The sequence below is a fragment of the Penicillium pulvis genome (assembly GCF_028828015.1).
Source record: "Penicillium pulvis strain IBT 33274 chromosome Unknown scaffold_8_segment0_segment0, whole genome shotgun sequence".
Classification (NCBI taxonomy): domain Eukaryota; kingdom Fungi; phylum Ascomycota; class Eurotiomycetes; order Eurotiales; family Aspergillaceae; genus Penicillium; species Penicillium pulvis.
The window spans coordinates 3,402,475-4,386,361 of NW_026643080.1; the positions used below are offsets into that span (position 1 = coordinate 3,402,475).

The window sequence follows — 983,887 nt, forward strand, 5'->3', positions numbered from 1 at the left end:
ACCACAACTATATACTGGGGTACAGCGGGCTATATAACATTGGTGAGGGAGCGTTTCTGCTTACAGTGGTAAGTAATGGATGAAGACTGGAGTGACCTCTTATCTGCAATGCTGGGGGGCTGACGGGCATGGGTTCTTGATCAGAAGTTGATCAATCCATGATTGGCTATAATGGAATTTGAGCTCAAAACGCATGCTATAAGATGCAGCAAGGCTCCAAGGCTGTTCGGAAGAAAGGATGCACGCGATGAAAGAACGGAGCCATAGAGGAAGACAATAATAATGAAACCAGTGAAGTAAGCATCTCACTCTACAGCCCTCAAATCCAGCAAATCAAATAGATTTCCCTACTGCTGTCCATACATCTAGCCCATCCGCCTCATCATCTAACATCCCAAACCAGGCTCTTCGAGTTGGCACTGGTAGTTTCCCCCTGCCTTTCCTCGCTTTCCAATCATCCCTTGCCAGAAGTAGCATGTGCCAGAGGAACAAGCTCTTCCACCTCCAGCGCCAGCAGACTAACAAACCCCCAATGCTGAAATCTATTTTCACACACGTCACAAGTATACAATCAGGATATCTTATGTGGTGGATATTCGACTTCACTCCAGAAAATGATATTTAAGCTTAAAACGCCTGAAAGGAGACCTGATACCCCTTTGCTTAGCGCTCTGGTCTTTCTGTCTACTAAAATTCATATCTTGCATCTTCGGCGGCTTCTCAAATGCATAAACACACATATTGGGCATGTCCCAATACACGCGAATGTAGCTACTGCCCCTACGATTGGATCCTCACGGCGTCCCAGGACCTTATAGCATAAGTACCAGACCAGATTTGAAGGAGATATTGACATTTCATATCCATCCAGCATAAAGGGCATAAGAATAGCTTTTTTAACTATAAATCAGTCTTGTGGATCAGCCTCGTAAAACAGAGTTAAAAAGCTCTGCGGCCCACGGAACGAAAGATCATTCACGTTTGGACCGAATGTGTATCATCATCATAAAAGTAGACAGTTAATGGCTACATAACCTTCCAAGATTCCGACAGGTGGATAGACAATGCATTGTCAGGTCAACGATACTATTGCGGATCGGAAGAACGAGGTCTATCAACATATGGAGAAACGCGGTGGGGTAGGTGGGGTATACAATATGAGCCAATTAAAGGTCCAGTATAATAATGCCTTGTTAATAAGGCATTCACATGTAAAACAAAAAAGTTACCTCATTGACTCGACTTCTACCCCAATCAAGACTATACATTTGCGTAGGTGGTGAATTCCAATGAAAATAAATGCATTGCTCCATATTCACTTTCTTGCATCCATGTATGAATCAGGAAGTCCCAGAATGTGTATAGGTGCATGAGGCACTTTAAAATATATTTCTTGACCCATTGGCTTACAATCACAATCAGCCTCGACCTCAACCAACAAAAAAACCCAACCTTAGAACCTTGGAAAGATTAAGCCTCTGAGAGTATATTTTATACAGCGAAAGAAGTACTAAGAGGCTTTCCCCTTCGATGATCTCGCACCAGAATAACAATTGATCGCAAACCATTGTCACTGGCCTAGATCCACACTTACATAACCCACACGTGACACAATATTTTCCAGCGCTGGGGACGAAGTCGATCTTGTTGCCGAATAGCACAGGAATGCTTGTACCTTTGTCCAGTCCGTTCGCAACATGAGCGGGGACAATCGTCCAAATGACAGCTTTGCGTCTGACCCCCTGCTGGCGGCAGTCAAAGTGGGCGCCTTGAGCGGTTAGTCTTGACCTTGTGCTGGGTCCGTCGGGATCCAGTAACACCCGGTATCCCATTGTACTTGTGCTTATCTGTTTCTCTGGGTAGGCACTGCCGGTTTGATCTATGGAGGGGCAGCAGGAGTCATTAAATCTCCCAACCCAGTGATCCATTCACTTTCCTGCGGTATCCACTGGTTTGCTTGTGGTTCAACCTTTTGGTGTATGTCCATGCTCCGTCCACTGTTTGGCCAACCATTAATCTTTTATGTTCAGGGTTGCGAAGCAATATCATCAAGCTTCACTTCCAAGACCAAGCATCCCCAAAAGAACGCGCATATGTGAGCGCCCTATCTGGAGGAATATCTGGCGGACTTGTTACTAGGCTCATGGGTAGTTCTGCTCCCTCCAGTTCAGTCGCATAATGCGATCGCTAACTTGAGTCTTTTCATTTTCCAGGCGGCCGGCTAATCCCTGGCCTTGTTGTGTTCTCATTGCTTGGCTTCGGTGGTCAAACCGCCTTCAATAGAGTTGATGCATGGCAAGTGGAAAGGGCACAGAACCCTTCCAATGCTAAACCATTTGTTCAGCGTATGGCTGATAGCAAATGGATCCCTCTCCGGAACTTGTCCGATGATGAATACCGTGGTATTCTTAGCGAGAAACTACTGGGTATCGAGGCTGAGATTGCGCTCCTCGACGAAAAGATTGAGGATCTTGAAAAGACTCGACCGGCTAGCTCTGCCGCTGAAAAATAGCCCCTCCATCCTGCACACTGCGGCTCCTAGTCTGCCTGTCGACGATTTAGGTAATGTTGGGGGTTCGACGTCAGCAGTGCACAGACGTTTTGCACTATCTTGACATTTTGGGGCACATGCGCAGTTTGCAAGGTGTCGTGTGTCTGTGATTTTACGGGCCAGGTTGTAAGGAGAGCTGGCCTAATGGGTAGATAATTGTATGTATAATTGTATTATAGTTTGTTCCAAGGATGCAGCCATTGTATTTTTCCTTCTATTTTTCTTCTATTGAATCCACTTTCAACCCGTCAAAAGGGGGATCGAATCAGGGAACGCCGATCGCAAGTCATCAAGGAAAGCCCCACGGCTGCGAAGTGAAATCATGGTACAGGACCACGCGCCAAGTTGAGTTTCTTTTACGCAAAGACAAGTAATATTTGAGTAAAGAGCTGTGGAGGAAATCGGAATATATAGGAGGGGGGCCTAGACGGAGTTAAACGTAGAAGGTCCAGAACGAATGCCGAGAAAGCCGGTTTGGGCAAATTGGCAGATTACCGCTCCGCTTAATGGTTCTGGCTTTCTCCGGCGCGTCCGAACCATACTTGTCATTCTACAGCTCCATTATGATCCACGGGGCGTGGTGTTCGTGTTACTGAAACACTTTGGAGCTTTCTCCCCGACTTTTTGGTCTCGGCGCGAAGTTGAACACGCTACACATTTACTTCAATCTCACCCCTCAACCAAAAAAAAACCACGACACCTTTCCCAAGTGGAGGATCTCGGCAGCTATCCAGCATTAATCGACGCAATTGAAAAACAACCACCATCAATTCACTCAATGTTCTTTGTGCTGCGCTGTGTCTCTGTTCGACGGATCAGCCCCTGCTGATCGCGATTCGCGATGACCCTCTTCAACCCGACCTCGATCCTCGTGGGCTTCCTGCTGCTCTACCTCTCGTCCTTCTTCGTCTTCGCGATCGTCCGCATTGCCACCGGAATATCTATCCAACGGATCGGTTACTTTTCGCTCCGCCGCATCGCATATGCCCCGAGAGAAGGCCTGCAAATCGAAATACGTGGACTCGGGTTCTCCTTACACCCCCCGTCGTTCGCGCAGCCAACATGGATCAGCATCCGGTTGACGGATTTGAAGGTGACTTTGGATACGGCGACTCTGGCGAAAGGAAAACCCGATGCCCCTCGAGATTTTCTAGGTTCCCCGATTCCTGGGAGCCCCGTCCCCGAGAGTCCAACCCCCGACTCGACCACCCCGCGGAGTAAAACATGGAGGACATTGGGTCGGCTGAAGGAGCGCCTGAAGCGGCTGCACCGGCAAATCAACTGGCTGGCCCTCGTTGATATTCAAGCCGTGAATACGGCCATTCATTTCGTCGGTGCTGGTCATGTTCAGGTGGGGTCGTTGTCGCTAGCGGTGGACACCCGGAGTAAGATGGTAGAACGGGGCAAGCTCTTTCGGCGCAAGAAGGACATGTCCAAGGAACAGCGCCCAGCGGAGTGGATTATGAATGTTCAAAATGTTCTCCTCGCCGTCGAAGGTCGGGAGCCAACGGAGGTCTTGGACAATGTTGGTGTGAATCTCCATGGACTACTTTATAAGGATCTTGAGGGGTTGCGCGATGCATCGATCGCGCTTAAGATTGGTCGACTGCATATCCCTTATGACGACCTCACCCTGCTTCTCCAACGCATCAAATCCGCCCAGAAGTCTTCAGTCAAGGGACCGATGCGCAGTGATACGGATGACGAGATCTCCTTTGCCGACTTCGTGGAGGAGCTTGATAAGCCCGGCAGTCGAAATGACTCAATTGTGCAGACCGTGGCCGATTCGAAGGAGTTTGCTAGTTCTCTTCTGCGTGGGATCCAGGAGATCCAGGTCGCTTTGAGTTTCTTCCGCCTCTCCCGCAGCCTTGGATCTCTTTCTGCAGGCCAGAGCCCCGTGTTCCTGAATGTGGTCTCCCACGAGCTGGGAATCGATCTCCACCGAATGGATCAAAGTAGCCCGGAGCATCGCATGTATTTCCAGCCACCCGACGTCGCCCACCAAGCTTTACTTGCTGCCATTTCCCTTTCCGTCAGCTTAGATGACAACTCGGGCGAAACAGATAATGTTCTCTATGTTCCCATGGCTACGACGACCATTAAAACTACACTGCCATCGAAGACAGTGAACGCTATGGATGATGAGAACCCGGAGGAGCGGAACTCCAATATTCTCTTCGCTAACCTGGTCATCACATCACCATCACTTGATATGCAGCCTCAACACGTGTCTCGACTCTTGAAACTAGCACAAGCGCGAGCCTCTACTCCTCGAGTTAAGAAGCGAAGCAACCACCAATTAATTACCCGCCTACTTCCCAAAGCGACCATCAAGTTGTCTGTGCATGAACCCGTTGTTCGATTCGTCCTCCCTATCGAAAAAGAGTCAGGCACTCCGGACGACTATAATCTCCTCATATCATCCATCTCGTCAATATCTCTAGACATTGACTCATCTCACTCCTCCGAGGGTGGCGCCCATTATGCCCTTTCGGCCATTTACCGCGTTGCTTCGCACAAATTTTACTACCAGACCCCTGCTGGCAACAAGCATAATTTGCTTACGACAGAGGGCTTGGAGTTCAAAGCTCACCTCAATGCAAGCCCTGAGGTAAAAGTCATTGCTTCGGGAGGCCTGAATGAGTGCTCCATCCACATGATCAATGGGGAAGTTAATCGTGGGATTCGCGAAGTTCTTGAACAATTCCGGATGCATTTGCAACCACAGAAGAAGGTTTTAATGCCACCGAACGAGCGCAAGACGACCCCATTGAGAAAGATTCCGCCATGGCTTCTTCAATTTACTTTCGAGTCTACTGGTCTCAGCTTGGAAGTCGCTGGGGTGGACAAACCTGTGTCTGGTATCTCCCGCGGAGTCTCTTTGCAGCTACAGTCATGGACAGCAGAATACAAAGTACAGGAAACCGAGCATAATGTTGGCAGCATTGCTAGGCGGCGTACCTCCAGTCAATCAATTGGCGATGAATCACCATTCAGATTTACGCCAACATCACCCCCGAAGATTGTGAAGCGTGGTCTCTCTGAGCGTAGTGCTACAGATGGCAGACGGCTTGCACTTCATGTGAGAGGCTTTGACGGATTCGTGATCGAATCAGATGATTATCTCGAACCAGAGCCTTTCTTCTCTCTTCCTCGATTCGAGATTGCCTTGAGCACACACAGCGATCGACTGGGACCTGTCCTGCACATCAACTCGGTGTTCAAAGGGATATACCTCCAATATTCTCTATATCGGTTTTATTGCGTAGGTGTTGCGATTTCTGTGATCCAAGACGTTCTTACACCTCTACCACGAGACTCCGACTCCACTCAGAAGAAACAGAGAGGAGCCCCAAGCATATCAATGCCACCGCCTCCGTCGTCTCCCTCATCACCAGCATCATCAAAGAATGAGCTAATTACCTTGGACGTAAAAGCGACTGTGATTCAACTCAAAACTAATTTGCCAGCTGATCCTCCAATGATGCTTCAGATCTATGGCCTGTCGGGTGGTTCACAGCGACTTTCCACTCCTCACGTCAAGGCTAATCTTGTTCGTCTCCACGCAGAGGCCCCCAAGCTCAAGGGTGTTTGGGCGAGAATCGGCAGCATGAATAATGTCAGACTTGACTTCCGCAAGATGAAATACAAACAGGGTACAAGTTTGGTAGAAGAGAGGTCAATTGATTTGTGGGCCGATTTCATTCGAATTGGCGTCCCGCACCACATGGTGATGCATCGCATCTTCGATAACCTCATCAACACCTCAAAGGCCTTCAAGCAATTACATCATCGCTTTAAGGCCCGCTGTAAGGAGTTTTTCTCTGTTCGAGAGCCCGAGGGACCAAAGAAAGTCCCGAGAATATCCCTTCGCAGCAAAGCTCTTCTCTTTGAGCTTGAAGATGACGCCTTTGAGTGGAAGTTGGGTTGCATTTACCGAACTGGTTTGATTGAGCAAATACAGCGATGTGCACGAGAAGAAGCGTTTCAGTTGAAAGCGCAGAAAGTTAGAGAATCTGACCAACGGCGGGCTTCATCAAGGCTACGGACCAGATCCAGCCATCGGACCCTACGCAGCGAACGAACCAGCCAAGACACCCGCAGAAGCAAGAGTGCCGATACAAGAACCAAGCAAGACGAGCCACCTCGTGGCCGAGCCCGGAAATATCGCTATGATACAGAGGGTGAAACCTGCCTGACGGCGGAACAGAAAATATCTGCAGATGCTGCTTGGAACCGTCTTCAGCAACATAATGCTCAGGTTTGGAAAGAGAAGATTGATGCTGCTATGAAGTTCCAAGGTACCTCTATCAAGGAAGTCCGAAACTTGTTCTCTGGTGCAGACGAACCACCTGACGACGCCAAGGAGACCGAGACTATTCTTGCAATTCCCAACAGACCAGGCTTGCTCTCTGCTCTGATCAGTGATGTGAATCTTGTGATTGACAAACCGTCCTTCCCGATTGAGGACTATCCTAAATTCCTCAATCGTATCGGCAAGGGCATGCCCATGTCCATGAAGTATGGCTTGCTTGTTCCCATGAGCTTCAATCTGGAGATGGGTGAAGCACGCGTCAACTTGCGTGACTATCCTCTAGACCTGCTACATATCCCAGCCCTGCGCCCTGGACAGTCTCCAAGGCTTCCTAGCTGGTCATTGCGAACCAATTTTGTCATCGCTGAAGAGTATCGTGATCACGACTCTGCCAGACAGGTTGAGGTGGAGCTCGTTCCCTCTGCTTTAGAGGCGGATGGCCCTCCCACTGATCCGTTCCATATCAAGGTCTGGCGATCAGTGACTCCGGTCAAGACATATTCCGACCCAGTCATTGAGATCAACACTAGCTTACCTACCAGCATTTCCTGGGGAGTCTCCTACCAGCCTGTGATCCAAGATATGATGAAGATCATCGAGGGTTTCACCAAACCTGAGATTGATCCTTCTGACCGTGTTGGCTTCTGGGATAAGATCCGACTTAGCTTTCACTCTCGGATCAAGGTGCTTTGGAAGGAAGATGGCGATGTTCATTTGCGCCTTAAGGGCTCTCGAGATCCTTACGTCGTGACAGGATTTGGAAGTGGCTTTGTCATGTGCTGGCGAAGAGATGTCAAGTGGGAGCTTCATTCTAACGATGACCCCATGGAGTTCATGAGCGTGACAAGTGGTGAATATGTGTTGGCAATCCCAGATTACAGCGCAGAAGCTCGATGGGCAAACGAAATGACTACGGAAGACGCGGACAACACCTCTCAATCAAGTGAGCAGAAGAATGCCGCCTACTTTAAGAAGGTCGTCATGAAGCTATCTGGTGATGTGAAATGGTCTGCTGGCTTGGTGTTTGAGCGTGATCTTGATGAGGATTCGCGATCTTTCGCATTCAAGCCGCATTATGAGGTCATCCTCAAAAACCCTAAATTCATCACAGCAGAGCAGCGCGTCAACTACGATGCCTATCGTGGCTTCCGGAGTGACCATATTCACCTGTCTGTATCGATCATTGCGCCACAAGGCAGAAATTGGTCTGTTGATGGCATTCAGCCATCTTCAAGTTACAACACCACACACCTGTCTCCCCGTTTCTTCACCCACTTTTTCAGCTGGTGGTCGCTTTTCTCTGGTGTCATGTCTCTTCCCGTTCGCCAGGGTCCGCTCTTCCCGGGTATCACCAAAACAAGCAAGAAGTTCAACCGTCACTTGTCGACTGTCAAATACAAGATTCTGCTTGCCCCGTTGTTTTTAGCCCATATCTATAAGCACAAGGACCGTGAAGATTATGGCGAAGATGCGGTGACTGCCACTGGTCTCAAGGTCCGCCTCGACAGCTTGAAGCTTGATATTCATCAGCGTCGCGAACAGATCAAGACCCAGGCCCGCGGCCGCTCCAAGCAGACCCAGACAAGTGCAATGCGCATCAACCAGGCTCTTATTGATTTACAATCCGCCGACTTCCGTGCTGTTTCTGCTAGCATTGAGGGCACATCACCAGAGGACATTGACAAGAACAGAGATGACATTATATCATCTTTCCAGCAACCTGTGGCCTCAGTCGATCTATCCCGGTTTACCATCCCTGATCACAACCTGGACTGGATCGATATGGACGATTTTGTCGAGCCAGATTGGATTCTACCACAGGAGTCCAACCCGAAAACACATATTCTCCCGCTTGCATTTACCCCACGCTTCACCTACTTCCGTCAAACAGACCATGGTGATGTTGGGCCAGAAGAGACCGGTTACAGTACATTTGGACACGAGCCCACTCATGAATGTGTGATGTCTGAGACCAACGATCCTCGCCGTGTTCAGATCGAGTTGATCAAGGATCGTCTTGCGACTGTTGAAGCTCAGATCCGTAACTACGATCGCACCATTGGGGAACAAGAGCTCAAGTTGATGAAGGACGTTGACCATGATCCCGACTTGAAGGCTCAGCATGAGACTTTTGTTCGCCAAGCTGAATCCCTTTCAAGGCGCCGCAAGTTCTTGACATCAACTCTGAATCGACTTGAGAAACTCCTAGCACGCGATGAACGGACACCTCATCGAAGCAACCTGGGAGTTAACGCTGCGCCCAGCGAAGCTTCCTTCCGCACAGGACAAGATGCTGACTCGACTGCTGATGGTCGCGCCTCTGGTATCGATGGAATCTACTCGTCTGCTTCTGATGAGTTCTCCAGTGACTTCAATAATCGCTTCATGATTCACAACGTGCAATTGAAATGGAACAACTCGCTTCGCAATATCATTCTCCGATACAGTCACCAAGTGAGCCAGCGTCGAGGATTCGTCTACTACATGTCTAGACGAGCTGTCAAGTTTATCCTCGATATTGTGGACGAGCAAAATAAGAACAAGAAGAAGAGCCACAAAATGTCCAAAGAGCAGACTCGCAGTGATAACGAGGATGAAAATGTGGAGGATCGGATCGAGCAGCTTCTGAACGATGCCAAGCGCTACGTCAATGCGGAAGAAAGTGAGCCGCAGTCAAATACCGAATCACCACAGGATTCAGATGATTCTAGCGAGAACATTGCGCCCGAGTTCACTCCGCAAAACAGTTACTACCTGCGACTCATTGCTCCCCAGATCCAGCTTCTGAGTGAGAAGAATCAAAAGTCGGTACTGCTGGTGGCTGCCAAAGGAATGGAACTTAAGGTCGTATCGATCATGGACAAGGAGCGTGTTTCAGATGATGTGAGCGGTTTGGTTCAACGCCGTTTCTCACTTGAGATGGACGGTGCTCAATTCTTCGTTGCGACTCAGAAGAACCTGATGGCGAACCTGCAATTGTATGCGGGTAACAAGTATGGCAATGCGCCGGGATCAGCTTGGCCACCTTGGTTGACCCTTGAGGCGATGTTCGATTTCGAACTCAACCCCTTCGGATTCTCTCGTATCGTGCAAAAGACATCGGCCAGTCTGCGCTATGACAAGTACAACAACCTTCGGCTGAAGTACAACGAGGAAGTGGCTAAGGGTCACCATGGATCTCGCCCTAGTGAAGAGGCCCGCATGGACCAAATCAGTGTCGATTTCCCTCATTTCCGCGCCATTTGCGACTCTGCTGAATATTACTCTATGTACATTATCGTTTTGGATCTCATGCTCTACAGCGAACCGCTCGAGAAGGTCCGGAACGAGCGCCTAGAAAGGATCATGCTTACATCCGACTTCAGTGACCTCCGCGGTGCTCCAGAGATGGTCTTCAAGTTGCAGTCGCGTATCCGCCAGTTGGAAGAGATCAAAGATTACTTTCAGATTAATGCCAAGTACCTGGACAAACAAGGCTGGGAAGACCGGCTGGCGTTGGAACGCGATCTATCTCAATGTGAGGATGAGTTGTTCTTCATGATGAAGGCTATAACCACCTCTCAAAGACGCGCCGATCCCAGTTCAACATCCACGAACGGCGTGCTGCGTTGGAGCATTTCTGCGAGTGAGGTTGTCTGGCATTTGATGAATGAGGAGTCTGCACCATTGGTGGAATTCCAACTCCAGAACGCTGTATATGAACGCACAGACAATACTGATGGCTCCAATCACAATCTCGTGGCCATTGAAAAGCTAAGTGGTTTGAACCTGTTGCCGGATGCGATCTATCCCCAGATTATTGCACCTTACTTAGACCAGCCACGGCCATTGGATGATTACATGCTTCGAGTCAAGTGGCACATGTTGGAAGCTGTTGCCGGAATCCCTGTGGTCGATAACTTTGAAGTTTCTCTATTCCCGCTCAAAATTCAGTTGGAGCGTGAACTTGGTCAAAAGCTTTTCGATTACATCTTCCCTAACGTGGGCTCTGGTGAGAATGGTGGTTTCTCGCCTTTCATGATCAAAAATATGAAAACGCTAGATGGATCAGACGATGAGAATGATGACGGTTCCAACCCATCTCTGGCTCATTCGATCAGCGCCGATGAGGACAGTGTATCAACAATGGACGATATGTCTGCCTCCAAGGGCCCTGGATCTATCGAGCTACGCCTTCAGCCGACTCTTTCGCTTTCCGAGGAGGGCAAATCCAGTCGTCGCCCGAGCCATGTCAAGGGTCTTGCTATGACTCCTATCCACAGGAGTAACACTCGGTTAAGCGTACCCGACTCCTCCCGGCAGACAGGTCGCCCTGCGACCAGCGGCGGCTTGTCGAAGAAGAAGTCCGCTGAAAGCATCCGCATGCTGGTCAAGTCTTCCACTGATAGATCTCTGTCCAGCCAAAGTGCCGGTGAGGAAAAGAAGAAATTTGTCCTGAGTAAGCCGAAGGGCAGCAAGTCCAAGGAACCCACTGATGACTTGTCCCAAATGATTTCTCGAGCCTCGAGCTACATGACTCTTGCACGTGTTAAGGTACATGACGTGGTTCTCAACATGAGTTATAAGGGCAAGGGCGAGCACAACATTGAAGATCTCCACGATTTCGTGTTCCGCCTCCCGGTTCTGGAGTACGGAAACAAGACATGGTCGAATCTAGACCTTGCCCTGCGTCTCAAGAAGGATGTCATCAAGGCCCTCATCTCGCACGCCCCCGCTATTCTTGGAAACAAGTTCTCCCATCACCGACCTTCCAAGCAACAACAGAAGAAGTTCCGCGAGCTTGCATCCTCTTCTCAGCTACTTCCCAACTCGGGTAACCTGATAAACAACCCCGCTCGAAGCAACCCGGCTAGCCTGAACAGCTTTGATTCTAATAGCGAGTACTCTGAGTCGCCGTCGCGCAAGTCCATGCAGTCAAATGCTTCGCCGTTGGCGAGATCCGTGTCTCTGAGCTCTGAGATCCACGATAATCATGATCCTCCGATCTGCGACTCACGGTCTGCTAGTGGAGTGGATGTGGATTCTCGTTGGGAGGTTTGTACTATCCCACGCTCGACTTCGTTAGCTTCGTATACTAACTCGTGCCTTAGGAATCACGCCGCTTTGTCAATGCACCTGGCAGACCTAGGACTGCCGGTCACACAGTGACTACCGTCGAAGCCTCCCGCTCTGAGCACGATGACAGGTAAGAAAGAGCCCAACATCCATTCCCCATCGCATGGGACAAATAACTCATTCTGTTTACGCAGCCACAAAAACAACACAATCCGCAATCTCAGTCGAAAATTCACGTTCCGGAAGGGATAATCTCTCAACTCTCACTTCCACCCATCCCATCCCCATTTACCTCATCCAATCCTCTAAAACTCGACTCCCCATTCTAATCCAATCCCTGTGGCTTTCAACCTCCAGCCACTTACCTACCCATCCCAATACAAGGCCCCTCACCCTGACCCCCCCTTGTTTCCTATTCCCGTGTCTCCCCTTAGATACCCTCTGTCTGCACTGGGGCCGTATATAGGCGTTCAAGTTGTGTTTATGATTGTTTGTATTTGCCTATACGGGTATCATTTGGATCTGGAGGTAGGAGAAGGGATCATTTCGTGTTGCGGTTTTTTCTTTTCTTTTCCCACTGTATTTTGGTTCGTCATATTTGGCCCTTTTTAGCATGCATTGAGGGAGTGGAGGCTTTCTTGTTCTCATAATTCATATACCTTGTGTTTGCTGCTGCGCAATGACCTTGAAGGCGTCTGGCAAGCGTGATTGAGATTTATTCCCAATTGATGTGATTCTTACCTAATAGTATTGTGTAGACAGAAGCTAATATGGCATTCCCAAGTTGTGTACGAAGCATTTGAGTATGCGTAGGTTTTCAATTTTTGGTGTGAATAACACCACAATGTAAGACAAGGATCAAGGGTATCTATATACAACAGACTGAAACTGCTAAGACGAAAAACAAACATGAAAAATCATAGCACCAATGCCAATGTCGCCTGCGTCCAAAGTCTATGAGGAATTGCTGGACTAACGTGCATCATATACAAATCAGCATGGGGAACCAAGATATCAAGAATATCCAAATATGGCACTTGATAGGCCAAAAAGCACGAGTAAAGACCAAAATAAGAGCATATCATCAAGTCATGCATTGGTACAGATTAGCTTTTTCAATGACTGGTTGGCTGATCACCAGTGGCAGCAGCAGTATTTGAAAGAGTTGTCTCGCGAGTCGTATCTGTATCGGGCAGCTCGGGCTTTTCGTCATGAGTAGTGCCGTTGGTTGTACTCGCGGTAGATTGATCGCCAAGAAGGATATGCTCAGGTCTATGACCATTTGCAGGGACCTCAGGAGCACCATCGACGATGTGTCCAGTATCCTTGGCACCATCCTCCGCACCATCAACGGAAGGCGTCGACGGCGCACTCTGTTTCTCTCGGGTCCAAGGCAAAAAGTTCGGCAGACGTTCCTGGACAGAAGCAAAACGCGTCCGAGTCGGCGCATCAATATCGTCCACCCAAGGAATTCCACCTTGACCTCTGTTCTCAGCCCAGGCCTTCTTCTCGCGGCGCAGATCACTCTTCACCCAAGGAATGGTAATGGCGGTCCATACCAAAGCCCAGGCGAACGGAAGGGACCAGCCGAGCTATGTGTGACGTCAGTATGATGCATCAGGGGAAGGGTATTAAGTTTCGGACTGATTAATTGACGTACAGTGAATGCCACGGGTTCAGAGACCGTGAATATTACAGCGGTGATGGCGGCCGCGCAGATTATTGAGCCACCGCTCCAGAAACAGTTCATTTCGAAGAGCATCCGTCGGAAATATGGGCTGGACAGGTATCGGGTTCGGAGGGCGTAGCGGTAGATTTGCCCGCCTCCGCCGTCGACGGCGACAACATCTTCGATGAGGGCGTATAAGGCTGTTGGCATGGGGGAGCCTTTAGGTGTAGAGGAAATGCGGAAGGGGGCTTTGTGGCCGGCCATGCGAAGGACGTCGAGGGCAAGGTGGACGAACCCGAAGTAGAACATGACACTTGGGAGGACCATGGCGACGAGGCGCACTGTTTGAATGTTAGGGGACGGACTTTCACATTGTTGGTTGTCAATTGGTCTTACCATATGGTTCTGCAGGTACGGTTCCACTGATGTTTGGTTAGCATTGTTCGAACTGGAGTAATGGTGTTGTTGACGTACACAATCAACTCGACGGCCAAGATGAGCCAGACAATAGTGAAATTGATATGGAAAAAGTCCAGCTAACAGTGGTCATTAGCATGCGCCCCATATTTCTTTCATGAGAATCAATCATACCCGTGATTTCTGAGAGTTTAACGGCCGGGCGCGTGAATTTTTGCGGAAGAGGTTATATAGACGATAGAAGTATTCAAAAACCGAGATACCTCCCAAACAAGCCGTGACAATGGAAAACACTGTAAAGCATCAGCGATTGCGCCCTCGGAGATCTTCTCCGCAATTCATCCAATGATAAACATACCCAAGTTATGCGACAGGTTGGTGCCGTACCATAGTCCCCAATACAGGCCGACCGGCTGGCCTAGCGTATCGAGCACGAATATAATCCAGAAGAAAGCGATTGACTTCTTCCGAGTGTGTAGTGAGTATGGGAGTGGTGGGGGTTCATTATGTACAGGAACAGTGTTCCTCTCAGGGTCATCCATCAGCGTGGCAATGGTGGCGGACCGCGCGACTCGGGGGACTCGGGTTTGAATTCCAGGGGGTGTGTTGTGTTTCTTATCGGTATAGATTGTGGTGGACTTAGGACATGGTGAGTTCGATTGAAAGGAATTCCGAGTTGGAACCTGATTCAGGGGATAAGAGAAGAATAAAGAAAAAGGTAGGATGATCAAGTTAAAACGAGATTTTTAGTTTGAAGGCGCAGTGCCGGAAACGACGGAGTTATACGGGTACATCCGTCCACATACAAATTGACGTGTAGACGGAGGTACCTGACGTAAGTTGTGCTCGTGATGTCATGTATTGAAGGGGATATTTTGACGCTGACTTGCATGATTTCTATTATTGTTCTTTCTTTGCTCTTTTCAATTCCGGTAAACAGTATATCCATATGACTTTTAATTAATATTTGGCCTATCCAGTGTTTCCAGTGGTGCGTGGTCTTGTAGACCTTTGTGCTAGCTTGTATTTGGTCCTATCATAACCGGTCGATTTGACCTCGGAGGATGAAAACAGGCCACTCGTGTATAACTATGTAATAGTGCGCACCCTGAAAGAAGTGGGGGGTGCGTTATCCCTTGGCAAGGCGCATGAGAAAACAGGAAATCCGGATGCTTGGGACTTTGCGTCCGAGTTAGCTCGGGTGCCGATCCCAGCCAAACAATCCGGTCGATCTTCCGGTCCAGCCCAAGTTTGTTTACTCTAGACAAATGCTCAGCAATGCACTAATTCCTACAGTATAACATATCTTACAGTAGCATCCGAAGCATTGGAACAAACGAAGATGCACTGCAATAAGGTGTTTTTAGTCGCCGCCCAATCTTATACCCAAGTATATCTGACTCAGCGGGTCAGACACCTCAAAAGCTCCAACTCTATACTGCAGGATCTTCCAGTCTAAATTTTAAGGTAGAATATGCCGTACACCCGAGTATTTCAAGGGTCTCTAAGGTTTCTGTGCTATCTGACGACCGAGATGCCAACGTGAAACAGATAATGGCAAGGCTTATCCACAACCGAGATATTTGCACACATGGAAAATACAGGAGAAATTAAACGATACCAATCCCTTAAAATATATTAAGGAAAGGAAAGCATATCTAGGCGAAAGCAGCAACACATGATGCGAGCCCAAATCTCGTCATTGGTAGTGGAGTAAACGGTTTTCCTGCCTGAATAACAGGGTGTCAAACGGCTGGTCACATGGAGATAGGAAAGTTTTTTTTTTTTTTTCTGATAAGAGCAAATTCCCAAGTGGCGCACGTTCGATTCGCAGTCTCTGCTTCGAATTCCATCCCTCTTTTCCCCTCGACTGCACAACTGTATCCCATACAGACTCACTCTCTTCTATTCATGATCCGAACTAATATGGACTGATCATGGCACCCAGCTTACAGGAGCTGATTGCTTTCTTGCTGAACGAGGTCGCGCTATGCGGTAACCAAGGTGCGTATAGCTCTGCCTCTCAGACCCACTTTACTCAGCATGGCTCTATCCTTTATCCGGACTGGCATCGGTCTATAGAACCCCCACAGTCTTTGTAGGGCCTCAGTGATACTTGCGATGATCTTTTACATTATACACTTGCCATTGTTCTCTCTTGATAGATATGGGCAATTCAATTGCAACTATGACATGCAACTAACTCATCTGCAGGCGCGACCTTGCTGGATGTCTTAAACTACATTGATATCTTCTATCGCAATTCACCGCAGAATGAATCTGGGCGCCGCCAGCTCGTGGACCGTCGTTTTCAAAACAAGGTCTGGTCATGGCTGACACGCAATCCCGAGGTATCCGTGGGTTTAGGCAACAAGTGGAATCATCTCAGCTTGGACGAAATTGAAAAGCTTGATCTACCTGCTCGCAACTCCCAAAACGAAGTCGAAGGGGAAACTGAAAATGGCAGAGAAAATTCTGCATCATCTGCTGCCTCAAAAGTCCGTGTCTTCGTTTCTAAAGAGAGGACCTGGTATGCAGTTGCCGGTCACGAACCTGATGACAACAAGCTTCCCGCATCAGAGTTTTTGTTATTATCCATCATAGCTACTCGCAAATCAGAGGGCATTCCGCAGACGGAATTGGTCAAAATCAGTGGCCAAGACAAACGATCGGTGCCGAAAAGAACAGACGCATTGGCCGCCAAAGGATACATCGAGAAGCGTGCTGTTCATGTCAAAGCGGCACGCACAAGTCTGCTGACTCTTCGTCGATTTATAAATGTGCCAACTGCTCAGCCCAGTAGTGAAAACACAACCGAGGCAAAGCCGATGATAGATTTCGATGATTTTACGAAACAACTGTTCGATGCTCTCAGAGAGAATGATAACACCATCACTCGGAATGATCTGAAGAAAGTGTTAGGATTTGAGGACCTCTGGAGATCGAGAATTCTCTCCCGTACCGTTCGCAAGTATGAAAAAATCGGAGTCTTGAAGCGAGTGAGGGTGAAGTCGCAGTACAATCTGATGCACCCTTGCATAATGCTGATGCGAGAACCCACACCGAAGGACTTCGAAAAGTTCTTTGAGTTCAGCAGACATGGGTTTAAAAGAAACGAAGACAATCCAGCAGATTTGGATGAAGACGTGGACTTGGAGGCTGATGCTTCAGAGCAGAACATGGCCGACTCTGGAGAAGGCGACTCTCAAGTCAAGAATGAGCGTGTCGTTGCGTCTGGACGTATTGTACCCATCTGGACACCTGATCGCGTTTTGAGCAACCAGCTATTTGACATCATTGACAAAGCGGGCACGTCTGGAATAACCAATGATCTTATCAATCGGACTTGCTTTGGAATCTTTTACAAGCGACCATCTGAAAACATGGTCCATCGTCTGACCGACTGCTGGCAAATTTCCCAGCCTCCTCACCTTCGGCACCTTGCACTTGTCCGTGATTCCGATGTGCACAAAACCATTATTCACTACGTTCATTATTCGGCGAGAAATTTCGCGACGAAGGTCATCGAGGGTACCGCATTTTGGGAGGCTGTCCAATTCCCAGTCAAGAATCACAAGTCCTTGAAGACCGCGCTCCCCCGAGTTGATGCACCCGCTGAACTTGACCAATATGGACTTCCTCACAACAACATACCCGTGGGCATGATGAAAAATGGGAACGTCAGCTTATTTGAGGGTCTTGCAAGCTGCAAGCCGGCGGACTACAGCCTTACGCGCAAGGACCCTATGAGTGTCCTCCAGGCGGATGGTTCATACCGTAAGTATTCATATTCCTTTTTTCTTCAGTTCTTTTGAGCTCACTAACAGCAAATCCATGCAGGGGTTCAACCCGGCCACTCAGTCCCTCTAGAGGGCCTGCAACGATCAGGAGTAAAGCTGAACAACGGAAAGGGCCGCCCTAGGGGCCGCCCGAGCAAGGCTACATCGAAAAGGATAAAGAGGGAGTCTTCGGTCGTCTCAGTTCCTGATGATAGCGACATAGTTATGGAGGACAACCCCCCAGTGCCTCTACATTGGGACAAATCCCAAAGCCAAAAGAAACGGGAAAAATACCAAGGCATGTCCAAGAAAGAGCGATTCGAAGCAATGGGCTGGGATGAGACATGGACCGAATACAACGCTCTTGTCATGGAAAAACCCACGCCTGGAATCTATGTTACGCCTCATGGAAAGCGCAGACCTGCGGGGAAGAAGCAGGGTCGTCCGAAAACGAGCCGAATTGCAATCTTCAAATCTCCAAGGCTTTCCACTTTGCCCTGGTTCTGCAAAGACGATAATGATTCAGACTATGGGGAAACGGGCGCGGGAGTAGCGATGACTCCGACAGCCGCTGCCACCCCTAGAATGATGACCGAGGAACCTGCATCACGTCAACCAAGCGAGACAATGGAGTCTACACCAAGTCGGCCGAGAAAGGGCAAGCGAGCCCATCCGATTGCGGACCCCTCTGACTCGTTAGCCCCATCAGAAAGTGCTACTACAGCCAAAGGCACCAGAGGAAGACCCAGAAAGCAGGCTCGCATTCGTGGGCCCCGAGACGATAGCCAGGCTGATCAGGTTGCCTCTAAGTCTCCGGGGCCTAGCAATGGACAGACTACCATTGACTTGACCCCGGAAGATGCCAACGTGACGAAACCATTGAATGGTGTGGCCGCCGCAAGCCGAAGCCAGAGCGCTACTCGACCTGCAGAAAGTACAAATACTTTGGAAACCACCATGGGCCCACCTCCTGCCCGATTGGTCACACCAAAGCCACAAACCTCCACAGTGCACCTCATCCCCATGCACGGCACGCCCGTAAGCGGGAAGAGTGAGAATCCAAAGGTACACGGTTCAGCTAATCGAGGTGGATCTATACCATTCTTGCGCAGAAGAATTGTTATGGACATCGTCGAAAAGGCCGGTGGGGCATACCCTGGTGGTGGTGAGCTCTGGTACCCATTCACGACTGCATGGATGAAAATGAACCACAAGGAGAAACCGGATATGCGAACCGTGAAGACAACGATCAAATATTTGGTCGATGCCGGCCAACTTCAGCAATTGACATTCAGTGGCAGAGATGGCAGAGGCACGATGGTAACAAAAACCATTTTGAGGAAGCCAGAAATGTCACCAGATGATCCTTTGATTAAGGACTTACAAGTCCAGCTACTGGCTCGTGACCGCAATCCTAAGAATTCCTTCTCACCTCACATTGAAACGAGCCAAACAATCTCGCGAAACGGCGGTAGTTTTGGTCCGAATGGCGTGGGTGGCCAAAAGTTCCGCAGGTTCTCATTGCCTACTGTATCTGATGCTACCGTTCATCTCCATTCAAAGCCTGCTTCCGTTCTCATACAAGAGAAGAAACGACGCGTAGCGGTACATAAGAAGTTGATGAGAAGGATGCTCAACGAGGGAGAGTCTGATACTGATTCAGAAGATGACTTGGAGCTGTATGAGGACAATTTTGACCCGAGATTCCAAGTTCACCGACTCATGAGGTTCCCGCCTCAATTGGATCAAGGTTCTGAAAATAATGGAACATACATCTACCGCCCCATGACAGGTGGTGACATGGTGCCGACTATGTCCATGTTTAGAATCAGAAATCACCCATTCGGCAAGACGAGACGGCTTCCGAGAATCATTTCCAGCATGGAAGCGATGAAGATGTTGATGAACCCAGGTCAAATTCTCCATGGTTCTACACATACATTTGCTACGGGATCTATCAAACGTAGCTGGGGAGGAGGAAAACACGCTACGTTTGCAGATACCCGTGTTAGCAGGAACTTCAATTTCGCCGATGCTATCCAGGAACTGACCAGCCTGGCACACCAATCCGATGACTGGATAGGGCCGATGGGGCCCAGCACAACAGACGCCCGAAGATTCGCGTTCAGAATGGACAAGATCTTGGAATGGGAGCTCGAAAACGATGGGCTGGCTGATTCGAAACTCGACGATCATCTTTTTATTACGCACACTGTCGACAAAGGTTTTATCGAAAGCCCAATCAACGGCCCAATTTGCTTTGAGATGGACCAGCCTGTACGATCTGCCAAATCTCGCAAATTGCGCATGCTGACCCGAGGGTTTTATGCCCGTCGTCAACGTCGCCGCAAGCTCGAGCTCGGCCAGGCAAATGGGCCCAGCTTGGATCGGAATCGCAAAACTGGACAAGGAAACTTTCCTCCACGGCGCCGGACTTTCAAACCACTTCCTGAAGGGGTGATTCGGAGATACATGGTCGCCATTACCGCTGTTCGAACACTGGCTGGTGGACTCGAGGGAAAGATTGTCGATTGGGACCTTGTCCCTCTTGCCTTCCCCAACAGCGATCCGGAGTTCGTGCTGCACCATGGTAAATCGATTCTCGGCCGGAACCGGACAGAAATCCATAAGATGCAACGCGATTTCCAGGAGCGATATCTCCAGGCTTATGAGAAGAAACAGGTGCCTCCAATTGACTATAACAATCTAGCAGGGTACAATTGGCCGGCCGTGGTCGAGTGGGCGAGCATTGAGCTCGACTTTTCTACATCTGAAAAAGCTCCCACTCTCCCTGCAACTCGCGAGCAATTTGACAGCATGTTCGAGCTGCGCGAAGAACCCGTCACCACTGCCGAGGAAGCGCATGTCACGACAGGATCTCTCACGGTCGCCAACAAAAAGCGTCTCTTAAGTCGCATACCATTTGTCGTCGAACAACCTCGCATCGCCACTCCAATAACCCCCAGACCAGACGCCCAGAAGCTTGAAATCGCGAAGACATGGGTTCGTGCCAATATCATGACACCGACAGATCGATACAATGCTGCTGCGGCCACCGAAACCCTAGCTCCATTTGGGGAATCCCTTCTCGCCTCTGCGACGCAATCCCTGATGACTGACCGCATCATTTGCAACGCAAACCGCGGCCGTGTCACCCCAGGCCGCAACTACATGCCACACGACGTCTTCCTCCAAACCATGGAACGTCGTCGTGCCATCGACAGCGACCAGCTCGCACGTGCAGCCGAATTCAAAATGAAAGTGCTCGACCCAGCTCTCAAGACCGAAGGGACCTTCAAAATCAACTACCACGCTGGCGACGGTGACGCCCTAGCCGTAGACGAACTCTTCGCACACGGTCAAGTCGAACTGATCCCACTCAACCTGATCCGCGACAAGTACGGTCTCATAGATGGTACATATCTCACCCGACAAATGGATAAAAGCCGCCTGCGCTTCGAAATGGAGGTGCGTCCGCTCCCGAAGTACGTGTACGGGAACCCCATTCACGATATCGTGCATGATACGCCGCCTCCACTCCCACCTGCGTCGCGCCATATGCCGCTCTGGTTCGACATCCATGGCTGTTTGATGCAAGATTGGTGGTACAGATCTATTGCAGCGGTCATGGGTTGTCTCGTTATTCGACCTGGTGTGTCGATTGAGAGTATTACTTTTATGATCAAGCCTGGTTTGATGAAATGGGAGATTGAGCTCCTACTGGAAGATTGGTTGCTTAAGGTGGGTCTCGTGGAGAAGTCAGGGACTCCGGATCGACCTTGCTGGAGTGTGAAGGAGTGGTGGTGGATGGCTCTGGGAGTGGAGACGGTCAGCCCCGGCCCAGTTCTGTAAGAGAAAAAAAAAAAAAAAAAAAAAAAGAAGAAAAGGGCTTTCTTCATATGTATCATCATCTGCAATTCACACTGAATAGTTCTGACATGTACATCAATTCCAATAAAAATCATATCCATTCAATTTACTCATTTTAGTAGGCATTTACAGTAAGACGAGAAGGTGTTGACATAACCAAATGAGATAAATCATAACTTGCTCCATGCATAACCGATCTATGAAAACAGAAACAGAAAAAAAGAACAGCTAGCACCAATTCCACATTCCGAAGCCCGCTCCGAAGCTCTTGTTTGTGTATACAAGCCCCTTAGTTGGGGATGCAAACACCGTCGTTCCACTCAGTGGCACCAACGCATTGCCATCCGTCGCAGCAAGCAACACCGCCGGTCTGGCAAGCGACCTTGTAGTCTGCAAAAGAGAAGTCAGCTATCTAAACCTCGTCACATAGATACTTGATATACTAACTGCCAACACAGGTGCGCTTCTCAAAGGCATCGGGGTAGGGGGAGGCGGCGGCAACGGCGGCCAGGGTAGCAATGATGATGGTGGTGAACTGCATTTTGATTGAAGTTGGTTGATCGGGAGATCGGTTGATTGATTGTAGATTGTAGATTGGAGTGGATTGGATTGAATTGGATTGGATTGAGTTGATGAATGGTTTTAAATTTTCGAGGAAAACAACAGCTATTTATGCTTCAAGTGAGCCATCAAGAAGTTTCCTATTCAGTCTATCTGGCTATGAAATTGCCTCCTTGTCTATACATTTCCCAGATAGCTCTGTGATGTTTCAAGATCCATCAACGCCACCATATCTTGGCGTTGTTAGACCGAAATACGAGGATCCACTTAACCACCTTCAGTAGGCGGTGGGAGATCTGACATCTACGCTTTTACCAAAATAGGATGCAAGTGTACATCATCATTCCCTAAGTTGGGTGCTTTTTAACATAAGCATGCCGATCTTCATATCAAATGAATTTGTTTGTCTAACCATCTGCATACTGGATAGAGTAATTGCGACTATAACAATCCGAAAAATAGGTAAAAATAAACTATGTACAGTCCAAACACCGTTTGCTATCCCGATTCCGTGAACGCCGAGCTGTATGTATGAATGTAGTAAAGAAAGAAGCCCAGTCCTGCCACTAGAGATCCTCTACGTCCAATGTCTGACGTAAGATCAAGATGATCAAGGCGAAAACAACGACCACAATTGCTCTGTCTAGCCACGGGCTGTTCGCCGGCTCCGAGGCCTGTGTGATTGTTGCAGTTGCGGGTACAGGTCGAGGTTGAAGAGCTGTAGATGACTGAGCTGGCACTGCCGACGAAGAAGAAGCAGCAGGCGTGGATTGTGTAGCTTCGACCGGCGCAGCTACCTGTGGCTGTATTTGTGATTCCGATTGCAACGGCGCAGAAGTTGTTGCTGTCGTCGAAGCGACAGGCTCAGCCTGCCTCTCCACATCCGCAGTTGCATCAGCAGGTCCAGCCTGCTGTTCCCCATTTCCAAATGAACCATTACCGTCAAACCCTTCAACATCAACCTCAACCCCCTTCTCTACACAAATTCCCCACCAATCCTTCATAGCATCCCCATTACTAACCCCACACTCCCGACAAGCCCACTGCGGACTAACCCTCGCATATTCGCGCCTTAACTCTGCACTTCCCTCAACACCACCCACCTGCCCTTTACTTTCGCTGCTGAAGATCTCCGACCGGATCGCTAGTAATGCTGTCCTCACGCCCCAGGCTGGTTGCCACGTTTCCTCATGGTGGCCGGAGATACTGAGACAGATCTCGCGATTGACCTCGAAACGGCCGGATGGGGTTAAGAAGCGGAATGAGGGTGGTCGGAGTGGATATGTTGGTGGGAAGGTTATGCGGCCATGGTAGAGGCCACCTGCGTAGGGGGTTGGTGTGGGGGGACCGGCGAGGGTGAAGTGCCAATCGTGGAGGTTGGTGTCGCTGATTGGAGCGGCTGTGAAGTAAGGGCTTGGGTTCTTGTAAAGGTCTGTTGATTCTTTGAGGAGGCGTTTTGTAGAGGGGCTAGTCATTGTCTTTTCTTTGTCTTTGTCTCTGTAGATTGCGATGTTGCGGAGATGTTGGGTATGATAAGATGATAGTGCTAGTTGATTAGATTGAGTTGGCGATCCTTTATAGACCACGTGACTACAGGCCAGACATTGAACTTGAGTAAACACCGACATTATATGAGCCTCTTGTAGGTACATGGAGTTTTTGCTTTGCCCAAACAATTGGAATGACTGAGATGACCATCCTTTCCCCGTAAAAGCTGAATTTCCAGTCTTAGATAAACATCAAGTCATGGACATTAAATTTGATTCCAACCATATACAAAAAGCTTGAAATATATCGCAGGTACTGCACATGTGCTAGTAATACACGAGAAACCCATGAAAATGCCACTGGCCTCCGGTTCGCTTTGTCGCTGAAACGCCAAAATAATGCTATCAACCGTAAAGCATGGGATATAGATTCCTACCAAGTCAAGAATGAGTCGAAAATCATTCCCAATCACGCCACTCATCCGTATCCCGCGCACGCGCAGGACGAGCTGCAGCCTCCGGATCTAAAAGTCCATTGCTTTCAACATCGGGCTCATCTTCGAAGTCGCTATCGCCTGGCCGAGGGCGGGGTGATGCGGGCGCGAGCGTCTGCATCGAAACGCTAGTTGGTGGACGTTCGTGTGCCTCTTGGCGATTGCGGTTAGCGATCCAGCTGGGCTGGGCTGGGGACACGCTGGTACCTGTACCGGCGTTCATGTTGTCGGTGCCAGCGCCAGCGCCAGCTCCGCCAATCCAGGCGTGGCTATTATTCATGTTTCGTTGGTATAGATCGCGGAGATATTGCTGTTCATCACGCGCCTCCTGTGCACGGCGGAGACGGAGGCGTTCGCGGGCTTCGAGGAAACGGGGACTAGGTTCCCAGCGCCAGCCGTCGCCAGTGGTTGTGCAGACGGGAATAGCCCAGAGGAGGGGACGGTCGCCAAAGAGGTGTAGAAGATTTCGGCGCCAGCCGTGGTCGAATGCGCTAGGTGTTTTCTCGCTGTCCTCCTCGTTGAGATACTGCTGGTACCGGTCGTGTTCGCGCTGACGCTCCATGTCCGCGTATGAGCGGGAGAGAGCCTGCTGGGCTGGGGAGAGGTTGTTAGGGTTGTTTTGCAGGTCTGCATGGTGGACGTTCGGTCCTTGGCCTGGACCATAGGGCGCGGGTGAGAGGCGCTCTTCGCCTTCTTCCGCACGGGTCACACCCGGAATGGCATTGGCGTGCGCATCAATGATCTGGTTCCCGTATCCCTGGAGCCGGTGGGCGAAAGTTTCCTCTGACGCGTCGCCATTGAAGCCGTTGGGTCCAGACTCATTGTCGAATCGCTGTCGTTCAAGTGCTTTGCGTAGCGGTGAAACATACCGCGTCTTCTCCAGACACTCGATGGTGGTAGTTCCGCGCACTGCGAGACTAATATGCCAGGCGGTAAATCCAGTCAAAACTAGGCCGATGATTCCACCAAGAATGGCTAGTAGGACTACGTTGACTGGCAGGAAGTTGTCCATGTACACCGTATCGTCGAGGACTTCCTGCCAGGTCCACGTGCCCGCCACACCGAAGCATACCCAACAGAACAGCGAGGTGTAGATCAGAAAAAGGAGAAAAGCTTTGTAATTATGTAGCCCGACGCAAGTTGCTAGCCAGGGACAGTGGTGGTCCATCTTGAGCACACACCGCTTGCACGTTGAGCAGTGATGCGCGCGGTCAGGTTTTGGACACTGACATTTCTTACAGTATCGCGACCCTCCCGTAGAGCTGACAGTGTACGACGTGAATTCCGGATATACGGACTCGGTGACAGGGAGCGCACTGTAATTGTGTCGGTCATTCCCTCGGCGCGTTGACAACGGGGACCCAGGATCGGTGAAGACGGCAATCGAATATGAAGCATTAAGAGCGACGTATAAAAGAAGTCCGAGGAAACTACTGGGTAAACCTGCACAACGCGAGAAAACTGTCAGCTACATTCAACCGAACACTCTGCCCAAAACCTCGGGATATCCGAGCTGACTCTCAAGGGTCATTTGTCAAAGCATACCGATCCATTTACTCTTCGATCCTTTGAACCCAAGACTGGCCTCCACGTAAACTGCCCATGTCGTAATTCCATATACAAATGCAAGCGGGAAACAGCTGGCGGCTGCACAGCAGTATCGCTCACAGCGGAGCATCCAAGCCCGTGAGCTCCGTTTTGGCCATGAAGGCGAGGTCGGAGGGGACGAGGCTAGGGTGGCCATGACTAATGCTGGATGGCGCGGACGCTAAGAGGAGAGGGAGGGCATTTGTGTTGATAGAGCTTCGAATTTGCTGTCAAAAAACAGACCTGCATAGTCGAGTGAACGACTGGTAGGTTGGGTGTTTGAAGTTCCGGCCTTGTCGGATGGCTACTTAGTGACGACTGCGTAAGCGGCCCTGACTCAGCCACGTTGCACTCAGCCACTTGTATTTTTAGGTTATGCGGAGTCCCGTGAGGCGGAAGTGGATATTGGTTCCTGGAGACCTATGCCTGTAGAACTCGAATTTGGAACTCAAGGTTTTGGTTGTATGTTATTTGTGGGTTGCACATTTGGTGACTGGTGGCGCGATGCTATGTGTGCGATAACTATAGACTTCTCGAAGCAACCTGCGCAAGTACTATCGTCACGAATCTATAATTTTCAAGTTCTTTATTTACAGTTCTCAGATTTGACGGAATACATAAATAGACGCCTTATGCAATAGACAAAAAAATATAGGCGTCTACGAGCTACCGGACGTGCTTGTAAGCTGTAGGGTGCCCTCCTTGCACCAACCATGAACGGGCTGTAGAAACAAAATTAGCAAATATTCATACCAATGATAGATGGAATCACATACCAGACAGCTCAAACGGTAGCACCAAGAGCAGTTCGAAGAGGGGTATTTGTAGAAATCAATAATAAGCAGAATAAATCCAACCAGCACAGCAACAAGAGCGCCAGCGCGGACTAGCCACCATGCCCACCAGAGAGGCTTCCGGCCTTTGAAGAACGCCAACGGACCCTTGGGTTCACCGGCGTTATCACTGTTTGATGCGACCTTCTTGCCCTTGTTCTTGAAGAAGTCTGCAAGCGAGGTGGTCTTCCTGCCCTCAACGGCCTCAGGGCCAGCACCGCCAGACATGGCAACATAAGGCTGGCGCGCTAGGCCAATGCGTTCCCGAAGGGCATTGGGAGATCGCAGGATAGTCAAGCCCAGGGCGAGACCCATGATGAAACCACCAATGTGGGAGAAGTTGTCGAGACCGGGGAGAAGACCAAGCACAAATGAAATGGCTACACCCAGAATCATGATGAGGAGCTCCACCCAGGGAGACGGGCGATTGGGCCAGTCGTAAAGCAAGTCGAGTAGCTGGAGAGCAAGAATGCCGAACAGGGCACCTGAGCAACCGTCACTAGCCTCCAACTGGGCGGCGTAATTTCCACCCAGTACGAATCCGAAAATACCACTGGCAAAGTAGATCAGGGTGTATCTCCACATTCCAATCATACGCTCCATTTCCGCACCCATGGTCATCTGGACTATCAAATTGCATCCAATGTGAAGGAATCCGGCGTGGATGAACATGGGGACGATGAAGCGCCACCACTGGTTCGGAGCGGGCGTATCGTCAAGAGAGCCATAGGCATGGTTATTAGGGACTCCATTAAAGCCGCAGGCCTCGGAGAGAGTGCACTCAGATGAACTTGTCGTGGCGTTCGGACACGGGAAATAAATTGTTTCATTGGCGTTTTGAATTCCGGGAATATTCTTCATGCAGGGGTCGTAACGGGCGCCCATCCAGATCTGAACATAAGATGAGGGACCAATCATCGGATTAAACGAAGGTTTCGTTTCGATAGGTGATCCAGTGAATTGGGCTAGAGACAAATTAGCTATTTAACGTAGTTTCAGACAAGCCGCGGTCACTCACCAGCCTTAACTAGTTCCACAATGAACACAATGACTTGAACCAGTGTTAGAGTCCAGGTCACATATGCAGGTTTCTTCTGAAAGAAACCCTTCTTCTTCCGCTTGTTCTGTCCCCGTCGAGAGTCCTCCAGGGCCCCTGGTGATGCGGGCGGGTATTGAGTTTGTTGATGCATCCACTCCGGATTATTCCCGAACTGTGTTTGAGCTTTCAATGGGATGTTCTCTGCGTAGTGATCGCCTTCTCCGACTCGTCCGGCTGTGTGGTAAGCACCATTGTCTGATGCAAAAGATTGTTGACTCTCGCGATTGTGATAGGGGGCGGAAGGGTCGTCACGGTTAGAGAGGTTGGGGGCGTAGCCATATCCGGGGGCGGAAGAAGTGGCATGGTCTAGTTTTCCAGGATTGGCCTGCTCGTAGCTAGGTGGACTGGGGATATTGGAGTGATAGTATTCGTTGGCGGCCATGGTGGGCTAAATGCCGAAGTTTGGCGGGTTGCAGCGATCGGGGACCCTAGTCGTAGATATCGTGACAGCGCTTACAGAAGAAGTCGAAGGGAGTGATCGAGAGCCCTAGAAGTGAAAGGGCAATTAAAAGAGAGTTGTGGAAGATTGACTTCCAAAGGTAGAGATTTGAGTATGTTGAAAGAGAGAAGGCAGTCACATTAATCAGGTCAAAAAGTTATTTTTGGGCGATCAACACAGCCGCGCGTATCGTCATCTCCGTATCGCGGTCTATGCCCTTGGCACTTAAGACAAGATCTCATTTGCTACGGAGACCCATCAATGTATTATTTCCCTTGGCAACGGGATTGAGGTCTGTTTTGGCTCCAGACCGTGTCTTCTCTACTGTTTTGCAAATATGCTGTCCCGTTACGCACGCAATCTGAGCCGCAGTGCCAAGCGCGCGCTATGTAAGCCTTGCGCCACAGACTAGAATGAAGATTACGTACTAGAAAAAGATAGGTTTGAACATTTGACATTATGTATTTAGGACGAGTAGTAATAATAATCTGTGGGCCGCTTTAAAGTAGCCCCCTTGCCCGTGCGCATGCCCGGGGAAGAAAAGGAAAGGATTGAGCGTGGATTTATATGTAGTGCTCGGGTATTGTCGATCGCCGCTAAAAATAAGGGTGCATACCGTGTCTATAGGGCGAAGGTCGTGTGACAAAGGATGTGGTATATGCCACGAATGCCAGAGGAAAAGGGCGAAGATGGTGTGCACAATGGATGCCCCTCTGAGAGGGCAATGGAAGAATCGAAACCGCCAAATCGGAAGAATAAAAAAGCAAGTTGAATCCACAACAGTCAGCCAGGTGTATACGGGTATATACAAGGAGGCGATGCCGCTTGGTGAGCAAAGGCCTGTCACAAGGCGACGGTTAGGCAACTGATGAAGGCGACATATACTTCCCGTGCTTGTCAATGATCACCGGTACCCTGACTCCTGCGTCGCTGTGGCCGGTAAGTAGCCACACCAGACGAGTGAGCTTGTGGTACAGTATTGACGGGAAGTAGAAAGCTAGTGCCCATAACAACAGCCCCAAGACAGTCAACACAATGATGTTGGTGACACACTTCTCAGCCCATGTCATCACGTAAAGACCAAAAGTCACCTCGTATCGGTAGTATCCAAGTCGGACGCAGTCGACCAAGCGCTGGAAGGGGTTACGCCGCCGTTTGTGTAAGACGTTTGGCTTGCCGGTGAACAGTTTTTGCATCGCCGAGGTATGGGGGATGTGTGTCGGTATCGACGTGGTATATACGGTTTGCGTCTCGGTCGCCATGACTGTTGGATTCTGATCTTCGCAGATCCCAGATATCGCGGGGAGTCTCCAAGCTGAAAGGATGTATATGGGGTTTCTTCTGATGCAGGTCTCTCCTTGGTATTTGATGTATTCCCTTTTCGGCTTGTCCTTTCAAGCAACACCTCAAAAGGTCAGGCAAAAGACGGTTTGGGTGTAAAGGTATAGGATATGAACTGGTCTATTTAAGCCACTGCTCAAGGGTGGATTCAGCTGCAGAATGATAAAGTTGCACAGATGAAACAGGCGAGTCTTATGGAGAGAAGAAAGGACGATTCCAACAGGATGTATAGAGAAGGATATAGAAGAAGTCCAGAGATGAGGAAAGTACTAGGTGCAAGTATGCATCGGAACAATCGGCATGTGTTTTACGTAACCCCCTCCCCAATTTCAGGTTTTGCAGCCCTATTAATGGGACTAGAGCTACAGCATCGCCGTGTTGAATTAAATATGACATTGGAATATCTATTGCTCAAAATTCATGACCTGATCCTCAAAGTTCGTGTAAAGTCCTGACGAAGTATATGATCAAAGCGGATCGCGCCTCCGGGGGGCACAACCATGGTCGGTGCGCAATGGACTAGTGTAATGTGGCAGTACAAGTATTTACTCAGGGACAATCACTGAGAGGGAATTCTTCATTACTTTTCGAAATCAGCTATATACCTTTTCATTCTTCCATCTTGAATCCCGAGCAAAGGACCGGTATGCGCTAGTCCTATGGAAACCTACTCCCAGTCCGCCTCCCAGACCGCTTGCTCAGCCAGTAAAAGGAATCTTACAATGTGATCCCGATCATTAGACCATGTAATTTATACTACTGCCCTACAAATTCGATCCCTTCCATTTTGCTTAACGACTACTCTTATCACTATCAAAATGTCTTCACTAAGAGTTTACGGAAGCCCAATATTACCGTCATGACTCCTAGGCTTCCTACTTCGAAGCTTGATTTCTTTCGTGACTCAATAGATACCTAGACTTTCACCACGTCTCAGGTGGCCGCCGAAGCCGAATGCAGCAAAGCCATGATCATCAATATTCGTAGAAACCCGAGTCAAATTCAATTGCAATAACTTCTAGAAGAATAGTTCAGTACTTAGCCTGATCCTGCTCATGCGCCATGGTCTTATCGTTGATTGGCGCGAACACCCAGGCATTTTCAATCTTACGGTTGACGTGCAGGATTTCCATGGGATTCATATTCCTCGTATTAACGCCGAAGTTAGCTGCACCACCGTCTGGCATCTTTTCTTCAAATGGCCACCAATAGCATCTACATTTAGGTGAAGGATATTAGCTTATCTATAGATTCCCATAGATAATGAGCCGATCGAGACTTACACGCATCCACAATTCTCACAGGAATTGAATGACTTCTCTCGATCTCCCCAAACGTACTGAGAGAGTTTGGCGCCTTCTTTTAGGTCAAATTTGATTTCATTCACTTTATAGTACGCCCAAGCGGCTGCGTAGCGCCGACAGATTGTACATTGACATTCGTTGATTTCCTCTGGTTGATAAGGCACGATCACGGTGATGGCGCCACAATGGCAGGTGGATTTGAGGGATTTGTCCGCCATCTTGATCGCAAGTATAGAATAAAGTAAAATGGAGTAGAAAGTTGTTTAAGTTAGGCATATGGACTAAGAACCTAGTGATTCTTCAATAAGTAGTACGCAAAGGCGAGAACTAGGCTATACATGGGAAGAATGAGGGGCAAGACACAAAACGTGGCTGACGTGAGAGGGAAGCTACTATCGTCCACCACTAAGCGGGCCACACGAGCGAGCGGGCTACCCTATAACAGTATAGTATATCTAATAAACCATAACTTGATATTTTGACAACGATCAGCCCAATCTATACCAAAGCCTTCTGACTGACTATCTAGGATAGAAATAGCCCGGTCTGCAAAATTACCTTGAAAAACCCTGCACAGGTGAAACATAGGCATTTCAAATTCAAATAGATCTTTCACTTAATCACCGATTAAATCCCAAAGATATACTACTGGTAGGCCTTAAAAAGACTAACCGCGTACAAGGAAGATTTTTGGGTTGTTGAGATATCAAGGTTGAATTATATCGCGTTTACTATATGGTACAGGGTGTCGCTCGTGTGGCCCACTCGGTGGTTAGCGGGCCAACATTTGGTAGATCTGGCAAGTTTTACAAAACAATTCTGGATGGATCCATATAGTATTACAGTGATATGTCAATGAATCGTATATGGCGATACAATCATGACAATGACAGTATTGCCGGAGATACGAGGCGGTAAAGGTGGTTAGCGTGTCCCGGAATCCTTTTCCGGTAGTCAAGCAGTAAGAGTATGGCGGTACAGCTGATTTCGAACACTACTGTATGATCATAAAGATTGACTTGTTGAAATAAATGATAGGTATGGTGTGAGATTTCAAGTGCACCTATAATCTAATAGAGTCTTGGAATTACCTCCACTTACTTTAATATAGTACTGTAGCGATAGCTAGTAAATTGGTTCCTGGTACCTGGTGCCTGGACAGGTACAATCTATGACGTAGTATAGCAAACGAGAAGATGTGACTGATAGAGGTAACTTTGGATTTTCCAGTCCAGTTTGACGCTCACCCCTTGCCTTTTATTGCGCTTAAATATGGGCGCAGATTCATTCTCTTGCGATCGTTGAAGAACTGCAGAATCTGACTCAGAACTCTGACCATACCTATGCCACGATTCCGGTTCGTTCCACCTCAAGATCTGACAGAGCCTGCTGTAGAGCAAGGCCTATCATTCTGTCTTTCCTCCTTTTTCTTTCTTTTTTTTTTAATTTTTTTTTTTTACTTCCGTTTTTTTATTTTCTTTCTGGCTCCTGAATCATTGACTTCCCAATGCTGCTTTGCCGGAGTTTAGGAGTTTCTATCCAAGGGTGCAAAAGTCAAACTTTTTTTGAAGCGCAATCCTACAGTCAAGACTTGCTTCTATTGTGTGTCGCTTTTCCGAGCTTATCTGGAGAGGTAGGGGGGATACAGTAGCAGAGAGGCGTCAAGGCAAGGAGATGACACGAGTAGCGGTGTGACATGTCAATCCCAGTAACAACATGAACAAGACATGTTCTACATTTAAGCATAGATACTTCACAATCTGTTTTGGAACCCCAATTTCTGAAGATGGTTGGTCTGAATAACCAGTGCCTGTTCCCGCAAAGATTTCCAAATGATCCTATCTTCACTCAGCTTCAGAAGCTTAGTCACACATTTTCTGGAGTGATAATTCATGACGACTATGGCATCGATACAGACTACAGAACTCTTGTTGCGGATGTAACATATCTGAGAGCGCTTTTGAGGGAGAAGGTTCCACGCGACTGGCTCGACAACAGAGGCTTCCTCAAGAGCAATGCGGGCTCCATAGGAATCATGACAGCCAGCTGTCACCATCTCGTAGTGGGCTTCCTTGCTACTGCTGCACTTGGGGGAAAGTTTGTACCACTACGTAGGTTTCAATTTGGTCCTAGGCATACATTTACACCCTATGCTGATTCATGATTTGTAGCAATTAATCCAAAGCAGGAGAATTTTGTCTATATGATTGACAAAGCCAATGTCAGAGTCATCTTAATCGACAGCAGTGTGCCGGAAGAGCCGTCGGACATTCAAGAACTGCTTGGTAATGGAAATGGGCCAGTTCAGATGCTCTCCATTGAGCGATCAAACCCAAACATGTATTCAGACATGGAGATAGACGAAGATACCACCATTGCTGCAAAAGAGACCGCCCTGATATTGTTTACCTCCGGCTCGACTGGACGCCCCAAAGCCGCCGCTATTCCGCGGTCACGGCTATATTTCAAAATCCGCATGGATCCCGACGAGCTCTATCTCATGTATCGACCACTGCACTGGGTAGGAACCGTGTTACCGCCCATAGGCCTTGTCTTGCAGGGAGGAAGAGCTCGATCCCTCAAATCAGGCGCTTATGCCGCGGAAATTTGGAAAGTTCTGAAAGAAGGAACTATAACAGGGATGTTTATCTCTCCTGTCTATGCAAAGACGCTGCAAGAGCACTATGAGGCCAATATTCGTCATTTGTCGGCTGAGGAACATGATCACTATGTTCACGGAGCTTCTAATTTGCGGAGGGTAATCACAAGTGGCTCTGTGATGGATCCCTCTGCAGTTGAATTTTGGAAAAGCCTCACCAATATGCCGCTTGTCGCACGATATGCTTCGACTGAGACTGGAGTCTCTGTTTTTGCTACCTCTCCAGGTGATCCATGGGTGGATGTACGTGTGTTCCTCTTATATAATGAGTAGGCTTTGCTGACGGTTTTCTTAGAGATGCCTCGGGGAGCTTGTAAACAAGGCTTCCATCAAACTGTCTGACGGGGATGAAGGTCATCTTTCTGTCAAGATGCCGGGAATGTTCACACAGTGAGAACCTTTTCATATATTTTTGCTATGATTTACCCTTTAACATGGCCCAGCTACGTCGGCGACGAAGAAGCAACAAAAGCTGCTTTTGATGAAGAAGGATTTTTCCGAACGGGGGATATAGTTCGTCGAGTAGGAAACAAATACTTCTTTCAGGGTCGAGCCTCATCCGACTGTGAGTATTACCACACAATGAGGTCTTCATATGAACAAGGCTCATGCTTGTCTAGGGATTCGATATTCGCTTTACAAAGTCACGGTATCAGAAGTCGAGAAAGAACTCAAAGCCCTGCCCTACATATCCGAGGCCTATGTACTTCCGATTATGGACTATGAGGTGAGAGAGTTAGTCGGGGCAATCGTTCGTCTTCGGGGTAGCAGCAACTACCCAGGACAGGAAAGTGGACATCGGAACCCCGACATCAACCTTTGCAAGATCCGTCAGGACCTTTCCTCCAAGTTGGAGATTTACAAGTTGCCCACAATTCTACGAATCCTACGGGAGGGTGAAGAGGTTCCACTCTCTGTTTCGTCGAAAGTTTTGAAACCTAAACTACGTGAGATGTACTTCAGGCTATCGGGTTACCGGCCTAAGAATTACTCGGAACCGGGTGTGGAGTTTTGGGAGAAAGGTGTCGATCTGAAATATATTCATAATGCGGGTGGCTTTGCGTCGTGTTGAGATGGTATGATAATTTTACTATCGGCGTTGTGATTTGAATGTCTCCAATGTCAGTAAGTCATAGATGCGCCAAAAATAATGCGCGGCTTGCAAGGGGTGAAGGAAAAAGAGGGGTGAGGGTCAATACTCGAAAATAACGTCTTCCTTGGTATATTCTATCGGAAGGTTGGCTGAGTGCAATTGAATTCCATGACCAGTCATACGCTATTATAGGACAAAACTGAGTACAGGTCTCCTACATTCCAGGATCTGCAACCCCAAAGCTGCACGATGAAGCGAAAGTAAACTGCAGCAGATCGCCATCTCCGTGAAAGTCAAAAGAATAAACAAATAGAGAACCAAAAATTGGACAAATTTACGAGCCAGGGGAGTTTAACAGGAGAACATAGAACCGTATTGTGCGACTATTGCTCAAATATTGTAGTCATTTTTTCGAAAGAGCAGCAAGCTTGAAATTGCCAGAGCTTTGTGTACTAATTCAAAGATCGTAACAATGTTGGAGGACAGAAGAGATTGGAAGAACCTTGGAACCCTTGCGGTATGGTATGTAGCCAAGAAATTGTATCTCCATCAAAATATGTATGGAGATATATATACCCACTGTACGTGGCACTTGATCGGCATCCTAATACGAGCCAGAACCTTAATATAGCATGAAAATACCCGAGGGATCTCCTTGCAGTTCTATTCACAGTTTGTGATTCCCGACCATAAAAAGCAATTGTGCTATGTTACTGCGCCTTACTTGATGCATATCAAATAGTCACCGCCACTCTCTTCAGGTGAAACAATGCGTGGATAGGTTGATAAGACTGTAAAATGTACCAAGAAGCGAGTCTGAGCATGAAAAAGGAAATGGAATGCTGTGGTAGTCATATGTGTCATGTGTTGCATAAAGCGATAAATTTGTCTCATCGATATTGAGTTTATATATGCCTCGAAGCCATTGGCAGAGACATCCATCACTTCGGTAGAATCTCAGTCTTTGCCTTGATTGTATTCTTCCTTGTCGCCAGGATGGAGATTTTTCTCGATGCCATTCGCCGAAACAGGAATTCGACCTATATTGACCGTCGATACAGTACTCGGGAGGTGCCCATGAAGGTCATCATGCTTGGATTCCCTCGTACAGGCACGGTTTGTAAGTGCTCACCACCAACATATTTAAGTCCTCGGTTGCGACTCAGCTGACCAATACTGCTTTCATAGCCTTGACGAGTGCACTCAAATTCCTCGGATTCCAGCACGCTTACCATGGCCGAGATGCTTTGACCATCAATCCTCGAGACTGCGAGCTATGGTGGGAAGCATTGCAGGCAAAATACGAAGGGAAAGGAAAAGAATTTGGTCGCAAGGAATTCGATCAGCTACTGGGTCATTGCCAGGTTGTCTCTGATGTTCCCGCAATTTGCTTTGCCGAAGAGCTTATCGCAGCATACCCGGATGCCAAAGTCATTCTGACCGTAAGAGACGTGAACGAATGGCAAGCGTAAGTAAAATTGAAGGAATGTTTGGACTATTAGAAGTAACGAGGCTTTTAGGTCGGTGAGAAAATCAATGTTGCGACAAGTCGACGACCCATTGGCGCTTCCGATGCTTCTCTTAGATCATATTCTCTTCATGCCATGGCGCTGGGTTCGGCCAGTATTCCTCAAGTCCCGACGAGTGCTGTGGGGTAATGATTTCGAGAAGAATGGGAAGAAAGCCTTTGAAGACCACTACAAGAAAATTCAAGCCATAGTGCCACCAGAGAAACTGCTCCTTTACCATGTCAAAGAAGGATGGGAACCTCTCTGCAAGTTTCTCGATGTCCCAATCCCTGAGAGGCCAATGATGAAAACAAATAACTTCAGAGTTTTCAACCAAGCATTTGTGGCAAAGAAGGTGTATCATTTTACACAGTACGCTTGGAGAATTATTGAAATTTCTGCATTTACGTCGCTATTCATAATCCTCTGGCTATTTTACCAAGGTGGACCAATGCCTTGGCATTGAATGGTCTTTAAGGGAAACAGCCATCGATATTACACATAGAGTGAAAATCATATTTCCTGTTGTCTTCTTAAAATTCTGGGTTTATAATACATAGCCAAAGCTTTCCCAAACCCGATTGAAGGTACAGTAGAAGCCACACGGGATCGATGCCTCACCTGACATAGAACATTCCACTATATGTCCCAACAATGGGCTTGTCTGAGTCCTTGGCAGATCCTCGTATTTGCTTCATACATATGATCTACCGTTTTACCTGGGAGACCTCTTCACCGCCGAGGACAAATAGCCCTGTCAATCCAACAGGGGGTGTTATTGGCCCATCATTCGGTAATTTTGTCCCAGAAAAGCCTTTTCAGCACATCTCACAAACTTAGAAGCCCAAATCTTAGATCACACTCAAATTGTCTCAGATAAGGCACGATCTGATCCTTCAACACACATGCCTCATTTGCCAATATTTAGATATGCACATCGCACTTATGTGCTGCGTTAGGGCCACAGGTGCATGTGTCTCCCTGCTTGGAACATGTATTATACTGTTTACCTGCTGTACTGTGCTATTAAATCAGTGCCCGGAAATCGTCATCCGACGATCGGCTGGATAAGCCAGAATATGTAACATGTAACATTCAATCTGAATTAATGAATCCATCATCACCTCATGTAAAATTAGTCCTGCAGGGTACCACATACTACGTTGTGTATCCAGACCAGCTTCATGACATTGTATCTTACAGTGCCTTTACATGACCAGGTGCCAGGGTCTCAGATATGAAGCAGCGGTGTGGTTATCATCGCAAACGCTCTCATCTCTCACTGTTGTTCAGTCGAGGTTTGTTGTATCAGACTGATGACCACTACTTTTGCTATTGCTTAGCGTTGTTTCAAGGTATCCGTAGTTATGTGAAATTGAATCAGAGATCTGGAATCTAGTACGCATTCAAGCTTCATACTTTCATAGTACTAGTATGATTGACATCACATAGATCATCGTTTTCCTATTTGATTATGCTGCAGAAAAGATGCGGTGTAGCGAAATGCCATATCTGCCGCGAATTGAACCTTGTTGAATATAGAAACTTTTATATGTAAAGCATGCCGTTGTTCTGAGGACCCCGGTCAAGATCCTTCAACGCAACACCATACTTTGCACTAAGAAGGCCAACATGACAGTTACGTTGCAGCCCCAACAACCAGATATCGACAATGAGCCGATCCGACAAAAATGGCTAGACCGCACAGCGCGTCGACTCAGAAATGAAAATCTGAGCAGAGAGCTACCTACAGGCTTTCCCAAAAGACTTTTTTCTGGTTTGGTATGGGATGGCCAATCGTTGCCAGCCATCTATGACTGGACATATCACCTGAGCTCTGAAGATCTGGAGGAGATCAAGCAGGCCGTGGCCTACTTTCGTGGTAGGGCTTTATCATCAAGCCAATAAGTTTCCGAGCACTTGCTAAGTACCATTCATAGGTCTTGATAAACCTCTGGGTCACATTGGCCCCGATACCTTCCCTCTACCAAACCTTCATGATAAGTTGCGGGATGTCTCAAATGAAGTCCACAATGGCCATGGATTCAAGATAGTTCGTGGTATCCCTGTTGATGAGTTCTCGCGCGAGGAAAATATTATCATTTATGCTGGCATTTCCTCTCATGTCGCATCTGAACGCGGCCGTCAAGTCGTCATCAGGCCGTCTCAAAAGGTACTCACTCACGTGAAAGATCTTGTCGGCCCATCGGAAACCAAGAAAGCCCGTATTGCAACATGGTCCTCCGATCGACTGAACTTCCATACTGACATTGGAGACATCATATCCCTGTTTTGTCTTGAAACAGCTGCTGAGGGAGGAAGCAGTCAATTGGCCAGTAGCTGGCAGATTTACAATGAGTTGGCAGTCACAAGGCCCGACTTGATCGAGACATTGGCGGGAGATTGGCCACATGACACGTGAGTATAGACACAGGGAGCCTTCTCATCAATTTCATCTATTAACATTCTAATAGACACGGTGCTAAGCCGGGGGGCTGTAAAATGTTCCCAGTCCTCCATTATCAACCTGCAACTGGCTCAGCTCCTGAAAGGGTCATCGTCCATGTTATACGCCGCGACTTTACTGGAACCCCTGACGCACCAAGATCAACAAATATTCCTCCAATTACTGAGGCTCAAGCAGAGGCTTTGGACGCCCTCCATTTCTTGGGCGAAAAGCATCAGGTCCGTCTTGACTTCAAAAAAGGCGACATTCAATACGTCAATAATTTTAGCATCATTCATTCTAGAGAGTCATTCAGAGATACACCAGGACAACAGTGAGTACAGAACCTATTATGATCCTACTCAATATGTACTGATGATACAAGGCGTCATCTCCTGAGGTTATGGCTACGTGACCCTGAGAATGCATGGGAGATACCGGGCCCTTTCAAAGAGCGACTTGGAATCGTTTACAACAACGTGGACAAAGATACGCAGGAGTTCCCATTGGAAGCCGAAGGCGATAACAAACTTCGTAGCTAGATGACCATCCAGGTCAATTGGACTATCCAGTTCGGACATGATGATCATAATATTGGGGTGCAAGTGAAAACGCAGAGTCAAAGATTCCGAGGATCATCGCGCTTTGGAATGCGTTGCCGAGGTCATGTGCTGTCTGGTCATCGGGATTGTGCCCTTATCTCTTTGGAGTTTGAATACTTCAAGGCTGTGATACCGGCATATGTACATACTAAAAGTGTCTACCGTGCATCTACCATAATAAAATTGGTACTCATTTATATACTTCCAGAGATGATCGGGGCTGTTGCTGGGTGCCATCGATGCCCGTAATTATACATAATCCACAGTAGGCTTGATGCCCCGAAATATACCAGGGCAATTATTGTCCCCATCCAGCCCGTTCCGACAGCCTTGATCAGTGGGGTGGCCGCAGCTGCTGTCCCAGCAGCACAGAGGAAACGAAATGAATTCATGGCAGCTAAGGCGCTGGCCGGCTGTTGCGGATTCAAATGGAACATCAGACCCGTCAGCAAGGAAGAGGCACCTGTCAGGCTATTTCCCAGCAAGAAGAGCATTATGATAGGGCCAGCGACATGCACCTTGGAATGCAGTATCCAACCGTAAGCCACAGCGCAGGCACACCCCAGGTAGACAATGGGGATTATTACTTGCAAGCGGGCTCGATCGGTCCTCATGTGAGCCGAACCAGTCTCTTCAGTCACTTCAGCCAGCCGCTTGTGCCTTTGGATGTTGGCATCCGACAGTGGGACAAAAATCCACCGCGACGTGAAGCCCCCTAAGGCGTAGGCTAGATGAGCAGCGCCAATCTCAAGAAGGTTGAAATGAAATTTTCTGGCGAATAGAACAGGGATTGTCACGATGAGTGCAATAGAGCCACCGAACAGCGTTGCTTGGAAGAGAATGAGCAAGAAACCAGGCATTCGAAATGCAAGCTTGATGGTTTGGAAAGGAGTCAACCTGCGCTTCAGTAGCACACGTGTTTCAAGATTTGGAGGGGCCGCGGGCTTTTGCCAGAAAATGTCTATTAGTGGGCGGTTCCATTGCTTCGGAGGTACGCTGCCGTTTCCAACTTGGGCACGACAGGTTTCGTGGTGGAAGGAGGCCACGAGAACCAAAAGAAAGCCAGCGAGGACGCCTTGAAAATAGAAGATACTTGGCCAACCAAATTTCTGGGCCAATAAGCCGCCTAATATAGGGCATGTCACAGGAGCAAGTGTGTAGGCCAGCGAGGTGAATATCCGGTAGTCCTTGCGTTCAACGGGGCGAATGATATCGTTGACGGTGGCTATGGCGGCAACGGATACCCCGCTGGCACTGCAGCCTTGAAAGCAGCGTAGGACCATAAAACCAGCAAAGCTGGTCTGCCGCGCTAAACTAACGTTTATAGCGATGCACATAGTCAGGCCCGCAAGCAGCACAGGACGGCGACCTCGCTCATCAGAAAATCCCGCAATCAGCAACGGAAATAAGGCCTGGCAAATCTACCGGTAAACATGAGTTTCACGACTTTCACAATCAGAGATCAGAAGATTGATATAAACGATACCATGAATGCTGTGACGGCCAAGCTGATTTTACTGTACGAAACTTGAAGATCTCTAGCAAGGAGCCCCAGTGAAGGGTAGTAGATTCCCGCAGAGGCAGGTCCGACGAAGGTAATCGCGCATACCAAAATGATTGTTGCAATTTTCTGGGGTCGCGGAAGTACTGAAGGCGCAAGAGGTTTCCTCTGTAAAGCTTTTGGTTCTACCTCAGCATTTCCAGGAGGCCTCACAGATACAGTCCGTTCCACCATTACTGAGAACCTTCATGGAAGATTTTTAGTAGGTCAACTCCACTTAAATTTGCACTCAAACGCCCACTTGATGTAATGCAGGGCACTGTAATAAGAAATATTGCCCTCTCGAGTGGAAGCCAGCACGGGCCACATTTGATGTAAACACAAGGGGCACTGGTTATTGCCCCTGCATATTTGCGTCAGCCAGTATGGTTCCTAGGCAGGGAGTGTCGGTACGGAGCAGTGTTGATCAATTGTTTGAAGATGATCACTTCACAAAGTAGAGAATCTGCACGCTTGTTCTCATTCAAGCGTGAATGCTTTCCCCCTTGTGACTAGACAGGAGTATGACCTCTGTACATGGGGCGAGTCTGGCTCCAATGCATGGTAATCTAACATTCTCACTATAATCAAGCATGGTCTAATGGCGGCATATTATGCTGCTGTATGAAGGTATGTTGATTGAAACCTTCTGATTCTACATGATCAATTTCACGGGATGAGTTTTGAATCAGCAGCCGGCCTTTTAGCGTGCAAGCCCAATGGAAACCTCACTGGAGAAAGGCTAGGAGGAATTCACAGTACGGACACGTCCCGTTGACCATTATTCACTAATCGCGGAAAAAGAGCAGAAATTGAAGAGGAATACAGCAGCTTGAAGGGGCTCAGAAAGCCGACGAAACCGAAGCAGTTCGGCAGAATGGACGATTATCTCGGCGGTAAGATCGTGTCTACACACAACATGAGCAGTATAAGCATTGTCTTTCGCGTATTGTTTGATACATGTCCTAGTGAATCTTCCAGGTTGACCAACTTCCCTTCATTCTGTCCACACTCTGTCCATTTCACTTATGTAATTTGAATCCGTCCCTGTCAAGCCACACGCCACTTGTGGCTAAGTAAGTGATGTCACTCTCCGTACCTTTCTTCCCCGCGCGGGACGTCTAAGCCCCAACAACTTCAACTGTGACATACAATCCCATCATGGACGCCGACGCAGAGAATCCGCTCGTTCAAGCCCTGCCTCCGGCTACCGACTACCTCACCTATCTGACACTCCTTGAATATCAACTTACCCCCGAACGCCTGCCACTGCTGCACCGGCTCCTTCAAGATGAAAAGCTTACTACCAACATCGGTTGGGATCTTGTTAAACTCCTCCTCCCAATGCTGCCAGCATCTACAGACTGTCTTCATGATGTTGCAAGACTCGGAAATCCCCGAGAGGTGATTTTGCGAGTATCCGAGGCCCTGATGCAGCTGCAGCCAGAAGACGAGGATGAGGAGGACCTCGCAGACGACAAATCCGACAAGCGCCTTCCAGCACACAGCCTCCAATTCAATTGTTTGTTGGCGATGTTGTCGGAACTTCATAACCGCATTAAGACCAAATCCCCGAGCCGTTTCGTTGCGACCTCGCTTCAAGCGGCCTTAGAAGCCTACACGTCCATGCCGAGTGACGAGACGACCTTGGCCTTCCTCGAGTTCTTGCGAGACATCTCCCCAAAAAAGCGACCAGCCCCACCCCCACGATCCGACAGTCAATCGGCCGTTCTGCGGGTGAATTCGATCTCGTCCGCTCCAGACCCAGAAGCAGAGGGGGCTCCGGCCGTAGCCAATGAGGCCATCCTGGTTGAAAAGTTCCTCCAGTTCGGTCTAATCGAAGTACTCAAAGTATATCTGCTGAGTCACTCAGGTCCAATGGACCCAGGGATGTCTTGGACGGTTCGGATGCAGGAGCACTTCCACCCAGCGTTGAAGTTGCCTGAACAGTCCCAGTCAGAGGCGTATACCGCCACCACGGAGTTGAAGGAACGTGATATGATCATGGGGAAGATAGTGGTATGTGGAATATTATGACTTGTCTCCGCAGTTGAATAATGGCGAAAGTATTAACTTCTGCCCTAGGCTCTATCGCGCGATTTTGGAATCGAATCTGCCGACCTCGTATCTATCATTTCCAGCTCTCCTGATAGCCAGCCTCAAATCCTCGACTTTGATGAGCCCACCACCTCCGCAAACGAGATCTCACTGGAGCGTCATGGCTCCTTGTTGCTTCTTGCAGCTCGCACTGCAGGTTCAACTTTATTCAGATCTGGTGAATCTGTACCGAGGATACCCATCTTCCCCGACCTAGCCTTGATTTACAAAAACTTCCTGGGAGATACCGAAAGCTTGGACGAAGTTGCTTATGGCCAGCCGCAAGCCCTTATCGATTCGCTCTTAGCCTTGACTGTCTTCGCCTTACAAGAACCAACTACCACACCATCCAGCCACGCCGAGTTCAAAAACTTTGTTATCACTTTGACAGGCTGTACTTCTAACAAGGAATATGGTATTGTGCGCCAAATTCCCGCGACCATTGTACACAGCTACCCATCTACAACTGCGCGTTTCAAACTCATACAGACAATTCTGGAAGATGATCGTCTCCAGTCCGCCCGAGATAGCGCTGTTTCATGGTTGAAAGATGAGATAATCGGTGCTACCTCGCCTGACACAATATTCCAAGACCCAGTCTACTTCTGGTCTCTTTTCCCACTCCTCTTTAAGACGGCCAGAGTTGCTGCGTCCACTAAGCTCATAGATGGCTGGATCAGCCTAACCCAGACCGAGGGTCCTGCTCTCCACTCCGCACTGAATCTCTACTTTTTACTCCTCTCTTCCCCTCTCCGGGATCAACTTCATTTAGAAAAGACAGTTCTTTTCTTCCGTAGCGAGGTACTTGCTCCTCTGCGGACCTTGTTCCGCACATTTGAGGCGGATTTTACTTCCAAGGGCGGCGATGGAATTGTGGAGGCGGCAGTTGGAGTAGAGATGTCTCAGGTTGGCCTTTCTCGGTCCCTAGGGTTGATTGGGCTCACGCTTGATCAAATTGAAGATGCGATTAGTGAGGCTTATGGAACAGATGATGCGGATTTGACAAGCTACTCTGAAGCGGAGGAGGCCAAGGCAGCAGAAATTCGGCAAGAAAGCGACTTTTGGAAATAGGAATAAGTACATAGATTTTCCTTTTAGGTCCATTGCGTTGTGAATACTACTTTGTTTTTTTTTAAGTGAGCTTCCATACTCATGCAGTCCGACGGAGTTACCTAATTGGGGTTAGCGCCATCTCCGACTTCTTGCCTTCGGCATCGTGAGATCCCGAGTTGCACCAGACATCAATTGAGCCGGCTCTATAAATAATGATACACAGACAGGGGCCAAGTCATTGAGAAAAATCATGTTCAAGTGTACAAAATGCGATAAATCATATCAGAGGAAGACACATCTGCACCGTCATGAGGCTACCCGTGAGTTACGGCTTATCCCTTACCATGAACGTTTCCCCAATTGACCGCTGCGTAGATATGCAGCAAGCTGCTTCAAGCTGTCCATTTTGCAATAAATCATTTTTAAAGCCGTATGTAAACTTTCAACTCCTCGGAATCTGTTGCTAACCTGCGCTTAGAGAGGTCACCAGGCGACATAGTAAGACGTGTGCAAAAAAGCATGATCTACCACTTCCTCCTGCGGCAAAACCAGGAAGAAAGAGACAATCATGCGACGAATGTTTCTTGGCAAAAGCAGCATGTGATAGAAAGTCGCCCTGCACTCGCTGCGATGCTATCGGTCGACAGTGTACCTTTGGAGCCCAATCTTCAGCACTCACCGTTGGCCCCTGCTTGCCAAAGCTGCCAGCTTCATTATCTATCGCGGCACCTCGTACAGTCTCAAACGGTAATAACCCATTCTTCTTCCTCCAACATTTTGCCAATCCTGCCGTTAAAAAGGACCGGCTTGCAATAGGAGAAACTGCGAAATTCTCTATTCGGAGGAATCTCGAGTCAATTTATTCTCATCTAGAAGATGCACTCGTACCATCTGACCCACTAGCGGCCTTTGCCGAGGATTTCAGGGGAGCCGAATTCCCATTCCTGCTTCCACCTGCTACAGAAGACTCTCTGCTTTATCAATACCCGCCTGACGCGCTTTTCCCTTCAAAGCTTTCCAATCAGCTGACGGAGTTGATGAATGAGCTAGTGGAGACCTCTAAATCTATGGCACCTGGTGGTGCTGAAGATAAACCGCTTGATATAATGCAACTGACCGCGTTATTCGGAGTATCCAATATTTCGGCCTTTATATCGGCCTTTTTTCAGTCACTCCACTGGCATTTACCTATTATCCATTTCTCAACCTTTGATCCCGGAAATGCGTCAAATCCGCTTCTGCTCGCGATATTCCTGTCGGGTGCAACATATACAACACCACTGGATGGTGCAGTTTTATCGCCTTCGATATTCGATGTGGCGGAGGAGTATATTTTCCGGAAGATCCTGAATCTAACGACCCAGTCATCAAAGGATCCGGAGCATATTCTACCTACGGTGCACTTGGTGCAAGCTGCTCTTATTATGGAAATGCTCCAGTTTGGTCGTGATGATATGCAGACGAGGCGTCGCATTCGTATAATGCGACATCCATGCTTGGTGTCCACTATCAGGTCATTAGGGATTTTTCAATTAAAGCGCCGCACAGCACCTAAAGCAAATGATGATCGGACGTGGAGGGGTCTGGTGGCCGAGGAAGTGTGTATTAGGTATGCGGATTCACAACATATTGTTTGCTGGATGTTTGCTCATGCTGGACAGAATCGCGTGCTGGGTTTTTCTAGCCGATGGATTCCTTACAGTCTGTTTCAAAAACCACCCGGCATTGTCCATTTTTGAAATGGATTGTCACTTGCCATGGTGTGCCGAGCTATGGGAAGCCGAAGATGCAGACTCTTTTGCTCGGATTGCAGCAAGGAAATCCACTGAGCATCCTATACCACCTCTGAAAGATGTGGTGACACAGCTGCTAGAAACCCCCGAATCAGGAGCCCCGATACCTTGGGGCCTCTCGCTATCTGCAGAGAATCTTTTGATTCTCATCTATGGTATGTTCCCTGACAACAATTTCAGAGCTTGACACTAACTTTAGCTTAACAGCTATGAGCTCCCTCGCCTTCCAAACTAGGACAGGGCTTCTGAAGTTCCTTCCACTCGACACAATAAGTCGTGGCGCTAAGAACTGGAAACGAATATGGGACTCGGTGATGGCTTCAATAGACCAAAAGCAGTTCCTCCATCTCGGTTATCCCAAACATGCCGAAGAGTTATGGTGGCTTCTAACGGCTACGTTGGATATTGCTAACCAACCAGGGGCAGGCCTTGCCTATCTTAACAACACGGCAACTGATGAATTGGGCAACCTCAATGATTTTATGCAGCATTTGAGTGAGGCCAACAGAGTACAACGAGAATGAAACCTTATTAAATATTAATGATACATATATACAATTCTAGACTTTCTCTTCCCTCAAATATTTTTCTTGGCACTCTCCAAAGCCTTTGCAGCCTTCTCCTCCTCATTCTGCTTGATTTTGAACGCATCTTCTTCGGGTGTGCGGTACGTTCCTCCAAGGCGATCCCACAGCGTAATATATTGCCCATAGTTATAATTGAAGTGCAAATGATGCATCGTATGGCACGCCGCACCATTGATAATCTTCGAAGTAGACAAATACTCGGCATCATCTGTAGCATTGAATTAGCTACAAGCCCAGCAAACAGAAGCAAAAAGAAGCGGGGCAAAGGGAACTCACGAATCAAAACAGTCCACAAAGTAACAAACATGAACAATCCCAGATAAGCACACTTCTGCAACGGGAAAAGAAGCGGGAAGACGTGATATGGCAAACTCTGTGCCCACCCATCCAACGGGTGAAACGCATAACTAGCATATGGCGTCGGCACCACCCATTTGTGATGCGGCTTATGGCACCAGCGATACACCCACGGGTGGTGCAAACCACGATGAATCCAGTAGATGCCGCTATCGGTGAACAGAATGAAGAGCGGATACTGCAGAAGCGTGTAACCCCAGAAGGGAGACTCACTGCTGAAATCGTATAGTTTCGAGAAACCTCTGATTTCGGCGACGAAGAAGGGGGCTGTGAGGAGGGATATCACTGGGATGGAGGAGAGGCCTTGGGCGATTTCCTGGGCGACTTGGTTTTTGAGGAAGCGAGGGTGCTGCATCATTCTCTTGTCGAAGATTGTGTGGTAGAGGACGAAGCTGCCGGTGAGGTATAATGCCCAGGCGAAGATTCTATAGTTTGTTAGGTTATAGTGTTCCAAAGTTGGTGGAAACACATACAATGCAATTAAGAAGAATGATACTCCTTGTCTGAGAATATCATCTCGCTTCCATAGACTTGCGTAGGCCAGGTCGGATGCTTGCAATGGATAATATACGCCAACATGTTGATTGACTGGTGGTTTGAAGTCCAAGGTGGAGTTTCCGAATGATGGATCCGGTAAGAGTGATGCATAGCATCGATCAAAGACATAAGTGTCAAGAATATCTAGAACGATATCCATCTTGTAGATATTCCAAGATTGTTTTGTTCGTGATATGCAGGAACAGAAATAAAGAATTGGGTTCTTATAAGTTCTGCACGGGGTATCCCTACTGGGGATTACCTACATGGGCCCACAACGGGGATTCCCTACCGATCAACCCACCACGGGAATAACCTACCCCGGCGAATACCTACGTACCGGATTTCCACTCCCACTTCTTGACTTTCCTTTTCCAAATTAGCGCTAGATTCTCGCCGCTTTTTGCTCACTGAGTAAACCTGAGCATGCCCCTGAGCGCACTGATCCGATCAGTGATCATTATATAAGCACAGTGATCTGCTCACTGATGTTGATCTGAGCGCCTTGATTTGCTCACTAACTCTGAGCTAAGCCTAGGTACCAGCTCAAAATCATAAAATTTATGCTTATATCAGCATACGAGCTCCTGGCCGCTATATCATGCCGTAGCCGCGTGCACGGACGGAAAGTGTGTAATTTGATGTACGAAGTGGCACGACATCGTGCACGTACTAGTCTCTATGTATTGTGATAAGATTGCTTGCATGACTGCCTACAGTAGTAGCCTATGAAGCCAAAAATATCATCCACTCAAACTATCAGCGATATAGCCTCAAGATAGCCAGACTCTTTATAAAGATTCCTGGGCAAATTGGAGCCATTCTTTGTCTTGCCCCAGGCGCTTAATAACATCCTGCTCCAGGGCTATCAGCATCTCTACACCCTCCCCCTTTTTTTGAGGTAACACAAGGACCCAGCCATCCTTGACTGGCGCGTACGCAATGCGTATAGCCTTCGCCTTCCCCAGCTGATGTCCCCAGTCAAGTTCGAGCATATCTCCAACCGCCGCGATGTTACTGACCTCTAGATCTGGGCCTTGAAAGTTGTCCATATCGGGCTCTATTTTGCTGACCATTTCACTAGATTCAATTGCTCCAATCAGCTCCCAAATACGCTCTGGCGTCCACCAGTCGATCGCATGGGTGATTTGTGTTGCCAGCTTGTATAGCGTTCCAGGCTCTGCCGACTCCACATCAGAGACTGCTGCAGAAGTTTTGGCGTGCACGAGTGCGTTGCCTACATATTCCAGCGGAAGCGGGGGGTCCATTCGCCTCCTAATATTAATGGGGTTAATGAAGGAGGTTGTCGTAATGCCCGAAGAGGATAACTGTCGCGCTCGGGAAATATGACGCCACAGCGCCGCGCATAATACTGCGTGGTCTGTCAAGACGGGCGAATCTTTAGTTTCATGTAGCGGCGATGCAACCTCTCTCATTGCGAGCAGCGACTTGTTCGAGACAACCCAATGCGAAAGTTGGAGTTTCTGCAACAGCTGGGGCTTCTCATCCCTAGCGACAAAAGCCTCAAGCAGCGCGCGTTCTCGAGCGAATCGGTAATTTTCGCTCCGTCGGTAATTCGGAATGTCGCAGTCCTGTTTGCCTCCGCTACCTCCAAAGAGGCTTGATCGGTCAAGTGCTTCCTCTGGAAATACATCCTTCGACGAAACAAACCGGCCTTCTGATAAGGCCGCAAGATGCTTTGCAAAGGTCTTAATCAAAGGTGTCATTCCAGTACCGTCACTCACAGAGTGGTGATTATTTAATGTCAGCAGTAGTCCGCCGGTGATGAATGTCGCGAGCACGGTGAGGACAGGACTTCGTTGCGAGCGGTGAAGCCGTGGCTCTGGTATCACCGATGATGTCCACGGGAATGCCGAACATGGAAATCTTCGTTGATCGAGCGTATGATAATCGATTTCTGGCATCTCCTGGGAGTGGAACCATACTCCAGCGTCTTCCGATATTTCTAGTTGGATTGATCCCTGTTCGTCATCTTCCGGCACAACGTCTGCCGCCAAAAAGGACAATTCTCCAATCGTGTTCGCCAGACTGGTTTTCAAGTCTCGCAATAGCGATTGCCGAAGAGCAGGCGAGGGCATTTGGAAAATCAGCACCACGGGAACTATGGCACGATTCTCGACTTGGTCTAGAGCAGGCAGCTTCATCCACTCGGGGGTCAAAGGGACGGTCGGTGTAACAAAAGCACTTTGGCAGTTCGTGGGCAAAGGAGTTGGTGAGAGCAATTCTGCGGGATAGGTACAGTCGTCCTTGTGGTCGTGAAGGGGCATGCCGGGCCCATTGGCAGCCGCAGGCTGAGGAGAAGGTTGGACAAGCACTATAGTCATTTTGGGCTTGTGCGTTTTGCGGGCATGAAAGAAGGGTAGAGGCGCCCTGTTATCTTTTTTTGCTAGACTTAGATCTTGGGAGGCCCGATGGAAGACGTGTTCAGGTTATCGGACGAGATTATCGCAGACGACTAATGGCCTATTCTAGCCAAATTCGGCCAATCCTTGAGGGAAGGCTTACATATAAGTGTGATCTATAGCCCCGCGCGACATGCGACTTCACTGCCAGCACGAGAGTCTAAGGCAAGGCCCTAGGCGATACACTAGGGAAGACACGTTGACCCATAGTGGTCAATAAGCAAGGGACGGAAATGATTTGCATTCTTAGCTCAGACAAGAATCTAACCCTTCGCCCGCCAACTGACACAAGCAGCGTGGATTTCTTAACACCCACAAAGGGAGGGATAGCAAGCTCGTATTCTTCTTGGTGAGACTGGCGGTAGGACCTGATGGAGGCATTGAACAGAGACACAAGGGAATGAAGTGCTGCTAAATACATGCATATGTTGGCAACAGTGCGTCAAGGGATAAATTCTGCGATCCACTAGCGTCAGTCTCTCGTCGTCATGGTCTACGAAAGTAATGCAAAACAGGATACGCGACTGTCTACGTCGCATAGCCAATTTCCGGTCTTCAGGGATGCCTATGTGATACAGCGAGTTTAGCTTTGTCCAATTTAGGTGAAGACATCCAAAAGATAAAAACTCAAGACGCCACAATTCGCCAACTGAACGCAGATAGGACTAGGCGTTTCGTCTTGTTCTTCTTTTTATACCGAGAGCCTCCGTCCGCTGCATAAGAGTTGCACCTCCGTCTGCCGACGCTTACAACCCCAAACTTGACGTGGCCGTCTATCTAAACGAGGTCTATAAACTAGCAAACCGATCGTCTTCGTCCGCCACTTTACTATTGGTTAGCATTATCGGAGTTCTTGCCCGCATCCCCGGGTAACGTTCGTTCACGAACGGCCTTGTCATCGGTCACTGACCCCATCAGACTCTGACAGCTGCTAGGCGTTCCTTATCCTGCTGCCCATTATGGCCGCCTGCCAGGGGAGCAGCGCAGACGAAAATGACCGAATGCCCATAGCTGTTGTGGGAATGTCTTGCCGTCTCTCAGGCATTGCCACCAGCCCGGAAGGCCTGTGGCAGATGCTATCAAGGGGGCTGACAGGCTGGTCACGCAATGGTGGCAGCCGCTTTGAGATGGACGCTTTCTGGCACCCGCGGGCTGAAGCTAATGGCTCGGTGAGCAATGAATCCCTTCGGTGACGGCTCAGCGTACCCTCAATGTATTGACAGGGGTAATCCTTAGTTCAATACTCGTGGGTTCCATCTGATCAAAGAAGATCCCGCATTATTCGACACTCTGTTCTTTGGTATCAGCAATGTGGAGGCAAAAGCGATCGATCCCCAGCAAAGAATGCTGCTTGAAGTTGCATACGAGGCGTTCGAGAACGCGGGTATAGCTCTGGAGAGGCTAGATGGCTCAGATACAGGTGTATATTGCGGAATCTCGAATCACGACTACGAGAAGATCTTGGGCAGGGATCCCGAGTTATCCCCAGGGTGAGATTCAGGTCGTGCGGAGGATTGCGTGAAAAAGCTAACAATGTGCAAGCTACCGGTTTACCGGCACCGGAAATGCACTCGTTTCTAATCGCATTTCGTATATTTTCAATTTACATGGGCCAAGCATCACTCTCGACACCGCATGCTCCAGTGGACTCGTCGGGATCAATGAAGCTTGCAAAGCCATTCAGGTTGGAGAGATAACGCAGGCATTAGTTGGTTGCACCAACTTGATTCTAGATCCAGACCAGGTCACAGTAATGTCTTCTATGCAGTAAATACTCTCGATCACATTGGAGAAACGCAGCTAAACATTTCATGTTGCCACAGATTTCTTTCGCCTCACGGTCGCTGCTATGCTTTCGACTCTCGTGCCAATGGTTTCGGAAGAGGTGAAGGCGTGGCTGCCGTTATGCTGAAGAGATTAGACGTAGCCCTGGCCGACGGCGATCCGATACGAGCCGTCATTCGTGGCAGCAACGTGTGCTCGGACGGTCGGACTCCTGGAGTGACGGCGCCATCTTGTGCTATTCAGGCGAGGATGATACAGAGGACTTACGAACTGGCAGGCATAAGCCCAAATGACACAATTTACGTAGAAGCGCATGGTAAGTTCCTGGTTACGGTGACACGATGCAGGGGTCGCTCACACTCTGGATAGGAACCGGAACCACGGTGGGAGACAAGGCCGAAGCCACCGCTTTACATCATTCCCTCTGCAAGGGAAGGCAGACGGGAAATAAGTTGTTCATTGGGAGCGTCAAAACAAACGTGGGCCATACCGAGAGCGTGGCCGGATTGGTCAGCCTGATAAAGGCCGTTTTGATGCTCGAAAAGAAGATGATACCTCCAAATGCCATGTTCGCAAAACCGAGCAGCAATATTCCGCTGGAAGACTGGGGCATGGAAGTGCGTTTTTCTAGATCCTTGTGGAAGATGGAACTGACGCGTCTTGTGTAGGTGCCCCGAAGGATGCTCAGGTGGCCGAAAGATGCCATTCGCCGCGCGTCGGTAAACAGCTTTGGATATGGAGGCACAAACGCTCACGTCATCCTAGAGGCGGCCGATGATTATCTCGACAATGTGAAACATACACGCTCACTGGATCTTCGAGCTAAAACGTGTGAACCCTTGACCTTGGGACCTTCATCAAGGGCGAACCTTGCGAAAACACGTCTTTTCCCGTTCTCGCACCATCACGATGTGGGGGTCGCGGCACAGGCAGCTAACATCAAACGCTTCATTCTGGACACCCTGGATGATACTAGCGAAGCTCTGGACAGTCTCGCCTACACACTTTCGGATAGACGATCTTCCCTCAAGGTCCGTTTTTGTGTCGCCGCTTCCACTCGTGACGAGCTTGTAGATGGGCTTGCGAATATAGCCACAGGCTCAGACCGGGCGACGAGACACGCTGAAGACCTGAAATTATGCTTTGTCTTCACAGGTATGCCAGCCACGAGGACAAGCAAGATGACGCGCATGACGGGCTAACCACAAATCAGGTCAGGGTGCTCAATGGGCAGGAATGGGTCTCGAGTTGCTGGTCACGTACCCCGTGTTTGCGGAGTCAATGAAGCGATCAGAGGATTACCTTGTCAGCCTTGGGACTGGCTGGTGTCTTGTTACCGAGCTGGAAAAGCCCAGCGAGACTTCTCGCATCCACGAAGCGAGCTTGTCTCAGCCTTGCTGCACAGCCATCCAGATTGCACTCATTGATCTGCTCAAGTCTTGGGGCATTCGGCCTGCCATAGTGTGCGGGCACTCGAGCGGGGAAATCGCCGCGGCATACGCAGCGGGTATCCTTTCAGCCAAACACTGTTTGAAGATTGCATATTTTCGCGGACACTCGATGAAGGTGTTGAAGGAGCAGAATCCAAACCTTTGCGGGGGTATGCTCGCCGTTGGACTCTCGGCACGCGAAGCCGAAGAATACATTGGTGAGGAAACCACTTCCGGCAAGGTCGTGATAGCATGCGTCAACAGTCCTTCAAGTGTCACTCTGTCGGGAGACGAGGCGGCGTTGAGCAAAGTTCAGGATAGACTTGCTCTAGGAGAAGTCTTTCACCGCAAACTGGTTGTAGACGTGGCTTATCACTCACACCATATGGAAATGATACTGGAGGAATACCTCCGCGCCATACAAGACATCAAGGCCTCTCCACGTGAGCAGCATATCCAAATGGTCTCCTCTGTCACAGGGGAGGCTGTTGAAGGCGAAGAGTTGAATGCGGCGTACTGGGGCGCAAATCTGACGTCTCCTGTCCTATTTAACGATGCCCTTGCACACGTCCTTCGCACAATGCGAACGGATCAAAAGCAAAGCAGTTCACTCGCAGTTGTCGAGATTGGCCCTCATTCTGCGCTTGCAGGTCCAATCAAGCAGATTATTAAAGCTTCGAAGCCCTCGGGATCAACCACTTGTCACTCGATGCTCTGTCGAAATCAAGATGCGAGTAGGACCGCGGTAGGTCTAGCTCGAGAACTTTTTGTCAAGGGAGCTTCCATCAATATCAGATCAGTAAACGATCCGCATGGCAATGCGAAAAAGGACGTCTTGACCAACCTCCCAACATACAATTGGCACCACAAAACAGCTCACTGGAGCGAGTCCCGCCGCAGTGACCAATATCGACATAGAAAATTCCCTAAGCATGATCTCTTTGGAGTACCCAGCATGGACAGCATACCGACTGAGCCCACCTGGCGTAATTATCTCCGTCTTGAAGAATTGCCTTGGCTCAGGGGTCACTGCATTGGAGGTCAAGTCGTGTTCCCAGGTGCTGGATTTGTTGCCATGGTCTTGGAAGCTTTGAAACAACATGTCCTTAGTGAAAATAATGCCTGGAAGAACATGCGCATCAAATTTCGGCAAGTCAATTTCGGTCGAGCCCTGCTGGTTCCCGATGATTCTGTCGGCGTGGAGACATTGGTCACTATACGACCTTACACGTATACAGCACGAGAATCATCGGCTTCGTGGAAAGAGTTCCGAGTTTTCTCGGTGTCTGCCACCGGAGAATCAACGGAGCATAGCCGGGGTCTGGTAACTGCTATCAAGCATTTGCCCAATGAACAGCAGCTGGGTATGACGGATCCTGAATGTCTGGAGTTCGTTGAGGAAGCTGTTAAGAACAGCCGCGTCGTGCTCAACACAAAACAGCTGTATAAAGAGCTTAGAGGCATCGGCATGGAGTACACCGGTCCGTTCGAAGGCCAAGAAGATATTCGAGCATCCGAGTCTTCATCGATTCGTCGAATCAAGATCCCGGACGTTCAGGCCATTATGCCTTCAAGTCACCATCAACCTCATTGTGTCCACCCAGCAACATTGGACCTCTGCTTCCAAGCTGTCTTCGCAGCCATGAAAGTAGGAGACAATCTTCGGGGAACCTTCGTCCTTAGTGGAATCGATAATCTTGAAATCTCGAGTGAGATTCCGTCCCAAGCCGGGAAGGGCATGTCAGTCGCGACATGTCTGAGGGATAATGGCATCTTCAAGTACGCAGCGGATCTGATCGTCTCAGCTTCTGAGAGCGCGACAGCGGAGGTCTTCATGAAGATGCAGGGGGTCAGCTTCGCCAGGACAAGTGGGCCGTCTCAGCAGAATGCCTTGCAGAATCCGGTTGCAGAATCACTGTTCCATCGATTGGAGTGGTCCCTTGATCTGACTTGCACCGAACCTCAGAAAATTATCAAGCGTTGCGTTCCGGACTCACCAAATGCGTTGAAAGCAGGAAGATTGGCCCTATACGACCAATTTGCCAGAGCTGTGATTGAACGGACACTGGAAGAGGTCTCTCCTGACGAAGCAAACATCACGGGCCCGCCTTCTCATCTGCTTGAATGGATGAAGTTGATGAGTGCTGCAAGCCACAAGCCACTTCAGATCGACGATGTGCTTAAAGACAAGGTCAAGTCTTCAGGAATCTATGGCGAGGTTTTGGTTGATATAGCCCCTCACCTGCCGGGTGTTCTTCGCGGAGAAGTTGATCCTCTGGCCCTTCTTCTTGAAAAAGACCGTCTGCACCGACTTTACAAATACGAAAACACCGACAGGTGTCACGAGCAGATGGCCAAATACGTTAAACTTCTGCAATTCAACAATCCGAATCTCCGGATCCTTGAGATTGGGGCTGGAACGGCAGCTACGTCGATAGCAATTTTGGAAACCCTTTACGGTGATAAGGCCGCTTTAGGAAAGGTCAGGTCGGAGTCTTACACCTTTACTGACATATCGACGGGGTTCTTCCAGAGCGCAGCAAAGAAACTGGAAAAGTTTCGAGAGTCTTTAGTGTTCAAGAAGCTTGACATCGAAGTATCACCCGAACAGCAGGGGTTCAAACCTGGTTCGTACGACTTGATCATTGCCTCGAATGTCTTACACGCGACTTCTAAGCTCGATAACACGCTGAAAAACGTGAAGAGCCTACTCAGGCCAAATGGTCAGCTTGCTCTTCTAGAGATTACCGCTCCCAAAGCCCACCTCGGAATCATATGGGGCATGCTCCCTGGATGGTGGTATGGAGTCAATGACGGTCGGGTAAACTCACCCCTTCTCGATCCATCTGGCTGGAGTGATAGGCTCAGCCGCTGTGGCTTCTCCGGAATCAACCTCGAGATGCCCGACTACGACTCTGCCGAGGATCACCATCTAAGTGTGATGATTTCTTCAGCAACCGGCCACGTGGAGCCGTTTTGTCTGGCTGCACAAACCATGACGAGAAGCACGTCGAGTACTTCGGAACTTTCTGCTTCAGAGTCCGGTTCTGCCGAACTCGGGTCAGCCTCAACAAGCCTGACGGACCTGGAAGGAGACCTTCCGCAGACCATATTGGTGATTAGTGGCAGCGATGCGCACAGCATTGAAGATCACGTAGTCGACCTAATGACCTCTGTCAAGTTTAGTGTCAACGTGAAGAGGGCCACGTTGGCTGACGCGGAAGTTTTTGATGGTCAGCTGGCCATAGTACTGCTAGAGGCCGTAAACCCATTCCTGGCGACATGCTCCGAGAGTGAGTGGGAAAAGGTTCGCCACATACTGTGCAACGCTGGCGGCGTCTTATGGGTTAGCTGTGGGGGTGCGGTTGAGGCCACAAATCCTCTGCACTCGCTCATCGTTGGCTTGACGCGCTGCTTACGATCGGAAAACCAGACCAGCAGCATCGTCACGCTGGATCTTGAGCCAAATCACGGATCAGGGATCGATCTTGCTGAGCAAGTTGTCCGAGTGTTTGACCATGCATTCGGTCTATATGCACCGCGAACCTCTGCCCTGCTGGAATTTGAATACGCAATCCGAAATGGCGAGATCCTGATTCCTCGCCTGATCGGCGACAATCAAATGGGTGAATACGTGATGGACAGCGTGTCGACCTACCACCCTCGGAACGAAAGGGCGATCAAACCAGGCCGTGCTCTAGGTCTCAAGATTTACCAACCTGGACTTCTCGACACATTCTACTGGGCCGACTCGCAGCGGCATTCGAAACAGGTTGGAGCAGAAGAGGTCCGGGTAGAGCTCCAATACGTCTCGCTCAACTTCAAGGACATCATGATAGCCATGGGCGAGCTCGAGGGTCACACGGCCTTGCTACTGGAAGGCAGCGGAAAGGTTGTCGAGGTTGGTGAGCAACTCCGCCATCAGTACGCTGTTGGCGATTCAGTCTATGTCTCTGATACAGACGGCCTCGCAACCACCAGTGTCATAGACAAGTGGAATATCCACCAATTACCCGAGAAGCTATCGATGGAAGTCGCCACAGCCGTTCCTATGGCGTACGCAACAGCTTTGTATTCGCTAAGGACTGCTGCAAATCTCCAAGAGGGCGAGTCCATCTTGATTCATTGCGGAGCAGGAGCGGTTGGTCAAGCTGCCATTTCCCTGGCGCAGTATCTTCAAGCTGGCGCAATATACGTCACAGTAGGCAGCGACGAGAAAAGAGCACTCGTGAGGGATAGTTTCCATATTCCAGATGAGAACATCTTCTCCAGCCGCAGCCTCGATTTCAGCCATCAAATTCTTCGCAAGACTAACGGACACGGTGTCGATGTTGTTCTTAACTCGCTGAGCGGTGAAGCTTTGCAAAAAAGTTGTTCTCTCCTTAGACCATTTGGACGGTTTGTTGAGATTGGTAAGAAGGATTTGATCTCCAATGCGAGACTCGAGATGGGCTATTTGGAGAAGAACATTACTTTCACCGCCGTTGACCTGGCGCTACTTGCCAAGGCAAAACCGGCCGTTCATCAAAAGCTCTTCCACACGGTATTCAACCTTATCAGCCAAGACAAGATCAAGGTTTTGAGTCCTATATCGGTCAATCCTGTCTCAGAGTTGGAGGGCTCTTTTAGGCTGATGCAGGCTGGAAAACACGTCGGGAAACTGCTGCTTCAGTTAGACCGTGAGATGACTATCCCTGTACGTGCCAGTCTTCTGACCAAGACGGCGAGAGTTTTGCTAATTTTGGCTTGTAGGTCCAACCCCAACAGCCACCAGCTCCTAAGTTGCGAGGAGACTGCTCCTATCTGATGGTGGGGGGAGCTGGCGGCTTAGGTAGGGCTGCTATCAAACATTTTGCGAGTCTCGGAGCAAAGCACATTATCGCCCTGTCTCGATCTGGCCCTGGTAGTCAGGCCATGAGAGAACTGGTGGAAGAGATGCGGATGGTCGGAGTGAGCGTTATCGTTTGGAAGGGCAGTGTTACGGACACTGCCACTATTCAGTCGATCAAAGACCATGCGAGGGAATTCCCCATCAGAGGTGTCGTCCAAGGAGCAATGGTACTCCAGGTAAGTCGTAATCGCGCTCGAGAACAGAAGGAGATTTTAATGGAAACAGGATTGTCGCGTGGACATTATGAGCCACGAGCAGTGGCGGGCAGCAATGGAGCCGAAGGTTATAGGAACAATGTGTTTGCATGAAGCATTCGGAGACACTCTAGACTTCTTCATCATCCTTTCGAGTGCTGCTGGAATTGCCGGCTCCTATGGTCAAGGCAACTACAGTGCCGGAAACACCTTCCAAGATTCTCTCGCTCGCCATCGAGCATCGCTTGGCTTGCCTGCGCGGTCCATCGATGTTGGCGCTGTGGAGGGAGAAGGTTACGCGGCAGAGAACCCAGCTGCCGCGGAATTTGCCGTTCGCCAAGGCGTGCGTAAGTACCATGTTAAGGAGTTTCTTGCCACCATTAATGAGGCGATACGGAATCCCTTTGCATTCGACCACTCGGCGGCGCAGCTGCTCTGCGGCATAACTAGAGTCGATCCAAGTTCCCAAGCTCAGGAAGCATCCCTACAGCGTCCAGACCTCAAATTCTCGCACCTATGGATGATGCCGAACCAAGAAGTAACTGCAAAGGTTGAATCGAAGCAGCTGGATATCCAGGCAATGCTAAGATCGGCAACGACTGCGGTTGATGTTGAGGAAGCAACGCAAATGGCGTTGCTAATGAAGCTCTCTTCGCTGCTTGCTTTGCCCGCCGACGAGATCAGCACAGATCGGTCGATGGCGAGCTACGGAATGGACTCCCTCGTCGCGGTGGAACTTCGCAACTGGATCTTGACACAACTAGAGTCGCACATCCAGATGTTTGAGTTGATGAGTTCGACAACGTTCGCCGACCTGTCGAACACAATTGCTAGAAGGTCTCGACTGGCGGCGACCGGTCTTTTTAGTAACGACAAATAGGTCATGATTAACTTAGGTTCGGAATCAATTGAACGGCCGTCTAATTGATCGACCTCTTAAAGTTAGGTAAAGATGTCAAATATACCTTACCGCCAAACTTTCTCTCATCACACAGGTTTTGTATGTAAACTTAGGGCACACCCGTGGACTGTCGCAACAGCCCTCCTTGTCATGCCGAGTAATACAAAATATATAACTGCTTTCTACTAATTAGTGATAGCGCTATTCTTTAGCGACTCTTATATAAAAAACAGGTTCTTACCTAAATCAGGTAAGATCCTAGAACAATCCTGACAAAACGTCAAATCGCTGAAAGGCAGATAATAGAGAAGGTTATCTTAAAATAATCAAGACTGACCAGTTGACTACATAAGCCTGAGTCCGTACTGAGATTTACCTAGTGAGCCCGACTCCGAGCACACAAAAGCGGCGGTAACTGATAGGAAAGCCCCACCCGGGGTATACCTACATGATAACCGCCCACTTTTATTTCACACGGTTATCCGGTTGCCGGAGTCAGCTAACCTGATCACCCCTTTTCTGGAAGACGAGTTATTGGAGATCAGCCCCGCTTTGATTTCTTTTTATGTTTATCCCCGAGACAAGGGGGTCGAGACGCATCCAGGATTGATGAATGACAACTGATTGTACGCTGAACTAGGCTACCATAATAAGAGGGGCTGCAATAAGGAGTATCGCTGTTGCCAGTTGCTGGCTTTGACTAATTCCCTTGTATTTAGTTTTATCGTGAATCCATGCCTGTCTGGATCGTCCATATGGCCACCGCCACTATATGGTGTTTCGAGATCTTTTTTCCCATATGGATTCTGAGCAAAGAAGACAAGATTGATAGGAGAAAGTCAAGTTACCAATGGCCCCCCTGCTACGAGTCTTCTATGCAACTTGGCAGTTACCAATTTCTGTGCAGGGAAAATAAGAATGGCAGTAATTCATTCGTCTAGAATTCAATTTCCCTGTATCTTAACGAATCCATGTAAATAATCAGGTAAATGGGGGGGGGGGGGGGTGGTGTCAGCAAGGTCCGTCTAAACTTAACCTTAGCGAATACCTCGCATCTGCGGGGCAATTTTAGTGTCGATTACCGGCTATTCTTATACTTTAGGGGACATTGGCTTTGATAACAAAACTCCCCGCAGACTTGAAAGCGTACCTTATCTCTACGAGAATTATAAATTCTGACTACTTTTCTTCACCTGATGAAGAACCTTCCAGTAATTAACCTATCAACATTGAGAAGATCGCGGAGATCCCTATATTCGTAATGCACAACTCGAAATCCCACCCATTCGATCCCTTGACCCCAGTGGAGATCACTCAGGTAGCACATCAACCAGGCGCTATTGAGAACATTGCTCACATATTAATTGCAGGCCGCAAAAATCGTGCAAGATGGATTGCCTGGAGAATTGCCCAACTTTCGCGTCATCACACTCCTGGAGCCACCGAAAAGTGAAATGCTTCAATTCCTAGAGCAGGAGCATGATGGCAAATCACACGTGTCACGACCTACCCGAAAGGCCCGGGTCCAGGTCATCATCCGGACCCAATCGGACTCAAACGAGATGGTCGAGTTGATTGTCAATCTTGATCAAGGTGTGGTCTGTAGAAAGGACCATCTACCAGGGAAGCACCCGTACATAGATTCTGCTTATATGCAGGCAGTTGAAAGTGCCTGCAGAGCTGATCCGAGAATCGAAGCTGAGATCCAGAAACTCAAGTTACCAGAAGGCAGCACTGTTGTTATTGAACCGTGGGCATATGCCACTGATGGAATGAGCGATATGACCGAGCGCACGTCGATGGTAAGGCCAATACTTGCAGAAGCAGTTCTACTGGCCAGCTGACGGATACCGTAGTGTTGGTTCTATATGCGTCTTTCCGACAATCCAGACGCCAACTACTACGCGTATCCTCTAGATCTATGTGCAGAGGTATCGGAGCAACTGCAAGTCACCAAGATCTACCACTTGCCCTCATCGGAAGATGACCGTGTTTCCGAAGACGCACGGCCTTATGACCACAATAAGGTCCATTCGGCCGATTTGAGCGAATACCACCCTAGTCTTCGACCGCCACCACGCACTTCTACGAAGCCGTATCACGTCGTTCAACCACAAGGGCCATCTTTCAAAACCGATGGCAATCTTGTGTCGTGGGAGAAGTGGACAATGCGCGTGGGGTTTAACTATCGCGAGGGACTTACTCTTCACGATATTCGTTACGACAATCGCAGTTTGTTTTACCGGATGTCGCTATCAGAGATGTTCGTGCCTTATGGCGATCCTCGGTCTCCATTTCCCCGCAAAGGAGCTTTCGATCTCGGGAACGACGGCGCCGGCATCAACGCAAATAATCTTCGTCTCGGCTGCGATTGTCTTGGTGTGATTAAGTACTTTGATGGTTGGCACAACACCATGACCGGCGAGCCAGTGAAGCTTCCCAATGTGGTTTGCTGCCATGAACAGGATGATGGTATTCTTTGGAAACACACCAACTTCCGGACTCAAAGTGCGGTCGTTACTCGCTCCCGGATTCTGGTCCTGCAGACTATAATTACCGTCAGCAACTATGAGTACATTTTTGCGTTCCACTTCGGTCAGGATGCATCTATCCACTATGAAGTGCGGGCTACGGGGATATTATCTACCTGCCCCATAAATATAGGCGATAGCGTCGGATATGGTACCGTCGTTGCCCCTGGTGTTCTAGCACCCTACCATCAACACCTCTTTTCTCTTAGAATTGATCCTTCCATCGATGGAATGCTAAACTCTCTACAAGTCGAAGAGTCACACGCACTACCCATCGATAACCCCACAATACACAATCCTTTCGGAGTTGGCTACACAACAAGTTCCGAAATTATCGCCGAAGAACGCGGACTAGATCTCGACTTCTCCAAGAATCGAACGTTCAAGATCATTAACGAAAATGCTGCTAACCCTATTACTGGTACGCCGGTAGGATTCAAGCTTCTTCCGTGTTACAGCCAGATGCTCCTCGCCCATCCACAATCCTACCATGCCAAACGGTCTGAGTTTGGCAGCCATGCAGTTTGGGTGACTCGATACAAGGATGATGAGCTTTTCCCTTCTGGGCGACACACTATGCAGTCACCTGGCGGAGAAGGAATTAGTTCAGTTATTCAGCAGCGGAAGGAAGACCCCGATTGTAAGACAAGTGTCCGAAATGAGGATATAGTCATCTGGCACACCTTTGGATCGACACATAATCCCCGCATTGAGGATTGGCCAGTTATGCCATCGGAGAAGATGGTTGTTGGGTTGAAGCCGGTAAATTTCTTTACGGGGAATCCGAGCTTGGATGTTGCTGTTTCTACTCAGGAGAGGAACAGAAGTGTTTTGGTTTGAAGTCTACGGATTGGAGGCATGGCGGAAGACCAATAGGTACTGCGACTATTTTCGAAAAAGGTGTCTCGATGTTCATGAATCTGAACTAGACCATATCTAGCAGATATTTCGCTTGTTTGTCTTGAAAATTCTGATTATCACAAACTCCTATCATCAAGAGGTCCAGCTCCATGGCCCGGTAAACACGATTGCGCAGAGTATCTCCCCGGTTTGCAACCCGATGATTCATAGTTAGGTGGACAGTAAAGCTGAGGGAATGAGACTACCTACTACATGGGGTCTCGGAGCATTCGAATGCCTAGGTGATTTTGAAATGGGCAACATGGATACTAGCACTTCCAAGGTTGATAAAACTTTCAACTTTCGAGGATGGGTTTCAAAAGAGTGACTGAGTTTAATTTGAAGCTAACTTTGAATATCAAAAAGACGACCGGTGAACGATGTTGAATCGTTGGACCAGTATTAGAAACCACAAACAAGAGCAATCACATCTGAACCGAGCCAAAAAATGGACCAGCGATTGATGATTTAAACATGAGAAACACGCAGCAATGTCTCGCACCCTGAAGGTATCCGTATAAAATTCCAGCTATACTAACTGGGATATGCCATCATAAAGAGGCTTTTTAGCCCCAGACGGGGGGACACATTGGTACCTTTGGTCCCCATCGTCAAGGTCTGAAAAGCCTCTTTATCAGGGCATATACCAGCAACTATCGTCGCAAAGATATATGGATAATCCTCGGGGATGATACCTAAGAACTCAAGTCAGAATCTGATATTGAAATCTGGTTGGCGTAGCAGGTCCTGTACTTACCCGAGGGTATTTACTAGAGCGTCCCTAAGACGCGCAGGCGAATGACCACAAGACGCGTGGTCATCGCATTCTTACCACTATCAAGATATACAGCACCCATGATGGCCTCCATGGTGGTGGCCATCAGCCGCTCGTTAACAACGCCCTGGGACGAAGGGTTTAGCTGTATGTAGGCATCTATGCCCAGCGAGAACCCAATTTGGGCCAGATTTTCATTTGTGGCCCGCGTGTTTTGGGCCTTGGTCATGATGTCTTTTCCTCTATCAGCAATGACACAGTGAAACAACACAATAAACGTGAGACTGACGGATGGATGCTTCATCTTCATAATGCAATTCATAAAGAACAAGCCTCAGGATAGCATCACCGATAAGGGCAAGCGGCTTATTGCCCTCTCTGGCCATTGTGGCTCCAGCAGCCTCGAGTGCCTTCCTCAGAAGAGCCTTATCGTTGAACTCGTATCCTAAAATGGCTTCCACGGCGCGAATACGCTCAGCCGTAGGCATTGTAGGCATGTTCTGGGTCCAGAGCTGGATCAATGACCAAGATGAAAGACAATGAACGGGAAACCAAGTTCAAAGACAGATGAAACAAGGAAGAACTACGAATGTTGACTGGAGAAGAGAAAGACGGGCATGATTTCCCTAATATTTATAATGCGCGCTTGTCGCCCCCGCTTTCCCAACTGAACCTCGTGTTGGGAAGTGAGCCTCGCTGTGATTGCGCGGCTGCATATTACGGCCACGTCGACATGCAGTGCCACGCATCATCAGATACTCACTGGTTGAGAGACCTCGAAAATCGCGCAATGTGTATCCATGCAGCTAGGCAAACGAAACTGATAAATGCAGGTTGCGCGAGCCAACAAGGCGAAGCACAGAGATGTGGCTGGAAATGGAGATTATGCTCTCACTTCCGTCCCTTCTCTTCTACGTAATCGATGAGTGTGAATTCTGATTTCCTGCTGACGGCATAAATCTGCTATTCAAAAAGCCAAAGGTGGCCAAAAATCATAATAATCTTTACCAGCAGTCTGTTCATTCGTCAGATTTGAGGGAAATGAGAGAGGCACCTGAAGGAAGTGCTAGGCATTTTGTGGAGAGGTGAGAAACATGATTTCCCTCTACAAAGAAGACTTATCAAGCTGAAGAATCCTTCTCTAGCATTCTACCCATGTATCATGGACCACTGGTCAAAATCAAAATCAAACCGGGCGGTCGCGAATATGCATGTTTTAAAAGCCTTCTTTGCGCGAAATCGCCTGTCTTCTCAGCAATGTTTGGGGGCCAATTCCTAGAGTCCAAGGAACTGACAGCGACCGTGGAGGAAATGGACGGTGTTGTCTCTGAGCGAAGTTTCGAGGCACTTTTTCAATGGTTATACCTTCACGTTGTGAAGTTCGGCATAGAGGATCCGACGGAGCATATTTCGGCTTCTATGGAGCTTGTGAGGCTAGCAGACAAGTACAGGATCGTTGAACTTGAAGATGAAATGGCGCAATATATCAAGGACATAATGATTATCACCCCCACTTGGGGTCGACACTTCGACACTAACACTCACTATTTGACCTCCGAGCATGTCATCTCAGCCGCAGTCTTACATCGAGAGCATCCGGTACGACGCCTCTTCGCTGCAGCTTCAGTTGAAGGTTATCTTCGAAGCGAATATCATAAGTTCGCCGATTTATATGAAGACTGTCCTTGCTTTGCCGCTGACCTTCTTCGAGAGGTAAGAATGGCATTGAATGGGGTCAAACCATCCAAGTACACGGAGTTCAAAGACCCTGTTAGCGGAACAATGATTGAGGTGAACCAAGACCATGACTAGTTCTTGATAAGTGGCAATGAAAAGCATACCCGAGAGATTTGTCTTTTTGACAACCATTGACTTTGAGGACCAAAGAAGTCAATTGTTGGATGACCTCTCGGTCATCTCATACATCAATGCTTATCTCAAAAGAAGGCCTTTTGGAATTTTATCTTCCAGTTTTGCTCAAATAATTTTTGGTGCGAGATAATGGGAGCAATTAGACAATCAGAAACCTTAGTAAGAATATTGTCCACTATTTTGAACCACTATTCACTTCCAAAGTTGAATTCTCTACCTGCTTCGTAAGATCTATTTTCTGTCCACCTTCTGCCTTTTCTGTTTGTCATCATAGGCGACATTTTTCCAAGGTTGTTAAACTACTTGATGCACAGCACACCCTACAATAAATAATAGAAAAAGGTTGGCAGAAAACGCTGTATTCCTATCAACAAGCACGACCAACAAGAAGAAGTATCAAGTAACCAGACAATCCAAAACCATCCAATCAAAGCAAGAAACCATCGAATCCACACAAGATCCACAAAGAGCACCATCAATCGAATGTTTTCGTAAGTACTTTTAGTGAGGCCCCCAAGAAGTCGACAGGAAAGCAATCAACATTGTCCACCACTTTCTATCATCCCCTGTTACCTAGACAGTCCACGAAAGTCGAGAAGATCGAGACCAAGCCATCTCTGCAATTTGCAAAGCGGAGAAGGCATGGTAGATTGAGCCGGAAAAGAATGAAATGGACAGATAACGTCATAGCAAATGGAGTTTGGTCATGTTGGGAGCATCGTTTTTGTGTCGATTGATAATGTTCTCATGAGTATGTTGTGTAGATCAGACAAAAAATGTGTTTGAGCGTTTCATTGCCAACCACGCTGGTGATCAACGGGAACAGATCTAGCAGTGGTATTTGGTTGGATGGCTGAGTGGGGGCGTTCATGTAGAAAATTTACATGATAACGCAGCCACCACCAGGGGAAGCTGTAGACGTATGGTAAGTATGATGTGCGGATGAATTATGTATGTAGGTAGTAGAGATGCCATACCCTTAACGATAGCAGAGTTGCGGATCTGAGTGGCAGCCATTGTAAAGATGGTTGAGTTGCTTGAAAAGCGAAAGGTTGTTTGAAGTTGAGTGGATTGGAAGGTGATTGAGTAGTGGATGAAGAAAAAGTTCTAGTTGGGGAAGATTCGTCGAGGTATATATATTCGATCTTGGGATAGGAGTAGGGTGTGAATTTCATGAAGCTGGTCGGATGATCTGGTACTGTGAAGCATTATTCCATTGAGAAGTGGAGAACAATACATTCGAGGGATTGATGTGGAGTATTTCTTAGGATTGTTCTTGTTGGCAGGTTGATTTTCTTAGTATTGTTCCATCCCGGTTGAGGGTGGCGTTCCAAAGTGGGATGTTCGATAACGACTAGCGAGTCAATTCGAGGACGCATTGTCTATGCTGGCGACTTCAGTGAAGTACGTTAATAATCGTTAATATTGTTCTCAGCAGAACAATATTAGTGCAAACGAAGAGGCGCGGGGCCATGAGGTCGTTCTCTTTCTCTCGAAACGCTGTGGCTACGGGCATGTCAAAGGGAAGACCCGATTAGCAAGATTAGTGGGAGGAACAATACTAAGAGAATGAAAGAAGCCTACGTTGGACAACCACGAATTGGGTTATCAGGGGAAATCATTAGAAAGAACAAAGAACGATGCACTGCGCTTAAAGCCAAGTATTGTTCTTCGAGAACAATACTAAGGATGGCTTGGCAGGCACGTGTGAATATGCTTAATTTTTGAGTTCGGTTGACATGTTTACGATTGCAAGGGACCGAAGATTGGCAAATCTCGCTATTTCAATTTAGATGGAAAGTACAGATCTCGAAAACGCATGTTCGTGAGTCGTGTCAACATGATAAATCCACCACCCATCTCAAGTGTAGATAGGCTCAGTCAGCTCGTTCAGAGTCAAACCAGTCTTCGCAATATCCTCCTCGCCGAGGAACATCAAAGGCATTTCCACCAGGGTACCTTTGACCTGGCTAAGCAGTTCTTTGACCTGCTTTGCGCCATCGGGACCAGGGGGGAAGTTGTCGCGAACGACGTGGCCCCACTGGTATCGTGCCGGTCGGCCGAATTCGCCCTTGCCTTCAGCCTCCCTATCAGCTCCGTGGAAGTAGTACTCGTAGAATTCTTTGTAGGTGGACCAGTTACGCACGTTGTCATCGGGGACAGCGTGGAAAACCTTACGGAAGACATCGGTGTTGGTGTGGGCACGTGAGTTCCAGAGACTTTGCAGAGGCTCAGAGAGAGGATCAGAGACGATCTTGCTTTCTGGGCAGTCAAAGTCAAACTGCTGGGGGACGCCAACGGGCTCGAAGTTAGCATCCGGTCGCTGGTAGTCTTGTGGGGGCACAAGTCCCAGGTGCTTTCGCATCAACTGGCGACGGAGAGACGAGGCGAAACGACTAGCAGTCCAGGGTCGGCCGTTCATAGTCGACTGGATTGGAGTAAAGTCTTCGATGACAAGTGCGATCTCCGAATCATGTTCTCCCAGCTGTGAACGATCGTTCAAGTTCGCCGATCCGCAGATGACCACGCGGTCGTCGGCAATCATAACCTGTTTTGATTAGACTGGTTGGCTGTAATCGTTCATGAATGTTACATACCTTGGAGTGCACATAGAGCTCCTCGCTCACAAATGCATCAATCTCTGCATCGGGGTGACCGTTCCACGGCACGTTACGAATATCCTCTCCACCCAGCATATAGCATGAGCTGACACTATCCCAACGTCCAGCACCAGGTGCCTTGTTACCAGGATCCTGCTGGGCAGCATGCTGGTATTTCTGGAACGGAGCAGTGGGATCGAAAACACTCCGAGGAGCAGAAACAGGAGCAGGAGCGCTCTGTTGGCCATAATTGACAGGAGAAGAAGCATTGTGCTGGCCGTAGTTGGCAGGGGCAGGAGCACTCTGCTGACCATAGTTGACAGGAGAAGGAGAATTCTGTTGACCATAATTGGTAGGCGCAGGAGAACTCTGTTGGCCATAGTTAGTAGGCGCAGGAGTACTCTGTTGGCCATAATTGGTAGACGCAGGGGACTGCTGGCCATAGTTAGTAGGCGCAGGAGTACTGTGTTGACCATAATCGGTAGACGCAGGGGACTGCTGGCCATAGTTGGTAGGCGCAGGAGTACTCTGTTGACCATAGTTGATAGGCGCGGAAGCATGTTGGTCGTATTGATGGCTGGCATCACCATAGTTCACACCACTCTGGTGTTCCGCAGCAGCCATAGCGTTTCCGTTGTTGATTCGGTCATAGTTGCGAAGGTTATAGAATCGAATGTATTCCATGGGGTTGTAGCCCTCCTTGGCAATCAGCTCCATGATACTGTTTCCTCCACGATTGATCGAATTGTACTGGAACTCCATGATGGCTCGCGTGCCAAGGGTTTCATCGTCGTGAAGATCTCCAGCGAAGCAGGGGATCGAAGGAATCACCACAATAATCTTGTACTTCTCACCGGCGCGAGCAGCACGCAGAATACGTTCCACGATAGCAGCACCAATCGTGTTCTTCACCGGATGCTGGTGGCCACCGGTAGCCGTAATGAAGAATTGGTTTTCGATGTAGACAAAGTGCAGACTGTTCTTGATGACAGCGGCGTAAGCGTTGGCAATGGAGTGCTCCAAGGGGCTACCATTGCTCCACTTGGTACAGCTTCGCACGACCTGGCATGACATATGGCCCTGGCTCTGCGATGCAGGACGCCCGTAACCGGTCAAGCGATCTTGGTACTGATGAATCTGGCCAGCCAGCTGACCACGAAGCGGGTTGACATATTTGTTAAACTTTTCCTCGTAGCGCTTCGGCACGAATCCACGCTCTCCGTCAGAGTGCTGCGAATTTGTGTACTGAGAATACTTATCCTGGTAGTGCTGCGGCACGAAGCCACGCTCGCTGTCATGGTGCTGTTCATCAAACCCACGAGTAGCAGAATGGGACTCTTGGCCCGAGTAGTAGGGTGCCTGAGCCTGCGTCTGACTCTGAGTTCCCGACGCCTGATTCTGAGGTGGGTAATAGGAAGGTTGACTCTGAGACTGGCCATGGGGCGCGTAGTTGTCAGCAGATTGGGCTGGTAGCTCTGAAACATTGGACGTTGCGGGTGGGTAGTAGGATGCCTGTCCCTGCTGCTGGGGGTGGTAGGGCGTGTTCGCAGGTGACTGGCTAGGAGCAGGACCCGGGGGCGGAGGCGGGAAAGAGTCTCCAGTGTAAGAGTACTGAGCGGACCCATGATCCTGGGGAGCATTGCTGGAGTATGCAGGAGGAGGGGGCTGGGTGTTGGAGGGAGTTTGGGATTGTCCTTGGGGAGGATAATCGGTCTTTCCGGACTGCCAGGATTGGGAATTTTGCTGTTGCTGACCCTGCCCGGGATTCTGGGGTGTTTGACTGGGATTGGGAGGGTAGGTAGCAGGCTGATACTGCTGATAAGATGGAGTTGTTGCCTGCTGCTGCTGCTGCGGCTGCTGTTGTTGTTGCGACAGCTGCTGGGGCTGTGGGCTGACAGAGGACTGAACTGCAGAAGGATGGGTACTTCCTGCTTGCCACGAGGGCTGGTTCTGCTGGCTCTGCTGGCCTTGGCTATTAGGGGGTGGAGGGAAAGTGGGCGCACCTCCCGTCTGAGCTGGGTACTGCTGCGACGGTTGCTGAACCTGTGGGCTCGCCTGTCCAGACGGATACAGATTGGACTGCTGTTGGCCGCCCTGGTGCTGACCAGAAGAAGAGGTAGGTCGACCATACAGAGCCAGTCTTGCGTACCGTGAGTCGTTTTTAGATTGGTACTTGGCATCATAGATAAAATTCCATCGCTCAACGAAGTGGCGGCGCAAATCCTCCACCGCGGCACCGTGCAGACTGATCGAGATATCAGACCATCCCATGCGAGAAGAAACCCGTCGGTCCAGCTGATTGCTCTCCCACTGAGCGACGTTGTGGAAATCCAGGACGCGAGAGTTGTTGTAATCCTGGCCTGGGAAGACCGTTTCGTTCAAATCCTCTGGGTGAACATCAGCGATTGCGTGCTGGTTCGTGTCCCAGCGACCAAAGCACAGGTCTAGTCCACCCATAAAAGCGATATGCCCATCGATCAAGCAGAGTTTCTCATGATGTGCCCAGTATAGGATCATCTCGTCAGTCGCACCATACACGCCCTTCAGGTTTTCCTTGTTCATTCGGGTCAGACTGGCAGAATCCAATGTCAGGTGCTGGAATGCATTTGCGATCTCAGATGCCACCTCGTGTCCGTCCGGCAAATGGTCGGGATGACGGAAGACCGCGATATTGGGGTGAAGGCTTTCCAGAGCCTTCTTGGTGTGCGAAGAAGAGAGCGTCAATGCTTGGGTCACCTCCTTGTAGACGATGATGTTCACACGCACACCGCGCTGGGCAGCTGCCTGCAGCATGCGATCCAGTCGGTAATTTTCATTCTTAGTCGGGGGTCGTCTGAGGTAAAGCTCGGGAGAGAGCCACCCTATTTACCTGTTAGATGCGGACCCACACCGGAAGATCTGGGGACTTACAATCCAAAATCCAAATGGACTCTCGCGCATTTTCGAGGGCGCGAGACACGGCCCAGAAATAGCTGGCGCCGTCCACATACCACTTCACATCGTTGTGCTCTCGGGGTGGTGCGAAGCTACCGAACCGATGCTCGGTGGTCGGGTTGGTGTGGCCGTACTGGGCATAGGCCTGGGGATCGATGGTGTTACCGATTTTGGAAGCCCATTCTGAGCCATACTCGGTTACAGTACCCTGGATCTTACCCAGGAAACCGGAAAGTTTATCCTGCTTCTGTGGCTGTCCCTGGTACTGATGTTGTTGGTGTTGTTGGTATGGAGGATTGGGCGTCTGACTGCTAGATCCATATTGCGGGGGCTGATTCTGATCCTGGTGCGTCTGCGGTGCGGATCACTATTAGCTATATGTTGAAAATGGAGGGTGAGGTTACCATACTCCTTGCGATCCCGACTGATTGTAAGTCTGGTTGTAGGGCTGAGCCGGTTGACCCGGCTGCGATGAGCTCTGGTGGCCCTTGTAGAACTTCTTAAAGGTGTCACTTAGACCCCTGGAGGTGTCGCTGAAGCCCCTCGAGGAGTCACTGTAATGACCATAGGCCAAATCATCATTCTGCTGCGACATAATTGTGTGAGAGGATAATGGGGGAAAAGAAATAAAGAACTGGGATGCCTGGGCGGGGATTGTTTTATGAAGCTCCCGATGCCCCGCTGCCCAGCCACGATGGAGTCGTGGCTGTGTCGTAACACGTATAGCGTGTGTGAGCCGACAAACACCAATAATAAATTCGGATGGCTGATTTAGGTAACAGATTCGGTTTAACGTGTCTGTAACACTTGATGATCTGTTCAGGTGCCGATGTCTCGCCACATGTACAGTACATGCACAGCGTGATGAGATCGGCAATTGCCCCGCGTCAGCTTAGATTATTTCCATGACCTGCAAACTGTTACACATTTATTTCAGCATTATCTTCATGAATTATCCAATTATTCTTCAAGCAATAGCAAATTTGTAGTTCAAGAATGCGTTCCTGGCATTCAAACAATCAGTCTCATTGGTTCGTAAAAACATTACATCATCGCCGATCGCGCCCATATCGCCCATATATTTCCGGACGATCAACAAAGAGTAGTGGCAATTTCAACAACAGTCACGCCTTTGCCCAGGGGGCTTTCTTACCAAACCAGGACGCACACAATTATCCAGAATAATCTTCGTCCATTTCAACCTGATATCGCGTATCCCGAGGTCCCTCAACTGCTCGGTGTGGTCATGGGTGTTGCTTGGTTCCACCAGAGGAACAGGGGTTCATTCTAAGGTTGAGGCGAGACCTAGCGAGAGCTCCAGAATCTGTGTGATAGTATGGCGCCAGAAAAGGGATCCATATATGCGGTTCCTGAAGAGCCGGCTTCATCGTCGCACCATTCCCAAATCAATTTGGGCGCGTGAGCAGCCGCAAGCCCGATTGGTCCGTTCGACCCATTCGAGTCGTCGTTCTCCAAAGTTATATTGAACATAGAAATCGGAGTACCCCGTTGACTTGACATGACTGAATTGATTTATCAAATTATAATCTTGCAGAAAAATCGACTGCCGTCATGGTACGAGAGCTAGGTCTGGATTCTAAATTCGTCTTGGGCCCCGGCTCCACTGATCGGCCTTCAACCCGTCAGCGATCATTCTCAGAAAAGCGATTGTCTTATCAGCGCTTAAGGCCATGCATGAGTCTTAAATGATACCTGCATCGAGATATGGGTGGGTGATTTCGTAAAGATGATGAAATGTTTGCAATATTGGGGACAGTAATACTAGCCAGAGGGTTTCTGACTGCGATTTACGCCTTGACGTGCAGTAGCTTGGAGTGTCATGTATTCACCTAGTGACCTGCTTGGTTTTGCGTATGAAAAAATACCTGATGAGAAAAAAGATACTATGAGCTCCAATCGCCATGACCTTGTAGCCGAACCAGACTATGCGTGAATCGACCGAAGATTTCGTGGTTGAAGACTGCTAATCATGACGTTACCCGCGTTATACTGGTAGAACATGCATTTCTTTGAAACAGAATCCCCGCACTTATATGATACCCCGCCTAGATAAGGACACATTAATATTTCCTGCTTTCCACATCATTTCTTTCCGATCCTAATTGCAAAATCAATCACAATGTCTCTCGCAACCTTGGATGTATGCATGAGCCTCGCCTGACTTGAATCCTACGCTAACTCCAACAGACGTCGCAACACCCTAATCTCCCCGCCTCGGCGGCCACCCTATTCTCCGCCAAGGCAGCAAAGAAGTTGAGCTTCGAGGAAATCGCGTCGCACATCGGTCGCAATGAAGTTGCCGCAGCCGCCATCTTCTATGGGCAGGCCAAAGCATCGGAAGAGGATATCCTGAAGCTGTCTGAGGTGCTCGACATTCCCCAAGCTCAGCTGGCGGAGCAGCTTGGTGGATTCCCGGACCGAGGCCGAACAGTGGAGATGCCACCGAGGGAGCCTCTTATCTATCGGCTGTACGAGATTGTGCAGAACTATGGATATGCTTATAAAGCGGTGCTGAATGAGAAGTTTGGAGACGGTATCATGAGTGCTATCTCGTTTTCGACGAAGGTGGAAAAAGAGACAGATGCTGATGGTAATAATTGGGCCGTGATTACTCTACGTGGAAAATGGTACGTTGGACATCTTTGCTGCTTGATTTCTTTGTCTAATAATTTCCAAGGTTGCCTTTCTCTCGATTTTGATATCGAAATGTTGAGCTCGGGTGGAGTAGTAGGGGAATTCGATTTATATAGTAGATGTACCTACAGACATAGCTCTGCTAGCCATTTAATAAGCTATTATCTCTACAGCATGGTGCCTGAAAAGTCCCTCTTGGGGGGGCTTTTCTTAACTTCCTATTGTGTATGGTGAAGAAGCAGAAATGATGTATATAAGCGCTTGCGCGCCTGGAGGGACAAGCACGTCAGACCACCTTCCCTTCTATAAGGCACCTTTAGATTTCCTTTCTTGTCTCCCACTACCTGTCTCCCACTACGTCCAGTGGCTGGAGTAGATCTCAAGAGTCGGCTAGTTCGCAATGGCTTGCTCGTTCACAGACAGTACCCCGCTCCACTAGGTAAGCAGATCTTTCACTGGTGCGGAGAAGGTTGGTCGTGGATGGTACGCATCCTGATTACCGATTCTGTTCTTCCATTTGATGTGAATGAGTAGTATGGTTGAATATGCAGTGAATCAGGTGTTTCCAATTCGGGTTGCTCACTTCTTTCTCGGGCGTTCTGCATTCTTCGTGCTGCATGATTCCTTCCTTGTTCTTGTCGGATCGTTTTCGAATATACGTAGCTAGGGCTATATAGCAAAAAGGACTCTTGATCATCTCCAGCCATTACTATTTACCTAGTGATTCTTAGGCTAGAACCACTCATCGTGAATAAGAAAAGAATCACATCAATACTATGATAATTGAGACAAAGATATAGCAAGTACTGTTTTTTTAGCTAAAAGGGTATCGATCTGACGGGCCCGACTCCAGTCGGACTCCAGTCGACGAAAGGCTGCAAGACGCCCGCAAAAAAGCAAAGATGGCACAATGGCACAGAAAAATAAAGATCCAACCAGATATCAAGAAAGAACCTGCCCCTCAAATGATTCCAATAGGCACCACCATTTTTATCAGCTAGGCGAGTAGTCTTGTCCGATCCAGTTTCCTAGATGGACTCCAAGCCCATTTGTGGTCTATCGCTATCGAAAATCCATTCAGAGGAAGCGTTCCCTTTGTCGCGGTCACTTTTACGCCGTCATTAGATCGTAAATCATATGGTTAATTCGATCGCGTCGATCGTTAGAGTGGATCGGGTGGACGCTTAGCAGCAGTCCTCGCAGCACTCGAAGCAGAGAAGACCAGCGCAACTACATTGAATCAGTATGAACGCCTTGTGTTGGGCAAAATGCGGGGGGGTTACTCACACGCCACAGCAGATATCACCGGCACCACCACCACGCAGCTTCATCATGTTCTCTTGGGAGTTCTAAAAACGATTAATTAAGGGAATAAAGATTGATAAGGCCAATGTGATCACATACAGGCTGCTCAGAGACAACGCACTCAGTGGAAGGAGCATCAGGGCTGGTAGGCTGCTGGTTCTGCACAGTAGCAGTAGTGGCGTCCCAGGTAGCGGGGGCAGACTCCTGCTTAGAGGAAGAGAACCAGTTGAAGAGACCGTTGCCGAACATTTTGAGATAGAAAGTTGAAGAAAGTCAAGAAAAGCTTATTTTCGCTTGAGTGATGTAAGTTGGAGATGTGAAAAAGAAAGAGGGAAAAGGCGGGAAGAAGGTTTCTTTATGTGAGGTCAAGCTCCAACTCCGAGACCCATGTACGTAGTGCAAGAATCGGTATACGACGGCGCTAACGGTACCGTCACGGCAAAGCCAAACCCACTCAATTACGCTGTCAACCCCACCGATACAATGTCCCTTGGGGAACCCTGATACGCGTCTCCACTCGGTTGGTTCGGAGGCCCTGGCGTCGTCATGATCATGCGTAATTTGCAATAAGGCATTTGAATGGCTGTTGGTTTGTCGATCTCAGCCACATCTTCTCTGTAAGTTTCTGTTACGAAGAACCTTGGATATCGATCCATCCAACATGTTAAATACTTATCCGTCTATATTCCATGGATGATAAGACACTATTGTTGGTGCCTGAGCCATCCATGGCTCAAATTCCACTTTCCGCCCGTTACGTGTTGATGAAAGGAAACTCCGGCCCCACTCAGCCCTGCGCTAAGCTTCGGGTAAGCTTTGTCATTCGTGCAAATCTTTCGTTTTATTTCTAGCAACTCCTCCGTGGCTCAGTCGCGGTGTATCCGACTTACCGATCGTGGCTCAGGGTTTGGTGGGGAGTTCTACGTCAACTTGAGGCTGTGGTGCTTGTACAGTGTTAGTGCTGGCTTTATACATGCATATCTTGTGCAGGTATGCTGTACTTTGTATCGGTCGGAACATGTGGCGTTGGTGGTTGCTTTCTCCGTACATTTCTCGTATTTGAATAGACAAGTCCCAACCATGCCAAAGGTCGCATTTTTGGGGCTTTTTGTGACATATAGCGAAAAGCATGCCCCTCAAACTTTTGGGAACACAGCGACGATGTGTAACGGCCGAAAGCTTATCAATTTACTCTCAACCTCGTAAACCGTGCGCTGTGCTGACATGACTATTTTGATCGACTGCAGGTGCTCACTGGTATACTCTATGAGTGTAATGTTGAATTGTATCCCTTGAACACCCCCGGTCTTCTGAATATACCTATAAGAAAAAATCTTGTATCTATCTGTCTAGATACTTGCAAAGATGCCTGAAAGCATGTTCAATTGAAGTCCACAATTGTTCTTAGCTAAGGAGTCCCTGCCATGATTTCAACAAGTCGTGCGCGCAGTCCACTGTTCTATGCTTGGCTTCAACTACGGTCTGAATCTGGAACTTGGATGATATTTCGATTCCCGTCTTCAACAAGCAAGCCGGGCTAGCTCAATCGGTAGAGCGTGAGACTCTTAATCTCAAGGTTGCGGGTTCGACCCCCGCGTTCGGTTTCTCTTCAGGATTAACCTAGCATTTCCTTTTTGCTTGGTTGTGATTTTTTTTTCTCATGTGAATTGTAGGTTATGAGTGGCTGAGAGCATATTCGCGGGTTCCACATGTGGCCAAGATGTGGGGCGTTGAGACCTCGGGACGCGAGAACTTCGGCAAGCGGTCGACAAGCCAGAAGCAGTTCCATGGTCATCATGCTGGTCAATGTAACCCCCGAAGGTATTGCTACTGGGACCATATTCAAAGGCAATATCAGCATGGGGCTGTCGTAAATTGTAGAGCTTCCCTTTTTGCATGATATGACAGCTGACATAGCCGGGTGAACACGTTTAGTAGGTATATGTATAAACATAGTATAACATCACCAGAAATTCAAGTCGCGCGTTATGGCTTTACTTCGGAGATCCATCCATTTGGACTAACCTAATGCGAAGATCGCGTGGGGCGCCGTCAAACTAGTCTTTAACATAGACTTTACCAGAGGAAATGATACATAGAGGCAAAGCCCGTCCCACAGCGATTATGTACCAGATAGCGAATACCTACTAGTGATCTCTAGGGATTAAACCCATCGCGAAACCGATCTCGTCAAAGTTCAGGGTCGTCATAATAGTGAAGGAAATTTTTTGGGGCACAATTCAGCCATCCAATAAATGGTCTTCGGATTCTCAAACCTCGAGCGCTTGTTAATGGAGCCTCGAGAAGCAACTTGGCGAAAAAGAGGCGATTTATTGATTTTCAATAGCTTCAATAGCTAGTGGTATCCCAGTTTCTTACTCAATTATTTTTAGAGGATTAGGTGCATTTAGGTGGTATTGTGGGTGGTTGAAGAAGTTCAGGCGTGACGCGGTCGCTTCTTGGGGTCCAGCTCGCTCATATGTCTGGCCTCCTTGTGAAGTAAGGGTAGTGGACTGACTTATCCCTTGGCACAAATCTCATGGATTCTCAAATACAAGTAGCTAATAAAGCTGGCGCTAAATCTCGCCGTATCAAATTACGAGCTTATTCATAAAATCGACGTCATCGGGGAACTACCCATGGCACAGGTGGTAGAGGTTATTGGTACAGAAAACGTACTTTGTGGAGGATCTCTTCATATACGGTTTCTTAGGGAGCATCAAAGTACTACTCAGGAATAGTTTCGTAGAATCACTCACGAACGCTTTAGTCATACTCATTGATATCGCTCTTGTTAGATTAAACACCACCGATTCTTTCCTAGAGATGTATCTCCCTTGTGTTACAGATTTATGGAGCCTCTGTAGCTAACTGTCTGGAGGACCACAGGTTACTATACAAGATAGAATCGCATGACCTGTCTATTGACTATGTCCAACCCGGGGAATTTTACATTCAGATACATGTATATGACAATATAACTGACCCAGGGGAATGAGATTAGGTCTATTCTATGATCGCCCAGGCTAGACTACAAAACCATGTTAGAGAACCTCGGACCTTCGTCATAATATGGTCATTTTCTGTTACAGCTAGGGCACTTGCAGGATGCGGGGAGACATAAGAGAATTCCAGGGTTACAAATGGTAATTAGTACTTCAAAATTTGACTATGAATATCGCGTAATTGACACATAATGCGGTGCTATCGCGATTCTCTCACTGAAAGATTAGGTGTTCATCTATATTGGCTAATGAATAGACTGGCTGGCTAATCACAGTCCAAAAAATCTGTAGTTTAGATCTTGTTGGAGCATTACACCAGTATAAGAACCTGTCCGTTTGATTAATCTTAGATATACTAGATGAATCCCATATTGACCAATTATACTCGACCAGGAAATTCAAATCCCTTGTAATACATCATGACTAGATCATCTATTCATCATTAGAACAGCACCAGTCATAGAAGTTATGGCGACCTTTGAAAAATTATAAAGTCCTGATAGCAAGTTAATTCCAATAAAAATTTAGTAACATTCATCCAAATATACTCCCACACGGCGAAGAAATGATCAAAATCATCATAATTGTGCTTGCGCTGGGTAAGACCATTATCGGAACATTTTGTCGTCTGAGATCTGACATATTATCAAGGTCTAGTCTCCCTTGTCCGGTCACAGAGTCCCGCGATCAAGCTTGCTGAGTGCGCTCTATGGTGCGAACGAGACTATCCAAATCCAGGCCTCACCTGTGTCCTTCCTGCTCTGCGTGAAGAGGGACCATGTTATGTTTGTGGTCCCTTTAAGACCTCTCAAGCCGAAATGCTATGTCGCGGAAAGTGCACTAATACAAATTCTGATGCTAAAAATTGTGGAGCGTGTGGAAAAGTAGTATGTGCCTTATGGTCGTCGCATGACTTGGTCAGATCTAACTCATACTGCCCTAAGTGCGGAGGGGTGGAAGTTTGTATATCTAGCGTGTGTCAAGAAGAGGTAAGTATTGACCATCTGAATTACCAAGCGCACTCATTGGACGTAAATGGAGGCTAACTTCTATGGAACAAACAGCCTGTGAGTATTGATATTCTCTAATGATGAGAGCCTTGACTACGTGGAGATAGAAGCTAATATTGATATGTGTGGAATGAATAGCCTGTGAGTGTTAATCTTGTCTGATGTATAGCTGACGATATAAGGATAGAAGCTGATATATGTGGAATACACAGGCTGTGAGTGTTAACCTTCTCTGATATTGGGATTTTTCACCATATAGAGTTCGGAGCTAATACAGGTAAAACAAATAGACTGTGAGTATTAACTATGTCTGGTAGTGAAATGGCTGACTGCATAGCGATAAAAACTGATATATGTGAGATACGTAGATTGTGAGTATTGGTCTTATCTAATATTGAGACTCCTAACTACGTGGAGATAGAAGCTGATATATATGAAATAAATAGCCTGTGAGTATTGACCTCATATAATAGTGAGAGTCCTGACTGTGTGAGGATCAAAATTGATAGAAGCTGATATTTGCGAAATAAATAGACTGTGAGTTTTAACCTTATTTGATAGTGAAATTCTTGACTGCGTGGAGATAGAAGCTGATATGTATGGAATCAATAGCCTGTGAGTATTGACCTTTTCTAGTAGTCAGAGTCCTGACTGTGTGAGAATGGAAACTGATATATGGCATGCAATAGTAAAAAGAGGACCCTTTATTCTTATTCAGATTCTCCAAAGCTATATTTGATGCATTGATACTAACTTAGGTCCCCAAATGCCTATCTACTTGATGAGAAATTGAATATCAAAATGGGCTTTTATGTGGAGTTCCAAGGATTTTGAAATGTTCTATCCCGCTGGAGGCTGGTGTATATTATTTTTTATTGTTGGTCACTTGGTAAGTTTCATTTATGCCTTGGTATGGGTTTTCCCCTATTATTGATAGGTTTTCCCTATACTCCTATGCAAATGCAAAGGCTGTCTGCTGAAATAATTGGACAATGATCACACTCCTGATCCCCTAGAGACATTTTGAGAGGTAGAAAAGAGCACTAGGCTCAAAGATTCAGTATACTAAGCCGCTAGCGAAGTACATATGCTGAAGTAGCCAGCTTTAAGCTAACATTTTCTGTCAAGAACTGTGCAAGGCCTTTATGGGCGACTTGTGGTTGAAGAGAAGCGGCTTTTACTTGAAGGGGTACCAGAGTCCTCAAACTATGGCTAGGCTACTATGTATAATTGTTACGCGACGCTAAATAGTCACAGTGAGTTTAGCTCGATCTGGGTGATACGTACTTGGATTAAATTTCCGCATAACCTCTTAACCCCAAACCTAATCTGGAACCAGTATTGGGTCGTGCGGACTTTCAACTTGGATCCCCGCCCAGGGCTTCTCTGTGTCTTGAGTAGGTAATATCTTAATGACTGGATATAATTGACGAATTTTCTATCTTTATCAAAATCATTTTATCTGTGACCAAGTAATAGTCCTTACGGCAGCTAATACCGCAGGTTTGATTAACATAACCAGTGAGTACGGTATTATAGTATCCCCGGTCCTCAAATGATATATCAAATAGCTATTGAAGCATTTAGCTCTAAATCCGTTTCCTTTCGTATACTTATTACAAATATGACCTCCGATAGGGCTCATTATAGGAGTCTGGTTGGATACATTTTCGATATCTCAATAATGTTATCTTTCTTCATGATAGACACTCAAACCAAGCTCAATCAATACCCCCCTCAATTCATTAGTCAATGCGCTGAGGACTTGGTTGTAGGGCCAGAAAAGTGTTGCTATGTGTATATTGGTCAAGCCGGTTTTGAGAAAGACCGTATTACGTTAAGCATGAGATGCAGCTTTGATGGGGAATGCCCAGTGCCATGCTGTAAGCCTAATGTAGGATAGACTCGTATACAGAGAAAAAAAGGCTATTGCTTAGTGCAGAGAGGAGGGGAAGTGTGGTATCGTATGCGTATTGGCAGCTTGGTCGCACCATAACGCTGAGTCCTATTGAACTAGCCAGAGCTTATAATGCACTACTCTTGCGGGGACACGAAGTATCAGCAAATGCCAATGTGGGTTTTCTACTGGAGAAAATCGGGTCAGATACGGTGACTCGTCGACGACATTGCGGAGCTCAGAAAGGTAGTCTCGGATTTGGGTTAATCGAGGACGTGCAGAGGCTGAAAAAGGGTGCCCAGGTGTGTTTATTTTGATTGATTTGATCCCGATATATGATTGTCACATAATGTCCACTCAAATCTACGTCTTTCGTTACCCAAGGCATATTTGCAAAATTGAGATAACCACTTTGAAGCATGAAATCGTAATAATGTTGGGTATCGATATTTGTACAAGAGCCCAAAGAATTCAATGTATGGACTTTCCAATCAGCGTGGCATCCATAATTCAATTTTTTACTGCCCAAAGATTAGCGTAGGGACACAAATCCCATCTACCGCAATCTTTTTATCTTCTTGGTTCTTCCTCCTTCAGTCGTGGAACCACTGGCCAATTCCACCAAACCCGTATCATCGCCTACTCTAATCCGCTTCTTTCGATGCCGTGATGGGCCGGGCGATGTACTTTCGTTCGAAATCATACTGTCCCGCTTCCGCTTCTCTGGCTGTGAGCTTTCCTTTTTCCGGCGCCGCTCTTCTTTGATGCGTAATCGTCGCTGGACCTCTTCGGATATGTCTTCTGTCTCGTTGGCGTCTGGAGTGTCGATTGGAAGTTGGTGGGAAGGTATATCGCGCTTGCGCTTGGAAGCACGGGACTCTTCGGTCGGGTTATTTGAGATTCTAGGCTCGATATCCTTGTCGGTGCGAGATCGCTTCCGACGCGCGGTATGTTCTGTGTCTGTGGATTGCGAGGTTGGGGACTCTGCGGCGCGTGTTTTGGATGAAGTGGAGGTGGATTGGAAGGGATTATCGGAGGTTTGTTCTGCAAAACTCCCGTTATTTTCATGCCATAATTTGACTGGATTTTGGGCTGTTTTTCCCGTGTGGGCGTGCGCATCGAGGGCTTTGAGGCAGGAATTTCGACAACGTACTGTTTAACTAAGGCAGACAGTGTTAGCCGTAAGTAAAATCGTTTTGATCGAATCTTCCCAAACATACTGTATGTTTTCGGACAACCTTGAGCTGATTCATCGCTTGAATCGTCTTATTGAGCATCGAGGACACGGTCCGAAGAGCCTCATCGTCTGAGACATGAGCCTTTACTTCATCGAGCATCTGGAGGTGGGATGAGAGGACTGTTTCATGCCGAGAGAATATCTGCACAGATAAAAGATCATTTGTCAGTAATGAGGCTTCTGGTCCGAAAGTGAGAGTCAAGCGACGGGAGCTTGCATTGTGGTCGCGTTTGACGTGGACGCGGAGAAGTCATGACGACATACCTCTGCCCAGGGAATCGGTGAGCCATTTGTCGCAGTACCATGCGGCATGGGATGTTGATTGCTCCCAATTTGATCTCCAGCAGGGTTCATGGTGGTATAGCCTGGGGGTATCATTATGGAAGGGACGATGTCAGAAATCTTGAAGGGATCGGCGGGGATGGAAGCTTCTCCGCGCCAAGAGGATCCACTTTGGACCTACAGATACAGACTCATACGCCGTAGGATGCGCGCCCTTTTGAAAAGTTACAGATCTTACAAGTCTTTGGTCTGAATGCAAGGTTTTGCTAACAATTAAAATTGCGATTGTTTTGATATCGATTATCATGCAGTATCATGTGTACATACCCCAACGCCATCCTAAAAGATACGCCCCTACCCATCGCAAAGAGAAATGCTGCAGTAAACGACTAAATACACATACAGTCATCACCATGATCCAGCATCAAAATCGAATCGAGACAGCTCTTTCTGCGAGTCTTCAACATCCTTCTTTGCCTTCATGCGCATGTAGAAAATGGGACAATCACGCGATGAACAGATAACCTCGCAGTGAAGACTGCCTTGGCATCGCTGGCACTGTGTCCACAAACGACCAAATCGCACCTCCAGATCCGAAACCTTGGTCAGAGTCTTGGTGTACAGCTCACCAAGACGAGGCCGGCAGTTTTCGCAAACGGCGCCGGCCATCTCCTCTTTACCAGACAGCGGCTTCTTGCAGCCCATGCAAGTTTGAGTTTTCTTAGCAAACTTCATGAGACCACCCAAGCTAGGCGCAGCAACAGAAATGGATCGAGTGTGTTCTCCATTCAGGAGTTGGTTGGCCTTCTTCTCACCCAGAATGGGCTCGAAAATACGACCAAGGGGGTTTGCAAGTTGGTTGTCGAGGTAATATTTCGTATCAATGGGAACATTGTTCTCCAAGACGTAGATAGGATCTTCGGCTCGCTCATAGTTTTTGGAGTTGGTGGCACCACGGATCATTACATAGGCCACACGGTCACCGAGGGCCGGGGCGGAACCAGCGTCACGCTTGGCCATGCGCTTGGCAAGTTCGACGTGTGCTTGCTTAGCGGTATACTCCTTTTGCGCATAGGCCTTCGTAATGACCAGCTTGGACATATCAACCTTGTTCTGCAGGAGATCAGAGATGGTCGATTTAACGTATCTATGGCATTGTTAGCATGCATATAACATGGAAGATATAACAATTTTCCTTACTCTTGGGCACCGTCGACATCCCGGTCAATAAGAATCTTGTTCAAAACAGTTTCGATGACATTTTGGACAAGAAGACAGTTGTCGCGTCGCACGGTCTCAATACCCTTGGTATCCATCTTGTCGTGCTTCTTGGTGTTGGTCCAGTACAAACCGGCATACCGCTTTTTGTTGATCAGAAGGTATGGGAAATACACCTTTTCGAACTCCAACTTGATGGGCTTGATGAATTTGGATGAGACAAAGTCTGCAGCCTCCTCACCGAGCTTCATCGCGTCAGCCAGTTCGGTGACACCGAACTTGACCATGACAGAATCAGTATCACCATAAATGACCTGGGCATCGTGTGAATACCCATTGGCAATGGTATATCGTTCCTCCACCTCTTGCTTGGTTTTCTCAATCATCTGACGACCGTAACTCGTTGTACTACTGGCAATGGGCAGGCAAGGAAGCTTGCCAACTGTGGCACCAGTGAGACCATACACACTGTTTGCGCTAATCTTCAAGGCAAGCTGTCGACCATTCAGCACAGCCTTCTTGAACGGGTCAGTCTCGGTGGCGAGTTCCTTCTTTGCACGTTTACGTGCACCTAACAGTTCCTCAAGAATTTGTGTCAGAAGACCCTTGCGAACCTTGGTCGTGCAGAACATATCTCCGTTCGGGGTGACAATGTAGTCTTCATCTTTTACAAGACCCATTTTCTCAATGGCGGTCTTATTGAGGAGGGTGGTGTAACAGAGGTTATGCGCTTGAATGATAGAAGGATATAGCGACGCAAAATCAAGGGTTGCAATAGGCACGCCGTAGTATCCACGCTTGGGTTCAATGACCGTGGCGCCTTCATAATCTTGTTCATCTTGGCTTTTCTGATTTGGAATAACGAGCTGTTGTTCAAGGGCCTTTCGGAACAGCTGACTGATGAATTTGACTTGCTGACCTCGAGAAAGGAGGAAGTTGAAAGGAACACCCGTGACTCTCGCCATTTCCGTATAGTTGACCAGACACATTAGTTTGTCCATCAGTCGTTGCGGTAAATAAGCATCTTTCAAGCAGTACACTGCCAACCGGCGCCGAGAATCAGGGGTTCCATTGAAAAGTTCCGTGATCATAGTGTGGTGAACATCTTCTTTCTGCTCCCCCAGAAATTCGTATGACACAGAGTTGAGGGTGTAGCTTCGCAAGTGATGATCACGTTGCACTAGCTGGAGCAAGTCCAGTTGAATCCGACCATTGGTGTTCGTTGCTTTTGTTTCTCGGTTGCCCATCTGCTTGCTAGAGAAGCTGGACTCTTTTGCCTCGGTTTTCATGGCCTTCAATCGAGTCCAGTAGGGGAATTGGTGGCACTTGAGATGTTTGGCGCGGTCAAGAAGATAGGGAAAATCAAAGTTTGCAATATTGTATCCAATGATCACATCAGGGTCGACCTTCTCCACAAAGTTTTGCCATGCCATCAGCATTGTCTCCTCTTTTGTGTACTCCAACACTTGGGTGTTGACGATGAGACTTGTCTCGTTAAGACAGAACACATTTCTGATGAACGGTTTTTCTTCTCCGTATCGCGTAACAACATTCGCGATCTGGATTACCGGATCCACGTTCGGTTCCGGGAAAATACCCTGTCGGCCAGCACACTCAATATCGAACGACAAAACACGGAGCGGTGCCATCTTTGCCCACTCGCCATTTGGTGGGTGAGCGATCATATCACGGTAGTCGACGACAGCTTCAATCTGGCAGTTCGACAGCTTGTCTTGCTCGGGCAAAAGCTTGTATTTGCCTGCCTTCGCCTCCACCCAGGCCATTCCGGCTAGCCCGGTATCGATCATGAATCGCAAAAGGTACTGAATGTTGTCGAAAGTGAGGACCCCCGAGTCCATATTGCTCCACAAGCCCTTGTAATTCATGCCAGATCCGCCGCCCTCCAGTATGGAGCGCACTTTAGCAATGAACTTGGGATCAGCAACTGTGATCTTGAGGTACCAGCTCTTCTTATTTCCCTGGAAACCATAGATATTCTCTCGCAATGTGACCTCCACTTTCTCGATGACCCTTGAAGGTTGCGCGATCTTAGTCTCCAAGAAAGCCCTGTATGGATCACAATCCGCTTCGGTGAAGCCGACAGGAGCGGCAATGTAGAGGTAGTGTTGGAAGCCGGTGACATGAAGCAAAACCGATTGACCAGCCTAGTCCTTTCATTAGATTCGATGCCCCGCGGCAGGAGATTTTGTATCGCGACAAACTTACCTCTGTGACACCAAAGAGCCGGACAGCCATGACATCTCCGCGAGGCAGTCTTCCTTCCTCAGCATCAATTTGTTGGAAGCAAACATTTTCCTTCGCTGGGTCCCATAGAGGCAGCGGCGGACGTTCCCACTGTTGGTCCTTTTCCGCGTTGTTCTCTTTCAAGTCTCCGATGTCCTGTGTAAATTTCTCCAGCACTTCCGACTCGAACTGACTCTTCTGTGGTTGACTTGATCCAAAGCCTTTCCTTTGAAATGACGCCATGGGCGGCTTCAGCTCTGATGAAGGTTGATTTTCCAGCTTTCGCTTTTTTAGCGCATTAGCAGATGCGACGCCGTTGCGGGCATTTTGGTTCGTATCGACCAACACCCGCTTGTGGGGCATCGTAGCTTCTGGCATTGTGATATTCGGTCAAAGAGACATGTAGAGGCACGAAAGCCGAGAGACCCAAGGTGTATGAAGAAGAAAATGGGTTGGGCGGGCAACTGCTCAAAGCGTGTCGTAGTCGCGTCGAAGCGTGACGCCCTTTACGCGGGTTCGGTCACATGCCGATAAGATAACTGATCGAGCTTTCACGTGACTGGTGTTCTGCATTTGACGACGAGCTGTAGCGCTGCCTACAAAGGAAGAAGAAAATTGAATTAATTAATTCTTCACGCTTTCATCTTATTTCCCCTTCAATATCTTCTTACTAGAGTGTAACTTCCTCGAAATTCGTGATATTTGAAGTATGTACGCTTTCCAAGTGTTAGAATACCATTACAAACCCCTAAAGCAGAAGTATGTGAACAGACCGAGCTCTTTACTTGGTCAAATTCAAATCTTTGACTGCTTCTTCTCAAGAGCCCTGCGCCGTGATTGCAAAGCCTTCGTCTCTTCCTGAAGCGCAAGTCCCTGCATAATCTCTTCACTGCCACCACCGACAACGTGCACCCGAGCATCACGGCTAATCTGTTCAACACGGGCACCCTTGCCGGCCTTGTTATACCCCGCACCCCCAAATATCTGCTGTGCTTCTCGTACACTCTTCTCTAGAGCCCTTGTCGACATCACTTTCAACAAGGCGGTCATGCCGCCGATCTTGACATCGTCCACAGGGCGACTTTTAGTGAGTTCCAGGATGTTAACAAGCTGCTCCATAAAGGCATAGGCGGGCTCAATCATTAAACCAAACTTGAAGATCTTAGATTGGATCGCCTGTCTCTGAATTAGAGGAGACCCGAATGTTTCGCGTTGGATTGCATAGTTGAATGCGTCCTCAGCGCAGACTCGGGCTAATCGAAGAGAGGCGCAGGCTAGTGCTAGGCGCTCTGGGTTGAAATCTTAATGAAGATTAGATAGTGAAAGCCATTGAAGGATGGATGCGACTCACTTGACATGATGAGTGGGAAGCCCTTGTTCTCTTCTCCGATGCGATTTTCCACGGGTACACGAACCTCGTCCAGTTCAATGAAGGTAGATCCTAGCGTAGGGGGTCAGTCGGATCTGAGAACTCAACATCGGTGTTTCAAGCATACCACTCGCGTTCACACCAGAGTTGAACATTCTCCTACAGGTTACCCCCTCGGTTGCGAGAGGAATGACCAGTAGACTAATACCCGACCGTCCAGGACCACCGGTCCGCACAGCAGCTGTGCAATAATCCGCCCAGATACCATTGGTGATCCACTTCTTAGCTCCGTTGACGATATAATGATCGCCGTCGCGTCTCGCCGTAGTGCGTATATTGGCTACATCAGAACCAGCTACAATACAGATAGGAAGATATTAGAATCGCCAGAGTACCACGGCCTTAGGAGGCACATGAACTCACCATCCGGCTCCGTAATGCCCAAACAGAATCGAATATCCCCCTTCGCAACACCAGGAAGCCACCGTCGTTGCTGCTCAGGCGTGCCGAATTTGGCGATGGGCGGACACCCAATCCCATTTCCCGCACCAAGACCCCAGACAACCCCAACGTACCCCACACGCGTCAACTCATCTGTCAAGATGAGCGAGCACCAGGTATCCCATTGATCACGCGGTACATTGCCCGGCAGCGATAGGCCAGCAGCATGTTCCTCAGTAGTCAGAGGATGTACAATGCCGAATCCCAATTCGCAATGGCGTCGCCGTACTTCCTCGGGGACTTGGCCTGCGGCTTCCCATTCCTGGGCATAGGGTGCGATAGATGTTTCAACGTAATCACGGATCCAGGCGCGAAGGTTATGGTGTAGATCGGTGTAATATGGGTTGCGGACGTCGAGTTGGGGGAGAAGGGGCTCACTGTATGGAGCCGTTGGAGCGCGGAGAGTGTGTGCCATGATTGTTATCTAGGTGTCATCCAGTATGGAAAATGGGTTTGGAGCTACATTTTGAGCTTCTGTGCTGAGTTGTTTGAAGCTTTGGTTGATGCGGGGGAACTTGTGATAGAGGGAGATCTGCACTCAACCGAGGCCCGAAAGTGGTGCGTTAATGGGTATATATTTGGAGGCTATCAATTGTACACCACGCAGTCTTATTTACACACCTCACTAAGCATATACATCCCAAGTCTCAAGTATTTACTGGGGTATGTACTTGATGATATTACTGTCGTGAATTTCGTATGTTGCCGCCTTGCCTCAAACCATTAACAATAGTCCCCGTACTTTCGTCTTCCAAGATCTCTCAACCCTTCAGCATGTCTCTATCAACGAAAATGGTCTGATCGAAGACACAAAGAAAGCCTACGCGTTTGAAACATTCATCCGAAACATTCACCCTCTTTCTGGTGTAAATCTTACAGCCGACAAGAAAACTGGGGATTCTGGCCCCAACTTCGCAGGACTGATGGCAGAGTGGAGAGATGCATTTAATACCATGCCGACAAACCACCAGATTGGGCATATTATGTTCGATATGATATGTGGACAGAATATTGTCATTAAGCACCTGATTGGGGTGCTCAGGAAGGAAAGAGTGTGTCTAAGGAGAAAGCTGGTGGCTTGCTGCTCTGTACTATTCAAGGAATATAATGACGCTGATATAATGTAGTTGTAGAATTACTAGATGCTTCATGTACTTGAAGTTTACAAGTATGTGGAATCGGAAGATTTTGTGTTTACTAAGGGAGGGTGTTAATTAAGTAGTAGAATAGAGTGAAGTGGATGCACCAGTATCAGCGTGCTTAAATCCATTTAGTGAAAACAAGACAAGGAACATGTGCGCTCATTATGCATTTCAAATCATGAAATTCCAATATGAACATCCGCAATGCATGAAAACAAGCTATCCGCTCCCCTGATCTAGTTTCTTGACGGATTTATATATCCGACGCAAATGCTCCTTCACATCCTGACAAGTCCACCGCAGCTGTGATTGTGTCGTCAACATTCCTTTGATGCAAGTGATCAGGGAATCAGCCACGAGCTCTCCGGTGCCCAGCTTCGTCTCACCATGATCAATCTTGCAAGAAAAGTCTTCGGGTAGAGCGACTGATCCGCGAGTCAGATCGTTCAAGACCATCTGCCGCTGCATTTTGGTGTTGAGCTGGTAGAGAAGCTCGAATAGAATGACTCCAAGTGCATACACATCAAGCTTTTCGTCAATCCTATATTCGTCCGAGTATCCAGCTTCCGAACTTGATGGACTGGTATTGGTAGGGGGTCTATAGAACTCAGTCCCAACAACACGCTGTATTTGGGGGCCTTCGCGGAAAGGAGTCACCACCCCATCTGCAGAGCCTTCATTCAGACGCGAAACATCCGCGACGAGGCCAAAATCACCAATTCGAGGACGGCAGTAGTGGGTCAGAGGCTCGCCACCAGAGCAACATTTTGAGCAGCTCTCTAGAGCATAACTCTCGGGGGCACAAAGGAAAATGTTGGCAGGTTTCAGATCGCGGTGTACGATCCCTTTTGAGTGGAGATATTCGACTCCGGAGACAATGTCTAGGATAAGTCGCAAAGATGGTACCAGATGGAAGCAATGCCGCCTGGACAGGGTTCCGGTCTTGCTGCTCCTTTCGGGCGATTGTGGATTGAGATAGGCGTTCAGAGAAATCGGGTGGAGCGACATCTGGATATGGAGAATGACAGCTGGCGGCTGGTGACCGGGTCCGTAGCGGCGTTGTACCATCTTCGAGTGATCTTGACTTAGGCCATCCGTGAAAATATCATCAGTCTCCCCGAACGAGGATGTCTGTCCATAGGAAGGGTTGTCGAAATTTCGAGGTACAGATTCGATTTCATCGTCATCCTCCAACTCAACATTTGAACCGTTTCTAGTGTGACGGGAGGACGATGTTGCATGGCTATTCAATCGTTCAATTCTGTCGTTGAAACCATGCTCATCGGGCACAGAGCTCATGTGTGACCCCATAGTGGAATTTTCAGAGTGTTCAAAGATGATGCCCATGCTTGGTTCATTGGTTCCACCAAAGCTGGGCTCATGAATGGCTGAGGGCTCGTATCTTGGCTGGGGCTTTGGTTGGAATGGCACATTGCTCGAGATATGTGCCTGTTCAACCCAAGCGCCATAGTATCGAACGATATTCGAATGCTCCAGGCGAGCAAGTGTTCGAATCTCCTTCATGATGCTCTCTAACTGGTTCTGACCTCCAAACTGTAACTGCTCAAGTCTTCGCTGACTGAGCGGTATTTTCTTCACGGCGTATTCCTGGCCATCGATGTGATTTTTGACCTGATAAACCTCGCCGAATGATCCCCGGCCCAGAATCTTGAGTTCACTGAATTCGACGGAATACCGCGACATGTGGTTATATGGTGGACCAGCAGGTCCGCTGAATAACGGGACGCTGACTGGAGAGCTTCCAAACAAGGGTATCGATGGGGTTGATAGATTTCTTGGAATGCTGGGAATCCCTCCAAGGCCATCAATACGATCGATGGGTGGAAGTTGCAAATTATCTCCTTCTGTTCGCCAAAATCGATTGGTATGTTCGCCTCCTTCCTGATGGTTGAGCGGCGGTCTTGAAACCAGCGCGAGCTCATCACGACCCTCAATGGGTGAGCGCATACTCGAATTCAAATCGATCTTCTCAAGGGCGGTAATACCTAGTAAGTCGAGATTGTCTCGGTATTGTTGTCTCGTGGGACCCAACTCTTCGTTTTCAATGCCTTCTGCCATGACACCATGCGATGACAAGAATTGCGATTTGAATTTGTATAACTGCTTTCCCAGGTATTGCACCTCAGGGCTGTGACGGGTGAAGTTTTGGCTGGAGCCATGCTGGGCATTGAGGATATCGATAGCTCGACTCTGACAGTAAAACTCAAGTAATGCAGCTGTCATGACATTTGCATGGTGATCTATATTGGTCTCCATAGCGCCCTGGGATAGCGCCGAGACATCCTCAAGTGAACTTGACGCGTCCCATCCTTCCGACTCTAGCTTCTTTCTCGATCGTTCACTTGATCTACTCATTTCATCTTGTCCTCCATTGCTGGGATTCGAGTCTGTTTCTGATTGAGAATCAGACTCCGATGAGGATATCTCTCCAGCTGGTCTGAACATGGACATTTTGGCGTTGGACCGGGACCTCGGGAGAGCCAAAGATGAGATAAACCCGGGTTCAAATTATACCTCCGCCATCAATACAAAAAATAAAAAACAAGAACGATAAAGTGAGCAAAGCCGTGGTTCAAATCGAAAAATTGCCAAGGCTTGAAGGGTTGTTGATATTGCCCCTATCAAGTTTGGAGACTGTACGGCTTTGGCGGGGTATAGTGTCTAGAGCCACTCTCAATTCAAAACGTCAGAATTGAACGAAAGGTTCTCTTCTTAGCTTTAAAAGAGCATCCCAGATTCTGTGCAAATTGAACACGTAAACAAGCTCTGAAACCCGACAGGGCGATGATTCACTCAAGCTTCCATCAGATTCTAATTGTCTCTGGAAGGGCGTGTCGTGCGGGTAATGCTGGTGTTGTGTTACCCACTTATACCAATAGACAATTAGCACCCAAGGCAGTGAGTAATAACAACGTTGCCTACAAGACAGGTATTGAATGGGGTTTGCACAAATCAAAATTTGAAGGTTGAGTTGCCTCTAAAGGCGTATTGCTCGTGAGGCTACGACGAACAAGATGAGTCATCTAAATTATGTTTCACCGCCTTCGTATCCGCCACCTGCACACTCTACGCTAGTCCCGATATGGAAGTCACATTGAAGACCAACATCCACACACGTGACACCTGTATAGAACTTACTTGTTGCCTTGAAGATATTTGACAAAGCAGGAGTTATGATGGGAGGGAAGAAGTTGCCGAGCGATCGAGCTATGCTCCATGAAAAGAGAGAGATATATCAACAGAAGGCACCTGACATGCCTTGGCCGCAAAAGTCATTTGACTTTGCAAGTAAATAGTATTCTGATCAAAATTTGCCAAGTTATGATAGTTTATTGGCAATCTTAGCAGCACTTGGGGAGGAAGGACTCTCTTGGCCACTTCCTTCACGGTTTCCAGGACTGTGGGCATCGATAATATGGCCACTCTCCAACGCTGTCGATTGTAGACTGAGATGGCTTCTTTCGCCCTCGAAGAATAGCGCGTATGCCTCTTCACCGTGAACTGCATCGTCACCAACTAGAAGCTCTTGTTCTTTCAGTCGTAATGGTACACGCAAGACAAACTTGATGAAAAGGCATATCAGGCTGGTCATAAACAAGTTCAGGCCAATGATGAACAATGCACCCACAATCTGCAGCCAAACTTGCCTGCCATTACCCTCGATCGCACCTCCAGGGTTCGTAAGGCCGAATGCAGCGCACCCATCTATTGTGGCAAATATACCAGTAAGAAAACCGCCCATGAATCCGGCAACCATATGTGTGTGGACCACGCCCACTGAGACATCTGTTAACCAAACGGAGGACGAGAGTAGGGGCGGATGTTATACTTACTAACGTCATCAACCTTCTTCATCCATTTCATTCTTCCAAGGACATTCATTGATATCCATGGGATAGAGCCTGAACAGGCTCCAATAATAATAGCGCCCCAGCCGGTGACGAACCCTGCAGCGGGAGTAATTGCAACAAGACCCGTAATTTCTCCCTGCACAGCACCAATCACGGACGGCTTCTTGAAGAACACAAAGTCGAGAGTAGTCCAAACTAACAGACTCATGGCAGTGCAGATGTTTGTATTCAATACAGCAACACCTGCATCGGGGCTTGCCGCATAAGGGTCACCACCATTGAAGCCATTCCAGCATACCCAAAGAATCCCCGCACCGACCAACATAAGCAGAATATTGTTTGGAAAAAAAGAATCGCGGTCACGTTGTAAGCGAGGACCTAGCCAGAACGCGGCGGTAAAGCCTAGGTCGAGTGTAAAGTTGGCATATATCACTTGATAATGACTGGGAATTCACTCCTTGTTTACTTACCCGCAGTACCTGAGCTGAGATGGATAACATATCCGCCCGAATAATCCAGAACACCCATATTATATAGGAAGCCTCCTCCCCAAAGACTATAGCGATTGTCAGTCTATCACACCAATTCAATTGCGAACGTATGAAGCCAACCTGAATGCCCCAACGGTGTAGCTGAATGTGATCCACAGTGGCACGAATATCATCCAAGCCAGAAGGTTGATCCGGCCCAGCAAGGACCCACCTAAAATAATAACAGTGATGGCGGCAAAAACGAACTGGAAATAAATCATCGTCGACAGATTAAAGTTGGTAGAGAGACCGGCCGCGGGCAAGGTGGCCTGGCCCAAATTTTGTTGCATTGTCAAAACCGGACCAGGTGTTCCAACCAAAGGGAACTTGCCCCATTGCTTGCCAAAAGCCATTTTGTAGGCCCAAATGACCCAGCATATAAGCGTGGCGGAGAATGCATAGAACACCTTTCTAATGTTAACTTGTCTCCATCAGATACCAACATTCAATCATTCCCGTATCATACCATAAATGCGGAGTTGATCGCCCATTTTCTGATCACTGTTAGCTTTGCGGAGAGAGCTTCAGATACCGAAGTTCCAAAACATACTTTTTTACAAACCCTGCATACAAAATCGCAAGACCCGGAATTGATTGGAGTGCCACCAGTGTACCCGCTGTAAGTTGCCATGCTTGATCGCCCTTATTAAGCCAACTATTCGATGCGCTGTCAGTATAACATCACATTCGTAAACGCCAGACCTGAGCAAGTTGACTTACTCTGGATCTGCATCGGTCAAAGTTGAGTTTGACATCTTTATCTTTTACTGGCAGTAGGCCCAAATTTATGCACTACCGGGATCGATCTCTTGGGGCCAGTGGGGATGTTCTCAAACAGAAATGGTTCTCAAAATGTGGAGGTAGAGGATATATATGCAGCTCGGACCCCTTTTGCAGCAAAGACTCAATCGTAAGATGGTTTCCCAAATCTTCAGTTAACTACGGGTCATATATCGTACCAGCCAAGCCCCATTGTAAGAGTCTGCTCATCATTTGTGGCTTCTTTCGTACCAAATAGCGAGTATTTTGATCAGAATTTAGCTAAATTCCAGATAAGCATTGATGCCTGGAAGGGCCGAGTGATAACGAGATGTTTATTCTTCTGAACCAATGAGAGCTCCTGTGTGCTACTAGTGCAGTTTCAAGTGTCAGGAAAAAGATAGATGACACATGGAAACAACGATAAGAGGAGTAACGACTTCCCTGTTCTTGCTATAGAAAGTTGTGGTGATCTGGTCATGCTATGTGACAGGAAGCTTATCGGCCCCACTAAATTTATCCCCCGCTTTCTGTCCAGAGAAGCTTGTTTGAAAGCTTAGACCTGCAGAATGTGGAGATAAGCCTACACTTTTCTTTCAATCATTGGGTTGTGGTGGCGACATCATCTACCGGCGGAGAGACGGTGACGTTCGCCATGGTAAGAGGCCCGTATTTACTGAGAGCTGATTTGCTGCATGTGCGCCATCCGAGCCCGCTCAACATTAGAGCAATCAAAATGCATTCGCTTATCTTCAGAATAAATCTACATCAAATTCCCTGTTCGCATGAGACTTGAATTACTTGGACAGGGGCATTGCGTGGAACTGCGTCAGGTGAACTCGCTCGGTATATGCAATTTCACTCCAACAAAGACACATCTGTCAAATCACAAGAAATGCCTCATAGTGTAGTCCCCAAATCCTAGTGTGGCAAGTAACAATGTGACTATGCGTCCTTGATGATAAACTTTGATCATATTTCATATGAAGTGCATGCCAAGGACTTCTTGGCTTGCTTGCTTCATTCATCCATTGATCGAGTCGACTTGGCTTCATTCTCCCAGGAAAGTTCCCTGGCCCACAAAGGTCAGTTGAGGCGAGACAAAAGATGACTAAAACAAACAGCCCGTCCAGACTGAGAAACAACAGGTTCTAAGCGAAGAAAACCCCCCCCTTGCTACAGCGAACATAATGCCAAGGATATTCAAAAGTTGGAAAGATTACCACTTTTTCAAAGTACGAGGTACAGATGCCGAAAGAGAAAAAGAGGGGGATGAAGGAAGCGATGTCCTGCTACCTGATAGCAGACAAGGAATAAATGAAAAGCCTCGGTCTTTGAGCTTGGCGACAGCAGATTCCAATCCGGAACAGCCATCGGTGAGATACGTGGGCTTTGGTATCGGCGGCGCGGGCAATATAAGGAGGTGGGTCCGTTCAGAGGCTTGGATTTCCCAGCCTTTCGTGTTGGCTTCTACCGATGTCGTCCATAAGCGGTTGCTCTGACTGACAACTTCCAGGGTTTCGATTCAAGACGGAAGATACGTTGAAGCCGAGCAGTCTCCACATAGCGGTATATAAATGGGATTGACTTTTGCCTGAAGAATGGTATGATTGATGAGTTAACGCTCACTTATGAAATATCTCGCGTTATTGCCTACCCAATGATCATTTATTCGTATCGCTATCACAACCACCAGCCTGATAAATGGAATAGTAGGGAAAGGACGGATGCAGGACTTGACGATGCCTCTCTCAGATATAGAAGATTGAGTGCCCTAAGCAGTAGACAGGCAGTATATAGGCTCTCCGCTTTCAAAGTTGCCTGCTGGTCACTGATCTAGATACCTGATTGCCCGGATATCCAAACGTGACGCACCGTACTTTCCCGCTATACTGGTTATGATAATCAAAGTCTTCGTCTTCTCCGTATAAGCGAATGACACCCAGCAAATGAGGCGATCTGTATGTTTTATATCAAACCCGGGGCTTATCCAATTATTTTGCAATATCGCTCACTGAATTGTTCGAGAAACTTACAAGTAGTCTTGCACAGTTTGCTTATAGGCATTGCCATGGGCTTGGGATTCGATTTAGATTTTAACATACTATGCGTCTTTTTTCTCGGTCTTTCTGTTGCTTCACTAATGGTATTTTGTCAGTTCATTGGTGGGTTGAAATCCAAGTCAACGTTGGGATTGCCGATTTTATCGACGATATTCTTTGCCAGCGTTCTGCTGATGTAATGAATGAAAGATACTGGACAAGCACACCATTAGTTCCGCTACAGTTGTTCAAGACAAGCGGAATTGGTTCCATTTATCTTAGTCGAACTCTTCTTTCCTTCAGCTATGGAGGTGTAGGTCAGCTTGAAATCGCTTCTAACATTCTTACTGATCGATCTTGCACAGATCTGCAATCATATCACAGAATTCTGGATCCGCAAAGAGAACTATGTCAACACTCTTGCGGCGACAACTACACTGCCAATTATATTTCAAAATATTGTTAGTGCAGTTGTCAGTGGCAGGATTGTTCATAGGTATGGATCCCTCCTGAGTGACATAAAAAAGGTGAACTGATTGAATGCTAGGACTGGGAGATACAAGAACTTGCTGGTAATCAGCTGCACAATTGTAATAGCCAGCAATCTAATGATAGCAGCAAGGTGGCCACGTCGACCCATGATGGGGAGATGATATGTTATCCTGGTCTCGGTATAGGCGTGGGTGGCACTCTCGTAAGTGCCTTCACAGCATTGTCAATATCAGTCCTAGACTAGATGACAGCTACTGCTATGACAAGTTATTATCTCTGCCAGCAGCTGGGGCTGGTACTAGGCGTTTCCGTGACATCTGCAGCGAGTCAGGCGCTCTTCAAAAAGTATCTGGGTCAGGAAGTTCCCCTTGGGAAAGATAAATCCCAGGTTAGTATGCACTGCTTGATTTCTTAATTTGAGCATATTTAACATGGCCACGACCCATAGCTTGTTGCAGAAATTTTGAATCATCTTCGATTTGCATTTACCTTGCCTGAGCCGGTCCAGTCAATTGTCAAGTCTTGTTACTTGCGGTCTTTCCAAATCATTCCAGGTAAAGACGAAATTTCCAAACCTGTCCAATTCTCAGCTGACTTGGGCAAAGCGGTATCCTCCATCAGCTCGGCTCCAGCTCTCTTCGTGTTTTTTAGGTTGCCTGAGAAGCCTCTGGACTAGTGAGTAGCAACACCGCCGATCTTTTATAGTGAGAACGCCCCGGCAGCTGAGGTAGCAGTCGAGGTATCCTTAGCGTAACAAGAAATCCAAGCCTTTGTATCAAACCTATGTATGGTATTCTAAAAAGTTCACCTGTGCTATGGAATTGATTAAGGATTATTTTCAAAGTCAAACTTGTAGTCAGCCTGTTGACTCGGCCGATATTTGCTATTCAATGGTATGAAAAGGACCAGCGTATTTCATATAGTTCGAAAATAGTACAACTTCGAGTTCAAAATTTTTCAAGCCCTGATTCAGCTGCCTCATACTACGAGCGTACATACGTGTGAGCGCGTTGGAAGAAATATGCTTAAAACTTTTGCCTATCGTACAGTGTTGAAGAATTTGATATTCATGTGGCGAATTGAACAATGCAAACCCGCAGTAAGGTCTGAGTAGCCTCTTAAACAGTTCCAGTGGCCAAAACATATCCACCATCAACGACAATAGTCTGTCCATTGAGGTATTGGTTGGCAACAGTAAAAAGCACGGCGCCTGCCATATCCTCATCCTTTCCAGGGCGTGAAGCAGGGACCTTAGACTCGTACTTCTCTTTGGGAATCGAGCTCTTCTGTTTGTCATCACTTTCCTTGGCCGTCATCTCCGATGGGAAGACACCTGGGGCGATATTGTTCACACGGATCTTGAGGTTGGAGGTCATGATCTCGTGTGCTAGCATTTTAGTCAAATGAATAGCAGCTGCTTTGCTAGCGTTGTAGGCGAAGTGATGTTGAGCTCCCTTGATGATACCCGAAATGGAGGTAATGTTAATCACAGTGCTGGACCAGCCATGTTGTGTCTCTGTGCTCTTGCTGAGTAAGGGTAGGAAGGCGGAGGTTGTGAAGAACAGCTGCGTGACATTGGTTCGCATCACGTCTTCCCATTCTTCGAGCGTGCTCTTGTTGTGGAAGAGTTCTTCTTGGAGTGCCTTCGGATCTTCGCGTTCCGTCTCATAAGTCGTGGAGCTAATGCCGGCATTGTTGATCAAAACATCCAGCTTAGACTCCTTCGAAGAAATCTCGTCAACAAGCTTCTTAATTGACTCCTTGGAGGTGATATCGGCCGTGATTGGGATAATTTGGCCAGGGATATTTTTTCCGTATAATTCTGCCACCCGCTCGAGTTTCTCACCCGTGCGACCGGTGATGTACACCTTGGCACCGTTGACTGCTAGTGACTGAGTGGCCATTAGACCAATCCCAGACCCACCGCCGGTGATAAGAGCCACTGGTCATAAATTAGCACCGCGCCAAAGAATGCATTTTGATATATAATCAAATTTTGTTTTACTTACCTCTATCCTTGACATTAAAGACATTTTCGAGCTTGAAGCTTTGGTTGGTATCTTGTGCAGACATTTTGAGAGATGTTGGAAAGTTTAATGGAGACTTTGATGGGAAGTTGGTGGAGAAAGTCCTGTGAGAACGTTTTAGAACAAATCGAAAAGCCATTGATGCTCTAGCGGGGGCAGTCAATTGTTAAATAATTCTTTGATACTCTACGTCAGTGATATGCTGCGACCGAAACAAGCGTTGGTCGGGAACGATGGTTGGGCGAATGTGAGGTTTCTCTAATTCAGTCATGAAGTCAATGGTAGGTAAGGATTTGGTCATAGCTAAAATGATTGGAGAGAATGATTGACTTTCAGATGCAAGTGCCTTGTTCTAAGTCGTGCCTTGTTCAAGTCTAAAAAGCAGACGCCGGTTCGGTTTGCCATCCACCAATCAGAACGCCCAAATCAGTATGATTAATACATGGTTAAATGACGTATGCCAAACCTGTCGGGGATAGTCTCATGACAAGGTCGATACAAATTTGTCATGCAGGTATTATGCCTTCTAAAGCATTCCAGGTGCTTGATCTGGTGGGGAAACCTCAGGTCCAATTCAAGAATACAGCAACCGTATGAGCACATAACGGCCCGTGCGCAGTTCTCCAATAACCAGAGACTTATCATCGCGTCAATTCGTCTGCCAATCTCTATCAAGCAGAATGAAGGAATTTATGAAGCAGTATCATCAAGCGCGGCTTGATGTATCCTTTGTGGGATCTCTGTCCTGCCAATGATTTGTGGCCAGCGGAAATGGAGAGAAGAACGAGAAATTCATAAAAGAATTAGTATCACTTTAGCAAAGGATATTGTGGTCATAATATATATCAATGACAACCTGACCCAATATCAAAAGGGGCTTCCTAGCCCCATTCTCTGATTGCCGATCAAAGTCGCTTACATGCCATTCTTTAAGCAATACTCCATCACCAATTAGAAGTGGTGATGAATAGAGTAGCGTGGGACGCGTTATAACGCGTGAACGGAATTCTCGCTGATGTCATCAGTGTAGGCGGTAGACGGTGATCTCATTTGGGTCCATGATAACCATCTGTTTGTTACCATCGCTTATACGAGAGCGCCTATAAGCCCAAGAAAAGCGCGGTCTCTTGAGTCTTCATACCGCTTTCTTATTCCGGAGAGGGTTTCCCGTCCAGAAAGACCCGCTTTACAGCATGCTTTGGAGTGATATACTTGGATTTTAAACATACGAATATATGATGATCTTCGCTAGTGCCTGCGAGATACCTCTATAGTTTCCACTTGTAACTTTTTAAAGTATAAATAAATATTATATTGAAATGGATAAAAACCATGATAATATAACAATAAAACCTTTAAATTTTAAAGTTTGAAGCGCATGTGGGTGCCTTACGGGTATGGCTGCGACATTCATTCGGTAACTATCAGGCAGGGACGAAGGGGGAGAGAGAGCATGAACCCATATGACATATCACTATAGAGTGGTTCGGAAGAGGTATAGAATGCTTTCCACAGAAAAGCGACGAGAAACATCCCAGGGAGCGTCTAGGAGTCTCACGTGACTATGGTAGTAGTCGACGAACTAGTTATTCGATTTGCTCTCCTTAAACACTAGACCTTCTAGCAATGGATAAGGAATTGAATTGTCTCGCGAGGTCTATGAGCCTCAGACCTAGAATTTCTCTCATGGTAAAGGCGTGTGTGAGAGTGCAGTTTGTTTCTGCGCTTCGGGGTCCATCCTACTTATGGATTAGCCTTCGATCCCGTACCTTTTCCAATAGACCCCGCTATCTCGCTTCGGTCCCTGCCAAGCCGAACTAAGCACTTAGGGCCCTGGGGGCCAAATTACCAGGACCCTTTTTTTTTCCTTACGGAGTGCAATTGGCCATCCTTTCGGGAGATCTCAAATTTCCGCTTGTTGATCACCTCACGTAGCGTTTCATTTTCGGGTAAAAGTAATTCGTACCGGTATGTACTCTGAGGCTCAAGTCAATAAACAAGAAATGGGTAAACGACCATGTTGGACCCGGCATGGGCGCCTCTTTAAGCGTAAGATAGTCTTTCTCGCCGCTGAAAACCCTTGCTGGACCCTTGTAGCATCTCCGTAGCCGGGCTGCCGGGGGTGGAGTCACCTCTCCCTAGTCACATTAGAACCTCCAGCCTTTGCCATGGTCAAAAAAGCTTTTTTCCCCTCCTTTCTTTTCTCCTCAACAACAAATTCGCGCTTCTCTCACTTAAATTCATTTATCATACATTTATCAACATGCGCAGCGGGTTGGCCTGCCTACTCGGCTTGGCTAGCGTGGCCTTGACTGATGCATTAAGTCTGGAGAAGAGAGACAACCCCGCGGTTCTCGCAATGCCAATGGTACGCGACACTTCACGTCAGTTTTCGAAGCGATCGAAGACTGTCGATGCCAATCTTGATAATGACCAAGAATACGTAAGTTTGGCGCTTAGGATTGAAACGGTTTACCGGCTGACCTCACTTCCTAGTACACTTCCTATGTCGCAAATTTTACTTTTGGCACCCCGCCGCAGCATTTCCTAGCTTACATTGAGACATGGGGTAATGGGTGCTGGCTTGCCGGGGTGACTGACTACTGGTGCGAGCTCTACACTAACCAGTCTTCTTGTGGTGGATATGGAGGCTACAACCTGACTGCCTCGACCACTGGCAAAGAGCTCGACGAAAGATTTTCATATAACGATGACGGTATCATGACAGGTGGGGACTTCGTGACCGATGTTCTGAATATCGGTAATGCCACAATAGGCGCCATGAAAATGGGAATCATCACGGGTGATGGTATCAACGACAGTAGGTCCCGACTATCTAAACATACTGGTATACCCACTAACGGGGACTCGTTCAGATACCTTGAGTCTTGGGTATGGAAATGCATCTTCCACCTCTCTGACCCAGGCATTAACCGACGCCGGTGCCATCAATTCTCCGGCTTTTAGTCTTTGGGGCCATACAGCTCTGTTTGGTGGTATCAACAAGGCAAGATACGACGGCTCTCTCTACACCTTTCCTATAGTCAACGGATCAGACCTGCCAAAGGCTCTCCGTATCAATATGACTGGCATCTCGATCAACGAAACATCCGCGGCCTCAAAGGAATTTCCGCTGGACGCTGTCTTCGACGTTGCGGCTGGAATGACCTATGTGCCTAACTCTGTTGCCCAAGCCCTGAATGCCCAGATCGGCACCACCTCTGTTCCGGATGAGCTGGGACAAGTCAACTTCTCTTGCAGTGCGGTGGGCGAGAACTCGACAATAGAGTTCAAATTCGGGGATCTGGAATTCCAATTCTACCTCAGCGATTTCATTTCCCACCAATCTCACGTTGCGGAGGATTATGGGTGGGCAGAAGGTGACAACACGTGCTATTTCACGATCTGTGAGAACACCGAGCTCCAGTTTGAGGGAAGCATCGTTTTGGGCTCCAACTTCATAAGCAAAATTTATGCAGTCTTTGATCTTGAGAATGAAGAGATATCTTTGGCCAATCTCAGCTGGGATGACTCTCCAGACGATATTGTCGAGATTACATCGGGCAAGAATGGTGTGCCGGGGGCAAAGAAGGAGTCAGCTGGTACGCGCCTTGACAAAGGCCTAGGGATGAGCAATCTGCTGGTAGGTGCTACTCTGCTGGTCCTAGCTTCTTAAATTCGGCCTTTTTACAAGCATTCAATGTCACTCTATTTCGCGATCAATACCTGACCCACGCTTCTAACTCCTCTCGTGCGATTTTTTCTTTCGGCGACTCAACAAAACCATAATATTCTACACGAATTTTTGTCCCAAAAGCATGACCAGCTTTACGTGAGTGATTCTCACCTATAAGGGAGCGCCGGGAGGCTCACCTAGAAGCTGAAACTACCACCGCCACAATTTAATATGTGAGCACGAAATTGTGATCAAATTTAACAGATACTCTTGACTGTTATTTGAACGCCACGCAGTATTCAAGATTCGCTGAGTAGGAATCTACTCACTCACACTAGACTTCCTCTGATTGCGGAAGTATCGAAGGAGTGATGCCCACTAAGCTGGCGTCTTTTCGCTTTTGTCCTGGCTCTAATTGAACTTTATATTGTAGATTCACCTAGATCAAATGAGGCCATATGTCTTTTGCTGACTGGTCGGCAAGGTACCGTAGCACCTTTCTTCCTACTTTTAAACTACAACATGATACCATATTTTGCTAGTGAGATGTCCAACCAACACTTTGAAGTGTTCAGTAACAGTCGCCAATGTGCATATGAGCCTACCTGATTTAGTATGATGATTTCCAAGAACATTAGGATTGTGTTATATTGAAATGAGAGCTCACTATCGAGCATATTCTGTCCATAGATGCCTAGAAGAGCCCACGCGTAAACGGACTTCGAAAATGTATGGCATAATTCACATTCATGGACTCACTCAAACAACATAGCCAGGTGCGCGAAGACACCGCCCTGACTCTATTGTGCTAGGCCAAGATCAGGCCAAGAATCAGATGACTAAGCATGCGAGCTTTTCGCCATTCTGGGGATGATATAGCAAGGTTCAAATTGGTATGAATCAACTAGAATCACTTTCATCCCTTCAACTTTGACCATTTCTCTTTATCAAAATGCCGCCCAAAGTCGAAATTGACGACCATAAAGACTTGATCACTGGACTTATACAACAGAAATGCAAACAAGAGGATATCCGATCTCTTCTACGTGATACGCACTCCATTAATATTGGGCGGACTGCCTTCCAATCACGTCTACGAGAGTGGGGGCTACAGAATAAGCTCGCTAAGGCTAACAAGGCTGCTGCCATACAGGCAAGAGTCCTTGAGCTACTTCCTGTCTGTAATCCAAAGGAGACCCTTGCCGTACTCGCAAAAGATGGATATCCGACGTCGAATAGAACATTGCAACGGATACGCAAGCGACTGGGCGTGAGGCTTCGGGTCAAGAAACTTCCGATAGAGCGGGCTGAACAGGCGCCGGACATAATCGACGAAGACCAGGCTTACCAGGCGCAGATTGATGCGCAGATCGACGCACAAATTGCTGCGGAAGCTGCCCAGCGTGATATTGAATCTTCTTCACCAAATGCAGCGAAAGGAGTAAGGATAGCGACGCACACAACGTCGCCAGTGGTTTCATCACCATCTCTACCGGTCACAACTACGTCGTCGATGATGGAGCCGACGATAAGGGCCCAAGGGGAGCGTGGAGCCAGGTCTAGAGTGTCGAAGCAAGCGCACATGCCTGTTTTAAGGCCAGCTCGCCGGACTCAGCGGAAACGGATCTTGTAATCACGAACAATTCCAACTGCCTAGTTCCACGGAGATATACGCTTTGTGGGGTTGCTTCAATTTGAGACGGACGTGAATTTCTACACATTATATGGGTCAATATTTTTGAATAACCATACAGCTCATGGAACACGTCGATTGAAGCTTTGTTTTTGCTATGGTAGTCACACTGGGAGCTCTTGATTCTATAAGCTTGGCTTGATTCTCAAGGCCAAAAGATTGCTGACTAAGCATGCGGGCTTCTGGCCTTTAGAAGGCCACCTTATTATAGCACCAAATCAGATGCTGTATCTAAATTTTATTCATATAAGTGCTTCACCGTGGCATCCATAACTTTCTTAGTATGATCCTGATATTGAACCACTAGTAAGCTTTAAGTAATCTTGCAATTATAGCTTCCGAGTTGATGTCATGATGAGCCCCTGACCTGGGTGAAGCAGAAGCTATCTGAGATCTCTACCGAATAGGCATTTTTCTCGCCAAGCATGCTTTTTCGTATATGCCCTGGTACAAGCGTCTGAATTTCAATATGGATGCTCAACCATTAAACAGCACTCAGCCACTGATGTCACACGAAATGGATGCGGATACTACTTTGGACCTACAGAGTCGATATTATACTTGTGTTTGCTGTGGAGTATTGATAACAACGCCGTTTGACTGCTGGTCAAAGTATCGAGGAAGTAAGCTTGGATGATTACTTTTATCGGTCTCTAGAAGTTGTGTCTAATCCTTCATGGTCCATCTAGCAGAAACGAGAGTCCAGCCATCAGATATCAATCGAAATGAGGGCAACTAGATTAGATTCGCGATTGAAACAGACAGTAAGAGCGCTAAGTATCTGGGCCTCTGCTAAACCTGATGATCATAAATATTGTTGCTCAATCTTACTTCAACATATTCCAAGTAAAGATATTGATCTTGAAAGGCTTTTTGTTGTCTCCCAAGATAGATGGGATTACAGGTTTGCACGTTGTGGTATAACTCTGAATACTTTCATCTGCTACCACATTCTTGTAACTAAAGGCTATCTATTTTGTATATGGCGGTCTCATAGATCGCTAAGAGGGAATTTTCTAAGATTGCGACCACTCTTTTGTCGACAGATACCTTTATTATACTTTATTAATCTGGAGTGCGTATGCTCTATGTTATGCTCTAAATCACTTAAGTTTAAAGTATCCGGGCTGTAGCTTTTGAAAGACCTGAGTCGGGTCGTATATTGCGCTGACAGCTTTCAATCTTGCCAGGTTCTTTTGTCCGTAACCGGAGAAGACATCCTGTCCAGCAGAGGCATAGTTCTGGTACACATACTTATTGAGCAGACCCGCAGCAGACGCAGCGGCTTGACAGCCATCGAGTATGTTTTGTGCGGCAGTCAGAATCCGATCGTCGTCAGCAATGTCAGACCAAGATATATCAATTTGCACCACTGTTGAGACGATCAGTACGACATATCAGAGGATATTGAGGGACACGTACGGTTGAGAGGGCCCTGATCATCCAGCCCAAGGGCATTACCGCCGTTCTTTGAGAAGTGCGAAATCATGTCGGTGGTGATAGGCTGGAAAACAAGCGACGGGACAATGCCAGCAACAGTCTTGAGCGGCTCGATCTCATCCATGTAGATGGCAACCATGTCCGCCATCAACGTAGCATTATTCCCAACCATCAGGGTCCGATAAGTTTGTCTACAATCCTGATTTAGTAAAGGCTTATCGTTGGTGTCCTGAGGATTAGAAACATACCGGAAGCCTCCCGGGTTGGTATTATTGAATTCAATGGTTAAATTGGCTTGATCGACGATGCGGAGAGTACTGGCGACGGCACCCTGGACAGCTGTGAAGTTTTGCAGAATAGGTGGGTTTGCAACTGGTTTTCCATATTGTAAATCTGAGGCTATGATATAAGTATCCACCGATTGTGCATACGCGTAGGCAGTGATGACCTGCGCGTAAGGATCGGATGGAGCATTAACACCAAGGTAATAAACTGCATCATTGATGGCTGCTGCCGTCTCGGGGGTATAGATGAAGGTTTCCGAACCAGCCCAGAGATCGCCCTGGGGGAAGGTCATGAGGTCGAAACGGGTAACTATTCCGAAGTTATTCCCTCCACCACGGAGCGCCCAGTATAAATCGGAATATGGCGAGGAGAAGCTCACTTCCCGAATGGAACCGTCCGCAAGCACGACCTCGTAATTGTTGACATTGTCGCAGGCCCATCCATAGCGACCGGAAAAGAATGATATGCCACCGCCTAGAGTCAGTCCTCCTACGCCGATGGCCGAGACTCGTCCGCCGATCACAGTGAGCCCCATGGGCTGAAGCGTGGTGTAGACGTCGTACCAGATATTGCCAGCACCAATGGCCGTCTGGGCCCGGTCAGACCGCACGGTAATTTCGTTCAGATTGGCCAAATCAATTGTCATCCCACCCTGGATGTTCGACGCTCCCTCGAAAGCAGCATGGCCACCACTCTTCACGGCAAATTCGCACTGGGCCACCTGGAGGGCTAGGACTGCAAAGGAAACATCTAGCGCGGACTTGGGGGAGAAGCGACAAGTCGGCTCCGTCAATGCTTGCTGCTGCGACCAGTATCCCGACTCCTCGAGGCTGTAGATGGTGCTGTTCGGATACGAGATCTGCGATGGCAGCGCAAAGTCTAGAAAGCCGCACTGGGGTGGGTCAGCAGATGCGAGCGGCACCGAGCGGAATAGGGCTTTCTAACCGCGAGCGTGCAGCCGAAGGGCAATTGGCCTCGAGTGTTCAGCCGGCCGTTCTCCGCGAGCTTAACGTACGAGGAGAACTGAGCCTCAACCTGATCTAAGGTATAGGCAGCGACCTCGACACTCGGTGCTGCTAGCAACAAGATGCTAAGACTGAGAAACCACATCCTGACGTACAGGTACAGAAAGCAGAGAGGGAATCGAGCAGGATGAAGAATACACAGTGCGCGTCCTTGTGTCCTTGTTTCCTGCCCGCGGAAGGGTAGTTATGACTATTAAATAATTCCCAATCTTACTTCGAGCGTCCTTCGTATTCCGGTACCTGCTATACGCTATTCGCTCGACGCTTGCTCCTGAGAGTCTCCGACCTGATGTTACAGTACGTTAGGCGATGGCGGGGCGGTTTTCCGGCCCCTGAATCTGCACTAGGTCCAGCTCCCAATAACGTATCGCCGTAGCCTAGCTAAGCGGCCCGAGCGGCCACTGCGCGATTCCGAAGGCTTCTCATCCACTTCTTTATCCTGTCAATTGCCCACCCTTCTCACCCCCGGTCGCGCGACGCTAAAGCAGCGCTAACCCAATTCTCGTCCGGGCGACATCCATGTAGACGCTCACACTCGGTACTCAATACATTCCGTACTGGCGTTGGGGAGAAGTGCTTCTTCCATATTGGTTTCGACTGCCATTGGGGGTGAGCTGATCATGCTATAATAGAATGGTGACTTACGTAGCTATAGCCCTGTAATTGTTGGCGTTGATGGATCGCCACTGCTTTAGGGATATACTCCTCTGTGATGAAGCGGTGGCATTCTTCCTCGTATCCGGGCTCCGATTGTGGGCGAGCGTCAGCTTCAGAAGGCGAGTTTCGGGGCCGTGTTGGATCAGACCAGGGTGTTCTGGGGGCTTCAAATATTTTTTTGGCTTTAAAATTATAGACTCCGGAGGCAATTCACTCATGTCTTCTTTATTTTATACCCCTCTAAGATTTACATCTTATCCAGTTGGTCATACCAGAGGGAAGGTCTCATAGGCAGAAAGACCCTACTGGTTCCTGTCGCATCCTTTGAGTTGTGCCCAGTGCTCGCTGTTCGTTCCCCGGTTCGGTGAAGTCGAAAATGATTGCAGATAGCGCCGAGAATAGTGCAAGAGCTCGCGGTCATTTATTTTGTCTAAGATGATTCATTTTTCATGATTAGAAAAGTGCCGAGCGCCCCTCCATTGCTCGCCTACAAATCGAAATGCGCAAATGGAACATGGTAGTATCAACCTCGTGACTGTCTTGGGGATAACATTGTCCTCTATATAGACACGGTCGATTTTATTCGCCATCACCAGCGTCATTCACGCGATTGTCAACCTTTATGGCAACAGCTTTGCAGTTGTGCTGCAGCCTGCATCAAGCGGCTTTCTTGTTCATGGACCGTCTTCATCACCATTTTGATTGCGTTATTTTCGCTGGATGGAATAGACGGTCGATTGATGTTGATTTCAGCGTTCTCGCAGATACAAAAGACGCTGTAAGTCTGTTCACCGAATCTCCCAGGCCATCTAGCAGTCGCAAGGCTGACTGGATCACCAACTTAATGTGACTCGCTGGATCATCCACGGAAAACGCCCCGATTTGTAGCGAGGGGAGTGGGATGGGCATGCCTTCAGCACCGAACTTTTCAGCGGTGTGCGAGAAGATATTATTCATTACCTTCTTTGAAAAGGAGATGAACCTAAGGACCGAGTCGGATACGGAGTATGAAATCAAGGATGCTAGAGGGAAGGAAAAGGAGACCGGCGCCGAGGTAAAATCAAAGGAGTTTGCAGGTTGAAGATGAAAGGTTGGATTATCTAGACAGATCAAATCAGTTCATCATAAGAGAAAATTGGAGCCTTGTATGTAATGAAGCTTTCGACCGCCATAATAGCGGCAATGAGAGTCATTCAAGTATGGATGCCGGGTCTCCGTCCGATACTTTCCCCGCACCGGCAGCCGGGAGATAAGCCCGTGTTCTCCTCACCCGGGCCCCCTCATCGGGTCAACCCATACGGAATCTCTCTCCCATCCCGGGAGAGTGCCCGAACTATACTGGTGCTTATATTAGCCATAGAGCAAGCATCATGAATCTGAATTAATTTCGAAAACAACGAAGATCATCCAAAAGTAAGGCAAAATCGAGGTTCAGTGTTTTGTGTTTTGGTATCATAAGCCGCACCGATTGCTAAAAAGGTCCGCTTCGTAGTGTCAGGAAACCTCGTCCCTCTTACTGTCATCAAAGGCGCCGGCCACGAATTCATTCCCCTCCCACAAGGCGAGAATGCAATTACGGCTGATTTTCACTCTATTCGCACCAAGACCGAGTCTCCTGCCCATTTGACCTCGGGATTTTACAAGATTGAGGCTGGACCTCAAAGACCCGCTCACTACACTTTTGAGGAGACTAAGTATGTTCTCAGTGGTCAGATTGACATTTTGGTATGTTACTCAGAATTTGTATTGCAATTGTGTGATGTTGTCAATATTCATTATTTGCATCGAATAGGACGAGGCTACTGGGATCACCCATCATCTAGTGCCAGGAGATTTCGCATTCTTCTATGTTGGATCTAAGGTTAAGGTATGTCATTAAAAAATCATCTATCCCAGCCCTCATATTCCGCATCCCGTCACTCCAAAATCTCACGGAGTCCTTTAGCTAACATATCTTTACCTTGGTTTAGTTCTCGACCAAGTCTGCTGGACTTGCCTTTTACGCTGTTACTCGTCCCGTTCGAGCTCCTCACCCCAACCTCGTTGACCGAGAAGAGGGCAAGGCCCGTCTATAGAGACTGACGAGGACCCCCCTTATCCATGTTCTATAAGGATTTCTAGATGATAGTAATCAATAGCCCTCGTTAAATCATTTGATTCTCGCTGATTGAATCTATCAACAATGTGGAATATTTTTGGATACGGCTGAGATTGCACCTCATCGATGACGTTTATCATACTACAGAACTCACCACTTATCACTGCTGTAACCATTGCCGCGTCATCTACCCTGACCTTCTTGTTGTGGATGACCATATCTTGAAGACCTGTTTCTAGTTTCTCTTCCAAAATCTATCGCTAGTAGGAGTGCAGGGCCAATGAAAGGTCTTCTTCTGTGTCTTTTACCTGGTCCCGTTATCGAGGCTAACAATTCAGACTCCGTCAATGTATTACGCATCCCCTGGCCTATTTATGGCCAGCTTCTGAGCCTTCAGCTCTGTCTATTTTTCTCTTCTTGATCTCCTTCTCCTTCTCTCTTGTTAAAGACTCGAATTCGTCTGTTCTAGATTGGGAATACACACAGGTTGCCGATTCGACTATCTCCAATTCCCTTGCTGAAGCTAGCCTACTATGAGTAGCTCGCTATTCTATATATTCAAAATTGTCCTCACAGGGAGGTGGCAGAGTATCTGATCAAATTAAAAGCACAGAGTTGAACTTGTATTGGAGCAAGATAATCGACCAGGAGGTACAGTATGTGGGGATTCGTTTGCAGCAGAACGGCTCCGAAGGACCTTGGGATTCTGGAGTCAATATCTAGACTCTAAAGTTGCGTAAAATTCCATGGAAATTGGCCAGAGACCCAATTCTCAGATTTCATCTGTTCAGACTTGGGTAGTCTACTCTCCACTTCGATGCTCAAGTCTCTAAAGGCAGAGAAAGGGTATCTGAATGATTTCGGAGTACCTATTGAGTTCTTGAAGTCTCAGCTTATACTGTAGTGGCATAATTAGATATGTCTTTGCTTCCAAGTTTTCTGATCCTTTCTTTTTTGGAAAGAGTTTCAACACTGGTTCTATATACGTATATGTACGGAGCATCCGGCGAACGACAGCACCCGTGGACTCAGGTGACCCCGGCGCAGAGTGTTAGATGTGGATCCATGGATTGTATTAAAATTGCTTCTCACCAGGTAGATATCTTGATTAGTCTGTATTCCGATGATCATCCATCCTGCCCTGAGCCACCATCATCCGCTTGAAAGGTCCATCTTATGACATCTTCAAGTGTTACGCATCTGACTTGCGTACTTAACTTCGCGCAGGGACCTAAAAATGACAAAGACTGGTCTCGATCGGGAAAATATTGAACAGTACCTGCCAAATCATGTGGTTGTGACTGGGTCAACTGGTTGAAGATAAATAAAAAAAATAAGTTGATTCCTCAGGCAGCCACTTTGGGCCGACGTCACCGGCTTGTGGGGAAAGCTTCAGCTCCTCATCTGTATCCACGCGCCCCGATGGAGAGCTTCGACGACGTGACCCTGATCGGCCCAGTATCAGACCCCGCGGTACACGATGAACATATTTCCTCAAACAACCATGAAACAAAGACAAGGAAACCCGGCGTGGAATCGGGTGGCACGGGCACCCCCACCTCCAGCCAGTCGGTGAATGCAGGCCGTGCCCAACTGGAAGGAGCTGGTTCTGAGATAGTGGAGGCACCAACAATTTCACCAGAGTTTCCTCCCGAAGAGGAAGATGAGGAGCCTCACGTTGCGACTTCCTTTGAGCGCGAGTCATCACCTACTTCTGCGCAAAAACACAGATTGGGATTGGAGGGTGAAGATGAGAGCATCAACCGCTTGCACAAGTTTACTCTTTACGAAACTGCGACGAGGTTTTACATGGTTGGCATCAATCTAGCCGAGACGCGTTTCCGAATCTTGAAAATAGATCGCACCACGGAGTCGGGCGAGTTGAGCATCATCGAGGATGATGTGATTTACACAAAGAGAGAAATGGTTCAGCTGCTTGATGCCATCGACGATGGCAACAAGAGTTCCGGTGGTCTGAATCAGAAATGCAGTGCCTGGGCGTTGCTCGGATTTATCCAATTCACGGGCGCGTATTACATGCTTCTTGTCACAAAGAGAAGCCAGGTAGCCATGCTAGGTGGTCATAATGTTTACCAAATCGATCAGACAGAACTCATCTCATTGACAACATCGGACACATCTCGCCTCAAACCAGAGAGCCAACCCGATGAGGAGAGGTATAAGGCCATTTTGAATAACCTTGACCTCACGCGATCATTTTATTTCAGCTACTCCTACGATATCACGCGATCATTGCAGCACAACTTCTGCCGAGAACGCAAAGCACATCAGGATGGACTACCTCGGTTTTTACCTCAGGATTACAATACCATGTTTGTGTGGAACAACCATCTCCTTACTCCAGCGATCGCAGCACTCAAGAACCCATTTCAATGGTGCCTTCCGATTATTCATGGATATGTGGATCAGAGTAAGATGAGTGTATTTGGAAGATTAGTGTACATTTCGATCATTGCTCGACGGTCTAGACTCTTTGCCGGTGCACGTTTCTTGAAGCGCGGTGCTAATGATCTGGGATATGTGGCCAATGATGTGGAAACTGAGCAAATTGTTTCTGAGCAAACAACAACATCTTTCCACTCCGCAGGGCCAACACTTCATGCGAACCCCAATTACACTTCTTATGTTCAGCATCGTGGGAGTATTCCGCTATATTGGACACAAGAGAGCACCGGTGTCTCACCAAAGCCTGACATCCATCTAAGTCTCATCGATCCATTCTACTCTGCAGCGGCATTGCATTTTGACAATTTATTCGAGAGATATGGAGCACCGATTTACATTCTAAACCTCGTCAAAGCTCGGGAACGGACACCAAGAGAGTCAAAGCTTCTTAAAGAGTTCACCAATGCTGTGGAGTATCTTAATCAGTTTCTGCCTTCGGATAAGAAGCTGATATACAAAGCGTGGGATATGAGCCGGGCGTCGAAAAGTCGAGATCAAGATGTTATAGAAACTTTGGAAGGGATTGCTGGAGATATCATCCCAAAGACAGGGTTCTTCAAAAATGGGGCCGATGTCGAATCAGGCTTACAGCTTCAAAATGGCGTGGCACGTACCAATTGCATCGACTGCCTAGATCGTACAAACGCAGCGCAGTTTGTAATTGGCAAAAGAGCCCTCGGATACCAACTTCATGCTCTTGGGGTCATCGATGGGACAACAGTCGAGTATGATACGGATGCTGTCAATTTGATTACGAACATGTGGCATGACCATGGCGATACCATTGCCATCCAATACGGAGGATCCCATTTGGTCAACACCATGGCCACATACCGCAAAATCAATCAGTGGAGTAGCCATTCGCGCGATATGGTGGAAAGCTTCAAGCGGTACTATAATAACTCTTTCCTCGATGCTCAACGTCAAGAGGCTTACAACCTTTTCTTGGGCAACTACATCTTCTCAGATGATGCCCCAATGCTTTGGGATCTTTCCACCGATTACTACCTTCATCATGAAAATCCCAGGTCCTATGTCAAGAAAAAGCGACCAAATTACATTTCCTGGTACACGCCCGAACATCTGAAAGAGCGAGAGATTCCTCCACCCCCAGCTTGTCCCAAAGAGCCACTTTCCCGCTTCGACGATTACTGGCTGGAATACTATCGCCCACTCGCACTTTCCACGCTCTCCAAAATCTACTCTTACAAGATGAACTCAACTCTCCGATACCTGCCACATATTCGTGGAGGCAATGTTCCCCCAAATCTCAGCCCATTTGTCCCACGCATTACCCCAGACCAAGTCCAGCGCGACCGTCCACAGCGAACAGTGAAGATCCAAGAACCAACAAACAGCCGCTCTACAACATCAACCCCAACAATCACGGGGTCTGGCCAGAGTTGGACACATCAACCACCTTCATCCTCCAAACAACCGCCTTCAGTTGGCATCATCAAAGAACCAACCTTTGAGTTGTACCAGGGAAACCGCATCCCACCCATAAATCCAAACACTTCCACAGTCACCCCGAGCAAAGCACAGATCGCTCAGTGGACACTCGGACAATTAGTCACCGACTCTTTGAACCCGTCTGTCACTGCAACAGAAGCCGAGGAATACGAACGATACATCAATCACCCCCTTAAAGTCCCACTGGTCGTGACGTCCGATAATGAGGTGACAGCTGCCTCGCTTCGGGAACATCAGCCAAATTTAGATCTTTTGGAATATGCGAACAAGTGCAATGTTGAGGATGCAGCTCTTGAAGCTAGTGCAGAGGGCAACTTGGCAGATTATGCGGAGTTTCTCAATGTTTCGGAGGAGGGACTTACCGTCGTCAGTGAAGACTATGAAAAGAAGAGGTACAAGAGGTACAAACAGTGGTTACGAGGAAAGAGTCTTTTCAAGCAACGTGTCGATACGTGATGACCTAGGCATGTTTTCATGTTTTATTTAGCGTGTATTCTGCTCAAGATTGATACCCCAATGTAGAATTGACAAGGCTTGACTTAGTAGATGAGTGCTAAGTTGTCGTTTCTTTTTTCCCGGTTTAAAATCTAGCTCTCATATATTCTTCTATTCCTTTTGGTGAGCGACTCTACTTCATGTCCTGTCCACTATAAATGTAAAACATCGCAAGGGCGCCTCTTTACTAGCCATGGTGTGGGCCGAGTGGAGAATGAAACTATGATAGTATCTACGGTTATTGAAAGAGGTAGAAATATCTCGAGGCTTTCGCGTATTGTTCGTCAGAGAACCTATGAATGTAGATATTTTGTTTGGTTCTCACTTTGTGACTTTGCATCGGTGAATAAAAGACCGGCTAATTCGGAATCGGCATCAACAAGCTTCTGGAGTTCTGCGCTCATCTCCTCTTTGGTACGAAGCTGGTCCGCAACTGGCGAAACAGGGTTTTGCAAAGCATGCTTCAGCACAACAATGGCGCTTCTTAGCTCTTTTGTCAACTTGGCAAGCTGCTTCACGAGAGCAGTGTCCCCCGCTTTTCCTTTGTTCTCTGCAGCAACATGCAGCCAGCACGCACATAGCCCGGCCAATATCTCACCACGCCATCTCCAAATACGAGGATGGGCGTTCAGTATTACCGATTTTGTTGTTGATATGGCGGCGGAGAGAAGTGGAGGGTACGCAGACCCGAATGGATTCGCGAGGGTCATGTTTAGTAGGGGGACGATGTCCTGGAGGTACTTGGTAGTTTCAATACCAAGATCATTGACAACAATAGTGATCTCGTCCATTAGGAAAGTTGATAGCTTTGGGTGCGGGAAGGAGGCCGAGGACTCATAGGTTGGGTTTGAGGAGCTAATGTGGTTGTAAGACGAGATCAGGTTTGACCGAAGGATCTTAGCGAGACTCGCATTGTAAGTCTCAGTCTTTTGTGCCTTTGAAGAATTCTTGCTGGATGCAGCTCTGAAGAGAGCAATCAGGACTGGGTAAGCGGCGCCCAGCATCTGGAGTGATTTTTCTTCCGGAGTGATTGTGGGGAGGGAAAGAAGGCTTGGTTTGATGGCCTCTTCGAAGACAGGAATAAGGTTTGTTCGAATGAGGATATCGGAGCCACTTTCTTGAATCGTGTTGAGTAGCTGATTGAGAAGCTGACAGCCCTTCACCTTGAAGGAAATCGAGCTATCGTCTATTAAAGCAAGGATAGTAGGGACCAGGGATGAGAAGTGCGCTTCCAGATGCTTCTTGTCGGCAGGCTAGAGGGGGAGTCAGTATAATAATACGTAAGACTGCAGGAAGACCACAGGCTAAAACACATACTTTGTACTGAGATACAATCCAGGACAGAACGGTGGTAGCATAGATGTCCGTATTCTTCCATGGCTTTGCCGAATCGTCGAGTGCACTTCCGTCAAAACGAGGCAAAGGCACAGGGTGGAAGTCCTTGCGGCCCTCGTTCGTGATATTAGGATTCCTCTGTTTCGTAAAAAGAGGTCGAATCTTTTCTTTGAGTATCATTTCAATGGTGTCCCACATATGAGTCCAGCCCCCGCAGAAGTACATGTCGGCTGTCATTCCAGTATCATCTGTGCACCATGGATATTGCCCGGACATGAAAGTAGCCATGGTAATTAGAGAATCCGGCAAAGTATCCGGCGCAGTTGAGGTTCGACGCTTTGGTAAAGTTGCATTTGTCTGTGCCTTGAAAAGACAAAGGAACTCCAAGGCAAGTGACCCTTTCAATATACTTTCATGCTGGGCCTTTTTGATCTCTGCAAATTTGCTTTAGCGGAAGCTTGACTCTTTGACCTCATGATTACGCACCTGCTGTCACCTCGACATTGTCGTCAAAACATGCTGCAAATTCCGATGACGGTAGAGCTGCTTCATTGGCCCATTTGAACAGGTTGGACGCCGCCGTGATTTCGTCACCTTCAAGCTGTCGGCAACCCGAATCATCGGGCAGCAGCTGGGGAGGAATCGCCTCAATGAAAGCAAGTGCGGCATACAAGCTTTCGCAGACCTAATTGTATTTCGTTAGTTTGATTCGTACGAAAAACTGGCCGTATCATTTACATTCATGCGGGTGCTGTGGTCGTAGGTTGAAATATTCTGCCATAACTCGGGCAGGCCACCCTTGACTCTCTTTCCCGACGATGGGAGTCGAGGAAGCGCTGACTGGCTCAGAGTCCAAGGATCTTGCTGTAAAACCACGCGGGCCTCTTTTCGAAATTGGTCCATGTTGCTTGAAGATGGGTATGATGAACTACGCTGTTTACTTGAGGAAGTGGGGAATTTGTAGTGGACGCGTTGGGTTTGCGCTCCCGCGTCACTGGATCAAATCTTATTGATGCAATTATCTATGTTTGACTGTTCACAACCCCAATTCTCCACGACGTCGCGAAATCTCTTCCAGAGTTGCGGCCTTGTCAGTGTCAGGATGCAAAAGTTGCCACTCTACTACCATTGTGGTCGCCTTGGTCATCCATGGTCCCTTTTTTCCTCCGAGGTGCTGTATGATTTCACCACCATTCACAACGGGGACGAGAGAGTTCACATGCTCCAGATCATTTTCTACGATGTATGCGATAAACTGATTGTACTCCGGGACCACTGGAAATAAATTAGCATTGAGCAAAAGAGGTGGTTGGAAGCAATCGTACCCTCGCTGAGGTCACGTCCCTGCATAACTTCTTGAAGTATGGCCAAGACCACGCACAGTTTCCAATCCTTGCCCCAGGACCGAATACGCAGTCCAACCTGCTGTCTAATTTCGGCTGGGGTACCACTGAGCGACTTTTCCCTCAGGGCAAATTTACAGGCAGTGATGTCTTTGTAATTTGAGGTTGCATCGCGGAGAATTTGGAGAGTTTTGTTATCGGTGCGGAGACTGTCCCTACCAACCTCGACAGCGCGAGTCGGTAGTGGTTTGTGTTTGGGACCGGATGAAGGGCGAGGCGGAATGGACGTCCATGGAGCAAAAGCAGCTATCATCCAGGTATAGTAGACGCTGGCCTTGTCGCGTACTAGGAGCTCCGCCGCATTATCGGGCCCTAGTTGCAGTAGTCTTGGTAGCGCATTGTAGGCAAGAGGCCAAGTCGATGTGTCAGTCGTTACTTCGTCCTGATGATTCGCGAAAATTGTTGGGTAAAGGTTGAGCCTGTCAATGAACTCCAAGGCACCGCGAGGGTCAGGTCCTGATATATCCATTAGAAACAGATCACTAAACACTTAGCTTCTGGGTTATGAACTCACCTTTCAACATCTTTTCCAGCTCTGTGGCAACACGCTCCTTGCTGATTTTCAGCTTCAGTGCAATTCTGATATCTTCATTCTGCATGGCATTCTCAGCTTCAGGGTCAATTGCGTAACCCAGTCTGCTGGCAAATCGAATCAAACGAAGTACGCGGAGCGGATCATCCTTGAATGTCTGGTATGGTTCTAGTGGAGTACGAATCAGGTGCTTTCCCATATCATCCAGCCCTTGTTCGGTAAGATCTTCTAGCTTCGATTCGTTCAGGTTGTAGAATATAGCATTGATGGTAGCGTCTCGTCGAAGGGCATCTTCCACTGCTGTGCCAAACTCCATCTGTGGATTTCGACTATCATCTGAGTATGTCTCTTTGCGCAGATTGACCAAATCGATATCCAGCCCAAAGATCTTAGTAGTGACCGTCTCCAAATGTTTCGACTTTTCGGGATTGGCTTCGATTTTGTGTAGGCTCACAATTGCATCATGCATTTCCCCATTCGGCAAGGTTTTCTTGTATTTCTCAAGATTTTGTGGATCGTCCAAATACTCCTTCAACTGCATACCGAATTGATATCCGGTCATATTGCTAATGCCCACATCAATATCGTGGCTCTCCACCCCGAGCAGCTTGTCTCTGACCCAGCCGCCCGTAAACCGTAGGACAGTTTCGGCACGATCGCCTCCATCGCTACTTCCGTCAATCAATCCCTTATCATGTATGTATTTGGCGACATCAAGGAGGAGGGTTTGCAAGGTACTTTCGATCGGAGTGAGTTGAAGTGTGGGGTGATCGCGAGCCATTTTTTCAGAAGAACCACCCCGCGCGGGGGAGGTTGAAATGCGTCGTCTTTTGCTTGCTGGCTCTGGAGAGTGCGAAGCAAGTTCGCGGGCGCGCATGGAAGGTCGCCAGGTGGTTGTGTAAGTACGATTTGTGAAGTTCAAAAAGTTCCGCGGAAGTGTCTGAAGGTATATTTGGGTCGCTAGAGGGCGGGCGAGTGGAGTGGGGGGTTTAAGTCGAAGAGCGTCAAACGATGACCCAAGGCAACGCAACCTGTACATCGAAAGCCATAAGTGAGTCAAATGAATTGAGTAGGGGAAAGCGCATAAGTGACTCAGTGCTAATCACCGATAAAGCTTCGCTCTCACGTGGTTGCATCATTACCCGCGATTGTCCCCTCGTAATGCGCCCGAAACCCGAACGATCTACATATTTCTGCGCCTAACCTGCATTGTTGACTGACCCAGCTCAGGTCATATCCTGGTTACTGTACACTCAATCTCGTGTGGTATTCTCATCTACCACTAGAGCCTTACCTGAACCTATCGGGCCCGAGGCGACTTGGCTTTCCCCATCAACAACAAACTTACCCGGACCGTTGACCCTGTCGCCGAACACTGTCGCCCGCACCCGCATTCCTTTTTCGCCTTGACATCCCAGTCCATGGGGTCTGTCCGTTCATTTTATTAAGTCTAGTTTCGCAGAAAAGCAGTTGGAGTCCATGACATCGCCCGGAGATGCTGCTCCGGTCAAACCACCGCCGTCCTTCTCCCCCGGCGTTGCGCGAGGCACCTCTAAATCAAGATACCCCGACGAGGCAGAGTCCACACATTCTATAGACGCCGAGCTGGCAGAGGCCCGCTCGGCGTCTTCTCCTACGCCTCCTCTGTCGGCCACCACTGCGGAGTTGCCCATCCGGTCTTCATCACCGCACGCCCGGTCCGTCAGGTCGTCCACCCCGCAATTAGCTCGCTCATCACTTGGATCGCCTTTTGATGGAAGATTCGATGGCTCGGAAGATATAAGGTCCTTAATAATCCGCGCCTTCTCGCCAACTGTCGCTATCTATGCCTCCGATGATACCGATGAATTGGTGAGGAATAAGGGGTTCAAAGGGGGATTCTGGGAATTGATTAGGCCCTTTGGCGACACTGTATCTGGAAAAGTCGTCATTCGGGACAGTGTTGGATCAAGTCGTGCCTGGGAGGATTACGGAGTGCGGTTCGTGGATTTGAATGGGTTTGGCCGGACCCCCGCAGGTCGAGAGTCCGGACAAGAGTCGTCTCTGACGCAGATGGAAGAAATCCTGGAGCAACAGCTGGAATCGGCAGAAGGGCCTTTTGGAGGATCAATACCCTCAAAGGATGCATTGGGAGTTCCAGTGGCAAGCCCACTATGGAAGTTGTTACTACGACAAATACTATCCGCTACCTCTGCGGCCCCCCACGAAACATTTGGCCACCCGGTTGCCAGTGTGATTGCTATTAGCTCCCGCAACATGGCCCCGCTCGAGACCCTCAGGCAATTGTACGGTGAAAGCAGTTCTGGTGACAAGCGGTTACCAGATTGGGTCAATTCGGAGTATCTTCGATACTATGTCTTGGTCCACGATGAAGAACGTGATGATATTACAGAGTCAACAAAACTATATGATCAGATGAAGCGGCATTTTGGTTTACACTGTCACTTGTTGCGGCTTCGCAGTAGTCAGTGTATCGTGACGGATGATGATAGTGTCCAAGTACCTTCGTGCGAATGGCTGTCCCCACAGGAACGCCTGTCAGGTGTCGGAGAAGCAGGCAAGTACTCTTTGTATTCACTCGACAACTAGAAACTAACAATATAGCAGAGACACTGGTGGACCTTGGTACAGATGGTACGCCGTACCTGTTTGACTCTGACGTTACTGCCATCCGGACGTTCATTCGGGAACTCATGGTGCAATCCGTGATACCTTTCATGGAAAACCGTGTTGCTGTCTGGAATGACCAGATCGCTTCTCGCAGACGTGGAATCAGCGGAAGGTTCATGTCGGTCGGTCGACGTTTTATGACTTTCGGTTCTGGCTCACGATCTGGCGCCACTGGTTCCTCGGGTGGAAGTGGCAACTATGATCCAACAAACAACTTTTATGGGCCTGATTCACCGGAAGCTATCTTACGGAAGATGGCTGATTTTGCTTTTATGCTTCGTGATTGGAAGTTGGCCGCCTCAACGTATGAAATGATCCAGTCGGACTTTAAAAACGACAAGGCGTGGAAGTACCATGCGGGAGCTCATGAAATGTGTGCAGTGAGCATGCTCCTCAATCCACTTGCTATGTCCGCCAAAATCAAGCTTGAGAGTGTCGATCAAATGTTTGAGAATGCTTGCTATTCTTATCTTACACGGTGTTCAGACGTACCACATGCACTGCGTGCCTTATCTCTCGGCGTCGAGCTTCTTAAGTCTCGAGGTGGATCTGCCACCGAGAGTGCAGCTAGATGGGCCATGCGGGTCATGGATTTCGGCTTGGTTGGCCCCATCGGCCAAATACTGTTCACAGAGAGGGTCTCAGCATGCTATGCATCGAAGATCTCTATGGGTGGAGCTAAATGGGGTGGGCGTCGTCGAAAAGCCGGCATGTGGAGCATTTTCGCTGCAAATCAATGGCTGAAAGCTGGCAATCCTACTTTGGCTGCGGCTTGTCTGGAAGAAGGAGAGCGTCTCTACGGCGATGTACTCGAGACAGATGGCGTCTTTCCGATCTCAGAGATGCAGACCTTTGTTGACAACCTGCGGCATTCCGTGAAAGTGGAATACCTCGGGGCAAGAGGATTTGACACACGGGATGAGCCGACTTCAGAGGACCCAGTCCTCACCGAGGAGACTAGTGAGAAGCTTGAGAAGATTGACAAGCGGAATCATCGTCGCTCCCTGATTGGGCTGCCTGGGCAGCTGGATGTGGGGAACTTCAACATGACTTCAGGGACTAGGGACCCTGAAAACTCACCAAATGATGACTTTGAACGAGCGTGAGGCATGATTTTAATATCTCATCATAGCATATAAGCATAGAATACATTTATGGGCATTGTCCAATTCATCTCGCTTCCAATTGTCTCCCATATGCCATCGAAATGCAGATAAAGTCACGTGTGTCTTATCGATAAAGCTGTGGAGCGCATGATGTTGACATCAATTGCAGACCGAAACCCACCTTTCAGTCCAAAGCAACCTCCTCTCTCCTCGCAACGCCCCTGTTTGGGCCTGCTAAACCTTCTGACGACTCGATCTAGAAATACAATACCTTCTCATATTGACCCAGAATGAGCGATCTCCTGAACTACATCCTCAAAAATGAGGATGCATTCCGAAGGTACAGATCCCGGGGGGCACCTGCGACCAGCCCGAATAGAAGTACAAACCAAACGGAGGTTCAAACATAGCTGACAATATATTTTTTTCGACCCCAGAAATCGCCTTCCATCTCTCTATTCCGACTTCACAACCCAAAAGAAGACAAATCCAGACGGCTACGCCGTGAACATCGCCGCATGGGAAGCAGCACTGAACCGTGCCGCGAAGCGCGGATATACCTCATCGCGCGGTGTGCGTGTACGCTCTGGATCAGTGACATCGGATAAGAATGTCTCAATGCAGCGGAAGAAGACGGATCACCTTCTTCTACGTACGGACGAGTCATTGGCGAGAGATCTGGAGCTTCCAGAGTGGGGGAGGCCTGTCGCACTTGGCGCTGTATTTGTATGTGGCGCATATCAATCTCAGTGTCCAGACCGATGTCAGAGGTCGATTTACTGTTACTGATAACGTTTCTCACAGGACGAAGCAATGCGCAAACGCACCATGATTCCCTTGTCGGTGTACAAAACTACTCCGGGTTGCTTGCGCAAGAACCAGTGGCGGTTAATAGATCCCGCAGCCTTGAGTCCGTGGAATGTTATGAGCTGGGGCGTTCGTCAGTTGAAGGGGTTTGTGATTGGAGAGGGAGAATCGGCGCCCAAGATACAGGTGCAAGAGTTGGTGTTGGTGGAGAACATGGAGGTAAGTGCTTATTCGCATGACTTGGATTGGGACGGGCTAAATTTATAACTCAACAGGAAGCGGGTGATTTGGTGATCAAGAAAGCCACTGGCGGCAGGCCGTCCAAATTAGATCTAATCTGGTCCAAAGAAAGCTTTATTGAAGAATACTCGACGATACTGCATGATGCTACAGAACTCTCGGACTCGGACTTTGATGTTCTTTTGCTCTATCTTTCCCGCGACTGCGGGGCCATTGCATATGATGGCAGGGTATGTGGGGTTATATACATTAGATGATCGTCTGCAGATACTGACTGAGATAACTAGACTATCAAGTTCAAGTCAACAGACGAACCAGCTGAGATCACACAGCAGGACACGACTATTGCCTCAATCAAGACGCTTATATCGACGATATCGAAGCAAGTTACCGATATGGAGTCGAAAATTGCGGAGCTAACCCAGTCTGCGAAGACGGCATTGACCAACAAGAATAGGATTTCTGCTCTTTCGGCAGTCCGGTCAAAGAAGCTAGTGGAGCATAATCTTTCTCAGCGGCTCGGTACCCTCGCACAATTGGAAGAGGTATATTTCAAGATCGAGGGCGCTGCGGGTCAGGTTGAGATTGTCCAGGTCATGGAGGCCAGCACTGGTGTTCTCCGTGGGCTAAACGCTCAAATTGGTGGTGCCGAACGGGTCGAGGATGTGGTTGAGTCACTGCGTGAGGAGATGGCCAAGGTGGATGAGGTTGGCAGTATTATTAATGAAGCCGGCCCGGTTATCGATGAAGGCGAGATCGACGATGAACTGGAAGCCATGGAGAAGAGCGACCAGGAGGCAAAGGAAGAACGAGAAGCAGAGGAAACTCGGCAAAGGCTCGCAGAGCTGGACAGCATCAAGCAAGCTTCGGACGAAGCAGCCCGCCGCGCACAAAAGACGAAAAATGTGGACTCTGAGCTGGCAGAGAGCATTGATAGGCTCTCTAACATGTCAGTTGAAGATTCCCCGTTGCCAGCTAAATAAAGGCAGCATCATGGAAACAAGCAACATTCTCTATGGGTTTCCTTCCTCACGTCACTTTTTAGTCTGCTTGTAACACCTCATCGATCACCCAGATCCTCAGCAACCTTGCCCGGCAATCCATTCGGAGATGTCGATGGTGGTTGGTCTGATCCCGAGGATCCAGGAATCGTGGATCTTACTTGGGCATCAGTCTTCTTTCGAGCGCTAGCAATAAGGCGCTTGAAGTCATCATTATGGTTTGCAGACCACCCGGCTGCATCAAATCCTTTGCTAGTCACGGTGTTTCTATCAGGAACCGTCATCACTGAGCCCCCGCCTTGTGTGTCTTCCCAAACTCTCAACTCGCGGAGAAGTTGCATTCTGGACTTGGGATTTTGGGAGTCACAGTTTGCGTTCCACAGGTTGACCCATTCTGTGTGCCGTCTTTTCATGAGATCCTTGGCCCCCTCTGTTGGAATTCCGAGTTCCTTGAACTTTTTTCGCAGCTGGCTCGGGTTCATGAGGTCGTAATTCAAGGTGGGTAGTCTATCTAATTGTTTCGAGGGTGAATTTTGTTGGCGTTGGAGAACTCTAGAATAGCATTGAATTAGACCCCTACCCTAGATTTTCTGGGTGGCACAACTTACCCAAATGCTGTGTGCTTCTGTCTCTCTGTGGCTTCTCTTGCTTCCTGTTCGGCAAGGCACTTGTCGATATGGTGGCTGACAGCTTCTATCTTCATAGTTCGGTCACAAACAGGGCAGACGGCCATGCCATCATCTGTAGCTAAATTAGATCCAATCAAGACCATGCGAAATGGCAGTATCACCGACCTGGTATATATTCTTCTTCGCCTTCACTGTCCTCAATGACTTCCGGTATAACCTCTGGCTCCTGGGGCACTGCTTTCACGCTTCTTGATCTCGTCCGTAGTCGCGGTGGACTAGCCTCCACCGATGAAATATCCTGCGACTGCTCTATTTGATTCGCCTTGCGCTTCTTAGGCTGTGGTTCTGGGACTTGGTTTTCTTCCTGCTCCTTAAGCGCCTTGAACTTCCTGGCAAGTTCCATCACAGCGGGTCGCGCTGTCTTGAATGTATCCAAAAGTTCCTGCACCGCCCAGTTGCGACGCAGCTTGAGTACTTGATCCCCTTCGCGGCAGATGGGACATTTGTTGTCGGCAGTGAGGCAACGACGAATGCATAGTGAGCAAAAGCTGTGAGAACACGAGGTGATCATCGGAGTATCAAAAAAGTCCTTGCAAACTTGACATCTGAGAGAGGACTCAAGCGGCGCAAGAAGCTGGAGAGGGGTGCCGAGCCAGTCGGTGGAGTCGGTGATTTCTAGAGAATTCTCCATCGAAGCGAACGGACAGCCCTGCAGCTGTATGCTAGTTCTTTCGGGTCCGGAGCAACCAAGAGTTGCTTAGTGTATGGAGGGCCGAGCAAGAGGAAGAGCCCGAAGCAGCAGAGTGGAGCAGTTTCACGCCAAGACCGCTGACTGATACGCGTAAAGTGGTTTCGCGTCTCAAACATCACCAAGCTGCTTGTCTGCAAGCTTCAATCACCATGGATCCCAAGATTTTCCTGGCAGAAAATGTACTCAATGAGCGACGCACAGTGAGTTTTGTTACGCGACGACTGTTTTTAGTCACCAGCTCATTCTTTTCAGGTGACGTATCGCTCCTTGAGCCGCGCTCTTAAAGTCCATGCCAACCGCGCCAAACAGTATGGCATTCTATCCCCGGGACTTCGAAGGAAGACCCAGAACTTATTATTTGATATAGAGTCCTATACGAATTCCATCGCAATGAAAACGCAAAGAAACCTCAAAGTATTCATGCGACCTACGTCATCTCTGGTGTCCAGAACCCAGAACCTACAACGACCAACGGCCATGCGAACGACGAAGATGAAGTTATGCAGAGCAGTCCCTACATGCCGAGCTCGATGCCGAATCAAGAAACGGTCTCCCACGCCTCACGCATCACATCCATCTTACTAGCCCGCGAGGAGGACCTGGATGGTAGGCCCAGTCGATTCATCACCCTGGCAATTACTAATTCTGGATTTGAACGCAGATGCGAAGGCTACTTTCCAATCGATATCTACAATGCACGTCTACAGTGTTCAATCGACAATCCTTCAGGATCTGAACGTTCTGACCGATGTCGCTCGGGAGGTTGCGACTGCGAGTGTACAAGACGACCCGCTTGAATGTGGAAAGCAATGGGGTATGATACAGAACCGTCATGTCAAGGTATGTTGCACTCTATCCCACTAGTCTGCGGCTTGTGGCTAACAGTCATTATAGCGAAGGACCGGGGCTCGTCCACCCCCCGCTGCACCAGCATCCAAGGCCAGTGCGCCGGCGCCGAAGGTCAAACTTGAATCAACCGTCCCTGCCAAGCGACCCCTACAAAGTGAAGCTTCCACCAAAGAAGAAGACAAGACTGAAGATTCCAAGCCTCAGCTTTCCTCTGCCAGCAATTCTCAATCATCTGCCAAGCCTACGGTTTTGGTACCTAAGCGTGAGAAGAGTAATCTCTTTAGCTCCTTTGCGAAGGCCAAGCCGAAGAAAGCCGCAGCACCCGTTGAGCCAGTATGTTTATCAATCTGTTTTTATTGTTGACAAGTACTAACTCGAATTCTTTTCAGATGGCTAGTGAGACACCAGATGGTGAGTCAACCGATTTCTTCCTGCGGCTTGGTCATAATAGCTCACAATGTACAGTTGTTCTTGACGATGCTTCGGAAGACGAGCAAGAAGAACTATTCCCCGATACTGGCGATAAAGCCGAAAAATCGGCTGCCGCAATCCGCGAGAGCAAAAAAGAGCGCGAGGAAAAGCTCAAACAGATGATGGAAACCGATGATGCCGACGGTTCGTTCACAACTCATGAAGGCACAGCCACCACGCGATCTACTAACACCTTCATAGATGAAGAAATGCCGGATGCTGATGATGAACCAGAACCGGAACGAGAGCAGACCCCTGTAGAGCAGCCGCCGCCGCCCAAGCCCACGCAGCTTAAAGAAGAGGTCACCGTGCAAGGGGGGCGCCGGCGAGGCAAGCGGCAAGTCATGAAGAAGCGCACGCTGAAAGATGAAGAAGGCTATCTAGGTAAGTTGTTTTTCTTGTGTGAGGTCTGATCTTGCTGGTCTAATTCAAAGACAGTGACTCGGGAAGAAGCGACATGGGAGTCATTCTCCGAAGACGAGCCGGCGCCGAAGAAGAAACCTGCGGTCAATGTGCCCAAAGCGAAGGGGGCTAAACCAGGACAAGGAAATATCATGTCATTCTTTGGAAAGAAGTGACAATCGATAAGTCCATAGTAGTAATATACATTTCATACAGCAAAAGTTTGTAAACTTGGAAGTAGTGGTAGTAGGACAAAGTAAACAAACGCCGATCACTGTACACTTTCTCCGCATTTATGGTGGAGACAGTGCAACCATGCCCTTGGCCGATGTCACCTCGCTCAGAATTTCCCCGCGACATTTAATCTCATTTGTGTTTTCAGGAGTCGATCTCATGCCATGCGGAGGAATGCAAGCATCCCGGTCTGGTTGGGATCGACATTAAGCCTACAAAAAGCCCATGAGCTCCCCTCATCATTAGCCGGTTCCCAGGCTCGGAGTGTTTGACAAGATAACATTGCCCATCATGCCTATCTCGACCTTTCTTACGGCCGGCCTTCTTGCCCTTAAGGTAAATGCATTGTCTGGACAGGATACCCCTTCGATACTGCGACGCGCGTGTCCCGACTACACTACCTACGCCTCAACACAGCAGTAAGTCACACATCCTGGCCCAAGCACTTGAACGGCACCGAACTGATATTGCCTAGTGGTCCTTACAGTGGTGGTCCCTTAAATCTTCCATACCAGCGTCCTGCGCAGGCATGTCGCACTTTCTCGTCCGACTCTGTTGAGCAGGTCATCGAGGATGTGACCTCGCGTCTAGTGGACAAGGACCTTGCGCAGCTCTTCCGCAATGCCTACCCCAACACGCTTGACACCACAATTCGGTGGCACGTAAATGGTAGCAGCTCAACTGCGACCCGTCGAAATCTTGACAAGCGCGATACCTCCGATTGGAGTGGCCTGCAGACATTCATTGTGACGGGTGACATCAACGCAGAGTGGCTCCGTGATTCTACAAATCAAGTCATGAACTATCAAAAGCTAGCGTCGCAGGATAAGGGTCTTCATGACCTAATACTTGGGGCAATCCGCACACAGGCTGAATTCGTCATCCGATCTCCTTTTTGCAACGCATACCAGGCACCATCTGTCAGCGGCATCCAGCCTGAGAACAATACCCAGGTCGACACCGTGCACCCTGCTTACGAAAAGTCTTTTGTATACGAGTGCAAGTATGAGCTTGATTCCTTGGCTCACTTCCTCAAAATGGGTAGAGAGTTCCATGAGAACACCGGCTCGACCGAGTTCCTGACGGATCGTTGGTTCAAGGCGCTGCAGACTGTCCTTAGTGTGATTGACGCAGAGTCAAAACCTACGTTCGACTCCAACAACCAATTTGTTCAGAATCAGTATACCTTCCAGCGATTGACTACTCTTGGAACGGAGACTTTGACGTTGTCGGGCGTCGGTAACCCGCTCAATAGTGGAACTGGTCTCATTCGCAGCGCCTTCCGGCCTAGCGATGACGCTACTATTCTTGGATACTTCATTCCCCCGAACGCCATGATGTCGGTCGAACTGCAGGGTATTGCCAAGGTTCTTCAGGCGGCAGGTGGTCATGACAGCCTAGCCTCAGAACTACAAGACCGTGGCGAGAAGCTCGCGGCGGCTGTTCGTGAGCACGGAATCGTCACCAATGGCAAATATGGTGAGGTATACGCCTTCGAGGTTGATGGCTACGGATCGCGGACTATCATGGATGATGCGAATGTCCCATCTCTTCTATCCTTGCCTTACCTAGGCTTCCTCAATCAGACCGATGAAGTCTACCAAAACACTCGCAAGATGATTACTGATAAACTCGGCAACCCGTACTACCTGGAGGGTCCTGCTTTCCACGGCATCGGCGGTCCCCATAGTAAGTTTCTTTCGCATGGATGCCATCCTCGTGTTGATACAAGAACTCACATTGCTCATAGTTGGTCTTACGAACGCCTGGCCCATGTCACTGCTCATACAGGCCCAGACCTCAGATAACGAGACTGAGATCATGGAGTGCATTAATCTCGTTCGAGATTCGAGCTTGCTTGGTCTCATTCACGAGTCTATAAACGTTACTAATATTAAGGACTATACTCGGCCATGGTTCTCATGGGCTAACTCTGTGTTTGGTCAGACCATTCTTAAGGTCGCTGCTGAGAGGCCTCATTTGATCTTCGGTGAGGGTGCCGAGCCTTATACCGTTGCTTAGGCTCGGAACTTGATGAGTCTTGTATATTGTGGTGCAAAGAAATAAGATTCGACTATTAGTTCAATCACCAGGTGTCATCATTGAGAGTGCTTGCAAAGCAAATTAAAATAAGAGGCATGCATTCTAAAAGTTCGCACAGTTTCAAGCGCGTAGAACAAGAGACGAGTAGCTAGATGCTGTAAAGTCACAATTCTGTGAGATGCGAAAAGGGGACTTTATACAGAACCCCGGAGTGTTCACCGCCCTGGCAAAACGGGAGAATTGGGGGAAACAGAAGCTCTGGGAAATTTTGGCGGTCGAAGATCAGCGAAACCCCTCCGACTTCCACGACCTCTCCTTTTCTCTTGCTTTTACATTCCCTTCGAGTTACGGTTTCGATCTATCTCGATTTTTCATCATGGCCTTTAACGGCCAAACACCCACCATTGTGGTGCTGAAAGAGGGTTCGTGATCATTTACCCCCCGTCGGAGGTCCCGTTGTAGTGGGATGCATCGATGCTAACCATTCGTCTCTTTTCAACAGGCACCGATGCTTCTCAGGGCAAGGGTCAGGTTATCTCCAACATCAACGCATGTGTTGCCGTGCAAGCGACTGTGAAGAGCACTCTGGGTCCCTACGGTGGTGACCTCCTGCTTGTGGACAGCAATGGCAAGCAGACTATTACAAATGACGGAGCTACCGTGATGAAGGTGCGGATTCGATCAGCTTGCATTCTTCATCCGATGTGTGGATCGCAAAGGAACCGCCCATGCTGATTTCGAATTTTGATATAGCTTCTTGATATTGTGCACCCCGCCGCCCGCATCCTCACGGACATTGCCCGATCCCAAGATGCCGAAGTCGGTGACGGAACTACCTCGGTCGTTGTCCTCGCTGGTGAGATTCTTAAGGAGGTGCGAGACCTCGTTGAGCAGGGTGTCAGCTCGCAGACTATCATTAAGGGTCTGCGGAGGGCTAGCGCTATGGCGGTCAACAAGGTTAAGGAGATTGCGGTGGAGATGATCAACTCTGCTGAGAACGAGGAGAAGAAGATTGAGACCCTCCGACGACTAGCCGGAACAGCCATGAACAGCAAGCTTATCAAGCGGAATCAGGAGTTCTTCACAAAGAGTAAGGCGTGATTCGGAAATGTTGATTTAGGGGGTGGAGATGGCTGACGAGATTCTTTACCTACAGTGGTTGTTGACGCGGTGCTTACCTTGGACCAGGACGACTTGAACGAGAAGTTGATCGGTATTAAGAAGATTACCGGTGGTGGTCTTCAGGAGTCCCTTTTCGTCGATGGTGTCGCTTTCAAGAAGACCTTCGCCTACGCCGGTTTCGAGCAGCAGCCCAAGTCCTTCAAGAACCCCAAGATCCTGTGCCTGAACGTTGAGCTGGAGTTGAAGAGTGAGAAGGATAACGCCGAGGTCCGTGTGGAGCAAGTCTCTGAGTACCAGGCCATCGTCGACGCCGAATGGCAGATCATTTACAACAAGCTTGAGGCCATCTACAACACCGGCGCCAAGGTTGTGCTCAGCAAGCTGCCTATTGGTGATCTTGCTACCCAGTACGTCTTTCGGTGTTCATGTTGGTTGGGTGTTTGGGGGACATATTTACTAACGGACTATGTAGGTACTTCGCCGACCGAGACATCTTCTGTGCCGGTCGTGTCGCATCCGACGATATGAACCGGGTGTGCCAGGCTACCGCTGCCGCCACCCAGTCCACCTGCACTGACATTCAAGAGCGTCACCTCGGTACCTGCGGTGCTTTCGAGGAGCGCCAGATTGGTGGAGAGCGCTTCAACCTTTTCTCGGAGTGCCCTGCAGCCAAGACCTGCACCTTGGTCCTCCGTGGTGGTGCTGAGCAGTTCATTGCAGAGGTCGAGCGCAGTCTGCACGATGCTATCATGATTGTCAAGCGCGCTTTGCGCAACACCACCATTGTTGCAGGTGGTGGTGCCACCGAGATGGAGCTGTCAGGTCATCTGCACGGCTTCGCGGATCGGAACGTCCCACACAAGCAGCAGGCGGTGGTCAAGGCGTTTGCCAAGGCCCTGGAGGTTATTCCCCGCCAGCTTTGCGATAACGCCGGCTTCGATGCCACTGACATTTTGAACCGTCTCCGTGTGGAGCACCGCAAGGGCAACACATGGGCTGGTGTGGACTTTGATAATGAGGGTGTCCGTGACAACATGCTTGCTTTCGTGTGGGAGCCAAGTCTGGTTAAGGTCAATGCCATTCAGGCCGCTGTGGAGGCCGCTTGCCTGATTTTGAGTGTAGACGAGACGATCAGTAAGTGACCTGTCATCCCCTCACCACAAGAGGGGTCATGTTGTACCTGACTAACGAAACTCTGCAGAGAACGAGGAGTCCGCCCAACCTGGAGCCCCGAGAGGTGGCCTTCCTCCTGGTGCCGCACAGCGCGCCCTCCGCGGTCGTGGCCGCGGAATGCCCCGTCGCGGATAAACGAGTTAATGCCACGAGATGATGGTTCATATCAACAAAAAATGATTGGAGAATTTGTATTTTCTAATGAATCAAGCTTAGCCCCGGCATCAAGGGACTTTGCTTTCCGTGACTTGAGGATGTATCACACAAGGAATAGAAGCGTTTGTAGACACTTTCTTCCTACAAAGTACATAAGGCACATAAGATATTCTCTCTACCTACATTTGCTTTGGTGTCATTAATTGCGTGTAGAACCCTGGAAACCATATGATGGATCCAATTGTTTCGGCAGTGACAATCAATCAGCGTGCTTGTTGCCCACGAACATACTGCATAGCGCACATTGATAAAGTTCCCGTCTCAATCTTCACTTATCCTGCTTTCCGTTTATTATCATTGGTGTTTCATTCGTTGCTAAGTCTTGTACCCGAACACAGATGGTTATTGATTTTTGCATCCACTAAGACGGAAGTGGAACCGATACATTTGTATTTCTTTTTAACTAGTTCGATCTGTGTAACGTAACCTTCACAATGAGGGTTCAACCATCGACGAATAAAGGATCAGAGCTGGCTCCAATAGCGGGGTCTCGCTCTAAGTTGCAGGGATAGTACGCGGTCTCGGGGCTGCCGAGCTGGGGCTGAATGTCAGATATACATAAGGTGGGACGGATCAGGTTTTGAAGTTGGATTCTCTTTTCTTTTCCCCCTTTGACAAATAATAGCCCTATTGGAGTAGAAGTTGTAAGTGGCAAGGTTTTGTCGATCGCAGTTCATATGCATCGGCGCCATCATTTTTCTTCGTCAATACACCATTTTTACTTTTACCCCTCCGGTTCCTGCATGATCCTTGACTTAAGAAATCACTGGAATATCTTCTCTTTTCCTTTCTCATCATATCTATGTGAACTAAACCCCGAGAATCGTGGTTTTGATCGAGGCTTGGCAACTCCCGTACTTCCGATCTGTTTTGCTGCGGATCGTGATCGTCCCCACCCAACCTCTCCTTCCGTCTTCTCTGACATCTCCGCGCATTTCCCGCATTTCCCCATCTTTCACAGTCGACCATGTCTTACTATCCGCCTTATGGCGGTGCCCCTGGATACCCTCCACCCCAGCAATATCCCCCGCAGCAAGGCTATCCGTATGCTTTGTCTCCTGTCTCGGTCACGCGTGTTGGGCGCTAAAGCTGATTTTACTATTACAGTCCGATGAATAACCAACACCACCACCAACAACAACAGTCTTACGGCGGATACCCTGGCCAGTCTTACCACCAACAGGCCCCACCATCTCAGAACCCATACGGATACAGTCACTCACCCCAGCCGCCTCAGCACCAGTACGGTTCGCCTGCCCCGCAAACTGGATACAATGTACGTCACCAACCAGGACAAACTCCGCTTGGAGCATGGATATTGATATATTTTGCATAACAGGGAGCTCCTGGATATCAACATCAACCGCAGGCCCCCACTGGTCAAGCTGTGTACCAGGGTCAGCCCCGCCCAGTCGGTTCGCATACCCCATTGCTCATTCTGCCGCATGCTAAACACACCTTTCTCCGAACAGTAGAGCTAACATGATCCTATAAATATATAGGAAACTCATACGGTCATTCCGGCGGAGCTCCTGCCGCTCCACCCACTGGCGCGGTCTCGTTCGGAAATGGCGCTCCACAAGGTTACAGCTTCCAGTACTCGCGCTGCACTGGTAAGAGGAAGGCATTACTGATCGGAATCAATTATTTCGGTCAAAAAGGTCAGTTGCGGGGATGTATCAACGATGTGAAGAACATGTCAGCCTACCTGAACCAGAACTTCGGATATGCCCGCGAAGACATGGTCATCTTGACCGATGACCAGCAGAACCCGATGAGCCAGCCTACAAAGGCTAACATTCTTCGTGCGATGCACTGGCTGGTGAAGGATGCGCAGCCGAACGATTCGCTCTTCTTCCATTACTCTGGTAAGTCCCGGCTCAAGTCCATGAAACGGGTAGATGGGGAGACTAATTCCTTCGATCTAGGCCACGGCGGTCAAACACCCGATCTTGATGGTGACGAGGAAGACGGGAATGATGAGGTGGTCTATCCTGTCGATTTCCGAGTTGCTGGACACATCGTCGATGATGAGATGCACCGGATCATGGTGCAGTCGCTGCAACCTGGTGTGCGTCTCACAGCTATCTTCGATTCCTGTCACTCCGGATCCGCGCTGGACCTCCCATACATCTACTCCACTTCCGGTATTCTCAAGGAGCCCAACCTGGCCAAGGAGGCTGGTCAGGGCTTGCTGGGTGTTGTGTCTGCATATGCACGTGGTGATATGGGCAGCATGATGTCCACAGCTATGGGCTTCATCAAGAAGGCCACTAAGGGTGACGAGGTGTATGAGCGCAATAAGCAAACCAAGACTAGCCCTGCGGATGTTATCATGTGGTCTGGCAGCAAGGATGACCAGACCAGTCAAGATGCTCAAATCGCCGGACAGGCTACCGGTGCCATGTCATGGGCTTTCATTGCTGCGCTCCGGAAGAATCCTCAGCAAAGCTATGTGCAGCTCCTAAACAGCATTCGTGATGAGTTGGCTGATAAGTATACCCAAAAGCCACAGTTGAGTTGCAGTCACCCCTTAGGTAAGGCTTACCCTGTCAACATTTTCGAACCAATATAAATTCTTTGGCTAATTATTTTGCAGACACGAATCTTCTCTATGTGATGTAGATCATCAAGCATAATCAAGTTGTGATGGCCCTGAATTCTGCACTTTTGCTTTCTAGTTTTTACGATTCGCCCTGTATCTAATTTCATCCCCTGGTGTCTGTTGATCACTTGCTATGGATAACCCGGTCTCCCCGAATTGTGATTTATCCTTCTGACCTGTTCTTATTTTCAAAATGGGATATGAAATTAAACGATGGAGTGACGAGTCCCTAACCTCACAGTAGTCTAACACCTCGGAAACCTTCCCCACCGATCACCAGTCCAGCTCAAATATGCCTTTTCCCACTAAAAACCCCCGATCCAAAATTTGAATGCAGTCTCTCCAGCTCGATTGTTCATGTCTACATCATACAGCCAATTCTGGGACAATGCCATCCGGTGATCACTGTGTCTTTGTCTCGAGTTAGGTACCAGTATGTTGCTGCTGCGTTCGAGAACCATCCTGCTAGTGCACTGGCGTCTTTGCAGATGTTCCGGCTTGTGACTGCGGGTGTAATGGCTATTCTGTCGGATATTATGTATTAGAATCTTGGGATTAATTGGACTATGCCGCTGCTTGGTGGTCTGGCTTTTGTTTTATGCCCACCTGGGCACACCGTACATTACGTATAAACATGGGCCGCGTAATTGGCGGTCGCGCCGATATACGTCCAGTACTGTCGTCAGGGGTGATTCCTGAGGTGCCAATCTGTGCTGAGATGATTTGTTATATATATATGGCAGACCTTGACACGTCCACAAAATATGCCCCCGGGCCCCGGGGACAAATGAACACTAACCTTCCAAATTATGCTTGGAATCTTCCTAGGTTCTTGAACTACTCATTTACTAACATTTGGTATTGTGCATTCATTTACTATAATGATGACCCCCTTCGCTGCTTGGTTAAATTACTGATATCTACTGAGAAGGTACCGAGCTCGCAACCCTCGTGCGCCACCACGCCTTCTTATTCTATATCAAGTTCATGTATACAACGTGACTCCACCTTTTTGGGCAGAGCTTACGTCTTTCACCCAAGTGAATATATATGAAAATAGTATTGTTCACCATCCCTACTTCAAGGGTATACGTTCACGTGACGACAGGCAATCTGTCTTGCGGCTTCCTGTTAGGCAAATCGTCTTTCGCGTCACATCGCGTCGATAAAAGGTTGGGTCTATCAGGTGATAGATCGGTTAATGAGACTTCTTTTTCCTCCCAAGAGACCTTTCCATATTTCTCATGCTTTTGAAATTTCCCACAGACTTCAGTAAGTCTTCCTCTTTCTCTCGCCTTCATTCCACGCACCAGTACTCTGTCCACGCACTATCACCAACTCTTATCTCACTCTACCTTCACAGTCCGTCACTGACTGAGCAAAACAGTGACACACGATAAATAATTATTATGCATTACGTGGCACAATATTTATTATATGCTCAGACCGACTTTTCGCGGGGTCCGCACTGGAATCATGAGTCCCCATTCTTACCAGTAGACTGGGAAACAACTCAGGAACGGGGTGCTCCGTCTCTAAAGCACGCAGCTATGAAGCGTGTGCTGCGCGATCAGTCCGCGCTGAAGGTAGAGATGTTCGAGCATGTTCCTTGGCTGATTGCGGCGTACCTGTGGGACTGTTTGGGGAAGTGGTACGTTGCGACTGGTTCATTTGATGCCTATTTTATCAGATTTAATTCTCAAAACTAATTCCATCATAGCATGAAACGTACTCTCCACATGTGGAAAGTCATGACAACTGTGTACCCGGAATTTAGAAAAGAATATCCTTGCTACCACATGGAGACTGTGACCTGCAAGCAGCCGCTGCGGAAAAACTATTTCGAAATAATGAACAGCGAGGATTGTGTCTGGCGTGGAGTCCTATCATTCCCCTCCAATCTTGCTGAAGTCGCCGATTTTGTCGCAATTGCCAACGTGAAGAACTTGGTTGCCCTCCAAATCAACTCGACATTCGATGTTGAGAACCCTGCCTGGACTGGTGACAGGGTAATGACCAACGCTGATGGAATCCAAGATGGAGTCATCCGGGGCTGGCTTGAGATGGCAGAAAGCCAGGGGTCATTTCGGCATTTGCGGTTTCTGAGAATGGAGGGACAGAACAAACTGACTCCTCATGTGTTGCCGTTGTTGAAAAAGCTTCCACAACTGCAACATATTGTTATAAGCAAGTGCGATATGTTTACGAAGAAGTTCAAGGTCATTCACAAAGTTAAGGGGCAGGATGTGATCGAAGTCGATGGATGGATTGTACGTCGCCAAGACTGGATCGTCCAAAAAGAAGGACTTGAGAAAGCAAAGCAGGCGGAGGCCATCCAAGAGATGTATGATGATGGTCGTTCTGTGGATTCTCAGCAATTCACGGGCATGGAACCGCTCACACCGTACTCATTAAGTCTGGACACCCCAGTAATGAAACTAGACATCTCGCGAAGGTATGGGTTGTCGTTTGTGGAAAACCCGACGCAGCTTTTTGTCCTCGTTAGGGCTACTTGTGAGCCACAAGCTGAGAAACGACGTCCCCCAGAGATGACAGAACGACCTGGATCAAAAAAGCGGGTTATGAAAGACCGAGGGCAGGACTTGGCGGGAATACTGGGTCAATTTATGTAGATGATTTAAAATCGTCAATAGCGGGTAATAGCATCAGCTTTTTGCCCACTGAGTGCCACGTAAAACTCAGGATCTGCGGCTTCCTGATGTCAAAGGAGCTGAACGGAGGGCATTGCACTGTTGCACGATTTTGCCCAGCCTGGAAAAGGCATTCCAAGGTAAATACAAACTATTTTTGGTCGAGCCGTGAGCGCCCTATCAATCCCTGCTCGTGCTAATTGGCTTTTTCTTTTCACGTTTCATTTTTGCCTTTCCCCAACAAGAACCTTTTCGATTATGCAAAACTTGCTTGGATACTTCCATTTACTCACTCCATAAGCTACCTCATTGGGAGGTGGGTCATCTCTTTCCCAATTATCTGTTCCTCCTGGCCTAACTGGGAAGTTACCCCGATGGCTCACCAAAGAAGATAATCTGATCATTGTGAAAGTACTATATGAGCAAGCTTCTAAAAGGCCATTTATAATTACAAGCCTTGATTCAAATAGAAAGGTGGTGGCAATTAGCTATCATAAATTCAATGGACACAAGATCAACAGGGAAGGAACTGCGGATTCTGTATTCGTAATTTCTCTACTTGTTGCCTGGAATGAAGCGAATACACATACCCAAAGTAAGTATATAGCTTTAATGCACATATCGGGTTAGTAGACAATGATACCGGTGACTTACTTCTGGCTATGATCAGAAAAGTGGTCTGACCGGGTATGAAGAATCCGTTTCATTGAAAGCTAGGCTCAATGTATGTATAGCAACGCAAACATTGACTTCCAGGGAACTGAACCTTATTTTATGTGGAATCTTGGCAAAATTAAACTCTTCACACTGTGTATTGGGAGAGAATGATACCCAATATATTAGTCGGGCCCAGAATGTGTATCCCTCTAACCGTGTGCGTTTCCAAGCTGGGAATAATGGCGAGCCTAGCAGTCTCTGCGTATATTGTAGATGCCCAGAAAACCGAACTATATACAGAGGCAGTGCATTTCTGAGATAATCTATGATATTACTTGATAGATTTTGATGGGGCATTAAGTATAAAATAAGACTTGTACGGGTCCGGGGCTAGAACTGTGATCCATGGAAACACAAGATATGAGGTATTTTTCTATGTGGCACAATTTGTGGCTCGGAATTGTCCACAGGGTATGTCCAACCTATTGGCTGTACTTATTTTGACGATCTTTGTGAGATAGAACCAGATGCCAGGATCGGTACCCTTGACAAGGTTCGAAGACCATGATCTGTTGCCCCTCAATGAACACTACTGTACCTGGCTGGGCAGCAGGGGCCCACAAATCCACGACCAAGTCAAAATAGATCCGCTATAACTATTTCTGGATCACATTCTTCGCGGCTGAATGTACTCCAGGGCTTCTATACGTACGTGGTCAATTGGTGGCTTATACAGGAGTCCAATTTTGATGTTGCCTAATTCCACAATGTCGTAGCCAAAAATATCCTGCTTTGAATATATAATGTCTATATACGAGGTTTTACTAATTATATCACAAACGCGAATTGATGGCAAAGTTGTAGTTGCCTAGGAGTGTGGCATAGGCTGGACGATCGACAGGGCCGCGTGTGCGCCAAAACCTAAACCAATGTAGAGATTGAATACATATGCCGGGAACCACTTTGTAAGAACCAAGTCCCGGATTAGCTTGTTGATCATTATGATTGCTTCATTAGAGATCCACTTTAACTACAGAGATTCGTAAGCCTGGACCGGCAGACATGGGCGATCCGCCTTCTCTACATCATCCGGGCTCCACTTAGGGCTTCAGGCGCCAAGCTATTTTCCACCCCGGCTTTGAGAAATGTCATCATCTGCATTGGTGACTCGGTACTGTTTACAGTACTGTACTCAAGTTTGGGTGATGTAGATCAGGACAGTTGAAACACTTCGTGGAGAACCTCCTGCAGCTCCATCACATTTCTAAGCCATTTTTGTCTCCATTGATGTGCCTCCTGGTTGCCCCAAGGGTTACTGGCTGACGACAACGGCGACGGCTGGACAAGTCAGCCCACTGTGCAAATGGAAATGAGGTGACGAGGACATCTACAAGAGGCGGTTGGAAAGGTATAAAGAGCGCGGTGAATCCCGCCTAATTGTTCGAATCATCAACACAGAAGCCTTCAAACAAAACAATCAGTCTTTCCACACAAGCTTTCTATAACAATCTCCATATCATCATGAGAATTTCCACTGTTATCGGTACGCTGATGGCCGCCGGCCTGGCTGCTGGTGCTCCTCCAGCTGAGCGTAAGTCAAGACTTCAATCCCTCCTTTTGAGCCAAAGCTAACAATGTGCTTTAGGTCCTACTGAGGTCTCTGAGCAGCTACCGCCGCCCACTGGAACTGGAGTTCCTCCTCCCCCCCTCCTCAGAAGCAGGAGAATGACAACAAAAAGCGTGAAGATGCCCCCCCTCCTCAGTCCAGCGACGTCCCGCCTCCTCCTCAGAGCACCGGTGTCCCTCCCCCACCGCAAAAGACAGATATGCCTCCCCCTAAGGATGGACAGAACGACAACAGCAAGCGAGGAGATGCTCCTCCTCTGAGCACCGACGTCCCTCCTCCTCCTCCACAGAGCACCGGTGTATCTCCTCCTCCGCAGAAGACAGACGTGCCTACCCCTAAGGATGGACAGAATGACAACAACAAGCGCGAAGATGCTCTTCCTGCTCAGTCCAGAGATGTGCCCCCTCCTCCTCAGAGCACTGACATCCCTCCCCCGCCCCAGAAGACCGATGTTCCTCCCCCTAAGGATGGCCAGAGCGACAATAGCAAGCGCGGAGATGCCCCTCCCCCTGCTCAATCCAGCGACGTCCCCCCTCCTCCCCAGAGCACCGAAATTCCCCCTCCTCCCCAGAACACCGAAGCCCCCAAGAAGGCGGCTCAATTTCAGGCCTAGATCTTTGGCCGATTTCTGGGACTGTCTAGAAGCTGAACTGTCACAATGAACTTGCGGGTCAAGGTGTCCTGAACCATCAGGGCCAGTATCATTAGAGACAGTGGACATATTCTGGTCTACAATATATGACTTTTCTTGTGCTCTAACTCCACCATTGATGGTAGAATCGAATTAGGAACTTAGATAAATACAAGCCATTCGTTAAATGGATTGTGAACAAGACTCTTATGCTCACAGTAGAAACAATCTTCGATTCAGCTGTAGGTATAGATGGACTTTCTTAGAATCGACCTCAATTGAGCCAGGAGCACATCGTTTGAATACTGCAAATGCTGTTTCCAGCATTAAAGAATATACGTATCCTTTAGCTTGACTGAAGTCAACCTGCAAGATAACGCTTGCTCCGGGCCAGAATATAGGTAAGAAAGGTTGCTGGCTCAGTGGGTAATTGTGCATCACTCCTTGATCACCTTCACATTCCAAGCTATCCAGAGGCACCTGAGTATATACTCCATAATATTACTACTTCTAATTTCGAGTTCTGCGCCTTGCTTGATACCGTTAATCTGGATATAATCAAAAATTCCCTTTTGCCCTACTTTCATAATTAGCGAGGTGAGCAGGCTTAGAAGACAAAAGCCACTTACTGCAGAATTAACATCGGCTGATATTAATAGACTAATGACATAATATTATTTCCTCTTTTTAGAATCCGATGATCTTCCTGTAAGCGCTGGTGGACATTGGTAGAGATTGCTGCGTAGGGCCAACGATCCTAGATCCACATTCACCCCATTCTGAATTATAACAATGGCTTTAAGCCTTGACCTTGAATGAGCATAATAAATTGGATAGAAAGGGAAATGGGTCAGGATGGACAATCTAAGTGCCATACAAACTCCAGCTATTCTAATGGCTAATACATAGTATATAAATAAACAACGCTGAACGATCTGACCATTCCATTCTCTCACGGTGCTATCACTTCTGACATTCTAAAGTATTTTAGAAATATCAGATCAATTGCATTTCCCTGTGCAGAAATTCAATACTCCAACTGAAGGAAAATGGAAGCATTCGTGTTGCGTGGATATACTCCCCACAATATTATGACATAATCATGTGATGTCAGAAAGTCGCGCCCCGTGATTGGCTTACGCACGTCGACCCCGCGCCATCACCGCTTCTTACCTCTCCAACTTCACCTACATTGTTTGGCCTTAAATTGTCATGGCTGACCAGCAGATTCACCGGGAAGGTTCTGATACCTCCCTCAATGCTTCATTCGATTCCAACAATGGCTCCAACATTGTTTCCCCTCGATCCAGCACCGACTCCCGCACCTCAAACCGCAATGCCCTCCGGGTGACGCACATGCCTCCTGCAAATCACCAACACCGGCAGAGCTTGAGTGAGACCCTGCGGGGTCCCCCAGGCTCTCCTCGTACTCGTCGCCAGCCCTCCTTAAACCAGTCTGCCCTTCAGAGCCTTATCGACAATCCCCCGCCACCAAGGAATGCCGACCCAGCCTTTGTTGATCGCGACTGGCGAGAGATCTCCATCGAGGAGCTTATCAGCCCAGGTGATCTGCGATTTGTTGAGATGGACACGGGAATTGAAGAGGCAACCAATGTGAGGGAGAAAAATGCCTGTCCTTACTATTAGAAAATTATTTGAGCTGACATCTCTTTTCCAGCTGTTGATTGACTCAGGCGCCGCGGTGTTATTGATTCGGGAAACTCCAGAGGACAAATCTGCCGTCTCCACTTTTGACTATTCGGACCTGAACACATACCTGCTCCTGGCTGCCGGATTGTCGTTCCCACCAGAGGAACACCGCGCATCGTATGATGAGATTGCCAAGAAAGCTCGAGAAGGCCAGAAGATCCCGATAAGGGACGTGAAGGGCCTAGGTGAGGAGAAAGAGCCACTAGTGACACTGCCAGCCTCAGCAAATGTGTTGGCAGCTGTCGAGACATTTGGAGGTGGTGTTCACCGCGTGGTAATTACTAAAGACTTCAACGACGACGAGGTGGTTGGCATTTTCAGCCAATTTAGACTCGTGAAATTCCTCTGGGAGAACGGACGCAGCTTCCCCGTAATTGAGCAGCTTTATCCCCAGGCTCTTCGTGAACTGCGACTTGGCTCGCAGAACGTGATTTCCATAAAGTACGTCTTTTGACCAACGAGTCACTATTCTGTACTAACGATTGATGTCATTAGTGGCGACAAGCCTCTCAGTGAAGCTCTTCAAGTTATGAATAATGAGGGTGTCACCTCGCTTGTCGTGGTAGATAATCATTACAATGTCATCGGCAATATCTCTACAACGGATGTTAAGGTACGCATCATCTGTGGTCTGGAATTGTATATCGCTAACGGGTCTAGCTCTTAACACGTTCTTCTTCGCTGCCACTCCTTCATAACACTTGCATTCATTTTATCTCCGTCATCCTGTCTACTCGTGGATTGATTGAAGGCAAAGACTCATTCCCTGTATTCCATGTGAACCCAAGTTCGACTCTCGCCCATACAGTTGCAAAGATTGTTGCGACTCGATCACATCGGTAAGATATTTGCGCCAGCCAGAAATAAATTGAACACAATCTAACTTGTGACAGGCTTTGGGTGACCGATCCAGCATCCCCATCGTCATCAGGGCCTCCCACACCTTCTCATTCCGCAGTTCATATGCCTCTTCCAACACCCCCATTGGGAGCTGGCCCAGCTGCTTTACCGGTCATATCCCCTCCAGCTTCACCCCTTCCTCAATCGGCAGTAGCCCCGCCACCTAATGCGCCTGCTCCCCACCTCCCAACATCACAGCCCCCATTTTCTCACTCCCCTACAGCCACTCCACCTCTGGCTCCTTCAATTCCAGCCTCTGCAATGCCAGGTGCGCGACTGTCTGGGCGATTGGTTGGTGTGGTGAGTCTCACTGATATCTTAAATCTACACGCTCGCGCCAGTGGCCTCAGCCCTGCCGACCCAGATGACTCCCGACGCCGACGACGGAGCAGCTCAACGTCAAGCATGAACGTTCGTCCGAGCTCCGAGATTGGCCGTGAGCTTTTCAGCCGCGGTGGACTCTAGCTACACCAGATGGCATGCACTGGGATTGTCATTTCCTTTGACAATTGAGCCATTGCAGCCCTTGCAATCCCGGTTTATTCCCGCACATTAGGACACCCTCTTTTCGCATCTTTTTACACAATCATCACCCGGATGTAAAGCCGCTCGAATTGCCGGTGCAAGTACCGTGCCTCTCTTGGTCTATATTTATCGGTGTTATCTGTGTGAATGGGTGGCAATCTGTATTGGGTGACTACTTTCACGGAGATCAGCCCTGAATCAGCACCTCCAATTTTATTCTTTCACATGCGTCTACTGTATGACATATGTCCTTGGATGCTACAATTATCTCATTATCACGAACCGAAAGCATAAACATAACAATGAAACACGATTTTTCCATGACCTGGATCTAAAAGTAAGCCGAGCCATCATTTCCCGCCCAATAAGGCGAATGGCCCTGGCCAGCCAACGGATTATGCGGGGCGCTTAGCGATTAGATTCCACGATACGCTCCAACGGCGACGATTACTTGTCGATCTGAATCGGCCGAGCATACTCTGCCGACATGACTGGTCGAGATACACAACTCCTGACTCGCGTCTGGGTTCGGATATTAATCCACGGGGCTAGATCCACAAACGAGATAACGTGCAAGTATCAAGCTGTGACGTTGGTGCGCGGAGACTATACCAAAACAAGAACGACCACCAAAAGATCGTGGGGCATGCAAATCATCAATCGCATTGCTAGGTGATAAGTCCGTGTCAGCAACGCCAAACCTAAACCTGTTTCACGCAATCTAGGCCCATTTGACACAGAACACAGAACTGGCTGGATATGCGATAGGCAAGGGTTCAATACCCCCTATCTCTACTATCCACTTCGACATAAATTACACACGAACCGTTTCCTAGGTAGTTATCATCCACAAGACTCTAAACTTGGGAAACTCAAACAAATCACATCACATCACAATATCCTTTGTTAGCCGATTGGCCTGGCGGCCGGCAACCAGTCCAATCACAACCAAGCGGCCAGTACCGACTATCGGTTCATGGTTTGCCTCGAGATCCTGACTCGCAGCTGTCGATCCCTCGCCCCTGCATATGTAGTCTCGGGGAAGTCGGTCACCTGCCACAAGGCCCGTATGAGGCTGGATAGACTTCTGCAGCGGGTCTCGGCTATGAATTGATTGAACGAGGTTGGTCTGAGCTTATTTCTCCTTCGCAAGTTCCCACTTTCCTGTTTGGCTGGAGCGTGTCACCGGATGCAATGCCGGGTTTGGAACTGGTTCTGCTGGGCTGACGGTGGCGGCGTGCCTGGTTGGACTTTGGTAGCTGAAGATACCAAAAGACACTGGAACATGTGCCGTATGTTGCCTTTCGGGGAGGTGAGGGGTATGATTTCAAATTCAAATTCACACTGAGTAGATTAGCCGATTCTATACGTGGTGAAACTTGGTACAATTCTATCAATCTCGTTTATTTCTTTGGATTTTTACCTTGAAGGTTATACGCCAAATTGAACAATAGTATTTGAGACCTAGATCTAGTAGACCGGGTACGTACCTACTGTAACTCTTCAGCCGGTGTATAAGAACAGAACCTGCCTGCCTACTTGGGCATGGGGATCGCAGCAATGGATACATGAACCACAAACCACAGTACGAAAGACAGATCAAACCTGGAGAATACCAACTCCCCGACACTCAAATGATTTTCAATCCTTGGCACCATCGTAGGTGGATTTCCAGTCCAGCCCGGTCCTTCCGGTAAGTTGCCACCGGGCAAAGTGGGTCGACCTAGCGAGTTCCAATGGCAGCGAGAATTAGTATGTAACTTTAAATCCCCTGTCCAGGCCTACGCTAATTGGATGATCGTCCTACTCCTTTCGAGGGAAATGAAATTGATATGCTGTGGGCTCTGATTATCCCGGCACGCTAGCCTAAGCCTTGTGCTTGTGCAACGGGTATGTCGGTATTTCGATATACTTTGGCGCTACTTAGTAGCGTGGTGTCTGTGCGATAGCAGTACGTAGGTGCCTCTTAGAGACTTTACTAGGGCGAAACTTATCCAAGAAGTAACTTGGAAGTAATCTGGACTCTGGACCTATCTATCGAAAACGAGGCGATAAGACCTCCTCACTGACCCCAGGAATGAATCCGACTACCTCGGGGATTTTTTTTCCGTATATAGACTTTGCCTACAATAACCTCCTACGCATAGGCCTTGTCCACGAGGCCTCAAGGACAAGCCGTTAACCAGTCCTAAAGAAACAAGCTCGCGGATACCTGCATTCAATCCGAATAACGGGTCTAGGCTTATCTTTAGCCACCACAAAAACATCTCATGAAATAGAATTTGGATTTGAAATAGAACAAAACTGAAACTCGCAGGAACACCGGACTTCCGACATTTCAAGATTTCTAATCTGCTCCGAAACTAACAAGGCAAGGACCTCGGAAAAGACCCCACTACGCACGACATTTCCAAATAAGTTAGCCCAATCGATCGACCGGATGCGTGCACGGGGGGATCCAATCATAAGTGCCTAGGTCGATCCAGGGATCCGGTTTACGGTGGGGAATAGAGGATATTCCCTACAGGTAAGGGCGAACCATGGAAGCGGTGGACGTTTCCGTGGCCGGATTTCGATGGGCGCTTGTCCTGATGCGGGATGTGGTCTGTGCGGGAGCTGCAACCTTAACCCCGCAATTTACTTTTATTCACAGATTCTTGCCATTATATCTATAGAAATCATTGGGAACAGTAGTTGAAGGAATAAGAAAAGAAAATGGCATGAGAATATACCTCTATATCAATTCCTAGTAAGTAATTAATACAAAAATAAGATTATGTATCTACATTGAAACCCCACCTGTAATGCAGATCCATACAATCAGTCCTGCCATACGCCCGGGATCACCACATCCATCCAGAAATCCGATTGGAAGCTCCAATAAACCCTGGCACCCATGAAAGCCCTGACCTCATTCTTACTGAAATCCCACAAAGAGCCCCATCCACCTCCAAACTAACCTATTGCAAGCTCGAAATGTATTTATAATAGTTTTAGCTCCAAACTCCCAGCTGATCGCTTCAGGACACCCGGCTCCATCCATAGTTATCCACCCAAGTCTAGCTACCTCAATCAAAATCTAGACCTAGATGATATATACACAGTTTAGATTGAAATTGCTTGGCCAGTAGATGGGAATACGAGAACCTCGCGCCAGCCGCCAAGCGCTTATATACCCCGAATAAGAAGGTGAGCGCGATTAACGGCGCACGGATTGAGGCGTTGAATTATGTGTAGCGAGGCCAGACAGGTCAATTGTGTAGAACAAGCTTTTGATTTCTGGAACCAATTCGTTTCGTTTCGTTTCATGGATTTGTGAATGGAAGGGTAGGCCCGAGTACGACCAAAAGTACGTACTTGTTCTGGATCGTATGCGTGATTTTTCAATCAAGTTAACGACCCTACGTAAATATAGAGTATATTTGAAGTTACACAGAAATGATCCACCGGATTCCCAAGGTTCAAATCATCTTACGTGAGAAATAATGCCAGTAGGACGATTTCCACTTTGTGCTTGTGCGACATGAATCGTGGGGTGGAGTATCTAGCTTCAAAGCTGTAGCTGGCACGGCCCGTGGACAGGAGAGAATTGGATCAGCGGATGAAGTGGAGAGATGAATAATTTTTGGTGTGATGTCGCCGGATTAGGAATGGGATCCGCTCGCAATACAACGCCAACTTAAGGTACACGGTGGAGAAGGGTGTTAATCTTGAATAATGAATTGGTTCGTCAATCTACCACGGATTTGTAGAGGCAAGGTTTCTTCAGTGGATTCAATTCGTTCGATACCATTTCTGCTTCTGATTCTGATTCTGAAATACCATTGTACTACCAAGCAAGTCGGAATCCAAATCATTCCCAACTGGAAAAAAAAAAACCTCCAGACTGATTTTGGGCTGAAATCAGATATTAAATGACGAAGATAGTAAATCAGATGGGTGAAGAAGTAAAGAAATAGAATAAGAATGGATAAGGTATTGTACAGAAGCAATGTACAAGCCAACGCGTCATGTACACAAGGGAATAAACATGGGAATCAGTAAGGATAAGAAAGGGTAAGAAGAAAAATAGGAATGGGATGATCAATCAACAGGAGACGGTAGCAAACTCATCCAGGGTGACGAAATCCTCGAACCCGAATGGCTCCCGATCCTGAAGAGACGAGTTCCCATCCAGACCCAACGCAAACTGACTGAATTCGTTGAAATCCGGATCCAACTCTTCATGAGAAACCATAACGCCCTCCTCGTTCTTCACCGGCTGAGCAGAAACAGCCGTAGGCGAAAGTGGGGTGTTAGGTGTTGGGCAGTAGTCAACCGTAGACTGCGTTTCCGCCGTCAGCGACTCGATCTTTGGCGAACTGTTGCTCGACACAGCCATAGGCGTCTGGGACAGGTGCGTTCCCTGCGTAAGGAGGTGCAGATTGTGGAAATGATTACTGGGCTGGGAATGGCCACGGGAGTGCCCACTGGGTCCGGAGATGGAAGCAGTAGGGTGGTGTGGGTGCGAAGCTGGTGGTTGGGGGATTGCGTGGGTAATCGGGAACTCAGGAGCAGAGGCTAGACGATCTCTGAATTGGCGCATATGCATAGTTGAGGCTGTGTCGGTGGGCATTTGTGCTTGCTGCATCATTTGCTGCTGCCACATATGCACGGAGTGGGAATCTGTGGGGGTGTGGTTTGGTGTGGGGACGTGCTGTTGCATTGCCCATGAGGGTGCCATTTGGGGTTGATTCCAGGCTGGCGTGGGTGTCTGGTTGACATAAGCGGGCACGGGACCGGATGAGGCGCTTGTTGTCATCATGTTGGGGTAAGGGCTGCTTTCTGAGCTTTCAAAGGGCATATAGGACTGGGCGCCTTCGAAGCTGGTGGTGGATGGGGACAGCACATATCCATCGGCTGTCATGGCTGGGCTGGTGAGGGAGCCCGAGTCCATGGCGTGGGGGAATGGTGAGCGGAGATTGGTGAGGTCCAGGCTCATCTTACGGGATGAGGATGCCCCATCGACGGATTGCCGGGGCGCAAGACTGGCTCGACGGCTTGCGATAGATGAGGCGGCTGAGCCGGAGCTGTTGGCACGGGCGGCGAAAGCTGCCAAGAGATGACGGTGGAATTGCTCTTCAATCTGCATGTTCTGGGCTTGCAGCATACGGATACGCTTTTCCTGGTAGCGCTCATCGACTTCTTCGTACATGGCTTCTTTCTCGACAATCTCCTTGGTGATATGGAACGCCTTGCCAGTACGTTTCCTGTGGAGCATGGAAGCGCGGTTGGCAGATTCCAAGCGAGCATCAAGACTGCGGTCCTTTCGCCTTGAAGCGGCAATAAATGCACTGCAGGGAATTAGTTTAAATTCCAAAGTATGGGGATATACAAACGTACCGCTCCTGGTTCTCCTCCCGCGAACGGGGGATAGGCGCGATATCCTGATCTAGATCTGACATCGTGTAAGCTGTGAATAATAGGAGGGGCTCGACCACTGGAGGAGCAATAAAGATATAAAACACTTAGAGGGAAGGAAGTAAGTTTAAGTAGTAAGGGAGGGGCAACCTGTCAGGCCCCGAGCGTAGCCTTCTTAGCTTGCAGGAAGTATCCATGGATCCAAGGCGATCGCAGTTTGGACGCCGAGAAAAGTCTCGTCTGGCATGAGCCATGGATCCGATTTCACGTCCAGTCTTACGGCCAGTCCGTTCGATAACGCCACACACGCCAATACGAGTTGGAGGGGACTTTTGGTCTATCGGATACCTTTTCCTATAATCCCCGTTGAGACTGCATTGTAATCTTTCCAGTTTATTTTACTATTATTTTACTGTTATTTTACTATTATTTTACATGGGTTTTCCTTGTAGCGATGGCCTAGAGCCTAGACCGGGTGGAGACTAGCGATTACTCCCCCGCGATGCGACTGTGCACTGCGCAGATCCGCTCCTAAACCGGATTCCCTTGGGTCCTTTCTTCATCAGATTTCTTTTTATCTATCTGATGGAACCTTTTGAAAGTTGAAAATTTTCACTTGGTAGCGTTCCTGCAGCAACCCTGGAGAAAGTTTCCGTTCTATTCTCATGTCTACTGTCGATCCCCGAATATCTCCAAACGGGCCCCAACCGGGATCGACCATTGGCACGATAGAGATCAAAAATGAGCTCACATCGAGATCCGATGAAGTTCCGCTCCGAGGAGGCGCCCCCGAGCCACACCGGTGGACGATAATTAAGGCACCGCCACTCGGGGAATCAGGAAGGAGAACCTTGCATCCCACTCGCAACCCCGTCGGTACCGAGTGTCATCCCATACCCCAAGACTGACCTTCTTCACTGGGAAGACCATGCGAGCCCTTCCCCTCAAAATACCCAAGCTTCATATGCTCGGCATGTGTCAAGTCCCTGGGACTAGACCCATCCCCTTGGTACGGAGCACTTTGTGCATGGTATCTTGAACAAGGACCAGCCTTATGATTGGATCTTGACCTACAGATCATGCCCAGACAGCTCAGCCCCGTAAGCCGCATCTCCTCAAAATCCCCCAAGCGCCCAATCTAGACTACTTAGCGGACTGTACACAAATCTATTCTCCTGCACGCCCTGGCATGGCTGGCAGCGTGTCCTGGGGTTCGCCACTTAAGTCCCCGTCCATGGTCTAGGCGTGCTGTTCCTCCCTTATCGTCCGGCCGAACCTTTTCCCCTTAGAGAGAGCTGGATTGGTGGGGGTTGGGGTTGGGGTTGTCCCGCCACTTGATTACTTAGCTTTTCTTGTCCTCTTCAGCTTCTGTGATTGGAGAGTGGTGCTTTTGGGTGATGGGATCTGTTCGTGGGAAGGTCCTAGCGATTTGGAGTCAATTGCATTGGCCTTGGAGAATGGGATTTTGGGGTAAACGGTTGGCAATAACGTCTTCCATTATGTCTGCTGTGGAAGAGACTTATGCCGTGAAGATCTTTTTCATGGATCAAGTAGAGCTTGCGAATAGTGGAGTTTTCGTAGATCAGCATGGTCGGAGTCCGATTTACCGAGGGCACGTTCGTGGAAACAGCCGACTGGAGGGCTGTTAGACTTACGTGGATCGTCGATAGGGTGATCGGAGATCATATTTTAAATCAAATCAGTTAGACACGAGCTAAGTTCACATTGACTAAATTATAGTACGCTTATACCAAGTGGAGAGATCGTAGATCACTTACGACGATCGATCTAAGCGGAGTACACAATTACACAAGTGCATTAATCCACCACCGTGAGCAAAAGACAGCGATCAAACCATACAACCTCGACTTCTAGAGATAATCAGTAACTCATCATCATACGATACCTGCCAAGAAATAGCATTGAAATTTCATCTTTCATGACGACGATAGCTAGAAATCGGAGAATCGTCGGTGCAAAACCAACTTCACGATACTCACGAACCACAGTCATGAAGAATGAGAGATGATGTCGCTCCTGACCAATCTCTGACAAAATCAATCCAGACCGAGCCCCCACGCCCAAAGTGGTAAACTGGTGCGATCTGCCATTTTAGCCCTGTCAGTTCCGCCATTATTCCGCGCCTAGTGACAACATCTGTCGTTCGGGCTCTCCGAGACCCATGAATCGGCCCGGAAGTTTTGCGTGCGATCGGCAGTACATCATACTTGAATCGGTAAGTCCCTGAACGTTTGTGGCTGTGGCATGAGGCAAACTTCTCCGCGGGAATAGGCTGGTTTGAAATGATCGTCATGAAATTGATTTGCAATTGTGAACTTAATGTACCTGCATGGGTGGGGGGGTTATTTGTGATGAGTTTGGGTTATTAGAAGCTTATCACGCACAGGCTACACATCTATTTGCATTGAAATATTATGAATTTCGTTGAGATAGTGCTTGATTGACTTTCACTGGACTTGTATCTGGAACGATGCACGCAATGGATTCGAAATCTTTATAAACAGCATAGAAGACGCGCTAAGTTTTCAATCGGAGAGAAACACTTCAAGGGATGAAGGCGGGGGGTCGATCCACTCATGCAGGGACTATGTCTTCCCGTCGGAAACCGATTTATGCAGAAATTGTGGTTCCGACTGCCCGAGCCCGGGAAGAACAGGAAGCCTCGCATCAGGCCACAGCCTTGGCATTAAACCGAAAAAAAGGGTTGGAGGTTTAGTAAATGCCCAGAGAGGGGACCATGCCTTGCTCCTCGCGAGCTTCGGCTCCGAGTCTGTAGGAAACCTTAAACCGAATTTTCACCGAGTTGCCTTTACCGGAGTCAACGCCATCCAGGAGCATGTCTTGTTGCACCCCATTCTGCTGCTGAGGCGCAATCTCTCGGCCAGACTGGGGGCGAAGCTGCAGTGTGTAGGACTAGGAAGGTGTTAGTGTTGGGAATATACCGAGGTATGACGGACTTTTGCTTACCTTCTCCACTGCAACCTGGAAGTGAAGCTCTCCAATGGGTTGGCTCGTGGTGTTGGAGAAATTAGCTCGGAGGTAGATCTGGCGCGGCGCATTTGGCACACGACGGGCGTGGAATTCGACCCGGAGCTGGTTGTTGAGAACCTGCACTTGATTTGTCGAGGGCAAGGTGGTACTCTGGGGAAGGGAGGATGCAAAGTTCCATTCGTCATCTTCTGGGGCAGCCTGTCCGGCGGACTGCGAGGGTGGGCTGGGGCCTCCCATCAGGTCAAGCAGAGACGAAGAGGCTGGAGCAGATTGTTTCTGAACATGGGACTGGAAAGCAGCGCTTGCAGGTCGAGGGCTGGCGGAAACCAACGATGCAAAGGGATCAGCCGCAGGCGGAGTCGCGGTCTGTCGAACCTGAGGTGATTGGGTGCGAGCTGGGGTCGAAGCCTGGGACGCAGGCCGAGATGTGTTCATTGATGAAAGAATATCATAATTTGCCTTGAAACCCGGTGCTTGTTGCGGTGCAGCTACAGGCGGAGATGGCCCAGAAGGCATCGAAGGAAAGCCCACTGGGTCAGGTTAGTGTTTTGAGTTTCGAATACAGCACGATAAACTTACTGCCTCCCAGTGAAATGCCACCACCTGGCTGGGGACTCTCATCACCAAGGGAGAGTCCAAGCAAGTCATTCTCCAAAGTATTGCCTTGGGCACTTTGCGAGGCTTGAGCGGCATTGCCATTGGAGCTAGGCTCTGGGTCAAAGTCAATCAATGAGAGCTCATTGTTCGCATTCTTAGACACTCCGGTGGTTGTGCCAAGGGTTCCCTTGGGGATTCTCGAGGCAGCATCTATATCACCCTGCTTAACCAGCTTATACCGCTCAATGGTGCGATGTATACTGTCGTTGATCTCCAACAGCTTGTGAACGGCCTCGGGGTCATCTGATTCCTCTTCACACATCTTCTGAATCTTGGGATGCGCACTTTGCAGCGCATTTGCAAGTTCCTGTATAATCAATCAGCAAACCGAACCGGGTGTATAGAGATTACCGATGACCTACCTCAAAAACATCACCCTCGGGGATTCCCTGTCCATTCTGTAGCATTTCCTCCAGGATTCTGGCCTTCTGTTGTACCTTCGATACCTCCTCTGCAGCCTTTGCCCGATAATCTGTCTTGTGTCGGTTGTCGTATCCTGCCATAACCTTCATCAACCGATTCGCTTCCTGCAGATCGGCAGGTGTGCCTCTCCGAATAAGCTCTTGAAGCTTGGCGGACTGAGCTTCCTTCTCTTCCTCCTCCATTTCTTCGGCCGACCGAAGATTCTAAACAGCGTCAATAGCTTTCCCATATGTTATGATCTCCGGGGTACCTACGTCACTCGGGTTCAACACAGCCGCATCCTCGCGACGAACCTCAGGGAATGCGTAACCTTTGTAGAGTAACAGCCGATGCATATCCCGGATGAAGCCCAAATCCTCCTTGTATCGTGATGTCTGACAGATCGTTTGGCGCCACTCCTCAATCGACTCCAGGATGCGTTGTTGGACCCTCGAGGGTCGCATGGCTGGTCGCTCCGGGAACCTTCGGACCAATTCATTGAGGAATTCTTTTGTGCTGATCTGAAGGTGAAATTTGTATCCGCAGTTCTTCACACACATATCGAGAAGCTAATGGGGTGTGGCGGAGCATCGTCAGTAACCCCGCGCCAGGTTGTCCTCTCCAGTTCTGAACATACCGCCAATGCCAGCAAGGCAACATTCTGGTTCCGAGAGTTGATAAGATGAACAATCTCGATGGCCGATTCGCGAGGACTAGGAAAGATATCAGTATGCGCGATGCATGGGGGCTGTGGTGTCCGACTCACGCATTGCCCTTCTTGGAGTTGACAAGATCGGCCACTTCAAGGTTCAGGGCCAGATTGGGCTCGTAGTTTTGTGGATCGCATGCATTGCCTATAAACCCCAACTCATTAGCAATTATATTCCCTTGTTGTTGCTAGTATCAGTGATGGGGTTCTCACGAATCGCCCGCTGTAGCGGTGTTTGCCCCGGCTCAGCATAGGCACCGAAGCGGTCCCTAGCCGCCATGCGTGCTGAGGCAGCCTCCAGGTTGGCGGTTTGGAGAGCGAAAAGAGGAAAAGGAAAAGGAGAAAGGAAAGGGGGTATAATCGACGAGCTAGGAGTTGGGGGTCGAAGCGGGAAGACGCCGCGATGGTTTGTTGTAGATTGGAGAGCGGACCAGGCGGGCGGAGAAGCACGTGTGGCGCTTATGCTTCCACTGGATTTTTTATTTCTTCCAACATCGCGCTGCACGCAATCGACGTAGAGTTTTGCTGCGCTTCGCTCTACATTCGAAGCTCTTACAGATTTCACCATGGTCCGTCATAAGAAAGACAATTTCTCTCGAGGAGGCAAGAAATCCTCTCACCCCCGCTCGCGACCGGTGCCCCGCGATGATGGAGATGAGGCTGGCGGCGCATCATCGCGCCCTGCGTTTAAGGCTGCTTGCTGGGACATGGGCCACTGCGACCCTAAACGGTGCTCTGGAAAGCGCCTGATGAAGCTGGGACTAATGCGAGAGCTCCATATTGGCCAGCGCTTCCCTGGTGTGATCGTCTCGTATGCAACATCCCACCTTGGCTCAAATTCCCTCACTGATCATTTCATTAGGCCTAATGCGAAGAAGGTTATCTCACCAGCGGACAAAGAGCTTATGGAACAACACGGTGCAGCGGTCGTGGAATGTTCCTGGGTACGAGTCAAGGAAGTGCCTTGGTCGCGGATCGGAGGAAAATGCGAACGACTTTGTATGTGCGCCGCACGGTGGGGAATACACATTTATTAACTTGGTTTTGCGTCTAGTGCCCTATCTCATCGCTGCTAATACAGTTAACTACGGCAAACCATGGCGGTTGAACTGTGTCGAAGCGCTCGCGGCCTGCTTCTGCATCTGCGGACACCAGGAATGGGCGGAACAGATCCTGAAGAATTTCAGATACGGAGAGGCCTTTTTGGAAATCAATTCCGAATTATTCAAGCTCTATGCTGCTTGCAGTACCGAAGAGGACATCAAGAGGACCGAAGAGGAGTGGTTGGCCAAGATTGAAAAAGAGTACGAGGATAGTCGGGTGGAGGGAGAGGATATCTGGACTGTCGGAAACACCAATCGCTTGCCGGCAAACGGAGGCTCGGATGATGATGAAGACGACGATGATGAGAGTGGAGAAGAGGGCAGTGATGCCGAGGAAGAAAGCGAGGAGGAGGAGGATAAGGATCCATTTGCCATCTCTGACGACTCCGAGGATGAAGAACAGATGGCGGAAATTCGGCGCAAGATCCTCGAGTCAAAATCTTTCAAAAATCCGTCAGTGTCGGACAAAGAACTTCCAGAGAAGATCGCGAAGCCCGAGCCTGCGTACGTCGACTCTGATGCCGAATCTGGCTCGGCAGGGAGCGAGGACGGGGACTTTGACAACATTATCAACGCCACTACCGTTACAGACCGTACTGGTATTCAAGAGATCCAGCGCCGCAGAGGACAGGAAACTGTTAGTGCTTCATTCTCTCGGGCTGAGATCTCTGCGCCGAAGCGATGGTGAAGCGAAAGGCGGCGATGAAATAAAATAAACGAGTCTCGGTTCATGACTTGATGAAAGGAAATACATGACATCTTCCCTTGCGGGCATCCCAAAACGAACTTTCAGATATCGGGCAGACATTCCTTATCATGCTCTTTCCCCCGGAGCCCAATATCCACAAGGCACTGTAACATGACCCCAAATTTCGTGATTTTCAACCGTATTAAATGGTGCCTTGATGAAGTCAATACCGTGATCAGCATGATCGGAAGGGGAATTCTCACCAAATATTGTGGCATATGATTCTGACCATCCTCGTCATAACAGGATAGAGATGGTGCAATAAAATATATCCGGGAGCTGAGATTGAAAGTAAACCTTTCATAGCAAAGGGTCTCATGATATTCCTCTGAAGATATTCATGTATCGAAACTCCTCCCGTCTCTATACCTCGATTTTACTGCATGTACTGTACTAGTTGATGGAGCCTCTGTACATGGGAACCTTCGACACCGTGGGCAATCCACAATCGTATGCCTGGGCAATGTATGTGTCAAAGAGTGTGCCGTTGTATCGTATATCAAAGGATTGGCTTCGTTATAGCATGGAAGCACGGGAGGTCCACAGGATGCTTGTCTTCTTCCTCTGCGGCTTCTCGATAAGCGCTGATATGACTGTTGTAGGGATGGAGAATACATGAGTGTATATTTGGCGAAAGATTCAAGATAAAATAAGGATGCGCAACACTTAGGCCCCGGGACGGTTTTGACGAAATGCCGGCATGAACCTTAAGTTTAACCCCACGCGCAGAGTTGAAGGCAAGTGGGACCTTCCATCAAGGTAGGAGAGCAGTATTTATACCAACTCAAAAATCGAAGAAGGGATGCTTTCCACCACTACCGTGCGTCATAACGGCAGGGTCTGTAAGGGTTGCAAGTCTAATATCTAGGTTCGGCTGAAACAACTGCAAGGAGAAACGAACCCCAGGTGGCAGTGTTTCAGGTTGAGGCTGGTATATGCTTGGAAATTGTTAAGCTCTTTCAATCTGACTCTATATTGATATATCTATGAAGAGAAACTGGTAAGGAACTATCTCTATAGTTGATTTGCCGGGCGACAGTAGTATACTCCCCCAAGAGCAGTCGTCGAACGGGCTACGAAATACTTACAATTTGTTGGCATGCTGTGGACATAATTCAGTGAGAATATAGTTTCCCTCCAACAGATCTCTCGAAAGACCTCCAAGTCATTCCCCCAGTTCCGGTCATCTACCATAACTTCTCTTACAAGCTCTCCCGCAGTTTCATTTTCCCAACCACTAAGTGCTACGAGTCAAATCAAAGGCTTCGGGAATTACTAAGTAATTGCAGTATTTTAATTCTTTTGCTAGGTCACACGGTTTGCCAAAATATCAAAACCAAACACTTGAGCCTTTAGCGGTAAAGGCCACACGTGGGGAGGTGGTTACATAAGTCTCTTCACGAACTGGTGGGAGGTTTCCGTTGTCGATCCTTATCGATAAGTGATGGAGCTTAGATAACTTTGATTTAGTTCACCGCTTGGTTCCTCGCTTCACGCCATATAACACGCTCAGGGGTAGTAACCACTTCGTTTGCATCCCGACGTCCATGCCTCACCCGCCTCTGCAACTCGTTAAAGCGGACGTTGAAGTCGACGTTAAAGCCGGTTACTCTCTCATAATCAATCATCACAATCCCACAATAAAAACCATGTAATAATCCACATATCGTGCAACGCTAAATTCTTGGTCCACAACAGTACATTTGGTCATTCATTTCGTAAATAATTGTCGCTCTTGCGAGCACTCCATGAGGTAATAGATGAAATTTGTCCAGCTCTAGTGTAAGCTATATTCACAGTAGCACCGCCCCATCAACAGAATCGCTGTCACTAATACAAAGCAGGCTGCAACAGCATATAGTACTCACCCAGCAAGCCAGCAGTAATGGCCACACCCACCGACCAAAATCCCTTGCTAAACCACCACCAACAACTCTGTGTGCTGCTCAGATCAACCATCAAGATGATCACGCAGAGAGACCCGATGCCGCCTCCGACCGCAACAACGTAGTATACAGCCCCGAACCCGCTAGTCTTTCCACACATAACCAGCACTCCCGCCATAGCGACGAGTAGCGGCCACAGCAGAGTCTTCGTCTGGCCCTGGAACAGCACCGCTAGACTCTTAATACCAACCTGCAGATCCGCCTTCAGATCCTGGTGCGCATACAGCGTGTCGTAGATGATAGTCCACAACACCGACGCCATAAACAGATACACTGTCGTCCATTCCACCTCCAGTTTATTATCATAGGTAAACAGACGCACGTCCATCGCTAGTTCACCCATCACAACACCCCAAGCCAAACACACGCCCAGCACCAGCTGCGGCATGTGCGTGTGTCGCTTCGCAAATGGATAGTACAGGGTGACCAGGATGTTAGGCAGGGCATACAGGTAGCCCGTGGTGAAGCCAGCAGGGATACCTGTCAGGAACCAGGCGGCCATGGCACCCTGCGTAAGAGCGAAAATGAAAGCAGCCCTTTTGGAGATAGCACCGCGCGGAATCGGGCGGCGACTGCTTCGCTCAACTTTGGCATCAAGATCGGCATCGATAAGATCATTCCATATGTGTCCGGCGTTGGAGAAGAAAAAGCTGCCGGCGAACATCAGAATGCTGGCATTCAGAACATCCAACGGGGCCGCTTGGGTACGGACTGCGGCGTGCAAAACGCCGAAAAGGTGGGGGAAATAGATGAGGAATAGGCCAGCTGGTGGGAAGAGGCGGGCTAGCTGGATGTAGGCGTGCCAGGAGTCTGGGATGATACTGAGAGAGGCAGGTTTGTCATTTCCTCCATATCCGTGATTCAGTGACTCGGAAGGAGTCTCGTTGACCGGAGCAACACCCATTGTATAGATTTGAATGACGACTTTTGTCGTAAACCCCGCGGGTAGTATTCGTTGTTCTGTGCGTGTGTCTTGTCCTGCTTGAATCAATTCATTAGCCAACTTCATAAAGAATGAATATTTCTGTAGGATCAGGGCCAGGGGGTTCAGCCTGATCAGGGGGAGGAGGTCTTCTCTCACTTTCACAAGATAGAACAATTTGAAGATAAATTCAGACTAAAAGTGATCAATTGATGACCTGATCCCTCCGCGGCAGGTTGAATCGAGCACTATGACACTGTTGAGACAGGACAAAGCAACTTCGCCAATGAATCGATGCTGCTGATATAAATCATAGAAGAAACCACAATCCGAAAAAGGGACATGATGCCGGATGCGCGGACTACACTAAGGTGGCATTGAGTGGCTTGAGAGAATTTCCGAATCTACACAATATTCGGAAATCTAATTACAATCGTATTAATCTCATACTTCGAACCAATCAAAGTTTTCCAAAGTTCCCGCTTGAGCGTTGTGCTAAGTATAGGACCAATCATAAGCTATGTGGGGGTTATCAGGTCCCGCTTTGTGATAAAACTTTGGCAAGTAAAGAACAACAATCAATCAAGTGTCTTACTATGTCGATCTGTTTGGAGTATATAGACCGATATAGCTATTCTCATCAACAATATTATGTCAACGTATCATATATCTCGAGCTTGTGGAGATAGAGAATCAGGGGTATGCTATACGGGATCTCTTACTATAGAATCCACAATGTGGAGTTCTGAAGGTTGACAAACACATTACTAGTCTGTAATTATCCAGAGTGGGAGATATACTTTTTCAGACAAATTACTCCGGAACTTTTTCCTCTCCTGGATTCTTAAGGCCGTGAAGTACGGCACAACGTGCATACATATGCATGAACTCAGGTGTGTGGCGTATTATGAAACTTGGCCTAGTCATGCACACCGCTGTAAATCGTCTACGGCTCCAATCAGCTAAGGCCGTCCCAGCCGCGGTGCATTAAAGCCGGCTGACTAGCAGGGAGTTTATTTTTTCGCAGCTTTCGCAGGATGTTTAGCTAGGATAACGGACGAAACATACTCTCCGTCTTTAGATTGATGGTTGCGTATACAGGCCATCTTGGTAGACAAGAGAATAATTTGTCCCAATCAACCTGACCGAGGCCGAGGCGACGTGGGAAATGCAAAAATGCTGTGGAGTCAAAATACGCCACATGAAAATATTCTCCATTTCGCGGACATAGCGGACGCGCGCTGAAAGATGGCTTTTTGACCGGCTTATGAGGATCGAGTAACTTTCAAAGGTTTCTTGGATACTCAGGTTGAGTTCCTTTTACTGGAAGAATAGATTCGATTGAATCAAAAGCTGTCTCTCACTTGCGGTTTAAAGGGGGTTGGTATTGCCCAACAGCTTGGTCCGTTTTGGGAGTGATTGTTAGATACGACAACAATGGTGACTAGTTTCATTAGCTCTAAAAAGTCAATACGGGAGGCCATACATTAAGGCACGTTCTTCGGTTTCTCTTGCGTGACCAACAGTGGGTACTCGGGATATGACTTTGCTATAACCTGATTATTCACTTCCACACGCCACTTTATGAGGAAGTGGACATAGGAGGCAGGTCTTCTTTATGTACACTTTCCTCTGACCACCAAACAATTGAAGTGTTTTAACAGCATCCGGTCATGACTAGTCTACCGTCCTGTAACCATTCTCACATCTAGGACGGATGGAACGGTAGGCGGGCCGTGTTGTACACGGACTGCGGAAGTATCCGGCGAAGTCCGTTCCCATGGTTCGAGCTTCTTGAGCCAAGAGACGGAGATAGAATACGGATTTCGAATTATTTCTAGATCTAGTCGTGGTCGTCTGTAGCGTTTAGTGGCAAAATAGCTTCGGTGGAGACCGGTAGTGGATCAATGCAATATATCACGTGGTCTGTGGAAACAGGAAAGTATTTTTGCCTACTGAGGTGGATTCTCTATAGCATGAGGGTAGTTTCCATGGTATGATTGTATTGTTCCGTGAGTGGGGATAAGTAACAGATTCAAGAATCCACAGACGAGTGGGTTTGAACTTCGGAAAAGAGGGGGTGCTTTATACTCGACAACTAACGCGTGTCCTCCTAAAACAATATGCATGGGTCGCACCTTCCACTTTACAGATTTTGTGTGAAGTGAACATCCAACACTCGCAAGACTAAGGTGAAGAAATGCACGCACGATCCATTTTGGAAGATTTCAAGTGATCCAACGGGTAATCACTATACTTTAGAATGACTTATCAGGGCTACCAGTTTTATGGACTCGTCAAATATGATTGGTTTAGCGGGTTGCAGATTACGGCGGACAGATTCATGAGCGCGTGGAGGTAGATCCGATGTCAGATACTGCTAAGAGGGAAATGCCTTTGCCTGAAGAAGCTCTTATCAGTCAGTATGGAGGAGCTCTGAAGTTGCTCGGCCGATCACGGCCGCGGCCGCAAACAAGCCAGATAGAAAAGAGAGCTGCCAGCAGAGATGCAAATGATTTGACTTTCCACCATTGTACAGGGTGAGATAGTTTTTGCCATCAAGACCAGGCTTCACACATGCGTTCTTCAATCTATCTCTTCACCTTGCTTGTCGGGCTTCTTCCCGCGGCACGGGCAGTCGTCCTTGCGGACCCGACTCTAATGATCAACGGAGTCACATTTCCGACGAGAGCACACTGGATGCGCCAAGCAAATGAGGCATTGAGCGAAATCAGCGGCTCCCCTTGTCCCTTTGCGGCTTTTGGGACAGTCATTGTCAATCATACTGCCTCTGACACAGGCGAAGTCATTTGCATGGGTGTCAATGAGAATTCAAAGACCGGGAACCCTTCTCTTCATGGTTAGTCAACTGTTCCGATTAGATATCATTGCTTTGGCTAACACCCGATCTATTGTTACAGGAGAAATGTCAGCTATCAAGAATTGTACGGCGATTTTGACCGATTCGCATGGCAAATATCGCATGACTGCTTCCGAGGCGGAGGATGCGTTCGCCGACCTAACACTATATACAAACGCTGAGAGCTGCCCGATGGTGTGTTATTCCCATTGTTGGATAGATTGTGATGATAAGCTGACGGACAAAAAGTGCGCTTCTGCAATCCGATGGGCAGGATTTCGGGAATACGTCTATGGGACTTCGATCGATACATTGATTCAGAAAGGTTGGGGTCAGATCCGTATGCCTTCGATACAAATCTTCGAAGCCTCCTTCGACCTTCCGACCCAATCACGGTTGATGGGTAATGTTCTCATTAACGAGACTGATCCTTATTTCCTGTGGCAGTACGACCCGACATACCCGTGTCCCCATGGTTGTTCGCGTACCAGTGATGGGACAAGTTGCGAGGCTTCCTCTTAGTAGATCCCTTGACATTTTCTTTGTTATCAATCATCTCGCACAGGCCGTCAATATAGAGAGAGTGAATTCAAACTACAAGATATGATAGTGAAAGATCAACAATGTAATCTTTGGTGAGCAGGTGTCAGTACAGTGTACAGAGATTGTTGCCTGTAGCGCAGTTCCATGGAAAGATTTCATGGAAAGATTCATATATGTGATATTATAAGCTGATATATTCAAATCTATGTTAAAATCATGCCCCTCCGTTCTGTACGAGCAGCAATATGTCCTCTAGTGAATCAGGTACGCCAAACCTAGAGTTTGGTAGGGGAATATTGCCATACAGCTCCTCCGTATGGGACTCCCGAGACAGAAACTCTGGCGGCTGCATAGTAGACATTGGTGAAAGTGGCCCGCTCACAGGAGGCTCATCAGCCGATTGCCATTCGTGCGCCCGACTTGCCAATGCCTCGTTCTCACAAATATACTTGACAAGGCCACGAATATCCAAGCCTGAGGATCTTTTACCTCGACCTTGTTCGAGATTAAGCAGCAAGCGCAATATTTTCACACCTCTCATGGCAATCATACTAGTCTCGCTCTGGGACAGAATTTCAATCATGTCCTGGGCTACCTCGCGATTCTCTCCCTGATCACAATCAGGAAGTGGCGGGAAGAACAGATCCAAGCAAAGTATTATCTGAGAGTGGGTAAGTATTGACCAATGGAACATTCCGAGATCATTGAGGACTTACACTTGCTGCGACGCTGAACGCATGATAGATCCATAGCACCGGCCCATCTTCCTTTACTAACTGCTTCTGCTCTCTAGTTATGGTTTTTGCTGCTGCAATGCAGGTTTTACGTGTAAATGTAAACGCCGGATTAGTAAAGCTAGACCAAAGAAATTTGCGGTGAATCATAATGATTTTGTGAGCGGAGCTAATAGTAAGGCAATGCCTTGCCCAAGGGACATAGCGCGGCCACGATGGCTCGAGAGCCGTATTTCGCAGGCAAGAAGGGACATGCTTGCTGGCCAGAGTACGCATTTTTGCATCATATCGAATGACGTGTTCATATTTGGCATACAGCGTATGTGATACGGAAATATCATCTTGAAGTTGTGGCATGAGTGCAGCGATATCGTATAGGAAGCGATGGTAGGTCACTGGAGTGGGCACATTGTCCGGGAGAGGGGTCATTTCGATATCATCCATGCAATTTCGAGGCTTTCCCGTATTAAAATCCCGCCGATGAATCAAATAGCTTTCCGAAAATGGAATCGAGAACCAGTCTTGGATGCATAGCTCTGTCCATAATCGTCGACCGATTTCCCTTCGTACTGGATTTGTTGTGGGACCATCGATTTCTTCGCCCAGTCTGTGCATACCCAAGCTCTGAGCAATACGGACAGCTGATGCAAGCTTGACGGAGTGGCTATTAGAATAGCCTAGCAAGTGAGCGCTAATTGTCATGGTCGCGATACACTCAATCCCGTACAGAGAATGACGGGCAGTAAAATCTGCCAGATTTAGGCACACCAAAGCAGCTTTGAAGAAATGATGGGCCAAATTTGTACGCTCGGGATCCTCGATGCCCCATGATGTAGATACTGGGCGCGGTGCACATGTCATTGTTCCTGCCAATACGGCAAATAAAAGAGCAACCCATTGAAGATCGATCTGCTGGTCGTCAATGCGACCATGATGTTGTTTGAGAAAGCGATCAACCTCTTCCAGGAATATGCGCCCGTGGAATGCGGAGTGATACCAAAGAAGACACTCGCAGTGGTAATTGACCATCCGGAGTAAAGTGGGCGGCTCAGGAAGCAACAATTGTAGAAGTGGGATTGAAGAGAGGTCGTCGGTAAAGCGCAACTGAGGCGGATCCGCAGGACTATTCAGTAGTGATACATCCCCAGGTGACTGAGCAGGAGCACAGTTTGGATTCCCAACTAAGCCATCGAAGTCAGGAACCTTCCGTCGACCCCAAGCTAGGAATTCCAATATTGTCGCGGCATCCTCCACCTCTTCGGTCTCGCGACTGGGGCTGATGTCCTCTTCTTCCGATGGCGCTCCAGTCGAGGTCCCTTCATGGACTGGAGACAGCGCCACTGTACTCTCGTTGAAATTGGCGCTCGTACTTTCGTGCGCTTTGACTGCCTGTAGCGTAGCTTGTAGCTCGCTTAGACAGGCAGCAAGGGTTCCAGTTAGTTCCGTTGGGCGATATCCATTTTGCTGGGGAGTGTGTGGGGAAGCTGCCGTTGCCCGTGAATATGCCGATACATTTGGTGAGCGATAGCAAGTGCTGCCTCTAGACTTCCAAACGCGTAAGTTGCCGAGAGCCGTAGCGGAGTATCACTGAAGGTATCTTACCTATTGCGACAATTCCGACACGGCAAAACCTTATCACACTTGATCTTCCGCCGCGTACACTCTGCGCACGCTAACCTCTTTCTTCTCGCTGACGGATTCATCATGCTGTTGATTGTCGATGAGATAATTTGAAGGGCTTGGCTCCAGTAACGGGTGACGGACGGGTTTTACTGGCGATGATCCGTGCCTATATAGTAATCTTGGTTTATCAACTCGGCCGACGCTAGGGTGAAGCTTAAGCCGTGTGGCTGGTCAGCGATAAGGATCATGACAGGGGTATACAGATAGAGAAAGTTATCGACAGTGACATGCCAAGCTTTTACCCCATCACACGCAAGACCGTGCAGCAAGAATTTGGGGAGACGCGAACCTCAAAAGATCGGTCCCACCCAAGATGTTGAGGCATTGTCAACAATGGCGATGCGTCTGATCCAACGCAAGTGCTGGGCCCTTCCCAAGCAAGATAGTAGCATCGCCCCACCACATGTGTGGAGTAATGCCGATCAAGATCCGGTCCCACCAGAAAAATGGACCTGGACTGGGTGGACCTTCACACAGTACTGGCTGTCGGACTTGGTCACTGTTTCAACCTGGTCCGCTGCCAGCTCGGCGTATGCATCTGGTCTTTCTGCAACGGACACAGTGTTGTTGACACTGGTTGCAGCACTGTGCAATGCTATACCAACAGTTCTTAATGGCGCTGTAGGGGCTGACCTTCACATCCCATTCCCTGTGGCAATTCGGGCTAGCTATGGCTCATACTTCGGGTACTTCTGTGTGGCCTCGCGTGCTGCGCTAGCACTGTTCTGGTTTGGTATCCAGAGCTCATATGGAGGACAGTGTGTGACACCGGTAAGTGCAGTGATGTCCTCGATTGTCCATATGTCGTGGCTAACAACTGTGACAGATGATCACCGCTATCTGGCCGAGCTACTCCAATCTGCCTAATCATTTGCCAGCATCGGCAGCCATCACGACACAGGGCATGGTGTCCTACGTTATCTACCATGTCATTCAAACCCCATTCCTCTTCATCCCAACCCATAAGCTACAATACATGTTTATCTTCAAGTCCACACTTGTGCCGCCCATGGCATTAGCTATGGTCATCTGGATATCGGTCAAGGCTGGAGGGGGAAGTGCAATATTCCATGAACCACCCACCGTTCATGGCGCCGAGCGAGTATGGCTGTGGCTTACAAATATGACTTCAATCACAGGTATATTTATACCAATTGCTACATTCCTAAATTCGGGTTCTAATAATATCCAGGTGGCTTTTCAACACTCGCGGTCAACATCTCTGACTTCTCGCGCTTTAGCAAGAGGCCTGGTAGCCCAGTCTGGCAACTGCCAATGATTCCCCTCTTCAAAGTCATCACTGGCCTTTTCGGTATCATTGCTGCGAGTGCATCTAAGCAGGTTTACGGTACCATTCTATGGAGCCCATTGCAGATTATCGATGAATGGCAGGGCTCCTCTGGGGGACGAGCCGCAGCCTTTTTCTGTGCATCGCTGTGGTTGTTGGCACAAATTTGCAATAACATCTCGGCCAATTCAATATCGTTCGCAAATGGTAGGTCCATTTCAATCTTTACACTTTAATCATTACTAATAATTTTCCAGATATGACAACCATGTGCCCAAAATGGTTCAACATTAAACGCGGAATGATCCTGTGCATGATTCTGGGCGGGTGGGCGCTCTGCCCCTGGATTATCATCGAGAGCGGGAAGACGTTCCTCAGCTTCATGGGGGCATACGCTATCTTCATGGCGCCTTTTGCAGGCATTCTTTGCTGCGATTACTGGATCGTCAAACGACGCAAGTACGATGTACCAGCCTTGTACGATCCGCGAGGAATATACTACTACAAGGTATGTGTTACGGACTGCCTTCTATGACTCAAACAATTACTTTCGCTAACTTCTACGGTCTAATTCCAGTTTGGCACGAATTGGCGTGCTTTGGTGTGTAATTTGCTAGTCATTGTTCCTCTTCTCCCCGGATTGGCACACTCGGTGACACCTGATAATGTTAGCATCGACACCGGGTTGCAGCATCTTTATGCTATCAACTACCTTCATGGGTTCTGTCTTTCCTTTTCACTCTACTATGCGTTGAATTATTTCTGGCCCGATCGAGCGACGCTGATTCCAGCTGTCGTTCCGGGGGTGGTTCGCCCTTTGAATGCCATTGACTCGGATTTGGAAGCAGAATTGAATATTCAAGACAAGGGAATGCAATCTGTTGAGAGATCGAGGGATTAGCGATACAAAGGCAAGATTTTTTTTGATTAATTAGTAATGGACATTATTTTATTGCACTTTCACGTGGGCACTGATGGAAACCTACACTTAGAATGTGCCCGGGGTATATTGGAGCCTTGAAAAGTAGCTACTGGAAAGCGGCACCTAAATGTGGGTACTGGGCGGGCTTTTTACTGTTCCACTAGTTTACCTACTACGATTCACGAGCAATAGGCAGTATTCTAACATGTAAGTGTGGTGGTGTGGACTGAGGTTAAGAGTCTTCTGGGCTAATGTGGGGTGCTTGGCTCGATATTACGCATTCTTGGACAGCCACTGTGGCATTTTAGGTGAACAACAAGATAATAAATTTGAGAAGTAATAAGTTTATCTGACTAGAGGAATGGTGGGCCATATGCCTAGACTGAAGGATGGTCTGATGCTGCGATATTGCACTGATGCATGATTCGCGGCCCGTACGACTCAGGGAACTCAGTCTGCGACAAGTTAGAATTTTCTTAGTATCGCAGATATGTAATTACTCACGATACTGTGCCACAATGCCCGGTTGTACCATAGAATGACATCTTGCTCTTGATGAGGATGCGCGTAAATGTTCTCTGGCGACAAGACTGGGCTCATGATCCTGTCGGCGACACTAGTCAGCTCACCATGAATCCGAAATCGTGGAAATAGGGAAACATACTTGTCCATAAAACTTCGGACCTCCTTCAGGTCAGTAACAACAGTCTCTTCCCCGTCTGGCTGATTCTTGAGATACAACTTGAAAGCTCCTTGGCCATGAACTTGAAGAGACTTCTCCCCAGTCACCGGATTAGTCCAGACCATGGGATAAACACAGATTCCGTCCTGTGTCCAGGGCGAAAGCTTATCGAGCGGCATCTCACGGCCCTCCGTTTCGATAAGATGACCGAGTTTGGTACTGCGGGCAGTTGACATCCACTGAAATGCGTGCGGCGCGTATTCAATACGACTGTGCAGGACAATTTCACGCAGCTCCGGGTCCAGAAGCTGCAGCGCTTGCGATCCAGCTACCATAGCAGTTGCACCGGGTGCAATATCCATCGTTCTTCCAGTGCCATCGCCCCAGTGGACGGTCACATCAGGGCCCTTCGGCGTTCGCACGGCCAGCAGACAACCTACGCGTGGTGGAGGGATCTTATACAAAGAGCCATCCCAGTGCCACTGGTAGAAGCGACTCGCGCCTGCATCTCTTTCCTCCTGGGGAATGTGTGGTGGCAAATGGAAGTCGACATGATTAATGCCTTTCACTTTGAATCCGGGCGGGAAATCGAAATGGTCTTCAGGAACTTCACCGCGACCCAAGATATGCACCTGTGGCTGGGCATTGATGGCTGGTCGATTTGGCAGGCCATATATGGTGACGCCATCCTCGGAGAGAAGTACAGGGTCGGCACCGTGGGCGAAGCCTCCAGTTTTCTCTTCGGGGTCGAAGCTTTATGACGTTAGAGGATCAGTAAAATGATAGATGGGCATGGGTGAGTTTATGGATGAGTTACCATGCAGTTAAGCGATATTGTTGTTGTGGCGTTAACATTTGTGGCTGCTCCTTGAAGACAAGCAGCTTGTGGTTATGCAGGGCATCAGAAATGAGGGCAAAGTCGGCCGAGGTGAAATTGTTCAGATCGATACCGTGAATTTCGGCTCCAAAATCCACATTGTTCTCGTGCTTGATCGGTACCACGCGTCCATTGCTAGTGGTCGCCGATGGAGGTTGATATGCTTCTCGAACTGTCAAAACCTTGGGGGCATCGACCTCAGTGGCAGTGGCAGAAACAGCGAACACCATGTTGAGGCGATTGATTTGAAGTGTATTACCTGATTCCCATTAATTTGTTTGGCCTTTATATCCAGGAATGGCTTTAAACCTATCATCTGACTTGATTGGGGTGACAAGGTGACGGCCGGATTGCTGTATATAGACGGGCAGTCTTCGGCCGTGGACGGATCCGCTGATCGGGTGGCCCAGAGTAGGTAAGAGCACTATTGCTTCTATGAAGCATTGCGCTCCTATACCTTTCGAACATCCTCAACGCAACTTACCACGACTACTTCCCTTCGAATTGCTACTGTCAGAATGAATACATCCTCTACATCGTTCTTTTACAAGACGCCAAACGGCACAAATTTGCATTTCACCCAAACAGGCAACTCTTCAGGTCCCCTCGTTGTTCTTCTTCACGGACTGGGTGGATCAACAAAAACATTCCAGCCAGTTCTCCAATCTCTTTCGCCACGGATCCATCGCTTGATCTGTGTTGATCTTGAAGGATTCGGTCAAACACCTCTGTCCTCGCCTAGCACTACCCTCTCTGTCCCTCGATATGTCGATGACCTGGAATATCTCGTGGCACATCTGCAAGGCTCTCTTGGGGCCTCATCTGGGAAGTTACTCTTCATCGGTCACAGCCTCGGGTCTATCATCTCAATGCACTACGCCTCAAAGCACCCAGATCAAATTCGGGGTCTTATCTTGCTCGGGCCAGGTCGCTCAATTGCCCACATTCCCGCCGCAAGAGAGCGAATGCTAGGTCTAGCGGCAAAGGCACGCACAGAAGGTATTCAAGCTGTAGCGGATATGGCAGCTATATCCAACTTTCCGTTAAAAGGCACGGTTCCGCCCGAAACCCGCCAGGTCGTCAGGGAAGCGGTAGCTAGCTGTGATGCAGAAGCGTACGCCAAGGCATGCGAAGCAATCGCGGGCATTGATCATCTAGATCCGGATTACAGCTCTATTTGTGCTCCGACTTTGCTTTTGGCAGGGAGCCACGATATCATCTCTAGCCCACAAATATCTTTTGGGCTACAAGAGTTGATCGGGGATAATGCACAGGTGAAGGTTCTTGGGGGCATTGGACATCAGATGATTCTCCAGGATTTTGAAGGCACCACTGATGCGATTAAAAGTCTTATTGAGAAATAAGATAATTGATTGCTGTATCCTTTACCATTATCAATGTTATTTCTTTCTGATCATACCGGAGGTTCCCTGCTGCTCATTACAGTTTAGTAACGAGACGACGTATTCACCGAACTTCTTAAAAGCAGATCAAATCAGATTTAGGGCATTTGCCTCTTTGGCCTAGACTACACATCTGCTGGCCTTGATCCTATACACTCCTAATGAAACTCGCCGATACTCTCGTTCGCTGTCGAGCTATCCTGAGGGTCTGTTGAGACCGTCTGAGTGAGCCAGAGACCCTCGATTTGCAGTGAATGTACCTCCGCAATCTGCACGGATAATGAAAGCCGGCCGTCAAGATCGGCCGTAAATGTCGGCCGGGGTAGCTTGGCCATGGCTTGCACCCCGCTCGGTGGTCCGTGCAGCGGTATGGGAATAGATCTGGGTTTATCTTTCTGTGCAACACACGAATGCTGATCCGAATCCTGTGAATGGATGAACCATCCATGGGTGCATGTGATGTGCGATGCACAGGGCTCGGGTGGACTCGGCCGCAGACATTTAGGCCAGGCCAATGAGAAATCATCGCAATTGATAAAATACCCCTCAATTGCTCTGGGCTTCTGGTGTATCATTTGACAGGTCGATAGAAGTATATCAATCAAAAGAGTCATATCATCTATCAACACCTTCCTTGCATTGTTACGATCCATCCGGTACAATGGACAACTGCACTTCTTTCACCGTGACACCACTGGAGCGGACACCCGAACAGAAGTTCAATGTGCGTATTGGTCCTGCATGATGAATTATATTTCCAACTCACAATTTGTAGTTTGGAGCTTGTGTAACTGGCGTGGACTTGAATAGCCTCTCCGGTGGGTCCTCGTCTTTCTCGATGCTGGAGGCCCGAGCTAACAGGCGCAAATAGATGAGGATGTCGATCGTCTCAAAGCTGCCATTTGGCGCCACAAGGTTGTCGTTGTAAAGGCTCAACACAATTTGGATCCAAAGAAGCAATGGGATCTGGTGACTCGACTCGATCCAAATGCTCGTGATGGCCACAGTCATGGAAATCTCACTACATTTCGTGCGAAGGGCGGACTCCTTGCAGTATGTTCCCCTACGTGATACAAACTCTTATCGGAAATGCATTCTGACAGCGGTGATCCAGCAAGGAAGGGAGGTTGTTGGAATTCCCGGCGCCGAAAACGTTCGCTTAATTGGCAAGGGCTTCCAAGGTGAGAACCACTTTGGGGTTGAAAATCACACCATCGAACGTGGACTCAGTAATGATTTCCATGCCGTGCCGCCCTCCATGGAGGAGTTTGAACAAGGCATCACTCGTTTTCAGCGTTGGCATATTGATGCGCCGCTATATGGGAAGGATCCTGCGTGGTTCACAACCCTGCGATGCATTACTCTTCCCAAAGGGCCTGATCTTACCGTCGAGTGGGCGGACGGCTCCGGTCAAAGTATGAAGACCTCGCCTGGAAAGACTGCCTACTTCAGCACATCGCAGCTCTATACGCTGCTCTCCCCGGAAGAGCAAGTGTTGGTTGATCATAGCTGGGTTGAATATGCGCCTTATCCGTACAAGTGGATTGAGAAGTGCAAGGGTAATGCCAATGGCCTGGGGCTAGCTGAAGGAGGCGAGCGCCTCACGGATGAAGAACTTGGCGAGTATGATCCGACTGCGGTCAAGAAGGTATGAGCTTTAGCTCGAAGACCCATTCGTGTTATCGTTGGCTAACTTGAGAAATAGTATCCAATGATTTGGGTGAACCCACTCACAGGCGAAAAGGCCTTCCAGGTCCATGGAATCTGTGCCAGAAAGCTTTATCTACGTAGCTCGAAGGAGGAAGAGCCTCGTGTTATAGATGATGTGGCCGAGATTCGCAAGTTCATTTTGGGTATCCAGAACAGGATCCTCAAGCCGGAGTACATCTTGTTGGCCCCTGTTGAGGAAGGAGATGTGGCTATTTGGGATAACTATGGACTCTTCCATTCGGCCATTGATTATCCTATTAGCATGGGTCCTAGGTCCATGCACCAGGCTAACATCAGTGGTAGTATCGGTCCGAGAGGGCTAGTACCGATTCCGTCGGTGGCATAGGGAGAATTTCTTATTCTGCAACATCGAAACCTTGCAACATTGAAGTAGCTAATAGTATGAATACTTGAGTGAGAACACGACAACAAATTATCCGTACATTGCTTGTACAAACTTTAAAATATATACACTAGAAGTTAAGAATACTAATTTACAACACCAGGTCTTCCATTCCCAACCCGTCTACAAAGCCATAAAGCTCAACGGGGTCCTCAAAAACCGTCCAAATCGAAGTCGGAATGTCCTTAAACGCCTCCTCAAACCTCTCATCCTTGTTCTTCACCTCCATATTCGCCACACCCGTAACCTTGCGGATAGCAATAGCATGAATCCAAGTAGGATACCTCCGGTACATCTCCGCATACGCCTCGGGATCACTCTGCGTTGAATCCCCAATACAAAGTACTCTCCGCGCTGGGAACCAGCGTCTAATCTTTTCCATCCGATCAACCTTGTACTCCTGCGTCCGCTCCGTGAGTGACTTGATCAAGCCACTGATGTCGAAGAAAGAGTACTCGCGCAGCACGAGCGTACCGGGAATGTAGTACTCATGTAGGAAGCTGTGCAGGAACGGATAGAGATTGTGAGGCGACGCAGAGAGATAAAACCAAGTCGGGTTTAGCTCCTCATGTACATGGTGGTAGAATTCCGGCATGCCGACAATCGGGACAGGTTCTTCGGTGAAAGTTGTCCGGAGGATACCTGTTGGATCGACGGTCATGGTCCGTTTGATGGTGTCATCAATATCGGAAACAACCAACCAACCTTCCGGTGCGGCGAAACGTGTTTCCATGGCTGCCATGCTATTTCCGAAGTTGCCCAAGCGAGGTCGTACCACCGTTCCATCTGAGATGTGTGGTACCCCGAGCTCGATGGTCTGGCTGATTATCCCGTTCCGGTCTGAAGGGCCCAGTTCATGCGTCTGTTCTTCGCCGGCTATGTCAAGCTGTAGCGTGACCGTTCGACCAGGTGAAACGGTGTCGAGGAACGGTTGGATGCGATCCACGATACGCTGATGCGTTGCTTCGTCGGCGATGCCTGTTTCACCATCTAGTCCGATGTTGTCGGCTATCGAGGCGACTAGCTTCCCTACATCCTTGCGACCCTCTGTCTCGAGGATACAAGCTACAAACTCGGCGTGCCATGATGCTGGTTGGTCGGGCTGCTCTGCTTCTCCTGGCTCGGGTACAAGCTGGTATGCTGTGTTATCGAGCAGCCAGACGGTGTTGGTGTGTGGGTCCGCCGGATGCGCGATCGGATTTTTGGAGCCTAGGATTGAAGCGACGAATTTCATAAAAGACGAGCTCCGCCGTTCGATGGGAGCTGGCCGTTTTTCAGATGGCCGAGCCGAGGCCGTTAGCTCTGGGGCCACAGATTCAATTTCCGGGTGCTTGACGTTGGGAATCGAAGAGTCGCGCGGATTAGCGTCAGCCATGATGTACCCCGGGCCGTTTATTTGTATTTATCCTCTTTCGGTGGAGTTGGTCGACTGAAATTTCAAATTCCAGTCGAAAAATAAACTCAGATCTTTTGGATATTAAGATCGACCGATGTAAATCACTTTTGGTCGTTGTGCTGTTCTCAGGAGAACGGAATGAATAGGGGCAAGCGCGGTGATCATATAACAAACGATCAACCCCTTTAGCGAGCTCGGTTGTTCCCTACCCTGTTTACTCCCACGCCGCCTGATCCCAACACCCTGTTTGAGGCTGTGAGCTTGGCGCTGAGTGCCTGTTCATTGAAGCACCTGGCCTCGTACCTGGGGCACCGGGGCACATCATTCGGCGATGTCATGTGGCGGAGCAGACTTATGCCCATCTTGTCTTTGACGTTGCTGTGGTGGGCAACTTCTTGAACCTGAAAAGTTAAGAGTATTGAGGAACCCTTTTTACTCTTGAACTGAAGTTTGATTTACAAATTTGTGTGAAGACTTGGTTGTTTTGTATCCTCTGCCGTAGGGCTGATGACTTGCATATGCGCCCAGGACGTGCAGGGTGGAGCACCTGACTTCTATACCGATCCTCTCAAGATTCAATTATTAATATACTTTTGAGTGTATCCACAGAGTGCTATCGTGCCCGTGGGTCAAACTGTTCGAGTAAGTTGACTACAGAAGCGCATACACTGCCAGGTGTATGTTTTTTCTCTTGGCGGTTGGTTTGAAATGATCTTGTAATGGAAGATTTCCAATGCTTTATCATTAGTAAAAATATAAGTATTAATGAATTGGTCTGAATGTGGTCGGATTTAGCATGAGCTGCGAAGATTATGAAAGAAAAATAGTAGGTCTGAAGTTTGGAATGTGATGTTGTCAAACTAATGAGAGGCGTGGAGATACAAGCGTGCTTATCACAGATCACATGACATTGGTACATCGCGTGGCAATAAAATAAATCCACAATACATACACGTGACCGGTCTGGGTAGTATATAGTTCAACCTTAAGATGAAGATATTCATCCATGATATTCTGTTGAATCGGTGGCGGACCTTGCTCCCTGAAATCCTAGCCAAATTTTATGGAGAAACAGTCGATCTGATTGTCTCCGACACTATCTTTCCGCTATTCCCATGACAAGACGAAGCAAGCCTCTTCATTGTACGGGGGCGCGGTTTGCCTCTTGATCTGATAAATGCACCATGGATGATTCTCAGGTCATGCTGACCTAAGGCAAATTATACGTCAATGTTAGGAAATCGCCAGAAGTAACACTCGGCTCATTTAAAACGATGGCAAAGTCGCAATTTCACTCACTAAGATGAAAAGCATACCATTCCCCAAGTAGATACACCATCAGCATATCCCCATTTTCCCATTGCATTACCACATTCAAACTTGCCAAAATGAGCGTCGAACCACCCATGGTGTCAAACAACATTTTAGCAGGTATAACGAACCCCTCGACAGCCTACGGACCAGGAATGAAAGCTGGAAGAAAGTTCTCTTCGGCAACAGACGAAAGCACCATCCCCGCCACAATGCGAGCCCTATACTACTCGCCCGCAGCAGCGCTAAACAACAACACGTATCCAACCACCGACTCCCCACGATTCAGAGAAGATAGCACAGCCATCAGCCCGCGAAGCCAATCCTTAGCCTTCAACCCCAGAGCTGAGTCGAACCCATTCGGGGACGAGAGGAGAAGCCCCAGCCCCGGAACGATTCCTGACACAAGAGCCACCTCCGTCGCGAATCCAAGGGCAAGTGGAAGTTCACTTCCGAGTACCAAGCCAGGCCCAGCGGGGTCTCTTATTCTGGACAACTCATTTCCAACTCCGCAGCCGGCAACGCACCAGTACCTGCTTAGAGTACAAACTGCAGCCTTCTGTCAAGATGAACTGCGTCTCGCGATGTCACTCAATCCTCCCAAGACAACGCCGCAGATTCCGTTGCATAGTATTTGTGGTAGGGTTGTCACGACTCCCCCACAGGACCCTGACCGGCCTCTTGGACCGAAGTACAGAATTGGTGATGTGGTCTGGGGTCTTCTGAGCTATGCGCGAGATGGCGGAGCAGCGGAGTATGTCGTCGCGAATGAAGAAGAATTGGCGCTGAAGCCGTCAAACAGCACATCCGCCCAAGCGGCTGCGCTGGCTTTGCCTGCCTTAACGGCCTGGCAGGCGCTTTTCAGGGTTGCGGGAATAGATCCTGATGCCCCTGTTGATGGGAATGGACATAATGGTACCGAGAGCGTGAATAGGAAGGGGAGTGGTGCTAGTAGCAGCAGAGGGAGTGTTCGGAACAATGTGAATGGAGGCAATGGTACCTCTGAGCAAAGGGACATGATACCAAGTCTCAGAAGCCCCAGAAGGGGTAGTGAGTCTTATGGACGCAAGTTCAGCCTTGCAAGCCTCACTGGCTCCGGCAGTGGTGAGGGCGGACGCAAACTCAGTCTTGCCAGCCTTACTGGTAGGGGCAGTGCTAGTAGCAGTGGCAGCGGCAATGGTGATGGAGGACGCAAATTCAGCTTTTCCAGTATCGGCAGCATGGCCGCGGCTGGCGGACGCAGATTAAGTATGATCAATCCTACTGGTGGTAGCAATGGAATTGGCGACGCGCTTAAAAAGAAGAAACCACTGCGGGTACTTGTGACCAACGCCCGAGACAACGAAGTCGGTCGTGTAGCAGTGCAACTGCTACGAGCCGACAAACTTTTCCCGCCGAAGGTTCGGCCCTGGATCTGCGTGACCTGTACAGTAGCGGAACAGGCCGTTGTCCGTGATGATCCGATGGTGGATGAGACGCTTGTGATCCCGCATCTTCCTACGAAAGAAGAATGTGATCTCGGGCTTATGTTCCGGTCTCGAAGATGGGGCCCTGTCGATATTGTACTGGATTGTACGGGTGGAGAGGTTTTTCGACAGGCTCATTCGAAGGATGTGGTGAGCGACGGTGGGGCTGTCTTGACTGTTGTGGATCCTGAGCCTACGAAGGATTCGGCTCATGAACAGGAGATGGCGAAACAGCAGAAACGGGGACTCAAAAGTCGGTTTGTTCCTGTGAATCCTGACGGTGCGGCGCTAAGGCGGATTACTGAGTTGGTGGAGGCCCGAGTGTTGAGAGGACGAGCGGAACTTCAGGTTGATCTGGGCAATGCAGCGCGGTTGCTTGAGGGCAAGGCTGCTGGTGCAGCAGGAAGTCGTCGCGGGGAAATGATAGTCGTTCTTGTTAATCCTATTTGTTAATTTAGAGGCCATTGTCACTTATTTGGGCATTGTATAATCAGGAATTGAAGTTTCTTTTTGGTATTGAAATCTGCGCTTGTTTCGCAAAGCCTTGAATCGCATTCAAATCAGCATGTCCCGTAGCTACCCATGGATGTCCATATATGAATATGAGCTTCATACCCGAGGGCATCAAGCGGCCCAGCCGGTCTGAACGTATCATGGTATGCCACGCGAAGCCATAAAGTGATGGTAGATCTGCTCACTGAAATTAGATAGTGAACAGGCAAGGAGAATCACAAACATCAGGGGTGGATCAATCAATAAGATAACCCTTACAAGAAATGAATTTTGAGTCGTATAAGATCACAGACGCTTTGCCAATTTCCAACCTGATGACAAACTACATGAGTGAAGAAGATAAGAAAGGAACCCAACCCACGAAGAAAAGAACCGGGTGAAAAGCGCGAAGAGACGAATAGAGAAGAAAAGGCGGAAGTTGAAGAAGAAAAAGACATTGTATTAGGATCAAGCACGGTACATCCGCTTAGAGTAAGGAATCAAGTCTGGTGAAAACGCTCAAGCAAGCGGCAACGATCTAGTCCATTGTTAATATTCGCACATGAATCAGAGTTAGGGAAACATACCTCCAATTGGAGTTCTCGGTCTGGAGACTTGTTGACTTCGTCATTGATTGCCTGTGCCAGGTTGGCACCAATCGCCTGCGAACCACCAGGCCGGCGAGCAAATGGATACTGCGAGTATTCGGCCAGCAGCTCATCCACCTGGGCAAACGCTCTTTCCCGAGCCTCATGGCTCATAGTGACCAGAGCATTCTCCAGCACGTTGGCCGCGTAAGCAGCACAGACCATTGTGACCGTGCGAAGGTAGCGATATTCAGAGTCCTCGGGTAGCCATTGGGAAGAAGGAATGATCACGGTGCGGTTGCTGCAGATGTTGCGAACCCGTCGGTGGAGGTCGTCTTTAGCGCCACCATCGGCGACGGGGTGCGTTGCCATGTCAAAAAGGAGGAAGTTTCGTTTCTCAGTTCGCAGGATACCCTTATCCACAAGGCCCTTGGCCAATCGCTCGCGCACTTGTTTCAATTGGTATCCGATCTTCATCAAATTCCAGGTTTCACCTGTAACGGAAGTAACCAAGTTAGCCAGCCTTGTCCTGTAACGACAACCCCTCCCATCAAACCACGTCAGGGACTCGAATCCATACCGCTCAGCAAATCAATCCAAGAGTTCACACTCATCTTCTCACTCGACTTCATCATCTTCAGCGTCTCGTCCAGCAAGACTTCGCCGGTCAGGGTGTCGTCGACGACCTCGATCACGCGGTCGGCCAGGGGAAAGCGTCGCCGGGAGGAATCCTTCTGCATGCTAATCCGGCCGCGGAGCGCGAGCTCGATAACGATACACCCTCGCAAGGCATAGGAAATGTTCTCGTTCCAGAAGGACAGGTAGCCCTATCAAGGCAGACACCAAGTCAGCATTTCGAGTCCGCCACCTTGGGGAAGTACGACGGGGAGAGTCGCTCCTCTTCATTCAGGGGTCCACTAACTTGCTTGTCCTTCAGACCTAACAATAGCACCTCCTCCATCAAAGTCAGCTTGGGCTGCTTGCTCCGCTCTTCGGTTTCGCTAAGGTCGCGGGGGTCGAATGCGATCTTGTGCCCATTCTCTCCGGCCGTGAACGAGGTCTCCGGGCCGCGGTTATCCATCGCAGAACCGTTCCTTGACACGGGCGACGACACACGGCTGTCATCTTGTTCCTCTGGGCCAGCAGCTCGACCGCCACCTCGTCGGCGAGTCAAGCCCCCGGCTGCGGACATGAGGATGGGATAAGGGTGGGCGGGTTTGGAGAGGGGTGGATAATGACCCTGGTGGGTAGGGCCGAACGGCGAGCTTTCGATTTTAAAGGCCGATCTGCGTGCCGGTCGCAGGGGGCATGAATTGACCGCGGTGTAGGGAGATGTTAGAGGTCGCGCGTGGTGTAGACCGAAAGTCTGCCGTTGCCGCTTCTAAGTGGGACCTCTGTCTCGGTGTCAGGGGAAACCAGGGACCGAGTGGATTGTCAAGCAATCGTGGCTCAAAAAGAATAAATAAACCAATGCTTTCTCTTCAATGTTATTGTCTAAGACAGATGAAGCAAAGCGGAAGAAGACAGATAAAAGGATGATTGGGTCGAAGTTAGTTTGGTCGGCAAAAGGTGACTTGTGGTGCGCCCGTTAGCGGGCAACATATATATCATCCTTCCATACTATCATACTACACCTGGGAATTTCTGAGAAGTACAACCTTGGAAACATACAGTACCAACCTTTATTTTGAATTTTCTTCTTATATTTGAATTTCCCGGTTACAACTACAGGTTTTCTCTGCTACACTCACATGTCACATGCATATATCTGTCTGGGTACGTTTGACAATTGGGGCTTGACGCTTGGGGCCGCTGATGAAACTTGGAAGATCAATCGAACACCAAGCCCAGGTGAAACCTAGATAGGTTTGCCACATGTGCAGCTGTGCAGCTATCTAATAGCTAAGTAGAATTCAAGCCGAGTCAGTCTAATACTTCTAAACAGGGCTAGATGTCTACCTATAGATACCCATGGGCTACTTAGATAGATCTGCAAGGTTTAAGAGTGGTGAAATGGAGCTTGCTCCAACTAAACACTGCGTTAAAAACTGCATTCAAGATGATATACACGATATAGAAGGACAAGGGCAAAAAATCCACTGGTATGGAATTCAGAATACAAAGCAGCGTCAGGATGTCATCGAGATATATTCCCGCACAACGCCCCAACGGACGCCAATATCCCTATCCTTTTCTATCCGACCTTCCAAACACACCGGTCCCAGAAATTTTCAATTAAAGTATTTAGTGGGCTGTGTAGAGATGGTCAGTATTAAGTGAGTGAAGGTGAAAAGTGGAAAGCGACATACCATCGGGCTGAGCCAGGATGTACTCAACAGCCTTCTCAACTATTCGCACAAACGCGTTAGTCTATCCTCTTGCGATCCTCAAGTGATCCAAACTTACCGCTGTGGATCTGATCGGCCTCCTTGTCGGGGATCTCAATGCTGAACTCCTGTTGTTGGGATAGTCAGAATCTTTGCTGCTTATCTTTCCCGAGGGAAACAAGTTCGGGCGCGTACCTCCTCAATGGCCATGACGACCTCGACGGTATCCAAGCTGTCCAGACCGAGGTCGTTGGAGAAGTGGGAAACACCGTTGATCTAAATATCGGAACGTGTTAATGGATGGATAATGCTGACTGGCTACCCGTAGCTCATATTCAAGCCGAAGAATGCCGAAAGGGAGCTCGCGTCAAACTGACCTTGTTGACGTCGGAAACCTATATTCAGAGGAAAGAGTTAGTAATGCTAAATACAAGGTGATGGTGGTCTCAATGATTTTCCAATGAGGATAAAAAAACAATCCCGACGCACCTTGTCGAAGTTCTTAAGCAGGTTGACTATCCGGCCCTCAACCTCGCTCTTGTTCAAACCGGCAGGGGCGGAGTAGCAGCGAACACCCTGGTTGACGAAGCAGGGAGTGAATTTGGAGGCGCGCACAGCAATGGGGGAGCTGCGGATCTGGAAGGGAGCCGGGGTCTTGACAGCGACACGGGGGGCGGAGGCCCGCAGGGAGCGAACAATGGCGGAGCGGAACATGGTGGAAAAGAGGTAGATCAAAAAGAGCGCAACGGCTTCAGATCTAGCAGATAAAAGAAGAAAGGAAGTGGGGGGAGGTTGGAGAAGAGGATGGGTAAGGTCGACGGGAGAGAGGAAGAAGATGGTCGGAAGTGCTGCACCGCTGCAAAATCCTGCCGCCAACCAATCAACGCCCGGCAGAAAGAAATGACCTAAGCCCAAACCTGCAAACACCACTCAACCTCATCCAGCGACCTTCTCCCCTACCTCGAAGACCTCTAATTCGACTTCCCCACCCTCCTCCTCTCTCCTTCATCATCCTCTCCGCTCATACCTCCTTCGCAATGGCCGCTACACGACAGGTCGCAAGGCTGGTCGCCGTCCGTCGCTCTCCCTTCACGCCCATCGGCTCGACGGCAAACTTCTCTTCCTCGGTGTCCCGCGCAGCAACTCCAGCGGGCCCCCCTCAGCCCGGTTTCCGCCTGCCCCCGCCTAAGCGCTGGGACCAGGGCTCCGAGTCCGCCATTGACAAGGCCACCAAGTACTTCCTCCTCGCCGAGATGGTCCGCGGCATGTACGTCGTGCTGGAGCAGTACTTCCGCCCTCCGTAAGTCTTTGACCTCACCGGCAACCCACGCTACCAACAACATCAATTGGTTCTGACCTCCACCCACAGCTACACTATCTTCTACCCTTTTGAGAAGGGTCCTATCTCTCCCCGTTTCCGTGGTGAGCACGCCCTGCGCCGCTATCCCACCGGTGAGGAGCGTTGTATCGCTTGCAAGCTCTGCGAGGCCATCTGCCCGGCGCAGGCTATCACCATTGAGGCTGAGGAGCGTGAGGACGGATCCCGCCGGACGACCCGTTACGATATCGACATGACCAAGTGTATCTACTGTGGTTACTGCCAGGAGAGCTGCCCCGTTGACGCCATTGTTGAGAGTGAGTCTTGACCTGGAGTTTCTTATAGCTCCTAATATGCCCATATTCGTGTGCCTAGCTAACCAAATCTCCTTCTCACAGCTTCCAATGCCGAGTACGCCACCGAGACCCGTGAGGAGCTCCTCTACAACAAGGAGAAGCTGCTCGCCAACGGTGACAAGTGGGAGCCCGAGATTGCGGCTGCTGCTCGCGCCGATGCTCCCTACCGATAATCGAATCATTGTCTTCGTTTCTGGTGATTTTCGCGACATGTATCATCTGAAATTGAGAACAGAAAAAGCTGGTCTAGTGAGGAGGATCATGCCTATAGTGCGCCAGCCTCAATTGGCGTGCATGAAAAACTAGAGCAGGGTTTATGACACCCTCCACTTCCCCCAATCACACACAACACAGAACCTTGTACATATTTACCCATCTTGTGTTTTCTCTGTACTAGTCGATTCCCAACCGAAGTTTTTTTTTTCGTTTCGAGTGGAACATGACTTCTTTGTCTCTTTTATCTTTCCTTTGTTTTTGGAATCTAGCAGGTCTCTTACTTCTTCACGGCTTCAATCAATAAAACAAATGATATCAAAACAATGTCTTTCGTCTATACTAGCTGTTTCTTTAGACTGTACAAATTTGGTGTTTAATGCCTACGGCATCAATCAGCCTAGCTAAGTGTCGGACGACAGAACAACCGCTTTGGAACAGAATGATATTTGTATTCACAAAACGAGACAAAATCGCTACCCATGCAGAGACGTATAGGACATAACGGAGGAAATCATGCCGCCGAAACAGCGCGAACACCGAACACCGCAAACCCCGGATGGATATTTCCCAGTTCGATGTTTAGAAAAACACTTTTCTTCTTTTTTTGGGGAGAACCCAGATCTTGTAACCATAGACAAGAAGGGAGGGGGAGAAACAGAAATGAAAAAGATCTAGACTAAGCCGTCAACAATGGGAAATGGCTCATTTCTTCTTGTTGCCGCCACCAGTCTTGGACTTGAAGCTGCCCTCAAATCCAGGTCTGGACTTCTTGGCACCGCCGCTGGACTTCTTCTTGCCCTTGCCCTTGGTGCCCTTCTCCTCTCTCCGCTTGCGAAGGTTCTCCTCACGCTTGGTTGCGCGCTGGTCCTTCATCTTGGCGACGGTCTCGATGCGGTCGTTCCACTCACGAGCGGACTTCTTCTTAGCAGTCTCCTTGCGCTTGAGAGCCTTCTTCAGGAGGGATGTGTCGTCGCGAACTCGTTCACCGTGGGCGCGCTTCTTGGCGTTGAGCCAGCGGTCCTTCTCTTCGACGTCGGCACGCTTCGTGGGGTCCATCTCAGCCATACGAGCCTTCTTCGCCTCGACAATTTGGAGCTGGGCGGCGGCGTCTCGGGGACCAGCAGCCTTGTGCGCATCGCGGATGTTTGTCAGAGAAGCGTCGCCATGCTGGCCGTCAGCGAAGACCACACGGCCGAAAGAGAAGTTGTTGCTGGCCGAGCCAACGGACTCAGCAGGGGAGCGAGGGGAGGCCAGGAGAGATCCAGAGCCGCCGGGGGAGAAGCGACGGGCCATAGCCTCGTCATCCTTGCGTTGTTCTTCCTCCTTTGCCTTGGCGCGGAGCTCCTTCTTGTGTGCTTTGCGTTGCTCGGCCTTTTGCCGCCGGGCCTCAATAAGTTCGTGACGGTTACGAGCTGGCTTGCCATTTAGGCCGTCGGCATGACGCTTAGCCCGGAGTTCATCCAGGCGCTTTTGTAGACGCTGCTTGAGGTCTTCTGGTGTGGCCTTGAGGGCCTTGGGCTCGGTGGATTTGGTATCATTAGAAGCGGGGGGAACAATAGAGGAAATAGATGAGCTACCCGACTGGGTGTTTGAGGCGTCGGGAGAGTTGCGAGTGGAGGAGGCTGAGGATGGTTCTTCGGGTCCGGCGTCAAACTCGATGGAAAATCCTTCCTCGGCGACACCATCTTCCAGGTCATCAGCTTCTTCGTTGTCTGATGCCTCGGGCTCTTCCTCGTCACCCTTAGACTTGGGAGTATCCTTCTTAGAAGTCTCAGTTGCAGTGCCGTTGGGCTTGTCGTCCTTTGACTTTTCTTTCCGGGCAGTGTCCTTGGCCTTCTTCTTCTCTTTTTGAGCAGCCTTCTTCTCGGCCTTCTTCTGTTCACGTTCCTTTTTGCGGGCCTCGGCTTCCTCAGACTTGGCGGATGGCTTCTCGACCTGCTTTTGCTTCTTGGCCTTCTCGCCGCGGTTCAGGCCCTCCCTGGGGATTTCGGAGCCCATTTCACCATCGGAAGAATCACTCTCAGCAGTACCATCCTCCTTGCGCTTGCGCTTACGGGCGTTCTCATCCATGATGTCCTTGGCGGTTTTGGCGGCTTCAGGATCCAGCTTTGCACGCTTTGCCTCACGAGCCTGCTCTTTGGTCTGTTTCTTGCGTTGCCACTGGTCCTACAGGCAGAAAAAAGATGTCAGAGAAAGGTTTGAGAAAGGCAGATACCAATTAGGACAGATAATGGCCAGCAGGGAAAAAATTGCGAAGTGAGGGAGCTGAGGGCGCACGTACACTAGTGTCTTCACCGTAGTAGTACTTGGCGGGGATCAAAGACAGCAAACCATCGAATGCCTGCGCATGGCTGCGCAACCGATCCTGGAGCAAGTTAATATTCTGGTCTGAGAGTCATTTTCAATCTCACATACCTCGATATCATCCATGCTGCCGGGTGGGATCCGTGCTGGTAGAGGGCGTGGGTCGTAGAAAAATTTGGGATGAGGAAATCTCCGCTCAGCTTCACCGCCCGCGCACAAAAAAATCACTGGAGACTTGGTCTGTGCGCAGTATACATCATATCGAATCTTCTGCCATCTGCCTTGTTTTTCAAGCACTTCATCGTTGAGAATAATACCTTCCTGAATAACAACTCGGATTTCCAGATTTAATTGGCGAAAATGCCTGTGGGAAATCATTCACGCGATTTGACTAAAGCTTGATCGTATTAGGTAATCCGATCGCAGAGGCTGCAAGTCTGGAGGACATAGGGACTATTTTGCGCAAAAGACAAGATGCAAGGTAAAGCTCAGAAGTGTGAAAGGGGAATTTTAACAGATCATAGAAAATCCAGAGGAAGTATACTAAATGATACTGTTACCTCACAGACCATGTCACAGACAACTGTAACCGTTTTGGTGGGATTTGAATAGAAGCGCAACTCTTGATGGTTTAAGGCACCAGAAAAGGGAAATGCAGCTAGAAAGAGGGCATTTGCTCATGTGAATAAAGGAAAATGAAACCCGAATAGTTCCTTGCAGCGGTAAACAAGCGTGGTGAGTGGCGGGATAAGGATAGAAGAAAGCAGGAGTGAGAGACGTCGAGATTGGTGCTGCGGATGCCGATACTGCAGGAAGCCATCGGAAATCACATCGCATTATGCACAGGGCAGTAGATCCAGTCAAAGTGTTGGTGGAAATAATGTCCGAAGTATTCTGTCTGTCTAAGTGGATGCCTACTCTGTACAGGTGGCCAGTGGATAAAAGATCCACAAAGGCACATGGCCCCCCCCCTCTCCCCTCTTGATAATTATGAAGAATTCATATCTGTGCACTAGAGTTGGGTATAACAAGCGAAGATCATCCAGGTGGATGCAAGACGCGTGTGTGAATGTTGCTAGCAGGCTGATTCATGGTAAGGCCGACATCCCCACACTGGGGTAATTCACGCGATGGTGGCTGGCTGACATGGAAACAACGCTGCCCTGAGGAATTGAATGTGGACCGACTCCATCAGGTGGCTTGAAAACTTGGCAATTGAGGGGTATCGACATGATAGCCGAGAAGCTGAAGACTCATTTTCTTTGCTATACACGCAGTGGGTGAAGCTCAAGGTCAGGAGGTCAATTGGTCCGCGCAAGCCGGATGCACGATAAATAATGGGCCTCAAATCCCGAGTATGCCTATAAGTAGACCGTATTTCCCAGATGATTTTCAATTATTCACTTGACAATCCGTTTCCTACAGACCCAAGGTCACAAAAGAGCCTATATTTTCCATTATTCATTCCCTTCGTGTAAAAATGCCCGGCCTACATACTCATGAGAAATACGTTTTTGGTAGAGATCCAAAGGAATCTGACCGGTAAGAGAAACAATCCAACTCAATGCAAGGTACTCGCGATCAACCAAGTACTAATTAGAAGGGAACAAACCATCTAGACTCAATGATCAGCACAGATTGCTCACAAAGGTGACTGAAAACACCTTGATCCACCCATCCATTCCAAAGGAAAACCTGCTTTCCGTTGCAGATATAGCCACCGGGACTGGGTGAGTATTTCAAAAGCTTCTCTTCTCACTGCCAATGACCAGGCTAATGGACTGCATTGTGCCTAGTATTTGGCTGAAAGATGTTTCGAAGGTCTTGGACCCTGAATCTCAGAGTCCAGTCTACTATCATGGATTCGATATCTCGTCCCAGCAGTTCCCCAAGGAAGAAGATAATATCCACTTCTCTGTTCACGACATAACGAAACCTTTTCCCGCGGAACATCTGGGCCGGTATGATCTTGTCCATGTGCGACTCCTGATTGCCGCAATCGACGAGTCTGATTATAAATTGGCAATTGCAAACATAGACGCCATCTTGAGTATGTCTCACCCAATCCAACCTGAAACCCTCTTAGTTCTTCTTTTCCTAATTCATCCAGAGCCCGGTGGCCATCTCCAGTGGGAGGAGATCGATGAAGAAACTTACATATCTGACAACAACCCTGTTATCCAAGAGATTCGGAGATGTTTCGACTCTTCGTTCACGGCCGAAGGGAAATGCTTTCAGGCTTCAGCAAAGGTTTTCCAGGAATGTATGGCAGCCGGATACATGGATGTCGTGCGGTTGGCATATACTTCGGACTGGGATAAATGTATCCGTCACGAGACGGATGAACGGCTAGTAGCAATTATCGAAACGCTGTATGCTGGTCTTCTGGTGCGATCTGGACAAGTGAAAGATGAAGAGGCGGCAATTATCAGAACTGCAGCCTTGGTTAAGCAGCATCGCGAAATCTGTGCGACTGGAAATTCTCCGCCGCTGAAGTTAATGCGAGTTATTGCCCAGAAGCCTACCTAGTCTAGATCTACAGTCTCTGACCACGGCATATTATCCGGTCGCGTATCGCTCGGCTGCTTTGCAAATTTGTTATATATGATATGATTTCAATGCTATATTTAGTGTCCTAGTCGTGACCCAGAATTTATGTCTATACCATCCCTTTTGGGAACGTGTGCCTTTCTCCGAAGAATCCCCACTCCTGCACGGACCCATCCCCCACCGAGGCACGAGACCCCTGTTCCATTCACGGGTTCGAAATGTGGGAGACTTTTTGCTTCTCAAATTGAATACATCTGAAGAAACTTTATTTATCTGTCCTACCCCAATTCACACAATGGCGGACCAAAATCTTGAAGACTGCCACGAAAAGAATGTAGATGTCTTGACAATCGATGCGAAAGCCTTACAGGCACTTCTGAGTGCGGGCGAGGTCACAAGTCTGGGTCTTGTCAGGCAATATGTAGCTCAGATTAAAAAACACGATGAAAAGCTTCATGCAATGATTCGAATCACTCCCAATGACCTGCTCGAGGAGGCTGCCAAATCACTGGATGAAGAACGGGCTGCCGGGAAGACTCGTGGGCCTTTGCATGGCATCCCGATCATTATTAAGGTTTGTTGGTCAGTGCGCGTTTGTTTAGATCTTGCTATGTTGACCGGGATATATAACTCAGGATAACATCGCTACCCATCCGAGCCTTGGTCTTCCCACCACCTGCGGAAGCCTTGCACTCTTGAGCTCGAAGCCCAAGAAAAATGCCGGAATCATCGACCAAGTTGGTTATGACAAAAAGATGTTCCAGAAATGATGAACTTGCTCACAAACTTTTAGCTCATTGATGCTGGCCTTATCATTCTTGGAAAGGCTAATCTTGCTGTAAGTACTTCCTCACAAGTTGGTGCGTCTTGACTTCGAACAGAATCATTTGATTAATGGAATATTTAGGAATTTGCCAATGCTAGGTATGAGCACCTGGGAAACCTACTTTCTTGATGACCTCAGTCAAACATGAGGCTGATAGAGAACAGGGGATCCGACATGCCTAATGGCTGGTCCGCAGTGGGTGGTCAGACACATTCAGCTTATATCTGTGATGGAATTGATCCAAACGATTCACCAGAAGGCCACTCGGTAATTATCTACCTCTATGCTTTCAGAGACCAAGGTCTGGGATTGTTGACCTTGTGTATTTCAGAACCCCTCAGGATCTTCTTCAGGTTCAGCCGTGAGTGTCTCAGCTGGCTACGCACCATTTGCCATTGGAACAGAGACAGATGGGTCGCTTGTTGCCCCATCTGGTCGGGCTGCGCTGTACACAATCAAACCATCGATTGGACTGGTTTCCCAAGATGGTATTATACCGGTTTCCAGCAATTTTGATGCAGCTGGACCCATGACAAAGTCATCGTATGATTTGGCTGCTCTCTTGGATATCCTTATTAAAAAACCTGCGTCAGTGTCTTTCACAAATCACTTGACCTGCTCATGGTCTGATATCTCTGTTGCGTTTCTCGACCCTGATGCATGGAAAGGTTCCGAGGACGACATTAAGCCCGTTGACGACGCGGAGGCTCAGATGGTAAGAGCTTTGCCAGAGACCTTCAAACTAATATCCGAACAAATTTTGACCCTCTTGACTACCACAGAAGCGCGAGATTCGCCAGGCGTATGAGGTCATCAAACCAAAGGTAAAGAAGTTCGTCGAGAATATCGATCTAGTCTCGCCTGAAACGTTCAGAATTGACAGAGAGGGAAGCGAATGGGCAATTATTCGTATGCACCTCTTGGCAGCCCAATACTATTCACACTAACGGCTCTTAGAGGCGGATATGAAGCCCCAACTCAATGCTTATTTTGAAGGCCTTGAAGAGAGCGAGGTCCGGTCCCTTGCAGAGGTGATTGCTTTCAACGAGAAACACGCCGATCTGGAGCTGCCCCCGCGTATGTACACTGCCCGCTTCTTCTTTGGAGCCTGCACCACTGACAGCCCCAAAGATCACCCTAGACAAGACAACTTCATCAATTCCGAAAACCAGCAACTCTCGACAGAAGAGTATGACCGACACCTCTCATACCTGAGGCACATGGGAAGAGAAAAAGGCGTGGACTTGGCACTGAATACTTATGGTGTCGATGTCATACTGGGTTCTATTGACAGCGGTCTCACGTCCTTGGCAACAGCTTCTGGTAAGAGGCCGATAGCAGAGGTCATCTGGAAATCGAAAAGGGGTTTACTAACTTATCTCTTCTTCCAGGCTACCCTCTCTGTGCAATGCCGTTGTCATACCTGGATTATAATGGCCGCCCATTTGGGGTTGCAGCCATTGCAGGAAAACACCAAGAGCATCTCTTGGTCAAGGTCATGAGTGCCTGGGAAGCTACTTTTCCTGCACGAAAGCCTCCTCCACAACTCGTGAAGCTACCTTGAATGTAATTGGAGATGAGATTGATATGGCATGTTCTGAGAAGGCCGAAGATATCTCAGGCGAAGACAGGTCTATAGATCCAAATTTCTAATTGTACAGTGAGCGTATTCCTTGTACTAATTCTTTCGTAGCGTAGATTGACCAATGCGAACCAAGTCATTATTTGACAAAGTCTCCTTGTCAAATCCATGTATAGCCTGGTTCAGCACCGCAGCTGCAAGCTCATCTCGGCTCACATTCGGCAGAGCCCTGGTGAATAAATTCACCACACTAAACGTGGAAGCTAGCAGAGACCTCAACCACGTTGTTGAGTTTGTCACCACACCTGGATGGGCAATGCAAACCTCAGTCCCGCCATACTGTGTCGGAAACTTTCGCACCATGTTTTCTGTCTCACACTGTAGAAATACCCCAGTATTAGCTTTGTAACAAACGTCCACGAGGAAGACAGAAACTCACACGCATGACTTGATAATCTCCCAAGATGAAAGGTCTCTGTGACGGATCTTGTGGGGTCCCCTCGGCACTAAAATAAAGGAACCGAAATGGTCGTGCAGGTCCAGCCTCATAAATTCCCTTGAATCCAGCCAACGTGCAGTCCTGGCATACCCGCTTGACTTCTGCGAAATCGAAGGCTGTACTGCGGAAAGGTGTGACTGCCACAGTCCTAGAGACTTGATAAGTATTTTTGGGGATTCTTTTTTCATGGACGCCATCATACCAAATACATGCGTCTGCTCCGGCCAGCTCGGCCTTGACTTCGTCTGGGTACTCAGCGTAGTCACGAATGACTACACTTTTCAATTTGGAGGCGCTGCTATTATCAAAGGCAACAGGCTTACGAGCCAGCGCAATTACCTCGGTCACATCGCTGTTCTGTAACGCTTGTCTAATAATTTCACTCCCTACCAAACCCGTGGCTCCAGCTACTATCAGCTTCATGATTGTATGCGTTATTGGCAATAGGAAATGGTTGCTGCGTATGAATTCTCGCCTAGTTGACCGATAAGTGACTCCTGAAATAAGAGTAAACTTGCACACAAAGGGTGTCAACTTTGAAATACCCCGGGGTTGTGCCTCATCGGTGTTCGGCCGGCCGAACCCCGATCGCTGTTCGGAATGCCGTTGCCCACTTCCACATGCCTATTTCCCTCCTCAACAACCCACTTAAGTGAAACATCTAGAATGCCAAAAACCCGGTCTTTCGAGCCCATTAAGCTGTATGGGAAGGTATGTACCTATGCCTCACTTAAGGTATCATCTCATAATGATTTACACCCACCCACAGGCCTGCTTGAATTGCTCCAAGTCGAAATGCAAGTGTGTTTCCCAGCCCGGGGGTCATGGCTGCGAGAGATGTCGTCGGCTTGAAAAGCATTGCACCCCTGGAAAAGCAGTGAGATCACGTAATGCTGAAAGTAACAATCCCATACGTCGCATCGCTCAGCTTGAGGACAAGATTGATAGCCTCGTTTCTCAGCTAGAGCGCAGTCGGGTGATAAAGTCTGTCGTGAATACACTATCGACACCTCAAACCTATACCAGCTCTCCCGTCTCATCCTATACAATCACTAAGATTCAGGCTTCGCCTGGCTCGACAGAGCCAACGGTCGACCCTTCTTCACCCGAGCAATGTCTGGCGGAATTTCGGGTGAAAATGCTCAAGTATTTCCCATTCATGCATCTTCCTTACAACGCAGAATGGATGTATACTCATCGACCCTTTCTATTCACTTGCATACAAGCAGCATCTTCTCGATCAACGAAGGTCAAACTCGAACTGGGAGAGAAAATCAAACAAACATTGATCCAGCGCGTCTATTTCGACAACAATGCGCACTCGGTTGACCTCGATCTACTTCTCGGACTCCTAACCTTTATTGCCTGGGGCCATGACAATCTCCTTAATGGAACATCTGCTAGAGTGTCCCGGTTTTCACATTTAGCCATGACATTGGTGTTTAGCCTCCGCCTTAACAAGCCGCCGCCACAGGAGTCAAATATGCTTCCGTTGGAAAAGACAAGCTCCAACACAGACAACCCTGCAAGGACCCTAGAAGAGAGACGGGCTGTTTTAGGATGCTTTGTTGTGAGCTCGGTCGTATCCTCATACTTCGCTCAAATCGACACGATGCAGTGGACGCCATACATGGATGAGTGTATCGAAGTTTTGAGTGAACAGAAAGAATCCATGTACGATGAGGCGTTCGTACAGCAGGTCAAACTCCAACGCCTCGCGGAAGATATTGAAGACATCAAAGGGAGGGACAAATTGCCACCGGCCTTTTTCTCAGCGGGTCTCCGATACAGATTGAATGATATCAAAATGCAGCTGTCACCACAACTACTTCAGGATGGTAAATTGAGCTTCCCAGTCTACCCCTGAACCTATGATCTCTGACACTTAGTAGAAATTATGCTTTCATCAATCTATTACACGGAGTTGAGCATATCCGGACTCATGCTCTGCAATAAAAACTTCACAGACTCCCAGGAACTCGAAAGCCTTTATCAATGTCTTAACACAATCAAATCAGCCCTAGAGAACTTTTTCAGATTACCCGCCTCCGAATATTTTGGAATACCTTTTCCATTCTTCACTCAACTTGCGAGAACTATCGTCATGTTAATCAAGCTCTCAACATCAACGGATGCATTTTGGGATTCGGCACTAGTGACTGGAGAAATCGACGTGCTACAAGTGCTGGATCGACTGTTGAACAATATGGACGAAGCCCAAACAGCGATGGGTGATCAGGCTAAAGATGGATATCTGGATAAAGCTTTCAAGGTATTTACATCGGTCAGATCGTGGTGTTCCTCAAGGCTTGACAGGAAGATTGGAGAAGTGATGTCAGATCCTCTTTGCGATGGAAACTTTGAGAGTAATATACAGTTAGAGGATTTCTTTTTGGATGATGCTTGGTTCAAAGATTATTTGATTTGATGAGCTCTGCAACTCATTCATATAACCACTTGTTTGTTTTCGAGCCAACTTCAAAGCATTTGATTCTCAGACGTCAGGTCTCACTGTACAGCTGAATAACCAGTAGGCCTATGCAACCGAGCTATGATACGTGTGGGTTAACCAATAGGCAAGAGAGAGCTAATAGTAAGCCAATCAGTGTTCCAATGAAGAGTAGTCCTGATCATTTTGGTTTCGAATATCAAGACCCACTGGTCAAAGGATTGCCCAGTGGGTCCCTGCAGCTGAGCCATGATGCACGCGAGATAACCAGTAATGAAGAGCGGGCTGAACAGTAAGCCAGTGAGCTTTTGAATAGAGGGTAGGCCTTGTCATTTTGATTTCAATTATCAAGACCCACTAGACAATTCGTTGACCAGTGGGTCGATGCAGCTGAGCCGTGATGCGCGCAGATTAATTATAGGCACTAGTGAGCTAGCAGTAAGCCAGTAGGCTTTCAAATAGACAATAAGCTCAGTACCTCCAAGAGCTTTATGTACTTATCCTTTATGTAGAGACTCCACCAGCTAGAAGCATTCCTATTGGTGCGGCTTTATCTCGGAATTGGTGATAGCTCCGCTCGGCTTTGTCGGAATAACTATCGGAGATCTCGATCTCCGAAGAAGCACTGGCATACTCGCAGACCTGTCCCCTCCACAAAGGCGCAGTTCAGACAAGTTCTACCTTATGACCGCTGGAACTTAAGGGTACTCGGAGCTCAGAATGCTATCGCCGAATGCACAGTCACATAACGCCGGTACATCTCCGGGTCCGAGCAATGGAGCCAAGAGAAAGCGGAAAGTGTACTCATGCTACGAATGTCGCCGACGAAAATTGCGCTGTGATCGGAACTACCCCACCTGTAGTCGATGTCAAAAAGCTGGTCAAGGTAGCTCTTGTTTCTATGATGGACCTCCGCCCTCCACATCTCTTGAGCCCCTTGCAGCTCCAGCCCCGGGGAAAGCTGCAGGACCCACACAGCTCAGGACGACCCCGGCGCCTGTGGCCAGGGCTAACTTTGACGATCATCGACAACCTGTATTAGTGGGGACATCCTTGTCGAGCCTGGAGGCAGATCGAAATACTGGGACCTGGCAGCTTCTTAGTGAAAGAGCGGCTTCGACGGCCGATTTTCAGCATCAACGGCCTGCTGTAAAGGCCGATAATGAGGAGCCGCCGTTTCCTGGTCGAACCCATGATGCTATTAGGAATGTCATCTTTCGTGGAGAGAATTTCAGGACTCAGTATTACGGTGGAAGTAATCCGGCCAGTTTGATCGGTCATGTAAGATGCCCAAAACCCATGGTATGCTAAGTGCACTCAATCTGATATGTTCTAGTTTCCTGAACTTCGGTCATTCATGAAAGAAGCTATCAAGCTTCAAAGATCACTTTATAAAGTGCAACATGATTTGAAGACTCGGCATAAGAAATGGAAAGCAGAGAAAGTAAATACACTATCAACGCCCCAACTCGATTTCACATACCTTCTTCCCGACCAAAGAACGATCGATGAACTTGTGCACCGCTACTTCGACACCTTTGAATCCGTCTACAAGATCATGCATGGCCCGAGCTTCTGGGAAGAATATGAAAAATTCTCTGCTGACCATCTATCGACATCATCTGCCTTTGTGGTCCTTGTCTTACTGATCATGGCCACCGCGAGCTGTATCTCGCGCAATGAACAAACCCGCTACATAGGAGATAGTTCCCTGGGCCGAGAGCGCGCAGTAATGTGGATCGAAGCCTCGGAATCCTGGCTTAGATCTCATAGCCAGAAGAATGTATACCTGGCCGTCTGGCAAATTCGCTGTCTCTTGGTCTTAGCGAAAATGGTGAATACAGTCAAGAAAAAGCGACACTGGACTGAGGCCGGAAACCTTGTGAGAGAAGCAATGGCAGCAGGAATGCACCGTGATCCGGGTCTTCTAGGAGAAAAGGTTTCAGCGTTCGACCGAGAGATGCGACGTCGATTGTGGGCTACAATAACCGAGTTAGAACTTCAGGCTTCAATTGATCGTGGAATGACCTCCACATCGGCAGGAGCATTTGCCGATACTCAGGGTGTTTTGAACCTCGAAGACAAAGACCTTACGGATGAGCCTGATGCACTAGATACACAACGACCTGTGACCGAATGCACCGAAAGTTCATTCCTCTATTTTTCGAATATCAGTTTCTCTCTACGCGTGTCTTTGAATTCTCTCGTGAATGATATGAGTTCTCCGTTACGATATGAAGAAGTCATGCACTATGAAGAACTTATCACAAAAGAACTCCAAAGGCTTCCGCCGTGGACCTCTGTACGGTCCCATCCGAATGAGCCTGGGCTATCCCTGGCGGCAAGAACACTTCTCGATGTCCAACTTCGACAATTTTTGATCATGCTACATGCACCCTTCGCTCGGCAAGCTGAAAGTACATCCCGACATTCATTCTCCAGAATGGTCTGCTTTGATGCCGCATCCAGCATCATTGATCAATATGCACGACTCAGCGAATCCAATAACCTCATGCTATTGCTTCTTCGACATGATTACTTCCGAGCTGCATTGGTTATCTGTCAGAATTCGTACATTTCTTTGACTCTTCAAAGTGAGTACGCCAGAGACCTGGCCTTGCCTCATTGACTTATAGCCATTACTAACATTATTCAGATGATCTCCTTCTAAGCTCCAACACCTCGGTCTTCATAGACTATATCGAAAAAGCACTATCAATGCTAGAAGACCGCATTGTCCAAATTGGCACAGGATACACTCATCATTGGTATATCTCAGCTGGACGTGCTCTGCTGCGATTGACCCTTTCTTTGGACCAGTCAACACAAGAAAGCGGCCAGGCTGTTGACCGGGTCGCAAGACAATATTACAGAGTGATGTCTTCGCAGGTCGAAATTGAGATTGCGAAAGAAAAAATCATCACACTTCCAGAGAATAGAGTAAGTGTACATATCAAAATTTTCGAAGATTTTGCTAACTCTTGCTAGATGAATGCTATTTATGAACATTCAAAACTCCCAAATGAGTTGCTGGATCCGTTGGGATCGCCTTTTCCTGATTCCAATGCACTAAATGTATGTGTTCACTTGTCATTTCTTTTTTTGCCTTGCGGGCCCCAGCTGATTATCAAAGGCTCTTTTTGAACAAACCGATATGAATGACTTTTTCGGTGACCCAGAGGTGTGGGTATTTGATAGTCTGTACCCGGTGGAGTCTTTGTAGGTTGAAGATTGATGCAAATGTATAGTACTATATTTTGATTGACATATTTATTGAATGGAACAGTTCTAGACCACCCACAACTAAACCTTCGTTTGGCATTCCATTTACTAAATATTTTGACACCACAATATAAAGACAGCTACACGTCTACAGAAGTGCGCTATTAAGCTTTATCTTTATGGAGATCACATATAGTATCACAGGATAATAAGTTCTTTCTGCGAATGAAGGAGTCCTGAATGAAGCGGTGCCTGCCAAATAAAGCTCGCGCAAATATTTTATAGACCTGACCGCGACGAATTACGGCCTTTACCGAGCTATGTGTCAAACAAAATTCACCGGCTCAAAAATCCCCCTATGGAGACATGTCAGATAACATACTAGGAGAATTATGTTACAGCGGTACCAGTGAATCCACAGCATTGGATCATATGGCTTTACATTCCTATGCCCGGGAAAATGTAGCGAGCTAATAGAAATGTGCGGGACTAAATTGCAGCATTCTTGGGCGCAACTCCTTGTGGCCTTATGTATGGACACATTTAGGAATCAGGTCGGTTAAATAGTATAAATTAAGTATGGGGAAGGCATCTTTTGCTCAGTTCTACGTTATTAATTTGTTTGAATCATTTGACTATCCTGCCTAATTGCCAACATGCGCTTCGTAGCTCTCGCTCTCTTTTTCGGTGCCGTTTTGGCTGATCAGTCTTCGGTTGTTATACTAAAGCATAGCGACGGCAATATCGTTAGTGTCCTGGCAATCCATTCTATGAAGGCCAGCCTATTTCTAGTCAACACAAAAATATGCTAACAAACCCATCTATATGTTTAGGAAGAGTCCGATTACCCGTCGAGATGCTACCCAGACCCCTGCAAAGGTATAACCTACCAAAACAAAACTGCCATCTGCGGTGACCCACGTTTGGGACCAACCGAGCTCCCGAAGTACTTTCCTCTCTCAACGGAAACCCAAACCTACTACCGTTTCGGCAACCTCTGCCCCTACGAGTTCCTCCAAAAGTATTCCGTGAACGTCTCGGACCCGAATGCCTACCTTATCTACCCCGGTGCTAACGGCTTCGCCAACACCACCGCCAACACACCCATCTCCGGTACGGCCAAACTGGTTGTCGGCCAGAAGGTGGATCGATTCGGAGATGAGAATGGAACTTATCTGGCTCCGCTTGGTGCGCCTTATATCGAGCGTGGTCTGCCGCCGAAGAATCTGTTTGCGCCGGTGAATAGCAGTTATCCGTATAACTACCATGTGTATCAGGTGATGAAGGAGATCACTGTTACTTTGGGCCCTGTTGCTGGTTGGTTTGAACAGCCAGGTCTTGGGACGCAGTTTGTTTTGACTGGGAAGGATACTGTTGCTAGTTTGGTTACGGATCAGAAGTTGAAGATCTTGCAGAAAATGGAGTATGATGAAGCGAAGGACTTTGCTGCTGATTATCTGCCTACTCCTCCGCAAAAGGCTTAGAATTAGGCTGGTCGTGGTGCCGAATGTGAAATTGATGGTTGTGTTTGATGGGAGTGTGTCTTTGTTAGATGAAATAATACTTTTATTAATGTAATGTCTAAAGGCATGAAACTTTCATTTGAGCCCATCTTTGGCTTTCCGAATTGCAATAGAAAGTCCTGACACTACGAGGCACATACGAGAAGTGGGGGTCTGCTTACGCTTTCTGTAGTTACAGTATTATTACGAATTTGATTAATATTTCAAGTGAAACACGAGGAAATGCGCCAAGTCACATGGGAATTGGAAGACTGTCATGGTTGACGTACGTTTTGACGAGTTTACAAGGGAGATTCAATGGTCATACACTATCCGAAAGAATCATCTGAGAAGTGAGAGGCGTATGCATTCGTCAATTGAAGCTATATAAAACTTTCATATATCATCTTGTGTAGGTATTAAACCGATTCTTCATGGACAGCCGCAGACTCTTCAGTCTTGACACCTCTGGCGATATCAGCTGGGTGACTTACTAAAGCATCCTCGCCGTCAAAGATAACGGCAATTTGCTCTAGAGAGTATCCTTTGGTTTCCGGGTAATAGAAGAAGGCCGTTGCGCCAAATACCAGCAAGACAGCCACGAACACAAAGTAGTATTTCCATGCGATGGCGTCCAGTGCGATGGGATTGACGAAGGTATTGAAGAACATGCCCACAATTGAGGCTAGCCATGTCACAGTCAGACCTCGGGATCTGAGACGGAAGGGCCAGATTTCGCAAGGGTATGAGGTGAGAAAAGGTGTTCTATTAAAAAACGAGAATCAGTACACAATGTCGAGGACAAATGTAAATGCATGGCAGTAACTCACAGCGCAATGCAGTATCCAGCGAAGAAAATAAACAGGAATGGGATGACTGCAGCTCCAGTTGCGGGGTTCCCGTGCACTTGGTATGCGCCCGACAGAGCTGTCACGAGCACATAACTCACGAACATGATGCAGGCCGATGCCATGAAAAGGGGTCGTCGTCCCAGTCGATCAATCAGGATTGCACCCAGACCCGCGAAGATCAGGTCCCACACCTGGAGACAAGCTGAGATGAGTGTCTGATCCTTGACCTCGGTGACGCCAACGGAGTTCAGAATTAAAGAGAGATAGTAGGAAATGACACCGTTTCCAACCCACTGAGCAAAGAGTCCAAGAGTGATGGAGATCATGAGACGGCGACGGTTGCCGGGTGTTTTGATCATCTCAAGATAACTGCCGTTGCTGTTGGCTGCTTGCTCTGCGTGAATGGTGGAGGTAATCTCCAGAAATTCGTAGTTGACCAACGGCGAGTTGGAATCACCATCGGCATGGTACTTGATGAGAATGGCGCGGGCCTCGCTCTCTCGTCCCACTGAGACGAGCCACCTAGGGCTTTCTGGTGCAAGGAGAAAGCCCGGCAGTCCGACCAGGGGGACCAAAGCTTGGAGAACGGAAGGCAGTCGCCAGGCCCAGGAGGAGCCGTATGTCCGAGAGGCGAATACCACGAAGGCGGCCACGGTTCCACCCACGTACCAACCTGACATGAACAGGGAGTTCAGGATGCCACGGTGGGTAGGGTAGGCGATCTCGTTGATGAGCAGAGGAACCGAGTTACCGAACAAAGCAGAAGCACCTCCCAAGAAGAATCTGGCCATCAAAAATGCCGCACTATTCGGGGCAGCGGTTTGTAGGGCAACCCCCAGGGCCAGTAGACCATAGCCCACATACACACCGGGCTTACGGCCGTACTTGTTGGCAATCCATGAAGCAGACGGGTAGCCAATACCGCAGCCCAGCCAGTAGATGGCATTGATCCAACCCAACCAGGCACCTGATGGGTTGTCCATGAATCCTTTCCATTGGTCAAGGGCCTCCAGACCATTCATCAAAGATCCATCGTATCCGTTGGCAGATGAATACATCACCAACGAGATTATGATGAAGTTGAGACGCAAGAGATGGCGCTGCTTATACCATGGTGCAGCGTCGACAGGGATAACAGCCATGAGAGGATCATCCTCTGGAACAGGCACAGTCACACTCGCAGTATCATGCTTGCTGAAACCCATAGCGGACAAAAAACAATGGAAGACAATAGCAATGAAAGGGAGGAATCGAGTCAATTACCCAGGGGCACTGCAAGGTTTTATGCGCCCGACAGATCTACACGCCATTACCCGGGGTTAAATTCTCGGCTTTGGTTTCTTTTGCCGGGTTATACTCGTGCATCAGTTGAGTCAAGAGAATTTTGGCAAAATGAGACAAATGTCTTCAATTGGGCCAATAAAGTCTCCAATTCTTCCGGAACTTCGTCACCTGGCCATCTTCAAACCTCAATTTCCCTGGTCCACCGGCCGGTCGGTAACTCGTGGGATGATTTTGTGGGGAGATATGGGGTCGGAATCGGCTTCTTTCGCTCTAGATTGCCGGGGAGCGGAGAAACGGAGAAAAGGAAAAACGGAGAAGTCCCAAGCCTCCTTGACTGTGGAGCCCAGCCCGGTCCACATATATGTTGTCATCACATTGGTTTTTGGAGACAAGGTACGCGAAATTTGGGGAGTCTGTTTCACGTGCGGGGAGTTGCGGCAATGTGTTTTGGAGGGGTACAAAGGATGTCTCCCACACAGGGAAATTTCCAATCTTCTCATTCTGCCCGACATTGTCATACACAGAAGCATAATGACTGTCAAGGACATTGTTAATAGCGCATTTGCGCAGATCGCAATTGCAGACATTGAAAAGATCATCAAAGAGCTTACTCAAGACGAGAAAGTGTCACTTCTGAGTGGTAAGCTCCAGAAATCGCGAGAATAAGAGATCCAATTAACAAAATCTGCAGGCGAGGACTTCTGGCACACAGTCCCAATTCCTCGACTGAATATCCCCTCAATACGACTCTCCGATGGACCCAACGGTGTACGCGGAACACACTTCTTCAGCAGTGTCCCGGCCGCTTGTCTCCCATGCGGAACCGCAATTGGAGCCACATTCGACCGCGACCTTGCACTTGAGATTGGTCATCTTCTCGCTGCCGAAGCGAAAGCAAAAGGCGCGCATGTGATCCTGGGACCAACAATCAACATCGCACGCGGTCCATTGGGCGGGCGAGGGTTTGAGTCTTACTCCGAAGACCCGTTCTTGTCAGGAATTCTTGCGGGCCATTATTGCAAGGGATTGAAGGAGAGGAACGTCAGTGCGACCCTCAAGCATTTCGTCTGCAATGACCAGGAGCACGAGCGGATGGCGGTCAATTCCATTGTGACCGATCGCGCGATCAGAGAGATCTATCTGCTGCCGTTCATGATTGCTATTGCGCTCGGCAAGCCCGATGCTGTCATGACTGCGTACAATAAAGTCAATGGCTTGCATGCATCTGAGAATCGAGAGCTTCTACAAGATATCCTACGCGAGGAATGGGGTTGGGACGGTTTGGTGATGAGTGATTGGTATGTTATCGGTCCTCAGAATTTACAGGCGGGAATTGGCAAGCTAACCTTGTTATTTGTCTTTCAGGTTCGGAACATACAGTACCTCCGAAGCTGTAAACGCAGGTCTCGACCTTGAAATGCCCGGCCCACCGAGATGGCGTGGCGGGGCCTTATCACACGCAATCACAGCCAACAAGATCCCGCTCGCTTCATTAAATGCGCGCGTTCGCGCAGTTCTGAAGCTGGTTCAAAAAGCAAGCAAGTCCGGCATTCCTGAAAAGGCCCCAGAGACACAATTGAACCGTGCAGAGGACAGAGCTCTGCTGCGCAAAATTGCCTCGGAAGCTATCGTCTTGTTGAAGAACGAGGAAAAGATCCTTCCATTGAACAAGGGCAAACGAATTGCCGTCATTGGGCCTAACGCGAAGATCACTGCTTACTGTGGTGGCGGTAGCGCAGCCTTGAACCCGTACTACACCGTGACACCCTTGGACGGAATTTCCAACTCCGCGAAAGCAGGTGTGGAATTCGCTCAAGGTGTCTATGCACACCAGATGCTACCGCTTCTGGGCAAGCAGCTCCGCCTTGAGGATGGCCAAACTGGCTTCAAACTCAGCATCTTCAATGACGCACCAGATGTAGCAACACGCAAACCACTTGAAGAGCGCCACGAGACTGATTCGATGATCATTTTCATGGATTACGATCACCCAGATCTGCAAACAATTTGGTATGCCGACGCCGAAGGCTATTTCGTCCCGGAAGAGTCCGGAATCTATGATTTTGGTCTCACGGTCAATGGAACCGCAAAGCTCTACGTGGATGGAGAGCTAGTCATCGACAACACTGTGAACCAGCGGCCAGGAACGAGCTTCTTTGGAAGTGGAACATTGGAGGAGATTTCTTCCCTAGAACTCGAGGCTGGCAAGAAATACAAGGTTCTGATTCAGTGGGCCTGTGGAAAGACCAGTACTTTCAAGGTCCCTGGTGTGGTTGATTTCGGTCATGGTGGCTTCCGCTTTGGAGCGTGCAAGCAGCTGTGTCCTCAGGCTGGTATCGAGCAAGCAGTTCAGGTCGCTGCAAGTGTTGATCAAGTTGTCCTGGTCGCGGGTTTGAATGGAGAGTGGGAGTCTGAGGGCGAAGATCGTGCCAACATGAGCCTGCCTCCGAACACAGATGAGCTCATTTCGAGGGTCTTGAAAGCGAATCCTAATACTGTTGTTGTGATCCAAAGTGGAACTCCGGTCGAGATGCCTTGGATCAATGAAGCAAAGGCTGTCTTGCATGCTTGGTACGGCGGAAATGAGACTGGTAATGGTCTCGCCGATGTGGTCTTCGGGGATGTGAACCCGGTAAGTGTGGTTTTTTTTTTTTAGATCAAGATTGGAAGAACAAAGATACTGACATTTTTTTCAGTCCGGCAAACTTCCCCTCACATTCCCCCGCCGACTGAAGGATAACCCCACATATTTCAACTTCCGTTCCGAGGGCGGCCGAGTCCTGTACGGAGAGGACGTGTACGTGGGATACCGATACTACGAGGGACTAGAACTCGAACCCCTATTCCCATTCGGACACGGTCTCTCCTACACGACCTTCCAGGTCTCAGATCTGAATGTCAATGACTCAGAAAATATTTTGAATGTCAGCTGCAAAGTGCAGAATACCGGCTCACGAAAGGGAGCAGAGGTCGTTCAGTTATACATTGCACCAGTCTCACCCCCGATCCGACGCCCGTTGAAAGAGCTCAAGGAATTCCGGAAGGTATTCCTCAACAGCGGCGCCGAGGAAACCGTCACTATCCCCCTTGACCTTGTCCGTGCGACTAGCTACTGGGATGAGAAGAGCAGCAGCTGGTGCAGCTATGAAGGAGCCTACAAAATCATGGTAGGAACTAGCAGTGGTGGGGAATTTTTGGAAAATGTCGTGAATGTGAGTGAGACGACATACTGGTCTGGTGGCTGGTAGAATCAGACATAGGCCATTGTTTTTCATGAAAGGCACATATGAAGTCGTAAAATTAGATTAGAATAGTATAGAAACGAGCCAAATGAACTGTAGAAGTCGGTTTGATACAAACAATCATTCTCGGATACGATCGGTGTCCACCCACGTCGGTAGATGCATGGTATTCATACTTTCACTCCTATCCAACCAGGTCAATACCTCAGAAGACTGTCGCACGTACTCTGCCACCCGTTTAGAGATAGGGTCATCAGGACCAAACGGGCTAGCAAGCAGACTAGCCGAGATATCGCGCACCTTATTCGCAAGATGTAGCCCGTTAGTCTCCAAGCTGAGTGGAGGGAAATGATAGATAATATAGAATAGTCGGCGGCAGATTTCCTCTCTTTCTCCCCAAAGTGCCCTCTGATCGAACATGTGCGAAGACAAGCCCCGCTCTTGTTGATGTGCATGTGTAGCTTCCAGCTGATCCATGGTAAGGCTCTGCAGCCATAGATGTGTAACGTGGATATTCACCCGCAAGGACGAAAACTGGGAGGCAACCATTGTGCGGAGATCTTCGTCTCGCTCTTCAAATTGCCAGGCCTGAAAATCGACTGGGCATTCGTCCAGTATGTGCTTGAGGGTTGCTAATCGGTCTTGGAAATATGTAATCTGAAGCTGGGGGTGGTGTGCTCGAATACACGGGCACGGTTCCTCAGCAGCTTTCTTCGGACATATAGCACGAATCGCGGCCCAGAATATTCGTGAGTGAAGCACGAAGCCGGTTTCGAGGCATGATGCTGGTTCGGCAGGCATTAATACCTCATTCTCAAGGATGGATTCATCTGGAACCTCTAAAGGCATCAGGTCTTCTGGATTGATGAATTGCAAGGTGTCGTTATCCAAGTAGGATAGACGTTCGCCCAAGACACTTTGTGATGTTCCGTGTCTGGTGTGGAATATATGTCAAATTTAAATGCTTCCATAATCAATAGCTACGAAGCCACTCACACATGAGAATAGAAAAGTAACCAAAATCCTTTCTTCCGAAGTTGCGTCTCAATGCAATTGAGGCCTCGATACTCGCCTATAGAGTGCAGGTTCAGTAGTCGAGCAAGCTGGAATGCTTCGGCACTCATCATCCGCCCCCAATTATGATCGCCGAGCTGCAAGAATGCAGCGAACAAAAGGTAGGAGATGGCAAACTTTTGAAAATTGAGTTGATCGTAGTAAGACGGTTTCCGTAGCGCCATAACCTTCTGGTAGCAAAAATGCACCATCTCTTTTCGAGATGAGAACCTCAGTGGTGGATTGCGGGCTTTGTAAGCCTGAAACCTAGCCGGCATGGTCGCCACGACCAGCGCGGCAATCATGACTGTTAGGGCGGAGAAGACCTCATCCTGCTGCTCTTCCTGAAGAGCTTTTTTGAAGGATGGGCGATGGACTATTGGGACCATCGGGTACAGGTATGTCAGATAATCCTGCATCATGGTCTCAAATAGATCTCGGCCGCAAATATCGTCCGTCCAATACTGGGTACAGTGCGTATGATGCTCTGTTTGCTCGGCGGAATTTGCCCTTTGGTCTATCAGAATCTGCCCATACTTAGAATATTCCGGGTCATTCTCCTACCGTTTCTTCGGTCCTCGGATCCTCGTTGGTGATAGAAAGGTGCACGCCAGGTTGAGCCTCTCGCATCGCCGACAGCGGGATAGAGCAGGGCCGGACTGCGGGCCTGAAAAGTGACATTTCACTTTGCGCTTTCGACATATATCACATGCCTGGCTTGAAAGCTCTGCGCGCAATAGCTGATGGGCAGCCTGTGCCATATTGTAGATGGGAAAGTATGAGGTTCGGCCGGTGCTGCGGAAGGAAGTCAATGCGCCAAGACACTAAACCAATCACAATAATGTATCCGAGGATAAAGTTCAGCCACGCTAATGGGAGTACCAGGCGTTCACGGCGAACATGATCGGCAAGTAGTATTAGACATATGTTTACATCTTCTTATCGCGCGTCGAAGGATAAGTAAGCAAGAATGACTCATTCAACTTGAACCCTTGACAAATTGCTTAATTAAAGCTTCGCCGTTTCCTTCCTCACATTCTCATCCTTGGAGAACCGATAGATAACATCTTCGAAAGACCCAGTGGGAAACACGTAAAACCACTTCAGCTCCTTTTCCCCGGTATTCACGATCCCATGCTCGGCATCGCCGGGAATGAACACTGTGCTCCCCTTGCTAACCGTGCTTTCCACCCCATTAATTGCGACCTTCCCCTGCCCCTCAATAACATAGTATATCTCGGCTTGTTTGTGTCTGTGGGGGCACAGGTGGCCTGATCGAGGCGGACAGGCGGCTATCCCGGCAGACATGTCTGAGGTGTTGGTGTTCGGAGCCGAGAACAGGGTATGCCATGTGACTATCCCATAGTCCGGGGATGCAAATGATTCCGAGGGTTTTATTGAGGTGTAGTTAGGAGGAAGGACGACCGGAGCAGGGTTTGATTTGGAATTCGCCATTTTGTTTCTGATTGAGGGAACAAAAATTGATGGTATAGTTCTAAAGGGATACCTAAGGGAGATTTAAGAATGATTCTCACTTCATGTGATATGGGCTTTATCGCTTTTGAAGTTTGTTGTCCGGTTATTGCTCACGACGTTCTACTTACCCCACGTAGACTCATCCTGGACGGGGTAGCCTTTCCTGATTCGGCATGTTGGTCCATGGTTTATATTTAGATGAATATACCCACTTTATGTGTGCCCGTTCTATGCCGAATTGGATTGGAGAGCAAGAGAAACCATTACTGGGAAGGTCGTTTAGGCTGCCTGGTCAACTCCAAACCTGCAATTCTACTATAGCAGTCAGAATGGAGTCGGAAAGGGGGTTCCTGGCTTATATAAGCGTTGAACTTGATTGAGTTTACTAGTGAATTTGACTGATTTTTCTCTCTGTACTGGTAATACTAGTATTTCAACCTTTCTGCCAATAACAGACTGAGCTTCAAGGTCCCCATTGTCCTTGATCTCAACCTTGAATCGCCACACACGCAGCCAAAATGTCCATTGCATCCCTTCCCGTGGAATTGACCTCAGAGATATGTAAACATCTAGATATCCAGCAATGGGCCGCTCTGAGGTTATCATGCCGCGCATTGTACGAACATTCACTTGAGAACTTCGCGGAAACCTATTACAAAAGCATCCGTTTCATTGTGACAAGCGAAAGTCTCCACGAATTGGAAAAACTATCCAAGTCAAATGGTCTCCGCGAGCACGTCCAAGAGCTTTGGATGATACCAACTGTGTTTAGTGGCACTGAAGAGCCCATTGGCATGGTATCTATATCATCAAAAAGCTGCCGTCAAGTGAAAGGTGACGAGCTGAATACCCGACATGCCGTTCACAAAGCGATGGTCGCGGATAATTCCAATCTGCTGGAATCAGAAACATTCAGTGTTCGACTTCGGGAATGCATAAATCGATTTAAAAACCTCCAAACAATAGGACTCGCACATTATAGCACGGAATTCTTACTTGATCCACGGCAGCAGACGGTTCGGTTCCTGGGAAGGCGACAAATGATAAGCCAGCTTGATTTTCGATTCGATGTTCACAGCCTGCAATCCTTGACCCAGACCAATACGAATTCTCAGATAAGGAACCTGAACTCCCTGGCATTATCGAAGCTTTTTCTTGCGTTATGTGGCTCAAACTGCAAACCCCGAAAGTTATATACCTGCGATTCTAATTTCTGTGGTGATATCGGCCCCAAAATTGCCCTCTCTGAAGAACAATTTGACTCTCTACTGTCTGCTTTAAAAAGCCTAGGAGATTTCCATTTATGTATTGATCTTAATAAAGCCGCCTGGCTGAAGCTTATCACGAGCCTTGCACCGCAGTTAGAAAGACTGACTTTGTCGCAAGATCATATGCCTGCCTATCCTGCAAAAAGCTACGTTGGAAATATGTTCCAGAAAACTAACTTCACTCGACTCCAAGAGCTTCATATTAATAAGTCAGATATCTATATTAACACTTTAGAATTACTATTGCTTAGTGTAAAGAAAAGTCTGGTCATTCTTACAATCAAGCGAGTGACATTACGCAGTGAGGAGTTGAGAGCTGCAGATGATTCCGCTCCGCAACACAAGGAATCTCCTAACCATCAAGAAGATCAAAGCTCTACCCCGTTAATGCCTACCTACACACCTGGTGACGTTGGATTTGTTCCCACTCCACTAGGACTTTATCCAACATCCCCATTATATTCACCAACGTCGCCATCTTTTCAACCAACATTGCCATCAATCCAACCAACACAGCCATCATTTCAACCAACACAGCCATCCTACACACCAGCTCTACCAGAAGCCGAACCAGAATTACTAGAAAGCGCTCCCCCATCTCCACAAGATTCCTCGATTTCCTCGACGTCTCAGCCAAAAACAAATGAACATCTAATAGCAAACTGGCCATCCATTTATGACCCATATCCTCCACCTGAGTTTGCCGATTCAGTCTGCCCAACCTTGGAAGCCCGAATGGCATGGAAACGCAATGAACAAAACCTGACTTGTGTGTCTAGTCTTTTGGACACTTTACAGAATGAGCTATCTTTAGAAGCACTGTCTCTGGAAGATATCATCTGTGACGGCAATTATTATTATTTTTTCCAAAGAGGCAACGATGGAATCGAAAAAAGTGGCCGAGTGGATTTTGACATTCACAGCGCTGGTATTCTGTTGAGGGAATGGATTTCCGATTTGAAGCCAGAGGCTCGCTGTCCGGGATATCGCATTATAGACCTAAAGGAAAGCAGAGGTTGGTAGTACTTCCTAATCAAGTCTCTGCAATTACTGATAGAAATCTAGGAATGGGGTAATGGTTCGACAAAATGATGGGAAATGACAGCGGGTCATCCAATAAGTTGGACTGTGACTGCAAAATAGAGGAGAAGCCGTTTTGGGGATGTCCATTTGGATGTTAGGAACATTCGAACAAGACATCCTATATGTAACACACCGACTGTACATTTTGATATACTTTCAGATTCCCAACTTCTTAAAAATTGAATCTTATACTAGTATTGAGAGCACGGAAAACAAAATATTCCTCATGCATATGAGGATATGTCTCCAATTCAAAGCAAGTAGATAATAGCCCTATACGTATTTAGTACGGAAGACCATTCCAAAATCTGTGATGGCCTAGAGGCCATCAGAAGAAGTGCCCTTCATCGCTACCTTTTCCATTTTGACATCACGGATGCTGGATATACAAAGCTCGCATCCATGGCAATGCAGCTCTGTTGGGCTACCGCATTCTATGTCTCCTGCAGCGGTTACAAGCTCTGATTCGACAATTCTTGCACATAAATATGTACTCGGGCAATTCGTGGTTGCAAAACTCGCACTGCAAGCTTCCTCGATCACGCCATGCCCATTGGGTGTTTCTGTGATGCTCACAACCAACCTCTTCATGATGTCGGAGACCCTCAACTATGCGATCAAATGCATTACGACGCTCTGCCACATTGGCATTCGGACGAAGGTCCTCGCCAATAGCTTGATTTGCCATATGGGTGAGCCTTTCCTCTTCCCAGAGGAAGCAATTGCATGTTTTCCACTCCAGCCCACAGATATAACAAAATTGTCGCCCACAACTGTCAATCATTAGTATTCGAATGAATGCAATTGAGCACCCGTGGGATCGGATGATTAATTTACTGACCGGCATTTGATATGGTTACAACCATGTTGAAGCTCCACCATAGTCCGACAGTGGAAGCATCGCTGCCAATTCTCTCCTTCGGCTATTTCCAATACACCATGAAGTGCCTCATCCATTGGGCAGTCAACGCCAGGATGCTCAAAAGAATGGCACGTCAAATGGGTCCTTTGGTCACAGTCTGGACAAGTGCCAATCTCGTCTTGAATCGCAGATGGAAGAATGAATTTCGAACACGTGGGGTTCGCGCAATATAATCGATCTTTGGCTGTCCATTCAATTGCTCTTTGACTGAAGTCCATCAGCTCCCCATAGCTCAGGACCGTTAGAGCAATTGCAGGAGGCAGAACCTCTCCACAGCAGCGGGGAGGGTACAGTTCTTCGTCTCTGATTGCTCCAAGGAACATTTGCGTCATACAATTACGGCAAAACTCATGACCGCAGGAGCTTTTGAACATTGGAGCATCAAATTTCTCAAGACAGGAGACACATTGTTTTGTCAGGTCCGATGTTTGACATGTGGGAACTGAACGCGATGAGCTTTCACCATTGTCGTCGGTTATTTTTATTCGGCTCATCAAATCGCTCATGGCAACAGAGACAGCGTCATCGTCTACCCATGCCAATGTAGATTCATGCGGCATTGGCGTATCGTGCACAGCCAATTCCCCATTGCTTAAAGCAAGAGCATATCGGCGATCTTGTTCCGCAATATTTTCCTCTTCTCTGATAGATGCGAGTATATTTTGATCTGTGGCAACCGCAGTGCTCGTGCTAAGAGCCAATATTCCGTCTTGAACGGAAATTTGCGCAGCCAAAATATCTTCCCTCAAGTGATTTATGGCAACTTCCTGATCAGTAAAATCTCCTGCCGCCTGCTTTCCCTTTTGCTGAGATTTGAGATCTTTCAAATCTTCAAGAAGAAGCTGCAGGGTAAGGGCGTCGCTATGCTCATGTATATCACGTAACATCTTAGCGTCTGGCTTCTGTGTGATAGATGTAAATGAAAGAGGAGCGACAGGGTAGGAGTGGCCGAATGTACCTGTAAAGCGAGCTTTAAGCTTTAGTGTGATCGTTGGAAAAGGGCCACTCATAGGGTAATATGATGATCAGAGTGATGTGGTTGGGTGGGGGTAAAATGAGTTATAGACCTTGTATCTCGATAACCACTTTGATGACCTGCACTCGTTCCTTAGTCGTCATGTCGCATCTGGGATCAAATCATTTTCCCTGGAATGATATCATTTTCCAGTGTTTATTTTACCCCGAGGTTCCAGTGGATTTGAAGCCGTTACGTAACTGGTTTAGGAAGAGACAAGGTATATGCCTACGCACACGCCCGGTGACTTGGACTTCTTAGGCGGTAGACTCTGTTGAGTGAGTACACTAAGCTCCCTCATGAAGCGGCGGTGTCCTGATTGAGTAAGTCGCGATCTCTATCTGCTAACTTAGTCGACAAGCACTAGCAGAGCCCCTAGATCTCGGAACTATATCACCTTTGGTCATAGACAAAAGGAAATGCGCGACTCAGCATAAGGAAACTACAGAAGAAGTCATAATGTTGGAAACACAATATCATTAAAAACTCCAACAATTAACAAAATTCCCACCATATGATAAATAATGTACCAAGAGAAGTGGAGCACCGTATGATCAGCCTCAACTAATCACCATCTGCGCGACATGCTGCCCTTGCCCTCCGTCTGAACACTGTGATCAAATTAACTGTCATGTATATGTATACCCACCCGCTAGTGTAGATGCTATAAAGAGATTTATCGAGGACATAAAGAAAAAGGTCCAAAGCAGAAAGAAAGGTTTGACTTGATGAGACTGAAGTAGAGAAAGATCGCTGGCAAGAAAACCCGAATACAATCCCAGATACAAAAGGAGGAAAGAATGCCTCAGAAAGAAAAATCAAACTCAGGTGGGAACACTATCCGTTTTCCTTCCCAAGGGGAAAGAGAAAATTGTTGGAAAAGTAGAACCCTAGCCAGTTCCATTGGAGATGCAGGTCTCCCTGGGGACGGATAATTCAATCCCCAGGGGAGACGGGGTATGTAGCTGATAGCAGCCAAAACAAATCATGACATGATAGATAGGACGAGAGAGCAAAAAACGTAGGTATCCCTCTCCAGCAAAGACTGGGATAGAAAGCACGCAACAAGATGAATACCTTCAAACAAAATGAACCATGAACAATGAACAATGAACCAGATCTGAGTAGACAAGGGGATGCACCTAAAGACATGTACAAAACAAGATCAAGACTCCATGATCATGCAATGTGGAATAAACTAAGGGAAAGCGTAGTCACATCAAAAGTTCTCATCAACGTTAAAAATGCCGGGGTCGGCGCCGTCAGATGTCTTGACACCGCCCATGCGTAGTTCCGACGAGTTGGTCGGTCTGTGGGATCGCCACGATCCGGCAAGGACGGTGTCTTCATCAACCATATCCTCTTCGTCCTCGTCCTCGGGACCGTCCTTCACGTGGTGATCGATTGAGCTTTCGTTCACAAATGTGAAGCCCTTGAAGTTAGCCTGCATGCCAGGAGAAAGCGGTGTACCAGCAGGCATCAGCCCGTTGGCGAGGGCTGCGGCGCGGTCATTCAAGGAGTTGTTGTTCTCAAGGGCATTGGTGAATTCGGGATCGAAGTTGGAGGTGTCGAGGTCGGACTTGAGCTTAGGCTTGAATGGCGGGATCACCTGCTTCTTGCCTAGTGCCTCCCAGTCAACGTCATGGAAGAATGGATGCGCCTTGAGCTCGGCCGCATCGCCATTGGCTCCCAGGCGGTGCTTGGGGTTTCGGTTCAGCAGACCCTTGACAAAGTTTCGACCCTCGGTGCTGAGAGCATCTCTGGGGAATCGCACTTTGCCGAAGGCAATGTTCTTGTACATCTGCTGGGTATCCTCGGCGTAAAACGGACTCCAGCCACAGCACATCTCAAACACCAAAACACCCAAGGACCAGAAATCGACCATCTTGGTGTATCCTTGCTCATCCAACAAAACCTCGGGGGCGAGATACTCGGTGGTGCCGCAGAAGGTGTTCGTGGTATCATTTTGTGTCAGATTGGCCTTGGACAAACCGAAATCACACAAAGCGATGTGGCCATTAGCGTCCAACAGAATGTTCTCCGGCTTCAGATCACGGTAAACAATGTCATAGTCGTGAAGGTGCTGCAAGGCCAGAATCAGTTCGGCAATGTAAAACTTGGCCCGAGCCTCCTGGAAGCGGCCTTCGCGCTGCAGATGCCAGAACAATTCACCACCGGACATGTAGTCCGTCACAAGGTAGAGGTCTGAAGGTGTCTGGAAAGAAAACTTGAGGCCCACGATAAAAGGAGACGAAGCCATCGCCGTGCGAACAAGGATGTTTCGCTCTCCCAAAGTGTGGACCACCTCTTTCTTCTGGATAATCACCTTCTTCGACAAAACCTTCATGGCATAAACGCGCTCGGTATCCTTCTTCTTGGCTTGGTACACCTGACCAAAGGTTCCCTTGCCGATGAGCTTCAGAATCTGGAAATCACTCGGGCCAACCTGTTTCCGCTCGGTCATTTCAAAAGTCATGGTAAGGTAGATTTCACCCGACACCAGGCTGTCTCCGGCACCACGAGCGACCAAGGGGAACCAGCCCTCCAGTCGGCTGTGATCCTCTTTCAGATTGATTCCAAGTCGCACGTGGCCGAGGAACGCTTCTTGGTTGTGACGATCGTACACGGTGACGTCGACTTCGGATTGATCACCGAGAACATCACTATTACAGGTCAGCATAATCTAATAATAAGAAGGGTGGTTAAAACATACAATACAGCCGCGTGATCCCAATGGGGATCTGTGACAGGCGACTTGCCCTTGTCAGCGCCCTCAAAAGCACTGTTGTTACTGCTTTGACGGCTTCGCATCGGAATGGCCATTGGCCGACCAGCCTCCGCGTCCGACTCGATCTGGCGCCGCTGCTTCTCGTCTTCCTCTTCTCCATCCTTGGTACCCTTGGAGATATATTCGTTCCATTCGAACACGCACACCACATACGGATCCACACTAGGACGCAGGCCTCGGCCTTCGGAGATTTTCACGGTAAGTTTGCCCTTCAGCGGGCTCACGGGGGGTCCATTCTGGGGGGAGGGTTGGCGGGGAAATGCCTCATCAAGCTTCATGGTGATTTCATCGGTGGAGGTGTCCGGGGTCGCGGCCTTGGTTTCCTCATTCTCGGGTTCGGTTTCGGAGTCAGATTTGCGGGGCGCCGAGGTCACTGGGGTCTTTTTCTCCTCTTCGTTGGACATGGTACGGGGGGTGAGCGGCGGGGTATTCTTTAGACGCACCGCATCGGGTGCGGTTCCAGTCAGCTTGGTAAGGTTCTCGGAAGATACTGAGACATGCGGTTTCCCGTGGTCGAGGAAGGATGTTTCGGTGAGGGAACAGGCGTCTTGTGCAGGGAGAGAAGGATTGGAGAAGTGTGTGGCAAGAACGGGATCGTCTGAAACGCTAGAAACTGGTAGGGAAGTTTGACGGCGGGAAGGAGATTCATGTTCATGGGGGATGAGGTATTTCTTGAGGGTATTAAAAATCGACCCCGCAGTCATGTCTGGACTCGAACTGAGATCCATCTCATCTGACTGTAATAGAGAATGGGGGGGTGTAGGCAAATTTGCCTCGATCTTATCAGACCCCTCCTCTCGATCCAAAACGACAAAGGACTCGGAAGAAGCGCCCGGGTCTGGTTGCTCCGACAAGGGTTTCGCCAGACAAGGCCATAGACGCGGTAGACTTAATCGATCACCGGAGAAGGAACCAACCTGGAAGTAGTTGTGCATGATGGAGGGCAGACGCTTGTCTGCGGGATCCGGCTGAGGGGTAGCGATTCCAGTGGGAGTGGACCCGTTTGAACCGATGTGATCTGGGGTTTCGTCTTCGGACACAGAGCTAAGGGATCAATCATGTCAGTCATTTCAACCCATCTGCGGAAGTTGGCGATATATGTGAAACGGAGTGGATGATGGGAGTTGCAGTGCGACCGGGTCATCATGCAAATAGCGGGAAAACCCCGGCAAGCCGGCGCACGGGATGGTTTCTAATCTCTCTTTTGTTCTTTGTACAGGTTCTTCGCCGCATGTTGTCTCACAAGACACGCCAGGGCCTCCAACACCGAGTACGGTGAGGGGCAAAAATCACATTTTTCGACCACGACTCGAAATCGATTTTTTTTTTTGAGGATGGCCAGGTAAAAGAATAGGGAAATGAGACGGTGACTCACTTGTTAGGCTTCATGTCTGCCTCTTCGTGCAACACGGTTCCGTTCTGCGCAGCGGCCATTGTGTTTCCATCCAGCACTGTTCGCCCTCCGCTAGTACGTAGAATTTCGGGACTGAAAAATCGAAGTGGGGTGTGGGGCGGGGGTTTTTGTGGCGGGTCGATTGTTGAAGGAGTCGAGAAAATAGAAAACGTGGAAAGGATGAACTAAGGTGAAAAAGAAAAAGAAACTTTGGTGACGCCGGATGATGAGCTAAGGGAGATTGCGGGATGGTGAACCCGGATCGGCTTCGGGTTTTCCACTTTCCATAACCAAGGGAAAGCAACTGGAAAATTAAAGGGGACCCAAGAGAACCAGACATTATATAGGGTGAGATCATAAGTCAAAAGACCCCCACTGAGATCATACCTATCGGGCATTCTTCATTGTACATTAGGGGCATGATTCCATCTCTAGACTTCGAATTTTGAGATCATTTAGATTGAAACTAGGGGGCGTTCTCTTTCTCTCTTTCTACGTTTGCTCACTTTTTGACTCCAGACTTGTATGATTCAAATATGATTATTTCTTGGTGATAAAATAGAGTAAGACCGACTAAAATCCCTCAGTTTATCGTTCAATAGGCAAACCGCCCGGTGGAGACCATTTGCCTTGATCCGTGAATGGCCGATGGTTTGGGTTTGGGATTATTGATTAGGGGATCTTATCCAATAGATCACTTCATTACCTTGATGGGATATCAATTCACTGTCATTGATTTTTGTTATGTATCGGAGAACGCGCCAAATGACACTAATTCTACAGGACATGTGGGTGTACTGAAGCATGCTCGATACCGGGAATTGTCGCCTTAATTTTTTTAGTCTATGCGCCTGATAGCGCCTTCGTTTGGGTTTCTTATCAGGGTCTGACGCACCATATGCACGAGAATCTCCGCCATCTCCGCTGTATAATAGGCGGGGTACATAGGATCGGAGTACATGCCTCCTATGCATGCAGAGAACTATACGTGGTCTCCTATATACTCAAGGCACTTCAATTCAGCGCCATCGCAGTCCTTTTCATTCTGTGTAACATAGATCGAGTTCGATCGGCAATTCCAACGCGATCGCGATCGTGCATCAGCCTCGAATAAGGCCCGACCCAAGTTTGCCGTACCCTTGCGTCCACATACCTTGGGAAGCTCGAGGCGTTGTGCCACTGCGCTCCCCCACCACCCAGCTCTAGCGGTATGCTACAGCTTCTCCACTATCTGCGTCATGGGGCGTCTACCAGCAGAGTCCCACGCTTCTACTCTTCTTGGTTTGATGGATGAGAACCCCGGAGGTATGAGCGGACGCAACATGCATATTGGCACAGGTGAAGATCACTAAAGTAACCCTGCTCAAGCTCTCCTCTTTGTACAACATTGCAATCCCCTTCTGCATCCCCCCCGAATCCCGATTCCCAGGGCGGGGAGGATCTGCATACACCCCTCACCCTGCTCTTCCAATTAATTAAGAATAGCGAATAGGCAAAGCACAGGAAAAGGGATCCTCTTAACCGTTCATAGAAGACCGGGGTCTCTACCCCTTCGAGCCTTGAACACCCAAGGATTGACACATGGATATCCGATCCCGAGCCTGGCAGCACACATGTACAACCACGCCCCATGCCTCCCCATTCCTTTTTCTTATCTCTCTTTTGTTGTTCATTATTTGCATAAAGCTCCCTAGGGCTGCATGATTTGGCAGGTAAAGTTCTCCATATAGCTAGGCTGATCACATTCGTCGGTCATCTGCAAGCTGTGGTGAAGCTGTGCCACGATCCGCAGCCATGCAGCCGACTCGCCGTCCCGAGGCCTTTGACATGATCAGCATGAAGAATGGAACACAGACTGTTCTGGAAAGATGGGCAAATTGCTGCATTATTACTGGTCGGATAGTAAATCAACCCAAATCGTCAAATCCAATTATTTATGTATGGCTGGCTGGTCATCCTGGTCAAAGCGGTGCTGAGTAGCTTCGCAGCTTACATCTATATAATCAAAAAGCAGGTTTCACGCCTAACTTCACGTTTTCAGAGCATGTGAAATCTGGCTGCAATTCGATACCGATTTAAACAAGCATCCTCTTCACCGGTGGAAAAAAGCGGTCGCACGGATATCAGCCACACCCCAAGGGCTCTATTTTGGGCACATATTGTAGGCCATCGGGAAAGAACGGTGAGCAACCCGATCCGGTGAGCATTTAGGGTGCATGAGCTCATGGGAACTCTTCCGCATTGCCTGAACGGCTTCTGTCACATCCGACATGCGTCGGGCCCCTGCAACAATGATATCAATGTGGTTGGTAATAGAAGGCGGTCAGAAGTCTAGAATGTATATGAATAAAAGGGTGTAAGGAATGCGATTATTGAGTGGTCAATAATTGCCATCTTTGACTAACATTGACCAACTGATGGCGAAAGATCGACTTATGACGTCAGATGCTTATGGGAGAGGGGAAGCATCAAAATGGGAAGATAGGGCATAGGGCTGTTATCAGCCTGAGGCTGAAAGCTCATTCCGATTGTCTCACGTGATCTGCATCACGTGCTAAAGGTTCGGCGAGATGGTTAATCCGGTATAGCAAAACAGCTTCAGGATGGCTTGCTCTTGGGGACATTGCACCGCGCCATTCCGATCACCCCTCATCTCGCTGCCATGCCTCGAAAGCTGAGGGCTGCTGCTCAAGCAGCAGCAAAATCAATGAGTGAGTTATTGATTATACCAGTCCCTATCATTCCCTCGTGATGATCCTCATCCATGAACGCGTTCGCGACTAACATGAACCCCCTCAGGAAATGCGCCCCAACATCCTGATGCCTCTGATGATGAGATGCTAGATGCGCCTCCATCAGAGCCATCATCTCCTGCCCCAGACTACAACGATTCCCCTGAGAACGATCCCGATGTACAAATTGATGCCGAAAGCGATGCAGAACCCGAGGCCGAACCCGAGGCTGGGTCCGCTGAGCCGGCTGAGGCTGAGCCTGAAGCTGAGCCCGAGTCCAAGGCCGAAACGCCTGCCGAATCCAAGGGCGATGAAGCAGTGAGTGTAGCGACACCTGCTGCGGAAGATACGACTCAGATTGCGGCCGCAGAGGATACCCCAACTTTTACTGGTGGCCGTCAATCTGCCATTCCCCGCAAGCGTCGCATTGGTCGCCCACCCAAGAACCGCCCTCCAGACTGGGATGCGCCAGACGGTGAAACCCCGCTCCGAGTCACCACTCCCGTCAAGCGTCGTAGAGGTCGCCCTGCTGCCAGCGGTGGACGATGGGCGCGAAACCGGGGCCCATCTCACCTGACCCAGGTCCCAGTCGACAAGGAGGGAAACATGATGGATGTGATCAATGATGAAGTGGCTGTTCCTCCTGATCCCAAGGGTGCTACCAAGGTCGATGAGAATGGACATTTGCAGGGTGGACGCGAGTACCGAGTCCGCACGTTCACGATTCTTAACCGTGATGACCGCCTGTACATGCTGTCGACCGAACCTGCACGATGCATTGGTTTCCGTGATTCGTACCTGTTCTTCCAAAAACACAAAATGCTCTACAAGATTATTATCGATGATGATGCCAAGCGCGACTTGATCGAACGCGATCTCATTCCACATTCTTACAAGGGTCGAGCCATTGGTGTGGTCACTGCGCGCTCAGTGTTCCGCGAATTTGGCTCCAAGATTGTCGTCGGCGGTAAGAAGGTTATTGATGATTACTACGAGGATGCTGCCCGTGAACGTGGCGATGTGGAGGGTGAGCTGGCTGTCCCGGACGACAAGCTGCCTGGCCCTGGAGAATCGTACAACCGCAACCAGTATGTCGCTTGGCATGGTGCCAGTAGTGTATACCATACCGGTGCGCCGTCCGTGCCAATGGCGGGAGGCAAACCCGTGGATTCCAAGAAGCGTCGGGTTCCTATTACGGATGACAATTGGATGCTCGAGCACGCCCGTGCAGCGAGGTACGTTTCCCCATGTCCTCCTGAATCTGTCGAACTTCTCTAACAACTTGTCTAGCACCTTCAACTCCAAGCTTGCCGAAATGCGCCGGGGCACCATGGGAGGCGTGTATGATGTTCACACAAACCACATACAGTATCCCCAGATCACGCAGCCCACCCATGTCCGATATGAACGCGTGCCCTCACCCGGGGTCCTCTCCGCAGGAGAACTGATGTCCGACCTGTCTTCGCTAAGTATCGGAGGCCAAAAGCAAATCAATGAGCGCCCACAATCCGCCACCGAGGAGCCATCCTCTACTTCCCCCAAACCCACTTCCATCTCCGGTGCCGAACAGGATGCCACCGAACAGCAACCCACAATCTTCCCCCGCGTCTGCAAATCCATCTCCGACCGCTACGTCATCCAGGACATCTCCTATGAAACCCCTCCCTACTCCAATATGGGTATTCCAGGCCCAGACGGAGACATGCGCACCCTCAACCCGAACGGTGTAACCAGTTTGGCTGGCCCACTGCACCCCGAGTTCATGAGTCCTGAGATCATCGCCATGCTCCCTGAGGAATGCAGAGAGGGGCTTTTGGACCATGCAGCTCGCGAGTTGGAGTGGAAGTCTAGATGGTCGACTGAAGCCGAGAATGGGGCGCGAGCCAAGCCAACTAAGAGTTATGCGTGGTATCCCTAAACCCCAGAGTCAGCTTGAATGTCAGCTAGCTAGCCTGCTTGTTTGCTAACGACGATGCGATGGTATTTCGGGTGGTTTTCAATTGTCAAGGAGTTTTTCATCCTGAATGGGCTTTTCTTTTCTTTTTTCGGCGAATGTGGTTTAGCATGGATATGGGCAACCGGTCATGGCGGGTCAAGCCATGGGAGTTATGTTTTCGTTAATTTCCCGATTTACCATGTGGTTCTGTTTTTAGCTCCATGATCTATGAATCGTGATAGTTCCAATTGATATGATAATCATTGTGATAAGATGCAGATGCAAATTGAGTAAGGTCCACTTCCATCCTAATTTACGGTGATTCTACTTGATATCCAAGTCAGATAAATCAAGCATGAATTTAAATTTTAGAATGGGTGACGGTCAAATAGTCTAGCAGAATTCATTGTCCATGGACAAAAAAGCAAAAAGAAAACTAAACCTAAGGAGCAAATAATAAGATATGAGTAACCATATTCATGGTGTATAGAAAAGAACTGGCGCCGGGCACATCAAAAGGCTTGCTTGCAAGTGAACAACAAAAACATCCAATGCATAAGTAGGTGGTGAAAATAAGAGGCCAGTGAAAATCAGGAATGCGAATAAAATGAAAGCTGTAGAGGCAGGAATCTACATAGCCATTTCCTCGCGCAACTTGGCCAATTCCGCCTCCTCGTCGTCTTGCTCGGCTGTCGCTTTGTTTTTGCTTACTGCGGTAGTTGTTAGCATCTGCAATCTATATCTGAATGTACCTGGCAAGGCAGATCGAGTATACGCAGTGGAGGTAAACTTACAATCTGAGGTTCCAGCAGCCGGTAAACGGTCCAGCTGTGAGTTGACCGGTACGGGACCAGTATTGAGCATACGCTCGTCCATAGCCTCCTGCTCCAGTCCCTCCAATTCGGCATCCAGCTCGTCCTCGTCGACCTGGTCTCCCAATGTGGTGGAAGTAATCGCCTGGTTGACCTCGTCGGCCAGTGCGTGTTGTTCCTGGAGTTTGGCCCTGCACGTACATAATTCGTCAGTCATGATGAACTGATAAAGAAAGAAAAAAGGAAAGCAGAAACATAGGAAGAATCCAGCCCACGTACATTGTATCATCAACCTGTTCAATGTTCATTCCACCATGGATCTGCTCCATCGCTGAACCAGCCTGCTTCATCGCCTGTAGAGTCTCGTAATTGATATTCGCTGCTTCGATCGAGTATACTTGTTGCTCGAGCTGCATGATCTGTGCTGATGTCTGCTCGAGTGTCTTCTCGTGGGCCTTTTTCCGTCGGAGAGCGGCTTTAGCGGCTGTACAAAGCGAAACAAGTTAGTTTACAACGTTGGTTTGTATGTTATTTCCTTATCGGTCCTTGTTTTGTGGGGATAAGGAAGGAAGAGAGGACTGTACCATTCTTATTGGTGTTGACATGCTTCCGTGCTGCGGCATCTTGCTCCGCGATCTGGTTCTCGAGATGCTTCTCCCGCTTCTGCAGCATATCCAGCTGTCCGCGCAACATCAGGATAGCGTTCTTGGGCGCCTCCTTGCGCTTCTGGGCGGATGCGCCGCCGAACCAGGACCACATATTGGTGAGATGGGGGTGGGTTTGGGGGGGGGAAGTTGTTCAGAAATTGATGGTTTGTTATTTGAAAAAGATCAGGCAGCACTGGTTGATCCCGTGGCGGTTTATGCAGGTGTGCCCGTGAGTCTAGAGCGGAATACCTAGTCAGATGGAGGCGGACGAGGCGATAGGCACCAGGCAAACAGAGTAAACGCCGGAGAAGACAAAGAGATAAGAAGGGTATTTGACAGCCCGCGGTGAATATCTGCGGTTTCGAAAATGCGGTAAGATTGAAGATCGGCGGATTCGGTGATCGTAGTCTTGTGATGAAGTCCGAGAAATGGAGGGGAGCGGACTTTCCCCTCGCTGCGCCTATGACATACAAGCAGTCACGTGGCCGTTTGCTCGGAAATCTACCAGTTGATCAAGCAACGCTTTCGCTTTGGATACCTTGTCTTCATCCCAGGGATGAACGGGCCGCGTCCCTCAACTCGCGCGTTCTTATGCGATCTGCCATGTCTTGCTGCGGATTCGAAGATCCGGTTTTTGGGCTGGTGCGTTTCTCCTCGCACGTCCCGTCAACGACGATATATATCTAGTTTACCCATTGACAAGGGTCTATGCTTACATTACCTGTATTTAGTGTCAAGCAATATAATGTCACAGTTGGCCATCTGATCCTAGAGCACAATTATCCTCGAAGCAAGTCCGAGCCCAGTGCAGTTTCCGTGGATATCAATGCTGTTCTGGAGAGTTTGAAGGCTGAGGATTTGCGTGTTGGCACTTGGTTGAATGTGCTGGGTTATGTGCGAGATGCTAATACCCCGGAATCTTCTATCTCGTCGAGTCAAGCGGACTCGCAACATTCGACCAGTCAATCTCGCACGAGTGCCATTCCTATCAAAGTTGCATCCCGTCCGGTCTTCATTGAGGCCGTTATGATTTTTCCCGCTGGAGCAATTGCATTGGGCGAATATGAGCGCATCCTTCGACATGTTAAAGATGTGGAAAGTCGGATTAATTTCTCGGATTGAATGCTGACGAACAAGCCAAAATGTACCTGTACGTCTGTTATGTGGGAATGTACTCAGTGAAACAAATAAAGATGAATTATTAAATTATTATTGCTCGTGAAGAGCTTTTGGGTCATTTCAAGCTTCGGATCGACGTTATAGCTATAAAACTTTTCACACCAATGCAACCTTTAATTGAAATGGGGTATCGATGCCAGGGAAAAACCAAACAAACCATAAAATCAGGACATCATTTCCATCCTAGACCTCCTCGGGCTTCTCCTCCTCAGCAACAGCAGCCAGCTGGGCCACTCTTCTCGCCCTCTTGCCTTCCAACTTCTTCTTCTCCTCTTGCATGCGCATAATCATAGTACTCTTCTGTCGAATCTTGTGGCCATACTTGTAGAACACAAATGGAATCGGGATGATAAGCACTTCCAGCAATCCGAGCAAAGTTCCCGCCCAATTCGGCCCAAGGCTGTTGTACATAGCCGTACCAGCAAGCGGCAGCACTCCACCAAGGATACTTCGGATAACCGAATTACCTGCCAGCGCGGACGCCGCGTACATGCCATAGCTACCAGTGAGATAGTTCGAAGCATAGATAAAGACACCGGTGTTACCTGCTCCGAAGGGGATGCCAGCGAGCAAAGGCACGACCCAGTGGATGGAGGCTGGGGCACAGGTCCAAGCGAACCAGAGCTCGCCGATAGGGATGAGAACAGAGCAGATGCAAATGAAAGAGACCATAGCCTCTGGATAAACCTTGCCAGTCTCCGGATCCTTTTCATGCTTGTTGATTAATCGGCGGACGAGAGGTTCTGAGCCGATGGTGAGTACAACTCCAATGCCGATACCGACGAAAGAAAGACCAGATAGACCGAGGGACCAGCCACGGATTTCCTGGAAAACGATAGGGTAGGCAACGAAGCAGAGGTAGAGGATACCATAAACGATAGCGACATAAATATCCCAGAAGATACAGATCGGCTCGGTAACAGCCATCACAAATGGACGACTGAGAGCCAGCTTCAGGATCTCGTATAGACTATCCTTTCGGTCATAGCGGGACCACCATCGAGAATCACCAGTTTCCTTGCGCAGTCGAGCGGCCTTTTTTTGTAGCAGAGTTGGGCCGTAGGGCTCCTTCAGGATTAGAGCGAAGCATAAGCCCACGCCCGAGAGGATCAGTACGATCCAGCACATCCATCGCCAGCCGAGGTATTGGGTTACGAAACCTCCAATCACGGGTCCCACGACTGGGCCGTTAAGAGGACCAATACTCCAGATTGAGATTGCCAGTGCGCGGTGCTCGTCGTCTACCATATCGGCTACCATACCCGGTGCTGTGGAGATCATGACACTGCCGAAGAGAGCACCGATGAATCGCACGACGATCAATGTGGTTATCGACTTGGCGAGGGCAGCGGGAATGATCATAGCGGTGAAAACAAGCATGCAAGTCACGCAAACAGGTTTGCGGCCGTAGACTTCGCTCAATGGAGCCATAAACATAGATCCAATGGCCAGGCCGATGAGATAAAATGTTAATCCCAGAGTAACGACAGTCTCAGACTGGGCAAACTCTTCCTCGATCTGCGCTGTGGCCGAGGTATAAGATGTTGAGTATAGCACGCTGTATACATCAGTAATAGGAACCAAAGGTGATTTTTGGGTTGATTTTCAACCTACACAACAAGAGTGTTCCATGACAAGAATATAATACCCATGGCCGTGTAGGCCATCGACCAATTCTTGGGGTTCGCGGGATCATCCTCTGAATCCCAATCCACTTCAAAGTTGGGATCAGAGGTAGCATTTGTCGGGATTGTAGTGACGCGCTCTGATAACGACATATGAGAGGTTCGTGAGGCATGCGCCGTCAACGCCCTGCCTAGTGCATCCTGATCAGCCTGAGTGTCCACCGAAGAGACCGTCTCAGCGATAGAGTCGGTATCATGATTATTGTTTCTCGGCCATTTTTCATTGGGATCCGCAGAAGAGTGTTGCGACGACATCTCTTGGAGATGTGCCGGTGATGTATGAATAGAGTTCGTAGTGCGATAAGGTTCTGAGATGGCTGGGTTGGGTCACGATGATAATGCGATACGTAGATGCAGACCTTCCGGCGTTGTGACAGATGTTTCTATTCCTTTACGGAAACTTCAGGGAATACTGATGTCCCAAGCTAAGGATATGGCGAGTCCAAATTTGAGAAGAAATGCCAGTTCCAAGGTTGGATATGGGGACTACCAGTTGCTATGTATCGCAAACTGGGGATTACTGAGTCAAAACTCAAATGAAGATAAAGAAGAGCGGGTAGGAACGGTTATTTCTATTTAATCTGAACTAGAAATTTTTGCAATGACTAGGTGGGGCCAGGGCCATTGATAAGCCTAATTTCTGTGACTAGAGCCCAAACAGATGCCAAACGTGATTAAAAGTACGGATCTCGGAAAGGGTGTTTGGGGGCAGAATCACATCATCCATGTATGTTGAAGTTCCGAGGGTGGTATGATATGAAGATAACCTTGTAGATTCCGTTCATAATTCCGAGTAACGGCTCTCCAGATCCACTCCAGAAAAACTTCCCCGTGGGTAAACACCTTCATGAAGTGGTAATGCCCCTATCTGCTCCGAACGGTGTGGACAAAATGTCGGGATTTACCTAGTGCCGGTTTGCCGAGATAGTACGCAATCCTATGCTGCACTCACGTCTAAATGGGTCAACAAAAGCGTGTCGTTTTAGTTGACAGGTCATATTAAGCATAGGTGGATCGGAATTTTTCTGCGAGCCTCCATTGATATATCATATACCCCCGGCCAACTCCATCAAGTATACCATGATATGTGTACTCCGTGACAGCTTAACTGCGATCGGGAATAAGAATCTCGGCTAAGTGAACATCCCGAACAATATCAAATAGGGCGGCAGATGCCGATGTCCAGGCCCGAGACGATCGATGCCGACAACAATTGCGCATCCTGATGTGAAAGTAAAAAACGTGCCTGATGGACGGAACTTGTTCCGCGAGAGACGGAATGTACGCTACTTCTGCAGGAGCGCAGCAGTCGTTTAAAGGTGGGCCTACCCGGAAGCGAGACAAGAAAAGGATTTCGAAACTTCGGGGAAATCGGGGAATTTTCTTGGATGCCTCAGAAACTAGGAACAAAACCTCGCCATGCCCTTCCTGATTCGATGCTGAGACACGACGCACGACCCAACCATGGCGCGTGCCCATGTGGTGGCTCTCGTTTAAATCTAACCGAGCCGTCCAAGCTCTAAGCGACCTGCCAGAAAAGACAGATTACAACGGTGCTTGTTCCTAATCTGGGTCTTATAGCTAAAAATTTGAATCAGAATTCCAATATATTCATATGTTGTCTCCCTAATGATGTTTTCTATCCTTTCACACACTCTGCTGTATGATTTCTCCAAACGCCGGCAACAAAGCCCCGGAGAATAGATAAAACAACTTTGAGTTCTAGACGGCCTAAGCTCCTAAGTCTCACGTTGTAATAGGGTCTTCCGCCAGAGGGGAATACTCTACCTGCATCCTTACTCCAACCTCCAGTTTCAGGATGACTTACATACTTGTGCCCGCCGCACTAGGCTTGGCAGGTCTATACTTGCGCCATGTCAACACCGCCATGAAGAGAACACCAGAGGAAGCTCTCCACCTTTCTCCTCATCGCTGGACTATCGAAGAAGTCAAGGCTGCCTATGAAAAGGCCAGCGAGTCTCCTGTCGATGTGACCAAAAGCCTCCCACCAAAACAGACCCGCCGTTATGTTGTCGTGGGTGGATCCGGTAAGCTCCTCCCAATGACGCAAGCCTGGAGATTCTCCTTTTCTCCATGAACACGGAGAAAAGCAAACAGAACCAAAGACCAAACCTTAATCCAAGACATTTAAACTAACATCCACTCAGGTCTTGTCGGAGGCTGGATCGTCCAACACTTACTATCCCGCGGCGAAGACCCATCCGCAATCCGCATTCTAGACCTCCACGCCCCAACAAAAGAGGTTCTAGATCTCGGGGTGACACATGTGAAAACAAACATCACCGACAAACTTAGCGTCGACACAGCTTTTGAGCAACCATGGCCCAATTCTGTCGCTGGCCTTCCTCTGACCGTCTTCCACACGGCAGCAATCATTCGTCCTCAAGACCGCCTGGAGGTTTTCCTGCCACTTTGCAGCAACGTCAACGTCGAAGGAACACGGAACGTGGTGAATGCCGCGAAAGAAAACGGCACTTCATGCTTTATCTCCACATCCTCCGGCTCAGTGGGTCTCCACCGACCAGACTTCTGGATCGCGCCTTGGGAAAAGCTCCCGAAGCGTGTGACACAGGTTTGGAACGATGATGCACCGTTGCCACAGCGGCATGATGAGTTTTTCGGAAATTATGCCGTTACCAAGGTCGAGGCTGAACGACTTGTGCGGTCAGAGGATAATTTGTCGTCTAACTTCCGGACTGGATGTATTCGGCCTGCGAATGGTATTTATGGTATTGGAAGTGATGTTGCGATGACCATTACCGGTGTTTACCTGCGTACTGGTGGAAGCCCGACGTGAGTACCAATTGATCTACTAATTCATTCGACTTTGATTGAAATACTGTGGATATGCATACTGACATACTCTTCAGCTGGTTACACCCCATCATCCAAAGCTTCGTCAACGCCGAAAACGTCTCAATTGCCCATCTTCTATACGAGCAACGTCTAGTCGAGCAAAGCAAGCCCGGATCTCAGCTACCCAATATTGGTGGCCAGGCTTTCATCGTTACGGATCCCAACCCGGCTATCTCGTTCAGCGATGTATACACGTTGTTGGTCACACTTGCTAAGACGCCAATCGCTTTCCCAATTGTTCAGCCTATCTACCTATTCCTTCTTGCGTACGTCATTGAGGCATACTCCTTTGTGCAATTCAAGTACTTGTCCTGGCTTTTGCCGAAGATTACGGGTGATTTGGCGCAGGTTCAGCCTTCGCTGTTTGCCATTTCGGATACTTGTGTTTTTGCCGATGATTCGCGGGCGAAGAAGTCGCCTGAGGAGGGTGGTTTGGGTTATAACCCGCCGCTGACTACGTTGGATGGCATGTGCAAGGAGGTTTTGCACTGGAACAAGAATGCTGTTGCTAATGGTGTTGTTGTTGAGGAGAAAATTGGACCGGTGCGGGTTACGGAGAATGGAGTTGATGTTAATCTTGTGGCGCCGGGAAAGATTTGATGGGCTTATGAGTATGCTTGGGGGTTCTTGTGTTGTCTTTAATACTAATCTAGCATAAGTTAGCGTAGGACATTGTATGCATTTGGTTGTTATTGATTCTTTTTTTCATGTTAATTATATCCAGCATGGGCTATGGATTCTGAAGAGAATGCAAGAGAGCTTGTATTTAATTAATAAAAGCTTTGTTGCTCAAGGCCCTGCAGGGCTTGATTTAAGATCTAGAATATAATGCATCCTAGATTTAATCTTGGTTTGGTTAAGAACATTATGTTGCGCCATTCCTTCCAAGTTTCTTTGGCCTTGTCAAGACTTCAGGACGCCGATTTATCTGTACCCGACGCAGGCCAACATGGTGTCTGAAAATTTGTGAGAACGTGTCGTACCTGCGACACTTGCAAAGCGAAAAATGGTTGGCAGCAGACCCGTGAAGTATTCCTTGCAGGAAGGGAAGGAGCAAGAAGACCAGCAGATCAGAGACTTTCACTGGCTGTAAAGCTTGCTTACCATCAAGTGGCCTGCCAACACTTCGAAAGAGAAATCCGCAATGTAATCGAGGAAGAAATCTCAAAGGGATCTTGCACGTGCAACCCCAAGAATGAAAGGACCTTTTGAAGTGTTTCAATCGCACAAGAAAGAGAAGATCGTAGACGATGATTTAGCGCGACTGCTGCTGCGCGGCCTGTCTCCGATGCTCCAAAATCTGCTGCCGAATGCCTTCAGACGCCAACTCCACATCGAGAATAGCTCCAACGCCCCGCTTCCAAGTCTCCTCCAGGCTTGACAGCTCTCCGTACCTAGCCTCTTGAGCAAGTTTCCGCTGCTTATTCACCTCCTCCGAGCTCTCCTTCGTCTCAGCAAGCTCCTTTTCAAGACCGCCAAGAATATATTCGAGCTGCGAGTTGCCGATCAACCACGCGTTCTTGCCATTCTCATCGAGCAAAGTCAAATTCTCGTGGCGCTTAGAAAGATGCGAACTTGATTTGTACGCGCTTTGCAGCGCTTGGCGCCATTCATCTAGCTTGGGGCTTTCACCGGCTGCGGCGCGAACTGGGGGCTCGGGTGCTTCGTAGCGGGTCAGGTCGATTCCACCTGTGAGAGGCGCGCCGGTCGCTTTGCGCTCAAGTTCTTGTTGAATGAGAGGGGAGAATTTCGATTCAGGAGCTGGTGGGATTGAGGGGTGGGTAGTTGAGGTGTGTTCTGAGGATACTTCGGCGTTGATGAGCTGCTGGGCTCTTTGATACGCGGCGGCCGATGGCTCAGCGTCGACGTCTGTAAGGCAATTAGTATCAGCACTGCAAAATTCTTTTGTGGGAGGAATGCGTACAAGGTAAAGAGTCGTGGGATTCATTAATGAGAGGCATGTTGAAATGTGTTGGCAGTGGAGACTTGGAGATTAATCTTCAAGATCTTTGATGGAGCAATTGCAGCGGAAAGCGGTGTGGATACCTAATCATGTGATCCTGGAGATATTGACGAATCAGCAACACGATCTCTTTTGATCTTTGTTATTGGCACCTCAGCTACAGCTAAATCCAATGTAGAGCTATGTACAGTCCAGGGCCCGAGCTGTCTATCGAATGATAGTTCTTATTTCAGGCGCATCATGATGTAACCCTGATGATGCTATTTTGGAACAGCTGCAAGACCCTGACGAGTTACCGCTGATCCAGGTCCCCGAAAACCTGACTCGGTTGAACCTTGATTAATTGATTTACTATTTAAACGACTTGGACATGTGAATATATTGTATTGAAATTCGGGCTCATATCCAACTCCGTGCGGGGAAGGAATGTCGTTTCCCGTTTAGGTTCGGAGAAGGTAGATGACGATCACAGTCCTGCAGCTGCAGGTTCCTTGTCTATCACACATCGCTTAAGTCGATACGACCCTCTTGAAATGCTTCCCCTGTCGAGCTGAAAGATCTTCACTGGCGTCCTTTCTAGTCATGGAAATATCGCCCACTCTGAACTGTACTTAAATATTCGCGTGATCCCTTGCTCGGGGCCCTGTCTTGTCCAGGGTGCGCCCCGGTATCCATCTTGCTCACCTCGTACGCAATATGATCAATCTCCGACTGAGCGCAGTTTTTGCTGCGATCACATTGATCCTTCTGGTCTTTCTACAACTGCTGGGAATGGTGCAACATACTGAGCAAATCCCCGAATCCAGCTTTACTCGAAACTTCAACAGATGGAAGAGCAGAACGAGTGCTGCGGCAGCAGCTGATAACCTGTTTCTGGTGGGTGCCGGAAAGGCCGATGTGACTGGGTATGGTCCCTTTATACCTCTTTAATGAGTCCAATTTTTGACAAGCAACCAGTCCAGTAGTCGAGGTTGATTTCAATGGCTATGCTAGCCTAGATCAACTGGGAACGGGTCTTCGTCAGCGGATATATTCACGTGCTTTTATATTTGCAGACCCAAAGACTCCCGAGGATACCTTCATCTATCTGGTTCTCGATACTCTTGCAGGTGACACTGCTGTACGAGATGGAGTCTTGCAGGGGCTTGCAGCGCTTGGGAGTGACTATGCACGATATGGCGCGCACAATCTAGCGCTGACGGGCACTCACTCCCATTCTGGACCTGGAGCATGGATGAACTACTTACTGCCTCAAATCCCGACCAAAGGATTCGATAAGCAGAGCTACCAGGCGATTGTCGACGGCACGGTCTTGTCCATTCAACGTGCGCATGCAAGCCTTACCACAGGGCGTCTATCCTTTGGGTCCATTGATCTTGAAGATGCCAATATCAACCGTAGTCCATACTCATATGATCAAAACCCCGATGAAGAAAAGGCTCGCTATTCGGCCAATGTGGACAAAACAATGACCCTGCTTCGCTTCGACCGGGACTCTGATAATAAGACCACTGCAATTTTGACATGGTTCCCCGTTCACGGAACATCCATGTATAACAATAACACCTTGGTCACCGGGGACAATAAAGGTGTGGCGGCCTATCTCTTCGAGCGCAGCATCGATGGAGACAATAGATTCGCAGATGATGTGGTCATTGGATTTTCCCAGTCCAACGTCGGAGATACCAGTCCCAACGTCTTGGGTGCCTGGTGCGAGGATGGCTCTGAGGAGATGTGCACATATGAAGACAGTACCTGCGGTGGCACAAATGAGGCCTGCCACGGCAGGGGCCCTTTCTTCCGAGTCAAGGATAACGGCGCCAAGAGTTGTTTCGAAATCGGCCGGCGCCAATACTCGGCGGCCAAATCACTCTACGAGCAGATGAGTTCCAACGCCACAATCATTACCGGTAGCTCGGGTGTCAGATCTTTCCATGTATTCAAGGATCTAAATGGTTACTCCTTCCCGTCTCCGTTTAATGGCAGCAATCTGACTACATGCCCCGCGGCGCTGGGGTATTCATTCGCTGCTGGAACCACAGATGGCCCGGGAGCATTTGATTTTACTCAAAATTCGAGTAGCCCAGCCACTGGAAACCCACTCTGGCTCGTTGCTCGGGCATTCATTCACCAGCCTAGTGCGGAACAGGTAAGATGTCAAGGAGCGAAAGACATTCTCCTAGATGTTGGAACCCTCACATTGCCGTACGCTTGGGCCCCAGACATTGTAGACATTCAGGTTCTCCGAGTGGGGCAGCTGTTTCTCATTATCTCGGCTAGTGAAGCTACGACTATGTCGGGCCGTCGCTGGAAGGAAGCTATTCACAAGGGTGCCCGAGACACGCTGGGTATCTCTGATCCTCAGGTCGTTCTAGGGGCACCGTCTAACAGCTATGCCCACTACGTTGCGACAGAAGAGGAATACCGCGTACAAAGATACGAAGGAGCATCAACCCTGTATGGTCCGAATGCGCTTGCAGCCTACATCAATCTCACTCTAACATACCTGCCGTACCTCGGCAGCGCCGACGATATTGCGAATCTCCCGGCCATCGGCGCAGGCCCTAGCCCACCTGTCAATACCAACAACTCCCTTAGCTTCATCACAGGTGTGGTTTATGACAATGCTCCTTTTGGAAAGTCCTTCGGGGATGTTATTACGAATCCCAGCAGCAGGACTTATGGACCTGGCGATGTCGTTAACACGACCTTTGTTGGCGCCAATCCTCGGAATGACCTTCACCAAGAATCAACATATGCAGCAGTTGAAATTTACAACTCGAGCTCTGGCGACTGGGAGGTGGTGCGAGACGACCGTGACTGGAACCTCCTCTTCTTGTGGGAGCGAACCAGTAGTGTTCTTGGATACAGCGATGTCACGATCCAGTGGACGATCGAGGACAGTTATTACAGTGTGGATAGCCCGAATGCTTTACAGGCTGGAACCTATCGTATGCACTATTACGGGGACTCAAAGGATGTCCTTGGGAATATTTCACCCTTTGAGGGCATTGGGGGATCCTTTACAGTGGCGTCTTCGTAAGAAGACTCGTCGGATTCTTCATAGGGTCAACCGAGTACCCTGTGGCGTACGTGAAACGAGGTCTATGGGGACTGATTAATATTTTAGCCTTATTCTTGATGACTTAGTAGTTAGTTTTGCATTTAATCTCCAGCATGACTTTATTTAGTTCTCGTCTACCAATGAAAATACCCGTCACGAGTTGCAGACGAAATGTGGATCCCACTAGCAGCCAACCACAGCACTCAAAGCTGCAGACAGGGCGGTTCCTGCAACAAAACCGCTTTGTCGCGCGCCTTGGGCTACTCCGTTCTTTCTGGTGAAACTGGACCCGTCTTATAATATACCCCCTGTTAGTGGTAACTTGAGATTAGATGTACTAGCTAGACCTGGTCTTTCAAACGATGGAGACTGCACCATGCCCCCGGCCAAAACGAATTATTATGCATACTAGCCCAACGCCTCGAATGAGTCTTCATTCTACTTTTCCCCTCCACACACTCTTTCCGTCTGACTTTGCTTCATTCTTTTGTTTTTCCTAGTGTTAAATTTCTTTCTATAAACGCAGGTATCACTTGTGCCAAGCCCCTCATTCATTGTGATAGTCTGACAGCCATGCGCCGCCATCATTGATCCTGGGAAGACCCTGGATCTGCCATGCCCTTCTTTGCCAGATACTTGAGCTTTTTGTCCACCCGAAAGAGTTTTTGTTGACTCGGATATCCATTTGGTGCCAGATTCTACTCTGTCGCGCTCCAAATTTGTCTTCTGGATTACTCCAGTCTCTCTCTGAGCTGAGCTTGCAGTTAATTTCAGTGCAGATCAACGGCAACATGCTGTTCATTCGCTTATTTTTCTTATTGCTTATGGCTTGGACTTGCTCGGCTGGTCCGATCACTCGTTCTGCCGTCCTTGATCACCATCTGTATAATGTATCTCCGGCTGAGGCGGCTTTGGCTGCGGGGATCAACAACTTGGGTGCCCGCGATGAGGAGGAGCTGACCATCAATCCTGTTACCCCTTCTTGGGCCCTTTCGGCGGAGAAGACCAAGTCATCTACTATCCCGACATCTATCTCTGTAACGCCCGCTGAGGAGCAGAATATCGAGCCTACGAGTGAGTCTGTGACGCCGTCTACTACGTCTATGCTCACGATTGAAGTTACAACCACCTCGGCACGTGAATCGAAAAGCTCATCGTCTACCTCCCCCTTGTTTTCGATTGAGGATACCGTGTCTACTGCTGTATCCTCAACGCCAATATCGGCCAATACCGATCAAGTGATGACCCCGGTTATGGTTTACGCATCCACGTCGGGAGATAGTACAGCTCCAGCTGAGACAATCAGCTCAGCTCAAAGCACAGCGAGTATCTTTTATTCATCGAACGTCAGTAAGAGTACCTCCAAAAGTGTTTCTCCGATACACAAAGAGGTTGTGCCGTCTACTTCATCCTTTGTTGCATCCCATGCTTCGACTTTCTCTCCGGAGGAAACATCCTCTCCAACTGCAGACAAGACGACTTTTTCAACTCCAATCTCGTCTTCCATGTTATATCATACTATGACCTTCTCTTCGGACAAGGCACATTCGAGTTCAGATATAGCATCTTCTCCACTTTCAGACAAGACGTCTTCAAGTGCAAGATCATCTCCAACTATGGGCATATCCACTGCAAATACAGAATCGGGAAAAGCAACAGACGTCTCGTCCGGAGAGTCTTCTTACAGTGTACTTAATCACAAAACTTCAGTCAGAGCCAAGGCGTCCACGAGAGCTACTGATGATTGTGATGGTTGCTGGACCACCACAACTACTATTTGGTGGAATGCTACTACTGCCACCACGACGCCGTCTGAAGTGACTGCAATATTGACACCATTTGAGTCGTCGAAGACCTCCAGAACAGTAACGGTCACTAAAATAATGACCTCTCCTTCTGGCACGTCAACCTCCTCTAAAGCATTGGTATCGTCCAAATCATCCACGCCGTTCAAGACAGCAACACTGTCCGAAATACCTACGCGCACTAGAACGCCGACCTCGTCCGAAACTCCAACATCGTACGAAAGTTCGACAGTGTCCAAAGCATCAATACTGCCCGAAACCACGTCCACCGAGACACCAACCTCATCGCAAACCGAAATATCGAAATCAACTGCCTCTGTGTACTACATAACAGACAGCATGATCGAATGGGTCTCTTACGGTCAAACGACACCGTACTCTACAGGCATAGCTACTGCCTCCTCCGCTGCACTCTTTAGCACGTCTTTAGATAGCTCATCGCTATCTATAACGCCAATAGAAGCTCAAGTATCTTCACCAACGTCGAAGGCCACATCTTCCATAACCGATGCATCAGGGGCAACCGAAGACTCAGAAACAACCATCGTGGTCCACGCAACCAGAACAGCAATGGTTACAATCACACAGCCCGGGCATACAGTTACTGAGACTGAAACCCCAGTCACAGTCACCGATACCGAGTCCGCGAGTACTGTCACCGCGTCCCCTATAACTGTGGTTATCATGGAAACAATACTGCCTTTGGAAACGTCGACAGTGGGGGAGAGTTCCACTTCTTCGACAGCTGTATCCGAGCAAACTGTAATTGAGACCCCGACAACAGTTATCATATCATCTGAGAAAAGTACGTTCACTCCTACAGATATCCCTACATCTACTTATTCATGAATTGCAGCTACCACGCCCGAAAACACCGAGTCTGTGCAAACTCCTGCGGCTATCCATACTTCCACACATGTAGTGACATCTACAGCTGTGCTTTCATCTACGGTGATGCATACCTCTACAGCCGTGGTGACATCCACGACCATGCATACAGCCACAGCCACAATCACGCACACATCTATGGCTACACATACTTCTACAGCGGTGTTGACGTCAACAACCATAGTTACAGCCACCGAAATCGAGACAAAAACCGAAATGAAGACAGAGACAGCCAGCTCAGGTAGCGGCTTAGCTGTTGTCCCCGTGACACCAGTGGTTGTCACCACAACGAAGACTGTGACTGTGACCGAGGCTACCGCTACGGTGACTACCACGGTGACGAAGGCGTAGCCACAACGAGCCAGAAGGTTACGCGAGATTACGTTGTTATGATTTCTGCCAGTATGTCATTGGATGAAGAAAGAGATCATGAAGACATTTCCTTCGCTTCAAAATGTAACTTTCGTTATGTATTGATTGTGCTTTTTTCGTCTCAATAGCAACCTGAATTGAAAACTCAATTGCCGACGTCACAAGCCTTTTAGATCGTTGCTATACCAGAGAAATGTTTTTCGAGACTGCAGTTGTTTTTAACTTTACGTATGTCCACATGAAAAGCGCTAAAAGGTTATGACTTCGGGCTCTTATGAATATGTAAATACAGCGAACATATCCATTAATAGACTTCGACTGGTCACAGTTCAAAGAAATGACTTCCAGCCTCAGCAAACTTTTGCTGATACTCCTTTAAACTAGCCCACTGGCTTAGTTCTTCTTGATCTCTTTCATAATCGCTCAGATAACTCATCGCACGGCCATTCGCTCGCGGACTGAGATCCTCAGCAGTACTACCGGGGTCCGTCGTAGCAGAGGAACGGCCTTCAAGCCGAATGAGGGTATCAATGAAAGCGTGGAGATAGGACTCTGCTTCTGCGGCTGTGAGGCCATGGAGACCTGATGGTGAGTCCACTGGTGACTGTGTAGATGGGTCTGCGGTTGGTACGGTGTGGTTGGATGAATTAGATGTTGGGTAGCGGGGTATATTGAGGAGGGTCGATGCCACTTGACGAATTTTGCTAGTCTGTTGGGCGTTAGTGTTGATCATAGTGGGATATAGGAAGAGCAGGAGGACATACGATACTGGCACCGTTTGGCTCCATGTTGATTTCATTGACCGTTCGCAAGAGAACGAATAGGTCTTTTATCACTAGCTTCCGCTCCTGGGCCATCATGCGACCAATATAGTCGGCCTGTGCATTTCCGACTGTGCGGGGCGTCGATTCCAAGGGTTCTCCAGTAGCTTCGGATTGTAAACCCACGGAGTTTTCGGCATTGGTTTGCGGTGGGTTGAAAATTAGGGACTTGGCTGGGTTTCCAAATTTGGTATACGTCTCGAATAGGTTCCAGTATTTCTCGACCAACCACGAGCGAGTTGACAGTTGACTGGCGTAAATGTTCGCTTTCTGGATTTCATACTGGATTGCCCGTCGTTCTTGGTTGATATGGTCATCAGGGTAATTAAACACTGAGCCATCTTGACCTATTCCAGCAAACATAGAAGCTTGTTTTGGGTGAAAAACCGAGAGCTCAACAGGAACATCTGAGAGCGCAGATTTAGCTTTTTGAAGACAATCCCAGAGACTTGAGCGCTGGTGCTCCCAATTAAAAATCTGTCCGCTACCAAAAGCAGTCTCCCAGGCCAGAAGGGCATTGTATGACCTGTATACCCGGACGTTTGCATTAAAGCCAGCTAAACGCGAAACCCGGCCTGTGGGTTGCGGATTGACATGGTCCGGGAAAATAAACTCATCATCGACTTCGAGTGGAAATGGAGGGTAGCGTTCCGTGGGAGTTTCCGGGGGTACATGCATCTTGATATCGGAGGAGCCAAGCTGAAGCAGAGATTGATAGCCAACTAAGGAGACATAGAAGAGACGACGACCAAGTTCTTGTGTGATCAGATCGACGGTTTTGTTGTTCGTTAAACTCGGCGAAGAATGATCGTGAGACAACCGTGGAGACAACCCCGACGTGGCTGATATCGGACTGGGTGCACTCATTGCCGATATGGTTGGGAGGTTGTTAGAGATAGGAGTGTGATTGGTAGGAGAGCGGCAGAGGTCATAAACCTGTAGCATACTGCGGCATTCAGCTAAGTAAATGCGGCACCGGCGCATGCTGTATACGTAACCAGCACAGACACCAAGGAAATAACTGATAGCAGCGTCGTAAACTGTTGCATTTCTATCGAGGTATCCAGTACCTCGAGCTTGGATGGCAACATCATGGCACCGTTTCACCAGAGCGATCGAGTTCGGGAACGCGAAGCGCTCGGCTTCAGTGTTGAGTCTCAATTTTGGTCGCCGGGGGAAGGAGGCGACAAGGAAACCAATCATGGAAGCGATAAGAGCCAAGAATGTTCCACTGGTAGTATCTTCTCGGCGCTCAAAAGCAGCTCGAAAAGTAGGTTCATGTGGGATTGGAACCAGAGGGTGAATGTATGTAAAGAAATCATCAAGGAGTAGCTGCACTGTATGCAAGGAACAGATAGCTTCCGCCGAGGTTGGAACAGATGACGGCGGTGTCTCCGGAGGGGGCCGGTATGTAGAAGCTTGCGGAGTAGTTACAAGCGGGATGTCACTCAGGCTAGCCGGTGAAGCATCAGGTGGGACCTCTAGCTTCTGCCTTTTTAAAGCCTCCGCATGCCGATTTGGAGGCCCACGGCGTCTACTTGGCCGCTCATATGTACATGGTATTTCCAAGCTAGCACAGCTCCGACAAGGAGGGCCGCTGGCATCACACTTATAAAATTAGTACACCGGCAGACAGATTCCCGGGGAGGAAAAGACAAACCTTCACCTTGCGGATGCTGCAGGCATCGCAGGCCTTGCGCAGCCTGGTTTTAGGGTCCATCCGTAAGAAACTGGCTTAGCCCACCATGCAGTGAGATTCAGGTCATGATCATATGTGAAGTTGCATAAGCTTTGTCGATACAAAAGGTTCGGTACATGCAGACCCTGCGGGGAACCCTTGAACGGCCCACTTCCTGGGGCAGGTCGCGTGGAGCAATTGTGCGAAGTCGTGCTGTGCCACTCCGTGAACTGGTTCGGGACTTTTGGTCGTACTACGAGTGACTAATGTAGCGCTTTTCTGGGCACTTCACTCCCAAGAGGAACTAATTGACTCGCACAATCCCAACTTTGCAGGTTTTCAGGGATGACCGCCCTAGGGGGGTAGATTTTCCTGCCGGTGGGGTGAAGTTAGGCAAGCGCCTTCTCTTTCGCATAAGTGTTAAGCGCATCGGCGCAAACCCGTTCGGAAGGGAATTGCGGTAGTGTTGACCGGGCCTCGGATGGGGATAGTCACGTGCAGGTAATCCGGGGAAAGCTTAACAAGGGTCCATGCGATTATTGGCACGGAGTACAGACATCCAAGGAAATATTTATCTATTAATGAGGTAGTTGGCATGAAATGATATATTATTTGGTCGTGAGGATGTCGGGGTGGGTCCACATTCAGTACGCGACAAGGAGTATGGGAAGCAACCCATTACTACGAGGCCGTAGGGCCCACTATTCATGCCACATTATTAAACCGTGAAATCATCTTGATAGGCATCACCCAGCCGTGTGGGCCGCTGGCTAGCAATTTGTCGTTTCTGCTCCAGCTCAGATGCCCACAGCGCAGCACCAGCCGCGGTAGTTATCAAAAAGAGCATGGAGAAGGGAGGGATGAGTTGCAGGATCAAAGCAACGGTTCCAAAGCTAAGACTTGTTAGTTTTGCGACGAGAATAAAGTCAGAACGGAAGTAACAAACATACGTAGTATACTGCAGTTGCCGCCGACTCACACTAGCTTTCCGCTCCTGTTTAGTGAAATCCAGGAGCTGGAAATACCGCCAATGGTGGAACGGTCCAGCGCGATATCCGGTGAGGATCAGGAACATGGGCGTTCCAGCAACCGGGATAAAATTGAGCGGCAACAAAACGATGAATTCGACGATCTGCCGCAAAGAGAAGGGCGCATAAACGGCGCTAGTCGTCGGTGTGCCGAGACGGCTGGTCGGATCACCGGCCTCGGGATAAATCACCCGCGAAGCGAGCACAAGCTGCTCCTGGCCTTCATTCACCAGGACGGAATCAAACACATCCACCAATGTTTCATCGACGAAGAACGCCTCGAACAATGCAGCCACAATCGCGGCCCCTTCGCCCAGCACCAGGAATGCACCGCTCACCCACGATCCAGCTCCTTGGAAGATAGCCAAGAAGGCCACTTGTGGGAGGTAGGTGAAGAAAAAGAGAAGGAAGTAGACAAAGCTCGAGAGGAGCACGATAGGCACAAGTCGTGCCTTGAATAAGGGCCAGAGGAAGCGGTGTGTCGCAAAGTAATGGATGCCCTAGTAAAGCAAGGTCAGTATCTAGGGAGACTATTGCAGCGAAATTTGGCTTTCATACCCGAAGTGGGTACAGCCACGCTGCCCGAGTTGGATCCCACGTTCGTGATGACATGGCCCAAGGTCGGTTGTGAAAATGATGCTGTCGCTTATGGAGACCGAAAGGCAACAGCTTCAGTTCTCCAATTTTCCTGTTATCGATAAGGGATCACGTGTTGGCTTAGTCATCGCCGACTATTTTAGGCAAGTTTTTTTTCTCTGGGCGCTTTTCCTTTTCTTCCTCACATAAAACTAAAATCCTCCCTATTCACTCTAGAATCCACCTTGCAATGGGTTCCTCGAGGGGAAATGGGAGGAAAGACTGACTCTGCTGGCTTACCCCGTATGCTTCTTTCTACGTGGAGCATCTGGAAATACTATTCAGCGGTACATCCCTTTTTTCCAAGTCCTCTTGGTGTTGTTATGAATATATGAATGAAAATGAAAAATTTTTTATGAACTTTGAACATGACCTTCCGTATGAAAATGTGATAAATATAGACCGAGCTTCACTGCCCATTATCGATTGTGCACTCGATGCCTGGCCTCGTGTGAACCGAAGACAGACCCTCTTATTCCTGTCGGCCTTTGATCTCCCTAATAATATGCTCCAGACTATGGACAATCGCAGTCGGCTTAACTCCCGGAAGAGCAGCATCCTGCCAGCCTTTGCCAGCTCGATCGATCCAAATCGCATTCAACCCAGCACTGCGCGCCCCGACAATATCCCACGCGTTGCAGCTGATCAACCATATTTCATTCATCTGAGAAGGCTGCTTGCCGACCATGCGAGCGCAATGCTGATAGCTGGCAGGTGCAGGCTTATACACCTTTGCATCGTCTACAGTGACCAGGTCTTGGAATTCACTGGCGTGCTGGGATAAGTCTGGGGAGTGCAGGACTGAGTTTGACATCATGTTTTTCGTGCCATTCGAGAATATTACTGCTTGAAGCGTCGGATCATTTGCGATTCGGTTTAGCGTCGGACCTACATCCGGGAATGTATATAGGCTGTCATATGCTTCCAACAAAGTGTCGAGGTCGGAGTCTGGTAGCTGTTGATCATGCTCAGCTAATGCTTGGCGCAGCGAGTTACGGGTAACCGTTGAGAAATCCTCGTATTTATCTGAATTGTTGTTAGCTGTGTCACTAGCAGATAGTTGCGAGCTGCTGCGACTTACGCATGCTATTCAATCTCCATGTATATTCAAGCTGATATCGGCGCCAAAGGGTGGAGATAGACGAGGCTTGAGCACCAACATGTGTATCCAGCTGTTTAACAATGGAGTCTGTAGACAACAATGTGCCATACATATCAAAAGCTATGATGATTTTGTCCGACATGGCGACTGTAGGGAGATGTTAATGACCAGAGGAGCGCTTGAGCGTAAATTATGGATATTCAGCAGATATATACTGGTGTGAAGTGGGGCGTGAGGGACCCGGATGATGTCAATCTTTCGCACGATTCCGCGGGGTTCAAACTTCTCCAACTCCCCGCCAATTCGGAGAACTCAAGAACATGAGCTCAATATACCAATGACATCGCATGAAAACTACAGAATCTTCCGAGAATGTCTCTCGAGTGCTATTGTCGCGCGCTCTGAGAAACCAACGTCTAAACGCAGGACGAAAGTCAAGCGCAATGGACGTAAAGAGGTGACCGTCACCAAGACCGAGGTCGTATCTTCTGAACGAGCAAATCCAGAGGAGTTGGCTGAGTTTATTGACGTATGAATCTGCACAAGAACTCGCAACATGGGGGTAACAAAGCATTGGAAACCTAATCGCTTGCATATTTAGTTCATCGCCTCCGAAACCTTCGACTCCTTCCCTGAAGATCTAAAGACACTTTCCTTCGCCGGAATCCAACATGATGCGGATCTGGCGAAGAAGTACATCCCCCTTGATAAAGATATACCTCTCGATCGCGCAGTCCTCGACTCGATATGCATAGTCACACCCGTCGATGTCACAGACTCATTATCCGTCTACGGACTCATACCCGACTCGGCCGATTTCCCCGACTTCATATCCCCGGTTCTGTCGGAATATATTAGCAGCGTGACGACTGGGCCGCCAGCGTGGTCATCGACCAAGACAGATGCATGTGAGATCTGCGAGCGGGACTGGATCCCGTTGTCGTATCACCATCTAATCCCGCGGGGTGTGCACGCTAAGGTTTTGAAGAAGGGGTGGCATGATGAATGGATGTTGAATAGCGTTGCTTGGCTTTGTAGGGCCTGTCATAGCTTTGTGCATCGGATGGCAGGGAACGAGGAGTTGGCGAGGGAGTGGTTCACTGTTGAGAGAATTATGGAGAGGGAAGATGTGAGGGATTGGGCGAATTGGGTCGGTAGGGTGAGGTGGAAAGCGACATAATAAGAATACTCAGATCTAGATCCTATCTTGTAGACAAGGTGCATCTATGATTGCCGGGCTGGTATATTGTATTTGGGATTGGAGTATGATACATGCATTGACAATATCTGCATTGCCGGGTTATATCCAATGGTAAAACGCCTGACCCAGATGCAAGCCATGTCGAAAAATGGAGATATTGTACATGACACGGGGGTAAAAGACCCCAGCTGTGACAAAATGAAATCTAGAAATACATTTGCGTACAGATCACAGGTGATCTTTAAAGGTAGCGCTTTTCGTGGATCTCCTCGTAACACTGGATGTGATCGCCAACGGCAAAATCAGACCAGCCTTCGAATCCGATACCACATTCGGTGTCTTTGCGCATCTCGGTAACGTCCTTCTTGACGTTCTTGAGCGAGGTCATCGTTCCTAAAGCAAGTTAGCAAAGTCGAGTTTTGGGGAAAGCGTATACAGGATGAGTATGCTCTTACCATCGTAAATAGTCTCATCACCGCGGAGAACTCTGACCTTGCGGGCTTTGTTGACGGTGCCGTTACGCACACGACAACCCGCAATAGACATCTTCTCACGTCCCTTGATGGTAATTTCGAAGATTTGGCCGATCTCAGCTTCGCCGGTCACACGTTGGGTAATGATGGGAGCCAGGTGTTGACTAAGGTCAGCCTTGACGTCGTCGATGAGTTTATAGATGATGTTGTGGTCCATAATCCGTACACCATCTTGCTCCGCCATGCGCATCATGTTGGGATCAATGGGCATGTTGAAAGAAATGACCCGTCCCTTAGCAGCGGCAGCGTGTTCGACGTCAAATTCTGTTACAGGACCAACTGCCGAGCGAAGAATATTGGCATAGACTTCGTTATTGCCAATGGCAGCCAGGGAGTTCATGACTGCCTCTGCAGAACCATCGACATCGGCTTTGATAATGAAATTAATCGCCTTCGGGCCAGTCGGTTCTGCAACAGCCTTGGTAACGTCATCCGACTCAGACTGCTCCTCAAGTCTGCGCTTTTCGGAGAGCTCTCGTCGTGCCTCGTTGATGGCAACCATATCCTGGCCAAGCTTCTCGGTGCCAACCTGTTCTAGGCGATACTCCACAACATCCTTGGCCTTCTGTTCGGTGGGTGTCTGCAGAATCTCAGAACCAGCAGCAGGCTGGTCCCTCCAGCCGTCAATCTCGACAGGCATTCCTGGCGTAGCTTCACTAACGGTCAAGCCAGCCTCGTTGCGCAAAGTGCGCACGCGAGCCCAGGTGTTGCCGGCAACGATGACATCGCCTGGCCGCAGCGTACCACGACGGATAAGAGCTGATGCAACTCGGCCGTAGCTCTTGGTCGAAGCCTCGAGAACCCATCCCTCGACGTTGCCGGTCTTTTCAGCCCGATGGTCAAGCATCTCCGAGAGCGCGCCAATTGCCTCCTCGAGCTCAAGCATACCCTCACCAGTCTTGCCACTGACCCCGATAGCTTGAACATCACCACCATAATCTTCCACGTGGACACCGTGGACTGACAAATCCTGCTTCACTCGATCAGGGTTGCGGCCCTCTTTGTCAATCTTGCTCATGGCAACAATGATGGGAACGTTGGCCTGTGTTGCGTGCTTGATGGCTTCAATGGTCTGCGGCTTCACACTATCATCAGCGGCCACCACCAGAACCACAATGTCAGTGACATCGGCACCACGACGACGCATCTCCAAGAATGCCGAATGTCCAGGAGTGTCCAAGAAAGTAATCAATTTTCCAGAAGGCATTGGCACAGAGAAGGCACCGATGTGCTGGGTGATACCACCGTGCTCGGTCGCAGCAACCGATGACTTGCGCAGCCAGTCCAAGATAGTAGTTTTTCCATGGTCGACGTGGCCCATGATAGTGACCACAGGCGGCCGAGATGGCCAGTGAGAAATATCTTCTGGCACCTCTGCAGCCTCAATATTATCGGCCCCAGTATCGAAGATAGCCTCGTAGTTGTACTCGGCAGCGACCAGTCCAGCAGTCTCAGCATCCAGCACATGGTTGTATTCGACATCCTCGAAGCCCATCTCCTCCATGCGGGCAATAAACTGACTAGGTCGGACGCCAATGACGTCGGCCAAGTTATTGACGCTAATGAATTCAGGGAGGTACAAAGGCTGAGGAGCGGCGCGCGCCTCTGCCTTCTTCGCTTCCTTTTGCTTCTTGCGTTTGCGTGCCTCGCGCCGCTGTTCACGTTCCTCAGCCTCAAATTCCGCGGACTCGGATCCTCGCTGCTTCCCTCCATCACGTCGCTTAGACTTTTTCGCGTCCTGCGGTACATCTTCCTCCACCTCACCCACTTCTAGCTTCTCCAGGGCAGACATATCCCAGGACCATTGGTCGACTTTCTTCTCGGCCTTGGCTGTAGGTTCCTTAGTCTTAGCTTCTGTAGCCTTCTTTTTCGGTGTGGCCTCTTCAGATTCCGCCAGGAACGAGCGGCCCAGGTTCCTGAACTTGGCAGACTCCGCATTGTCGCGCGATGGCCGTGCTTGCCCTGATGGCAATCCTGGCCGCGATGTCTGACAGAAAGGACAAATCGAGTATTTCTGGAAGACAAGGCGTTGACAACTTGGACAGTCCCAGTCAGTCGGACTCCGTGTCACCGTGCTCCCTTGCCGCGGTTTCCTCTCCCGGTCGTTTCGATGTCTTGGAGCTTCCTTATTCCAGTTGTTCCGTTGCCCCGAGGGTTCCTGGTTATCGTTACGCCGCTGTCGGTGCTGTAGACCGCGAGGATTCTCTTTGGCGGGCGAATCCGTGTTGGGGCGATTAGCCCATCTTTGATTCCGTAGAGGCTGGGATGAGCGCTCACGCTCCTGTGCGGGTGGCGCTGGAGGAGGTGGTGGCTTGCTTTTAGCGACCAGAGAGTCGCGCAATGCCTGCTCCGCGGCACTCAGGCCCGTCGCTTGCGATGTTCCAGGGCCCCATTTGCTTCCAAATTTTGGAGCGCCGAACTTTGTGGCACCAGGCTTGGGCGCGCCGAACTTAGGTGTAAAAGCTGCCGGCTTAGGAGGGGCTGGAGAACTTCCGTCGTTTGGTTTATCTCCGGATTCCGAGTTTCGATGGGATGCAGAGGAACGAAAGCTCCGCTGAGAGGAGAAGGTCGGGGTTGGGGCCGTTACGCTGGTCGAAGAAAGCTCGACGCGGCGTGAAAGCTAAATGCAATGTCAGTATTTGAGTAATTTTCTGTTATTTCCCAGATCAACTCACCCTTGTGACCGCTCGCCTATGCATTGCTGGTCTTGACTGCTCTACTGTTTAGCAATTGTCGAATGCAGAACTGACTGCGGTCGCTTATGTAAGTTCAAAAGTAAACCCACCCGATGTGATTGGCTGAATGGAACCACGACGACATACTTCAAGTTCACGCGCGGACTGATTTACATTATTGCAAGTGCTGCGTACTAAGCCACTTATTTTGCATAATGACACTTTGATTATGTAGGCTTACGTATCCAATTTACTCGGATGCGACAATATGGATGCAACTTATCGCTTATGGCAAACGGCATGACCTGACTACATTTATATATTGCCAAATCCTCATTGCACAAGCATGAAGCAAATTAGATTGTCGTGTACCTTGGAAGTCTCCTGGACTTAGGATAGGCCAGGCGAGCCCATGAGCCTCCAGTGTTGTCATGATTCTAAAGTTGCTGTTATAGAAGACAAGCTGACCAGGAGCGGGAAGAACGAAGTTATAGTATATGTTGAATTTACAATGCTTTAGTTGCTTCTATGAACAATGCAGGACTTAGAGCGTTGAGTCAGTTAAGAAGAACTTATAAATATTCAGATTACTTTTGTCACGGTTGATCAGGTAGCTCCAGAACAAAACAAACAATAAAGAAACAGATTAGAAGACAAGACAAGAGATTCTTTCCAGTGAAGACTTGGCCCGAAGGAATGGCTCTGTCATGATGCAAGTCTTGACTGAATTTGACCTGACAATCAGCTTGGGTTGTGTTTGTAGCTAAGTGATGCCCTTCAGCGAAGACCTGAACCAGGCAAAAATGAAGTTATGGAGGTTGGTTGGTTGGAGGAATGGATGGGCGTTGGTATTGGTTTGGTGTGTCATATCCAAGTCTTAGTTGGTTTTGGCCCCGACGCTTAGCTGGATTTGTTTGTGTTTTATGGTTCATAGCTGAGTGATGCCCTTCAAGGAAGACTTGGATCACGACGGGAACGTCGAATTTGTGCGAAGTTTGAATAGATGAATGTTGTTGCGTTGATGTATCATATCAAGTCTTCTTTAAATTTGACCTGACACTCAGCTTAGTGGTTTGTTTTCATGAATTGCAGTTGAGTGATGCCCTTCAAAGAAGACTTGGATCAAGATGGAAGGTCGGAGATGTGCGAAGTTTGGATGTATGTTGTATTGCTTGGTGAGTGTTGTCATTGGTTGGTATGCCATGACCAGTTCTTGATTGAATTTGCCCTGACACTCAGCTCATGGAGTTGTGGTGTGTAGCTGAGTGACGCCCTTCAAGGAAGACTTGAATCAAGACAGAAGGTCGAAGTTGTCAAGGTTGAAAGTTGAGAAGTTGTTGGGCTGACGTGCCATGGCCAAGTATTGACTGAATTTGTCCTGACATCCAGCTTAGTGGTTGTGGGTTTTAGCTGAGGCACACCACGCCTGTCCAGAGAATACTTGGACCAAGACAGCAGTATGAGACCGTAAAGGGTGGCTGGACCAGCATGTTGTATTGATGGATGAAGTTCAGAAAAAGGAATGATGAAATCCTCAAAATAAGATGGATCAGCATGTTGTCGAGTTGTATGGATGGATGGATGTCATGGTCATGATGAATGGAAGTCATCAAGCAAGGGTGAGAGAACACGTTGATGGAAGATGGAAGAACAATTGGAAACAAAGATGATGTTGTTGTGGTGATGATTAAACTCATGAAGAAATGATGAGGTAGCATGTTGATGAAATACGAGAGACACAACAAGATATTGGATGAGGCATGATCAACAAGGGGAAAAAAATGATCAAGGTCCAAAGCAATGTGGAGAAGAGGCAAGTGGAGAGTTGAGGAAGGAAGAAGAAACTTGATCTGGGGAGAAAATGGAGGTACTTGTACCCCAGAAAACTCGCTTGTTTCTCAGGTTGGGAAATCACAACCAATGAGAAAGCAGGAAAAGAGCCTGTACCTTGGATTCACTTGCTAACCCCCACATGAGATGTTTTGTTAGTGGCCCCTGGCATCAAGCTCCCGAATAAAATCACCCCCAGGCTCGATAATACATCTTGGCCCCACTCAAACTTTGGCTGCTGTGACTTCCTCTTTGGGCCCCTTGACTTAAATGTTCTTGATCAAATACTCTCAGACATGCTCTATTGTGTTGTTTGTCCTTGAACTCCATGTTTTGTGAATTGCATCCACCGTGCAACCGCCGGTCACCGTACCCACTATCAGGACCCCCAGGGTTTATTCTACAGCCTTTGTTCCCAAATTTTACGGAACACATTTATGTATACTCTTTCAATGTTGCCAAAAAATGATTGTATCTTCATATTGTACTTTCCTTCTCGATCTGATAAGAGCCCGACTGAATCATACAAGCCAACGTGTGGTACTGCATTGGGGTCACCATTATCAGTCCTGTTCAGAACAATAATATCCATGCTAACTGCGATGTTTACGCGAACCGTCAGTGTTCAATACTGTGGTAAGTTTGCTACGGCGAACAACACCCCCTTCCCCCCGGCGCAGACGTACGAGTGGAACACTGTGCATGGATCTAATGGTGTTGGGTGCAGTACACAATTTCAGGCCAAGTTGTACACTGAATAGGCGTGGATGGGAGGCTTCCGAATGCCTAACAATCCATTCTCTTTTAGGTATTTGGAAATCTTCTCTCTAGGAATCAAAATCAGCAAAAAGAGCCACATGATTTATTATACAGGTCTGAGGGCCGTTTTTATGCTACATAGACTGAGGAGTTAGGTAAGAACTACATAGCAAGCGAGAAATCCCCGAAGAAATCCTGCCACGCGGTAGGAAAATAGAACAGATTCAATCCGGGAAAGTCCCACTCCGAGACGAATTGCTCCGGTACAAACCATTGAAGATCCGCCTGTGCATCAAAAAGTTCCCAAAATGGTGACGTTGCTGCTGTACCACCAGTACTTGGCTGTTGTGATTCTCGTAAAGCACGACCATATTTCTCAATACTAACTTTGAGAATTTGGAGATAGATATTCCCGGCTCCAGATTGGTTAGTATTTGAGCCTGCTTTGCTCAGCTCATGAACGAGTCGGGTTCCGTGTTCTAAAAGCTCTTCATGCTCTTCGTCACGCTCGGGTAGGAGTCGAGAGAGTTTCAGGAGTAGGAGGAAAGCGAATGCACATTTTGCCCAGACGAAATCCATGGCGTATTTCAGTTTGGCGAGGTAGAAGTCAGGCTCAACTACCATTAGGCGGAGATGTCGTCGAGCGCTTGCTTTTGCTGTGAGGAGGATTTTGCGTTCGGTTGGCGACATAGTTCTTCATTGATAATCAGTTTGACTTTCATTGTAGGTAGGAAGGTCATCACATACGCCACGTTCTCGACGCCCATGGCCCGAAGGGCTTTGCAATTTAGCATCATCTCCGCCCAGCATTTCTGTACTCGAAGAGCTGCTAGAAGGTACGGCTTTTCTTCGTTTGCGGCAATTGAGTTCTCTGTCATGGCGTCAGAAAGATTATGGATAACTTTATTTACTTGAGGCTCACCAATAATCCTTATCCAATCGCTGGTAATAGTCAGCTTGGGTTCGCTCATAGTTTTAGCATGTAACATACTCAAACCATATGTCCAAATCCACTTTCATTTCGTGAACGAAATCGGCGATCCCAGGACCATCGAGCTTTGTTCCTGGACCCAGATTATCATTAATAGTGGCTGGGAAGCAATTAGTGGCCTTGTCCACAGCACGAGATCTTTTCGTACCTCTTAAAATATTTAGCTAGTGCAGAAACTGTTAGCAAATGCCAAGCACATCCGATTTTTGTTCCAACACACCTCAACTTGAGAAAACAATCTTAAATCCAGAACTGTAGTTGAAGGATGGCTAAGAAGAATTCGACTTCGCCTCGAATTCCCAAGCAACCTTATCCCAGGCGGCTTTCCTCCATCAACACGGAATCTACCCAGAGGAAATTTAGCACTGCCGTCAAGCTATTGTCAGGGCTTACTCACATATGCTCTAAAACCAAAAGCCCAAACCAAGTCCTCGACTTGCGCATCAAATCCCTTTCCCGATCAAAGTCATGATCCAAGATTCCTGCTGCGTCCTCGTCATTCTTATACGCCAGCCGCTCAGTCAGCTCCTCAAATGCGTCATGAAGCTCCAAGTCAAGTGCCATTCGAGTAGCAAAAGATAGAATGAGTAGTCGATCTGCGGAGTAGCACGCCACAATTAGCATTGCTTGGACTGACTCGAGGCAGTTCAGTCCTTTATTTTGGATGATCACATTGATCCATTTTTTGAGTTCCGCGTGAAGCATATCCGACGTTGGACCACCGGTTCCTACAAACAGGCATTAGTTGTCATGCATGTCAAAATTTCGGATTCTAGGGCTCTGTACTCGTTTCAACCATGCAGCCAATGGTGCAGATGGCATTCAATAGAATACTGCTTCGAGCTCGGACGGAATCGAAGGTATCGTAGTCTGGGTCGAAAATTGGGATATATCTGTCCTGTTCGAGTTCAAGAAATTACTTTCTATACTCTTTATACCGTTAAGCCTTCATGTTAGTACTTACACATCCTTGGAAGAACCTAAAGCGGTAACGTAAGTGAAACGTCAGGTGTGGAAGAAAGTGAGTGGATTAAACACACGTATTAAAGCATGATACTGCACAATCCGGTGTAATAAGGCCTTTATCAATGAAATCTGCAATTGACTCCTCTCGAATCTCAAAACAGGAGCGTTTTCGCTTCTTAGATTGAAAATTGTCTCCATTCGACGGCGTATACATTGGCGCTACCGCCGTGACTCTAATTGGAGAGACATCTGGAATAGATCTTTGGTAAGACTGTGAGCTATTCATATAGTCAGCTGAGCCTGGATGAACTGTTAGAGCTCCAGGGTCCTCTGGTTGGTGAGGGTGAGCGAATTGGGAACATGACGAAGTGCAGGCACTTCCACGGCGTGGTTGGTCTGCTTGGACATGTAGTTGTTGTGGTGAGTGAAAATCTTGTCCTTGAAATCTTGGGCTTGGATCTGCATGATTCTGGTTGATCAACGCTTGCATCTCATCAAGTTGCCTTCGCAAATATTGGACCTCAGACTCGACGCCCTCAAGCCGTCTGCAGATATGTCAGCCAATTTGTTTCGGGTAGGGATCATGATATCCGTCCACCATACTCCGAGACAGGGTCTTTGGGTATCTCAAAGAAGACGCATTGCTTATCTATCTTTTGACATCTGTAGGCATCATGCTTAGAGATTGTTTATGCACGGCCTGGCAGCGGTGTTGCATACCTCCCACACGGCCGATCTCCATCGCACCTAACCTAGAATAGAATTAGTGAGCTCCTCAGTCGCATTAGCTCCAATAGTGGACGAACCTTAGACTGTCGACAGGCACTACACGCTTTCTATGCAATGGGGCATGGAGCGTCAGAACTCTTCCGGGGGAACAAAGCCGAGGTCCGGTGGCACATACAGGGATACGCTTTTTGCCGATTGGCACGGGCAAAACATGCAAGGAATCGTCGTCCTGCATCGCCGGACAATATGGGCCCTTTCTGTGCCAGTCCCTAAGGAAAATTGGACACAAAATTCGAGATGAAAAACGCGGGGTTCGGGTATTCCTCCGTTGAACGGAGGAGACTCGTGGTTCCCCACTTTTCCCCGGAACCCCAGATCACACAACCGTTGATCACGGGATTTACGTTGTCAAACCCAATTCTCATTTTGTTGTCGGTTTTTCACCCGAACGCCGATAACTATCCCCAATCTAGTAATTACGTCTGCTCATCCTTTCAACACGCATCGCGGCTTGATCAAAAAGTCGGGGTCATTGGTCCACTTGACCCGGAACTTGTCCGTCATTTCAAGAAATCAAGCGATTTGTTCCGTATCGGATGACCTTGAGGAGGAAAGTGGCATCAGCGGCTGCATGAGAAGGTTGACAAGGATGTCCCGAAAAAATCATTGGCTTGGCCCTGTTCAGACTTGAGGTTGCACGGTGCTAGACCCGAGAGATCATAAACTTCGTTTCCCCACGGGGTTTGCATATACCCTATCTCCCCCGACTTTCTGGTCTTTGTCTACTTTGGCTCTTTGGCTATCTTACTGTTATCTTCACTTGCCCATTTACTATTATCTTTTCTTTCTGCCTTTCAGGGCTGTCACTTCTCATCTCTACTTCTATCCTTCAACTCTTGGTCTGCGATGTCCAAGGTAGGAGAATCTTCACAGCCCAAGAACCAGCAGGAGGAGTTTGTCGAGTCCATCGAACATGAGGAGCAAACTCCTCACACTGTTCAGGATGAGCCGCAGGTGAACAAAGCCCAGCAGGACAAGGCTCTGCAGTTGATCGAAGAAGTAGGATATTCGACCATCTTGACTCCTGAGAACAACAAACATGTCCTTCGGAAGATCGATCTTCGTCTCCTTCCTATTATGCTAGTCATCTACTTCCTACAACAGCTTGACAAGTCAACTCTCTCTTATGCATCGGTCTTTGGACTCCAGGAGAATGCTCATCTTCATGGACATCAGTACTCCTGGTTGGGTGCAGTTGTCTATGTGGCCCAGCTGGTCTTCCAGCCCCTGGTTTCTTATCTCCTGGTCAAGGTTCCGATGGGAAAGTTTCTGGCGGCCTCGACGCTTTGCTGGGGTATTGCATTGTCTTGCATGGCTGCTGCCAACACTTTCGCTACCTTGATGGTATGTCGGCTGTTCCTTGGTATCTTTGAGGCTGGACTCGGTAAGTCGTTTCATTTTGTCAGATCAACGGGGTTCCTGCTTCTAACATTCAACAGCCCCGGCCTTTATTGCAGTGACACAGATGTGGTATAGACGGCGCGAACAGCCTGTGAGATTGGGCTCGTGGTATGCGATGAATGGCGTGGTCAACATGGTAAGGTCTTCTGGATACTTGTATCGAGCCACAGCTAAAAGCTCACCGTTCAGGTTGGAAGTTTGATCACATATGGGCTGGGACACATCAATTCTTCAGTCTTTGCTCCTTACCAGGTGAGTCAATCACCTACTCTATTGTTCTACAAGCTCTAATTCTTGCAGGTCATTTTTCTCTTTTTTGGCTTGATCACTGTTGCATTTTCGTCCGTTGTGTTGTAAGTTGGCTTCCTCCTCGCCTCATCACCAAATAATAATATACTAATGCTTCCTTTCATAGCTTTTTTATGCCCGACTCGCCCCTTAAAGCTAAGTTCTTGTCCGAAGATGATAAATTAGTGGCTGTTGAAAGGTACCTGCTTCCGAGAACTTTCTGGGTCTTCTCCCAGCTAACACATATAGATTGCGAATGAACCAACAAGGTATTGAAAGCCACGAATGGAAATGGGAGCATGTCAAGGAGTCATGCCTGGACCTCAAGTCATGGTTTTGGTTTTCTCTGATGGTTTCTATCTCGTATGTAGAACCACCCCTGTCTTATTGCTGTCTTTTTCTAACTTGTGCAGAATCCCGAGTGGTGGAATCACCACATTCGGTCCTTTGATTATAGAATCCTTTGGTTTCAACAGTCTCAACACGATCCTTCTCAACGTTCCGTTCGGTGCAGTTCAGCTTATCGCTACAATGGGAGGTGCTTGGTTGGCTACAACATGGAGGAAAAAAGGTCCCGTCCTTGCACTATTGTGTCTTCCCCCAATTGCAGGCTGTATTATGCTGTTGAAGATCCCTCATGACGATGCTCACAAGGGCCCTCTTCTCGTGGGCTACTACATCATCTCTGTCTACCCAAGTATCACGCCGTTGATCTACTCTTGGTCGGCCGCCAACACTGCCGGAGAGACAAAGAAGAAGGTCACCACGGGTATTCTTCTCGTGGGACAGTGTGTTGGTAACATCATCGGACCCAACCTGTACACCACTGACGAGGCACCGCTGTACCACCGTGGACTGCTTTCTAACCTCTCACTTTTCTGTGTCTTGTGGCTCCTCATTATGCTGAACATGGCTTACCTGTCTTTTCTCAATAAGAAGCACGAGAAGAAGCGTGTTGCTCTTGGAAAAGATGCTAAGATTATTGATCACTCCATGTTCGCAGTTGGGGCTGTACCAACAGACAAAGATGGCATGCCGGTCCAACAGGTGGCTGATGATAATGCCTTCAAGGATCTGACGGACTTGCAGAACGAGGACTTCGTTTATGTCTATTAGACGCAGTTACTGGCACTAAGGTAGTGTTGCTGACGAATTGGGAATGATTATTTATTGTAGTATTTTGAATGCATTTCAGAGACTTCAGAGCTCTGTGTTTACACGTATAAGATGTCAACTTTGGTATTTCGATTCTTAAAAACTGCTAAGTGATAAATCTATATTGCTATTGAACACCTTGAAATAAAAATTGCCCGTTTTCACCTGTAGTTAGACCTAATGGGTTCCTAGGGAGTCTCCTGGATGCTTAATCGGGCCCTATGCATCTGCTGAATTCGGAGTAGCTATTGACCTTCTTTAAACCTAAAGAAAACAGTTTCTTACGGAACTACCGCTTCCCGTACACATACTACATACGTGTCAAGTCCATGGTGAGGTTCCCGGCTAGCAGCTTCGGCGTTTCGTAAAAAGAATTCTTAATACTTTTTCCTAGCTGCAGGCAAGTAGACCCACATAGTTACCATCAAATCGGCGTTTGCTCGCATCTCCGGCATCTCGACATCCGGGGTGGTGGGTCAATAGCCGATCTTGTCCAACAAGAGTCAATTCGGAGATGATCCCCGATCTCCGATGTATACTGCCCCACGCCATGCATGATGGTTTCATTGCAACGCGGGGCAAGCAATTCAAGCAGAATGCTACAAATACAGCTGTCTGCCAGGGTGCTCCGAGCTATCATCTGCGATTGAGTCCACATTTCAATCACAATGCCTCAGAAAGAAAGCTGCCCGCGTGGCTATTCACAAGTGCCCTCGAGCACCCAGCAAGACGCCTCGGTGCTTATCCGCAGTAGCTCCAAGAGCAAGAATGCTTTTGATTTCTCGTTCGAAGCTATCCGCAAGAACCTTTTCCGGGTTACCTTCACCTCGCCGGAGCATGTTGTTCCTCCCTATCCCAGCGTCATCAAGCCCGAGACCGATCTCAAGAACGTGAACGTTTCCGCCAAGTCCTCCGAAACCTCCAAGTCTATCGAAGTGGGTGGTGTCACAGCTACTGTTGAGTGGGAGTCGACTCCTGTTGTTTCATTGGGATGGACTGGGTCGGATAAGCTTCTTCACCGCGATCTCCCTTTGCGCTCATACGTCGCTGATGGAGAGGGTGTTGCGCACTACTCGGTCCATGACCGCGAGGCGCTGCATGTTGGTCTGGGAGAGAAGGCTGCGCCTATGGATCTTAGCGGCCGTAACTTCCAGCTCTCCGCCACCGACTGCTTCGGATACGACGCCTACAACTCCGATCCTCTATACAAGCACATTCCGCTGTTGATCAAGGCCACTCCGGAAGGCTGTGTTGCTCTCTTCTCGACAACCCATGGCCGTGGATCCTGGTCCGTTGGTGCCGAGATTGACGGTCTCTGGGGTCACTTCAAGATCTACCGCCAGGACTACGGTGGTTTGGAGCAGTACATGATTGTCGGAAAGAACCTTCAGGAGGTCGTCCGATCTTACGCCGAGCTCGTGGGAATGCCATTGCTCGTTCCCCGTTGGGCCTACGGATACGTCTCGGGTGGATACAAGTACACAATGCTGGATGAGCCTCGTGCCTCCGATGCGCTGATTGATTTCGCCGAGACTTTGGAGAAGCACGAAATTCCTTGCTCAGGTCACCAAATGAGCTCCGGATACTCCATCTCAGAGCACGAGCCTAAGGTCCGAACCGTCTTCACCTGGAACTACCACCGCTTCCCCGACCCAGAGGCTTGGATCAAGAAGATGCACGAGCACGGCATTCGTCTGATCAGCAACATCAAGCCCTTCCTGCTCGAGTCCCACCCCGATTTCAAGCACCTCATCGATTCCCGCGGTTTCTTCCAAGACGACGCTAAGGATCCTGGATACATGCAGCTGTGGAGTGCCGGAGGTGCCACCGGTGGAGAAGGCTGCCACATTGATTTCACATCCGAAGCCGCCTTCAAATGGTGGTTTGAAGGAGTCCAGAAGCTGAAGAAGGTCGGCATCGACGGCATGTGGAACGACAACAACGAATACACCCTTCCAACCGACGACTGGACTCTAGCCCTTGATGAGTCCATGGTCAACGGTGAAATAAAGAAGGCGGTCCCCAACAACGTCGGCCAGTGGGGTCGTGCCCTCCACACTGAATTGATGGGCAAATCCTCTCACGATGCCCTTCTCGACTTGGAACCAAAATACAGACCATTCGTCCTCACCCGCAGTGCCACTGCTGGAACAATGCGCTACTGCTCAAGTACCTGGTCTGGCGACAACGTCACAAGCTGGGAGAGTATGAAGGGATCAAACGCTCTCTCTCTGAACGCAGGCATGTCCTTGATGCAATACGAAGGCCACGATATCGGCGGTTTCGAAGGTCCCCAGCCCTCGCCCGAACTTCTTCTTCGCTGGATTCAGCTCGGATGTAACTCCATCCGCTTCACGATCAACTGCTTCAAGACGTCGCCTGATAACAACTCTGTTGGTGAGGTTATTGAGCCTTACATGTATCCTGAGATTACACCTTTGGTCCGTGATGCTATTAAGCGTCGCTATGAGATCTTGCCATACATTTACTCGCTCGGTCTGTCAAGTCATCAGACTGCTACACCACCCCAGCGCTGGGTCGGTTGGGGCTACGAGTCTGATCCCGAGGTCTGGACAAAGGCCCTCAAGGCCGGTGACACCCAATTCTGGTTTGGAGACTCCATGCTCGTTGGCGGTGTCTACGAGCCAGGCGTCAACGTCGCAAAGATGTATCTGCCTCGCAAATCCGGGCCGGAATTCGACTACGGCTATGTCAACATGAATGCGCCGTACACCTACTTCCCCTCCGGCCAGTGGGTTGAGATTCCTGCCGAGTGGCGCGAGAGTATCCCTCTCATCGCGAAGATCGGAGGTGCTATCCCTGTTGGCAAGAACGTGCACACCCGTGTTCCCGGCGATGATACCCCTGCTTCGATGGGTGTTAAGGTGTTGGATGATTACCGTGGTGTTGAGGTCTTCCCGCCTAAGGGCTCTTCACATGGAACTGTGTTTGAGAACACCTGGTTCGAGGATGATGGTATTGCGCAGGAGCCTAAGATCTCGAATTACACGCTCAGCTATAGCTCTACTGTTGAGAAGGTGCTTGTGCACTTCCAGCGTGATGAGAGTAGTGGGTTTGTGCCTGCTTGGAAGGAGGTTGATGTTGTCCTTCACTATGGAGATCAGCGTGCTGTTGTCTCTTCTTCTGGACAGGAGATCGTGGCTAAGGGTGCTGATTCCCGCGGTCGGTTGGTGTACACTATTAAGGCTTGAGGTGGGGATTTTATGAGAAATGATGTCTTGCATTGGGTAGATTGGACTACATATATTGGTCAACACGTGACGGTCCACGGGGTTACCTGACATGAACATAGATTTTCATATTTGAACATAGATGAATGGTTTTCTAATGGACATTCCAAAAATGGTTCTGAATTTTGACTTTCGATATTTCTGATATTTGTTAGATAGTTTCTGTGGACTATAAGCTAGATTAAGATATGAAGCCAGTATTACATACTCTGGTCCCTCGTGGATCTAGCATACCATTATGTTGGACCTCGGGAAGATATTAAGTAAAATCCAGATGCATTTATGAAAAAAGACTTGTTAATACACGAAGATGTTATAACACCAACAAACAAGGAATCATCTATACAGTACAAAGTCCGACGCTCGAATGCAATGCCAGACGAATATGAAACTAAAGCCTATCAAGTCATGCAAAGACAGCAAGAAAGACAAAGTTCCACCTTACTTCTGGTTCTCAGCACCCAGAAGCTCACCAGTGAAGGGATCCAACTTCAACTCCCTCGAAGTAATAGGCTTGTAAGTCAACTCTCCCTTCTCAGCCAACCCAAGCCTCCTCTTTTGACCAGCCTCACCCGCACGACCCAAAACACCTGCAATAAGCGAAACAGCCTGCAAGCTATCATCGTTCGCAGGGATAGGATATGTCAGACGAGTAGGATCAGCATCCGTATCCACAATGCCGATAGTAGGCACATTATTCAAACCACACTCGTGCAGCAGCACAACATTCTCCAGCGGGTTGAAGCAAACGACCAAATCGGGCTTCACGGAAGGTCTATCCGCAAGATCCACCTTGAACTCGGGGAGGGTCTCGTCCACCGCATTCACAACCTTTGTCTCGCAGTGGCCGAGAATCTGCTGTCCGTTTGTCAGGGAGCCGGGGATCCAGCGCTCGAAGATGTGGTATCCGCGCGCGAGATCGGCAGCGCGGACAACGGCCGGCTTCTGGCCCTTGCGGGTTCCGACGAAGAGGATGATGCCTCCGCGGGCGGCGACTTCTTCAACGACCTTGGCGGCACGGCGGAGGTACGCGGCTGTTGCGTCGAGGGAGATGATGTGGATGCCCTCACGGATACCGAAGATGTAACGACTGTTCTGGGGGTTCCAGCGGGAGGTGCTGTGGCCCATGTGTGTACCCGCCGCGAGGAGGAGCTCGAGGGTAACTTCTGATGGGGAGATGGGGTTCTGGAGGACGTCGGGTGTGTGTTCTTCCTTGACGGAGGATCCAAGGGAGTTGAATTTCGCTTCTGGAGAGGTGAAAGAGAAGGTTAGTTGGATGGAAACTTTTTTTAATGCAAGCATAATAGTTCATGTTTGGGTACTGTTAGGGGAATCGGAGTTGCTCACTTGACTTTAGTGACCCCTGCCATGCCTCGCGCTGGCTGGGTGGGCGTGTGGCCTTAACAGCTCTGGGAATAGGGGTTGAAGATGGGGTCTGAACTGCTGTGTCGACCGGTGCATCGGAGGAGAGTGAACGGCTGTAGACCGGAGCGCGGCGACTCAAAGCCAACAATTGGCGGCCTGGAGGAATAATCGTCAGTTGAGAAAATCTCAATGGGTTATTCGGAATGATTGGGAATCGCTTACTTTGCCGCACACCAAGTTGTCGTACAATCATGTTGGGTATAGACATCTGAATCGGAGCAAATGCGTGTTCAAGACTTGAGTTCTCCGCGCAACTTTTGTCGGACTTTCTGTGGCCTAAGGCAGAAACTTTAACTTAACACCTGAGGCACCAGTCTCGGCCAATCGAGGCATTAAGGCATTAAGGCTTCTTACGCTTATCCCGATTCAGACACGGGCTGGACTGATCTCTCGATCGGCGTTCCCCCGCGCAGTGGCAAAGTTCCCTACATTAACTTGATGTAATACGTCGATCATTTGTTCAGATCTGAAAAATGCTATTCTGATTCTCTTGGATTCTTGTATGGATGCGAAGATGGTACACGTAAAGGCTATGAATTAAGCCATAAGAAACATAAAATAAAAGCGATTTGGCAAAAGCACTCATGCCAGCCCGTTCTCGCCAAGGTAGCAGACAAAAGGAAATTCATGAGTGTTTAATGGTCATCACGATAGGCAAACTAATGGAAAAGATAAAAGCAAAAATGAAAAGGACCACGGTCGGCCAGGGGTATCAAGACGATAGAACATTCCCCGTTTAGCGCTTGAAGAAGCCACCGAGCTGGTCCATCATGCCGCTGTTGTTGTGGGAAGGAGGGCCGGGGGGACCACCGTAGGGGCCACCGGGACCCTGGGGGCTCTCATCGTGCTTGCGGTGCTTCTTGATAGCGTCCTCGGCAATGCTGCCCATGATGGCTCCACCGATCGTTCCGAGGAAGCCGTGGTTGGCCTTGTGGCCGGCGAAACCACCAGCGGCACCACCGGCAAGGGCACCAGCGAGACCACGCTCGCCATCCTGGGCCTGACCGGGAGCAGACTGCTGCTCATTGTAGTAACTGGAATCAAGTTAGTTTCATGTCGAAGTAATTTAAGGGAGGTGGGGGTGAAACATACCCCTGTCGGGAGGCGTCCTCGCCGTACTGGTGCTGCTGCTGCTCGCCACCGTAGTGCTGCTGGGACTGCTGGCCCTGCTGGCTGTAGTAGTCGTTGGAACCACCCTGCTGGGAGTAGCCCTGCTGGCCGTAACCCTGCTGCTCCTGGTGCCGGGGCTGCTGGTTGTAGTAATCGTTGGAGCCACCCTGCTGAGAGTAGCCCTGCTGACCGTAACCCTGCTGCTGAGGGTAACCACCCTGCTGCTGGCCGTAGCCCTGGTTGTACTGGTCGTTGTTGTAGTAACCGGACATGATGAAGATGTGATGTGAAGGTGTGGGGAAGTTGAGAGTTTGGAAGGATGGAAAGTGTGTGGATGATAAGTAGGGAATGAGGGGCAGAGGGTGGCCTTTTTATAACAAGTGACCACAGGGCTGACGGGGCCAAAAGGACCCCACATGGCCGCGCAAAATCACCCAACGCCGAGAAAGCACTCGGAGGCGCAGTGGTTTGTCACTTACACAGCCAGGCACCGCCACATGTCGCCATCTTCGCATGCATAATGCACCTCGTGGCTATGCAGCCCACAGGGCTGAGTTCCCTGAATACCGAAATACGCTGTACGTGGCCTTCCAAAAATAGAGGGAAATCAGTCCCTTCGGAAGCCCGGCTCAGATCTTCCAAAATGTTCCAAAGTTCGATCGTTACGAAGCGCCAAGACGATCGGGCTCGCGTCATTTTCCCTCACATCCGCGCAAATTCCGGCTGCCTAACGCGCTAAGCCACTACTCTGCTTGGCTGTGTTACGGAGTTCACGGTTAAACCTTTCTCCTTTCCATGACCGGATCTACCGATGACATGTTTGGTACGGGTATTGAGGCTTTGCGCATTTTCAAGGTGCCCACAATCTACGTAACCGTGTATCCCGAGCATAACTAAAATACCCCACATCAGACGGGACCATGCATAACTTAACTCTTTCCTTTTTTGAACTCCCGACTACAAAGATCATACACTTCGGTCTGATGACTGCAGAAGATGACCCAACTATTCCCGAGTCTGAAAACCTAAAGAATATAGTCGTGCTCGTTCGATTGGTCTGCGATTAAATGAGGGGTAACTATGATATTTGCTTTTTCCCTCCACTATCTGATACGAACTCCTGTAAATAAGCAAAAGGCTTATAACTTCATCCTTGTAAGCCTGAAGCCCTGGAGGCTGATTCAAGCATTTGGAACGCCTACCTCATATTGACTCATAAATTTACACATAACAACCATAGTTCAATCCCATAAAGCCATAATGATTCACGATGTAGGAATGAACCCCCTCGGCCATCATTTCCGGTTACGGACCTTTCTGATGCATCTTACTGCATGTTCCCTACTTCGCTGTCGATCTACGCCTTATCATCCCGGCTAGGCCGATCACTCAAAATCAAGGCTCAAGCAAGGGGAATCCTGGTTCGGTCGCGCGACCGACACTTTTATGTCTCTTCATATTAGCAGCCAAACATCCCATTGCGATATAATCGATTTTCTCATATTCAAGATGCTTTGGCGTTCAGCTCTTCAGTTATCCTCCTGCCTCTTATCTCTCACAGCAGGAGTAGCAGCTGTAGCAAGCGACACCCATCACCCGACAATATATCTCATCCGACACGGCGAAAAGTCCGGCGATCCGAACGATCATGAGCTCACCTTCGAGGGGGTCATGCGCGCCCAATGTTTACGTGATGTCTTTGGTGTCGACTCCAAATACAATATTTCATATATCATGGCGCCGGCTATGGAGGAGAGTGAGTAGAGCAGGACTGGTCCTGTCAAAAGTGGCGCTAATTGATTGTCCTTTCGGGTCAGATGGCGAGCATGGTCGCGCTTTGAAGGCTGCCCTGCCTCTTGCAAACGACCTCGGTCTAGAAGTGGATGTGCAGTGCGGCAAGCGCATGGGTGACCTCGAGCTGCAATGCGTTGCTGATGTGTCTCGGTCTTATGATGGGCCCGGTAACGTTCTTCTCGTTTGGCGACATAAGAGTATGTCGACAATTGCGGAGTTGCTGGGAGTAAAGGAGCATATTAAGTGTCCGAAAAACAGGTAAGTCGATTTTCTTGTGGTTTCAAGGTGCATGTACTGATGTTATTCGGTTAGCTATGACCTGATTTGGACAATTCCATATCCATATGACCGAGTCACTGAGCTGAAGAGCGAGAATTGTCCAGGGCTGGACGTGGATATAGAGGGGTTGATCGTTCAATATTGATAGACTGTCATCGTAGACAGGAAAGTAAAGCTGGACCTGGGTTCATCGCATCACACGAATCGCGAGTATGAATTTCGATTGAAGTGAGATTAAGGTTGAATAGAAAAGAAGGGCTGTGTAATTAGTTCAATAGCAAAATCTATTTCGGGTATACAGTACGGTCGCGGAAATATTCAGCTTAGTTCCGTTTCGTGTGGCTGTGCTATTCCACGACTTTCGGCCCCCGCGGGTCTAGGCAACATTGACAGGGTTGTGCGGGGTCGCAACACCTGCTGTTTCGGTTCACACGACGATCTCGTTAATCAACCGCAACTTGATTTCGGTTGCAGTGGCAAATTTCAGCCCTGTTCCCAGGGGCTAGACTTGGGACTTGAGGTCTTTGTTTTCATCCCTACAAGAACCGATCCTTGTCAGTTACGTCATTTTGTTTTCATTCGTTCGAAAAATGGGGACAAACAATCCACATGAAATATCCATTACCGAGGTAATCCGATGTGTGAAGATAGAAAGACAGTGTCAGCAATGGTGGGTGGTGGCACTGGGGAGATGTTACAAGCAGAAAGAGGGACATGGAACCGTTGCACTTTGCTGACGGGTAGTGAAGGACGTTGAATTACGTGAGCTCAACTTGAATGGACCATAGCTACGTCCATGCATTTTAGGCGACCAACGGTCTTTCTCAAAGGTTATCTTGATTCTCAGATATCATATACTGTAGACAATTCAATGCAGATCTATATACAATTAAATAAACAAAACCGTCAACACACTCCAATCAAAATCTCAGAATCAGACAGTAATCCGTCTCGCCTTCAAATACTCATAATCAGGCATCGACTTCCTCACATACTCCTCCACAAGGGCCCCGGTCTCCTCCCCAAACTCCTTCCTCCACTTAACTGCCTCAGCATCAATATCAATAACCTCCGGCGCCTTATCCTTAACAATACCCGAAGAATTCTCCAATGTAGCAAGCATAACACTAGCAGCACTCAAATTCTTCTGAACCTCCTCAGCACTAGCATTCGGATCACCATTATCCCACTTAGCCGACTTCTTAGCGTCATTCTTATCCTTCCACTCAAACTGCACAACACTCTTATCCAAGCCAGTCCGCTCACAGAACTTCAACACAACCTCAGGGTTATGAATCAGATCATGCGCATCGATAATAGGTGGCTGAACCGGTGCATCAGGCTGCTCCATACACCAATCATACAGAAGGCGCGTCCAACGCATATCCATATTCGTAAATGAAGCACCCTTCACCCCATCTTCGTCCAGCATGCCTATTTCGCCCACTTTGAGCATGGCTCTGTACATGGATGGCCAGGCTAGTGCGGGATGTCTGATGATGAAGGCCATCTGCCACGAACGCAGATACTCATCTGAAAGAATGGTCTCGTTGAACTGGGACGATGTCTGGGTGGGTCCGTACTTCTCCGGCATGTCTAAGCGGAAAGACTTGAAGAATTCTTCATCGTGGATGCCTGTGTAGGACTTCAGGAGTGCGGCGGGGCTGTAGAAAAAGTATGCGTGCTCCTTTGTGAACATCATTTGGTGATTGTTTTCGGCTTGTGTGGAGAATTCCTCCAATGTGTTAAAACACTCCTGGAAGGAGTGCTTTACGTGGGTTTTTTCATCGTCGGTCCAGTGATCAATGGATTTTTTTTTGTAATTCGAGGCGGCGGCTTCGATGTATGCTGGGAAAAAAAAGTAACCAGCTTTTTGGTTGGTGACGAGGTTGGGCTGGTTGGAGATATTGAGGATTTTCGCGAGGAGGTTTGAGGCTGTTCGGGGGATGCTGACGAGCAGGAGCCTGCGGGGCGTGGCGGCGGGAACGGTAGTGGTATGGGGTTCAGGACCGGCCATTTTAAATTGAAGTGCTTTTGATAGGTCTTGTAGTAAATAAGCTTAATTTTGCGAGCAATGAGAGTGTGCGGAGATGGCTACATTTTAGGGGCGGATGGCGTGATTATATGCTTACATTGGGGCTAAATGAAATCAACATCTGGGCTAAATTGACCTATTCTGCAACCCTCGGACAATCACTTCGAAGCATGGGCACACCCCTTTTCTTCCAATTCTTCGCTACGATTGGGTCTCTCGGACTTAAGACGGCCTTCAAACGCGAAGTAGCGGGGTAGAAATGCGTGTCATTCGGGATCTGGGCGGGTCCCATTGAGGATCTGCATCCAAAGCTTCTGTTCTAGGTAAATAGAGAAGAGAAAGTCGGCATATCGGTGCTTGGAGCGCCCGACGCCTATCGCTATTATTGATGAGGTGGGCTTGGCTTCAGCAGGCTCCACTGGAAAGGGGGCACAGCTTTGGCGTGGTGCATTCTCTTTCGGAGACAGAAACCTCCGTACATCCGGACCTTGATTTTTGACTGAATGCGTTGTTCATTATTTATGTCGATCACTCGCTTGACGGGCTTTGTTATCGTGGGTTGAAGTTACGAGACATGTTGAAATTAAAAGCGTTGGGATCCTGAGTCCTGCTAGGGTCGGATTGTGCCGTCGGGCATGAATTGTCTTCCAATACGGGAGAGGTCGTAAACTCGCTTGTGTTAACTACTCGATTGGCTGGTCGATGCACGCGTTCAAAATTTCGGAGCTAGCTTTGGCAGCTTGAGCGTTGCAACTCACTAAGGCATGTTGAAAGGTTTCAGGTGATGGTGGCCTTGGAGATAAACAATCAGGAGATCAAGTCGTCATATAAACATAATCGTCTACCTTTGTTACTATACATCACTGACTGTACAAAATAATTTAAAACAAGTCAATCAAGCCCCAGCTGAACTGTCCAGAGGACTCTTGCAGGTGAACGAGGTAGTCACCTCCGAGCTGTAAGCAGAGATCAAACCAGTGATAGCAGAGTAGGCACCAAGACCAGCAAGAGCTAATGCACCCATGAAGTAGAAAAGGTTGAAAGAACTAAAAATGATGCGCTTGGTACCCATGCTCTTGAACCCACGAGCAAAGCGCGTAAAGCCCCGGTCGTGGCGCACGGTCGCACCAGTGGAAGGATCGAATCCTTCACCGTCCGTCAAGGCATATTTCCGGATCCAGAAGAGGGTCGCCAGCATTGGGGGGAAGGTGTAGGTAAACTGCAGAATACAGAAAGCAGCGACGACGGAGGTCAACCCGGAGAAGCTGGGAATACCGGCAGCGAGGACGAAAGCGATGGCCCAGTAAATTGGGATCAAGGCGACCCACATGAACTTGCCAGCTCGGGCAGTCAAAGGCGGGCAGCGGAAGAATTCGACAAAAATGTTATTGTAGATGACCTTCACACCAATGTTTCCGTACAGACCGGCAGCGATGACACCCGACAGCATGGCGAACACGTTACCGGCGGTCTGGATGCTATACTTGCTGATGCCGAGGTAGGTGGGGTTGATGGAGTACTGACCCTGGTAGCCGTACATGAATAGGCCGTAGAGCATGTAGCAGAAGTAAATGAAAGCCTGGGCAGCCCACATGCCAGTCAAGAAATCTTTGGGGCGCTTCATCTCAGCCATGAACTCGGGGAACACCATGGCACCGCCATAGGCGAAGACGGCCTGCATGGCACCGGTGACCGAAGCAGCAAAGTCGGCAGGGTCGGGGAGTCCACCAGTGGTCTTCACGGGAGGGAAAACACCATGGACGGGTATGACGGACGAGCCATCGCCAACGGAGTAGCCCGCGGATTGAGTATAAGCGGTGTAGTTAGGAGGTGAGTGAGCAGCACCACCCATGGTGACAAACATGCAGAGCAGATTGAGCCACACAGCGACATTAGCCAGCCATCCGAATTTCTGCAGGGTGCGGATCTGGCCAAGGAAGAAACCGACCAGGGCCCAGATCAGACAACAGATGATATAGCATAGCTTGAACTTGGCTGCTTGGGAAAGGGCTTCTCCGTTGGAGATCACAATCAGACCGACGTTCAGCAGCAGCTGAATGCTCTGGAGAATGTTGAAGAGGTGTCGCATCCAAGGGCCATATAGTCGGAATCCCAGATCACCGAAACTCCGCAGAGGGAATTGGTATGAGTCAAGACCCATGAAAGTATCCCAAAGCAGAAATCCGGAGTATCCGGCCAGAGAGGCAAAAACAGTATATAAAGCGATACCGGGACTATCAAAGGTCAGTGATGGTTGTATCAACAAAAAGCTGAATTCGAAGCTTACCCCCATCCCATGGTCGCAAACGCGTACGGCAGACCAAATGGACCCAAAATATCAGTAGTGATTAGGTAGAAAATGGCACCACGGGTCGCAGTTCGAAGCGCGCGAGACGCATTAGTCCATTCCAGATCGGAGATGGTCATGCGAGTAGCCGGGTCGCTAATATTTAAGGCGCCGGCATCCTTCTGGTTACCGTCTGTGGATTGCTGGACTCCGCCGTCGCTCTTAGAGGGGAAAATAATCGACAGAACACCTGTCTCAGGTGTTGTCGATTCCTCTTCCTCAGCTCGAGTGAGCTGCGCATAATGGTAGTACTCCTCAAAGGTGACGCTAGTATCATGTAGCTTCCGATGCTGGGGGCGAATACCAGTACCGGGACTTTGGACAGCGAGGTTGTCAATAATTTCACGCTCTTTCTCGTGAAGGCGAGGATCACCCTCGACGGCGAGGTTTGCCAGTTGAGACATTGCCACCAATGCAGGGTATAGGTGGGAAAAGAGAGATGAGTCAAGAGCAAAAAATACCCAGTGGGGGAAAGAAGCATGCGACCGGGCCCTCCGTTATTTTATACGGATCGTGTGGACCCTCTCGCCCGAGGCATCGGAGAAGGCGATAGCATTTCGATTTCCTGAAAGGCCGAGTCGACACAAAGGGCGTGAAGGGGCTGCCGGTAGCCGGAAACGGCCCCAACTGGAACCAATCATGTTTGGTGATTTCATCTTTGTGAGGGTCATCCACTCATTGTGGTAAATGGCGCGGACGAGCCCGAACGAAAGAACCTTCCAAGGAAGCCAAGCGAGCTTAAGCATTCATGGCTGCCTCGGCAGCAGTCACAATCATTGGTTGTGTGTGGGTGGCGTGGAGAATGTGGACCCTCGTTACATCTGCCATATATTGGTCTTGACCAGTCAGAGTGCGCGGAAGACGCCGCGGACCCTACTGTAGATTCAGGGTCCGTTACGGGGCGCGCGAAATCAGCGTGGGATTAATTTTGCGCTTAGTCCAAAAGGGATGGCTATAGCTCCCGATTGGAGATTATATGCACAGTAAAGGGGGATGATCTTCAGTAAGACTGCCAAGCTAAGTATCACGCAAAACATGACCTGGATGACATGTAAAGTCGAACCAATGCAAAGTCATGCAGAGGCTCGCTCGCCACCTTCCTATTTTGGTCAATGTTTTCATGTCACTTTTTCGAAGGGACGCCTCAGATCCACCCTGACCATATTTTTTCGCTTCGCCATAGCCATATCGATGACCACAGAGCGCTAGGTTTGTAATTGACATTCCTAACGAAATGTTTATTTTTCTCCACGTGGCGAATTCTTGAAGCGCGCGTGTTCTCCAGGTTTGTCCCCCGCAAATGTCGATCTTGCACATATGTGTATGTCTGTGATGAATCATACATATAAGCACTTCATTTAATCTGATATCCGCGGCTAGAAACGGGTCGGCAGGCGACGGGTATATGACTATGTGACAAGGCTCCGGAATTGGCCCCCATGTAGCGTTCTACTCATTTATTCAGGGATTTCCAGTAATTCTAAGTGAGGCATTTCTTGTTGGGCCGGTCAGAGACTGTTATATTATCAGTGAGATAGCAAGGGTGCTATGTGCAGTGGCAGGCCCAGCAATGATTGTTCCCGGGGTCTGGATTCGTGACCGTTTTCTTCTCTTTTTGTTTCAATCTTTTTGAGCCTCCCACTAATCTTCTTTGGAAACTGCTTACTTTCTATGTGCTCATCTAATATACCATGCTCTCTTGAATTATTAAGGTCCCAAGAAGATGAAGGAGCGACTGTGGCTGATAATTAACATTGATGATCTAGCTGCTATCTAGCTGCTATGGCAAGAACAAAACAAAATACGGACATGATAATCGATCAGCAAGCATGATTCATCATTCTTCAATGTCCGCCATAACTAGCCTACGCAAAGAGTGCAAAACTCCCTTACTCTCAGCCTTGGTGCTCATAGCCAATCAGATGCTCGGTATTCCATGCTTACATACACAGATGAAATGTCAGCAACTCATCAGCAACTGTGGGTCCACTAAGCCATTTCCAGCCTACTCCCTTAGTGATGATCGATAATGCTTGGATAATCCCAGTCGACAATTTCTACTGCCATCTGGATACTTCAATCACAACCCTATATAAAGCCGATTTCTTCAGCATTGTCTTAAAAATTTCATTCAAAAATCACCAACCAATTTACCTGGTAGACAAAACCCAATATTCACACAATAATCATGTCAAACCCACTTGCCCACGCAAAGATCGCCCTCCGCCGCTCCAGCGAGCGTGGATACGCCGAGCACGGCGGCTGGCTCAAATCCTTCCACACATTCAGCTTCGCTGGATACATGGACCACCGCTTTATGAATTTCGGATCTCTCCGCGTCCTTAATGAAGATCGTGTCGCTGCCCGGAATGGTTTCCCTACGCACCCCCATCGCGATGCGGAGATCTTCAGCTATATCCTCAATGGCGAACTTACGCATCGCGATAGTATGATTAAGAAGGGTGCGGAGGGTGAGCAAGGAAAGTCATTTTACCGCATGCATCGTGGTGATGTTCAATTCACTACTGGTGGAACTGGTAAGCATCGATCCCGTTCCTTTTTGGAAAATGTACAAATGCTGACAATATCATAGGAATTGCACACTCGGAACAAAATGAGTCTAATAAGCCCGTCCACTTCCTGCAAATTTGGGCTCTGCCTTGGAAAAATGGCCTCAAGCCTCAATATCACACTATGAGCTTCAGCGAAGAGGCCAAGAAGAAGGGCTTTGTTCCTATCTTGTCACCGCTCGCTGCTGGCCCTGAGGCTACACCGGCACAGGAGGAGGCTGCTGTGCCTAAGATCCCTGACACTATTCCCATTCATGCGGATTTCGTCATGGGAGCTGGTATCATTGCTCCCTCTACAACCTTCAAGTGGAATATCGGTGCGGGTGAAGTTGTCCAGTCTAAGAAGAAGCGGAATGTTTATATCCATGTTCCCATGACCAAGCAGGGCAAGGCAAAGGTCAAGATTGATGGTCGTGAAGATGCTGTGTTGGAAGAGGGAGATGGTGCGTTTGTCTCCATGGTGAATGCTGGAGACTGGCTTCAGGTTGAAAGTATTGGAGAGGTTGAGGCGGAGGTTATTGTGCTTGACAGCGATTAGTGCATCTATTTATACAGTGAAGATTAACGGTAGCATTTGATATTAATGAATTGAGGATCAACTTTTTTTACTACACACCTTTTCTTGGGTAGTCGGATCTGGAGTCACGCTGGGAAAATACCATACAAGGCCGACTCTATGCTACATTGATTTTCGCCTATCACATAGATGGCACCACTCCAAAGGTGTTGGCCTATAGAGTATATCCAGATGGCACACGTGTCTCTTCTTGCCAGGTTCAATATTAATTTCAGTTTCCGAGAGGAGAGTGCCGTCAAGTCTATCTTCAATATTACACATATAACCCGATACCTACATATACCGATCCCAAATAAGTGCTGCACTAGCCGCTATAGCCATTGCGACTTCAAAGGCTGCAGTTTGAACCCAATGCGGGCCAGCTCGATACATCACAAATGCGGCCACAAGGCGGGAAGGCACGGAAGAAGCCATAATGAGAGTGTCACGCTGGTAGGTCGAAATCAGATAGTATGTCCCCAGAGCAAGAGAGGTCAAGCTGTGATTTTGATATCATTAGTCATCAACAAACAATCAGCATTGGCAATTCAATACTTACCCAATGCATTGGACTGCCCCTTCAGGTGTGCCGCTCAGCGATGAGCCTGGAAAGTTGGCTACAGAAGACGGAAACATGATGCTGTAGAAAGCATTCCCCAGGAGAAACACGCCCTGGGCGGCAAACACAGCGCTCGACGCGCCGCCCATGCGGAGACCGATGTTGTGTAGGACCATTGTTGATTATAAACGTAGAATGCCCAGAATTTATGGTGCTAAGGTTGAGAAAATTTGTTTTTCATCCGGCTTACTGTGGACTCGTGATGCTGTGTCATCTGTATTTTTCGAGGTACAATCCCGCGTAATTCACGGTATTTACCCAATAAGGTCCCACATACTACAATTCTTTAGAGATGACATCAATTAGTCGGATACGGACCGAGAGTCATCCTTGGAAAGTGTTAGAATCTTCAGGGCTGTTGGGTAACCGGGTTCGAGATCTACTGTACTTCAGCTCCAAAATACTTAGTATTTAGGGATTCGCTGCCGCAGGCGCTCATGTTGGCGCTGCCTTGAATGCATATATTCACAAGTTGACATTCGGTCAGATACTAGGCTTTATGAGTAAATGTAACATAGCCCGAGTTAATTAGAAATTTGGAAATAGATAAAGTAGCTGCCAAGCGCCGTACCCGACATGTAGGCCAGCTCTTTGGTGTGAACGAGCGCCCCGGCGCATTAGAGTGCTTCTCAAGCCGCATGCCTCAGCTCAACTCTCGTCCAATAAATGAGTCTTTTGGAGAAAGCAAGACCAAGGCCGACAAAAAAAAGAGAAATGACAAGAGTGGGATTTGAACCCACGCCCCGAAAACGAGATGCGGAAATCTGGATCAGGTGAACCTGAACCGCACGCCTTGGACCAACTCGGCCATCTTGCCTATTAATAAGCAATAGGGTCATTGTTCTTATCAAGTCCATCAGATTGAACCGAATCAAGTACCTGAGGCTTGTCCCACGTTCTGGGCTTTGCATTTAAAGTGTGATGGCTGGTGGGGTCGGCAATCGATTGTGGGGCTGACCGTTCGGCGCGAGACCGAATTTAGTATCAGAATTACAACGAACAGTCCGAATGTGAACAGAAAGCCTGGGATCCGATGATGATATTGGCAATTGTATAGAGAGACGAAGTTCACAGGGGAAGACTAGAGATCGTTTATTCAACATCCATAATACAAATACATGAAAGTAAACCTAGAAGAGCAACAGACTTCCTGCAGCTGGTAAAAACGGCATAGAGACCAACCACCAATCATGCTATCCTGCCTGCTGCCCATTCTGGTTTGCAGAGACCAAAGTCAATCCCCGCTTCAAGGAAGACTTCAGCGAGGGGTGCAAAGACCCGATGGATGGACTCAGGTAGTTCAAGCTTCCACCCGCCTTCTGATCTGGGAACCCTCTCCACATCGGACGACTGGATACGGACTTTCGTGAGGTTCGAGAACCTCTCTGCTCGTTGCGTGGCCACGCTTGTCAAGTTTGCCACCACAATATCAAAATCCTCCTCCCAATAGTGGGACAGGTAGAGACACTCGAGGCTCGATGGGAGAACGGTGGAGAGAGAGACTGTGGGCCGGTGACCGTGACCGAATTGAAGGAGTGTGCGCACTGAAATTCGGAGTTCGCGGAGGTGGTGGAACTCGAAAAGCGATCCAAACTGATTGAATTCTTCATTTTCAAACTCGTCATCGCATCCCCAGGCCAAGCTTTGTCCACTATCATTCAGTCGGAGCACGCGTAGGCTATTCTTCTTAGTAACGAGCGCGTTGTAGAACGCGCCGGAATGAAAACTAAGCGATACATAACGTGAAGGAGTGTCGGTGCAGTGCTGATATTCGAGGATCTCCAGGTTTGCACAGGCGGTAATATAGTCGGCCATTCCCTTAATGCCATTGGACCCTATACAGACGCGTCCCAGATTCATCTCCCGGATCCCCGATATACCGGGACTCGGCTTGGGATAGAGTGAATTGTCCTCATACTTCTCGTACAGCCCGTCGGCATTGAACACCCGCATGGCCGGCAAACTGAGCAACGGGAGGAAATCTGAAGCTAGCAAGTGTATTTTTTCTTCGTCTGTTGACACAGTCACTTTCTCGAGCCTCTGAAGGACCGGTTTCGTGTTGAACGGCGCGGCCCGAATGGCCACTCTCCTCAGCATTGGGATAAAATAATCCGATTTGTCTGAGTACGAAAGGCGAAGAACGGTGATACCTTCAAGATACTGTAACAGCACCGCAAGCCACGCATCTTTGTCCCCCATTCTCAGCCCACGGTTCCATTTTGTCTGTTCTGCACGTGATTCGCAAGCTCGCTCAACGGCGTCTCTCACCATTCTCACATCGTACTTTGGCTCTGGCCGCTGTTCCTCTGGTTCAAAATCCAATCGCACTTTCAGATTCTGAATTGCAGCCCCGATGTTGGAGTTTATCTGAATGCATCGAACGAGAGGGTAGATCATATATCCCCAAACCCACATGCGCTTCGCGAAGAGTCGAGGCAAAAGCAGTGCGTACCATTGGCGGCACACTCGCATCATGCTGAACTTATCTGGTTGGTAGCTGAGGTGATCTTCAATCAGAAGCACAACGTCATTATTGAGAATGGCCATGATGGATCTTAATCACGTTGCCTTAACACTTGGAGGCTGTGATGAAATTCAGTGATCATTCAGTAATAAGCGTGCACCCATGAATCAAGATTTACTTACCAATACTGCTTTGATCACTGGGATACTGAAACGAATCGAGTCAAGCTGCAGGAAGTGAAGAGCTGAGGTCACAAGAAGAGGGGACAAGGGTGGTGATGAGGAGAAGCGACGAAAACGTGGTGAAGATGCGGAAGAGTATAAGTAGCGAAGGGGTGGTGTCGAAGACAAGAGAAGAAAGAGTGGAGAAAGAGAGTAGAGCGGAAGTGGACAAGTAGAAACGGAAGCTAAGGGCGATCAAGAGAGCGTTCCTCCAGATCAATTCATGTGGAAAGACTTTCGAACAAGATGAATTGGTGGAACAAAGTGGCAGGTCACAAAAAAGAAGTTGAGGGGAGATTCAAGTCCTTTTCTTGAACAATCATTTGAAAAGTAACGGTCAGAGTCTTAGAGATAGAATGGCAGAGAATCTCTCAGTCTTGACTGCCATAGTGCAGAGAAAAACATTTCAACCTGCGACTTGCGCTCTTCTCATGTAAGTGAGAGAATATTGATAAATGATCAAGCTGAGCCTAGGCTACATAAGGAGGCCAAGTAACGGCGTATTGGACCGAGCCAAATGCCAAAGCTTATAAGAAACAGCAATTCACAGGTCCGCCGTTTACAAGCATCATGCTCGGCGTACATTTGAGTTTCTTGGACGGCATGACTCAAAGCATTCATCATGGATCACTTATTTAGGGAAAGATTATCTATGTACAGTCATAATCCGTTATGTTCATTTTCGACCTTTTATGGTTCGTTAGAGCGGTTTCCTGGCGATGCACGTCCAACAACACTCTCCAGTCTGTCGGAAGGCTCTTCGCGGTGGGGTGCTCTGACAAATGATCTTATGGACGTTGATTTTAGACTCCGTGGAAAATTCTAACAGAAACAATTCTTGCAAGGAAAGCCATTTGAGCTACGTAGAAAAAATTCGTACTAAGCTGAAGCATTTAAATAGAATAAGTCAAGGGAAATACATGCCATAAACGCTCTTTCCATGAGTTCTTTGCAAGAAAGTGATGGGACATACGGATAACTCTGTTGGAAGGCGGCTTTCGTAGGCTTCCCAGTTTTGGACTTGGAGAATCATTTGATAGTGAAGGATCTAGCTTGAAAAGTGCAAATGATGTGCATGAATCTCAGATGTGAGCAATGTGACTTTTCATGTTCGCTGTTTCTTCTTCTTCTTTATAGCTACTTTCTGTCTATTGACTTGAGCTCAATCCAACATCTACAATTTGGCTTTCAAGTTGCACACAGCAGTCAGGGATCCTTTTGGATAAGTCTTCCCCGTGATATTCATCAACATCTCCTCCTACGTGCCCCTCCTCCCTCCCTCTGCTTGCAGCGAGGCAACTATTTCCAATTACTGAAGGGAGACAATTTACCTGAACTTTCCGGTCTTTCAAGAAGAAAGTAAATGTTCGTCAGCATGCCTACAAGCACCAACCATAGCCCAGCAGACAACACCAGTCCTGCTTTGATCCTCTTTCTCATTCTGGGCTTTCTACTTTTTGGGCATGCAGTACGACCCGACAGGCGACAGCGGTATGGGGCTCTCAACTCTCTGCTCCAACTTATTCATCTTGCCAACCATTTGCTAATGAATTCTCTCGAGATTAGCTCTCGCGTCCGCACCGATGCCTTCCCCGGCTGGCCTCCGAACCTCCCGCCTAACCAATACGCTACGTTCCTTGCCACTTGGTGCGCACACCAGAGACTACTACATGAAAGCCAGCGAGAGCGGGATCGGTATGCAGAGCCTCGGAGACCATTGCATCTGTTGTGGGAATTTGTGATCTCCCTCTTGGAGTGGGCCGTGACAGGAACTTCATCCATACTGAAAATAATTCTGCCTGTGCTCCCATCAATTTCTTCATATATTATTTCGGTGGCAGCAATTACAATCTATGTGTTTGCTCTAGTGGCTTTTGCGTTGGTGGCCACGCTGGTTGTTGTGATTACTACAGGGGCGATGTTAGTGAAAGAGAGACAAATGGGGCAACGCAGTGAGAAACTTTCCATGGTTGATCAAGTCCCAGCCATTCAGCACATTACAGGGAAAGCGTCGTCAAAAAGCGTCTTTTGATGCCACACAAGGCGTTTTGAGTTTACATAGTCAATTGCTATTTCTATGAATCAATTGTTCAACGTACTTTCCCTCGGCGCCTCGCAATGATATTACATCCTTTACAGATATCATACGTAGGAAGCAGAGTTCTATTGATAAGGGTAGCTCCAACCCTCTGGAGGCTTTTGTTTTAATTTTCTCGAAATTTCTAATCCACACTTGTAGTGCTTATTGAAGAGGTGGACGCTCGTTGGCAGCACACTCGCTGATGTGTGGGTCGATCCAGCAACACAAAACAACAGCGCAAGCTACCGAGCACCAACTATCCAATCGCTCAGAATTGCACTAATACATGGGCTCAAAATACTACCTGTCAGATCCACACGGATTGAATTGCAGACACGTGATACTGTAGTACATGTGCATTACGAACTGCGCATCAGCCAATGTCTAGAGAGTTCATAATCTGTCCAGTATCACATGCATTTCGGTGTACCTCAAAGGCTCCAGGGCCTTCAAAGAAGATTTTAGGATATTGATCTACTCGCATAGCTAAATGAGTTATTGAAACCTGCTGGGCGCTATATTTGATCTCTACAAGTCACCTAAGTGATCGAACACGAGACAACATACTGTTCGTATTGCGCCCTCCTGGATTAACGAGCCTTGCGTACACTGATATCAAGGGTACAGCCAATTTCCCTGGTTTCTGAGCACTAAGTCGAATACACAATACCCAAATTTAGCTTAGTCTCAAAGAGCCACCCGACCGTAAGTGCTGTACACACAACAGACCTGCAACCTCTGGTCCTCCACCACCCGTGAACTCCTAGGAAATCAGCCATCCTTTCAGTGCCGCCCATCATTCGAAGAAATGGAAAAATACGAACGCGCCAAAAAACCGAGACTATTCCTCTCAGCATCATTCTTCATCCACTACATAGTACGATGATGGTCGTCAATTACAATTCAAAGGGTAGATATGGCTAAATTTAATGGAGCAAACAGTTGATTGAAAATATTCGTAGGATTTTAAAATTGTGTATGTAGAGACCACTGCTTTCATGTTACAGGCAGTTTAAAGGAGAAGTGCACATGACCAACACCCTTGTCGAAAGTAACTGACCCCCGGTCAAGACTAGGCAACACTCTTATCTCAATGGGGTCCCGTCTTAGCGAGAGGAGGCTTGTTTTTGAATATTTTGATATATCGATATCATCAATCTCACGCCTCTCTACCCCTCCCCAGACTCGTTGCCGGCATGGGATTTCAACTTCATTGTGCGGCGTTTTGATACAACGGCTCCCATTGAGATAGGCGCTGAGGTTGCTCAACCGACTTCAATAGTTCAAGGTCATCAAACAATACTATTGAACAAGCCCAGCTCCAGTACCGGGCAGCATACCGGTTGCTCAATCTGATATCTCCTTGGTTGGAGATTTGAGAGCTGCTAGATGACAGGGCGCATCCACTATCGGAAGGCGGCCCACTCTCCCCTCATCTCCCGCCAATCGTCGGCCCGCATCTTATATGACCCACCATCAACACCTCCGCGATACGCTTTGAGGGCAAGGCGAACTGAAATCTTACATATGTACGCCAATGAGCTTCCTTTCTGATTATGCGTGTTAATAATGCAGCTGCCAGCTCAACACCCTATTTCGGAGACCTGCAGGTGCCTCCCTCCAGCTCATAAGCCCCGGTTTCCCTCTCCTTGTGACCTAAGCATAGTTCTTCAATTGTCGGTTTTGATGTCGAGGGCAATCAAAGCACCTGCCACAACGTGTGCTGAGAACATAGCTCTCAGCTTTTTTTTTTATCAAGTCCCTGCTCCAGTCACGCGAAATGCAATTAATCCGTCGTCAACCGAGCAAGAACATTACGTCTTACCTTTTACTAAAGAGCGTGGGCTAACTGAAGTTCTTGCATTTCTGGCAAAAACTAAGGATGGATGGGATCATATACCTGCAGTTTGTATTAAACAGGACGCATCTGGGACAGCTTTAAATGTCGTCTTAGCCATCAACAAAAGCAACTGCGCTGACGGGGATGGCCTTCTACAAAAATTGAAAATAAGTTTCGAAAAAATATTCCGCATACTTCATGTCTCTCAATATGGTTGGTCTTTATTACTATGCATCGAATTATCAACCATAACAATTTATGCAGATAACTCAACGGTCCAAAAGGAGGTTTTTGCATCAATCATCTCAATGTGCTCATCACGAGTACTGTGCCGGCTGCGACTCGAGCGGAACTCGACAAGGAGGCCCATACACCATCTGCTAAAAGAGGCGATATTTAGTATTAGACAGATTCATCCACAAAAGCTTCAAGACAGGCAATTACACTCTGTGTCTTCATCATTCATTTCAGAGGCGAACAAAGTCATTCAACTGGTCGAAAGATGGTTGAAGCACCAAAAATTGGATGAGCTAGGTGTTATCGTCGAAGGAGTAAATCACTTGCAACAAACGGCGCCACACTTTGATCAGCTATTAGCTCTAATCTCAAATAACGACATGGATCCGACCTCGAGATCCAGCTTATCAAACATCATCAGAAAGGTCTCAAGATACTGGGATGCTGCCAGGCAACTCTATCGGACGGCAAAGAAATTTCCATTGGTTCGGAATATGAGAATACAGCTAGTGACCTTGCCCTTCAAAGCATTTGAAGGTCAAATAAACTCCAGCGATCTCTCTGATCTAGGTACATGTTTATCTAAGCTTGGGCTCGTCAAGGGACAACAAAACAGTCTGTCTCAATTATGCCGCAATCTGAAACTTGATCAAAACGCTGCTCAGACCAGGTATGAGTTAGCCAAGAGGTCTCTTACAGCACCCAAAATCCACGCTGAAATTCAAATTATCGCCTTTTGCGAAATGGAAGCCCGAGGGTTGTTTCCACGAGTGGTTAGTTCAAGCAAAGACGCATGTTTTCTCTGCAACACTTTCATTCAACTACACGGACGAATGCATACCCCGAAATCTCATGGTCGGCTTTATCCCGGCTGGAGATTGCCGTTTCTGCCAGAATTCAGAATTCTTCAGCAGGAGTTCAATGAAAGACTTTGTGAAGATCTTCATCGCAATGTCTCATCTGGCTTAGCACGGGGGAAGCTGCATGTTCATCCACTTCCCAATGAGAGCACCCTTCTTACCCTAACGGCTTCGGTAACAACGCAGAGTATGCCAGAACTCCCGTCAGAGACCTCGCATGGAAAGATTTTATCGATTGAGTCGTCTAGCATTGTATCGGACGATTCACAGGAACATGGCCCTTCGTCGGTAATTGGCCAATCTCACACAATGAAACCACTTCAGATAGTTCCATTGATACCGTTCACCTGCTCGAGGAGAAACCGGTGAAAGATTATTTGAAATACAGCAGACCTTTTCGTCTTTTTATTATAGATTCTCTTGAGGTACATCTTAGCCTCGATAACGAATCAACTTCCGCGACTACGAAAGAACCATTGGGGTATATTATCGAAAGGCTGAAAGCCGACAATATCGAATCCTTGAGTGAGAAATGCCCTGTTTTTGATGTGCGGCAGCTTGAGGGTGAAGTCCTATGCCCATTGTCTGAAGAAAGCTCAGTTTGCCTTGTCGCTGGGGATGTAGTATTGAAGATTACTACTCAGAAACCAATCAAGGATAGATAGAAAGCGACTTGTGAAACGCCACAAATACGCTATGATTTTCCAAACAGTGTTTTTAGTAGGCCAGCGTCCTATCTCTTTTATTGGTCATCCTCAATGTTTACAAAAATTGTGCTTGTTAAATAACCAGTATCAAAGACTGCGACATACAGGGCAAATTGATTATTCGTTCTCCATGATCCATATCAATCAACTATCTAGAAACGCTGACGACTGTGAACTGCAAAAGCATCAAGCACGCCAGCCTTGAAGACTGTGGGTACATCAGATACTTGCATGTCACATATTCATTCGAAGGTTTTTGAGCCTCTCTAACAAAATCTCAACTCATGACACCCTTGTGATGACAAAGTGCAAGCGGGTGAATTCTAGCTCTTCAGGCCATTCAAACTCGTCTTTATCAGGAATGTATGATTCAGTGACGTGGACGTCGAGCTGAAAGCCCATATCTTGTTGAACCACGCCCCAAAGCTTTTTCCAGGTTGTTGGGGTTTGGAAAAAAGCACTTCTGCCCTTCATATGAGGAAATATCACCTTCCTAGCTCTTTTGGTACCCACCTGTGTTCCCAAAATTACTGATCCAGGCTTGCTGCTCAGTAGACTGACGGCGTGTTTGGCGGCTTCAATTGTCTTTCCCCATTCCCACACATGGAAGAAATTGCTAGCGTGAATGACATCAAGTCCACCGTGGAACTCTGTTCTTAGGGCTGACTGATCATCGAAAATATCGCTTTGAACAAACCTAGCACCGAGCTTCTCTTTATCAAGGAAGAGATCATAGCCTAGGTCCATAAAGCCGCTGGACAAGTCTGCTCCAAAAACAGTCGCTGGGGGCGCTCCATCTAAAATCTGTAATTGTGTATAAGCGTTGGGTTCGTCATAGCATTTGGAGGAAACTTACCACCTGGCGCACCTCCTGCGCGAAGCAGCACCCTAAATCTAGAAAAAGAGCTCCTTTCTTGATTGACTCCAGATACCGGCACGACCCACGAAAAGCCAAACACCATACCTTAATAAGTAAAGGATTCAAGTGTTAATTTAAAAGGAAGAGTAAATGTGAAGAATGTTGATATACAAAGTCAATCTTGGGAAATCGCTTGAAAACACCATTTGTGAGCAGTCCATACATACAAGTGCCTTCGCATCTACCATATGCAAGTTCAAGGCTATGAAGAGAGAACTTATTTAGAATACGACTGCTAAATGCGTGAAAATTACGCCTCGCATTATCCAGTTGCAGGGGCGCTATGTCATTCTATACGCTCCGGTCTTTGCTTATTCTCGGTGAATGATTGTTATATGACTTATTAGATAGACTGTTTCCATTTACTTATCTGGCCTATTAGTTCGATAGCAGGCTATTTACATGAGGGGAAGGAGGTTTAGTTGAAGATTGGATAATTGAATAATGGCTGTTAATATTGAATTATCTACAGAGCTTGATTTAGTACAGTAATAACTGTGGGTTACACTCTGTTGTATGTTTCCATGGAATGAAATTCGAGTTCTCTCGATTGGACATTTCCGTTTAATCATCTGACGCTTCTACGGCCGTTATACGCTAGAACAACCTTGGAAGATGGTCTAAAAAATATACACCTGATATAGGAACCATTCTATGTATATACATGAAATATTCACGGCCCAAACTGTATTCATCACGTCTCTGGCTCCTCCAACCTAGTTGGATGCTGTCCAGATATCATTCGAAACATAAAGCGGCATAGTATCCTCCCATCGACTCTCAGTCAAAATCTCCACATTGGACCCATCAGCATCCATTTGCATAATGAAAGGGTAAGGCTGCTGGTTGTTGTCGTAAATCATAGCCTCATCCTGGAAACCATACATGCCAGTAGCCCATGTGATCTTTGCACCAGGAGTCCAAGTAGCATGTGCATCATTACACCCCAAGGTAGTCAATCTCTTCAGATTGCTGCCATCAACATCCATAGTCATAACATCGTAGTTATCATCAAGGGGACCGGCAATCGGCCAGCTAGTGCGGCGTGTGAAGACAAGACGGTTCGAACCATCAGGCGCGAACATGGGAGTGTTATCCCATGCCCAGGTTAACGCCTTCACCTCACCGGTCTTCAGGTCCATGCGTCGCAGACCCAGAGCCTCGACTTGCTCACTTTGGTAGCCGAATTCTCGCCAGACAACCCAGCGTCCGTCGGGTGAGATCGTGGGGAATCCAGCGTTTGTGCTGCCGTTGGTCAACTTGTGGGTCCAGGTTCCGTTCGCGGAGACGAGATACACCCAGCCTGGGCTGTAGTAGCGGTATTCGAACCAGTCACCGAGTCCGACAGCGAGGACTTCATCGTCTCCGCGCCATGAGGCTTGGAATGTGCCGTTGGTGTTCGTTGCGGTGGTAAGAGCTGGGAAGCGAGAGCCGTCGAAGATATCGGTCTTTCCGGTGCCGTCGGGGTTCATGAGAACGAGGGAAGAGTTCTCGGTTTGCTGCGATGTGTATGCGACTCGGCCGCCCTTGGACAGGGCGGGGAAGACATCGGTGAAGCGGTATTCCCAGTCCTCATTCCAGCTGTAGACTTTCTTGTCGATGGCGCGGACGGGGTCCCACTCGACGTGCTCATAGACCATCTTGGTGCCATCGGGAGACCAGGATGGAGAGCGGTAGCGGCCTACTAGCGGTGTATTGTATTTGGAGTTCACGGAGCCCTTCCCGCTCACAGTGGTGAAGTTGATGGAGCCGGGGTAAGTATCATTGGTGAGAATGCTCTTCACAAGATAGCCAATGGTGGAATTATCCACGTACTGGGGGAATATCTTGATACCCCCAGAGTCAGCCGAGGAGTGCACGATGCGATCTTTGCCTGTCGCAAAGTCAACTGAGACAATTGCAGTGTTGACATCGTAGAAATCGGGCTCAGATACACGCGCGTAGTAAGTGAGTTCAGTAGTGACCTCGTAGAACACCACACGGCTGCCATCAGGAGAGAACTTCGGAGATCCTAGACAGTAACCGGTCTTGTTCGCAACACGACGGAAGTCACTACCATCCGGCCGAATGGCATAGATGGACAGTTCCTGGGTGTGTTCCCAGCCGCTCACATTGTTGTGTCCACGCCACGGTGTGTTGCGATCCGATGAGAAGAGTAACCAATTGCCATCTGGTGACCAGGCCGGTCTGAAATGTCCATCTGGCAAGGTCCAGTTGCCTGCAACCTCAGTGGTGTTGGTCACATTCCACTGAGTACCTGTTTCCAGATTTTTGATCCAGATATTGCTCTTGTGGTTTTCCAGGGTGCCTGCAAAGGCGACAAGGCTGCCATTGGGGGAGATCACACCGGCGCCCTCAACATGGGGGGTAGTAGAGATGGGCTGCAAGTCGGTGCCATTGGGTCGAACGCGATATAGATCCGACTGTCCGTCACCGGCACGCTCACTGGTGAATGTAATCCACTCACCATCAGGCGACCACTGAGCATGGTAGTCGAATGTAGTCTCGTTGCCGAGAAGCAGGCGTGCATCTGAGCCATCTAGATTGGAGACGTAGAGCTTTGAGACAACCGGCGCAATGCGATTCATCAGCATCACACCCTTCTTCCCCTCGATAGGCATACCGCGGGGCACGAAGCTCGAGCTTGAGCCCGACGCATCGGAGCGTGCTTTCGAGGCATATGGACAGGCAGATCGAGCCTTTTCAGCCTTGTCGGCGTACGGGCATGTCCCGGCCAAAGCAAGGCCGCAGAACAGCGGAGCAATTAAGGAGGAAATCCGCATCTTGATGATGTGGAAAGCGTGCCAATTCTGTTAATCGAGGATCCGGGGGATTGGAGACATGATCGACCCCTTTTAAGACCTCCAAGCTTCTGAGATTTCGCTCAAATCTGTGGAGATTCTCTCATCCGGCCCCGGACACACAATTCATCAGTGGGCCATAATGTCCAATGAAAGTCCGTACATTCGCAATGCGTTGCCGTTTAGGGAAATGAACGTCGCTGACCGGCAGGATGTATGGTGCGGATACACATCTTTCAATCTCGCGCCCCTCCGTCCGCGTCTCCGAGATCATCTTGATCGACACGGGGCCTGCATTAATAGTGTGCGTACATGAAGTTTCAGGCTGCAAGGCACTAGCACTAGCCCCGTGGTTCGGCTTAGTGGTCCTTTTGCATCCTGGCTAGACCAACCGCGGGATCTGATGCACAGAGGCATATCAGATCTTAGAGGGCCCTTCTATGGCATAGACAAGAGATGTTGAGCCTCCTTGAATTTTTTATTTTTTTTTTCAATTCCTTTTTCCAACTTTCGCGGGGTACGATCGCCCACGGGAATGGGAGAGCACCGACATTATTTCCACCCCGGGCTTGGCTGCTGAGTTGGTAAGATGATCGTCCACGGTCAGCAAGTTGATCACCCATTTCTTGGGTAGATAAGTCCGGCCAAACCTTGATTTTCGTTGGTCCATCGATTTCATGGCGTCATGTGGGACTGGGGCGGAGCGTGGGGTGGATAAAGAAGAGTTGAAGGAGTCTTGGCGAGCCGCGACATCGAATAGATAGAAAGACAAATTGATTGACCAGCATAAGCATTCCTCGCTTATCGCGAGGCCGAAATGGAATCACCAATTGATTGATCAGCATAAGCATCGCTTACGTGCAGTTTTCTTGGCTCTGCAAGCCAAGCCGTGACGGCCCGAAGTCAGCGGATGCTTTGGCCCGTGTATCTACCCGGAGGCGCATCACCGTTACATTGTCGATCGGCTTTTCTGACACGAGTTGTTTTGTCATAATAGCCACCCAATTGGAGGAGGGTTCTACTGCAGTAGTGCTGCAAATATTCAGGAACAGGAATTATAACTCCTATCAAGATGTCAGCGCTAGCTCTAGCTGTCCGAGGCGCACCATTTCTCCGAACGCCATCGGGGGTTTTAGCCATTCGCGGGTCGGTTATCAGAATGATGGTCATCCTTTAGGTGTCAAATCCATTGATGATTCGTCGTTTCAATGCTGATTGCAATATACGAATTACTCGGTTCAAGTTACCCGATAGTATCTAGACAGCCACACCCCTAAGGTGGAATGCTGGTAGCTGTCATTATATGCCGCCTCCATATACTGACCCATTGGTGTGCGTAACAATTCTGCACCGGAGATGCTAGCCACTTCGAGATTATGCTGGAGTCTTCCAAGATACCGATTCCTTTTCTGGGTGCCAAGCCTCTATGTACGGATTGAAGAATCCAAAGTGCAAATGAAGCAGCCGCGACTTGCTTATCATGATCGTATAAATTATTAGTGCATGGCTGTAGACTTTGGAAGCTAAATATCAAGAAACTATGCTTTCTCAACTCTATTGGTGGATTATTGCCCGTTCTGAAGGCGCTGTTGCTTACATCTCTAGCATTTCCGTAATCTCGTCAAATCGTCCATCTTCTGTCCCTCTCGCCATATGAGCTATGTCTCTCATCAGCTTACCACCTGTCACTCATCCTCGTTTGAGATGTTCTCATTGTAAGGACAGCGGGTTACAATCTCAGTCCCTTGTGGGTCGCGAAAAGTACCTACCTGAGCTGAGAACGGAAGGCAAGTCACTCAAAAAATTCACTACTGTTGACAGTCAGCTTCAATCGCCTGCAATGGGCTTGCATCGCAATTGAGTTTTCCTCCCCCTCACCTCCTCCAGACCACGAGCAGCAGGTGCTTGCTTCCCAATGATTCAGCACATTGTGGTTCATTCCCACGTCCAGGAATTTTTTGAACACTTCTGTTTGCGTACAAGAGGGAAGTTCCCAAGATCATTGAATGCAGGAGCTTCGTTGATGTCGAATATGCTCCATCCACACATCGGATGAAGGTCTCGGCTTCTCTCGAAAGAATAGACTAGAGGTTTTGACTTGGCTGAAGCACATCTTGAAAAGTCTTTCTCATCTCACTCTATGACCCCTGTTCTCCTAGATTCTTATTCTCTGGGAAGAGCTGCGGTGCCAGTAACAAAGCGCTGCGATTCTCCAGCTTGCGGGGGGCGAAGTGGCATTCCCAGGCCAATCAAACTTCGGCATATACGCTTGGTATATCAGGCGATCTGGTTTAGATCTGATAAACGTTTCAGGAAATGACTTGCCTTTTTTCTTAGCAACCCCGGGGATCATATATTCAGGTCTTCTTTGAAATATCACAGCCATTGACACTGTGAGGCCAATGCGAACTATGTTAACCCGACCAACTGCCAACCAGTCACTGGAGATGTTGGAGCTGAATACGACCTTTCAAGACCAAAGTGAATACTTTCCTTTTCCGAGACTTGCTGGGTCCCAGGTGAAGGAGAATTTATCCCACAGGTTGGAGACCCGCCGCCCCTCCTCCAAACGTTGATCACACTTGTATCGCAATTCCTGTCTCATTCTACAATCCAAAAGTTTTTGTCGAGTCTACACCGTTATCAGCGACCCCACCTGAAGAGTGGTTCGTCAAGGATTCTCGAGAATTATTGCAGGAAGCAGCTAAAAGAGACAAGAATTTTCACTCTTGGAAGCAACACCTCCAACTTGTTGATGGGACCTATTCCGGCCCTGCTAGAGGGTCCCTACATTCGCAAATCACATCGCACGCCGACGAAGGGTAGATTCCAGGTGGCCTCTCCCAGGGACACTGATAATCATACCGGAAGTGGAAACGACTATAACTTCACGGTGAGCATCTCACCACGTGGGGGACTCGACTGGTATTCATGATGTGCTTGACCCTTTGGAAAGTAGTATTGGCTTAGATAGGAAAGCTCCGGCGGGAGAATCCACTATGCAGCCTCATAAGGGAACCATCCGAGCCCCTGTCTCGAAGCACAGAGCTTTTGAGATCTCAAGTGGGGATAGGGGTCCTTCAACCACAAAACCTAGCCAGGACTGAGAAGCTTATTAAAAATAAGATTTCCTATGCAAACTTCCTTTTGATCTGAATAATGTCTCGAGATCTTCTGCTTGGTATTGGCAGAAGAAATTGGTCGCGCAAATCGAAGCCAGATGCGAAACTTTCCGTTTCGGGCTCTCTATGAAGCTTGACCTGAAACAACCCCGGAACCCCCGGAACCACTTTTAATTTCATGCTAATAACGCTTGTTTAAAGTAAAACCCTTATTGTCTCTGTTGCCTACCTCGAGATTCAAAGTGATATAAAAGCCTACTCCGACATTCGGTCCTGCTATGAGGTTTTCTTCTGTATATTGTGTTGTACATACATTTCCTTCGCTACATTCTTTAATATCCCTACGAGGCTGGTTCTCGTTCATTGGAAATTGACAAAATGCGTCCTATTCATGCCTTCGTTCCTCTGATTGGCGCCATCGGTGCGGTCGCATCTCAGCCCACTGATTCATGGGTATTCGGCGACAGTCTCTTCTACCTTGGACCCCCGTCGGGAAATTCTCGGATCACCAAGGCTACCTACTCGATCATGCCTCCTGCTGTACCTTCTGGAGCTAAGGCCAGTACCAAAGACGAGGTTTGGGTCTCTGTCTGGGTTGGTGCATCGTCCACCGCTGGTAGCGATGACTATGATCTCTACCAACCGCTTTTCAATTGGTCTCTTGATCAAGAATCGCAGTGAGTATTGACTGGTACCTAATGGTATAACAATTCAGTTTTCTGATTCTTGTTGAAAATTATAGGGGATGTTCTGCTTCTGTTGAGGAGTGGTGTGTTGCCGCGAGTACTTATACTCCTGGTAAGTAAAATGCCTCTTCTACTGTACTTGCTGTCCTTAAGCTGATATTCCGTTCGCTTAGATGGCCAGATTGGTCAGGATTATGTTGCCGTTCCCCAAAACACTACGGTTGACTTTGAAAGTATGTGCCCACTTTGTACAACCCAACTTTATGTACGACCTGAAACTGACAATGACTCAAGTCGCCGTCGAGGGCAAGAAGGTTATCCAGACCGTTACTATTGACGGCGAGATTGTCTCCAAGCAGAGCGATAGTAAGGGCCCATTGAAAGAATATCGACATGAAAACCCCCGCTGACTGATTCTTAGCCCTCGATGCTGCCCTTCAATACCTCTACTCCAGCAACGAGTGCTACACCGGATCTGGAAGCTGCGGCACCCTCGCTGGTTACAGTATGTATTCTCATATTCGAAAAAACAATCTCAAGATATCACATATTGACTTCTTCAGGCATCACGAACCTGACCGTCACACTGAGCGAGGCTGACACCGGTTTCGCTGACGTCCTGTCCTTGGATAGCGTCACTGACAAGAACTTCAAGAGCACTGACGGAGGTATCACCTGGCACGCGGACTGGATTAAGGTTACCTCGATCGATTTTGACTCTTCAAATGACACCGAGGTAGACGCCTGATAACCTGATTTTGTTCCAAAGCCGTGGATCGGAATGCTGGGGATCATAACCTAAATGATGTTCGGCTCATTTGTATAGAAAATGTAGATTTTTGTTCACTTTCATGTACAATAAAGGTTTTTGAGTGACCCTGAAAAGTCACAAGCATGGTTAACCCCAGAACTGGTTGATGCAAGGGGGTAATAGCCCCACAATTCTAGGAACATGGCTTAAACCATGAGCCTATCGGCCAGAAGATTACCCGAATAATTGTGCTTTGCATTCTTCGGAACATTCCAGTCCTTGAACCCTTTCAAGATTGTCCTTGGCCGGCTACAAACGGTTTAAACAGGCTGATAGCCCTTCGTATGATTCTATGCCCCATGAAAAGCACGTCAAGTTTGGCCTTTCACATCTGTGCCCTGTATCCAAATCTAGTCCAGGGAGCAGATACATACTTCGGGTCAATGGTCTTATAGTATCATGAAGAGCCCGCATGGGTTTGTGAAATTAATCATCAAATTCCCGTTCCGATCGCACAATCTGAATGATTCAATGTGAATGGCTCTGATGATGAGTGGCTGAGGATGTATCTGCTATTAGCTACATCGTGTGCGTATGCACCCGTGGAATCGAACCAATGAATGTACAAGTACAACAGGGAAAGGAAATTCCTTCCGTCATTTGATAAACATTAGGCTTTTCACCCCTTCGTACCGTTATATCATTAAGGGGATAAGCCCAGGGGCATTACGCAATGTGACATTATGCACGTCGGAGCAATTTGTCAGTTATAAAGTAGGTATTCAACATTCACCACACGCTTTCAAGCTTTTATAAAATCTCCGTTCACATATCCACTTCAAATGGATACTGAACGATCCTCATCAACGAATTCAAACACCTCCCGCGACCAAGAATTGCTACCATGTAACTCCAAGCTCGACCCAGAAAAGGCTCCGCTCGAAGATGACTTGCCGCCTATTGATGGCGGTTTCCACGCGTGGATGTTCCTAGCGGCGTCCACCATGATTGAGGCGCTGGTGTGGGGATTCGCGTTCTCGTTTGGCGTTTTTGAGAGCTATTATCGGGATAGTGACTTACTGAAGGGTTCACATATGGTTGCCATTATTGGGACCTGTGCCACGGTGAGCTTCTTTCTTCTGGCCCCTCACCCTCTCTGCGAGACTAGGAAAGGAATGATTCTAACTTGCAACAGGGCGTCGCATATTTGAGCTGCCCTGTAGTAATCGTCATCATGATTCTTCTACCTCGATACGCTAGATGGTTCTCCACGGCGGGCTGTATATTAATGTGCTTATCACTAGCCATGGGCTCATTTTCCACAAACACCACACACCTCGTTCTCTCGCAAGGCGTCGGCTTCGGAATCGGTGGCTGTATAGCCTACAGCCCATCAATAATGTTCATGTCAGAATGGTTTGACAAGCGCAGAGGACTCGCCTTCGGAATGGTCTGGGCAGGATCAGGCGTGTCCGGCATATTATTCCCACTCGTGCTAGGAAAATTATTGGACAGGTTCGGATTCGCGACAACGTTGAGAATATGCTCGGTCTTGCTATTCGTGCTTGCCGCTCCGTTCTTATACTTCCACAGACCGCGACTTCCGATCTCGAAGAATATTGCTCATCACCGATTTAACGTCAGATTCTTGCGGAATCCTGTCTTTCTTATGTATCAGGCTTGTAATGCGCTTGAGGCTTTCGGATTTTTCTTACCGGCTATTTATCTACCGACTTTTGCGCGCTCGATTGGTGCTTCGGAGTTGCCTGCTTCTTTGACTGTGACGGCGTACAACCTGGCGTCAGTCTTCGGGAGTATATCTATGGGGCATCTGTCTGATCGTTGTCATGCTTTGAGGTGCATTACGATATCTACTATTGGGACTGTGATTTCGATTTTCTTGCTGTGGGGTTTTTCCACCAACATCGCAGTCCTGATGGTGTTCTCCGTTTCATATGGAATTTTCGCCGGGAGTTACTCAGCAACTTGGTCGGGGATGATACGGGAGATCCAAAAAGTGGATGCCAGGTCTGACGCAACTATCGTGTTCTCAGTCATTGCATTTGGACGGGGGATTGGGAATGTTGTCAGTGGGCCATTCAGCGAGTTTCTGCTCCGTGTTGATGACTGGCAGGGGCAAGCGGCTGGAGCATATGGTACTGGGTATGGGCTTCTCATTGTTTGTACAGGCCTTACTGCCTTGGCAAGTGGCATGTGTTTGTTTGCACGCTATTTCAAATGTATAAAGGCTGCTTAAATGTATCTGAACTTCACACAGGTCTTATGAGTGTAGAGATTTGATGATCAATCATTCCGTGGCCTGGTCCTGAGGCGGCTTGATGTCAGATAACGTTAAACCTGCTTTCTGTTTGAGCAAAGCATGGGCAGTCCTAACGAGCTTCTCCACTTCCTTCTTGAGAGGACATATCTCTCCAGTTGCACAGTCAGGTTGCAAATATGTCTGTAGCAGAGTAATGGACGAGGTGATTTCAGAAGCGGAGAGCCTCCCAAATGGCTTTGAAGATGGCCAGTTCAAAGTCTTCTGTAGAGTGAGAATGTATTGCGATACTCTGTAATCGCTGGTGCAAACTTTAGCTTGTAGGGAAGCAGTACGACAACGGTCGCAATATTGGGCCATAGCTGGATATGTTCGTCCGCACGACCTGCATTCCTTTGTTAGCATGCTGTGGCTTGCTTCATGGGCTCTTAAAGACTCTGTAACCGAAAAAACCTCTTGTTCTATTGAATCAAGTAGATTTTCAATGCCTTCGCTCAACTGCACTACTTTACGTCAGGTCGTTTATCATATTGCGGTCAGCCCTTTGGATGCTTACATGTAACAGTATCAGGCAAGCTGTTCAGAATTTCAGACTTCTCCCACTCGAGAGAAAATGCAACAGGTAGCTTCAGCTGGGCTTCTCTGCTGAGTGCAGTAAATTGCTTTGAGTCGCGGAATAGATATGCCGCAAGAAGCAAGTTGCCATGATTTTGCGGTGTCATAATCTCTTGCTTATGGTTTTGAAGCCAGATGTGGGCGCGAGGCCAAAGTGCCTTGGTGCAATTGTATTTGTCGCAGTGAATGGCGAAGGTGACAAGCCACTGAGTACTCATTTTGCTTATCACTTCGGGCTCCTGGTAGTGCAAAATTGTAAATATCACGCCCATGATAGCAGGACTATCCTGATAGAGGGCAATCTCAGGGCGGTAGGTTTTGGCGAGTTGTTGACCCTCCAGAAATCTTGGTCCGAGCAGTTTGAGGAAAACGGGCGAGGCTAGACCCAGCACCTTTGTGGAAACCAAGAAGCGCCTCGTTTTATCAGGCGAGCTACCCTGGACGACGATGATGACATCCCCTTGCATGTCGATGGCTTCAACACTCGAAACACACTGATCGGTTGGTTTGCTCATTGTGAGATAATCAGAAAGGCTCGTTGACAGTTAAGAAGATGGTCAAATTCCCGAACTTCATGTATTGCTGCGTATGGTAGCAGTGGGCAAGTCAGTATAATATGTACTTACTGAATGTAGTAAAGAGTTCTGAATTCTGAAAGAGTTGAACTTAATGGAGCGAGTTTAAGTGGTGAGAAGTAGAGTGAAGAGGAAGAAAGATGGAGGAAGGGGTTGAAGAAGAGAGTGAGAAGATGAAACAGATAAGGATGAGAGCTACTTGCTAGGAGAGAGTTGAACTTATTTATTTTCAACTTCTTCAGCATAATGCGAAGCGATAGATTACAGTGACAGTTCCAAGGTAACTTCTGGTCTCTAGTAGAGTAAGAAGAGATCAAGGACAAGAGGGAGTTGCCCAAGAGCAGCAGGAAGTCGATAACAGATCAATATATCGGATTCAGTGTTCGCTATTCACTGTTGTGAGATAATGAGTCTCAGTGGTATCAAAGCCTTACTATTAGGCAAAACTTGGTATCCAGTGGTGTATCAGCGGCTTTTGAATCCCTCATATCTTCTCCGTCTCAGCCTTCGTTGCCATTTAACTGAATCTAAGAAAGAATGCAAGGGAGACTTGATAGATCAATTTAGTCCACATATATTGACATGAATGAAGAAAAATGGGTGGGTTCTAGAAGAGAAATGCGTTATATATTCCTGACCGGGTCGGAGTAAGCTTGATCCTGCATGTTGATCGCTCTGTGTATAGTAATCGCGCCCCTCACAATCCCCACACAAACTATCTTTGCTCTTTGCATTTTCCTAAATTATGTACCTTCTTACCGACATTGCCATTCTCAGAGTAGATAGATAACGCCATCGCTATGCTTGATCTGGTAAACATACGGATGTTCCACTTCCCCACACCCCCGCTACCCCACTCTCGGCCTCGGAAAACGCATCCCCAATTCAGCATCAGATTCCACATCATGTTTCAAGCCTGATAATGCCGAACTCTGAAAATCGACGTACCTCAAAGGCATGTGATCCGTGCAAACGACGGAAGGTCAAGTGCAATGGTCAGGCTCGATGCCAGCAGTGCACGCACGCCGGTTTACCGTGTATATACGCGACCAACCTACCCGATCAGCGGCGGAGAGCTGTACGACGGGGTACGGTAATTGCCGAATGTCGTGCATTGGTGTCCAAGTCGAGCGATACAAGCTCGCTCCTATCTTCCCGGACCTGTTCCATTCAGATTCCCCAGTCAGTCTCATCGACCGAAAACCCATCATTCTTCCTGGAGCTCTTGAGCGATTACGAGCGTTATGTGTACCCGATGAGTCCAGTAGTGCCAGCAGGTATGGTAAGAGACATGATCACAAATATGGCCGACGGCGCCGATGCCGCATCATTCGTCTACATCTTCGCGGCGGTGACATTGAGCTTGGCAAGAAGCGAGCCCGTTCAGGATGCGCCCGCAACCCGCGACCAGATAGCAATGCTACTGACCCGCTCACTTGAGCTGCGTCGCCCATTTGGGCTCGAGTCCCTGACTACTGTTGTGCATGTCATGCGAGACGTTTTTACAGAGATGAGCTGCATGACGCTGCGCCGGCCTGAATTAGGCCACATGTATCTTCGCGAGGCGATCTCATTGCTGTACATGTTGAACGCACACTCCGAGGATGATATGGCCAGACTTGATATTGTACAACGTGCTCGCCTCCAACGGGCGTATTGGGAGTGTTTTATACATGAGAGGTTCACTGCGTTGACATACCACCGCCCACCATCTTTAGATCCCTTATCTGCGTTGCCAGATTATGATGCGTCACTTCCTGCGGATGTCGAGATTGGCTTTAACTATTGTATTAAAAATTTCCTTCTTATCGATAGGAAATTTCTTGATTTTTGGCTAGGCGATCGATCAGGAGTCACGGCTGGATGGGTCGAGGAGAAGCAGCATCAACTCGAGGATATTGATTGGCATTGTGAAGTCTCCCGATTGCCAAAAATGCAGCAAGCAGATCTCATTATTACGAGGCACTGGTTGCGCACACTGACATGGCAAATGGGTTTGTCTAATACGCTGCTCTCCTCGTCACCTGGTTCTTCGATCTTACTTTCGCTCTCTTTTCCGCTGCGCCTATCGAATCAGCTTCGCCAGTTCCTTGTTACCATCCCACGTGATCTTGTGGGGATCCATGGATCTGGGATTCTCAAGAAGCTTTTTGAGATTGCTAGCACGATAGCTGATGTTGTGCTTCATATGCCATACACACCTGGTGATGATACGGTGCAGCGCATTCATGATATTCTCTTTCTCAAGAAGTTTCTTTATTCTTTTGCTGGATTGCAGAGCTTGTGGCCGGAACTTTTGACACAGAAGTTTGAGATGATACGGGATAAGTATCCGGAGATCAAAGAGATGGAGCTTCTTGTATGATCATGAAGAGGATCGTATTTTAATTATTTTTTTCTATATAAGGCATTTCTATGCTTTCTGTACTTTGGTATAGAATTATGTCCTTTGGATTGAAGTTTATATTCAGTACGTGAAGTTGCTTGGTCATATCCCAGGTTCGTCCGCCCTGCATAAAAGCTTAAGTCCAAGAGGACCATGGCGCTGGACTCGATCACGTGTAGCCTCAACCCTAAAAGCATTAGTCTGAACTACAGACTTTGACTAGATCAGTATGCCCGTCTTGCAGGATGGAATGTTGGAAGTGGAGGGGGATGTTTAATGGTATCAATTTGGTTATCGGGTAGTAAAGACCCCATTTCTAAGTGGTAACATGTAACGCCTCTAGACTGACGCGTCTGAATTATGCCCGTTTAATAGTAGCTCACATCTAAGAGTCTCGAGGAAACCTTATTTTCCCACGAGGTAAATACGACCTTCATAAGGCTGTAATGAATCCAGCACATCCTCCTCATAGTTCTTAGCCAGAACCTTTCGATTCGCATTACCAAGTCGCCCAGCCAGATCAACCGACTGTTTCTCACTAGAGAAGTTCAAAGCCACCACCAGTTTCTCGCTATCTGAGTGCTTTTCAAAAACGAAAACAGCACCGTGAGATGGATCGGTATCCTCAAAGACCCCTTGCGCAAAAACTGTCGGATTGGCACGACGCACACGCAGCAGAGCCTTCCAGAATGAAAGCACAGAATTTGGATCCGAGCTCTGCCGCGCTACATTCAATTCTGGATAATTATCATGCACGCGCATCCAAGTCTTAGCTCCCTCGCTGGAGAATCCGGCATTGGGCGTGCCATCCCATTGCATGGGTAGTCGGGCATGGTCACGCGCGAGATGAGCGATAGCAACCTTCGTCGCTTCTAATGCAACGGGATCATTCCCAGATATCTTCTTCACATAATTGTAATAGTTAAGACTGTCCAGATCTTTGTATTCAGACATATCCCACTCTAGAGGTGCATTGACCATGCCGATTTCCTGGCCTTGGTAGATGTAAAGTGTTCCTGAGAGGCTAGCAGCGAGCATAGCGAGCATCTTTGCGCTAGTAGCCCATAACTCTGGGGTCTCTTCGCTACCCCATCGCGAAATTGAACGGGCTTGGTCGTGGTTCTCCAGGAATGTCGTGCTCCACCCGTCTGTCGTGCCATCCATGAGTGCCTGTGTACGCTTGACACTCGCGCGTAGCTCGGGAAGTGTCCAGTTTCGCGGTGTTGTCTGAAATGTAAAGTCTTTGCCCCTGCCCACATCGACAATATCAAATTGGAAGACCATACTCAGCTGCTGTTCTTTTTCTGAGACGTACGTTAGGACATCGGCGACTTCCGGGGTGGAAGGGAGTTCTCCGACTGTGACGGCGTTGTACTTGAGCAAGATGTCGCCCATCTCGCGCAGGAACTCGTGGATCCGGGGCCCATTGCAGAAAAGTGAGGCGTCCAGTTGATGCTCATGATTAGGATCGATAATAGGCGCATCGCGATAAGATTGATCCTTGCTGTACATGTTCACTGTGTCAACCCGGAACCCATCTATTCCCTTTCGCAACCAAAACTCCATCGCTGACTCAAAAACAGCTGCTCTCGTCTCGGCATTCTCCCAGTTAAGATCTGGCTGCTCGACAGCGAACAAATGCAAATAATACTCCTCGGATACCTCATCCCACTCCCACGCACTTCCACCGAATATGCTGCGCCAGTTATTAGGCGGTCGTCGCACACCATTAGCATCATATTTAGCAGGTCGCCAGATATACCAATCACGCTTAGCACTGGCCTTGTCAGATCTCGACTCCTTGAACCAAGCATGCTGGTCGGATGTATGATTAATCACGAGATCGAGTAAGATACGCAATCCCCGCTCGTGGCAGGCTGCAATAATCGCCTCCACGTCGGCGACTGTCCCATATGGGCCATGTACATCTTCGTAATCCGCCACGTCATACCCCATGTCGATTTGAGGGGACTTGTACATAGGGCATATCCAGATTGCATCGACACCCAATGACTGGATGTAGTCCAGCTGACCGAGAATCCCGGGCAAATCACCAATCCCATCGCCATTGGAATCCTTGTAACTGGCAGGGTATATTTGATAAATTGTGGCGTTTTTCCACCAGGGCGTTAGCGGGGACATTGCAAGGAAAGTTAAAGTATATTCAACTTTGTATCAAATAGCCGACGAATGACTGAGACTACCCTTGCGAATGGTAGAGTTTTAAGTTGTAGAGAAATTAAATGTCGGATCCTGGATGGGAATTATTCTGTTGCTTATTCCTCTTCTTTTATCTCGGCCCTCACCCCACAGCAATGCGTTAATTGGCCTTTCCTCGGTCCGATACGCTTACCCCTCCAGTCCCCGTGCGACTTCGAACATGCACAGTGACGGCTTCTGATTGGTCCATTGTCGGCCCGAGATATGTTTGATGCTAGTCCATTTGTTTACAGGATCGGTAAGCCACAGGAACTCCGCTTCTTTGTCTTTGACCTGCGATATTTTCCCATGTTTTCCCCATGGAGAATTATGTTTCCCCATGAGGATATCCCTGTCAGATAGTCTTCATCTTGCTCTTATTCTCGACAGCTGATTCGTTCAATCCCATTTCGACAGCATTAGCATTTACCCCGGAAATGCCCCAGATTGCTAAAATCGACCTAAGGAAAATCCGGGGTACTCGTTAGTACACTAGCATTATACGCAAGCAGTTAGTCCCACATGCCTCGGGAAACGGGGCAACAATGGCGTCGGGCGCCGACATAAAAGGCGTGCTGTCGCTCCTGCAGAACCGAATTGCTAGTGAGAGCAGCGGTCTCAACAATCCTCGTCAATCTATTTGCAACACCAACAATATGTCGACAGTTTCTCCAGAGCAAGATGCAGAGAAGATCCCTACGTCCACCCCGGTAGCCACCCTGGCTGCTGAGGCCAATCGGGCCACGAAGACAGAACACAAGATGGGTCTTTGGCAGGGTATTCGTACATACCCACACGCCGTGGGGTGGTCGATTCTGTTTTCATCAGCACTCATCATGGAGGGATACGACAATGCACTGATTGCGAGTCTATTTGCATACGGACCATTTCAGAAGACATTTGGTGACAAACTAGCTAATGGAACATACCAAATCACCGCTGCGTGGCAGTCGGGCCTCACCAATGGCGCCCTAGTTGGCGAGCTTATAGGCCTACTCATCAATGGTATAATTGCCGAGCGCTTCGGTTACAAGAAGAGTATTATTGGCTCTTTGATTGCCTGTGTGGCTTTTGTTTTTATCATCTTTTTTGCCAAGACATTGACAGTCTTGCTTATTGGCGAAATCCTTATTGGAATTCCTTGGGGTCTTTTCCAGACTATTACTACTACATATGCGTCCGAGGTGTGTCCCGTTGTGCTGCGGCCATACCTGACGACATATGTTAATCTTTGTTGGGTTATTGGTCAAATCATTGCCTCGGTAAGTCCACTACCACAACATTACTAGTCTCTCTCTCATTGATATAATTTTTGCTGATATGATCTACAGGGAGTACTCAAGGCAATGACCAGTCGCACCGATGACTTGGGCTACAAAATTCCATTTGCACTACAATGGATGTGGCCCGTCCCAATTATGATCGGTGTAGCATTTGCTCCCGAGTCGCCATGGTGGCTAGTCCGCAAGGGACGGATCAATGAAGCCCGGCACGCATTAGAACGGCTCACCGTACAGGGACAAGATCCGGACTTCAATGTTGACGAAACCATCGCCATGATACGAAGCACCAACGAGCTTGAAAAAGAGATCTCTGCGGGAACGTCTTATCTCGATTGTTTCACGGGCGTTGATCTTCGTCGCACGGAGACCGTTTGTCTGACTTGGATGGCACAGCAGGTATCCGGGTCTGCTTTTATGGGATACTCGACTTATTTCTATGAGCAGGCTGGTTTGGCTACCAGCAATGCGTTTACATTAAGCATGGTACAGTATATTATCGGTGCGATCGGTACGCTGCTATCCTGGGTGTTGATGGGCAAGTTTGGACGTCGGACACTGTACGCCTATGGTCTTGGTGCTCAGATGACTGTTTGTTTTATTATTGGTTGTCTGGGCATTATTCACAGAGGTAATGTGGCTGCTCAGTGGGCTATCGGCAGCCTCCTGCTCGTGTACACATTCTGTTATGATGCGAGCGTCGGACCCGTTTGCTACTCGCTTGTTTCGGAACTAAGCTCTACACGCCTGAGAGCAAAATCCATCGTCCTTGCGCGGATCTCCTACAATGTTAGCGGTGTCGTTGTGAACATTATTACCCCGCGCATGCTCAATCCTTCGGCTTGGGACTGGGGTGCTAAGTCTGGATTCTTTTGGGCGGGGACTTCTTTGCTTTGTCTTGTGTGGGTCTTTTTCCGTTTACCTGAGCCGAAGGGCCGAACATATGCCGAGTTGGATCTGCTGTTTGAACGTGGGGTTTCGGCACGCAAGTTTAGCTCGGCATTTGTGGATCCGTTTTCCGTGCACGAGAAAGATCATGGGGAGGAGGAAAAGGTTGTCCAGCCTTCAGTGGAAATTATGGAGCACATTTAGGACTTACTTTCTATTCCCTTCACATATTATGCTTTATTTCAATGCCTCGTCTCTAGGATTTTCCCCCTTAGACAGGCTGTCCCCTCACAGCAAGGCACTGCAAAACATGCACCCTGTATATTGATTTTGTGGGTAATAGCCGCTCGTCGTCTTGTATTGAACTGATGTATGGCATTCAGCGGTAGAGTGATCGCGTGTATTCGCACCAACGAGCTTTCAGAAGAGATCTCTGCAGGAACGTCTTATCTCGATTGTTTCAGGGGCGTTGAGAACACAACTTCCTCGTCGCCTGAAGGTAGGGGTCATGGCCACACTCCAGTCTGATCTTAGCCCTGTAAGTCAGCATCAACTCGGAGCAGAGATAGTAGGAGCTCGCTGCATTTCGCCCAATGTATGTTTTTTAGTCTCAGGGCCTGCCACCAGTCTTGACGTGCATCGAATCGAAACAATTCCAGGGCGTCTTATAGTAGTTATGATATTCGGTGCTAGAGCCCGTCGGAGGATCTAACCATCTTGCCCACGTCGCTCGACACGATGTTAATCTATGGCCGGAAGCTTGAACACCCCTTCGATTGTGGGTTCGATCCAAACTCCTGGCAGGCAGGGTTCCCTTTGTCTCACTCACTTGCTGATGTGTTTGCCTCAAAGTCACTCAGGCCGAGAGGAGAACAAACGCATTGTTTTATCTGCGAGGCGCTGGTCGAAGCTGCTAGTGCTAAAGCTACCAGGCATGGGAAGGCGCCGGTCGGGTGTGGTGGAAGGAGAGAAGGGGGGAAAGTAAAAAAAAGTGATACTCGCATGATATCAATGGTGCTGTTTGAATGGGTTGTACCATTATGGTTTTCCAATGTTGGCTTATTCGAAGCTCTGTTGATCAGAACATGATGCTTGTTCACGAACATTAGAGGAATGCAAAAGAGCAACCTCGGACCGTGAAAAAAGGGAAACTGACGGGCAGCAAAGGCAGCAAAGCTAAATGCGACAATCACACGTTCTTTCTTTCGAAACATCAGGACATCCGGTTGACTAACAGCATATGCAAGTCATTTGATCTTCGTCTCACCATTTACCGGGATGAACCGTGAAGAATGCATGGATGCTGCCACATGCCCAAGTTCGGGCCTAACCCCGGAGCAGTTGTCCCAATGAATGGAAGCAAAGAGCTTGAATAAAGTTCAAACTACATCTCGATGCAGCTTTATAGCGGATCTTATCTCGATTTAGGGCTGCCGGGAGCGAAAGTGGGACTCGGCCGAAGCATCGGCAAATACTCGGAGCCGTTGAGGTTCGGGGTTTCTAGCGTACCTTTAATGACTAAACGGCAATGGGGGTTCGCCCCTGCTTGCCCATGATTCGCTCAGTGTCTCTTCAATCTAACTAAGGATGGTCGTGAGGGTCTAAAAGTCACGCACAGGACCCAGCGAGAATCGGAGTTCTGTTGATCCACTCACAGGCATACGTAGTTATAAAAGGCGACTGCACCTGCCTTTCCGGTGACGACCGAGACTTTTCCTGCTTTGAACTCTACTGTCCTCAACTCCGGTATTCAATAACCTTATCTTCTTAAATATATTCCTTGTGACAATATACGGACGCTTCGAATCATATCCTTCATGACCTCTCCGCTCGCTCGGGCATCTCGATCGCTTCTTTCTTCTTTCCGCGCGAGACCGATTCCTGCCCGACTTATTCACGCTGCGCCTTGCTCGACGATCGCGATGGAAAATACTCGGTTTGGAAAGTTTGAGGCTGCGCCTTTGCAAGCGAACTTTATCCCTAGTTTGCAACAACCGACTCAACAAGTTCTCTGGATTGGATGCTCGGATAGCGGATTTCAAGAAACGACAATTCTCGATCTCCTTCCTGACGAAATGATGGTACACCGGAATATTGGCAACATGATTATTGAGGGCGATTTATCTTCTGAGACTGCTGTGAGATATGCTGTCTCTGTTCTTGGAGTGAGTAAATCACATTGATCGCATGATCCAGACCCACTACCCGAAAGATGCACTAACCGTTCTCAGGTGAAACATATAGTCGTCTGTGGACATTACGGATGTCAAATAGTGAAGGCTGCGTCAAGGAATGGATTGCAGGGACCATGGCTAAGGTGAGTTACATCGATATTTGTGGAGGCAATGAATGGAACTAACAGCCATACAGCAAGCTTGATTCTCTACACTCGTCCCACAAAGATACCATCGATCGACTCCCCGAAGCAGAATCCGATCGCGCGTTTGTCAAGTTAAATGTTCTGGATCAGTTGCGCTCTTTGCGTCAATTCCCCGAGGTTTACGATGCGGCGAAGTCGGGTAGCTTGCAATTACATGGAATTGTATACGATACGCATACTGGGGAGGCAACTCGGTTGCTTGAGGGCCCCGAGTGTCGGATTTGACGATCATGCATATATATGTATATATATATATGGCGATAGACGAAAATGTACATATTAATGATAGATCGGATGGCTCGGAACCTTTGAAATACCCTCCAGAAGTTAGTCATGTTGTTTGGCCTCGGAATCTGAAGCAAAGGTCAGTTTGAAAATAACATTGCTTTCAAAGCTCAAGTGGGGCACATTTGTGCCACTGAACCTGTCTGCATCTATATTACCCTGCATGATGTGGCTTGGTCTTATTCGCTGCAAGTTTATAGTATAAATAAAGTAGAGTTCATCACGGCTTGCTAGGCTTCACGGAGTCTCCAGTGGCCATCTTCAGGTTGATGAGGAGTCTGAGACTATATGAAATGGTGGAGTTTTCAGGTATAGTGATCTCTATGATTAGATTTCCACGTCTTATCCCAGTTTCATCGGACATCTTCGGGTCGGGATTAATTATCCTAGATAGGAACACTAAGTGCGCTCCGCAGTGGAATCATTGAAGAGCATAATTCCAAGCTAGTCCTCGTTTCAACGATAAGAGTAATGAAACACGTGTTTTCCGCCGATGTTGTCATGGGGACTGGATTAGATCTGGAAATTCAGATATAGCGTCAACACTTATTGGTCAGATGTTCTCCATGCGGATACACCATGCAAGTACAATTTGTACATTAGTATACAAAGGAAAGGAAATCTTGGAAGACTCAAAAATATGCACCTCCATGTCTTGCATTCGCCCCTCAAGCCCCTAAAGCCTCGAGATAAGACATTATAGTGGACCCCATCCCCAATTCTGGAGATAGGTACACCTCGTACCGAGTGCGAGACCCTCGAAGCAGGAGACTGAGCAAGCCCACGAATCATGAGTGGAACTCGTGGAAATTCCAAATCGTGTTCGTCTGATGGAGCTGCAACTCGATCTAAGGAGCCGCGAGAACTCGATCGCCTGGTGCGATTGGTTGGGCGGTCAGGTTCATACCCCACTAGATCGGGTTTCAGCTGGAGGCGTTTTGTCCCACATTTAATAGTTATCTTGATGACTGGCCACCATTCTATGCCGAGTAAATTAAGCCGAGCTATAATGCCGTTACTTCCGAGTTTTGGTTCCTTTGTGTTGTACAGTCGGTACAGGCCCATAGGATGATGCGGCCATTTGCTTGGCCGCTTGGACCTATACTGGGGTCGAACCAATCCCCGAGCGCTGATCCTCATTGATCGCTGGAAAGTATATTGCTCTTCTATTGCTTTTATTGTGGCCTCTACCGTGAAAATGTTTGACGCTAGTACAAGTTCATGTTTTTGAGTTGGTGGCAAATGGTGATCGGGGAGGAGCAAAAAACGTGGGATTTGTGTCGGTGGAGAAGTCTTTTTCTTTTTCTTTTTTTAACTTCTTCTCATGCTAGTTTCTGCGCCACCGATTGCCATTACTTGATCCCACAGGAGGCCTTTTGACGTTGCGCGCGCTTTGACGGTCGCATTGGGGGTGAAATGGTTTATCAGTAGGTGAGAGAGTCCTGCCTCATCTCTTGTCCTCTCTCTGAAACATACTAGTGCAGCTTGATATCATACAAATGAACCAACAGTGTCGGTCTGCCCTACGGAGTATCCGGTACTACAATCAGCATGGCGCATTAGTGCATTCAGAGTGAAGGGGCAAGAGCGAAAAAACCTAGTGAAAAGGGGCAATGACCCACTAAGCCCCCACTGGACTAGACTAGGTTTAGACTAGCGCTGTAGTTCACGAACCGTGTCCCCGAAGGATGTTTATTGAACCTTTTGTGCGCAAATAGCCCTATGCACGGGGGAACCTGACATGTCAACAGATGCAGGTACAGTAAATAGTTCCATACTGATACTTTACGAACGCGTGGCCGGGGTATTTGTTTCTAGGGGGAATCAAGAATATAGAATTGATGTTCAAGGACATACAAATCGCTTTAAAATCCCTCAGGTCTTTGTAAAGCGGATCTTTAACTGTTCGGGCTTAGAGAGTGGAATTGGTTAGTCCAACCCCTGAACCGGCCCCTGTCACTTCTCCGCTCAGCACGAGCAGAACATGCCTGATGTGGGGGTTGATCGACCAATGCCTTTACGGGACCCTAAAGTGACTTGACGTGATATCCTTTCTTACACTCTAGAGATACACTCTTCACACTTTGAACCTGCACTCGGACTTGAAGTCGAAGTTGAACGTGGACTCGAAATCGCTATTGAAATAGACGTGTTGTTTGTTTATGCGTCTGGCATTCGTCGATCTCTCGGAATTACGACACTCCCGTCCGTGGGTCGAGAAACCTCCCTACATTCCGGCGCTTCCCCCGCCTCCCGTTCTCCGAGCACCTTATTCTTTTTCGGTCTTTTTTCTCTGGCTTGGTTACCTTTGTCGGCTCTTCTTACGCGCTGTTGACGCCTCAGATGCCAGGCGAGTCAATACACAATGAGTGTCGTCGCCAGTAGACCGGATAGCCCTGCTGTGCCATACGCCATCCCGCAGGATTGTAAAGATTGGACGGTGACAGTTCAGCCGGTGTCATCTCGAACTTCCTCCATTTCCTCCTACAAGTCTAATTACACCACCTCGACCGCGCCAACCTCTAACCCGCCCACATCCCCAACTCCTTCCTCTCGCCAGAGTGATTCCATCGGATCAATCGCGAAGACCGTTGAGCCAGTTCAAAGACGACTACCTCATGAGGTATACGATGTTATCATTGATAGTCTCGAAACTTTACACAAAGCCCCTCACCAGACAGGCTGCACAACATGCTTTCAGCGTGACTTGCATGCCTTGTCCTTGACCTGCAGGTCATGGGAGAAGGCTGTCCGCGCACGACTGTGAGTGAGACTCGTTATGCTCGCAAGTCAAATGAAGATACTAATTTCATGCCATTTAGATACACACAAATACACATCGTTGGCAACGACTCTCCCGCCCAATTGAAGAAATATCGACTCAAAAGAGGCAGTCGCTTGAAGCTGTTAAGACGCACCCTGCGTGAACGGAAGTCGCTGGCAAATCAGGTCCACGAATTACGCGTTCCCCAGATGGATCTGCTCTTCACAACAACAAAGCAAAGCGCGCAATGGCAAGAGTATCGCGATCTAATCGCGTCTGTCGTCATGGTTTGTCCAAACCTCGAGCGATTACTCGGCTTGACGGTCCCTTATCACCATGAGTTTGACCGCTTGACACATGCCTTGTCGACTCGAAAGAAGTTGAAAGAGCATACCTGGGTCCTGGGTGAAGCGGCTGAGGTGACCGAAATGTCTCCACGCGGTGACTCCTGCCCGGACAGCCTGGGTCCATCCCAGATGTTCGAATTCTTAGATTACCATGTCCAATGGTCGAATTTGGAAACCTTGATGCTATACGGATTAAATGGGAATGGTGCCCTGGAGCCCAGTCTCTTTTTGCGCATGTTCGACCTTCTCCCTTCTTTGAAGAACCTTTGCATTTCTTCCTTCAACGAGGACGCTTTCGCTGATAGCACATTGTTGTGTTTGCCAGCGCTGGAATCTTTGCGATTGGAGAGCCTCCCTGGAGTCACTGAGGGCGGTCTGACCCAATACACATCTCGCCCAGAATCCCTTTCTCTCAAGTCATTTGTCTTGGTGGAGCAGAACATCGAGTCTCTGCTCGTCATCTCCAAGATTCTCTCCTCACTCCGACAACTCGAGCGCTTCAAGTTTGTGCAAACTGCTAAATGCCCCATTATGCCGAAAGAAGGCATGGTGTTCCAGCCCATCTTGGCTTCTTCGACCTTGAAATACCTACACTGGGATGTAGCTTGTCCAGACCCCGGCACAGCCCTCACCCAACTCGACTGCCTTCCCTTCCAGAGCCCTAAAAAGGAGTCCGACACCCCCAACTCTCATCTCGCTCAGAGCATTCTGTCCGCTGGCTTCCCAGAACTCGAAACCCTTCGTGCGCCGAACGATGTGGAGCCTCCCGGGGCTCTGCAAGCCGTTTGTCGACCCATTACTAAAGGCCAGGCCCTATTACGACCAGACCGATACAGTCTGCCTCGCAGCTCCCATGGTTCTGTCAACACTCGGCCTCTTGCTTTACCCGCAGGAAACAATTTGACAAACTCCCGGATTCGTGCACAGACTTTCATCGACATGGCTGTCAAGGACCCAGAAGCTGGTCTGCAGGTATTAATCCAAGATTTCTCTGACAACTTTGTACCGGACAATGCCCTAGCCGCACAATTCGAGGACGATCCGGAACCGGAAATGGATGACTACGGCATCTGGGCTGCTGCCGAGCGGTATAAAAACCGATCGACCAACCCCGAGGACGAGAACGAAGGGCCCAAGACGGTCTATGATTTCCGTATGCCAGCCTACATGGGCCGCATCGGCATGAAAGATCCGCTGACGGGTGCATCAATTCCCCACTTCTTACTACGCCCTGATATCCCTGGTCAGGAATCAGAAGGTGGTTTAATCGGATGGAAGCAGCTGCTTGCATCAAATCAATCATTATCATATGCTGCTGGAATGGGCGTCCATTGTTTCGACAGCCGCAGCACAGTCCCTTTGCCTTTGCCGGTAGAGGAATTGACATCCCCTTCCTCCACCACTACCTCGCGATTCGGATGGGGAAGCCTGAGTGGTCGATCTACGGGCACTCCTGCAACTCCCACCACTCCTACCACTACCATGAGCGGTTCATTTAACTCTGCCCTGCCTTGGGAAAAGGATTCCTGCACTGGATCCTGGAACCATAAAACTGGTAGGGAGTGGTGGTTCCATATGGAGCGCGATCGCCCAGGAAACTCTGAGCTCATCAATGCTCAACAACTCTTTTAAACATATCTCCATCCTCTCTTTGTCTTCTATCTCGATTCCCACGCCATATACCCCGCATCTGGTCGATTTCTTTGTCATGGTCTGATTTATTTCATTTTTCTATCTTCTTTTTATCGCACATACTACCGTCAGGTTAGCATTTGGCGTTCACGGTCTTAATGAGCATGACCGGTGGCTCGACTGTTCATGTACAATTATGTCGGCCTTTTCTTCTTTTGTCTGTGACCTACGCGTCGTTGTCTGTGGTCTGCTGTCGGTCTTTTCGATCGCATCTCAATTCGCCACATGATCAGGCGCTATGGTTCTGGTTGGCATTTTTTTTTATTCTTCTGTACTATTCTGTACCATCATTGTACCTACATTTTCTCTATATGTACATTATATACATTATCGGTAATATACGATACCTTCCACATGTCTCAAATCTGATCTATCGCTGTAAATTTATCCCTGCCACCTCCTTGAATCATACTGTATATTACATATCATATGATCTATCAATGGTGGTGATAACATTGGAATGTTTATCTTCGAAGTATATATATGACTCATCCGGGGTTTCATCGGCCCGATAAGCGAATGGGGACTGATAAGAGGCATCGCAGCCCCTCCATAAAAATTATCTTCCCCGCCATTGAGAACTCATTATTTCAAGAATGGATCCGGCAACGCCTGTTGACTTGCCAGAGCGGCCAAAGGTGGCCGTTCAGGAAGCTGCTCCTGCTGTTGACGCTGACCCCGCTGACCCCGCTGCCCCCGCCGGTCCCTCCAAGAAGCAGCTGAAGAAAGAACAGAGAGAGCGGGAGAAGAAGCTCAAGAAAGAGCAGGCCCAGCTGAACCCCAAGCCCGCCAAGGAGAAGCAGCCCAAGGCCCCGAAGCCGGCTAAAGAGGCCGCCGCTCCCCGCGACCCCGAAGCCCTGTTCAAGACTGGTTTCTTGTCCGACGTGTACCAGGAGAGACCTATTTCCGAGACCCATCCCAAGATCCGCACCCGTTTCCCGCCCGAGCCCAACGGTTTCCTTCACATCGGACACAGCAAGGCCATTGCTGTGAACTTTGGCTTCGCGCGCCACCACGGAGGCGAGTGTATCCTCCGTTTCGACGACACAAACCCCGCCGGTGAGGAGGAGCGATACTACAATGCTATTCGCGACATTGTGTCCTGGCTAGGCTTCAAGCCCGTGCGGGAGACTAATGCCAGTGACAACTTCCAGCGTCTTTACGAGCTCGCTGAGGAACTTATCAAGCGCGATGGCGCCTACGTCTGCCACTGCACTAAGGCTGAGGTCAAGGCTCAGCGTGGCGAGGGTGAGGATGGTCAGCGTGGTGGTCAGCGCTATGCTTGTAGCCACCGCACGCGCCCCATTGAGGAATCTCTGACTGAGTTCCGTGCTATGCGCGATGGCAAGTACAAGGCCGGAGAGGCTGCTCTGCGCATGAAGCAGGATCTCGAGGACCCCAACCCGCAGATGTGGGATTTGTTCGCATGGCGCATTCCGGAGAGCGACAAGGAGCACCACCACGCCAAGGGTCTCAAGTGTTTCCCAACCTACGATTTCGCCCACTGCTTGTGCGATAGTATTGAGGGTATCACTCACTCGCTCTGCACAACCGAGTTCGAGCTCTCCCGTGTTTCTTACGAATGGCTTAACGACAAGCTTGATGTCTACCGTCCCATGCAGCGCGAATATGGCCGTCTCAACATCACCGGAACCGTTCTCTCCAAGCGCAAGATTATCCAGCTGGTTAAGGAGGGCCATGTCCGTGACTGGGATGATCCTCGCCTGTACACCCTTATCGCTCTGCGTCGCCGTGGTGTTCCCCCCGGTGCCATCCTGAACTTCGTCAACGAAATCGGAGTCACCAAGGCCGTCACAAACGTGCAGATGCACCGATTCGACCAGAGTGTCCGCCAGTACCTCGAGACCACCGTCCCCCGTCTGATGGTCGTTCTCGAGCCCCTGAAGGTCGTCATCGACAACCTCCCCGAAGATCACCTTGAGCTGTGCGACGTGCCCTTCTCCAAGGACCCCGCTTTCGGCACCCACAACGTCCCCTTCACTAAGACAGTCTACATCGAACGCTCCGACTTCCGCGAAGTCGACTCCCCAGACTACTTCCGTCTCGCCCCCGGCAAGACAATCGGTCTCCTGAAGGTCCCCTTCCCCATCACAGCCACAACCTTCGAGAAAGACTCCAACGGCCTCGTCACAGTCGTGCACGCCAAGTACGAAAAGCCTGCCGAAGGCGAAACCGCCCCCCGCCCCAAGACATTCATCCACTGGGTCGCCGAGTCCCCTGCACACAACAGCCCCATCCGCGCTGAGGTCCGCGCCTTCAACCCGCTCTTCAAGTCTGAGGATCCCTCCGCACACCCAGATGGCTTCCTAGCCGATATCGACCCGGACTCTGAGCAGATCTACCAGGATGCCATGATTGAGACTGGATTCGAGGACATTAGCAAGTCTGCGCCTTGGCCTAAGGATGCTGCTGAGGATGATGTTGAGAATAATAAGCACTCTATCCGTTTCCAGGGTATTCGGTCGGCTTATTATGCTGTTGATCGGGAGTCCAGTGCTGATAAGTTTATTCTGAACCGCATTGTTACGCTTAAGGATGCTGGTAAAAACTAAGCTTTTAGATATACTCATGGGTTGTGGGGGTTGAGGTGGTGTTTTATATGGTTTTAGTCTTAGCCATTGCATTTTTTTGTTTCTGCTAGCCTTTAAAATGAAGACATGTGCATACATCAAGACTGGTACCTAATTTTCCTCTTGATCAAATTCTTATGGTGACTTTGGATTCAATACGTCGGATTGTCTTTGTGCGATGCCACTTTGAACGCCTCAGTATAGTTTAAAATATAGAAGACATTTCCAAGTTACATATATGTATATGCATGTAGCTCGTAAGTTTTTGTTTAGGCTGCAAACTGAGAGTCTACTCTTTGGTAATCATCATACGAAAGGCATCCAAGATTGATATCAGTCTAAAGTCATCATGATATTTAGTTTAGAGGCACCGCCCGCATGCATAGCGTATTACCGGCCTATTCATGCCTTGAACCATACATACATGACACGAGACGAGGAAAAGGAAAATTCATAAGAGACGAGAAACGAACGAACCATTCTTAAATCTAGACTTAGACATAGATACCCATGTTGGTATCCTTCTTCTTAGCCTGGACCTCAGCGATGGCGTCGACGTAGTTCTCGTGGCCAATCTTGCTCAATCCCTTGCGCAGCGCAATCATACCAGCCTCAACACAGACAGCCTTAAGCTGGGCACCACCGAACTCATCCGTCGACCGGGCCAATTCAGCCCAGTTGACACTGTCCTCGACGGACATCTTGCGAGAGTGGATCTGCAGGATGTTGGCACGGGCTTCCTCGTTAGGCAGAGGGAACTCGATCTTGCGGTCAAGACGACCGGAACGCAGCAGGGCCGGGTCGAGAACGTCGACACGGTTGGTCGCGGCCAGGACCTTGATACGGTCATCGGAGGCGAAACCGTCCAGCTGGTTCAGAAGCTCAAGCATGGTTCGCTGCACTTCACGGTCACCGGACTTCTCGGAGTCGAATCGCTTGGTACCAACGGCGTCCAGCTCGTCGATGAAAATGATTGAGGGGGCCTTCTCCTTGGCCAGGGCGAAGCAGTCGCGCACAAGCTTGGCGCCGTCTCCGATGAACATCTGCACGAGTTGGGGACCGGCGAGTTTGAGGAAGGTTGCGTTTGTCTCGGCGGCACAGGCTCGGGCCAGGAGTGTCTTACCGGTACCGGGGGGACCGTACATCAAAGCACCTGTAAATCAAGGGTTATGGTTAGCTTTGTCAAAAGCAAAAGGCAATTGAATGGAGATGGGGCGTACCCTTCGGGGCCTTGATGCCCAGCTTCTTGAACCGCTCAGCCTCCTTCATGGGCCAAACAATAGCCTCAACGATCTCCTCGATCTGCTTGTCCAGACCACCGATATCTGTGTACTTCTCCGTCGGCTTCTCGTCGACCTCCATCGCCTTCACGCGGTTGTCGTATTCAGCCGGTAAGGTGTCCAGGATGAGATATGAGTCCTTATTGACACCGATCAAGTCGGCGGGCTTCAGCTTCTCGTGGTCGACCAAACCAATAAGCGGGAGGAAGATAGTCTGGCGGGTGGAGGTCTTGATGACAGCGGATTTGCCCACACGGGTGGCATCCAGGTCGATGTTAGCTCCTTCCTCTGCTGCTTCGGCCTCCACATCGAGGTCCAATAACTCGACGACGTTTCCAACGAGGTATGGTAGTTGTCTAAAGTAGCGCGAAGGTCAGCATTGATGAAGCATTTGTCATCTCATCCAGATCCTCGTCCCGAGATGCCTGGAGGCCGTACCTGTTGTTCTCAATCTTTTCTTGATTATCCTTGACCTTCTCTCTCATTGTACTTTGCTCGTGTGTCAAACGCTGGAACTCGCTCTTCATAATCCGCATCTCGTTCTCCAGCATCCGCCGCCGCTTGACGATGTCTGCGGTGCTTGAGTGCAAAATCTCCTCATCTAGAAGCTCCTCTTCCTCATCCTTCTTGTCGGCATCGCCCATATCAGCATCCTCGTTGTCGTTAGGCTTCTTCTCGTCGCCATCTCCCTGGTCCTGCTTCTTGTCTCTGGTCTCGCGCTCGAGGTCGTCGAGGTCCTCAAGGGTCGACATGATGGGTGGTGGATTATCAAAGAATTAAAAACAATTGTATCGGAAGAAAAAGGCCCTATTGAAACGCAAGTGGCTTGGTTCGGAGAGGATAGATCGAAGGTGGAAATGGGGAGGTAGAAGGTTGACGAAGAGCTTAGGTGTGACCGAGCTCCAACAACGTCAGACGGTCACGTGAGGAATATCAACACCGAATGGATTCTACTTTGGTCTACGTCTCTTGTATATCCGATATTTATTTTAATCGTATTGGACATGGTATTTGAGTATTTTGATCTGTTAATCATATTTTCATTTTAGTAGATGGCAGAGATGTTAGAATTTGGGTGGCGTTTAGCCATCGTGGTTCCGAGATTGTTCAAAACCCTCTCTCGGCCATACTTCAGGAGTCGGAGTCGTGAGATAAAGTCGTCATTATTCACTGTTGAAACGATTAGCATTGAAGCCCCTTCTAACTGGTTATGAATAAGCTGTCGCCCTATCTGTTACATACCGTAGCCGCCGCACATTCTGCGCTTCCCAGTGAACTCAGAGCGACCATGCAACATTCTCCAATTGTCGAAAACTGGTGAAGATAGAAGTCAGCTGGTAAGTCTATGCTTCATAATTTGACAATGCTTACTCAAAGCTGTACCCGGCTCCAACTGAGTCCATATTTGTCTGCTTTCCTCATTGAGAATTTCGTTGAATCGTCTAGCCGCCTTATACCAGCGTGTCTGGTCCTTGATTTTCCAATCATTCTTTGGCGCGCGGTCGTAATTATTCCAACGGACTTGATAGACTCTTTCAAAGTCAGGGTGTATAGAGAGAACAGGGGCGCGGAAAGAAGGCTGGATGCAGACGTCTTCGTTGCCGCTCGCATGCCATGAATGTCTTTCTGTGGTCAAGCAGAGATAATCCTCAAAGCTTTCTTCTTCCAACTTGCGAGCAGCCGCAAGCGCATCTACCAGTAAGCTTTCTCCTCCGCTGCCATCTGTGTGAGACAACAAATGGAAGAGCTGGAGCCTTGCAGGGTCAGTGAAATAGGTGTTATCCGTGTGTCCGCCAAGGAACTCATTGGTATATGCTGTATCCTTGAAGGTTAGATCAGCGGTAAAGTCCCAAAAGCCACCTGGAGAAGTATTAGAATTAAATAAGCGTAAATCAAATGGTATATAATTACCATAATGGGTGTTTCTGATGAACGCAATCCGCTCAATCAATTCCTTCGTTGCCTCAGGATTCACTGGAACCCCCTTGATGAAGCAAAATCCGTTCGAGTACTATCAAGTTTAGGATTATTAGTATCACTAAATATGAAACGATCAAGTTCTCGGCAAACTTACAATTTTGCGAAGCCAACGTAATACACCTTTCTCTTCGGACATCACCTGTTCGTATGATACCTCTGGGTATTTGGTATCTCTGGCATCATGCATATCAACATGCCTAAAAACAGAATTAGAATAAAGCCATGACACAAAATGCAGTAACAGACCGTACTTGGTTCTTAGTTGAAGATGCTCTTTTCGTCTAGCATTCCACGGCTTGTCATTCCACGGCTTTGTATTCTGGTGTGCGACAAGCCAGGCCCACGAGTAGAGACTCTCATGGCCATCGGACCCTAAAAGTGTTTGTTAAACCTTGACCTTACCATGGACTTAACCTGGTTTTTAGGAACAACACTTACAACCAATTTTGACGTCCGTGGGACGCGATTCGATATTTGTCACGTCGATATCCTCGGGGATCTGGAGTTCCAATGAGTCTCTTTAGCATAATAATTGAGGGCATCTCGTATGTTTCACATACCGAGAAAGTGTCAACAATTCTCTGTCTCGTGTCCGGATGAACACATTTGGGACATTGGCAGTTTTCTCTGTTGAGTGACCGTCAATATGGGTTTCAAGAAACAACATTCTCGTAAAAGCTTACCTGAGAAGAAACTTTCCACTGTCTTAAAGTTAGATCAGATTCAATTGTTTCTGCACAAGTCCACGGACTCACAATACTAAGAAGGGTTTCTCATCCCAAGCACCTTCTCCTTTCAGCACAAGATACCCCTTGGAGTACATAGAAAAGGCTTTCTTGAGATCATGATTGGAGTCAAATTGTTTGAGTATGACCGAGTCTTTTGCAGCTTCTGGTATCAGAAACTCATTCTTTACCGGTGGGGTCTTGCTCTTAAGAGCCCCGCTTTTGGGAGCCTGTTCATTAGAGCTCCACCGCAAGGGAACATGTACAACCCCTCGAGGAATAGCAGTCTGTATTCAAGTACATCAGATATTGATTAGGCAATCAATTTGTGTGCATAGAAGTTGGTCTCGTAACATACCAAGCTACCCCTCTGTGGAGCTCGCAGGCGGGTGAGTGTCGTTCTGCTGATTGATTAGCCGAGGTGACTTGGTAGCTTGCAATGGGACCACACATACAGGTAATTCCTCCATGACATAGCTGGTCGGATAGCCATGACTCTGTGGAAGCTTATGCCGAGGACTGAGGTATAATTGAGTGTGTTGAGCTGAGCTAGTAGGTAGTGCCATCTGGGGAAATGTCCGAGCTCCGTAGTTTAAGCCTCGGGAATGGCCGACAGTCACGTGGGTGCCCTACTGAGGGGAATCGGGGGTTTTGCCGCAACTTCGAGTCATTGAATTGGTTCAAGCTGTAATATCGTGGGAAATGATTTTTTGAGGCTATTTTAGCGCTTTGAGAAAAGTATTCAGCCATGGTGGTTGGAACAATCGCGGAAATCAAGTGGCGCCTTATAGCAGACAGTGCCATGCTTAGGCCCCATCAACCGCGGTATTATTAAAGGGTGAAGGAAGAGCGGGAACAAAAATCATTAAAAGAAGTACTTTGGCTTACATAGTCTAAGCTTGTGGAGTATCTGAGAACAAATGCTGAGAGGTGTTGATTTATAAACATGAATGCATAAGTACAAGTACTATAAGAATCTAGCACTCCATAATTACAGCTTGCTCTTGGGGTTAGTGACCTTCAGCAAGCAGCGACCGTTGCTCAAAACAGCCTTGCCATTCTGATTCTTGGTAACAAATCGAATCTCCTCAAAGCCATCGGCCCCAGCATTACCCAGGCGCCAGATCTCAGTTGTCAGGGTATCGCCAGGACGAACCGGGGATGCAAAGCGAGCCTGGAACTCCTTCAAGTTCGCCGGATCACTACCACCAAGGAGGCGTAAAATACCGTGTGCAGAGGAGTTCCAGCTGAACAGGCCGTGGATAATGATGCCGCCGAAGCCCATCTTCTGGCCCGGCTCTGGGGTGGCGTGGAGAGGGTTGTAATCTCCATTCAGACTAGATAGGTGATCAGTACATCTTGCATGAAAAAGAAAGGCCTAATTATGTTAGAATGGGATCTATACCGGTATAGGTGCGCAGTCTCCATGCTACTCTGCACGACGTGCACAGCATCGGGGGTCTTGCCCTCGGGAGGGGGGAAGTTGACGGTAGCGGGACCTAGATCATTTTATAAGTACTTGCTTCAACGGCTGGACGTGTGGTTTTGAATCACCCTTGGGACCGCCCCAGTTACCCTGTCCAACCAAGAAGCCACTAGACAGGACCTTGGAGTAAACCTCGCCGGTCGCCTTATCCACAATAGACTGCTCTGTCTCAACAACAGTACCGGGCTTGCCTTTGTCATAGACACCAATGACCTTGTTGCGCAGCTCAAACTTCCGTCCAGCGCTAGTAGGAGGAAGAGGCTTCAAGACAGTGATCTTACGCTGGCCATCGACGCCGTGGCGGTGATCCAGCTTCGGGACACCGGGAATGTGAGTGGCCTTTTGGCGCGCATAGAAATCAGTCACCTCACCATCGGTGAGCTTGAAGGCTGCATAATTAGGTTTGAGTTAGTGTTGATCCTGGGTTCCATTCGATTCGCTACATACGGAGAATGAGCGGGTAAGTGGGGAAGACCGAGAAGTTAGGGTGCAGCTCCTGTTCGAACGATTAGAAAACTCGACAGGAAACTGTTGGTCAAGTGGACCTACGTAGAGAAACTGGAGCTCGTCGGCCTTGCAGCCAATGCTGTTAGCAAATAGGAGGACATCGCGCTTCTGCCAAGAGACTTCTTGGGCGGGAAATTCGTGGCCAGCTCCGGGGGCAGACATTCTGATCGATTTGAATACTAAAAAGGAGGTATGAAAGAGCAGGAGTTTGCCAAAGTCCACGGGAAAGAAGACGGGGCGAAGCTAAAGTAGGATTGAGCAATTGCGGGGCGACCCTGAGCCGAGGATCTGATAATGATTTGCTCCCGTAATTACCGACGACGCGCCATCCGCTTGGCACCATTTACCGCACTTTCTTTTCGGGACTTTAAGGTGGATTAAGGTGGAGTGTGGATAAAGAAATTTGAAAAAAACAAAGTTGATTCCTTAAGGACATGAAGAGAGCGTCGGAGTTGCTAGACTAAGCATCGACTCGGGGTATCTACTTGGAAATTCCAGATGTCGAGGAGCTTCATAATAATCTGTCCGTATCGCGCCATAAATGCCTTTTACCTGCCACCCAGATGAAAAAACGCCAGTGAAACAAACGAGGCCGGAGCCATGTTAAATAGCCCTGTGCAGATCCTTACCCATGCTATGCCGCATTGCATTGGCAACGGAACATTTTCCCGAAAACGTGCAACTGCGTCGAATGATCGTAGAAAAGAACGAGCAAAAATTAAATTCAGTAAAATTAGCACCTAAAAGAAGTCAGTATACACTAATACACATCAGAGAAAGATTGGTAGAACTCACATGCGGTAGGAGCAGCTGCCCTCAGCGAAGCGAGTAGGATCGTTAATCTCGAACTTGTAGGAGAGGTCAATATCCAGATCACGCTTGTTCTTGTCGTTGGGGCGGTTATCGATCCAGCCAGAGACTTGCTCGCCCTCCTCAATGGTGAGCACGTCCTTGAGGTAGAAGACGGTCTGCTTCCAGTGAGTGTACTTGGCGTGGGGGCCAGTAGAGAAGTAGATGGGCTTGTGGCAAGCGCTGAACTCAATGTCGAACCAAGAGATCATGGCGTGGATGAAGTCACTGCGCTTGGCAGTAAGGTTGTAGGGCACACGGAAGGCAAGGTCAGCGGCGGTGACAGTGTTCAGATCAAAGGTGATGATAGGGCAAGGGTCGGTGACAAGCGCCTTCATCTCGACGGTGTCGACGAGGGGCTCGGTGAGGGCGGTCTGCTTCATCGGGCTGTAATCGAAGCCGTAGACATTGTCCCAGACTGAAATCAAGTTAGGACCACAAAGGGTATATTTAGAAGAATTAGAGAATCCACTTACATCCGATCTTGTCATCCTTGTACTCGCCGTCCTCGATGGCAGCCACGTACATGGTAGCCTTGTCGGGGAAGATCTTGCCACCCTCAGCAAGGTAAGTGTCACGAGCGTAGAGGACAGTGTCCAGCATGGACTCGTAGAGGAGGAAGTAACCCATCCACTCGGAGATGATAATGTCCACCTTGGGGAAGGGGAGGTTGACCTCCTCCATCTTGCCCTGGAGAAGAGTGATCTTGTCGGACAAGCCGTTAACAGCAACAATCTCCTTGGCCTTCTCAATGATGGAGGACATGTCCACACCAATGACGTGCTTGGCACCAGCACGAGCAGCGAACCTGGACAATATGATCAGCATATCTGATCAAAGAATTTATATATGAGGCACATACATGCTCAGGATACCGGTACCACAGCCGACATCCAGGACAACTTTGTCCTTGAAGATGTGGCGGTTCTGGTAGATCGAGTCACGGTAAGAGCGAGTACGGACATCGTCTTTCTATTTAGGCCATTCTGCGGTCAGCAATTGATTCAGACTCATAGGACAATACGGAAAAAAAAAAAGAATTTACGTACCAGCATCTCCTCGTGAATACCTGCGCAAGAATAGAACGATCGTCAGTAAACCTCCACTAAACTCGCAGACTTGTATATATGTATTTACCGTGGTGATCGTAGCTGCGATGATATCAATTAGCCTCTATCCACTCTGCATCGTCAAGACAAGGTATCAACGACTACATACCTGGTGAAGTAGCGCACTTCAGCGTGCTCCATGCCAACCATGCGGTCAGCGCTGCTGGAGATAGCCGCATCGGCCTGGGGGGCTCCGGTTCCACTCATTATGACAATGAATTAAATAACAAGGGGTCCAAGGAAAATGAACCGAAAAATAAAGAAAAAGGAAGATGGTCCAAATGAAAGACCAGGCAAGTTGCGCCGCGACTTTTTTTTTCGGAAGTCCAAGCGCCAAGCTTTCCTCAAAAAATCTCCCCGCCTGCGACCACGCTAAGCCCTGTTGGGTAGATAAACATCACGTGTAGATTAGAGTCACATGTTTCTAGAAACCCTTTGATCACGTGTGATAGTTAGGGTTAAAAGGGTTGTATACATAACAAAGGATCCATGACAACCAAGGCGATATGTTTGGACAATTACTTTAACATCTTTGTATGAAATATGTTGTATATACTGGGCATTCACGCAATAATTAAGGCTACCTATGTCGAAATAGACAAAATTCTACTCCATGACCACTTGAGCAAAGAAGATAGATCTCAAGACTATTGGAGTTCAACCTTGGCATCAATAATTATCATACAATCTTTCGAACTATTCTTTTCTAAAATAGTGTTAAGCGAAAATTGGCTTGCTCTCCTGAAAGTATGAGTGCATTGACACTAGTATCAATATTCCCTCCATTTGGAAGTTAAATCTTGAGATCAAAGCTGTGCTGTCATTGCCAAGACTACCGCGCGAGTGCTGCCCAGGCCTCCGGGAGCTCCGCCTAACTGACCCTTCCTTCATGCTGACGCGTGTCACGCCATAAAAGCTACAGACCATCATGAATTTGGGTGCCTACAGAGGAACTCTTTCCGCCCTTCTTGCCATTATTCTTCTGGCCTGTCTGGTCGGTCAGTCCTCGGCGTCCTTAGGTGACCATCTCCCTGATTTTAGAGAATGTGTCAAGGTAAACTTTCCCCCCATGCACAAGATCCTTGTACACATCTAACTTCCTCTCCAGGTTTGTCAAACTGAGAACTGCAATTCTGGCAATTCGGTGTTACGTAAGGCCACCCTGCTCAAAGCTCCAGCTTTCATACTAATCGTCCGTAGCTCTGCACCACCGCCTGTTATTATGGACCTGCCCGGCTGAATGCGACTATACCTGTCAACATGTCATTACCGACCGTCGAGTCTCGCGTGACCCCCCAATGCTGAACCCGATCGTTCAATTCCACGGCAAATGGCCTTTCCGTCGTCTTCTGGGGATGCAGGAGCCCTTCTCTGTGCTTTTCTCCTTTTTCAACTTCGCTGCCCACTGGCATGGCATGACCCGGGTCCAGGAGAACATCCCTGCATGGCACTCACTCCGGCCATACTACATGGCTTTCGGATACTTTGGGCTCGCTAGTTGGACATTCAGCATGCTTTTCCACACCAGGGATTTCCCTATCACGGAAAAGCTAGACTACTGGGGTGCTGGTGCAAGTGTCTTATACGGTCTCTATCTGGCCGTGATCCGGATCCTGCGTCTAGACCTTGAACACCCGCAGCACCGCCCCACCCTGCGTCGGCTGTGGACAGTCATCTGTCTGCTGCTGTACACCATGCATGTCTGTTATCTCACCTTCTGGTCTTGGGATTACACGTACAACATGGCGGCCAACGTCGTGGTTGGTATCATTCAAAACCTGCTGTGGACCGGGTTCAGTATTTTCCGATACAAGAAGTATCTCAAGTCCTGGACTGCCTGGCCAGGTATGATTGTGGCGTGGATCATCCTGGCTATGAGCTTGGAGTTGCTCGACTTCCCCCCGTGGCATGGATTGATCGATGCGCATAGCCTTTGGCATCTGGGTACTGTGGTCCCCACAGCCTGGTGGTATTCGTAAGTCCCTCGCTTCATCCCTTTTTTGTGCATATTTTGGTTGTGCATTGACTAATGCATCGCTTCTGCCCGACAGTTTCCTTATCAAGGATACGCAGGATGACATTGCAGGCCACAGACTCAAGGCGTAAAATAGAGTGGGAATAGACTCTGTACCATCTATACCCCCCAAAATTCGGTGAGAGACCTAAGGGATTCTAATATATTTGGTGTATAACAGCCGAGCCCTGGAGGTTCCGGTAGATCTATCACAGTAATAATAAATCAACTGTACCTTTCTACCCCCACTTCCAAGATCATCTTGTATCTGAGCGCAAGTAATTTCCACATCCCAATAGGCGGGCGGGCTGTTATTACCACAGCCCGAGAACGTGGGATGCGTTCCCCTAATATAACGGTTCCCCGCCATTGGCTCACCGCTCAGGCCGTCGCATTAAGCCCGTGTCTCACCCCGAGCCCCTCGTTTCTTGTTTCTTTTTATTGGTTTCAAATAACTCCTTCTCTCCCTCTCTTCCTCATTCAAAACACCAAAATCGTCGCGCCTTTCTTCACAGGACTCTGACTGCTACTTTGTTCAGCTCCCAACTTGATCGCATCACATTCCCGCCACAATGGCCTCTCCGGCTGTCAAGAAAGCAATCTCCGAAGCTGCGCTGCAGTATACAAAGCCTGAGGGAAAGGTCTTTGAATATGGTACCGCAGGAGTAAGTCGCACTGCCACATGGATCCTGTCAGGAGCTTGAACTAACGGACTGATTCGCGACAGTTTCGCATGAAAGCGTGAGTCCCATCAACACTGATCAGCCCTGTCTCCACACCCCCCGCGATCGTCCATTTTTTTTTTTTGTTGACGTCGGTGGTTGCTGATTATCTTGGCCTTGAAGCGACCTCCTCAACACCGTTGTTTTTGCCGTAGGCCTGCTGGCTGGTCTGCGATCCAAGAAGCTTAGCGGTCAATGGATTGGTGTTATGGTGACCGCGAGTCACAACCCCGCGGAGGACAATGGAGTTAAGCTGGTTGACCCGATGGTAAGCAACCTGTGACTATGTGATAATATCTTCGACGATTTTTTTCTAACGCACTTGAAATCAATAGGGTGAGATGCTTGAAGTAAGATCGACGTACTCCTGCAATCAAATTGATTTTCCAAGCTCACCATCATTTAGGCCGAGTGGGAGACATACGCAACCCGTCTGGCCAATGCCCCGTTGGAATCTATCGCCGACGTCTACGATGAACTTGTGAAAGAGATCGATGTTAAGGTGACTAACCCGGCTCGCGTGGTGTTTGCTCGCGACACTCGCGCCTCTGGTTCTCGTCTCGTGGGTGTGCTCAGCGCCGCCATGACCGCAACCGAGGTCGAATTTATCGACTTCAAGTACATGACCACCCCTCAACTCCACTACGTTGTGCGTTGCAAGAACACCCTCGGAACACAATATTCCTACGGCGAGCCATCTGAGCAAGGCTACTACGACAAGCTTGCCCAGTCCTTCAAGAAGGTCATGCGGGGAGTTAAGGTCCAGGGTTCTTTGACCGTCGACTGCGCCAACGGTGTCGGTGGCCCTAAGCTGCGGGAGCTGATCAAGGTCCTGGACTCTGGGCTTGACATCAAAGTGATCAACGATGATGTGATCAACCCCGACAGCCTGAACTTCGATGTATGTTTTTTATCTGGACTATATGGGTGTCAGACCACTGACTGTTTCTAGTGCGGTGCCGACTATGTGAAGACAAAGCAGCGTGCTCCTCCTTCTTCCAAGGCTGCTCCCCTCGATCGTTGCGCCTCTCTGGACGGTGATGCTGATCGTCTGGTTTACTACTTCCTTGATGAGAGCAACGTCTTCCGTTTGCTCGATGGTGACCGTATTGCTACTCTTGCCGCTTCCTTCATTGGTGACCTTGCCCGCAACGCTGGTATTGCCTCCAAGTTGAAGATTGGTGTCGTTCAGACCGCATACGCCAACGGCGCATCCACTGACTACATTGAGAAGGTGCTGAAGCTTCCCATCATCTGCACCAACACCGGTGTCAAGCACCTTCACCACGCCGCGCTCCGCTTCGACGTCGGTGTCTACTTTGAGGCCAACGGCCACGGTACCGTTACTTTCTCCGAGAATGCGATGAAGGTCATCAACAACACTGAGCCGCAATCTCCCGCTCAGAAGAGCGCCTTGGAATCTCTCCAGGCTCTCACCGACCTGATCAATCAGGCCGTCGGTGACGCTCTGTCTGACATGCTACTTGTTGAGGCCATCCTCTCACACAAGGGCTGGAGCCCCAAGGAGTGGCTGGGCACCTACACTGACCTGCCCTCCCGTCTTGTCCGTGTCGAGGTCAATGACCGCTCGATCTTCAAGGCTTATGACGCTGAGCGCAAGCTTGAGTCCCCTGCCGGTCTTCAGACCAAGATTGAGTCTCTGCAGTCCCGATACAACAAGGGCCGCAGTTTCGCCCGTGCCAGTGGTACTGAAGATGCCGTCCGTGTCTACGCCGAGGCCGCTAGCCGATCTGAGGCTGATGACCTTGCTACTCGCGTCGCTAATGCCGTGCGCGAGGCCGGTTCTACCGATGGCCAACAGTAAACAAACCGAACGACCTAGACATGCGAACAATGTTCGCAACAAAAGATCACGACAGCGTTTTGCAACTGGGGTCTCCTGTAACAAAAAGGGAGCTACAGCCCCAGTAAAATACTCTCGATATCATTTGATGCAGTAATGAAACTCATACCTATGCTCATTGAGCATGACTCTTGAACTTGAATTTGAACTTGAATTATAGACCTGCATACGTAAATCGTAAGCTTTTTTATTCTTCGTGCTTTCATCTATAGGGGACATTGAATCATAGCAAGAAGGTGTCCGATTAGCAATCTAGGGCGTACACATTTAGCGATACATAGTAATCCCCGTGCTTTTTATCCACTAGGGATGTTAAATCATACAAGAAGCAAGTCATTGGGCCGATGGGCCAGCCATCAATCAAGCACGTCATTCCATCAACCGGAAATCTTTTTAACCTTCCTCCTTGTCCATCTCATCACGACCGCGTTTACCCTTTCCAAAGGTCTTCTTTCCGGCCTTGTTACCGTGCTTCTCATCGTAATCCTTCATCTGCGAGATGGCCTGTCTTTGGGCCTCGCTCACTCGGTCGGCAAGAACCATTACCTCGTCCTTCTCTGCATCGTACTCGGGAAGTGTCTTTCCAAGTGCAGCTTCGATACGTTGCTGTTCATTCATTAGCATTCCATCTTCCAGCAAGAATTCTCAATGGTATATAGACTTACCCAGATCTCGATGTCGTATTGGCTGACGAAGGAAATGGCGATACCACTCTTACCCGCACGGGCAGTTCTTCCTACGCGATGAATGTAGGTCTTTGAGTCTGTTGGCAGATCGTAGTTGAGAACGACATCCACGGAGGGAATATCGAGACCACGAGCGGCGACATCAGTGGCAACAAGAATATCACGAGCGCGGGAGCGGAATTTGCCGAGAGCACCCAGACGTGCGGATTGAGAGAGTTGTCCCTAGAAGAGCGTTAGTATCCGAGTTGATATGAGTGCTGTATTATTTCGGAGACATACATGGAGAGGGATCGCAGGGAATCCAAGCGCGCGCAACAGGTAAGCTAGTCTCTGGGTTTCGTGGACGGTTCGCATGAAAATGATGCAGCTCTGTCCAATGAATTCGTTCAAAAGGTAGATCAGGTGAACATCCTGCGAATGGTTAGTACATCAATTGATCGACGTAACCCAACAACGAAAAGGAACCATAACGAACCTTGTGCTTGTGAGGTCTCAAAAGGTAATATTGCTGCAGCGTAGAGACCGTCTGGTACTTGCTGGAAGAAACGGAAACACGCAGCGGGTTCGAGAGGGAGGCACGCTGGAGGGATTCAACCTTTGAGCTGAGAGTAGCTGAGAAAAGGAATGTACGGCGCTCGCGAGGGAGAACCTTCAGGATCTTATCCAAGATGGGACCAAAGTCCATGTCCAGAAGTCTGTCGGCTTCGTCCATGCAAAGGTACTTGAGGCTGCGTAGGGAGAATCCCTTTGTGTTCTCGAGGTGATCGAGGAGACGACCTGGGGTTGCGACGATAATGTGGGGCTTCTTTCCTAGCGCGATGCTTTGGGGAACCATGTCCATACCACCGACCAGAACTGCTGTGCGGACGCCGATTGTCGAGCCCTATCGAAAATTAGAACTAGGATCGACTGGGAAAAAGGAAGGGTCCTTACGAGATTCTCAAAGGCGAGCGAAATTTGATAGGCCAGCTCTCGAGTAGGGGGAGATAATCAGTCCATAGAATGGCTGGGGCTTGTCCATGAGTGCTTCATATTATTAGTTTATGCTTATCGAGTAAGGTCGGTAGTATGACATACTCTGAAGAATTGGGAGCGCGAAAGCTGCAGTCTTTCCGGAACCTGTTTCCGCAAGACCGATGATATCGCGGCCTTCCAAAGCAGCCGGGATCGACTCTGTTTGAATGGGTGTGGGTGCCTTGTATCCCATTTTTTCGCAAGCGGTACAGAGCTCTGCCATAATTCCGAGGTCCTTGAAGGATTTCTTCTGTTCAGTGGTCTCCGGGACATCGTCACCAGCCTCGGAGACTGCAGAGCCAGCATCGACTTCTTCAGCGGCAGGCGCCTCTTCGGCAACCTTGCGTTTCTTGATTGCAGGCATTTTGGCTGTGTTAAATGTTCCAGAAAAAAGTTGTATTGCGGTCGAGATCTCAAAATAATTTAATGTGGGTCCGCAACATCGTTCCTCCGCGCTCTCTTCTCCGCTGGGATTTTTTGGAGAAAAAAAAAATCGAAGACAAACCAGTGAGCTTGAGCTTCCCATACTCACACCTCTTTCGATCTTTTCTTTTAAGGCTTTGATACCATATAGCCCATCATGGCCAAAGCACGTGTTAAGAAGCGCACCCACCTCCGGCCGCAGAATGCCTCTTCGTCGTCAAACAAGGCCGGCGCCGCTTCAATGAACAAGACCCCCAAGTCTATGGTCATTCGAGTAGGCGGATCGCAGGTTGGTACCAGTGTCAGTCAATTGGTCAAGGATGTCCGACGGATGATGGAGCCCGATACAGCAGTGCGATTGAAGGTATGGTATATGGCAAATCTCCTTTATGCTTTTGTTGCTAATCTTATATACAGGAACGCAAATCCAACCGACTGCGCGATTACACCGTCATGGCCGGTCCCCTCGGTGTCACACATTTGATGCTCTTTTCCAAGTCCAGTACCGGTAACACCAACATGCGTCTTGCAGTGACACCTCGTGGCCCGACTATGCATTTCCAAGTTGAGAACTATTCGCTCTGCCGAGACGTGGAGCGGGCAATGAAGCGCCCTCAGAGTGGAGGCCAGGACCACAAGACACCACCTCTGCTGGTGATGAACAACTTCACCACTGCAGATGCGACCGAGGACTCCAAGGTGCCGAAGCGCCTCGAATCTCTCACCACCACAATTTTCCAATCTCTTTTCCCTCCTATCAACCCGCAAGCTACCCCCCTTCACTCCATCCGCCGTGTCATGTTGTTGAACCGTGAGCCCGAAGCTGAGAATGACGGCTCTTATGTCTTGAGTCTACGACACTACGCCATTGCTACGAAGAAGACCGGTGTGTCAAAACGTATTCGCCGATTGGACCCCAAGGAAATCCGAAACAGAGAAAAGAAGAAGGCCGCTGTTCCGAATCTTGGTAAATTAGAGGATGCTGCCGATTATCTACTCGATCCCTCTGCGGCGGGTTATACATCTGCTTCCGAGACTGAGCTGGACACCGACAACGAGGTTGAAGTCCTGGAGAGCACAACCCGCAGAGTTCTCAACAAGCGCGAGGCGCAACGCCAAAAGGCCGCGGAGAAGGGCGAGAAGAAGGCTGCTGCTGTGCCCGGCGTGGAGAAGCGGGCCGTAAAGCTGGTTGAATTGGGACCCCGTCTGAAGCTTCGATTGATGAAGGTCGAGGATGGTGTCTGTGATGGCAGAGTTATGTGGCACGACTATGTCACCAAGACTGACAAGGAGAAGAAAGCTCTGGAACAGAGCTGGGCCGTTCGTCGCAAGGAGAAGGAGGCTAGAAAGAAGCTGCAAAGAGATAATATTGAGAAGAAGAAGGCTGAGAAGGCCAAGGCCAGAGGTCGGGGCGAGAAGGTGGATGACGATGAGGAGGATGAGGAGATGATTGATGATGAGGACGATTGGCTCAGCGATGATTTCGGCGAAGAAGCCGATGAGGGCGATGATTCTGAGCCTGAGCCTGAAGCCGGGGCTGACTCTGATGAGATGGAGGAGTAAGAGCCTAGGTGTTGACTTACAAAATGATCCCAATCTATACCCACGAGCCTCATGGTGGTTTCCGGTGTACATGTACATGGAGTTTGCGAATCAATGGTTTTGAACGGAAAAAAAACATGCATAATGCTTTCTTGAATTTCAAATATATCCTCGTCACGGGCATAATATTGTTCTTATTTCTAGATTATTCTTTTATTTCTTAAGCTTTTCGTCGACAATGCGAGCCACCATCTTCTCGAGGATAGCGAAATCCCCTCCAGCAGTACCAGCAAAGTAACCCTGGACACTCTTCTCGACATATTTTCCCACAATATCAATCTCAACGTTGACCTCGTCGCCAGGCTTCTTAGCAGCAGTGACGACCTTCTCCTGCGTGTAGGCGATAAGCATAACCTCCCAGTAGCCTTCCTGACCATCGACAACTTTGGTAACAGTCAAACTGGCACCATCCAGAGTGACATATCCCTTTTCGACAACGTAGCGGAGGATATCCCTCTCCCGCGGCTGCAGGCGGAAAGTCAAAGCATTCCCATCCGGCGTGACAGAAAGAATCTTCGCAACGGTATCAACATGACCCTGCACGAAATGTCCACCCATCCGGGTATCCGCCGCGACAGCACGCTCAAGGTTAACGAATGACCCAGCCACCAAAGATCCAAGATTTGTGCGGCGTAGTGTCTCTGGCGCAACTCCAACCTTGAACCAGGTCTTGTCGAACTCGGTCACGGTGAGGCAGGTTCCTGGACAATTGATTTCGTCAGACACGATTTCAGGACTCAGAAAGGGTTTGAGATAAAGTTATGTACCATTGACGCTGATACTGTCACCCAAGTGGGCGTCTCCAAGGATTTCCTCGCAGTCGGAGATCGTCAGTGACGTTCCCCCGCCCCCGCTCGACGAGGTATCGAGGGGCTCCAGGGCCGTGACGGCTGTGGTTAAAACGAGTTTGTTAGCTTCTGTGATTTTCTCTATCTTGTCGGCTTCCCTAGAATGCGAAAACTCACTTCCAATTGTCTCAACGAGGCCGGTAAACATTTTGGTATGTGTTGGGGAAAAAGTTAGGTGGTCGGCGATCGACCTCGGCTTTGACTCCGCACCGAGCGGTGTCGGCGTTTCAACGGAGCTTCCTATGTACCGCTGTTAGCGCTTTAAACGTCCCCAGATTCCACGGCTGGAGTGGGTTGCTGTTATTTCTTTTTTCTTTTTATGTCAAGTGCTGCATACTTGCGTGGTTTCACTATGGCTGTCGCGCTTCGATTGAATGTTTTGGCTCGACGATCGGGACTAGCTTGGTCTAGCAATGCCTTGCGGCGCATGCCATCTAGCAGGGGCTATTCGACTCCAGCTTCGAGTGCAGATGGCTCACTGCCTTTGGCTGGTATTCGAGTGCTTGACATGACTCGTGTCTTAGCAGGAGTGAGTTGCTATTCTCTCTAGGGATTGGCTCTATTCTTGTAGTGTATGCTAACCTGGCTCTTTAATAGCCATACTGCACTCAGATTCTAGGCGATTTAGGGTATGTGGAAACATTGAGCGCTGATTGTGACATTGTTGATCTCTAAATTGTTTCATCTGATGTCTAACACTTGTCTCTATGGCAGAGCCGATGTCATTAAGGTTGAACACCCTGTGCGAGGTGACGACACTCGTGCCTGGGGCCCACCTTATGCGAAGTATGAGGATGAGTCTAGGGAAGGACCCGGAGAGAGTGCCTACTATCTTGCCGTAAGTATGCCCTGGAATGCTGCACGCAGGATTCATTAAGGATACTAATTGAATGACAGGTCAATCGCAACAAAAAGTCCCTTGGGTTATCCTTTCAACACAAGTCCGGAGTTGAAATTCTCCACAAACTCGCAAAGGAATGTGATGTTCTGGTGGAGAACTACCTCCCAGGCGGTCTTGCCAAATACGGCATGGACTACGAAACCCTTCACAAGATCAATCCCAAGTTGATCTACGCCAGTATCACGGGCTATGGTCAAACAGGACCTTACAGCAACCGTGCCGGGTATGATGTCATGGTGGAAGCCGAGATGGGACTGATGCATATCACTGGAGCTCGAGATGGTGCTCCAGTCAAAGTCGGCGTGGCAGTCACCGACCTGACGACCGGTTTGTACACCTCAAATGCCATCATGGCAGCCTTGCTTGCGCGAGTTCGCACAGGGAAAGGCCAGCACATTGATGCTTGTTTGAGTGATTGCCAGGTTGCCACTTTGTCGAACTTAGCTAGCTCTGCATTGATAAGTGGTCAGAAGGATTCGGGCCGCTGGGGTACAGCACACCGTAAGTCGACTGCTTATGGACCCAAACGCATTTCAATGAAGACTAATAAGCATCTAGCATCCATTGTACCATACCGGAGCTACAAAACCCTTGATGGAGACATTCTTTTCGGCGGTGGAAACGACAGATTATTCGGCGTGCTAAGCGATAGACTCGGATTCCCAGAGTGGAAGACCGATGCCCGCTTCGTGACGAACAGCGATCGTGTCAAGCACCGAGCGGATATTGATGGATTGATTGAGACTACAACACAACAGAAGACTACACAGGAATGGTTGGAGATCTTCGAGGGTAGTGGAATGCCTTATGCGGCTGTCAATGATATCCAGGGCACGCTGAACCACGAGCACGGTATGTCATCTGATCAAATATTTTCTTTGCGATCCATTTATCTAATTGTGATGATAGTTCTGGCACGAAATATGGTCACCGAGGTTGAACACCCAGCCTGTGGTCCTATCAAGCTGGTCAATACTCCCATCAAGTACTCTGAAGCGACCCCCGGAATACGTTCACCTCCCCCTACGCTTGGCCAACACACCGACGAAATTCTTGGCAGTGTCCTTGACTACGGTAAGGCGGATATTGCTCGATTGAAGGAGCAGGGTGTGGTGGCTTGAATATACTTGCGAAATGATATCTATATAACGTCATAGAGCTACACTTTTGTATATAGGCAGTCTAGAAGGCTCAGTAGCATGGGAATGACAACAATATGCGGATACTGGAAACGTATATGGATTCGAGACATCAAATTGGTGCTGATTGAGAAATAAACTCGTGGTTTATAATGCCTACATATTATGCATCTCGGTCAATGAGATTGAGCGCATTGCAGAAGAAGCTCGTTTTCTGGTCATGCCGATCGAAGACCCCGCAGTCATACAATCCAGACGGAGGCAGCTGGCTTGGGACCCATGATTCCTGGGGGGGTTTTTTCCCCTTCGTCTGTAACGTAATATACTTGTAATATGACAAAATAATTTATAATTTACTGCATCTCTTGCATTGGAGTTGTACATGTTTCTGGAAGTAGAAACAAGGACGTTGCATGATCATGCAGGAGTATAGATCCACAACAGTTGATTGGTGGACTCGCCAAGACGTCACGTGAGTCTATACAGATATTTGGGTCACAGACACTTCAACTTGAAACCAAAGAAGCGACCAGATATAGATGCTAGACTGGGGGCGTGCCCGCTCAAATGGGAAATAGTTAGGGCAAGCTATTCATTTGTCTGACTCACGGTAGGGAGGGGACGTGTTGTGTTGTTGTGGCCACACTCAGAAATATCCCTCCCCTCTCTTCTCTTCCTTCTCTTCTCTTCTATGTCCCGCCCCATTTCTTTTGTTTTACTCTACTTCGTACCAGCACGCCAGAACAATTTTTCCCCATTTCTTCTTCATCCGCCAACATGCCCGCAATCAAGCGGGAGATGAGCCACCAGGGTGTGACCAATGTTCCAGAGACCCGGACCAGCAGATCTGGCCGGGCTCTCAAAGCCCCCGCCATGTACGATCCAGCTACAGCTGCCTCGCGCAAAGGAAAACGTGCCACCAAGAAGGAGGCCAATATCACTTGTGTCAAGTGTCACCGGGGTAGCTCCCCCAGCAACAATATGATCGTATTTTGCGATGGTTGCAATGAGACCTGGCACCAAAAATGCCATGATCCAATAATTGACGATCATGTCGTGCAAGTTGCAGATGCCGAATGGCGCTGCCACAAGTGCAAGCCTGCACAGGAGCCGGTCACAGTTCCTCAAAAGGGAAATGCACCAGCTCCCCAGAAGGAAAAAGTGCCAGCTCTTCTAAAGGGAAAGGCATCTGCCCCCCAAAAGGAAAAGGCACCAGCTCCTCAGAAGAGAAAGGCATCAAACCTGCCAAAGGAAACGGCACCGGCTTCTCAGAAGCGCATGCGCAAGCCCTTCGCCCACCCACGACTTGGACGGGCTGGAGTCCCTCCACGATTTTGCAAGGGTGAGGAGTACTCCATCGACGCAAGACGTGCGTACTTATCTCAACTCTCCCATGCTGAGCTGGTTGAACTCGCTGTCAACGTGTCCGTTGAAAATTCGCATGTCGCAATGTTTCCCCGGGACATGGGTAACTACTTCGACGTCGATTACAAATTCCCTGCTCAACACCACCTCGCTACGTCTGCTGCGTCAAACAAAAGGCGCCTTGAAGATTTTGAAGAGCCTAAAGAGGCCCCGAATCCCGTAAAGAGGGCGAGAACCATGCCTCCCCCTGCCACCAAACCTGCTGTGAGGCCGAATACTCGCTCGCAGTCTACCACTGCTTTAGATGGACCTGCAGGCAAGACTGAACGCAACCACAAGAGGGTTCTCACCACAACCACTATTCCCAAGACCCTACAAGACCGCATTGACCAACGGCTCCGTGAAGATGAACTCCATCGGGAATGGAGCATGGCCCAGGAATCGGTATCTTTATCGACCACAAAGTCCACCAAATCAGAACTTTCGGAAGCGAGCCTTGCCGGAATCCAAGATCACCGGCAGTACCCAGCGGCCGGGAATGGCTTTTCTCTGCCATCGCAGCCTGAAGACCTCGATATTCTTCAGGAGGCTGAAGACTGCCCCACATTCAGTTATTCGTATGATGCGGCAAGAAAGAATATTGAATATATTCGAAAAATGCTGAGAAATACTGTCGATGATGAGCGTATCTTATGAAATATTCGCAAGCTACGTGTGGGTGTTATCCCACCAAGGTTATGAACTCGGAAGTCAAGCTGCAATCGTGTCAGATGTTGTCGTCCATGTCTTCGTCATGTCTTCGTCAAGAAAGTCAAGCTGCATCTGTGTGCTATCTCACCAAGGTCATCAACCCGAAAGTCCAGCCGCGTCTGTGTGATGTCGTCCGAGTCTAAGGTCCCGACAGTTAAGCTGCACCTGTGTGTTGTCCAAGCCTTTGTCAAGGGAGTTAAGGTGCATCTGTGTGCTGTCACCAAGTCTATCAACCCGAAAGATAAGCTGTGTCTTTTGTCTCCCTGTGTTATGCCAATGGCCCATCAATTGCGGCCTACGAAGTTATGTTTCAAGATTATGTTATATTAAACGTTTTTATGTTTGGAGTATATGATCGAAGGATGGATGGACGGAAAGAGGAGTTCAGTGTTTGGGATTCGGATTCAATTTGGCTTTGATTTTATTTTTATCTGTACACATATCTTTACAGTAGTATTCGAAATCAGTTCTACCTCTATTCTCTCTCCCTCTCTCTCTCTGAATCCCAGGGCTCCACTTCAAGCGTACTCGTCTGTATTAGGATACTATTCCGCCGGTCTTGGATTTGGTTGGTATCTTTGATGAGTCAGTATACATTACAGTGACGTATTTCACAAGAGTCGGTCGTCCCAGCATTTCAATAATGTCTTGCCGAAGGCATTGCCAAGAACGATAACATGTTTCTGATTTTCTGGGTAATCGCTCATCTTCACTCTCGCTCTCGCTCGCGCTTTCTGTTTCATTTTAGAAATGGCCCAATCCTTGGTTCGGTGGTAGGAACCGAACCATCGAGTCGGGAGAACCACGGGTGATAACATACCATCATTAAGCAAACCCTGATGGCGGGCGCTGAACTGAAAGCAACCAATACGATACAGCATTGATGGTCGATCCAAACTAGTTTAATAGTCAAAGGAGTTATTGTCCGAACCTTCCTGGGCCATGCTAGAACCAACGTAGGCCAAGAAGAAGCAATTGCTAACCGAACTACTAAGAATATCCTTAAACACGAACACGAACCGCAGATATCCGAGTGATGGGAAACCAAAGCGGAAGGCCAGTGCCACTTAAGTCTTGGCGAGTCTAAAACCAGGTTTGCCTCGAATTGGCACGGCAATGCCAAGATCCCCGCCAAACCACGCGCTCATAATCAGGCCGATCCGCTCGGAAAGGGCTTGGCAATTTAGCCTCTCAAATATCTGACACTCCAGGATATCGAAGTCATGTTCTCCCTGCGGTTGTGCTACCACGAGGATAGCCTGGTGCTTATGTAGCTAACAAGTACTTAAACAAACCCCTCACAATGAATCACCAGTTGACTTAATGTCTACCCTCAGCAACAAAGTAAATACAATTTTACTTTCAATTTTGCAAGATTGTAGCGCAAATTGCTTGAGCCATAGCCATTCGACGATGCTTTAGCTACATTTGAAAAGAAACCGATTTCAAAGGAGAGGACGAATAGTTAAAGAAACATCAGTCGTTCGAAAGCTTTCATACCCCGCGGGAACCGGGAATTTTTTGTGATATTTTCTAACTTTAATCGCAAATTCAAAGCCAAAATTGAGCATAGACAGTAGCTGATACATGTGTTCTTTTTGTGATTTCGCAAGCAATATCTCCTTAGCTTTTTCTCTCCATATAAAGTTAAAAGCCAACTAATGTGACTCATACAGGGCATGGGTTCGATGCACCAGCTAGAAAATAGATTGGTTTAGTCTCTTTGTGGCTGTAATAAGCAAGCCAGGAGGCGGTCCACTTACGGCACCTTCGAGGTTTATCTTCTTCTTTGACCCATCCCTTTGGGGCGCTATACCATACTCCAGAATCTGCATATCTATAGCTTTTGTTAGCAACTTAGTTGAGTTTCACATGTGGCACGAAAGACTCACTGGTATCTGCAGTAAGACGTAAAAGTGGCTCCCAGAAGAGACGTGCCATTAGAGGGGCTTGAATCGCAAGGATACTTGTAGTAAGGATAGGTTTGCTTGACCTCACAAACGTTCTTGTCGTCGTATCCGTGATAGTCGTAGCCGTCGTGGTTTCCGTAGCCTCCATGATTGCCTCTACCTCGCTCCTCAAGGGAACCGTCATGCGGTTCCGCAATCGGTGTTGCTATAGCTAAGTGGGTAACGAAGGGAAGAAGCACAAGTATATAAGATGACGACTTCATATTGGAGGAAGGAATTAAGCGTAGAGAAATAAAATAAAGATAATAAAAAGAGTTGAATATAAATGTTGCAAGATGACTAGGCCCGTTGTTTGGATTGCATGAAAGAACAGTAATAGCGTCTTGTTGTCTCTCTTAGGATGATTAGGATCAGATGGATCTACACTCACTTTATATAGGAACCAGTGGCAATCTTTGTGGAGTTGTAAATACCTCAGTGATCACAAGGTAGGTATTACTGAAGTATTAGCTACCCTAAGTTCAAAGAAATACGAGAGCATAGCCCCAACTGCTTCTTTCCGGCGAATAAAAGATCTAGACCGAATCAAGCTGTCATTTCCTAACGTTTTAAGGATCTCCTGCGCAAATTGTCGACACGCCAGGCCTAAGACATATACGTCAGTAATGCATGGAAAGATCACGACTAGTATCTGGAATCAGATCGCGTTTTGTACCACTCGTCATCAACAGCAAATCGGAGTCAGGTTTTGGCATCGATTAGTGGTTATAATATTAACATTTGATAGCGTATTGGCAGGTATAGTTCATGAAATCAGTAAAATCAGATCCTCACATTCTATTGGCTCGCATATTAAGATGATCGGGTGGAAAGCTAATATTCACTTTTGCCAAGTCTTCACGCCAAGTAAACATGAAGTCATAGCTACTTGAACAACGGTCTGTTCCCTGGGTCTGTTTCACTTCTATGTTTTACCATATCTTAATCTCTCCAGGTCACAAGCTTTGTAATGTTGGAAATTATTTGTACTATGGTCGGTTCCTTAATAGCTAGCATACGGATTAGTGTGTTGGGCTGCTGTAGACAGAAGCCTGGTATGAATACGAAGTACGGTATAGATACGACGTAGTAGGAGGATATTGCCAGACGGTCAACCCCCCTCTTTGCTCTGGTTAGGCTGTTTGCGTGAATAATTATACTGGATTTTACGGCTCGTGGCTGTGCTATCGATTACTAAAGGGCGGGCTTAAATTTGATTTTTGTCTTACGATTTGGGGCTTGAATTGATTCGAAAGAATTTGAAGATGATAAAACTACCGGAAATAAGAATTGTCAAGGGCTGAACGTATTTGCTAATCGAGTTGGCCAAGTAAGCCAGCCGGCCAACCCTAAATATATAGTGAATGCGATCAATTACAAAAATTTCTCTTAGATTCCCCTTATTAATGGGCAATCTCAATACCTAAGTATCATCAATAGGACATCTGCGGGATTTGATTAAGAGATTTCAAGTGATGGAGTCAAATGTACTAAACAAAATCAATACTAGCGAAATAACATCCCAAGACGGACTACCTATACGCTTGAAGTGGGGCCTTGGGTATAAAGAGAGAGAAAAGAGGTTAAATGATTTCGAATATTACTGTAATATCTTCGACTTTGTCGTCTATTCCATGTTTACTCTTCTACCTCTTCTTCTACTTCTACTTCTTTCTCACCATCGTTGCATTACCCAAAATTAGTTGGACACCCCCACTAACCGCGTTTAAAGTAACGCGGTAATTGTAATTCAGAGAGAACGCTAAATCAAGTATCTAAGAACATACGTATCACCTCGCTTGAGTCAAGTCAACATGCAAGACTACACTTCATTAGAGCCAGCATAAATGTGTATAATAATTACATCCTGAGTAAGACAAGGGCTGGTTCAGTTGGTATCGCTCCTTGATCACCTTCACATTCCATGTCAGTCTACCGAGTAGTGTGACCGAGTAGGTGCCTGCGTATGTACTCATAGTCATTCTGTCCTGAATCTCGAATAATGCGCCTTACTAATACCGTCAATGTGCTTTAAAACAAGCACTGCGTCGTTTCCAATTGTCAAGCTCCGTTATTAAGACGTGTGCCTTGGGCGCAAGAGTTGACACTTCAGTCTCTGACCATGGTGGATTCTCGCATGGCCCAATTGTCGTACAAGTTCAGACCAAACGGATCTTCATGTTATGCTCCAAGGTATTCCCTATTCCCGATTGGTTCATTGTATACTATAAATAACATTAAGTTGGGTAAAACGTGATATTCGTACATTTCTTGGCTAGACTCCCGTATCTTATCGGCCCCACAACCGCGCATCTCCTCGACATCTAACATCTTCAATGACACCGATCCCTCAGCGCCCACACTCTCCGACAATTATACTCTAACCGAAGAAAATAATGCTTCGAGTCTGAAATCCTCAGATTCTTATGACTGGGTAGCCGACCCGCCATTGCGACGAGCCCGCATCCTCAAAGCCGCATCGCATCCATCCACAACAACAAATCGCCAAAGCTTTACCAGAGCCGCAATTGCAACAACCAACTCAATCGGGAGTCCAGCTCAAAATGTCATCACCACCCATAATAACGACAAAGAGTGTCCTTCCTCCTCCGCCACCACCACAGCCTTGGATACACTACTTAACTCTAGACGCCCTCCTCAAAGTCCTCTACCGCACTCTTTTCAATCCTTTCCTCGCCTGGGTCCTTGTCCTCTGCCTCCGTGCGCAGGTCACCCCACCTACACACCCGGCTTGGATCATTAGCGTTGGCTATGCCGTTTTCCTGACCTTGCTCTTTGTCGCGAGCACGATTAACCACCGCATTGCGCATGGCCTTCCAAGGACGGTGGATCCCGAGCACGAGGTTGTGCTTGTTACAGGTGGGGCTAGTGGGCTGGGGCTTCTTATTGCGCAGCTTTATGCGATGAGGGGTGTTCGCGTCGCGGTTTTGGATATTAAGGAGGTCGGGGAGAAGGAAGCCGAGGAGATCTTTGGGGAGGACGTTGATGTTAGGTGCTATGCGGTTAATGTTGGAGAGAGGAAGGCTTTGGAGGATATTCGAGGGAAGATTTTGGAAGAGGTAAGTCTATATTTGACTTTTGGTTACGGTGGTAATTCAGGCCAAGGTCTTTGGTTGAAATATTTGCTTTTTTGAAACTAAAAAAAGAATTTTGCTAATGCATGCATGCTATGGTACAGCTTGGGACTCCGAGTATCATTATCAACTGCGCGGCGGCAAGGATCAATGGTCACTCGCTGCTGGATTTGTCTGCAGATGCTTTTGTAAAGACAGTGCAGACAAATCTTGTCGCGGCTTTCCACTTGTATCAGGTTTTTGTGCCCGGTATTATGAATGCAGAACACGGTGGCACACTGGTGACAGTTGGCTCGGTGCTGGGCCAGTTATCTCCGGCGGGGTTGTCGGACTACTCGGCCAGTAAGTCTGGACTTAGTGCGCTGCACCGAACAATGGAAGCGGAATTGCGTGGTCATGAGCAGGTCAAAACACTGTTGGTGGAGACAGGCCAGATGTCAACACCGTTGTTCAGCTGGGTCCGCACTCCGAGCCGCTTTTTTGCGCCGATTTTGGAGCCGGTGGAAGTGGCTCGGGAGATTGTGACTGCAGTCGATAGTGGTCACGGTGGTGTGCTCAGATTACCGGCGTTTGCAAAATTGGTCAATTGGTATGCCGTGTTGCCGGGTGCGGTGCAGGTCGTAGCACGATACCTGAGTGGCATTGACAAGGCGGTGTCTTCCGGCCTTCAAAGTCGTGACACGTCCAACAGTGGTGGACGAGTTCTCAGGAGCTCGAAGAAACGGACCGATTGACGAAAACATTGCCCATGTATATATACCCCGCATACCTGTGGATTCCCGTACATAACCCAATCCATGATACCGCTGGTCTGAGATATGGCCGAGACTGGTGCAGTCCCGCTTATTGCTCGCGGGTAAGAATCATCTTCTCACGCTCAGGCATTCTCGGCTTCAGATCCTTCTTACTGGTATGCTTGCGCACGTTCTCCTCACGCCTCTTAATGGCAGCCAGCTCCTCACGCTTGATCTCACCAGCCTTCTTAATAGGCTTGGGCACATGACGCTGGCGCTGGATGCGACGGATCTCGGGCATGTGCGAGTAGCGCTTGATGAGGGCTTTGTCATACTCAAGCTTGCTGCGTTGACGTGCACTCACGATTCCACTGCGATCAGATGCGTTGGCACGCCACAGCCGAACGTTTCCGTCGTCTGAACCGGACAGCACGTACTTGCTATCAGGAGTGAATGTGGCGGCGAATACACGTTGCATACGCTTCGTGTGGTAAATATCCTTGGATCTGCCGCTCTGCCTGGACCAAAGGCGAACAGTTCGGTCGTATGATGCAGTGACCAGATCCTCACCAGTGGGACTGAACTCGACATCCATAACAGCAGCCACATGGTCCTTCAGAACGTTCAGAGCCCGATCTGTTTTTCTCATATCGAAGATGTAAGCGTTGTGATCCTCATTGGCCACAGCGAAGTTGAAGGTCTCTTGGGGGTTGAATGTAATCTTATTAGAAGCCAGCTTGAGGACCAACTTGTGCACTGGCGACGAAGTTCGCAAATCGTATAGAACAACGGACCGATCGAGGGCAGTGGAACCCAAAACGGAGGTTTCAGACTGGTTAAATGCAACAGAGGTAATGGTATCAACGCTGGTCGGCCAGTGCAGAGTCTGCGAAGGAGAGGAAGATGGCCGCGAGAGATCGTAGATTGAAATGACAGACGAGGCGGCTGCAAATGCAGGCATCGAGCGGTGGTGTGAGATACTGGTAAAGGCACTCGTGCCCAGATAACTTGTCATGGGGGGAGCCTCGGAGGTCGTATTGTACGGGTCCCACAACTTGATGGTTTTGTCGCTGGCGCAAGACAAGAGCTTTCTTTCCGCAGGCAAGAATTCAAGTCCCTTCACCATACCTTCGTGCGCTTGCGTTTGGAAGATCTCCTCCCGGGTTGTGAGGTCCCACACCTTTACCACACCGTCACCACTGCCACTCGCAAAGCGCTCAAGCGAGAGAGGGTCCCTAGCCATAGAGTAGACACCATCGATATGTCCGTCACCCATTTGACCCAGGAAGGGCGCAGCGAACATGCGCTCCATCTTGATAGCATTCAGAGCCCGAGTGTATTCTCTGGCCCGCTCGAAAGGATGCTGGGCTGGATCCAGATTCCGTGATTGACGAACGGTAGCAGACCCGGGGGCCTGCTGCGACGCCACTGGGCGAGACAGTGCTTTGATTTTCTGCAGACTATTAGCATCTTTTCTAAATCAATAGAATAATTTAACAGGGAACTCACCATGGTGGACTGGCAAAACAGACGTACAGAAGAAAAGAGCAAAGCGGAATGAACTTTTTTTTTTCTGTTGACGGGATGATTTGCTAAGCGGGCGGTGAGACTGCAGCTGCCAGCTTCAAGCTCCCCGACTCACGCTCGACCTATCTATCAACCCTCCATCCTCTCCCACTTGCTGCGCCTTTTCATTGTCTGAAACCTCTTTTTACAGACCATATCTTACTTCTTGAACACTGAAATTTTCCACAATGGCCCCTCCCTCCCAGGTCTCGCCTCGCATACAGGAAGCCCGGGACCTGGCGAAGCAGGACCCCTCGAAAGCCGGCAGCAGTTATCAGAAGATCCTCTCCGAGGGCCCAGGGTCTACAGAGGCCTCATCGCGAGACTATGAGCATGCATTGATTGGGTTGGGAGAGTTGTACCGGGACGCCAAGAAGCCGCAGGACATCGCAGAGCTCATCAACACCAGCCGAGACACCTTTTCGTCATTTGCCAAAGCGAAGACCGCCAAGTTGGGTAAGCAGCAATCATCTGGCACTTAATGACTCATAACTGACGGCTTGTGTTAGTTCGTCAACTCCTCGATCTGATCAGCGAAATCCCCAACACCCTCGACCTCCAAACCACCGTAATCAAGTCATGCATAGAGTGGGCTATCACCGAGAGACGGTCGTTCCTCCGACAGAACCTCCAAGCACGATTGGTCGCCATTTATATGCAGAAGCAAGCGTACTATGATGGTCTTACTCTCATCAACTCGCTTCTCGGCGAACTGAAGCGTCTGGATGACAAACTCATGCTGGTGGAGGTGCAACTGCTTGAGTCTCGTGTGTACCATGCTCTGGGCAACCAGTCCAAGGCGCGCGCTGCGCTGACTGCGGCACGGACGTCGGCCGCGTCTGTTTACACTCCTCCCAATCTGCAGGCCGGGCTCGACATGCAAAGTGGTATGCTGCACGCTGAGGACAAGGACTTCAACACTGCATTCTCGTATTTCATTGAGGCACTAGAGGGATACAACTCGCTTGACTCGGGAGAGCTGGCCACCGCCGCCTTGCAGTACCTGCTGCTGTGCAAGATTATGTTGAACCTGGTGGATGATGTCACACAACTTTTGGGTTCCAAGCAAGCCCAAAAGTATGCCAGCCCACGTCTGGAGGCCATGAAAGCCGTGGCCCGGGCCCACTCCAACCGTTCTCTGGAAGAATATGAAAAGGCTCTTTCCGACTACCGTTACGAACTCGGCAGTGACACCTTCATCCGGAATCACCTTCGCCGTTTGTATGATGCCATGTTGGAACAGAACTTAATCAAGGTGATTGAGCCTTTCAGCCGAGTGGAGCTGGACCACATTGCCAAGATGGTTGGCCTTGACACCCAGCAAGTGGAGCGCAAGCTCTCACAGATGATCTTGGACAAGGTAATCATTGGTGTATTGGACCAAGGCTCCGGGTGTTTGATTGTGTTCGACGAGACCGAACGCGACCAGGCCTACGATTCTGCACTTAGCACCATTGAGAAGATGAGCAATGTGGTGGAGGGTCTGTACACTAACCAGGCGTCGCTTCTGGAGTAGAGGAATGGATTCATGGCAATACAATTATGTTGGTTTTAGGGAGATAATCTATGTGATGCATGAATGTCTGCAATATCTCAATATTTCTATGTGGTTTGATTAGTGGTTTTATTAGTATTCTCGTAGTATAATTCCAAGTAAAACTGGGTTCAAAGTTGTATTATGTAGTTTGGATGGTCGCGACATTCCGAATCGGGTAAAGCGTGACGGCAAAAGAATCGCGACTTCGCTCATCTTCATCCTCCACCCACTCCATCCCGACTGGAGCCCCTACTTTCCACCGGATCCGCAATGAACGCTCCAATGCAGCCCAATTTTGCCCGCGGCTTTCCCCCGACCGCCCAGCGGTCTCCAGCCACTCCCCGTCGCGTACCGGGACCAGGTTTGTCCCCTTTCCCTTTCTAAGCTCGCGCCCAATCTAACTCCACCAGGCCAAATGCCCGTCCAAATGCCTCAGCACGCCATTCCTGCACAATATATGCCCACCCAACGTGTCATGCAGGCAGCCCCAGAGCCTCCTCGTCGCGCTCAAAAACCTACCGACAAGAATATTCCCGATGGCGTTGAAGATGTGGTTATCGGCGGCGGTGTTGAGCAATACAAGAGCCTTCGCGATCTGGAGAAGCGACTCGATGCTTCCGTGGTGCGGAAAAGACTAGACATCCAAGACTCAATCAGCAAGACTGTGAAGAAATATCGGACCATGCGCATCTGGATCACCAACACTGTTGAAAATCAGCCGTGGCAGGGTGCCGGCAACAACCCAGGCTCCGGTCGGTATAAAGTGCGCATTGAAGGGCGACTGCTGGATGATCACAGCGGTTCTCCTGAGGAGGAGGAAGGCCAACGCGACGCAGCTGGAGATGATTCGATGGAGCAGGACAAGAGCGAGGATGATAAGAGCAAGGAATCCGACTCCAAGAAGCCGTCTCAGCGCTTTTCGCACTTCTTCAAGACCATCTCGGTCGATTTTGACAAGCCGGCTAATGCCATCCCGGATGAAGTCAAGCCGGTCAATTGGTCCAAACCACAGCTGCCTCCTAATGCGACATCAGCACCCCCAAATGCGGAGTTTGATAGCATCCAGTTCGCGCGGGCCTCTCAGGACAATTTGAACATTACCATTGGCTTGGTTCGGGACGAGACCCCTGAGCGATTCAAGCTGAGCAAGGAACTGGCCGAGGTACTTGATGTTGAGGAAGAGACTCGGAGCGGCATTGTGCTTGGAATCTGGGATTACATCCGTGCTATGGAGCTGCAAGAAGACGAGGAGAAGCGCACAGTGCGCTGTGACCACCGCCTTTATTCGGTATGCAATGTCTCTTATTTTGTTATGTCCAGATATACTAACTTTTCCCTCTAGATCTTCGGTCGTGAGCAGATGTTCTTCCCGCAGATTCCTGACAGCATCGCGCCCCACACCAGCCCTATTGACCCTATTAAACTTCCATACACCATCCGTGTTGATGAAGAGTTCCACAAAGACCCCACCCCAACCATCTATGATATCCAGGTCGCTGTTGAAGATCCTCTCCGCGCCAAGATGATGGCCCTCATCCAGAACCCGCAGTACACCTCTGGCATGCGCCAGATCGCCTCATTGGACGACCAGGTCGCCCTCATCATCCAAGCGCTCACGCACTCCCGTGCCCGTCACGCCTTCTTTACTGCTCTGAGCAAGGACCCAGTCACCTTCGTGAAGCGTTGGGTTAACTCCCAGCGCCGGGATCTCGAGAATATTATGGGTGATATCAACTCCGGCGGTGATGCCAGTGGACCTGAGTTCCGTCGGGGTGGTGCTAATAGTGTTTGGGATTCTGCTGTTGCCAATGAAGCCGTACGTTACATGCTGGCAAAGCCTGATGCTGCAGCTGCGCGGTAAGCGTGCTTTTGGTTTATGATGTTATTCAAGAGCCGCGGCTTTTACTGCTCTTTTTGGTTTCTTGTTGCGGGGCGCTTATGTGGTGTTTGGTTCGGTGTAGCTAGGACAGGCTAATTTCCCAAAACTTCAATGTTCAATATCATATATTTACTTCAATCATCTACACCTAGTATGGGACGTATTTCTCAAAACACCTCGTGATCTTAGCTTCGCAGTTCAAACAACCGAGGTATCTGGATGCCACTATACAGCACGGGGAACGTACAGGAGTCAAGGAGATCAAACAAAATGATTCAAAAAAAAGGGAAAGAAAGAGGAAACGATAAGAAACATCGATCTGGCCGAGAATCGAACGCGGGACCTGTTGATTGTCTCTATACTTGCAAGGACATTGTGAATAGTATCATCAACATCGGCCAGAAACTCGACTAAAACTTCTTTCCCTTATCACTCACCACATACTTAGAAATTGGCAGATGTGACTTCAATTTTGGGCTCAGCGGGTCAAGAACTAGCTGATTGGTTTTAAATTGTTGATTGGGGGACTTGGATGTAATACATAAGGGAAGGTTGCTAATCTACCATTTTTTTGACAACCCTCCCCCTTGTCTCGCCCTTCAATTATGTTTTCCCTTCAGTTACCATCAACAAACCACTTTGCTAGCCTAACATAATCATACCTCCATAGGTTATTGCTCCATACTACAGTAGAGTAGGCTTACACAATAGAAGATCCAGACTTAGCACAAGATAGTGTATCGGTACTCGAGGACATTCAATCGTTGGCCAGACGCTACGCACGAAACTTGAACACAATATGTAAGCCCTTATTATATCAAGAACACTTCAATGAAGCCACTTTGCAGGACACCCCCAGTGGGAAGCTATACACCGAACATGAAACAAATCAAAGACGCGCGCGAACTATGTAAAGGCGAAAATATAGAAACTGGGAAAGAAAAACACCAACAGACCTTCAAAATGCGCTTCGCTGATACCAATCAGCAGCCAAAAGCAGACATTCTCACAGAGAACAGTCCACCATGCAACCCCACCGTTCGTACCATCTTTCCAAGAGACATTAAACAGCAAAGATAGACCCTCTCACCCGTCTACTTTATGTCTCCACTATATCGGATAGGCATCCGCTATGACCCAGGCAGAGGGACCTTCGAAACAAGATCCACCCTCCGCCTTCTCAACTCCTCGTTCGTGCCAACATCAAAATCTCTGGAGGGATGCTCGCGCAAGGGGGAGCCCTCGGCCTCCATATTAGCGGCTGCCTCGAGGATAATGTCCTGAGCAGGGCCCTCCAACTTCGCGGACTCGCCCTTCTTCTCGCCGCGTGCGGGCTTCGTCCCCGAAGCTTCCGGTGTGCGGAATCGCTTGAGAACAGTCTCGACCATCTTGAAGAACCAGAAGTAATTCAAGAAGTTCAGGACCAGGTTTGACAAAACGTAAGTCAAAACCAGCCATGTCGGGACACCTGCAGCGGTGTACTCCTTGAACTGGGAGATCTCAGCATTGGCGCGAGCACAAGTCTCATCGATGCACATGCTGCTGCGGGTTAGCTGGAAGACGTTGGCGTTGATGTTGACGGGCTCTGTTAGCGGGCCGGACGAGGCATTCCAGGTCTGTTGGAGAGCGGTCCACATGTCACTGTAGACAACGACAGATTGCCAAGTTCCCCAAATAAGGCGGCAGGAGAAGAACACGGACAGCAGCGCCATGCCATTGTACCATTGAGCCTTGCTGCCGGTCATGTTGACTTTGTCAAGGAACCAGTGGATGTTGAGGAAGGGGGTCGAAAGCTCGTAAAGGATGAATGTCGAGGCATAGTAGTTAAGGAATGGTTTCTGTACAAAGCGATGTCGCAGTTAGAATTGGGGGCCGAATTCATTAGCAGGAGAGTATATCAACTTACGAATCCAAGACTGAATACCCAAAGAGCACTGATCGCGTGGAAGAGTGTTCCGATACCAAACATCTTCACATAGATCGTGCTGACAATCAGGTCGTAGATGAAGTATCCGACAGCCAGTGCCTGAATCAACCCGCAGGCACCCGTGTACCCGAAGACACGCTCCAGGGGAGACATGGAGTTACGCTCGTCATCAACGAACATAACCCACAGGGCGAGAGCGTTGATAACAATACTCTGCACAAGAGACACGACATGGATATCCCAATTCAACTTGGTGCGGGCAGACAACTTGCTGTAGGACTGCGGGAAGAGGATCGGCGATAGCACCGGCGAGACTACCGAGTGGATGAACTGGTAGAAAGCGAAGGCCAGAAAGACCTCATGAATGTGCTCGGTGAGTGTCGGACTATCTAGCAGTAACGCATAAGGCTTGGTGAACTCTCGCAGCCATGCTGGAGGGGGCCCGAGAGGGTCCAGCATAGTTGATGAGCCGGTAGCTTATCAACTGATGTGGGGAGCTTCACGATCCTCGAAGGAGGCTTGCTAGAATCGGGGAGGAGGATTCTATGAGAGGGAGACGATTTCTCAGAATTCTATCATGGGCTCACAAGGACAACGCTCCTTCTTTACAGTTGAGCGCCATGCATAGACGCATAGCAAAGAAAGGCGGACTGGGGTTCCAACCGTCGGAGCACGCGGCCTCGGCTCTGCCTCAGGCAGGATGACCTGTCACATGACCATCTGCCCCATCGGGCAGCTGACGATCTATAGCGGAATGACTAGGTCATGCATGTCTAGAACCTACAAGTCGGTTTTTACGATGGAAAATTGAATGTTACTTAGAGAACGGTATGGTTAGTCATGAAGAATGTTAAGAATGATCATTAATAGAAACATAGGGAATTCATACAGGCAATGATAACAGAATCAACACAAGTGGTATATGAAAGCACAAAGGAAAAATAAAGAAAAACCCAAATCCGAACTCCAAAGGGAATCAAAAAAAGAAAAACAACCCGAAAAAATACCAAACTGTCATATTGTTCATGAGACAGTCATTTCAGTTCCCAATCCGCTGTCAGGAGGAGCCTCCAGTAGCTTTAGGACTTCAGCCTCCATTGCTGAGGCAGTGTCAGAAAGGTTGTCGTCCACATCATCCTGGTGGTCCTCTGATTCTTCATCTTCTCTATCCGAATTAACATCCTCGTCATCGTCTTCACGGGCAGTCTGAGCATCATCCTCATCATCATCTGATGCTAGCTCAGATTCCTCGTGCTCCCCCGTCGCACTGCTCATGCCACTAGTGCGCCGATCTTCTGAGATGACACTATCAGTAACTCCAGTGACGACACTGTCGGTACAAGTCTCGGCGTAGCTGACTTTGCGATCAGTTCCTGCATAGCTTGATTGCCGGTTAGAACCCGCGTAGCTGGATTTGCGCTCCGTGCCGGCATCAGTCTCGGGCTCGCTTTCGGGTTCCTCTTCTTCCGGGAATGCCTCATTCTCTTTGTTTGCAGTAGGGCCGGCCCAAGAAGTCTTGCGAGCTGAGAAGTTGGATTTGACGGAGTGGCTGCGCTTCAAGCTAGTGATGCCGCCATTGGGTCCCGATTGACGACCAGCATCACGATTGCCTGTAACATGGCTCAAACTGAGAATTCGGCGCTCTTTCCCAATGTTGGGTTGAACTGTTGTTGGTCCAGGCTGGAGGCCGTTGAACGTACGGCGCTTGAGAGCCATGCCGACACCATTGCCGAGAAGGCTGCGTGCATCCTTTGGCTCTCGAGCAGTGCTTGTAGTGGTAATGCTAGCCATGCTAGGGCTACGGGCACCTGCGCGGGATGAACGCGTGCTTTGGTTGCGCTTGAGGTTCATGCTGTTAAGGCTGCCAGATCGACTCAAGAGAATGCTGCGGGCATGGTCGAGGACACCTTCCAAGATGCGTTTCTCTAGACCATCCGCACGCTCCTCCATTTGCTGCATCTCCTCATGACGAATCTCCAGAGCGGTCTCCAGGCCAGAAAGTTCCTTGCTCATCTTAGAGGTCTGCTTGGCAAGTTCGTCCTTCTCTGCCTTCAGAGTTTGGAACATCTTCAGTAGAGACTCCTTCTCCTCTTGCAAGCCGACAATGTCGGCCTCGACTTGCTCGCGCTGGGCTATCCTGCGTTCCAAGGCAATTGCAGCTTCCTCCGCTTCACGACGCTTGCGCTCGGTCTCCTCGGCAACGAGTGTGGACTGAACGGCGAACATCTCGTTCATCTTACGAGTATTCTCCATGATGTCCTTGTGCATCTCATCTAGCTTCATCATCTGGGTGACCGACTGTTCAGGGTCAACGGTATTGACTGGTCGGCTGAGCAGAGCATCAAGCTTCTCATGAATAGAGCCCGTACCATTGGTAGTATGATCAAGGATCTGGTTCAGCTTCTCATAGATATCACTGTTCGACGCAGCGCCATGCTCCAGAGCGCGGTCAAGCTTATCATGAAGTTGAGTACTCTTCGAGTGTTCCAGTAGCGTGTTCAAAACATCCTGTACGGGGCTGTTCTTGGCGTGCTCCAGAAGATCATTGAGCTTATTGTGAACAGGGTCATCTTCAATTTCCCGAGAGGATTCCGGAGATGGCAAGGCGGGCAACATGCTGGGAATGGCAGTCGGAAGAGACATAAGCTCTGACTTGACTTCCTCCGCCGACTTTTGCGAGTGGTCGAAGTGCTGGCTCACAACAGTCAGGATCTGCTGAACAGTCTCCAAGATCTGAGGATTGAACTCAAGCAGCTTGCTCTCCACGCGCTCGGTGGCCGCAACAACTCTCTCGTTCTCGCCTCGGGATTGCTCCTGATGCGATTTGGCCTCGTTGTGCATCTCTTCCATCCGGTTGTAGGATTCATCAACTTTCTCAGCAAGAGCCTTGGTCTCTTCAGTCGTGCGCTCACAGGCCTCAGTGACCGTGGTACCCATGGCACCAATGACAAGCCTAATGTCTTCGGCGAGAGATTTGGTGCTTGTCACCGCTTCAGCATGAGCCAGGTCTCGCTCCTCGGTCTCCGAGAACTTGGAATGCAACGAAGTATGCGCCTCTTCGTATTTGGCGATCACTTCCCCAATTTTCTCGTCGATTTTGGCTCCCAGCTCAACAATGACTGCAGCCCGAGTCTCGTCGTGCTTGACTAAAGCAGCAGCATCTCTCTCCTCTTTTTCTAGCCTGCCGGCGTCTTCCTCACCGCGGGCACGCTCGAATTCGCGATTGATGAGATCAGTGAGCTCCTTGACGTTTTCGACAGTGGTAAAGTTCTCGGCAGAGATAGCCAAGCCCTCGAGCAACTGCTTGAGCTCCATGAGGCCTTCGCTGCTGCCATCAAGCTTACTCTTAAGCTCGTCTCCAAGCTCACCAACGACAAATTTAGCTTCGTCAATTTTCTCGTCTATTTTGACGGCGAGGCCACCGTGCTCGGTTTTCCGGGCCTCAAAGCCTTGCGCGGTGAGGTCGTTGGCATTCTCCATCTTGTCACGGAAATCGGTAACAAGTGCCGAAAGCTCTTGAATCTCCTCCTTCGTGGGAAGTGTTTCCACATCAGGCAACTTGAGCTCGTCAATCTGAGATTTAACCTCAAAGATCATAGCCTCGACAGTTTGAAGATCAGACTTGAGAAGCTTGCCGTTGTCCTCCCCTTCATCCCCTTCTGTCTCCTCCTCTTCTTTCGCCTTGCCCTTCAACTCTTCAAGGGCAACCCAGACATCCTTGATCAGGCCTTCAAGAGTACCAATATCAGACTTTGTAGAGCCCTCAGCCTCCAGCCGAGTGGATAATTCAGCAATAGCATCCTTTGACTCTCGGATCATAGTCTCAAGAGTTCCAATATGCTCAGAGGTGGCAACTTCGTCGAGAGATGGGAACTGGATCTCCTCAATCTGAGCCTTGGTGCCCATGAGAAGACTTTCGATAGTGTCGGTATCCTCCTTCCGAGCACCCCCCTCAGGGATATCTCGGCTCGCACTCATCTCACCAACGGCGAGTTGCACTTCTTGGACAGCCATCAAAACCTCATCGAGATGACTGCGGCTCAGTGGAGGCTCGGCAGACTCGCTCGGCTTCATCTCCCCAATGGCGAGTTGCACTTCTTGGAGAGCCATCAAGACCTCATCAAGATGGCTACGATTCAGAGCAGGCTCTGCGGAAAGCTCCTCGGCAGGCTCCGCGGCGCGAGTAGTTTCAATGGATTCCATCTTGTCTGTAAGCTGGGTGATGAGAGTCTTCAAGCCTTCGATGTCGGTACCCAGGGCAGACGGCTCGTTGGCAAGCACAACCTCACCGCCACGCGTTGTCTCCATTTCATCGGTCGCACTCTCCTCCACCTTTTGGGACTGGCGGAGGGAGTCGATTTCCAGTCGCAGCTCCGCCATACCGTCCTTGATGGTGTCAAGGATCTCGGAGCTGTCGAAGTCGGCAGGCTTATCTAAAACCTTCTGCACATCATCGCGGATCAGGAGGATACCATCATTGAAGGCATCAAGCAGTTCACTGGTGGCAGACCCTGTGTTCTCGCCGCCATCCTTATGCTGCATGGTTTCTTCACGAAGGGCATCAAAATGCTCGCGAATAGCGGCGATGATATCCTCTTTCTCAGACGGAGCAGGCTCGGATGGAACCACACTCAGCGCTGTGGATTCACGCATTTTCTCGAACTCTTCCTTGATGGAGTTTAGAATCTGCTCATCAGCTGGCTTGGTGTTCTGCTGCATGGTTTCTTCACGGAGAGCGTCGAAATGCTCTCGGAGAGCAGCGATGATGTCCTCTTTCTCAGATTGAGGCTCCGAAGGAACAACACCCATTGCCGTGGACTCGCGCATTTTCTCGAATTCCTCTTTGATAGAGCTGAGGATCTGCTCATCAGCCGCCTTGGTGTTCTGCTGCATGTTGTCTTCGCGAAGGACTTCGAAGTGCTCTCGAATGGCGGCAATGATGTCTTCTTTCTCCGATGGAGGAGGCTCAGAACGAACAACACTCATCGCCGTGGACTCGCGCATCTTCTCAAATTCTTCCTTGATATAGTCGAGAATCTGCTCATCAGCCGCCTTAGACTTCTGCTGCTCACTGGCATCACGAATTGCGTCAAGGATCTCAAGCTTGTCACTGCCTCGATGGCTGTCTAGAAGGAGATTGCTCATTGAACCACGCAGGTGCTCAAACTCCTTCTCCATAGCATCGAGCAGTTCCGTGGTGTCGGGGGGTTGGCATTGGATACAGCGGTGTCGGTGATTGTTTTTTCCATATCAGCCTGCAGAAGACGGAATCCTTCCTTGACAATGTCGATAATTTCATCTTTGCCGGAAACCGCCTGGGTGGTGGCCACATAAGACTCAATCTCTTGTCGTACAACAGCAAGGCCATCCTTTACGGCGTCCAAGACTTGCTCAGTATCCTTGCCATTAGCAGCGGAATATTGTTTGAATTCCTCCTTCATGCCATCAACAACGTCTGAAAGTCTTTCCAGAACTTGGTCTCCGACGTTCATGTTGGCAGAATTTGTAGCTTCATGAAGGCCTGTTGTGATCGCTTCCATGAGGTCATCTTTATTCAGTTCAATCTCACGAGTCATGGTGTTGGCACTTTCAAAGCCATCAACGATGGCAGTGAAAACCTCCTCTCGGGTGATACCCGGCTGTTGGACCGCGGTGCTCAAAGCTGATTTCTGAGACTCATATGTCCTCTCGAGACCCTCGGAGATAGCCTCCAAAATCTCCTCACGGGAGATAGACGAAGATGGCTGGACATTGGTGCTGATTGCAGTCTCCTTGGCTTGGTTGGCAATCTCAATGCCATCCACGATGGCATCCATGATCTCTTCGCGGGAGATAGCAGGCTGGGGACTGGTGGTCAAGGCGGACTGCTGGGCATTGAAGGCATCATTGATGGCATTCACCACATCCTCCCGCGAAACGCGTGGTTCATCCAGTTCCTTGGCGGAGGTGAAGTGGGCCTCGAGACCGTCGGAGATCGCGCTCACAATGTCATCACGGCCGAGGCCAGAGTCGAAGGATTCCTTGCTTACCATACTCTGAGTAGTCATGGATCTAGTAACTGCATCTAGGATCTCATCACGAAGAGAGTTGAGGTGCTCAAACTGCTCTTCATGAACAGATCTTGGAGCACTAGACTCCGCAGTCTCGATAGACTTTTCGGCCATGGCATGCAAAATGTCATCTCGAATCGAATTTAAGTAGTGAATCTGCTCGTCATCGAGGGATCGGGTAGCAGGTTCGGGTCGTTCGGCGATTGCATGCAGCAACTCATCACGCATTGAGTTCAAGTAATGAATGTGCTCATCATCCAGAGATCTATTAGACTCTGATCGTTCAGAGATGGCGTGAAGAATCTCATCGCGAATCGAGGTCAAATGATGAAGGTGATCCTCATCCAGAGCCCTGTCATTGGGCCCTGGTCTTTCGGTGATTGCCTGCATCAACTCATCGCGCATGGAATTCAAGTACTCAATATGCTCGTCGTCCAGAGATCGAGTTGTGGATTCCGGTCGTTGAGCCATTGCTTGGAGAATCTCATCGCGGATAGAGCCCAGATGGTGGAGATGCTCCTCATCCAGACCTCGACTTGTAGAATCTGGCTTTTCAGCCACTGCATGGAGCAGCTCATCGCGAATGCTATGAAAGAAGTTCACATGTTCATCTTGCAGGCCCCGCGAATGAGGCTCAAGTCTCTGGGACACCGCCTGAAGGATCTCGTCTCGCATGGAATTAAGGTTGTTTGCATGAGTGTCTTGCAAGGCACGAGAGGTGTCTTCTGGCTTCTCAAGGCACTCCCGGATAGTCAGAATGATTTCATCTCGGGTGATAGCTGGCGGTTGTTCCATTGGTGGGGGAGTGAAATTCTGCATGCCGGTCTGGACAGCAGCTAAAACTTGGTCATAAGTGATGGCTTGGTCGTGCTGCGGCTGGTATGATTTGAGGCCTTCAGCCAAGCACTCCAAGATCTCATCTCGCTCCAGGCCAATGGTCTGCAACTCGATCTCAGGCTTGTATGTCTCCCAGGCATCGCGTACAGTGTCGAGGATGTCCTCTTTCTCCATTCGAGTGCCATCGGGCTCCTTTTGAGGCTGGGGAAGCTCCAGCTCATCCAGTGCCCTCTTCACGATTGAGTAAATTTCAGCACTGTTCATGGTTGACTGGAACTGCGCAAAAGCAGAGGCCTGGCTTCGACTTTCGTTCACGTTAGCAGCCAGCTGCTCCTGCAGATCACCGAGACATTCGCGGATGATTGTGGAAATCTGGTCTGCATTTGGAGCTTCAATTTGTGGCTGTTGGTATGCTCCCTCGGCAATGTTCGACTCAACTGCCTCCAGCTTGCGCGCAAGCTCACGACCCATACCAAGCACTTCGCCACGCAGTTCACGCACCAGGGCTTTCACGTTGTTTGTCATACCGCCTCCTTCGACGACACTGCTCTTGACAGTGCGTAAAATTGCCAAGACTTCATCGTTATTTGGTATGTTGCGCTGAAGTTTGTCGTCTTTGGGCACATCCAGAGCGCGCACGGTGGCTGTTTCATCAATTGATCCAAGCGAGGTAGATCGGAGACCTCCATTATTAGCATTGGTCGGCGGAGGAAGGTTCTCGGTAGTCATCGAACGGACAAGCGCTCTGCTTGACGGGTCTTCCTTGACAAGGTTGAGAATCTCTTCCAGCATGTTGGTGATCTTCTTATCGGCATCCTTGTCGGACGGGGTGGTTGCCGGTCGTGATTTGATTTCATCCACAAGTTCCAAAAGCTTTTCCTCACCTTCCTTTGTGGCCATCTCACGCAGAACTTTTTCGAGCAAAGCGATACTAGCGGATCCATCGGAGATTGGGGCAGGCGAGCCACATACGTCCCGATCAAAGGCGAAAGGATTAGGGCTGGGCATGCGGGGCACAGAGTAGCTTCTTCTGGAATTGGGAGAACTATCCGATTCAGTGGGGTTAGGGCCGCTTTCCGGCTTCAGGAATGCACTGAGATCCAACCTTGATAGATCACCATCGAAATACTTCGATGTGAGATTAGAAGACAAGTCCTTCAAACTCTTCCGAATATCTTCATCGCGAGCATTCGTCGCAGCCTTCAGGCTGACCAGATCGGTAGCGTTATCTTTGCTTCGGCGGCTTAAATTCGACATTTCTTTCTGCAAATTGCTGGCAATATCGGTGAGGCTGCAGATTTGCGACGCTAGTGTATCCATGGTGTGAGCGGGTTCTTCGAACCTCACTCCCGTAATCATTTTAGGAGGTTTTGAGGGAGATGGCGGGTCATTATCAGAGGGGAGTTGCATATTTTGCAAAGCAAGCATCGTGGCGGATGGGGGAGTACTTTCTCCAAGAATAGGTTTTGACAGGTAACGTCCTGACACGTAACTAGGGATTTCCCGCTCAGCAGGACGTGGTGGGGATCCAAAAACTTTGCTCGAATCCAGCGGCATGTTCGTGGGATCAATAATTGTAGCCCGAAGAGGCCGCTCGGGGGATCGATTCTCTAGATAGTTCAAGAAATCCGAACGAGCATCGCCCTTGGTGTCGCTGGGCTGTAAAGACTGCAAGCGCTTATGGTGGTGGCCCTTGACCAAGGACCGTTCTGGTGATCCAGTCTTATTGGGCATCGGGTTTGTTGTGTAAGAGCTAAGAGCGTTCTCACTCGGCTTGTCCGTGAACTTGGCTGCCACGGCCTGGATATTTGGCGAAACGCCGTGTCTAGTTGCAGGGCTCATGGACCGGGGGTTCAAGGGCAATGGAGGAGGTGCACGCTCTGGGTCGGAGCTGTCCCACCTGATGATCAAAGCTTTAGTAACTGGTTGACAGTTGAATTGAGATGAAACAACACTTACATAGGAACCAAGGACCGGCTGGAATCGCTGTGGGTCGGTCTGTGACGAACCAGTTCCCGATCATTGTTGGGAGTGTCCCGGTCTTGGGGCGGCATGATGGTATGTGTGTAGAGAGATATTCAAGATGTCTCAGAGGTAATGACAAGAATAAGGGTATTGGAATGTAGGATATTGCGTTGTAAAGTTCAAAACAAGGGTCGTCAATGCATATCAAAACCACAGATCGCTAGAAAACAAAGCAGTGGAAAAGGACGGTGTAACGAGCATCAAACTCCGGGAGATCAGCTTGATAAGAGGAAAGCCCAAAAGTGGAGGTGGATGACAGGAACTACTACGCGGCCTACACATCACACATCGGCGACCATAGCAACGGGCTAGTTACGTCGTCATGTAAACAAACGTCAGGGCGGTGAGGCCCAGCCAAGACAAACTACGATTGTAAGGCTAGAATCTTGGAATCTGGGTAAGATTAGGTAAGCGAGTTAGTCCGAACTCTGGACTAATGGGGAAATGCCCCTAATCTGGACTAGCCACTGTCAGTCGGTAAGTCAGCCAATCAGACCATCGCACACAAATCTCACTTGCCCTGAACCCTCTCTTACCCAAGCGAAAACTTGAACACTTCGATCTTAGACTGTTCCGTACTCCGACAACCAAACCCGCCAACCTTGCCGCTTACCGGGACTCCAGAATGAAGTGTGCGTATTCGATGCCTCTACGACCCCGTCCTTCGATTCCATGCTGACGAGAATCTCGCGATAGTCATGAAAGTGGGCCGTGTGGCCATTATCACCCGTGGCCGTTTCGCCGGTAAGAAGGTACGACAATCGACGCTCCCCCGGATACAAGAGAAAGAGGAGATGGAAAGAGAAAACAGCATTACCAAGAGGAGGATTCTATGTGTTTTGTGGCCGGCAAAAGAACGGGCGTTCGAGGAAAATCTGGAGAAATAGTTAAATGGGGAAAATGCTGTGCGACAGAATGAAGATAACTGACAGCGCAATTCGACAGGTCGTCATTGTCCAGCCTAGCGACACTGGCTCCAAGGCTCACCCCTTCCCCTTCGCCATCGTTGCCGGTATCGAGCGTTACCCCTCGAAGGTCACCAAGCGCATGGGCAAGAAGCTCGTCGACCGCCGCTCCAAGGTCAAGCCTTTCATCAAGGTCGTCAACTACAACCACTTGATGCCCACTCGTTACACTCTCGAGCTTGAGGGTCTTAAGGGTGTTGTCTCCTCCGAGACCTTCAAGGAGGTTTCCCAGCGCGAGGACGCCAAGAAGACCATCAAGAAGGCCCTTGAGGACCGCTACACCAGCGGCAAGAACCGCTGGTTCTTCACTCCTCTCCGTATGTTCCGCCAACGAATATCTCCATGACAATTTTCGCTAATTGAGGCTTTAGGTTTCTAAACGGTTTACCCCCGGCGTTTTTTTCGAGCGAGCACGGTTCTAGGTGAAGGCGGGGACGAAAAAACCATCGAGCACATTCAGTCCCTGCGATGGGATGGAAAGACATATACCAGAGCTGGAAACAGAAGAGGGAATGTATCGATGTCCAGTTAAAGGAGGTTACCATACAAGACCTGGTGCCTCTGAATGAAATGGAAAATATGAACAACTATTCTTTTCTTGTTTGAAATTTTCCGCTACTACTCCCATGGTCAACGTGTACGACACCTCGCGTCCAGTACCGTTCCGTTAAAGTTCCTATGCGACCACGATGTTACAAAACTTCTCCCAGTGTCACTTCTAGGCCTTTGCGCACTCCCGAGTTTTTACTTCGTACACGTCGGTGTCGGGGCCCATCCATGGGGCGCCTTGACTCTCTCTACGCTCAGTTCCCCGGGTCACATGTAGCTTCACGTGTAGCTTCACGTCACCTGGATTCCACGTTACCTGAAATAAGAGTAAATAAGAATGGTGGCTTTGAGTCCATGTGATCGAGTGTCAATCTTATCTCAACTACATCGATATGTTGACCTCATCGCATACAACTCATCAACGTCCCGACCCTCCACATCCCCCATTGCATGTGAAACGCCACATTAATCATGAAAATCATAAGCATCCGCGGCTCCCAACAAAACTCCCAGTTCAAATCGATTGAGACCATAAAATAATTGCAACATCCGCCACCGAAAACACTTCCCCGATCCAATCGGGTCGTCGGGCTCCCTGTCAACTATGATCTACCCCCTCAATATACAATTCAAGTAGGTGGTATCATATGCCTCTGACCGAAGGCAGAACTATTTAGATTACAAGCTGGCAATGTACTGACACTAACGATAACTGACGCAACTCGCCCCATCCTCAAAGCAGAAATGATAGTCTTGAACATGGGTTTGCATACACGAGCCGGGGTGACGGGGCAGGGACGGAGTACATAACTCGGGGAATACTGGTGGTTACGTACCAACCGGCGTACTTTTGTTCTCTCGGCTACAGGATTGACAAACATATGCTTGCTGCGGCCCCAGCCCGGGGTAAACGGTATTCCCCATCACTTCTCAGTCCGTGCCTATCACGTCCGCGACCGATCTACGCTGATCTACTCCGTGCATCTGTACAGCACATCGGACCTGGACCCCATGGTTGCCACTGAGATCGACAAATATACATCTCATTCTCTCATCAGTGTAGCTATAATGGCCACAAGAAAAAGGATTCACAGGAGAACAAGGGGGCCAAAGAGCAAGGATTTAATATGCGCTCTCAATTTCTCGACAGATCATATTATAATTTAGCACAAGCTTGCACCCGTTTCCGAGATTTTCCCAACGTGTCCGGGGTTGATGCTGACTGTAGTACCAGCGCATGCAAGTATATCCCAAGGTATTGTTAGGTACAATGCAATAGGTAGCGAGAAATTAATCACCAGCCAACCGCTTCAGACAAGGCCCGCGCGTAGAAACGAAAAGAAATCACCAAAAAGCAGCCCATGGTTTCATACTATCCACCCTCATAACCCGATCGCCGAGAACCGGGAAGTTTCCTGAACGAATCGCCCATCGACTCAGTAGCACGACGCCCGGGGCACATAGACCCGGGTAAGCGGCGATCGCGAACACGGCCAGAACCCCTTGTGTGCCATGAAGGACTACATACCTTGCTAGCCTAGCTTCGCACCCGGTCAATGCCAAACATCCTCCACAGGGCGTTGTGTTGTGGGATGGCTGAGCCGAGCAATGGCTGTTGTGCCTTCATGATTGCTCAATGGGGTACTTGAATTAGCGAGATGGAGGTGGGGTCGTTATAGTGCCATGCATAGCTAGGTTCGGGCGGCGGCGCTCAGGCCAGGATGGTGGATCCCAGATGCAGAGGCGAGGCTGGACTCGCGGGATATGAAGCAAGTCGACCCCGGCCTGCAGGTATCACGGCCTAGATTCATGGGGCGGTTAGTAGACACTAAAGTATGCAAGGACTGAATGGCTGATAAGGTGTGTGGTTTTGGCTCTGAATCTTGGAACACGAGAGGGGTGGGGGTTGGAAATGGGGGTTTCGTAAGCGGGGTGAATTGAAGTTTGTCATGTATTTCATATTTGATATCTTTAAGTGAAAACAAACCCCGAGCTGATTCGGATAAGGAAAATGAGCAATAAACCTGTATAAAGATGGATCGAAGCGGTAGGTGTAAAATGTAACTACAAGGTGGATCCGAATGCGTCGACGTTGGGACCCGCTATCACATGTGAAACCAGGCCTTATCAAGTCGCAATTGATGCGAATTGCACAAACTGCGCAATAATTCCAAGGTTATAATGCGTTCCATATGTCGGTAGATTCGATGATACGATTTCTTCCAAGGTTCCGGATCGAGATTACAAGTTGCGGTCGAAAGTCAAATCAGGATGGCGTCAGGGCCATCTGCATGGGCGTAATGAACACGAATATGAACTATGTCTAAGATAAAAAGAATTAAAACTATATATAAAACGGTAAAATAACCATGAAATTATTTCCAAAGCTAAAACAGCACAGATGGTGCGATTGCGCTCTGACCTCGAGAGGCCAATTGCATAAGTAGGTCGCAATCACATGTGAATCTGGGCTATATACAACCCACTTCTCTTTCCTGGATTTTTTTTATCATTTTCTTCTTTTCTCCTCTACTCTGTCCGCCCTATATCCCATCAAGTTCCATCTCTTCCCCTCAATCCTTTTCTTCTTCCATATGCCCCACGCCGACTCTGACACTATGGGTGAACCGATCGTCAACGGCGAGAAAGTCCATTCTCAGTTCATCAACGTACGTTGCACCACCCCAACAACCCACATGCCTATCTAACCTTATTATAGCACCTTACTTCCTACCCCGTTGTCTCAGACAGCATCTCCTTCTTCAAGGGCAACCCCTACGGTGCCAAGTCTCTTGAATTTGCCGACCAAGGCTACAACCGCTTTGCCAAACCCGTCCTACCCTACTTCGAGACACCTTACAGCTACATTGCCCCCTATGTCACTCGTGCCGACTCTCTGGGAGACCAGGGTCTGAGCCAGATCGATACCCGCTTCCCTATCTTCCGCGAAGAAACCCAGAAGATCCGTGGCAGTCTCTACAACAATGCTTCCTACCCAGTGCGCCTAGCAGGCGATGTCAAGGCCCATGTCTTTGACACCTATGGCTCGGAGTACAAGAAGGCAGGTGGCAGTGGTCTGGTGAACTCTGGAAAGGCAGCCTTTACCACCAGCTTGTTGCTGTCGCAGGAGTCGCTTGGCTGGGTCTATGGGCTGGTCCAGAAGACCAAGGAGGAGGTTAAGGAAGCTGTGAACGAGAAGACCAACCAGTGATCTAGATCTTTTGTTTATGGTTTTGTTGAATTCCCAGCGTTGTTTTATCAGTTATTGTTTAGAGAAAATAATACCTCCCGTCGCTATTGATTCTCGGTCTGCGTTTGAGATGTTGAGATACCAGTTATTATTATAGTTAGCAGAGAATCAAAATGCCATCAAGCCACACAATCATTTTCCCCCGAATTTTCCAAGTTCGAAAAATGCCCTGACCCAATTTTCATATGCTGCCCTTTTTTCATTGATGTGTTCTCGAATAAAGAAATCAAAGCCCGAATAAAAGAGAAAGATAAAGCTGTGCACAGACCAATCCCGATATGGTAAAATCAGCGCAACTCTTTGATCATCGCGTCGCGCGTCCATCAAAGAACGCCCACTCCGCTCCCCTCCACTCCACCTCAAATCCTTACATCCCTAGAATCTCCCGAGATATCCAACGCCGCTTCAGTACTCGCCTGCAAAAGCGACCAACAAATATCAACTATCATGCCTCCGGCACGCAAACGCAGAGCGGTACGTACCCGATACCCCACAGCAAACAGCAAACAAGTCCAACCAGATCTAATAAATATTACAGGCTGACCCCGAGGACTCTGACGCTTCTCAACCTCAACACGCCCGTCGTCGACAAAGAAGCAGATCTGCATCCGAAGACGAAGACATGTCCGATGCCAGCCACAACAGCGCACGCGCGCCGACCAGTCTTGACGCGCTGGTAAAGAAAATGGTGCGCTTTGCGCTGGCGAGCGAGTACGCGCGTATACCCATTCGGCGCGCGGATATCAGCGCCAAGGTACTCGGTGAGCAAGGGAAGGGTATGTTCAAGAAGGTTTTTGAACAGGCGCAGAGGCACTTGAGGGAGAAGTTTGGGATGGAGATGACTGAGTTACCGCCGAGGGACAATCAAACCACGCAACAGCGGAGAGGTGAGTTATTTCCTTCCATTTCTTACTTGGGCAGAGGAAGAGAGACTGGAGATACATCCTCATTCAATGATGAAGTATGAAACTAACAGAATCACCAGCCGCTCTAAGAACCGAAAAACCATCTACCTCCAACAAATCTTGGAACCTGTCTACCACCCTCCCACTCAAATACCGCAATTCATCTATCCTGGTCCCAACCAAAGCCCCCTCAATCAGCACAGAAAGTACATACACGGCGTTGTACACCTTCATCATTGCCGTGATCAAGTTGAATGGAAACAGGCTTCCCGAACAGAAACTCGAGCGATACCTTGCGCGCACGAACTTGGATCAGTACACACCCATTGACAAGACGGAGAGGCTACTACAAAGGCTTTGTAAAGAAGGATATATCGTTCGCAACCGGGAAGTGGAGGGAGGCGAAGAGACCATCGAGTACATAGTTGGACCAAGGGGAAAAGTCGAAGTTGGGTCCAGTGGTGTGGCCGGCTTAGTGAGGGAGGTCTATGGATATGGGCCTGAAGCGTCTGGTACAAATGGAAATACAAATGGAAATGGGAATGGGAGTGATGACGAGGGGCCTACACAGGCAGAGCGGGAGGTCAAGAGGGACTTTGAGGTGCGGTTGAGGCGGACACTTGAGATGCCCGCTCTTACGGAACAGGCTGAACAGACGGAGGAGCCGCCATCGAGGTCTCAGGCGAATGGACATCGAGAGGAAGAGGAGCAGGGCCCCAGGAGGACTTCGAGGAGAGCTGCTCCCGTTGAGGAAGAGTCTGAGGAGGAAGAGGAAGAAGAAGACGAGGAAAGTGATTAGACTTCCTTTTTGGTCGTTCTGCTTGGATATGCAGATTGCCTGCGTTGATAGATACCCAAAGAAGTATTGAAATTGTACATTGCACATGCAGTCCCGACATACACCCACGTCAATGTCTCCTATCCACGTGTCTACGTATACTGTGCCCTCGGCATGTTCAGCCACATACTAAGTACGTATTCCACCACCTGGGCAGATCGACCTTAAGGTATACATGTAGAGTGGGATGTCAAGAAAAAGAATGCACATGCATCGACGACGCAATGGGTACAGACACGTGCAAGTATATATACCAAAATTGACTCAATTTCCAAGGCATGCTGTTCAAATTATATTTGAACAAGTCAAACCCCATAAATCTTCGAGCAACCGCGCTTACCCCGGTAAATTCGTGTACCTACGGAGTATATATCCTGAAAATATATAGTACACACCACGCCCTGACAGAAACAAACATGAGCTCGATTTGATTTACGCTCAAAAATTCAAGGAGAGTAGTCCGAGAACCTTGGTAAGCCTCAGATTATGGACCAATTAAACTCCCTTCTCTTATCAGGCATTAAGTTTGGGTTTCCGCTTGGAAGGATCATGGATGGGGAGAAGACGTCAGACATTGAATTTAGATAAGGGAACCGAGGGATAAGCGCTTGTGTTATACCCGTTGCCAAAAATGCGTTTTTCTGAAACAGGAAGGTTGTATATGTAAGGGTCTGAATTTGGATTTGGATATTGATGTCTCGTACATATGAATTGGAGGTGAGCTTTGGTCCTTCTGGTCCTGTGAGGTGTCAACTGGTGGGGAGAGGGGAAATCGAGTTTGAAGAGGCCAAGGTGGACGTCCGCGGCAAGTCATCGAAGACTTGGGCAACGCACAATACAATTTTGCGCTCAACTTAGGCTTCATGTACAACTACTTTAGATCAAGACTACATTTACAAATACTTGGATGGAGGCACATTGGAAAGATATTGACATGAGTCACGAATCTGTAGGTAGTTATTTTTTTAAACTACTCAGCAAAGTCTAGCTCCACATAAAAGCATTTTGAAGAAAAAAAATCATCACGGCGTCTCTTTAGTCATCCGCAAATCACTTATTTCTTGCCAGCCTTGGTGGCGGCCTTGGTGACCTTACCGGCACCACCAGCGGACTTCTCGACGGACTTGATGACACCGACAGCAACGGTCTGACGCATGTCACGGACGGCGAAACGACCGAGGGGAGGGTACTCAGTGAAGGGCTCGACACACATGGGCTTGGAGGGAACCATCTTGACGATAGCGGCATCACCGGACTTGATGAACTTGGGAGAGTCCTCAACGGACTTACCGGTACGGCGATCGATCTTCTCGAGGAGCTCAGAGAACTTGCAAGCAATGTGAGCGGTGTGGCAATCCAGAACGGGTGCGTATCCAGCGCCGACCTGACCGGGGTGGTTCAGGACAATGACCTGGGCGTTGAAGGAAGCACAGCCCATGGGGGGGTCGTTCTTGGAGTCACCGGCAACGTTACCACGGCGAACCTCCTTGACGGAGACGTTCTTGACGTTGAAGCCGACGTTGTCACCGGGGACACCCTCCTTGAGCTGCTGGTGGTGCATCTCGACGGACTTGACCTCAGTGGTGACGTTGGCGGGAGCGAAGGTGACGATCATACCGGGGACGATCTTACCGGTCTCGACACGACCGACGGGAACCGTGCCAATACCGGAGATCTTGTAAACATCCTGGAGGGGCAGACGGAGGGGCTTGCCGACGGGACGCTGGGGGGGGCTCAATGGCGTCAATGGCCTCGAGCAGGGTCTTACCAGTGACCTTGCCGGACTTGCCCTCCTTCTCCCAACCCTTGTACCAGGGGCAGTTCTCGGAAACCTCAAGCATGTTGTCACCGTTGAAACCGGAGATGGGGACGAAGGGGACACCCTTGGGGTTGTATCCGACCTTCTTGATGAAGCCGGAGGTCTCCTTGACAATCTCGTTGTAACGGTCCTGGGACCACTTGCAGGTGTCCATCTTGTTGAGGGCAACAATGAGCTGGCGGACACCGAGGGTGAAAGCAAGCAGAGCGTGCTCACGGGTCTGGCCATCCTTGGAGATACCAGCCTCGAACTCACCGGTACCGGAGGCAATGATGAGAATGGCGCAATCAGCCTGGGAAGTACCAGTGATCATGTTCTTGATGAAATCACGGTGACCGGGGGCATCTGAGAGGGAATGTTAGTGACATGATTCAATCATAGAAAGAGTAGTAGTAGTAAAGCTTACCAATGACGGTGACCTCGAACTTCTGGGTCTGGAACTTCCAGAGAGCGATATCGATGGTGATACCACGCTCACGCTCAGCCTTGAGTTTGTCAAGAACCCAGGCATACTTGAAGGAACCCTTTCCGAGCTCAGCAGCCTCCTTCTCGAACTTCTCGATGGTACGCTGGTCAATACCACCACACTTGTAGATCAAGTGACCTATTATGAATCAGTATCATGTTCGAAAGGGGAAGGAGGGGTAGGAGGTGAAAGCTTACCGGTGGTGGTGGACTTGCCGGAATCGACGTGGCCGATAACGACAATGTTGATGTGGGAACGCTCTTCCTTACTGAGAGGGAGGTTAGTCTTGATCAATGGATGATTCGACGTGATGATGGATGGAAACATACCCCATGGTGACGGTTGAGGATAAAAACTTTTAAAAGGTTTTGAGATTGCACAGATTTTACGGCGTGCGTAAAGGTACTGTGAATATGTTAGAGGATGAAGGAGGAAAGAAGAGAAGAAGGTAGGGGAGGGCAAGTTATACGTACTGATGCGGACGAGGGGAAGAAAGAAAAATTTCAGTGGGAGGGGGAGGGGGAAATCCTTATATGGAGGGGCAAGCGAGAGAGGCGAGTCGTGGGCGGGTTCAAGCCCTTTCCAATCACGCGTTTCCATTGGCTGGACCATGGATCACCTACCCCACCATGGCGGGACCAACGCAGAATCTTCCTGGTGGGCTGTTTGAGTACTAGCTACTTGATTTTGCGCATATTACTGTATGACGCTTGAAGTACCTTATACTTAATCTACTCTCACTTTTTCGCCGTTTCCCTGGTTTCCTCTTCCAGAGGTATCCACTCTGTGTGAATTTTTCTCTCAATCGTGTCCTCCTTCCAGTCCACTCTTCTTAGACTGGGCCGACTGGGCAGCAACGCAGTCCGGTTGGGTAGGTTTGTATTGTTTTGACCTTTTGTTATGGTGGGCTTTTGCTAGCTTCCCCTAGAGCAGAAATTTCTGCTTCTGTGCTCTAATTGTAACATCCCACCTGCCCCTCAGCCGCGGGGCAGTCGCCGTCACCGCCAAAGCTTCAGGACCCACTATGATTCCGACAATGTTATGCATCGAAAGGTTTTGATTTTTTTTTTCGCCACACAGACATGGTTTCTATTATTCAGAGGCTGAAACAATCTTTTGTCACGCCGTCGGGGTCTATAATAGGTATAGCTAGTCACAACAATGACTCCCATCTAAGCTTTCCATACACCAGTAAACCAATATCAAAAAGTCAGACAGACTTTTTTCCTTTCCTTTCTGGTTAGTATGAAATCGGCGGGGACCCATGGGTTGGTTTCTATGTATAAACCCAATTTTTTTCTTTACCTTTTTTTTTTACCTTTCCTATCCGGGCCCAATAGTACTCTGTGCGTCTGACGTAGATCAAATTTTGGGTATCTATCTCGCTTTGTTGTGATCTAAACGCCAATCCCTCGTAGCCTCGTAAATGCGCCATTTTACATGCGAAACAAACCCCCAGCCTCTAGTAAATGAGAGAAACTGAAAATAAAATAAAAAAACAAAAACACTCAGTAATAGGCACTGATAAGCCCAGAAAAAGTGGAAACAAACTCCCGAGCTCTTCGGGCATTAGTTTTCTCTCCACTGGGTTGCACATTTCACACACTAGCCACAGCTGTCAGTTTCGTGCTTCGGCCCCATGCAAGGAGGGGAAAAGGTAAAAAAAAAAATAACTTACCCGCAAGAATGTAGTCATCGGCTCGTCTGCACTGCGAATCTGCAGCTGGTAAAAGTATGCTCGCTCACCATTGCACCCTTCCTTCGGGCATTGAGCTACAACCATGTTAGCTTATGATCCAGATCATCAAATCTGAATTACTCGATGAAACTCACTGGCCACACTGTCCGCATTCTTCCACTCATCCTTGCCACCAAGCGCCTCCTCAACCTCCTTCTGCTTCATGTCGGTGCGGTCATACCACTTCTTTTCTAGCGCCCACTCGTAGGGACAGGTTCGGCATTCGAAGCGGTTCACACCCATTGGATGTTGGTTGGTAGAGTCAGCGCGAGCGATTGTCAGCGCATTGCTGCAGTTGGGGCAGACTAAATAGGACAAAATAGTCAGTCACTGTCGTAGCTGTAGCTGTCGGGTGAAGCTTTTTTTTTTCCTCGCGCGGGGAAGAGGGCGACGGACAAACCAGAGGCATCTTGCCTGATCAAGTCTATTAGATATAGAGAATGGCTTGTAGATCGCACAGTTATCACGAATAAAATCGTTGACTAGATCCTTTGCGCTCGAGTCGCACCCATGAGTCGTCAAATCGTGAATCACCAGTGATTTGCGGGCAGATCTAGGCGCGCGGCTAAACTTGCGGCGGGGGTTCCGGTAAAACACGTGATCAGGCGTGGGATGTCCCTGGGGAAAGCAACGGTCTGAACAACAACAACGTCGCAAGCAGTTTCAAATCGCCTAATCTTTGCAAATCCATTACAGTCAGATCTCGGATTGTACATAATCCCTTCATACGGCCCCACCGGAAACACGTTACAGGTTCACCCACCCTGAATCCCGCCGCTGCGCCACTCTAGGCTCAAACATTTCAAACCAACTTCCGCGGTAACCGCATCCGCGCATCGAGAGTACTTGCTTCGTTTCTCAAATCACACGATTACATTGACAATTGATCACCATGGCCGATGATGAAGTGAGTAAACTGGATCGCTGGGTGTATCGCATGGCTCCCGCTGACCGCTATTTACTTTAGGGTGCTTCCCCCGCGAGCTGGTTGTCGAGGCTTGTCGCCGAGACCAGACAGACCTGATCGAGCAGATTCTCAACAGCATGAGTGAGAAGACAAATGAGGAGGTGGCAGAGTTCTTCAACAGCGTGACGGATGCCCTGGGAAACCACGCATTGCACATTTGCGCTTTATACGGGAGCTGTACGTCGATGATGATCTGCGTTGATCTCCTATATCCCTGAAAGTTAGCTAACAAGTTTATCCTTGCAGACGAAGTTATGGACGCCTTGTTCGACATTCAGTACTTCGAGTGCGACCCTCTGACCCGCATGGATAAGGACACACCGCTACACATTGCCGTACGCTACGCCAACGATAAGAACCCTGAATTAGGTGAGGAGATGATTAGTATGATGTGTGAGGCTGGTTGTGATCCCCGGGTGCGGAATAAGCATGGTCAAAAACCCGCGGATTTGGTCTTCAACAAGCCGGAGATCAAGCAGGTCTTGCAAAAGGCTGAGTATATCCTGGCGGAAGGCATCCAAGATGAGACCATGGGCTCTGATAATGATGTTGCTAGTGATAGCGACTAGATTGAGAACCTTCAGGTGTTTTAACTATGTGTCTTATCTGTTCCTGCTAGATTCCTGGTGGATTGGGAGAACTGTCTTTGAGCGAGAGCCTATTTCTACTGCATATGAACTTAGACTAGGCCATGTCCTTATATTGCGCATAACTACGAATATTACGAATAAATTATGTATTTGCATATTTGAAACCTCGGAATGCCCCGTCGGAGGATGAAATGGCTCCAGGGCTTGAGAGCCCCCATAGAGCATGGAGATCTGTAGATCCATGGATGTATATCTTATCAAACATATATCGAACGGGACCACCGTATCGTTCAATAGACAAGAATTAAATTTAGGACATCTTAACGTCGTAAATAACCTTGGAAGTTAGCCTATAAGCGAGATACATTTTGGCTTATTGAGAACCTTCTAAAATCTAGGACCCTCATCTATTCCCACCCTTCATCTAAACGTTGTCTAAACTCCGCAATCATCTCCGCCGTGATATTGCTTCCACCACAAACAACCACAACAACCCGACTATCCGAATTCAAATCAGGCATAACCTCCTTCAACCGTCCCGCAACAGCAACCTCCAAACTGATCCCACAAGCTAACTCAACCTGCAACCGCATCTCATCTGCCAACCGTAAAATACCCCTCGCAGCATCCGCATCCGATCCAACAAGACTACTAACCTGCACACCAGGCGGCGGATACTTAGCGTTAGCCAAAGTCTTCTTAGCCACACAAAGCGCACCAAGTGAAGTCGCAAGCGAGGTAATAGCATCCAACGAACTCAGCTGGCCCTTCTTCAAAGAATGCGCCAACGAATCAGCTCCCTTAGTCTCCACAGCCAAAACATGCACCTTCTTCACACCAGGAATATCAGTCCCACTCCCAAACTCATCCATATGCTTCTCAAGTCCCGCAACAACACCATTGAAAAGACCTCCACCACCAACACTGCACACGATCGCATCAGCCGGGAATGCACCCGCCACCTGACGCCCACCCTTTTCGCGGGCTGGTAATTGCGCCGCAATCTCATCAACCATACTTCCGGCACCCTCCCAGATATCGGGATGATCGAATGGAGGCACGTATACGTTTACCGCGTTCTCTTCAGGCGATGGTTGCTTTTCGATGAAGCTCTCCCGTAGGTATGTGTCTGCTTCGAACCAGCTTGCGCCGTGCTGGACCACGTCCGTTGCGCCTGCGGAGCGGAGCTTGTTGATCATCATTGGTTTTGTGCTGTGGGGGACGACGACTGTGCAGGCGCAGTTTAGGTCGCGGGCTGCGTGGACGGCTGCTAGACCGGCATTTCCGCCTGAGGAGCTGTAGAGGTGGACTGCTTTGTTTTTGTTGGCTGGATTTTTGATGGCCGAGAGGATTAGGTTGCCAACTCCGCTGTAATTTCGTTAGCATCTTGAGGCTGGAGTAGAAGAGACCGCTTGGGATGAAATGATTGGCGTACCGTGATTTGAAAGACCCGGATGGCTGCAGGAGCTCGAGTTTGAGGAAGATTTTACTGCGATCCTGTTAGTTGACGAATTGGTTCGTATTTGCCCTGCTGGTCTTGTCTTTGGGTAGGAATGAGGGTTTGACTTTGTAGGGAACCTACCATCCTGCGAGCTTGGATAGCGTTGCCGACTCAATGAGTGGTGTTTCGATCCATGGCTTTTTGATAATGGGGGTTGACTGATGCATTGCGACTGAATTGAAGGGGTAGTGCACTTGAGTACCGTGTCAAGTCTAGGGCGGGCAAATTCATCTTATACTGGCGAATTTCCCCCGCACGTATCTTATCGGCTGTGCGGGCAAAGCGCGCCCTGTGCCTGACATGTCATTTGCCACACAAGGAACATTGCAACGGTTGTGAGATGTACAGCATTTGGTCAAGTATGTAAAAGATCAGTTTCAAGGACCAGTCACCTAATATATAAGGTATGTGCCTGTTACTTTTTTAGGTACCTATCCTGGGGTACGACGCGCCTCAGCAATCTCGACGCGATATGCTTATCGTGCCGATAAGGGACAAACTCCAAGGACACATTGGAAGGCACTCTTTGGGATTTAGCAGGAAAATACCAGGACTTAGAAGAGTAAGTGTAGCGTTTTTGACTAAAAATGAGAGCTCAAGTAATATAAACTCATTGCCAAGCGTCTCCACGTAAACGCCCGACGGATTCCGCGCCTTTAATGCAGGTCGTCATGATGTGACGTCTTATTGGATCTCGGCAGGTGAAGATATGCGTGGTGTATCATTCGCGATAAGGTGACAGCATTCTGTCATACTCGCGAGTCGTGACACCTTCCGTTAGTTGCCGAGGACAGCTTGAAGATCGTGTGATAGTTGGTTTTATAAACGGTTCAAACCAATAAAGCCGTTTATCTTGTACAAACGTGCAAGATTGACCGATTGATTAATTGGCACCGTAGTGTATTGCGGGACTCGAGGGCTTGCGTCCCGAGCACGGGGACGCATACAGCGCTACACAGCTGACTAGCGAGTTCGTTTATGGTCCTAGCTACAGCCACTTTGATAAGATACCGCTCAAAGGATCTGGGTCAATGCCACATACCCTGAACAAACTCCTAGCGATCAGAGCCCTCAATCTTGGCTTCTAGCAGTCCTCAAGTGTGTCCTGCTTTGGATACGATATTCTAAATCTTCTGGGTTCTTCAAAATGTCCGAGTCCCCAGTGGCGTTTTGTTCCAACAGTGACAACACCTTTGTGGTCAGAGTAAACCCCAACTGCCGGGCGTTTGATTTCACGCTATTCTTCGAAGATGTCTTCTTTTCGGTTTTGCCTGCAAGCACTTTTCTCTTACTCGCTATACCCCACATACTCATCTGGCGCAAACAAACCATCAAACTTAGCTCACCTAAACTCGCCATTTATAAATTGGTAAGTGCATCCAATACCCAAAGGAAACCCGTCACTCGTCATTAATCATAAAACCAGATACTTCTCTCGCTGTTATTTGCTCTGAGTAGTGCTTTTCTGGCCTTCCGACTGCGTGATGAAGCTCTCTTCACAAATATCGCTTTGGCATCTTCCATTCTGGACACAGCGGCCAACGGCACTGCAATCGTGCTTTCCTTTCTTGCTGATCAGCGTGCGATCAACCCTTCCTATCTACTCAGCTTATATTTCTCATTAGGCAGTGTTCTGTCCATCCCCAGACTACGCTCATTGTGGCTTATTAACTCCGATCAGACCTGCCGGTCCATTTGGACGGCCATTTTCACATTGACGGTACTGGTTGCCCTCGCAGAGTCAGTAAACAAAGAGGCAATCTTGTTGCCGGATGTCAGAGACAAGGCTAGTAAAGAGGAGATCCACGGACTTTGGGGCCGGAGCTTCTTTACCTGGACAAATTCTGTTTTCAAAAACGGATACCGTGCCGCCTTGCAGGTGGATGACCTACCTGACGTGGATAACAGCTTGCAGGCATCGCTCGCTGGGGAAAAGATACATCGAGCATGGACCAAGGGTAGTCACGAGACAAAACGCTATCGTCTAATACGAGCAACGCTTCGAGCATATTTCTGGCCTTTTTTGTCTGCTATAATTCCTCGCCTGATCTTGATCGCTTTCAAATTCTGTCAGCCATTTTTGATCACAGCAGCTGTGAATTATGTTAGTAGGCCGAAGGCTTCCCCTGACTACTTTGGACAAGCACTCATCGGTGCCTTTGTCCTTGAGTACTTCAGCATGGCAGTTGTTACTTCCATATATTGGCGACAGGCCTTCCGCTTTGTGACAATGATAAGGGCAGGGCTGGTATCGATGATTCATAGGAGGCTAATGCAATCAAGAACGGTAGATGTCAAGGAATCAGAAGCTGTCACCCTCATGGAGGTTGATGTAGATAGGATCGTCAGGGTTCTGCGCAACTTGCATGAAATATGGGCTTGCTTGGTGGAGATCATTATCGCAATCTGGTTGCTTGAGCGGGAGATGGGGGCTGTCTGTGTGGTACCCGCATTGATATCCATTTGTATGGAGGCCTTCCCCACGATATGCTGAGAAATGGATACTAACCATCTTCAGTATCCGTTGCTGCCTCGCTTCCTGTGTCAAAAAGATTCAAAATTAGCCAGCAACTCTGGGTCCAACGAATTGGAGAGAGAGTGATTACGACTGCAGGTGTCTTGAGCAACATCAAAGCGGTGAAGATGTTGGGATTGAATAAAGCAGTTTATAGTCTTGTGACTGAATTGCGAGAGCTAGAGTTGCAAACCTCACAACACTTTCGGAAGCTATTAATTTGGACAATTGCTCTATGTAAGTTCATGTCCTACTGAGTTATTCACCCCCCGCAAAAAGACCCCTTACTCACTCCTCTAGCTAATGTACCATCTGACTTTGCACCATTTGCAACTTTCTTGGTATATGCAATTGTCTCGATTGTGAAAGGAAACGGGTACCTCCTATCTGCTCAAGCATTCACATCTCTCTCCTTGATCAGCTTATTGACCAGCCCATTGCTCACATTTATTCAAACAACTCCTGGCCTGTTTCAATCCGAGGCATGCTTCAACCGAATTGAGGAGTTTTATACTCAAATCTCCCCCGAAGATTTGGATACCATTAATGATAGGGAGCAGGACGATGAACTGATTATCTTGGACAACGCATCTTTTTCTTGGAATTCTGATTCACAGCCAGTCCTGCAAAATGTTGATCTCGTGATCGGAAGAAAGTCAATCACATTGGTCACAGGCCCTGTTGGGTCTGGCAAAACCGCTTTGCTAGAAAGCATTATGGGTGAAACAACTCTCCGAGAGGGTACATTGACTGTCAAGACATCACGTATCGCTTACTGCTCTCAAAACGCTTGGATTATCAACGATACCATCCGAAGTAACATCACTGGGCATGGTGAGATTGATGAAAAGTGGTACGACTTCGTCTTACAGGTCTGTTGTCTGAAGGGGGACCTCCAAAGAATCCCTCAAGGTGACATGTTCACCTGCGGCAGCGGTGGAGTGGCTCTGAGTGGAGGGCAAAAACAGCGTATTGTATGTTCACCTGTGCTCTCGTAATTATATGATCTAATTTACTGTCCTAGGCACTCGCTCGAGCGATCTATTCCAAAGCAGAAGCCATTGTTCTTGATGACATCTTTGCTGGACTTGATCCCAAAACCCTTAGTTCCATATCAACGCAGTTATTCAGCGATAATGGCTATTTCCGGGAAGCAGGCAAAACGGTCATCATAGTCACACAGAATCGTGAGTTTTTGGCTTCTTTCCGAAAGATGAGATCATAACGGTATTGAATTGTCATAGCTCGCTTAGTTCATTTTGCCGACAACACCATCAGTCTCAATAATGGCATACTCAGCAGTCAAATTAAGTCCAAGGGGGAAATTGAACTAGATAAGCCGGAATCACTAGGCGAGTGGGAGTTTGCAGAGGGGCCTTCGGAAGAGACTAGCCCTCTTGAGTCTACTGACAATACAGCAAACACGAAGTCCCGTGAGGACAAGAAAGATGACCAATCCAGACAGAAGGGCGGGTCGGGTGTCTATCGCTTTTACCTAAAAAGATCCGGAGTTGGGGTAGTAGTGTGTTTCATTGCAGCAATGAATCTCGAGGCGGCCTGTGGAAATGTGGCATGTAGGTTGAACGAAAATTTCCAATTAAATATGGATTGCTGACGTTTCGAAGCTGTTTGGATCCAACAATGGTCGAGCGCCAATGCAAAGGATCAGAAAGATCATGTTGGCATGTATCTTGGAGTGTATGCAGTTTTTTTGATTGCATCAACCTGTGGATTAATGGCAGGTTCTTGGTAAGGAACTCAACCGCTTCGGAGTATTCAAGTTGTTCTAAGGCTGATATCTGCAAGGCTATTGTTCATCACAATAATAAACCGCACGGCCATACGAATGCACTCAGATCTCTTGGGATCAGTTCTCGGGTGAGTTCTTCTTCTAGTAATGTGCTTGTGCCTTTTTCCACCGAATCCCGCTCACCAATTGGATGTGCAAAGGGCCCCCTTTCATTTTCTGCATAGTACCGATTTGGGATCGCTGGTCAACAGGTATGTACAGACCTTATAGAGAGTATATCTCTCTAATTGGGTTTAAACGGTTTCACAGTTGACGAGATGACAGATTTAGTGAAGATATGACCCTCATTGATATGAATCTTCCTGTTGACGCAATCAACGTAGCTGGAAGTAGGTTGCTAAGCCCCCATCCGCCTATCTCTTGAGAAAATAATAATTTGCTGATAAACTTGATGAAATATAGGTAGCGCAAGCTGTATTGCAAAGGTCATAATTGCTTGTGTCTTTGGCAAGTATCTCACTGCAGCAATGCCCGTTCTGGTCGCTGTTATATGCCTTGTTCAGAGCTATTACTTGCGTACATCACGACAAGTACGATTGCTAGATATTGAAGCAAAAGCACCACTTGTTTCTCACTTCTTGGAGACAATGCAAGGAATCACGACTCTGAAGGCACTCGGCTGGTCTTCACATTTCCAGAAAGCTTTCGAGAGTAGCTTTGTCGTTTCTCAAAAGCCATTTTACATGTTATACTGCATACAACAGTGGTTGACATTGGTCCTTGATTTGATCACTGGAACAATGGCCATTATTCTTATTGCAATCACTGCGTCATTACGAGATCACTTTTCTGGGGGCTCTGTCGGTGTTGCGCTCTATATGATCATGACCTTGAACCAGGCTTTGGCACAGCTCATCAATTATTGGATATCGCTGGAGACTTCCATCGGCGCAGTTTATCGTGTGAAAACATTCTTGCAAGACACTCCATCGGAATCTGATCATGCTTGCTCTACAGAGTCGTCGTTTTCGAAAGGCGCTATCGAAATTGCCAATCTAACTGTTTCGTATAAGTGAGTAAACCTGCTTCATAGGCTGATGTTTTGTGAATACCTAACAGACTTTAACAGTCCTTCTACCGCACCGGTTCTGAAAGGTCTTTCTCTAAACATCCTTCCGGGAGAGAAGGTCGCTATATGCGGGCAGTCCGGAAGTGGCAAAACCTCATTGGTACTTGCTCTTCTCCAGATGATGGAGGTTCAAGATGGATACATCAAAATTGACGAGACGAACTTGGCCGGCCTCAAACCTGATTCTCTTCGTGCATGTTTGAGTGTTGTCTCTCAGGATCAATTTCTTCTTCCTGGCACTGTCCGATTGAATATGGATCCGTATAAGCGAACCTCGGATGAAACGATTCAACAGGCTTTGAACCTTGTTGGGTTATGGAACAGGATAAGTTCTGGGGGAGGTTTGGAGATGAAACTCAAGAGCTCAGAATGGTCTGTTGGCGAGAAGCAGTTATTGGCTCTTGCTCGAGCTATGGTTATTCGATCCCCCGTCCTCATCTTGGATGAGGCTACAAGCAGGTGCGTCACACTCTTACTAAGAACGAATCCATGAGTTGACTGTGAAAATAGCGTCGATCTAGATACCGAGGCTCTCATGCAGAGGGTCATAGCGGATCATTTCAGCTCTCAAACTGTCGTTTCTGTCATCCATCGCTTTGGAAATATTCGACAGTTTGACCGGGTTATCTTGATCAAAGATGGCGTTATGGTTGAGAACGACTCCCCGGCGACGCTTCTCGGTGCGGAATCAGAACTTCGCAAACTTTATGACCTCACCCAACAGACTATATAAAGCGAGCAATATCTGTTTTATTTTGTTTGGTTGAAGTGTTCATTCTATTCTTTCAGATGCAGTCATACTTACCTAGAACCGTTAGAGTGATTTTGTACATTGAGTGGCCAAGGAGTGTCTGTGCATATGAGATGAATACAATGGCTAATCAGTACAGACATTTCGGTTTTTGACAGTAGTATATTCAACATGACGATCTAATAGTGGGATCATTAGTAAACCCAGTAGGAATGAATCAAAACATAGAATACAGATCACATTGGATATCATCTAGCTCGCAAAACAAAAAAATACAGAAATCCAAGTTCTCCAAAGATACAAAAGTGAAATGGCTATATATGCATCCCGCAGCCCAGCCCGGATCATCAACTCCTGATCGAAACCGACTTTTATTGTTTCATAAAGAAACGTAAACTTCACTTCTTCTCTATGACTTCTGAGCCTGCTTGGCCAGCAGGTTCAGGGCACTACCGGCAAGGATGAATCCAGACTGGTCCTTGCTGAGAGTGTGGTTGGTAGGGACAAGGAAGGTCTCGCCAGTCTTGCGCTTGGTGACGCGCAGCTGGATCTCACCCTGGCCACCGGCCTTGAGGGTGTCGTACAGGCCGACGGTGTCGACGGTGTCACAGGCATCAATGCGGTCGTAGTCCTCACGGTTAGCAAAGGTGAGAGGGACAACACCCTGCTTCTTCAGGTTGGTCTCGTGGATACGGGCAAAGCTCTTGGAGACAATGACACGGCCTCCGAGGAAACGGGGCTGCAGGGCAGCGTGCTCACGGGCAGAGCCCTCACCGTAGTTGTCCTCAGCAACGACAAGCCACTCCTTGCCCTGGTTCTTCCACTGCTCGGCGAGCTCGGGAATACCGGACTTGTTACCGTTCTCGTCGTAGGCGACGTTGGTCTCGCCAGTGGCGGCGTTGACGGCACCGATGAGAGTGTTGGCAGAAATGTTGGGCAAGTGACCCTTGTACTTGAGCCAGGGTCCAGCGGCCGAGATGGTATCAGTTGTGCACTGGCCCTTGACCTTGTACAGAACCTGCAGACCGGAAAGGTCACCCTCGGGGAAGGGAGCGAAAGGCTCCAGCAAGGCCAAACGGTCAGAGGTGGGCGAGACCGAGACCTCGACGCTGGCATCGGGGATGGCGGCAGTAGGCTGGAACTTGGGGTTACCAGCCTCGAAACCAGCGCTGGGCAGGTCAAAGCCCGAAGGGGCCTCGAACTTGAAGGCCTCGCCGCTTGGGGTGGTCAGGGAGTCGGTCATGGGGTTGAAGGTAGTGGTACCAGAGTAGGCGAGGGCAGTGACCAGCTCGGGGGAAGCCAAGAAGTTCATAGTACGACGGTTGCCATCGTTACGACCGGGGAAGTTACGGTTGTAAGAAGTGAAGATGGCGTTATCCTCGTTCTTGGGGGTCTCATCAGTACGGTTCCACTGACCAATGCAAGGACCACAGGCGTTAGCGAGAACAATGCCACCAGCCTCGGAGAAAGTGGACAAAGTCTGGTCACGCTCGAGGGTGGCACGAATCTGCTCACTACCGGGGGTGATGAAGAAGTCAGCCTTAGGCTTCAAGCCTGCGGCGGTGGCCTGCTTGACCAAGTGCTCAGCACGGGTCATATCCTCGTAGGAAGAGTTTGTGCAGCTACCGATAAGACCAGCACCGAAAGTCTCGGGCCAGCTCTTCTCGCGAACGGTGTCGGCAAACTTAGACAGAGGGACAGAAAGGTCGGGAGTGAATGGACCGTTGATGTGAGGCTCGAGCTCAGACAGGTTAATAGTGATCACCTGGTCGTACTCGGCCTCGGTATCAGCGCGCAGCAGGTTCTGAGGGCCAGAGGCAGCAATCTCAGCAGCAGCCTTGGCGACGTGACCACGGTGAGTGGCCTCGAGGTACGGCACCATGCTAGGCGAGAAGGGGAAGAGCGAAGTGGTAGCGCCAACCTCAGCACCCATGTTACAGCAGGTAGCCATACCAGTGCAACTCAGAGTCTCCACACCAGGTCCGTGGTACTCGACGATGAAGCCAGTACCACCACGCACAGTGAGCTTGCCAGCGAGGTGCATGATGATATCCTTAGGAGAGGCCCAGCCGCTCAGCTTGCCCTCAAGGCGCACACCGAGGATCTTAGGCGCCTTCAACTCCCAAGGGGCATCGACCAAGGCATCGACGGCATCCGCACCACCAACACCAATAGCAATGGCACCCAAACCACCTCCGTTGGGAGTGTGGCTGTCGGTACCAAGCATCATCAGACCGGGGGCAGCGTAATTCTCCAGCACGCTCTGGTGAATGATACCAGCACCAGGGGGCCAGAACTCAATACCGTAACGCTTGGCAGCACTCTCCAGGAAGTCGAACACCTCGCTGTTACCCTTGATCGAGGCGGGAAGATCAGTGTCGGCACCACGCTCACCAACAATCATGTGGTCGCAGTGAATACTGGCAGGAACAGCGGTTGAAGGCAGACCGCAGGACATGAACTGGAGCAGGGCCATCTGGGCGGAGGCATCCTGCATGGCCACACGATCGGGCTTCAACTTCAAGTTGGCATTGCCGCGAATGTCACGGCCATTGTTGGTACCGGAAAGCAACGATTCCTCGGGATTGGCCAAATGAGCGTACAGAATCTTCTCAGCAAGAGTCAAGGCACGATCGGAGCCGAGAACCTTGCGAACCTGCTCGAGGTTTCGGACAATCTTGGGGTAGGGCGGCATCCGGGAGGAGGAGGCTTCGGTGGCCAGGCCACGGGTAATTCGTTGTGGGGACAGGCGCGCGGCCAGCTGTTTGAGGTCAGTAAAGGTTCAATGCCTGCCATTCAGCCTTCTGGAGTCTCTAGAACTCACCCTGCGAGAGGCATTAGCCCGCTGCCAAACTAGCTGGCTCACCATCTTCAAATGTGGAGGTATGAGAACTGGGGATGAGTCAGGGTTGAGGTTTCAAGGGCTTTTTTTCGCCGTCGGAGTCTGAATTATTTGCCTTGGCCCTGATTGGCCGGATGTTGCGCCGATACCGGTTGTTTAAAAGAATTGTGGGGAAATCAGATTATACGATCTACAGATTACGTAGCGATCTTATGTTAATGGTCATTTGTATAAAAATGGAGAGTCCCGGTCTGGTAACAATCATGGCTAGGATGACACAATGGCATTATATTGTTACCTTACAAGCAACATAGAAGATGAAGTAATTTCGAGATAAATTGTTCCAAGATTCAATACTCAGATACCAGCCCTCCCTCCGTAAGTAGTACCAGTAGCAAAATCGATTTCAAGACTGCCACATATTAAACGCCTCGTGAATACAAGAAAGGAAAAGTCATTAGGTCAAGCCCAAAAAGTACAGTGGCAAAGCATCCGGGGCATTTCATAGATGGCCAATCCATCATACAGATGGGTAGGAACAACACATAATGGAAATGAAGAAATAAACAAGGCGGTCGAGGCAGTCATTAGGACTGGCTTTCATCATCTGCCACGGCGGCCCGCAGTTCCCAGACGAAATCATAGCATTCTGCGAGCAGGGCGTTCACACTTCCTTGGCCCTCAGGAATGTCGGGGCCAACATAGAACTTTCCATCAACGCGCATGTTGTCGATTGAATTGAGCTGCTTCAGTTAGACGACCATAATGAAAAATGCGTGCTGAGGGGACCGGTTTCATACCTTCATGCTGTATGGGTACAGCTCTCTCGAGTTTGACACGCCGCCAGACTCTTTGACCTCGATTAGACAGCGACGAAGGGTCTGCAGTTGGTTGTAGACCGGTAGCAAAGCCTCGGACACGGGCTCTGAAGAGATCAGAAGGGCGTAGATGTATGCATAGCTTCTTCGAATAAGGTACAGCAGGGTCTGTTTCTCAATTAGCATGGTGATTTTGCGATGAATACAACGCCATTACTTACCCTCTGCGCGTGGAGATCAGCAGGTTGCCCTTCAGCGTCAACAAAGTTGCCATTGACGCGGGCCTCATCAATTCGATCGAGTTTGCGCTGGTATCCGAAGAGGTCTGTCTCTCGAAGCGACCAGGCCTGCGTGACTGACAGTCGGTCTAGCTGGTTGCGAATTTCAAGCAGACGCTCATATTGGTCCTGGAAGCGCTCCAAGACTTTGCCTTGCCTGCATTGAAATTAGTCACGAAAAAAATTATTATCATGGGCAATGAACATACCGCTCAAGAACAATCTCCGTCCACCGCCAGCATCGCTCCATCAGTGATTTGACATCATCCTGGCCAGGAAGAATGTTACCCTCGGAATCCACAAAGTTCCCATCCTTCATCTGGCTCTCGATCTTTTTCAATTGATCTCGAAGGCCGTTTACTTCCGTAGCCGAGAACTATTTCCAGGAGAGTACTTTAGCGTAACTCAAACAAAGGAAAGGGATCTAATGCCTACCTTCGAGCGGGTGTTAACTGCAGACGTGGAGCGCAGGATGGAAACCAGGGTCTCGTGGGTCTGGGCCAAGGGTGGGGCCAAGGCCGCAAGTCCTTTCTGCAATCTGTCCAGGGAAATCTGGCATTGTTCTAATCGACTTTCAAGGAGGGTCAGAAGAGCTGGTGAGTATGTATTGCGGCCGCGCTCGAGAGTTTCCCGCATCGATTCGAGGGTCTTCGTGATTGAATTCAAATCTTTAGAGCTGTAAAACCCAGCTTCTTCAAGGTGGTCAAGCAGACGCTATAAGAGAAAAAGGTTAGAGGCGATTTCGAATACCAATGGGAGCTTAGTCTCAAAGAAATACCTGGATGGTAGTTGCTAGCGAGTACCTAGACAAAGAAATCAGTACTGATAAGGGAACCGCGGGGTAGTCGATAGTCTGCTTACACTGCCGGGGCCTCATTATTCTTGCCCACAGTTAAAAAGAGCAAGGAAATCAACTGGAAACAATCATCCAACACATAGTCCACTGTCAATCATTGGCGGTAAGTCACGCTGTACATGGGGAACGCACGGGCCTATCGGCCTATTCGTTACTCACATCGGTTATGGATCAAGCGGCGGTCTTGCTCTTTACGAGCTGCATTGAGCTTCTCCACTTCTCCAATAACCTCCTCGTATAGAGGAAGGACATCGCGAGACTTAATGTAGGACGACTTGTCTTGTTTGAGGAGCAGGAGAGAGTCGCGGGTCCGAAGCAGGCGTTCGAGGATGGGCTGCTCCCGCGGATCCAGCGGGACCGGGATGGCGGGGGAGTCCATTATCGAAAGGGTCGGGAATAGGTCAGGTAGGGACAAAATCAATACAGGATGAGAAGATGATGTAAAAGCAGATCTGAGATCTGGAACAATATCACACGTGAAATAGAATGATAATGCGTTCGTGGAAACCCCACAGTCTGTGATGTCAGTTCGGGACCGATTGATATGGTCTTGCGATACGCTGATTACTACGGGATTATGTCATCCGGGCCGGATTGGGAGTAGCGCAGACTGCCTCAAAGTCACGGGAAAGAGGGATGCACTAGTCCCGATTTAGCCAAGCCCTAAGCGAGGGCTTTTCCCACACACGCCAAGAAGCAGTTGCCATGTTCGGATAGGCTTTTGATACCCTTCACTCTTCTCTTCTCTTTCCATCACTAACTTCAACCCGGTCAACCCCAGTCGACAAAATGTCCACCTCCGAGCTCGCCTGCTCTTACGCCGCTTTGATCCTTGCCGATGATGGCATTGAGATCTCTGTACGTATTTCCTGAGATCGAGGAAGTTGAAGATGTGAAGTGGACAAGCCCCCGCCAGGAGTTCTTCTACGTGACTCTTGGATCGCATAGGGAGAGGCAAATGGCGGGCGCTGGATCTGCTGCGCTACAACATATATGAGACATCGGCTAATCTCAATATCGTTTCACAGGCCGACAAGATCCAGACTCTCCTGACTGCCGCCAAGATCCAGGAGGTTGAGCCCATCTGGGCCACCATCTTCGCCAAGGTAAATTTCTGAACCCGCCTATTCAACAATCAATCGCATTCTCCGCTTTGTCTACGAAAAATCGGGGGGAATTTGCCCATGCACAACGAATTCAAGATCACGGACTTACACGATTTTTCTTCTACCAGGCTCTTGAGGGCAAGGACATCAAGGACATGCTGACCAACGTTGGCTCCGCTGGCCCTGCTCCCGCTGCTGGTGCCGCCGCTGCCGGTGGTGCTGCTGCCCCCGCCGAGGCCGCCGCTGAGGAGAAGGTTGAGGGTAAGTTTTGGCTCAAGTGGTCTACACACTATGATGGTTTACTAACTCCCACACAGAGAAGGAGGAGTCCGATGACGACATGGGATTCGGACTTTTCGACTAAGCGGTTTAACCGTTCCGAAGTTGAAGTCGTTTCCTTTTTGCCGTTTACCTTACCTTTTATCCCGCTGCCGCCTTGCGGCTCCCTCGACGATTCTCTCTTGTACTCGATACTCCACGACCCCTGCTACGAAGACCTAAATCACGGGGAAGAAAAAAAAGAAAATAGCAAAATTCAAACGGACAAGGACATTCAATGGAGACTGGGTGCTCGGTCTACCTCCGCCTCGAGTGCCGGAGGTAGAATCGATCGGATGCCTTTGTGATTCCGAAACTTATGTTGCTTCCAAGTTATTAGGGGAATTCAAGAGACGTTTGGCACAACTTTTTTCTTATTTGATCATGGTTTATGCCCTGGCCTGGCAGGTAGATGTAGGTTGTGTTTCGATTGCCCCATAGATGAGTCTCGGCTTGTTTATGGTCTTTATGATATGCGCCACGACCTATGAAATGCTTCTTTTCAATTCTGGTCTGGGGTAATTCCGTAGTTGATCGATCACACTTGTAATCTGAGGACTGGTGTAGTATGACGTAGGAGCAAAATACGGGCCTATCAAATGGATATACTTTCAAAACATGAATGCGGCCTTGCGTGCTCGTGGAATAAAGTGTTATTATTGATTTGCTTTTGGCTTAACTACTCCGCAACAACCATGATAAAAAACGCCATGTTCGCTCCAAAACGTTTCCCGGCCAAACGCATGCAGACAGTCCGTCAAAATAAAAACCATCGGGTACAACGGTTGCATATGGATCAGCACGATATATGCGAGTACAAACACAGTTAAAGATCCAAAAGAGAGACAATCTCAAGACACTGCCAACAGGGGTTCCTGTGTAGCATAGATGCGGAATTGGCAAAAGATAACCACATCTTCGGCCATGGTTCCCAAAGAGCCAATCAACCAGGGCAGGTTGGTTATAACATATTCTCGTTCCATCGAGTGGGCCAGGATCTGCGTAATGTCAGTAATTGATTGGTTTTCCTATGCACAGCAATTCAAGTATCACATACCCCGGCGCCATAGGTCAGGTTACCCAGAAGAGAGAGGATGAAAAATAAGAGTGACAAGCCTATACCGCGATTTTAGTTCGTGTTCTGTACGAGACACAAAGATTGGATAGACACACCTTCACATGACTTGTCACTGTAGTTCTTGTAGATCTGAGGCAATCTCGCTCTATCGCAAAGTCAGCATCAATCTCAGTCCACCACCAGGCACAACACTTACCCCAGATAACAAACAGAACTAAAGTATCCCAGGATCTGCCCACCAAGGGCGATGTCCACCGCACTCGCATGCGCTTGCGGCGCTGGCGCTGGCGTCCACATTCCAGTCTGCCAAGCAATCGTCCAACCAGCCATGCCAATAACGAAAATGCCCAACACACTGATACAGTTCTTCAGCCAGGCCTTGCGTCCGTACTCACTCTCCTCCACGATCTTCGCCAACGGATCCTCAACCTGGCTATCCCGGCGCCCAGCACCCTGGTAGCCACGGCAAGAACCCGACGACCGCCGCCGCCCATGGGCACCCTCTAGTGAATCGCTGAACCGGCGACCAAGGAGCGGGGTCGTGGGATCAAACGTCTCGGTTGAGGAGCGCCGGCGCCGGTGCACGGACTCGAGGCGGGTGTTCCGTGCTTTATAGTATAGGCATTGTGAGATAAGAACACCGTCTGCGATGCAGAAGTATACGGCAATTGCAATAATGACGGGTACTAGGCCTGCTAGTAAACCGCCTATGAGGTTGGCGATATCACCGATGAACCAGACGAGAACGAAAAGGAAAGAAATTGCTTCCGCGTTACCGTTGCGGTAATTTTCGATTAGCTGGGGGACCTATTGAATGGAATTGTTAGATCCTTTTTGTTTTGTTCTTATTGTTTTTTGTTGCGCGCTTGCGCTGTCCACCCCCGTCTCGGTTGGATTATGGTGACGTACCAACAAGAAAACCCAACAAGTCATAGACACCGAGCCCAGAAGCCCGGACGCCGCCTCGGACGGCGTAAGGGGTATAGGGTCTAGCGTCATGTCGTTTAAAATATGCGCCAGATTCACAGATTTGTGCGGTCGCAAGTCCCGAGAATGCTTTCAAGGTTTTCGCGGGGGCCGTGAGAAAATTGCGGGTGCGGCTGGGCCGTGCTATGACACAATCGACCCTGGATCACTTCCGGGGCAGCTTTGAGACGGAGAATGTCAGCGCGCATGGGCTTGAGTAAGACTGAGGTGAAAGCTTGAAACTCTTTCAAATAGGAAGAGGGGAAAAAAAGTATAGCACTAGTCTGCTGAGTTTTTAAAATAGATAAGGATGAAAAAATTAGTACGCTGCACCTGTTGCATCGATAAGGTGAAACGTGCACTTGATCAGCCAATCAGCGATGCGGCTCTACTTGATTACCTGCATATGCAATGCAGATTCGGAGTGTAGACGCGATCTATAGATGATGAGATTGAATCTTAATATTTGCTACTGGCCAAGTCTTTTGACATGCTCGTAGTCATTTCTGTATGGAATGTTGGTTTCGACGCGCGACGTATGTACAGCGATTGCCCAATTGTATATATTCCCGCTGGCCATCATATGTATACTAAACTACATCTGCATCTGCATCTACACAGCCACAACGCGGTCACGCGTGAACTTTCTCAATAGGGAAACTTGATTAAAGGGATTTTCATGCAACCTTCCGAGGCTGGAAGTTTTTACATTTCATTCCAGAGCTGGCGTGACCCTTGGAAACTATAGAAATGGATCCTATCCGACGCCTTGGTCTCAATCCAAATCGCTAGGATTGGAGATCTCTTCCTGCATCATCTCAAGTTCATCCTCAAGCATGGTGACTGCAAAGTCTCCGATGATCTCCTGGACTGGGCCATGCAGCAACCGCTGTCGAGATGTCTCTGGTTGGATTTCCGAGAGAGCCTCCAAATAATCCGTCAGCGGAGCATAGTCTACAACGTCGCCCCAGTTGCCACGGTCCACACCGTGCTCAGTCAGGAACATTTGTAGGGATTCTAAACCATCCTGCAAGAGCCATTGCTCAAGGACTTGTCCATCCCCTTCCAATCCACGCGGGCGACCGCCTGCATTGTTACCAGCGCTATCTTCGGCGAGATCTTCATCCCCATCGGCACCCTCTTGAAGGCCCACCTGGTCTAGAAGATTGCGTAGCCACTGTGGCCGTCCGGCCTCGGGTATTCGCGAAATATAAGAGGGAGTAGGGTCGGACTGTTGGCGGTAGGCTTCTGATTCATACGGAGGTAAAGGATCCGAGGCAGAGAGTCGACCGGTCACGAAACGGTTAGGGAGATGAGTGGTGACGCTGGGCGTGTCCGACAAGATTACATGACGAGCAATGTCCAAGGTGATCTCAGGTGGCTCAATGGGCTCTGGTTCTCCAGACAGAGTATCGGCAACTTCCATAATCAGGGATACTGCTTCGGGAGTGTTCCAAAGGTCCTTAGAACGGACAATGTAAAGTTCTGTGAGAAGCTCATGGGATCCAGTGGGAGGCATCTTGCCCCAGATATGCTTGGGGATATGTTGGAGGTCCAATTCTTGAGCCAACCGATTAAAGATCCACGGGAAGCGAGACATGGCGCGGTGAAGCTGCTGGCGACATTCCTGAGGCTTTTTCAAACGAATATATGCCATCACTAAAGAGCACTGAATATTTGGGAGGTCAGCCCAATCGCGGCGGAAGCGAGTCTGAGTGCACAGCTCCACAAACTGTGCATACTCTCGACCGCGTAATGCGAGAGAATCGATCATCAACTTCATGCAGTAGGGGTCGGAATCATTCAAGCTGAGAAGTAGCTTGGCCCATTCGTAGGCTGTTCGCCATGTTCCCTTCATTCCTAGATTCGCAATATATCTCCATCCCACAAGCCATAACTCTCGGTTCTCCGCATGCAAAAAGTCAAGTCTGGCTTCACCATCCTTGAGTCTGCTGCCAAAGGATGAGTGGGCAGAGCGACCAATATTGAACAGTGCTCTTTCCAAAAGATCGGCTGACACAGCATGGTCGCTCTGGTGCTTAGCAATCTCAGAGACCTGGAGAAGAGTGGAGATGTGATAAGGATTGTATTGAAGATGGTGGATCAGTCTCTGAGGATCCATCGACTCAACACAGAGCTCGAATTGATGTTGCACGTCCGTGTATGCCGCGTTGTGTAAGATTTTGTAGAGTATGCCACCTGAAGGAAGCCTTTCCCCCATCTCCATGCCTAGTCCTCCGCTTGGAGCTCGAGGCCATTCGTCCTTTCCTTGCATGAGGACATTTCGTCGTAAGGTGACACCACCCAGGCTCTGACCTCTGCTGGCTGGACTGTATCGACCCGTCAAAGCGCGACCTAGATCGACATTTTCTTCCCGATTGCGATCTCGACGGCGGCCCGCTCCTGCATCCGAATCGAAGTTTTCCAACGCCACATTTCCAAACAGCCTGCGCATCTCATTTGTAGGGTTGAGGAACTTGGATTCGATCGACAGCAGCTCATCGGTGGTTTTTGGGAAGGTGGCATCTTGGCTCGAAGCAAGAACAGCTGAAGGATTAATCCCAGATGGCCCTCCTTTGACAGCTAAATCTTTCAAGGCCTGATCAATCTCATCTAGCTCAGATTCATCCTTGGCTTGCTCTTTGGTTGGCTCTGCGGCGGCCTTCTTGGCCTTCTTCTTCTTCTTTTTTTTGCTTGCACTCTTAGGTTTTGTTGGCTCGGGCTCGGGCTCTGGGGCTTGCACCGCAGATTCTTCCAATTCCTCCTCTGGCTCATCATCGTCGTCATCATCACCGGCATTTAGGAGATCGAACGCATTGAACTTGGGCTTCGTGGGGCGCGGGGTATCATCGTCGCTTGACTCATTATGCTGCTCGGTTTGCTGCAGCTCCTGCTCGCGCAGGAGCTTCCGAATTGCGCGAGAGGACATTTGGAAATAAGAAAACAAAAAAAAAAAGGCAAAATGCAACCAAAAATCGAAGTTTTGCGACAGAGAGACTAGAATTGCGATTAAAATCCGCGGGGAATGACGACACTTCTTCATTAGGCCTAGCGCGGTACCTGTTACACGTGACGCTCCTTATCATCTATCGCTCTCTTGTTGTCCTCCATACCATTCTAGAGTGTCATTTTGCCGGACCTCTTGCTAGATATTTTTCAAAAACCACAGTCCAGAATCGCTGCTGCCTCTACACATTCGTGAATATTGTCAGAATCAATGCGTCGGGCGACTGTGCACGCTTTCCGTACTGCTAGGCGCGCCCCAGTATGGAAAGTTGCCGGTAAACGGCCGAGTCCGCTCTCTTTCACCCACAACCAGGTACGAGGCCTACGGCCATACTCCGGCGGTCGACGTCCATCCTACATCCCAGCGGGTCTGCAATCCTCCATGCAACTCCGCAACTTTTCCCTCGCCGTGATTTCGGGCGTGGTCGCTTCCGGGGCGTGGTATGCGTATCAGGGTGACGGCGCTCAGTCATTAGCAACACAGGTTCGAGGATTCGCCTCCAGCGCGATCACATCTGCCCACGCCGAGGGCCCTTCAGACCCGGCACGCCGCGCTCTTTGGGTCAGCAACGACCAATTCTACACCGCGACGATCTCCGGAGACCAACCGCTTTCGAAAACGACCGACGATTCGGAACGGCGCATGTTGAACATGTTGACGCCAGAGCAAGCTACCGAGCAGCTGAGAAAGCACGAGGAATCTTATTTGGTCAATCGTGGCAAGGGAGTTGTTCGATACGATATTGTTCAGGTTCCCAGCAACTCGCCGATCGAGGACGACCATGCTGAACTGATTGTTGAAGTGCCGTCGACAGTGGCAGCTAGTAAGAACGGAGAATCCAGCAGTGACTGGTCTTTCTGGGCAGTATTTGACGGCCATTCGTGAGCGATACTTGATGTACAAAGATGGAAGACTCGCTAACAACGTGGTAGGGGCTGGACCACATCTGCCAAGCTCCGCAACGTACTCATCTCCTATGTTGCGCGGGAGCTTAATGCCACATACAAAGCTGCAGCCACTGACCCGTCCGTGTTGACACCCTCATCAGAGGCTATCGATGCTGCTATTAAACAGGGATTCGTTCGTCTTGACCATGATATTGTGAACGAGAGTGTCGATAAGGTCCTCAAGTCCAAGTCGAAGCGCATGGCCGCGGAGCTTCTTGCGCCCGCCCTCTCGGGATCCTGTGCCCTACTTAGCTTCTACGACTCCCAGTCCAATGACCTGAAGGTTGCAGTTGCAGGCGACTCCCGCGCCGTTCTTGGTCGTCGCGGCCCCAGCGGAAAATGGACTGCCACAGCGCTTTCCGAGGATCTGACTGGTGGCACCCCCTCTGAGATCAAGCGTCTGCAAGAAGAGCACCCTGGTGAGCCCTATGTGACTCGTAATGGCCGTATTCTGGGCCAATTGGAACCTAGCCGGGCCTTTGGTGATGCTGTCTACAAGTGGAGCAAAGAAATCCAAGACAAGATTAAGGGCCAGTTCTTTGGTCGCACTCCCTCCCCACTCCTCAAGACGCCCCCTTATGTCACTGCTGAGCCTGTCGTTACTACCACCAAGATTGATCCCTCCAAGGGTGACTTCGTTGTCATGGCCACTGATGGCCTGTGGGAGATGCTGAGCAACGAGGAAGTTGTTGGCTTGGTCGGTCAATGGATCGAGCAGCAGCAGTCTGGTGCTGGGTCCAGCAAGGCCTGGCTCCAGGGTTGGTTCTCTTTCGGCGGCCAGAAGCACCTACCTGTTGAGGCAGCTGGCGACGTGTCCACCGCAGGCCAGCGCCGCCCAATTCGCCAGCAGCAGTATGATATTTCTGGTGCTGAGGACCGATTTGTGGTTGAGGACAAGAACGCTGCCACCCATCTTGTGCGCAATGCCATGGGAGGCAAGGATAAGGACATGCTGTGCGCCTTGTTGACTCTTCCTAGCCCTTACTCTCGCCGATACCGGTATGTTACGTTCCTTGATGATGATTCTATGCGTGATCTAATACAAAGCTAATATTTATCTCAGTGACGATGTCACCGTTGAGGTCATCTTCTTCGGCCAGGGTCCCGATTCTCGTACCGTTGAACTCAACAAGGAAGCCAGTGCCGCAGAACAGACCCCTAAGGCTAAGCTTTAAGGTCTTTCTCACTTGGATTTTATTCCTCCTATACGATGCCTTACCTGCATGACTCTTTTTCATGCTGAAAAGATGGCAAAATATAGAAATGATCTATTTCAAGATTTCAAGCATCGTCTATCCTCCGCACTACTGGAGTTTTACAGGGAACACGGCTGGGGTGGATGTTTTCTCTTTAATTGTTTATTCCCGATATCCTCTGTACAGACACTTTTCTATCCTAGTTGAATGAAACAATTGAAATTGAGTGGTTTCCGTGACGATAGAACCCTGGAACGAGCAAAGCCCATGGTCCAATGCCGGTTCATTTTCAAATATTGGGAATATTCAATAGTATACATATAGGAATGATATAATACAAGAGATTGTACAAGCTCCTTTCTTCATTCAGTTGCTCACCAATGCCGCGCAAATGGAGATCTAAGACGATCTTTTTTGCCGAGGTGGCTTCAGAGAGTTGTGGCTTTGTCTTCTCCCCCAGCATGTCTCATAGATTTCTGTCTTCCCGTGCAAATCAAGGTGACGGGACAGTCGTCATGCACTGAGTGGTCCAAGACACGATGTATGAGTCATATCAGACAGATTTTTAGGCTCAGAAAGCCTTTTGTGATGTCAATCAATAGCCTTAACCGGAAGAATGGTAGCATATGACACCGAACATTCAAGATCTCCGCAATAGAAACGGCCATAGTCTCAACGAGTCTTCAGCTTCAATCTGAAAGGATCCCCAGCATTTTGGTACTTCAAGTGCTGAGCCTTGTAGGCCGGAATCGGCGGCCTTGAAAACATGTATTTTTCCAGTAACCAAGTTTGCAGAGTCGCAACATTGGTACTGGTAATCCAATAGATCATGAGTGCAGTAGGCATCTCATAAAACCATCCCGAGAATCCAACATTGACAGCAAGGACCTGAATAAACACTCGCAGACCCGAGAAAAAGATCGTTTGATACATCTGGAGCTTCGGCATCTCAGACATCTCCAGTCTAGAAGCGGATTTCCACCCCATATTCACATTCAGCAGAATGGATGCTGTTAGAAGAACAGGCAATGCTCCTGTCGGGTCACCGGCCAGCAGATCAGGGAACCAAAGTGCGCCTTCATTGGCAAGTGATGGTTCCACCGTTAAATGGAGGGACTGGACGGCTTCTCCTGCTGTGTCCTTGGCTGGTTCGATCAACGAGAGCAACCAGGGTACCAGGCCGTTTGTATTCCCACACATTCCACGGAGACTTTCCATAAGCGATATCCAGACGGGGACCTGGGCGAAGTTTACCAGTTTATACCAGGAATTTACTCCCCATCTTTCCCGCATATCTTCATTCTCCTTTCGCACTACCTTCATCCATTCACGTGGGCCCACATTACGGCGTTTCCTCATTTTCTCCAGCATCACTCTGGTGGAATGCATTAAGGGCGCTATATCTCTTTCGCGGCGTGCGTTGATCCGTGTAAAGAATTGTAGTGGTAATCCGATGGCGGTTCGGACAATAACCGCTGTAAGGGGAATGGAGACGACCCATGGAAGATATGTGACATTGTGTACACCATGGATCAGGCCAGCGGAGGCATCCAATGCGACATTGATGAGGTTGGGAGCTGGTTTGGTCGGGTGGAAGTATCGGATATGCGACGGAGTTACCGGCGACCAGGCATTTCGAGAAGCCCTCAAGGCCCGTGAAGAAGTGCGAAGAGAGTTCATGACCGACAAAAGGACCGAGATCCCAGACCACGGGATTTCAACTCGCAATTGTGCTTTGTAGTTGCAATGTTGGAGTTGAATCGGAGAAAGGAAAAACAGTCTCCACATCATGTGACGCGTATCGGCAAGTTACGCATTCTAGCAACACGTCAACTTCTTTGAGTTGATCTAAACCAGTTTGATCTTCCCATTCTACTACTTCCTAGTAGTATGCGCGGATCTTGATCATACTGCGACCATGGCCTTTTTGTCAACCGCCATCCTCGCCCTTGTGGTCCTCATTACCACCGCCTTCTTTCTTCCACGGCTAGCGGGGACGCTGCTTGGCCTAGTATTCCGCGGTGCGGGCTGGCTGATTCGCCGACGGACACGATCTCGTCGGGATTATGTGATCGCGCGGGCGCGATCTGATGAAGAAGAATGGCGGGCAGCACAACCTAAGGCTTCTACAAATTCTCTGGCTCGGAGTCAGGGTGAAGATGAGGATTGGGAGAAGGTTGATAGCTCCGGTGGGGCGAAGACTGCCACCAGCAGTGATAGCGGAGATGGTTCAAAGAACGAGGGAGCTAGCTCTGACGAATGGGCTGGCATCATTGGATTCTTCCACCCGTTTTGGTATGATATACACATCCTACTCGTGTAGACGTGGCCTTGTTTACTAATTGTTGGCTAATAGTAACGCCGGCGGAGGTGGAGAACGTGTACTTTGGGAAGCAGTTCGCGCAACACAGAAGCGCTGGCCGAAAGCTATTTGTGCTATCTACACTGGTGACCATGAAGCCACCAAGGCTAATATGCTGGAGCGGGTGGAGAATAGATTCAACATTCAGTTGCACGCCCCGACAGTCGTCCTGCTTTACTTGACGACCCGCAAATACGTGGTCAGCAGCTCATACCCGTATATGACCCTGCTAGGCCAATCCCTGGGATCGCTAGTGGTCGCATACGATGCTTTCACGCTTCTGGTCCCCGATGTCTTTATTGATACCATGGGATATGCTTTTACGTTGGCGCTGTGCAAGTGGCTCTTCCCTACAGTCCCCACTGGCGCATACGTCCACTACCCAACCATCTCAACCGACATGCTCGCCTCTCTTGACGACCAGACCGGCGTGCAGGGCATCAACTCCGGCGCCGGCAAGGGACTCAAGGGAACCGTCAAGCGCCGCTACTGGCAGCTCTTCGCTCAGCTTTACGGCTGGGTCGGCCGCCACGTGGACGTGGTCATGTGCAACTCATCCTGGACATCAGCACACATCCGTGCCCTTTGGGGCACCGGAAAGACAATCGAAAACACCGACAACGATGAAGGAACCCCCGCATCACCAGCAGTCGTGTTCCCACCGACAGCAGTAACAGAGCTCCAATCAACCATCACCGTCGATGCCGAGAGCGAAAGAACCCGCCAACCCGTTCTGCTCTACATCGCACAATTCCGACCAGAGAAGAACCACCCGCTCGTCCTGCGCTCATTTGCCCGCTTCCTTCAAGAACGCTCCCGAAACCCTGTTTTCGCTGACAACCCGCCCCCGCGACTCGTGTTGATCGGCTCAGTCCGCCAAAACAGCCCTGACGAAACACACATTTATAACCTGCGTCTACTGGCTCACGAGCTGAAGATCCGTGATCAAACAACCTTCCTCTGCGACGCTAGCTGGCCCGCAGTGCTTTCCCACCTCGGCACGTCTTCCGTCGGTGTGAACGCTATGTGGAATGAACATTTCGGTATCTGCGTCGTCGAGTACCAGGCCGCGGGTCTGATCTGTGTAACCCATGACTCGGGCGGGCCCCGGGAGGATATCGTGATTGATCTGGGTGACGGAGCGACAGGGTTCCGTGCCGAGACGGAAGAGCAGTTCGCTGCGGCGTTCGAAGCGGCGCTTGCACTCCCTGTAGAAGAGAAGATTGCGATGCGGCAGCGGGCAAGACGGTCTGCGTTAAGATTTACAGAGGAGGAGTTTGCTAAGAAGTGGTTGCGCCAAGTGCAGAAGTTGGTTCAGGCGTCCCGATAGATGTCTTGCATGTTCTGTCCTTGTGTTTTTTTTTTTTGCCATAGATCAATTCTTAATGTTCCTCGTTTGGTCATCATCTTTGTAAATATCTGTCTGATCTGATGCCTTTTGATTGCTTAATATACCCTTTCCCTACCTAGAGTAGGTATGAATTTGTTGTATGTTCCAGCGTAAGTCAAGTTGGTTTGACTGTAGAGAGCTTCTTGGCATTCTTCTTTCTTCTGTCTCTTCACATTAATACTTGTTAACACTTTATCATATTTTCATTCCTGGCTTACCGGATCCACGTCATCAATCTACTCTTTCCATATCAATTGATAGTCAATACTTTCTTTCTGAAAGTTGGCAAATCTCAGCAGTGGCCGGATCTAAAGAGCAGACGGCAGTCACAATACATAACATTCATAAGGACTATGATTCTGACCGAAAAGCCGGACGTGACGAATTCCGAGCCTAGCATCCTCGATAGCATACGTTTGGCCCAATCCATTGACAAGGAGGCATGAAACCTCAACGCGAGATGGGTAGGAGGACTCCGCGGAGACTTGGATTGCTTCGTGGGCGACATTCCGGGGAAATTCGCAATTACTACTTTTTGCGTCGTGTTTAAAAGTCACCATGTTAATATCAAGGAAAACAGGCTCATGATCAAGGGTATTAGATCTAGATCGCAGGATGTACACATCTAAATCGCCATTGGTTACAATTTAATCATATTGGTGTAGGTTAATGCTTCATTGAGGTATATCAAAAGACAGAATCGAAAGAGCCAGACGGCAGACGGGTATGATAAGGGGCAGAAGTCATCAAATGCATCAAAGAAAGCTTCGTGGAAGCAATAAGATGATAAGCTACAAAGTAGCTGAAAAAGTAAACGAATGGCCTAAACCAAGTAGAAGTGAAAAAAGCTAAAAAAGACAATCGCATGCGACAAATGTCGGTGTATCAGATAAAAGCCAAACCCCTCGTGTCCAGCCAAAGATGAAAAATAGAAAAAAACAAAATCCTGAAGTCTCCAAACCTATATCTCAACGCCAAACCTTCTCTATTCCACGCAAAAAGAGAGAATCATAAATAAAGGCACAAGTCAAAAGATGCAAGAATGCTCACGAGGGTGGTGCTTTTCTCATGAGTGGTGTGAAAGGTGAATAGAGGTTAAATTTCCCGCCATTATCCACTCCATTTTTGCTCCTGGTATCCAGGATCAACTCCGTACATGCCAGGTTGGTTATTGGCATAGCCACCGCTCATGCCAGATACGTTGCTGATGCCCGAGTCATCCTCATCGAAGCCAAACTCGCCTCCGGAACTGGCATCGTAGCTGCTATGGCCACCGATGTCACTGGGGTCATCACCCGCAGCAGGTATCTGATCCCACTGGAGAGTTTGGAGAGCTGGGTACTGAGCTAGCAATGCTGCTGGCAGGACGAAGTTACCTGACTGTCCATCCATTCCGGGAACACCTGGCATCACCAGCGGCTGCGGAACGGGCTGTAGATGACCAGATGGCTGCTGTTGTTGTTGCTGTTGCTGATGTTCCAAGAGGACTCTTTCACGCTCCAGGGATTCTTCATCAAGGAGTGGCTTGATACAAACTCGCCCAGCCTCGGATCGGAAATGACGTCCTAGAGCATCTGCACGCGCGAATCGGCGACCACAGCCCCAGTTACCGCCCCTTGAGAGGTCACCCCGACAAACAAACTTCTTTTCACCTGAGTGGAGTCCTTCGTGGCGTTTTCGATCATGTTGTCGAGCAAAAGCCTTGCCGCAGACGGTACAAACGAAAGGTCGCTCATCTGTGTGCGTTCGAAGATGGGAGCGCAGGTTATATGCACGGGTGAATCGCTTTGGACAGAGAGTGCATTGGAACGTAGCGGGATGCTTCTGAACGCGCTTAGAGTCTCCAGACACTGCACCCGGGCGTTGGGGGTCTGCCAGATCCAAAATATAATTGCGGCTTTCGATTGAGGAAGTTGAAAGGCGGCGATTCGATCGTGACGGAGATGCATCGCGCGAACCAGGATTGCTCCGTGAGTGAGGTGATAACGAACGTGGCGAGGTAGGCGCATGAGCTTCTAGACTGGTTGCTGAGGCAGCCGGAGATCTTGAACGAGAGGCAGGGTGCGCGTAAGGGTCGGATTTACTGCGCACTCGAGATCCTGGGGTGGATTTAGCAATCGAAAACTAACAATCAATGATATATGGAACTTACGCATTGCTGGAGGGCTCAAAGAGTCAAAGTCGGCAGCTGGCTTGGAGGGGCCAAAGCTTGAGTTTCGTGATGGGGGAGCGAATTCCACATTGATTGATGGTGGTGCCATCTGAGATGCTTGTCCAATATCAGAGCCGCCGTTCATGCCATTCATCATGTCATCTGAAGGCATGCCGTACGGTGCAGAAGGAAATTGATTATTGAGATTGGGGGACAGATACGGCACATGTGGAACCATTTCCACCCCCTGCTGCGGCATGAGCTGTGGTGAAATATACGGACTATGGAGTGGACTGATTCCCTGCTGTTGTTGCTGTTGCTCAGACAGTGTGAATTGCTCAATACCCAGCGCATTGTCATATAAAGCAGGGTCATTCTGCGGTACCAATGAGGGAGAAGCATTATTCTCAATGCCTTCATACTCATGTTGAGATAAATATGGAGAGTGATTGGCTGAGGACACTTCTGACACTTCGGATGGTGCTCGACGATGACCTTGGAAAGAGGTATGGTTCATAACCGACTGCCAGTCTTGATTGGACTGCGCGCTCAGGTAGGCGGCAGTGGCCGGATCTAACGAGGTATGTCGCGAATGCTGAGGGGTGTAAAAAGTACCTGGTGTAGATCCCGGAGGGGACATGGGACCGGGTGATGATTGCTGTTGATCTTGCGACGACGCGGAGGGATTTGAGATGGGGCTGACCAGATCGGCGGGATTGACTGCTTGATGAATCGATTGTGGCCGGTGGTTCATGTGGGGGTCCATTAACAGAGACGAGTCATACTCCGCAGAGCCGCTATTAGGACTGTGATTGTTGTAGGCGGCGAAGTCCATGTCGGAGGGGTTATTGAGAAGATTGTAGTTTCCATCTGGCGGGCGAAAGCCGGAAGTGTGATCCAGCTGATTGACCAGGCTTGCTTCGAAGGACTGCGAGCTGGGGATATTGCCAGTGTTGATGTTCGGAAGGAAGGGTTGATCGACAGGTGGAACAAGGCTCTGTGCTGGTGGAGGAGCAGAGAGATATGAAGGATAGCCGTACGCGTCGGTACCGGTCATGCCCGCATTATGATTCGGGTTCTGGAAAGCAGGGTTCGCGAATGTCATGGAGGGGTCGAGGCCAAGTCCTGTCGGATCGAGATAGTGCTGCGAGTGGGGTGATGGGCTCACACTACGATGTTTGGAGTCTCCAGGCGACGCGCCCGCGCCCTGGCTCTGGTCATGAGACTCCATACTGATCGAATAAATATGGTGCCCAACCTAGCGATTAGGCGCCGGATGGAGGCGTGGAAGCGATTCGCGGAGGGCAGGAAGCGCGAAGTCGGTGTGATCAAAGCGGGCGGCGGATAGGAAGCGCAGGGAGGAGCGGGGATGGTGAGGGCGGAACATTCGCAGAGAAGAACAACAACACGCGCACTGTCAGCAGCGAGAGCGCATCCTCAAGGGAAACGAGGTGATGAATTAAATGATGATTTCACGTGCAGAAGGCGGTCTGGGGTCTCAAGAAAGCGTATTTCCCTTCCAAGTTGGTGCCCTAAAGTGTGTTTGGCTTTGGCCCACTTCCCAGGAAACTGGGGAATCGTGTTTCACCGAAGAATTTCTTACAGAGGGTTTTGACGTGAGAACCTGGGATGGATCATCTATACCTCGCGGGAGATTCTTCCCCACCCTGATAACAGATACGGCAACTATTTTTAAATCGCGCCTCTAAAAGGCTTAACCACGCAAGATTGACCTTCTTAGGCATCCAAAACCCATGATTTGACCAGCAGATTCACGCTGGAGGGTGTTCTTCCGACAATTTGCAAGTGGAGATGTGGGCTACGGCTAATGCATACATGTCCTAGTTCTCTTTTGCACAGCCACGCAGCTGAAAGGTATCCATGGTTAGTGGTGATTGGACCAGATCTATCCCTAATCAGGCTTAGCCGCGGAGGGGTCAAGTTGGGGGAAAACACCCCAAGGCAGACTGACAGAAATCCGCCTTGCATGTTTCATGTTTGCCTGGTGCCAAAAATATCCATTGCCTAGATTCGGCATGTTTATCTTTATCTTTCCTCGTTGCCTAGCGATTCAGTCCCTTACGTGACGTTTTGTGGAATTAGAGTAGCTTCCCCTAGTCTCAACTAGGGGGGTTTCAGTTTCAACTTTGACAGTTGCTTATTCTTAAACTTGCGACAAAAGGACCATATCAAAATAGCCCATAAACTGGGAGCCATACTTAAAAGTCTAAGTTTAATATTAATTAGCTCAATTGGCTTGGCTAGCTTCGACTAGTAGTTTATTCGACATGTCTTTTTCAGAATTCACATTTTACGCACATCCGGCTATTAAACACCCTTCGGCCGGGAGATTCTCGGACTTTTGTAGTATGGTTCCAAGGTTCGACCAAAATTGATATTCATACTTGTGTAGTAAAAAAAAAATACTCATAATCAGTTGACCTAGTTATTCACATATGCGATGATGCGCTTGTTTTTCGAATACTGAGGGCAATCGTCATGACGATCCGGCGTTCGGTTCCACTATCCGCATTACGTAGTACATCATCATGGGCATGTATTGCCTCCCGGTGCGACCCCATCTCTTCTAGAAATTTAAATTCCAAGCCAATGAAAATAGCCAATGAAAATATGTATGTATTCACAAATCATTTAAAGAAACATCTTTACCCCTATGCATTCGGTAGCTACAAACAAGCTCGCTCCCATTCCGGCCCCGAGGACTCTGCCTCTTCTGCCTCCCTTTCAGCCTGTCTCTGCTCCTCTTGTTCAATTTCATCTTCAGCTTGAACTCGAGCAATGTCACTCTCCGGAAGGTTGGCAATGAGCTCCAACACATCAGCATGCCCATCGGCACTACAGGATTTCGCATAGAACAACAAAGCCTCGGCGTAACCCTCCGGGTTGCCAACCCTATAGCCCAACGCATCCTCCTTTATAACTTCGAGAACAGTCATATTGTCTGAGCCGCGAACGATTCCGTTCTCCACATCTCCACATATATGATAGCGTGCCCATATAGCGTCTCCGAACCTTTCCTCGCGTACCGCGTTGACGTATAGGCTAGCCCAAGGCTCGACTGCTTTATATCTTCTACACTTGTTGAGAACAGCTTGAATAGGGTAATCCAGGAATAACTGCTCTACTAGTCTGTTTTCTGAAAGATTCGTCATGGCTTTTATTGTGCGTTAGTCTGCAGTTCAAATAGAGTTAAAGTCAAATTGAAATCGTACCAAATTACCTTTGCCTTCTAGACGGAGAATGTATGGAATATGTGCATGGGATCGAAAGAAATCAAAGAAATCAAAAGTTTGAAATCAAAAGTTGAAATAGGGCGGGGCTTATCTGTCGTAACTGCCTAGCATGTTAGTCTGCCACATGTCTGGGAATTATGTACATTAGTACTCGTTTGCATTAACAGCTATTTTTTTTGCATACTTGATCAGGTGTCGAGTGATGGCCCCAAAGCCAGTAAAAATGTCTTGTTCTCTTCCACATCCCTCTCTGATAGCAATATAGTCAACTTGACGACATATTTGCTTTTGCTCCCTGCTCTGATGAACATGCTCCGTGGTATTGCGCGTCGACTCATTACAAGGCTGTCGCCAGTACCATAGTGTGCTGGAACCAATAGATCAAAGCCATGATCTGTCCTGGTCGTCATTCTTGAGTCCAATGCCAGGATTTTAGCTGGTGCAGAGAGAGTGTAAATTAGACACCTGAGATTGGGTGTCGGCACCCATACCTCGTTTATTTACGCCATTTAACTAAGGCAACAAATTACCTAATTCAGACATGGGAGAGGAAGAGAGGACGTGAACCATGACTCGTGATAGAAGAATAAGTGATTCGATGCTTGTACTCTATACATGGTGATACCTAGTTGTAGATTCTCCAGGTACTCTGCATCTCATGACCCATATTTACCCCACATTATCTCCGATGTTGCCTGATTTGTCGAAAAACAAGGTTTCCTCAAGTGATCTTCACTGTGCCTGCTTCACCACCTTGCTACCTCCTTTCAAGGTTGCATCGAACTCCATTTAACCGGCATTGAGCTAATGGTCGGATACTATTCTCCCGAGCTGCATATTCAAACTTGATTTCCTGGGGTTTTTTATCCGTGATGCTTGTTAAGTACCAACGGCCAGACGGGCTTGGATGTGACAAGAGTCATAGGCTGGAACATTTATTCACATTACATGGTACATCATGCCTGGTGTATTCTCTCGCTTGGTAGTTCCCACAGTTTTCTTGTGGGCGCTCAGTCTATCCTCCGTCCAAGCAGACCAGTCAACAACCATCACGACTGACCTTTACCCCGAGACCTGGAATGGCTGGGGCGTATCTCTGGCTTGGTGGGCTAAAATATTCGGGGACCGAAAGGACCTTGTAGATATTGTCTTCAGCTTGGATTCGACTTATTGGAGTCCTGGTAGCGAGACGCTGCCTGGTTTGGGATTGAATATCCTGCGATACAATGCTGGTGCGTGTTCATGGAATACCATTAACGGCACCGTGAGTATGGTCGCATCCGAAAATATCCCCGCCTCCAAGCAGATAGAAGGATATTGGTTGGATGGGCTGAGTACCAATCCTAGCTCCTCTAGCTGGAACTGGACCGTGGATGCAAACCAGCGCACTATGATGCTGAATGCCCAAGCGCGAGGTGCAGATACATTTGAGCTCTTCTCCAACTCGCCTATGTGGTGGCAACTGAGCAACCTCAATCCAAGTGGTGCTTCTGATGGTGGAAGCAACCTGCCTGCGTCCCAGTATCAGAATCATGCGATTTATCTTTCTACGATTGCCCAGTATGCCCAAGAGAACTGGGGACTTACCTTTACTTCGATCGAGGCATTTAATGAGCCATCTTCCAGCTGGTGGGTGTCCACCGGTACCCAAGAGGGATGTCATTTTGATGCCGCCTCCCAAGCATCCTTGATTCCCATCCTTTCGAAGGAAATGAAGGCCCGTGGGTTGGACAACACCATCATCGCTGCTTCCGATGAGAACACTTTCGAATTAGCCCTTGACGGCTGGGACACTATTACCAAAGCAACCGAAAAAGCATATGTTGGACGCGTCAACACACACGGTTACGAAGCTCTTAGCGGACCGCGCTCTGACCTCCGCGCTGCAGCTACCAGCGCTGGACAAGAACTCTGGGACAGCGAATACGGAGACAGCGACAGTACCGGCGCGACACTCGTTCAAGTAATCATGATGGATATAAAATTGCTGCAGCCCAATGCTTGGGTACACTGGCAGGCTATTGACTCCTCGGACTGGGGACTCATTAATGGCGACATCACATCTGATACACTTAGTGGTGCTACTACCAAGTACTATATGCTGGCGCAGTTCAGTCGGCATATTCGTTCTGGAATGCAGATTCTCAACAGTACTTCGAGCAATGTCATTCCAGCTATTAATGAGAGCAACGATACGCTTGTTATTGTTGCGGCGAACTGGGATGATGAACAGACTTTTACTTTTGATCTTTCGGCCTTTTCTCAAATTCCCGATGATGGTACGGCGGTTAGTAGCTGGCTGACCGATACTGCTGGGGATAATTTGTACGCCAGTAGCGACGGGGTGGTTATTGAGGATAAGAAGATCTCGGTATCGATTCCGAGTGATACTGTACAGACATTTGAGATTTATGGCGTGCAGATCTAGGAAGATAAAGCTATGAATGAGAGTCCATATGTTCAAGCTGGGGCTTCAATTCACAATCTAAGAGATTCATTGAACAAAATCCTGTGATCGTGTTCAACCTTAGTCTTCCTGCATCTAGTTGAATACGAACCAACCCTTTTTAGTTGACTTTATTCTCATAGTGCCAAACATGCGGTAAATTTGCAGATTTGTACATGAATAAGACTAACAGTTTCTCTTGGCGAATACCATTTCATTCGGTAATCGGCAGTGTAGACAGGTTTTAGGTCGAGGAATAGTAAAAAAGTAAACATTGAATGCATTTTCATAATCTGCCTGCACAAGCTCTCACTACCAAAAAGAGCTACCTAAAGCTCTCCCAATGTGGCAAAGCTAGCATAAGCCTCATCATTGGAAGTGCTAACCAACAAATTATCCGCACAACTACTACCCAAAGCGGCATTGCCCACCCAAGCAGGCTCCCAATAATAGATACCCAATCCACCGGTGACAGCCTCAACAACAGCCGCCAACTTCTCCAAGTACGTCTCCTGTCCAGCAACAGAGAACGGTATCGATGCCAAGTCACTTGGGAATGCATACGCAGGATCAGGGCACGAGACAGGCCAGTTGGTCTCGACAACCACGATATCCTTGCCGTATGCGGCGTACATATCCGTCATACTAGTCTTCAGCGACGCGAGAGTAGCCGATGAGCTGTAAAAGGGGTAGTAGGAGATACCCATGTAGTCGAAGTCGGAAGAGACGAGGTCAGTGGTGGAAGCGAGCACCTCGTTGTAGAAGTACTCCTGTTCGCTCCAGCTCCAGCCGTTGTCGAGGTGGATCATGATCTTGGGTGTTGTCTCTAGGTCTGAGTCCTTTACGCCCCAGGCGCCGGAGTGCAAGAGACTGGCGATGTTATCGTAGTTGGGTGTTTCGCCGAGTGGCCAGAGGAGGCCAGCTGTGATCTCGTTTCCGATTGAGACGATGTCGACTGTGAGGCCGTTTTCGTAGAAAGTGTTGCAGACTTCTTTGGTGTAGTTGTATAGTTGCCAAGTCAGGGTGTCGATGTCGGTTGTGGACCATCCAGTCGGGGTTGTCTTTGGTCATGTTAGGGATGTTCTTGCAGTAAGGTAGGTATCCTCATTTGAGACTTGCTCACCTGGTCACTTGGGTCCGCCCATGTATCACTCAGATGCAGGTCAAGGTAAGTTCCCATACCCTGGGCCTGCACTCTGGTTGCAAGCTCGATATTGTAATCGAGGTCATAACTGCCATCACTTGGGTTCACCCAAATACGTTGACGGACGGAATTAATTCCCAGATCCGACATGATCACTTCCAGCTTCTCTGTTGTCCCGGCTGAATTCTTGTATGAAATACCGGCTTCCTCTTCGATGAGCAGGGAGGAGATATCCGCTCCACGAAGGGACAGCTCCGCGAACACTGCAGGAACGAGGAGCTGGGAAGCAAGAAGAACCAATGAAAGCATGATGGGCGATTGCACTCAGCCTGTGAGCCTTCTCAGTGAATAGATAGTGAGATGCGATCGTGGGTTGAAAGAAAACCGTCCAACTCTGCGAGACATCCTCGCCTTTCTATACTTTCCATTTCAGCCGACGCGGAAAAATTCCCCCGATTATGCTTTAGACTATATCCCAGCTGTCATAGTCCCTGTCCGGAGAACATCCTGCTTGGGACTAGCACGTACGGTGAAACGCCCGTCTAATGGTGCGGCGGGTGGGGATTGGGACTTCAGGGATCGTTGTGAGAAGGGATCTAGGAGGTGGCTTGGCTTCCCTGTCTAATCTTTAATTTATATGACGCACGTGGCTCTTCTTTTCTTCTTGGAAATGCTAGCTCCGGTACGCAGTACATGTCACTTGTACCTGATTTCTTGCCGGAGGATTGATGTGCCATGCTTGTTTTCGCGTGGACGCCCTTGCCGATCCGGGTTCACAAGGTCCAACTTTGTTCCCCACTATGTCTTTCCGTGAATAATGGGCCATGAAATTCATTGGTGGAATTTGAGATACAGGCTTGAGCAGCTCTATAAGCGAGGTTGGGGACAGTACTTGATGGGGCCAACATGCAGAGGATTTATTGTCACCCCGCCGGGATAAACGAATGGAGCAAGGGAATCATACCCTAGCCGATAAGAGACAATGGTTTAGATGATTTAGTATTACAACAATATGGGGACCTGTGAAATCGACGAAAATGACAGCTTTCGACGCCTGAACGGCCGCCTTTCTACCCGTAACTTTTGGGAGCCGGCGCTTCACCGCCCCCAGCACCATCACTATTTTACACCCAGCGCCTTTAGTCATTCCCTTTTCCACTGGCGACTAAAACGACGCCGAAAATGGCTCCCCTCTTAGTCCTATCTAGAATCCCTCCCTCCTCGACCTACCTAGCCGGGCGCTTATAAAATGCTTCTTTTCCCCCCTCTCTTGCTGTCCTTATACTTCCCTACTTCTCTTATTATCTCCTATCCCCGACCCCTAAATCGACCTCGCGAACCTTATTGCTCATGTTTCTAGATTCTACTCCCAGTCATTCATCCTGGCTTTCCTAAATAGTAAGTCCACTCATTCAGTCAGCTTAGGGTAAGGAGCACCAATAATAGACCGATATTAACCTAGGCTTTGGTAATGGGGCCCCATTCCCTACCCTATAAAATCAATACCCCTAAACAGGGGCCTATAGGGCCCTAATAGAACTCCTATAGGACTTAAAGGGGTCTGATCGCGAATAGAGGTTCGCCAAGGCTTAGCCTACTACTGGTATAACGGGAAAGGGATTGGATCAAAGGAGGACCATGCTTATTCCCTCTGTGGTGAAAAGTCATCTTAGCCACGAGACGTGCCAGGAACATATACATAAAAAGCATCGGCTTACCGCAAAAGATATAGTGACCAAAAGGAGAAAACGGCGAGACCTGGATTCTTCGAAACCGCGTAGAAGGTCTCCCTAACACGTGGTCTGTCACTGAATTTTAGCGTTGATCTTGACGAACATGAGGCGTCTTACCTATCATATCTCTATCATACCTACCCTTGCTGCATATGCAGCACCCTAGTACCTGAAATGGGGGACTTTTGTACAACCAAGAAGGAAGCAAAATCTGATCAACGAACCTTGGAATCATTGACTGCCAACCGGGGGGCACCACAGTTTACCCCATTCAACCCCATTCAACCCCGGTCTGTCCTTCCGCTGACGCACTAAGATACTATTTGTAGGGTAATTGACGGACTAAATACTCCGTAGAGCTTGCTAAGGAACGTAGAGCAAAAAATGACCAAAGATCATCGATATATTGCTCGGCCGAATCACATGCTATGGATGTCCAGAGGTTCTATTTAGCTCCCACCGCCTCCCCGTCTTCACTACAGCTTCTGAGATGTGTCAATATCCTCCAATAAACATCCTCAGCAGCGTTCTTTCCGACAATAGGATCGAGATGACCATACCCCTCGGCGAGGAATCTGCGATAGTACCTCTCCCCAAACCGTCGGCGCAATAACTCATAATCCTTCAGTGTCGATTCGGGTTCGAAGACTTGATTTTCCGTTCCCGAAATGAAAAGGATCGGTAGCCCTTGTAGGCGCTGCAAGTTCTCATCGTTGAGAAGAGAATGAGATGCATTGTCGGTACACCCCCCTCGTGTTCCCATGCGGACTACTTGCTTCATGATCTTGGTGTGGGTCCCTTCGAAGAACTGATGGACATTGTCATGAATACCCACGTCAAGGTTCTCATGGTTCCATAACAGTCCAAAGGCAAAAGATGTTCGATGACACGCCGTGGATGTGCACCGATCTCGTTTATCTCCCACGGGATAGAAACGAAGTAGGGCATCAAGTAAACGTTGGAAGATGGCATCTCGGGCACTGCTGGAGATCGGAAAGAAACTGCCCGCGATGGTTTCGTATAGTTGTATTAGGAGAGTAGTCCGCCCTTTGACCGCGTTCCAGTATCCGAAGACCATATTGATGAAGACGGAGTTTGCAGTGACACCGAGAAGATCGCTGCTGGATATTGTCCCATCGAGAAGTCCCATGCCGAGGGCCACGGAGCCTTGACAGTGGGCTATCACATATGGCTTCAGAGTCTCCCGGCTTCGGATGAAATCGACCGCTGCGGCAACGTCAAGGCGACAGTCGAAAACGGTGGATCTTTGAGCCACGGAGGGATCAGCACTCCAACGAGGTGAAAGCGCGTAACACCGGTGTCCGTGTTCTGTGAGATAATCGATCAAGTTGCAACGCAAGAATGGCAAGGCGTAAAGATTGTGCATCGCCTTGCCGGTGATACCTGGAAGCAGCAGAATTGGTAGAGGCGTTGGCCTGTCTTCCGAAGTACCTTCCCCTTCCGAAGGAAGAGGATCATAAATCTCAAGTAGCACATGCACGTCATCTATGGTTTTGATCTTGCATGATCTTGAAGGTATCCTTTGTTTTGAACGAATGTTCTCTCTAGTCGACGGCCGAGGAAAGCGCACTGGAACGAAGGGACTGAAAAAGAAGAAGCTCACGTGCAGCACAAAAGAGAGTAGAAATTTTATCAAAGCCCAGAACAGACCGACTGTCAGAGGTTGGGTCGGCCAAAATGTTCGAATCTGCTTTTGGAAGTCCAGCAAAGAAATATGAAGGGCCCCTGACCCAAATCTTGCCCCATCGGGCCGAGTGATGCTGAAGTTGACTGTAGTTGTGGCTTCCCAAGTCTTTCTGACAGAGAATGCCATGTTTGAGTTGATAGCTTTGTGGCCTTCAAGATAATATTGCCTGCCTTCTACTGAGAGAAGCTGTAGTTGGTATGAGATGCTCGATGACTCGGCCTTTTCTTCTATCGACGTGAAGAATTTCACAGTCCCATCAACGATCTTTAGCGTGTATGCCGATAGTGCGCAGCATGACACTGTTCCAGTGCATGTCCCTTGATATCCTGACCCTAGAATCGTAATTTATAAGCGTGAGGTCACGATATGTTATCTTGCTTCTTACCTTTTTGAGGCTCGCAGAGGTCTACTGTGAGAAACATCCGCATGGCACAGGATGAGCCCTTACTGGCCTCATCGGAGCGCCCGGAACCTTCTTTTCTCGATTTTATGCGAAAGATCCCGTATAAACTCTCGGTAAACTGCCACCCTATAGGGTTCGATTTGATGTTCGTAGTTTCACTGTGATTCTGTGGATTCCTTGAGACTCTGGGTTTGCTATAGGTATTCAAAACACCGTTCTTGGTCTCAAGGTCAATTAAAAGCCCACGGTCCTGGGCAACAAGTTCGACAGAACGTTCTGAAAGAGCCGTTATTGTCGCGAGCGGGTTCACACCCAAGGCTGTTGGAATGATGGAGGCATCACAGCACACAAGTCCTTTGTATACTTCGCTACCTTTGCCAGTGAAGACCTCTCCAAGATGGTTAGTCACGCCTGCGTGTCCTTTCCCATCGCTGCTCATATTGGCTCCCCCAAGTGGATGAACAGTAACTTCTTCCTCGTGGCGGCCTTATCTGAGTTAGCTTGGACCCTCGACAGTATCGATAATTCTTACCGTAAAAGTATGAGAACCCCATGCTTGCTTGTGTAAAGCCGAATAAAGTATTCAACAACTTCTTGATCTTCTTGGAGTTCTCAGAGCGACCTTCCGAGGGAGCCTTCAACCGAAGCTGATCACTGTCTAGGGTCAAGGTCATCTCATTGCTGTCATGAGACATCACGAGATATGTTGAGGTCCGCTGCAATGCTCCACCACGTGCATATGGGCCAAATAATAAGGACTTCAAAGAGGCCAAGGTTCTTCTGCCACCCTCAAGAGGATTTGACACGTAGCACTTGACTTGGTCTCTGAGCGTCTGCAGGGTAAACATCATTTGGATCACTGGGATCATCGGCTCAGGGATGCAGCCATCCTGAATAATATATCCGGAAAGGGGACTATCTGCGGGGCCAACAAGGCGGTTGTCGATCACTCCAGTGATAGTTGGGCCTGGGGCCTTGATCGCGTGGGAAGATCTGCGGGCAATCGCGTTGACATCGGTTTTTCCATTGTATCCTAGACCGAGATCAGATGTGAGTAATGTGAAGTAGCCGGTGAGGCATACCGAATACCAACATATCACCATTACCGGAAATATTCCTTCCAACGAGCGGAGACATTTGCAGGCCGTACTTCTTTGACCTGAGCAGGATCTCAGTGGTACCCATAGTACCAGCCCCGAAGAAACAGAAATCTGTCTAATGATGAGATGTTAGTATGTCAAGTTTCTTTCAGTGGCCCGAAAAGAATTTGGTTGCATTGGTACCTACTGCCTTGACCCAGAAAAGCTGTTCCTTGAAATATTTTGAGAAAACAGATCTGCCACTCCCATGCCATGCAAAGTGGATGATGTACCCATTGCCATGGACGTCTTTCTCCACATACCTGACCTCACATCCGCAAAATATTTCGGCGCCCCAATTCCAGGCATCCGCAAGATATGTTGTCGCTACCGAATTCTTGGAGCCGTCGTTGAGGCCAGTAGACTCATGACCTGACCCCGTATTTGCGTACATTGGTACACCAACATTATTATGACCACTATGGAAGAATGTAGTGAGTGGTGCTCTGTAGAAGCTCTCCCCTGTCTCTAGTCGTCTGGAATCTTCTTGCAAATGCTCGAGTTTGCTCAAACTTGGATACTCTTCAGGATATGTGGAAGGCTGTAGCATCTCTTCAGCTCGCAAGTAGTCTGTCCCCATTAGTTGTAAGATTTCCAACATTTAGCGAAAAACAGGCGCCTCACAATCATCCAGCACTGACGGATCATTTCTGATCTCCGATGGCCACGGACTCATTCTTAATGTGTCTTCGTCTGCTTTCAGGAAGACACCCGCATTTATCAAAGAGCATCCTCCGAGCCCTTTGGTGCGTTTCAGAAAATGTTGCCATTTTGGTTGAGTCTTGACACGTACCTCGAGCGGTGAATGCGTGTTGCCCATTCCCTAGAAATAACTGAAAGAGTCGAGTGGGATTTCCGGGTGATACCCATTTTGACAAGAACGAGTTTTTTGAAGACTTTCCCGAGACATTGAAATCCATGAGACATTGAGGCAGGCTGTGCGCATATGAACCGGCTTGATTACATGTTAACATACACATATCAATGCAGCCCCATAATGGAACAATGGAACTTCCATACTCTCATAACGGCAAGAATTCAATAAATGAAACGCGAAGTGTACTTACATCTTCTTTCCCAGCCGAGCTCCAGCACGGCAACGCTCTTCCCTGCTCGAGCCATTCGGCTTGCTGCAACGGCCGCTCCATAACCGGATCCTATAACCACGACATCATACTCCGATCTCATCGATTCAAATGGGCGGCTCAATTTCGGATAGTCATCCGTTTTGTGACCATAATTTGACATGTTTGCTGTCTTCAGATGCCTTTTCTGAAAGAAGAAGTGAGGCACCAAGAGGATTGCCAGAAGCTCAACGATCTGTGAGCAATGAGCGGCGCCGGAGATGGACACAGCCAAAGAGATACCAGCCAGAGATATCTAAGACGGTCAAGATGGCAACAGACAGATACATGGATCATCTTCTCAACACTGGAAGCTTGTCACTTTGGACCTCGGCATCGGAGCTGCTACGTAGAAGGAATGGTTAGAGTCAGATACACTCCGGTAGGTTCTACTCGGATATTGTCGCAGGCTCGCCACGCACGGGCCGTCGCGCTATATTTGAACCTGCACGCTTTGGGCCCCCTTGCATTATAAGCTTTCATTCGCGAACCTTGAGATTTCTAGTTGAGGTAGACTGATGGGAAATGTATGATCTGATCGGTTTTTATTGATATCTAAACCACGAAATTGGAATACCCATAAGCCCTAATTCTTTTTTCCTCCGCCAGGATAGCTTCTGAAGGCTGTAGTGATAGGGAGCGAGTATTTCAGAATTCTTTCCTGCATGTCAGCCGGGGGTAGCGATCTGCAAAAAGACAAAGCCCCTCCTCGTATCTTGGTGTAGTCTACTGTCAAGCGGCAAGGCAAACCACAAAAACTGAAGACGTTCAGCCGTGCAGCCATATGAACCTTGTGCTGACAAGATCGACATCTCATGACAGCCTTCCATGCCATGAATGACCTGTCATGTTGCGAGTTTGGTGATTTGGCGCGAGATTAGTATCAATAGCGGATCGGATGAGAAGCCCAGGAGGGACATAAACCAGAAATTTTCAAATAAGAAACTGGAGAACACTTAATTCAGGCTATCGATCAGTCCTCTGTAATTTATATCCAATTATCAGTTCAACTGCCGACCGGTGGGAAAAAAGCCGAAACTGCGATGTTCTAGCTGAGTCTAGGTCAGCATAGCCAAGCCACCTTGGGCTAGTAAAAGCATCAAACCAGGCTAGTATATGCAGTAGATTGTCTGACAGTTCAGCTAGAACAAGCCAAATGAACGACTTAATGGGCGATTAGCCCATGGAGTTTGATCCGAGGCGGCATCGTGGGCCTACGATATGACAAGATTGTGCCTTCCTCCTGTTGGTGAGAGAATTGAGAGAGCGCAATGCCGTAAATGGAAAGATAAGAATCAACCAGTCGTAAATCAGATACAATCGAGTTCAATAACAACCGCAGAGGTCATCGGCTCTCAGACTCTCAAAAGACTAGATAAGTCGACAACGGGCCACCACTGATGCTTCCCATTGGTACCCATTCTGAACATGGGAACACCCATCCGAGCCCATTAGGCAGAAACCAGTCAAGATCAGGCAAAATCAGGCAAACGCGTGCCCATTGGGGGCCCATTGGCCCCCAATGGGCCTAGCATGTATTTTTTGGGTTGGGTTGGACCCTGGAATTTAGTTATGGGCCGGGCCCATGCCGAAGCCTAGACTAGACCTTAGTCCTATAGGCGGGACTAGAATTTCTCTAGTTCCTATTATAAAAGTGGAGTATACTCCTATAGGACTAATTATTAGCTAAATAGACCTTAGTATAAGTAGTATAACTTACATAGTATTTATTATTTTCTTTTTTAGTATTAAGCTAATAATAAAAGGATAGATTTAATACTTAAATTCTAATATATTTATCTCTAGTCCTACCTATTACATAGCCAGCATCACTATGGTGTGCATTTAAGGGTCACTGATTAGATACGACGAGATCTAAGAGACCGATGATGACGATAATAATGGTGTGCCATTGCATTTACTAATAAGCGGCCAAGGGTGGATCTACGATGCTAGGAGCTATATAATGTAACTTCTAGTCTAGTGAGTGGTGAAGAGTCAAGACCATATAGAGTCGAAGATAGTAATTAATATCGTTGAAATAGCAAACCATGTCCGCGAAGGGATTAATTCGCTTAACGGGACGGCTTCAAGGCTAAGTGTGATGTCGACGACTTCGAGGTCAGATTCATGAGTGCTTCTATAGATAATGGCCAGCTATATAGTAGACTATGGCCTAGACCACGGCGATGTTTCTGCTCCTGGGAGTGATTACATAGCGTGGTAGCCAACATTGGCCAGTACAACCTTAGCGTTGGATAGAGCGGCATTTTCTGGTGTGTAAAAGGTGTAGTGCATTGGCCTCAGAGCTAATACGAAAGGGTCAGTGGGGGCAGAAATGGAAAAGAGGGGACAACAATAAGTACAAGGTAGAGAGGATAGAGCGATAGAGGAAAGGAAAGAGGCCGAAAGGACAAGGCGAGCTTTTCATGCCGGAGCAATGAAAGACGGAGCTTACAGAACGAGGGATTAGGGCGCTAAACTAAAAGAGGCAAAACTAACCGCATGTAGTAATTCACAGGTCCGGGTATTACAAAGTATACTCGAAGTTTGATCCATTAATCATTTTCATCAATTGTCATTGCAACAGGCGTCCCCACACCTCTCAGCTTCATATATCATGCAGGCATCCTTAGCTGAAATCCAAGAGATCGCAGAACCCCACTTCACGTCAACATTACATACAAGTAGAGTGTTCAAAAAGACCCGAGCGCTTCCATACAAGAGCAAACTCGCGGAAGAAATAAAAAAAATAATGGAGTGACGCTGTGCCAAGTCGGGGTTGACTGGCACCATCCCAGACAGCCAGAAGCAAGAGACCTCGCATCATGACGGGTGGGTTATGCCACCGATGCGAAATGTATATATGTACAAGCCATGTAGAATGTATCTCAACAAGCTCTAGGATACCACATGGTCCAGAAGTGACTCGGAACAAAAGCAATGATGTACAACGACTTCGCCGGATAGAGGAAGTGTCGAAGCAGTGAAAAGGGGAGGGGATGAGTTTTGGGAGGTATGCCCAGGTATTAGGCGCTGGCTTTCTTGCCAGTGGGAATAGGGGCTTTGGTAGATGGCTTCTTCTTTCCAATCACAAGAATTTCTTCTTCTGACTCTTCGTCCTCGTCCTCATCGTCACAGTAGTATCTGGACTCGTCTTCCTCGGATGGGCGAGGGGAGGCTTGATGGGCTTTGATTGTCTCACCCGTCCGAAGGATAGAAGGCACCGTCGTTAAGTCATCCGAGTCTTTGTCTTTAGACTGGTAAAAGCTATCACCAGAAAGAGATGAAGCACCTGAGATGACAGACGGAATGCTAGGATGAGAAGCGCTCTGAGACATGCCGCTCGTGAAGTCATCGGCAGAGGAGGAAGAGATAGTAGCAGCAGAGGGGGTAGAAGTAGTCAGGCCATTGCGAGGAGGGTCGGCAGAAGGTTGGGGATCCAAAGGAGGTGCCAATAATGGCAAGTGGAGGGAGTCGGTTGAGACCATCGCGCTTTCAATGTGAGGAGCCAGTGCATTATCTGCACTGGGCTCGATGTCGCTTCTTCTGCGGCGCAAAAGGGCCTCCTTGGTGAGGTGGAATGATTCTGCAGATGAATTGCTCGTAAGCTGTTGAGAGCGGTTGCGCCGGTGTGCAGATGCCGTAGCCGGAACACGAGAAGGTGCAGGGCTTGCAGCATGCCATAAGCCTGTCGTTCGCAAATGACCAACTGCTGAAGCATTGCTCACGGCAAGGCTGGGTTCAGACCGACGGTCTCCATCCAAAGCAATTGCATCGCCAGACGGGGAAGTACGACGGCTTCGGCTACCATAAGAACCCCGGGAGCCGCGGCGGTGAGCACCACTGAAAAGACTTCCAAAGCTGGAGGTTCCCAAAGCTTCGATGATCGACGGAGTCCCAGTTCGCGGTCTGTTCGTCGGCGTAGCGTCGAAATTGGACTGCTTGACGGTCTTTGTAGAGTCTGCAGTAGACATCGAGGACTTGGCGCGCCGAGGAGGGCCGGGTCGGGATGTTACACTCGGGACGGCAGCAGTCTTTTGAATTTCGGGTATAACCGCATCATCGAAGTAATTGCCCCAGGATGATACTTCATCCACTGGGCTTGCTGTGACACTCTGAGCGAGTGGATGTTCTCCTGGGATGAACTTGGATCCCCGAATGTCCTCATCTCCTTTCAAACTTGATCGGCGACTACCAGACGGAGTTTTGCCGAATGTACTTATGGTCGAGACGGAAGACAACGTGTCCGAGGAATTATTTGTTCGCTTGCGACTCTCCTTATCCTTGGAAGACCGGCCGCCAAACCATTTTGCGACATTGGAGCGAACCCGCTGGATGAATGGCACCTTGCTGACAGCGCTGGTGACTTCTTCGTTGGAAACCTCGATCCTCTTGCCCTTGCTTTGATAGCCTGGGTCACTCTCCTCCACCCAAGCCCGTGGATTGGGAAGACCGTGTAGGGTCCACGGGTGGTGTTTGATCTCCTTCAAAGTAATGCGCTTGAAGGGGTCCTTGGTCAACAGGCGCCGCAGCAGGTCGTATAGCTCATCGTCAATCTCCTCGTAGACAAGTTCATCGCTATTGCGATATGATTCCTGAGCGACGTCCAATGATTCGTCCATAACAGGGACTAGACGTTTACGTGGAATGAAGACCTCCTTCTTCACGATGGTCTGGAACATGCTGTACTCGTCATCTGACACGAAAGGGAGACGTCCAAAGACCATGCCGTACAAAGTAACTCCCAGAGACCAGACATCGATGGCTCCTGTAATCTTGGGCACTGACCCAATGGTTTCCAGGAAGTCATCACCAGTGTAACACAATTCCGGGGCATAGAACGCAGGCGTACCGACGGTCTTGGATAGCTCACGGGCATCATCCAACTCTGTTGCATCAGTTTCGCCTTCGCCTAGTTGCTCCTCTTCCTCATCATGCAATGGCCGTCCCAGATAAGACACGCCGAAATCGGAGATCTTAACGCGATAGTTGCTGGTGACCAGGAGGTTGGCTGGCTTGATATCACGATGAATGATACCCTGAAAATGGAGGTATTCTAGTCCAAGGACGGAGTCTCGGAAGGCGTTTCGAGTCTCAGCAATGGTCAAGCAGGGGACATAAGACAGGTCATCCGCATCGGCAGACCACTCTGGCTCGGACGGAGCATAGCCGAAGCTGCTGGATGCTGTGCTGAATCGTCTTTCAAAGGGATAATCTGAGTAGGCACCGTACATAGTGCCCTCGACAGCAGCCAGGGTTGAATCTTGGCCAGACGATTGACTGGGGGATGAATCCGTGACTGCGACCGATCGGGTGGATGACCGCCTGATTGCTAGCCCTAGCCCATCATCATCTTCTTCATCCGAGGAGTCTGCACCATGCTCCAGACTCCAGGCGGGAATAGGCCCTTGTTGTGCATCTGCGGCCTGCGCTTCAACCCGTTCCCTGGCCCTTTGTCGTTGACGGCGTAGGTGTTGCGCCGTCCGAATGAATTGCTGACTCTCTTCTATGAATGCGGGGGGTATCAGGTATTCCAGCCATCTCACGCTCCAGACGTAGCTTGTCAACATGAACAATCTCTCGTAAGCCCTTTTTTCGCCAGACAATTTCTCCATTTTCAACGTATTCCAACACAATGTAGACTTTTTGCCGGTTGGGATCATCAATCACCTCGAGCAAACTGACAACATTGGGATGCCGAGCTTTCTTCAGGATCGCAACCTCTTTCTTCACCTTGTCTTCTGGATTGCCCAGCTTCCCGAGTCGACGTCGCTTGGAGTATCGTTGGACGATCTTGATGGCGACCTGTTGCTTGGTGGTGATATGGCGACCCAGCTTCACTTTGCCGTGTTCTCCCCGTCCCAGTTCCTCAAGGATCTCATACTGATTGATGACTTTATTCCCAGTCACCAGATCGCGATCCACTTCGGCGGTGTGAGTTTCCTTGGGCGGCTGCAGATGCGTGGGGTGAAGAAATGGGCTGCCAATCGCATTTCCGTCATCCGAACCCATAGACGGGGTGTGCCGATGACTCCTGATCGAGAAGAGACCGGGGCTCGACAGCGGGGTGTTCCCGGCCGTACGAGATACGCGGGGGAAGCGGGGAGTCGGCTCTGCCTGCGATGGGTAGGAACTGCGCGACCCGAGATGCGGCAGCTGGTAGGTCGGATGGATTTGGGACTGGAGGGAGGCATAGGACTGGTCGGGGTAAACGGGATATTCAGGAATGTGTTCGGAGTGTCGAGAGGTCCTGCGAGGGCTGCGTCCCACCCCACCTTGTTCCGACCGAACATCGACCACGATATCCTCATTTAGTGCCTGTAAAGAACTTGTTGACGAGCGGGTGGAGGGTGCTCGCCCAGATGCGTAGACGTGAGGGAAAGCTTGTCGGAGGGTTGCTTGTGCCTCGGATATTTCTGCGGCGGCGGATTTGGGAGCCTGCTTGGTGGTAGTTTGTGCAGCCTGTCGAGGCTCTGGCTTGTCGTTTAATAATGACAGGGCCTGCAATGTATCCTCAGACCGATGCGTTGGCTTGGGGTCCAAGCCATGGCCATTTCGAGTTGCCTGCTCCGGCTCCTCTAGACCAGGGACAGAGGACCCGCGTTCCGTCATTTTTATTATTCCGTTGCGTTTATATGTATGGGGAGCAGAGGAACGATTTAGGTGTGCGGGCAAACGGTACTAAGGTTCCCGTTGAGCATCCTTCTCAAAATGTGCCTTGAATGAAAACAAAAATTCTTCACAAGCTGGTGAGCTCGAATGGCACGCACGAAAGAAGCGGCATTACTCTGCAAATCAAGGCAGATTGGGGCGAGAAACCGTGTACCGGACAGCGGGCCGCCAAAGGGATCGTAGACCTGCTACTGCACGAGGGAATTCGGCCGATCCTACACGTGGAGGAAAGGGGAACTCAGGTATTGACCGGAAGGCAAATTAAGGAGCGCGATTCGAGGTATAAATAGGCGGTGTCGGAATCGATTTCGAAGGGCCACGCTTTCGAAGAGGGGGAGGAAATGCGAGAACCGAGGGAATAGCCGGCGAACAATTTCGAGAAGGAGTGTCCAAATGAACGGCAACACAGAAAGGAAGGATGTCAAAAGTCCTCGAAGAAAAGGCCAAAAAGGGGAGTTGAGGAGCTCGAAGGGAGAGAGGAAAGGGAGGTTGGGTTTGGGAGTGGGTAATAGGGCAGAGCGAAGATCGGATGCCAAGGGAAAGAGAGAATCAAATACCAATGACGATGCGCCCCACGAGAAAAAAAATAAAAAAAAAGTCGGCTTTACAAAAACAGAAGTAAAGTTTAGAGACAAGACTTCAAAAGTAAATTTACTCTGGGATTCCGATACAAAAAGGGACCTTAACACCAGAAACTGGGTGGTGGGGCTTGTCAGACTCACTAAGTTAGTACTAGTAGAGTCACTGCTTCGGCCGATTCTCCGGTGTGGCGATCTTGATACTATCTAATCTATCCTTGAGCAATTTGTGCATTACGTCGAGGACTCTACCTTGGCGCACTGCCACCTCCGGAGTCGAGGAACGCGAATCATGTCTGATTCCCCGTGATTAGTATGAAGATGCCATGGGTCTATTGCTCATGAATCTGGTTTATTCTGATTGTTCTCCATTCCTCGTATTCAGGTCCAACTGCTAGCTGGGACACGGATAAACCTGTGGCTGAAGTCTTCAGAGTACTGATACAGTCAATTGCCAAGTACCATGGGCGGTCACTTTTAGACTATTTTCCCATGGACTGACCTGAGTTTTTTTGTTATTTAATTACTCAGAATGGGCATTGGATGACCCTACCATCTTCCTGTTTCGTCTACCAGCAGCAAAAGTCTGACCCTTACCCCGTACTCGTCATCCTTGGTGAACGAGCCTGCCATCTTGACCGCCAATCGTAAACCTTCCCCGCAACTCACAGTTTGACTCGGTACCGTGCAAACTAGCTTCAACCCGAGCACCTGGGGTCAAGAACTCCGTCCCATCTGTTTGCTCGTCGGGTCCGTGGATAGTGGATACGCCTTCCAATGGATGGCAACTACCTTCTGATGGGCTGGAACACACGCCAACATTCCGACTGTGGCGAGCCAGGGGTTGTAAGAGCAGGGATGTGGCCTCGTATGCATATCTTTTGCGCACTAATTGCTAGTTCGTGGGGACGGGCCCCAGGATTTGCGGAGGGGGATACATACCCACTATAGGCTATAAAATAGTATATTTTAGTTTGTCAGATACTCATTAGCTGTCTTTGATATAGAAGACGTTCGGTTTATTATTGATTCCCCAAACACCCGCGAGGCGTCCTGCAAGTGCCTCTTTTCGAAGTCTCGACGCCCGAGCGTCAAAATGTCCGTGCGTGGTCGAAACCGGCGATTACGTCATACAAGGGTCTGGGCCCGCTAATTTACACTGTTAACCAGTTTGATGCACCTTTAGTCCATTACGACTTTTACTGAGCGCACTGATCATTCAGAGTGTCTCTCTGACTCTGTGGCGCGTCTTTGGGCTCTAATTTCTGGAAACTGAAATGTCCCCAAATTACTTGACGGGGCATTTGAGTGGATCCACGGAGAGAGAAGATAAAGGATACAAGTCCAACACATATTATGGCAGGAACTTACAGGTGGTCAGAGTTCAGAGCCCAATACTCGAAAACAGTGCCCGATACCGATGGCCTAAGGCCTGTCCTCCAAGGAGCACCGAGCATGGACTAAGGGCTAAAAGTTCCCGCTCCAGCACACGGAGAAATTATGAAAAAGGAAGCTGCTATTTTCACCAGACTTGCCCTCAACCCCTTGGCGTTTTGACTTGGCTCGCAGTCTAAACTTGGAATAGTTAGCTTCAATTTCCCCTAACCCCGCATTGGAACTTCGGGCGGTTTACCGACACCGGACGACCCCCAGAATCCAGATATGTTCATCAGGTGCTCCGTGCGAATGTGAATAACAAATCCTCCGGACTTTGCGTCTTAGGCCCCGGGATCATCGGACTTGAAAGAACGCTAAACTATGCAACTAACTAGAAGATAATCTAGTCCCGGTGCCTTCTAGTGTATGTGTGTACCTTACCTCCGAGCACAAGTAAAGTCGGAAATGAATCCCCGAAATCATGTATTTTCATTTTCATTCATCTTTCCATACCCATGCAACTTCCAAGCCTTCTGCATACAATACACTTCGCCATACTTTCTGCCTTCGTCTCCAGCGTCCTACTTCTGAGTCCTGTTCTCCAACGCCGCATGCGCAAATCATGCGCAAAGGCGACCCATGCACATGTGAAGTCGCCTGGTCTTCGCTGATCGACCACCGGGATCTGCATTTTCAATCTCGATCCTCGTTGGTCCATCCCTCTGTGTGACACAAGCGGCGCGCGCCCTCGTCTTAATCCAGTTGCGGCGTGTAATATCCCACCTCCTATAATACTCTGTGTTAACGTCCTTTGAGGCCGATTCCCAACCCGACAGGGTACACCGTGCCTGCGGCAGGGTATCACTGGTAGTTAGTAGTTAATCGAGAGGGGTAAGAGATACACTTGGTTTATGGCAGGATATAGATATCTGCACTTTGGTACTTAATTAAACCTGATCTATACGGGATGTAGATTTTGGCTTATGCGCCACGCACATGCTTTTTCATTTTGCATTCGGTGTGCATTCGAGTATTGGCTGCGCAGATGTTTAACACTCTGATATATAATATCCGGTACCTTCCTTACTTATATGCCTGGTCTTCTTGGTTTCGGGTTACACTAGAGAAAAACTCGGGATTTTTGACCTGGAGATCTGTAACAGTTTACGGATGTGGAATTCTCTGCATGGCCAAGTGATTATCAGGCCACTGTGTCCGGCTATTCATATCGGATTTCAAAGTCGTTGGGTTTATAGTGTGATTGTGGAGATAAACCGAGAAGACCTTGCCTGATGAGGATTGGATGCTCGAAAAACTGGCTCCTACTTAATGAAACATTTCACTTTGACTGTGAATTTGTTGTCACTGGTGGCAAATATGCAATGCTTTTTGGCGTTGAGGCTTAGGGTTTGTAATGCGCGTCGCTTGTAATAGCCGTATATCGTGTCCGGTGGCAACGTGATCGAGTATAACCAGGCGCTGATTGATATCGCTTTACTCAAACCTGCTACGTAAACAAAGTGCTGCGGTGTTTGTAATCTCAAACGCATCTTCCACTTCAATGAGCCATGTACAGATATGACAGGGATTTCCTGCGGATGTATTTCAGGCCACTAGCTGAAACCCGTGCGAACAGCCACATAGAACTTTGTTTTAATCAAATTATCCAGCCGTCTCACTAGACTCGAAGCCAGAATATTACTATACAAAAAGGGTCTATGGGTAGGGTTTAGACTCGAAACCATTGAGGCGAATACCGCTGGTTGGTGCATTGCGTCAATAAACTTCAAAGGTCCATGAGTCAAGCCAAGCAGTGGCAAGTGATACAATGAGGAAACGCCCAGTTTGCCGAGCTAGAGAACGGCCCGAGCGTCTGCAGCAAGTCAGTCCAAACCAACCTCGAGACCGTTTGGTATGGATGCGTCTAATCCTTGTTCTTCCCAATGGCAGGATGCAGCATTCGGCACGCCCTACGCAGACGCAGCGGGTGGCTGTGTGCGGACCCAATACTGAAGACGAGGTATAAGATTTCTTTTTCTCAGCTGCCGTAATAAAGTTTGCTGTGAACTCCTACCAGGAGGCTCTGATTAGTCTTTCTCGAGTCGGAAAAAGCAAAACGCTGTCAGTGCATGAACCTGCAAGGCCCCTGACAGGCCACTTTACGCACAGAGCCTTGTCAGCATAATTAATGGATTGCTGCTACCCGGTGCCAGCCGTCCCCCAGGATCAATGCGGCTAGTAGGCTTGCATTTGGTGATTTCCCATGCATGGCCGGCTAGATAACCCTTGCCTGTGATGGACAGGTACCCCGAAGATGCGACGTGCATAGCGCCAAAGTGTGTAATTTGCACTTTTCAAAATGATTGGTCCGGTCAAGACCAATTGATTGCTGGATATTTCCTCAAGTTCCCATTGGAAGTGACCCTGATCTTGCATCCCGAAATCGGCCTTGTGTCGTGTGCAGGGGGGGGGGTTTCTGGTGACTATTTCTCTCTTCGTTATTCAGGTGTGTTGGCTATGTGCTCTATACGGAATGTATGGTTATACGGGGATTCTCCCAGACAAATTCTCGCTGATGCGCCCTATGCAGCGCATTTTGATTCGCAAATTCTGGTTGAATTGGGGATCGCTCTGCTAAGCGTTGGTACAACTGGGATTCCTGATATCTGCGAACTGGCTACACAGATTCAGCATGAGCCTGGCTTGGGTTTGGGTGGCTTTTGCCCCTATAGCAGGGAATGTTCGAGGCTAGACCTTCCCGTGGCGGGGGTTGGCGTGCCAACCCACTACCCCCGAGGCCGTGATCCGTGGTTTGATGTCAGCCATGGGCCCACTAAGGGGCCACCTTGGTAGGGATCAATGACCTGAAGAGTTCCGAAAGGATTGAATGATGATGCTGTAGGCAACAACATAGGCGGGGACTTTGGAAGGCGAAGATGAAAACTTGGCAGTGTTGAGGGCGCGCGGCATGTTGTTGGGTAATCAATCCTTCCGCCTTTGGGGTCCAGTACGAGTCTGAAAATTCTAGAGTAACGTAAAGAAATAGGAAAGAAGAGTCTTTAGTGTCCATAGAGTGAATAGCATCATGTCGCATGCTTTCAGGTACTCTCGCGTCGAATTGTTGAGCTGTTGTGCAACACTAACCACTGTGCTCTCGAGATCGGGTTCTGATGACTCCACATTTCAGACTAAGAGAAGCTTTGATGAAAAGTCGATATCATAACGAATTTTCATGTCGTACGCAGCTTCTTCTGTTGGGATCTCTGCTCAAAATTTTAAGCGAAAAGTAGCCCTTGCTTGGGTAAAATACTAGTTGCGGCCTTGGAGGCCTAACACAATCACCAGTATCCATGGAGACGTTAGCCTGCTTCCAGTTTGTATAATCTCTAGCCAGAAAACAAGTATTCCTGCTACAGAACCCCCATTTTATATTAATTTTATATTAAAATACGACATCAACAAGCCATTGTGAGGGGCAAGATAAAAAAAATCCAAATCGGCACTTTAACACCCCGCTTGGCGGCATTGATGATGCTAGGCGCCTAGCAAAGAAGCAGGAAAGTATAGTGTTCTGCAGGGCATCTTATAGTCCGAAAGATCCACTGCATTAGTTTCTGTTGATCACATTCGCTGAGCACAGCATAGTGGCGGTGATGGAGCACAATCCACGCAATCGTGGTGGTCCCAAGCACCACAATCGGTCTCGTTGCCGGCGCAACCATGTTGATCTCACGCCGATCTAAGCTCTCGGCAATCTATTTGGTTTCCGCAATTCTTTGTTGCGGGCCTCTCGATTGTAAGGGAAAATATTAAAATGAAGCTACTGTTATTCTGATTGGTGTTTCATGTTTTCTACAGACTTTCTCGGCCCCGATCAGCCGTGTTTACTCGTAGCTAAATAGATTCGGCATTTCGATGCATCTAAACATCACGGGGCCACATTTACGTATTTTCTTCCGTTTGACCACGCTTTCTGACCGTTGAACTACTCAACTTTAGATCCGTGTCTCAGAATCTTGCGCTAGACATGTCTATCGCGTTGCAATAGACATCGCTCTTGCCCTGTCAACCGCGTGGCACCATGCTTAGCGATCCTGGAATGCATCCCTTCTCTTGATCCTTGTGTCTCAGATTGCAATCGCTGCACCATGAAACCCCGCCTCCGCTCAAGAATCCGTCGACTCGGCTTCGCATCGCTAACTCTACCTACTCTCGCCTCCTTCGCCGCTGCGATTCCATACACACCTTCCTCCATATTCATTGCTCCGCAATACAATGATTCGCTGGCGTACCTCCTCCAACCGAGCAGCTCGAGCGCAGGTCAGACGCAGTTTCTCTCTCTGAATATTTCGTCTAGTATCGACGGCAGCAACACGTCATTTACGCAGCTCCTTGAAAAGACTCCTTTTCAAAGCACCGACCAGACATCTACCTTCCTTCCGTTTATCGATGACCAAGGAGTGATCACCGTCTATACAGGGAATTGTCATAACTCATCCGATAAGCAAGAAGTATGGCAGTTTCAGTCCGATAAGAACAGCACCATCGGCAATGGAACATGGACTCAGATATCGGTTGAGTCTGGTGGGGAGAAGACAAAGCCAAGCTACCTGGCCGCAGGATTTACCTTTGCATCCTCCAACAACAGCAATACCTCCATGTACTCATTCGGTGGAATGTGTCCCTTCGCGAATAGCACGACTCAGACCTGGATATCTGATGCCGACTACTCACAGTCTATGGTCGCCTTGAACCCGAGTGCCGAGAGTACGACCTATGATGCGACAACTACTGGGAATCGAGCACCTCCGGTACCCGAGGCTGGAATGGCCATTGTATCGCTTCCAGCAACTTATTCGAGGACGGAGATACAGCAAGATTTCCTGTTGGTTGGTGGGCATACACGGCAAGCTTTTCTGAATATGTCCCAGCTAGCCATATTCTCTTTGCCGCAAGAGAGTTGGAGCTTTGTCACCGTCAACTCGCAAGAAAACCCAAGGACGGAGCTAGCTATTCGAGATGATGTTTTGGTGACGCCTCGATCGGGTCATGCTGCAGTTCTTTCGGAGGATGGTACGAAGGTCTTTATCATTGGAGGGTGGGTCGGTGATACTTCGACGCCAGCCGATCCCCAGATCGCGGTCTTGGAACTTGGTGAAAGCTATGGTGGCTCTGGAGACTGGACATGGACTGTACCATCATCGACAACCACTGAGGCTGGAATCACCGAGGGAACTGGAATCTACGGACACTCGGCTGCAATGCTCCCTGGAGGTGTGTTGATGATTGCTGGAGGATACACGATCCCCAAACAGTCCACAAAGCGGTCATCTACAGAACAAAACTCCAATGTGTATCTCTACAACTCGACATCTGGTGGCTGGGTCACCTCTTATACAAATCCTTCAGCTCAGACTTCCACATCCACGTCTTCATCGCACAAGCATGGCCTCTCATCAGGACAGAAGATTGGACTTGGAGTTGGGTTAGGCCTTGGAATCCCTCTTGCCATAGTACTCGCTATATGGGCATGGAGATTCTATCAAAAGCGCCGGGTACGAGACCACCGAGATTCGCAACTTCGCGAACTCGCCCTTGGAGCCGAGCGTGCTCATTTCTGGGGTCGGGGTGATCCACAACAAGCCAGCAGTATCCGCAGCTCTCAGATGAGTGAGAAGGCAGATCCATCTTCTATGTACCCCTGGTCTGGAAATCACAGTGCGACTTCGCGGCCTTCTTGGAATGATAATGATAACCAAAGCGAAAACTATGGACTGCTGATGGAGGTACCCAGCCCGGACAAAAACATTCGCCCGGATAGTCGTCCATTCATTAGTACAAAGGCTTACAGGATGTCTGGGTATTCGGACTGGCGTCGAAGCGAAGCTACGAGTGAAATTCACCCCATTGATGAACGTGAAGAGGACGAAGAGATCCTCCGAGAACGCCTCATGTCAACTATTCCCAAAGAGGAGCAAAGGCCTAAGATTCAAGACCCCGATGATCCGTTTTCAGATACACCTTTTTCCACGCCCCGAAGCACCATCTTCGGTGTCGGCCTGGGTCCATTCTATACTCGAAAAAGCGGTACAGATAGTGATGGTCGTGTTTCTCCAACGAAGAGTGATCGAACATCTACCAATCTCTCCGAGTCCTCCGCCTTCTCCTTCTCATCCGCTAAACAATCTGGTCATCTTTCGCAAGTGCGGGCCGTTTACGTCGATAGGCCCCTGAGCTGGGGTAGCAGTGGCGGTCAATCTGTCGACGGCATGGCAGCTATCTCAACACACAGCAGAGAGACAGCACACACTGATGTGGACGCCATGACCGCTCCATCGGAGAAATCATACTCAGCAGACTCCTACTCCACGGCGCGCACAACCATCGCAGAACGTCAAGCAGAAAACTCATTCCTCCTCGATGCAGATGTAATCGACACCTCACCTTCCAAACTCCCTTCCTCAAAACCCAGAACATCAGACTGGATGCTTCAGACTGTTCGCCGTGCTCTCACACTCACCCGACGCAGCCCAACTCAACTTGAATACGAATCCGAATCCGCTCCGCTAGCCTCGGGCATTGACCGTCGCAGTACCGTTATCGGACCAGGCTCATACCCATCGAATGGTAGTGCTACTACACCCCGGCGTGCTGTTTCTGCTTCGGCAGAACTCTTCCGACGCAAACAAGGCGCCAGAGACTGGAACGCTAAGAAGCGTATGTCGGACAACTATACGATGGCACGCTCCACGCGCGATGATCTCTTCATCGGTGCACCGGGTTACCTTGGTGATGATGATACCATGGACGAGGAGGAAGAGGAGGACTGGGACGTCGAAGGTGCAGCTGAAGGACGCAGTGTGCAGGTTACATATACCGTCCCTCGAGAAAGGCTTCGAGTTGTCAATGCCTCTGCCGCTGACAATATCTCTGAACGCAGTCTCAGTCGCACGCTTAGTGGTCGTCGTCATGTAAGCGGCTAAAAGGTTTGACCAATTTGGCTCTGATCTCGGTATTTTACTTCTTTTTTTCATGTACTTATGATGGGATTTCTTCTTTTCTGTGGGGAAAGATTGTACACAAGATGCGGCTTATGTTTCCATGATTATGCACGATCGCTATTTTAGGGCGTGGGTTTTTGATTTTGTTTTTCGTTCTTTCATTCGTTTGATATCCATGATTGATGTGATGCCCACTTGCAGTTCGGTTGATTTGGGCTTTGAGCGTGCGGGCTTGTGTGTGAAGATTGGCGCTTGGCAGATACTTTGCTACTTTACAAATGAATCCAGGTTTCAAATATTTAGGATAGTGTTCCAAGACCCTGCCTTGGAGGTACTGGTAAACTAGATAATGTTTAGGCTGTAGCATGTAGTGTCTGTACGTATTTATGGTAGATCTTGGGGTGTAGTTCAGTGATCATAGCTCATGCATCTCATTCAACTTCAACAATTTTGTATCTGACACTAGATAGCGAGGATATATAACAGGCTGAAAGAGGATGTCCATGCAAAGAATCCAAGATCAAGATAGAAACGAACTTAAAACAAATGATATCTATAGAAATTTTCATGGCCCCGTGATATTTTTTATCCTTATATCCAAATTACGCACCATTAGGGGCGGTAGCCGGCTTGTTGGGAATAGTAGAAGGCAGCGGCGGGAGCAAGTTCTTAGCGCTCTCACGGGCGTACTGAGCCATGAGGGCATCCATAATGACAAGGGAGGACATAGCCTCAACGATGGGGACAGCGCGGGGCACGACGCAAGGATCGTGACGACCCTTAGCCTCAAGGATACCCTCCTCGAAAGCGTAGGTAGCAGTGTTCTGAGCCTGGCCAATAGTGGCGGCGGGCTTGAAAGCGACGCGGAAGTAAATGTTGGCGCCGTTGGAGATACCGCCCTGGATACCACCGGAGTTGTTGGTCTTGGTGGTGAGACGCTGGGTGCCGTCCTCATTGGTGGTAACGACGAAGGGGTCGTTGTGAATGGAACCAGCAACCTCGCAGCCGCCAAAACCGGAGCCGATCTCGAAGCCCTTGGTGGCGGGGATGCTGAGCATGGCGTGCGCGAGCTTGGCCTCGAGCTTATCGAAACAGGGCTCGCCCAGGCCGACGGGTACGTTACGGATCACACATGTGACGGTTCCACCAATGCTGTCCTGGCTGTCGCGGAACTTCTCAATGACCTTGGTCATGCGTGCACCGGCCTCGGTCTGCGGGCAGCGGATCGGGGCGAACTTGTCCACGGTTTCGCGGTCAATGGTCTGCAGCAGCTTCAGGTATTCGGGGTCGGTAGAGGCGGTGGGGTGTTCGGCGGTAGGAGGGAAGAGGTGCTCGTTGCCCACGGAGGAGACGAAGGAGACGATCTCGACACCGTGCGACAGACGCAGGTACTTCTCGGCAATGGCACCGGCGGCGACACGACCTGGTGAAATGGTATTAGTTGGGCGTTCCAGTCTATCTATCTGTGTTCAGGATCGCTCACCAATGGTCTCACGGGCACTGCTGCGGCCACCACCACTGCTAGCCTTGACGCCGTATTTCTCGAGGTAGGTGAAGTCGGCATGGCTGGGGCGGGGGTACATGTCCATGGTGCTGCCACCGTAGTCCTTGGGCCGCTGATCCTCGTTGCGAACCACCATGCCAATTGGAGTACCCAGAGTGACTCCAAACTCGGTACCTGACTGAATCTCAACGCGGTCCTTCTCATCACGCGGGGTAGTCAAGGCGCTTTGTCCGGGACGGCGGCGGGTCATCTGGGGTTGAATGTCGCTCTCGGTGAGCTGCATGCCTGGAGGGCAGCCGTCGACGATGCAGCCGACGGAGCGGCAGTGCGACTCGCCATAGCTGAAAAATTGGGTGAGAAATGGCAGTTGTGGTTTTGGTATTGCCTCTCAACTTACGTAGTGACACGGAAATGTTCACCCCACGTCGACATGATGATCGATTTTAGTGCGCGGGAATTGGTCGGGAAATGAAGAGAATTGAAAATAAAATAGGACAATGAAGGTATCTCAAGTGACCAGTGGTTAAGAGCCCAACCAGAAGAAAAGAAAAGTAGTTATTGGAGAATGAAGAGTCATAGAAAACCAAAAAACCCGAAACACAAGAAATTCGACTCATCAGGCCTGCCTATCTGGGACTAGCGTACCCGACAATCGGCCAGAAAACGATGCGCGCATCGATAATCAATCAATCAAAACCGCCCTTACTCCCAAATGATTTGGGGATGCTTCTTGTCGACAAGGTGCAGTAGCACAAGGCAATGGGCCCGTCACAATTCGTCTTTTCCTGTTCATCGATTCGCCGAATTGGCCCGCCGCCCGGCTTCACGGCACCAGATCTACCAGTCATTATCGACCGACCCTTACGTCAATCTATCAATTGAGCATTTCCTGCTGGAAAATGCCCCGGCCGACTCGAGCATCCTCTTCCTCTATATCAACAAACCGTGTGTGGTAATTGGCCGCAACCAAAATCCATGGCTTGAAACCGGTCTCCACGCGTTGTATAATGACCGCCGAGCGAACACACCAGAAAATGACGATGCGGTATTTGTCCGAAGGCGATCTGGTGGTGGCGCGGTGTTTCATGACGAGGGGAACCTCAATTATAGCGTGATATCTCCTCGGACCTCTTTCACGCGCGATAAACATGCGGAGATGATGGTCCACGCGCTGCATCGCATTGGGGCTGTCAACACGAGTGTCAATGACCGACATGATATTGTCATCACGCCCCCAGAGGACCTGGCGCAGCGTGACAGCAATGAACCGCCATTCCGGAAGGTCTCCGGTTCTGCATTTAAGCTGACACGGCACCGGGCCCTTCACCACGGCACCTGTTTGCTGGATTCGCCGAACATCCATGATCTCGGCAAGTTTTTGCGGTCTCCGGCGCGGGGGTACATCAAAGCCAAGGGGGTGGATAGTGTTCGATCACCCGTGGGGAATGTCTCGAGTGTGCTGGCGGACTCGTTCTTCTCCATGCAAGCGGTGATGGATAATGTGGTGGAGGAATTCGCCGCGTTGTATAATGTCAATTCGGATGCTGTTCGTCGAGCACGCCGGGCCCATGCAACAGAGCCTGAAATCTTTGCTGGTGACAGCTGGGTTTCAGGAACGGTGGGAGATGTGCAAGGTGATCAGGAACCGGATATTGGTAAAGGCATTGCGGAGCTACGAGTGAGTGGTTTGACTTTTATGTGTATGTGGCTTCACTGACCTTGTACGATAGTCTCTGGAATGGAAATACACCCAAACTCCACAGTTCACCTTTTCGACATATCCCACTGAAGAGGATCCCCGTGAACGCCCACCATTGCCTTCCTCGCTGCCTCCTTCTGTAAGTTTGACTCAATCCTGATTGTAAGCAATTGCTAATTTTGTATCCAGACTCGTGCATTCCTCCGTCTCAAGTATGGAGCGATAATTGAAAGCAATATTTCCGTCGCTTCGGATGCATCTATAGCTTCTGATCAAGCTACTCGCGTGCATGAACTCCTGAACGGACAAAAGTTGCATGAAATGTCTGTCGAACGCTGGACAGATGTGTTACGGCAGGGTCTTGGCACCGATGGAGTGGATGATGCGCAAGAGCTGGCAAACTACTTTAGTGACTTGCTAGGTGGGCATTGATGCCGTATGAATGGCATCCTGTATAATATTAAAGCTGTTATGTATAAATACAGGTGATGTTCACCTTTTCTCTCCGACTTTGTTGTATCACATGGTAATATAGCTATTAGCGGCAGTCATTGAGCATAGCTGAACCATGATACATGCCATCGTAGTCCCTCGCACTATTCAAAATACTGTACCAAAATAGCATATCCTAGTTTATTACTCTTACTGCCAAGACAAATCGCAAGTAGCTTCCCCGCAACCCGAGTCAGCAAAGATCGACTCTTCCCCGGATAAAATGACTTTCTCTAGCATTTAACCAAAAGTGATGTAGCATCGAGCCCGTCCCCATAGGAATCAGCCTATGTTACCCTGAACCTAAAGACTCAACCCCCACGACCCCGCTCGTGGAGCTCGAGCTAGAACTTAGAGAGAAGAGCAAAGACATAATCAATGCCCAATGATGCTCAAATATCGTCGTCTAATACTTACCTCGGATTCGTGGAAGTTCTCTCCCGTCTTTCCTCGTCTTGTTTAGGTTCTTGTCTCGTGTCTGATAGGTGGGGATACAGGGCCAAGAAAGGGCTGGGCTTGGATGTTGGTGCATGGGACCCTGAGGTGAAGTACCGAGTTAATAGTAAGCACTGAGCACCGTGGCTATATAAAATGTAGCTCTGGATCCATGTCTAGTTTGTTTCGTTCTTGTTTCTGCCCGCCGAGTATATTGGACTCGAGGTGCTTGATTACTTCTACTCAAAATGTCGGCGTTATTGCAGAGGATTGTCCACAATGAGGCGATGAAAACGGATCCAAAGGAGATCTATGGGTGGAGGGTCTACTTGCTTGCCTGTTCGGTAAGTAGCCCATTCTTGCAGAGTCTCTATTCATACTGATAACTCTCAGGCGTGCTGTGGAGGAATGTTATTCGGTATGGACTCAGGAATCATTGGTGGTGTCCTAACCATGCCGCCCTTCAAACAGTGAGTGTTCTCAGCCATCTGATTGCCAAATAGGATGTTGATTGCTTCTGTGGCCCAGGACATATGGCCTGCAAGACCTTGATTCTGTAGCCCAGGCAAACTTAACCGCCAACATCGTCTCTACTCTCCAAGCAGGATGCTTCTTCGGAGCTCTCCTCGCCTCCCCCGCAGCAGAGAAATGGGGCAGAAGAGGCGCTTTGATAGGGTCTGCGTTGATTGGAATTATCGGTGTCATCATGCAGGCCTCCGCAAGTGGCCATTTAGAGGCCATGTACATTGGACGGTATGCCCCTACCCAAGCTCGGAATGATTTTTGAAGAACTCAAGCTAACATATATTTTGTCTGCAGTCTCATCACCGGTTTCGGAGTCGGCGGCGCCTCAATGATCAACCCTCTCTACGTCTCTGAAAACGCACCACGTGCAATCCGCGGAGGCCTGACGGGTCTATACCAGTTCTTTATCACTATGGGAATCATGCTGGCCTTCTGGATCAACTATGGCTCGCTGCTTCACCTGACTGGATCAACAATGTACCTCGTCCCTCTAGCAATGCAGGGTCTCCCAGCTGTGCTCTTATTCGTGGGTATGCTACTCTGCAACGAGTCTCCACGGTGGCTGGCAAAACAGGATCGATGGGAGGAAGCACGCGCGACCTTGAGTAAGGTTCGTGCGCTGCCGGCTGATCACCCATATCTGGAAGAGGAGTTCCAGGCTATTGCATTGCAGCTGGAGCAGGAACGTGCTCTGGTCGGTGGCTCTGGATTCTGGGACCTTATGAAGGAGATGTGGCTCATTCCCGGGAATCGGAAGCGGGCTATGATCTCGGTATTTTTGATGATTTGCCAGCAGATGACGGGGACAAACGCTATCAATTATTATAGTCCACAAATTTGTGAGTTTCCCAGGTGCTCCTTCAGTGTGAAGTCAAGCTGACAGATAGCAGTCGAAAATGTGAGCCTTCTTGGATTTGATTCTAACACGATCACGGTGTACATCTTTTTAGATTCGGGGATACTGACAGATTTGTTTACAGTTAGGAGTTACCGGTAATGCAACTAATCTCTTCGCAACGGGCATCTACGGCATCGTCAAGATGGTCAGCTGCGGCGTCTTCCTCATTTTCGTCGCTGACTCCCTCGGCCGCCGACGCTCTCTCCTCTGGACATCAATTGCGCAAGGGCTTGCCATGCTTTATATTGGGCTATACATCCGGATTGCTCCTCCTGTCGAAGGCGCCCCCGTTATTTCAGCGGGCTACGTTGCTCTGGTCTGTATCTTCCTTTTCGCAGCTTTCTTCCAGTTTGGCTGGGGACCCGTTTGCTGGATCTATGTCTCGGAGATTCCAACTGCACGGCTACGGTCTCTGAATGTTGCATTTGGAGCTGCGACTCAGTGGTTATTCAATTTCGTGGTCGCGAGGGCTGTTCCGAATATGCTGGCTACGGTTGGTGCTAATGGCTACGGGTGGGTTCCTTTCTTTTGATCAGTTGTATGATCATGGCGCTGACGATCGAAAATGCAGCACTTATATTATCTTTTCTTGCTTCTGTTTTTCTATGTTTGTCTTCGTGTGGTTCTTTATTCCAGAGACAAAAGGCGAGTCGGAACACTTGCACATTATTTTCTCGCACATCGATCTTGCTAACCCAATCTTTCCAGGCATGTCGCTTGAGAAGATGGACGATCTTTTCGGCGTTACCGAGCTGCTTCAGCAGAAAGAAGACCTGGAGCACAATTCGACTCCAGCTCAAGTGGACAAGGCTACAGAATCTCATGTTGAACGAGTGGTATGAGATATGGGGTTGTTGGAAGAACTCAACCCACGCATGGCCAATTGATGGGTGCTCTAGCATAAGTTAATCCCAAGATTGAATATCGTGGTCAATGGATATCTGCTTCCAGGGTATTTTTATTGCTGGTAATACGCATGTTAGCTGATGCATGACTCGGGGTCAAAGACCTACATTAATGAATACCCTATCATCAAGATAAATCCAATGCGGCTTTTAGCTTGAAGCAGAAAACATGTGGGTTCAGAAGAATGGAATTATCTAAGAGCGTCTGAAGCTTCCTGATTAGAGAACATGGAGTTTAGATACAGTTGAATCGATAATAAGATTGATCAATAATTCAAAGCGAGCGAGAGATCTATTAATAGGACACTTGGGGCGGAGGGTAGAGCCACGAATCAGGCGTGTCTTCAATCCCTTGCGAAAGCGGAAAAAGGATGAGAAGAGGAAAACTTGGATCACTGCTGAGATGCTAGATCGACAGACAACATTCAGTAAGCGCATGTGGGGGAAAAGGGCGTTAGTAAAAGAGTTAGAATGGGACTAGATGATAGCTTCGATGCGATTAGACATTTGGGTTTCTATTTGCTGATAAATCTTCTCCTGGTTAGGCTTAGCGTTGTGAATCATATCGCCTGCTACCAAATTGTCATTTTCTTTTTCTTCCTTCACCTCTACCAGATACACTGAGCTCTCCTTTCTCTACTTCACAGCAACAAAAGAAAAGAGAAAAGAAAAGGAAAAAGAGAGAAAAAAGAGAGAAAAAATAGAGAGAAAGACCCTAACACTTACAGACCTCAATCAATTTATGGCTCTGGCATTTCAGCGCAGTCATAAAGAGAAGGCTTTCAAAATACTCTCTAATGGCAACTCGTTCGGCCTCAATAGTCTGTCTATGCCCACTATATCTTGAAGTCCACTCTCAAACGGCGCGAACCAATCAGGTCTGGTTTTACCGACCAAACTGGTTGGTAACTATGAGCCTGATTGGATAGCATGGGAGAGGACGTGCACCAATCAGGCTCAACTTTACTATCCATCCGGATAGTCACATGGCTTTCATGTCCAAATCTGGCACCTACGATCGTAGGTGCCAGATTTGGACATGAAAGCTTTTTCTCCCAAGGTTTGGTCCCACTGGCAAGTTGCAGTCGAATACTCGAAAGCAAAAAACACAAGCTGTTTACCACTCCGTAGAGAAAAAAAGAGGCCCAGGTGGTTGAAGAGTCATAGACTACTCACTCCTTACTTCAAGATTCGTTTCTTCTCGTTCAAATATGTCTACCACCAGTCGCGACACCTGCGCTTTTGTTTTTTGAGCCCTCCTAGCCCCGCAAAATTAATCAGAAAGGTACAGACTGGTGAGCCCCTGGGCACCTTTGTGGATCCCAAAGGTGAATAAACTAAGATAAGCCCACTGGTATGTGATACAAGTTGAAAGAAGGATGAGATTGGAATCACGCGAGAAGTGAAAAGTAACCTGAACAGCAAAATCGGTGGGATTCGAAAGTGCAAGATGAATATAAGATCGTTGAAATCTATGCAACAGAGGGGGATGGTAGCAGGGGCAAGCATGGGCGGTTGGCCCAAAACCTCACGAGTCGCGGATACTTAGTCCTTGTGATGGATATTATGTCAAAGTAGACGCTACCACGGAACCCCTTCCTCCGTCATTGGTCGAATGTGGGCTCCTCACGGGTTGTGGTCTCGGATCGTTTCCCATTGCCGTGTTCTGATTGCAAGATCCGCGACTGGGCCCACCTAGAAAAGCGGGGAATATCAAGGCGTTGGCCACACCACGGTCTTGGTAATATGATAGGCCAGATCTATAAATCAGTTAACAATCTAAAGGTTAAACCCAATAAGCTGGTCTAGAGAGCACGACCTCACCATCTTGCGCCCAACTAGAGACTTACGTGTAGCCTGCAGGATGAACCGCCAGAAAGCAGCTTATGGCTTTTTTAGAAGCAATAATTATTTCATGTCTTGCAATGATTTGGTATATAAGCTATCCCACCGACGCCTATTGCCCATTGCCCATCAGTGCTATTACCTGTCACTTAGAAGGGTCTCTCTCGCCTCTTAAGATGCAGTCATTGCATCAGATTTGAGCCCATCTTAATGAAAAAGAAAAAAAAACTCTCCCTGCTACTTTTCTTTTGGTCACCGATCATGCCGTATGATCAATTTCGCGAATATACAGAGACCTCAAATGATCCTCCAACAATGCCTATAGCAACTCGACAAGAAAGAGAATTGTTGAACCTTGATGAAACCCTCCTACACGAGATCCCAATCGATGAATTCCTACGCGACCTCCCAACTGATGCAGCCGTGCACGATCTCTCACTCGATCTTGTCAATGCATCTACCAGTTTCCAGTCCCAGAAAGCTTATGGCAATTTGGGATACACTGGCACTCTTCCACTCAACACCATGAACTATATGACAAATCCACTCCCAGGGCAGATACCTGAATCCCGAGTGAACTACTTTCAGCCAACGTACCATGAACATAGCTTCACACCCATACCCTATGTTCATCCTACTGCTTTTGAAACCGGCTTCACCATCCAAGAACCAATGTTAGCGAGCATTCCACCCACAGCTTTTGGCCCCAGCTTCGTCACTGCAGAGCCAACTTTATGGAGCATCCACCCAACTGCTTTTGGTTCCAGCTTCACCACCCAAGAGCCAACTTTAGCGAGCATCCACCCCGCCCGATTTGAAGGCACGCCGCAATCTCATCGAAACAACACTCCAACTCAGGCTAATACTATCAGATGCGACTGGCAGGGTTGCACATACAAAGGCACCTTTGGTCGCAGGTATGACCTGAATCGCCATACAAAATCAATACACATTTCTCCAAGGGCATTCAAATGTCCAGAATGTGGGAGGGAGTTCAATCGGAAAGAAAACCTCCAAGGTCACTTGGAAAGTGTCCATATGTCATCTCGGCGACGCAGGTGATCTGCCACTTGCTGGGGTAGACTCGTCTTCTCTTGGCCTCACTCTTTGTTATTTGCCTGTGCTATAATCCCGCTATATATGGTGTCAATATGCCCACTACTCCCTACTTTGATGGATCACCCTTTGGTGAGATGTTCTCGTTGGTTTTGCTTTTCAATACATATGATCTGGAATGGATGAAAGACGGAAGAATCGAGCCAATTGGCACGGAGTAAGGCTGCATGGTGCTTAAGTAAGAACCCTCTGTGATTAGAATCTTATAGCGTGTCTGTTTATCCGGCATGGAAGGTTATAAACCCCGTCACTTTAGTCTTGAACGTACATGAAGTCGATATAATATGCCTCATCAATCCTGTTGAGTCTAAATGAAATACCGCCATTCCACACTACGAACTCCGTCCCTAAGCTGACTAGTATCAACCTCGTCCTCTCGTAATGTAACGCCCTGTTCCCGATCACGGCGGCGATTCTCAGATCGCATCCATACCCCAAATCCCGTCACAAATAAAATACATACAGCATTGCAGCAGCAAGTGGCTACTAGGGTTGGTATATATCTGAGCAAAATTAGCAACTGCTTAAATCTCTGGACTTTGTGAAACTTACTTGGGCGCATATTCAGTCCGAAATGTGGATGCACTCAGAACCCCCGCTATGTTGCCTAAACCAACGAAGAAACCTGTATTGGCTGCTCGAGAATTCTCGTTGACATTGTTGTTATTATGCCAAGCATGCACAAGGCACGATGGGATATAAGCGCCCGCAGCCATCATAAAGCAGGCAAAATAGGCTACTCCCTTATTGTTCAGAACGTCGATGGCAGACAAGATTACCATTCCGATTAGGGAAATGGTCAAGGAGAACACGATATGAAAGGTTCTTTCGCGAAAGTAATCAGATGATTTTGCAACACACAGTAACACCACTGCACCGACAAGGTTAGGTGCTACTGTCCACAGGTTGGTCTTGACAGTGGAGAAGCCCAGACGCTCAACGATCTGCGCCGGTTAGCTATGCTTTCGGAGATGATAACTGGGCCACCCACCAAAGGGAAAAAGTTCATTGCAGTCGCATAGGCAACAGGATAGGTAAACGTAATGACACACCACACGGGGAATTGCCAGTTACTCCACGTCTGACGACAGGCTTTCCAGCTGAAACTCGTAGAGACCTCCGAAGATGAATCACGAAGCATTCGAGCGGTGGCTGCTTTCCTCTCTCGGTCATCCAAGAACCAGGCTTTCTGGGGGGTATCCGGCAGCAGAAAGAAGCCCAGAATGCCAGCAATCAAGGTCATGCTGCCTTCGATTATAAACAACCACTGCCACCCCTTCACTGAGGAGTCGTTGATCTGAAATACTCCAAACGAGATGAGTCCACTGAAGGCAGAGGCTAACACAGCAAAGGATTGCATAATTGCCAGCCGGAATCCCATCTCTCCACGGGTATAAAATATGGTCATGTAGAATGTGGCGCCTGCGAAGAATCCGGCTTCAAAGACTCCGAGAATTATCCGAATCGAGAGAAGGGATCCAAAATCCTTGGCTGCGCATTGGCAGAGAGCCAGGATTCCCCAGACAATTGACACTATATGAAGTAATGTGGTTAGCATTTTTACTATGATTTGGTTGGGTGGACTGACTTGACGAGAGCATCATTCGGCCAGAATAGCGTTTGATCAGGAGATTCCATGGTAGATCAAATAAACCAAAGGGAATATAGAAAAGCAAAATGAGAAGTGAATAGTCATTTCCTTGAAAATGCAGATCCTCGTCGAGCCCGTCTGTTTTGGCATTTGCTAGATTGCTCTGAATTGGTCAGTATTTGAATCGACTAGGATTTTGAGTACTTACTCGATCCATGCAGTCAAAGAAATACATCTAAAGTCGTTAGCTGTTATAATTCGTAGAGCCATCCAGAATACCTCACCATGCAAAGCAGGGGCAACACCCAGAAATCGACTTTCTTACAATACCTCTTTTCCGCCTCTGTGTCAACATAAACCGCGCTCTCCCCCAGATCGACTTTGGTCTCGGATTCACCCATTTTCTCCGTTTTGACTTGGTCGGCCATGTTGATCCAAATTCATTATTTTGGTTTGAGGTCGCGCGAGCTGATGTTACATGCTTTATATGCCCCTTGCATACCTTACCAGCACCCTAGTCTGTTCACCTTGTACCTCTACATGTAGTACATCTGGAAGTATAAGGAGCTCAACATATGAGGCCCAGCAGCCAATCAACTGCTCTCAAGATAACAATGTTCTGGACAACTTTCCCGCTTCCCCGCAGATCATCTATCGTGCGGACTTGGTTATCCCCCATCTTTGACAGACCCCCACCTTGAGCTTTCTGGCCTCGAGTTTCACAAATTTGCGATTCAATGACAACAATTCGGCATTCTGTCCGATCTGAGAACTCCTATGAGGGGTCATCGAGATTGCTAGGGGACATATACAAACTGGAAATGTTCGACAAGTGAAGACCCGAATAATAAACAACACCACCGAATATTCCCAACATGTCGACTCCATCCGCTCCCCCAATTCTGGACTTCTCCCCAATTTACGGAGAAGATGGCGAAGCAAAGACCAGGCTGGTAGAAGAAGTTCGTAAGTGCTGTCACTACAATGGCTTCTTCCAGATTACCGGTCACCGCGTGCCATTGGAATTACAGCGACGCGTGATGAATTGTTCCAAGAGATTTTTCGATCTGCCTCTGGAAGAGAAGCTAAAGATCGATAAAAGTGAGCAATCTCATCTTCCCAATCTTGACCTAGCTAACATCGCAGACCTGAACTCTTTCAATCGCGGCTACGAACTCCTCCGATCGCAAATGCTGGAAGTAGGCACCGGCCCCGAACTAAAGGAAGGACTCTACATTGGCGAAGAAATTCCCGAAGACCACCCCTATTTCTTGCAGAAGAAATTAAACAGCGGTCCGAATCAGTGGCCCCAAGCCGTCCCAGACACCGAAGAGTTCCAGAAAACAACAATGGAATACTACCACGCGGTATTCGAATTGGCCAAGGACGTTCTTGCCGTCCTGGCATTGACTCTAGGTGTGGAGTCCAGCTATTTCGAGCCCCTTACCGCTGGAGCAGTCGCGACAATGCGATTCCTACACTATCCCGCACAGCCCAAAGACGAAGACGAGAAACTGAACCGCGGGATCGGAGCGCACACGGACTTTGGCTGCGTCACTTTACTGCTACAAGACGAGGTGGATGGTCTCCAGGTCTTGGACGCTCCAACGGGGGAATGGCTAGATGTAAGTCAACTAAATCCTGCCTATTTGGTGCATAATACTGACTGGATGAATCAGGTGAAACCCGTCCCCGGAGCCTATGTCGTGAACCTGGGAAACCTCTTCATGCGCATGGCCAATGATAAATACAAATCTAATACTCATCGGGTAATCAACAAGTCTGGCAAGGAGAGGTACTCGATTCCGTTCTTCTTCAGCGGAAACCCGGATTATCTGTGCGAGTGCTTGCCGAACTGTCGTGAGTCGGGCGAGGATGCGAAATACCCGGCTATTACTGTTCAGGACATGGTTACTGCATCATATAAGGAGAGCTACGGCCGGGCGGAGAAATATAAGAAAGAGATGGAAACGAAGAAGATGGATGAACTACCCGCTGTGGCTGCGGTTGGTGCGTAGATTCTTAGACTGTGAAGTCACTCTGTGTATCTATTTTCAAGTATCTACTATGCGCTGAATTTGTAATCAATTAGCACTTTTCATCTCTTTCTCTACCTCTAGCTCATATCTGACTCATGGGAAGTTTTTGCTAATCAGGGACCACCACCAATTCCAGCCCTTTACATTGACGCTGAATAGCCCCCGTCCCGGTCCAAGCTTGAGAATGCTTTACCCCTAGCTCTCCCAATGCCCCAAAAGTGGGGGGTCAGGCCATCATATCGCGATTTTCCCACCTTTGTTATCAATCTAAGAAGCTGTATTGCCTGTTTTCGATTGGTCGATACCAAATGTCAGCATAGCTCCCAGCCCTACCCGTAAGGGGGACTGAGTATATGAGTCGACGTATTCTAGGAGAGACCAGAAGTAGAGTCCTCCAGCGTCAGATTCACAATGGACGAAATACATTCTGAAAAGAAGAGCTCTCCAAGCCCCGAATACCAGGGCGATGAAGGAACCGGGAAGGTCATTGCCCTCGATGACCACGAAGTTGAGCAGTTCTATGGCTCTTCTACTACGCAGTCATACCGGCTCAAGTCGGAATTGGTAGGAAAATGCATGGAAGAGATTGGTATGGGAAAGTAGGCTTCCTTCCATAGCTCTACGTTCTTGGTAAATCAGTCTGACGATGTCAGGTTCCAATGGAAACTTTTTGTTGTCACCGGATTTGGCTGGATTGTGGACAATGTATGTGCTTTCACTCACGCTCTGTACATCAAATCAACTAAACAAGTTTCTCTATAGTTCGCATCACAAGGCATCGGCAGCGTGCAGCCTCCCATCGAGCAAGAATTCTCCGATATCACCAAAATCAGCTATAGCTCTGTTGCGTATTACGTCGGTCTTATTATTGGCGCCTCATTCTGGGGTCTCTCTAGCGACTTGATCGGTCGTAAGCCTGCATTCAACTGCACTCTCCTCATCGCAGGTATATTCCTCTGTGCGACGGCTGGAGCTACGAACTTCATCGCATTCAGTGCTTTCTGGGCTGTTATCGGTACTGCAGCTGGAGGAAATGTACCCGTTGATTCGATGATTTTCTTGGAGTTTGTCCCTGGAAGGTGAGATCCGCATATCCGTCTGCAATTCGCAGTGCTGACTGTTCATAGTCATCAATACCTCCTCACTGCCCTTTCTGCATGGTGGAATCTGGGTCAATTGATTGTCTCTCTACTTGCATGGGTGTTTTTGGCCAACTTCAGCTGTCCGACAGATGCCACTCCGGCAACTTGCTCTCGTAGCGAAAACATGGGATGGTATGTACAAAGGCTTCTTCCTTCACTTGACCTGTCTTTTAACTCTTGATCATAGGAGATACACGATGATTACGCTCGGAGCTCTTTCCCTTGCTTTCACCTTTATCCGCATGTTCCTCTTCAAGCTGCCCGAGACCCCAAGATTCCTACTATCTCAAGGCCGAGACCAGGATGCTGTCGACGCCGTGAACTACGTCGCAAAACAGAACGGCAAACCCGAGATACTGACCATAGGCATGCTTCGCGAGATCGATGCTCAACTAGGTCTAATAGTCAACGAAGAGGAAGCCCCCACAAAGCTTTCCGTCAAAGAAATCGTGTCAGAAAACATGGACGCATTCAAAGGCAAACACTATCGCGCTCTATTCGCAACACGGAAGCTCGCTCGGCAGACCATCATCATCTGGGCCGTGTGGCTAACAGTTGGTAAGTTATTATCTCTTCGTGAATGGATCTTGCGGGATAATAACATCTATTAGGCATTGCCTATCCACTTTACTTCAACTTCCTCCCGTCGTATCTAGCTACCAAGTTCACTTCAAGTTCCTCTCTTAACCTCACATACCGCAACTATTGCATCGAATCGGCCGTTGGAGTCGTCGGTCCCCTCTCTGCTGCCGTATCGGTGAATACACGCCTAGGTCGACGATGGATGATGGGTATATCGGCAGTAGTCACGGCCGTATTCCTATTTGCCTATGTGGGCGTCAGCAGTCCAACCTCCAGCTTGGCGTTCTCTTGTATCACCGGCCTTCTAGCCAATTTTGGTAAGTCCCGGAAAGAAGTTTTGTTTCGGTGGAAGCTAACAAGTATCGACAGAGTATGCGATCATGTACGCATTTACCCCCGAGTCATTCCCCGCTCCTCATCGTGGAACTGCAGTAGGCACTGCAGCTGCGTTGTTGAGGTTTGGAGGACTTGTGGCTAGTTTGATCTCGTCACAGACCGGGTTCACCAGTGCTCCTATCTATGCTAGTGCGGCACTGTGGGTGCTTGTTGGAGTTTACTGTATCGGTATACCGTATGAGACACATGGGCATGATGCCCTGTAGACTCGCTTCAGCCCTGGGGAGAGCATGTATTTGGCATATCACTGTTTCCGAATTTTGGGTGTACTGTTAGTAGACAATTTTGTTTCATTCAATTAGTCGCAGAAATATGGAAGTTGATGGAAGTTGATGGGTATTTCTACAATTATTGCACAAGTGTAGACTTCTCCACAATATATATCTGCTATCTCAACGTTGGAACTTGGAAAACTATCAAGATTGAAATATTGAAATATATACCCCTAGGTCAGTATTAACATTTGAACGTATGCATGGTTGACCAGCATTTCAACCATGGAGCATCTGATATCGGGGAAGCTTAAATGGAAAGCCCGTCGTTGATGTCAACCGTGCGTATGATTACCAAGAACGGACATCCGAACCACCTGGGCAAGCGCGATTCGCCATGCGACTAATATCAAACTGACCAGCCATTCAGTTGTCTTGATTGCCGAGCAGATCCCCTCAAACAGCGGGATATGCATGCGTGCTGCACCAACCCCCACCCTTGATGTAGCGACTCCCATAATGGGGGAGCTCGATAGCCGACACGCAACCCCTCATCCCCTCTTTATCTGAGATACCCCCGAATTCTATTTAAAATCAATTGCTCTTTCAATTACCTATCCAACCTTCCCTCTTATCTCCAATCCTAAACTACACGCAATCGCAGATTCAGAATAGTCAAAATGGGCAAAAAGCGCGTTTTAGTCGGATACGGCGTCGACATCGATGCAGTAGCCGGATGGCTAGGCTCGTACGGCGGCGAAGACAGCGTCAATGATATCAGTCGAGGTACGAAGCCATTTTTCAGCCAGTAACAAAGTCAAACTAACCCAACACAGGACTCTGGGCCGGACACATCGGTACAACCCGACTCCTGAAGCTCTTCAACAAATACAATATCAAAGCGACCTGGTTTATTCCGGGCCACTCACTGGAAACATTCCCAGAAGAATGCGCGCAGGTACGCGACCAAGGGCACGAGATCGGACTCCACGGGTATACGCACGAGAACCCAACCTGCATGACCGAAGAACAGCAACGCGATATTCTCGATAAGACCTACAAGCTACTGACGGATTTCTGCGGGAAGCCACCGCGCGGTATTGTCGCGCCGTGGTGGGAAGCCAGCTCGGAGATGGTGGATCAGCTACTGGCATATGGAATCGAGTATGATCACTCGATGTCGCATGAGGATTGCCAGATGTATTGGCTGCGCACGGGGGATACCTGGACAAAGATCGATTACAGTAAGAAGGCGGAGACGTGGATGAAGCCACTTGAGCGGGGCCAGACGACTGGACTGGTTGAAATACCCGGGAGTTGGTATATTGATGATCTGCCGCCGATGATGTTTATTAAGAACTCGGCGAACAGTCATGGATGGGTGAATCCGAGGGATGTGGAGGATATTTGGAAGGTAACTTGGCATCCCGGGGTATACTTGATTTGTCACGACATGGGTATGCTGACTTGGGTTTCTAGGACCATTTTGATTATTTCTACCGCGAGTACGATGAGTTCGTCTTCCCGATGACGATCCATCCGGATGTGTCTGGCCGACCGCATGTGTTACTCATGCACGAAAGGTAAGACGAACAGAAAGCTGGGGCTACATAGAACTGACGCGGTACAGGATTATTGAGTATATCAACAAGCACGAAGGAGTGGAATGGGTGACATTTGAGCAGATGTGTGATGAGTTTAAGAGCAAGAATCAACCACCCGAGGGTGCAGTGATGCCGGCGGCACCGGGGAGTATTCTCAAAGAATGAGGATATGTGTATGACACAAGTTCATATTGTGATCACAACTGAAGTGAATCAATGGCATGGTATTGTAGCATTGTAGCATTGTGTCTTGTAGACTCTCCACTAGATTGGGTTTGGCCTCCATTTCCTGTCTTCTGATTGGTTGCGGAAGCGATGCCTCGGAATTCCGTCGATCGACTTTTCACGGGAATGATCGAGACTACTGTACAGGCATCGAGACTAAGGATCTATCACCGATCATCATTTATTTCTGATTCCTGATTATAGTGCGTAGTAAGTTGAGGCAAAAATGACCTGTTCAATTTTTCTTTTATTTTTTTCACAATTTTTCTGCAACCGATAACGCTTCCCGACCGGAGTAAAACCGGATGGAATCCACGGCGCAATGTCCCTTGCCCCTTCGCCTCCCGTTGGACCCAACCAATGGATGCACCAGCTCTCCAATCAGCAAGCCACCACTTCTTCTCCCGAAGTTCCGGAAAAAAACCGTTGTTGGTTCTCCATGTGGATCTGACGTCGGCACCAGTGACCTTGAGATTATGTGCTACTAATATAGTACAAAGTCCGATCTAGAGCGGAGAGCCGTGCGACCTTCCGCTTGGTCCTCGGACTAAGGTTCTGATGGTCTGGTAACTCAATCCTCTGTGACACGTCTGCGCGGGAAGCTGCTTCCCAGAGCCGGTTGACGAACGTTCTAAAAAACAAGGGGGAACAACAATGGGTAAACAGGTCGACGAATCAGATTGTAGGCGAAAAAGTTGGAATGGATCGGTATGGCATCATAAGCAAATCAGGGAATCCACCGAGCCACTCCACCGGCCCTTTCAGAGGCGATCTAGACACTGCCGATCTCGCACATACGGAAACCTTGACTAACGCTCCGTCGAAACCCTAGAAACTTGATCGGAAAAAAATGGGGTAAAGGGTTCGGGGGCATTGAGTCACACAGATTACCAAGAAGCCCCCTAGAGGTAGAACATAAAAAAGAAATCGAATACCGTAGAAGCATTCCGGAAGAATTGCAGACGTACAATCCATGGTTCAGTTCGCCTGTCAACCCCCGGAACGTAGCGGAGTCTGGCAAAACTGAGAATTTTGCAGTGACGGAGTTTACTAAGAAAAGATTTCCATGGATATACTCCGTCTTAGCGTCGTTTCTTAACTCACTAATCCTCTACCTTTGTGCTCTCGCCCCCAAGCCCTTTTAATCTATTCCACACGGCCCTGCGAGAGAAATCTTCCAAAAATACCACAGTCACACCAGGATCTGGGGAGTTCCTTGTCAGGCGCATTATCACCCGCCCGTTTGCCGACATTCCTGCCCAGCCAACGCACTTGAAGACCTTCCGGTTCCCCCGAATTTGCCATCACACCGCTTGCTCTACCTTTATTACGCTGGGTTCCCTGATGCTACAATACATCGACTTATACTCCTCGCAACGCGCGCTTTCACAATGCGTAAACTGTCTCACCTCATCGACACGCGAGACTCGTTCGACGCGCTAGATTCCCGCCTCCCCTCCCCTCTGAGCGCCAATACTTCTGCCCCGGCCTCGCCGGCCCTGTCTCTGTTCTCTAGTCACCTTCGTGTTTCCAGTTCAGTGTCATCCTTGGTGCCTTCAGTAGGCAACTCCATGGATAGTCCCAGTCGCAATCCCCTCTCCGGGGTCAAAGAGGAGGATCTCGCTCGTGATTCATTGGAGGATCAATATTTTCGTACGTCCTTGGACTCGCGCACGCGACATGGAGATGCCCCCAGAACACTCTCCCGCTAACAGTTCATTAGAACATTTCGAATGTGGCACGTCCACCGAAGAGCCCGACTTTATCATGGATCCCACCGATGGTTACGACTTGAGTGATACGGGTATGGACTTTGCGCCCTCGCCGAAAAAGCGTCGATCCGATAGTCTCTCGATGAAGGGCGTCTCGCGCATCAGCTCCCACATCTCTACCATGTCAACAAGATGGAAGTCCAAGCGAGCCTCAGGCAGCCCCGAACGAGACTTCCCTGATGATCTGCGCTCGCGTGCCAACTCAGCGGCCTCCTCCGCCTTGGCGAGCCCAGCTTTGTGCCCGATCAACCGCATCGATTCGATTCCTCCGTCCCCAGCCCGGACCATCTTCGAAGAGCGCATGAGCGATTCCGGAGCCCGCCCCATCGACATCACTCGCGCGAATAGCATGGGCCAGGATGACAATGACAACCAAGCCACGACACCGCTCCTCCCCCCATTCATGGGCGAAGATCCCACCAGCGCAATCGCCTGCCGAGTCCAATCCCCACTCCAGTCACCCTCCATTGCCGATGTGAGCGTGAGTGACTCACCAAAGTACACAGTGTGCTCTGAGTCCCGGTTCGCAGGTATCCCCTCACCGCCACTATCATCAAGACCTTCCATCGCCTCAATGAGCCGTCCCCGAGCCAGTACCACCTCCCGGACCGTCTCCGGTGAAGCGGCCCCATTCATGCTCTCCGATCCCAACGACGAATGGGCCAACAAGCTAGGCCACGCCAACTTCACCATCCAGCCAGAGCCCTACGAACCCCCCACCTGCGATTTGCACAGCTTCCACCTGTTCCGCGCAGACTGGGATCTCGCTCGCTGCAACTTTGCCAAGCACCTCGTGCGCACAGGCGAACACTACGGCACAACCTCCAACATCTTCAAGCTCACAGGCGAGAAATGGGAGTTCCTCAACCGCCAATGGCGCCAGCAACACGATGGCCTGCTCAACCAGCTGGAATTGATCGACGGTGTCGCCCTCACTCTCACCCAATCAAATATCCACCAATGCGAGCAGGAAGTCCGGATCCCACGCCTCCACGATAACGACAAGTTCCCCGAAATGGGAGACGAGGATATCGTCGGTCCGATGACTGTTGCGCCCGCCGCTGAGATCAGTGGATTCTGTCGAACAAAGTCCTTGAAGAAGCGGAATTTCTTCAAGTTCTTCCAGGATCTTGTCTCGCGGCCTTAAGTGGCTCTCCATCTCTCGCCTTTCATATTTTTCTTATATTCTGCTTTCGAGCGAATCGCCTACGATAATGACCTATAGACTTACCAGCGCGGCGTTCAGAGTATTCATGCTTTCATGGATGGTCTGGACGATCATGTCCGCCCATCATGACATAATGTCTCTCATCCTATGTTTTTTTGGATCTTTTGGATTGATTTATGACTCACGACTCACGATTCGGAAAAAGCGACTACTGTCTCGCGCCGAATCATGCCTTTCCTTCGTCTTCTTTTTTGAGTCATGACTTCGTTCGTTGTTCATGTGGATCTTGTGGACCTGTACCTGGACACTTGTTTCCGACTCAGGGCAAAAGCCCGTCCATTCCTTGTTTTACGATATACCCAGCTACATTGCATTTTGTGTATCCCATAGATTAGACTCATTGCGAGACAAAAGCTAGCGTGACTTGTCTTTTTCAATCGTTTGTATATACCTATAGATTTCTTATCTCGTGGAGATGGAAAGCATCTTGTACACAATTCATCTTATCTTACATTCTACACTTGATCATATTATCTAGATACTCCAATGATTCCAGATGTTGGAATACTATACACCGTATAGACCCAGACCCCTAGGCGCCTGTGTACCAAGGCTGCACTAAACCCAATACTGACCCCAAATCTTACGCTCATCTTCAGTACCTTCAAACCGAAACTCCACGGTTATGATATCCTCAAATCCCTCATCAAGACGTGGCGCCTTAAACCGGCGCCCGAAATCTCCAAACGCAATGCCAGGAAGAGAAGTGCGCGCCTCGGGATTCTACCCAAAAGAGGTCAGTAAACAGAATAACCAAAACCAAGAACAGGCAAGCAATGCATATGGCAGAACAAACGAACCATTTCTTTGTTGCCAGCGCGGACGGCATTGTTGTGCCTGCATAGGTCAGGTGGAGAAAGAAGGTGCACACAACGAATCGGAACACCCAATTCTTTAGCTAGCGTTATCCACACGAGTCTTGTCTCCGGGTCTGCGTTGGTGTTGTCTGCGTTGGAGGAATATTAGTGGCGTTCGTGATAAGCTTGTTGGCTTGGCGGGTATGAGCAAGTTGGTGCCCAACGAACATGCCCCAAACGAACTCGGGTCCGCAAACAAGCTTAGGTCCAACAGAGCTTGAGTTGACACATGGGCCGAGGATGTATGACTCACCGACAGCGACGGATTTCTTTGCTTCAAGGTGTTCACGGGCTACTTTGACGCATTTCGGGCGCTAATGTGATGGTTTAGATGATTGGTTGCTGAAGCCCACCGATAGCTGAAGATTAGGTACTCACCGTCTTCAGGATATCTTGATTGACACGTTCGTAGCCCAATGGCTCTAGATTGTTCCGGAAATAGGTTGATTTTCCTGATGCTGGGCTGCCACAGAAAATTACCAGTTCGAGGGGGTGTTTGCGAGTGAAAGCGTTGGGAACTAGGTAGCAAGAGCTGTTAGCAGGCAATCAACAACCCATAGCTGCATTATCACATACGAGATTTGCTGTTCTCTGTCTTCGTGTATGCAGTGGGGTCGAAAATCGTAACAAGTTCCTCAGAGCATCCTCCGAAATAAACCTCTGGTGTCTTGAAAGGCAGACCAATATTTGCCGCGAAGCCGCTAGAGCAGAAGTCAGACTAATTTCGACACCAATGCTTAGTAGTATCTTACAGATCTGAAGAGGAGTGATCCTTTGGGCGTCCGGCGGCATCGCCCACGAAGAGCGAGTTCTTTTTATCAATACCCACCACGTCGAGGTCATAGTCGTCCACGAACTCATTCCACATACCGATTCGAGGCTTCCTATACTTGTCATCTTCGGTAGCAGCATAAACGCTGATGGGCAACTCCATCGTGGTCATGATAGCTGTGACTTTCTCTTTGAATATCGCCAGGCTCTTTGAATCGGCCTTTCCTGCTTTCATTTCCTTTTGGATGCTGATTTTTTTCTGGTTGGAGAAAATTACCAGTTGGTACCTAGACAACATTAGAATTGCTAGCCAAAATTCATGAGAAGTGTTTACCCTTTAGCGTGTAATTTCTGCAACGTAACGTGGACATTGCCCTCGAACCATTTCCAGTCGTCTGCTGATCTAGCAAACACATTTCCTGAACGTGTCTTGATCAAGGTTGAGTCCTGTCATTACCATCAGCAAAGCTCTTTCTGCCTTATATCCTTGCAAGCCACCCGGTACTCCAAGAGGGATTTGACTAACAAGATCAAATGCCGCGATCTTGCGGTCCTTCTCCGGCAGTGTGCTGGGGGTATTTTCGGGTGTATATTTGCCTACAACGAGGCTCGTTCCAATGACCCGCCATGTGATCGGTTTTGGCTTCTTTTGAGAGGCAGGGGTGAAAAAGGAAGCAGCGGATGCCTCTGTTGAAAATAGATGTATCAGTATCATACAAGCTTGTGGCTGATCCAGATGCGCTCACTGTTGATACTTGATCCAACTTTGCGGCGAAGTGGAGGCGGGGAGATGCTCCGAGTGGGGGAGGCGGTTCGCTTGACTCCCCCTTCGGCCATCTTGAGGGCTCTTGTGAGGGACGTGATGTAGGTGGCCCAGGTTCAGGGCGCGGAGGCTGATGTCGTTCGCAGCAGTGAGTTTCAGATGATGTCAGGAGCGGACGCGTAGTTGGACGCGAACTTTCACGAAGTCACATGCTCGATCACCCAGATTGGCAAAATTGATGACCCACCACTTTGATATGATTACGGACTGTACACTTCATGTAGATATCATTTGTAGGAGAATATTATTCATGCTTTGGCTTGAACTAATTTTATGCACAAACTCGATGTTCAATGAAATATGACCGAACTTGATTGGAGGCTGCCTCTCCGGGTATTTATGACAGCCGGACAAAAATGCAACATCTTATGGAATCCTTTACTTCGCCCTGGTATCCAGAGACAGACGATCCGCCTGCTCCAGCTTCACCGCAGATTTGAGCTGTTCTCGCAGCCCGAACAAATGCTGGGAAGCCGTCTTCATGGTCTCCTGGTTGCTACCATCCTGGACGATGATGGAAGCCTGCAGCACATAGCTTCCAGTCTTCTCGAGTGGTGCCATCTCCGTGAATGCCGGGAGCTGCTGTCGAGGCATCCAGGACTCATGCTCATGCTCTGCAACGGGGTAATGCAGCACCCGATGCAAGAAAATGGTGATATCATTGTGGATAAAGATATCTCCCTCCACCACATACTCAGTCACAAAGCTGGAAGACCCGATTAGCATCTGACAGTCATAAGATCCGCAATTATAAATTTTAAAGAGATCACACCACATACCTGTAGCCCCACGCTTTCATGGCGGGGACGATATCGCCCCGTGGCAGCGAGGCACTGGCCATGACACGGGCCGTGACAGCGGATCGGGTCCCTGCCTCGGGGATATCTCGAAACTCCAGTTTCCAGGGTTGTTGCTCATAATCATATGGCACATGGGACTCGGGCTTGGAGTCATCCATGCCAGCCATTTGAGTGTCCGAATCAGGGGCCGGGGCGGCCCCAAAAGCCGAGGCCGAGACGGGGCCGACAACTTGGGTGTAGAACATGCCACCATTGAGCATCTTATTGACGCGTTGCAGGTCTGCCGACTGCAGGTCTTGGCTGCCCCCAGTGCGAACCGTGGCTAGACCTGGTTTCCGATAGGCCTTGAAGATCAGCCGACGCTCGAGAGCGTGGCGAGGCTGCATAGCCGTCAACCCGGTAAGCTGCTGCAAAAGCTCATGATGCTGATGAACCGGGACCGAGGCGAATAGCAATAACTCATGCATTTTGTTGAAGATTGGTGGAACGGGCGAAGTCGGGATGTGGTTAGTCAGGGTCCAAGCTTCCAGTGGCGCGATCCGAGCTTATCAATTCAGATCACTAAAATTGTGCCAGCAATTGGTAATGAGATTCGCCTCGGCAGATAAAAAGCAATTTCGATTTTTCACTTCTACTCGGTGAACTTTTTAGATGATTCTTTGTCGAATAATCCAATGTATATATTCACAACCAGAGTTTTTGAGTTGAATAGAGACAAAAATCGAAGGAAAAAAAAAGGTATAGAATTGTAGAATGTCAACACCGTGTGGGGGGACCGGAGTGCAGAAGATCCAAACGTTCGCACAAGCCTTATGAGGAGTAAGAACGCGGTAGAACGTCTCACGGAGAAAGTCGAGAAAAATGATTGGATGCTTGGCTAGTCACCCATCCAGGCAGGTAGATCCTCAAAGTGCAGGGACGGGGAAACTTCACCGGCGAGTCGAATTAGGAAAGGGATCGGAGAAGAGTAAGCAGTTCAATGCAAAATGCCGTGCGGGGGAAATGGGAAACAATCATATGAGGAGTAAGAGCGGCGCCGTCTGCCAATAGTGTAGCCAATAGATCCGCTGAATTGCGTGACTTGACTTAAGAAACTTCCCTCTCAAACTCGGGTCCATATCGGCTCCGAGCGGCTCGACCAAATGCGGTAGTCAATGCTAAAGCACAGATTTCTTATCTTGCCTCTCTCTTCTCTCTTTACCCCTCTAACTTCCTCTCAATCCTTTTCTTCATATTCACCTTAATAAAAATCTTCACGAGATCCAACGGATCATACCGCATATAGAACTTCATACAAAATTCACCAGTCCGCTACTTCGCATCGGGTCGGTTCGGATACTACCGGACCCCATTGATTTCCTCGCACACTCTGTGAAATTGACCTTCCTTCACTACACACCACATACCACCGCCACCTCCAACTCCACCTCCACACCTCTATCAAAATGCGTGCCACCATCGCTCTCGGCAATGCTTTCCGCACCCCCTTGATCCGCTTCGTTGGCAAGCGTTCCGTCCCCTGTACGTGACACCCTTGAGCTTCTCCGAAGCTCTCCCCCCCGAAAGAGCTCGCTCCGAATTCGCGCTAACATCCCTCCAGCTGCCGTGGACCACACTCCTCGCGTTCACCCTGCCTCCCCCGAGGGTGCCCTGCCTGACTCCTTCGCTACCTACCGCGCAAAGGCCCAGCAGCACGGTCCTCTCGGTCGCGCTCAGTTCACCGGCGGCATTGGTGGCTCAGCCGGTGCCTCCCTCGGTCCCGTTCGTCCCGGTGCTGGCGAGTTCTTCGACCGCGCTGAGCTCCCCACTCGCTTCGGTCGTCTGCCTTGGAGCCAAGCCGAGATCGAGGCCATTGAGACCGGTGGCGCGAGCATGTACGCGTAAATAAGATCATTGTGATCTTATTTCTGCCGGCGGAGATCTTGTTTTGTTTACATATTATACCATGATGCGATGGGGTATGACTTTTCTGGAAGTTGTGCGGTGGATTTACTGATACCTGCTGGCGACTGGGTGTCACCACCGCGACTGTTGGGAAGTGAGTCGAGGACTTGAGTCTGCATTCAACCGCGGCAATTGTGCATGTGCACATCCGAGAATCATCCACTCCCATGGTCTATCCTGCAAGTTTAACTTTCCATAGTTAGTTGGACGTTACTTGCGACCTGCTTTTCTTTTCTTTTCCCCTACGGTTCTTGTTTTTCTGAACCTGGCGCTGGTGGTTTTGGGGTTCTTTTTTATCTTTGGGCAGCGCAACAAAGCTTCTCGTCTTGCCATTGAAAAGCAACGAGTATAGATGTTGGATTCTAGATTCATTGTGACATATTCAGCTCTGGGAGCATTTGATTTGGAGTACTCCTCCATATTCAATAAAATTACTATTTATCTCCATGCATAGATCTTCTCTTATATCGTATATTGCATTATTTTATAGGTCGGGGAACGCGTGTTTCCCCGCACGTGCCCCTTCGATTACTGATTCGTGGCTCTTCAACTTCCATTTACATTAAGCAACTACATTATGACGTCTCAGGCCAAGGACAGATTGACCTTTCATGAGACAGACGAGGCAGATACTCCTACTGCAACCTATGTCTTCTCCAAGCAAGATGTGCCAAAGGAATCTCGAGGGCGGGTGGATGTGATGGTAGGCCTCCTCATTTCCATTACCCTTGGCCCCGTTGATATCCGATTGGCTCAAGTGCGATCATTGACCATGCACAAGACGTGATCTTCATGTGAAGCATGGTAGCAGTCCTTTGGAATCCGGATGAGTCTCCGTGTGGCCACATGTCCTCAGTCCATGGCCTTGTCGGTTCTGTTCCGTGGACTATTGCACATTCATATACTCGCTAGTGGAATTATAGACTGATCATATCACAATAACCAGGACGCACCTTCGACTTCATCATGGTCCACCAAGCCCCTAGTAGCTACTCTGAGTGACATCTTCTTGCCGTCAGGATTTCCACAGAGTGTGAGCGATGACTATCTACCGTGAGTATCTGAAACCCCCATATTTGCTCGCTTTACTTGAAGATATCTTCAGAAATACTGATTTATAATCGGCAGATACCAAATATATGTGAGTGAACCGATTCAATGCAATAGAGTCCGGACAGTCCCACAGAGTTAAGACTGATACGATCTGCATTGCCAATAGGATTCCCTGCAAGCATTCTGCAGCTCTATCGCTGGCCTTCTCTCCTCGAGGGCAGTATTGCAAGGTCTGTCAAATACCCCGGTGTAGCAAAATAAAAAGTCATCTTAAACATCATACTGACTATCCCCAGGAGTCGGTGTGGGTAATGCTAGCGCGTCCCCAACATCTGCCCTTCTTCTACACATCCTGCAAGACTCGTCTGGCCGTGTTGCGACAATTCTGTTCGCGCACCGAGTCGGAACAGCCCTTGAACCAGAATGCAAGACATACCGGCTAGCAGCCGACGTGTTCAACGATATCGCCATGATCCTTGACTGTCTTTCGCCAATGGTCCCTGCCGGTGTCATGCGAGTAACTATCCTCAGTACAGCGGGAGTCTTACGAGCTCTGTGTGGAGTTGCAGGAGGAAGTTCGAAAGCGAGCCTAAGTGCTCACTTTTCCAAATGGGGGAATTTGGCAGAGCTCAATGCTGTGGGTGCATTGTCCGGGTACCAGTCATTGAGCAAAACTAATCTGTTACTATAGAAAGATTCCTCCCAGGAGACTGTGATATCCCTCCTAGGCATGCTTGTAAGAACCCATCTCATGCATACAGCTACTAAATACTAACGACCCTAGGTTGGCTCGGTCGTTGTATCACACATAACCGGCTTCAAGACTACCTGGGCCGCACTACTTATGCTCCTCGCAGCACACCTAAGCCTAAACTACGCAGCCGTGCGCTCAGTACAGATGACCAGTCTAAACAGACAACGAGCAAACATAGTCTTCTCAGCTTTACTTTCATCTGACCCAAACACACTCAACATCCAAGACAAACCTACCCAAAACAACTCCATCCCCGACATGAACCACCAAAATAATTGGACAATCCTCACCCCTGCCCAAGTATCCAAACAAGAACGCATCTTCCCTCGCGACGGCGTCCTGGAATGGGTAGAATCCCCGACCAAACCAAGTCAATACCTCGGCACCGCCGAAATAGGCATATCGCTGCCCAAATTCTTCTCCGCTTCAAGCAATTCGTTCCAGACATCAATCCCCATGACCACACTACACGATCTCTTCGCCGGAGAGCAGCATGTTCTCTTCCTTTTCCCACGTGGCGCGACTTGGCACGCTTCTATCCTTCTCAAGAAAGGGTGTTCCGTCCAATCACAGCTTAAAGCGTGGATGCATGCGCTTTTAGCTGCACGTGTTTTGTTCGACGCCGATACTACATCGGAGAGCGAGCAATTTGTTTACCAGGTTGTCGAGAGTACGCTATGGTTTTTGAATGGTGGCGAGAGGGCTGAGAGGTATTTGGCTGCATTGGCTAGGGAGGGGTGGGTACTTGATATTGGGGCTTTAGAGACACGGGGTGGACGACGGATTGCTTTGAGTGGATAGTGAGATGTAGGATGAATAGGGTTGCATTGTTACATAGTATTCCTTCCCTTTTTATGTGGTCCAGTTGTAGACGTACGGTTACATCTAAGCTAAGAATCAAACGATTCTTCGGTCTACTGTCATTTACAATATGCACAGAATTAGAGTTGAGAGGGGTATCAAGTCTATCAATTCAAAGAAATACCGCACCATCCTATCGTAGCAAGCTATCGACACAGATCCACCAGTGCCAGAAATGATTCAAACATTCAAAAAATAAAACGCCCTCGCTCATCCAGTCAGTCTATATGAATAGGAAATTTTTCCTGGGCCAACATGAACAAAGAACCAAAAAAAAGGGCATCGTATGCTCGCTGAACGGTTTGAACATAAGAAACCATCCGAACCAAAATGTAAATGAAAATAAAAACGCCGTGTTCGTATGCTTGATGCATCGTGATTCTCATACACCGCCAATGTAAACGCTAGCAAAACAAAATCGGAGCAAGTCGTATTGTGATATAATGTTCAGGTTTTGAGGTCATGCAAGGCGACCCCAGGTGTAGGGAGGTTGAGGGGTCGTGAGTTGAGAGTTGTGGGTAATTTTGAGACAAAGAGATGGAGAGGTATCGTCAGGTCAGGGTCGGGGTCGGTAAAGGACATATAGTAAACAGGTGAGGAAGGAGAGATGGCATCCTAGTCATCGAGACCGAGGATCTTGGGATCGCGAGAAGAAGCACTTCCGGTAGAGCGCTTCTTGAAGCCCAGCTTCATCCCCATCTTCTTCCACGGGTTCTCGGTACGCATCTTGGGGCTGTGCATGGGAAGATGAGGCTCACTAGCCGGTGGGGTGGTCGGCGGTGTCATAGGCTCCTCAGCAGTGGGACTTGACTGAGGGCTCGAATCATCGGTAAGAGCCATGCCGATGGAGTCACCACTTGTACTTAGGAGGGCACCCGAAGTCCGTTTCCCGATAGCGTGGACGGCTCCTAACGAGTGATTCCCACGGCTCAGCGAACCCGGTAAATCCCTGACAGATGACTGCGGCGAGATACGTTTTACCCTTGAGCGAACCTTTTTCATCGGGTGTTCGTCCAAACTGGTGCTCGACAAATTGATGGAATCGTCGGCGGCGAATGGAGGCTCGGAGGGATACACGGACGGGGAGGTCGTGTGACTGTTGAGAAAAGGCAGGAAAATTGACTCCTCCATCAACTCGTGGATGTTCTTCACGGCAAAGTCGAGGGTCTCGGGGACAGGCGGGAAGGGCGCGTTTCGGTGGTCGAGGAGGGTATCCCGGACTTCACTGGAAAGGTTGATTTCTCGTGGGGCACCCGGGTAGACATAGGCCACCAATAACCGCTGCCATAGCATCTGTAAGTGCTGTGCCTCGGGGGTATCTGTGGTGACGGCGACCTCCCCTAACCGATCGACCAGGGCGTGGTATGTTTCCCGATAGCGTTTGGCCTCGAGGGTGAATTCGAGGGTCTCGAGGCAATGGTTCTGGGATAGGTAGGCCATGAATGCGCTGAGAGTATATGGCGGGGGAGCGGTGTTGGCCAAGACATCGTCGAGGGTTGGTCGCATGGGACAAAAGGCTCCCGACGAAACGGCCAAACTAACCGGTCGGGAGCCGGACGAATCCATATCCTCGTCGGAATCACTGTCCGACGAGGTAGGTGATAATTCGGGAGTGGTGGACGGGGAGAAATTCCAGAAGAAGGCAGGCGCCAACGTCTTCTTCTTCAGCATTGCGGACAGCGTTTGGCGGGGTCCCTGAAACCGTCGTTTTCTCACCGGTCCTCCCCTATGTGATGGACGGGACTCCAGCTTGGGGACCGGAGAGAAGGTTATTGAGATATAGGAAGTAGTAGAAGCATGAGCGTGGGAAAGGTAGATCCGGGGGTTGGTGGACGGATGAGGCAAAATGAATTAAACGGGAAGGGAGAGAATGTATGGGCGAACAAGTTCTAGATAAGTTAGGGAAAGACCCCAAGTCTCCACCCGCACTTCCAGAATCATTCTGGGTCGATCATGACGAGACGTAATTTACAGTGGAGAATGTGTGGCAATCGGTAATACGGATACCCGTCACGCAAGGGATTGCCAATGCAGGGGGAGAAAAGAGCGCTTCCAGAACGTCATTTAGGTGCGTGTGCCTCTAATTGAACGCGTGGCGATTCACCTCGTGGGAAGTTTGGTACAGGTTTTTCTCATTGGGAGAAAGATTAGTCCTATCTCTACCCAGAGAATTCCCTGGCCTCCATTCTCCTATCATAGACCAGCACGGAAGCTAATCAGCCAATCTTTAGGCTCAATGGCCCCACGATGTCCAACGCAACGACGCTAAGCACGCCATTATCCGGTCTCGGAATGTCAATCGTCCAAGACCCACGGTTCAGTATAGACGGCGGCACCAATCATAATGAGGCCGGTGGATCGACCTGTTTTTTAGTGACACGCACATCCCCCTTGCGTTTCAAAAAATGATCTTTTTTGCACGTCATTTCCATTAGGAACAGAATGTCTTGTATTCCTTGCCCTGCCGATCTCCCTTGGAATGAGACTCTAAGCTTTTACATTTTTTACATTTTTTAGTGTGCACACCTATTGCCTATTCCTATGCCCATGTCAATTTAAATGGTGGCAAATGCTAGATCTCGCTAGTCTTAGTCTCACCTGGTAAATCTCTGTTAAGCCCCAATCTAAAGCGACCCGATCTTCTAGAATTCTAGAATCCCCGCCGAAGCATACCCACGATCGCCACACCCGGTCCCCCCGAGACAAATTTTCTTCTAAATGTGACATCTGATCCTGGTGCCTGAATCCTGCCTAGCGTTTGCGTGTTTTTTTTTTTTTTCTAGTGCAGGGATCGCTTCTATAATCGCCACTGTATGCATTTTTCTTGCCCTCATTTGTCCGCTTTGCATTGCCAAGCCAATACTACATATAACAGAGATTTCTTTTCCCCTATTTACCCCGATCCCGGTCAATGGGAGATCTTAGTTTCCCGTCGGGATACAATTTTCGGGGCTGATCTCCAAGGCCGAGAGAAACCGAGAGCCAAGACAATACGGGACCCATACAAATGGGGCTCAGGGACCTTGGTTCTGTCGATCCACCCTGACTCACTGATAAGCCGGCCGACAGCGGAGAGTTTGACGATTCTCGATACGGAATATGGTAGATATGGTAGACCTGATGATAAGGTTGAAGGCACTTGGTATTCAGATCCAGCTTTTGACGTTTGGGTTTGGTAGCGTGACATGCGACATGAACCTGTGTGCAGAAACTATGCCCGCCGTGCATTTTAGCTGCAGGGCATTCCCACCAATCCCACGCCGTCGATACGAGCCAATCCACATGTAGAAATCGAGAAGAACAACGGTCTCCCTTGCTTGAACCTCCATGTAGTACGGTATGGCACAGACCTGTACTGTACGAGAAGCTCGAGTTTCGGCGCCGGTAATCTCCCAATCTACCATCCCCTTTTCTAGGAACCAATCCAACCCCGTTCACCATGCACCTAAGCAGCCTCCCACCTTAGTTCGGAGTCCACCTACCATACACCATCTCTCATTTCCCCCTTCTCCAGATCCACAATTTCCCCGACTCTAAGACCTCGGTAATCAGCAAGGATTCCCCACATTGGCGCGCACGGGTTCACGACGCTTTTCCTTGCTGGTCAGTTGTGTGACCTGTACCGTCCTCTCATCCTTCTAGAATTGCGCCTTGTCGGCTGGAAGCGACCGGTTCCAAAGAAGGCGTATGGGGTACCTTAGTAGTCCACTACTGCAAAGCCACAGCGGGGGGCTCGTTAGGTCTCGTGTCCAGTCGTCTGCCCATGCGTGTACACAGACGCTGTAAGCGTGGAGGTTTAGTGTCAAGGGAAATTGATTGGACAATTGCACAGCATAATTGGCTCGCTCATTTTTCTTGCGAATCTGTCTGGTTACACATAATTCACTCGGTTCCATTATTGTTCAGTTTTCCTTGTCCGGAGAATAGTCCGCCCTCGAGTAAATCCCTCAACACAAATACATTGACTCCATAAGCACCATCACACAAGAATTGTACACATAACACAATGGAAATATGAACGTCATTCCCAACATATCAAGAACTACTGTAAATGACGTGCAGCGGTAATAATCTTTCCCGATCGATCAGATCGTAGACTGGGGCCGCAATATAGAATATAGGGAAAAGCAAAAACAAAAAACAAAAACAAGATAAAGAACCCAAATAACATTCTCATTTCCATTCCGATCATCTCCACTGAAAAGTTCCAGACTGCTTCCCTCCACACGCATCTTCTCCCGCGTCCAGTCGATCAACCGGAGCGCACGGCAGAAGCCGCGTGAGTGACCTCATGGCCCCACACAATCAGCCAAAATCTTGATTTTCACTGGGACTAAGGAAGGAAAAAAAATACTTCTATGGAGTATGAAGAAAATGATTAAGCCTAAATTGAAATCCATGGTTTCACAACGGGATCTTCGTCGTCTTTGATGTCGAGTCAATTCGTGTAGCGCCCTGCTGTACAGGATTCAAGCCGGCGTATGGATATGGTCAGGCGCTACGTGAAACAATCCTGAGCCACACGCACAGTACAGATCTAGAACAGAAAAACACCGTAGAACCACAAAAAAAAAAACAAGAACAAGAACATCTCGTGCCCTAATGCTAAACTATGTTTTGCGCGGCAGATCCACACTATTGCAACCTCAATCCAAATCATAACCAAGGTTAACCTCCACTCTAATAAACACTAGCCCTTTCGAACCAACTATATCTTGGAAGTTACAGTATCATTTAGCCAAAGTCACACAGTGGAGAACAGCCTTCCCTGTTCACAAATTGGACTATGATCTGCACTACAGCAGCACTAGAAACTCCGTGTCCACACCCAACCTGGACGTATTCTGATTTCAGACCCATTGCACGCTCATAGGTCCATGAACTCCACAAAGACTCCATTCCGGATTCCTTTTTGTTTCAACGGCGACTTGCAAATCCTTCCAAATCCCGTACCTACGCTAGTCTGTTTAGTTTATTAACGCCATCCTGATAGTCTTGGCTCCTTAAGTCGATTTAGCCGCTGGGCTGATATTTTTGTTTCACTTTGATGGTTTTGGCAGTCTCCACGATCTGCGATCTAGGCCTTATTTTCTTTACAGAGGCTGAAATTTGTGCCTGATGTGGAGTTTACGGTTTCAATGTTTTGGATATTTGGCAAGTGGATTTCATGTCGTCTATTGTTCTGTACAGGGATGATATGATGTAACTGTTGGCAGCCCAATGTTACTATGTTTACGTACTTTGATGAAAATATCTGCAGGTGCATAAGCTCTTATCGAAGATCGACCTGCCTGCAGGATTTTTGACTTAAGAGTTACTATTCCAAAAACGGAACGAGTTCCGTGCTTCTTTACCCAATGCCTTACTTTAACCCGAGCTACCGATATCGTAAGATATGACAGTAGGACTTGGGACTTTGACTGATTATTGAGGTAATGTACCTACTTGCTCGCCCAATGACTAGCATCGTACCCATCCATCAATGCGGTATAGTCACTTCCAGACGCAACCCAGCCCTTGATACCCCCCTCAAGAGCAAAGCTTGCTAGGTCTGTATCTTGTTGACTCTCAATGTAATCCGCAAACCACGCGGCCGCCCGAGTCCCGCGTCCTCCGCATGAGCCTAAAACAATATCGTAAGATAGGACCCATATGAGGCGCCACCCGCTTATACAAAGCAAAAGAAGCGAAAAGCGCTAAAAAGGAAGAAAGGCACTTACCACAGTACCAAATGACTTGTTTGACATTGCTACCCGAAAGAACGGAATACAGACTCGGTAGCGAAGGATATAGACTCTGGGCCGGTAGATTCAATGATCCACGGATGGTACCACCCTAACCCATAGTGTAGTTAGCTAACTGGCTAATTCCGTTTACTCCTGGCTTTGGGTTTGGATAAGGTTTGATTGGGCATGTATATTGGATTTTATACCTCAAAATCCGCGCGTCGCAAATCAACAAGCACAAAGTCCTTCCTACCCTCCTTCATCCATTTCAGCACCTCTGCCCGGGATATCACCGGTGCTGTGCATTTCGGGGCTGGATAGGCTGCATGCCATGGCTGAACCGGCGTTTCGGGCGCAGCACTATTGGATAAGCTAGCCATAGCTGTACTTAGACGGGAGTGAATTAGATTAAATGAACGGGATATAATGAAGACGAAGCATGAATCAGGTAGACATCCCAGGGGCGGAATCGAATCAAGCCATTTCTGCTCAAAGTGTGCATGTCGGATGATCTGATTGGTTCGAATGAAAAGGTCCAACCGTTGCCCGCGGGAAAACGGTCACATGGTGTAAAGCGGCATGACAGTGAGTGTCTGATTGGTTATAGCCGGCTCGGATTAACTTAGATGAGGTCTGTTTCCTCTGAACTGAAGTACTTAGAAATTGTGGTGCCATGGCTTTCTATTGCTGACTCGACAATACGGGTTTCACACGTCTCTGGCTCCAGTGCTGGTTCTAGATGTGGACGGGTATGATGCTCCTTTGGGAGGACGGCGTTAACTGAATCACTTATCTTTCTGCTACTTTTCTGGCCTGAGTTTCAGATAAGCAAGTCAGCCTTGAATCATCAGGGTCAAGCCATCATGCATTCCATTCTGCGGGGTATCCGATGAGGTTGATTCAGGCTGAATGGTCCATAACTGACTGCATCGTCATATGTATGATTTAATTGCTTTCCCCGATGATTAACTTCATAGCTCTAGCTTGCATCGTCCTTCCGCCCCCACTGCTGCCCAAGCACAGCATAGCTTCACATAGTAAAGCCAACAGCCCGAATTGAACTATACCTTTTTCAAGCTCCAAAGGAGTCCTCGGACTTTTCGTATATTCAATCAGCTTCCCCAGATAAGCCATTAGATCGACAGGTTGATACTCCAAGCTCGGTCCTCAATCGATCTACTGCACCTCACGAGGTCCGAGCAACATTCGACACGCTGTTATCAGCAACAAGTCAAGGATAATCCCACACCAAACACCACAACCCTGACACCTAACCTGCCACGCTCCAAAGATCATCACGCACGCACACACCCCCTCATCTCTGTCTTGTAAGTACCGAGCGAAACCTCAACACAGCCCGATCTCTGCAGAAACAAAGCCAAATCCGACTCCACAACACCAACACCAACACAACACAGGCCACACGACACACGACACACAGCCACGAAGATCCATCGGTCCATGCCCCTCCCAGCCCCAAAAAGCAAAGAAACTCAAAAAAGCAAAAAGCATGGTTGCCTGGGACTCACTAATCAAAACACAGCAACGTGCAGCGCCAAGAAAACACCACAACATTCCAGATGCGGGGGTAGGATGATCTGAGTGGTCGACTGGGAAAGTCAATCACAGCTGAAGCAAAATCACGACCGAGGCCCGACGAGAGGGATCATGACATCCAAGGTTCCAAACTTAGTACTGTACTTTTGGATGTAGCTGTGACTAAGGGATGGAGCCACAATTACTAGGTAGCCTAGCCTAGCTTAGTCCCCAGCACGTTGGTGTGTACCGCATCGGGAAGAGATGTCCATCGATCCCTGTTTCTCCCCGGGGAGGTTTATACATTATACGTCTTGCTGCGTGTGTTATTGGATGACCTTGTTTACTAGGGATTTCCATTCTTTCTTTACCGGGGGGTTCTCGTTTTGACTTTTTCAGTTAGTTGTACCAGATGTACAGTGTCGTATGTTGGATGCAGATCGCGTGGTCTCAGTCTTAGTCCCCTGTCTGCAGAATGTCATCTTTATTTTCTTCCAATGTGGCAAAGTATAACACTATAATAAAAGTATAACTTATAACTAATACTAAACAGACTAGATGTACATAAAGCTAAGCCGGGTGGCGCATCTATATGAGTACTATATTGTACTTTTCTCCAATGTGTTATGTGTCTGGGGTGCATAGTGATTGGATGGCTTCTACTTCTGCTCATTGGCGTGGCACTTGAATTGAGTTATGTTCTTTCAAGTTATTGTGATGGGATGTGATACTGTTCATCGGTCGCCACTCAGTTAAGCTATCGACGTCAAGGGCTGCTACCTGCCTAGCTAGTGCGGTAGTTGGGCTCGGGAAATGCCCGGTGCTGCTTTGGGAGGTTTAGTACGGAACGGCTTGGATGGTGTGATGCAAAGCCATGTTTTGGGCGTGTCTCGTGTGGCTGATATGAGATCATTGACATTTCGTAGACCACCAATGATTCTCCTGTACGGAGTACATTGTAGAAACATCGTTTCAAGTCACTTGAGTCGGGCGACGAAAGTTGACGTGAAGGATATGTCTGTTCAATGACAGGTCTAGAGTGCTCTATGATACTACTGGCAACTACTGGAATCTACGTTTCAGACCACTCGCAGATAAGCACGCAAATGTATTAGTCGCCTACTCCGAAAAAAGCAGGAATTATGTACGCCGCTCGGACGCGTTAAGCTCCAGGCCGAGGCATCAGAACCAGAAAGAAAACACAAAGAACAATGCTATCTTATGCCAAACACTACCAGAAAACAAAAACAGAAAAGACTCGCTTCTCAAACGGAGCAAGAGACAAAACAGACAATTATAGACACGAGCAGTAGATTCGACAAGGGCGAAACAATCAAAAGGCAATCCAACAAGAGGTAGGGGAATAGGACCGGGAGAATATATGCATGCGTCGTTCCGCCCGGTTCGGTAAGACGGGTTGACATCGCCATGCAGGTGCAGGACACAGCAAGCCCCGGGGTAAGGAGGAACGACAGGAGGTCATGAGGCGGTATGCCGAGAAAAAAGAATCCAAACGAAACAAGGACATGCAGGTGCTCATCCTACCCAGCGGTAGGATGAGATGGAACCAGACTGCTCCCGAGGGGTATGACGGAAACTCCGAAACTTGGTCGACGGTCTTCATTCGTCGTCCTTTGCACAGAGGGACCATTCATTACCTGGTTAGAATAAAGCAAGTCAAGCAGATCATGTCCCAAGCGGGGACAAGAATTGCCTTGCAAGATCCCCAGTCTAAAAAGCCCCCTGGAATAGCAGAATGCAGATGTGAAGAGCCAGTTGAATGTCGACCTCTGAATCCGCTCGTTGCCGAAATTTTTGGGATTAGACGGTTAACGCCAAATATAGTGATGGGGATGCAAAAATGGGCAACAAGAAAAATAATCTCTCAAAATTCGCCGTTCCCAGCCGTAGCACCGTGAAAAGAAAAAAGGGGATGAAGACGTAAGCATCAATGAGAGAAAAGTCGTTCTAGCCACATGCGAGTTGTAGGCTGAAGCGTCGAATGGGAAGAAAGAGTGTCAAAAGGGGGGTGGCCATGTATGGAACTGATCATCACCTGGACATAGCCGGGCGACGACGAGTTACCTAGTCAAGATGGCCGAAACAAAAGAAACCAGACAGACAGTCCCATGCCGACTTTGTTGTTATTCTTCGGCCGTATTCGAATATTGTGGGCAGAGCAGAGAAAGGTAGGCCGAGTCCAATCTAGGATGCCGCGGCGTCGCGTCATTTAATTCGAGTTCAACCTGGATCTCGAAATGAGCGAGCCGCAAACAACTAGAGGAAACCACAGCTAGATCACCTACCGCAGCAGAGAGCCTTCATGACTTTCTGGACGAAAGTGGGCTGCGCGTCACTGTTTCCTTGCACGCCGCCAGCCTGTTGGCTATTCAGTCCTTGGTTCCCGGGACTACCGTGGCGAGGCAGGTGAGCGTTGGAGTTCTGGAACTGCGCTGTGGTCGATGCTGCCGGGGTCCCGGTCTCAAAGCCCCCGCTCGCACGTTTCGGCGGCATGCCGCTGCCGCTTGGGCGGTCTCGGGGTGTCTTGCCGGGTCCCTTGGCTGGAGAAGGAGGAGGGGGCTGCGCTGCGTTTAAACGGTCGGCAGTCACTCCAGGCCTTTGTTGGCTGTGACGCATCTGACTCCCGTGGATATCGCGCCCCGTCGAGGTCTGGTACTGGTTTTGGAGATGAGCCTGTGACGAGTGCGACTTGTAGTCCCATCCGCGGCCATTGTTCAGCTTCATCCAGTCATACTCTCCATCTTCCACATCTCCGCCATTCTTGAGGGCCTGAGTCAAAATGTCACGAAGGTAGTCGTAATCGGGGGTGTCCTCGAATCCAAGGTTTCGAACGTAACTCAGGTACTTGTTGAATTCCTCGGGGTACCCATCACAGAGGTCCTTGATGGCAGTGGTCTGCTTCTTCTCACCGATTTTCTCATACTTTTGCTTGTTGGTAGCAGCCTTCAATCCCTGCCAGGGGAGACCTCCACGGAGGAAGTACATGAAGACATGTCCCAGAGCCTCCAAGTCATCACGTCGGGACTGCTCGCGACCGAGATGTGTGTTGATAGACATGTACCGGGCGGTACCGGACAATGACTTGCGCTCACGGTAGGGGATGTGCTGCTTGGTCTTGGGGTCACGGTATTGCTTGGCCATACCAAAATCAACGACGTGGATGACGTTGGCAGCCTTTGTACCAGGGCGTCCGATAAGGAAGTTGTCAGGCTTGATATCCCGGTAGATAAGATTCTTCTCGTGGATTGTTTGCACGCGGGAGAGCTGGACGCTGTTAGCTGCTATGTCTGTCGGGGGGACTGTTCATAAACGTACCATCTGCTTAGCAACCATGACAACGGTCTTGGTAGAGAATCTGCGGTTGCAGTGATCGAAGAGATCCTCCAGACTAGGACCGAGAAGATCGATCACAAGGATGTTGTGCAAGCCCTCCTGTCCGAAGTAATAGACATTAGGAATACCGGCTGCAGGAACGGTTAGTGAAATGGTGGAATAACATATCAATACTCGACACTTACGGCATCCAACCAAGATCTTGTAGGTCCGATACTCATCGCGGAGCTGAGGAGCATCGCTCTTGCGAGGTTCCTATTTTCGGTCAGTTCGGCTGTTTGTGTGGTGTTCACAGGAATGAGACGCACGAATTTGATAGCAACCTGCTGGTTGTTGAGGAGGTTGGTACCCTCGAAGATGACACCAAAAGATCCCTCTCCGATTTTCTTGCCGACGCGGTAGTGAACACCCACTACGTTTGATGAAGACGACGCCATAGATGCGAGTGCAAGGGTTGCGATCAGAAACTAGAACTTCCAATCACGGGGTGATCTTAGGGACGCAGACACGTGACGGGGCAGTGTCTTGAACGGCAGTCAGCACGAAGTTGAAGAGTAGGACCACAAAAGGCCACACATGCGATAGGGTTAGTAAACATACACTGCAAAAGATAACTGATCGTCAACCGATATTATTCCGGTCACTTCAATGGATGCACAGCTCCGACGATGTCACTGGTTCGCGCGGAATCGTTGAGCCGAGGGACGTTGTCCAAGCGTGACGAGACGAAGGAGTGGGTGGGAAGCTTTCCAATTGAGACAGGGATAGAATTGGGCGTGTCGGTACAGAAATTGGAGACTTGGTGGTTGGAGGATCGGACGGGGCAATGTCTGGGGGCGAATCCAGTCGGGGCCAAGCGCAGATGCGAACGGTGGCGAACACGAAAGGGACACAACGCTAAACGGAGCGAACCAAGAGGAAGTGAGCACCCACGGTACTCGACAACGAGTACGAGCCGCACTGGTTGGAAGAGCAGGGGAAGGGGAGGGTGTGGAAGGGGGTTGTGGATGAGGAAGAAGAGAAGAGAGGGAGAAGTTGGAAGAAAGGGAGCGGAGGGTATTGGGTTTGTATTTGGTACGAGGAGACACCCAAAGTTGCTGGTTGAAGCGCCCGAAGTTGTTGATCGCGGGTGGTAATTACCCGTAACACGGTAACAAACTTGGAGCGTTGGGGGAAAAAGACCGGAGTCTCCTCTTCTACACACTAAACTACTAGCGGTACGGACTTCTCTATCAGAGTAAGCTTTTTTTAGAGAACTACCCTCTCCGGTAAAGAGAAAGAGGAAAAAACGTATTCACTAAAATATGTGGAAGAATCATAATTCGATAAAAAAAAAAAAATTAGTTGCTTCACTTAGGGCTTCGTGAAACACCCAATGGAAAGACTAAGGTGCCTGGGTGTAGTGCTGGCGCTTCCCTGCGTCACAGAACCTGCAGGCACTAGGAAACCTGGGAAACCTGGGAAGAACTGACAAGATTTGAATAGTTATGTCGGGTGGTGACGGAAAGAGACTTAATTTAGAGATCGCTACTACATCATTGCCTGTGTGAGCCCCCGTTTTTTTAGCTTGGGATTTTTGTTTTTTTCCCCTGCTTTACCGCTCTCAGGGGAGGTTGTCTGGACTCGGTCTGGAATGCGCTTAATCAAGCGGTAAGATTGCGGTCTTGGCATCCGGAGCTTCATCGGTTTATAGTTAGAAGCTAGATGAACAGCACTGACAGTAATAGATTTCATCGGTGACCAATTCTTATTCAATACAGATGCTTTTTTGCCAAGCCAATATATGTAACATCTTGACCTGACAGCTGCAGAGGGTACAGATTCAGGTAGAGAGACTAACCCTACAGTTGCATTTGACACGTCTGCGACCCACTGGGGGTGATCGTTCGACGGGGCCCAAGATACGGTGTGAAAGCTAGTGGTTTCAACAGAACAAGCCGATCCAATTGCCGGACCCAACTGCCCTGGGACATCAAATAGAAGAACCGCGATATGTCCCCTTCAAGCACATGCTAACATCAGAGATGCTCAATGGGACACACTCGTCATCAGGAATGCATTAGGCTTCATTTCCAAGTTTTTGGTTAATGAGATCCTCATCTCCATCCCCATCTTGATCGGCGGCATCCTCCTCTTCTTCCGCGTCTTCCTCGTCCTCATCGTCGTCATCGCTATCATCTTCATCATCATCGCTGGAGCCACTTCCTTCACTGTCACCATCGGTCCCGGGGTCATAGTCTTCTTCATCCTCTTCCTCCTCATCTTCAAGCTCCCGTTGGGCTTTTTGAAGCTCGCTTTCCTCTTCTTCACCGCCGGCCTCGGCAGCTCCATCCTGGTTTTTGCCAGAGTTGACATTATACACTTTCGCGCGCCGGGCCTCAGCTAAACTTGCATCTTGTAGGCCATGTCGTTTAATGTAGGTATCGATCCCACTGAAGTCGGCCTGGTCTATCATCTGAAATTCGATTTCCATCTGGTCTTCTTCGGATCCGTTGCGTGGGCGGGCTAAAAAGTTAAGATTGAATGTTCGCTGAAGAACAGACGTATATGAAACGGATTCGATGGTGTCGAAGGAGAAGAACAAAAGGGGCTTCTTGAAAGCGAACAGAATCCCAGTAGACAGGAAGAAAAGGTACCCTGATGAGAAATAGGCATGTCAGTATCACTGTAGACCAAAAAGGAGTCTCAGCATTCCATGGGATATATACCTTCTTTGCTACCCCGGAAGGCTTTGACATGATAGGCCTTCTCGCCCTTGCGGTGGGCTTCAGGCATAGCGCTCACAAACTGTCTCTCATCGGGCCGCACGACATTCGTGTTTGGCATGGTATCATTCAGCAGCTTCCGGATCAGACCTTCCGCAGTTTCGCCCTCATTGTGACCAATCTGTTGCCCCAGTCCGGTGAACGCAGCCTTGGCTGGGCCATCGGCCACTGTGAAAACCATACAATCTGAGCCATTCACGCCCTCGGGTGGTGGTGTGATTCCATCGGCGTACTCGGGAATGATACAAAAGTTGAACTGTTTCTGGGTCTTCTCTGGCACGGGGAGGCACAAGGCATGACCTAAATTGCAAGCGAAACCACACATTAGTTTCTTGTCTCATTCAACAATAGAAGCTGAGAAAAGAAAAAAGAAAACTTGACGGATTTGAAAACTCACGGATTCGGTCCATGGAAACACCAAATTCAATCTCTTTTGTAGCCTGGTTTCTTGCACGAAGCCCGCCACTAGCGGTTATCTCGAGCATGAGCTTCTTGCGCTGAGGTATAGCGAACGACACATCCTGAACATAGAATTGAACTGGGGCATTGGGATCTTTCAAATCCGCAGATGATTGCACCGTCACTTGCGGCTGTCCATTCTCTATTTTGCGCTTTTTCGCGGCAGGACCGTTGCTGGGCGGCGGCACGAACGGGAGGGATGTGGTAGTGGCAGCCCTGGCCAGCAGGGAAGAGGTATATCGTGCGAGGTCCTTGAATAAGGGTTCGTGGTAAGGTGTAGAGCCTAAAAGATCGAAATCGATGACGGTCAGTGGGTGGGCGACAGGGTGATGGTCATCGCCATCGGGAGGGCGTAGATGCGCCGTTGGCTACGCACCGATCGCATCGTAGACTCGTTGCTTTAGAGAGGGTTCGGTCGCAAAAGCCTCCTCGATCTCGGCGATCGGAGCCCCGGCCGAATTGATTGCTGCGAACGCCATGTTTCTTTACAGCTGCCCGGAGGTGAAAGCTGTGTGAAAGGGAATGGCCGGGAGGAAGTTGGATCAAGAATGATTGCCCCAGGCGCGGAACTTTCGATCTCCCCTGTCGGAACCGCGGATCGTCATATGAAAACCCTACATCAGCACAGCCTTCTGATTGCAACTTTCGGCATGAACCAACATTTGCTAGAGTTTTTTGTGTAGACATTGTGTGGCAATTGGGTAAAAAGGTTGTGGATGAACTCAGAAAAATAGATGTAGGCGCAAATTTCCATGCTACTAGAATACATTGAGGTTTATACAAATCGCTATCTTGCAAATATAAGACAAATCCAGCTTTCGCTGCCGCGGTCACTGGTTCAAGCGGAAGCCTGAGAATTGGTGGACTTGCTGGACTTTGTCGCATTCATCCCCATGAAGCGGCTGATAAAGTCGTTGGTCTCCTTGTCCATGACCACATTGCCATTGGCATCCAGCTTTGCCAACTTGGATGCCATACTGGCATTGGCCGTCGCCAGCTTCTTCTCACCCTTGGGGGTCAATAATGACTGGCTCTTCAAGTATTCCTGTCGGTATTCCTCCATCACCTTCTCCTTCACATACTCGGGGTCGTGCCGTGTTCGGAATCTGGAGTATTTGTTGCGCAGTTCATCAATAACGCTGGACGGAAAAGGCGACTCGTCCATAGAAGGAACCCAAGACACGTCTGCCACTTCATTTCCTCTTGTGTCACACTCTGCGACCTCGGCATGGGGTGGCTCCTCAGCAGGCCACGGAATTTCAATGTCCAATCCAGCGATGTAGCGAGAAAAGCGAGGAAGCTTGCTGTCGTGGAATCGCTCCAGGTACGGAGGACCACCGTAAGCGTGCTGTACGATGTGATCTTTAGTTCCGTCTTCCATCTCGAGGGCAACGACATGTCGAATATCATTCATGGACACTGGCATGCCCTGGGCAACGGTGTCGGTGGAGATTCCCATGGAAAGTTTTGCAAATTCAGGGACGGTGACTTCGGCCTGAACAAGAACAATGAATTAGCGATACTTCGTGCCAATTGGCATATACAGCAGGTCTGGAACGCACCATGTTGACATCTTTGATGATGACAGTCTCACTCTCCACATTGATCTGAGTAATTTCATTGATCTTGCCCTTATCCCGACCCCTAATAACACAGACTCGGTCTCCTTCGGCGAACAGGATCTCTTTCCGGCGGAGGTGCTTGGGGATGGCCGGGGGGGTGCATCAAGGAGACGTCAACCGCACCGTACCTAGTCGCGTCGGGTCCGACATGTCGCATCGGAGCCAGAGATCCCTTCTCCCAGTCCTCCCAGCGGGCATCCCGCGACTCTTTCAGACCAGTGATCAGAGCTCTGTTGTAATCCTTCCGTTGCCGGAGGACCTGCTGGCGGTCCACAACTTTGACGGCTTGCTGGGCCCGGTAAACCTTCTTTTGCGCCTGCTTCCGGGCTGTTGCAGCCCTCTGGATAACCTTCTGCATTTTGAGGAGTGGGGGGTTCAGCAATGGCCGAACGTTGCTACTTGTCAATAATTAGCAATGCGCGGACGGAAAATTGCGGCCAAATTCACGACACGTGATACTTCACCAGTTGTATTAGGTAAGCGGTCTGCACCCCTCGCGTGAAAGTGCTCAATGAATAGCATACGTAGCTGTGAGTTTCTTTTGAATATATTATTGGTCTTTTATCGAGGTCGTCAATCCTCATCTCCGGCTCTTCTAATCCTTGATCTTGACAAAATTTGGAAGACGACATCGACATGCATGTGTATCTCCATATAGGCCGATAACAACTGAGGCCTTATTAAGGTAACAAACAATCCTGTAATCGTGCCCGATTTGGGATGCAGCCAATGGATTTTAGTTTCCATACTATGGCCTCAGAATACAAAATATCGGTCTTCAGAGTTGGCTATCGATATAGTATATGTATATAGACTGTACTGACTTTGGATGTGCAAGTCGACCTCGGGAAACATATAATCCATGACATCTGGAGGATCCGGTCATGATAGTAACTAATACGTACTAAGCAATAGACCAGGTAGCAGATGAGCTACCTATATATATAGCCGGCTGAAATTATATCCGCTGAAGCAATTAAGGATCACAACAATAAACCGTGGACTAGCCGTTACTGTGCATGTATAACTAAATACAATATACATAACCAAGCAGAGCACCTGGCAGTTCGTGGCCGAGACCCCGGGAACTGCCCAGGTGTACGTGCTTAGCTCGAAGTACAAGCGTATTTATAGGTATGGATTGATTTGAAAGATTTGCTCACAAGCAATTTTCGATTTCAAATTGAGCATCGAGGTATGGGCAGTTCCATAAGATGATCATATATGCAAGCCTCTTAATATACACATCTCATTGTACCAGGCGTCTCAGTACGGATGGTCCACTCACTTGGGCGCCACCAAGTCCCTTAGAATTTCAGTGGCGCGTCTATGTATAGTAAAATGTGAGTCTCCAGTGTATTCTTTTAAAACAGCATGGGGGATACGTCCAGCCATGTAGCGCCCCAATGTAACAGGAGTGTTATAGTCTTCCGTACCATACCACAAGCGGATATTCTTTAGGTGAATTTGGTCCAGCTCAAATCCCCAGTCCGACGTCAAGACTCGTCCTTCATCCACTGTAGCATCTACACCATGTCTAAAGCTTTCTTTGAGGGAAGCCTGCAGGAGATCCAAGCTTTCAGGTGTTTCACAGAAGTCTCGATCAGCAGGCTTCATGCGCTTCGTGGCACCAATCACCACCTCCCTCATCTTGACCGGATCCGAGCCCTTGACCATCTCACCAAATATGGTGTTCAGCATAATGCGAGCTAGCCAAGGCGCATACGCAAGGCAATTGAGTAAAAGTCGCAGGTCCAAAGTCGCACCCCCGGTGCCCAATTGCCAAGGACCCATGCCCGACACAACGCCCACCCCCAGCAGCTCCGAGTCTGGTAAACCATGAGCACAGGCAAGGGCATACGGCCCGCCTGCAGAAACCCCGAGAACATAGTATTGCGCCAGATCTAGGCGTTTTGCCAGCTCACGTGTATCAGAGGGCCAGTCCATAAGCTTACGATTCGGCTGTGGGGAGGAAAGGCCGAGTCCCGGGCGATCGATGCCGATGACCCGCACGTTCACTTCACGCGCGGCATGATGAAATGACGCAGACTCGAATCTCGACCCAGGAAGTCCATGGAAAGCGAAAAGTGGAGTGGCATTTTCACTGGTTGAGCCAAATTCTGCGAAGCCGAGTGTACGACCGTCGATGAGGGTAATCGATTGATGAAGCCGTGCCTGGAGCGATGGGTCCTGGAGCAGGGAGCCGCTAGCCATGCTTGTCGATCGGGCTCGGTGGCTTTTCGCTAGTGTCATGAAAGTGGGAATCCAGTAACTTTCGTGTAGGAAAAACCGGGGCAAGCTCGAATAATGACTGGCTTTCGATGTATCATTTGAAATTGTGTGGAGCGATAACGAGCTAAGAGTACGTGGAGCGCCAGAAACCACGCTAAATGATTTTGCTTCTAACCTGTACCTGTACTAGCCTTGTCTGAAGCCCCCGACTTCCCGTGAGAAAGCCAAAGGCACCAGTATTCGAGGATCTCAGCCGCTGTCCCGCTTACACTATTTTTAGTCCCGTCACAGTTTCTGATCCCGAAGGCTGCGCAAGAATGAATTTTTTTCTTCTTCCAGGACATGCCCCTTTCGTCTCCACTTTGAATAAGGTCAACCTTGAGGATGCACGTTGCAAAGTGGATTAGGTGCGGAAGCATGACGGAAGACAAATTTTGATTGGCTTGGTAGGGGCATCGTGGTTCAACGTGGATAATTTGAGCTGTGGCCCCTGGATCGTAATCATAGCGAAAAATTCCTTGGATAGCGTGATTCAGCCTTGGCTTTTCGTACTTCTTGGAGACGGAGCAGGACTGTGGTACACGTAGCGGAAGATGCAGAAGCGATCGTCACTGGAACGAGTCAAGCATTTCTGGATGGATCCCATATGACCTACAATGTTATACAGTTAACCGCGTTGAACTGTTTCAAGCTATGATCCGCTCTGCATGTCCACCCGGGCAGTATTAAGTTACAACGGTACATATACAACCTGAATACCATATATCTTTTAGAAGAGCTCAATTTAATTCAAACTATCGAACCTTGGAGTATATAGTAAAAATACTTTTCACGGAAAATGGCCGTCGGCGCTCTATCCCTCTCTGCTGCTATTCTTGGTTCAGGGAGAAAGTGCAACCATAATAGGATCTCAGTTCTGCAACGTCCACGGGTACCAAATAAGGCCATGATAGAGTTTAGCATCAACTCTGAAACTCACCCCCTTTCCTGGTGATATCACATACTCGTAGCAATACATACCTTTCTCTGCAGCCACGGTGGCTGTGCCCCCAGGATCAAAAGTGTGGATCTTTTTGTGACGCGGATACTGACTTTGCTCAGCCACACATACCTGCTAGGGCTGGCATGGTAATGGTATTACCGTCCCCTAATCAGAGAGAGGTCTGGCCACGGCAAGGCAACGGATAGGAGAACATGCGAACTGTAATAGGTTGAAAAGATCGTAGATCAGGTACAGGGTGTAGGTGATATATTTCACCTAGTCCTTCAAATGAAGAACCCAGGCTCCAAGGACCTTAAACATGATCAATAATGACTTGTGGATTTAGGGGGGAAGAAAAGCCCGGGTTATAGGAAAAAGGAGGAAGCCCATCAGTTCCCCGTCGACACAATACCTGAACGGGCGGTACCACAACAAATACAATACTCCGAGAATACGGCCACCGCCCGGGCAAGTCTGGCCTCTATCTTCCTCCACCTCCAAGTCATCAAATATTCTTCTCCTCCATCCCAAATCCTATTTCCTCCATCCCTGGTTCGTCTTCTTGCTGCGACGTGGGCTATTTTCTATTCAAATTAACCTCTTTCAACCGCAGTATTCCAGTTGTTGAGATTTCACAGTACGATCACCCTCCTTTTCCAGAGCCAACCCCCCCGGGACAACCTGAACTGGTCCCTTTCCCATCCCTCACCTCTGCCCCTTCTACCCCCTCTCCCCCACTCCCCGCGTGCTCCATCTTTTGAGTACACTTCACCGCAAGAATACCACTGTGTTGCATCACTTTTGATTGTGATCCGTGATCGCTGACTTTGTCTCCCTGAAGATGGCCGAGATCCGTCGCAAGCTCGTCATCGTAGGCGATGGTGCCTGCGGTAAGACCTGTCTTCTCATGTAAGTACTCTGACATCAGAGCTGATTTCCCCCGTACTACCACCCCTTGATATTGTGCCTGAAACTGATCATCTATCTCGCAGTGTCTTCTCGAAGGGCACCTTCCCTGAGGTGAGCTCCTATCTGACCCCGATCTTGATCACATGTCCTATCTTAGGATTACCGATATAGCCCCATTTACCTCCGCCGAACTATTTCTAATACATGTCTTTCATGATTGCAGGTCTACGTCCCCACCGTCTTTGAGAACTACGTCGCCGATGTTGAGGTTGATGGCAAGCACGTCGAGCTTGCTCTTTGGGATACTGCTGGCCAGGAAGATTACGATCGTCTCCGTCCTTTGTCATACCCCGACTCGCACGTCATTTTGATCTGTTTCGCCGTCGACTCGCCCGACTCGCTCGACAACGTCCAGGAGAAGGTGCGTACCTCGCCCGATAAGCCCCAACACTCTATAGTGGATTCTTATGGTCCACTGGAGCAAACTTGAGCCTATGCTGACATCGTTCGTAGTGGATTTCCGAGGTCCTCCACTTCTGCCAGGGTCTTCCCATTATCCTGGTTGGCTGTAAGAAGGATTTGCGTAACGACCCCAAGACCATTGAGGAGCTCAACAAGACCTCCCAGAGCCCCGTCAGTGAAAGCCAGGTAAGCTGATATTCCCATGCCGTCAAGGATCTTGGATGGCCCGCTGATTCATGTATACAGGGTGAGGAGGTCCGCAAGAAGATCGGTGCCTACAAGTACCTCGAGTGCTCTGCCCGTACAAGCGACGGTGTTAAGGAGGTCTTCGAGGCCGCCACTCGCGCAGCTCTGCTGAAGATCACCAAGGGTGGCCGCGGCGGCAAGACCAAGAGCAAGTGCTTGATCCTGTAAACTACACCCAGCCGTTGAGGTAATCCGCCCCGACCACACATCCGGGACTCGGGCAGGTTTGGTTCTCGAAAGGGGGGGGAGGTGCTTCTGGGCCTTGTTTCTTTTGCGAGATTCGTGGATAATATTGAGCCCGGATGCCTAAGTTGCGGGTGTCCTCTCTTCTTCCCCCCTGCAGTTGGTCGACCTTGTGTTTCTCCTTTTTTGCCTTTATTTTGCAGAATTTGTCTAGGGAGGCGTTGTCTTCATCATAACCCTGTGGGCTTTTCTCTTTTTTTCTCCCCCGTTTCTTCCCCATTCGACTCCGTGGATCACAATGACAAATTTGCCCGATTCGTGGGCAGTATAAAACATTAAGAAACCCCAAAAAAAACTGTGGGAGAAAGCCTTTGGACAGTAGCGCCGGTTGTGGATTTGGACATCGCCATGACGAGCCATGGCTCATGGTTCTCGCCCTGTGTGATGATAGATGATTCCCGTTTCTCCCTTCGGATATCTCCCCCCAGCGAAGAGCTTGACTCTTGTTTTTCTGTCTTATCTTACTATATTGATTTCTGCTAAAGCTAATGCATGGAACATCTGGTCTTGGACTTGTGCTCCAGTTTATCCTGTACCTTGGAACTAGTCTCTTGCGTAAGCCTGGTGAGGAATTCGCGATATATCGTAGTATAATACTTCCATTCGCATGGAAACAATGTCATTCGACGGGATACTACTGCATTGGTGCTTAATGTTCGAAGCAGGACAGGTACCTAAGTGAGCAAACACGGCATAACTCTCTAGGCCTTTTATATCCTTTGTTTAGAGTCAAAAATAAGTAGGATAGGCCCAGTAGATCGATACAGGAATGCAAAGAAAGAAAGATCACTTGTTAAATCGCAGTAGCCCCTCAACATATCTCCGAGCATCCAGTCCAAGCCCCTCCACTAGTTTCGAGGGAGTAGTAGTATCAGCACTACGAGAAGCCTTAGAAGACGATCCACCCAAGTCACGGAAGAAGCGTGCACCGCTACTCATTCGATCCTGGTTCGCAGGGGAGACATAGTCACTCGCCTTGCGGACAAGAAAAGCTTCTTGTGGTTCTGGAACACCGGGTGGCAAGGAGTGAACATCCTCGGTTTCCGCCTCAGCCATGGATGATAGGGCCACAGATGAAGATGCAGAGGAGAGAGCCTGTGGTGGTGATGGGCCCGTCGGTGGGATGCGGACCCAGAGAATCCACCAGCCACGGCTAGTCTTGCAGGTGCGCTCAAGTTCTTGCGGACGGGAACGGGTACCGATGTAAGTGGACAAGAGGCGGTGGTGAATGGCGAGACTCTCTAAACGGGACCACTTTGGTGCAGATGATAGTTGGATGGATGAGGGAGATGGCGTGCGAGGAGATTGTGGTATTCTGGGTGATTGGGAGGGTGTGCCTAGACTAGGGATGTTAGGGATGGAGGATCGGATTGTTAGATTGGACGGGTCGTAGACTAGATCGTGGACTGGTTGAGTTCGGGAGGAAAATCGGTTTTTAGGGTCGGCGGTGCCTTCAGATGTTGAAATGCGGGATGCAGCTGTTGCTGGGGAGGTGGAAGACAGTAGTGATTTCTGAAGGGGGCCTAGCTGGTGATGAATGCTGGTGTAGAGAGATGGAGATGAAAGAGGTGTTGTATTCGCATCGAAGAGGAAAGTGAACATGAATGGTTGGTGCTGGATTGGTGTTAGCTAATCGGATTTGATATCGGACAATGAGAACCCTTACTACATAGATCACGGCCTCAAGCTTTCGTGAATCACCGTCTCCACCCGATCCATCTCCCAAATGAAGATGAAGAGTTCGATGCACGATGCGAGTCTTGGATTTGTTCGCGTCTGACTCGAATACCGGACTGCCTTCTTCCAGGTCATCCAGTATGTCCAAATCGTCGCGAGGTCCCAAAACGAAACGACCAGCATCCTTATTAGGTTCCTGGTGTAGCCTACTTGGCCCGTTTGAGGGCGGAGTCTGAACAGGGTTGGTGGATGGCTGACTTCGTTCTATAATACCAGTTGATGGCTTGCCGACATCAGGAGCCGGGGAACCAGTAAGTGACGGAGTGGACATGCTAGAGAGACTCCAAGATGACCCATACCCCAGAGTCAGATATTTCATGACTGCTTCGGTCCCAAAGACTGACTTGTCGCTCTTTGGATCGCTTCCGGGTGGAGCAACCTCATCTCGCTCGGCCGTGTTCTCGCCCTGACCTTCTGGAATAGTTTGCGGTGTGGCCAAGACAAGCGGTCGAGGTATGCCGGGCGTATGAATTCGCTCTGGAGTTGACGGGGTTTTGCCATCTTGGCGACCAGCGGAGCTCCTTTCTCTATGTCTTCGGAGCTTTCGTCGGCGTAGGGAGACTGGGTCTCGCCCTATACCATACGTCGCATCGCCATATCGGTAAATCGACTCCATCCAGTGTGAAACATGAGCGACTGAGCGCCGCGATATGGTATCGACACCCGAAAAGATGACACCGTCAGCCGGTCGAGGATCGGTGTCCTGCCCTAGCCATTGCTTTTCCTCATTGAATTGAGACGGGGAATCTCCGGAATGGGCCGATGAGTCGCCGAATCTCGAGACTACCAGATCGATCAAGCCGTCTGTTCTCCCCACAAAGTCTTCAAGAACCTCTCTCTCTCCGCTGCCCCATTCTTCTTCTCCGACACCGATTCCCAACTCGCCGCCCGCAGCAAGTTTGATTCCATTATAGATATCAACGATTGGATTTCCGGTTAAGAGAAACTCCCAGTTCCATGCGAATTTCTCCCAGAACCGTTCAAGGAAGAGACAAAATGAGGATCGACCCGCACGCTCGTAAAGATCGCTCAGAGAAAAGTCATGGAGAAGAAGAAATATTGAGTGGGCGCGGCGCAGTTGTTGAATGTGGAGCCGCGGGTGTCCCATTTCCCTTGCCGAATAATGAAACTTTGTACTACTAGCTGTATCATTTGCGGAGGTTTGCGTTGGCTCAGCTGGTAACCGCGTCAGGTCGATAGACTAGCTTTGGTCTTAGTGAATGTTCGCGCTATCAGTGCTTCGGCCACACTTACAGCAACCACCCACCAGTCTTTCTCCAGCTCGAGGAGCACCACTCTTGTCTTTGCGGTCTCAACATAGTCCAATGTCTTGCCTGACGAAAAATCACTGTAGGATGGATATGAGCCCGTGTTCATCTGAGCGATTTGGGCAAGAAGTTCCCACCTAGCGAAGTTCACCATCCCCTGCGCCAAACCTATCTGGCGCAACCTCTCATTTTTGCCACCCTCGGGAGGCTTGCTACCCTCCTCTTCAGTAGGCGATCCCTCTGTCCGTTGTAGGTAGTCCGATCTCGAGGTGTAGAACACGATTTGGTCTTCGAGCGTCTCGTCGGTGGGTCCGAGGGTTGGGTTATAGATAGCGAGAAAGGAGAGTTGCGCGGGGATCACCGAGCCAGCTTCGCTTTCCGGCATGGCATCATTAGGATCTGTAATTAACACTTAGCGATTCCACGACAGTGAGAGAGTCGTTGGCGCAAGAACAGTGGGACCGATGATGTTGACATCACGTGGTGCTTATCGATAAGTCGCACGTCTCGGAGTTTCGGGCATGTTAAACTTCATGATCCCCAGATTTCAGATTCAAAGATGTGGATCGTGCGGGGGCCGAGTGTCTTTGCATCATGCAGAAATATCTATGCTTCTCGACGGCCTAGCTATCGGTTCTTTGCAACCCAGTCTTATGAGCCTCTCCGGATTCTCTTTTGCGGCTCTGACGAATTTAGTATTGCCTCCTTGAAAGCTCTCCATGTCTACCATTTGAAGAAACCTAGTCGAATTGCCTCAATCGATGTTGTTTGTCGACCAGGGAAACGGGTTGGCAGAGGCCGGAAGACGATTCGAGAAGGTTTGTTCAATATATAAGCTTAATTGAAGCTCCCGCGAGTTAACTATGAGCTTCCATCAGTTCCTCTCAAGGAGGTAGCATCGTCTCTTTCGCTGCCGATCCATGAAATCGATACTTTCACGGGATGGACGGTAGGCCTTTCTTTTTGCATTCAAGTTAGTAATTGTACTGACGTCGGTACTAGCCACCAGTCACGTCGAATGGTCCCGTCAACTTAATTATTGCCGTTTCCTTCGGACTGTTTGTGCCTCCACGTATTCTGAATGCTGCCAGCTATGGAGGCTTGAACGTGCATCCCTCGTTGCTTCCAGAGTATGTGTTTAATTGAACTGGTTCAAACGTTTTTGTAATCGAAAAGCTGACATGATCCTAGCTTCCGTGGCCCAGCGCCGTTGCACCATACTCTTTTGGCTGGTCGAACCACCACTGGTGTGACTTTGCAGACATTGCATCACAAGAGCTTTGATCATGGGACGATCCTTTCTCAAACCCCATCTCCTGGGTTTGAAATTCCTAGTCCCGAATCTTGCACTGTTCCTGAATTGGTGGATCTAGTTGCACCTAAGGGAGCTGAAATACTGGTAAATGGCATTGAAAACGGCCTGTTTGTGCCACCACTCAAGGATGCCGGATGGCGTGCCGCCGAAGGCACTGATGATCTGATCCATGCCGGTAAAATCAAGCCGGAGGACCGATACATCGACTGGCCGAACTGGTCACTGCTCGACATCAAGCGGCGCAACACAGTTCTTGAGTCTCTATGGAGCAATGCACTTGCTCCGGTCACTGCTGCAGATGGATCTACATCTTTCCAGTACAAGCGTGTCATCTTCACAGATATTGAAGAAGTGAAACCACCCAAAGGAAGCGATTGTTTCTCGGTTGTTCCAGGGCTACCATTTGCAAATACTGCCCATCCAGTTGGGCCAAAGAAGGGAAGAGAACTTTACGTCTTTACCAAGGATGGAAGGGTCCTGCGCATCAACAAGATGAAAGTGCAGGGAGAGGCAGATGCTGAGGGGCTTCGTGCTGCGATCAAGGCTCGCATGTTTGGTGATCAGTCTTTCCAGTCGGAAGGCATGGACTTTACTCCATTCCGTAATCCTCTTTCATAAGCAGCATGAAAATGTACAATACTGTATTTTATTTTATCTATCGACATAATACCCTCTATAACGGTCCCAATATCTCATGCAAGATAAGAACCTTCTCCATCATTTCCCGAGGCATATGTTTATCGGATCGCGAAACCGGAATCTGCAAGGTCAGTTATGTACTAAACTCCGAGTATCAGGGTTCATACCAATTTGGACTGCTGCTCCAGTCATGGATGAATTCTTTGCAATCGACAAGAACATATCCGCGGCATCCTCTACTTCGGGCTAGGAAAAGCAAAATCAGACACGAAATACTAACAAGTAATTGGACAACATACCAGCTTCTTCAGTGTCATTTTATCTGTCATAGCATCAATCTTCTCCTGACTAAACTGCTGACCCTGCGATATAGTCAGCTAATGGATTCGAATAACTTTGGATGTCAAGAGACAAACCCATTCGGTGAGCATGAGACCAGGGCACACGGCGTTGACACGAATCTTAGAGCCCTGGGACTGCGCAAGGCACTTCATAAGGTGAATCAAAGCCGCCTTTGTGACGGCATATGGCACGCTGCTGCCACTAGGAACAAGACCCTAGTAGAAATGTTAGTACAACCATGAGCACATCTTATTCTCCCTTTAACTTACCGCAGTCGAGGCAGTCATAATGAATGCTCCGCCCTCGGGGTTAGCATCCAAGGTCGATTTGGCAGCCTTGAACAGATAGAGGCCACTCTTGACATTGATGTTCCAGCACTGCTATGGTTAGCTTGAACTTTGGACATGAGAATGAGAGGATCTTATCACTTTATCCCAGTCATCATCATCCATAGCGTCCAGATCCGCGAAATTGGTCATCTTTGTCCATCCCTTGAAGAACCATCAGCAATTTCCAGTAACTCAAAGAAGATTCCCGGTGTGCTGCTTGACGTACCGCATTCGAAATCACAACATCCAGACCTCCCAGTTGTTCAATGGCCGTTTTAACCGTATTTGTAGCTTCGGACTGCTTTCCAGCGTCCTAAAAGTGGATCACAAAAACCATGTCAGTACAATCTGACACGACGACCAATCAAGGACAGGAATACCTACACCCTGGATCACGACCGTCTTCACGTTATATTTGCTTGCAATATCCGTTGCCACTTTCTCAGCGGTTTCCTTGCTCGACATGTAATTGATTGCGATATTGCTACCCTCGGCGGCAAATTTCGCGGCGACAATGGCACCTAGACCTCTTTTATTTGGCATTAGCTATATCTCTTAAAATTGAAGTAGTTCAACCCTTTGCTGCAGGGGGTTCATACCGGGATCCACCGATGACCAGGACGTTCCGACCCTGAAGGGAGTAAGGCATTGTGATTAAGTGGGATTGGTATTGATTCAAGCAAGACAAACTTGTTAGGATGATGGGAAGATGTAGCGAAATAATTCCTATTCCCCGCAATAGGGCGGTCCGATAGCGATGCGGGGCGGTGCCGGGTATGACGGGACTATTCCGATGCTCCTCCACTCCGGATGCTGTCTGATCTTGACGAGGTGGTTCTGGGTATTGGGCGGATAGAAAATCTTAGTGTACCTAGATTAGGGGGTTCGATTCTCATTTTATAACATTGTAAGGTTGTCTCTACTTTAGATAGCATTCGGCAAACTTGGAGACTCTATGTATACTTGGCCGGAAGCCTGTATATATATATATTCTTCAATGGTCAACAAATACTGCTCGGTACACAGTCACAAGTAAAGAGCTCCTAGGGGGCATAGAAAAGCTCTTTGCCTTTCATTGTCCATAAAGTCGGGCCGTCCGAAAGATGAGAGCGATAAAGAGATAACGGCTGCGGTAGCGGCGAGCGCTAGGAATCCCCACATCGGAATGTGGAGGGGACCGCAGTGCGTTGGCCTCGTTCGTCTTCTCTCTGGCCTGCCTTCATGCGCTTGTCTCTCCTCTTTACGGCGACATTTGTTCACCAGCTTGTGACACGAGCCTACTTGTGCCTCAACAACATGGGCCCGCCGAGCTGACTACTGAGTCGCCCGATCCCATAGGTCGACTGGATGGTGTTAGGGTAATCTAGCTTGACTAGTTGTCTCATCAATACATTTCAAATTTGGTTCTACTCAATATTCAGCAAGGACAGCCGTAGTGTGTGTAGAGGGCCAATAAGCCCGTGAATCGTTGAACCTGTAGGCTGCGACATAAACCACATACAACGGACCCTAGCATCTTAGCGGTGGTTGCCTTCCAGGATTCCCCTCTTCTCTTCCAGCTACGTAGACATACCTGAATATGGCTACCGGATATTGGGAAGTGATGAATTTGCGTGCTGTGATCACTATACTTGTGCCTTCATTGGTCCTCTGGTTAGGACATCGAACATACTCTCACTATTTCAACCATGCACCCTCCTCCTCTTCCGCTCCTCGAGGACAACTGGAGAAGCTGCAAGGAGAACAACTCAAGAAGCTGCAGGACGAACAACTCAAGGAGCTGCAGGCGGAGTTAGACAGTGAAAATATCACTCATCAAGATTATTTCGCGCATGACCACGAATACTGGCTATATTATCCGGCCAAAGCTGGGCTCATAGTCACAGGATGGCCGTCTCAAGGGGGAGTCTACAAACTAGACGTTTGTAGCCGCCTAGAACTCGAATTCTTGGAACTTGATTTATTCAACAACACCTTACGCCCATCCACATCAGATCCGGAGTGGCAGAACAAAGAGAACGCGCACTGTGATCGAAGTATGTCAATGATCAGGTATTCAGTGCAAAATGTACCTCTAACAGCCTCAACAGTGCATCGTCTCGGTCCTACCTGGTGGGAAAGCGAGATGGCTTATTTCTATAACCAGCTTGATAGACTTTCGGGATATGATGGGACCCAGGTAAAGCGTAATAACTACATCCGAATTGGTTGGCCGACTGGAGGCGGAGTGTGGGTTTGGCAACCAAAAGACGAAGCAGAAGCAAGTGAGAAAGGTGGCGCAAAGTTGCAAAATGCCAATACAATGGACGAGCGATGCGAGCTGATTGAGAGCCTGGGTGGCGTTTTCTATGCGGATCCCCAAAGTTGTCCCTATCTCGACCTTCCTTAATGCCGATATCCCCGTTGTTGTCGAATTGACTAGTTCCAAGATGGATGCGAGATTGTCAAAACTGAAATGAATAATTCGAATTAATAATTAATGAAGTAAAGCAAAGAGACAACCGAGCTGTGGTGATCGAGGAAGTGTAAGGAAACCACTCAAACTAAGGAAAGGGCGAATAGGTCTCGATTATAATGAATGTAATGCAAATGAGGCTATTCTCAATGCATCTCTCTTTGTACTCGGTGATCCAAGGCAAATTGATACGATCTATGATTGAATACAGACTTGAGAGAGATAATGCAATTATGGAAATATTAGAAGTTTGGAGTAGAATCTAACATTTTTTGGAAAAGATATTACACAAGACTCACAGCACGGCCCAGCCGACGTATGAGGTCTTCTTCATCCCCCACCAAGCCCGACGGCCCGCTAGACCAGGCCATTGAACAAGGAACTGGTCGGCAAGTGGAAGCAACAACACGCCCGAGGTGCTCAGGGTGGTGATCCGTGCCCATGATTCCACGAAAACTGTCCGAAGCCTGGAGATCGCTGGCTTGGAGCTCTTACCTGAGAGCACACGGGAGATGAAGATAAAGAAACGGAGTGTTTTGGCGGCAAGGACCATGCACACAGAGACCGCAGGACCATTGGTGATAATGATATCTGGACATGCCGAGGTGTATTTCCAGGGCAGTCTCCGTTGATTGGGGTATTTTCCGCATAGAACCAGGAGACAGGCCCAGAAGGACTGGATTGTAGTGAAGGGAGCTGTCCAGTATGATTGGTGTACTCTTCGCGCCCGTGGAATTGTGACAACATCAAAAGAGCCTGGATCGGTGAGGGTCTTGTTCTGTTCCAGCTGGCGCGCGACGTGTTTGGCCTCAAATTCTGTGGCTTTTTCAGCGCTGAAATTATCCCCCGAGCTCACGACATAGGTGCGATAGGTATAGACTGATAGGTCTAGGGCTTTTTCCAGCATGAAGAACATCTCGGTAGTATGGCCACCACTGCCAAGGACGATGAGCAGATGGACAGGCGTACCCCGACGACGGACCTTGGGAATTGCAGCATTTTGGGAAAAGGCGAGCGCAACAAGGATGATCTACCAGATTTATAAGTTAGTTCTGTTCAAATCTCATGATCGAAGCTGTCTGCAGACACTCACAATCCCTGCAAGGATCGCAATGGCTCCTGCGGGGAGGATAATCCTCAGTAGGAGCGGAAAAAAGGCCATGATGTCACTTTCTGCGGAGGGCGGAAAAAGAGGGTTCAGAGATTCCGCAGCTGATGACAATGTTTCATGATTGAATTAAAGCAACAACAAAGCAAAGAACATAGTTTGTAGGGAGGAATTTAGTAGCAATGTCTGAAGATCAATTTGGTCACTTTGGGTAAGACTGTCGCGTCGCCCACAACACGTGCCTCCCGTTGGTGTCCGCCTTCATTATTTTCCTTGTTTCCCCATCGCATTCACTCCCCATTGTCAACAATAACAACCACCACCACTTTCGTTATTGCTGCATATGGTACTATGCCACCACGACAATGTTTTCAAAGCGCTTGACCTGCTTTTACTGTGGGGCTCGTCCCGCCAAAGCCGTTCTTGACTCGAACAACAAGTTCCATTGCGACCATTGCGATGCCGACAACTTCCTTGACCAGGTGCGCGCCCCTTCAAGCCAGGCGATCTGGCAAACACTAACAAAGAATTTAGAATGGCGAAATCACCGATCCCCCTAACGAGATCACCAACACCCATGTCCAGGATGTCGGCGCATCGAACGAGCGCGTTGCGTCAATGGGCGTCCCCGAGTCCGATTTATTTTGCTCCCAATGTCTTCGCAACCAGCATTTGTTGACCAGCTCGCTTGCCGCCTATGTCCCAGAGGATGATGATCAAACCGATCCCCAATTTGATTCGACCTACCAAAGCTACCGCCAAGAACTCGAGACACTGTATCCTCAAGTCTGTGAAACCTGTGAGCCTCGCGTGAAGCAACGAATCCGAGAGGCCGGATATGAGGCGAAAGCAGATAACCTCCGACGTATGATGGATCAAACTCGTGCTTCCAAGGCCGTGCAGCGAGCCCGACAACACAGCTGGCAGAGCTTTGTTGTTTATCTTGGCGCCCTTGGATTCTGGATCAGCATTCTTGGTCAACTTGCTTGGGACACTATTGGTGTCTTGACTCTCTACCCCGTGCAGGGCGATGCTGATATGTCCATTGATACTCCCATGTCTTTGTTGTCCCATGCAAAGCAAATGATCGAGTTAAGAGGCATTCCCCATGATTGTTCTTTTGACTTGGCTCCTATGGCAGGCATAGCCCTTGTTGTGGGCTGTCTTTCGATTTGGTGGAACCCGAAGCTACGCATGAAGGTCTATGGAAGACCTGGCAGGTTCTCCGGCCTTGGAGAGTACTACCAGCTGCAGCTGTTCTCATTAGTACTGCGATGCGTGTTCTGGTCTCTGTTCAAAGACCCACCTGCAAGCGGAATTGACCCCAAGGGGTCTTTCGTCGGCCATGTTGTTATGGCCGGCATTACCATTTTAGTGAGTGCTCATAATTTTTTCTACTTTGACAATGCTAATCCAAGATAGTGTATCTTGGCTTCCCGTCATGTTGTGAAGTACAATCGTCGAACTCTGGTGGACTGGTCGGACCATTCCTGGGAAAAGGCACCAATGCGTAGCCCTGCTTCATCACCCCCTTCTGGGCGTCAATCATCGAATCCTGAATTAACACCAAGACCAAATAATGGTGTGACTCGTGAGCCTTTTCCGATTCACAGATTGGCTTCTCCCCAGTCTGCCGTGTCCAGGACCTCGGCCTTTCCAACTCCTCCTCCTGAATCTGATGATATGGATTGGACTCCTTCCCGCACATGTGAAATTCGGCCTACAGTCAGTGTTTACCAACGGGACAAACCATCGGTTTTTGAAGGCCCAAATCCATTTTATGGCAGCATTCCTGCCGTTTCAAGGCCTCCCGCATGGCAACTTCGCACACAACCTTCGATAAAGCCCGTCGAACAGGTCGTGGAGCGAAATCCATTCCATCGCAGCCCAACCAACTCGCCTACCTCATGGCAACACAAATCGGCCGGCCCCGGGCCGGTGTTCAAACCCCCAACATTCTTCCCAACTAGCGATCACAATTCTTTTACCGGCTTGGAGACTCTCTTCGATAGGACTTTCAGCATTGACCCCAATAATACGCCTCGACGAAATGGGGAACAACAGTCACGCCCTCGCACCTCCCGCACCTCCCGTCCCCCCCGCATTCAAGGCCGTGTTCTCTTCCCACTATTCAGATTCCTCCTCTTGCTATTCTCCATCGGCGCTTGGACCTTTTCCCAGAAACGTATGCTCCCCATACATGGGAACTACATTGAAACATTTGCCTTGGGTAGTGCAAGTCTCATAGCAGGGCTTGCCTTCCTCGAAGTTGTTAAGAAACCCATCCCCGAGTGGGGTGGTTTAGAACTGCTCGTCAACATCACCGAACTCATTGTGGCTGTCCACCTTGGGGCACATTTGCCAAAAAGGTTCAACGACCGAGAGTACTTTGATCGATATGGCAAACTACTTCTGATTTTCATGGCCGTGCAAGAGGTCATGGCATTGCTAGCAGTCTATCGCACTCCAGCAACTCCTGCGAAACCAACAGGAGATGCGCAAACGGGGCCTACTTCTCCGCTTGGATCACCACAGTACGGAAGACCTCAACTCGAGGCTACCGTCTACTCTCCAACCAGTTCTGCAACCACACTCTCCCCAACTTATAACTCCCTCAATTATGCCCCTTCTTCCTCATTTGGAGCTTCTACCGGGTCGTCGAACTTCCCGTCAGGACTTCCTTCTTCATCACTCTCGTCCCAGAGCCTCCATTCCCACCATCCACACCACCGCAACCCCCACAGCTTCACCATGCAATCTCTCAAGGAGAGCGAGCCTTCAGATTACGAGCAGGACTCGGACAGTGAAACAGTTGCCACCAATACGACAGGCTGGACGAATACTACTAACCGGAACATCCGGTTAGGGCAACGGCCTTCCACAGCCCAAAGCAATGACCCCTTTTTTTCTCCACGGCGAAATCAACTCACTCCTGGTCTCGGTGGCTTGAGCCTCGAAGACCGACCAAATTCTCGGCGAATGACTCGGAGCCAGACCCAGCAGGGTCTCAACGGACGGGGATTTTCTTCTCGTGCTACCCGATGGTAGTCTCTGCTACCACCATTTCTTTGTTTTGAGCGGTTCAACTGAGCGCACTTCTATCTTTTCATCTTATCTTTTTATCTTTCTCTAGTTTGTCTTTTTTATCTTGTCTTTTTTGCATTGCACATAGCGACAGCGATTCATTTCGGGTTTGGCGACCTGGATAGGCCCTTACCATTACCAGTGTTTGATGACATACAGAATGACTGATGAACATATGTGTCCATAGAGATGCAGTAGGTACAGCTACATTAGTACCTCAATGATCTTTACACCTTTGAATTAGTCTGATTTTTTTTTTCTAATCCCATGTGCAGCCTGAGCATGCAGTCTGCCGACAGTACTCGAGAGGCCTGCATTGCGCCTTAAAATTCATCGCGAGCGAGTCTTCGAATCCAAAAGTGCGGATTTAGTGTCACAATTTATCCTCTTTCACATTCCAAGGTAGCCCAGGGCGAGTAGGAATCTGAGATCGTAATCGATGATATACTATGAATTTCGAGGAGTGCAATAATTGAACACCATACTAACGGTGTTAGGTAAGGCTCAGTGCTCGGGTTTCACAATAGTTATATTATTGAGTTGTACATGCCCAAATGCCTACTTGCTCATATTACTCCGAAGACTGTCCTGAAATGCGAATGTGTGGAGGTGTTACTCACTGAGCCAGCGCCTTCTCTTGCCCATTTAAGAATTTTTAGTGTCTGTTTTGGCTCAAATGAAGCGTTATATCTATGTCCTTCAAACAATACGCAGAAAATGAGGTAGAGTACCGCTAGCATTTTGTCTGAATTACAAGTACTGCACTACATTTTAAATGCGGTTAGTGAGAGTGTTCAATTAGAGAGCTCAGAATTTCGAATCCTGCGCCTTGCCTAATGCCGTTAAAGTGGTGTTAAATTTAAAATACACATGCAGCACAGCCTAGCCAGATGGGCGCTTGCGCCTAGCTGGCAGGAAACGCTGAGCCCTTCGTATTCAAGCTGACGAAGGCCCCTCGCACCTCGTGCTGGCCATTTTACGCAATCCAACCGCCAATTTGCGACCAGTCTAGCTGGTATCCAAGCATGATGGCGCGCCGTCTCAACCGCGACGAATACACGGTCGGGTGGGTAAGCGCCTTGTCGGACGAGTTCACTGCAGCGCAGGAGATGCTCGACGAAGAACACCAAGACCTCCCTCCAGCTCCGGGTAGCAACGATTCAAATATATACACGCTCGGGTGCATAGAGGGTCATAATGTGGTCCTTGCATGTTTGCCCGCAGGCCAGACGGGTACAAATCCTGCTTTGGCAGTGGCTTTCCAGATGAAGACCACGTTCCCAGCCATTCGATTTGGGCTAATGGTGGGAATCGGAGGCGGCGTTCCTAGTAAGAATGCGGATATCCGACTCGGCGACATTGTTGTTAGCCAGCCGGTAAACGGTCATGGCGGGGTAGTACAGTATGACTTTGGAAAGTCAATGCCAAACGAGTTCAAGCGGACGGGATTCCTCAACGCCCCACCCGCAGTTCTTCTCGCCGCCGTTACAAAGCTTCGATCCAATCTAGACCGAGGGAGGAACAGTCTGTTACCGCACCTGTCGAAGCTTAGTAACCTCCCTAAGTTCAGCCACGATCAAGCAGGAAGCGATGTGCTTTTTGAAGCGCAGTACAACCATGTGGGAGAGGATAGCTGCGCATCATGTGTAAATGCGAAGAGGATACAGAGAAAGGAGCGGCCGAACAACTTACCTATCATTCACTACGGTACGATCGCATCAGGAAACCAGGTGATGAGGGACGGTGCAGAGCGGGACAAGATCAGCTCTAAATTTGAAGGAGTTCTCTGCTTTGAGATGGAGGCAGCTGGCCTAATGAATAACTTCCCATGCTTGGTGATCCGCGGAATCTGCGACTACGCCGATTCCCACAAAAACAAGACATGGCAGCCATACGCGGCGGGAACAGCAGCTGCATACGCAAAGGAGCTGCTAGGAGTGATACCGGCGGCGGATGTTGTGAAAACGAAAACTATTAATGAAGCGATACGAGGTTAGTGTAGTTACCACAGCTCGAGAATTCAGAAACAAGACTCACATGCCATAGAGCCGAAGCGTAGTTTCTACCTCCCTTTACTACAGAATCGCCAGTTTGTTGGTCGAAGTGTAGAGCTCGAGACGCTGAAACAAAAATTCCTTGTCAATGAAGACTGTCAGAAGGTGGCGCTCAGCGGCCTTGGTGGTATCGGCAAGACCCAAATCGCGTTACAATTCGCATACTATGTCAAGGAAAATTATCCAGAACTATCTATCTTTTGGGTACAGTCATTGAGTATGGAGACCTTCGAGCAGGGTTTTGTGGAGATAGCAAGAGCATTGGGAATACACCAGGAGCAACAGAACAAAGAAGACGTGAAGATCCTCGTACGACAACGGCTATGCGCAAAGAAAGCCGGAAAGTGGTTACTAATTATCGATAACGCCGATGACCTTGACTTACTTCGTGGGCGCCATCAAACAGACGGCCTGTTGGCCTTTTTACCAGAAAGTGAGGATGGCTTGACCATATTCACAACGCGACATGGAAGTGTAGCGCAACATCTAGCGGGCAGCGATGTGATTGAGATAGGACGGATGCCGGAAAAGGAGACGATCGACCTGTTGGAGAAGTCGTTGGTTCGACAGAGCCCCTCTTGCAGCCGCGAGACCATGACGAACTTTGTCAGAGAGCTGGAGTATCTCCCGCTGGCTATTACTCAGGCCGCAGCATATATCAACGTGAACAAAAGCTCCATCTTCGAGTATTCGTGGCTTTTTAAGAACACAGAGCATGATGCTATTGCAATAATGAGCACGAATTTTGGCGACAAAACACGATACCAGAACTTGACAAATGCAGTCGCTAAAACGTGGACGATAACGTTCAACAAGATCCTCGAACGCGATACGTTAGCGGCAGATCTCCTCGCATTTATATCTTGCATCGAATGTAGAACTATCCCATACTCCATTTTACCATTGGCGTATCCCGAGGCACGGTTGGCAGGGGCCATTGGCACACTCTGCTCCTACTCTTTTCTAGACAGAAGAGATAACGGCACTAAGCTCGATATGCATAGGCTAGTGCATTTGGCTACCAGGGTGTGGCTTCATCAGAGTGGTCGTGAAGCAGAAACGAAAATGGCGGCTTTGAAACACCTCTCCAGAGTCTTTCCATCCGACGACTACAAGAATCGTGAGATCTGGCGGGATTATCTGCCACATGTGGCACGCATAGAGAAGTTTGAGAACTGCCAACGCACAGAAGAGATGACCGAGCTCTGTCTGAAGGTAGGCAAATGCTTATACGTGGACGGGCGGATGAAGGAAGCCGTTCTTTGGCTACGAAGGTCTTGTAAGTGGAGGGATAAAAACCTTGTCCAAGATGACAGATATCGGTTATTATCTCAACACGAGCTCGCCCGAGCATATCACGCAGACGGCCAGGTTAAGAAGGCGATCAAACTACTAGAGCGTGTTATCGCGACACAAGTATTCGCAGAAGACCACCCCAATCGACTAGCGTCGCAGCACGAGCTTGCCCGAGCATATCGCACAGACGGTCAGGTTAAGGAGGCGGTCAAACTTCTAGAGCATGTCGTCGCAATACGCGTGGAAGTGCTTGTCACAGACCATCCTGATCGACTAGCATCGCAGCACCAGCTCGCCCGAGCATACCTAACGGACGGTCAGGTTAAGGAGGCGGTCAAACTACTAGAGTATGTCGTCGCGATACGTGCGGAAGTGCTCGCCGCAGACCACCCCGATCGACTAGCATCGCAGCACCAGCTCGCCCGAGCATATCTCGCGGACGGTCAGGTTAAGGAGGCGGTCAAACTGCTAGAGCTTGTCGTCGCAATACGTGCGGAAGTGCTCGCCGCAGACCACCCAGATCGACTAGCATCGCAGCACCAGCTCGCCCGAGCATATCTTACGGACGGTCAGGTCAAGGAGGCGGTCAAACTTCTAGAGTATGTCGTCGCGTTACGTGCGGAAGTGCTCGCCGCAGACCACCCCGAGCGACTAGCATCGCAGCACCAGCTCGCCCGAGCATATCTCGCGGACGGTCAGATTAAGGGGGCGGTCAAACTACTAGAGTATGTCGTCGCAATACGTGCGAAAGCGCTCGCTGCAGACCACCCCGATCGACTGGCATCGCAGCACCAGCTCGCCCGAGCATATCTTACGGACGGTCAGATTAAGGGGGCGGTCAAACTGCTAGAGCTTGTCGTCGCAATGCGCGCGAAAGTGCTTGCCGCAGACCACCCCGATCGACTGGCATCGCAGCACCAGCTCGCCCGAGCATATCACAAGGACGGTCAGGCCAAGAAAGCGGTCAAGATGCTAGAGCATGTCGTCGCGATACGCGCGGAAGTGCTTGCGACAGACCATCCTGATCGACTAGCGTCGGAGAAGGTACTTCGCTGGATTCTGCGAGGATCTGCCAAAGAGATCTGACATAGATTAGGCGCATGCAAAGCCGAGCGGTACTACTATAAAAAGAATCTTCGTGTTGGGGCTAAACGGCATGTTCAGTAAGGTGAAGTAATGCGGACATTCATGTTCCGTAGGGAATTTTGTGTCGCTCAGGGGTAGTAAACTGACCAGACACCTGGCAAAATACTGGCTTGGCAAAGATACACTGAATTGCCTGGAACCTTTGGAAGGCTTTAAGCTTCTATCTTAGGCTCATGTTTCTTCCATATCGCTATTATTCAAAGCCTGATATGATTTGGCAACTGATAATGTAGGCACAAAACTCGTGGTATAAGTATTACCCATTCTAAATTTAAACCTATTCTTGAACACCAATGATACTGGGTAAGGCGCAGTATTTGAGATTCGAAAAGGAAGAAATATTCATCTAGTGCATAGCCAAATACCTAAAGAATGAAATAGGCTAGCTACTCTAATATGATCAAGGAATGATTCTGAGTCGGCACCCTTTCTTAACTAAGATTGAATGCCAGCGTTTTATATCCCGGCTCGAATGAAGCGCTGTCTCTCATGTTGACTTGCACCAAGAGAAAACATATGCTTTAATTTCTGAGATGACATTTTGTCTACATAGAAGATTACCGCGCTGAGCCAAATGTGGTCAGGGTCGACTGACTTTTGCAGTGTAAATAATCACACACCTTCCTTAAAGTATCATGTGATTAGGGCTTGAAAGAGCAACAGTGCTTCCTGATAAGCAAGGCAATAATCGTACTGTATACATGCCGTGGCTACATTCTGGGGTACGTGGGAAGCATGATAAAAAGACTTGGTACTTTTTCACTTGATTAGATGAATCATCTTATTGGTCAATCGTCGTACGACAAGATAGCAAGTATACATCAAGCTACGCCAATCATTAGCTGCCCCCCGCATCCTTATCAGTCACCTCGGGCTTTACCCCGACGTTATTACCCCCACTCTAGAGCTGCAACAACTGAAACTCATCTTTGTCATGTATTCATTTTCAAAATGAAGACGCACGCTTGTCAATATCCAAGTTGCACCAAAAGCTTCACCCGCGCCGAACATCTGCGTCGACATGCGCTTAATCACGAGCAGCCGCGTCATGGATTCACCTGTGAGCGCTGTTCTGTGCACTTTCAGCGGCCAGATTTGCTAGGTAAGGAATTTCGGTTGATTCCCTGCTCAAAACACTACTAAAAGTTCAGAACGGCATATGGAACGGCATAATAAACGAGACACAGAGGCAGGTGGACCGGGACTCGGTGTATTGAAAACACGCAAACGAACCCGGAGAGCTGGTGATGGAACCATTGTTGTACGTCCGTCGCAGCGAGAAATAAGATCGGCCGTACGATCCTCGATCTCAACTGCCAGTTCCGATCGGGGTTGGACGGAGGGAGAAGAGGATTTCGCCAACCATGCACCTCTGTCACCCCCTGGCTCTGGGACGGACCTGACTACACTCTCCATTGACGAGCATGATCCATTTTTGGCTCCTATGATGCCTGGAGGCCCTTTTGAGCCATATGTTGAACCTGTTCCTGGACAATTTGACGCAGCGGATGGGTCATTCAATGCCGGCGATGGGATGGGTGATTTTTTTGGAATGGACACAGGTATGAGCTTCGATTCCTGAAGCGATGATGACAACTGATCTGTATAGCGACCGATTTCAATCTGCCATTTGCTGCAACTTGCAATTATAATTGGCTGTTCGATGTCGCCTCTCTCGATGACGCCTTCCACCATTTCGACTTTCCATTGGGATTCGACACAGGACCATTCGCAGAGAGTATGGAACAAGTCAACACGCATAATATGGACAAAAACGACGGTCCTTCCGCTTTGTTGGAGGTCGCCTCGATGATGGACAGGATTCAAACGCTACAGGAGACGCTGCCATCAGTCACACCAGATCTGGTGGAGATGGACTGGATGTCTGGATCATCTTATCTGGGTTCGAACCCGCCTCAAAACTTACCACGACTATCTGAAGATGCTAGAACGGGAATTTTGTCTATCGTAGCTCAAACGCACCCTATGGGGATTGATGGACAGCCGATGGCTCTGAATTCCCCATTACTCACGTTGACCGCGTTGCAGAAATACTGTGATCTATTCTTCACTCGCTTCAATGTTACATACCCACTGATTCATCAGCCAACCTTCAACCCAAGTACCGTTGATCCAATCCTGCTTGCGGCCATTTTGTTCATGGGGGCTACTTACGGCACACGCGAAGCACACCAACTGGCAGTGGGAGTTCATGACAACCTTCGAATCCAACTTCTGGGACATCCTGGCTTTTCGCCGCAGCCTGATCTTTGGGTTCTACAAGCCATGCTCCTGATTGACTGTTTTGGAAAGATGAGAGCGGGTCCAAAGCAGCGGGAGAATGCTCAACTCTTCCACTGTGTTCTCATAAAACTTATTCGTCGCAGTACTTGCTGCAGCATCCAGGACTCGCCTCTAGCTCAGTCGGATGATCTGGAGCATGCGTGGAGACAGAGCATGGATCTCGAACAGAGGAAGCGTCTGGCTATGCTTTGCTTTATGTGGGATACTCAGCACGCAGTCTTATTCTCGCAGTCTCTGTGTATGTCCGCCTTCGAGATTAGATCGTCCCTACCATGCAGTAGCGCCGCATGGGAAGCATCGTCCGCTCGGGAGTGGGTCAATCTGGCTGCTCGTGAGACAAATCGACCCTTCCTCACAGTCCTCAAGGGTTATATCACCCCAGGAGCATTGCCCCGTCCTCGTGATTTGAATGTGTTCGCGCGCTCTGTGATTCTGCACGGCTTGATGTCAGTATCGGCCGATCTGAAGCGCCGTGATCAGACTACACTCCGATCAGAGACCCCAGAAAAAGTCGGAGCATGGATCCCACGCATGAGCCGCTCATATGATCTTTGGAAGGTAGACTTTGACGCGGATTGTCTAGCCATGAAACTAGCCCAGACAGCCGACCAGCGCCGCTTTACCGGGCTGAAAGTGGCATCGCATGCTCTTTACCATGCAGCATGTCTTGCCTTGAATGTCGAGATTCTTGATTTGCAGGTCGTTGCTGGTGCAACCAATATCCTCGGACGGACTGTAACCCCAGCGGATCAGTCGCGATCTCAGCGAAATGTTCTTCGCTGGCTACATGAGGACTCGGGTGCATCTTGGGCTGCCGCGCGGCACTCGTCAACTCTACTCCAAGATGCTGTGCTTAGTCTCCATGACTGGGATCAAACGGACGCTTTTCATTTTCCTTGGTGCTTGTACCTGACTACACTGACTTGTTGGGTATTTCACCGGGGAATGGATCTTTCTTGCTCAGAATCCCGGATTACCACGGATCTGTCTTCATTGATTGTGATGATGACCAATTGTCCGAGTGAGACGGAGTTGGCTGCCTTATCAGGGAAGTATGATCCTAAGCCTTTGGCAGCAGCCATGGCACAACAGTTGGCAACTGTTCGGTGGGCTGTAGTACACGATGCAATGAAGGTTTTACTGAGCTTGTCTTAAAATTGAACTGTATTGCTTGTCTTGATGGTCTGGAATCTGTCTTGATAGTCTGGAAACTGAATTGTATACTTGTTTGTTCTTGCCTCAATCTATGTACTGTAGAAAGGGTAGTCGGTATATCCCTTCTCGGCAGGATCAGCCCCGTAGAAGGTTGTGCGATCATACTTGTTCAAAGGCAATCCCTCTTTCAACCGTTTGGGCAAATCGGGATTGGAGATAAAGTAGCGACCAAAGACAACTGCATCTGCACCATCATTGAGAATCTTTGGGCCCGAATTCTCTGTGTTGAAGTTTCCGGCCGCTAGGAATGCGACACTGCCCTTCTTGAGGACCGGTCGGAATACGTCCAAGGAAGGTTTCTCCTCACACAAAGAATCAATTTTGGCGCTCTCATCTAGAACTTCGTCGAATCTGGGCTCCACCATGTGTACGTAGGTTGGTTTCGATTCAGCGTGTAGGCTAGCGATCGTGGAGCACAAAGTGAACCAGTTCGTGTTGGGACTGGAATCACGGGTATCTTGAAAGTAGTTGTAAGGCGACAACCGGATTCCGACACGACCAGCACCAACGGCGGCGGTGACTTCTTTGATGGTTTCGATAATAAGGCGGGATCGCTTCTCAATAGAGCCTCCGTAGTCATCGGTGCGGTTGTTGACGTTGTCATGGAGGAATTGGTCTAGGAGATATCCATTCGCGGCTGCACCCCGTTAGTTTTCAGAAATGATTGAGTAGTCTTCGTTTTGATGCTTACCATGAATCTCAACGCCATCAAATCCTGCCTCCATCGCCCTCTTCGCGGCTGCACCGTGTTCTTTCACAATGTCCTGAATGTCCTCCGCCGTCATTGGCCGCGGAGGCGAGGCGGCATACGCGGTCCCATCCATTGCGTTGCCACTAATTGGAATATCGCTTGCACCGATAGGCTGCACCCCACCAAGAAAGGAGGGACAAGTGGCACGACCAACGTGCCACAGTTGGCAAAGAATCAAGCCACCTTTAGCATGTACGGCATCGGTGACTTTCTTCCAGCCGGCAATCTGAGAAGGTGTGAAAATACCAGCAACACCTGGATACCCCGCGGCCTAAATATTCATTGTTAACACATCTACTTTTGAAAAAGTAGTCGTATACTGACCAGGCGGCTAATTGGAGTTCCCTCTGTGATCATCAATCCACCTGCGGAAGCACGTTGGGAATAGTATTCGGCCATGAGATCATTTGGGACAAACACACCATCAGACTCCTTAGTACCTCGCATACGAGTACATGGGGCCTGAACAACACGGTGTTGGAGAGAAAACGCTCCCAATTGAAGGGGCTGGAAAAGAGGTCCGATAGTGTCAATTGATCCCATTTTGTGTGGTAGTAATGTAATTGAGGTTTGTATTCTTCTCTGATAGATGTTCTCAGTCCTATTAAATACTTGGAAGATTGGAGAAAGGGGTAAAGAGCTCCCATTGTTGACGATCTACGAAAGTGGGATAATAGTGGGATGTGGTGCATCGTTGTGAGGTTGAGCTGTAGCTCGACCCCCACCATTCACTATAGCGGATCCTAGTCCGTGGAGCCCCCCACTCTACTTGAGGCTTACTAACCTGGGGCTATGCCAGTTATGAAGAATCAAGCCCTCTTTAATGATCCCGTGCTTTTGGCATATCAAGTGGCGAGCTCTTGATGGTAGTTGTAATATAGACCTGATCGAGTTGAAATGGCCAATGTGCGTGATTGATACTCCAATTTTTGGAACAAGAACAAGGGTAATTTCAGTTGACTCATTTGTAGAATCCAGGTAAGGCTCGATTTCTATCTGCTACCTCAATTACAAAATAAATTCAAAGTACTGTTCTATCCATCTGCTTGCGTCATGTGCCTCCCACTGTTGCCATGTCCCAATGCTTCCGCAATATCCATCCGGACGTACTATCGCAATTCCAACTTGTTCGTTTGGAAGGTTTCCAAACCACTTTTCTGTAGCATTTGTATCAAGATATAATGTCCATCGACTATCCTGCAACAACTGCGGCAGATCTGCAATCTCAAAATCCTGCCTGGCAGACTGAGTCACCATCGCATAGGTAAAAACGTCAGACACGGCAGTGTATCTATGGGGCGAGAAGAATTCATCTGCTGGAACCAGCCCTCGGGGCTTCTTCGCATATGACTGCCGTTCTCCAGTGGATAGCTTCTCGCGCCCATTGAGTTCGGCCATGGCCTCACAAAGAGTGTTCAAGAAGTTCGACGATGATGGAACGTCCGGGACAAAAAGGTAGATGCGGAATTGACCCAAGAGGGGAATATCAAGTTGAATGTCCACTGGATTTGCATCGACGTATCTAGTCACCTTTGCTGGAAGTTGTAATTCACCTGGCTGAAGAGGTGTTGATAAACCGTTGCTGGCCCGATTCAACTTGCCAGCAGAGTACTCGGCTCCCACGCCAGAAATAAATCGAATATTCTCGTTAAAATTATTCGCCAGCGCCTCTTCACCTTGCTCAAATGCTTTGCAATGCTCCACGTCAAATTTTATTAGATCATTGGCAATCTTGCGTCGCTCTTCCTCATAAGTGAATAATAAAGATGGCTTGGCTAGCCCGCGAATCACGAAATTGAGTTTCCATGCAAGGTTTAAAGTATCGTGCATGCTTGTGTTGGCGCCTTGAGCTGCTAGAGCCGAGTGGCAGTGACCGGCCTGATTTTCAGATTAGAATGGTATAGCGAGGGTAGATTGGGTAGACCTACATCACCGGCGATGAAGATCCTGGCATCAGGATTCATGAAATGCTTCGCGACTCGTTGACCGACCACGTAATTTCCGAACCACTCCACTGTCTTCCATTCAAGCTTGAATGGATGCATTGCCTCCTTTGCGCGCTGCATGACATATTCAGTTGTTGCCTTCGCCCTGTCTACTCGTTCTCCTTCCGTCGCGCTTAGCTCGACATATAATCGTGTCATATTGCGTTCTCGTGGAATCCAGAGAATTGACCCAGCAACATGGGTGCGAACCGCTACCTTGCTCCACAGGTCAGGGAAATCGGTATCAATGACACCTATAAATGATTTAGTATGTTCGGACAAGTGGACGATCATCCAAACATACCGTCTAGAACACCCCATGACGCGTTGGTCATTTCACCCTCGAGCTCAGCATCAGGAATAAATGTTCGCACTTTTGACCTTGCGCCATCACATCCGATGAGATATTCAGCACGGATCGTTTTCATCGTATTTGTTGATAAATCTTCATAGAAAACCTCTAGCTGGCCTATACCAGTCATGGAACAAGATGAGAAGCGGGCATTTCGAGTTACAGATACACCTCGTGCTTCCATATCGTCGATCAGAATCTCTTCAATCATGCCCTGGTGAGCTAAGAGGATATAAGGGTCAGAAGCTCCCACAAGATGCTCGGGATAGTGGGTTTGGCGACCTGTTCGCCGGAGTGGCTCGTCTTCGGTGGATTGCTATAAATTGTCAGTGGCATTCAACCACTATTTGGGAAAGACTCACCCAGAATGAGATATCATATACCCGAGCTGCATTCTTCAGCAAGGGCTCTGCCAGTCGCATTTGCTTGAATGTTTCGATGGTCTTGGGCTGCATGCCATCTGCCTTGCCAGTGGAGGTTTTGTCAGGGCGATCGTCGAGAACAACGACATCAATGCCAAAGCGAGCAAGATTGCACCTTTGAAAAAGCATGTTAGCCACAGCTTGAAGCTGGATTGGGAGTGACCTACGCGAGCATCAGGCCAGACGGCCCTGCGCCGACAACAACAACTGTAGTCGCACCCACGGGCTCGCCAAAGCTGTATCCTTCATGATCTGCACCAGGGGCCATATTTTCTAACTTATCGGTATGCAATTGTTTGTGAATGGGGCTCCTCTCCATTTGTGCGATTAAACGCTTATGAGTTATAAATCAGCTTTGCAGATGCGGAGAAGTTACAACCCCCACTCTTGATATGTATCTGCTACCAGCGGGTCACTCCCCCATCCACAATAATATCCTGCCCCGTCATGTATGCGCTCGCGTCACTAGCCAGGAACACGCATGCCCCCATGATATCCTCCGGCTCGGCAATCCGTCCGTTCATCGCTTCCGATTTCCAGCCTTCGAGAAGATGGGGGAACTATCCGAATCAATCTAATTAGTAGTTATTCAAGCTTTAAAGATGGGGATTTGTCGTACAGAGGCGGTCATTTCAGTTCGTACATAGCCTGGAGAAATTGAATTTACACGAATGTTCTGCGTTGAATTAGTATCCGAGCTTTGAATTGGCAATGATTAAACTCACGTATTGTGCTAGCTCTTTTGCGATCGCTGGACACATAGATCGAACGGCACCCTTAGTCCCGCAGTATGCGCTGCACAACTGACTGCGCACCGCGATATGGCTCGCCATACTGGCTACCAGAACAATGCTGCCATGCTTAGTCCCATTCGCGATCATCTGCTTCGCTGCCAATTGAGCCGTAAAGTATAGTCCAAGTACGTTGATCGAGAGCAGGTCTTGGTGGTCTTTGTAGGTGAAATCTAGAAAGGGGAGATGGCGATTGATCCCTGCGCAGGGAACACAGATGTCAAGGGCGTTATCGAAGTCCTTTTGGAATTGCTTGAAGCCGGTTTGGAGAGATTCTTCGGAGGATACATCCACTCTTCTTGGATTAGCTATTGTGTAGAATAGTATAATGAGAGTCACTAACTTGTAATAAGCGGTCTTCACAGAGCAATCTTTTTCAATTGATGCGAATGCTTCATCCGGTGGTATAACGTCGAAGATTGCGATATTCGCGCCTGCTTCTGCCAGTCCACGCGCAAAAGCTAGACCGCATCCTCGGGCGCCTCCTGTCACTAGTGCGGTACGTCCTTGGAGAGAAAACTGAACAATTAGATGAGATATCAAGATGTAGCAAATGACATACCTTTGACATGATTGGAGTGTATGAATCTGAGGTGCAAAAAGGATAAGTGTTCTACAATTCCCTTTGACCCCTCACATATCTTATTTGTAGATATCGGATGTCGGCAGTAAGTACACCGACTAACCCCCATCTTTGCCAGGAGCTCTGCATCAAGCACTCCGATCTTAAATACCCCAATCATACATTCATGTTGTCAATATCGCAAGAAAGTCAACATCACAACCTACCTATACCATCACCATGGCACCTCGTATTCACATCAAACAACAACAAACTCGTTCCGAGTCCTGCCAGCTACATATCCTAGTGGTAGGTGCAGGTCTGGCAGGACTGGGGTCAGCCATTAGCTGCGCACTAGCTGGACACAGAGTCCACATCTTCGAAGCAACCCGTGAGATAAAAGAAGTCGGTGCCGGGATTCAAGTTCTGCCTAATAGTTCAAGGGTCCTTCAACATTGGGGTCTGGAGGAGGCGCTCACACCACATATGACATTTCCGCGCGTGTGCAACTTTATTGGATGGAAGGGAAATCCGATCTCGTCTTTGGATTTTCACGAATCTGAAAAGGGTTATCCGGGGACTTGGTACCGGGATTTTCATCGTGCGGATTTACAACGGTGTCTTGTCAATCGGGCGTTGGAGCTGGGCGTGCAGATCACGTGTAATGCGAGGATCACGAATGTTCGTGTGAGGGATGATGGGGCGGTTGCGACGGCTGTTGCTGCGGATGGAAGAGAGTGGGAAGGAGACTTGGTTCTTGGGGCTGATGGGGTTTTTGGGAAACTGACGGAGGAGCTGCTTGGGCGTGAAGATCCGCCGGTTAAGACGGGCGATCTCGCATATCGATTGCTTTTGTCTACAGAGGAGATGCGCAAGGATCCTGAATTGGCTCCTTTTGTGAACGACCCTCAGGTCAATTATTGGCTTGGCCCAGATGCTCATGCAGGTATGTTTCCCTGGCACTACTGTTCATTCTGATTCTAACGGTACAAAGTGAACTATGTGCTTCGTGGGGGAGATCTATTCAATATGGTTCTTCTCGTGCCCGATGATATACCTGAAGAGTCCCTTGCTACTACGATCGAAGGAAATGTGGAGGAGATGTGTTCACTATTCCAAGGCTGGGACCCAAGGTAGGTTCTGAATTGATGGTCATTTGCAGAATTTGGTATTGACTGTTACAGGATTCAAAAACTACTCAAGCTATGCGAGTCGGTACAAAAATGGCGCTTGTGTATCCGATTTGGAGACTTCAATTGGGCTCATCCATCCGGAGCATGGGTGATGCTGGGTGACGCAGTCCATGCAACCCTGCCATATCTAGCTTCAGGGTAAGTCTGCTCAGACAGTTTGCGAGGGCTTTCTGACAGTAACAGAGCCGGCATGGCCTTTGAAGATGGCGCTGTTCTCGGCGAATGTCTCTCCCGACTGCCAGACAATCCACTTATAAGCAAAACCTCGGCTGAGTTTCTGCATGCCAAGAGGCATGCTTTGGCAGTCTTCCAAGAATGTCGAAAGCAGCGAACAAAAATGGTGGTTGAGCGAGGCAACATCCAGCAGTATCTATACCACCTCCACGACGGACAGGAACAACAAGAAAGAGATTACAAGATGCAGATGACACCGACGCCAGAGGGAGAAGCTTTGGCTTGGAGAGACCCTGGTTTGGCACCAAAGCTTTTGGGTTACGATCATATTGCAGACGTACGTCTTCCGATCACCTTATTTTACTGAAGCTAACCATGGAATCCAGGTGGATCGTTGTTGGAAGTTTTTACAAGGTGATATGGTGGAGTCTCGACTTTAGATAAGATTTAGTCATTATCGATTAGAAATTATTGTCTTCGTGTGTCAATATTGCCTTAGGATGGCGATGAGCCCCCACTGCCCCCATTCTTGATAAACGTGTGAAATTAACCCGGAAAGGCCCCGGGAGCTTATCAGTCTATCCCTGCTCGACGTTATAGTAGATTGTTCATTAGCTTCCCCGCACCAAAGATTATCTATATATCTGGCCATTCGAGTTATGGAAGATGGGGGTTTGAGAAGCAATTGAGCTTATAGACCCGCGTTTCACTCCAAGATGTGGCAACTATTCAATTGGTCCTCAAATAACCCTGAGAAACAATCTTCAAGGGGACTTCCAGCATCATGGTATCGCTCCGAAGCGATGTACCAGCTGGAGAGGCGCGCCATTTTCTCCAAAAGATGGCTTCTTCTCACACATTCCAGTCGGTTCACCAAAACAGGCGACTTCCTCTCATTCACAGTCGCAAACCTATCATTCTTCCTGATTCAAGATCGCGATGGAAACATCAACGGATTTCATAACGTATGCCGGCATCGCGCATTCCCAGTCGTCCAAGCTCAATCTGGCACCACTTCAATTCTGAGCTGCAAATATCACGGATGGTCCTATGGCCTCAAAGGAAACCTCGCAAAAGCACCTCGCTTCGAGACGGTCCCCGAGTTCGACAAAAGTCAACAGGGTCTACTACCCATCCATGTCCATACCGACAAAGCTGGCTTTATTTGGGTGAATCTTCAAGCTGGTGATCCCGACGTAAAGTGGGAAGAAGAATACGAGCGCATTGACGAACAACCGAGAATGCAAGATTTCGATTTCGCTGGGGAATATACTTTCGACCATTACTGGGAGATGGATGTTGATGCTAATTGGAAGGGCTTGATTGAGAATTATAATGAGTGCTATCATTGTGCGACCTCTCATCCACTTATTAGTGGTGTGTCGGATTTACCTCGGTACCGCGTTGAGCCTAAGGCTGGTTATATGGAACACCATATCTTCAATAAGGAGAAAATCGATACGCAGTTTAAGAGGGCTATCACTTACTTCTTTCCTACAACGTCTATTACGGTCACGTAAGTGCAGTCCCTCCGATTGTGAACTCAGAGCTGACAAGAGGGAAAGCGATAAATTCTTCTATATTCAACGAATGGTTCCACTTACTGCCACCACGAGTAAAGTTGAAAACGAAGTGTATCGGCATCGAGACGCTACGGACGAGGAGTTTGAGAATATAAATGCTTTTTATAGGCAAGTGTTGGACGAGGATAAGGAGCTTTGTGTTGGGACACAGGAGAATTTGAATAGTGGGGTGTTCACCAATGGTGAGCTTCACCCAAGCAAGGAGAAGGTTTGTCGTTCCCTGCGAAGTTGTGTCTGGGTTCTCTAGCTGACGAGCATACTGCAGGGGCCAATCCACTTTCAAAACAGCGTACGGGAGATGCTCATGGAGCATCGAAAACAAGAAGAGAAACAAGGAGGCCAAGAGATATGGCCTGCTGTCCCTAAATTTATTGGCGGAATGACTGCGAAGCTGGCAGAGGAAGAGCGATTTTGCTCGAAACTGGAGGCAGCCAGCTGTGTGAGCAGATCTGAGCTTGCATGGTAGGCGAGATTGTACACTATCATTATCTTCTTGTTCTGTAGTTGCTATAATATTGCATGGTGAATACGAGATAGATTGATGTGATTTCCAGACGTTAAAAAAATACGTGATGGTCAAGTATCCCTAATTATTGTCCCTGACATGAATTATTTGTTGAAGAAACGCTTGAATATTCTATTTAATGCTCAACATCTTCCCAGTTTTGCCATCCTCTACCCTTCACCTGCGCAAGTTCCGCATCTGTGTACTTCTTGCCGGTAGTGAAATAACCAGCGTTAATCTTAGCATCGATCTCAACCCGAGAATCCGAGGGAATCATGTCTGTGATAAGGATCAGCAAAATGAGAAAGAACTTGACGGATTTTCATATTGACTTACGATCGGGAATAGGAATTCTCTCCAAGATGGGAATCCCTGACTCAACAATTGCATCGTGTTTCATATTGGACATAGAAAGCATGCGGTCGATCTTCTTGACGCCCAGCCAGTGTAGAATATCGGGCATCAGAGCTTGGAAACGCATCTTGAGGTCATTAGTCTTGGATCCATATTTTACCGAACAAGGAGGATTAGCTCACATCTCTTACACCCGCGATATTCTCGGTACGGGCAAAGTACTTATCGGCCGTATCACCGCCACGCTTGCGTGCATTGTAAACCAAATACTTGACGACTTCACCAAGAGCACGTCCTTCTTTCCGGAAGTAGATGGCAACGCCAGATCCACCATTCTGAGCTTCCTTGATGGCTTCTTCAATTCCAAAGGCGAGGTAGGGCCGACATGTGCAAATATCAGATTGGAAAACATCTGATCCGTTACACTCATCGTGAATGCGGAGGGCAAGTTTCACATTTGGGTCTGAGACCTTCTCAGGGGCACCAAAAATATAAACAGTAAGACCACCAATTGGAGGTAGGAACACTTTGATGTCTGGACGAGTGATTAATTCAGGGAAACTGCCTCCACACTGCTCAAAGAGTGTGCGACGGAGGGTGCCCTCGTCGATTCCGAATCGCTCAGCTACACCAGGTAGGTACCACACAGGCTCAACTGCTGCTTTTGTCACGCGAACATCGCCTTCCTTGCTGATAACGATGTCACCATCAACCTGCAACCGGCCTTCTCGGATAGAGTCGGTAATCTCGGCTAGGCGCATCGTGGCTCGCGTCACAGCGATAGTTGGGCGCACGTCTAAGCCATCATCGAGGTGCTTCTTGAAATGCTTCACAATGTCGTGGCCATAGGGATCCATGGCGACAATCTTCGTCTTATCTCCCCATGCAGCCTGCTGTGGGAAGTCAAAGATAGGCTCGGTGTTCTCGAAACTAGGCTTGAAATCTGGAGGAAGGTCGCCAGCGGCAATGGCCAATGCATTGTAGATTGAATAGCTTCCGCCATGCGCTCCGATGGCGTTTCGGTGGGTGATGGTCTTCTTATTCCGTGAAACTAGAACGGGCCCTCGCTCCTCGGGGTTCAATTTGCCCCATTCTAAAGGTATCGGGTTGACAACACTTTGACCGGGGTATGTTGTTAACTTTTTCTTCGGTCAGCATCATGATCTGGTTTTGTTCATTTTGTAGAGAAGCCAACTGACAATGATGCGCTCTCCAGAGTCTCTAGTCATCGTGACTGTGAAGACGATGTCTCAAATTATGGAAATAGCGAATAAAGAGATGACGGGATGAAACAAAAGTAGTTTGACATTCTATACAAATGCTTCCCGGAGCTCTTTATAAGCTGAATCACATGAGAACAACATCATTGCAGGTATCGGCCTAATCATCGTGAAATACCATTGAGCGATAACGCGATAAGTCGATAACAGTGTTACGATAAGATAAGAGGTCCTTATCCTAATCAAAGCCAATCTTATCGGCTTATCGAAGCTGTGGGGATCAGGTTTCGAGATTGGGCTATCGCTGTGAAAGGCAAGGAGTGGCAGGTTCCTTTGCTTGGCCTCGGAGAAGCAGCTGTTTGCTTGACCTCTGGTTCCCCGCTTCTCGGAAAGAACTTCCCTTTGAGATGGTCATCTGATCATTGTTTAACCACCACCCCGCCAGTCAGCATTGGAACTTGTTGAAACCACTACTCCATTAACAACAAGTCAAGAAAGCGACAGAGTGAAGAGATGACTCAAACTCCCGCAAAGGAAAGTGTGCTGGGCACATCTTCCGCCGTGTTTCCCAATTCTCACGAGAAAATCACCGACCCGAAAGACACGCCCTACTTCGTTGACAATGAGTTCCGATTCTCAGCCACGAAAGATTTCATTGATGTTCACGACCCCGCGACCAACAATTTGGTGTCAAGAGTCCCAAAGATGACCACAGCTGAGCTAGAAGATGCTGTGGCATCTGCGGAGAATGCCTTCCCAGTCTGGCAAAACATGTCTACAATTGCCAGACAGCAAATCATGTTCCGCTACGTTGCTCTCATTCGAGAACACTGGGATCGACTCGCAGCAGTCATTACGCTTGAGCAGGGTAAAACTGTTTCTGACGCGAAAGGTGACGTTTTGCGCGGTTTGCAGGTGGCGGAGGCCGCATGTGCAGGACCAGAATACATGAAGGGCGAGGTTCTCGAAGTCGCGAAAGATATGGAGACCAGGACATACCGAGAACCACTTGGCGTCGTCGCCGTGATTTGTCCATTCAGTGAGTCTGCAATCCCACTCTGCTTCTGAAATATTCTAATAGCTTGAAAGACTTCCCTGCTATGATCCCGCTATGGTGTATACCTATCGCCACAATCACCGGAAACACCGTCGTGTTGAAGCCATCCGAGCGGGCACCGGGCGCGGCGATGATTCTGATGGAATTGGCGGAAAAGGCAGGATTTCCCAAGGGCGTGATCAATGTCGTACACGGTGCACATGATACTGTGAACTTCCTACTTGATGCGCCTGCTGTCAAGGCGATCAGCTTTGTCGGAAGCAATAAGGCTGGAGAGTATATCTTTGCCAAGGGATCAGCCAATGGCAAGCGAGTACAGGCAAACCTTGGCGCGAAGAATCATGCCGTGGTACTACCTGATTCGGACAAAGACTCGACATTGGATGCAATTATTGCTGCGGCATTCGGCGCAGCTGGCCAGCGGTGTATGGCTCTATCTGCTGTGGCCTTTATCGGAGAGACACAAAACTGGCTACCCGAGCTCGTTGAGCGAGCTAAGGCTCTCTCCATGAATGGTGGCTTTGAATCCGAAGCAGACCTTGGTCCTGTCGTTACCCCGGAGAGTAAGACTAGGATCGAAGGCCTGGTTGCAAGTGCGGAGACTGAGGGTGCGAAAGTGCTCCTTGATGGTCGTGGAGTCAAGCCTTCGAAATACCCCAACGGCAACTGGGTCGCCCCAACCATTATCAGCGAGGTCACTCCATCCATGCAATGCTACACAGAAGAAATTTTCGGTCCTGTGTTGGTCTGTCTCCAAACGGAATCTCTTGATCAAGCTATTAAGCTGGTGAATGAGAACCCTTATGGCAATGGCACGGCTATCTTCACATCCTCGGGCATTTCAGCTGAACGATTCCGGAAAAATATTCAAGCTGGGCAGGTAGGTGTCAATGTACCTATTCCTGTGCCACTTCCCATGTTTTCTTTCACTGGGAACAAAAAGAGTGTTGCTGGAGGGGGAGCCAATACCTTCTATGGACGACCCGGTGTGAACTTCTATACACAGTTGAAGACTGTTACTTCGAAATGGGCTGGTCGTGATAGCCAGCCCGCCAAGACAACACTTTCTATGCCTACTCACAGCTAATAGCTAATGTGGCTAGAAGCCGTTAGACATGGCTGGGATTTGGGAGATGACGCTCAGAGTTAACTTATATATTGCAAAGTGAACTAAGAGCCGAACACTGTTGAACACCTCACTACCTAGCCCATGTCAAAACTAGCGCGGCAATTATAATTCAGACAAATTACCACTGCAAGCACTTCACATACCTGGTTTTCAGGTATCCAGGGGTAAATCATCTGTCAAAATCAAGCTGGCATGCAAGAATACTTCATCCAGGCTGCGGTATAGGTAAGAAAAGGTGCCGTCTCTGTACCCGCTTTATCACCTTCACGTTCCTTGGTACCCTAATGTGTTTAAGTAGGTATCTGAGTATGTACTCGATAGGGTTACTACTATATATTACATTTATCGCGCAATCCCAGATGTAGGCTAGTGAGGTGTCCTACCTAATTTTGTGGTGTTCAATTATTGATCTCCAATAAACCATCCTTATGCACACTTTCTACCAGTCGAAGTAAACGTACTTATGATTCGAGCTTAATATCAATGTGAAGCCAGATGTATGTAGCATATTAATATCGAGCCAACAGCCCTCAAATGAAGTCTCCACAGAAAGCTTTGCGTATTTCTCACCGATGCGGGTGAGCATGGACAGGTCACCCACGCGTCTCCACCTTTCATGATTTCGACTCCTCCACAATCTTATCGGGTATCTTATCGATTCTCTTATCGCATATCGGTATAGATTCAGCTCTATCATCTACTGATTAGATTTGCTGCAGGAAATTTTCTGACAGAGCCCCACATTTAGGAATACGCCTGAGAGTTGAGACTGAGGGGTGAGCTGGATCTTGAAAGATTTAGGTCGCGTGACGTTTTATAGGATCCTTGTTCTCTACTCCGTTTTACTCAGTTTGGCTCACAGCTGGTTTTTTCTGCCCCCTCATACTATTCAAAGCCCTACGTGAACACACATTGACCAAGAGTCATCATGAGCATCACTCATACCGAGAATATGTCGACGGCTGGTAGCCACAAGCCGGGGGCTCTTGATTCTCGAGTCTCTCTTCTGCCACAGGGCAATCACTTACTCAGCCTGATGACTATACTTCGAGAGTCAAACACAAATGTCGCAACTTTTGCGGAAGTGACCGAGAGGATTGGCGATCAACTTATCAGTGCTGGTACGTATTTTATATCGTGGTCAAAGTCGGAATGGACCTTTCACTAATGTTATGTCAACTAGCACTCGACCTACTTCCATCTAAAGCGACGACAGTTGTTAGCCCTACCGGAGCCGAATATCAAGGAATCCAAGAGACTGCCGAAGTCTGTGGTGTGAGCATTCTTCGCGCAGGTGCCAGCCTTGAAAACGCCTTGAGACGTGGATACACGTAAGTTTCTCGTGGCTTAGGTGAGATAGTGAGACTGATTCGGTTTCAGTGGCCCATTAAGTTTTGGAAAATTGTTAATTCAACGGGATGAGACAACGAGTCTTCCGACGCTTTATTACTCAAAGTTTCCCGCGGGATTCGCTTCTAAGAGTATGATACCCAGAGACAACGCACTTTGTCTCATGTAACGTTTACTAAGCTCTCATTAGCTGTCTTCATCCTTGAGCCGATGCTAGCCACCGGTGGCTCGGCTTGTGCAGCAATCGACGCGATCAAAGAAGCGGGTGTTGCTGAGGAAAATATTATTTTTGTTAACATTTTAGCGGCGCAACATGGAATCAGTGTATTATTTGACCGTTTCCCTTCTCTTCGATTGGTTACCGCTGCCATAGATGAAGAGCTCACGCCCTCAAAGTAAGTCAAAGAAAGATACCAAACTTCATGGATGACACATTGACTTGTACTAGTCATATTAGCCCGGGATTGGGAGATTTTGGAGATCGGTTTTACGGGACTCATTAAAGTCATTTTTACCTCATAACATTCTACTTCTGCTATTTTAAGCTTGGTCAATTCCTATCTTGCATCATTGTCTGGATGAGTATCTTATACTTAAATACCTACATATCAAATCCATCGTCTTTATTACGCCCGATTTTGCCATCGGAGTTACTGCGAATCATAATTCCTTCAAAAATTTCCTAGCATCTCAGTCGAGGTAAATAATAGGGCATTCCACTGAGCAGCTGTTTGTTTAGGCAGCAGTGGTACTATAAAATGCCCTTCCTCTCTCTTTCCTCTTTTCCTTCTCTTCCAACACCCATCAACCCACTTTGGGTAAGATGATTCGTAAGGGGCCTCTCGGGTAAGTCAAGCCAACTTATACTTAATCTGGGCCCTTTGGCTGACATCAGACGCAAGTAAACAATCCGAGCAACATGCCAGATCTGAATGCAAAAATGGACAGATCCTACACGACACCGTCACCTTGAAGACGGTAGCGAAGATGACCAATGCAGGAAAGAAGAAACATGTCTCCTCTCAAACCGCGACTGGGACTCAATGACAAGTCCGAGATGGGTTATAGAGGAAGGGATAGGCGATGCCCCAATGAATTCCATCCATGCTTGTTCTGAACTTGAAGCGAACTCTTATGGGCAAACGGAATTTTTGACACACGCATCGCTATAGGAAACACCGCGTTTTGTGTCCATGGACAGATCAGGTCTCCGTAAAAGTGGAATTACCACCGTTGGTCCCTGCGGGATATGCAATGCATGTGAGGGTCTTCATACCAGCTTTGATCAAAATTCCGTTTCGTGGCAGCCTTCATCGTGGCTTATCCGAGCTCCGTGAAGCCGGCGACGACGTCCTCAAGGTTCTCACCAAGCACTCACAGTTATGCTCTGTAATCCAGCCAACGATAAATGACATTTACTCAGGACAGCATCTCAGGAACGGCCGAGGAACAAATTCCTGACCACAATAATCCAGGAATGGGAGTGTTCGCAACATTCGAAATCTACGACGCACCTCAGCGATAATACACATCTCACTATTGCCAATTTTGTGGCTTTCGTAGCCGGGTGTCTCATTGTATCAGCGACTTCAGGCCGACAAGGAGACATCATTATTCACAGCTAGTTTGAAGTGCCTCAGAAATACAACAGGGCTAGGTGTCGAATCCAGATGTTAGGAGCCCGGCCCTGGAAGATTCGAAAGCGACTGAGGTCTTCTGGTTGTTGCACGTGCAGCCGTTGTACAAAAACAAGCGCAAGGATGCTCAAAAAGAAACCGCACAGTCTACGAAATCATGGCACATGATAGGGCATTCCAGCCAAATGTTTGTTTCGAAACCCCCCACAATCGCAATTGTAAGTCACCAGTTTGATTTTTTGTCATATCCTTCTAAGCTGAATCTCACACCATAGCCTGATACTCTCCCTCGAGACATTTCAGGGGTATAGGAGTACCTCGTAGCTGCCTAGAATAAAGTCCCATCTCCCTGGATTACAATGGGACTAGATTTAGTCGAAGGACGATACTTCGCTGCAAGTTCTCGACCTCCCTTCCAAGTCCCAGCCTCTAGCATTTGTGCCATATTCAACCGAACGCCTTGCTTGGCAAAACTATCTCGAATAGTCTCGTAGAGCTGATCAAGTAAAGCCACAGTCATAGCTCGCCACTCAACGATCACATCACTTGTAGCTTCGAAGCTTGGTGTCTGCTCCCGAGAGTTTGCTCGCCCTTGCTGTAAGACGGGCTCCTTCAATTCAAGAACCCCCATATCAACAAATAATCCGCCATTGCGGTACTCAGGAAGCCCTGTTCCCAGGCTGAGATTCTTCCACTCAAAATCTAGGACTCGAATAAAAGGTACTGACAGGGAATATGCAAGCCATTGTGTCAGCTTGTGGAAGGGCTGGATGTTTGCGGTTTTGCTTTCGCTTTTGCCTTGGTTCAATCTTGCTAGGACTTCCAGGGGCCAGGAGTCTCCAATGGGAACACCGTCCACCTGAGTTCGATTCTTGGGCCATGCTGGAAGAAGAGTTTTTTGAAGGACATTCCACAATGTCTCATATTCCAACTCATTCCCACTTTTCTGAGCCAGGATGTAGTCTGTATCTTCTTTAGCAATGTACGTGGTAGTACTAGAAAACAAGCTTAGCTTACCAACTAGGTTTCCAGGTCGACCAGCTTCACCCAAAAATCTCGGGTAGACTCAAGAATGACTTTCCAACACTATTCAAAAGACTGACACGAGATACATCTCCGATAATCTCGTTATCGGCTGTGATCTGGAAGTGTTTTCGGAACGTTTCGATGCTAAGCGCAGCAAGGCCCTGACCTTTTAAACGGACCAACGTCAGCTCTAGATTAGTAAAAGTTGACACTCCCATTACTGACCATCAACCAACTCGCTATCCCCTGCTGCTGACTTGCTTGTGAAAGAACCCGCCTTGAACATGTATAATGCAGCGACGGCAATTCCTTCACTCCGACCATAGGCATCACCGGTTCCAGGCTCGGTAAACTTCCAAAAATCACCGGCACCAGCATCTAATAGCACCGCGACAAAGAAGAGATCAATCAGTCGACGAGTGACCTCAATATTATCATATCCCTCCTCCTGCCAGGACTTGATGAGCTGATCCACTCGAGGAACACCTCCAATCTCGAAATGTTGCCACCGACCGTGGGGAGGAATTTGGTCAAATTTGTCGGGTCCAAAGTCTCGCTGGAGTGATTTCTGTTAGATAGCTGTTGCTTTATTAGGAGCTGGCGTTTCAGGACATACATTGATGATGCCAGTCACGTATTCCGCCACTTCGCCCATCTTATCCGGGTGATAGGAGAAATGTGTTAATTCATCGTTCTCGGCAGCTTTCAGGACCAGGTTCGCGCGCTCGCGCACAGCCTGCAGGCTCTTCAGGTACTCGATATCGGCCATTATGGCTCTTGCAGACAAGATTAGATAGAGAATGGAGGTTCAGTCGATCAGAGGTATCTCTCTCGTTGGCAACGATATGGTGTTGCCAGAAAATTGGAATTGGAATAAATAGGAATTTCACCGTCTGTTCATTTTCGCAACCGAGTTTGTGTTACGTACATGCAGGTCTGATCAGTCTTTTCCGGTACAACCTTGGACCTTGGACTTCAATCCCCGCATCCGATAAGCGGGAAACTAGGGAAGTGATAAGGAGTTCGATAAGAAACGGATAAGATAGAGTCCGATAAAGAGCTTATCATAATCTTATCGTATTTTGATAGCGATAATCAGTGATTGTGCCTGATCTACGGTGGATAGCTTCGAGATCTTAAATATAATAATAACACCTTGGAAGCTTTTATTCCTCATCTCTCCGTTCGACTCTCCCAGGACTCATATCTTCAGAATGGCGTCAAATATCACTCTCATCGAAAACGCAGAAGCGTCCAAAACCCTCTCCCAACTCCGCGATCAATCCATAAGCTCCGCAGCTGTCCGTCGGCTCGTGAGTGAATTAACAGCAAACTTGACAAAATCCGTCATCACACCCCCAACACCCGATGAGAGAATCGCCGTGATTGTTATCTTGCGTTCTGGTCTCGCCATGGCCGACTCCTTCTTGGCTGCCTTCCCCGAAGATGCGGACACCGTTACATACCATCTTGGTCTTTTCCGCGAGAAGGTGTCACTGCGTCCGATTGAATACTATAATAAGCTTCCAGCAAAGAGCCCAAAAATTAAGCGGGCTTACATCCTTGATCCCCTTGTTGCTACTGGTGGGACTGCGAAGGCTGCAATTGATATCTTGAAGTACGTAAAGAACACAATTGTTATCTAGATCATGCTAACTTTGTTCCAGGGACTGGGGTGTTGATCATATCACTCTATTTGCTTTACTTGGAAGCGAAATCGGTCTGCAGAAGGTTGCGAATGTATGGCCGGAATGTACGGATGTCTTTGTCGGTGCTATTGATAAAGAGCTTGATGATAAGGGATACGTCAAGCCCGGACTTGGAGATATTGGGGACCGTCTTTTTGGAACTAGTCTAGGCTAGATACAGTCACCAGAGAATAAATGACTAGACAGCTATACATTAGTCATATCATTCCGACTTGACTTCATACACGTATATACTTTACTCAACCGCAAACTTCCTCTCTGAAAACGCCTTGGGAATGTCGTCGCCCTCATTTTCATAGAATCTTCCCGAAGAAGTAGCGACGTCTGTAATCTCTTCGTCCTTGGTAATGGCAGAGTCGTAATAATCATCCTCAGGCGCCAGCTGTTCGCGTGCCAATCCCCTCTCTTTCACATCGCGCATGCTAGATGTTGGCCAGAATGTGCAAATCACGTAATAAGACACGAATGATGTTAAAAATGCGGTTAACCACGCAATATCCATGATATGTGCCGCTGAGCTGGAGACTTTGGCGCCCAGTTCACCACAGAATCCTGGGAAGGGAAGTGCAATGCCAATGAGATAGGCTATCACAGCTTGAATATTTACTCCACCGTGGTACCAGTAGTTTTTGTTCGCTTTTGTTGGGACAAATAGTGAAGCAATTGTGACATTGCCGCCCGTAAGGCAGAAATCTGCATATGTTAGTGAATCTCCTTCTAGACAAGGGCTTATTTGGAGTGTCTCACAATCGCAGACCATAATCGCAACAACGCTCGCCTATAGATAATTGTGAGTACTTGCATTGGGACACCTGTTGTTGAGCACGAACCATGAAAAGACCGTATCCACTAAGGAAGGTCTCAAACTTTGCTGCGGATGTCATAATCTTCCACGGGCAGGCTGCCCAAGCAAGGAACTGAACGATAAACTGGCCACGGCGGATGTTGAGGAAAGAGGGGAACAACATGGCTGAGTCGGCGCCGAAGGACATCATGTTTGCGGCGATGTTTGTTCCAAGGATCTGGACAAACCATGCAAAAGCACAGAGGAAAACTGCAAATCTGGTCTTTGAGGACCAGTACTCGTCCAATATCAGGCTCATCATGTCCCATTGATTCCTGTTTCAAATTAGTATCTATTTATACGAATCTGCAATGGAAGCTCATACCAAATATCAGTGCCGTACTTAGCATTGACGGCGCTGGTGGAAAGAATTCCCAGCGTAGCTGAGACTGTGACTGTTATTGGATTAACAATCTAAGAAATATCAGTAAGATTACTCTCAGCTTTCATTCAAGGCCGGGCTCACAAGCTGTGTCCAGATAGGCGCCCCGCGCGATCTCGCCCAGCGAGCATAATCCGGCTGGTTAGTGATCAAGGTTGCAGTGTTCCTGAGTATGGATCAGTATGAAAGCCCAAATAATGAGAGCAAATAGCAACGTACCCCAAGCCACTGTTGATTCCAGCCAGAATAAGCCAAGCAGTAGCACTGGACGATCGCGAAGAAGCGTTATACAAGCTTCCAATTTGGCCATTCGTATTCACCATAGCCCAAATGAACAAACCAAACATAGATGGTAATGAGACAATAGTCTTGAACCAGAAGAACTTCCGCAATTGATATGGTCGGAAATAGCAAAATGGAAGATGAACAAGCCAGCTGAGGAAAAATGCAAGCATAAGGGAAGTGGTGATTCCCGCACTGGCCGGAAGTCCATTGGGTATGTTGGTGAAGTTATGTCCGAAGATTGCTCGTAGCATATTGTGCATGTACTCGGCACCATAGTACACTGTGGAGTAATTAGTATCGTCATAGATCAAAATTAATTGCGTTTCAACTTACTTTGCACGGAATACCAGATTACGGCTAGGACTGCTCGCGCACCGACGAAGTAGTAACTTCCCCACATTCCGAAGACGCTGCGAGCGACACAAGGGAATCCAATGTGATACACGCTCGCTGAGCGGGAATTCAAGGCCATGGCGATCGAGGAAATCATTTGCGATACGAAAATTACGACGATGGATTGCCACCAATTAAGGCCGATGCCAATCATTGTCTTTCGTAAGTGTTAGATTATTTGTAGCTTCAGTGACGAGTGCAGTAGCTTACCGATCCCAGTGTCCAATTTGTGAAGGAAATCGACCAATAGAAGGTCACATAATTCCACCATCGCCAGGCTAGTCACCCTCGTTTAGCCTTATCACACATGAGGCGCAGGGGTTATGCTCACTTCTTTTTTCTGGTGGTGTAGGCAAGAGATCTGGGGAACGTTCAAGTCAGCCACAGGTGATCAAGGTCAGATTGACATTGTTTCTGGTTACCTTCATTGACCCACCGCGTATGTTCCATTGTCCCATCGACTTCCTTGAGTCTCAGGCTCTCCTGTGCCCATTTCAAATATCCCGACATCTTGACGTACGCGCGATGGCAAGGTACTCGAGATGCAAGAATTGAAGATCGGACAAGGACAGGAAATATTAAATGCCGACTGAACAGTTATCGCCACGAAAAGTGAGACCGCTTATCTCCGAATATTGGGCCATTTAGGTAGAACGGGGTAGCAGTGGCTGATAGCGTGAGTGGAGTTCAAGGAACTAAACAGAAATCCTTAGCCCCCATAGGTGATAAGGGCTGGGAGTGGTGGCAAGCTACAGGGGTTTATCCAATCATGATCTCGCATTTTTTGGGGAGAGTTTGACTTATGCGCAAAGCACACGACCCAAGTGCCCGGAAGAGGGGAATAATGGAACGATATTCGCGGCTCCCGTTCTTTCGCGTGTGACGCTATACTCGTTGAGTGCATCCCCGAGTTACTGGGGACTCCACTCATCGGCTTCCCATGCCAGATTGGCTCGTTTTGCCTCCACTTCGGTCCATCTCCACTCTACTTATCAGCAAGCTTTTATGGTTTAGAGTAGCCAGATCCTTCTTTTCTTGGGTTTGATTTTGGGTTTTTTTCTCTTCCGTGATGTTTATTTTAGTGCGTCGGGATGCTTCCGTAAGGCTCCGGTTGATTTACATGACTTTTTCTCATAGTAAAAATCATAAAATAAACCTTGATCACATTAAACTAAAGCCATGCCATGGTTAGCTCCCAAGTCCCCAAGTCCCCAAGTCTCAATTGAGTACACCGCTCATTTTGCGTTATTTTCGGCCGGAACACCATTCCTTCGCTGTATATCATTGATCCCACCGAGCCGAAACAGTTTTAGTGGAGGTAAAAAAGGGCCAATATGTTTTCCCTGGGCAGTGCCTGTCTGTTGTAGGGACTTGATTAGTCAAAGTGATCTACATTTAACGCTCGTGGGAGAATCTTTGTTTTCTACTTACCTCCCATAAATGAACCTTTGTTGCTGGTTCGCACGGCAGTACCGTAGGGTGCTGAATAATCAGTAAGGCATTGCAAAGAGGATGGATTTCACACATACCAATCAACGGAATGTTGATGCCAATCTGACCCACATTGACCTGGCGCTGAAATGTTTTCGCATGCTTTCCGCTCGTAGTGAAAATCGAGCAACCATTACCGTCTAGAATCATCAGTCCACCTCAGACTTTAACATAGTTACCCGATAGGATCTCACATTTATTTTGGTTGATAAGCTCAATCGCTTCATCCATTGTATCGGCTTGCATACATATGAGGACGGGACCAAATATCTCTGTCTGGTAGCATTCCATGTATGTTTCGACGCCAGATAGAATGGTGGGCCCAAGGAAATTCCCATTGGGATACATTGGGACGATCACATCTCGTCCATCGCACAGTAGAACCGCACCTTCTTCGGTGGAACGCTCGATGAGACCTGTGATTTTTGACTTCGCCTCTTTGTCAATTAAAGGTCCGATCTTGGTTCCCTCGTCACTGCCGTTTCCGACAGTCATCGACTTGGCAACTTCCACAAGTTTGGGTATCCATCGTGCGGTATTGCCAACAAATATCGCGACACTTAGTGACATACACCGTTGCCCCGCGGCCCCGAAGGCACTGCCCGCAATGGCAAAGAGAGTAGGCATCATTTCAGCATCTTCTAAAATGACGCCGTGGTTTTTGCCGCCACATTCTGCCTGCACTCGCTTTCCCGCTTTGCGTGCAAGGTCGTGAACTTGCTTCGCAGCTGACTCGGACCCCACAAAACTGATTGCTCTCACTAATGGTTGCAGAATGAGCATCTGTGACACCGAATGACCTCCGTGCACGAGGTTGAAAACACCAGGCGGAAACTCAGCCTTGAGAACGGCTTCGGCAAGGAGTGCTGGTACTGAAACAGCTCTTTCAGATGGCTTCAGAACAACAGTGTTTCCTGTAATGAGGGCATATGGGATAGACCATAGGGGGGTCATGAAAGGGAAGCTAAATGGCGTTATAGTTGTACAGACACCCTTGACAATGTCAGCTAATCTCTTTTCCCTGAAAGCGGTCTTTTTCTCACCTACCACTGGCTCATAGAATGTCTGGAGCATCGTAGGGTCGTTCCCGAGAAACATGCCCGCCATTTCAGGGCCAACAGAGCATGCAGCGTGGATACAATCCAGCCCTCGGTGGAATTCCGACTCTGCATCTTCTATTGTCTTGCCCACCTCACGGCACAAGCTCGTGACCTGGACTGGATTAATTCAAGTTACATTCAAAGAGCCTCTCTTGCCACACCAAACTTACAATAAGCGAAGACACATCCTTTAAAGTATCTATGAGCCGTAGTAAGTACTCCCGACGAGCCTGGAATCCTATACCCTCCCAATCCTCTTGGGCATCATTTGCAGCATTTACTGCATTTTGCACTTCTTGATGAGTGCAGCAAGGAACTCTGGATAGTAGAGCTTGGGTCGTCTTTGTAAAGGTTAGCTAGGAAAGCATGATACACATCGCCATCTCCTTTGTACTTTGTGATATCCTTACTGGATCCAGAATGCTAGTCCATTCCTTAGATCTGGACATAACCGGCTTGTTATTGATGAAGAGATGCGCCACGGCAGCGCGCGGCTGCGATGCAGTCGAACTTGGACTTTCGTCATAGGTCTGGCTGGAGACAAAATCCAGAAAGGCGTTGGAGCCTGCGCCTAGCTCGGCAAGCTCCGACAAGCTAGCCAATACCATCGATTGATCGTCCTGAGCGAATGTGGAGTCCCCCTTGAAATGAGTCAATTTGAGCCCCTGAGTGTGTTGACTCTTTTCAAAAGTCGCCTAGTCTTAAAGTATGGTTTGACATACCTCAACTAAATATGCGGGGAAATTGTCAAATGATGGGAGCATGGTGTCTTCATTAGCGATAACAGGGGTTCTTGAAGTTCGTGCGAACGGTGTGAAACGGGCCCCTCGTCGGGGTGCCACGGCTTTCGGCATGGCTGTGGTCCTTTTATTCGATTGGTTGATACATTCAGGGGAAAGGACGAAGATAAGCCTATCTTAGAGAATACTTGAAGGTTCATGTTCCGTGATTCGGGTCGACCCCTCACGAAACTGCGGGGAAGACGCTAATGCACGATCCGGTAGCTTGTATTGGCCACGTGATTTGTAGGCACCATCAAATCGCATCTTCATTTTGAATGTCGAGCTTGAAAAGTGAAGAATCCCCCAATTCACTGAGAACTGAAATCGTATTTAGTATCTCCCATCGACGAAGTACGTCACACTGTGTAATCGCAAATTACGGGCAAGGTGAAAGGGAAAAACCAGGAAGCGTAAGGAATAGTCTATTTTATCTTCTAACTTCTAATTTCTAATTTCTAATTTTCAACTTCCCAAGTAGCATATTATAGTATCCAGCCCCGTGCAAATAATGAAAAATAGCCATATTTCAGAAGTTCCACTGCTTCAGCCAATTTGACATCAATGATGCAGAGATAGGCTGAAGCGACTTCATCGTCTTGCTAGCTTCCTTCGTTTTCTGAACATCCAAAGCCACAGACATCGCGGCTTTAGTATCATCAACAAGGCCACGGTAGAAGCTGAGCAATTTGAGTGCAGGTTTCTCGGCCACCTCTGCAGTAGACGGATTCTGAATGCTTTCAAGTTCCGCTACCCAAGCGGCAAACTCGACCGGCTCGACGTTGTATTCTTGTTGTATGGTCGGAATGAGCGATTCCCATGAGGCCGTCTTGTAGTTTGTGAGATGGAAGACTGCGTGGGGGAGGTCGGACTGGTCTCCGTGACGTGTGTGAACAATGTCGGTCATTATTGAGGCGAGGGTGTCCTGAATTCGGTTAGCAACACCAAAAAGAATACAGGGTCAAGTAAAACTTACGACTGGGACCCAGTCCACCGGCATGGCTCCAAGGCGGCTAGGAATTTTGCCCAGTGCCTTTGACGTGGCGACGATTGTCGGGAGCCATTCGTGTGGGTTCCATTGTCCGCTCGCGGTTGTCGGTCCTGCAATTTGTCCAACGCGGTAGACTGTGGTGGGAACACGAGAACGACGAGAGGCTTCGAGGCAGATTCTCTCTGCAACATGTTTAGATTCACCGTATCCTTGTGGAAGAACGACGGAGCTGTTCTCCATGGGGATTTCTGGTACTAAAGGTCCCATCTCTGGTGTGAAGGAGCCCACTGTGCTGACAGAGGACACAAAGTGGATATGGGCGTTGTGCTTGCTCTTCAGACTGAAGTTAACGACGTTTCGAACTCCCCTAATGTGGGTCTCTTCGAATGACTCAACCGAGTGATTGAAGTCAACCTTCCAAGCGTTGTGAATGATGGTATCGACAGATTCGAGAAGCTCTTCATACTTGTCTTCACCCAGGCCGAAGTGAGCTTCTCCGAAGGATGTCGTCAAGAACTCGGTTTTGGAAGCCCAGTCATTGGCATCCACCAGAAGGCCCTTTTCTTCGAGGCCCCTTTTCTGCCTTTCTTCAGCGTCTGAGCGGTTCAGACAGTACACCTTGGAAATTGACGGATTCTCGAGCAGGATATGCAGTAGATATGTTCCGAGTGAGCCAGTAGATCCAGTCAGAATAACCGTTGATGGCGAAGCTGACTGCTTCGTGTTTTTGTGGCCACCTTCAGGCAGATCACTGGTGTACTTCTCCACCATCTTTTGAATCTTCTCATCACGAGGAACGGCTTCCTCGGACTTGCCCTCCACCATGTTGGAGATCACTCCCGCTAAAAGCTCCACAGTTGGGTTGGAGTAGATGGTTTGCGGGTTGATGGATCCTGGCTTCACCTTTTGCTGGAGATTCTGGATACCTCGCTGCAGCACCTTGGCCACCTGCATAGTCATCAGAGAGTCAAGTCCGAGGCTGTAGAGATCTTGGTTGATAGGGACCTCTGGTTTTTCCAAGACCTGTGAAATAATTTCACGGGTGTATTTCAGAAGGCCAGCCCTGTCCAAGCTCTCTGGAAGATGGTTATCAAGATCTTCCTCAAGGCCGGCTTGGTAGATTTCATTGATCTCCTTCTCGAAGTTTTGTAGAACAGATCGTCGCTTAACACTGCCTTTCGGTGTCCGTTCAAAGGTCTTTCCCCTGGGAGCAATTCCAATCCGGCTCTTCATCACTCGACCATGAGCAGCAATTGTTTGGTTTGCAGCTTGAACGGTAGGCCAGATCTCTTGGATGAAAGTCTTGATGTCCATCTCTGGGGTTCCAGTATATGGCTCTACCAGCAAGCCAGCCTGGAAACGGGATTGTCCAACAACAACAGCTTTGGCGACCAGATGGTGTCCCTCGATGATTGTCTCCATGGTTGTTGGGTTGAACTTTTCACCGTTGCTCAGAACGATGACATCGTCGATGCGGCCATTGAACTTCCAGAGATACGGCTTGGTGGGGTGCTGGTTGTACACGTCCTTGGTGCGATAAATGTCGAGGTCTGGGAAGGTGTGGAAGATGCCCTGTAAAGCCCGAGATTTGGGGTTACGCACAATGACCATTTCATAGAGCCCGTCACCCACACTTTGCATATCGATACCATAGCTGTCGTTCCATTCGAAATAGCTCCAATCTTCTCCGTCTTGGGGCACCATCGCTGCGATCCAGCCGATCTCGCTAGTTCCAATAACCGGGATCAACTGGGTGCATTGGCGTAGCCTGTCGCCAGTTTCTGGAGCGAGAGGGGCACCACCGAATCCAATGGACTTAAGTCGTTTGAAGCACTCCAGTGATTCTTCGGAGTGGCTCATATCCTCCAAAAGAGATGGCGGGAACAATCCAGTTGTAGGACGAGTCATTTGCATCATTTCGGTGAGATATTCCACTGATAAGGGCTTGTCGGGTCCGACCAAGGCAGGAACTTCATGCATAATTGAAAGGACAATGGCTAACAGTCCCATCAAGTGAAAAAATGGTGTTGTTGCCAAGGCAAGATCTTGTCGACCCAGGTTGATGTAAAGGTTTGGCTGACGACCTTCTGGCCAGGTCAAGCTATCCACGTTATCCAAGGCGCTCCAGAATCCGTTCGTAAGAGGCACCGGCTTTGGCATGCCTGGAAGATAGGATTGACCTATTAGTCTGGCGAACATCAAGAATATTAAATAGCACGATCAAGCTCACCAGTGGTTCCCGAACTGTGAATTATGCACATTGTTTCATCCTCAACTTCCTCATAGTTCTTCTCATAGCGGTAAGGGGTCAAGCCACTCTCGTCAGTTAGCATCAGTTTTACTGACGGGACTTGGAAGATCTCGAGATCAGGATAGAGTTCCTTCAACTCCAAGACCCGTGTGATTCTTTCCTCGGGAAAGAAGAACTTTGTGCATTTTAATTCCTTTAGCAAATGGATATGAGCTTCATCTGCGTTCCTTGTCGAGGGCAAAAAGGCCTAATGATCTTGTCAGCTTAAATGCAAAATCGAACTGTCTGTGGCGTGCATACCTGATGGCCAGTCTTCTGACAAGCGAGAACAAATACACAATACCGAACATCATTGCTTCCCATATACGCCAGCGTTTCTCGAGGGCCACCTGTACCAATTGTATTTTCAATCCATCGACAAAGGGTGTTCACAGCTTGGGACAATCCTTTCATCGTCAGGTTTTGGAAGCCATCGGAAAGCTCTGACCCCTTGGGGATGACGGCGAACAATCTTTCTGGATCAGCCTCGGCGGCGTGATCCACAATACTTGCCAACAGTCTCCGTCGCAGTGCCATGGTCGCAGTTCTATTCAATGAGATATTGGGTATTTGTTGAACAGGTGTCAAGACTGAGACTGAGAAGGAACTATCTGTGGCTCAAAGTTTGGTTCATCAGGGGCTTTGCTTTATACTTCACAGAAAGTATCATACGTGTGCCGATCCTCCGACTAGTACAAGGACCAGGATTTTGGAATGTTCTTCATGTGGGTAATTCGGTCTAAACATGGTCTGCAAGGTTCTAATGTTGGAAAGACTATCAAAAGGGCTCCACTTTCCACCCACCATCGGTGAACATTATTCCTATGCTTAATTTTGGTTTCATAAGTGTTCAATGCACCGTCCATAACTTCGGAACAGTACCCGATGTCGGCATTAAACCTGCATTATTAATGAGGCATATTGCCTAGTTTCACAGTAGTTTCACACGTCACTGATTCGTCAATAATTCAATTTTGGTTCCATGGATTTGATATGTTATATTTTTTGTAGACCGTCATTGGCTGCGAACGTTTGGAATTTGTCATAACCCAGAACTCCCGTTTAATCGTAAAATGATCTTTGTTACTGCTGCTTCTTGTTTTCCACGGTTGCTCCCGAGTATCTCGTCCCGTGTCCTTTCCCGCTTTGTGGCTTTCTGACCCCACTGGGCGTCCAAAGTCGATGGTTCGCTATTGTCTCCCCTTTCATAGTCATCATTTTGAAATAGTGGGAGCGCAGATCTTATCCAGATCAAGAAGTGAAGTCACTTTAGCGGGAATTCGGCATTCTGACCAAAGTTGCCGAAATCCGGATCACGCAGACAACGCACAGAGCTCAGGGTTGTATCAACAGAGTCACGGCATTTGGTTTCATAATGCTTCTATTGGCGCCACCTGTCATATCCTGTCGGCATAATGTTTCCTGATTCATACCGTTGACAAATTCCTCCAGATCTGCGCCTTTTCGGAACGATTGTCTCTGTATAATGGCTCTGGCAGTCGCTAGAGGGAAATGGATTATACATTCCTTATCTACATTATGCAACATGATACGAATAGAAACATTTATTGATTGACGCCATGTAGCGGATCGGCTCGCGTTGCTGATTACTACGGTGATTAGTCATGACGAGAACTGCTCGTACTTACTCCGCTTTAGCATCAACAACCAAGGGGATTTTCCATAGAGCCAACCTTCTGCTCACAAGACACAGATGCTAAAGCTTTAGAAGCACTCTTTCCTACTGAACCACATATTGTTTCCTACTTGGTACCCCAATGCAGCTCAGTTTGTATCTGGCGGCCGCCACGGCCGTCACCGTCGCCCAAGCTTCTCCGCACCCCCCACACTGGCAACAGCCGCTCCAGGAGACATCCCTCTCGCCCGCGCGGTCGGCCAGCCCTAATCACGAGCTATCAAACATTGAGGATGTTATCAGCAGCTCCCCTCTGCTCTCATTCCACCGGGAAATTATTGGAATTGAGTCCATCTCCGGGAACGAGCACGAGGTCGGCCTCTTCGTCGCCGAGTTCCTCGAGTCCAAGAACTTCACCGTCGTCAAGCAGGAAGTCGCCCCTGTGAAGCAAAAGCAGTCCAACGACCATAAAGCAGCCCCCAAACAACGCTATAATATCTATGCCTACCCGTCCTCTCTCGGCGAGCTGCCCTCCATCCTCCTCACCAGTCACATTGACACTGTCCCGCCATTCATCCCGTACTCCACCAGCGAACCTAAGTCGCAATATACTGCATTGGACTCCGAAGACATCCTTATCGCTGGCCGCGGTAGCGTCGACGCAAAGGCCAGCGTCGCCGCGCAGATCTTCGCTACCCTCGAAACCCTACATGAGAACCCTGACGCGAAACTCGGTCTCCTCTTCGTTGTCGGCGAGGAAATCGGCGGAGACGGTATGCAGACCTTCTCCAGCTCAGACTTGAACAAGAACAGCGCCTACCACACCGTCATCTTCGGTGAGCCTACCGAGCTCGCACTCGTCTCCGGCCACAAAGGCATGCTGGGCTTCGAGATCCTCGCTCACGGCAAGGCTGCCCACTCCGGATACCCCTGGCTAGGCCACAGCGCCGTCTCTGCTATCATCCCCGCGCTCGCAGTTGTCGACAACCTCGGCAATATCCCTGCTAGTGAGGGTGGGCTTCCATCATCCCCGAAGTACGGCCGCACTACGCTGAACATCGGTACCGTGAACGCGGGTGTGGCGACCAATGTTGTTCCGGCTAAGGCCCGAGCGGATGTTGCTGTGCGTCTTGCGGCTGGAACACCGGAGGAGGCGCGCGAGATCATTACTCGGGCCGTTGCGAATGCTACGCGGGATGTTGAGGCTGAGGTTGTTGTTGACTTCAGCCAGCACTCGGAATCTTACCCGCCTCAGGATATCGATACTGATGTTCCTGGCTTTAAGATTATCCCTGTTAACTATGGTACTGATCTGCCCAACTTGAAGGTTAAGGAGGGTGTGAAGCGGTACCTGTATGGACCGGGTAGCATTTTCGTTGCTCATGGCGATAATGAGGCTCTTACTGTGCGCGATATGCACGATGCGGTTAATGGATATAAGAAGCTTATTGATGCTGCCCTGGAGAGAGAGTAGAAGGCAAGCTCTCATCTAACAATAATTTAGGACTTTTCGGGGTATCTTAAGCTCGTATATAGACTAATGTCCTGCTTTATGCAGACTTAAATGTACCTACATGGAATATGAGAATAGCAATTTCGGTTTTTTTTCTCTCGCTGCGAGATTTCTGATTAAGATGAAGAAATGAGAGACCAATGTATTTGCTCTAGCAGTGACTTCCATCGGAAGACACACCAATAATAAACCTTGGAATCATAGGTATTCGGGAGGCGCTATAGGAACTTCCTCATACCTCGGAGGATGTCTTTCCAAGACTGCTGGTCCTATATCCCTGTCGTTGCATCCGCCAATAAACAATGGGAATGACGCGTTAAGAGCTACGCGTATAGGCTTGCGATCGACAAGAGTCATGGTACTCCGCTCAAACGTGTCCTCTCCCGTTAACAAGTCAAGCTTCAACCGATGCTCAACCGTCATCACCAGCTTTTCCTTCGTAGTGGACATGTAATATTCCAGAAGGTCCGGGGGTAGCGTCCTAGGATTCAAATGCCCTGGGTCAAAGTCATAGCAAGATAAGTCTGTCCTTTGTGCTGGGTTGGCATTTTCTGGAATCGTGAATCCGAATAGAACATCCACAGAGCCGCTGCGATACGCGTCGCACTGTTGTGTTCCAGGGGACTTCTCAATTATTTTCCAGTGGCTTTTCTGTCTTACATTGCAGATTTCGCGTATAAATACACGCTCAACTTCTTGGTTACTTTCGTCAGATTTGACAAGGAATCTCGTGACTTCTTCTACCCGGCACCGAATTCCTCTGACTGTGGGACATTTCAACTCCGATGCACGTTCTCCACGGGTCGTTGGATTTCGGAGCTTGATATTCATAGAGAAGGAGAGATCAGACTTCGTTCTCGAATGGAGGTGTTGCGAGAGACTGATCTCAGTGACCACCTTGGAATTTGGATAGGATCGTGCATATTCAATAGTTGGCTCATCTGAGATGCCTTGACGGTATAAGTGGATGGGCTGCCTCTTGCTTGTAATGGTATCATTCTCGGCCATCACGCATGCAGTGAGGTCGTAGGAAATCTCGCCGAGGTTTGTTGTCACAGACCCGGGTATATCGACTGAAATCGGGATTGTGAATGGGATTTGGATGTTTTGGCTTTCCGTGGACGAGCCATTAGTTTGGCTATATAGAATTGGCAGAATGTCTTCTGTAACCTCTTCTATTGTGGAACACGTTCTGTTCACCTCTGCGGGTTCTGTCTTTGTAAAGCGCCGGCGCATGTATTCCAATAGTCCTTGGCTCTGGCATGTGGTGGGTGGGTTCGGATTAGACGTGATGATACGAATGAGTTGCACTCTGAGTTGCGTGGGAGCAATGGCGTTAAATCCTTGAGGGGGTTGAAAGCAACAATTCCATTGATTGGTCGACAATAGCTGTCACCTTGGAAATTGAAGTATAGGTTATGTGATTTGGGAGACACAATATATAGTGAGGAGTCCATGGTTGTAGAAGAGATTTGTTATTTTGATAGAGACAGTCCATCTTACATTCGGAGACGAGGCCGCTTTATTCTAACAGTACGTAGCCGAGGGTAGCTCGACTGGCGCATTTGGCGAGAGTAAACTCGCTGCTTCATAATCACCAATGATGGCCTCGATGTACGCTAGCCCCAATATGGCAAGAAAAGTGCGGAATTAAAGTTTACTGTGGGGCTATGAGAAGCTTGCAATCAACCTTTGGGCCTTCACAGTTCTAGTTAATCAAAATCTCTTCTTACTATTCCTTGCAGTGAAAACGCAGTGGCAGTCATCGTGGCGATTGGGTCATGTGATTGCGAGAGTTCATCACGATCCTGAGAAAAGAAACACATCTCATCCTCCCATCATCTTATAACATCGTCGAACGTCATCGACCCCACTTTTGAACATACAACATTGTGGCGGCTCTTTCTTGACGCTGATTGATCACATTTCGACGTATATTTCCCGCATAGTCTTTTCACACGTCTGAGACCTCGATATCTTGGCAATAAGCCCTGCTTCTATTGATTTGATGGATACACACGCTACCAGTCTTTTGGGTAACCCAGATGTCCACAGATCTTCCTGGTAGCACAAGTGCAGAGAAAGGTACTTCCCTATATACCCATTCGCCATTGGCATGATCTAACCAAGCATAAGACTGCCCAAAGTGCAGGACAAGACGCATCAGTTGTGATCGGACCTTGCCAAAATGCAGAAAATGCATTGCCCGGGGCTTTGAATGTCCTGGCTATGGGTTCATTCTGAGATGGAACCAGGGTGTAGCCAGCAGGGGTAAATTAGCGGGTAACAAGTTGCCAGTACGAAGGTCAATCGTTAGCGGCACCGGCGGCACTGGCGGCATCGTCTCGCACTTAAAGCAGCCAAATGATCCACACCGAACCGTGAGGTTGGAGCAGAATCCCGCATCAATCCCTCGAGGACCAAGCTCTCAAATTGACCATATGACTTTGGAATTGATGAATCATTTTCATCGGAATATTACTGGGAAACTTGCTTGGGTTGATCTTCCAACTAATCCATGGAAACAAGTCATTATCCCTCTTGCCTGGGCATCAAAGACAGTCCTGCACGCTGTGTTGGCACTTTCATCCGAAGACATGGCTTCAAAATTCGAGCAAAGCCACCCTCGCTGTCATTATTTACAACGCGTTTCCTTGTATCTGCGAAATCAGGCTTTAGCTTCATTGGCGGAGCAGATTGGCCGTATGAGACAGGATCCTTCTTCGGGACTTGATCCAATCCAAACGCAATACGCTCTAGCGTCAACACTAATATTATATAATGTGGAACTGCTCGGAGCAGAGTCTCTTAAATGGAGAATGCATCTTCAGGCTGCAAGAGTGATCCTACAGTGGAAAGAACAAGCCTTTCCCCATCCTGTCCTCTCGGATGAGATTGATTCATTTCTTCTCTACGAGCAGTACTATGCGAGTGTCTTTGCTGGTCTTACAACTTTCGATACACCACCAGACTCGGAGAAGGTCATTCAATATGCGGATAGCACTGCCATCTTCAGCGATTTCGTGAACATCATCAACCGAGTCACTCGGACTGAGCGGCTGCAGTATGGACGCAAACATACACATGATCCAGCTTTGCTTGAAACCATGATTCAAGAGCTAAACGAAGCGAAGTATCGGATGGCCCAATTTGGACACATACTCCCCTTTCAGACTGAAAATGCACGCATAAGCTTCATGCATCTTGTCTGCATCTTTCATCATGCTAGTTTGATATACATCTACCATGTGTTGATGGATGACCCCTCAACCTCCAAACTGCAAGCCTTGAGAGACTCGATCCTGGATCATTCGTTATCTCTCCCTGATAAACGTGCTTTTGCTTGTGATTTGGTGTGGCCTCTGTTTATTGCAGGAACGGAATGCCGAGATTCACTAGAAAAACAGGAGATTGTGGCTCATGAGATTGAAGTCGTGATGGCAATTAGTGGTACTTTGGATCGACGTAAAGTGTTGTCGTTCTTACGGCAGTTCTGGTCATTGGGGCAAAATAGGAGTATTACTTGGATTCAACTTATGAGGGAGCAGGGTCCAGATTGTCAGATGTTGATCCTATGACGTATTATCATATATCAATACCTTTAATAAACCTAAAAGTTGCAAATAAGACATAGTAATGGTTCTCGTATCTCAAATTCTTTTATTCAATTACTGGGTCATTGTTACTACCTCATGATGACGAGTTCATCTCTAATTGTTTATCCAAATAGGAGCTGACTAACCTTGGTCTGAAAAGGGCACAGCAAATCACTCTTTGGATTCGCGCACTACCCCAAAGCCAAAGGAGGTTACTACCCCAGACTTCAAAGGAGCCTTGTACTTCCATTGGATGTCAGAGAGGCGGGATAATATGTGAAGATGCAGAAAAGCATGCTGCTTCTAGTAAGTTTCCAAATAAGCGCACGTCTTAGGTCAGAGAAATGGCTGCAAATATTTCTAGACGGTCATTATCGCCTGACTATTAAAGATTGGCTATGAGACGAGCAGAGAACAAGCTGCGAATTATGTCTTCTGATTATTCGTTGTTGGCTAAAGATACATCTCACCACACAATATATTTATTTTCATGCATCCCAAATTTTGTGAAGGAAATCATTATGATAAATAATTGTCACACGTCTTGACCACTAGGTGGTGTGCTGACCAAGCCTCCTGTCTTGGTTAGCCACACTAAATTGTCAACCCACACTAAATTGTTAATATTTACACTTTTTGAGACCTTCTAGCGTCACACCTTCTGTATCTACTATATAGAGTGGTTTTCTATTATCTCCTATAACCTATCCCTCGAGATCCTCGTTTTCTTTATTTTGGTCTAATCTTTGCGGAGTTGAGACCGAACCTTGTATAGCGGCCTGGAGCATACATATATGCTCTATTCTCTTCTCTTCTTTGTTACGCTTCTAAATTCGCTAATTAGTATCTAAAGGTGTTAAAGTAGTAAGACTTGATAGCTGTTTTTAAGTCCTTTTAGTCTGAATTAGACGTTGACGGGCTTAAATTAATAGCAATTTTGTTATGGCATATCTACAAGAAGGCCCGTAGAAGGGTCGAAGAATAGGCGTATAAGGACCTAAGAACACTTCTACGTGCTATAGTTCCGCTATATAACGGAACTGGCTAGAGAAAGGTTAACCTGGGATCTCGGGTAATCTGATTAGATAAGCCGCATATTAAAAGTAGAATTATGGAGAACACCCCTAGAGTTCTCTAGTGATTATATTATTATTAATATCAATCCCTGTAGTATACTTGTATGCTGCTTGTGTTATCACTCTTATCTAATTCAACCCCTAGATATTAGTCCTAATATTATAATCACTTCTTAACCTAGACTTGACTGGTAATATGAAGAACTCGTAAAGAACGAAATATTGTATAATACGCGAAACCGTGCAACGCGAAGCGAAGCACTAGATAACCCTATAGAAGAGTAATAAGAGGTAACTAGAGTAGGAGAATACCTCTATCTAGAAGCGTAGGAATCTATAACTAAGGATATAGTCCTAGTAGGAGAACCACCTAATATAGACCTTAGCCTAATATAGGTGAACCTTAAGGCCGCCTATACCTAAGTAGAACTAATAGAGGACGCCACTATAATAGAGTATAATAAATAAATAAATATATAAGAGGCTATAGAAAACTCTAAGGAGGTCATAGACTAGATCCTAAAGACCGCTATAGCGGCTAGGAAGCTAGAAGAGGTTAAGATCCTCCTATAGTACTAAAGATAGGTAGTAGAGGCATAAAGAGAGATTAATAACCTTAAAGTAGAGGCCGCGGAGTAAGAGAATATATATAATACCCATAAAAGAGGACGATCTCTAGTATAGTATCCTATAACTATACTAATTAGATTAAGAATATCTTCTCTAATAACTACTACTAATACCCTACTATAGTAAGAGTAGAAGTAGGACGATATACTAATACTAGATATAGAGGAGCTATAGAATAAGCTTAAGGCTATAGACCTAGAGAAAAAGGTACTAATACTACTAAAATATATTAAACCTTTTACTACTAATACTATAAAAGAATAGGCCCTATTTAAAAGTGGACTAGATATTTACTTTAAATAGCACTAAGGCTACTATAAGCTATAGTATAAAAAGGTACTCTAAGCCTCTACTCTCCTTAAAGATAAGCTAAGAGTATAATAGAGAAGATATATTAAAGAAGAGGAGAAGAAGGACCTAGAGCGAAGGTTTACCTAGTAAGAATTTAGTAACTAGTATTATAACCTTATTATAGACCTAGTAACTCGCTATACTAATATACTATAGTAGTAGTATAGTACTAGGTAGAGATATAACTAATTAGTTATAGATTTCTCTATATACCTAATAAATATCTATGCGTCGCTACTTATATAACTAGAAGAGTACTAGTATATATAGAAGCTAGTAAATATAGTAGTGCCTAAGCTATAGATAGAGCTTATAGATTACCTAGTCTAGGGAGATATATATAAAGCCATATTATAATACCTATAGTCCCTAGAATCCTATATACTAGCGAGAAAGGTAAGTATTAATAAAATAAGATATTATAGAGAACCTATCTAGAACCTATAGTTTAGGGGCGTAGAAAGAACCTATTAACCTAGGGGATAGCTAAGAGTAAGCTAATACTTAACCCTATACTCTCTAAGATAGGGAGAGAAACATAAGTATAATAGTAGCCTATTTATTAGATATACTAACTATAGTAAGCGGGGATACCTTATATTAGACTACTACTTTACTAGTAGTAAACTAGATATAACTAGTTAGATAGAGAAGTAATTAAAAAAATAATTCGCCTAGTATTCCTTACTATAGTAGCACTAGGTATTAACCTAAAGAATAAATAGATAATAGGTCTAGTACTAGTAGTAGAAGCTAAGATCTTTATCTTAAAGAAGAATAGTTAAATAGTATTTATATTAGTAGACTATAGAGTATAGAAAAGCTTCATAAGCTAGAAATAGATAAAAGAGAACCTATAAGATATACCCTCTAAACTAAGAATTATAGAAGCGATCAACAGGCACTAAATATAGTTATATAGGACCTATAGAATCACACTTAAACTTATAGATAGTAAGGGAATCAAGAAGAAATATATATAAATATTTAAAGTAGTTAATATATAAGGGTTTAACCTTATATTAGGGTATAATTAGTTATAGCTTATAAACCTAGAGATAGACTAAAGAATAGAAACTTAGAAGTTTAAAGAGAAGAAGAAGACTAACCCCTAGATAGAAGAACTATCTACTAAAGAAACTATAAGAGAGATCCTTAGAGGAATACCCTACTCTCTTATTTATCTATAAATTAGTGGAGAAAAGACTATTAGACTTAAAGTAATAAGCCTCATAGAAGAGAAGTAACTCCCTAGCGTATATATAGACTATATAGACGTCTTTAATAAAGAGAGAGTAGGTATCCTACTAGATTATATAGAATATAATTATACTATTAAACTATAGGCCAAAAAATAACCCCTATATAAGCTAATCTACTCTCTATTAAATAAAGAGTTAGAAGCACTATAAGAGTATATCAATAATAACCTTATAAAAGGGTAGATTTAACTATTAAAGAGCCTAGTAGGAGCTCCTATACTATTCGTCCTAAAGAAGGGAATAGATAAGCTATACTTATATATTAATTACTAAGGACTTAATAAGATTATAATTAAGAATAGATACCTACTCCCACTAATAGTGGAATCCTTAGATAGACTAGTAGGATTAAAGATATTTATATAGCTAGACCTCTAAGATATATATCACTATATATAGATAAGAAAAGGAGATAAGTAGAAGACCATATTTAGAATAAGATATAGATACTTTAAGTATAAGATAATACCCTTTAGATTAGTAAATATACCTACTATATTCTAAGTATATATTAACTAAGCTCTAAGTAATATACTTAATATCTATGTAGTAGTATACTTAGATAATATCTTAATCTTCTTAAGAATAGAAGTAGAATATATTAAATATATATAGAACGTCCTTAAAAGACTAAGAACCTATAAGCTATACACTAAGCGCTTAAAGTATATCTTCTATATAGACTAAGTAAGCTTCCTAGGATTTATTATATTAATAATAGGGATATCTATAGAGCTAGACTAAGTAGAGAGTATTATAGCCTAGCTAGACCTATAATATATCTTTAATATTTAGTAATTCTTAGGATTCGCTAACTTCTATTAAAGATTTATTAAGAACTACTTAAAGAAGGTAATACTACTAAACGCGCTAGTATATAGAGAAGGCGCGTATAAGAAAGGTAAGAATAAGAAGATACTAGGCTTTATATTTATAGAAGAAGCGAAGAAGGCTTTTAAAGACCTAAAATACTACTTTATAGAAGTACTATTACTAGTATATTTTAACGCGGACTTAAAAACCTATATAGAAATAGATACCTTAGGATATATAATTATAGGCGTACTATCCTAGCTATATAAAGATAGGTAATAGTACCTAATCGCATTCTTTTTAAGAAAGCTTATAGATATAGAGACACGCTATAAGATATATAATAGAGAACTACTTACTATAGTTAAAGCTTTTAAGATATAGAGATACTATCTAGAAGGGAATAAGCATGTCGTTAAAGTCCTAATAGACTATATAAACCTACGACCCTTTATAATAATAAAGGAGCTAAGTAGAAGATAAGTAAGATAGATAGAGAAACTCGCTATATATAACTTTATTATTAAATATAACCCTAGAACGAAGAACCTAGTAGATACCCCTAATTAAAGACCTAACTATAGATAAGATACGTAGGTAAGTATAGACTATATCTATAATAGTAAGCTATTATAAAGGCTATAGGAGAGTCTATAGACCCCTAGGAATAAGAATAGGAGTATAATAATAGCTACCTTATAAATAATAGTTATATAAGCTAAGCTAAAGATACTTAGGCCCTAAGCTAATTAATAAAAAGGCTTAGATAAGTACCCTAAAGCTAGTGGAATAGTTAGTCTAGAATAACTCTCTATCTAAGTAGAAGTAATAGTAGTGTCTATAGGAGAAGGTATACTTAATATAAACCTTAGGGTCTCTATAGTTAACTATATTAAAAATATATAAAGAATAGATATATAATACTTAAAAGTCCTCTAGAAGATAGAGTATATAAGGGGAATAGTAAGATATAAAGGTACGCTATAAAGTCGTATAAGTAATAGACTCCTTAGGTTTAATTAGAGGGTCTTTATCCCTTAAGATCCTATACTAATTATAGAAATTATAAGAATATACTATAATAACCCCTAATTAGGATATTATAGAGTAAGAAGAACTATAGTAGTAATAAAAGTAAAGTACTACTAGTATAGAATAACTAAGTAAGTTATAGAATATATATAAGAATATAATATATACTAGAAGAACGCTATATATAGATACCTATTATATAGTTCCCTTAAACCCTTACTAGTTCTATAAGGACCTATAGAATAGTAGAGCTATGATTTTATTATAGGACTACTACTAATAAAGTAGGATAGGAAAGTCTATAACGCTATACTAGTAGTAGTTAATCTATTTACTAAATTTTTAGTCTATATCCTATATAGAAAGGATATTAACGCTATAATACTAGTATAGATATTCTATAATAAACTTATACTATAGCTAGATATACTAAAGAACCTTATTAGTGATAGAGAAAATGTCTTTACTAGTAAATTCTGGTTAATATTCTACTACTATCTAGTAATAGAATATCGCCTATTAATAGTATACTACCTATAGATAGATAGATAGATAGAATAATAAAACTAGATAATTAAGTACTACTTAAGAAACTATATTAATTAGTACTAAGATAACTAAGCTAGATAGTTACTACTAGTATAATATATCTATAATAGAATAGAGTATAGTATACTTAGGATATCGCCTATAGAAGCGCTTATAAACTTTAAACTAGACCTATAAGGAATAGTAGAAGAATACCCTAGAGATAAATATAAGGATATAAGGTTATAGGTTAAAGAGATATAAGAAGTTAGAAAGACGCTTATATAACGCCTATAATAAGCGAAGGACGCTATAAAAAGAGGCTATAATAAGAAGTATAAGAACCTTAAGCTCTAAATAGGGGACTAGGTACTTATATAGGGAAAATACCTTAACTTAGGTAGACTATACCTAAAGCTTAACTACTACTATATAGGCCTATTCTAGATTAGGAAAAAGATTGGGAAATAGGCGTATAAGCTTATCTTAACGCCTATATTCTAGAAGATCTACCTAGTATAATATATATTAATACTAGAACTATATAAAGGCGAGCCTATAAGAGGCGAAGAAAGGCTAGACCTAGTTAAAGTTAATAGATAAGATAAATAGGAAATTGAGAAGATCCTAAGTAAGAAGAAGCTTAGAAGAGGCCTATAATACCTAGTCTAATAGAAGGGCTATAGAGATATAGAAAATATATAGGAACCTTATTCTAACGTTAAGAACACTACCGCACTAGATATCTTTAAGAAAGTATAAGAATTAAGATCTATAAAAAGAATAAAGAAGAATAGAATAACTATAGAAGTATAAAGAAAGATTAAGAATAAGAAGATAAGATAAATAGTCACTAACTTAGTGAAAAATTCACGAAAATTAGGACTATTTAAAGAAAATTTTCCTTCTTCTCTTCCTCTTTCCTTTATATCCCTCTAAGGGGCCTATCTAGAAAACCTTAGATAGGCGGTTAAAGAACTAACTAGGTAGGTAAACTAGTAAAGAAGTAGCTCCTAGAGAGAGTAAGAAAAGAGCTATAGGGTAAGCTAATATTACTAAGTAGAAAGAGCTCTAGAAAGGAGTTATAACTTATATATAATAAGCTAAGCGGGAAAAGTATCTAAGAAGAAGAAAAGGTACTAGTTAAGGAACTTAACTATAATACTAGGTAGCTAATAGCCCTATTATATACTAGAAAAGATAAAGAAGTAATAAGATAAGCTAGCCTACTAAGAAGTATCTAAGAAGAAGAAGTGCTATTTAAAGATAGAAGAACCCTAGACTTATAAACTAAGTTAATAACTAGATAACGCGCTATTAATATAGATATAACTCCCTAAGATAATATATAGAGATAAGAAGACTGTACTCTAGTACCTAGGAGAAGAGTATAAAGAAAGAACTTAAAAGTACTTAAAACTAGATTAGGGAACTATATAAGCTAGTAGTAGAACTATATAGGAATAGAAGTAGGAGGCTTAGGAAGAAGCCTTAGAGATACTCTAAGCTATAATATAAGTAGATATATAAGAGTAGCTACCCTTATAAAGTGAGGAGGTAAGCGAGCTAAAGTATAAAGGAAATATAGAGAATTAAGAAATACTTAAATACTATCCTTAAAGAACCCCTAGATAAGAGACTAAGTAGGCGAAAGTAAGTAGAGATATACTAAAAGTGGCTAACCTATCTTTAAGAAACCTATACTATAGTTATTATAGATAAGATCTTAATAGATAATAATAGTATAAGCCCCTTCTATAATATATATAGGAGAAAATAAGAGGATAAGTATAGGATAAGTAGGTAGAAGCGTTAACGCTACCCCTATAGCTCTATAATATCTACTATCTATGGCCCTTATAAGAGTAAGACTTAAATAAACTCTAGCCCTAGAGATAGAAATAATAGAAGTGAGTACTTAAGAATAGAGAGAAGCTAAAGGAGGAGGTAGAGATAGAATATATATAGGATAGATAGGCTCTAGACCTATAGCACTAGATAAGATAGCCTTAGGAAGACGCGCTTAAATACCTTTAAACATAGAGTAAAGAGCCTTATAATAAGCTTACTTAGTAGTAGTTCTAGAAGGAGCTAGAATAGTAGTATCTATATATAGATTAAGATAAGTATCTATCTATACCTAGTTAGTAAGGAGGCTATATAGAAGAGTAGAATAAGAGAATAATATACTTATAAGTAGACTTAATTTAGCCTAGTATAACGCGTATAGCGATTACTAGTAGCGTTAGGAATATAGTAGATTAAATAACTACTAATACTACTAAGATTATAAATATACTATATATACTAAGCGGTAGCTAGGTTAGTAGGATTAATATATATAGGAACGCTAAAAGTCGAAGCTATAAGATTAGCCATAGTAGAAGATAAGAGAATAAGAAAAGAAGAATAATTATATAAGCGAAGAATCTATATATTATACTATAGCGTGATTAAAGAATAATATATATTATATAAAATAATAATAAAGACTCGAACTAGATAAAGGAAATATCTATATATTAATATAATAAAGATAATTCGAACCTAATAGAACCTATATTAAATAGCCTAGAGAGTCCTAGCCTATAAAGGAAGGAGATAGTGTTATAGTATATCTATAAGAAGGCCCGTAGAAGGGTTGAAGAATAGGTATATAAGGACCTAAGAATACTTCTACGTGCTATAGTTCCGCTATATAATAGAACTAGCTAGAGAAAGGTTAACCTAGGATCTTAGGTAATCTAATTAGATAAGCTATATATTAAAAGTAGAATTATAGAGAATACCCCTAGAGTTCTCTAGTGATTATATTATTATTAATATCAATCCCTATAGTATACTTATATACTACTCGTGTTATTACTCTTATCTAATTTAACCCCTAGATATTAGTCCTAATAAATTTCCTCTCTAGCTCGTTAGTATATTCCGCGTTAATAAGCTAGCTAGTCTAGTAGTGCTTAAAGTCATATTTTAATTAATTAATCTCTTTAGTGTGATCTTTAATTTGGTCTAATAATTTTCTAATATATTTTTCGAGTTTATTTCCTATATAGTTAAGCTTTTTAACTATTTATAGTAGTATATTAATAGATAAAGACTATGGTTCTAGTATATAGCTAAATAACTTAAGAATTAGGTCGTTTTAATACCTTTTATCCCATTTTTTTTAGATTAGTCTAATAATTTTGTTAGGATTAAAGGGCTAAATTCCTATATCTTAAAACGCGCTTTAGATTATATATACATTTATTACTTATTCTTAGATTATAGTAATATCCTTAAGAAATTAACGCTTTATTAAATTAGGTTAGAACTATATATTTATAAGCGAATTTTCCTTCTAGAAATACTATTTTAGACTTAAAAATAGCTTTTGATCTAAAGGTTAAGTAAAATAGGATATATAGGGTCGAAAGCTAATTAGAATGATCTAATTTTTTTCGTAAAAATCGAGGAATTTAAAGGTTAGATAGGATCTATGCCTATTAAAGAAAAGCACGCGTTTTCTATCGATCCTAACGCGACTTTTCGTATTCTTATAGAATATATAAAGCTATTTAAGGGTAAGTAGATTAGACGACTAGCTATTTAGAGAAACTTAAATATTATAGCGCTAATTAAGCGCTAGGTTATTATAGAACTAATCCTCTATATATATAGAACCTTTAAAGATTAAATATAGGACTATAATCTAGCTATCTATAGTAATATACTTAACTAAGGTAATAATTTAATCTTAATCTTTCGCGCTAAGCTTCTCTAAGCTATATTAATAGTATATTATAACCTTTTAGGGTCGTTCTTAACCTAATTAGAACCCTATTTTATCGAAATTATAGATATTTTTTAGACTAATATCTTTAATCTAACCTCTTATGTGTTTAAACTAGGTTATTAAACGCGAGATATTCTCTAATTTGAGTCTCTTCTTATCTATAGGCTTCTGTTTGATCTAAAAGAACCCTTCTAGAAGACGTTGGACGAATCGACTAGACTATATCTTACTAATTAGAGGTTATTAAGAATATGCTAATATCGAATTTATATAACGCTTAATATCGTGGAGTATATAAGGTGCCTATAGATCGTTAAGCTATTTAATATATCGGATTAAAGTAGCTTCTTATACTATATTTAGCGCTCTTTAGTTCGATCTTTTAGATCTAGGTTTTCCGCGATCGTGGAACTGGCGGAGTAGCGTTCGATATAGAAGGTTGAACGACCGGGCTAAATCCGATATATTAGGTTTGGATTGGTCAGAAACGGTAGCTAGGGCACGCTGGTAGCGAATTTCGAGTTCGGAAGACATATTTAACGTATTCTGGTGGAAAGTTGGGATGGAAAGGGAAAAAAATGACAATTTAGTGTGGGTTGACAATTTAGTGTGGCTGACCAAGACGGGAGGCTTAGTCAGCACACCACCTAGTGGTCAAGACGTGTGACAATTACATTCAAAGTATTACATAAGGCATAGTGTTCGGATTTCAATGTACTGATATTGTCGAGAACATATCCAGGTACCTAATTGTTCAATGTAGCTAATGTAATATTGGAAAGGCAGTTCAGGAGTAAAGCCTAGAGCCAGGGCTTTTTCTTACCAAGGATGGAAATATTAGTACATGTTCCGGCTCGAGTGATGTCCACTGCTATCTTATGCAGCGATGCAGTTTTGGACTAAGGACCAAGGCAGTGCAGTCTAAAAAAGGTACAGTCAACATATCTAGCAAGGTCCAAAAAGCTTGTTAATTGTGACTAAGAATCTGACAAGATTGAGAACAGCAATAAAATGAAACGCCTTGGATGCTTCATGGTCAATGCTTCCGCTCCCACCCTGTTTTCAGCTCTCCGCTGGGCTTAAATCGCGGCAGTGGATGCGCTTCTGTGCTGAAGACATGCTCCTCAAGCGAGATAAAATCACGATCCGAAAATAAGAGGTAGAAGTATTTCAGGGTCTCGGACAGCCAGAAGCTCTCCATTCTGTCACGCTTCTCCGGGGGTATATTCTCGACGTTGCCCACAGAAGTGAAGCTCTTGATACGCTCATGAGGCGGATCACCTAACCCGGGGATTGTCGATCCCACAGTTTCAACTACCGCCGTATGGCGGACGAAAGCCTTGAACATTTCCCATCCCCATTCGCGATACATTACGTCGCCTGTGATACGATACATGTAAAAGAGGGACTCGACTGTTTCAGGGCGCTGGATGTTGTGGCGGTCCATAGGATGAATACCGATATCCCGTCTCCAGGGCTCCATGCCGTCTGCCTGTCGGGATAGTGGAAGGGAGATGCCTTGCAATTCGTAGGGTGCCGAGGCGGTGGATTTGGCAGGATCGGCATATTTGTCTGCCATCATGACTGGGATTTCATCCAGGAGAAAATGGGAAATCTCAGGGGCAAGGCCAGTAGCTGTGCTTGCGTATGTTGCCCAGCAGGTCTTCATGAGCTCTCGGGAGATTAGGATCTCTTCCTCACGCTGTTGAGTCCACTCAGGGGACTGTCTAGCCTTGGACAGAGGCTGGCCCCCAGTGGCACCCAGCGCAATTGTCCCTGGCATGAAACATACAAGGTGGTCCATCTTGGCGAGAAGGCCCTTGTCCAGGCCCCGGGGTCGTTCACCCAAGATCATCAGCCTGGCATTTCTAGAGAATGCAAGAAGGTGTTTGCGAATACCCTGTATTGCTTCATCCCACATTTCCTTGTAAATAGGCTCCTGCTCCGATGTTTGGAGATATTGCTTGATGAGGTATTCTGTCCGAAGTCGAATAAGCTTGGATCCACCCAGAAAGTCAGTGGGCATGAAGACAAACCGTAGTAGGAGTCACCTCGGCTTCCGAGGCGAACGTTCTTTGTGATGAATTCTCCAGAGTCTGGATGGATGTAGATAGGAACGAGACCATCTTCTGGGTGTTGTCCGTCCACAACCTCCATAACCTTCTCCACAACCCTCCAATACTCAGCTTCTCCGGTCAATTTCGCTAGGTATTTGAACTCGAGTTGTACAGTGGTTGCCTCGGCTATGGATGCGGCACCACTATCGGAGTGTGACCGTATGCCAGTAGACGTATTAAGATTGATGCTGGAAAATGGAATACCAGAATTTGATTCGAATGCTCCAAGCAACCGGTCCGCCAGGTCAGTGGCTTTTTCAATGTACAGGTCTTCCCCAGCAGCACCGACATCGTCTTCCGCAACCGGGGCAAGGTCAGGAAAGTGAGTAGACAAGTAGTGGGCAGACAGCAAGCCACCTAGCATGCGAATGGTTGTTTCAAATGTATTCACATCATGGTCCTGGTCATACCGCAACGAAGTGGAGATCCACTGACGGGCATGGCGAACCTGAGATGACAGGTTCATAATCATGAGGGTGTCCAATGAATCGACGATCATCCAACCCATCCCGCCGTCCACCATGTTCTTGTGGTTCTTAGAAGATGGGCTGTATTGATCGTAGCCTAGTTCGATTACTATTAGCCTTGTCACATGAAGTCTGCTCTCGTCAGGACTTCCTACCCCATGCCTCTCTTTCGTAAGCATCAAAACTAACGATGAAGGTGTCCCGAACTCTCTCGCGACGCGCATTCCAATCGACGGTTTCTGGTGCTTCATCTTCTAGAGTTTGCGCCCACTTCCAGAGCCGTGCCCCTCTTTCTGAAGAGCTCGCGCCCTTCAAAGATGGGAGAGAGGACTTGTTATACCAGAAAAAAAACAAAGTACATAAGGCTAACAGACTGCCAATGCGTTTCCATCGTCGCCGTGGAGCGGTACGCCTCGGCGTGAAGTAAGGCTTGTCTTTATACATCGGAAGGGTGCGTTCGTTTTCGAAAAAGCCGCCGACTTGATTTGAAGAGAAGCCGAGGCCAGCAAAGCCCTGAGAATTTTGCCGGTCGTGGGGGGAACGGGAATGTGAGGGGAGCGGTGCCTGGAAGGACATGGTGTCCGCAGTTTTATCGGTTACGCCACCTAGTACAGACGCATGGGAGCGAGGTTTGAAAGGGGCTGGTCGGCCCTTTTGGAAAACTTATTTCCTATCGCGAGACTTTCGGGTGATTGTGGTCGTAAGTGGTTCGTCACTAGTGCTGCTGTGCAGCTTTAATGCAGGTGTCAATTCTTGGTATGCGTAACCATAGCGCCGAGCTCGAGATAAAACCCTTGATCATAGAGGCCAGCATACCTTGAACGATGGGAGCACCAAAGAGTCTGAGTACAAGTCCCCTGTTGATCCCTGTATGTGAAGAATACAGCGATAGTTTCAGGGCGGGACCTCCTTCCGAATGCTTACGCGCTTGGCCAAATTACCGTATAAGGTATGGTGGCACGGACAAGCGAGTTGCGAAGTTGAAGACGAAAAGCAAGCTCAAGGTCCCCGCTCCGTTTAGATTTGTCACGGCAATGGCTTTGAGGATGAACTGCTGCAAGCGCCGGGGAAAGTGGAGACCGATGATCCCCCCATTGATTACATACGAACCATCAAGCATCATAGTGGCAACAACTTTACATATGCGAGCTCTAGCTTCCATGGCTCAAGGTCCACAGCTATGTTTATGGTAGCGCTGATTTACAGATCTGGATCTAAAGACTGTCAATAGTTCCTGGATGTATGGTCTTCCGTGAAGCAGATTTCTAATAGACATGGATCGCCTAGACGATCTGCTCAGAACTAGATACAATTACAGCTTCTGGTATTCCAACTTGCCCTCCAGCTTCTTCGCCTCGGCCACCTTTCGGACAGCCTTGTTGAAGTCATCCTGGTTGATGGCATCACGGTAATCCTTGATGGTGAACAGACCCCTAGGCGATGTTAGTTAGATTTAAACGAAATGGACCTTCGGAGATCACTTACGCCTCAGTGACCACATTACGTAGATCGGCACCGTTAAGACCGTCACTCATCTTGACAACGCTCTCGAAGTCAATATCTCCCTCCATTTGAACCGTGCTGGAGTGAATCTTCAAGATCTCAAGACGTCCAACCTCATTGGGAAGAGGAATTTCAATCTTGCGGTCCAAACGACCAGCACGGAGCAAGGCCGGGTCGAGGGTATCCGGTCGGTTGGTAGCCATGATGATCTTTGTCTTGCCCAAGTAGTCGAAACCATCTAGCTGATTCAACAATTCCATCAATGTTCGTTGAATCTCACGATCTGCTGATGTACCCTCCGAGAATCGTCGACCACCAATAGCGTCAATCTCGTCCATGAAGATGATACATGGCTCATGTTCCTTGGCATAACCGAACATCTCTCGGATCAGGCGAGCGGATTCACCGATATATTTATCAACAATGGCAGAGGAGACAACTGCGAAGGGAAAAAGGTCAGAAAGCATGGAATTGGGGCGGGGTGAAGGAAGAAGACGCACCTTTCAAGAAGTTGGTTTCGATGGAGCTAGCCACTGCTCGGGCAAGCAGTGTCTTACCAGTACCCGGAGGACCATAGAGCAAAACACCCTTGGGAGGCTTGATTCCCACGCGGAGGAAGAGCTCCGGGTTCTTCAATGGCAGTTCGATGACTTCCCGCAGCTCTCTGATTTGGTCATTAAGACCACCGATTCCGGCGAAGTTCACCTGACCAGGATCTTCCAAGGACATGTTGTAAACCATGGGGTCGACCTCGCGAGGTAGCATTCGCATGATAGTGAGTGTTGTCATATCCAGGGCCACACGGGTGCCCTGCTTCATCTTCGCCTTGTCGACCTTCGACCGACAGCCAACCACGTATCGCGGTCCCGATGACGCCTTGACGATGACTAAAACTGGTCAGATTCCTGGATTGCAAGTAGAATGTGGATAGATGGGCTTCTGGAGACGTACATCGCTCTTCATCCAACTGTTTCAACACCTCGCCGATGATCTGACCAACACTTTGTAGTGCCTTGATGTTCTCTTCAGAGATATCAAACTCCCGTTGGAGATCCTTGATTCCCATGCGCAGAGTCTTCAGTTTGGCCTCCCATTCTCGAAGCTCGAGCAAGCTCTTTTTATAGTCTTCGAGCGCCTGGTCCCGCTCAGGGTCGCCGGCGTCCATTGTGGCCGGTGGGTCGGGATTCACACGGGGGATGGGCGGTTAAAAATCAGAATGTCGGTGGACCGGTATTTGAGTGCAAGATGGAATCGAGATTCCAGCGATTTGATGATGGAAAAAAAGTAAATCAGTGAGTAACGAAACGGATGCAATCTGGGGGGAGCTTCAGCAGCATCTCATCACCGGGCGAGGGAGCTGCAACATGGTCACATGACAGCGCGTCTTGATCCACGTGATTTACATCATTGCTTGCCTTGCTTATATAATATGCTTCAAGTCCCCAGGCACCAAGGCACTAACAGTTCGTCAGGCAACAAGGCCACGAAGAGGAAAACTAGACACCTGAGGAAACAGGTATGTATGTTTCGTCATCAATTGAATCATCCAAAGCCGGACTTTCCTATTTCTGAATGCAACATGCAACACGCCTTTAACCAATGGATAGGCTTGCCCTGGTTGGAACGCCATAGAACAACGCTATGCAGAGTTTTTTTTTTCCTTCTTAAATCTTGTCTAGACATTTCCATTTATTACCCAGATAAAAATAGCCGTTGGGAGTTGTAATAGAGGGGCAGAGGAGTTAAATTTGAGGGTATACATTTGGGCCGGATGCCGTCATCTCATAGGAGCTTAGTCGAACCCGAGAGCTAACGATAACATCATAAAAGCAGAATCCCGAGGGACGGAAGATCTCGCAAGCTGGAGCACCCGCAGACGGTCGGGATCAGCCAGCAAGCGCTGGAGAAAGACGTGGAGCCCCACCGCCGCATTGGAAAGAATCGGAGGTCCAGCTTGACCTTTCCCGGGGATGAGGCTGGGCCAAAGGTATTTAAGATATCGGGTGTTTCCGTATTTTAGCAAGTTGATTTGATTTGGTTCTGTTTCTAGACCTGTTTACTTTCCCCAAGGTAAGTTGTGGTGCCATAAACATATACCCCGCCATCCCTCACTGCCCCTCACCCCCTTCTACTTTCTCCCCTACACACCGAGACACCAAACCAACCATAGCAAAAGGTAAAGCATCCAACCAGAACCTGGCTGGTGCCCATTACTGTGGCCAATCGCACTTTTGGTTGAGCTCAAGCAAATCAAACCCCTTCCCAATCCTCTCTCCGTGCCCGCCCTTTCTTTTTGGGTCATCGGTGAACTCCCACCCCCGCCGTTAGTCACACGCTGGCTCTGTCATAAACCCCCAATGTCCTTTTGATTTTCCTTCTCTTTTTGTAACCTAACTGATTTCCTTTTCCCCAAATCAGAATATCTTTCAAAATGCCTATTGCCAAGGTTCACGCCCGTTCCGTGTACGACTCTCGCGGTAACCCTACCGTTGAGGTCGACATTGTCACCGAGACCGGCCTTCACCGTGCCATTGTCCCCTCCGGTGCCTCCACTGGTATGTTCCTTGAACTCTTCAATGAAGAGTGCACCCATTGGCAGTATTGGAAAGTATACTGACAACAATATCATAGGCCAGCACGAAGCTGTTGAGCTCCGTGATGGTGACAAGACCAAGTGGGGTGGCAAGGGTATGTGACTATTTATTACATCTCCCACCTAAATTCAAGTCTGGCTAACCTGAACTCTTCATTAGGTGTCCTCAAGGCCGTGAAGAACGTCAACGAGGTCATTGGCCCCGCCCTCATCAAGGAGAACATTGACGTCAAGGACCAGGCCAAGGTCGATGAGTTCCTTAACAAGCTTGATGGTACCCCCAACAAGGCCACCCTTGGTGCCAACGCCATCCTCGGTGTCTCTCTGGCCGTTGCCAAGGCTGCTGCCGCTGAGAAGGGCGTGCCCCTTTACGTCCACGTCTCCGACCTTGCCGGAACCAAGAAGCCCTTCGTCCTCCCCGTCCCCTTCCAGAACGTCCTGAACGGTGGTTCCCACGCCGGTGGCCGTCTGGCCTTCCAGGAGTTCATGATCGTCCCTGAGTATGTGACCCCGTCAAAGATTTGAAGCTTGGTATGATCAAACGCTAACAAGCTGCACTTTAGCTCCGCTCCTAGCTTCACCGAGGCTCTCCGCCAGGGTGCTGAGGTCTACCAGAAGCTCAAGGCTCTTGCTAAGAAGAAGTACGGCCAGTCTGCTGGCAACGTTGGTGACGAGGGTGGTGTTGCTCCCGATATTCAGACCGCCGAGGAGGCTCTCGACCTGATCACCGAGGCTATCGAGCAGGCCGGCTACACCGGCAAGATGAACATTGCCATGGACGTTGCCTCCAGCGAGTTCTACAAGGTCGACGCCAAGAAGTACGACCTTGACTTCAAGAACCCCGACAGTGACCCCACCAAGTGGCTCACCTACGAGCAGCTGGCCGACCTTTACAAGTCCCTGGCTACCAAGTACCCCATTGTCAGCATTGAGGACCCCTTCGCTGAGGATGACTGGGAGGCCTGGAGCTACTTCTACAAGACCTCCGACTTCCAGATTGTCGGTGATGATCTGACTGTCACCAACCCCCAGCGCATCAAGAAGGCCATCGAGCTCAAGTCTTGCAACGCCCTCCTGCTCAAGGTCAACCAGATCGGTACCCTGACTGAGTCTATCCAGGCCGCCAAGGACTCCTACGCCGATGGCTGGGGTGTCATGGTCTCCCACCGCTCCGGTGAGACCGAGGATGTCACCATCGCCGACATTGCTGTCGGTCTCCGCGCCGGCCAGATCAAGACCGGTGCCCCTGCCCGTTCCGAGCGTCTCGCTAAGCTCAACCAGATCCTCCGTATTGAGGAGGAGCTTGGTGACAACGCCGTCTACGCTGGCAAGAACTTCCGCACTTCGGTCAACCTGTAAATGCAGCCATATTGTGACTGCAACTTAAGTGAGGGAAAAACGACTGGCGAAAAATTGTGATGGCCTAGTACCCCGTGGCGAAATGCCATCTGTTATGATTATGAATTTAATAAGATCTTCTGAATGAAAGATACATCCGAAGCCATTTTCCTTATGTAAAAAAAATTGAAGTCATATCCAGTCTCCAACGGAACATAGCAGAAACTACAAGTGATCACACCCGTCGGGCACCAAGGAACCCGGGGTCACGTGGACATCCCACCCTGCGATACCCTTGGAAGTTGTCCCACATAAAATTTGTTCCCCTCCACTCTTTGTTGATAGGTTTCGATCGCGGGCTCGTTCTCGTCCTTTATATTTCCCAGCGTCTTCACTGTGATCGCATTTCACTTTTGATAAAGCAATTTTATTTTATTTTCGCCAAAATGCCGCCTTCAAAGTGGGGTACGTTCTTATCCATTTGCGACTATCGAGATCACCCCTCAGTCATGCGGAGCATGAACAACTTGCTCTGAAACCCAACCTTTCCTGGACTGGCGCTAACCCCTTGTCTTTTCATCAGATGAGGAGGAGGAGGAGGAGACCTTTACGCCCCCCGTCGCTCCCCGTCGCAGATTCGACGACGAGGAAGAGGAAGATGTAAGACCTTGAATATTGTCCTGCCCATCCAACACACCAAATTACCATCTTCTCCAATTTTGAAATTTACTAACGGATTTTCTTGAATACTAGGTGCTCGACTCTTGGGACGCGGCCGAGGACTCCGAGGTAGAGCGCGAGAAGGCGAAGAAGGCCGAGGAAGCTGAAGCTGCTGCCAAGGCCAAGGCTCTCGCCAACAAGAAGACCAAGGCCCAGCGGGTGGAAGAGCACCGCGAGCAGCGGAAAAAGAACGCCGAGGATGACAGCGACTTTGAGGACGAGACCGAGGCCGAGAAGCGTGAGCGCCTGCGCCGCCAGGAGATCGACTCCGATCTTGCCCACGCAAGTGACCTGTTTGGAGAGGTCGACATGAAGCGTAACCGCGGTGCTCCCAAGGCTATCGTCATTAGCGATAACGTTGATCCCACCAAGTCCATCGACCTGTCCGCCATGCCCCTCTTCAAGCCTACCACCAAGGACCAGTTCACTCGCTTGTCCGATGCCCTCATTCCTCTGATCACACCGCACTCGAAGAAGCCCCAGTACGCTATCTGGGCACAGGACTTCACTCGCCGCCTGGTGAAGGAACTCCCCAGTTCGGATATTAAGAAAATTGCCAGCGCCTTGACCACTGCCAGCAATGAGAAGATGCGCGAGGAGCGTGCTTCGGACAAGGGTAACAAGAAGACCAAGGCTGCCAAGACCAAGGTCTCTCTTGTCGCCAACCGCGATAGCCAGGTTGACAGCAACACCTACGATGAAGATGGCCTCGGTGACGATGACTTCATGTAAAGAGACGACTTTATCATTTCCAATTTTCTTGATCCTTGGCGGCTGTCATCATATCCAGGAGTTGACTTGCCAAAATTACGCAACGAGGAACTTTCTGATGGATTAGGTATTCCCTGTCCATTGTCGGCCTTTATGTCCTTGCCCCCGCCCTTTTCCTTCAAATACCAGCACAATGTACATCCCCTACACCTTGGCTACGCAGCATGAACAACAATAGAACGAACTCATTTGGGTCCTGACCTGCAATTTTCAATCTTCCTATTCCCACTTATTTATGCCGTAGATACACTGTCTCTATCGGCTACCATTATATTTCCATTTGATGTTATGATATTACAGGATACGTGGGTTTCTAAAGTATTACCGAGTCCATCACAAGAAATTTCCTGGGTATATGCTGTACCCCACGGCCTTGCTTGTGTCTTAGGACTTAGGAGCTTTATAGACATACCCTGGAATTCCGTCTGCTGCTTTCAAGTTTTCCATTATTCCTAGCTAAAGACAAAAAGATCTCATGCTACTCTACAACTAGTCTCTGATCATGAAAGGTACAACGTCACATTTCAAGTACAGTCACCTGGAAACCAGATATCTGTCTAGGTACGCAAGTTATTGGTATTTCCATTCATCCAATTAGTCAAGAACAAGAATAAAAGAATCTTGAAACCCAGTTACCAACTTTTCATGAATCTGCAAAATAAGCAGAGAAAATGAGCTAGTGCACTGTAGAGAGGCTGGACCGTGTGCGGCTAGGCCCTGGCTGCCATGGGGGTAATTTGGTTTTAAGATCATCTCATCAGACAATATTCTCAGCTTTGTGGTTTTTGTGCTTTCAAGTCTGACCACCACCATGTCCCCAGTGACAGTCCAGACCTTTGACTCAGCAAAGTCAAACCGAACAGTCTACTACGTCCATCTCAACCAAGGCGCCCCACACACCCTAGTCTACTGCTATGGCGCGGGTGGGAGTTCTTTTCTAATGGGCCTATTCGAACCATTTTTAGAATCCCATCCAGACCTATCGCTCATCTGCATAGACCGATGGGTCCAAGGCAAAGATGCCGCCCGTACGAGTCTCGCAATCCTCACCGAGCTAAGCACCATCACCCTAGAACTTCTGGATACTCTTCACATCAATCAGTTCAGCATTGCGGCACACTCGGCGGGTGCTTATCAAATGTTTGATCTTGCTCGCTATGCCCCACAGAGAGTGGAGCATGTCTTTCCGATCTGTACCCATATCCCCGCTGCTTATACTGGCTCAAATATTATGGAGTCTATGTGTACGATGCCTGTCTTTATGTTCAAGGCTATCACGAAGCTAGACTCTGGATCTGCTCCTAAGTGGTTGGCGGATATGGTTACTGGCCTGATGACGAAGAATGCGGACGGTAATGGGAACGAGGGGATTTGGGTGATCTCCGGTGAAAGAAAGAAGTTGGTGCTTGAGCAAACGGATACCGGACGTGGACACATTCGGAATGAGAGAGTAGATCTTGATTATCGTCTGGGATATGAGCGTCTCGAGGGGGTTACTAGGGAAGTCTTGACGGGCTTGTACCGGGATTGTCCGATTGCTATGACGTGGTTTACGACGGATAATGATGTCTTTTTTGGACTGGAAAGTGCGCGGAGGATGTCGAAAGATATCAAGGTGAAGACTGAGATTGTAGATGTCCCTGGTGCAACGCATGCGGACGTGATGCTGCGGACACAAGTTTGGGACGCTATGCATCACAAGATCGTCCGCGAGACCGATATATAGACAAACCTGCGTTAATTGTCCAGGCTATTGTGTTCCTTTTATATCAAATCTTGTCATGCCCCAGAATTCAGGCATATATTTACGAATGCCACTAAGATAGAAGACAGATAGAAATTCAAAGAGGATGAATTGGAAAATAAACACATTGAATCGTGCTGGAGTGGGAATAGAGACAGTAAAAGAGAGAGAAATTCCACTCAGCCCCTTTTCTTCGCTCGCGTCAAACCGAATATCAACTCCGCCGGCCGACCCACACGGTCACGAACACGTGCAAGGGGGGTTAAGTGCCGGTCCCAACCCAGCCACGCTGCGGTGAAAACAAAAGCGACTTGCTAACCACGTTCCAGGAAGAAATGCGAACGCCTCCCTTGATAATATCGGCTTGTCGCAACCATTTACTCTTCAGTCTCGGTAGGCTTGGCCTCCTCGGCCTGCTCCTCAGCGGCAGGAGCCTCTTCAGGCTTGTCCTCGTCCTTGGGGGCCTCACTCTCAATGTTATCAGAAGAAGTCCAAAGGGTCAAGTTGTCGCGCAGGAGTTGCATGATCAGAGTGCTGTCGCGGTAGCTCTCCTCGGAGAGGGAGTCGAGCTCGGCAATAGCATCGTCGAAGGCCTGCTTGGCGAGGTGGCATGCACGGTCAGGGGAGTTAAGGATCTCGTAGTAGAATACGGAGAAGTTCAAGGCGAGACCAAGGCGGATGGGGTGAGTAGGAGTGAGGTCGGACTGGGCAACATCGGTCGCGTTCTGTGGGAAGCAGAGTCAATCGCTGAACGTCAAAAAGGAGATCATAATAACATACCTTGTAGGCCTCGTGGGCAGCGGTGGCAGCAACCTTGCGCTTCTCCCCGGAGGCGAACTCAGCGAGGTAGCGGTGGTAGTCACCCTTCCTATAATCGGAAATCAGTCATCCGCATCTCTCTCATGGCAAATTACGGATAATACGCACATCTTGTAGTAGAAGACTCTGGACTCGCCAGTCTCGGCCTTGGGGATCAGGGCCTCATCAAGGACATTGAGGACGTCTTCGCAGACCTTCTCCAACTCAAGCTCAATCTTGGCACGGTACTCATGGATGGTGTTAACGTGGTCATTGGAATCGGAACGCTTGGACTCCTCCTTCTGCTCGATGGAGGAAATAATGCGCCACGAGGCACGACGGGTGCCAACAACGTTCTTGTAGGCGACCGAGAGAAGGTTACGCTCATCGACAGTAAGCTCACCGCCGATCTAAGATTGGGTCAGTGTCTACCCCCAAATGCGACCTGGGGGGCTTGTCATACGTTGGCAACTTCCTGTAAGAGACGGTTAGCCTGGACCATAACAAAGATTAGAATAGACGCGACCAACCTTCATGTAGGTGACCATTTCTGAGTTTGATCAATATCTGTCAGCCCCAAGACTCATGGATTACCCGTGTCAATCTTACCATCGTAGCGCTCGGCCTGCTCGCAGAGCCGCGCGAGGAATGTCTTGCTGATGAGGGGGTGAGTATCACGTAGAGGGAAAAAGATATTTCGGGATTTGCTATGCTTACTTCTCACGCTGCATAATAAAACGCGTATTAGCCGATATGCCAGAAGATCAACAGTCACAGGAAAGTGGTCGTGCGTGGGATTGCGATGGCGGTGACGACTCATGGAGGGGTCAAGTTGTGGGGAGAGTGGACAGAATGGCAACATACCTCAGAACCCATGTTTAAATGTGGATAGAGTAGACTGGGGAATATTTGAGGAGCAAGGAAAAAAAAAAAACTGGAGAGGATGGAAGCGGAGATGCAGAAGGAGAAGGTGAGGAGGACCAAGTGGGGGTGGGAAGAGTGAGAGAGGGAGAGATGGGAGTTGGGGGAGAATCATAACAATACACCATTACACTGTATCGGGTACCTGGTCTCCCGCTGTGTGATCCTTATTACCGCCATGTACCCGGGTACTCTGGTTACTGCCCAGTATTTGCATTACTAAGTATACTGGCCTTGTCAATGGCTGGCGTTGGGTATTATCATGAAGATGTTTTTTTCCGAGATCTCATAATCTTGCTAGATCCACAATCTCTGTGATTAGTACCCTCAGCAATTACTTTAAAGTGTGCGTTGCACATCACCAAAGCCGCCGTATTGATGGTACCAAAGACTTACGTACTGTCACACGGATGATCAGTTGAAAGGGCTGTGGACCCTCTAGATTCTTCTAGCCATAGTGACTATTTGTCTCCTTTTTTTCTCGATTACTCCTTTATCTTAATTCGGGTCTAGGGGAAGCCTTCATGGTGATGAGGTGGAAGCTCTTGTGGGATGATCGGGGGTCTAGAGATGACGATGATGCAACGCATAGAATCTTCTAGCATTAAGAAACCAACTATGATGTAGTGTTTCTAAGGCGACATCCAGATCTGTCTGCTTGGAAGGTCCACATAATGTCACAGGCGGTTGTAGATGAATCTTTATCTATACGCTTTATTTACCCATCCAATTTGGGTTGTTTGAATGATTTTTTCTCTGGATCCCATTGGTTCTTCATGGTATAGTTGCTATCTAGGTGTCTAAAAACCACCGTACTGACTATGCCACATCTGTTGCCCAGCTGGGGCAACATCGGCGGAATACCTGGACTGGTTGATTCTTTTTGGGTCCATGGATCAAGAACTGTTTTGTGTATGGAAAAGCCGATCATAATTAGAGGTTTATACATGTGTCTATCGACTTCTGATCCCTCAGAAATGGGGCTGCTCTTTTCCTATCTTGGACCCTCGGCCCAAAATGGTAGGGCCAATGGCGAAGGAGTTCACTGTCTACCTAGACTACGCCGCCCCGAGTCCTCAATAATCAATGTCATATATGTTTACGCCTATCTTATCACACGGATCAACTCCTACTCATAGCATCTGTACGTCGCTGGGCTGTATGGACAGAATGATTGGGTCCAGTTCGTCGCGACAGTCATCTACCCCAGCGGCCCGGTAGCATATGAGAGTGGTCTCCAAGGTTCGGCCCATGATGCAAATGTGGATGAGCTAGATTCAGCCCTACAAGCAAGGGAACAAATCGTAAGCGTATACGAATTGCCACCTGACAGAAGATCTGCCCTTTGTAAGCTAATTATCTGAGAGACCCCTGCCAAATCACCGGTGCCATGACGCGTGTGGTGACCATGCCAATTGCGGATACATGATGGGCCAGAAGATGGGACGAGCGCCAGGATGGGAGCCAAGATGACTTGCGTAATATAACCCAAAGCACCAGTTAGAAATCATATCGACTGCCCAGTCTCCAGATGAATCCACTCAGTTCATAGGGCCAGGTCCACTGAATTTTGCAGGATTCAGTGTCGGGTTGGGTCAATCTCTTACTGAAAGGGAAGCAGGAACTCCACTAGTGAAGTCCGATAGGCGTGCCGCGTGAGAACGATGCAGCCTAGCAAATGCCCCATAATTCCATCGCAGCTCTCGGAAGACATACTGGAGATCCCCGATACCCCTTCAGGAAAGGTGAGAACTAATCAAGCCAGCACTTGGGAAGGGCTTGACCAGAATGATAAGAGTAAGATGCATTTGTATCAGACATGATGGTCTGGGCCGAATAATTAACCGCGATAGTGGAGAACAAAGGACTGTTGCGGAGTGTCAGGTTCAGCCCTGTTGCTGATTCAGCAGACCCCCGATTCGGAAATGGAATCAACTGGATGAGAACACGTTGTTGCTCCGCCGCCTCCACTTTTACGTCGCGCTTTTTGTGAGAACACGGAAATCCCCAGTACTTATTACTCGTTTCCCTGCATATCCTGAGCGTCTGCCAATTCTTCGACTTCGACTGGCCACCGCCTCGACATCCATGTATCGAGTTTAATCCTTTCTTTTTCTTTTTCCTATTTCTGTCATTCCCCAGACTCTCCGCATATCTGCCCCGGTGCTCTCTGGACCCCCATCTGTGATCCAGTACGAGTAGCTCGTAATGGAGAACGCTTTTCTAAATACCCCAGCAGAGGCGCTGGACCATTTCAATGTCTCGGAAAACGCAGGCCTGTCACAAGATGCCGTGCTGAAGTCTAGACAGCAGCATGGTCCTAATGGTCAGTGACTCACTATCTTGACGTTTCGTCGTGATAAACTAACAACCCTCTAGCCCTGGCCGAAGACCCTCCGACTCCTCTTTGGGAATTGATTCTGGAGCAATTCAAGGACCAACTGGTCCTTATTCTTCTTGGATCTGCTGCTGTTTCTTTTGTTTTGGCCCTGTTCGAAGAGAGCGACGACTGGACTGCCTTTGTCGACCCGGCTGTGGTGCGTACCTCTATCATTAACGGGCCCTTTCTTTGGAGAATGGTCCATTGATTGTTCACTTGCTAATTGGTTCTCCATCATAACAGATTCTTACTATTTTGATTCTCAATGCGGTGGTGGGTGTGACCCAGGAAAGCAGCGCTGAGAAGGCGATTGCGGCCCTCCAGGAATATTCGGCCAACGAGGCCAAGGTCGTGCGTGGTGGAAAATCTCAGCGTGTCAAGGCTGAGGATCTAGTCCCTGGTGATGTGATTCACATTGCCGTTGGTGACCGTGTCCCCGCCGACTGCCGTCTGCTCTCTATCCACAGCAACAGCTTCCGCGTTGACCAGGCTATCTTGACTGGCGAGAGTGAGAGTGTTGGCAAGGAGACCGGCGCTGTCAAGGACCGCCAGGCTGTCAAGCAGGAGCAGGTTAACATGCTTTTCTCGGGTACCACCGTGGTCAATGGCCACGCTACTGCCTTGGTTGTCTTGACTGGTGGATCTACTGCCATTGGTGACATTCACGATAGCATTACTTCTCAGATCTCGGAGCCAACCCCTCTGAAGCAGAAGCTGAATGACTTTGGTGACATGCTTGCGAAGGTGATTACCGTCATTTGTGTCCTGGTTTGGCTCATCAACATTGAACACTTCAACGACCCCTCTTTCGGTGGATCTTGGACCAAGGGTGCAATCTACTACCTTAAGATTGCAGTCTCTCTCGGTGTCGCCGCTATTCCTGAAGGTCTTGCTGTGGTCATCACCACTTGCTTGGCTCTTGGAACGCGCAAGATGGCCCAGAAGAACGCAGTTGTCCGGTCCCTGCCCTCGGTGGAAACTCTGGGTAGCTGCAGTGTGATTTGCTCTGACAAGACAGGAACCTTGACCACCAACCAGATGAGTGTTGAGAAGATCGTTTACCTGGCTAGCTCTGGCAACGGTGTCGAGGAAATTGACGTTGAGGGTACCACCTTTACCCCGGAGGGCAAGCTGTCCTGCAATGGTAAGGTGGTTGAAAATCTGGCTGTGACCTCGTCTACTATCCGCCAGCTTACCGAAGTTACCGCTCTTTGCAACGCCGCTACATTGTCCTATGATGCTAAAACTCGTGCCTTTTCAAACATTGGTGAACCAACGGAGGCAGCCCTCCGCGCCTTGACTGAGAAGATTGGTACCAGCGACGCCGCCGCGAACCAGAATCTTTTCCGCCTTCCAGCTTCTGAGAGACTGCATCTCGCAAGCTCGCACTACGAATCCCGTCTTCCGCTCCAGGCCACTTACGAGTTCTCCCGTGACCGTAAGAGTATGTCGGTTCTTGTTGGCCAGGGCAAGGAGCAGAAGCTTCTGGTCAAGGGTGCCCCCGAATCAATTCTGGAACGCTGCTCTCATGTCTTGCAAGGCTCCGAAGGATCCCAAGTCCCTCTTTCCAAGAAGCACGCTCAGCTGCTTTCTGAGCAGGTGGTCGAATACGGTAACAAGGGTCTCCGCGTCATGGCCATCGCGAGTGTGAGTGACGTGTCTGGCAACAAACTCCTGAAGAATGCAACCTCTACCGAGGACTACGCCAAGCTTGAGCAGAACATGACTCTCATTGGTCTTGTTGGCATGTTGGACCCCCCGCGCCCCGAGGTTGCAGCTTCGATCAAGAAGTGTAGGGATGCTGGTATTCGTGTCATTGTCATCACTGGTGATAGCCCCAACACCGCAGAGTCCATCTGTCGCCAAATTGGTATCTTCGGAGCCAACGAGGATCTCACTGGCAAGAGCTTCACCGGCCGCGAATTCGATAACCTCAGCGAGGGCGAGAAGATGAAGGCGGTTGAGACCGCGTCCCTGTTCTCCCGCACCGAGCCCACTCACAAGTCCAAGTTGGTTGATCTGCTTCAGTCCATGAACCATGTGGTTGCCATGACTGGTGACGGTGTCAACGATGCCCCCGCTCTCAAGAAGTCCGATATTGGTGTTGCCATGGGTACTGGTACTGATGTGGCCAAGCTTGCTGCCGACATGGTTCTCGCAGACGACAACTTTGCTACGATCACTGTCGCCGTTGAGGAAGGTCGATCCATCTACAGCAACACCCAGCAGTTCATCCGGTATCTCATCTCATCTAACATCGGTGAGGTCGTCTCTATTTTCCTTACCGCCGCTCTGGGTATGCCCGAGGCTCTGGTTCCTGTTCAACTTCTGTGGGTCAACCTTGTCACCGATGGTCTCCCTGCTACCGCTCTCTCCTTCAACCCCCCTGACCACGATGTCATGAAACGCCGTCCTCGTCGCCGTGATGAGCCCCTTGTTGGTGGCTGGCTCTTGTTTCGTTACATGGTTATTGGTACCTATGTTGGTGCCGCTACAGTGTTCGGTTATGTTTGGTGGTTCATGTACAACCCCGAGGGCCCTCAGATTAGCTACTTCCAGCTGGTAAGTCCTCTTGGTGATTAGTTTGGGCCTTGATCATGTACTAACGGATGTCTAGTCTCACTTCCACCGTTGCTCTTCTCAGTTCCCCGAAATTGGCTGCGAGATGTTCAGCAACGATATGGCCAAGTCCGCGTCGACCGTGTCTCTTTCCATTCTGGTGGTCATTGAGATGCTGAACGCGATGAACGCCCTGTCTTCTAGCGAGTCTCTCTTCACCTTCTTCCTGCACAACAACCCGATGCTGGTGTATGCCATCACCCTGTCGATGGCTCTTCACTTTGCTATCCTCTACATTCCCTTCCTCCAGAGCTTGTTCGCTATTATCCCTCTGAACTGGACTGAATGGCAGGCGGTTTTGGTGATCAGTGCTCCTGTTATGTAAGCTTGTCTCGTTGTTCTTATTTTGTTTTTCATATGCTAACCCGTTTCTAGCGTGATCGACGAGATCCTCAAGTTCGCAGAGCGCCGCCTTGACACTTCACATGTCACCGATGTCGCAGTTACCCAGAATGGTACTGCCGGCAAGCCCAAGCGCGCATAAGCAATAGAAAATGACGAGATGATCCGATATGGCATATAGAAGATGGAGGCTAGTTTTTGCTTTGAATAGAGAGACGGATGCGCTATGGAGCCTGAGAGGCAAGTTCCTGTCGCCTAGACCTCATATATCATGCCATTTATAGATGAAAGGCCCAATGAAATCGTTGATCGTAATTTTGCAATTACTTGCTCCACTTGTCTCGCGCATAGCCTAACCCCCCCCCCCCCCGTGTAATACGGTGTGTTCGACACGTCTCCCCCATGCTTAGTGCACACGGCTCGCAAAAGAGTTTGCCGGACCCTTGGCATAGAGTTACGACGCCTGACTGGTTAAGCATGCGGGATAGAGCACCATACAGGCAGAGATCGACACTGTACCCCAGATCAACGATGCGGAGTCTCCAAGTCCGCGGGGGTGACATTCTGGTGCGACCCTGTAATAATAGCGCCAACTAATCCGTGTTTCGAGGGTTGAAATACCTGCATTCTTCCTGTCCTTTTTCTTCTTTTCTAGGGGCCATTTTCTGCTTCGGAGGCTCTTTCCCCCCTACTCTTTGAAATCTATCTCCTATACCCCAATTTTATATAGACTCCGCCAAAATGGGGTTTAAGGAATTCATCAAGAAACGGTCTGGTCTGCGCGTCGATAACCGGCAAACTACTTCCGCCGCAACTTTGACTCTCCGCCAGAGTCTATGGCCTCTGAGTCTAGTTACTATTTTGTTCTTTCTTTGGGTATGTACGGGGTAGCTATCAGTCAGTTTTCACGGGGACCTTGAAGCTTAAGATACTAGGGCTTTGCATACGGACTCCTGGATACACTGAACAAACACTTCCAAAACACTCTGCATATCGACCGAGGTCGTTCGGCTGGGCTTCAAGCAGCTTATTTCGGGTAGGTTCTCCCAGGTTCGGTTCCATTGAAGCCAAGGTGTTCAATACACAAGAGAAACCAGTTCACTAATCTAGTCTAGCGCCTATCCACTCGCCTCTCTTGGTTACGCAAATTGGATTCTGCGTCACTTCGGCTATAAGACCGTGTTTATTTTTGGTTTGATACTTTATGGTATTGGAGCACTGTGTATGTGGCCTGCAGGTCTTCATCAATCATTTGGTGGATTCTGTGGTGCGACATTCGTGATTGGATCTGGGCTGGGGTCGCTCGAAACCGCTGCAAATCCATATCTAACTGGTAAGTACTCAATCCTCCTGCTTTATAGAGCTATGGAATGCCATTCTATCGTTCTTATCCGATATTTTGATGACTATCTATTCGTTGGCTAATTATTGGCTTCTTATAGTGTGCGGTCCACCTCGCTACTCCGAAATCCGTATCAATTTCGCGCAGGCTTTCAATGCAATTGGAACCGTTGTTGGTCCTGTACTGGGCTCTTATGCCTTTTTCACTGAGACGGTCGATGATGTTGCTGCCCTGCAGCGTGTGCAGTGGGTTTACCTCGCTATCGGTATCTTCGTCTTCTGCCTTGCGGCTGTGTTCTTCGTTTCCGATATCCCAGAGGTGACGGATGAGGATATGGCATTCCAGGTATCCACTACTCATGTTGATGAGCAGGATAAGCCCTTCTGGAAACAGTGGAAGTTGTTTCATGCGACGTTGGCGCAGTTTACTTATACTGGTGCTCAGGGTATGTTCTCTTGTCTTTTCGTGTTCCTTTGGACTATATCCCGGTTGCTCTAACGGCCCTCTCTAGTTGCTATCGCAGGCTACTTTATTAACTACGCTGTTGATACATGGCCTGGCACTGATAGTGCGAAGGGAGCCAAGCTACTTGCGGGTGCGCAGGGGGCTTTTGCTGTGGGCCGATTCCTGGGTTCGGGATTGATGAAGTATACCAAGGCTCGCTATATCTTCCTGGTCTATCTTTCTTGCTGTGTAGCTTTCCTTGCTGCGTCAGTGACGCAGAGAGACCAACGTGGTATTGGTATGTTTTTCGCTTTTGGCTGTACGGGTTGAGTGGTGAAACTGATCCTGGCTATTATTAGCTATGCTCTTTATGACACTCTTCTTCGAGTCCGTTTGCTTCCCTACTATCGTGGCTCTGGGAATCCGTGGCCTTGGGCGCCATTATAAACGTGGTTCCGGGTTCATTGTTGGTGGTGTCTGTGGTGGTGCTGTCGTTCCTCCCATCCTGGGACATGTTGCTGATATGCGCAACGACACTGGGTTCGCGATGATTGTTCCTACAATGGTATGCTATAAATGCCTTGGAAACTTGCTCTCTGGGGTTGTATTGCTAATCTGTGTAACGCAGTTCATGGTTGTCGCTTGGACCTATGCTGTTACTGTCAATTTTGCTCCTTCTTACCGGGATACAGTTGATAAGGTTGGAGAAAGCACAGTTGGACTTCAGGTCGAGAGTGGCAAGGATGAAGAAACAGCTGTCGGAAAGGAGGATCAGGAAGTGGACAAGACAGCTGCTTATTCTTGATGTGCAGTGTATCGGCTCTTGAGTAATATCTGTACCGGTTGAGATAAACGTACGTGCTGTGACAAGATGACATTAATGTGAGGGATCAATACAGAAATGAATATTATACGCTTTTGATTTTGTAATTTTGCGATGCTGGGACAAGATTCTGTCATTATGCAGGCGCCGGTGTCGTATTCGAACCAATAGTCTATGGAGAGATAATGAAGCGATGCGGACTGGAAACAAGATGAAAAGGTATCCGGGGATGGGGAGTCGGTGTAGGGTAAAGAAAATCATAGGAAATGTCGATAGAGAGCGGAACACTTCGTAAAGCAGAGTATCGGAGCAAGATGAAGGAGACTAGGAGAGGCACAAAAAAGAGAGAGAGAGAAAGCGGGCCCAAATCAAAGATTCAGCTATGGTGACCAATGGTAAGATGCCCCAAGCAGATAGCAATTAGGAAATGCAAGCAAAGTGAACACATGGTGTGTATGAAATGGCAAACATGAGGGGTATAAAAGGAATCACAAAACAGGTCTATTGTCTAACAGGGGATAAAGCAATGAGATCGTAGGGATGAACACGGAAGCACCGGTGTCCAGAAAATGAATGAAAACATTATTGGTGGGAAGCAACATGCGGAGAAGCCGCGTCGCCAGCGGCATCGGCATTCTTGATGATCGCAATATCATCTTGCTGTAGATCAGTGCTACCAGTCAACTCGGCAATTGCCGTGGCAGCTTCAGGTGGTGGTGAGCGCAATGAAGATGAGCGTGGAGGTCGGATCGGACTGGACTCCAATTCTGCAGCAGGTTCAAGAGCCGGCTTGCGGATTGATGCAGGAGATCCAGTCTCCTGGGCTACTTCAGCAGAATCTTTGATGGTTTCCGTCTCTGGGTCATCCTCGTCAACTACGTCAGCTGGCTCGCCAGTCTCCTCTTCGCCATCAAAGTGGTCAACTTCTTCAATATCCTCGTCGTCTTCCTCTTCTTCAATGATCTGGCTCTTGCGAGCAGCAGGCCGTCCACCGGCAACTATTGGCTCTATTGCGCCATCAGGCTGACCAGGGATCGGAGAGTGGACCATGCTACCAGGAGCCATCAGATTTGATGTATGAAGCATGGGACCCTTGAAAGCAGACCTCTTTCGCCGAGCAAACACCAGGCTTGACGAAGGAGAATAAAGTAAGGGTGCAGGCACCGCTTCATTGAAATTTGACGGTCCTGGAACTAGATGCTCGCCGAATTCCCTAGGCACACCGCTAGGGCCGCGAACATATCGAATATTGCTAGGGAAACGAGCTGATGCACCCGGTGTAGTAGGTAGGACTTTAAGGGAAGCGTGAGGTGACTTGGAAATTCGGGCTGTAGGTGTGGCAACCGTATCAATACTATTGGATGAGATTGACGAAGCCTTGGAATGGGCGCGGGTGTGGTGAATACTGCGAATAGAGGAGACGGACGAAGATGTTGACTTGCGACCCCGTAGTCCGGCTGATGACCGTCGATAGGATCCACGGGGAGTGATTGGTGATGGTGAAAGTGAGTTTCGATTACTCGAATGGCCAGTGTTCAACGCTCGTGGCTGACGAGGGTAGGAATGGCGATTTTGGCGGTAGGAAGCGCTGCTAGGGGCCAGGCTGCTGGCATTGGAGATTCGTTTGATCTGGGTAGGAGTGACAACTTCTTCAGCTGGCTCAACCGAAGCAGGTAAGGAAGTAGCCTTTTTGCCAGTATCTTGACTTTTCGCTGGGCTAAATTTGTCGGTAAACTTGCGCGAGCCAGCTGATTTGGCACTCGGCGACTTCGCCCGCTTGGCTGATTCCACGAACCAGTGCTTGAGCGAAGCTAGTTGGCTAATTATTGGATTGTGGCGTCGATTCGCGGAGGTTCGACGACGGAAGAGGCCATGATGCTGGGCAAGCTCCGGTTGTGAGGCACTGACATGCAGCATGCTCGGGCGGGATCGCCTCTTATCCTTCGGTGGTGGAACCGGCCGTTGTCGCGATGATGAGGCTGAATGTATAGAGTCCTTATCGAGAGGCGTAGGAGGAGCACTCTTCAGTTCAGGTGTCTGAACAGGTAGTGGCTCGGGCAGTGCAGGAAGTTCCGGCACTGCCAATTGAGATGGCAGGCTCCGCCTGTCGCGACGCCCCCGATCTGATAGCTGACTGCCTGCATTTCCCTGTCCTTCCTCATCTACCTCCACCAATGCCGATGAGAGCTTCTCAAACCGGCTACTAGCAGCGCTGAGACGACGAAGGTTCTTGACCTCTGCTTCTCGCTCCCGACGCTTGCGCTCTCGTTTTTGTTCTTTCCGCTGCTCCTTCTCGATCAGCAATGCCCACCACCCAGCTAGAGGATCGCATCGTTGTGCCAAGACATTCTCAATGATTTCGTCGATGTTGACTCCCGCACTTTTCATCCGTTGCAATGTCGTCTTCTCGAGCGGTGTCGTGAAAGGTGAAGGTCGCGGGATCTTAAGGATCGCGAGTTGCTCAGGAGCATGCTCTGCGAGGAAAGGATGGGCGAGAATTTCTTCGAGGCTTGGTCGAATCAATGGACGTTTCGACAAAAGAAGGTTGATGAGAGCCTTCGCATCTTCCGGGAACTTGGCATTGTAGATGGGTTCCTCCGATAGAATCCGGTTCTTGGTGACCTGATCATCGTCGTCGTCGTATGGCAGCTCGCCGGCAAGTAGGGCATATAGGATAATACCCAAGCTCCACACATCCACCTTCTCACCGGCGTATTTCTCTCCCTTCAACATTTCCGGGGCACTGTAGCATATTGTCCCGCAGAAAGTCTGCAAGTAACTCGATTTGCCCTCATATTCGCGTGTAAATCCGAAATCGCAGAGCTTGACGTTCTCTTGTTTGTCCAGGAGAATGTTCTCCAATTTCAGATCCCGATGCACGCAAGACTTGCTATGAACATAGGCCACTGCTCCCACCAACTGGGTGAATATCCGTTTTACTTTGTCGACCGGCAATGAACCGTGGCGCAGGAGGTAGTTGTAAAGTTCGTCACCTAGACGGTAGATATATGTGTCAGCCTATAATTCCGCGCTCAATACAAGACCGAATGAACTATACCCTGACAGTATTCCAGGACCAGCCACACCAGATTTTCAGTCACAACCACCTCGTAGAGACGCGCAATATGGGGATGAAGAAATTGACGATGGTGATGTATCTCGCGGGCCAAATTTGTGTCCTCCTTACGAGAAGACTTGAGAACCACCTGCCTTGCGCGTTAGCACCCAGGAATGCCTTGATTTCCTAGTCCACTTGTATCTCGTACCTTGGAGCCGTTGGTGAGCTTGTGCGACGCGAGGTAGACCTTTCCGAAAGAGCCCTTGCCAATCAACCTCCCTAAAGTGTAATTTCCCACGCTCCGAAGATCCTTGGACGAGAACTCTCTATACAGGCCGCGTATCAGTCATCAGGCATTGTCAATTCGATCGAGAGGGACACGAACTCGAGTAATTCATTGTAGGAGTTCGCAAGCTGCTATGATGCGCGACCAGAAGAAACGGCCTCGATGTTAGCCCACATGTTCCTGCGCGGCGGAGGCCCATGAAACCGCGGAAGTTGAGCCGTGGGATTGCATCCCGAAGATCGAACGTACCTTTTCCTTTTGCTTCTGGCTTTGAACCCCCGCTCTCGTCCTGGGCGGCATGTGTTATAATCGATCTCCGAGGTTGCCGTCGGCCGCGGAGATCTGTGTCGCGTATGGGTGTTAGGGGTGAAGTGAGTTGCGCAATGTTGCCATTCAAAAAGGCGGAACTGTAGTTTCGGCGGGGGAGAGACAGGTTGTAAGAGCCAAGGATAAGAGAGAGAAGTAAAAGTGCATACAAGGTTTCCGTCAAAACGGTCGGGGAAACGTGGTGTGGAGTATTCGGCTGTGGACTCGAACGCTCTAAATCACTTCATTCCATCATACCGCGGGATCTCAAGCCCCTGAACCGGGAAAAAAAAAGTGGAAATTGTTCCGTTTCATTCTCAATTGTATATTCTACTTCTCGGTTTAATGTACGGAGTGTGCAATTTAACTTTCCTAGTTTTTATTGTTATTGTGTTGGCCAACGTGGTTGATGCTGACTTGGTCTCCGGTGACGACACAATGTTTTTTTTTTCTTCTTTCCCCCTTGATCCCGTTCATTCCCTTGATGATATAAAAAGCCCAATACAGGTAGACTCTCAAATCTATATGCGAGGCGCTTATTGGCCCAAGTCATCATTGGGCCATGCAATTGCCCCCCTTTGGCGGATTTGATCATACGTTCGGGCCTATGACCGCCACGAAAGGGATTCAAGATGCTGCACGACTCGCTCCGTTGTGACCAGTGCAGGGTCGACACGCGCCAATCCCTCTTCACCCTGGAAAGCCAATGACACCATGCCAAAATAAGAGTGGAGGAGATCTGGGAGAGATTTGGTCAGCAATGGAAATTCGCCACTAAAGGTGTCATCAAGGCGTTCTCTGTCTTACCCGGGGGATCTCCAACCGATTTCCCAAATCCACCCACCAGGTGTTGGACCTTTTCAAGAAGATATCGCCGGTTACGCACGTCATCTATCACGGAGTATCGATCCAGCATCTATTATACGGTAAGAAAGAGGGGGAGGGTATTCACGCTGGTCTCAATGCGACACATACCATCAGGGTCGCACCGTTCCAAAACGAATAGCAGGTGTCGGCAAACTTGTTACACCGTCCATTGAATCCGGCGCATGGTATTGACTCGGTACTCAATGCAGTGAGACCGGGCAGTGCGATGATCTGTTCTTCCAGCGACCTTGTCACATCTTCGGTCGGCTGTGTATCTAGTACACTTGTCCCGGTTTCGTCATCCTCGTCATCTTCGTCATCCTCATCTTCTCCCTCGCCGAGTTCACCAGTCTGTCGTGAAGCCAGCCATGAAAGCAACATTTCAAACTTCTCCGAGCCCGGCGACAGCATGGGAACCGCTTGGGTGTCCGTGCCTGCCCGACGCAGAAAGTCTAGAGATCCAACTGCACAATATGTATGACCACCTGGGCGCCATCGTCAGAAAGATCAGGGAGAGGAAACAGACTGGGGATACCGACTGTGAGGTTCACGGAAAGGGGATTCGGCCATTCCGCCATCGTAAGCCTAGTTCAGGAAGCGCGAGTCAGTAGCCAGAGAATGACCTAGTCAGAAGAATAAAAATATCATGAATTGAGTTTACCTGACACGCTTGGATGAATGACATAAAGCCGGGCACATCGATATCATTTACGTCTTCAACGCCTTTGCTCATACTTCCCCGCAATATATACCGGATACCAGCCGCACACATACAGTACCGCAGGTCGCGATCACCCTCAATTCTTGCATCGGGCCCTAGTACCTCTCCAAAGCTTCCGTCGGCACGTTGTAGCCGAGGTAGCCACTGGAGGCATCCTCTTCGTTTGACCCGGGATAGATCGTCGCCCAGAATGAGCAGGTTCACAAGTGCAAAGAATGTGGCCGGTACATTGGCTGGATCCCACACTGCATTGTCCACTGTCCGTCTCTCTGCTCCGAAATCTGTGCCTGGAAACCCGCGAAAGCCACCAGAGGGGACCTGGCAGTGGTAGAGCCAGTTGATGTACGATTGTCTCTCCTCCGGCGTTGTTTTGGCCTGCAAAACATCCAAGACATCTAGTCCAGAGAGGCTAAAGTAGGCCAGAAGCATGCGATTTGAGTCATTCGAGGTATAGGCAGACGGCAGGAAGGTCTTCAGACAGCGCAGGTAATATTTCACGTGGCGTTCGGTGGTAAAGAGTGCCACCATCGTGGTGATAAGCACAAGCAACGACTATGAAGAAAGCTTTGGCGAACGTGGAATTTCCGTTAATTCGCTCTGTTTCACAAGATTAGTCCCATATGCACACTCTCCGAGGGTTGTTCTCGTGCAAGCACTGCAAGTTGTCTGTTGGTGGGGGGATTGAATGGCGAAGCTGGCTTCCCCCACATGTTACTCTTTTAGAATTCCAAACGGAGCAACTGGCTTCCCGCAGAAAGACCACTTTGTAACTTCTCCAACACCCCTAGGACCACCACCCGACCGTCAAAATGGTCTTGATTTCGTCGAAAACCCTCATCCAGGCACATGCCGTGCTTTTGGTTGTTATTGCTGGGTACCTCGTCAAAAGCCCAGAGGTGATCACCGATTCCAATATCGTGTTTATGATGGGAGAAACCTTGAAAGTCGTATGGAATCCTCGGCTCTGACATTCGATCGCTATGTAAGATCAATTGACTGATGAAACATTCAATTACAGGACTTTCCTCCGGCCACAAGTTCCTTAAACTCCCCTTTCGTGTTTTGTGCCATTTTCCTCTTCGTCGAAGCTCTGGTCGACATCTTCCTTCTGGCCAGTCTTCCCTTCCACGATGCATTGAATGAAGCCATGCCTTATATCCGACCTTTCCGCAATCCCAACCTCGCTTCCGAAGATCTCCGCGCTCTGGAGAAGCTGCCCCATTATATTGCCAAGTCCCTGACCGTGTACTGGAATGTCTGGATTAACGTGGCCATGGCTCGCGTTGCCGTCTATGCTAGCATTGCATTGTTTATCTATTCGAACAAGGGTTCATTCGTGGCATCTTCCTATACCGCTGCGTCAACCGCTGCCGGCCTTGATAGGTTGAAGAACCGTGCTGTGTTTACTTTTGGGTTTATGGAGATGATGGCGTGGTTTTGGGTGAGTTGAATCCCGCTGGAGCGATGTTCATATGCCTCTGCTGACATGGTGATACAGATCTTCGTCACTCTCCGCGAGGAGCGACAAGAGCGAATGACCAAGCTGCTAGAAGACGCCAAGGAAAGCTAGACATCCATAACCAGAAAGTGTATTATTAGAGTACCCATGCTCGATTCGATTCGATCCGGCCATAAAATATTTTCATTGGCACAAAACTTGGTCTAAAGAGATATAATCATAGACATATCGTGCTCGCCGATTCTTCTTAAATATGCTTTTCCTCGATCGCTGATCACTGGATTGCGCCGTGACGCCGATATCTGACAATGGTCACTGTCTAGATGAGGATGGCAAAGGCCGCAGCAGCTCCGGCGGCGGCCATGAAGGAAGCGTCCTTGTTATGTCCGAGCGCAGCACCACCGGTGGTGGCGGCTGCCGAAGCTGAAGACGCAGTAGCCGAGCCAGAGGTAGAAGTGCTTTCGGTGCCGGACTTGGTGGTAGACGAAGACTCCGTGGTGCTGGCTTCAGCGGTACCACTGACGGTGGTCTCGGAAGCACTTGCGGTTGTGGTGCTAGAGGCGGTAGTGGTAGAGGTTCTGTCCGAGGTAGTGGCCGAGGCACCTGAAGTAGAAGTGCTGGATGCGCCAGTTGTGCAGGCGACCGTGCTAGGCAGGTCCGTGACGCCGCCTGCTGAACAGATTGCCTTGGCTGCCTTTAGAGTGTCTATAAAAAGCGGGGGTGCCAGAGTTAGTATTTAAACCATACTTCGTGCGCCATTGGTATAGAAACGTACCCTCTTGCTCCGCGGTAGTACACTTGCCAACGATGCAGCAGGCGATGTCGCTTAGGAAACTCTTGTTGTTACAAATACAAGCGACATCGACGCCACAGCTAGCGGGGATAGCCTTGGTAGCACAGGTTTGCTGTTTCCAATTGTCAGCAAGAGTCATGTTTCTTGGTTCACCTGGACGTTGATGTTGAATGTGAGTAAATACCGCACAGGGAGGCAGAGAGCCCAGCTGGGCATTAGCCGCCGATGCAATGGCCAGAGCCAGAATAGTCTGAGTGAGCTTCATGATGTAGACTGAAGACTGGAACCGTTTCAGATGCACGGATTGGGAGAGGGGAAGGAAAGTTGCAGGAGGAAAGTGAGCTGGTTACTCCGTTTTAAAAGAAAGCCTCAAGCTCTTACAGATTGGAGCTGTCCAGGGGACCTACAGGAGCTTCATACGCGGTACGACAATGGAATATACCCTGGCTCTGCCCATGGCCAATGGCGCTAGCATAGTTCAAGCTCTTTTTACGGCTTTCGGGGACACCCAGCGCTTGCGGTATGTGTATTACCAGCTGAAGTGGGTGGGTGTAGTGTGCCGGTCCTGGTGGCATTAAACAACTACACTAGGGGCCAGAGGGCTTCCTTGAACTGGTGTTCATTGAGGCAGCATGTGAGTTGCTCATTCATTTCAGGATCTTTCACTGCATTCTCCATTATGATCCCTTCAACTAGGTGGGGCCGCAGCTTGTCCATCATGGTACTTACAATCCACCAAGGTCCCTACTTGGGGAGGTACTTCTCGAGAACAACTTCTCTTTCGACCAGAGAAACAACTTGTTTCTTGAATATCTTACAATATGACGGCAATTATGCTACCAGACGAGTTACTAGCTGGTATCTTAGACTGGGCAACGCTCAGTGATAGCACTGCCCAACTAAGACCCCGGAAACGGGACTATGGCACTATCCGGTCCTTGGCTCTGGTGAGCCATCGTTTTCACCGAGTTGTATCACCTTTTCTATATGAAGAGATCAGATTTATACACCCACATCTATGTGAGCGTTGTACTGTGCCACCGATGGAGAAAGTACGAAAGCTTCATCGGTTGCTTCTGCACAAGCCGTCTTTACGATCATTATGCCTTTCACTGTACATCGATATTGACGATGACTCTGTGGAAGTCAATGAAGAGGATTTTCAAGTTGTGAATGACTTGATATCATGGTTCACGAGACTTCGATCTCTGGTCCTTATGGGTGGCTTTTACTCCAAAGCTCCAGACGAGGTCCGAGAATACACATTATCTTTGATCCAAAGAACTCAAAATCTGGGGCAGCTTCGAAACTTGCAGATCGAAGGAGATATGTGGGATGAAACTGGAGGTATCTCTTTGGCAGAAACTGTGAAATGTATCAATTCCTCCTCCCTCGAGACATTAGAAGTCTCTGCGGCGGGACTTTCGGACACTTCTGCCCTCTCTGAGATGCTTCTTCCACATGTAAGCGCGGGAATATGTTTTTAAACTTGATGGAAGCTCACAATTTTTCAGAAATCTCGATCTGCATCATTCAAGTCCGTGAAGCTAAGGGGCTGCAAAGACTACCCCGAGGCCATAGCGGCACTCATTCATTGGCCTAAGGAGCTTGTTCACTTTACCATCAACACCTCAGGAAGCTTTGTCTCGGACATGAACCTTCATGATATTGGCATGTGTCTCTCCATTCACAAAGAGACGCTCAAAACCATTTACATTGACCTTTTGGGATTCCCCCACGGACTATCCTTTAATGCATCCAACTTCCCCTTGCTGGAAGTTCTTCGGCTGTCGCGGACCCAGATATGTGAGGACCCGTGGAACCGAAAATTTGAATGGGACCCAATTTATGCGGACCTGATACTCGGTCCAAGTCTGCATACGTTTGGACTAGTGTTCGGCGTCATGGGCCACAGTTTAATCAACAACTGGGGACACATGGAGGAAGAATGGATCCGACAGCTTGCAATAGCTGCATGGAAGCGCAAGGCACCATTGAAAACGATCGAGATCACTTTTTCTCCCGTCAGCCCATACCCTAATCTTAAACAAGGGACCTATTCAGACTGGGATTATGTGTACCCCTGGGACCGCATGGATAAACTTGGGGTCCAGATCCAGCGGTATGGACTGTCATTGGAATACACGGCTCCACCCTGGACAAAAGAAGAATGGCTGTCGGAGGTACGTACATGCAGCTGTCACCATAGTGTTATCGCCTTTGAAGGGGTTGAATAGAGGCCGGATCAGCATATGTACACGTCCCGCTAGCTGTATAGACACGACGTGATGGAACCCCAATACCAGAAACCACAAAAATGGTGTACATCCAGATCGAGTCTAGTGTAGAGACCTAATGTACGCTCAGGACCACTGAAACTCTCCGTTGTGGGTTCAGCCCTGGACCCTTCCCTTTTCCCTGTATCCGTAGCTCTGTTTGGAGATTCAGGGTAGGGTTCACATCCGTATTTGATTGAAACCCTCATGGATCATGTTTCATCGAGATGAAGAGGCGCAGGAAATGGAAAACGATTGTTCAAAGATCATCCAATGACCCATCTGGTGAGGGGAAACACAAAAACGCCAGACTTAAAGAAAAAGTAAAACAGCCATCATCACTAGCTGTGATGCCTCGGCCCCACCACCAATCATCGATCGTGTTACTTACCTTTGTCCAATGGATACTATGTAGAAATTACATTACAGCCTCGCAGATCTGTACGTGACACCAATCTCTCCCAATCACACCTGGACTCACGGGGATGCCGCGGGGGGCCAAAAGTTGAAACCGGCATTTCTGGCGGCTTCATTCCGTTGAGTCTTGGACTGGGACTTTCTAGGATCGGCCTGGGGATCGGACAACGATTATCTGGATTTTTTGCGCCCTGAGTTTGACCGAATCATCTATATTCTGCTTCTAATCGCGGGTTTGGCATGTCGATTGAAATCGAAAACTGTTTGGTCATTCTTGCTGGTACTGGACCTTTGTCGGTTGTGGTTGCCAGATGAGATTAGAAAGGCTTGAACTAGCTTAGCTCGACCCCTCTTGACTTGATTCTCTTTGAGTTCGGTTCACGTCATATTCGTTCCTGGCAATCACTGCAATCATGGGGCTCGGTGTGCTGGAGGATCGCAAGCTGGATCAGGTTCCAGGTGAGATCGACTTTCTACCATGATTGATTTCGCCCAACTGATGTCGTCGTAATAGGCACCTCCAATATCTATGGGGTGGACGAGATTCCAAGTGACCAGATCCCTGGCGCCACAAGTCTGAAATACGACCGGTCCACTGCAGAGCGGACCCTTCTTGTACCTCAGCCAAGCGATGACCCCAACGACCCATTGGTATGCTCATATACTTCCGTGAACAGAAGCTTGCAGTATTGAATTCCCGAATGCTAACGGTGTGTTATTTTTGTTTAGAACTGGCCACTATGGAGACGCGACCTCATCCTTGCCATCCTGTCCTTTGTCACAGTGTTATGTACGACCTTGAGCTCGATCATGGCCGCGAATACAGTGACAATTGCAGAATATGAAACAATTACGTTCGTCCAGGCCGCGCTTCTGACAGGTTACCATTTGTGTGGTGTGGGAGTAGCGGGAATTCTGATTGTTCCAACTGCGCGAGTCTGGGGCAAGCGCCATCTGTTCATCATTGGGCACGTCTTGATGATCGTCAGTTGCATTTGGGCTGGTGCGAGTGGACACAACCACAAAAGCCTTCTCTGGGCCCGAATCTTCCAAGGCGTGGCCTTAGCTCCATTTGAGGCGCTGGTAAATGCTTGTGTGGGTGATCTTTACTTTGTCCATGTGAGTGCAATATACAGCAAACAGATCTTCCGAGACTAACAAGTCACAAAGGAACGAGGAAAGCGAATGGCCGTATCCAATGTTGCTCTGTTTGGTGCTGCTTTCTTGACTCCTGTCTTCGTCGGCAAAATCACCAAGTCCATCGGTTGGCAATGGTCCTTTTACTTTGTTGCCATTTTTCTTGGTGCAGCATTACCTTTCATGATTCTATTTGTGCCCGAGACTGCGTTTCGACGGCCCGACTATCTGAACACCGACTTCAAACACAAGAGCAGCCAGGTGGAGTCCTTTGAGTCAAACTGGCCCCTCAGTGGTCCCTCCAATAAAGACGCTCAAGAGTTCATATCGGGAACTGCGGCAATTGGCACACGGACAGAGGTTTCCGCCACGGCGAAACCAGAGAAAAATTCAATTTGGGCATCGATGAGGCTTTTCAATGGACGAAAGACAGATGAAAGCTTTTTCAAGCTCCTCCTCCGCCCTTTTCCATTATTCTTCCACCCTGGAATCTTCTGGGTAAGTGTCCTCCTGTATCTCTGATATAGTATTAGTAAAGGTACTGACGACTCCGAAGGCTTGTTTGACTCAAGGTATCGTCATTGGTTGGGCCGTGTTCATCGGCGTGATTCTAGCAATCGTATTTCTGGGCCCACCACTATGGTTCGAAGAAGACAAAACAGGCTACTTATACACTGGTGCCTTCATCGGTGCTATCATAGGGCTCATTCTTGCTGGCCTGCTTACCGACTCCATGAATAAGGCGATGATCCGACTCAACCGAGGCAAATATGAGCCGGAATTCCGAATCCTTCTAGTGGTCTTCCAGCTAGTTTTCAGTGCCATGGGCCTGTATGGGTTTGGGTGGACAGCCTCCGATGTGGAAAAATACCACTGGCTCTTACCGGACGTGTTCTTCGCATTTCTGATCATTGGCATGGTTATGGGCGCAGTAGCCGCTTCACTTTACATCGTCGATGCACACAGTGAGTGGAAAAAAAGTCTTTCTCTAATTGATGAGCCTCGACTGATTATTATAGGGGAAATTGCCGTGGAAGCATTCACTTGCCTGCTGGTCTTCAAGAACATGTTCAGCTTTGTGCTAACCTTCTTTGCATATAACTGGTTTGCTCATGGGGGTGTCAAGCACACGATGATTATCATCGGCAGCATCCAAGTGGGCATTTGTCTGCTCAGTATTCCTATGTGTATGTTCACACTTCCGAGACTAATCGGCTATTTTGAACTTACATCCTTTGCAGATATGTTTGGCAAGCGGAACCGCTCATTCTTCGCCCGTCATGATATCCTCGAGATGCTGCATCTCTGGTAGGTTGATATCAGAGCCTCTGTGTTGAATTGGTGGTGCAATTGTCCCGAGAAATACTTGCAGATGGACATGGGTATCGACTATAGAGTAATAATGTAGTATCGTATGTACAAGATAATCAACTATCACTTTTCGGTGCGTTTCCTTTCCACGGGGTACTTTTGAAGACTTTCATACCACTGTATTGTGGACCCTATCATAAAAGCCCATGACCCCCAGAAGGTAGCAAGGGTGGCCTGGTACTCCACCTTTGACGAAGTGGTTCCTGGCCCTAGGGCACCACAAAGAGTAAAGCCAATCCCGCCAATGAAATTCCAGGCTCCGATATGCCAGCCCAGGACCTTGGGGGCGGGTTTATACCATTTCTGCTGGGTCTCAAGAGTAAACAGTAGGCCGCTCGCGATAAATCCAAGACCACCGACAATTTGCGGAACCCAGTAGATTCCATCGGTGAGACCCTGGCTCATGTGGTTGATAATGCCAGGCAGCCCAGTTAGTCCGGCAATCCAGAAAATGCTTGCCGCCAAAAATTGGATCACGGATGCCAGGAACCCCAATTCGTGGATGTAATGATCCCGAAGCTCTGACAGCGATGGAACCCAGCGGAACGATCTACCATCCGGTGACGACGTAGAATAACCCTCCACGGCATCATGAGAGAGGCGATGGGTTATTCTACCAGCCCCTACCAGATTCCGTTTGTTCGCATGATGATGTTGACAGTCCTCCGTGACTGGCTTCACCCTGACAGTCCGAACTGCATCGCCCTCGGCCTTTCTCATCTCCGTCTCGAGTGCCCATCCAAAACACCCTGTTTGATGCGCATTGACAGCTTCCAGAAGTAGCAGAACACTACCAACCTCGAAGATAGTAGCACCGATAAACCCGGTCACTCCACCACCCACGTATGACTCGCCAGAGAACTCGGTCTGCGGATCTACAAGCGGCTGCCAAACGAAAAAGGCATTGATGATCCAAACAGCAGAGCCAAGAGTAAATGTCATGGCAACGAGATACGAAACATCCCAGTAAGGCACACATGTAGCCATCCGTATAACCCCTTTCCTCGCCTCCCGAATCGTAGACGTAGGTTGCGGGGGCGCGTTTGCGGTATCTTGTCGCGCAGCCTCATAGTCCACTTGTAACACATGTCTTCCTTTGCGATTGTCGCGCGAACGCCAGAGGTGCTCCACAAATTCGGGTGTGGGTCTTGGAGTGGTGGGTTGGTCCGCTGAGGCATTCCCTGGCGCGGGTGCGTACCGCGCCCGCGTTGGGTTTAAGAACGGCATTGGGCCGGAAACATGGTTTCGGCGAAGTTCAAGGCTGGGATGGTCATGGAGAGGTTCCCGGCCTGGGTGGAAATGGGTATTTCGAGGCATTTTCGGTTGTGACACTGCTGGCAGTGTTGGCCAAGATGGTTGTTGGCCAAGCTTTGGGGTGTTCCACCTTTATCCGTCATGCACGGACTTTATTATGATTGTACAGTAAGCATAAAATCAACACTATGTTTATTTGCACAAAAAACAAAACAATGGTAAAAGCTAGTAAGTTCATCGTCATTCGTTTTCTCGGGAACTTTCCATCTGAGGTTCGCAAGTCACCCTATTTATTCCATCCGCTTTAGATCTGACAAAGCTCTACATAAATGATGAATACGTTGAACCTCAATCAGGGAAAAAACACACACGGTTTACAGCCCATTCAATAGATTGGTGATCTCGGAGAAGATCACTGTGGCTCATAATGAGACGTGAACCTTGCTGTAGAAGCAGCTGAGAAAGCGTTCAATGTTCCCTGGAACGTTTTCACTGCCATTCAGCGATCGGCATGGTTGAGAAAACTGGCATATTTGCTAGATGAGGATGACCAACTAATCAGAATTTTGACACTGGATCCTCTGGGTATCAGTAATCCAAATATAAGGGCTTCTACTGACTTGTTGCAGGCTTTGCGAGGCTCCACTGAGTCAAAGACGGTCCTCATTGAGTCATTTTTTCCTTCCACCGGAATATTCGTATACTGAATCTCGGAAGCAAGCAACTTTGACCTTGTCTCCTTGCTATTTTGATTGCTCACTCGGTTCATGGGTTAATGATTACCTGCCACTAATTATGAGAGTTTCGTAGAATGAAGATGAAGTCTGTGTATGGAGTATCTCTTATAGTTTCGAGTCCGCTACTCTATGTTTATATCCGCAGAAATGCACTCGAACATCATAAGTACAGGAATTTAATATCTTCGACCGAGGCTCAGTTGTGTTTCTGTAGGAATTGGACAACAGCTAATGCGATTCATTAGTAGTTTGACAGTACTGAGGTAAAAGATAGCAAACTTACCTTGCCTGAATTGCTCTGGTTTCTCCTGTACGATCCAATGTCCACAATCAATATTGACTGTCTCAAAGCGAGGGAATATAGTCGACATTAAGGGAAATGCAGTTTCGGGGATATAATGGCTCTGCAGACCTCGAAGAAATAGAACTGGCTTTGAGAATTTTCCAGTTCCTGTGGCATGAGGAAACTCCCCCAACGGGCCAAGTGCGTTCTTCAAGATATCCACGGAAAGTCTGAGCTTCAGATGAGATGCATTTTTCTCCTTGATGAAATTGCTCAAGAGCCATAATCTGACTGATGGAGACTGTATGCAAGATCAGCCTCTAGCTTTCTATTCGGGCAGGCCTGGAGTTCTTACCGTCACAGATTCTTGTAGAATTATGTCAGCTTCGCGGTGAGTCGTGACACGCATACTATGAATCTTCTCCATGGATTCAAGGTAAACTTTGAATTCTGGAGCAAGAGGAAGTTCAATGGGACCATTGTCGACGGCGACGACCTCAGATACAAGATTCGGTGAGCCCAAAGCAAGTGTCATCGCAGTTTTGGCGCCCCTTTAAGACTTTAGTACTCAGGGGTCAGGGTCCGATGTTCACTCTTACTCACATTGAGTGGCCAATCACAGCCGGACATTGTAGTTGATGCGTTTCAATGAAGGACTTGACATCCAAAGCCATCTCAGTATAGTTATGCTTAGGATGATGGCCAGAGTCCCCATGATTTCGTAGATCCTATCTCTGGTCAGTATTATATTCTAAGTGTGTGCATCGGATCTTGTCCAAGATCAATAATTACCAGGGTATAGACATCCCGCCTCAGGTCCTTAGCAAGTAGTCTTAGTGGGAACACGTGATTAGCATCGGGTCTGCATGATATAGATTCTTTACCTTACCTGCTCACATGTCTATTTTCTCGTTTCGAGCCAAGAAACCCGTGAAGAAAAAGAATAGGCGGTTTCTGGATCGGCTTTGGTGCGTGTTTACTCGATGCACTTAACAATTCGTATGCCAATGGCACTCTTGCAGCTGGCCCGGCTATAGAGATCGACATAATTCGACTTCCTGATATTCGGGTTGACGCGATATTCCCAGTGTCAACTTGCGGTGTGAGTCTAGGACATGATCATCTTTTAGGGGGTTAGTCGGCCAAAATTCGTGCACGGCTCCACTTCCGTCGGCAAAATATATCGATGCCGACGATTTACCTCACCAGCTGAGAGTCAGGGACAGTGCCATCCTTAGAATAATCTAGTAACATGCACATTTGATATATTCTGATCTTTTTATTAAGACCTAGTCCGCTTCCAAAGTTCATGTGTCCAATCTTCAACTCCAAGGTCATAGGCTAAGCGCATTTTGCAATTGCTCAGATTTACGAAACATCTAGGCAGAAAAATTGAAGATCGTAATCATTCAAGAGTGAAATGCGCCCTAATGAAGTGCCAAGACAGCAGCTCGACTGATTTATAAGGCTGTACTAAACTGGTGGAGTGGGGTGATCTGTAAATCCACCATGAGTTAAGTGGCTTGAAACGCCAAAAGATCTGAGCTTCACGTAGGCTGGAGCTGTGCTCTGGTGGAGATCAGGAAAATCCCTGATCGTCATCATTATTTGCATATGATCACATCGTGACTTCTCAGGTAACCGCTTATCTCCCTGCCCATCAAGGGGCAGATCGGAATCGATCGCATGAATCATGGAAAATACAAATGCAACAGGAGAAAAACCGACGGAAAAGAAAGTTCCAGGAGTAAAGAAGCAAGTGGGAAGCTGAAAGCGGAAAGCCGCCTTTCCCCACGTTGATCGTTGATTCATTGAGTTCGCTATGATGCAATCATCGATTTGCGACGTCACGGGGTCCAGGAAGCTTCCGGCTTTTCCACTAAATTTCTCTTTTCCCCCTCTAGATTCCTTTCAGATTCTGTGAAGCTCTATTCTCCATCGCACGTTTCCTCATGGCGACTGCGCAAATGACCGGTCCCAGGTCAGCTCGACTGGCTGATGATGGTGAGTGATCGTCACTAAACTCCACCGGTTCCGCTCTGGTCGCGACCGCTGACTATGTACCTGAAACAGCCGCTACTGCTGCACTTTATGCAGTGCAGCCGCGACGCAAGGCGTCCGTTCGCGAGAAGACTGCATCTGATATTAATAGTAAGCGATTCCCCTTCAACCAGGTGATATCATACACCGCGCTGACCCAGAATGCTTGTCGCAATAGATCAACAAGTAAAGGGCGCATCAAATCTGAGCGCCGCTTCGGCTGGAGCTGCGATTGCCCATGCAAATCGGAAACCGGTGGAAATATGGCGCCCGGGACGACTGACCGAGGCCGAGACGGCCGCCTATTGTGTGAGGGACTTTAAGGCCCCCGAGGTTCCCAAACCCAGCTCCCAATATAGCTCCGAGGGACTGGGCGCCGCCATTCTTGCCGTTCGAGAACAAAGGAGTTCAAATTTGTCGCCGACCCGAGAGACGCAGCAATATGAACACTCCCGCAGTAACCAGGACAAGGCACTCCGAGCCGCCACGGGTGCCTATGCAACAGGCCGGAAGCGTGCTGACTCGGCACCAAGTGAGCCAGTCGTTACCTCCGACTCTCCGTACGCCCTATCGGCCGCGGGGGCGTCGCATAGAAACAAAATAGAGGATGAAGAGCCCCTCGATCATTTGGATAGCGCGATGGAAGCGAGTCGAATCCGCCACCTTGCCAACGTCAACGCCAAACTGTATACCTCATCCCCTCCTATGCAAAGTGAGGTACAAGAGCGTAATCGGAAGAACTCCTTGCATGCTGCAGCTATCTCCATGGCTAAGGAGATGTATGACCCGAACAACCCCAAAGTTCCAGTTCGATCGAAGACCATCGGCGGAACTGAAGGATCCACGGCCCAACGCGCAATGACCCTCCAGGAAGCGGCACAGAAAAGGGCGGCAGAGAAACTTGCTCTCATGCACAATGAGCAGGCCGAGATGCAGAACTACTATGGTACTACTCCTCAGCCTACGCGATCTCGCCTGACCACTCGTCGGAAGAGAACTGCTAGCGATGCAGATTCAGTCCAAGTAGATGCCGAGCAGTCCAGGTATATTCGGAATCAAATGAGAAGCCTGCGGACCAAGGTGAATGACGTAGACGAAAAGAGAACCAGGGACCGGGCGTTGCTCATGGAAGCCGCACAACGCAACGTTGATGCGACTTTGATGAGCATGGAGATGAAAATGTATGCCGACAAAGGCCGGGCACCACCGTCTCTTCAGAAGGAATGGGATGAGGCCGCCCGCGAGCGTGTACGCCGGGAAGCTGAAGCAGCGGAAGCGAACACTGCTCGCGGAAACCGCGTCAATATCGGAACGCACCAATATATGGATATGGCTGATGTTGAAGCCGTTGCACGCTCCCGTCTGCAACCAACACTCGATGAGATTACCGACAATGCGGATCAAAAGAGGGCCGATGAGCTCGAGGCACGTCTTGATGCCGAGGAGCAAGAAAGGCACGCCGCAATAGAAAGGGAGCGTGAGGCTAGCATGACTAGAGTGGCAGACTCGCGTGACAAGGGTTAGTGTGGCGGATGCACTTTGATCTCAGGTTATGAGCTAACTTTCCGGCAATAGGGTCTACCAAGGAGAAGCGAAACAGCAAGTTAATGGGCTTCCTGTGGAGAATGCAGAGTAAGCGCGAAAAGCGTTCGTCGAAGGAGCCTGTGGCCCCGGAAACCATAGACCATGAAGAACCCAACGAAGAAGCAGTAGCCAAGGACGAAACACAAGAGGAGGCCACCGCGACGGCTGCTGGTATCGTACCAGGGGAAGAAGCCAAGGAAGAGCCCAAGGAAGAACCTGAGCAAGGAGCTATTCAGGAACCCAAGCAAGAGCCTGTGCAAGAGCCTGTGCAAGAGCCCTTGCACGAGCCCACGGAAGGATCCAAGCAAAATGCTGCCATGGTTCAAGCCCCCGAAGCGCCGGAAGCGCCTGAAGTAGCTGGCCCGGCAACTCTTGTCACTGCTGCCCCCATTGCAGCCCCAGTCTCTATCACCGAACCTGCCGAGTATGACGAACGTCCCACCATGATGAGTCGATCCCACACTACACCACGAGATGCCGCAGCGGTTGGCGCTGGCCCAGCACAGATGCATGACATTCGGCCGATCACGAGTCCGCGAGCAGATTCAAAGCTGAGGAACTGGTTCCGGGACCAATTGGTCCGCCGTTCAAGCGGGCCTGTGCATGTGTACCCCCACCAGCCTGGTCCAGATTTCAATAGCGAAAGTGAAGTTGGGTTCTCTGGAGGTGCTGCTCTGGCTGCGAAGCCTGAGTCTCGACCCGAGTCTAGAGGAGCGGCTCTAAGCTCTCATCCATTCACCGGAGATGACCTCGACCAGGGTGAGCCCGCTCGCAATGGTAGTGTCGACGTAGGCAAGACAAAGACATTCAGCGACAGCTCGGTTGGGAGTGCCGAGCCTGCGACCAACGGTCATGCGAAAAGTAAGCGGGAACGCTTCAAGAAGACCTTCTTGAAGAGTGTTTCGCGCACTGATGAATCCAAGACCAATGGCTCCGGCACGGTTCCTGACTCGAAGGTCCAGGGCACCGATGTTCGAGGCTTGAGAGACAGTGCTGTTGATCAGGGCCTTCCTGTTCCACCCGTTCTTGGAGAGACTGCCAGCGCCGGCCGGGAGTCTAGATTTTCTGAAGATCTGTCATGATATCAACGTTTGTCACTAATTATATTCTTGTGATTTATGCTTGGAGTTTTGCCGGTGCTTTGTGAATCTGGGTCTTATGTACGATGAGCTTATGGCGCCTCTGAAATCTCTGAATTATGACTGGTGGTGTTTTGTTTGTCGTTCTAGTGCTCGGTATATGATTATTGCACGATGCTTCTTTTGATTGAACGATCCAAATTGCCCCTGAGCTCTACTGGCATCCAGTGTTGTTCGATTTTGTATATTAATCTCGCTTATGCATGCTTTAATCATTATTCACAGTATGCCCCTCATTACACTCTATATACACCGCTGCCAGGGTCTATAATTAGCCGAAGTAACATCGGTTGAATAATATGTGCAGATGCTCCAAATCCCCGCAATTTCAGGAGAATTGCCCAAAGCGTCACGGTTGATGGCGAAAACATCCACCAATCCCAGGGTCCAAACTTACAACCGGGGTAATACTACCGCGATCGCCGAGGCATTGGGAATTATTTTATATTGTGGGGATTAATTCCAAAGCTGGAACCCATCGTGGGATCACATCCCAGGATTTTACGAATCATGCGTGCTCTCCAAGTTCTGTGGCTCTTTCTTTGGGCCATATCGAGTCAACTTGTTTATGCGACCAGTAATGGCAACACAACCGAGGTAACATGGGACGAATACAGTCTCTCTGTGAAGGGTGAGAGGGTGTTCATCTTCTCCGGCGAATTCCATTACATGCGGCTACCAGTGCCTGAGATGTGGCTGGACGTCTTTCAGAAGCTCAGAGCTAGCGGATTTAACGCGGTTTCTAGTGAGTGTATCAGCTTATGGGCTTCATTTTAGCCTTTGACTAATATTCGATGAGTTTACTTCTTCTGGAGCTACCATTCAGCTTCAGAGGGCACGTTTGACTTTGAATCGGGCGCTCATGATATCCAGCGAGTCTTCGACTACGCTAAGCAAGCCGGTTTATACATCATTACCCGTCCAGGACCCTATATCAACGGCGAAACTTCTGCTGGAGGATTCGCACTGTGGGCAGCTAACGGTCAAATGGGAAAGGAGCGGACAAGTGCCACTTCTTACTATGACTGCTGGTATCCATGGATTGAGAAGGTCGGCGCCATCATTGCAGATAATCAGATCACGAACGGTGGACCGGTGATTTTGAATCAGATTGAGAATGAGCTTCAGGAAACCACTCACTCGGCTACCAACACCCTCGTTCTATACATGGAGCAAATCGAGGCAGCCTTCAGCACCGCTGGCGTTGTTGTTCCCAGCACTTCCAATGAAAAGGGTATGCGTGATATGAGCTGGTCGACTGACTATGAAGATGTTGGCGGTGCCGTCGATGTGTACGGATTGGATTCGTACCCCGGTGGACTTTCTTGTACCAATCCAGACTCGGGATTTAATCTTGTGCGCACTTATTACCAGTGGTTCCAAAACTACTCATATACACAGCCCGAGTTCTTCCCCGAGTTTGAGGGTGGATGGTTTCAGCCCTGGGGCGGATACTTCTATGATCAATGTGCCGAGGAACAGTCTCCAGAATTTGTTGATGTCTACTACAAGAACAATATCGGTTCGAGAGTGACGCTGCAAAACTTATATATGGCCTTTGGTGGTACCAATTGGGGTCACAGTGCTGCGCCGGTTGTTTATACTTCTTACGATTATGCTGCACCCCTGCGAGAGACTCGTGAGCTTCGCGACAAGATCAAGCAGACCAAGCTATTGGGCCTGTTTACTCGTGTGTCATCTGGTCTGTTGAAGGCCGATATGGAAGGGAATGGCACTGGATATACGAGCGATGATACCATCTTCACTTGGGCCCTGCGCAACCCGGACACTCAAGCGGGGTTCTATGTCGTTGCACACGATACCAGTTCATCTCGAGATGTAACCACCTTCTCTTTGAACGTCAATACTTCAGCTGGTATGTTTCCCCGCTGAGACCCCCGATTAGGTTTCTAACTATACACAGGTGCCATCTCTATCCCAGATATTGTACTTGATGGTCGGCAAAGCAAAATCATTGTGACAGATTACGCTGTTGGTGACGCTTCAAGTTTGCTCTTCTCATCAGCGGAGATTCTCACCTACGCTACCTTGGACGAAGATGTGATTGTGTTCTATATGACCTCTGGGCAAAAGGGAATATTTGCCTTCGTGGATCCACCGGCACATCTGACGTTCAAAACCTACGGCACTACCAATGTGACTTCTGCGACAGTGGATAATCGAACAGAGTATACATATAATCAAGGAGATGGTTCAACAGTTCTTCAATTCTCAAATGGCGTTCTCGTCTATCTCCTAGAGACGGAAACAGCTTGGAATTTCTTTGCAGTTCCCACTACAAAAAACCCCAATGTCTCCCCGAGCGAGCATATCTTCGCCCTGGGCCCGTACCTGGTCCGTGAAGCAACAATTTCTGGGAAAATCGTCAGTCTGGTTGGCGATAACGCAAATACCACCTCTATCGAGTAAGTCTCCTTTTGCAGGTGTAAAACTTGTATACTAACATTGCCGCAGAGTGTATACTGGTGACTCAAAGGTCACTAAAATTGAATGGAATGGGAAGTTGATTACGACGAAGAAGACCGCCTATGGCAGTCTCATCGGCACTGCGCCTGGAGTGGGATCTGCCAAGATATCCCTGCCAGCCTTGAAATCTTGGAAATCGCAAGACACCCTTCCCGAGATACAGGCCGACTACGACGACTCGCGTTGGGTGATTTGCAATAAGACTACGACAGTCAATGCTGTAGTCCCACTCACGCTCCCGGTGCTATACTCCGGTGACTACGGCTATCACGCCGGAACAAAGATTTACCGGGGCAGATTCAATGGACTCAACGCCACAGGTGCTAGTGTGACCGTGCAAAACGGCGCCGGGTCTGGCTGGGCCGCTTGGATGAATGGAGCCTACGTGGGTGGGGCCCTAGGCGATCCAGATCTCGCTTCGACCACCGCGACCCTCACCTTCAACCAATCCCTCCTTCGCGAAACCGATAATGTCTTGACGGTTGTGATGGATTATACCGGCCACGACGAGGCAAGCGTATCCCCAGATGGACCTCAGAACCCCCGTGGTATCCTCGGAGCCACGCTTTCAGGCGCCAACTTCACCTCCTGGCGTATCCAAGGCAACGCCGGCGGTGAAGCCAATATTGATCCAGTTCGCGGCCCCATGAACGAAGGTGGGCTGCATGGAGAGCGCCTTGGCTGGCATCTCCCAGGTTACACACCGCCTAAATCTGCAGGTACAGCGAGCCCCCTGGATGGTGTCTCTGGTGCTCAGGGTCGCTGGTACACCACGACTTTTGATCTGGATCTGGATTCAGACTTGGATGTCCCGATTGGTCTGCAGCTTGGCGCGCCCGACAATACCACGGCCGTAGTTCAAATCTTCATGAACGGGTACCAGTTTGGTCATTATCTGCCTTACCTAGGTCCACAAACCTTGTTCCCATTTCCACCTGGTGTAATCAATAATCGGGGAGAAAATAGCTTGGCGATCAGTTTGTGGGCGTTAACGGAGGAGGGGGCCCAACTCAATCAGGTGGAGTTGAGCGCGTATGGCGCATACCGCACGGGATTCAACTTTAACCAGGATTGGTCGTATTTGCAGCCGCAGTGGAAGAATGATCGAAGCCAATATGCATAGGATGGGCTTGTAAATGAGAAGTAAACAAATGACGATCACACGAGCTTGAGTGGATCCCGGGGAAACAAGGAGCTCAGGCCAGAAACAGGGCGAGTGGGTTTCCTGCCCAACGTGACGTCCACCGCCATTTACAAACGCGTCTCCACTTCTTGTATCCGCGTCTTTCTTCATCTTCAATCATTTAACTTCTTTTCTTCGTAAATGATTCCGTATCCATGGCCCGCTCTTCTAGTATCGACTTAGACTCGCCAGATCGGCCGTTTGACAACATCATCAACTTCCGTGATGTTGGCCGGACCATCAACCAGTTCTGTGGTGCACAGTACGTGGCTTCTTGTATTTCGTTTTTGAACCCCTGAGATCTGGCCACTGACGTCGAAACCAGGATTTTGAAAGAGGGCGTACTCTTTCGCAGTGCCAGGGTAAAACTCCAATCCCCATGCTTGAAGAACAGGCGACTGTAAAGCCGCGGAACTATGGAAGCTGACTGGGATATTATAGCCAGATGATGCGTCAGAACGAGATACGCGCCGCATGGCAGAGGAGTTTCACATTGCTACCGTGATTGATTTACGATCAACGTAAGCAGGTTTTTTTTTTTCAAATACCGAACTAGTACACATGCTTACTAACGATACAGAACGGAGCATCAAATGGCAACTCGAAAACGTCGTGCAGAGAATGCGAATTCAGGAGAAAATGCCGAGATTGATTTTACTCGAACCCCAGTTCCAGTCAATGCAGATGAGCATTTACTGCAGATTCCAGAGTCGCAACGGTGCTTGATCAGTTTGACTGGCAAGGGACTTGAGCGTACATTATTATGGAAGCTAGACTGGATGAATTATATGTATGCTTTTGATTCCATCCCACGCTCTGTATGTACCCCAGGCTAATAAAAAAAACAGAAAAGTACTCACCATGGCAGCGGCGGGCTACCGCAATGATGCGGTCCGTGTGGTGGGAGAGCAAGTCATGCAACCACGAGGATTAACAGGACTCGCGCAAGACACGCTCGATGCCAGTAAAGCGGAGATACGATCAATCTTTGAACTTCTTGGTCAAGACCAGGCGTATCCGGTCCTGGTGCACTGCACACAGGGCAAGGATCGTACGGGTCTGATCATCTTAATGATGATGTTGTTGGCAGGCGAGACTGTGTCTCCTGCTGCGATTATTGATGACTATACGCGGTCTGAGCTGGAACTCGTGCCGGAATTTGAAGAGCGCATGCGTGAAATTCGTGCGCTGGGTCTTGGTGAGGAATATACTCGTTGTCCACCGGACTTTGTGGAGGCGACGACCGAGTATTTACAAAAATTTGGTGGCGTCCAGGGTTATTTGAATGGAATTGGGATTAATGCACAGATGCAAGAACACATACGACAGATGATACTCGTTTAATACGGGGCTTGACCTGGGAGATCATAGGCGTAATTTGCGGATATGGTCTTTCTTTTGTATTGATATGGAACTTTTATATTATGTAGATATGAATACGATAATGATGGACCGCTGATACTGATTGAATGCGCCTTTTATGTAGGCTGAAGCTCTGATTATAATATACATTTCATATATGGCAAAGCAGGTATTATGCATCTTAAGCAGGCGTATATGAGAGATAGAAACAAGTACTCGCGTAGACAGGTATCAAATCAGAAAATGATCAAAAAAGAAATCATGAAACGTGAGAAGATAAGGAATCATCCATTATGGTATAAATGTTAGACACGCTGGCCACGGTAGTAGTTGGCCGAGTCAGTGGTCAGAGGCTCTTCCAAAGAGGCTTGCGGCACATCATCATCAGTCTGAGACTGAGACATGGCAGACCGCTTCTCACCCTGAGGCAGGTGTCTCCGCGTGCGAACCGATGGCAATAGGTCAATCACGAAAGAAAGAACGTAGCCGGTGAAGACGAAGGCAATAACCCATTCAATGATGGCACCAGGGTTCTTCTTCGCAGGATCGTCACTCTCCATGCAAATACCAAATGCAATGGCAAGGGCAATCTCAATTATCACAAAGCTAAGCTTGATTGCAAAGCTGACCAAAAGAATGCGGTGCTGAGGCCGGTAGAAGAGTCCCATATGTAAATACTCGGCACAGATCAGGATTGCGCTGATTAGGTATCCCCCACTATATCCTGCGTTAGTCAAAGCCTCTTATCGTGGGGTATATCGACTTACATGAACATGACCAGGAACCCATCGTGCAAGTGCGGATACTCGGCCGTATCGAAAATAGACAACAGAATGAGACCAAGGGCGCCGGCGACGGAAAAGAAGATAGAGAGAATTGAGCAGATCTTGTCAAACCATCCCTTGTTTGGAACCAGTTGACCCGCGTGTCGCAGCCAACGCTCAGCTAATAAGGCCAGATCCAGAAAGACGACGGTAATCACACTACCAGTAATGAACAGAGGCTGTGCCCCATAGGCCCCCACATCAGAGATGTATCTATCGAGGTCATTAGTCTTGGTTATTGGAATCCATCGAGGGAAATGCATACGCAACAGTTTGGCCATCCGAGGAGCCATCGGCATTGAGCATACACGGGTAGATGGGTTCGCCATCTCTGACCCATGTCACGAGCATGGCAATTAACATGGCTGGAATGGGATATCTGATTAGATCTTGGACGCCACTGTAAAAATAGGCACCAGGCATCTACTTACCAACCCACATGCAGGCCGAGATGACCGGAAACACCCAGAACGAGAGAATCCACATCGTGGCGATTTGAGTGTTCTATCTCTTTCTAATACGAAGGAAAGATGGGGGGGGGGGGGAGGGTATGTTTTATTTTCAGTGCCGAGACGACGCGACAGCAGAATGCGGGCCTTTTACAGCGTGACGATTGTGAACTCAGATCTGTAATGGATTCGGGAGGTTAGCGGTGGCCTCATATATCCCCAAAGTCGAGTCGAATCGCTAGTCGCTGTTGGCGAGGTTGCGCAGAGATATCGTCAAACGTACTATGAACGTTATTCCTGATCAATAATACTGATACAAGGTGTCTCCAGTCTCTCGCATTCCAAATGATCGCCGAGCTTTTAAGATTTTCGGGAAAGGATTTGTGGCTGTGGCGCACGGATGTGGAATCCAGGAACGAGGAACGCGAGGAAGAACCTTGACCAGGAGGAGAGGAAGAAGAGTGGGAACGAGTGCCCTGGGAGGAGAGAATATGTTGGAGTGATTTCCGTCGTTCACAGCAAGGTGCGCGGACTTAAGGAATTAACTTGCATCGACGTCATCGTCTGCCAAGGCATCATTCACTACGTCTTTCACGGATCCACGAATCCGCACGTAATGGGCCCCACTCGGACAGGATGCAAAAAGCATGAGATCTACTAATACATTCAACGTAGGCATTATTCAATATTGAGGCTGTGCCATTCATGCCTGAAATTCCGTTGAACCTTGTCACGCGATCTACACTCAAGATGAAGAATATGAACAATATGGGATCTATTGATTCGGACCCGTTTTCGATCTACCAAACGCCGGTGATAATATAAGACCCCTAATGAATAAAAAAAAAACAAGAATGGAAAAGCGCTTCAAGAAGTTACCCGGTAAGGAGACACATTTTCCTCCACTTAACTGGTTCGACGACCTCCAGCAACAGGCCGCCTTTTAAAACCAGGCGGACGCTCCACCACTTTAACGATCTGGACATCTGAATCTTCATCACTCCCTGTCTCTTCTTCGCTGGATTCTTCCTCATCACTCTCCGGCGGAGGGGTATGTTGTGGCTGCGATGTACCTGACTGGCGCCCGTCGACTGATTGTCGGTGTTGGGCTTGAATCGGGGACATTCCCGCCGCATAGCTCATACGACTCTGAGGCCCCACGCGAAGGTCGGTAGGAAGCTGAGGTTGAAAGGGAGGCTGCTCCACCGCATACGGACTCATTTGCATAGGATTGTAATACGGTGGCGCCCAGTTAGGGTCGTCTGGCAAAGGTCGGGCGTACATGGCCGAGGGATGCATCGACTGAGGACGATTATTGGGAGGTACACGTTCGGTGAACGGAGAGTAGGGCGGTCGGAGCGGGGAGTTAGACTGCTGCGGGCGCAAGGATTGCATCGTCGGGGTGCGCGGACGATTAGTCGATGATGAACTTGTTGGTCGACCATGGGGGCCGGCATTTCGATTCCATCCCGCATCAGGCGCGAAGGGTGGATATGCCCCTGCTTGTTGGTCCGGGGGTACAGCGTGACCGTTTCGTCGGGACGATGGCCGTGAGTTGCTCACACTCCCTTGTCGACTGCGCGCCGTTCTAGTACCACTTGCGCCTGCGCTCGTGTTGTCTGTCTGTTGACGCTTGCGCTCCAATGCGGCCAGCTCCCGTTTCGAAAGCCGGACGTTTTTCTTGCCTAGCATTTGGGCACGGCGAATCCGCTCCAGCGCCGTGTCCACCAGTTGATCCTCCTTGTCTCGCATGGCCAGCTGAACTGCATAGGCCACTGTACTGTCCCCATGTTCATACAGATCATAGTCCCCTCCATCTAGCACCGATTCCGTCTCATCAGTCAGGTCCTCATACTCCAACCGCCTGCGCGTCACCCGGCCTCCATATTCCTGCTGCCACGGGTAGCGACCATTTCGCACCAGTTCCCGTCCAAACACATCGTCGTCCTCACTTATAATCTCCTTCACTCGGTTATCCTCATCCCACTGCGCTCGTCCCCCATTGTGTCTCCCCATTCGTGCCCCCGGTGGTCTTCCCCATCGGGGCATATCGTAAGGAGCTCGCGGCCGACCACCTAGACCGCCTCCTCGGAAAAAGCACTCTCGATCGGTTTATCTAAGAATGCAGCGTGACCAAAGACAGTCACACCAGTTGCGCCAATGAGCCATAGGACCGTGGTGAAGGGTGAGGCCCAGAGACCCAGGGGCACCGCCACACACAGAAGCGCGGTGTAGAGCTGGGAAGTGTTGAAGCGACGGAAGCCAAGATCCAGATCACGACCGCCGAGCTTGCCAATACCGTAGAGACTGCAGGTAACGAGGATGATGACGAACAGCAGTACGGGGTTGGTCAGCAAGCTGTAGATGCTGAGCATGACGAAGACGACGGCATAGTTGCTGGAGAAGTAGGAGAGATTGTAATTGACACGGCTCTGAATTTCCCCAAAGTTGGCCGGCTTAGAGATGCGCTTGACATCGAAGAATTCGGAGATGGGGCGCAAGTTCGCAAAGCGGGTGGTCAGGGACTGGCTGCGGATGTTGTTGAAACGGTCACCAAAGCGCGAAGTGATCGCCTCGATAGGAATTTGAATGGCCATTGTGTAGAGAGATTGACGCAAAATACGAGGAAAGAGGATAAAAGAGGGAGGAAAGTGGTCAAAGTGACAAGAGTGGAAAGTGGAAAGTGGAAAGTTGATGATTTTCCGAAGATGCCAAGTCGCGCGGAAGGGGTCAACACTAAGGCAGCAGTCACTTAATTTTCTGCCTTTTTTAGCCCCCTTTTGATTTGTCCGCTTTGGCTAAGAATAGTACATTTGGTAAGAAAGATGGGGATGGAGAAAGAGAAGAGAGAGAGAGAGAGAGAGAGAGAGAGAGAGAAAGATCAGTTTTCTTGATATTGGGCCTGGTTCTTGATCAAGCCTGTTTTCTGTTTATCACTGTTCGCGGACAAAACAGAATTCACCGGATTGGATCCATCATGACTTTATGCGTTTCGAGCCCATAGATCACTTTTCCTTTGGAGAGTGAAAAGGAAGAACAAGGACATCAGTCAGATCCAGGAAGAGGGGAATTATAAATAGACGAGTAGAACTTTCCCCTCACTTTGAGTCATTCGAAATCTCTCTCTCTCATATGCAGTCGATTGGGCCACGTCCGACTTACAGGAAATGCATATTTCCCCACCAACAATTGGAAAAAGAATTGGAAAAAATCATGGCATATGATAGATTGATTTTAAATGATGAACAATCCCAAATAAAGTAACCAAAAAAATTGTGATTCCCAGTCGAATTCAATACTCGAAAACCACAATATTGCATGTACTGGACTCCGTAGTGCCCTTGACACGAGCCACCTTTCCCTATTTCAGTGTTTTAGGGGCCACGCAGGGTTGACCGCTCCATCACCTCTCAACCATGAAGCCTGTCATTCTTTCCCTGTTTCTGGTCTTCGTGGGCCTGGTGGCTGCATTCACTAAGGAAGGTAAATTTACCATCCTGCGCTTTGTTCCCTCCAATCGAGTTCTAATCACCTGGAATTACTTTTTGAACAGACTATGAGATCTTCCGTCTTCGTGATGAAGTCGCCACGGCAGAAGGTGCCAACGTGACCTTCTACGGTATGTGATCACTATCCTTTCCTATGGGCCAATGCTGGCAGACCAAAAAGAATTCCTCTCATAATGATCTCTCGATTCAGACTTCCTCGGCATCCGTCCAAATGCCAACCACGAACAAATCACCAAGGCTCACCGCCAGAAATCACGTACTCTCCATCCTGACAAGGTCAAGCGCGCCTTTGTGGCCAACTATGCCACCGATAAGTCCAAGTCCAAGTCCTCCCAGCCAGGTGTTCATGTCAACTCCAGCCCCTCCAAACGCGAGATCGAAGCCGCTGTCAAGGACGCCAATGCCCGTTCTGCACGTTTGAACACCGTGGCCAATGTTCTACGTGGTCCTGGTCGTCAGCGCTATGATCACTTCCTGAAGAATGGCTTCCCCCTGTGGAGAGGTACCGGTTACTACTACACTCGCTTCCGTCCCGGTCTTGGTTCCGTGCTGGCTGGTCTCTTCCTGGTGTTTGGTGGCGCCGGCCACTATGGAGCCCTGATCCTGGCCTGGAAGCGGCAGCGGGAGTTTGTGGACCGGTATATTCGCCAGGCGCGTCGGGCCGCCTATGGAGATGAGATGGGTGTTCGGGGTATCCCTGGTATCGACTCGATCGATTCATCTGCCCCGGCTCCCTCTTCTGAGGGCGAGCCGACGGCCATGTCGGTGAACCGTCGCCAGAAGCGAATGATGGATAAGGAGAACCGCAAGGAGAAGAAGAGTGGTCGGGCACCGGCTCGTAGCTCGGGTACTTCCACCCCTACTGAGCAGACTGTGGTTTCGACTGGAGAGCGCAAGCGAGTTATGGCGGAGAATGGCAAAGTCTTGATTGTTGAGGCGACTGGAAATGTTTTCTTGGAAGAGGTCAATGACGAAGGTGAGCGTCAGGAATTCCTACTGGATATCGATGAGATCCAGAAGCCCTCCTTCCGAGACACTGTTGTCTGCAAGCTCCCTATTTGGTGCTTCCGTAAGACTGTTGGCCGAGTTCTGGGTTCTCCTGCTGAGGAGGATATCATTGAGGAAGCTGGGGACACTGAGGAGATTGAGGCCAGCGAGACCACTGCGACTGCGAATGGACGCTCGACCCGCCGACGTGGAAATAAGCGATCATAATTGAGATTCGATGCGAGCATTGTTACTCAGGGTATGAGGGTATGATTTGAAGCTCGGCTCATTATTTATTGGTGTCACAGCCGGCTACCCTCTGTTTGAAAAAAAGTTGAATAGATGAAGTGTGAATCAATAGAATCTACGCTACACCGACTTGCCGTAGGAATCACATTACTTGAATAGTAAGATCAAGGCCTGATCATGATCCCAGCAATCAGATCTCCACTGTTCGCCCTGTTTATGCAGGGCTGCCAGTCAGAGTCGACCACAGAGTCCCCCTAGTCCAATGTAGGGAAGTCCAACGGGGCCATTATCCACCGTTGGGTACCGATACTTCACCGACTCCAGCATTTAAATATTTAAAGGGAGAGCATGCTACTCCTAGACTTCTAGTCTTCTTTTCTCAATTTCTATTCTGAAGTCCTCAATTGTCTTTTCCACAGACCTCATTGCCTTACATAAACAAGAACAATACTGTTCGATGGAATTCCAGCGAGCCTCCCAAATACATACAGAATCATCACAAGGTCAAGTCACAGAGAAAAGGAAATCGAGGCGTACAAATGAAAACGAGATGGTAAAGGTATATCATCATAGTCGTTAGAGGGTTCAAATTTCGTCATGGGAGCACCCATGTCGCCTAGGCGAACATTTTGGCCAGGCTCACTAGCGATTTGACGTTGTCCGACAATCCGGTGCTCTCCATTCCCCCCATTCCACGGGCCCCGGAGGAGGATCCTCCAAGAGCCCCCATGACTCCATGTGGCAATCGGATGCCGATCATCGCTAACAACTTGGGCAAAACACCGCTCGTGAGGAGAGGGAGGACGACGAGCATGAGCACTTTCATAGGATGTTCGCGGGCGTAACGGTAGATATCACGGAACAGCTTCTTGATCGAGCGGATCATGCGCTGCACAAATCCCTCACGAGGCCGGGCCCGACGCGATGAGGACGAGAAGGTTGAAAAAACCGAGGGACTGGAGCGGCCTCCTCCTCCACCACGGCCTAGGCTGAAGATCGACGGCGCAGAGTGGCCCCTATGGTAGGTTGAGTAGCCTGATTTGCGAGACGGGGAGCCTGTGCGGGAGCGTGAGCTCGCACGAGAGCTCGTGTGTCGGCGTGTGAAGCCATTCGATGATACTGAGGTTTTGGACGAAGGTCCATCAAACCAACCCATTTTCTATGTGTTCGGGGATCTGTCCCTGATCTCTGGCTCGTGCGCAGCCGGGTAACACAGATGTCTCTTTATCGGACGGATTGTGGGGAAGTGTAAACAGATCGTTCACGATAGAATTCAACCTCAAGGATGAAAGCAATTAAGACTTTCTTTCGGTTCTTCTTGAAAATGCTTTTGCCTCTTGTGTGGCAACGAGAGTCAAAAAATGAGAGAGATGCAGCTCAGCCGCTAGGAGCTGCAGGAGGCGCAATCTGTGTGTCTCGACCCGAGACCGTTGCGTGTATCTACTCCACTCACGATCTGCTCTGCAGGTTGGAGAAGGGGAATGTCAATTCAATTGACCAAGCTAGAATGTACAAAATCCAGGGGAGCAAATAACAGTACACAAAAAGCAATGGTAAATCTTCCTGGGAGAAAACCAGGTGGCTGGGGGGAAGACACAGCGAATCAACTGTTTAGTCCATTTTAGTGTTCAGGGGCCTTGTATTAGACACCTGAGGTGTCATTCGTGTTGGTTTCACATGTTCATGCCTCAGGCCATGACTACGTCACAGGCGTTGCGCTCCATCTCAACATACACAGGTTCTTCTGCCATAATCTACTTTGATCATTTGTATCACGTACATCACCATGTCAAGTAGGTAACCTTTATTTTCGCTGGGATTGCAACCAAACTAATCCAAATTACCTGCGCTACAGAAAGCCCTGATTACTGTAAGACCATCTGCCCCTCACAACTGAATATGACTACTTACTCTCCATACAGACAAGATCCTTGGCGTCTCGCAAGATGCCACGCAGCAACAAATCCGTACTGCATATAAAAGGTTCATACAGATTTTAAACTGCAAAGTCGCATTCTCGTCATTCTCTCCAGTCCATGCTAACCAAGAAACAGAGAATCGCTGAAATGCCACCCTGATCGAGTCCCTGCGGATTCGCCTGAACGACCCGCTCGGACGCGTAAGTTCCAGGAGATCAACGATGCCTACTATACGCTGTCGGATCCGGGGCGGCGACGGGAATATGATGCTACCCGCGCATATGAGGCCGAGGACATCGACGAGGAAGTGCCCCAGGGCGGCGCCGGTGGATTCCCATGGTCTAGCTTTGGCTTTGGGAATCGCGAAGATCGTGAGGAGCGTGACTCTAATCAGTTTGGCTCAGTGTTTGAAGAGATGTTGCGCGAAGAGGGGCTTGCCGAAGACGGAGAGAATGGTCAAAGGTCGCGCCCTACCTCACGGTTTTGGGCCGTGGTTGGTGGTGTGAGTGGCGGTGCGCTCGGTTTCATCGTGGGCAATTTTGCTGGTGGCCTTGCTGGTGCTGTCGCAGGTAATCGTCTAGGCGCAGTCCGCGACGCCAAGGGCAAAAGTGTCTATGAGGTTTTCCTGGACCTTCCACAGCCAAACCGCACCCAACTCTTGAGTGAACTTGCTGCGAAGGTGTTCCAGTCCGCTATGGGACACTGAAGGGACCGATGGTGCTTGGGTATTTGTTTCGTTTCTGTATTCGAAATTTGGCGTTGTTATTCGTGGCCTCCCGTGAGAGGTTCATGGGAACTGGGTGGAAACTGGATGGAACCTTGAGATGCTCGGAAATGCGTTATGCGACTTGAATAATTTTAGCATCTAGTAGCTAGATGAAGTACATAGATATGTAAATCAAGATATAATCAAGGATATGATTTATTGATGTTGCAGTACAAGCCTCCATCCGCATAATCTCTTATCGAACATGCAGATCCCTTGCCAAGTCATAGTGACACAATATCGTTCCATAGATCCATAAAACACAGCGCTCAGTTAAACTCTACCACACTTTACCATCTTGACAGAGTGTTCATACTGAAATATTATTATGGTTCAAGTCTTTGGTCTGGACCGGCTTTGGACTAAATCGTCAATCCACACTCGTATTCACCGCTTGCGGTCAGGAACCCTCAACTCTACGTTTATCGCCACGGTTTTGCGCTTCCGAATGTCTGATTTCTATCTAATCGAATATCCGTCTTCATATTCTTTCACACATATTCTTTAACAAGCATGACTACCGCCGCCAGTGTTTTTCCACCATTGGAGGCCCGTCCGCTCAAGGACACCATTGTTTTGTTTGATGTTGACGAGACTCTCACCAAGGCCAGACGAGTACAGAAGAATCATTCTTGCCAGATTGAAATACATGCTAAAAGACCCTTTCTCCTAGACTGTCACTCCAGAGATGCTAGAGCTGCTCTCGCGCCTCCGTCACAAGTGTGCAATTGGTTACGTCCGTACTTTCTTCCTCCATATCTCACCTTCGCCTCCCTAATGTCGTGTAGGTGGGCGGTTCCAATTTCGTAAAGCAGCAGGAGCAGCTGGGTTCATCCAGCGTCGATGTTACTACTCTGTTTGATTTCTGCTTCCCCGAGAACGGTCTAGTTGCCTACCGCTTGGGCAAACCGCTTTCCAGCAACAGCTTTATCCAATGGCTTGGGGAGGAGAAATACCAGGAGCTGGCAGACTTCTGTCTGAGCTACATCTCTAAAGTGAAGCTGCCCAAGAAGCGTGGTACTTTTATTGAGTTCCGCAATGGCATGATCAATGTCAGCCCTATTGGACGTAACGCCAGTATCGAGGAACGAGACGAGTTCGAGGCGTGAGTTTATGCTTTCCTTTGAGCCCTATATTCCACTAGGGACTTATAAATAATCTGACTGACCAATTGTATTAGTTATGACAAGATTCACAACATTCGGAAGGATTTGGTGGAAGCCCTGAAGAAGCAGTTCCCGGACTATGGTCTCACGTAAGTCTTCAACACCTGAAAATGAATACCTACCGCGAGTACATTGCTGAGCTGACGAAACACAGCTTCTCCATCGGTGGTCAAATTTCTTTCGATGTCTTCCCTACTGGCTGGGATAAGACTTACTGCCTGCAGCATGTTGCAGCTGAGAAGGACATCACTGGCACCGAGTACAAGAATATTCACTTCTTCGGTGACAAGTGTTTTGTTGGAGGCAATGACTATGAGATTTACTCCGACTCCCGCACCATAGGTCACTCAGTCGAGGGCCCTGATGATACCATGAAGCAGCTACAGGAGATCTTTGATCTTTGAACCGAGCCGCTGGGAAAGAATTGATTGTTGCAATAGCGTATGCATGTGGAGTTGGACCTAGCTTTGAATCTCTAATATATCTTTTATCATATAATATCTAATTGAAAAAGAAAAACATGTATGTTTACAAATGGTTCGATCTACTTGGAGTTTCCCGAGAATATGCGGGGCCGGATTCGGGGAAGCCGTCGATCTTTCCGGAACCCTTTTTAGTCATTCCGTTCCAATCTCTTCCCTGCTTTCTACACTTTCTACACATTTTGCAAATCTGCGTTATGCCGGCTCAAAAACAGGTCGCAGAGGTGCCTAGGAGCATCCTGCCTCGTCTCTCATGGAACAGCTCATCGTCCCGACCGACCGTTTCCTATCACCACCCCGCGCTTGCGACCAGGCGCCAGCAACATCTTCAGGGCCGGAGCCCCCTTAACCAACAAACTCACTCCATAACCTCATTCCAGGCTTCAAGAGCCTATTCCACATCTATCCGAGACTCTCACTTTGCTTCTACCGTTATACGGCCATACTCCGCTCCAGTTGCGACACGCCCGCCACCCGAATCCCTCGGTAGCCCTGTTCGTCATAATGGAGTCTACGTCGCAGCTTTCAAGCCTGCCCAGCGTGCCTTCCATGCGACACCCATTCGCGCCCGGGATCATCATTTCGATACCTTGAAGTTTGTGAAGCGGCTGCAGGCCGAGGGGTTCAGCGAGGAGCAGGCCGTGGCCATGATGCGTGTATTGAACGATATCATCCAAGAGTCCATTCAAAATCTGACAAGGACTATGGTGCTTCGAGAAGGTTCGTGACTCTTAACTGTCTTCATGGCTCCCATGTTCTAATCCATAGCTTGATAGATTCGGAAAGATCGACCTACACTCAAAAGGTCGACTTCGCCAAACTGCGCTCTGAACTGGTGAACGCCGACTCAACGGAGGCCCAGCTTACTCGCTCATCTCACGAGAAAATCTCCGCCGATCTGGCCAAGCTGAATTCGCGCCTGCGGGATGAAATTGGTCGAACACAAGCCTCGGTCCGTCTAGACCTGAATCTCGAGAAGGGCCGGATTCGCGAAGAGGCGAACGGTCAGGAGATGCGGATCAAGGAGACCGAAACACGAATTGAGCAGGAAGTGGCGGGTCTAAGGGAACGAGTTGAGGCTGTCAAATTCTCCACTCTGCAGTGGCTTATGTATGATCCCCGCACTCCTCTATCTGCTCGTGGATTAATGCTGACTTCTACAGGGGTGTCTGCACTGGTACCGCTGCTCTGATTCTTGGTGCTTGGCGTCTATTTATGTAAAAATTTCTCGGTTTGAACATGCATGGCTACGGAGTGTTTCTTTCTGCTTGGCTTCATCTAAACGAGAACATGGGTCTCCGGCATCGGTCTTTTTTTTCTTTTTCTTTTGTCTTGTACAAATCTCTCTCTCCTCGTCAAGCTATTTCAAATCAAAGAATTGCTTGTTGGATCTGGACTGTACTATAGTCTCTCAATTCAATAACCAAAATCCAGAATACTAGCACATAACCTGGGCTTATAACTGTTCATGGAAAATAGGACCGTCTATTTCTGGCTATGAAATGCACGAAATTACGAGGTCGCTTTGCTGAGTTATATGACAGATTCGGAGTAACCGATTTTCCTGCTTTTGTCTTCATTATTCTTATTAAGTTTCAAAAATGGGGGATGAAACCGGGTAGATACCTGATCAACTTTGTCTGTTCATTTTCACAAAGCTACTAAAATTGGTATCTGTGGAATAATGCAATTGTGCGGAGACTAGGACTCATTGTCCGGTTACCCGGAAGTACTAGACAGCTTTTTCCATGTTATCTTCCTGATACCACCGGGGGTTCAATCATATTTATCTATCAGGCGAGCTTGAGTTGTCACAGCTTTGAACATGATTGGAGCTATGGTCTTGAATAGAGACAATGCCGAAACGGCTGTCCGGAGCTCCGATGGGCGCCCCTTATCTTCAGGGGTAAACGCGGCCTCTGCATGATCTACTAGTGTTGCATGTTGCAGAACACAACTTGTAGTCTCCACTAACCAGGAAACGGTGCCTTTTTCTCCTCATTGTAATAAATCGGGCTAGACTAGCGTGTCTGCCCCTCGTTGTCACCCTTCCCAAAGCCCGTTGACGGGACCTATTAATTATACGTGGCCTGCAGTATATCCTTATTTTTGTTCAATACCAAGCTTTTCGTTTTTTGAGAATAAAGCTCCGGTTGTCCTCTAAGCAGCCTATTAGATATTGGTGAAGCTCGAGAGTATACAAACATCGTCGGTGCACAAACAGCAACGGAAATTTCAAACACAAGAACAAAATAGCAAGCTATACTTGAAGCTTCCAATGACAATGTGGTCATTAATTTCATCATCGTTGCTTCTGTTGGGACATATCCCACGGGTGTCATCTTCTCCCAGCCGGGCTCGACTTGTGGAACGCTCTTCCCAAGACACTTCTAATGCCACAGGCTTCCAAGAGGTATTCCAAGTATATCAACCGGTGTCATTTACCTCTCATGGAGCCAGTGGCTGTGATACCGATGTGCTGTTGATGGACTATGAGTTTGCTGAAAGCTACGGCGTTCCATATGTCGGTAAGATTAACCTGACTTCTGTTATATCTCATAAATTGGCTCTAATCTTGGAGTTTTAGGAAGCTATACACCCCCAAGCTGCAAATTTGATACTGTCCGCATAAACATGACCGTCACTTCTCGTGGCACTCAATATGATCGCTTAGCTCTCATGTATCTGGGAGACGCAGAAGTATTCCGAACCTCAACCGCCGAACCCACTTCAACTGGAATTGTGTGGACCTACATTAAGGAAATGTCTCAGTACAATGCCTTGTGGCAAGAGCCTCAGAAACTGATCTTTGACCTGGGAAACATCATTACTGATGTTTATACTGGCCCATACAATGTGACTTTGACGGCGCATTTCTCGTACGAGAACAATGCTAGAACCGCCGATATCATTCTTCCACTCTCGACCAGGAAGTCGTCTTCCAATTCATCCAGCTCCTTCACAGTGCCAACGGACAATACGACCGTGTCTTACAAGATCCCAGCTGCGGCATCTCGGGCTGTTGTGTCAATCTCTGCATGCGGGCAGTCTGAGGAAGAATTCTGGTGGTCCAATGTCTTCACCGAGGATTCAGAGGATTTTGAAGATACCGCAGGAGAATTTTATGGATTCTCACCGTTCCGAGAGATTCAGCTCTACATTGACGGGATCCTTGCGGGGGTTGTTTGGCCTTTCCCCATCATTTTCACCGGAGGTGTAGCACCGGGATTCTGGCATCCTGTTGTTGGCATCGATGCTTTTGACCTTCGGCAACCAGAAATCGACATCTCGCCATTCTTACCTCTGGTACAAGATGGTCAAGAACATGCATTTGAGATCAGAGTCACCGGTCTCAATGTCTCCAGTGGGGGTGTTGCCACGCTTGCGAATACAGTGAACTCATACTGGGTGGTCACCGGCAACATTTTTCTCTATACCGATGATAAGAACACCTCAGCTCTTGCCACTGGAGATACCACCGCCCCTTACGTGGAATCACCTGAGCCCAAATTTACCATAACACGAAACCTTGTGGAAAATGAAAGCCTATCATACTCGGTGGTCGCAGAGAGGACATTCAAGTCCACGTCCTCTAAGTTTGCCTGGTCACAGACACTCTCTTATTACAATTATGGATACGTCAACCAAGCTGGCTTCGGTCAAGTCAACAGGCAGCTCACTTCAGGCAAGAACAATATCGCTAAACTCGGCGAAAACTCGAGCTCTAATGAGACCACCTTCAATTACCCTTTGCTGGTTAATGCAACCTATACTCTCACCGATACTTCAGAGACCATTGATTCCTGGATGAAGCGTGGCCTTGAGATCGAGTCTACTGGTGGGCCCGGTATATCTACATATACCATGGCTTCTGGGCCTTCGCGGCTTTATACAACTCAGTCTGGAAAAGCATACTACGGGGCATTTTCCGGAGAAAGCACAACCTCTACCGGCAGCACACTAGATGAGTACCAGAGCACGGCAAATGGAGTGGAATATTCAAGAACTGTTCGGGCAATTGGGGGCAATGTGGTTTATGACAGCCAGCCTAGCAGTGGGGAGAAGTCTTCATTTCAGTCCCATAATGCAGGACCACTGGGAAGAGGCAGCGTAAGGAGTATGCTAGGTAGAGGGCCGGGCAGCCTTGCGGCTTAGATCTATTGTGAGGCCTCATCATCTGTGACATCTTTTATTTCGGTCCTAAAGAATAAAGGGTTTCATACATCACGGACGATTCGCTCCCTGTTTTGTTCTTGCTGTTCTACAGTCGATCTTTGTATCTATAGAAGTGGGCCAATGACGCTGTCAAGTGGGGATTGTTTGTATTATCTCCACGTGATGGTATACGATAAGCTGATATGACGGTTCGCGGATCCAATGGCGCGCTTTTTCTCAGATCACTCTCTTGCGCAAACAGCAAACTTTGAGATCCAGGTGGGATGGTACGATGGTTGTGGCTTTAGAAGACGTTATCCTTCCTAGTATGATTGCTCAAGCACTAAAACTCCACAATAAAGTCGGTTCACTAACATGCCCTCGATCTAGATCCAGCCCCCCGGTCACTGCTCGCCGCTTTTGAGCAAACCGATATCCTTGATTATGAAGAGCACCCCGCTAAGCGTCGCAAGGTCTCCAAGTATACTGTAGCCAACTTGGCTCAGACACTGGGTCTTTCTTCAAATGGAACACCACTGGGATACATCCCACTGGCTCGGCTGGCTTTGCGCATGGTGAGTGTTCGAGTGACCACCGTGCCTGAACAAGTGGCTAACAGTTTGCCGCTTTTACTTCAGATCTTCACCGGTGACTCTCAATCGAACATTGATGACTTTCAAAGCTCAATAGATCCTTCTCGCCGACTTCCTGTTCTTCTTGGGGTCATACCCATTCATTCGATCGATGGCAATTCACTCTCGGCCACGGATCAAACCTCAGTCAACCATGCTTCCTACACACTCGAACTAAGGACGGTCGGCTCAGAAAAAATAGAGGGGGAAGGAATTATACAACACACTTTCGACGAATCAAGACTACGCAGCTTGTTCCAGCAGCTCAACCTTGCAAGTAGACTCTCTTCCGCGGACAGGTACTCCAATGGACCTCCAACCGCATGCTATCAAGCCACTCTATCTCGATCTGATAGAAATTTGTTTTGTTTAGAAGTAAACATACTTTGGAAAGATTCACTGGACATCCCGGATCTTATGCACCTTCGAGATCCAATTTTGCATGTCTTCGGGAAGTACGCTCTGCAGGAAGCTTTTGACCCTCCTGAGGGGGTCTCCACGAAACGTCTACTTCGTGAAAAGCTACTTGGCTCTTCTCAGACTTGGTCCCCTCGACGATTTTATGACAGTGTTCATGTTCCCCCACAGACTGAAAGAACATCAGCAGACATCAAATGTCCAGATCTAGTTTGTGAGCTATTTCCTTTTCAGAGGAGAGCCGTTCGATGGCTTCTACAGAGAGAAGGAATGGAGCTCCAGTCAGATGGAAGTCCTACTCCCATCAGTAAACCCTCCACGGGTGGCCTTCCAGCATCGTTTCAGCAGATGAAAGATGCGGATGGACGAATCTGCTTTTTTAGCCATCTTTTTATGATAATCACTACAGATCTCTCAGCATGGGGAGATGATGCAGCAGATAATATCAAAGGTGGAATCCTCGCAGAGGAGATGGGATTGGGCAAAACTGTCGAGATGATTGCGCTAGTTAGCTTAAATCGACGCCCCATTCAGCTGAAGCTGGATCCTGACGGATTGAGAGCATCAGGAGCGACATTGATCATCACTCCCCCCGCAATCCTCGAGCAATGGAAACAGGAGTTTCAGCAGCATGCTCCAGAGCTACGCGTGCATCACTACACAGGAATAAAGCGTGGCCAAGAAGGATCAGATGATCTGATCATCGAAGAACTTTCCGAGTTTGATGTTGTTCTGACCACGTATAACGTGATTTCTAGGGAGGTGCATTACACCAATACGGCCCCAAAGCGAAGCCTGCGCCACAAAAAGAGATTCGAAGCTCGTCAAACACCGTTGGTCCGAATCTCATGGTGGCGGGTTTGCCTTGATGAAGCCCAAATGATTGAGAGTGGAGTCAGTAATGCAGCCAAGGTGGCGCGCTTGATACCTAGAGTCAATGCTTGGGCTGTCACGGGCACACCTCTTCGGCGTAACATCGATGACCTGTTTGGTCTTCTGTTATTCCTTCGATATTACCCATTTTGCCATTCCAATCCATTGTGGACTCGGTTGTATTCCAAGTTTGGGTCAGTTTTAGTGCACATCATCCAGAAAATTGCCCTTCGGCACACCAAGGATTGTGTTCGGGATGAACTCCGCTTGCCACAACAGAAGAGAATCGTCATCACTACCCCATTCACAGCTATCGAAGAGCAACATTATGGTCAACTCTTTGAGGAAATGTGTGAACAATGCGGTCTCGACGCGACAGGTGCACCGCTCAGCAGTGACTGGAATCCCGAAGATCCCGGCATAATTGAACGAATGCGTTCTTGGCTAACACGACTCCGTCAGACTTGCCTTCATCCAGAAGTTAGTGGCAGCAATCGCAGGGCTTTGGGTGCCGGAAGTGGGCCATTGCGCACCGTTGATGAAGTTCTTGAGGTTATGATTGAAAATACCGACACATCAATCCGCGCCGAGGAGCGAGCTCTCCTCCTGTCGCAGCTCCGCCGGGGGCAATTTCTGGAGAACGCTAAGCGTCGAAAGGAGGCCCTATCTATCTGGCAGGCAGCTTTGGAGCATTCTACCAAACTGGTTGAAGAAGGCAGAGCACAACTAAGTTTGCAAAAAGAACTTCTCAAAGATGCTATAAAGGATGGCTCGAAAGATCCGTCAGAAGAGATAAGCGATGATGAAAATGAAGAAGCAGATAAAAACAGTCGCATTGGTCAATGTCGACTGAGGTTGCGCGCGGCTCTTGAGGTGCAACATATTGCCGTTTTCTTCACTGCAAATGCGTATTTCCAGATCAAAAGCGACACTAGTCTTACTCAGCCCGAGTCTGACGAGTTCAAGATGCTTGAGAAGAAAGAAGAGGAGGGCTATGAGGCGGCTAAGATCATCCGTAAAGAGATGTTGACCGACATCTCTCAGAAGGTTGAGCGATACATGAAGATGATCAAGGAGAAAACGCAGAAGAAGCAGTTTGTTCAAATTCCAAAGATGAAACCCCACCTGTACAACAGAGGGCTTGAATCTTATCGACTACTCAACAATTTTGAAGACTTGTGCACTTCTTTGAACAAGCATGCTGAGCAGTATATCGAATGGCGAGAGGTTATGATCAACCTTGTTTCACAGTCGCTCATTGACCAAGAAGAGGATGCCGAGCTTGAGGGCAACGAGTATGAGCGGTCGACCAAACATCAAGATGAGATGTACGTTTATATGGAAGCTCTGCGAACAGCCTACGCAGATCGCCATGATGCTCTCACTGGTCAGAAGAACATTCTCATCTCCCACGAGGTGAAGGCTGGCATCATCCAAGCACAAAAAGATGAAGGGCCCTCTCCGAAACTGTTTCTTTCCATCATGAATACTCGCAGTGAAATCATGCCCGACTCCCAGCTGGGATCGCTTCGTGGTATTATCAGCGAACTTCGTAGCCTGGTTACCTCGCTCGACTGGCAGGCGACTGGAGGAAGTTCGCGGGCTCGTGCTGAACTCGAGTTGGTTGTTGAAGTTTTGAAAAATGCCGGACAGATGATTGCCGAGCAACTCAAAGTGTCGGCTAGCTTAGAGAGGGAGGTTGAAATGTTTCGTGACACTATGAACAATAGGCTGGAATACTACCGACATTTGCAACAGATTTCGGATACGGTGGCACCTTATGACGAGGAAAATGCTGGGAAGCCTATGAACGAGGATCTTTTTGCTTCCAAGCTAAAGCAGGAAGAAAAGCTTGAAAGTAAAATTTCTTCTTTGAAGTCCAAGAGGCGATATCTCATCCACCTTCGGGATGAGTCTGGCTCAGAAGACTCTAGCAGGATTTGCATCATCTGCCAATCGAGCTTCGAAGTTGGTAAGTATTATCTCTTTTCAGATGATGGAAATTCTTCCATGTGTAGATGCTAACTTTCCTAGGTGTCTTAACCGTTTGTGGTCACAAATACTGCACAGACTGTTTGCGGCTTTGGTGGCGTCAACATCGAACCTGTCCTATGTGCAAAAGGCCGTTGAAATACAACGACTTTCATCAGATCACCTACAAGCCACAAGAGCTGGTTGCTCAAGAAGAAGAGTCAGCTATCAAATTCGATCATGAGCGGCATTCAAAGAATGCGATTTATAGTGATATCAGCTCTGGTCTTTTGAATGAGATCAAAAATATCGACCTGAATGGCTCTTTCGGCACCAAGATCGACACTCTTGCACGCCATATCATATGGCTACGAGAGTATGACCCTGGAGCCAAATCTATTATCTTTTCTCAGTACAAAAACTTTTTGGAAGTTTTACAAAGAGCTCTTCATCGCTTCAAGATCGTCAGCAGTAGCGTTGATTATCCTGGTGGTATCGAGAGTTTCAAGAAGGATCCAGCGGTATTTTTTTTCATTCTAGTATATGTGCCATTTGCCCTCAGTCATGCTGACGATTTCTCGCAGGTTGAATGCTTTTTATTGCATGGGAAGGCACAGTCATCAGGGTTGACCTTGATTAATGCTACCCATGTGTTTTTGTGTGAGCCGCTAATCAACACCGCGATTGAACTTCAGGCCATTGCTCGAGTACATCGAATCGGTCAGCATCGCCCCACTACCGTTTGGATGTATCTTGTTTCCGGTACGGTGGAAGAGTCCATATATGAGTTATCTGTTGCTCGTCGACTAGCCCATATCATCGAAAAGGAGAAACAAGAGAAGAATGCTCGCTCGACATTTCCTGAAGATTTTGATGAATCATTGATCAATGATCTGACCGAAACAGCTATTGACTCTGCTAATTCCATGGAAATACAAGATGCAGGTCTAACAAACTTGATGACAAGTGGTGCATCAGGTGGAGAACTGGTCAAAAAAGATGATCTGTGGCAGTGTCTTTTTGGAAATGCAGTATCGAAAGAGGATGATAATGATCGTTCAGCTGAGGCGGAGAGGGAAGTTAGCAGATTCTTGCGAGGCGAAGCTGCGTATCAAAGACGAGATGAGGCTCATCTATGATCCATTATCGCATGTAATTACAAATTCTCTTGAGCCAAACATGGGTTGTTATTTTCTCAGATCATGATGTACTGAGGATCGAAGAATGACTACTGGTAGTGTATGAGGTAGAATATTCAAGCGTGTAAATACGTATTGTGCCTAGCCACGATATTTAGTACATTATTCCCAGCCCGGTTGGGTCCTATTGACTCTCTATCTTTCGAACTCCAGCTCTGAATCGGCTGGGCAGATGGCAATAATACCATATGGACAGGATATGCACCTATAACATGACGTTTGTCTACTGTCGTGGCCAGAACTGAACCTGTACGTGTATGAACACGTCAACACCGCTGTCACCAATCCGACCCCTGCAAATTTGCTCCATAAGTCAAAAGCAATATACAAACATACGCTCTTTGTGCCAGTAAATAAGTACTTCTACCCCTCTTTTCCAAGGGATATGATAATGGCCCTTTTTCCTCTTCATGGGTAGTGTTTAATTATCTTCGGTCATATTTCCTCACAAAATCAACAGAATGGCACGCAAAAACTCCAAGAAGCCCAGAGTCGAACAGAAAAGCTGGTCTCTCTACCCTGATCTACACAAGGATGTTTGCGAGATCCTCTCGGAAGCGAATGTGCCCCAGCTCAAATTCTACCCAACTGACGACCCTGATGCCTGCGAAAGGAAATACAATACACATATCATGGGCCGGTTTGCATGTAAATCTGGCACCTGTCCTTCAAACGGCTGGTCGAGCAAAATGATAGCTATTACCATCCGACTGTACTCCGAGTCACGATACAACGCTAGGGTCTATCATCAGCGTTGCAAGCTCTGTGAGGCTCTCAGTCGCCCAAAGTTAGACGGCTCTTACGCGGACCGGGTTGCCTATCGAATCAAAGTTTGGAAAGGGATACAAGTGCCGGTGCCTTTTTATTTCAAGAAAAAGAGCAAGGGTCCACATAACAGTAGATTGTGTGAAGGTTGTAAAGACGGGCATTGCAGAGAACTTGGTGACTAGTTCATTTCTTTTAAACAAGCCTGTTTTTCTAGGTTTCTGTCTTTACCAATAAACATTTGAACACGGGGGCTCTTACAGCTTGCTAGGTAGAACTTGCCCGGTAGCACCTACTTTGACTCCTAAGAGTGTGTTATGTAGTAAAGGTAGATGAATGAGACTTTCTAATCTCCCTCTGCGAGACATATTGTAGGCTAATACAAAAATACAACAACTTTTATGTACATACCATATGTGATCTTACAGAGAAACCTCACTAAGACAACTGTACTTAGGTAGATGGCCTTGTTAAAGGGATTTCAGTCAAGAATCTTGATGTGGATATATATTTGAATTAGGAGGTGTGTTAGAGCTAATGTCGTACCTACAAAAGTGCAAATTGTGAGCATCGTATCTAGATAAACCAGTAAAAAATGACCCAAGGTCGGCTTTCTGAAAGGTGGACTTGTTTTTCTACCTTCAAAAAGATCTTTGACAGTATAAAAAAATAAACACTGAAGTGGTTCAGTCATGATGCCTGGAATATCGGGCCACCAATGGGCATTATTCATCACCCTGACTAATCGTCCTCCCCCACGCGTAACTATCCCAAGAGCCAAGTCAACTGACGTGCGTATGGTTGCCTGTGGAAAGTTCTGGAGCAGTATTAGTGGAATCGATCAGATCACTTGCCCAGAGTCAATGCCAACTTCTTTCATATCAAAACATTCATTTTCTCACCATGGCAGACTCTCAGAGCCCCGAGGCTCGCGAGTTGAGCCTGATAGGCAAAGTGGAATTTCGAATCGCCATGGCAGATACTGATGAGAAGCTTCAGTCGCTACTTCAAATCTACTTGCCGCCATTGCTGCTGAAGTTGTCGTCTGACAGCGTGGCGGTTCGCAACAAGGTGATTTCCGTCTGCCAGCATGTCAACACTCGGGTGAAAGCCCCCACTATTCAACTACCGGTCGCAGCACTGTTGAAACAGTTTAAAGAGCAAAAGTCTCAACTGGTCCGGCATTTTGACCTGATCTATGCGCAACAAGGAATCGACCGACTCGGTTCTGATGCTAGAGTCGACATCCTCCTGCCCCTGTTACAAGGGATTGCGGAGATCGGAACATCAGTTACCCAGGGCGCCATTGTGTTCAATCTCGTCCTACGCTTATTGCCTCTTTTAAAGTTACCATCAAAGGGATCCGATGAGGATCAAAAATTGAAACAGCGCCTGAGTCTCTCAGAGGAAGACTCCCAGTTCTTGTCATTCTGGCTGGGGAAGCTCCTTATTCTATCTCCCGCGGTCCCAGAGGCTCAGACATGCCCAGGATTGTCTCCAGAAGAGTATACCTTTCTGACAAAAGGTGCGGCTGCTGAAGAAACGTGGAATCCTGCTGCTCCTGGAGGTTTGAATTTGACCGAGACTAAAGTTGTCGCTCTTCGGTTCCTTGGAAGCGGAGCGTTTGATAACTCTCAACGATTTCTGCCTTCATTAATTGCTTCTGCGGACGCAAACTCCCGCCTTGCTGATCTGGGTGACGAGACCTTGAAGCGATTTGCCATCGATCTTGAAGACCCAACAATTGTTCAGCAATTGTATGACTTGTACTTTGGTGCACAGGGAGCACCACCTGCTCGCCCTCCACTCCAAGTGAAAGCTTTGGTTTTTCTAGGGAAGTCTATCAAGGCGACCGAGGATACACAACGAATTTACAAGCTCATCGAGGATGGACTTCTATCGGATGCCGCAAGGTCCGCTCAAGGACTTCAGGCGTCAAAATTAAGAACCCAGATCTTCACATTCACTACGTGGGTTGTTCGCATGGGTTCCTCAACGGATCTCAAACAAATTGCACCCAAAATAATCGCCGGTCTGAGGGATTTTATTCAATCACAGAATTGGCCAAGCCCAGGCGCCAGCGGACAGAAGCTACCTGCCACGGATTTGAGCCTTCGAGGCCTGGCCTACGAAAGCATTGGCATTCTGGTTCCCAAGGTTGACTTTCAGATTCAAAGCGAAGAGGCCGAGAATTTCGAGTTTGATCTCGTCCGTTGGCTCTTTACTTCGCTCAGTGCCGACGATTCGAGTCCACAAATATTCGTTAGCATCGATCAGGCGCTAGGGAGCATTCTGAATTCCTCCTTAAATAGCCATGATCAAGACTTTCAGAATCAACTGCGCCCGTTTTTGGTTCAGCAGATGAGCTTGCATCCAGGAGATGTTCACCCGGACACCGGTTTCACCGTTGTTCGAGGCGTGCAGTATGCCGCTGTACGGTTTGCGAATCGATTCCTGCCATTTAATGATGTGGTCGCTCGTTGGGTTGATCTTATGGCCATTGCTAGAGGTCCTGAAAGACAACAGGAGATCGTGGAGGAAGGCAAGAAAGGCCTTCACCCTTACTGGTTCCGCCTTCTCAATCCAACCAAGGATGAAAAATGGAGCGCCACTGCAGCTACACCAAAGCGAGATGAGTCTTGGTTCCAATTCCCAACTTTTGCTGAAGCTACTCGCTTCCTGCTCGGCTCAGAAGAGCAGCACGACACCTTGTTAGGCCAGGCTTTGTCTACGCCACAGCTGCTAACAGGGCCCTACAGGAATGCATTTGTACCTGCTATATCATTCCTGCGCAATGCCTTGCTCTGGGAAGCTTTCTCAGCCGCCGGCATTGCCACAACTGAGTTGGACGAAGACTGGGATTATAAACTTGAGGTGCAACTTTCAACCAGCGAAGAGGCGCGATCCGCTGTCCGAAAGTATATCCGTAACAGCGCGAAAGAAGCTGTCTTAATATTTTTGTGCGGCATGCTCGATGGGCTTGTTAGAGAAGATGTGACAGGTCTACGCCAATGCGGCGTCCACTTCGTGGAGATCTGCTCTTTGTCACCCAACGACGTTATTGCAAAGCTTGTTTCCCGGGTGAAGTCTTTGACTAAGCCCATCTTTAGCAATAACCAAGATGTACAAGGGTTGGCAGCTCGCTCGTTCGGTATTCTTGCATCTCATCCTTCCCTTGCTGATAATGAACTCCAAGGCTTTGTGGCACAATTAGCCAGTACGATCGAGTCGTGGAATACCGCTGTCGGTGAAGCTGCGCTTCGAGTCCGAGGAGCAGTCGTAGCATTGTCTTATCTTTTCAGTAGACTTGCTTATCGTGGTCTTCTCAACAGGATTCCCGAAACGCAGGTCAAACAATTTATCGACACGGTCTTAGACATTGTCGATGTCTCCCGTGACTCTCTTCTTCAGCGGACTGCAGAGAAGTCTCTTGGACAGCTCGGCTTGTCGGGCATCCTGACGCTGCAAACACTGCCTGAGGAAGGCTGGAAAAAAGTCCAGCAGAAGCTGTCGAAGGATGCCAAGTCGGAAAATGATACACCAATCAGCTCCTTGGGTCTCGTCACATTGACATTTGCTCGAACGCCCTCAGCTACCTCCCTTCTCAGTGATTATCTAGATTCGCTGTACAGTTTGCATGAAATAAAGAGCCCGGAGGTTCAGTTCACAGTGGGTGAGGCGCTAAGTAATGTTGCAATTGGGTGGGCTTCCCGGGCCCTGATTCAGGAGTTCGATGTGGATGCAGAATTCCCCCAGTCCGATGTACCGCGGACAGTGTTTGCCGACATCTGTGACAAAATAATCACCGACTGTGTGGCGCCTAAGCCATCTCTCCGGAAGGCGTCCGCCATCTGGCTCTTATCGCTCGTCAAAAACTGCGGGCACCTGTCAGAGATGCAGGAGCGCCTACGCAAGTGCCAAGCCACATTTACTAGTCTTCTTGGAAACCGAGACGAGGTTGTACAAGAGACTGGCGCACATGGCCTCAGTCTGGTCTACGAGATTGGTGACCAGGCTTTGAAAGATGATCTGGTTTGTGACCTGGTGGACTCATTTACTGCAACAGGCCCCAATCTTCGGGGTGGCAATGTTACAGCAGATACCCAGTTGTTTGAGCCCGGTGCTCTGCCAACGGGTGAAGGGTCATCTGTCAACACGTACAAAGACATTATGAATCTGGCCGCCGAGGCGGGCGATCCGACCCTTGTGTATCGATTCATGTCAATGGCTTCAAACAACGCCCTCTGGACAAACCGGGCAGCATTCGGTCGGTTCGGGATCAGCACCATCTTCTCCGACTCCAGTGTCAACGGCTACTTGGCGCAGAATCCCAAGATCTATCCCAAGCTTTTCCGATACCGCTTCGACCCCAATCCGAATGTACAGCGCTCTATGAACACCATCTGGCAAGCTCTCGTCAAGGACCCCACCGTTGTGATCGACTCACACTTTCAGCCGATTATGGAGGATCTCCTGAAAAGCATGCTGCAGGGGCGCGAGTGGCGTGTTCGACAAGCAAGTTGTGCCGCCGTGGCTGATCTCATCCAAGGCCGCCGCCCGGAAATATACGCTGAATATCTCGACGACATCTATAGCAAAGCGTTCAGGCTTCTAGATGATATCAAGGAGTCAGTACGAGTTGCTGCCCTAAAGCTCTGCCAGACCATCACCAACTCCGTGATCCGCACACTTGAGACAAGCGGCACGGAGAAGCGAGCGGGGGCACTACTCAACAGTGCCGTCCCCTTCCTCCTTAGTGACAAAGGCCTTGACTCGAGTGTGGAGGACGTGCGAGGATATGCGATCGGTGCTCTTGTTCAGATTATCAAGAAAAGCTCTGGCACGCATCTTCACCCATTCGTCCCTGGTATTCTTGAAAAATTCTTGAGCTCCCTCAGCTCTCTTGAGCCACAGGCCGTTAACTACGTTCATCTCAATGCGGATAAATATGGGCTTACGGGACAGGAAATTGACAAGATGCGGCTCTCGAGTATTCGGACATCGCCGATGATGGAAGTCATTGAACGGTACTTGATTGACCATTTAGATGAAACAAATTTGCAAGATTTGGCTCCTAAACTAGAAGAGGTTCTTCGCTCCGCCGTGGGTCTACCATCTAAAGTGGGCTGCAGCCGGGTTCTAGTCCTGCTGAGCATGAAGGCCCTCCTCTTCCGTCCCTACGCCGATCGATTCATTCAGGTGCTCTGCAAATACGTGGTGGATCGTAACGAGACCGTCAGTGCGTCATATTGCACCTCCCTCGGTTATCTAATGCGACTTGCGTCCGATGAGCGGGTCCTCAAAACCATTGACTACGCCAAGACTCTGTATTTAGAGGCAGAAGATGCCACCACACGGGCTGTGGCCGCCGAAATTCTGTATTCGTCGTCAAAACTCTCCAATGATCGTTTCATGGCGTTCGCTACGGCTGCACTCCCGTTTGTGTTTGTATGCAAACATGATGCGGACGAGCATGTGAAGGAGGAGTTTGAGAAGACGTGGCAAGACAATGTGGGTGGCTCTCGCGCAGTAGCTTTGTACCTCCGGGAGATCGTCAGCCTCGTATCCGACAACTTGGACTCGGCGCGGTGGGCCATCAAGCACACCGCAGCACGTGCCATGGCACAGGCAGTGCTTGCGCTAGAGGTGGAGATTGATCTCCCAACGGCACAATTGGTTTGGCCTGTACTAGAAAAGGCCTTGGCGGGGAAGACTTGGGAGGGGAAAGAAGTGGTTCTGACAGCACTGGTTAAATTTGCCCGTCAAGGAAAAGCGTTATGGACGGAGCGGCCGGACCAAGGCGAGCTGATGAAGGTGGGAACCCTTTTTTTTTTTTTTTTTTTTTTTTTTTTATTCTCCCCTATCTGCCTATCTATGGGGTTGTCAAAAAAAAAACGCAAAAAGGAAAAAAGGAAGCTAACGAAAGTTGGGGGAGTCAGACCATTGCCATCCGCGAAGCGAAGCGAGCCAACGCCGCGTATCGGCCGCACGGATTACGGGCCCTGGGTGAGATTGCCCAAGTCCGGGACATCGATTTTATGCCCCAGGCCCTTGAGATCGTTATCCCCGTAATTGAGGAATTCCAGGACGGGATGGATATAGATTCGGGGAATGGGCCAGACTCCAATGACACCCTTGCGGCGTGTGTGCAGTGCCTCCTGCAATGTCTGAACCCCGCTACGGCCGGTTCGGGCGAAGGTCAGTCGCCCTATGGGAACCCCCCTAGCGTCGGCCCAGCTAAGCCTAACCACAGTGCTGGGAGGATACGTACGACAGGTGATCGGTCCGCTGGACCAGGCCCTGACCCACGGGGGACGACAGGTCGTCAGCACGGTTTACCAGGAGCTCCAAGCGTTCTTTCTCCGAATGGATCGGTGGACGGCGCCCGGTGAACAGGTTCTGGCGGGGCCGATGAACGATCTGGCAACACTGCTCACGCAGGACCGGAACGCAGTTGAAGTGGTCCGCAAGGGCCGTGCAGAAGCCATTTTGGTGTACCTGAAACTGCGACCTGTAGTACGCGATGTGCCCGATTCCTTTTGTGACATGCTTCGGGTATGGAGGACCAGCGAACGATCGAATACGGTCCAACGCATCCTCGATGAGGCCCAGGCGCTGGTGTAGTTTCTGAATTACACATTTCTAGGGGCCATGGGAACTAAGGAACCACTAGCTTCGTTTACTAGGGATTTAGAGATGAGGTGATCAGTTAATCCCATGGGTTTGGGTAGATTCTTTTTTTATTTGATTCGATTTGGTTTAGTGTTAGTGTTTTCTTTTTTTTTTTTTTCTTTTTTTCCCCAACCGAAATAAAAAACCACGTGGTGGGTGGTGGATCGACCGTGGATCATACTATTTCCTGGGAATCTGGGAATTTCTTTGGTCATCTTTTGGACGTATCTTGGTTTGTCTCGTCATCCAAGACCCAAGGATTCGATCCAATGAACGAGAAAGTGGGGGACCGACGGATTCGATCTTTTGCTCCGATAGCATCGCGGGGCCCAGTCAAAAAACAGAAGGAGAGTGCGAATCATGTTTCTGCACCTCAGGAAGCTAGTCAGAACGCCACTCGCTTAACCTTCGGGCATGTCCGTGGCGAGATCAGGAAGCTTTAAACCTGCAGGAGATTACCGCTAGGCTGGATCAGGAACAAGGGAAAAAACCGAACGTTAGGAAAATCCCCCAAGGACCGCCGATCTTCTCTCAGGGACCACTTTTCTATATATATGTTCCCCAGTGTTTGTTCTTATCTGAGAAGATCTCTAGGACCGGTGCATCGGGACTGTTCAGAGTCACAAAGTGCTTGTTGAATGTGGTCTGGATTCTCGTTCTTCCCCGCAGCTGGATTTCGTATCGAATACCATATCGGATCGATTGATACCAATCCCATCGGATCTTGATTGGCGGGTCACCGTGTTGTATAGGTACATTCCTCCGTGAATACCATCCAATACCACAAATACCAAGGCAAAACGGGGATTTCCCTGGTTTCGAGTGACGGGTCTCCATTCAGCCTTGATCTAGACCCAGTGGACCCGCCTAGCCCCATCCATTTTCGACGGGTTTTCCTACTTTTCTTTGTTTTTTTCCTTGCCCTCTTTTTCTTTTAGCCTCATTTTCATGGTATTTGTTGTTTTTTTCCCCGCGATTATGTCCGGAGCTAAGGGCTTTTCTCTTCGGATCCGGTATTGTATCCTAATCTTCAGCCAGCCTTTAAAGATTTCAAATACTTACATGTACTTCAAATCCCGAGCACTAAACCACTAGCTTGGTTGTAAGAATAGCTGCCTTTTATATACTTTTATTTATTTTAATATTTCTTTTTTGCTTCCCACATGGTTGGCACCTGCATGCCATCTTGACTCTTTTGGGGCATTTGGATCTATTTTCTCATAACCCTTTTTTTCTCATTTTCCCACTTTGTTTCCCCCGGACGAACCGGATCGTGTTTCCCTGGACGCCTTCTGATCTGTTCTCCTCCATTCCCTTCTCAACCCATTCCCCCTTTCCTTTTCGGTACTTGCAGAGGAGATTCCACAGGTTCCCGCCACCCGTCAAGCCAGATAGGAACAGGGCTGCGCCATACTGATGCACCAACCCACCCGTTCCTCCCTCGTGATGTGAGAACCTACATAACCCTTCATCCCTCCCCCGGTTCTTTCCATTTTCCCATCTCATACCTCAACTTTTCTCCATCCTTTCTCTCGCACTCTCGCTCTCTCTATCTCTTCTCTGCTGTGCTGTAAAGCTTCTCAATTGATCAACCTTCCCCGCAATTGACGATCATCTCGATTCGCCCAACGTTTCACTCACTACTACCCGTACGTGTTACAATCCCGTCTGCTTGTACATTCGAACATTTGAATATGTAAACTAATTGGTTCATTAAATTAATTGAAACAGGGCACTCAGTCAGCCTTATGACGGTCACCAGCCTGGTGATGCAAAACCGTCGAGGCCATGCCTCCAGACCCCTACGACTCCCCATAATTGCTCCCAAGGAAGAGATCATTGGGAAACCGGAAAAGGGTTTGGTCGCCCCTCCGCGCATACGCTTGCCCCCGCGATCAAGAACTGGTTGTTGGTATGTGTCTACCCCGGCGCTTGGCAAAATTCCGGCGGCTAACCAATTTCTAGGACATGTCGGGTGAGTTAATTTTGGAATTCTTTCCCCCTCAAAATAAAGGATTCAAATTAATCGAAACAATTTGCCATTTTAACAGAGTCGGAAAGGTAAGGGCCTGGTCTCCAATTTCCCTGAAGAATTATGGCTAACATTCCTTGGCAGTCAAATGTGATGAAGGACATCCACAATGCAATGTAGGCATTCCTCGGCTCGATCTGCCACAAACATCTTCTAAACTCATGGTTCTCTCAGCAATGTACTCGACTCGGCCATATTTGTGACTACCGGCCTCGCCTCGCCTTTCGGGATGACACTCCCCGCATTATGGGCCGAATGGCCGATGTGAAGACCGAGGGGAACCATATCTGGGATCGTAAGCGTTCTGCAGCCTGACTCTGTAATCTCCACTAACGTGAAAGTTAGTCTCCTCACCAACCCCTAGCGAGGACAATCGATCGGATTACTTTTCCCCAAGGGATTCCCTCCCGCCCTTTGCTTTACTCACCTCGGATGAGGACCGGGAGAGAAAAGCCGAAGCTTCCAGCCCAGGCACGTACCATGTGGTCGTGATTCCAGATAGCTTCTCCACACTGCCGGAATATGCAGATGACCTGATGGAGAAGCCGGTAGTCATGAGCACTGAAATCAGTAGCTCCGTGGCGAGTAGCCCCATAGGACACATGTCGAGCACTACTCACGATCCCAACGTGGTCATTCTGAAAACATTCGAGGATGTGGCCCGGCGTTCTCCCTCGGCCGGTAGAACATCCAGGGTTTCACCGACCTCAGAGATCTCGGATCCTTTTTGTGCTCTCTCCTTATCTCCCATTATTGATTCGCTGCCTTCCCCGGTCATCCTGGAAGACGAGAAACTATCCTTCTTTGATGCATACCTCGACCAAGAAAGTCAGGATAACGCGCTCTTTTCTCATTTCCGTCATGTTGTCTGGAAGCAACTGTTCCCACATAACCGTGAACAGGATGACTCATTTGGGCTGGAGAGTAGTGGCATGACACTAAGTGTGGATTTTATTGAGCGCGAGGCTGCTCTCTTCCCTCCGGTCAGTCCGGTTTTCTATTACATCGACTATTTTACATACTGACTCATCATTTCCAGCTTTCCCATGCCATAATGGCTGTTTCAGCACTCAGTCTCTCGCACAGTGGCACTGGTCAGAGTGTCGACGCGCTACAGTACTACCAACAAGCCTTTCCTTCTCTCCAAACCAGCCTGCGCAACAGCGATGATCTCGTCTCTGATGGCCTGTTTTTGACTCACTTTCTACTCTTGATCTACGAGGTAAATGATCGTTCGATAACTATCTATTGCTCGATATTTATATATTGACCTTCTTTCGCACAGGTGTCCGCTGCTGAACCCCATGGCTCAAATCTCTGGTCTCACCACATCTCACGCTTACTTCACATTTCTTTCCTTCGTCGAAATCACTTTGGCCGCGAGCCTCACCCATTCATTATCTGGTGGATCTGCCACATCGACCTGTACGCTCTATTGAGTGGAGCAGGAGATGGAGAATTTGTGCGGGCCATCATTGATCACCAGATCCTTCCGGGATCCGAGTGTCTCCTCTACCCTTCCGTCGCAGAAGGCTTCAGTGTTATTTACCCCGAAGAGCATGACAGCTTGCCCGTCATGATGCGCCTCTATGCCGATACATTTAGACTGGCCACCCAGCTAGCTTTCCTCGGAGCACAGCTCCGCCGAGAGAAGCAAACCTTGCCCATCGCAGAATTCGACCAACGCACAAAGGAAGTGCGCGACTTGCGCCAAGCCTTTGGGCGCTTGTGGGAAGCTCCCGACGTTGCTTGGTACCACCAGCGTCAAGAAAGCCTTCCTCGGCGATCTCAGGAACTCCTCCAACAGTCGGCTACCCTCTTCCATGTCTGCCACTTATTCTCCTACAGTAGCATGTGGTCAGGTCAACGATTAGAGTCGGAGTTCAGCCCCGATGGAGAAATTGACCATCATGCCTCGGAGATCCTGCGAATTGCAGAACAGACGACAAATACTCGCCGTGCTGACCGGCACTTCCTTGTTTTCCCACTCTTCCTTGCTGGTGCCACTGCTTCTGCTAGTGGTCTCAAGATGATGGCCATGGAATTGATGACAAGTATGGAGGATGAGGAAGATGGCATGGGCCGCAATGCAGCCACGACCCGTGCTATCCTGCAGACTGTCTACGAGCGACAATTGGAGCGTCTGATGCGAGTTGGGCACACACTTGATGTGGACTGGGCAGATCTCATGGCTCAAGAAGGGCTGCAAATGGTCAATTTTGGGTTTTAGGGCTGGGGACTGGATGGGGTGATTGGGCTTTTCTTATTTTCATTTTTTATCTTTCCTTGGAACTGGCGCATATCTCGTGGGCATACCTGGTGGGCACTGTACTTGTTGATTCGTATCTTTTGCGCTGTATCTGTCTCTATGCATGATTGATGATCGATGTATGTTTATGTATCTAATGTCACTATACGTTTTGGTTTTTTTCCAATCTTGTTTCTGTTTCCATACTATTACTTGTATTACGAGGCCAATCATACGAAGTTCTGGCGCTGTGACTATCACATAGTTCTCGGCACTTGCATCGGCGTCTCGCCCAACTAGACGCCTGATACTCGGGGCTCTTGGGTGCTCTCTAAAATTGCCCATATCGGGTCGAGACCGAGACCGAGACCGATTACGGGCACATTCTGCGATTATTCATCATTGCTTATTCCCCAGCCAGCCACACCGGTTCATGCCCAACGCCACTAACTTGGAAAAGAACAGGGGAAAGAGCCAGTGGCAACGAACCTCTTCGCTAAGATGTGGCAGAGTCAATTTCAAAGGTACGAACTGGATGTAAGCCACGTGATCATGTGAATAATCAAGATAGATACGAACAAGACACCCAAACTAGGAAGATGCATATTCAAACACTACTTCTACCCGGTCGGATCTCCCCCTGGGACACATAATCCAATGCGCCAGAAATAGTCTCGATGTGCATAGAAGAGCTCCCAGAGACGATATCGAGCTGGTATAAGAGACCAGTCCCACCGAAGAGGGTAGAGTGGAGCTGTCGCAGCATGAGCGGCACAGTCCGCTGATCCAGTTCGATCTTCCTGTCCTCCTAGAAGAACTTGGTGTCCCGAGTCCGTACCTTGCTGTCCCTTACGTGAGGGACACGGATCCAAGCGGGTGCTAAAAACATCGAGAGGGATGTTCGCATCCTGATACATATCCAAAAGAAGGGCAGGGTTGTCTGAGCCAGCGATGCATCTGGGATCTTGATTCCCTTGGCATATTTGAAGATCTTCAATAGACGGTGGCAGATCCGGGTTTGAAATGAAGATTTCACCGGCGTGGGCAAAGTAGCCCCATTCTTGGAGCGGGAGGAGGGGGACGGGGTCATTAATGTGTGTCACTCGACGGAATGATCGGGTCACCCGGTCACTACTCGGAGTGTGATAATTTCCCATTTGGAACCGCTTGTCAAGGAACTCCACAAACTCTTGATTACCAACCATCGGCTCCCCGAATGTCGTAACAGATGGGTTCCAGCCCTTTATGTTCATCTCTAACCCTGCCAAAGCGGCCACAGCTCCTCCAAGGGAATGCCCGACTAGGGTTATCTCGTAATTTGGGTATTGCTCACGAGCAGCTATGAGTTGTGGTACCACTGTAGAGCGAGTGTTCAACCACGATGTCATGAATCCAGCATGTACAGTACAGTTCTCGCACTTCTGACCCTGAAGCGGGGTTCCGGATCCATCCTCGGGTTCGTCGTCCATGTCGCCACCTGTGTAAGGTACATAAGCCTGAGGGTATGCCGAGAGATCGATGATAGTGTTGGTGATTGAGTAGGTTCCCCGAAAGGCTAAGATTATACGCTCTGCCCCCGGGGTGTGGGAGACTGCCATGTACCCACATGAGTCGGATAAAAGAATGCCAGTGTTCCAAGTCTAAGGGGTGTGAGGATTTCTTTATCCTGAATACATATATTTACTTGGACCTAAGGGGACTCACAGTAAGTAGCTGTAGGCCTGGGAATTCAGCACAGTGGCTGAGGCACTGGAATGGCTCTTGGACGCCGGTGGTCCCCACACAGTATGCGATGTCTACTAGTCTAGACAGCTCCTCGAGGGAGCTGAATAACTCACTTGAGATCGGCTGTGATTCATTTTGTGGCGATGCAATACAAGCAGACACCCATAAGCAATGTATAAATGCAAGAACTGTATGCTTGAACATGTTGCTTCAGTTGAAGAACTCCGAGGTTGTGAACAAATCAAGGTTCAAGTTGGAGAATCCGGGGGAGCTGCATGATTAAGTAAGCGATCAACCCGAGGTACCTGATTACGCAACGATCAAGTACAGGTAACAGAGAGGCAGGGCAAAGCGCTAATTGAAAGAGAAATGTATGATATATATATGTAGGTACTTTGAACAGTGAGAAGTATGATTTCCTCTCTTCTTTTATTTCTGGATAGACAGGTTCATCTAGCTAATATGACATCTAGGTGGACCAGATCACGACGCGGCCATCAACTCCGCTCGCTATAGGTGCAGCGTTAGTGTGGGGACCTGACCAACAAGAATACGGGGAGGGGATTTCTTACTGCTGAAAGAGCGCACCTGTCCGCCGGCCTCATCGTAGGCACGAAGGGTGTTCACGGTGTTCTGGTGGGTCGATTTCAACTTGGTGTCCACCTGGGACTGGCCTTTGAGATCCATCTGGCGGAACATGTTCAGCGCAGACTCCTCACGAGGGCCCGCGCCAGCTCCAGTCGACTTTTCCAAGGAACCAGCAAGTTGCCATCCGTTCTCATCGCCTTGGAAGCGGAATGGCTCGCAATCCTTTATCGAAGCTGTTAGTGGCCAAACCATCCATGTACATATAAAATAACTTACGTGACCAGCGGCAAGAATTTCATTCTCACCATTCCAAATGAGGCTGTTCAGTGGCAAAAGGCGGGTAGAGATGTTCAGCATGGCCCGAGGTGGTTGCTCCGGTGCGCTGGGGTACACGATTGTGACACTGCTGTCATGTCCAGTGAACGCGAGAGCGTTTCCGCTCGGGGAAAAGGCGACGCCCTGGATCCAGCCAGCAGAGTCATTCAGGTATTCACCACAGATGGTGTTGAAGGGCAGGCGCTCACCCCAAGCGCTGGGCTCGGGGCGCTCATCGATACCCTTGATGAAGCTGGAGAAGACTCGAGCATGCGAGTCGGTGGAACCAGCAGCAAGCAAAACCGAGTTCGGGTGCCAGGCCAGGGTGGTAATGGTACTGCGAATGGGCTTTTTCAGGTGCTTCGAAATCCACCAGTCGTTCTCCTCCTCGAAGTAGCAAACAGCGATGACGCGGGCTCCGGAACCTACGGCGAATTTCTGCTCGGAGGGGGACCATCTGACAAACGTTGCAGCTCGGTTGATTCGAAGCAGGACCAAAGTAGGCTTCCAGCCAGAGGGGGTCTTCTCCCAGACGTAGGCATTGCGATCTAGAAAACGGGTCAGTTCAAAGTACAAGTGAATCCAATGAACAGAGGTCTATACATACCTTGGGAACAAGTCACAATACGACCACTGTTGGGAGCAATATCCACGCTGGTGACAGTCTTCTCATGGCCCTTCAGTTCATCGCTCAATTCGAACTTGTTGCCTGATGTCTGATACAGCTCCACATTGTTTTCACGGGCGACGGCAAGAGTTTGGCGGTCGGATGAGAAGGAGTGGTCTGCAATGGGAGCATGAAAAAGATGGTGAACCTGAGGGGATGCCATTATTGAGAAGTCACGACAGGAGGAGCTCTCTACCGTCGATAGGGCAGAAAAAGAATATAGAGCAGATGTGGAGGTAATCAACAGCTGGCGATGACGCCGCGCGCGGGGGTCCACGGAGGATTATGTCAGATGTCACATGACCGTGTTCGTTTTCTCGCAGTTTAGAGATCCACTCTTACGGGCACGTTATTCCTCCCATTGAGCTTCATTGTCCTTCAGGCGCAGTCCTCGCCTCTTTCCTTCCTTTCCCATGCCAATAGGACAATAGCTAGAACAAAAGAACAACCTCTACTCCTCCACACATCATGGCTTCGAAGTCGGTTCCTCGAGGTCTGGACGCTAAGGCAGTTGGACCTCCCAATCAAACGTGAGCTTACCCTTTGATCGCGATTGTGGCATCTGAAGCTAACTAGATCCGAAGACTCTACTGCACAAACTTACCAGACAAGCTCCGCAAATACGATTTGCGATTGTCACTCTACACTCTGTTCTCCACCTACGGTACCATCCTCGATGTCGTAGCCATGAAGACCAGCAAAATGCGTGGTCAGGCCCATATTGTGTTTAAGGATGTCCAAGCCAGCACGCAGGCGATGCGCGCTCTTCAGGGGTTCGAATTTTTTGGCAAGGAGATGGTGGGTTGCAAGTTCCATGATATCACGATACTTCTCCATGCTAATGGCGAATAGAAAATTGTTTATGGCAAGGGAACTTCGCACGTTATTGGCCGACTCCGTGGTACATACGTTGCGCCCGCCACAGGAGCCGGACCTAGCGGAGTTTCGACTGACCTTCAGAAATCCATCTTCAGTGGCCCACCGGGCGCAGTCCCTGCACGACCGACCGAAGTCAATGGAGAGTCGCACGGAACCAAGCGAGCTCGGGAGGAGGAAAGTGATGAAGAAGAAGCTCCAATGGAGGACGACAGTGATGTTCCCATGGAAGCCTCATCTGATGAAGAGGATTAAAGGGTGTTCAGGTGTTCCAGGGGAAAGAGCCCAACTGGGGCCGGTGGGGAAGCGAGCACAAACTCCCGTTTGAAGTGTTCTTTTTGTTTTTTTGCCCTATTACCTGTATTTCCTGAATCGAGCCTCAGGATAGTCCGGCACTATCAGAGGCAACCAGCTCGCGTGGGATGTGCAGGTTCACACAATGACCTACGAGACCGAGCCAGATGAGAAGATACGTCCCAGCAGTGGCGCTCTGAGCGTCTGTCACCTGCGCCATGGCGTCGGCTGTGTTGCATGGGTGAACAAAGAAGGCCGGAGCGCCCGAATCTGGATGATACTACGAAGACATGAGCTCCTGGTCGGTGTTCACAAGCAAGAGCACCCTTACACCAAAGCTGATCCCACCCATGATTCCCACACTCTTCAATTCCTTTTGGTATTGTTCCGGGACCACATACCGATAGACGGCCTCTAGCCCCACCGGGCCATTATAATGGTGCCACCGCAGTGCAAAATATAACACAGGGACCTGATATGTGGGGGACAACACAATATCATAATCTACCTGTAATTTTGGATTGAGTCCGGTACGAACCAGCGCCTCCTGTGTAGAACATTAGACCTGTAAACGTCGATCACTCCTTTATCAGGGAGGGGGGGAAAGCATTGCCGACCGGATCGTCCTCCTCTAACCGGATCATGTAAGCCTCATGTGGATCTACCTGGATGGGGTCGGTCTGGACATCCATGTATTTTGTTATGCGAAGACTAGAACTTGTCTAGAAACCATATAATACTCTACGTCAGATGTGGGATTCTATCATACTTCCAGAAAGGTCATTGGGAAAGTATTTGCCAATATGCACCAGGCAAGGAGAGGGGGAGGTAGAGCTCATACCTGTATGACAAGTCGAGTGAACCAACCAGCTTGGGCTGCAGTGCAGCGATCGGCCAGATCTCGACACGCGCTCTCGAACTCGGCCGGCAGTAGGAATGGAAAGGCGGACAGTGCCATCCTGAGAACCCCACTAACGTCCGGTTGCAGGTTTTGGGGGCGACTGTGGTGGGGGAAAAGAGGGGGAATTGTGGGTTGATTATATAGAATGCAGTAAAGGAGGGATTCCGTGGCTGAAGACGGGAGACAATGGAGTTGTATCAGGTTTTATGGGATGAAGGCGGGTAAGTCATTGGGTCTGATAAGGTCCGAGGTACGTGGCGGATCATAGTCCAGCACTAGCAAAGCCAAGTACCCAGGACTTGTGCCAGCACCCGCTTGCGGCTAAGGCCGAACCAATCATCTGACCGGAGCAAGCCAGGTCTACTATAGCTGTTCCGCTTGCAGTACTTTGGTCTTTCCTTGTTTCTTTTATGTTTTCGACTTGCTGCATTGCTTCTCCTTTTCTTTTACTTTCGCCCTAATCTTAAAGGCCCTTCGTCAATCTGGGCCCCATTCACCGAAGTCTACTCCGGAAGTAGCAATCAATCTCAGGGGGAAAAACGAAAAGACAAACCAAAAAAAAAAAAAACACAATAAGAACATAGGAAACACGAGCAAATACGAGAATTCCCAATCGCAACCTGGTCACGAAACAACTACAGAAGGGAAACAAGAAGATCCCTCTTGACGTAACCTGCCTTCTCTTTGTCCCTCCCGGGCCAACCGATCTGGGGCTCATCCAATCTGAAACATCATCCACTTCCCATCATTTCCGTGCGGAGGTCCTTCAGCCGCCAATCGTACGCTCAATTCCCAACCCAACGGGGCGTACGAGCTGGGGCTCGGATTGATTCCTAATCGTTGGCTTGACGTCACTCTGGTCCTTGCGATCTATAGGACCCTCACGCGTGGATCATCCCCCCGCTCTGATCAAGTCTGTATATTACCCCGGTCATCACCCCCATGTGGCGCTGGTCCCTGTAAAGCCCAAGTCCGGGGAGAGAAAAAGAACGCACCATTGAAGAACCATGGGCAATCTCCAATCCACCTCGACTAAGAACGACAACCGCCGTTCCAACCGCCTTTCCAAACCTTTGACCAGAAAGTTCACCTTCAGCTCCCCACATCTGTCCCGCTCGGAAGATGAACCTCCAGAGCTAGCTACCGGGTTAATTGGATGGCAGAACCCATGGGTGGGCTCAACCATCTCGGAGGTGAAGAACGTCCCCGATTCAGGAACGAGCGAGGTGACCACTCCGATCGAGCCAGTACCAGCTTCCTTAGAGCCAGGGACAACGAGAAGATCTGTCTCACCTCGTGGTACTCTGCCACCACGCTCCAGCTCTTTTTCAGCCGCCTCGGTGGGTAAAAGAGCCAGCCAACCCGTGATGTCGCCGACTTCCTCATTATCAATTGCGCCAGAGCAGCCAAGGAGGGCGAACTCGGTTCAAATCAGTCTCCAAAGACAGCGAAGTGTCGTCTATGATAATGCCATGGAAGATGCAGCGTCTTCTAACACCCATTTCTTAGTGGGCAATCAACGTTTCTCATTAACCCGTCGACGGTCTTTACTGACACGCCCTGGGGTGGCAACGCGACGGACCACGGGTGCAATTCGACGCATGCCATCACCAATTGGGGAACCAGAGATGGATGAATCAGAGTCTACTCTTGCAAACTGGCGTCTACCCCCGCGACAGAGACCCCCGCTTGCGTCTGCACCACCGGCCCGGCCCACAAGTCCGGCAGATGCTCGGTACACTCAACTTGGAGCGCTGAAGCTTGGCTCTCTGCGGGTAGTCAATGGTTCTGCATCCCCATGCCCGAGTGAACGTGTTCCACTTAACCGAGCTCCGGGGCTTGGCCTGGAGGCTATCCAGACGACGTGTCCAGCGACACTGGAGCCATGCTCAGTGTCCGACATGAAAAGGTCAGATGATGCTCCAGGGAGCCCATTTTCCTTCGAGAAATCTCCTATAATCGCGGTGCCTCCGCGGGGGAAGACCATGCTCAGAGAGCTGGAAGATGAGGGAATTGCCATGTGTGATGAGAGCCAGCTAGAGAAGGTCCCCACGGAAATTGGATTGGATCGAAGCACATCACGATCCCTCAACAAATCCGACAGTGGCTATAGTTCCGCCACTTCTCTTCGCTCGATTCAAGGAAGCCGAACGAGGACGTCTTTCGACTCTCAGACATCGGTGTCCTGCGCTACGGATGAGAAGATCCAGCTCCATCTCGGCCGGAAAGAAAGATCTCATGGAAATTACTCTCGGCCACGTCCTATGTCTAATCGCTGGTATGATAACAATGGCGTCAATGCGCAAGTGCGTCTTGCAACGAGAACACGCCGGTCTACGCTGTGCGCACCTCGATACACAGAATACCCCGCCCAGAAGGATCTCGCGATGGAGTCAAGCATTTCTCCATATCCATTTGTTTTCCTGGAAGAGCAGGCGGCTTCCAACAGAGGGTCTTTCTACGTGGATCGTTACTCCGTCACGGCACTTGAAGCTTCATGTAGCTCAAGCTCATCGGTCACGCTGGATACAACAAGCAGCTCTCAACAGTCGGTTAGCACAGAGATACAATCCCGGATATACCGATCTGCGTCCGAGCAGCGTCTCCGCGGAAACGGAAAGTACAACACAGGGGCCTCGCACTCCCGATCCCGAAGCCAACGAAGCGGTCGAGTGTGGTGCCAAAGACCTGGCATTGAGGTGCCGCCTCTGCCAACGATCTTGTCTCCAGATCATATTCTAGTTGGAGATGGAAATGACAGCGAATTCCCTCTCATTGAGTCCCGAGGCCGGCCCCGCAGCCGTAGCCATGACCACCGGCCTCGCAAGCTAACGAAAGCGCGTCCACGGCCTGATGTTCATATGACGACTTCTCCTTTTGCACTTGGCTAATACAGGAATGCCGGTATACTTTTCTTCCTCTTTCTCATCCTCTTCTTCTTGTTCTTCTTTTTTTTTTAATTCTTTTTTTGGAGGGCGGGTTTATCTTATTTGAAGGGTTCTATAAAAGTTGGTGTCAAGCGTTAGATTCGAATTCTTAAGGTGCTTTGGATGGAGTCTGCTGAATTGGAATGGATATACCCTCGTTTGATTTGCCATTCCAGGCTTGATATACGGGCGTTTTGAATTATTCTCATTGGGACATGTCAGTGTGGTTTAACGACGATCTTAATGTGAAAATCGAATTTTGCTTTTGATCCTGCACCGCATCTGCAGTTTAGAGTTGCCAGCTCGCAATCTCTTCACCGCGTGGCCCAGCCTCGAAGTAAGGGAGATACAGAGTACGGGACTTACACGCTGTTGATACATCACATTATGGGAATTGGGACGTATACGTAAGCTCCGGAAAGCTTCACGCTCAATCCAATATGATTCATGAACGATATCTTAGCGTAGTAGATAGCTAAATATACTCCCAAGCCTACCACAAGAGATTTTTAGGCCGATGTAGATCATCGCCAAGACTTAGCTACCCTTTACTCTAGAAAAAGACGCCCTTTCCGAGGTGCATTTACTCCGTACCTGTCGACGCCAAATTGAATATGCTGGGATCCACCCCATTGACCGCTTCAACGCCCTCGCTTCGGTCTAGGTGGCTTGCTTAAGGTTATATGAAGGATTTATTATTTGAAATTGTATCTTCAAATAGGTTTGCTCGACCGCCATAACTATAGCTTAGTTCTACAATTTTAATATCTTGAAACGAGGCGTGCTTTAGCGTACCTCAAAAGCTCCTTGAAGAAATCCGAGCACGAGCTTAGATGTACAAGGGCCAGAGGCTCAATTTGTGTAGGTAGGGATTTTTTTAATTTCTTTTCTTTTTTACTCAGCTCCCTACAGAGGACCCGGGCCAAAGCTCTAGGTGACCAGATTAAAGGGTGAATATCCAATCTATATGTCTTGAGAAGGCCACCTGAAGATCTATCTTAAGGCTCATCGGGACCGAATTGTACCACAGAACGGGTAATTTGCTTTGCAATTGTTCAAAATCCATGGAATTCTTCATGTAGGTAACTATCACCGGGAAAAACCACCCGAAACGATATTAGTTGGTTTGACGGCCATATCCCCTAATTCTCTCCGCGAATGCCCAGCTCTGTCCTTCGATTTGCTCATCCTCCTTGAGATCAATGCCCTCCTTGGTAATGACTGCTATCGAATATTTGTCGATACTGCGGGCATCACGGTAGAAGAGGACCTTCAAACAGTCCTTCAAGGCTGACACTGCCTCCTCCCGGGTGATTTCTTCAATGGGCATCTCTTCAGGGAACCGTCTTCGCAGGATGGGAACGGCAAGATGGGCACCGAACCCAGTGGCCAGGTGAGGAGCGGAGAAGGTTGTGCCCAGGAGATCCGCTGAACTGAGGAATGGCTTGCCATCTACGTCGAAGCCTGCAACAAGGACATGGTTCCACAATGGGTTGAACTCGGAGCGCCGCTTATAGAAGACCTTGGCGAGGTAAGTGTGCAGGTTCTTGGCATTGAGCATGTTGCCATGGGTTGAGTAGTTCTCTCGGATATCGATGGATTCGAGCAAACGATCAATGTATTGCATGTCGGACACATCTCCACCGAAGCCGACAACGGCGTTGTCGCCGAAGACTCGCAGACGTTTAACATCAGTGAAGCGTGCCAGGGATCCGTAAGAAGCTAAAATTTGATGAAACATGTCAGGAATTTGATCTCGCGATCTGAGCTGGGATGCTGGGGGTCGCGTACCTAGGTTGTCGGTGGCCAGAACGACACCACCGTTAAACTTCACACCAATGACGGACGTTCCCGTCACCGCCGGCGACGAGGTGTGTGTCTTAGGACCCGTGGTCTGAAGATATGTGGGATCGTAGGCGCCGTAAACATCGTTCCTGGGCTGTTACGTGCTGTTAGCGACGAAGTGGACGGGTTCATGGCTGGGAGTCCTTACTCGACCCCAAGTTCCCGGGAAGTGGTCCATTATCAATCAAGAAGGTCTGAGAAATATTTGGGAAAAGAAAAGATCCGAGTCCAAAGCAAATTTAAACACGAAGATGAAGAGGGTGCAGCGTAGGGATTGAACGATGACGATGCACGGAGCTTAGGCAGGCGAAGCTGACGGAGCTCTGGATGACTAAGCACTGGATTCGCAAAGTAACTATTACAGGGCCCAACTTCTAGTAGAGGACCCAGTATCTAATGGACTCCGAACCCCTTGGATGGTGTGTGGAACTGATAGTATGTTTTGAAATTGATTTTATAGAATATACCATATGCACCTCCTCAACTATTGCAGAGGCTCGCGATATCTGACCCAATCGAGTTCGTCGTATTCGCTTGCTGCCCGAGCCCCGAGGCACCTAAACCCATGTTCATGGGTCTTCTTATTGGCTAACCAAAGTAGTAGTATGCTCAGCCTCGCAAAAGCTTCGTATCCGCACAGCATTCCAGTCGATCAGGGGACATGGACATAAATATGATCCTATTGCCCAGTGCCAATCTTCGCCAAACTCCGTTCACGAACTGCACATACTGTATACCATGGCCTCAAATTTGATTAAGTCCGAGTCGATTCAATCTACCCATCCAGAACTAGACGAGCAGGATTCATCTCGTCTTTACATCATCTACCGTAAAAGGTGGAAACGGCACTATGAAGTCAAATCTGCAGCAGACCAACTTTTATACTTCGGGGAGGTATCCAATTTCAAGCACGCTAAGCCTGACCTCACCATACATCGAGGAACCAGCGCCGATGCACCTGTGGTGGCAGCGAGCAAACTCCTCAAGCTCTCCGGTGATTTCAAGCTGGGTTTAGGAGACCCCGACGATGTGAACAATGTCCAGTGGGAGGACATGACCAGGGAATCTTGGGTGCACCAAACGTATCGCTTTGAAGTGAACATGTCCAGTGAGTCTGGGGGCACCCACGGGCAACGGCGAGCCTTACTCTGGAAGCGAACACGGTCGGTAGGAGTCGATGGTTCAACACCATCGTGGAGTTCTCGGAATTTCAAGCTGGTTGATGAGATAAGCGGTGACCTGGTGGCGGTATTCACAAGCAAAAGGTCTATCGGCCAATGTGGAAGATTGCAGATCATGGAGGACCATGGGCAGTGGTTTGATACGTTGATCTTGCTCTCATATATGAGCCTGTATGAAAGATTTGAGCGCCATAACAGGCAAGCTGCTGCCGCAGCTGGAGGGTCATGAAAGGGTCATCCTCCTACACTATGTACAATAGCCATCTGTCTGTTCTTGTAATCTCATTTTTGAGATTCTGGCCTTCTCTTCAGATCCAAAATCCTACCAATAGCTTATCAAAGGTCCATTCTCGATGTTTCTGAGGCTTGAAACCCCGGCAAGCCCGGGCTGTAGGGAAACAATCCGACTGCATGGAGTGGTAGAGGGTACCAGTAGTCGTAGTCGCAAGACCCGGGCGTGTTTACTGAGCCTGCAGATTTATCGAAGACTCAAGCAGGTCCGAATTTTACGGAGGACATTGTTCTCGAAGCCAACATCGATCTGCTCGCTCACGGGTTGCCTTTTCTCTTGGTCTCCGCGCTGGGAGCGAATTGCTGTGTAGGAGAACTGGGGACAAATTCAATGGAAGATCTTTGTCCTGATGTTTTCTTATCGTCCATCTTTTGCCGTGCTTCCTGCTGGGCTCGGAGGAGCTCTTCCTTGAACGCCCAAGAGGGTAGGGTGTAAGTATTCCAGAGTTCCACTGGTAAGGACGTATTATACTGTGTTTGCTCATCAATCCCGGCATGTTCCATCATCTTGATCAATAAGCTCGGGTTTTTCAAAGACGATGAGCTTGCTAGCTTTGCATTGAAATGGACGCCCTGTTTTTTGAGGGAGAGGAAATGCTCGAACTTGGCATTTGCGGCAGGGTCGGGAGATCCTGGCGGGGATAGAGGGATGTCCAAGTTAGGGACTGGAGGGAGTGTTAAGTCCTGGATCAAAGCCCGTGATGCTGAAAAGGGAGAAGTGCTGCCGCCTGCTGAACGCTCGTCCGGGAATGAAGTTGTGTTCATAGATGCCGGGCCTAGCACAGGACCATTTGGAACTTTATTGTTGGTGCTTGGACCGATTTGACTTGGAGTATCCTCGATTGCATTCAGGTCTAGTTGAATTGGAGGCCCAAATTAGTTTCGAAATCAATAGCTTTTGAATTCCTACTGGAATCACCTTTGACCTGATTGGCTTGCGAACCGTCGAGAGCTTGTATCTTTTGCTATTCATAAGAACATTAGTTCAGCCGTTCGATGCAAGACAGTAGTATAGCCCTAACCTGATGTGCAGGAGTCTTGGCCTCAACTTCTTCCTCACTGCTGCTGTCATACGCAACGAGACCGAGCATGATATGGCCTATATCTTAAACTTCCCTGAAAGGGGTAGTTTGCTTATAATTGAGGTGGGTATGCAGAATCAGAAAGAACTGCTTGTAGAACGTCGCAATTCTCTCACGAAATTCTCTCAAGTGTATTCGCGTACTATTCAGAGTAAACCTTCCGAGGTTGACAAGTTGATGAGAGACCGCCTGGAGCTGGGTGTTACATAAGCGAAAGGCAGCTGCGGCATCGCGTCAGACATCTTAGAAGATTGACCAGCTTTCTCCTCTCCTCAAATCCAACTCTCAACTGATTATTGACTACTCTCGCCCTTTTTACTGCTTCCGAATCCTCTTTTGCAACAGATTCTTATTCCGAATACATCTTATTCTTCACAATGACGTCGCTTCTGGGTCACCCAGCTGGTGGTGAGGGTATCGGCTACTCCTTCTCCCAACCAACAGCTGCCCCTGTCAAGCAACATGGATTTTACCCGTAAGAGATCCATTGATCTTGACTGTCTATGAATATTTGAAGCTCATGATACTATTAGATACACCGATAACGGTGGTTCGACCCTGGGCATCACTGGATCTGACTTCGCGATCCTTGCTGGCGACACCCGCTCTACATCAGGCTACAACATCAACTCTCGGATGGTTCCCAAGGTTTTCAAGATCGGTGGTGATGATGAGACTGGCGAGGGAGCTCACATTGTCCTATCTGTGGTCGGTTTCGCTGCGGATGGTAATGCCCTAAAGGAACGACTGGACGCCGTGGTGAAGATGTACAAGTACCAGCATGGAAAGCCCATGTCTGTTTCCGCGTGCGCACAGCGGTTGTCGACAATCCTATACCAAAAGCGATTCTTCCCCTACTACGTAACCGCCATCTTGAGCGGTCTGGACGAGGAAGGCAAGGGCGCTCTGTACAGCTATGACCCCGTGGGCTCATACGAACGGGAGCAATGCCGGGCGGCCGGTGCAGCAGCAAGCTTGATCATGCCCTTCCTGGACAACCAGGTCAACTTCAAGAATCAATACATTCCTGGCAGCGGAGAAGGACACGCACTGGAGCAAAAGAAGGCTGAGCCTCTGCCCCAAGCGACGGTCGAGCAATTGGTGCGGGATGCATTTACAAGTGCGGTGGAGCGGCATATCGAGGTCGGTGATCACTTGCAAATGATGATCATCACCCGGGATGGAATCCAGGAAGTCTTCCATCCGTTGAAGAAGGATTAGAATTAAGTTTCCCTTTCTGTCTATGACACCTTTCTAACATGAGAATATGGACTCCTTTTTGAAATCCCTTTTTTGTTCATTTGTACTCAAGGTAACATAAACATAAGTAACTTTCCGTAAATGGAGCTCTTGAACATCGTCACTCGGATATAGTATCTTTTTAGAAAGCCCACACTTGAAATGCACCAAAACGCCCATACCATGCCAAGGAGAATTTGAAAGAGAGTATGAAATCAGAAACGCTCCTTCATGCGAGAAGCCACCGTTCGGAGGTTACCGTAAACCTTGCCCTATTTATGAGTTAGAAATTTGCTCCATCATGCCTCTGTATGTGATACAAACTCACCGGAGGGCTACCCAGGATCAGGCTAACAATGGCCTCTCGTGCAATGTGAATGTTCTTGAAACCACCAAGAATGTGGATTTTAGCATCAGCCAGCACAACTCGGGTCCGACTGGCGTTTTCAATGGCAAACTTGGTCTTTCCATCCTTGCCAGCAATTCGGCCAATGGCACGACCCAGATGCTCTCCATTCAGCGTCTTCACATCCTTGATCTCAAAGGTCTCGATATACAGATCATCCAGTCGTAGAAGAGCAATCGCATCGTCAATATCAAATCCGAGGGTGAACGCCTTGACGAAGTCTGCACCCTTCTGCAGCGCACCGACGTCGGTCGTGAACTTGGAGGTCCGCAACTCGACTGCGCGGCTTTTCACATTCATGCGCACCTGCAACTTCAAGTGCTCGACAATGGGAGGGCAGATTTTGGTCCAGTTCGCTTTGAGGGGTGTCATGCGGTGAGGTGGAACGGGAACCTTGCGAGTTTCGACCCGGTAGGCGGTGCTGGTTTCCTTTGCGGGAGTGAAGACGGGGCGGCCCTCTTCATCGATGCGCATTTCGTTGTCTTCGGGCGAATTTTCCACAGGCTTGGACACATCTAGGTCCGCCTGGGCATCAATTAGAACCTCGTCATCCTGGTCTTATCAATGGAGTTAGCGCATCTCAGAAGATCTCAAACTATGCTACCTAGGCAATAACCCACCAGGAAACTGAGCTACTGGAACTCCTGTAGGTTCCACCGGTTGAAGAATAGCAGTAGGGGCAGGCATTGTGTGTGAATAGTTGGTGTGTGTAAGACCAGAAAAAAATGATGAGAGTCTGTTATCGCAAAATTTATCGCCCCTCTACCAACAGAAGTTGTGGGCGGCCCGATTTTTCCCTGTGCAAACAGCACAAACAGCGGATGATTTCATCTTTCCCAGTTCCAGTTTCAACTCCAAGTTACGAAAGCTCTCTAGCTATCCTTTTCCTTACTTTCCCACAGCCCCTCGCAGGATGTGAAGATAGAGATGTCCGCCAACTTTGGACGTCGGCTTTACACCCAATTTCGGGAATCGGCCTATCCATTCCTAGGCCGCATACCAAATCGCATTTCCGCCGCCGACGCCTCTTCAAGGAAGCTTCTCGACTCGTTCGTGGCTGGTCCGCGGCGCTTGTCCACTCCAGTGAAATCAACCCAACTGACTAGAGGATTTGCTTCCGGTAGCTTTCTCGTTTTCGCCTCTCCCAGCTCCACTGCGGCAGAAACAAGTGCAGCGTGCATCATAACCTCTAAAACTATATCACCACATTATCTTTGGAAACGAGCTCTTCACACACCAAAAAATGGCCAACATAATGGAGGATCCTTCGACAATCATCAGGCCCCAAAGGCCGATGATCCTTCTCCAAGTATCCAAAACACCGCTAATCACACTCAAAATTCCTCTCCGAAGCTGCAAGCGCATGATCCGCATCCCGCACGTCCCTCTAATCGCCATTTAATGGATCGCCTACCACATATCCCACACTTACACCGACCAACAAAAGAAGAGCTTTTGGCGGCAGCAACTGGATTTTGGTCGCGTCTCAAAGTGCGATTTAAGTGGTTCTCGATACGAAGTGTACGGCCCTTCAACCTCGATGAAATAACAGCACTCTTCTCCTGGGTTCTCCTAGGTCATGTTGTATGGGTCGTAGTGGGAACAACCACATTCTTCTCCCTTCTGATCTTAGCCATAAATACCGTCTTCGCGCAAGGTATGTCGATAATCTTTATCACTGTTTGAAGGTTCAGGTGCTAACCAGATCTCAGAAACGTTGGCAGGATGGGTAGGCAATTACTTGACCAAGTCCTCTGGCGTCCAGGTGGTGTTTGAGTCTGCCATTGTGCCCAAGTGGAAAAATGGTGTAATTACTTTCAAGAACGTTTTTGTTTCGAGGCGGCCAGGCCAAGGTACAGGCCATGTCAGTAAAGGTTCTTCAAAGACCGCCGCCGCTGCCGCTGCCGCCGCCGCCCGAGGTGAAACCGGACTCGAGGATCCACTCGCGTTTGAAGAAGAAGACACCAATTACACACAGTTTGACGTATCCCTAGAAACCGTCAATGTGACGCTGTCATTTACCAAGTGGCTGAATGGAAAGGGTCCGCTGCGGGATGTTGAAGTCAAGGGAATCCGAGGTGTTATCGATCGCCGGCATGTTTTCTGGCCGGAAGATGATCTCGATCCCAAGTCCTACCGACATGAGCATCACCCAGGCGATTTCGAAATTGATTCGTTCAAGATGCACGATGTATTGGTGACTGTCTATCAACCCGACAACTTCCGACCATTTTCTATCAGTATCTTCTCTTGTGACCTTCCCCAGCTGCGGAAGCAGTGGTTATTCTATGACTTCTTGTCGGCGAATATGATGTCGGGTTCCTTTGATAATTCGCTATTCACTATTCACCCCCGTCAGACCAATGGCTTTACAGGAGGCCGATGGGATGAAGGTACAGAGGAAGATGGCAAATCCAGCCCTTGGAAAAAGCACAGCAGGATTCGTGTTGATGGACTCAATGTCGATCATCTGAATCGCGGCGTCCAAGGTCCATTCTCGTGGATCCATGAAGGCACCGTGGACATTGTGGCCGACATCATGTTCCCTGCTGAAAATGATGAGAGCATTGCGAAGGTGATGGCAGATTTCTATGATCGACTGGAGGCCACCGTCACCTCCAATCAGGATTCAGACTCCGTGCGTCAGCACGCGGATGTCGATCTCGATGACGTTTCCGATGCCGACAAGCGGTTCCTCATGATGGACCTACGAGTTCAGATGAACAACGTTCGTGCCGCTGTTCCAATATTCACCCGAGACCTCTCTTATATCAACAACGCCCTCATTCGCCCAATTGTCGCGTACATCAACTCAAAGCGTACCTTCATTCCCATCAATTGCCGTCTCGTCAAGCGTGCTGGTGATTTTGATGGCAGCTGGACCATCTTTGACAGTGGGCTAATGGACGATCTGTCCGCTGCTGTAAGTCTAATTTCCCTCGCCCTTATTTTTGTTATTTTTGTTATTTTTCCGGGGGCATTAAACTAACTTATCTCCTTCAGACCTACGATGCCTTTGCTCGGGACGTCGTGGATGACCAAGCCCGCAAACGGCGATTCAAGAAAGTTGGATTCTGGTCTCTCCAGCTGGCCGCACAAGCCATCTTCATGGGGATGGCGGGCAATATCGCATGATTTTATGTACATTTCAATGTCCACTCATTCTAGACCGGTATTATTTGGCGTTCTGGGGAGTCTTGATCTCTTTACCCCATGTATCATAGCCACTACGACAGGGTTGCATTATGTGGAGTCTGGGGTATTCCCACGGTTTTCGTTATTGCTATTGTGTTCCCTTCTCATACTTTGGTTATGGGGGTTTAACTTGACTAGTCCATTTGTCCTACCTGTATTATATTGGAAAATCTTCTATAGACTTGATCTAGTAGTGTCTTACTTCTTGTCCGTATTTGTAAGGATCCTAGGATGTATACCTTTGATGTCTAGAGTAGCATGAATGTTATGAGGCATACCCAAGCTTTACCTATAGATCTCTACTGGGCCAGCCACGATGGTATAGACCGTCGGATAACGCTTGGTTCGGAAACCTCCACGTTCATTGTCTCCACGGGGACAAAAAGTATATATCTCGTTTCTGTGCACAGTTGTTTCGAGATTTGAGATCGCCTACTAAGGGTATATACTTCTATGCTGTACACCCTGGTTCCCAATTCATTGTATTTCAAGCGAGATGAGCCCCAGTGAGTCACGGATCACCCTACGGTCCTGATGGGTTTCTAGCTGTCATCAGGGATCGTCGTGGGCTCCACCAAACATCACCAGCAATTGAGCCCTTCTCCCCCTTTTTCTCTAATTTCCGCATTTCTTCTCTCTCCCCACCTTCAAAATATTATTTTTATTTTATTTGATATCTTTGAACAGAAAGATCCAGATCCTAGTGATTCAGTCTTCTCATTATATTCTTGGTTTTGAAAGGGACCTTTCATCTAAGACATCTCTACTTCTTGAACCCCTTTCTCGCGCTTTTATTAAGCTTCCAAGCTTCCGGGGACCCGCCCTCTCCCACTCGGGTCTTTGCCCCCCAAACTCCCCAACCCCTCTGATGCTGATCCCTTTGCGAAACGATGTCCCAGTGGCGAGGCAGTGAGGACGACGCGCCAGGTTCTAAGAATCAATCTGCTCAATACCCGCCTCCTAACGGCCTTATTCCCCGGGACTACCTAGGCGCGCGATCTGAAGTGGCTTCGCGCCCAGGCGCTCCTGGCTCTCGGCATATTTCACCATCACCACTGCACACAACCTCTCTCCCGAACCCACGCCTGCAAGATTCTCCCTCACAGAGTCCGCTGTCGCCCCGGTCTAGCGCCAATACTTCGCCGTCCCAAACTCGGTCGCCTATATCCCGTATAGCCAATGCACCATTTCCAGCGCCTCCCTCGAATCCGGTTCATAATTTCTCCCCATCACCAGATATGATGGGCATGGAGTCGGGCAACATTTCAAGACCCAGTGAAGGCAGTATTTCCAAAGTGCCTGGTGCGGCCGAGCCTGATCGTTCCGCTTCCTCATCCGTGAGCTCTATACTGTCGGCACCCGGCGATCGTTCGACCCACCGCATCATGCCGCGCACGTCGTCCATTGATTCTGCGATCTCGTCCTTGTCCTCTGCTTCCCAAAAATCTACCTTTGATGCCAATGCATTAAGTCCAGCGGACATTAGCCATCTCATCAATGCAGCCGGTTCGGCGGAGGCTGTTATTGTACACCTCCTGCGAGAGAAACACCAAGCAGCCTCCCAGAACTCGCAACTTTGGAAACTAGTGGATAAACAAAGGACGCTCATATTAGGTCTTAATAAGGACCTTGAACGCGCCTTCAACGAGAAGGAAAAGTACAAGAAAAAACTGAAAGAGCTTCAAGACTACGCACCTCCACTGCCAACTGCGGATCCTGCAAATTCCCCGACTGGATTAGCTGGAGCGGCGCATCCTCAGCAAACCACACCTGGACTGATTGGCGAGCAACAGGCCGACAGGCAACAGGTCCCACAGCCGACCATTGTCCCCACCCAAGCCGCATCCCGAATGCCACTTGAAGGCACCGATCTGAGTCCCACTAGCAACTTGTCATCTCCGGTAGGAAGCGATGGACAGAAACTCCCACACCCGAGTCGCAAGCCTCCGCCGGCGCCTCTAGACCTACGACTGCCAAATGATAATATTCGCAAAGTGCACGGGGATCCAGATTCGGAATCCGATTACGGAGATTCCCAGGAGGAAAGATCAAGCTTAGATCGTGGAAGAAGAAAGACCCGAGAGGAAGATGATCGAGACCGGGAGACCACCATCAAGAAAGAAATAGATCCTCAGGGATCGATGAGTACGGTCAAATTCGGATCGTCTCATTCCTCCCGGGATACGGCCACGTCTGCTAGCCCAGCAACTATTCCCCGTGAGCGTGCCACGAGATCGCCACCAAATGTCGGGGCATCTGGCTCTGTCGGTTCCATGCTCAACTCTCGCGCAAATTCTTCCATTCCAAATGGACGCCCGAGCTTCCCTAACCCTAAGAGCCCCGGGTTACCATTAAGCCCGAGGCCAGAGGATCGACCTCTCGGTTCTCCTTTGCCCCGCATGCCTCGAGACATTAATTCCATGGCGAGCCAGTCCATGACTGCAGGCACGAACCTTCCTGGTTTGCCCCTGTCTCCCAGAGCTGCCAATTACCCAGCTCAATTTGCCCCAATCCCAACAATCGATTCTGCTGTGAAGATAGACAGCCCCAGATCCCCGCGATCTCTCAGATCCACTATCTACCAGGGATTGGTGTCGGATGAGTACCCTGGCTTATTGTTGCCACCAAACGCTCTCCCTGTGATTCAAGTTCAAGTATCTTCTTCCCGACTTCGACCCTCCAGGAATAGTTATATGGCCCCAAAGCCGCTGGAAGAGGAGCCCGTATTTACTCTGAGTGTGATATCTCGGGCTGAGATGTCGGAACTATGGCGAGTTGAAAAAGTCATTGCGTCTCTCCCTCAGCTAGATCACCAAATCCGCCAATTGGTCGCATTCTCAGGGAAATTACCAGACCGCAGCATTTTTAGTGGACACTCCCCTGCTAAAGTAGATGCCCGTCGGGCTGCGTTGAATGCATACTTTGATAGTCTGTTGGATACACCAATGGATGAAAAAGCGGCCTTGGTCATCTGTCATTTTCTCACAAACGATGCTATCGAGCCACGAGATGACGAGACCAGTCTACTTAAAGGAAATGGCTCGACGCAGCCTGATGTGCCTCGTGGGTCTGATGGAAGGCCTCGAAAAGAAGGCTACCTAACGAAACGAGGCAAGAACTTCGGCGGTTGGAAAGCGCGATACTTTGTCCTTCATGGACCTGAGTTGAAATACTTTGAGTCGCCTGGTGGTCCTCACATGGGTACCATCAAGCTTCACCATGCCCAGATTGGCAAGCAGTCACAGAATGCTAGCAGTCAGACTAATTCTCCCCCTGGGCCAGATGAGGATGCCGACAATCAGTATCGCCATGCTTTCCTTGTTTTGGAGCCCAAAAGGAAAGACTCCTCGGCCCTTGTCCGACATGTGCTGTGTGCTGAGAGTGACGACGAGCGTGATAGATGGGTCGAGGCTCTGATGGAGTACGTCGAGAGTCCTTCCTCAGACAATGATAGCCGTGGCAGTGCATCTACCAAGAGCCAGCAGCAAATTCAGACAAGACAACAGCAGCCTTCAGGCAATGGCAGTAAACCTAGGTCGTTACCCAACAGCGGTAGCAGAAAGCCAATTAGAAGCGTTGAAAGTCCTGACCAGGAAGCTGCGGCCTCAGTCCAGGGATTCAGCTTCGATGACACCATAGCGGCAGAGCCTCCGATCCTTGGTTCCTCTCTTGAACAGGCTCCTCGTTCGCCACGTATCCCGGCTGCGCTCTCAACGGATTTCCGAGACCTTAGCCAATCTCCCATCGAGCACTCCTTGCAATCACCCAAGACTATATCTGGGCCTACCAATGGAGCTGTGATCCAGGATGTTGGAGCCTGGGGCAACAAAACTACAATGTCCACCAAGGAAAAGAAACGCAGCATCTGGGGCTTCCGCACCCGGTCTTCCTTTGATCTGTCATCGCAGGCCCCAGCCGTCAATGAACCAGGCGCAGCAAGTAACAGCATCCAGGCAGAACGCAAAGACCCTGTCAGACCTGTATTCGGGATTCCTTTGGCAGAGGCAGTTCAGTACTGTGGTCCACTTGGAGTGGATGTGGAATTGCCGGCTGTTGTATATCGCTGTATCGAATACTTGCATTCCAAGGGTGCAGCGTTAGAAGAAGGAATTTTCCGTTTGAGCGGTTCTAATGTTGTGATCAAGGCCTTGAAGGAACGATTTAACAACGAGGGTGACGTGGATTTCGTTGGCGGGGATCAGTATTACGATGTTCACGCCGTTGCCTCTCTCTTCAAGCAATATCTTCGGGAACTCCCAACGACGGTGCTTACTCGAGAGCTTCATCTAGACTTTCTACGGGTTCTTGGTATGTCTCCTCCACCCACCCTTTCACAGTCTTAGTGGAAAAACTGGCTAATATTTGTGTCTTCTCTCTTGAAACAGAGCTCGATGACCGCCAAAATAAAATCACAGCCTTCCACGGTCTGGTCAGCCGGTTACCTAGGCCGAACCTGGTGCTACTACGAGCCTTGTCGCTGTTCCTGATTGAGATCGTCAACAATTCCGACGTGAACAAGATGACTGTTCGAAATGTTGGCATTGTTTTTGCTCCGACTCTTAACATTCCTGCACCCGTGTTTTCGATGTTCCTCACGGATTTCGATAGCATCTTTGGTGACATCGGTTCTGGCCCAGGCCCAGCAATTGAATTAACAGTGGACAATAGCCTTTGCCCGGACGACGTTCGCTCCCCTCGTCACCAGATGTTCTCCGATATACCGACCCCGTCGTACAACCAGACGTCATTCCGAGGCCCAGGAGACGCATCCAGTGGCCCTTCAGATAATTCCCGAGCCGCCCATGATACAGGCTTTGCTCCTATGCAGCCCAGCTATGACCAGCCTGCTTATAGGAGCGACGCATATAGCCAACATCAAGGTGCCTCGGCATCTTATGGTTCGTTGAATGGCATGTTATCTCCCGGCTCAGACGACACTCGTTCAGCCAAGACAAAGAGGCGAGAGAGCTCAATGCTCTTTATGGAATCCAGTATGTAATATCAGCCGAAGCTCCACGGGGGCATTTCTCTAATTCTATTCAGATCCAGGAGATCTTTCATTCTACCAAGACAAATAGTCAAATAACCTCACGCAGTCATTGTGAACATGCTGCTATCATGATCTTCTCGACAACTTTCTATCTTTCGATCATCGATGAGGCCACCTTTTCCTTTCTTTACCGATCACGATTTGCACGCAGAATGACGACTTCACCCACTTGGCACCAGCAGAATCGCATGGGAATGTTTAATGATAATGGTAATTAGGACGAGGTTGCAGTAATGAGGCACGAGCCTCGAGCTGTCGTGGAGATCTTTTATTTCTTGATCTATCGTTATACCCCTTTTTCTACTTCTTTCTCTTCTTTTTTTTTTTGTTCTTTTCTTTGATTGATTGATTTCATTTTGTCTTTCCACTATTGGTTCCTGTTGTCCGTGACCTGTCTACTTTCCATGTCTAATTCTTCCCACGCACCGGAGACATCTTGTATCTACAGCGATACGATTGTGCGTTATAGCTTGATATAGTACAATGTCCCCCACCATATCATTGGGTCCTTTGATCAGAAGCAAAGTTGACGTAAATTCATTATATATCAAGACTGTTTATGTTCTATCACTAGAGAGATCAAAAGCGTCCAGTTCGCTCGCCCCGCCATAAGCCCATGAGTTCGCCATTTTCCCGGGCCCAATCTCGCACACTGTCCACCAGAGCCTTGGCCATTCCTTTGTTCTTAGACTTGCCGTCCGAGGTGGCCCGGCTGTGGCCCAACCCACTGGCGGCACGGTCTCCAGTGGCATACTCGGATCCCATACTTGGCAGCACATTCTCACCAGCACTCAGACTGACAAACAGGGCAAAGGGGACCAGCCACACACATAATCCAAAATAAGAGGCGACCTCAGAGAATGAAGGCATTTCGTCATAATTCACCTGGTACGGCTGACGCCAGTTGTTATCGGCTCGGCGGGATGGAGAGGGAGGCATCGAAAAGTGACGAAACCATAACCAATGGTTCAACAGCACCAGAATGCATGAGAGGATGAAGAGTGGGTCGGATAATTTGACAATGGGGAAGCGGCGCAGATTGCTCGCGTAAACCAGGTGGGAGAGGATGCTGAGTAGGGAGAGCCAGATGGGGAATCGGTCAAAGATAATTAGGAGGACCTGGATGGCGATAATGCTGTAAATGAGGCGATTTAAGAGCTTCCGTGCTAGCACAGTATGCTCCTCAACTAACTCAGACAGATAGTAAAGTCCCGAAGCTAGTTTGCGTGTCAATGGAATCTTTGGAAGTTCGGGGGAAGCTTAGGCCTACCGATGGCTAGAGTGAGAAAAGCGAACCCAACAATCACCCCTAAATACCCGACGAGAGAGAGAATCCACATTTTGAGGCACAAAGATAGTATTGGAAATTGGAATTGGGATACTGAGAGAGGAAGAAAAGAAGACGAACGCGATTGATTGAAAACGAACGTGATCGACGACTGCCTCAGGCCGCCACCCCACTCCGGATTAAAAATAAATTGCAAACTAAAAATTATACCATGACATAGCATTCCGCAATCTTCACCCACCGCCATTATGTCGCGCCCCGAGGATATTCTGTGAGTCTCCCTTATTTGATTCCTCCCGTTTTGCCTCTTTCTTGAGCACTAACCAGAGAGCCCTTGTGCCGCAGGCCGCCCGACCTCTTCTACAACGACAATGAATCCCGCAAGTATACAACGTCCTCACGTATTCGGAATATTCAAGCCGACATGACAAACCGAGCCCTGGAGCTTCTGGACCTTAAGTCTCCTTCCATGATCCTTGATGTTGGATGTGGTTCGGGTTTGTCAGGTGAGATACTGTCGCAAGAGGCTCCCGAGGATGGTGGACCGCATACGTGGGTGGGCATGGACATTTCACCAAGCATGCTGGATGTGGCTCTTCAACGCGAGGTTGAAGGCGATCTCTTTCTTGCCGATATTGGTCAGGGAATTCCTTTCCGGCCCGGTTCTTTCGATGCGGCAATCAGTATCAGTGCCATCCAGTGGTTGTGCAATGCAGAATCCAGCGATGTCAGTCCCGAAGGTCGCTTGAAGCGATTCTTTGAGGGCCTTTACGCCAGTCTTCGTCGGGGTGGACGAGCAGTCTGTCAATTCTACCCCAAGAATGATATTCAGCGGAGCATGATCAGTGGGGCTGCCATCAAGGCCGGCTTCGGAGCTGGCATGCTCGAAGACGATCCAGGCACCAAGAATGGCAAGCTGTACTTGGTCCTTACTGTGGGTGGTGGTGGCCTCCAAGGGGATATTCGAGGTGTTGTGAACGGCATGGATGATGTCGATGTGTTGGATGCTAGGAAAAAGGCCATGGAAGTGAACAACGCCCGTCCGGCCCGGAAAGGTGACCGAGCATGGATTATGAAGAAGAAAGAACAGATGGAGAGGAAAGGAAAGGTGGTGAAGCATAACTCGAAGTACACCGGCCGCAAGCGACGTACGGCTTTCTAATTTGCCATTCGGGCACGCTTCGTCCCAGTCCGCCATTCCAGATGCACCAACGTGCTTCAAAAAGTTCTTCGTTTCTTTTGATACCCCTTTCCCTCTGAACATCCACATTCCGACACCCATGAGTCTCGGAAGCATTCTCCCGGGGGCAACTTTCTCTCTCACAACTTCGGGGTTGAAATTTTTGATGTGCAGGGCCTCACTGCTTTATTACCATGGACCACAAAGGCACCATGTCTGTCTGCAAACTCATTTGGGCTAGTCTAGCTAAGAGGTGATACCTACAATTCCTACCCTACCAAGATAGAAGTTTTCTGTGGAATCCAAAAAAGTGTCTATTGCTATAACTTGCGGGGACATGGCGAGCTAAATAGGATGAAAGATAATACATAATGGAGGATCACCCCAGCTGGCTCGACTTCCGAGCCAGTCAAGAAGTCATCCCCGGTCGTAGCGTAGCGGAGGTGGGGATCATGGAAGGCAGGGGGTTTTCCAGACAAAAAAAAAGCTTTACAGAGCAGCCTCCATCTTGTCCAGAACAGCCCGGGTGAACTCGTGAGTGGTAGCCTGACCACCCATATCACGGGTTCGGGTCTGACCCTCACCGATCACATCGTAGACAGCCTTGGAGATGCGGTTGGCGTGGTCATCAAGACCAAGGTGACGGAGGAGCATGGAGCCAGACAGGATCATAGCGCTGGGGTTGGCCTGGTCCTTGCCCTTAATGTCAAGACCAACGTGACGGCAGCCAGGCTCGAAAACGGCGACATCACGGCCCATGTTGCAACCAGGAACAACACCGGGGCCACCAACGAGGGCAGCACCGACGTTGGAGAGAATACCACCGTACAGGTTGGGCATAACCATGACGTCGAACTGCTGGGGGCGCGACACCGCCTGCATGGAGGCGTTGTCGACAATCATGTCGTTAACTTCCAGAGTGGGGTAGTTCTCAGCGACCTTGTGGAAAGTGCTGCGGAAGAGACCGTCGGCAAGCTTCATGATGTTTGCCTTGTGGATGCAAGTCACCTTCTTGCGGTTGTTGGCAAGAGCGAAGCTGAAAGCAAACTTGGCGATGCGCTCGGACTTGGCGCGGGTGATGATCTTGAGAGATTCAACCACGCCCTGGACGGACTGGTGCTCCAAGCCGGAGTACTCACCCTCGGTGTTCTCACGGATGATGCAGAGATCGACATCCTTGTGGCGAGTCTGGTATCCTGGGATGTTCTTGATCAAGGAGATCGAGGCGTAGATGTCAAGTTCCTGGCGGAGAGCGACGTTGAAGGACTGGTGACCGGAGCGCTCCACCGGGGTGTGGAGAATACCCTTCAAACCCAGCTTGTTGCGCTTGAGGGAGGCCAGGGATTCCTTGAACAGCTCCTCCGAGTGCTTGTTTCCGGTGTCGACACCGCTAACATCAACCTGCTCCCACTCAATGGGCACATTATCGGCCTTGAAGATGGTCTTGACCGACTCGGCAACCTCGGCACCGATTCCGTCACCTTAGCGATCCATTAGCATCCAATTTGCCGGCGCAGAACCACCAAGAAAAGAAAAAAGAGGAAAATAAAAGCGATCAAGCATACCGGGAATAAGAGTGACAGTGTACTTTCCACCGTACTTGGTGGGCTTGAAGATGTCGGACTGTACGCTGGCGAAGGCTGGCAGGGATTAGTTGGACAATCCACCAATTATGTTTGCACGGCGCAATGGGAGTGTCTGTTTTGTCCAGTGATAGGAATTGGGGAGAGGTTCTGGGTCAAAGCGTACATCGAGTAGGGATGGAGCGAGCGACAGAGGGGGCCACGGAAGCGCTGCGAAGCAGGGTCTGCATTTGGAGATTAGCTCGGTTTTTGCGCGCTGGGGGATTAAAGGGCGCTGAGCACGAACCCGGGCAGGTTGAGCCGATCGGGAGAACATATTGTATTAGGGGATTTCCTTTGGGAGAGGAATGGGAAATTTTTCACCCTTTTCAAAAATGTCTCGGTGAACAGGTATGGAGTGGGGAAAGGGAAGGCGGTTGGAGGTGGAAAAGAAAGAAAGGAAGGGACGGAAAAAACGGGCCCCGGATGGGCTCGGCATCTGGTATCGCGCGACACTTAGCAACCCCGGCCCGATCTTATCTTAGTACATCCCATCTCCATAGTATTAGTATGGGTGAACAATGTACCTTGTTTCAGTCCCATGTTTTTAATGTTTGCACGTTTCGATGTTTTGTATGTTTACGTACTCCCTATTGACCCCCAATTTCGGCCATCCCACCATTCAGTCGCCTTATTGAAATACACTTTTGGTAATTTTTCCCCTTCCAACCTTCGCTCTTTTATTGTTCTCGGCAACTTGATCCTTCCATGTCATAACCCAGAGTCGGCCTGATTGGATATGCCAAATCTCTTCATGAAAGACGAATCTCCACTTCCCCCCAAAGGAAGTCCATACGGGATATCTTCTAACCTAGTGAATGAAAGAAACTCACAAGCTCTGACTCGAGAAGATTCCCAATCTCAACCTCTATAGGGCAAATGAGAAAGGCCGAGTCAATGCACCCCAAATCCCAATTTGGGTCTCAATAGACGCCATCTCCCCTCGGTGGTCATCGTTCTTTGAGGAGCCTCATCCAGAATGGAAAATATTCAATATCCCCCTTCAGTGAAGTGGGATCCTCGAATCTTAAGGTATAAAGTCGGGGTGTTCACGTAGTCTGGCTGTTTTTTCTCCATCCTCTTCCATTCTCTCTCAACATTATACCATTCCAATCAATTCCTATTTCAATTCGCTTTTGTGAATTCATTCTCTCTACATCATGAAGCTTCTTGCCGTTACCCTCGCTCTGCTCGCCGCCTCGGCTGCTCCGGCTGCGGCCATGTCTCGCTGGTGCTCTCACCCTGGTCAGCCCTGCTACAAGATGAAGCGTACTACCGACATATCCTCCGAGGTCAAGCGTTCTGCTGAGGCCCTCGCCGAGGCCATGGCTGAGGCTCAACCCGAGGCCATGTCTCGTTGGTGCTCTCACCCTGGTCAGCCCTGCTTCAAGGTCAAGCGTGCCACCGATGCGGTCGATGAGGTCAAGCGCTCTGCCGATGCCCTTGCTGAGGCTATGGCTGCTCTTGAGGATGAGGAATAAAGGTAACTATGCTGGTCCCCTCTGACGAAGTTTCTATTCTTTACTGATAAAGTAAAGAGCCTCACACGCCTTCATATGCTCCCTGTTGTCTGGTCTACTGAACTACCCTTTCAGCATGATTTGTGCTACATTCGACTGCATTCTGGAACCAACCTGGCAACGGTGATTGGGGGAACTCGACTGATGTGGACGGACACGAAGATTCATGGCGCACACTCGTTTTTATCTTGGCCATGGATGTTGCCTTTTTGTGACTTCTGTTAATGGGGCTTGAACATGATGAGAAAACTTGAAAATTTGAAAATATTAACCATGTATGACACCGCTCAGATAGCAATGCACTAGCCCTGGAAGACCATCCCATCTTTCCAATATGTACATTGTTGATGATTCTCTTGATAAATCAGTTTGTTATATCTATAAGAAGTAGACTGGGGTTCTGGATTAGTTCTAGTGGAACAAGGACGGTTGAGCAAAACCACTGCCTGCATCGTATCGGTTCCTCTCTTGGAATACCCCATATTGTGACTCCATAGGCTCTGTCCCAGCCACTTCCCACCAGTGTTGAGACTTGTATACCGGGTCCGTTGCCGATGTATACGGATGCCCTGTGGTAGGTTCCGTGGGCTGCTGGTGTGTCTGATAGCCGGAAACCATGTAAGGTTCTGCCTGTGTCTTGATTTCATCCATCCGGAGGTCTTCTCCAGTAAATACCGACTCCGAATTCGCTAGTCCCTCGGAGGATCTGGCGTAGAGCTGCCATGTCTGGATCAAGCGCCGTCTTTGTTCGGCATCTGCGTTTTGGAATAGGTCCAGCTGGCGGGGTAGCATGGTCGAAGGGTCGAGACCATGATGCTGTAGGATCTCTATCGGGGCTGGATCTGTGCAGGCTTGAGGTGGAGGGTTCGGGGAAGGAACTACGTGGGTGGAATGGTGATAATGCTGCGAGATGCTGTAGGAAAGGGGTCGAGGCTCGGGCGGCGACTCTATGGTCATTTGTCGATTGAACAAGGCCGCCAGCTCGTCTTGCAGCTTTCCGTTGCCTTCAGAGACTGAGAGGCCGCACTAGAGACAGGGCAATTGCCCGCTTGTCAGGGTGTGATACAATATAAAAAAAAAAAATAACATAGATTATAGTATGTACCTGAATACAGTGTGGGTTCTCGATGAATGCAGCCAAGGAAAGAGAGATATCAGAGACATGACCACAGAATGGACACTGATGGAGGATGGAGGATGACATGATCTGAAACTGAATCGTGTTTATGCTTGGGGCAGGGAACAATATATGAGGTCTGGTGTATAGTCCGAAGGGTACGCCCAACCGACCAGAAGTAAAGTGGGGGGTATTGGATAGTAAGGATCAGGTCCAGAGGAATCATTAAAACCAGCAAGGTGAAGATGAGAATTATCAAGAGTAAACCGAAGTTAGAAGCCCCGCACCAATAAATATATCGAGATTTTGTGATGCCCAAACCCTGAAGTATGCGAGAGTCCGAGTTTGGGCTGCAATACCCCCGTAAGATAAACCAAATATTACACAATTACCGAAAAGTTACCACACACGTGATCCAGGCAACTCCCGTGACGCAGCTCTCTGGACCTTCCCCGAACGAGGTCATCAAGGTCAAGGCAAGCTTGTCACCTCCATCCAACCTCTTTTTTACCTGGTATTTTCTCACCTTGAAACCCATCTGTAACCTCACACATCAATCATGGTGAGTTTGTTGTCTTATCCCTTATCAAGAATGTCCCGTCATCCACAGAGAGCTAACACCTGGATAGACGTCAATCGGCACGGGCTACGATCTCTCCAACTCGGTCTTCTCACCAGATGGCCGCAATTTCCAGGTACGACCAAGGAAGACGAATCAACGCCAAAGATCACCAAACTGGAGGGACCTATCACGGCTGACCAATCCCCACAGGTGGAATATGCCGTCAAGGCTGTCGAGAACGGAGGAACAGCTATCGGCATCAGATGCAAAGATGGTGTGGTGCTAGCAGTGGAGAAAATCATCACTAGCAAGCTCCTAAAACCCGGTTCGAATAAGAGGATCGCGACGGTGGATCGCCATGTCGGCATTGTAAGCTGAACCTTGCCCTTGCCTTTCTTAGCCCCCCCCCCCCCCAATATCCCAACACTTGGGACCTGATCATCCCGGGCTGAGATTGCCAATTTTCTCTATCGATGTCTAACTATCATCTCTTTACCATCTAGGTTTCGGCCGGACTTGTACCTGACGGTCGTCACTTTGTTTCCAGAGCTCGAGACGAAGCATCCTCGTGGAGAGGTACATACAAAGCTCCCATCCCTACCTCAGCACTTGCGAACCGTCTAGGTGGCTATGTACAAGCGTACACTCTCTACTCCAGTGTACGGCCGTTCGGTGTGACTTCTATCGTCGGTGGATGGGACTGTGAAGCGGAGCTGGCAGTCGACGGCCAGGTGGGTAGCGGTCCCAAGTCAGGTTCCGGTGGAAAGGTCGAGGGTGCTCCAGCTGGTGGACCTGGTCTGTACATGATCGAACCCAGTGGGCTCTATTGGGTATGTTAATCCAATATTAATTTTTTATTCTATGTCAAGGGACGACTCACTAACAAACATAGGGCTACTATGGCGCTGCCACCGGAAAGGGCCGACAGGCTGCCAAGGCAGAGCTGGAGAAATTAGACTTGACCTCTGGCAAGCTGTCTCTATCGGAAGGTGTGAAGGAAGCTGCCCGCATCATCTACGTTGCTCATGAAGATAGCAAGGACAAGGAGTTTGAGCTGGAGATGTCATGGATTAGCTCATTGGATGGTCCTACCAAGGGTCGTCACGAGGAGGTGCCCAAAGAAATCCGCGAGGAAGCAGAGCGGTTTGCGAAGCGGGCACTTGAGGGCGAGGACGAAGAGGAGCAAATGGAGGAATGAAACAGCAATAGATCTGGCAGTGCATATTTAATCTGATGCTTCACCAACGCTTTTTACCCCTTTGATAGCAATCATAGAACCCACACAATCTCAGCGTGGTGTTGGTTTTGTCATGGTTTCTTAATTCCTTTACAAAATCTTGCCCTCCGACCAATCGCGTCTCTTCACACCTAGCTCAACAGCGGCACTACCCCAATCTTCGCCATGGTTGTGCATCCCACTGTTACCCAATCCTGCTCGCTCCAAGCCCTGCTCCTCAGTCAAAACGGTCAATAAACCAAAGATAACCGGGATGCCGGAATCCAGTTGAACTCGCATCAGTCCGTGGCTCACGGCGTCGGCAATGTATTCAAAGTGCATTGTCGCACCCTTAATCAGAACTCCAATCGCAATGATGGCATCAAAGGGCTTCTTGGGCGAGACAGTGGCTGATTTGCTCAGATCAGAGGTGGAGGCTGACAAGAGGTCGGTGGCACTGATGCCCTCGCCGGAGGAGCTCGCCTGAACCTGGGAGGCAGCATACAACCTGGGCGAAAGCAAGATTGATGAGCATCAGACAGTGAATCCAGAAAGAGGAGGATAGGGGGATTGGGTGAGACTATCTTACCGTTGCACACCAAGAGGCAATTCGTAGCTGCCAGGAACAGTCTGGACGGTAATGTTATCCTCACTCACGCCGCCAGCCAGCAAGCTTTTCTTGGCTCCAGCCACCAGCTGATCAATAATGGTTGCATTCCATCGTGCGTGAATAATGGCAACACGCAGCCCAGAGCCTAAGTTAGGGATTAGTGAGGGAATCTCTTTCATGTGTCACAGAAGGTGGGGTTGGATTCCATACCGTCATGGCTCTGCACAGCTCCAGGACCCTTAATAGGAGACATTGGTAAAGTATATAGATTGAAGAAATGGGACAAGATCAGGGGAGAAGTTGACGCTGTTTAGAAATGACTAGGAATTTCGAGAGGTGAAGAGTTGGAGAGTTCGGAGGTTCGAAGGGTTCGCGACGCAAACATCGGTCCCGCATTTGCCGCATTTCTAGGCGGAGAAGGCGGAATGTGCTACTAGAGACGGGACAAGAGTACGTGACAAGTAGGAGTTACAGAACTAATATATGTCATAAGGAATGAATTCCATTCTCCTGAAAGCTAAAAGGAACATTAAAAGGAGAGAGAGACAAAACACCCTAAAAGAAAAATATCATGATCGTTGTCTTACTCCAAACCCTCTTTAAAAGGAAACACCCCCACCGAATCTCATCTCGATGTCTTTTACTCAACCGTGACAGACTTGGCCAGGTTGCGAGGGAAGTCCACGTTCAAACCCTCACCAACAGCCAACCAGTACGAGATCAGCTGCAAAGGAATCACGTTGACTAGACCCTGGAGGCAATCCACAGTCTTGGGGACAACGATCTTCTCGGTCAGTGCGGAAGAGAACTCAGGGTCATCCTGGTTGCAAATCACAATGGGGCGGCCACCGCGGGCAATGACTGGACAATACTTCGTTAGTACCCGGCCTCAACATAGAAACAGATGGACTTATCACTCACCCTGTTGATAGGCGTTCAGAGACTTGGTGAACAAGTTGTCACGAGTCAAGATCATAATGATAGGCAGGTTCTCGTCCACCAAGGCCAAGACACCGTGCTTCAGTTCACCAGACATAACAGCCTCGCAGTGAAGGTAAGAAATCTCCTTGATCTTGAGCGCACCTATACAGAATCAGTTAGCATCCCTTTGGAAATCACACCAAAACAAGCAGAGGGTAAGAAAAGGGTAGCACTCACCCTCGAGGGCAGTGGGGAACTGGGCACCACGGCCCAACAGAAGCAGACTCTTCTGGTCCTTGAAGAATTTGGCACACATCTCCTTGATGGGCTCATTGAGCTTCAGAATCTCCCGGAACTGCTCCGAAACCTTGCCGAGACCCTCGACAATCTCCTCCCGTCTCTTTTGCTTTGAGGCACGGTCCTCACTGAGGGACAAGGCAAACATGACCATGGCAACGAACTGAGAAGTGTAGGCCTTGGTAGAAGCAACACCAATCTCAGGGCCAGCGTTAATGTGAACACCACAGTGAGTGAGAAGAGAGATGGAGGATCCGACCACGTTCACAATACCCACAGTCAGGGCACCACGCTCCAGACAGTAGCGGAGGGCCATCAGCGAGTCTGCGGTCTCACCGGACTGGGAGACAAATACACAGGTATCATCACGGAAGACCGGCGCCTGGCGGTCAAGGAAGTCGGAGGCCAGCTCGACGGCAATAGGGATCTCCGTCAGTTCCTCAAAAACTCCACGCACGGCCATACACGAATGGTAGCTAGTACCACAGGCAATGAAAATGAGGCGACGGCAGCGACGGATGGTGGAAATGTATTGACGGAGACCACCCAGGGTGACCTTCTTGTTGACGGCATCCAAGCGGCCACGCATGGTGTTGACCACGGACTCTGGCTGCTCAAAGATCTCCTTCTGCATGAAGTGGTCAAACTTGCCCTTCATGATCTCCTGCAGCTCCAGCTCAATAGTCTGAATGGCGCGGACATTGGAGGTGCCATCATCCTTGCTCAGACGGTGGATGTTCAGTTGGCCCTCATGAATATGGGCAATGTCATCATCCTCCAGGTACAGCACCTTCTTGGTGTGCTCCACGATAGCGGAAGGGTCGGACGAGAGGAAGAATTCAGCGGGCTGAGGAATACCGTCATCGGAAAGGAAGGCCCGCGATTGGGAGCGGTGCAGGAGGGACTTGTCTGGCGGGGCCAGGAGGCTGGTGGCGGACTTCTTGATTGCGGCATTCTGGGAGGCCTGCTCCGCAGGAAGAGCACCCTCTTCCGAGAATTCCACATCGACAAAGTCCACCTTCATCTTCTTCGAAGTTCTCACACCGATAACCAAGGGAGAACCCTTGCGGGCGGCAATGACCTCATGGGGGTAGTGGACAGACTTGAGCAACAGACCGAAAGCACCCTCCAGCTCCTTGATGACGGCCTTGGCCAAAACAGTGAAGTCGATATCGGGGTGTTGATCATAAAGGTATTTGGCAAGCTTGGCGATACATTCGGTATCCGTCTCGGTCTCAAAGCGGAAGCCCTTGGACTCCAGCAGAGCCTTTAATTCCTTGTAATTGGTAATAATACCATTGTGAACCACGGCGAATTCCCAAGTCTGATCGGATCTGTCCAGCAAAAACCAAACGGACGAGTCAGTCAAACCACCACATGGAGAGGGTTGAAGGTTGTGGGGCGTCTGTAAGAGACCAGATCAACTTACCGGTGGGGGTGGCAGTTCTGGCGGGAGGGAGTGCCGTGGGTGGCCCAACGGGTGTGAGAAATACCGGCGTGCGATTCAAAGGTCTTGGTCATGTCGGGCTTGCTCTCGGCAATGAGCTCCCGCAACTTGGCGACCTTTCCTACCTCCTTGAATGCTTGCACTTCGTTCTTCTTGTCACCATCCACGGCCATACCGGCCGAATCGTAACCCCGGTACTCCAGGCGGGACAATCCTGGAGAGATTTGTTAGCTGAGGAAGGGGGGATGCGGGGGGTTTTTTTGATCATTTGGGTAAAATTGCTATCACTCACCATTGAGAAGAGTATTGATAATGAACTCACGGTCCCGCTCGACAAGGTAGTTAATGTAGCCAAAGATTCCACTAGAAGTTGTGAGCAATGATTCCTGAAGCTCTGGAGAGGGAGGGGGACACATACCACATGATGGGCAAAGTAGTACAGGGAAGGAAGGAATAAGATTAAGAAGGTTGTAAGGTAGTGTGTATAGGTGTAGAGAGAGGTGTAGGTGTAGAGAGGGGGTGTAGGAGTAGGGGAAGTGGGAATTGGGAAGTTGGCAGGGAAGCTGGAAATTCGTATTTATAGAGGGGGACAAGGGAGGGGCGGTATGATTATTATTAGCTTATTTATTATTTTCCTCTCCACCGTACGGAAGCTACTGGGCCAATGCGCTCGATGTCTCACTCCAGGCTTTTCCATGGAATGGCTTGGCTCCACTCTTGTTTATCATATATCAGGGGGGGGAGAAATAGAGAGAAAATTTGGTCAGAAACGAGAGAAAAAGAAAGAGAGAGAAAAAGAAAACAAAACCTCCGAGAGTTCTCTACCCGTTCGAAATCGGTTAAAGTGACAGATGTTGTTGTTTAAAAGTGGAGTAGATCGAAGTTCATTTTTGTTGTGTTTCGGCTTTGGTTTCTCCCCCGGCAACATAACCCACCTTGATGACACCGGTCCCTCAGAGTGATACAATGGATGTCCAGGTACCAAAGGATTTTAGATTAAACAGAATCAAGGTCCAACTATTTTACCAGAATACCAATTCGTATCTTCATGGATTATTCAGTGGATCAGGCATACACTAAAAAAGAAAAACATAGCTCGGGACCCATACCAGGTCTCAGAGCTACCCGTAACGATACTATTTTTACCATGCTGAGCCCCATCGCCACACTTGGCCGTGGCGTATGGTTCCTGGAGGGTTTTTTTTTTTTTTTTTTTTCTATCTCTGCTCAGATTACGAAAATCATCAAGGTTGAAGTTCTCAAGGCCCCCGAGTTCGTACATATAAATATATGATTCATCTAGGAATTACCCAGCAGTAAGGGGGAACTCACGCCAGATAGATTATGTACCCCGTATTGCTCCTAGTATTGCCCAAGTACGCTATGTACAGATAATTACATGGTATATGCATCATGCTTAGTGGGATGAAATGTACTAGTCTGTATGCGCATAAAATACAGATCTGAGATCACTGTTCCAACCATCACCTGACTCTTTATGTCCCTGCATTTCTCACCGCCTAACGATCATCTTCAATTATATCCCCACCCATTGACCGCCTCCCCATTCGGTCGCGTCTCGCTCCTTGCAAAACTCTCGGGCTCGCGCGATACAACTACAGACGTTGCTTCACCAAACTCGCTCCCTGGTCCTTTTCTATTCTTTGTTGTCCGACAGCCGTTTCCCTTACGTCTTTCCATACCTTCCATCGTCAAGGATGCTGCTTGGTGATCGCGCGGTCGTCTTGGGCGTGTAGCCACCTCTCATAATGTCACGCGCCTCGGCCGGCTTTGCGGACTTCTTTCCCACGGCCCCGTCGGTCCTGCAGCAGAAGCGCTTCAAATCAGGGGACCGCCGAGGGAAAGGTCCAGATGTCTCTGAGGTGACTGCTCATCTTACGGTCCCCTCCGCTTCTCCCGGTGGGGCATCTGATATGCCAGCTGCGGAGCGACACTTGACTCAACCGGCCTCTGACCTCCAAGGAGGTGAATTTACTGCACCACGAGAGGCGAATGCAACGTTGCCCCCGCCAATGGCCACTGCTTGTGCACCTATCGATACCCTGACGCCCCTGACCAATGTAGAATCATCTCCACCTTGCAAAGCAACGAGCCCGCAGCCGAAGATAGCGGAGGGGAATTCCTCGGATAACACTGACAGACCCAACGAGGACCCGGTCAAAGCCTCTTTGACCCCCATCCATACACCCCCAACCGGTCAATCTCACGTTCGCCCGGGAAACGTGGTCAAGGGCCACCGGGTAGTCTACGATCCCGAACTCGATAAACGCTCTTCCAAAGAGACATCCAAAGAGAAGCGACGCAAACTCGAGTATATCAAAATTCTTGCCAATGACCAAGCCATTCCTTCTGATCCCCGCTTGGCCATCGCCGCCTACCCTCGGGGATCCTGTGGGCCAAAGCACAAATGTCGAATTGCCCCGTACGTCTTGAAACCTTGGCCGTACGATGCCACAACCAATGTCGGCCCAGGCCCTCCCACTGACTTGGCGGTAATGGGCTTTGATCCCCTGACCCCGTTTGCTCCCATCAGTGCTCTCTTCTCGAGCTTTGGTGAGATTGCGGAATTGAAAAACCGCACCAACCCCATCACAGGTCGACTTCTTGGCGTCTGCACCGTGAAATACAAAGACAGCCCAGCCTTTCGTGGTGGTAAACCCGTCTCAGCATCTATTGCGGCAAGGCGCGCGTATGTCGAATGCAAGAAGGGACAACGTATTGGGACTCGAAGGATTCGGGTGGAAATGGATCGCGATGAAGTCACTTCTGACCGCATGGCCGCGAAAGCAATGGAGTCACAGCGCTTGGCTTCCCAGCCCATCAATGCGCTCGAAACAAAGCCTGACCCCAAGAAGAATGAACCTCCTCCGACAGCACCAAAAGGTCCCTCTGGGAGGTCTGCCCTTCGTCCCGGTGTCGTAATACCCCGGGGGCCGAGCATCCCCTCGGGGCCCATCGGCGCGCAGTCTCTGGTTGAAGATACACCGGTGCTAAACCAGATCAAACGCGATCCTTATATCTTCATAGCGCATTGCTATGTTCCAGTTCTCAGTTCTACTCTCCCACATTTGAGTAAACGACTCAAGCTTTTTGGCTATAAGACCATTCGCTGTGACAAGACCGGCTACTATATCATCTTTGAGAATTCCCGACGCGGCGAGGAGGAAACGGAGCGTTGCTTCCGATTGTGCCACATGCAGCCTCTATTCACCTACATCATGAACATGGAAAGTCAGCCTTACGGGAATCCCAATCACGTTCGCAGCCCAAGCCCGGAACGCCTCCGAGCCGAAAAACGAGAGAACGCCCAGAAAGATAGACTCAAGAAAGAGGCTGAGTTGGACATCGAAGAGGAAAAGAAACATCGTGCGGCCAACTTGGATCCTTGCCGGGAAGTGTTATCCATCATCATTCGTGATTTAAGAGACAAACTTCTCGAGGATGTCAAGTCGCGCGTTGCTGCTCCAGCCCTCTATGATTATCTCGACCCTAGTAAGCATGCTGCCAGGAGGGAAAGATTGGGGATTTCTGGACCCGAGGGTACGAAACATCCGACTTTCCGCATCGGTGCGGGTAGCACACTGGGGACTCCAGACTCACGTTCTGGGATGTCCAATGGCCGAGACCCACTCCGATCCACCAACCTCAGTGTACTGGCCCTACCACGAATCCGCAAAGCTCATGGGTCCGACCGGACTGGAGCTGCATTTGTGGATGAGCGACGCCGACAGCCTCTTCGCAAGAGAGAAGTTCGACCTCTGTATCATCGCCTGCAGGAATTACATGATGACGAGGATTCAGACGACGAGCAGCGTACACCGCTCGCTCGGGATACCGAAGAGAGGAGCAGCCGTCCAGCGAGCCGGGCAAGCTCTGTATCGGCATCCGAACAAGATGAGCAATATCAATCGGATGCAGTGGGGTCGTTTGCCGAGAGTAGCGCCCTGGCGGCGGATGAAACGGATGAAACAGAGAAAACTAGCGATGGATTTGTCCATGACTTGGAAGCGTTGTCTTCTTCCACGCTCAAAAGAAAGCGGTTTCCTGGGGAGACCGATGCACGGAAACGTCAACGGCAAGACGATGAGCTTTCCAGCATTGAGCCGGAGCAGGCGATCGCAGGCGACACCACTGGGTCAGTTACTGCAATCGAGACTAAGTCTTATATTCGATTGCCGGTGCATGATGAAACCACCAAGGAACAAGACACCGACGTTGTCCCAGAAGAGATCGCCCCTGACGAGAGCTCTGATGAAGATGATGCCTGGACAACCAAGGGCATTGATAAACCCGGAGCCGAGATCAAATGGGGAGTTTCTAAACACGAACCACGCGCGACAGTGGAAGATGATGAAGCTATTATATTGGACTTGGATGGTTGGCAGCGCTTGATCAAGGATGAGGAAGACATGCGGTTCCTGCAGGAAATGTTGCTCGATCAGATGACATCGAACGTGGGGAACCTGGCAGCATGGGCATGGCGACAAAAGGAAATTAAGGCTCTCAACCAGCAAGAGCCTAGAGGGCCAACTCGTGATGTGATTGGCATCACTGGCTACTATGTTTCCAATCCAACAGGCGCTGCCCGGACGGAGGGCCGAAAGAAGATTCTCGAGTCTGAGAAATCCAAGTATCTGCCTCATCGGATTAAGGTCCAGAAAGCCCGCGAGGAACGGGAGGCGAAAGCCAAGTCTGATCCTCAGGCTGCAGCCGCTGAAGCTGCGAGGATCGCTGCTGCAAAGACCATTTCTAAATCAACTTCACGGTCGACTCGTGTCAACAATCGCCGACTCATCGCCGACATCAATGCACAAAAGCAAGCTCTTCCCACCTCGAGTGGTGAGGGCGATGTTCTCCGGTTCAATCAACTCAAGAAACGCAAGAAGCCAGTTCGCTTTGCTCGGTCTGCCATTCACAACTGGGGCCTGTACGCCGAGGAGAATATCTCAGCGAATGACATGATCATTGAATATGTGGGTGAGAAAGTCCGGCAACAAGTTGCCGACATGAGAGAAAGACGATATCTCAAGAGTGGAATTGGCAGCAGTTATCTCTTCCGAATTGATGAGAACACCGTCATTGATGCCACCAAACGAGGCGGAATCGCACGTTTCATCAATCATAGTTGTACTCCCAATTGCACCGCTAAAATCATCAAAGTCGATGGGAGTAAGCGGATCGTGATCTATGCACTTCGGGACATTGAACGAGGTACGTATAATGTGGAAAATTTTCCACCATCTCCTCTCTCTCTCTCTCTCTCTCTTCCTCCGTCTTCACTGTTGGAATGCACTACTAACAACTTAACTAGATGAGGAGCTCACGTACGATTACAAATTTGAGCGAGAGTGGGGCAGCGATGACCGTATTCCTTGTCTCTGCGGCTCAACTGGCTGTAAAGGATTCCTCAACTAAAGGATCTACGACCAGCCAAGTAGACCAAATTCTTTGATTATATATACGGCGTTGGTTGGGTTGGTGTTTGCATGGGGGCATTTGGGCAGTTTTTTTTTTGATAAAAAGAAAACGTAATCGTGATTCTCAGCGTTATTCAACCCTCGTGTACAATACTATAAATTCTAGGAACTCATTTTGGCATTTTCTTCCACATTTCAAGAGTCGCTTTTGGTTCTCATACTCAGTATCAGATCCTGCGACTGCCTATTGAAGCTGGTGATATTTCGTCTATGACTCCTGGTTATGACCTCGTGGGACGGCGGACTCTTTCGGGTATCGATGTATTTAATATTGAACGATAGCGAATCTCGGTGAGTGCTTGTCGTTTTTTCTATCTCTTGCTTCTGAGTGGGGTATCAAAGGGTCGGCATGTGAATTGGCCATGGCGCATCAAGACTCAGACTGCACAAAACCATGAGTATCACTGTGGAGTCAAGGGAAGATATGGTCCTACCTAGGTGGCTTGGGAGAAGGAAATTGGCGATCCCCTCCTTGATCACGTATTCGTGCCCACAGTTGCCACAGATCAATTTGCCCTCCATGACTTGGGTTTCTAACAGCAGTCGGTGCAAGTCTTTCAAGGTCTGTTGGTCACTGAGTGCCTCGCCTTCCGGTTTAGATTCCGGTAGACTAGGAAATCCGAGCTATAATCAACATGTGAGCTAACATCTTTTTCGAGCCTTTTTAGAGGAGAAGTACCTCATTCGCTGTCACTCGCAGTCCCTCCCAATCAATGCGGGGAATCACATTTCGAATGAACTCTGGCTGGAAATCAAGCTCCTGCATTTCCAACTCGGCATCGTGGAAGTGCAAAGGAAATGATGTCGGGGATGTCTTGCACTCCTTAACAGCACAGGTCACAAAATTGGCGGTGATGACCTTCATGTTTTCGTGATATGATCGGCGTGCTTCCTGGAGGCTTTTTTGACGTTGCTAGAGATTGAAACTGTACCGATGATTATTGATGAACAGCTGAAGGGCAGTTTTCAACCTTTCTGCAGTAAGCTTATGTTACCAAAAGATTAAAGCTTGCTACAATTGCAGTCGGATGAAGAGGCCGTTGAGCTATGAGTTGATCGCTGAAAAAAAAACCCGCACCCCACTTGGTCAGGTGATCTTATCGATAACACCTCTACATAAGCTTTACTTGCGTATAGGTCAATCTAGGAATCAAAAGTCGTTCAAGAATTTGTGATGGCTATCGAATTGCCGACCTTCATACTGCACATATGAAGACAGAAAAGACTGGAGGGTAGAGAGAGGGAGAAATGAAGGGAAGAGGGAGGCAGAACGATGAAACGCAAAAACTAGCACAATCACAATGCTTCAAGCGCTATTTTCTGTGGTTTTTCTGATCGATGCCCGGGCCTTGGTCTACTCTGTCAAGAGATTCGGGACCTACATTCTCTCGAATCAGGCGCTTAGCCTCGGTGACTAGATTTGTGGTTTGATCTGCACATCCACCAAATCAAGATCTGCAATATCGTGGTCACCAAGACAAGTGCTTGGGTCCAATGGATCACCGTCAAATATAAGAGATATGTCTTGATCTGCCGAGAGTTTCTGGCTATCTCTAAATACGGTTATAAGCTTAGACACTCGTATCTTAGGTCTTGCTTTGATCTTCAAGTCGTTCAGCCCCGGGCTGCGGAAAGTCAATTTCATCGGTTCATTCTCTTCATTTGGTTGGTTGCCGGGGCTCAGTGGAGCTGGAGACGGCTGGCCCACCTCAGCATAAGAGCCAGACCGGTTGAGCAAAAGAAGGTCATCTGTCACGGCTTTCATATGAATTCGCAATTCTTTTGGGCCTGTAAGAATATCATCATCCATCTCTAAGAGCGCTCGAGTGTTATTTTCCGGTTTGATCCCCAAGGTCCTGCAAGTTGTCACATCAAATAGCCGTCGATCTCGCCAGGTTAGGTAAACAGGCGACTTTGCCCCCGCTGTGAGTCCTTGGCGTTTGCACCATTCTAGACGCACCTCCCGAAGCCCCTGTGACATTTTTCGATGGACAAGCAACGGTTTGGTGTTTGGAATTTCAGAAGTGATGAGAATTTGGACGACCGGGTCTTCCACTGAGGGCTCGGGTGGCTTGGAGGGCTGAGGGGACTTGCGGGATGGGGATAAAGCAGAGCGGGGTTCATTCTCTCCGACAGCTATTGAGCGAGCTGAGGGGTGGGATGGCGGGCTGGCTGGTGCAGACTGATCTGCACGGTTCATTGACAGTTTGTTTGATAAGCAGGGATCTGTTACACCTGGAGGGAATACTCTGGTGTCTTCGTTTTCATGATGTTGTGGTGTCACTGGTGCATTCGGTAATTCTTCGAGGCAAGCGGGAAGGGGGATATCTTCTTTCACATTGCCCTTGTCCTGTTCGTCAAGTGGCACAGAAGGAGTAGCTGCATCCTCGTTTTGATCATCCGACAGACGTCGGCGCTTAGAACGTTTAGTCACTTCATTGGACATAATGCTGCTGTTTTCATTCGCTTCCGGGAGATTTCTGGGTTTTTTGTGTGCCTCTCGACTGGCCGCAACAATGTCGGAATAGGTTTGTTCAGACCGTCGATAGAATTCATTGGTAGTACCACCTCCTTTGGCTGCCCATGCAGGCTTGTTGAAGAAGGTTCGCATTTTGACCAAGGGTTAGCGTCATCCAGGGCTTTGCAAAAAGAGAAGGAATGAGGATGAGCACAGTGTTGCAAAAGTTGCAAGGTTAAGGCGGGGGGAGCTTGACATGATCCTCCTCACCGCCTTCGTGGGTCTTTTTTGGTGAGTGCAACTAGTGTAAGTGACTGTAATAATACCTTGCTTCACAGACCTTCCACTTCGCAAGGTGTGTCAACCCTGAGCCCACTCTCCAAACAATCTGACTTATGATTTGAAAGCTAGTTCACCCGCAGTCATCATGGAGAACGGTTCAACCTCCGAGGGAAAAGATCCATCCGCCTTCCTGAGCGAAATTATTGGTGCTCCGGTGATCGTGAAACTCAACTCCGGCGTGGTCTACAAGGGTATTTGCTTCCCTCTTGCTCTATTTCATAGTACACTTTGTACTAACACTTTCTAAGGAGAACTTCAGTCTGTGGATGGCTACATGAATATTGCACTTGAAAAGACCGAGGAGTTTGTAAACGGAAAGCTGCGGCGCAACTACGGCGATGCCTTCGTACGAGGAAACAATGGTTCGATAAAATCTTCCCCAATCCTTACGCCTTGCAAGTCTCACCGCAATCAACAGTGCTTTACATCTCCGCGAGTTAATTAGGGTTGGATCCATAATCTTCCCGGGTCCATAGAGGCTGGTCCTACAAGAAATATCAGCGTCGCTTCACGTTCCAGTAACGCTGAATTTGTTGCTTCCAGTTCATTGCATATCAATTTGAGGCCTACATTCCCGACTTGGTGTCATGATCATCTCAGACTTCTATTTAAATAATGATTTTCTCTGGTTATTCCTAACCTCTCCCATCTTCCTCCTCCCATCTCCGGGCCTCGACGAGGGAAGTTTCACGCGGTATCATACTGACTTTCCTACGACAAAGTAGGTATTTTAAGGGCCTGGAGGATTTAAGCTTAGATATTATGATATGCTCGGCTTTGTGATCTGTGGGATGTCCTCTTCAATTTGCGCGGGTATGGGATTATATATAATGCCCGCACTTGACATATATCACTAATCTTGGACCACAACTGAATTCCGAGGTGGTTCCCGCCATCCCACTTGATCAAAATCCCTTGAGGTTAAGGTCCGTATTTCGAAAGAAGTTGGGAGTACAGGATGTCCTCAGTGGGCTGGTTAGGTAAGCCTCAGATAAATCTGGACAGATAAGAGAAAGACAAAAAAAACCCCTCAACCACCCCCGCATTGTCCAGGTCAAGAAGACATTATGTTGCAGGCAATCAAATACAACCAGGGTAACCTGGAAATCCTCGATCAACTGCAGCTACCATTTGTGGAAAAGTATATCCCCATCCAGTCTGCAGAGGATGGTTGGAATGCCATTAAGGAGATGAAGGTGCGAGGTGCCCCCGCCATTGCCATCGTGGCGATGCTCGCCCTGTCCTCGGAACTCCATTTGCTTCGCGCAGCGAGCAAGATCCCCGAGTCTCCAGAGGAGGCACGAAGCTTAATCATTGCGAGGTTGGATTACCTGGTGACGAGCCGGCCTACTGCCGTCAACCTAAGTGACGCTGCTCGCAAACTGGAGGCTCTTGTGACAAACCAAGCAGTGCAACCGGGGGCCACTGGTCCAGAAATAGTGGCATCATTCATCCGAGCCGCGGAGGACATGCTTGGGAAAGATCTAGAGGACAACCAACGCATTGGACACCACGGGGCCGAATGGATTATGGCCAATGCCACCAAAACTGATACTGTCGCGGTTCTCACCCACTGCAACACTGGGTAAGTGTGACTATCACCTTACAGAATTATTCTTGACTGACAGTGCCAAAATAGCTCCCTGGCCACCTCGGGATATGGCACAGCGTTAGGTGTGATCCGCTCGCTGTCGTCCAGAAATGTGCTACGACATGCCTACTGTACGGAGACAAGGCCTTACAATCAAGGATCTCGTTTAACAGCATTTGAATTGGTCCATGATCATATTCCTGCCACGTTGATCACTGACTCTATGGCGGCCGCATTGCTGGCTGACACGAGTGTGGGGGTGGGTGCTATTGTGGTCGGGGCAGATAGAGTTGCAGCCAACGGAGATACGGCCAATAAGATTGGCACATACGGGTTGGCTGTTCTGGCCAAGCATCATGGTGTCAAGTTCCTGGTCGCCGCACCCCTCACAACCATCGACCTGGCGACAAGGTCCGGAGGTGATATTGTCATCGAACAGCGCCCCGAATCTGAGGTAACAAGTATCAAGGGCCCTAGAGACGGGACTGAGGCTGCGGAGAGTATGGTCTTGGACACCGTCCGTATTGCTGCACCGGGTATTGGCGTATGGAATCCTGCATTCGATATAACTCCTGCGGCTTTGATAGATGGGATCATCACAGAAGTTGGCGTGGTCGAGAAAGGCCCTACTGGCCTGTTCAACATGGCCAATCTGTTCAACGATTCAACTTCTCGGCCTTGATGTGACCATCTTTGCCTTTCGTGTTCCCATGGTCTGCTGTTGCCCTATTTTGTGGCGTATCTTCTCCCTCGAAAGCTGCCAGGAGCTCATCCATTTTGCATTCGAGAGCATCAAGGTGGTTTTCCAATGCCGTTGCTGTCATTTCACCTCTAGTGTCAAACGCGTTAGATAAACTCTTATTATCGCCAAGGAGACAACGTGTTGATTGATATACTTAGAGATTTCTGCCAGTGCCTATCGAAGTCAGTACATTGCGATCCTGAAAGTGACAATTATAAAGAGAAAGGGGAGGGGGGGGGGGGGAGCTATAATATGATAGAACCTCAAGTCCTGGTAAATATTATATATGTGGGGAGCTTTAGTCCCTACCTTAGCGAGTTCTAGATCGGGTGCATTGGTTTTAGACATGGTGGTTATATCAGGTAGTAATGAGGAGGATAGCTTAGCCGTGCGCGGAGTTTCGAATCCAAGTCTACAAAGCGGTGGGCTGTTCTACATAGTGCCCCTGTGGAACGTCACGTGTGTTTTACCTTTACCTTTATAAACTACGCGCGAACTAGGCTAGGGTGGAAAGTATGGTGGGACCACTAGATTGTAAAAAGAAGAAAATTATGCAGATTCACGGAAGGGTCTAAATTCATGCCTAGATCGATAGTAGAGTAAGTAAAGCTTAGGTGGTCCTAATTTCAAAGGCAGTGTTTCCAAACTGTATAACGAATACCTTCATTATAAATTATTTTTAATGTTGGCAATTCACTAACCCAACATTGATCGACCTAGTGCTTCATCTGCTTGAAGGGCTAAATCTGCGGTTTCCAATAAACAAACATGGGTCTATGAGATAATGCACGGTGGATAGTAGAATGACCCAAGTTATGATGGGACCCCGAACGTGGTAACCGTTGAATCGAAAATTATTAATCAATAGGCTTTTAAGGTTTATTTTTATTCTTATTTTTCTCTTTTTTGAATTTTATAAATCTCATAAAGACCATTCAAACCCGACTAGATTTTCATGTCAAAATAATAATAAGATAGATTGTTATGAATAGTTTGAACCTAAAAAAAATGCTTCTATGAATTCTAAGTATTATATTAGATATATATCTACAATAGTTAGAATTAAGGCGTAACGTTATCTAATAGAAGGAAAATTTTATTTCTGAATATAATTATAGATCACTTATTTATAGAAAGACATTGAATCTCTCTAAATGTAGATAATAGACTATCAATCGGTTTAAGGGTACTCTAAATATTATCTTAAGGCTTAGATATTAAGATAGATACTTAGAAATAAGCTAGAGTAGATAAATAGATTCTACTACTACTTTCACTATATCATCTAGAGATAATATAATAATAGGAATATATTTAGTTTGAATAAAAGACCTTTTCATAATATCAAGGTATACTATGGTTCTAAAAACAACATACATTATACTTCTTAAGACGTTATAAATGAGCTAGGTGAAAATTAGATTACTTTGTTATAATATATTTTAGGTCGAAGTTAGGTTTTTATATTCTACATTAGAATAATAATAAAACTAGTCCTATTATTACTTGGCTACTTAAATAGATGAGGATATTATGAATTATAAGGTATATCTATTTTTAGTATTATAATATTTATTCGAGTAAAATAAAAGTAAAGAAATAACTAAGAATTGGTTTCTAAGTTTTAATAAACTAGTATTAGCCAAATTATATGTATATATTCTTTTAGTAGTAAATCTAAGATTAATATTGTTAAGGTTAGATAATGATAACTATTTAAGTAACTATTTTATACTAATATAAATATATAATGTAAAATAAATAGATTAAAATATCAAGAATCAGACTAGAAATAAATGTTATCCATCAATTCTTGATTAAATACTATTAATATGACAAGTTTATTGTATTTTTAATTATATCATAACATTAGTCTAAATCACTAATAATTGAATGATTAATTATATTTTAGTGTCCATAAGCTACTATATAAAAGCATGTTCATTCTATATAGTGTTTAAAGTAACTTTTTCAAGAGGCTTATAAAGCTATTTTATACTAGAGTATAATCGAAATATATAGCCCAGGTAAAATTATCTTTATTTATATTATAGTTATCATTATGAATAGCTTATAATCTAGCTTATGTTTGTCTTACATATATATGATTAGACAGATATTAAAGAATGAGACACCTCAGAAGGTATAATATTATATATCAAATAAGACTAATCTAAGAAAAGCGAGAAAAAGAATAATAGATTATCATTAAACTATAATACAAAATATATACGATAAGCAGTATATAGGTACTTTCTTTTAAGGCGATCATATTACTTTCTTAGTAATATATATCTTTCAAAGATAGTAACGAAAAAGCTTATTCCTAAATTTACTAGTAAATCTAACTAGAATTTTCGATCAAATTAGCTACTTAGCATTTAAAAATATTTATTTATAGAATATATATAATAATATATATAACACATATTATATCTTTTTATTTGAATCTCAAATAAATCTTAAATAAAGATTTAAAATAACTTAGAAGTGAAAGAAACTTAAAGAAAGTAATAGAACTAAAAAAAAGGTAGATTATTATCTCTTATAATAAGAAGACTAGTCTTATAGATCTTATTAACTAATACTAAAAGGAGATATTAATATATTAGTATTAATAGTAAGAATATATAATAATATAAGGGAATATATTTAACTATTATTTTAATTTAACTTTACTTTATTTTTATCTTATTTTATCTTTAGATTTAAATTTATTATAAAAGTATAAGGAATAAAAGGGCTAGGTAAGAAGATAGTAAAAGAGAACTAAGAGAAATATAAAATAGTACTAATATAATATAGATTTAGGTCTAAGATAATATAGATTATATTAGTTTTAAAACTAATTCTTAAGAAAGAGAAGAATTAAAAGAGAGAGATTCTTCTTTTTCCTTAATATAGAGGAAGCGAGAGCTAAGTAAGAGCTAGATAAATAGTTTATAATAATCTTACTTTAAATATCTCTTTATTATAGACTAGCTCTAGATAAGCCTAGAGCTTACTCTTAATCTAGATACTAAATTAGAAGTGATTTAGTACTATTTTAGGATATTTAAAGTATCCTATAATTTCTACCTTAGAAAAATAGATATCTATCTTTTCTTTTATAATAACTATTTCTTCTCTTTCTATAGAATTAATCTTAATTCTAGATAAAGAATAATATAAGAAACTAATAGAAGTTTAGGGAATATATATTAAAGAACTTCTAGTTATATATAATATATATTTCTTTATTTAATATAGTATATAGTAATTTTAAAATTTTAGTTTACTCTTAGATACTATTTTACTTTTAATTTATTTCTATATTATATCTATATTATAGTTCCTATAATTTAGTATACTAGAATAACTATAGTAATATAATTATAGTATATATAATATTTTTATAATTAGTTACTTACTTAGACTCTAGTTAAGTCTATAATAAATATTATAGCTAAGATTAAAGCTTTTATTAATCTAGATATACTAATCTTAATATCTTATTTATATTAAGATATAACTATTATATTATATAATTATTATACTCCTACTAAAAAGATATATAAATAAGTTAATACTAGAATAGTAGAGGATATAGCTAATTTTAATCTTATTATTAAATAGGCTATAAAATTCTAAGAGCCTTTAGAAGATAAGAATCTATTAAAGGAGGACTAGATAAAAGATAAATTTTATTTAAGATTAAAATAAGTAATTTATAATCTAGAATAGAGCTTAGAAACTTCTTTAATAATATATTATATTATATATAATTTAATAGTAAAAAAGATAGTAATTCTAGTATATATTAATTTATTATTATTTTAGTATTAATTTATTAATCTCTTACTTTTAGACTATTAAAGTAAATTATTAAAAATATCTTATCTAATATAGATAGGATATTATTTTATATTATCTAGCTAGAGTAGATTATAATATAATAGGTCTTTAATATAAGTATTTATTATAACTTTAAGAAAGTAATAAAGAATATATTTATTAATTAATAATAAAATATATACTCTTAAAAGAGATTAAATAAACTATTTATACTATTTAGAGTATAAATAAAGTTAATACTACTAAAAACTATAAGAAAGATAATCTTATAAAATTATAAATAATAAAGATTTAAGAGACTTTCTTATTAGAGCTAATTATAATTTAAGTATAAAATAAGATAAAAGTAAGATTAATTTAAAGTAAAAGTAAGAGTTAAATATATTTTCTTAATTTTTTAAATTTACTAATTAAAGCTAGTATATTAATATTTTCTTTTATTATCTATTAATTATATTCTAAGGGCTAATCTTTCTATTTTAATAGAAAGTAATCTTCTTTATTAATCTTCTTCTTTTTTTTAATTATTTCTACTTCTTAATTATTCTTATCTTCTAGAGATAAAAATAATATAGTTTTACTTTATTCTTATTTCTAATTTATCTATAGTTTAAATAGTAAAATATAAAAAATATTATAGATTTTATAATATTTTATAAATAGAGTAATTTAATAGGCTTATTAACTAATTTAATCTAGGATTTTAAATAGGCTAATAAATTTAGGGATAAGCTTTTTTATTAGAACCTTTAATTATAGATTTCTTATTAAGAGAGAAATAAGATCTCCTTTTTTAAAGATAATATTTATATATTTCTTATTATATTATTTTTAGTATAATTAAATAGCGATTTACTATTATTTTTTAAGCTTTTCTTATATTATTCTTATTTTTATTATTCTTATTTTAACTTCTAAGATCTCTTTTTCTCTAATATTAATCTTAGTATATATATAAAAGCTAGATTAATATCTTATTAAAATAATAAAAGATAAGACTTTTATTATAGAATTAATAGCGCTATTATAAGTAAATTCTATATTTTAGAATAGAGTTAACTAATTAGTTTACTTAATATTAATAAAGTAATATAAATAATATTCTAGAACTTAGTTTATTCTTTTAGTTTATTTATTAATTTAGGGATAGAATACTATAAAGAGATATTATTTTATATATAAAAAATAATATAAGCTAGATTAGAAATTACTTATAAAAATTAATCTATAATTAAATATAATTCTATCTAAAGCTCTATATTTTAGTTCTATTTTATTATAGAATAGCTTTACTAGTTTATTTAAATTAATTATTATAGAAATAATAAAGAATAGGGCTATTTTTATATAATAATTAACTATAACTAAAATAGAGTTAATAATTAATTCTTTAAAAAAGATTTAGAGTAAGCTAGTAATAAAATCTATAGTTAATTTAGACTAAGATTAAGATAGAATTAGAAGTAAATTTAGCTTATTATATAAATAATATCTTAGTAAAGTAATATCTTAATATATAGTATATTCTTTAATATAATCTTTTACTTTTTAGTTAATTTACTCTTAATAGAAATTTATTTTTAATAGCTTATTTATTTTATACTCCCTAAAATAGCTAGCTAAAGAGTTATTATAATATAATTCTAGTAGGATTTATTTTAATTTTACTATTAAGAGAATATAATAATATTTTTTAAATAATATTAGTTTATTAGAATTAAGAGACTAAGTCTTACTTATTTTTTTATTATTCTTTTACTTAAAATAAGGATTATAACTTCTTATATTAATAAGACTTATAATCTAATATTTTACTATCTATTTTAATAACTTAGTAATAGGACTTAATTTAGTAGCTTTTTAAGCTTATTTTTAGCTTATTTTACTTTTATCTAACTTTTATCTAATAATAGGATAGTCTAACTTCTACTTAGTAATAGGAAAATCTAATTTCTACTTTAATTATCTTATAATAGAATAATCTAACTTCTACTTAGCTTACTTAATAATAAGAAAATCTAACTTTTACTTAGTAGATTATAATATTACTTAATATTTATTTATATCTTTATTTAGCCTATTTTCTTAGGTATTTCTAACTATTAATATATAATATAAAATAAGAGGATCTTTAAATTAAACTTAGTAGATTTCTATTATTAGATTATCTTTTAATAATATATTCTATATATTAGGTAAGTTATTATTTCTAATTATATTTATATTAATATAGGATTAATAATTTCTAGCTAGGTCTTCTTATATATAAAAAGATACTTTTTAAACTCTAATTTTTTATTTAATTAGATCTAAATTATATATAATAGATAGAGCTCTTATTTTCTAATTTAATACTAAATTAAAAGTAATTTAATACTAAAATAAGATTAAAAGACTAAGATCCTAAGTATTTTTAGATTTTCTAAATAGTCTTAATAGAGTATCTACTAGATTAGTCTTATTAGATTAGTATTTTATAATAAAATTAAAAGATAATAAAATTATATATTACTTTATTTACTAATTATTAATTTTTTATTATTTTATAAAAGCTTATAAATTAGTATAATCTAAGAGTATTTTAATTATATACTTACTTTCTTTTAGATAATAGCGCTATATTTTAAAGGAATATATTATAATATATAACTCTTAATTAAGTATACTATAATTTACTTCTAAATTAATAAATTTTTAAGACTAGAATACTATAAGATAAAAAACTCCTTTTTTATCTAGCTAGAATAGAATATTTACTATTCTCTATTTAAAGATATTAGTTTCTAATCTAATAGGTAATTTAGGATTAAAATAAACTAGAAATAGAGCTAATTTAAAAATATTAATTAGCTTTTAAAAGGCTTCCTTTTTATATTCTAGTAAAGAATATAAATTAGGCTTTTTTCTATTTTTACTTCCTTTTAAAAGAGAAATAAGAGATTATATAATTTAAGAGAAGTTATATATAAATCTATAATAAAAGTTATAAAATCTAATAAAGACTTAGATATCTCTAAAACTCTTAGATATTAGCTAAGAAATAATAGATTTAATCTTTTCTTAATCTATAGTAATATCCTCTTTTAAAATAATATATCTAAGGAATTTAATCTTAGATTAATAGAATATATATTTTAATAGCTTAATATATAGCTAAGCTTTTTATAAGTACTATAGTACTTATTTAATATAACTTATATATTTACTTCTTATTCTAGAGAATATAAGAATATTATCTAAATAAATAATATAGAATTTATCTAGAATCTTATATAAAGTAATATAGATATAGTTCTAAAATATAATAAATATATTTATTAATCTAAATAGTATAATTATATATTTAAAATAACTATATTAAGTTTAAAATACTATTTTCTACTTATCTTTACTTTTAATTTAAATTTAGTAATATATATCTTATATATTAATTTTACTAAAATATTAAGAGTTAGATAATCTATTTAGAATCTTAGAAATAAGAGATAATAGATATTAATTCTTTATTAAAATCTTATTTAAATCTCTATAATTAATATATAAGTAAAGAGTTCTATCTTTCTTTAGTATAAAAAGAATAGAAGCTCTTATAGGACTTTTTAAAGATTAGATTTATTAATTTTTAAGATTTTCTACTAAGTAATCTTAAAATAATTTTAGTTTATTCTAAGATAATAGATATATAGGCCTATATAGAGACTTAGAATCTTTAATTAAATTAATTAAATAATTACTTACTTAATTAGTAGATAATATCTTTAAATCTACTTTTAAAAAGATAGATTTATATTTATATAGCTTAAGTAAGATAGATAGTTTATTTATTATAATATTATTCTAATCTTAAATTAAGCTTACTTTAGGCTTATTTCTCTTTCTTTTTATTAGTAATTCTAGAGTTATAATTAAAATAAAGATATAAGTCTAATTTTAATAGGCTTTTATTAATTAATAAGCTATTATAATTTTAAAGATAGAGTTCTTAAATTACTATTTTCTCTTTTATAGTAATAAGTAAATTTTTAATTTAATTAGAGTTATTATTAATAATAAGATAGGACTTTAACTATAATTTAAGTATCTTTTAATAATAATATAGATTTATCTTATTAATCTAGTAGTACTTTTATTATTTATTAAAGTAATAAATATAGTAAAAGCTCTATAAGTTAGAACTAAGAGATTTCTAACTATTTAAATATTTAGAATTATAAATTTTATAGATTTAAAGTAATACTTTTAAATAAATTCTAAGCTAATAATATTAACTTTAGCTATTATATTAAGATTAACTAAAGTCTTCTATTAATCTATTATTATAGAGATAGTAAAATACTATAAAATCCCTATTAAATTAAGAGATATTAAAGTAGTAAGACTTACTTTAATCCTTTTTAATTTTTTAAATTTTTAATAATTATTTCCTATATTTAGATATTTTATAAATAATTAGATTATATATAATTAGGGCTATTATAGATATAATAATTAATTTTTTATTTAGTATAAGTTTAATTCCTTAGTTTCTACTTAGATTTCTCTTACTTTTAGGGCTTTTTATTAAAGCTTTTAAGCTTTTTATAAAATAAGTCTAATTTAGAAATAAAATAATATTATTTTAAAGCTAATTTTAAAGGAAAAAGATTCTAGTATAATATAGTAAGTAATACTATTTTTACTTTAATTTTTAATAGAGATCTTATATATTTTTATATCTTTAGTCTTAGTTCTAGGACTAATTTAAAGAAGAAAATAAGTATTTAATTTTTTTTATTTTCTTATAAAAAATACTCTTCTAAAGAATTTAAATATATTTTAAAATTAAATAGATATTAGATACTAAATTAATATATAGCTTTAATTTAGTTTCTATTATCTATCTTAAAATTAGTAGTATTTTAAATTAAAGTAAGAGTCTATCTTTTAAAATATTCTTATAAATTAGTATTAATTTAATATTATTCTAGGGTTTTTTCTAAGATATATTCTATTTATTTTATTCTATTAATATTATTAATATATATTAGTCTATTAAGAATTTTTAATCTTTTAGAAGAATATTTAAATAAAGTAGTTAGAAAAATAAGATTAAGATTAATTAATTATTTATATTACTTTTAAATAGAGAATTAATTATTAAAAGTTTTAATATCTTTAATCTTAATATCCCTTCTTTTCTAAGATATTTTAGAGATAAAATTAAGAGATACTAGAGAATCGCGATTTTTAATATTTAAAGATAATTTAATTTTCTCTTTTTATAGTCTTTATAATTTTTATAAATTATTAATTATTTTTTATATTTCTTAAAGCTATTCTTTAATAGAAAGAGATAGCTAATCTTTTATATCTAAAATAATACTAATTCTAGATATAGAAGAAGAAGTAAGATATATAGACTCTATACTTCCTTTAAAGATAGTTTAATATATATTTACTATCTTCTTAAATAGCCTAAGATAGAAGAATTAGAAATTATAAAGAATAAAAGGGCTAGATAAGAAGATAGTAAAAGAGAACTAAGAGAAATATAAAATAGTACTAATATAGTATAGATTTAGGTCTAAGATAATATAGATTATATTAGTTTTAAAACTAATTCTTAAGGAAGGGAAGAATTAAAAAAGAGAGATTCTTCTTCTTCCTTAATATAGAGAAAGTAAGAGCTAAGTAAGAGCTAGATAAATAGTTTATAATAATCTTACTTTAAATATCTCTTTATTATAGACTAGCTCTAGGTAAGCCTAAAGCTTACTCTTAATCTAGATACTAAATTAAAAGCGATTTAGTACTATTTTAGGATACCTAAAGTATTCTATAATTTCTACCTTAGAAAAATAGGTATCTATCTTTTCTTTTATAATAGAAAGAGATATTTCTTTTATTTAAATATAATATAATTCCTAAATACCTTAATTCCTTAATTTTTATTTAATTCTAAATTAATTCTAAATATAAAGATAGTATATTTAATATCCTCTAGAATTATATATATTATCGTTAATTAATATTTATATCTAGTATTAGATTCTTAAAACGTTAATAAATATTTAGAAATTGATTTAGAAGCTATTATATTATAGGTAAAGTATATAGAATAGGGATAGTATAAAGTAGTATCTTATCTATATAAGATAAGATATTCCTAATATTAGAACTTAGAATCCTTAGTAGACTATAAATAAATTAACCTTAAGAGAATAGAAAAGAGTAAGGGATTAGGGTTATTTATACTTTACTATTGAAAAATTTATTCTGGTTGAATCTTAAAGCATTTCTAAAATATTAGTATAGATTATAAATGATCTATTCTTATCTTATAAAACATTGTACTTAGTCTTCTAATGATTATAGATTATTATAGTTTAGAAGTCTTTTTTTTTAAAAAAAAAAGTTTAAAATTAGCTATATCTTTTGTTATCCTTATATTACTTATATACTTTATAAGATATACATAATAGGAGGGCTATCGATTATACCTGGATTTTAATAATTATACCCTAAGCTTCAGAATTATACCCACCTAATATACTCCTAAAACATCGCTGACCTTTTTGAATTTAGGCTCTTCTACTAACACCTACTACTAGTTATATACCTCTTTAATTCTTATATCTACCTTTCTACTTATCTTCCTACCTATATATATTAAATCTAATATACCTAATTACTCTACTACTTAGGGATGACCTTAGCTTCTCTATCTATAACTATTATCTTAATCTTATGAAATTTGAGCAAAATAGAATTAAAATATTAGATCTATTTAAGTAAAATCCACCTCCTATAAAGTTGAAAGCTAGAGCTATAATAAGGGTAGGGATTCTTTAATTTATAATATTAGTTATAAGAAGTTAATAGTAAGCTTAAGAGGAATCAAATAAATTAGATTCTAATAATAACTTATAGCCCTATCTATTTCTAGATATATCTATTATTAATCTTATTTCTATACTATCTTTATCTACTAAAGGGTATTTATAATTTATATAAGAAAATAAATATCAAAATTAAAAAATTCCTAATATAGTATAGTTATATTACTAATACTCTCTAGTCTAAAAAATATAAGAATTTGTTTAACATATAATTATAGAATATTATAATAAAGTCAAATATAGAATATTACTCATTTATTAAAAGTATTTTGAGCTAAATAAAATCACTCTATATTTATTATTCAAGATAAAGATTCTATATATAAATACTTATTATCTTTAATTACAGTTCCTTTTATCCAAAGTATTAATATATAATTTCTTCAAAAAAAAAATAGAATATTATGATTGTCTAGCTTAATTCAGATAATTTAGATATAAAGCCTTAATATTTTCTTACTCTAAGTTAATAGTCTATATATTCTCTCTCTATATATATAATACTAATTACTATAAGATATATAGTATATCTTTTCATAGGCTTTATAATTGATAACCAAAATCCAAGAATACTATATCATCTACTATAGTTAGAGGATAGTCTATTAAAGACTTATAATAGGTATATATCATATGAAAGAATACTTTATAGATAATATAATTAGAAAGTTATTTACTTTTCTAAAAGAAACCCTAAAATAATATATGATTAATATTAGTTTCTAAAGATTTAAGAAATGGACTCTTAATATATTTTAAATATTACTGATTTTAAACTAGATATTAAGAATAAAATCAAAGTTATTTATTTCTTTTATGAAAGGACTTAACTTAATCTTATTATTCTAATATCTCTTATATTAACAGTAATTTGTCAGTATTAAAATAGCTAAGATCAATATTATTAGTCTATCTTTTTTTAAAAGTATTCATCTGTATAGTTTGTTATATTTGAGTAGCTAAAAGTCTTTTAGTTCTAATATATAAAGCTTTTATAATATTTATGAATTTAATATATAAGAATATATTATCAAATAAGTATAATAGATCTATATAATAGTTCAAAAGATCTAAATTATGATTAAAAACTTATTTTATTACTAATCAAACTAAAGATATACTTATTATTATAAGTTTAAAATTCCTATTCTTATGATTATCATTTCCTAATAAAGATAAAATAAGTTTAATTCTATAGTAAGATGATATTATAATATTTAGATTGTCATTGCTATTAAAATTATAGGAATATATGAACTTGCTTTTAAAAGTAGATATAAAGATGTTACTTATTAATTGATAATTAAGAGTCTTATCCAAGCTCCTATTCTCTTTATATTAAAGAAAGAGAAAATTCTCCATTTATATACTAAGTATAATTAAATCAGAAATAAAAATAGATTATCCTTATATAATAAAAGCTATTGATGAAGTCAGATTATCTTTATTATTCTAGTAGTATAATTTATTATAGCATATATTAATAACTTTGTTATGTAAAAACTTAAAGATGTTATCAAATTGAAATAACCTAAGTATAAAAAGAAGACTGAGTAGGCTTTAATTAGAAAGGAGTATATTAATTTTAATTAATTATATATTATATCTAAGACTAGAGATACTCTCACTAAAAAAAAAAATCTATATCCTATTTATACTAAAATTTCTAACCTTCTTACTAAATATATATAATCATGTAGCTTATTATTGATATTAAAATTATAAAAGATATAAAGGTAAAATCTTGAAAAAAATTAATCTATAATATAAAAGAGTTTATAAAGAATCTCACTTAGTAGAGTAAAATATATAAAATATTATTAAATATTTAATAGAATAATTAATTATTCAATATTTTTATTTTTAATCAGACTAAATAAGAATTTATAAATAAGATACTTAAACTAGAAGGTAGACTAGAGATATATAGACTAAAATAATATCATATTACTAATATGGTTTATAAAAGTAGTTTTAGTATTACGGCACATCTACAAGAAGGCCTGTAGAAGGGTCGAAGAACAGGCGAACAAGAACCTAAGAACACTTCTATATGCTAAAGTTCCCCTATACAACGGAACTAGCTAGAGAAAGGTTAACCCGGGATCTCGGGTAATCTAATTAGATAAGCCGCATAATAGAAGTAGAATCACGGAGAACACCCCTAGAGTTCTACAGTGATTATATTATCATTAATATCAATCCCTATAGCATACTTATATGCTACTCGTGTTATGACTCTTATCTATGTCTAGATCTATAGCCTTTATCTATTAATTTATTATTATAATCAAAAAACTTAATTAGATAAGAGATAAAATATAAATATTTCTTAAATAATTACTAGACTAGAGGAAATATTAGACTAGAAGTATTAAAATTTATAATATAACTTTAAATATTACTATATAGACTAATATGTTAATATAGAGTATACTAATAAGCTTAAGAGAAAATTAATCTCTATTATAGCTTATTAATATCTAATTCGGACTAAAAAAACTAGAAAGTAGCTACCAAATCTTATTACTTTTATATCTTTATATATTAATCAATATACATAAAAGTATTATAAAAAAGGAGACAGAACTAGGGTATATTTATATACTCTAGGCTATAATATATACTTTAGTCTTAGCTTTCTAGAGTTTAGATAAAAATAATAAGAATTAGAATTTTAGGAAATAGATTATAGGAGATTCCTATTTCATAAGGAGAAAGACTTCTAAAAGCTATTAAACTCTTATTATATTATAGTCTATCTATTATTATTAAACCTAAGATACTAGTCCTTTAGAGTTTTTTATCTCTCTCTTCATCTAATAATAAAATCTCTTCAATAGGAAATATTTTATCTCAAAGATAATCAAATGTTAAAGACTAAATCTAAACACGCTAATATAATAAATTAAGGTAATCTACTTATAAATTTGGGATTACGAATAAAAGGCCCAATTATATCAATAATTCTACTCTTCTTATACATTAATATCAAAATTTAATCTTATGATAAGGACCATTATAATAAAGTTATATATATTATCTAGATTAATCCTATTTTAAATAAATATCCTTTTTAATTAAAGTAGACTTTGATTTTTCTTAGATATTATACTATGAATTTATAATTATAACATATTATTAATTAGATAGAGAGGTTTGAATTTTATTTTATAAAGTTATAGTTCTATATTCTACTATCAATTTATAGTAGGGTTATTTTTTAAGCGATAAGAAGAATATTCTAATTTATTATATATATAGTCTTAGATACTAGGATAGCTTTATATATTAAGAGATATAATCTACTCCTAAAGTAGATTTTCTTTACATTAAGGTAATTTTATTAATTTAATATATAATTTAATATATAATTTAATATAGTTTCTATAATAATAATTATTATAAGCTATTATAGGTAGTAAAGTTTATTAATAAAATATTATTCATGACTTAATTATTAGTAGTATACTAACTAAATATTATTATAGATAGCCTTACTAATTATGACTTTCTATATAGTTAAAACTACTATATTAGTAAATTACCTAAAAATACCTTCTGAATTCGAAATTTAATACTAATATATCTATATAGGGACTCTTAATTAAAATATTAGATTTAGATATAGGGGCGACCTAATTTAAATAATAGGGTATAGTTTATTAGCTAGATTTTTACCTTACTTTATAAGCTTTATAATTATATAAAATATAATAATATATTTAGTAAGTAAGCTATATATATAAGCGAGCTATATATCCTATTAAAAAACGCGTAGATTAATTAGAGCTCTAATATTTAACTACTACTATACCTCTAAAATACTTATAAAATCGATAAAAATTGGTAGAATAAGAGGGGCGTATCTTACTTATTATATAAGCTATTAAAAAGTAAGAAATTATCTCTATATAGTAAGTAGTATATATATTTACTATTTTTAAATCTACGCTTTATATATATCTATATAGGGTTCTATATTAAGTAGAAATACGCGTAAATTTATATAAATTAATTATATCTAAAGAAGAAACTCTTAAAAATTAGATTATATTTCTAGATATATATAGAGCTACTCTATAATATAAGACTATATAAGAGATAGTAGATCTTCTACTTATTACTTAAGAAATAACCCTATTATTAATTATTAGTAAAAAATAGATATATAACTTTATAAATTAATATATAAGGATATATATCTAATTCTTAAGACGCTATAACTATAAGTATATAAAATATAAGGATCTAAGAATAGTTAAAGATTAGTCTAATCTAGTCTAAAGTATAATTTATAAGATAGGCTTCGCGATAGGCTTAATTATAAATATAAAAGTTATTATAAGAGTAGATTATTATAGTTAGGTCTCTTTTTTATAATCTAGAAATTATAAATAAATAACTATAATTAAATATATTACTATATCTAGATTTAATCTTCCTTTAATAGTGATATTTAAATAAAAGATCTATATTATAGGCTAGTTTAAAAAGTCTCTAAAAGATTAATTCTTTAATATTAGTAAAAAAAAATAAACTATATATAAAATTAGAGTTTCTTAGCTTTAAAAGATCTTTATTCTCTTAATTTTCTTATAAATAAAAAAGAAATATTAACTTCTTATTTTTAATAATTATAGAAGCTATTTTAAAAATTTTCTCTAAAAATTATATTATTCTAAATTCTAACTTATATACTTATTATATCTTTTATAATCTCTTAATATAGATTATTTTATAGTTTTAAAATATATATATAATTAATATATAAAGATATAGATATAGAATAATTATAACTATATTAATAAGTTTAATTTTCTTAATATATTATTAGAAGCTTATTTAAAAGCTTTTAAACTAGATTTTATTAAAAAAAGCTTTATAGTTATTAATCTAGTTCTATTTAATCTAAATTATATAATTTTTAAGCTAAATATTTACCTTTAAACTTTAATATCTTTAATAAACTATAAAAGTAAATTAAATTAAAATTTTATACTAAAAACCCCTATAATACTAAAATAGCTCTATTAATAAGCTTCTTTAATTAAAAAACTATTAAAATAATACTTACTAAGCCTTTAAAGCCTATTAAATTATATATTAGATTAGCTTATAAAAGAATATAAGCTTATAATATAAAATATAATAATCCTTATATAAGAAAACTATAATTTATATACTATTAATAAGAAAGAGAAGTAAAAAAAGATAAGATCTAGATAGTAAATTATTTAATCTAAAGCTATAAGTATAGCTAAATTTAAATAATTATATTAAAATACTATAATATCTAGAGTTTAATCTTTAAATATAGAGTTAACTAGTTAATTATAAGATTAAGAACTATACTAATAAGCTCTATCTATATACTCTAAATATATTATTTAGGGCTATATAAAAACGCACTATCTAAAACTAGTTAAATAGCTTATATATTAAATATTATATTATTATAGTTAAATTATTTTAAATTAAATTATTAAAATTTAATAGGGTATATAGCTTACTTACTAAATATATTATATATATTAGATTACTAAGATAAAGTAAAAGATAATAATTATTAATCTTAAGTTATAATAAGATTAGATTATATAAGTAATTATAATCTATATTAATATATGTCTATTATATTAAGAGATATATATAATTCTTAGTAATTAAACTATCTTATTAGATATACTTTAATTTAAGCTATACTTATAGAGCTTTTTAAGAATAAGAGTTAAATCTTTTATTATTATCTTAATAATAATAATTATATAAAGAGCCTCTTCTATATATATAAGACTAATAAATATTAAATATTCTTATTTAATATTATTAGCTTAATCTTTATTAGTTTCTCTTTTTAAATTAGCTTTATCTTTATAGATAATAAAAAGTAAAATTATTAAAAGATATCTTATTTTATCTTAAAGATATATATAAAGATTTCTTAATTAATTCTCCTTATTTATAAATAATTCTTATAGATAAAAAGTAAGCTCTTATAAGTACTATTTATATAATTTTCCTTAAGATAAAGAATATCCTTTATATATAATATATTAATATAAATTTAAGATTATATATATACTTAAATATTCTTAATAAGCTTTTATATTTTAATAGACTATCTTATTATTAGAAGATAAGCTAAATAAACTTTATAAGTAGATATAGCTTAAGAAAAAGAAATATTAGATAAGGATTATATATACTTATATAAAAGTTAATATAAAGTAGTATTTAGTATATTCTTAAAAAAGCTATATATAAGAAGATAGTCTTTTTAATACTTACTTTATATATATTAATATTAAGTAATTATATTATTAATTAATCTAATTCTTAAATTATTTTATATATTATTATCTCTATTAATATAATATCATAATCTTTAAATATAAGAATATATATTAGTTATTAAATATAATATCTAGATCTATATACTTAGTATATATTATATAATAAAGGTTATAAAGTAGATCTTAAATATATAATATAAAAAAATTAAGATAGAAATTATAGTATAATAGATTAAGTAACTAATTTAGAAAAATGATCTTTATAAATAGATTATAAGAGTTATATTATATAAGATATTTAACATAATAAATAATAATAAAGAATATAAAAGATATTTATCTTAAAGCCTAGAGAAGCCTCTAGTTCTAATAATATATAATTATAAGATATTATAGATATTAAAAACGCTCTATATCTATATAATTCTAGAGTATTTTAATAGTCTTTAAAGCCTTATACTAGATTAGTTCTACTATAAATAGTATCTATATAGTAGATAGATAAGAAAATATTCATAATTAATCTGATATTATGAATTAATAATCTACTTAAAGTATAAATATATAAGTATATTTAAGAGATAAAAAGTAATATAATTAAGAGAGATCTTTTTAAATAGGAGTCTATAATACCCCTTAGATTAGCTTAAGGTATTATCTAAGAAGTAGCTTAGATAATAGCTTATAGAGTAGCTAATAATATAGCTTAGATAGTAACTAGGGATATAGCCTATAGAGTAGCTTAGGGTTAAGATTAAGATTAGGAATAAGATTAGGGTTAAAGATAAGGTCTATAAATAGTGAGAATTACTTAAAAAGGTAGTTCTAAAAATAGTAATGAAATACTATATTTCAGAGGTTATAAGATAGATTAAAATAGAGTTCTTAACTATAATAGCTTAAATAGAAAATCCTAAGATTTCAAGATATAATTTAATAGTATATAATTTATAATCTTTTCTTTCTATATATATAAGAATACTAATATTTAATTATATAATCTATACCAACTATATATATTTAGAAAGGGGGTTTTATATTAGTTAACTAAAAATATGATATAACTAAATATAGTAACTAATAAAATATCTAATATCTTTAATATATTATTTATAATACTATATTAATTAGTTAATAGATATTTTTTATCTTAGGTCTCTTATCTTTAAGAGAGAGTACTAAACTTACTTTCTAATAATTACTACTCTTATATAATATATACTTTTCCTTTTCATAAATAGTAAATAACTCTTTAATACTACTTAGCATATCTACTATTATTAAGAAGGGAGATAAAAGAAGTAAATAATTAAAGAGCTAATAATATTTCTTTATATTTTAAGATTTAATATTAAAGAGAAAAAAGTAAAGTATCTAGAAAGCTCCTTCTTTTATATTAAGATAAAGATAGTAAAGGAAGAGAAATATAAAGAGCTTAAGAAAATAGAATTTAACTTTATTAATTAATAATACTAGGAAGATAAATAATAAGATAAGTAATTATATATAGCTAGATAAGATAAATAAGCTTTAGCTTCTAGTACCTAAAAGTCATACCTACCTAGATATAGATATTAGGATAGAAATATAAGGCTTAGGTAGATAAGATCTTTAAATATTACTTAAAATAACTATATATAATTTTCTTATTAGAGGGTAACCCCCTAATACATTATTAATAGAATATATATTATTTTTATTCTAGTATATCTCTTTCCTCTTATTATAAAAGAGATATGTACTATTATAGGAAAAAAACATATAATTTATATAGGTACAGAAAGTTATAAGTATAAGAAATAAAAGGGCTAGATAAGAAGATAGTAAAGGAGATCTAAAAGGAATATAAAATAGTACTAATATAGTATAGATCTAAAGTCTAAGGTAATATAGATTATATTAGTTTTAAAACTAATTCTTAAGAAAGGAAAGAATTAAAAGAGAGAGATTCTTCTTCTTCCTTAATATAGAGGAAGTAAGAGCTAAGTAAATAGTTTATAATAATCTTACTTTAGATATCTCTTGATTATAGACTAGCTCTAGATAAGTCTAGAGCTTACTCTTAATTTAGTACTATTTTAAGGATATTTAAGATATTCTATAATTTCTATGTTAGAAAAATAGATAACTATCTTTTTTTTATAATAATTATTCTCTCTCTTTTTATAGAATTAATCTTAATTCTAAATAAAGAATAATATAAGAAATTAATAGGAGTTTAGGGAATATATATTAAAGAACTTCTAGTTATATATAATATATATTTCTTTACTTAATATAATATATATAGTAATTTTAATATTTTATTTTACTATTAGATACTATTTTACTTTTAATTTAATTTTATATTATATCTATATTATAGTTCCTATAATTTAGTATATTAAAGTAACTATAGTATTATAAATATAGTATATATAATACTTTTATAATTAGTTACTTATTTCGACTTTAGTTAAGTCTATAGTAGATATTATAGCTAAGATTAAAGCTTTTATTAATCTAGATATATTAATTTTAATATCTTATTTATATTAAGATATAATTATTATACTATTATTAAAAAGATATTTAAATAAGTTAATATTAGGATAGTAAGGGATATAATTAATATTAATCTAATTACTAAATAAACTACTAAATTCTAGAAATCTATAAAAGATAAGAATCTATTAAAAGAGGAGTAGATAAAAGATTAATTTTATTTAAGAGAAAGATAAGTAATTTATAATCTAGATTAGAGCTTAAAAGCTTCTATCTTAATATATTATATTATATATAATTTACTAGTAAAAAAGATTATAATTCTAATATATATTAATTTAGTATTATTTTTATATTAATTTACTAATCTCTTACTTTAGACTATTAAAGTAAATTATTAGAATATCTTATTCAATATAGATAGGATATTATATTATATTATTTAAGTAAAGTAGATTATAATATAATAAATCTTTAATATAAGTAATTATTATAACTTTAAGAAGATAATAATAAATATATCTATTAATCAGTTATAAAGTATATATTTTTAGAAGAGATTAAATAACTAATCTATATTATTTAGGGTATAAATAAAATTAATATTACTATAGACTATAAGAAAGATAATCCTATAAAATTATATATAATAGAGATTTAAAAGATATTCTTATTAAAACTAATTATAATTTTTTAAATATAAAGTAAGGTAAAAGTAAGACTAATTTAAAATAGAAATAAGAGTTAAATATATTTTCTTAATTTTTCAAATTTACTAATTAGAGCTAGTATATTAATATTTTCTTTTATTGTTTATTAATTATATTTAAAGGGCTAATCTTTCTATATTAATAAAAAATAATCTTCTTTATTAATTTATTTCCTTTTCTTTAAGTTCTTCTATTTCTTAATTATCCTTATCTTTTAGAGGTAAGAATAGTATAGTTTTACTTTACTCTTATTTCTAATTTATCTATAGTTTAAGTAATAAAATATAGAATATATTATATTTTTTATAATATTTTATAGATAGAGTAATTTAATAGGCTTACTAGCTAATCTAATCTAGAACTTTAAATAGGCTAATAGGGAAGCTTTTTTACTAGAATCTTTAGTTATAGATTTCTTATTAAGAGAGAAATAAGATCTCCCTTTTTAAAGATAATATCTATATATATTTAACTATCTTTTCCTTTATGATAATAAGTCTTAGTATATCTATTATATTTAATCCTCTATATTTATAACCTAAGTTAGGGCCCTAGATCTAGTATTAGATCTAAATCTATAATCTAAAATCTAACTAGGTCTAGATTAGGTCTAGATTAGATCTAGCTTAAGTTAGGTTCTATAGAAGTCTATCTATAATATAAGGATTCTATATTTAATCTTTTTTATTTCTTTTTCTAAGAACCCTTATAAACTAAGCTTTAAAGATTAAGATCTATAGTACTTATTTATATCCTCTTATATCCTTTATATAAAGTAGGTTAAGAATAAGAAATTTTATATTTTCTCTTTATTTATCTTTTTCTTTTTTAATAGAGATATCTTTAGTAAATCCCTATTTATAAAACTTGAGTATACTTCTTATTAAAACTACTAACTATAGTAATAGAGTTTGTTTATCTAATCTAGGCTATCTCTAGTAATATAGTACTAATTATATTATATTATTCTATTTTTATTAACTTATCTTTTTACTTCTTTTAAGTCTTTTTTTAAAGGAATATATATATATATATATTTTAGAGTTTACTTAGTTTTAAATTACCTTACTAGGTTACCTATAGATATGATCCTATAGTATATATATAGGCTATTATTAAATATGTTTTAGTACTTAATTAGGCTTTCTATATTAATCTTAAACTTTTATAACTATTTATTAAAAAAGAAATAGCTACTTATTAATTCTTTCAGGGCTCTATCTATATATCCCCCTTATTTATCTAACTATTTTAATTAAGTAAAAGCTTCTTAATTTATTATAATTCTAAACTTATATATTATAGATTAAATTTCTTACTATTTATTTTCCTCTTAGTCTCTATAATTAATCTTATATATCTCTATGATTAATTAGTCTAATTCTTAATAACTTTTATCTTATTATAAAGTAATTTCTATATTTTTTAAACATATCTTTTATTATAAAAGATAAATATCTATATTCTCTATAACTAAAGTTAAATGAAAAGCCTTATATATTTAGTAGACCCTCTTAATAACTTTCTTATATCCCTTAGATCTAATCTTAGGGCCTTTCTCTAAGCTCTATAGTACCTTTTTTATATAGCGCGTATTTTATTAAGTTATCTTAGGAGCTATTATAGAGCTTAAAGATAGAATAGAGAGAGTATTAATATAACTCTAAGGGCTTTATCTAAAGATATTTTATATAGGATATTAATAAGAAGTAAGATAGAAGTAAGATAGAGTAAGAGTAGAGTAAGAAGAAGAGAATATAGTAATATAAGGGGTATTATAAGTAGCAAGTAGGAGATATAGTAAAACTATAGAGATATATAGGTCTTAGGATGAAAAAAAAAAGTTATAGGCGTAGTAGATATAATAATCTTATAGGAGGTTGAGAAGATATAGTAGGCCTCCTAGTAAGGTAAGAAAAAGCTATAAAAAGCTAGATACTAGTAGCTATATTACTAGGGCGGAGATTAACTTTCCTTTATACTCTTTATGCTTAATTTTCTTAGATTATAAGTAACTAGGGGTAGAAGGTAGTAAGCCCTAACTCTACCTCTATATATAATATATCTTAGGTATAGTATACTATTTTACTACTAGATAGGCCTCGTAGTACCCCTATATAGTAGCTATTATTAGAGATAAGCTAGATTAAATAAGTAAATTATACTATTACTACTACTACTAGATATTAATAAGATCATAATATTATAAGAATTATAATATTAGAGAAATTTAATTATTATATATATCATTACTATCTTTAATTAAAAGCTAATATTTATCCAAGCTAGTATTAGTATATATCTTCTCTCTTAGATTCTAGAAAGTTTATATTATAGTTAGTTTATTCCTAATATTTAGAAAGACTATAAATTAAAAAATTATCCTTTTTAATCTAATTATAAATATATCTCTTAAAATACTATAACTATTTCAAAATTAGATTTAAATCTATTATTCTAGTACTTTCAAGTAATAACTTTCTCTCTATTATTAGACTAAGGATTATTTTAATATTAATATCTATTAATTATAGCTTAGTTAGGTTTAAATTACCTAACTAGGCTATCTATAGATATATCTCTATAGTATATAAAATAGACTACTACTTATTAAGGTTTTAGTATCTAATAAGGTTTTTTATATTGATTCTAACTTTCTATAATAAATTTTTATTAAAATCTATTAATAAATAAGTTAATTATTATCTAAGAGATCTATTTATATATCTCTTTACTAATTTAACTCTTTTAATTACTAGATAATTTCCTAATTTAAAATATATTTAATCTAATCTATTATTTATTAAACTTTTTAATATTTACTATTTTTTAACTTCTATAATTAATCTCTTTATATCTCTAATATTAATCAGTCTAATCCTTAATAGTATCTATTTAGATAAGGAATAATTTCTATATTTTATAAGTATAATCTTTTATTATAAAAGATGAATATCTATTTACTAATTAAATATAGTTTAGTTAAAAGTCTTATATATCTAATAGATCCTCTTATTTAATTTCTTATTATCTTTATATAAAACTCTCTAACTCTTCTCTAAACTCTATATTATCTTATTTAAATAATAAGTACTTTATTAAAAGATCTTAAGAGCTATTATAGAGCTTAAAGATAGAATTAATAAGAGTATTTAAATAATTCTAAAGGCTTTATTAAAAAGTCAATTATAATTAATAAGAAATAAAAGCTTAGGCTCTAAATCTATAATATTTTAAATAATTAGATTAAGATTAAAAAGATAAAGCCTTATTCTCTTTTAGCTAGATTAAATAATATAAGGATTTAAGGCTTCTTTATAAATATAATAGAAAAAGTTGAAGTTATCTATAAATCTTATATTTAAAGACTATATAAGATTATTTAATCTTTTATATATTTATTTTAGATTTTAGAATAATATATTATTAAATAATTAATTAATATAAGTTATATATAATATTAAAGAAACTAAATTATTAAAATTATCTATAATTAAAAAGTATTTTTTATCTAATTAATATTAATAAATTTCTCTTTTTAGTTCTAGGAAGTTTAATTAAATAGTCTTTTTCTTTTTAATATCTAAGAAGATAAAAAAAGTATTATAATTTAAAAACCTTATCTTTTTTAGTCTAATCCTAAGTATATTTATTAAAGTATTTTAATTATTTAAAAATAAGATTATAATTAATTATCTTAAAGATAAAAGTAGATATTCTATCTTTATTTTAAGACTACAGATTATTTTAGAACTAATTAATTAGAATAGATCTTTAATAATAAAAAAAGATAGAAGAGTATAATTATTTATTAATATATATTTAATTATTATTAAGAGTTTATATATAATAAGATCTTTAGTATATTAAATCTTATAATAATCCTTAGAAAGTATCTTATGATAATCTTATTAGACTATAATAAACTTAGATTAATTAAAATTATAAATATTATATAATCTTATAAAATATATATATTTCTTTAATCTATTATAGAAATTTTATATATTTATAATAGATATCTCTATATATATAGCTTCTATTAGCTTTTAAATAATAAGCTTAAGATTAAATAAATAATATTTATAAAATTATATATCTAGATTTTTCTATGATTATAGACCTTAACTTTAATAGTATCTATATCTATATTTTATCTAATCTTATAAATATATAGACTAGATAATATATAAATTATCTAAGCCTCTACTACTCTAAGAGTTAGTAGAATATTAATTTCTCTAAGATAGTAGATCTAAGTAATAAGAGATTTTCTCTTAAGCTATACTTAAGTATTTATAAGGCTATAGTCTACTATAAATTTAGATATATAAGTACTTAAATAGTATATTAAACCTATATAATAAGGCCTTAATATTAGGCTTTTTCTATATTATATTATAGATATTACTTATCTAATTTAATCTAATATTTTATAATATTCTCTTATCTTAGATAGTAGATAATAACTATATAAGTATTAGAAAATCTTATTAGAACTAAAACTTTATTAAGTAGTAGCATATATAATATACTATAGAGATATATCTATAGGTAGTCTAGTTAGATAATTTAAACCTAAATAAGCTATAATTAATAGTTTATATATAGTATAATATTTAGCTTATTTATCGCTATAAGGATTATTAGATAATATCTTATAGTAATCTTATTAGACTATAATAAAGCTAAATCTATTAAGTTTATTTAAATTATAGATATTATATAGCCTTATATTATATATATATCTTTTAAAATTAGAATAGAAATTTTAAATATTAATAATAGATATCTATATATATTACTACTTATATTAGCTTTTAAATAATAGGCTTAAGATTAGATAGATAATATTATATAAACTTATAGATTTATGTTTTTCTAAATATATAGACTTCTATTTTTTATATCTATTATCTAATCTTATAAATATATAGCCCTAATAATATATAAATTACTTAAGCCTTAAATACCTAAGGAGTTAATAGTATACTAATTCCTCTAAGATAGTATATCTAGGCTATTAAGAATTACTCTTAAGTCTCTATTAAGTGCCTATATAGCTTTAGATAATATATCTGATACAGTATACTATAATTTAAGTATATAAGCGTTTATGTTTAAACTTATATAATAGGGCCTTAATATTAGGCTCTTTTTTTATATTTTATCATAGATATTACTTATTTTATCTAATTTTATTTTATAATATTCCCCTATTTTAGGTAATGAAGTATAACTATATGAATATTAGAAAACCTAGTTAATCACTAAAACTTAGTTAAATAGTTATCTATATAATATACTATAGAGATATATCTATAGATAGACTAGTTAGGTAAATTAAACCCAAGTAAGCTACAATTAACTATCTATCTAAAGATATAAGATATATATACTAGCTAATCTAATATATTATAGATCATATAGCTTTTTCTTTTACTAATTCAATATTTTTAGTATTATTAAAGTTTTAACTAAGCTTTTTCTTAATATAGATACTGTTTATTAGGTTTCTTAAATTCTTTCTTATTTATTAATTAAATTTATATATAAAGAGATTAAACTAATTGGATACTTATCCTTCATAATATATTATTATATAATATTGTTAATAAAATGTTCTAAATTCTAAGTAATATATTTTATATATATATTTAAATTAAAGAAGACTATAGCCTAGTTTAAGTATAGAGGTCTAATTTAAAAGTTCTTATTATTCTAACTTTTTCTTTTTAATCTTACTAGATTTAGGCTAATTATTTAAAACTACTATATATAATATATATTCTATGTCTAGATATAATTAGCCCTCTTTATATTTATTACTATCTTCTAATCTAATGATCTCCTATATATAGTATAGAATATACTTAATCTAACTTTATATATACACTTATAGTAATATCTACTAAGCTTTACCCTATATCTTAATATCTTCTACTCTTAATTTTAGAGCCTCCCTTTTTAGTTAATCCATAAATAAAGGCTAAGTAGGCTCTATAGAATTTAAATTAGATATATTACTAGACTAACGTAACTAATTAATCTTTATAATATTAAAAATCTATTATTAATATATAAATATACATATACTGGCGCTTTATCTTCTTAAGTTATTATATTTAGTTACTCCTTTTTATATTCTATATAAAAGATATAAGCTTAGGGATAAAATTATGTTATTATAATAATATTAATATAATTCTATCTTTTACTTCATTCTAAGTAAGCCTTCTAATCTTTAAATTACAGCGCTAGATAGGTTTCTTTTCCTATAGATTATTATTAAATATTAATCTATTAAATTTTTACCTAAAGTTTTTGAAGTCTCTAAGTTTAATAATCTTCTTAAAGAGCCTTTCTTATTATAAGAAAAAGAGCCCTAGAATATTAATTTATAAATTCTCTTCTAAAGTTTATAGATATAGCCTTAATTTAACGCTATATCCTTCAATATTCTTAAGCTTGATAGCCTCTATAATAGTATAGAAGAATAACTATAATATCATCAGTCTAAATTATATCTTTCTAATATTCCAATATCTAAGCCTAATATATAAGATACTAATTTAATTATTCAGATTATAGTCCTATTATTGAATTAGGCTTATATGTAGGCTTTATCTTTTAAAGGTCTATCTATATATTAGAGAACTTACTAAATTATAATATTAGAAACTAATATATTGAGTATAGGCTTTATTTTATCTCTCCTATTTACTTCTTTAAGTAACTAGAGTAAGTAGTATTAAAAATATAAGCCTTAGCGATTATATAAGATTAAAGATTAAGATTGAAATCTTATTCTAATATCTATTTCTAGACTAATAAGTTTACCTAGATTAAAAATTAGTCTATTTTAAAACTTTAGTTCTTATTATTCTATTTACTCTTAGTATAATAATTATACTATATATAATAAGAGTATACATAGTTATACTAGATTAGTAGATTAGTATATAAAATCATAAAAGAAAAAGATAATTACTAATTTTCTAAGATAGAAATTAAGGGATATTTTAGGATATCTAAAATAAGTACTAAATTAGAAGTGATTTAGTATCTAGATTTACGATAAGCTCTAAACTTATCTAGAGCTAGTCTATTCTAAGTACTATAAAGAGTAAGATCATTAGAAATAGCTTATTTAGCTTTCACTTCCTCTATATTTAGGGAGGAAAATAATCCCTATTCTTTAATTCTTTCTTTCTTTTTAGATTTAATTTTTGAAATAAATATAATCTATATTAGTATATTTAACTTAAATATCTTTTACTATCGTCTTATCTAGCCCTTTTATTTCTTATAGTTAGTATATATTAGTAGTTTATATATAGTATAGTAGTAATAGTAATAGTAAAAAGGGGGTATATATATACAAAAAGCTATATACATAATATTACTATAATATAGACTGTGTAAAAAATAGTAAGAATCTTTAAAATAGATCTCTATACTATAAAAGAACTTGGATTTTTAAAAATTACTCTATAGAGATAAGATAATATAATCTACCTATTAATAAACTACCTACTTAGCTAGGCTGCCCTAAAATATATAATAAATATAACATGTTTTAGCTTAATATCTTAATTACTAAAAGCTTCTTTTATATCCCTCTTTTATATAGATTACTCCTAGGGTCTAATTAATTACTATAGCTAATTAAATTAATAATATATATTTTAAATTTTCAACTAGATAAATTATACTATATCTCTAAGGCTTATTATATAATCTAACCTCTAGTTATACTAACCTTTTAATAGAAATTATAGTCATCTTAAAGAGATAGTATGAAAAATCTAGTATAATATATACTTAATTCTTATGTTTTCGCTATTTTCCCTTTTTATTTATTAATTTTATTATTAGATATAATAAATAGAGTAGACTTCTATTAGAGTATTATTAGTCAATAGATTAGATTAAGCTATATAGGTATCACTTTCTATAAGTAATTTCTTTTCAACACTCTACGAGTTTTTCTGTTGCGATGTTTATATATCTTTCGGACCCGTCCCCCGGGGGATGGAGCCCAACACATAAGCCATGCTTGTTTTTTTAGTATAAAATAAGAGACAGAATAATATTAGTTAGATCTTAGTAATAATATAGAGAAGAATTAAAAAGACAATAATTATATATAGAATAACTATTCCTTATATACCTAGATTATATCTATATATAATTATTATATATTCTAATTATTAGATAGTATATTAATCAAGTCTCTATCTTATTAAGCTTTATTAACTTATTACTATCTATTAAATTAGTACTATCTATTCTCTTAATCCTATCTTTCTACTAGAATATAGTAAAAATATTATCTAAACTTAAAGTTCGCTACTAATATACTCTAGCTACTATTTTTAACTAATCTAATCTTAATATAAAGAATCTAGTTTATTTATATAATCTTTTATATTAATTATTAATATATTTTACCCCTAAGCGAGCTATCCTACTTAGCTAGGTTACCCTATTAATTATTAATAATCTAATCTAATATAATATAATTAAAATAGCCTAATATTTAATATATAAGCTATTTAACTAAATTTAAATAATATATAATCTTATACCCCTAAATTCTATAATTTAAATACTTTAGTAGAGCTTACTAGTATAGTTCTTATACTTAAGATTAACTAATTAATAGGGATTAAATTAGTACTTCTAGAGCTTCTAGAGTACATTAAGCTAGCTCTTAAAGCTCTATTATAGATATATCTTCTAGATAAGCTATCTACTAATTAGATCTTACTTTTTTCTATTTAATTTTCTTATTTCTAGTATATAGAAGCTAGTTTTCTTAAGCTAGAAAAACTATATTTTATATAGATATTTAGTATACTTTTAGTACTTTATCTATTCTAGAATTTACTAGGCTTAGTAGACTTCTAAAGTATACTTTTAAGAGATTTTTAATAGAAGAAGCTTACTTCTAAAGCTACTTATAATTTAATAGCGTTCTTAGCTTTTATAAATTACTACTTTAACTATCTCTTAAAGATAGTAATATAGATATAGAAAGTTAGGTATTTAGCTTTAAAATTATATAATTTAGATTATATAGGACTAAGCTAGTTACTATAAAGCTATTTTTAATTATTTCTAGTTTAAAGGCTTTAACTTATATAGTTAGAAAAGTATTAAGAAAGTCTAATTTATTAATATAGTTTAATCTAGTATATATAATATTTTTAATATACTTTCTATATATATACTTTAGATCTATAAAATAGCCTATATTAAGAGATTATAAAAGATATAAAGAGTATAGTAATATATAAAGTAGAATTATATTATTTTAAGAGTTAATTTTATAAAATTTTAGAGTTAAATAACTTCTATAGCTATTAAGGATAAGAAGTTAATATTTCTCCTTTATTCTTAAGAAAATTAAAGAAAGAAAGACTTTTTAAAGCTAGTAAAGTCTAATTATATCTAAGATCTATCTATTATCGCTAACTTTAAATTACTAATTATTTAAAAGTCTATCTATCTATTTATTATAAAGACTTTACCCTTAAAGATAACTATTAGAGGAAGGCTAAATCTAAACGCGCTAATATACTTAATTAAGATTATCTATTTACGATTTCTAGATTATAAAAGAGCGCGCTAACTATAATATTTAGCTCTTATAATAACTTTCGCGGTCGCTATTAAGCCTATCGCGAATCTAATCTTATTAAAGTTATATATATTATCTTACTAGATCCTATTTTATAATTATCTTTTAGACTAAGTTAAACTATTCTTCTATAATTTTTAGATCCTTATACTTAGCGCGCTTATAGTTATAATATCTTAAGAATTATATAGTAAGTTCTAGGTATTATTTAATATATTTCGTGATCTAATTTTTACTAATAGTTTAAATTAGGGTATATATTATAAGTAGAAGATTAGCTATTTTATATATAATTCTATACTAAGATACTACTCTATATATATCTATAGAGATAATCTATTAATTATAATTTTACGCGTAGTTTAACGCGATTTTCACGCCTATTAAAGCGCGCTTATAAGGTTAAATATAGTATATTATATATATCCACTATCTTACGAATTAATAATTTTTCTTACTTTTTAATAGCTTATATAGTAAGTAAGATACGCCCCTCTTACTCTATCAATTTTTAACGATTTTTAGAGCGAATTAGTAGTATAGTGGCTAGTTAAAGATAGAGAGTCTAATTAATTACGCGTTCTAGTTAGGGTAGCCTAGCTAAGCGGGATAGCTTACTTAGGGGTGAAACACGTTACTCTACTAGTTTTATAATTATAATTATATTTAGATTATATAGTTTAATTAAAGAGCGTTAAATATAGTATAAGAAGCTACTTTAATCTAATATATATTAATTAGCTTAATAGTCTATAGATAATATAAATACTCTAAGAGATTACATAATATATAAAATTGATATTAGCTTACTTTTAATAATCTTAAGTTATTAGGATATAGACTAATTGACTATTAGATATCTTTTAAAAGGCTTCCTTTAAATTAACCAAAAGCTAATATATAAGAAAAGACTTAAACTAAAGAATATCTTATATTTGATTTATGCAATTTATTATATTAAAGATTATTGAAGATATTAGTAAAAAGAATATTTATAATTTGAATAAAATAGGGTTTAATTAAATAAAGATTAGTTTTAGAATATTATTATATATTATAGATATAGCTTAGAAAATCTTATCATAAAAGATTAAGATTAAATTGTTATTTTAATTAAAAGCTATTCTTGGCTTGTAATAGTATTTCTAAAAAGAAAATTTATTTATAAATATATAGTTCTAATCTTAATTAATAAAGTATTGATTTCTGAAGGATATTATTATAATCAGAGAATAAGTAATATATATATATATATATATAATCTAAAGTATAGTTTAAGATATTAGAATCTAGTCCTTAATCTTTTACAATTATTAGACTAATATAAAAAAGATCAAATAGAGGATATTGAAATAATCTTATCTTAGATTATTATATTCTATACTAGATCTATAATCTTTATCTATTAATTTACTATTAAAAAAAAATCATTAGCCTACTCTAGTATTGATTACTATTTACTATAATAGTAGCTACTATAGTAATACCCTTAATATCTAATATAATAAAAGATTTATATATAAATAATATTATATCTATAGGCTTCAGAAGTATATTAATACTATTCTCTATAGATTAAGATCCTTAACTTAATAATCTAGAGTATCCTAATTTTAGAGATTAATATATAGATTATTAATAGATGAAGCTTAAATAATATTATTTCTATTTATAGTAGTGGAGTTAGATAATAACTTCTTATCAAGAATACTAAATTAGACTTCTATAAGGCCCAAGAACTTAGCCTAAAGCCTAACCTAGATTAGGTCCAGGTTAAATTTCTATAATATAGACCTAATTTAGACCTATTATTAGGCCTCTAGTAAAATCCAATTTAATCTAACTAAGCCTAACCTATATAGTTCTATAAATCTACTTAGTTATTAGATTAATATATTATTTAATTTATCTATCTAGTATATCTACTAAGAGTAATGAAAATTTATATTAAATTCTACTAATTTAATGAAATATAGTTAATCATATATATAAAAGTTATACATTATAATTATTTAATTAGGTTAGCTTAGTTAAAGTTTAATTAAAAGAAGACTGTAGAGTAAGAAGGCTACTTAGAGATAAAAGTTCTCTATATTAGTATAATAGTTTAAAAGATTTTAAGGATCTTAAAGATTAAATTAGATTAGCACTTATTACTAGATTTATTATTAGGCTTTTAAGGTTATCTTTACATAATATAGCGCTATGTAGCTAATTAAATATAATTTTACTTATTGTTCTTTTCTTATAATTAATATATTATATTTATTTAATTCATACTTTGTTATCTAATATATTATTACTTAGTAGATTTCTTTTTAATGGATCCTATTTACTACTGAATGATTACTATAAAGCTAATTCTTTATCTTAATGTTGTACCCTCTCTCTATATTAGTAAGATAAATAATCTTAGCTGATCTATCTAGTAGTTAATATATACTTAATATTATTAATTAAGACTTCCTATGACTAATTTACTTAATAATCATCTTCTATTCTATATATATTAGATTTAATAAAGAGAGGGCCTTCATTCTCTATAAGAAAGTAATATATAATAACTAAATATACTAGTAGTCCTTGACTAATTTATAGAAAAAAGTAATAAGATTGATCAGGATATAATATACTATATAAAGATTTGGAGGCAGTTTTATTAGACTATCTATAATATAGATGATATAATAATATAATAAAGCTATTCATAATTATCTATATATAATTAATCTAAAGATAAATGGTAAGATATAATACTATTGTATATTAAAGTAAAGATAATAGACTATTTAAAGACTAAATAAGAGAAGTTAAGATTAGATTATTAGATTTTTAGAGAATAGGGTATATATAAATATCTCTTTAATCCTATCTTTAAATAAATCAACTATCTAGCTTGACTAGTTTATTCTAGATAATATTAAAGATTATTAATGAATAAAGATATTTTCTTTCTATAGAAATAATAAAGAGAAAAGACCTTCTCTGGTTTATAATATTACATCTACTATTATTATAATAAATTAAATATCTTCCATTCTAATATCTAATTCCTCAGGCCTACTATACTCTAAACCTATTAATAATCACCTTTATTAATATAATATGATTAATTACTAGATATTCCCCTATTTATACTTATTTATAATCACTATAGACAATTTCATTAATACTTATTAAAGTTATTATTAGATGTCACTTTGCTTTAAGCCTATTCATAATTCATATATAGATATAAATATAAGTAATATAATCTATCAAAGTCAAAGAAAATCTCATGTTAAAGACTAAATATTTATAATTTCTATCGATAATTTATTAAACAATAATGATAACTACCCTTATAGTAGACTTTTATAAAGAATATTATCATTTCTTAGTTCTATATCTTTATTAGAAGTAAAAGGGCTAGGTAAGAAGATAATAAAGAAGATGTAAGATTAATATAAAGTAATCCTAATTTAGTATAGATAAAGTCTAAGGTAAGAAATATTACATTATTTATAAAGCTAATTTTTAAGAAAGCGAAGATCTAAAAGGTAGAGATTCTATCTCTCTTAATATAAGAGGAATAAGAGCTAAGTATCTTATAATAAGCTTATTTTTTTATTTAAATATTGAATAACTTCTAATTTATTACTATTTTAGGATATCCTAAGATATCTAATAATTCCTATCTGAGGAAGTTAGTAATTTCTTTTTTTCTCTAAATATAATCTTTCTCTTTCTATAAAATTAATCTAAATTATAAGTAAAGAACTATGTTAGGATTAGATAAGAATATAAAGATATATTAAATGATATCCTAGTTATATATAATATATAATTCTCTTTATTCAAAAGTAATATATAGTGACTTTCATTATTTTGGTTTACTCTTAGATACTATCTTTATTTATAAAGTATAATTGAATAATAATGAGTATAATTTATTATCTTAAACTAACTTACTATATATTAATTAGAATACATCTAATATTTTTATACTTAGCTAGAGGATTAGACTCAAAAAACTAAAATAGATATTATAGCTTAAATATAAGCTTTTAATAATCTAATTATATAAATTTAATATTTCTTCTAAAAAGGGCTATTAAAAGAAAAGTCTAAGATAATAAGAGACATAACTAATCTTAATCTTAAAATAAGATAGACTATAATATTTTTAAAATTCCTTAAGTACTAAGAATAAATTAAAGAATATTAGGCTAGAAATAAGTTTTAGATAAGAACTAAATATATAAATTATGACCTTAATTAAAGCTCTAAAAGTTCTTTAATAATTTATTAAACTAAGTATAAGCTAATCATAAAGAAGAGAATAGCTATAAGGAGTAAAAGGGCTATATAAGAAGATAGTAAAGGAAATCTAAAAGGAATATAAAATAGTACTAATATAGTATAGATTTAAAGTCTAAGGTAATATAGATTATATTAGTTTTAAAACTAATTCTTAAGGAAGGAAAGAATCTAAAGAGAGAGATTCTTCTTCTTCCTTAATATAGAGGAAGTTAGAGCTAAGTGAACGATTAATAATAATCTTACTTAATATCTCTTTATTATAGACTAGCTCTAGATAAGCCTAGAGCTTACTCTTAATCTAGATACTAAATCAGAAGTAATTTAGTACCGTTTTAGGATATCTAAGGTATCCTATGATTTCTACCTTAGAAAAATAGGTAACTATCTTTTCTTTTATAATAATAGCTTAGGTGATATATAATTTAATACTATTTTAGAGCTAATTTACTAATTAGCTCTCTACTTAGAACTATATTATTAATTAATAATAATATATTATTTAGTAGTATTTAGTTATAATATAATAGTATTTAATTAAAGGTACTTAGTTTTAGCTTTAAGAAAAGAATACTAAATATAATTACTAATAAATAATAGTATATATATATTTAGAGGAGATTTAATAAGTAATTTTGTTAATCTACATACTTATTAAATTCCAGAAAATTCGGAAGATACTGCTAATAAAGGAGGCTAGTGAAGAGAGTGAAAATTAAAGTAATATTGATAGAAATTATAAGGATAATAATAATATGAAATTATATATTATAGAAGCTTAGGCTAATTTTCTTTAGAATTAATTATAATTATAAGATAAAAGTAAGATAGAAATAAGATTTAATTAAAGTAAAATAATGATTTATTTTCATTTTGACTTTCTTAATTTTAATTTATTTTGACTTTCTTAAAGCTAATATTAATATACTTACTTTTAAAGGTAATATTTATATATATCTTATAATAATATATATTCAATATAGTTCAATAGTAATTTATTACTATGTCTTCATCTTTTCTTAAGTTATCTCAATTTTTATAGCTTTTACATTAGTTTTCAAGATCTCTCTTTCTTCAATACTAATCTTAATATATATATTTTAAGTTAGACTAATAATTTAGACTAGTAATTACCTATAGAAATAATCCATAATTAGATATCATCATAGCTTAAGAATTATAGTATGAAACTAATATTTTTTACCTTAGATTCATTATAAAGATAATATGAAAATACTTTTTAAATAATATATGTTTATTAAAAATTTAAAGACTAAATTATATCATTTATTTCTTTTATTTTCTCTTATTCAAAACAAAAGTTATAACTCTTTATACTAGTAAGACTAATAATCTCAAATGCTATTATATAGCTTAGTAACTTAGTAATAGAACTGATTTAAGTAAACCGTCAAAGGCTTATTTTATTTTTATCTAACTTTTATTTAGTGATAAGAAACCCTAACTTCTACTTTCATTATTTTATAATGGGATAGTATTTATATATATCTTTATTCAGCCTATCACTCTAGATACTTTTAATCATCAAAATAAAATATATAGAAATATCTTTCAATATGATATAGTAGATTTTTGTTATCAAATTATTCTTTGATAGTATATTCTATAAATTAGATAAATCTCTATTTATATTTATATTAAGATAAAATTATGGATAATAATTTGTTGTAAATCCTACAATAGATAGAGAATCATCCTTCAAACTTAAACCTTTTATTTTAGTAAGTTAGAAGATTGGTATAACTCTTTATTTTATTTAATATTCAATTAATAGTAATTTAATATTAAAGTAAGATTTAAATATGATCTTAAGTATTATTAGTTTCTCAAAATATCTTAAAAAACCATTTACTTAAATTTGTTTTACTCGATAGTATTTAAATAATAAAGTCAGACGATAATAAGGTTATATAGTATCCTATTTACTACCTATTAATTTTCTTTTTTTTATAAAAGCTTATAAGTTAATATAATCTATGACTCCTTCAAATATATATTTACTTACTTCTAAATAATAATACCAAGTTTTGAAAGAATATAATATATAATATAATTTGCCTTAGGTTAGTAAGTCTTAATATTTGAAATATTATAAGACTACAAGCTCCTTTTTGATCGAGCTAAGATAGAATAGTTATATCTCTTTTTAGAGTCAAAACCTTTAGTCTAATAACTAGTTTAAGATTAAAGTAAACTGGAAATAGAGCTAATTTAAAAGCTTTAATAAGCTCCTTTCATTTCTAAAAGATTATTAAAGGGTTATATAATTTAAGAAAAGTTATAAAATCTAATATAGACTTGATTATCTTTGTAACTCTTAGATACTAATTAAGAAGAAAATGGATATTACTTTTATGTAATCTATTAAAAACTCTTTTCTAATATAATATATCTGAGGAAAATAACTTAAGATTAGTGAAATACATACTTTGATAGTTTAGTATATAACTAAGCTTTTTATAACCAATTGAATTTAAGAATATTTACAAAGTAATCTAGAATTTGTTTAGATTCCTATATAAAGTAGTATAAATATAATTCTAAAATATAATAGATATATTGATTAATCTAAAAGATATATATAATTAAAATACTAAGAGCTAAATAATCTATATAAATCTTAGAAATAAGAGATAGCAGTAGTGTAACTCTTTACCAAAATTCTATAAAGTTACTCTATAACTTACTCCTAAAGTAGTAACTTAGGCTTATCTTAGGGGGGACTATAGACTTTTATTTAAGAAGATCTCTCTCTATTACGTAATTTTTGATCTTTTATAGGCGCCTAAATATCTATACTTTAAGTAGGTTATTAATTAATAATATTAGGTTAATTATAGATAGTATTTTAGTATAAGTACTTAGAGTTAATATATATAGAAAAAGTATGAAAAAATTATCTTGCTATATAAAACTTAGAGAAATATACTAGTTACTACTCTATATTAACCTCTATATAGGTATATATAATCTAGTATTCCTTCATCTTAAGCTATATCTACTTATTTAATATAAATAATAATATAGTCTACTTATATATAATAAGCTTATTAATAAATGAATAAAGATATAATTCTAAATTTATTTACTATATACAAAGTATGTTCTCTCTATCTAAAAATATCATATAGAGTCTATCTATAAAGATCAAGCTAATAAATATATTTAGTAAGTAAGCTATATACCCTATTAAAAAACGTTAATTGATTACAGCTTTAACTACTACTATATTTGTGAAATACTTATAAAATTACTAAAAATTAGTAGAAGAAGAGGGGTATATATTACTTACTATTATATAAGCTACTAAAAAGTAAGAAATTATCTTTATATAGTAAGTAATATATATATTTACTATATCTAAATCTATACTCTATATATCTTTATAGGGTTCTATATTAAGTAGAAATATATATAAATATACATAAATATATATAAATATACATAAATATATATATATATATTAAATATAGAAATTAGATTATATCTCTAGATATATATAGAGCTACTCTATAGTATGAGATTAAATAAGAAATAGTAGATCTTTTACTTACTCCTCTAGGAATAACCCTACTATTGATTATGGATATATATGAATATATATAGTATATCTAATTATTAAGATACTATAGTTATAAGCGCGTAAAATATAAAGATCTAAGAAAAATTAAAGACTAATTTAATCTAGTCTAAATTATAATCCTTAAGAAATGGATTAATAATAATAATATATATAATTTTAATAAAATAGGCTTTATGATAGGCTTAATTATAACTATAAGAGTTATTATTTATAAGAGTAGATTATTATAATTAGGCCTCTCTTTTATAATCTAGAAATTATAAATAGATAATTATAAATAAGTATACTAGTATATTTAAACTTAGTCTTTTTTTAATAGTTATATTTAACTTAATAATTATCAGGACTAATATCTAGGGGTTGAATTAGATAAGAGTAATAATATAAGTAGTATATAAGTATACTATAGGGATTAATATTAATAATAATATAATCACTAGAGAACTCTAAGGGTATTCTCTATAATTCTACTTTAAATATATAGCTTATCTAATTAGGTTACCTAAGATCTTAGGTTAACCTTTCTCTAGCTAGTTCTATTATATAGAGGAACTATAGTATATATTATATAGAGGAACTATAGTATATAGAAGTATTCTTAGGTCCTTATTCGCCTATTCTTTAACCCCTCTATAGGCCTTCTTATAGATATGCTATAATAATAATCTATATTATAAACTAGTTTAAAGGGTCTTTAAAAGACTAGTTCTTTATAGTTAGTAAAAATAGATAGACTATATAAATAACTAGAGTTTCTAAGCTTTAAAAGGTCTTTATTTCTTTAATTTTCTTATAAATAAAGGAGAAATATTAACTCTTAGTTCTTAAGGGTTATAAAAGTGATTTAACTCTAGGATCTAATTATATTACTATTAAGATATTAGTAATCTAATTCATTATTTATATATTTATTATATCTTTTATAATCTCTTAATGTATATTAGTCTATACTTTAAAGTATATATATAATTATTATATAGAGATATAAACAAAAAAGGATTATAACTATATTAATAAACTTAACTTCTTTAATATATTATAATCTATTTATTATAAGGCTTATAAATAAATTTTATTAAAAGTAGCTTTATAGCTATTACTTTTGTTCTATTTAGTCTAAAATATATAATTTCTAAAGTAAATATTTACACCCTTAAACTCTAATATCTATAGTAGGCTATAGAAGTAAATTAAATTAAGGTTTTATTCTAAACTCCCTTATATACTAAAGTAGCTTTATTGATAAGCTTATTAAATTATGCTTTAGATTTACTTATAAGAAGATATAAACTTATAATATAAAATATATTAATTCTTATTATAAAGAAAAACTATAATTTATATACTACTAGAAAGAAAGAGAAGCGAAAACGGCTAGATCTAGATAGTAAATTATTTAATCTAAAGCTATAAGTATACCTAAATCTAAATAATTATATTAGATACTATATATTATATCTAAAGTTTAATCTTTAAATATTGAATTAAGTAATTGATTATAAAATTAAGAATCATACTAGTAAGCTCTATCTATATACTCCAAGTATAATATTAAGGGCTATATAAGAACGCGCTATCTAGATTTAGTTAAATAGCTTATATATTAAATATTCTATTATATTAAAGGTATATAAATAATATCTATATTATTAATATATAAATTTAGTATTATAGACCTACTCAGCTTATAATAAAAGTAGAGATTAAGAATCAATTAAATCATAAGGAGGGAATAGAATAACCTAAGATTATATATAAGATAGGCTAGTAATAGCTATCTAAGTATAATTAGAAATACTATATTTTAAATGAAAGATAATTATAATATGAGTTAAATAAAGCGCTAGCGCTTAATAATCCTATTTAAGTAACTTAGAGATAGAATCTAAAAATAATAGAGCTAAAGGAAATCTATGATATAGACTACTATATATAAATAAAACTTTATTATTTCCCATATAAGCTATTTCTAGTCTATTACTTATTAATAATATATACATTTTATATTCTAAATAAATATTTAGTAATATATAATATCTTATTCTAATATTAGAATAGAATCCTATCGCCCTCGTAGAAAGTACTAAAATATATAAGAACAATTATTACTATATATATTTTTAGTTCTTTATATTTAATTATATATTATTACTTAGAATTTATAGTTTTAGCTTTACTATCTTATTTTATACTTAAGTTAACTACTTTACTAGAAGAGATATACTTAGTCTCTTATTACTGAATTTATATCCCAAGTTTAGCTTAAGTAAGCGTTATTATCTAGTACTATCTAATAAGAGTCTACTTTATAGATCTAAGTCTATATAAGGTCTAATTATATTAATATAATTATAACTAGAATGTAAGAATAAGCCTTAAGATATATATATATATCTATTAATATAGTAGAGATTAATAGATACTAAGACCCTATTATAGAAATAAGAATATAGCTTGTAGATATTATATATAGTTAGAAAGGGGGTTTCTATATTAATACTTTTTAATAAATAGATAATGTTTTTAAACCTATTTCTAACCCTATTTCTAAAAGATAGATATATATCCTTAGAATAGAATTAATAGCTTATTAAATATTGAATATTATAAGTTTATAGATTTAAATTAATATCTTTAAATATTAACTCTATCAAATTTAGCTATTCTATAAAGATTGATAGATATCTATTATATATCTATTATTAAAATAATAAAATTACTGTAAAATCTTTATTATATTAAGAGGTATTAAACTAATAAGATTTACTTTAGTCTTTTAATAATATTTAGTTTTAATTTATATAATAGCTATTTAAGTATCTTATAAATAATATTTAGTTTTAATTTATATAATAGCTATTTAAGTATCTTATAAATAATTAAGTTATATATAATTATAGCTATTATAAAAATAATAATATATATACTTTTTATACTAGCTTAGTTTTTTAGGTACTACCTATATATATTAGGGCTTATTATAAAAGCTTTTGAACCTTTATAAGATAAAGCTGATTTAGAAATAAATAATATTAATTTTAAGTTTAATTTAAAGACATTCTAATATAGAACTATTATCTTTATCTTATTGATATGTAAAGATTATATGTATCTTTAAATCCCTAATTTTAATTTTAGTATTATTCTAGAGAAGAAGATAAAATCTTGATTTTAATTACTTTTTATTCAAGATACTTTCTATATATATATATATATATATTAAAACTACCTATAAAATATATAGCTTTAATCTAATTCTCAATATTTATCTTATAATTAGTCAGATTTTAAATTAAAATAGATATCTATATCTTAGAATATTCTTAGGAATTAATATTAATCTTATTATTCTAGGATCTTTCTAAGCAATATTTTATCTTTTTAGTCTTCTTATAAAATCTTTATATATTATCCTACTATGAACCTTTACTTTTTTGTAAATTATCTAAAAGGAGTAATAAAAAAGTAAATTCTAGATTAATCAACTATATATATTATCTTTATATAGAGAATTATCAGTATCTTCAATTATAATATTTTTAAGGTAAACTAAGATTAAATTAGAATTTTGTAACATAATTTATCTAAAAATATATTTTTTCTCTTGTTTTAAATTTCTATAACTTTTAAATTATTTCCTAAGCTTTTTCTAAATTACTATCTAATAGATAGAGATAGTTTCTTTTTAATATCTAAGTTAGAACTTAATTTAGATATAAAGGATAAAATAATATATATAGGTTATAGACTTCCTTTAGAAATAATTTAATATATATTTACTATTCACTTAGATAGCCTAAGATAGAAGACTTGGAAATTATAAAGAGTAAAAGGGCTAGCTAAGAAAATAGTTAAATAGATCTAAACTAAATATACAATAGTATTAATTCAGTATAGATTTAGAGTCTAAAATTATATGTATTATATATTAGTCTTAAAACTAACTCTTAAGGAAAGAAAGATTAAAAAGAAATAAATTCTTCTTCTTACTTAATATAGAGTAAGTAAGAACCGAGTAAGTAAATAGACTAGCTCTAGTCAAGCCTATAGCTTACTCTGAATCTAGATACTAGATTACTTCCAATTTAGCACTATTTTGGAATATGTAAAGAATCCTATATTCTCTACCTGAAAAAACTAATAGTTATCTTTTCTTTTATAATAAATTCTTTCATAATAAAGTAAGCTCTAGGCTCGCCTAAGAGTTAGTCTATAATAGAGAGGTATCTATAGTAAGCTTATAATTATTAGTTTACTTAGCTCTTATCTTTTTTATATAAAGGAAGTAGAATAATCCCTATCTATTTGACCTTCTCTTCTTTAAGAATGAATTTTCTAATTAATATAATATATTACCTTAGAGTTTAAATCTATAATAAATTAGTATTATTTTATATTCTATTAAAATCTTTTTTACTATCTTCTTATCTGGCCCTTTTACTCCTTGTATATATAAAGAAGGACTAGATCCCCTTTCTTCCTTAAAAGATAAGAAAATCATATAGGAATAGCTAATTAACTAAGGAGATACTTATATATATCTAGGAAATGTATATTATAGGGGTAAAGTAATATAGAAGTAAGGATAAGTAAGAGGAAATAAGGATATAGTAGTATAAGAGATATAAGAAGTTAGAAAAGAAGGGATATAAAGATATATGAAGGTAGAAATATAGCGAAATTATAGAGAGATATTTATGGTAGAAGAATAAAGTTGTATTATAATAGTTATAATAATCCTATAAGGAATTCAGTAGATATATTAATCCTCCTAATAAGGTAAGGAAAGGCTAAAATAGAGCTAGATCCTAGTAGCTATATTACTAGGGTAGAGATTAAATCTCCTCTAATATTCTTTCCTTGATTTTCTTAGACCATAGATAACTAAGGATAGTAGATAAAGCCTTAACTTTACCTCTATATATTATATATCTTAGATATAATATACTATTACCTTACTACTAGATAGGCCTAGTAGTACCCTTATATAATAGCTATTACTAGGAATAAGCTAGATTAGATAAATAAATTCTACTATTACTATTACTACTATTTATAGTTATCACTATTAGATTATTATAATTAAGTATATTAATTCTAGAGAATAATATATTATCTATATCATTATAAAAATTATACTTAATTGATTAATATATACTTTTATATTTTAGAGTTATAGTCTTATATAAATAGAGGTAATAATATATATAGTAATATAGGGACTAGATAAGATAATTATATGATTACTTAAAGCTAATATACATAAAAAAAGTATTAAAAAGACTATCTTTTTATATATAACTCTTTAAATATATATTAATTATTACTCTTCATTAGCTTTTATATTAATATATATAATCCTAATATAGTATGCTTTTATCTTAAGTTATATCTACTTTAAAAGTCTGGTTAACTTATTTATATAATTTAATAATCTATTTATATATAATAAGCTTAATAAAAAGTTATGAAGTATATAATCTTAAGTTTATATTAATATATTATATATAGAGAATATTATTTATCTTTTATAAGATTATATAGATAAGATTCATAAAAGCTTATTTCTTATCTAAAATAATTATCTATAAATAAAGAGGATTAATTAAGTAATCCTTATATATTTCTTTAAGGTAAAATAAAATATCTTTAAATAACTCTTACTTCTTAGTAAGATAAAAAGATAAAAATAAAGCCAATAAAGATAATACATCTTAATTTTATAATATTAAATAAGAAAATTTTCAATATTTATTAATCTTATATATATAGAAGAAGCTCTTTATATAATATTTATTATAAGGATAGAGTAAATAATCTAACTCTTACTCTTAAGAAGCTTTATAGATAGAATTTTAAACTAAAAGATATCTAGTAATAAAGTTTAATTACTTTTATTACTAAGAATTATATATATATATAGAATAACTATTTTGAAATAAATTATAAAATCTAACTAATCTAATCTTATTATAATTGAAGGCTAATAATAACTATCTTTTACTAAATCTTAGTAATATAAAATATATACTAAGTAATTATTATTAATAGCCTATAATTATAAATAGAACTCTTAAGTAGTATAGGATTAGTAAATAGATTCTTAAGATTAATAGATAGATTAATAAGTAACTTAGCGAGTAGTAAAGAGCTTATTTCCATAGTTAAGATAGTAGTAAAATAGTATAACTTAGAGCTTATAAGATACATTAGAATAGAGTTCTTAATTATGGTAGCACAAATAGGAAATCTTAAGGTTTTAATATATACTTAGAAATAGTTTCTTTATTAGTCACTCTATTAAAATATAGTATAATAAGCTAAGATAATTAGAAAATTATAAAAATAAGAAATAAAATAATGGAAGGTAATATCTTAAAGTAATTTAGCTTATAAAACTCTAATCTAATAATAAATATCTTTCATTTACTATGGAAAGATAAAGATATTAAAGTATAGTAAATGAAAGATATTTATTATTAGATTAAAGGACCTTAATTAATTTTCTATTTGAAATTAGTATAAATAGCTAGTGAATAGAAAACCTTTTCTTTATTACCTTATTTAGATATTCTTCAAAAAAATAAAAGTTCTTAATAAACTAATATATATAGAATATGATGATACAATAAAAAGGGTTAAATATATTTTCATAGAGAAATATAAGATTAATATTACTACTAAAGAATATCTTCAGAAGTAGGCTCTTATTTTAATTTAAAATCTAACTAGATATACATTAAGAATTAAATCAAAGTTATATATATATCTTTCCTATATTTAGTACCTAACTAATAAAATTATATCTTATATCCTTAATAAAAAAAATAATTAGAGTTACGCTCCTATCGTCTTAAAATAATACTTAACAAGTTTATCAATATAGATGTCTAGTAGACTTTAACTTAACTCATCTTAATATAGTAGATAAAATTAATATTATTATATCTACTTATTTAAAATATCTTAATGTTGATTTTTAAAGTCTTTATAATTAATACCTATTGATAAATAGGTAATGAAATTATTATTAGATTTTATTAGATTATAAAATAGGCCTATAATATGATTGTAAGATCTACCTAATGTTATTAATAAGACTCTAATTAAACAAAATTTTTATCAATTATTATACAAAGATAAATAGTAATTCAAAACACCTTATTTTAATTAATAGCTTATTAGGTAATAAAACCTTCTCAAGCTTTTATCTATAGCTTTTCTTTGATTATAACTTTAGGATCTTTAATGGAAATGATACAATAATAACTAATTTATTGAAGCTATATATATTATATAGATATAAATCAATTGCTTTTTGAACGTAACTTCAAATATACTATCCATTAATATAAATGACTAATTATTTACCTATTTTGAATATAGACTCTAAGTCTTTAATAAGGCTTATATATTCATCATTCTATTATACTACTTTAATGTTACTTAATTAAACCCTAGTATGATACTATAGAAGGTGTTATTTATATATATTAATTATAAGATTATAGGATAAGCTATTATCATTATATTATTAAGTTTTTATTAGTTATATTTAGTATAAATTTTAAATAGCTAGGCTACTTTTATAGGGAACTTACTTATACCTTATATTAGACTTTTCTATTTCTAAGTGAAAGTTAAATCTAAGTTAAATAAGCCTATAATATCATTTAATCAAGATTGATTTTCAAATTACTAGAAGAGATAATATTTTATAGATTTCAAATCCAGCTAATATAAGAGATTATAACTACTATTTGAAGTCAAATTAATTAAAGAAAGATACATAAGAATTAATGTTTAACCTTCTAAACACTATCTAAATCTTAGTCTAAATTAATTATAGGTTTTCTTATTAGCTTACTCTAATTCGAAGGTTTTCTAAAAGATTAATCATTGACTTTATTCTTATAACTGTTAAATATTATATAAAAAAGCTCTTCTCTTTTCTATTTCTATAGTAATAAAATAAAATTAAGATATAAAGCCCTAAATAGAATATATCTAATCATTAATAAGTTCTTATAAGTAATCTCTAGTCTAGGTTATATTGTCTCTTATATATTAATATTACTTATATATAATATTTTACTAATATAAAACTGACTAGCTAGTCTAATCTAGAAATATAAAAATTATATAAATTAATATTACTAATTCTTTAAAAAAGCTTACATCTTTTACTATATTTATAGGATATTCATCTAACTTTTATATATACATAAGACTAGTACTAAAGGAAGAGAGGATCTAAAAAACACGATAAAAGTTATAAAGATAATAAATAGTATTCTAAAAAAAGCTTAAAAATAAGTAGTTAATTACTATCTTAAATTATATTAGAAATAATATAATAAAGAGTATATAGATTTTATCTTTATAAGTGGAGATCTTACTTATCTCTTAGTAAAGAATCTATAATTAAAGACTCTAATAAGAAAGCTGATTCTTAAATTTATAAGCATATTTAGGATCGTATGTTAAATTAGGCATTAGGCACTAAGCTTAATAAATTAGTTTATCTATAAAGTATGATAAAGTCTATAAAATCTTTTATATCCTATTACTTAAACTATATATAAATTAGAGATTAGGATGAAGTAGAATTATACTAATTCTATTACGAAAAATAAGACTACTTAAGACAGAAAAGAAATTAAAAAAGATTGAAAAGGGGTTAAGAAAAATATTACTTTCTAATAAAGTAAGAAGATTAGTCTTCTATATGATTGATAGATACTAAAAATAAATATTAAATATATTAGCACTAATTAAAAATTCAAGAAAATATAAAAATATATCTAGTTTTTCTTTCTATGTTAATTTAATCCTATCTCTATCTTATTTTATTTTAGATTATAATTTTATAATCTTATTATAAAATCATCTTTTATATAGCAGTAGTTATCTCTCTATTCTAGATAGTATACATTATTTATTTAATCTTCTCTAATAATGATATTATATTATTAATCAATAATTATATGTACTATTATCTTCTTAAAGCTAAAATATAAAATTTATAGAGTAAAGTAGTCAAACTCTAGTATATATAGGATAGAAGTATTAGTTCATCTATATTAGCGAAAGTTTCTACTTCAATAATAATAGAAATACTATAGAAGTAGTTTTAAGTAAAATAGTACCTAAAAGTAAAGTAAGGAAATACTATAGAAGTAGTTTTAAGTAAAATAGTACCTAAAAGTAAAGTAAGGAATTAAATCTCACTATATATAGAAAATAAAGATCAATATATATTATATATAACTAGGATAATTTCTATCTACGTTAAATATTATTTTTTAATTATAACTAAGATCAATCCTATATAGAAAGAGATAATAGTTATTATAAAGGAAAAGATAATAATATATTTTTTAAGATACTAATAATAAGATACCCTAAGATAGTACCAAATCAAAATCAAATTAATATCTAAGTTAGGGATAAGCTCCAGAGCCTAGTCTTACCTAGAGCTAGTCTATAATAAGTAATATATAGGAAGTAAGCTTATTACAAATAGCTTACTTAGCTCTTAGTTTCTCTATATTAAAGAAGAAGAAGAAGAATATAAGAAGTAAAAGAGCTAGATAGGAAGATAGTAAGGAGATATAAAATGATTATAAAATAGTACTAATATAGTATAGATTTAAAGTTAAATATAATATATATTATATTAGTTCTAAGACTAATTCTAAAAGAAGAAAAGAATTTAAAGATAAAGATTCTTCTTCTTCCTTAATACAGAGGAAGTAAGAGCTAAGTAGGTAATTTATAATAATATTACTTTGAATATCTTTTTATTATAGACTAGCTCTAGATAAGTCTAGAGCTTACTCTTAGTCTAGATATTAAATTAAAAGTGATTTAGTAAGTACTATTCTAGGATATCTAAGGTATCCTATGATTTCTATCTTAGAAAATAAGTAACTATCTTTTCTTTTATAAGTAAAAAAAAAGAGAAACTTAGAGTAAGATTATTATAAATTACTTACTTAGCTCTTACTTCCTCTATATTAAGGAGGAAGAAGAATGTTTCTCTTTTAATTCTTTCTTTTCTTAGAATTTAGTTTTAAGTCTAATATAATATATACTATCTTAGACCTTTAACTCATACTATATTAGTACTATTTCTATTTAGTTAATACCTCCCCTACTATCTTCTTATCTATCCCTTCTACTCCTTATAGGAAGGTAGTAAAGGAGATATAATGAAATAGTACTTAATTCAAAGGGACTTAAAGTCTAAGGTAATATAATTAATATTGACTTAAGTTAAAGGGAAGTTATTAAGAGATATAGATCATTCTCTTTCTTAATATAAGGAAATTAAGATCTAAGAAAGCTAGTAATAATAAGCCTACTTCTAATATATTACTTGTTATAGACTTAGTTCTAGTAGGTCTAGAGCTTACTTTTAATCTAGATACTAAATGCCTTCTAATTTAGTACTATTTAGGATATCTTATTATCTATGTTCTTGAGACTTAGTAGCTATATTCTCTTTTATAATATTACTAAATTTATAAAAATCTATATTCTAAAAGGTCTTACTATTTAATAGTAGCTAATAAATGTAGACTATAGTAATTGTATCTATTTTGATCTATCTCTTTCTATTAACTATAATTATTTTATCAATGATTTATTGTATAAATAAGAAAGTGGTCTTCTAAAAGCTCAAGATCTAATGAACGTTTAGTTCAAAATTAGATTCCTTTCATTTTTAGGATTATTATCATAGTTTCTAAATCTTTTATATTAGAGATAAATATAATTCAATTATAACATATTATTATCTTGAATTTTGAATTTTCAATTTTAAGAGAGGTATTTAGTAAAAAGCTATAGTCTTTATTGTTATTTCTTTACTAAATATTCATATTCATATTCTAAAATTCTTAGTCTTAATTCTAATATTAATTTAGGAAAAGAAAAGCAATGTTACCTTGATTTTTATATGAAAGATTCTTAAGTTTATAAGTTCATGTTCTAATTAGCTAGATTTCAACTATATAAAATATATGTAGTCTTAATCAGAATAGTAAGAATATATCAAATATTAGTAGTATTAAAATTAAGTAATAGTCTATATCTTAAATTAGTCCTAGAAATTAGTATGAGTTTCATACTAATCTAGAAGCTTTTAAAAAAAAGATATATAATCCATACGTATTAAGCTACTAAGATAGAATTTGATGCTTTTCAATAATATTAGGAAAGCATAATAGAAATATTAAATAGTAATTGTTTAACTACTTATAACCATTAAAAAAAATTAAAAATTAAACAAAAGGGTCATATGTCATTATCTATAATATCCTTATCCTTCTATAGTAAATTATAGATAAATTAGGGTTAAAATATAGTTTTATAAAGTAGATTACCTAGAGATATCTCTTTCTTTATTCTAAATTCTTAGTAAGTAGTTCTCATATATATTATAATTATTCTTTAAGAATTAAAGAATTTTATTTTATATACCTAAAGTATAATTAGTATTAGATATAAAAAAGAATAAGATAAAGACTTTGTACTTTTTCTAAGATAATCTAATATATAGTTAATTCTTCTTATAAACTAAGAGTAAAAGGAGTAGAAATTATAAAGAAAAAGAATACTAAATAAATAGTTGGAATAGTATATATCATAGTAGTATCGAGGTAAGATAAAGGAAAATAAGATAATTAAACGAGGGCTTATCTATATAGACCAAAAATCTATTCTCTAAGCTCTAGCTATAATAAGATCATTTTTAATATTAGTTAATTCATAGTACTAGTCCTATATTTAGGACTAAATATATGTTTTGTTATCTAATATATAATGGTTATAGGTGACTAGATAAATCAGGAAGTTAAACCTGTATAAGAAAAATATATCCTAAATTATTTATTTCAAAAAAAACTCAAATAATATAGCTTTTAGACGCCATCTATCTCTCATTTGGATACCTATTGAATGATACTATATATTATCCACCATAACAATAACACTTATACTTACCTCCTAGAAAATTATATGAAGATAACGTTAAACTATATTACTGTCTCATTGATCCTTAACACCATCATAGCTACTCCATGAGACTAAATTTAAATAACAATCATGCCTGAACAAGGTCCCATGGATCCAAAGTGCATAGTTCTATAATCGTGTAAAGAAGTACATATAAGCCGTTTTCTTCATCTGATCAAGGTCCTCAAATTTCACAACCTTTTCGTCATTGAACATAACCCAGGAGAGACCAGACTGGCCTGGCAAAACCTTACGAATGACAGCCACATAGTGACTTTGTTAACTAAGTCAGCAGTGCACTATATGTAAAGACCAAAATTATGGGGATATAGAAACCACTCACCCTGCATGAACTGACGTGCCTTTGTGACATACGATAGATTGTAGCTGATACCGAGCAGGCAAACTATCATAGCCGGCTGAATCTTGCTGAGAGTCTATGTCTTTGATATCATCCTGGCCATCCTCCAAGCCCTCATCGGGGTGGGTAAAAACCCAGTCTAGCGCTCGATTGACATCGCCATCAGTGGCAGATAAGGCCTGGCGAGCTCTGGAAGCCTCGATGCCCATGTCCCCCAGCTGCGCGACCTTCGTCTCGTCCTGCTCAGCATTTATCGTCCCACCAGCAGATCCCTTCAAAACGAGGGGTTCATCAATGTCTGGGTCTTCCATATGAGCAAACAGCCAATTCATGGCAGCCTCCGGGTCATCATTTCCAGTGGCGTGAAGCGCCTTCTCACATCTCACAGCTGGGAAACCCATGCCCAAGAGCTGATCCATGACAACGGGGTTAGGATTGAAGGCCACATCTTCCTTAACCTCCGGCAAGATCTCCTCGTTGGCATCATGCTCACCAGCTAAATAGCACCCAAAATCAACGGGTCCGTCATCAACAACCACTGGAATGTCTAATTTGGTAGGAACCCAGTTGACAAGCCCAAAGCGACGAGCATTGATAGCCAATTCTTGTGGTAAAGTTTTGAAGGATGAGCGTTTCGAGAACCCGTCACGGCTATTACATTCAGGACAGCTGAGCTCAACGACCTCCTCCGCGGTGAATAGGTCCAAGCACTCTGATAGGGTAACAGCTTCAAAACGATCTGTTTCACCCGAGATGCGACGACCAGGCACAGCAACAGAGATATTATCTTGCTCATCTACCTTGTAACGGACCTTCTTACAGCCCAAGCACTGAAGGCGTTGCTCGACCTCGAATCGGAAGCTCTTGACAGGATTGAGCTGTCCATCAGAATGCTTTGAAAGACTCACACATTTGAACACGTGCAAAAGAAATTCGAATGCATCCTGTTGCCTCATTGTTGCAAATTCATCATGACCCTGGCCAATCAGATATTTGAACATGGCTGGAGCCAGCCCCCTTTGATGTGGAGCCTCTTGTGCATTCTGAGCTGTAGCAAAACGTGTACCTGGTTGAGAGTAACGGCCTGATAGTAAGCCATCTGCCAGCTTTCTCAGTTGGGTCTCAAGGTCCTGTGCCGGTGTCTGACATAGCGGTGGCTCCTCAGATGGGCAATAATAACGAGATTGGAAGCAAGATGTAGAGAATATGCACTGCATGATACTGGAAAGGTAGCAGCTGTTTCCGAGGTTAGCGAGGCCAGTGAAGCCAGGTCCGAAGACCGGGGTTAATTCACGACCATCTTCGGTGGTCATAGAGAACTCCCATTGGAGGTTGTGCTCAACCTGCATCTCCATCAAGCTCTTCTCCGTTTTTTCACGCCCAGCTAGGAATATGCCCCAGTGTGCGAGGTGATTTGCAAGTTCTGGGTCTGTTCGCTCCTCATTGCATGCGTAACAATAGACGTCTGCTGAGCCCTCGGCAGTGATGGAGCCCAGTTTAACTGCCACAGCATGTGTTGATGCGTCTGCGTGGGCGAGAGCGTGGGAGTTGCCTTGTATACCACCAAATTGACTTCGTCCACATCCTATGTTTCCACAATCTAAGCAAATCCAGAGATTCTCCTTCAAATCGCATGTAGAACATCGACTAGAATCTATAACATAATTAGCATTGTAGCCGGAGTTTGGGCGTTGCAAGAGAGATGGATACCTTTGGATTCTACGTTCTCAATGTCTTGTTGAGTAAGACATAACGTGTGTTCACAAGGGACAAATTCCTGCTCCCATGCTTTTACCTCCTCCCTTTTCGAAAAAGTCATTGCGTTCATGACTCCGTTGATCACAGCAGGCAGATTCCCAATCGATTTATCGACATCTTGCTTCGCGCACGAATAGCATGTCACGGATGTCACGATATCATATCGGTCATCATCTGTCTCGGCAGTAATCGCAAGCTTTGAAATCTTGGGCGGGGGCTCATCTCTCTATAGCATGTGAGAAGGGATGTTGACGTCATTTTTGGAAAGCTTAAGCCCTACCTGAATTTGTTTCGGGGTTCTGCGAATATTCAAGGCCAGCGGGTGACCAAAGCGTCGATGGTGTAGTAATGCATGATCTCTATCCCCGGTACACCCACCATTGAAACAGTGGAGACATACATTTAGACCCGAGTCATTGTCCTTGAAAGTGAAATAGTTAGACTCATCATCCAGAGGGGAGACGGAAGTTGGCAAGGAAGAAAGCATACAATGGAATCGAAGCACTGCGTACAGTCCTCTCTATACACAGCCTGAGAGGTTCCGGGCGGTTGGAGGTCTAACATGATCAGCTTATCACTTTTCTTCAAGGTGAACAATTCTCTCACCAACCTAAAGCTTCTGAATGAAGACAGGCCATTTCTTTCGGAAGTCAAAAGCCCGTCTAAGATAGGGGAGGCAAAAAAGTACGTAGGGAAAGTTCAAGAGAGTAGAGAAGAGGCAGTGAATAGAAGGGTAAAGAAAAAAAAGTCAACATAATCAAGCACTTGAAGGTGGGACAAGGCAGGAGCTCCGACGTGGGGCAGTTGCTTATCTAAGAACCGGGTGTGTGGAGAGAGCGCTATGGCCTGAGGCATCCAACCACCCACCACAGTCACCTGAGTGGCCACTTTACGCGTTATTTCCAGGTTCCCGCTTCACGCGTCGCGGGCGCCACAATCTTCATCCTCTTTCCATACCTTGTCATCTTACCGTGACCCATTGCTGTCTGGCAGCACTCTTTGAAGGTAACCACCATGGCTACAGATGCAGCTTCCATGATCACTGTTGGTGCTCTCAGGTAAGTTGTCAATTACGGCTGTTGTGCATGGACGTAGCAAGATCTAATATTCCGAGAAAGTGCCATATTTGATGACACCAAGGCTCAAGTCCAGGAGCCGATTGTCCAATGTGTTCAGGTGAAGCCACTGCCACCTCAGCCAAACCATCAAGAGCGTTATCGAGCTGTGTTCAGCGACGTCGCGAATTATGTTCAGACTATGCTTGCCACTCGTATGTTTTTTTCTTTCTTGCAACCCTTCAGATTCAATCCTTAGTTGACCAAAATAGCAGAGGCCAACCATGTCGTCACAAACGGATCCCTGCGGAAAGGGTGCTTTGTCCGGCTTAAATCATTCCAGGCGAATTCAGTGAAGGGAAAAAAGTAAGTGGCCTCACGAGGGTGAATGTGTTGTCCAACTTCATATATTGACTGCTTTACAGGATCTTGATTGTTTTGGATCTCGAAGTTCTGCAAGAGCTGGGTGAGGCCGAAAAGATCGGCGAGCCGAAGCCTTTGGAAGTCAAGAGCGACGAAGAGGAGGAGAAGACCCAACCAACCACTATTTCTAGCAATGGGTTCTATGGCTCCAAGCTTCAAGGGGGCCCGCCGAAACAACCTCCTCAGTTGCCTTCCATGCGAGGGCCCTCCGCGTCTGCCCACGCCACCATCTACCCCATAGAAGCCATCTCGCCCTACTCGAACAAATGGACCATCAAAGCCCGTTGCACAAGCAAGTCCAACATCAAAACATGGCACAACAAGAACGGCGAAGGCAAACTCTTCAGTGTGAACCTGCTGGATGATAGCGGTGAAATCCGTGCAACAGGTTTCCAGGAACAGTGTGAAATGCTTTACGATCTGTTCCAGGAAGGCAGTGTCTATTATATCTCCAGCCCATGCCGTGTCCAGATTGCCAAGAAACAATTCAGTAACCTCAACAATGATTATGAGCTGACATTTGAACGTGACACATTGGTTGAGAAGGTATGGGACCCCTGCCTCTTCCCTCAAGAATAATGACTTACAATTTAACTTAGGCTGATGACCAAAATGACGTGCCCCAAATTCGCTTTAACTTTACCAACATTGGAGATCTCCAATCCGTGGAAAAGGACACGACTACAGACGTGATCGGCATTCTCAAAGAAGTTGCTGAGACATCCCAGATTGTTTCGAAGGGGACAGGCAAACCCTACGACAAAAGGGAACTCACTCTAGTCGACAACACCGGCTTCTCGGTTCGCCTAACTATCTGGGGCGCTACTGCTGTCAATTTCAACGTAACACCAGAGTCTGTTGTAGCCTTTAAAGGAGTGAAAGTCTCTGACTTTGGAGGACGCAGCCTCAGCTTGTTGAGCTCCGGCTCGATGGCTGTCGATCCTGACATTGGAGAAGCTCACCGGCTGAAGGGCTGGTATGATGCGCAGGGTCGAACCGAGGTGTTTACATCTCATGCATCCGTCTCCAACGCAACCAACTCCAACATGAAGCCTGATCAATTTAAGACTGTTGCGCAAGTTCGGGAAGAGCAACTGGGCATGTCGGATCAGGTGGATTACTTTTCTTTGAAGGCCACCGTTGTCTACATCAGACAGGACTCGACCTGGTGCTACCCAGCCTGTCTTACCGAAGGGTGCAACAAGAAAGTGACTGAATTGGACCCTGGTCAGTGGCGCTGTGAAATGTGCGACAAAACCCATCCCAAGGCGGAGTATCGCTATATCATGCCCGTCAGTGTGAGCGACCATACGGGCCAGCTTTGGCTTAGTTGCTTTGACGACACGGGCCGTCTGCTCATGGGAACATCAGCTGATAACCTGATGCAACTTCACGAAGATGATCCCACGGCGTGTAGCGAGGTATTTCAAGCAGCCAATTGCCAGACCTGGAACTTCCGATGCCGAGCTAAGATTGATACATTTGGTGATCAGCAACGGTCAGTAGATTCAATCATGTTTTCATATACATCAAGATCATCCTGACTAACGAGTTCTTACAGGGTACGATACCAAGTGTCATCCGCCAAGGCTATCAACTATTCGGAAGAAGCTTCTCGTCTGGCTGAGATCATCGGCTCTTACAATATCAATTAGGTGATCAAGCGAGATGCGGTCGGGGGTGTTACCTATTTTATACTCTTTGAAATTCGATGCCACACATCCCTACATCCTGTTTAACTGCATCTTGGGTTCCATGATTGTAAATGACTAATACGTTTTTCGCACTTCATTGAGAAATAGCTTCAGTCTTCACTACATTCTCTTTTCTATGTCCATAGAAATACGTAGTAGAAAGGGCTGTATAGTATACTAAATAGTGGCACATCTCACCCAGCTTCAACTTTGCCAGCAAGAAACTTTTGGGCGGTGTGGGAAATCTTCAGAAAATTCTGGTCAAGCGGTGAGTACTTTTTTTTCCCTGGACGTTGGCAGAAATCCTGTCCGCCTGCCCAATTTTTCTTCTCCGTGACCTCTGGAAGGACTTCTATTCCCCTCCACTGGCAATTCTATCCATTGAAATTGTCTGGTGAAAAAGAAAATTTGTGTTTCAAATTAACTGATTCCAAGCAACGACAGCCACAATGGGGAAACGCAGTCATCATGTCGAGCCAACGGAGCTGCAACCAAAGAAGAAATCCAAGGCTGATAAGCAATCCAAGGACAAAAAGGTTGTGGAGGAGACTGGGACTTCGGGTTCCGAAAAGATCACCTATACCCAGGCTTCCGCTCTCAGTGATCTCCCGCAGTCCCAGATTGATCAGTACCTCCAGGAAAAGATCATCAAGGTCACCGATGCCTCGAGCGATGGCCTTAGCCTCCGCCCTATCATTCAATTCGACTATCTACCTCCCTGTGATGGCGGGCTGTACGACTCATTGAAGTCATTCCCTGCCCCGACCCCTATTCAAGCCGCCACATGGCCACTGCTGTTCGCCAACCGTGATGTGATTGGTATCGCAGAAACCGGCAGCGGTAAGACCTTGGCGTTTGGCTTGCCCTGTCTAAAGAAAATGATAGACTCCAAACGCAGTAAAAAGCCTTGCCACCCTACTGCAGTGATTATTTCCCCTACGCGCGAGCTTGCAATGCAAATTCATGACCAGCTCATCAAATTTGCCCGCGTGGCGAAGGTCGGTGTAACGTGTATCTTTGGAGGAGTTGGAAAGGACGAGCAACGCGAAGCCCTCAAGACGGCTGCGATCGTGGTTGCCACTCCCGGCCGCTTGAAGGATCTTCAGAACGATGGATCCGTCAATCTCGGGAAAGTGAAGTATCTTGTTTTGGACGAGGCTGATCGTATGCTGGACAAGGGATTTGAGCAAGATATTAAGGAAATCATTCAACCCATGCCAGTCTCCAAAAGGCAAACAGTTATGTTTACGGCAACCTGGCCTCGATCTGTTCGGGATCTGGCTGCAAGCTTCATGAGTTCCCCGGTGACCGTCACCATTGGTGGAGATCCTTCTGCGGACCCACGGGCGAACACGAGGATCAAACAAGTTGTCGAGGTGATGGACGGACGGGATAAAGAGAACCGACTGATTCAGCTCCTCAACCGTTCCCAGCGAGGATCCCCGAACCCTGAGAAGGTCCTGGTGTTTTGCCTATACAAGAAAGAAGCAATGAGGGTGGAAAGACTCATCAGCTCTAAGGGATTCAGGGTCGCCGGCATCCATGGTGATCTGAACCAATCTGACCGGTTCCGGAACCTTGAGGCGTTCAAAACTGGCACTGCTACTGTTTTGGTCGCAACCGATGTCGCAGCGCGAGGCTTGGATATTCCTGCCGTGATGTTGGTCATCAATGTCACCTTCCCTCTCACAGTAGAAGACTACGTGCACCGAATTGGGCGAACTGGTCGTGCCGGGGCTGAGGGCCACGCCATCACATTGTTTACTGAGCAGGATAAGGCTCTGTCAGGCGGGTGAGTCTCTATTTCATCTCAATCTTCCAGAGTAGTCCTAGACCAAGCTAACCATTGGGACCAGATTGATCAATGTGCTTAAAGCCGCCAAGCAAGAAGTTCCAGAGTCTTTGTTGAAGTTTGGCACTACCGTCAAGAAGAAGCAGCATGGCGCATATGGCGCATTTTTCAAGGATGTCGACACAGATAAGAAGGCGACCAAGATTACATTCGACGATTGATTTGTATTTTTAACTGTATTCTTTTGCTTTTGCTTTTGCTTTTGCTTTCGCATAGACCACACTATTCATTTTTGGGGCCCTTTTCACCAGAGGATCCGATCTGGCGCAGCTTCATCACTTGTCCTATTAAGAATTGTCTCTCCACATAGAGACTTGGTTCCCATCAGATATCGACCCAGACTTGACATTCGAACGGGGCGACTTACATCGAAAACGTATAGAAACAGCTAAATGCAACCGCTGGAATCAAATCCTGATCTGGGCCCGATAGTCTCTGAGTGACCATGGTAACCGTGGCGAGTATTCCTAAAATATAACTGGCGGGTTGGATGCTCATTTCGGCGACACTCAGACCATTGCCATGTCGGCGAAGATAGGATCGAATAAATGTGTAGCTCCATAGGGTTCGTACCACCATGTTCACCATGTTGGCGAGTACCAGTCCATAGCCCCCCATCGACCAGACTTCCAAAAATGCATAAGCTGCGAGAGCGTAGCTTGCAGAGAAGGCACCCATCCAAACCGTCTGCCTTCGAATTTCCCCTGGGTTGGCTGCAGACGATACAAACGCCTCAGTGATCCCATTGAAGGCCAGGAATGGGATATAGTAACAATATAGTGACAGCAGGTCACCAACCTGAGGGGATGTCCATTGGCGACCTCCCAGGATACGAAGAACCTGTGGCACCATAATTGGGCCCAGTGGGAAGATAAGCGTCGAAAGAAGCTGGTAAGCTCGAAGAAGATCAGTCAGATGACCCTTTGCAAAGCTAATCTGGGCTGTATTTCTGTTTCCACTCTCATTGGGGCTCAGAAGGGTCGAAAATAGGTTTCGACTACTTTCTTCGAGAGGCTGGAATATGATCCGTGCAATTAGGCCGCCATAATTTGAAGCCAAAGAGTATATTCCTTGATCCTCCAAGCTTGACATAGCGGCGAGCATCATGGAATCTCCTTGCGTGAGAAGATGTTTCACAAGGGACTGGAAAAAGACACTCGCAGCAAGCGATGTCAACCGCCAGGAGAAAAGATCAAGGATATACTTATTCTCATCGTTGTGTTGTTTAATGACAGCAGGGAGAAAGGAAAACCGCCGCTCGCTTGCCCGAGGGAGCAAGGACAAGCAGTAACCGCCGACAAGGGTCACTGAGTAGCTCAAGTGGCCAATTGCAAATGGCAAAATGCCAGCCTGTTGAGCAGTTTGGGAGGCATAGAAAAAGGCCGAGCAGGTTGCGAGGCTCTTGACAAATGCTGCTGACATTTCGACTGCGGCTCTTTTCTCATACCACATGCGTTGCTGAACTATCGCAAAGAATGGCTCAACGCTCAATTCCAGGAGCGCTGCTATCCCTGTGATAATCACACTGGTCCCAAAAAAGGGGACTTCCAGTGCTTGCTTTGGGGCAAAGTATTGATAGAGCATGGTAAGCAAGATTGTAGAGGGTACTCCAAGGAAAGGGCTCAAGTAAGACACATTCACGACCGACTGAGATGCCGTCGATTGTATGTCCCGGGGAGATTTCCCTGTCTTTGATGTTGAAGATTCTGCGGTGATTGGCTGTCTTTGAATGGCCATTCGTATACTTTCTCTGGAAAAATATAAAATTGTGACTTGGTAAAGCTCGAGCTGGGCGGCGATCCCCAGTACCATAGGGGATAGTGTCCGCAAAATCAGCTGATTCGAGCCAAATGTAATAATTCGAGATGTCAGCTGAATGAGGATCAAGAAGGTTGTGCCCGTGGCAGAAGATGCAAGCAAATTGCCCACTTGAGGGTCGCTGGATTCCTGCATTTTGCATGCACGGAGGGAACTGGCCGACGTGTCTTCGAGCATACTAGCCGGAGCGTGAGCACCTAGCTAGATGGAAGAAGGTACCAATTGAAAGATTATTATAAATTCTCATCGAAATCCAGAGAAGACTGACTAAAGAGCGACGAATCGATACATTGATGGAAAGATAATATCAATTTGTACAGCGAAGCCCTCCACGGCTCGAGGGAAGGTACCCCGCTTACATAACCACCTTCAAAACCCTAACTTATGTTTTCACATTTTAAACAAGACTGTAAACTAGGCCTACCAAGTGGACTAAAGTGTCTAGAAGCGTTGTAACACGATGGAATCAATATGTTTAATTTGCGATCGGGGCCAATGGGGACAGTGGAGAAGGCTTGAAAATAGCAACAGGAATACGCTGCTCATTGATCTACGAGTGTACAAAGGAATACAATGTGTCGCCGTCGACAAAACGCTTGGCAATCAAGGATGGCGAAACTGGTCCCATATGACCGAACACCACGGCTAATTTGGCTTATGACGATGTGCAAACCCAAGATTGGGGATCACCCGAGGGACGACAAGAAAAGCGGAACCCCCGAAGTGAGAAAATAATGGGCTTAGAATGGAGGAAGATAGAAGGGATAGCCTCCGTTCTTGGTCTTGAACACACTGAGGAGCAGACTGTATGTCCCAAAGAGAATGCCTCCCCAAATCAACACCGCCAATTGCTGTCCCTTGACATCTTCCATGCGAGGCACCTTCAACGCAAGCGCAATGGTTGCAAATGACAGGATAGCATCTGCACAGGGTATGAGTTTTGAGAACCAAAGACAAATGCTGCGATAATCGTTCAAAGGATCACTTACAGATAGCAGCCACAATCTGGGTCTCCATGCCGAATTGATTCTGGAAACCTCCCGCAAAGTAGCTGATTCCACCACGGCCATCCCCGGCGACATAAGGTACCTTTCGGATGTGATTGAACATCTGGCCACTGGTGAACAGAAGAATAGCAATCAGACTGACAGCGGCCCAGAGGTTCCGGTTCTGAATAATTGGCAGAACGTAAGGATATAGCACCGTAAATAAGGTCACAGCGCCCATTAAAATGGTGATTCCAGAGACGATACGCATATAGTTGACAGGCCGAACCAAGGCGGGCTTAGGTCCATCGGGTAGGTGACGGTTGATCCATGAATACAGTTGATCGGCGGAGATTGGACTAGAGTTTTGACATCCATGTCAGAGAAAAGTGACTCACAACTTAAAAGGCATCGGCCCAGTAGTCTTCAACTTACCCTGTGAAATCAAATCTCACTGGCTCCGCTTCCACCTTGGCAAACGGTCCGACGGTTGGGGGAAACAGGAGGAGGACGGGTGCAGTTTGAAGCATATACTGGTGAAAGGCATCAGCTATACGAGGCATGAGAGTATTGAGATAGCAAGGGTCATGTCACACCTTTTGAAAAACTGTTTTCCCCTTGTCGAAATCCAGAGTACCGAAGACTACCTTCAAGCCATCAAGCTTGGAACCTTTGTTCCAGCTCCGAGAAATCAGATCCCACTCCGCATCAAATTCCCGACACATCAAACAGCCGTAGCGAGCATCCATAGCCGTTAGAATGACTGCGGCATAGTAATCGCGGGGAGCAGTTGTGAGATCCTCGAACGAGGCGTTGTCCAAATCAACAGGCCCGGAACGAGAGAGCGAATGGAATTTTTGGAATTTATCGGGCGTAGACTTCGCGGCAAACACGCCGGATAGGACCGAAAGAAACAAACAAAGGGTGGTCCAGGGCTTCATTTTGGCATTGATGCTGGGTTGCAAGTGAGCTCTGCAAGCATTGGAAGAAGGTGGTACTTGGTCAATAGCTCGGAGGTGAAAGGTGGCCCATTACGTAAGGGGCCCCGCTCAAAATATACGCGTTCAGTGGATCGCGATAACATCTACTATAATTGGTCTTTCAACATTAATTCTCAAATTCACCCCCATTATTTTGAGCACCTTTGCCTATCATGGCGGTAGCTATGGAGGCCTCAATCCTGGATGTACGTGTATCTGAATTGCTATAAGATTCCTGGCTAACAGTTCTAGTGTGAGATGTCCATGAAAACAGTTCGCCTCGAGAAGGAATACGAAAGGGCTCTTGCAGACTCAGCGCATCTTCTTGATGTGGAGAAAGATCGCGTCAGGCGGATGGACCAATTGCTTCTTCAATTCGAGAGTGAAAACCTGCGATCGCAATTAGATCAAGCCAATGCGCAGTTACGTGGACTCATACGCGCCAAGTCGGACACACTCCTCCAATTAGACGAGGCTTGCCAGGAAATTGATCGCCTAGATCGCCATGTACAGGCATCATCAAGCGAAATTGGGAAGTTGAAGGTAGGTGCACTTTTCCCTAGCGATTTGACCTGTCTACGGATCGAAGGGCTGTGATCTAAAGGAATACAGGACGAACTTTCAGCCATGAACAGTACTTCGACAAGCTACAATACCCTCCTTTCCGAAAAGTTACATCTAAGCCGAGAAATTTTCAACTTGAAATCAGAGCTAGACCGATTAAGATCCCAAAACTCTTCTCACCAGGCATCCGTAGCTGGGAAACAAGAAATGGAGCGGCTGTTGAATTCCTTGGAGGTTCAGCTTGAAAGTGAAAAACATTCCCACGAGCGCACTCGAGCCAAGAATTTGCAGCAGGAGACGGAGATAAGTACGCTTGTAGCGAAGGTCGAGGAACTACAAGGCGAACTCACGAAAGAGCTGCGAGCGAAGCAACAATATGAACGAGACAACCGTCAGCAAGCCTTGGGATGGGAAAACCAGCGCGGTGTACTCGAGGGCAAGATTGAGACACTGAGAAAGCAGCTTCGGTCAAACAAGGACAAAGCGCAGGAGGCTCAGCACGATTTGCAGCAGAAACGCACCACTGTCCGGAACCACGATACTGAGGGCACTGACCCGCGATCTCGAATGATCCCTCTACAGCGTCCTGGTCCCAGTGCCGATTACCAGAATGGCGTCACTATCGCAACGCCTGGAGCTGTTCGCGTGCAAGAAAAAGTAAAACGACAGTCGGCATTGCCTGGCGACAAATCAGCATTCTCGATTACTCCGTTCCTAAACCGAACTGGTGCTCATCAAGCTTCTCCGTCCAGCTCAGACCTAGACAACGAAGAGGTTGGCCAGGCAATGGCAGACATCCATTCACCCCTCAGAGCCCGCATCACCCATGACCCAAGTGGCCTGGACTCATCCCCCACGGATCAGCCAGATTTGATACGACGCATTGACAACGAAGAAAAAGCAAGTTTCAAAATCCGACAAGGAAAGGCTCCCAATGAGCCCAAAAGATCTATCAAACGGCCTGATGAAAAGTTGCCACTGAGGGAAGTGGATGCATACCCAGATCTCTCAACGGACCACGGACAGACAAAGATAAAAAAACGGAAGCTTGGGGCTCAGCGGGACCGAAATTTATTCGAGGACGATGAAGAGGATCTTCTTGAACGCAGAAAGCCAGGGCGCAAGGTTGGACTGGGAGCAGGTCGGATCTCGGTGCTTGCGAATGCACAGGTTTCTGGTGCACCAGTCGGTGATAGACCACCGAGAGCTTTGGGATTCGGAGGATTTTCACCTCTGAAGCGAGACCGTAAGCGATGAGATAGTTACACCATTAATGAATTTGGCCTGCTCATCCAACATTGTTAAAAGACATTCTGCGAGTCAAATTGTAGTAGGGCTGTTCAAACAGGATTCTCTCACATAATAGTAACACTGGCCATACAATGGGCGGATCTTTTTCTGCCGGCAGAAAGTCACTTCATTCTCGGGACTCGATAACATCCAGTAATTATACAACGATTTTACGTCCCTACACGCGCCAACATGTTGATGATTTCTTTAATCCGACCCTGCCAGGGTACTCTAAATATCGGAGTGCTTGGTCAAATCCGGCAATCATCGTCAAAACGATGGCAAGCTCGGCAGCATAAGGATCAATTCACCCGAGAAGCAGCGGTTCAAGGCTTGAAGAGCCGAGCTGCTTTCAAGCTTTTACAGGTCTGATCAGCCCCACTCCCTTTATGAACCTCTTTTGCTAGAGAATCCGACATTTCCTAATATTCCGTATATAGATTGATGAGAAATACCGCATCTTTAAGAAAGGTCAAACGGTCGTGGACTTGGTATGGCTACTGAACGGAGCCACGGAGAGCAACTGATAGAGAACTAACTCTTAAATTTCCCCTAGGGATATGCGCCCGGGTCATGGTCACAGGTGATTTCCCTTCCCCTCCCCCCAAGCCTACCCCATCAGGGCCCCGCTGACGACGCTGCAGGTAGCTGTAAGCCGGACACAGCCAAATGGGCGGGTTCTGGGTGTTGATATCATCCCGGCACAGCCCCCAAAAGGGGTTTCTACCATCCAGGGGAACTTCCTTGCCCCCGAAATCCAAGCATACATACAGGAGTTCCTTCGCAGCCCCAATAGAGGCAGGCCTCGTGAACAAAGTGATACAGGCGGGAGCTTGTTGGAGCCTGAGGTGCCCATGCGGACCAACGATCCAGATACCTCTGCAAGTCAAAATGATAAAATCCTTCAAAGAACGGTGGATGTGGTTCTCAGCGATATGTGCGAACCCTGGCTGCAGACATCTGGTTTCTGGAAACGAAGTCTAAGTAATCCCTATAACAGGATGATGAACACCAGCGGAAATAACTTTAGAGATCATGCTGGCAGTATGGTATGTCTCCTTATCATCATGCTAGTCCACAAGGAATTTGTTCGCTAACCTGTCATAAAGGATCTTTGTCATGCTGCTTTAAAATTCAGCTCCGATGTTCTGAAGACCGGGGGACATTTCGTTTGCAAATTTTACCCCGGAGCAGAGGATAAAGAGCTGGAGAAACAGCTGAAGGACTTGTTTCAAAAGGTCCACCGGCTGAAGCCTGAATCATCTCGCAGTGTAGGTTATCCCTATCGTGGTTTACCTTCGGTTGTAATAGCTAAACCCGCTGGCAGGAATCTAAAGAAACATTCTTCGTTGGCCTGGATCGCAGATCATGAGGTGACTCGTGGTGCCATGTGATGGCATATTACTCTATAAAATCTCATTTTCTTCTTCTTCCGCCTCATCCCAGTCAATATCGGCCAGTGCTGCTTCGGCCCTTTCATGAACCTGATTATATGTCAGAGCAACGATAACGCGGGTGATGAGATCGCCGTTCGAACTTCCTTACCTCTTTCAAGCCGCTCAGCTCCTCTACGTACCCTGGCTGGTCCAAAGCCTTTCGCACAAAATCCCAGCCTTGTTGCTTGTACGCACTTATCACTTTTTCTGAACAGGCACTGCAACAGGGGTAGCTCTTGCCGGTGACCGTGATATTTTCAAATGTTGCGAGGAACCCACGTATTTGGTGGGGTACAAGTCCCAGAGGATGATCTCCACGCTCATCATTTCGATTTAAGGGGGCAGGCGCAAAAACCCCCTCTGGGTGTTGCAGTACCGATACCAAAAGTTCAACCAGGAGTGCTGAGGCGATAGCGGCAACACCAGGGCGAGTAACCGTGCATTGTTGGTCGAGTGTTTGATCCTTGATGGACTATTGAGCGGTCAGCCATGCACCCATTAATCTTGTCGGTGATCTCACATTCGCTGGTGCCACAACATCGTTACAGAAATAGCACCCGAGGTCCGCTGTTGTATCCCCTACCCCGGAAGTGCCATGACGCATTGCCACGAAGGAATCAAATCCAAGAGCGGCATTCATCACGATCTTTCCCGCTGCCTTTCCCATCACGGTGGGTAACCAACGTGACTCCCGGGTGTCCATGAGAAGGAAAATGGCATCGTGTTCATCAATGAGAGCCTTAAGGGTCTCAAAATCACCTCGAGTCGAGCTTTCGTCAACGATTGGATGACCGGCCATAGGCACGGTAATTTCATGGCCAATAGTATCCACTCCCGGGTATATCTCAGTCAGAGCCTGAGATGCTCGAGTGGCTTTGGCAGCCCCGCCATTCAGACAATCTGCAAAAATAAATAACGGTTGTCGAACGGGATTAGAGAATGAGACAGTGCCTTTGTCGACAAAGGTAATTTTTTTTACTCCCCAACCCTGGTATGATGTTAGCGCCACCCCCTTTGGCTCAACGCTGTCAATTTCATCTGCTTTTACGCCTTACCAATAAATTTCGAGCAACGTAGCTCCCGAGAGTACCCGCTCCGAGAAGAAGACATTTCGTGTGCTTGATCTTCTCTAGATTCAACGTCGGGCTGATTCGCCATTTCATGAGTTTGAGATTGAGGTCGACTGATTGGTCTGCCAGCCTGCAGGAAAGGAATATTAGTTTGCGGGCTTGCGCCCTATTTTCTTTTTGGTAGAGCAGTCCATATGTACCTTATGGGGTCCATATACTCTGTGAGGCTAACAATTCGCCCTGCCAGCTTCCCTGCTGGATTGCGCTCCCAGCCAGTTATTTTGGGCAATTGAACCTGGACTTGCGGCTGTTTTACTGCATCTGGGGCCGTCGATTTTAGTTCCAGTCGGATTACTGTACTCCTTCCTTGGTCACGTTTCGACTGCACATCACGATATCGTAGAATTTGCACTTGATCAAGTCCCCATCGTTGTTTCACTAAAACCAGCAGATTTCGCAGCATCCAACCCGGAGCAGTGTCATAATTGGAAGGGTCCGCAAAGCATACGTAGCGATCCTTGAGTGCTGCACCAGTGAAAAACCCATTCTCGAATTCGGACAAGGATGCAACCTGCCAGATGCTTTGTGTCAAGGAACCAGATGCCCTTCGTTGCTTCCGAGCCAAGAAAAACCCCCTCTGGCGGTCATCTGTACCATAGTTCCAGGTTTGAACAGCCTCCACGAGGGCCATGCTTTCATCAGGTGGTATACTTTGTCCCTGGGATATCGAGGTCACTTCGTCTTGGTAGGACTTGGCTTGAGGCCCCAAGGATTCCACCCACGACGGATCAGAGTGAAGGGCGGGGAAGGCAAACCAGTAGTAGAACTTGTACTTTTTTAAGTCGGCAAATGATAAAATGATGAATGACGACAGCAAGGAAGGACAAGAATATATGGTCCCGTCGTTGATAGCGTCCCAGATCTAATAATGATTAATACTAGTCGCATCAAATTTGTCTTGTAGAAGATGGCTGGGCAATGAGCTCGTACCGTTTTCCCTGCTTGGAGGATCATCTTAGATTTGTCCACGTTGCGATATTCTTCGATCGTATTGACATTCTTGATCATGCCCTCTGCACGGTACAGCCCTGCGGGTGCTCTGTGCGTCAAATCAGCAACCACCTATTTCTTGATATGGATAAGCGAACTTACTCCGCACTCGTGAGTGCATTTCCATGGATTTGCATTCGACATGAGGCATTCGCAGAGTCTGTGGAGCGGATCTCATAGAGCCCTAGAACCTGGCGGGCAGAGTCGTCCAGCTTATCATGATTGATCTTGTGTGAGGCAAGAGCCGTGTAGAACGGCAGCTCAATATCAGAGACAAACGGAGTATACTGCATTTTGACCGCAGGACATGTCCTAGTTTCGCTGTATCGATTGTTTTCTGTGGTGGTCTTAAGAGGGTATATGGTTCAAGGTGTTGATAAGGGAGTATATATCAGAGGGGAAAGTGGGGGGGGGGAGGTAAGTACATTGCCTCGGGGGTGACGTAATCGATGTAGCACGCGAACCGTCAAATCCTAAGTTGGTGGCCCGCGTGCCCAAAACGCGTGATCGCCCACTTCTCTTTATTTATTTTTTATTTTTTTGTCTTTTTTGGGTCTTAAGCCCGGGAGAAGGAAGGTCAGGAGGAAGGAACACAACTAAAGAGGGGTAAGACCTTCCAAAAAAAACCAAGAAAAGAAGGGTCTTATGAAATAGAAAAAGACATAAGAGCTGATAGCTGATACAGAAACTATTTCTCGCCAGTAAGATGCTTATCGGCTTATGTGGAGGTCAGCACACCTTTTGACTCCGCCTCATCTACTGAGAGACTGACCATGTTCAAGGGATCTGTGCGGGCAAGCATGCCATTGCCGAGTACTTGATTCAACACCAAGGATTTCAGCTCTTGGAGCTAACAAATCAGCCGCACCATCGTATTACCGACGAGCCGGATGATGATTTGCGGCTCCAAGCGTCGGAGATCAAGAAGAATGGAGAACAGGCGAAATTTGGGTTTACCACCGCCGATGCTCTCGTGGACTTTGTGACCAAAAGGTGGCAGGAACGTTGGGTGACTACGGACATCGCGGACGGCCCCACCCTGGATCGCTTTCTCCTGCGTCCTTTTTTCCTCCTCGTGAGTGTGGATGCTCCAGTCAGCCTTCGCTGGAAGCGATTCTCCGACAGGTTCGTTGCCCCAAGACATATTTCAGCATGGCCTCGCTCAATTCCCATTTCCTCTTATACAGATGCTGGCGAAGACAGCTAGACCCGCCAGACCTCGAAAAATTCGTCCTGTGGAACGATCGTCATCTTTACCAAAGAGACATTGGGCGTGTCTACCTTACAGATCGGGCCCAAGTGCGCCTCTTCAACTCTTCGTCATCTCTTGACGAACTTCATCAATCGCTCCAGACACTGGATTTAGCGGATGAGCAGCGACTGCGACCAAACTGGGACCAATATTTCATGCAGCTGGCGTCTCTTGCGGCACAGAGAAGCAACTGTATGAAACGACGTGTGGGTTGCGTGGTTGTTCGAGAGCGGCGGGTCATCAGCACGGGCTATAACGGGACACCTCGACATCTCCCCAACTGTAATGAAGGTGGATGTATGGGAAAATTCAACGATGTTTTTGAAATGCCCTTGCTAAGCTATTATCCAGGTCCCCGGTGCAATCGTGGTGATGGCGGTGGAGTTGGCCTATCCGCCTGCCTATGCCTCCATGCCGAAGAAAATGCACTGCTAGAAGCCGGTCGAGAGCGTATTCGAGAGGGTGCGATTCTTTATTGTGACACGTGAGTTGGACTGTGGTTCAATATCTCAGATAAGATTAGATTCTTACTGCATTTGATCTTAGGTGCCCGTGCTTGACTTGTACCGTCAAGATTACCCAGGTCGGCATTTCAGAAGTAGTCTACTCTCAAAGCTACAATATGGACCAAGAGGTATATATGTGCATCCTCCCAAATCCTACGGGATCTCACTAATCTCTTCATACAGAGTGCTGCCATTCTTGAAGCTGCCGGCGTGCGCTTACGACAATTTAGCCCGGTAAGAATCCCTACCTTCATCTGCTGCTTAGCAAGCTCCGTGCTAAAATACACCAATCGGGATAACTAGCCGTCTAAGGGGCTCATATATTTGCAACAGTCAAATGAGCCAGCCGCTTCGTCGTGACGAAAATTTATTAAGTTGATACTCGCCCCTATCTCGTGGAAATACGAATACATGACTCAAGTACACTGTTGGCTGTACAATCCCTCGAGCGAAGTGTATTTCATTGATTTCCTTGACATATAGCCAACAGCCTAAAGAATGGGTTCGAAGAAACAGACACGAGAAATGGAGAAAAAAGTAAAGCAGTGTTTAATCATCCATAGCATTTGGAAATGTACTTACGTACGGTGAATGTACCCTTCCCCACATTGGATAAGTGATTCTGCCGTGCAGAAAAAAAAAAGATGTATGACTCAGCGTGTTCGGTTTGGAGGGGCTTTCGATGACTCCGTTTCTCTGCTGTGTCAAGGTTACCAGCTTTTACTTTTTGGCAAAATTATTCATCATGCCGACCGTCCACCTTTTAGACTACGTTGCGGGTAACATTCGCTCTCTGGTCAATGCAATCAATCAAGTCGGCTACGAAGTGGAATGGATCAAGTCTCCCGATGATGTGAAGAATGCCGAAGTGCGTCATTTGTTAAATCTATACGAGTGCCAATCTGCCTACAATTTGCTAATTACATTCTATGTGGCAGAAATTGATTCTCCCTGGCGTCGGCCACTTTGGACATTGTCTCTCACAACTCGACAAAGGCGGCTTTCTAGGCCCTATCCGGGAACATATTGACGCGGGCAAGCCGTTCATGGGCATTTGTGTCGGTCTGCAGGCACTCTTCCAAGGCTCTGAAGAAGACCCCAATGTCCCAGGACTGGGTGTGATCCCCATTCGCATTCAAAAATTCGATGATTCGACCAAGAGCGTGCCGCACATCGGGTGGAACTCGGCATTGAATACCGGAGCCGCATCGAAGGAGCAAAGCTTTTACGGACTGAGGCCGTCAAGCAAGTACTATTACGTACACTCCTATGCAGCACTTTATGAGGCAGGTGTTCTTGAGAGAGATGGCTGGTCCGTTGCCACAGCCACCTATGGCGAGCAAGAGTTCATCGGTGCAGTCAGCCGAGACAACATTTTTGGCGCACAGTTCCACCCCGAAAAGAGCGGCGTGGCAGGATTACGAGCCATCCGGGCTTTCCTGACTGGGGATCAGTTCCAGTCACTCCCCCAAGAGTTGGTTGCTGGCAAAGCCGATGGACTGACTCGGCGCGTTATTGCCTGCCTTGATGTACGGACCAACGATTCCGGTGATCTTGTCGTTACAAAAGGAGACCAGTATGATGTGCGTGAAAAGAGCGGAGCAGATGCCGGTGGCCAAGTCCGAAATCTGGGAAAGCCAGTTGATATGGCCAAGAAGTATTATGAACAGGGGGCAGATGAGGTGACATTTTTGAACATCACTTCCTTCCGAAACTGCCCGCTTGTGGATACACCTATGCTTGAGATCTTACGCCGAACATCCGAAACAGTATTTGTGCCTCTAACCATCGGTGGTGGTATCAAAGATACGGTGGACACTGACGGCACCCGCGTCCCCGCGCTGGATGTGGCCACAATGTATTTCAAGTCTGGCGCAGACAAAGTCAGCATTGGTTCGGATGCTGTTTTTGCCGCGGAGGATTATTACCTAGCTGGCAAGAATCTGAGTGGTCTCACTGCAATTGAGACCATCTCCCAGGCATATGGAAAGCAAGCTGTGGTGGTAAGTGTGGACCCTAAGCGTGTCTATGTGGAACGACCTGAGGACACTAGCCACCACACTATTAACACCGCATTCCCTAATGCGGCGGGACAAAGTTATTGCTGGTACCAGTGCACAGTCAAAGGTGGCCGGGAAACTCGAGACATGGATGTGCGACAACTAGTGCAGGCGGTTGAGGCCATGGGAGCCGGAGAAATCCTGCTCAACTGCATTGACAAGGATGGAAGCAACAGTGGATTTGACTTGGAGCTGATCAATGATGTTAAAGCCGCCATAAAAATCCCTGTTATTGCTTCCAGTGGCGCAGGGAACCCCGGTCATTTTGCAGAGGTCTTCAGCAAGACTACTACGGATGCCGCATTAGGAGCCGGCATGGTAAGTTGAAACATATTCCAAACCAATATGAAAAAAGGTGACGGCGCTAACTTTTATGTAGTTCCACCGCGGGGAATATACCGTGAGTCAGGTCAAAGACTACTTGCAGGACGACGGATTCTTGGTACGGCAATTCGAATCCCAGCTTTAAACACGCCATGTAAATTGATTCTGTAAATGGAACGTGATCGCTTGAATATAGAGTTATTTTAGAAGCCAGTTAAAGAACTTTGTACCTCTTCGACGTCTTTTTACTTTTGTAATCATCGACGACAAAGACCTCAGAAAGGTCACGGAAGCTTGTACCATTTCTAAGAAATCCTTAATGCGGACGGTGCCCCTCTGTGACATAAGCCACTGGGCGGTGGATTGGGCGGTATCATCTGACTTTTCCGCCGTTTGCCACCAAGTCCAACTTCCACCTTTCCCTCATCTCCCCCTCTTTCAACCACAACCACAACCCACGAATACGCGACCACCACCATTGTACTGCTATAGACTGACACAGATCTTATCTGGCATGGCCTGACCCTGAATACGGAAATTAGACGGGTTCTACGTGGTTCATTTACGTTGGTCTGACTTTAAGTGACGGAGGTGGCTCTGTGCGGCAGCAGCGACAGTTCTTTTTCGACAATTGTATTCATCAGTGTTCTTCATTTGTATGCAGTGTGGTTGCTTGCTCATTCACATTTCCAAGAAGAAAATTCTTACCCAATCCATCAGTTCTCCCCCGATCGATAGGCCCAGTATTGATCGTGAAATTCACTGCGCTAAATATCCTTGCATCCTGCTTTTCGGACCTTTTTCTCTTCTCCTCTCCTTTCCCTGCTGAGCTCAACTGGTGCCGGCTGACCTCACTATTCTCCCTGATCTGCTTCCCAGCTGCTCCTGTTATCCTTCCACTTTGTACCCCTGTGGTTGTGCTGCTGCCCCTTAAGCTTCTCATTTGCCCGAGGACCAGATCCCCTCTTCTTTTCTGTTTGCACGCACACAGAGAATTCAATACAATGTCATCGTCTGTTCATTTCAAATTCAAGTCCCAGAAAGAACCCTCGCGGGTCACCTTCGATGGCACTGGTATTTCTGTCTTCGAGCTCAAGCGAGAAATCATCAGCCAGAGTAGATTGGGCGATGGCACTGACTTCGAACTGTCCATTTACAACGAAGACACAAAAGAAGGTAGGTTACATGGCCTAGGTTTATCTTGCAACAATATCTCTGACCGTTCTTAGAATATGATGACGATACCACCATCATCCCTCGATCTACCTCGGTCATCGCCCGTCGCTTGCCTGCAGCTCGTCCTGGAAAAGGCGGTGCAGCTCGTTATGTCTCCGGGAAAATGCCCGTGAATGCCCGGAATGCGTCTCGGACCGAACCATCCATCAGTCGAACCACGCCGGGGACTGGCCAGTCTGTCAATAACAATGTGTTGGAGCTTACCAATGCGCAAACCGAGGAGGAGAAGATCAACGCGCTCTTCAATCTGCAGGCGAGCCAGTGGAAAGAACAGCAGCAAGAGATGGCCAAGTAAGCAAATATCTCTCCGATGATGAACATCCAGATATCTAGAATACTGACACCCCTTTTTAGTGCAACCCCGGTCCCATTTGGCCGTGGCCGAGGAAAGCCGGTGAATGTTCCCGACCATCCACCACCTCCTGGGTATCTGTGCTATCGGTGTAGAGAGAAAGGTAGGGCTTCTATCGCTATTACATACAGTATGAGTCACCTCTAACGTTCAATTTCAGGTCACTGGATTCAAGCCTGCCCAACAAATAATGATCCCAAATTCGATGGCAAGTACCGGGTTAAACGATCTACCGGTATCCCACGATCCCTTCAGACAAAGGTTGAAAAACCGGAGTCCTTAGCACCCGATGGTTCCAGCGATGAATCGAGGAATACGGGAGTCATGGTAAATGCGGATGGTGATTTCGTCATTGCAAAGCCGGACAAGGCAGCATGGGAACTGTACCAAGAAAAGCTGAAGGCCTCTGCCGCAGCGGCAGCGGAGGCAGCGGCGGCGGAGGAGAGTCGGGCGCTGCAGGCTCGGGGTCTGGAATGCCCAATTGACAAGAGAATGTTCTTAGAACCAACAAAGACACCATGTTGCCACAGGACTTATTGCAATGACTGTATTTCAAATGCCTTGATTGAAAGTGACTTTGTCTGCCCTGGCTGTGCTACCGAGGGTGTCTTGCTTGATAATCTCACCCCGGATGACGAGGCTGTTTCCCAAAGCAAAGCTTATGAGGCCGAAAAGGCGGAGGCGAAAAGGGAGAAGGAGAAGCAATTGACAGTTCCGGATGACCCTACAGCCCATGAGACCCCTGAGCACGATTCTGTTAATGATTCTATGGCTAAAGCGCAATCTCCAGCCCATCAAGAGGCAGATACCACGTCCACTGAGTCAAAGAAGCGACCAGCCGAAGTCGATCCGGCTGAGGGTTCTGGCAACTCCCATTCTGCTAATGTGGCCAAAAAACAAAAAGGAGAAGACCAGACCGACCAGTCAAATCCCAACCCCAATCCCAACACCATCGCTCAGGGGCCTTTGAAAGAGGCTCTAAGTGGACCTCAGGCGCCCATGAATCCACAAATGTCATTTAATGGGTTTGGTGCAATGCCCCCCTTTGCAGATCCCAGTTATAGCAATGATGGAATGGGTTTCATGAACCCAATGGCCATGCCCAATGCCTTCCCTAACGCCATGGGTCCTGGCTGGAATCCCATGAACATGCCCTTCAATCCTCTACAAGCTGGTATGTTTGGCGATCAGTCAAATGGATTTTCCAACATGTTTAACGGTGACCCATCTATGTCAATGTTTCCAATGGCTCAAATCGCTGCATCCATGCAGAATCCTGGGTTCCAAGGTCCAGGGATGAACGGATTTTCAAACCAACAGCGGACTGCATTCAGTGGTCCTTACTCACGCGAGGAAGACTCACCGTACTTTCGACAACCTGTGAATCCCCAACGTCATCAGGCAAGAAATCGTCGAGTGCGACCGAGTGATTACCGGGAATTGTGATGACCCCATTCTCAAGGCGTTTTGGGTGAGGTGCACAATGTATAGGAAGTCATTTAGAGCGGCTTTTGTGCTTTTTCTCTTTCCTCTGCTTTCATTTTTTGCGAGCGAGCCTTTTGGTGATTTATGCATAATTATTCTAGGAGGTTCACCTTTGTTTCCGCCTCGCCCCCCTTTTTTTCTTTTTTTTCCTCTTCTTTTTCTTTCCAATCCCATCAGCCCAAGTGTAAATCTAGCCAGGTTTTCAACCCAGAGCAAATTCTCTTTTCCTTTCTATACTCAGTAGTCACATTCCTTGGGGTCCTTGATGGTAGCTGCGACCACTAGCATAGTGAAATAGTGAAATATTGATATTTTGTTCTCAAGAATCCACATACTATATACTAGACGTTGGATGACTTTGATCCGTATAGGGTGATATAGCACCATACAGAATGAATGTAACTGTCTAGGTCTTGACCTGGAACCTCCTGCTCTTGCACCCCTCCGTCCAGAAGACCATTAAGGAGTTCAAGGGTTATGTGATTCAGAATGGGTCAAGGTACTCCGTATAATTGTATAGTTCAGCCCAAGTCAGGTGACTACACTCCAGAAAATCCCGCCCCAGATGTCCACACCGCAAAGCATCATCACTCTTCCTTAGCTCCCTTATGTTCCAACACCCCTCCTACTCATCACATTTCTATCGAAATCATCGAGAAATCTATCATGGCAAAATTCATGAATAATCACAGTAGTAATTACGGCCAGATGGGGCGTCTTAATCAAGAATCCACCGTCTTGGCCAGCTGCTACTCTGTTGAATCATCATCCACCAAGGTTCAGGGCTTCCACTACTGCAGTACCCTGGGTGCCGGTATGTCATAGCCCTCTTCTATCCTCAACTTGCGTTCTAATACCCCCAACAGGAGCACAGTGGTATCCCTGAGGTCCCCTCAGGGTCTAAATCATCCATGCGAAGTCCTCCCCTCGACCTTCCCACCAGCATAGAACGAAGCTGGCCTGGGAATAACTGGCCCGAGTACAAAGGGGGAGGCAACACAAACCATTCCGGAAGAGTGTGAGAGACTTTTCTGTGACAAACTGTTCACGACATTCCTTGGTGAGGGGACTGGCTTGACACAGGAGTCGCTAGGAATGGGTGTGTTCCAAAATATCCAGGCAAATCAGATGGGGCCTATACATGATCGAATCCGCCGATGGATTGAAGTGTGGGATTACACCAGTGATGCCATTTACCGCGGATTCGTGGCAGACGTAGACGGAGAGCAGACACTCTTTGTCTTCCTCGAGAACGGTGCAATTGGACATGGCTTGAAGTCTGGGTAAGGGTTCTCCAACGGCCTCATGCTTGCTAACTTTATGGACTTGCCTGCTAACCTAACCCCTGGTGCAGACTGATAGCCCTTTTTGAACTGGCGGGAACCGATGCCTTTGACTGTTCTCAAATTGTGGCTTGTGTCAAGCGCTCACAACAGACAAACGAAATGGAGCTCGTCCGAAGCCTTGGATGGTGTGGATTTAGTCTGACCACCCTTGGGCCATGGGCCACAAGTGGTGATTCGGGTCCATTTCTCAGTACCAAATGGCTCTTCCTGGTGGCGGAGATCTAGATGATTTCTCTAACCTTGTTTTCAACAGTACTTGGAACCCTTGGCGTCTTGAATCGGGAATTTCTTTCCTTGCCTTCCCTCGCACTCGCTATCTACTTGTGATATGCATTTCTTATGCTATCTCATTCTATCTCCTAGTCTTCCACTTGAAGAGCTAGCAGTTGCTTTCTGGGAGTGTCTATTTTCCTTCCCCTAATTTAAATTAAATTATTGTTATCTACCAGCAAACAATAGTCACTCAATATTCTCGAAGACTTCTGTACTATGTACGATGCGAATACTTCATCATTCTCATAGATTTCCATGGTAGTACGACAAGATACACGTGACGGGTTCGAGTAATCATGCGAGCTGTCATAGCACCTTCTATCCCTAGTTTTCCTGGTGTTGCGCTAAGTTGCTAATAGTTCCCCCTCTCTGAACATAACCTCATTTCCGAAATAGCCATGCCGAAGGAGAAAACCAAGTCCTCTACCTTTCCTCGTTTCCTTCTCCCTTCATTTCCTAACAAACAAGATGTGGGGTCATCCCCGAGCCCCTCCGACCCCACCAAGTACCTAGATGGTCATGTCTCTTATCTCCAGTGCACAGGATGTGCTGCACAGCTCTGTTTGACACTGCAAATCATCAGTAAAGGCTTTACAGGGCGCCATGGCCGTGCCTATCTTGTTTCTGCCGAGTCAGCCGCTGCTGTATCAGTCAGTGCATCCTCATCGCCGACTGCTTCCCTTCCAAATACCGTTTTACACCATCCGGTTCCACGACAGCTAGTGACAGGAGCCCATACAGTCAGCGATGTCAGCTGTGCATTCTGCGGTAGCGTGCTGGGCTGGAAGTATGTGGCTGCAGAGGAGGAATCCCAGCGCTATAAAGTGGGCAAGTTCATTCTAGAGACCAAGCGCATCACCACGTCATCGTGTTGGGAGTCTCCACCAAGCCTGAATCTGTCCGTTGAGAAATTTCGGGGAAGTTCGGATGGCCCACAACCCTTGGAGCTTGAGTTTGATAGCCAGGATGAAGATGAATGTGAAGACCTCTTTGCAGGCATCTGGAGTCCAGGCCTAGCTACCCGTCGCAGAAGTCGTAAAATTGATCGGCGGCCCGCGATGTTTGGACTGTCATAAGGGGCGAAAGAAAGAAAAACCAGGATTTTTGATTATTTATCTTTTGAGCGAAGACTGTCCCTTCTATTTATTGCATGATACCCTTGGATGTTCCTTTCACTAGTATAGTCTAGACTACTATGAACCCTCCTTACTTATTTTATATATCCTTTCCTATAAACCCCAGAGAAAATGTGCATTACTTGACCAGTCCATATCTTCGCAAGGCTTCTATGAACTGTACAGTAAATCCGTAGACATGATAACAAGTGCTCTAATATTGTCCCGGTTATAGAAAAAAAAAAGAATTTAAGTCAGAATTGCATTCATGAAGAGGGAGCATCATCCACGCGTGTACGTTTCGAGCCACTCTCAGAGGGAGCATCTCCAACGGGGCGTTTAGATGCCGTAGATTGCGAAGCAGGCTGAGTTGCAGGCTTTCGACGAACTAGCGAGGAAAGATCGGTTGCTTCCTTGCTGGCAGAATCCAGTCGAGCCTTCTGATCATTGGCAGACTGACCCACGATTTGGCCGAGAATACCTTTGAGAAAGGCTTCATTCTCCTGATTGCCCTGGTCAACAGACGCAGGGGAGCGTCGTAGATCGATCAGCTGTCAGGTGTTAGCGAAATCTGAATGACACGAGAGCGTCGATGTTTGACTTACTCGTTGCTCCATATCTGCGATGATCTCTTTGACATTTGCAATTTTCCTCTTTGAGGCAGTCACCTTGTCTTCATCCATGTCCTTAGCGGCCTCTAGTTTCTCCTCCTCATGGGTCATTCGAACCCTACAGCTCTCAATGGCACGCTCCATTTGAATCGCAGCTTCCTTTCGCATTTCCTCATCCACCGTTTTGTCCTTCTCCCCGTCTTCATCCTCTTGCGGAACTGATGCAAATTCGAGAGCAAGGGAAAGTTTGTAGTGGCACTCGGCAACTGAGGGATCTTCGAACGGGAACAAGGAATATCTCAAAGCAAGCGCAGTTCGCAAATCAGTCACCGCATCACTGAACCTCTCTGCTTCCAGGGAAATTTCAGCCTGAAGGTCGTATGTATCGGCCAGTCGTTCTTTGATATGCTTCACTTCTGTCGATAGCTCAGTTGATTTGCCCTTGGCGTTGTCGCTTTTCTCTGCGACCTCGAGGTTTTTCAGGTAGAGAATACGCGCCAAATCCAAAACCTCGAAAGCATTGGCGAAATCATCCTCATCCTCTTCATCTACGGCCTCGGCATCCTCCTCCTCCTCCTCCTCATCAGAGTCGACGAAATTCTCGTCGCCAGTAAACTGAAAGAAGGGCTTCGACTGCGCAACTTCGGCCTGTTCATTTTTACCTTGAACGGACGAAGGTTTTTTGGTCATGGCATTAGAAATAGCATCCTGGACTGGGTTACTTCCAGTGCCAGATGATCCGGCAGAACCAGCATGCGCTGAAGGGGCTTTGTTGGGTTGAGCTTGAGGCTCTCCAGCAACCTTAGATCCGAGCACATCACTCTTGCTCACTGCGACATTGTAAAGAGATTTTCCGTAGGCGTAGAGTAAATTCGCATTCTCCGGTGAGAGTTCGCCATTCAATTCAGCCTGCAATTCGGTGGCTTGGGAATAGAGTTCTGAAGCGGTGTTATGATCTTTTGTCGCATCCTTAGCGGCAGCTCGTGCGATCAGATCTTTCAGCTGGGCTTGCTTGTCATGAACAGCCTCAGTCTGGGCAGGAGGACTTGATTGCTTCTCAGTCATTGTGTTGATGGAATCCATTTGGGGGAAGGGAGAAGAGAAAAGTAGAGAGGGCGATAAGCGATAAGCGATAATGGATCGCGGTCGCGACGTGTCACGCGTCTCTTCATTTCAGGCGAGAGTTCTGTATCAGGAACACGACTTCTCTTCCCTGAATATTGACAATTGGCCGCTCAGATACATCTGTCTATATTATTGCCTCAATCAAAACCCATCCAAAGCAATACAACCCGCTCAACCTCAACTCATCATGGATCCGACGTCTACCCCACGACATCCAGATCGCTTCAAATTGGGGGCAGCGGACCCAGTTCCTTCCTCCTCGCCTGCATTTGGGACACCAGCAAGACCATTTCGAATGCAGAAGACACATGCTCTGCCAACTAAGACGTCTATCTTACCTATTCTGCTCCCCTCGTCTACGCTTAGACCAGTGGCCTTCCGAACATTTACCCGCAAACATAACCTTACAATTTCATCATCGGCATTGCAAACTTTAGCAGTGTTCGTGGGAAAAAATTGTGGCTCAGGATGGCGAGAAGAAGGACTTGCAGAGAGAGTTCTTGACGAGGTGGCCAAAATCTGGAAAAGAGCTGGCGGAAGTGTCATCGTGGAGGAAGGGAAAGGTGCATCTCTGAAAACGATCCTGCAGACCCTCGAGGGGAGTATGAGTGGTGGAAGAGTCGTTACTGGAAAGGTTCACCCTCAAGATGGATCTGCAAGGTCGTTGAGTGGTGGCTTGGATGCTGGTCGCACCGAATCCAACACCGAAGCGACCAGATCAGGGGATCCAGACGAGGAAGATTCCAAGCTGTCGCTGCACCCAAGGCATTGGTTCAAAGCCATTGATGCTTTTGAACTTCCTCGCCTGACATACAATGTCGACAAGAAATACTTCGAGGCGATCAAGTCCAAGCCCACGCTATTTCCATCCCCCTCACACAAGACTGCCCTGTTTAGAGATCGCTATAACTTGGTCTACCAGCGCTTGCTCCGGAATGAGACCTTCCAAAGTTCCTTGGGGGTAATAGGCGTCCCTTCCCTGCAGCGATCATCGTCGAACCTGGCAACTCAACAGTCATACAAGTTAACACCAATCGCGAACCTCCTAGGGCGGAGTGGCAGCTCTCATCTGTTGCTAGGGCTCCTGTCTATTTCTCCCACTGGTGATTTGAGTTTGATAGACCTCACAGGAAGCGTAGCTTTGGATCTGAGTCATGCACGCATGATCCCAGAGGATGGTGCGTGGTTTGCACCGGGCATGATTGTGCTTGTCGACGGGATCTACGAAGAAGAAGAGATGGTGCAAGGATCTGTATTGGGAGGAAATTCTGGAGTGGGAGGCACCATTGGAGGTCACTTCGTTGGTGTATCGATCTGTGGCCCTCCATGCGAGCGAAGGGATATCTCATTAGGCACAAATAGCCGCCAAGGGAGTGGTGAGCTGAGCTCTAGCGGTGGATTTGGGTGGGTCGATTTCCTAGGAATTGGGAGCGAACGCGCACAAGGAGCACGTATGAGAAGGATTCAAGAGAAATGTCTGAGAGGAGAACCAGAAGTGGTTGAGGCACCACCTCGGCTCAAAATGGCGGTGATGAGCGAGATCAACCTCGACAACATGAGAGCTCTTGATGCTTTGCGGAAAGTTTTCAGCACCTACAATGATCTTGCTCTTGTGGATCGTCCGCAGACCTTTGTATTGATTGGCAATTTTGTGCAGAAAGCGATCATTAACGGAGGTGGCCGAGCTGGGAGTATCGAATACAAGGAGCATTTTGACTCACTTGCGGTGGTTTTATCCGAGTTTCCTGCACTGTTGCAGCATTCGACGTTTGTCTTTGTTCCCGGTGACAATGATCCATGGGCATCCGCATTCTCTGCCGGAGCTGCGTCGACCATACCACGTCAGCCGATACCTGAGCTATTTACCTCTAGGATTAAGCGTGCTTTTGCGACCGCAAATTCCGAACTCGATCGCTCTCAGACCTCAGAGCCGATGGGCGAGGCGTTGTGGACTTCAAATCCGGCACGCCTCTCCTGGTTTGGGCCGGTGCATGACATTGCTATCTTCCGTGATGACATCTCGAGCAGAATGAGGCGTACAGCAATCAATGTACAGACAGATAACGACAATGGTGATGCTACAATGCACGAGGCGCTAGAAGACGCAACAAGTGCCGCGGTCTCTCGAGCGCCAGAGCTGCCCAACCAAGCCAATGGGGCTAAGTCAGATGCTATGGCGCCCGCCGCTTCGGCAGCTCGTAAGCTTGTGAAGACCGTCCTGGATCAAGGGACGGTCTCACCATTCCCACTTCCCATTCGGCCTGTTTTGTGGGATCATGCTTCTGCTGTGCAACTATACCCACTGCCCACTGCCCTAATCCTGGCAGACTCGGATGCCGCCCCTTTCTGCATGACCTACGAAGGATGTCATGTCATGAATCCTGGACGGTTCCTACCTGATGGTGCTGTGCCAACAGTGAGATGGATTGAATATGATGTGTTGCGGAGCCGAGGAAAGGTGAAGGAGGAACGGTATTGATCCTGATGAATTAATTGGCGCTCCGTTTGAGAGGAAGCAAGGCTACTATTTGATTTGGTGACCCCGTATGTAAATTGCGTGGCAGATTACTCACGAGACGATGATTCTGACGCTATAGAACCCTTCTTTTCTAGAACGAGGGTGCATAAATGTGTTCATATATGTACGAGTGCAGCAAAAAACGAAAGGCATAGATAGACGAGTCACATTGAAGGTCTAAGAATACATTCCAGGAGAGACATGAGTCCTTCTAGCAGATCAAGAAGGTTCTCGCCAAAGGCAGATTAGTCAATCGTAATGACATCAGCATTGCCCAGGACATCTGTTTTTGGAGGTGACGCAGTCTCTAATTTGGCAGCACTGATAATATCGTCTGCTTGTTGCTGCTCGGCTGTGCTACCCTGCTGGCCTTGCCTTTGGATTTTTTGCATATTGGGCTCAGGGGGGCATGCGCTCAGAGACGAATGCAGCTTGTAAAGAAGATTGCCAATTTTCTCAAGGGAAGAAATAGCGCCATCACCCAGTCCCTGCCAGCCATCGCCTTTGGAGTTATAGATTTGGTCTTTAACAGCACTTGCGGAATGGCTGCCTTCGGGCGAGTCTGACCGATTGGAATTTTCCAGTAACCACACCATACGGCCCTGCCTGGGGCGTGCAGATAACCGGAATCGATGATTTAATCGAGGGTAATGAAATTGGAAGACCATCGGACTGCGTGCAGTGACATGCACGATTGAAGATTCCGTCGGAACGGCCACAGTGATTTGATCCAGACACTGTAAGAGTGGGAAAGTATCGGTCATGAAACCAATAATGGAGTCAACACCCGTTTCCGAGAAACGATGGTTCAAGGCAACAGTAAGTGGCTCCTGGATGCGACGATGAGGACTGGGACTGTCAAAGGTGACCTTTAGACGTCGGCGGAATAAAGAATCGGTCTTGGAAAGACCGTGAGGTGCGTCAATACAATCGGAAAGAGAAGGTCCAGAAACGTTGATGTCAAACCGGGCAGCAAAACTCTGGTCGGGTCCGTACAAGAATGCAACCTGAGAGAGAGATAATGACTGGGGTTTCATTCCCTGCTTAATCAAAGACTGGAGGATGGAAAGAACGCAGTCAAACCGTTGCAAGCGTTCAAAGAGGCTAATTATGATGGAAGTTCCAGCCGGGACGAGCAAGCGGAGGGCAAATCCGGAACCTTTGTCTTGCATAAGGATTGAAGGGTCTGCCTTGGATACTAGTGAAAGAAGGGACTTGACACGGTATCGGAGACTACCATAGGCCACGAGAACAGCTGACTGGTTCTGACGGTCGACTCCGTGGAAAGAGAGTCGTACAGTATCCTGCAAATAGGAACCCTGGTCGATCCCCGCAGGCAATGCTATTCGAAGAGAGGAAGGAAGTGCGGCTGGTTTGTAGCGAAAGATTATGTCCGGTACCTGAAGATCTGAACCCAGCTGCAACCCCTCCAGTGAAGGATAAAAGTGCGAGTCGGGTAGTTCTGCCAAGAACCGCGCATTAGCATAGATTGCCAACATGCCTGTCAGGCCATGCAATAATTCTGCACACGCCAGGTAGTCGAACCGCCGTTGTGTGGACATCAGAGTAGTGCTGACTGGATGGGCAGGCGATGTGTTATTAGATTCCGCAGACCGAAGTTGAACCAACCACCAGCTATCGCCATCCATACTACTTGTGGCAGCGACAACCCAACGACGATCCCAGAAAGGATGGGTGAAAAAGGCAGAACGCATAGTATTTGAAGGAAACAGGCGACGAATGTCAAGTCCCAGGCCTCTTTGACCAATACTCTCTAAGCCGAGGGCTTTAGTACCAAATTCGATTTCCTCAATCGCAGTGGCACATCGTAGACGCGCAACACGAGACAGGAGCTCTTCAATCGCCGACTTATTTGGATGTCGCTCGTGTTCAGGGCGTTCCAATGTCATTGGCGCACCAGACAGAGTGATGGTCCCCGACAAGGGTTCGACAGAAACTCGAAGAGAACGAGCGGATGTCAATTGTACGTCAAGATAGCAATCGCCAGGTTCTGTAGAGGATAAATGAGCCCGTAGTGAAAGCACATGATTAGAGAAAAGAAGGCTTCTGTTCAGGGCGGCATAAGCGGTGGAGAGCAAATGTGAGGTGTGCAAGGCGATGACGCTTCGCAGAAGGCGCTCCATAGAAAGGTCGTTGGAATCGAACTGCACAGCATTGCTATTTGCCTGCTGGCCATCTCGCATCCAGCGAAGTCCTATTCGAGGAACTTGGTTGCTAGGATCATTCATAACATTGTGTCGCAGGCCTCTTTGAACACCGATCTCTAGCCAGCTCTTTGGTCCGGTCCTTGCTGGCCAGTACTGGACAACCAGTGTTCGATGAAGGAGTTCAATACGCAATGCATCTGACCATAGACCCCGAGCAAGGTCTGCAGCCTGTTTAAAGAGCGTGTTGATTTTGTTGGTCAAGACCAAACCATGAAGAAAATCAAAGCATCCCATTAGGCCATCAGTATGTAATATTTCGTTGATTTTAGCATCGAGCTGGTCGAAGATTCTGCCCTTCGGTATAGGAGATGATGGTGAAAAGAGGAAACGGATGTCCACGAAAAAGAATTGAGATGTAGTTGCCTCTTCTGCAACCGAAAGATCAAGTTCGAATTCTCCAGGTACGGTGAATGTAGCGCGACCGTCATGGACGCGATAATTCCGCAATGGAGGCGGCACTTGATCATATAATGCCAACCGCACGCTGATGATACGATTGATTTTGTGTAATTTTCTTAGCGTTGCCCTTGCATTTAAGGGTTTGGGAGGTTTGTAGCCAAGCTAGAGCAAGCAATATTAGAAACGCTCCTATCAACTGGAACTATGCTTCAAACTCACATCTGGAAGGGTTGCTACCCGGCCCTTGGAGAGAACCTCTAAAGCAGTTTTGAGATCCGGATTGGCTACCTGCGCTCGAACAAGATCTCGTTTCATCTCACCCACATATTGAACCGCGGAGGTATATGCTTGATGTCGAGTGCGAATGAAGCCCTGGATATCAATGAGCCGACTGACCTCTGCTGCCTGGCGACTCCATTGTGAGAGAACCAGGAGCTTGATGAATTCGGCCCTCTTGGCGTGTGCAAAATCTAAGATTCGCACTTTCTTGTTTACATTTTCCACGGACTGGTTCCCCAGAGACTTCCCATTTGTAGCTGGAAGAGAGGATGTTTGGGAGGAGACTGATACTGCAGCCAAGTCTGTGACCAACTCAGAGAGGTCAATCCAACATTGCTGCGCTGCTCGGTTCACAAGTGTACCGAATGGAAAGAATCCTTGTGTGATATGCGGTAGCTCAAATGGAGTCGAAACGGGGTGTTCCATGCTTTGGGGGGTCATTTTTGAAGATTGATTCAAAGCTGTGACATCCCTACTCAAGCCATTCGTATGGACCGGTCCGTTGATGGAAGTAGGGAGCTGGTGGGATTTGTCGCGACTCGGTGCGCCATTTGTCACTTCATTAAGGCCGGAATGTCGCAAAGATCCATCAACGCCGGCATTATCCATGATGACACCGGGCATATCTGAACAAATCGGATTACCAGCGTGGTGTGATTCCTCGGTGGTGCCTCCCCCTCCTGGGCTCTCTGCACAGTTTCAACAAGCGAGCTAGTCCAGCCGCTACTCTGGGCGCAAACCAGTAGATACTGAAGTAGGAAGGGAAGGTGAGAGTAAGAACCAGGTGAGAGGAAATTTCTCAGCCCAGTGCCATGCGTATCACTGGCCGTGCAAAACAATGATCTCGATCATAATCAAGGGAGCTGGGTACACGACCAAAGCTCTAATTGGGGTTGTAGAATAAAGACCCCGATGCCCGTCAGGCGTCGAATTAGATTGACGGGGCTGAGAAATTGCTGGCGGGTTGTTTTTTTCAATTGCGCCGAGTTCCTGCACGATATGATCGAGGATGATGGGGGGATATCTGATCGATTTAGGAGGATTTGCAGAGGAGCGATTTAACGAGGAGAAAAGTATAGCAACCGTGAGCGCAGAGAGATAGATCTCAGGGAAAGAACGGAGGTTCTGCAACGAAGGAGTACAGTCAAAGATGGGCACAGAGGCTCTGATGCCGAAAGGATTGAAGGGCAGAGAGGGAAAGCGCGCGATGCGCATGCACCGCCTTTGGCCCGTTGACGCCTTGGTGCCTTAGTTTCCAGTAAATTTCCAGGTATTATTCGATCAGGGATGTGCTTGTCTACGGGTATTGGCGCCTATATTGCCTGATGGAGCTTGGGTAATTACCGGTACTGTACGGATCGCCCCAAGGGGCCCATCCGCCCCTTCTGACTAGCATGACCTCACCATCTCTCAACGTGATATTGATCATGATATATGACTTTCCCCAACAATGACTCGCCATGAAGCAGAGGTAGAGGCGGAGCAGGAAGCCATCGGTCGGGCCCCTCTTTACCCCGGCGATGATCCTCGACCGACAAGCAAGAAGGAGCTGGCTGGCTGGTATTGTTATGGCTGGGCTGCAGAGGTGTTTACCGTGTGTGCCATGGGTATGTCGTCGATACCCTTTCCCGATTCCTTCGTTGGTGACGCCCTTTGAACAATGCCTTAGCTTCCTTTCTTCCAATTACCCTTGAGCAGATGGCCCGGGATCGTGGGTTCCTTCTATCCGACAAAACGACCCCGTGTAGTCCAACGTGGAACCCTTCTCATCAGGTGAACCATCAATCCGGGTACGAAGCTCAAAAATCAAATTCGAGCCAATGCATTATCTTTTTCCTGGGCGCAGAGATTAATACTGCAAGCTTTGCGCTATATACATTCTCCCTGAGTGTTTTAGTACAAGCTATCCTTATTATCTCCATGTCAGGTGCCGCAGATCATGGAAGCTATCGCAAGAAACTTCTGGTAATGTTTGCTTTCATTGGAGCCGTCGCAACCATGTTGTTCCTTAGCGTCGTGCCCCGGATATATCTCCTGGGGGGGCTACTGGCGATTGTGGCCAACACCTGCTTCGGTGCGTCCTTTGTTCTACTAAATTCCTTCCTACCAGTTCTGGTCCGCCATCATCCTTTGATCATTGGGAAGAGCCGGGATGCACTACTGGGAGAGAGTTTCCAAGATGCCTCTACTCCATTACTCCAACCCGTCGAGAATGAGGATGCCGGTATGACATCTATGCAACTCATCCTTTCAACCAAGATATCGTCCTTTGGAATTGGAATTGGTTATATTGGCGCTGTGGTATTGCAGATCATATCAATTGCCATCGTGGTGATAACCCATCAAACGACCTTTTCACTCCGCCTAGTCTTGTTCTGTATTGGACTGTGGTGGTTCATATTCACTATTCCCGCAACCTTATGGTTGCGCACTCGACCTGGCCCGCCCTTGTTAAGCAATGGGAAGCCTCTTTACACATGGAGGGCGTACTTGGTATATTCCTGGACGTCTCTTGGGAAGACTATTATGCGGGCGAGACGGCTAAAGGATCTTCTCCTCTTTCTCGCCGCTTGGTTTCTCCTTAGCGACGGCATTGCCACTGTCAGTGGCACAGCGGTGTTGTTTGCCAAAACCGAACTCAATATGAAACCCGCAGCTCTGGGACTCATCAACGTGATTGTCATGCTTGCCGGCGTATTTGGCGCATTCTCCTGGAGCTATGTATCGAGAGTATTACGTCTTCGTGCGTCACACACCATCATCGCCTGTATTATTCTGTTTGAACTGATCCCACTCTACGGAATCCTTGGGTTCGTCCCGTCGGTTCAGCGCTTAGGTATCGGCCTCCAACAACCATGGGAGATGTATCCACTGGGAGCTATTTATGGCCTTGTCATGGGTGGGCTCTCCTCCTATTGCCGAAGTTTCTTTGCCGAATTGATCCCACCCGGGCATGAAGCTGCTTTTTATGCTCTCTATGCTATCACCGACAAGGGATCTAGTATTTTTGGCCCTACAATTGTCGGTGTCATCACTGATCGGTATGGTGCGATTCGGCCCGCCTTTGTGTTTCTAGCCATTTTGATCTTTCTCCCCTTGCCACTCATGCTGCTTGTGGATGTCGAACGAGGAAAACGAGATGCACTCGAACTCGGTGCCGACCTTGATGGTTTGTCAGCCTCGGGATATGGCACTATCTCGACAAGCGCAGAAGAATAGGAATTGGTCCGTTGAATGTAGAGCAACTAATTTTCTTTTCTCATTTCGGGGCCTTATCTCATTGTCTTGTTTCAAGTCCTCATTTCCATCTCTCTTTCTCTCTTTCTCCATCTTACCTAATGCCTATACCTGCATCAAGCCACGTACACATCTACCCAAGCTCAATCTATGGAGGGTTTTAGAAAATTATACCAAAACCTGATCTACGTATCATATTTTATTCTTCGGGAAATCAAATTATCTGAAATTGCTTTTCTCTCCCCCCTTCTCCTGTTCTGGTTGAACAACATTCTGCCAAGCACCCTAAGAGCATAGATTGGTCATCTTCATTGGATCGTGTAACTAACGGAAGTTTGGGTAAGCGTGGCCTGAAGGAAAGATATTACTAGTTTCCCTAGAGCACTATATGCATCCCGTGTATAGGGAATGTATTTGTGTACATCTACAGCTGAAAGTTCATGTAAGCTGTGTAGATCTTTGCATAGTCGGAGAAAGGTACAAGTACTAGGTTGATACCTAAGGGCGTGCGTTCCCCTTGCGTGGGGGCCCGCCCTGCATACTGTACCAAAGCAAAGCTCCACTCCCGCAGCCAAGAGAACAAACTGTCCTCAACTTCGGCCCCAATTGTTTTCTTAAATATCATAACCTTTCCCCAAATCTCTTCATACCTCTAAAGCTAGGTTGGTAAGTTTAGACCCCCCCCTCCATCTTTGTTTTGACTTTTCTTGGAACCCACCGAGGCTAATATATAACGCTCTGTAGCTTGTGTTGCACTAGACCCTTTTATTGATCCATTATGCGGTCGTTCACCCCTCTCATTTTGAGCCTTCTGGGTGTCACTGCGGCGGCGTCCTCTGCTGCTGATACCGATTCGGCGACGTCCAACGTGATCTCCCTGACCACGGATACATTCGACGACTTCGTCAAGGAGCACGAGTTGGTCCTGGCAGAGTTCTTTGCTCCATGGTGTGGCCACTGCAAAGCATTGGCTCCCAAGTATGAAGATGCTGCCACAGAGCTGAAGGACAAGAACATCCCCCTGGTTAAGGTGGATTGCACTGTCGAGGAGGAACTGTGCCGCACCTACGAGGTTGATGGCTACCCAACTCTGAAGGTTTTCCGGGGTCCTGAGGCACACACCCCGTACGGAGGTGCTCGTCAGACTGACTCGTACGTTCTTCTCGAGCTAATCACATCCAATTTGGTGTCCGCCTGCTTACACGCTATCTCACCAGGATTGTCTCGTACATGACCAAGCAGTCAATGCCCGCCGTTTCCAGCGTCTCAGAGGAGACTCTGGAGGAGTTTAAAACCCTGGATAAGATTGTCATTGTCGGGTATGTCGGCTCCGATGACAAGACCTCGAACAAGAGTTTCACTTCCTTCGCCGAGGCCAACCGCGATAACTTCATGTTTGCCGCCTCTAATGACGCCGCACTTGCCAAAGCTGAGGGTGCCAAGCAACCCTCTATCGTACTCTACAAGGATTTCGACGAGAAGAAGGACGTTTACGATGGCAAGTTCGATGAGGAGTCTATCATGCAGTGGGTGAAGACTGCCAGTACTCCTCTTGTTGGTGAGCTTGGTCCTGAGACTTACGCCAAGTATATGTCGGTATGTGAAAACGAGGGTATTCGTCTCCTAGCCACTCGATGACTGATTTTTATTCTCTACAGGCCGGTATTCCATTGGCCTATATTTTCGCCGAGACCAAAGAGGAACGCGATCAGTTCACTGAGGACTTCCGCCCGATCGCTGCTAAGCACCGCGGAGAGATCAACATTGTTACCCTCGACGCTAAACTCTTTGGTGCTCACACCAGCAACCTCAACCTGGAGCCTGAGATCTTCCCCGCTTTCGCCATTCAGGATACCACCAAAAACTCCAAGTACCCCTACGACCAGTCCAAGAAGATTGACGCCAAGGAAGTTGGCAAGTTCATAAAAGATGTCATTGATGGCAAGGTTGAGCCCAGCATCAAGTCTGAGCCTATTCCCGAGACCCAGGAGGGTCCAGTCACTGTGGTCGTGGGCCGTAGCTACCAGGAGCTTGTCATTGATAACGACAAGGATGTCTTGCTCGAGTTCTACGCTCCGTGGTGCGGTCACTGCAAGTCGTGAGTCCATGTTTTATTCCCCATATACTTCAAACACCCCTTTAACACTAGCCTAGTCTTGCCCCCAAGTACGACGAGCTCGCCGCTCTGTATGCCGATGTTCCCGAATTCAAGGAGAAGGTCGTCATCGCTAAGATTGATGCCACCGCTAATGACGTGCCTGACTCTATCACTGGGTTCCCAACTATCAAACTGTACCCGGCTGGCAAGAAGGACGAGCCAGTCGAGTATGAGGGATCTCGCACTGTCGAGGACCTGATTACCTTCATTAAGGAGAATGGCAAGTACCAGATTGACGGACTGGCTGAGGGTGCTAAGCTCGAACAGGGCGGTGATGTGACCGCCCCTGCCTCCGCCTCTGAGAAGGCCTCTGAGACCCCAGCTCCATCTGAGGAGAGCCACGATGAGCTGTAAACTTGCCCCTAGTGACCGGCTTTATCTCTCTTTGCAATGCAGTGTCTTGTATTACCAATTTGACATGTCAGTTCTGACTCAAACGTATCCAACACTCGTAGGCTTTTTTCCTGTACATTTTCCTGTAAATTGTAATCAAGAGCTCCGTTCAAGAAAGGCGGGAAAAAATGTTTTTGGACTACGATAACGATTATACGTGTGGATTTGATGGGTCTATACTGTCAATCTCCCGAATTTAGTCAGCTTTCTCTGACGCGTCTCGCGCGCAACGCGTCGATCACCATACCTCAGGGAAAATCGTCAAATTCGGCCCAAGGTCTTTCTGATTAGGCACTTCATCCCAAAGACACCCCTGGTCAACTATCTTACCAAACCTCTATCCACGCCGCTTGCCTATTCAGTATGGTCAGCCCAGCCCTCAAACGAAACGCGGACCACCTCTCTACACCGGCCTCAGACACCAAGAAGCCAAAAGGAGGGAGCATTACATCTTTCTTTGGTGTTCCAAAGCCCAAGGTGCTAAGCACACAAGCCAATGGAGTCGCACCAGCTGCTCGTTCGAACTCCTTCAATAAAGAGAGATGGGTATCGTCTCTCACTGCGGAGCAGAAGGACTTACTGCAACTGGAGATTGATACATTGGACGAAAGCTGGCTTGCCCACCTTAAGGATGATGTCACCACACCCGAGTTTCTGAACCTGAAGCGATTTCTGAAGAAGGAGAAGGACTCCAAGGCCAAAGTCTTCCCTCCCAATGAAGATGTCTATTCTTGGTAAGGGTATCTCAAAATTTATATGGCAAGACGATATACTAAACAAGCAACTAGGTCCCGACTTACCCCACTGCACACTGTTAAAGTAGTAATCGTGGGCCAGGATCCATATCACAACGATAACCAAGCTCATGGGCTGGCATTCTCTGTGCGACCTCCCACCAGGGCTCCGCCATCATTGGTCAACATTTATAAAGGGCTCAAGAAAAACTACCCAGACTTTGCTCCACCACCAAACAATGGTGGTCTGCTTACACCTTGGGCTGAGCGAGGTGTACTGATGCTCAACACCTGTCTCACAGTTCGTGCCCACCAGGCTCATAGCCACGCCAACAAGGGGTGGGAGCCTTTCACACAAAAAGTTATTGACTTAGTTGCCCGAGTACGAACTCATGGGGTTGTTTTTTTGGCTTGGGGAAAGCCCGCTGGTCTGCGGGTAGCTAAGGTCGACCGCAAGAAACATTCTGTGCTCCAATCAGTACACCCGAGTCCCTTGAGTGCACATGCAGGATTCGTAAGTTCCACCAACCATTGTTCTATGGTTCTTGTGGTCGCTTCTACACTTTGCGAACCGAAAACTGACTTGAATATGACCAGTTTGACAATGGCCATTTCAAGAAATGTAACGACTGGCTTGCTTCACGGTATGGTGATGATGAGGTGATTGATTGGAGCCTGGTGCCAACAAAGATTAAGCCGACTGCTCCTTCAAATAAAGAGAATTTATCGACTTTGGGCAATGTCGCATCCGTGACAACAATGGCACCGAAGCCTTTATGTCCTGATGAGGACGCCAACGCTACAGCTTGCCCTGCCGATGAATTCGACGATGCAGATGCTCTTGAAGCCTTAGCAGCAATCGAGGAAGAAGAAGAAGAAAAAGAAAAATCTGCCAAGCTTGTTTGATATTGATTGGAAAAGAACACATGGTCAGATCTCTTCTTGATGGACATTGAAGTATTGTACTGTTTAGCATGGTGATCTGGGCATGGGAATGGGAACAACCAGGAGTAAAAAGAATCTCGTAGTTTATTGTGAAAATTTCAACTATGATGAAAGCCATAGTATTCTGTAATCAACGATGTTATTCTCGAATCAATCTCAGAAACAAGGCCTTCCAAGGTAGTCAAGAGAGCGAATGTATTCAAGGCGGCACGCAGCTCTTATCGATAAGCCTTCGGTTTCTCTTTTCTCCCCGCACTGGATGTGACTTATCCTTGCTATCCTCTCCATGGAGTTTACATGGCAGGCCAATACTCCCCAATGGCGGAGTAGAAACCGGGCTTCACGAGCTTGTCCGACCTGCCAGCGACGAAAGGTGCGTGGACGTGACTCGAAAAATATGGCTGAGCACTGAAAATCCCATAGAAGCGGTGCCGGCACCTCGCTCCTAGTTCAGTGGAGGGTCAACTCCTACCGACACACAATAATACCAATAAGCTTGATACAGTTCGCAATGTCGCCAGTCCTTTGGATTTTCGGGACTCGCATACCCATGGTCTCGCGACCTGGGAGAGAACCTCGTCAGCAGATCCAGCTTTGCAAACAATCCCCAGTACGGAGCGATTCGTAGGAGACTTGAACCCGGAAGCATTCATACGAGAGAAGCTGGATGAAACCACCGGTAACCGTCTCCGGGACCGGGTTGGGCTCTGGATTAGCTCCCCATCTATACAGGATCGTGATCATGATGTGCATAATTCGCGACATACTGCAGACAAGAAAGACTTTCCTGCATTGCCACCGGCACCAACTTTGGACCGACGGGCAATTGAAATTCTATTAAACAAGCGATCCTCCTCGGCAATACAGGCATGTGGTCAGCTCCCTAAGACGACTCTGGAGCCTCTCACAGCTATCTACTTTTCCAAGATCAATCACACCATTCCTCTACTAGAGATGGACTCTTTTGTCAACGCCCAAGCTCAAAGCTCCGTGTCTAATTTTCTCGAGCGGGCCATTTGCCTTGTTGCGGCGAAAGACCCAGAAGCTCTTCCATATCTGCGCTTAGTAGAGGAAGGACCGGTTGTGCCAACACGTCAATTCTGCTCTAGCATCTACAGTGGGCTCACGGTCGCCATGGATATGGAGTTGGAGTCTGATCGCTTGACCCGTATCCGTATCCTTGCACTGTTGTCTTTGCATTTTGAAGGCAGTGAGGGGGGAGAGGCCGCATCCTTGCATCTTTGCCAGGCCATTCACCAAGCCCAAACGGTAGGTTTGCACCTTGATCGACCGGATCGGACATCTGAAGACCCTTTGGTCAAGTTGTTCTGGGGCCTCTGGACCCTAGACAAAATGCACGCAAGCATCGGCGGTCGCCCCGTTCTTTTGGCCGACCGCGACATTGGAATACCAAGACCAAAATCCCACACCCGAGGAGCATTTGGCGTGTGGCTTGCCATATCAGACTTGCTTGCAACCGTCATATCGTATTATCGACCCTCTGCTGTATCTACTAGCGGATGGGAGGAAGGGTTCCCGGCATTTGAGGATATTGTAGGAGATGATGCGCACGGGGACTTAGATTTTTCAACTCTTGGTGCGTGGGACGACATTCTAGGTCTTGATGGAAGCTAGAACAACCAGAAGCTAACTGACCAACAGGGATTTTGGAGCTATATTATCACTGTGTCGCTATCTTGTCCTGTCGGTACAAACTGACCGATGGTCTCGATGGCACCAAGGTTTCCTCTATTAGGCAGGGCCTCGCGGCAGTTCGGATTCACTCTATTGTTGCCTCGGAATGTGCAGGCAGGCTACCACCGCTTCCCATTGTCCCCTACGCAATATCCCTATCAATGAGTGTCTCCTACCGACAGCTTCGCTCTAGCAAGTTGATTACCCATTTTAATCGAGCCAAGGCCAGCTTGGAAACATGCTGCTTTTTGCTCGAAGATCTCAGTCCTCGCTGGTCTTCTGCCGAAGCAATGGCACGCCTTGGCCGAAAAGCCTTACAGCATATTGACCATGAGCACCCGCAATATGCCCAACCGAAGACAGCATTGCTGCCACAGCCTTCTCGCGTACATCCAGGCCGCCCGGAGCCTATTGCTCTCTCCAACAATATTGAGATCCAGTCAGACCCGGGTGACTCCGGAGGTAACACTGGTATGTCAGTTGCGGATCTTGCTCCTGAATTGTCTATGAAAAGCCCTCTACCATCCATGAATGACATTGAAGCTTCAATGGATGGCTTTGCCGACATTGATACCTTATTTGGGGAATTCCTGGATCTGTCTCTTCCGACGAATTTTTGGGATCCCATATTTACAGAGACAGAACCAAATAATCAAGGATCATGATTTCGGCATAAATGCTCATCATGTGTTGTGTGAGATCTTGATCTGATCACAGAGATGCCTGGTAAGGCCCTTGGAATTCATTATTTGGGACAATTTGTCCCGCAAATACTTTACTCAAGATAGGGCGATCTGATATGGATCATCCCTAAAACTCATAATCCGACACACTCGTCTGATATGTTAGAGCTACCGTGGCGGTCGTTCCACGTAGTCTGCAAAGTGTTAAGGCCATGAGAATGCATGTTCCTATGACCTAGACTATTTCTGCTGGCAGAATATTCAAGGATTACAAATTGTTACATTGAAGCCTTTCCGTATATACTCTCAGATAGTACTCATGCAATATGTTTAAATATTGTTCGGAAGTAATGTATCGGTGTACGTAGGAGCTCGAAGCTCGGAAAGCGGTAATGGGAGCGGTGACCTAAACCGGGTTATTGCCAATCTGGCCCCAATAGCCTGTGCCCACCGCATCATAGGTAGCACACAACTTCATCCCCGCTTCCCAGCCTCCTCCACTGCCTCTTTCTTTTTTCTTCTTTTCTTAGGCCTCTCCTGTCCTCGCTTTACCTTTACCCTGTTCCTTGCTCTGTTTGCTGCAGGAACTAAAACTCAACTCATTCTCCTCTCCCCCCCCTCCCTATCTCTCCCAACCGCGGTGCTCGCTCGGCTTTAAAGAGTTCCATCAACCTCCATGGCTCCTCCTCCACCCGCAACCCTGCCTCTAGCCGAACGACTGAAGGCCCTAGCTCAAACCCTTCAGTAAGTGCTTCCTACCGCTGCATGGAGCTTCAATGATGATTGATTAGTACTAATCTGACTTCTTTCTACAGGTTCGCTTGGTTCGTCGGGTATGTACCTCGGGAATTCATCCAGATTCGCTTTCTCTAAGAAAGACCACTGACCACATATAGCCATCTGACGCTTTTGCTGTCTGTCTTCCGCTACTCTTTGTCTTTCATCTTTTTCAATTACTATTCCTCCACGGCACGAATTTCTTATCGCCTGGCGTTTATCTCGGCAGCTGTGACCTATGGAATCGTCGTGTACAAAGGCCACTTCGCCCGGGGTGTCCAAGGAAATTTGCCGACAATCGTGACGAAGCTCATCTCTGACGAGAATGTGCAATACCTTGGTGCGTGCTCGGTGATAACAGCTCACATGTGACAGGTTGCTAATGTGCCGTAGGAATGGCTCTCGTCTGGTTATACTCGCGCCAGCTTATCCTGGCCCTTCTGCCCTTCAGCGTGTACTCGGTCTTCCATGTTGCGACCTACAGCCGCATGTACCTTATCCCCACCCTGCAGCCCACAGTTCAGGGTGCCGGTGCAAACTCGCCTGGTTCGCCGAGCTCCAAGCCCGCAACCAAGCAGAACGCTCTCGCTGAGACCATTGGCCGCTTCATCAAGCAATACTATGACGCCAGCATGGGTGTTGTCGCTACCCTTGAGATCCTGCTTCTGTTCCGTCTGATTCTTTCCGCGATTGCCTTCTCCAAGGGCAGCTGGGTTCTACTGCTGGTTTACCTTTCTTTCTTCCGTGCTCGCTACGCCCAGAGCTCTTTCGTTCAACAGGCTGTTCGTCAGCTTACCGCGCGTGCCGATGCCTCCATCTCTCACCAGAGCACCCCCCCTCAGGTCCGTCAAGGCTGGGAGGCATTCAAGGGCGTTGTTCGTCAAGCCTACGAGACCACTGACATCAGTCGCTATGTTTCTGGCCCTGCTGCTGCCAACAAGAAGCCGCAGTAAGCGAGTATTAAGCCGCGCTTTGAGCGCGTCAGCCGGTTTAAAAGTTTCTCGAAGCTTTCATTCACTGGAAACTTGAGGTCTTCAGATCGCAAGTCTCGGTGAATTATCTCGGCGGTGTAAGGAAGGTGATATGATATGATTTCCCTATACTTCGATTTGGGTATAATCGGATTGAGGGAAGGTCGATCGTTTGTGAGTATGGACCAATGAAGGTTCATTTGTAGAAAAGATGCGGACGTGGAGGATTTCCGCCCTGATGATGCTATATGCAACGCAATGCCATGTCTTTTATCATTTTTTGTTTCTTTTTCTAGATACAATGAACTCGTATTTATTGCCTTGAATTTCGGATAGCCACGTTTATGAAGTCCGTTATACACCTAGAATCTCAGTGCTGTTTTCCCACCCGACTAGCAAGGATCTACCTTTCTTGTCAACTGGACCTCCTTTGAACTCCGCTAGACTCCACTGGCCTCCTGTAGGTTGTTCGGTCCAATATTCGAGCCAAATGGGGGCTTCTTGAATCCTATTCGCAAAGTTTAGGATAACCTTCTAAAACCACATGTTGACAGATATAGGGCCAAGAACCACAAATCAACGAATACAGGACTGGGTGTGCTAGGAATCTCGGTCAGGTTGATGTCATAAAGCATAAACATCTCTCGTAAGCCCCTGCCGTCAAGTAAGGCTATGACGTATTTGATACACGTTTACATCTGCAGAATGCTTGCGGCTATTGGACTATGAATCCTCTTAGCCGGAGCCGCGTCTGCAAGAGCTTGCTATAACGCGACTGTTACGATTCTTGTTCCTTCGTGAAACGCTGTTTCCTATGGATATCCAATCTGATACGGGCCATGGTCTTAATGTGCATTACAATGCCACCGAGGGTTATAAGCATACTACGAACTCCTTGCAGAGGCAAGGCTTTAGGTTGGAGTCAGACAACCAATTTAAAGGTCATGGTCGTTGAAGACCATAGTATTGAGCATGTCGGGACTTACTGCATGTCGGGACTTACTAGTAATCAATTTGATCGATTGGCTCTCATTAGTCATTGTATGACGTAGCTAGCGTAGAGACTTCTTGCCTTATTATCGGGGCATCCACAGAGGCGGAGAAAAAACACCAGATTTTCGATCTCGGCCCCGAGACCCCCGGACAAATCTCCTACTCAACGCCCTTTTGTCGCTCTTTATAGTTTCTTACCGGGGGTGATACCTTTTCTTCCTCTCTCGCCAGTTCTCTCCAATCACCCCCCGGTTCCTTTCATCCCGGGACCAGACTCGGCGCATTATTGCCATGAGCCTGACCTCGCGAGTGTTTGGTCTGTTTTCGACAACAGCGACCGCTGACCCTGCGACCAGTGATTTTCCTACTTCTACCCCTCACACACAACTGTCGACGCATAATGGAATAGGTATTGGCGCCATCCGCCATGCGCGGGATAGACACATCCTGGAGGAGGAGGATGAGCCCCGTCCGCCGTACCTACATGTGAGATTTTGCAATCATGAGATACTGGCATTGCGATGACTAACAGCTGATAGGCAATGTTGGCCGGTGGAACAGGAGGCACATGTGGTGATATGTTAATGCATTCATTGGATACCGTCAAAACCCGACAACAAGGCGACCCGACATTCCCACCGAAATACACATCCATGACCTCGTCATATGCAACTATCTATCGCCAGGAAGGATTTTTACGGGGTTTATACGGCGGTGTGATCCCGGCCTTTTGGGGTTCGTTCCCGGGAACGGTCACCTTCTTCGGCGTGTACGAGTTTACCAAACGCGCGATGCTGGATAGAGGAATTAATCCCAACATCGCCTATCTCTCGGGTGGTTTCTTTGCCGATTTGGCTGCATCGATTGTTTATGTACCGTCGGAAGTGCTGAAAACCCGGCTTCAGCTGCAGGGCCGATACAATAACCCGTACTTCCATTCTGGATATAACTATCGCAGCACCACCGACGCATTTCGAACCATTGTGCGCCAGGAAGGTGTGTCGGCTCTGTTCCACGGCTACAAGGCCACAATCTTCCGAGACTTGCCATTCTCCGCTCTGCAGTTCGCCTTCTATGAGCAAGAACAAAAATTAGCCAAAGAATGGGTTGGTCAGCGAGACATTGGATTGGGACTGGAGATCCTTACTGCAGCCACGGCTGGTGGTATGGCTGGTGTGATTACCTGTCCATTGGACGTGGTCAAAACGCGTATTCAAACCCAACAAAATCCCCCGCAGAACCCCGGTGGATCGTCTGGGGCCAAGCACACTGGTGATCATGCCCCTAAGGAAAGTCCTCGGCCACATGCCCCTGGATCACCGCATTCCTCCTCGAAAGCACACTCACGGCCAATCTCCACCTCCTCGCCATCTACATCGGTGGCACCACCTGGTGCGCCACGGTTGGATACATCATCCGTGTTTACGGGGCTGAAGATGATCTACCGCAGAGAGGGGCTTGCGGGGTGGTTCCGTGGCGTGGGCCCACGCGGTGTGTGGACCAGCATTCAATCTGGAACGATGTTGGTCATGTACCAATACCTACTCAAACAAATCGAGGCTTACCAGGGCCTGGAAGGCTCATCTCTGTGATGTCTGATTTCACCTGCATACGGAAGGGACCTGATTCATTGGCATGGCGTTTTTTTAGGGGAGTTTTCCTTCATTCATTCCCCTCTGTATAACTGTACTTAAACTTCGATAGAACTACATAGAGTGACCTAGAGGTCAATTGTACTATAGATATCTCCTATAGGATTTTCAAACAATCAAGTAAAAGACATAATATCCAAAGGTCGAGAATTCCCCGAACTAAAGGGAACGCGCTAGCGTGGTTTGTTTTGGCGATCCCGCGGGTGTAAACAATTCCCCCAATTCCCCTCCTTGCATCTTACCTTCCCCTCTTAACTATCTTGAGGTTAGACGCGAACTTCACTTATCAGTTATCCAATATGTCAAACGGTCTTCCTTTTCTGAATAAGCTGCGCAAGCCAGAGCTGGCTGAAATTGCGGAGCAAACCGATCTGCAAGAGTATGTTTATCCTTTGTCGCGCACAGTCGCATCCCGCCAAAAAAGAGCGAAGAAGATCAACAGCTAATGACATTTTTGAAGTTATGATGACTATAACAAGGCTGAACTAATCGCTGCGCTGGACAAGCACCTCGTTGATAATCGCACGATCTTCTCTGGCGACAAGAAACTTGCCGAATTCTATTCACGCTTGTCAAGCACCACGCGTAGAGGATCACCCGTGAAGCGCGAACCCCGGGCTGATGTCTCTCCTGTGGCTGAGAAGAAAACTCCTGGTCGCCGGTCTACGAAGCCAAAGGAGGAGGAATCTGCGTAAGTCATTCACGCCCTAATGTCGCATGCGTAACGCGCTGTGATGACATCATGGCTTCCAAATGCTAATTCGCTGCGACAGTGAGTCGGACGATGCTGCTTTCAAAACCCCCGCCGCGAAGACCTCTGCCCCTGCTACACGCGCAACTCCGCGATCGGTGCGATCGGTACGATCCGTCGTTGAGTCGGCAAGTGCGCAATTTCCGCCATCTCCAGCTGTAGTGACCGACGCCATTGATCGGCAGACTACCAAGATGCGCGAGGGTTTAGAGCACGCCTGGACCGAATCCGGGTTCATTGAGCGCTCGCATGCGCTGCGCGCGACTCTGAGCAGCCTGAAGGCTATTGAGACGATTTTCGTGCTTGTGGAGGCTAGTTATGTCCTCTACGAGCTTGTCCCTCTTCGTTATCTCACGACCACTCCTGCCGTGCCCGCCGCGTATCTGCCCTCGTTCTCGATTAAGGTTCCTGATCTGTTTGTCCTGCTGACTGGCGCCTTCTGGGCGCCCTTCAGTTTGTGGTTTCTCACCAACCTGGGCCTGCCGTTAATCGCTGCTTACTTCTTCAACCTGAGCTGGCAGGCTGCTACTGGTGGCTCCCAGGGTCCTGCGCGCCGTACGCGCTCGGTTTCATCTCTCGCCAGCTTCGATCCCCTGTCCTTCAACATTGCCAAAGCTTTGCTGGTGTACAAGGTCTATGTCGACCAATTTGACTATGTCGATCTGTTCAGCAAATATGCCATCCAAAAGGTCAACTTCTCCATTCCTGGTCAGTACAGTGGTATGCTGACCGGGACCGCCATCGGTGTGATTGGAACTCTTTACGAGGCCATTCTGCGGCGCTCGTAGATGTGATTTTCCTGCGTCTGCCCCGGGCTCCATGCTTGGTCTAGTATTTGGCATTGCAAGGATATCGCACTATTGAAAGCTGGGCAAGGATAAATCTATCATTAGCTTAGTCTTTGGTATTACCTTTTCCCCTGTGCGATTCCGGTACATAACCCGGGTTCGCATTTCCTGTTTGATATGGATTCATCTTATGTGGTTGTTTCGTGATTTGCTTTTCTGGGTTTATGGGTCAAGTTTAGTGGGATATGCGACGATACGATATGCGATACTGTTGATTTTCTTCCGTTCTCTCTTCAGCCAAAGGTGGCGCCTGGGTTTGGGTTCTGGTCTTTCTTTTTAGGAGGTGCTTTTTTGACCTTTAATGACGTGTCTTGGCTGACTCTATACCGAATGAGCGATTATAGTAAATTTTGAAATTATTGATTGCCTTGGAATGAGTTGAATATCGTCTCCATTACCTCTTTAATCTTTGCGCCAGTTCCACAGTAAACAGTACGGGGACTGAAGCATTCACTTCAACCCTTTCTGCTCGAATGTGATTACTTGTAGATATTTGACCCCCGATCTCAGTGGGCCAGTCTTGCACATCCCACTCAAAGCCTTGAGTAGTGATAGTAGCCGGAGCAGACAGAGGAACGATGCCAACGTTCTCTTCAAAAAAGTATTTTGTTTTCTGTTCACCAGACTTGCCACTCCCGGACATTCCAGGGACTTCGGGCTGCGATTCAAGGGCCGAAGCAGCTGAGACGATATCTGCACGTCTCGTTGCGGGCGTATGGATGATATTCCGGCCTTTGTGCAAAACAAATGTGATGCTTTCCTCGGAGACTAGATAGAGACTTCCACCTGTAGCTAGCCTGGGAGTTTTGTCACCACCAGGATGGTCATTTGGGTCACTAGTACTGTGCTGGATTTCACGAAGCTCTCGTTGTGTTTCGGTCATCATGTACAGATGATGAATTTGGGAAAAGGCTTGATCAACACGACCACCGAGGCCGCCAAGAATGACGACTTCAAGTAATGACTCTGAGATTGTTTGAGAGGCAGAGCCTCGAGGTCGACGAGGAGATGCGATGATCTCGGATGCATGTGTATTGAGATATTTCAAGCATTTAGTGAAGTCCGTTGAATATTGATCTGGATCTTCCAAAATGGTAACTCCTAGCTTTTCATAATGCGAGCGTACCGCTGGATGAAGTGAGTCCAAGTCACCAACAATGACATTGGGAAGCTATAGCCCCGACGTTAGTTGATATACTAGGGTTTGAAAAGCTTGACCTGGCAGAAGCTTTATGCCAACACTCCAATATTCAACATCATACACTTGCACTACCGTGTCTTTTCAAAGGACCCAAAGGACCGATTAAGAGGACTTCACTTACTTCTGTTGACTCTTGCCCTTGGTTTTTTGTTAAATCGTACAGCCGATTGGCACCACCGTCGGCGCAAATAACGTAGCAAGCTATACAAATGGATAAGAAACTGCTGTGGTACTCTGAGACAGGCTAGGGAGAGAGAAAGGTCTAGTCCATCTCAAAGCTCACCATGTTCACTCAATACCTCATAGGCCCTCTCGTTGATTGGTTGGTTCAAGATCAACAGGGCGTACGGTGCTGGACTGCCTTCGGGATGGAAAAAGCGGCTTGGATGCCACTCCATATAGCTCATCAGGGTGGTAGAGTAAGAGATCCAGAATCAACCTTGGTGGATGAGGCAGAAAGTGTCGGAGAGTCGCGTGTGGTGCGACCCGCGCAAACGTGACTGGCTGACAATCATTCGAACCTCAGGCCGGAATCCACCTTCTCTTTCCACCAACTTCTCTATCTGCCGGCGCCAGCTTCTACCTCCCCTCCCCACGCCCCTTGGAGGTTCTCTGCGGTGTCAATTCCATTTAGACACAACTCTTCGCATCATGTTCCGTCCCGCTGTCCGAGCGCTTGCCCGCGCGCCTGCTGTCGCGGCCCGTAGCCCGGCGAACACCCGATTGATAAGCACTGGTCCGGCGCCAAAATCCAGAAGCTGGAAGAATACTGTTGTCCGCTTGGGATTGGCGGGTGGTGCTATCTACTACTATAACACCAGCAGTGTTTTCTCTGAGGAGCCTTCGTGTACGTGAAGTCGTTTTGCGCTTACTATCATGATCCTCGCCTGGTTCACCCGAGACCCTAGCATCTCAGAATTCGTCGCATTGTGAGCCAATGGTTTGTTGAATTCTTGTTAACGATGTACCATATTTCTAGTCTCCATCCTCGCTCATCTGCAAAAAGAAGATGCCCCGGCATCCTCCGAGACTCTCAACTCAATTACCCCCAAGATCCGGGAAGAGCGGGCGGCTGCCCAGGCTCTGGAAGGTGGTGTGAACCCTCAACAACTCGAGGAGGAGGCCGGACAGCAAGCCGCCTTCAACCCGGAGACCGGTGAGATCAACTGGGACTGCCCATGCCTTGGTGGTATGGCCCACGGCCCCTGTGGCGAGGACTTCAAGGCTGCATTCAGCTGTTTCGTGTATTCCGAGGAGGAGCCCAAGGGCATGGACTGCATCGACAAGTTCAAGTATGTTGCTCTCATCTGTCTTGCTAGGGTCATTCGTCCGTGCTAACACGTCTCTAGGGCTATGCAAGATTGCTTCCGCCAACACCCCGATGTTTACGGCGCCGAGTTGGAAGATGACGAGGTCGAGGGCGGTGCGCCCGCACAGGCACCTCCCGCTGGTGAGCAGGAGGCCCCCTCCACCCCCGAGGAAAAGCCCACCCAATTCCAGGAAGTCACCAGTGAGGTGAAGGCGGTTCCTGAAGTCAAGGCCGACTCGCTGGTTCCCAAGGCCTCACATGACGATGAGAAGTCCCAGGTTCAATTGGAGAAATAAGCTCACGTTGAACAACTGATATTCTCTCTTGACACCTTCCGAGGGGCAGGAGTTATTCTCTGTCTCCAGTTGTCCTCCCCCCAAGCAGGGGACTAGGATCGGGGTGTGTACTATACTAAAAATCTCTCTCCCTCGATATAATTGCTGCGCCTCTCCATGAAATCCCCAGCATATCCCATTCCCCCATTGCGCTCCTGTGTTGCTTGATCTTACCCCCGTTGTAACTTAGTGTATTGATGTGCCCCGTGTGCCTGACCGATTCAAGGGAAATAGAATAGACTTGTTGCATCATGAACTTCTATTTTTTTTTTTCTTCTAAATTTCATTTGCTTCAAGTTCATTCTAGCTCTCTCGCTCTAGGGGCAGGTTTGTAAATGTCCCTTGACCACTGACAAGATTCGCCGCGTGACTTGGGCGACATATATTCGTCTCGTCCTGCAGATCGGTATCTTGTCAGGGCAATACTCTAACAAAATATGATAGAACTTACAGGATTGATGATCGGGGTTCCGTTTCAGATTGGAGTGTAGAAAGCAGTGAGAGATAGAAGGAACTGGCCGCAATAACGCTACTGATCAATCTTTCGGACGATTCTTTTGCTGTGTCGGCTTGGATACAAGCTCCCATTCAGATACAGATCGAACTTCCGGCAGCGCCCCATCTTGAGCGGGCGTCATCGTCCAACCCCTTCAATCAGGAAGGAAGTTCAGATATATGTTCCGTCTTCACAATGCCAAGTCGGCCCGTCGTGAAGATATCAGTGTCAGAGCCTTCCACGCCGTCCTCAAAGACCGTGGGACTATACGGAGCACTTGATATCTTATATCAAAACGAATTTCACCATAAAACTTCATACAAGTCCGTATGCTCCAAGCCTAAGATATTTGTGATGTATCACAGGTGGCAGAAATACATAGGACTGCTACTATCAAACTGGAATAGCATCAGCTGCGGGCATGAATCCCTGCTTTTCCCCCTTGGTTCTGAATCCTTGACCGACTTAGGAATATATGTAGAACGGCCATGTTCAAATGGGATTGGAACATGGCCCGATATTTCAAATACTTCGAGAAAACAAAACCTAGAAATTGAAAGCTTGTTATGCCTTGGCTAGATCGTGGCGTGTCAGCCAAACCCCCACAAGGACATATCTCGGTCATAAATCGGAACTGCCGATTTCAAAGGGGGGGAAGCCTTTATAGTTATTGGCCGGAATGAACAGTAGAACAGTAGAACACCTAGTATATGTATCTATAAATAGGCTAGAGCAGTAGTCATCGTGGGAATAAGTAGGAAGTCTCATAGGAGGATTGATAACCAAAGAACTAGGGTCAAGGGGTGCTGCTGGGTCTAGATTAAACATGACTTAGGGCACTAATAGAGGGATATCCGGTCAGCCTAACCCCACAGGATATTCATCTTCGCCCATATGGTCTCTTTCTTGATTGGCACATTCTCGGGGTCATTTTCAGCCTCGTCCAATGCTTGACGGAGGGGCACCATCTGTAGAGGTATTATCTTCGTACGCCGAATCAATTTATAGCCTCCATAGGCAAGCAAAACAAGGGGAATATCTCTGCTTTGGTGTTAGTAATTATCCATTACTGGGCACTTATGAGGGCTCTTACAAATAGGATGACACGAAGGTGGCAGGGTCCCAGCTTCCACTGGTGAAGACTGTGAATCCTCCGGTCAACAAGAGGATAACACATGCGATTAGAGCAACCCAACTAGTATATCCTAAATGATGTTAGCTAGATAAACAAACCAAGTCAAAAGGATCCACGTACTAGTTATACTGTTGTGCCAAGGCAGCGTATGTGGTGAAATTCCCTGTTCCTTGAATGCTTGGAGCAAGCGAATATGGTTCAAGGCAATGGTGATCCACGAGACCAAAGTACCGGCGGCAGTCAAGTCCACAAACCAATAGAAGACCGTTGTTGCGCTGTTGGATACACACATGTAGGCCAAGAAGGAGAAAGCAACCTGCATTGCAACGCACATATATGGCACACCCCATTTATTGGTCTTGAGGAAAATCTTAGGAGCGTGGCCCTTGACTGCGAGACCGTACAATGTTCTTGTACCCGCCAGGATGCTTTGATTGGAAGAAGACCATGCAGATGTCAGGCATACAGCATTCACGATAGATGGAATGGCTCTGATGCCCGCATCACCAGCGGCAATAACAAAAGGACTCTGTGCCGCAGTTCCAGAATCGTCTTCGAGGCGAGGATCTGTGCTCGGCACCAACATGCCCACAATCAAGACCGCAGCGAGATAGAAGATAGTGACTCGTGCAAACACTCGCTTGCAAGCCTTGGGAATGTTTTGGCGAGGGTTCTTGGTCTCCGCAGCCGCCATGGCCAAAGACTCCACGCCAGCGAAAGAGTAAACGGCATTCGTCATCACAGCCCAGAAACCCAGAAATCGACCCCAGGACCCAGAAGCAATATACTCAACAAAAGGGCCCGGTTCTTTCCAGTAGTGAAAGCCCAATCGCGGTTTTCCTGGGATGCCGCCGAGATCGATGACCAAGCCCAGGATGACAACAAAGATGACCAGCAGGATTTTGAGAATTGCGAAGATGAATTCGATTTCACCATACACGCCAATGAACGAAACAGCGACAGCAACCGACACCACGATGAGGATGGTCACCCAAATCGCGGCGTTAATGTCAGTCCAGTATTGAATCAAAACCACGCTGGCGGAGATCTCGCTCGGTACACTGATGAAACATCCATAGACGACGTTCCAGCCGATTGCGAATGCCAGAGCTGGATCAACAAGAACTTCAGCATGACGAACAAATGAGCCCGTCACTGGAAGCAAGGCAGAGACCTCGCCAAGAGCGAATTGGATAGCGCAGACCACCAGACCGACAAAAGCGTAACCTAACAGGGCACCCAGTGGACCACCGGTAGCAATTGAACTACCGAGGCCGAGAAAAAGACCGGTACCCTAGTACGCAAGTGTCAGTGTATAAGCACCAATATCTAGATATTCAGATCTCCACATACAATCGCACCCGCAATAGCAATCATCTGAACATGCCGTTGCGACAATCCCCGCATCAGACCCAGCCGTTCATGCTGGGTGACAATGAGTCCATCGTCAGGGGTGATCTCTCCGGCATCAGAGTGTGGTGGGGGTTGATCTTCAACATCGTGTACGACGTATGGAGTTCCCTTATTCGAGGTCGGATCCTCAATAATCCCGGCCATGGTTGTCTAAAAAGATTTAAAAAATCTCCAAGAATCCCAAGGCAGAAAAGATTTCAGCGCTAAATCATTAAAGACGCCAATCACACCATCTAAGTGGTTGATGAGGGAAGCTATCTATTGTTTTGCTTATCTAGCTTGGACTTGCCAAAAGTGGGCTTGGTATATTATGTGGCGTAGATGCTCCTATACATGCAGAGAATTTATCACATTCGCTCAATGGCTGCATATCTGCAATATGCTGCATTCAAGTCTTGTACTATTGAAACACATACGAATAAAGAATGAGAGATGAAAAGTCATATAGAGCCGAGCCCCACCGTAATTGCTCATACTCGGAGATCTCCGGTTCTCTCCACTGATCCCTCTCCCTGTACCCTAATTGGCTAATCGTGTGCTGCTTCCCGCCATTAATGAATGACTGGTATAGGAGGCCAAAAGGTATTGGAACTGATTCCTGAGTCGTGCAAGTTCAACGTTCGAAAAACGGCGTTGCGTCACGGAAGAGGAAATAAGAAGGTGAAGATGCTCAACGCGATAACGATGGAAGCTTCCTGTTTTCACATCTTTCCGCCCTCTCTTACCCCCCTGGACCTGTGGTCCGGGATCTTGCCCTAGGCGCAAATTGGCCCAGAAACATCCATGTCAATAGGGAGGATATGTGGGAGAACTGTGTACGTGCATGAAGCAAGGAGGGTGAACAGATACAAGGTCATCCCGGAGGCATCAAGAGTACACCTCTGCGGTCGAGGAGTTAGATTGTGATCGGAAATCTCGGCGACTACATCAGGCTCCGGTGAGAGTCAATTGTGACGCCGGTATTTGGTCATTTAGACCAAGAGTCGCATTAAAGCAAAATCTCCTGGAGAAGCTTTTCTCGCGAAGGATCGCGAGAAGGTACTGCGGGTATGGGAAAGAGGGAGGCTTCCTCCCAATTCACAACATTCTTTTACCAGTTCACGTCGCTGAGCTGAAGTTTGCGTGATCGGAAGGCGGATCGGTTGGCACCTGGCTTTTCCAACCGTTGACTAGCTGGAATCCGCTTCTCGAAGGCTATATTGATCGGCTTAGCCAAGGCTGGGCATCTGAGAACGCTGCTGTACTTACTTTCGGTAGGCTCAGGTTCATTCGCCGCCTCATAGTTTAGGACAAGGCTCTTGATGCGTTGTTGCTCTTCACGATCCGCTTGCTGCTGACTCCGCATGGCGACAGCAAAGCTTGAGTCGGAGGGCATATCGATAGTGCGAGTCTATAGTAGGTCAGTGCCATAGCCAACAGCAGATTCTCGGGGTCGTCTGTTCGAACCTGTTGCTTATTGCCTTTCTTCGTCATTAAGGAAAAAGCCATGGTCTTGGGAGCCACCGGAAGAGCTGGAATGGGCTCCGGAGATTCAGGGGATTCATTGCTTGTCGCTTCTCGAGCAGGGCGCTTCATAGGCAGGGGGATATCAAAGATCGCCTTGCGTTCAAATTTTCTAGAATCCATGCTCTCGGCCATCATTTTCTCGAACTCTCGGTCAAAGTCGGCCTCAACTTCTGGGTCCCGTTCCTCTTCCTGTCGTGTGACGACAATTTGTTCATCCTCCGAGTCAGTTTCGTGATCCATCTCCAACTCCGGGTTCGGTCCAGATGCCTGTGGTCTAGTTAGAAACTGTCATTATCTTCGAGCAAGTGATGTTTAGAAAAGTCACCTCGGCTTCATCGCTCGACTCTCCCTCATCCTCAATATCGTGAATTGCATCTTCCTCAAGACCCATTTCAGAGGAGCTGCTCTCCGCATCATCTTCATCAGCGTCGATGGGTCTCTCCGAATCTGGAACGTTGTAGTTTAGAGCAACAGCTTCGCTGAAAATTCGAGTTGCCTCTTCGAGATCGGTGGCTAGCTTCCATTGGGGCCGGAGAGAAGAGTAAGTGTCCTGAACTAGAAAATCAACATCCATGGGTAGTGGGTCTTTGGTGAAGAGGTAGTATTGAAAAAAAGTCATGAAGAAGTCGAGCTTCTTCTTGGCAGAGCCCCGGTCAAAGCAGTGACCACAGGTGTCCAGCAGCGTGCAAGCAAGACGAACTCGAAAATAGTCGTCGGGTTGATCCAGCGCAATTATACGTCCAGGCATGGGGGTTCCGCCTTCATGGCCAAAGGTGACGATGCGGTAGAGCGTATCAAAGATGACCGGGGAGTCAATCATCTTGTAGTTGTAAAGTTCACCCAAGTACTTGACTTCGGCAATGCGCTTCTGGTTAAACTTGAAGTCATTCTGCTCCAACCCGAGGGTTATTTGCTCCAGAACATTGTCTACAACGCCGATGACAAAGTCCTGGTGATACCGGTACAGAGCGCTGACAAGGATTGCCAGAAGATGAATGCTCCCGTATTTTACTTTGACTGGTTTGCTAAAGACACGCTCCAGGATATCAACAACTTCCTGCTCCTCCCAGTGAAGTTTGCGGATAGACTTCAAGATCTTAGTGTAGTTGCGCTTGTTCATATCCAGGTAGATCAACCGACGAATGTACTGCTCCATTGGCGTGCGTTCCTTTTGCTGAATGGCAGGTCGCGGTGGCGGATCAACATAGTAGATGGCATTTTCAATTACCATGCGTTCATTTTGAGCCAAATGCTGGACGGTCTTCTTCCGGCTTAGTGTCTCTAAGAACGAAGCCATCCTGGGTGCTGTCTCTGGATTGCGCAGCAGATAACGACCACAGTTCTCCAAAAGGTTGCCAATGATCTCTATGTTCATGCGCGAAAAGTCATCGAGTGAGACTTTGAAACAGTGGAAGATGATATGCTCCGGCACAACGCCGAACTTGGTCAGTTCAGCAAGGTATCGCACATTACCCATGCGCACTTGGCCGAGGAATTCCTTTGACTTTCGCCGCTGCAGACTCCGAAACTCCTCATCAAGGTAAGTTGTCAGTCCCTGTGGGATATCTGGCAAATACTGGCCCAGAGTGGCAACTAAACGAGAGTACAGCGGCAAGAGATCAATTCGGCCTTTGGGAATATCCGAGACAGCCCTTACGAGCCTGTTCCGAGATGCTTTCGAATTGACGAAGCAGAAGTCTAGAGCGAATTGATCGACCTGATCTTTGCTCTGCAGTTCCGGGAGCTTTCCAAGCAGAGAATCGACCTGCGCACCCACAGTCTTGCTGGCAATTGTCATTGATTGGTCTTCCAGCTCTGCCGCAGACTTATCCTCCGAAAATTCGGTCTTCTCTGCAACGGATTCATTGAGAGAGTCTCCGTCCTTTTTCTTGCCAGTCTCCTCAGTCTCGCCCTTCTTCTTCTTGCCATCCTCGAGCAAAACCGCAGGAACCTTTCCTTTCAAGTCGACTAAGTTTTCGTAAAACCGTCTCTCCTCCTCATCTTCCCAGATACCAGCACCTTCAGCCTGTCCACGGAGATAGTCTGTAGTTTTTACAAGACCAATACCGCCACTAGATGCAGAATCGTTGGCCTCTTTTTCGGCCAGATCCGGCATTTCAACCCCCAAAGCCTCGCACAACACCTGTGTGTTGGTGACGAGCTTTTCGAGGGACTTTGACTGTTTTTCAAAGTTGGACTGACGGTCTTCGAAGATCTCGCCACTCTTGACATATGCCTCAGCGTTTCGGCGGCTCTGCAAGGCCAGCGCCCTTTGGTCGCGAACAACATGCGCCTTGACGTCATCCAGGTAACGATTCATGATATTCTTGAACCGCTGTTGGACCTTCTCCGAGATAAGTGGTGGATCAGCTTCAGCAGCGGCTTCACTGCTCTCCTGCATGGTCTCCTGCTTCGAGTTGGGCGCCGTGGTTGTAACACCATCCGCTTCCACAAATTTTCGGCCTTCGTCGGTCAGTGTCGTTCCTAGGATGTCCCAGCTGAAGCTCTTCACAAAGAGAACGGCGAGCGGTAGATTGGTATGGTCCCGGTCATGACCTAAAAGCTCCTTCAAAACTTCCAGCGGGAATGGTTCTGCCTGCTTGTCCTGGTCCTTCACGGCTGGTATCTTCGACTTGAGCGGGGTGTCCGACTGCTTGCCTCCGATCCCAACCACCCCATCTTTGCTCTTCGTGCCCAAGTCCTCCGGCCGTTCGACGTCATCCAATGTTTTCAGAACAGATACGAGCCATAATTCTGTGACGACGCGCAGGAGGACTCGGTGTCGCGATAACCGTTCCTTTTCCTCCCGCTCACGATACTCCTGGGGAAGAGCCTTAAGAGATGCCTTGTCGGGGGAACTCAAGCCACGGCCAAGCAGCCACCCTATCTGCCGGGTGAATTCTGCCGGGCCAAATCGCTGATGTAGAGCGCAGACGATCTCGACGCCAACGGCAATCTCCCCGGGCGACTTGAGTTTACACACACCTTCATAGCAGGCGGTGATGATCTCGGACAGATATTTATGGAGGGACAAGGTGCGAATGTCGGACAAGAAGGTCGATAGGGAGGAAGCGCTGATACCGGTGCGGAGACGTTTGATAAAGGCAGTGTTCTTCTTGAGGGCTGAGTCGAGGGACTTGCTAACTGGGAATACATCTATGGGAAGATCGTCAGAAACCAGGCGCTCCAATGAAATAAGCGCGCGGGGATAGTACCATTTTCACCAGCCCATGCCCTCTCATTCAGGTCACGAAGCTCCCCTGTGAGATCGTCAGTACCGGTCGGAGTATAGGTAGAAATCCAGGCATACTTTTCTTCTGGCGTTCCATAGCCATGTAGGTGTTGGTGGGGGTCTCAGGTATCGGGTCCTCTCAGAGTTTCTGAAAGGAAAGTGAGGTGACCTGACCGCCACATTGAGTCAGGAGAGCAATGGACGTGGGGATTCGAAGTGAAGCTCCTTGTGCGGGAGAAGCGGGCTCCCAAGGCGGTGCGGAGGTGCGACTTTTTGCGGATCCACAAGTGCGGGACTGGGTGTGTTCTCATACAATGAAAGAAGCTTCTATCACAATACAAAGGCTCCTATACTCTGGATGATATAAAATTTCTCAATGCAAAGTTCCTTCACTTCATTCAATTACAATACAATTTGATAAAATCTCAACCCATCCACCTTAATTCCAATCTACCGAGTCACTCAACGAGTCGACGTATATCAAGACCCCAAAATGACTTTTGCAAAGAACAACAGCGACTCGCTAACCACTCAACTGCATTTGTGTTCATGACCTTCCTCAGAAAATCCCGTCTCGGTCCCCTCCTGCACACCTAGTAATCTCTCCTGCAGCTCATGTTTGCGATCTTGATGACTCCAGCTTTGTCGACGGTCAAATTTTGGCTCCCATGGCTGATCAGATACAGGATCCTGGGTGGAATGGGAGATCTCGGACTCTTCGCTAGAGATAACGGGTGGTGAAGAAACCCCTTGTTCTCTGGTTCGATCTGGGTATGATGTTTGGTGCGTAGTAGATTGCATCATGGCTCTGTGTTGTAGGTGGAAGCCTTGTGAGGAAATGATAAAGTGCTTAATAGGACTGACAAATAATTTCAGTCAATACGGACATAAGAAGGGATCAAGTGAGTTTATAAATGCGGGGTCTGACGTCTGGTGGCGACTGGTTACCGTTACTGGATACTACCATATACGGGGTTCTTGGCCATAGAATGTACAGCTATCACCCTTTACGGTAACCATGTTGATGAATTGATCCCCAATGTTCCTATGTTTCTACTAATGGCCAGCTTACAGATTGGATAACAGCATTAACTATACTTTTTGATACACTCAGCAAGCTAGAACGTACAAGTCATGACAGCTCGAAAGGCAAAGAAAACCACACGGATAAAACAATAAGGTACATGGTTGACTGCAGGTGGTGCTGATGATATAAGCACACGGAGCAAGTCATCAGAGACGAATATCAGGGGAAACAGCCGTTGAGATCAGGGAACCATCACACATAACATTCCTCAGAATGGACGCAAAAGGAATCACACACTGCGATATGCCCTTCGTGCTGAAACAACGAACAAAAAAAATAAAGAGATAAAGGCTAGGTTAAAATCAGGGTATGCCTCACGCCACGCTATGCAAGTCACCTAACATCTAAGGGGTGACCAAGAACACTTCAAATATGTACTGAGAAAGCCTATCCAGCGATGGAAAGGCCAAAAGAGACCGATAATCTATTTGGGCTTGCGCCAGAAGTATTGCTGTGCAACGTCAGTCGAAAGTTTGTGAAGAAAGGAAAGAGTGACAAACCTTGTGTTGCTTACGGCAGTTGCGAAGACCGGGTTTCCGCAAGTTATTCACCACCGTCTCGCGGCGCATGTCATCATCGTCGTCATCTGGCACATAGTAGAACTCGCTTTCAAGGGGCTTGCCAGCGGCATCCTTGCCTTCACGAGCAACCTTGCCAATACATTTGGTGGTTTCGAGGATGAACCGAATCTCCGCGCGAGATGGACCGGAGCCACTTGCACTGGATCTCCAGAACGAAGGAGGAAGATTGTTCAAGATGGTCGAGAAGGGCGTGGAGGAGAGGCGTGAGAAGGCCAGTTGGTTTACGGCGTGGTTGCGAACCCGCTCGAAGCCCTCCTCCTCCTGCTGAGATCTTTCTTTGATGGGTGTGGCCTCGCTATTCTCACGGGTCTCCGGGACCTTGGCGGATTGTCTTGGGGAGAGAGTGGGCTGGAGGGGTTGGGCCGGCAGCAAGCTGCGTGGCGGCCTTGCAGAGCGAATGGGCGACTCGTCGGCACGGAATGCAGCCAAACGAGGAAGCAGATTATCGCCGAAGGGGCCAAAGGAGTGCACAATAGGATCATTTTCTTCATCATTGTCCGAGTCCTCATCGGGTCTACTCAGGTCACTCTGGAGAATAGCACTGGCACGTCGAGCGCTTTGCGAAGTGAGACCAATAACAGTATTGTGACGTTTCAGAGGAGACGGGCCATCTTCATAAACCACAACAGCAGCACGAGAACGAGAGGGTGTGAAGATAGGGGACGATGGGGGCAGAGTTCGTTGCACGGCGGGCGACGGCGAGACGGGAGAAGCCAGTCGTTGATTCTGGGGGAAAGGACTATCCTGCAACGCCCTACGAGAATGTGTTTTCTGAGTTGGCGTGCCTTCTTCGTCCCAGGTTTGTTCCGAGTCGGTGGATGGGCAGTCCTTTCTATCAGCTTCATTACGAGGCCATTGCACCAAAACCCGAGCTTCATGCACATCAATCATGATATCCGCATCCTTGATATCCGAGGTAAATGTCTTGCCCTTGGCCAAATCATACTTCTTGCCCTGGCAGTGTATTTTGATCCCATTCCAGCCAATGCACATAATCTCAACTCTATCCCGGTCGAAGGGATTTGGTGCGGGTTTATAAGTTGCCTTGACGTGAACGCGAGAGATCATTCGACTGGCAGCAAGTTGATGGTGGCACGAGGCACTTGATCGACCCATGAGAATAGGCTCTCCATTTTCAGGCAGCATGAGGGTGGGCACAGCGGACAAGGGAGTACGTTCGGAGGCGGCAGAGAAGGTACGACGCGTCGAGGGATGGGCAGCAGCAATTCCTGGTGGAGAAGACGACATTATATGGGTTGACGATGTCGGGACCGGGGTGGGATAGGTGACAGCTGGTTCGCGTGCCACACGCTTCTGGGGCCGGGGAAGAGAGGGGGATGAGCTCAAGGGTTCGAAGGCAGGCAACAAAGACGCCGGACGCTTCACACCAGCGGCCGGGCCCAAAGACATCCTTGACGGTGATGAATCCATGATGCTTCAGGAAGTGACCAAGCCACACGAGCTCCCTTTTTTTTTTTAATCTTAAGACGAGAGGCGAGTCAAGCTCAAGGACTCGCGTCACCGCGTAACCTAGAGCAAGGCGTGGGTAAAGTAATAATTGGAAGGAAATGAAAGAGAAGCAAGAGAGCTCTCCTCGAGAGAAAGATTGGGGACGTGAAAAGGGGAGGGGAAGAGAGGAGAAGAGGCCTGGGAGGAAAAGGTGAAGAAAGGTGTGTGGTGGAATGCACTGGGGCCGGAGGGTCTTCGCCCAGCGCGGAAATGCACGCTTACAGCCCGAGACGCGTTCGATAGGCGCCGACGAGGCTTCACAGCTCCACTATGCCCTCGCGATCACAATCAGAAAGTACCACACATAATTCCCAGTAAAATCTTATCGTTTCTGTAAGTCAATTGAGAAGGCGCGTGAGATCAAATCCTCTAAGTTTTGTTTGGTCGTGATCGTTGATCTATACATGAAATCTGACAAAGCGCGTCCGCGTCTGAAGTCACGTGTAAGTGGAGCGTGACAGGCACGCGAGTCGGAGTATGACAGAATGGTATTTACCAGATACGACCTGGCATTTGACGATCTCAGAATGAACTCTTCTGTAGTGAAAATATGGAGAAATTAAATCAATATTATCATGCCGTACCTATCAACATGTCTAGGTGTTATCCTCGTAACTGCAATTGAGGACTACAGCAGACCGAAAATGATGACTATGAAGGCAACTTCAGTTTCAAGAGCCAAATAAAATCAAAGACTAGATTATGCAGACTCCTTACAGGTTCTGTTTGGTTTGGGGGGGGGGGGGGGGGGGGGGCAAGTACTGACGCGCTAACTCGATTTTTTTTTCTTCGCGGGGCATACACCGCGCATGAATACTTGTAAGGTTACACCCATTATCGGACCAGGCAATACCAGGCTTTCAAATGATACCAATATTGATATTGTTAATTACTATATCGGCAGGTTTGCGATTGTCAATCAAGTTATTGATTTTGTATTAAGCAGGTGTTTCATAAAAATGCACAACTAGTGTTTTGAGGTTTTCAAGACAGTAAAGCCCGTCAAGATACCACACTTACCAACAATTTGGGGATCCCACTTGAAAGCTGATTATGAGAATCTGTACTAAACTGGACTTGGTTTCCTTGGGATACACATGGTACCTAATTCATTTCCAGTCTGGATAGACTCAGCCTTGAACTTGAACATTATCAATTCCTTTTCTTGATAATGCCTTTTGTCTGATTTGAAGATCAACTCCTACGATCATTAAGGTTTCAAAATCTACAGTTGACAGATTTGCCATATGGACTAATCATTGCAAGGGGGAGGGAATGCTATAAGCGCCACTTTCCTCATCTATGCACCAACTCACTCCGAAGTGTGTGCGGACGAACATTGTGTACGGCCGACCCTCGAAAACGAAGAATGCCAATATTACCGGACCTATTTTCTTGGAACCGAGGCTGGTTTTTCTTTTTATGTAGTGTGTAGATCGGAGGCTGGTGACCACTGACAGCGATCGTGACCGAGCAACGATGAGGAATGATGCAATACCGTAGATATGACGCCAAGTGTGATCGGATAAATCACATTCCACAAAGGATCAAATCAAGAATATGTGTTACCCTGGAGATATCAAGAATATGATGTATTGCCAGGGTGAACACAACGCATATAGCTGAAAGGCTGGAGATGATATTTATCTTGGCAGCCTGCGATGAGGTCTTCCAGATGCCCCACATTTCTGGAAGTACAGCTAGCTGGACATGGGAGTAGAAGAAGCATTTGTAAAATCTTGTAGCTCAAAATCTAATAGAACTGAAGGATGAAAATTCGTAGCGCGTTTGGAATATCTGGGCATATCCAAGGGCATTCACAGTTCGCTCATCACTCGATGTCGGCGTCATATTTTCGCTATAGCTTTGCAGCCTGCTGCAATATGAACCCACAGACGTCACAGTAAACACCAGCCTCTTCAATCAGAGTGAAGTCTTGAACGGAAATAATCAGAGAAAAGAACAGGACACGCATTGCAGGTCAAACAGTGTTAAGACAAGAAGGGAGTTTGTGATCAAGATTGGTTGCACTTGTAGTACAGAAGTAGATCTAACCGGTAACTTTCCACGAGCGGACTCAAGGAATATCGGTCGGAGTGAAGAAAGAAAAAGTAACAAAGATTGAATTTCCCCCCAAGATAACACACATCAAGGCACAGGTTTGAAAAAAAAAATGTAAGATACACAGAAGAAAGCAACCCTTCAAGTGACAAACCATGATATGGACAGTAGTACTGGAAAAGGCGAGCCAAGGGAGACCCTTGGACACACCTCCGCAGCGCGGTTTGATTGAAGAAGAGAAAGGACTCGTCCAAAGCGGTAACACTTTGCATATATTGGAATAGAAAAATGCAAGCGGATATAGAGCGCTTACTCGTACAGAACGTAGTAGGCGCTGCCGGAGGAGAAGCCGACCTAAAGGGTTGGTTATTAGTACAAAAGTCTCGGTGAATGATGCAAAATGACTTACAGTGCAACCGTTGGTGGAGCTGTCGATCAAGCCATCGCTGTTGTAGAAGTTTCCAGCACCGTCGTAGCGGCACTCATCACTCAGGTTGTCACCAACAATCTTGACCTTGAAGTCAAGGTCAGCATCGGTGGTAGGCTCGTTCTTGAACATAGACAGGTAAGTGGTGCCATCAGTGTAGCCAACACCGAAGTTCATGGGGGCCCAGTTGCCCATGTTCTCAGAGCTGCTGCCCCACTGGCAACCATCCTCAGTTGAAACACCCTTGTTGTTCACGTAGTACTGAGCAGAGGTGGACTTGCCCTCCCACTTGAAGTAGGTAGCGCTGTTGGGGCAGGTCAGGTCGTGAGTATTACCGGAGGTGGCAGCCAGAGGGATAGTCTCGGACTCAGTACCGGGGTAGTCGGTACGGCAAATAGCAACATCCTCGCCCAGCTCGTTGCGAACCTGAACACCACCAGTACCCTCGATGCAAAGAGTCTTGCCCAACTCAGTGTTGGTGAGATACAGCTTGCCATTGGTACACTTAAGACCACCAATGGACTGACCGGTGGAGCCTTGGGTCGATGGCCACTGGTTCTTTTGGTAACCGGCAGGGCAAGCGTAGGAGCACACGGCTCCGCTAGTGCAGCTGTCGCCGCTAACCGCGGTGACAATATCACTGATAATCTCGTCAACAAGAGTGAGATACTGGATACCGGACCAACCACCGATGCCGAGGTAGTCGAGAGCAACGGCACCGTAAGCGGAGGGGAACTCGGAGCAGTCGATCTCTCCATCGGGGAATTCAGCGGTGATTCCAGTGGCACCAGAGCTGGCGCTGGAGGTGGTAGCAGCAACGGCGGAGGAGCTGGAAGAGCTGGAGATCACGATGCTACTGGTGCTGGAGCTGAAGCTGGAAGTAGAGCTGGAGGACGAACTGGAAGACGAGCTAGAGATGACCGCGGAGGTCTGGACAAGCACCTCGGGAGTGTAGGTCGAGGTGGGGGTCGGAGTCGAGGTCGAGGTCGAAGTAGGAGTGGGAGCGGAGGTGCTGACGGAGGTGCTAGTCGCGCAGGCTGCGGAAACAGCATCACCGAGCCACTCCAGCTCGTGGTCCGCGAGACCCTCGCAAGCGGCCGCAAGGCTGATCTTCTCGGGCTCACCGGTCTGCTCATTCATGACAACGAACTGGTAAGCGACAGGGCCAGTGGCAACGGCAGTCTCAACCTCAGTCTCGACAGCACGCTTGTGGAAGTGGGCGTGGCCGTGGTGACCGTGGGCGGCCACCAGGGAACCCGCCGAGGCCAGGGACAGCGCAACGGAGTTGAACTTCATTGCGATTCGAGAAGCGTTTCAAATGTGGATCTGTCAGAATCAGTCAGTTAGTGGGATCATTTCTATGGCCTTTCGAAGCGAGATGTGTGAATGCACTGGCGAACACAGTAGTCATCGCAAGTCCCATATCTACTCCCGGACGTCCATTGCATTGAAGCACTCGAGCCTGCGCCACCAGTACATTCACTTGGGACTCCATTGGCTTTTCTTCCCATATATTCCTGCTTTTCCCCAATGCGACTATCCTCCCGGGAGCGATGCCATCACAGTGTTCTGATCGAAGATTCGCACGTACATAAAAATCACGGCAGGTCGCGCGCTGTCGTAGGGAATATAAGACCAAAGTCGTTGAGGGCGAAGAAAGAGCGACGGGAGATTCCTGGTAACAAATGAATGTGATAGAGAGAACGAATCCCTCAGGTCGGATAGGAATACACAGGGTGCTAGAAGGAAGTGTAGGAGGGAGGGGGGGGGGAAACGAGGGTAGTAAAACCCCAGGGGGAGCACGGGTTTACATCAATACACGATTACACCCTTGGCTCCACTCAGTCCATGCACTGTAAAAAAGGGGCTTTGCTTTTGATGCCAAGTGGACCGGGCTGTTCATTTCATTTTCTTTGATTTTTTGCCCCTCTATAATACCGTTCGAGTTCTCCCAAGAAGTCTCGACTCTGGTCTTCCTGCTTGGCATGTGTTTTTTTTTTTTTTTTTTGGCCCCTTCTCCTGCTCTTATCGTACCATGTATTTTGTACCTAGAATCCACATCTAGCAGTGGGGCAGATGTTCAGATAATTTCGTCTTTGTTTACTTATGCAACGTGAAATTGCCCATCATCAGGGGTTGACCAATCATAATGCGGAACCACAATCTGCCAGGGGAAATGATGCTCAGGTACACCAATCAGCATCCCCTGCGGCCAATCCAAATACCTGGCGTATCCATGGGTACCAGGCATTTTCTTCCTTTCTTGAAATTAAATTACCTAGTCCACTCCTTGGCTATTGAACCTTGGCTCTTCGTTTCGTGCTGTCCGAAAGATCCTCAAGCCAAGACACCGTTACGGACTTTAACCCATGCGCCGCAAGTTTAATTTTGCACTGGTGATCGCACGCCAGGGGTATTCTCCCCTCACCTTCGGGTTCCAGCAGGGGGTAATTAAACCACCATCTCCCACCTAAATTTCGGTTCGATTTGGACCTGGTCTCCAGCCCCGTAATCCCTGGATCGCTGTTCGTCATGCTAGTCCAGGAACGGTAGACTCCAAGAGTCTTTATAGGCCAAAGATGACGACTCCGCGAACGGTTTAATTAAATGCCCAGCCTTGTCCAAGCTCCTGACCGCTCGACCTGAGCACCCAGCAGGTTCATGCCCATCTGAGCTTTCAATCCGTTCAGACTGGTAGATGGCGATAAGCGTCCTACATGTCAATTTCGATCCGCAGTAATCTTAGTTGACCGCGTCATAGCCTCCTTGACGGGCCAAATGGGTAATACACTAGAGCGGTAAATACACCGTACTCGTCGGCTTTACTGCTTTCTGGGGTCGTGACACGCGCTTGGCAGTCAAATCAACATGCTTCTCTGCGTGACCCCAATCACTTAGTTATGTCTCACCTAATTTCACTAGCAGATATATATGCTAGTATATATAAGAAGTGAGTCTATTCACCATTAGTGACATTGTATCAGCTTAAAGTGTTGCACAAGTGTCCTATACATTCTCCCTGGAGCTTCCATATCTGCTGCACCCGAGACCCCTTACCCCCTGAATCAGGTACCGAACTCCCTGGGGGTCTGATCTGGGGCCGTGTGGGCTGGATGCTTGCGTGGCACGCTGTACTAGCGTTCTTTAGCACCTTTCGTTCTCCATGGATCAGGGCCAGCGGGCCCAAAGGGGCGGAGATCGGACTTTAAAGGAGCCACAATTAATATCGACTGACCGGTTCTAGCTTGACTGCCCCGGATGGCTTTCAAACCTAATGGGTCAGGTACGTTTACTTGAGCTCACTTATACGGTGTGCACGTGCGTAGCTTACAGCTTTTCGGCTAACCTCATCTCGCTCGGTGGTTTTGGGAGATCTGCATCTAAACCGATAACATGCAGCAGCTCTGTGGTCCGGGTGTGGCAGTATTTTCAAGAAAATTCAAAAGTTAATCCATTGCAAGTAGACCTTGGCATACTTGGCTTGTTGATTGGAGGTATACGCGCGAGGCCAATTATGGCCCGGAGGGCCGCTATTAATAGTAAGCGAAGCCGCAGCGCCTATTTTCCCCTCGTGGCTGTCAACGGAGTTGGAGTCGAGTAACCGAGCTTTGCAGGGTCTGAGACAATTCAAAACAGTGGCGTTTGGTGCCAGTTGTCTAATTTGTAATCGAAAAGGCTCTCAATTGGGCTCAAGTGTTGTTGAACATTGCGGGCCCCGGGGGGTCTGAGGTCACATACATGGAGTTCTGAGGGGAGTAGCTGCTGCATAACTATGGGCCCTTTGGATCATATCGAATACGTAATCGTCTCGTACTCTTTGATGAATCGATGGTTTGTTTGGTCCTTTCAATTTTGGCACTCATGGTGAATAATCCAGGTTGCATCAAGAAAGTAGCTTATGTGAGGTGGTTGCTCACTTGAGTTTTGAGACCGTCGATATATATTGAATACACTTACGAAGGTCACGCCCACGCCGACCAAATGCAAAATCTGATCGGGTCAGCTACCTTGAGAACCTTTTTATACCAAAGAGAAAGCACCGCCTGAAACACCTCCAGGGCTGTATCCAGAAGCACCGGCTCTTGGTCCCAATGCTAAGCTCATTCAAAATAGCAACGATCTATTCGTCCTTTGCACAATGCAGCCTTAAGATACAGAACCAGTCACGTGATCATACGGCCTCAGGCACGAGAACCCGGGGTCTGGACTGCCAAGACGGAACTGCCACCGCCTTCCTGAGGAAAAAAAAAAAATCTTGATAACATCGCCGAAAAAACGGATCGGTTGGAGCTGAGTCTGTAACCTGCCAAGATGCCATCCTCTACTGCCCTTACAACGAAGGTGACTTCGGGATCACCGTATCAGCTGGATAAGCCCCAGGTTCGTGCAATTTATGATATTTAAACCGCATGCATGCTAACTCTACCCAGGTCGCCAAAGCTTCCTCTGCACTGCTGCGCCATATCAAGTCAAACCAGGAAGAGAAGGAGAAGTCCGCAACCAAGAAGACTCTGATTGGCGATAATGATTCCGATGATGAGGAGACTCCCCTCAACAACGAAGCCGTTTGGCTCATCCTCACCACTAAGAAGCACGTGGTAGACAAGAACCGCCTGAAGCCTGGAAAGATTAGCCTCCCGCACTCCCTTAACTCGTCGCCTTCGCTCAGCGTCTGCCTCATCACTGCCGACCCGCAGCGTGGTGTGAAGGACATCGTTGCTGATCCCTCCTTCCCCAAAGAACTCTCTTCACGCATCGAGAAGGTCATCGGCTTCAGCAAGTTGAAGGCTCGCTACCAGAGTTTCGAGAGCCGGCGCCAACTGCTTTCTGAGCACGATGTTTTCCTTGCCGATGATCGTATCATCACCCGCCTCGTTAACACCCTCGGCAAGATTTTCTACAAGTCGAGCAAGCGACCAATTCCCATCCGCATTGCAGAGATTGAGAAGGTTGATGGAAAGCGGGTTAAGAAAGACCCTAAGAACAAGCCCGCCAAGGAGGACAAGAGCGCCGCATTCGCCGCTCCTCTGATCGTCGCAAAGGAGATCGAGCGCACCTTGAGCTGCGCCTCCGTGCAGCTTGCGCCTTCTACTACTGCCGCCATCCGCGTTGGTTCATCGAAGTTCACCGCCGACCAGTTGTCCGAAAACATCGCTGCTGTTGTCAAGGGTATGACCGAGAAGTTTGTCGCAAAGGGCTGGAAGAACATGAAGGCTATCCACGTCAAGGGCGCCAACACCATGGCGATGCCTATCTGGCTGGCCAGTGAGCTGTGGGTGGAGGATGCTGACGTGGTGGAAGAGGTCCCTGAAATTGAGGGTGCCAAGAACAGCAAAAAACGCAAGTCCCTTGGCGAGGAAAAGACCAGTGAGGCCAAGAAGACTAAGAAATCCAAGTCTGCGGAAGACGAGGAGGAGGCTTCTTCGGGAGCGGCGCGGAAAGAGAAGCTCCAGCAGCTCAAGGCCAAGGCTCTTGAGGATGGAGAGCCCGCTGCCGCACCTAAGGCGGACAAGAAGAAGAAGAGAAAGTCAACTTCATGATTGGGAGTTTTTTTTTGTTCTACCTAGATAATGTTCTGCATGTAAAAGGTATTCTCGGCGTACAAAATATCACGTGTTTCATTTCTTTCACGAAAAGGCTCTATAAATCGACATAAAAAGGCATGTACCTAGGTAGTCGGTATGTATATAAGGTAGGTGCCCATCCCAAATTATATCACTAGATGTCCGGAGTATATTTCTGCGGGAGAGTTTCTTGTCACGTCATTGCCTCGTGCTTCGATCAGGCTGTATGAAGCCTGCATTAGCCGAGTCCGACCTCGGGAGGGCAGGTCTTGGCACTCCGGCGATAGCCACACTCCTCACATCGCCGCAGATCGCCGAGACCTCAAACTCGACCTTCCTGAGAGCAACGACCACTTTTCCACTAAACCGCCATCATGCTACCAATTGCCAGACACTCTGTATTGCGGGCTGCCCGTTCGCAGATTTATCCCACTCGTGCGCTGAATCAGTCAGCGTTGGCTCGTCTCCTCTCGACCCTCGCAGTCCTCGAGCAGCGTGATGGCAAGCTGCAGAGCTCTTCCCTTTCTGCAATTGCTGCAGCACAGAAGCTGGGTGGGCCAGTGACGGCCTTCTTGGCTGGCACTGGCATTAAAGGTACCTCCGCCACCGAGGCTGCTAAGATCAAGGGTCTTGACAAGATTGTTGCGGTGGAGAATGACGCCTATGAGAAGGTGAATTTGTTCTTTCTTGTATAAAGCCTCTGGAATTTTACTCTAAACGGTTTTTTTTTCTTTCTTTGCAGGGCCTCCCGGAGAACTTTGCCCCTCTTCTCGTCGAAAACATCAAGAAGGGTGAATACACTCACATTGTTGCTGGACACTCGGCCTTTGGCAAGAACGTGCTGCCCCGCGTGGCTGCTCTTTTGGATGTCCAGCAGGTCTCAGATATCACCGGAATCGAGAGTGAAGATAGTGCGTCAAATTACAAGAACGTGGATTGACATGTGATCATGCAGAGTGCTAACCGCAAATGTAGCCTTCGTCCGTCCCATCTATGCCGGAAACGCTATCCTGACCGTGCAGTCGAGCGATAATATCAAGGTGATTACCGTGCGAGGTACCGCTTTCCAGGGCGTCGAGACTGAAGGCGGTTCCGCTGAGATTGTGGATGGAGTTGACTCGAACGCCCCCGGGCTGACTGAGTGGGTGTCTGAGGAGCTGGCCAAGTCTGAGCGCCCCGATCTCTCCACCGCAACCCGCGTTGTGTCTGGTGGCCGTGGTCTCAAGTCTAAGGAGGAGTTTGATCGCATCATGCTTCCGTTGGCTGACTCGCTGGGCGCTGCTATCGGTGCTTCCCGTGCTGCCGTGGACAGCGGATTCGCTGACAACAGCCTGCAAGTTGGTCAGACCGGCAAGAATGTTGCTCCTCAGCTTTACCTCTGCGCTGGTATTTCCGGTGCCATCCAACACTTGGCTGGTATGAAGGACAGCAAGGTCATTGCCGCCATCAACAAGGATCCCGAGGCCCCCATCTTCCAGGTTGCTGATGTTGGTTTGGTGGGTGACCTTTTCGATAAGGTGCCCGAATTGACTGAGAAGTTGAAGAGCGCCTAGAGTGAAAATATGGGGAGCTTGTTTTTTTTTGATTTATTTTATGCCATAACCATTGAGCAGGTTGCGAGCTTTTTGTTTTGTTCTATGAACCGTACAGTATACCACTGATTGAAGGACTTGAGTCGCACTTCGACCTAGTCACTTTGCAATATCACATCTATGACTTCGAGATTACTAGAGGGAGAATGAATATGAATTTCCAAATGTGTTGATCTAAGAATTGCAATTCTCATTTAGCGGTATTCAGACCGCCTAAAGGGGTTTAGCGTGGACCCAGCGCGCGTCGGCGCGTCTCGCTATCAGAGGGGAATCGCCAATTAATCCCAGTCTCGATCCCACGAAAGTCCGAGACGCTTGTATGCTTCCCCCTTCGCCTTTTCTTTCATCATTTGATCCCGCTCTTCAACTCCACTCTGAAGATCCTATCGCAATCAATCCACCCTCCGAGTCGTTCTCCGACGACATCGAGGCAATCCACCAACACCGTGTGGAACAGACCCGCAATAAAGTTGTGATTCAACACCGTTCTTGGAACTTGTCAGATGTATTTCGCAGTGACGACGATATAAGACCAGGTTTGAACTTCTAGACCTGCTAGATTCGAGCGGTAGTCCTAATATACCCGAATCTAGATACTCCGACCAAAGCCTCTGTCGCAACTCCCCGAGCAAATAATTATACGCCGAGTGGTAGCCTACTGTTACCATTTCTTCCGTCCTCTCCTCCAGCCACGAAAATGCCATTCATATCATCGCCCGCTGCCGCAGCTGCCGAAGAGGCACAAAAAAGAAAGGCCGTAGAGGTTGAAAGTCCACAGGGTGGGGAGCCTAAGCGGCAAAGAATCCTAGGAGGATTCGTCGATGATGATGAGGAGGAGGATGATGATCTTGCCGCTTTTAGAGATGAGCAATTAAAGAGCCAGTTTGAGTTGCAAGAGCACGCCGACACAGAGCCGTACTCGATCCCTACGCTTCCTGAGCAATCGCAGACTTTCGTTGGTGTACCACAACCGACAGACTTCGCTCCTACAACTTTGAGTCCCCAATTGGAAATGACATCTCGACCTGCACCAAAGAAATTCCAGATCAAAACATGCAATGGAAAAACACATAGTATTCCGCTGAAGAAGGCCCGGGCATCTGTTTCATATGAGCAAATGATCGCTAGCCGGTCTGCAACAGAGCCCGGAAAAGCAAAGAAGAGCTACTATGGAATTGATATCCATAAATTGATGGATGACGCAGCGAAAGATACAAAGACATCAAAGCCCGCCCCGCCACCTCCAGTCAAGGCTTCCATTGAAAAGAACGAGGGAGATGCGAAACAAAAGAAGCTCGACTCCATGATGTGGACCGAGAAATATCGCGCTCGCAAATTCACAGATCTGATTGGAGACGAACGTACTCACCGCCAGGTACTTCGTTGGCTGAAAGCTTGGGAACCAATTGTGTTCCCTGGTTTAGCCCGGTCTCGCACGAAGAAAGCGGACCAAGAGGACGACGAAGAACGCGCGCACCGGAAAGTACTCCTACTTAGTGGACCTCCCGGACTAGGAAAGACCACCCTAGCACATGTGTGTGCCAAACAGGCTGGCTACGAAGTACTTGAGATCAACGCAAGTGATGAACGTAGTAGGGATGTGGTCAAGGGACGAATTCGAGACGCACTGGCAACGGAGAATGTCAAGGGCTCAAATGTTGAGATTGGCGAGAACAAGGTCCGCCGAGCTGCTAAACCTGTCTGTGTCGTGGTGGACGAGGTCGACGGTGTTGTTGGCGGAGCTGGCAGTGGCGGCGAGGGTGGATTCATGAAAGCTCTGATCGACCTGGTTATACTTGACCAGCGCAACTCGAAACGAGCTACCGAAAATGGTGGACAGCATGGCAAGAAAAGAAAGGGTGATAATTTTCGTTTTCTTCGACCATTGATTCTAGTTTGCAACGATCTCTACCACCCCAGTCTTCGGCCATTAAGGGCCTCGTCCATCGCGGAGATGATTCATGTTCGCCAAGCACCACTTGAGAATGTCGTCCAGCGAATCAAGAGTATCTTCATTCGAGAAGGGATCCCCTGTGACGGTGATGCAGCCCGGAGGCTCTGCGAGGCTGCCTGGGGATTATCAGCCAGACGACAGCGCAACTCTAAGAATTCAGGGTCTTCCGAGGGTGACATTCGTAGTGTTCTTGTTGCTGCTGAGGGGGTGGCGCACAAGCTCCGAAACGAACGCCTGGATTCTTTGAGATTGACTCGAACCTGGCTGGAGCAGCGGGTCCTGAGCGCGTCAACAGAAGGCGGTTCGTTTACCAAAGAAATGAGCCGCGGAGGTGTTCGTGAAATCGTGAACCGTGTCTTCACTGAGGCTGCAGGGTTCACAGATGCTCCTGTTGGTAGAGACTCTTTCCAAGATCGATTCAATGGCCCTGATAGTCGGGTCCCAGTCGGTGTGGCTGACTTGCGAAAACGACATGGCATAAACCGCCTGCGGGAGATGATTGATTCTAGCGGTGAGCATGACCGATGTGTCAACGACTGCTTTGCCTCGTATCCCATTCAACAATACCAAGACGATACCTATCTCTCCAAGCCGAATTCTGCCTACGACTGGCTCCACTTTCATGATTCGATCTCTGCGAAGGTACATTCCTCTCAAGAGTGGGAGCTACACCCATATTTGAGCCAGTCGGTACTTGCATTTCACCACCTTTTTGCAACTGCCGGTGGCAAGACTGAAGCTACTGAGCCTGATGAGGGCGATGATGACGCGGAAGACGAGCATCCCTTTTCCGGTCCTAAGGCGGATTTTGCTGCTTTTGAGGCGCAAAAGCAGAACCGGGCTATCCTGACTGGATTTCACTCTTCATTCTCAGCGCCACTTGTCCGCTTGTTTCGGTCCCCTGATAATGTGATAATTGAACTGGTCCCATACTTGGTCCGTATGCTGTCCCCGGACATCAAGCCAGTCATTATCCGAGGTGCTGGTGAGTCAAGGAGCACGGCTAGTGTTCGCAAAGAATCAGAACGTGTCCTTGTCCAGTCTGCCGTGCGAGTTATGGGTGGTATGGGTGTGACATTCGAGCAGGTCCGAGTGGAGAACGAAGGCGGGAATCATGGTGGGTGGGCTTACCGAATGGAACCGTAAGTGAAGATCTTGGCCATGTACTCATGAGACAAATAAAACTAACCGTTCCATGACAGACCCGTTGACTCGCTCATAACATTCTCAAAAACCCAAGGTACATCCATGGCAACCTCCAGCGGGAATGCACCGGTCCGCTATGCGGTGCGTCAAGCCTTGGACCAGGAATATCGGAAAGAGACTATGCGAAAGCAATCCGACGTCCTGACCGCATCTGCGAAGGGTTTAAAGGCAGCACTTGGTAAATCTGCTACTGAACAACAACACGACGCGGCCCAGAGGATCAGAGAAGGACTCATCAAGCGCGACTTTTTCGGGCGGGTGATCGAGGAAATTCCGAAGTCTATGGATTTGGGGGATCAAAGCCACAAAGATGAAAGCTCGAAAGCTGGCAGAAAAGTCTGGGTCACCTACCATGAGGGATTTTCAAATGCAGTGAGGAAGCCAATATCAATGGGGGAGTTATTGACAGGGCTATGATATGATTCACGTATGTGCAGTGTCTCGTGGGATGCGGTTCAGCGGCTCTTATACTGGCCCCGGGGGTATTAAGCTTCATTCAAGAGGCTTATTTCAAATTTTGTACATATGTGAATATTCCATCCAAATATATCTTACGATAAGACAGATCTTCAAATGTTCCATGACTCAAATAAGATTCCAAAAAAAAATTCTAATCCAAATAAAATAGTATGGAAACATGAAAGAACCAGCAAGCTACAGTATTGAATTCCAACGCCAGGTATTTTTTGGAAACATGAAAGCATCTTGATCCCATTACTTCCACCAACAATAAACAGAAAAGCAGTAATCGACAGTCGTAGATAATTATAAGGAATATTCAAGTCGTGTCGTCGTCAAAGCGGCAAGGCTCGCACAATAGAAGCAGAAGAAAAGGAAAGAGAGCGTCGATATGAATCGAAATCGAAAGGTATATGATAGCCATGCAGTGGCCAAGGTCGTATAGAGAAGCTTAGCGCATGCTGAAGTAGCTGGCAACGGCTTCATTGTGCACGGCCTTGCGGGCAGCCTCTCGATCAGAATCTTTGATGCACTTGGGTTCCGAGACCAAGGCCTTGGATTTGGAGCTCAGAGAGTACCACTTTTTCTTGTTGCCGTCCGCAGTTCCCTTGAGAGTCGTTGCGGTGGACACGACAGAATGTATGGAGGCATTGTCGGTCATTGTCTTGGTAGAACTCTTGATTGAGGAAGCACTGGACCGGTTGTTGAGCTTTTCTTTGATAAGATCCTTGAGTGCGGTGGTCCAAAGTTCAGGTTCTTCGGGGTGAACTAGGTCCTTGCCGGAGGGGGTGTGGGCAACCTGAGGGAATAGAAGGTTCATGATGGTGGTGGTTTTTGTGTTTGAGTTGAATGGATGGACTTGTCCTGAATTAAGATTATTCAAATAAGTCAAGATAAGTGAAGCTTGATGGTTATGATGTACTGAAAATGATGTTGTCTACAGGGAGGATAAATGGCCTTATATAGATGTGTAGTCACATACATTGTCTGTGGTCAACTCCGAAGTAAAAAAAAAAATGAAATAAAAAATAAAAATCGAAAAATCGAATATAGAAAAAAAGCCTCAAAGCCAAAGACCCACAATCAAAGCCCATCATGAGTCGAAGCTCGAATAACCTCCTTGAAGCGTGGGAAAGACGTCAGAGTAAGCAAAATGTGGAGCCCTCTGGCTTCGGACTTGTCGGAGTAGAGCTCGGAGCTCAAGAATTAATTGTCCCGTCCGCTTCAGCCAAATTGAACTAGACACGCAGTTGCATTGAATTTGACTGATACTGTGAATTCGACTTTCAGTTCTGTTTCTCAAACCATGACATGTGAGAGGTGTGTCCCACAGTTAGGCGCATGGATGACCAATGCCCCCGAATGAAATCGAAAGGGCGTCCAGTAAGCATTACTTCAGACCACAGTGAGCGTCGACTTAGCCTAATTAGTGAGCCCGATGGCGCGGGCTCCTGTTTTGGAAAGCAAGGTCGGGCGCTAGTCTTGTCGTCGTCTCTTCTTACCGGTTCTAGATCTCTATTCAGTGAACAATACGAAAGGGCGTGCAGATGATCACGGCTTGCGTGGCACTGTTGACTCACGCCTCAGGCTGTTAAACTTAAAGTCCAAAAATGAAGCCCTACGAAAGCACTGCCTAATCCTTTCGATGCCGACACTTCTTTCTGCCTGGGCTCTTGTCGTCATCATTCGAAGCCTAGATGTGCACGTGCGCGTGTAGTTTGATGCCTAGGGCTAGAGGATAAACCCACGCATTGAGCCTTCGTATTCATTATGGACAAATGAACTAGCCCCGTGATTCGTAAATCTCTAATTTGTTTGTTCGAAACCCTGAACATGAAGATCCAATCGACTCCACTTCCCGCAGCTATGATAAAATGCGCTAAAGAATTTTTCACCAGAGCCTCCACATTGACTAGGTAACGGAGAAATATGGATCTCTGCTGAGGCGAGACCTGGTCGCGGCTACTAGCGGCCATAAACATTACGACAGGTGTATGTCAAAGTGCTGTCATAACTTCGATTCACGGAGACTACAAAAGAAGGGAATCTTACCGAGCTCTGAGTCAACAGGACGACTCATCGCAGGGGCATACCGAGTAGGAACCAAATTGTGGACTGCATAGATACATGTAGGGGAAAGTATAGATCTGCGGAATCTAGAATCTCACAAGTGGCGTGACGGAAAACGTGGTGTTGTTAGTCCGAGCCTTAGTCCGAGCCTTAGTCCGAGCCTTAGTCCGATGCTTGATTCGTTACTCCGATGCTAAGCTCTTGCAACTTACGGCGTAGAAATCCGATGCGACCTGATTCAAGCAAATTTGACATGTTTCCATTTGAGCTTGAGAAATGTCTCTGCATGTAGCTAATAGCCAATTCAAAAGGCAAGCGCTCGTAGTGATATACATGGGTGTTTTCTATCTATTCGGGCATATTTTGATTGGTCAGTTCAATGTGAGTCAATATGCACCACCCGAAGTTCAGCACTCAGTACTAATTGTGCCAAGATCTAGCGCTCTCTAGCACCTCAATCCCACGCCCTGTGAGCCTTGGAATATACTTGAATCTGTCTACTTAACCGGAGTCCCACTTTACCACGAACATGACTATTTCAAAGGGCGTACCCAAGATGCAAGACAACATTGATCTCTCCTAAAGATGAAAAACTCAAATTCCCAGTACTTGAATCCTCCCTATATATTTCCGATTTCCAACCTTGTACTGTTTTAGCTCATCCTTTCGCTATTCCAGCTTCGGTTTACCCGGACAAGGTGGAGCTCTTCAAATAGGACGTTGAAACTGACTGCCATGCCAGCGCTATTTTTCTCCTTTTCTTTTCTTTTCTTTTTCTTTTTCTTTTTCGCTTGGTTATATTTCAGTGATCTCGCCGCATCCTAGAGGATCGGCATCTTGTATAGATCTGTTCAAGCCTGATAACGCCTGGAGCCCCATTATACTTGTGGACCCCACTCCCCAGTTTAGAGCCCAATATATATATAATTGCAGAGAAACATGAACCTGAGCCCAAGCTCAGCTCACCATAGGATCCGACGCTTTATGAATCCTCCAAATTCACTAGCAATTGGAGCTGCCAAGACAGGGTTGGGAAAAGCTCACCAATCAGACATTTGTCAGCAGTCCCGAATGCCGAGTACCATGATGTAATCATGGCATGGACTACGGGGTAGCGATGTCTGTAGAATCCAGTAGATGAAATCTTCAGGATGTCAGATTCGAGATTTAAAAACAGTCCTTCAGGGCTACTGCTGCTCTTCTCGAAGATCAAAACATTCTCTCACCACTTGCCTTTCAGCTTGCAACGTCAATACCATCCACTACAATGTCTCTCAAGCCGATCACTTTGTATGGCCATGGACCCGGTCCCAATCCTTGGAAGGTCATCATGGTTCTCAAAGAACTTGGAATCCCTTACGTCAGTAAAACCGTCGAATTCTCTGAGATCAAGAAGGAGCCGTATGTGTCGATCAACCCCAACGGCCGTATCCCAGCGATTGAAGATCCCAACACCGGTATTACTCTGTGGGAGTCCGGCGCTATTCTGGAGTACTTGGTGGAGACATACGACAAAGACCACAAGATCAGCTTCGCTGCTGGCTCCCAGGACTATTTCCTCGCCAAACAATGGCTACACTTCCAGATGTCTGGGCAGGGTCCCTACTTCGGACAGGCCGTCTGGTTCACCCGCTACCACCCGGAGAAGGTCCAGAGCGCCCAGGATCGCTATGTGAATGAGATTCGTCGCGTCACCGGTGTCCTCGATCATGAATTAGCCGATAAGGAATACTTAGTGGGCGGGAAATTCAGCTATGTTGACCTCGCTTTTATTCCATGGTACCGGGTTGCTGGCATGTTTGAGATCGACCTGGAGAAGGACTTTCCCAACGTGGATGCCTGGCTGAAGCGCCAAAAGACTCGGTCAGCTATTGCACAGGCTATGAAGGAATGCGACGAGATCTTTGCAGCTGCTCAAGGGTCCAAGTGATTAGACATTTTAAGTTTGGAAGCGGAATATTCCCAATTATAGAACAATGCAAACCGGAACCAGAATATCCATAATACTCAAAATAGAGCTTGCTAGGATTCAAGTAGTAGATGGTAGAAAAAAGACAGCGGAATCAACCTCTAGAGGAAGTTGATGTGTGAGAACGCTAGTCTTGAAACGGACTAGGCGGTCAAAGCCGGTCTTGGCGAAACCGCGAGTTTTCCGTGTCGCGACATCCACCTCTCTTCCCCAGTGATCCAGCACTCGGTCCAATCATCCCTTTTCGCCTGACCTCACATCGGATCGGGCCATTTGCTACCTCCTTCCATCTTTTTGGCCCGTAAATTGTCGTTACATCGCGTCGCTTGCTGCATTGTCCACCTAACTGCGCTTGACAAGGAGTCGATCTTCTGTCGCCCGCGACAGCTGCTTTCTTTGCTTAATCCATCATGGATGATATTTCACTCAACCCTGCCGCGTCGGAGAATGTCCAGTCTATGACTGGATCAGAGGCTGCTGCAGACGCATCCCATGCCGCCAGTGGCTCCGGTAATTCGCCCCTCCCCAGCCCTCCCTAAAATGATCTTGGTGGCTCACTAGATAACAGAGGCGCAATCGCGCCAAGAGTCGCCTGTGAAGAAGGCTGAGAACCTCGCCGGATCTGATAACCCTCTCGATGCTCCGGCCTCCCCCAAACCCCAGAATGGTGATGCCGAGCCTGAAGATGAGGAGATGGGTGGCACCGAGACGGATGCCAAGCGCGATACTGAGGGCTTGGAGGATGCTGCAGGAGAGTCGCAGCCCCCCGCCGATGCCACCGAGGGTCTTGAAGATGCCGTGGGTGAAGACCAGCCCGTGGCGACCAAGTCATCCTTAGAAGCCTCGGCTCGTGACCACCTTGCCGTACAAACCCACGCTATTATTCTTCCCAGCTATGCTAGCTGGTTTGACATGAACACCATCAACAACATCGAGAAGAAGGCCCTTGCAGAGTTCTTCAATGGCCGGAACCGCAGCAAGACCCCGGCTACATACAAGGACTACCGTGATTTCATGATCAACACTTACCGATTGAACCCCATCGAATACTTGACTGTTACTGCTTGCCGTCGCAACCTTGCTGGTGATGTCTGTGCGATTATGCGTATTCACTCATTCCTGGAGCAGTGGGGTTTGATCAATTACCAGGTAAGGAATTCCAACTCGCGATCTCCCTCATTTGGGCCCACTAACAGCCCCTTCCAAGGTTGACCCTCAAACTCGACCATCCAACATTGGCCCACCATTCACCGGCCACTTCCGTGTTATTGCAGACACCCCTCGTGGCTTGCAGCCCTTCCAGCCCGGCCCGCAACCCGTCGTCTCCTCTGGCAAACCTCTTGCGGCAACTGAGCGCGCTGTATCTGCTACTCCCGCGATTAAGGCTGATCTGAGTCTCGACCTGCGCCGTAATGTTTACGATAGTAAGGGCAAGGACGCCACCCCCTTCTCTGACAAGGAGAAGCAAACAAACGGCGAAACGAACGGAACCGAGACACAAGAGCCCCGGAAGAAGTCACACTGCTTTTCCTGCGGTATTGACTGCACACGGCTTCGGTTCCATTATGCCAAGGCAGCCCCGACCTCGGCCAATGCCAGCACCCCGAACGCAAAATATGATATGTGCCCGAACTGCTTCCTTGAAGGCCGCATGCCTTCCAGCCATAACGCCTCGGACTTTGTCAAGCTAGAGGATAAAGCACACTCCCACGTGCCTGACAAGGATGCACCCTGGACGGACTCTGAGCTACTCTTACTTCTAGAGGGCCTGGAAAGCTTTGATGATAACTGGGAGCAGATCGCCAACCACGTGGGTACTCGGACCTCAGAGGAGTGTGTGATGAAATTCTTGCAATTGGATATCGAGGATAAGTACCTTGAAGAACTGCCTGAGCTTCGTTCCGGTCCTGGTCGGGAGCCAATTAGCGCCACAGAGAACCCTGTGCTTTCCGTGGTCGCATTCCTGGCCCAGATGGCGGAGCCCACAGTGGCTGCTGCCGCCGCCGGTCGCACCATCGAGGAGATCCGCAAGGAGCTGCGCAGCCAGCTTGAGAAGGGAGATGCTAAGGGTAAGGAGTCAGTAAAGGCCGAGGACTCGATGGATGTAGATCCCGTTCGCCAAGTCGAGCAGGCTGACAAGCCCAAGGAGTCGCTTGCCACCGTTGCTTTGGCTGCCTCTGCTGCTCGCGCTAGCGCCCTTGCTTCACATGAAGAGCGTGAAATGACTCGGTTGGTTGGGGCCGCTGTCAACGTGACTTTGCAAAAGTTCGAGATCAAGTTGCAACAGTTCAACGAGATGGAGGAGATCATCGAAGTCGAGCGTCGGGAGCTGGAGCAGGCGCGTCAACAACTTTTCCTGGATCGCATGGCTTTTAAGAAGCGCGTCAAGGAGGCCCAAGATGCTTTGCAGGCTGTCAGTCTGCAGGGTCCCAACGAACATACTAACACTATGCTCGCAAGTGCTGCCACTGCTGGTATTGGCAACCACTACAGCTTCCAGCCTATTGGTGGAGATGCTCGGGCTGGAGCTCAGCCCTTGAGCGCTGAGACTGGTGCCGATTTCAAAACCCTCGACCTGTAACTTCCTCAATGCATGTACAATATCCCGTGTGCGGAGAAGAGAGACAGAGAGGGCACTTTGGTGTTTATGAATATTTGAGTTTTTGGCTAGGAAAAGGCGCAGTTTCTATTATCTGCTGGAGTTTGAGTTGATTTGCCCTGCAAGACCTGATTGATGAGTTTAGGTTTTTATTATGTTTTCAAGGAGATTGATCCAATGGGGCTAAGGGTCTTTTTTACCTATTTTCTTGAATGTTTATTTTTTCACTCTAATCATATGTGATGGAAATGCCTGATGTGCTCTTTACGTATAATTTGGTTGTAAGAGGTTCTTGTTCAACTGGGGTATATACATTAAGTCTATTTCTTTGAGGTCTTTCACTACTAGAGTATCATGATGGTTATTCTGCACTTCCATAGCGCGGCACCACAACACTTGGAGGACGACTGGATCCATCGACATCCATGCGGTCACTCATTTCGGTCAGAGCTTCATCGTCTGCTGCGCCGACTCCAGAATCCTCCGCGGCTGAATCGTCAATGGTGATGACATCGGGGGCTTGCTTTTTTCTTGGACTTTCAATTTCCTCTGATATGTCTTCCTCAAGCATAGCCCAGCGTCTTTTTCGTCGGTTCTCATTCAAGTCGTCTTCAAGATCCTGAGTACCATCTCCGTACGCTTCCCAATCACTGCAAAAGATAGTTCGATCGCGCCAGTCGCGGTCGCGCAGGTTGTAGTTTTCTGTTGACGTCCAATCTCTGAGAGATCTGTGGACCAGTATGTCCTTTTCATTTTGGGTTTCCGAAATGAGAGGAACTTTAAAACGAGATGGTACGGGCTCTTCTAATAAACGCCATAGGTTGATTTCTTCGCGGCGACTCATCTCTAGATCGAGGAGATTTGCATCATCTTCTTCGGGGTCCAGAGGTATGTTGTTCCTTTCAATGGGGGGCAATGAAGACGGGCCTGAAGCTGGTTCCGACAACACGGAATCTGATTCAGACTGAGCGTCGTCTTCTTCCAATCCACTTGGGATGTCATCTTGATCAGGTTCAGAGTCGGAGTCTTCATCTTTCTGGAGAATCTCATGGGCCTCGTCATAGCTCATAATCCGAGGCTCCTCGCCAGCCACATTGTCTGTAATCACTAGACGGTTTCGACGCGCAACATCGACAAAGAAACCAGCTCGGTCGTGTTTCATGTTCAACACGTCAATGGCAGCCCGCACATCTCTCGTTCGAACGAACTTTGCGCGCTCTCTACCCATTGCGCGCAGACCATGTAGCCGTGACATAGCAAAGAAGATAGCGGACTGAACCAAGCGACGCGTGATGCTCATTGTCAAAGCATAGAAGTCCATGAGAGCTTCACCATGTAGAGCGGGAGACTCATTTCTTGATTGAACGATGTTACTCCAACAATCCTCCGATCTTGACCCGCCGAAGTTCATGAAGAGCATTGTAGAGAGATTTATCCAGCCTGGAACGTGCAGCACATTTGCGGCGAGATCGATTCTGCCTCGCAATGGAGGGTTGACCTTTTCTGCAACAAGTTTCCAGGCCTGCTCGTGGGCAATAAGGGCATTCGCATCATAAGTTGATCGATGCGCCCGCTCCAGATCAAGATCCTCTCTCATTACCAGTGCCCGCGCATATTTCTCAAGCTCAGCGCAGCATTCCTTGCTCACTTCCAGGGCAGCGGGAACTTCACCCATAACTATTGTTTCGGGAGCTTCCTTCCATTTATGGTCTTCCAAGCCACTATGGATTAGTTTGAGGTAATCGATTACTTCCAATTCTGACTTGCTCCCGAGCATAGCGGCGATCTGTTGGATCCCATTCTTGCCGTTCCTATCGAGGAGTTTGAAGAGTAGTGCCTTTTCTCCCGAGGTCCAGATCACCGAACCATTCTGGGTTATCGGATATTTGTCGTCGTCCTCGATCGATTTGGTGACTGGTATATCGTGCTCGGTTTGCTCTAACAGTGTGACATATTGGTCTAAGGAATTTCCCTTTAAATCCGCGAGAAGTGCATCGTGTTGCTCCCATCGATTTTGTGAGGACTTCGGTTCATCTTCGCTTCCCTCCTGCTCCGTACCATAGCCTGCATGATTTTGTGAAAGATCGCGCTCTTCTGAAAGTGGAAACTTGACGTCAAAGGATTCAAATCGGGAAGTAGAGCGGCGTTGCTGCCGCCCGCGATTGGACTCGACGGAGAAATCAGAGTCGTCGGAATTGTCGGGTTCGAAGGAAGAGACGCTGCTCATCGTGGGAGACGCGCAAGCTCGCAGCGCAGAGAAAACTGGAGACAGAACATCACAGCCACGTCTGCGAGATCCTAAGCCGTCCTGTGTTGAACGAAGAGAGAGAAAATAGAAGCATAAAAAGTTGTAAGTTGAAGCTCCACACGTTATCGATAAGAATGTTTGCACTGTTTGAGACCGACACAAGCTTCATTGAACTTCACCACTTCTTGCCTCCTGTATGGAGTTCATTCGCAAATTTGGGTTTGGGTTACTTTCGATTTCGAGGTGGAAAAGACCGCCAAGAAGACACGCAGTGCTGTGTGGCTGGCGCAATCTGCGATTTAACGCGACTCTTCCTCAGCTGTCCGGCTCAAGGATCGTACTCCGTGACTACCAGGAGGAAAGCATCCAGTCAGTGCTAAAGTACCTAGGCGATGGCCACCGACGTCTTGGGATTTCGCTAGCTACTGGTGCAGGGAAAACGGTTAGTTATGATGTTGTCCCCTGTCTTTACCTGGAAAGAATCCTACTGATCATAGCTCGATAGGTCATATTCACACAACTCATCGACCGAGTTCCGCCACGCGATGCAAGGGCAACGAAGACTCTGATCATTGTCCACCGACGCGAATTGGTTGAACAAGCGGCGAAGCATTGTCGACTTGCCTATCCGGACAAAATCGTGGAGATTGAGATGGCGCAAAATGTAGCCACTGGACATGGCGACATTATTATCGCGTCTGTACAAACTCTCTCCCGAGGACGTATCAACAAATTCGATCCTAGCGATTTTAAACTCATTCTTGTGGATGAAGCACATCACATTGTGGCGCGATCATATCGCGAAGTTTTAGGTTATTTTGGACTGAATGAACCTAACTCTGATGCGCCGGTGCTTGTCGGAGTCTCTGCAACCTTTTCACGATTTGACGGGCTCAAACTGGGCGCTGCCATTGACCACATTGTCTATCATAAAGACTATGTTGACATGATCGGTGACAATTGGCTGGCAAATGCGGTCTTCACCACAGTCAAGTCGCAAGCGAATCTTTCAAATGTCAAAAAAGACAAGTTTGGCGACTTTGCTCTCGCCTCGCTTTCACAAGCCGTCAATACTGTCAATACCAATAATATCACGGTCCGGGCATGGATGGCCAATTCTCAGGACCGAAAGTCTACTCTGGTCTTCTGTGTGGATGTCGAACATGCCCGACAGCTTACTGCGACGTTCCGTGAGCACGGCGTTGATGCTCGCTACATTACAGCCACGACTCACAAAAACGTCCGATCAGAGCAACTCGAAGCCTTTAGGAAACAAGAATATCCGGTTCTGTTGAATTGTGGTTTATTTACAGAGGGCACTGATATTCCAAACATCGATTGTGTGCTTCTGGCGCGACCGACTAGATCACGAAACCTGCTCATCCAAATGATTGGGCGTGGGTTGCGTCTGTTTCCTGAGAAGAAGGATTGCCACATCATTGACATGGTTGCGTCTTTGGAAACTGGGGTCCTCTCAACCCCAACCCTCTTTGGTCTCCATCCCGATGAGGTCCTGGAAAAGTCCAGTGTGAAAGATATCCAAAAAGGCAACCAAGAGGAAAATAATACAGAGCCACCTATTGCTCCCTCAGGTGACCCAGATGGAAACACCAACCTTAAATTCACCAGATACGATAGTGTCTACGACCTATTGGAAGACACGCAGTCCGAACGACATATCCGTTCTCTGAGCCAAAATTCTTGGGTCCGGGTGGATGATACGAAATATTTACTATCAGAATCGTCGGGGTGGCTAACGATCGAGCATGAGAAAGAAATGTTTGTGGTACGCCACGTCATGAAATTCAACGACCCAACGACCGAGGTTCTCCAATTTACCCGTCCGCGGCTGATTGCATCTGGACCGGATTTGGAAACCGCTGTCCGCGCAGCAGACACATACGCTGGTGCCAAATTTGAAAAGCGATACATCTCATCCCGGCAACCCTGGCGACAGAGTCCAGCCACCTCGGCTCAGATCGCAATGCTGAACAAAGCCCGTATCCGAGACGGTAGCTTGAAGATTGGAGATTTGACACGGGGTCAAGCCACTGATATTATCACTAAGCTGAAATTTGGGGGTAAGAAACGGTTCAAGCAAGCTGAGGTCAAGCAACGGAAGCTGCAACGGAAGGAAAATGAGCTGAACGAGTTGCGACGGAGAACCAATGTCAAGGTTGGGCCGTTAGAAGGCTGATTATGCCATCTAAAGCATGAAAAGCGGACCTTCCAGCTCTCTATCCCCCTTCCACACGTTTTGTATGATATTAAGGATGCACTATGGAGGCAAACCCCACCACAACCTGGACTGTAAGTAGAGACTCTTACGTCATATATTCAAGTCAAATAGATACATACAGGATCATGCACATGTGATTGATAGCAAAATGTTCGAATGTGCCAAGACTGTTTCTAGTACACAGGCATCTTGAAAGCAGGAAAGTCGTATGTCCAAGTCTCGATCGACTTCTCATCATAGACGCAATCGAAGGTAGTGTTACTACGCCACAGCATACGGTAAGGCCACTGACATAGCATCTGGGTCTCACCCTCGTAGTCGCCCGAAGAGACAGTGGCATTAAGACGCGTGGGTGTAACACCATTCTCAACCCAGTCAATCATGATTTCCATGTTGTCTTCAGGGTACGGACCGGGCTGCAGGGTGTTGGTTCCGCAATGCGCGGCACCAGGGATTAGATAAAACTGGTACCAGTCTCGGAGCGCCTTCAAACTCTCCCCACTAGATGTGTTAGGGTACATGATTGAGCGGACTGATTGCCAGTAGTGTACCGAAGAAGCGGAGGGAACGCTAGGATCAGATTCGCCATGGAAGTGCAGCAATTTCCCGCCAGAGGATTGGAATGTGGCCAAGTCAGGGACGGTGGTTTGTAAACTGTCTAGAAAGCGAACGAAACCAGTCTCCATCCAGCTCACTAAAGTATCGTAGGTAACTCCATCAAGGGTTGATAGGTTATCCAGGTCCAGGAGCTCGACAAACTTGGTGACCCATTCACCACCGGTAGATGTAATTGAGAGTTCCCAAGCATCAGTGCTGTTATCCCATTCTGTGCTAGCATCGCCGAGTTCAGAGCCGATCTGCCATGAGAGGTAGGCACGCTGACCCTCGCTATTATGAAGACCACCATAGATAGCCTTCGCAACAGCAACGCCTTCCTTCGAGACCTTACCGCTTTGGACGGGCTCGTAGCTACTAGAAGAAGAACCACCAGGGCCTCCGGAAGAGGTACTTGAGGCAGCACAGTAGTACTCCTCACCAATTATAGAAGATAGATCAAAGTCCAACATGCATAAATCGGTACGGGAGATCACACCATCGGTACGACCATCGAGAGGGTCGCAGGCTTCGATAGTGGCGTTCACGATCTTGGCCAGCTCACACGGAGGAGGAAAGTAATTCAAGACCTTTTCAACCTCGGCAGAGAACACATGGTTAACCTGCTGCTGGGCCATCCGAAAAGCAGGAGCACCTGTGATTGCACCGTCGTACTCATCACCATATCTCTGAACCTGGCTCATACCCTCACGCCCACCATCAGAACAGCCTTCGTAGTATGTATACAGCTTGGAGCTGGTTGAAAGACCATAGAGGCCCTTAGTGACATACTTTCCAATTTGAGTCATTTCGCCGAGGGCCTGATAAGCGAACATATAGGTCGCATCCCAATTAATAGAGCCGTTGCCAAGGAGCACAACTTCGTCGTAGCTAATACCATCAAGCGCGTCGTAGCCCGCGGACGTGGCCCCAGCAGCGGCACCATAAGGAAGACCACCGGTCGAGTCAGTGTTCAGCGAATATCCTCCACCTCCAGCAACATAGAAGCGGTTTTTGAAGTCTGCAGGCTCAGGAAAGGCGTATTTGACAATGATCTGAGTGTCGGTTTTGCCGGGATGAATATATGTGAGCGTGACATTGCAGTAGTCGTAGGTTTCGCTGGAGCTACTGCTGCTCATTCCACCACCAACGGTAGCATTATAGATCACGGCAGCAGTAGAAGCAGATGGAATCAGATTGATACCAAGGAGAGTACCGTTGGAGGGCAGGACAGATTTGAGATTGGACAACGTGCAGATATCAGCCAGAGATGTAGCATTCGCAGCTACAGCGAAAGCCACGACGAAAGCCCCGACTGACGCGCTGGACTGAGAACGCATGGCGTGTGAACTGAAATGGGAAAGAGTGTAGCAACAATTTGAATAGCACTAAATGTGAAAGCAGATGTCTGCTATGAGAACAGACTTGGGGGAAGAGGGATTGATATTTATAGAGGAACATCCGAGAACAGGAGCATGGCTACATCACTGGTGATGGTAGTGCATTCCCAGACCGTTCGCCGATGAATTGGCCGAGCCACCATGAGACCAGCATCACGACGAAGCTTTGAGTCCTGTATAGCGTTAGCTTAGAGTGCGTCATCATCCTGCTGCAAGACGCGTCTCAAAAGCGCCACGAAACAACCCGGCCAAGTCAACACAATAGGGCAGTCAGTGACAAAGCGAAGATCCCCTGTAGGTGGCCACGTCAGTGTTAAATCCTCTAAGCCAGTTATGTACCGTCAAAATGGTGGCTTGAATAAGATGAACGGGCGAAAGGAAGGATGGGGCTGGGGCTGGGGCTTGAGCACAGGGGGAAATCAAGGTTTTAAAGTTAGTTTAATTTGTGGGGAGACTCCAGAGAGCTCCACTCAAGAGCCTTGAATAATGTGGGAAAATCTGTGGAGAAACGTACGATCTTCGGCATTTGATATATGCCGTTAGCCCCATATGATAGTCAGAAAAAGAGGAACGCGTATGAGTAACATACGGAGCGGACAGCCGCGAAAAGACGATAAAAAAAATGATATGAATTCATCATATTCACGACCTACTGACATGTCTGGGCATTGAGCGTCATCTACGGCTAAAATCTCGCCCGAATATGTCCCGGGGTAAGGATGATCCAATGACATGCTTGGACTAAAACTAGGCACGGCACATGTAATTCAAGTGGAGGTTCAAGCGGCTTAGGCTTTTCTCTCGAATATCGGGGAGCTAAGGTTACATATTGCGCTACTGACGGTAAATTGATTATTACTTTCTGCACACGGTCCCATGACCTTTGTTTCAACCCACGGTTTATTCTTATGTGGCCAATTGAAGCCGGTGCTCATGATACTAGAGGGCTGGGCCGAGGTAGATGGAACCCCTCATCTAGCGCCCTTCTGCGACGAAAGAGGTGGATGATCAGATTTATGGAAAGACTTGCTACCATTAGAAGAAATAGCACAAAAGAATAAATAGAAGAGAGGATGGAGGAGATTATGTACTCGAAAATCGTGCTATCTCAAGGGTTTTCTCCCGTACACAACAACCCTAGACATCACGTTAATAGAGATCTATCACAATTTCAACGTAGCGACTTACTCCTTGCAATACGCGTGCATGTTCTTGTCACGCATCTGCTGCCTCACCGCTGCATTCAAGATCTGGGATGGTTCAGTACCCCAACCAAGAACCGAGGTGAACAATCTCAAACCATAAGACTCGACGGCCTTCTCGGTCATGGCAAGCATGTATCTCCCCAGGTCTTTCAGATAAGGATCTTGTGGCCAAGGAGCGTAGGGTAAGAAATACGAGAACTGCTGCACATCTTCAAAGCCAGCGGTAATAAGCCAATCACGAAGCTTAAAGTAGACGTTCAAATCTCTGCCAGCCTTGTGCGAGGCGACTTCCAATGCTTGCAGGTACTGAATGAAGGGGGAGTCAAGCTTGACCGTACCGTCATCGCTCCAGGCCCACAAAGCACTCTCCTGGATCTCAAAGTAAGCTCCGGGCTTGAGATGATCGTAGACCCGTTGCAGTAACCGGGGCCAGTCTTTTACGCATCTGAACAAGGTTGTCAGCATGGATATCTAGGTAGAACAAGGCAGGAAACTTACCCAGATATCATTCGTGTGTGGATGAAGTCGAAACTGTTCTCCTTGTAGAGCCATTCGGCCTCGAAATCCTCCACAAGGAACTCCAAGTTGGGAGTGACCCAACTGGGTTGGATAGCACTGATATCAGTCCCGATTACCTGAGCTTCTGGGAATTTTCTAGAATTTGATTAGCCATGCATCGAAAGTGAGGCGGATGGAAACATACTCTGCTATATCAATGGCCCAAATGCCAGTTCCGGTGCCAAGATCCAAGATTTTCTGGGGGTTTTTGACGGGCGCTTTATACAGCTCTCCCTTTAATAGCACCAACCAGCTAGAACAAGGTTAGTAATCGAAATGGATGGAATTGGTCTGCTGACATATGATGGGCCTATATCTATGAGCGGGAGACATTCCAGAATGGGAGAAAGGGAACTATACCAAGTCCATGCGGTCTTGTTCCTCTTCATCATTTGGCATCCTAGGTTTCAATCAGCTGTAGTCCATATCCATCAGGCAGATTAGCAGTACATGTAAAGTCCCTATAGTCAAGTTAGAGTAAGTTTCAGTGTAGACCAAATAAGACATACCGCTCGATTACTATGATAGCGTCGGCCATTTTCGTATTCGTAATCGAGAATACTGGATGACAGAGATGTGATATCCGAGTCACTGCTACCAAAGTGACTGCTTTCATCCTGTATGATCCTTAGTTCTAGTCCCCATGTTGAAGACGATCGGTTCATACGCTTGCGAAATCATCCACAGCGACTGGACCTTCGATATTAAGCGTGGTTTCGCCGGCGTCTAGTAGCGCCTCGGGCCGCCGAGGGTCATCAGGAGCCGAGGCGGGCTCCATAGTCAATGCAGGTTGGTTTCCAAATGAGAATGGAGCTCGAAGTGACGAAACCCGAGCTTATAATCCGAGAGAATGGAGGGGGAATGTGACCTGTCCATGAGTATGCAGTACATTCTCCAGTTCGGTGAGGGCCTGCACGAGGCCCAATCTATTGTTCTCCATCTCCAACCACCGGATCAACCAATCATCGATGCAGATCCGGAACTTTGTCGCACAAGAACTGCAGATAGAACTTCCGGGATCTTGCATGTTTACCGAGCCCGCGGCAAATCATGTTTCTTCTATTGTTCCCAAGAAACGCTCTAGTTGCAGATGGACTTGAATCAACTTCAGCTGCAACCGCATTGACCTGGACACAGGAAAAAAAAAAAAACAAGAAGAAGAAAAAAGTCTGGTGCTCGCGCGGGATATCCGATCCCCAAGCGCTAAATGATCCCGACGGTTTGGATCTCCATTGAATCTCCACTTAGAATCCTCTCCTTCCAAGGCCTGAACAGACACGTCTAGGATACGAGACACCCCGCCCTCAAAAGACCCGCCTCGGCCGCAACAATTACAGGTCTTGCCAACAAAGTCGGTTCCAAACTGCCGGGTCGAGTTGCGGTCAGGCAACTGTCCACATGAGATGCATTCGAAACATGCCATTTAGACCGATCAAATATATTCGAACTACGGAACACTAACCTAGAACTCCCGGCATTCTGGCCCGAAGTCTCGAGACTTCCTAACGCGGCGGCACGCGGCATTAGCATCTTTTCTTTACTGGCACATCCATATCTCCAACATGAGATGATCCTCGAAAGTTTTGTGACATATGCAGTCAGCAAGTCAAAGTGTCCGATATGATGTATGGGTAATTCGGCCGATAAATGCAGTCTTCTTGATCAATGGAGCAGGAAATTTACACTTGATCATCAAATATACTGGCGAGAGATCCCTTTTACCTCACACCAGGACCAGCTAGCAGCTCCGCAGTACAACGTACCACTCCTTAGCCTGCGGCATCAAGCGATCCAAGATCTAGGAGACAGCGCTTACACTCGAGCCACAGCTCGCAATGCCGATCGCGGGCGCACCTCTTCAAGAATCATTTAATTAAGAGACCTTTGCTATGAAGTTTCTACCAACTTATCCCAAAACAAGACCCTAGGCCAAAAGCTCCAGTGGTCCATGTCGAGCTCGCAGAAAGAGAAACCGAAATATTTGCACGAATCTATCACTGAGATGGCACCATGGGTGTGAAAGGCGAATCCAAAAAGGCCATCTGCCCTCATCAGGCATGGCTGAACAACAAAGATCAATATCCGATGAATCTTAATCGCAGAGGGGCTTCCAGTCTCGTCGGTGGTTTGAGGATCCTAACATCAAGAGCCACAGGGACTTTCACTTACCTGCGCTTTTAGAAATTGAAACCCGACAGCAAAGGTTCAAATGTGCAGCCTTACATTTAAACAGTCTATATATTCATATATATTACTTGGAAATCCTTAAATCCACGAGTTCAGGACACCCCTTGAAGCCCGTCTCCACTCGTCAGCGCGGCAGTACCCTTGATTTGTAATGACCACGCTATATCTTGGCAAATCCCTCAACTTCATCCACATAACAAATATAATGGTGTCCACCGATCCATTGCGCTCTGCCTGCGTGAACTGCAAATCACGTAAGAAGAAGTGTGATAAAGTGCAGCCACAGTGTGGTTATTGCACCCAGTCAGTCTTCTTCTGGCCCCACTCTGGTACACTAAATAACAGGACGTGAAGAAAAAAGCTACAGTGTTCATACCAATCAATTGATGCCAAACGCTTGATTGCTCATCCAAGGCCTTTCTTGGCTACTCCGAGTCCCATAATTCGGGCTTCTTTGCTTCTCTCAACAACTTTCTCAGATGTTCTATCCTCAAACCCGCCCACTGTCGACTCAAGTATCTACCTACAGACTTTACAGATTATACGAGCGACAGGTCGATTTATAGATGACATCATTGCGAGATACTTTCGTGGTATCCATTCATTTATCCCGATCATCTCGCGTCCTCGTTTCCATGATCAGCTTGTCCAATATGGAGCACCACCCCCGGTCAGCTTCTCGATTTTGTTGCTGAGCATGTGCCTGATCACCTATCAATCAGAGCCGCCGCAACAGGGTTTCGATCCTCTTGACACAAAAACTCTATACATAACTACCAAAACACTCTTTGCGCAGGTGCAGGCATCTTCTTCACCATCGTTACATCTCATTCAAGCGAGTACGATTATTGCTGCATATGAGTATGCGACTGGCAAATTCCAGGATGCGTTTACTACTATTGGCCTCTGCGCAAGAATGGGCTATGCATCTCGTCTTCATCTTTCAAGCCCAGACTTAGGAATGGACCGCTGTGCCTATCTCCAAGCAGAAGAGGAAGGGAACACATGGTGGGGCATAGTCGCCTGTGAAAGGTATGACAACAGTTCAGTCCAATCTAGCTGATCTATACGAAGCTCATTGGTACAGGACAATTTACTGCGAAATAGTCGATTCTCGACAGCCCTTTGCATCACGGGTTCCCCCCAGAGAAGCTCCGCTTCCAACGGAACCAACGTTACAGTCCATCGCAGGATTTAACTCCACTTCAGGAACCATAGGCGGCTTTGCATGTATGGCACAAGCAGTATGGCTTCTGGATGAGGTCTTCAGAGCAATCGAGGTAACAGACTTAGATGCAAGGTTAACTCAACTAGACGGGCTTACTCATACTCTCCTTACCGTCTTGGCTGTGGTCATGGATAAAGACCAGGGGGCCTGGGGTTCATTCTGCGCTGCCAATACGATGATTATCAGGTGAAACCCCTCTGATCTTCCAGAGGCATCTTCTTGACTAAAGACCAATAGGGCTCTTTTCATTTTACATCGTGAAATCTTGCACCAAGTAGCACACATGAGTGCCTGCAAGCGCAAATCTCCAGAGCAGTGGCTGGAAAGCTCGCGTACTGCCCTGGACTCGATCACGAAGATGGTGCAGGATATCGCAATGAGTCACAATAGGGTTTCTGCTCCTGATTTGGACACGTTGCCTCCAAGTTGTGCATTTGTTACTCGAGCTGCACTTCTCCATATAGATAGCACTGGTGTTGATGGTGGCCAATGGGACCGTGTTAGGACGAGAGAGCAGCTTCAGATATACTGGGAGAAGTTCAATGATCGTTGGAATGTTGTACCCAAAGTTAATCGATGTTCAGGAAAGTAAATGAATGACTACGATATGAAATATATTGAGGGTAATTGTTCTTGAACACATTTAATGAGAGGATTGGGAAGTCCAAAAAAGAAAAACCGTTACTCCTAAAGACTTAGCACAATGATCGAGATAAAGGAAGAGTACTCATCTCAATCCATCTCATCTCACGAACCTGCCGAGCCGTCTCATGAATCCAAGTTGCCCGCGTATCATTCTTCCACTCGCGATATGCTCCTCATAAATGGCTTGCAAAATGTCCATAAGAGTCGGCGAACTTCTTGTACTGAATGTGGACAAGGAAAGCCAGCATGAAAAACGCATAGAGTGTAGATTCTGGAGGCCCCGGGGAGAAGTGGTTGTGAAAACATTGTTTGAGCTGGCTTACGAGATATTCAAAGGGAATAAACAAATATAATGTAAATGACACTCCATTATGTTCTGCATCTACAGGTCCCGGAACCGAGGTACATAACCGTTGGTACCTGACATAGCTTAGTAATACAACACGTGATATATACCGGTCACGTAGCGGGGTAGAGCATATGAGCAAATCTTGCGAATTGAACCCCGCTATTCAACTCTCTACACCTGAAGTCTCCTACTCCCACTTATCACCAATACCGTCAATATGCCTTCCCTCAAGGAACAGTTCGAAGAGGCCGCCAAGGATGTCAACAACCTCAAGGCCAAGCCCTCAAACGACCAGCTCTTGAAGGTAAACTGATACCCGCTACCCCCCTTATGCGCGATACTGTACTGACTTGTCATCAGCTTTACGGACTCTACAAGCAAGCTACAGTGGGTGACGTCAACACAGAACGGCCTGGAGCCATGGCCTTCAAGGTAAGACTCTCTTTCATGTTCCTAAGACGTTCCACTAATACCAACGTTCGCCTTTTAGGAGAAGTACAAGTGGGACGCATGGAAGGAGCTGGAGGGAACATCAGAGGAGGATGCCCAGGAGCAATACATCAAGCTCGTTGACGAGCTGAAGGCCAGCCTTGGATTCTAAGTGCAACAAGGGCAATGTTAGCTCATAGATGTTACTTTGAAATGGAACTCATTCATGGGTAGTTCCAAGAACTCTTATTACAGAATTACAGAATCATCGTAAGAATAGAAAGCATTGAGAAATCTGAACAGCATGAAATGTATTTTTGTCCTCATCAACAACTATGAAATTCATTAAACAAAGTCATAAACTCCATAAAAAGACAGTATAATCCCGTCTTAAATGACTTAGATGTCATCCTCGTCAGAGAAGACCTCCTCACCACGCTTGCGGCGAGCAGCACGCTCCTTCTTCTTCTTGCGGAGCTCAGAACCTGGAAAATAATGTTAGTAATCTTGTCGTGAATGTAGTCCAGGAGGATAAAGTGAAACAAAGAACTTACCAGTAAGCTTCTTCTTCTTCTCAGTAACAATCTTGTTACCCATGGCATCGAACTTGTCCTCCTCATCGTCACCCTTGGCGTCGAGACGGGGACCGGAACCCTGACCCTGAACCCAGTTGTGGCCGGAGGGCTGCATGAGACCGTCGTTGACGGCCCAGACTTCCTCAGTCAGGTTCTCAGTGAACTCACGGGAGTGAGTAATGATGATAACACCACCCTCGAAGGACTTAATAGCCTTGGACAAAGCACCAAGGGAGTCACGGTCCAGGTAGTTAGTAGGCTCATCAAGGACGATGACGTGGGGACGCTGCCAAGAGCAAGCGGCGAGGACGACCTTAACACGCTGTCCACCGGACAGACCGCGCATCTGGGAGTGGGAGACCAGCTCGTTGTCGAGACCGAAGTTGGCGCAGTGCTGCTCAATCTCCTTACGGACAAGGGGACGGAACTGACCGGAGGCGAGGGCCTCCTTTTGATCAACCTCAGCGACCTGCTTGGAGTGAGACTCCATGATCTCGGAACGGGGCAACCAGGTGTTGTCAGCGGACATCAAGGGAGTCCACTTCTCGGACTTCATGCCGATGTTGTCACCCAGAGACCAAGAGATCTCGTACTCGTAGGTGTTCTTGAACTTGCGACGAGAGTGGATACCAATGACACGACGGAGGGTACCCTCGACCTTGTAGATCTTGTCCATGGCCTTCTCGTCCTGCTCGGTGACGATCTTGTTGGCGCGGTCCATGGTCTCACGGTCCTCACCGGTCTGGAAACGCCACTGAATGTACTCGGAGGGGGTGGAGCCGAGGTGGTTATCGATGTGAGCGAAAGCGTGCTGCTTAATGTAGGCGATACGGATGTTCTCGTGCTGGTAGACATCACCGGAGGTGGGGATCAGCTCACCAGTCAGGACGTTGACCAAGGTGGACTTTCCGGCACCGTTAGGACCGATGACGGCAATACGGGAACCCAGGGAGACCTGGAAAGTGACGTCCCGAATCTGGGGCTTGGGAGTGTTGGGGTACTGGAAGGACATGTTGGAAACACGGACAATGGCCTTGGACTTGGTCTTAACACCCTCAAGGAAACCGGGCTCGGGGAACTTGAACTCCATGTCGGAGGCGGACAGCTCGTAGTAGGAGCGAGCGGAGGGAACGCGCTTGACGAACTCGCTCAGGGTACCGCGGTAACGCTTAAGCTTGAAGCGCTCGTAGTGGATGACGTGTTGAATAACGTGGTCCAAGAAGCGGGAGTCGTGGGACACCATGATGGAAGTGCAAGGGGAGCTCTTAAGGTAGTTCTCGAGCCACTCAACGTTCTTGACGTCCAAGTGGTTGGTAGGCTCATCGAGCAGCAGAATATCGGGGTTCTCGAAAACGGCACGGCACAGAGCGAGCTTCATCTTCCAACCACCGGACAGGGCAGTAATGAGACCATCGAGCTGGGACTCCTGGAAGCCGAACTCGTTGACCAGCTTGTCCTTGACGTCAGCCTCAACGGGCTCCAGGCCAACCTCGACAAGCTTCTTGAGAGTCCAGCCAAGGACAGTCTGCTCGGTATCGGCGGAATCCAAGTCGTGCTCGACGTAGACGGTCTTGACCTCGGACTTCTTGGGGAAACCCTCAAGCTGCTCGTTGTTGATAGCACGCATGAGAGTGGTCTTACCGGAACCGTTGGGACCGAGGAGACCGTAACGCTGACCACGCTTGAGACGCAGGTGAGTCTGGTTGAGCAGAATCTTGGCACCGTAGGCCAGGGAGAAAGTGCAGTTGCAGAGATCGACACCCTCCTCCTCATCGGAGGGGACCTCGTCAGCGGCAGCGGCCTCGGGGGAAGCACGCTTGCGCAGGGTCTCGGCGACGGAACGGGCGTCCTCCTCGCCGGTGATGGCAACGATGTAAGGAAGGGCGTTCTGGGTCCAGATGGTGGAATCAGAGTCCTTCTCGTCGACGAGCTGACCAGCGATGGCAGCAACGTAGTTGATGATGGTCTCGCAGGTGGCAATGCGGTCAGCGAACTTCTCCTGGAGGATCTCCTTGAGAATGGCAGAGACGGTGGAGATGTCACCGGCGTTGGAGATCTCGGGAATCTTGCCATCCTTGATCTCACCAACACGGGTGAGGGTGTCAAGGGCCTGGCGGGTCTTCTCACGGGCCTCGGGGTCGGCGAGGGTCTCGAAGTTCTTGTTCAGGCCGGGCAACATCTTGGGCAAGAAAGGAGCGACAATCTGGGGGTCCTCGACAAGCTTACACATGTTGTCGACAATGACGGCGGACTTACGCTTGATGGCAGTCTCACGCTCGACAAGACCACGGTCAAGCAGGGGAACCATGATAGCGAGGGTGGGGCCAGTGACATCGGAAACGAAAGTGGTGGCACCGAGCAAGTGAACGGTCTCGGGGACGTTCTCGGGCTTGGAGATACACTTAATGAGCTCGGGAATGAAGCGCTCAATATCCTTGTTGACAATGAGACCACAGACCTTCTCCATGGTGGTGTAGGCGGCCTTCTTGATGTCACTCTTGGTGTCCCACATGGCCTCGGAGATGACGGGGATCAGGCGGGGGACCTGGTAGGAGAGCTGAGCGGGGGAAGACTCAACGAGGAGCTCGAGGCAGTTGAGAGCACACATCTTCTCCTGCCACTTCTGGGCGTTCTGGATGGACTCAAGGAGAGCGGGGACGATGGCCTTGACGGCGTTACCGTTGATGGCCTGAACGATAGCGGTGGCGGTGCTCTGGGCAGCCTCCTTGACGGGGGTCATCTTGTCACCAACAGCGGCAAGAACGGGGCCCAGGAGAGCAGCAAGGTGGGGCTCGACACCGGGAGCGATGGTGGCGTGGGAGGCAATGGCCCGGATGCCCTCGAGGGCACGCTCACGGGCAGTGGCATCCTTCTTGTTGGCAAGCTGCTTCACGAAGGTCTCGGCGGCCTTGGCGGGCAGAGTCTGCTCGGGGATGGGACCGCTGAAGAGAGTGGCGAGGTTGCCGGCGGCGGCGTTGACCTCCTCGGCGGAGGTGGAAATGTTGAGGTTCTTGATCAAGTCCTCGAGGACGGCCACGGACTGGGCGACCTCCTTGCCGGAGGCGGCAGGGACCTTGGAAACATCGACGGCAGGCATTTTGGAGGAAATTTTGGCGGTGGAGGGGGAAAAAAAAAGGCGAGATTAAGATAACGAAAAGAAAGACTTTTCTATGGGTATCACGATATCGATGGCCCACGCCGTGTCAACTGTTCAAGACACAGCAACGCTCTGTTCAAAGATTGAGCGGCTTGAGATTTTCTATCTGTCTATGCAGAGAGAAAAAAAAAGAAAACAAAGAGGGCAGACCTCAAAAAAACAGATGAGGAGGGAAGTGGGAAGAAGGAGGGGCGGGTTGAAGGGGGGGCAAGATTATTTATCGTGTGGCCCTTCGCCGCCCAAGGTGTGAATCGAAAATTTTTTTTTGTTCCCAGCGAAACTAAACCTGTTTTGAGTTTAGCTCCAAAGTACATGGACCCCGATTGGCCAACAACTAGTGTGTGCCCGAATCCCTCCTGTTTGATTGGTTGCCGGTTGGGGAATGAAAAAATCGGTTTGAGGAAGGAGGGGTGTTGCTCTTAGATAGCCCTATCTCGTAGTAACTACAGCAACTACAGTAACGTGTATATACTATGTCTCTCTTATTTGGGGTCTTTTTCGGATTCTATTTTTATGATTCGCATGTCTTTGAATTATATTTCTTTTTATCATATTTTTCCCGCGGCTATCAGAGGCTCGAGGCCTGCACATGCACCATAGCCTAGTCCACTCTAGGGGGTCAATCCGGGGCGTGAAACAACCTTTACTCTCTGTTCATAAGCCCTCCTAATGCATGGAATTTGGACTTGTGGATAGCGCAGGGCTGCCGCTGCCAAATTCTGTTGTTCGCCACTTTCATGACTCGGTGGCGTAGGCTATGTTCGGTATATCCAATCAACAGTTCCGACGTCGAAAAAAATCAGACAATTTATACTCCAATTGTTCATCTAATCCGTATTGTACATATGATATTTTAAGATTTACATCGCTACGAACCAGATCCTCTCCCGTTTTTGTCCGTTCAAATCACTACAGTACGTTCTGGAATCTGACAGTCAGCGGCTGAACATGGGTTAACGTAGACATACTTCAAAGGGGGCCGTAAGCGTGGAATAAAGCAAAGAACTATTATTATTCTATGATCTGCCTAGATCGACGGGGCAACATTGAATATCTCAGGGGTATTTTTTTTTAAAAATTTTAATTCTTTTCTTCATTTAGACAGAGCAATTATATTAAGGGGGATTCATCATAGTCCATCACCGCTTCTCCCCTCACCGCTTCAAAGTTTTTTCTTATCGCTTATCGATGTGTAACCTTAAATCTTTTGTCTTTCCTTATTTCCACGAATCCGTAAAATAGTTTAAAGGTCACATACTGGAAATACAATTTCTTCCCTAAGCCACTGTAATTATCTGGATCATCTCTTATCCCCCGCGAAAATCGGCGAAAATCGATCGGGTCTTTCGGCCAGTGGGTCTTGAAAAACTTTCTTTCTACCTTAGATTTTCAATGCTCATTGTCCGAATTGTGACTTCATTCTCTAGCCGACTCTGCCGTCTTTTCTCCGGCCTTCTAACGGTACCTCCTGGACCCGGAGGCATGCGAGCAAAGAGAGTTCGCGTTATGATTTGTCAAGAAATTTAATTTGGTTTTTTTTTTTTTTTTTTTTCCCCCTTGTTGCATGATCGGTGTTTGCCTTCCGCCACCAAACCAGTAGGTACTTACGTTGAAACGAGATATTGTCTTTTATGTTCTATAGTTGGATTTGGGGGTGAATCCATGCGCCTCTCTTTTCTACATCTTTGGCCCCTTCCTTTCCCTGACCTGGGGTAAAGCGTATGGGGCCGCCCCCACCCCTTTCTATACATCGCATGGGATGTATCAAATCTGGGGTAGATCCACAGAGGACAAGAATGGGTTTCCTACAGATCTCCGCGCACCTGTATTGATCCTAGGCCTGGACCCCTTTCTTCATCAATTCACTACCCCTGTCAAACGATCGTACATGTACTTTTAGCACCCCCTTTTCCCCCTGCCATGACGCTCAGGCCTATCATCTCAAGATTTAATAAAAAAAAGGGGCAGGACTTGTGGGAGCCTATCACAATTTCATTTCCGAGGGGACTGTTCAGCCGTGTCTGACCGCGACTGTCTTAAGCAATGATACCGCGGTAAAAAGCATACCGTTTCAACTTTGAGCTGACCTCGAGAGAACAAGCCTGTGCTTTACATGGCCATGTATAGATAAAAATCTCCAATCTTGACCGCAGCCACCGGAGCATGCATCAGGTACCGCCTAGTTGAATGTAAAGTAAAAAAACCAACATGGACTATTGCCCCGAGCCTGGGCTTCTATAGACATATCTCCAACCTTTGCTTGATAAGTGCGGATAAAATTCGTCAGAATAATTCATGATCTATGCATGTCTAAAACACAGTACAGGTCAACAGAACAGTGCCAAAATGAAAGACTATTAGTATGTGGGATGCTCGACCGGATCTATCACCCGCCACCCAAACGCATACAAGAAAGTCCAAAAGTTCACAGTCTGCCCAACCAACACCCCAGAATTCTATGTCCAGATCAAGAAGACAAAGAGGAAAGAGAAAACAATCAAGATATATACACAAAACCACCGCGCTGGTTCTTGGAGATCGATGTCCAAGCCATGACACTTGGTCGAGTGGGATCACAGCTCCCTGGATCAAGGAACATGCACACAGAGGGATTGGGATGTCATCCTCAAGATTAGGAGGAAACAAGTGCGACCTGGTTGTGATATAGCAGCAGATACTCCCCGCGTATAGGACACAGGCAAGGCCCGTGACAAGGGTTGCTGATATTGTCATTCCTGGGAAGTAGGGGGAAGGGAATGAGACGATGAGGATGGTCATCCCATCCCGCATTGTGCTGTACAAAAAATAAACAAAACGCTCAAACTCCATTCCCAGATGCGGAACGCCGAAGCAGAATCGACAAGGTTAAAACATGATTAAAACTGGGGGTTTCTTTTTCTCATGGCTTCTTCTTGACGTGGCGGCTTCCTGATTCGGAGGGAAGCTCGTCGCCATCAATGATGCGCCACAGGCGACGCGGGGAAAAATTATTGCCGAATAGGTAAATACCGACAAACCAGGCTGCGAGGAGGTTCGCAAGGTGGTGGAGGAGGTATGCATAGGTGACACCGTACACCGCCGAATACATGGCAATTGCAAAGAAGATAATCGAGGTGACGTGTTTGAACCTAGAGAATGTTAGGTTATAGCAGAGCAGAAGGACGGGGTTAGGATAGACATACCGAGTAGTAATGCGTGGAATCATAGCGCCACTAGTCATGGTCTCAACCAGGAGGAGGAATGGCATGACAGATAGGACATTGTGGTGGGAGGAGAAGGGCATGAACCAGTGCACCACAAGATTGTGGGCCCAGACCAGAAGAACCAGAACATTGATGGGCAAAATCCACAACATGAGGATGAGGATAGAGTGGGCGTAATTGCCGAAATTGAGGTGAGAAGCGGATCTCTGCTAAAAAAGTTAGAACGATCTATGTTGGCAAGGGGGCTAGAGAAAAAACATACGGTCTCCTTGACATGCCACTGGGCACGCACACACGTCGCAAGCTGTACAATACAAGCTACCATATAGGCAAATTGATAGGGAATGATCGTGGAGACGAGGATCAGCAATATTATAGTATGGATTACACGCCGTCGAGGAGTAGGGGCGCTGAAGATCGGGAGAGTTCTATGACAGATTAGTGGTTTGACCCGGAAGAATAGGGCGGAGAGCACTCACCCTCGGTCTTCGCGTCGGATATAGCCCGACTTGCTGTTCACAGCCCCATACGCCAAAGAGAAGATGTTGACCAAGAAGAGAGCCACGTAATTAACCAATAAACAAGCACCGACGCTGATGACTCCAAATATCGGAACAAGGAACCAAAAGAAGGCATCTTGCGACCCCAGAAGCAGATCGTTTTTGGTGAAATCGGCCGGAGTTTCCGTAGAGTTGGTCCGCCAATGGAATGGATCATCGGACTGAGGGAGCGCCTTAGAGGTAGCCAGGGAAGACGCCAAAAGCGACATCGCTACCAACAAGAGGGGAAGAGACGACCGCAGAGCTCGATCAAGTCCATCGTTGAAGGGTATAAAATAGCCCGTCTCATCGTAGACCTGGAATTGCTTGCGGAGCACAAGGGCTACGACCAGTAATGGGAATGCTGCAAAGATGGTGCGGTATCGCATCACGAGCTCGCCCAGACTGCTCTTAATGTCAACCTGAAGAGAGAAGTCGACAGTCGATCCAGAGCTTGGGTCAGTCCACAGTTGGAACGACACGCCGGCCTGGGCTGCTTGGTCGCGGAGCGGAGGCGGCATGAACGGGGCAGCACCGTGAAGATTGACATTCACATGGTCGACATTCACGAAGAATTTAGATTCGTGAGGATCCGCGATGGACTGCCTCAGAAGTGGAGCAAAGAGCTCGTCTTTTTGAGGATGTCGTGTGATTTTAAGACGGTAGTCCAGCAGGCTAGAGTACAAAGCTGGTATCTTGATCTCAGTGACCATGGGCCGATTAGCAGGCAGCCGCATCTTGATGCCTGCACCCAGCAAGCTACCCAATCCCACCTTGGCGCGAATCATCGAGTCTGAGCTATCTGAAAACTCTGCGACTAGGAACCCTTGTGCAGGCACGCTGGCCTTATCCACAACAGCTACAAACTGATGTTCTGCAAGACCCTCCAGATCATACTGGAGGTAGGAGAATGGTGGAACATGATCATAAGCGTGCTTTGACGAAGGGGTAGAAGCAGGCAAATGAATGACATCAGCTTGTGCACTCTTGCAAGCCAACCTAGTAGATCCCGCAGTTCCACCGGAGTATTCCATGTTCATGGAAAAGACGGTCGAACGTCCATTGTTCAAGGGGAACACGCTGCAAAAGAGCACTTCGATGTTGCCCTGAGTACCAATGACTTGATCAGTGAGAAGGGTAAACTTCTTGCCTGCAACACCTTGGGGAGGAATTGGCAGAAGACGAACATCGGGCCCATGTCGTTGGCCCACTTCACGTAGGATAAGTCGTTGGCCTAGGGCAAGAATGGTGTTTGCATTATCTTCGAGGGTTAAAAGAGTGTTGGGTTCTTTCTGGGCAAGCGTTCTCTCAGAAACATCCTCCAAGCCTGTCAAGTACCACCGCTTTAGCTCTCGCATGCGCTCTGCTCGGGGTTTTGTTTGAGTCGGACGTCGGGCATCGATGATCTCAAAAAGCGACTTGATGATTGCCTTGCGGAATTGGTCACACCAAGTGATAGACAAATGGTCATTGCCAATCCACACGTTGGGAATTGAGGATGTGAACACGGTAAATCCGTGCGTTTCCGGGACAAGGGACGATATACTGGTGTAATCAGACGGGACTACGGTATCGCGCGAGCCACCCGCGATGGAAACCAAAGTAACATGCCATAGCGGATTGTTGTTGGCCCATGTCTGCGAGTAGGCCTCGCGCCAGTAGTCGTTGATTTGTTTGTAGGTATGAACGATATCAGAGTCGAATGATACCGGGGGTCTTGCATGTGGTGCAGACATGGTGATGATCGTATTGATTGAGTTGGCCTGGTAGTTGGCCATCGTCAAAACGGTGCGTGCTACAATGCCACCCATCGAGTGTCCGATCAAGATCACGGCACTGGGGTCTGGCAATCCGGGGTCCCGCCGAGTCCGTTGCGGGTCATGGTAGAGAGAGAGGATGTATGCAATCGCCTCATTCACGTATTCCGCCTGGTCCAATAAGGTCTGTCCGTGAAATGCGGCCATATCCTCATTGAAATCCACCATGAAGAAATCCAGGCTCCGTGTACCGGCCGCATGTCGCTCCTCATCGTGCCGTACCACGTCGTAGTAATGCCGCGACGCCTCTGCGGCTAGTGATCGGACCTGTCGGTAACTGCCCGCGTTTCCGGGAAGGAAGAGAACCGGTACACCGTTTAACTAGGAAGCAACAGGAATTAGCTTGGGCCTTTTCACCCCGTTGATAACCACAGCCTTACCCCAATGTTATCCTGAGTATATGGATCCACACCCTCCTCCCGATAGAGGAACAGGTTATACTTGCTCGCGAACCGTGTATGCTCTGTATCGAATTCCACCATGCGAATGAATGTCGGGCTCATCATCGGTACTCCACAACCATCCCCTCCGGTATGCCGGCCAACAAACGAGCGAACGATTGACAGCAAGAACGCGATGGCGACGAAGGTGGTGCAGACCGTGAGGATAGAAGATGACCATGGACTGCGCTGTCGGGATTGGCGCGCACGACGGCCCTCGGGAGAAGGTGCCTCCATCGGAAGCCGCGGAGAGCCCAATGGCATGGGTTTAGTATCGTTGGATGGTTGAGACGAAGGTGTGCGCCACAGGCTCGAGTTCCGCGAGCGCGGAGTCGAGCTACCGTTATCTCGGCGAAGATCAAAACTGGTACCGTGACGAGCTATCTGCGACCGCGTTTTATCGTTGGGAGCATCGATGGCATTGGAGCCATGATCGTCTGACCGAGCCGAGGAATCTTCAGTGTCGTCCGCGACAGGGGAGCCAGACGAACGTCTGTGCATTGGAGGAGGCGGAGTCGGGACTCATCCAGCACAGGGGGATTCGATCTTGGCACTCTGGAGCGCGACCACTGGGCGAACAGATTCAAGAAGGGAGGGAAGGGGCGCTGGAATGCGGACGGGGAGGGTGGGAGAGGTTCGAGTGCTTCCCGAGAACGAGTTTCGGGGGTTGGAGCGAGGAAGATGGGGTTCCCGGCTTAGACTTGGCGTTTGGGGCCTCGACATGCAAAAAAAACAAGAAAATGTACAGAGTCCTCTAATGATTCTGTAACAAATCCCTCTTTTTTGCCCTTTTCTCTCTCTCTTCTTCTTCCCTTTCTTCACAGGGTCGTCGGGGGATGTGGAGAAAGAAAAAAGGGTACCAGTGGGACAGGCACAAGGAACCGGTTGACAGCGGAAAGATTTCCTATATTACTATAGTATCTATTTTCCTCTCCAGTGAAGAAGGGAGAGATTTCTTAGAAGATAGATAGGGTGGTTTTAGTGGATGATCTTTTTCTACTACTTTTTCTCATTGAACCCTAAGGTACTACATACTACGTTCTCCATACACTAAAAAAATGATCAATGGACGGAAACGGTATCGCCAGTCTTGGCAGTGGGTAAAACCTGGAGGTAAGACCCTCTTTACTGAAACATTTCGATATGAAAAACAGATAGAAAATAGTAGGAAATGACAGTGCATAAGTATCCTAGTGAGTTGATGCCCAGCAACCCAATAGAAATGCCGGGTTGTAGCTTTTCAACTGCCGGTTAAATTTCTCTTCAGAGTAGGCAACCATATAAATCCGCTAGGGCTTGATCACGTACCTGCAGGACGCGTAGGTCACACCAAAACATGGCAATACCAGACACTATTATGTTCAGCCACTTTCAAATCCCAGAAAAGTTGGACATAGTGAGCCCCTATAACCAATAGCTGGGGCGGATGACGTGACGTGATATAGATTAGCGCTAGTTCAAAAGTGCTCTCAGAAGCCGAGATGCTGCTGACCAAATCAGGCAACATATCGGCTCTTCTCACTGGTCATTTAAAATCCTGGCAGTGCGGGGTTTGGTCAAAGGGCCTTATAAAATGGTGCTCCCCTCTGAATTCGGTAAACGGTGTTTCTGAAATGATGACCACCGTGACCCAAGCGGGTCCTGTGGGACCTGAGATTGATTCCAGTGCTGAGAGATGTCGGTCTGTAAGCGTGAGCATTCATTCTCCCTTCCCTGGAGCACAGAGCGAGATGAAGAGATCTTTCAACCCTTGGACCGACAAGCCTGTTGGGATGACCCATTATAATTAAGCAGATTCAGATCGTGAGATCCGTGCTCTGAAGTGAACGATACTGCTAGACTGAGCCTTCGGCTAACAAAACCCTCGCATCTAGATTTGAACGTCCAGAAGGGATGAAAGCAAATAGGGTAATCGATTGCAAAACTAGCTATTCATTAAATCTGGGGGAATCATTGAATCATGTAACCTCAATCCCATAAATCGTTCATCGGTCAAATGTGCAAAATCAGCTTTTCATGCTACTCCTTTCGCAATGTCGCCGCCTTCTCTGGGTCGGTTTCATCGATGACATCGCCGTCCATACCACGGTGGGCCGCAACAGCTGCCAAATCGGCATCGTGCTCCGCATCAAAGTTTCGGCCCAAACGCTCTGGACCAGCCAGGGTAATAAGGATAGTATAGGCAAAGACGCATCCCATAAAGATACAGATCACCTTCCCGTACTCGTAGCGCTTGGTACCGGTCGAGGACGGTGGGAGCGGGAACCGCTCACCAATGGTGGATTCAATAGTCGAACTGGCGGATGAAACTAAATTACCAAGCTGATAGGCTGTGCCCACGGCAAAGGTTCGAATAGGTCCTGGGGACAACTCCATCAGGTGAATTGGGATCACACCCCAGGCCCCTTGCACCATGAATTGCTCGAAGAACGCCGCCGCTATGACAGAGTGACTTGTGGTGAAGGTGTAGGGGTACAGCAGCGCGCCGCCCACAATGCTGATGGCGATAATGGAGAATCGGCGGCCGAAGATCTGGCTGGCCCATCCACATATTGTGCCTCCTGACAATGCACCCAAGTTCGCGACAACCTGAGTGACGGTGACCGCATTCTCAGAAAAATTAAATTGATTCTTCAACATCGTGGGATAGAGATCCTGGGAGCCGTGGGACTAGAGCTTACGTTAGCATATAGATAACTTGGTCTTTGATGAAGATGTCACATACCATAAAGTTGAACCCAGCCATCAGGAGAACCAGGTACATCAGCAACAGCCAGTGGCGCTTAAGGGCTACCTTGCCTTCGGCGACGAATGACTTCGCTACACCCCCACTAAGTGCTTCCCGTGTCTCCTGTCGACGACGGAAGGTTTCCGTCTCAGGTAGGCACAAACGGAAAGCAATGATGAGAATTGGCGGGCATGCACCAAACCAATACAGTGGTCGCCATCCGTGCGAGGTGGTACCAACTAAACCACGAGCAAAAGCGGTTGCCAAAAGGTAACCAAAAGCATAACCCTGCTGGAGCAGGCCAGAAACAATACCACGCGCTTCAGCCGGGCAGTCCTCCAATGCAGTCGCAGCGGCGTTACCGTAAAGACCACCCATGGCAATTCCAAACAAAGACCGACAAGCTAAGAACTGCTTGTACGTTTGACAAAAACCGGTGCCCAGCTCGAGGACGACAAAAAGAAGTTGATTGACCACGAACGGCCACTTGCGACCCCATCGATCGGCGGCAATACCAAAGGTAATCGCGCCCACCGATCGAAGCATCAGCACCAATGTAATACCCCATGTGATATCGGTGACTGATTTGTCAAATTGCTCAGCTAGTTCGGTAGTGGTCAAAGAAACGGTGAAAAAGTCGAAGGCATCCCAGCTCCATCCCAAAAATGCGACCTAATTGCTTTCATTAGTACAATGCATCTCGAACTCGTTGTATCCCTTGCGACCACCATACCCAGAAGAATAGCCATTGCTGGCGGTTGAGAAGCATAAGGGCCCGGAAGGGGTTTGGGGCCTTATTCATAGGCGGAACCAATGTCGGAATACGCGTAGCAAAGTATCGAGCAATGCTCATATCCTCCTCGACATCTGGCGAGGACTCTGCTCTTGCACCCGAGTGCTGAGCCTCGTCCTGGAGTACTGCCATAGCTGCTAGACCCTCGGAAGTAGGTTGAGAAAGCCGAGAGAATGGGGGGCCGTAGCAACAAACGAAAGGGGGAAGGGAGCTAAAGGGCCAGTCAGAGCAGGGGTGAATCCGAAAGAGGGAAAAAAAACCAAAGGAAAGTATTGGGAATGAGGGGGTCTTAAATACAAATCTACGTCAGGAACTCTTTTAGGACCTTGCCCTTGAGACCATGTGCCCGTGTACCTTATCCCCGCGCTCTAAGAGGCAGGGATGTCCAGTCGATTCGCTTGAAGAGTATGGGTCAGCATCCTGGACTGGGTAGGAGCACGAATGATGAGCGCAATCCACGGTTGAGTGCCGATCCTTGTACTTTCTGGGGAATTAGTGGATCCCCGGAGTAAGCCCCCCAGACTGGGGAAATGGGCTCTGTGTGCACAGTCAGCAAGTGCTAGATTTGTTCGGAATAGACCACGGAAGGTACGGGCAAAGCTTTCCTTGGGAAAAACTCCGATATCGTGCATATGATCCCGCCGAGCCCCCAAAACGAGTCAAATTGATCTTGATGCTAAGATTGGTTAGATACACCGTCAGGAAGTCTCCGCACAATGAAAACACTAAAAGGGTTTGCACTAGTTCCTTCTTTCCTTTCCTTGAACATACAATACAACCCTGTGTCTACACAGCCAAGACCCTTCCCGACCCTTCCCCGCAAGGTTCTCTCCCTTGTCTTTTGACTCCCGATGATACTTCACGGACAACCTCCGTTCATACCCCTGCAACACCTTTTAGAATACGAGAACTACAGCCTGGGTGACCCCCGCAGATACCCGGGATAGAATTTCTCCGGAATCTGCCCAGACCATGGGATGTGGAGCTTTCTGGAGAAAACAAATATCTTAGACCCCCGCGCCCCACTAGCCCCCAAAGACAGCCGGCTTTCTATTGCAACCAAAATTACCATTGGCCCATCAGCCTCGGCATGTTGATGAGACTTGCCGATTTAGCCTATTTGCCGTGCTCACCGAGAAGCCCACGACACCAAATCCTACGGTCATACAGCGACCAAACCATGTTTTAGAATAGGCTGAATGCAGACCTGTTCCAACACGAGGCTCTTCAAAATCTTACGGCAATTAAACTTTTCTCCGAGACTCGGCGCGCCGGGGGTGAGGCTTGGCATATGGCTTGAGAGAGCTCGGGATTCATGTACGTCTTCGGAGGTTGGCCGACGCCGTCTGCAAGATTGGGGATCAGCTGGACAACAATAGCGGGGAAAGGATGCGACTAGTAGTGTAACCCTGCAGCTGGAAATTCAGTAGATTCGACCCGGCCGAGAGTCTGAATGAGGAAGCATAAGCGATAGGTCGGCAGTAGTAGTGCTAAGCGCGGTGTTGATCTGCTAGATTATCTACCCCGAATGTCTATACTACAACCAGATCCGAGATCAATGGCTTGGTTTTCTCGGCACTAGGTATCATAGATGCATATACTATAATTACCGAGAAAACGCCAAGAAATTACCGAATTGCCGTGAAAGCTTCTCTCCCGGGACAAGACAGCCAATGAACTTTATAGCGTATCTCAACTATGGTTTGCTCTTGAAATGATGTGAGCAGCGAGCAATCAAGATCCAAATAACCCGTAGACAAGAGGATGGAATAATTGGTTCTATTATTTCCTATCGCAGGCATGATCACACCGAATTACCAATATGACGATAATTCAGTAACTCCCTCCTTCATCCATCCTTCAGAAATGGTGACATTATCATCGCCATCAAAACCATGCTCTCCATCTCTTACATCAAGCCTCACAAGAACATCGGGCCTATGCTTCTGGATCTCAGCGATAAATTTCTCGCTTCCTGAGCAAGGCACCGCAGAATCTTGACGTCCATGAAACAGCCAAACGAAAGGAGGAAGCCTTTTCGCGAGTGGTAAGTTTTCGAAGGGGAAAAGCTTGGTATCTCGACCGAAGAAGTCGAGATACTTTCCATGTTGGACGATACTGATTGCCAGTGGCGGTCTCAATAGTTCCACTTTCTTCTCTATATCTCCATCCGTAGTGAAAACTGCATTCGGAGGTAAACTTTCCAAATGACTTTCCACAATCTCATAAGGCAGCTGTAAATATAAACATGAGCAAAAAGAAGCCAAGACCATCGGAAAGCAGGTGTGCTTACAGTTGACAAGCCAAAAATAGGCTTTTCATATTTTTCTGTCCAAAATTTATCGCGGAGATTGATCATTGGGTAAGCCATAATAGCTGCCTGGATATTAATTTCGGGATGCAAGAGCATGCTCTGGGAGACCATCCATCCTCCGGCACTGCTCCCTGTAGCTAGTATCCGATCGAAATCTGGGCGGATGTGAATGTGAGGATAAAAACTCGCGAGCTTGTGTTCCAAGTTGTCGGGTAGCCATTTCCAAAAGCTGGCCAGGTCTGCGAGAATATCATGACCATTTGCCTCGGGGAGGAGACGGTAATCTGGGGTCACTATAATTGCGCGCCTGGACAAAGCTAACTCAATGAGCCTGTAAATCAAATTTAGCACGTCTACAATCAGAACTTATGCTCTGCTCGTATTCAAACTGACCAGTCTGAGAACCAAGGGGAAAAGATGCGGTTTCCTCCGATCAGAAAGCCGCCATGGAATTCAGTGATCAAGGGTGTTTTCTCTGACAGCTCGCCACTCTCAACTAAAATGTTTGGAACGAGAATCGACAGGTCAATTGAATGCTCAGCGACAACTTTATATGTTACATGGTGGACGTGAAAGTCATCAAACTTCGCGGGGTCGTGGATCTCGGGTGCTGCAACCATGATGTTTTCAAAAGTGGGTAGTTCATTCACAGTACGAAACGGGGGAAACAGGCAATTCAAGTACTTTTAGGGTAGATAAGATTCATTCCAATCTATGACTCCGTAATCTCATGTATATTTAATGCAACCATATCTCCCAACACTTTTCGGTCTCAGGTGCTATAAGTCCGTGACCATACCGTTGTTTGCATGATTTGCATGTGTTGCATCGTCGGGGGTACGATCAGGAGCGAATCAGTTGACACGAAGCGCTCAATATGGAGATGTTTGATATATTTCGGGTTGTTTGCTTGGTTTGTTTTGTTTGTCTTGATTCCACCACTTTGCAGTTATTTGTTTGAACGTAACGCCACAGAAAGATTGCACTGTAAGCGCCCATATTGATCGCCGATCTTTCACGCAGATTACGATACCACAGCCTATAACGTGTTTCGAATCAGAATAATTGCGCGTGCGGGGATTAAGATGATTCCGCACAAGCCCATGGACCTATCAAAACCAGGTTCACCTGCTCAGCCACAGCCCTACTGCTCAAACTTTCCCTATAATAATAGCCTCACCCCATTGCTAGTTCGCTCCTGCAAAATGTGGAACCAATAGGTAGGCGTGTTGAGAGGACGCGAGGTATATAAACGGTGCTGCTCATCCACCAAACAGCAATTTCATCAATATAAAGACTGTATAATCATCATGTATATTAGCTTTATCTCCATCTTGCAGATACTCAAAGTATTCATGCAATCCACAAACTACGCTAGTGAACCCTACAGCAGACAGGGCCAGCATCCTCCACAGGGTTATCACCCCGAGGTGAGTGCATTCCGATATCCGGAGTCGCTATAGAAACTCATACCTTGACTTGATGCTAATTTTGAAACGATAGCAAAGCATTAGTTGCTCTAGGTCTCCGAAGCCCGTCGGTGAGTATCCGTCATACTACGGGCCAGTATTGCGATTTGGATTATTTCTTTTAAAAACGCAGCGATATATGATTTGCTTTTGACATCTGCCTGACATTTGATCGGACACCATGTGGAAATCTCAGGGATTGGAAATCTACACTTCTATCTGGATTGAGGCTTTTTTCTCTTCTTTCAACCCTGGAAACAATTGTCGAGGTATTGCATCCAACTTAACGTGTCTCATTGTGAGATGTGACTTTGAAGGGGAGTTTATATGTGAATTAGGCCTCGAGAATATCATACATTATACTATCACCTTATTTTTTGGTCGGGTAGGTGGTGTTAGAGTCTTTGGCGAGCTCTCAGATGAGCTCTTGGCTTCGGATGGTTCTCCAAAAATCTCATTGACATCGGCGTCCTGGTCCACGTCAAAGGCCAAAGTTGGCATTTTTTTGGGGTCGTCCCAGTGGAAAATCCACTTCACCGTCTTGGCCGACTTCTCGTTCCAAAACTTCCGCGGCACAAGTGCAGAGATACGCCGCCACTGGCGGAGCATGAACCTGGGGGTGATCTTGTGCGGCCGGCCAAGAAGATATGGCCGGAAAGTAGGACCCTTCTGAGGACCATCCGCCAATAGATCCAATAAGAGGTTATCTGGGGGTTTTGAAGGCTCATCTACCTGCTTTCGTTTCCGGGGTTTCCATAGCACAGTCCCGGCTATCAACCCGTCCAGGACTTTGAGTTCTTTATCCGGTAAAGGTGGTAGAAGACAAAACAGCGTGTCAAAGTACCATTTATGCCGGATGTTGGCTTTGCGAGATTCTCCCAGAGGTCGACCCCAGCTGTTCTTCTCAGGTATGGGTGGTTCGACGCCTTTTAATTGAGGTCGAATGCGAGATGATGTGACCACTCCGTTGTTCATCTGAGATTTGATAAGAGACAAGATGATTTGCGGAGGCTCCCATCCATCCGTAAAGTTTGGAGCCTTGGTGACTAGTTCTCTGAGTGCGTCGGTGTCTGTCGGGACATCAGGGCTCATCAACTCGGCTAGTAACTCGTGTCTCCGTTTTCCAATGCGACCATAGGACATCATCATGACTCGGTCCAATGGACGGGGGTAGCCTTCATTTGCTCTTCGAAGACGAGATAATTCCTTCTTAGCTGTGTGTATCAACTTGGCTTCCGGCTGCTTAGATTTGAAAGCTCGGCGATATCGGTCCAAAACATAGCCATGCATGTAGGTTCGAGCAATCGGATCGGGAAGATAGGTACACTCCCGCAGCGTAGCCCGGAGTAAATGTTGCCATTGTTCCAGTTGAATGGAAGTTATTCGAGGAGTTGCCATTATTATCTTATTTCTGGTGTTAAAGTCGTAGTTGTTCTCACCCTAAACCAGGTGAAAACGCGAAAAACCTTGGCGGATGGCACGGTCACGGGATTGACGCGCCCTTTTCGCTCTTCCTTTCCCCAACCCCGCGACTTGGCCTTGCCTTGCATTTACTACCGATCTTCGATCCCGTTCTTGACACATTCTTGTGCATTTGATTGCTGGGGAAGTGCATGGTTCTACTTTTACACCTGGTGTGCTTTCCCTTTTCGGGCTGGTAAGCCACGCGACTCCTTTTCGCGTCCCGGTAATTCTCCACTTACCTTACCCTGGTCACTTTTTGTTCGCTGACCAAGACCTTGAGACCATTAGGCCTGGGAATGTCCCTTTCGCAAAGCAGTACTGGGTCAATGAATGGACCGAATTATAATATTTTGACCAAATCCCAATCCCTCTCCTCCACACCTCGAGCAACGCCGCCGCCGCCCAGAGGTTCACAAATGTCCTCTTTCAATATGTCCAACGGTGCTTCACGAGGAAGCTATGGAGGATATGATGGGAAAAATGATAATGGGTCTATGATGTCGTATCAGGAGGAGTACACGCCACAGATTTATCGCGTTCGTTCACCTACTTCAACCCTCAATCAGGGCTTGCACACTTACGATATCAAATAGGCCGTTTACTCGAATGTCCCTGTGTATGAAGTGGAAGTCAATGGAGTTGCAGTCATGAAACGCCGAGCTGATTCATGGTTGAATGCGACTCAGATCCTGAAAGTTGCCGGTGTCGTCAAGGCTCGCCGAACCAAAACCTTGGAGAAAGAAATCGCAGCGGGTGAACATGAGAAAGTCCAGGGTGGTTATGGAAAGTATCAAGGAACTTGGGTTAATTACAAAAGGGGGGTGGAACTGTGCAAGGAGTATCATGTAGAGGAGCTGCTGCGACCTCTGCTGGAGTACGATATGAGTCCTGATGGTTCCGGTGGCCCCTCTCAGGGAACACTCGATACACCAACGAAAGAACAAGCCATGGCAGCACAGCGCAAACGGTTGTACAATGGCGCAGAGAACCGCGGCTCATCACAACCCCAACAGGGAACATTCTTTCAAAATATATCACGCACTGCCGCCACAGCTGTGAATGCTATCAGCAAAGCTCGTTTTGATTCCCCTGGTGCCAACAGCCGACGCCCCAGTGTGATTCGCAAGCCATCACAACAGATGAGCAGTCAGGAATCTCAGATGGCCTTTAGCAGCCAGCAGAGCATGTACGGCATGTCTGACAGCGGATTTAGTAGCTTGCAAAATCGTTACCTGGCGCAAGATGATACTGACGATTTTGCTGAACCTCCCCGCAAACGGCTTCGCTCAACCTCACACCACGGTCCGTCATTTGGATTGCATCGAGAGCCATCTAATTTATCTATGCATGAACCTACTCCCACCGAACCCAACGACTCTTTCTATCAAGACATTGATCTCCCACCCCCGCCTATGGAAGATGGTCAGAAACGTGGTGTTGAAGCTCTGGGTCCGGCCACTACACCAGAGAAGTTCCAAAAAATGAAGTTGCTGATGACTCTGTTTCTCGACAAACGGGCGAAGGATTTCACCAACCATCCAGCTCTCACGCAGTTGTCTGGTGAAGACCTTGAGATTCCGCTTGACGAATACCGAAACACTGCTCTTCACTGGGCTGCCATGCTTGCACGCATACCCCTTGTCCACGCCCTAGTGGCTAGAGGAGTGAACATCGGCCGTGTCAATTATGTCGGGGAAACTGCCCTGCAGAAGTCGGTGGGAACACGAAACAACCTTGATTATCGAAGCTTTCCTCGTCTTCTCCAAGTGCTTGCCCCTACCATTGACATGGTGGATTATACGGGCCGAACAATCTTACACCATATTGCCGTTATGGCTGCAACAGGTGGCGGGGGACATGTCTCCGCGAAGCATTATTTGGAATCGCTCTTGGAATTCATTGTTCGGCACGGAGGGATATCTTCCACAAATGGCGATAGTATGCAGAACGGATCACAAGGGACTAATGTTATTTCCCTGGGTCGATTCATTTCAGAGATTGTCAATCTACGTGATGACCAGGGCGATACCGCCTTGAACCTTGCTGGACGTGCACGCTCCGTTCTGGTACCACAGCTTTTGGAGGTCGGCGCCGATCCTCATATTCCAAATCACACTGGTCTTAGACCAGCGGATTACGGAGTGGGTGTTGATATGGTTGATGGTCATGCACAGTCACAGCAAGCCGGAGGTCGAGGTGATACCTTTATTGACCAGCTGGCGAAATCTAAGAAGGAAATTGTGGATGGTAAATCCTGCCCCCTCCCCGATCATTTATTTCTAGCTAACGCTCTTTCTGTAGCGACAATTAGTCAAATCAGCACAATGGTCGAAGACGCTCTGGGTGGCATTGACCGCGAATTAGCCTCAGGCTTGACTCAAAAGCAAGAAAAGTTTGACCACTGGCATGGGAAGATCCGTGAGTCAGCCAAGGCTCGTCAGATCGAACAGAAGGAGCTAGATGAATTGAAACGGAAGGGCACTGAGCGGGTCGAACTTGAACGACGCATCAAGAACCTGCATCGGTCCTCCGATGTCTTGCTTGCTACATTGAAGGAAACGGAGGGCAACGATCTACCCACAATCACCATTGTTGGTGATGCTGACAAAGATTCGGGCGTGGATGTCGAAGCATTTGATGCTTTATTCACAGAGACATTCGATCCATCGTCTGGATTCTCCGAGCAGCAACTGGCCTTCCTGGCTGCATTGCCTGCACCAGATGTTTTGAAGCGCCGACTTGATCTCTACCAGGAGTTTCTTGCTGAAGTAACAGATGAGGTTGAAAATCTCAAAGCCAAGAATGCGATTCTCGGTCAAAATTATCGACGCATGGTGATGGCATGCACAAGCTGGACTGCTGAGCAAGTGGACGACGCAGCAGATGGATTGACTCAATGTGTCAAGGAACTGAATGATAACCCTGTCCCTGAGGATGAGGCTATTGAGATTCTAATGCGGGATCGCGGCCAGGACTGGTAGATGATTACCATGAGCATTTATTTTTGGATGGTTTTATAAGGCGTTGATGCGCGGCATTTGATTGCGATACAAATACCCGGTGGCCCGCATGATTGATCATGTGCTCAATTTAGTTTAATGTTTTCAATGAAGATATTCATTAAATAATTTCACGTGGGGGTTCCCATGTACAGCCTAAATACAAGTCCGGGGTGAGATTAGCCGGTAGTTCGACAGGCCCAGTCTCAGCCATTGTAAAATGGACTAGTCTTCCCCGCAGTCTGGGGAGCTCTTTATGGGTGTTCCACGGGTAAATCTCGGGGACATTCAGTATTTATACCCCCCTGCTCACTCTTCTGAATTCTAATTCCGCACATTCTATCTGAACCCAACCTAGTTCAAGATGGCTTCAGGAATCTTAAAGGTGAAAGGCAATCTTGTCGTTGATGAAAATGATGAGAGTGTGGTTCTTCGGGGAGCAGCACTGGGAGGATGGATGAAGTAGGTGGACCAAACCGAGTTGGAGAAATGACCATTAAACATCGCTGACCGTAGCTAGTATGGAGAATTTCATCACAGGTTTCCCCGGCCATGAATCCCAACACCGAGCCGCCATGCTCAAAGTCCTCGGGCCTCAGAAATACGAGTTCTTCTTTGACAAGTGGTTGGAATATTTCTTCACTGATGCAGATGCCAAATTCTTCGCCGAAGTAGGCCTGAACTGTCTTCGTTTGCCATTCAACTATCGCCACTTTGAGGATGATATGAACCCCCGGGTGCTGAAAGAGTCAGGCTTCAAGCATCTAGACCGAGTGGTTGATCTGGTCAGTTTAGTATCCTATCAACTCATCTATACCCAGAAGCTGATGGTACAGTCAACAGTGTGCGGCGCATGGTATATACACAATCTTGGATATGCACGCCGTGCCTGGTGGTCAGAACCCAGATTGGCACTCTGATAATCCCACCAGCTATGCTGCTTTCTGGGACTATAAAGATCATCAAGATCGCACTGTGTGGTTGTGGGAGCAGATCGCTTCCCGGTATAAGACGAACCCTTGGGTTGCCGGGTACAACCCTCTAAATGAGCCCTGTGACCCGCAGCATGTCCGACTCCCTGCTTTCTATGCGCGCGTAGAGAAAGCCATTCGCGCCATTGATCCGGATCATATCCTGTGGCTGGATGGGAACACGTTTGCCATGGAGTGGAAGGGATTCGATACCGTGCTGCCTAACTGTGTGTATGCAATGCATGACTATGCGGTATGCTTTCAGAGGAGAGAACATTACTATTGGCAATGGTTGACCCGCTATTCTAGTCTATGGGATTCCCGACTGGTGATCGATACCAAGGCACACCAGAGCAAAAGCAACATCTCGAACGCTCATACCTTCGTAAGGCAGAGTTCATGACTAAGAATGGCACTCCTGTGTGGAATGGAGAGTTCGGTCCCGTCTACTCCAATCCTACATTGGATGTTGATGCAGCAACAATCAATCAGGAGCGATACAACCTGCTGGGAGAGCAGCTCAGCATCTATGACAAATACTCTATTCACTGGTCAATCTGGCTATACAAAGATATTGGACTACAAGGTATGATCTACACAAACCCACAGGGTAAATGGAATAAGACGATCGGGCCCTTCCTTGAAAAGAAGCGAGCCATTTGGATCGATAAATGGGGTCATCAGCATGTCCCCGAGGCCGAAGCAGCGCTGAAGCCACTCCTTGATTGGATCGATCGTGTCAGTCCGACAGCCAAGGATACCTATCCGACCTCGTGGAATACGGAACTGCATGTCACGCGCAATGTGTTGTATACCTTTTTGGCCGCTTCATTTACGGATGAGTTTGCGGCTTTGTTCCGGGGGATGGAGGAGAAGGAGCTTGAGGAATTGGCGAGGAGTTTCCACTTTGATCAGTGTGTGCAACGAGAGGGACTGAATCATATTTTGAAGGAGCATTCTCGTCAGTAAGAGAATGTTCGAAGATGATAGACATTTAGAGAACCGAATTAGGTAAGGTGAAAGAGGGGCATGGGATAGTGCGTGGCAATTTGATGTACACACAGTTGGATTTTATCACGCAACCCACTACTTCCACACGTAAATCTGTTATCTACACGCTATCGATAAGAAAAAATCAAAAAGATCGCGGGGTTTCGCACTTTCGACATTTGATCTGTGGAAGCGGCCCTTGGTGCTTTGGATTAAACAAATTGGCCATCGCCGTCAGAATGGCCGACTCTTCTCTTCCCGCTACGCTGAACAGCGCCTTCACAGCACCCCTCAAAGACCAATACGACCCGGTTCGCTTGGTATCAAACAACATCCTTCCTGTTCTCGGGTTGCCCCTGGCAAAGAAGGTTCTGGGCCACGATGCTTCCAACAGCGAATCACTAGCCAAAGTTTCTCAATCTGAGATCTCCTATACAACCTTTGTCGCCGACCAAGCCCGCGCCGCCCTTCAGAACCCCCACGATGACTCTACTATCGAGCAAACACAGTCGCAGCTCCTGCACATTGGTTTGGCAGCTCTTTTCAGCTTCCTACAGTCAAACGTTACCGGTCCACCTTTGGAATTCAATTCAGCTGAAATAACCCTACCCGCTACCCTGAGAGGCGATGTGCCAACCCTCCGAGCTGTTCGCGCCAAGATCATCCGGGATCTTTCTGTCGATGGAGAAGCGGCTTATAAGCTGACCCCCAATGCGGAGTTGTTCTCGGTTGCCAAGGCACTGCTTGTGGATGCACAGAACGAGGGCTCAGTGGTTGCGAAGACTGCACGGATGCGCGTAAACTTCCTCCACCAGAAGATGCTTTCGGAGGTGACCAGCACCTTACAAGATGTGATATACAAAGACCTCGAAGAATTGGCCAAGGCGGATCTCAACTCAAACGAACAGGGCGGATTCCTGCTAGAGCGTGCTATTATCAACACACATCACGGCTTTGATGCCAAAGCCCGTGCTGATCTTGACCAGGCAGCCCAGGTGCGGAACTTCGAGTTCGCCCTGACAGGACAGTTGGGAAAGCGGACAAAATGGCAAGACCGGGATATCACTCAGCTTGTGGTTCTTGCAAAAAGCGCAGATGAGAAATCCAAGACTACACAGACACCCGCTTCTGGTCCTAAAAACCTTGATTTGAATGATGATACCCTCCTCGAAGCCATCGCCTTTGCCGATAAGAAATCCTCAACCGTGTCTGAAGAGCTCTCTCCAGTTCTGCAGTCTATTGATGCTAATGATCAACCCATTCTTAACCCTGTCGACTCGGCTATCTTGCTCGCTTTGGCGTCTGCCATCACCAATACCGCTCCGGAGAACGGTCTTACCCGTGAGGAGACGCAACCATACGCCACTCGTGTTTTGGAAGGTGGCAGTTCCAACTGGCAGATTTATACCCAAGCATTGCTGGTTCGCAGTCGTGTTGAGGGCTTCCGTTCACGTACAGTTGAGCGGTCTGTGTTACAGATGCAAGCTCTTGTTGATCAGGTCATTGCCGACACGGCAACCGATGACTCGGCAGCCCAACAGCCCTCATCGGAACCCACAACCTTCTTGCCCCGGCCAGAGAAAGACGAGTCAGCCTCTGCCTCTGACCGTTTGGAATACATTTGGATCATGAACTTTTCCACCCGTTGGGACCTTGAGGCCGAGCTGGCTAAACGCTGGGTCGACTTGGGTGGTCTCCGGACCGCGTTGGAAATCTACGAGAGACTTCACATGTGGGCCGAGGCAGCGCTCTGTTACGCCGCCACCGATCGCGAGGCCAAGGCCAGGAGCATGGTGCGACGCGAACTCTACGAACCTAAGGGCGATGATGAGGATGACGAAAATGAGCTGTTTGAAGGCCCAGAGCGCGCAATTTTGCCTGCAGATGCACCGCGTCTGTTCTGTATTCTGGGAGACATTGATAAAGACGAAACGATGTACGAGCGTGCTTGGGAGGTCTCGGGCCAGCGATACGCTCGCGCTCAACGATCTCTGGCACGTCATTACTTGAGTCTTACACCGCCCGAGTTGGAGAAGGCTGAGGCTGCTTACCGGAAGAGTTTGCACATCAATCGTCTCAACGGCAGTGCGTGGTTTGCACTTGGGTGCGTCCAGCTTGAGCTTGAACGCTGGGGCGACGCCACCGAATCATTCACCCGTACCGTGCAGCTAGATGATACCGACGGAGAGGCATGGAGTAACCTGGGAGCGTCCATTTTGCGGTCATCAGCTCCTGAGGAAGGACCTGATGTCGCGACCAATGACAGTGCCGAAGAAAAGGCCGCAATCGAAAACGACCCCTATAAACGCAAACGGGAAGCCTTGTCTGCTCTGCAACGTGCCGCTTCCCTGAAGCACACCGATGCCCGGGTTTGGGATAACGTGCTGACAGTGGCTGCATCTATCCCGGCCCCCGCCACACCATTCCGCGAGGTCGTCACAGCCCAAAGGCGAATCATTGAGCTGCTCGGCACGAAGAAGGGCGAGAAATGCATTGATATTCCAATTCTTGCCATGCTCGTCGATTTCCTCACAACAGCCTTTGAATACAAGGACTTCCTAATCGAATCGGACTCCGGTCCTGTTTTCCGTTCCGGCACCATCCCGGGCCAGATCCTTTCCCTCATCGATGATCACGTCGTTCCACTTATTACCCACTCTTCTACATTATGGTTGATCGTTGCCCGAGTTGAAATGTTCCGCAGCCGCCCTAGCCGTGCCTTGGAAGCTCACGAGAAAGCATGGCGTGCTACCGTTGCCGCTTCTGCCCAAGGTGCCTTCCAGATGGGTGACGAAAAGCCTTGGCTCCAGATTGTTCGTGCTACTGAGAAACTTGTCCATGAGGGTTATGCCAAGTACGGTCCCATGGAACGTGAAGACCAGAAGGTGGAAGGTGATGCCGAGCCAGAGATGGTTGCCAGCGACTGGCGTTTCAAGGCCAGAAGTGCTGTACGTGGTATCTTGGGCAAGGGCAAGGACTTCTGGGAGGATTCGGAGGGCTGGACTCGTTTGAAGGAGCTGCAAAATGAGGTCACTGGCAATTAAGTACAAATTACATACAAAGAAAGCGTTGATTTGATGTCTACAATCAATCTTGAGTCAATTTTACAATGATGATGAATTATCCCCTTTTGCAATATGATGAATAGTTGAGAAGAAAGTAGAGTCCAAATTCAAAATCCGAGCTCAATGATTAGCCGGGTATGTTCTATATACAAAAATGCAGTCAAAATTAATCACCGAATGTAAAGTATCTAGAAGTCAAGATCGCAAATGTATGTACCCTGTCAACGCCAAAAATCCAAGTCATAAATCATCAAGTTTTTCGTCTATCCCGCCCTCTTTTTGGATCCTCGCCTTGTTGAAGAGGACACATTTCCTACCAGTGGTCTTTGAAGACGCAATACATCTTCCATCTCAAGTGAGTGGGCTTAAGCCTCCTGAATCGCCTTAGCGGCCTTCGCCTTGAGACGCTCGTTGCGCTTCATGCGCCACCCAGCACCCCATCTCATCTCAACCATCAGCAACGGAACCATGGCCAATGTAACACCAGCCAGCAAAACAAAACAAAACAGCGAGCCAATGGCATCAATAATAGGCGTAACGAGAGCAACACCGCCGGCACCGATCAAACACCGCATCAGATTATTGACTGCAGTTGCACTAGCACTGGCTCCAGGGTAGAGATCAATGATCAGAGCACTGTTGATAGTGAAGATGGCAGTAGCGCAGTAGGCGATAATATACTGCAGAATAATTGGGACAGCGAGGTGTGTACGAAGGGAAACACCATAGACAGCCGTACACACAACAAACAAGGCAGTGATCCACCAAGTGTTACGCATACGAGCATACTCGATAGGAAAGTCTGGGTGTGTCTTGGTTGTGATGCGAGTATCGAGAGGCAGGTTGTTCTGTCGACAGTAATCACGCTCAGTGCGCTTGTGGTTGTAATCCATCAGGTAGCCGATAGTGTAAGAACCGGTCATGCAGCCGAAACCGTTACCCAGGAAGGTCAAGCCGACCTCCAAGGTGTTCAGACCATAGGTATCTTCGAACAGTTGGGAAGTGGAGGAAGTGACCATCGACCAGACGGTGTAGACGATCGCACCGAAGAAGAGAGTGATGAAGACATCCTTCTCACCGAGGAAAGTAAGAGGAGCCAAGACCGTTTTCCAGGTAACCTTCTTCTTCTCCCCGATAGGCTTTGCGTCTTCTTGAACATCAGGCTGGCCGGTGACGTAGTAAATGTATGGCTTGTGAAGACCGTAAAGGGGGACAGTGCCATTGCCAGCAATGGAACGGAGAGTCTCGGGCAGGATGCACATAATCGAGAATAGGCTGATAGCGGCCATGATAGTGAGAAACCAGAAAATGGATCTATAGCCCAAGTACTGGGACAAGACTCCGCCGAAGACAGGACCGACACCTTGGCCAAGCATTCGCACTGAGATCTAGTCAGATGATAAGTTCAATGGAAAGATATAGGCGTCACTTACCTCCGCCGAAAATTCCGACAAGACTTCCTCTCTCGGCCGATGTAGTGATATCTCCAATCACACCTGCACCAATTGAGATTGTTGCTGCGCTACCCGCAGCCTGTAGTGCTCGGAAAGCCATCAACTCTCCATAATTTGTGGACACTGCCAATGCAATGTTCGCAATCATATAGACAATGAATGTTCCAATGAAGATTCCTCGTCGACCAATGGCATCAGAAAAGGAACCCCAAAAGCTGGGGGCGAGTCCTTGAACAATCATGTAAACAGTAACAGTCAATGTAGTCAGAGACATTGAAACATCCAGCTCCTGTTTATTGTTAACTTTTCTCCGAAGATCCCTGCAAGTCTATAACCAAGAACTGACCTTTGATATAGTTCCAAGAGCGGGAAAGTAGATGTTGGATGAGAGCGGGGAGAAGATGGCAGCTAAAGAGACGATGCAGACCATCTGCAATTTGCGAGAGCGAGTGAAGACATGGTATGGTGGTGGCGGAGGGTCTTGTTTTTCGAGATTAAAAGAGCTTGAAGAGGTCGAGGATGTAGGCGATGGAAGATTCTTATCATCTTGGGCGTATATATTAGGGGACAAAGTAGGGCTGCTGGAACTGCTGCTGGAATGGATAGAACGCTCTGTGATGATGGCGTTCTTTTTGAGCTCCTCTGGATTCAAAGACATTATGGAGAGAACAAGTCTGAACAATTTATGAGTGCATAAGTCAAATAATATAGTAAATATAGACAGAGAGAAGCAAGGGAATTAGTTTGTTAACTCGGATAGGCTTGTTTCAAGCTCAAAAATGGTAGGGCATGGAGCCTTTTGTATCCAAATGTCAGGTCCAAGCCTTCAAGCCCCCTAAAGCCAAAATCGAAAATATCAGGTCCATGCGCTTGAGGGAAATCAAGACCATGTGCTCCACTGTGGATATGACCCAAGAGACTTTTGTACCCCCCGTCACCCTTGGCAGTCAGTGGCGTCGAGCAGACGGATAGGGCAAGACGGATGCTGCTCACCTCATGATGGATGGATCATGATCAGCGGTAGCTGTGGATATCTCCGTGTGTTGCACGACCAAAAGAACCTTGGCTTATATTGATGACTAGTTTCTGGAATGCATACTATTCCCAGTCTAAGCCCCGATCGCTGGCGTGGCTCCGAGGAACACAAATGTTTCCATGATAGGAATTCAAACTCGTGAGACAAAATTCAAGACCATTACGAAGCTCGTCATAAGGAATTCCTTTCAAGGGTTTTCCACGCGTCCTATAGGAAACGGCATGATCTGCATGGCAACTGATAGTACGCAATCAAATCAAATTAAGACTTCATTCTCATTACTTGAAAGAAACATTTGCATTCTACAAGAATACATTATTCATCACCATTGACTTTTCTAGGTCCCGCGGTTCTGCAGCTTGAGGATGCATGATAAGGAAAGATAGAGCAAAGACCCAATAAGCAGGGAAAAGTCCAATCTTGGCAAACTTGGAAGTCCGACATTGTCCACATGGTGTTCCGATCATTGGTCATTGATGGTCCAGGATCACAATTTCATGACGATCATAAGGCACCTAGGCAAGTACATGCCAAGCATCATCAATTTCCCAGGCGTCTCATGAGTCAGGAGAAAAGTATTTGATTTACACGCCAGCTGAACACGTAGTTCTCCTGAATTGGGTCAAAGGTGTTGATATGTATAAGGGATAGGACTACTCCTTGCTGGGTAAGTAGATGAAAGATCCAATCGGAGTTGGGAAAGGGGGACAAACATCTATGACACCATCACAGATAAGCGAAAGAAAATCAGTACGCTAATGCGACCAATGCAGCTGCAATTCATTAAGCCCAAACATCATCAAAGTGGAGCGTCAAGGGACAAGAATGCGCCTTCAACCTCTCAGGGACAAGGTTCACGCTAGGCGGGTATGATCGACAATCGAACGGCCTTTAGGACGCCAGTGCGCAATGGTACCAATCCTCAGCCGTCGATCAGCCCCACCCATCCTCACCCCCCCTTGGCACTGCTGACGACAGGGGCGGTTTGTGACCGTCGGTGCATTAGAAACTCCATTTTGCTCCGTTTATGCATGAGTATATGAAATTTGGGCGCTAGAAATGTAGGTGGAACCAAGGTTCGGAGACTAGAGATTCGGTTTACGCGCCCAAGGCCCAGAGCGGAGCAGAGCCAAGAATTGGCATCTTCTGCTCCCTGCGCCACGGCGGAGCATTGCAACCATCTGGTCAATGTGATCGGGGAGTTTTTGCATTTCGGGCTGAACCTAAGAACAGGGCTGATGCAAGATTACATGTGAGCAAGGCTGCAACTCATCTTATCAGCAACATAAACTTTTCAAGATAAAAAAGTCGCGATGAGAGCCAAGAAATGACAAGGATTCGATCTTACACCTTCGGAGTTCTATCAGTTCCGAGAGTCGCGGCCCCGATGGAATCCCGAGTCGGCTAGCCGACTGCATGCATGATAGCGTACAGTACCATTGTCAGTACCCAATACTCTAGCTTCTGAACTCATCTTGGGTTGCAACAATATTTAGTTTGATGTAGATCATAGCCCAATCATTGATGTCCCATGGCTCCATCAGGAAAAAAGTCTGGGTCTTCTCGAATCGTCTCCACTATGTTCTCGTCCTTCGGTCTTTCCGGCGTCAACCTCGGCATCCTCTTATAGATGAATTTCTATGCACGTTGCTACCCAATATTTCTTGGCATGAATTAGTTATCAAAATAGAAACTTCTCATGTTTCTTCACACCATTGTCTCGGTGCCGAGTTGCTTGGTTTCGGACTTTTCCTTTGTCATTTGCTTTGAACGATCTGCGGAGTCGAGGCTGCATAGTATACCCATGTCGGTAGTTGGTGGAGAGCTGAAGTACTTCAACGTCAAAGCCCTGCAGTATGAAACAATAGTGTGCAGTCGGTCCACTATCTACTTAACACAGCCCCAGACCTCCTTATCCCCTTATCCATTCCCATGACGCCATTGGGCCATTAGGGGAACGTGATCTGTGGCTTCGAATTTGTGACCAGTAACCGATCGGCATCAAAATTAGTGTTGCCTAGAAACTACGAAGAAGCAATGGCTGATACACAGTCGCGGGTTTCAACCCGACGCATGGACCAGGAGTTGCGGAGATCTTGGAGCCCCTGGGCTTTTGTGGGTACCTGGGTCCCCTTTATGAGAGGCACTAGGGGATGTTTATTCAATAGAAGGACCAAATACCCTGGGTTGCCGTCGGTTGACACGCAATCCCCGTAACGAGCCAAAGATTCAGTTGGCCCCGGATCTCCAGTCCCCAGTCTTTAGCCTAGTCCCCCCACCCCCGAGACAGCGGTGTGCGGAATAGAGCGTGATAGACGGATGGTACTACATGTAATACGCATGATTTTCAGATTCCTTGGTAGTCTTATCAAGACCTCTTTTTTGGAAAGGTCTCTTGGCAGAGGAAACGGTTCTCTCCGAACAGTGGATCGCGGAATCTCATCCGACCCGCACATGCTCAAGGACCCTACAAGGCTTTGGGTCCTGATCTTCTTCAACCACGGATGCCACAGTAGATCTTACCGTACAAAGTAATGTTTCAAATATTTGACGTGATATTGGTGGCAACAGAGCTATGGCGAGCTTTGATGAGCTCTGGTGAGCTCTGAAGGTTCGGCCCCTGATAACAATGCCAAGCACTTGGTCTCGAACTTGCGTCTTTCTATGTCTGTGCAAGCCGGGACTAGGCGGAATTACGATTGATGTGTAGTCCTTGGCATCTTCTCCCCTTGACCATTGTTGCCCGAGAGGTTTCTGATTTGCCGCTCTTGGCAACAGGGTCCTAGTAAACAGATGATATAAGAGTCGCATGGGTAATCGATTGGCCGTCTTGGCCTGCCCTTGGCCTGAGAGAGTTCACCCGGACTTGTGGTCGCGATGCAAATCCATTGCATCCATTCAAATTATGGATGTTACAAAAAGATGTCTGCCTACATCTTCTTGTGCCTGGATACACGCAAAAGAAAATATGGCGATCAACACCGAACCTTGGAAAGTGAAAACCATATAATCGACTTAACATGGCAACATATATCGCATTAAAGGGCCGTATTTCATACGGTTATCTCTATATTTTGAGAACATGATCCATGTTAATGGCAGGGTAAATGTTTACTGTCAGATACACATGGCCATACTGCAGCCTCAATTGGTTCCATGTGCCGACATGCTTTTCGCCAATTCCAACTCCTCATATGCAGTGTAACCCTGGGAGAAACGTGGAACGGTATTTTACCTTGAAAGTGCGAAAGTTTATGGGAAATGCCGCATATTGAGCCGCTCGGGAACGTGGTGGACCGCCAGCAATCTACGTTCTCCTTCCAATGTCGTTGAACTGGTTGAACGTCCATGTAGACTCGGGTCGGAGTTTCCAGACTCGCTCGGGATGGTAAACAGGAAATGGAAGTTGTGGCCCACGCCCCGTAAGGGCCCAGGATGGGTATCAATTTGCGAATGATGCAAAGGGGTCTATGTACTTTCCAATCATAATGAAGACAGGCTCCAGGTGAGCTTTGGTTCTCAGTCCCGTCCCCTGCCGCCTCCCCTTCCTCTGCCGCGTCCACCTCGTCCACCACGTCCGCCTCTGCCTCCTCGGCCTCCTCGGCCTCGGTCATGCCGGCTCCTGATACTTTGCACAGTATGCAAGTCTTGTTTGCTCAAGTTCAAGGTACCCCCAGAGAACTTTCCAATAGAAGACCCTCCAATACCCCGTTCTCTTCGTGCTGAATTCGACTTGGTAATTTTGGAAGGCTTCTCGAGAATAATACCGTTCTCTTTGGCCTCCAGTCGTCGCTTAGCGTCCTTCGAAGCGGCTTTGGATTTAATACCCCTGCGATGCGCATCAGGCATTTTTTGATCGTAGAGAGACGTCTTTGCACCAAGAGATTGCATGCGCAGATCGAGAGCCTTGAGACGGTTCTTGCCGGTGGGTGCGAGATCCGATGCATCCTCAAGGAGATGAGATTCCCGAAGCAGTCGTTGTAATGCGAGATCGTGCTTGAAGTTGTCCTTGTCTTCTTCTTCTTCTTCCTTTGTAACCGGTTCTGCTGTCTTCGTTGGCACGTCTCCCAATGACGGTGGTCTCGAATTCTGACGTAATGTTAACAATGTCACCGTGAATCAATACCACTATAGCACGTACCATAAACGCTTTGCGAGCTTTCTTATCCATCAAGTCATCTCTTTTAGCATCCTTGTGCTCGACAATCTCCACTTCGTAGCTCTCCTCGTCACTGTCCTCCTCCTCTTCTCCAGAGATTCCGTCCCAGTCCGAGCCTTCAGCATCTGATAATTCTTCTTCGCCAATTTCGGCTTCGTCTTCCACGGAATCGGCGTCTGGCTTGGGAGGCTCAATAGGCTCGAATTGCGCCTCGAAATATTTGCGGAAGATATCTTGCGCGTTATCTACCGGCGGTGGGCTTGCCTCTTTAGTTTTCGTGGATCGCGACACAACAGCGGTATCTCGCTTGCGTTTTCCGGTCGTTGAAGGCATGATTTTAATTTTTAATGGGGTAAATGGAACGTTGTCAATTTCCCCAAAGTCGAAGTTTTTTTTTTGGCGGACCAAGCTGCGGGTCACGTGTGATAGGGTGATATCGATAAGCCCCTCGCGATCCAAGTTGCAAGATGAAATTGCCGCCTCTTGTCTGTGTAGGTTTTTTTTTTTTTTTTGGGGGGGGGGGGCAATGCTATAGTCAATACAGTTCCTACATCAGGCTTTATCTGGGCAGATTTAAACACATACTGGGCTGTATGGATATTAATGGTTTTCCCCTAAACTATCCCAAGGACCAAACTACATATATATTCAGCCTGCGGGCTGATCAAGCTAGTATGTATATGATTATACTTACGAGGAGTACAATACAATTCTCGTAGTTACCTAGGTATATCAATAGATACCAAAACTTCTAGATGCCCAGTTGAAGGACACGGGAATATTCTTCAAGCAAAAATTTCATGTTGATTCAAAAGATCTATTGTACTCCTAGAGCCGTTTTGTTTCATGGTTCCGAATGCTTGGTCCGCGCTGACGTAGAAGACGCTCATGGGCATCGAAAAGCTGGCATTGAAACCAGCCAAGTGGTATGTGAGCTCGTCACTCAATTTTGCGATGCACTCGATTCAGGATTCAGCAAATGACTTTGTTAATAGCAAGGAAAGGGTGGATAGTTTGATTGGCGACTCTAGTGTGAGGTTGACTGTGAAGTTGACTGGAACAAGACGTATTGACAATAAAGACCGAATACATCTTGAACATTGACTTAGAAATTAGAGAAAAGATCCGTTCCACATATCAAAGGAACAATTGAATGTGATGTAGTTCACTCTCTATAGATGAGTGCAGTACCCTTTCCGGAAGCGGCTTAGGGGCTCAGGCAGCTCCGCCCGCCAACCTCCGTGATCTTCGACTCTTCCATCCCCCATCCACTCCCTTCGATATCCCCACTGTCCACCCATTACACCAGGCGCCTACGTCCCGCATTCAGCGGCTTGTTGCAACTTTTCTTCGATATAATTCTACACAACTCAAGATGAAGCCCGTCGTGTCGGCGCTGAACGCCTGGTCCTGGTAAGGTCCTCCATCTTTTGAACATGCCTTTTAAGCCTCGGTCTCTATCTAGAATCTAACAATGCTTGGCTCAATAGTGTCGTGATCTCCGTTTTTGCTATCGTTATTCTCTCCGTTCTGGGATCCCTATACGGCGTACGTTCGACTTGACCCTCCGCATTGCGAACCAGAACTTTGCGTCATGTTGCGTTCCCGCTGGCGCAATGTGCCAGAGCATTTATCAATGTCGATTGAGACGAGGTTACTGACATGATGAATACTGCTATAGAGCAACAACCACGCCTTCACCGGATCTGAGGGAGAGCCTGAAGATGGTCCTGCAGTCGCTGCCTCCATTTACATCGCTGTGCTTGTCTACGCCGTACGTCACCCCTCTGCAGCAAACGCATTTTTAAGCGACATCGGTTTTTGAACTTCTGAACTAATGTTTCGGTGTTCCACAGGGTTTCTTTGTTTTCTGCGGTTTCCAGGCCTACCTTCATATGCGCGTAAGCCGCGGCGGCGCCATATCACTTTAAACCACAAAATCTCTCCACAATATCTCTTGTTTGGTGTCTCTGATTGGTATGCATTTGGGTTACATATTTCGGTCTTTCTTGGGAATACATGCTTAGGTTGGAGGGGCGGGAAAGATCTGAAACGGATCAGCGGCTTCATCTGTCTGGGCTATCACCAGTTGGCCCGACGGAGTCCGCACGCACAATCTGTGCTAGGAAGCGAATTGCAATCGAGCTTTCCCAAGGAGTCTATTTGCTGGGCTGGTCTCCCGGACTCCTTGGAGATAGTATACGGATGGCTTTTTGGTGCGAGGCGTGTTTGTACATAGATCATTCGGAATTACTACCTGTCTCTTGACTCCATTGACTATCGCGCTATTGGCGATCATAGACATTTCACTCATTGCTCATAATTATTGACAAGAACCACTTTTGGAGTATAACCCCGACGCCAGTAATATGCAAACTTAGACCCCACTAATCAGCGGCTAATTTACTCCTCATCCTCCCAAGGATCCAGCATCTTGGACATGTATGGACCATCCAGAGTGTAGCCAAGGCGGGCATAATAGCTGCGGACACCCACACCCGAGATAACACTGATCTTGCGGCTTCCATGCTCCTCGCGTGCAATCCGCTCCGCCTCTTCCATTAGCAGTGTACCAAAGCCGCGGTGCTGGAATTTGCGGGCGTCACGTCCATGAAGTGGGACTGCAGATCCGTACACGTGGAGTTCCCGAACAATACTAGTCTGCTGGCCAGTGAACTCTGGGCGGAATGTATGGGTATCACTGCACTTGCGCAGACGAAGGAGACCAATAAGGATGTCCTGCTTGGGATCTTCATAGGCCAAAAATGTTTCCCAGCCACCATTGGCAGCATAATCGCGACGAATCAGCTCGATCTGCGAGGGGCGGATCTTGTTCTTAACTTCATTGATACCGACCTCACGAGTCCGAACATCACGGCAGGTCGTTCCAAAGTCCTTCATTCGCGCCAGCGCCAATTCGCGCAGGTTGCCGTTCTCGACACCGGAAGTGACGAGAGGCATGGGAATATCACGTTGGACACGGTAGATACGGGTCCATGGGGGCACCAGCGCCATAATGCGAGCCACCAGATCAATCAGGGCGTTAGGCGTGTAGTTCTTATACCGACCCGTCCGCCACAGCTCATAAAGACCGGTGCCCCGAATGACGAGGGTGGGGTAGATCTTCAGGCCATCGGTACGGAAGTCAGGGTTTTCGAAATATTCCTGGAACTGGAACAGATCGCGCTCCATACCCACGTTCGGCAAGTCGGGCATCATGTGGCTGACAACCTTGAAGCCGGCATCCTTGGAAAGCTTAAACGTCTCAGCGACGGCCGCAACGGTATGGCCACGGTTGGTATCGCGGGCAACGTCCTCATACAGACTCTGCACACCAATCTCCAGACGCGTGCATCCGTATTGAAGCATGCTGCTCAAGTGGGTATCCAGACAGTAATCGGGCCGAGTCTCGATTGTGATACCCACACACTTGATGTTGCTCATTTCGCCCGCCTGCACGGCCTCATCAACATTGTCGGTTTGGTACCCACTCAGTGCATTGTGAAGTTGGGAAATGAACGAATCGCGGTAATCGACGGGCAGGGACATGAAAGTTCCACCCATAATGATGTATTCCACCTTGTCCACACTGTGTCCCAGAGCCTTGATCTGATCGACTCGTCCTCGGGCCTGCTCAAAGGGATCATATCGAGCGCGAATCGCGCGCATGGATGTCGGCTCATATCCAGTGTAAGATTGTGTAGAGTATTCGAAATCGGAGTCGGGACCACCGGGGCAGTAGACACAGATGTTACCGGTGTAAGCGATATGGGGGCATCGGTGGGGTTTGCACATCACAGCAACGACGGCGATACCAGACGAAGTACCTGGAGAAAAGAGTCAGTTTTGAATATACCCTCCCCGGCACTGATTCACATACGAATTGGCTTCGCAATCAACTTCGGCAAAATGTATTTCTTGTAGTGTTCTGGCACGGCCGCAATGATGGCCGTGAGTGGCGGCTGAGTCGCTAGGTGGTGCTTCTTCGAAACCTGGCCTCGCAACTTGTTCAGGTTGATGTCTTTCTTCGGCGTCGAAGAGTCCCTCGACGACTCATATTCCTGAATGAGCGCATTGGCAATATCAGAGCATGCTCGCATATATCGCTCATTCTCTGGAACTAGCTTGGCGTTCTTTCTTGCCGTGTTCTTCGACGCCTGCGGCATCGTCACCGTCATGGTGGCCATGGTGAAAGACGTTCACCGGCAGCGATGATCAATTTATGTGGGAATGACACGAGACTGAAGGTGTGGAAACCAAGGTAGTTGGTGGTGGTGGGGGGACGATTAGATAGAAAAAAGTTGGTGGCCGAGGCAGCGCTCCGAAACTGTCATGCCGGGTCCGCTTAAGTAAAGGTTTGTCCCGAACGAAAACTCCCGGGCGCGCATCCCGATTCCTTGCTCTAACTCACCTCCCGAGTCAACCTCTCTTTTTCCCCCTTAACCCTCTCCTCTCCTATCCTTCTCCTCCATCACATTGCAGTCATGCAGGCCTTCTGCCGTAACACCATCTCGGCTGCTCGCAGCGTCGCTGGCCAGCAGCGCCGGTCGTATGCCAACGCCAGCTCTGCCTATGCCAGCACCGTGAACAACCTGAAGATCAACAAGGACACCCGAGTCCTCTTCCAGGGTTTCACCGGAAAGCAGGGAACGTGAGTGTTTCTTTCCTGGTATTCCCCTGATTTCGCGATACTGACGTGTGCTTTGTTGAACAGCTTCCACGCCGAGCAGGCCATCGCCTACGGTATTTCTCCCTCGCGTCGCGATCGCAAAAAAAGGACACAAACTCACACCTCATAGGCACCAACGTCGTTGGTGGTACCAACCCCAAGAAGGCCGGATCTCTTCACCTTGACCTTCCCGTCTTCGCCAATGTCTCCGATGCCGTGAAGGAGACCGGCGCTACCGCTACCGCCATTTTCGTCCCGTATGAATTCATCAATCATAGACCGACAGAACAATGAACTGACAATTTATAGCCCTCCTCTGGCCGCCGCCGGTATTGAGGAGGCCATCGCTGCCGAGATCCCCCTCGCTGTCTGGTACGTGTCTGGAATTTTAGAGCTCCTGAAACTTTTTTTTTTTTACTGACAGTTCGCTCCTGATAGCATTACTGAGGGTATTCCCCAGCACGGTACGAATTACTCTGGTATCCAGCATCCAGCATCCACTGACTTATTGCTCTACAGACATGGTCCGCATTACCGATATCCTGAAGACCCAGAACAAGACCCGTCTGGTCGGCCCCAACTGTCCCGGTATCATCGCTCCCGTAAGTGTGGCCTTTCCGCCCCTTCCGACGTCACATTTGATATTCATATTGCTTTTAGGGACAATGCAAGATCGGTATCATGCCCGGCTTCATCCACAAGCGCGGCCGTGTCGGTATCGTCTCCCGTTCCGGTACCCTCACCTACGAGGCTGTCAACCAGACCACCCAGGCCGGCCTTGGTCAGTCTCTCGTTGTCGGTATCGGTGGTGACCCCTTCTCCGGTACCAACTTCATCGACTGCTTGAAGATCTTCCTTGAGGACCCCGAGACCGACGGTATCATCATGATCGGTGAGATTGGTGGTTCCGCCGAGGAGGACGCCGCCGAGTTCTTCAAGGCCAACAACATCCACAACAAGCCCGCTGTTTCCTTCATCGCCGGTATTTCCGCTCCCCCCGGCCGCCGCATGGGTCACGCCGGTGCCATCGTCAGCGGTGGTAAGGGTGGTGCCGACTCCAAGATCTCCGCTCTCGAGGATGCTGGTGTCATCGTCGAGCGCAGCCCTGCCTCCCTTGGAAAGGCTCTGCTTGCTGAGTTCGTCAAGCGCGACCTCGTCTAAATGGGTCCATACTTGTGACGTGTAATGCTCTTTGGTGTCCTGGTTGAGAAGGCTGGGAATCTGAGGTATATCCATCTATGATGGCATTTGGCGGTGTATACCATGCCGCGACTGTATTCTTTTCTCCTTTGTGTGTTAGAGACCCTTGAAGAGTAATTAGTTTCTTGTACTTTTTACTTATGACTGTGCATTTGTAATTGGTATTTAACTGCATTTTCCCTCTTGATCAATCCCGGCGGGTTCCAAACTAGGCCAATTCAGTGGCCCTAAGCCCAACCATCTATTTCATTGTTGTGATGATTTCGCGATATCAGCCTCTTGTCTGAGCGTGTTCCTAGCATCTACTTAATTACAACCAACTCGGCAACGGGGCAGTAACCACCGGGAGACCACTATGTATGAATACAGTAAACCATCATAACAATGAAATAAGCTTTATTATGATCGGCTCTGGACAAGTATGCTTCGAGATCATCCCAAGTGACCCGCGTTTCAAACCTTCCTCAAGGCTTCGACAACATCCTCTGTTCCAACAACGTCACAAAACTCCCCATCAAGACTAGCAGCAGAAACCTTATGAATAGTTTCAGAATCAAATCCACCCTTACCAAAAGTTGCAGTTGCATCTGACACAAGAACAATCCGTCCCTTATCGACAGGCACATCCTTCACATGTGTACCGTCCGACTTAATTTGAACAGGTTCCCCATCAAGCAAGCGATCCACAACACCCAAATTAGCCGCCATGCGTACAGTGGTAGAGACGCAGTGATCAGTCGTCAACCCAGCAACAATAAGCTGCCTGAAACCCTTCTCTCGCAGGTGCGCTTCAAGATTGGTTCCTATGAAGGAAGAGTTGACGGATTTCCAGAAAACAGGCTCCGAGCCGTCAGAGGCCGGGGTAGCAAAGTCCAACGGACGGATTCCATTATTAGAAGGGTGCAGCGGACTGCCAGGCATCACGGAAGAATGGTAGATATGGATCACTTCCAGTAGAGTAGATGATGAAGATCGTGCAGTCCGAAATGTAGATAAGAGAGTCTGGAGATTGGTTTCATATCGTGGGTTGGAGCGGGTGGTTCCCCAGTGAGAAATTGTTTCTGGAGCGCAGAAGCCGATTTGATTGTCGATAAGAATGAGAGCCGTGGGAAGACTCAGGTCTAGAGGTGACATGTTGAGGATATTGAAGTGTATGTAAATGGGACAGATGATTGGGAATTTACAGTGGTTTAATACAAAACAGCGGGATTGGATGAGTCAGAGGAAAATAAAGGAGCTTCTCACTTTAACACCACAAAATCAGTTGAACACTCTCACTAACCGCATTGAAAGTAGCGCAGTATTCAAGACTCAGGGAGTAATGTCATGAAGTACATACTCAGGAACCAACATTCTCGCGCAATTCGGTAGACTACGCCGGGATATCAAGGTGATCATAGAGCGATACTCACTGGGCCACCTTTCCTTACTTGTATCATGGCTCTAATAGGGCGTTATCTCGTATATTGACGCGAACCAAACGAGGTGATGCGATGTTCTTCAATAATTGAAATGTCATTTTTTCTCAATCACAATTATCGCGCTGCTTGAAATGCGGTTAGTGAGAGTGTTTACCTAATTTTCTGGTGTTCAATTATCGCGCTCCGTTATGAATTGGTAAGACTCGTCTAGCCATACCTTTCCATTGTCATCTATGCATAATTTTGGATCGATATACAAACGGCTTGATCCTATTTTGCTAAAGATCGTACCTTGTCTAATATGGGGTCTTTATTCTCCACTTCATTTCTACAGCGTCGCTCTTCTGTGACGTCTTGGTATAGAGTTGACCGGGCAGGACATCCATGAAAATCCTAGAACGAAGCACTCGGGCACCAAACAGAATCAATTACAAGTGCTCCTAGCCTACAATTACTGGCCAAGGCTTAGTGGACACAAAGTCGTTCTTCGACAGAACGAGGATAGAGTGATTGTCGCTTTTCCTGATTGCTCTACCAAACGAGATAATTTTTACGGGTGTGCAGATTTATGTTCAAAAAAGCTCTCGATAGACATGTAGCTAACTCTCTAGTCTTTGCACTAAGCCATAGGTACCGACGTGTCCACCGAGTTTCTTGTTTTCGCTAGTCGTTTTTCACATTGGAAGTTACCGTCTGGCCATAATTGTCCGGGGCAATATGATTGCAAGGGACCCCAGAGTCATCCACATCGATGATGTTTGTACACTGATAGACCTCATGCTGGATATCTGTGTCATAAAGCGGCAATCCCAAAGTACTGTTCATAGATTGAAGATTGATGCCCTCAAACTTGATTCCCGGACAAGGGTGTACATCGGAGCAATAGATCGACGCTGCAATATTGTACCGAGACGTTCCCTTAATATTGGACCATGTGATATCTTCAATAGCCATCTTGGATGTATTACAGCTTTGCCCGCTCTCAGAGTAAATGCACTGAGAGATTTGAATAGGCAAAGCAACGTTGGTCAACTCAAAGTTCCGGTAGGTGACGTTCTTGATGAGACCACTGCCGCCACCTCCACTATCACCATTGGAACTACAATCATCGGATTCACCTTGCCATGTCTTGATAAAGGCCCCCTCCATACAGTTCACACATCGGATGTCTTCAAAGGTGACGTTCTGGACATAATCGGGCATTGTAGGGTATTGCCCCACAGATCCAATGGTCATGCCGTAGTTCCCATAACAAGTGACGTTTCGGACCAACAAATTCGTGGTATTCCCCTTAGCGGCCACACAATCATCTTGATTGGTGATGACGGCATTTTCGACGAGTAATGTGTCACTATTCCAAGAATCGTAGCCATCGGTGTTGACAGTGCCCCATTCATCATTACTCGTGGCATTCACATAAAGATTCGTGATTGAAACGTTTTTGCTGTATGACACGAATGTAGCCCAAAATTGTGGCTGAATGATGCGTAGACCTTCCACAAGCAGATTTTGAGAGTTGATGAATGTCATGCTGATAGGCCGCCCTGGCTGATTGCTTTGATTGCGGTTCTCTGTGTACCACGCCTGGCCATTTCCATTATACCAGCCACCCTCGCCGCGTAAAGTGACGTTGGTTCCGCCAAATAACCAGGCGGTGGATTGGTTCTGGAACACCACAGAATAAGAGTGGTTGAGCCAGTATGGAATATCATCGGAAAAGAGCAGCTCGCCTTGTAGCGACACATCGCAATTTACCAAGTTTGTTGTATTGAGAACCGAGTTGATGTTAAATGTATAGTTGGAGAAGACAATATGACCATTAGATCCACAAGTCTCGAAAGCTTTATGAATGTAGGGCGTATCGTCAACGGGTGATCCATTATACTTGAGCGACTCAGGATAAAGACGACAGATGTTCCCTTCTTCATGGACAACATATGTAGCTCCCAGAGTGGCCAGCGCGCTGGCCGTGCCGAGAAAAGACCACAATCGCATAATGAATGAAGCCACGCGTGCTCGTTTGGTCACTTAATCTCAGATTAGATGTTGTCTAGGTACATCGGGGAGACTTGAAGGAAATTACTTGATCATTGAGCACCGATGAAACCCCCACAATATACCCCACGACATTGGAAAGGTTACATTTCTCCAGGTACATGCCCACTTTTCGTTCTCTACGCACTGTATACCAACCAATGAGGAACCTCTTTGCTTTGTCAGGGATTGGCTCGGGGCACAAGGCCTAAGCGTGGAAAGGGATACGATGAGGGGGAGTGACGATCTTGACTAATATTTTCTGTTCGGTCTTTCTTGACCCGACTAATCCGGGTATTGAGTTCTTATCCAGTGATATATGTGCCTATGCAGATATATTAAGACTCGCTGGGAAGGCAGTGGCTTAGAGAGAAGACCCTAGTCCTAAAAGGGTATCTAGCTCGCCTACTCCATGCCAAGCATTTTCATTGGCCCTTGACTTCTCGCTGCAACAAAAGGGGCTCTTGTCTGCTTATTTTTGAAGACGAACATTATCTACTCTCTACAAATAGTACACAGATGCAATTTAAGAACTGTCTGGGCCTTGAAAGCCATAGAATTGCGAAACATGGGAGACTAGCAGAGCGACACTAACGCGCTCCCTGCCCTTTTGGGATACGTGGGTAAGTAAACCGCCCAAAAGTTGGCTATATAAAGCCCGAGATAGAAAGCCAAATTCATGGAACCATACTCCTTCCTCTGACATCGATTCACCACAATGTTGGCACCCAAAGGTGTTTTCACCTTCATTTTGGTCCTCGTTTCGTCTCATAGAGCGTATTCGTCTTGTGAGCCAGAAATCTCTTATCCAGCTCCTGTATACAGTTTGAATACTCTGAAGAGTACATTCCAAGAGATCAACAGCAGCCTCAATAAGCTGATCGAAGCTGGTGCCTATGATGGAAGTTCCTTCTCATTGGAGATTTCCTCTCCGAGCCGGACTCTATATACCAAATACCACTTCGACAAGTCTCTGGGAGGAAGTCCGATCAACGGTTCCTCAGCGTATCGGATTGCCAGCAACACAAAACTGTTTACTGCGTTGGGTATCTTGAAACAAGAGGCAGCGGGAAAACTTGGGCTTGACGACGAGGTGACAAAGTATATTCCGGGGCTTCTCAACGATACAAGCAAAATCACCTGGAAAGGAATCACTATTCGATCCTTGTTGGCCCACCTGAGTGGCCTTCCGAACAACTATGGCGATGAAGATTTGGTCCTTATGCTCTCTGATCCATCCGTAATCGGGCTTCCTCCATTGGACATAGACGAACGAAACAATCTGCCAAAATGTGGTGCTTATAGCGGATGGACTATTGCATGTACGAACGCAGGTATGTAGAAGACCTCATATCGTTGCTTATCCGCAAACTGACAAACCATGTCTAGCTCTCGATGAAAATCTTCACAACGTGAATTCGGTGTTCCCTTCCCAGAAGGAAACATCTTACAGCAATATTGGATTTGACCTCCTTGGTCAAGTTTTGGCGAAGGTGACCAATATGAAGTATGAAGACTATATCAAAGAGGCAATTTTCAGACCCCTTGGCATGCACGAAACGTCTTTCACCGTCCCTGCAGCTTCAGTCGCCGCTAGCGCTGGATCTGGCTCTGACTGGGGTGTGGACGAAGGCGCCGATAATCCGTGAGTCCGCTTCTTTCCCTACGATTACTTCAGGTTTTAACCATCTGTACAGGAGTGCCGGGATCTACAGCTCCTCTTCGGATATGATCAAATTCCTTCGCTGGGTCCTCAAGAACTATGAAAAAGTCACTCCATCAATCAACTGGTTCCAGCCTGCAGCTTGGAATTCTGGATCTCACTCGCTTCTTGGATATCCGTGGGAGATCTTCCGGACTACCTCGATCCTTCCAAACACGAAACGTCCCGTGACATTCTACACAAAGGGTGGGGGTCTCACAGACTACTATACTTACAGTTTTATCATCCCACAGTATGACCTTGTGGTTTTCATGGGCGTGGCCGGAGACTTGTCTGCACTTAACACGATATTCACGGATGTTCTGAACCCACTCGTCATCGCAGCAGAGTCTGAAGCACAATCCCAGTTGAGTATATCATACAGAGGAGTCTATACCTCTACAGATCCAAGCTTGAATTCTTCGATTACTCTCACTCAGACCGAGTCGCGGTCTCTGTACATTTCCTCCTGGATCTCGAATTCCACGGACGTTTTGGCAAACCTGATCCCCTTCGTGTCCTCCACAGCTGGTACGAATGGCGAGATTTACTTCCAGCTCCTCCCTACCTTTCAAGCAAGGCGCGCGCATGACGGTCGAGTTGGTGAAGTGTGGCGGCTTATCAATGTGATTGATGATTATGACGACCCTACAAACTCCACAACAGTCTGGAATGACTATTGCGTGGCTAATATCGACCCTTTTTCCTATGGAACGATTCCTCTAAACGAGATTGTGTTCTGGAGGAACTCTAGCAACCACAGATCCACGGTGGAATCCGTGGCACTTTCGGCATTCAAGGTCGATCTGCGTCGAAATTGAGGCTCTCTGCAAGGTGTACGACAGGACAGAAAGGTCAAGAGCATGAAAGAAGGTTGATACTATAGAGAGCTGAGGAGACGACATGAGCCATATATACTCAGCTAAGGCAGAGGAGGGGGGAATTCATGTATTATCTAGAACTGCAATCATTGAGACAACCTTGGTTTTTTTTCTAACAAACTAGCACAAGAAGATCAAATGCATCCTATTTGTTTTCAATTAGCACAAAAAAACCAAGTAGGATCGCTATAACACTTCTTACCAGTTTTTGTCGTGGTCTGGCGAAAGACGTTCTTGGCGCATGGCGTTCATCCCGGTGATAGTCCTCAAGACGCACATCTGCCTGTCTATATAATTCTGCAGTTCCTCTGAGCCATGTGAAGAAGCTCTGGCTAGGCTCAGTGGCCATATGAGAGAGCTTGCCCATCCAGAAAACAGAAAAGATTTGCTTGGGTCATTGACCCAGGCATCCGGCCTCATGAATTCCGGCACACTGGCGCAGATTGCAACTGCTGTTTGCCGGGCAATAGTAGATGTTTCACTGAGTGATCCAAGTAACGTCTCCTCGTCATATTCTGCTACCCCAAAGCCATGAGATAGGTAGGCAATAATGCTCGACTCAAGTAAGTTGGCATTAAACAGCCGTGTCATTCGCAGCGTGTTCCAAGTTTGAGCAACTCGAAAGCTGCTGAAGCTGTGGACCGGAGGGCGATAGTCACTTTGACTGCCATCAATATTCTGGCTTTCCGTGATATCACAGTAAGCAAATTCATCGGGAAATAATTGGGGCATCAGTTCCAATAGAGAGTGAACATTCTTATCCACTTCTTGTAGCTGCGCAATGTAGAGAAGTGAGACTGCAGACTCTTCGAACTGCGTATTCAGCAGGGCAACTCGACCAAGGACCTCCCAGAAATTTGCCGTCTGAACACTCTCATTTATCCAAGAGACTGAATACAAAAATTGAAGCTGAGGAGGTAGAGGCAGACGGCGCTGTAAGCAGTCTATCTGAACCACAGAAATGATATGATGGAGAAGTCTCTGACCAGCATGATTTTGAAACATTGTGGAAAGTGAGCATGATTCTAGTATTGCCAAGATCCCATGAATATGCTTGGACCAAACATTTTGTGCGTCATGGTACGACTCTGACGAAAGGACGGCAAATAACGCCAATAATAAAACCGAAGCCACGGTCTCCGGAGTTGCAGATTGTGACCCTTGAAGAGCATTCATCGTGTGCTGCAACCCAATCCCATATTTTTCTTGGGCTAAAACTCGCAAATCTCCTCGATGCTGCTCATTTGCCATATACCCAAGAGCAACGGCTTCGAAGCTAGCCTCCAGTGAAGCAGGTCGTCCATGAGGCAAATAAAGAGTGGGTAGCCAATCGAGATAAGTCCCGCCAGCATAAGCAGTTGTGAACAGGTTAATCGCACGAACACAAGGAGGATCCACAAGTAACTGCATTCGTGGTGGGGGTGTTAACTGCCGGAGAGTGCTGCCCCCTGAAATTGATTTACTGACGCGCGACTTGGCTTTTTGTGTCACAGTGCCAGTCTCATCATAGAACATGAGGTCTATCTCCTTTCTGTAGCCAGTGCATGCTGCGCTTACATTGATACATTGTGAACACGCAGGGCGACGACGATCGCACTGATCCTGGATTAGGAGACCCGCCGAACCAAGAATTGTGGCCGAGGCTTACTTTGATTCTTCTTTCACGACAGAGTGAGCAAGCCGTGCTTCGTTTCCCTCGGAAAACCATGATGGGACACAGATTTTCAGCTCCGATATCGATCTGTAATATTGTCAAGCTGCCAATGCTTGAGCAAGGTGGAAGTCAACCAATTGTGGCTTCAGAAGGCGTAAGGCGAAAGTGGGGGGCCAAGGAATCCCTGATATGAAACTGATATCTCGATGCCTTAATGGTAGACCGTCAGACCCACATCTGGAAATCAAATTCAACTACGTTTCAGTCTGCGAGATTTATCGGTCAAATCTGTGATAAGTATGAAACGTACGTCATCTTCACAATTATGAAAATCTGGTTGTTTGTACTCCTGCAACCTTAAGTTAGTAGAGATCAGCGTTCCTCGGCACTTGCGGCACTTTATGTTTGATAAACCCACAAGTCTAATACACGGATGGTTCTCAACTGGGCAGAGAACCCGAATGCTCCACTGCCGCGTAACTCGTCCCCTGATGCTCATTCTCGGCTTTTCCGGATCTTCTCTTTACCAAGTCATATTCACTGATAATGTTGACTGAGAAGGAAATTGCCATCAGCATAGTTATAATTTGTTTTGACCCGGGCTGTGCAAGAAAATGCCACTATAGGTATAAAGCTAAAAACTTACCGAGGTTTACCCGTATGCTTTCCTAGTCAATCTTCAACGGTTCTTGTATGTAGATGGTCCTGTGGGGCATGGCCGCATAAGTACTCTTGGCATATTCCACTTGCCAGGATTTGAGGGTTTCGATCTCATTAGAGAGGCTTGGGCTAGGCTACTCAGATACGCCTATGACGATCGGGTCTATTGCCATTATTTATAGTATAGACTGCGTGTTTCCCGTTTTGTTTTGCATGTGTTTTCATCATTTCCTTTCCTTTCCTGCTTTACCCTGAAGACGGGATCTTTGCAGCATGAAGATCCACTCAATCACCTTTCTTTCGCTTTGTATAAGCTCTGCAGTTGCCCTTAGGGACAACTCGAGCACCGGTCTGCTATCCACTGGCGATGGTATGTTCCTACAACCATTTATTCATTGGATTCGACCCTATTAACAAGTTTCAATCATTCTAGTCTCTCTCGGCGATTGGCAACCGGCTTACAAAAAGGCTGTGGAATTTGTGTCTAAGTTGAATACCACGGAGAAAATCAAATTGATCACGGGAAGTGGCGCCGCAGCCACGGATGGCTCGTCTTTCACTGCCCTCGAATTTACGGACGGAGATATGGGTCTACAGGACTATTTCTATGTCTCTGCCTTCAGTCTGGCGTCTGCAATTAGTATGACGTGGGATAAAGATGCCATCTACGAACATGCCAAAGCTGTCGGAACTGAGTTCTACAACAAGGGTATCCAAGTCATCGATGGTCCAACATCTCAGCCCTTAGGCCGGACACCTTGGTGTGGGCGCTTGGTCGAGACTTATGGGTCTGATCCGTACCTGAATGGTATTGCAACAGGCCTGACTGCCAAAGGATATACAGATGTGGGAATCATTGGTGCTGTAAAGGTATGCTCTGCCCAGGGCGGCTGGTCGTGACACTTTTGACTTGGCATAAAGCTAATTTCGTGCAGCATTTCATCTTGAATGAGCAAGAGACAAACCGTACCACCTCAATGAGTGGTGGAGGGGGCGGCGGCGGAGGAGGTCCAGGCGGAAACAGTTCTTTCTCAATGCTCCAACGCAGATCGAGCCAAGACAGCTCTAGCTCTGGAGCTCCCTATTCCTCCAATGTAGATTCCAAGACCTTTCATGAGACGTACCTCTGGTCTTTCTACGATGGTGTTCACTCTGGCCTTGGTGGTGTAATGTGCGCAATGACCAAGGTCAATGGAACCCTTTCGTGCGAGTCATCCTCGCTTCTTCTTGAGACTCTCAAGACTGAGCTCGGCTTCCCAGGCCTTGTCTTCCCAGACACCAATGGCCAGGAGCACGCTCTCGCTTCGGCTGTCAGTGGACTCGACTACGGTTCATCTTCGCTTTGGTCTAGCTCCAACATCGAAGGCTTCCTTGAGAACAAGACTATGTCTGAAGCTCGTTTGAACGACATGGCAGTTCGCAACTTGATGGGATACTACCATGCTGGCCTCGACAATGGAAAACAGGTATCCACTGTAGAGGACGATGCCTATGTCGATGTTCGTGCCAACCACTCTAAGCTGATTCGCGCCCAAGGCGCCAAGTCTATGGTTCTCCTGAAGAACACAGACAACGCGCTCCCGCTCAAGAAACCTCGCACGATGGCCATATTTGGAGCCCATGCACGAGCTTCAATTGCCGGCCCTAACATGGAATTCAGTGTTGAAGGATCTGGGCCAACCTACGATGGGCATCTTGCAACAGGCTCCGGATCTGGTCAGGGATCTTTACCGTACCTTATCACTCCTGAGATTGCCTTGACAATGAAGGCTAGCCAAGACGGGACCATGCTTCGCTGGGTTGCAAATGACACATATTCCTCGTCGAGTAGCTCTGGACTGGTCATGAAGGGATCCAGTACTACCTCTGTCACTCCTTCGATTAGCAATTATGCAGAGAACATGGATGTCTGTCTCGTTTTTCTCAACGCACTGGCCGGAGAAGGTGCTGACCGCACTGAGCTTACCAACGCCGACCAAGACAGTCTTGTTAAGGAGGTCGCCGAGAACTGCGCAAACACTGTTGTGGTCATCAACACCGTCGGAGCCCGCCTCGTTGACGAGTGGATCGAGAACGAAAATGTCACTGCAGTGCTGTATGGCAGCCTTCTTGGTGAAGAATCTGGTAACTCTATTGTTGATGTCCTGTACGGAGATGTCAACCCTAGCGGACGATTGATCTACACAATCGCTAAGAACGAATCGGACTACAACGTGGGGATCTGCTACACTGCGAACTGCAACTTCACCGAAGGCAACTACATCGACTACCGATACTTCGATGCCTACAATGTGACACCCCGCTATGAGTTTGGCTACGGTCTTTCTTACACCAACTTCACGTACTCCTCTCTGAAAATTGACTCACCTTCGCCGCTCTCGCTTTATCCCACCGGCAAGCTTGCTGTCGGTGGCTACGAGGATCTCTGGGACATTGTTGCAAAAGTGACTGCTGTGATCAAGAATGCCGGTACTATTAGTGGTGCAGAGGTGCCTCAGCTCTACATTCAATATCCCACATCCGCAAAGCAGCCTCTTCGCCAGCTGCGTGGGTTCGAGAATGTGAAAATTGCTGCGGGTAAGCAGACGCAAGTGGAGTTCGGTTTGCGCCGCCGCGATATCTCTCACTGGGATGTGGCGGCCCAGAAATGGGCTGTTGCACCGGGGACATACACGGTGTATGTCGGAGCCAGCTCGCGGGATTTGCGATTGCATGGAAGCTTTCGCGTTGAGACAAAAGCTTGAGTCTAGAAGACTTTCTGATCATGGAGCGGTGAACTGAGACGATGGGTTACACTTCGCATATAGATATTTCCTATCATTTACAATTTAGATCCATCATGTCCACGTGTGGCTTCAATTGGGTTTTCTTTCCGCAGTATATCCCTTTCCATTTAATCCGCCACTCCAATCCGTTACATTTTCGATCTACGAACTCATTTGTTTAGTTATTGTGTTGAGTAATGCGGTCTATCCAGTTATCCCCGATTTCCACTGGAATTACTTTTCTCAAATTCCATGATCTGAAATCTTTGTTTACTCAATCCTTTCCAAGCTAGCTTCGTCTGACCTCATCCCGACGGTTTTTTGTCTCAGACATACTCTTTGGCAGCCTAAATCTTTATCCCGAATCTCCTATCTCCGACGATGAGAGAATCATGTGAATAACGAAAGGATTCAGACCCCGAAAGCTCAGTCTGCACGATTGGGTCGTCCAGCGCAAATGTCTCACATCCCCACTTGGTTTGCCGAGCTTGATCACCTCAGAGCACATCCCTTAGCTAAGTGGGGTAAAAGTGGGATGATCGGCGTAATTGCGGAGACATGAGTGGCTCGCATGAATATCCTCATCTGCAAGAAGCATTGCTTATGTCAATCATTGTCTTACGAGCTGCCCTGATTTCCGGGCTTCCATGAGGTATTTCGTCTTTCCACCACGTCTCGTGCAGCTACCTAATCTAAAAATCGCATCCAAGGTCGCCGGCGAACTAGCGTACCCAAGCATTGGACGGCCTAAGAAAAGCAACATCCGATTCACCCGTGGAGACGGAAACCTTGTGGCCGACTCCATCGCCAAGAAGTTTGTTTTCAATAAAACGTCACTGGGTGCTTGGCTCTCCTATAAAGCGGGCGCGTTTCTGCTTCCATCAACAGATTTCCATTCACTGCACACTATCAAACCACCCAGTAAAACACTCTCGAAGTCCTTTACAATAAAACGATTTACTACATGATGAAGTTCCTCGCCTCTCTCGCTCTCCTGGCTGCCACTGCCCTGGCCAGCCCCTTGAGTCCTCGTCAGTCCACGGAATTCAAGCTCAAAACTACGGGCTCGGCGAAACCAGAATTTAACGACCTTTACCTCTACTCCTACCACACTGGCGCCGGTCTGAGCGACGGAGTGTTGGACAGTAATGCTACCGTGGCACCTAAGTTCTGGCTGAATGGCACCACTGCCTATGCTGATCTGGGAACCGACTACCCTTGGGGCATGACGGTCGCTGGTGATACTAACTATGCTGGTATGTGCTTATACGAAACTTCATCGTCGTTGAGTTCTTTTCTAATTGTCTGTTTAGCCTGGGAGCCTGTTACCATCAATGCAGGAGGCGGCGAAACAGGATTTGCGATCAGTAATGGCAATCTCGTTTGGTCCACAGATGAAGGCTTTGCCGGCTGGCTCGGTAAGTTGTAATCTGTTAGCCATCATTTTTTGAGTTCGAACTAACCTTGTTCCAGTCTGCCCCTGGTACCATAATGCGCCGCAATTGTTCGGCCTCATCTCATACTATGACCCCGTTATTCCTTCAAGCTGCAGCAAGGTCACCTTGAAGCCCGTTTACTAAGAAGCCGGAAGAAGATTGATGAAGACTACGGTATAAATAATGCTAATAGATGACGACGGGGTTTGAAACCTTACGTGAAAGTTATGCAACACCAATTCGTGAATTAAATCATTGTATCATTGCTTTTTTATCATCTATCATGAAAACGGGTAATCCTTATGACGCCGCAACGACATTCGGCATCTCCTCGTAGTATCGTTTGTCCATACCAGCCTCCAAGCGAGCTTCTTCGTTAAATGGTCCACGGAGGGGCCCACGGAAATGTTTCTGGACGTTGGAGCGGAAGACCTGCACCGGGTCGGTTCCTTCTTGATTACAGATCCAGGTCAGCCATCGGTGGCCCGTAGTCACATGTGTAATTTCGTCGTGGTGGATGACCTCGAGCGCTTCGACGCTCTCAGTGTCACCGGAGAGACGAAACTTCTGGATAGTCATCGGGTTGACATCCAGACCCCTAGCCTCGTGAACCAGAGCAATGATACTTATACGGGCGCGAAGATCGTACGCTGTTTCCTGAGCGGATAGCCACAGACTGTGATGAACAGGGAGAGCGCCAAAGTGCGATCCCATCTCTTCAAGCCGGGTGCGCAGAAGAGAGAAGTGTTTCGCCTCATCGCTCGCGACTTTGAGCCAGTCATGAAAATAAGCCCTTGGTAGCTGCTCTGAGCTTTTCTCAGTCTGAAATGTAGCGAACCGCACACAAATATCGATGGCCAGGTCAATCGCCCATAGCTCAATATTGGCTAGCGCGTGGAGCATGGCAATCCGGCTCTTCAATGTGCCTCCTCGCCCCGTCCTCGGCATAGCGCCCGGGTTGACGGTGAGCATCTTCTCACGGGGCGGCTGGTCGGGCGCAGTCACGGTGCCTCGTCCAAGTTCCATGGGTGAAGAAGAGGCCTCTCTTTCGGTGAAGATAGCGAAAAGGTGCGTAGTCAGTTCAATCTTGTGTTCAGGGTGAGCAGTGTTCAAAATATGAACCGCCCAGTCGCATAACGTCGCATTATCATCCAAGTACTGAGCCATTCCAGAATCCTCTTGCTTGGCTTTTGGTGTTTCTGATGGTCGCGCATTTTTCAATTTGACTTTCTCGCTCACGGGCTCAATCTTGCTGAGTTCCACGTTTAAACCATCTTCAGCGGGGAACTCTAACATGACATTGTTCCCACGCACATCAATAGGGTATGTGCATGCTTTGATACCCACACTCGACTCTCCGGTCTCCACGTTAAAATCATATGCGTGCCAAGGACAGCTGGCCACATATGCTGAATCTTCAATATCAATCAGAGAGTCTGCCATGGGCCCGCCCGCATGAGGGCATTCCGCCTCCATCGCGTAGTAGGACCATCCTTCCTTCTCGTTGGGTTTTGAGCTGGTCGGGTCGATCGACGGCAGGCGAAACAGCACCAGCCGTTTCCCTGTGGACATGTGAATCACATATCTTGCCTGGGTAAAGCCTGTCAGAGGCCCACAGTTGATTATCATTTTGAAGTTGGTTAGATGAACCGTGCTTTGAGAGAAGATGTTGGCCTGATATTGGCAAATTTGAGGACCACGTGACACGTGGGACCAATAAACTTTTCAAGCGGGAATCAGTGGGGCCATTGTTTGCCCTTCGCACCAATTTACTACATGGGCTTTCAATCGCCATTGGCATAGTGTTTGGTGACGCTCTAGAACACCTCATTTGGACATTTTGATTGTGAATTGTGAGAAAGTGTTCAATGGTTTATGCTGCTTCTTGCTACAAAGCAGTGTGGTCGCACTCGTCCTCCCTGGAAAAGACAAAGCCTGGAACAAAATGCTAATAAGGTCGATCAACCTTCCAAGACTTTATTTTGTGCATTTTTTCTACGCAGACCTTCCCCTGAAGTCTGTATGACTTATCTCGGAGTGTTAGACCGGGTACTATCACACTCGTTTGACCGACCGCATGTGGACACCGGAGACTTCCAGAAGCTGATCAACGTGGGCCTTGGACGGTTGTTAATTTGGTGGGATGGGAATACGCCAGAACAGCGAGAGTAGGTATTACTGTGTGTTTGCCACTGATAAAACCAAACCGCTGACGGTACTTCTGGATGATGACCCGCATGAGATAAGAGACTGAATGCTGCTGGATTTGAAGGGAATTACACTTGCGGTATGACTTTGATGCCATAGTTAGATATCCATGACACTGCTATTGCGGTTTTAACTTCTCATCATTAAATATCAGCTTAGGTGCAGTATCTGGCTATAATTGAGACCGGGAAAACCATAATGTTGGGTCAAATACTGAAGATATGTAACACAACTGAACTAAGTAGACTAGTGACATTTGTAGATTTCGTAGCTTCGGACTACGAGCTAACAAAGGGAGTTGAGTGGAGCGCGTAGGTATGTAGTTATAGAGTAAGTTAGCGTTATCTCCGCTGACTCAGAATGCAGGAGAGCTAACCAGCGGTGTATAATGTACAGAAGACGAAAAGCTTTTTTTCCTTTCGAATAATCTTCAGCAGAAATTATGCCAAGATAACGGGTGTGCTTGTTCTCCCGCCATTCCAGCATGAGGGGATGTAATCCCCAAAACCTTATCGTAAGGCGACCAGCTCACGGACCACCCGAAGTGCACACAACACCACCGTCATCATTGGTGCTCACCGGGGAAGAGCAAGGTGGAGCAAGCTGCAGAAGGGCCGACCAAAGTGGAGAAAGATCATCCGTTTACTGAATAATGAGTCTCCCACGAACACAGGAAACCATGGGACATATGGATCGTAAATCCAGATTCCAGTTGAGATGGTTGAGATGACGGAAACAGCGTCAGCGGAAAGGCGGGAAGGGAAGGATTAGTCATTTGAGTCCCCTTTTTAAGGCGGAGATTGAGTATTTGCGGGGTGGACCGCAGGAAAATCAATTCCTTCAACCCACGTTTCCGTGCCAGTACCATGGCTTTCTTACGTGTTCCATATGTGAGACATCATGCATAGCTGATGGCAGATAGCACAAAAAAAAGCGGTGGACTTGTATCGGCCACGGGGGTCGCCTAAGATCAGCTTGCACAGGCCGAGATCGGGCCCAGCTAAAACTATAGTGGATCCCTGTAATGTACGGATTTTCTGGGGCTATTGGCTATGATGACTCAAGTTACATATTTTTCGCCTTTAGCTCTTGACTATTTCTTCTTACGTTTTCCATTTCTCCCCCTTTTTCCCTTTTCTCAATCCTCTGCATAAATCTTTTGGTACTGTCCCGGTTGTGCCTGGTTGCATTAGTTGTGCGCAGCCAAGAAGCTCGGACATTATTTGTAGCCCCATAGGCCGAGGATCAGCACCTGGGCGATCGGCAATTGAGGAGTCGAATTCCTTTTTTCCCTCTCACATTCCTCTTAGCGAACTCATTGATAAACAAGCGCGCTGCGTGGGCGATCGCTCCCAACCATGACTGTGACAGGTAAGTCTCTCGTGTCTGTTGGATTTGTCTCCGGCGCATGAATACTCGATTTATTTCGAGGCGGAATCGGCGCTGACAAGCTCCGTCCGGGGTAGATTTCAAATCAGAGACTGGCGAAGGCCAGGTCTTTCCGGAACAAGTCGACAGCCCGACCTTCGATCATGAGCTTCCTCCGCTTCGATCAACCACAGAGCGCAAGTTAATGGCCAAGATTGACTGGCATATTCTGCCATGTCTCTGCGTGCTCTATCTTTTGGCTTTCCTGGATCGGTATGGTTCCACGCATGCGCCCCGAGTTTTGCGGCACGAGCGCTGACACTGGTCATTGGATGTATAGGGTCAACATCAGTAATGCAGCTACTTTGGGCCTCACTGAAGACCTTAACATTGCTACTGGCATGAAGTACAATATCGCCCTGACGATCTTCTTCGTGCCGTACATCATCTTTGAAATTCCTTCGAACATCCTTCTGAAGAAATTCAAACCTCATGTCTGGTGTATGTCATTCGGTTTAACTACTGGTTATTTTCCGTGGAGAGCCGACTGACTCTTTTTAGTGCCGCTTTGCATGTTTGGCTTTGGTCTCGTGATGGTTTGCCAGGGTTTGGTCCAGAACTGGGGTGGATTGATGGCTACTCGTTGGTTTTTGGGAGTGTTCGAGACCGGCATGTTTCCCGGATGTAAGTGACGAACCGAAGGCCTTTATTCAGTTCGGTGATTCTAATAATTGGTAGGCTTCTACCTCCTGGGTATGTGGTATAGGCGCAGCGAGGCCCAGAAGCGCTTCAGCTTTTTCTTCAGTTCCACTACACTTGCTGGCGCATTCGGTGGTGCGCTCGCATACGGTATCTCACAGATGAGCGGAGACCGTGGCTACAGCGGCTGGCGATGGGTTTTCATCATTGAAGGCTGTATCACCTGTGTGGCAGCTTTCATCTTGTTCTTCTGCATGCCTGATTTCCCAGAGGACGTCAAGTGGTTGACCGATGAGGAGCGCGAGTTCGTTCGTGCGAAGCTGGCCAAGGACGTTGGCAAGTCCGCCCACCATGTCAGTATGGGCTGGCGTGAGGTTGTAGCTGTCTTCAAGGACTGTAGGTTTCCAAGAGGGCTTGACTACTGATACAGTTTTGATACTGATTGATACATAGACAAGGTCATTCTTGGAGGCTTGATGTACTTCGGTCTCATCGTTCCAGCTTATGGTTAGTTACTTTCGATGAATGTGTACCGTCATTGCTGACTCAAGTGATCTAGGATATGCATACTTTGCGCCCTCCATTATCAAGAGTTACGGATATAGCTGTATGTCTTATCTTACCGTGTGTTCAGACCTTTGCTAACTTGATGGGCAGCGGTGAAAACCCAGTTGTACTCCATTCCACCATGGGCAGTAGCCTTTGGCTTTTCCATGGTGATCGCGTTTTGCTCTGATCGTCTGAAGCACCGCTATGTGTTCACACTGATTCCAATCCTGGTATCTATTGCCGGTTTTGCCATGCTGCTAAGCATCCACGGCGAAGAGCACAAATCTGCCGAGTACGGTGCACTCTTCCTGGTAACAAGTGGTGCTTACAGTGCCATGCCCGTTATTGTGTGTTGGTTTGCTATGAATCTCGGTGGTCACCACCGCCGCAGCATTGGCACTGCATGGCAAGTTGGGTTTGGCAACATCGGTGGTATCATCGCCACCTTCTCTTTCCTAAGCACGGATGCCCCGTATTATACCAAGGGATACAGCATTTGCATCGGGTTTGCTTGTCTTTCTATCATCTCTTGCACAGTATACCTCGTGGCAGTGTGGTTTGAGAATCGCAAACGCGATAATGCTGTCGTGGATCCCAATGCCATTTCCGAGGAAGAAGAGGAGTTCCTTGGTGACCTGGCACCCAGCTATCGGTACAATTACTGATAGTATGACGTCGCTGTCATGATAGGGTTGGAGATACCGCGGTTCACACCTAGAGATGACGGGTTCCCGAAGGATATATGATGTTCACGAGTTGGAGCTTTGGAGCTTTGGAGCTCTAATAATACATAATGGTTGAAGCTATAGTATTTAATTTTCGGGTCTTGTGTGATGGGGGTACACTATTTGATGTGTGAAAATGATTGATATTACGAAAAGAATTGAATCCACATTAACCACTGATTCATCTGTCTTCTTATTGTTTCGATGGAAAAGAATCAATGATGTGCGGAAACCCTATTTCCACTGTGTGATGCAATCCAATGGTCACGTGCCCCGTATTGGCGATGTCAATATGTCCTAAAACGGTTAGGGCCTCGCTTAGCTGAGTAAGCTGCCCACTACACAAATGCGCCGCGGGCCGCCTTTGCATTTGTCTTTCTTCACTATCTCTCCTCATCCTCGCAGAACTGTTAGTCGCCACCCGATGATTTCCGTTTCAGATTGAGTTTAGCTAACCAAACCACAGTAACATCTACGAAGATGAGAGCTAAGTGGAGAAAGAAGCGCGTTCGCCGTCTCAAGCGCAAGAGAAGAAAGATGCGTGCCAGATCGTGAGTTTCTCCGAGCGATCACTTTCACAAGCTCCCTCAATGCAGCTAGGTACTAATAAATCATATAGCAAATAAACAACTCGCCCCCTCCTCCTCAGTTCCTCTTATCGAGGCTCATGTTTGAACACTGAACACACCAATTGATGACCCGATGGACAACATCCGTTCTTCGTGTCACGCCTTTCAACAAACAAGTTACCTGTCCGGATTCGGCTTCCGCCAATTGAAGAATCCGCAGTCGCTCGACGGAATCCACGTTCAAACAAAATCCGAATTCCCACAATTATTCAATTCTCTCGGATTCCTACAACGTCGTTCGTTCTGTTGCCGGACATGGGTTGAGTGGACACCCACTTTATGTTAAACTTGGAGAGGCGATTGTGTTGAGTTGAGGGTTGGAGACTGATTCTTCGGGATCTGTCTTGAGCTCGATACTGGGGTTTCTGTTCAACTACTATGCTCAATTCTAAAATTTACGATCCCTGAATTCGTTCGAGGACCGGAGCTATGGAGCGGTTTTTACCGAGAGTTTACAATCAAAAACTGGAATTAGCTCGGAGGTCCTTGGTTTCGATAGCTATGCTTGCCGATGAATCGATGACACTTTAAGAGTATTTTGATCTTCAATATTTGTAGCTGTAGCTTGCCTATATTGTATACATGAATTAATACATGCTGGATAAGCATCTGAACAATTGCTCAAAATGGTTTGTGCGGATCCACACTCACCGCCTTTGGGATCGTCTCCGCAAAGGATTTTTTTCTGCCCGCGACATTCGACATTTATTTCGACCAAGATACGACGATCAACCATTGAGGCTAAACGCTCGGAAATTCTTTGTGCTTCTAGCCGTGGTTTCTGCGATCATAATGCCATCCGACAAAGTAGAGAAAAAGCGCAAGCGCGTCTCGGAACGCCATGAGCGTCCCAGCAAAAAGGCTGTTCTGGAACTGCAGGCCCTCCCGCCGTTGGCAGCTAGCATTGTCGAGGATCAGAGCGAGCTGGCTCCAGTGATCGGTATGGGCACTCGGATAACATGCAATATAGAACTGGTTACTGATCACTGAACAGCTACGACACCTGGCGTCCTGGACCCGAAGGCCATTCAATTCGACCCATACCTCAAAGCCCACGATGGCAAACGACCGACTCTCGCTCGGAACTCAGGAATTGTCTCCTCAGAGTTGCTGCTGCAGTCATCTGAGCATGAGAAGATGGATTTTGTCGGCCGGGAGGGAACAGGAGATGATACAGACTCACAGCTCAAGCACTACGTTGCCATCGTGGACCCAGAGAACAAGACATGGCAGATTGTGGAAGCGCGGCGAGTGACTCTTCGTGGTGGTGTCCGCACTATCAAGAACGATGAGGATGAAGACTCCGAGGAGGAGAATGTATGTTTTATAAGACTGTTCGGCTCTGCTTTGAGGTATCTTATACTAACTGATACAGAACACTATGCGCGCTCAACGCACGGCCTTGACCAACACATTCGGTACAAAGCAGTCTCGCAAGGCTGTGCAGTCCATGGCCGAGAACGCTCAGCTATCCAACGCCCCGGCTGGATCCGTCACCGAAGCCGGTGCTGCGCTTATTTCCTCTCTGCCTGCGGATGTTGCTTCTGGCAAGGCCAAGGCACTCAATGTGCAGGCCGAGGTGCAAGCAGCCAAGCCCTTACCCACACCCAACCTTACCGCAGCTCACCCGCTGGACTTCTACCCTATCGAAACATTGGTTCCCGGCGGAAGCTCGACTCTGCGCCAATTGACCGGCATCGAAGAATGGAAGCAGCAAGTGGAAGCCGGCCTGGCTATTACTACCGGTTCCAGATATGTGGCCAGCCGCGTCGAGGCAGTTGTACTTTCCGGAAACCAGGAGAAGCTTCAGGTTCTCCGATTCATCCAGCTGCTGCTGGAATTCGCTCGTTCCCTCAAGTCGGGCCGTTCTGCTGGCGCTGGTCCTGGCAGCAAGAAGTTGCCGCCCCGTGACGAGCTCCGCAAGATTCTTTCCAGCACATCCGGAGTCAAGGCCGACGACTCTGATGAGTCTTCTGTAGAGCTCCTCCCGGACTCTGTTCTCGACGCCCTCCGTCGCCGCTTCGCCCCGAGCGGTGGCTCGGTCAGCAAACACGACCTGACCCTCCTCCACACCTCCATCTGTGCCCTTTCCCTGCACATTCCCCCCCAGCCCGCCAAGGACGGTGGATCCAGCTCTCTCGGCGGTAACGCAGCTAACGAGCTGGCAACCGACCCCGCTGATCTCCGTGATGACCTGCGTCTCGACTCAAATACTGTGCAGCAATACTTCCGCGAACTGGGTTGCCGCATCGACCGGCCCCGCGAGTCAGAATACGCCAAATGGAACATCAAGGGTGGACGTGCTGAGGCAAATGCTCGTCGCATCGCCCGTCTACGTATTCCCGTCGAGTTCCCTAAGGTTAGTCGTGGAGGCAAGGCCTAAGCGTGTCGAGTATGATAGATTCGAGCGATTGGCCTCAGTGTTTGGGCAGTCAAAATTCTTATGCCATTGTGATATATCCGGCGTTCTCACCTTGTACTCGATTCAAAATGTTTCTATATGAATGAAGTGATTTGCATACTTATACAAATCTACCAAGATCTTGTATACTTCAAAAGTTGTTGGCACACTAGCTAGAACTTCTGGTCCTTTCCCCTGGCTTTGTAGGTATGCATTGGGCCTATCTACTTATCCGGGTTCTTTAAACTTCAAAATACCAAGTGAAATGATTAAATAAAAAAGAGTATATCATTGCTCATAAATACATATATGCAAACTTCATTGGGTATCCAAATCAACGAGTTGTCCAGCTCAAACTCAAGGGAAATATTCCTGGGCAGCTTGATGGTCGTGTGCCGCAGGTGTCGCCCCAGGAGTGGCACGACTCGCTCGCCGTTCCGCATGTTTCTCCCGATCAGCAGCTAACTCCTGAGCGAACTTGCTCTTCTTCCGAATCTCCGGACCCTTCCAATAGAACACATATATAGGAATCAAAACCAAGAAACCAACACATCCAAGTAATGTACTAGCCCACTGGAGATGATATTTTCCTCCCATATTCTCATACATAGGCGTCGCATACATAGTAGCGACACCAGCGAGGAAGTCTCTCGCGAAACCGTTGCCACCAGTAGCGGAGGCAGAGTACGGACCGTATGCCGCAACCATGTAATCAATTGTCGCCATGTAGATAGCGTAATTAGCCATAGCGATAAGGCAGGCGAAGATCAAGGGTGCGATCCACGGGATTGGGGGACCCATTGAGGTCCAAGCGAAGCCGAGAAGGCCGATTGGTTCGAGGGGAGCGATGAAGAGGAGGAGTAGAAGTCGACGCTCGGCGTATCTTGACGCAGCACCATGCTTGCGACGGGTTTGGATTTGTCGGTACACATCTGGTAGGAACATAAAATAGGCGATGATGTATCCGAGTAAAATTGAGCCGAAGGTCATGCCGATGGCGAGGGTGCTCATGTTCCATTGATCGAAGACCAGTGTAAAAGACTCGGTGAAGACGAAGATCAGTGCATCAGAGAAACCGGAGAGGAGAGACAGGAACAGGACGATAGGTTCGCGCAGGAACATCTCAAAAGGTCGGGCCCAGATTTTCAAGACCTCCTTCGCATCCAGACGAGGAGTCTTCAACTCATTAGGACCGTAGACTTCTTCTTCGCCACTCTTTCTGCGGCGTTTCGCTTCATTATCGACCATAATCGTAGATCGTGTCTCCGGGACAAGGAAGAAGTGTAGAGCTTGAGTGACTCCACCGAAGATCAGCTGAATCCAGAAGATCCAGGGCCATGAGAGGTATTGCCCGATAATACCACCGAAAAATGGACCGATCGTCGATCCACCCACGGACGAGAGCACGACGTAGGCAACAGCGTAACCCTGGTCATCGGCTTCCCACATATCAGCAGTCATACCCAGAGTGACCGAGCCACCTGCCGAGCTAAGACCGCCCAGGATACGGCAAACGACAATCGTGCCGAAGTTTGGTGCGAGCGCACAGGGGATTTGCCAGATATTCACAAAGAACAGTGAGAGCTGCATGATGGGCCAGCGACCAAACTCCTCGGACCAGGGAGCCCAAAGCTCACATCCAAAGGCATAAGCAATGAGGAAGACAGCTTGGCCAACACGCGCAGCTTGCTCACTGATACCAAACTCCTCGGTCATACCTGTCACAGCATTGGAGTAGACACCGGAGTTGAAGTTCATGGACATCTGCACCACGAAAATAACCGTGAGGATCATCCACTTCCTCCATGTGGGAAAGCAGAAGCCCAACTTGTCATAGCAGTCATCTTCCGTGAGCTCGCGCTTGCCAGATTTCTCAATCTTCGGTGTGTATTCTCGGCTGGTCTCGTCCGATTCGGAAGCGTTTTCGGCGTGGGCATCGTCGCCTCGGTCAGTCTTTTTCTCGGCCTCGAGTTGTTTCTGGGCTTGTTCCTCCTTATCCTCCTCCCGCTTCTCGAAAAGCGAAGAGTGCGCCGGGGAAGCCATGTGGCAAGTGGAATGGGCCTGGTATATCCAGGGGCGAATTGTTTAGGTGGTGCTTGTATAGTATGAAAGTGGAGGCAAGGCTGTGGGTATGGGGTATCAAAATATAAAAGTGGACTCAAAAGTCCAGGAGAATTGAAACTTCAAGTAATACAAAACAAAATACAAAATAGCAGAATCAGATATCTCAAATGGCTCCAGTGATTTATATACATGACCAACTGATCCACATCAAATCGGTGTCGCCATCTTTGATTGCTTGATCAAATTCCTGAACAGGAAACCCGAACGCAACGACAATGATTCCCCATACTATCAGACCCGACGGGACGAATCCTGTAAATGATTCGTCCGAACCACGCTACTCCACCTTTATCCAATCAAATTGCATTCTGAATGGTTCAATGATGTTGGGAAAAGATTAATAAGAAACGGGAAAACCTGTTACAGCTGGCGCGCCTCACGGGCCGTGGGGCTCGGATCGTCGGCAACCCGACGTCGACGTCATTTCGATCCATCCTACGTCAATCCATGGGGGATTGCCTCCTTTACATCCGGACTGCATGGAGTGCTTCGCATTCGTTCTGCATTTGCCAATGACTGTCTTTGTCAGTGGGGCAAGAGGAGGGGTTAGCAGGGGGCTAAGCGTGGAATGTTGTCATAATTCAATCATTGATTCATCAGACACCAATAAAGTGTTGTATTTTCTCGAACACGACTCTCCAGATTGCATTTCCACATGTTATACCTAACAGTGTGCGTGGAGGACCACGAGGTTATCCGCTTTTTTAAATCTCCGGATTTTGAAATCGAATGCCTGGGGTATCTACCAGGTACTTGGAAATTCTATATGGACATTTTAACAGGTATGAACAAGAATGTACAATGATCAGCAGAAAGGGCCGAGGTTTCATAACGACTGAAGTATGTGGACTTCGTCTTACGCCCAGGGAAGTCAAGGCTCTTGGCTTGATCAACAGGAATCACACGTACAACCTGTCTGCGCCCAATAATTAGGACCCGTAAGCCGCCGAAAGACACCACACCACTTACGTCCACGCCCTTACATGGAAATGCAACGGAAAATGACCGAGAACCTACATCCAGACCTACATCGACCACTAAGTGCTGTGGTCCCATTCCTATTCTTCCAAGTTTATTGTTATCTGTCGGTCAACTCCGACGGCAAAACGTTAGTCGATAGGCGGCTAATCATCAACCCGCTTCGCTACCATATAAACCAGAATGTAGATAGACGCATCAGACAATCAATGACTACAAGTCAAAGCGCCATACGACGTCAGACGGTCTTAGTTCCTTAGTCTTTCATCAGCAATGTATGTGAAAACTAATTTTAACCGCAAAACCCCAAAACCGGATTCAAGCGCGTGTTCCTGATTTTCGGGTCCAGTCGGATTGCAGCCCCAGTGCATAGTCGTAACGTGATTGCGAATAAGCACGCGCCCTTTCGTTTTTGAATCTGCAATGCGAAAAATTGCGGCTGTAGCTTCAAATAATTTGTTGATCCGTTGTAGATAAGGTTTCTCTTCAATACAGATTCATTCCATATGTACAGTCTTCCGCTGATTGCTGACTTTACGAATCAACAGCCAACACATCCACATCTCTTCCACTGCGCAAAATTACAAAAGACTTTTAACAAGTCTTCTTGATAGTAAAGGGATGACACTCTGTGTTAAACACATACTTATCCAAGCTAACAACATCGGGCTCAGCAAAAGAGAGATAAAGATATTTCAGAACCTCAGCGAAGTAAAAGCTAAATACCAGAATTAGCAAAGCTGATCATGGCTTCAAACATCGAGGAACTCACCTGGAAACATAGTTGACCAGCGTGCCACCATAAGGTTCATTGACATCAGTAATCTCGGCATAAGGCACAGACGTCGAGCGAGTGGTATTCAGCGCATTGAAGATCTCCCAGTTGTAATCTTGCCAGCGCTCATCACCGGTGACGCGGTATGCGTAGAAGATGCTCTCCAGAGGCTCAGGGTAAGAGCGGTAAGAAGGGTCTTCGATGAAGTATCCATACTTGGAGGCTTCGGCACGATATGTGGCGTTATTGTATGATGAGTCGTAGGGCTGGTTGCTAGCGTTGTACCAACCGATCGCTGGGCATTGTTAGTTAAGATTACCGGGTGCAAATTAGAAGTGAAGAGTCAATCCTTACAGGAAGGTCCCAGTCCAGTAAGAGTCTGGTTGTACCACAAGTGGCAGCTGTCAGATACCCTCACACCAAGTTCAGTGATATCGGGACGGTCGAGGTATTTACCACCGAGCAGTAAGTTACCACCAGCAAAACAGGCCTATTATAATATCAGTCTATCAATCGGTGGCAGACTTGATCAGATGGCCATACATAATCATCCATGGTCCACATGATGCTACCATTGACATCCAGTTGAGACAGGAAGGTTATCTGCGGCTGGTTATAGGGATGGAGAGCAATGTTCTCAATGCTGGACTCGGCGGTGGTGATCCAGAAGTCCTTCATCTTAGAAGCAAGCGAATCATCACGATCGTAGACATATGTTTTGATAAGGTACTAGGAGAGTCAGATATAGCATGTCTAAAGAACCATTTACTATGGCTACTTACCTCGATAAAGCTGTCGACGCCGGCTTCCCATCCGCCATCAAGGGTAATGAATTTGCCAGTCTCGGTGTCCAGCTCCGTACCCACCAGACCAGGGAAAGCCGGGGCGGGGCTGGGGTTGATCAGATAGCCTTCAGCTTTCTGGGCCTGTTCAACGTATTAGCTCACTTGCTTCCATGTGAGTTTGGAGTTTTGTTGATCATACATGCTCACGAAAAGACTCATCACCAGTGAGATCCGAAAGACGGTAGTATTCCAAAATCATAGTTCCAGCCTGGGCCGTATTGGTACTGTTGTACTGAGTACCATTCACAGTAGTAGTGCTTTGTACAAGCTCCCCAGAAGTAAAGTTCAAATTTGCAACAGGCAGGCCGGTGACGGTGTCAAAAACAGGGCTAATAGCCGTAGCCAGGGACTTGGCCTGAGACAAAAGGGCTTCCACGAGATCATCATCATACGGGTTCGGGAAATCACCGCTCTTGATGAGGTCGTAGGCGCTCAGAAGTCTATATAATAAATAAGCGATGCTGCATGAAAGTAATGAAGAAATACTCACCCTCCAATATAACGAATATTCACATCGAAAAAGTCGACGAGATAAGCGGATTTCCTGGCCAGCTATTAGAATCACCATCATGGAAACTAGAGAGAAACATACGTAAAGTCAACCGACGCGATATGCTTCAACTGCTGCTCAACAATATCGGTAAGACCCATCACCACAGCCGTATCGATAGCATCAACCACGGTAGCACCCCAACCAAACAAATCATTGGTATAATTATGCGTGATGGGCAGGAGATCATCATTAGGAAAAGCATATTTCGAATACTCATTCCACTCGCGCACATAGGCTTCTTTCACGGCTTCAGCTCGGGGATCATTCTTGTTTGTTCCAGCCGGGAAATCAAACTGCACCGTGCCGCATGTCGCAGATGAGCGCGCATGCGAAGGTGCGGCGCTGGCCTGGCCGAGCATGGCCAGGGCCAGTAAGGCATGGGGGAGACCTGGGACCATGTTGATCTTTTTAGGCTTGGCTTGGCCTAGAATATCTGGGGAAGTCGTAGTCTGGGGAGGGAATAAAAGGGAGGGCATGGTGATTTGAATCTAGGGATATATACTAATTGTTTTGGTTGTTTGGACCCCTGCAGATCTGCAGGGGAATGGTTACATTGCTTGAACGTTACAATTTCGGGGATTTTTGACCTTAGATTATAAGCAATCAGTTGAATTTAAATGTACTAACTTCTATCTTCGAAATCTAATCTTGTGTTGCTTGCTTTTTCCCCTTTTTGTGTCGCTGCGGGAAGCTAATCTATACGAAAAGATAGAGGATTATCATTAAAAAACGATTTTCAAAGGCTCAAGAATCCCTTAAAGACGATCCAAAAATTGGTGCAGATCAGAGTGACTATTGCCAGGTGATGTAGACCATTTGCCATAGTCACTCCACTCGTGCATTGACCTTGACCCCTGACCAAGCTTTCTGGCGGATCCATCCGCCTTCGGTGGAATGCCGGATTGTTTGTGGAGATGCGGAGATACTCAAAGCCAGATCAGATCGAGGGAAAGATATTAAGCATGATGCTTACCAGATTCTCTACCAACATGTGTTATTGTAGAGTGACAGTGTCAAGTATCGAGAGGCGGCTATCCACCCTGAGAAACCCCCTGATATACCCCTGCAGGACTACATCATGTGGTATTATCATTCCCCTTAATCACCCACAATACAATGGATCCAATGAAAGCACGATTAAATGATTCAACCCTGTATCGCAACACTCCACAACCCCAATCCCCCGCTCGAATCCTTTAGGAAGGGATCGACCGGCTTCTGAAAACCCCGGGTCGAGATGGGCTTAGCCAACTCAGCGGGGTCTAGCAAGCCGGACGATATCATATTAAAATGCTACCCCGGAGTCAGTGCGAGGTCAACAGGTCCACCTTGAAATGAAGGAAAGGATGTCACTATGAACAGAGTACCTTCTTGATATTCCCCAATGCCGACACACTAGTCTATAATGGGAGTTTATCTAGGGTAATCCCTGTCAGTATGTATATACATTGAACCGGCTTCCGTATTACATATCTGGATTTTCCTGATGTGGAGAGCCACATCAAGAGTGTAGGTGTTGCTGTAGGGAATGTACTAATGTTTTAGTGTAGGATCTCTGGCTATAAAATCGTCAGTTGAACTTCAGCTCTTACTTCCCACAAGCAAGCCAAAAGCATCCCTCATGGAAGTATTCTTGACTAGTCAAGACAATAAATCTCAGGGACTCTTATCAGGCACAGATGCCGGTCAATTCATAACCGAAAAATGGAATTATGGTCACTGTGATTTGGCTGATACAAGGCGTATATTCCTTTGCAGGTCGTTCGCGCCTGCAATGAATTTCTTGACCACATCAAGCAGTCGATCAAGCCATGCCCCATCGAGGTTGAACGTCAAGAATCAGGCGATCATTGCTATGAGGAAGAGAATGAGGCCACAGCACTGGAAACAGAACGGTTCTTACATGCCAATTGCCATCTCAGAAGCGTATAGGACCGGATATCAATTGAAAACAATAAGTTGTTCTGGAGTCTCTCGCTAAAGCCTGTGTCGACCATCACCATAAATAATAGGCATCTATGAGCGCGATGACGTATTGGGATGTCACGCTCAGATCGTGCTCAAGTGCTAGAAGCAAGGCATGGTAGAAGCCGAGTACATTAGGAGCCGTGTCTTGAATCGAGAACGGCAAGCAATGGTAGACCAACTCGGTTCAAAGTAGTACCATTAATGAAACAGCACCGTCGGGGTTCGTCACTACGACTACAAGCTACGATATAAAAAAAACTTCAAATTCTCCCCAACAACCAATCCATTGAACTTGCTTCCAACTATCACAGGTCACTGGACCATGTACAAGTATGTATATCTGCATGAATATTCAAACAAATGCACGAGTAGGAGATTGTATCGAATGCAAAATGCAATCGATGAGATCATTTGCACATGCACAAGCAACATGACTGAAGAGGTCCAATAAGCCTCCTATTGACAGCGGTGATGGGGGAAAGAAAAAAAAGAAAAAAAAAAAAAAAAAATGTAGGTAGATACCGAATGCGCGCGCGCATCAACATGATTCGTGGAGTAAAAGAATGGACGGACAATAGCCAGGAATTATCCCGTGTCCCCAGAAAATATCTGGAAATTAGGCGACCACACCGACGGGGGTGGAGGCGATGGTTGAGTAGGCACGGGTGCCCTGGGCAATGCCAGTCTTCATAGGCGGGACAAAGTTGGCCTGGGAAGCCTGAACTCCGGCCTCGAGCTCACGAGAGATAGCACCCTCAAGAGGCTCAGCCGGGGTCAGACCCAGCTGGGCATCTTCCCAGATGGGCTGGTTGGCGTCCTCAGCGCCAGCAACACCGACGCCGACGAAACCGCCAAGCTTCTCCCAGTCGCTGGCACGCTTGATACCCAGGTCGTTCCAGACGGCCTGCACGGCCTGAACCAGGTGGTCGCGCAGCTCCTTGGTGTGGCCGGGGGTCGGGGTAATACGCAGACGCTCCTCGCCACGGGGGACAGTTGGGTAGTTGATGGCCTGAACATAAATGCCGTGCTCCTCAAGCAACTTGTCCGAGGCGCGCTTGGCAACCTCAGCGTCACCGACAAGGAGGGGCACAATGTGCGATGGGTTGGGGATAACGGGGATATCCAGATCCTTCAGGGCAGACTTAACTGCACGGGTGTGCAGCTGCTGAAGCACGCGATCACGCGGCTGCTCAGCCTGGTACTGAATGGCGGTGTCGGCACCAGCCATAGTAGCAGGGGGTAGAGAGGTAGTGAAAATGAAGCCAGGCGCGAGAGAACGGATAGTGTCGACCATGTTGGCAGAGGCAGCAATGTAACCACCAACACATCCGTAGGCCTTACCCAGAGTACCAGTAATGATATCAATGCGATCCATCACAGTTCCCTTAGTGCTCTTAGGAGAAGCAGTGTCTTGCGAAGCATAGACCTCGTAGTCCAAGTGCTCGGCAACACCGGCTCCGTGAGGCCCGTACATACCAACTGCATGCACCTCATCCAGGAAAGTGATAGCACCGTATTTCTCAGCCAGATCACAGATCTTCTCAATGGGGGCGATGGATCCACACATGCTGTACACGGACTCGAAAGCGATGATCTTAGGCACATGCAGCGGCAACGAAGCCAATTTCGCCTCCAGGTCCACCAGGTCGTTGTGCTTGAAGACCATCTTCTTCGCACCAGAGTGGCGGATACCCTGAATCATCGAAGCATGATTGAGGCTGTCGGAAAGAATCACGCAATCGGGCATTTTGCTGCCGAGAGTAGCAAGAGTGGCGTCGTTGGCGACAAAGCACGAGCTGAAGACGAGCGATGCCTCCTTTCCGTGCAACTTGGCCAGAGTATCTTCCAGCTTTACGGCATGTTGGTTGTGGCCAGAAATGTTACGAGTGCCACCGGCACCGGCACCGTAAGTATCGAGCGTCTGGTGCATAGACTCGAGGACTTGGCGGTTGCGTCCCATTCCGAGATAATCATTGGAGCACCAGACGGTCACGCGCTCCTCAGCGGAGGCGGTATGGGCCCGTGGAAACTCCTGGGCGAGACGATTGATGTTGTTGAAGTAGCGGTACGACTTGTCTTTGTGCTTCTTCTCCAATTCCCCATTGTAGAATGCATTATAGTCGAATCGGGTGGTAGGAGCGGCCTGGTGTTTGGCATGAATTGCGGCTTCGGCGGCGGGGGCAGCACGGAGCGGGCGGGCAAGGTTAGGATGAACTGAGAGGCCAATTAGCATCATTGAAGAAAAATAAAAAACACCATGGCTTCTTCTTACCCTGCTCGTTCTTCTCGTAGGAGCCCGGGGCAACGCTGGCAGGGTGGCCACCAGTGGTGTGCAGCGACCGCTTCTCAGTCGGAGCGCGGAACGGCTTCATGGTGGGCACACCGGCCGCGGAAGAGGTGAAGCGCTTAGCCTCGCTCATCCGGGCACTCTGGACAGCCAGAGCCTTGCTCATGACAGGGCAGCGGCGAGCGAGAACCTGCAAATTGGACATGGTTCCGCCTCCGGTGCTCGGGCGGGTAGCGGTCGACAAAGTCCGCAACGTCGAGGGAGCGGTGCGCTTCAGGAAGGGGCACATAGCACGAGACTGCTGAAGCATTGCCTCCATGGTTGCGGTGGTAGGATAGAAAATCGAATGAACAAAACACGAGGTGTTTTAAGAAAGATCGATTCAGGGCAGAGAATTGTACGGAAAGGAAAATCGGTCTGGGCGGGGGATGGCCTGACTCAGCCATTATAATCCAGGATCGCTGATTGGCGAGCACGGGACATTCCCGGGAGATCTTGCCCATCACGGTCAAATGGAGAGTGTCATTAGTCATGCCGAGGGTCTCGTGCAATTGAAAAAGAGGTGGCGGAAACTCTATAATGCCGTGGCCCGTAGAAAAGAGGAGCCAGTCCGGTTCCGCTGCGGGGGAAAGTTGCTAGTTTTGGTCAAAGAAGTTGTCTTGTGCAACATTTCACAAGGTCCTGTTGATCTATAGATGGCTATAATAGAGTTAAATATATCGGTCAACCAGATTAGGTTTGAAACACTATGCGTAGATAACTACGTAGTCACATAAATTGTAGATTATTCACCATTGCATGACATGTACGAAAGAGGACTTAGCTTAGAATTTTGAAATCACACCGGCATCTGCAAGTAGGTACTTTTTCTGCACAGGCCATTTCAAGGGTCTCGGAAGGGAGGCCTCGTGAATATAAATTGCAGCTAGACTTTATAACTGAAAATCAGAGTGTCAGGATCAAGATCAAAATGAATCAATAAGTGAACGTCTATCACAACACATCTTTTTCTGCCCCGTCATGCATCCATCCACTGCATCTTGCAAATGAAATAAAAGAGAAAATAAAAGAGAAACCGGAGGAATATCCGATATTGAGTCCAAGCTGATTCCTCCCAAAGATTCCGTCAAGGTTGTATGGTAATACATAGCAGATTAGCAAGCCTGCCAAAAGAGAAGAAAGAAGAAAAGGACAAAAGAATAATAATATAAAGAGAGCACCACAGATCACATAACGCCGTCGCCCAGTTGCAGTTGCAGTAATTGAAACATCCATTTGATTAATCCAGACCACCGTCACCGTCGATTAGGCGGAGACGTTCGTTGGTGGTTTTAGCACGCTTGGACGTGCCTTTGCCAGGGCCTCGACCACGACCTCGTTTAGCCACCGGGGCTGACGAGGAGTCGACCGGTTCGGAAAGGGGAGTGGCAGCCCCGGATGGCTTGGCACTGTTGTCATCAAAGTTTCCTTCGCCTGTAGTAAAATTGCAGTTAGCGAGCTGTTTCAGAAACAGTTAGATATGAGCAGAAAGCCTTACCTTCATGATACATGTCATCCAGCGTAAGATCACGCTTCCGCTTCGCCGCGGCCTTCTTTCCGCCCTTGGCGCCTCCCATGGCTTCACCACGTTCAATGGCCTCCTTCTCTCGTTGCTCGATAAGCTCGGCTTCATCGTCATCAGCAAGCCACAAAGCGATATCCTTGGTACGGTTGTCGCGGGCCCGGGTGTTGAAGTCAACCCCACCGGAAGCGCCACCCGTGATAACAACACGCTGCACCTCCTCCTTTTGGAGAGCGCGTTTGCGGATGCGCTCTTCGATGGTTCCACGGGTGATCAGTCGGTACACAGTGACCTGGCGTGTTTGACCCAGACGATGCGCTCGGTCCATGGCTTGTGAATCAATGGTGGGATTCCAATCGGAGTCATAGAAGATGACGGTATCGGCGGCCGTCAAGTTGATACCCAAACCACCCGCGCGGGTAGAAAGCAAGAACACGAAGATTTCGGGATTGCTTTGGAAGTCCGCGACAGTGTCACGACGATCCTCCAGCTTCGTACTTCCGTCAAGTCGACAATACTTGTAGTTTCTGTATGTCAAGTACTCTTCCATCAGGTCAATCATACGGGTCATCTGGAAGTACAGCAGTACTCGGTGACCACCGGGCTTGAGTTCTCGTAGCAACTGGTCCAGTTTCGCCAACTTTCCAGAGTCCGTCACGAAGCGACGCATCGACGGGACTTCGATGTGAGTGTAGCGAGACTTGAGCGAGAGTGGCTGTGGCAGTATCGCTGGTAGCGAGTAGGGTGCGGGATCAAGGTTTTTCGTAAGAATCTGCTCATCGGCCTGTCTGCTAGGGATGTTATATAGAGCCTGACGGATCGGCTCATTGAACATCGTCTGGTGGTTTGCCCGCGGGGCCTCTTGACCCGAGGCGGAAAGACTGATTGGCGGCGCCGAAGCTGCAGGAGCAGCGCATGGCTCAATCCGGTTCAGTCCTTCGTTTTCAAACACCGAGCGGGAAATGGTCATCAGGTCACGCATACGGCCCTCGGGTGTGATATCGTGAACAGCCCGAGCATCATTGCGTTCGACAATATTGAGCATAGAATGCGACAAAACAGAATTGCAGAGCGACTTGTCTTCATCATCGTAAACAACATTCAAATAAGACAACCGGTTGGACTGGCCACGCCGGCGAGCTGCACGTTCGTAAACACCAAGATGGGATAATTCGCTGGCCTCTCCAGCGGAGCTGTCAACAAACCGCAGGAACGAGAAGGCGCCATTCTCCCGCGCACTCTCTTGAATGTTCTCTGGGGTCCAGACGTTCATCATATGCGAGAGATACTTGTTTCGGAAACCAGCAGTGGGGTTGCCAGGACCTGGCATGTCAACACGCGCCGCTGAGCTAAGCAGCATGCGTGGTAATTCATACTCGATGAGATTCTTGGTTGAGTAGCGAACATCAACAAAGTTTCCTTCACGCACGAAAGAGGCACACTCCGCGAAAGCAGCCGCCGAGAACGGTGACTTGGTTTCAGCTCGTTCAAAGAGATCAGGGTGATTGCAGACCTTACGGAACTGCATGACGAGGTTCATCAGTGTACTACTATCGGTATCATCACCGCTAGCCGCCTTCTCGATAAGATCAATAATGCTAACGCGATTGCGCAGCTTGGTGTACAGAGCTCGTTGGCGGTAGGTCAAGTCACAGAAAATATCCTTCTCCACCTTATCACCAAGTTCTGATTGCACGTTCTTCTTCACACGACGAAGCATGAAAGGCTTCAGAATCATATGTAGACGGCGCAGTTGATCCTCGTTGAGCTTGGTGTTACTTTGGGCATGGGACTCAATGTCCTTCGAGAACCACTCGCTGAACTCATCATGGGAGTCAAACAAGGTGGGCATGATGAAATGCAGTAAAGCCCACAGTTCTTGCATATTGTTTTGAATTGGGGTACCAGTTAGCAACAGACGGTTTCGGCAAGAAAAGCCTAACAGGTTCTTCCATCGAGAACTCTGCGATGACTTGATAGCCTGAGCCTCATCAAGAATCATGTACTGCCATTTCACCTTCTGAAAGTACTGTGCGTCGAGCACCACAAGCTGGTAAGAGGTAACCAGGACGTGGAATTCAGACTCACGGGTGTAGGTAATATGCTTGCGGTCCCAGAACTTGCGAAGAACCTTTCGGTCCCGTGCGTTACCCCAGTAGGGCAAGACCTTCAGATTGGGAACAAACTTGGCGATTTCCTGCTGCCAGTTATGCAGAGTAGAGGCAGGAGCAATAACCAGGAATGGTCCCCAGATATTGTGGAACTCGGCGAGATAGGCCATGACGGAGATAGATTGGATGGTTTTTCCGAGACCCATCTCGTCTGCCAGGATACCGTTAATACCCTGTTCGTACAGATTGACCAACCAGTTGAGACCCTTCAACTGATACTCCTTTAGCTGAGCGTTCAGCATGGTAGGCTGAGAAATTTCAATGTCACCCAGACTGGTAGGGTTCTGGAAGTTCAACTCTCCTTCGTCGAAAGCGGCCATCTGGTCACCACCCTTCTCCTGGTTGAAGGCACGGGCACGGTCCTGGGCTTGTTGCACAGCGTTTTGGGCGTTAGCCATAGCCGCCTGTTGCAGGACAGACTCATCTTCAGCATCAAAGTCGAGGTCTTCAAAATTAGTGACCTTGCTGCTCAGATCAGCCACGCTATTGGGGAGGTTTACGGTGTGTGCGCCAGGTTTGCCAGCCTTGACAGTCTCGTTGGTGGCAGCAACAGACCCATCGCCGGCAGCTTCGACCTCATCAGTCTTAATTTTGCGACCGATAAAGTGAGAGTAAAGTTCAGTTTGGGAGATCAGGAAGTTGAGCTTGCGTTTCTGTCGATTGGCTTCACGCTCTGCCTCGGCCTTCTTAGCAGACTCCAGCTCCTGCTTCTCTGCCACGCGACGCAGATCACGCTCTTCTCGCTCGTTGCGTTTCCAGAAGGACATCATCTCTCTCATAGTACGCTTGGCACGCGCTTGAGTGTCCTTGGTGCTCTTGTTGGTGCGCTCTTGCCACTTGCGGGACTGCTTGCTAGCCAGCTGAGCAGTCTTGCGCAAGTTCTCTTGGCGCGTTGACAACGACACAGTCTTGATGCGATAAACCTTGGGAATATCTTTGCGAGCGATGTCACGCCAAATTTGTTCATAGATCTGGTTGTAGCCTTTGCTATCGTACTGCAATGGGAGGCTGGGCGTGCCCTCTTTGGAGAGAGCACCCTTCTTGGAATCGCGCGGCATGTAATAATCGTCGTCCAGACCGGCAAGGTAAGCAGCCTCCGCGGCATCCTTTTCGGCTTGCTTTTGCTCTTTGGACTTCTTCGGGCGAGTGGAAGGACCGGCACGTCCAGAGCGACGGCGTGAGGGGGATGAACGACCGATATGGAAGGAACTGGTAGTCCCACCTTCAAGGTTGGGCGCAAGTGGAGTGATTTCACCCATATCATCCTGGGCATTTCCACCCTCGAGGGCCCGCTTAGTAGACTTGATCTTCTTCTGAGCACGTTCGGCCTCGCGGAGAAACTTGGCCTTCTCTGCGGAGTCCTGAGTACTGTCCGCCTTGCGTTCGGCCTCAAGCTTCTTTTGCATCTCTAAGCGCACTGTGTTCTCCCGACGGCGCTTGCGTTGCATATCCTTCTTGCGTTCCTTCTCATCATGGACTTCTTTTTGTTGAACCTCTGCGATGACAGCACCTTCGTGAAGGGCGCGGAACCGGTCCGTTCCAAGTATATAGCTTTTCTCGAGGTTCTTCGCCAGATCGATCAAGAAGTCGTGGCGACGGCGCTTGCGTCGAAGACCCTCCATATGATCGCTCTCATAAGCCCTTCTACGAGACTTCTCCAGGTATTGCTTCTTGTCCGCATCAAATTCAGGGCTCTCCACGTCGCTCTTTTCACCATTGTCGATCTCCATCACAGCGCGGTGCACCTGCTCAGCATCCACTCCTGGAGGAAACGGCTTCCGCTGGGGCATCCGGACAAGAGTCTCGATGGGCTCAGCTTCTGATTTGAAGCCGTTGGAAACATGTGGTCCCAAGGGGTCCGGATAATGGTTATCCTGGCCGCTCTTTGTCTTGTGGTAAAACGTCCCGGCAACAGGGGTCAGCTCAGGTTGTCGGTGGTCGTAGACGGAGGGTGTGTGTACTGCGGGCGTGGAGGGATGGGAGGGTTGAGGAGAGGGTTTCCGTGCAGGCTGGTCTTCTGTTGGTCCAGACAGGATACTGGCAAATGACATGGGATCCGCAGCTCGGGCAGGCTTCTAGATGTGGCAAGTACTGTTAGATAGGGTCTTTCTTTGTGATTAGTGGACATAAGTCAGCATAATTGATACGTACCGACTCCCGTGGAGGAGAGGCGGGTCTAGATTCCCGCATCATGGATGTCGCATATCCCGCTCCGTTACTTCTCACTCGGAACGGCGATTCTGACTCACGGGTTGGGGATTGCGAGTGAGCATCTGGGTGGTTTGAGGGATGTCCGTGCGGTGCCGCAGCACTGTAAGGTGAGGTGCCGTTGCCCGGCAGCACGGAGTTTGGAAAGGGTCGCGGAAGAGGAAGTTGCGATGCAGCACCCGGGGCGTGTGCCTGGTATTGCGACTGATCCGCGTGTGGCGGCGCAGCCCCATTCAAGGGTGGTGGGAGAGACGCCGGCATGGGTGACGACGCGTGGGAGAAGCGAGGGCTTCGTGACACGGACGATGGGCCGAATGCTGGAGGTGTCTGTGGGGGATGCTGCGAGTATGGCTGCTGTTGAGGGGGTGGCTGCTCGCCGTTGGGATAGAATGGGCGGTTCTTGCCAGGAGATTCGTAGGTTGGGAACCGATGTTGCTGAGTCGGCGACTGAGCGTTGTATGGTGGAGCGCCGGTCATGATGGCCGTGTCCCCAGCGCCGATCAAGCGCGGCAGGGGCTATTCAAGCGAAGAGAGATAGAAGACGATGAATTGAGACGAACAAAGGTCAGACGGCAGAGGGGGCACCCATGGATAGGTAGTCAAGGGGGGTGGGACTCTCGGAGAATCTAGCGCGAACGCGACGTCAGCGTGTATTGGTCGAAGTGGAAAATGGCGAAAGGGCGAGTGGAGAGATGCGAAAGAACGGGAGAAAGGATGATGAAGAAGAAGCAGAGATGATAATACCTGATGGGATGATGGATCTGTTTGTGGTGGGAAGATGCAGGAAGGAGGGATCTTTGTGGCCGCGGAGACCCAAGCAGAGAATGCGCGGCTGAGCTGCTAGCGAGGATGCAGGTTGACGAGGTGATTCCCAACTTTCAGGAATTTAATATATTTTTGATAAATGGTTGGATTGTAGTGAATGAGGGGGTTGGGGGAGAAGAAAGGGAAATGGAAGGGGAAGAACCGTAGGATTTGCCCTTGTCAAGCATCTCTGTCTCCGATGGCTTTCTTCCATCCGGCACTCGCGCTTCTTTTATTTCTATTTCTGGATGTGCCCTATTCTACTTAATCAAAAGCTGAGTAGATAACACTCAATGACTCTATCACTCTACGATATCATTCCACGATTTTCCTTAATGGAAGTAACTTTTCAATAGTTGACCACTTGGTTTGCAGGTGAAGCGGGAAGCTTTCCATACAAAAAACACTGGGGAAATTGACGAGGTAACCAAATCTCTATATGAGGTTGATTGGGGACACCTTTACCACAATCTGTGAATACCTTTCTCTTCCCTTCATGCTGGGGAGAGTGATCTCTCTTCAGCTATAACCTTTCTTTCTTCCCCGGTTGGTGTTCCTGTCCATTCCGAAAGACTTTATTCCATCTTGGCCGATCCCGGGGCTTCCACCAGAACCACCATTTCCACAGGGAATACGGGGCTGAGAAGAAATTCCCTTCCTATGGGGGTTTCCACTTGGTAAAACCAATAAAAAAGGTCTTCGGGAATTACTAAGATATGCTAGCGTACCCACGATCTTCCGTGCGACTTGGTCATGCTGATGATCCCAGCTGACGCCCAGGGGAGAAGAAAATCCGGGTGGAAAACTAAAGAAAGTCCCCGCAACTGTGGAACAAAGAGACCAGTCAGGTTAGACATTGATCTTCACTTACTTAGTTCTTGAGAACGAGCCCCTAGATACGGTATTGCATGATAATCGCTCATCTGTCTCGGGTAGTTTTGTTCCACCTAATGTAACTCGAGTGTGTTGGATCTCCTCGTTTCAAAATCCAGATCGGGGAACTGGCAGACATGGTGCAAATTCATCCAGGCTTGGACGTCTATCGAATGGCTCAATTCCATTCTTCAATAGCTGTCTGTTTCAGAGCGGCACATCCACGAAGAAAATCCATCTAAATGGACCTGACCATATAGGATATCCAAGTAACAATGGGCATCTGGAGCAAAGCCACTATAGAATCATCAGTCCAGATATTTCAGGTGTTTGTACTACAATGGTGAGAAAGACCAAAGAGCTCAAGCACCCATAGATTCGGATGTCGATTAGCCGGCCAACATAGTAAATTCCAAGGCCAACCGAAAAAGGTAGACAACACCTACAAGATGTTGTCCAAGCCATAATACCCCGGAGAGAAAAGTGCATCCCGAAACACATCGGCCTCGTTCTGGCAAGAAAACGGCATATGCGGGGTCAAGTATGTGGAAAGGAACGCGATTCCCCCAAGGTCCACATGTGGAATACTAAAATTAACCTAATCAATCATTATGCACTAAATAACTGCTAGAAACCCAAAGAACAAAAGCCTTGCTTCCAACTCACACCCCTGGGATATAATGGCATGATTCTCGGAGATACCATGAGTTCCTCCGTGGGGAGATCGGATGGTGACGTCCTCCACTCCACATCGTTCATGATCGCAACGGCAATTCCCATAGCGGAGAAACCCCTGTACTCCCGCCACAATATAACAATAGTACCATCGACATCACATTTTCTGTTCGAATTGGGGGTCTTGCGTCTGTGCTCGGTGAGCGTCTGGGCTCCATTGACTTGTTTCAGGAATCGGGGCTGCAATCGGGGTCTGGGCTTGAGGGGTAATTGGGGGAAGTATCAAACCTGTTCAAGGAACAAAAGTATTAACTCAGGGTGATTCAGGACGAATGATATGCTATGGAGTTATAGGCCACCAGATACGATCTTTGGTGGAAAAGAAGGCCAAGGCTAGATCTAAAGGATTCACCCATGGATCAGGAAACAGGAAATTATGCATTGGGTGACAGAGTAACAGAGGCTGTCATGCTTGGACGAGATAATCCAGCTTGCTTTAACCGGCAATTGCGATCGGTGGCACCACATCTATGACATCCCGTGTACATGGATTTAAATTGAGAGCATTTCCCTTGTTTTATTCCTCACTGTGCACTCTTCTTCTACTCGACACATTCTACTCTATCTCTCTACAAACTCCTTCCGACTCACCTCCAACCTATTTTATCACAACCAGAATGACAATCCACACCGTCCCAGACACTCAGTGGGCCCAAGTAGTCGAGGCCAAAGGCGGACCCCCAATCTACAAAGAAATTCCCGTCCCAAAACCCGGCCCCGATGAAGTACTTATCAAAGTCAAATACTCAGGTGTCTGCCACACAGACCTGCACGCGATGAACGGTGACTGGCCCCTCCCCCTCAAGCTCCCCCTGGTCGGAGGCCACGAAGGAGCAGGAGTCGTAGTAGCCAAGGGCCAACTAGCTCAAGGAATCGAGGTTGGCGACCACGCAGGTATCAAATGGCTCAATGGGTCGTGTCTTGCCTGTGAGTTCTGCAAGACGGCCGATGAACCTCTCTGTGCGGAGGCACAACTCTCGGGTTACACAGTTGATGGCACCTTCCAGCAGTACGCGATTGGAAAGGCGGCGCATGTGACCAAGTTGCCTAAAGATCTTGCCATGGATGCCGTTGCGCCTATTCTTTGTGCGGGTATTACCGTTTACAAGGGATTGAAGGAGTCTGGGGCTAAGCCTGGTCAGACAGTTGCTATTGTTGGGGCTGGTGGTGGTCTTGGTTCGTTGGCTTTGCAGTATGCTAAGGCTATGGGATTACGAGTAATTGCTATTGATGGAGGTGATGAGAAACGTGAGATGTGTGAGCAGCTTGGCTCTGAGGTGTGTTGTCTTCCCTCTTTCTGCACTTTGGTGAGCCAAATACTAATATCATGCCAGGCCTATGTCGACTTTACCAAGTCCAAGGATCTGGTTGCGGATGTGAAGGCTGCTACCCCAGAAGGGCTGGGTGCTCACGCGGTCCTTTTGCTCGCCGTCTCTGAGAAGCCTTTCCAGCAGGCTGTTGAATACGCTCGTCCACGAGGTGCTATAGTTGCCATCGGTCTCCCTGCCAATGCATTCCTGAAAGCACCCGTCTTTGAAACTGTTGTCAAGATGATCAACATCAAGGGTAGCTACGTTGGAAATCGCCAGGATGGTGTTGAGGCCATTGACTTCTTTGCTCGAGGATTGATCAAAGCGCCGTTCAAGACCGTTCCCCTCAAGGAGCTGCCTAAGGTGTTTGAGCTCATGAGTAAGTGCTGGACCCAATACATGGGGGTTGTGTACTAATGCAATACAGAGCAAGGAAAGATCGCCGGTCGTTACGTGGTCGAGATTCCTGAGTGATAAGCTCGCAATCAATAATGTGACAGGGGCACGGAATTTGTTCAGAGCTCTGTGGACTTGACAGGAGATGTCTCCAACGACTAAGCTACGGTTACTGAGAGAAGAGATCACGAGACACGAGATGCAATTTTTACAATGGAATACACGATAGCCAACAGGGATAGTTCACAATGGAAACCATCAATAATCTACAGCACCCCTTAGTCGTAGTCTATTGTTCCGACTCCACCTTCGCTTCAGCCATCTTACCCTCATCCTCCGGTCCAACCGTACTCTGAGGACCTGTGAAGGTCTTTCTTGCATGAAGTACATAGTAAAGGGCAGAGCCAAGCCAAAGAGCTCCATTGATAACAACAGTATAGTTCATATTCTCGGCTAATCCAATAGTCAGCAAATAGGTCACTCAGGAAAGCTATGATTAAGGACTCACAATTCGGGTTTGGTCCTTCAGTCGGGAACATGCAGAGTATAATGGCGAAGATCATGTAAATAACTGCAACCCATGCAATGGGCTTACTGAGGTATTTCCCAGTATAGAACTCGCCAGGCACAAAGCGATCTCCGCCCCAGACGAGACGTGCCAAGATGGGGGTTAACCATGAGAGGTCATTAGCGGCGACAGCGAGCGAGAACAGAGCATTGGCAGCGGCGGCGTCGATTAGGGATAAGAGACCGATCAAGACCGAGATGAAGACCACGCCACAGATCATGTTAACAGGTTGGTAGCGCATAAATTTGTGTTGGCTGACTTTGCGGAAGAATGATGAAAAGGGAAGGGCGCCATCACGGGAGAATGCCCAGCTTTGTCGGGACGCGGCCAGGACCTGTAGTAAATCGAACATTAGACGATGTTTTCAATACTTTAAATTCAAAATACTTACAATGCTCAATCCCATGAAGAACTGGACGGATGCCACCACAGCCATAAAGCCAAGGGCACCTTGCTTTCCAAGAGCATCGTAGTAGATCTAAGCAATATGTTAGTAGATGCTTCTCAATTCAATTTCCAGAAAGAAACATACCTGAGCCATAGGCTGGCCAAACTTCGAGTCCAAGATCGCTTCGATGTTCGTATCCATACTGGCCGCAATAACCGCCAAGCACACAAACCCAAGGATTCCACACAGTCCAGACGAAGCAATGATGCCCAGCGGCACAGCCCTTGCCGCATGAGTCGCCTCTTCACTCATATGGACACAAGAATCAAACGCACCGATGGTCCAGATAGGCGACAACCACGCCAACATGAACGACCACCCAGCAGGCCAAGTAGTAAGATTCTCAACCTTACCGAAAACATACCCGCCCGAGTTAACCGGCGGCGCGTTCTCATGCTTCCCAATAGGAAGCGCAATAACGGTCGCAACGACGAGTCCAATATTCAAAAAAATACACACAGACTGAATCTTCGGCATGACCCGTCCAAAGAATGTAGCCATAAATCCATGCGCGCATACGGTGGCGACATACGTTCCGTAGATAACAGGACGAGAAGCGGACCAATTCCCATCACGCGCGATGGAGATCATGGAGAGAAGCATGTTGGCGAACCCATAATCAATTGAGCAAATACCGCCGATCAATCCAATGGTATTACTATACCCCACCACAAAACTGAGTGGGTTTTTCCATTTTTCAGCGGAGTAGTAATGTGTCCAGAAATATAGACCACCGGCTGTAGGCATGGCGGAAGCCATATCAGCCATTGCGAGACTGACAATGAAAATAAAACAACTTGCTACCAGCCAGCCCCAGACCATACCGACGGGACCTGCGGGCATTGAGAAGGCAAGGGTTGATGCGATGGAAGGAAGGAGACCCATAATGCTGAAGGCGACGGCGAAGATTTGGACAGTAGAGTAGTGGCGGCGGAGTTCTTGCTTGTAACCCAGAGTCGCTATCACAGATCATCAGCATCGCTATTTCATTGTAGAGGGGAAGCGGTAGCAATGAAATAGTTACCCAGTAACTCTGTGTCCCCAGCTGGAGAATCTGTTCCAACAATAGCTCCATGCTCAACAGGCGTTGACGGCCTCGCATCAATAGATTTCTTTACATCCACCATGATGACCTTGGTATAGACAACGGGATCGAAATCAAGATTCAGGATAAAGAATGCGACATCCGGGGTTTAAATGAAAAATAAGGCGACCGAAAGTATAAAGCACATGGCAGAAGAAAAAAGACAAGCCGAATGCACAGCAGACCCTCGGAAGATAAAGCATCAATCCGAGGACAGGGGCCCAAGCAGCCCACATCAATATCAATCCTACTATCTAATCAAAAGGAACAAGCTTCCAAGATTCCGAAGCCTATCAGTGATACGCATTGGGGCCAAGAAAGTCACGCCATTTGTAGGTACGAGGTATGTACATGCTGTGCCGCCCAAAGCTAAAGTATGTGGTGTAAACATAGTCAACTCCTCGTTTAGTGCGGAGTTGGAGCCACGAGCCGATAGCCAAGGGAAAAGGCCTGGAAGGTGGAGGTCGGGGCGAGACATGGAGGATTTGAGTGGCTGAGAAAGTTAGTCGCGACTGAGTCGTGATTGGAGGCGCGGTCATTCCGCGATAGCTGCTGTCAGATAGATAGGCGTGGTTGATCTGGTTGGTGTGTGATAAGAGGTTTGGGGTTATTTGGAGTAGATCTGTTTGTTCTCTGGGCACTCTCCAGGAGCTGACGATTGCGCTTATCTCAAGCTGGTTATTTGGGGCTGTTTCTGTCTCTTTTAACTTGCTGATCGGGGGCTTTCAAGATTTGGACATGTATAGCGGGTTTGGTTGGAGCGGGACGAAGCTAAACCCCAGATTCTCTAATCGAGTCGGCTAGTCGGCTATGTACATTTAAAGCTTGCTAGTAATGGCACTTCACATTAGGAATCCATCATTTTCCATTACCTTGGAACTCGCCACATGATCAGGTTGCCTGAATATTCGTGACATGATACTAGTACAAAAAGACCAGAATCCATGAATCCATCCGAAACCCGGGAATCGTACACAAGGCCACCAGGGCCTGAAAGGTTGAACAGAAGTGACCACATCAATACGCGAGACAAGACATGACAAAAGCAAGGAAAGAATAACGATGTTCCAATGTTACGATAATGCAAACCCAAAACAGCAAAAGGCTAAATATACATTTCATATTGAAGAAACATAAACATGCAGGAAGGAGTAGCCTTCGAAAAAGGTATCATCAAATCAGACCGCGCCGGGTCCTTTATGGTTGGATTGATCAAGCAACAATTTCGGCTTGATGTAATCCTCGTCAATCTGGCGGAACCATGCCGCATGATCACCGTTCGCACCGCCAGAGAATAGATCCCGGAGAGCGTCGCGAGCGGTAAGACCAGTCTGCTCCCGTCGGGCGGGGGAGGCGGTGGCGGAGCCCTCGATGGGTAATGGGGTATTGGGACCCGAGGGTGGGTTTGATGGAGATCGTCGCATACGAGATGCGGCGGCCTTTGCGGCGGGTGGTAGGTCGTCATCAGAGACACCATCCAGATCGAGATCAAACTCATCGGGGTGGGCGACTGGGCTCGCTCGCGCCTTGCCACTAGGCGGGAGACCAAACTCGTCGTCGCTGCCCGCGTTGCCGCTATTAAGTAGGGTTGCTGTTGAAGAGCGATCACGCCGCGCCTGGGTATCTTTAGAGCTGTACGCGGCCGAGTACATTCGTGTGTGGCCATGGGGTGGACTGGGACGCCGGCTGTTGCCGGAAGAGTAACTGCCTCCTCGTTCACCGAGCCCGTTGCGCTGGTGGTTGGGCGTGACTCCATCCAGAGGGATAGTGGAGTCGCCGCGTCGCGGAGTATATCCGAAGGCAGTATCGGAACGCTTGTAGTAGGTACCACCGTGGGCGACCTCAATATCAAACTCATCATCCGAGTCAATCTCCTCGACGACGCCGGTCCGGATGCCCATAATCTCCAACATGCGTGCCGTTGTTCCACCGAAGATAATGACGGTTAACACAACAACCACCAGAACGGTAGCTCGCAGCGTCGGTGCGTTAGCACCCGAGAGGCCTGCCGCCAGTGCGACTCCTACAGCACCACGCAAGCCAGCCCAGAAGAGCATGGCCTGGTATGCGAAAGGCAGTTCATCTGCGACTTCAATACCCCGACGACGAGCTCTGTACCGGATGAACCAGTTGATTGCCTTCGACAGAGGAAACACGGCAAGATAGCGGGCAAGGCAGATTCCAACAACTGAAATCATAATGAAAAGCGGATTGAACTGCAAGTTGGACTCGACAAACAAGTCCAGACCAAGGTAGATGAAAATAAAGTTCTCCGAAAGCTGCGCCATGACTTGGAACAGGTATTTAGTAGTCAGCTGCGTACGGCGGGACATGTTATAGTAAGCGTAATGCTTCAAAGTGATTCCGCAGAACAAGAGTGACACAATTCCTAGAGACCGTGACGTTAGTTTTCATTGTAATCCCCGACTGCCGAAATGGACCGCACGGGTGAAACATACCAGACAAGTGCACGCCGTTCGAGAAGAAATAGCTGGCGTAAGAAATAAGAATAATAAGACAGCTTTCAATCTTCGGCATACGGCGGACCAAAGTATACTTGAGCCCCAGAGCCGTGGCGATACCAACGATGATACCAACAACCATGCTACCAAAGAAGACTAGCAAGAAAAGACCAATAGCTTCGAAGAAGTTCAAGAAGCTCAGCGAACCAGCATCTGTCTCCGCATATTTCTGTGCAGTCTCGAACAACACGATAGCGATAGCATCGTTCAGGATCGACTCTCCAAAAATGATCGTATAAAGCTTCGGCTCAACCTTGTACAAGTTGAAAATGGCCAAAATAGTGACCGGGTCTGTAGCGGAGAGGGTTGCGCCAACAGAAATCGCCTCGACGAAAGAGATGTTCAACCCGTCCAGCGGGATACGGGTCCAGAGGTAGAGAACGAGGCCGAGGACCATGGCGGAGATAAAGGTACCGGCGAATGCGAATGTGAGGATGGTGCCGATATGGCGGAAGAAATTCGCTTGATGAAGTTCATATCCGGAGGCAAGAATGATAGGGGGTAGGAGGAGGTTGAAGAAGAACTGGTAGTCGAATGCGACGCTATCTTGAAGGGTCGATTGGGAGGTTAAGCGAATGATTAGGCCAACGAACATGCCTGGTAAGATAAAAAATCAGTGGCGAGCCCAATTGACAATCAATCATGGTCCTCTTGGTGGTACATACCCGCAAAGATCGATAAAACCGTTTCGTGGACGGCCTGGATCTTCTTCTGCTGGAGGATGTAGCTTGTGAACAAGGCGAACATCAACAGCATGATCATAATAAACAACGCCCAGGAGCTAGTAATCTCCTTCGATCCCGCCTCGGGGTTATCTGTAGAATCCAAAAACAACATCGGTCAGATTATCATCCCATCACCGCATCGCGCAGGGAACACGTCGGGGTCATCATCGGAAAGAGGGAGGGGGAGCTCTCATGCGTACCATCGGGATCAGTGTCCTCCGACGCTCGCCCTATAGAATATCAAGCAACGTTAGCTGGCGATCCATGCAGATAGAGATCCGATCAAGACCGGTGGTGGTAGACGTACGCAGCAGAGCGTGGAGGGTCTCGCTCATGAGTTGACTAGCCATCGCGACTCGGTAGGAACGTTCGTCCGCGGATGAGTGACAATTAACTCAAGCGAGTTTGATATGCCAGGAACAGGCGCGCATAATCCACTGGGTAGAGCCCGCAGATTAAGTGTGTAAAGAAGCGGCGCAATCAGATACAAATAGGTTTAAAGGTGGCAGGCCAGCTTGAGGTTCTGAGATAAGTTGCATTCGCCGAGCGGAGGGACGATCCAGCGTAAGGGGCGGGTATTTCGGTGACAAGACTCGATTACGGGCGGAAAGTCGGATCACGAATCCTTGTGTAATCAGGTAACGTACAATACGTGAAACCAGAAAACACCCTATGTGACACGTGGGCCACTTTAAGAATGCCGCGCAACACGCCAAGACAAGCGGGCTGCACTGATGAACTCGGTTTTACATGTTGATGTTGAACCTTGAAAATTGTACTCTTCCAAAACATTTGAAACCAGGGAATTTTTGAACTAAGGGGCCTAGGGATTATGCACAGAATAACTTGCAACGGATATATCATATCCCTCTTCACCTCCCTACATTCGAGCTCTGACTGATGACGGCATAACCCCCTGACCCACACCTCTGTACTACATGTACGTACATCATTGGCATGTTCTGAAGTGCAAGATGAGGATCAACCTCGCTTGAAATCCACTCAGTGATCGTACAGTATACAGTCCCTGCCGATGGAATCTAAAACTGTGGATGCATTATTCAGCTGCTTTAAAATTATAGTAATTGGATTCAAATCTTGTTCCTGTCACTTTGAATCGTTTGATTGTACCGAAAGAACGGCCAAATATGTACACCTAATACCTCAAGCTAATGAACGTGAAACACGATATTCGTAGATTTCGTAGCCAGGGACCGGAATCACTGTGTACCCTCCGCCAATCGCTTAGTTAATACCGCAGCTACTAATGCTGCACACCCCCCAAATCGTAGCACCCAACCGACGCTATCATCCCAGGGCTCCCCGCGCGGTTTTTGAGCGGCCTTGAATATAGCACTGCAAATAAGACTAGAGAATATTTGAGGGAAGGAAATCGCCACATTATGCAGTCCGAGGACTATCCCAGCTTGAATCAAGTTGTCTGAATCGGTATCGGCGGAGATTTTATAGCGACCCTCCTCGAGATTGTCAGCATTCGCATCGTCTGCACCGTGATGATCATCTTCATCCTCGACGGAGACCGGCACATAAGAGTTGGATGACACGTGGGGGCCCGGAGCAGAGACCGGAGATCCGTCGGTGGTGGCCGTGTGCCGTCGCAGCCGACGTTCAAGGTCTATGCGAGAAACCTCCGCCGAGATCAAGGCAAATGGCGCCCATAGAGTTACAGCCCATGAAATACCGATGAAGCCTATGGCAATAGAGCCGGCCTGATAGGATGAGATGAAGAATGTACTAAAGGTGCAAATCGCAAATAGGATGTGCGACATAAGCCACGTGCGTCGAAGTGTAAGACCGGGGATCTGCAGACGTGAAAGCCATGTTGGTTTTCCATCGTCCATGTTCTTCCCCGAACGTGCATCCAACAGAGGCTCTGATGTCACTCCAGTTGGCAACGCGGATATTGATATCCTGCGGGAGTGCTCTTCTTCGTCATCGAAAGTGGCATCTAGATCGTCTTGGTGTGCAATCACTCCGACAGTAGGTTGGTAGGTAGGAACAACAAAGATCGGAAGTACAGTGTTGGCGGTGAATGATATAACGGCATAGATGAGTAGAGCGAATGTTCCGATGCGTGTGGCATCTTCCCAAGCCTTATCAATCTGATCCTCAGGGAGATGAGGGTTTTCTTGGAAGATCCGATTAACGTAAAGCTGCCCGACGTAGGTAGTAGAGTAGAACAAGAAGGGGAACCAGCCCACCCAAGCTGCAATCTGTACCTCACATACTCGCGCAATCTGTGGTGGCAGAGTGCGAATGGATTGAAAGGTTTGTTTGAAGAATGCGATAACTCCAAGCCCGTCTGAGGGCGGTGGACCATCAAGTCTGGGGTCTCGTTCTTGAATATAGGAGCAGCTGGCAGCCAGTGTCACACCAAGTGCGATAGATGCAAAGGCGCAAAGCACTTTGAATTGAGTATTTCCAAAGAATGGAAAGTATTTGGGTAAATGCATGTAGCCAAAAACATAGCCGATGATATTGCCCACTCCCGTCCATCGACTTGCCCATGCATTTGCCAGTTCCTGCTGGTGGGATGGGCAATTGTCGAGAATAAAAGCTCTAATTCCAGCTTGGACTGTAAAAGATTGCCTATCAGCTAGCGCAACGACAATAAGATACAGTTCTACACTCACCTGTGTTGATAGCGAAATCAAGACAGAACATCATAAGCGTCGCAACGATCATGGTTGTCGTCTTAGTCCCACTTGAAACTGGATCCACGCCGAATATCGACAGGAACCCGCCAACAATGTCTTTTACCCATGCGAGTAGAAGTAAAGATATGATGGTAGCTGCACCCCCAACCACCATGAACGGCTTCCTCTTGCCCCATGATATCCGACAATTATCGCTTCGAATGCCTATATAAGGTTGGACTAATGTACCCGTCAAGGGCCCGGCAATCCAAACACAAGCAAGAAAGGCTTTGCTCATGCCCAGAGAAAGAAGAAATGGCTAATCCGATGAAGGGTCAGCGCTTTCGTGATACCCTGAGCAACCAGCTCGAGGCCAAGCGGGGAAATCATGACAACAGTTTTGGTGACACATACCGATCCATTGGACAGCTCCACAGACCAGACAACCTGGAGGCTAGCACGAGAATACTGTTAGTGAGGAGGTTCATCCAAAAAGCGGTCTAAGGTCCGCTGTTCGTGAAACAGAACTTGCGCAGCTTACCCCCCAATAGAGACGGTGAGCAAAAACAGGTACCAGCTACTCTTTGACTCCTCACGAGCCATAGAGTTCCCAGGAGGAAGTAAGCCTTCACCTTCTACCTCCTGCCGCCCAGGCATTAAGGGCGACGTTTCGCGAACAACTGAAAATATGTTGGTTTCCCCCATGGGGTAGGTACGGTTAAGGTGCGATAAGAAGGGAGACCCACAATGATTGTCAAGGATTCAACCGTGACAAAGGATGGTCCACGCGGAGCTTGGTCTCGACGCTAGGAAAATGGCGTGTTTGCTCGAGGGGAGTAATCGGGCCGCAACGAATGTAGACAAGCTTGGAGGCTGGGGGTTAGGTAGGTTCCGACAAATCATTAGCCGGAGATATAATGAGGCGTTTGATCATGGGGCCCACAGTCGGGAAGCCGGAATCGTTTTGGCTGTCACACCACTAAGAGGGTATAAGATGTAATATTGTCTGTCCTCCTGATCTGGATAATGGACACGGTGTAGACAGCCTTCAGCTGATTCCATGTGTCCCAGGGATCGACGTCAGCATGCACGTGATAATATCATCCCGATTTGGATAGGTTTTAGCTTTGAGGCGTACCAAGGGCTGGGCTCAGGCACAGATTCATTTCTAAACATTGAATATTATGCAAATGCTATTTTGGTATACGTAGTTTTGTAGTCAAGTCAATTCGTTAGAGTTCTATAATATAACCATGCTGCATGTGCAGCTTCCAATCCCTGCTCTTCAAGAGAAGATTCCCAATGTTCCAAAAAAAAAATAAGCGCAGACCAAATGTGCCCCCAGACCCTTGACATTGTACGCCACGCGTGCCCGTACCCGCCAGGCAGGTTCGTTGTCGAGTGTCGGAGTAAGCACCGATTGCGGCGAGACGATAATACAAGGTTGTACCATAACCAAAACAAAGCCGTGGATCCCAACAGATAAATAACAAAGAAATAAAAAAAATGTAAAGGAAATGCCATGCAGGATGTGCAAGAATAGCAAACTTTGGACAAGGAGAACGTCGTGGTGCGAAGAAAAGCGGAAGTGAAACCATTAGACACCTGGATCAAGGTCGCTAACAGTGCGCCTGTAGATCCAAAATAAAAAAGACGAGACCACGCCAAAAATATACCTGGCTTTGCAGAGAGCTTACATCTGCTGTTGGAGAAGTTGAGGAGCAATCATATGGGCGCCAACCATGTTCTGGTGGACGGCCGAAGGCATGCTCATGGGTGCAGCCATGGAGGTCATGGCAGGCATGTTGACCATGTGGGGAGCGTGAATGGACTCTGGCGCTGGTGGAGATGACTCTTCGGCGGAGTCGAAATCATTTCCGTCATTCTCCAGCTCTTCCTCGGACACCAAAGGCTGACCATCTTGTTGTGCCTCATGGATACGACGGTGCCTGATATGGGATTAGAATCGATAGTCAAAAGGACCCGAGACCGAAACAAAGAAACTTACTGGGCAAGATTATCGGAGCGCGAGAAGGCCTTGCTGCAGTATGGACAGGGGTATGGGCGTTCTTGTGTGTGAGTTCTCACGTGCCTAGGCGCCCAGATTAGTCGGCGGCTAAAATCATCACAAGGCATTGTGCATTGTGCAGATCGGCGCCCCACAAGGGACGCCAGAGTTTCAAAAATAGAATCATGCTTACCTTTTCAGATGCTCTAAACGCTTGAAGAGTCTGCCACATGACGGAATCGGGCACGAGTGGGATTTATGCGGGTACGGTCCCAATTCCATCATCGTGGCACTCCGGGCCCGACGAGCGGGTCCGGGGGCTGAGCGGTCTCCTCGGCTGGTACTATTCTGAACAGACGTCTCGATGGCGGCACTAGTGGGTAGCGCTGCCAAGTCGTCATGCGGGTTTGACAGGGGTACTGATTGTGGCTCCACGCTACCATCGAGATGCTGCAGTGGGGTACCGTGGCGCGAAATTTCATGCAGCAAATCCTTCTGAGGAAGCATGGTACTCGGGTATGCGCGCGATAGGTCGTGTGCGGACTCATCCCCCTCGAGGCCCGGAGCCACAGAGCTTGAAACTGAGCGACGAAGATCGCTCGGCTTGTGGGCTGCGTAAGTGGTTGGGTGCGAAACGGATTGAGGTGGAACCGAGCCGTTCATCACACCTGGAGTCCCTTGAGAAGACCCCGGAGTGATTGATGGTCGTCGCCGCCGCTGCTTGTAAGTTGGCGACCCTTCGATTACCGAGTAGGGGTTAGAAGAATAAGGCCGAGGCGCCGCTTGGTAAGGACCATTAGCGAAATTGGATGGCGGAAGCTGCATCATGGGGTTGTACGGGGCCGCATGAGAGAGATCCGGAATCGCGGTGTACAAGCCGGTGTCTTCGTTGGCGATGTATGCAGGCTCCGCGCCGAGTCCGACCGAGTGCTGGGGCGGGGTAACTGGCTCAAATGATAGGCCGCGATTGCTATAATCCTCGTACTGCGAGGACACGAAGGACGGTGCAGGTGAGTACTCGTAGAAAGTCGGCATAGACGAATGGCGCTGGTGGATGCGGGCGACAGGCATTCCGTTGCGGTCGTACTGAATGGTTCCGTAGTCCTGCTCTCGCTTAATGATGCTCTGGACCAGATTGTTCGAAAGCGGCATCGGCTGGTTGCTGTACATCGGGTGGGCCGAGTCGTCCTGGAGAAGAGGGATCGCTGGGGGAGCCATCTGGGGAGGAGGCATTGCGTCAACGGTCCGAACCACGGGGGAGTTGGGCTGGCCATATGTCGTACTTGCGTGGGCACTTGCGTGGGCAGCAAAAGATGACGAGTTCGCTTGTTGTGCTTTCGTCAATTGCTCGTAGAGGGACTGAGACGAGTCGAATTCGAAGGACATGGCCGGTTCACTGACAGCGACCGTAGTCGCTTCCTGATTCATCTTCTCGCGCTTCAGATCGCGCTCCAGCGCATCCAAAAACAGCCGGTCGTGGGGTACGCTGTACCAGTAGAACACCTTCTGCTTCTTCTGAGTTCGGATGCAGTTGTTCTTGTACAGGAAGTCTAGGAATGCGCTCTTCGGTTCCTCCAATGTCGCATCGGTGCCGGCTTTAAGATTGCGGAGATCGGAGAAAATGCCCTCTTCGAACTTCTTCGAGTTCTTCACCGGACGACCGAACGCTTGGAATCGAAATGCGAGGCATCGGACGATATCCGTACCGGAAATGTGGAAGAGGTTGCTCCTGTAAAGAAATCAATCAGCTCTGGTCTGGCTAGACCTGTTATCTGTGGCACGAACCATAGAATGCAAGAGACGTAGTCACCGGTCGGAAGCAGGAAACGTCGAATCAGCTGGTCAGGTTGCCAGTCGACAGGCGCCGATAAAAGGAAGTATTTCACTAGTTCTCGTCAACACCACTGGTTTCGCAAAGGGGAATCTTTGCGACGTCATACGATTGTCCACTTGTTGCAGGGCGACTTGCGCATCGTGAGGAAGGTTGTGTTGCGCTTCCGTTGAGAGCATGAACGTCTCGGGTTTCTGGGGCGGTGGCATGGGATGACCATGGTGGGGATACATTTTTTCACGCGCTCTAATGTAAGAAGCCGTGAGCGCTGATCGGAGAAAGATGACGAGATAGATAAGCAAGAGCAGGGGCAGGGCAACAAAGGGTATCTTATCCGACACCCAAAAGGCGCTAGGTTTGACACCCTCTGAAACCATGTACCACATCCAAACAAGTGCAGCTTACCTGTAGAGAGGTGATTCTATCACCGTTGGATCAGAAGCGCGGATCTAAGGTCTAGTCGGGAAAGGTCGAGGTGATCAACTAGTGTTGATTGGCAGGGATGATCGAATGCTTTTAGATGAGGAGCCAGCCTCAAAGGGAACAAAGGGAAAGACAGAAAGGTCAGAGAAAGGAACTGGGCCAGCCGGTATGGATCTCTGAAGGGGAGAGCAATTTCTCGCACAGCGGGAATAGAAACGAAAGTGGGAGAGAGATGTGGGATTCGAGATGGGGAGAAGGAGGAAAGAAGTAGGGGGGAGGAAGTGCACAACGTCAGTTTGGTACTAATAATAATCAAAGGGAAGCGCCAGGACCCTGCTATAATGACCAGTCATAACACGATGAGGATTCTAACGAGCATTACATAAATAACATCGATTATGGGTCCAGTAGAGTTGTCATTTATGACATAACAGGTATTCACACCGTTCCTGGATTTGGTGGACGTGGTTGGTCCCAAGTCTCCACACCCACAGTGGGAAGATGGGGCCGGAATGTTATGATTCGCTTCTTACTTTGAAGTAGCAAAATCAGAAAAATCAAGGTCTTCTTTTTGCGCCCCCTCATTTCTTCTGCCAACAGAGTTTCCAAGCTTCCTTGCAAGACCCTCTTTCTGCAGGTTGATTTGATGCATCAGCCAAAGAAGGTGATCAGGCTGCAGATTATAGATTATCTAGGGAGGATCTTTTTCTTCTTTGGGTATACTTTTTAGAACGTATACAACGAAGTTACAGATGCACACTGGTCACGTCGACGGAGGTACCTCCAAGTCCGGCGGGGTTTTCGTCAACAATAAGACCATCTCTGTACTCCGTATACAACTCCAAGTTTCGGTCAACCCCTACGGAGTACACAATCATAAAATAAAATCAAATAAAAATCAGAAATATAGATTAATAATAAAAAAATCAAAAGCTCCACCAAAGGGCCTTGCTCACTCATCAAACTGGCGCTGGGGTACCTGAAGCCGCCCTTGTTGTTTCAGAATCCCGGGCGCTTACATGCATTGAAACGGGTTCTCCTCCTTCCCGTCCCACTTGGTCCTCTATACTATTCTTCTCTCATCCTAGTCTAAGGAATTTCTCCGACTCTAACAGAGCCCGTGCTCGGTAAACTATCATGGTTGTGGAGGAGCTACGAGTTGTTCTGATTTGTCTTCCAACCTTCCGTGTGATCCCGAAACCAGGAATCCCAAATCGGTATAATGTTGTGGATTAACTCGACGGTTTATGTCGATGTCTGGCGAGGCCTATACCTTCTGGTTGGTCCGAACTTCTGCCGTTCAAGTGTGCTTCGTACCGGGTACCTGACTTGGGCTTTTACCCCTTTTTTTCCCCAATGTTATCGGGACTTGGAGGTGTCGCATTCCCATCAACCAAATGATCCATCACCAACTTTGTGACTGGTTATGTCATATATGAAGATCAACACGTTGGCAAATTCCAGACCTACGCCCGACCGTCATCCGTGGTCGAAAAGCGAAATAACCCGTGAAAATCAAAAGCTTGGCACCGACACCTGGAAATGAGGATTAATAACCTGCGCCAAGGTCCAGAACACAGTTGTGCCCCATAAGGCCTCGGCGAAAATTTTTTGCGATATCAAATGTAATTCGCTCGAGTCCACCCTTCTGCCCAACAATTGAGTCTTGACAATTTCGGCTCAGATCCTGCCATAGATCGATGATCTTTCGTGGAGCATAGCTGGTAAAGTTGTTTTGGGTATCAAATCGTGTTTCATCCTCGATCAAGATTCACCGGGTATGTTCCGTGCAGTCATTATCGTTGCGTCGTCACGTACAAAGTACAAAGTCATGGTGAACAAAGCTTCTCAAATGTCTCACTCTCTGTCAAAAGCCTTCGGCTAGACTATCCCCTGACCCGCACGCTACTGTCCTATTTAGGGATTGAGGGGTCATAAGTTAGAGTTGAAACGATGAGAGTCTATCGCGAGAAGTTGCCATTCGGATAGGAAACCTTCGAGCCCCTGATGGCATGAGTCGGGTGAGTGGTCTGCACGGAGCGTAGAATGACTCGTGCCTGTTTGATCGTCCCATCTGAAACGATCTAGAAGTTCTAGTCTAGATCCTGGTTGAGACCGTGGGGCCTTTCGGTTGCTAGTGTCGGTTTGGTGGCTGGGAAACCACTGGTAATCAATGCAGCAACCCCGAAGAGGAAAGTCGGCATAGAAGTGGACTACGTAGCAGAACTGGCCATTGCCATCCCTGTCCAGTGACTTGCAATCCCTGTTCAATTGACGATCTTCTCCCTTCTTGCTAGATGTAATCTACGTAGCGGGAAATTGCGCGGTGTCGAATATTATTGCTAGGGCACAAGCTTTGACCGTTTGTGATCACGGCGGACCTCAGGATCTTCCAGATCGACAACGGAAGGGTATTCTGGAAAACCCGAGTTCATGAATTTAGGGCAGGTTAGTTAACTGTTGACCTGCAGGTCTTTCCACAATTTGTGGCACGGATAGTTCGGGCTAGTGGACACAAAGCACGTTCTAACCCTTATTCTGGAATATCTCCGTTCAACTCCTGAATTATCGCCTTTTAGTCCCAAAGTATATTCCTCCCTGCGGCTTGTTCCATGGTTTTCTCTGTCATTCAACCCAACAATAGCTTTTGTTTGACCCATAGGCTCCGCCGCTCCACCAGGAGATCTAGGTTCAATATGTTTCTACAGGTGTTCACTCTCCGACTTGGTGCACTAATGCAACAACGTGTCTCAGATCCACTCCAGAAAACTCAACTCAAAAGATCTTTTCCGAGCCTCTATAAGGTATCAATCGGCTATTATGGTCAAAACAGTAACGATAGGAGAATCCTTGACATCACAAGACGGATTCACATGCCTGCCACGACTGATTGGGTGCTCGGTCTCGGTGGAACTGATGTATTTGGAAAAGATTTCACTACGAGGCGTGTATAGAGTTCAATCGTGCGGCAATGTTCTTATTTTTGGCTCTGCACATGGCAAATAGATTATGTACAATCCAAACGAGGAATTCAAACCGAATCTATGCTCTTCCTCCGCTTTTCCAACATAGCCTCCTTCATGAACGGACTCCGAGCTCGGATTCCTTTGCCGTACACCACGAACAGGATCGGAGCAAGAGAAAGAGCTAGGGAGATGAAGGCCAATAAGGTGCTGGCCCACCGAAATCCAAGGTGAGAGTACATGCTCATCGCAGCCAGTGGTAGGAAGGCTGAGAAAATATTCTCTCCGGTAACGATAATCCCCACCGCACTGCCCGCATACTTGGCATAGGAATCGACAACATAGTCTGAAATGCCAGTCACCACAATAACACTCCCTGCTCCCACCATGGCAAGACCAATAGCTGGTGCAATCCATGGAAGAAAAGGGTAAGATGTCCAGGCATAGACGAACATCCCACCGGAAAGGCCAACAATGCCAGACACAATAGCCAGGTACAGCCGTGCCTCGGGAATAGGCTCACCCGGCACTTCGGTGTTTCTGGAAGCTGAGTTGAAGTATAGTCTTCCTGAAAAGAGAGTCCCTACCCAACCAATACACTCTCCAATAACGATCGCAGCTTGCACATATCCAGCCTGTGAGGGAGTCCATCCATAAAGCCCTGAAAAGACCTGCTCAACTGACTGTGTGAATAAATAAAGTGTGCCAACCGTGAAAGCAGACCACATCCCTGAGAAGAAAACAACGGATTCCGTGAAATACATAATAAGCGGCCGCGTCGTACTCTTTGCCACAATCCTCAGCAGCGATGTCCCCGCGCTATCAATCTCATGCTGGGTGTATGCCTTCCTACCCTCCCGACGCAACGCCTTTGCACGCTGGCCGAGAATTGCAATTCCACGACATTCTTTGAACATGAAGAAGTATACCGGGAACAAGGCTCCATACCAGATCAACTGGAGGTATCCAATCCATCTCCAAGAGAGGAACTGGAAGATCGGAGCTCCGATGACAGGACCGATACTGGCCCCAACAAGGTACGTCACGATATACAGACTGACGGGAATATTTCGCGATCTCTCAGTATCCCAGAGGTTCCCGATAACAGTCGCTGATGTATTCGCCAGGATAGCAACACAGCCACCGGCAAAGAACCTCGTCACGATCAACGTGGCAAAGTTCTGAGCCACTGCTTGCGGAATAACGAAGCAGATGAAAGTTGCCCATGTGGATAAGAATACCCATCTCACGCCAAAGTCCTCCATGAGCGGGAGGACGAGGAGGGAAAAGCATCCTCCACCGACGGCCCAGGATGTGACGGGCCAGTAAGAATTGGGGAATGAGGCGTCTGAGATCCCAAATTCCTCGTTGATGGCCGCATGGGCAACGGTGATAATCGTGCCGTTCATCATTGTGATAAATGTCGTGAAGCTTGCCAGGTAAGTTAACGTCCACTTCTGGCGGAGAGACCAGTTATACGGGTTCCCGGGATCTTCAGGACTATCCCAGGTAACCACCTCGATATTGCTGGCCGGCTCATTATGATCTAGATGCACACTTTAGTTTTCCGGGCACTGGCTATCGGGCAAAAACACAAGAGAAGGTGAACAATACCTATTGTCTCATCAAGCTCGCCAGATACATCTCCACGAGTGAAGACCATACTAATCGGACAAGGAACAGGGTCACTCCCTACTGCCTTGTCGTCAAAAGTGTCCCTGGTGCCTCAATATTGTGGTGTATATTATTTCGCCACGAATCCCGGTCCGGTGGTTCGGAGATGACTTCACTTTTCCGTTCCGAGAAACACAATGACTTGGCCGAGGTATAGATATCCAAGCACGACAAAAGGAAACGCTTCACAAGAACATAGGCAACAGCGGAACAGTTGTTTATAAATGAAAAAGTACGAGGCCAAAGAAAAATTTTCGTTCAGCTTGCACTGGGAGCACATCGTGTTTCTTTGGATGCGAATCCACCCTCTCCAGACAATAACCATTTTGGGATTAGTGCGGATGGGTCCCTGATGGCACTTCACCCAAAGCCTGGTCCGTCAATGCAACTGACTTCATTCTCATTAGATGAACGCATTTGCTAAATTATTATGTACCCCGCAACTCGGCATATGCCTATGTGCACTAAGTCTCGATATTCAATATCTTGACCAATACTTGGCGTGAATCTTACATTTTGCCTGTTGGAGTCGCCTTAAGGTAGAATCGTAATTATTTGCAAGATTCTCTGGAGAAATTCAACATTGACCATTTGATCAAGACCTTCAGCTCTGTATGGTTCGCTATTGTTTCGTTCGATGCATCCCGTTGGCTGCTTTGCTTAGGGTCCATTGTAAGGTCTTGGCGCCTATGCCGTGCAAAAGTACCCAAGGCTTCTTTAGGAAAAATAATCCGAGTAGATTGTAGCCTCAGTCTCTCAAGATGAAAACTTCACAAGTCGGATGCAACTTCCACATGCAGTGTACACCGCTAAAATGTTCTTGTCTTCTATGCGACCTACATTTTACCCAAATACAGTACAGTATCTTCACACCGCACTTCTCTATATATATGAAATATATGATGATGTGGAATTCAGTAGGTATAGAACTTCTCTCCAACATTCAATGTTCCCCTGATCTATATAACCTTGAAACCTTCCACGGTTGGTTAGCTAAGTAATAGCTAATATTGGGTCACGATATATAAGCGTGGATGACGAAATTGACATTGTCTAGGCTTCTTGCCACTTCGGGAGTTCTTTTTGGACACATTCATATAAGGGGGAAAAGTAAAGAGATAGGGTTAAATATGGCTAGGTGGTACTTCTTATTGGATCGGAATATGATTTCATCACTCAATTCTGATGTATCCTGTGAAAATCGAACTAACGCCATTGATGGCAAATCTTATAGCCACCACGAAGACATAATGAGGGAAATACAAAATTGATAGTTTGATAAGTCTTATTTCAATGAGAAGCACCTAGTAATTGTAAAAACTAGCAGGTCTAGTTTCATCCGCCATGGGACGGCTGATAACCATTGAATCATGACTCTAATAGGCTTTGACAGCTTCAACAGTGTTTGTATCATAGTCGCCACTTGCGAGCCAATATTCCACTAAGCTTTTCTCCCCGCACTAGATCCTAGTATTAAATATCTGTCAGTTCTTCACGTCGAAGAATTCCTCTTCAATTACTTCGAGTAATAAATAATATATTTACAACCTTTTAAGTCATCATCCAAAATCACCAATATCAAATTATCTGAAACTACCAATATGGTCACCTCATCTATCGACGCCAACCCTCTTGACCCAGACACCATGTACAAATATGGGCAGAATACTCAACAAGCCCCTCCAAAGAGTGATCTGGACGTGATCATGGATCGGAATGTCGCACCGTATGTATTTAAGTCGTACTTCAGCCACTGCCATCTTCTAATCATTACCCCCAGCTCTCCCCGAGAAGTGTGCGCTGATCTCGCTCACCAGCATGCTCTTGAAGATCTTCATGATGTGACAGAGCATGCCTCAGAAAAACATGATCCCATGGACCACAGTATGTACCCCGTTCTTTACCCTTGTTTCCATCATCTAGAGCTACTCGCCTCGGACTTCCCATTGATGAGAACTGATCTAACTGAGACGGCAGATCTGAGCTCTTCCCGTCGCTCTTCGGATCGGGGCACTCAGTGTGATGAGCCTCGCAAACCCGAGGAGTAATGATGCTTGTCCCAGCAGCAAAAACGCTAATTCACATTAACAATGATTAAGTGAGTTTATTATGTGACTTTGAATGACGCAAGTGACTATAATGTAAAATGAAAGTTATGATCATCCTGTACACATTAATTTTCAAATAATCGTACCCGTTCAGTAGGCGATTTCGGTGATGTCATGGTGATGTCCACCCCGCGTTTGCCTTTGGATTGACTTATCCTCCAGCCTGGAGAATAAGGCATACAATAGAACTAGTCAGCATGATGACTGACGATGAGGGCTACGATATGTCCGACAGGCCTGCGAATCAATGCTGCGTGTTTCCATGTACAATTTGGGGCCTGAAAAGTGCCCTCAAATTCTTTGTAAATTGATAATGTACTGCAAGACAATGGGAGAATGAGCTACTTTGAAATATCCAAAATTTGTAATACTGTGTTGCTTCTAATAATATCACCCCTAGGTCCTTCTATACCTTCGTACCCAACTTCGAATCATAGATCTTCTTACCCAAATACCAAGTCTGATAAACATTCGCTTCAAGAAGTGTCTCTGGATTCCACTGCATATCAACAACAAGGAAATCCGCTTTCATTCCCTCCTTCAAACTTCCAGTCCAAGAGTCCGCAAAGCGCGCATAAGCAGCACCAGTCGTAGCAGCAGTGGCCGCCTGAGCCAAAGTGATACCAAAATGTGAGTTAACTGTATCAATAGACTCCGGCTCAAGCGCAGACCGCCTAGTGGTAGCATTATAAAGATTGGGGAAAGGCAAGTGCCGAGCGGTAGGCGCATCAGTGCCAATAGCGATATTAGCACCACCATCCAGGAAATCCTTATAGGCAAATGCTCGCTTGCATCGGTGCGGACCGACAAGACTGGGCCAGGCCTTGAAAAGGGCTGGATCGGAGTGGACTGGTTGAATAGATGCCGTAATACCTAATTGGCCGAGTCGCTTCGCATCCTCAGATGTGCTCAATTCGAGATGTTCGATCCTGTGTCTCCGGCCTGGAGTACCGACTTCTGACAGGACGTTAATTGCTTGGTGGACGGCCTTGTCACCAATGGCATGGATCGCGCATTGGAGACCGGCTGAATCAGCACGCTGGACAACACCCTTGAGCATATCCGCTGGCCAGATTGGTTCCACTGGATCTGATTTGCCGGTATACGGCTGGTGAAGGGCAGCGGTGCACCCGTCAACCACACCGTCGCAAATCAACTTGATTCCGAGAACAGTGAAGGCGGGATCGGAGAACTGCTTTCGTAGTTCAATTGCCCGGTCCACATAGGTGAAATTGGCTTGCTGATCGTCGGTGAATGGAACGAGCCAGTGAGCACCGATGTGGAAAGGAATTGTTTTATCGCGTCGATATTCTTGCAAGACCTCCCATGAACCTTCGTCCATAGCCATATCGACGATACCCGTGTATCCGGCGGCAGTGTAAGTGGAAATGGCCACCTCCAGGGCGCTCAGATTGTCCTCTTTCGAATAGAGGCTTTCCAAATGTGGCCAGGCCAGATTTATCAGGACAGACTCATCCAATAGACCCGAGGCCTTGCCATACTCGTCTCGATGAATAGTTCCACCAGGAAGATCCGGAGCAGTATGAGCTTTCATCTCCTCGAGTCCAGCAGAATTACACCACATAGAATGAAGGTCGAAAGCGTCGATATAAATAGGCCGAGGATCCAAATCATCCAACATACTAGCTAAAGCAACTCCATTGGTTGAGTTTTGGATCCATCCCCGGCAGAGAATCCGGGGAACAGATGGGTTAGACTCGGCGTATGACTTGATAGCCTCCCGGATCTGTTCCAGCGAAGTACAGGCGATTAGATCCACTTTCCGCAGGGAATGTCCATACTGCAAGATATGCACATGGCTGTCAATAAAGCTGGGAACAACAACGCGATTCTCCAGATCAACCACTGTTGCATCTGCGGGGACTTGAGCGTTTTCGAGAGAGCCGACATAGGAAATTCGGTCGTTCTCGATGATCATTGTATTGGCAAATTCATTGTCTGCGCCGGATGAGGGCACAAAAATGCGACCATTGCGGAAGACGGATGTCATGATAGGGATTTGTTGTGGTTGGTGAAAGTTGAGGACGGGACGATAACCATTCGGTGTTCTTGATGGTATTTAATGAGATGCGTGGAGTGGGGATCCCAACCGAATGCCGAATCTCCCGAAGTTTCCTATTGCGAGCTTGGAGGATAGGAGAGGGATGTAACCAAAAGTTTATCAGGAATCTTCGGCTTGAAGTCAGGAGATTGGACCGGTGAGTTTCGAAGAGAACGATTGGTGACAACCTACAGGTGATGTCTCATGATCTTGGCGGCGCAATTTGACGCCATTGGTCAGTTTGAGGTGGAGGTCTCCGGGGAAGTGGAGCCTAGAGATAACTGCGATGACTATGTGGGCGCAACAAGAATGTTATCAGTCATGAAGATTAATTCTGTAATGGAATGGCGAAGTTGAATACTCCTCTCTTCTGGGTTGTCTTGACAGACTTGACAAGTTAGATGTGTTGCTTTCATTGACGATAAAGGCATGAATTACCGTGAGCCGTAACAGCCGCGTTCCGTTCCGCACTGAACCAATTCGGTACATGACCAACTGCCCCCGGCAATCAAGCGCGTGGTTCGCGTCAAATGCCATTACCCAAACCTCGCTTATCAAAAGCCAATTTCCCCGCATATTGAGTCAACCATAGCATGATAAGCTTAGATGCGGTTGCTTCATTGGCTATTGCTTCAAATTTCCCTTTTGAGCCAAGTCGGCTTCCCCTTTCCGCCCTTGAGTTGACTGTGAATGGCTGCGATTTTCGTATCGCCATCTGCAGCCGATGATGATAAGCTGAGTACTAGCCGACCTTCTCGCTTGATGTCGACCGAGTGCGAGTGAATGGCATAAAACAAGGATGGCCCCCAACTCAGGTGAATCGATTTAGGCTTTCACCTAATCCTATTACTTTTGATTGTTGCAATAAACCGCTATTCTTCACAGCATAGGCCGATGTCTCCCAATAACCAACCGATAGATCCTGACTGGCCACCAGGAACTGTTCGGATCGAAGGTGGATCAATATCCCGCACATTCACAAAAAAAAGGTCCATAGACTGACGGTCGCCATTCTGTAACAGACTATTCCGAATCAAGTCAGACCTCAGATGTTATTTTAGAGCCAAAGCCCAGCAACGATCCAAATGACCCTCTGGTTGGTGCTCCATGCTTGTCTATCGTTCAATCAGCATAACTGATATCATATGAAAGAATTGGCCGCAATGGCGGAAGTACTTGAACTTCGGTTTAGTCTCCTACTATGTGATGATGGTTCTTGCACTGTCAGTATACCCGTTGGCAAATATAGCGCGACAACCTACTAATGCCCTACAGAATCGATGTGGCAACGGTGACGTGGGGATCAGTCAACCTAGAGCTCGGCTTCAGCTTTGCCCTGCTGAATGACAGTTATGCTGCAGGATGTGGTGCATTGTGCATTGGCGGAGTGATCCTCATCCCCTTTGCACTAAAGTTTGGCCGACGACCAGTTTACATCTTCAGTACTGCAGTTCAGTGCGGAATCAGTGTTTGGTCTGCGAAGATGCAGACTGTCGCAGACTTGATGCTGGTCAATGTTCTGAGCTGTATAGTTGGGGCTCTAGCAGAGGTCCTAGTGCAGATGACTGTTGCTGATGTCTTCTTTGTTCACGAAAGAGGTCTCATGAATACAATCTACTTCTGGTTCATGACAGTCGGAGCGACTTTGGCACCCCTCGCCGGTGGATTCATCACTCTTTCACAAGGCTGGCGCTGGGTTTGGTGGTGGATGGCTATCCTCTTTGGAGCTGGACTCGTCGGCTTCGTTTTCTTCTACGAGGAGACTATGTTCGGTGACCCACCTATCAACGGAGTGCCCGTTTCCGAGATACAGTCCACGGAAGCAACAATGCACAAAAAGGATAGTATCGAGGCAGCAGCAGTCGAAGGGATTTGCATCCCACATGCTGTCGCAGTTAAGGCCGAGGCTGTTGAGATTGACCACTCAATACCAGAAAAGACTTATCTTCAAAAACTGGCTTTTTGGTCTAACTCGCCGATGCCCTTTGGTCAATTGCTAAAGCACAGCTACCAGCCTTTCTTAATTCTGTTCAGTGTCCCGGCCGTATTCTTCATGGCCGTCGAATATGGAATCATGACGGCCTGCACCACCGTCCCGGTCACTACTCTCTCATCGGTCATGACATTACCACCTTACAATTTTGGGTCCGCCCAGATTGGGCTGATGGGAATCCCACCATTTCTCGGTACCACCATAGGGACGCTGGTTTGTGGACCACTGAGCGACTATATCGCTCTATACCTGGCGAGAAGGAATAACGGAGTCTTCGAACCAGAGATGCGTCTTTGGCTGTCATTGATCTTCACACCATTCGTCCCAGCGGGTCTTTTCATGTTTGGAATCGGTTTAAACAATGGATCCCACTGGCTCTTACCGGCATTTGGGCTTGGCATCTGTGGATTTGGTGTTGTCCCGCCCAGCAGTGCCGCATTGACTTACCTGACTGATGCATACACTGATGTAAGTCTCTCTAGCCTTTTCGAAATGACCTGCTGCTGAACAAGACAATAGATTATTGCAGATTCGATTGTTGGTGTGACTTTTATACGCAATCTTATCTCCACCGTATTCGTTTTTGCACTTGCTCCCTGGGTTGATCGGGTCGGGTTGACATGGTTCTACGTTACTTTCGGCCTTATTTCCACATTGGTTCTTCTTGGAAACTTTATATTCATTTACTTCGGCAAGAAATTTCGAGTGATGACCGCGGGAAGATACCGCCAATATAGTGAAGACAACCTGGTATTGAGGGAGAATTGATTGGAAACAACATGTCTGCATCCATAATATTAGAGAGACTGATTACAACTACGAGCCCAAGTGTTTTAATTCATTATCGAACTCATACGAATTTATAGTTGACTTCCAGCTTTGCAGAGTTCTATAACGTTGGTCTGTAGCTCTTCAAAGTAGATTCAAGCCCCATGACACGCAGATGCAATGGCGTGATTGCTTTTTTGATACAATACCTGAACCATTCTTGTGGATGCGTGTATCTCATTGGGAGGCCATATTTGCATATGACTCAATGATGCAGGGTCCTTACCATGCATCCAAAATCGTAGTTGCACCGCATATTTCATATACTTTGCTGCCTAGGGTAACCACTTTCAAGAAATTCACAGTGGGCTTACGCAAATGAAGTGGAAGGTTTGCTTTGATTGGGAGAGTAGTTGGTGTGCTGTGAAAGTCTAAAGTCAAATCTGGAATTTTGCAATTTAGATATTATTCATTGGAGACAACATAGACGACGTACCAAATGCCTACGCGTCATGATGAGAAAATCTTGGACAGCAAACCAACAGGAAGAAGTGTATCATTTACCTAATGAAATGCTGTTCGGTCAATAGTTGATTAAATCTGCCTGCGCCCGGTAGAACCTTGTAAGCATATGGTTCGCAGAAACATGATTTTGCAACGTAAGCAGAAGTACCAAGGCCGTGCTTTCAGCGAATGAGGAAGAGTATCCATCCAACAATTTAACAACGCAGCGTGGGGGAACGAGTTTACCTGTCTTTACCCCAGGAAATGATGTCATTAAAATCATGTAGGGTTCTTATTGTACTAAAATTTACTAAAACAAAGAAGTGCGTGATTCAGGCCCTTCGGGGTTATTAAGATTTTCGGTGAAGCCAATAGTTCCGCATCGGCTCTAAGTTCCGACCAGTTTGTTACTTTGAGAAAAGCCCACTATATTTGGGACGATTTATTTTTGGATATCAATTTATGGATCACGGGAGAAAAATTAGGGAATTTGCCAGGGACCAGGATCACGCTAGCACAGGGACAATAAGCACCAGAGCTCGAAATGGTTTGGTTCGGCCTTGGCCTTGCCCTGCGCCTATCTTCTTTGAGCCTAGATTGTGGGTCAACCACCACCGATTGCACCTTCATTGGCTATGCCAGTTAGCGCGGGTGATGAGCCTTTTTTCTTTCAGGTCATGTTCGACTTGGTGCCCCACTGTAATGATTCCGGCATGGAGACATTGGTAGGCCGAGCCTCAAGCAAGATTATGATCCATGTTTAGGCGGAAACATGGCGTCGCAAGGCTGCTACAGAGGCGTATATAAACTCTCCAGTTCCCTCTGCCCTGCTGGCTTTCCCCATCCCATCTGCCATAAACAGTTACTGTCTTTACAACTTTTCACCATGCAGTACAAGACTCTGGCTACCCTTCTTTTCGCTACCGCGGCTATTGCTGCCCCTGCGTCGGAGGACCCTACCGCTTCTGATGATATTTATGAGATCCCCTCCTCCATCGAATCAGTCCTCGTGACTGGTATCCCTACAACCTGGATCAACGACTTCTATAGCAATTCTGATTTCCAAATGTCCGAAATCAGCGCGATGGAGAAAGGCGACTATCCTGCTTGGGTTACCAGTCTCCCCTCTGCTGCTGAGGCATACTTCACTTCTGAGATCCAGGCAGAGATCTCCGAGTACAACAGCCAGATGTCCGCCATGTCCGCCATATCCACCGGCGATGTCCTCACGGTCTCCGGCAGCTCTTCCGGGTCCTCCACCCCCCTCGCGACGACCACTAGCGGCGCTGAAACTACAAACGGTGCTAGCTCCACAGGATCTTCCTCGGATACTAACTCCACTGGCTCCTCTTCCTCGGGTGCGTCTTCCTCGGGCTCCGCGACTAGTACCTCTAGCGGTGGTGCTGCCGCTGCTACTGGTGGTCTCGCCATGAGCCTTGCCGGCGCTGCGGGCATTCTGGGTGTTGCCCTTGCTCTGTGAGGTGGATGCGTGATAATCTGATATAAAAATATGCGTTACCTGTTTCATCTGGTTGAATGACAGATTTTGTTCCGATGTCGCGATTTCGATTAATACTACCCACATAATGACGATCTTTAATTCGCGAAATGATATCTTGAAATATATTTAACAATTATCTTTTGGAAACGGATGTGATTTACCCCTGACAATTAGAGTGCTGTCCATATTCCGTATTGGCTTAGTGGCTCGGAGATTGGCTTGAAGGGCCTAGGCCCGTGCTTGTCTCAGCTTACCGACAGCGCAGATAAACTCAAACCGAAGCAATTCCCTCGGCTTTAATGCTCGCATGGCGGACTTTGAAACAGAGGGATCACAGCCTGCCACTTGGGAAATATACGATATGTTTTGGAGAGGTGGGGCTCTGTTCCTGAACCTTTGATCGGTTTCTTAATTCTTCACAGGACTAGTGTGATAGCACATGCCGCTATCCGGTTGTGGCGTTTTTGCTCCTTCTAAGTACTGTACTGTTTGTTTGCCTGCGGCATTGCTTTTATACCCCTTCAGGTATGTAGTCCCTATCAAAACCCTCAAGGGTCGCATATAGCCGTCAGCGAGGTCTGCTATATGATCTGAGAGTTCCAATGACCCCACTTGAGCGATCCCTCCTTAGTGATTCAGTACAAGATACAAACCAACATTCGGCCTATCTAAAGAAAATACGTAAATAATTAAGATCCAAAAAAAAAAGTTCAGTTCAGTCCGCCCGCAAGATAGTAGTAGTCTAAAGATGTAGGCATTCTAGGGGCTATAGCTTGCATAAGCAGTGCTTACTTTTACAGAGAAGATCGCATCTTTATCCTACATTTGGAGAGGGGTCATTAGTCTAGATTTTATAGCTCTCATTAGCCGCGTCAGCGATGCATCTAGTCAAATTTCTCCTGAGAAGGAGACCGAAAGAGATAACGATTACGTCGAACTGTTTCTATGGATTACTATCAAAGAACGACAGAGAGGAAGATGAGGCTACCTACACTGATACTTCCCCTCATTTGAATGACATGGCAGTACCTGTGAATGTCATGTTAAGGGAGCCATAACCGTTGGCATTGCTGTCATCTGCTTTACCACCGCGATTGGAGTCGGGATATGAGATTTAGGTTCACGATATCGGATTCGTACAAATTCCGCAGTGAAATGCACTCTTGAAATAGCTTCGTTGGCCAATATAGGAAGATCTTTTTTTGAATGGCTGCTTGGGGTTTATCTCCCCGCTGTCAACGAAGGGCAAAATGAGTAGATTTCTTAATGTTGAAACATTCTTTAAAGGCAGACATGCGTTTACCGTCCGCATTATTGTGCTGGCCTTGAGGAAAGACAATATCATCACGTATGTAGTAACAAATCACGACCAATGACTCAACAATGGCGAACAAAGCGGAGCACCAAAATATTAGACTTGGCATTCGTTCATCCATTCACTCAACCAAGACGGGATTTAGCCGATAAGGTCGGGTAGTGAAGGTTCCCGGCGCAAACTCAAAACGCCAACCGAGAACAAAGCCTCTCCAAGACCGGGAAGTACAGAGCACTAAGAGCAAAAAGGATTAAGGGACAAGGGACTAGGGAAATCTAGTACGTAAAAGTGGCGCTGATTGGGCAAATACCTTAATATGCGGGCCGCAAGTGGAGCCCGAGTTGTATGGTGACATGCGCTAGAATAGCTATCATCTTAAGCGTGCAAGCACGCCATTTCTCAAGAGATTGAGGCACGGCATGACCAGGTAAAGATTTTCAGTTATAGAAAAGTTTAAATCCAGACAGGGCTGCCGACTTTACCTCAGATCGTCAAAATACTTTCTTCGACTTCATCCGAGTCGGCACTAGATTTCTCGCAATGGCGGATCCGATCTCGGTCTCGGCATCCTCCGATGATGCTCCCATTCAACACGAAAAACGAATTTGGTACCGGACGACTCTTTTCAATGCGTTCGTTATTGGTGGAGTAGGATTCCTGGCACCGGGATTATGGAATGCCATGAATTCACTTGGTGCAGGTGGTGCAGAATCACCATTTCTGATTAACGCGGCCAATGCACTGGTTTTCGGTCTAAGTATGTGCAGTCTGGATATGGAACTCTGGAGACATACTAATTTTTGCATCTTAGTGGGAATTCTCTGTGTGTTTGGTGGACCGATTGCGAATCGCATTGGAATGAACTGGACTTTGCTCCTCGGTGCAGTTGGATATCCTATCTACTCGTACGTGACTACTTGAAATGATTCACTAGAAGTATGATCTAAATTTTAATACAGGGCTGCGCTTTATACAAACAACCGCTATGTGAGTAACTCCTCGCTCTCTTGACTGTTTCAAAAGACACTGATAGTATAATCCAGGGCAATGTTTGGTTTGTGCTAGTTGGTGCAGTCGCTTGTGGTCTATCGTAGGTTCCAAGAGTCTGTTTCACATGAGAAACAGTTTTCTGACGGTCATAGGGCGGGGTTGTTCTGGGCCTCTGAAGGCGCGGTTGCACTTGGATATCCAGAGCCTGCTAAGAGAGGCCAGTATATGAAGTCAGTTTGACCTCAACGGAATGAGCAGCTGAAAAAAAGGGCACGACTAATATCGAATAGCATTTGGCTATGGTTCCGAACTGGTGGTCCGTTGGTCGGCAGTGCCATTGTTCTTGGACTCAACCAGTAGGTTAAATAGTGAAAGATGTCATTCCTGAACAAGACTGACAATAAATTAGCTCCGCTGGTGCCGAGAGTAAGGGAAAGGTCGGATCTGGTAAGTCATCCTGATGATTGATGCTCAGGACCCTTCCTTACAACGAGTGCAGAAACATACCTTATCTTCGTTGCCTTGCAATGTCTTGCGGTTCCATTTGCCATTTTCCTCACTCGGCCCGAGAACGTCCAGCGCAGCGATGGCAGTGTTGTAAAAGTCATTCAGCAGGAGTCGTGGCGTGCTGAAATGATTGAGCTCTGGAAGGTCACTCGTCGGAAGGATGTGAGTTCTTGACCTATTCAATCAGCTATGCCGAGCTAAACTTCTATATAGATCCTTCTGTTATTGCCGGTATTCTGGGCTGCTTATTTCAACCAGTACACAGGCAGTGAGTTTCCTTTGTTATATTCACATCCAAGATTGAAGCTTACTCAACTGTTTAGATTTTGAGACTTATTACTTTGGAGTCAGAGCCCGTGCTTTGATCGGACTAGTCAGTATGTTCTTCACCATCCCTACCAACATGAAATTGCAAAACAGAGTCTGATATTCTATCTAGCTTACCTTGCGGGTCTTCTCTCATCCTGGATCATCAGCCGATTCTTGGATTACCAAAAGCTGCCTGTCAAGAGCAGAATCATCTACAGGTACAGTAAGCATGAGCGGTATAAGGAAAACAATCCTAACAGTACATATAGCTTCTACTATGTTATTGTGCTTCACATCATCGCTTGGGTGTATGGTTGGGTTGTGCAAGAGCAGTATACCGCAAACCCGCCTTCCCTCGATTGGTCAGACAAGGGCTATACGAAGGGCATGTTCGTGATTATTCTTTGGCGTGAGTACTTCTTGGCATCCTGATTTTTGTTTACTATCCCTAATATTGTGAATCTAGAATTCTCTCAGCAGGCTTTGCAAAATTGGCTCTACTACCTGCTCTCGACGATGACTGATAATATCTCGGAACTTTGTAAGTGGAATGTGCCATCATCTACGATTCAAGTCAGACTAACAAAGGTCAGCCCGTTTGTCTGGTATCCTGCGTGGCCAGGAGAGCTTTGCCCAAGCAGTGTCATACGGAATCAACACCCGGGATTGGTATGGAGGCCGAGTACCTCTCGCAGTGAACACAATTCTACTGGGTCTGTTTCCTTGGAGCCTCAACTTTCTACTATCAAGCTGACGTGGATATAGGTATTGCGGTTGTCCCAACATGGATTGTTATCAATAGCCATTCCCCCATTGAACACAGCAAAAATGTGGAACTGAATAATGAAAGCAAAGATGAAGAAAAGGGTACGCTAGATGACGGCAAATTGAAGGACAAGGAAGTCATCATTACCGGAGAAGTGGTCAAGACTGAATGAAGTCCCAGGTTCGATTGCAATAAGTGCACGAATGCGGGATGAACTTTTATGGTTAACGAATTCTCGGGAGAAATACCCTACCAGCGCGCTGATTCTGGTAGGCTCCATAATAGTTATTTGGAAGAATATTAATGAGAAATGCATAGTGCATACCACTTCATACGTGAAGAAGAGAAACGAGATCAAAGTATGGGCTTTCAGACTGCTGGATGTCTACGATGTGTTATTCAAACATAAAGCGAATTGGTAGCGTAAGAGATAAATTTTTGCTTCTCTTGTACTATCTAGTTAATCTTGAGAAGCTCAACCTCGCTAGCAAATTGTTAGTTTCCAAAAGCCATCTTTGCATGTGCAAAACTTACAAGATAAGGGTGGATCCCGCGGGAATCTTGCCAGCAGCCCTGTAGAAAAGCATGTTAGAAGCTTGTTGATGGATATCCTATGCATTAGCTTACTTGTCACCATAGCCGTAGTCGCTAATAAAAATATTAGTCGTGGTCATTTTCAATGTTGCCCTTATTGAAGAGTACTCACGGAGTAATAGTCAAGATGGACTTCTCGCCCACGCTCATCTCCATTACACCCTCATCCCAGCCTAGATAAATAGGATCAGTACATGGATTCCACATGCAGGGATCTCGATTTGCCACTCTACGAGCATAAAGATGATTCTACCCCACAAAAAAAAAGACAAATGCTTACCCTTGATGACCTGTCCGACACCAATCTGAACATTGAAGGGACCACGGCCAGGAGATCTGGAGCTATCAAACCTATTGGCGTAATTAGCAATCGATTTTCTTTTGTGCATAAGCTAAATAGCGAGGATGGCAGCTTACTGCTTGCCCTGGAAGCCCTTGCTGGCCTTCTTAGCATCGTAGAGCCAGCCGGTGTAGTGGATGGAAACCTTGTCGCCTGAAGCAGGCGAAGGGCCGCTACCGCGGGTAACAATCTTTCTCTGGACACCCATGATGGCTTGTAGGTAAGAAAGAGATGAGAGATGGAGGGGTGAAGTTCGGAAGATCAGAATCAACGCTGATTCGTATTTTTTTTCTCAAAGTGGGGCGGGATCTGGTCGCGACCCACCACTTTTAGGCCCAGTACAAGTGTAAATAGGAGACGCATTTGGGGGCGCATTGTTCCCTGTTCTGAGCTATGTTCTTGAGCAGGGGTCATAGCTGAATGGCTCCTCGACGTGAAGAAGGCCGCCCATTTGACACCGGTCTTGTCCTGTTTTCTCTTCGTTGATTCCCCGCGTTCTTCCCCAAGCATTTGTCTAATTGACCAACTCTCACTCATTATGCGCTCGTTTACCTTCGCTGCCACAGCAATTGCGACCATCACCTCGTTCGCGTCTGCTGGCTCTCTTCCCTCAGAGATCGCCACCATTGGCGAGCCTTCACAGGTCTTAAATGTGACCTTCAAAACCTCTACACAGCTGGTCGAGGTGCAAACCGGCCTTCTATTGACCGCGAATGGTAACAATGATCATCGCATCCTCGCTATAACAATACTAAATATAATGGTAGAAACTAAGAGCAAGCCTGAGCCAAACCTGAAAAGTTCAGGTTCGGTGATCAAGAAAGGCCAAAAATACGTATTCATGATGGTCGACCCAGATACAAACACCACCGACCCCACATCTGTCGCCCTTCACACCATTGTGACAAACCTCACTCTCGCCAACTCCTCTGGAGATATTCTGGCCAAGTATGTTGCGCCTGAGCCATCTGGCACAGCACCACACAATTACACGTTCCTCCTCTTCAAGCAACCGAACAACTTTACCGTTGCATCGATCTACGATCCCTATTTCCCACTAAATCTGTCAGATGTGTGGAACCGCGTCAACTTTCCCCTGCCCCAGTTCCTCAATTCCACCGGGTTGGACAAGCCCGTGGCTGCAAATTGGTTCCAGGAGAAATCAGAGAGCAACTCCACTACTACTTCGGCATCCGGTACCGCGACCGCCTCTAGTACTAGTGCGCAGACCGCCACTAGCAGCTCCATGGCCAGCCCGGGGCTCTTGCGCGGAGATATGATGGCGCTATCTTCCATATTGGGCGCTATTTGGATTGCGATATAAACGTTGAGTGGAACGTTGTTTACCGCGGTGTCCGTTTGGTTTTATTTAGTAATGGAAGACTTGTTTTGTTCAATTTGGGGAGTAAATGAGGTCCATGCCGAGCGGTGTATGAGCATCTTCGCCTGCGAGCGCTTGTCCACTGGCGTTCTGGCGAAGAACTGACTCTTCAAGTATGTGAAAAGCCTAGCGCCGAGCGGGGCAGCCAATTGGACACCTGGACTGGCCTTGAGGGCTTACTTACTCACTTTTGAGATTTCACATTTGTATGGTTAGCTTTACTTCTATTTGAATGTCGTGAACATCATATTGGTCAATATCCGTGGATGATCGTAGAATTTAAGAGTAAAATGCAGGTCAAATCGCTGTCCTTTTGCACAATCCGAGGTTTTGAAAACATCAATATGATGTGCTGTTCTACTTTGGCGTCAAATGGAGATTCTTGATTTAATTACAGTAATTTACGATTTTCATCCGAGCCTGTGGCGGCTATCGCCCACCATACCTGCACGCTAAGCTGCTGGTAACCTTTGAGTGATTCTCAATTTGCGCTATTGCTATTGGTAACTGTCCGCTGCTCTTGAGGGGCCACGCCTCGAGTAACTGACATGCATATTGTAGTTCACTGCTTCGTGTAGACCTCTTTTGGTTAGAAAGAAGACAATAAACAACCCCCAGGTAAAGAGTTGAGCCCCGATGCAGGCACGGAACAACGGAATGATTCCGATATGCCAACTCGCTAGCCCCCTTTAGGTGAAAAAGAGCGACAAATATGTAAACCATTACCTCTATTCCTATAAAACTTGCGAGCCGTTTCTGACAGACAATGTACATCATACCTCTGATTCGTGTATGAAAGATGCACTATAAATGCATAGCTTGATATGCCCCAACTTCAAAATTTAACAACTCATCCACCATGCCCAAGTCAAAAGAAGGCTTCCTATGGTGCCCAAACCAGACTAAAGACGGCCTAGAAACAGAAGCCGTCATCCAAAGCTCCCCAGACATCAAATCCGCCTACGACACCATAGTAATCGGAAGCGGCTTCGCAGGTCTAATTGCAGCTCGCAATCTCTCTCAAGACCTTAACACCAGCGTCTTGCTACTTGAAGCACGAGACCGAATTGGCGGCCGAACATGGACAGCGAAAGCATTTGGCGAAGAGTTCGAAATGGGCGGAACCTGGGTACACTGGGGCCAGCCCCATCTCTACCATGAGCTTCACCGATACGGTCTGCACCGGTATCTGAAGACATCAGCCGGAACCTCAGCGGCAGAGAAACAGTATTTCAAGACAGGTGCTGAGGGTATTAAAGAAATCATTCCGGAGGAAGGTGCTATGATCTTGGAGAGAGTTGCAGTGGAGTTCTTCACTATCGATGGGCTAAGTAGTCGAGAACTTATGCCGTTTCCGCATGAGCCTTTTCGGAAACCAGGGCTTTGGCAGAAATATGATCATTTGACAGTTAAGCAACGGCTTGATCTGTTGACTGGATTCTCGTCATTTGAGAAGGACTTGTTTGAGTCTAATGTGAGCACTTTTGGTAGTGCACCTGGTGCTGAGACAGGATTCACTGAGGCGCTTCGCTGGTTTGCGCTTGGTGGCCATAGTATGGCTGGCGTGTACGAGCGAGCGGGCATTTATAAGATTGGGCATGGAGGTATGACATCGTTTGCTCGGGCAATCTTGGATGATTTCAAGGGCGATGTAGTCATGGATACCGTTGTGGAGCAGATTGATGAAGGGCGGAATGGGGTGACGCTTCATGTCAGTGGTGGCAGGAAGCTCCATGGGAAGGCTATCATATCGACCATTCCACTGTAAGTGGTGAAGCTTCCTGTCGAGTGAGTAGGTGCTGATGATATACAGAAACTGCCTGAAAGATATCACGTTCAATCCACCTCTTAGTCCTCTTCGACGTGAGGCCGTTGCCTCCGGACATATCAACCAAGGCGCCAAGATTCACTTTCGACTCAGTGCGACAGAGTCGGGGTGGTTTGCAACAAGCCATGCATCTGGAGGATCACCTTTCCTTTTCGCCTTTTCGGATCACAATGGGAATCAGCCCTCTGGTCCTCAGGGAACTTGGTGTATTGGCTTTGGGTATAATGGCCATCTGACGGATAAAACAGAAAGCAGTCATATCATCAAGAAATTTCAAGAGAATATCAAACCTGATGCGTCGATCCAGGCCTATCTCACACATGACTGGATGAACGATCCTTTTGCGAAGGGCACATGGTGTTGCTGGGGTCCGAATCATTTCAGTAAGTACGTACAGGAATTGCAGAAGCCCCATGGAAGGGTCTTTTTTGCCAGTGCAGACTGGGCAGATGGGTGGAGGGGGTTTGTGGACGGAGCTATCGAGAGTGGGCAGAAGGCTGCAAGTGATGTCAAGACAATGATTGCTAGCGCTAGTCCAACAGTCAGACTTTAAACTCGGAGTTCACATCAAGCATGCATCAATCATCTACCATCAGAACTCAAAGAGGTCAATACTGGAGTAGGTTGTATAGGCATGTATTCATTAACACCACCGGGTCTACGTGAGTACTACGACATTATCATTTGTGGAAGGGTAGATGCAAAACAAGGGTATTGACATGAAATATATGAAAAATCGGCCACATAAATCTCGTGTACATGTACAAAAATCTACGAAGTTTCTGGAACTTCGGGCTCTGACGCGATGTTTCCCTCATCCACGGCCTTGCCCCAGGCCTGCTCGAAGGCAGATTCAGCCGGAGGCTCTTGAGATAAAATTGGAGTCGTCTCCTCGGCCACCGGGGCTTCACCAGTTTCCTCGGCAATCTCAATAACCCGCTCTTCCTGATCAATCAGAACGGGGGTGCTTTGGGCTAAATCGGTAGACCCAACCTCGGTCTCACTATCCACCACTACTTCTGAAAACATGGCAGAAGAATTCGGGTCCATTGATTCCATACCCTTGGCAGCACCTGGTTGCCGACTAGTACCGAGAAGCTCAAGGTCGAAGTTCGAGCTATATATGACAGCGGAAAAGGCCTCGAGCTCTCGAACGTTCTTGTCCATTACGTCGAGATAATCGTTAGGGCCCATGGGTCCATGGCCGATCACATGTGCCTGACGGGCCATTACGGCCAGCAAGTTGGCAAGTTTGGTCTTGCGCTCGGAAACAACGGGAGGTATGACAGTGGCCATGGAGTCAAAGGATTGTGGCGCAGTCTCTGGTGCCGAAGTCGAAGCCTTGAATGCCTCGTTGGCACATTTGACGTCAACTAGGGTGGAGAATCCCTCGTTGAGGAGGAGAGTTAGAACAAAGGAGAAGGATGGTGAGTCGATATGGTCGGCTGTCTCATCCAAAAGGAGGCGCAGCTTTGAAGCAGTCTCCGAGGAAGATGGGTCAGCCACTCCTTCGACACCGGATTCACGAAGTACGTAGTCTTCTTCTTCCGTTGGTGGCAGCAAGCAGGATAACCACTTCTTGGATCTAATTTGGCATGTCAGTGACACAATCATAATTTTACCAACAGGAAATGTCCCTTACCGGCGGTCTTCCTCCGTATTCCCTTCAATCTTCCTCCGAATCTGCAGAGTCAATTCAGACAGCTTGGACAGACTGATATCCTCACGTGGGTTCAGAGGGCCGAATGCTTCCTCCACAGCGGGCTGAACTCGCTCCATCAGTGTCTTCCAGCCGCGATGCAGCAGCCACCAGCTGAACGCAAGATAGCGTCGGTTGGTCGCAATATCATCTCCGAGGGTTTGTGTAAGATCGTAGTCATGGTCTTCAAGGCTGATAGTCGAGTCGGCAGGGGGGTTAGCGAGTGAAATGACGCTTGAAAGATAGTTGCGGCGACCGAGGAGATTGAGCTGAATGCGAGTGAAGATGTTGAGAAGGGAGAGGATATAGATCATGGTAAAGGATCGAGTCACAGCTGCAGTAAATATTGAGTTAGCCAGATGAACCTCATTATGTAGGGACCTCAGTCGAACATACAAGTGATCTTGACCTCATTCCAGAGCTGTGTCTTGTTCCGTTTCACACGGGGTTGTCCATCCGAGTCGGCAGGCTCTCCCAGCTGGCTCGTATGCACGTAGCCTTCGCTCTGGAAGCTCGAAAGACTCTTTGTATCATCTCCTGGCAAGCTTGGTGAGACCGAACTCATGTCCGAGCCAGTGGTCTCCCCCGCATTGAGCCGTGCCAGTCTCTCCGCCCGCTTCTTCTGCAACTCCTTGGTCAGTTCCTCCACTGGGAGTGCATCAACAATATTCTCTGTAGCTGTTGGCAACAATGCAATGACGGTGTAGGCGCAATCGGTTTGGTTCTGTTCGAATCGCCGGCGTAGACTAAAGTGGAGACTGTTAGCTACCGGGCATCGGGAACAGGATGGATCCCATCTCAAGCTCGCGTGTCCGAGCGATAGGGCAAGCAGAAATGGGAAAATAGACCAGAACTTACTTTTCCTTTGCAATCCGATCACTGCTCATACGCTCTCGTGCTTCTGAGATCTTGGAAATCACATATTGGCCGGCCAGGTAGCCAGCTCCCAGCACCCCAGCCCCGATTGCGAGACCTTTGCGATTGCGCTTTAACCAGCGCCTCGCGCCACCGATCATGTTGTAGAAGTTCGGAGATACTCTCTCTGTTCCGTTTGTCGTAGTTGTTAATGGAGTTTGAGATGATATCTCTGTGTTGTAGAGGTTGAGGTCGGGCAGAACCAAGTGGGAGGTTGGCCCTCGGGCGCTGATCGCGGTGACCGGGGATCATCCCCAGCCGGCCTCGGCTAGTGCGCGCCAGGTTCTGTGGAGAGACCCCAACTTATGATACTGAGGCACGTCAAGTCATGATGATGAAACAATGCCACCTTTTAATTTGTAATCGACTTTGAGAGGAATAATTCCATGCTCGATGTAATCTCTAATGCGATTTGCTTGGGGGCTGACTTTGGCTTCCCCGGATTCGGGACAGCTGCGCAATAACATGTGTTCCTCCTTCACTCCTTCGCCAAGACATGAAAGTCATAGCTCCTTTGCGTGGATTCGTATCTTGGATTTACATCTGCAATATAAAGTCATACCCTGCACGGTCCACGAGTCCATGTCAAACTTTTCAGTAATTATTTGAAGACCGGAGGATAGAAATGATGATTTAGTATCATGTCCATCAACCTTGAATGTCATAACTTGAAGATCGCAACCGATGGCCTCCGAAAAGAGTACGATGATGGTACTCAATGTGCATATGAGATGAGGCAATCAGATCTTGGAGTAGGGAGGGAGGCCGAGGAATTACCTGTAGCACTCGTGCAATGTAGGTATCTTGCTATGGTCTCTGGGCTCAAATACCTAGTTTAAGAGGAGCAGAGTTTATATTCAGGGTTACATGTAACATGAATCTTAATAGTCTTTCGAAGCCATCAAACCGTAGTCTCAGAAACATCTCCAAGAACAACAACCGCAAACTTCGATCGATCCAAAAACAGCTCTTCATCCGCAGCAATCTGATCCACAGCCTCAGGGGCGCGAATTTTTTGAACAAAGACTTGACAAGCATGCTCATCGGTGAACGTTAGTTCCGCATAGGCATCAAAGTCAAACTCCGATTGCTGTCCGACTAATACGACAGCCGGGGTGGTAGCATTGGAGGAAGTAGCTCCCGCTGAAGCAACGTCGACGGTTTGACGAGTTAAATAAGTGCGTTTGTGGGAGAGCGGAAAATCGTCGCCAGAAAGGCGCTTGATCAGTCCGACATGGGCCTCGTAGTGTTTCTTGAAGTCCTCGGTGGACATACCGGGCTTGCGGTAGGCGTGAGCTAGGATTTTGAAGGGCATCCTGAAGGGCTTGACTTGAGAGTGACTGTTGAAGCTTGGTTTTGGTGCACTTAGGATTGTGGTGAGATCAACGAAGTGCTGCTTACGTGGGACTTGAGTAATTAATTAGTCAACTAACTGGCAGTTTAATGACATTATGTAGCTGACGCTTAGGGGATTAAAACTGCTATCTGAGGTAAGATTCACAGGATCTGTCATATGAAAGACTGGGTATGCTAGAGCAGCCTTGTGGCATTTTCTCATACAACTTTTATTGGTTCGTAGCTGTTGTCTTTGTAGAGAAGGAGTATGTTCAAAACTGACCAAGTGGAATTGTGATGTTTAGCCAGGGAAAAGAGCCGTGGTGGATAATGCATATCCAAAAAGACAGTAAATCTAAGGGAGCAGCGCTGGCCTACAGCCTTGGAAGCTACTATCATCTCGTCAAAAAGTCTCCAGCACAAAGAAAATAAAGAATATAAAGAGTCATCGCAAGCAGCGAATGACCCACTTTTCCCACCCGCGAACCATAGTTATTACGCAACCGACAAAGGGCGCCCCAGGGACCAATGATAAGCCCGATAAGCGTCATTCGGCCCAGTCCGATGGAAACCGCCCCGACAGCATCATCATTCCCAACCCAAGACTCACACAACCCTCCATGACACTCACCAAATACTTCAAAGCTCCCAAGGCACTCGTATAAATCGTCCAGTCACCCAACCCACCCACCTCGCGTTCCCGCACAACAACCCAAACGGTATCCTGGGTCCGTTCCACCGCGGGCGGGGATGGAGCCCCGCAAAACCCCTCCAGAGTACTTCCTGGAGATATTCGCCGACACCACAACAGTGCGCGATGTACTTAAAGGTATGTGATTACACAGTATTTCAGGGATATCTCCAATGGCTTTTGCGGATCTTCTTCCCGTTTCCAAGGTCGCCGCTGATTTTCGCCCCTCGCTCAGGCGTCCTGAACCTCATCTTCTTCCACCGCTACTTCCCGTCTATTCGACCCGTTACCTTCGATGTATTGGACTTCACACTGCCTGCGATCAACGATGCAGACTTGGAGACGTTGATCGAGTCCCGCGTTAGTGCCCTTGTGCGCCAGCACCTCTCCTCCGCTGCGGGCGGGGAAGATGGGAAAGTAGGCGGAGGCGGGGGTGTGCGCGGTCGGATAGCGGTGGAGTTCTATGAGAAGAAGAGGCGTCGGTCAGGACTTTGGTTTGGTGGGCTAGCTGGGAAGGGAGAGGAGGAGGTATGTTGGGAGATCTGGACATTGGATGTGACGATTGCCACGCCGCGGACGGATTCCGGTGAGTTATTTCCAGTGGAAGAAAGACTATTTACATGCTACAATGGAATTTTGGCGCGCAGAATTCATTGGCGCGGTGTTGGAGATGTTCTCTTGCTAATCAGTATTGTGGATTTAGAACGAGCTAAAGTCCGGAAGGCGATGGGTAATATGCTTCAGAAAGCTGCGCTGAAGATCCTTTCTGTTGTGAATCGGGACAAGGATCATATTCCGCCCATTACGACTAGTGATTCCAATCCCTTCCCTTATCGCATTGTTGTTAACCCGCGGACCGATGGTTGGGGTAACCGCATTGGGTTGTATTAACATGGTCGAACTGGGAGGGTGGTTGTCGATGCCGTTGGTGCTGAACACTTGTGTTTGATCCAGGGCTATATGATATCACGTTAGAACAGGTGTTTGGCGTTTGGCGGACAAGTCCCTTGCGGGAAATCATTTCTTGGATTGGCGTTTTGGGATCTCATGTCTCGTTTCAGTGACAGTACTCGATAAGAGCCCAGGCAACTGAAAGCCCGCTCCAAGATACAAAAATTGTAGAAGTAAAGTGGAAGTGTTCAGTGTCAGAAATGCATACCATGCTGTTTGCGTATAAAACGTCCTGAAAGCGAGCGAATCGACAGAGTCAAACGCTACAGACAAGCTCTACCATTCAAGATATGTAATTCAACCAACATAAAACCAAAACAACATCACAATCCCCCGCCAGCCCCTAAATACATCCCCGGGCCCGGCTCCTTTCCTCCTTTCACCTTGACTCTATTGTCATCAGGACTCAAATTGCAATTCATTCGCAACGAATGACTTCATCCTCGAATGCGCATGACGTCGTTAACAGTAACCCGACCGGTCGGGGAGAATCGACAAACCCGCGGCCTACATCTAAGCTACAGCCTCGGGTGTACATGATATCGAGACGATTCTCAACTAGGCTTCGTTATGGAACCATTTAGGACGAGTGAGTCTTGCCAGCAGCCTCGGCCTGAGCACGGAGGTTGGCGGAAGTGCCATTGCTGGAGAAGAAGCGGCCAACCAGAGGCTGGAGGAAGGAGTGGAAGATAACTTGGGCACCGCTATGGATTTTATTAGTTCGGTTCGATATGATGTTCAGCTTTCGGATTATGTTTTGATGACTTACCTGGTCTGGGGAAGAGCCATCCACAGCACAAGGACGAACTTGAAGATGTAGTAGAAGGCTAGTCGGAAGTCAGTGGAGCTCAAATGGTGCGGTAGATTGATTGCACATACGGAACCAGTAAGCGGCGCTGATAGCGCTCTCGAGGGTGGTCAGGAAAGCAAAGACAACCCAGTACTATCGAGGGACAAGTTAGATTATTGTTCTTCCACAGTATCACGTGGCGCTTGAGAAAGACAGAAGATGCTGTCTCGTGCCAGGAACACTTGGCCAAACTGATAGTGGGGTGGGGTCATGGGAACATACAGTTAACCACTATAGACAATCGAACGTTAGCGACACAGTTGACATCAGGATAGAAAGGAGATGGGAGGAAAGCTTACCTGAGTATCATCCGCGGAACCCGAGGTGAACAGGGCCTGGAGGGAGTAGTAACCAGGAAGAACGAAACCGGCAACGTTGACAAGGAACTCGCCAGCGATGTTGAAGAAGACAAGGAAGAAGTAGACGCCGACCAGACCCAGGATGACATAGACCTTGGGGACGGAGGTCTGTCTCTCCATGTTGTTCAGGACAGGGTACTTAGAAAGCTATCAAGGACGTCAGCTAAAGGAACATAGCTCCAAAAAAATTAATGAACAAGGATGGAAGGTAGCACGAGTGTATGTGTGCTGTGCTGTGGGATTGCGTTGCCCTCCCGATCGCACTATCGTGAGGGCACAGAAATCATGCAGCCAAAATGGGGCGGGCTAGAGCTGGCGAGGCACCAACGAAACACACAATGAGCTAGAAACGCACCTCCTTGTCGAGCTGGGAAATAGCGTGCTGGGCACGGTCTTGGAAGGAAGCCATTTTGTGAGATGAGCTTAGAATTTCAGGATCTTGTTTCCGAAAAGTAGAGAGATTGCAATGGGAGCGAGGGATGAGTGAGAATGCATTTGGTCGAGCTGGCGCTTCCCGCTGCTGTGACCGTGCGGTAGTCACGTGATTCCATGACGTACTCGGTCCGCGATCAGATGCGAGCGCCATGTGAATTTAATGCAGTGGAGTGATCCGTCCTGTATGCATTGATCCCTCGCATGATAGAATTCTAGTGATAGGGTCAAAAGTCCCGACTTGTCTAATTTTCATGCGAGCTATCTCAAAGCACTTTCTCCATCAAAGAACACCTCGAATAACCCTATCATCAGATGATAAGCCCTATTCCCAGTTAGGTCATTCAGACTAAATCAAGCACATCACTAAGGATACAGGTTTTTGTCGCACACTGTCTTGAAGCATAAAATAATACCCGTTATCGCTAAATCGGCATGATGACGACTAGTCTATGATATGATCTTGTGAGTCCTTACTAGAAAGGTGAAACCAACCCCGGACAGCCAAGCTCCGGGAGATTATTATTATCCACATCCATAAATACATCCGTGGACCTATTCCCCCCATTCCATTACTCATCGATGGATCATTCTAGCCCACGCTATTACGGAATTTTAACCTGGTAAGACTACATAGCATTAATTCCAAGGTTCTTTGTCCCTCTTTATGTACAGCCTTTTGAGCTCGTAAAATACCTCGGCCTATCATTTCTCAACAAGCTGCAGACCAAGACACAAAGTACGTTATCACGTAATCAATGTATAGATTATCAGGTTAATACGCCAACGCTCGCTGATTCGTAACTAATCTCTAACATCTAAACACTGATGATAATCAATGGCCAAATGACCAGCAATGGACCCGGGGTTCTATACATTCAATTCAATGGATTCACCTCAAGACGTAGGTATTCGAGTCTCCTCGAATCGCAGTATTTGGAGCCCAACAGCCTAATTTGGGCTATCTGCCATCCTGCAGACAGCCCCTGCAGTCCAATTTTAAATGCTTTATGCATAGGAAAGTTGCCATAAATTTAGGTGAATGGCATTGTGGAGTTGACTAGAGTCTGGACTCACCGCCAGGAACAGATGTGATTAGGAACCAAGGGGCCAAACAAGCAAAACCGATTGGACTAGACATGCATATTCATGTCCATTCCACATTAATTTTTTTCTAGTCCTTACTAATCTCTGAGGAATTGACTTATATCATTTTCCGGTTACTCATTTGGCTTGCAGAACGGTAAGAAAAAAAAAATGCGCCCCTAAACTCCGCGGCCCGCACACAACACCACTTTCCCAAACAACCTCCCCCATCTTTGAACCACTCAGCCTCAATCAATCCTCCACCACACTGACCTCTGGTGGGTAGAACCGACACCGAATCCCATCGAACGGTCCGTGCGTCGATACCACTCCTTGATCCATTGGGACTCCGATGTAACCGACTCCCTCTGCTCTTCCCTATCGGCCCCCAAGGGAGCTTGACACCATCGTGCTATAATTAAGGGGCACAACGGCTTTGTACGTTTACAGAGGGGAATCGCATACACGGAACATTCTCTCCGACACCGCGCCGAAAGAAACTAGGATCTCGATCCATCCCCCCGCGTGGTACAACACCGCGGCACGAGATCAACTCCGGTCACAAACTAGCTCCGTGCCATTGGCCTTCACTCTCGCTCCTTTTTCCTTCCTCGCAATACATAATTATACCAGGTGATCCTTGGATCTCTAACAATGCGGCCGCAGTGAGTTAGGGATCCTGCTGTCGTCAATGCTGGTTGCTAATCGCAATGACGTGTCACAATAGACGGGAATACCACATCGTTGTTCTGGGTGCTGGAGGTGTCGGAAAAAGTTGTTTGACTGGTACATATTGCCCTGATGACCCAGCCTTGTTTGCAGTGCCATTGCGCCCCTCGCGAAGCAGTAGCTCATGCATTTACAGCTCAATTCGTGCAAAATGTCTGGATTGAAAGTTATGACCCGACCATTGAGGACTCATACCGCAAGCAAATTGAGGTAGATGTAAGTAGATCTCACTCGCACCGATAAGAGGTTTCTGAATTGACGTATCAATTTCTAGGGTCGACAATGTATCCTCGAAATGTAAGTTCCTTCGATGCGAATACAATGAGCTGTTTGAAGCTGGAAGCTGACAAGCGGTTGTGCTGTGCAGTCTTGACACCGCGGGGACAGAACAATTCAGTGAGTGTAGTGTACTCTATGCGTGTGACTTCTTTTACTGACCGGACCTATAGCTGCCATGAGGTAAAATAGAACTCGATACCTAGCTCCACGTTCCAGCGCATGCTAACCTGCGTTCCGCTTCAGAGAGCTTTATATGAAGCAAGGCCAAGGTTTCTTACTGGTCTTCTCCATCACTAGCATGTCCTCATTGAATGAACTTTCCGAACTCCGCGAACAGATTATCCGAATCAAAGATGACGAAAAAGTCCCCCTCGTGATTGTCGGCAACAAATCCGATCTCGAAGACGACCGAGCTGTGCCCCGAGCACGCGCTTTCGGTCTATCCCAGAGTTGGGGAAATGCTCCATACTACGAAACATCTGCCCGCCGACGCGCGAACGTGAATGAGGTCTTCGTTGACCTCTGCCGTCAAATTATTCGCAAGGACCTGCAGGGTTCAGGCTCCAGCAGCGATTCATCCCGCAAGCGCGAAAACTCAAATCGCAACGATCGCAAACGAGATAATAAATCAACGCGCCGCAAGTCTCCATGTGTCATCCTGTAAATTGGATGAATCACATCTTATGATCCTCTGGACTCTTATGCACTGCTCATGCTCAGCAAGAGATCCATGGGCTTTTTGCAAGTCACGCCTGTCTCCGCTTCCACGTATGCTTTTTGACGTGCCACATGATGTTTTCTACGCTTTTATGCATCTGCGCCTTTTGATAGACTGACCCGTCGCCGCCATTTCTTCTTTTCTCATCTATTATACCATCAATTCTTCGATTCTATGATACACTCCTGAGTACCTGACTCTTTTTCTTTTCTTCCACAATCTTATACATTGAGAGGTTTGGTTGTTGGACTCCCTAAAAGTCGAATTTGGTGAAACACCATATCTGTGATATTTGAAGGCAATTTTTTTATTCCGCATATTTTTCTTCGACCTGTTTATGCTTTGAGTATCTTGCCATTTTTATTGAAAGAAAAATAGTATGTTTGGTTGGATGACTTCTTCGTGTCTACATTATATTTGACGATTCTTTCGATCTCTGTCTACATCCGGAATACTCCAAACTTAGTCTGGACATCTGGCTCTGGGTTTCCACCGACCGCAGCTGCCAACCCCAGTCCCAGCATCCGTCTTGTCTGGGCTGGTGGGATGACACCGTCGTCCCATAGACGGGCGGAGGCGAATATAGCCTCAGACTCGCGATCAATACGATTCTTGAGATCCGGATCGACAGTCTTCCCAACAGCTTCCATGACAGCAGAGAGTTGTTCGGAACCCATGACACCGATCTTTGAATTCGGCCACATGAACATTAGCCGAGGCGAGTAGGCACGGCCACTAGAAAAAAAAGTGAGACGGTTTACTTGGTGATGAGACTGGACATACAACTTACCACATTCCGTAGTTTCCAGCACCAGCGCTCGAACCAAAGACAACCGTAAACTTTGGGACATCCGCACATGCAACGGCAGTCACAAGCTTGGCACCATTCTTCGCAATACCACCCTTCTCGGCATCTGCCCCCACCATGAAACCGGAGATGTTCTGCAGGAACACGAGGGGAATTCGTCGTTGAGCACACAACTCAATGAAGTGAGCACCCTTGAGAGACGACTCGGAGAACAAGATACCATTGTTCGCGATGATACCGACGCGGTGGCCATGGATTCGTGCAAAGCCTGTGACGAGCGTAGTCCCGTAGTCGCGCTTGAATTCAGAAAATTCGCTCCCATCGACAATTCGCGCAATAACTTCATGAGCAGGAATCTGCCGCCGAAGGTTGACACCGACAATACCGTTCAACTCATTAGGGTCATAGATGGGCTCCTTTACCACATCCCCAAGCTCTAGGGGCGCTTTGGTCTTGGGATAATTGAGATTGGAAACCGAACGTCTCGCCAGAATGAGAGCATGGGCATCGTCAACAGCCAGATAATCCGTTACACCTGAGATGGTAGAATGCAGCAGACCACCACCCAAATCCTCAGCCGAAACAACCTCACCAGTAGCAGCCTTGACAAGCGGTGGACCAGCAAGGAAGATAGTACCCTGGTTCTCGACAATGATCGTCTCGTCACTCATAGCAGGGACATAAGCACCGCCCGCCGTGCAAGGACCCATTACAACCGAAAGCTGTGGAATTCCGAGAGAGCTCATACGAGCCTGATTGTAGAAAATACGGCCGAAGTGATCCCGGTCGGGGAACACATCCGCCTGGTGCGGAAGGTTGGCACCGCCGGAGTCAACCAGATAGATACAAGGCAATCGATTCTCCTGGGCGATTGCCTGTGCGCGTAGGTGCTTTTTCAACGTGATAGGATAGTACGTGCCGCCCTTGACGGTGCTGTCATTCGCAACAATCATGCAGTTGACCCCTTCAACCGTACCTATGCCAGTAATAATTCCACCAGCGGGTACATCCTCGCCTTCGTATACCTCGTGTCCTGCGAGCGGGGAGAGCTCCAGGAACGATGTGCCAGGGTCAATCAATGCTGAGACACGGTCTCGAGGGAGCATTTTACCCCGCGCGACATGCTTATCTCGTGACTTCTGTGGACCACCTTTGGAGATGTTTGTGTGCAAGTGATTCATTTGAGAGAGGAGCTCTTGCATCTGTTGGCTGTTTTCTTTGAATTCAGCCGACGAAGTGTCGACTGCTGTCGGGATGACCGAGAGTGCCGAAGCATGATGAGGGTGTGTGTAGTTAGCGATTGAGCGTGATGTCAGTCGAGTCGTGGTGTTAGATCCGAAGTGTGCTGGGCGATTGTTGCGTAGACCAGCTCGTGAGCCCAGGCTCCGCAGGACGAGCGGGGAAGGGGCACGCATTGCGGGGAATGGCTAGACTTATCAGAAGCCGTGTGCAAGGGCAAGACCGATTTTAGATCAGAGGGTTTTCAAAGTATAGAAAGGGAAGAGCATATCATGTCATTCCCAGGCATGAAATATGTAGTTAAAGGGAAAGTGAGAAAGGAACAGCTCCAATTCCCCCGGATTGTGCGGAGTTGCGATGATTGCCGCGTCTACCCGAGGCTCAGCATCAACACCTGTGATGAAACTACAATGGCAACAATCTACTACTTAGAATATAATAATGTAGAGGAGAATATTACGGAATGGGAAAGACATAATATTCAATCCCGATGCGCAGTTAATTCAGCAGCTCAGCCTCAGTAATAATTGTCAAGGAAAATAATGTTTAATCCCTTATTTGTATACTCCGTCACAACGCGGTTTCTCCGCGCCGACGACTGCCGCTCCTTGCTCTTTTCTCCTACTTTCCAATCTTAAATACTCTCTACTCTCAATATTTTTTGAAGCCAAAAATAAACTAGATTCTGTACCCATTACGCTCAAACTTCACAATGGCTTCGCTTACCATCCCATCCCTATTACGCACATCCACCCGTTCGTTGCGGCGAACTGCCATCCCCGCACTTGCCCCAGGATTCGCCCGCAGTGTGTCGACAAAACACCCGGCAGGCTTCGCGCCCCCAACCGAGGATGAGCTCGTAGAGCTCCGAGAGCGGGTGCAAGACTTCACAAGTGAGTCTTTTTGTTCCCAAACTCAGGTTTTCTTAGTTGGGGTGAACTGACACCGGCGCAGGGCGAGAGATTCCAGCCGAGGTTGCGGCACGGACGGATGAGCAGAACAATTTCCCCGCGGAGATGTGGAAGAAACTTGGTGATGCTGGGTAATTTCATTCCTCACTACCACATGAAGTATTGGAAATGCTAATGAAGGGATTAGCTTTTTGGGTATTACAGCCGATGAAGCTTATGGTGGACTGGGGATGGGCTACCAAGCGCATTGCGTGGTGATGGAAGAAATCAGTCGGGCATCTGGTAAGTGTTTATATTCATCTTGATTGATTTGTTCTCTGAGACTGGTCTAACCTGCGTTGTGTGTAGGAAGTATTGGTCTCTCTTATGCCGCTCACTCCCAGCTCTGCGTCAACCAACTATCGCTTAATGGAAACGAAAAACAAAAGGAACGATTCTTGCCTGGTTTGCTAGCTGGTGACAAAGTCGGTGCGTTGGCTATGTCGGAGCACTCTGCTGGCTCCGATGTTGTCAGTATGAAGACCAATGCGAAGGAGGTGGATGGTGGCTGGGTATTGAATGGAACGAAAATGTGGATCACTAATGTAAGCCCCTAGACGTTGACCCCGAAGTATGAGTCTAGTAACTGACAGCTCGCTTGCAGGGCCCTGAGGCCGACTTTGTGGTTGTCTACGCAAAGACACAGCCTGACAAGGGCTCCAAGGGAATCACCGCCTTTGTTGTTGAGAAGGGCTTCGAGGGCTTCTCCTGCGCCCAGAAGCTAGACAAGCTCGGTATGCGTGGCTCTAACACCGGTGAACTTGTCTTTGACAATGTTTTTGTTCCCCGGGAGAACGTCTTGGGAGAGCTGAACCGCGGTGTTCGAGTTCTAATGGAAGGCCTCGATTTGGAGAGACTCGTACTGAGCGCAGGACCACTTGGGTATGTTCAATTCAAATCTCGTCGCGTATATTTATATTAATCATGCCTAGAATCATGCAAGCTGCTTTGGACCTCGTCCTTCCATACACACATACCCGGAAGCAGTTCGGTACTCCGATTGCTCACAACCAGTTGATCCAGGGTAAGCTTGCCGACATGTACACCAAGCTTGCCGCTTCAAGGGCATACACCTACACCACTGCACGACAGGTAGACAATGGCGCCGCTGCATCCGATCCCTTGGTGATCCGTACACAGGACTGTGCTGGCGCGATCCTGTATGCTGCTGAGCGCGCAACGGAGTGCGCATTAGATGCCATTCAGCTGATGGGTGGAAATGGATACATCAATGAGATCTCCGCCGGGCGGTTACTCCGGGATGCAAAGTTGTACGAGATTGGAGCTGGCACAAGCGAGATTCGACGAATGGTCATCGGCCGTGCGTTCAACAAAGAGTATGATTAGAATAGTGGCGCATGGATAGGAATACACAGATATCTGCATTGAGCTCATTTGGAATCTGTCAAACTTTTGAGTTAAGTTGTAGTTCTTCATTCGTACCATTCATTACATGTCGTGAGTTAGGATGTTTCACAGATACAAGCAACCAAAAAAAACCACATCCCATCAACACTATTTCTTCTGTCTGGCAGAGCGGCGAACCGGACCAGACGAGCTCGCCTCCTCTTCACTCTTGTCTAAAGCAACCCGTTTTGATCGACTCCTTGTCGAAACATCATTGGAATTACTCTTCGTTTCCTCAACCGGAGTCGGAGCCTGAGCCTCAGCCTTACGCTTCCGGCCCCGTTTCACCGGAATCTCAACAGCAATTCGGGGAGCCTCCTTCGGCGACTGACCAGGTTCAGGCGTCGTATTCGATCCCTCCCCAGGATCCATACTCCCATCCTGATCCACCGACTCAACATCAGACATAGGATCATCGTCACTGTACTCCTCATCGGCATCATTCAGAATCTCGTCATCCCCAGATGACATATCCGACGCTTGGGGCTCCGGGACGCGTCTTTTTCTTAATCGCGACTTATCCAGCGCAGGTTGGGCAGACTTGAAGATCTCCCTCCAGTCCTGCAGGAAAGCGACCTTGTCCAGCTGACCGGGCTCATAGATTTGGACCGAAACATCCGTATCGCGCTCCAGACTGTCTGTTTTCCAGACGACGCCCTGGAAGGAGGTGATGTCGAGTTTCAAGGGATGGTGTGGTCGGGCGGCGGCGTGGGCGCGAGTCTTCTTCGTCTTGGTTGCTGCGGGCTCGATTTTCGTGCGAGGCCTGCTCTGCGCTACGGTCGGGTCGTCGTCGTGGTAGTCATCTGAGTAGTAATCCCAGTCACTGAAGTAGTCTTCGACTTCAATGCCCGGGTCTTCGTACAGAGCCGCTTCGTACCATGAGGATGCGGCGAGTTCGTCCTGCAGGGGGAAAAGAGGATTGTTAGTAGCTGGTCGTCTTCATAGGACAGAAATCCAATGTCATGTCGTAATACGTGGGGGACATATAGGTGGTTCGACTCACGACAAGGTCAGGAACTGCGTCTTCGTAGAGATATTCCTCTTCAAAATCATAATAGTCCTCGTCGTCGGACATGTTTGTCGATGGGGTCGGGGTGGCGATTAAGATGCGAAGCGTAGGAGATGCAAGAGGTGATGTAGATAAGTGAAAGCAGATAAACCCGGAAAATTGTACATATAGCACTGACAATGCAACAGTCGGAACGAAGGTGCAGCTGAGAATGGAAGATCGGGGCTGATCTTTTGCAGGAAAGAGGAGCCTGGCTAATGTAAGCCTTGGCATTTTTTCTGCGGTTCCACACTTTCACATTTCTTCTAAATGGACCCCATCACTATGGCCCCTACGTTTCAAATGGGCTATATTCAGGTGAGATTATGGTATTTGTTGCCTGATGTTATTCTAAGCGGCTACATATTGCTATTTATACTTTGCAAAGGGCTGAAAATTGGAGATTCTATGTTTTATGGAGGAATGGATAAGGGATTATCTGGCTGCAGAATGTGATTGGCTCATGGAAACTATACAAACAGGATGGATGTCATCGGTTTGCTTGCAAGTGGCCTACGTATGCCTACCTAGTGGCTAGTGTCTCTTAATATGGGAGATGCCAAATTAAGAATCTATATGCATTTAGGAATAGAAAGTAGTCAAACCACGTAAGCAATTTGTCAATCTCCATCCATGCTTTTCCTTCTATCTTTCATCATATACATAATAACCTCAATGCTCAAAATCCCCGTATAATCAAGCAACTTTCTTTGAATATATTTGATAGAGCGTAAGCCTCAGCCAGGAGGAGTATAGACATATAACAATGTTTGTTCCAGTGACTACAAACGTGATGCTATAGAGAGTAGACGAGAGAGACATGACGGGGAAGAACAGCTATTGCCTTACAAGTTGTCCTATTGATATTTCCTTCCATATCAGGAAATTCACTTGACTGACGCCTGTCATAAGCACCGAAGTTCGGATACCGAGAACTCTGATTGAAAAGAACAGCCACGTGCTCAGCACGTCTCGAGGGGGAGGCCAGGTTTGAAATTGCACAGAAATTGTTGGAATATAAGAACAAACACAGAGAGTCTCATTTGATCGTATAGTAGAAGTATTTCTACAGGGCTGGTGGCACCACACGACCCTAGAGAGTATGATGCTGCTAGGTGTGCTTTTTCTAGTACTTAGTGCATGCGTACATGCACCTCATTCGTGGCTACGTGTCTGATCATTTGTACACGTTCTGACCTATACACTATGCATACGTGTGTGACACGTAAAGCAACTCGCAATCGATCAGAAAAAGCAAATAAAGGTACGATCTGGTGGAGGCTCATAGAAGATAATCTCCTACGGACATAATCCTCAAATTAGACAAAATACATAGGGCCCTAACAGATTATATGAACTCTCTTCTTGCTGAGGCCCTCTCCGTTCAAGCAATTCTCAATTTGGGTTCCCTTTGAATCTCACCACTTTTTTACAAAGGCTTGGACCCTTGCAGTAATTCCTGGAGGCGATCCTAGGGGGCTGCATTAGGTAGGAGATGTATAGTGCATGCCATAAACTTCAGTAAAGATTTTCACGAGTACTTCCCGTAGTACTTAGGCATATAGACACAGCCGCGCTACGACCTTGGGGTATCATAATACGTAATTTGATGTCCGTACCTGGATCTTATCGCATCTTATTGGGTTAACAAATGGAAATAATACCAGAATAGGTGCACTAATCTTGTGGAACCCGAATATGTGATTCGTAAATTTTTTCGTAGCTATGCACCGTGCAAACCTTGTAGGAGTTATGTATGATTCATACGATGAGTAGTGAGCATCTAAGTTACACGTGAGATAGTATATATGCTTATTCTAAGGACACGGGATGGTGAAACATCCCCCTTTGGGGCCTGTTCAAGATACCTATAGCGTTCTTACCTCTTTACATCTCAATTCATAGTCTATACACTTGGAAATTAGTATTGTGGTGGCATCATTTAACTGCCTTTCCCTATTTATGTTAGAGCATGGTGTGAGGAATTGAATGATTTGAGTTTCTTGTGCTTGCAGGGACAAGGACGATAGATGTGTGGCAGAGTCTTGAGCAGCTTTGCCCCCCTTTGTAACAGTGAATCAAGATTCTTGGATACGCCGAAGTGAGAGGGATGAATGGCAAGCGGAGCTCGAGCGTAAGCCACATCATCTGGCGTCCAAAAACAAGCAATGGGGTGTGGTAGAGGTCATTGCCCCACAGATGCAAACGCAAGTATTGCAAATAGCAAACCCAGTCAAGGCCACGTTGGTGCAGTAAGCATAGCCCTAGCTCCAAATCAGGAGTTGTCGTTGCTAACGGGCCATATGGAAGCACGAGATCATCCACAGACTTGGGTTATAGCTCAGGTTGCACAGCTCTATTCCAGGTCACACTGAATCTACGGTGTAGAATATGACTTTCAGATGTGTCTGGTATTGAGCTCAGCCACATATCAACTGCGGTGGAGAGGGCCTTGTAAGAGGTATCAGCCACACATAGGTCGCTACGAGGTACAACAGCATGCACTCCAAATCAATGCTGTGTAACAATCAATGTGTAGCGGGCTCTCGTGCAGATCCAATTCAAAGCTCTACGATGAGCATTGCTTCCCGTCAATCTACTTCCGCTTTGATCCAGATTATGTTTTAATTTTAAAAGTTCAATGGGAGACAGACAAGGTATAAATAAGAAGGCCTGACACAGAGAAAGAGGAGCAACCAACCTTCAGAGCGATCAGCAGATCACTCGCCATTTTGCTACTTATATAACAAATTCTTGCTAACAAACTCTTCTTTATACCTTGTCATTCAATAATTCAATATGCCTTACATTGCTAGGGGGGAAGAGCTCCCCGAGGCGGCCGTCAGAGGTGGCCTTGTTGACCCTCGGGCTGATCATCAGCAGTCGTTCAACAAGCGAATCTCCTGCCGTGACGTGACCGACTTCATTTCTAACACTGCCGAGGTCTCGCCCTTGGAATTGCGTGACAAGAAGGCCGCTGCTAAGCACACCAGCGACTCCCGGGCCCGGCTTTACAAGATCCTTGCCCGTACCAATGAGCTCAGCCGCCCTTTGGCAGTCAAGTGCTCTGACCAGCCCATCTCCGACCTCCTCCCAGGCCTAGTCGTCAGCGGTGGTCTCAGTCGCTCGCCTGCTTTTGATTGCCTGCCTGTCGTGTCTCACTGGGGTGACCGTACCGACGACTTCTCGGCAGAGGATCCTAATGCCACCGTCCGTCTAACTTCCACCTGGTCTACCATTCATGTCCGCGGAGAAGGCGCCACCAGGGAGTCCCCCCACGGAGCTCCATGTTGGTCGCTGAAGACTCACGGCCTTGGTCCGGTCGAGGCTGGATCGGGTAAATTCGCCCAGCAGTACGATTCTGAATCCGACACTTTGACTACGACCGTCAACTTGCCGCGTCGACCTGACACTGTTCACACCAAGGGCGTACTCGGCGCCGCTACAAGCATCTCTTGGATGCGTAATGCGCGTGTTGCAGATGCAGTCGATTGTGCTGTTGGCCTGTTGGCTGATGCCTCCGTTCTCTTGGAGGCTCGTGACAAGGTCATCACGGGCGGAAAGACGGTGACTCTCGACTTTGCAGAGGTGCGCGAGGCCGTACTTCCTTCCTGGTGCAATGCCCGCAAGCCCCTACCTGCGAAGCTGAGCGGCGTGGCTGACTCACCAGACGAGTACACTGACGCTCTCTTCGCCGCAGAGGCGTGTGAAGGCCCTCTTATTAACACCAGTATCTTCTCCATGTCGATTGGCTACAACCGTGGTGTCTACGGTGGCTCGATTTCAGGTATATGGGCTGTTATGGACTCAGCCTTTGTCTTGGATTATTCTATCGGAACTGATAGCTCTGCCATGGCGGACAGACTTTCTTTCGCATTTGCCGAAGTGACTGCTTCTGCTGAAGCATCAGCTTCCGCTGGTCCCCATATCGACGATATCCGTATCGTCAAGGGCTGCAACTATGGATGTTTGCGTCAGAAGACCATCCTCGAGGATAACGACCCAGTTGAATCCAGCCCGTGTATGGTTGTTTGGAATGACCTAGACCGTCTCGCTCGTTACAAGCTTGCCGACGCCGTCTTCTGCCACGTCTATTACGATTCTGGTGGTGGTGAGCAAATGGCCGCTATCGCCGGTCTTGGGTGCGTCGCACACGATTGGATTGACCTTGGAGCTGATGTGTTGTGCGGCGAAGTCTCCAACATCATTCCATCTCTGACCCGGGGGTCTTTGGAAGAGGAACCCCTAGCTGAGGTCTACTCGCGCTTGATCGGTGCTATGATCTGGTACCGCAACAATGACCCTTATAACCCAGCTGCTCTGTGCCTTCTATTTACCCACTGGTGGCAGCTTTCCAACTGCCGACACAGACCCGTCACTCTCCTCGGCCGAACTGACATTGGTGTTGAGGCAGCTATCGCCCCCACGATGCCAGATGGACGGCCCGAACTGGAGCACTTCCGTGTCAATGGTACCCGAGTCGAGCGCGGTGAGGGTCCGCTCTCCAGCGCTGAGGCACGTCTTGCAGCCCTCGTCTCTGGTGACATTCTGCCGGAGACCCGTGCCGTGATTGAGCACCTGGTCAACCCCGTTATGGCTTACGTGAAGGGTGGTGATTCTCTCCCCGCCGAGAGCGAATATGTGGGTACTGTCCTCGCTGCTGAGGTGGCTTACCCCCACGGACAAAAGATCATGGAGCTGTGGGATCTTGCCATCGTTATGTGGGAATGTGGAGCTATGTGGGCGGCTGGTGTTGCTGGTCTTTGCTACACCCACACAGGCAAGGCCAACTGTGACCGCGCTCGTCATGATTTGGCCGACCACACCTGGACTTAAAATGCCGTTTTGGATGGTAATAATAAGTCTTGTCGAAGGGATTACCAGCATGTGGTGGGATGCGAGAGTTTTAGCTTTAGCGTTGACATCAAATCACGGTGGTCTTTCAACAGCTACGCTTAAGCCAATATAGGCGGGGGATTCTGTAGAGTAGTTCCCGGCACTTGCTTGATGGCGTGAGGGCCAACACTACCTATTACCACTGTCGTTATTGAAATTCCAATTAATGATTACGATTCTACTGTTTCTCACGTGGTGCTTGTAAGATTCTGAGCGTGACGTATTCAAAATTTCCTTTGACTTATCCCACCTGCTATGCAATTTTGCTTGCAGCTTTTCGTTATTGTGCCTCGCGTTCCCTCCCTTTCTTTTCCATTCTTGCTTTATTAAGGTCTCTCTTCAATAGTCATATTGGCTTACTCTAGTGCAAGGTTGACAGACGACGGGCTCGTAGTTTCTATGGCCGGCTATTGAGGATCTATGAATAGTAGTCAGTGGTTGGTCCGAAGGTAGTATCTTCGAGACGGTTATATCCGTTTGTTTCCGTTTGAGAGACTCGGTATGAGAACCCTGGGCCGATTAGATGTAGAGTCAATACTAAAGAGCCCCGAACGGAAGATATGTGTCTAACTAATATCATAAAATACACCTTGCTGTGACCGCAGCCGATGTATGAACTTCAACCTGAACGCATAATCCATGGACTCTTTCGCTTCTAACCTTGGGAACTCACTTCTCAACCTTGGAACTAGTGAATACCCTTTGTCAGTTAAGATGCCATTTCTAGATTTCTTGTTCACAGAAAGTAATTCTATTGCATTGAGAAGGTATAAGTTTTGAATGAACTTTGGTCAATTCAAAAAAGATTTTCTATGAGCCTCCGGCGTTGATCCAGTTCTTCCACGGTCAACATATCTAGGGGAAAGTGACCTGGTGGAAACGGCACTTCCCCAGGGCTGACGTAGAATGGCGGTGGGAGTATTTCACCCTCATTGATCACACGATTCTCGCTGGTCATCCCAGGTGGGAGAATCGGAAAATCACCACTCGCACCCGTCGACAACATGTACCTTTTTATATTTCTCCCTTTGCGGATCAAGCCTGGACCAATATATTCAAGCATGGACCAATGAGGTGGGGTCAGTCTCATGACTGTTCCCCATTCATGCTCTACTACCGCTTGATCCAATAGTGCCTGATCAGACGCCGTCAATTCCAGAACTCTTATTCTCGCACCTTTATCAGCAAGGAAGGTAGCCGAAGCCAAGTCCAGGTCCCGTAGTGCCCCATGCAGGGCCGAACCCCCTCCAGCTCGTTTCGGGTCCGCTCCGTACTCAAAAAGTAGATGGAGCATTTCCATGCGTCGATTTCTCTCCTCCTGAGAAGATACGGAAATTTCGGTAGTATAAAAATAGTTACCAACCGCACAGGCCAGCGGCCCCCATTTGTCGTCCTGGTCAATATTTGGGTCGGCTCCTGCGTCTAGCAGAAGTCTAGCCGGTCCTGGACGATGACAACGGCATAAGGGTCGCCATACCGTCTTCCCATGAAATCTTGGCTTTGTACGATTGGCATCTATGCCATTGACGTCTATGCCCGCCGTAAGTAATAGCCTCATATAATGTTCGCGATTTCTCATGTTTGCGTAATGTAGTGCTGAATAAGCATCCTCCCACTCTATAATAGGAGGTAAATCTCTTCGCTGCGTAAAATCCGAGAGCAGAAGTTCAAATAACTCGAGGTCTTTTCCTTTAGCAGCCTTGCTCAAAAGCTTATTAGCACTAGCTCCATCACACCATGGGTTAACACCCCTCGAGAGGAGCATTCGGAAAACAAGAATTTTCTCATAAGATACGGCATCAGCAAATATCGGAGCATAATCTGACTCCCTAAGCCGATAACCCGTACCCTCACTTTCCGTGCTTTCACTTTCTAGCAAAGCTTCGAGAACTCTAGCATGACCTCTTCTAGCAGCAACCCGAAATGGATGGTGCGAAAAAGGCCCAGATTTGCGCCAAATTCTCTTGTTGAAAACATCCAGATTCGCACCGGCATCGAGAAGCCTGCCTAAGAGACCCGGATCATCATGCTCGACTGCCCAATTTAGGGCAGGGATATGGATCCCAGTTCTCAGATGATGTGGTGGACTTAAAACGTGATACCAGTAAAGAAAGGGGTTGAACTGGACGAAGAAGGCGCGCTTGGTGCGTGCTAATGCGTTGATAGAACTTTCAGAGTTAAGAAACTCGACTATCATATAAAGTAGTCCATCTGGCAGCTGACAAAGGGACATGATCGAGACTGAATAAAAAACCTGGCAGCTTCTTTGTGTAGTGACGGGATCATATTTGGTTAGGAGGGAAGCTGAGGCCGGTGGGGTATTTATTGAACGCCGGCAAGTACTGTAGGCAAAGCTGGATCCATTTATGTCTCACTAAGACCCACCACGGCACTCACGGACTTGTCCCGTCAATGTGAACGCCCCTTTTTTGCATGGCTCCCAAGGGTTCGCAGTGGTAACGAAACCATGCGGAGATATCAGGCCAATCAATGGTAATCCCTATCCATACACCGTTACCAAGCGTCGTTCAAAAGAGCCTATTACCTTGGAAGGTACTCAGTAATTCTCTCGTGACATTTTCTAAAAAAAAAGTGCAGGGAATACTCTCTCCACATTTTCACCACCAGGGCCGAGTTGTGGATAAAACCTCCTCTGATCGAATAATTACCGTGTATCACGATAAAGCCCTTAAGGTATTTTATGAGGGACACTAATCTCGATGAGAAGCTAGGCTCTAAGCAGAGTTGAGTATATCATACTACATGCCAGTAAACGCGAGTTTGGTTCAACAGTTCGGCCCTCGCCGGGTCGCTCGGGTAACGCCAGGACAAAGCTTGTCATTTGTAAACCCCGAGCAATCCACGATTGACACTAGCATGAGCCCTTCATTCATATATACAGCGATGTTGAATAGATTGTGGACTTCACACATGAAGTAATGGTTGATGTGAGAGCTATTAACAAGAAAAATCGTGATTAAAAACTATTTCTACTTCTACGAGTCTTGACTCTCGATTCAGGGAGCCTAGCATCGACTATAAGATAGTAGATATACAAGAGGAATTCTGAGCTTTCCTCTAAATCTGTGTCATCATTAGGTTATACAATGTGTGCATGGAAAATACAAATGAGATTTAGGACGGTTTAAAGCCTCGGCCCTTCAGAAAGCATTCGTAGTAATATTCATATGAAATATACATTTTGGCCTATGCAAAACTCCAGCCTATTCGCTGCATCAGAGCGATGAGTTGCCAGCAGGTTTTCCAGCCTGGGGCATGTAGGGTGTGCTGGCGGCGACCTTATCACGGGGATTCTTGTCCGTCTCTGATTCAGTTTTCTGAGCAGTCTGCTCCGTTTCACCTGCGGGCTTTCCAGACTGCGGCATGTAGGGAGTGCTAGCAGCGACTTTCTCGCGTTGACTGTTATCTTGGCCTGAAGTATTCTTAGAGTCAGCTTGTTGGCGATTCCATGATTATGGGGACTACCTTTGTCGCTGTCGGCTTCATTAGCAGCCTTGGGAGGTTCGCGGTTTTTCGATTGATCAGACATAGCGAAGTATAGTACACGCCAGCGTTATTAATATTGGATGAATATGTTCACTTTGCTTATTCTTTCTGCGGGGTTATATGTAAGGTTTTGTGGAGATGAAGTGATGGTGACGTCAGTAAATTCCCAGGAAAACCACCTTGTTCAAACTTGCTCCTGAAAAGAAAACCTTGCAAATAGCCGTTCGTAGTCAGCATTTCTTGGCTTGATTTCCGTGAACTCGGGCGCGCCTCCTGCAAGCTGGTAGCAACATTGTTGGTCACAAGGGCGAGCCTGGCAAGTGCCAAGGCTAGTACGAATGGTACCGGGCGATCCTATAGACTTTGATATAAACGCAATATGTACAGTATCTTGTGTATTTGATGATACTTGAAGGGTATAAAGAATTTATGCAGATAAAATGATTCAAATGAACACCAATTTCATAGTATATCCAAAGTCTATAGTTCTATTCACATAGAGGCAGTCACTATCACAAATTAAGAGTCCATCTAAATAGGAACCTGCATATTTTGACCAGTCAAATTTAGGTAATCCTCCGTATTGCCAGCTGCATTACCCTGAGTGGGAATACCAGCAGCCTTGCAAACATCATACTGCTGTTGTGGAATAGAGATCCGCTCCTGGATCTGCAAAGGAGCTTCTATGAAAGCCATAGCCAATCCCTGCATCAAGTGCCAATCAATATGGCAGTGGAAGAACCACACACCCGGATTATCTGCCACAAAACGAACGACGAAATAGCCCTGCGGTGGGACCACGAAGGTATCTCTGCGTGCAGGGACCTTGGGGAAGGCAGTGTGGTTTGATGGGTCATAGGTCACACGGTAGTCGGTGTCTGCGTAATCGAAGAAGTCTTTGCCGTAGGCTGGGTAGCGGTCAAGGAGCTGGAAGTTGTGGCCGTGCAAGTGGAAGGGATGCGCGCCGGTGTCGTTGTTGTTGACAACGACCTCAACCACCTGATTGTGACCCAGGACATAAGGGTGGGTGTCTGTTCCATAGACTTCAGGGTTTGTGGCAAGATCACCCGAGGACAAGACCGAGAACAGGGTGGGAACCTTGGGCTTCGTGTAGGATATGTTGTTGAAGTAGGCGTAGCCTTCACCGTTGCTGGCTTCCTGCATCACTACATTGACGGTAATACTGATATCGGGCTCGGGGAGCAGCTCCATCTGGTCGTATGCGTAGAGCTTCGTATCATCAAATGGATAAAGGTCGGCTGAAGAGCTGACATTCAGCACGGCTTGAGGGTGTGGAGCTTTGGCATTATACTGTAGCCAGTTGGTCTGGTTCAATTTGAGAGTGTCGGGGATAGAGTCAAGCAATTGTGCATCGGCAACTGTGACAATGGGGAAGTTCTTGTCCGTGGTGCTCTTGGTGGTGACCAGAATGGAATACCGCTGGGCTACGGCGATATAAAGCAGATCCGCCTCGGTAGGCTCGGTATATACACCATCAATTTCCACAATGCGGAAAGAGTGGCCCTCAATATAGAAATATTGGCTCACAAAGGCACCAATGTTGATAAGACGAATCATATACGTCTTGCTAGGCTCAACAGGTATGCTGGTATTGAGCGTGTCATTAAACAGGAATGATTTTGGAACAGGCTCATCACCATCAGGGTTCGTCGGTGACAGGAATGAATGAGAAAGTTCTTCTGTCATATTGTGGTACCAGTCAGTCATGGTCACCACCATTTCACCATCAATTTCATCATTGAAATAAGCATCCTTGTCATGAACAATGAGCGCCTGGCGCTCGCCATCGGGGTAGCACCAGTCGGTGTGGCAATGATACCAGTACGTGCCGACCTGATTCACCGTAAAGTTGTATGTAAAGGATGAGCCAGGCAGAACAGGGCACTGAGTAACCATAGAAGGCCCGTCCATGTTGTTCGTGCCATTTTGGTACATTCCATGGAAGTGGATAGATGAGTTTTTGTCACCTAGGCTATTGTGCATGTTGACCACAAGCTGGTCGCCCTTTTCAACTTCAATGACAGGCAATGGCCATTGACCATTGACACCAAGCACCTTGCGATCATACAGACCGTCCGGATTGGCCGTCACCCAAGTAAGATTAAAATCATACGTGACGGTTTTGGCCTGGCTGAGCTGAAAGCAGAGCGCTGCAGCAGCGACGCCCAGGAGTCTCTTGGTAAAGGCCATGAGGACGGTTCACAGACAAGCCCAGTGTGAAAAAGAATGGTTGCTTGTAACTCTTGGAGAAGCAGGGGCCAGGGGCATTTTAACGGGCATTCGATCTCCCCAAGATGGATTCCGACGAAGATCCACAATGTGGCCGAGTTATTCCTGCCGTAGATTATCTGATCGAATCACGGCCTATGACTTGCCGATGGGAAATTGTGGTCCCACATTTTAGGATAATCAATCAGTCGTGCGTTCAAGTAAATGGCAAGCAGGTGGAGGGATCGGCATTGAACTTCTCTCTGGTAGGTGATTGGGATGCCGATCGGCGGAATCGTGTGCCGTCGCGAAGAAATGAAACAAGTTCGAAGCTTTCGAATACCGACGCCATGTGGAGAGCACACAATGCTTGACAACGCCACCAAAATATCGCTTACTACTACGGCCTTGAAGGGACTGAAGGCTCACCTAGAGAGCGTTTTTGGCTTTGTTGAATCTGCATTATGCTGAACTTCCATGGTTCGTGACCTCAAATTTATCATCATGCTGATTGCATGTAATTTCCTACTGGCATTATGCGTTGTAATGAGACCTAAAAAGCCCTTTCGAGCTCTACGGTCAAGGCATCTGATCACCTTCCTACTACGTATGTGATAAAAATCAAATTAAGCAGCGCCAATCGCGCACGGCACCGAATAACATTGTCGGGTACAGTAACTCGGTACTTGACCGGGTTTGGTGGTGCCATATGCCCAATACATCAATGATCTGCATGGAATTGGCATTTTTTTCCAGAGCCTCGATAATATTCCCTTCATTTGGACAAATCAAAGCTTCTATGGTGAGTTTTCACTGCTCCAATGGGTCAAAGTGGGGTCATCCTCACGGCTTGTACCTGCATTATTGTTTAGTTTCACCTTCCATGATAGATTCGCCAATTATCGGAAGGCCGGGGGTAGGCGAGGTTCCAAAAGTTTTGAAGCGAGACAAGACAATACTTCAGTGCATCCTTCAGTAAACTATAATTCAGCAGCAGTCTGACCCATTGGGTCTCTGATCTGAGAAGGCGCCCTGCGTTGGGCTAAGAGCTTCCAAGATTGACAGAGTCTAAAGACCCTTTCCCTGCGATATACTGAAGAGAGATAAGTATTTCGCTCTACATATATTGGCGTACCATGACCGCATTCTCGAATAATGGAAGGTGGGGTCTCAATGAAGTCCCCATGCTTTACAATATCGGGAAGGAACTGACTAAGCCACGGTTTAAAGTCATCGTGACCAAAGAAACGATCTGATAAAGACAGCAACCTGCTTCTGTGCAATTTACATGTCATCTGAGCATTTGGTATGTTTCTCATCCACCTATAAAGGGGACTCCATCTAATCAAGACGCACTCCTTGAAGACTTTTCCCTAAAAGCAAATTTTCTGAAAAGGAACAGCTTATGCGGGTAATGCAGCGTGCATGATCTGAGTGATCTCTAAGAGAAATGTCAATTCCCTATCCTTTGAATACAGTTTTCCCCTGTAGAAAGAAGGAAGGAATGGGTATGTTCATTGCCCGACTGTTTCGGTATTATGTAAGCCTCGGCTTTCCCCGCATCTCGCTTTGCGTCGGCTTAAACAGACTTGAGCATCTCAAGCCAAAAAAGACCGGCCTTCTTCCCCGGGTTTTCACTTTCCCTCTGAGTTCGATTATGGTTATGTGCTAAGTCCCAAGAATCCAGCGGATCATCTTGTGTTGCAGCGATACCAACTGTTGCACCAAACGACCAACATGACCCTCTCATCCCTTCTCCGCATTACCCCCCGCCTCACCCCGACCGCGGCCCGCAGGACGGTCAGAGCTGTGTCTTCGGTATCTGGCACAAATGCCACTCAACAGAAGTCTTTGGACTCAATTTTGATTGCCAACCGCGGAGAAATTGCATTGTATGTACAACGTTCCAGATTTACCTCATTGGGATAGTGAAATCACCGGGCTCTCTGAGGCTTACTGTATGCTAGACGCGTTGGGCGGACTGCTGCGGAGCATGGAATTCGCGTGACCACTCTCTACACAGATCCGGATAGTCGGTCACAACACGCTATAAGCTCGCCATTTGCCTTTAACTTGGGCTCTGTTTCCGCGTATTTGGATGGGGATCGAATCATTGAGATTGCGAAAAAGGAAGGGTGTCGGGGGATACACCCTGGATATGGATTCGTGAGTGACCTCAAACTCAGATTGGACCTACAGTGATTTAGTGACCACTGACCATTTCTAGTTGAGCGAGAACTCTGCCTTCGCCAAAAAATGCACTGAAGCTGGACTTGTGTTTATCGGCCCTCCATGGAAAGCAATCGAGGAAATGGGCGATAAGAGGTATGTTGGCGCTTCCTTGACTTATTGCATGTTATTAACAGATGACTATTTCAAGTCGCTCCAAAGAGATTATGCTTGCTGCAGGTGTGCCCTGCGTCCCTGGGTACCACGGACACAATCAAGACCCTCAATTCCTCGAAGCCGAAGCCGATAAGATCAAGTACCCGGTCCTCATCAAAGCTATCAAGGGAGGTGGTGGAAAGGGAATGCGTATCGCTAGTTCCAAGGCTGAGTTCCAGGCGCAACTTGAGTCTGCGAAATCAGAATCCATGAATTCTTTTGGAGACGACAATGTCTTGGTGGAGAAGTACATTACCACTCCTCGGCACATTGAGGTCCAGGTATTCGCGGACAAACATGGTAATAGCGTCGCATTGGGCGAGAGAGATTGCAGTATTCAGCGCAGACATCAGAAGATCTTGGAGGAGTCTCCAGCGCCGCATCTTCCAGACGCAACTCGCAAGGACATCTGGGCTAAAGCCCGCTCTGCCGCTTTAGCAGTCGGATATGAAGGCGCCGGTACTGTGGAGTTTATCTTCGACAATGACACGGGTGAATTTTACTTCATGGAGATGAACACCCGGCTCCAGGTCGAGCACCCTGTGACCGAGATGGTTACAGGACAAGATCTCGTACACTGGCAGATCATGGTAGCGGAGGGTGCCCCCCTGCCGCTCACACAGGAGCAAGTGGAAGAGCGGATCGCTTGCAGTGGTCACGGCATTGAAGCCCGTATCTATGCTGAAAACCCAAATCAGGGATTCGTCCCCGATTCTGGACGCTTAATTCATGTGCGAACACCTACTACGACAGACGATGTTCGCATTGATGCTGGTTTCGTCGAAGGCGACGATGTCTCTGCACACTACGATCCCATGATCTCCAAGCTGATCGTTCGCGGTGAAACCCGTGAGGAGGCCATTCGCAAGCTGAGCACAGCACTAGAACAGTACGAGGTTGCTGGCCCTATCACCAATATCGAATTTCTCAAGACTATTTGTCGTAGTCCAGATTTCATCTCTGGGAACGTTGAGACTGGCTATATTGAGAAGCACCGAGAGGAGCTATTTGCTCCAAAGCCGATCGAGGATGAGACCCTCGCTCAAGTTGCACTAGCATGCCTACACCGTGACGCCTATTCGGCCACCAGGCCCTCTGATGGACTTGCCGGGTCGGCGGTCGGGTTTGCCCCAAGCTTCATGCAGCGAGAACTATCATTCATCGAATCAACAGGGGCAATCAGCGAAGGTACTCCCCTCCATGTCCGTGTTCAGCAGACAGCCGATCACACATTCAACATCGACTCCGGAGACAAAGTCTTCGAGCAAGTCGAGAGTCGCATGGATCCTGACACACACGTTGTGACATCTTTCTTCCCCCACACCCGGCTTGACACCACTGTGGTTCAGGACGAGGACACCATAATCGCGTTCCAGCGAGGTGTGCAATATCGCCTGACCGTTCCGAGAGCCAAGTGGATGGAGAAGGCGCTGGGCATGAAGGATGTCGCCAACAGCGTATTAGCCCCGATGCCGTGCAAGGTTCTTCGAGTGGAAGTACAGGCTGGCGATGTGGTGGAGAAAGATCAGCCATTGGTTGTCATTGAAAGTATGAAAATGGAGACAGTAATCCGCAGCCCACACCGAGGTACGATCTCGCGTGTCGTTCATAAACAAGGAGTAAGTTATGCGCCCTGAAGATTGTAGGCCCCAGAGGTCCATGAGATCTGGGACCTATCACTTTTATGATCAAGCAGCGCTAATTTTGCCTACAGGATCAATGCAAGAGCGGCACGCCCCTGGTCGAGTTTGCCGAAGAGCAAGAATAAATGGGGGAGACCCATCAGGGCAATTTTCCTCTGGGGGTTGGCAGCTCGTAAATCGATAGAGACATTAGTTGATCGCAGCGATACAAAGGCTCAGGATGGAGTTTCTACACAATTTACTTGTTTTTCATCATCAACACCTATCGTATTGAAAATCGCCACAAGTAAACAAAGTAGTCATGGCGCTCAGGTCCCCATACTTGCAGCGTGGCGAAACATGCTGAGGTACGGAGTGTATGACGCTACCCGCGGTCAGCATCATACGTGTTCCGGGGTAAATATGATGGGTCGGACACAAGGGACACAGGGTTGCATTCCAATTCAACATAATCTCAACACTGCAAGTAGCCTACACCAAATAAGCCAGCAATCTATACCAGCTATAGTTCCCCATAATTGGGGACGAAAGACGAACCCCCCACACTGGCCTGGGGATCTGCGGGAGCTTGGGCGCAGCTGACATCACTGATCACCGATTTAGGACCGGTTTGTCGTCGTTTTAGCTCAGTTTCATCCAATAAACACATAGCTTTCAGGGATCCACTTACTACGTGTCGTACATTCTTTAGTTCCTTGACTCCTTTTCCAGAAGCTCTCGGCCACCCAAGCGTGGGAGATCTGATCAGCTGGTCTTTCTTGTAGCACCCCCTCTCTTAACTGTTTCTCCTTCATCCCAAAGCTTCTGAACCTGGCTTGCAATCTCCTCCTCAGCATACTGCACGGATATATATGTCCTCAAAACTTTGACTTGAATACTCATTACTGAGATCTGTCTACGATGTTCAAGCAATCAATTGTCCGCGCCTTCAGGGCCATCAACAACACCGCTCTGCCAAACACACTCGCAGCGACTTCGAGGCCAGCAATGAGATGTTTTGCCCGGCCACTTTCCTCTACCACTATGCGGTCCCAAAACAAGAACTACGATGACAAAGATCCTAAGATCGTCGCAACCACCCAAGCTCCCCAGGGCGCATCAGGAAGCCAAGAGGGCCAATTTGCCCGCACGGACGAGAGCGTGCAAATTGAATACCCACCGGACAGCGAAATGCCTAAACAGCCGATTGTGCAAGGCCGCGGTGGAATGCACTTCAAGCGCACTCTGGCCTCGTTTTCGCTGGAGAATAAGGTTAGCATGGTGACAGGTGGTGCGCGTGGATTGGGACTGGTAATGGGACAGGGTCTGGTTGCTTCGGGCTCAGACTTGGCCATAGTTGACTTGAATAGTACGCTTTCAGTTCTGGGGCCTCTCCATCGCATAAGCTAACTCCCAGATAGAGGCAGAAGCTGAAGACCAGGCGGGCAAGCTGATTGATCAGTTCCGCAAAGAGAACCCCGGGATTGAACAGTATGTGCATTTTCGTCTCGTCTGAATTCAGTTCAATGCGCCTAGGAAGTGCACCACTCTATACGCAAAAGCTGGGGCTGAATTGAGCTATCTACCAGAATGCCCAACATTACAGCACACTACGCCGACGTTGCCAACCCTGACTCCGTGAACGAAGCCTTAGCTGAGGTTTTGGCTAAACACCACCAGATTGACAACCTCGTCACTTCTGCAGGGTTCACCGAGAACTTTGATGCCATCAGCTACCCATTCGATCGCATGAAGAAGCTCTGGGGCGTCAATGTAGATGGTACATATTTGTTTGCTATAGGAGTGGCCAAGCACCTGATGGAGCGTAAGGCACCCGGCAGTATCGTAATGATCGGTTCCATGTCCGGTGCCATTGTGAATGTGCCACAGCCTCAAGCCCCATATAATGCTGCCAAGGCAGCTGTGCGTCACTTGGCTGCTTCACTAGCTGTTGAATGGGCTGCCCATGACATCCGAGTTAACTGTATCAGCCCTGGCTATATGCTGACTGCTCTGTAAGTTGTCGAGCTGACAGTCTACAATGCTGCGTGTGGAAGTCCAAATATCTGATTCTTTCTGCAGTACCCGTAAGATCCTCGATGAGAATCCGCAGCTCCGCGATCAGTGGACTTCCCTGATTCCTGTCGGCAAGATGGGAGTACCGGAAGACCTGATGGGTGCCGTGACTTTCTTACTCAGCGATGCGTCGAAGTATGTCACCGGTGCCGAGCTTCGTGTAGACGGTGGCTACACGGTGACTTAGTCTTCTTCCTAAAATCTACTTCCTTTGCTCTCTCCTGTGCTTTTCCTCTAAGTGGACAAGGTATGAAAAGCGGGTTTACAATGAAATACCGATTGGCTTTATACTACTTCAACTTGCAAAACGTTTCATATATCGATATATTTCCTTTCCCTTCCAAACGACCCGTCCTAACACTTTGAAAACCGACTAAAATAAGTATGTACGGGCCGAGGGGATCTTTACCATTAGTGAACCCCGCGGGCCAAGGCCCAATTTCTCCGAAAATCATGCCTTGGCAATTGCCTTGGTCTATACATGTATAAGGCCCAAAAGGGATAACTGATCAATGCTTAGAACCTTCAATGTCCAACTATCAGCTACAGAGCCTGGAATAGAACCCGACGTCGACCACTCTGTCTTGCATGAATCTGGTGCGCATCATCTCGTCCCTTGCAGCCTCCAGGGCTATCGGCGAAATGAACAGAGCCAGTCACTGATTTGGGACAGATTCAGTGCAGCTGGTACTCTTTTGGCGGATTCCTTACTGAAAAGCAGCTTCGAAAAAACGGAAATTAGTCGGGGTCCGGAAAATTATGCCAAGCCATGACATTATTTCTCCCTCCACACAGTCTACCCAACACATGTGTATGCTGATCACTAACCTCATTAGTCATATCATGTTAACCGAACCGGACAGGCGTAAAACAGGGATCAAGCCACTTGAATAGAAAGGATCTTCCCCCAACGTCGGTTCTCATTGCCTATTTTCACTATATTTGATGATGATCATCCCGGAACTCCCGATCCGATGCCGATCCTACTTTATCTCCGACAGCCAGGAACAATGGTTATGAAGGACCAGCAGGGTACCCCACGGCTGAATTATTACGACAGGGACCAACCCCGCATAAATAATTTAATAAGAAGCTATCCTTCTCATCCCTGTTACGTTCCAGACTGACGAACCGAATTCTTCAACCATGCGCTCTCCGTTCTTATTGGCCCTGGCGGCTACGTCCGCCCTTGCAGTAAAATCAAGCACATTGTTCAATTTCACCAGTGGCATCGACGTCGAGAACAGTGAATTACGGCCCAATGGACACCTACTTCTCACCACTTTTGAGAAAGGCCGTCTCTATACACTCAATCCATACGCGAAAGTTCCCAAAGCGGAGCTCGTCGCCTCGCTTCCGGGTGCTACTGCCCTATGTGGCATCACAACAATCGCCTACGACAAGTACGCTGTTATAGGCGGTGTTCGCGGTAGCTACCACTACGACAACGAGACAATCTACACAGTCGACTTCAGTCAAGATGCCTCGCAACCAATTATTCAGAAAGCCGCCCATCTCCCCGATGCAATCATGCTTAACGGCATGGCTGCACTACCCAAACAGCCTCACGTCGTTCTAGCCGGAGACGCAGTTCTCGGCGTCTTATTCCGCGTGGACACAACAACCGGAGCGTACAAGGTCGCATTTAACAACACCGCACTAGTCTCTCCCTCGACTTCATCACTGCCAATCGGGGTCAACGGACTGAAGATCGTCGGTAACTATGTTTACTTCACGAATAGCGCAGGCGGTACCTTCTGTAAGGTTCCCGTAAGTGATGATGGAGAGACATTCGGTGATGTGGAGGTCATTACTACTATGGATACCAGCATTGGGGACTGGGATGACTTTATTGTGGCTTCTAATGGCGTTAGCTATCTTGCTCAGCCTACCTTAGGTATTGCGCAGGTATTCCCGAATGGAAGCCACAGCATCTATGCAAGTGGTATCTCATCGGCTTCTTCAATCCAGATCTCGAAAGAGGGATATGCGTATGTGACGCAGGGTAGTGGTTTGATTGATACATTCAAGCTTCCGCTGAACACGACGGTGGCAGAGGGCGAGTTCTGAGTATGATATGTGAGCCGTTTTTACCTTGTGACTATAGCTCGAGTTATGTAAATTGATGCGTGTTTCATGGCCATGAAATGTGATTTATTATGCACTCTTTTAGCGATATGAAAAATAGATATTAGATATCAACACGAGAAACCCAGTCTATCACCACACGTAAAAGTACTAAGTCTTCTAGGAAATTTGTATGAATTTGCACGAATTAGAACGTTTAGCCACTGATTCGTAACTACAAAACTAGTGACTACCTGAAATAGATGCCTGGCAGATCTGGCAAGGCATACACAAGTGGGTCTTGGGTGGCGGCCAATGCGGGGATATCAAGGGGGCAACAACTCTCCTTTCCCGCAAACAAGCAGAGCTTACGTCGACATTCCACTAATGCACTGCCTCTCCCAATGACTCGTCCTCCTTTCATCACCGGCAAGATGCGTTTGTTGTTTATGCAAAGGGGAATGAAACATGCTAGTCTCCTATTTCGAATTCGCCCTGGACGCTTTGGCAATCTCTCCGTCACCGATCAACAACTTTCTGGATCCCTCCAGAATGTATGACCGTCCTTAGTTTGAGTTTCTACTTCAAGCAGCTGGGATCCGGTACGGCTGTGGGGTTACCCCGAGGTTGCAAAGGGCGGTGTCGGAATGTGGATTCGAAGATGTGGAGGGCAGTGGCGATATCCAGGCATGCAGGCAATCAGGCTTCATTTGGTTTATTTGTCATGATAAAGCTAGCCTCTTCAAAAGGGTTCATCAGGGTCCTAATAGTTTAAGACCGGTCTAATCCCGGCCCGTCCCGACTGTCCCGAATAACTATTTCATCGTATTCAAGAGCTGGGAATAAATATCTTGCGAAGTTTCCATGGATTGAATAGGTGGAGTGTGGACAACACTTTCGGCTCGATCCGTGGTTTGATCGACGATCCCACCTTGGAGGTACGTGGATCTGGATAACAACTCCGGATCTAAATGTCTGAGCTTCACCCTTCAAATCCCTGTCCATATCTGGGGTTGAGATCCAGATCCTTGCAGACTTATTGGCGCTTAGAACCTCCACCGCTATCTTAGGTCTTTGTACCCATGACGCAGGGCTCACGCGTCTCGGCTTTGTCCTCCTTGAACTGCAGCTCATGCAGCTCATGGTCTTTGGTGTATCTACCCCGCGTATAGCCTATCGTTGTCTGTTTCTACATTGTTGCTGCCACATGACCAGTATTGCCTACTCCTAACAAGTGATAAGCCGGAGCCCTTATTAATTCTCTGTTTTGGTCCCAACGTGTCCATCTATCCGTCACCCACGTTACAATCTCGGACTTCGGCCCCATCTCGGATTATGCATTAGCTCTCATCGGCAGCTCCTGCTTTAATCCCATTATTTCGGGCCATCATACGACGCGTCCCAAGCTTGATTACCATCGGACTCACAGTCCTTTCACCACCATCATGTCACAAAAGGTTGCAGATAGCCTGGTGACGATTTCTCAAATACCTTGCCCTAGTGAGATTCACGGTGGAGAGAGACTGGACAGAGCACAGGTCAAGGGTTTCTGGCAAGGTACTGGAACAAGGAACCTACCTGATTGTTATTTCAAGACCTTTACTAATTATAGCTATCATGAAAGCGTTTTTCACATCGAGACAAGCCAGTGATCGCGAGATGGATCACAGACTGGAGTACCTGTTCTGGCGAATATGGAGCAGCAAAGATCTCTTGGACCACATCAATATGAAATACCTGGATTGGTTGGTGTCTCGTATCATGGCTTCTGAGCCCCTCGTTCCATCAGCATGGGCAGCCCATGAGCAAGTGAGTACTTACCACACTTCATCTATATACGTCTTTACCTCTTCCCTTTCCATCGCACGCACTTACCACTAGTCAACTCCAGACTAGTTTTTCACTCCCGCTTTCTAGCACAGCAACCTCTCTCCACGCTGTACCCCAGCCTGAATCCAGATCCATGCCCCAGAACGAGGTTTCCGGGCCTGAAGGCGAGGCTCCGGAGTCTGCAACTCTACACCCGATACTCAAAAAGTCCAATACTTCCCACGATGAGCCGCCAAAAAAGACTCGCCTCGTCATCGAGCAGCCTGGTATTGGAAGTATTACCCGCAGCCCATCCAACCCACCCACGCCAAGCGTGGTAGAGCCAAAAGACAACATGCTTGACCAAATGGTGCCAAAGAAAACATCACTTACCGCCCCGCCACGTTCCTCACGAGGTGGCAAACGTCGACCACTCGTGGTTGGACGCCGCAAGTCATCGCAAGCAGCCATCCCCAAGCCTTCATTAACCAACAAGAAACAAAATGCAGGTACCAAAGCCTCCGGGGCAATGGAGGAGATCTTCGATGCGGACGATGACATGATTTCAGAACCGTCCACTCCAAAGAGCACTGAGCGCAAGACCCGCGACGCGACGTGGGCTGATCTTGACCATGACCAACCCTTCATCGATTACCCAGTCACCCTCACCCCTGCAGCAGCCAGTGTTTTGACAGACGGAAAACACCCTGCTAGTACACCCACCATCACCATTACCCCTGCCGGCGTACTCCCGATGTCCGGTTCATCGGACTCCATGAAACCCCAAAGAATCCAGACAGTTAGTGATGAAGCCCAATTTAACCAACAGACCAAGGACAGCCAGACTGAACCCCAGGACATCAGTTCATCTGAAGACAGATTCGATTTTCACGACAGAATGCCCGTACAGGGAACCCTCGTTCCCGGCTTCACAGATGCGTACCGAATCCCTATGCCCGAAAAAATGATGGATGAACTTTTGGCCATTATCAGAGATGACACGCCTCTGGACGGGCCTATCCGTACCCCGGATCGCCCACTGCATCTCTTTGACCATGCGTGGCACCCACTCCCGCAACCCAATTACCTCTTCGACTTCATGATCGAGGGTTCCCATGCCGCCAAGCCGCGGCCGCCGCAAGAACCGCTGGTCTCTAAGAACTTTCGAAAGGAGTGGAATGACATTGTTGCGGAGGAGAATCGGGCTATTGCGGAGCGAAAGGCGATGACGGTTGAGGCACAGGAGTCTTTGTCTTTCATCCAGCAAGGTCGTGAGTACCGAGAGACCGAAGAAGACTGCGATGACTGGCAGATTTCTCAGGAGCTTCAGCCTCTGGAGTTGCAGTCGCAAGAGACAGGGGAGCAGTCGGGTCATTACTCAGATAGTGATGATTCACAGATTCTTCGGGAGCTGCAGACTGAGCTTCCGTCTCGTTAGGTTTCGTGCCATGTTACGAATCAGCTAATGATTTATTTCAAAGTCCCGTGATGTGATTTGAGGTCGATCTGTGACCTTGTCGGTTAAGACAGGCAATATTTATCGAGCAATGCAGCGAGATCTATCAAGTTATTAAGCAAATTGACCGATTTATTCAGTGCATAAAACCTACTTTGGGGATTGTACAAAGCTAAATACAACTAAACCAAAACAACAGCAGGCTGTCTGCAGAGCCTCGGTATATTTTGAATCGTGAAATGCATCAAGGATATATTCAACACACCTTATACCCGACACCAGCTTGAAAGCTATGCTCCTCACACCTTCATGCCAGTCCCATTCTCATTCTCATTTCCATTGTTATTGCCGTTCTCATGTCCGTCCGTGACACCAACAATCCCATCAACTTCATCCCACTTTTTAATCAGCTGATCAAGATACTCATTCATTACCAGAATATCCTTGGCATCAACGCTCCTTTGCCTCGCCTCTATCTCCAATTCCAACGTTGGTCTAGACTTACCATCCACCTGCAATTCAGCCCTCCGTTTGGCCATCGCATTTTCAACAAAGACCTTCGCTGTCTGCCAATTATAGGCCGTTGGCCAGCACTGTGATTCGACAAACGCAAAAGAGACAGCCTGCCAAAATGTTCCGTTTCCTTTTGATGTAACGACAAGCCCTTTCAGCTCCACGCAGAGGTTCAAAAGTATAACCTTTTCTTTGAATGTCAGGGACCGGGAACGGGGGGCAAGAAGGCGTCTTTGCCTGCGGGGTTTTTGAACTTTGTTTAGCGGGAGTGAGCTAGAAGCTTCGGCTTCGAGGCGAGATAAGTCTGGGGAGTTATATTTGGATGTGGATTTGGATTTGAGTATATGGGTTGGTGTGACTGCCGCCGCGCCTGGAGGGGCAAGATCGTCACTTTGTAGCTTGCTTTGCATTTTATGGAGACCGGATATTGCAAATTGGCGATGGACTTGCAGGGATCCAAAAAAAAATATGAACCAATAGGGTTATGGTAAAACTTTTCCTGATATAGCTGGGCAGATAGCTCAATGGACTTTGTGCAGCTATAGATTCATTATTGTCTCCTTTGTTGAAGACTTGGTGAAAGAAAAGAAGCGGGGACTGGAGGAGATCAGCGCTAAGCTCGACTTGGTGATGATCATTGTGCTTATGTCATGCTCTTTTCGCAGAAGATCATCTGGCAACTCGGACTTCAAATTTGCCTATCTGAGAACACTTATCTCTGTCCTATAGTACCGTGGACGATAATCCGCCCTGGTCGTTGTTGACAAGCCAAATCCCACACGAGCTCCCGACGTGGGTGCCGGACATTATCTTCAGAGCCACTGTACAAACTGTGTGCGGCGGGCATGGGAAGATCGGGAGTCATAGAGCTGGTGAGGACAATGATGAGTGAAAGTCTTATTCGGATGGTTGAAAAGGGGCATTAGCCCAACGATGCTTGATTGTTAATCATCAGATACAGATTACTTTAAGATGAAAGTTATTGCACTACTGAGACATCCAATATAGGTTTGTCTATTTCGACTATTCAGGTGGTTCATCCGGATCAAATAATATAAAGTGCCTTAGTGATGGGTCAGAAGTGGGGCATGGCATTATTAAAGAAATATCTAATACCAACGTGCTATATTCAGATAATATCAATGGTTCCCATCTGACCAGATAAAGAACACATAGCATGACAACGTCGAGTCTTAACCATTAATATCCGAGAAGCAAACACTTAGCCCAAAAGCCTAGACGTTAACATTTTATTACTATATTAGAAACCTTATTCACCGAGATTTAAGCGTGTGGCGGACCCACTACCGACTAGTCGAACCATGGAAATAACCAGGGGCACATGTTTCTACTCCCTCCCCACCTGTTTCGTTTCACATCTCACTGGTGGAAGATCGCTGCCCCTCACCAACAAGCCTCGCCGAGAAGCCAGAATGTGCCGGAAGATTACGCCCAGTAGGGCTTGTTTTGTGTCTTCGCCGAAACTAAACCTGATTAGAGTCTGATAAATTATTCCTAGTGGCGCTGGCCGCGTCCTCGTGAATAAAACAGCTTACGGAGCCTTGCTGCAGAACGTTAAAACAAGATGGCTGATTGTGACTACTCACTAGCCTGCGAACGCCATAGGTGGATTAAGACTTGTGGCACCGGAGCTACTATCCGGATGAGGTCCGCTTTGTCGCGACCAATTCGGACGTCTTCTGCTCCGGCTTCAGGGGAGACGGGGGATGGAGATATAAAAGAACGGGGGCAGGATCACCATTGAACTCATCCAACCCACGCTCTCTTCTATTTTTCCTTCATTAATATTCTAAACCTTCCATTCTTTTCCCCTTCTCTTGCTGTTGATCAGTAATCATGAAGTTCTGCATCGTCGCCTGTTTCGCGGCCTCCGTGCTGGCTGCCAGCCGCACCACCGCTCCCTCCGGATCAATTGTCGTGGCCAAGTCGGGTGGTGACTACACTACCATCAGCGACGCCATTTCGGCCCTGGACACTGACTCTTCCGAGACCCAAACCATCTTCATTGAGGAGGGTACCTACGAGGAGCAGGTCTACATCCCTGAGCTTTCCGGAAAGCTCGTCATCTACGGCCAGACCGAGGAGTGAGTTTAATCCCTCACAGAACCAGAATTCCCCAACTAACCAAATCTAGTGACACCACCTACTCCTCCAACACCGTTACCATCACCTCGGGGCTGAGCCTCGATGATGTGAGCGACGACGATGAGTCCGCCACCCTCCGTAACTGGGCTGCCCAGACTGCCATCTACAACATCAACGTAGCCAACACCTACGGCGAGGGTGCCCAGGCTCTGGCGCTGAGCGCCTACAACTCCGAGCAGGGCTACTACGGCTGCCAGTTCACCGGATTCCAGGACACCGTCCTCGCTGAAACCGGTTACCAGGTCTACGGTGGCTGCTACATCGAGGGTGCTATCGACTTCATCTTCGGTCAGACCGGTAACGCCTGGTTCGACAGCTGCACGATCGGTGTCCTCACCTACGGAGATGGTACCATCACCGCCCAGGGCCGTGACTCCAGCTCCGACGATGGATACTTCGTTATCAACGAGAGCACTATTGAGGCTGCGTCCGGTGAGGATGTTGTTGAGGGTACTTACTACCTTGGTCGTCCTTGGGAAGAGTATGCTCGTGTTGTCTTCCAGAAGACCGTTATGAGCGATGTGATTAACTCTGCTGGTTGGGTTGAGTGGTCTACCAGTGAGCCTAACACTGAGTACGTTCTCTTTGGCGAGTATGATAACTCTGGTGATGGTTCTGAGGGCACTCGTGCTAGCTTCGCTGAGGAGCTCTCTTCTGCGATTGATATCACCACTATCTTGGGCAGTGACTACGAGGACTGGGTTGATACCAGCTACCTTGCTTAAGCGGGTCTAAAGCCTTGCTACCCTGTTGCTCTTTTTTTTTTTTTTTTGGCAGGGCCGTGCGAAGGACGTGTAACTTGTGCTAGTTTATATACCGAAGTTGAAAGTCATAATCTGTTCCAGGAAGTTCGTGTTTTAATTTCACTTAATTGGATCTCAGCCTCCAGTAATCAATATACAAACACTTGCATAACTGTAAATACTCAAAAAATTTTGGATCCATTCCAGACAATCGGTAAGTGTAGGTAAAAGTTAAACAAAGCAATAAACTCCACTCGATAATCAACGAGCGCCTAACACCATAGATAACAACCCATCACATAAGGAAACGAACCACCCAACCAGTGCATGGTTCATTCTATCCATTCCTCCAATCAGATAGAGTATATGCAAGATTCAAAGACTCAACAACTGTACCCTGTCTCTAAATTTGAGATCCCTTCTCAGCATCAAGATCAGCAGTCATGGCAGCCCGTCGGCCCTTCAGCCATCGAAGCAACACCCAAGACGCAGTAAACACCCACATTAACAGGTTCACAAGATCAATCCAAACAGCATGTCGCATACGATTGATCTTCGACGCATCCCCCAACACCGAAGTGGTACTGTCACTGTCACTGGAGCTAGAGCTAGAGCTGGATGCTGAATCTCTCTTGCTGCTGCTGCTGCTGCTGCTGTCGGTAGGATAGACCCCAATATACATCTTCCCAAAAATCCCAAACACCGTCAACCAAATAATACAAAGTATAGCTTCCCACACAAACTGCGGTAGATGCAACTTGGGATTACCCGAGTTATTGACACCCTTCTTAAGAAACGGCAAGATCATATGAACAGCCGCGGTACTTGTTGCCAGGAAGCCCACGATAAGCGCAAACACCCATTTCGAGTGGTACGTATCGTCGTCTTCATGGTCATGGTGCACGTCTCGGCCGTAGAGGCCGATGACAGTGAGACCGAAGACAAATTGCAGGAAGCGGAGGATGGAAATTATCATAGACATAAACTTTGCTCCTTTGCTGATAGGTGGTGCTGGTGGCTCGGGGTTGACGTATTGAGTGTTTGTGCCCGGCGCTACGCCAGGTGGGTATTCAGACATTGGGTAGGGGTTTGGGTAGGTGTAATTCGGGTGAGGTTGTTGGAATTGAGCTTCCTTGTTGGCTTTGCGCTTTTTGGCTTGATTGTAGCCCACTTTGAGGAGTTTTGCGGCGACGAACATATTGGATGTAGACCTCGACAATGTTTGGTGGTAATTAGAGATCGAGGTTGTTGGAAGTGCACCGTTAGGTGATAGATATGTAGATCGAGTTGTGTCACGAGTAGCGTGACTTTTATGCTTAGAGAAAGAAGCACGTAGAGATATATGTCGTCAAGACGGGATACCACAGTAGTGAAAGGTGATAGTGAATAATGAATGGCAACCTGTTGCCAATATAAATAGAGAACTCTAAAGGAGTAGGCTCATCAACCAGGATGATGTGACGAGCAATGAAAGTGAAAGAAGTCCGATTGGTTCAAGGGAGGCGAAATGGTCGAATTAGAAGAATGAAATGGAGTTGAAAGAAAGAAACAAATGAAAGTCGTTGTTGTTGCTGGTTTCATCGATATTCCAGGAAGGGTGGATGCTTTATAGAATCTGTAGACAAGACCAAATCCGCCCCATTGTCTTGGTTTCTTTCTGCATAACACAAAGGCGAGGTGTTACAGGTTGGCTTTGTTACTATTTTTTGGCATCTCTAGTCTAGTATGAAACCATTCCCGCCTACATGATGAATGCCGAGCGGCTCCAGCTAGAAGCCCCACCAGGTCGGTTGTTGGCTTGCATTCTCCGCCATTGAAGCTCAAGCCAAGTAAGGCGATGAAACAAAGCTAGCCGTTCTTCAGGACAGAAATAGACTTGGCCTGCAGAAAGGTAAGTATCTGGATGATGGCATTGAGAGAAGGTTCTTGTGGGTCCGCGCTTTACTTCGCGCGCGCCAACAAGGATTGCCGTTTCAGCGGAAATGCGATGATCGAACATCAGCCAATCAATATGGGAACCCTAATTATATGGGAGCAGTAGCTCATTGTTTCAGCCCTATGCCAATCCAGGCCTCTGAAAATTGAGGGGTCATCTTAACAAAGAACTTACCAGCATGACATCCCCGGGGCTACACCTACTAAAGACGTACTCTCAACCGAAATATTATGCACATTGCCCTACATGGCTTGTTGTCATTACAATTACAAACTGCTTGAAAATGATAATGATAATGATATCCTGCTCGATCCCAATGCTCGCCGTCCTAAAAAATGCTTGAGGGGGAATTTCAATGCAAAACTCGTAACAGCTCGTTCCCAGACATCGACCTTCCACGAATCTCCTCGCACCTAACGCCTATCGGTACTTCAGGGCGGTCGTATGGTCCCGGCGTCCGCAGGCCCTTTGGCAGTCCCCGCAGTCGTTGCTAATTTGGGGTGATTGCCGGGCGGCAGAGGGGGTTTCAGTTCGGTGGGTGATTCAGGATTAGGAGTCGGGAGTTCTGGTTCCTCGTCATACTCATGGCCCAAGTAATCATCATCGTGAAGCCCCGATCCGGTCGCAGAGGAGTGATCGACCGAAGCGCGGTCGTAGCTCTGGTGGCCCGAGGCATTCTTTGACGCATTCTTTGATGCCTTCTTTGTCTTGCGGCCCTTCATCTTAGCCTTCTCCAGAAGGCGCTTCTTTTCAGCAAGCCGCTTTCGCTCTTTCCGGTCCTTGATCTCATATTGCCGGATCAGTGCCTCAGGTGGGCGGCCAAAAATGCTCTCATATTCACAGAATTCGCATATCCAAATGTCTTCCAAGCTTGGAGGGTGATGGATGTTGGTGTATTGCTGCTGGACTTTGCGCTGTCGTGCAGCCAAAGCGTAAACGCTACCAGGAGATCGCTTTTTCTTGCGAGTGACAGGAGATTGATCTGACACGGGCGCATGCGCTCCCGGTGGTATTTGTTGATTCAGATTGGGACTTGTCTGTGTACCTTGCGTGGAGAACCCTCGAGAGTTCCCAGTGGTAGCAGCAAGAGGGGAGGTGGGTGAGCGATGAGGGACCGAGTATGAACCTCGCTGCATAGCCATGCCTTTGGAGGAATCAGACTCGCACGTGAAAGTAAATTGTGTTTTGGTCGGTGTGGTATTTTCCTGCTCTAGCAAGCTAATATTGCTGGGGCCTTGGGTAGGTGAGGGGAGGGTAGCGGCATTCGCGATGGCCGTGGAAATAATGCCTTGGTCGGACGCATCACCTAAACAGAAAGTCAGCAATCTTGTATACTTGATCCTTTATTCAGGCACAGACTGAAACACGAACCAGATGGCCCAGGGGATGACATCAGCCCATCCCGCCGACTCGGGGTCCGAGTGTTCATCCATGCGTTCTGAGCATTCGCAGACAACGGGTTCCGTCCGCTGCTGTTGCGGGGAGAACTGCGCCCAAGACGCCCTCTGCCTGAACCAGAGATCCCACTAGCCAATGGCGAAGCTGGGTTCCCATTCCCATAGTATGTGCCGGGACCCATCCCATCACCGGCCACTGTTGGAGCGGGGTTGGAGTTGGCCAACCCCAAGTTGGCAAACTCCGGCGATAAGGCTGAATGGTGACCAGGCATATTGCCAGGCGTGGGTATTTTTCGTTTCTTCTTATTATTCGTGTTTTCAAATGCGTCATAACCGTCAGGACCCGCCGAGGATTTCGAGACGCCGTCCTTCCCAGACAGATGTGTGCTAGAGACCGGCGACAGAGAACCCCGAAATCCTGCACTGCGACGTACTACGACTGGCGCGTCTTCATCTCCACTTTCTAGCTCGACTGCCGTTTCAAAGCCGTGGTGAGAATCAGCCTCGGGAGTTAGCTCGTGTCGATCCGACTCGATAGTCTGCTGAACGTAGACCTTCGAGTCGTTCACCGCCTCCTCTGAGTCCCCGGACACCCCGTAAAAGATCTGTGATGCCGGTGGAGTTGGCGGGTAGAGAATCGTGTCGGCAGCGTCGGCAGAAAGGCGAGAGCGCAGGGTCCGTTTCGGGAGAGGACGAATCAGACGATCGGGATAGACGGAGGAAGGTGTGTCAGGGGCCGAGTTGAACGTCCCGTCTACACGAGTGGAACAACACGTCAGTAACTGAGTAACCGGCAGATAATTTGACTCGAGAAGGTTAGGGCCCTGCCGGATCACCTTACAAGGTGGCCAGACCGGGATGTCCCCTTACAAGCAAGACATACTCAGAGTCGCAGTCATCATGCAAGTTTCTCAACACTGGGCCTCACCCACAACGGTTCATACGTGTGGAATGAGGTACGCCAGTCCGTTTCCTCTTTTCCTTTTGTTTCCCCCTCCACCAAAGTTGTTGTAGGTGAGCCAGTTAGACCAAAGTTCGATTTCAAGATGTTTCGGGAGGAGTGTTTTGATTCGGGAGTAACGCTATTGATCCGACAAGTCAGTTACATTCAAGGGACATATGTCAGTTGCAGCATAGAAGCCCACGGGAACCATGGATATGGGCAGGATATGTCTAGGGAATCTCCGGTGGCCTCGGCGTGCCACAGTCACGGAATAGGAATATCATGAACATACCCACAAAGTGTGCTCTAAATCCACAAAGTCCAAACTCAGATCAAGAGATACGGGAATTGGGCAGGACAGAGAATCCGATCCGTTGGCTCTCGCTGAAAAGCGGTGTTCGAGCTCCAGGTATGTCGGAGAATAGCACGGAGGGGTTAGAGATGTGAAGCGAAATGAACAGCGAGTCACGGGAATTCGGAACGCTGGGCGCTAACCGTATATGGTAACCCTGGGCACCCAACCGGGTCCTCTGGGGTAGAATGCATTACACATCTTGTGTACAACTGGACTTCCTATCCTCTAAACTGGTAACAAGTGACAGGGGGTTATTCCGCTGGATAAATTGATCTGAGATTATATGTCCAAGCTCTCCTCCGATATTTGCAAAGATTCGCATCTTTCTCTCCTGCGTGGCTGCATGCTCCGCAATGAAGTTTGAACCAGCCGGGCATCAGCAGGAAATGGGATCTTCTACAGTGTATTGATCAACCTCAGCAGACTAATATACCCAGGCAGCATGTCAATAGGAGGCGAGCAAGCCTGCTGTCCATTGTACCTGCATGGTCGGCAGCACGAAAAAGAAACTACCCCTCGAGTGCCTTGCGTGCGGCTCGGACACCCCACCAGAAGCTTGAGATCGAGACTGAACAACCTTGCACCAATTGGTTGCCAATTCCATTACCTTTGAGTATGATCGGATACGACAAGTTTCGGCTCTCGACATCGCTACTTGTGACCTCGGACCAAGTGTCGAAAACATGGCCACCCACGAAATGAACCTTAACGCCCTGTTACAGTGGCAGACAAGTACCGAGTGTTCAACATGCACCGCATGCCATAGCGGAGGCTTCGCATTGCTTTATGCCGCATCAAGAGGCACACAGCTTATCACAACTCATTTCCTGCTTTAGACCCGGGCCCAATCCTTTTGGGTTCACGTCCAGTTCTCGTGTATCGGAAGGGTTCAAATGGTTTTCTATGGCTGTAAATATGCAGGATCCAACGTCTTTTTCGAGATTCAGCTAAGCAATAACCTTGCCGGTCGTGGAAGGGGGACCGAAGGGAAGGGTTTGCAGGTTGAAGCGGGTGGGAGGGGGGCGGATTTCTGCCGCGCGCGTCATGGTTAATTTTTAACCAAGCACACACATAAGTAGACAACAATAAAAGCAATTCTAGAGGCAAATCTAGTGTACGAAGTAGAAGGAAGCCAATAAGAAATAACACGCATAGAAGAAAGTGATTAAAGAGGTCGCGCGTCGAAAGAGGCGTTGAGAGCGGGGAAGGACGGGCGAAAGTGCTTTTGGAGTCCCGTTCCGGCGCTTTTCCTCCTTCTCTTTCTCTCTCACACTCTGCAACCCCCGCCAATCCTGCACCTCCTCAGACTATGTAGTCATCGGGCTCTCTTATGAGCCTTGTGACGCCGTGCTTCAAATCCATCTACAATTCTCAATTGTCTCGCCCTCCTTTCGCTCAGAAGGAGCTTGCAATCGCGCGCAAGAGCTCCCTCGCAATCCGGTGCTGCTGGAAGCAGTGGTCAACAATCCTCGACACCGTTGCGAGAACTTGTTCTATTTTTTATATCCACCTTAAAATCATTATATCTAAAAGCTTTCGATCCCTACGAGCCCTTTCGCCATTATGTCACCTCGTCGCTCCTCTCGGGCTCGCACCACACAACCTTCCCCAGCCCTCCTCCAACACACCAACTCCTCCAACTCCTCCGTTTCCACTACCCGCGAGAGGAGCACTCGTTCAAACCATAAAAATAATTCTCCTCAGGGCTCCTCGGGCCATCGATCCCAATCCATCGACGATGGCGAAAATGGCTCGAGGACCGACCTCCCACAAACGCGCCAGCGTCAGCGCGCCCACGACGATGACGAAGACCCACCCCGCGAGGAGGATGAAGACGATATAGAAGAGGAGGAAGAGGAAGAAATCACAAGATGCCTATGTGGGCAGCAGGATTATCCAGGCTTGCCTCCCTCTCGTCGCGAAGCTCTCGGTCGCAGCATTGTCAAGCCAGAGTCGGTGCACCCACCCACTGATTCGTCTGATATACTGCCCGATGATATTGGGAGTATGTTTATCCAGTGCGACACCTGCAAAGTTTGGCAGCATGGTGGTTGTGTGGGAATCATGGACGAGGAAATGAGCCCCGATGAATATTTCTGCGAGGAGTGCCGGAAAGACTTGCACAAAATCCGGGGCGAAGCGAATGGGTAAGTTCATGAATCCAGCTTTTTATACCTTTATTTGGGTTCTTTTTCATCCTCCCTGGTGGTTCCGTTTCGAATGTGCTTGTGGCCTCGAACATTCGCTCCAATTTGTGGGCGGCTAGAGAGGCGACTTACCTTTCAAAGACGACGCGACCAGAGTCCAACTTCCGAGGCCATTGCACTTATTTTTCCCCTTGTTGAGATATCCGATTCATCACCGAGGTTTTCTTTTTGACGTCCACCATGCTAACGATCTCACAGCCAGCGCTCCTCCACCTACCTTCCTGTTGTACCAGCTTCGTCGCCTGCACCCTCATCTCGACCCGTTTCTCGTGCCTCCTCTAGAGAAACCACCTCCCGACGTTCCAGGGATCCCAAGTCAAGAACTAGCGATGGTGACATGAACCCGAAGAGGCGGTCCACCATGAACAGCCGGGATGCCGCTTACGATGAGGAGGAACTGATTCGGCGAGCCATTGAGGAAAGCAAGGAAGATACCAAGAGTCTTCCCGACGACTCATCTATTCGGCGAGGCAAACGAAGCCGAAGTGCCAGCGAAGTGTGCGTGCTTTTTGATTTCAATTCCACATCTTCGGTTCGAACGAATAGCTAATGGCGGATTTCCAGTAACAGACCCGGTGCAAAGCGTCAGCGAACCGCTTCACCCTCTCCAGCTGCTATTTCGAGTCACATACCATCCCAACCTCCATCCGATGACGAGTCCAAAGCCAGAGTACCAGTCCTGAATGGCACTCGGAGACAGAGAGCTACTTCTCGAAGTCAGCGTGACAAAGAACCAACCAAGGATGCCGATGAAGGTGAGCCAGAGGCTCCAGAGAATCTGGCCCGTCGAAAAGAAAAGACTAAAAGCCGCAAGGGTGAAGGTAAGTCCTCTAGGAACTACGAGACTCGATTGTTTGCTGACAGAGAATCATAGAATCCGAGCATGAACCCGCATCTCCAACCAAAGCAGCCCCACCAGCGGAGCCGGAACCGGTCCAAGCAAGCCCTAATACACCTACACCTCAAGAACCAACGCCCGCTCGGCCATCCACTCGGAAATCAGGGCGCCCACCAGCTCGCCGAGGTCGTGTTGGACGTAATCAATACACCAAGGATCGCGATACGAATGGCACTGGTACCGAGTCACCCCGCCGTGGGCACTCCCATGATATTGGAGGAGAGTCACCCAGGGTAGGGTACGGTGCAAATGGAATACATATAAATGGAGGGGACACCGGGCGGCCGAGCAAACCCCGCCACATGCACCCACAACGCACGACTATGAACGAGATGAAAAGACGTGTGGCGGCCATCCTTGAGTTCATTTCCCGCATGCAGGTTGAAATGGCCGTTGCCAGCGAGAACTCTTCCACCCCCATTGGCAACGGTGACCAGGCCCAGGGCCTCCTTTTGAAGAGCATGGTCGATCAAATCGACAACCTCATGCCCTCGACCAGTGATGGCGGCGAATCTGCGCCCACTGACGGCGGTGACATGGAAAAGACATTTAAGGACCTGAGCAGCGTGGAGATGATGGATGTTCTCACGCGTCACCTTCTCAAATGGCAACAAGAGTATGGCAAGTTCGGTGAGCGGTAGCCCTGCCGTGTCACCTGCACTTGTGTCTCTGTCTGGCCTTTCTGTTGGTGCTTCTCAATACGATACCCCTGTTTCAGCTGTTCCTGTCGGCGGTTGTAAAGTAGAACGTCTACTGGCGTTTATTTTTGTTTATCTGTGTTCTACTCATATCGGACTGGCGTCATTATTATCATTGGAGAATGAGGCTGGTGATGGTTAATTATTTTGCTACCTCCAAGCTGTTCTGTGGACTTTACCATCTCAATTCATGGTTTGTTTATGTCCTTGTTCCCATTTTCCTGGTTCTGGTTTTGGGCTGGCGTTTTGGAAAATCTACGTCATATATGGGTTTTATTTTGTTTTGATTCAAATCACTGCTCTGCATTCTACCTCATCAATGTACTATTCTTGATTGTGATCATTCTTTCAGTCTGTTCGATTCAATTGTCCTATTTCATGGACGTTATTATTACAGTACAGCCTCCAAAGGGCCTCTTGAGCAGCCTCGACGTCCACAAACTTATCTTCGCTCGAATGCTCTCCCACTGGGATGAAGTTATCCAATTCAGATTCAAGGCCCTGAGCTTGCTTGTCCCCAAAGGCATGAGACGATGCTGCTCCTGGTTTCCAAGGTCAAACATTGCAGCTTTCATACATCACCGAGATCCAGGTGTCGGTATAGGTACATGGGCAGCAGCAAAAAGTAACCTTCTTTATCTCAATATATTTTTTTGACACGAAAAATTCAGCCCTTCATCGTGCCTCTCTTAGCATACTATTAACCGACGTATGCAAGTCTAGCATATGAGGGACATTCCTATACATCAATGCGAATTTGCAGATTGGGCTTTAGGCTGATGGTGGGATGTATATCCCGAGGCTATTTTGATGACTCGGCGGTCCATTCCTTGTACATGGAATGGGTATATGTTTGTTTATCTGACGATGTATACCTAAGAACCCTATGAACTGCCAGGTGAGGTTCTATAGTGCTAGATAAGAAAAGTACGTTTAGCAGATGTCGAGGACGACGAAGGTCCTTATGCAATGGATTGCTTGCATTGTCTTGGCTGAGAGGGGTTTTTTATCTTTATATTAGCAGTAATACGATTGATGTCTATTTATACAGGAACCATGGATCCAAACAAGAGTCGAGATCTGGTGGGTTCTATTCATCGGTGGTGGACCCCACAAGGGTTCCAAGGTTCGTGTTGCGCCTTGTCTGGGGAACTATAGACAAATGGGTAATGCGGGCACAAGGGTCTTCCAGAACGCTACCAGCCTTTTTTACAAATTCAGGGACAGGAGCAGATTGATTCATCGGCCTGAGGATCGACCTTAGGTGATATAAGGTTCAAGATTGTCGGAATTGCTATGCAATCTGCATAGATTTCATTATCTCGAGGTCAATGCCGAAAATATATTCCGCAACCAGAAAATTGTATTTTCTATTGAGGGTCAATGAAATCTTTATTGAACAGGTCAACTGACTGTGTTTAGGTATTTTAATATAAATCAATAAATCGAGAAGTGTCATTGCTAAAATTAACCGATTAGGTAGCATTTTAGGCATGAAACCGCTAGTCGGTAGGGTCTCAAGGCAGGTGGAGAAGACGGCAAGAAGCATTGAAAAGCAGTACCATATGAGACATCAATTTCCAGGGTCCAGGTCAAAAATACATAGATCAATGGGGACCTCGGCACATATGACTTATATCAACAATAGATCCTTACCGTGCATCGTTTCCTTAACAACCAGCTTCTGATCACATCCACTGCCAAGGCGCCTGGGATGATAAACAAACAAAGCTGGAAAACAGGTAATAACCTGCCGATCCCAAGACACGTCTCGTACCACACTGTTTACAGGGGAATATTGGGAAATAATGATTAGAGAGCCCTGATTCATTTGCATTAAGATCGCTTAGATACATGAAAAACCAGCGCGAGCCAGCACAATACAAAGTGAATCCCATCACATTTTCAGCAAGGCAGTAATAAGTAACCGTCATTGAAACAGATCATCAGACAAAGGAAAGTAAAATAAAATCACAAAAAGAAAAGTTCATCACAAGACACCATAAGCTTCAATCAACTCCCAGGAGATTAAATTCTAGAGAGTAAAAATTTACAGACGGGAGCCGTGGATGACCTTGAAGTCAACAACGAGCTCACGGCCACCGTCGTTGATGACAAGGGCACGGACGGAGCCACGGCCGTTGGCGAAGGCATCACCAATGCGCTTGGACAGACCACCCTGAGTGATAACGGGAAGGGCCTGCTTGATGTCACCGTTCTCGGTCATGGCGGTGAGGGTACCGTCACCGTTGACGTCGAGGATACGGTAGGTCTTGAAGACGGGGCCGAGCATAGTCTGGACAACCACGGAAGGCGAAGGGTTGGAGACGAAGCTCGACTCCTCCTGCAGCTGACGGGTGAAGAGGTCGACACCGAGGTAACGGTGCTGACCAGTCTGGGAGGAGACCGAGATGCGGATCACCTGGCAAGGACGGCCCTGGAGGATCAGGATGTCGCCGATGCGGACAAAGTGGCAGGGGATGGAGACAGTCTCGCCAGGAGTACCGCGGTTGCGGGGCTCAATGACACGGACAGTCTCACGGGGAGCATCGTAACGGGGACCGGCCTCAACGACCTCATCGCGACCTTCAAATGGGTGAGCGAGATTGTGGGCAACACGCTGCACGCCACGGCGGAAGGAGTGGTACTGACCCTCGTCGTCGTAGTAACCCATTTTGCGAGTTTGCTTGGGAGCGGGAGCTGGAGTGAAAATAGGAGCAGGAGCAGGGGCTTGGGAGCGAGCAGGGATGTCTCGGACGGAAGTCTGAGAGTACTGAACGTTCACAGGAGCGTTGTAACGAGAAGGCTTCTCAACCTCGATCTCGCGACGAGTATAGTCTTCGCCTTGGTAAACGCCGGTGGGGTAACCCTGGTTGGCGCGGTCGTACGAGTAATCGGAAGTAGGACCCGACTGCTGGTACTGGAAAGACTCTACGGGGTAACGACTCTGGTAAGAGGCGTTGACGTCGTAGTTGGGAGAGGTACGGTGACGGTATTCTCTCTCAGTGATGTCGAGTTGGGTATCGACAACGGGCTGATCGTAAATCTGGGGACGTTCCTCGAAACGAACAGAAGGTTGTTGGCTGGGGTAGCTAAAAGGAAGAAATGAAAAAGGAAATTAGCTTGGGGGGAAACTCCAGTAAAAAAAAAGCATGCACATATATAAACAAATAACACGAGCCGTGGTCACCGCTCATTGGGGACTCCACTTCGGCGAGTGGAGTCGTTTTGGTGTGACACGTAATTTAGTCTGGGGCTAAACCAGTAATCATTCTAGACCGGGATAGGATATCCGACAATAAATAGTCGGTATCCACTCGCAAGAGGGGGCAAAAGTGGGCAATTGTGATGTAAGTGGGCTTTTTTTGGGGTGCAATTGGGCTCCAAAATCAAAACAAATGGCAGATCAACAAAACACACTAGACAAACGTACCGTTCACGAGTTAACTCAACGTCAGCGTAGCGACGAGGGGCTGGGCGCTCTTCTTGAACTCGAAAGTCGACTTCTTCCTTTCCGTGGACACGAGGGTCGGGGAGAGGGGCCTGTCGAGTATCTTCCCGTTCGACGTGCGAAGTGCGATCGAGTTGAACTTCTCCCTCTACTCTCGTCTGAGTAGTTTCAGAGACAGCGTCACTCCGGTACGACGACGGGAAGACACTGAAGGGGATGGGGACGCGGGCGTCAAAGTCCAGATTGACGGACTTGAATCGTCTTTTCTCGAATGCCTTTCGAACTGAAAGAACGAAAGACTAGACAAGAAAAGACTTTAGGGGAGAAGTCTTTCTCGAAAGAATTGATGGGGAAAAAAAAGAGTCTGGGGTAATCAGATCTTTGAAGATTGCAAGAATGTGGGAAGAATACTAGAGGCAAGAGGGGATGAAGGAGGAAGAGGAGGGGAGTGGCCTTGCACGGTTTATTTATGAAGCGCGCATTGCTGTTTGTTTACGACGCTTGACCCGATTGGTGCTCGATCGGCTCCCGAGGTTCAGATGAACGGGAAATATGTTTTACTTTCTGGGCTTATAATTACACAATCTTGACACATTCTCAAGATCGGAATGTGACATCCACATGGTGAGATCTATACTGCTCATTGATTAGTTGAACCGAAAAACCCAATTGATACTATACGTATCTATACGGAGTATACCACTTGGTATAGCTCGCCGTATCGCATCACATCACATGGAGGCTGGCCAGCCCCCGTCTCCATAGCAACCGCCAGCTCCAATCGGGGTTTGCCGATCACTGGATCACGAATCGATTCAGAGCTTGGGACGCGATCGGTTTAACCACAGAATTACAGTCCCTTTATATCGTGCACGTTGCAATGGTATATTAAAAAAATGATGGGCTTCGTCAATTGCGGATCTCACACTCTGCATAAGTCGACTACGCAATACATACGCAGCTCACCAATGAAAATATGATACATCCAATAATCCCTGGCGTGTTCCACTTGGTGTCGCCCAATCCCAACCCAAGCACTGAATGGGTGGTTGGGTGCTGCTCCAGCTCATCCTGCAGGTGTCTAGACTCTCTGGGCGCGTACTATGGTTGTTTTTACATACGAGGACCCTCCGTAAAAGCCTGTAATTGATCTGTATTACCGAGGCTGGGGGAGTAACACAGGCCAGCTGAAGTGGCTGGGAGACGCTAGGATCCACTTGGTTACAGCAGATGCCCGCCCCCCTCTCCGCCATCCGATGGCTGGTGGGATCCCCAACTGATTAGCCATTTGCGCTTGCGATGAGCACCTGGGAATACGCAATTGATCTTACGAAGCTACGGATCTGAATTCAATTCTGCTTGGTCCACCCCAACGATCTTATGATTTCCAAAATACATCTATCAAAACACAATTGTCTAGAAAAGAAAAAAAGGGGTGAAAATCGACGCGGCATCCATGCATGGGCCCGCCTGGCCACTGCAAATCAAAACCACCAGGAAAATAGTCGTATACAAGGTGTGAGAAAGAACGAGGGTATCATGGTGTATATAGTACGACAAACCCACACCGCAAGAAGAGAATGAAGAAGGCAATGATGCCTGAGACAAACGCCGATTGAGGATCCAATAGGAACCCCACGACAAGAAAGAGTGTATAGTCGAACAGGGGATACAAGACACAGGGGTGGATATGGCGCATTAAAGATTAGATCCACGCGGAAAATATCAAAGCCGTGTGCAAGATGACGATCGGCCATGACGAAAGGGTGCCTTCCCTTCAGAAAAACAGAAAATAGATCACAGAGAAAGGAAATGTCGGTCATTAAACGTGTAAAGCAGAAAGATGTCAATCTTTATGCGGGTAAGAAAATGATAGTGAGAACAACTTTCAGATAATTAGACACGGGTATCAAGCTCGTAGACCAAAGGCCTTGCGGAGCATAGGGAATCGCTTCTTTCGCCCCGAGCCGACAATCATCACATCTCGTGCCACGGGTCCGTTGTCCTCAGTGCTCATCGTGATGTCCGAGGCGGCATCATCGTTCACATTTGGACCGGCACGAGAGGCTTGGGGTGACTCGGGCGCTTTCACGGTGCTTGCTCCCCCTCCATTGATTGTAGCGTTTCCATTGCGGCTCGCGTCTTCAAGCGCTGGCTTTTGCGTCCGCAATGGGGAGGAGGGAGCGCTGGCACTTTGTTCAGGAATAGACTGGGGCCTAGCGTCGGAGCGGTACGACCAAGGCTCCCCACCCATTGTATTACGCTTGGCGTCCTTCTTCGTAAGTTTTTGAGGGGACGAAGGCGACTGCGGTTGATTGGCAGTCACAGTAGTCACGGTGGCAGGAGTGCCATTCAAGGCCGCACCACGGACTTGCTCACGTTCCAGTTGCGAGCGCTCTAGATGAGTATCTCTCCGAGATGGGCTCTCCGTATCCGGTTTGCGAATGCGGTTTTGCGGATTCTTCGACTTCTTCAGACCAAGACGGGTAAGTATTCCTTGCTTGCGAGGTTGCATGATGAATTCCTCCAGTTCCTGCTGTGTCATACCGCGTTGCCGAGCCACGGCGGCCAAGCCAGACATGTTTGGAGTAGTATTTCTATCGCGAGAAGCGGGCGGAGTGGGATTGGTGCGAGGAGCAACAGCCACAGGTCGAGACTGCTGCCGACGTTCTCCTTCAGAACTATCATCTAGATCGGTGGAATCTCCATCGTGGGCACCATGGCGACGGGGAATACCACGAACGGGCCGCATCGAGTTGGGGCCCTGCTCTTCATCGCTAGAATCCGCGAAACGGCTACTGAAGAACTGTTGCCGACCCTCGTCTTCCCCGTCCGAGTCGATAAAACGAGAGCCTGCCATGGACTTGGGAGGCTTTGAAGACCGGGCCCGAGGGGCGGGGGCAGCTTTCTTGTTTGTCGAAAAGAAGGAATACCGCTCGTTTCCACCACCTGGCGGGCCTCGTAGGGTTTTGCGCATCGATCCCGGTCCTTGCGAGGAACCCGAAGACATTGGCCTCCGGTCAGTAGGAGAGTCTGTCCGGTCCGAGGGAGGTCCCCGAATGCTTGCACCGGCTCTCATTGTGCGACGCATGGCGCGAGATCCATCATTCCGAGGCGATTGACTGCCTCGCTTGAAGCTGCTAGAAGAGTCGCTGCCACTGGACCGGGTTCGACGAAGAGAACTAGGGAAGCCCGCTCCTGTTGGCCCTCCCGTTCGCTGGAAGGCTGGACCCAGTGACAAAGTTCGCGATTTGCCATTACCAGCAACCGCAGCGGGGGCAGCACTGGAGTGTCGGGGATCGTTCAAGCTGGAGGTACCATACACGTCCACGGATAAAGGCCTTTTCTGTTGGCCTGACTTTGACTGTATGGTCCCATTCGTTACCCCTCGAGCTTGAGGTTGGAGAGGCATAGTGGGACTTGGGGGCTCGGCCTCTTGCTGTACAGGCACCGTAGCAGGGTATTCTTCCACCTCACGATTGACAGAACCTTGAGTGGGCGTTACGCGGCCGTCATCCACAGCCTGCTCTGTAATGTCTTGTGATACATCATCGATAACTGCAGCTCGACCCAGCGGCTTCGGTGTTGGATCGCGACTTTCGCTGACCGTGTCCAGAGGGGCCGAAGACCTGGGAATTGACTTGCTATCAACAATGGCATTGATAGATCCAAATCCATCCCCATCAAAGCCCTCTTCAGCATCACTGTAGACACTGTCACCAGATTCTCCTTCAGTATCCACGTCATCCACGTGCTTTGGAACGGCACTGGCTACAGACTGGGGCTTCGTGGATTCAGTCGTAGACCTGAGATTGCGGTCCGAAGCTGAAGGCGGGAAGCCACCTGGGATGTGATAGTTCTCAAGACTTGACCGGCTCAGGCGCTGTAGCTGATGGCTGGGACGTTCACTGTCGACTGGAGGTGTAGCGGGCTCCACTGCAATAGAAGGTGGAGGCATGTTTGAGTTCGCATGCTTGAAAGGCGGTTGCTCAGTGATACCACCAATGGCCACGCCATCCAGTTTCTTATCACTTGCGGCCTTCGGCTGAGATGAATTACTCTCCCCACTGACAGAAAATCGCTCCACAGAGGTAACATTGCGGGGGTCCTGAGATCGAGCCTTGGGAAGGACTCCTCCAATGGCATGGTCATTTGAGAAGGAAACCGGACCGGCTGCCACTTCATCGTCAGATGAACTGCTAGAGTCATTGTCACTGTACTCAGGAACTGCAGGCTCTTGGGAACCACCATCCCGATTCCCTCGTACGCTGCCAAAGGAAGGAAGTATTGGTCGCGGCTTTAAGACTCCACCGAAATCATCGTCGCCCGTGGCAAAGTCCGATGCTCCTTGCTTCTTTTTGCCAACACCAAGCCAACTCATGCGGGACTTAGTTTTGGGTGGTGAACCGGGGGTATATTCCTCAGGAGAGGTGGGAGGGCTTGCGGCAACACCGACAATCTCAGCCTCATCATCGAAGCTCACCTTAGGAGCCCGTTTTTTGGCGACGTTAAGTCGGAATCCATCATCGGATGCCACTGACGTGCCATCAGATATCTCACCAGGTGGGTGAACAGGCTGCCCGGTGAGTGACACCCTTCTATCCGGAGACAGAGAGCTTCCACGAGTATGCTTCAAGGCCGACTTGACAGGAGACACAGATCTCGCGGGGGGCTGGTGAATCTGGTCTCCAGAACTGCTGACAGAAAGCCATTTGGAAAAACGGGCTGATCGGCCAGGGCTGTTTGACTGATGAGGGTGTACTTCTTGATCCCTTAATCCCTTCGCAGCGGAAGGTGATGACTGGGGCGTCACTATTGTGTCAGCACGGTCGGATGATGGAGATGCTGCTGCTAGTCGGTTTCCAGGATCCTGACGTTGAGGGACCTCGGCTACTGCATGTTCTTCGGGAACGTTTTCGCGGGTAACGGCGGGCCACTTCTCAGGCCCAGTCCGTGAAGAAGGATGTTCTTTGTCTAAACTGCCAATAGTTGAAGGGTCGCGCTCTGGCTTTTCAACCCTTGCGTGAGAGGGGTCCGCGGCGCGGGGACTGCTTTTTTGTGTGCTAATTGCCTGAGCAGCCGCAGCCGCAGCAGTACCTGCGGCAGGTCCCGCAGACTTGCTCGCGTGGCTTCCATCTGCAGCTTGCACTTTAGACCTCGTGCCAGTTGGTTTCTCAGGTGTAGTTTGCTGGGTATCGGTTTCTTGTGCTCCATCGCTATCCACAACTGCGCCTAAGCTGATAGGCTGGTTTTCGGGAATCGAGGGTGTCAAGGGCGGCGAATTCGGTCGGGTGCCCCTTGGATAAGAAAAATTGACCGAATTCCGGCTTCCTGGTCGATCTACCTCAGGCACGGTGCTCAAGCTACTAACCCGGCTGTGCAAAGGCGAGCTCGCGCCCCCACGATCAGAACTCACTCCTCGCGTGGAGACCCGCGGCGGAGATGCCGGAGGTGATCGCATCGATGGTTCGAGGCTCGAGGAGCGACGGGTAGCATCTTTTCGCTGGGCATATTGCGAAGGCAAGCTAGGTAATGGGGGTTCGATGGGTCGTTGCACAGAAACGGGGCCAGAACTTGTTGATGGCCGATGAGGCGACGGCTCTCGAAATGTCCTTGCCGTCATCGAGCTTGAGCTACTCGACCGGCGCAGAGGCCCGCTCACACTAGCTGAGCGACGGGAGGACATTGTGCCGCGCGGCGAATGGGTCGAGGCTGCCCGCTGGGTCATGCGTTTTGTCTGGACATTTTCCACAGACGTCGGAGTTGGCGTGCGATTTCGCAGTGCCGCCGCCGCCGCGGCGGATGACAGGCTACCTGTGGAGGGTTGGGACTTTAGGAAAGCATGGCTGGCGGCAGACTGCGCTGATTGGGACGCAGGTGTGGGCAGCGGCTAGAGCAGGGATTAAAGTTAGCACCATATCTTCAGCAATCGCAAGCTTGCTTGATCGCAATTCGATACAATTAGGTTGTCCCGAATTCGATGGTCGGGCGGAGTGGAGTGTACCTGATGATGGTGAGAAGAGCTTCTCTTGCGGCGGCCGAACATGATTGCTCAAGCTCCTGGAGCTCAGTGTGATGGCTAACGGATGGCCGGCCGGACACTGCGCAGAGCAGCGCCGGGGTTGATCCGAATTAATTAAGACGGAAGACTCGGATGTTGTGTGTAACGATTCGATGTAGACAAGAAAACCCAAAATGCAGATGCGATGGTAGAGAACGTGACGAGCGAACCGTGCGGAACAGGGAAACGCGCAATGGGAAAGAAATTGATGGATCAAAGAACGAGAGCCAGTGAGAATTAAGTAAAAGGGTGTAGAATGGTTTTTTTTTTGAAACCCCCGAATTTCAGTGAAGAAAGAGAGATGTTACATAAAGTGGGAATCGAAGAAGTCGAGAGGGAAACTTGCGTCATGACTTCCAAGGAACGGGTCAGGCACCTAGTAAACCTTATGAAACAGGCTGATGTTTCCCCAAAAGTGAGGTAAGGGGAGTATGTTTAAATGCATAGCTGCTGTCATTCCTGAGAAATAAAGGAGATATATACAATTTAAAGTCCTTTTATAATGTCTCTAGCTAAACCTCCCTCGTTGCCCCTCCCCAGGGGTGTTTCCAGTCGCTACGTCGTAACCCCCGAGCTTACCTTCCACACTCTGGAGGCCGGAGCCACTCCTGGTCAGAATCGCCCCTTAATTGTCTTACTGCACGGGTTTCCTGAGATCGCGTACTCCTGGCGACGAGTTCTGCCCCAACTAGCAGACGCAGGCTTTTATGCCGTCGCTCCGGATCAGCGCGGCTTCGGCCGCACCACAGGATGGGACGCTAGACCCTATGACGATGTCGATTTGGCCAGCTTCTCATTGACCAACCTGGTTCGCGATGTGGTGATCCTGGTCCATGCATTAGGATATCGCTCGGTCCATTGTGTCGTCGGCCACGACTGCGGCGCCATCACCGCCTCCATGTGCGCGCTTATGCGACCAGACTTCTTTCGTAGCGTGGTGCTAATGAGCCATCCCTTCAACGGGAGTCCAACGCTGCCTTTCAACACCGCCAATCAAAGCATAGATGAACAGGCAACAGCGGCTGCTGGTGGCGGCGGTGGAGCTGAAGGCTCTGCTGCTGCATCGGGAATTCATCAGGCGCTGGCGCAAGCTGGTCGAAAACACTATAAGTGGTACTATTCAACAGCCCCAGCAAATGGGGATATGTGTCTGGCTCCACATGATCTACACCGCTTCCTGCGTGGCTATTTCCATCTCAAGAGTGGATCGTGGCCGGGCAACCAGCCACATCGACTGAAAGGGTGGACGGCTGAAGAGGTTGTGCAGATGCCGTATTATTATATCATGCCGTCGGATGCTACAATGCCCCAGGCAGTAGAACAGCATATGGTTGATGAGCCGTCGGGTGGAAAAACTTCCCATTCGTGGCTCCCGGATGATGAGCTTGCGGTATATGTAGCGGAGTATGCTCGCACCGGTTTCCAAGGGGGGTTGAACTGGTACCGTGTTCACACGGCTGCTGGTGGCCGATATACGAAGGATTATGATCTCTTTGCGGGGAAGAAAATCGAGCCGCCATGTTCTTTCATTTCAGGAGAGAAAGACTGGGGTACGTACCAGGAGCCTGGTGCTCTGGAAAAAATGACCAGTGGTGCCGTATGCTCTGATTTCCGATCGCTTAAAGTCCTTGAAGGGGTGGGACATTGGATCCCTCAAGAAGCTCCAGATGAGGTGGTGCAGACCATCATTGAGTTGACTAAGGAGCTGACTGTATAAGCTATATGTCTACCGGAATGACGACGCTACAGGTTTAAATCAGGCTCAGGTGATGCATACATAACGAACATAGTGAACGAACCAAGATGAAATATTGATGAATCAGTTTCCAGCTAGCTGGCTCGCTCCTTTTCAGAGTTTATATGTAAAACTTTGATGCGTATGAATATCAGGTTGCTAAACGCCTTCCAAGATCATTCTAGTATAGATGCTCTCCAAGATTATATCCCAATCAAACCCCTTTATAAGGAGTATCAAACGTCTAAACAAATTAGCCCCAGTTTCAAACAGCCATTAGCCTGATCGAGACATACCGCAGCCAATCTTGGCTCTATAAAAAGCGCAGTTGCCTCCACCAACAATCCCGCCCCATCCTCATCTGGAGACAATTTCTCGATCCTCGCCTCAACCCAAGCCTTCCGCCCCTCAAGCTTCGTAGTCTTCGCCTTCAGTACAACATACGAATTGGCCATAGCCGGCGCTCTATAATTAATGTTCAGATTCGCCGTAACGCCCACTTTGTTTGGCAACAAGCGGAAACAGCATCGTGCTAGGCCCTCATCCATTAGTGTTGCGAGGACTCCGCCGTGGACGATACCGGGGTGTCCGCAGATACCGCTACCCAGGTACATGAACATGACAATGCTGTTTTCAGAGTCGTTTCTTAATGTAAAGGGTGCCATGACTAGCTTGTTGGGGCCAGCGAGGGCACCTGTAATCAGGTTGTTGTTGCGAAGGCTTTCGGGAATGGTGTCGTCGTCGAATGCTGCCTCTTCAAATTCGGGATCATTGAGGAGACCTATTGTTGTTGGATGATTGCGGATGAAGTTCACAATATGTTTTTCTTGGTGATCATCTTGTAAGTCGTGGACGTCAACTGTGATTGACCCCATGTTTGTATTGTTTGGTATGGTTAAATGGTCCAGATAAGGATATGTGGAAGATGTGGAAGAGGTCAATGGTTGAGGAATGTTGAATTGGAATTAATTGGGAAAGTGCAGATTGAAATAGTCATCCGAAGTGATAACTGATAACTTGAAATAGCCCCACTGGCCCCCATAGAAATGGTGGCAATGATTATCGCGAAATTAGGGGTCTTCGGTGCAGATAAAATAGTGAAAATTGACTTCCGGGAAATCTCGGCAATCAGCGCTTCCGCTTACCCGGCCGAATATCTCGGTGAGATTAATTAGATTCATCTACGCAAGATCCATATCAGCCATGAAGGTGGTTCATTGATATTGACGGGTGGATATATTCAACACCATAACATTGAGAAGGAAACCCAAAACGCCGACGCACACCAGAGAGGATGGAGACATAGCGCTGCAAAACACGAGGCAAGCATGCCATGATCATCGAGATCAATAATTTTAGACAGATCGCATATTAGAAGGAAAGGGTATGGTTGTCATAAACATAGACGCGCGCAAATGCAGTTTGGACAAGCAAAAAAGTCATATCTACACGAAGCTGCCCAAGACAGCCGCCAACAGGAGCGGTCCGAGGGCAAGCAGTGTATGAGGCTTCAGACTCGGGGCCGCGTTGACTCCACCTGTTGTGTACATGTACTGGAATGACAGGTCGGTGGAGTTGAAGCAGTTGTCACGAGTGACGGTTTCAATCTCGGGGTCATGGACCTCGGCGAAGGTGATATCGACACACTAAAAGGGATTAGTTGATGAAGGATTGTCAGGACTAGGAAGACCATACGTTGTATAGTGCGGCACCGTGCTTTGCGGTCTCAACCACTTGGATAGTGGCATTGTCACCAGCCTTGACACTGATGTTCGCGGGCAAGGGAACCTGCGGCAGACAGAAGGTACCGGGGTAGGGGTTGTTGGTCGGGCCGGTGATCTGGAAGGGAGAGACGACCGGGTGGCTCATGTTCTCAGGGATCGTGCCGAGACCAATGTTGACATAGATCAAGGCAGTCTCATGGCCGGGGAACCAACCAGGCTGGACCGCAACGGCACCTCCCTGGACGGGCCACTTGGTACGGTTGGTTGATCGGGGCATACCACCGCCTAGAGCAGTCTGTCAGTTCAGGTTCATCGCAGGGCGGATTGTCAACGGGTCTCCTTACAAGGATAGATCCACTCCATGCCATAGGGGTAGATGTATGAGCCGTTCTCATAAGCAACACCTAGCCCTTCAGCTTCAGCGACGGTACCATTGGTGTGAAGGTTGTTTCCTCGGTATCCGGGATATGTGATGACAGTGTGGGCATTTGCCAGGCCCACGCACAGCAGGACCAGAAGGGAAGCCCATCGAGATGTCGAGAATTGAGCCATGATGATAATTATGTGAGATGAGCGTTTGATAAAAAAAAGCTCAAGATGAAACAAAAGTCTAAAAGCGACACGAGGTTGGAAGCGAAAGCAATGGAACCAGTCCAGTTATTCGCAATGTAGAACCTCAAGTAGACTGGGTAACGCAAAGATGAACGTCAATCCAGCAGACAAAATCTCACAAAGCCAAGTAAGATTTACGAGGGCTGATCGGGCTCTTTTTGAGGGGTACTGCTCCCAGTGCAGACATGGCTGCCGCCGACGAGTGAGGATGCAGGATCCAGGTGTGACTGCCACTGCAGCTTGCACGACCCATGGATGGTTCTTACTGGTCCAGTGGAGCAGGCTGCTGAGGATCATCACGGCCCTGCTGCAAGTGCCATCACTTGAAGGGCAATCGGGGACTCTGATTGGCGGAGAGGCCTGAGCTCGAAGCGCCGAGGGGAGACGCTAACGGGATTTCTGAGGGGGTGGCCTGTGGCTGCTCGGCGCTTACAGAGCACATATGTGATGGACTTGCTGGGGAATTATTATCACAGACAAGCACTTTTAGCACTTTTGTTCTTGCGGATGCAGCTCGGTTCGGTTCATGGGATCCGCAATGATCGGTGTTGACCAACCCCAAGTCTGTCAAGAGTGGGTTACGGGCAGACTAAATGCGACCGATGCATATTGAACGTCTGTCCGTTCCCAGGGGCAATCTTGGGACATTTTAGGCCAGTCACAATCACGAAATCCAGATGTCGCAGGGATTCAAAGCGGAGTAAATCAGGAAACTGCATGAGGGCAATTATCTTAGCCCTGGAATTCAACCGGAGAATGACAGTTTCCATGATTTCAAGGTGATGAGACGCATTAGTGCTTGGGAGAACGCTTAAGCTAAGAAGTTGAGGTACTTATCACACAATAGATATCATGTGCCCATGTGGGCTCAATGTCGTACCTTCATATCGAAGTCCTACATAGAGTTTCAAGTCACCAAAGACGAAGGAAGAGCCTGCAATTCCTCCCTTTTAACCTTAACTGGTGGTAACTCAAGCTTTTGATCAGCGACTATATTTGGATTCTAAGCATTACTTGTGGTGGGGCTTCCTATCTGAGCGCTTCTGAGCCTTCATAGCCACCGCTATTAGACTTTCTTGATTTCGCCCTATACTTCTAGATCACTTGCTCCATTAATCAATTGAACTGGTTCATCCCATTGAGGATCTATCTCGACAGTTGCAACTAAGCAACGATAGAGCATATATTGGGCCTAGAATCCAGGTGTTCTTCATAGAGGGCAATAAAACTCATCACTCTCGCTTCACTTCATGGCAAAAACAAGTCTAAGCAGTGGAATAAAGTTTCTGTCAGTCCTGAAGTTCCTCGACATTGAAGGAAACAAGTCTGTAGTTCAGTTCAATGTGTATCCCATTGAGATTCACCGCTTAGTCATTCACTTCCGATCAATCTTCAATCCAAATCAAGAACCACCATAAGATAAGACGAGATAAAATCGGTCCTCGTCAAATTTCGAGTCCTACCACCCTCGAATTTCCGAACCCCTAATCGCAAAATCGGGATCAAAACGCCCACGATGCCGCATTCCACGCGCACAAAGCGTCCGAGCCCGCTCACACAAAAACGTCTGCAAGTCACCGACGACGATGGCTGGACCCACGTTACAACGGGAGGCAACGCACGGCGCACAATGCGCGGGACGAAGGGCTCGAAGAAAATGTCCAGCTCAGATCGCGCGGGCGCGACAGTGACGACAGAAGATGTCGAGTCCGATCCTGTACTGAGCCCCGCCGAAGCTCCGGGTCGGTTAACATTGGAGGAATTGCAAGCACAATACGCTGCGCATCGGGATACCTGGACTGGATCGGAAACTTGGAAGAAATTGGAGAAAGTACTGGATGAACGGGCTCAGTTGGCGCAGGATGAATCCTCTGGTCTTGGTGCCGTGGACAAAATTGTGTGCATTGGACTTGGTAGTCCGAGTGGATTCCTTCGCGATGGGTGGGTGGATCGACGAAGTGTGTCGATGTATCAGCTTGCTGCGCTGGAGAAGATCAAGGGGAAACTTGGCTGTGAGTGTCTTATTCCCTTCCCGTATGCTTCTGATCGTATTCGATGTTCATTAAGCTCATGGAAATGCCAGCTTCCGTTCCGGTCTTTGCGCAAGACCCCGTCTTTAATACTTTGGATTGCGCTCTTTTGGATGCCATGGGGATCACTGTCGTTGAGCACCCCGTCGGCTTTGAAAGTGTTACACGCAACACACTACTCTTCTGTCCTGGTGCGGAGAGAAAACATCTTGAGCTGGTTCTCCCGTCTAGTCCTCGGGTTGTGTTTGGTGGACCCCTGGAAAATACGGAGTCAGATGTTATTCAAGGATTCGTAGGCAAGATGGGATCAAGGGCTCTGGAGCCCTTTACCAGCAATGAGCATGCTTTTTGGATGACGAGGTTGTATTTCCAAGAGGAGGAGGAGGAGGAGAACGATGAAGTAGAGTCATGATATTTTGCTTGCGATCCTAATTGGGCGATTGCACATCACAGTTCACTGCGTATGCATTGTATTGGAGTTTGTGAAGGGTTATTTGGTTTATTGCATCACTGCGCATTGACAGGACGGACATCTTTGGTTTTAAAAGCATTCGTTGAACATAGAATTAAAGTATTGGCACTTATGAACTTTTATGAATCCTACAGATATTGGAAGACGCTTCATAAATCCATCTTCCAACATAAGAAATATGAGTATTTCGAACTCAAATCCATCGAATTCGAAAGACAAGCGCCAAGATTAATCGCAATATGTACATTGACCCTGCCCAAGCATAGTAAACCCATCAGCGAAACCCAAACGCAACATAAAATATTGATATTCCATAAAAATCCTCCGCAAAGACAACAAGTCCACCTCATACAACAGCACGGAATGCACAACGCCAGACCTCAAAACATGAAATGGCGCAAAAACGGTGAGAATGCAGCGAGTGGGATGAACATTTCCCCTTTAAGAACAAGAACATGCGAAGATGAGGGTAGTCAAAAGAAGTTGCATGACTGCTGAACACCGGCGCAAATGATAAGAAAAGGTGTATATGCATGCAAGGGTTTCATTATCATCAAAGAATAACCTACGAGTCGTAGGCATTAAGAAGCAGTCTTGCCACCGCAATCGGGGATCTTAAGACCAGGTTTGATCTTGCGTGCCGAGTCCATGAGACCCCATTTGTCTTCCCACTCCTTGCCAGGAGTGTTGAACTGGATTTTCCACGGCTCGTCAAAGGCCTCGAACCAGAAGTAGTCGGTGCCGTTGTCCAGAGCCTGACAGACCCAGTCGGACATGAATGTGTTCATGTTATCAATGCTTGCTACTGAACCAGGAGTATCGGAATTGCACACCGGGCTTTCACCGCAATCTTTGCCTCCATCGCTAGGCCATCCCACTTCGGAGATAACTTGCTTCTTTGTTGTGCCCTCGGTGAGTGAGACGTCGTGATTCTGCCAGAAACTCCACGTCCAAGCAGCGGCAACGTCGACATTGACACCCGCGAAGAATGGATGCACGTTGGACATGACAACATCGACGGCGCTCACCAGCTTGGCATTCCAGTTGTCACCAAGGTCGGATGTAGCGATCAGCATGTCGGTGCTGCGTTTCTTGACCTCATCTCGGACATCAGTGATATAGTTGATGAGGTTCGTCTCGGCCGATGTCTTATCTGTACCGGCGCGGTACAGGGCTTCGTTGCCAACAATCACGCCGTTGAAAATAGACCTATCGGTGGTTTTATCCAAGATGTCATACAGCTGATTGATCTGGCGTTTTGTTGTCGTGGTATTCGAGTCGATCCACACTCCAAGCCAAACTTTCATGTCAGTCAACCCAAGCTTGTCAATCGCGTGCAGAGTCATCTCCGTCTGATTGCAGTCCGTGCCGTATAAGCGGACATTGTTGGTCAACTGAGACAGCACCGCTAGGTCACGAGTCACATTGTTCTGAGAAGGCGGATACTTCAGACAAAGTGGATACTGTACACCCCAAGGCGTGTAGTCCATTCCAGGGAAAACCTTGTGCAGATCTTTGTTTCCCATAAGTTCCTTGATCTCAGTCGAGTCCTTGGTAAGATCTCCGTTGTTCTTCTCATCATCCGATGCGGACCCGCTTGAAGATGACTGATCGGCATGTCGACTTCCAAGCGTGCCACCAACAGCACCGCCAATGATGGCAGCAAGAATAATAAAACCAAGCACTGCGCCAACTATCAATCCCCGCTTCTTTCTCCCTTCCATACCGAGCGTCTTCTTCCCACCGCGTCCAGCCTCCAATCCACCGCCAGGCACAGCATCATAAGAAACACCAGCACCCTTCTCTGTCCCAAAGAACCCTCCAAAGAAGCCACTGTGCGCTTTAGCTCCGGTCCCAGCACCAGCTCCTGTTGCCAGAGCCCTAGACCCAGGTCCAAACTCATCGTCTCCATCATCCACAATCTCATCAGGATTAATGTCAACCGGTATACTCATCGCCCCAGCATTATACTGCGACGACCTCTGATAAGGCCCATCACTGACAAGTCCATTCCCACCATAAGGCGCCGGGGCACTCGCACCCTTAATGGAGCCTTCATAAAAACTCCGCCGCGCCTCACTTAAATGTGCACTAGAATGCTGGGGCGTCTGCATAGCCGGCGATGCACCCTCATTCCCAAGTGCCAACCCCGACCCGTACGGAAATTGATGCAATTCCGTTTGAAACGATTCAGGACTCCCATACCCAGTGCCAGAGTTAGGCGAGACAGGTACGTAGGGATTATCCGAGCCAGTTGTGCGAAAGCCTCGTTCAGCCGGACCGGTGTATCCATCCTGTTGATAATCCATATCCATGCCGCGAACCGCGTCGATACCGCTTTGGCGATCGTGTGTATTCGCGATTCCGAGTGCTATGCCGCTGATTCCGCCACCTATGGAGTTGGGGCCTAGGTTATCGACGCCCGGTGTTACTGAGGAGTCTTGTCGGTCTGTGTGGGAGTATCTGCGAGGTGGCTCAGGGATGTTTGAGTTGCTAGAGCGATCCATTTTGGGTTTGTTGTGACAGATCGTGGGTGCTGGTGGGTGTAAGCTGCAAGGGATTTGAGACTGAGGCTGAGGCTGAGGTAGATGTGATGTGGATGTAAGTGCCGATGGTATTTGTGATTATGGTCGTAGTAGGTTTGCTTTTTTCGCGAGACCTCTGTCGAATAGTTTGGAGGTAGGTCGATGTTGATGTGGGCGGTCGTTCTGGGAAAGAAAGAGAAGCGGCTAGACAGGCATTGCCTGCTGAAGGCAGGATCCTCGGTTCTCCGAATGAGGGCAGTGCGGTGTCAGGCCCGACTGGTAAGCTGAGTTGTGACAGGTAGACTTGAGGACGAGACCGGATTCAAGAACAATAAAGGTTCAGAGCAGGAATCCAAGATTCTCCAAGTGGGGAGTGGGGAGAAAGGGTCTACAGAAATAAAGTTGTCAACAAGCGCGTGGTGACCCGGACAACGGATACAACGCCCCGCCACTTGAAGTGTAGCACAGAGGAGATAATAGACCTTGGATGATTAAAGATCCTAGAAAGAGTAAAGAAGTAGAAGCGCTTTGAGGGCATAGAGATTTAGACATTTGACTACAGTACACGATTCTATCCCAAACCAGGGACTCAGGGTCCTGCATTCATAAGGGTCCTGTCAATGTGGAACTGCGGGTCTGTGGGTCCGAGTCCTTTACTATTTTTGGTGAACCCTGCGCAATGTCTAAGCTTAGTAGATTGGTATCACTGGAATAAGCCCCGGATCAGAATCCCTAATGACCGTAATAAGGAAAGAATCAAATCGTATAGAGACATGAAAAATTGTCGTGATCTCGTTAATGCGTAACCGTGGACCCAATCAATCCCTGCGCCGTGCTAATCCATTCCAGTCCCAACCCTTGTTTTCGAGTTTGGCGCTACCCTTCATAACCGGGAACGACCCATCAAATCATAAGGACAGTCGTCAAGGAAATTAGAAAGAGAATCGAGAGTCATAAAGAATCCTATGTAAGAGCTAACCCTCCACTTCCTCTGCGCTTCGCTGTGCAGCGGACGGTGCGTCACTTTCTGTCTGACGAGCGCGTTCCAAAAATCGACGTTTTCCGCGTCGAGTATCGAAATGCTTAGGAATCTCCGAAGCTTCTTGGCCAGCAGCAAGCATACTAGTGCGCATTTTATTACGGTAGGCATCCACTTCAAAAACAAAAACCGTTAGCATGGAGAACAACGTTCGGGTTCGGGTTCGAGTAAACATCGTTTCCGGGGTTCCAGTGAGACAATGTTTTAGCCACCGGCACGTGGGCATACCCGCATCGGCCAAAGAATGTGCACATCTGGTCTCATCTCGTATTCCATAAGCGGAAAAAAAAAAGGGTAACTTACGCGATCGCTGCAAAAATAGCATTCGCCCCGCAAAAACGCGGCTCTGGCTCCAACTCAACCGGTAGGCTAGGTCATTCAGCATGACCTCTTTCCGGTGACGCCGGCGAGACAATTTGGGTACGTCAATGCCTCGCTCACCATCCAGGGAGGGTGCGGGAACGGTCGTGCGGCCGACAGTCGAGTCTTCGGGGTCACCCGTGTGCTCGATGTCTTCAGCGAAGAAACGTTTGCTTGGATCGACGAGTAGAGGCGCGTCTTTCATTTGAGTTGGGAAGTAGGTGCGCGGGTAAACGGCGTTATTCTTGCGGTACGAATCTGGAATTTCATCCATCTTGACTTTATCTAGGCCGACTTTGACGCGCACGCGTGAACCGCGCTGCGGGTCTTCGACTAGGATGAAGGTGCGGCGCTTGCCGTCTGGTAGTTGACCGAAGAGTTCCTCATTGGTGGGACTTTGTTCTTCGAGGTCCGGAGCTGCAGCCATGCGGCTGGAGGTCGCTATGGCTGAGTGACGGCCTAGAGAGCCAAGACCACTGTCGCGGAGGAGGGGTGCCATGGAGGGGCTGGCGTTGTTGGTTGATGGGATGGTGTGAGCATCATGAAAGACCTGAGCGGGTCGAATATCGGTAGCACCCAGTGGTGCGGGCAGACGACCTGTATCAATAGAACGCTGGGATCCGATGTACTCTGTGGTGCCTATAGAACGAGGAGAAGAACAAATGGAGAAATTAGCCTACGCTGTACTGCATGCAGGGAAGGGGTTCTCAAGTCCCAAAGAAAGAAGACAAAGCAAGCGGCGCGGCGGCATCGAATGATAAGCAAAAAGTCGCACAGGGTATGGAATAGCAAGAAGAGAAAGAAAGAAAGAAAGAAAGAAAGAAAGAAATGAAAAAACAGATCCAGATCCAAGCCAAACTGGTACAAACAACCCCAGAGCACCTCTCATATAGCAACCAGTATACAGATCCAACATATAACTCCCACATAGACATATACAATCACACCACAAGAATAGGTAAAGTCCATAGAGACCCAAGAAGTGAAGAAGGAAAGGGGAAAACAAAAAGGAAAGTATACAAAAAACATCCAAAACCCCGCCGCGCGTGTTGCAAAAGAAACATCGACAACGGAACAATTCGCATCAGATCTGGTGAAACATACCGCTGACTTCCTCCATCTTAGGGCTGCCATCTGGTTGAGCATGATGATGTGTCATGGGAGGGCCCATCAAAGGTGCAATACTAGCGCGCTGGCCGGGGGTGGCACCCGACATTCCATGGCCAACTGGCGCAGCAGGAGTCATATGGGGAGTAGCAGGCTGCACTGACTGCCGACGATTCATCTTATGTTGCCGACGCACTCGTCTGCTGCGCAACCGAGGATCCTGGTTGCTATTCCGCCAACTATCCACGGCCCGCTGGATAAGGCCTCGCTTTCCTCTCAATGCGGGATTTAGCTCGGCCAATGCCCATCCAACGGCATTGCATTCAGTCTCATAAACCAGTCGGTTTCCACGGTATTGGTCTTTGCTGCAGCATGCGCGGGGGTATACGCAGTTCTCCGTCTTGAAGTCTTGGCTGAGGTCGTCCACGATCACGGATTCCACGTCACAGCGGATCGTGTATTCCATCTTGACTCGGTCTCGACTATACTCGAAGGCTATCCACTGGACTCCATTGCTGTCCTGTCGTACAACAAGTGGGGTGGTGGCGGGAATGGGACCTGGTGCTGCGCTCGAGCTTGTCCCGAGGGGGGTGTCTGATGGGTTCCTGCTGGCATACCTGCGCTGGCTGGTGAAGGGTTGAGCATCGATCGTTGCGTAGTTGCTGGCTGTGGAGCCGAATCCATCTTCATAACCGGGCTGCTGGATAAAGCTGTATTTGGAGTATGTGATGGTTGATGAGGCGACATCTGTGCAGTACTCGTCTGGGGAGGCATCATCATAGACTGCGATGTCATTACGTGTGGCTGAGGTGATGGATGAGCCGCATAAGACGGTTGAACGGGGTTCATAGGAGAGTATGGCGGATATCCGTACATCTGAGGCGGCATTTGTGGCGACTGCGTGTAGATGTTGCGACCATGCTGATCATGCGGCTGTGACGCTACAGAAGCTGGAGAATTGGATTGAGGAGTGTGATACATTGGAGGATAAGGGGGTCTCTGCATTTGAGCGGTGGTTGCCATGAGGTCAGATGGCCCTATATCTCACAGATCAGCCGGGAGTCCGTAGTAATTCAGGCGGCAGCTAGCCCCAGGTAGGATGCTCCGGCCACGCTTGAGATAGCAATCATGCACTCAGATACAACCTAGAAAAAGCTCGTCGCTTACCACTGGATGGATACTGTGCGGGGGCAGTTGCTGTTGTATACAAAGACGGGTGGGTGGTATAATATGGCGATTCTTGGGTTGGCGGCCCGTAAGAACCGTGAGATTGCAGGATGGCGTTCCCCAGAGAGTGGGGTGGAGGATATGTGCTTGTGGGAAGAGAAACAGTTGTTTGCGCAGGCGAAACTGGGTCTTGTTTCAGTGATAATTGCTCTAGATCTGGCCTAGAAGCTCGCACTGGATGATGCTGAGATAGATGCGCCTGGTTGCTGTGTCGATACTGTCGCGAGCGATATCAGTGACTGGGGAGGCTTGAAAATCCCAAAACCGCGAGATGTGTCTGAGCAATCGGGGTGGTACAACAACTTAAGAACGTGGGAGAAAGAATGAAAGACTTGAGAATACAGCTAGATCGTCTTGACAAAATGACGACATAAGCGCGGGGATTTGAACCACTCCAAAGAGTCAGAGGCTCCTCAGTCATAGAAGGGGCGGGAGGGAGAAGTTGCCACGGATGAACGAAGCCTCGAGCAGGGATGGGCTCAGATGAGTAACAAACGACCAGGGTTAAACCAGGATGAGCCCGTCCAGGGCCAAAGAAAACCACGGATCTGTGTAGCGTTGGGGCTGACTTGACACTGCCAGTGGCTCTTTCCTTCCGAGGACCAATGCACTCCAGCCTCGTTGTTTGTCCATGTAAATGGCGCTTTGCCGCTACACGGACTCGGGAACGTGGCTTTCATAGCGCTGAGAAGAGGCGTTCCGATTCTCTTCTCGTCCCACGAGCTTCGCCCCTCTTTGTGGACAGACTCCATGGCATCAGACGCTCTGATGGGCTGCCCAATTCAGATTCCGAAATAGTCAGATCCGCAGTTTTCTCTCGCAAGGCTCAATTCGGCCATATTGGCCGTGATCGGGTCATTGAGTCAGATGCCAGCCCCGGGCCTGATATTCGGGAGCTTTCTTTGCCGCTTTCTGAGCCTCATCGAGGCAGAACCTTAGCGGGGAGATTACTGAACATGCAGCTCCTCAACAGTGCGAGGGCTCTCCCTGTGCTCAAGTGTGTAGTTGGTGGCATGAAAACAATATCAAAAGATAAAGGAAAAAAGTGCTAGAGAAGTTGGAAATGATATTGAAGTAGGAAAAGAAAGCCAAAGAAAACGAAGCTGGAGCTCCTATGCAGTCTACAACCAGGGTTGCGACAAGAAAGAAAATTCACCAGTCAAGCACTTACAGGATCATCAACCGGCTCTTCCTTGTATTTTGACACCAGGGGACCGCGGTCAGTCTGTACCATGCCGGTCACGGAAAGACCTCTCTGATGGTCTGGGATATAAAGCCAATGCACCCAGACAATACGGGGAGGACTGTCAGACAAGGGGAGAAGAAAAGAGCTAGGATGTGAGGCTTTGGCGCGCGAGGGAAGAAACGCGCGTGGAGATGTCAAATGAGAAAAGGCGGGCTATGGTAGATCCCGAGGGCCTGAGGCTAAAACGGTCTGCGCGACACACGGCTAGTAGCCTCTTCTTGACTGGGGTGGGGTTCAGGGCACGATGTTGAACGATGCTGGGTTTGGAGTGGTAACGAGGGTCCAGGGTCGTTTATTTAGCTGTACCCATAAGGCCCCATCCTTGGGGATCAGGTAGCGTCTTCTAAATTAAACCCACGTCTCTGGAGAAGATGGTCGAGATAAATCGAAAATGGATAATAAATGGGAAATAATACTGTAAAACAAAACAAAAAGAAAATTGGAAAAAAGAAATAAATCCAGGTATAGAAAAGAAAAAATGCCAAAAAAAAAATCAGTTGGTTTTACCTGTGGAGATAGAGAGCAACCATGGACCAAAAGGTATCAGGATGGGCTTGTCACTAGCGGGAACGTGGTGTAATGATGACTAGGGTGGTTGCAGGAGGGAGATTAAGAGACTCGAGAGACTCCGGTAAACATCCGAGCCTCAGTTAAATTTAAATATCATTAGACTAGCCGAGATGAGAAGCAGATTTAAACGCCATAAAGAAAGATAAAAAAAAAGAGGAAGGGGGGAATGATGTGCAGCATGCAGTATACCGTAGAGGGTAGGGAGTGCGTGGAGAAAGTTTTGTCTTTCCTCCATGTATTCTATCAATTTATTTTATTTTTGATTTTTGATTTTTGGGGGCTACGAAAGGTATGATTACCCAATTATGTTATGTTGAACAACAGCCCAATGTCACCTAGTGCGTGGGCATGGTGGGTTTGGTGGGGACAAGAAGCAGAATGACTGCATATCTCTTTCATGATGGATCCACGGCATTTCTTTGATCTAATGTATCGCCTTGATCCTCTAACGGTCACGATATCGCCCCTCTTGCTGGTTTCTGAGTCAAGGAACGGTTCTTCGGAAAAGGAGGAGACACCATGATACGTCCATGAAGGAAAACAAAGAACCGCATATTGAATGTTACACAGTCATGATTGGCTGTCATGGGGAGGGGCTAACATGCTGAAAGCAACGCTGAACAAAGACCGAGTGACGTTATTCCCTCGATGTTTGGTTATGCCTAGGGGGAGGGGAAAGAGATTGCGAACTGGATTTTCCGGCACAGGATTCTCCTAGCTGCTCCGTTCCGCGGTCTTGACTAGTTTTAGTTTAATACCGATGGAGAAAGCAAATAAAGAAACAAAGGGGGAAATAAAAACTTTACTTTGGCATTACATGAGAAAATCAACAGATCTGCCAACATTTGGACTCCACTATAGCATAACGGACCAAGGGGAAGGCAAATAATTTACAACAGGGTGTACTGTAGGGCATGTTTGTGGGTATGACGTTAGGGGAGGGGCAGATCGAACGGCCAAACGGGCGCAAAAAAAAAAAAAAAAATAGGAAAGAAAAAGAAAAAGAAAAGAAAACCCGCGGTCTAGAAGATGAAGATTAGGTGGAGACAGAGAGAGGCCTGACGTTGCCCGGATCGTGCAGAGACCAGTTTCAGGTACTGGGCTGAGCGATTTCCTCGGGGGCTCGGAGTATATCGAAGGGAGATCGACAAGGAGATTGCTAAATTGGATCTAACAGAGGTTACACACACGATCTGACTGGAGAAGCGCATCAGCCTTTGTTTCCACGGCCCAATCTTGCCCTGTCTCCACCCCACCTCCCTTCAAATGAGATCCAGATTCCCGACTCCATCCCTCGGCGGACCCGTTTAAATAAACTCGAAACAGCCTAACGGCCGCCCATCACTTTTTGCGTTCGTGAAAGTGTAACGAAATCCTTCCTTTTCTTTGTCCTTTGATGATGATTGTCATTCTTTTATTTTTATTAATCTCTTTTATTTCCAGCCTAACCAACACCAGCCGCTGATCCTCCCGATGAACCAACCAACATTTGGTTCCTCACGGGCAGTTGCATGGCCCCCATATGCTAACGCGCGCATTTCTGGACTTAGCGAATTTCCCGCACCTTAAGGGCAGGAATTAGCAGGAAAAGTAGTTGAGAAAAAAAAGAAAAACCAAAAAAGGCCAACAGTCCAAGTCAAAGCTGCACCAATGAAATCTTGAGGCCTCCACGCTCCCCCCCCCGATGCGGGCCTCCACCCTGGTTTGCCCCTAAGCCCTATACTGGACTAGCTCTCCCTCGTAGTGAGTCTTGGCACATGGATAGGTAGTTCGAGAGGAGAGAGAAAAAAAAAAAAAAAAAAAAAAAAAAAAAAAGAGGAGGCAATCTGTAGAGCGATTCTCCGGCTCCGACGGTCTACAACCGGCACGTCAACGCACGACACCTGAAGTTCTTCACCCTGACATCTGGACCATGCGACAGACCGGGAGGACTGAGACCTAAACAAACCACATGTAGACATAACGAAAAGCTTCTCTAGCGTCCGAGAGGGGTGGAGCACATCGCGGCTCGCTATTTCATATCGCGCAATCAATTTTCTAAGAATTCATATCTCGATATCATAAAATGATGCTCAAATATACGGAATCCCGTATCTGTAGGACCAGTTTACCAAGTTTCACCCGCCCGATGGGAACAAGTAGCAAACCTTTAATCTTACTAGTCCCGGTGCATTCTCTAGTGGGTAGCCTGGCCAGGTCTCTAGGCGGGTAATCGAAGCGGGTAATCGGCTTCTGAGGCTCAAGGTGGACCGAACAGGAAAGCCAGCATGCCGATGATCTCTCTGGTCGCGCATTGCGTCGCTACTGTGCATGCATTGGAAAAGTGACGGAGCCCATCGGCCGAGGAGAGGGGCTAGGTTTGATTTGATTCGAGCTGGTAGCTAAGGGCTTCCAGAACCAGGTTAGCTTTCGGATGCGTCGTAATCGTAGCCATTCAGAGATGAGGGTGGTTCGTTGTGGTTCCACACTTCATCCAATGATCATCATTCGATCGCGGCCCAGTAGTGTGCGTGCGGGGACTTGACTCGTGCTGTCTAGTCTGTAGAGCTGTGGCCAGGAACTCAAGGGAGGTTGGGGCTAAGCTAACCCGGGTGCATGACCCAGCCCCCTTTTTTGCTGTTCGTTTCGTTTCGTTTTTCTATTTATTTTTCTTTTTTTCTATTCCCTTTTTTTGGTTTCCGGATTTTCTCATTTATTTTTCCTTCTTCCGTGGGGCCGGAGGGAAACGGTGCCATTCGAAGTCAGGTCGCCATTGGTATTCACCTGTGATCGATGCAGGGCGCTGGAGTCAGCCACTGTCCGTCGCGGTAAGTTGGACCCGCTTCAGTCCCACTTGGCTACCTAACAGCTCTAGAATGTCATGGCCTTGAAAATGAGATCATTACGAGAGGTATTTATTAGTATTTTTTCTTTGCGAATCTCCCCTGGAGACGATCTTGTCATGCTAGTGGAATGATCATCCCAGCCTCGGGTGGAGGGAAATTGTGATAGCAAACCGCCCCACCACGCGTCCTTCAACCGGTTACTCGATGAAGTATACGGTGGAACAAGAAAACGAATTCCACTAATGGAAACAGTGCAGACACGAAAAGAAAATTGCGTGCCTGTCAACAATGCAAGGGAAAGATACCCGTGCCCCCGAGTCTTACTGTAGCACATGCTCTTGTCGTACGGTTCCAAAGAACGTCGTACGGGAACACCGGGGCGAACCATAATAGACGAGCGGGGAATAGGATTCCCGTAGCACCGACATACCCCTGAGCTGATCAACCGAGATCCAACTTCTCGATTTACACTGCTAAGGGTGCCACTACCGCCCCCCGGATCGACTGGCAAGAGACGTTGGTCGTAAGCAGAGAGGGGACTAAGCTAGGGTCGGCATTAGCTTAGCCTGCTTAACAATACGTTTCCCCCTATTTCCCTCCCTTTCAACCATGTGTCGATGAAAGCAAAAGTCTAACCAAAAAAAAAACTAAAGCTAAAACCAAAGCCAAAATCAAAGCGAAAGCTAAAGCCAAAAGTCAAAGTCAAGTCTAGAAACCTTGGAAGCATCCATGGAAATTCCGAACGGAGTAGGTCGTACCCGGATCCTCCATATAAACATAAAACATTATAAAGAGATCAGCAATATCTCCTTCACGTTGACCCATAAAAATACTCTTACGTCATGTAACAAAACAAAACAGCCACTGAAACCCACAAATGGCCTGTGCGCACCGTAGCACCGTTTGAATATGGGCCTTTTTATCGAGGCCACTTTAGCGCAAGCCCGTATCAGCTCTAGTCCTGTACCGACCTGCAGCCCCATAAAAGAGCAAAGTAAGAATCCACAATGATCATGATGCGTGCTAAAAATGCGCAGCCAACAGCCAACAGTAAAAGCCACCAGCGGGGACCGGGGCGGCCGCGACGCCACCGTTTCCTTCATTTAAGGATCTACTCTGTCTGAGAAAGGGAAGTGTCGGAAAAAGCAAAAGCAAAAGCAAAAAGAAAAAGAAAAAGAAAATGGAGAGGAAAATAGAAAAAAAGCAATGCAGTCAAGGCAAAACGGCTTCGCAAGCTTGGTATTGATAACGGGGATGCACTCCGCGATTCTTTTGGTATTGGTCGAAGCGCTCTCGGGCCTTTAGCTTCCATGATGTGATTACTTGAATCTGCCCTGCCCTGCATTTTCATCAGATCATTTCAGTCTGTGTGTCTGATTCTGATTTCTGATTCAAGACTCAGACTCAGATTCAAATTTTGACTTTTGACTTTTCGATGTACATCCAGTTCCCACAGCGGAAACACGGGCCACGTTGAACTGGGGGCCCGGGACCCGCCCTTGCTGCGTGCAGATCGTGGCGACTTTGGAGCTGTACAATCTGTAGGACTTGACGATTATTATTAGATGTCCTGCTCTAATACCCACTTTTTATCTCGGCTGGAATGCGTTTACGTATTCGTATAATAACATAGAATAAAGTAGAAAAGACCAAATGAGACACAGAAGGTCCGAGGTCTGCGGGGGGCCACGTTAGTTGCCATCGGTATGCAGTGGATGGAGCAACATGTCTAAACTCGAGAGCACTTTGTGCTTCGCTTGGGGCCAGCAGTGGCTCGCATGAGGAGATTGCTTGAGCCACAACGTCGTAATCCCACAGTCGCGCGTCCCCGAGCGCCGACTATAGTGCAATGTTATAGTACACGGTCTTAAGCCCGGAAAAGCCAGCTTTCGAATCTATCTAATCGTTGGCGCGGGCGGGGTTAGTACTCGAAAAGTAGTATCTCCGGTGAGGAGAGACCTCGGAAAAGAGAGGGTTGGCTAGGTCTGTATGTGGCCGGACCATGGATGCAGTCGACACCATTCGGGAGTAGTTCAGTCTATCATCACAAAGGGAGTTAGAAGGGGGGAAAATCCAATTTCACGTTTACACTTGGAAGTTTCCACTACGGCCTTGCCACTTTGGCTCCCCATAACCGCGTCGCTTAGAAACCAGTCTGTCGATCTATATCGCAGACCACGGGGTTGTGGGATTTAAAGTTGTCGTACCCTGGTCCGTTTGAACGCTTGAACGCACGGAAACACTGACCACCCTGTCTAGTAGGTAGGGATCTGCCTCGGGAGGCGCCAACGGTTTCTTTGCGGAATTAAGTTTTTTCCTTTTCTTTTCCTGCTGAGAGAAGCCTCGGAGTTTGAGTGGAGGTGGGGTAGGGGGGTGAAAAAGAGGCTTTTGGGCCGAACAAGAGCGAGATTGACCAACTGGAATTCGATTGGTGGCCTCAACCCCATTGTGTTGCGGATCATTCCTAGCCGGATAGAGTCCCCCGGTTAGGCTAGGCCTTAGTCACTGTTATGGAGTTGTGCTAGTGATGTAACGAGGGGAATAAATCCACTATTCTACGATTCATGTGGATGCTCTTTCCTTTGTTTCTTTGTTCTCTTCGTTTTGCATTTGCTCGAATCCGCTAGCTTTGTAGGCGGCTCTGCCCGACTGGACGCGCAAGCACTTTTTTTTGGGTCCCGGTTCTTGTTTTTGCCCTATTTTTTCCTGTGTAATGTCCTTTTTGCGATCCTCCCCCCCCCCCCCCCCCCCCCCCCCCGGAGCTACATCTACGGAGCTTGGACGAAACCAACGGAGAAAGAGAAGCAGAAATCGGGGGCTTCGGCCCCACCATCCGGCTCCGGGGCTCCACGGGCAACTTCAATGGAGCTTTCCAACACCGAAGCAAACAAATCGCGATCCAACAATTTCTGCGTTTCTCTGGCTCCCATGAAGTTCGTCCAGGAAGAGAGTGTTCCGGAGTTGATGTGTATCAGCCGAGTAAGGAAATGATAAACAGATGTGTCTGTCGGAAGAAGTGCGTGTAGTTAA

The 983,887-nt window shown here is 47.4% G+C and overlaps 362 protein-coding genes across 362 annotated transcripts; 181 read left to right on the forward strand and 181 right to left on the reverse strand.

The window, feature by feature from the left end:
• Positions 1-1,697: 1,697 nt before the first annotated feature.
• Positions 1,698-2,512, forward strand: N7503_010699 (uncharacterized protein; the record flags this gene model as incomplete). The annotated part of the gene is made up of 4 exons (XM_057070245.1): positions 1,698-1,776; positions 1,864-1,977; positions 2,031-2,147; positions 2,214-2,512. The coding sequence occupies 4 exons, from the start codon at positions 1,698-1,700 to the stop codon at positions 2,510-2,512; spliced, it is 609 nt and encodes a 202-aa protein (XP_056916856.1).
• An 880-nt stretch (positions 2,513-3,392) lies between these two features.
• Positions 3,393-12,196, forward strand: N7503_010700 (FMP27 family protein; the record flags this gene model as incomplete). The annotated part of the gene is made up of 3 exons (XM_057070246.1): positions 3,393-11,900; positions 11,957-12,051; positions 12,116-12,196. The coding sequence occupies 3 exons, from the start codon at positions 3,393-3,395 to the stop codon at positions 12,171-12,173; spliced, it is 8,661 nt and encodes a 2,886-aa protein (XP_056916857.1). The 3' UTR covers positions 12,174-12,196.
• Positions 12,197-13,036: 840 nt separating this feature from the next.
• On the reverse strand, positions 13,037-14,549 carry N7503_010701 (uncharacterized protein; the record flags this gene model as incomplete). The annotated part of the gene is made up of 6 exons (XM_057070247.1): positions 13,037-13,513; positions 13,582-13,931; positions 13,987-14,012; positions 14,065-14,126; positions 14,182-14,300; positions 14,366-14,549. The coding sequence occupies 6 exons, from the start codon at positions 14,547-14,549 to the stop codon at positions 13,037-13,039; spliced, it is 1,218 nt and encodes a 405-aa protein (XP_056916858.1).
• A 1,395-nt stretch (positions 14,550-15,944) lies between these two features.
• N7503_010702 (uncharacterized protein) lies at positions 15,945-21,638 on the forward strand (the record flags this gene model as incomplete). The annotated part of the gene is made up of 3 exons (XM_057070248.1): positions 15,945-16,011; positions 16,222-17,784; positions 17,848-21,638. 3 exons carry the CDS (start codon positions 15,945-15,947, stop codon positions 21,636-21,638), a joined length of 5,421 nt encoding a protein of 1,806 aa, XP_056916859.1.
• Positions 21,639-21,938: 300 nt separating this feature from the next.
• Positions 21,939-22,278, reverse strand: N7503_010703 (uncharacterized protein). Its single transcript, XM_057070249.1, has 2 exons — positions 22,104-22,278; positions 21,939-22,046 (listed from the first exon to the last, which is right to left on the reverse strand). Exons 1-2 carry the CDS (start codon positions 22,195-22,197, stop codon positions 21,946-21,948), a joined length of 195 nt encoding a protein of 64 aa, XP_056916860.1. The 5' UTR covers positions 22,198-22,278; the 3' UTR covers positions 21,939-21,945.
• Positions 22,279-22,783: 505 nt separating this feature from the next.
• Positions 22,784-23,692, reverse strand: N7503_010704 (ubiquitin-conjugating enzyme E2; the record flags this gene model as incomplete). Its single annotated transcript, XM_057070250.1, has 1 exon — positions 22,784-23,692. The coding sequence occupies one exon, from the start codon at positions 23,690-23,692 to the stop codon at positions 22,784-22,786; it is 909 nt and encodes a 302-aa protein (XP_056916861.1).
• Positions 23,693-24,163: 471 nt separating this feature from the next.
• Positions 24,164-25,366, reverse strand: N7503_010705 (DHHC family palmitoyltransferase; the record flags this gene model as incomplete). Its single annotated transcript, XM_057070251.1, has 1 exon — positions 24,164-25,366. The coding sequence occupies one exon, from the start codon at positions 25,364-25,366 to the stop codon at positions 24,164-24,166; it is 1,203 nt and encodes a 400-aa protein (XP_056916862.1).
• A 1,078-nt stretch (positions 25,367-26,444) lies between these two features.
• N7503_010706 (rhomboid family membrane protein) lies at positions 26,445-28,099 on the reverse strand (the record flags this gene model as incomplete). Its single annotated transcript, XM_057070252.1, has 3 exons — positions 26,445-26,507; positions 26,562-27,583; positions 27,637-28,099. The coding sequence occupies 3 exons, from the start codon at positions 28,097-28,099 to the stop codon at positions 26,445-26,447; spliced, it is 1,548 nt and encodes a 515-aa protein (XP_056916863.1).
• Positions 28,100-29,013: 914 nt separating this feature from the next.
• Positions 29,014-29,418, reverse strand: N7503_010707 (serine palmitoyltransferase small subunit family protein; the record flags this gene model as incomplete). Its single annotated transcript, XM_057070253.1, has 1 exon — positions 29,014-29,418. The coding sequence occupies one exon, from the start codon at positions 29,416-29,418 to the stop codon at positions 29,014-29,016; it is 405 nt and encodes a 134-aa protein (XP_056916864.1).
• A 1,110-nt stretch (positions 29,419-30,528) lies between these two features.
• On the reverse strand, positions 30,529-31,035 carry N7503_010708 (GFA family protein; the record flags this gene model as incomplete). Its single annotated transcript, XM_057070254.1, has 2 exons — positions 30,781-31,035; positions 30,529-30,712 (listed from the first exon to the last, which is right to left on the reverse strand). Exons 1-2 carry the CDS (start codon positions 31,017-31,019, stop codon positions 30,529-30,531), a joined length of 423 nt encoding a protein of 140 aa, XP_056916865.1. The 5' UTR covers positions 31,020-31,035.
• A 1,552-nt stretch (positions 31,036-32,587) lies between these two features.
• Positions 32,588-34,532, forward strand: N7503_010709 (class I adenylate-forming enzyme family protein; the record flags this gene model as incomplete). The annotated part of the gene is made up of 5 exons (XM_057070255.1): positions 32,588-32,912; positions 32,973-33,703; positions 33,756-33,850; positions 33,904-34,025; positions 34,081-34,532. 5 exons carry the CDS (start codon positions 32,588-32,590, stop codon positions 34,530-34,532), a joined length of 1,725 nt encoding a protein of 574 aa, XP_056916866.1.
• A 1,017-nt stretch (positions 34,533-35,549) lies between these two features.
• Positions 35,550-36,527, forward strand: N7503_010710 (sulfotransferase family protein; the record flags this gene model as incomplete). The annotated part of the gene is made up of 3 exons (XM_057070256.1): positions 35,550-35,673; positions 35,742-36,021; positions 36,074-36,527. The coding sequence occupies 3 exons, from the start codon at positions 35,550-35,552 to the stop codon at positions 36,525-36,527; spliced, it is 858 nt and encodes a 285-aa protein (XP_056916867.1).
• A 1,166-nt stretch (positions 36,528-37,693) lies between these two features.
• N7503_010711 (TauD/TfdA family dioxygenase) lies at positions 37,694-39,049 on the forward strand (the record flags this gene model as incomplete). The annotated part of the gene is made up of 4 exons (XM_057070257.1): positions 37,694-37,943; positions 38,002-38,479; positions 38,536-38,841; positions 38,893-39,049. 4 exons carry the CDS (start codon positions 37,694-37,696, stop codon positions 39,047-39,049), a joined length of 1,191 nt encoding a protein of 396 aa, XP_056916868.1.
• Positions 39,050-39,303: 254 nt separating this feature from the next.
• On the reverse strand, positions 39,304-40,446 carry N7503_010712 (uncharacterized protein; the record flags this gene model as incomplete). Its single annotated transcript, XM_057070258.1, has 1 exon — positions 39,304-40,446. One exon carries the CDS (start codon positions 40,444-40,446, stop codon positions 39,304-39,306), a length of 1,143 nt encoding a protein of 380 aa, XP_056916869.1.
• A 1,364-nt stretch (positions 40,447-41,810) lies between these two features.
• On the forward strand, positions 41,811-43,817 carry N7503_010713 (uncharacterized protein; the record flags this gene model as incomplete). The annotated part of the gene is made up of 2 exons (XM_057070259.1): positions 41,811-42,668; positions 42,735-43,817. 2 exons carry the CDS (start codon positions 41,811-41,813, stop codon positions 43,815-43,817), a joined length of 1,941 nt encoding a protein of 646 aa, XP_056916870.1.
• An 81-nt stretch (positions 43,818-43,898) lies between these two features.
• Positions 43,899-46,116, forward strand: N7503_010714 (uncharacterized protein; the record flags this gene model as incomplete). The annotated part of the gene is made up of 6 exons (XM_057070260.1): positions 43,899-43,913; positions 44,023-44,119; positions 44,175-44,229; positions 44,278-45,408; positions 45,461-45,747; positions 45,800-46,116. 6 exons carry the CDS (start codon positions 43,899-43,901, stop codon positions 46,114-46,116), a joined length of 1,902 nt encoding a protein of 633 aa, XP_056916871.1.
• A 53-nt stretch (positions 46,117-46,169) lies between these two features.
• On the reverse strand, positions 46,170-47,233 carry N7503_010715 (sterol desaturase family protein; the record flags this gene model as incomplete). The annotated part of the gene is made up of 3 exons (XM_057070261.1): positions 46,170-46,387; positions 46,456-46,961; positions 47,010-47,233. 3 exons carry the CDS (start codon positions 47,231-47,233, stop codon positions 46,170-46,172), a joined length of 948 nt encoding a protein of 315 aa, XP_056916872.1.
• Positions 47,234-47,864: 631 nt separating this feature from the next.
• Positions 47,865-49,418, reverse strand: N7503_010716 (transferase family domain-containing protein; the record flags this gene model as incomplete). Its single annotated transcript, XM_057070262.1, has 1 exon — positions 47,865-49,418. The coding sequence occupies one exon, from the start codon at positions 49,416-49,418 to the stop codon at positions 47,865-47,867; it is 1,554 nt and encodes a 517-aa protein (XP_056916873.1).
• A 1,037-nt stretch (positions 49,419-50,455) lies between these two features.
• Positions 50,456-58,676, forward strand: N7503_010717 (type I polyketide synthase; the record flags this gene model as incomplete). Its single annotated transcript, XM_057070263.1, has 9 exons — positions 50,456-50,665; positions 50,733-50,986; positions 51,039-51,263; positions 51,320-51,597; positions 51,651-51,898; positions 51,950-52,436; positions 52,495-57,407; positions 57,464-57,778; positions 57,828-58,676. The coding sequence occupies 9 exons, from the start codon at positions 50,456-50,458 to the stop codon at positions 58,674-58,676; spliced, it is 7,779 nt and encodes a 2,592-aa protein (XP_056916874.1).
• Positions 58,677-59,958: 1,282 nt separating this feature from the next.
• Positions 59,959-62,068, forward strand: N7503_010718 (amine oxidase; the record flags this gene model as incomplete). Its single annotated transcript, XM_057070264.1, has 3 exons — positions 59,959-60,015; positions 60,068-60,499; positions 60,554-62,068. The coding sequence occupies 3 exons, from the start codon at positions 59,959-59,961 to the stop codon at positions 62,066-62,068; spliced, it is 2,004 nt and encodes a 667-aa protein (XP_056916875.1).
• An 830-nt stretch (positions 62,069-62,898) lies between these two features.
• N7503_010719 (uncharacterized protein) lies at positions 62,899-63,391 on the reverse strand (the record flags this gene model as incomplete). The annotated part of the gene is made up of 2 exons (XM_057070265.1): positions 62,899-63,137; positions 63,193-63,391. The coding sequence occupies 2 exons, from the start codon at positions 63,389-63,391 to the stop codon at positions 62,899-62,901; spliced, it is 438 nt and encodes a 145-aa protein (XP_056916876.1).
• A 769-nt stretch (positions 63,392-64,160) lies between these two features.
• N7503_010720 (uncharacterized protein) lies at positions 64,161-64,715 on the forward strand (the record flags this gene model as incomplete). The annotated part of the gene is made up of 1 exon (XM_057070266.1): positions 64,161-64,715. One exon carries the CDS (start codon positions 64,161-64,163, stop codon positions 64,713-64,715), a length of 555 nt encoding a protein of 184 aa, XP_056916877.1.
• A 1,921-nt stretch (positions 64,716-66,636) lies between these two features.
• On the reverse strand, positions 66,637-71,030 carry pld2 (putative phospholipase D (PLD); the record flags this gene model as incomplete). Its single annotated transcript, XM_057070267.1, has 4 exons — positions 70,719-71,030; positions 70,286-70,661; positions 67,373-70,236; positions 66,637-67,323 (listed from the first exon to the last, which is right to left on the reverse strand). Exons 1-4 carry the CDS (start codon positions 70,902-70,904, stop codon positions 66,637-66,639), a joined length of 4,113 nt encoding a protein of 1,370 aa, XP_056916878.1. The 5' UTR covers positions 70,905-71,030.
• Positions 71,031-72,449: 1,419 nt separating this feature from the next.
• Positions 72,450-73,029, forward strand: cyn1 (putative cyanate hydratase; the record flags this gene model as incomplete). Its single annotated transcript, XM_057070268.1, has 3 exons — positions 72,450-72,470; positions 72,518-72,957; positions 73,008-73,029. The coding sequence occupies 3 exons, from the start codon at positions 72,450-72,452 to the stop codon at positions 73,027-73,029; spliced, it is 483 nt and encodes a 160-aa protein (XP_056916879.1).
• Positions 73,030-74,148: 1,119 nt separating this feature from the next.
• N7503_010723 (uncharacterized protein) lies at positions 74,149-74,590 on the reverse strand (the record flags this gene model as incomplete). The annotated part of the gene is made up of 3 exons (XM_057070269.1): positions 74,369-74,590; positions 74,252-74,313; positions 74,149-74,194 (listed from the first exon to the last, which is right to left on the reverse strand). The coding sequence occupies exons 1-3, from the start codon at positions 74,516-74,518 to the stop codon at positions 74,149-74,151; spliced, it is 258 nt and encodes an 85-aa protein (XP_056916880.1). The 5' UTR covers positions 74,519-74,590.
• A 6,147-nt stretch (positions 74,591-80,737) lies between these two features.
• N7503_010724 (uncharacterized protein) lies at positions 80,738-81,772 on the reverse strand (the record flags this gene model as incomplete). Its single annotated transcript, XM_057070270.1, has 4 exons — positions 80,738-81,225; positions 81,335-81,341; positions 81,402-81,560; positions 81,683-81,772. 4 exons carry the CDS (start codon positions 81,770-81,772, stop codon positions 80,738-80,740), a joined length of 744 nt encoding a protein of 247 aa, XP_056916881.1.
• Positions 81,773-82,108: 336 nt separating this feature from the next.
• On the reverse strand, positions 82,109-85,540 carry N7503_010725 (DNA-directed DNA polymerase delta POL3; the record flags this gene model as incomplete). Its single annotated transcript, XM_057070271.1, has 3 exons — positions 82,109-82,847; positions 82,901-85,083; positions 85,145-85,540. 3 exons carry the CDS (start codon positions 85,538-85,540, stop codon positions 82,109-82,111), a joined length of 3,318 nt encoding a protein of 1,105 aa, XP_056916882.1.
• Positions 85,541-85,957: 417 nt separating this feature from the next.
• N7503_010726 (acyl-CoA dehydrogenase family protein) lies at positions 85,958-87,447 on the reverse strand (the record flags this gene model as incomplete). Its single annotated transcript, XM_057070272.1, has 4 exons — positions 85,958-86,463; positions 86,514-86,603; positions 86,659-86,886; positions 86,955-87,447. The coding sequence occupies 4 exons, from the start codon at positions 87,445-87,447 to the stop codon at positions 85,958-85,960; spliced, it is 1,317 nt and encodes a 438-aa protein (XP_056916883.1).
• Positions 87,448-88,393: 946 nt separating this feature from the next.
• Positions 88,394-90,646, reverse strand: N7503_010727 (putative protein kinase; the record flags this gene model as incomplete). Its single annotated transcript, XM_057070273.1, has 1 exon — positions 88,394-90,646. One exon carries the CDS (start codon positions 90,644-90,646, stop codon positions 88,394-88,396), a length of 2,253 nt encoding a protein of 750 aa, XP_056916884.1.
• An 868-nt stretch (positions 90,647-91,514) lies between these two features.
• On the reverse strand, positions 91,515-93,331 carry N7503_010728 (ammonium transporter; the record flags this gene model as incomplete). The annotated part of the gene is made up of 7 exons (XM_057070274.1): positions 91,515-91,972; positions 92,029-92,448; positions 92,517-92,602; positions 92,658-92,983; positions 93,043-93,070; positions 93,139-93,231; positions 93,297-93,331. 7 exons carry the CDS (start codon positions 93,329-93,331, stop codon positions 91,515-91,517), a joined length of 1,446 nt encoding a protein of 481 aa, XP_056916885.1.
• Positions 93,332-96,987: 3,656 nt separating this feature from the next.
• N7503_010729 (SDR family NAD(P)-dependent oxidoreductase) lies at positions 96,988-97,942 on the reverse strand (the record flags this gene model as incomplete). The annotated part of the gene is made up of 2 exons (XM_057070275.1): positions 96,988-97,811; positions 97,879-97,942. The coding sequence occupies 2 exons, from the start codon at positions 97,940-97,942 to the stop codon at positions 96,988-96,990; spliced, it is 888 nt and encodes a 295-aa protein (XP_056916886.1).
• A 2,217-nt stretch (positions 97,943-100,159) lies between these two features.
• N7503_010730 (uncharacterized protein) lies at positions 100,160-101,572 on the forward strand (the record flags this gene model as incomplete). Its single annotated transcript, XM_057070276.1, has 3 exons — positions 100,160-100,339; positions 100,393-100,717; positions 100,773-101,572. 3 exons carry the CDS (start codon positions 100,160-100,162, stop codon positions 101,570-101,572), a joined length of 1,305 nt encoding a protein of 434 aa, XP_056916887.1.
• Positions 101,573-102,524: 952 nt separating this feature from the next.
• Positions 102,525-103,205, forward strand: N7503_010731 (Clr5 domain-containing protein; the record flags this gene model as incomplete). Its single annotated transcript, XM_057070277.1, has 1 exon — positions 102,525-103,205. The coding sequence occupies one exon, from the start codon at positions 102,525-102,527 to the stop codon at positions 103,203-103,205; it is 681 nt and encodes a 226-aa protein (XP_056916888.1).
• Positions 103,206-104,368: 1,163 nt separating this feature from the next.
• N7503_010732 (FAD-binding oxidoreductase) lies at positions 104,369-106,100 on the reverse strand (the record flags this gene model as incomplete). The annotated part of the gene is made up of 4 exons (XM_057070278.1): positions 104,369-104,637; positions 104,688-104,896; positions 104,954-105,882; positions 105,936-106,100. The coding sequence occupies 4 exons, from the start codon at positions 106,098-106,100 to the stop codon at positions 104,369-104,371; spliced, it is 1,572 nt and encodes a 523-aa protein (XP_056916889.1).
• Positions 106,101-106,544: 444 nt separating this feature from the next.
• On the reverse strand, positions 106,545-106,890 carry N7503_010733 (uncharacterized protein; the record flags this gene model as incomplete). Its single annotated transcript, XM_057070279.1, has 2 exons — positions 106,545-106,638; positions 106,661-106,890. The coding sequence occupies 2 exons, from the start codon at positions 106,888-106,890 to the stop codon at positions 106,545-106,547; spliced, it is 324 nt and encodes a 107-aa protein (XP_056916890.1).
• Positions 106,891-107,854: 964 nt separating this feature from the next.
• Positions 107,855-108,747, forward strand: N7503_010734 (uncharacterized protein; the record flags this gene model as incomplete). Its single annotated transcript, XM_057070280.1, has 4 exons — positions 107,855-107,869; positions 108,152-108,397; positions 108,465-108,539; positions 108,643-108,747. The coding sequence occupies 4 exons, from the start codon at positions 107,855-107,857 to the stop codon at positions 108,745-108,747; spliced, it is 441 nt and encodes a 146-aa protein (XP_056916891.1).
• A 1,445-nt stretch (positions 108,748-110,192) lies between these two features.
• On the forward strand, positions 110,193-113,165 carry N7503_010735 (phosphatidylinositol-3,5-bisphosphate 5-phosphatase; the record flags this gene model as incomplete). Its single annotated transcript, XM_057070281.1, has 1 exon — positions 110,193-113,165. The coding sequence occupies one exon, from the start codon at positions 110,193-110,195 to the stop codon at positions 113,163-113,165; it is 2,973 nt and encodes a 990-aa protein (XP_056916892.1).
• Positions 113,166-113,497: 332 nt separating this feature from the next.
• N7503_010736 (Tti2 family protein) lies at positions 113,498-115,442 on the reverse strand (the record flags this gene model as incomplete). Its single annotated transcript, XM_057070282.1, has 4 exons — positions 113,498-114,457; positions 114,522-114,973; positions 115,026-115,224; positions 115,278-115,442. The coding sequence occupies 4 exons, from the start codon at positions 115,440-115,442 to the stop codon at positions 113,498-113,500; spliced, it is 1,776 nt and encodes a 591-aa protein (XP_056916893.1).
• A 133-nt stretch (positions 115,443-115,575) lies between these two features.
• N7503_010737 (tRNA adenylyltransferase) lies at positions 115,576-117,351 on the reverse strand (the record flags this gene model as incomplete). The annotated part of the gene is made up of 3 exons (XM_057070283.1): positions 115,576-115,814; positions 115,865-116,398; positions 116,457-117,351. 3 exons carry the CDS (start codon positions 117,349-117,351, stop codon positions 115,576-115,578), a joined length of 1,668 nt encoding a protein of 555 aa, XP_056916894.1.
• A 602-nt stretch (positions 117,352-117,953) lies between these two features.
• N7503_010738 (TRAPP III-specific subunit 85 family protein) lies at positions 117,954-120,250 on the forward strand (the record flags this gene model as incomplete). Its single annotated transcript, XM_057070284.1, has 2 exons — positions 117,954-119,031; positions 119,082-120,250. 2 exons carry the CDS (start codon positions 117,954-117,956, stop codon positions 120,248-120,250), a joined length of 2,247 nt encoding a protein of 748 aa, XP_056916895.1.
• A 290-nt stretch (positions 120,251-120,540) lies between these two features.
• Positions 120,541-122,280, forward strand: N7503_010739 (putative vacuolar sorting protein SNF7 family protein; the record flags this gene model as incomplete). The annotated part of the gene is made up of 5 exons (XM_057070285.1): positions 120,541-120,590; positions 120,688-120,976; positions 121,055-121,276; positions 121,333-121,527; positions 121,585-122,280. The coding sequence occupies 5 exons, from the start codon at positions 120,541-120,543 to the stop codon at positions 122,278-122,280; spliced, it is 1,452 nt and encodes a 483-aa protein (XP_056916896.1).
• A 69-nt stretch (positions 122,281-122,349) lies between these two features.
• Positions 122,350-123,685, reverse strand: rad18 (E3 ubiquitin-protein ligase RAD18). The gene is made up of 3 exons (XM_057070286.1): positions 123,093-123,685; positions 122,907-123,039; positions 122,350-122,850 (listed from the first exon to the last, which is right to left on the reverse strand). The coding sequence occupies exons 1-3, from the start codon at positions 123,616-123,618 to the stop codon at positions 122,358-122,360; spliced, it is 1,152 nt and encodes a 383-aa protein (XP_056916897.1). The 5' UTR covers positions 123,619-123,685; the 3' UTR covers positions 122,350-122,357.
• Positions 123,686-123,827: 142 nt separating this feature from the next.
• Positions 123,828-125,576, forward strand: N7503_010741 (uncharacterized protein; the record flags this gene model as incomplete). The annotated part of the gene is made up of 9 exons (XM_057070287.1): positions 123,828-123,878; positions 123,931-123,986; positions 124,046-124,284; positions 124,340-124,518; positions 124,573-124,860; positions 124,917-124,938; positions 124,993-125,142; positions 125,200-125,382; positions 125,437-125,576. 9 exons carry the CDS (start codon positions 123,828-123,830, stop codon positions 125,574-125,576), a joined length of 1,308 nt encoding a protein of 435 aa, XP_056916898.1.
• A 349-nt stretch (positions 125,577-125,925) lies between these two features.
• On the forward strand, positions 125,926-127,656 carry N7503_010742 (glycoside hydrolase family 125 protein; the record flags this gene model as incomplete). Its single annotated transcript, XM_057070288.1, has 3 exons — positions 125,926-126,053; positions 126,110-127,323; positions 127,385-127,656. 3 exons carry the CDS (start codon positions 125,926-125,928, stop codon positions 127,654-127,656), a joined length of 1,614 nt encoding a protein of 537 aa, XP_056916899.1.
• Positions 127,657-128,053: 397 nt separating this feature from the next.
• Positions 128,054-130,107, forward strand: N7503_010743 (chaperonin-containing T-complex subunit CCT7; the record flags this gene model as incomplete). The annotated part of the gene is made up of 6 exons (XM_057070289.1): positions 128,054-128,099; positions 128,180-128,346; positions 128,431-128,767; positions 128,834-129,206; positions 129,272-129,933; positions 130,001-130,107. The coding sequence occupies 6 exons, from the start codon at positions 128,054-128,056 to the stop codon at positions 130,105-130,107; spliced, it is 1,692 nt and encodes a 563-aa protein (XP_056916900.1).
• A 1,048-nt stretch (positions 130,108-131,155) lies between these two features.
• Positions 131,156-132,813, forward strand: N7503_010744 (caspase family protein; the record flags this gene model as incomplete). The annotated part of the gene is made up of 6 exons (XM_057070290.1): positions 131,156-131,232; positions 131,296-131,464; positions 131,528-131,603; positions 131,691-132,056; positions 132,117-132,725; positions 132,788-132,813. 6 exons carry the CDS (start codon positions 131,156-131,158, stop codon positions 132,811-132,813), a joined length of 1,323 nt encoding a protein of 440 aa, XP_056916901.1.
• A 1,389-nt stretch (positions 132,814-134,202) lies between these two features.
• On the forward strand, positions 134,203-135,426 carry N7503_010745 (uncharacterized protein; the record flags this gene model as incomplete). The annotated part of the gene is made up of 2 exons (XM_057070291.1): positions 134,203-134,444; positions 134,514-135,426. The coding sequence occupies 2 exons, from the start codon at positions 134,203-134,205 to the stop codon at positions 135,424-135,426; spliced, it is 1,155 nt and encodes a 384-aa protein (XP_056916902.1).
• A 2,303-nt stretch (positions 135,427-137,729) lies between these two features.
• N7503_010746 (uncharacterized protein) lies at positions 137,730-138,449 on the reverse strand (the record flags this gene model as incomplete). The annotated part of the gene is made up of 1 exon (XM_057070292.1): positions 137,730-138,449. The coding sequence occupies one exon, from the start codon at positions 138,447-138,449 to the stop codon at positions 137,730-137,732; it is 720 nt and encodes a 239-aa protein (XP_056916903.1).
• Positions 138,450-139,529: 1,080 nt separating this feature from the next.
• N7503_010747 (CBS domain-containing protein) lies at positions 139,530-141,434 on the forward strand (the record flags this gene model as incomplete). Its single annotated transcript, XM_057070293.1, has 5 exons — positions 139,530-139,973; positions 140,038-140,510; positions 140,565-140,682; positions 140,730-140,908; positions 140,963-141,434. Exons 1-5 carry the CDS (start codon positions 139,572-139,574, stop codon positions 141,432-141,434), a joined length of 1,644 nt encoding a protein of 547 aa, XP_056916904.1. The 5' UTR covers positions 139,530-139,571.
• Positions 141,435-145,581: 4,147 nt separating this feature from the next.
• N7503_010748 (uncharacterized protein) lies at positions 145,582-146,938 on the reverse strand (the record flags this gene model as incomplete). The annotated part of the gene is made up of 2 exons (XM_057070294.1): positions 145,582-146,827; positions 146,877-146,938. The coding sequence occupies 2 exons, from the start codon at positions 146,936-146,938 to the stop codon at positions 145,582-145,584; spliced, it is 1,308 nt and encodes a 435-aa protein (XP_056916905.1).
• A 2,689-nt stretch (positions 146,939-149,627) lies between these two features.
• N7503_010749 (VHS domain protein) lies at positions 149,628-151,954 on the reverse strand (the record flags this gene model as incomplete). Its single annotated transcript, XM_057070295.1, has 8 exons — positions 149,628-149,828; positions 149,883-150,436; positions 150,486-150,870; positions 150,926-151,189; positions 151,241-151,534; positions 151,603-151,678; positions 151,732-151,819; positions 151,888-151,954. The coding sequence occupies 8 exons, from the start codon at positions 151,952-151,954 to the stop codon at positions 149,628-149,630; spliced, it is 1,929 nt and encodes a 642-aa protein (XP_056916906.1).
• A 286-nt stretch (positions 151,955-152,240) lies between these two features.
• On the forward strand, positions 152,241-153,465 carry N7503_010750 (ribosome biogenesis TSR3 family protein; the record flags this gene model as incomplete). The annotated part of the gene is made up of 3 exons (XM_057070296.1): positions 152,241-152,485; positions 152,537-152,673; positions 152,729-153,465. The coding sequence occupies 3 exons, from the start codon at positions 152,241-152,243 to the stop codon at positions 153,463-153,465; spliced, it is 1,119 nt and encodes a 372-aa protein (XP_056916907.1).
• Positions 153,466-155,355: 1,890 nt separating this feature from the next.
• Positions 155,356-156,375, reverse strand: N7503_010751 (4-hydroxybenzoate octaprenyltransferase; the record flags this gene model as incomplete). Its single annotated transcript, XM_057070297.1, has 1 exon — positions 155,356-156,375. The coding sequence occupies one exon, from the start codon at positions 156,373-156,375 to the stop codon at positions 155,356-155,358; it is 1,020 nt and encodes a 339-aa protein (XP_056916908.1).
• Positions 156,376-158,970: 2,595 nt separating this feature from the next.
• On the forward strand, positions 158,971-159,775 carry N7503_010752 (nucleoside deaminase; the record flags this gene model as incomplete). Its single annotated transcript, XM_057070298.1, has 3 exons — positions 158,971-159,253; positions 159,315-159,448; positions 159,503-159,775. 3 exons carry the CDS (start codon positions 158,971-158,973, stop codon positions 159,773-159,775), a joined length of 690 nt encoding a protein of 229 aa, XP_056916909.1.
• A 235-nt stretch (positions 159,776-160,010) lies between these two features.
• N7503_010753 (uncharacterized protein) lies at positions 160,011-162,236 on the reverse strand (the record flags this gene model as incomplete). The annotated part of the gene is made up of 3 exons (XM_057070299.1): positions 160,011-160,457; positions 160,513-162,070; positions 162,133-162,236. The coding sequence occupies 3 exons, from the start codon at positions 162,234-162,236 to the stop codon at positions 160,011-160,013; spliced, it is 2,109 nt and encodes a 702-aa protein (XP_056916910.1).
• A 310-nt stretch (positions 162,237-162,546) lies between these two features.
• Positions 162,547-164,402, forward strand: N7503_010754 (nucleobase cation symporter-1 family protein; the record flags this gene model as incomplete). The annotated part of the gene is made up of 5 exons (XM_057070300.1): positions 162,547-162,984; positions 163,040-163,352; positions 163,406-163,708; positions 163,759-164,009; positions 164,079-164,402. 5 exons carry the CDS (start codon positions 162,547-162,549, stop codon positions 164,400-164,402), a joined length of 1,629 nt encoding a protein of 542 aa, XP_056916911.1.
• Positions 164,403-164,800: 398 nt separating this feature from the next.
• N7503_010755 (TauD/TfdA dioxygenase family protein) lies at positions 164,801-166,212 on the reverse strand (the record flags this gene model as incomplete). The annotated part of the gene is made up of 4 exons (XM_057070301.1): positions 164,801-164,878; positions 164,928-165,027; positions 165,088-165,858; positions 165,923-166,212. The coding sequence occupies 4 exons, from the start codon at positions 166,210-166,212 to the stop codon at positions 164,801-164,803; spliced, it is 1,239 nt and encodes a 412-aa protein (XP_056916912.1).
• A 288-nt stretch (positions 166,213-166,500) lies between these two features.
• On the forward strand, positions 166,501-167,346 carry N7503_010756 (alpha/beta fold hydrolase; the record flags this gene model as incomplete). Its single annotated transcript, XM_057070302.1, has 1 exon — positions 166,501-167,346. One exon carries the CDS (start codon positions 166,501-166,503, stop codon positions 167,344-167,346), a length of 846 nt encoding a protein of 281 aa, XP_056916913.1.
• Positions 167,347-168,046: 700 nt separating this feature from the next.
• N7503_010757 (TauD/TfdA dioxygenase family protein) lies at positions 168,047-169,441 on the forward strand (the record flags this gene model as incomplete). The annotated part of the gene is made up of 5 exons (XM_057070303.1): positions 168,047-168,109; positions 168,161-168,203; positions 168,257-168,438; positions 168,500-169,033; positions 169,091-169,441. 5 exons carry the CDS (start codon positions 168,047-168,049, stop codon positions 169,439-169,441), a joined length of 1,173 nt encoding a protein of 390 aa, XP_056916914.1.
• A 148-nt stretch (positions 169,442-169,589) lies between these two features.
• Positions 169,590-170,873, reverse strand: N7503_010758 (phosphatidate phosphatase App1 family protein; the record flags this gene model as incomplete). The annotated part of the gene is made up of 1 exon (XM_057070304.1): positions 169,590-170,873. The coding sequence occupies one exon, from the start codon at positions 170,871-170,873 to the stop codon at positions 169,590-169,592; it is 1,284 nt and encodes a 427-aa protein (XP_056916915.1).
• Positions 170,874-172,282: 1,409 nt separating this feature from the next.
• N7503_010759 (uncharacterized protein) lies at positions 172,283-174,124 on the forward strand (the record flags this gene model as incomplete). The annotated part of the gene is made up of 1 exon (XM_057070305.1): positions 172,283-174,124. The coding sequence occupies one exon, from the start codon at positions 172,283-172,285 to the stop codon at positions 174,122-174,124; it is 1,842 nt and encodes a 613-aa protein (XP_056916916.1).
• Positions 174,125-174,170: 46 nt separating this feature from the next.
• On the reverse strand, positions 174,171-176,275 carry N7503_010760 (GOLPH3/VPS74 family protein). The gene is made up of 5 exons (XM_057070306.1): positions 175,673-176,275; positions 175,331-175,577; positions 174,751-175,244; positions 174,443-174,701; positions 174,171-174,361 (listed from the first exon to the last, which is right to left on the reverse strand). The coding sequence occupies exons 1-4, from the start codon at positions 175,940-175,942 to the stop codon at positions 174,651-174,653; spliced, it is 1,062 nt and encodes a 353-aa protein (XP_056916917.1). The 5' UTR covers positions 175,943-176,275; the 3' UTR covers positions 174,171-174,361; positions 174,443-174,650.
• A 719-nt stretch (positions 176,276-176,994) lies between these two features.
• On the reverse strand, positions 176,995-177,791 carry acpA (acyl carrier protein; the record flags this gene model as incomplete). The annotated part of the gene is made up of 6 exons (XM_057070307.1): positions 176,995-177,002; positions 177,060-177,098; positions 177,157-177,205; positions 177,273-177,353; positions 177,455-177,472; positions 177,567-177,791. The coding sequence occupies 6 exons, from the start codon at positions 177,789-177,791 to the stop codon at positions 176,995-176,997; spliced, it is 420 nt and encodes a 139-aa protein (XP_056916918.1).
• A 323-nt stretch (positions 177,792-178,114) lies between these two features.
• N7503_010762 (NuoI/complex I 23 kDa subunit family protein) lies at positions 178,115-178,924 on the forward strand (the record flags this gene model as incomplete). The annotated part of the gene is made up of 3 exons (XM_057070308.1): positions 178,115-178,377; positions 178,447-178,712; positions 178,794-178,924. The coding sequence occupies 3 exons, from the start codon at positions 178,115-178,117 to the stop codon at positions 178,922-178,924; spliced, it is 660 nt and encodes a 219-aa protein (XP_056916919.1).
• Positions 178,925-179,669: 745 nt separating this feature from the next.
• N7503_010763 (putative 60S ribosome biogenesis protein Rrp14) lies at positions 179,670-181,397 on the reverse strand (the record flags this gene model as incomplete). Its single annotated transcript, XM_057070309.1, has 3 exons — positions 179,670-181,133; positions 181,249-181,332; positions 181,383-181,397. The coding sequence occupies 3 exons, from the start codon at positions 181,395-181,397 to the stop codon at positions 179,670-179,672; spliced, it is 1,563 nt and encodes a 520-aa protein (XP_056916920.1).
• A 1,354-nt stretch (positions 181,398-182,751) lies between these two features.
• Positions 182,752-183,800, forward strand: N7503_010764 (class I SAM-dependent methyltransferase; the record flags this gene model as incomplete). The annotated part of the gene is made up of 4 exons (XM_057070310.1): positions 182,752-182,813; positions 182,909-183,001; positions 183,068-183,321; positions 183,382-183,800. 4 exons carry the CDS (start codon positions 182,752-182,754, stop codon positions 183,798-183,800), a joined length of 828 nt encoding a protein of 275 aa, XP_056916921.1.
• Positions 183,801-184,116: 316 nt separating this feature from the next.
• On the forward strand, positions 184,117-186,211 carry N7503_010765 (uncharacterized protein; the record flags this gene model as incomplete). Its single annotated transcript, XM_057070311.1, has 10 exons — positions 184,117-184,395; positions 184,457-184,558; positions 184,615-184,659; positions 184,729-184,745; positions 184,812-184,914; positions 184,979-185,362; positions 185,430-185,556; positions 185,605-185,724; positions 185,779-185,970; positions 186,039-186,211. 10 exons carry the CDS (start codon positions 184,117-184,119, stop codon positions 186,209-186,211), a joined length of 1,542 nt encoding a protein of 513 aa, XP_056916922.1.
• A 114-nt stretch (positions 186,212-186,325) lies between these two features.
• On the reverse strand, positions 186,326-187,151 carry N7503_010766 (uncharacterized protein; the record flags this gene model as incomplete). The annotated part of the gene is made up of 3 exons (XM_057070312.1): positions 186,326-186,607; positions 186,669-186,876; positions 186,931-187,151. 3 exons carry the CDS (start codon positions 187,149-187,151, stop codon positions 186,326-186,328), a joined length of 711 nt encoding a protein of 236 aa, XP_056916923.1.
• A 243-nt stretch (positions 187,152-187,394) lies between these two features.
• Positions 187,395-189,156, forward strand: N7503_010767 (uncharacterized protein; the record flags this gene model as incomplete). The annotated part of the gene is made up of 3 exons (XM_057070313.1): positions 187,395-187,439; positions 187,657-188,566; positions 188,621-189,156. The coding sequence occupies 3 exons, from the start codon at positions 187,395-187,397 to the stop codon at positions 189,154-189,156; spliced, it is 1,491 nt and encodes a 496-aa protein (XP_056916924.1).
• A 741-nt stretch (positions 189,157-189,897) lies between these two features.
• Positions 189,898-192,400, forward strand: N7503_010768 (uncharacterized protein; the record flags this gene model as incomplete). The annotated part of the gene is made up of 5 exons (XM_057070314.1): positions 189,898-190,458; positions 190,514-191,771; positions 191,834-192,117; positions 192,166-192,252; positions 192,311-192,400. 5 exons carry the CDS (start codon positions 189,898-189,900, stop codon positions 192,398-192,400), a joined length of 2,280 nt encoding a protein of 759 aa, XP_056916925.1.
• Positions 192,401-193,055: 655 nt separating this feature from the next.
• On the forward strand, positions 193,056-193,883 carry N7503_010769 (TNT domain-containing protein; the record flags this gene model as incomplete). The annotated part of the gene is made up of 2 exons (XM_057070315.1): positions 193,056-193,145; positions 193,233-193,883. The coding sequence occupies 2 exons, from the start codon at positions 193,056-193,058 to the stop codon at positions 193,881-193,883; spliced, it is 741 nt and encodes a 246-aa protein (XP_056916926.1).
• Positions 193,884-194,320: 437 nt separating this feature from the next.
• On the reverse strand, positions 194,321-195,957 carry N7503_010770 (Sugar transporter; the record flags this gene model as incomplete). The annotated part of the gene is made up of 2 exons (XM_057070316.1): positions 194,321-194,666; positions 194,732-195,957. The coding sequence occupies 2 exons, from the start codon at positions 195,955-195,957 to the stop codon at positions 194,321-194,323; spliced, it is 1,572 nt and encodes a 523-aa protein (XP_056916927.1).
• A 610-nt stretch (positions 195,958-196,567) lies between these two features.
• On the forward strand, positions 196,568-199,284 carry N7503_010771 (beta-glucosidase; the record flags this gene model as incomplete). Its single annotated transcript, XM_057070317.1, has 4 exons — positions 196,568-196,676; positions 196,728-197,334; positions 197,402-198,668; positions 198,733-199,284. 4 exons carry the CDS (start codon positions 196,568-196,570, stop codon positions 199,282-199,284), a joined length of 2,535 nt encoding a protein of 844 aa, XP_056916928.1.
• A 114-nt stretch (positions 199,285-199,398) lies between these two features.
• On the reverse strand, positions 199,399-201,092 carry N7503_010772 (beta-glucosidase; the record flags this gene model as incomplete). Its single annotated transcript, XM_057070318.1, has 3 exons — positions 199,399-200,212; positions 200,275-200,841; positions 200,896-201,092. 3 exons carry the CDS (start codon positions 201,090-201,092, stop codon positions 199,399-199,401), a joined length of 1,578 nt encoding a protein of 525 aa, XP_056916929.1.
• Positions 201,093-201,339: 247 nt separating this feature from the next.
• N7503_010773 (uncharacterized protein) lies at positions 201,340-201,786 on the reverse strand (the record flags this gene model as incomplete). Its single annotated transcript, XM_057070319.1, has 1 exon — positions 201,340-201,786. The coding sequence occupies one exon, from the start codon at positions 201,784-201,786 to the stop codon at positions 201,340-201,342; it is 447 nt and encodes a 148-aa protein (XP_056916930.1).
• A 539-nt stretch (positions 201,787-202,325) lies between these two features.
• On the forward strand, positions 202,326-204,098 carry N7503_010774 (uncharacterized protein; the record flags this gene model as incomplete). Its single annotated transcript, XM_057070320.1, has 1 exon — positions 202,326-204,098. One exon carries the CDS (start codon positions 202,326-202,328, stop codon positions 204,096-204,098), a length of 1,773 nt encoding a protein of 590 aa, XP_056916931.1.
• A 3,096-nt stretch (positions 204,099-207,194) lies between these two features.
• Positions 207,195-210,571, reverse strand: schA (serine/threonine protein kinase SCH9). Its single transcript, XM_057070321.1, has 3 exons — positions 210,259-210,571; positions 208,809-209,927; positions 207,195-208,758 (listed from the first exon to the last, which is right to left on the reverse strand). The coding sequence occupies exons 1-3, from the start codon at positions 210,315-210,317 to the stop codon at positions 207,315-207,317; spliced, it is 2,622 nt and encodes an 873-aa protein (XP_056916932.1). The 5' UTR covers positions 210,318-210,571; the 3' UTR covers positions 207,195-207,314.
• Positions 210,572-212,938: 2,367 nt separating this feature from the next.
• Positions 212,939-214,926, forward strand: N7503_010776 (Chromatin-remodelling complex RSC SWI/SNF subunit Rsc7/Swp82; the record flags this gene model as incomplete). Its single annotated transcript, XM_057070322.1, has 3 exons — positions 212,939-212,987; positions 213,076-214,243; positions 214,299-214,926. The coding sequence occupies 3 exons, from the start codon at positions 212,939-212,941 to the stop codon at positions 214,924-214,926; spliced, it is 1,845 nt and encodes a 614-aa protein (XP_056916933.1).
• Positions 214,927-215,574: 648 nt separating this feature from the next.
• On the reverse strand, positions 215,575-216,515 carry N7503_010777 (ESCRT-III subunit protein SNF7; the record flags this gene model as incomplete). The annotated part of the gene is made up of 4 exons (XM_057070323.1): positions 215,575-215,654; positions 215,739-215,947; positions 216,036-216,240; positions 216,341-216,515. The coding sequence occupies 4 exons, from the start codon at positions 216,513-216,515 to the stop codon at positions 215,575-215,577; spliced, it is 669 nt and encodes a 222-aa protein (XP_056916934.1).
• A 444-nt stretch (positions 216,516-216,959) lies between these two features.
• N7503_010778 (nuclear telomere cap complex subunit Ten1) lies at positions 216,960-217,525 on the forward strand (the record flags this gene model as incomplete). The annotated part of the gene is made up of 2 exons (XM_057070324.1): positions 216,960-217,045; positions 217,135-217,525. 2 exons carry the CDS (start codon positions 216,960-216,962, stop codon positions 217,523-217,525), a joined length of 477 nt encoding a protein of 158 aa, XP_056916935.1.
• Positions 217,526-217,765: 240 nt separating this feature from the next.
• Positions 217,766-219,582, reverse strand: N7503_010779 (MFS transporter; the record flags this gene model as incomplete). Its single annotated transcript, XM_057070325.1, has 2 exons — positions 217,766-219,140; positions 219,197-219,582. Coding segments are annotated over 2 exons (1,761 nt in total), but the record flags the coding sequence as incomplete, so codon positions are not given.
• A 1,504-nt stretch (positions 219,583-221,086) lies between these two features.
• Positions 221,087-222,744, forward strand: N7503_010780 (putative 3-beta hydroxysteroid dehydrogenase/isomerase family protein; the record flags this gene model as incomplete). Its single annotated transcript, XM_057070326.1, has 3 exons — positions 221,087-221,315; positions 221,436-222,081; positions 222,159-222,744. 3 exons carry the CDS (start codon positions 221,087-221,089, stop codon positions 222,742-222,744), a joined length of 1,461 nt encoding a protein of 486 aa, XP_056916937.1.
• A 655-nt stretch (positions 222,745-223,399) lies between these two features.
• On the reverse strand, positions 223,400-224,105 carry N7503_010781 (pre-mRNA-splicing factor SPF27 family protein; the record flags this gene model as incomplete). Its single annotated transcript, XM_057070327.1, has 2 exons — positions 223,400-224,013; positions 224,069-224,105. The coding sequence occupies 2 exons, from the start codon at positions 224,103-224,105 to the stop codon at positions 223,400-223,402; spliced, it is 651 nt and encodes a 216-aa protein (XP_056916938.1).
• Positions 224,106-224,803: 698 nt separating this feature from the next.
• Positions 224,804-227,150, forward strand: N7503_010782 (neutral/alkaline ceramidase; the record flags this gene model as incomplete). The annotated part of the gene is made up of 2 exons (XM_057070328.1): positions 224,804-225,012; positions 225,065-227,150. The coding sequence occupies 2 exons, from the start codon at positions 224,804-224,806 to the stop codon at positions 227,148-227,150; spliced, it is 2,295 nt and encodes a 764-aa protein (XP_056916939.1).
• An 812-nt stretch (positions 227,151-227,962) lies between these two features.
• On the forward strand, positions 227,963-230,215 carry N7503_010783 (uncharacterized protein; the record flags this gene model as incomplete). Its single annotated transcript, XM_057070329.1, has 2 exons — positions 227,963-229,781; positions 229,833-230,215. 2 exons carry the CDS (start codon positions 227,963-227,965, stop codon positions 230,213-230,215), a joined length of 2,202 nt encoding a protein of 733 aa, XP_056916940.1.
• Positions 230,216-230,558: 343 nt separating this feature from the next.
• On the reverse strand, positions 230,559-232,810 carry N7503_010784 (uncharacterized protein; the record flags this gene model as incomplete). The annotated part of the gene is made up of 3 exons (XM_057070330.1): positions 232,718-232,810; positions 231,001-232,665; positions 230,559-230,945 (listed from the first exon to the last, which is right to left on the reverse strand). Exons 1-3 carry the CDS (start codon positions 232,775-232,777, stop codon positions 230,559-230,561), a joined length of 2,112 nt encoding a protein of 703 aa, XP_056916941.1. The 5' UTR covers positions 232,778-232,810.
• A 643-nt stretch (positions 232,811-233,453) lies between these two features.
• Positions 233,454-234,413, reverse strand: N7503_010785 (EI24 domain-containing protein; the record flags this gene model as incomplete). The annotated part of the gene is made up of 3 exons (XM_057070331.1): positions 234,322-234,413; positions 233,686-234,263; positions 233,454-233,628 (listed from the first exon to the last, which is right to left on the reverse strand). Exons 1-3 carry the CDS (start codon positions 234,373-234,375, stop codon positions 233,454-233,456), a joined length of 807 nt encoding a protein of 268 aa, XP_056916942.1. The 5' UTR covers positions 234,376-234,413.
• Positions 234,414-234,871: 458 nt separating this feature from the next.
• Positions 234,872-235,643, reverse strand: N7503_010786 (haloacid dehalogenase, type II; the record flags this gene model as incomplete). The annotated part of the gene is made up of 2 exons (XM_057070332.1): positions 234,872-235,425; positions 235,481-235,643. 2 exons carry the CDS (start codon positions 235,641-235,643, stop codon positions 234,872-234,874), a joined length of 717 nt encoding a protein of 238 aa, XP_056916943.1.
• Positions 235,644-235,802: 159 nt separating this feature from the next.
• On the forward strand, positions 235,803-236,681 carry N7503_010787 (HNH endonuclease; the record flags this gene model as incomplete). The annotated part of the gene is made up of 2 exons (XM_057070333.1): positions 235,803-236,030; positions 236,103-236,681. The coding sequence occupies exons 1-2, from the start codon at positions 235,839-235,841 to the stop codon at positions 236,679-236,681; spliced, it is 771 nt and encodes a 256-aa protein (XP_056916944.1). The 5' UTR covers positions 235,803-235,838.
• A 254-nt stretch (positions 236,682-236,935) lies between these two features.
• On the reverse strand, positions 236,936-239,934 carry N7503_010788 (translation initiation factor 2; the record flags this gene model as incomplete). Its single annotated transcript, XM_057070334.1, has 3 exons — positions 236,936-237,095; positions 237,158-239,855; positions 239,911-239,934. 3 exons carry the CDS (start codon positions 239,932-239,934, stop codon positions 236,944-236,946), a joined length of 2,874 nt encoding a protein of 957 aa, XP_056916945.1. The 3' UTR covers positions 236,936-236,943.
• Positions 239,935-242,661: 2,727 nt separating this feature from the next.
• On the reverse strand, positions 242,662-244,670 carry N7503_010789 (uncharacterized protein; the record flags this gene model as incomplete). Its single annotated transcript, XM_057070335.1, has 9 exons — positions 242,662-243,193; positions 243,247-243,370; positions 243,422-243,441; positions 243,491-243,590; positions 243,639-243,640; positions 243,888-244,218; positions 244,277-244,388; positions 244,455-244,470; positions 244,531-244,670. 9 exons carry the CDS (start codon positions 244,668-244,670, stop codon positions 242,662-242,664), a joined length of 1,377 nt encoding a protein of 458 aa, XP_056916946.1.
• Positions 244,671-246,091: 1,421 nt separating this feature from the next.
• N7503_010790 (uncharacterized protein) lies at positions 246,092-248,050 on the forward strand (the record flags this gene model as incomplete). The annotated part of the gene is made up of 7 exons (XM_057070336.1): positions 246,092-246,629; positions 246,685-246,782; positions 246,836-246,898; positions 246,947-246,999; positions 247,062-247,133; positions 247,184-247,297; positions 247,348-248,050. 7 exons carry the CDS (start codon positions 246,092-246,094, stop codon positions 248,048-248,050), a joined length of 1,641 nt encoding a protein of 546 aa, XP_056916947.1.
• Positions 248,051-248,757: 707 nt separating this feature from the next.
• On the forward strand, positions 248,758-251,301 carry N7503_010791 (putative alpha-glucosidase; the record flags this gene model as incomplete). Its single annotated transcript, XM_057070337.1, has 1 exon — positions 248,758-251,301. The coding sequence occupies one exon, from the start codon at positions 248,758-248,760 to the stop codon at positions 251,299-251,301; it is 2,544 nt and encodes an 847-aa protein (XP_056916948.1).
• A 480-nt stretch (positions 251,302-251,781) lies between these two features.
• Positions 251,782-252,958, reverse strand: N7503_010792 (mitochondrial 37S ribosomal protein uS2m; the record flags this gene model as incomplete). The annotated part of the gene is made up of 3 exons (XM_057070338.1): positions 251,782-252,587; positions 252,688-252,861; positions 252,928-252,958. The coding sequence occupies 3 exons, from the start codon at positions 252,956-252,958 to the stop codon at positions 251,782-251,784; spliced, it is 1,011 nt and encodes a 336-aa protein (XP_056916949.1).
• A 543-nt stretch (positions 252,959-253,501) lies between these two features.
• On the reverse strand, positions 253,502-254,147 carry hel10 (putative high expression lethality protein Hel10; the record flags this gene model as incomplete). The annotated part of the gene is made up of 2 exons (XM_057070339.1): positions 253,502-253,799; positions 253,858-254,147. 2 exons carry the CDS (start codon positions 254,145-254,147, stop codon positions 253,502-253,504), a joined length of 588 nt encoding a protein of 195 aa, XP_056916950.1.
• Positions 254,148-255,384: 1,237 nt separating this feature from the next.
• Positions 255,385-256,093, forward strand: N7503_010794 (putative phosphoglycerate mutase family protein; the record flags this gene model as incomplete). Its single annotated transcript, XM_057070340.1, has 3 exons — positions 255,385-255,631; positions 255,693-255,927; positions 255,982-256,093. 3 exons carry the CDS (start codon positions 255,385-255,387, stop codon positions 256,091-256,093), a joined length of 594 nt encoding a protein of 197 aa, XP_056916951.1.
• Positions 256,094-256,882: 789 nt separating this feature from the next.
• Positions 256,883-257,965, reverse strand: N7503_010795 (uncharacterized protein; the record flags this gene model as incomplete). The annotated part of the gene is made up of 1 exon (XM_057070341.1): positions 256,883-257,965. One exon carries the CDS (start codon positions 257,963-257,965, stop codon positions 256,883-256,885), a length of 1,083 nt encoding a protein of 360 aa, XP_056916952.1.
• A 913-nt stretch (positions 257,966-258,878) lies between these two features.
• Positions 258,879-260,734, reverse strand: N7503_010796 (putative amino acid transporter; the record flags this gene model as incomplete). The annotated part of the gene is made up of 2 exons (XM_057070342.1): positions 258,879-260,217; positions 260,271-260,734. The coding sequence occupies 2 exons, from the start codon at positions 260,732-260,734 to the stop codon at positions 258,879-258,881; spliced, it is 1,803 nt and encodes a 600-aa protein (XP_056916953.1).
• Positions 260,735-262,518: 1,784 nt separating this feature from the next.
• N7503_010797 (pirin family protein) lies at positions 262,519-263,438 on the forward strand (the record flags this gene model as incomplete). Its single annotated transcript, XM_057070343.1, has 2 exons — positions 262,519-262,867; positions 262,924-263,438. The coding sequence occupies 2 exons, from the start codon at positions 262,519-262,521 to the stop codon at positions 263,436-263,438; spliced, it is 864 nt and encodes a 287-aa protein (XP_056916954.1).
• A 312-nt stretch (positions 263,439-263,750) lies between these two features.
• Positions 263,751-264,191, reverse strand: N7503_010798 (uncharacterized protein; the record flags this gene model as incomplete). Its single annotated transcript, XM_057070344.1, has 2 exons — positions 263,751-263,955; positions 264,016-264,191. 2 exons carry the CDS (start codon positions 264,189-264,191, stop codon positions 263,751-263,753), a joined length of 381 nt encoding a protein of 126 aa, XP_056916955.1.
• A 1,072-nt stretch (positions 264,192-265,263) lies between these two features.
• On the reverse strand, positions 265,264-266,622 carry N7503_010799 (uncharacterized protein; the record flags this gene model as incomplete). Its single annotated transcript, XM_057070345.1, has 1 exon — positions 265,264-266,622. One exon carries the CDS (start codon positions 266,620-266,622, stop codon positions 265,264-265,266), a length of 1,359 nt encoding a protein of 452 aa, XP_056916956.1.
• Positions 266,623-272,766: 6,144 nt separating this feature from the next.
• Positions 272,767-273,591, reverse strand: N7503_010800 (uncharacterized protein; the record flags this gene model as incomplete). Its single annotated transcript, XM_057070346.1, has 3 exons — positions 272,767-273,288; positions 273,341-273,372; positions 273,567-273,591. The coding sequence occupies 3 exons, from the start codon at positions 273,589-273,591 to the stop codon at positions 272,767-272,769; spliced, it is 579 nt and encodes a 192-aa protein (XP_056916957.1).
• Positions 273,592-274,119: 528 nt separating this feature from the next.
• Positions 274,120-276,186, reverse strand: N7503_010801 (TolB family protein; the record flags this gene model as incomplete). Its single annotated transcript, XM_057070347.1, has 1 exon — positions 274,120-276,186. The coding sequence occupies one exon, from the start codon at positions 276,184-276,186 to the stop codon at positions 274,120-274,122; it is 2,067 nt and encodes a 688-aa protein (XP_056916958.1).
• Positions 276,187-279,704: 3,518 nt separating this feature from the next.
• On the forward strand, positions 279,705-280,760 carry N7503_010802 (uncharacterized protein; the record flags this gene model as incomplete). Its single annotated transcript, XM_057070348.1, has 6 exons — positions 279,705-280,003; positions 280,069-280,124; positions 280,186-280,245; positions 280,307-280,378; positions 280,434-280,517; positions 280,576-280,760. 6 exons carry the CDS (start codon positions 279,705-279,707, stop codon positions 280,758-280,760), a joined length of 756 nt encoding a protein of 251 aa, XP_056916959.1.
• An 845-nt stretch (positions 280,761-281,605) lies between these two features.
• Positions 281,606-283,020, forward strand: N7503_010803 (MFS monocarboxylate transporter; the record flags this gene model as incomplete). The annotated part of the gene is made up of 2 exons (XM_057070349.1): positions 281,606-281,887; positions 281,959-283,020. 2 exons carry the CDS (start codon positions 281,606-281,608, stop codon positions 283,018-283,020), a joined length of 1,344 nt encoding a protein of 447 aa, XP_056916960.1.
• A 275-nt stretch (positions 283,021-283,295) lies between these two features.
• On the reverse strand, positions 283,296-284,171 carry N7503_010804 (uncharacterized protein; the record flags this gene model as incomplete). Its single annotated transcript, XM_057070350.1, has 2 exons — positions 283,296-283,426; positions 283,598-284,171. 2 exons carry the CDS (start codon positions 284,169-284,171, stop codon positions 283,296-283,298), a joined length of 705 nt encoding a protein of 234 aa, XP_056916961.1.
• Positions 284,172-285,153: 982 nt separating this feature from the next.
• N7503_010805 (Zn(II)2Cys6 transcription factor) lies at positions 285,154-286,596 on the forward strand (the record flags this gene model as incomplete). Its single annotated transcript, XM_057070351.1, has 1 exon — positions 285,154-286,596. The coding sequence occupies one exon, from the start codon at positions 285,154-285,156 to the stop codon at positions 286,594-286,596; it is 1,443 nt and encodes a 480-aa protein (XP_056916962.1).
• Positions 286,597-287,022: 426 nt separating this feature from the next.
• Positions 287,023-288,759, reverse strand: N7503_010806 (glycoside hydrolase family 13 protein; the record flags this gene model as incomplete). The annotated part of the gene is made up of 1 exon (XM_057070352.1): positions 287,023-288,759. The coding sequence occupies one exon, from the start codon at positions 288,757-288,759 to the stop codon at positions 287,023-287,025; it is 1,737 nt and encodes a 578-aa protein (XP_056916963.1).
• A 602-nt stretch (positions 288,760-289,361) lies between these two features.
• N7503_010807 (General alpha-glucoside permease) lies at positions 289,362-291,188 on the forward strand (the record flags this gene model as incomplete). The annotated part of the gene is made up of 2 exons (XM_057070353.1): positions 289,362-290,078; positions 290,148-291,188. 2 exons carry the CDS (start codon positions 289,362-289,364, stop codon positions 291,186-291,188), a joined length of 1,758 nt encoding a protein of 585 aa, XP_056916964.1.
• A 1,606-nt stretch (positions 291,189-292,794) lies between these two features.
• Positions 292,795-293,616, forward strand: N7503_010808 (putative carbonate dehydratase). Its single transcript, XM_057070354.1, has 3 exons — positions 292,795-293,149; positions 293,216-293,301; positions 293,355-293,616. Exons 1-3 carry the CDS (start codon positions 292,802-292,804, stop codon positions 293,587-293,589), a joined length of 669 nt encoding a protein of 222 aa, XP_056916965.1. The 5' UTR covers positions 292,795-292,801; the 3' UTR covers positions 293,590-293,616.
• Positions 293,617-296,014: 2,398 nt separating this feature from the next.
• N7503_010809 (uncharacterized protein) lies at positions 296,015-298,392 on the forward strand (the record flags this gene model as incomplete). Its single annotated transcript, XM_057070355.1, has 2 exons — positions 296,015-296,412; positions 296,472-298,392. 2 exons carry the CDS (start codon positions 296,015-296,017, stop codon positions 298,390-298,392), a joined length of 2,319 nt encoding a protein of 772 aa, XP_056916966.1.
• Positions 298,393-299,048: 656 nt separating this feature from the next.
• Positions 299,049-301,025, forward strand: N7503_010810 (glutamine--tRNA ligase; the record flags this gene model as incomplete). Its single annotated transcript, XM_057070356.1, has 1 exon — positions 299,049-301,025. The coding sequence occupies one exon, from the start codon at positions 299,049-299,051 to the stop codon at positions 301,023-301,025; it is 1,977 nt and encodes a 658-aa protein (XP_056916967.1).
• A 512-nt stretch (positions 301,026-301,537) lies between these two features.
• N7503_010811 (proteasome regulatory particle base subunit RPT5) lies at positions 301,538-303,075 on the reverse strand (the record flags this gene model as incomplete). Its single annotated transcript, XM_057070357.1, has 3 exons — positions 301,538-302,196; positions 302,264-302,679; positions 302,762-303,075. 3 exons carry the CDS (start codon positions 303,073-303,075, stop codon positions 301,538-301,540), a joined length of 1,389 nt encoding a protein of 462 aa, XP_056916968.1.
• A 293-nt stretch (positions 303,076-303,368) lies between these two features.
• N7503_010812 (putative trimethyllysine dioxygenase TmlH) lies at positions 303,369-305,521 on the reverse strand (the record flags this gene model as incomplete). The annotated part of the gene is made up of 12 exons (XM_057070358.1): positions 303,369-303,493; positions 303,566-303,637; positions 303,695-304,183; positions 304,235-304,334; positions 304,398-304,500; positions 304,555-304,675; positions 304,742-304,802; positions 304,864-304,930; positions 304,987-305,004; positions 305,059-305,315; positions 305,387-305,429; positions 305,484-305,521. 12 exons carry the CDS (start codon positions 305,519-305,521, stop codon positions 303,369-303,371), a joined length of 1,494 nt encoding a protein of 497 aa, XP_056916969.1.
• A 498-nt stretch (positions 305,522-306,019) lies between these two features.
• N7503_010813 (putative peroxisomal dehydratase) lies at positions 306,020-307,183 on the reverse strand (the record flags this gene model as incomplete). Its single annotated transcript, XM_057070359.1, has 5 exons — positions 306,020-306,365; positions 306,434-306,527; positions 306,583-306,903; positions 306,962-307,010; positions 307,064-307,183. 5 exons carry the CDS (start codon positions 307,181-307,183, stop codon positions 306,020-306,022), a joined length of 930 nt encoding a protein of 309 aa, XP_056916970.1.
• Positions 307,184-307,397: 214 nt separating this feature from the next.
• On the reverse strand, positions 307,398-309,285 carry rmtA (protein-arginine omega-N methyltransferase HMT1). The gene is made up of 7 exons (XM_057070360.1): positions 309,089-309,285; positions 309,008-309,021; positions 308,920-308,939; positions 308,733-308,842; positions 308,347-308,678; positions 307,817-308,288; positions 307,398-307,761 (listed from the first exon to the last, which is right to left on the reverse strand). Exons 1-7 carry the CDS (start codon positions 309,184-309,186, stop codon positions 307,755-307,757), a joined length of 1,053 nt encoding a protein of 350 aa, XP_056916971.1. The 5' UTR covers positions 309,187-309,285; the 3' UTR covers positions 307,398-307,754.
• A 622-nt stretch (positions 309,286-309,907) lies between these two features.
• Positions 309,908-311,085, forward strand: N7503_010815 (PGAP3/PER1 family protein; the record flags this gene model as incomplete). The annotated part of the gene is made up of 4 exons (XM_057070361.1): positions 309,908-310,033; positions 310,088-310,130; positions 310,180-310,954; positions 311,031-311,085. 4 exons carry the CDS (start codon positions 309,908-309,910, stop codon positions 311,083-311,085), a joined length of 999 nt encoding a protein of 332 aa, XP_056916972.1.
• A 427-nt stretch (positions 311,086-311,512) lies between these two features.
• On the forward strand, positions 311,513-313,723 carry agm1 (phosphoacetylglucosamine mutase PCM1). Its single transcript, XM_057070362.1, has 6 exons — positions 311,513-311,658; positions 311,721-311,734; positions 311,839-311,983; positions 312,051-312,065; positions 312,122-312,616; positions 312,668-313,723. The coding sequence occupies exons 1-6, from the start codon at positions 311,566-311,568 to the stop codon at positions 313,538-313,540; spliced, it is 1,635 nt and encodes a 544-aa protein (XP_056916973.1). The 5' UTR covers positions 311,513-311,565; the 3' UTR covers positions 313,541-313,723.
• Positions 313,724-313,778: 55 nt separating this feature from the next.
• rrp3 (RNA-dependent ATPase RRP3) lies at positions 313,779-315,649 on the reverse strand. Its single transcript, XM_057070363.1, has 6 exons — positions 315,343-315,649; positions 315,199-315,236; positions 314,741-315,148; positions 314,545-314,676; positions 314,245-314,487; positions 313,779-314,185 (listed from the first exon to the last, which is right to left on the reverse strand). The coding sequence occupies exons 1-6, from the start codon at positions 315,641-315,643 to the stop codon at positions 313,973-313,975; spliced, it is 1,335 nt and encodes a 444-aa protein (XP_056916974.1). The 5' UTR covers positions 315,644-315,649; the 3' UTR covers positions 313,779-313,972.
• Positions 315,650-315,784: 135 nt separating this feature from the next.
• N7503_010818 (Brix domain-containing protein) lies at positions 315,785-317,425 on the forward strand. The gene is made up of 2 exons (XM_057070364.1): positions 315,785-316,066; positions 316,120-317,425. Exons 1-2 carry the CDS (start codon positions 315,860-315,862, stop codon positions 317,263-317,265), a joined length of 1,353 nt encoding a protein of 450 aa, XP_056916975.1. The 5' UTR covers positions 315,785-315,859; the 3' UTR covers positions 317,266-317,425.
• A 32-nt stretch (positions 317,426-317,457) lies between these two features.
• On the reverse strand, positions 317,458-318,311 carry N7503_010819 (riboflavin synthase; the record flags this gene model as incomplete). Its single annotated transcript, XM_057070365.1, has 3 exons — positions 318,270-318,311; positions 318,072-318,194; positions 317,458-318,005 (listed from the first exon to the last, which is right to left on the reverse strand). Exons 1-3 carry the CDS (start codon positions 318,298-318,300, stop codon positions 317,458-317,460), a joined length of 702 nt encoding a protein of 233 aa, XP_056916976.1. The 5' UTR covers positions 318,301-318,311.
• A 160-nt stretch (positions 318,312-318,471) lies between these two features.
• On the forward strand, positions 318,472-320,213 carry N7503_010820 (CaiB/BaiF CoA transferase family protein; the record flags this gene model as incomplete). Its single annotated transcript, XM_057070366.1, has 5 exons — positions 318,472-318,681; positions 318,750-318,781; positions 318,867-318,990; positions 319,050-319,905; positions 319,963-320,213. The coding sequence occupies 5 exons, from the start codon at positions 318,472-318,474 to the stop codon at positions 320,172-320,174; spliced, it is 1,434 nt and encodes a 477-aa protein (XP_056916977.1). The 3' UTR covers positions 320,175-320,213.
• Positions 320,214-320,969: 756 nt separating this feature from the next.
• On the forward strand, positions 320,970-322,253 carry N7503_010821 (phf1/phf2 family PHD finger domain-containing protein; the record flags this gene model as incomplete). Its single annotated transcript, XM_057070367.1, has 1 exon — positions 320,970-322,253. One exon carries the CDS (start codon positions 320,970-320,972, stop codon positions 322,251-322,253), a length of 1,284 nt encoding a protein of 427 aa, XP_056916978.1.
• A 1,712-nt stretch (positions 322,254-323,965) lies between these two features.
• Positions 323,966-324,401, reverse strand: N7503_010822 (uncharacterized protein; the record flags this gene model as incomplete). The annotated part of the gene is made up of 3 exons (XM_057070368.1): positions 323,966-324,004; positions 324,071-324,144; positions 324,200-324,401. The coding sequence occupies 3 exons, from the start codon at positions 324,399-324,401 to the stop codon at positions 323,966-323,968; spliced, it is 315 nt and encodes a 104-aa protein (XP_056916979.1).
• A 2,419-nt stretch (positions 324,402-326,820) lies between these two features.
• On the forward strand, positions 326,821-328,085 carry N7503_010823 (Short-chain dehydrogenase/reductase SDR; the record flags this gene model as incomplete). The annotated part of the gene is made up of 2 exons (XM_057070369.1): positions 326,821-327,336; positions 327,456-328,085. 2 exons carry the CDS (start codon positions 326,821-326,823, stop codon positions 328,083-328,085), a joined length of 1,146 nt encoding a protein of 381 aa, XP_056916980.1.
• Positions 328,086-328,194: 109 nt separating this feature from the next.
• Positions 328,195-329,597, reverse strand: N7503_010824 (rRNA-processing protein SOF1; the record flags this gene model as incomplete). The annotated part of the gene is made up of 2 exons (XM_057070370.1): positions 328,195-329,538; positions 329,595-329,597. 2 exons carry the CDS (start codon positions 329,595-329,597, stop codon positions 328,195-328,197), a joined length of 1,347 nt encoding a protein of 448 aa, XP_056916981.1.
• A 242-nt stretch (positions 329,598-329,839) lies between these two features.
• Positions 329,840-331,167, forward strand: N7503_010825 (proteasome regulatory particle lid subunit RPN6; the record flags this gene model as incomplete). The annotated part of the gene is made up of 2 exons (XM_057070371.1): positions 329,840-330,107; positions 330,161-331,167. 2 exons carry the CDS (start codon positions 329,840-329,842, stop codon positions 331,165-331,167), a joined length of 1,275 nt encoding a protein of 424 aa, XP_056916982.1.
• A 258-nt stretch (positions 331,168-331,425) lies between these two features.
• N7503_010826 (SWIB/MDM2 domain-containing protein) lies at positions 331,426-333,159 on the forward strand. The gene is made up of 3 exons (XM_057070372.1): positions 331,426-331,549; positions 331,599-332,476; positions 332,531-333,159. The coding sequence occupies exons 1-3, from the start codon at positions 331,459-331,461 to the stop codon at positions 333,047-333,049; spliced, it is 1,488 nt and encodes a 495-aa protein (XP_056916983.1). The 5' UTR covers positions 331,426-331,458; the 3' UTR covers positions 333,050-333,159.
• Positions 333,160-334,197: 1,038 nt separating this feature from the next.
• N7503_010827 (TLC domain-containing protein) lies at positions 334,198-335,453 on the reverse strand (the record flags this gene model as incomplete). Its single annotated transcript, XM_057070373.1, has 2 exons — positions 334,198-334,905; positions 334,974-335,453. 2 exons carry the CDS (start codon positions 335,451-335,453, stop codon positions 334,198-334,200), a joined length of 1,188 nt encoding a protein of 395 aa, XP_056916984.1.
• A 564-nt stretch (positions 335,454-336,017) lies between these two features.
• N7503_010828 (uncharacterized protein) lies at positions 336,018-343,935 on the reverse strand (the record flags this gene model as incomplete). The annotated part of the gene is made up of 3 exons (XM_057070374.1): positions 336,018-340,166; positions 340,217-343,781; positions 343,841-343,935. The coding sequence occupies 3 exons, from the start codon at positions 343,933-343,935 to the stop codon at positions 336,018-336,020; spliced, it is 7,809 nt and encodes a 2,602-aa protein (XP_056916985.1).
• Positions 343,936-344,531: 596 nt separating this feature from the next.
• N7503_010829 (60S ribosomal protein eL27) lies at positions 344,532-345,250 on the forward strand (the record flags this gene model as incomplete). Its single annotated transcript, XM_057070375.1, has 4 exons — positions 344,532-344,538; positions 344,603-344,658; positions 344,852-345,188; positions 345,243-345,250. 4 exons carry the CDS (start codon positions 344,532-344,534, stop codon positions 345,248-345,250), a joined length of 408 nt encoding a protein of 135 aa, XP_056916986.1.
• A 2,764-nt stretch (positions 345,251-348,014) lies between these two features.
• On the forward strand, positions 348,015-348,631 carry N7503_010830 (putative pathogenesis associated protein Cap20; the record flags this gene model as incomplete). The annotated part of the gene is made up of 2 exons (XM_057070376.1): positions 348,015-348,089; positions 348,140-348,631. 2 exons carry the CDS (start codon positions 348,015-348,017, stop codon positions 348,629-348,631), a joined length of 567 nt encoding a protein of 188 aa, XP_056916987.1.
• Positions 348,632-349,117: 486 nt separating this feature from the next.
• N7503_010831 (MAGE domain-containing protein) lies at positions 349,118-350,374 on the forward strand (the record flags this gene model as incomplete). The annotated part of the gene is made up of 3 exons (XM_057070377.1): positions 349,118-349,144; positions 349,209-349,557; positions 349,656-350,374. 3 exons carry the CDS (start codon positions 349,118-349,120, stop codon positions 350,372-350,374), a joined length of 1,095 nt encoding a protein of 364 aa, XP_056916988.1.
• A 1,093-nt stretch (positions 350,375-351,467) lies between these two features.
• Positions 351,468-353,032, reverse strand: N7503_010832 (translation elongation factor EF-1 alpha; the record flags this gene model as incomplete). Its single annotated transcript, XM_057070378.1, has 5 exons — positions 351,468-352,136; positions 352,189-352,577; positions 352,639-352,836; positions 352,896-352,966; positions 353,028-353,032. The coding sequence occupies 5 exons, from the start codon at positions 353,030-353,032 to the stop codon at positions 351,468-351,470; spliced, it is 1,332 nt and encodes a 443-aa protein (XP_056916989.1).
• Positions 353,033-354,267: 1,235 nt separating this feature from the next.
• Positions 354,268-354,845, reverse strand: N7503_010833 (DNA-directed RNA polymerase III core subunit RPC11; the record flags this gene model as incomplete). Its single annotated transcript, XM_057070379.1, has 4 exons — positions 354,268-354,303; positions 354,377-354,471; positions 354,532-354,741; positions 354,833-354,845. The coding sequence occupies 4 exons, from the start codon at positions 354,843-354,845 to the stop codon at positions 354,268-354,270; spliced, it is 354 nt and encodes a 117-aa protein (XP_056916990.1).
• A 483-nt stretch (positions 354,846-355,328) lies between these two features.
• N7503_010834 (ankyrin repeat-containing protein ANK1) lies at positions 355,329-355,972 on the forward strand (the record flags this gene model as incomplete). Its single annotated transcript, XM_057070380.1, has 3 exons — positions 355,329-355,347; positions 355,404-355,580; positions 355,650-355,972. The coding sequence occupies 3 exons, from the start codon at positions 355,329-355,331 to the stop codon at positions 355,970-355,972; spliced, it is 519 nt and encodes a 172-aa protein (XP_056916991.1).
• A 428-nt stretch (positions 355,973-356,400) lies between these two features.
• N7503_010835 (putative L-serine dehydratase) lies at positions 356,401-357,661 on the reverse strand (the record flags this gene model as incomplete). Its single annotated transcript, XM_057070381.1, has 3 exons — positions 356,401-357,361; positions 357,429-357,482; positions 357,576-357,661. The coding sequence occupies 3 exons, from the start codon at positions 357,659-357,661 to the stop codon at positions 356,401-356,403; spliced, it is 1,101 nt and encodes a 366-aa protein (XP_056916992.1).
• Positions 357,662-358,641: 980 nt separating this feature from the next.
• Positions 358,642-363,621, forward strand: N7503_010836 (uncharacterized protein; the record flags this gene model as incomplete). The annotated part of the gene is made up of 12 exons (XM_057070382.1): positions 358,642-358,863; positions 358,921-359,959; positions 360,013-360,246; positions 360,310-360,983; positions 361,034-361,196; positions 361,254-361,583; positions 361,635-361,707; positions 361,984-362,010; positions 362,090-362,148; positions 362,222-362,831; positions 362,889-363,347; positions 363,399-363,621. The coding sequence occupies 12 exons, from the start codon at positions 358,642-358,644 to the stop codon at positions 363,619-363,621; spliced, it is 4,113 nt and encodes a 1,370-aa protein (XP_056916993.1).
• A 427-nt stretch (positions 363,622-364,048) lies between these two features.
• Positions 364,049-366,508, reverse strand: N7503_010837 (aconitate hydratase ACO2; the record flags this gene model as incomplete). Its single annotated transcript, XM_057070383.1, has 2 exons — positions 364,049-366,400; positions 366,464-366,508. 2 exons carry the CDS (start codon positions 366,506-366,508, stop codon positions 364,049-364,051), a joined length of 2,397 nt encoding a protein of 798 aa, XP_056916994.1.
• Positions 366,509-366,844: 336 nt separating this feature from the next.
• N7503_010838 (uncharacterized protein) lies at positions 366,845-368,952 on the reverse strand. The gene is made up of 8 exons (XM_057070384.1): positions 368,593-368,952; positions 368,439-368,520; positions 368,356-368,380; positions 368,013-368,291; positions 367,787-367,953; positions 367,521-367,734; positions 367,282-367,467; positions 366,845-367,224 (listed from the first exon to the last, which is right to left on the reverse strand). The coding sequence occupies exons 1-8, from the start codon at positions 368,810-368,812 to the stop codon at positions 367,069-367,071; spliced, it is 1,329 nt and encodes a 442-aa protein (XP_056916995.1). The 5' UTR covers positions 368,813-368,952; the 3' UTR covers positions 366,845-367,068.
• A 209-nt stretch (positions 368,953-369,161) lies between these two features.
• On the forward strand, positions 369,162-370,158 carry rpp1 (ribosomal protein P1). Its single transcript, XM_057070385.1, has 4 exons — positions 369,162-369,291; positions 369,462-369,539; positions 369,668-369,800; positions 369,857-370,158. Exons 1-4 carry the CDS (start codon positions 369,223-369,225, stop codon positions 369,901-369,903), a joined length of 327 nt encoding a protein of 108 aa, XP_056916996.1. The 5' UTR covers positions 369,162-369,222; the 3' UTR covers positions 369,904-370,158.
• A 550-nt stretch (positions 370,159-370,708) lies between these two features.
• Positions 370,709-371,949, reverse strand: N7503_010840 (PQ-loop repeat-containing protein; the record flags this gene model as incomplete). Its single annotated transcript, XM_057070386.1, has 5 exons — positions 371,845-371,949; positions 371,132-371,742; positions 371,031-371,080; positions 370,915-370,973; positions 370,709-370,855 (listed from the first exon to the last, which is right to left on the reverse strand). The coding sequence occupies exons 1-5, from the start codon at positions 371,932-371,934 to the stop codon at positions 370,709-370,711; spliced, it is 957 nt and encodes a 318-aa protein (XP_056916997.1). The 5' UTR covers positions 371,935-371,949.
• Positions 371,950-372,676: 727 nt separating this feature from the next.
• On the reverse strand, positions 372,677-374,830 carry N7503_010841 (transcriptional repressor TCF25 family protein; the record flags this gene model as incomplete). The annotated part of the gene is made up of 1 exon (XM_057070387.1): positions 372,677-374,830. The coding sequence occupies one exon, from the start codon at positions 374,828-374,830 to the stop codon at positions 372,677-372,679; it is 2,154 nt and encodes a 717-aa protein (XP_056916998.1).
• Positions 374,831-375,118: 288 nt separating this feature from the next.
• On the forward strand, positions 375,119-377,030 carry ptcF (type 2C protein phosphatase ptcF; the record flags this gene model as incomplete). The annotated part of the gene is made up of 3 exons (XM_057070388.1): positions 375,119-375,789; positions 375,841-376,854; positions 376,919-377,030. 3 exons carry the CDS (start codon positions 375,119-375,121, stop codon positions 377,028-377,030), a joined length of 1,797 nt encoding a protein of 598 aa, XP_056916999.1.
• Positions 377,031-377,723: 693 nt separating this feature from the next.
• On the reverse strand, positions 377,724-378,731 carry N7503_010843 (putative mitochondrial export translocase Oxa2; the record flags this gene model as incomplete). Its single annotated transcript, XM_057070389.1, has 1 exon — positions 377,724-378,731. One exon carries the CDS (start codon positions 378,729-378,731, stop codon positions 377,724-377,726), a length of 1,008 nt encoding a protein of 335 aa, XP_056917000.1.
• A 238-nt stretch (positions 378,732-378,969) lies between these two features.
• On the forward strand, positions 378,970-380,743 carry N7503_010844 (alpha-1,2-mannosyltransferase ALG11; the record flags this gene model as incomplete). The annotated part of the gene is made up of 2 exons (XM_057070390.1): positions 378,970-379,346; positions 379,408-380,743. 2 exons carry the CDS (start codon positions 378,970-378,972, stop codon positions 380,741-380,743), a joined length of 1,713 nt encoding a protein of 570 aa, XP_056917001.1.
• Positions 380,744-381,913: 1,170 nt separating this feature from the next.
• Positions 381,914-384,186, reverse strand: crzA (putative C2H2 transcription factor Crz1; the record flags this gene model as incomplete). Its single annotated transcript, XM_057070391.1, has 2 exons — positions 381,914-382,902; positions 382,956-384,186. The coding sequence occupies 2 exons, from the start codon at positions 384,184-384,186 to the stop codon at positions 381,914-381,916; spliced, it is 2,220 nt and encodes a 739-aa protein (XP_056917002.1).
• A 1,456-nt stretch (positions 384,187-385,642) lies between these two features.
• N7503_010846 (uncharacterized protein) lies at positions 385,643-385,912 on the reverse strand (the record flags this gene model as incomplete). The annotated part of the gene is made up of 1 exon (XM_057070392.1): positions 385,643-385,912. The coding sequence occupies one exon, from the start codon at positions 385,910-385,912 to the stop codon at positions 385,643-385,645; it is 270 nt and encodes an 89-aa protein (XP_056917003.1).
• Positions 385,913-387,167: 1,255 nt separating this feature from the next.
• Positions 387,168-388,637, forward strand: N7503_010847 (glycoside hydrolase superfamily; the record flags this gene model as incomplete). The annotated part of the gene is made up of 1 exon (XM_057070393.1): positions 387,168-388,637. The coding sequence occupies one exon, from the start codon at positions 387,168-387,170 to the stop codon at positions 388,635-388,637; it is 1,470 nt and encodes a 489-aa protein (XP_056917004.1).
• A 347-nt stretch (positions 388,638-388,984) lies between these two features.
• N7503_010848 (arabinogalactan endo-1,4-beta-galactosidase) lies at positions 388,985-390,120 on the reverse strand (the record flags this gene model as incomplete). Its single annotated transcript, XM_057070394.1, has 2 exons — positions 388,985-389,716; positions 389,779-390,120. Coding segments are annotated over 2 exons (1,074 nt in total), but the record flags the coding sequence as incomplete, so codon positions are not given.
• Positions 390,121-391,977: 1,857 nt separating this feature from the next.
• N7503_010849 (CAZyme family AA3) lies at positions 391,978-395,970 on the reverse strand (the record flags this gene model as incomplete). Its single annotated transcript, XM_057070395.1, has 8 exons — positions 391,978-393,572; positions 393,626-394,129; positions 394,176-394,676; positions 394,726-394,858; positions 394,931-395,352; positions 395,407-395,523; positions 395,576-395,737; positions 395,850-395,970. The coding sequence occupies 8 exons, from the start codon at positions 395,968-395,970 to the stop codon at positions 391,978-391,980; spliced, it is 3,555 nt and encodes a 1,184-aa protein (XP_056917006.1).
• A 2,965-nt stretch (positions 395,971-398,935) lies between these two features.
• Positions 398,936-402,521, reverse strand: N7503_010850 (putative serine/threonine protein kinase; the record flags this gene model as incomplete). Its single annotated transcript, XM_057070396.1, has 2 exons — positions 398,936-401,415; positions 401,456-402,521. 2 exons carry the CDS (start codon positions 402,519-402,521, stop codon positions 398,936-398,938), a joined length of 3,546 nt encoding a protein of 1,181 aa, XP_056917007.1.
• Positions 402,522-408,684: 6,163 nt separating this feature from the next.
• Positions 408,685-411,519, forward strand: N7503_010851 (uncharacterized protein; the record flags this gene model as incomplete). The annotated part of the gene is made up of 1 exon (XM_057070397.1): positions 408,685-411,519. One exon carries the CDS (start codon positions 408,685-408,687, stop codon positions 411,517-411,519), a length of 2,835 nt encoding a protein of 944 aa, XP_056917008.1.
• Positions 411,520-412,106: 587 nt separating this feature from the next.
• Positions 412,107-413,529, reverse strand: N7503_010852 (bifunctional chorismate synthase/riboflavin reductase [NAD(P)H] ARO2). The gene is made up of 3 exons (XM_057070398.1): positions 413,439-413,529; positions 413,021-413,382; positions 412,107-412,960 (listed from the first exon to the last, which is right to left on the reverse strand). Exons 1-3 carry the CDS (start codon positions 413,471-413,473, stop codon positions 412,140-412,142), a joined length of 1,218 nt encoding a protein of 405 aa, XP_056917009.1. The 5' UTR covers positions 413,474-413,529; the 3' UTR covers positions 412,107-412,139.
• A 224-nt stretch (positions 413,530-413,753) lies between these two features.
• Positions 413,754-415,172, forward strand: N7503_010853 (putative lipoate--protein ligase; the record flags this gene model as incomplete). The annotated part of the gene is made up of 3 exons (XM_057070399.1): positions 413,754-414,719; positions 414,772-414,879; positions 414,930-415,172. 3 exons carry the CDS (start codon positions 413,754-413,756, stop codon positions 415,170-415,172), a joined length of 1,317 nt encoding a protein of 438 aa, XP_056917010.1.
• A 743-nt stretch (positions 415,173-415,915) lies between these two features.
• N7503_010854 (sugar porter family MFS transporter) lies at positions 415,916-417,932 on the forward strand (the record flags this gene model as incomplete). The annotated part of the gene is made up of 7 exons (XM_057070400.1): positions 415,916-416,011; positions 416,061-416,137; positions 416,196-416,420; positions 416,487-417,031; positions 417,083-417,090; positions 417,173-417,603; positions 417,662-417,932. The coding sequence occupies 7 exons, from the start codon at positions 415,916-415,918 to the stop codon at positions 417,930-417,932; spliced, it is 1,653 nt and encodes a 550-aa protein (XP_056917011.1).
• Positions 417,933-420,155: 2,223 nt separating this feature from the next.
• N7503_010855 (C2H2-type zinc finger protein) lies at positions 420,156-420,902 on the forward strand (the record flags this gene model as incomplete). Its single annotated transcript, XM_057070401.1, has 2 exons — positions 420,156-420,757; positions 420,803-420,902. 2 exons carry the CDS (start codon positions 420,156-420,158, stop codon positions 420,900-420,902), a joined length of 702 nt encoding a protein of 233 aa, XP_056917012.1.
• Positions 420,903-421,504: 602 nt separating this feature from the next.
• On the reverse strand, positions 421,505-422,975 carry N7503_010856 (allantoate permease; the record flags this gene model as incomplete). The annotated part of the gene is made up of 5 exons (XM_057070402.1): positions 421,505-421,900; positions 421,948-422,489; positions 422,545-422,710; positions 422,756-422,782; positions 422,832-422,975. 5 exons carry the CDS (start codon positions 422,973-422,975, stop codon positions 421,505-421,507), a joined length of 1,275 nt encoding a protein of 424 aa, XP_056917013.1.
• Positions 422,976-423,422: 447 nt separating this feature from the next.
• encD (Fe(2+)/2-oxoglutarate-dependent oxygenase encD) lies at positions 423,423-424,565 on the forward strand (the record flags this gene model as incomplete). The annotated part of the gene is made up of 2 exons (XM_057070403.1): positions 423,423-424,172; positions 424,227-424,565. 2 exons carry the CDS (start codon positions 423,423-423,425, stop codon positions 424,563-424,565), a joined length of 1,089 nt encoding a protein of 362 aa, XP_056917014.1.
• Positions 424,566-424,997: 432 nt separating this feature from the next.
• N7503_010858 (MFS transporter) lies at positions 424,998-426,912 on the forward strand (the record flags this gene model as incomplete). Its single annotated transcript, XM_057070404.1, has 7 exons — positions 424,998-425,185; positions 425,240-425,291; positions 425,349-425,665; positions 425,714-425,860; positions 425,916-426,286; positions 426,340-426,627; positions 426,680-426,912. 7 exons carry the CDS (start codon positions 424,998-425,000, stop codon positions 426,910-426,912), a joined length of 1,596 nt encoding a protein of 531 aa, XP_056917015.1.
• A 686-nt stretch (positions 426,913-427,598) lies between these two features.
• Positions 427,599-428,687, forward strand: N7503_010859 (polysaccharide deacetylase family protein; the record flags this gene model as incomplete). Its single annotated transcript, XM_057070405.1, has 4 exons — positions 427,599-427,704; positions 427,755-428,332; positions 428,398-428,501; positions 428,549-428,687. The coding sequence occupies 4 exons, from the start codon at positions 427,599-427,601 to the stop codon at positions 428,685-428,687; spliced, it is 927 nt and encodes a 308-aa protein (XP_056917016.1).
• A 1,394-nt stretch (positions 428,688-430,081) lies between these two features.
• N7503_010860 (uncharacterized protein) lies at positions 430,082-431,666 on the forward strand (the record flags this gene model as incomplete). The annotated part of the gene is made up of 2 exons (XM_057070406.1): positions 430,082-430,400; positions 430,471-431,666. Exons 1-2 carry the CDS (start codon positions 430,139-430,141, stop codon positions 431,664-431,666), a joined length of 1,458 nt encoding a protein of 485 aa, XP_056917017.1. The 5' UTR covers positions 430,082-430,138.
• A 639-nt stretch (positions 431,667-432,305) lies between these two features.
• On the reverse strand, positions 432,306-434,212 carry N7503_010861 (putative DNA 3'-phosphatase Tpp1; the record flags this gene model as incomplete). Its single annotated transcript, XM_057070407.1, has 9 exons — positions 432,306-432,470; positions 432,548-432,693; positions 432,858-432,918; positions 432,983-433,122; positions 433,181-433,305; positions 433,357-433,662; positions 433,710-433,822; positions 433,902-434,062; positions 434,122-434,212. 9 exons carry the CDS (start codon positions 434,210-434,212, stop codon positions 432,306-432,308), a joined length of 1,308 nt encoding a protein of 435 aa, XP_056917018.1.
• Positions 434,213-434,576: 364 nt separating this feature from the next.
• Positions 434,577-435,465, reverse strand: N7503_010862 (mediator of RNA polymerase II transcription subunit 18; the record flags this gene model as incomplete). The annotated part of the gene is made up of 2 exons (XM_057070408.1): positions 434,577-434,904; positions 434,978-435,465. The coding sequence occupies 2 exons, from the start codon at positions 435,463-435,465 to the stop codon at positions 434,577-434,579; spliced, it is 816 nt and encodes a 271-aa protein (XP_056917019.1).
• Positions 435,466-436,443: 978 nt separating this feature from the next.
• Positions 436,444-436,882, forward strand: N7503_010863 (alpha-ketoglutarate dehydrogenase subunit KGD4; the record flags this gene model as incomplete). The annotated part of the gene is made up of 2 exons (XM_057070409.1): positions 436,444-436,519; positions 436,599-436,882. The coding sequence occupies 2 exons, from the start codon at positions 436,444-436,446 to the stop codon at positions 436,880-436,882; spliced, it is 360 nt and encodes a 119-aa protein (XP_056917020.1).
• Positions 436,883-437,519: 637 nt separating this feature from the next.
• On the forward strand, positions 437,520-439,550 carry N7503_010864 (RUS1 family protein; the record flags this gene model as incomplete). The annotated part of the gene is made up of 7 exons (XM_057070410.1): positions 437,520-437,645; positions 437,889-437,995; positions 438,071-438,083; positions 438,162-438,225; positions 438,292-438,632; positions 438,687-438,731; positions 438,780-439,550. The coding sequence occupies 7 exons, from the start codon at positions 437,520-437,522 to the stop codon at positions 439,548-439,550; spliced, it is 1,467 nt and encodes a 488-aa protein (XP_056917021.1).
• A 675-nt stretch (positions 439,551-440,225) lies between these two features.
• N7503_010865 (regulator of G-protein signaling domain-containing protein) lies at positions 440,226-441,281 on the reverse strand (the record flags this gene model as incomplete). Its single annotated transcript, XM_057070411.1, has 1 exon — positions 440,226-441,281. The coding sequence occupies one exon, from the start codon at positions 441,279-441,281 to the stop codon at positions 440,226-440,228; it is 1,056 nt and encodes a 351-aa protein (XP_056917022.1).
• A 3,770-nt stretch (positions 441,282-445,051) lies between these two features.
• N7503_010866 (arsenate reductase (Arc2)) lies at positions 445,052-445,716 on the reverse strand (the record flags this gene model as incomplete). Its single annotated transcript, XM_057070412.1, has 3 exons — positions 445,052-445,233; positions 445,331-445,445; positions 445,543-445,716. The coding sequence occupies 3 exons, from the start codon at positions 445,714-445,716 to the stop codon at positions 445,052-445,054; spliced, it is 471 nt and encodes a 156-aa protein (XP_056917023.1).
• Positions 445,717-448,530: 2,814 nt separating this feature from the next.
• Positions 448,531-450,698, reverse strand: N7503_010867 (casein kinase I). Its single transcript, XM_057070413.1, has 4 exons — positions 450,535-450,698; positions 450,412-450,481; positions 450,209-450,357; positions 448,531-450,157 (listed from the first exon to the last, which is right to left on the reverse strand). Exons 1-4 carry the CDS (start codon positions 450,661-450,663, stop codon positions 449,171-449,173), a joined length of 1,335 nt encoding a protein of 444 aa, XP_056917024.1. The 5' UTR covers positions 450,664-450,698; the 3' UTR covers positions 448,531-449,170.
• A 1,587-nt stretch (positions 450,699-452,285) lies between these two features.
• On the reverse strand, positions 452,286-453,929 carry rtt106 (putative negative regulator of DNA transposition (Rtt106); the record flags this gene model as incomplete). The annotated part of the gene is made up of 4 exons (XM_057070414.1): positions 452,286-452,863; positions 452,935-453,291; positions 453,389-453,733; positions 453,827-453,929. 4 exons carry the CDS (start codon positions 453,927-453,929, stop codon positions 452,286-452,288), a joined length of 1,383 nt encoding a protein of 460 aa, XP_056917025.1.
• Positions 453,930-454,288: 359 nt separating this feature from the next.
• On the reverse strand, positions 454,289-455,430 carry N7503_010869 (mitochondrial 54S ribosomal protein uL24m; the record flags this gene model as incomplete). The annotated part of the gene is given in 3 exon segments (XM_057070415.1): positions 454,289-454,945; positions 455,013-455,094; positions 455,105-455,430. 3 exon segments carry the CDS (start codon positions 455,428-455,430, stop codon positions 454,289-454,291), a joined length of 1,065 nt encoding a protein of 354 aa, XP_056917026.1.
• Positions 455,431-456,356: 926 nt separating this feature from the next.
• On the reverse strand, positions 456,357-457,286 carry N7503_010870 (alpha/beta fold hydrolase; the record flags this gene model as incomplete). The annotated part of the gene is made up of 1 exon (XM_057070416.1): positions 456,357-457,286. One exon carries the CDS (start codon positions 457,284-457,286, stop codon positions 456,357-456,359), a length of 930 nt encoding a protein of 309 aa, XP_056917027.1.
• Positions 457,287-459,127: 1,841 nt separating this feature from the next.
• On the forward strand, positions 459,128-460,071 carry rho1 (Rho family GTPase RHO1; the record flags this gene model as incomplete). The annotated part of the gene is made up of 5 exons (XM_057070417.1): positions 459,128-459,195; positions 459,279-459,306; positions 459,419-459,616; positions 459,709-459,843; positions 459,904-460,071. The coding sequence occupies 5 exons, from the start codon at positions 459,128-459,130 to the stop codon at positions 460,069-460,071; spliced, it is 597 nt and encodes a 198-aa protein (XP_056917028.1).
• Positions 460,072-460,932: 861 nt separating this feature from the next.
• N7503_010872 (uncharacterized protein) lies at positions 460,933-463,536 on the reverse strand (the record flags this gene model as incomplete). The annotated part of the gene is made up of 4 exons (XM_057070418.1): positions 460,933-461,760; positions 461,813-463,084; positions 463,138-463,231; positions 463,289-463,536. The coding sequence occupies 4 exons, from the start codon at positions 463,534-463,536 to the stop codon at positions 460,933-460,935; spliced, it is 2,442 nt and encodes an 813-aa protein (XP_056917029.1).
• Positions 463,537-463,710: 174 nt separating this feature from the next.
• On the forward strand, positions 463,711-465,084 carry N7503_010873 (methionyl-tRNA formyltransferase; the record flags this gene model as incomplete). Its single annotated transcript, XM_057070419.1, has 4 exons — positions 463,711-463,969; positions 464,030-464,100; positions 464,154-464,281; positions 464,343-465,084. The coding sequence occupies 4 exons, from the start codon at positions 463,711-463,713 to the stop codon at positions 465,082-465,084; spliced, it is 1,200 nt and encodes a 399-aa protein (XP_056917030.1).
• Positions 465,085-465,203: 119 nt separating this feature from the next.
• On the reverse strand, positions 465,204-466,425 carry N7503_010874 (SDR family NAD(P)-dependent oxidoreductase; the record flags this gene model as incomplete). Its single annotated transcript, XM_057070420.1, has 9 exons — positions 465,204-465,226; positions 465,273-465,351; positions 465,405-465,467; positions 465,522-465,662; positions 465,717-465,824; positions 465,876-465,938; positions 466,003-466,089; positions 466,161-466,305; positions 466,376-466,425. The coding sequence occupies 9 exons, from the start codon at positions 466,423-466,425 to the stop codon at positions 465,204-465,206; spliced, it is 759 nt and encodes a 252-aa protein (XP_056917031.1).
• A 930-nt stretch (positions 466,426-467,355) lies between these two features.
• N7503_010875 (uncharacterized protein) lies at positions 467,356-468,165 on the forward strand (the record flags this gene model as incomplete). Its single annotated transcript, XM_057070421.1, has 2 exons — positions 467,356-467,812; positions 467,867-468,165. The coding sequence occupies 2 exons, from the start codon at positions 467,356-467,358 to the stop codon at positions 468,163-468,165; spliced, it is 756 nt and encodes a 251-aa protein (XP_056917032.1).
• A 361-nt stretch (positions 468,166-468,526) lies between these two features.
• On the reverse strand, positions 468,527-469,393 carry N7503_010876 (glycosyltransferase family protein; the record flags this gene model as incomplete). Its single annotated transcript, XM_057070422.1, has 2 exons — positions 468,527-469,261; positions 469,325-469,393. The coding sequence occupies 2 exons, from the start codon at positions 469,391-469,393 to the stop codon at positions 468,527-468,529; spliced, it is 804 nt and encodes a 267-aa protein (XP_056917033.1).
• A 311-nt stretch (positions 469,394-469,704) lies between these two features.
• On the forward strand, positions 469,705-472,387 carry N7503_010877 (uncharacterized protein; the record flags this gene model as incomplete). The annotated part of the gene is made up of 3 exons (XM_057070423.1): positions 469,705-469,821; positions 469,874-470,713; positions 470,762-472,387. The coding sequence occupies 3 exons, from the start codon at positions 469,705-469,707 to the stop codon at positions 472,385-472,387; spliced, it is 2,583 nt and encodes an 860-aa protein (XP_056917034.1).
• A 1,061-nt stretch (positions 472,388-473,448) lies between these two features.
• On the forward strand, positions 473,449-476,859 carry N7503_010878 (TPR repeat protein; the record flags this gene model as incomplete). Its single annotated transcript, XM_057070424.1, has 2 exons — positions 473,449-474,415; positions 474,470-476,859. 2 exons carry the CDS (start codon positions 473,449-473,451, stop codon positions 476,857-476,859), a joined length of 3,357 nt encoding a protein of 1,118 aa, XP_056917035.1.
• A 1,011-nt stretch (positions 476,860-477,870) lies between these two features.
• N7503_010879 (uncharacterized protein) lies at positions 477,871-480,378 on the forward strand (the record flags this gene model as incomplete). The annotated part of the gene is made up of 3 exons (XM_057070425.1): positions 477,871-478,021; positions 478,071-478,481; positions 478,529-480,378. The coding sequence occupies 3 exons, from the start codon at positions 477,871-477,873 to the stop codon at positions 480,376-480,378; spliced, it is 2,412 nt and encodes an 803-aa protein (XP_056917036.1).
• An 89-nt stretch (positions 480,379-480,467) lies between these two features.
• On the reverse strand, positions 480,468-481,732 carry N7503_010880 (alkene reductase; the record flags this gene model as incomplete). The annotated part of the gene is made up of 3 exons (XM_057070426.1): positions 480,468-481,075; positions 481,130-481,460; positions 481,514-481,732. 3 exons carry the CDS (start codon positions 481,730-481,732, stop codon positions 480,468-480,470), a joined length of 1,158 nt encoding a protein of 385 aa, XP_056917037.1.
• Positions 481,733-482,197: 465 nt separating this feature from the next.
• Positions 482,198-484,216, reverse strand: N7503_010881 (uncharacterized protein; the record flags this gene model as incomplete). The annotated part of the gene is made up of 5 exons (XM_057070427.1): positions 482,198-483,067; positions 483,118-483,428; positions 483,479-483,842; positions 483,889-484,063; positions 484,116-484,216. 5 exons carry the CDS (start codon positions 484,214-484,216, stop codon positions 482,198-482,200), a joined length of 1,821 nt encoding a protein of 606 aa, XP_056917038.1.
• Positions 484,217-484,349: 133 nt separating this feature from the next.
• N7503_010882 (lung carbonyl reductase) lies at positions 484,350-485,310 on the reverse strand (the record flags this gene model as incomplete). Its single annotated transcript, XM_057070428.1, has 4 exons — positions 484,350-484,508; positions 484,568-484,624; positions 484,674-485,258; positions 485,302-485,310. The coding sequence occupies 4 exons, from the start codon at positions 485,308-485,310 to the stop codon at positions 484,350-484,352; spliced, it is 810 nt and encodes a 269-aa protein (XP_056917039.1).
• Positions 485,311-485,541: 231 nt separating this feature from the next.
• Positions 485,542-487,108, forward strand: N7503_010883 (uncharacterized protein; the record flags this gene model as incomplete). The annotated part of the gene is made up of 5 exons (XM_057070429.1): positions 485,542-486,247; positions 486,296-486,434; positions 486,486-486,632; positions 486,678-487,005; positions 487,055-487,108. The coding sequence occupies 5 exons, from the start codon at positions 485,542-485,544 to the stop codon at positions 487,106-487,108; spliced, it is 1,374 nt and encodes a 457-aa protein (XP_056917040.1).
• A 363-nt stretch (positions 487,109-487,471) lies between these two features.
• On the forward strand, positions 487,472-488,717 carry N7503_010884 (aromatic ring-hydroxylating oxygenase subunit alpha; the record flags this gene model as incomplete). Its single annotated transcript, XM_057070430.1, has 3 exons — positions 487,472-488,184; positions 488,234-488,459; positions 488,517-488,717. 3 exons carry the CDS (start codon positions 487,472-487,474, stop codon positions 488,715-488,717), a joined length of 1,140 nt encoding a protein of 379 aa, XP_056917041.1.
• A 166-nt stretch (positions 488,718-488,883) lies between these two features.
• N7503_010885 (uncharacterized protein) lies at positions 488,884-490,395 on the reverse strand. The gene is made up of 4 exons (XM_057070431.1): positions 490,310-490,395; positions 489,293-490,249; positions 489,093-489,237; positions 488,884-489,035 (listed from the first exon to the last, which is right to left on the reverse strand). Exons 1-4 carry the CDS (start codon positions 490,337-490,339, stop codon positions 488,893-488,895), a joined length of 1,275 nt encoding a protein of 424 aa, XP_056917042.1. The 5' UTR covers positions 490,340-490,395; the 3' UTR covers positions 488,884-488,892.
• A 418-nt stretch (positions 490,396-490,813) lies between these two features.
• On the forward strand, positions 490,814-492,474 carry N7503_010886 (CoA-acylating methylmalonate-semialdehyde dehydrogenase; the record flags this gene model as incomplete). Its single annotated transcript, XM_057070432.1, has 2 exons — positions 490,814-491,369; positions 491,420-492,474. The coding sequence occupies exons 1-2, from the start codon at positions 490,844-490,846 to the stop codon at positions 492,472-492,474; spliced, it is 1,581 nt and encodes a 526-aa protein (XP_056917043.1). The 5' UTR covers positions 490,814-490,843.
• Positions 492,475-493,444: 970 nt separating this feature from the next.
• N7503_010887 (uracil phosphoribosyltransferase) lies at positions 493,445-494,369 on the forward strand (the record flags this gene model as incomplete). Its single annotated transcript, XM_057070433.1, has 5 exons — positions 493,445-493,637; positions 493,700-493,847; positions 493,897-493,997; positions 494,057-494,261; positions 494,315-494,369. 5 exons carry the CDS (start codon positions 493,445-493,447, stop codon positions 494,367-494,369), a joined length of 702 nt encoding a protein of 233 aa, XP_056917044.1.
• A 1,462-nt stretch (positions 494,370-495,831) lies between these two features.
• N7503_010888 (URC4/urg3 family protein) lies at positions 495,832-497,298 on the reverse strand (the record flags this gene model as incomplete). Its single annotated transcript, XM_057070434.1, has 5 exons — positions 495,832-496,466; positions 496,521-496,544; positions 496,603-496,695; positions 496,755-497,085; positions 497,146-497,298. 5 exons carry the CDS (start codon positions 497,296-497,298, stop codon positions 495,832-495,834), a joined length of 1,236 nt encoding a protein of 411 aa, XP_056917045.1.
• Positions 497,299-497,743: 445 nt separating this feature from the next.
• N7503_010889 (uracil phosphoribosyltransferase) lies at positions 497,744-498,392 on the forward strand (the record flags this gene model as incomplete). Its single annotated transcript, XM_057070435.1, has 2 exons — positions 497,744-498,147; positions 498,197-498,392. 2 exons carry the CDS (start codon positions 497,744-497,746, stop codon positions 498,390-498,392), a joined length of 600 nt encoding a protein of 199 aa, XP_056917046.1.
• An 81-nt stretch (positions 498,393-498,473) lies between these two features.
• On the reverse strand, positions 498,474-500,677 carry N7503_010890 (uncharacterized protein; the record flags this gene model as incomplete). Its single annotated transcript, XM_057070436.1, has 10 exons — positions 500,565-500,677; positions 500,474-500,503; positions 500,353-500,420; positions 500,083-500,299; positions 499,684-500,029; positions 499,549-499,630; positions 499,408-499,496; positions 499,069-499,357; positions 498,986-499,016; positions 498,474-498,931 (listed from the first exon to the last, which is right to left on the reverse strand). Exons 1-10 carry the CDS (start codon positions 500,650-500,652, stop codon positions 498,474-498,476), a joined length of 1,698 nt encoding a protein of 565 aa, XP_056917047.1. The 5' UTR covers positions 500,653-500,677.
• An 888-nt stretch (positions 500,678-501,565) lies between these two features.
• Positions 501,566-503,587, reverse strand: N7503_010891 (uncharacterized protein; the record flags this gene model as incomplete). The annotated part of the gene is made up of 7 exons (XM_057070437.1): positions 501,566-501,624; positions 501,672-501,773; positions 501,828-502,626; positions 502,681-502,845; positions 502,904-503,074; positions 503,144-503,374; positions 503,456-503,587. 7 exons carry the CDS (start codon positions 503,585-503,587, stop codon positions 501,566-501,568), a joined length of 1,659 nt encoding a protein of 552 aa, XP_056917048.1.
• A 454-nt stretch (positions 503,588-504,041) lies between these two features.
• Positions 504,042-507,330, reverse strand: N7503_010892 (acetyl-CoA synthetase-like protein; the record flags this gene model as incomplete). Its single annotated transcript, XM_057070438.1, has 4 exons — positions 504,042-504,437; positions 504,489-506,665; positions 506,734-507,001; positions 507,055-507,330. The coding sequence occupies 4 exons, from the start codon at positions 507,328-507,330 to the stop codon at positions 504,042-504,044; spliced, it is 3,117 nt and encodes a 1,038-aa protein (XP_056917049.1).
• A 1,241-nt stretch (positions 507,331-508,571) lies between these two features.
• On the forward strand, positions 508,572-509,903 carry N7503_010893 (M20 family metallopeptidase; the record flags this gene model as incomplete). The annotated part of the gene is made up of 1 exon (XM_057070439.1): positions 508,572-509,903. One exon carries the CDS (start codon positions 508,572-508,574, stop codon positions 509,901-509,903), a length of 1,332 nt encoding a protein of 443 aa, XP_056917050.1.
• Positions 509,904-510,140: 237 nt separating this feature from the next.
• On the reverse strand, positions 510,141-511,178 carry N7503_010894 (uncharacterized protein; the record flags this gene model as incomplete). Its single annotated transcript, XM_057070440.1, has 1 exon — positions 510,141-511,178. The coding sequence occupies one exon, from the start codon at positions 511,176-511,178 to the stop codon at positions 510,141-510,143; it is 1,038 nt and encodes a 345-aa protein (XP_056917051.1).
• A 1,205-nt stretch (positions 511,179-512,383) lies between these two features.
• N7503_010895 (fungal specific transcription factor domain-containing protein) lies at positions 512,384-513,520 on the forward strand (the record flags this gene model as incomplete). The annotated part of the gene is made up of 1 exon (XM_057070441.1): positions 512,384-513,520. The coding sequence occupies one exon, from the start codon at positions 512,384-512,386 to the stop codon at positions 513,518-513,520; it is 1,137 nt and encodes a 378-aa protein (XP_056917052.1).
• A 10,527-nt stretch (positions 513,521-524,047) lies between these two features.
• N7503_010896 (glycoside hydrolase family 47 protein) lies at positions 524,048-526,171 on the reverse strand (the record flags this gene model as incomplete). The annotated part of the gene is made up of 3 exons (XM_057070442.1): positions 524,048-524,988; positions 525,048-525,692; positions 525,751-526,171. The coding sequence occupies 3 exons, from the start codon at positions 526,169-526,171 to the stop codon at positions 524,048-524,050; spliced, it is 2,007 nt and encodes a 668-aa protein (XP_056917053.1).
• A 736-nt stretch (positions 526,172-526,907) lies between these two features.
• rpt4 (proteasome regulatory particle base subunit RPT4) lies at positions 526,908-528,263 on the reverse strand (the record flags this gene model as incomplete). The annotated part of the gene is made up of 4 exons (XM_057070443.1): positions 526,908-527,028; positions 527,081-527,537; positions 527,599-527,985; positions 528,050-528,263. 4 exons carry the CDS (start codon positions 528,261-528,263, stop codon positions 526,908-526,910), a joined length of 1,179 nt encoding a protein of 392 aa, XP_056917054.1.
• Positions 528,264-529,131: 868 nt separating this feature from the next.
• On the forward strand, positions 529,132-531,192 carry aspf22 (enolase acuN). Its single transcript, XM_057070444.1, has 5 exons — positions 529,132-529,168; positions 529,275-529,653; positions 529,730-529,786; positions 529,852-530,191; positions 530,255-531,192. The coding sequence occupies exons 2-5, from the start codon at positions 529,530-529,532 to the stop codon at positions 531,048-531,050; spliced, it is 1,317 nt and encodes a 438-aa protein (XP_056917055.1). The 5' UTR covers positions 529,132-529,168; positions 529,275-529,529; the 3' UTR covers positions 531,051-531,192.
• Positions 531,193-531,462: 270 nt separating this feature from the next.
• N7503_010899 (eukaryotic translation initiation factor 3 subunit J) lies at positions 531,463-532,500 on the forward strand. Its single transcript, XM_057070445.1, has 3 exons — positions 531,463-531,494; positions 531,613-531,689; positions 531,783-532,500. Exons 1-3 carry the CDS (start codon positions 531,476-531,478, stop codon positions 532,479-532,481), a joined length of 795 nt encoding a protein of 264 aa, XP_056917056.1. The 5' UTR covers positions 531,463-531,475; the 3' UTR covers positions 532,482-532,500.
• An 831-nt stretch (positions 532,501-533,331) lies between these two features.
• N7503_010900 (alpha/beta fold hydrolase) lies at positions 533,332-534,246 on the forward strand (the record flags this gene model as incomplete). Its single annotated transcript, XM_057070446.1, has 1 exon — positions 533,332-534,246. One exon carries the CDS (start codon positions 533,332-533,334, stop codon positions 534,244-534,246), a length of 915 nt encoding a protein of 304 aa, XP_056917057.1.
• A 395-nt stretch (positions 534,247-534,641) lies between these two features.
• N7503_010901 (14-3-3 adaptor artA-like protein) lies at positions 534,642-535,938 on the reverse strand (the record flags this gene model as incomplete). The annotated part of the gene is made up of 8 exons (XM_057070447.1): positions 534,642-534,989; positions 535,045-535,132; positions 535,192-535,472; positions 535,526-535,537; positions 535,593-535,612; positions 535,672-535,718; positions 535,780-535,787; positions 535,927-535,938. 8 exons carry the CDS (start codon positions 535,936-535,938, stop codon positions 534,642-534,644), a joined length of 816 nt encoding a protein of 271 aa, XP_056917058.1.
• A 2,253-nt stretch (positions 535,939-538,191) lies between these two features.
• N7503_010902 (calcium-transporting ATPase) lies at positions 538,192-541,466 on the forward strand (the record flags this gene model as incomplete). The annotated part of the gene is made up of 5 exons (XM_057070448.1): positions 538,192-538,309; positions 538,363-538,520; positions 538,607-540,925; positions 540,981-541,303; positions 541,358-541,466. 5 exons carry the CDS (start codon positions 538,192-538,194, stop codon positions 541,464-541,466), a joined length of 3,027 nt encoding a protein of 1,008 aa, XP_056917059.1.
• Positions 541,467-542,065: 599 nt separating this feature from the next.
• Positions 542,066-543,915, forward strand: N7503_010903 (putative l-fucose permease; the record flags this gene model as incomplete). The annotated part of the gene is made up of 7 exons (XM_057070449.1): positions 542,066-542,200; positions 542,260-542,360; positions 542,440-542,657; positions 542,767-543,111; positions 543,178-543,408; positions 543,470-543,675; positions 543,739-543,915. 7 exons carry the CDS (start codon positions 542,066-542,068, stop codon positions 543,913-543,915), a joined length of 1,413 nt encoding a protein of 470 aa, XP_056917060.1.
• A 600-nt stretch (positions 543,916-544,515) lies between these two features.
• Positions 544,516-547,577, reverse strand: N7503_010904 (non-specific serine/threonine protein kinase; the record flags this gene model as incomplete). The annotated part of the gene is made up of 5 exons (XM_057070450.1): positions 544,516-546,926; positions 546,992-547,139; positions 547,200-547,317; positions 547,377-547,408; positions 547,527-547,577. 5 exons carry the CDS (start codon positions 547,575-547,577, stop codon positions 544,516-544,518), a joined length of 2,760 nt encoding a protein of 919 aa, XP_056917061.1.
• Positions 547,578-548,188: 611 nt separating this feature from the next.
• Positions 548,189-549,699, reverse strand: cdc43 (protein geranylgeranyltransferase type I subunit CDC43; the record flags this gene model as incomplete). Its single annotated transcript, XM_057070451.1, has 5 exons — positions 548,189-548,322; positions 548,391-548,499; positions 548,559-548,935; positions 548,990-549,035; positions 549,112-549,699. The coding sequence occupies 5 exons, from the start codon at positions 549,697-549,699 to the stop codon at positions 548,189-548,191; spliced, it is 1,254 nt and encodes a 417-aa protein (XP_056917062.1).
• Positions 549,700-549,959: 260 nt separating this feature from the next.
• On the forward strand, positions 549,960-550,754 carry N7503_010906 (uncharacterized protein; the record flags this gene model as incomplete). The annotated part of the gene is made up of 3 exons (XM_057070452.1): positions 549,960-550,118; positions 550,190-550,612; positions 550,670-550,754. Coding segments are annotated over 3 exons (654 nt in total), but the record flags the coding sequence as incomplete, so codon positions are not given.
• Positions 550,755-550,949: 195 nt separating this feature from the next.
• Positions 550,950-551,688, reverse strand: N7503_010907 (CFEM domain-containing protein; the record flags this gene model as incomplete). Its single annotated transcript, XM_057070453.1, has 3 exons — positions 550,950-551,335; positions 551,406-551,535; positions 551,608-551,688. 3 exons carry the CDS (start codon positions 551,686-551,688, stop codon positions 550,950-550,952), a joined length of 597 nt encoding a protein of 198 aa, XP_056917064.1.
• A 952-nt stretch (positions 551,689-552,640) lies between these two features.
• Positions 552,641-553,660, forward strand: N7503_010908 (uncharacterized protein; the record flags this gene model as incomplete). The annotated part of the gene is made up of 2 exons (XM_057070454.1): positions 552,641-552,886; positions 552,938-553,660. The coding sequence occupies 2 exons, from the start codon at positions 552,641-552,643 to the stop codon at positions 553,658-553,660; spliced, it is 969 nt and encodes a 322-aa protein (XP_056917065.1).
• An 869-nt stretch (positions 553,661-554,529) lies between these two features.
• Positions 554,530-556,565, forward strand: N7503_010909 (putative MFS transporter; the record flags this gene model as incomplete). Its single annotated transcript, XM_057070455.1, has 7 exons — positions 554,530-554,575; positions 554,631-554,767; positions 554,846-555,235; positions 555,287-555,751; positions 555,810-556,218; positions 556,273-556,440; positions 556,495-556,565. The coding sequence occupies 7 exons, from the start codon at positions 554,530-554,532 to the stop codon at positions 556,563-556,565; spliced, it is 1,686 nt and encodes a 561-aa protein (XP_056917066.1).
• Positions 556,566-556,687: 122 nt separating this feature from the next.
• N7503_010910 (uncharacterized protein) lies at positions 556,688-557,941 on the reverse strand (the record flags this gene model as incomplete). The annotated part of the gene is made up of 1 exon (XM_057070456.1): positions 556,688-557,941. One exon carries the CDS (start codon positions 557,939-557,941, stop codon positions 556,688-556,690), a length of 1,254 nt encoding a protein of 417 aa, XP_056917067.1.
• An 870-nt stretch (positions 557,942-558,811) lies between these two features.
• N7503_010911 (putative alpha/beta hydrolase) lies at positions 558,812-559,945 on the reverse strand (the record flags this gene model as incomplete). The annotated part of the gene is made up of 6 exons (XM_057070457.1): positions 558,812-558,843; positions 558,899-559,199; positions 559,254-559,449; positions 559,502-559,626; positions 559,691-559,760; positions 559,788-559,945. The coding sequence occupies 6 exons, from the start codon at positions 559,943-559,945 to the stop codon at positions 558,812-558,814; spliced, it is 882 nt and encodes a 293-aa protein (XP_056917068.1).
• A 685-nt stretch (positions 559,946-560,630) lies between these two features.
• On the forward strand, positions 560,631-563,604 carry N7503_010912 (uncharacterized protein; the record flags this gene model as incomplete). The annotated part of the gene is made up of 4 exons (XM_057070458.1): positions 560,631-560,902; positions 560,972-561,049; positions 561,117-562,457; positions 562,514-563,604. The coding sequence occupies exons 1-4, from the start codon at positions 560,851-560,853 to the stop codon at positions 563,602-563,604; spliced, it is 2,562 nt and encodes an 853-aa protein (XP_056917069.1). The 5' UTR covers positions 560,631-560,850.
• Positions 563,605-564,171: 567 nt separating this feature from the next.
• On the forward strand, positions 564,172-567,271 carry N7503_010913 (glycoside hydrolase family 35 protein; the record flags this gene model as incomplete). The annotated part of the gene is made up of 4 exons (XM_057070459.1): positions 564,172-564,406; positions 564,488-565,537; positions 565,586-566,087; positions 566,137-567,271. The coding sequence occupies 4 exons, from the start codon at positions 564,172-564,174 to the stop codon at positions 567,269-567,271; spliced, it is 2,922 nt and encodes a 973-aa protein (XP_056917070.1).
• Positions 567,272-567,486: 215 nt separating this feature from the next.
• N7503_010914 (tyrosine-protein phosphatase) lies at positions 567,487-568,675 on the forward strand (the record flags this gene model as incomplete). The annotated part of the gene is made up of 5 exons (XM_057070460.1): positions 567,487-567,593; positions 567,657-567,693; positions 567,773-567,852; positions 567,912-568,121; positions 568,180-568,675. The coding sequence occupies 5 exons, from the start codon at positions 567,487-567,489 to the stop codon at positions 568,673-568,675; spliced, it is 930 nt and encodes a 309-aa protein (XP_056917071.1).
• A 323-nt stretch (positions 568,676-568,998) lies between these two features.
• N7503_010915 (Frag1/DRAM/Sfk1 family protein) lies at positions 568,999-570,003 on the reverse strand (the record flags this gene model as incomplete). Its single annotated transcript, XM_057070461.1, has 4 exons — positions 568,999-569,410; positions 569,461-569,730; positions 569,783-569,882; positions 569,949-570,003. 4 exons carry the CDS (start codon positions 570,001-570,003, stop codon positions 568,999-569,001), a joined length of 837 nt encoding a protein of 278 aa, XP_056917072.1.
• Positions 570,004-570,872: 869 nt separating this feature from the next.
• Positions 570,873-572,015, reverse strand: N7503_010916 (uncharacterized protein; the record flags this gene model as incomplete). Its single annotated transcript, XM_057070462.1, has 1 exon — positions 570,873-572,015. One exon carries the CDS (start codon positions 572,013-572,015, stop codon positions 570,873-570,875), a length of 1,143 nt encoding a protein of 380 aa, XP_056917073.1.
• Positions 572,016-572,041: 26 nt separating this feature from the next.
• On the reverse strand, positions 572,042-572,563 carry N7503_010917 (putative COPII vesicles protein Yip3; the record flags this gene model as incomplete). Its single annotated transcript, XM_057070463.1, has 1 exon — positions 572,042-572,563. One exon carries the CDS (start codon positions 572,561-572,563, stop codon positions 572,042-572,044), a length of 522 nt encoding a protein of 173 aa, XP_056917074.1.
• Positions 572,564-573,293: 730 nt separating this feature from the next.
• Positions 573,294-574,690, forward strand: N7503_010918 (uncharacterized protein; the record flags this gene model as incomplete). The annotated part of the gene is made up of 3 exons (XM_057070464.1): positions 573,294-573,449; positions 573,520-573,585; positions 573,666-574,690. The coding sequence occupies exons 1-3, from the start codon at positions 573,383-573,385 to the stop codon at positions 574,688-574,690; spliced, it is 1,158 nt and encodes a 385-aa protein (XP_056917075.1). The 5' UTR covers positions 573,294-573,382.
• Positions 574,691-575,327: 637 nt separating this feature from the next.
• On the reverse strand, positions 575,328-575,867 carry N7503_010919 (uncharacterized protein; the record flags this gene model as incomplete). The annotated part of the gene is made up of 1 exon (XM_057070465.1): positions 575,328-575,867. The coding sequence occupies one exon, from the start codon at positions 575,865-575,867 to the stop codon at positions 575,328-575,330; it is 540 nt and encodes a 179-aa protein (XP_056917076.1).
• A 630-nt stretch (positions 575,868-576,497) lies between these two features.
• Positions 576,498-577,336, forward strand: N7503_010920 (putative DnaJ chaperone (Caj1); the record flags this gene model as incomplete). The annotated part of the gene is made up of 4 exons (XM_057070466.1): positions 576,498-576,504; positions 576,567-576,581; positions 576,634-576,694; positions 576,766-577,336. 4 exons carry the CDS (start codon positions 576,498-576,500, stop codon positions 577,334-577,336), a joined length of 654 nt encoding a protein of 217 aa, XP_056917077.1.
• Positions 577,337-577,909: 573 nt separating this feature from the next.
• Positions 577,910-578,966, forward strand: sec53 (phosphomannomutase SEC53; the record flags this gene model as incomplete). The annotated part of the gene is made up of 5 exons (XM_057070467.1): positions 577,910-578,011; positions 578,070-578,132; positions 578,185-578,501; positions 578,577-578,651; positions 578,717-578,966. 5 exons carry the CDS (start codon positions 577,910-577,912, stop codon positions 578,964-578,966), a joined length of 807 nt encoding a protein of 268 aa, XP_056917078.1.
• Positions 578,967-579,241: 275 nt separating this feature from the next.
• On the forward strand, positions 579,242-580,265 carry N7503_010922 (CCDC90 family protein; the record flags this gene model as incomplete). Its single annotated transcript, XM_057070468.1, has 3 exons — positions 579,242-579,764; positions 579,821-580,154; positions 580,208-580,265. 3 exons carry the CDS (start codon positions 579,242-579,244, stop codon positions 580,263-580,265), a joined length of 915 nt encoding a protein of 304 aa, XP_056917079.1.
• Positions 580,266-581,678: 1,413 nt separating this feature from the next.
• N7503_010923 (uncharacterized protein) lies at positions 581,679-588,231 on the forward strand (the record flags this gene model as incomplete). Its single annotated transcript, XM_057070469.1, has 4 exons — positions 581,679-583,161; positions 583,590-587,093; positions 587,156-587,613; positions 587,677-588,231. The coding sequence occupies 4 exons, from the start codon at positions 581,679-581,681 to the stop codon at positions 588,229-588,231; spliced, it is 6,000 nt and encodes a 1,999-aa protein (XP_056917080.1).
• A 1,728-nt stretch (positions 588,232-589,959) lies between these two features.
• On the forward strand, positions 589,960-595,680 carry N7503_010924 (ECM29 family proteasome component; the record flags this gene model as incomplete). The annotated part of the gene is made up of 3 exons (XM_057070470.1): positions 589,960-594,870; positions 594,996-595,254; positions 595,310-595,680. 3 exons carry the CDS (start codon positions 589,960-589,962, stop codon positions 595,678-595,680), a joined length of 5,541 nt encoding a protein of 1,846 aa, XP_056917081.1.
• Positions 595,681-597,476: 1,796 nt separating this feature from the next.
• Positions 597,477-599,990, forward strand: N7503_010925 (Zn(II)2Cys6 transcription factor; the record flags this gene model as incomplete). Its single annotated transcript, XM_057070471.1, has 8 exons — positions 597,477-597,640; positions 597,694-597,703; positions 597,780-597,789; positions 597,845-597,876; positions 597,935-598,055; positions 598,106-598,743; positions 598,800-598,982; positions 599,046-599,990. 8 exons carry the CDS (start codon positions 597,477-597,479, stop codon positions 599,988-599,990), a joined length of 2,103 nt encoding a protein of 700 aa, XP_056917082.1.
• A 638-nt stretch (positions 599,991-600,628) lies between these two features.
• Positions 600,629-601,937, reverse strand: N7503_010926 (lipase family protein; the record flags this gene model as incomplete). Its single annotated transcript, XM_057070472.1, has 2 exons — positions 600,629-601,648; positions 601,713-601,937. 2 exons carry the CDS (start codon positions 601,935-601,937, stop codon positions 600,629-600,631), a joined length of 1,245 nt encoding a protein of 414 aa, XP_056917083.1.
• A 265-nt stretch (positions 601,938-602,202) lies between these two features.
• On the reverse strand, positions 602,203-603,466 carry N7503_010927 (WD40 repeat domain-containing protein; the record flags this gene model as incomplete). Its single annotated transcript, XM_057070473.1, has 4 exons — positions 602,203-602,243; positions 602,306-602,543; positions 602,598-603,184; positions 603,244-603,466. The coding sequence occupies 4 exons, from the start codon at positions 603,464-603,466 to the stop codon at positions 602,203-602,205; spliced, it is 1,089 nt and encodes a 362-aa protein (XP_056917084.1).
• Positions 603,467-603,771: 305 nt separating this feature from the next.
• On the forward strand, positions 603,772-604,434 carry N7503_010928 (U2 snRNP complex subunit MSL1; the record flags this gene model as incomplete). The annotated part of the gene is made up of 3 exons (XM_057070474.1): positions 603,772-603,833; positions 603,888-604,101; positions 604,156-604,434. The coding sequence occupies 3 exons, from the start codon at positions 603,772-603,774 to the stop codon at positions 604,432-604,434; spliced, it is 555 nt and encodes a 184-aa protein (XP_056917085.1).
• Positions 604,435-604,482: 48 nt separating this feature from the next.
• N7503_010929 (ATG3/ATG10 family protein) lies at positions 604,483-605,553 on the reverse strand. Its single transcript, XM_057070475.1, has 4 exons — positions 605,315-605,553; positions 605,091-605,195; positions 604,805-605,020; positions 604,483-604,753 (listed from the first exon to the last, which is right to left on the reverse strand). The coding sequence occupies exons 1-4, from the start codon at positions 605,429-605,431 to the stop codon at positions 604,559-604,561; spliced, it is 633 nt and encodes a 210-aa protein (XP_056917086.1). The 5' UTR covers positions 605,432-605,553; the 3' UTR covers positions 604,483-604,558.
• An 828-nt stretch (positions 605,554-606,381) lies between these two features.
• N7503_010930 (uncharacterized protein) lies at positions 606,382-608,265 on the forward strand (the record flags this gene model as incomplete). The annotated part of the gene is made up of 1 exon (XM_057070476.1): positions 606,382-608,265. The coding sequence occupies one exon, from the start codon at positions 606,382-606,384 to the stop codon at positions 608,263-608,265; it is 1,884 nt and encodes a 627-aa protein (XP_056917087.1).
• A 1,153-nt stretch (positions 608,266-609,418) lies between these two features.
• Positions 609,419-610,324, reverse strand: pre4 (proteasome core particle subunit beta 7; the record flags this gene model as incomplete). Its single annotated transcript, XM_057070477.1, has 3 exons — positions 609,419-610,023; positions 610,093-610,240; positions 610,295-610,324. The coding sequence occupies 3 exons, from the start codon at positions 610,322-610,324 to the stop codon at positions 609,419-609,421; spliced, it is 783 nt and encodes a 260-aa protein (XP_056917088.1).
• A 560-nt stretch (positions 610,325-610,884) lies between these two features.
• N7503_010932 (uncharacterized protein) lies at positions 610,885-611,556 on the forward strand (the record flags this gene model as incomplete). Its single annotated transcript, XM_057070478.1, has 1 exon — positions 610,885-611,556. One exon carries the CDS (start codon positions 610,885-610,887, stop codon positions 611,554-611,556), a length of 672 nt encoding a protein of 223 aa, XP_056917089.1.
• A 320-nt stretch (positions 611,557-611,876) lies between these two features.
• On the reverse strand, positions 611,877-612,709 carry N7503_010933 (HCNGP domain-containing protein; the record flags this gene model as incomplete). Its single annotated transcript, XM_057070479.1, has 3 exons — positions 611,877-612,472; positions 612,538-612,577; positions 612,641-612,709. The coding sequence occupies 3 exons, from the start codon at positions 612,707-612,709 to the stop codon at positions 611,877-611,879; spliced, it is 705 nt and encodes a 234-aa protein (XP_056917090.1).
• A 256-nt stretch (positions 612,710-612,965) lies between these two features.
• prs3 (proteasome core particle subunit beta 6) lies at positions 612,966-613,981 on the forward strand. Its single transcript, XM_057070480.1, has 2 exons — positions 612,966-613,175; positions 613,234-613,981. Exons 1-2 carry the CDS (start codon positions 613,078-613,080, stop codon positions 613,919-613,921), a joined length of 786 nt encoding a protein of 261 aa, XP_056917091.1. The 5' UTR covers positions 612,966-613,077; the 3' UTR covers positions 613,922-613,981.
• Positions 613,982-614,154: 173 nt separating this feature from the next.
• On the reverse strand, positions 614,155-615,032 carry N7503_010935 (pre-rRNA-processing protein PNO1; the record flags this gene model as incomplete). The annotated part of the gene is made up of 3 exons (XM_057070481.1): positions 614,155-614,211; positions 614,268-614,902; positions 614,966-615,032. 3 exons carry the CDS (start codon positions 615,030-615,032, stop codon positions 614,155-614,157), a joined length of 759 nt encoding a protein of 252 aa, XP_056917092.1.
• Positions 615,033-615,272: 240 nt separating this feature from the next.
• On the forward strand, positions 615,273-617,480 carry N7503_010936 (mitochondrial distribution and morphology protein; the record flags this gene model as incomplete). Its single annotated transcript, XM_057070482.1, has 3 exons — positions 615,273-616,002; positions 616,058-617,268; positions 617,349-617,480. 3 exons carry the CDS (start codon positions 615,273-615,275, stop codon positions 617,478-617,480), a joined length of 2,073 nt encoding a protein of 690 aa, XP_056917093.1.
• A 910-nt stretch (positions 617,481-618,390) lies between these two features.
• N7503_010937 (GTPase-activating protein BEM3) lies at positions 618,391-622,917 on the forward strand. The gene is made up of 3 exons (XM_057070483.1): positions 618,391-621,848; positions 621,926-622,531; positions 622,584-622,917. Exons 1-3 carry the CDS (start codon positions 618,431-618,433, stop codon positions 622,616-622,618), a joined length of 4,059 nt encoding a protein of 1,352 aa, XP_056917094.1. The 5' UTR covers positions 618,391-618,430; the 3' UTR covers positions 622,619-622,917.
• Positions 622,918-623,169: 252 nt separating this feature from the next.
• Positions 623,170-623,930, reverse strand: N7503_010938 (uncharacterized protein; the record flags this gene model as incomplete). The annotated part of the gene is made up of 2 exons (XM_057070484.1): positions 623,170-623,807; positions 623,861-623,930. The coding sequence occupies 2 exons, from the start codon at positions 623,928-623,930 to the stop codon at positions 623,170-623,172; spliced, it is 708 nt and encodes a 235-aa protein (XP_056917095.1).
• A 172-nt stretch (positions 623,931-624,102) lies between these two features.
• Positions 624,103-625,110, forward strand: N7503_010939 (18S rRNA methyltransferase BUD23). The gene is made up of 2 exons (XM_057070485.1): positions 624,103-624,149; positions 624,224-625,110. Exons 1-2 carry the CDS (start codon positions 624,127-624,129, stop codon positions 625,038-625,040), a joined length of 840 nt encoding a protein of 279 aa, XP_056917096.1. The 5' UTR covers positions 624,103-624,126; the 3' UTR covers positions 625,041-625,110.
• Positions 625,111-625,520: 410 nt separating this feature from the next.
• On the reverse strand, positions 625,521-627,089 carry N7503_010940 (isocitrate dehydrogenase (NAD(+)) IDH1). The gene is made up of 4 exons (XM_057070486.1): positions 626,928-627,089; positions 626,808-626,865; positions 626,624-626,698; positions 625,521-626,539 (listed from the first exon to the last, which is right to left on the reverse strand). The coding sequence occupies exons 1-4, from the start codon at positions 626,955-626,957 to the stop codon at positions 625,548-625,550; spliced, it is 1,155 nt and encodes a 384-aa protein (XP_056917097.1). The 5' UTR covers positions 626,958-627,089; the 3' UTR covers positions 625,521-625,547.
• A 751-nt stretch (positions 627,090-627,840) lies between these two features.
• Positions 627,841-628,161, forward strand: N7503_010941 (mating alpha-pheromone PpgA; the record flags this gene model as incomplete). Its single annotated transcript, XM_057070487.1, has 1 exon — positions 627,841-628,161. One exon carries the CDS (start codon positions 627,841-627,843, stop codon positions 628,159-628,161), a length of 321 nt encoding a protein of 106 aa, XP_056917098.1.
• A 450-nt stretch (positions 628,162-628,611) lies between these two features.
• Positions 628,612-629,404, reverse strand: N7503_010942 (uncharacterized protein; the record flags this gene model as incomplete). Its single annotated transcript, XM_057070488.1, has 2 exons — positions 628,612-629,226; positions 629,306-629,404. 2 exons carry the CDS (start codon positions 629,402-629,404, stop codon positions 628,612-628,614), a joined length of 714 nt encoding a protein of 237 aa, XP_056917099.1.
• Positions 629,405-629,876: 472 nt separating this feature from the next.
• Positions 629,877-631,077, forward strand: N7503_010943 (proteasome core particle subunit alpha 7; the record flags this gene model as incomplete). Its single annotated transcript, XM_057070489.1, has 5 exons — positions 629,877-629,879; positions 629,947-630,012; positions 630,090-630,248; positions 630,383-630,709; positions 630,772-631,077. 5 exons carry the CDS (start codon positions 629,877-629,879, stop codon positions 631,075-631,077), a joined length of 861 nt encoding a protein of 286 aa, XP_056917100.1.
• A 129-nt stretch (positions 631,078-631,206) lies between these two features.
• Positions 631,207-631,958, reverse strand: N7503_010944 (lumazine synthase RIB4; the record flags this gene model as incomplete). Its single annotated transcript, XM_057070490.1, has 3 exons — positions 631,207-631,603; positions 631,685-631,850; positions 631,916-631,958. The coding sequence occupies 3 exons, from the start codon at positions 631,956-631,958 to the stop codon at positions 631,207-631,209; spliced, it is 606 nt and encodes a 201-aa protein (XP_056917101.1).
• A 387-nt stretch (positions 631,959-632,345) lies between these two features.
• Positions 632,346-634,793, reverse strand: gfa1 (glutamine--fructose-6-phosphate transaminase (isomerizing) GFA1; the record flags this gene model as incomplete). Its single annotated transcript, XM_057070491.1, has 6 exons — positions 632,346-632,566; positions 632,627-632,788; positions 632,864-634,257; positions 634,353-634,584; positions 634,663-634,733; positions 634,789-634,793. 6 exons carry the CDS (start codon positions 634,791-634,793, stop codon positions 632,346-632,348), a joined length of 2,085 nt encoding a protein of 694 aa, XP_056917102.1.
• A 1,346-nt stretch (positions 634,794-636,139) lies between these two features.
• Positions 636,140-639,806, forward strand: set1 (histone methyltransferase SET1; the record flags this gene model as incomplete). Its single annotated transcript, XM_057070492.1, has 2 exons — positions 636,140-639,602; positions 639,703-639,806. 2 exons carry the CDS (start codon positions 636,140-636,142, stop codon positions 639,804-639,806), a joined length of 3,567 nt encoding a protein of 1,188 aa, XP_056917103.1.
• A 359-nt stretch (positions 639,807-640,165) lies between these two features.
• On the reverse strand, positions 640,166-640,792 carry N7503_010947 (RNA methylation protein TRM112). The gene is made up of 3 exons (XM_057070493.1): positions 640,548-640,792; positions 640,303-640,492; positions 640,166-640,250 (listed from the first exon to the last, which is right to left on the reverse strand). Exons 1-3 carry the CDS (start codon positions 640,731-640,733, stop codon positions 640,246-640,248), a joined length of 381 nt encoding a protein of 126 aa, XP_056917104.1. The 5' UTR covers positions 640,734-640,792; the 3' UTR covers positions 640,166-640,245.
• Positions 640,793-641,282: 490 nt separating this feature from the next.
• On the reverse strand, positions 641,283-642,479 carry N7503_010948 (small ubiquitin-related modifier domain-containing protein; the record flags this gene model as incomplete). The annotated part of the gene is made up of 1 exon (XM_057070494.1): positions 641,283-642,479. One exon carries the CDS (start codon positions 642,477-642,479, stop codon positions 641,283-641,285), a length of 1,197 nt encoding a protein of 398 aa, XP_056917105.1.
• Positions 642,480-642,753: 274 nt separating this feature from the next.
• Positions 642,754-643,109, forward strand: N7503_010949 (U4/U6-U5 snRNP complex subunit LSM6; the record flags this gene model as incomplete). Its single annotated transcript, XM_057070495.1, has 3 exons — positions 642,754-642,859; positions 642,917-643,030; positions 643,087-643,109. The coding sequence occupies 3 exons, from the start codon at positions 642,754-642,756 to the stop codon at positions 643,107-643,109; spliced, it is 243 nt and encodes an 80-aa protein (XP_056917106.1).
• Positions 643,110-643,735: 626 nt separating this feature from the next.
• On the forward strand, positions 643,736-644,941 carry N7503_010950 (S-methyl-5-thioribose-1-phosphate isomerase; the record flags this gene model as incomplete). The annotated part of the gene is made up of 2 exons (XM_057070496.1): positions 643,736-644,253; positions 644,308-644,941. 2 exons carry the CDS (start codon positions 643,736-643,738, stop codon positions 644,939-644,941), a joined length of 1,152 nt encoding a protein of 383 aa, XP_056917107.1.
• A 49,961-nt stretch (positions 644,942-694,902) lies between these two features.
• Positions 694,903-697,456, reverse strand: N7503_010951 (ubiquitin-specific protease UBP14; the record flags this gene model as incomplete). Its single annotated transcript, XM_057070497.1, has 5 exons — positions 694,903-695,047; positions 695,117-696,788; positions 696,845-697,118; positions 697,173-697,313; positions 697,382-697,456. The coding sequence occupies 5 exons, from the start codon at positions 697,454-697,456 to the stop codon at positions 694,903-694,905; spliced, it is 2,307 nt and encodes a 768-aa protein (XP_056917108.1).
• A 450-nt stretch (positions 697,457-697,906) lies between these two features.
• Positions 697,907-700,025, forward strand: N7503_010952 (replication factor A subunit protein RFA1; the record flags this gene model as incomplete). Its single annotated transcript, XM_057070498.1, has 6 exons — positions 697,907-697,950; positions 698,011-698,162; positions 698,223-698,313; positions 698,373-698,916; positions 698,970-699,868; positions 699,932-700,025. The coding sequence occupies 6 exons, from the start codon at positions 697,907-697,909 to the stop codon at positions 700,023-700,025; spliced, it is 1,824 nt and encodes a 607-aa protein (XP_056917109.1).
• A 488-nt stretch (positions 700,026-700,513) lies between these two features.
• On the forward strand, positions 700,514-702,077 carry dbp3 (RNA-dependent ATPase DBP3; the record flags this gene model as incomplete). The annotated part of the gene is made up of 2 exons (XM_057070499.1): positions 700,514-701,856; positions 701,921-702,077. The coding sequence occupies 2 exons, from the start codon at positions 700,514-700,516 to the stop codon at positions 702,075-702,077; spliced, it is 1,500 nt and encodes a 499-aa protein (XP_056917110.1).
• Positions 702,078-702,138: 61 nt separating this feature from the next.
• N7503_010954 (oligosaccharide translocation protein RFT1) lies at positions 702,139-703,869 on the reverse strand (the record flags this gene model as incomplete). Its single annotated transcript, XM_057070500.1, has 2 exons — positions 702,139-702,229; positions 702,284-703,869. The coding sequence occupies 2 exons, from the start codon at positions 703,867-703,869 to the stop codon at positions 702,139-702,141; spliced, it is 1,677 nt and encodes a 558-aa protein (XP_056917111.1).
• A 605-nt stretch (positions 703,870-704,474) lies between these two features.
• N7503_010955 (OST3/OST6 family protein) lies at positions 704,475-705,661 on the reverse strand (the record flags this gene model as incomplete). The annotated part of the gene is made up of 4 exons (XM_057070501.1): positions 704,475-704,656; positions 704,724-705,079; positions 705,156-705,253; positions 705,317-705,661. 4 exons carry the CDS (start codon positions 705,659-705,661, stop codon positions 704,475-704,477), a joined length of 981 nt encoding a protein of 326 aa, XP_056917112.1.
• Positions 705,662-705,873: 212 nt separating this feature from the next.
• On the forward strand, positions 705,874-707,521 carry N7503_010956 (uncharacterized protein; the record flags this gene model as incomplete). The annotated part of the gene is made up of 3 exons (XM_057070502.1): positions 705,874-705,906; positions 705,953-706,243; positions 706,313-707,521. 3 exons carry the CDS (start codon positions 705,874-705,876, stop codon positions 707,519-707,521), a joined length of 1,533 nt encoding a protein of 510 aa, XP_056917113.1.
• A 225-nt stretch (positions 707,522-707,746) lies between these two features.
• On the forward strand, positions 707,747-708,948 carry N7503_010957 (RlmE family RNA methyltransferase; the record flags this gene model as incomplete). Its single annotated transcript, XM_057070503.1, has 5 exons — positions 707,747-707,920; positions 707,995-708,045; positions 708,111-708,137; positions 708,199-708,603; positions 708,664-708,948. 5 exons carry the CDS (start codon positions 707,747-707,749, stop codon positions 708,946-708,948), a joined length of 942 nt encoding a protein of 313 aa, XP_056917114.1.
• Positions 708,949-708,960: 12 nt separating this feature from the next.
• Positions 708,961-711,461, reverse strand: N7503_010958 (putative autophagy ubiquitin-activating enzyme ApgG; the record flags this gene model as incomplete). The annotated part of the gene is made up of 7 exons (XM_057070504.1): positions 711,213-711,461; positions 711,051-711,159; positions 710,261-710,982; positions 710,046-710,190; positions 709,511-709,978; positions 709,100-709,462; positions 708,961-709,038 (listed from the first exon to the last, which is right to left on the reverse strand). The coding sequence occupies exons 1-7, from the start codon at positions 711,401-711,403 to the stop codon at positions 708,961-708,963; spliced, it is 2,076 nt and encodes a 691-aa protein (XP_056917115.1). The 5' UTR covers positions 711,404-711,461.
• A 355-nt stretch (positions 711,462-711,816) lies between these two features.
• Positions 711,817-713,228, forward strand: N7503_010959 (deoxycytidine monophosphate deaminase; the record flags this gene model as incomplete). Its single annotated transcript, XM_057070505.1, has 7 exons — positions 711,817-711,838; positions 711,893-712,235; positions 712,298-712,659; positions 712,714-712,846; positions 712,909-712,996; positions 713,052-713,102; positions 713,172-713,228. 7 exons carry the CDS (start codon positions 711,817-711,819, stop codon positions 713,226-713,228), a joined length of 1,056 nt encoding a protein of 351 aa, XP_056917116.1.
• Positions 713,229-713,613: 385 nt separating this feature from the next.
• N7503_010960 (imidazoleglycerol-phosphate synthase) lies at positions 713,614-715,397 on the forward strand (the record flags this gene model as incomplete). The annotated part of the gene is made up of 3 exons (XM_057070506.1): positions 713,614-713,736; positions 713,807-715,246; positions 715,308-715,397. The coding sequence occupies 3 exons, from the start codon at positions 713,614-713,616 to the stop codon at positions 715,395-715,397; spliced, it is 1,653 nt and encodes a 550-aa protein (XP_056917117.1).
• An 859-nt stretch (positions 715,398-716,256) lies between these two features.
• Positions 716,257-718,286, forward strand: N7503_010961 (cleavage polyadenylation factor subunit MPE1; the record flags this gene model as incomplete). Its single annotated transcript, XM_057070507.1, has 4 exons — positions 716,257-716,428; positions 716,482-716,779; positions 716,843-716,943; positions 717,001-718,286. The coding sequence occupies 4 exons, from the start codon at positions 716,257-716,259 to the stop codon at positions 718,284-718,286; spliced, it is 1,857 nt and encodes a 618-aa protein (XP_056917118.1).
• Positions 718,287-718,917: 631 nt separating this feature from the next.
• Positions 718,918-719,211, forward strand: N7503_010962 (uncharacterized protein; the record flags this gene model as incomplete). The annotated part of the gene is made up of 2 exons (XM_057070508.1): positions 718,918-719,139; positions 719,192-719,211. The coding sequence occupies exons 1-2, from the start codon at positions 718,992-718,994 to the stop codon at positions 719,209-719,211; spliced, it is 168 nt and encodes a 55-aa protein (XP_056917119.1). The 5' UTR covers positions 718,918-718,991.
• Positions 719,212-719,420: 209 nt separating this feature from the next.
• N7503_010963 (ornithine decarboxylase antizyme) lies at positions 719,421-719,896 on the forward strand (the record flags this gene model as incomplete). Its single annotated transcript, XM_057070509.1, has 2 exons — positions 719,421-719,608; positions 719,680-719,896. The coding sequence occupies 2 exons, from the start codon at positions 719,421-719,423 to the stop codon at positions 719,894-719,896; spliced, it is 405 nt and encodes a 134-aa protein (XP_056917120.1).
• A 446-nt stretch (positions 719,897-720,342) lies between these two features.
• Positions 720,343-721,020, forward strand: N7503_010964 (yippee/mis18 family protein; the record flags this gene model as incomplete). The annotated part of the gene is made up of 1 exon (XM_057070510.1): positions 720,343-721,020. One exon carries the CDS (start codon positions 720,343-720,345, stop codon positions 721,018-721,020), a length of 678 nt encoding a protein of 225 aa, XP_056917121.1.
• A 292-nt stretch (positions 721,021-721,312) lies between these two features.
• On the reverse strand, positions 721,313-722,753 carry N7503_010965 (SHNi-TPR domain-containing protein; the record flags this gene model as incomplete). Its single annotated transcript, XM_057070511.1, has 2 exons — positions 721,313-721,610; positions 721,665-722,753. 2 exons carry the CDS (start codon positions 722,751-722,753, stop codon positions 721,326-721,328), a joined length of 1,374 nt encoding a protein of 457 aa, XP_056917122.1. The 3' UTR covers positions 721,313-721,325.
• A 229-nt stretch (positions 722,754-722,982) lies between these two features.
• On the forward strand, positions 722,983-725,274 carry N7503_010966 (DNA polymerase epsilon noncatalytic subunit; the record flags this gene model as incomplete). The annotated part of the gene is made up of 1 exon (XM_057070512.1): positions 722,983-725,274. The coding sequence occupies one exon, from the start codon at positions 722,983-722,985 to the stop codon at positions 725,272-725,274; it is 2,292 nt and encodes a 763-aa protein (XP_056917123.1).
• Positions 725,275-725,558: 284 nt separating this feature from the next.
• On the reverse strand, positions 725,559-728,843 carry N7503_010967 (mediator of RNA polymerase II transcription subunit 14; the record flags this gene model as incomplete). Its single annotated transcript, XM_057070513.1, has 2 exons — positions 725,559-728,102; positions 728,160-728,843. The coding sequence occupies 2 exons, from the start codon at positions 728,841-728,843 to the stop codon at positions 725,559-725,561; spliced, it is 3,228 nt and encodes a 1,075-aa protein (XP_056917124.1).
• An 826-nt stretch (positions 728,844-729,669) lies between these two features.
• Positions 729,670-731,438, forward strand: atg22-1 (putative autophagy protein Atg22; the record flags this gene model as incomplete). The annotated part of the gene is made up of 2 exons (XM_057070514.1): positions 729,670-729,826; positions 729,889-731,438. 2 exons carry the CDS (start codon positions 729,670-729,672, stop codon positions 731,436-731,438), a joined length of 1,707 nt encoding a protein of 568 aa, XP_056917125.1.
• A 796-nt stretch (positions 731,439-732,234) lies between these two features.
• Positions 732,235-733,968, forward strand: pdiA (protein disulfide isomerase PDI1; the record flags this gene model as incomplete). Its single annotated transcript, XM_057070515.1, has 4 exons — positions 732,235-732,608; positions 732,674-733,052; positions 733,115-733,554; positions 733,611-733,968. The coding sequence occupies 4 exons, from the start codon at positions 732,235-732,237 to the stop codon at positions 733,966-733,968; spliced, it is 1,551 nt and encodes a 516-aa protein (XP_056917126.1).
• A 402-nt stretch (positions 733,969-734,370) lies between these two features.
• On the forward strand, positions 734,371-735,647 carry N7503_010970 (uracil-DNA glycosylase; the record flags this gene model as incomplete). The annotated part of the gene is made up of 3 exons (XM_057070516.1): positions 734,371-734,741; positions 734,796-735,255; positions 735,339-735,647. The coding sequence occupies 3 exons, from the start codon at positions 734,371-734,373 to the stop codon at positions 735,645-735,647; spliced, it is 1,140 nt and encodes a 379-aa protein (XP_056917127.1).
• A 325-nt stretch (positions 735,648-735,972) lies between these two features.
• Positions 735,973-738,046, forward strand: N7503_010971 (transcription factor domain-containing protein; the record flags this gene model as incomplete). The annotated part of the gene is made up of 3 exons (XM_057070517.1): positions 735,973-736,059; positions 736,110-737,283; positions 737,349-738,046. 3 exons carry the CDS (start codon positions 735,973-735,975, stop codon positions 738,044-738,046), a joined length of 1,959 nt encoding a protein of 652 aa, XP_056917128.1.
• A 694-nt stretch (positions 738,047-738,740) lies between these two features.
• Positions 738,741-739,794, forward strand: N7503_010972 (uncharacterized protein; the record flags this gene model as incomplete). The annotated part of the gene is made up of 4 exons (XM_057070518.1): positions 738,741-738,808; positions 738,880-738,897; positions 738,961-739,181; positions 739,235-739,794. 4 exons carry the CDS (start codon positions 738,741-738,743, stop codon positions 739,792-739,794), a joined length of 867 nt encoding a protein of 288 aa, XP_056917129.1.
• Positions 739,795-741,096: 1,302 nt separating this feature from the next.
• N7503_010973 (putative mitochondrial carrier protein) lies at positions 741,097-742,397 on the forward strand (the record flags this gene model as incomplete). The annotated part of the gene is made up of 2 exons (XM_057070519.1): positions 741,097-741,291; positions 741,345-742,397. The coding sequence occupies 2 exons, from the start codon at positions 741,097-741,099 to the stop codon at positions 742,395-742,397; spliced, it is 1,248 nt and encodes a 415-aa protein (XP_056917130.1).
• Positions 742,398-742,708: 311 nt separating this feature from the next.
• On the forward strand, positions 742,709-743,996 carry N7503_010974 (uncharacterized protein; the record flags this gene model as incomplete). Its single annotated transcript, XM_057070520.1, has 3 exons — positions 742,709-742,836; positions 742,918-743,148; positions 743,231-743,996. Exons 1-3 carry the CDS (start codon positions 742,757-742,759, stop codon positions 743,994-743,996), a joined length of 1,077 nt encoding a protein of 358 aa, XP_056917131.1. The 5' UTR covers positions 742,709-742,756.
• A 454-nt stretch (positions 743,997-744,450) lies between these two features.
• On the reverse strand, positions 744,451-745,664 carry N7503_010975 (thiamine diphosphokinase; the record flags this gene model as incomplete). The annotated part of the gene is made up of 3 exons (XM_057070521.1): positions 744,451-745,227; positions 745,379-745,458; positions 745,541-745,664. The coding sequence occupies 3 exons, from the start codon at positions 745,662-745,664 to the stop codon at positions 744,451-744,453; spliced, it is 981 nt and encodes a 326-aa protein (XP_056917132.1).
• Positions 745,665-745,908: 244 nt separating this feature from the next.
• N7503_010976 (coiled-coil-helix-coiled-coil-helix domain-containing protein) lies at positions 745,909-746,862 on the forward strand (the record flags this gene model as incomplete). The annotated part of the gene is made up of 3 exons (XM_057070522.1): positions 745,909-746,104; positions 746,237-746,549; positions 746,607-746,862. The coding sequence occupies 3 exons, from the start codon at positions 745,909-745,911 to the stop codon at positions 746,860-746,862; spliced, it is 765 nt and encodes a 254-aa protein (XP_056917133.1).
• A 1,398-nt stretch (positions 746,863-748,260) lies between these two features.
• Positions 748,261-750,089, reverse strand: N7503_010977 (Amino acid/polyamine transporter I; the record flags this gene model as incomplete). Its single annotated transcript, XM_057070523.1, has 4 exons — positions 748,261-748,438; positions 748,491-748,602; positions 748,653-749,826; positions 749,886-750,089. 4 exons carry the CDS (start codon positions 750,087-750,089, stop codon positions 748,261-748,263), a joined length of 1,668 nt encoding a protein of 555 aa, XP_056917134.1.
• An 873-nt stretch (positions 750,090-750,962) lies between these two features.
• Positions 750,963-754,933, reverse strand: N7503_010978 (regulator of nonsense transcripts 2). The gene is made up of 6 exons (XM_057070524.1): positions 754,762-754,933; positions 754,667-754,711; positions 751,777-754,607; positions 751,392-751,718; positions 751,194-751,335; positions 750,963-751,139 (listed from the first exon to the last, which is right to left on the reverse strand). Exons 1-6 carry the CDS (start codon positions 754,784-754,786, stop codon positions 751,036-751,038), a joined length of 3,474 nt encoding a protein of 1,157 aa, XP_056917135.1. The 5' UTR covers positions 754,787-754,933; the 3' UTR covers positions 750,963-751,035.
• A 1,121-nt stretch (positions 754,934-756,054) lies between these two features.
• On the reverse strand, positions 756,055-757,852 carry fhdA (putative transcription factor Tos4). The gene is made up of 2 exons (XM_057070525.1): positions 756,271-757,852; positions 756,055-756,221 (listed from the first exon to the last, which is right to left on the reverse strand). Exons 1-2 carry the CDS (start codon positions 757,780-757,782, stop codon positions 756,195-756,197), a joined length of 1,539 nt encoding a protein of 512 aa, XP_056917136.1. The 5' UTR covers positions 757,783-757,852; the 3' UTR covers positions 756,055-756,194.
• Positions 757,853-760,230: 2,378 nt separating this feature from the next.
• sun1 (SUN family protein UTH1) lies at positions 760,231-761,644 on the reverse strand (the record flags this gene model as incomplete). Its single annotated transcript, XM_057070526.1, has 2 exons — positions 760,231-760,275; positions 760,331-761,644. The coding sequence occupies 2 exons, from the start codon at positions 761,642-761,644 to the stop codon at positions 760,231-760,233; spliced, it is 1,359 nt and encodes a 452-aa protein (XP_056917137.1).
• Positions 761,645-764,620: 2,976 nt separating this feature from the next.
• N7503_010981 (uncharacterized protein) lies at positions 764,621-765,984 on the forward strand. The gene is made up of 2 exons (XM_057070527.1): positions 764,621-764,728; positions 764,779-765,984. Exons 1-2 carry the CDS (start codon positions 764,660-764,662, stop codon positions 765,886-765,888), a joined length of 1,179 nt encoding a protein of 392 aa, XP_056917138.1. The 5' UTR covers positions 764,621-764,659; the 3' UTR covers positions 765,889-765,984.
• Positions 765,985-766,286: 302 nt separating this feature from the next.
• Positions 766,287-767,465, forward strand: N7503_010982 (electron transfer flavoprotein subunit alpha/FixB family protein; the record flags this gene model as incomplete). Its single annotated transcript, XM_057070528.1, has 3 exons — positions 766,287-766,583; positions 766,655-766,823; positions 766,888-767,465. The coding sequence occupies 3 exons, from the start codon at positions 766,287-766,289 to the stop codon at positions 767,463-767,465; spliced, it is 1,044 nt and encodes a 347-aa protein (XP_056917139.1).
• A 358-nt stretch (positions 767,466-767,823) lies between these two features.
• N7503_010983 (putative sister chromatid cohesion factor (Chl12)) lies at positions 767,824-771,081 on the forward strand (the record flags this gene model as incomplete). Its single annotated transcript, XM_057070529.1, has 3 exons — positions 767,824-768,040; positions 768,098-770,600; positions 770,661-771,081. 3 exons carry the CDS (start codon positions 767,824-767,826, stop codon positions 771,079-771,081), a joined length of 3,141 nt encoding a protein of 1,046 aa, XP_056917140.1.
• A 493-nt stretch (positions 771,082-771,574) lies between these two features.
• On the reverse strand, positions 771,575-771,943 carry N7503_010984 (uncharacterized protein; the record flags this gene model as incomplete). The annotated part of the gene is made up of 1 exon (XM_057070530.1): positions 771,575-771,943. One exon carries the CDS (start codon positions 771,941-771,943, stop codon positions 771,575-771,577), a length of 369 nt encoding a protein of 122 aa, XP_056917141.1.
• A 2,517-nt stretch (positions 771,944-774,460) lies between these two features.
• N7503_010985 (glutathione S-transferase family protein) lies at positions 774,461-775,123 on the forward strand (the record flags this gene model as incomplete). The annotated part of the gene is made up of 1 exon (XM_057070531.1): positions 774,461-775,123. One exon carries the CDS (start codon positions 774,461-774,463, stop codon positions 775,121-775,123), a length of 663 nt encoding a protein of 220 aa, XP_056917142.1.
• A 449-nt stretch (positions 775,124-775,572) lies between these two features.
• On the forward strand, positions 775,573-777,743 carry rscE (uncharacterized protein; the record flags this gene model as incomplete). The annotated part of the gene is made up of 3 exons (XM_057070532.1): positions 775,573-775,672; positions 775,731-776,311; positions 776,370-777,743. 3 exons carry the CDS (start codon positions 775,573-775,575, stop codon positions 777,741-777,743), a joined length of 2,055 nt encoding a protein of 684 aa, XP_056917143.1.
• A 379-nt stretch (positions 777,744-778,122) lies between these two features.
• On the reverse strand, positions 778,123-779,988 carry N7503_010987 (uncharacterized protein; the record flags this gene model as incomplete). Its single annotated transcript, XM_057070533.1, has 1 exon — positions 778,123-779,988. The coding sequence occupies one exon, from the start codon at positions 779,986-779,988 to the stop codon at positions 778,123-778,125; it is 1,866 nt and encodes a 621-aa protein (XP_056917144.1).
• A 217-nt stretch (positions 779,989-780,205) lies between these two features.
• On the forward strand, positions 780,206-782,206 carry N7503_010988 (DEAD/DEAH box helicase; the record flags this gene model as incomplete). Its single annotated transcript, XM_057070534.1, has 2 exons — positions 780,206-780,451; positions 780,515-782,206. The coding sequence occupies 2 exons, from the start codon at positions 780,206-780,208 to the stop codon at positions 782,204-782,206; spliced, it is 1,938 nt and encodes a 645-aa protein (XP_056917145.1).
• Positions 782,207-782,421: 215 nt separating this feature from the next.
• Positions 782,422-784,182, reverse strand: N7503_010989 (tannase and feruloyl esterase family protein; the record flags this gene model as incomplete). The annotated part of the gene is made up of 1 exon (XM_057070535.1): positions 782,422-784,182. One exon carries the CDS (start codon positions 784,180-784,182, stop codon positions 782,422-782,424), a length of 1,761 nt encoding a protein of 586 aa, XP_056917146.1.
• Positions 784,183-785,345: 1,163 nt separating this feature from the next.
• On the reverse strand, positions 785,346-786,783 carry N7503_010990 (class I SAM-dependent methyltransferase; the record flags this gene model as incomplete). The annotated part of the gene is made up of 9 exons (XM_057070536.1): positions 785,346-785,379; positions 785,431-785,892; positions 785,946-786,101; positions 786,151-786,258; positions 786,305-786,315; positions 786,366-786,405; positions 786,456-786,466; positions 786,515-786,622; positions 786,673-786,783. 9 exons carry the CDS (start codon positions 786,781-786,783, stop codon positions 785,346-785,348), a joined length of 1,041 nt encoding a protein of 346 aa, XP_056917147.1.
• Positions 786,784-788,889: 2,106 nt separating this feature from the next.
• On the forward strand, positions 788,890-789,610 carry N7503_010991 (fungal specific transcription factor domain-containing protein; the record flags this gene model as incomplete). The annotated part of the gene is made up of 2 exons (XM_057070537.1): positions 788,890-789,224; positions 789,280-789,610. 2 exons carry the CDS (start codon positions 788,890-788,892, stop codon positions 789,608-789,610), a joined length of 666 nt encoding a protein of 221 aa, XP_056917148.1.
• Positions 789,611-790,631: 1,021 nt separating this feature from the next.
• On the forward strand, positions 790,632-791,015 carry N7503_010992 (uncharacterized protein; the record flags this gene model as incomplete). The annotated part of the gene is made up of 3 exons (XM_057070538.1): positions 790,632-790,718; positions 790,775-790,846; positions 790,905-791,015. 3 exons carry the CDS (start codon positions 790,632-790,634, stop codon positions 791,013-791,015), a joined length of 270 nt encoding a protein of 89 aa, XP_056917149.1.
• Positions 791,016-791,242: 227 nt separating this feature from the next.
• Positions 791,243-794,515, reverse strand: N7503_010993 (putative translation elongation factor eEF-3; the record flags this gene model as incomplete). Its single annotated transcript, XM_057070539.1, has 2 exons — positions 791,243-791,328; positions 791,398-794,515. The coding sequence occupies 2 exons, from the start codon at positions 794,513-794,515 to the stop codon at positions 791,243-791,245; spliced, it is 3,204 nt and encodes a 1,067-aa protein (XP_056917150.1).
• A 2,959-nt stretch (positions 794,516-797,474) lies between these two features.
• On the reverse strand, positions 797,475-801,075 carry N7503_010994 (GPI inositol-deacylase; the record flags this gene model as incomplete). Its single annotated transcript, XM_057070540.1, has 5 exons — positions 797,475-797,703; positions 797,758-797,984; positions 798,041-798,206; positions 798,258-800,455; positions 800,515-801,075. The coding sequence occupies 5 exons, from the start codon at positions 801,073-801,075 to the stop codon at positions 797,475-797,477; spliced, it is 3,381 nt and encodes a 1,126-aa protein (XP_056917151.1).
• A 1,518-nt stretch (positions 801,076-802,593) lies between these two features.
• N7503_010995 (sugar transporter family protein) lies at positions 802,594-804,227 on the reverse strand (the record flags this gene model as incomplete). Its single annotated transcript, XM_057070541.1, has 3 exons — positions 802,594-803,244; positions 803,300-803,974; positions 804,036-804,227. 3 exons carry the CDS (start codon positions 804,225-804,227, stop codon positions 802,594-802,596), a joined length of 1,518 nt encoding a protein of 505 aa, XP_056917152.1.
• A 1,682-nt stretch (positions 804,228-805,909) lies between these two features.
• N7503_010996 (uncharacterized protein) lies at positions 805,910-807,029 on the reverse strand (the record flags this gene model as incomplete). The annotated part of the gene is made up of 3 exons (XM_057070542.1): positions 805,910-806,329; positions 806,389-806,740; positions 806,803-807,029. 3 exons carry the CDS (start codon positions 807,027-807,029, stop codon positions 805,910-805,912), a joined length of 999 nt encoding a protein of 332 aa, XP_056917153.1.
• A 1,206-nt stretch (positions 807,030-808,235) lies between these two features.
• N7503_010997 (uncharacterized protein) lies at positions 808,236-809,276 on the reverse strand (the record flags this gene model as incomplete). Its single annotated transcript, XM_057070543.1, has 1 exon — positions 808,236-809,276. One exon carries the CDS (start codon positions 809,274-809,276, stop codon positions 808,236-808,238), a length of 1,041 nt encoding a protein of 346 aa, XP_056917154.1.
• A 362-nt stretch (positions 809,277-809,638) lies between these two features.
• Positions 809,639-812,323, forward strand: N7503_010998 (putative APSES transcription factor (MbpA); the record flags this gene model as incomplete). The annotated part of the gene is made up of 3 exons (XM_057070544.1): positions 809,639-809,878; positions 809,936-811,589; positions 811,644-812,323. The coding sequence occupies 3 exons, from the start codon at positions 809,639-809,641 to the stop codon at positions 812,321-812,323; spliced, it is 2,574 nt and encodes an 857-aa protein (XP_056917155.1).
• Positions 812,324-812,705: 382 nt separating this feature from the next.
• N7503_010999 (glycoside hydrolase family 5 protein) lies at positions 812,706-814,281 on the forward strand (the record flags this gene model as incomplete). The annotated part of the gene is made up of 4 exons (XM_057070545.1): positions 812,706-812,803; positions 812,862-813,126; positions 813,185-813,565; positions 813,622-814,281. The coding sequence occupies 4 exons, from the start codon at positions 812,706-812,708 to the stop codon at positions 814,279-814,281; spliced, it is 1,404 nt and encodes a 467-aa protein (XP_056917156.1).
• Positions 814,282-814,541: 260 nt separating this feature from the next.
• N7503_011000 (tetratricopeptide repeat protein) lies at positions 814,542-817,346 on the forward strand (the record flags this gene model as incomplete). Its single annotated transcript, XM_057070546.1, has 1 exon — positions 814,542-817,346. The coding sequence occupies one exon, from the start codon at positions 814,542-814,544 to the stop codon at positions 817,344-817,346; it is 2,805 nt and encodes a 934-aa protein (XP_056917157.1).
• Positions 817,347-817,732: 386 nt separating this feature from the next.
• Positions 817,733-819,479, reverse strand: N7503_011001 (uncharacterized protein; the record flags this gene model as incomplete). Its single annotated transcript, XM_057070547.1, has 3 exons — positions 817,733-818,748; positions 818,801-819,110; positions 819,168-819,479. 3 exons carry the CDS (start codon positions 819,477-819,479, stop codon positions 817,733-817,735), a joined length of 1,638 nt encoding a protein of 545 aa, XP_056917158.1.
• A 3,820-nt stretch (positions 819,480-823,299) lies between these two features.
• Positions 823,300-824,349, reverse strand: N7503_011002 (uncharacterized protein; the record flags this gene model as incomplete). The annotated part of the gene is made up of 3 exons (XM_057070548.1): positions 823,300-823,367; positions 823,529-823,946; positions 823,999-824,349. The coding sequence occupies 3 exons, from the start codon at positions 824,347-824,349 to the stop codon at positions 823,300-823,302; spliced, it is 837 nt and encodes a 278-aa protein (XP_056917159.1).
• A 1,042-nt stretch (positions 824,350-825,391) lies between these two features.
• Positions 825,392-825,947, forward strand: N7503_011003 (uncharacterized protein; the record flags this gene model as incomplete). The annotated part of the gene is made up of 4 exons (XM_057070549.1): positions 825,392-825,429; positions 825,507-825,564; positions 825,698-825,790; positions 825,873-825,947. The coding sequence occupies 4 exons, from the start codon at positions 825,392-825,394 to the stop codon at positions 825,945-825,947; spliced, it is 264 nt and encodes an 87-aa protein (XP_056917160.1).
• Positions 825,948-826,419: 472 nt separating this feature from the next.
• Positions 826,420-828,203, reverse strand: N7503_011004 (Elongator subunit ELP3; the record flags this gene model as incomplete). Its single annotated transcript, XM_057070550.1, has 2 exons — positions 826,420-827,843; positions 827,897-828,203. The coding sequence occupies 2 exons, from the start codon at positions 828,201-828,203 to the stop codon at positions 826,420-826,422; spliced, it is 1,731 nt and encodes a 576-aa protein (XP_056917161.1).
• Positions 828,204-828,389: 186 nt separating this feature from the next.
• N7503_011005 (succinate--CoA ligase (GDP-forming) subunit alpha) lies at positions 828,390-830,076 on the forward strand. The gene is made up of 7 exons (XM_057070551.1): positions 828,390-828,667; positions 828,731-828,759; positions 828,816-828,942; positions 828,995-829,057; positions 829,124-829,149; positions 829,205-829,287; positions 829,346-830,076. Exons 1-7 carry the CDS (start codon positions 828,501-828,503, stop codon positions 829,844-829,846), a joined length of 996 nt encoding a protein of 331 aa, XP_056917162.1. The 5' UTR covers positions 828,390-828,500; the 3' UTR covers positions 829,847-830,076.
• A 262-nt stretch (positions 830,077-830,338) lies between these two features.
• N7503_011006 (uncharacterized protein) lies at positions 830,339-831,019 on the reverse strand (the record flags this gene model as incomplete). Its single annotated transcript, XM_057070552.1, has 1 exon — positions 830,339-831,019. The coding sequence occupies one exon, from the start codon at positions 831,017-831,019 to the stop codon at positions 830,339-830,341; it is 681 nt and encodes a 226-aa protein (XP_056917163.1).
• Positions 831,020-831,969: 950 nt separating this feature from the next.
• Positions 831,970-833,301, reverse strand: N7503_011007 (uncharacterized protein; the record flags this gene model as incomplete). Its single annotated transcript, XM_057070553.1, has 1 exon — positions 831,970-833,301. One exon carries the CDS (start codon positions 833,299-833,301, stop codon positions 831,970-831,972), a length of 1,332 nt encoding a protein of 443 aa, XP_056917164.1.
• Positions 833,302-834,058: 757 nt separating this feature from the next.
• On the forward strand, positions 834,059-835,863 carry N7503_011008 (serine hydrolase domain-containing protein; the record flags this gene model as incomplete). The annotated part of the gene is made up of 3 exons (XM_057070554.1): positions 834,059-834,674; positions 834,730-834,985; positions 835,038-835,863. The coding sequence occupies 3 exons, from the start codon at positions 834,059-834,061 to the stop codon at positions 835,861-835,863; spliced, it is 1,698 nt and encodes a 565-aa protein (XP_056917165.1).
• Positions 835,864-836,121: 258 nt separating this feature from the next.
• N7503_011009 (uncharacterized protein) lies at positions 836,122-837,438 on the reverse strand (the record flags this gene model as incomplete). The annotated part of the gene is made up of 1 exon (XM_057070555.1): positions 836,122-837,438. One exon carries the CDS (start codon positions 837,436-837,438, stop codon positions 836,122-836,124), a length of 1,317 nt encoding a protein of 438 aa, XP_056917166.1.
• Positions 837,439-838,570: 1,132 nt separating this feature from the next.
• On the forward strand, positions 838,571-840,981 carry N7503_011010 (glycoside hydrolase family 3 protein; the record flags this gene model as incomplete). The annotated part of the gene is made up of 3 exons (XM_057070556.1): positions 838,571-838,607; positions 838,671-839,107; positions 839,173-840,981. Coding segments are annotated over 3 exons (2,283 nt in total), but the record flags the coding sequence as incomplete, so codon positions are not given.
• Positions 840,982-841,966: 985 nt separating this feature from the next.
• N7503_011011 (uncharacterized protein) lies at positions 841,967-842,582 on the forward strand (the record flags this gene model as incomplete). Its single annotated transcript, XM_057070557.1, has 3 exons — positions 841,967-842,258; positions 842,316-842,420; positions 842,476-842,582. The coding sequence occupies 3 exons, from the start codon at positions 841,967-841,969 to the stop codon at positions 842,580-842,582; spliced, it is 504 nt and encodes a 167-aa protein (XP_056917168.1).
• Positions 842,583-842,738: 156 nt separating this feature from the next.
• On the reverse strand, positions 842,739-844,067 carry N7503_011012 (Rieske [2Fe-2S] domain protein; the record flags this gene model as incomplete). The annotated part of the gene is made up of 1 exon (XM_057070558.1): positions 842,739-844,067. The coding sequence occupies one exon, from the start codon at positions 844,065-844,067 to the stop codon at positions 842,739-842,741; it is 1,329 nt and encodes a 442-aa protein (XP_056917169.1).
• A 1,718-nt stretch (positions 844,068-845,785) lies between these two features.
• On the forward strand, positions 845,786-847,988 carry N7503_011013 (putative MFS transporter). Its single transcript, XM_057070559.1, has 8 exons — positions 845,786-846,017; positions 846,113-846,287; positions 846,355-846,515; positions 846,576-846,698; positions 846,753-847,109; positions 847,167-847,220; positions 847,273-847,320; positions 847,371-847,988. Exons 1-8 carry the CDS (start codon positions 846,005-846,007, stop codon positions 847,925-847,927), a joined length of 1,488 nt encoding a protein of 495 aa, XP_056917170.1. The 5' UTR covers positions 845,786-846,004; the 3' UTR covers positions 847,928-847,988.
• Positions 847,989-849,408: 1,420 nt separating this feature from the next.
• Positions 849,409-850,999, forward strand: N7503_011014 (DNA-directed RNA polymerase I subunit RPA49; the record flags this gene model as incomplete). The annotated part of the gene is made up of 3 exons (XM_057070560.1): positions 849,409-849,556; positions 849,611-849,933; positions 849,992-850,999. 3 exons carry the CDS (start codon positions 849,409-849,411, stop codon positions 850,997-850,999), a joined length of 1,479 nt encoding a protein of 492 aa, XP_056917171.1.
• A 375-nt stretch (positions 851,000-851,374) lies between these two features.
• Positions 851,375-853,060, reverse strand: N7503_011015 (Major facilitator superfamily domain general substrate transporter; the record flags this gene model as incomplete). The annotated part of the gene is made up of 1 exon (XM_057070561.1): positions 851,375-853,060. The coding sequence occupies one exon, from the start codon at positions 853,058-853,060 to the stop codon at positions 851,375-851,377; it is 1,686 nt and encodes a 561-aa protein (XP_056917172.1).
• Positions 853,061-854,713: 1,653 nt separating this feature from the next.
• On the reverse strand, positions 854,714-856,768 carry N7503_011016 (glycoside hydrolase family 47 protein; the record flags this gene model as incomplete). The annotated part of the gene is made up of 8 exons (XM_057070562.1): positions 854,714-854,837; positions 854,892-855,189; positions 855,249-855,384; positions 855,438-855,623; positions 855,677-855,820; positions 855,879-856,179; positions 856,230-856,283; positions 856,332-856,768. The coding sequence occupies 8 exons, from the start codon at positions 856,766-856,768 to the stop codon at positions 854,714-854,716; spliced, it is 1,680 nt and encodes a 559-aa protein (XP_056917173.1).
• Positions 856,769-858,876: 2,108 nt separating this feature from the next.
• On the reverse strand, positions 858,877-860,866 carry hemA (5-aminolevulinic acid synthase HemA; the record flags this gene model as incomplete). The annotated part of the gene is made up of 2 exons (XM_057070563.1): positions 858,877-860,474; positions 860,533-860,866. 2 exons carry the CDS (start codon positions 860,864-860,866, stop codon positions 858,877-858,879), a joined length of 1,932 nt encoding a protein of 643 aa, XP_056917174.1.
• A 960-nt stretch (positions 860,867-861,826) lies between these two features.
• Positions 861,827-866,964, reverse strand: ino80 (chromatin-remodeling ATPase INO80; the record flags this gene model as incomplete). The annotated part of the gene is made up of 3 exons (XM_057070564.1): positions 861,827-862,020; positions 862,085-866,354; positions 866,431-866,964. The coding sequence occupies 3 exons, from the start codon at positions 866,962-866,964 to the stop codon at positions 861,827-861,829; spliced, it is 4,998 nt and encodes a 1,665-aa protein (XP_056917175.1).
• Positions 866,965-869,516: 2,552 nt separating this feature from the next.
• On the forward strand, positions 869,517-870,683 carry N7503_011019 (zinc-dependent alcohol dehydrogenase; the record flags this gene model as incomplete). The annotated part of the gene is made up of 3 exons (XM_057070565.1): positions 869,517-870,176; positions 870,234-870,588; positions 870,637-870,683. 3 exons carry the CDS (start codon positions 869,517-869,519, stop codon positions 870,681-870,683), a joined length of 1,062 nt encoding a protein of 353 aa, XP_056917176.1.
• A 196-nt stretch (positions 870,684-870,879) lies between these two features.
• Positions 870,880-872,784, reverse strand: N7503_011020 (putative GABA permease). Its single transcript, XM_057070566.1, has 5 exons — positions 872,646-872,784; positions 871,706-872,580; positions 871,565-871,651; positions 871,114-871,507; positions 870,880-871,058 (listed from the first exon to the last, which is right to left on the reverse strand). The coding sequence occupies exons 1-5, from the start codon at positions 872,746-872,748 to the stop codon at positions 870,895-870,897; spliced, it is 1,623 nt and encodes a 540-aa protein (XP_056917177.1). The 5' UTR covers positions 872,749-872,784; the 3' UTR covers positions 870,880-870,894.
• Positions 872,785-873,697: 913 nt separating this feature from the next.
• N7503_011021 (bifunctional K:H/Na:H antiporter NHX1) lies at positions 873,698-876,444 on the reverse strand. The gene is made up of 5 exons (XM_057070567.1): positions 876,260-876,444; positions 876,153-876,182; positions 875,893-876,042; positions 875,165-875,824; positions 873,698-875,094 (listed from the first exon to the last, which is right to left on the reverse strand). The coding sequence occupies exons 1-5, from the start codon at positions 876,300-876,302 to the stop codon at positions 873,884-873,886; spliced, it is 2,094 nt and encodes a 697-aa protein (XP_056917178.1). The 5' UTR covers positions 876,303-876,444; the 3' UTR covers positions 873,698-873,883.
• Positions 876,445-877,172: 728 nt separating this feature from the next.
• On the reverse strand, positions 877,173-879,314 carry N7503_011022 (putative sucrose transporter; the record flags this gene model as incomplete). The annotated part of the gene is made up of 4 exons (XM_057070568.1): positions 877,173-878,548; positions 878,607-878,928; positions 879,024-879,063; positions 879,151-879,314. 4 exons carry the CDS (start codon positions 879,312-879,314, stop codon positions 877,173-877,175), a joined length of 1,902 nt encoding a protein of 633 aa, XP_056917179.1.
• Positions 879,315-880,302: 988 nt separating this feature from the next.
• Positions 880,303-882,657, reverse strand: steA (sexual development transcription factor SteA; the record flags this gene model as incomplete). Its single annotated transcript, XM_057070569.1, has 5 exons — positions 880,303-880,558; positions 880,618-880,701; positions 880,811-882,346; positions 882,403-882,502; positions 882,558-882,657. The coding sequence occupies 5 exons, from the start codon at positions 882,655-882,657 to the stop codon at positions 880,303-880,305; spliced, it is 2,076 nt and encodes a 691-aa protein (XP_056917180.1).
• Positions 882,658-885,902: 3,245 nt separating this feature from the next.
• N7503_011024 (uncharacterized protein) lies at positions 885,903-887,497 on the reverse strand (the record flags this gene model as incomplete). The annotated part of the gene is made up of 2 exons (XM_057070570.1): positions 885,903-887,380; positions 887,449-887,497. 2 exons carry the CDS (start codon positions 887,495-887,497, stop codon positions 885,903-885,905), a joined length of 1,527 nt encoding a protein of 508 aa, XP_056917181.1.
• Positions 887,498-889,109: 1,612 nt separating this feature from the next.
• N7503_011025 (uncharacterized protein) lies at positions 889,110-889,556 on the forward strand (the record flags this gene model as incomplete). Its single annotated transcript, XM_057070571.1, has 3 exons — positions 889,110-889,234; positions 889,289-889,392; positions 889,486-889,556. The coding sequence occupies 3 exons, from the start codon at positions 889,110-889,112 to the stop codon at positions 889,554-889,556; spliced, it is 300 nt and encodes a 99-aa protein (XP_056917182.1).
• Positions 889,557-890,022: 466 nt separating this feature from the next.
• On the reverse strand, positions 890,023-891,627 carry N7503_011026 (amidohydrolase; the record flags this gene model as incomplete). Its single annotated transcript, XM_057070572.1, has 1 exon — positions 890,023-891,627. The coding sequence occupies one exon, from the start codon at positions 891,625-891,627 to the stop codon at positions 890,023-890,025; it is 1,605 nt and encodes a 534-aa protein (XP_056917183.1).
• A 945-nt stretch (positions 891,628-892,572) lies between these two features.
• N7503_011027 (uncharacterized protein) lies at positions 892,573-894,439 on the forward strand (the record flags this gene model as incomplete). Its single annotated transcript, XM_057070573.1, has 5 exons — positions 892,573-892,633; positions 892,701-892,774; positions 892,831-892,901; positions 892,954-894,139; positions 894,191-894,439. 5 exons carry the CDS (start codon positions 892,573-892,575, stop codon positions 894,437-894,439), a joined length of 1,641 nt encoding a protein of 546 aa, XP_056917184.1.
• A 1,390-nt stretch (positions 894,440-895,829) lies between these two features.
• N7503_011028 (uncharacterized protein) lies at positions 895,830-896,423 on the forward strand (the record flags this gene model as incomplete). Its single annotated transcript, XM_057070574.1, has 1 exon — positions 895,830-896,423. The coding sequence occupies one exon, from the start codon at positions 895,830-895,832 to the stop codon at positions 896,421-896,423; it is 594 nt and encodes a 197-aa protein (XP_056917185.1).
• A 1,876-nt stretch (positions 896,424-898,299) lies between these two features.
• Positions 898,300-900,503, forward strand: N7503_011029 (uncharacterized protein; the record flags this gene model as incomplete). The annotated part of the gene is made up of 15 exons (XM_057070575.1): positions 898,300-898,516; positions 898,571-898,664; positions 898,719-898,746; positions 898,803-898,849; positions 898,902-898,979; positions 899,040-899,105; positions 899,159-899,196; positions 899,249-899,418; positions 899,470-899,524; positions 899,580-899,633; positions 899,696-899,783; positions 899,835-899,974; positions 900,032-900,106; positions 900,159-900,278; positions 900,331-900,503. The coding sequence occupies 15 exons, from the start codon at positions 898,300-898,302 to the stop codon at positions 900,501-900,503; spliced, it is 1,443 nt and encodes a 480-aa protein (XP_056917186.1).
• A 284-nt stretch (positions 900,504-900,787) lies between these two features.
• Positions 900,788-901,473, reverse strand: N7503_011030 (FKBP-type peptidyl-prolyl cis-trans isomerase; the record flags this gene model as incomplete). The annotated part of the gene is made up of 6 exons (XM_057070576.1): positions 900,788-900,815; positions 900,866-900,904; positions 900,959-900,979; positions 901,038-901,098; positions 901,206-901,276; positions 901,343-901,473. 6 exons carry the CDS (start codon positions 901,471-901,473, stop codon positions 900,788-900,790), a joined length of 351 nt encoding a protein of 116 aa, XP_056917187.1.
• A 330-nt stretch (positions 901,474-901,803) lies between these two features.
• Positions 901,804-902,589, forward strand: N7503_011031 (mitochondrial 54S ribosomal protein mL38; the record flags this gene model as incomplete). The annotated part of the gene is made up of 1 exon (XM_057070577.1): positions 901,804-902,589. One exon carries the CDS (start codon positions 901,804-901,806, stop codon positions 902,587-902,589), a length of 786 nt encoding a protein of 261 aa, XP_056917188.1.
• Positions 902,590-903,505: 916 nt separating this feature from the next.
• Positions 903,506-905,027, forward strand: N7503_011032 (flavin monoamine oxidase family protein; the record flags this gene model as incomplete). Its single annotated transcript, XM_057070578.1, has 2 exons — positions 903,506-904,410; positions 904,460-905,027. The coding sequence occupies 2 exons, from the start codon at positions 903,506-903,508 to the stop codon at positions 905,025-905,027; spliced, it is 1,473 nt and encodes a 490-aa protein (XP_056917189.1).
• A 218-nt stretch (positions 905,028-905,245) lies between these two features.
• N7503_011033 (peroxisomal biogenesis factor 3) lies at positions 905,246-907,317 on the reverse strand (the record flags this gene model as incomplete). Its single annotated transcript, XM_057070579.1, has 4 exons — positions 907,032-907,317; positions 906,570-906,919; positions 906,117-906,507; positions 905,246-906,059 (listed from the first exon to the last, which is right to left on the reverse strand). The coding sequence occupies exons 1-4, from the start codon at positions 907,187-907,189 to the stop codon at positions 905,246-905,248; spliced, it is 1,713 nt and encodes a 570-aa protein (XP_056917190.1). The 5' UTR covers positions 907,190-907,317.
• Positions 907,318-907,989: 672 nt separating this feature from the next.
• Positions 907,990-908,403, reverse strand: N7503_011034 (EthD domain-containing protein; the record flags this gene model as incomplete). The annotated part of the gene is made up of 1 exon (XM_057070580.1): positions 907,990-908,403. One exon carries the CDS (start codon positions 908,401-908,403, stop codon positions 907,990-907,992), a length of 414 nt encoding a protein of 137 aa, XP_056917191.1.
• A 667-nt stretch (positions 908,404-909,070) lies between these two features.
• N7503_011035 (autophagy-related protein 101) lies at positions 909,071-910,005 on the forward strand (the record flags this gene model as incomplete). The annotated part of the gene is made up of 2 exons (XM_057070581.1): positions 909,071-909,252; positions 909,350-910,005. The coding sequence occupies exons 1-2, from the start codon at positions 909,174-909,176 to the stop codon at positions 910,003-910,005; spliced, it is 735 nt and encodes a 244-aa protein (XP_056917192.1). The 5' UTR covers positions 909,071-909,173.
• Positions 910,006-910,645: 640 nt separating this feature from the next.
• yop1 (putative membrane biogenesis protein (Yop1)) lies at positions 910,646-911,683 on the reverse strand (the record flags this gene model as incomplete). Its single annotated transcript, XM_057070582.1, has 6 exons — positions 910,646-910,769; positions 910,835-910,892; positions 910,945-911,008; positions 911,138-911,146; positions 911,215-911,421; positions 911,630-911,683. 6 exons carry the CDS (start codon positions 911,681-911,683, stop codon positions 910,646-910,648), a joined length of 516 nt encoding a protein of 171 aa, XP_056917193.1.
• A 1,763-nt stretch (positions 911,684-913,446) lies between these two features.
• On the forward strand, positions 913,447-914,464 carry N7503_011037 (uncharacterized protein; the record flags this gene model as incomplete). The annotated part of the gene is made up of 7 exons (XM_057070583.1): positions 913,447-913,457; positions 913,520-913,578; positions 913,658-913,737; positions 913,796-913,818; positions 913,889-913,917; positions 913,971-913,980; positions 914,044-914,464. The coding sequence occupies 7 exons, from the start codon at positions 913,447-913,449 to the stop codon at positions 914,462-914,464; spliced, it is 633 nt and encodes a 210-aa protein (XP_056917194.1).
• A 494-nt stretch (positions 914,465-914,958) lies between these two features.
• On the reverse strand, positions 914,959-916,741 carry N7503_011038 (putative 3-methylcrotonyl-CoA carboxylase, beta subunit (MccB); the record flags this gene model as incomplete). Its single annotated transcript, XM_057070584.1, has 2 exons — positions 914,959-915,253; positions 915,309-916,741. 2 exons carry the CDS (start codon positions 916,739-916,741, stop codon positions 914,959-914,961), a joined length of 1,728 nt encoding a protein of 575 aa, XP_056917195.1.
• Positions 916,742-917,277: 536 nt separating this feature from the next.
• On the forward strand, positions 917,278-918,862 carry N7503_011039 (uncharacterized protein; the record flags this gene model as incomplete). The annotated part of the gene is made up of 6 exons (XM_057070585.1): positions 917,278-917,458; positions 917,520-917,607; positions 917,664-917,758; positions 917,825-918,060; positions 918,120-918,397; positions 918,448-918,862. 6 exons carry the CDS (start codon positions 917,278-917,280, stop codon positions 918,860-918,862), a joined length of 1,293 nt encoding a protein of 430 aa, XP_056917196.1.
• A 168-nt stretch (positions 918,863-919,030) lies between these two features.
• N7503_011040 (uncharacterized protein) lies at positions 919,031-919,997 on the reverse strand (the record flags this gene model as incomplete). Its single annotated transcript, XM_057070586.1, has 2 exons — positions 919,031-919,859; positions 919,897-919,997. The coding sequence occupies 2 exons, from the start codon at positions 919,995-919,997 to the stop codon at positions 919,031-919,033; spliced, it is 930 nt and encodes a 309-aa protein (XP_056917197.1).
• Positions 919,998-922,769: 2,772 nt separating this feature from the next.
• On the forward strand, positions 922,770-924,806 carry N7503_011041 (uncharacterized protein; the record flags this gene model as incomplete). The annotated part of the gene is made up of 1 exon (XM_057070587.1): positions 922,770-924,806. The coding sequence occupies one exon, from the start codon at positions 922,770-922,772 to the stop codon at positions 924,804-924,806; it is 2,037 nt and encodes a 678-aa protein (XP_056917198.1).
• Positions 924,807-928,102: 3,296 nt separating this feature from the next.
• On the reverse strand, positions 928,103-928,416 carry N7503_011042 (uncharacterized protein; the record flags this gene model as incomplete). Its single annotated transcript, XM_057070588.1, has 2 exons — positions 928,103-928,299; positions 928,353-928,416. 2 exons carry the CDS (start codon positions 928,414-928,416, stop codon positions 928,103-928,105), a joined length of 261 nt encoding a protein of 86 aa, XP_056917199.1.
• Positions 928,417-928,904: 488 nt separating this feature from the next.
• Positions 928,905-930,584, reverse strand: N7503_011043 (uncharacterized protein; the record flags this gene model as incomplete). Its single annotated transcript, XM_057070589.1, has 1 exon — positions 928,905-930,584. One exon carries the CDS (start codon positions 930,582-930,584, stop codon positions 928,905-928,907), a length of 1,680 nt encoding a protein of 559 aa, XP_056917200.1.
• Positions 930,585-932,339: 1,755 nt separating this feature from the next.
• Positions 932,340-934,755, forward strand: N7503_011044 (acetyl/propionyl/methylcrotonyl-CoA carboxylase subunit alpha; the record flags this gene model as incomplete). The annotated part of the gene is made up of 5 exons (XM_057070590.1): positions 932,340-932,494; positions 932,570-932,768; positions 932,830-932,927; positions 932,983-934,606; positions 934,702-934,755. The coding sequence occupies 5 exons, from the start codon at positions 932,340-932,342 to the stop codon at positions 934,753-934,755; spliced, it is 2,130 nt and encodes a 709-aa protein (XP_056917201.1).
• A 775-nt stretch (positions 934,756-935,530) lies between these two features.
• N7503_011045 (uncharacterized protein) lies at positions 935,531-936,872 on the forward strand (the record flags this gene model as incomplete). Its single annotated transcript, XM_057070591.1, has 4 exons — positions 935,531-935,978; positions 936,031-936,100; positions 936,199-936,624; positions 936,692-936,872. The coding sequence occupies 4 exons, from the start codon at positions 935,531-935,533 to the stop codon at positions 936,870-936,872; spliced, it is 1,125 nt and encodes a 374-aa protein (XP_056917202.1).
• Positions 936,873-937,831: 959 nt separating this feature from the next.
• Positions 937,832-938,755, forward strand: N7503_011046 (uncharacterized protein; the record flags this gene model as incomplete). The annotated part of the gene is made up of 1 exon (XM_057070592.1): positions 937,832-938,755. The coding sequence occupies one exon, from the start codon at positions 937,832-937,834 to the stop codon at positions 938,753-938,755; it is 924 nt and encodes a 307-aa protein (XP_056917203.1).
• Positions 938,756-940,197: 1,442 nt separating this feature from the next.
• N7503_011047 (uncharacterized protein) lies at positions 940,198-941,999 on the forward strand (the record flags this gene model as incomplete). Its single annotated transcript, XM_057070593.1, has 3 exons — positions 940,198-940,309; positions 940,377-940,561; positions 940,644-941,999. The coding sequence occupies 3 exons, from the start codon at positions 940,198-940,200 to the stop codon at positions 941,997-941,999; spliced, it is 1,653 nt and encodes a 550-aa protein (XP_056917204.1).
• A 317-nt stretch (positions 942,000-942,316) lies between these two features.
• N7503_011048 (uncharacterized protein) lies at positions 942,317-942,940 on the reverse strand (the record flags this gene model as incomplete). The annotated part of the gene is made up of 1 exon (XM_057070594.1): positions 942,317-942,940. The coding sequence occupies one exon, from the start codon at positions 942,938-942,940 to the stop codon at positions 942,317-942,319; it is 624 nt and encodes a 207-aa protein (XP_056917205.1).
• Positions 942,941-944,387: 1,447 nt separating this feature from the next.
• On the forward strand, positions 944,388-945,421 carry N7503_011049 (uncharacterized protein; the record flags this gene model as incomplete). Its single annotated transcript, XM_057070595.1, has 2 exons — positions 944,388-944,635; positions 944,686-945,421. 2 exons carry the CDS (start codon positions 944,388-944,390, stop codon positions 945,419-945,421), a joined length of 984 nt encoding a protein of 327 aa, XP_056917206.1.
• A 421-nt stretch (positions 945,422-945,842) lies between these two features.
• N7503_011050 (MARVEL domain-containing protein) lies at positions 945,843-946,637 on the reverse strand (the record flags this gene model as incomplete). Its single annotated transcript, XM_057070596.1, has 1 exon — positions 945,843-946,637. One exon carries the CDS (start codon positions 946,635-946,637, stop codon positions 945,843-945,845), a length of 795 nt encoding a protein of 264 aa, XP_056917207.1.
• Positions 946,638-947,806: 1,169 nt separating this feature from the next.
• Positions 947,807-949,850, reverse strand: N7503_011051 (uncharacterized protein; the record flags this gene model as incomplete). Its single annotated transcript, XM_057070597.1, has 3 exons — positions 949,656-949,850; positions 948,747-949,526; positions 947,807-948,681 (listed from the first exon to the last, which is right to left on the reverse strand). The coding sequence occupies exons 1-3, from the start codon at positions 949,672-949,674 to the stop codon at positions 947,807-947,809; spliced, it is 1,674 nt and encodes a 557-aa protein (XP_056917208.1). The 5' UTR covers positions 949,675-949,850.
• A 1,415-nt stretch (positions 949,851-951,265) lies between these two features.
• Positions 951,266-954,079, forward strand: N7503_011052 (uncharacterized protein). Its single transcript, XM_057070598.1, has 4 exons — positions 951,266-952,217; positions 952,476-952,775; positions 952,842-953,098; positions 953,152-954,079. The coding sequence occupies exons 1-4, from the start codon at positions 951,634-951,636 to the stop codon at positions 953,814-953,816; spliced, it is 1,806 nt and encodes a 601-aa protein (XP_056917209.1). The 5' UTR covers positions 951,266-951,633; the 3' UTR covers positions 953,817-954,079.
• Positions 954,080-955,923: 1,844 nt separating this feature from the next.
• Positions 955,924-957,968, reverse strand: hexA (putative Woronin body protein HexA; the record flags this gene model as incomplete). The annotated part of the gene is made up of 3 exons (XM_057070599.1): positions 955,924-956,965; positions 957,307-957,607; positions 957,905-957,968. The coding sequence occupies 3 exons, from the start codon at positions 957,966-957,968 to the stop codon at positions 955,924-955,926; spliced, it is 1,407 nt and encodes a 468-aa protein (XP_056917210.1).
• A 1,265-nt stretch (positions 957,969-959,233) lies between these two features.
• On the reverse strand, positions 959,234-963,370 carry N7503_011054 (uncharacterized protein; the record flags this gene model as incomplete). Its single annotated transcript, XM_057070600.1, has 2 exons — positions 959,234-963,214; positions 963,329-963,370. The coding sequence occupies 2 exons, from the start codon at positions 963,368-963,370 to the stop codon at positions 959,234-959,236; spliced, it is 4,023 nt and encodes a 1,340-aa protein (XP_056917211.1).
• A 517-nt stretch (positions 963,371-963,887) lies between these two features.
• Positions 963,888-965,102, forward strand: N7503_011055 (alpha/beta fold hydrolase; the record flags this gene model as incomplete). The annotated part of the gene is made up of 1 exon (XM_057070601.1): positions 963,888-965,102. The coding sequence occupies one exon, from the start codon at positions 963,888-963,890 to the stop codon at positions 965,100-965,102; it is 1,215 nt and encodes a 404-aa protein (XP_056917212.1).
• A 232-nt stretch (positions 965,103-965,334) lies between these two features.
• N7503_011056 (PaaI family thioesterase) lies at positions 965,335-965,995 on the reverse strand (the record flags this gene model as incomplete). The annotated part of the gene is made up of 2 exons (XM_057070602.1): positions 965,335-965,364; positions 965,417-965,995. 2 exons carry the CDS (start codon positions 965,993-965,995, stop codon positions 965,335-965,337), a joined length of 609 nt encoding a protein of 202 aa, XP_056917213.1.
• A 570-nt stretch (positions 965,996-966,565) lies between these two features.
• Positions 966,566-967,422, reverse strand: N7503_011057 (copper acquisition factor BIM1-like domain-containing protein; the record flags this gene model as incomplete). Its single annotated transcript, XM_057070603.1, has 3 exons — positions 967,189-967,422; positions 966,816-967,129; positions 966,566-966,766 (listed from the first exon to the last, which is right to left on the reverse strand). Exons 1-3 carry the CDS (start codon positions 967,394-967,396, stop codon positions 966,566-966,568), a joined length of 723 nt encoding a protein of 240 aa, XP_056917214.1. The 5' UTR covers positions 967,397-967,422.
• Positions 967,423-968,972: 1,550 nt separating this feature from the next.
• Positions 968,973-969,898, forward strand: N7503_011058 (SRR1 family protein; the record flags this gene model as incomplete). Its single annotated transcript, XM_057070604.1, has 2 exons — positions 968,973-969,468; positions 969,540-969,898. The coding sequence occupies 2 exons, from the start codon at positions 968,973-968,975 to the stop codon at positions 969,896-969,898; spliced, it is 855 nt and encodes a 284-aa protein (XP_056917215.1).
• A 641-nt stretch (positions 969,899-970,539) lies between these two features.
• bgt3 (uncharacterized protein) lies at positions 970,540-972,465 on the reverse strand (the record flags this gene model as incomplete). The annotated part of the gene is made up of 1 exon (XM_057070605.1): positions 970,540-972,465. One exon carries the CDS (start codon positions 972,463-972,465, stop codon positions 970,540-970,542), a length of 1,926 nt encoding a protein of 641 aa, XP_056917216.1.
• A 992-nt stretch (positions 972,466-973,457) lies between these two features.
• On the reverse strand, positions 973,458-975,909 carry N7503_011060 (uncharacterized protein; the record flags this gene model as incomplete). Its single annotated transcript, XM_057070606.1, has 4 exons — positions 973,458-973,636; positions 973,826-974,521; positions 974,987-975,793; positions 975,864-975,909. The coding sequence occupies 4 exons, from the start codon at positions 975,907-975,909 to the stop codon at positions 973,458-973,460; spliced, it is 1,728 nt and encodes a 575-aa protein (XP_056917217.1).
• Positions 975,910-983,887: the final 7,978 nt, after the last annotated feature.

Coding starts and splice junctions, on each gene's coding strand:
- N7503_010703 (XM_057070249.1), bottom strand. CDS start 22,197: ATGCAGTTCACCACCATCATCATTGCTACCCTGGCCGCCGTTGCCGCC. Junction 22,047..22,103: donor GAAGCGCACCTGTGTTGGCA/GTTAGTATATCA, acceptor TCTCTTTTGCAG/ACTACAAGGTCGCTTGCCAG.
- rpp1 (XM_057070385.1), top strand. CDS start 369,223: ATGTCCACCTCCGAGCTCGCCTGCTCTTACGCCGCTTTGATCCTTGCC. Junction 369,540..369,667: donor GGGCCACCATCTTCGCCAAG/GTAAATTTCTGA, acceptor TTCTTCTACCAG/GCTCTTGAGGGCAAGGACAT. Junction 369,801..369,856: donor CGCTGAGGAGAAGGTTGAGG/GTAAGTTTTGGC, acceptor ACTCCCACACAG/AGAAGGAGGAGTCCGATGAC.
- N7503_010852 (XM_057070398.1), bottom strand. CDS start 413,473: ATGTCGACGTGGGGTGAACATTTCCGTGTCACTAC. Junction 413,383..413,438: donor GAACATTTCCGTGTCACTAC/GTAAGTTGAGAG, acceptor CCAATTTTTCAG/CTATGGCGAGTCGCACTGCC. Junction 412,961..413,020: donor CAGTGCCCGTGAGACCATTG/GTGAGCGATCCT, acceptor CCATTTCACCAG/GTCGTGTCGCCGCCGGTGCC.
- N7503_010826 (XM_057070372.1), top strand. CDS start 331,459: ATGAACGCTCCAATGCAGCCCAATTTTGCCCGCGGCTTTCCCCCGACC. Junction 331,550..331,598: donor CCGTCGCGTACCGGGACCAG/GTTTGTCCCCTT, acceptor TAACTCCACCAG/GCCAAATGCCCGTCCAAATG. Junction 332,477..332,530: donor GTGACCACCGCCTTTATTCG/GTATGCAATGTC, acceptor TTTTCCCTCTAG/ATCTTCGGTCGTGAGCAGAT.
- N7503_010808 (XM_057070354.1), top strand. CDS start 292,802: ATGACCTCTCCGCTCGCTCGGGCATCTCGATCGCTTCTTTCTTCTTTC. Junction 293,150..293,215: donor ATGCTGTCTCTGTTCTTGGA/GTGAGTAAATCA, acceptor AACCGTTCTCAG/GTGAAACATATAGTCGTCTG. Junction 293,302..293,354: donor TTGCAGGGACCATGGCTAAG/GTGAGTTACATC, acceptor ACAGCCATACAG/CAAGCTTGATTCTCTACACT.
- N7503_010929 (XM_057070475.1), bottom strand. CDS start 605,431: ATGGCACTGTCCGCCTTTCCATTCCTACTGCCGGCCGAGTTCGAGAGC. Junction 605,196..605,314: donor TCACTCGACTTGTCATACAG/GTATGAGCTCTA, acceptor TATGGTTTCTAG/ACAAGTTCTAGTCTTCGCAT. Junction 605,021..605,090: donor GGTTAGAGGAGGACGATCCG/GTCGGCAATGCT, acceptor TGTTCTACACAG/GAGGCGCTGGTTCGTACCGG.
- prs3 (XM_057070480.1), top strand. CDS start 613,078: ATGACGTCGCTTCTGGGTCACCCAGCTGGTGGTGAGGGTATCGGCTAC. Junction 613,176..613,233: donor AAGCAACATGGATTTTACCC/GTAAGAGATCCA, acceptor TGATACTATTAG/ATACACCGATAACGGTGGTT.
- rad18 (XM_057070286.1), bottom strand. CDS start 123,618: ATGGAGAATTCTCTAGAAATCACCGACTCCACCGACTGGCTCGGCACC. Junction 123,040..123,092: donor CGAAGAAGAATATATACCAG/GTCGGTGATACT, acceptor ATTTAGCTACAG/ATGATGGCATGGCCGTCTGC. Junction 122,851..122,906: donor CAGAAGCACACAGCATTTGG/GTAAGTTGTGCC, acceptor ATGCTATTCTAG/AGTTCTCCAACGCCAACAAA.
- N7503_011005 (XM_057070551.1), top strand. CDS start 828,501: ATGCAGGCCTTCTGCCGTAACACCATCTCGGCTGCTCGCAGCGTCGCT. Junction 828,668..828,730: donor TTCACCGGAAAGCAGGGAAC/GTGAGTGTTTCT, acceptor TTTGTTGAACAG/CTTCCACGCCGAGCAGGCCA. Junction 828,943..828,994: donor GCTACCGCCATTTTCGTCCC/GTATGAATTCAT, acceptor GACAATTTATAG/CCCTCCTCTGGCCGCCGCCG.
- aspf22 (XM_057070444.1), top strand. CDS start 529,530: ATGCCTATTGCCAAGGTTCACGCCCGTTCCGTGTACGACTCTCGCGGT. Junction 529,654..529,729: donor CCCCTCCGGTGCCTCCACTG/GTATGTTCCTTG, acceptor ACAATATCATAG/GCCAGCACGAAGCTGTTGAG. Junction 529,787..529,851: donor GACCAAGTGGGGTGGCAAGG/GTATGTGACTAT, acceptor ACTCTTCATTAG/GTGTCCTCAAGGCCGTGAAG.
- N7503_010885 (XM_057070431.1), bottom strand. CDS start 490,339: ATGACTAGAGACTCTGGAGAGCGCATCATT. Junction 489,238..489,292: donor ATATCGCGGGTGTAAGAGAT/GTGAGCTAATCC, acceptor AATGACCTCAAG/ATGCGTTTCCAAGCTCTGAT. Junction 489,036..489,092: donor GAGAATTCCTATTCCCGATC/GTAAGTCAATAT, acceptor TCCTTATCACAG/ACATGATTCCCTCGGATTCT.
- N7503_010940 (XM_057070486.1), bottom strand. CDS start 626,957: ATGTTCTCCCGATCGGCTCAACCTGCCCGG. Junction 626,866..626,927: donor GATCGGCTCAACCTGCCCGG/GTTCGTGCTCAG, acceptor CTCCAAATGCAG/ACCCTGCTTCGCAGCGCTTC. Junction 626,699..626,807: donor TCGCTCCATCCCTACTCGAT/GTACGCTTTGAC, acceptor AATCCCTGCCAG/CCTTCGCCAGCGTACAGTCC.
- rmtA (XM_057070360.1), bottom strand. CDS start 309,186: ATGAGTGGAACCGGAGCCCCCCAGGCCGATGCGGCTATCTCCAGCAGC. Junction 308,843..308,919: donor GTATTCACGAGGAGATGCTG/GTACGTAAATTC, acceptor TGGCCTAAATAG/AAAGACGATGTCCGTACTCG. Junction 308,679..308,732: donor GGTACCGGTATCCTGAGCAT/GTATGTGCCTCA, acceptor CATATTGTCCAG/GTTCGCTGCTCGTGCTGGTG.
- fhdA (XM_057070525.1), bottom strand. CDS start 757,782: ATGGATTCATCACCGTCAAGGATGTCTTTGGGCCCGGCCGCTGGTGTG. Junction 756,222..756,270: donor ACTGCCGTAAGCAACACAAG/GTTTGTCACTCT, acceptor GACGTTGCACAG/CAATACTTCTGGCGCAAGCC.
- N7503_011052 (XM_057070598.1), top strand. CDS start 951,634: ATGTCACCTCGTCGCTCCTCTCGGGCTCGCACCACACAACCTTCCCCA. Junction 952,776..952,841: donor AGCCGAAGTGCCAGCGAAGT/GTGCGTGCTTTT, acceptor GCGGATTTCCAG/TAACAGACCCGGTGCAAAGC. Junction 953,099..953,151: donor TAAAAGCCGCAAGGGTGAAG/GTAAGTCCTCTA, acceptor AGAGAATCATAG/AATCCGAGCATGAACCCGCA.
- N7503_011020 (XM_057070566.1), bottom strand. CDS start 872,748: ATGGTGGATGTAAAGAAATCTATTGATGCGAGGCCGTCAACGCCTGTT. Junction 871,652..871,705: donor TTGGCCAGCCTATGGCTCAG/GTATGTTTCTTT, acceptor CATATTGCTTAG/ATCTACTACGATGCTCTTGG. Junction 871,059..871,113: donor TGAAGGACCAAACCCGAATT/GTGAGTCCTTAA, acceptor CTATTGGATTAG/CCGAGAATATGAACTATACT.
- agm1 (XM_057070362.1), top strand. CDS start 311,566: ATGGCCTCTCCGGCTGTCAAGAAAGCAATCTCCGAAGCTGCGCTGCAG. Junction 312,617..312,667: donor CCGACAGCCTGAACTTCGAT/GTATGTTTTTTA, acceptor GACTGTTTCTAG/TGCGGTGCCGACTATGTGAA.
- N7503_010937 (XM_057070483.1), top strand. CDS start 618,431: ATGTCCCAGTGGCGAGGCAGTGAGGACGACGCGCCAGGTTCTAAGAAT. Junction 621,849..621,925: donor AGACTTTCTACGGGTTCTTG/GTATGTCTCCTC, acceptor CTCTTGAAACAG/AGCTCGATGACCGCCAAAAT. Junction 622,532..622,583: donor AATGCTCTTTATGGAATCCA/GTATGTAATATC, acceptor AATTCTATTCAG/ATCCAGGAGATCTTTCATTC.
- N7503_010978 (XM_057070524.1), bottom strand. CDS start 754,786: ATGGCTATGGAACGCCAGAAGAAAA. Junction 751,336..751,391: donor AGAAAGGCAATAAGCAACAG/GTTCGAACAGAC, acceptor GACCTACTATAG/ACTCGCACTATCGATATGCC. Junction 751,140..751,193: donor TGAACCTGAGCCTACCGAAA/GTAAGTACAGCA, acceptor CGATCAATATAG/CCTTCGAGAAGCGGATTCCA.
- N7503_010818 (XM_057070364.1), top strand. CDS start 315,860: ATGGCCAAAGCACGTGTTAAGAAGCGCACCCACCTCCGGCCGCAGAAT. Junction 316,067..316,119: donor ATACAGCAGTGCGATTGAAG/GTATGGTATATG, acceptor TCTTATATACAG/GAACGCAAATCCAACCGACT.
- rrp3 (XM_057070363.1), bottom strand. CDS start 315,643: ATGCCTGCAATCAAGAAACGCAAGGTTGCCGAAGAGGCGCCTGCCGCT. Junction 315,237..315,342: donor CGCGCTCCCAATTCTTCAGA/GTATGTCATACT, acceptor CCCCTACTCGAG/AGCTGGCCTATCAAATTTCG. Junction 314,677..314,740: donor TGAGACCTCACAAGCACAAG/GTTCGTTATGGT, acceptor AACCATTCGCAG/GATGTTCACCTGATCTACCT.
- N7503_010838 (XM_057070384.1), bottom strand. CDS start 368,812: ATGGACTCCCCCGCCATCCCGGTCCCGCTGGATCCGCGGGAGCAGCCC. Junction 367,954..368,012: donor CAGTTAACACCCGCTCGAAG/GTAGGCATTAGA, acceptor TCCTGGAAATAG/TTCTCGGCTACGGAAGTAAA. Junction 367,468..367,520: donor CTGATCTCCACGCGCAGAGG/GTAAGTAATGGC, acceptor ATTGAGAAACAG/ACCCTGCTGTACCTTATTCG.
- N7503_010981 (XM_057070527.1), top strand. CDS start 764,660: ATGCCATCCTCTACTGCCCTTACAACGAAGGTGACTTCGGGATCACCG. Junction 764,729..764,778: donor ATCAGCTGGATAAGCCCCAG/GTTCGTGCAATT, acceptor AACTCTACCCAG/GTCGCCAAAGCTTCCTCTGC.
- N7503_010760 (XM_057070306.1), bottom strand. CDS start 175,942: ATGTCCGCAGCCGGGGGCTTGACTCGCCGACGAGGTGGCGGTCGAGCT. Junction 175,578..175,672: donor TAGGTCTGAAGGACAAGCAA/GTTAGTGGACCC, acceptor CTGCCTTGATAG/GGCTACCTGTCCTTCTGGAA. Junction 174,702..174,750: donor ACCGAGAACTCCAATTGGAG/GTATGTTTCCCT, acceptor ACAATGGACTAG/ATCGTTGCCGCTTGCTTGAG.
- schA (XM_057070321.1), bottom strand. CDS start 210,317: ATGGCCGCTGCGCAGAACGGAACCGTGTTGCACGAAGAGGCAGACATG. Junction 209,928..210,258: donor GCAGACATGAAGCCTAACAA/GTGAGTCACCGT, acceptor TTGATCCCTTAG/CTCTGTGTCCGAAGACGAAA. Junction 208,759..208,808: donor TGGGATCACGCGGCTGTATT/GTATGTTTTAAC, acceptor GACCTGTAATAG/TGATGTTCTCGGTGATCAAT.
- N7503_011013 (XM_057070559.1), top strand. Junction 846,288..846,354: donor CTTTTGGCTTTCCTGGATCG/GTATGGTTCCAC, acceptor TTGGATGTATAG/GGTCAACATCAGTAATGCAG. Junction 847,321..847,370: donor CAAGAGTTACGGATATAGCT/GTATGTCTTATC, acceptor CTTGATGGGCAG/CGGTGAAAACCCAGTTGTAC.
- N7503_011021 (XM_057070567.1), bottom strand. CDS start 876,302: ATGGCTAGTCAACTCATGAGCGAGACCCTCCACGCTCTGCTGC. Junction 876,183..876,259: donor GACCCTCCACGCTCTGCTGC/GTACGTCTACCA, acceptor GATATTCTATAG/GGCGAGCGTCGGAGGACACT. Junction 876,043..876,152: donor GGAGGACACTGATCCCGATG/GTACGCATGAGA, acceptor TGGATTCTACAG/ATAACCCCGAGGCGGGATCG.
- N7503_010947 (XM_057070493.1), bottom strand. CDS start 640,733: ATGAAGGTCATCACCGCCAATTTTGTGACCTGTGCTGTTAAGGAGTGC. Junction 640,493..640,547: donor TGCGAGTGACAGCGAATGAG/GTACTTCTCCTC, acceptor TGTTGATTATAG/CTCGGATTTCCTAGTCTACC.
- N7503_010867 (XM_057070413.1), bottom strand. CDS start 450,663: ATGGCGTCGTCTTCATCAAACGTAGTGGGTGTTCACTACCGCGTCGGC. Junction 450,482..450,534: donor AGCAGGTTGCTATCAAATTC/GTGCGTCTCATT, acceptor GACCGAAAATAG/GAACCTCGCAAGAGCGATGC. Junction 450,158..450,208: donor TCATGGTTGCTAAGCAGATG/GTACGTTTATGA, acceptor AACAGCGTCCAG/CTCTCCCGCGTGCAAACAAT.
- N7503_010939 (XM_057070485.1), top strand. CDS start 624,127: ATGTCGCGCCCCGAGGATATTCT. Junction 624,150..624,223: donor TCGCGCCCCGAGGATATTCT/GTGAGTCTCCCT, acceptor CTTGTGCCGCAG/GCCGCCCGACCTCTTCTACA.
- N7503_010899 (XM_057070445.1), top strand. Junction 531,690..531,782: donor ACGACGAGGAAGAGGAAGAT/GTAAGACCTTGA, acceptor CTTGAATACTAG/GTGCTCGACTCTTGGGACGC.